The sequence below is a fragment of the Vulpes vulpes genome, chromosome 15 (genome assembly GCF_048418805.1).
Source record: "Vulpes vulpes isolate BD-2025 chromosome 15, VulVul3, whole genome shotgun sequence".
Taxonomy (NCBI): Eukaryota; Metazoa; Chordata; class Mammalia; order Carnivora; family Canidae; genus Vulpes; species Vulpes vulpes.
Window position 1 is genome coordinate 5,647,930 of NC_132794.1, and position 975,578 is coordinate 6,623,507.

The 975,578-nt window shown below is 44.7% G+C and overlaps 11 protein-coding genes and 4 long non-coding RNA genes across 33 annotated transcripts; 7 read left to right on the forward strand and 8 right to left on the reverse strand.

Annotated features, from left to right (window-relative positions):
- Positions 1-355: 355 nt before the first annotated feature.
- On the reverse strand, positions 356-43,178 carry IGSF5 (immunoglobulin superfamily member 5). Of its 3 annotated transcripts, none has more exons than XM_025983381.2 (9): positions 42,924-43,174; positions 39,386-39,464; positions 33,463-33,780; positions 28,322-28,621; positions 17,835-17,975; positions 15,086-15,110; positions 11,376-11,476; positions 10,051-10,124; positions 356-1,175 (listed from the first exon to the last, which is right to left on the reverse strand). In XM_025983381.2, exons 2-9 carry the CDS (start codon positions 39,441-39,443, stop codon positions 1,080-1,082), a joined length of 1,113 nt encoding a protein of 370 aa, XP_025839166.2. In that variant the 5' UTR covers positions 39,444-39,464; positions 42,924-43,174; the 3' UTR covers positions 356-1,079. The 3 variants fall into 3 exon arrangements, with proteins under 3 accessions (XP_025839166.2, XP_072596534.1, XP_072596535.1); XM_072740433.1 differs by lacking the exon at positions 42,924-43,174 and adding an exon at positions 42,226-42,249; XM_072740434.1 differs by lacking the exon at positions 39,386-39,464 and having other exon boundaries at positions 42,924-43,178.
- A 7,737-nt stretch (positions 43,179-50,915) lies between these two features.
- On the forward strand, positions 50,916-330,993 carry LCA5L (lebercilin LCA5 like). Of its 3 annotated transcripts, XM_072740539.1 has the most exons (11): positions 281,746-281,870; positions 282,976-283,168; positions 296,085-296,239; positions 307,501-307,838; positions 308,121-308,267; positions 312,296-312,810; positions 314,937-315,074; positions 324,964-325,045; positions 326,723-326,826; positions 326,991-327,108; positions 329,856-330,993. In XM_072740539.1, exons 4-11 carry the CDS (start codon positions 307,511-307,513, stop codon positions 330,569-330,571), a joined length of 2,148 nt encoding a protein of 715 aa, XP_072596640.1. In that variant the 5' UTR covers positions 281,746-281,870; positions 282,976-283,168; positions 296,085-296,239; positions 307,501-307,510; the 3' UTR covers positions 330,572-330,993. The 3 variants fall into 3 exon arrangements, with proteins under 3 accessions (XP_072596641.1, XP_072596640.1, XP_072596642.1); XM_072740540.1 differs by lacking the exons at positions 281,746-281,870; positions 282,976-283,168; positions 296,085-296,239 and adding an exon at positions 50,916-50,962; XM_072740541.1 differs by lacking the exons at positions 281,746-281,870; positions 282,976-283,168; positions 296,085-296,239; positions 308,121-308,267 and adding an exon at positions 303,194-304,857.
- LOC140595755 (uncharacterized) lies at positions 64,621-70,687 on the forward strand. Its single transcript, XR_011997638.1, has 4 exons — positions 64,621-64,745; positions 65,229-65,341; positions 67,296-67,389; positions 70,393-70,687. It is a non-coding gene; the product is annotated as an uncharacterized lncRNA (long non-coding RNA).
- B3GALT5 (beta-1,3-galactosyltransferase 5) lies at positions 104,729-152,592 on the reverse strand. Of its 5 annotated transcripts, none has more exons than XM_072740544.1 (7): positions 152,431-152,592; positions 136,308-136,421; positions 135,739-135,957; positions 134,261-134,348; positions 119,897-120,056; positions 119,537-119,700; positions 104,729-118,763 (listed from the first exon to the last, which is right to left on the reverse strand). In XM_072740544.1, the coding sequence occupies exons 6-7, from the start codon at positions 119,570-119,572 to the stop codon at positions 117,828-117,830; spliced, it is 972 nt and encodes a 323-aa protein (XP_072596645.1). In that variant the 5' UTR covers positions 119,573-119,700; positions 119,897-120,056; positions 134,261-134,348; positions 135,739-135,957; positions 136,308-136,421; positions 152,431-152,592; the 3' UTR covers positions 104,729-117,827. The 5 variants fall into 5 exon arrangements, with proteins under 5 accessions (XP_072596645.1, XP_072596644.1, XP_072596643.1 ...); XM_072740543.1 differs by having other exon boundaries at positions 135,620-135,957; XM_072740542.1 differs by lacking the exon at positions 135,739-135,957.
- On the reverse strand, positions 215,973-281,815 carry SH3BGR (SH3 domain binding glutamate rich protein; the record flags this gene model as incomplete). The annotated part of the gene is made up of 7 exons (XM_025987273.2): positions 215,973-216,452; positions 219,522-219,665; positions 233,494-233,586; positions 234,272-234,346; positions 258,801-258,881; positions 267,526-267,711; positions 281,402-281,815. Coding segments are annotated over 6 exons (960 nt in total), but the record flags the coding sequence as incomplete, so codon positions are not given.
- On the forward strand, positions 243,013-243,995 carry LOC112910958 (GTP:AMP phosphotransferase AK3, mitochondrial-like). 2 transcript variants are annotated; one of them, XM_025987268.2, is made up of 2 exons: positions 243,013-243,209; positions 243,306-243,995. In XM_025987268.2, exons 1-2 carry the CDS (start codon positions 243,013-243,015, stop codon positions 243,730-243,732), a joined length of 624 nt encoding a protein of 207 aa, XP_025843053.2. In that variant the 3' UTR covers positions 243,733-243,995. The 2 variants fall into 2 exon arrangements, with proteins under 2 accessions (XP_025843053.2, XP_025843052.2); XM_025987267.2 differs by having other exon boundaries at positions 243,013-243,995.
- Positions 327,113-353,503, reverse strand: GET1 (guided entry of tail-anchored proteins factor 1). 2 transcript variants are annotated; one of them, XM_025987275.2, is made up of 6 exons: positions 353,263-353,503; positions 344,743-344,908; positions 343,829-343,896; positions 341,689-341,803; positions 339,882-340,003; positions 327,113-330,539 (listed from the first exon to the last, which is right to left on the reverse strand). In XM_025987275.2, the coding sequence occupies exons 1-5, from the start codon at positions 353,362-353,364 to the stop codon at positions 339,930-339,932; spliced, it is 525 nt and encodes a 174-aa protein (XP_025843060.1). In that variant the 5' UTR covers positions 353,365-353,503; the 3' UTR covers positions 327,113-330,539; positions 339,882-339,929. The 2 variants fall into 2 exon arrangements, with proteins under 2 accessions (XP_025843060.1, XP_025843059.1); XM_025987274.2 differs by lacking the exon at positions 327,113-330,539 and having other exon boundaries at positions 338,032-340,003; positions 353,263-353,499.
- On the reverse strand, positions 335,349-397,513 carry LOC112910966 (uncharacterized). The gene is made up of 3 exons (XR_011997644.1): positions 396,548-397,513; positions 389,637-389,830; positions 335,349-335,367 (listed from the first exon to the last, which is right to left on the reverse strand). It is a non-coding gene; the product is annotated as an uncharacterized lncRNA (long non-coding RNA).
- Positions 373,595-381,054, forward strand: HMGN1 (high mobility group nucleosome binding domain 1). Of its 6 annotated transcripts, none has more exons than XM_072740534.1 (7): positions 373,595-373,912; positions 374,223-374,347; positions 374,688-374,720; positions 374,828-374,857; positions 374,941-374,991; positions 378,299-378,427; positions 380,187-381,054. In XM_072740534.1, the coding sequence occupies exons 2-7, from the start codon at positions 374,333-374,335 to the stop codon at positions 380,232-380,234; spliced, it is 306 nt and encodes a 101-aa protein (XP_072596635.1). In that variant the 5' UTR covers positions 373,595-373,912; positions 374,223-374,332; the 3' UTR covers positions 380,235-381,054. The 6 variants fall into 6 exon arrangements, with proteins under 6 accessions (XP_072596635.1, XP_072596636.1, XP_072596637.1 ...); XM_072740535.1 differs by having other exon boundaries at positions 373,611-373,912; positions 374,226-374,347; XM_072740536.1 differs by having other exon boundaries at positions 373,614-373,803; positions 374,226-374,347.
- LOC112910965 (large ribosomal subunit protein eL33-like) lies at positions 389,896-392,916 on the reverse strand. Its single transcript, XM_072740547.1, has 2 exons — positions 390,669-392,916; positions 389,896-390,493 (listed from the first exon to the last, which is right to left on the reverse strand). The coding sequence occupies exons 1-2, from the start codon at positions 390,867-390,869 to the stop codon at positions 390,248-390,250; spliced, it is 447 nt and encodes a 148-aa protein (XP_072596648.1). The 5' UTR covers positions 390,870-392,916; the 3' UTR covers positions 389,896-390,247.
- Positions 397,514-417,315: 19,802 nt separating the features above from the next.
- BRWD1 (bromodomain and WD repeat domain containing 1) lies at positions 417,316-535,106 on the forward strand. The gene is made up of 42 exons (XM_072740548.1): positions 417,316-417,501; positions 417,605-417,663; positions 417,819-417,848; positions 418,027-418,086; positions 436,620-436,770; positions 438,834-438,932; positions 439,300-439,460; positions 440,956-441,177; positions 452,154-452,254; positions 453,637-453,707; positions 455,542-455,642; positions 456,565-456,605; positions 457,725-457,823; positions 459,986-460,136; positions 460,391-460,525; positions 464,205-464,333; positions 465,038-465,263; positions 470,256-470,441; positions 471,726-471,909; positions 475,852-475,945; positions 478,610-478,741; positions 486,630-486,721; positions 488,322-488,511; positions 490,073-490,198; positions 490,296-490,403; positions 492,409-492,533; positions 493,178-493,260; positions 497,089-497,200; positions 498,060-498,121; positions 498,825-498,980; positions 499,206-499,326; positions 500,257-500,382; positions 501,821-501,893; positions 503,012-503,053; positions 505,045-505,191; positions 505,801-505,953; positions 509,201-509,367; positions 513,712-513,941; positions 516,043-516,207; positions 518,520-519,431; positions 520,423-521,343; positions 531,406-535,106. Exons 1-42 carry the CDS (start codon positions 417,453-417,455, stop codon positions 531,792-531,794), a joined length of 6,981 nt encoding a protein of 2,326 aa, XP_072596649.1. The 5' UTR covers positions 417,316-417,452; the 3' UTR covers positions 531,795-535,106.
- Positions 535,107-535,388: 282 nt separating this feature from the next.
- Positions 535,389-546,668, forward strand: PSMG1 (proteasome assembly chaperone 1). 4 transcript variants are annotated; one of them, XM_025987281.2, is made up of 7 exons: positions 535,389-535,572; positions 537,132-537,238; positions 538,645-538,796; positions 540,542-540,604; positions 542,808-543,006; positions 544,192-544,328; positions 546,454-546,668. In XM_025987281.2, the coding sequence occupies exons 1-7, from the start codon at positions 535,439-535,441 to the stop codon at positions 546,526-546,528; spliced, it is 867 nt and encodes a 288-aa protein (XP_025843066.1). In that variant the 5' UTR covers positions 535,389-535,438; the 3' UTR covers positions 546,529-546,668. The 4 variants fall into 4 exon arrangements, with proteins under 4 accessions (XP_025843066.1, XP_025843067.1, XP_025843069.1 ...); XM_025987282.2 differs by having other exon boundaries at positions 535,400-535,582; XM_025987284.2 differs by lacking the exon at positions 535,389-535,572 and adding an exon at positions 535,689-535,850.
- A 49,749-nt stretch (positions 546,669-596,417) lies between these two features.
- On the forward strand, positions 596,418-602,462 carry LOC140595766 (uncharacterized). The gene is made up of 4 exons (XR_011997646.1): positions 596,418-596,601; positions 597,132-597,224; positions 600,625-600,727; positions 602,018-602,462. It is a non-coding gene; the product is annotated as an uncharacterized lncRNA (long non-coding RNA).
- A 224,843-nt stretch (positions 602,463-827,305) lies between these two features.
- ETS2 (ETS proto-oncogene 2, transcription factor) lies at positions 827,306-848,064 on the reverse strand. Its single transcript, XM_072740550.1, has 10 exons — positions 847,818-848,064; positions 843,226-843,297; positions 840,667-840,778; positions 839,028-839,147; positions 838,494-838,694; positions 836,641-836,724; positions 835,351-835,569; positions 834,453-834,716; positions 831,663-831,781; positions 827,306-830,823 (listed from the first exon to the last, which is right to left on the reverse strand). Exons 2-10 carry the CDS (start codon positions 843,295-843,297, stop codon positions 830,608-830,610), a joined length of 1,407 nt encoding a protein of 468 aa, XP_072596651.1. The 5' UTR covers positions 847,818-848,064; the 3' UTR covers positions 827,306-830,607.
- Positions 848,065-906,764: 58,700 nt separating this feature from the next.
- Positions 906,765-916,735, reverse strand: LOC140595765 (uncharacterized). Its single transcript, XR_011997645.1, has 2 exons — positions 916,521-916,735; positions 906,765-911,012 (listed from the first exon to the last, which is right to left on the reverse strand). It is a non-coding gene; the product is annotated as an uncharacterized lncRNA (long non-coding RNA).
- Positions 916,736-975,578: the final 58,843 nt, after the last annotated feature.

Here is a 975,578-nt window from a genome sequence, read left to right on the forward strand (position 1 = left end):
TTAATTACTGTCTCTAATTACTAAGCATCATAGAAATCTGTACCAACTGGCATAGCACTCAGCCAAATAAATAATAGTCCTGCCTCTGGGGTAAACATGAAGAGATGGGCAGGAGATGCACTGACAATATCTACACACAGAATAAATATGTAGAAAATGCAGTAATTTTATTCTTCATAACTACGTTCATATTAACTTTATGAGGCAAATGTAATCAAAGACGAACATGAAGATATGATTTTATTTACAGACATTTCTAAGGTTTCACTTCTTAGAAATGCTTGATTCCTAAATATCATGATTCCTTAAACTATTACCTGAATAGTAAGGAATTAAGAAAGGCAATACATACCGCTTAGTGTTTTCTCTTTTATTTCTTAAAGAACATGTTATCCATTTCCAGTTTTTTCACAGCATTTGTGACATGTAAGGTACATCCCCCACAAAGTATAATCCACATCTAACCCATTGGACAACACGAGAGCAAGACTGATAAGGAGCAGATAAAAGTGAATGTCTTCATATAAATATCCAATGATGAAATATTTCACAATATGCATATCGGCTTTGATTTTAATCTTACTCCTAACCCATAAATTCTGATTTTCCAGGCGATCCTAGATTTCTGTTTGATCCTAATGTGTATGCTCTTTTTTCATGGATAATATACAATAATGCCCCATATATTAAACATACATAAATATCATCTTTATATGATTTAAAATAAAAAAATATTTAAAAAGTCATGGTAGGATATAGGCTTATCTGCCATTTATTGGATTAGCAAGGAGTGTTGAGTGATAAGTAAATTAAGATGATGAATTTGCAGCTTTTACTTAGTTACTTGGTGGAATTCACTAAAATCTTGAAACATTTTTGAAAGCCAAATTCTACTTTGGAAGGTGAGGAAATAGACTCCTTCTCTCACTACGAAGTGTCCATTCAGATTATTCCGGCTTCACTGTTTCCTCGTACCACTGGCAGAGCAGGAGCCCACGCTTGGGGCAGAGAGGAAGGCCTGTATTTGTGTGATGCAGGTCATCAGCCTCGTGCAAAATGGAACTGAAGGGACATCTTCACTAGACCAAAGTCACGTTCCTGACAGTCCTAGGACTGGTCATGATGAAGGAAACCTGTGGGCGACCTACCGGGCCTGGCCACTGATGGTCACGTCCCTGGTGACAAAGAGAAGATGGATTTAATCAATGGAGATGAATGTAAAAGGCACACTTGAGCAGAGAGCTCCACTCATCAGATAAGATGAAATGTGAGGGCCCAGAGAGGAACCAAAATGTCAACACACGTCCTTCCTTTATTTCATTATTTTCAATGACCACACACTCTAGAAGTTTCTGAGTTCAGGGCCTAATGAGCAATGCAGGTCAAAGAATCCAATATTTGTTTGTATGAAGGCAAATTAATAGCAAAGATGCATTGTTCCAATTTGTTTTCTTTTTTTTAACTCTTCCTATGGAAATTCTAACTTCTGTATGAAAATATAAAATATTTCTAACCTTCTTTAAAAACATACTTTCCTTCTAAAGGCAAGGGACAAATCTGAACAACCCCCTGTACAGGTCACTCCACTGTCCCCTCAGGCAGCCGTGCTGCTGCCTCCTCTCAGAAATGTAGTCTTTGCCATTCTCATTGGGAAATGTGATCCCAAGCAAATCACATACTCCACCAGAGTGGCCAATGCCTGCTGAAGAGTACTGCCATATTGCAAAACATGCAATATGTTTTCCTGCCAGTCCTGAGAGTGTCGGCTCAGATTCCAGGGCACTGCAGCTGCATTGCACACCCTAAATAATGTAACTGGGCACCATGCATTATTTAAGTTGCAATGGAATGTCAGTAAGTCTTGAGGATAGAATCACTCTGGTACATGGTCTTAACTTAGTGACTCCCAGTCCCATAGGGAGAACAGGAAGCTGGTGGAGCCACCTCAGCAACATGCTTTAAGAACTGGGCTTCCACTGTGAATATGCTTGACATTTTTGCAGTTGTTGTTTGCCTTTGTTTGCCCGGCTGGGCTGCACAAAAACATTGCCGTTTTCTAAATTTACCAAGAGTGTATTTCTGTTTATCTCAGGAGGGTGGTGATTAGCGGGGAAGACTTGATCCACATTTCAAGTCGTTCATGCGCTCACCCTTCAAAACTGACAGACTCAGGAGAGAAAGAAACAGAGTTTCCCAAAATAAACAGAAAAATGGACTGGCAGTGAGTTGAGGCCTGGAAAGAGGAGAGGAGAGGGAGGGCTCTTTGTGTTAACTATTCATTAAGATGCAAAACATTTGCAAAGCCCATGAGTTTATATAAAAACAAAGGGTGCAAGAAGTTACTGTGGCTGAGTTCAAAAAGGGTGTTGCCTGTGTTCTCCTCTAGGATTTTGATGGACTCTTGTCTCACATTTAGATCTTTCATCCATTCTGAGTTTATCTTTGTGTATGGTGAAAGAGAGTGGTCCAGTTTCATTCTTCTGCATGTGGATGTCCAATTTTCCCAGCACCATCTATTGAAGAGACTGTCTTTCTTCCAATGGATAGTCTTTCCTCCTTTATCGAATATTAGTTGACCATACAGTTCAGGGTCCACCTCTGGGTTCTCTATTCTGCTCCATTGATCTATGTGTCTGTTTTTGTGCCAGTACCACACTGTCTTGATGATCACAGCTTTGTAGTACAACCTGAAATCTGGCATTGTGATGCCCCCAGCTATGGTTTTCTTTTTTAAAATTCCCCTGGCTATTCGGGGTCTTTTCTGATTCCACACAAATCTTAAAATAATTTGTTCTAACTCTCTGAAGAAAGTCCACGGTATTTTGATAGGGATTGCATTAAATGTGTAAATTGCCCTGGGTAACATTGACATTTTCACAATATTAATTCTTCCAATCCATGAGCATGGAATATTTTTCCATCTCTTTGTGTCTTCCTCAATTTCTTTCAGAAGTATTCTATAGTTTTTAGGGTATAGATCCTTTACCTCTTTGGTTAGGTTTATTCCTAGGTATCTTATGCTTTTGGGTGCAATTGTAAATGGGATTGACTCCTTAATTTCTCTTTCTTCAGTCTCATTGTTAGTGCATAGAAATGCCATTGATTTCTGGGCATTGATTTTGTATCCTGCCACGCTACCAAATTGCTGTATGAGTTCTAGCAATCTTGGGGTGGAGGCTTTTGGGTTTTCTATGTAGAGTATCATGTCATCGGCAAAGAGGGAGAGTTTGACTTCTTCTTTGCCAATTTGAATGCCTTTAATGTCTTTTTGTTGTCTGATTGCTGAGGCGAGGACTTCCAATACTATGTTGAATAGCAGCAGTGAGAGTGGACATCCCTGTCTTGTTCCTGATCTTAGGGGAAAGGCTCCCAGTGCTTCCCCATTGAGAATGATATTTGCTGTGGGCTTTTTGTAGATGGCTTTTAAGATGTCGAGGAAAGTTCCCTCTATTCCTACACTCTGAAGAGTTTTGATCAGGAATGGATGCTGTATTTTGTCAAATGCTTTCTCTGCATCTAATGAGAGGATCATATGGTTCTTGGTTTTTCTCTTGCTGATATGATGAATCACATTGATTGTTTTACGAGTGTTGAACCAACCTTGTGTCCCGGGAATAAATCCTACTTGGTCATGGTGAATAATTTTCTTAATGTGCTGTTGGATCCTATTGGCTAGTAACTTCTTGCAAGATACATCCATGAAGGCAAAAGAAACAAAAGCAAAAATGAACTATTGGGACTTCATCAAGATAAGAAGTTTTCACAGCAAAGGATACAGTCAACAAAACTAAAGGACAACCTACAGAATGGGAGAAGATATTTGCAAATGAAGTTTCAGATAAAGGGCTAGTTTCTAAGATCTATAAAGAACTTATTAAACTCAACACCAAAGAAACAAACAATCCAATCATGAAATGGGCAAAAGACATGAGCAAAAATCTCACAGAGGAAGACATAGACATGGCCAACAGGCAAATGAGAAAATGCTCTGCATCACTTGCCATGAGGGAAATACAAATCAAAACCACAATGAGATCCCACCTCACACCAGTGAGAATGGGGAAAATTAACAAGGCAGGAAACCACAAATGTTGGAGAGGATGCGGAGAAAAGGGAACCGTCCTGCACTGTTGGTGGGAATGTGAACTGGTGCAGCCACTCTGGAAAACTGTGTGGAGGTTCCTCAAAGAGTTAAAATAGACCTGCCCTACGACCCAGCAATTGCACTGTTGGGGATTTATCCCAAAGATACAGATGCGATGAAATGCCGGGACACCTGCATCCCGATGTTTCTAGCAGCAATGGCCACAATAGCCAAACTGTGGAAGGAGCCTCAGTGTCCATTGAAAGATGAATGGGTAAAGAAGATGTGGTTTATGTATACAATGGAATATTCCTCAGCCATTAGAAATGACAAATACCCACCATTTGCTTCAACGTGGATGGAACTGGAGGGTATTATGCTGAGTGAAGTAAGTCAATCGGAGAAGGACAAACAGTGTATGTTCTCATTCATTTGGGGAATATAAATAATAGTGAAAGGGAATATAAGGGAAGGGGGAGGAAATGTGTGGGAAATGTCAGAAAGGGAGACAGAACATAAAGACTCCTAACTCGGGGAAACGAACTAGGGGTGGTGGAAGGGGAGGAGGGCGGGGGATGGGGTGAATGGGTGATGGGCACTGAGGGGGGCACTTGACGGGATGAGCACTGGATGTTATTCTGTATGTTGGCAAATTGAACACCAATAAAAAATAAATTTAATATAAAAAATATAAATAATAAAAATAAATAAATAAATAAATAAATAGTGTTTACCCTTCCCATTAGCTATAATTGTTAGTCAAAATTTCTAATTTTATTGATTAGTTTTGTCTTCACATGTTTTGTGGGCAGTTATGCCTGGGTTTACTGTACTTCACCAACAGAAACTCCTTTCTAGAAAGTAAAGTCGGAATGATGTATCCCAACTCTAAGTCCAGCCTGGATAGGGATCATCAGTGGAGAGAAGCATCACATTTTGGTATACGTCAGTTTTGAACATCACTTTCTTGTTTTCCTTTCTGATCCTTCCTACAATTCAATACATGCTCTGGGGGCTCTACAACCTTAAATCTTGTTTTTCTTTCACGTAGAGTGAATGCAGTATGCTTTAGGACCCACCTAAACTACAGGAGGTCTAAAAAGTGTTCCCCCACGATTGTGAAGAACCTCAACCTTCGATTGTCAAGAACCTCAGCATCGAGACCCTTCCGTCTGACACTCATCACAGCATCACACAGCACCCCAAATTCCTCTCCATGCTTTTTGGCAAGTTGAAGTCATTCCCAGTGCACAATTGTAAGGAAAACCCCAAGACTCCGTGATGACTTGCCCTTAGGAACAGCGCTATACACGTCCATTACATTTTTATGTTGAGTCATTAAAATATCATCCTCGAAGCAGATCTCCTGAAGAACATGGTTAAAACACCCATTCTTTGACCCTATCTCCTGGAAATTCTGATCAAGAAAGGCTGGAAGAGACTCAGGACTTGGCATTTTAACAAACACCCAAAGAGCTTCTGGTATACTGCTCCACTGAGATTTACCAAGGGAGCAGCAAGGTACCAAGATGCAGGAACTTATAGGTGCTGGATGAACCTCCATCCTCAGCAAGCATTTCTTAGGATCCAGGATACTGGGCACATCCTTCCTTTCTGCCAGTTGATGGTAGGAACAAAGACTGCCCCCATCTCTCAGCCTCTAGTGAAAAGTCCCATGTTCAGGGAAGATCCTAATAGGGGAGTGGGCTTAGAGGTGTGGATGAGCAAGGGGGAGAGCTCCAGGCAGACAGCAAGTACTTTTTCCTGTGTTTACAGCCCAGAGCTACCAACACACCAGACTCATGTCAGCCTGTCCCTGAGCAGAGCCCTCCCCCCTCCAAAGCTTTCTCAGGGCTGTCAGTACTGAAAGTATCTGGACATAACAAGAGATCTTAAAAAGAGGCTTCTCAAGACATCTCAGGCTGATCTTCCCCAAGGCCAGTGGGTCTCTGGCGTTCTGGACCTCAATCAGAAGGATATTGATGGAGCAAGAGTTATGGAAGCTGGTACAGCAACAAATGGGGTTTGTAGTACATCCTAAGTATTAAAATTCCAGCTTCCTGTCTTAGTAACTGTTAGGTATAGAATGTAATTAAAATCATGGCTGGTGCTTCATGTTGAGGATGCAATGCATGGAGGCTCACCACAACCTGGAGATCAGACATGGGACTCTGGGTAGGGCTGAAAGTTGTGATCTTGAAGGTGAAGATGTGAATGACCCTGACACAATGCCTGCTCCTCAGAGCACTTCACTGGTCCCTAAGCCAGATGCACACTCAAGGCTCAGGGCTGGACCCTCCTCTACTTGCAGGGGATCCACATGATTCCGTTAAGGGCACAGCACCCTCCACCCCTGAAAAGAGTCCAGTACAACCCCTACCCAGTGTACTTAACATGAGTATTATGAATGCTCTGGGACACTAGCAAACCATAACCATGGGTGGTTTGCAGATACTACTTGCAGATGGGTAAGTTGGTTGGTGGCAATGTCCTACTGTCCCTTCCAGCAGCCACCCATTTCCATCTTGCTATAAGGTAGCTAATTGCTCTTAGACCCAGCCACCTAGACAACCACCTCGTGTTGTCTTAAAACTCAGATGCACTCATGCTGCTCCCCAAGTCCACTGAGCCAGGTGGTCCACAGGTAGGACCAAAAAATCTGGTCATCCTAAAGGCCACATTGACAATTCCTATATGCAGCCCTTGGCCTTTCAGGCTTCCCCTTCTTTGGATGGTGTTTGAACAGGATACCCTTAAAAACCAAAGTGCCCAAGACTGCGAAGTATTAAAGTGGCAATCTGACATGGAATTATTCACTTTTCTTTGATGACTCAAAACACAATATTTTTACAAAGCATACTAATTTATACCAGTGTAATAATATTGCTTGTCATGACTAGATTGTGATTATCCATATGGGGACCATCTCTCCTGTACATACATTCCTTGTATCTCCTTGCTTGTGACACCAGAATGCGAGACATGGAAGACATTCTGCACTTCAACAAATAACTTTTAATGAGCACCTGGGAATGCTGTGCTGGACTGCATGTGGTCCATGGCCACCCATTAGTTAAGATCTGAAAATGCTGAGCGAAAATAAGACCAGCGGGTTGAGCAGACGAGAAAGCCAGCATGAAGAGAGAACAAGAGTATGTACTCAACAGTAGCTGTGCTGTCGGCAAAGCCAAGATCACCCCACTGTGAGATCTATTAATACAAAATGGGAGCCTTGGCTGCTGATGTGTATGCCATGCCTCCATGGATAAGATGTGCATCTGCCCCCACCAGCTCCGTGGTGATGGGGAATGGGAAAAGCCTTTGCTGCAGGCTGACTCCCAGCTGGAAATCTCTCAGCTGGAGCTAAGGATTTTTCAGGACCTGAGGCTAGTGCAGATTTTCTGCACAATTGTGTAGTCTGGAGTTAACAGTCCTAAACTCCCAACAAGCCAGCTTTTCGGGCAGAAGTCCCAGAGGAGCCCCTGGGAATGGAAACACCCCATAACAGCATGGGTGGCTCTGTCATGGGCCAGAGTCATACTGAGGCCTGTGGGGAGGAGGCCCAGATGAAAGACAGATGAAGAGGGTCTGAGAAGCTCCCAGCTGCCTCTCCTGGGCTGTTAACGGTCAAAGCTCACTACAGAATGGAGAAAGGCTAGGACAAAAGAAAGCACAGGTTCAAGTATTCCTGCCCCAAGTCCTAACAAGCTCGGAGGAAGGTCCTCCTCCACCTGTACATCAAGAACATGGCCCCATGGACCAGGCGGGGCTGCAGGGCTGGCATTGAGAAGTTCTAAAAGGGACTTCTGTGCCACAGGTCACCTTGACCTGCTTCTATAAGAAGTGGCTTGGCCACTTGGCAGCTCTCAAGTGGCCAGTTGCCCACATGCAGGCCTGTATCCTCCGAGGCCAGACCACTCCCTCTGCCATCTGTCTTGCTCCCTCCCTTCACTACATGCTCATGGAAAGCGTAGACCACATCTTGAGTCCAGATTGTCTGGCAACCTGCAGACATGGCCTAGGCCCATACCTGAGAGGCACTCTTTGGTTAACGATCGGAGATGGAACTCTTCAAAACTGTGCTTGCACTAAAGCTCTCACATTCTAAGTAGAAGAATACAGCTGTTTAAATAGCCCTCTGCCAGTTTCTAGCCCAGGCAAAAGCAGCTCCTCTTCCTTACATTCTGTTTGGTTTCATAGGGACCCTAATGCTCTGGGCTGAGATGCACCCTCCCCTAGAAGCCTGACAGACACTTCAAGAAACACAGGTGACCATCCCCCAGGGCCCAGCACCTTCAGGCCACTGTTCTTTTTCCACCAATAGATTATTTAGTTGGTTACATATTTAAGTAGCAGAAACTTCTTAAGTTTCTCTCCCTGCATATTTTCAAAACACTTCAAGCCTAAGAAGCGTCTACTCCGAGCTCCAAAACATCATTCTCCTTTCCTGTATCCAAATGCATCTTGAGTTCCCCTTTGTCTTCATTTCTACTTCAGTGGGGGGATCATTTGACATAATCTTTTCTGACTCCCTCCCTGCCTACCTCATGCCCCCGATTCCAGACATAAGCATTTTGGCTTGTCTGGTGGAAAGACAGGTGACAGTAAAAGGTAACTATAGAAAAGTCGCAGAAATAAGGGCTGGAGGAAATGTGTTCTTGGGTGACCATGCTTCGTTCTGGGTGGAAAGAACTCTTCCATCAGCCCACAGCTCCCACTCAGGTCCAGTTGTGGAGGTTTGACAGGAAACATCCTTCACAGCCTGGTGATTACTCCCTTTGGCCAGTCACCCCTAACTCAAGAGATGGCCCCTTGAAAGAGAACCTGTTACACCTCCCTAGCTATCTCTCCCTGGGCCAGATTGAATGCATCAGAAGATTTATGTGCCAAAGAGAGCAGCCGTGATGGAAAGAAATTTACCTCTCCATTTTCCTGACACCCAGCCTAAGGACATAGCCTGAATTTGTACCAGGAACCCAACAATTTGTCACTTATGCCAATGTTCTTGTGTGCCATAGACCCCTCAATATGTCTTACTATCTGGCTACCACTTGTTTTCCACTAATGGCATCAGTTAGATCCTCCAATACATGGCTGAGCATCAATCAAAGCTCGCCTCCCCAACAAAGGCCTGGGAGGCACACATCACCAACAAGATATATGGATTAAGCTCAATCCCAACTGTGGGGAGTAATATTATGGCCTGGAGCTGCCCAGCAACCCAAGTCAATATCTACCCCCAAGAAAGAATGATGGGTCTGTGAAGACACTCCCCACAGCAGCACCTCAGACTAATAGGGACTCATAGGCAGAAAACAGCCAAGACCATGATCTCACGTCCTGTCAGGAACCCAATCTGCAAGTGAGCCTTTTCCAAGACCTAAAGAGGAGGATATCCATAAGCATCGGGACAGCATCACAGAGTCATATCAAAGTGCTTCTCATTAGAAGGTACCATTGTGGAGGTCAGAAAATACATATTTTGCCTAGTACAATGGTGGATATAAAGAATCATATTTTCTGTGTATGCACTGCAATTCACTCATCTGTGGCAACCAACACTGCTTTGTGTCACAAAAGTAACATACTGTGTCCTCATAGGTCCTGGGTGATTGTGTTCTTCATATTCTTTGGAAGGATGGAACCCACCAGAGTTTGCCTAACAACCAAAAATATCTACAACTAGTGTTCCTTAGCTGGAACTCCAGACTTCACATCTAACTGCCCACTCAGCATCTCTATGTGGGCGTGTAAGAGATACCCCAAGATCTACAAGCTCTCACCTACACTTCTGTGCAAGAGGCACTACATGTCCTCCATGCTAGCAGGTTGACCAGTGAGCAAAGGCCTCATTGTTCCAACCTGAACATAAAGCAACTACTATTTTATAATCACCAGCCAACAGGCAAGGATTTTTAAATGGCTAAAAAAAAAAGTCTCCAAATAGGGAAAATGGTCTCAATCACCTGATATGGTTGCCTGTTTCTGTGTTGTTCCAGAGCACTGGATTCGGAGGACTCTGGCGGGAGAGAAGCAAGCTCTGCAAGAGAAGAATGATTTTAGAGTGTGAGTGACAAAACCCAAATAACATCCAAGCAATTCTGATTTATAAAAAAAAAAAACACATTGGCTCTTAGGTAGTAGCCCTAGCATAAAGTAATCCTTAACCACAGACAGACTTGTTTTTAGCTTTCCCTTGAGGTCATATACTTTTCAAATCTTATCTTTCTAATGAAATAAAAATATGCCAAACTCACAGTCAAGTCCTTCCTTGACTCATTAGCCTCATCCAGAGACAAGGTGGATCCGTAGCTTTAATTTAAAAAAAAAAAAAAAGGAAAATAAACACAGAACACAAGAGGATAAAAAAGACAGAGAGAGGTTTGGTTTGGGCCATGATTCTGGTCAAGCTACTTGATTAATTGCTCAAAACACTAATAAATAAACATTTGCCCATAGGATATTTTGTAAGCTGTGGTCAGAATGTGAAAGGACACGGTCATGCTTTGTGGAATCTGAAGTGGGCCATTTGGAATGGACATGGGAGGTGCCCATGGTGAAGGGGGAGAGATGACCATGGAGGGCAGCCCCAATCTTAGTGAGAACAATTTGAGGGAGAGCCTCTCAGCAAGAACTAACTAACCAAACACCTTTCCATGGAATTTGTTTTGCCAGGCAACTTGTAAGGGCCGGGTCTCCCTCTCCTACCCATGTGTACTCCCTTCCTCTCTCATCTGCCTTCCAGAAGGATCTTAGATCAAATCCTACCCCTGCCGCTGGCTGGTGGCCAAGCCATCCAAGATGCCCCCACGAGGACTGTGTCCTCGAAAGGGAAGATGTTCGGGTGCTACAAAGGCTTTTCAAAGTTGGGTTTCCTTTTTTGATTCTCCCACACCCTCTAGAGCTCAGTAGGAACAGATTTCTCCTTGAGTTTCAGTTTTGTTTGACATTTGGGGCAAGTGACCCTCAATGTATTAAAATGCCTCCTCACATGCTTTCCTAAAGATAGAAGGCTTTTACAAAAGAGAAAGCATGAAAAAAAAAAAAAAGAAACCAGAAAATTTATTTTAAAAGCCTTTAAATTTTCATCCCACTTTACTTTAAACTTTGGACAAATGGGTGGGTTTTTTACTGTTTCTCTGTTCCTAGAATACTTCTAGTCCTGAAATTTTTCCTTCTTCTGAAAGTTACTCAAAAAATAATGACCCACAAGGGCTGAGTCCCCTGCATGGTGCAGCCAGCCCCTCTTGCACATGCCCAGGTCTTCTGACTGCCCCACATGCCCACTCACTTGCTGTCCTCGGTTCATCTGGGCTATAGGCACTGTTTTCACTCCCACTTTTTAAGTTTATCTCAGAATTTTCTTTGTTTGTCTTCACACTTGCAGAGTTCCTGGAATTAGACCATTTTAAAAAGCCAAATGTTAATCAGCAGTGGACGTTCGGTTCACACTGCTCCACCCAGAGCATTCGTGCCTGCTGAACTTACCACAGCATCAGGAAAGACACTCAGAGCCACCAGCACGACTGTGTGATTGATCTGTCTCTCATGCTCCCATTGAGGTGGGGAGAGATGGAACTTCATCATGATAGCCCCATGGACTCCATTCCCCAGTCGATAATCAATCCTCAGAAGCCAGTGACCAAATTAAACAGGATTGGCAAACTAAGACCTACATGGCAAATACACCACCTCTTTTTATAAATAAAGTTTTATTGGAACACAGCCTGTCTGCCTCCATATTATTTATAGCTATCAACAAAACTGAGTCATTGTGATAGAGAGTGCATGGCTTGCAAAAGCAAAATATTTACTATCTGGCCCTTTATAGAAAATGCGTACCAATCTCTGAAACACAATAAAAATGTGTGCAACACCCCAGGGGAAGAAAACTTGACAATGGATATCCAAAGATTTAATAATATTCATGCATGACCACTAAGAACTTATTATATTTATTATATTATATATAATATATAAATATATATAATATATATTATGTTTATTATATTTACTTATTATAGGGAAATAACCAAAGGTATGTGCAAAGATTTACTTGAAAGAATGTTCATTCATGAGCTATTGATAACAGCAAATACTGCAAATGACCTAGTGCCTCACCACTGAGGACTAGTGAAATAAATGACAATACATCTTCAAAATGAAATTTCATGCCACCTGTAAAAATTATTACAGGTGAGAGCTCTCATGCACTGAGGGTGAAAGTATAAACTAACACACCCACTTCAGAAAACTGTATGGCAGTGCTGTCTGCCCTACCTACTCTGACTCTACTACCCAGATCTCACTGGTAGATACACACCCAACCTACTACAAACAGGAAGGAGTACTTATGAACTTGTCACCAAAGATCCATATCAAATGCTTAGTGCCAGAGAATTCATAATGACCCCCAAAACTATCCAAAATGCCCATGTAAGGGAAAAATAAGCTGCATATATACCCAGAGTGTGGTATTATACAATAAACCATCTACATCTTCATTGAACAATAAGGACCAATCTCACAGTGTGACACTTAAGAAAACCAAAATGAATGAGTATATATGATATGATTCCATTTATATAAAGTGTGTATGAATCTAAAATCTAATCTCTGGGGATGTGGGGAAAGACAGAGGTCAGAAGACATAACCTCCTTTGGGATGCCTGGGTGATCAGTCACTTAAGCATCTGACTCCTGATTTGGGCTCAGGGTTGTGAGATCCTGAGTTTGGCTCTGTGTTGGGCATGGAGTCTGCTTAAGAGTCTCTCTCTCCCTCTTTCTCTGCCCCTCCCTGGTCCCTCTCTCTCACTCTCCCTCTAAAACTAATTTTTTAGTAACAATAATTAAAAAAAAACTTTAAAAAGACATGATCCTAAGGGGGCAGACAGGATTTGAGAGGCATGGGGAGATTGGGGTGCTAGGAATGTTCTAGTTCTGCATGTCCCCACTCAAGGTCCATATGCTTTGTGAAAAGTAACCAAGCTATATACCTATGATTTGTGTACTTCTCTGGATTTACATTATACTTCAATAAGGTATTTTTATTAAGCTAATGAAACAAATATTTTGTTTCATTAACAGAAATTTATTTATTATAGAAATTTGTTAACAGAAATAATCTTCAGAATAGTGCCAAATGAGAAAGCAAGCTGTGAAATAACATTTACTATGATCCAAATTTCACAAAATCCATGTGTGCATATCTATGTGACACAAAATGCATGTGTGTGTATCTATGTGAATGCATATGTGTGTGAGCAGACACATACTTCTATAATAATACCTGCTTCTAAACAATAGAATTAGGGGAGATTTCAAAATCATTTCTATTTTTCTTAAAGATTTATTCACTTATTTTTAGGGGAGATGGGATAGAGGGAGAAAGAGTATCGAGCAAACTCCTCACTGAGCACAGAGCCCAATCTGAGGCTCACTCAAGACCCTAAGATCACAACTTGAGCAGAAATCAAGAGTTGGACACAATTGACTGTACCACCCAGAGGTCCCTCAAAATCATTTCCTAAAAGTATATTTTTAATTTTTTTCTATAATAAACATGCATTGATTCTATAGGAAGACATATGTATGTCATTTTACTGCAGAAAGAAACCTGGGAGCAGCTGGAGTTTGCACAGCCAGCACAGTGCAGGGAAAGCAGGTAGGGTACAGGGGTCCCAGTGAGTCACCCTGTCTTTCCTTCCCAGGCCTAATGTATGTTCGGCGCCCAGCAGATACTAGATACTAGTATCAGCAGATACTATTGTCATCGCTACTGTCATATTATTGCTGCTCTTGTCATTATTCCTCTTATTCTCTACTTGACCCCAAATAGCTGTTGACCACTGTACTATGTTTTGAAATCATCTAAGATCCTAGAAAATAGAAATAAAAGATGTTGTGAAGTCAATAATAGTGAACAGAAGAATCCAAGCTGCCCTCCTTCTGATGACAGCGATCAAGAGAAATGCCAGAACAATTACTGGAGTCCATTTGCCTTCCTCTCCTCTTGCCCTAAGTCAGGCCCCAAAGGAGTTGTAGTTTCAGACTGCTGCTTCGTGGTGTCCTCAGAGAGACCACAGCCACCTCTCCCAACACCACATTATCACCATTGAGCGATTGGGGTCAAAGGGAAAATAGCTAGTGTCTGTTACACAATGATGACACACATCTTCATTCACCACGTGTAGCCAAAGGGTATTTTAAAATCACAGCATTTCAAAAACTATAATTGTTTAATAAAATACTGAAAATTAGATATGGTTTTGTTATAACACCTCCAGCAAAATCACTGCTATCTAAAAATCCCTCCCTTTAGTGCATTTATACTTGTGTAAATATTGCAGACATTTCAGCTGGTTATTGTATTATTGTAGGTCCTTGACATAGTAGCTACCTTAAAATTGCTTGCAGCTACTTCTGGACAGCTGTGGGAATGGCAAGGATTTTTCTGTCCCCTCCCCCATTAGTGGTACAAGCAGTAAACGCTACCTAATTTGTCTGCCTGGTCAGCTTTCATGTGCCGGCAGCCATCCAGCTGGTTTCCTCACTGCTCTCCACTGCCCCAGAAATTCCAGCAGGACCTCCGCCTGGTTCTTTATTATTCTTAAAATGCTCCTCAAGTCCCCTAGATGGACTCAAAACAGGAGGGACAACAGTCACGGTGCATACTGTCCTCTTGTGGAAAGAGTTGCAAATGCCAGACACCAAGCAGAAAATCTATTTTCCTAAGTGAGCCAGGGCAAGTCAAATGTAGGCAGGAGCTCCATCCCCTATTTTATTTTACAATTAATTTTAACCATATGAGTTTGCATTTGGCATACGTGTTTTTCAGAGTTGTCCATTTTCAGTACTTAATTTTGATTAGACAATTCTGAAACCCCACAGTTGTGTGTGTTAATGGTGGTAGGGTTGGTGTTGCTTGGTTGTTTTTCAGTTTTTTGGTTTTGTTTTCAGAAAAAATTCAGAAAATTTCAGAAAATGTGATTTCAAACTTACCTTATTTGACTTTGATAACTAGATTCTGGGAAAAAAAGGGGGGGGGGAGGGGAACAAAATCACATTAGCAAAATCAGGATCATTATTCTGAAAATAAAATCTAATCAATTTTATAGACCCCCTGATTTTAAATACATTGCTGAGTATTTGTGACCATTCAGTATTATTAAATTCCCCCATACTGAATTACCAAATGACTTTCAAGCATAAGGAAAGTAGAATTCACTATTAACTATCATATCATTACTATACCTGAAGTACAGCAGGTACCTAATAAGTATTTAATGAGTATTGAATTTGACTAGCGAGATACAAAGACTCCATTCACCAGGAGGAGGCATTCTGCATTCCCAGTCCCTACTGCCATTCACTCAGTATTCACTGTGTGCCAGCACAGTGCAAAATATTATTTCATTTAATCATTACAACCACCCAAGAGGTAGGTGTTAGTGTCATCATACTTTTAACAAACTAGACACTATTATATTTTATTACTATACTTTAACAAATAAGGAATTACATCACTTAAGCACTGCATTTCCTTAATTCTAAGATACCTTTTCAATCAACATGTAGCAATGGTATCAATGCACAGAGTTGCATTCACCCCCAGAAGCTGTCATTAAAGTACTAATGTTTTTAATCAGCGGATTCTTAGACTAAAGGGAACTTAGAACCTGAAAGAGTAACAGAGCCACAAACCAGTCTCCAATCATCTGTCTCAAAAGCCAGTGTTCTTTGCAACTCTGCTGTCCTGTCTAGGCCTTCTATTCATCCAGCTTTACTGAGATCTAAAAGGTTTTCACCTTCCTTATCTTTAGATAATGTTCTCACTTACGTTCAGTTGTAGTAACATCTGCCAATTCACATCCCAAATTGAACCTCAGAAGCAATCTTACTTGAATTGAAAGTCTGGTATGTCACTAGTGTTCCCATAAAAGATGGACTCCAGGAGATGGGAGCTTGGTTTCTCTGTTCTATTAGCACAAGCAATCCCAAGGCCCTCAGGCCACACTGAACAGTCAGAGCACTGAGAATTTTCCAGGCACCAGTAAAGCAAAGTGCCAGAAAATACTTCTGAAGAAACTTGATGTGTATTATTTTTAAGCATGGAAATAATTGTCGTGGGGAAATCCAGGACCACTCTGCATCCTTTATATTTATGTCAAGGTGAAGTGCAGTGTCCATTGTGAATTCCACCTAATGGGGTGGCATTTGTGAGAGAGGTGTCACAGGCCCGGCTCATAGCACCTACCTGGGCCTGTTACAAACCAGGGCAATAAAAACAGCTTACTCTTTTATGAGCTTTTCGTCTCAAAGTTAAACAGAGGATAAAATCGAGGGTGGAAGTTTCACATATCAATGTATTTTATCCTCACAACCAATCTATAAAATGGTACTTATTCTCATCTTGTAAATGAGGATGCTAAGAATCAGAGTCACCCTGGTGTACATCTTACATGGACCACCAACCATCAAGCCTTCTTACCAGGCTAGAGAAGCAGAAATCCAAATAACCAGAATGTCCTCCAATGACACCACAACAGATAATATTGAAAACAGTTAATCTGAAGGCACTGAACAATCCTAGTCACTTCTAAATTAAAATTTAAATTATCCAATAGTTTTCATTTAAAATCTAGTGTATTTTGCTTGAGTAACCCATCTGTGGCATATAGGGTAACTCCCAGGTAAAAACAAATTCCCACCAAATCTGGGCCAACAGAAGCTTACTACTTTTCATGTGCTGTTGCCTAGGGAATAAAGTTGTATCACGGAATTAATTCCCAATCCCAAACCAAATCCATGCAGGGGCTAAGGCTAGACAATTAGCCTAGATACGGCTTAACTATGCACTTTACACAGAATATCTCACTAAGAGAGATATTCCCTGTAGGATAATAAACACGGTGCCTGGCACATCCACAAAAAGTGCATCAAAGGGCAATTAGTATTAATAAAATTTTAAATGCAATTAAACTGACATGTAGCCTAATATCAGAAGTCTGATTTTAAGAAAAATTATTTAACTGTAGAAAATATTCAAATAGGCATAAGTGAGGTTTTATGAGACAAAGAAAAGTAAGGCTGGACACACATTCAGCACTTGGAAAGTCCTGAGCCAACTACATGACAAAGATCCTTGGTTTTTAGAGTCACAAACGGCTCAATTCTACAACAAGCCCACCCCAATGTCGAGCCTGGCTCCCAAACAAGGCCACTGCTTTTGAGTATCTCTAAAGACATAATTCAGAAGAAATGTGTTATCATCTTTATTAATTTATCTATTCTATTTTTACTGACAGAAGACCTTTTTTTTCCTACCTCTACAACATTTTGCCTACAAAAGGCAATTTGGAATTACACAAAATAGGAAATAATGTTTTAATGTGCTCAGATAGGTAGTCAATATTCTAGAAAAAAAAAAAGCATAGCATCTGAATGGCAGATTACAATGCCCTTACAACCTCACAAATATGCACAAAACTCAAATAGTCAGTGTCTTCGCTGAGAAAGGTGCTGTCTCTTCACCTTCCCAAAAGTGTGAAGATCTCAGTATGCCCCCAAAAGGAATGTATCCCTTCTTTAGGAAGTCCTTTCATTCTCTGAAGCTCACATGTCCAGTTTCAAGTAAAGTACACTCTGAAGGCCAATGCACCTTACGGAAGAGCTGAGGAACTAATGAAATTCAAGTGCTTGTGCCGAAAGTTCAAAAATATATATGAATCTATATGAACAAAAAAATTACCTTTTTTCTCTTTCCCGGAGACACAACAACAACAGAATATTACAATCAGAATAATTATCAGGATCAAAAGCAATGACAATGATACTGCAAGCAGAACTATGGCCCAGGTAGGCAATGATGTACCTGGTTTATCAATGCTACCTGTAAGGTTGAGAGAAGAAAAAAAAATTGTAGTTAGTGGTGCTTGCTACTGTGTAGGGCACGTAATCAAAATTCAGTTAAATTTTATTTTCTGATAATATTATAACAATTCCACCCATTACAGCTGGGTGTCATAGGCCAACTTCTCTTCAATATGTACAGATGGCCAGTACTCTATAGGATCTTCCATTACAATACTTACTGCTGCCAATAAATACCACTGAGCAACACAGCCCCAGTATCATTGGTTAGCACCTCTATCATTCCTAGAGGGGGAGTAGACAGCAAGGGGCAACAGCTCCCTGGTTGCAGTAGAAATTACCACACTCTGACATGCTTTATTGAGCCAAAGAATACTTACTGAGCAGCTACTGCTGGTCAAGACTGCAAAGACTAGCATTTGGTTCTCCCTCCCGTGTTCCCACCCATCAAGGGTCCAGAGTCCAGAAAAACTGAGGACACACTGAAAAAGTGTCACGCCTACTCACACCGCACCCACAGAACTCATTTCTCATCTGATAATTGCTGCTTTCCATGGTTTTCAAGAGCCACCAGCCTTAGGATCCGCTTTGCCCTCTTGTTGTATCCAGTAGTCATGGAGTTGGGAAAGAGAACAGATAGGCAAGTGCCAGCAGGGAGTGAAAGGGAGAAGAGAAAGCTATACTGATGTAGGGCAATCCTGTCTTAGGAAGAGCTGTCCAGCACACTTTACACGGTTATCTAAATTCAAATCAAATTAACCAAAATTATATACCATTAAATGCTCAACTCCTCAGTTGCACTGATCACGTTTCAAGTGCTTGATTCCCACAGGTATAGAGCATTGCCCTCATCACAGCATTGCCCTGTTGGACAGCACTGCCCAGCCAAGGGTTTGTGGGAACTACCAGGAGGTCTTGAAGGGAGCTCTTACCCACCATTGCACTTCCCCTCCTGAAAAAGGCTGAGGTCAAACCACATTTAAGTTGATCTGTTCAAATGTGAATTGCTACTCAATAAAATCTGTCACTCAATCCTGAGTGCTTGGTTGGACTCTCATTGTGAACAAATGCTATTTTATTAAATGAGAGTCATCAGAAAATACTGAAACAGTAGACTTTCCATGAAGGAAGATAGAGTTTATAAAACAACAGCCTTTCCAGCTTTTTGGAATCATAGGTTATAGTGGGAAAACAGTTCTTGGGTGTTATTCCTTAAAGTCATCCATGAAAATTGACCTTGAAATCATGATTTGATAATCCTGGGTCAAAGTTAAATGTTCAGAGTACCTTGCAGGAATCGTTAGAGATGATCACTAATGCTCCGGTTTCTATAATCATCAACCACCTGGATTCTGACCCATGGGCAAGTAAGGATCACACTGAAAAATAATACGTGGACTGATCTCAAAGCATGTGCCAAAATTCAGAGACCTCTGTGCTTTGAAGAATTACATAATATAAAAAGATACTTGTCTTCTGCTCTTCATGCAAAGCTTCTCTGCATTCCCTGCAATGTTTTTTTTTAATTTCCTTTTTTTAAAACATCTCCTGTTCATTGCCACCTTAAATGTTTGTGAAATTGATGACTGTCACTTCCAGTTCTTCTTACACATCTGCTACTATCTAAACTAAACTGAATCCCCTCAAGGTCAAGGACTGTCTTATTTTTCTTATATGCCAAGCACCTGGCACATATTGGGTACATCAGATGAATGGAGGGAGGGAGAGAGGGAAGAAGGGAGGGAGGGAGGGAGGGAGGGAGGGAGGATGGATGGATGGAGCTTCACATCACCCACCATTTTTCTGAGATAATTTGTGACAGACAGAAATAGGAAAAGAATTCTCCAGGAAAGGTGGAGGTGGTGGATACAGGATTCTACTCTCCCCATAACACCCCTCCTTAGGCCCAGAATTGGAGTTTAAAGATTTTCTTTTTATTTATTTATTTATTTATTTATTTATTTATTTATTTATTTATTTATCAATTTGAAAGAGAGAGAAAGAGAAAGAGAGCACACACGCATGGGGGAAGAAGCAGAGGGAGAGGGATGGGGAGACTCCATGTTGAGCACAGAGTCTGGGGTAGGGTTGGATCTCACAACCCTGAGATCATGACCTGAGCCAAAACCAAGAGTTGGATGTTTAACTAACTGAACCACTCAAGCACCCCAAGAAGCCAAGCTTTAAAACAAGCCAATGTCTTCAAATCCAGAGAGTGATACAAGTTATCCGCTGCTACACAGAGAGCAAAATCCCAGCATCACCTGGAATGCCTGTTACACATGCAGATCCCAAGCCCATCCCCAGTGGTGCCAAGTCAGCGGGTGGGGTGTGGAATGGCACCCAGGTGATCCTGACACAGGTGGTTGGTGATCCACACATTGAGAACGCCCAGAATGGAAACACTTCCTAAGCAAACTGCCACATTACAGAATGTTCCCATAACCTTCCTCTTATGGATGTGATAAAAAAAAAATTAAGTCCAAAACCACATTTATGATAATCACAATCTGGAGTTTAAACTCAGATCACCATGCGGAAGCTTTGCGACTGACAAGAAGCTTTGGGCTTCATGTCAATGGATCCAGTGAAAGCTCAAGGGCACTGTTTTCCTTGTGCTCCCTCTGGCCACTGGCTCACTCATCTGCAAGGGTTCCTGCCCCGTTCCCTCCCCAAGGCTGTTCAGAGACGCGGGATGTATGTGAAAGTGCTGAGAACACCGTAGGGTACAACACACGCGTTCAAGATTGCTGACGTCATCCTAAGTCAGTCCGATGAACTTTTTACAATTTGAAGTTTGCAAATATTAGCAGCTTTCTTAATAGGGGAGACAGCTGGGGTTAAACATTAAGGTCTGACTCAGGATTCGAGAGATGGGCTTGGAGTTTGTACTGGAAAAAGTCAACACACATTGTTGACTTAAACATTCTCTATCAGGGCATTTTCTTCCCCTGCTGAAGAAAATGTTCAGTGTGCCCAGCTTCTGTCAATCAAACCTTGACGTGACAACCTTTCCTCTGATGAAGCACAGAAACAACTGCTTATCCTCAGGGAGGAGCTCTTTAAAGGAAGGGACCAGCTACCTCACCGGATTCAGTGACCAAACCAAGGAAGAGAGCAGGTGACATTGTGACCTCACTCACTCTCTTGTCTCTTAATTTAACCACCAAGTTTAGCAAATTGATGCCTGCACTCACCTAAAAGCCCCAAACTCTCATCAAAGCAGCAACTGCTGTCAGAAGCCACAAGGCTCTTTCTTTTGCTTCCTATATGCTGTGATCACAGTCCATTGGGGGGGTCAAATCTCCCCCAGAGTTCCACACCAGGGGAAGACTTAACGTTCTCTCTCTACTTCAGTAGAGCTCCCCAAAATAGCATGGTGTATGCACCATGAGGAGGTGTAATTTGCTACTGGAGCTGCACAGAAGAACCTTCCTTGGGGCACCTGCATGGCTCAGTGTTTGAGCATCTGCCTTTGGCTCTGGTTGTGATTCCAGGGTCCTGGGATCGAGTCCCATATCGGGCTCCCTGCAGGGCACCTGCTTCTCCCTCCGCCTATGTCTCTGCCTCTTTCTACGTCTCTCATGAATAAGTAAATAAAATCTTTTTTAAAAAAAGAACCTTCCTTATTTTAATAATAATTTTTAATTTATCACATATGACATATATATGAAAACACACATGCGTATTTATCATAAACACTTCAATGTGATGCTAATGTTTATTTTTCTTTTTTTTTTTTTTTTTGGTTTTTATTTATTTATTCATGAGAGACACAGAGAGAGCAGCAGAGACACAGGCAGAGGGAGAAGCAGGCTCCCTGCAGGGAGCCCGATGTGGGACTCAATCCCAAGACCCCGGGATCACAACCTGAGCCAAAGGCAGACAACTCAGCCACCACACCATGCAGGCATCCCTAATCTTTAAATAAGCACATTTATAGTGGACTGAAAGAAAAATAAATAATGGTCATATATTGATAAAAAGCATGACAGTGGACAGAAAGCCCAGAATCTTGAAATGACCTTGTCCACAATCCAACCACTTCATTGTGTGGATAAGACACGGGACAAAGAGGCTCAGTGAACTGGACGAGGGCACTCAGAACAGGAAAAAAAAAACCTGGGGCTGGGACTCTCGTCTTTCAAATTCATGTTGTGTGTCCGACTTGGAATATCTTCTGGGAAGATATAGCCCAGGTCTTACTGGAAATGCGGAGTCCTGCTGGGCATTGGTCCCTGACTTGGGCCCTAGCGAAGGCTGTGGCCATAATGGTTCAAGGCAAACAGCAGAGTTGCTGGAAGGGATTCGTCTATGCATGAGGCAACCCAGGAAGAGGATTTCCGAGCTCAACCCCACTGGCCTTCCTCCCTGCGCTCCCTCACACAGGACCACATTACCGAGTTTACTGCAAACTTTTCATCACAACTTCCAGATTGTCCTTCTCCCATCTGTGCAGAAAAGGAAGCTAGTACCTCCCAGATGCTCTCACAGAAATGCTCAGAGTTTTAAAAGGCCACATAGAATTTCTCGAAACAAAATGTCACCAGCGTCATGTGCAAAGTGTGCAAGTGTGCTGACTGGATGGGACACAGGAGACCTCTGAATCAGTGAAACAAGTGACAGCCACTGCCCCCTCTCCCGCCCTGCGGGCTTTGCAGCAGGGACTGTCCTGAGCGCTTCAGACATGGTAACCCGCTTCCTGCTCACACCAACCACAAGCCTGTGTGGTAGATATTATCATTATCTTAGTTTTACAGATGAGAAAACTGAGACACAGAGAGGCTAAGTAACTTGCCCAAAGCCACACAGCAAGGAAGAAGCAATCTGTGTGGATAGTGGCCCCTGATGAGGCTGGGTCAGGCGGCAAGGTCTTCTTCGGGATTTCCCTCTTCTGTAGGCCCCGGTCTGACTGCCCAGGAATCTGGGAGCTTCCCAGATTCAACCAGAACCTCTGGCGTGGGGCCTGAGCATCATCCTGTGCGTTAAAGCTCCTGGAGACTAACAGGCACCTGGGAGAGAGAGATCCTGCCCTATTCTTCTCTCTCTCGTTTTATAAGCAAGAAAACTGAGCCCAAGAGGTCAGTGACTTGCCCAGAGACTCACAGCCAGAGCCAGCACTGTGACCCAGGACTGTCACTGCCCCACCTCGGTCTGTGCTCAAAGTTGCCACTCCTCACAAAACTAAGGTTATAACCCGGAGTCACTACACTCTAGCAGGTGCTCCTCTGTCCTAAAAATGTCGCTTTGCTCTAATGCTTCGCAGTCTGTACACTTGAACGAGAAAACAGAGAAAGCAACGCAGCTGGATGCCCAGGGGGTGGACAGTGCTTATCTCAAGGCCTGCATGAGAGGTGCTTCCACCTGCCAGTTGAACACCTGTCTGCAATGCTTGAAGGCTGCGTTGCTTCTGGAATCGAGAACATTCATCTTTTTAAAAAATAAAAAAAATATATGAGCAGTACCCTTTTCAGCCTGCTTTTCTTTCAAGAACCAATGATTGTTTGGCTTGAACTAATTAGCCTTCCTAAACTGCCATTGTCATTCCTGCAATGACTCACAGGGACTGCTCCAGAAATGAGCACAATGAACAGAGAGACTCCTTGCACTTTTAGGAGGAAATGGGTTGGCGGGACATGATGATGCTTATCGATTCCTGGAGAAGCCTGCACAGCGCACAGGAGGGTGCAGTCTGGTTGTTCCACACCCCTGGCTATGCTCCTAGAAGCCTCCCAGACACCAGCAGCCGGGGCTGTAATGAGGCCTTCAGCTACTAAAACTTGCATAAAATACACAACATGCAGCCAGCCACCAGCTGCTCTGAATCTTGATGAATAATTTAGGAACAAATTACCCTTTTCCAAATGAGTCCAATAAAGTAAGACTCATTGCAAGGCACCCACTGTGCTTCCCTTTGAGGCTGCAGGGACTCCAGCTGCCATAATTAAGGCCGCTAACTTCCCTAGTCCTAGCTGACGAGGGAAGCACTCCACGGAATTAAACCCGATCAAGGGAAATTATGTGCCCCTTGCCCTTCCCCTACAAAAGAAAAACTTTGCTGGCAAGTGAATCTCTAAAATCCATTTCTATGGGGCATCATCAATCAGACCAGAGCTCTTTGTTGCACTGTTACCTTGTTAAGACGTGTGCTTTAAATAGTCGATTTCATTCTATTTGGTGCTAATAGGACTTCTTAAAAAAATCTTCCATTTCAAAGCTTGGACCATACTTTATCATATTTATTTATTTATTTTAAGATTTTATTTATTCATTCATGAGAGACACGCAGAGAGAGAGGCAGAGACACAGGCAGAGGGAGAAGCAGGCTCCATGCAGGGAGCCCAATATGGGGATTGATCCCAAGACTCCAGGATCATGCCCTGGGCCGAAGGCAGGTGCTAAACTGCTGAGCCACCCAGGGATCCCCCTTTATCATAGTTAAATAGCTTCAAAGCCAGCTGGATTGGCTCCTTGGAGAAAGGGCTGATTCCAGGATAGAATAAGGAAAATGCAAAGGGAGTTCAGAACATTTTATTGGGCCAAGTGCTCAAAAATTAATAGGGCCATGTCAAAAGGACACCAGAGCCAGCTGGAAGGGATTCCCACTAGCCAAACCTGGAGCAATCTGGAGCATCAAAATGAATAATGACTGGAGCAGATTATAGTATTGAATAAAAATGAGTTCATATTAGAACTGTTTAAAAAAAAAAAAAAAGAAAAAGAAAAAGTGAAAGAAGGCTCTTCTTTACAGAAGACTACCAACTAACAAAGATAAAATTATGATGGAGCCAGAAAAATCATTCTTTTACAACCGCCATAGAAACAACAGATTCAGGCAATGGCTTATTGATGAACGCAAAAGCTATTAGGTGAAAGCCCGCTGGGAAATAAGATATTCATACAGTATTCATTGATTGCATATTAATTATAATGGAGAAAGGGACCTTTACAATGGAGAAATCATTAACCAGATGATCAAACTTATTACCACTGATAGAGAAAATTGACATCATGAGCCCATGTGACATTACCCTTGACTTGCCTAGAATAGACAGCCTCAAATCAAAGGATGTTGGAAAACCTCAGACAAATCCAAACTGAAGAGCATCTTGCAAAAATGGCCTGGACCCTTCAAAAATGTTTATGATCAGCAAAGACAGGAAAGGTAAGGGAACCATTCAAGAGTAAGGGAAAGAGACTGCAACGCCTGACAGCCAAAGGCAAGGCATGGCCTTTGACTGACTACTGGTTTGGAGAAGAAAATCGCTATAAAGGATACTTGGTGAAACGTGAACATGCGGTGTATATTATACAACAGTCTTGTGTCAGCAGTACGTTTCCTGATTGCCAACTACGTTGGGTGCGGTTAAATACAATGCCGCCTTCATTCTTATGATACATATCGGAGGTATTTAGGGATAAAGTGTCATAAACTCTCAAATGGTTCAGAAAAAAAAATGAGAGAGAAAGAGGCAAACATGACAAAATATTAATATTTGTTGTATCTAGGCAAAGGTACATGGATATTCATTGCACTTGTCTTGCAACTTTTCTAAAGGTTTTTGTTCTTAAAAAATAATAAACTGGAGGGGTGCCTTTGTGGCTCAGCTGGTTAAGTGTCTGACTTCAGGTCAGGTCATGATCCTGGGGTCCTGGGATCAAACTCCACATCGGGCTCCCTGCTCAGTGGGGAGTCTGCTTCTCCTTCCTCCTCCACCGCTCCTCCCTGATTGTGTTCTCTCTCTCTCTCTCTTTCTCTCTCTCTCTCTCTCAAATAAAATCTTTAAATAATAATGATAATAATAATAATAATAATAAACTGGAGGCAAGAAAAGTGAGCTGGGTTTGAATTCTAGCTTTTTCTTCTTATATAGTCTTAATAGAGAATAAGCTGAATTCCTCCAAATTTAATTAGCTAAAACAAATTGATCTTGACTTAAAACCAAAGAAATACAGATTTCTGTGTCCTTCGCCCTCAAAAGTATTGATATTCACCAGATCCACATCAAAGATCTGGCAGTCCTGGATCCCCTTTCCTGTTGGCAACAACCACCTGGTGCTGGTATGGCTGCTCCATGTGGATGGAGCATTATGTCTGGTTCCCAATGGGCCCCTCCACTCCCCTCCTACCTGACACATGTATTCACTCATGCTTTCATTTCTGTTGTCCCCCTGGTCTCTGGGGCCATCTGAGTCAGAGACAGGAGGCAAAATCCTAACAACAGGGGAGCAAGCTTGTGCTGACTGCACTGAGGACCAATCACTAGAGTGCAAAGCACAGAATCATTGTACTGACCACAAGGTAGACTCTGAATGGCTTTTTACAGGCTCGTGGAGACATTATCATGGGTTGACTTTTGTCCCCCCCTAAAATTCATACATTAAAGTACTAACCTTCAGTACTCCCAGAATGTGACTTTATTTGGAAATAAAGTATTACAGACATAATTTTATTAAAATGAGTTTATACTGGATGGGATGGACCCTCTAATCCAATACGACCTGAGTCCTTAGTTTTAAAAAAAGGGAAATTTGGGGATGCCTGGGTGGCTCAGTCAGTTAAGCATCTGCCTTCGGCTCAAGTCACGATCTGAGGGTTCTGGGATTGAGTTCCACATGGGGCTCCCTGCTCCCTCTCCTTCTGTCCTTCCCCCTGCTCATGCTCTCTCACTCTCTCTGTCAAATAAATAAAATCTTTAAAATAAATAAATAGGGAAATTTGGATACAGGCAAGCACACAGAGAGAGCGCCATATGAAGATGAAAACAGAGCTCAGGCTGATGCTTCTACAAGCCAAGAAACACCAGACTGCCAGCAAATACCAGAAGCTAAGAGAGAGGCCTAGAGATTGTTCCCCTATAGTCTTCTGAAGGAACCAACTCTACCAACATCTTGATCTCAGACATCCAGTTGGATGAGGATCCACCCAGGGACCTGTTGTGCACGTTAATTTGGTTAATATCAGAGAAGCACTTAAAATAGACCCTTTACTTGGCAAATTCTGTGAAGCACTGTTTCTTCCTCTACTCCATCTCCCTCCTCCCCTCCTCCTCCTTCAGCTTTCTCCTCTTCCTCCTTTGCCACCTCTTCCTTCCTCCTCATCAGTCTTGCTCTGGCTGCAGTTTTGTTCTGAAATTTATTATTTTTAAGACTTTTTATTTATTTGACATAGACAGAGCACAAGCAGAGCGAGAGGCAGAGGAAGAGGGAGAAGCAGACACCTCACTGAGCAGGGAGCCCAACCTGGAGCTTAATACCAGGGCCCTGGGATCATGACCTGAGCCGAAGGCAGGTGCTTAACCAACTGGGCCACCCAGATGCCCCTGTTCTGAACTTTAAATAAAGCTGTTTGAATAAAGGGAAAATTTTTGTGTCGAGAGAACCATTTCTTGACTTCTGGGCCCAGTTCCACCCCAACCTGATGCATGTCCTGGAATAGAGCACAGCACCTCTCTGGGCCTCCTTTTCCGTCCTAGTTTGTAAAATTAAGGAGTTAGTCAATCTCTATCTCTGGGCCCCATGTTTTCTCATTGGCCTGGGCTGACTCAGAGCTTAAGTAGGCTCTGCAGCCCTGCAGGTTGTGTAGTTTGAGGTTTGAATATGCCAAGGACCCTACAGTAAGTTCTCTTGGGGATCAAAACTTCATTTTTTTTTATTTAAAATCAATTAATTGACATACAGTGTATTATTAGTTTCAGAGGTAGAGTTCAGTGATTCATCAGTTGCATATAACACCCAGTGCTCATCATATCAAGTGCCCTCCTTAATGCCCATCACCCAGTTACCCCTCCCCCACCTTCCAGCAACTTTCAGACTGTTTCCCAGAGTTAAGAGTCTCTTATGGTTTATCTCCCTCTCCAACTTTGTATTATTTATGTCACTTAGTTAGGTACTTTCAAATACATTGTGGATTTGCCAGATTAAAAAAATGAAACTATAATTCTACTAAGGTTGGAAGAAATCCAAGAGCACCTGTACACCCTCCTCAAATATTAGAAGAACTTGTCTCATACTGGCCCAGGGTATGGGATCAAACTGGAACAACAGATAAAAGCTACAGAGAAACATTGACTTCAGGTATTTATCACTGATCTTGATGGTGTTTTGAGATAAATAATTGTCAAGGTTCTTAATGGTTTCCATAGGTAAGTAGATAAGAAAGACACTTGAAGATGAAATTTAAAAGAAAGTGGAATCACAGGGTCATTAAATAGATGCTGATTTGTCTCCATTACCATCCCCATCCAAAGTCAAGGTCACCATACAATTTTCCTAGGCATTCTTGATTAAGAGCACCACATATAAAATATAAGCATGCAACAATAATTTTTTTTTATATATATAAAGCAAAATGTCTTCACTTACCCATAGAAGGCTGAACCACAGTAAGATTGACAGTTAGAGACTTGTGGGCAAGCAACCCCTTCATGTTAGCCACACAAGTCAAAGTCCCATTGCCCTGAGGCGTAAGAGTCAGGACACTCACTGCATTTTGCAGGTTGTTGGGCTCCGGACCAGAATAATGGCTTGACTGGCTCACCAGAACCCCGATCTCCCAGAAAATATCTGGGAGTGGGATCCAGCCCAATGCACGGCAAGTCACATTACAGGGTTCATCTTCAGTGACTACAAGGTTGCCTCTGGGAATGAGCAACTCCCCCATAACTAAAGAAGAAAAGAGAAATGTTCTGAAGGACTGACCATGCGTCTCTTGGTTCCTAATTTTCTTTAATTTTTCCTTCAAATCACATTTCATGAGTGCTAACTGGCTATGTCTATATCGAGTCTTAACTCAGGTTTTATCTGTGTCTTTATTTATTTTATCTGCCAGCTTTCTGAAAGAAGGTGAGGTTGCTCACCAGAAAATTATAATTCCAGAAAAAAATGAATAAATAAAAATCAGGGTCCAGGAAGGTATAAATTATATGGGAAGGAGAAGGTAAATGCGCCTGCCATAATAGGCTACACAACCACTGAAGTGGAGTTGCAAAGTTGTCCTGGGCTGTTCTGGGAGCTAAAGCAAAAAGGGAAAAACCTTTACATTCTTTCCATTGTAAGAAGACATCTCAAGGTCTTATGGAAAGCAAGTCTTTCCTGGTGTTTGGTCAGTCCAATTCATTTTATTTATTTTGTGGGTCACATATTTTTAAACATAACTTCCTATGATATTTCCTTAAAATACTTTTCCAATTATAAATTAAATCAAAATAAAATCTAATTATAAAAATATTTGCCCTAAATCATGTATCAGAATAGAATACTCAGATAAATTATTTTAAAGTTTTTATTAAGGACCCACCTGCATATGCCAGTATGAACATTGTAAAAAAAAAAAACCCATATGAAAATAGTGCTTGTGTCTGCTAATATTAATAAAATAACCTGAGGACTGGCTCCAATAAAGACATAGCCTTAGTGAAACATATAAACGTTGGAACATCCAAGTTAAAATATCCTCCCTGCTGCATAATATAATGGGAAGAACACTGGACTAAGAATCAAAAACTCTGTTCTCAATCTTGGATTTCCTACAAAAATTGCCATCACCTGGAGCAAGTCATTGACATTTTCAGGCTCTCTTTTTCATTGGTCAAATGAAACAATTTTACTAAATTGGGGTTTTCAAATGTTTAGATTTCAAGACCTTTTACAATCTTAAAAATCATGAGGACTCCAAAGACCTTTTGTTTATGTGGATTCTATCTACCAATATTTACCAAACTTGAAATTAAAATTAAGTATTTGTTTATTTTTAAATATTTATTTTATAATAACAATGATAACCCACTACAACTTAACATATGTTTATGAGAAAATACCTGTATTTTTAAACCAAAATAAATTATCAAGAAAAACATCATTGCTTTATAATTATACAAATCTCTTTAATACCCGGCTGGATTCTCATATCAGCTTCTGCATTCAGTCGTTACAATATATTGCTTTATTTGGAATATACAAAAAAATCTGACCCCGCATGGATATGCAGGTGGAAGAATGAGAAGGCTTTTCAGATAATCAAGGATACTCTTTGATATCCCAAACTGGGCAAGTAGTGGTTTCTTACAGGTTAGTTGCACTGTGGAAACTGAAAGTATATAAAGGAATTTTCATTCTCTTTTACATTAAAATCCATCACTCTATCTTTGATTGATCTTTCACTCTTGCAAGACTTTGTATCATCACACATTGGTCATTTAAGAAATGCAGGTCCACTAAGCTACACAGACCTTCCTAATATACAGTAGAAGACTCTCTGTGCACTACTGAAATGAGAGTAGGAAAGGCAACTCACATCTTAGTATTATTATGGGAAGAGTTGTGACCTCACAGACTCTGAAAGGATCTAGGGGATGCCCAAAAGTTCCCAAACTAGATGGAACTGGATCAGCTCTGAAAGCTCTTATTTCTCTGAAATATTACATTCTCAATTATTCCTTTCCTCAATAGTCTCTTGGAATAAATAAAGTACCTTTGCTAAAGCAAGGATTATTGTAAACTCAACAATGAGAGGGGAATGGATTTGTCCCTCAAAGCTAAAGGGTTTTGTCCTTATTCCTTTTTCTCCATCCGTTGTTTCATTTTGGTGCAGGGCTTTCAGATGATAGAAACTGGAAGTAATGGAATTGCCTCAATTAATAATGGATGATCTTGAACTCAAGTCTAGTGGCCCACAAACACAAGAGGTCTAGAGTTTGGTATGTGATTCATTGGTAGATTGGATGATGGATGGACTAGTGAGGCAGTCTGAAGCATTTCCTTTTTCTATATATATTTATGCTTCAACTTTTCACATTGGCTTTCACAAATCTTGTTGAGTAGCACGGCAAACACTCTATACAAGGGTGATGACTAGAACATTCACATAGATTTTGGATGACTCACTATGGGACTTATGTAAGCTGTCTTTATTTTTCTTGCTGATACACCAGGAGGAAAAAATAAATCTTTGGATAATTCACTTTAAAAATAAAATGAATGTTTCCTCTTTTTTTCAAAATTCTTTTCCCTTGAAAGAGATCCTGCTGCTTAGAGAACATTTGTTCCTCTAGGAACAAAGTGCCATTCAGACCATAGCAACCTGGTAATATGACCAAGTTTAGTCCCTGCCCTATGGGTTCGTTCTGCATGACCTTGGGAAAGAATTTAACACCTCTAGATGCTTATTCTTCCATCCATATTAAAACCAAAAGTTATAGTAATTATCAACATATTAAAAAGCATGTTTAGGCATATTCAGACAATTTTATAAATGTATAGCTTTGAGAAAAGCTGCTATAAAACCACATGGGTTTATGAATTTGAAATGTTATAGACATATCAGTAAGTCATGCCTTTGAATCTGTTTCTTTGATCCAGGGGTCCCTCTTCCTTTCTTGCTTCTCCATTTTGCCTATCATTCCCAGACCTTGAGAGCACATAAGGGCATCTCACCATGGAGTTGTCCATGAAGGCTTTTTTCATTGTCCCTTCTCCCTTCCCAAGTCAAACCTGAGCTTGTCTCCATCTCAGGGTATTTGCCCGTCTCTCTAAGGCATGAACATCATTCATGCATTATCTACTCTTCATGTAAGGCTCTTGAGGACAGGACTCTGTCTTATTCTATTCATCATTGAGTCCCCCTTTCAGATGCCTGACACAAAGGTGTGCTCCTATTAGGAATGCAATAAATAATAGCAATTGGCTGTATGGAGACTGCTAGGACCCAGGTGCTGTTTTAAAGGCTTTACATGAACCTACTCATGTGATCCCACAGTAACCCTCTGAGAGGAAACTAGGGCATGAGGTCATTCAATAACACGGCCAAGGTCACATACACAGTAAGTGATAAAGCTGGAATCTGAACCTAGCATTCAGGCTCCCAAGCCTGCATCATGAACCACTAGACCGCTCTGGCTCCCAATTGCATGTGTGATGAATTGAAACAGACAGGACTTTGGAGTCTTCAAACCATCCTCAGTTATTGTTTCATCTGATCCTCACAGAAAACCTGTGAGGTGGGCAGGGGACCCTTATCCCCATTTTAGAGATGAAAACGTTGAGACAATTTGGGGGTCACCAGGTTGGTAACCGATGAAAGCAAAACCAGAACTGATGTCTTTGACTCTATTTTTCCTGTGTTCTTTCCCATATACCACAAATTATTAAAATAAGAATCTAGTCATGCAAACTAAGCCAATAATCCAGGAAGTCTCATAAAATCACTATTTAGAAAATATCATTAAACCTCATAAAATTAAAGACACGTAAGAGTAAAATGACAACAATTTGGCTAAGAAAAAGAAGAAGAAGAAGAAGAAGAAGAAGAAGAAGAAGAAGAAAAGTAGAAGTAAGTAGACATGCATGTCTACCAAATGTTATCAAGCTAGATTTGATGCAACATTAACACAAATCAAAAGCTTGGAAATTTCTCCTAGACAAGCAAATAAATAGATAAAAGAAAAATTTCAAAAATATGACGCAGTCTGCTGTAAGGAATGCTGCCATAGAAATCAGCTCCAATGCATCTATAAATACCATATAATTACATAAGGAATGCAAAGTGATTAAACTTTGATAAAGATATTCTGAATTCTTGTAATTCTGATGCTTGTAAAGCATCCTTTTATTTTTTTTTTCACTATATAGCATTTTGGGAGCACTTCACAATTACGTCTAAGAATGAAATATAAGTTACCCATTATGACAAATTTCATTTACTCTTTTCTCTAAAATAGGTGGTATATTTAGTGAACACATATCTTTGACTCTAAGAACAGCTAAGGGCAGAAAAGAAAAAAAAAAGATTGAGGGAGTTCAGCTGGAAAGAGGTAAAGGGTAAAGCATGAGTCAAAGTGCATACATGACGTAAGGCAAAGAAACAGGGTCGAGTGTATAAAAAAAACAGAGGAAAGGCAAAGATTGGCAACTCTCCCTAAATCAAAGAGCAGTGACCGCAACTGGCCAGGGGAGAATGTGGAGTATATGCCACAAAAGCTACCAGTACTGACATGGACCAGATGGGAAAGTTGTAAGACCTGTCTTGAAGAATTTTAGTGTGAGGGCAGCCCGGGTGGCTCAGCGGTTTAGCGCTGCCTTCAGTCCAGGTCCTGATCCTGGAGCCCCGGGGATCGAGTCCCACGTCAGGCTCCCTGCAGGGAGCCTGCTTCTCCCTCTGCCTGTGTCTCTGCCTCTCTCTCTGTATGTCTCTCATGAATAAATAAATAAATAAATTAATTAATTAATTAATTAAATCTTTTTTAAAGAAATTTAAAAAAGAGAAAAGGGAAAGGGGAAGAGAGATAGGATAAGCAGAAAGAAGTAGGAAGAGAATCAATGAGGAAGGGGGGGTGAGAAATCACAAATAGCAAAACAACAGATATTCGTTGGTTTGGAATAATTCTAATAGCTCCAGTTGAGGGCAGACCCATCGTCACACATGACATGAACTCTGAAGGGTCCTTCCTTTGCTTTGGTCTTGCCCGGAGGACTCCACTTGCTCCCCTCAGAGGCACCTGTGTACCCACCTTGGACAGAAAGGAAAGCAGAGGCATCCCGGTCACTGTTCTGGAGGCTGCACTTAATAATCCCCGCGTCGCCGAGCTGAACGTCATGGATTATCATCTCCGAGATGGAGTTGCCGCCCTCTTCATAGCTGGCAGAGGTAAAGCGGTCGTTGGTGATGATGGGCTCCGTGGGAGTGATGCTCAGCACCACCGTGCCATTCAGGGACCACATGATGAGCCTCCAGCCCTGTGAGACGGTGCAGTTGAAGCGAGCCTCCGAGCCCTTCAGCACCGTTGCATTCCTGGGACCTTCTATGATTTGATAGCTGGACCCAGAAGCTGGAAGGCAACCGGTTTTTCAAGGCAGTAAGTGAACGGACCTACGTGAGTCAACCACACAGTTTAACTCTTCTGTGTTCCCCAGCTGTGACCTCTGGATAGCCAGGGATCAGACTCTATGTCTTCTTAGTCCCTCACCTTGCCTCCCCAGTGGACAGGAAGCCACCCATCCCTCATGTCCAATCCCTCCTTCCACAGTTCTCAGCACTCCCGGCAAAATTGGGGGCCAAAAGAAAAAAAAATGCTGTTCTTCTATCTCCAGAAGCACGTTACCTTGAATACTTGATCCCAGCCTGGCCCTGAGAGCACTCCCCTAACCCAGCTGTGTTATTTAAGGCAATTTTTCACCCTCGCTATGACAGGAGAGTTATCTTCCCAGTAAAATGAGAAGGAACTTTGATTCCCACCTGTACGGAAATCCCAAGGCTCAGAGGGAAAAGGTGAAAAGTAGCTTCTCTTCACAAAGAGAATGGGGACAGACACCAGCATACAGTGATCACAGCCCACCGCATGCCCCTGCACCCTTAGAGCCCCCACATGGGATACTTAGGACCATGTCTGGGGCTGGTGGATAAACAAGGTTGAGAGACAAGGAATCCAGCTGGAGAGAGACAACAGTTGTATTCCGAGTACGCGGTCATGGAGTGATAGGAAAGTCAGCCGCCAAGTATCATGAGAACTGTACTGTCATTGAGGCCATGCCTCTCCTCTTAAGGACAAGAAGGGACATGAGTGGGAGAGATATAAAGAGAGGGAAAACAGGTAGAAGGAGGTAGGAGAGCAGACTCTCTTCATGAGAACCATCAAGTGATGCTTCTGGAAGGCAGCTTGGTGCAAGTCTCACCACATCTAGTGCTGGGTTTAAAGCTCCAGCACACAGGCAGGTGGCTCACAAGCCTAAGGCCAGGGACTCTCAGGTGAGGCTCCTGACTCATTGGACACATTGTCTCAACTTCTCCATGCCCCACTCCTCTCAGCTGCAAAACAGGGACTCTAGTACCACCGTGATTTGTTTCAAAAACCAGATATGATCATCCACAGAGAGCCCTTCACAGGACCCTCAAGCACGCAGTAAACATTCCCCACTATGTGATGTGCAAGAAGGGACTGTGTTTTTGAGTTTCTTCCACATTTCTCCTTGTGATGGAGTTCTAGTTTCAAAGCATTGTGGTCTGAAGATACGCAGGGGACAATCCCAATCTTCTGGTATCGGTTGAGACCTGACTTGTGACCCAGTATGTGGTCTATTCTGGAGAAAATTCTATGTGCACTTGAGAAGAATGGGATGAGCACTAGGTGTTATACTATATGCTGGCAAATTGAACTTCTATAAAAATATATAAATAAAAATAAAAACGGTAAATTGATAGATCATTAAAAAAAAAAAAAAAAGGAAGGGATTGTGTTGACCTGCAAGATGGGATGCGTTGATTTATAAAACAAGCCAAGAATGCCACAGACTTAAGTAAAACTGTTTCCTTCACACTTCTCACAACATTTCAACGCTCCACTCACCACATGCACCCTGACACTGGTTTTAACTGGAGTGACACCTTCTGACTGGTCTTCCACATGATATACCTCAAGGGCCTCTCCAGCTCCCGCAAACGCAGTCATGATCACCTGAGGTGGAGCATGGTCTACACCCGAAGAGCCCAAGAAATCTGTTGGCCATCTAGGACTGATGTTCTAGTCCTCTTAGAGGATCCAGTTGGCGGCTGAAGTTTCCAAGACCTTCCCACGTTTGTAATAATGATCCAAAGTAGAACTTGCACAGCAAAGGATGGTCTTCGAAATCTCTTACGCTCGTTTTTTACTGCCTCTTGTCTAACGATGAAGAAATGAAAAGCAGAAGAGCCCCAGGACCTGGGATCACAGTGGTGAGCTGGGACCTAAATTCAGACATTCCCACTTTTTCCTACTTTCCCCTCTGACTTCACTCAGTTGACAGCAAAAAGACCTCCTGGTGGACCACGTCCCGTGGTTCCTCCTCAGCCCTCCCTCCCGTGTCGATAAGACTACAACAGGCTCCTCTTACCTTCTGGAGCCTTACGACTCCAGCGGGTCACAAGGAGGTGGCCTGCCATATGCACTGATGCCCCCAAATCACCGCAGCCCCCTCTCCTTCCAACCTTATAAGGTCAACTTGTAAGACGGTCCCAAAGGAATCTCATTACAGCCCTAAAGTTTTCTGGGGAGAGACCACACCGCGGTCACGCACTAACACGCCACCTGAGTACCCAGAACGCACTGTCTGCCACAGAGGCAGGCTGATGGGAAATGAGGAACTGCTGCATGGACAGTGCCCCGGAGGCAGCAGGAGCAGGGGAGAGGCAGCCAGGGCCTGGGTCAAGGAGGCAGAACTGGGGAAAAGTCAGAAACAGCTAAGACTACTCCTGTGTCTGGGCATGGCAGGAAAAGAGGGACAGTGAGGCTCCTATTGGGAATCCTCCCTTATCCCTGGACCAGTCTTTCTGATCCAAGGATCCCTCTGATTTGGGATTTTAGAAAAAGAAAAAAAAAAAAAAAAAGAGGCCTGAGGAGGGAAGTCAGAAATGATTCCCCAGGGAAGCCACAGCCGCTGTGCCAACTTGGCTCTTTCCACGAGCCCCGAATTGCATCTTACGAGGAAGGACAAAAGAAGAGAAATAGCCAAATCTCCACCCCGAGGAGAGACGGCTCTCCCCACGGCAGGGTGCCGAGAGCGCTCTGCCTCCACTCAGGGTGCAGCTTGGTGGGGGTCCCGTGGACGGAGCCCAGCGGTGGGGATGTGGCCAGTGCCGGGATGGCCGAGACCCAGGCTTCTCCGCCAGGAGCCCCATCTGGACAGCTCCAGCAGGACACGCAACCCCACCCAAAACCCTGGTGCAAGGTGGGGAGAGCCTCTCGCTGCAGGCCCTGTTTGCCCCAAGCCAGCAGACTGCACGTGTGACCAAGAAGACGTGCAGAGCACACACCCTACCTTACAGGTGGGAGATGAGGCAGCGGGAGGCCAAGTGGGAGCTCTTTGCATTTGAAGCTGACCCCTGCATCAAACGGGAGGCACCCCGTCCCGAGCCCTCTGCTCCCCTGACAGCGTCACCTGCGGTCTCGGCTCCCACCATGAGTCAACTGGCCTTCAGCCCTGCCTCTGACTCAGAAGCTGTATCCTGCTAGTGTGAGGTCCCGGGGCCTCCTTCCTCTCCCTCAATCCTATCGGCTGCGGTGTGTGCAACCCTGCCCTGCACAGAGCAAATAGGAGAAAATGGTAAATAAGACCTTTCATCAAACACAAATCCTCCCTTTCCCTCTGCTGCCCCTTTCACTCTGCAGAGCAAACAGGCCAATTGGGGCAGAGCCAGGGAAAGATCAGCATCCCCCATCCAGTGTCCCCCGGCGGCCGGCTGTGGTGACCACCCAACTCAGGGTCCCGCGCCACCCTCTCGCTTCCTCCCCTGCCTAGGATCCCAGCCCGCCAGGCATCTCCACGAACCACTGGCTGCAGCTGGGACTGAAAAGCATCTCTTCGACTCGCTGCACCCTCTCGTCTGCAAAATGGGGATCACTCAGATAGTCGCTCCTCTGACTGCTGCTGGGCCTCCTGCGAGCCATCCATAAATTGATCCCAAAGGCAGACCCTGTCACCCCTCTACTGAGGTTCTTTCTCAGCTCCCTGGAGTAGCAGCTGGCTGTCCCCCTTGGCAGGGGGTTAGACACTCTCCTCCGGCCACTCTCGCTGCACCTGCGCAACTCTCACCTTCCCCCATCTCTCACTTAGCACAGGAAAGAAATAGGCAGACCATGAAAAGCAGAAGGGAGAAAGGGAAGTGCAATGGGTTTGGCAGCAGAGAAACGGTTTGGTGTGGCCCCTCTGAGGAAGAAAACGGGAATCAGAACACGTCAGGAGTTGGGACCGTCAGAAGCAAACTGAGAAGGGAGGGAGGGGTCCTGAGGCCCCTGCAGGTCCCACTGATGAGGGCAGGAGGCCCCAGCATCACCCCTGCGCCAACCACCACCCGGAACTGCGATCCACACGGCCGCCAGCCAGCGGGACCTTCTCAGCAAACCAGTGTGAGCAGATACCTCCCACCCCCACGCTCAGTCTTTGTTTAAATATTTTAAACACATCCCTTTGGGATAAAGACCAGATAGCCCTTAACATTATCACATCTTAGAGCCCTACTTAGTATCACATCAATATCCTTTTGCCCCAAACTCCACCCTCCAGTTACCAGGCTATTCCTAAATTTACCCAACTCATCAACTCTTTCTGACCCCAGGGCCTTTGCACAGGCAGTGATCAGCCTGGCACACCAGTCTTCCTCCTCAGCTCCCAGTCTTATTGTCTCCTCCCCGAGGAAGCCTCCCCAGACTTCCACTTTAGGTTGAATTATCCTATTATCCTATAACAGGCTTTCAAAGCATCGAAGCAATCATCACAATAGTGATTTTATACTGATTTTTCAACTAACACTTGATTCCCCAGCTAGGCTCTAAGCTCTTTGTTAGCAGGGACTATGCCTGGCTTTGCCCATCACCACATCCCAGTGCCTGCACCTAAATAGCACATAATAGGTCCTACATGAAATATTCACTGAGTAAATAAATAAGGGGGTCGGATTCTAAATAATCCATTATGTGGGGACAAGGTGGAGAGGAGAGAGCTGGCAGGGACCCTTTGGATGTGCATGAAGGTTGCTCACAGCTAATTCAAAGCCAAAACTACAAATGAAGGAGTCCCTGCCCCAAGACTTTCCAAGATGAAACATCCAGGGGCCCAGACTTTTGTGATGGACCCCAGCCCCCGGGGGGGCATTGGAAGCAGCCCATAACCCTCTCCCCTCCTGGAACAGCCATCCCCAGGCCTCAACCAGAGCCATCCCTTCATTCAAAACAGAACTTCAGGAAAAACATCTCAGGAAAACGGTAGGCCCCACAGCACATCCCTTTCCCGGTGAGCTGCTAGGAGACTTTTTGCCACTGTGGCTGAAATAGCCGCGTTGGAGCCTTGCCCCTAAAATGTGTGCCAAGCGTGGCCTGCTAACCCCACTGCCCCCAATCCTGGACCTCAGCTACGCTGGGCACTGGGGCTTGGGTGTACACGGGGCCTGCTCACCTTGCCCACACATCTCTACAGCCAGCCAGGGCTCTGCCCAGCTTCCATACACAGACCTGGCTCTCCACATTTTCCTGCTGCCCATGGTTGGATGCAGACAGCACAAAGACCTGCCAGGTCAGGAGGGCTTCAGGGAGGCAGTGATGCCAGGATCAGGCCGTCCTTGAAGGCCAGATATAAATGGAAGAAGAAAAAACTGGGCAGAGGATGGGACATTTCAACAAGAGCCATGAGTAATAGGGAAAGATGGGGCGGGGGGGGCAAATGCCCACAACAGGGACAAACCAAGGAACAGGAGGGGTGGGCCGCAGGCACATGAAGGGCACAGGCAGGGCCACCCCCACCACTCAGCAGAGCAGGAAATGGGCACCGCAGAGGAGACTCCGCTATGAGCAGGGCCCGAGGAAGAAGCTTCTGGCAGCCACATGTCCAGGCCACCTCGCTGGGCTCCCTTCCGCCCACTTCAAGCAGATGCCCAGGCTCATTCCACCAAGCTCGCGGGAGCCCTACCTGCCAGCCCAGCCAGGACGACCAGCACGGCCGAGATGCCTTTCCAGCTACTGTCCATCTCCACACGTTTCCTTCAGTCCTGGGAAAATAAAGCAGGCAGGTAACAGCCTATCATGATGAACATTCGCCGTTCAGAGGACGCGGGGCCCCTACCAGCCCGTGGGTGCCTGTGGATGGATTAGTCAGAGCCGCTCAGCGTGGGTCAGCAGCACCAGGCTCCCTCCCCCAAACACACCTGCTGGATCAGAAAATCCAGGGACGACCCCAGAAATCTGTCTAAGCAATAAAATAATGAGCCACTTCTGGCACGCGCTCAAGATTGAGAATCGCCGTATTAAATGATCTTACTCCGAAGCCCAGACGTAAATCATGGACTGCAGATGGCACAACGTTTCCACGGAAGCCCTCCCTGCGCCGTAGGGGCAGGGACCTACTGCTCACCCTTTCAAACGTGATGTTTTCATCAGAGGAAAAAAATAAATCCTACGCACAACAGGTTCACATGACAAAAGGGAAAACGGGCAATAAAATGAAGAACTAGGGATCCCTGGGTGGCGCAGCGGTTTGGCGCCTGCCTTTGGCCCGGGGCGCGATCCTGGAGACCCGGGATCGAATCCCACGTCGGGCTCCCAGTGCATGGAGCCTGCTTCTCCCTCTGCCTGTGTCTCTGCCTCTCTCTCTCTCTCTCTGTGACTATCATAAATAAATTTAAAAAAATTTAAAAAAAAAAAAATGAAGAACTAGAACATAAGCTTATTAGAAGTTGCCAAATGTACGGAGGAACATAGAACAGGAGCGTGTGTGCAAGTGGTTGTGCGTGTGGGGTGGGCTGGCTATGACTACCTCTAGGGAAGTCAGAGAGAGGCTCCCGAGAAGGTGCTCTGTGAACAGTGGGGGGGGGGGGGCAGCCGCATAGGTATCTGCAGAGGAGCAGCAGGTGCAAAGGCCCTGGGGTGGGACCGCGCTAATGCGATTGAGAGGGCTCTGCAGCTAGGGCAGGGCGAGGGAGAGCAGCACAGGTCAGAGCTAGGGGAGGTCAGGGTAGATGCAGTAAAGCCTTGCTGGCCCCCTGGCAGGGGTCCTGTCCTGTACACGTCTTGGCCCTTCCTGCCAATCCCTTGTTCTTGGATAAGCCTCTTGCTCACCTTCCAGCCCCTCATGTTGTCTTTTTATTTTCCCCTTCTCCCCGCGCCCGACCTATGCGATGCCATCGCAGAAAGTCACCCACTGGCCATGTCGGGAACTGGCCACGAAAATGACAGCCCTTTAGCCTCAGAAAAAGGCTCTTTTTCTTTCACATGTGCTTCACCACCGCCGTGTGGAACACGGCGTCCTAACCAGGGGATGGTTTTCTGTGGCTTTGGCATCCGCACAGATGTCCCAGCCCCATCAGCCGGTGGGGAGGGAGCCACCCGGACCCTCCAGGATGTGGGGCGGCGGTTCCACCAGAGACCGCCCCCCACCCCCACCCTGGGATTTTGTAATGAGCTGGCACCTGCGCGGGGCTTCATTCTCCTTTCTTCTCGTTCAGGCCGAAAGAGGCGGACCCCACGGCAACCCACACGCGGAAACACAGGACGTAAAGCAGGGCACCGATCATAACCGCCACACCTCGGTCTGGTCTGCGGAGCACACAGCATCCCGGTGGCCGAATAAAACTGAGTGACGGTGTGAAGCATCGGGAAAATGCTCGGGCCTGTATCCCGTTTCCCATTCAGGTGAGATACTGGGTGTTCAGAGCTCGTGAGGAGGAACACGGGCTTCCCACCCCTTTGATTCTCTGATGTGCCGGGAAAGCAAAACGCAGCATGTGTGCAAAATGTAGCCACTCATGTGCATAAGGTAAGGTTCACAATATGTGTGCTGCAGCCCCCTGCCCGGGGCGGGGGTCTTCAGCGGGGAAGTGGGGGGGTCAGCCCTGCAGGAATCTAAAACAGGCACAGAGACCCCCACAAACGGGCCTCAGCAGCCGCACACGAACCAAACTGAAATCCCAGCCTTCCTTCCCAGCCCCGTTCCAGACCCCGAGCCACGAAGCGCCGAGCCACGAAGCGCCGAATGAATCATTTACTGATTTCAAGGTTCCACGAGCACGACTCAGCAGCTCGAGGGACCAGGCTCTGCACCGGGCACCCAGCGTGCTGCTCCCCAGCCACAACTGGAGGAGAAGCCGAAGCTTGCACCTTCTCCCCAAAGCAATAAATGGCAATTGCGCAGCCAGCGCTATTGAAACTGCGGGGGTAGCTTGAGGTCCCCTGGGGAATCCTGATAACCGAGCTGAGTCAGGCCTGGGACAGGGGCCAGAGTGCTGCATTTACGACGGGCTCCGCTGTGCCGCCATCGGGTTTATTCTCCGTAGAAGAAGGGACCCGGTTTCCAAAGAGCCCAGCGGAACCCACAGGGCGGACGGGGTAGGAGCACCCCGAGAGCTACAGGAGCCCCCTGCCAGGATTGCTGCGAACGCACATGTGTGCCAGGCCGGGTGTGAAGGGTGCACGGAGGAAAGAGCTGTCAGAAAGGCGATTCCAGGTTCTCACTGAAATCAGACCCTTTGTTTTAATCAAATGAGGACCTGTGGCAGGTAATTCGCAAGTTAGTACCCCTGGAGAGTGGTCTGAGGTCATCCCTGAGATGGAACTGACTTCTCACTCATTTTGTTCTTGGAGACTGGAAGTGCCTGCTTCTAGTAGAAAAACTGCAAAGTCTTAAAACCTTACAGCTTATTAAATTGTATTAAATAGATGGGATTTAACCACCAACCAATTCCTTACAAGGGTAAAACAGGAGGAGGGATCTCAGGAAGGAGATGGCTGATGTGATCATCTCCCTTAATTACTCACATGCACATTTCTGGGTTCCTGGAAATAGTGGGATATCCTAAGATCCGAAGGCGCCTGCAAACGTCCCGTTGTTACAGGCCGCGCCACGACGCCGAATCCCAAAAAGAAGGACGAGTGCGTGTCAGGGTGGGTGAGAATTAGCTGCAGCCAAACCCATGCCAGGGGCTGCCTGCAAACGTCTGTGCACAGATATAAATGGGCACGAGCACAGCTCCCCTCGGACACACCCGCCCCTGCACCCCGACCTCCGGAAGGGCTGCCCTGCCTGCCCGACTCAGGGCCATCGAAGGGCTTCCGGAGGCTTGGGAGCAGCTCTCCTTCCCACCGGGGAGGACACATGGCGTTTGCAGGTGCACGGAATGAGCAACGGGGCCACGGTGATTTTCCAGCCCTGCAACCCTGACCTCCCAAACTCCAGCGGGGTCTGGGCTTCCCCCGCACCCCGGAGCGCAGCGCCCCATGAAAGGGGCCCTCTAAAAACCATCTTGAGTTCCTCAACTCCCAGAGCAGCCTCCTTTTTTAATGTTTAACTTTGTGGGAGTTGGGAAACAAAGAGTATGTGTCTGATCCCGAGCCGCTTCTCCTGGGAGAGCAGCTCGAGGCCTGTGGCCAGGCGGCCCGCCCCTCGCCCGCCCGAGACAGGTGCCTGGGGACAAGCCCGCTGGACAGACGCCCGGCCGCGGCCCGAGCAGGCTCACCTGCAGCACGACAGCCCCCACCCTGGGGCTTCAGAGAAGGTCCTCTGATCCCAGAGGCATCTGGTCCACCGTCCTCCGTCTCGCCCCACGCAGACGCAGACACAAACCTGTGTGGCCGCCCGAGAATCCCGACCCACGTCACCAGTCAACAGGAAGTTCCTCGCGAAATGGCTGTGGCACGTCACAGGCCGGGCCATCAACACAGGGGTGGCCTCTGCCTGCACCGGCCCCTGGCTCCCGGAAGGTGTGCGCGCCCGGAGTGATGGTTTTTTCCTGCTAATCATTAGCCAGCCCCAAACAGCAGCCGGGGCAGGGCGGTGGGGCTGAGAATGGCAGAGCCACCGGGCCACAGGGCCACCACCGCTTCCCCCAGCCTCCACCTGGCTCCTCCTCTGGGCCTCTCACCTGGTCCCGCAGAGCCAAGCCCCACCTGGGCCCCGCTGGCTTGGCCCGTGGTCGTCTGGCCGGGCCGGGGGGGGGGGGGGGGGGGGGGTGCGGGGGACGACCTTCCCAGCTGCAGACATGGGCCTGGACAGCCTCGCTGCCCTCTGGCGTCAGCACAGGCCTGGGCCCAGCCCAGCCGGTTCCTTCTCTGGGCCAGGCACCTGCACGTCCCCAAGCGCAGGTGCTTCCCTGAAAGGCAAGAAGCCCTGATGATGAAGCCCTCTGGAATGCGGCCTCACTTCCCCGGGGGGAGCACTTGTAGGATGACCTCCGAGAGGTTTCCTCGGCCTCCCACGCCCACACCCGGCCGCTCCCATGAACAGAGGACCTTGGCCTCTCGGAGCGCTGTGGCAGTTTCTGGAAAAGACCACCGCCCAGAATGGGACTGTGTGCTCTCGTGGGGTTCTCTCCGAGCATCTGGATTCTCTCCCCGCACTGCGTTCTCAGCTTGTCAGGGGACTCGGGGTCAAGAACAGAACAGACACCAACCGAGGGTGTGGATCCTGTACTTAGCGTAAGACCCCGAAACAAATAAATAGGGGGAAACGTTTCTCTCCAGTTGAATGGGATCAGAATATACCACCCCAAAAGATGCCAGTTTGGCAGAAAGATTCTTTTACGCTGAAAATTATATTTGACATTTAACAGATTTTTTTTTTCCTTAAGTCTTCTCAGAGTTTCCCTTTTCTGGCTAAAAACAGCCGCTACTGGGAAATAAGGCTGCTGTAAACTCTTCGGGGTGGATCTACCCACAGAAGGGAGAACACAAAGCCTACTCCAGATCCCTTCTCCAGGGGGAGTCTGTGACCCCGAATAAAATCTAAAGACCACTTATACCTGTGTAGATAAACATTATCACAAACTTTCCCATCTCCTGTCTGTTCTCCTGAAAATCTATTTGTCCTTCCAAAAAAAAATCTATTTGTTTTTCTTATAAGAAGACTTTCTTTCCCTCTTCACTTTCCCCTTCTAAATTAGGTATACAAGCCATTAACTCTAATCACCTGGTGAGCCAGATGCTTCCTCCGTTGGTTCCCACATGCATGCAGAATAAACCTTTACCCTATTAACCTGTGTTCTGTTAGTTTAATTCACAGGTTCCAGGCATAGCACCTAAGAGGGTGAAGGGAAAGACTTTTTTTTCCTCCTCCCCTACAAGGCCCTGTGCTAGGAGCCAGTCAGAAAAAATGGTGCGCACAACAGATAGATTCCAGAAATCAACACGTGAGTCAAATAATCTCCCAAATGCACACAAGATTGTAGCATTTTATTCATGAGCTATATCCCTAAAAGCCAAGCATAATTCAAAACTCATAATTCCAGAACAATGAGCCACAAAAATGAACACCCAAGGCCAGTGTGGCCAATTTTGTTCCCTGATATACTTCTTAAAATTTCTTCTCAGTTCAGGTGACTCAGTGGTTGAGCGTCTGCCTTGGGTTCAGGGTGTGATCCTAAGGTTCTAGGATCAAGTCCCGCATCGGGCTCGCCGCAGGGAGCCTGTTTCTCCCTCTGCCTGTGCCTCTGCCTCTCTCTCTCTATGTCTCTCATGAATAAATAAATAAAATCTTTTAAAAAAAACTTTTTTCCTACTGTTTAGAGTGTCAGCACCAGGAGTCGTGAGGACTGGCCTTTAGAGAAGAGTCTTAGCCTCAGCACTACCACTGGAGAATATTGTCGGAGCTTCTAGACACTTTAAGTTATGGTAACCGTGAGTGTGTAGGAGAAGGGGGAAAGAAATTTTCCTATACGCTCGTTGGTGTTGTGGCTTGGGCCCTGAAAATTAAATTGACAAAAGACACACAAGAGAAAAACAAAAGAATAAGGAGAGTTTATTAATACAGGCTGCATGCATACAGGTGGGGGAAACTCAGCGCAGAGTAACCCAAAGGAGTCTTCATGGGACAATACATTTGAAGAGAAGTGACAGGACAAAGGAAACGAAATGTAGGCTTTTAGGCGTGGCGAGCCGTGGAAAGGTGAATGCTTGGGAGAGGCTAAAGGGTTGTGTCAGGGAGGTTTGTTCCGTAGATTCTGATAAGAGTGTCCCCATGCAGGAGAGGGGAGGGCACGTCTGGTGTCTGCTGTATCTCACTTATCTTCAGCTTACCATAATCCTGGCATCTTCTGGTCCCCTGCAAGTGCCATAACGACCTGCGTGTGGAACAACAGTAACCACCACAGAAGTGTCACAGCAAGTGCAAGGTCTACGCTGCTGACCCCGGGTGCGGACACTTCTGTCCTCCAGCCACCCAGGGTGGAATCCCTGTTTACAGATCATTGGAAACGCAGCTCTGAAGCTCTGCGGTCCTGAGGGACTTTTTTTGGGAGGGGGGGGGGGGCAGGGGGCAGAGGGAAAGGGTACTTTAGAAGGTTTGCATTATTTCCAAGTTTAAGCAGAAAGACGGATTTACTAAGATTTTTAGCCTATGCTATTTGAAAATCACAAAGTTCAGATTTACATAGAACATATTCACACTAAAATTCAAGTTGTGGCAAAGTGTCTAAAAGAAGCTTTGATGAAGGTGCAGGGGTTGGGAGGGGGTTTCCTTGAGGAAACAAAGTTTGAGCTCAGGTGGGGGTGGGCACGTCAGGAGAGCCTCAGGAGATCGCTGGGTAGGAGGGTGAGGTTGAGGAGGATCCCCTCTTGCAAGGCTTCCGTGCAGCAGGTGGGCGGCGGGAGGTCCTCAAGCCCCAGGAAGTCGGAGGGCCTAGTGGGGCCTGAATGCAAAGGGATGAGGGTTGGGGAGGGTCTTCCTTTGGTCCAGAGGAGAACCAGGGTCCAGACCAAAGGGTACAGTCAAGAATTGGGTTTTTATCTTCACATATAAAAAGAAATGTCCAAAAAAGCAGTGAAAAACTTTGAAATGAGCAAAGAAGTTCGTGGGGGTGTCGTGAGCACACTATGAAGGTGCACACGTAAGGTGTGTCTGCCCCAGGGCCGGCTTTATTCGGTCCTCAAGCAAGGTTCACGCGATGATGAAGCAGGTCCAGGATTCCAAATTCAGGGACATTTCACGGCGTGTTGAACTTGGCTTCTTGCACGTCCCACAAAACAAGGCAGGAGACAGGCCACACAACAAATGAGGTGGAACAGGACGTTGTAAGTGAACCATCCCAGGCGAAGTGAGTGTGTGGGTGCGCAGTGGGGATAAGGCCTCTGGCCCGTCCGGGTCCGCTCCCGGCTCCCACTGCCTTGTACGTCCCAGCGGGGAAGGATCTCTGTTGCTCCTGGGCCTCATTCGGGCAGGGCCTTCCGCAGCAGCTGCGTTTTTGAGGTGGTCAGACGTGGAGGGGTCAGTGTCTGGCAAGTCTGACGGTTTGCTGCAAAAATCCTCCCTTGTTGAGGGAGGTCACCCGTCTAGGGCCCCTGCAGGCCTCCTACGCTTCTGCTGGCTGTCGGTTCTGGGGGTGACATCGGTGGGTGCTGGTGTCACCGGCCAGTATCTGGTCTTAGCTGCAATGCCTTTGGCTCCTTAAGTCACTGTTTGATATGAGTCAGCGCTTGACAAGAGTGACTCCACCTTGCTCTCCACATGGAGTTACCTGATGCAAGAGGACCTGAGCCATCTTCAATCATTATTGAAAACTCTAAGCGTATGATGGTTCATTTTATACGTCAACTTGACTGGGCCACAAGGTGCCCAGACAGCCGGTTAGACACGATTGCTGGGTGTGTGTGTGAAGGTATCCTGGTAAGATGTTAACATTTGAATTTGGAGACTGAGTAAAGCAGATATGGCTCCCAAATGAATGCAGGCAGACTCATGTAATCCACTGAGGGCCTAAATAGAACAAAAGGGTGAAAAAGAGTGAAATTTCTCTCTCTGCTTATTAATAATAGCAATTAATAATCCACCTTCTCCAATACCCAATGCTCTTGGATATTGGCGCTCCTGGTCCTCAGGCCTTTGGACTGAGGGCTTCAGACTTTGATGAGAACCACAGCACCAAGTCTCCCAGGTCCGCACTTCCTCACCCTCCCAAATTGCATGAGTGAGCTTCTCATAATACACCATACATATATATATACCTGCATATCGTGCAGCTGCGCACCAGCAGACTCTAAGCCCAGGGTGGGCGGTCGTCCCACGAGACTCAAGAATTGACCCAGAGACAACAATCAACATAGGGATTCATTGGGGGAGCTTACATTAGGGGAGTCCAGAAGTAGCTCATTGGGAAAACCACCTGCTGCTTTTATAATGTAGCAACTAGCCTAGCAACTACCTGTCACCTTTCCTCCTTGCATGGCCAGCGTTCCAAGGACATGAAGACCTGCCATCTGGACACCCCTCATTATGTTCCAGGTTGGTTGTCTCCTGAGCACCTGACCTCAAACACGGAACAACACATTTTTCTACATTTCTTGCTTGATGGGAATATAGTGGGAGGATGAGATCCATATAGTCTCAAGATAGTGATTAACAGGGACGTTCAGGGTGTGCTTGCACAAACCAGCCATCCAGCACGTACCACACAACACACCTACTGGGTCTATTTCTAGAGAACCCGACTAATACAAAGCTCTAAGAAACTGATAGTAATGCTAATTACTCCTGTTTATGGATATATAGATATGCAAGTGAATTTTGGTGAAGATACGCTTGATGTTTGCTCTTCAGATATTGGCCAGTTTTGCATCTGTTTGGAAATTTTTCAGCATCCGTGATAGCGTGTACATGTGTGTTCTTTGAATTCTCCATTGAACCTGTTGTAATGTCGTGCTAGTTGGTTTCCTCATTAATTAGTGAGTTAAATAAAATCTCAGACATGTGTTCCTTTTTAGATTTATTTGTATGAGAGCCACAGTCTTAAATCCCCTCAACAGGAGCCCTTTGAGGAACCTAAGTGAACAGGTGACACGATCCCCCTAGAATTTTTTTTAATATTAAAAGTAATAGAATAATATAAAAGTGCCTACACGTAACCATTCTTTTTCCTACAGAAAGAGCAATTTCATATTAGGCTCGACCTAAAATAAAGAATAAAAATAAAAACCGTCTGTAATCTCAACATCACCCATGGATAAGCATTACCCATTTTTAATGAATGGCTCCTATTATTTTCCTTATTTAAAAATTAATATGTATTTACTATGAAAAAGAGGTAGGAAATGCAGGTGATCCAAAAGGAGAAAAGTTTGAAACAGATTGCTTCTAAGCACACCATGCAGACAAGCCCTGTTAACAGCATGGCATGTATCTGCTTGAAAATGTTCATATGGGACCTATTGTTCAGTAGTCAGATTTTATTTACTTAATATATTACAAACCTCTGCCCCCAGTCAGTAAATACTGTAAATTATTTTTAGTGACTGTGCGTAATTCCATCAACTGAAGGTAGCATCACTTACCTAAGCTGACTCTATCAGGCTTCACGCCACACGAGGTGGTGAACACCGTGTTGGTTGGATCGGGGAGGCTACGCCTAATGATTTCCTTAGGATCCGTTCTGCAGACTGCGATTGCTATTATAGAGACCGTAAAAAGATCTGTGATTGCTGGGGAAGTAGGGGAATAAATAGGCAGAGAAGAAAGGATTTTTAGGATAGTGGAAATACTCTGCATGGTACTATAAGGTGGGTAGGTGTCATTACACATTTGGCAAAACCCATATCACGTCCAATACCAAGATTTAATAACTCTAAGGTCAACTGTGGACTTCGTGTGACTATGACTATCAATTGTAGATCCATCATTTGCAACAAATGTGCCACTCTGGCCTGGGGATGCAGCCGTGGAGGGGGACCATCCATGTGTGGAGGGAACTCTCTGTACCTTCTGCTCAATGTTGCTGTGATCCCAAAACTGCTCTAAAAAATAAAAAATCTAGATGGGCATTAAGGGAGGGGGGACCTTGAAGTAATGAGTACTAGGTATTATATTACAACTGATGAATCACTAAATTCTACCTCCAAAACTAATAATAACAGTATATGCTAATAATATTGGATTTAAATTTAAAAATAAATAAATGAAAGCTTAAAAATAAAAGTAAGTCTATTTTTTAATGCAATTGCTGCAACAAAAGACACACACATTGCAAGAAGTCTGAAATATCCTGGATTGGCAAAATCCCTCCAGGAGAGGTATATAGTGCCTGTAGCAACTAATGTGCAATGCAATCCACACCATCAGCTATTTTAATTTTGGACAATTTGGCAAAAGAAAAAAATTTAATTCAGTATTGTTTTCACTGTAAAAGAAATGTGTTCTCAATGTAGAAAATGTGGAAAACTCAGGAAAAATAATAACATCATTAAAGCAGAGCCCAAAACCTTGCGATCCAGAGATATCCACTCTGGAATATTTCTTCTTTTTTTAAGATTTTATTTATTTATTCATGAGAGACATAGAGAGAGAGAAGCAGAGATACAGGCAGACAGAGAAGCAGGATCCATGCCGGGAGCCTGATGTGGGACTCGATCCCGGGACTCCAGGATCATGCCCTGGGCCGAAGGCAAGAGCTAAACTGCTGAGTCACTCAGGGATCCCCCACTCTGGAATATTTCTTATAAAGCCTTCCAATCTTTAAAGTGTATATATGTGCATCTGTATGTCTACGAGTGTATGTGTGTATGTCAAGTATAATTTTTTAACTTTTTAGTGAAGGATTATATATAATTTTATATACAAAGTCTGACTTTTTTAACCTCACCCACTAAACTGAATTAAATAGTGTCTCCCCAAAAATTCTTATCTCCCTAGAACCTCAGAGCATGACCTTATTTAGAATAGGGTCTTGGCAGATGTAGCTAGTTAGATTAGGTGAGATCCTACTGGATCATAGAGAGCCCTAATCCAGTATGACTGGTGTCCTTATAAGAAGAAAGAAATGTGAACACAGAGACATACACAGAAGGACATTTTGCATGAAGACACATACAAGGAGCATTACCAAGTGATAACAAAGGTGGAGATTGGCCTGATGTGGTCTACAAGAAACACCCAGAAGCTACAAGATGCAAAGAAGGGGTCTCCCCCAAAGCCTTCAGAGGGAGCCAGGCCCTGCCAACACCCTGATGTCAGACTTCCAGCCTCTAGAACACAGAGAGAATAAATGTGTCTTATTTTAAGGCACTTCCATCAGTAGCCTAGGGAGCTAATACAACCACTTAACCAAATGGCCTCAGTATCTTTCCATAAATTTATGTATCCTTACAAAACAATTTTAAGTGGCTAAAAAGTATTGTTTTATGGATGGACCATCAGTTATTTAAAGAATTCTTTAAAGGGGAACCCTCTTGCACTTTGGTGGGAATGTGAACTGGTGCAGCCACTCTGGAAAACTGTGTGGAGGTTCCTCAAAGAGTTAAAAATAGACCTTCCCTATGACCCAGCAATTGCACTGCTGGGGATTTACCCCAAAGATTCAGATGCAATGAAACGCCAGGACACCTGCACCCCGATGTTTCTAGCAGCAATGTCCACAATAGCCAGACTCTGGAAGGAGCCTCGGTGTCCATCGAAAGATGATGGATAAAGAAGATGTGGTCTATGTATACAATGGAATATTCCTCAGCCATTAGAAACGACAAATACCCACCATTTGCTTCAACATGGATGGACCTGGAGGGTATTATGCTGAGTGAAGTAAGTCAATCAGAGAAGGACAATCATTATATGGTCTCATTCATTTGGGGAATATAAAAAATAGTGAAAGGGAATAAAGGGGAAAGGAGAAAAAATGAGTGGGAAGTATCAAAAACGGAGGCAGAACATGAGAGACTCCTAACTCTGGGAAATGAACAAAGGGTGATGGAAAGGGAGGTGGGCAAGGGAGATGGGAGGGACTGGGTGACGGGGCACTGAGGGGGGCACTTGATGGGATGAGCACTGGGTGTTACGCTATATGTTGGCAAATTGAACTCCAATAAAAATAAAATAAAATAAAAATAAAAACAAACAAATTTGAATTCCAGAGAAACAACAAAAAAATACAATAAAGAATTCTTTATTATTAAACATGAAGCTGCATCTATATTTTAGCTACTAGAAATCTTTGACTTGAAGAACCAACTTTCATGTATTATATAGTAGAATGTGATTTTATATCCTTCTTAATTTAACACTATATCATAAGCATTGTTCCCTATCATTAAAAACCGTTCGTGCACACTGTCTCAATGGCTTCCTGGTAATATGCTCTATTATGATACGTAATATAACATCATTATGTGTGTATCATAATGACAATAAGAATACCCATGTACCCATGTGGTTAAACATCATGTTGCTTCCATCTCTTCAATTTCAAATAATACTGAAATGAATGTATGTTTGTATAGAGAGGGTTGGGCTAGGGTGTATTTTGCATTTGGTACTGTATCTACATTAGGCTCTTTTCATTCCAATCATGTGAAAACATTAGTCACTTTACAATGATTGATAAAGTTAAAAGAGTTTCCAGAACGATGCCAACTTATGATCCCATAGGCAGTGTCGAAGATGACTGGTTTCACCTCACCCTCAGCAGCATGGGATCCTGTCATATTTGTGAATGTGGTTAACTGGAATGCAAAGTTAATAAACCACTCTTGTGACTAGGAATTTGCAAGATGCTCTCTGTCCCTTGCACTCCATGATTCACGAAATCCCAGGAGGGAAGTCGGCTGGGATAATGTGCCCTTAACAGATGCAAGGGCTGTTTTCTCCCCCTCAGGTAGAAATGTCTTTAATGGCTTTATGTTCTTTTTAATATCATTCACATCATGGGTGAAATAATCAGCAATTTTGGTCCAGGGCAAAGAGCAGAAAATTCACCCTGTATTTACAGCGCCTCAAAACTCGTGGCTAAAAACAAGGACAATCATTTATCTTGCAATCTGGACAGGGCTCAGCGGAAGTAGCCTGTCCTCCTCACACAGCTGGGACAGATCGACCGCGGCTAGAGGACCCCCTCCCTGCTCCCCACATCGCCACTCCTCTGCCAAGGCGGCTCAGTCACAGGCTGGAGAGTGGTCCTGGCTATTTTCGGGGCACAGGGCTGTGGCTGCACAAAGAGTCTCTGTTCCCCACAAGGGCCTCTCCTAGGAGCTGTTGGGCTTCCTTACAGTTGGAGCCCAAGAGCCATTGTTCCATTATACAAAAAACTGAAGACTGCTAGTCTTTTAAAGCCTGGACCAAGAAATTAGCACAATATCACTGGGTGAGTTTTCTGTGATTGAGTGACAAACCACCACAAACTTTGGTGGCTTCAGGAGCACCCATTTATTTCTGTAGGTCAGAAGTCTGGGCAGGCTCCCTGCTCAGTGGAGAGTCTGCTTCTCCCTCTCCCTCTGTCCCTCCTCCCTGACTCATTCTCTCTCTCTCACTCTCTTAAATAAATAAATAAAATCTGAAGAGGAAGAAGAAGAAAAGAAGAAGAAGAAGAAGAAGAAGAAGAAGAAGAAGAAGGAGGAGGAGGAGGAGGAGGAGGAGGAGGAAGGGGAGGAGGAGGAGGAGGAGAAGAGGAGGAGGAGGAGGAAGAAGAAGAAGAAGAAGAAGAAGAAGAAGAAGAAGAAGAAGAAGAAGAAGAAGAAGGAGGAGGAGGAGGAGGAGGAGGAGGAGGAGAAGAGGAGGAGGAGGAGGAAGAAGAAGAAGAAGAAGAAGAAGAAGAAGAAGAAGAAGAAGAAGAAGAAGAAGAAGAAGAAGGAGGAGGAGGAGGAGGAGGAGGAGGAGGAGGAGAAGGAGAAGAAGAAGAGGAGGAGGAGGAGGAGGAAGAAGAAGAAGAAGAAGAAGAAGAAGAAGAAGAAGAAGAAGAAGAAGAAGAAGAAGAAGAAGAAAAGAATAAGAAGCGGCACCAGGGTGGCTCAGTGGTTGAGCATCTGCCTTTGGCTCAGGCCATGACCCCGGGGTCCTGGGATCCAGTCCCACGTCGGGCTCCCTGCATGGAGCCTGCTTCTCCCTCTCCCTGTGTCTCTGCCTCTCTCTCTGTATCTCTCATGAGTAAATAAATAAAATCTTAAAAAAAAAAAAAAAAAAAAAAAAAAGAAGCCCAGAGGTAAGCAGTGCTGAACCAGTTCCCAGAGTCCTGCTTTCTTCTCTCTGCCCTCAGCATGAAGCTGTCATTCCAGCATCCTCTCACAGCCCAGCTGGTGGCTGGAGCAGGAAAGAAGAAAGCTGAGGAGGACGTACAGGCAGGCTGGGCCACCCGGCTGCCAGGCCTCCCCCTGGGAGCCCCATATCACACAGAGGCCAGACTTCACTCAGATGTCCACGCCTCCTGCAGAGGATGAGGAATGTACTCTTTTAGCTGGACACATTGTTCGCCCAAATAAAAAGACAAAGAGGAGGTGAACAGAAATAGTTCCACTGGCTTCTGTTACCAATGTAGAGATATAAACTTATTATGTTACCAGAAGACACAAAGTATTTTTAGGTTCAAGAAATTTGTTTTATCATCTCAGGCCGTTAGAAGTTGATTTCTTTCTGAAAGTAAATCTAAATTTTCTATTTCACATTTTTAAAAAGGAAAAATTAGAAATGTATTAGTCGGGCAGCCCGGGTGGCTCAGCGGTTTTAGCACCGCCTTCAGTTCAGGGCCTGATCCTGGAGACCTGGGATCGAATCCCACTTTGGGCTCCCTGCACGGAGCCTGCTTCTCCCTCTGCCTGTGTCTCTGCCTCTCTCTGTGTGTCTCTCATGAATAAATAAATGAAATCTTAAAAAAAAAAAATGAGCCCAGATTCTGACCCTAGTGAGAACAAAGTATTTGTATGATGCTTCAGGGAATACAAATTACTTTTTCATCCATAATCACCTAGAGGTTTTTTGTTTTTGTTTTTGTTTTTTTTTTTGACAGAGAGAGTGCACAGGAGTGGGGAGTAGGGGAGCAAAGAGAGAATCTCAAGCGGACTCTATGGTCAGCACAGAGCCCAACCCAGGGCTTGATCTCATGACCCTGAGGTCACGACCTGAGCCAAAATCAAGAGCCAGACACTTAACTGAGCCACCCAGGTGCCCCTCGCCTATAGTTCTGATACCATCTCCGTGAGGTAAGTTCTGGGAGGCAAGGCCTTTACCAGCGCACCTGCCACATGGCCCTGGGCAGGTGACTTCATCTGTCTGAACTCCCAGATAGTCTCAACAGCCCTTGCATCCTGGTATTCGTGCTTTTGTGTAAATTCCTCCTTTTGAGCATGAATGAGACTTCTGAGTGGCTTCTAACCAATGGACCGGAGCAAAAGCGATGGGATGTCCCTTCTGTGATCACATAAGATTGTAACTTCCATCTTGCTAGCAGATGCTCACTGTTGCCTTTTCTGCTGAGCGTCTGCCTTGGGCTCAGGTCATGACCCCGGGATCCCGGGATTGAGTCCCACATCAGGATCCCTGCAGAGAGCCTGCTTCTCCCTCTGCCTGTGTCTCTGCCTCTCTCTATGTGTCTCTCATGAATAAATAAATAAAATCATTTTTTTAAAGAAAAAGTAAAATGAGAGTAATTCACCTATACAGAAAAAGAAGCATAACAATATTCAGCTTCACTAAGATCCTGCATATCAGTCCTGATGCAATACCCTGTATTTAGTAAGTGCTTCTTTATATGGTCAAGGCTTTCAGTGATGTTGATTAATTCGCATAATAAATACATACTACACTTTGACAGCAATGAGCACCGCAGAAGTCTCCGCTTTGGGGAAGCTCGTATACTTGAGGGGGAGACAATCAATAAATGAACAGATAAGTGTATGCTGGATTGTGGTATGCGTTATGAAGACAAAAGGTAGGGTCCGAAAGACAGGTGGTAACGGGGTACTCTTTCAGGTAAGGGCTGTGGTTGATGGTAGGTCTATCATTCAGGGTGCACTAGGCTCTGTCGCAGTAACGCACAACCTCAAATCTTGGTGGCCTCACACAGTCCAGGTCTACATCTCACTCACACAATGTGGGTTGACCGGGGCATCTCGCTTGCTCAGCTGACCAGGTGAGGGAGGCTCCCTCAGAAAACTGCTGCATTGGGACAGAAATGTGACAAATCCCATGCTAGCCCTTCAAGTGTCCTTCCTAAGCAACATGTCCTTCCTGCTTATACTTCACTGTCCAAATCAACACCTAACATCAAAGTGGGCAGCGAAGTCCATGCACTTGGAAGGAAGGAGACCCCACGTTTGGAGAGCAGCACTGCTGGCTTCACATGGAACTCAACCATGGTCACGATTTTCACACAGTAGCCATGGTGCTTCCGCTCTTGCTCTGAGCACTGAGGTGCCCTGTCCTGTCCCCCCACACACACACCCACTTCTGCCCTCAGCAGCTTCTCTTGCTAGTTTCCTTTTCCACTGTTTCTAAAAACATCCCTTTGCAATTAGTCTATCCTGGGGCAAAGTCCAGCCCAACACCTATCTTTGTAAATAAAGTTTTATTGGGACACAGCCATGCTCATCCTTTTATACATTGTCTGTGGCTGCTTTTGCTTTGCAACAGCAGAGTTGAGTCGTTGTGACAGAGATGTATGGGCCACAAAGCCAAAAGTATTTACTATCTGGCCCTTTATAGAGAAAGTCTGCTGACCTCTGACCTATATAATTCAGAATTTTAAAATAAGTTGTCATCTTTCATTTGGTAACTCCCCTTTCTAAAAAAAAAAAAAAACAACCAGGAATGTGATCATAGTTTATACAAAAGAATGTACAGTAAGAAAGTGCTCACAGTAGATAGATGACAGTTGGATGGATACATAGATGATAAAGATGATAGATGATAGATGATAGATAGATAGATAGATAGATAGATAATAGATAATAGATAAATAGATAATAGAAAATAGATAAATGAGTAAGTTCCATGTGCTAAGCTGGACTGGACAAGTTACAGTCTCTGGTTATTCAATTAAACACTGATCTAGGTGTTGCTGAGAAGGCACTTTATAGATGTGATGTGTCTATAATCAATTGATTCAAAGTAAAAGAGAATATTTTCGATAATCTGGGTGGGCTTGATCCAAACAATCTAAAGGTTTTTAGAGCAGAACTGAGGCTTCTCAGGAGAAATTCCACCTTCAGATGGTAGCTTGAGTTCATGCCAAGATTTCCAGCCTGCCCTTCCTGATGGCTTATCCTATGGATTTCAGACTTGCTTTGCTAGAAATATATGTAAATAATATGCTACCGGTTCTGTTTCTCTGGAGGAATTCACATTGATATAAGTAAATGAATAGATGATGATTGATTGATTGATTGATTGATAGAAATATAATTTTGTGCTGTTCCTAGCACAGAGCTTCTAAAACCCTTGGAATTTCCATAAAGATGCCTTTTGTCATTCATTAAAAAGCCCTTTTCAATCACACCTGAGTTTATGTTATTGAAGTGTCTTTTGGAAAGTCCCTAAGGATGGAGGCTGGTTGCCAGGGTAACCAACCCTGGAACTGGCAGGTTGGAATTCTCAGCCCCATGTTTTGTCTCTATCTGGAAGAAGGAAAAAAGATGGAAGTTGAATTAATCTCCAAAGGCCAATGACATAATCAATTGTGCCTACAAAATGAAGCCTCTATAAAACCCCTAAAGGTTGATGGTTGGAGAGCTTCTAGAACACATCCTTGTGCCAAGAGAGTGGTGCACCCCAAATCACAGTGGCAGAAGCTCCCATGCTCGAGACCCTTCTGGCTCTCTCCCTGTGTATGTCTTCACCTGGCGACTCATTCATATCCATTAACAGCCCTTGTAATAAACCAGTAATCTGGCAAGTAAACCGTTTTTCCAAATTCTACAAATAGCTCTAGCAAATTATTCAAATTTAGGGTGGGGGAGCCTTATTTGAATATTCCAAGATTGCTACAATGAACTCACTACTTTTGCAATCTGAGAAGCCAAGACTGAAAACCTTGTATTCTGAAATTATTCTGAAGCTTTATATGGCTCTACCTGGCTCCTTCCAGGTTGTTCTTCATAGCAGATCCACTCAGCCCCCTAGAGACACCCTCAGCACACATCTGAATATCTAAAGTATCATCTCACCCTAAACCTAAACATCAGAAGCTCTTTTTAAATTAAAATTTTAACTAATTAACATGTAGGGTATTATTAGTTTCAGAAGTAGAGTTCAGTGATTCATCAGATGCATATAACACCCGGTGCTCATCCCATCATGTGCCTTCCTTAAGGACCATCACCAAGTTACCCTTTCCCCCCTCCCACCTCCCCTCCAGCAATCCTCTGTTTGCTTCCCAGACTAAGAGTCTCTCATGGTTTGTCTCCCTCTCTGATTTTTTTCCAATTCCATTTCCCCTCCCTCCCCTTATGGTCGTCTGCACTATTTCTTATATTCCACATATGAGTGAGACCATATGATAATTGACCAGAGAATGATTGACTTATTTCACTCAGCATGACACCCTCCAGTTCCATTCACATCGATGAAAATGGTAGGTTTTCATTCTTTCTGATGGCTGAGTAATATTCCATTGTGTGTGTGTATTTTATATACATATATTGCATCTTCTTTATCCATTCATCTGTCAAAGGACATCTGGGCTCTTTGCACAATTTGGCTATTGTGGACCTTGCTGCTATGAACACTGGGGTGCAGGTGCCCCTTCATTTTGACATCTGTATCTTTGGGGTAAATACCCAGTAGTGCAAACTTTATGACCCAGCATATGTAAGCTTTTTTTAAACCACTGTGGCTGGCTGCCCGGCTGCTTGTCTGTTTGTTTTACTACCTCACTCTGATTCCCTGTTTGTCCTTAGGACACTTTCCGCAATGCTCTGAAAGTAAATGTCCCTGCTCCCCACTGGTGAGTATGTCATCTGGTTTGGCAGTGGGGGAGAAGCACATTATTTATATTTAATGCTGCCTCATTAGATCCAGGATCTGACACTGTCAAGAGAGGAATGTGGTCCATATGGGGAAGGACACTACATTTTTTAAGCACTTGGTTATTTTTTAAAACCTCATGGATTTAGACATCTTTAATTTAGAATTTACGGTAATATCGAATTTTTGATTATTTGAAACTATTCTGAATCAAATGAACAATGCAAATAAGATCCTGGGATTTAATTTTCAGATGATTTAATCTAATCAATTTTCGGCACACAAATCCCAATTACCTACAACAGGCAATAAAATTTCAAATCGGTGTTCCCGCTTTAGATAGTTTATGCACTTGAATTAAAACTAACTTCCCGAATCAAATACATTCTACAAGCAATTTACACCTTGAAATAAGCCGTCTCTGTGATTCATACCCATTTGCAGGCTCAGCATTGGTGGAAGGTGGAGGGTCTGCTTTCCCCGTGGAAAGCAGTCTCATGCACCAGCTTAACAGTCTTGAGAGGTGAGCATTATTATACCCATTTTACAGGGACTAAAACTGAGGCTCTCCACATTTCATTATGTTGCCAAGAGCCACACCATCCAGAAGCCAGCTTTGCCTCTCCTTCTGACCCCAAGGACTCCCCATGGTCTTCCCATGCTACTGCACTGTCTTTCCATTAGGTTATTCATGATAAATTTATAAGATGCCTCACTAACCTAACCTCCCATTTGGAAAACCGTCCTTACAATGAAAGATGTGATATCATGTGCCCATTCCTACAGATTAAGTTATTGCCGCCTACAGTTCAACTCCTCAGCGCCTTTATACTGTGATCCTGTTGGGGTCATTGTTCCTTGTTTTGTTTTATTTTGTAGCATCTGGATTTTTTTAATTGAGATATAATTGACGTAAAATATTCTGTTAGTTTCGAGTGTACGACATATTTGTATATATTGCTAAATGATGGTCAGAATAAGTCTAGTTAACATCCCTCACATCGCATAGTTACAGAACTTTGTTTCTTGTGGTGAGAATTTTGAAGATCTACTCTCTTAGCAACTTCCAAATATATAGAACAGTTCGGTTAACTCTAGTCACCATGCTGTGCCTTACATCCCTGGGACTCACTTATTTTATAACTGGAAGTTGGTACCTTTTGACCATCTTTACCTACATCCCAACTATGCCAACCACCAATCTCTTATCTGTGAGCTCAGGGGGGGTTTTCCTTTGTATTTTCTAGATTTCACGTGGGTATTCTTTGTTAAGTAAATTTTTCTTATTTTAGAGAAGTTTTAGATTTAAGGAAAAAATACAGTGATATACACAGGGTTTCTAGATTCCTTTATTATTAATCTTACACAAGTATGATACACCTGTCACAATGAATGGCTCATATTGATGCCTTCATATGAACCAAAGTCCATCATTTATTCAGATGTCCTGTTTTCCCCTAATGTCCTTTTTCCTTTCCTGAATTCTGTCCAGGAAACCACATGTGTGACATTTAGTCACCTTGTCTCCTTAGATTTTCTTGGGTTTTGATGACAGTTTTGAGGACTGAGTAGATAATTTGTATAATCCCTCAACTGGGATTTGTTTCATGTTTTTCACACACCATACAGATGTAAGATATTAATTATAGGAGAATACAGAAACCCACTATACTATATTCACAATTTTACTGTAAATCTAAACCATTCCAAAATAAAAAGTTTATTTAAAAAAGCCTAAGACAGGGGCACCTGGGTGGCTCAGTCATGATAAGTGTCTGCCTTCAGCTAAGGTCATGATCCCAAAGTCCTGGGATGGGGCCCCATGTCAGGCTCCCTGCTCAGTGGGAAGGCTGCTTCTCCTTCTCCCTCTGTCCCTCCTCCTGCTTATTCTTGCTCTCAGATAAATAAAAAAAATCTTTTAAAAAAAAATAAGAAGAAAATTCAAAAGCCTAAGACAAAAATACATTAAGTTGAAAGCTAAATCATCACGATACCATTTGCACAAGTCGAATTGCGAGAGATTGCTTTGTGATTGTTAGTGTGATGCTCAATGTTGGGTGTCACCTGTGCCTGATGGAAGAGATGCTTGGGTCGGCTTCACTACCTCTCACTGGTGTCGATGCTAAATGAACAAGCCTTTCAGAATCTCTAAAAGAAGGAGTTTCCTTTGAGCCCAAGTTAAGACAGTTGCCCAGGGAAACAAGGGCTTCACAGTGAAGAAAGCGCTCCAGAGAATGAATGGTTTTCACATCTTGGGAAAGCTCCAAAGATTATAGATTAACATACAGGCGGGAACCATGAGCTTTAATGTCAAGGAATGCAGGCAGCAGGAGGAGCATTGATCGATATCTTAAAGACAGATGATTTTCCTTTAGGCTACGTATGACCTAGGCTTGGCACCATAAATCAAGCTTTTGATCTAAATAACGTTTACATACAGTCAGTGCTGGCTTAGAAAGGAATTTAAATGGCATCCCTTGTGTATCAGGCCTTCAGGGGCTCTTCCCTTATCACTGGCCAACACGTGCTAGGGCAGAAATACACATTAATACCAAAACACATGGATTGTTTTATTTATTCTACATATAATATTTGTAGGAAAATATGTTAGGGACAAATGGCATTAGGCAATACTCTGTAGGGCAGTGTGAAGCAAACTGGGCAGCTATTTATATTCACAGGAAATACATGAATTATAAATTATACTTCCCGTCTGTTTCTTTGGTCTCCCCCCTAATAAATTAATGCTCATCAGTTGTCATCCTGACCATGACCTGAAAGAGACTAGACCAGCCTGGACCTCAGCTAAGCCAAATGCACTGGCAGAGAGGGCCTGGGATTCATTCTGTGCCCGAACTGACCCAGGTGAAACCTGGAGAAGGTGAATTCACCTCCAGAATTTTGTCATTTAGCATACAGGGAGTCGGGATACCCACTGCTGTGGAGCACTTACCGTGTGTCAAGGATCAGCTTTCCTGCTGCAGGTGCGTAAAACATGATTTCTGGCCTCATGGGGCATACGGTCAGGTGGAAGAGAAAGGTGTGCAATAAAAATAAATCCGACAGCAAGTACATGGTCTAAACTGTGGCAAGTGGTGGAAGTTCACGGTGTTAAAAAAACAAAATTCCACTGAGTAAATGTGAAGATCTAATTGGCTTTATTAGGTGATTCACAAATTGGGTAGCATCCCATCTAGCAAGTAGAGGGAGGCTCTGGGTTGTACAAAATGGTTTTTATAGGAAAGACAGAGGGGCAAGGAAGTTATTTGTAAAAGAAAAGAAAGGATTGTTTCGGGCAAGGTCAATTTCCCTTAAGGAGAAGGGCAGGGGTCCCAGGTGGATTCCCTCCTCTTCCTTCAGTGGATGGAGAGAGCCCATGGGACAGGTGATCTCACTGATGCTTAGCAGAAAGTCCCTGACTTGCCTGTTAAGACTTAGATTTCAGGGGGAGTTTGAAACTGCAATTCCGATAGATTTTATGCCCCAATTTTATGAGTTGGCCTCACATAAATGACTCCATCTTGGGCTGCTTCACCTGGCCCAGGAGAATGCCACCTCGTTCTGGGCATCATTTCTCCATAGGCCACACCTGGCCACTAGGTGGCGACAGACCCCGCAGGGCAGGCACAGAGGTGCACCGTCCTGGGGACACCCAACCCCCTAAGCCCTTCAGAGAGGATACCTGGAAGACTGAAGCATCAGGCATGTGCCCAAGGCAGGGATGTAACAGACCCTTCATGGATGGAAGGAAGGGTTCGTGCAGGGGGAAGAGAGGGAGAGCCTGAGGTAAGAGCAGGAGCCCTACAGCTCAGCCAGGAGGGCTGACTTAGCATGAGGCCAAGATACAGGAGAGACATCCTGGGGAGAGAGTCTCCAAAGAAACCTGTTTCTGGGTAAATTGGTGAAATGCAGTGAAGTGGAGAAGGGGCGACCCAGTGGATGGGGGCTGTGGTTCTTGGACCATGTGATGGGCGTCATGCAGGATGCCAGTCCTGATAGTGGCACGCCGTGTGCACGGGAAAGCCGAGGGGCTGCTGGGAGCACAGGGAGGTTTTGAGAGCTTCACAACTGAAATATAGGGTTTATTTGGACATAAGATTCCAGAATTGGGAGCTGGGAGGTCACCAGGAAGCCAGGCCTGGGCTCCCAGGTGCAGCTGAGGCCATAGGAGCCCTGCTTCTCGTTTTGGTTCTCTTTCCTTCTCCCTCCTTCCCTCCTCCTCCTCCTTCTCCTCCCTGTCCTCCTTCCTCTTCCTCCCTGCCCCATCTCTTCTGTCTGGAACCTTCCAGCTCCCAGATTTTTATCTCCTTGCCACCAGAGACTAACTCATGTCTTGGTTCTAAGTTCCCAGAGGATGGGCTCTGATCATGGCCCTGGTCTGCTGTCCCCACTGCCACCTGCTGGGGTGGACAGAGGGACAGCTACCAAGTACGAAAACAGATGTCAGCACCCCGAGGATTGGAGAGTAGGTTTCATAAAAGGGCTTTGTGAACCAGGAGATTTCTCAAAACACACATTCTAGAAGTTGGTGGCTAAGGCTTAGGCCCAGCACTGACAACCACCTGCTGCCTTGTCCCGCGCGCTGGGGGCGCCGTCCAGGGATGAGGGTAAGGGAATGAGGAAAAGAAAAGAGACATAAACAGAGTGGGAGCAGGACGGACATATGGCCGGATTCAGCCACAATGCCAACTTTATTTGTATTATTCACTCTTTTATAAAGCAGGGTTGTTTAACAAGCAGGATATTTCAAGCTTAGTTCTCCAGACATGTCCTTTCACAATAGATAGTGATAGTATGCGCCCTTGAGCCACAAGCCTTCAACAACAAGGGTGAGACAGGTGGAAGAGTCAACAGAGAGCCATTGCTCGATCCATTAACCCCTTCCTGGCACGCGGCTCCCAACATCCCCCCCTATTGTTTTTAATTTGAGATTTTGAAAATAGAGATTTTTAAGGGCTTTGTGCTGGAAACTTTTAAAGGACGCATATAAGCATATTCCAATAGTTAAAGCAATTACTAAGGTTGTAGCGACAGCAATTATAATCCAAATGCCAGGGGAATTAAATTCAAACCATTGCAAGGGGTTAATACCTCGGATACCTTTCAAAAATCTATCTGCCAATTCAGCAGGGTTCTCAATAGAGAGATGAGCATTGTTAAGTGCAGCCACTTGCTGTTCCAGGCTTAGCAAATCTAAGCTTAAATCTGTATTGTTCCAAATCCCCTTTAAATGTTGCTGCCCTTGCTCCCATGTATGTTCTGTCTCGTTATAAGGTAGTGCGGTGACGCAGATATGCTGAAAGCCCGCATGACATTGCAATGATAACTGAGCTCGGAGCCGAGCATGTTGCCCTCCCAGGTACTCCACAGCTTCTTCCAACCCCTGCAGACGAGCAACAATTTTTTGATCAATAGTCCCTTGTGTGGCAAGAGCCACAGATACATTATAGGCCAAGGAATTATGTTGAGCGGTGTGGATGGTTTGGCTGAGTGCCACAGAAGAAACAGTGGCAGAGGCTACCAAAGACACAAAAGCAACCATTCCTGCCACCAACAGACCCAAAAACCTTTTTGTTCTTACCACCATATCAGTGAGTTGTTTAGCAAAGGAATACCCATAACTAGTATGCCACGGACCAGTAACATTAACAGGGAGCATGATACGGGGGTTGCTGTACTAACGTAACTGTAACAGGGCGAGCATCTCCAGGGGGCAGATGAACAGGCAAACAATTAGTCAATACACAATTTTGGCAACTAGCCTGGTATTTGTCCTGAGAGGCTTGAAGCTTATCAATTTTGCCTCTCCCCACCACCAACAGGAAGGGACGCGGTACGCAAGCCTGAATATACAGATCAACATGAGGGGGGTAGATAGGTCCAGTAGCAGAGTTTGTTTTAAGGGGACGGAGAGCCGAAGCCAGCTTCCAAAGGTCCGAATGTATCATGCGTGGTGTTGAGAGCGTGCCGGGAGGCACGTGTCCATAATGTTCATCGACAGCACGGAGTCCTGGAGGTCTCACTCTGACTCGCATTTCTTGCCAGGCTGCAGATTTTGATTTTGACCAGTCCGTTATACGCAAAGAGGGTGTCATCACTGGGTGCAAAGTCTCAGGGTCTCGCACTCTGCATTCTCTCCAAACCGGGAGAGATGATTTCCAATTGGGCACTGTAGGGCAGTCAGGATAGTCCCAAGGGCTCATTCCAGGAGGAGGATCTCGAAGGTTAGAAGTAGCCCCCGTGCGAAGAATGGTTCATTAAGCGCCCAATAATCAACCATTTCCTCCTCCCTTCGATTTCCATTATGTCTTTCGTCATCCCAATACCGACGCTTGCCAGTGCGAGTCACCTGCTTAGTAAAAAGGCACCCATAGGAGGGGGACTGACCGTTTTCAGCGGCCTGGAAACAAATTGGAACCTGATCTGCCAACCCAGTCCAGCTGATGGGTCTTGCGACAGCCTCAATAGAATATGCCTCCAGCCCGCCCAGCACATCTGTTAGATTAGTGCGTACATGAGGGGTGGGATTATCCCAAGTAACGGGCCGTACAAAAGGAGGGTCCACCATAAAAGTCCAATAAGAGGACGCCTCGGCTGTCTCAGTAGAGGTGGAGATGCCTGCTAAAAGAGCCAAAAACAGGTTAGTAGGAGTAAAGGGGGCCTGGGCTTTACGTACGGTTTGTTTGGCCTCGCCAACCACCTTTTTTATTTGTCCCCAAGTAGGCAATGGGGCTCTCCTCCCCCTTCTCCTCCCGGGTTTCACCGTCTGGTCCTGTTGAGGAACTTGTGGTTGCAGGGAGAGGCGGACCATTTTCTTTGGTAAATCGGATGCACCGCAACGGCAGCCACCGTGGAATCTCCTCATTCTGTGGGAAAATACAAGCAAACCCTCATCCTCGCCGGAGGACTGGATCTGGGCCAGGCCACTGTCCCGTCATGTCCTTCCATCGTGCATAGAGGAAGGGCTCCGGTTCTGGAGCCCAAAACCTCTCAGGTGCAGTCTTACCTACTGCATCAACATTCAAAAAATTTAAAACATATAAAGTTAATGCCAAATGCATATGTGGTGAATACTTGGTCTTTCCCTTAAGTATCTCCCCCTCTTTTAATTTATGTAAATAAGTTTTCAGGGTGGAATGACTTCTTGCAACAATGGCCTGACCCTGTGAATTATATGGAATACCAGTGGAATGTGAAATGCTGAAAGTTAGGCAAAATTGCTGAAAAGAAGACGAGGTATAAGCAGATCCATTGTCTGTTTTAATAGCCTTGGGGAGGCCTAGTTGGGAGAATGCAGCAAATAGATGATTTTGTACATCAGTAAAGGCTTCTCCGCTGTGGGCAGAGGCAAAAATATATCCTGAAAAGGTATCAACAGAAACATGGATATATTTCAATTTACCAAATGGAAGATATAATGTAACGTCCATTTGCCATAGATGATTAGGTACGAGGCCTCGGGGATTAACAGTAAATGAAGGGAGGTTGAGGGTTTCAGGGCAAGTCCGACATTCTTTTACTATTTGTCTGGCCGATTCGCGTGAAATCTTAAATTGTCTTCGAAGAGCTGCTGAATTTTGGTGAAACTTGCTATGGCTTTCCTTAGCAGCATCAAGAGAAGAAAGAAAATTAATATGCGTGATTTCATCAGCAATTGCATTTCCATAGGATAATGGGCCAGGCAGACCTGAATGAGCTCGAATATGAGAAATGTAAATCAGATTATGTCTTTTAAGAAGACTGTGTTGAATAGATGAGAAGAGGGTATATAACTCTTCATCATTACAACATAAAAAGGCAGAGGGAAGTAAGGGCACAGCTTGAGCAACATATAGACTGTCTGTGAAAAGATTTAATGCCTCGGGATATTTTTGTAAAGCAATAGCAACAGCTTTGAATTCTGCTCTTTGCACTGATTTAGTTGAGTAATGATATTTCTCTATATGTTCCTCATTTTTAGAGACATAATAAATTGCAATATTGCCAGACTTGTTGGCGTCCACAAAAATGTTTGCAGCTTCCTCAACTGGGGAGTGAGAAAGGGAACCTTGTGGGATTGTTGAAACCTTATTTAGAAATTGCAGAAGTTTATTTGCCGGCAAATGGAATTTAACTTGGCCCGGGTATGAGGTGAGGGCAATTTGCCAATCAAGGTCAAACTGTTGTAAATTTTCAAACTTGTCTTTAGTTAACATAGCACAGATTAAAAAGTTAGGCTCCTTGCCTAGGAGTTGTAGGGAACGCGTCCTTCCCCGAGTGATGAGTTGAGCCAGCATGCTAGGAAGAGAATGAATAACATTCAGAGAATGTAAGGGGAGATGTATCCATTCTAAAGGGCCATGAGGTTGCCAAAGGACAGCCAAGGGCATGATGGCAGGGTTCAATAAAATTAAGTATAGTGAATCCACCAAAGAAACTCTTGTAACCTGAGCTTCCGAGAGTTTATTATTGACCAATTCTAATGTTTGTTTGGTGCCCTCCATCAACATTCTAGGAGAGGCCGGATTAGAGTCTCCTTTTTGTATATCAAAGAGGGGGCGTAACTGTTCCCACAGTTAAAGTTAACGTTGAACGTATCCAGTTGACATCTCCTAATAACTTTTGATAATCATTTAATGTTTTAAGAGGGGCAGTGCGTATTTGAATTTTTTGTGGCTTAATAGTTTTTTGTTCAATAATATATCCAAGATATTCATAAGGTCCAGCTCTCTGAACCTTTGCAGGGGCCACTATCAAATTAAATTTTTGAAGGCAAGACTGCAATCCCTCGAATGCTCTTAAGAGAGTCCCTTCCTCATCAGCGGCTAGTAATATGTCATCCATATAATGAATACAATACACAGATGGGAAAGCAAGTCTAAAGGGGGTCAAAGCTCTGCCTACAAATTCCTGACATAGGGTAGGACTATTGGCCATGCCCTGAGGTAAAACCTTCCAATGATACCTGGCATAAGGGGCTTGTAGATTAGTAGTAGGAATTGAAAAGGCGAATTTTTCACAATCATCAGGAGATAGACGGATGGTGAAAAAACAGTCTTTTAAATCTAAGATAAGTAATTGATAATTCAAAGGAATGGCTGAAGGAGCAGGCAGCCTGGGTTGAAGAGCTCCCATGGGCTTCATAACGGCATTAACCGCTCGGAGATCTTGCAATAATCTCCATTTTCCTGATTTCTTTTTAATGACAAAGATAGGAGTATTCCAAGGACTGTTGGAAGGAACAAGATGTCCCAACTGCACCTGTCCCTGAACCAGCTTTCTAGCAGCCTCTTGTTTATGATCAGGTAAGGGCCACTGGTCCACCCACACAGGGGCATTGGTTAACCATTCAAGAGGCATAGCGTGGGGGGCTGTCAGTGGCCCTGGAGAAAACCCAAACCTAATTTATCAGGATTTCCCTCAAGTTCGACGGGTTGTACAATCCCTTGTAAGTCTTTCCCGAGTCCTTTTCCTGGAACATAACCCATTTGAGCCATCATAAAGGAAACAGCTTCCTGTTGTTTAGAAACAGGAAGTTTTTTTGTTTCAAGGACTAAGCCCATTTCTGTAAGTACATCTCTTCCCCATAGATTAAGATCAATAGGAAGAACGAAGGGACAAAATCTTCCAGAGTGTCCATCCTCAGTCTCCCAGTAAAGCTGATTGGAGCTAATCCTAGGGGTAGTTATAATACCCACTCCCTTAACTGGAGTGGAGGTCTCTTGCGTGGGCCAGGCATTAGGCCATTGATTTTGAGATATGACGGACATATCTGCTCCAGTGTCTACCAATCCTTTAAAAATTTTTCCATTCACCTTAAGGCAGAGATAAGGCTTATCCGAAGATATTAACTGCATCCAATGTACATCAGTAGATCCAAAGCCCTGGCTGCCTCTTTGAGGTTTTATTACTTTATTTTCAGTTTTAAATCTAGGTATTAATATTAGCTGGGCAATAGGAACCTTGGGTTCCAATGTGAGAGTCCCTTGGGAGAGACTAGCAAGAATTTTTAGCTCTCCTGTGTAGTCTTCATCGATCACCCCAGGATATACAGTAAGCCCTTTTTTAAAAAACTTTTTTAATTTATGTATTATAGTCACAGAGAGAGAGAGAGAGGCAGAGACACAGGCAGAGGGAGAAGCAGGCTCCATGCACCGGGAGCCCGATGTGGGATTCGATCCCGGGTGTCCGGGATCGCACCCTGGGCCAAAGGCAGGCGCTAAACCTCTGCGCCACCCAGGGATCCCTACAGTAAGCCCTTTTAAAGTCCAACTGGATCTACTTAAAATTAATCCCCAAGTTCCTTTAGGAAGAGGTCCCCATACTCCGGTAGGTATGGGTTTAGGGGGCTGCCCGCCTTCCAAATATATATAGGAAACAGGAGCTAAATCTAGCCCTGCACTGGAGGGGGTACCTCGGTATAATTTGTCAATCCCTGAGAGATCAGCTGTGTTGGCTCTAATTGGTTCAAGGGATCCTGTAGTGGGGTCAGCGTCGCTATTGTTTGTCGGGGCTGCGACAAGCCCCGACCTCGGTTTCCCGAAAGGGGGTTTCCGAACCCGTCTGTCTTGGAACAGCATTCATTAGCCCAATGAAACCCCCGCTGACATCTGGGACAGAGAGATAAAGGTTTGTTAACTTGCTGCAGGCTCACAGAATTCCCAAAACCGGCCTTCAATTGGGGGCATTGACTCTTTTAATTTTTATTTATTTATGATAGTCACAGAGAGAGAGAGAGAGAGGCAGAGACACAGGCAGAGGGAGAAGCAGGCTCCATGCACCGGGAGCCCGACGTGGGATTCGATCCCAGGTCTCCAGGATCGCGCCTTGGGCCAAAGGCAGGCACCAAACCGCTGCGCCACCCAGGGATTCCGGGGGGGCATCGACTCTTAAAATGACCTGGCTTTCCACAATTAAAACAGGTCTGTGCTCCCGTGGAATTCTTTTGCCCACGTCCGCCACCTCTAGTTCCCTGTTTTAGCATCTGCTGTTGCATCTGTTGTGGGGAAATTCCCCTTAAAGCAGCAGCCAGTGTCAAGCCTTGCACGTACGAAGGGCCTATCTCTGCACAAAGACGGACATAACCTTCAAGAGTTCCAGTTTTTCTCCATGGCCGAATTGCAGCCTGGCATGCACTGTTAGCATTTTCATAAGCTAATTGTTTTACTATAATAGTGCCGCTTCCACATCAGTAACTATCCGCCCCACTGCCTGCAGAAGACGGGCTACAAAGTCTGAGTACTTCTCATCGGGCCCTTGTCGTATTTTGGACAATTCCTCTGTTCTGGCCCCAGAAGTAGGCAGCTTCCTCCAAGATCTAATAGCAAGCAGCCTTGATTTGAGTATAAGCCACTTCAGGGTAATCTAATTGCTGACCTACATCATGGTAAGCGCCTGTCCCTGCAAGCATTTCATAGGAGACAGGAATTCCAGTTCTCCTATTGTAATTAGCAAGATCATTACATCTGTCATGATAATCAGATTTCCAAATCAAATAATCCCCCCCAGAAAGGCATGCTTTGGCTACAACATGCCAATCCCCAGGGCACAGGGCCTCTCGACTCAAATTGTCCAGCATGGACAAAGTGAAAGGGGCAGTGGGCCCATACTGGGCACATGCAGTTTTTAATTCTTTGAACACTTTGAAGTTTAGGGCTGAATACATGCGCCGACCGGCATTATCTAAAGAGACAGGGAAAGCAGTAAATCCAGTGGTGTCCTCTCCGCGCCTTCCGGCCTCATACAGTGCCCTTTGTAAGGGGGTCACACCTTTAATATCAAACCCCCTGGCTGATTGTTGGTTAGTCATTATGGGGAAAGTCTGCCGGGGGACAGCAGGTGCTCCTTCCCAGATCTTATCTCTGCGGTTGGAGCTTGTAAGATATAAAGCAAGGGACTAGTAGCTTGATCCCTATACCCGGGGACTGGCCCCTTTTTCTGTCCTTTATCAGAAAATTTTGTCATCTGCATGTATCCTTTCGGAGGACTTTCATTATCACTGTCCAAATATACATCGTCGTCCCCGAATTCATCTCCTCCCGATCTCAACAAAGGGGGTCCCCTGAGGTCTGCCTTATGAGACCCATAAGTACTTGTTGGATCAGATATAGGTGGCGGGGCAGGGGGGATGACCCCAGGAGGCTCAGGAATAACTTCACAGGAGTGATCCCCAACTGGAGGTGGGGGGGAGCCAGGAAAAAAAGAGGATGATAAGGCCATTTGCATCATAGCTGCTGAGGGAGGCTGAATTTCCTCAGAATCACCCTCAAACTCACTTTCAAATTGATCATTTTTGTTCTCGGTTTCAGATTTCAAGGAAATAATCTCAATCTTATGCAAAGGGTCAATGACTTGTCGCAACTGCTCAAACAATCTCATAGTCCCAGCTGGGACTGCTGTCTCGCCTCTAAGGGAAATTTGATTTTTCAGTTCCTGTCCAATTCTTCTCCAATGTTCTAAATCTAAGGACCCTTCAGTCGGAAACCACGGGCATAAATCCCTGACAGTTTCGAAAAAGCTTCTCAAGGCCTTATTAGGTACCTTGAACCCTCCTTCTCGGAGAAGGGTTTGTAATCCAGCTATGAATAAAACCTGATTTGCTGATTGCTCTTGTCCCATGATTTTACTCCCACCGTTCCAGGACCCCGCCTGGTTCCCTCACCTGAATAATTCAATTCCGGAACCTTCTCATGTGCTTTATGCTCAGGTCCCTGTTCGGGCGCCACTTGTCGCACGCGCTGGGGGCGACAACCGTCCAGGGATGAGGGTAAGGGAATGAGGAAAAGAAAAGAGAGATAAACAGAGTGGGAGCAGGAGGGACATACGGCCGGATTCAGCCACAATGCCAACTTTATTTGTATTATTCACTCTTTTATAAAGCAGGGTTGTTTAACAAGCAGGATATTTTAAGCTTAGTTCTCCAACATGTCCTTTCACAATAGATAGCAATAGTATGTGCCCTTGAATAGATAGCGATAGTATGCGTCCTTGAGCCACAAGCCTTCAACAACAAGGGTGAGACAGGTGGGCCACGGTTGGAAGAGTCAACAGAGAGCCACTGCTCGATCCATTAACCCCTTCCTGGCACGCGGCTCCCAACACTGCCTCCAGGCAGGGCTATCTGCCCATGGATGTTGGAAAGAGGAGCCATCCCTCACTGGGAGCCTTGGTGTGGGCCCCTCCTCCGTTGGGAAAGGAGCATGAAAATGTCTCTTAAGAATTCCCAGATTTGGGCATCTGGGTGGCTTAGTCCATTAAGCATCTGCATTGGGCTTAGGTCATGATCCCAGGATCTTGGGATCAAGCCCAGAGTAGGGCTCCCTACTCATTGGGGAGTCTGCTTCTCCCTCTGCCGTTCCCCCTGCCTGTGCTCCTCCCTTTCTCCCTCTCTCTCTCTCTCTCTCTCTTTCTCTCTGTCAAATATATAAATAAAATCTTTAAAAAAAAAAAAAAAAAGAAGGACGAAAGAAATCTCAGGTCCCCCCAACCCCCATGATCATGCCATTGAGCTCCCTGTGTGCCCTTCCAGCCTTCACTCCTGCTGCCCCAAGCCCGAAGCTCCAAGCTGGCATTTCTGGTTGGCCATGTGAAAATCTTCCCCAGCCTTCCAGCACCTTCTGGTGCCTGGATCTAGTTCTTCCTGTGGCCCTACTGCACTTTTGCACTAAAATTTCATGAGGTTTACTAAATTAAACTCTGCTGTTAACGATTATGGGCCAAACCTTCATGTGCTACACTGTCCCCACCTGCCTGCCTATGGAGGCGGAAGTCCCAGCATGATTACATTGTGGGGTTTCTGCCTCCCTCCACCCCCATGTGTGCTTCCTGGTCAGGAGGAGATTGTACTTAGGCAGGGAAGGCCTGAGCTTCGTTCTGGGCAAGAGCCGGTCTCGAAAACCAGCTCTGCCCTTGCTACTTACATCGCCCCGAGTGAGTTACTTAACCTCTACAGGCTCGGGTTGGCAGACAGGCAACCACAACAGCCAACCATCCAGTTACATTTGAGTTCCAGATAAGCAACAAATCATTTTAGTACAGATATGTCTCAAATATTGCATGGGATACACTCATACTAAAAAAAAATATATATATATATATATATATATACATTGCTTATCTGAGTATGTGGGGCATATTTATACAAAAATAATTATTCGCTGATTATCTGAAATTAACTGGTTGTTCTCTATTTTATATGGAAAACCTGAAAGCCCCCTGTTTTCATCAATAAGGTGAAGATAATAATTGAACTTATCAGGGCCCCCGGGTGACTCAGCTGGTTAAGCCTCTGACTCTTAATTTCGACTCAGGTCATGATCTCAGGGTTGGGAGATACAGCTCCACACTGGGCTGAGGGCTGATGGTGGGGGTGTGGAGCCTGTTTAAGGTCCTCCTGCTCACGTTCTCTCTCTCAAAAAAAAAAATTGAACTTACCCTTCTCAGAGTTACTGCGTGGAAGTTATGAAATAATGCCTGTCAAGCAATGGTGCACAGAGACCAAATGTTTACACGACTGTGTAGGCTGAAACGTTTTTCCTTCATTTCAACCACCAGATGGCACTGCAGGGTGACGAGCCGAAAAAGCAGGAATTGGACATAAAATTTTACCTTAATTAGGTCTGGGTTTGGTTCCCTCCCCACCCCTCCCCACGCAGGCTCTGGCGCAAGCACACACACAGACAACTCATTTTGTTCAGAGAGGTTGGGTGACTCAGTAATTCTATGAATGCTCACCCTTAAATTGGAACATTTAAAAAGAAGACTAAATTATACTAATTATAAAAATCTATGAATGATTATTCTCCAGCCATATTTTTTTTTCTTGAATAAAATGAGATTGTGTTTCTACTTTCATAATTCAGGCTAAAATTAGCCAGAACATTCTTTGCACTCTACAAAAGAAGGGATCTCTTTTCTTATTTGTTTACAACGTATCTTTATTACCTAGAACACTACCAGAATAGAATAAATTCTCAACAAAGAATGAATGAATGCATGCATGCATGAATGCATGCCAGGTGTTATTATTAAGAAAGTAAATCTAACCTCTGTAGCTTGGCCTGAAACTTTTTAGAAGTTGGAATGACATAGCCCAATTTAAAACAGAAGCACATATTTATTTACATTTAGAAAGAGGTCTTTGTTTTGTTTTTTTTTAATTTTTTTTTTCTATTTTTATTTATGATAGTCACAGAGAGAGAGAGAGGCAGAGACACAGGCAGAGGGAGAAACAGGCTCCATGCACCGGGAGCCCGACGTGGGATTCGATCCCGGGTCTCCAGGATTGCGCCCTGGGCCAAAGGCAGGCGCCAAACCGCTGCGCCACCCAGGGATCCCAGAAAGAGGTCTTTGCAGCACCAGAGATTATCAACTGTGTGTGTTAAAAGAGAAAATCAAATACTCTTCTTAGGAAGAAAAAAAGGGCAACTAGAACAAAGAGTTCACATTTTCAACAGCTCTATTTCTGCTTATTCTATTCTCAATATGAAGATAAAGGGTTTTATTTTTCCCTCCAGTGGGAGAAAAAGCACAACCAAGGCAGATATTTAAGATCTAGTGCTCAGGAGACACAGCATGCACCAAGCCACAAACTGGCCAAAAATAAAAGTATTTTTCCAGGCCAATGCATCAAGAAAAACACTAAATAATTTATTTTTCGGTTCTTTTTTTTTTTAATTTTTTTTTCTGTTCTATTAATAAATAAGGCACACACACACACAAAACATTGATCAACAAAACAGAAGAAGAAAAGGAGCATTTCCAAACACTGAGCCCTATTTGCCTTTCAAAGTTTAACATAAAGAAAATTTCACAGGATAACCAAATATATGTATTATTTTAGTAGGAAAGAAATTCATGATCATAATAAATCACGCCAGCATCACAGGAATAGACACAATAACTTCCCAGTGGGGGCCAAGATATTGAAAGTAGATAGAAGAATCACCTTCAGTGCCCGTGGTTCACACCAGTGCTATCTGGTATTGATTCCTAAAACACAGTATTTACAGCTAAAATGAATATCTAGATTTATCATGAAAACAGAAAGTTCTTCATGAGAAAGGATTGCTTAGTTATAATGAAGCTCAATCTGTCTGAATCTGTCTCTTTTTAAGAATATTTGCCTCACCCCATCTTCCCACCTCTCAGAAATAAGTTTTCCCCCCAAACACTCTGGAATCAGTAAATGAAAGCTCAGCACAGCAGAGGTCCACGTGGCAAACCTGCAGAGGAACCCGGATGGATTTCTTATCCCACATGCCTGGAGCCCAGAGCCAAGAGCACGTCCCAGAGCCAGGCCGTTGGGCTGCATCCTACCTGCCAACTCGGGTTCTTTGGCTGCAAACAGCGTCTAACTCTCGGTCACAAGCAAAATGTGGGGGAGCAGCAGCCAGCTCTAAGAATGGACAGATCTGAGACCCGGGCTTGGAAGCAGGGCCAGAACCTGGTGTTTAATGCAGGTCTCAGCCGTGGAGTGAATGTGCTCCGCCACTGTTTTCCATCCGTGAATGATTCCCGTCAAGAGGGAAGTCCCAGGAGGAGTCCGCTTGGCCAAGTTTGGGCCGAGTACCTGCCCCCTCGCTGGAGTTGGCAGGACACCTCAACTGACAAACTCATCAAGGCCACACACGTGGAGGAGAAGTATTTTTCCAAAAGGGATTCTGTGTTGTTAAGAAGTCTGAACAGATCCTGGACGGCCAGAACATGAACAAATACACCACTGTGCTGAATTGGGGAAACCACTGTCTGTCTCCCCAGAGGCCTGCCTACCTGAAGAGTAGACAACCCAGCCTCTTGGAAACGTTCCATAGGCATGTCCACCTCTCACACATTCTTCCCTGAAAGAAGGTGAGAGATCTGGAAAGAGAGAGTGAGGGAGAAACACAACCTGCTTGGCTCTGCTCCATCAGAACACACTTTCAGGCTGGCCTGATCCCAGGCACCTACTGACACCACACACTCCTGTCTTCCCTGCAGTGAGCTCACCTAGATCCAGCTCAGGCCAGGTCTGGGGCCTCTAAACTCTCTTGGGGAGTAATTTCTGGACTTTCCAAATGGCAGGACATAAAGCAGAGCAGGCTCCTTACTGAGACCAGCTGGGTACATGTCGCCTTGCACACCTCTTTCCCAAGGCGGCTTGTAGTGGACACTGGAGTGGGCTACCCAGATCTTCCCCAGCTGCCAGGAGTGTTGCTGCGGGGGTCACAGTTGGTTATGTCCCCTGGAATGGCCCTCAGCCCGAGGCAGCTGTCTCATCTAAAGCTTCACTCCCCTTCCAGGGGCAGCCCTTACCTAATGACCCACAGGTACGGAGGGAACAAAGGTCCAGCCCTACATCTCGATTCAGGACACCTCTGAAGGGCCATCCCACCTTCTTGGTGCCATAGGTTGGCTGAGGCTTCTGTTATGACCACATTGCTCTCAGTTTCCCCCTGGACCTGGTCCCGCTTCCCCATTCCCTGCCAAGTGCAGGTCCAGAGAGCACCTAGTGAAGCTCTGCACACAGCCCTCCATCTCTGCATTTGGCTGATGACAGTTCGGACTGGACACAGGGAGCAGACTAAAAGGGGAGTAGGAAGTTGGACCATCCACGGTCCACTGGTGGTATGGCCTGCACATGGTGGTAGGTGCAGCCAACAGCCCCTAGAACAGTTCAACATCCTGGGATAGTTTAATTCCAGATGCACTGTGCCACCCTGAAAGGGTTATAAGATGAGATCAACCAACGCCACCTGTACCCCTGATCGTGGACTTCTCACCTCCAGAACTGTGAGACAGCACCTTGCCATCGTTTAAATTACCAGACTCACTGTGCTTTGTTATAGCAGCCCTAAGCATTGGTGCATCACGTGTGGATTCCTTGGCCTTGAGGAAGAGCTTTTACAGTGGGGAAGGCCAGGTGGAAACATGAAATTGCCTTCAGGCCAAGATAGCAAAAACAGTATTTCCCAGGAGAAATGACCTTTAAAGACCCTGCGGAGGTGATGGACTCTGCTATCTTGCCTATTTCATTCACCGTTTGGGCCCCTTCCAAATCATAGAGATTTGGGGAGGCAAAAGTAAACTACCGCAAGTCCCCCCCCCCCCCCCCCCCGCCACCCAGAAGCCTAGAAGCCTGAAGACAGCTGTTGTGCCAGATGTGGTCTCTTTTCTAGAGCTAGTTAGCATCGATGTGGTACACAGCCACTGATTTGATGGATGCGTTATTTTCCATCTTTATCAGGAAGGAGGATTAGAAGCAGTTTATATTCACATGGGATAGTATTTATTTTTAGCTCAGCACTGGGGCTCTATTAATTCTCCTGCCTTGTGCCATAATATAATCCCAAAAGACCTGGACCATCTGTACATTCCTCAGAGCATCACATTGGTCCACTATATAGATGACACGTTAAATAGACTGAGTGAACAAAAGTGGCAAGTATGTTGGAGTTCTTTGTGAGACACACATGTTCCAGAAGGTGGGAGGAAATTCTATGAAATTGAGGGACCTTAGGGCATCAGTGAATTTTTAAGGGTCCAGTGGTCTGGGGCTTGCTGGGACTTCCCCTCTAAAGAAAAAGATGAGTTATTGTATCTCATACTTCCCACCTCTGAGAAGGGAGCACAGGCCTGGTGGACCTGTCTGGGTTCTGGATGTAGCATATTCCAAACTTCGGATAAATTGCCCAACACATTTACTATGTGACAGGGAAGGTGCCAGCCTTCAGCAAAGCTAGAGAAGAAAAGGGCGCAGGAGCAGGTCCAAGCTGTGGTGAAAATGTGCCCATATGCCTGGTAAAGCCTGTGTATCTGCGGTGAGAAAGCACACCATGTACCATTTAGGATGAGCCCCAGTGGGAGAATTGCAGTGTAGACCCTTAGCATCCTAGGGCAAGATCATGCCAACTGCAGAAGAGAGTATATGCTATGTGAGGAAAAGCTTTTGTCCTGCTGTCACATCCTAATAGACACTGAAGACATGGCCATGGGCACAACTGCCCACCACAACGTGGGTTCTGTCAGGACCCACAAACTTAAAAGGTCAGACAAGCAATTAAAAAATAATTCTTGGGGACACCTAGGTGGCTCAGCGGTTGAGCGTCTGCCTTCCGCCCAGGGCATGACCCTGGGGTCCCGGGATCAACTCCCACATCCAGCTCCCCCCAGAGAGCCTGCTTCTTCTCCCTCTGCCTGTGTCTCTGCCTCTCTCTGTGTGTCTCTCATGAATAAATAAATAAAACTTTTTTTAAAATGATTTTTATTATGGAAGTGGAGCCTGTAGATGAGGTACCAGCATGGGCTCCAACTCACAGGCTAATCTAGCTACAGCTACAGCTACAGCTACTGCTGAATGTCAAACCTGTAAGCAACAGAGACCAATCCTGAACTCTCAGTATGGTACCATCAGTCACAAACCAACTAGCCATCCTGGAAAGGAATGACTCACCTTGATGGGCATTGACTCATATACCAATATGGGTTGGCCTTTCGGGTCCATAGGGCTTTAGGCATCATCACTAGCTGAGGGTTTAAAGGATATTTGATCCATCCATACAAATCCTACAAAATATTCCATTGGACCCAGGAACCCACTTTACAGTAAAGCAAGCTTGACAGTGAGAATGACCATGAATTCACTGGTCCTATCACATATTAATCCATCCTGAAGTTTCTGACCCCATAGCACAATGGAACAACCCTTTAAAGGCACAGGTCAATTGTCAGCTTGGAAATAATAGACTGCAAGGGGGTACGGGGGCAGGGGCGGGCATGCCCTCCAGGATTCCATATTCCCTTTAAATCAACAACCAAAGCACGATACTGTGTCCTCCAGTGGGTATTACCTATAAGCATGGGAATCAAAGGCAGAAGTGGCACGGGCCCTACTTACCATCACTTCCAATGACTCCCTTAGGGTATTTTGCTTCCCATCACTGCAATTCTGGACTCTGCAGGAAGAGGTCCTCCTTCCCAGAGGGGACTATTTCCCCTAAGGGACATAGCGAGAGTCTCAAGCTACGACAGTCTCCCTGATAATTCAGGCTTTTTGTGCCATATGACCAGTAGACAAAGAAAGGCATCACCATTCTGGCAGGACTAATTGACATTGATCATAAAAAAGAGGCTTCCATTACACTCAGAAAATAGGAAGAACACTTTGTCACTCATACAACTCTCTGGGGTGCCTATTGGTACTCCTTTGTCCAATTTTTATAGTAAATGGAGTGGTGCGGCAGCCATGGATTAAGGAGAGTGTGGTGTCTAGGGGCTAAAACCCTCCAGGGTGGAGAGTCTAAGTCACCACCATCCTAGAGCGCATTGGCCTAGACCTAAAGGTGCTAGCGGAGGGTAAGGAAGGAGGATCAAGACTATAGTAGAGGGAAAGAGGTAACCAATATTATCATGTCCCAAGATGGCCTCGGCATGGGGACAGAATTTTATCTCAACAAACTTCCTGATGTAGGTTTCTCCGGAGAGGGACCAACCGGAATCCTGGAGGAGCTTCTCCCAGCTAGAGAGAGCTCATTACTTTAGTGCCACTTGATCCAAGGGGTGCAGTAGGATTATCGCAGATACTGTGGTGTGCTGACCACCGCCTGTCCTCAGTTCAAAGCACTCATGCCTTTGGACACGAAAATGTTTCCTGCTCATGACTCAGAGCTGACTTGCTCTTCAAGTTTGTTCCTGGCCGAAGGGAGCTACCTTACCCAAGATTTGTCCCCTCTCTAGAGGCAGCCAGCATCCAGCGCCTCATGGACGCTGGGATATAAAGGCCTGGCTCCCTTGTGTTAATTCAAGGTATTCCTCAGATGCCTTCCAAACCCTCCTGTCACCACCTGCACACAAGTCTCCATCTCAAAGTCTGTCTCCTGGGAATCCTGGCCTTGCAAGGTCTATAAGCCAGAATTTGAACTTCAGGCTCATCTCCAAGACTCATTCTCTCAACCATATCAACCATGAACTAATAGTTTGATGTCTATCTGACTCAACTATTTGTTTTTCAGGTATTCAAAATTCAGAAGGGGAGTGCATCTGAGAAACCCCAACACACCTGATTCCCCCGTTTGCTGGTTCTATAACTTCGAGGAGGTTGCTTGACTTTTCAGAGCTTCTCATCTAAAGCAATGATGCGACAATGGTCTACAACCCACTCGGTTGTAATTATTAGATGGTACATTCGGTGTAAATTACTTAGCACACTGCCTAGCATAGAGCGAGAATTCTCAAACTGCCAGTGTCTCAATCCATAAAGCTCAAGTGGACAACGGATGAAACATTCCTTATTTTTATGTTTGTTATGTCTGAATTTAACTTCTATCTCAAGGTCTTCCCTATTCCGTCCTAGAAGAATATTCAATCTTGGTAATTTAGGGTCAACTCAGCTGTGTCTGAGTAAACTCAGTCAACTAGGGCTTCATTCCCTCCTCCCTCATCCCAGGGTGGGATCTGGTTTCCATGGGTCTTCGAGAGCATCATGGATAAGTGGGAGATCCTGGGGCTCAAGTGTCATTCACCAGGGCTGGTATCCGCTGAGACATATGATGCCTTACCTGGTTCTTGGCCAGCATCACCCTTAAGCGTCTTCATTTTCTCTGGTCACTGATGGTTTGAACCATAAAATTCTCAAGGGCAGCTTCACTGGTTAAGAGATGAGGCTTTCAAGCCAGTCCTACATATAAGTCTGAGCTCTGCTGTTCACTGAGAGATTTCAGTCAAGCTTTTTAACCTCCTAGTTTTAGATTTCTCTTTGGTAAAGAGCATTCCTTCTCCCAGGGTGTGGACACGAAAGAGACAATGAAGGAAGTCAGCCAGCCTGGTGGAATAACCGGGGCTCATGATGTGTGGCCTGCACCCTGAGCATCCATCCCAAGGCACATTCCCAGCAACATTCGTGGACTGAAGACTCTCATTGGATTGAGTGATGCTTTGCTAATGCTGCTTACTTTCGCGGACATTTCTTCGTGGATGCATATGGGGATGGGGGGGCCTCAAAATTTACATTGCTTTCCTAAGACTCTTGACCTCCATCTGAAGGTGCCATGGGCCAGGTGGGAAGGGACCTTTCCCATGTTAGAACACTGAAGCAAATGCACCATAATGCTGCATGTGCAATAAGAGTGACATTGGGCCATTTGGGCAATCTACGTCTTAAAGTGACACACATTTCAGCGTCAGCTCTGAAGCCCACCTCCCACATGGCATCCTTTGTTGACACTCCAAGAGCATGTGAGCTGGAGGCTCGAGTACAACAGAAGCTCACATAACACATCTTTGTTTCTCATAGATATGTCTGTCGATGTCATAGAGCCATAGCTGGCCAGTAATGAATTCAGCGCCCACAAAATTTTTCTCCTGTCTTGCTGTCTAGGGTGCTAATGCCCAAACCTGCAAACTATGAAGTCACTCCAAAATGATTCCTTCTTCTTTCTTGGTAGGGTGCTCTCATTCCCCATTAGCAGAATATTTAGGAAGGTAACTAACACATTGACTTCATTTGCCTTCTAGTTATGCCTCAATAAATTGTTCTTCCAACATCTGCAAATTTAAAATAAAATCATTTTAAGGGTTAGATTTGCTCCATCAGCCTATAATTCGTATAGTGAGCCCAGAACTGAAACAAACAATACATACTCAGGAAGAAATGTGAAGCGCTTTTACTTACCTTCTCCAAACTGCCTTGCTCTTCCATTCATCCCAAAACTTCTCGAAACTCATCTTCATTTCTACCTCTCTGACTTCTTCTGCCACTTTTTCTTTATGACTGTTATTATTAATTATAATTAATAAAATTACTGATTATACTAATAACACATCAGACGAAATCTCACAATTGAAAATTGTGACATTTGAAATTGAAAATTTCAGACATTGAAATTTTGAAAATTTCAAATTGAAAATTTGAATTGAAATTGAAAATTGAATTGAAAATTCAGACATTTCAGAGAACACCAAAGTTGCCTTTGCTCACCACCCCCAACACAATAATAGCTAATGTGCGTGGAATCTTTACTATGTGCCAGCCCCCTTTATGCGACTTATTACGCCTACTAAGTTCATCTACTTCACTCAGTGGTTTTAAAACATATAGGTACTGCTATTTATATCATATTGAGATGAGGAACTTGAGGCCCAGAGAAGGTAGGTAACTCACCCAAAGTCACACAGCCAGTACAAAGCAAAGCCTGGATTTGAGCCCCAGTGAGGGTGTTCCAGAGGCCATGTCTTAACAGAAGAATTGACCTCCCCAAATCCAGTGGCTTTCTTAAGGATCACTGCTACCATGTGGTCTGATTTCCTTCCGATTTTCCTTGCATTCACATAAATCTTTTGGGCGCCTGTGAAAAGATGAAACTTTATTACAACCTATTTTCTTGCTCCCAAGGGCTTTCCGCCTCGTTCTTTGCAAATGCTACAGCAAGTTCCATCATATGGATACGTCTGGTTTGTTCAGGTTTCTGCTATTCGTGAACACTTAAAACTTGTTTTTTTTCCATGAAAAATAAAGCTTCATGGGAACTTCACTGTATATCTCTCTATGCAAAGTGACATCAAGTAGACATCAAGAGACGACATTGCAGGATAAAATGTTTCTCCCGCCTACCTGTCATAGAGCTACTCCCTTGACTCTGCCATGACAACTACCCCTCCTCTGCCCACCCCACTGAAGCAGCACCTACTGAAGTCATCAGAGACCACCTGGTGGTCACCAACATTATGTTCTGTCTCCCAGTATCCCATGGCAGGGAAGAAGCCATCTCCTTCCCAAAGCCCTTCCTTGATTTCCAGCACCTACAACGTCTCAGTTCCTCCACCTCTCTGCTATTTTTTCTCAATCTCTTTTGTGTAGTGGTTCTCAGACTTTGGTGAACACAGAATCACCTGGAGAGCATAGGAAGTGTGGGACCCCGGCGTCCACCCTGCAGAGAATGCAATGCAGCCGATCCTAGTAGGGACAAGGAATGTGCATTTCCACAGGTCCTGGGGAGTTGTGGTGCAAGCCAAGGTGATTCTGATGCAGGCAACCCACAGAGAAGCACTGGGCTGGTTTGTGAAGTCCTGACAGAAAATGACATGTGGCTCACTGGAGCTAAGTACTCCCATCCTGACCTCCATGTCCTGCTCTCTGATTACTTAGCCTCAAGAACACAGCTCTGTAAGCAAGTGCTTCACTCCCCCATAGAGAGCCACATGAATCATATGTGCATGAATAATAGAAGAGACACCACCACCCTGAGCAAAACTGAAGATCCCATTAGTTATGCTACCAAATTCAGAGTCTCAAAGTAGAGCCCCCCAGACCTGTTTAAGTGCCAACAAGCTGAGTATTCTCCTTGCTTTACTACATTTTGCATTTGAATGCAAAAAATGGGTGCTCACCAGCTCTAATAAGCTACATGAAGTTCAGTTTGAAATAGGAAGGATAGGGATCCCTGGGTGGTGTAGCGGTTTGGCGCCTGCCTTTGGCCCAGGGCGCGATCCTGGAGACCCGGGATCGAATCCCACGTCGGGCTTCCGGTGCATGGAGCCTGCTTCTCCCTCTGCCTATGTCTCTGCCTCTCTCTCTCTCTCTCTCTCTGTGACTATCATAAATAAATAAAAATTTAAAAAAAATGAAATAGGAAGGATAATCTCATTTCCAATTACAGTACATTATAACAATGATTATAGTACTGGTTCCACATGTTCCGTGACAATTATCTTTGTGACATTTAAGCCACTTAATTCTGCAAACGTCCTTAATGACAATATAACAAGGAAGAATCAACTTTCTTTTTAAAAAAAATTGGCTTTATCAAGGTACAATTTACATGCAATGATATGCGCCCATTTTGAGTGCACATTTTAATGCACTTTGAAAGATTTATATGCTTGTATAACCACCTGCAATAGGCTGACCAGTGCCCGCCCCCCGAAAGATGTCTATGTCTTAATCCCCAGAACCTGTCACTATGTTATCTTATATGAGGGGATATCCCAACTTAGGGGTAGACAAGATGGCCCTCCCCAAAGGCAGAGCTATGGGTTTGAGCCACCGAGGCTGCCTCTTAAGTTTGTAACCTAATGGACTTTGTCCCATTAGATCCTAAATTGCTTGGGACCAGTGGTTTCTCTTTTCCTTTCATTTTCTCCCCTTTTGAATAGGAGTGTCTATAACTGTCATGCTTGGCCCACTATAGTACTTTGGGAGCAGACAACTCAGTCTTTAACTTCACAGATGGAGGGGCATTCTACCCCTAGATGGACCTACCCAGAGCCTCACCCATACCTGACTTCAATGATTCAGATGATCTGATGAGACAGATGGGGTTTTGGACTTGAGTTGATGCTATAATGACTTGAGAACAGAGACTTTGGGATAAGGTGACTTCATGGCGCATGGGGGACTTACATGAATCTTTGGGGGTCTGAGGGCAGAGATGTCCATATCCTGAACCCCTGGCCACTCAGGGCAACCACACAGTAGCCTGAAGACAGCTGCTGTGCCAGATGTGGTCTCTTTTCTACAGCCAGGTAGGTGAGATTCATCTTTTCCAGATTTCACATCAAGGAAATCATATAGTATTATTAACACTCTCGTGTCTGGTTTATTTTGCTAAGGATCATGTTTTTGAGATTTGTCCATATCAAGTGTATCAGGAGTTTGTTCACTTTTTATTTCTAAGTATTGTTGCATTGCATGAATATACCAAAATGTATTTATCCATTTTCCTATTTATGGACATTTGAGTATTCTGGTTTGGGCTACTCTAAATAAAAACAGCTATAACGTCCTATCCCAGCCTTTGTGTGGGCAGATAAATGCTATTTTTAAATTTGAGAAAACTGAACAACAGAAGTGAATTGATTAGCAAACTATTCCCACTTAAGTCAGAATCACATGGAAAGATTACATATCTCATTTAAGGCTAAAAACTAGAGGCACCTGGATGGCTAAGTCGGCTAAGCTCCAACTCTTGATTTTGGCTCAGATCGTGATCTCAGGGTCCTGAGATCGAGCCATAAACCCTGCATTGGGCTCTGCACTCAGCACTGATTCCGATCAAGATTCTCTTTCCCTCTCCCTTGTCTTCTGTCTCTCCCCCCATTTGTGCTCTCTCTCAAATAAATGAGTAAAATAAAAATATATTTTTATTTTATATGAATTATAATATATATTATTTCTATTTACTGTTTATTATATATTTATTATAATATATTTATTATTTTTATTATATATATATAAAAAGCTGAAAACTAATAGAATGCTTTTGGAATATAAAAGTGTTTCTGGGGGATCCCTGGGTGGTGCAGCGGTTTGGCGCCTGCCTTTGGCCCAGGGCGCGATCCTGGAGACCCAGGATTGAATCCCACGTCGGGCTCCCGGTGCATGGAGCCTGCTTCTCCCTCTGCCTGTGTCTCTGCCTCTCTCTCTCTCTCTGTGACTATCATAAATAGATAAAAATTTTAAAAAATAAAAAATAAAATAAATAAAAGTGTTTCTGTAAAGATTCCTGGAAGGACACTCGAAGCTCTAATTCCCATAATCCAGAGAGAAGTCACATCAATCTGGATTATAGAATAATGCAAAAAGAAATTCATATTTTATTATTTCTAAGTGTATAAAATAAATGAGATTATCTGCCTTAAAAATGTTTCTAGGAAAAGACCCCCTGGTACTTACTTAATACTCAATTATACCCCATTGTAATTTACCCTTGACTTCTTAATCACTTAAACATCCTCTCTGGGATTTTGATTACACTGTTAATTTGCTTGGCAAACAGTTCCTTCAGAGTATAGCAGGAAACAAGAACGGGACACTTAGAGGTATAACAAATCCCTAGCTAATGAGGCCCAATTAATGAAGCTTTAACTTTAGATGAGCATAATCAGGATGTCACCAGCCCAGCCAATGAGAAGCCACTACTTCCAGCTCCCACTTTACACCAATGGGCGTTCTGTTTACAAGGGCCCCTGCCCACCCTCTTTCCTCTCCACCAGAGCCTCCTGGCCTTTGCTCTCCACACTTCCCTAGGGTTGCTTGTTTGTCCTGAGTTGCAATTCTTTGCTATCCAGATAAACCCATTTTTGCTGGTCAAAAAACTGACAGTTTTATTTTTAAGGTTAACATTACATTCACCTAAAGCCAGCTAGTTTAAGAGCTCTCTCCCTTAATTAGCCAGGGGTATGAGAGAGGATTTTATGCCGATTAGTGAAGGGGACCAGAGTATGCTGCCCCAAAATACCCCGCTTTGGCATATTGATAATTTTGAATTAGAGGAACTTGAGAAATAGCCAGAGTGAGAAGGACACTCTTGCTCTCCTTTGTCTCCCTGAGAGGAGGATACAGATTTCCCTGTGAAAGGTATGATCGCTCTCTGTTAGCAGGAGGGTGGAAGGCATTCTAATCACCCTCAGAGACAGGAAATTTAGGGTCAGGAAAGCTGTATAAACAAAACTTGTTACTTCTTCCCCAATTCACTACTCCAAGCCCAAACCTTTGTCAATTCTTCACAAATTAATTGTTTTTTCACCTAAAAGGTATTAAAGCTTTCTGCTTTGGTCACTCCTTTGGATCTCATATTTTTATGGGGCTCCTGTACATATGAAACTAAAATTTTCTCCTGTTAATTTGTTATGTTAATTTAATTATGAGGCCAGCCAAATAACCTAGAAGGGAAGAAGGGCAATTTTTTCTGCCCTTACATTAGAGATATCAGTCCCCTTTCTCTCTTTTTTTATTTATTTTGTTTTGCCAAAACAGAAAACTTGACAAAGAATAGCTTAAGCAAGTAAAGAGGTTTGTTTTTCTCATGTAATATGAACGTTAGTGGTAAACAGTCCAAGGCCAATGCAACCACTCAAGGATGTCTGTAATGTAAGCACCTGACATCAACCTTGTGATTGCTGAGGCATCATTTTATCCCAGGCATGGGGCACTCCATGTGCCATCCAAGACCTGTGAGTAATAAAGCTTCCTCCAAGTTCTGTGGGAACTCTCCTACCCAATAGCATTCCTGTGAATAGGCTGAGACCAACCCCAAGCAACATCATCGTAACCATGTAACTCTAGGGGCCAAAAGATGGCTGGTGCAGCTCCAGTTATTATGGCTGCATCTCAGGCAGATGGAAGAGGAGAAGCATAGGAGAAACCTCCCCCAGGGGCTTCGGCCTAGATCTCCTAAGCCAGAGTTCTATAGAGAGCCACCCTAGGGGTACCGTGGCTCTCGTGGTTGAGCATCTACCTTTGGCTCAGGTTGTGATCCCAGGGTCCTGGATCAAGTCCTGCATCGGCCTCCCCGCAGGGAGCCTGCTTCTCCCTCTGCCTGTGTCTCTGCCTCTCTCTCTCTCTGTCTTTCATGAATAAATAAATAAAATCTTAAAAAAAAAAAAAAAAAGAGCCACCCTAGCTGCAAAGAAGCCTGGATATTAAATATTTTTATTGTGTAAACTCCAGAATAGAGAGTAGAAGCAAGAAAGGGGTAAAGGGCTGTGGAATGAGTGTTCCAACACCAGTTCAAGTCCCATTGTTTCTGGAATTCAGATTCAGAGTGTATCATTTCATGTGTTTGCATTTCCAGAACATCTGCTTCAGAGAAGGTCTCTCTCTGCTGGCTTCTGAACTGCAGTGCACAGAGAACGATTTGAGTGGCTATTTTTATCCTCCCTCGGAGGGAATACTGCTCATACCATTTTAGGTGCACAGGAGACCATATCACACATTACATACAATGGGGGGACTCTGTCTTGTAGGATCTCTCAGTCTCATTGGAATAGAACTCTACAGTTATGTGCAACACAGGGCAGATTCTGTGAGTGTTTTCTGGGTATAAACAATATACTGTGGGGAAAAGGAAGACGTTCATTAAATAATAGGAGGATCCAGGACAGTTTCCCAGAGGTATGGAGATCCAATTAGACATTGACAGAAGAGAATCTGAACAGGTGCCAGGCATGTGCAGGAAGTGATGGATGGTGAGTGGGCCTGTGGACTTGGCAGCGTGAGGACACAGGGCTCTGCAAGAAGAGATTGCAGTGTGTTCTTAGGTTGAGAACCATTATTCCAGAGATGGGATGAGGGGGTAGCCCCAGAGTTTAGTGACTAGCTGGAAGAGGGAAAAGGATGAAGGAGCTGAAAAATGCATCACTGGTCAATTCCATGACTATGAAGAAGGTGATGCCCTGAGATGGGACCCGAGGAAGAGGAGAAGCAGCTGCTTGAGGAAAAGCAGTGCAGGTCAAAGGGCCAGAAGGACACTCAGTGGGAGATGGATGCTGGAAATTGGGCCAAGAAATTCACCTCCTGTTGTCTTGTCTCCATCAAAGCTTGGCAAAGGAGCTCCTGCGGAGCAAAGAAGGCAAAAACAAAAAACAAAACAAAACAAAATGTCCCTTCCATCCTCACCCCTGCAGGATCTGTTGACTTTGCACTTTAATGAGGGGAAGACTCAATAAAGAGTCTGAAATATTTCTTGGTGGCTCAGGTCCAAACAAATACCACTACTTTGTGTTATAACTACAAAAGGGCATTTGGTTCCAGAACAATTGCAAGCCCATTTCTGTATGTAGTAGGAATGTTCTGACAGAGTAGTCAGCCTGCTCCTTAAGTGTTAGGGATGTGCAGCTGGCTCTGAATTCCTTAGCTTGTCTGAATCATTTTGAAAATATGTACTATTCAGAGGAAATAAAAACCACAGGCCCATTTTGACTGAAGGTACAGTTTCAACACTCCACACAAAGGAGTAAAGGTACAAGATTTATTACACATCCCAGAGATGGGGCGGGAATTGGGGCATTGCAATGAGCCAGGGGAAAGGACCATCCTCTACGCCAAGTCACCAGAGCAGAACAAGGAGAGCAGGGTAACAAGCACCTCTTACTTATAAGGTGGTCGGGGTAGAAACCACTAACTTCTCAGCTCTATTTCAGAAGGTGACCCAAGAGGGGCTCCTGGGTGGCTCAGGGAGTTAAGCATCTACCTTCAGCTCAGGTCATGATCCCAGGGTCCTGGAATCGAGTCCCGCATCGGGATCCCTGCTCAGCGGAGAATCTGCTTCTCCTTTTACCGCTACCCCCTGCTTGTGTGAGCCTGCGCTTGCTCTCCTCTCTCTCTCTCTCAAATAAATTAAATAAATAAATAAATAAATAAATAAATAAATAAATAAATAAATAAAATTTTACAAAAAAAAGAAGAAGGAGGAGGTGGAGGAGGAGCAGCCCTGGGAAAAGCAAAGCAGGAGCATGGGGCAGGAATCCTAAACTCAGACCCCTATCTACATGTCCAGACTCTGGGTGTGAGCAGGGCTGTCCTGCTGTAAAATGCCAGGGCACCAACTCCAAACAGCTGTTTCCTCATCACACCTTGGCAAACGTCTAAACGGTTCATGGGGAGCTTTTCCAAAGCTGGTGGGTTTGTTCTTTTTTTTTCCTGAAGAGTCTGAGTTTTATTTTAAGCTTTCTTGTCTGTGTAAGTCACATGTAGAAAAGCTCACAAGCTGTAAATATACAAATTGACGAATTCTTACAAAGTGATCAAAGCTGTGTAAAAAAAAAATATATATATATATATATATATATCCCAGGGGTTGCTCTCAGGACCCTCCCAGTTACTTCTCACCCTCTTCCTCCCAAAAGCCACCTCTGCCCACACTTCAACACCACTGACTAGTTTTTTGTTTTGGTTTGGTTTGGTTTGGTTTTGGTTTGGTTTGGTTTTTATTGAAGTTCTATTTGCCATCATATAGTATGACCCCCAGTGCTCATTCCATCAAATGCCCCCCTCAGTGCCTGTCACCCAGTTACCCCAACCCCCCACCGACCTCCCATTCTGCAACACTTTGTCCATTTCCCGGAGTTAGGAGTCTCTCGTGTTTTGTCTCCCTCTCTGATTTTTCCCATTCATTTTCTCTCCTTTCCCCTATGATCCCTTTCACTATTTCTTACATTTTCCATATGAGTGAAACCATAACCACTGACTAGTTTTACTTATCATGTTGTGAGATTCATCCACATGTAGAACTAGTTCAGTTGTTTTCTTTGCCATGCAGTAATCACTATACATGTGCATCGGGAATCATCCATTATACCTCTTGGACTGTTTCCCATTTGAGGCTAGAGTGAATAGGGAGGCCATGAACTTACTTGTGCATGTCTTTAATGAACATGTCGATTACTGAATCCCACTCATGTGATTTCTGTTTAGGTTAAGAAGACATTTAATTTGCAGTCAGAGGGGCTAAGGGGAGGCACAAGTCTGGGGGGTAGAAAACAACTGAAGGAAGAAAAAGAAAATGAAAATCTTGGTTTTCCATACTCACTTCCTCTCTGTGCAACCCCAAGATCCTCTCCAGAAGGCCACGTTATGGTGAGATTGAATGGGAGAAAATGAGGGGTGACAGTTGCATAACCCCGGTGTCACCCTGTTACCCAAAAAGGCTTGACACCGTGAAGTTGACTCTCCTTTGATGTCAGCATGACACTAAATTTGGGATTTCTCATTACAGAATGACATTATTTCTTGTTCCCTTGAAGTTCAGTTTAAAGATTCACTGTGCTGGTATTCTTCTCTTCCATTAGTCACACAGCTCATCTCAGATAATAAGAAGTACATTTGGTATTTGAATCTGAGGATAATGTCCAAAACATAAAAACTATGGAAGAGACAAATGGGCAAAAGAACCGTACTCAAAGAAAATGGGTAAAAGTGTGTTTACTGCCCTACTTTATTTCAAAGCTGGTGTGCATTGTCTTTCCTCTGACCATGTCTACCCCCCTCTTTAAATGCAATTGAGAATAGAAAGTGTCAGTTGTGAGTAGTAGAAACCCAATTCAGGATAATTTATGATAATTCAAAGAATACCCCAATAGCTCAAAGAATTAAAGGAATGCTAAGGAACTAGGATGGTTCCAGGGACCCCAGAGACAGGGAAGGGGTGTCAGCACCACCATGGAACGCTCTTCCATCTCTCCTGCCTCTTGTTTCTGCTTGGAGTCCTTGCCTACACTGGAAGGCTTTCTCCAAATGGCAAAGAATACGGGGGAAAGCAGCCTGGCACTCGTCCATTCAGCTCCCTGACGGAAGCATCAGAGAGCCTTCCAGAGTTCTGGTACAAACACTCTCAAAGAAGAACTCTGGTGAACTTAGCATGCATAATATTCCCATCTATGAACAATTTGAGGGAAGAAGGGGAGAAGGCTCTCTGACTGGTCATTACTAGATCACATGACCTCTCTGTCCTCCAGCAGGGGTGAAAGTTTGTAACCAGAGAAACAGAGATAGGTGCTGGCAGCCAAATACAGCTGCTGTACTGGAAAGCATATTATCCTCTAGAATATTGGAAGAAATAATAATTCTGTGCTGTTTCTGTTTTTTTTTTAATGATTATGAGACAATGCTACCAATATTACTTTAGCCGGAAAATATTTACCGTGCAGGTGTGGTTTATCAGGTCACAGCTAGGTTCTGGCGAATGGTACAATGTAAGATAAGAACCCCAACCCCTAGGTGTTTTCTTCTCACTGCAAGAAGCAACATGACCCTGTGAGACAAGCAGTAGGAGGGGACACTCTCACGTGGAACATGCCATCATCCTCCCCCACGCACCAGCTGCTGCCTGCACTGCATGAGCTGCGGTGGAGGCAGGCAGCCAGGTGGAAAGTTCCTCCATATGTATCTTGCTTTGCTTATTTTTTTATTTCTCTAGATAAATATTTTTATCCATGGAATAATATGGAAATATACTAACAACACACACACACATATTTCTCTAGACAAGACTAAGTATAGGGCTTATGTCTTGTTGAGGGTGGCCTCGGGATGACAAACTTAGTTCATTGTATTATTAATTACATCCTTAGAGTTAGGGGAAGTTGCTCCTTTTCTCTCATCCACAAAGGACTGGGAAGAATGTTGCCTTTGGGACTTGGTGGATCAGAGAAAGAAAACAAAAGAAGAGGAAAGAAAAGGGACAAAATATGTCCCAAAGCGAGCTGGTGGGTGGCAGATATGAAGCTCAAACTTACCACTTGAGACAGTCCAAGGAAGTAGAAGTGCTCCGAACCGGTGGGGCACCCATGTCCTAAACTCTTGCTGGAGAAAGGTATTTTCATCCCAGGCCTCAGAGAATCCCACAAGTAATTTTAAGAGCAATGAGCAGCACACAATCAAAGCAAGTCAGCCACTTAAGAACACAACAATGTAACACAACAAACATAACAGATGGCTGCAACAGAGCCCCATAGACTGCAGACCCTGGGATTATCAGATACGGATTATAAAGTGTCATGTTTTTATTTTTGTTTTTATTTTTTTAATGATAGTCACAGAGAGAGAGAGGCAGAGAGAGGCAGAGAGAGGCAGAGACACAGGCAGAGGGAGAAGCAGGCTCCATGCACCAGGAGCCCGACGTGGGATTCGATCCCGGGTCTCCAGGATCGCGCCCTGGGCCAAAGGCAGGCGCCAAACCGCTGCGCCACCCAGGGATCCCAAGTGTCATGTTTTTAAATTTAAATAACAAAAGGCAACCTTAGAAATATCACCAGCAAACAGAAAACTATAAATAGGGGCCCAGTAGAACTAACACACTGCATAAGAAGAACCACATCAAATTATGAAAAAAAATGAAAACACAGTAACCAAATTGAAACTAAATGGATGATAGCCTATTAAACTACCAGAACAGATAATTAGTGATCTAGAAGCTATATTAGGAGAAATTATTCAGAATTTTTTACACAGAGATAAAAAGAGGAAAATACAGTAAAAGCAAGGTAGCATGAGATAGTAGAACGTCAGTTTAAGAAGGAGAGAAGGGATGAAAACTTAGCTACCAGTGATTGAAAATTGATGAAATACACAGTTCCACAAACTCAAGAAGCCCAGCAATTCCCAAAGAGGATGGATAAAAATAAATCCATATCTGTAGCGAAAGTGCAGAAGACCAGCCAAGGAAAACAATCTGAAAGCAAAGAAATGACACTGAAAGCTGCCTTCTCAGCAACAACAGTGGAAGCCAAAAGGTGGCTGGAATGAAGCCTTCAATGTACTAAGAGAAAACACGTGTTAACATCATAACCTCTCTCTAGTGACATTTTAAAGGCAGAAGGAAAGTGGTCTCAGATGGGTAACAGTTAGTAGACACTGGCTATGAAATAATACTAACTAATAGGGTTAAAATTAAAGAATTAAGATACATGACAACATTAACATTTGTCAGGAAAGGAAAAAATAGAATTAACATGTTTAGGCTCTGTCTTATCCAAGAGAAAAGTAGCGATACTGATTAACTCCAGATTTTGATCGAGTAAGTCTCTGTGTGCAGTTTCTAGGATAAAGACTAAAACAACAGGATCAGAATTCATAATTTTTAAACCACTACAGGAAAAAAATCAAGCCCAAAAGAAACTGAGATAGAAGACAAAAGGAAACACGATAGTACAAATAAAAAGCTCAAAATAACATAAAAATCCAAATATATCAGGAACTGTATTAAATGTAAACAAACTAAATGTTTCAGTTAAAATGTAAAAAACTGATTAGGAGAAAGAGAATCAAGTTCTATAATATCCACAAAAGATCCACCTAACATATAAGGATACACAGGAGCTGAGCATCAACGGCTGGGGAAGTACAGCGCTCAGAAACACAATCAGGATAAAGCTAGTGTAGCTATAAAATCAACTAAAGACACTACAGCAAAAAAGCATTACCTGAGTTAAAATTACGTGAAGCTCCATAGACCATAAAGAATTTCTAATCTTTACCTATCCAATAACTTGGCCTTAAAATATACTGTAGCAAAATCCACAATCATGGTGGGAGGATTTTATCATTTCTCTGTCAGTAATCAACAGAATAAGCAGAAAAAAACAGAGAAAAACCTGGTAGAAATGATTATCATGAATAACAAGCATGACCTAATGAACATATCTAGAAAATCTTCATATGGTCGGTAACACTAGTGAAAGCTATTTTTAGGAAGAAACGTCTTGCCATAACTACTTCTCCTAGAGAGGAGGAAAGGCTGAAAACTAATGAGCTAGGAATCAGTCTCAAGCAGTAAATAAAGGAAGAGCAGATAACACCCAAAGAAAGTAGCCGATGAGCCAGGGGAATATAACATGATTCAACAGAAGCACTGGCTACACATTCTTCGTCTCATTACAAGTTGAGGAAATGCAAATTAAATCTTCAAGGAAATACCATTACATACTTACCATACTGGCAAACAGTTCTATGGAGGATCTAGAGCAATGAGATCTCTCACAACCTGCTTGTAGGGCTAGATTAGTGCAACCAATCTGGAAATCAATTTTTTGTTTTCTATTAAAATTGAAAATATGTATACAAGATGAGCCAGCAACTCCACACTAAGCATGTGTACTCAGAGAAATTAATATATATGGGCACCAGGAGACATAACCAGGGTGTTCAGAGTACCTTGTTCTTAGTAGCCAGTAGATGCAAACATCCCAAACTTCCATCAACAGTAGAGGGTCAGTGTGGTATATCCACTCAGTAGAGTATACTACGGCAATGTAAATAATCAAACTACTGCTATAAAGCTAAAAAATGAATAAATTCATAAACTCAACTATATTGTTTAAGAAAATGCACATGGGCAGTACAGCTGGTGGTGAGGGGAGGGGCAGAGGGAGAGAGAGAATCTTAGGCTCCATGGCCAGCGTGAAGCCAAATGCAGGGTTCAGTCTCACAACTCTGGGATCATGACCTGAGCCAAAATCAAGAGTCAGAACCTTGACTGACTCAGCCACCCAGGCACCCCAAGAGTTATCTCTTAAGGCAAGGGCACAACAGAAGCTTCCGGCATGCCAGTTGACCCAGTATGATTTCCTGACTTCACCTTACAAATATTTATTTAACTCTATATGCATTTCATGTTTTGTGCCTATTTCACTTTTTCCTAATGTGAAAAAGTAAATAAAAGACAAAAAAACAGGCACCAAAATTGTAACAATAATTTAGCCTGGGGAACAATTAGAATGTATGTCTTTTGTAATCCAATAAGATAAAATCCAATACATATTATTTAATTTAAAAATATAATGAAAAATCTTTATTGAATAGGTAATAAAATATATGAAGACAAAAACAATAAAATAAAATAAATATCTAGGGCCACCTGGGTGGCTCAGTCGGGTAAGTGTCTGACTTTGACTCAGGTCATGATCTCAGGGTCCTGGGATTGAGCCTCACATCAGGCTCCCTTTTCAGTGAGGAATCTGCTTGCCCCTCTCCCTCTGCCCCTCCTCCCATTCATGCTCTGTCTGTCTCAAATAAATAAATAAAATCTTTTTAAAAATTAAAATTAAAAAATTAAATGTCTGAAGAAGTAAATCAATTTTCCATCAGAGATAAACAAGGGCCTCTTACACTTTCTGTGTTTGGAGGTCGGCATCAGCCCTGGAGCTGTGGTGTTCTCAGGCCTAACTGCATCTGACAATCACCTGGGGAGCTTTTAAAACTCCCAATGCCCAGGATGTGGCCAGACCAATTAATTCAGGATCTCTCAGGAGAGACCCAAGCATCAATATTTCTGAAGTTCCCTGGGTAATTATAGTGTTCAGCCTAAGCTGAGGATTCCTCTCTGGAAGAAGGTCATCATGAAGATTTACCTTTTTCAACATCCTTTAAATTATTTTGTGCGTTTGTAGAGGTTCCTCATTGGTCAATTTTCCATAATTGCTGGGGAGAGCAGGAAAGATTAACAACTAATATTTGCATAATTAAAAGTGTTCTCATGCCAAAGGTCAAGGCTAAGAGCTTTTTATAAGCAAAAATCTATCACAAAACATGTAGATCCAACCATTTCCCCCTCATATTCTCATTTTTCTTTGAGGTTCCTCTAGTATACTGTGGGTGTTACAGTGAAGCCTCAAACCAGCGTCATCTTTCTGGTTTTGCATTGTGCATTGAGAGGCCTAGTTTTCTACATAGTTGCTATTTTTAGTTGAACTGTGAAAATCCAAGAAAAGCCCTGTAAAAGTGCACTGATTAATGTGGAGATGGTTTTGGGTGGTGTTGAGAGTGGGAATGGTGAGAACTTCAGGATGTAGGAAGACTTTAAAAACCAATTTATTGGGGCACCTGGGTGGCTCAGTCAGTTAAGCATCCAAATCTTGATTTCTGCTTAGGTCATGATCTCAGGGTCCTGGGATGGAAATCGGCATCAGGCTCCATGTTCAGTGGGGAGTCTGAGGATTCTCTCTCTCTCTTTCCTCCCCTCCCCCTGCTTACACCCACCCTCTAAAAATAAATAAATAAATCTAAAAAAAAAACATTTACTGCAAACTTTGATGGCCAAGATTTGGTTTAAATGTACTTTTCCCTAAATTTTTTTTAAAAAGCTCTGTGATAGCAAGATTATGAGAATCCATTATATCATGGAATTATGGTCACTATTTTTGAGATTATACAATAGCATAATCTTGAGTAACCCCCTTTAATGCTAAAATTTCACTGAACACATCACTCACATGGCTTGAATGATATTAAATATAATGTAATACGTGGTGAATTTGGAGGTAGCTTAAATTCTCCACATTTGCCATGTTCTCTGTTTTCTAAAGTCTTTTTCTTTAAGTTTCATAAAGCAGTATCTACAAATGGTTTTATAAAATCAAATAGTACAGAATGTTATATAGTGAAAAAGGCAGCCCTCTATATGCCAAATCCACAGTGTTCCTGTGGAAGGGCAACCACTCTTAGCAGTTTTCAGGGCCTGCTTCCAGAGACAGACTAGAAAGGAAATCATTTTCAGCTCCATTTCCAAATCCAATCAAACTATCAACAGCCATGTGAGGAAACTGAGCAAAATATCAAGGCAATGATACCACATAGCAAGACAGCAAAAATAGACCTCCCATGCATCCTTCCTGTGAAAACTACAGAAGGGTGTGCTCCATCAACAGAAGAGGGTAAGCCAAACAGAAGGAAAACATTGACTCCAGGAAACAAGACCAGGATGCCAGCTGTGTAGCAAGCCTGGGCAGCAATCAGCCAGGCCCAACCAGGTCAAAAGAGTTCCAGAAGAGAAGGCTCCAGGACAAGTTACAGGAAAATTATCCACTACCTTTGGCCATTCGGAAAATAGAATTGACAGGCAGTTGAATGAGAAAGGAAGAATTTTTGGTGGCTACATATTTAAACTAAGCAAATAAAAAATAAGGATTAATATTCATTCCAGTGGGTATGAGGAACTTTCACATAAGAAAAAAAGATGTAACCACGGCCCACTACTTTCCCTAGCAGTTAATGATACTTACATGGTCATAGACAAACCAAAAAGACTCTTACCTAGAGGGATAGGGTCCCTGGGTGATGGGCATTAATGAGGGCACGTGATGGGATGAGCACTGGGTGTTATATTCAACTGATCAATCACTGAATTCTACCCTGAAATTAATAACACACTATGTGTTAACTAACTTGAATTTAAATAAAACTAAAAACCAAAAACAGAATAATAATAATAATAATAATAATAGTAGTAGTGAATAAATATTTATCAGAAATTGTGATATAATGAGAGGATGAGGGAGGTGAACAGTGGTAGGAGGTGTGAGGTGACTAAATCGTCATCCACAGTAATGACAAGATGACAGAAAACGTCTAAGCAACATAGGACATGCGGTATAAGCATATTATCTAGAAATGTAGACATAAATGCCCAAAGACATAGCAGCAGGGATCAAGTCTGCAGAGGGGAGAGCTTTAAAAAGCACCGGTAACCTTTTTACTCTGTGTACATGTATCACTTTGAAAAAATAATTGATTTTTTGAAGTCTGCCTGTATACGTCAATTTAAAAGTAGAAAAGATACTCAACATTCCAATTTCAGAGCTACCGATTTCTATGGACTCAAGCACACAGCTCTTACTGATACACTTAGAAGAGCTAATTAATGAGGATGGGATATGTTATGATGAATCAACAAAATAAACTGAAATGTCACTGACTTCATATAGTAAAGCAAGTCATGATCCTGCTGAGCCTCAATTAACTTCTTCAAATGCAAAAGGGAAAAAATATACTTGTTCGGCCCAACCCAAAAGCTGTTGTGACATTAAATGAGATTGTGTATGAAAGTGTTTTGTAATGGTAATTGATTTCTTGATTTCTTGATTAATTGATTTTTAATTGATTTATTATTTTACCAATTAGCTTATTTACCAATTAGCTTCTTTTTATATAACTCACCATGTTACAGCTTTGCTTTGAAAATAAGACAATAGATTAGGCAAATCAAATTGTGCCTGTGGCATCACCGTTAATGTTTCCTCTTTCTGTGTAATGCTTTCGATGCAATCTGCACAATAATGAAATGACAATATCTATATTTTCCTCCTCCGTATAATAAACTAGGCAAAAAAGGATCCTCACATATAGGGACCATGTTTAACTGAAAGCTCTGTTTTTGTCCCCAACCTAACTGGTTGTGCTGTTGACTTATAAACACAGTCTAAAGATACAACAAGGGGTATTTATTCTCAGATGTTTTTTGTTTCTTTTTATTATGGAAAATGTCTAAGATATACTGTATGGGAAGCAGAATAATGGTCTCCCAAAGATGTCTACATCTTACTTCCTGGTACCCCTGACTATGGTAGGTTACATAGCAAAGGAGAATTAAGGTTGCAGATGGAATTGAGGTTGCTAATCAGCTGACTTTGAGATTGGGAAATCATCCTGGACTAAGCCAGTAGGTCCACTATCACCACAAGGGTCCTTAAAAGTAGAAAACATTTCCTGGCTTGTAAGACCCAGAAAGACAACAGCAGGAGAAGGACTCCACTTGCCTCTGATGATTTGAAGATGGAGGAAAGGGGCCACAGCTTAGGAACATAGGCATTTTCTACAAGATGAAAAGGCAAGAAAATAGGTTCTCTCCTAAAGCCTCCAGAGAGGAATGCAGCCCGCCCTCCCGGTACCATGATCGTAGCCCAGGGAGACCCATGTTGGACTTCTGACCTACAGAACCCATAACATAATAAATGTACATTGTTTTAGATTACCACATTTGTGGTTATTACATTGAATGTAATGAATAAATTTGAGGACAAGTGACATCTTACAACATTGGGTTTTTCTAAACATGAATATGTGATGTCTTTCCATTCTTTAGTTTTTATTTTGTTCTCCCATTGAGATGTATAATAATCTTCACAAAGTTCTTACATATTTTTATTAAATTAGACTCAATTAGCATGGATTTTGTTGCTAAAGGACTTCCTTAAATCATTATCTTTTAAAACCTTTTTATTTTGGAATTGTTAGAGACTCACAAGGAGTTGCAAAAATAACACAGAGAGTTATTATTACTTTTTAAGTGGTTGTTGTTGGTATGTTACTGACTTATGTGTATTGACTCTGTATCCAGCAACCTCGATCAGCTGTTTATGATTTTACTAGTGTTTCTGAATATTATCTTCAGATATTCAATCATATTACCTGCAAATAATAAACATTTTATTTTTGCCATTTCAGTCCTTATCTCTTTTTCACTTGTTTTATTGTGCTCTCCAGATCCTGCAGTATAATGCTGAAAAAAAAAAAAAAAAAAAAAAAACAGTAAAAGCAAGCCTCCTTGTCCTATTTCTTACTTTATTTTTTTTTATTTCTTACTTTAAAGCAGGGTTTCTCAATCTCAAAACTATTGACAGTTTATAGGAGGGTTAGCAGAATCCTTGGCCTCTACTCTCTAAAAGCTAGATGCCATCACATAGCACCTGCCCCTGCAGGTTGTGACAATGAAAACTACCCCCAGGCATTGCCAAATGTCCCTGGAAAAGCGATATTTCCTCTGGTTCAGAAACATGCCCTAAAGGTAGTACTGCTAACATTTCATCATTAAGTTTGATTTTTGCTGTAAGCTTTCTATAGGGATCAATTGGGGTTTATGATTACAAATAACAGAAATTGACTCAAGCTAAACTTATCACAGAAGAAACAACAACAAAGAGACATCAGGTTCCTAATATAATCAATGAGAAGTCTCAACAACCAGACATGGAGAATGGATGCAAACCAAGGGAAATTATGTGGAAACCCAGGGCGCAGGGAATGTTCCAAGAACAGCCTAGTGAGGGTACTGGCCAGATGCTTCTGCACCTGCCACCATAGAGAGTCCCACACCAGACCCGCTTCTTTGTGAAACCCATTTGCAATCAGGGTCACTGGTAGTGCATCCAATCAGCTGGGCTTACGGCAGAGTGGCAGGGCTGGGGTGAGGGTGGGAAATATCGGCAGAATCTGGCCTTTGGAGCTTCTAGAGTCGGATATGGTACTAGATTCTCACTGAGGCTCACAGAAAGGAGATTCCCTAAATGTAGGAAGGGGATGCAGATGCTAGATAGCCTAAAAGTGTGCACAAATACTGAGTAAAAGATACCAATATGCACACAATTACCTTGATCAGGTTGAGGAAATACTGTTCAAATCCTGATTTGCTTTTTTTTTTTTTTTTTTTGTCTGTTTCACATGAGGGTTATGAGGGTTGATATGTCAGCCTAACTAGGCCAGAGTTCCCAGTTATCCAATCAAACACTAACTGGGGGCACCTAAGCATTTCAGTTGGTTAAGTGTCTACCTTCAGCTCAGGTTGCGATCCTGGGGAACCAGGATTGAGCCCCACATTGGGCTCCCTGCTCAGCAGTCAGTCTGCCTCTCCCTCTCCCTCTCCCTCTGCCCCTGCCCCAGCTCATTCTCTCTGTCTCTCTAAAATAAGTAAATAAAATATTTTTTAAAGGCACTGAGATATTACTGTGGAGGTATTTTTCAGATGTAGTTAACACGTACAATCAGTTGATTTTAAGTAGGTTACTCTCAATGATTGTGGGTTGGCCTCACCCAATCAGTTGAAGACCTTAAGAGCAAACACCGAGGTGTCCGGTGAAGAAGAAATTCTCCCTCAATACTGCAAACTCAGCTCCTGCCTGAGTTTCCATCCTGGCAACCTGCCCTGCAGATTTCAGACTTGCCAGCCTGCACAATCATGTAAACCAATTGCTTGAAATAAGCCTGTGTATGTGTGTGCATGTGTGTATTCTATCAATATACAGATTTGAGTAGAAATATACCCTGGAGAGAATGCTGTTCCTCTAGAGAATGGTGACTGATACAAAGCTATTTAATTTCATTGAATACTTTATCTGCATTTAATGAGAGAATCTTTCTTTTTTTCCTTTGAGGCAGAGGAAGCTAGTTTTTCCCTACTATCTGTTCTTTTTCTTCGATAGCAATAAAATCACAGGAGACACATTGCCACTCATGACTTTCTCAAAATCCCTTGCAGCGAGATGTGGCCATGTGACTACATTCTGGCTAATGAGCTGTGATTTGAAGAAGTGTGTGTGCTTTTCATGTCTTGCCCTTCAAGGGATGGGGAGGGAGGATGGGGGCATGCTCTTTGCTTGACCGTTCTTCCCTTCCTGCTAGCTGGAATATATCTTGAAGGGAGCAGCTGGAGCAGCCATCTGGATGACAAGATGGAAGCCATGTGTTGAAGGGGGCAAGGCAACAAGTGAGCTTGTGTGACTATTAATCATGAGCCACCATACCAGCTTTGGACCATCTGCCTAGAGTTCCATGTGAGACATAAAATTCTATCTTGTTAAAGTTGCTATTATTTTAGATCTTCCTGTTCCAAGAGTCAAAGTTACATCCCATCAACGCAAATTACGCCAACATACTTTGTTTTTTTACCAACATACTTTATAACATTAAATACTCTATATTTTTAACATACTTCAAATTCGTTTCAGTAATGGTTTTTTTTTTTATTATTTTTACACCTATTTTTATAGGTGAAATTGGTCTATAATGTTCCTTTCTTTTACTGGGCCTGTCAAGCTTTAGTATCATGGTTGTACTAGCTTCTTAATGCTCATTGGAAAATGGGGTCCCCCTTTTTCTATTTTCTGGAATAATTTATACCATAAAAGTTGTTGACTCTTGGAAGTGCTTGATGAGGTGGCCCTATGATTTTTATAATTTTTATAATTGAGTCAGATGTTTACATATGGACATAATTCCATTTCTCCCCAGGTCAATTTTTGTAATTATTTTCCTAGAAAATTGGCTCATTTCTTAAATGTTTTCAAACATTTTGGCTCACCCTTTCTCTTTCAATATTACATTTTCTACTTAATTTATAGTTGGATTTCCTCTTTAAGATTTCATTTATTTTTTTAAAGCTTTTATTTGTTTATTCATGACAGACACAGAGAGAGAGAGGCAGAGACACAGGCAGAGGGAGAAGCAGGCTCCATGCAGGGACCCTGATGTGGGACTCGTTCCTGGGTCTCCAGGATCACACTCCAGGCCAAAGGTGGCACTAAACCACTGGGCCACCAGGGCTGCCCCTTTTTAAGGTTTCTAATATGTCTGCTGCTTTGTTCTCTTTTTCTTAATCATTATACCAAAAAGATATACCTCTTTATAAAAGCACTTTCAAAATGTCAAAATGTCTGAGTGTTTTGTACTTATCTGTATCATTTTAATTTTGTTGCTTTCTGCTCTAATAATTATTTTATCATTACTACTTTTCTGCAATTATTCTATTGTTATTTTTGTACCAAATGTTTAGATCATTTTCAGTCCCTCTTTTTAAATATATGCTTCTGGGGTTACAATTTTCCTTCTTAGTCCTGTTTCAACCTCATCCAGGCCTCTACTAGCCCCTTTGTGAGAACTTTCAAAAGTTGCTTTCTTTGGGTGGACTCAACTTTCTGGATGCAGAGCCTGGCTACTGGTGCTTTGGTTTGGAAGAGGAAAAGTTGTCCTTCATCTGGGCATATGCCATTCAGCACTGTGGGGCACACTTGATAAAGCTTTAGTGTCCCAAGCTCCTGCCCAGGTCCCCTTGTACATAGCTGCAAACTGTTAGCCCTAGTCACATCCATAAGTTTTAATAGGTTAAATAAATTTGTATTCAGTCTCATTATTCAATGTGATATCCATTTTGGCCTCTTCGACACACAAATTCTTTAGGGGCATGTTTTTCAATTTCCAAATACATAATAGGAAAGAAGAGTGGTTTTTTGAGGCGGTAGGGTTTTTTTTACATTCATTTCTTTTTATATTGCACTATGGTCAGAAAATGTAGTCCATATAATGATCATTCTTGTGGTGTTTGTTAACATTTATTCCATGGCCTAAACTAGGTCAGTATTTATCAATGTTCCTTCTCCATGAAAGAGAAAGAGAGCAAGAGACTTATTCCTCCCTTTGTCCACATAGGGCTTCATGAACATCCATTACCATGAGTTATTAATTGTATTTACTTTTCTCGGTTTATTTTTTTTCTGCTGATGAAGCAGCAGACATATTACAAATTTCAAAGAGGAAACTCAACTATAGACTAAGTAATATTGAAAGAGAAAGTATGAGGCAAAATATTTGAAAACCTCTAAGAACTGAGACAGTCTTATTCTTGGTCCTACCCCTTTGGACTCTGCTTCTGGTGCCAGATAAGTGCCCAGCTCACAATGTTCCTGCTCACATTCAGCATTTCCTGGGTTTTTCTCCCTGGGCCCTTCTGCTCCTCCCAAGTGGCTACATCTTAATAGGCTTCAGGTTAGATTTCACCTTCTGGAAAGCTTTATTGGTCCCTCTAGAGACACTCAGTGCCCTCTCTGTGTGCACCCACTGAATCTAGCATGGAACTGATCACAGCCTTACCACACTGTACTGTGAAAGCCTGTCTACCAACCGTTTTCTTTAATAGAAAATAAGTTCCAGGAGGGCAGGAACTCTGGCACACAATAAATATTCAACAAAAATTTGATACATGAATGTGTAGTAATCGTCACTCAGTAAAGTATTGGAAAACTCCTTGAAAATGCATACCTTTAACTCTGATCGAACTCTAGGCTTTAGGCAGTGAGGTTGGAGTTAGGACTCCAGGATTAGTTTCTAACTGTATGACTTTGGTGTGGACTGAATGTTTATGTCCTTCCTTACCCATCACCCTACCACCTTCCCGCTCTGCTCCAAATTATTATGCTGAAGCCCTAATCTCCACTTTGATAGTATCAGGAGGTAGGCCTTTTGAGGGGGCGTAATTAAGTTTATACGAGGTCATGAAAGAGGAGCCCTCATGAGAGGATCACTGTTCTTATAAGAAGAGACACCAGAGAAGTGAGCTCTCTCTCTCTCTCTCTCTCTCTCTCTCTCCCATACAAAAGCATAACCAGAAAGCATGCCTCACCAGGAACCAAATCTGCTGGCACCTTGATCTTGGACTTCCAGCCTCTAGCACTGTGAGAAATGAATTTCTATTGTTAAGCCCCCCAGTCTGATATTTTTGTTATGGCAGCCCTAGCAGACCAGTACACCAGGAAATGGGTGATTTGACATAGAGCAAGTGTCAATGGAGACGATGGAGAGAGATCTGAGGTCTTGGCCCTGAAGTGCTCCAAATGCTGGTTGACTAGGTTGAGAAGAGGAGGTTGACCCAGGGAAGGAGACAGGAAAGAGGGACCAGGTTGTGAGCTGAGAGGAAACACTGCAGGCTGTGTGGTCTTGGAAGCCAGAGGAGGGAGCCTGAAGAAGAAGGCTGGGCCCAGCAGCGCAGGTGTAGGCTAGCCAGGAGAGTGGTGCTTCCACCAGAACTCTTTCAGTGCTGCATAGAGTAGAGGAGAGATGGGAGCTGGAGAGGAGTGGTGGTGGGAAGGCTCCACTTTGGAGAGATTTTCCAATTAAGGAAAAATAGACAAAGGGGACAGTACTAGAAAAAGAGGGAGGTCTAGAAGGTTGTCTTTGAGTGGGAAGTGAGAGAATGTTTGTGTGCTGTGGGAATGTTCTAGAAGGGAGGGAGCAACTAGAGTTGCAGACGGGATAGGAAGTAGTGAGTGGGGTCTGTAAGGGGAAGCAGAAACAAGTGAGGCAGGGCAGACCTTTGAGGGGACCAGAGACACCTCACATTGTCACTGGTAGGAAGGCAGCCTGGCTGAAAGATTGGGAAGAGCAAGTCATGCATCCTTTGAAGACATTCCCTTCTCTGCCCATCACCAGGCACCCCAGGCTCCCGGACAGCCTTGCACCCCCTCCCTGGCCCCTCCAACTTCTGCTTTGTACCTGAGACAGGCTGCAAGAAGCAGGGGTAGATAGTGATTTCAGGTGTGCAGTACCACAAGAATTGTAGCAAATGTATCCTGAAGTCAAAGAAAAACTCATCTATTGTATTTTATTTCCATTAAATGACACTTTGAAAGATCAAGGATCCAATCTATACCTATATCTCAGAGATAGTTACCATGAAGATTCTAAAGCTCTTGATTCGCAAGGCCTGATTTCTTAAACTTGAACGACAGCTTTCAAAAAATATAAATGTACTGGAGAGGAAGAAAATTTAGACGGATTCCCACCTCCTCATGTCTTAGGCATATGGTTCCCCCAGGATAGCTCACCCCTCACCACCCACCCAGACCCTGGTCCCCTAAAAACTCTCCAAGAGTCAGACCCCTGTTTCTTTACTTCCAAAATACAGGAAAACAAGAAATCCACAACTCTTACGAAGAGAAGTATGTCAACATTGTCCAAAGTATTTTTCTAAAATCCAAGTCAAATTTTAAAACTATTTTCCCAAGCACAAAATATAGAAAACACCAATGCGAAAAAGAGTTTATCACATCAATCTCCAACCAGCCAAGTACAATATGTCATTTTAATATCTTAATTTTTATTAAAGGTAAATATTAATAAATCATAAATAAATACATATGTCCACTCCCGAAAAATGACATGAGTCTAATCTCCCTAAAATACAGAGAGACATTTTCAAATATCATTCAGTAACATATAAATTCACTTTTATTTCTTGTCTTTTAGGAAAAGCAAAATTTGACCACCGAGTCTCCTTGGTTAACATCAATAACTTCCAGTCATGGTGCATTTTCCTTGACGATTCATATGACCAGATGTAAAATAAGTAAATTCTCTCCCAACCCGATATTTTCCATAGCAGAATTTAATGAAGGGCCTCGCTGCTTCTTTGCTTTATCTCTTTGGGGCCTAAAGGACAGATCCCTTGAGACAATGGACTTGGCATTGACCACCCAGGAGCAGGTGCGTGACAGGAGCTCTGGGCTAGGCTGTGGAGATGCCACACTGACCATCCACATTCTCATGTGTCAGGCACTCATCTCTTAAACCACAGAATGGAGATAGTAGAATAAATGACAATGCAAAACAATGGGATCCCAAAAACCACATTTGGCTATGAAAGTGACTTGTCTACTTATACCTTAAGTTGATAAGTCTGACACAGAAGGAATTTTTTTAAATTAAAATTTAATTTTTTGTTTGTCAGTATTGCAATTGGCAGATGCTAGGACATATTCCTGCTTCCTCCTCTCAAGTGCTCACAAGCCCTTCATGGCTCTTGGCCCCACACTGGGGGTGCGCAGCTTCACTGCTCAGTTTCAGGGCCAATCTGAGAGCAAGGGGTCCTTTCCTGGTAGTACTACTTGAAAAGCAGGAAAATTGAGAGGACCTCATGCTTTTGAGTTCCCAGAGGCCACAAGCTACAAATCTTTCCAGCTATATTCAAAACAGAGAATACAACCACATTTCATATCCCAGAGACATAACTGAGAGTTTATTTCAAATGCATCTCAGCCTGTGATAAAGTTCCCTAGTGTTCACATACAGATTTTTGAGTCTTGTAGAACCAACAGAAATAAAAATAAATGACAATGACAATCTATAAAAAAAAAAAAAAGCTTCAAAAATTGGTGTTGGAAGGGACCTGACAATTCACTTAATTCCTCTACTCCAGTTCACCACTCTGCCTGAGGATATCCCTCGGGAAATTGCCTTAAAACCCATTAAGTGGGGATCCCTGGGTGGCTCAGCGGTTTGCCGTCTTAAGCCCGGGGTGTGATCCTGGGGTCCTGGGATCGAGTCCCACGTCGAGCTCCCTGCATGGAGCCTGCTTCTCCCTCCTCCTGTGTCTCTGCCTCTCTCTCTCTCTCTGTCTATCATAAATAAATAAATCTTTTTAAAAAAACCCATTAAGTAATTATTAGTATATCCTCTCTACCACGCACCATGCCAGGGACCTAGACAGAGCAAAGAGTAAGCCTGGAGAAGTTTACAGTCTCTGGGAAATAGCTAAAAACATAAGTCCTGATATGAAAACTACCAAAAAATAGTTCTTTAAAAAAAAATCATGAGGATGTCTGGGTGATTCAGTCAGTTAAGCATCTGCCTTCAGCTTGGGTCATGATGTCAGGGTCCTGGGATAGAGTGTCTCATGGGGCTCCCTGCTCAGTGGGGAATCAATTTCTCCCTCTGCCCCTCCCCACTGCTTATGACACCTCTCTCTCTCTCTCTCTCTCTCTCTCTCTCTCAAATAAATAAATAAATAATGTGCTATTTTTTAAAAAATCATGAGAAAACAAATATTTCCAAATGGAAGACATGGAGAAAAGATAAGCATCTTCTCATCTATTTTTAAAACTAGAAGGCACAGCATCTGTTATAGTAAAATGGGCTTGTTAATTATTTACCCTATCACAGAGCCATAGGATCTCAGTGTGGCCAGCCCACGAGCCTCACAAGGCCAGGCTGTCCCTTTCAGCTTGTGTATCAGGGCAGAGGAGTCTGGATGGCACTGCATGCAGTTCTGGCTTATAAGAAACACATCCATAAGTCACTAGGCTGCTCCATCTCTTTCACTGTTATTTCACTCTTTTTAAACATTTTGCTGAAAGTCGAGTCCAGGACAACCTCTAAACAATGTGACTGTGGATCGTCCCACAGTCTGTGTTTCCAAGACACCAGCACGCACATGGCACATAGTATGTGACAGGCATGTGACCGATTGTACAGTGTTGATAAGTGACCTCTCAAGCTCCATGCTGCTGCCCCAATGCTGAGGACACCAGGGGCACACCTGCTGTTGTACATCCCAACTAAGCAAACATCAGGTTGCTCTTTTATTGACCTTTCCAGACTCTTGGGGAAGGCAGATGGCACATGGAAACCGACTGCCACAGAACGTGGTGCCTCTACTTAGAGCCTCAGATCATGGCACGTACGTCCACATGCGCATGCACACACACACACACACACACACATTGGAGAGGCAGCATGTCCGGAATGTTGAGAGATGACTTGTTTCACCAGGACTTCAGGTAGTGAGAGAGGTGGAACTAGAGGCTGGACTGGTCTGGAGGGTTCATGGTCTAGAACCAGACTCTTAGGGGGAAGCCTAAGGGACTAGAACAGAACAGGTAAGAGGACTCAGTGACACAGGAGATTCTTGGGAATGCCACAGATGACAAAGGGCCAAGTTCCAGAAGGTCAAATAGGACCGGGAAGGAGCAGATGGAGATGTGCGTCAACACTCAGAAAAGAAGTGGTCCCCAGGCAGAGGGACAAGATGGCAGACCTTTTGGGTGGGGCCAGCCCTGGGTTCCCGTGGAAAACCTAGGATGCCCCATGGGAGGACTCACCAATCATGCCCTGGAGAAGGGTGACACACTGAAAGCCAAGGGATCGGGTTTCCGCCATGTCTGTCTAACATCCAAGGTGTTAATCTTGACAACAATGGGGACCCCAAAAGTTGTGAGGGTTCACTAGGACAGAACAGCTTCTGTGGAAATGGGTCACAACATCTGTCCACAAAGAAGGTGCTGAACAAATGCTGCTTCTTTAACTTGCCGAGAGAACTGATGCCCCAATCACCTTCTTGACCTGTGTATTTACGCTAACTAGTTAAAGCTGTTTGCAAAACCCACAGCCAAGAACCTCGGCTTGACCTTCCTTCCTGACATCCTGGGGTTGGGGGTCACCAGTCTGACCTCTGCAATGGCCTGCAGCTCACGGACAAGAAAGCAGGTACCCAGAAGCAATCACTCAGCTCCCCTGGGTCTCTGAGTTCCCTAATCATGATCTGCTTTTTGAAAAAATTACTTTAGATGTGAAGTGGAGGATGGGTTGGAAGGCAGCATGATTGGCTCCAGGAGACCAATGGGGAGGACGCAGCATGAGTCCACTTGAACGAAGAGGGTGGCCGGGAATGAGGTTCCAGTGGTGGACATGGAGAGAAGAGGCCAGGTCCACAGGAAGTGGCAACCATCAGACATGCAGGGTGAAGTGAGCAAGAGGAAAGTCGCCAGGGTGACCCCTGGCCTGAACTGAATGGACATGTGGGTAGTGGCGCCTTTCCTGAGACCAGGAAGTTCCAATCTTGGAGACCAGGCTTGGGAGTCTGGTTGTAGCTGTGCTGCATTGCGTGCACCTTGGCGGTCCTCCAGAGGAGATGTTACTGGGTCTGCTGACTAACGCTCAGGGAGAGAAGGCCTGACAGGGGTTGCTGGTTTGGATTTTTCTTTCCTCTCTTTTTACACAGAGGGCTATGAGGCTCCAACGGTGTGTCTTAAGAAAAGTAGGAAATAAGTACTTTGACTATAAAAAAGAGAGAGAGAGGGGATCCCTGGGTGGCGCAGCGGTTTGGTGCCTGCCTTTGGCCCAGGGCACGATCCTGGAGACCCGGGATCGAATCCCACGTCAGGCTCCCGGTGCATGGAGCCTGCTTCTCCCTCTGCCTGTGTCTCTGCCTCTCTCTCTCTCTCTGTGACTATCATAAATAAATTAAAAAATTATTAAAAAAAAAAAAAAGAGAGAGAGAGAGAGAGAGAAGCAGTATGGCACAGGAGGTATGGTGTCAGGCTGAGCATAAGGAGGTCCCTCCAAGTGCTGAGCTGAAGCACCAACTGCAAATCTTGGTTTTCATGCATAAACAGAGGGGAATGGGACCGAGTTCCAAACCCTCTTTATGTCCACAAGCAAAGAGATTCTTCTTGCATTTGAAACGGTTTTCTCACCTTTTATTCCAGGTGTCACTGTCTGGAGAAGCGAGGACCACCTCGACCCACAGGCCATGTGTGCCCTGACAACAGGAAAGAAAACCTAGAGAATCACAGGGCTTCCAGGGTAAGAACCTGAGACACAGGTGACCTTGTCAGAGGAGATGGTCACCCCTGAGCACGCCAGGAAGTGAGAACAGCCCGAGTCTGCATCCTGTATGAGACGGGATGTGTGGACGATGTTGAAAGTGGGTAAAGGTGTCTAAGAAAGAGTTCAATGAGGGCGAGGACAAAAGTGCCGTCTTTGCAAAGAGTCCGTGGCATCAGGATTCCCACCCAAATGACTGACGTGATTCATCTCAGATTCTCTGAGACAGGAGAGCAGGGGAAACAATTTTCAGCAACTTAATAAAGGGCAGGTATTGCAGTTTGTAAAATTAAGATGGTCTACAATTGCTGCTGCTGTCATATTAGAATGATGTGTTCCGGGCAGCCCCTGTGGCGCAGCGGTTTAGAGCCACCTGCAGCCCAGGGTGTGATCCTGGAGACCAGGGATCGAGTCCCACCTCGGTCTCCCTGCATGGAGCCTGCTTGTCTCTGCCTGTGTCTCTGCCTCTCTCTCCCTTTCTCTCTTTGTGTCTTTCATGAATAAATAAATAAAATCTTTAAAAAAAAAAAAAAAAAAAGAATGATGTGTTCCCCAGCACAGCACGTATGTAGCTTCTTAGTTCACCCAGCATGTACTCAATTAAACTCCAATCTTCCGTTACTCAACACGGTCCTTGAAATCTGTGCAACAGGTTTGTTGACCAGGGAAACTGCCTCCTGAGCCAGGGCTGGCTTTCAGCAACTAAGTCCCTTCAGTGGAGTCAAAACAGACCCATGAGGTGCAGGAGTCCAGTGACACCCTTCCTGAGTAGCCCATGGCCTGTCCCCATTCCTCAGACGTGGGCTGGCCAGGTCCCCGGACACGAGGCAGGGGGCCCCACAGACGGAATTCATCCACCCAGCTCAAGAGAGCAGACATTGCTTTGTAGCTCTGGTTTTGAAAAATGACCCCCAATCCAGAGCATGGCCTTTATGTCTTGAAGATGCCATGTATGCAGTTATTTATATTCAGAAAACAGTAGGCCTGAAAAGTCACGTTAGTGATTCTGTGTTTCCTGCAATTTGGCTTACTGTTTTCATTCTCCTGGGACTAAAAGCTGGACACTGTTGGGGTGCCTGTGTGGCTCAGTCCGTTTAGTGTCCAATTCTTGCTTTCAGCTCAGGTCAGGATCTCAGGGTCGTGAAATCAAGTCCCACATCAGGTTCCACACTCAGCGAGGAATCTGCTTGAGATTCTCTCTCCCTCTCCCTCTTCCCCTCTGTCCTCTCTCTGTCTCTCAAATAAATAAATAAAATCTTTAAAAAATAGAAATAGGGATCCCTGGGTGGCTCAGTGGTTTGGCACCTGCCTTTGGCCCAGGGCGCAATCCTGGAGTCCCGGGATCCAGTCCCGTCAGGCTCTCGGCATGGAGCCTGCTTCTCCCTCTGTCTGTGTCTCTGCTTCTCTGTGTGTGTCTATCATAACTAAATAAATAAATCTTAAAAAAAATAGAAATAAATAAAAGTTGGACGAAGTTGAGGAAAACAGGCAGATTTTATAAGCATCAAAAGAGATGGAAGGGAGGTGTCAAGGGGTGTCAAGTGAGACTGGTTGGCATGTAGAAGCTGGAGGGCGGGCACATGGAGGGTATTATATATAGGGTCCCCCCTGCTTCCCAGTGTCTGAGGTCTTCCACTATCAAGAGAGGAGGGAGCGTGAGGTCAAGAAGCACTGCTGTAAAGCACTTCTAGGTTTTCAGGTCACAGTTTGCAGTAAAAGCACACTCCTCATTTACTGATTTGCTGGGAGCCGTGGTGTTAGCTGTTTTAGAATCCTCCCCTTTTGAAACGAACTGGGGGTGGTGGAAGGGGAGGTGGGTCGGGGGTGGGGGTGACTGGGTGACGGGCACTGAGAGGGGCACTTGACGGGATGAGCACTGGGTGTTATTCTATATGTTGGCAAACTGAACACCAATAAAAAATAAATTTATAAAAAAAAATTAAAGAATCCTCCGCTTTCCAGACTAGGCTTTCCTGTTCACCTCTAAAACCAGCTCCCATAAAGGCCATTTCAGTTCCATTCAGCAAATACTTGTTGAGGATCTACTATGTGCCAGGACCTGTGCTAAAGATTTGAAGTGCAACTAGGGCGCCTGGATGGCTCAGTCAGTTAAGTGTGCGATTCTTGGTCTCAGCTCAGTTCTTGATCGCAGGGTCATGAGTTCAAGCCCTGTGTTTGGCTCCATGCTGGGTATGAAGCCCACTTGATTAAAAAAAAAGAAATAAAAGATTTACTGTGTCAACGAAGGAAACAAAAATCCATGCCTGCACAGAGCTCTCATTTAAGTGGGTCAAAATAAAACAATAAATGAAATATATTATAATAAATAGATGTTATATATTTTGTTAGAAATTGGTAAGTGCAATGGGTAAGGTAAGGGGATGTGGGGAGGGGCAAGGTAAGCCTCACCCAGAAGGTGATGTCTGACCAAAAGCTTCAAGGACCCAAAGGAGGGAGCCATGAGACTCTGAGGAAAGAGTAGTCCTGGCAGAGGGAACGACCAGTGCAAAGGCCTGCGGCTGGTGAAGCGTGTCTAGGTTGTTCCAGGAAGGCAAGGAAGCCAGTGCAGCTAGAAGGGTGGTGCTGCACAAGAAGGCGAGGGTGGCAGGAAGGGGAGAGCACGGAGGGACAAGGTTAGCAAACAGAAGCAGATAACGATATTAAAGATGTGGCTTTTACTCAGAGATGGGGAGCTCTGAGCAGACAAGTGAGATACTTTGATCCATATTTTTGAAGAGTGCTGTTTTGTGGGGAGACCCAAGGGGCACCATGGTGGGAATGGAGGCAGCACCCAAGAGCCGCCACAGGAACAGGAAGGCAGGTGCAAGGTGAGGGGCTTGGGCAGGTGGCAGCGGTGAGGTGGTGGGAAGAGGTCGGCTTCTGGAGACAATCTGAGGGTAGAGCCCCAAGCAAAGGAGAAGGCAAAGGAGCGGCCAGGAGGTGGGAGGGGAACCAAGAGCGCCGAGCATCCTGGAAGCTGGGGATGGAGCTTGGCCTGAAGCCAGAGACCAGCCCTCGGTCGGGCAAGAACCCAGCCCGGACCAGCAACGCAGGTCCTCAGAGAGCTTGGTCAGAACCGGCTGGTGGAGGGGGCAGCAACACCTGATGGGGGGCATTCAGAAAGAACAGGGGGGAGAGATTTAAGACGACAACACATAGATCTCCCTTGGGGGGGGAGGGTTGAACTGCAAAGGGAACGGAAACGGAGCAGTAGCTGCAGAGAAAAGGGGGTGTCAAGCAAAGGTTGTTGATGGGTTTTTTCAGGTGGAAATGACAGCAGGCTTGTGTGCTTCTGGGGTGACCCAGCAGAGTGGGGGCCCGTGCGGGTGCTGGGAAGAGCTGGAATCAGGTGCAAATGCAGAGGGGCTGGTGCCACAGAGCCTAGTCCCAGAGCAAGGCCCAGAGCCGGGGCTCAGACCCTGGTGGGTGGGCGTGTGGAGTTGCAGCCTGAGCCACCCATGCAATGACGCAATGAGCTCCTGCACCCCGCTCACAGAGAGAGGCCCGGCGGACGGCCTGGGAGGGGGTCGCACCCTAAATGTGCAACCTCTCAGCTGTGCCTGCAACCTCGAGCGAGCAGCTCTGGCCCTCTTGCCACTGGGGTTTCCTCATCTGTAAAGTGGGGCCATCGCTGGCACCCTTCCCCGTAGAGATGCTTCGAGCACTTAAGGATGTAATGCATGTCGTGCACTCATCACAGCACCTGGCAGATGGGGTTCACCATCAGTCATTCGTCCCTGGACACCCAAGAGTGAAGCCACCAGCCTGGCTCCAGTGGGTTCTGGTGCAAAGCTAAGGCTGAGTGTCATAGGAAAAGCATCACTTTGCCTCCCAATTCACACCGTCACAGAGCTTCCTACCCTCGTGAGCAGACGAGGTGGCGACAGGAACACAGTCGGAGCTGGAACCCGCATCCCCCAACAGATAAGCTCTGGGGGCTCGGGCACTGATTTTACTCAGATGTCTCCAAAGGCTCGTTATAAATGTGTCTAGAGACATTTTTACCGGTTGAGTAGAGGCTTTCTGTTCGAGGATAGAAAAGGCTCCAGAGGTGTACATATATCTTTTAAAAGAAATCATCCCAAGATTTGGGGCTGCCCACGTCCCAAGAGTGACAGTGGGGCCACTTTCACTGCCAGGGTAACAGAAGTGAGACTTCACAGGCCTTCCAGGGATGTGGCAATAAAATCCTGCCAGATCCCACCCGGATCCCTCCGTCCTCCCAAAGGTCGGGCCCAAGGAACAAGCGGTGCTTACAACGTGGAAAGAGGGATCACAAGAGACCAACTCCAACCCAAATGGAAAGGAAAGGACCCTACTGGGGAATCCTGGCCATTCCCACCACCCCAGGGCTGGAAGGACTACCCCACTGGGTCGGTCTCACTAGGATTAAGTTTGTCCCCCTGAATTTCTATAGGACCTGCTGGCCAACCACACCTACACCTGTGAACCAGCTGAAGCTTTGAAATACCTGTTCAAAAGACAGGTGGAGAATGTGGTGATCGTGGTCCCCATCACCTCCCTGTCTTGCATCTGTGTCTCCCATACACTTGCTCCTTCGAGCTGCCCCACTCCCTGGAAGACACCTGGTTTGCCCCTGCTGTGTAAAGGGTCCTGTTTAGTCTAAACATTTCCTGGGGTGGCTCTGGATCTGTTCTCTTGGCCTTTCACACCTCTTTCGTCCTTGCTAGGTTAAAATTTAAAGATAAATAAATAATCTATTTAAAATAAATAAATAAATAACCATGTCCCTTCTAGTCCTGGTGCATATGTCTTCTCTGATAGTAATATGGTGTAAGCAAAATGTGGGAAAGGGGGAGGAAAATCTTTTGTTCCAAATTACAAAAAACATGGTCTCAGACTGCTGGGCATGTCATGAACAAGTCCATGGAGAGGCACGTAAAGATGTTTGTGGGGCTGCCCTACAGAGTGGTCCCCAGTCCAAACCCACCTCATTTACAGAGCCAGTAAATCTCACACAAACCCAGTTCACATCCACCAACAAAATGTTTTAATCCATCAGCCACCACCCGGTATACCAAGGTAGATCCCAGATTGCCCCCACATGACACCTCTTGTGATCCTTGCCGGGGCCTGCACTTGTCATCTAACTGCCAAAAGAGCCTGCATACTTAATGCCATCAAAAGGTGTAGTTAAGCCCCCTTCATACCACCCACAACATGACATAAGATCCAGGAGATATGGCCCTGGTGGCACAGTCACCCAGACCATCACACGGGGCCACAGGTAGATCCCACTCCTGATGATGGAGACCCGGATGATGACAAGCACTCCCTGTAGATGCCCCACAACAACTTACCTCCCCCAGCTCCCACCTCTCCCTCCCCAAGACCTGTGTCTAGCTAACGAACAGTCTTCTTAGGACTGGCAGATGGGAAGGGGACACAAGTTCAATGTCTTGATACCAATAAGACTAGAGGCAAGTAGGCTGTGGGACATGTTGCACCTCCCTTTGAAAATATTCTAAAATTCTCCAATAACCCATATAACACTCAGCTGTCACCACAAAGGTCCAGGTGAGCTGTAGGACTGCTGAAAGCCAAAATCGTCACCTTGGTCGGATCCTTGATGGGACCAGCCAGGGAAATAACACCAATGCTATCACACAAAATGTCACAGCCACTGTGTCCACAGTGATGGCTGAAACTGGACAGGAGTTTAAGCTGATCTAAAATCATCAGACTCGGGGCACCTGGGTGGCTCAGTCGGTAAGTGCCTGCCTTCGGCTCAGGTCATGATCCCGGGTCCTGGGATGGAGCCTTGCATGGGGCTCCCTGCTCAGGGGGTGGACTCTGCTTCTCCCCCTCCCTCTGTGCTCTCTCTCAAATAAATAAATAAAATATTTTTTAAAAATAAACAAAATAAAATAAAATCATTAGACTCTGGTTTCCATGGTTTTAGATCACCAATTAGCCTTAGACTATTTATTGGCTGAGCAAGGACAAGTAGGTACCCTTGCAAATCCATCTTGTTTCTATGTTCATGTTTCTGGAGAGGTGGAACAATGGGCTAACATCATCCTCCAACTGGCCTCCTGGCTATATAATTTCAAGAACCCCACACCCAAACCATCTGGGACTTCATTAAGGAGTACCTGCCAGTGTCACCTGGTTCTTGCCTTGCGTTGTGCCCCGAGTGGCCATTTTACTGCTGTTTCTATTTGGGCCATGCTTCTTTAATCTACTTGTCGAATTCGTGTCCTCTGGACTACAACAGCCCCACATTCAGCTGATGTTCCCATGGGGATTCAACCCATATCCACCGGGAACCGAGTTCCCACATCAGAATTAGATCTGATAACAAGACGTTGCCATGACCTCCAATGATAGGCAGTGTCTACACCCTTGATGAGCAGATGGCCCAAGTACCATCTATCTATCATCGTTGGCCCAAGTACCCCTTGACGATGTAGCTATAGGAGAGGAGACCTCCATCCATGTTCCCCCTGAGAAATCAGGAGGATGAAATCTCTCAGGGGGGACAAGAGATGATCTGGCACCACAGGAACAAGCCCCAGATGAACATCATCATGCACCACCGGGAGCACTTCCTGAACTGCTTTTCTTACAGAGCAGAACGAGGGTCTGACCCCACACGAGCCAGACTTAAAACAACAGCCGTGGCCATTTCCTGTTGAGGTGGGAACACACAGAGGCTCCACAAACCTGAAAAACCTCAGCTCCAAAAACACGAGCTACTAGGTGGCCTGCCAATATCAGCCAATCAGGACGAGGCACTTTTATGTCCCTTAGGAGCATAAGGGCCAGGAGCGGGAACAATGGTGGAAATGTTCCCAAACACCCCCTCTGCCCAGGGAAGCGAGGCTAATGGCTCTCTGTGGGTGCTGGGTCTCTTTCAGCTCAAGCTGTCACCCCAGAAAAGCCCTGCTGGTGCCATTGACTTTTGGGTCCCACCTCATTTCTATCGTCGTTGGCCCAAGTACCCGACTGGGGTCACAGAGCCATGCCTATGCTCATGGTCCCCTACGACTGAGCTACAGGCTGAAGAGAAGGCCAGATCCTGAGTCCACCACACCGAGCCCACCAAGCCCAGTGCACACAGGGACACACACACCAGACAGGATGGACACCCAGTGGAACCAGCCCCACTGCCAGTCCCACGAGCTCCCTCATCCTCAACAGCCACCCACCATTGTCTTCCAAATCAGGGGCAGCCTTTCCACAGGACCAAGGGTCCCACAAAATCTAGATTTCAGAAAGTGAGCACTGTCCCTGATTCTGCCCCCTGGGAAGGAGGGTTTTCTGAACATGGCTCAGCATGCTCAGAGCAGCCAGGATAAGGTAACGCATCTGCAGAGAAGCAGCAGATGATGAGGGATGTTGTTTAAGCTAATGTGGCCATGGCCATTGTGTGGCAAATACGTCCTCCTGGGCTCAGGTAGGAGCTTAGTCCAACACTGGTGGGTTACCCAGCCATGCGAGCCCTTCACTCTGAGCGCTGGTAAAGTCAAGTCAGGTAAAGTAAAAGGTAAGAACCAACCATTCCCGCAACCAGGAGCAGGGCAACTTTGCATGAAATCCCACAGCGGCCGAATGGGTAAAGGCTCCTGCCAAGCAGGACCTCGCTTCCACAGCCTACAGAACAGGCTTCTACAAGCCTCCAGGCAGAAGGAAATAGAAAGTGAGTCTCCACTCCACCAACTCACTTGTTCCTTGGCTGCCTGAGAAATTCAAAGATGAGTTTGGGTCAGGCATGGGCAGCATGCACAGGAAGACAAGCCCCCCTTGGCCAGAGCTCATTTCAGCGCTCAGTGTCTGAGGGGTTCCTTGAAGGCATCTTGTCTTAAACCCACCTGAGTTCCCAGAAAAGCTCCCAGAATCTTTCACAGGCCGAGCCTTGTGCCCAGCTGCCCTCCAGTGTGACCCTGGATGCCTGAACTGCAGAGCAGGGGTATTTGAGTAAACAGATGGTTCAGAGGAGATGGCATGCCCTCAGGGAGGTCAGCAGTGTGGCCAAGAAGTCTGCTCAATAGGTCAGGCTTTGTAGCCATTTCTAAGCTGAATCTATAAAAACAGAGTTTCTGTCTAGAGATGGCCATTTCTTAGGGGCTATGGCCAGGGCTGTGCTTGCTCTGCCATGAGCTGAGTGCCGAGCTGCTCACAGGGACTCAGTATCCCTGCTGGATCCATGCAGTGAGTGAAGGAGCTGGGGGCATGTTGCTTCACCCCAGTGACACCACTAAAAGTACAAGGACTGGGAGCTCAGGTGGAAGGGACTCTTGGAAAGGGATTGAAGGATGCCACCGTCCGGCTTCCCTCTGAACCCTCCTGGACTCTACTCCCCGCCAAGGGAGGTGCGATGGAGGGGCAGGCCGAGTCAGGGGCTGCGCCTGGGTTCTGACAGCACTAGATTTCCATCCCTGCCTCATCGTTTGTTGGCTGGGGGGCCTGGGGACAAGGCCCTGCATTTCTGTAAGCTGCTGAGGCCTGGTGTGTAAGATGGGGGTGGCGTCACCCACCACTGCCTGGGGACACTGATCCTGGAAACGGGAAAAGGAAGGCGTGCATCAAACGCTTAGCACAGTAGTGTAGGTAGTCAAGAGATGGCATCTGTTATTGCTTGGGCACCACGTGGTTTCATTCAGGCCTACGTGGTTGGTCAGACGTGCAGTGCTACAGGGTATCACCCTCACTGACTCTCCCTCCTCCCGCCTCGCTCTCTCCCTGCACCCCCCACGATCCTCAGCTGAAGATCTTCCAAAACTATCACTGTGGGTCGTCTCCAGCGTGTCCCCATGTGCCACCGGGCTCTCCTCAGACAGCTGGACACTCCTCTCCCGGAGAATTCTCCAGAGCCTGCCAGTAGCTCAGCATGTTGCGAGGCTTGACGAAATGGCAGGCCACAATCTTCTTAAAACGACACGTGGAAAAGGGTAACCCGTTTGGGAAAAAGGTCTGCTCGGAGTGAAGTTCCTCCAGCCTGATTTTCAGCTTGGCCAGGCAGAGTCCCACAAAGACGTCTTCGAGCTTGATGAAGGGGACGCTGTCGGAGACGTCGTACACCTGACTCGCAACATCACCGGAGAACACGTAGCCGGTGCCCGAGCAAAAGGGCGGGTACTTATCCCATGGGTATTCGTATTTACTGACAAACCACTTGTTGGCCTTGTCCCTAATGGGAAACTCGTTCAGTTTTAAGAAGCCGGTGAAAAACCGAGTGGTTCTGTTCTTCTTGAGAAGCAGCTCGGTCAGGTAGTAGACGTTGACAAACATGTCCGAGTCCGTTTTCATCACAAACGTCGCCTGAGGACAGAAGCGGTGGATCCACTCTATGCCCATCATGGTCTTCAGGGTCAGGTTGAAGTAAGCGTCCACAAAATCCTTCTGGATGATGTCGCGATGCCGCTGGCTTTCCTGCGCCACCACTTTGGACAGGTCCTTACTGGCTGTGGCTCCCAGAAGGAAGAAGGTTTTGATTGGCCTCCCAAGCACGTCCCTTTCTTTTCCCCATGTGTTGCGGATGACCGTGCGAACAAACACCTGTTCGTGGGATGAGGTCACCAGCAGGACAAGGAAGGGGGGATCCTGCCTGCAGTTGATATCTGGAAGCTGGAGGAAGCTGCCTCTTTCTTTCTTGAAAACAAATGGCTGGCCTTTAAAGGGAATCAGACCGTACATGCTAAAATACAAACAGAGGGCTCCCAGGACCACCAGCGAGATGTACACGAACCGCATCTTCAGGTAAGCCATCTGAAAGGAGCAAGGTGGGGTGGTCAGACCTCAGGAGAGGGAGAGCATGTTGAGCTTTGCCCTGGGAGGCCTAGATGCGGGGACACACCTGCGTCTCATGGCCCACGCTCGAGAGACTCTGCAGTCTCACTGCATACAGGGGTGGAGGGCTGTGATTCAACAGTGCACATGGTGCCCGACAGCGTCATTCACTCCACAGCATGAGATCGGAGCACAGGGCTCCAGGCCAGCCTGCCCTTCACCCCTGGGAGTCTCAGATTACTCCTCTGAAATATGGGGCTAGGTCCCTTCAGCCTTGCCCAAACCTGACTCCATAAGCTAGAGATATTGCAAGACTGGAAGCCCTGTGCTCATCTGCATTCTTCTCTGATCAAACCAAGCCCCGTTTTATCACACCCAGGAAGAAGCAAGACCAATGTTCTGATCTGTACACTCACCCCCCTTATTTGTGGGAATCACTTACAAGATCCCCAGCAGATGCCTGAAGTCAAGCATATACCTTATAGATACTGTTTTCTCCCATACATGCATTCCTATGAGAACTTTTAGTTTTTAAGTTGGGCCCAGTAAGAGATTCACGACAATCAAGAGATTCATTAGTTATTGGATAACTAATGAATAACTAATAATAACTAATAATAAATAACTAATAATAAAACTAATAACTAATAATAAAATAGAACAATTAAATTATAACAATAAACTGTAATAAAAGTCACACGAATGTGGTCTCTCTCTCTCTCTCTCAAAATTCCTTATTGTACTGTACTCACCCTTGTTGTGAGGACGTCAAATGATAAAATGCCCATGTGGTGAGATGAAGTGAGGTGGGTGGCGCAGGCGTGAGACGTCGCGTTAGGCTACTCCTGACCTGACAATAGGTCAGAATGGGGACCATCTGCTTCTGGACCGCAGGTGAACCACAGGTGACTGAAACCTTAGAACACAAAGCTTCAGATAAGGTGGGAATTCCATACCGTGGAACACTGTCCCTGCTAGCAGTGCTTATTTTATTTGAGGGGTTGCTTCTTTAAATCTCCTGGTTCTTCCATTATGCGCCCACACATCTCTGTCATTCTCAGCAAATCCAGGACTATGTTAATGTTATAAAATTAAGAAAGCAAATAACTCACTTTCTCCTGGCTCTGATGAACCTCTAGTTTGGAAGCTAAACCACAAGGTAGATTCCAAGAGGAAACTTGCCAAAGAGCTGTCAGCAAATGCCGCTGGACACTGTCCAGTTCTGGATTCACTTCATTTACCCAAAATGATGATTCCCTTTCTCAAGAGTCACTATAAGGAAAAAAAACAAAAAGAACAGAACCATTCAAATCAGCCATGCCTCACCAGCAGCACCTCACCGTTGGCTTTGCCAGCATGTTGCAGACCTATGTCACCACCTACCCAGGTGACCTTGAGGAGCATTTGGGTCCCACTCTAGTCCCACTTTTCTCTTCTGCAAAATGGGTGCAATCAAGACAATTCCACCACATGGTGCACCTGTTAACAACAATAACAGCATGCAAATATTCGAGAAGTCTGTCAGGCTTGATGTGCTAGGACAGCACCCAGAGCTCTGGAAGGGGAACCGGCGGATTCATAGGTCAGCCTCAGTCTAATGTCTTGTGCCAATAATTGACCTTCCTACATAACAGTCTGTGGCTAACGCCTACAGAATTTAACACAGGGAAGAGATCCACCAGTTCTCAACTTACCATCCCGGTCTTCAAAATGTCATCCTGGGAGGAGCTCAGAGGGGCCATCAGGAGAAAAAAAAAACAACTAAGTGGAGGAAAGAAAGCTGATGGCAAAATAGGAACTTGAAATTTCATTCAGTTAGAATTGTTCCAAATACATTCACCACAAAAGTTGTGGAACAGTGATGGAAACTTCCAGGACCAGCTAACTCTCTGGAGGCCAACTTAGTCTGGCTCTGTTCTTCATGACCCCAAGAAGGTCTTGTCCAGCTGGAGCCCCACCTATTTCAGAGAAGTCACTGTGGGAGGCAAATGGATGGCAAGAATGCGTCTGAGCCACGCCTTGCAGGTTGCTGAGAATTCTATTTCCTTCTTCCTTATTTGTGGGAATATTTACAGGGCTAGGATGTGTGGTTTATTCTGGCTGAGGAAGGGGTAAGGGGAATCAAATTGCATTTACCACCACAACAGATTTTTAAAAGAAACATAAAAATCAAGTCAAGAGAAATATAATGATATTTCTCTATTTTGCTTCCTTTCTCAGATAAGTTTGCTCTTCTTCAGTAGATCGCCTCACCAGTAAACCTTAAAATCTCATTCCCGTAGGGCACCTTTTCTCAGGATCCTTCACATGGATCTCAATCCCCAGGGATGGATGCTCAGCTCACTGACTGTATTGGTCTCTCATTAGACACCAAACAGCATCTATGAGACAGAGCAAGTGGCATGGCCCAACCGGCCAAAGCTCCCTGGGGTCATTTATTTTCATGTGCAGTTGGAACACACTTCCTACCTGAGTGATGTGACCAAGAAGTTATACCTCATTTCCCCATTTACACCTTTGATTGAGGCTCTATGTTGTACTACAAGGCCCCCCTGAAGGGGCTTTGGGAAGGGCACCTAGCATCAATAAGGAACGGAGTGTAGAACAGTACATTTTAGAAAAGGAAATATTGGGGATCCCTGGGTGGCTCAGCAGTTTAGTGCCTGCCTTTGGCCCAGGGCGTGATCCTGGAGTCCCAGGATCAAGCCCCACATCAGGCTCCCTGCATGGGGTCTGTTTCTCCCTCTGCCTGTGTCTCTGCCTCTCTCTCTCTCTCTCCTTCTCTCTCTTTCTCTGTCTCTCATGAATATATAAATAAAATCTTTTTTAAAAAAAGAAAGAAAGAAAGAAAGAAAAGGAAGTATTTATCCCCCAGATTCTGTCCCTCAAAGTTTGGCTAAGAGGCAGGAACCCTTAGCATATAAAGCAGCTCTATGGACATAGCCATGAATAGGCAACTATCTCTGCTATGGAAGCCCCATCTTCACAACACACCTGGCCAGCCTGTGTAGCCTACCCACCCAATCAGGAATGGAACAACAGTTTATTTAGCAGATTCTGGATACCAGGCTTTGCTCTTCCAATCTACAGGCAATAGACACAGACACAGAGCCTCGGAACCGGAGTAGATAAGTACTGTGCATGAATTATAGATCAAGGCAAGCCAGAGGTGGCAGGCCCCTTCTTATCTCTCCTCTGCCTCCCCGCCCTCCCCAGGATCCTGTGCAGGTGTTACTTCAGTTCTAGGCTGGGGTCACTGTGTGCCCCTTCTGGGCCAGAGTGCCCAGAGGGCCAGAAGCATGCCGTCCTAATACTCGAGGCTGTGCATAGATTAGACACTGGGCACTTTAGAATTACAGTGGAATAGCACAAAGCTAGGGGCTGTCTGTGGGGAGCCTGGAAGTCAGTGTCTTAACTCCATCAAACAGAGGGTCCCTTCCCAGGCCAGGTGGGTAGGACTCCTGACCTAAGGCTACAGGGCCTAAAGTCAAAGGGATTAGAAGTCCACATCCCCAAGGGCTAGAAAGCCAAAGTCAGTTTGCAAAGTTAAGTTTAATGAGGCTGGGGGGAAAGGGGTGGGGCGGTGGCAGGGACAGGAGAAAACATCCTGGATCTGAAAAAAGGATGATGAATGTAACCTCATAAAATACCATCAGGAGACTTCAAAAGCAAGCCACAGAAAGGGAGAACATATGTGCCATACATATATCTGAAAAAGGACTATCAGTCAGAATACATTGAGAACTTCTATAGATCAATGAGGAAAGCACAAAAACAAAACAAAAAAAAAAAAACCCACAATCTTAAAAATTGAGTTGTAATTCTCCAAAGAAGACATACAAATGGCCAATAGACACATAAAAAATGCTCAACATCACTTGGCATCAGGGACATACAAATCAAAACCACAATGAGATACCACTTCAGAACGTCAGAACAGCTAAAATTAACGTTAGGAAATGACAGATGTTGCCAAGGATGCAAAGAAAGAGGAAGCCTCTTACACTGCTGGTGGGAATGCAAGCTGGTGCAGCCACTCTGGAAAACAGCATAGAAGTTCCTCAAACCTAAAAATAGAGCTACCTTATGACCCAGCAATTGCACTACTAGGTATTTACCCAAAATATACAAACACAGTGATCCAAAGGGAGACCTGCAACCCAATCTTTATAGCACCAATGTCCACAGTAACCAAAGTATGGAAAGAGTCCAGATGCCCATCAACAGATGAATGGATAAAGAAGATGTGGTATTACACACACACACACACAACGGACTACTATTCAGCCATCAAAAAATAAAATCTTACCATTTTCAATGATGTGGATGGAACTATAGGTTATTATGCTAAGCTAAATAAGTCAGTCAGAAAAAGACAATTATATGATTTCACTCATATTTGGAATTTAAGAAACAAAGCAGAAGATTAAAGAGGAAGGGAGGGAAAAATAAAATCAGAGAGGGAGACAAACCATAAGAGACTCTTTAACTCTAGGAAACAAACTGAGGGTCACTGTAGAGAAGGTGGGGGGGGGAATGGGGTAACTGAGTGACGGGCATGAAGGAGGGCACGTGATGAGATGAACACTGGGTGTTATATACAACTGATGAATCACTAAACTCTATCCCTGAAACTAATAATTCACTATATGTTCAAAGTAATTGAATTTAAATTAAAAATAAAATGACTTGTGAACAGATATTTCACAAAAGAAGATATTTAAATGGCCAAAACCCAAGAAAAGACATCACTAATCATCAGGGAAATGCAAATAAAGCCACAATGAAGAACCACTGCCACGCATGAAGATGACTAAAAGGAAGTGAGATGTTGGAAAGCCCTATTTATTTGGCAGCATCTACTGTGGGGAAAGCTATATGATCTGACTCAGCACACCACACCTGAGCTCACACCCAACAGAAATGATGTGTGGCCAAGAACATGCAGAGCACATTGCTGCCCATAATAACCAAAACCTGTGCTCTCTGTCTGGGTCCAACCAAGAGAGAGAAAGCACACAGTAATTCAAAGGGATCACTATAAAGTTCCTCTACAGAGAAAGGGGAACCCTCTTACACTGTTGGTGGGAACGCAAGCTGGCGCAGCCACTCTGGAAAACAGTGTGGAGATTCCTCAGAAAAGTTGAAAATAGAGCTACTCTACCACCCAGCAATTACACTACTGGGTATTTACCCCAAAGGTACAAATGAATCACCCCTTTGGTGATCCAAAGGGGCACCTGCACCCCAATGTTTATAGCAGAAATGCCCACAATAGCCAAATTGTGGAAAGAGCTCACCAACACATAAATGGATAAAGATGTGGTCTATATATACAATGGACTACTACTCAGCCATCAAAAAAATGAAATTTTGCCATTTGTAATGATGTGGATGGAACTAGAGGATATTATGCTAAGTGAAATAAGTCAACCAGAGAAAGATAATTATCATATGATCTCACTCACATGTGGAATTTAAGAAACAAAACAGAATCATAGGGAAAGAGAGGGAAAAATGAGACAAATGAAACCAAAGAGGGAGACAAATCATAAGAGACTCTTTATCATAGGAAACAAACTGAGGGTTGCTGGAGGGGAGGGAGTGGGGATTGGAGTAACTGAGTGATGGGCATGAAGGAGGGCACCGGATGGGATGAGCACTGGGTGTTATATAAGACTAATGAATCACTGAACTCTACCTCTGAAACGATTAATACATTGTATGTTATTTAGTTGAATTTAAATAAAATTTAAAAAAATAATCATTCCTCTAACAAGGGATCTGAGTGATGACCAATTATCAATAAACAAAGAGATCTCTAAGAACAGAGGAACAGCAGATATAAGGAGCAGCACTGCCTCTGGTGCTTAAGATGAAAACTCAAGGAAAGTCCCAAAATCCAGGCCAGAAACGCAGACCTCTGTGACGAGGACACAGTCTGGTCCACTGACGGGAGAGAAGTCACTATGGGCCCAGAGCCATTTTCAAGATTAGTCAAAAAAAAAAAAAGAGCGACTTCGGAGCCAAGAGGCAATACATTAATAAATGACATGAATGTATACAAGAAATTTCCATCAATAGTAGAGTGGGTCAATGAAATGTTACATAGCCGTTAAAAAATACAAACTTTTGATATACCCACTATGTATTAATCTGACAGATGTTATGTTGAATGAAAGCAGCCAGACATGAAAGAGTATGTTCTTCATGATTCCATTGATAAGAAGTTCAAAACCTGGCAAAATGTATCAATGATAATAGAAGTCAGAATAGAAATTAGGTTTGGTGGAGGGATTATTAACCAGGAAAGGGCCCAACTACCCTTCTGGAGAGTTGGCCATATTTTATTTTTGATCTGGATGGTGGTTACATATGTAAAAATTCATTGAGCCGTACTACCAAGATTTGTGTACTTTGCTGTATGTTATTCACATTAATAGTTTCTTTTTTAAAGATTTTATTTATTTATTCATGAGACACAGAAAGAGAGGGAGAGAGAGAGAGAGACGCAGAGACACAGGCAGAGGGAGAAGCAGGCTCCATGCCAGGAGCCCGAGGTGGGACTCGATCCTGGAACTCCAGGACCACGCCCTGGGCCGAAGGCAGGCGCTAAACCACTGAGCCACCCAGGGATCGCCCACGTTAATAGTTTTGAATAATTTCCAATAAAAATAAATCTCTGAAAAGGTGATATCTTCTGTAAAATAGGCTGAATTGATTTACCACAAGTCTGATTTTTTTCATAGTGCATTTCATGGGCCAGTGCATCACATCACAAAAACATTTTGTGTCTGGGTCTTAATTTATAATGATGACTGAATAACAACCCAAACAAGTCAATGTTATTGAAAGAAAAACATCAATGTTGGGGCACCTGGGTGCTCAGTGGCTGAGCGTCTGTCTTCGGCTCGGGTCGTGATCCCAAGATCCTGGGATTGAGTCCTGCATAGGGCTCCCGACGGGGAGCCTACCTCTCCCTCTGCCTGTGTCTCTGCCTCTCTGTGTGTGTGTCTCATGAATAAATAAATTAAATTTAAAAAAAAAAGAAAGAACACATCAATGTTACTTATAGTTCTCTTAGAAACAAGAGACCTGGCTTGTCATGCTGGGCCATAGGAGGGTCACGAGTTTTGGTCAGGAAACAGAAACAAGAGCAACAGACAGGTCCAGGTCATGGCTTTTATTGAGTATTTTTATGGAAAAGGTGACACATGGCAGGTGAACAGATGAGGACAGGCTAGTTTGAGTAATTCTGGCAACTGGCTGTCATGTGGCCCCTAGGTACCTGGTACCTGACCCTGGGACCATTAAGGCAGAGGAATCACGTCTCCTGTGGAAATAGGACCAGAGGAAGTGTGGCTCTGGATGGCTTCGTTTGCATATTAAACACCAGGTCCTAACTGGACCCTTTCTTATTTCTAAGAATGGGCTCACCCTGGGAGGGACAGTCCCTCCCCAGACAGAAATAAGGTGTCGAAACATAATATATAGAAAATTATTAAGAACAGGATTAATACGACTCTGGGAAACAAAGTCTGGGACTAGCTTTTTCTGAAAACTCTAAAATGTTGATGTCTACTTTACCATTATCAGTTGGCCAGATAAGGAAGACAGTCCCCCCACCCCCTATCTAAGAGCAAGGTTTCTACGATGATTCTGCAATATTGCATTCATGGTCAAATCAGTACCTACCCCACTTTCTGTTGGAAGCCAGCTCAAGAGGCTACAGAGCAGATTTTAGAAGACTCTTTTTGTTAACTTCTGGTAGCCTGCTGGGATGGAAAGATGGGGGAATTTGGAAAAAGATCTTGTTCACATTTGGCTCTGTCAACACAGTGGTATAAATTGGCACCAGGGTACTTCTGCGCAGCAGACCTGTGTCTTTGTCTCCAATTGAGATCATAATGTCTGCCCCACAGTGTGGCTGGAAAAGCACTATATGCAGGACAATAATTATTTCTGTCCTGGTTCTAATCAAAGTGTGCCTTTTGGTAGTATCGATGCATAATTCGACTCTTCTCTTCAAGCTCCATCTTGCTAGAGGTATTTGGCCCAGTTCCTGGTCACAGACAAGTGGGTCATAGACACCCCATGTGCTGTCCACGGGGTGACCCAAACCCAAAGAAGAGTGGACAGAGTGGTCTAGAAGGTGCCTGAAGAGCCTTACTCTTGGCTGGCTGCTCCCAAACATATAGGATTACCAAGGACATCAACGATGTTGAAATACATTTATCAAAAATCATTTTTAAAGTGTGCCAGAGTAATATATGCCCCTCCTTATGACTGGATCTCACACCAACTTCTGGCTACGGGTCCGACAACTATCTTAATTTTTAAGATAGCAAGAGCTGTGCCCCTGTTTGGAAATGTCTACAACTCTTATCATGTGATGTGAAAATATTGGTGATTTCTTTCAGAGACAAAGTCACAGGTTCTACTGTGTGTGGATCAGTGTCTGTTATGGGCTGATTTGTGTCCCCCTCAAATTGGTGTCCTGGAGACCTAACCCCTAGTCTCTCAGAATATGACCCCATTTGGAGATAGGGTCTTTACCAAGTTACAATAAGGTCATTAGGGTGGGCCATAATCCAGTTATGACTGGTGTCCTTATGAAAAAGGGGTATTGGGCAGCCCCGGTGGCTCAGCAGTTTAGTGCCTGCCTTCAGCCCAGGGCCTGATCCTGGAGACCCAGGATCGAGTCCCACGTCAGGCTCCCTGCATGGAGCCTGCTTCTCCCTCTGCCTGTGTCTCTGCCCCTCTCTCTCTCTCTCTCTCTGTATCTCTCATTAATAAATAATTTTTTAAAAAATTCTTCCAAAAAAAGGGGGTATTTAGACACAGACACACAGGGAGAATGTCATGGGAAGATGTAGGCAGAGATTGGGTGATGCTTCTACAAGCCTAGGAAAGTCAAGACGGCAGGCACACACCAGAAGCCAGGAGAGGGGCCTGGAGCAGGTTCTCCCTCACAGCCTCGGAAGGAACCAACCCTGCCCACACCTTGATCTCAGACTTCCAGCCTCCAGAGCTGTGAGACAATACATTTCCATTGTTTTAAGCCACCCACCTGGGCTACACTGTTACGGCAGCCCCAGGAAACCAATATGGTGCCCACATTCATGATGGAAGAAAGTGCTACATCTCAGTTGGAGGTTTGTGAAAATAAGAACGTAGGGTTTTTTCCCATCGTAGATGTTGGATCCCAGGTAATTAGTTCTCCTCTGGTCCTCAGGGTCCCACGCAACCCGTGGCAGACAGGCTCACACCCCCGAGTGACGAGGGTCACACTCAGAACTACAGCAGTGTGGCACCTGGAGGGAAGCCAGGACAGTGGAAGTGGGAAGCACCGGGGGAGATGGGCGGCCCCCACATTACCAGTCACTCTGAGAAGGTTCTCATGCCCATGGTTGTTTCTCTCTGGTCTTGCTATCTGGCACGGCCACAGCTGTCCCAGGGCCAGGAGGTCAGGCTGAGGTCGAGCAGTGTGGAACATCTGCGAGCTGCACCCTTTCACCACTTTTTTGGATAAAGTGTACTTTTCAACTATATTTTCTAAATGGTGATAGTGGCTCACAATGTTAAAATTGTTTCCTATTTAATAAAATGAACCATAACTCTATTTCAGCCCTGCTCCCATTTACAAACTGTTTCACCACCTACCTGGCTCCTGCAGTGGCTCAGCAGAGGCCCACCAGGAGGAGGCGGTGGCCGTGGACTCTCCCACCAGCCGCCCACCCGCCGTGGGGCATCTGCGAGCCAGTGGCCCAGGCCTGCACACGCAGGTGTTCAGAGAGGGCTCCTCTCTGGTGAGAAGGGCACTCAAGTGTCCCATCCCAGTGCAGAACGGTATCTCTCTGCCTTTTCACATCATCTCATGAGCCCAGCCAGAAGCTGTGAACAGAAACCCCATTTATCATCCGCCTCTCACTGGGCAGTGGCTGCGGGCCAGCATGGCCTCGGGGGGCATCCTGTGCCTGTCTTTCCAGGCTGATCAATGAAGGCAGGACCCTATCCTGTTGGAAGCACTCTCGGCATAGCCCATGGCTGTCACAAGGGAGTGAGCACTGTGTCCTCACCCCAGGCCCTTTTGCTGCCTCAGCCTCCCGAGAGGCTCCCCTGTGGCAGGTAGGGGTCCAGGCTCCATGAAGAAGACAGACCTGGAAGGCCTTAGGGCCCACAGCACGAGCAGAACAACAGCTAACAGAGTGTGAGAGGAACCCTCTCCTGACCAGGCTCCCGTCAGGGTCCTCCTATTCCTTTCCCAGTGAGATCTCAACCTTCAGACATCCGCCCAATTTTAGCTAGGACCCTGCTAGGTTGGTTTGGCCAGAACCTGACCCCTGATGTTTCCTCCCAGGAATCTCTCAAGGGCTTCCCCCACCCCAGCACCACCACCCCCATCGCTCTGCTCCTCAGCTGTACTTCCTACTTGTCTGTGCTCTGTTGGGAGTTGAAGCCAGCTCTATCCCAGGGTCTCTCCTCCACTGCAATAGTTCCAGACTAAAATCTGGTTTGCTGCTTTATCTGTTGTACAGCTCTGGTTTTTCTTTGACAGGGCAGAGGAGAGAACAGAGGTATGCAGGAGTTGGGATGCTGGACAGAGGCAGGGAATCTGGAAAGGCCTAGTGGGTTCCATAAACAGGATGATGCACACTGGGAGGGCAGCTGGATTCCAGGTAGGGCTGGCTCCAGGTCTGGCCTTTTCTGAGGACGCCACGGAGCCCATAGTCCTTCACTAGGCTTATTCACTGAGGAGTCTGGGGTCCGATGGGGCCTCCCTCTCCTACTCATAGTACGACAGAGAGGCCTCCCACTAACTTCGATTATAGCTGCTCCAATCTGAGGAGCTAGAACACACGGTTCATACCAATGATCACTGGTCCCAGAGTTGATGAATTTAGAGTCTTAGGGAGGCATTTTCAGGATTGACATTTTAGGCAACCAAATACCACAGATCGGGTGGCTTGAACAACAGACATTTCTCACTCAGAGCTCTGGAGGCGGAAGTCGGAGATCAGGCTGCCAGCATGGTTGGGTTCTGGTGAGAGCCACCCTCTTGGCTCACAAAAGCCAATTTCTCACTGTGTCCCCACATGGCAGAGGGAGGAGGAAAGAGGATGAAAAGAGGGAGGGAAGGAGAGAGGGAATGTGCACAAGGGCTCTCTTGTGTTTTGGGTCTCCTCTTTACAAACACGCTAATCCCACCACACAGAACCCACACTCATGACCTCATCTAAATTTAATTATCTCCCCAAAGCCTCACCTCCAAATGCCACCACATACATCTGAATCTGGAGGGAGGTATGGTTCAGTCCATAGCAGGGATAATCTCCAGACATTTACTGAGCACCTACACTATGTGAAAGGCAGGGTGCTGGTCACTGTGAGTAGTCCTGGGGTCTCCTCCGACTCCCTGGGTCATCTTCAGTTACATGAACTTACTACCCAGAGGCAAGGGTTAGCCTCCCAGGCTTTCTGCTGTGCTTCCCAGTGGGAAGCACCATTTCTAGACCCTCTAGACTCATTCTCTTCTAACACAGACATGATAACCGCACCTGGCCTGGTGACTTGGGCTCTGAAAAAGAGAGGTGGAGACATAAATGTGCTTTGGGGGAAGGGGGGCCGTTCAGAGGCACTCCTGCAATCCCCTTGCTCTGCAATCTACCCCCTGCTGAAGCTTTCTCTATTAAGAAAAAAAATGCTTAACTTGCAGCTCTCAAACCTTCAAAACCTGAAAGCACAACTCAAGGTTTTTAAAATCCAGATTTCTTTAAACCTCCACAGCATTCTTTTCTCAATGGCCCAAATAACACTCAACAATCATACAGGACAGTTTTATCCGCAGTGTCAGAAGGAACAACAACAGCAAAATGGTGACCGTAGATTTAGGAAGGCCAATCTACAGTGGGCTTTTTAAATAAATAAATAAATAAATAAGCAAGCTTTGGATCATTTCAGTAAGCTAAGACCTGGGACTTTTCTTCTAAACAAAAATTAAACAAAACAAATTAATAACATAGCAGAAAGGATACAGCAGAATGTTATTAATGGGGTTGCTGATTATTCTGTGCAATCAACTATGTCAAAAAAATCCAGAAAATTTGGAAAAGCTCTTTGATTGCCTGGGTCTGATGAAATATAGGAAGGATAGCATTTTTTAACAGCATATAAAACACTCTGAAAACAAATACAAGAGATTTCTCTCAAGGAGCAGCTTCTCCCCAATTATTCCTCATGCGTGTGGCCCAAATGGTAGAGCCATAGACTCTAGGCTGCTTGAGGGCCCTTCCTCCAGAATTCTAGAGGGACAGGAATTCGGCACGCAAACCATAGAACAGGAAAAGGAAGAAAAATAATTCAAACCAGTGAGTGTGAACATTCTGGAAATATGGCCTGCCCCGATTCCAGTTTACACGAAGTGCCCCAAACAAGAAGCAATGGAAGCAACAGACAGCGTTCGGGCTGGACTTGAGCTGCATGCAATGTGTCTTTATGGCTTAAAATTTCATTTCTCCACTAACATGTTTAGCTGATCTTTCAGATGAGGACTCAAAGAGCTACTTATCAATCAGCCCATGCCCTGCACAATCTGTTCCGATCGACCTCCACGCCTCTACCCTCAGGCCACACCTGTTCCCTTCAGCCCCATGAACAGACCTGTTTCTTCCCTTCTGTGCAAATGGCTCTCCCGCTGTGCTTTCTGGCTTTCTCCACCTGTGACCCCCGACCTCCACCCCTGCCATGCCATTTCTGCTCAGCTAACTCTAGCTCACCCCTGACCCTGACCAATTCCTCAGCAAAGCCATTCCTTCATTTACTACTCATGGCACCCCCATATGGTATTTAAGCAATTTCATTAATGAAATTTATTTCATTTTTTTTTATTTTTTGTGCAAACTTTGGCTAGCATTCCCACTGCTTGATAACCCCAGCACAGAGTAAGAACCATCTTCCACGTTTTTGACCATTGTAGCGCCTGCCAACACACAATATTTGCCACATACGACCCCAAAGGAAAGTTCTGAATGAATCAGTGAGAAGATGCCCATGTCTCCGAAAGCCAAATCATGCTTTTTTGCAACATGGAGACATTTTCTTACCTGGAAACAAACCTTCACTTTATAGGGCATCTCCTTGGGATGAAATTTTTTTCACCAAATATTTCAGTGCCTTAGGTATTTTTGTTTTATGTGCATTTTGTAAGACTTCAATTATTTCCCAGAAGAAATAGAACCTGGCTTCCTTCAATTATTTCCCAGAAGAAATAGAACCTGGCTTCCTTCAACAGAAGAAGAAATACTGAGATTTTCACCCCCTACTGCTCACACTGAGGAGGCTGAGGGGGTCACCAGCAGCAGCGTGTGGAGCGTCGTTAGGGGGTTCAGACATAACTTCACATGCTTTCTCATGGAAGGAAACAAAAGCTGTGCTGAGAAGAAAGACGGGAACTAATAGCACATTTGTCACATTAATTTGCCTACTGGTCCTGGGAGGTAGTCAGATGCGTAGGAGGATGCAAGATAATTTTCATTGAGAAAACAGCGCATATACACAATAATAAACCATGGCTCTCCAGACGCAAAAGTCAAGAGCATTACACAACTTGCCAACATGGCAGTAAGGACTCTCCAATGCAACTGACCCTCCACCGAACACCCTCCTGACCCAAACACCTTCAATCTCCAAGGCACACGAAGGTCGCCCTCAACCTGCTACTTCCTCTGATTATGGGAAAACTTTCTTTCCATGGATTTTGTCACTCACGGCTACCTCTCAACCCTGACAGACGACAGGGAAGAAGAAGACGACAAAAATCTATCAATGAGCAAAAAGCTGAATCCAAGCATCAGCAGTTGGGTCAGGACAGGCAGGCCCACCCTTGAGGCTTCTACTATTGGTAATGCCACTGTGACCATTTGTCTTCTGCTAGGATGCCCTTTGGACCATGGTCCTTTGATTTCACTGCAGGAGGTGGAGCCGAAGATTCTGGTTTTACAGTGGATGCTCTGTAACCAGGAGGGCAATTTCTACCTCAAGGTGATGAACTACGTTCTTAGGCCTGTCGTTTTATTCCTACACAATGATCAGATAACTTCCTCCAGCATATCTTACTTGCTGATTATCTTCTGGAAGGATTCCACTGATAACCCACGATGAGGAAATGAACTTTGTTTTTCTAATAGAAATACGATAAAACTTCCTGACTTTGCTTGCTGGGCTCAAGATTACTTGGCCTGGCCTGAAGCAGATGCCTCTGCCCAGGCTCTGGCAAAATTTTGAGGCCATGGCACTTGGAAAAGAATCTCATAGATGAAGGAAGATGAAGTCCCCCTTTTCATGATTCAAGCACTGACACCTACACAGTCGCCAAGAGACTTCACTCAACCTTCCAGGACTGTTCAACCCAGACTTTCATTTACAAATATGAGCCATGAAGGGTAAACCAGTCGCTATTTGAGAGAAATTAGCACATGGAAGGGAGATTGGGCAAATATCTTAGTAGTCTTCTTAAGAAAGCAAAATTTTTCCTTGACATGCTAGAAACAAATTTCACAATTACCATTTGTATATAAATATCACCTGGTTACAAATACTCTTACCAATTCAAGACATCTCCATAGCAGAGAAAGTGAATGTCAGTATACAAAATAACTATTTCACTAGTTGAAAACTGACCTTTTCTCAAAATAGTGAACTTGAGAAAACCTTACTGCAGTGGTGACAAGTAACGCTGAGTCACACCTACTTTTTAGGATTCCCTATTACCAAGGGACCAAGGTGCAAGACAGCTGGTCAAGGCAAAGTCTCATGCCCCTCATGTGATGCACAGAGCCATTTGTCTACATCTGCTTCCTGCTCAAGGCGAATCATGGCAACCACTGCCCTGCTCTCTGACTTAAATCACTCAGCTTCTATAGTCACATCCTACTGAGAATCTTTGGAACAGGAATGATGGAATATGGAGCTGCTCTGCTACACCCCCCAGAGCTCCAGGTACCTCAAGGCCTAACGCAGTGGTTAAGAAATAGTAGGAGGCATACAAATATTTGGTGAATAAATGATCTGAAGTGACTACCTGGGCAGAGTCTATGACCATAAAACAAAAAGACTCCTCTTTCACTAAGCTCCAATGCTCAGCTCATTTCTATCTCTCCAGGTGTATCCACACTTAGACCTCCATCCCCATCTGTGTTCTGGGATTCAGGCTTCAGGTCTGGGGGAACTTTGAATTTTGTCCTCATCACTTCTAATGACAATAAATAATAATGAGCAATGCAAATGGTGGTGGTTTTTCTCTTAAGATGACAATCACTGCCTCTGTGGGCTTCTGCTCTAAGTATGACTATAAAACAAAAATTCACTCCAAAAAAAATGTTTAAAGAACCTTCTTTCAATCACCAGACATCTTCTGTCAGCCTCTTGTTTTCTTTCCCTTCCAAATCAAGCTTCAGAAATAAACAGTTTATACTCACCCCTTGTACTGCTTCATCCACCAATTAATTAATTAATCTTCAATCCACTGCAACCTGCTTCCACTCCCACTGCTTATCTGAATGCACTCTGCAAAGATGACCAACAGTCTGGTTTGAGTCAGGAAAGACTTAGATTGGGGATACTTATAACCTATTTCTCTACCCTGATCTACCAAGAATATTGCCTTTACCAGCCTGTTCCTTACACAGAGTTTGGGCAGAAGATGAGGGAAGAATTGAGAAATGCTCGAAATGGTAAAGAGTGACTAGAGGAACAGAATAGAATCAACATGGAAAAAATAAAAATTAAAAATTAAAAAAAAAGAATCAACATGGAGGATAAGAAGTTCTAGTGTAAAAGAAGGAGCGGCAGGGGCTAGATCAGAGAAACATTTCAAAAATTTAGGGAAAGGGAACAAGGGAACTCAGAAAGTGACAGATACAGAGTGGGAGTAACAAGGATTGAAAATTTTGCCAGCCATTGTGAATGCAATCATCTTTGGTGTGTCCTTTCAAAGATCTCAGTAAAGGTTCAAATTGCCTTTTGGATATCAAACTGGTGATACATACATATCAGAAAAGACTTTGAAAGTATAATGTCAAGACTGAGCCACAGGGCACATCGGCTTTTTTGGCTTTATCTTCCATGACCTCCTGTGATGTCAGGTGCTTCTGTCCAAGCTTTTCTTCTTGTAACTTCCATACTCTTCGGCTTCTATGGGGTACCATCATCTCTACTCCAACCTCCCTGATTTTTCTCTGTGGCTCTCCTTTGTTGACTCCTTTTCTTCATCCTGCCCCTAAAATTCAGGTGTGCCCCTGACCCTCTCTTCTGTTTGACACAACCCCGCTTATCCACTCCCATGGCTATACATAAAATAATCCCCAAAGCCATACTGTCCTTCACACTTTTTGTCTAACTCCAAATCCAACTACAACTGGGCGTCTCACAGACATCTCAAGTCCCACTCTTCTGAAACGGAAGTGCCTTGGAATCCACTCAGTGACACCAGCACCAGAGCCATGGCCATTTACATAGTTTTATCTCACAGACTCTAGACTTAACCACCTGCACTCTAGCCTCCATGCTATCAATCAGAAGAACATTCCCCAAACCAAAAGTCCAATAGCATTGCTTTTCAGTGGCAATCCATCACAGCGCACCCTACACCTCTACCACAAAATGGCTTGAAGTTCCGTGAATGTACCATTTTGTCTCACACAGTCTATCTAATAAAGTCCTTTGAATCCCTTCACGTCCAGCTCAAACTTTTCCCCTACAGAGAAGGAAGCTTGATCACTTCCCAGTGAAGAGGCTTGACCAATTCCCTTCTCAGCACCACAGTTCCTTGTACCTACCTTTACTATAACTCTGCCAACCACGGCTATTTTTTTAAATAGCTCTCTCCAACTTTAAGCGATTTGAGACAAGAAAAAAATTTTCATATTTATTTAAATCTCAAGATCTCATAACACACCTTTGACATAATAGATGCTCAGTAAATATTCACTGAACATGTAAATATTTACTCTTATGAGTTGGACTGTGTTTCTCTCTGCCAAATTCATATGCTGAAGTCCTAACCCCCAGGACCTCAGAATATGACCTTGTTTAGAAGTAGGGTCATTGCAAATGTAAAAAGATGCAGTCAGGCCAGGGTAGGATAGGCCCTTAATCTAGTATGACTGGTGCCCCTCTGAAAAGAAATACGGACACACACACACAGAGAGAGAGAGAGAGAGAGAGAGAGAAAACACCATGTAAGATGAAGGCAGAGATCAGGGTGATGCTTCCCAAGCCAAGGAACATCAAGGACTGACATCAAACCACCAGAAAGTGGTGGAAAGGCCTGGAGCAGATTCTCTCTTCTGGCCCTCAGACCCCACCCTCCACAACGTGACCTCGGACTTCTGGTCTCCAGAGTGTGAGGCAATAAACCTCTCTTGTTTAAGCCCTGTAGCCTGTGGTACCTTGTTAATGCAGCCCTAGGACACCTATACATTTACTAAGGAATAAATGGATAAAATGACTCAAAGCCATTATTACCTGAATATCTGCAGTGTGCTTTTAGCGTGCTTTGCCAAGCAGCAAACACAATAGCAGTGTCAGACAGAGTTCCGCCCACGAGCAAGGAGTCCTGTCAGCGTGTTCCTCCTCTCTCTGTGAAGACATTGAAAGGGAAAATGGTTTTTTCCACATAATTTTTCCCCACTAGATGTTGTTTCTGTTTGGAGAAAACTCAACAGGGAGGAATAGTTATCAAAGACAAATGGTTACATTAAAAAAGACTTAAAAAAATAAAAATAAAAAAATAAAAAAGACTCAAGAACAGCTCGGTGGAGGGTCTCCGTCCATTCAGCTGTGTCCTGCCCTTCCTTTGGTATTTGTGCCTCATCCTGCCTCCTGGGCGCCCCCTTTCCTCCTCGGGCCCCCTCTAGGCAATCACAGCTCTTCAGTGCATCTATGAAAACCATGTTCCCAGAGACAGAAAAAGAAAATGCTAACATGCAAACATCATCTCTAGTCAAATGCCACTCACCCCCTCGTGTCTTTTGATTCTTCTCCTTGAAAACCCAGCATGGATGCCATGGATCAATAGGAGAGGCCAGAAATGTGTGAAAGAGAAATTTCACTGACCTAAATCACCCATGCTCAAATGCTGACTGAGTCACCGTCATGTGTGTGTGTCGGGGAGTGTGGCTAAGATTGTCACAGGGAATATTAACAGAACCAGGACCCAGATGCTCAGGAAATCCCCCCTGTGACACCTGAGTTTCTTGTGGGATCTGCTTCCAGTTCGCTCACATTCCCTGTGCTCCAAATCTGGCTGAAAGTACATAGCTTTCCCTAAAGATAACTCTGGCAGGAAAACCACAGATTTTAATGTGAAATGATTCACAGTGAAAATATGACACTTTTTTAAAGTTCATTAAAATTGTTAAACATTGGTGGGTTTGTTAGAGAGTCGTCCTGTTCCACTTAACAACACCTCCTCATTTTTTCACTGGTATCTGGCTCTGGGTGCTGGTTGTTACACAACGAGTAGGGACTACTTTTCTATAAAAAAACCAAAACTGCCCCCAAGAGTTTTATTGAGAATATATATTCTATTTTAATAATAAAGAGAAACAAAACACATCAGTTAGAGAAACAGGAACTCAAATTTTGAATAAAATAAGTGAATTACAGGATTTTCAAATCCTACTCATTTTCATTTTAAACCAGTATTTCCATTATTACAACTACATGTACTTCTGAATAGCAATGCAACTGTATACAGACTTAAGAGGAAAACAGTAGGTTATCATCCTAACCATAAAGCAATAAAGGAATTAACATTAAGTTTAATCAAGATTATACTTAGAAATAAAGAAAATTGACTAAGAGGTCAAAGGAGAAATTAAATGTGTAATAACAAATTACTATAAAATGAAACAAACGAGACCACCACACATCATTCCTTAGGATGTGTTCAAAGTTGCTTTCAGAAGCAAACGCATAGCCTTAAGCATTTTCATTATTTAAGAAAAGAAAATTTTTAAAAACTAAGCTCTAGGGCAGCCCCAGTGGCCCAGCGGTTTAGCGCCGCCTTCAGTCCAGGGTGTGATCCTGGAGACCCAGGATCGAGTCCCACATGTCAGGCTTCCTGCATGGAACCTGCTTCTCCCTCTGCCTGTGTCTCTGCCTCTCTCTCTCTCTCTCTCTCTCTCTCTCTCTCTCTCTGTCATGAATAAATAAATAAAATCTTAAAAAAAAAAAACTAAGCTCTCAAAGAATTTAGAAAACAAAAATTACAGAAAAGAGCAGGGATGATAAAACCAAAAGCAGTATTGAATTAATTCAAATATTAAAACAAAATATTACTAAGAAATATGCACATATCCTCTCTTTAAAATCGACTAAGCCCTTGTATATCCAATAAAGGGAAAGGTGGCAGAAAAAAAATACAATGAAAAATGAGAAAATAATCAAGATGTTGAGAGTCCTATGTTTGGAACCCAGGGAACGTCAAATCTTAAGTCAACCACTTGCTAGTTATGAGACTCTGAGGATATTTACCTTACTAAGGCTCCATTTTCTCTATATATGAGAAATGCAAAACTTGTAAAATTAGAAAGTAGTGCTAACTACTTCCTAAAGTTTTTGTGAAAAGCGAGTAAATACTTCACAGTTCCCAAGAACTGGTAAGCACTCAGGCAACACTCTAGATCATTCCTAAGGCTTATATGATGCTAGTTTGTTTGATTCATAAATCCCTACAATCTCATCTTAACTTTTCCCAGAATATAATCATTTGATGTAGTCCACTGTACATGATGACATTTGCAATTCCATCTTCAAAATAATGCAATCCATAGAAATTGGTAAAAGTACAAATTCTTCCATTTGAAGTAGAATCCACATGGTTGTTAATGAGCTGGTGAGGGGGCAGCTGATGTGCAATGACCTGACAAGAGTCAAATGTCCTCCAAAACATATGTCCCTACAGCACAGTTGTGTGCTGCAAGAAGCCTCCTACTAAAATGTAGAGAACTGACCTGTTTAGATCTGACTGCATAAAGCAAAGATTAAAATGGCAAGAGTGAGACAATGTCTGGGAACAGAATAATGAAGAGCGAAGAAGAGAATTTAGAAAACATGAGTCAGGAGGGGGGAAATGGAGGTAGAAAGGGTTCAACTGGATACATAGGAGAAAAACCACATTAATGTCCCAACACTGGCTAACAAGAACAACTCCTGCATGCCAGCAACTGTTCTGAGTGCTTTTCATATGATTACTCACAAGTTGTCCCCACACATTTACAAGATGGGCTCCAATGTTCTTTTTGAGAGGAAACCCGTAGAAGTCACCAGCCTGGGTTGTGGAGTGAGTTAATGGTCAAAGTCAGCATCTACAGCCAAGCTAAGGTGCCCCAGGGCCCACAGTCCTCAGTCCTACATCTGCTTCTCACTCCCCTTCTCAGAGCCACAGAGAGTGCCCCAGGGACCAAAGATATCTAAAGAAGGAAGGGCCATCATCAGTGTCAATCCTATAGAAGACTGTGGGGTCAGAAGCTTCCAAACTTCCACAATGCAGCTTCAGTGGAGTAACTGTGGCTAAAATCAGGCAGCAAATGCCAATCCTTCAGGAAGAAAAGGAAGGCAATGGGGGAAGGGAGCTTAAACAAAACTACCCATACCAGAAGCCAACAGCTAAAGAGATGAGGGTCCAAAACATGGATGGGAAGGAATGGAACCAGTTGGTCCAACCAGAAAACAGGACAAGCAAGATGGTGATAAATGATGGTTGATGGAGAAATACAACGAAAGCACAGCAGAAAAGAAATTAATGCTGCCAACGTCTTTCCCAGAAGTAAGGTTTAGGACAGTAAGAGTCTTATCTGTTAACATCATCAAAACTACAAAACTTATCAAAACTTAGCATCAACAACAACAAAAACTGATCAAAAATCCGGCAATGGACTTGAATAGGCAGTCCCCCACAAAAGATATTCAGATGGACGACAGATGCATGAAAAGATGCTCAGACATCACTCATTATCAGGGAAATGCAAATCAAAACCACAATGAGATACCACTTCATACCTGCTAGGATGGCTATCACAAAAATAAATTTTAAAGAATTAACAAGTTTGGCAAGCTTGTGGAGAAACTGGAGCCCACTTTTGTGCAATGCTGGTGGGAATGTAAAAATGATGCAGGACTCTGGGAAACAGTATGGCAATTCCTCAAAGAATGAAACATGGAATTACTATAAGGTACAGTAACCCCACTTCTGGGTACCATCTAAAAAAGAAAGCAGGGGATCCCTGGGTGGCACAGTGGTTTGGCCCAGGGCGTGATCCTGGAGACCCGGGATCGAATCCCACATCGGGCTCCCAGCACATGGAGCCTGCTTCTCCCTCTGCCTGTGTCTCTGCCTCTCTCTCTCTCTGTGTGTGACTATCATAAATAAATAAAAATTAAAAAAAAATAAAATAAAAAATAAAAAAGAAAGCAGGGGAAAAAAATTAAAAAAAAAAAAGAAAAAAGAAAGCAGGGACTTAAAAAAGTTATTTGTACACCCATGTTCATGAACAGCAGCATTCACAACAGTCTGAAGGTGAAAACAACCCAAAAGTCCATTAAGAGATGAATGGATAAAGAAAATGTGGTCTATCCAGACAGTGGAATGGTTCTCAGCCTTAAAAGGAAGTGCTTTCTGATACTTGCTACAAACATGAATGAACCTTGAGGACACATCGCTAAATGAAATAAGCCCATCATAAAAGGACAGACACTGTACGATTCCATTTATAAGAGGTCCCTAGCATAGTCAGATGTATAGAATTAGAAAGTAGAATGGTGGTCGCCAGGGCCAGGGGGACTGTGGGTTTCCTTTTGGCATGATAAAGGTGTTCTGCAACTAGACATTAGGGATGGTAGGAAAATACTGCAAATGTACTAACTGTCATGGAATTGTAACTAATGTGGCCAACAAAATTTATGTATATTTTACCACCATAGTAAAAAGAAAACAAGGGGTTCATTGAATTGCAAGTTTTGTGAGTAAAATTTATATTGGTATTGAACTCTGGTAAAAACTGTTCATAAAATCTCAAAAAAGGAAAAAAAAGAATTAAGGTTGAAGGGAAACCAAGATCAGAGCTAGAGGGGATATGGAGGCCTTTCTATCACTGTAGGGCAAGTTTTCCCAAACCGTGTCCACCAGACACCAAGAGGACCTGTGTGTGTTTGGGGGCAATGCTTAGGGGTGGGAGAGAAGTTGATTGCAAGTTGGGGGACCACTGGATTAAACAAAATTAGGCTTCTTCACTGCAAGACTTTTTGGAAACCTTACGAAGTTAACGTTCAGAGTAAATTTCAAAAAGAGGTTTCATAGGCAGGTAGCCCAAATTTCTTTGATCTCAGAACAGTTTGTGAGGAACACATCCCACAGACTAATGAAGAAACCAAACGGATAAAAAGATTGACCAAGTGGGGTTATAGCTGGGTCAACAGCAGGAGAGGTGGGTCAGCAGGTGAGAGCCACAGACTCTATGAATCTGAGTAAGTAGGAACCAGCCACATGAAAAATCCCTTTCCGGGATGCCTGGGTGGCTTAGGGGTTGGGTGCCTGCCTTCGGCTCAGGTCGTGGTCCTGGGATCCGGGATCGAGTCCCACATCAGGCTCCCTGTGAGGAGCTTGCTTCTCCCTCTGCCTGTGTCTCTGCCTCTGTCTCTCTGTCTCTCTCTCTCTCTCTCTCGGTGTCTCTCATGAATAAATAAATAAAATATTTTTTTAAAAATGCCATTCCAACCTCATAATTCAGCTTCTCTAACCATTTAAACCTCCCCTATTATGCTTGGCATTTTCAGTCTTCATTAGCCTGAAAAAGCTCCTCCACATCTTACCTAATGGAATCACGTGCGCAAACCACCTTGCTTTGGCATGCCACACTGTGCTGCAGATGACCCAAAAAAGAGATTCAATGAGACAAGTGTTAATAGCATGTGTTAGAAGTCAGGAAAGAGTGCCCATCAGTCAATGGACATTGTAGACATAAGTGCTACAATGTAGCTTATGCTACAGGAAGCATAAGTCTGTCAAAGAATAATGGAGATGATTACTCACTTTGCATATAGTTTAGTTATTTTTCATATAAATTATTTTCTCCCTTGGGAGAGTCAGCTGGCAAAGTGACTCTTAGAAACAAAACGATGATTCACAAGAGAGTCAGTATGGAAAGAAAAAACTACAGTCCTAGATGATAAATCTTACTTGCTCATTTTGGCGGGTCACCTGATTAGTTAATAACTAGCAAAGAGGGAAATTCGGCATTGTGTCCTTGAGAAAGCCAAATAAGTATCAAAAAATTTCAATTTCAATTATTTATGGGTTCTCCAGGAAACTCTGAGAGTGCACTAAGGAGCACTGGTGACGGGCTGTACCTATGGCATGTTGACCACCATCCTTCCACTTATTTGCTTCTTTCAAATTTCTCAGTTCCTTAATCCATGTCTAACTATAATAGGCACGTGTTTCTCTCCAAAGCTATCAAACACCTGGGCACTATGCCAGGCTTCATACAAAACTGGGGCACTGGGTGGCTCAGTCAGTTAAGCATCTGCCTTCAGCTCAGGTCATGATCCCAGAGTCCTGGAACTAAGCCCCTTATCTGGCTCCCTGTTCAGTAGGGAGCCTGCTTCTGTCTCACCATATGCAAGCCCCCCTGCCTGTACTCTCTTGCTCTCTCTCTCTCTCTCTCTCTCAAATAAAATAAATCTTTGAAAAGAATAAGAACTAGGATACTGAATGCCCACTCTGACCTGCTCATTGGTTGAATAATGTTATCAACTAATATTGCTTAAATGTGTAATAGGCTATCAAGACATTTGTTTCTCTATTTTGTCCACACTAACATAAAACAGTAAGTTCAAACTGGCCACAAATAGACAAGCAACATTCAAATGAAAAGCACAACTCTTGGCATATTCCTTGAAAGTGGTAGCCGGGGAAAAACACTAATTCTGTAAAAAAAAAAAAAAAAAGCCAGAATTTGCATGTACATTTAACTGGGTGGTAAAATTAGTGGAAAGGTAAGGAACTGAAATTCATAAACATCTTATTTTTATTCAGCTCCCTTCCCAAGCCAGAGAAAAGTGAACAGAGGTATAAATAGGAAACCTCAAGGAAATGAGGGAAATGGCCCTCTAGAGTAAAATAAGGTCAAATCTCTATAGCTGCCTTTCCAACTTCCAAAGGGTGAAGAAAGGCCCAACAGAAAGAAGAATTATTACCACCCCCAAAGATAATTGCCTCCAATAGAGCCAGGACTTATCAAAAGTCAAAGGAGATGTAGCGGACAGGTTAAGAGGGTCAACTTAATACTGTAAGAGTTCCTGAAGAAAAGAATAAAGGGAATAGCTGAGAAGAAAAATGAGAAGAAATATCAGCTGAGAATCTTTCAGAATGCAAGATGGGAGTCCTCAAATCAAAACTGCAGCCTGAATACCCATCATGATAGATAAAGGTCAGTCTATACTTCAACACATCCTAGTGAAACTGCAGAACATCAAAGGCAAGTAGAAAGTCTCAAAGGCTACCAGAGAAAGACAAACTATCGACAAAAGCCTGACAATCAGATACACAGAAATCTCCCATGACTGTTAATATAAGTCAGAAGATAATGCAGTGTTACCTTCAAAACACCAGAGGGAAATAATTGCCCATCTCGAATTTTATACCTAGTTAAAATAACATGCAAGAGCGAAGTCATAATTAAAACATTTTCAAACACACAAATAGGAATTTTGTCACCATATAGCCTCGCTAAAAGAATTATTAATGGATGCACTTCAGCAAGCTATACAAACCCAGGCCTATATCAAGGAATACAGGACACAACAATGAGAAATTGACCAAATGTGTGGTTAAATTTAATTTATGTCTGTAACAATAACTAATTTTTCATTTTTAAAAAGTTAAAACCAAACACTAGGCAACATTTATAAAGGAGAGAGACCATTTGACAATTAAAGTTTACTAAGATCCTTGTCAAGACAGGGAGGTTGATAGAAATACTGAAAATCTTTAAATTATTTATGGTTAAAACACATGACTCAAAATTAAGGATGATCACTAAAAGAGTGGAAATACAGTATGTAGCTTGAAAACCAACACAGGGTTGGGACTGCGAACCCAACAAAGTTTACTTATTCAACAGGAAACAAATAATAAAGATAACTAAAGAATAAACTTAGCAAAGAGAAAACACAGGAGATAATAAAATTACTTCAGAAATCATAAATAGATTAAATTCACTTATTCAAAAACAGAATTTATCAGATTGCCACAAAAAAAAATCTGTCCATGAGCAGATTCAAATGACATACCCTACGTAAAGATACAAAGCCAAGCAGGAAAGAATTAAGAATTAAGGTCAGAGGAAGCCCTAGTGCAGCCACGTGAAGCAGAAGAGAATTCAGGCCAAAAGCATCCATACAACACAGCAGCTCACCATGTGATTTTATGATATGATTTGTGTTTAGAAGCAACACTATTTTTTTAAGATTTTATTTATTTATTAATCATGAGAGACAGAGAGAGAGAGAGAGAGAGAGAGAGAGAGAGAGGCAGAGACCCAGGCAGAGGGAGAAGCAGGCTCCATGCAGAGAGCCCGATGGGACTCAATCCCGAGTCTCCAGGATCACACCCGGGGCCAAAGGCGGTGCTAAACCACTGAGCCACCCGGGCCGCCCTAGAAGCAACACTATTAATAATTTTATTTTCTTTTAGTGTGGCCATCTGAAGTTGAGAATTTTTCTGTTTCCTATAATAGCTTGCACAATGAAAGGGTTGCTTTTTGTTGTTCCCTGAAAATTTAGTGAATTTCATCTCTAAATCTTTCTAGGGTTATTGTCTTTTAGGATGGGATCAGGTATAATTCTGATTATATATTCAGTGTGTTTCGGACGCCTGGGCGGCTCAGCAGTTTGGTGCCTGCCTTTGGCCCAGGGAGTGGCCCTGGAGTCTCGGGATGGAGTCCCACGTCCGGCTCCCTGCGTGGAGCCTGCTTCTCCCACTGCCTGTGTCTCTGCCTCCCTCTCTCTCTCTCTCTCTCTCTCTGTCTCTCATGAATAAAAAAATAAAATTTTTAAAATAATAAATAAATAAATAAATAAATTCAGTGTGTTTCATTGTTATTTTTTATTCAGGATCTAGTTCTTCTTCAGTGAACTTTGTTATTTGCTATTTTTACAAAATGATCTATGTTTTGAAAGGTAACAGCATGAAGTTCTTTTTAATATTCTATTACGATTTAAAATTGTCATTTCTCGGGGCACCTGGCTGGCTCAGTCATTTGACCATCGACTCTTGATTTCGACTCAGGTCATGATCTCAGGGTCATGTCAGGCTTCATGCTCAGCAGGGGGTCTGTCTGAGATCCTCTCTCCCTCTCCCTTTGCCCCTTCTTCCTTTGCTCATGCTTGCTCTCTCTCTCTCAAAAAAAAAAAAAAAATTAAAAATAAAAGTGTTGTCTCTCCATGGTTGTGCACCTTATTTATTTTTAATACAATTTATTTATGCTCTTTTCTCTTTTTCGTTAAATCTTGCTGGGCTTTATGTCCCTGGTTTTTCTAACAAATAGTTTTTGAGTCTGCAAACACTGCTGTCTGCTTTATTCTCTATTTCATTCATTGCTACTCGTATCCTCATTTTTCCTTTTCTAGCCTTTTAAAGGTTAACTTTGTCTTTTGTCTAACTTCTTGAATTACACACCTAATATATTTTAAATCCTAACTCAGTTGTATGTTTGAAATACTTCATAATTTGAAAAAAAATTTAATGCTTTCAAGCTACATTCTGAATTTGGAGGCAATCTAAAACCCAAGTGTACCCTGAAAGCAACTCTTCATACAATTACAGGATGCACAAAGAGAATCTAAACCCAGCAATCACAATTAGCCACGATTCCAGCTCCGCCTCCTTTGTACCCTCAGGCAACAGCAAAGCAGATAAAACATGATATCCAGAACACAAATTAAAGCTCCAAGCAGAAAACAAATAATTCTCAAATAAGGAGAAAAGCAACCAAGGATAATTCATTCACATTATATCTGAAGGTAGAGCAGAACCTGCCCTTCTTAAATATAATTGATGCAAAGAGAAACAGCAAACAGGCATAACACCACAGAAAAGAAAGGACAGCAAAGGGAAGGAAATGTGGGAAAGACAAATGAAGAAGCCAGTCTAGAGAAAAATATATTCCCAGCAGTGAGTTACAAGTTCTCACATGGGTCCCAGTGATACTCAGTGAACACCGGGGAAATATCCCTGGATGGGTTGATATGTCTCCATCCCTGGCTCCATCTCCAGATGGAACATGTTTGGCCTTGAGGTTGATTTGGAATATTTCACTAGAAACTGGAATGATTAGTACTATCAACAATGATTTTATTTTATTTTTTTTTTAATTTTTTTATTTATTTATGATAGTCACAGAGAGAGAGAGAGGCAGAGACACAGGCAGAGGGAGAAGGCAGGCTCCATGCACCGGGAACCTGATGTGGGATTCGATCCCGGGTCTCCAGGATCGCGCCCTGGGCCAAAGGCCAGCGCCAAACCGCTGCGCCACCCAGGGATCCCTCAGCAATGATTTTAAAAGCTGTCAGCACATGGGCTGCCTGGGTGGCTCAGTTGGTTGGGCATCTGCCTTCGGCTCAGGTCATGATCACAGGGTCCTGGGATCAAGTCCCACATCAGGCTCCCTGCTCAGTGGGGAGTCTGCTTCTCCCCATCCCTATGCCTCTCCCCACCGCTTACTTGTGTTCTTTCTCTCTCCCTCTGTCCCAAATTAATTTAAAAATCTTGGACAGCCCGGGTGGCTCAGAGGTTTAGTGCTGCCTTCAGCCCAGGTCGTGATCCTGGAGACCCAGGATGGAGTCCTGTGTCGGGCTCCCTGCATGGAACCTGCTTCTCCCTCTGCCTGTGTCTCTGCCTCTCTCTCTCTCTTGTGAATAAATAAAATATTTTAAAAATTAAAAAAAAATAAAAATCTTTTTTTAAAAACTGTCAGCATAATACCATGCACTTTAAGCTTTAAAAACGTTGACCACAGTCTAAGCTACCAAAAAGGAAAAAAAAAAAAAAGCTTTTTACAATTTTACAATAAATGATCTGTGGCTATAAGACATTAAGAACATGAAATCAGCAAAATAAGAACAAAAGCATGAGATGACAATGGGAAAAAAGAGTAAAAAAGGAACCTGCAGAGCTCAGGAACCATATGGAGAGCCAAAGCTCCACAACAAAACAAACAAATAAGGGACAAATAGTAAGAAACAGGGCAGACAGCTGTCAACTTCAATAGGAATGCCCAGGAATGGCTTCAGATAACTGCAGAGAGTCAGAAGTTCAATAAATGGGTCAGGGACCAAAATTTAGACAACAAATTAAATACTGTGCCCCTGTCATTGGTCATTGTATTCCAGCAATGGAATTTGCTATTTCACAAAGCTGCTCGGGCACATTTTTTTGGCAATTCTCTTTAAAACCAAGGTTTATTTTTTTTTAATTCAATAAAAGAAAACTAATTTTGTTGCTTTATCTTCATGCCTCATTCTTGACCCAAAACAATCTTATTCAGCATGGTAAAGTGCTCAGCACAAAATGAGCAAATAACAATAACAGTAAAATATAATGGCTATTTGTGTAGCTCTTAATTACATCCTGACACTGCTCTAAAGCTTTATCCATATGAGCCATTTAATCCTCCTACCTCTCCCAACTATGAAATAAACACTATTAGCTCGGATTTCAATGGAGGAAACTGAGGCACAGAGAAATTAAGGAACATGCCCAGGGTCACACAACAAGTGGTTGGCAGAGCTGGGACTGTGAACCTGGGCATCAGGCTTCGGAGCCCAAGCTCTTCATCTCTACATGAGTATTTACTGAATGAGTAAATGGATGATCAGCTACTTTATTTTCTCAACTCGGTCCCAAATAACTTCTGGTGAAAATTCCGGTCGATTTCTTTTCAAAATGAGTCTCATTACCTGACACCCAAATCTCCTGATCCTGGATTTCCACTGAAGGCCACGTGGGTTGCCAAGATCTCCATAAGCCATCTTGGCCATCCTTTCCCCTGGCCTCTTCAGACACAGACTCAGACACCTCTCGCTGCCTTCAGGCAGAGAAAAGTCATCAGAAGAGGACCACTGGAGACCAGTCACAGAGCTTGAAGGAACCCTGTCCTCAGGCCAGCAGCAAAGGAGAAGAGCCTGTAATTAAGGGTGCTGGGAAAAGCCCTCACCCTTTTGAGGGGCTTTCCTAGGGACAGAAAGAGGGGAAGCAGAAGCATGCCATCGGGAGCGGGGGTGGGGGGAGAAGGTAAGGTGGGGAGAATATTACAGGAGGTCACAAGCCTGGGGTCCCTCAAGGGCATCAGTAAGAGAGAGAAGCAGAAACAAGGCTCCTGGAAGCTCCTGACTGTGGACAGTTATCCCTGTGGACAGGGATGTGGTAGTTCAAGGTGTGTTGGGTTCACATCCCCATCAGCATCCTGGTCATCTGCAGAGAGAGGCTGACAAGGACCAAGCAGGGTTTCACAGCCACTGGAACCAGGATTCAGGATCAGGATCTAATCCCGGTAGAAAACCAAGTAGGAACTTGATCCAAAGCCCTGTTAAATGGACAGGCATCCTGGAGATGCAAAAGGTTTCCCTGAGGCCCCAGAGCCCCAAGGCCAACTCCGAGCTCAGGAAGGCAGCGATGGAGCCCCTGAAACCCTTCCAGGATTGGTCTGGCCCAATCTGCAGCTGCTAGTGCCAGTCTGGCAAGCCCAAGGAAGGAGAGCTGCCCACTGATGTCCCCTGATGAAAGGATGAAGATTATCATCTGCTCGAGGAAGCTTGGTCAGGTGTGGAGACTCATAAAATCAGATATCAACAGTAGTCCTTGTTTCTTCAAAGTACCTACTTGGAAATAATACAAAAGAAATGGTTCCCATGTTCTGGAAGGAACTTTGTGAAGACAACACTGTCCTTGTCAATGTTTTGAGAGGACAACTTAGTGAAATACCGTTATGATCTGAGTTGCATCTGCAGGAGCTTAATGTCAATAGACCACAAAAGTTTGCTTTCTTAATTAACCTAACAAAGGAACTATAAAAGATGAGTTGAGTTGAAAAGGGGAAAAATAAGGGGCGCCTGGGTGGCTCAGTGGTTGAGCATCTGCCTTTGGCTCAGGTCGTGATCCCGGGGTCCTGGGATCAAGTCCCACATAAGGCTCCCCACAAGGAGTCTGCTTCGCCCTCTGCCTGTGTCTCTGTCTCTGTCTCTCTCTGTCATTCATGAATAAATAAATAAAACCATTTTAAAAAGAAAGAAAAGGGAAAAATGCAAGACAGAAAACAGGTCTTAAAACATATGCAGCCATTCCTTAAAAGAAGAGATAGATACCTTTTTTTTTTTTTTTTTTACCTACTGCACATTACACCTGCAGGACTTATTTATCTCATAACCAGAAGTTTGTACCTTTTGATGCCCTGTACCCATTTTCCCCACCTGCTCTCACCCTGCCTCTGGCAACCACCAGAACATTCTCTTCCCTCTATGAGTTCAGTTTAGGGGTGGTTTTTTTTTAGATTCCACATATAAGTGAGAGCACTTGTCTTTCTCTTTCTGATTCATTCCACTAAGAGGAAGATATTAAATACTTTCTCTGAAATAATTTGCATATTACATGCACCTGTTTAAGAAGAAACATCATAAAAGATGTGCACATACAAGACTACATAACTTCACTAAAATATTTTATTACATGCAAAGATGAGCAGAATCAGTACACATTTACCCACAAATGTGACTCTAGGAATTTCCACCTATAAAATAGTCTACAGCCATCCCCACCCCCAGCACTCACAGGAATATGACACCTCCCCAGATGCCTGTCTTCATTAATTCACCTCCTGCACCTCATGAAATAAGGGCAGAAACAGCAAATGAGGGAGATGCGGTTGCAGTGACGTTAATATTTACAACAGGCAAATACATAACAGGGACTTTTGTAAGTTTGTCATGCTAACATAGAGGAAGGGTGAAAAATAACTTCACGACATCCGATTACTGCAGACTTGGAAAGGGGTTTCTATTGGAGGCTGTATTAATCCCCAAGTCAGACACCTAAATAGAAAAAAAAAAAAAAGTAAAACCAATAGGATTAAAAAAAAAGTCAGATGCAATATTTACTGCACACATTTAGCCTGCATGACACACACACATGCGTGCACATGCATGCACATGACTGACACAGATATTATGAGAAAGACTCATTATAAAATCTTACAGCATCTCTCTCTACTTAGAAATGACCTAAAGAGATATCCTTCTAGTCCTCGCCACAAGGCCAAAACCACTACTACGGCTTCTCCATGAAGAGACAGACACCCTTTGCAACCTCCCACCTATCAGCGCTCCATAAACCCCACTGCAGGGAAATGCCTGCACAGACTGCTAGGAGTTGGGCTTTGTTCCTCAGAAGGAGTTATTGATTTTAAGGGGAAGATGTTTCTTTTTTTTTTAAGATTTTTATGTTATTTATTCATGAGAGACAGAGAGAGAGAGAGGCAGAGGCACAGGCAGAGGGAGAAGCAGGCTCCATGCAGGGAGCCTGACGTGGGTCTTGATCCCAGGTCTCCAGGATCAGGCCCTGGGCTGAAGGCAGCACTAAACTGCTGAACCACCCAGGCTGCCCAGAGTAAGAAGTTTCTATCCTGTTAATTCTCCCATCCTATGTTTGCACCATGCCCACCCCGTAACACCACTTCCTCAAGTGTGTGTGTGGTGTGAGTAGAGATGATACTTTGTAAATGAATATACTATCAATAGCAAACATAATAATAATGACCCAATTAAAAACTGGGCAAAGGACCTGAATGGACATTTTTCCAAGGACATCCACATGGCCAACAGGTACATGAAATGATGCTCAACATCATTCATCATCAGGGAAATGTAAGTCAAAACCACAGTAACAATAACCTCACACCTGTTAGGATGTCTATTATCAAAAAGACAAGAGAGAACAAGTGTTGGCCAGGAAGTGGGGAGGAGAAGGAGACCCTGGTGCAAACTAGCACAGCTACTATGGAAAACAGTAAGGAGGAAAGTAAACCTGAAAGATATGATCCAGCAATCCTAGTATATAATCCAAAGGAAACAAAAACATTATCTCAGAGCCATCTGTAGTCCCTTGTTCACGGCGGCAATAGTCACAATATCCAAGGTACAGAAACAACCTAAGTGTCTGCAGACAGATAAACAAATACAGAAAACAACTGAATGCTACTGAATCTTAAAAAACGAAGAAGAAGAAGAAGAAGAAGGAGGAGGAGGAGGAGGAGGAGGAGGAGGAGGAGGAGGAGGAGGAGGAGGAGGAACTCCTGCCAATTGTAACTACTGAATCAATTTGGAGGGCATCATGCTAAGTGAATAAAAAGAGCCAAAGACAATAATGCACAATATCATTTATACGCAAAATTTCAAAAAAAAAAAAAAAAAGTGGAACTCACAGAATAGGAAAGTGGTTGCCAGGGCCTAGGGGATGGAGGAAACAGGGAGAGGTTCTGAGGATGTATGTATAATACCATGGGTGTGATTGGTAGCGCTGTTATGCAGTTAAATGTGCTGGGATCCAACTTAAATGCTCTCAACAAAACAAAACAAAACCCAGCACGGTAAATCAAAAAAACAAAAACAAACACAAAAACAAAAACAAAAACTATTAGACCAAGTTTGATGAAATCTGGTCTGTAACCATCTTCTTTTCCTTAATTTAAAAAGGAACAGGACAAGCCCAGAGAACCCGCGCTCCTCCTCAGTGCAGGGCGGCAAAAGCGCCCCTGAGCCCGGAGCCACACGACCTGGCCCCGCGCCCCCGCCTGCCCCGCAGGGCCCGCTCCTCCCGCACACGCTGGGTCCTCATCTGGACCCCCCTCGCTTCCCCACTTCTTGGACCCCGCGTGCCCCCGCGCCCGCACCTGTCGGTCCCCCATCTCTGGGACCCCCGCGTGCCCCCGCACCCTCACCTGTCGGTCCCCCATCTCCCACCTCCTGGACCCCCGCGTGCCCCCGCGTCCTCACCTGTCGGTTCCCCATCTCCCACCTCCTGGACCCCCGCGTGCCCCTTGCCCTCACCTGTCGGTCCCCCATCTCTGGGACCCCCGCGTGCCCCCGCGCCCTCACCTGTCGGTCCCCCATGTCCGGGACCCCCGCGTCCTCACCTGTCGGTCCCCCATCTCCGGGACCCCCGCGTCCTCACCTGTCGGTCCCCCATCTCCCACCTCCGGGACCCCCGCGTCCGCACCTGTCGGTCCCCCATCTCCGGGACCCCCGCGTCCTCACCTGTCGGTTCCCCATCTCCCACCTCCTGGACCCCCGCGTGCCCCTTGCCCTCACCTGTCGGTCCCCCATCTCTGGGACCCCCGCGTGCCCCCGCGCCCGCACCTGTCGGTCCCCCATCTCCGGGACCCCCGCGTCCTCACCTGTCGGTCCCCCATCTCCCACCTCCGGGACCCCCGCGTCCTCACCTGTCGGTCCCCCACCTCCGGGACCCCCGCGTCCTCACCTGTCGGTCCCCCACCTCCCACCTCCGGTCCCCCGCGGCCGCCCCTCCCGGGCTCACCGTGCGCCCCGCGCTCCCCGCGCCCCCCCGGCCCGGCGGGCTGCAGCCGCAGTGCGCTCACAGCCGCATCGCGGCGACACGGGGAGGCGCGCGGCCGGTCGTCGCCGGCGCCGGGTCCAGGCCGAGGGCGGCTGCCCCTCCGCTCGGCGTTGAGGAGGCGGGAGGAGGGGCGCGGCGAGGCGCCGGGGAAATCTGATAGGTGAGGCGGCGGGCGGGGGCGGGGGCGGGGCGCGGGGCGGGGGGCGGGGGGCGGGGGGGCCGGATCCCCTCCCTGCAGCGGGGCGCGGGTCTCGGCGCTGGAGCGGTCTGCGGGGTCCGCCTCGGCAGCCCCAGGGGAAGAGCATCCTTCGCGAGGCACCAGACGGTCCAGATGGTGGAATCTGCTCATATCCCCTTAGGCCACTCTTTGAGTTTACCCTCCTGGCCTCCCAGGGGACGGTCCCAAAGTTAACTTCGAGAACACTCTGTGCAGGGAAGGCAGTGCTGGCCCTGTGCTTCTCAAACCCCAAAATGCCTCTAGAAAGAATACCCTCCCCCCTTTCAGAAGAGAGAGGCTATTTCCGTCTCCAGGAGTTTGATTAGCAGCAATGAGTCAAGGTCAGCTAAGGGAATGGGGAGTTTGGGGGCTGTTTGATCCTTAGGTCAGGCAAATGAAGTAGGTCCTGCTCGCATACCCATTTCACGGACAAGGCCCAGACAAACTAAGGACTGGGGAAAGGTGAACAGATGACGGAGAGATAGATGTGGTGCTGGCATCGGCACCCCCGTGCTCCCTGGCAGGAAAAAAAAGAAAATACATATATATATATATATATATATATATATATATGTACAGAAATATACACATATTTTTTAAGAGTCAGGGACATATCATTTTTAAAAATATTCACAGCGTTCTTTTTATTGAAACAAGAGCAATGAAAGTCTCTGAAAAATGGATGACACTCTGGTCCGTGAAGCCCGGAGTGTGTTTGGCCCAGGACATTCGAGAAGTGTTGGAAACTGGCATGCTGCGTGGTGCAGCGGGCCACAAGGATGATGGGACCCTGGCAAAGCGGCTCAGACAGCCTACCTCTAACACCGGATCCAGAATCCTCTTCACACGGTAACGCGCAGGTCAGGGAGACATAGCACGGGTCACCTCATTCAGTGGTTGTCAGCCCCAGCTGCACGGTGACATCCCAGCCCCTGCCCAGACCAAAGAAATCCGACTACTTTTCCTTTAATCTCATATCTGCAATAGATTCAGGGCAATGCCACGCCGCCAACCCCCACCCCCAGCATGACCCTCCTTGCACAAAGATAAAGCAAGCTGATGTTGGGGAGAGGGGTGAAGGAGACCCCAGAAATATTCAGTGAGTGCCAGAGCTTCAAAGGTCTAGTATCCTTTCGGAATCTCTGAGACCAAAGGCCCCCCAGGAAGGAGCCAGGAGGCTGAGCTGTGGGTTGGAGGGAGGCCCCCCTGTGAAGAGGCTGATGAGTAAGAACATAGTAGCAGCGTAGCACAATCACCAGCCTGGGTGACTAAACTCCCCCGCGCTTCTGCGCTGCTCCCGGCTTTTGTACAGCAGTTTCCTGGGGTAACCAAATGGGCCGGGTGCACCCAGAGCTGAGCGCTGCTAGCCAGCCCAACCCGGCAGGGTGCACCTCGGGAGCCCTTGGGGGCCCTGGGCACCAGCCCAGAGGGAGAACGAAGTGAAACCTGTCTTCACACATACCCCTGCCCCTTCCCTGAGTCCCCTCCCCGTCTCCCCCCCTCTCCTGCCACCAGGCCTCCGCGTGGCAGCTGTCAGTAAGAGCCACAGACACCTTAGCTCAGCAGGCTCATCGGACTCACTTCTGGCTTCCTGGGGGCCTGTGACACAGGGCAGGTGTTTTTGAATCCAGATGAAGGGAGCAAGGGAGATGCACCACCCAGAGAAAGAAGCCAGGGGAGGACGGCGGATGGGGACACTGTTCCAGGTGAGACCAGAATGGTGAAAAGAACGCACCTTCCAGGCAGAGGAAGGGCCCTGAGGCAGGAATACGCCTGCCCAGGGCTCGGTACTACTGTGTGGAAATGGGCTAATAGAATGGGGCAGATCGGGTAGGTCAGTGCACACAAATCCCATCGCCTTGGACGCACCTGTCAGGGACCCAGAAGCACCGTCTCATGGGCCAGAGCTCATAGGTGAGGCTCCGACACTGGCCTTTGCTAAGCTATGAGACCTTAGCAAAGGCCTTGCTCTGTCCCCTTCGCCCTGCGGTGGGCCTCACCTGTGAACCATGCAGAGGGCTCCCCTGGAGGCACGATTTAGATTTAGCTGCTCCCCACACCCACCCACACCCTCTCGAGAGTGGGGTGGGGGTGGGGGAGCCTGTGACTGCCAGCCCAACGTCCAGTCATCCTGCTTGCTGAGACCCACATCAGGGATTCACACCCTCAGCATAGACATTGGGGGTCAGCCGGTTCTTTCTTTTCTTTTTAAGATTTTATTTATTTATTCATGAGAGAGAGAGAGAGAGAGAGAGCGAGGCAGAGACACAGGCAGAGGGAGAAGCAGACTCCACAAGGGGAGCCCGACGTGGGACTCGATCCCGGGTCTCCAGAATCAGGCCCTGGGCTGAAGGCGGCGCTAAACCGCCGAGCCACCCGGGCTGCCCCTAGCAGGTTCGTTCTTGTGGGGACTGTTCTGTGTGTTGTAAAATGTTTAGCAGGATGCCCGGTCTCCACCCACTAGATGCTAGGAGTGCACACACACACCTATGCATATGCACACACACACACACACACACACAGAGTTGTCCTCAGATGTCCTGAAGGGAGCAAAATTGCAAGCAGTTGAGAACAGCCACTCTCACAGGAAGCCATGGGACCCGGTGCCCCACGAACAGCTTCAGAACACACATTTCTTAGCGGCGTCCCATGCAAAAGGGCCAATTCGCAGCCTGCACCTTGCGCTACACAATGCGGCCCCCGGCAGCCCCCCGCAGGAGTCCACTTCCCCAGGTCACTCCAGCCTGCTCATGCTCCTGCAACAGGTGCGTCCCCCGGGCAGGATCTGTAGCCTCCTCTTCCTTCTGTCTGGAACGCCCCTCTCCCAGATGCTCATGGGACCCTCGCTGGCTTCCCCCCACCCCCCCACCCCCGGCTCTCTGCTCCACTGCCCTCTCTGAGCACTGAGGCACAGCCCCTCCCGCCCTCATCACTCCACAGCCTGTCACCCTCCCTGGTCCTGTTCGCTCCCTGACGTTGCACAGTCTTGTCTCTCTGTGTGTGCCCTGTCTCCCGTCCCAGAATGGGACTTCACTGCCTCCCCAGCAGAGGGCCCAGCACAGAGAGGATGCTTGAGAACTTGTTGGATAAATAAGTGGGGGGCTGGACAGACACGTGTCCAGTGGCTGGGGAGAACGGGAAAGCAGAGAGGTCCTATGTCCTCGGGTTGGGCCTCTGGAATTGTGAGAGCAGAGAAGGATCCTTCCCCTCTTGTGGGCCAGTCAGTGGTGACAGGTGGGGGGTGTTAGCTACCTCTCACAGGCCAGTCAGTGGTGACAGGTGACAGGTGGAGGGGGTGTTGGCCTACCTCTCACTCATCTCAGAGAGGTTAGAGCCGCTGCCGGCATTTCTGATTAAAGAGCCGGGGTGGAACCAGCATGCATGCCTGCATGGTGGCTGAGATAGTCCCAAGGACCCTCATGCAAATTAACACACCCATCAGAGGTTCCTGGAGCCTGGCAAATGGCATTCCCAGGGAAGCCACTGTACTAATTAGAATTACATTTTTCAGGTCCAAAGGAGCTTAATGAAACATTAAACAAGTCTCCTGGAGCAGGGGAAAGGGCTGTAGGAACTGAGATCCAGGGCTCGGGAGGAAGTGGCTGCTGCTTGGGGTCTGGGGTCCCCGCTGGCTCTGTGGCTGCCCCAGCAGGGGACACCCAACCCACATGGCCCGCCAAAGCCAACCCACCTGGGCTGACCGCACCCCCCCCCAAGAGGCTGACTGTTCCCTCTCCACCAGGTGGGGGCTGCAGGGTGTCATCGTAATCCCCACCCCTCAGAGTGGGGCTAGGGGCTACTGGCCCACAAGGCTTGGCCCACAAGGCTGTGGCCTGTCACATCTTCAGGTTGGGACGCACATGGCCCCTCATTCACACCTTCCCAGCCGGTGAAGGGATCCACATTCAGAGTGCTGCTACAAAGGGCAGTTGACATTGGTAAAAAACAAAAAAACTTATCAGGTTAGGGGGTTAGGAAGGCTGAGTTCGCATGGCCCTGGCCACCTCTGAAAAAATAGAGCCCTCCAGCCATCAGGCGACAGCCAAAGTGTAGTGAACAGTATACAAACCTGCTTCGGTAAGCTTTCTGTTACTTACTTTATGATAGGTATTTTATCTTATTTCAGGATTATTCCAGAATAATGCAATTTCATGGCACATTAAAAAAACCCGAGGATTCTTAGAGAATGACCACTGATATTCAGCTGTTCATACTCCATCCTCGGCACAATGCACCATTATCCACAGGGGCTTATGCTGCCCCTGCCTCCCCGGGGAGTGCTGGAGCCTGGACACCTAACCGGATTCCGAAGTCTAACAACAGATGCTCATCTTGAATCTTTAAGGACGGAAGTCCCAGGCCAGGGAGGAGGTGGAGAGGTAAGAACACAAAAAGCCTGGTCGCCTGGTGGTGCCAACCTTCTCTCTGTAATTGGCGCCATCAGTTGGTGGCCGTGACGACACGGTTGTCATAAGGGTTAAGTAAGATAGTGCAGCCACCGACTGGGCACACACGCTCTCGTTTTTAGAACACTCAATCCTAAAAAAAAAAAAAAAAAAAAAATAGAACACTCAATTCTAAGATAGTTTTTGTTTGTTTATTTGTTTGATTCCATGTCCTGTCACCAGAGTGTGAAGCCACACCCTCACCTGAGCCTTGCCCTCCGAGTATTTGTCAGCCTCCCAGGAAACTCGTTCTTTTAAAGAGAGAGAGAGAGAGAGAGAGAGATGATATGATTTATGTTTTTATTTATTTTTATTTTTTTAAGATTTTATTTATTTGAGAGAGCACAAGCCAGGGGCGGGGGGCAGAGGGAGAGGGAGAAGCAGACTCCCTGCTCAGCAGGGAGCACCATGCGGGACTCGATCGCAGGACAAGGGGCTCCGTCCCAGGACCTCGAGATCATGACCCAAGCTGAAGGCAGACGCTTAACTGACTGGGCCACCCAGGCGCCCCAGGAAACCCATTCTTTCGAGGTACATATCACCCTTGTCAGAGAAGCTGTCTGTGGGCTGCTAAACGATTTTTTGACAGACTGTAGATCAACGTCGTGCTCAACGGATTTTCTAGATGGAGGAGATCTTCATGTACCCTGAGCTCAGCAGACAGCTCCCGGAGAAAACCCTTGGAAGAGAGAGGGTTGAGTCCCCATGGCCATTTTTGCAAAACAGGACACTCATCCCAAATCTAAACACTCTGGAGCAACACTGGTTGTCCCTTGAGGAAGGTGCAAAACAAAAAAGCACTGTCTCTCCTTCAGGGACAGCCAGTGGCAGAAGAAGACCAACTTTTCAGTAAGTGACCATGTTGGGAGTTAGACCTGGACAGGGGTGTTAGCGGAAGTCTAACAAAATGTGGTGGGAGCAGCTGATGCTTCTAACCAGGGGTTGAACTTAGTCTGTTGTGTTCCATCTTTTTCTAACTCGGGGAAACGAACTAGGGGTGGTGGAAGGGGAGGAGGGCGGGTGTTGGAGGGGAATGGGTGACGGGCACTGAGGTGGACACTTGACGGGATGAGCACTGGGTGTTTTTCTGTATGTTGGTAAATTGAACACCAATAAAAATTAATTAAAAAAAAAAAAAAAACTCTTTTTTTCAAATGCAATGTGTGTGGCCCTCCAATGCCCGGATGCAGAAGTGAGCTAGATCAGGGCTGCTCTGTTGGGGGATGGGGCCCCACCACCTAGGGGCTCCCCCTTCCTTCCATCGCCCCAGGTATACCATGTTATGCCCAGGACTGTGCCCCACGATGCCTCCACATGTCTACACAGGAGGATGAGGGTGTCCTTCCAGTGCTAACACCATGGTTAATGGAACCACAGTAGCAAACAGAGGAAGCCAAGGCAGGTCAAGTACCGGCAGCTTCTAATGATTTGCTCCAGGCCCTTCTGCTTCTCTTCAGGCTCCTACCTCCTAGGTAACTGCCTCCCTTTGCCCACCGGTGGCTGTGCCAGGGTGGGGCGAGGAAACGGAACACTAATCTCAGGGTGCTTTTGCTGGGCCTCCTTCCATAGAGTGGAAGCACAGTAGAACCAAAAATCACTCTCCCCAGACACTCCAGCTCCCGGAGCACTCCTGATGCAAGCAGTCTCACTCAAGCTTCTAATAACCCCACCAGGCAAGCCCAGTGGGGACTTGCAGCGTGGGCTTCAAAGCCACTTACCAGCCCGGTCACCCCAGGGTCCCACATCCACAATGGAGGTGTCAGGAAGGCGCTTTGAATTGTGTCTGGCATGCAGTGGGCCCTCCATACGTGCCAGCTCTGATGGTTGGGTAAATAACCCAGGAGCATATCTCCAAAAATGGGGAGGAGGCAGATGTCCAGGACCCAAGCCTCAGATTCCACCCTTGGACACCCTACCCCCCACCCCCACCCAACCTCCCGCCACCAGGCCTGCTATTCCAGGATCCTTTGTGCGGTTGCTCCAGTGCCCACAGAGGCACATTCGATCTCCAAAAATAAGAAGTGCCAGCAGTGCTTGGTGAATGAGCAAATAATACTGTGGTGTCAAGGCTCTGTTTTGCAGAATTCCTCATAATTAGTTTTACTGTGTAAAGCCTGGGAGGAAGAATTGATCATAGTCCATTTAGGGAAACTCACTTAGCCATCTCTTGTAGAAGTAGAATTATCGTGAGTTATTAGGAAAGCTGTACGCCAATCATTATTCTAAATGTTTGTCATATGTTAGCTCTTTTATTTCTCACGACAGCTTTGTGAGGTAGGTGCTAGTAGATCCCCACCTTACGACGAGAATATTGAACCACAGAGAGGCCAAATAATTGGCCCATGTGAAACAACCTCTTACCAACAAGAAATAACCTAAAATTATAATGTGTATCCGTTACTTTCATTAGCCTACCCCATTCCTCCCTCTGCTTTTTATCACAGATGTTATGGATTTCGAGTTAGGGGGGAAAATTAAGGAGGCGGTGCTTCTCACTCTAGTCTACATGAATGGCTGAGGTTAGCACAGACTTGTTTGGAGGGAAACCTATTAATCCATCATTAGCCCCTGGGTTGAAAGTTAGACGAGATACCTTTTAAAAAAGAGATAAGGAAACAATTATCCTATTTTTGCCTGCGGCAAAACATCCAGGAATAGGGTAGAGAGCAATATAAATAAATAAATAAATAAATAAATAAATAAATAAATAAATAAACAAAAAAGGAAAAGAGAACTCCTACAAAAGTGGGTAAGATCCTCTCAAGATCCCAGAACAGCCCTGTTGTCCATCCCCCGTGGTTCTAGAACTCGGTTCTTCCTTTCTCATGACTCAAGAACATGACTCTTAAGGTTCTCATGGTTTATGTCAGGGCAGCATTTACAAAAGTCTGCCTCCTGGACATTAAAAATGTATTTAAAAAACAAAAAAAATAGGGTCCAGGGTGTCATTACCCTGGAAAGGTATGATAGGATAGGAAACATAGGATAATTGTTTCCTTATCTCTTTTTTAAAGGTATCTCATCTAACTTCCAACCCAGGGGCTAAAATGATAGATTAATGGGTTTCCTTTGAAACAAGTCTGTGCTAACCTCTGCCATTCATTTAGACTAGAGTGAGAAGCACTGCCTCCTTAATTCTTCCCCATAACTCTAAATCCATAACATTTGTGATAAAAACCAGAGGGAGGAATGGGGTAGGCTAATGAAACTAATGGACATACATTAGAATTTTAGGTTATTTCTCATTGGTAAGAGGTTGTTTCATATGGGCCAACTAACTCTGGAAGACCCTGTCTATACAGTTCCTCTCCCCAGTTTTATTGATATATACTTGTCACATAACTTTGATAGGTGCAGGGTGCCTGGGTGGCTCCATGGTTGAGCATCTGCCTTTGGCTCAGGCCATGATCCTGGGGTCCTGGGATCGAGTCCCATGTGTCAGGCTTCCTGCTCAGCAGAGAGCCTACTTCTTCCTCTCACTCTGCCCCTCCCCCCAGCTTGTATGCGTTCTCGCTCTCTCTCCATCTCTCGAATAAAGTAATAAAACCTTTTTTTAAAAAACCATTGTATAGGTGTAAGGTGTACAACACAATGATCTGATACGCCCATATATTATGAAACCTGCTTACCACAATCAATTGAGTAAATATTCATCACCTCACATAATTACAGTTTTATTTGCTTGTGATGAGAACTTTTAGGATCTACTCTCTTAGCGACTTTCAATATACAAAACAGTGTTGGTAATCATGCTCCTCATGTGTATGTTATTACACAGTTTTTTTAGCCAGGACTTCTCAGAGCCTTTATCACGGATTGCAGATTTTCAAGAGGGACATAAGGAATGCAACCTTTTCCAAACTTAACCAAATAACACAACCCATTTTCCAAAGAGCCTGTGATAGGGCTGATGTTTCAACTTTGGTCCCCACGTTAGGCAAAAAACGGTCTAAAGCAAAATAAATCAATGGAAAATAAATAATGGTGTGATGACACCTGTTATTTCTGCTATGATCCGACCACGTGACAATGAAGTTCATGAACACGGAGAAGAAGCTTGTTGGGGAGGAGGGAACTGGAGTCTCTGACATTTGTGGGGCTGGACCAACTCTCCTCAAAGCCCACCAGGCAGAGATTAACTACTACACTTGGAAACAAAATTGAGTGCTTTAAAAGCCAAGTGTTTGTGTCATTTGTTTGTTTTCAGGGACTGCATCTCTCTCTCCCCAGAACCAGGAGTACATCCTTTTCGCAGCACTCCCCGACCTCTCTTCCCCTGATGCAGCCAGGGAAGGATGGCCTTCTCACATGCCTCGTCCGAGAAAAGGTGAGTAGAGGAAGCCCTAAATCTACGCATGTGGATGAGACCCAGCCCCTGGTCAATGGCCTGGCTCCCGTTTCTAGAATGCCCAGGCATGAGAATGCCAACACAAGCCAAAATTCCTTCCACGAACAGAGATGTGTAGACAGGCTTCCCCCTCCCGGCCACGCTGCACCTCACCTGGCGGCATCTCCTGGGAGCCCAGGGGTGCTGGGGTGGCTTGGACCACGGCTCTGCCTCTCTCTAAAGTTCCCTCACCTATTTGTTCTCCAACAACTGCCAAGGCTCGTGAGACCGGGAAGCAGGTGGGGTGAGGGGTGGGGAGCAGAGAAAGCAGACACATGCATCTGAGATCTTTCCATCCATGAGGGAAGGGACCGATGAGGCAGGCCATCATTGCTGAGCCAGTAGGCTTCCCCCCACAGCCATCCGGATCCCCCCATGACCGTGTCTCTGGGTCTACAGTGTTACCCTCCAGCCTGACACCCAGGTCAAAAGTCTGAGCCCCCTTGTCTCTCCCTCACAAAACCCAATCCATTCTCCCTGAGCTCGCCCTGTGAGCCCCGCTCCTCCTCCTACCCCAATCCAGGCCCCACCATCTAGTGGTTTTACAGTCACTCGGTGACCATCCTCTCCCCTGAGCTCCACTATTAGAAGAATGTGACCTCACCAAATCAGGCCCTTGCTTGAAAACTGTGGTTGCCGGACGCCTGGGTGGCTCAGTGTTTGAGCATCTGCCATCAGCTCAGGTCATGATCCTGGGGTCCCAGGATCGAGTCCCATGTTGGACTCCCCACAAGAGAGTGTCTCTGCCTCTGTTGTCTCTCATGAATAAATAAATAAAATGTTTAAAAACAAAAAAAAGAAAAGAGGGGATCCCTGGGTGGCTCAGCGGTTTAGTGCCTGCCTTTGGCCCAGGGCGCGATCCTGGAGTCCCGGGATCGAATCCCCCGTCAGTCTCCTGGCATGGAGCCTGCTTCTCCCTCTGCCTGTGTCTCTGCCTCTCTCTCTCTGTCTATCATGAATAAATAAATAAAATATTAAAAAGAAAAGAAAAGAAAAGAAAACTGGTTGCTCCTGGACAGATGCGCGCCCACACTGAAAGACCATTTATAACTTGGCCCCCACTCTTTACCCAGCCTCAATACCAGCCACGAGGTGCATGGCACCTCTCACCAGCCATGCTGACGGTCTGTCATTTGTGACACAGCACTCTGGCATGATTCATCACCCTCCTGCCCACTCTTCCCTCCCCCGGGTCCCTAGAAGACTCTTACTTAGCCATCAAAACCCACGTCTAATGCACCTTCTCTCCCCAGCTCAAAGTCATTGGTTTTATGTCCCTGAACCTCGAGTGTGGTGAGCAGGTAAGTGTCAAATCGTGCCTAAGTAGACATGGAGGAAATCCTGTCTGCCTTGCTGTGACCCCTCCCCCAGAAGCCCCCCCTTTGCATCACACAGATGCAGGAGGAGGAAAAGGAGGCAGCTCTTTTTATTCCTGGACACAGCCAGTGGTCAGCCATTCGGGCGAAAATATGGAAGAGCTGAATTAAAAACTAGAGCATTATTTGCAGAAGCGGTGGCATAGAAGGCCGTGCTGGGACACCAGACAGGTGCATTCCCATAGGAGGCCACGCCCAGCAGTGCCAAGGACAGCAGTGATGTCCCTGGAGAGTCAGGGGCAGCTGGGCTGGGGACATGAGGAGGGGAGAGGATGCCAGGGATGGGGGCCCAGGATGGACCCTCTTTGTCCCGTGTCTCCCTTTGTCATTTTGACTCTGGTCACACTCCATGATCGGGGGAGGGTGGGATTTTTTTGTTGTTCATTCTTCCACTTACTTCAAGCCTTGGTCATAGTGAAAGGACTTCGGGAAATTACGTGATCCCGGACACTATTAGTTCTTACTTATTGCTCTAAAGCGATAGCATCATACAATTAATATTTTGACGATGCATCCTGGCGGGAGCTGCGAACAAACAAACTGAGGCCCCCTTACGTAATCCGAGCTCCGCTTCCAGAACTATAAACAGGACGTTTTCATGGAAATGGAAATTGGACATTTTCAATTTGAAATGAAAATGTACAATTTTCATTTCATCTTGATAGAATTATCATCAACCACAAACGGGCTCCCTCGAATGAGAAAGCGCAGTGTCATGCTGCTAGTGAATAAAATTCTGGAAGAAATTGAACCTCTGGTGTTAAATCAACAAATTTGGAAACTGAAGAAACAGTTTTATGTATTTAAATGAAGGGAGGGCAAAACTCTGCGGGAGCCACAGGCGTCTGTCGCGGGCAGAGGTTCAAGTAGTTCACCCCGGGTCTCAACAGGCAGACGGTAGCTCGTGTTTTCCACCTCAAAAGTTTTAATCTCAGAAAAGAGCTCATAAAAAAGACACATCGCTAATCTTATTTTATAGTGTTAGAAAATTGTTTAAGCGTTCGATGCCTAAGTGAAACCCTATAAATTTCACTACGCCTATATTTTTAGTGATAATGATAACTGTTTTAAATTGGTGAAATCGGTAAAAGAAATTGTTGCTTACTAATTCACACAGCCCAACTCTTCCCTGTAGGTTCTCCAGAACCAGCAAGGCCAGGACCCTGGTGTCCAGTCCATATAGGACCTGCCCCAAGAGCTCTTGAAAACACTGGAGACAAGATTGTTTTTTGTTTTTTGTTGTTGTTTTTGTTGTTGTTTTGGGTTTTTTTGTTGTTTTGTTTTTGTTTTTGTTTTTGTTTTTGACAAGAATGTTTTTAACTGGGCCTCCTCTGCCATCACACGGAGCTCACACCTCAGCTTACCTGCCTCTGTTGGATTCAAATTGATCCAAATTAAAATCCCTGCTACAAATTCCTCCTGGCTTTGCCATCTCAGTCAGTCATTGCCCCAAACCTACGGGGCATTATGAATAAAAATTGTAAAAATGGAAAGTGGTGGTTGCAAACTAGATTTCTTTATTGATTCCTTTGTTCAACACGGATCTATGGGGCGTTACTGTATATCAGGCACAGTGCTAGACGCTAAGATAGAAACAAATGGTGCATCCCGGTGCATCCTTCAGGAAGAAGTGGTCCCAGCCCATGGAGGGCTCACAGTGTAACAAGGGAAAGAAGCGTGTGGGTCACAATTCCCAAGAGCACGATGAGTGTCAGGAAGGAAGTAGCCTGAGGGAACACTCCCAACACCACCAAATCCAGTTTCTAAACCAGGTTGTCTCACCTCCCGGCCAGCAAAGCAAACTGCAGGCAGAGGCAGCCATTTGGGCAATCGGTCAGGAAATGTCAGCTCCCCTTCTCCAGAGGAGGTTCCAGAACCTTCCATCCCATTTTGTTTGCTGTCCACATGCCCACACTTGCATCCTCCTTTTGAATCTTCTGGACAGCAGTGCCTTCCCGCCTCCTCTCAGACCCTTCTGTGCAGCTCCTGGCTCAGCTGTCGCGTGTACCCGCATGTCTCCGGTTACCAGCCACTCTTGGCGTCAGGGTGCCCCACGCCCACCAGCTCAGGGCCCAGCTGAGCCAGCCATGTACCCACTGTCTACCAGCCCCCAGGGTTTCAGATGAGAACACCGGAGTCATCCGAATATTTGTTCCCAGATATGCGAAGTCTCCTTTCTCTGTGGATGCTTTCAAGGTTTCTTCTATTTCTTTGGTTTTTAGCAATTTTGTTTTTCCCTGTTTGGATATGCTTTTCTTTATTTTCATCCTGTTGGGGGTTTGCTGGGTGACTCTATATGACTCTATATAGTCATGTCTTACTAAATTTGAGAAGTCTGGGGTCACTGTTTGTGTCTCTCTTCAAGTTCTCTCACTTTTTCCTGTGTCATCTGTGAGCTCCATTCCACTATTGGGTCTGTCTAGCAACGTTGCCATTTTCAGAAAGTTGCATTTTTCGCCTCTAAATTTCATGTGTTACCTATCTACTCTGCATTTCTCTGCTGAGAAGTTCTAACTTTCCATTCACTTCAAGACTGTTTCACAGAGTCTGGTTGCATGTGATCATTCCAACATTTCAGTAATCTTGGGGTTAGCGTCTCTTGACTGTGTATTTCCCGTGAGGATTGGTTGCATTTTTCTGTTCTTTGTATGTTCGGTTAACATGCATTATATTCCGGACAGTTTAAATATTGTGGGATTCTGGGTCATGTTAAAGTCTTCCAAAGTTAATGATTTTTCATTATTTTTTAAAGATTCTATTCTTTTTATTTGACAGAGAGAGTGCACAAGCAGGGGGAGTGGCAGGCAGAGGGAGAGGGAGAAGCAGACTCCCCTTTGATCAGGGAGCCCAAAGTGGGGCTCGATCCCAGGACCCTGGGATCATGACCTGAGCCAAAGGCAGACATTTAACTAACTGAGCCACCCAGGTGCCCCTTCATTATTATTATCTTAGCAGTCAACTAACCTGGTCAAGTTTAGACCATGAGTTTTGTTTTACCCTCTATGGCCATGGCTTCAATGTCTATTCAGTTTTCAAAGTCAGAATTATCTCTACATTCTCCAGCTCCTGATGCCCCCCCTTTCCTGTATTCCCATCCAGGAAAGCACATTTCTGGTAAAGTGTCAGCAGCTTGCACTACTGCCATGCAGCTTTATGCAACGGGGTTCTACTCAGGGCAAAGCAATAAGGGAAAGGGGAGAGGAAAAAGTAGCTCTTTAGAACACAGGTACCCCTTACTCCAGGTACTTGTGCCTGCTAGAAAGATGGGGTCTACAATGGAGTCAAACTTGGGGTCTACAGTGGGGTCAAACCTGGGGATGGTTGAGAGGGAAGTGCCTAGGGAAGTTCATCCCACTGTCTCAGGTTTGCAGAGGCCTCTTCTTCAGGCACCCTGGCCAGAAACATGCAGCTTCTCTTCATTTTTGCTGCCCACACATGCTACATAGTTCCACATCCAAGACAACCCATGGGTCAGAGCTGAAAGATTAAAAAGTGAAAGAAAAAAAAAACAGAAAATTCACCCATATATGGGTCACTGCTTTGACCCCTCTCCTTAACCCGTCTGCTATTTTTACTTTTCAGAGTCATTGGATAATTTCTATTTATGTTTTGTCCAGAGTTTTGAGCTGTATCTGTGATAGAGAAAAGCTATAGCAGTAGATTACAGTGTAATCGCTATAGTCCGCGCTAGAGAAAAGCTCAGTCCATATTGGCAGCACCAGAAGCAGGTGTCTTGGGTCATTTTAGATGCAGCGATACAGATCTTTCCTTGGTGAGGATAAATATTCTTAATTATGGTTATGTTAGCTTTCATCATGTTCATTTTAAATGCTGTAATGAGCATGCCAAGATGACATATTTCTTGTTCTGCAGCCAATCTCTTTTGACAAGCCACATTACTATTGTTTTCCTAAATTCAGCCCCCAAATTTAGAATCATGAGGCTGTTGAGATGTCTTTTACACCTAAAATATCTTTGTGGCTTCCTGGACAGCCACTAGGTAAACATGAATAGTGACTCCTTCGCCTTATAAAAGGAGGAAAAGCAAAAACAATTGGGTTTGTTTGGCATTCTGTAGATTTTAATGAAGTCAAAACTATCATGAGAGCTCTTTTGTTTATCAAACCCAGAATACAAAAAAAAAAAAAAAAAACACCAAAGAGAAACTTAGTCTTCCTAGCTTAATTTTATAGAAGTGATTTGTTGCTAATACAGCAATGTCTTAGTGATTATATACTTTTCAGGTTGAGAAGAAGGATACTCATGTCCAAGTATAAAAATTGATGTGTTAACTGTATACCAATTGATTTGTTTTAAGAAAAATTTGTTTCTACATATAAGTACCCTTCCCAAATGAGGATAATCATAATACACTTTATGTTTTAAGATAAAGCCCATCTCAGGACATCTAGCTGGCTCAGTTGGGGGAGCACTTGATCTTGATCTTGGGATAGTGAGTTTGAGCCCCTATGTTAGGTGTAGAGATTCCTTTAAAAAATGTTTTTTGAATTAAAAAAAAGATAAGCCCATCTCCACTCGTTGTAATATGTTCCTACCTTAAGGTAATTATTGACAATAATATCCATATAAATATATATTTATAAATATAAATATATTATATATAATTTCTTAAAGGAAAATATTTTCTTTCATTCCAATATTATTATTTTAAAATTTTTTCCTTTTAATTTATTTATTCATGAAAGACACAGAGAGAGAAGCAGAGACATAGGCAGAGGGAGAAGCAAGCTCCCCACAGTGAACCCCAGGCAGAACTCGATCCCAGGACCCCAGGGTTACACCCTGAGCCAAAGGCAGACACTCAACCACTGAGCCACCCAGGTGCCCCCTGATATTATTAATTATTATTATGAATGTAAACAGGTATGATTTACACTTAATTTGTTCACCATTATTTAGATGAAATTTCTACTTCTAACTTCTGTGACACATTGAAACCAAGATAGCAGTGCAGACTTGAAGTGTGAAGATTTGCCTTCCTTTCTGTGGTCAGCCTGTCATCCTGGGAAGTGGGAGGGCTCCAGAGGGTGGGGAAGGATTCATCTCCACTCACAGCATCCCTTGTCCAGGAATTATCCACAATGACCAGGATGCAATGGGTCTTCTTTTGACCAATTGAATAGGCGCTCATAGGCTCATCCCTTCCCATCTGTTTTGTAATGATTTCACAGTATTGTTGGGTTTTTTTAATTTATTCTATTACATGTACATTTTCCCAATTAACTCTCATAACTCTCATAGAAGAGAGAAAATATTATACTCATGGAAACCCAACTTAAAATATCCCACTTCCCCAGGGACCCCCAGAGCTGTGGCCTAGGGGTTCCATTCATCTGTACACAGGCCTAGGCCTACTGGCTGGCTTACAAAGTGGCCAGTGGGGGCAACAGGTCAAACATCTCTGCCAGCTCCTGCCAAGAGATGGGTCATAGTCCCTAGGCCTACCCTCCCATTTGCATTTATATTTGTCATTGAAAAAAAGGTTGAGGTAGAAAGAGACAGCTTATTGCTAGCCTTCTTTCAAGCTTGACTCCATGTGAGAGAGAGCACAAATGCTCAGTTGGGCAGGACATCGAGACAACAGGCCTAACCCAGGATGGTGCTGCCAAAACTAGGACATCCGGAGCCCATTTCCAGGGATCTCATGGCCCCCTGGACAGCCTCCAGGCTCCATCTGGTCATCCAGCCTGCTTGCCTCAGAAATAGGCCTTCAGGCTGCCCATTGGCCAAGCCTACACTCCTTCCAGATCTGGCACCAGCCCCTGCCCTTGATGGTGTCCCTACAGCTGTGACCTTGCCAGGGCCAGAAACCAGCCTGAATTCTTCTTCCCCCCAACCCCCTGCATTGCCTAGGAGCTCCACTTGCCGCCTCCTCCTCTTCCTCCCTGGACTGACTTAATCCCCAACAGGGCGCAGCCAGAAACATAGCAGTTCAGACAGGGTCCAGAGAAAAAGAGTTACAGAAGGGCAGATGACCCCAGGCCTTTGACAAAGTATAGGAAGTATGGAAGAGACATCAATATAGATAAATATTTGCCAAGTTGAAAAAGGAGATTAGGAAGACATACGTACTAAAAGAATGGGACAACCCTATAAAATGAATCTAAAGGCAAGGCCCTTCTGCATATGGGCTCATAACCTTGGGTGAAGCACTGAAATGCTCTCAGACATAAGGGTTGCACGTGGTTTCTGTGGGAACGGGGTCTGGCACACAGTGGTGCTCAACAAGGGCCAGATGAATAAGTAAATGAGTGAACCAACACATGAGTTTAGGGTGGGCTGAGGATCCAAGCAGCAGGTGCCAAAATTCAGGTAAAGATCTCTGTAAATCCTTTATCGCTAACTAAAACCTGATTAAGATCAGCATGGCATACAGAATTAAAACCAGAAGTGGCAGGGGCACCTGGGTGGCTCAACCAGTTGAACATCCATCTCTTCATTTCCGCTCAGGTCTTGATCTCAGGGTTGTGAGTTTGAGCCCCGCATCCAGCGTGGAGCCTCTTTATTAAAAAGTGGATGGAGAGTACTGAGCATCTGGTTTCCCAGAAGAAGGCAGAGGGAGTCTCTGCACTGCTGAGAGCAGGTCCAGTGCCCAGGCAGAAGGCACCCCGACAGCACGGTGCACACAGTCTTTGGGTGAAAAGCCAAATTCAGGGATTCCCACATATTAAGTAAAAAGACTGCTTGCTTTTCTTTTCTTTTCTTTACATAAAGAAGATACCCTGCATCCCCCCGGCCATGTAATGACGTGTGTTGCCTAAGAAGATAAAATCTGATGAAAAAGCGATACCCGAGTGGCTCAGTGATTAACGCATCTGCCTTTGGCTCAGGGCGTGATCCTGGGGTTCTGGGATCGGGCTCCCTGCATGGAGCCTGCTTCTCCCTCTGCCTCTGTCTCTGCCTCTCTCTGTGTGTCTCTCATGAATAAATAAATAAAATCTTTTTTTAAAAATCTGATGAAAAAGCCTCATACATTTTACATAAATCTGAACCTTCTGTTCCCCAATAGCCTTTCCACGTATTTGAAGGACAGAAGACACATAGGAACAAGACTATCTGAATAACACAATGCTGGGGACACACAGGGACTCAACAGCCTCTTCTTTACCAAGTTCTCTGTTCCTCGGGAGTCTGGAAACCCAGTGAAGTGAAAATATCCTGACCTGGAGTCAGACAATCGTGTTCAAAGTTATATCCTGCCCCGGAAAGGCTGTATGATCTTGAGCAAGTTACATAAACTCTCTGAGCTTTAGTTCCTGTTTCTGTGACTTGTGAACGCTGCTCATTCTTTATAAGTTTGCTGTGAAGATTGACTCAGACAACATAAGCAAATCAACTGGCATTCAGCAGGTGCTCAATTAAGACTAGCATCCTTCCTGTCGACATGAGTCACACTTAGATTCATATCCAATAATAGAAACCTAAGAAAAGAAGACTGAGGGGCTTTTGAATATTTTATATCAAAACAATTATTAGATAAATTAAGTTTTCTCTATTTCCTTTTTCCTCCACGTGAGTTTGGAAATCATGCTTTCTTTTTATATTCTTTGAGCTGGTTATTCTTAAAATGAGAGTAGGCATACATGACCTAAGTCAAATCCCACCCCTATCCCAATCTTACGGCCTCGTCTTCCTGCAGCTCATCATCCCTTTATTTAGAGCCCAAATGCATTGATGTTATTTTTGTTATTTTATATAGTCTGTGCTCTTTTTTTTCGGTTGTCCTTTTCAGTGAAGTTCTACTACTTTGCATTTTGTTTGTCCAGAAAGTGTCTTTATTTTGCACTCACTCCTCCATGATTCCTGGCCAGCTGTAGAATTCGAGGTGGCAGGTGATTTTCTCTCAGTCATTTGAAAATGTTCCTGTGTGCCATAATCCTCATAAGCACGGGCTCCGTGTGCAGAATCCACACATTCCAGGGCTTTGCCAATCCCCAGCTCTAAGACCTCACTCACACGGGACCCCCAGGGTCTGAGCTCAGCTTCCAAAGTGGCCACGAGGGGAACATCACTGATCTTGCCCTAGACGATTGTAGAGAGTGAGCGAGATAAGAAACATGAGGCTCTGAGAGCAAACACTGCCAATATCCTTCTGGTTATTTTATTGTCTCCTGACTTTGATCGTTGCCACTGCCCATGAGTCTGGTGGCATCTCAGCTTTGTTCTTTTGTGTGTCACCTGACTCTGCTCCCTGGTTACTTTTAGGATCCTCGTTTGGGGTTTTTTGCTGGTTCATTTCCATGGGACTACTGTTGGGGTTCTGGGATTGAGTCCCACATCAGGCGCCCTGCATGGAGCCTGCTTCTCCCTCTCTCTCTGTGTCTCTCATGAATAAATAAATAAAATCTTTTTTTAAAAATCTGATGAAAAAGCTTCATACATTTATGTCAAATTTATGTAAAATTTGAACCTTCTGTTCCCCAATAGCCTTTCCACGTATTTGAAGGACAGAAGACACATAGGAACAAGACTATCTGAATAACACAACGCTGGGGACACACAGGGACTCAACAGCCTCTTTGAGGCTGTTGGTCGCACCACTTTGGAGAATGAAGAGGTAGATGGGTCGAAGAGTGGTGGGCACCAAAGCAAAGATTATTGAGCAAGAGTATAAAGTTCCCGGAGAGGGAGGGAGACCCGAGAAAATACCCTCGGAGTTCTCAAGTTTAAGGTTTTTATGAGCTGTTTTGAGGAGCTATCTGAAACAATCAGAGGGTGCTGAATTGTGCCATTCGGGGCTTTGGTCACATATCTACCTATTAGGTTAATGTCTACTTACTGATCGTCTTTTTTTGCTGACATCTGGGGGCTTAGGTCTTAATTGTCCCTGTCCCTTGTTATACTGACAAATGCTTTATGGTTAATTTTCTTATTTTGGAACATTTTGCAGAAGTCACTTCTGCAAAGGCTGCAGAGCAGAATGTTAGGGTGGTCCTGTCCAAGCTGTAAAACAGGATGTCAGTGCTGTTTTATCTTAGTTGTCCTGACTCTGTATTTCCTTGTTGGCGACCCTGGCCCCAATTCCCTGACTGTCCAACTCACTCCTAACACTGTTGTTGATTTGTATTTCTACTGTTTAGGTCTCACACAGGCCTTTCTAAATGGAAGAATTTGTTTCCTGCCTCAAGATTAGAAAACTCGCAGGCAATATTTCTAGGAATACTGCCTCTATTTCTCTTGCAAGCCTAGCCTCCCCTTCCGAAGGATCTTTGTTTTATATAATCCAGTATTTCCAGTGGTTGTTTTTTTTTTTAATAGCAGAAGGGTTTGCAGTGTATGTGGATCACATTCTTGACAGAAATAGAAATCCTAACCTGTGCATTTTTAAAGTTTTTTAAATTTAGCATTAAATTCAAAAGACCAAAGAACTCTGTACAGCCCTAAATTACTTACGTAAATCATAGAATGTGAATATACTGAATACAATGGCATTGTTCTTATAATAATGCTAAGCTAATCATTGAAAGCAAGGGAACATTTGAATTTAAATTTCTTCTGATTGGGATCCCTGGGTGGCGCAGCGGTTTGGCGCCTGCCTTTGGCCCAGGGCGCGATCCTGGAGACCCGGGATCGAATCCCACGTCAGGCTCCCGGTGCATGGAGCCTGCTTCTCCCTCTGCCTGTGTCTCTGCCTCTCTCTCTCACTGTGTGCCTATCATAAATAAATAAAAATTCAAAAAAATATTTAAAAAAAAAATAAATAAAATAAATTTCTTCTGATTGATGCTCAAAGAAAGCTCAAAAACATTATTGAGACAACATCCTCTTCTAAAAACTTAACTGCCCGCAGAAACCCCTTACCAGGGCCAATGAGTAAAAGAAGGTACACCCATGTGTTTCCCTTCCGGCATCCCCATCCCAACTGTCCGCTGTTCTCTTGCATTTAATTAAGCATCAGGATTGGGGCACCTGGGTGGTGCAGTCGCTGAAGCCACTCTTGATGTTGGCTCGGATCATGATCTCAGGGTCATGAGATCGAGCCCTGCATCAGATTCCACAGAGTGTGCTTGGAATTCTCTTTCTCCTTCTTCCTCTGCCCCTCCCTCCACTTGCACTCTATCTCTCTCTAAAAATAAATAGATAAAATATTTTATAAGAAGCATCAGGATTTCCCTTTCTTGAATATGCCAATACTAAATACATACCTCAGAATACGTAAAGGCACTTTATATACTTACCAACTTTTTTAGCCTAAATTTACGTTCAAAATCAATTTTCCCCATTTCTTTTCTTCCAACTCAGTTTTTTGCATTTGTTTCTAAGTTAAATGTTTCCCTGTATAATTGCTTGCCTATAGTTTTTCAATCTCCTACTTTGACATTCTTTAAAGGCTAGACTTTGTTGAAATCATTAAATCATTAAATGTGAGCTCCAAGAGGGTCGGGCCTTGCTCTTACTCAGCCCTGTAGAATCACTCAATATATATTTGTTGAATTAATGAAAGAACCTTTAAACTTTTCCAAAGTAACTTCCTTCCCAAAGCTGGAGTCCTTTTTAATAGCATCCTAGCAATCCACTCTCTGTCTAAACCTCAGTGGCAGGGAGCTCTCTACCGCACATGGAAGACCATTCACCCATCACTAGACCTGTCAGCCACCACACTCAGCTGTTCATTTGATTTTGTTTTTTTATTTGAATCACTTTGCTTCCAACGCCTATACTACCTGGGTCCCAATGTTTCTTCTACAGTAATGACCCCTCGGATGATACATGCATGGTAACCTGTAAAAATACTTCTCCCTTGTCTTGCAATAGATTTTTGGAGCTGGACAGGATCTTGGGTTGGGTCTTGGAAATCCTCAATTTTGAGAATGACCCCAGTGGATTTAGATGCAGTTGATTCATGGGTCAGCACTAATCTGGTATACAATTCTAGCAACAGATTCATCTTCAAATTTCTCTTTTCTTCAGTTAAATGTTTCTTGTCCTTTTAATCAGTTCTGTAAAGCTATGGTTTCCAGTTGCCCATTTCTGGACTTGGCCCAATCTGTATATTTCTTCTAAAAATATGTCACACACATAAATAGATACAATACTCTAGGTGTGATCTGACCACTACAGACAATGATGGGACCAGATGGATACCACTTTCCGATCAGTGTGGCCTGATCTCTTCCATAGCCTGAATCATAAGCATAGCATAACCATAGCACATGCAGTTGGGAGGGAAAAGACAATAAACTAAATGCAAAACTATATATTTACTCTTTTTAAATCTTTTTTTGGTACCTCACAGGTACATTTATCCATGCCACAAAGGAAACAACATGTCTACAAGTATACAGTGATGCTTCATGTTCCCATCTAACAGAGCTTGCTGAGATTTACAGCCCAGACTGTCATTTCATCTGATGTGTACCCCCAAATAAAGCTAACTGATGATGATCATGAGCAGCTGCAGGACTCAAAGCTTTCAAAGCTTTACTTCTTTTATCAGCCCTCCTGATTTTATAAACAATGAAATCCATCAACTCCATTCTTACCCAGATCTCCTGGTAGATTTGGATATAATAGGGCTTCATGGAGAACTAACACTTTCAATAAGGCTATGAAGCATCTTGGTACAGGACCCCCAGGTCAGGCTGCCCTCACCTGCATTGCCAATGACTCAGAAAGGTCCTCTTTTTAAACCTTATGTTGGTTTTGGTAAATGTTCCACTATTTAGAGAAACTTTTAATCTCCAGCATTCAATGGAAATTTCCATTCAGATTTTTTGTGATTTGCAAATTTAATTCATAAGCATTCTGTTCTTTCATTTATTCACTCAACAAATACTCACTGATAACCCATTATGTGCAAGTCATTAGCCAAGGCTTTGTGGGACATGAATTTCTATAAGACTGCTTGCAGGAACTCTGCAGTCTCATAAGCAAATCTACTAAGGTTTCATCTGCATGATTGACAATAGAAAGCAACCCACAACAGAAATGGCCCAAGATTGGCCCAAGATTACAGCTCTTTACCTCAATTCTATGTCCTTAATTGACAACTTTTAAAGACAGTCATTCATCAGTTAAGAATCTGCCTTCTGGCTGCTAGCCTCTTGTTTCCCTCCCCCTTTCTCCACCTTGTCAAAGAATATGAGAAACCTCATCAAGTGTTCTAATGAGATGAAAACATGCATACAATATTCCTAAATTCACTAATTAAACACAAGAAGTAAAATGAGGCTAATTGGTTATGGTGCATCAGGAACCTAAGCTGGCACTCAGTGTTCATTATTTCCTATTGTGAATGTTCAGAAACCATCTGTTTCACACACCATTCCAGAAGCTACCAGGGGCTGACTTGACATTTACCAGTCCAGAGAATCTCTGTTTTTCCCTTTTTTTCTGAAAAGAATTTACACAAGCCTATTCCCAGTCTTTGGAGCCCTTATCTGCAACTCTACTCAAAAGTACCTGGCAGGAGCTCTGAAGAATACTCTGGGCTGTGTACTCATCTGGAGCTGACATGTCCATCTGCCATAGAAATGCATGTTAGGCTTAATGGCTATCCTGTCCTTTCATCTTCTCTACATCTACCTTCCTTTATATATTTTCTACTCTTTCCAGCCGAAGATCCTCTTGGGCAGACTATAGAGTGATTGATTCTTTTGGCTATCCTCCTTTCACTGCATAACAGAATCTTCCTCAAGGAAAGATCTTACATTTCTCAGTCCCCTGAACCTCTTCTTACAGATCCCTGCCAAAGAGTTTTACTCCATTTAGATATAGCATCTCCCCCTCCATTCTTTGTATATTCTCCCTCAAAGCTGAGCTCAAAGACCTTCCTGAGCAGCCGTCAATCCTCTTTAGAAGCCCTCCCCCTCAATTTTATTCGTGTGTCTTACAGCATCATTTTGTTTTTATAAATATCCTATTCCTTGGGACGCCCGGGTGGCTCAGCAGTTTAACGCCTGCTTTCGGCCCAGGGTGGGATCCTGGAGATCCGGGATTGAGTCCCGCATCGGGCTCCCTGCATGAAGCCTGCTTCTCCCTCGGCCTGTGCCTCTGCCTCTCTCTCTCTCTCTCTCTCTCTGTCTCTCTGTCTCTCATGAATAAATAAATAAAATCTTTTTTTTTAATCTCCTATTTCTTATAGTAAATTTCCTTTTTAAGAGTCTGTAGTTGGATCACTGGATTTTAAGATATTTTTTTTAAATAAAAGGGACAGAAAAATCCAGGTAGTGGGGAAATTTGTGTTTAAGCAGGAGACTAAGTCAAGGGGATACCAATAAAATACTTCAAGAAGTTTGTAGCCAAATGAAAAGAGATCATGTTCAAAATTTGTAATACAAGAACATCAAAAGTAGGAAGCCACTTCCACTATCATCAGAATATAAAAGGGATATTTGGGGACATAAGCAAAGAAGCACATGATTTCTCCCATACTTGCACTGAAAACATCAAAAATACACGTGCTTGCTGTGAAATAATCCAAATATTTCAGAGCTGCACCGAGTTCTGCAAATGCCATGAGCACTAGCCAGAGACAAACTACAGTGAACATTTCTGTAAGTATGATCCCTTAGACACGAGGAGTTCTTTTCTATAGTCAGTATTGAATCTGAACATTCAAATGACATTTTATGTCAGAGAGATCAGAGGTATCAGACTTAGTCATGTTTGGCAAGCAGGATGTTCTAAACCCAAATGTAAAAAAAGGTTTCTAAATAAGCCATTCCGTCCTGAGGGCACCCACCCACGGTGAAATTCTAAAACTTAATGCTGTAGAAGACACCCTCCTTGAGGATAGAGGCAAAGCTTAGCCACCATTTAGCCCCCATTTAAATATGCCAGCTGAGAGGTATGCACACTCCCATTTCTTTTTAATTTTTTATTTAAACTCGATTAACATATACTGTAATATTAGCTTCAGAGGTAGAATTTAGTGATTCATCAGTTGCATATAACACCCAGTGCTCATCCCATCACATGCCCTCCTTCATGCCCCTCATGCCCATCACCCCATCTCCACATCCCTCTCCCCTCCAGCAACCCTCAGTTGGTTCCCTATAGTTAAGAGTCTCTTATAGTTTGCCTCCCTTTCTATTTTTGTCTTATTTTATTTTTCCTTCCCTTCCCCTGTATTCCTCTGTTTTGTTTCTTAAATTCCACATATGAGTGAAATCATATGGTATTTGTCTTTCTCTGATTTATTTCACTAAGCATAATACTCTCTAGTTCCATCCACATCATTGCAAATGGCAAGATTTCTTTTTTCGATGACCGAGTAATATTCCATTGTATATATAGACCGCATCTTCTTTAACCATTCATCTGTCAATGGACATCTGGGATCCTTCCACAGTTTGGCTATTGGACATTGCTGCTATAAAAATTAGGGTGGGGCAGCCCGGGTGGCTCAGCGGTTTAGCGGTTTAGTGCCACCTTCCGCCCAGGGCCTGATCCTGGAATCCTGGGATCGAGTCCCATGTTGGGCTCCCTGCATGGAGCCTGCTTTTCCCTCTGCCTGTGTCTCTGCCTCTCTCTCTCTCTCTTTCTCTCTCTCTCTCTCCCCGTCTCTCATGAATAAATAAAAAAATATTTTTTAAATTAGGGTGCAGGTTCCCCTTTGACATTTCTGTATTTAAAAGGATTCCCTATTCCTAATATATAGATAAAATGAGACTATACAAATGTGTATGTGTATACACACACACACACACACACACACACACACACATATATATATATATACATCCCTCTTTCTTTCCATAATATGTATCTTGAACCATAAGGTTTCCTAAATAGCTCTGATCTGCCAGTCATCCTGTTTTAATATTATAGGGCCTCCATAACAAGGTTACCCCACACTGTAGGGCTTAAATAACAGAAATGTACTCACAGTTCTGGAGCTCAAAGGCCCAAAATCAAGGTATTGCAGTCTTGACTCCTTCCAATGGCTGTGAGGTAAAGATCTGTTCCAGGCCTCTCTCCTTCTCTTCATGTTCACACGGCTTTCTTCCCACATGCAAGTAGTCTCCAAATTTCCTTTTTTAATAAGGATTCCAGTCATATTGGATTAGAGGCCACCCTAATTAAGTCACCTTTAACTTTGTAAAAACCCTGCCCCTAAAAATGGCCTCTTTCTGAGGGACTAGGTGTCAGAACTTCAACATAAGAATTTGGGCAAAACACATCAACCCCCAGCACACCTGCACCTCCAGCCTCCACCCTGAAAGTCACTTTATTCTGGAAGAAGCAGCTCTTCAGCATCCAAACACAAGATCACTTGAGAAGAACCAAAGCTCTGAATGCCCAGTTCTCATGGAATGCATGTGCCATCCAGGCTTATGAAGACACCAAGGGTCCCTAGCTGCCACATTTCATACTTGCAATGTCACAGATGTAACCTGCCAACTAGATTGTTGTATAGACCATGAACTGTCACTGAGAGCCATTGCTCCTTTCCATACTGTAGACATAGGAGAAGATTGGCAGGACTTGGGAGTGAGCTTGCATGGAGCCCAAGCATTGGTCCTAATCCTATGTGTTCACCACGTGTTCACAAGGCACGAGCTTCTGTTTTATTTAACAAAGCCAGGTGCTTGTTAAATATTGTGCTTAAGTGGAGCTGGAGTCTAAGTGGAGCTCAAGAGCAGTTGGGGTATGAGGGCTGGGAGTTTCCTCCACCCCACCTAGGTACCCATCTTCATAAGCTGATGGAGGGTAGTAAAAAAATAATAATAAGTTGATGGAGAGGAGGGCACATAAAGTTATAGGAGGAGGCAGGAGATGGTTCTGGGGGCCTGGGGAAGAGCTTGAGAGGAACTAGGGGAACAGTGTGGGAAAATGTGGGGGACCCAAGCCCATTCTCATGTCTCCTTCAAAAAGCAGTGTTGTGAGAAAGAGGCAAAGGGGATTTTTTTCCCAACAAAATTATATTTTAATGGTTTATCCATTTGTGGTAAAACTACAAAGAAAAACCAACTTTTATTAATGCAAAATTTGGGAAGGTATTTTCTCCAAGGGCCACCAGGGATGTGTGTATCAGGCTTCAAAGGAGCTGGCCACATTCTATTTCTCAGTTTGATGAAGACTTTGTGACTTTGGGATTCAGAGATAAGTATCTCCCCATTCCTGTGTGGAATCTAGGCCTCTGAAGGACAGCAGAGCAGTTGCCTGGCCCAGCCCTGCTCTGCTCTTAGAATTTTCTAAAATTGCAAACTGACCCCAACTTGGATTAACTATTTATTTTACAGGAATCTTCTGAACCAGCTTTTCCTTCATACTCCCAAAGTATTTTGTCTCTGAGGACAAAGTGCTAAGACTTATAAATAATTGCAACTTTTTATCTAATAAATGATGAATATTAAATTATATCAATTCCTAGATTACTCAGGCAGCCATTACAACACAGTGTCCCTGTGTTGTGTCTGGCCAGTGGAGGAGCTTTCAATGGTGCTCTTAGAGAGTTTATAATTGCACTTTTTTAGGAAGGAGCTGCTACATTGTAAGAAAAAGCATTTTAAATGTTTGGCTTTGTCTTACTATTTACAATAATGTTTTAGAATTCGCTTCTCTAAGCTTTGCACAGTGGCAGTATCGTAGCCAATGAGATTTATCCAAGCCACAATTATTACTAATAAAATTTGCTTCTCTAATTTTAAAATCCATTTCTACCCCTCTTATATACTCACAATCTATTCTGGGCTTATAACCTGCAAGAGTATTTGGGGCTTCATGCCTTTATGTCATCTATGCATTATTCCCATTAGGCTACAGAAGTCATCACTTTTGCTTTTTCTCCTCCAAGAAAGATCATTTTCTAAAATTTCTCAGGCATATGTTTCTCTTTCTTTTGCCAGTGTATAGAAGGTTCTGTTATAATTTGTATAAAATGGCCACATGAATTAAATAAATGTGCAAAATATATGTGTCACCATGCATGTGTAAAACCTCCCTGAGTGTGAGGGGAACCCACTTATCTCAAGCAACAGAGCAGTAGAATCATCCAAACACAGAGAGGTTGGCTCAGGACATCAAAGAGCCATTTTATGATCCATTCATCGGTTTCAGAAAAGTTCATAAATCAATTTCATATAGTCTCAACTCAAGGCTTTCTTAATTATTGGACAGATGCTCCCCACCATCTGTAAACAGGCCAGCCACTCGCCTAAGGGCTAGTTCCTACCAGTTTCCACATATTCCACTGGAGAGTTCTCCTGACTTTTCATCCAAAAATTAACATAAATGTGTCCATCAACTGGTTTTAAGGACTGTAAATATTTTCTCATGATATATTTATAAACAATAAGTATAAATCATACCTCAAAAAATTCTCAATTTAGCCAGAATCATCTTTGTTCATTTCTCACCAATATTTAGACCTCATCCCCTCCTCTCCTACCCAGCACATGGCTGGCTAGCAGCATTCCCAGGATGAGGATAAGGAGCAGAGAAACAGTGCTGGGAGGACAGGTCATCCCCTTACTTCCTCTCCCCACAAATTGTGCACCTACCAGAGCCAGCTTTCCAAGGGCTTTGAAGGGATCAAATTGTTTGCAAGGAAAATCAGAGCAAGCCCTGAGGAAGCAGTCTGTCCTGCTCATCTTCAACCTCTGCCAAGTTCAGAGTGCCTTCTTTTCAGAATCCCTGCTTAGAGCTATGAGAAGATGCACTCTGTATGAAGAATGCATTTCCCTGTGGTATCGGAAGATAAATTTCCCCTGGCTGGTGGAGATGAAGATGGTCATGCCCACGTCAGAGCATTATGTTCACAGAACACTATGGGGATGACTACTGGGTGTCAGAATCCTTACATCCCAGGGAGCAGGGATGTCCTCCTTACTATCCCGGGAAGTTCTGAGATTCCTTCCCAACAGCAGCAGCAACATTGCTCAAAAGAGGCTTCCCATCCCTCTGGGGGTGGTCATTCTGCCTCCTCTGTTGGAAGGTGGATTTGCTCTTTGAACACATTCACAGATGATATATCTGCATCATGGAGTTTTTGGTCCTAAATGATGCATGATGATAAGTTTTGTAATTTTGAGTAATGGCAAAAATATCTAAGCAAGCTCAGCATTTCCCAGTAACCTGCGGGAGGAAGACCAACGGAGCGGCTGGATCAGGTGCCTTCCACTGAACGAGCATGAATGATGAAGCCAGAGGAGACCTGGAAAAACATTTAACAGGAGCCATAAGAGGGCTGAGTCTGGAGCTCAAGCACCTGTTCTGGGATTTGCTAATTTGAAACTGCAACATGGACAACAGACAGGGGACACAGCTGAGGCCCAATCCTGCTTCCAGGAGCTCAACAGGGGCAAATACATCAAACATGAAATAAAACGTGATGAAGTAGAAACCATGCGTAGAAGCCACGAGTCTGGAATTCAGATACAGGAGACCTGATCTATGAATAACAGGAGTTCCAGAAAGATCAAAAGGCCTGATGGAAGGAAGAGAATGAATAGTTAAAGAGACAGGGGAGGACCTTCCAGTTGAAGATGCTACTACCCCTTGTCTGATGACCATGCAGGAAAGCCCCAACGATGCTGTCTGAGGACCAAGAACTAGGGAAGAACACTTGGAAGATGGGAGGCAAAAGGGCTGATTTGAAGGGGGAAACTAAGGCCAGGCCCTTCCCAGGTGGGAGTGGTTCACAGGGCTCTCCCTATCCCTAGGAGGTGGATTCCAGACACAGGAGGGCCCAGGGTGGGAGCTGGGAGGTGATGTGGAGCAGCGTGGAAGGTGGAAGTCTCCATCCACCTGCATCCTGCCCTCAGCCCCTCAGTGGTCAGTGGTCAGCAGAAGTGCCTGTTGCTGGGCGGGGAGGGGTGTGAGCTGGGTGGGGAGGCAGGCAGGCCCCGGAGCGGGTCCTCCCCAGAGGGTTGGGAGAAGGGTCCATCCTGGCAGTCAGCCTCAACCCGGGCTGCACTGCAGGAGCACCTGGGGAGCTGTTAATGCTATCGGATGCCAGGGCTGCCTCCAAGATCAATTAAGCCAAAGTCTCTGGGAGGGGAGCTCCCAGATGAATTAAATGTGCTGCTAATGTCGAGAGCCACTTCTGTAAAGGAAAACACTAATAGTTGTGAAGTCAAGAATTTTAACCCTCAGAAGAACTCAGGGGTTGTAGGAAGGAGTGTGTGAGTATAGTGGTTGGGAAATAAAAATGCTTCAAAGAATTATGTACTCTGGACATTGTGGGTTATGCTTTGTAAACTGAGTTCTTTAGATTCCTATGAAGAATGTGAATGTTTGTTTGTTGTTTGTCTGTTTGAGTAAATCATTAATGTCTTGGGACTCCAACTGAAAACTCTGTCTCTCTGCCTCTAGTTGCTTCCCAGATGACTTCTTCTGTCCTTAGTTGGGACCTGTACCATCTCTGCATGGTTCAGGGATCAGCTGGGGCTTGAAGCTCATACCTGTAACTGTAAACACACCCTCTCTAGATCTCTTCCTCAGGATCCCCCCTCACTTTCCAGTGGCTATGGTTCCTCCACACTTGGTCCTCTGATTCTTCAGGCCCAAAAGAATAACGGGTACTTATCGGAGTTAGTCTCCACAGAGCTTGACCTGCCATCAGGCTAAAAACCCTGAAACTGGGTAACTCATCCTGTGCCATTCTCATCTTTCAAGGGTCAACTCTGAATCAGTTTGCTTTTGTTCATTCTCCTGTGCCTTGAGGTATTATTTGTTGCTCATTTTTTTTTGCTTTTGGAGCCAGAGTTAGTTAAAGTTCTGAGTCCAATAGGAACTTACTTGGCCATACTGGAATTGAAGTTGTCAGCAAGATTGGATTTTAACACAGACTAAATTATATGCTATTTATGAGAACACAATAAAACAATGATACAAAGACAAATTGAAACAAAAGGATGGGAAATTGGTAATACCAGGTAAAGTGGAATTTAAAGCCAAACACATTAAGTTGGTAAAAAGAGATGCTATGTGATGCTAAAAGACAAAAATCCATGAAGAAAATACAGATCTTCACACATCATACAACCCGGCAGTCAAATACAAAAATCAAAACGCCCAGAAATAAAAAGACTTGCTAAAACACAACTTTCCATAAACACATCATGCTATGTATATGCCAGATGCTATTCTAAGGACACACACAAATACAATCAACAAAGCCAACTTAATAGATATGCATGGAATATACATATATACTAATAGATATGAATAGAATACATGTTATTCTCCAATACTTGTTAAATAATATTTTTGTTAAATAATTTCTAAAGCCTTTGTGTTCTTGACCACAAAGGAAATCTTTATCAGTTAGGAAAGGGTGATTTTTATAGAGTATATTCTATATCCCAAGTATAGAATTAAAAATCTATAAGAGAAATATCATTGAAAACTTAAGAAATTAATAATAAAACTTCTACAAATAACTCTGGATCCAAACCAAAATAAAACAAATTACAAATTATCCAGAAATAAAAATGAGAATATCTCATACCAAAAATCCTGTATGTAGATAAAACTGCATTTAGAGAAAAATTAATAACATTAATAACCTTATGATTAAAAAAAGAAAAGTTAACCATTACTGAACTTCCCATTTCTGTCTCCTAGACTTCATGTATTTTGAGATTGTCTTTTAGATGTATATACATTTGTAATATTCTTTTTTTTTTTAAGATTTTATTTATTTATTCATGAGAGACACAGAGAGAGAGGCAGAGACACAGGCAGAGGGAGAAGCAGGCTCCATGCATGGGACTCGATCCCAGGTCTCCAGGATCAGGCCCTGGGCTGAAGGCGGCGCTAAACCACTGAGCCACCCGGGCTGCCCTGTAATATTCTTTTGATGTAATGAGATAATACACAAAAATTAACTCAAGCTGGATCAAAACCTAAATACAAAAGCAAAAACCATAAAACTTCTAGTTGAAACATAGGAGAAAATCTTCAGACCCTGAGACTGGGCCGTGTGTTCTTAGATACAAAGCCAAAAGTAATATCAACAGAGGGGAAATGAGAAAACGTACTTCATTGAGACCAAACACTTTTGCACTTCCAAAGACATCATAAAGAAGTGAAAATGCAAGCCACAAACTACAGGAAAAAATTTGCAAATTATATCCAATAAAGGATTTGCATCTAGAATGTATAGAGAAGAGCTTACAATTCAATAATAACACAAGCCAATGTTTTTTAAAGTGTAGGATATTTGAATAGACATTTCATCAGAGAAGACATATGAATAAGCCCACAAAAAAAGTGACCAACATCATGAGTTATTAAGAAATGCAAGTGAAAAATGCATGGAGAGAATCCTGCCTGCCACCAGAATGGCCATAATCAAAAAGGTAGCAAGTACCAAGTACTGGTGAAAATGTTGAAAAACTAGAATCCTCATGCATTGCTGGGAATGTAAAAAATGCAGCCACTTTAAAAATCAGCTTGGCAGTTCCTTTAAAAGTTAAACATTCATGCAGGCCCTTGGGTGGCTCAGGCGATTGACTAGTTGAGCAACAGACTCTTGGTTTTGGCTCAGGTTATGGTCTCAGGGCCTGGGATTAAGACCCACAATGGGCTCCATGACCAGCACAGAGTCTGCTTGACCCTCTCCCTCCCCTCTGCTCCTCCTCTCACTTCTGTGCGCTGTTTCTCAAATAAGTAAATAAAATATTTCAAAAAAAAAAATAAAAGTTAAACACGCAAGTATTCATTGGCTCAGCAAATCCATCCTATCCAAGAGAAATGAACTCTGACCACTGTATCCCCCGAGAACCCCAGAGGGCACTGAAGAGCACAGACAGCAGGTGGATTGTGGAGGCCAACTGGAGCCTGGAAGAAGGGATAGCAGAGGATGTGATGCTGGTTTTAGGGTATCTTATGCTGGAGGCCAAACTAAGTTTGACACTTGATTAGGGGGCTAAAAGTCGGACAAAAAAAATCTGTAGGCTGAAAAACCAAAGGATAGGGCTCAGGGAAACCATGGCCACCGAGAAATGAGAAAAGAGGCCCTGAGAAAAAAAGAATCAGAGAGGGGAGGCCCAAATTCTGTGTCTGCACTGCCCAAACTTCTGATTGACCCCGTGAAATATGCATAAGTAGTGAAGACTGCAGATGACCTGCCCAGAATGAGACCCTCGTGTGACTCTGCACTTGAGTTAATAATATCATCGATATTTGTTCAAGTGCAACAAATGTGTGACATCACCTCAAGACACTAATAAAACAGGACACTGTTGGGGCCAGGAGTGAGGACACATGAAAACGTGGTGTACTTTCCGGTCAATTGTTTTATAAAATTAAAACTGCTCCAAAAAATAATTATACATTTTATTTAATGATTAAAAACACCAAGGTCAACCTTTGGAAACTTGAAGATATAGGTGAAGTAGAAGCGCCAAAACTCCCAGGGCAGATGGGCAAGGAAGGCTCAAGAAGCTCTGAGCTCCGAGTGGATTTGCCACAAACCCAAAACCTTAGTAGCTGACTGTGTCCCCAGGAGAGCCCAGAGGACATTGCCTTTATAAAATCAAAATAGGTATACCAGTGAGAGGGGCAATCGTATTGTTAAAAAGTTCAGTGATGGGTGGCTCAGTGGTTGAGTATCTGCCTTCAGCTCAGGGTGTGATCCCAGGGTGCTGGGATCAAGTCCCACATCAGGCTCCCCAGAGGGAGCCTGCTTCTCTCTCTGCCTCTCTCTTTCTCCCTCTCTTTCTCTCTCTCTCCCTGTCTCTCATGAATAAGTAAATAAAACCATTATTAAAAAATTCAGTGGCAGCTCTCCCCAAAGGCTAGAGCTGACAATGGACAAGTAGGGCTTTTGGCACAATGGGCAATAAAATCCCAAGGCAACAGAGGCCCCGTGGCAGCACCTACCCCTCAGAGTCCGTCCAATCAGCATAGTGAGCAGTGAGCTCAGAGTGGCGGCCATGGAGACTGACTCCCCCAGAGCTACACAGAGGTCGTTCCCAAGGGCAAGAGAGATGGGCAGCCAACAAGAGCATCATTCAGTCTAAGCCAAGTCAAAGATGGATGAGCAGGAGACTGAGGGAAGTCACTCCAAATACCAAGTCGATCCCTTGCACAGGCACTTGTGTCACTTCTCAGACCCAGAACCCCTGACAGAGGAAGGCCCCTGCAGCACCACGGCAGGAGCATGACATAACGATTCCACAAGCCCTCCCCCAAAGGGCCAGTGGTTATTTACTCAGGTAAGCCTACACTGGGGAAGGAGAAATACACATTTCAAGGATGTTGGACACAGTGTCTGAGGGAGCAGAGAAATGGGCACAAACTTGAGGAGAAAATGAGGCCAATAAATTTTTAATGGGAGAAAGAAAAACATGTTTGTGTGCTTATCAGCCAATAAAGAGATGAGAAATGATGGTATAGGAGACAGAGGGGAGACCGAGGCAGCAGTGGCCTGGAGTAGGGGGCAGGCATGGATCCTAGGCACAAGCAGGAGAATCTGTCTACACTGGAAGCCTAGACAGCTCATCTGTGGGGAGGCACACACAGACATACGGTGGGGGCAGGTGTGATGGGAGTATGACAATGTTCTATCCAGCACTTGCAGGAAGGAGGAGGCAAGGTCGTGGGACGAGAACGAAGATGGAGGAAGGGAGGTGGGGGGTCTGAGAAGAGGCACACTCCTGAAGTCAATGTCTAGGGAAAAGGAGCTTATAGATCAGAAAACCATAGTGCTATGCAATTGCTCTGGTTCTAAATTAGTTTATAATTTCATTTTTTCTCAAAATATAGCTGATATGCAATATCATATTAATTTCAGGTGTACAACAAGGTCAGGAATTTAAGTAAGACTGTACAAGTGATTGTGTTTTCCTCCATCTCCATTCTGCTGATCTAGTGTGGGCCAAGAGCACGTAGTGAACTGGATAAGCCAGGGTGTTGTTTCATCAAGCAAATATGGTAAAGCATGAGAAGACAAGGAGTTGAGAGCGTGCAAACCAATGCCTCTAATGTTTGGCCAGGAAATGTCACCAGTGAGGGGAGGAGAGAGGCTCAGGGAGGCAGGAGGAAGGACAGCGGAAAGTGAGCTGAGGGTAGGTTCCCAGAGAGTCCAAGGATTGGCAAAGTCCTTAACAAGACATAGGTAAGCCTAAATGCCAAGAGGTGGTGGACAGATTGGGGAGCACACAGCTGAGATCTGAAGTAGTTGCAGTTATTGGTAATAACCCAGTCCAGTGCTAGGAAGTGCCAGTGGAAATCCATGATGAGAGACATGCTCTCTATGGGCACTGGCCAATATGGCAGCCAATAGCCACCGGCCCTTGAAACATGGCTAGGGCAACTGAGGACCAAGACTTTACTTATTCTTAATTTTAACTGATTTACATGTAAATAGCTACATGTGACTAGTAGCTACCATATTGGAAAGCACAGGTATATTGTGTGGTCGCAGGTCTCTGTGGTCTGTCCTGCATAACTGACCACCCAGACCTGCACGTACACAGGCAGGGTTGGGAATGCTGTTTGTGAGACTCGCGCGGCATAAGTGACCTCGGGAGTCTGGTTACTTGACATCAGCTGGCCTCCAGGACAGAACTGGCCCTTCTGCTCTGAACACCAAGACCTATGCAATTGACCTTGTATCCCCTCCTACTCCAGGCTGGGCTGCACCCGCCCCCCGCCCCCCACCAGGCCAGAATAGAATCCAGGTGCAGAGGCGAGCACACCCAGTCCAAGCTCCCTGAAGATGTAAAGACACAATAACTCAGGAACACAGCTCACTTCAAACTGCACGTAGGTGAATAATTGCTTAATTCCAGAGCCCATCATCTGCCCTATCAACACGGCCCTGATGGGGATGGCCAGTTGGAAGTCTCACCTGAGGGGAAGATGCTCCATCCAGGCCTCTCAATTGGGACCCCAGCTGGCTGTCTCCACGGGGCTTCCCCAGCTGGCGAGGTTGAAGGTTGGAAGTACCTGATTTGATGTAACTCTTATTCTCCTTTACTATTTACTATTGCCCTCATCTATGCGCAGGCTTCCCTTTTCTTCTTTCCGTTTTGATTAGATTTTTATAAGATCAATGAAGTGTTTCTTCTCCTTCGAAACTGAGACTACAGCTGCCATGAATCTTTTCTTCAAAGCAACAGGTGTATGGGATTATGAGACACAACAGTAAGGAGTCTGGGTGGGGTACAGGATACAATTGTGGGAAGAGGGATTCAAGATCCCTCCCTATTAGATGAATCAGGTACTTGAATTCAAATCACAAAGAATTAAGGCTGGAGTGGGAATGGAGACAATAGCAATGACCCAGGAGCTGAAATCACTAAGAAGAGGGGAAGTGACTCATGAGCCACTGGCAGATGATTGCAGTGAGAGGGAGAGATGGACATAGTCTGGTGATGTGAGATTCAGAGCTGAGGAGTTTAGGGAGGCCTGGAAGGGGCAATGAGGACTAGAAGGGACACCTCTGCTCCAGGGTATTCCAGAAGATACAGATGAGGAGGAAGAGGAAATGCAGGGGATGTTCAGATACCTCTGGGTGCGGGGCATGAACAGGGCAGGAGTAGATTCCAAATGTAGATGAGTTGTGGTAGACTGTTGACGGTGTTGTCAGTGGACAGACATAGGTGATCCGGTTCCCTCTTAAGAGATTACAGAGACCAGGAGAGGTATGATCCCTTTTCAGGGACCGGAATACCCTGTTTGAGCACTCTGGGTTTCCTCTTGACCCTTGTGAAGGGGCATGAAAGAGTCAAGAAGCCATGAAAGATGCCTCTTAAATGGGAAAACACTAGAATAAAGATGACATTCTCCCTACCTTAACCTATAAATGCTGGGCGATCACAATGAAAACTCCAGGTGAATGTTTTGAGGAATCCTATGAGCTCATTTTAAGATTTATATATTAAGATTGATAAAGATCTATAATTGCTAAGTCAACTTTTAAAAACTCAAGGGAGGGATCCCTGGGTGGCGCAGCGGTTTGGCACCTGACTTTGGCCCAGGGCGCGACCCTGGAGACCCGGGATTGAATCCCACATCGGGCTCCCGGTGCATGGAGCCTGCTTCTCCCTCTGCTTATGTCTCTGCCTCTCTCTCTCTCTCTCTCTCTCTCTCTCTCTCTCTCTCTCTCTGTGACTATCATAAATAAATAAAAAAGGTCTGGGGTCTGAGTCTCTGGGGCGTCCACCGGGACACGTTGGCACCCGTGAGCCAGGGTCCAACATTTGGGGGCTCGTCTGGAATCTGAGACGCCCCAGACTCAATCCTAAGACCGGTAGGAGGTGAAGGCCCCGGTCTCTCAGCCAGGACCCCATGGGCACCCTGATCAGCTCCTGCAGACTCTCCTCACCACGGAGGGGAGACAGCGCGTCTACAGAAAAACGTCCCCGGGCGGATGGGAGGCCGACCCAGCTGCCTAATGAAATTTGAGGACGTTTTCCCCTTGGTTCCCCCGACCTGGGACTACGACACTGCTGCTGGGAGGGAGCGGCTCCGTCTCTATCGCCAGGACAGGCTAAAGGCCTCCAGATTATCCAGCGCCAGATCTGGAAACCCCCTGCGGCTGCCTACCTCCCCGGAGACACAACCTGTTCCAGATCGGTGACTCCGTCTAGGTCAGGAGACATCAGTCCAGGACGCTTGAGCCCCCTGGAAGGGCCCATACACTGTACTACTAACCACCCCAACCGCCCTAAAAGTAGACGGCATTGCTGCTTGGGTCCACGCCTCACACGTCAAGCGCGCCCCATCAACGAGCACCGCTGACGCCAGCCAGGACGGCCCGGGCGAGCCACCCCAGTGGAAGCTCCACCGCACCCCAAACCCGCTCAAGATAAGACTTTCAAAAATTGTTCAATGACAGTTGTTATATTCCTACCTTTCCTAGCGCTCTTCACCTCCGCCAAAGGTGACCCTCATGCCCTCAAAAGGTTAACCTGGCAGGTACTAACGTCTGGGGGTGACGAGGTCTGGTCTATAACTAAGACCGCCCCCGTGGGAACCTGGTGGCCTAACCTATATCCTGACCTATGCAAGCTAACCATAGGGGCCCCCAGCCCATGGGACCTAGAGGGATACTTCGACACCTCTGGAGCCCCTAACCAAGAAAGCCCTCCAGGGCGACTGGGATTAGACCCATGGGGAGGATGTGGCTCGCCTGACACAAGGGCCATGCTCAGCACTCTTCCCTTTTATGTCTGTCCCGGGTACCACAGAGATCACAGGCTAAATCCCACCTGTGGAGGAGGGGAACACTTCTATTGTAAAAATTGGGGGTGTGAGACTACAGGGGATACAGAATGGAGGCCCTCCTCCTCCTGGGATTACATCACTGTCAAGGCTAACTATACTCACCCGGCATTTAGCAAATGGAAAACCCTTAATTATGGGCCCTGCCAAGGGTGGTGTCATCCCCTACGGACATCCTTCACGGAGCCCGGGAAAAGGGCTACTTACTGGCCCAATGGATATACGTGGGGACTCAGGTTATACAAAGAAAGAACAGATGATGGTTTTATATTCAGAATTAAACTAAAAATAGAATCCCCAGACCCCGTGGCAATCGGGCCTAACACGGGGAACAAAGAGCTCCCGTTAAACTAACAGCCCCGGCCCTAGCCGCAGGGAGTGCCACACCCAGTAACTTCGTGGTCACTCCAACCCCTCCGTTGTCACCCGAGGCGGGACAACGACTGTTTAATCTTATCATAGGGGCATTCCTGGCCCTTAATCGAACCAGCCCCGATGTAACTAAATCCTGCTGGCTCTGCCTTGCATCCCCCCCGCCCCTTATTATGAGGGAATTGCTACTCCAGGGACCTATAATAACATCACTAGCTCTCAGGGATGCTCACCCGACTCCCAACCACAACTCACCCTTACAGAAGTTTCAGGACAGGGAACCTGCATAGGAACACCCCCACCCCCCGGGCTACCAGGGACTCTGCAACACTACCACCCCGATTTGGGGGACTGATTCTTACCTGGAGCCCCAGCCGGGAACTTGGTGGGCATGCAACAAAGTCCTCACCCCCTGTGTGTCGGCTAAGGTTCTAAATAGCTCAAACGACTTCTGTGTCATGGTGCAGATCATACCCAGGGTGTTCTATCACCCTGCTGAAACTCTAGAAAATCAGTATGATGAACATCCCACCCGTTTTCGGCGCGAACCTGTCTCCCTAACCCTAGCCGTTATGTTGGGACTAGGGGTCGCTACTGGGGTGGGTACTGGCGCAGCTGCTCTGATCCAGGGCTCACGACGTCATATAGAACTCCAGGCAGCTGTAGATGAGGATCTACGGGCACTGGAGCAGTCCGTTTCTAAGTTAGAACAGTCCCTCACCTCACTCTCAGAAGTAGGACTTCAAAACAGGAGAGGCTTGGATTTACTATTCCTGAAAGAGGGAGGCCTGTGTGCGGCCCTGGGAGAGGGATGCTGCTTCTATGCAGACCATTCTGGAGTCATCAGGGACTCCATGGCCAAACTCAGGGAAAGGTTAAATAAAAGACAAAGGGACCGGAGGCCCAGCAGGGCTGGTTTGAAAGCTGGTTTAACCAGTCTCCCTGGATGACCACCCTAATCTCTCCCATTATGGGCCCTCTAGTTATCCTGCTCCTGCTGCTAACTTTCGGCCCCTGCGACCTCAACCGGCTGCTCCAGTTCATCCGAGAAAGATTGTCTATTACGCAAGCTCTGGTATTAACTCAGCAATGTCGGGCCCTCCAAACTGAAGAAATAAATGTTCCCTAAGATTTTAAGGTTAAAATCAGCCCAAACAAGAGGAGGGAATGAAGAAACCTCCCCCCTTGTAAGTAGGGCCAGCCCTAATCCAGAGGCAGCCCATCCAGGCGCCTTCCTGAAATTTTAGCAACTAAAAGCATTCTGTTTACAATAAGAAAACCATTTCCCCCCACACCCTGATTGGAATGTTCCTGAATAGGTTCATGCTGACCTTCTGAGAAATCAACCTGGATGCTATGCGACTCCCGCGGTTCTTTTGTCTTTAGGCGGTTTCTTTCCTTTTGCCTTTTAAAAAATACCTGTAATTGCTAATCGGGGCTCTCTTCCTCCTCGGAGGCGGAGAGCCCGTTTGCGCAAACGTTCAATAAACCCTCTTGCTAATTGAAAAAAAATAAATAAAAAATAAATAAATAAATTTTTAAAAAATTTTTTAAAAATAAATAAAAATTAAAAAATTAGAAAAATAAAAACTCAAGGGAAGTAGTGGGCTTGTCCAAGTAGACTTTAAAACAACCCTCAAAGTTACTATAATAACCACAGTGAAAAAAAAAGTTACTGTAATAAAGAACAGTGTGCCACTGGCACAAAAGCAGAAAATATGTCAAGGGGACAGACTAGGGAGTGCAGAGCAAAAATGATGTCCATGTGGGAATGTAATATACCGTAAAGGCGGTGGCAAAAACCAGCAGGAGAGAGCAGATTGCTTAGCTGATATATTAGGGAAATTGTAAGTATATCAAGCAAAATGAAACTGAATCTGTACCTAATACATAAATAATAGTGAGCCCCAAATGGATGGAATACTACACATGAAAGGTAAAACTAAGAAGTTGATAAAAAGAGATATAAGACAATATATCATTTACAGGTAGGGTAGGACTTCTTTTTTTTAATTATTTTTTTAATTGTAGTTCAATTGACCAACATATATCACCCAGTGCTCATCCCATCAAGTGCCCCCCTCAGTGTCTGTCACCCTGTCACCCCAACCCCCCCGGGACTTCTTAAATAGAACAAGTGCACAGAAAAACGGTGTAAGAAAAACTACTAAGTTCAATTACATGAAAATGAAGGACTTTTATCTTTAAAAGACCATCACAGACGAAGATAAGAGATGACAGGATGGGACAAGATTTTGCAACGTAAAATCAGGGTGTCAAAAACGTAGAACAAGAAATATCTGCATGCCAACAAGAAAATTTCAGCAACCCCCCTTCAGAAAAGTGGGAAAAAGCAATTTACAAGAAGGAGGCCCCAACACAGGAAAGGTGACCTGCATCAGAAGAATTGCTCAAAACCCTTAGTCAATCAGAGAAATGCAAATTAATGCCACGGGAAATCACTTTACACCTATTAACTGGGCACAAACTCAAAAGTCGGCTGCTTTAGCTTCCATCTTCCCGAAAGCCTGGGCTCCTGGGCCTCCTGGAATTATGCCCAGAGCCCAGTGACACACTCAGTGCTCTATAACTAGCTGTGAATCGGTGAATGATCATCCTTGGTTGCACTGGCTGAGAAACATGGGACAGCACGAGGGGCACTTGGAGCAAGCCTGGAAGGCAGATCCAGCTTGGATATGGTGAAAGGCAAAGAAGACTTTGCAAGTGACCAGGAAGTGTCGCAAGGGGCTGTGCACTGTAAGCATGTATGGATGTGGGTGTTGGGGGAATGGGTGTGTGCACTCATGATGCGTGGGTGTTACTTGAAAATGTGGGCTCAGGTAGAAAGTTTGTGTTGGTCCATAGAGAGAGATGAAACAGAGACACAGGTTGGGGCCAGACTGAGAGCTTGAAGTTGACCTCTGAATGTCAGATCATTAAAATTTCAGAATCATAAAGAGCAGGGTGTTGACAGAGAATGTAAAGGGGCAGGAGGAACACAGTGCCATCGAGGCAGACTGGCCCTCACACTGTAAACTAGATCAGGGGAGCAGATGCACCACCTCTACTACTCACAGCTCCATTTCTTACCAGCCTCCAGATCCAAACACCCATACAGTCTACTGGCAAGAGGACAGACCCAGGAAGAGTACACACCAGCCCTAGAAGAGGCCTAGGGCATTTGGGCAAAGGCATGCTCAATGGTGACACCCCAAGCTGCCCAAACTCAGGAAATTGAACTTGAATTGCTCACCAGCTACCCTGCCTAGAATGGGTTGGGGTTCGGAGAGATTTTCTGCTAAGACATCACATCTTCTGGAAACCCTTGGAATAAACAGATGGGTGGAAATATGGGTACTAAGGCAGAAAACAATCACGATACTGAATCTAGTTCCAAATCAACCCACACTATAAGCAAACAGGGTGGAGAAGGGGATGGGATGGGGTGCAGGAAGCTGCAATGAACTGCCACTACCAACGTGCCAACCAATGAGAACAGATGCCATCCCGCAGGCAAAACCTAACCCGTTAGACTCTGGATCACTGCACTCTTAAAAGACTCAAAAGTCACATCCATGCTTTACTTATATGGCAGTAAGATCAGAAGGTATTATCTTATTCAGAGGACTCAGGACGAGCTGTCTCTGAATATGGAAGTGTCTGCAACCATACCTGAAAGCATCGTAGACTACAATATCTTCCACAGCATTCCTCCTTCATCCTTTGCCAACGCTGGCAGATATAGTAAGTGGAGGTTTGATAGATATTACCAGAAGCCATGCCAGTGTGAGGTCATTGCAGATCACGCTGAGCCACCAGTGACCCATTACTCAAGAGAATGTTCTCGAATACTGTTCTAAAAGAAGAGAAAGTGCCACAATCGGACCAAGAACCCAAATGATAAAGAAAATGAGAAGGCATCTTTCCATGTGCCTCTTCAAGACCCACTCCCCTCCTCCATCCTATTGTTCTGCCCTAGGAAGCTTGTTTTCATGGGGGCTGTGTGGATGACACACATAGCCCTGGTGATCAATAGACCCCCTTGCTGTCTGGCTTCAAGACTCAGCAAAGGGGAGCCACAATAGGAGATTGGAAAGAGGAAGAACAGCAAATTCTTGGCATTTATTCTCTTGACTGCCTCCTTTGCTTTGGTTACTGCTCCCATTTTTTTTAATAAATTTATTTTTTATTGGTGTTCAATTTGCCAACATATAGAATAACCCCCAGTGTTCATCCCATCAAATGCCCTCCTCAGTGCCCGTCACCCAGTTACTGCTCCCATTAAAGCAGAATCAATAATGCTGTGGATCCCTGGAGACACTTCCTCTTTCTCATTCCCTTGGTCCTATAGTGACAATTATTACACCTCCCTCCTGCCTTTACTACTGCTCTCACTCTGATGGTTTCCCTATATCCTGCCCTGCCTACACACCTTTGTACCTATAGTGAGTGCTTTTATTAAGCCCTTCTTTGGTTTCCTGAGTTTGAGTGTGTAATGTACTTCCTATTGGGACCCTGACTGATTCTGCTGCCCCATCATTAGGACAAAATACAACAATTTATAAACCTATGCCTGGGCCCTTCTATGGACTTCTTTCGTGACTTGTTTTTAAGAAACATCTATATCCCCCTCGCGTGCCTGGGTGGTGCAGTCAGTTAGGGTCTAACTCTTGGTTTTAGCTCAGGTTGTGATCTCAGGGTCAAGAGATCGAGCCCTGCATGGGGTGAGTCTGCTTGGGATTCTCTTTCCCTCTCCCTTTGTCCCTCCTGCTTGTGCTCTCTCTCTCTCCCTCTTTCATAAATAAATAAATAAATAAATAAACAAACAAACAAATAAATGAATAAATAAATAAATAAAAAAGAAGAGAATAGAAAAGAAAAACACCTATATCCCCCAAACATTTTCATTGTATATTCTTTGTGGGAGAGTTTTCTCAGTTCTTTTTTTTTTTTTTTTTTTAGTTTTCTCAGTTCTTAAAGAGCTTTAAAGTTTTTCTTTATTAAACATCTACTATATTTCAAGTACTACATCAAGAACTCCAAATGCATTTTCTTATTTAACTCACACACCCTGAACAAATAGACTACATCGTCATCCTCATTTTATAGATGAATACTCTATGGCTCTTGCCAAGGTCACCCAGTGGATAAAAGTCGTGCTTACCTATGAGAAGTACCTATCAAGAATCTCTGGTCAAGAGCTTTATTAATTTTGCATTATCATTCTGGGGAGAAATTTGGTGATACGTTTCTTCTCAAAATGGCTCAAGGAGCTTGTAGTACTACCTCAAATTTCAGCCTCAACAATGTCAACTCTGCACCTGTTACTTACAGCTCTCAGCTTATCAGAGTATTGAAAAGGAGTCCACATTTGTTTTATTTTTTTTAGCACAGTTGACACAATGTTACATTAGTTTCAGGTGTACAAGTTAGTGACTTGACAAGTCTATACATTATGCTGTATTCACTATAAGTATAGCTACCATCTGTCCCATTACAGCACTACTACAAAATCATTGACTACATTCCTATGTGCTGCTTTTTTTTATTCCTGTGATTTGCTCATTCTGTATCTGGAGGCCTGTATCTCCTCTTCCCTTCACCCATTTTGCCCAAACTCCACCACTCTCCCCTTTGGCAACCATTGGCTTGTTCTCTGGATTTATAGTTCCATTTCTACTTTTTGTTTGTTTATTCATTTTTTTAGATTCCATTTATGGTGGAATCATGGTATTTGTCCAACTTACTTGACTCAGCATAAAACCCTCTAGGTCCATCCATGTTATCTCAAATGACACAATCTCATCCTTCTTATGGTTGCATAATTATTCCATTTTTTTGTATACCAAACTTTTTTATCCATTTATCTATTGATGGACATTTAGATTGTTTCCATATCTTGGCTATTGTAAGTAATGCTGCAATAAACATAGGGGTGCATATACCTTTTCAAATTAGTGTATTTTCACTGGGTAAATACACAAATTAGTGTATTTTCACTGGGTAAATACACAATAGTGCAATTATTGGATCATATGGTATTTCTATTTTAAGTTTTTCTGAGGAACCCTCATACTGTCTTCCACAGTGGTTGCACCAATTTACATTCCCACCAACAGTGCATGAGGGTTCCTTTTTCTTTACATCCTCACTAACACTTGTTTCTTGTCTTCTTGATTTTAGCCTTGCTAACCAGTATAATGCAATATTTCATTGTGGTTTTGATGTCCATTTCCCTATTGCTGAGTAATGTTGAGCATCTTTCTATGTGGCTGTTGGACATCTGGATGACCTCTTTGGAAAAATGTCTATTCAGGTCCTCTGCCCATTTTTTAATAGGATTGTTTGGGTTTTGGGTGTAGAGTTGTATGTGTTATTTATATAATAAATTAATAAATTAATAATAAATTAATAAATTAATAATAGGATATTAACCCCTTAAAGGAGACCACATCTACCTTAAACTTTTGAGATTACTGGTGTAGTGGACTAAATAGTGTCTCCCCAAAATTCATGTCCACCTGGAACTTCAGAATCTCCCCAAAATTCATGTCCACCCAAAACCTCCAAGTCTGCTCACAGTTTGCGTCCACCCAGAGCCTCACAAAGTTAGTTTATTTGGAAATAGCATCACTAGGGATCCCTGGGTGGCGCAGCGGTTTGGCGCCTACCTTTGGCCCAGGGCGCGATCCTGGAGACCCGGGATCGAATCCCACGTCAGGCTCCCGGTGCATGGAGCCTGCTTCTCCCTCTGCCTGTGTCTCTGCCTCTCTCTCTCTCTCTCTCTCTCTCGCTCTGTGTGTGTGTGTGACTATTGTAAATAATTAAAAAAAAAAAAAAGGAAATAGCATCACTATAGATGCAATTAAATAGAAGCACGAGATGAAATTATCCTAGATTTAGGGTGGGCCCTAAACCCAATGGCTAGTATCCTTCTGAGAGGAGGAAAGGACACACAGAGGTATAGAAAGGACAGCCACATGAAAATGGAGACAAAGCCTGGAGAAATGCAACCACAAGCCAACAAATGCCTGGAGCCACCAGAGGCTGACAAAAACAAGAAAGGATCCTCCCTAGAGCCTTTGAAGGGAGCACAGCCCTGCTGACACGTTGGTTTTGGACTTGTGGCCTCCAGAACTGTGAGAGAATCAATTTTTGCTATTTCAAGTCACCAAGTTTATGGTGATTTGTTACCTAGGAAACTAATACGAATCTTATTTGAACCATCATGGAAACATCTCATAACCTGAGGCAAACAATCTGAAAGGATTATACAGAAAAATAAAAAATCAGGAACCCTTTGGAGATTACAGCTTATTAACCCATCATTCCAGGTCTGGTCAGAGGTAGTGTGGCCAAATCACTAACATGCCAGTTGTCTCCTGACTTATCTTAATTGGTATCCCTTGGGTTTGAACTATTGCTTACAAGGGAAAAGGAAAGTATTTGGGGATGCTACTCCCTTTGTACATGTCTTTTGGGATTTTCACCTGAGCAGCTGTCTCAATGGAAAGCTCAAGAGCTGGATCAAGCACAGCTTGCCCTATTAATTGGGACCAAAAGCCTTCATCACACAATATTCAATAAATGGGGCAGAGCAATGTGTCATTTCCGTAGGAGACACATACAGAGGCTTGCTCCTACAGTGAGCTGATAACCACAGACCCAGAAACATTCTTGAAAGCAGTAGGGTAGTAGTATTTTGGCTAATCTTCCTGAAATTTCCCTAGGGCCATAAAGTAAGAGAAACAGCCATTTTTCTACAAAGACCCAGCTGCTTCTCCAATCATAAAGCATTCTGTACCCACCACAAAAAATGGCAAGTCAACCTCAGGGACATCGTCCCCCTTGCTAGTTAAAGATTACTCATCCCAGTAGCCATAAAAGAGGCTAATAATTTAACTCCATAACTTTTTCCAATTTCTGCCTAAGAGAAAAACACAACATCAGAACCAAAGTCAAAAGACAAATGCCAATCTATTCTCAATAATTATGGCATATGTTGCCAGAGCTTATTTCTTCATATACAAAGAGCTCTTACAAATCAGTGAGAAGCCACCAATAGAGAGAGAGAGAGAAACAGTATTGGAATAAGCAGTTTACATGAAAGCATAGGAAAATTGTCTCAAATTGGCTTAGAGTCACAGAAACTAAGACAAAGATAATAAAAATGAGTTACTTTCAATGTTGGCAAATATTTAAACGTTTTGAGTATGGGAAATAGACTTTCTTACACACTGTGGGCTGGCTTGTAAGTACAATAACTGGGAAAGAATTTGGCAACATTTATTTAAAATGTACAAACTCACACAGTTTAAATTCTTAAAATACTGTTTAAGAACTTAGCCTATGGCTATTTGCATAAATATACAAAAGTGGCTATATTGAAATGTTCATGGTAGCATCATATGTAATAGCAAATAAAGAGAAACTACTCCCAAAATCTACAGTATAACCCGGGTAAGTCAGTACAGTAACATAGACTTTGGCTTTTCAAAACAATAAGAAAAATCTTTATGTTCTGCTATGGAAAGATTGCCTGGATATTTCATGTAGAAAGGAATAAGAGTCAGAACAAAATGTATTATCCCATATTATACTATATTTCCTGCCCATTACACTATAATGAAGCCTTCTTACCATTCCACAACTAGCTTTTTCACTTATAGGAAATACACATTTGACTGGAGGGTATTATGCTGAGTGAAGTAAGTTAATCGGTGAAGGACAAACATTATATGGTCTCATTCATTTGGGGAATATAAAAAATAGTGAAAGGGATTATAGGGGAAGGAGAGAAAATGAGTGGGAAATATCAGAAAGGGAGACAGAACATGAGAGACTCCTAACTCTGGGAAACGAACTAGGGGTAGTGGAAGGGGAGGTGGGCGGGGGGACAGGGTGACTGGGTGATGAGCACTGATGAGGGCACTTGATGGGATGAGAACTGAGTGTTATGTTATATGTTGGCAAATCGAACTCCAATAAAAAAAATATACAAAAAAAAAGGAAATACACATTTGAATTCTAGAAGAATATGCAAAACTAATAATTCACCTTTATTAAATAGTTACTGCTAAAGACTGCGAAAGGATCAGCAAGGGAAAGTTTACTTTCCCTTTTGTTTGATTTTTTTATTTTTATCCTGAGTGTGAATTATATTTATGATTTTGAAGGATGAATGCTGATGCTGAAGGGAAGTGGGGTTGGGAGGGCCTCACCCTGTAGGTCAGGGACACTTGGCTCAAACTTCAAGCTGTTCCTATGAGCCCTGATTTATTGATATCCTGACATAGTTTATACCCATACTTTGAGGTCTTTATGTTTTCAAGAAAGTTCTTGACCTTTTTGGGTTGTCATTACACATGTGCACAGTTAATTGGGTCTTTCTGGAGTGCGTTAGGATCTGCCTCTGCCCTATAACTTCTATTGCTACATTGCTGACAGACAGAGAGGGAAACAGCAAGAAGAAAAGAGAGAAGGGCAGAGATCGAGAGACACAGAGGGAGAGAGAGGGCTGTAAGCATGTCTCCAGCCCTAGCCAGCTTTGTGGAGGTGTCGAGGGTCCTATCACCAGGAGTCTGACAACCCTTAACACAGGTGGTTACTTTTCTGAGTTTGTTGCCCAGTGAGACTCCACCAATTTTGTGGCTTGTAGGGGTCTGGGAGGGAGGTAGTGTCCTTGCACCTATAGCCCAGAACCCCACGACTCCCTGGCCCACCTTGCACCACCCCATAGGGAGCTCACCTAACTCAGAGCATAACAGGGAGGTAGAGGGGAGCCCTGGCCCTTGGGCAGCCAGAAGCCCCCAGACCCTATTAAGGAAGCACTTATGCCTATCCTGAGCTGAGGGTTTTGGAGACACCGTGAGCTGTGCTAGGCACTTTGGTATATCTTCATGTAACATGCACATTGCCCCTCTGTGTCTGGTAGTGGCATTCTTCACAGCTCTCCTCATGGCACTAAGGCCACTCAAGGTCACACAGCTATAAAGAAGAGCCGGGAGGCCTGCTCCTTTTCCCCACCCCAACCGAGTCCTAGACTCAGGACTTCACACACAGTCCCTGGCACATCCCACCTTTGTGATTTTAGAAACCAAAACCCAAGCCGTCCCCTGAAAGATGCAGTCAGACCTTCAACTGCTTTGATTCTTGAGTTGCAGATCTACAGGATACTGGGATGTCACAGATTCATAACCATAGTTCAAGGCTCTGGGGGTGGAAATGAACCTGGACATTTTGTAGTTTGTCAGGTTTATAATTCCTTGCCCTTAGAATTCCTTTTGGCATTCCCTTTTCCCTGGTCTAGACCCCAGGCTGGCACTTGTTGAAGGAACTTCACTCATCTCCAAACACTTAACACTTAATTCCAATTCTCCTTTGTTGGGAAAAGAACACCCTTCCCTTCATCAGGGTAGATGCTGTGTACAGAGAAGAATGGTCTGACAATCCCAAGGCAAACTGTATGGTGAGCTGTAAAGTCCAAAAGTTGAAGCCAACATCTTGAATAACTCAAACACAAGCCAAGAATTAGGCTAATCATTACTTGCACCTTCCCATCACCACCTTCTATACCACAGTACCACAGTAATAGTTCTCAAAGAAATACGCACACGGTGCGGTTGTGTGGGTGGCTCAGTGGTTGAGCGTCTGCCTTCAGCTCAGATCGTGATCCTGGGGTCCTGGGATCGAGTCCCACATCAGGCTCCCTACAGGGAGTCGGCTTCTCCCTCTGCCTACATCTCTGCCTCTCTCTATGTCTCTCATGAATAAATAAAAAAAATCTTTTAAAAAAAATATATTTATGCACATGGTCTGATTAATAGCCCTCATAGAGCCATTAAGCATGTACCAACATCATAAAACCCAGGTGAAGAACCCTTACTGCCCCTGTGCTCAGCACACTACAGAGACTAAATTACCTTTAATATTCACAACATTCTGAGGGTTGGTATTATTTGTATCCCCATTTTACCACTCAAAAGAAGGTTTAATAATTCACCAAAGATTGCACACCTGGAAAATTAGAAATCCAAAATCAAGCGACAAAGCCTAAGATTTTACCATTGGAACTTCCACCATTGCTATTATCATGGATCAAAAGGACTGGAATTCAGGCACATTTTTACCATCCTAAAGTGTTCAAACCAAGCACTCCTCCTTCTGTAGAATTCAAAAGTGAGCTTCTTTTCAGGCTCAATACTTCCCATCCCAAACATTTTGTAACCTTCACATCTATTTTCTCTTGAATTCATTACATTGATTTGCTAGTTGACAATAAACTCTCTAAATAATGTGACTAAAGCAGACAGCCTTAGAAATAATGCATCATGGAAAAGGTGCTACTTTTAAGCCCCCTTTCCTTCTGATGGAGAACTGATGGCAAAACCAACTAAGCCAGCAGCGAGGGAGGATGATATCCTAACAGTAGGAGCCATCTTAAAACAAAATTTTTGGAGAGGATGGTGTTTAAAATCCCTTTTAGACATTCGAGATGGCTTTGGTCACTATGCTTTTGGGGCACAAAATGAGAAAGACTGAAAGAACATGTCCAGACTACGTGGACAAGCATGTCCAGCAAAGCCATGATACCTTTTAGGAGAGGAGCCAAATCACAGAAGGACATTCATCAGGTTTGCTAGCATTTTTTTATTTCTTTGTTTGTTTGTTTGTTTTCATGAAACGATTAATGAGGTGAAGATTAAGATTCACATCTTTCCCTCATGGGTCCTTGGGCTGAAGGTTTGTCAGCCACTGTCACAACCCTCAGCTCTCCTGGGCCTTCTTGAACACAAAAAAGGCTTTGTTATAGGAATTAGCCTCCTGGCCTGAGTGCCTTCAGCTCTGAGAGCCACTTCACTGCGGCAATGCTGTCACCATGGTTACCAGGCCCTCCACTGTGGTTTCCACACCTCACCACAAAAGCCTCAGGGGAAAAATAAATAAATAAAACTTAAGGCTGGACCACATGCTAGTAAATTAGCCTAGATTACTAGTCCTTGACGTCAAATATGAGAAACTATTTTGGAAGAGGAAAGAAATATGCAAAGAGGATTTTAGGAAGCCATCTGTAACTGCTAAACCATTGGAGTTTCAAATCGACAAATAGTTTGTCAGGAAAAATTGTGTGCTTTGCAGATTACAGATATTTCTTGAAAACAGACTGGTTCCTTAGTGTCTATTTATGCAGTTTCTACTGGTTTTATTTAATGGAAAACCACTGTGACCCTCTGAGTTAGGAGAGTAACCCATCCGGGTGCCAGTATTTGAGAGCACCGTGAGCACGGTGTGGTCTTAACAAGAGGAATTTATGCCTTTACATATATGGCTTTATGTTATGTCTATTTCATGTCTTTTTGGGAATCCCATGACAAGTTACTTCGATAAAGTAAAAAAAAAAAAATGTATTACTAAAATAAAGTACAAATAACAGTGACCAACTAAAAACCATCATTTATGTTTTGCACGCATGAATTCTTTTCCGGAGATCAGAATTACTTCCAGTGAATCCCAGATGTTCCATATTGGATTGTAGAGGAAAGCAAACATACTGAAGGAATAGCCACCATCCCATAAGGAGCCGCGGGAGGGATCTCTGGAGAGACAGTGAGAGGCTGGCCCCATGCATCCACCATGGTGAGCGCAGTACTCGCAGAAAGAAATCACCAGCTCCATATGGGCCAGAAGCTCTAGTGCCATTATGAAGGTAAACTCAACCCAATCCACATAAATATAAAATGATATGAGAGGCACTTACTATTTACCTTGAAATTTTACAAAACTTACAACAAGGCCTGAGGACAACTGAATCATGCCAAAAGGGAAAACTATGTGCTCTTTTTCTGCATGATTAAGAGTTAAAGATGAGTGAATATACAGAGAGATAGATGCAGCCATGCCCATAGTAGTTAAATGCGCCGTCTTTGAAGTCAGACAAATCTGGGGTCAGATCCCAGCCCCTTGGAGGCCATGAGGATTTAGGTGAGCCCCCCCATTGTTTTTGAGTGTCAATCTCCTGGTGGCAAAATGGGGGTGGTAATATCAACTTTGTGACTTAAAGGGACACTGTAGGTGAAGGGTTTGACACAATGCATGGGACACCGTAAACGGTCACCGGTGGGAGCTTGAATAACCATAAGAAGTGAGAGGGTAGAGGAGGAAGTGAGTTGGAGAAAGAAGGAGGAGGACAAAGGAGAGGCAGAGATGGAGAAGGAGAGAAAGGGGAAGAAGAATCAGAGGGAGGCCACGTGGTGGGAGTATTTACAGCATCTACAACACCCTGCTGTATGTAAGCAGGGGGAGAGAAGATGAGTGGGGGCTTTTAGGTAAGGGTTCAAATCTTGACTCTAACATGTATATGTTCACGACCCCTGAACCATCTCTGTTAGTTCCAGAATTTACTATTTGGCCTTCCCTTGGGACCACATGGGTTCACTTTTTTGTTTACAGTTTGAAGGAAAGAACCAAGCCAACTACCTCATACTGAACCAGAAATATTACAGAGGAGACGTAAGGAGGCTCCAGTTTGAGGTGCTTCTGAATCTCTCAGCCTTCCCCTGTTCCTTTTCTCCTCTTGTCTCTATGAAATGGTCTTTCTGTTCTGATGTCTATTATCCAGAGCATAGCCACGAAGGGAACCTCAGAGGCTGGGTTGCTACTCAGAATTACTCAGGGCCACTATACCACCCTCCTCATGAAAAGGCAGTAAAACCAGGAACTGGCTCGACTTACATAAAATATAAGAGGTCATCTTCTGCCATTGGCAACATTTATTGGCTTCAGAATGGGGCCTGGGAGGCAGAGAGCAAAGATCGCCAAAGAAATGAGGCTTAGGGAAACAATGCTACCCTAATATTTCCATGTTTCGTGGAGATATTTCCACAGAATATTTTATTTTATTTTATTTTTTTTAATTTTTATTTATTTATGATAGGAACACAGTGAGAGAGAGAGGCAGAGACACAGGCAGAGGGAGAAGCAGGCTCCATGCACCGGGAGCCCGACGTGGGATTCGATCCCGGGTCTCCAGGATCGCGCCCTGGGCCAAAGGCAGGCGCCAAACCGCTGCGCCACCCAGGGATCCCTCCACAGAATATTTTAAACTAAGAACCAGAGTGGTTTCCATGATTCTAAGAGCAAGGTATCTGTGCCAATTCTGGGACTCTGGAATGGCAGATCCAACTGTGCGTGTGTGTGTGTGTGTGTGTAAGTTAAGCATTTGAAATACAATTTACAGATCGTTAGAAATGAATGCTCACTTTGCGCCCACATCAAACATTTTATTCAATAACAATATATATTGGCCAGAATAATGAAGAACTGCACACATTCGCAGCTTCCAACGTAAGAACTGAACAGGTCTGGAGGTATGCGGTGCCTGGGGGTCGGCCAAAATTTTAGCGAGGAGCTCATAACACAGCTCAATCATTTTACCGTCCATCTAAAATATATAACACCTAAGTGCCCATGAACACTACCAGCACTATGACACAAGTCAGTTGAGCTATGATGCATCACATTTAAGTGGCAACCTGTTAATACGTTTGTAATTAAATGGCCTACACATTCCAGCTTCCTGAACTTAACCTCTTAACTTATCCATAAGAATTTCTTTCACTGATTGATTCAGATTTTATTGTTTCATCCATGATTCTGTCTTCTTCTGACATGTTTCACAAAGAAATACACAGAATACACGCACACAATGATTACATAGCAAAGATTAGGTTATAGATGCATCTGTGTTTGGAGTGGCATGAATAGGTATGCTTCTGCCCCTGCCAGATAAAGGAAAGCCCATCGCCATGTGTTGTAATTGCCCACATTTCCCCAGCCCCGGCGAAGTAAACTCTGTGATGAGTCAGCAGTAGCTACATGATCAGACACCAGCAGGTAGGAATGGTGCTCCTCTACAGGCAGGCTCTGGATCACCTCTCCTTTCTGCACGGGCCACACAGGAGAACTACAGAGTGAGCAAACGGGCTTGGCCATTTGCTTCTCCTGGAAGTCTTGATTGCTGTGGCTGCCTCTTCATGTTCCCAGGATGGCCTTCGGTGTATGGTTCAAGAGGACAGTGGGAGTTCTAAACAAACAGCGGGTGTGTTGTTGCTAAGAGAGACTAACTGGGCCCAGAGGAGAGTGCGGAGGCCAGTGAGGATGCACTGAGGAACAGATACGGTGGTTGTAACTGAAAGGTGAGATTTTACTCGGTATGGAATGAGCAAAGGCATTTCAGGAGAAAGAATGGCAGGGGTGAAGGCTCAGTCATAGGGGAGAACACGGGACCCTTTAAAAGAAGAAGGAGGAGAAGAAGAGGAAGAAGAAAAGAAAAAGAAAAGGCAATTAATTAACTACCTCCCATTTGTGGTGGGGGAAATACAGAGAGATGAGCAGGCTTGAAACACACAGCTGTAACACCTAGAGCCTTGTTAGATGTTGAGAGCAATCTGGGTTGCTCTCAATCCAGAGCATCTCAATCCTTCATGCTAAAGGTAAGAGGCAGGACAGGAAGGATTTCAAGCATTGAGGTGACATGATAAGGTCTGATATGGCTGATGATCGTGAACTGGGCTAGACTGGAGGCAAGGTGCTCAGATAAATTCCCAGTCCTCTCCACAACACTGGATGCAGCTCCCAAGCCCACCTGAGCATCCTGCTTGGGGTTCTTGTAATATCCAGATTTGAGTCCCAGCTCAGCCACTAAACTCTGTTTAACAGGAAAAGCACAGGGGTATCTGGGTGACTCAGCGTTTGAGCATCTGCCTTCAGTTCAGGGTGTGATCCCAGGGTCCTGGAATCGAGTCCCACATCAGGCTCCCTGCATGGAGCCTGCTTCTCCCTCTGCCTGTGTCTCTGCCTCTCTCTGTGTGTCTCTCATGAATAAATAAATAAAATCTAAACAAAAACAAAAAACAGGAAAAGCCCAAACACCCCTTGAGATAACAAATATGCCACAATGAGCCAAATGTGACAATCAAGATCAGACTGGTCTAAATTCAGCCACAAGAAAGTTGTCATCATTTCCCAAAGGACCCATAAGAGAAGGATTCGCTCGCCTTCCCTTCCTTGTTTCTTCTTTCTGATGTAGAAAGCAAGTCCACTCAAACAAATGAAATTATGCCACTTGGCAAAGTAACGGCGACAGATCCAGATACATGCACATGTTATATGTATACATAAAATGCGATCATTGCAGTTTTTCTATCCACTAAACTAACATTTCACCGGGATAACCTTTGCCCTTGGAAAATTCACAGTGGGGGCAGGTTTCCTTCTATGAATGAAACAGGAATTTGAGCCAAATTTAAGTAAATCTTAAAGAACAGCTAATCTTACTTGACATCAACATGATCCTGGGAAAAGGAAAGAGGAGTCTGGGACCTCTATTATATTGGTATTTTTCATAAAAACCTATCTGCAATTGTACCTTTGAGAAGAATCTTATTGTCACTTACAAAAAAACCTTCCCAGTTCTTGGTTATATTTCTAGTTTCTTCCTATTTCTTTCTTCCCCAAGATAAATCAAATGATCTTTTCACCAAGATTAAATGTCCACAAAGGAAATATCTTTATATGGGACTGTTCACAACCTTTTAGATAACTATGTCTGCCATCAGTCATCATTTTTCCTTGAGTCTTTGTGTGATCGCAAGAGGAACCAGTGGCTTGATGCACCGCCACAGGGGGAGCTTTGCATTCCTTCTAGAAGCGCTCTGTTCTCCTTCTCCCACTCAGTGTTTCCATTTCTCTGTATCATTCTATTCTCTGACACACGCACACATATACACCACGACACCTATCTTTCCAGCATTACTTCCTGACATTTTTAGAATAAATTATTCTATTGCGTTTGTCCCTAAGTTTTGTGTGTTCTTTCAATTCCAAAATATAACCTTCTCTCTTTCTCTCTGTGTGACTATCATAAATAAATAAAATTTAAAAAAAAAAAAAAAGGGATCCCTGGGTGGCACAGCGGTTTAGCTCCTGCCTTTGGCCCAGGGCGCGATCCTGGAGACCCGGGATCGAATTCCACGTCAGGCTCCCGGTGCATGGAGCCTGCTTCTCCCTCTGCCTGTGTCTCTGCCTCTCTCTCTCTCTGTGTGTGACTATCATAAATAAATAAAATTTAAAAAAAAAAAAATATATATATATAACCTTATCAGGGAAAAGGTTGGATGGGCAGAAAGGGAACCCTCATCATTATTTAAAATCAAAGATTCAGAGGCACCTGGGTGGCCCAGTGAGTGAAGCATCTGCCTTTGGCTCAGGTCATGACCTCCCGGTCCTGGGATGGAGCCCCACCTCAGGCTCCCTGCTCAGCTTTCCCTCTGCTGCTCCTCTCTGCTTATGTTCTCTCCCTCACTCTCAAATAAATAAAATCTTTAAAAAAAAAAAAAAAAGACTCAAATCCCCAGTGACTCACAGCTTTTCTGCCCAGAAAAGCCATACTTTTTTTTTTGTTGTTCAGTTGATCTTCTATGCAAGGCCTGCAATGATCGTACCTTCCCTCCAACTGTGTCTGCAAAGAGTAAAGGCTGTGTAAGTGCAAAATCCAAGCATTAAGTTTGTTTTCTTTTTAGTTTCATGTGTTTTTGTTTTTAAAACCTATTTTTCTTTACTTCCTACTATATTTTTATTTTTTTTTTAAGATTTTATTTATTTATTCATGAGAGACACAGAGAAAGAAAGAGAGGGGCAGAGACACAAGCAGAGGGAGAAGGAGGGGTCATGCAGGAAGCCTGATGTGGGACTCGATCCCGGGACTCCAGGATCACGCCCTGGGCGGAAGGCAGGTGCTAAACCTCCTGAGCTACCCGGGGATCCTGAGCTTTTTAAAGAGAGTGCACATGCCCTTGGAGTGGGGGTTAGAGGAGGGGCAGGGAGAGAGGGAGAGAGAGAATCTGAAGCAAGCTCCATGCTAAGCATGGAGCCCAACATGGGGTTTAATCTCACAACCCTGAGATCACAATCTGAGCCAAAATCAAGAGTCGGACATTTAACACACTGAGCCACCCAGGCACCCAGCTTCCTACTATCTTAAATCAATTAATCCTTAGGGAAATAATCTCCCACCACAAGAAGAAGACAGAAAGGCATGGAGCTGACATCAGCTTCTACAGAGTAAAGCCTGTTGGAAATAGTAAAAGTTGCCTTAGAATTAACAGCTACAGCCTCAAACATCTTAGAGTAGCATCAGCAGTGAATGAATCCACAAGAATTCAGCTGGAATACAGTGGCCAACATGTAAGGAGTCCTTGGTGCGAGGTGTTGGCATCTATTAACTTATTCATCTTTGGGATGAATACAACCGTGTAGTAGCTGTTACGTTACTCCTTTTACGGGTAAGAAAACTGAGGTGTTAGGAAGGTGTGTGATTTACCATAATTCGCCAAAGATCACACATGTGAGGAAAGAGCAGAACCAAAAATCAAAAGTGAAGCTGTCTGTGCTCAAAACTGCTATAACATGTCTGCCTATGCCTTGGCACAACCAGAAAAACTTGGAAACAGATGTGAATCAAATTTTTTTTCTTTTGAAGATAATGAATTTGTGAGAATCCAGTGTTCTTCAAGCCAGCTAGGGGCACCTGGGTGACTCAGTGGTTGAGCATCTGCCTTTGGCTCAGGTCATGATCTCGGGGTCCTGGGATCAAGTCCCATATCGGGCTCCCCACAGGGAGCCTGCTTCTCCCTCTGCCTACTTCTCTGCCTCTCTCTCTCTCTCTCTCTCTCTCTCATGAATAAATAAGGCCTTTAAAAAAATAAATAATAAATACTAAAAATTGGGGTGAGAACATAACCGACCTGATGCCTGTACATTTCTATTTTTAAAACAACTTTTAGCCAAGAGCTATAGTCAAACTACGTAACAATTTTGTGTCATGGGAGCCAGGGAAGAGGAAATGGACCATGGCCATGGCATGGAACAGGGTTCTGGAGGCCTCCTGCAGAGATAGGTGCTAATGCTTCACTTGCTGGATCCAGGAGCAGCAGAGAGGAAAGGGCCCATGGAGAGGCGCCAGGGCAGTGAGGTCTTCACCCATTGCTGGAGTAGTTCAGCATTTTGTCAACCAGTGTGACTAAGCCAGTGCCATCCAGTGCAGGTTGGGCCAACCTGAGCCCACTCTGTCCTCACTGAGGGACCATAGGCCATACTGAACCCTAGTGGCAACTGCTCTCCTGTATTCTGTGCCCTCTTAGAGGAGGTGGATTAATATGACATTTTAAAGAACACTGGATCCCCATAAATTCATTTTCTTCAGAAGATTCTGGAGGCCAAACAAAAAGGTTGTAGAATAGTCTGGATATGGTGGAAGTATCATTTATGCGAATTGACACAAGAAGAGCCAGAAAATTGGTCTAAATTCCCACAAGGCAGTAATTTGTAATTAGTTTAATAGCAAAACTTGGGGTAACACGAAAAATGCAGGTAAATTTTAGCTGATGGTTCTCGTTTTTTCTTTAAACAGTAAATGATAGGACAAAATGGTCAGTATCCCAGAGTCAGAAGCTGAGTCAGACTTCATGGTAGCAACATCTGACCCATTTCAGTGGCTGGAGAGCCTCTGCTTATCCCCCAGAGGCTCTCTGGAGAATGTCAAGATTCTCTTGCAAATTAAATTGCCTTAATCGTTTGGGTAGGCAGCCAAAAATAGTAATGACCAATAAACCTGGCCTTTGTACTCAAACTGAGGGTTTGACTCCCACTTCTACTCCTGACTAGCTGTGTGCTCCTAGGCTGGCTACTTGACTTCTCTGTGCCTCTATTTCCCCAGCTAGAATTAAAGCTCTATAAAAATAAGACTTAGGTCTTATGGTCTTTGGAAGGATTAAAGACGACAATACTAAAGAGTATCTAGCACATAGTGAACATAAATTCCAACCAAGAAATTCATTTAACACAGGCTCAAAGCAACTGTGTTGAGTTACAAAGATAAACGACATGTGAATCGCGTCCTTAAAAACCTACCATCTAAATTCCACTGCTTGGTGTTTACTGAAGAGAAATAAAACATTTGTGCACAAAATGCCTTGTCCACAAATGTCCATGGCAGCTTCATCCAAAATAGCCAAAAACTGGAAAGGACTCCAACATCCATCCATAGGCACAGTAATAAACAGACTGGTGATTCCATACTCAGCAATGAGAAGAAACAGATCAATGCTGATATCAGCACAAAGATGAATGCACCTCCAACACTTTGAGGAGGAAAAGAAACCAGGCAAAAAAAGAGTAAACAGTTATTTTACTCATTTATATGAAGTTCTACTAATGGGAAATCTATAGTGTCAGAAAACAGAGTAGTAGTTGCCTGGGGAGGCGGTGGAGAGGAGGGAGCAGCTACCAAAGGATCACAGGGGAACTTCATAGGGTAATGGGAATGTTCTGGATCTTGATAGGGGTATGGGTTACATGAATATACATAGATGTAAGAATGCATCAAACTGTACATGCCGAATAGGTGCTGGAGTATATAGTAAGTAATATATCTGGTCTTTGTCTTCACTTCCTGACACAGATCTCCTAAAACCCTTGAAATTTTCTGAGTGTTCAGAGTGTCTTTTGTTATTCATAATAAGCCCCTTAGGATCCCTTTGGACCTGAGAAATGGGAGATGGGAGCTGGTTGCCAGAAAAACCAACCATGGGATTAGAAGTTTAGACCTTCTCACCCACCTTAACCAGACATCTGGGAGGAGGAGAGTGAGTTCAGTCACCAATGGCCAGTGATTTGTGCCTACCTGATACATGCCTACCTAGGAAACCTCTATTAAAAAGCTCAGAAATTAACCCCAGGAGTTAGTGCCAGAACTGAATTAAAATGACACCTATTGGTGTCAGAAAATTGGAGAACTGGCCAATGTTGGAAAAACAGCACAGTTGCATATTATTGTCTAAAGTAAACCTCAATGAAGTTGATTTAAAAAGAAAAATCTACAACCAAGCAAAGAGTTTTCAAATTGTTCTCTGCATTGGTGGGTCCCCTTGGGGTCAAGGTATACTCGAAACTATACTCAGAGCAGCTCTCCTCCATCTGATTTTTTTACTGGAAATCCATTTAAACAGAGTTCCATGGCTTAAATATATATATATATATATCTTTGAAAACCACTGGTTCCTTTGTAAGAGACCATTGGGAGTGATCAGTCTGGTTGGCCCATGCAGGTGAGGGAATGAGGGCTTAGCTGTTTTCCTGGAGTTTAGATTCCTCCTGGGCAGCATTTCTTAAACCCAGCTGCACATCTCAACCAACTGAGGAGCTTCCGAAAATACTCTGGTACCTTCAGAGTGGATCGAAGACACCATCATTGCACGGTAAGTCCCCAGGAATTCTAACCAGATGAAGAGCCATCACCCGCTTTGTTCAGGAGCTATCTAGAACTCCCATTCCTCTGTCTAAATATTTAAGAAAAAAAAAAAAAACAAAAAACCCTCCTAGCACTGAAATCCCTTCTAACCACTCTGAGACACCATCAAGTTGCCTGTTTACTGGATTTGGCCTAATGCTATTTCAATCTCTGAATCTAGTCAAAAATGGAGAACATCTCTCTATTCCTTGGAACAAAATAAAACCAGGTTGTATTTCTCTGCTTTATTTTTGCAGAATCTGAAGATAAATTAACCTATGAGTGTGAAGTTTTTAATATGAGCTTTACTTTCCTCCCTAGGTAACTTCTGTTGCCTTTCAGCGATAGACTAACGCTTTGTTATAAAGGGAACGCAGAGAAATCTGATCTGCTACAAAACTAGCAAACTAAAATTCATGTCCTGGGACTAAAGAGTATTTCGCCTCATTAAATCTCCTCAACAAAGAGCCAGAAGGAACCATCCTCTCAGCTAAAAATACCGTGAGGAGCTAGTTGCGACACCAGCGCATCATTCAGTGGCCGGTGACAGCTAAGCCCCGGAGGAGTTCTGGGTGTACCCTTCAGCATCAGTGAGTGGAGTGTACCCAAGGACAACCAGACTGGAAAAAGCAGATGACAATTTTTAGATTTTTCTCTCTGCAACCTAAGACTTCATATTGGAAGCCACTGACCAACTTCTGGAGTACTGTGGGCTGACAGCATTTCACTTGCCTCTATAACTGGGGCTGGCGTTGGTGGCCACAGCAGCAGCCCAAGAACCTGAGAATGAAGGGGATGGAGATGTCCCCCCTGATGGTTCAACTAAGAAATCAGCATATGTGGATCATAGCTGAGAAGTTCCAGTTCCCTCCCTCCAGGGCCTGAACTTCATGACCATGGCATTGAGTCAAGCAGAACGTAAGGACCATCAGAGTCCAGGGAAGGAGACTCTCTGAGGACAAGGCACACACTGCCCACTGCCCAACTGGGAACTGTCCAGGGGGCATGGCCACAGTCAAGGACAGAGAGAAAAGGGTTTGTTGGGAACGCTTCTCATGGCCATGGGTGGAACCCAGGTAGATCTCGGTCCCAGCTTGGCCATTTCTGGGCTGTGTGACCTTACACAAGTACTTAACACTCTGTCCCCACACTTCTATGCTGCTTCACTTTCTTAATCTGTCAAATGAGGATGGTGTCCACCTCATCGGGTTACTGTAGGGATTACGTGAAGCCCTTAATACAGAGCCTGACTCACAGCAAGCACCCAACAAATGTTAGCGAATAAAAACACTATGAAACACAATAACCAGCGGCCTAATTTTAATCCTAAACTGTGAGTTTGATTCGTGTGAGCTGGTGAGAGAAGGGGGTATGCTCAGGTGCTAACACTCTCCACCTGCTGGATTTGAACACATTCCACTCAAGGTACTCCTTGACCCCCCCACACGCACCTGCCCAGCCGAGTCCTTTCCCATTGCACATCTTCCGCCCCTGAGAGCATCACCACGTCTTCAAACAATCTCTGGACTTCTAGTTCTGGAAAACAACCCCACCTGCTGAGAGATTTTCAAGATTTCACAACTCATTTTTTTCTACTTCCAACAAAGTCCTTCCAAAACAAACAGGAAAAAAAAGAAAAAAGCTGAGGATCTTAGACAATCATGAAAGAAATACTTTTGTGAGGATAATGAATATATCTCCAAATATTTGGAAATACACTATGTTAGGGCTGAAGGGCTGGAATGGGGAGGGACAATCAGGCACTTGGCTCATTAGGGTTCTGTTCATACTCCTGGGAGGAACTAGCACCATTCAGAGGCTACAGGAAAATCCTGTACCTTTACCAAAAGTGTCCATATCCGATCAATCATTGAATCATTGACTAAGTTTAGACTCCTTCTGTGTAATGCAATGGTGTGAAATTCAAACAATCGATTACTGGTTTAATGGTGTTTAAGAATGCACATCATTCTGCTCATGATAAATTATCTTGGATAAAAGCATTATAAATGATATGCTAATAAATTGACCAATTGGCATGCAAGGTTTCTGTTTGTTCTTCCTCTGTCCAGTTGGCAAATCCCATATGCCCACCTTCTGATTTCAACAGTACCCAACCTTTTACATGCTGCCAGGGGGCTCTGGGGGCAGTGCGCTGTGTCCAGAAGTTTATGTTCTATCACCACCTAATGGACCTTCTCCATTATTACAATTCACTAGGGTCCCTGTGCATGACCATGCTTAGCACAGGTGTCATACTGAAACTGTTTAAAGGAAATATTCAAAAATATTCCTCAAGGAACTCTCTCACCTCTCACATTTAGTCTAGAAAACTAAGAACTCCCCAAAACCACACATTGCCTTTATCACACATCTTGGATCCAGGCACCAGATGAAGACTCCAACTCAATGAAATGCAAGGAGACCCCAGATCGGAAAAGAACAGCATGGAGATGGGAGTGTTTCTTGTTCAGGACTTAGGAAAAGTGCTCTTGGATTTTTGTGTAGTTGTTTTTCTACTTTAAAAAGGGCAAAGAAAAGAGAAACCGTTACTTGGAATTTGGGCCTTCTGTAGACTAATAAATCAAACTCTTTGTACCTCTATTAGCTTCAGATCAGCAGACAATTATTCCATTTTCTGGCCTTTCCTTTCTTCAGAAGGATTTTGCTTATTTGCTTGGGTTTTTCTTCTGGGTTTCTTTTTTACGTATTCATAATGCTTTTTGGTTTCTAGAAATTTCCTATACTGACAAACGTGTGGAGGTTAAAAAAACTCTATTTTGATATTGCACAGTCCCTATTGGGGGATCTTCCTTACTGTGGCCCCGGACTCACTTAGCCATTTAAGCTGGTGCTGTTTATATGGCATCCCATATACAGGCAGACCTAAGTGGAGTCTGCATTGCAATAATACTTCCCCAAAAAAGGAAGTGGAAGTGAGAGTAAATAAAGATACACTCATACAATGTCAATTTTCTGATTACAGAAAGACAATATAAGAGAAAAATGATTCCATTTAAGTAAGTAGTCATCTTTGTCATCTTGCTTATTATTAGCACAAATAGTTATTTTCCTTTAGCAATATGAGAAACAAGAGGAAAATTGGCACCCAGCTGAATAAATGTTCCTCCATCCGACTCCACCACAAAAGAGCTACAAGTCAGCCTAAGAAATAGCAAAAAGCTTGAGGCCTACCCACGAGTGGAGCTGCTACAAAGTTATGCGTGCTCTAATGCAATAAAGTACGAAATAGAAATTAATTTTTAATCACATGAATTTTCATCTCACCCTAGTCTCACCTTAGGTTAAGCCAAGAAAGAAATGTTTCTAAGGTCGTTTTCAATAATTGGGAACAAAATAATCTTAATTCTCTTCAAAGTGCCTCTTTTTGTTACTAGGGTAACAAGAAAAGAGCTGTTTTCAGAGTCCCTGTGATGCACACAACCTCTGCCAACACACAATACGTTCCCGGATGACACAAACAGCCTTGGCTGCAAAATCAATAGGCAGACTGAGGAGGAGGTGAAGTTTATGGCCACCCCGAGTTGAAGTGCCATAATTGCCTTTAAATAGGACCACATGGAGGGGGACAAGCTCTTCTGACAGAACAGAAGCACTGCTTGCAGCAAGAGAAATACAAGGACCAGCACAGATACAAGAGAGGGGAGGGGTGTCAACAAAATCTTGCAAGAAAGGAAAAATCCCTTTGACAAACTGAGATGGGGTACGTGAGCACAGAAACGCTGCCAGCCTACCTGGTGTGCAAGTCGTCGGGGCTGGACCAGCTCTCGGTGGACCCTGGCATCAGCAGGCACAACTACAGACGTGCACTCTGCACCTCGCAGCCGTGGCTGCAAATCAATGAGAGGCAGGAGGAACAGAAGCAGCCACTCCCTCGGCGCAGAAACGTGCAAAGACACTGGGGTGCAAATCTATCTGTCCCTACTGTCGTCTCTACACATGCGGATGGCAGGCTTACAGTTAAAAAAGGCTTCGGAGATAATGTGCACAGCTGTGTGTATCACACAAAATATGACGTAACAAGACAACCAGTGTCATTTGAAAACACGAGCTGAATGACCAACACAACAAAAAATGCCCATCCCAGTGCAGACAGAAAGGTTGTGCAAAGGATTCAGACTTGGCAACAGACACATTGAGTTCAGCCGGATACAAGTAGAGACTATAAATAAAGAAATTAATGTTCCTCGGGGAAGATAGCCGCTATTAATCTTTATTTGTATGATTGTTCTCTGGAAAGCTCTTCATTTTCAAAGCTCTTTATTTTCAGCTCATTCTGAGACAGGTGGCATAAGGCACATACGAAGAAATGCTTTTATTACATCACAAAGAGAAGTTCTATATTTGGAAATCATGTTTCAAAATCATTTCTTTTCAGGGTATTAGTAAGAAGATCTATTCATGCAGAGCAAAAAAAAAAAAAAAAAAAAAATTTAAGCAAAAGCCAAAGATGTCAGGCACATGAAGGTATGGAGGAGTTGTCTTCACATGGACTCTCACGTTGCTAAGATTAGACAGACATATCCGCGTACATCTAACCATGTCAGGTAGGTACAATTCCTCGGGGAACCCCGGGTGTACCCAGAGAGGGGTGCTAGCTTCACGCCAAAGCATTTTGTTGAGTTTGGTTTGTGGGGAGACGGTTGAAATACTGCTTCATGGCTTGAGTTTTCTAGAAGAAAGGGAAAATAGTAGGGAGAGGACGTCAGGAGACAAAGCCAGTGTTTACCACGATCTTCACTACCTATCACGTGTTAGAGGCAAGTGCTCCCTTTTACTCTCTAAAGCACTACTCACCCTTTGCTTCCAAGTGCAAGGAAAGAAAAATTAAATGGTTTCTTTTGGTGGAAACCCAGATCAGGTTTATATCCTCTCTCTGTACTAACACATATCAAACACCCTAAGGAAGTCAACATCTCTGATGACAGTTTCCCCACTGAAATTTCATGGAGAATGGAGAGGCCCAATTGACAAGCTCGGACCTGGAGAGGGCAAGTTAAATGGCCCATGCCTTGCCTGCAGGGCAGCCCCTGGGGAGGTAGCATTCGGTCTCATACTACAGATGATTTCTCCTGGAGCATTAAGTTAGCATCAATTCTGAACATGGGATATGAGAATCCCTCCACCATTCCATTCCCTGTTCTCCCTGGCTTCTCCAAGTTCCCCCTAAAGTGAAATCTTGTCAAATAAAACACCTGGATTCTCCATGAGCTAAGAGATGGGTTTGCTTTGGACACCGAATGGCGTGGTGCCCAGTTCAATGCATGACTGCATGGCCATGTTGCATATGAAAGGATCCTGAATCTCTCCAGGGGTGGGGGGTGGGATTTTAGGGAGGTGTTTGAGTCGCTCCTTCACTATCAGGCATTTTGACCTCACAGACTCCTGTGGATGGGATTTCAAACTACAGAATCGGTGGAACAGGCAAATGTGCTTGCTGGCCACAGCTGTATTTGCCTTTTCTTTTTCCTCCTTTGAATCAGTCTGTGAAGCCATCTGGCTCCATGAAGGATGCTCTCAGCTGTGTCACTTCACGATCAACATATTTTTTTTCGTTATCACACTAAAATCGCATTATTTTAAAAGGCACTTCAGAGGGCGGGGGGTGGGGGTGACTGGGTGGCGGGCACTGAGGTGGGCACTTGACGGGATGAGCACTGGGTGTTATTCTGTATGTTGGCAAATTGAAAACCAATAAAAAATAAATTTATTAATAATAAATAAATGAAATCTTTTTAAAAATAAAATAAAAGGAACTTCATAAGCAGGGTGAATAGAAATGGATTTTAAACAGTACTTATGAGTTTTTACTGTTTGGGGCTTTTTGGTAGAAGAAGAAATAATCAGGATATTTCTCCTTCCCAATATTCTTCAGATAGAATTTCTAAAAGTAAATTTGCTCATTTTTTTTTTTCAAAAAAATGTGTCCCAACCTACTCCTTAAAATTGAGACACTAAGAAGGGACACTAATAAGATTAATAACAGATTTCTCGATAGTAGCAACAGAAGAATTTTTTTTTAAAGAAAAAAAATGGGGATCCCTGGGTGGTGCAGCAGTTTGGCGCCTGCCTTTGGCCCAGGGCGCGATCCTAGAGACCCGGGATCGAATCCCACATCAGGCTCCCGGTGCATGGAGCCTGCTTCTCCCTCTGCCTGTGTCTCTGCCTCTCTCTCTCTCTCTCTCTCTGTGTGTGACTATCACAAATAAATAAAAATTTAAAAAAATATATTATTTAAAAATAAATAAAGAAAGAAAGAAAAGAAATGGGATTACTTCCAAAATGACAATCAGTAGGCCTTAAAAGGTGAGGTCTGTGTGTCCAGAACATGAAAGAAACCACCTGCAAAATGTCAAATGATGGGCTAGATTTCCTTTGTAATTTACATAAATGAATAGTGACATTTGCATGGTCTGATAAGAATGGGCTACGCTTTTTTAATAAAAAAAATTTATATTAATTTTTTATGCATAAGCGAGTGTAAGTATGTCAAGCGGGGAGATTCATACTAATCAAATCGATTTTTGGTACACAGAGCGGAGCTATTTCTTAGCCAATATTTACAAAGCACTGGGGACTTCTTTTTCCTTCCTCTGCTTAACTTTTGTGGACCCTTCATGAGACAGGGCTCTGAGATGCACCACAGGCCTTTACTGAAAAACCACCCTGCACTTCAATGCTTCACCTTCCATCTCTCCTTCCCCAGATCCCCGATATCTGCACCCCCCAAATCTGCCCTGTGTGCTTCACTGGAGGCAAGGAGACAAAACAAACTTTTAGTAAGTAAGGAGACTAAAAGAATTTTTCTAATTTTAATTTCAATTTTGAAAAGAACCCTTAGAGTACCAAAGCAAACCTCAGCGCCCTAGAGAATAATCTGCTGCCTCAAATTTGGTCACAAGGTTAAATAATATTCTTATTAGTATTATTTAAGAATACAACTCTTGCGTAGGCATTTGCTAAGTGTCTGCGATAGCCAGAGATCTCTGCAGCACTTACTGATCTCGAGTTGTTTTCATCCATGTCTTATCTGTATGGCCCACAATATTTGTCCTCAATACCCACTCTCATGAGATACTATCATCATCTTATTAATGTATTCACACAGCACTTGCAGAATCACATAACTATCCTGCATTGTCAGAAGTTTACAGTGACAAGGCGGCGAGCGTACTTGTCCAAGGAACTAAGGTGATTTTCACCATATTCCACGATGTTTCTACACGAGCATTCGGGTTAATATTTGATAAATGAAAATGTCTGTCAAGTACTTATCACTCAATCTCGAGCAGCAGTATTTTTCCTTCAAGAAGAGCCAGCGTTGTGATTTTTCAAGGCTGTAATTTATTGCCCCCATTGTGAACTCGATTGTCATTCCCCTATAGACGTGTACGTATATCCGGGGCAGCAGGAGAGTCTGGGTAATAGAGCAACGGTCACAGAACACTCCCTGTGCTCTCCCTTAAATGAAGGTCATGCAGAGGAAGAGGAGGAAATAAATAACACAAAGCCAACTGCGCCTTGCCTCTAGGATACACATTTTTCTGGAAATCATATAAACCATGGCCTTCCACACCCTCACCCACGGGATGGGTGGGGGGCAGCTGAGCAGCCCTGTGGCTCCAGCAGAGCCACCGGGGCCTGGGGAAGACCGCGTGGCCTGACCTGGGGCCCTTCTCCCATCACCAAGGAAGAGACAGCATCAGCCCAACGTTGTAACAACCCAGGACCATGTTGTTACCTGGAAGAGGGGAGAAATGAAGCATGAAAAGGCCTAAGAATCTTCTGCTTCTGCTTCTTCTTCTTCTTCTGGCTCCTCCTCTCCTTTCTCAGCTTCCTCTTCCTCTGCTTCCCCTTCTGCTCCCTCCTCAGTGATCTCTTCCGTCTAATTTTAACAAAAATTTCATTAATTTTGAGAAAGGTCACAGATACAGCGAGGAAAGAAATACAAACTCTCAGACTAGAGATGAGGGCCTCTCATACACCCCTACCCTACACACACACACACACACACACATCACACATACAATACACACAACACCCATCACATACAGAAAACCTATGACATACATCACACACACAATATATACCACACACATCACACAGTACACCTGCCCATCACACAATACACACAATACCCAGCACACACAGCACACACACACTACACACAACATACATCATGCACACAACACAGAGCACACACACAACACCCAGCACATACACACACACACACACACACACAGACCCCACAATTTGGAATAGTGCTGCAGAGCACTACATTAATTCTAATGAGTATCATGATTTCTCTTAAGTATGTAGTCTTTACTCATATTAATGCACTATTCTCATCAAATTACCTTTAAAAATTTGAGAGGCAGTTAGAAGAATAAAATACGAAAAAATCTCGGCAAACAGAAATTATCAGAAAAGATGAAGCTTTTAAATGTAGAAGTTGATTATATTTTGTTATAGCAATCTAATTTTTTCAAGCCAAAGTCATCAGCAACCCATACATATAACCTGAAACTACCTCCAAATTAGTAGTATCTTTCTCTTATCTTTATATATAAAAATGGGATTTTTAAAAATGGAAACATGTCTAACAACAAAGAAGCTAATTATTGGAAGGATGTAACCTATAACTTTAAAAAGCAGAGCATAGAATAGGCTAGAAATAACCTTTAGGCCTAGGAACAGGGGTTAATTTGACAAAATGACATTAAAAATAATGAAGCAGATCTATATTTGCTGTCTCTCCCCCCCCCCCCAAAAAAAATATACACACATTACATGAATGAAAGTAGCTTACAAAAGAGTATTCATCAAGATTTGATGTGTGTGTATGTGTAGCTAGCGGTTAACTCCAGGTAATTGGGCTGCAAACTATTTTCGTTTTCTTTTTTTAATCTGTATTTTCTAAATTTTTTATAAAGATCATAAACTACTTCTGGGGCACTTGGGTGGCTCAGTTGATTGAGCATCTGACTCTTGGTTTCAGCTCAGGTCATGATCTCAAGGTCATAAGATTGAGCCCCAAGTACCGCTGTGCTGGGTATGGAACCTGCTTAAGATTATCTCCCTCTCCCTCTGCCCCCCTCCCACTCACACTCTCTTGCTCTAAAAATAAACAAATAAAAATTTTAAAAAGTAAAGATCATGAACTATTCCTTTTTTTAAAAAAGTTTTATTTATCTATATCTTTTGGAGAGGGAGAGAGGGAGAGCAGGTGTATGCACATGAGCAGGGGGAGGGAAGGGGAGAAGAGGGACAAGCAGACTCCACCCTGAGCACAGAGCCCTGTGCTGAGCTCCATCATATGACCCTGAGATCATGACCTGAATGGAAATCAGGAAGATGCTCAACTGACTGAGCTACCCAGATGCCCAACCATGAACTCTTTCTAACTTTAAAAAGCAATAAAAGGGGGGATCTCTGGGTGGCTCAGCAGTTTAGCACCTGCCTTTGGCCCAGAGTGTGATCCTGGAGACCCAGGATCAAGTCCCACATCGGGGTCCCTGCATGGAGCCTGCTTCTCCCTCTGCCTGTGTCTCTGCCTCTCTCTCTCTGTCTCTGTCTCTCTCTCCCTCTCTCTCTATCATGAATAAATAAATAAATAAATAAATAAATCTTTTTTAAAAAGCAACAAAATGTTTTTTAGGGGAATTTCTCATGACATTTGGGACTCTCTTTAATGTTGATGACCTTCACCAACAAAGGACTTGATGAAACACTGAGACAATACATTGGGTGATTTTTGGTAAATTATTTTCCCTATTCTTCGGTTCTCGTTTTGATTTAGCTCTCTGATTAGCATTTTAAAACAATTAATCAAAAAAGCTCATTCAAAATATTCTTAAAATCATTCTTGATTACAATGGAAGTCACTGAGAGTCAGCTAACCTGAGGAGCTGGAATAAGAGGGAGAATCCGAGAATGTCCCTTTGGACCTGCCCTCAGAATCCTCTAACATTTTCTCAACTGATTCCTCTCCACACAGACATGATTCCATCCCTGTGAGGGTTGAAATTCAAAACTACTCCGAATGCCCAGCTAAGGAGCCACAGGTTCAACAAGCAAGCAGCTGGGCAAGAATTGCAATCGGCTTCATTTTGACACATAGCACCCCTTGCACAGCGGCAGCAATATAAAAATAGCATGCTGCCCTTGCAGTGTTAAATTAATGAAAATTATCACAAAATTCCTTATAATGAAGTCCCTGCCCCAGCACGAATTAGAAAGCAAAACAAAATTTCTCAAACAAGCAAAAGCTCATTCTTGGAAGCTTTCACAATTAAACAGGAAGCATTAGGATATTTCAGCAAGCAGGAAAAGAAAGGGAAAGAAGAGAATTCATTCGTAAAAAAACATAAGCCGAGTTACAGATCTCCCCGGGTCTGGGATTCCCCCTTCTCATTTCCCATAACTCATTTCAATCACTGAAAGAAAATTAAGGGTTTAGGTTTCGTTGGGTTTTTTCGTTTGTTTGGTTGGTTTGGTTTGGTTTACTAAACACAGTTCTTAATATAAAACAAACAGTATTGTCTTTGAAATTAGATGGACTTTTTACAATGAGCATCGAAACAGTAGATCTTGCAATCCAACTCCCTTGCCAACACTTCAGGTGACCTAGAATTTATGACCTAATCCAGTGCTTCTCAGACTTGCTGGGGCATCAGAAACACCAGAGCTTGCTAACACACAGTTTGCTGGGCTGCACCTCAGCGTTTCTGATTCAGGAGAGCTGGGGCCAGGCCTGAAAAATCTGTATTTACAGAGGTTCTCAGGCGAGGTGACGGCTGCTGCTGCTGCTGCTGCTGCTGCTCTGAGAACCCACTTTGAGAACCTCCAACACAATCTCTATTCCCTCCCTTAAATCACATCAATTGATAACCAGAGCATGATGAGCACTCCCAAGCAGTAGGCTTGGCATCACTACCCACTGAGGCCTTCATTTTCCAGGGTGTGTTATGTTTATTCACATTTTTGTGCATGCAAGTTATAGTCTAATGTAATTACATCATTTAAATAAGCATCATGGAAATCAGAACATGAAAGGATATTTTGTTTTCTATGTGAACTTAACGGAATGCTTTGAAAAGACTCTGTACATGTAAGTCATCTTAAAAACTTGTCATCAAATGAGGTATCAAAAAAGCTGGGATTGGGCAGCCCGGGTGGCTCAGCGGTTTAGTGCCACCTTCGGCCCAGGGCATGATCCTGGAGACTCAGGATCGAGTCCTGCATCGGGCTCCCTGCATGGAGCCTGCTTCTCCCTCTGCCTGTGTCTCTGCCTCTCTCTCTCCCTCTCTCTCTCTGTCTCTCATGAATAAATAAATAAAAATCTTAAATTAAAAAAAAAGCTGGGATAGCAGGGAGGACTCACAAAACCCAAAGAGATTATGCACCTAGCTTGCATTGTATTTTTAAATTTCTGCTCTATTTTTAAAAAGCCAACACCGATTTTCTAGACAGACAAATGAGTTATGTTTATGTTAGAAAGACAACAGGAGGTGACTGGGTAACCGGCACCAAGGGGGGCACTTGATGGGATGAGCACTGGGTGATATATGTTGGCAAATTGAACACCAATAAAAAAATAAATTAAAAAAAAAAAAAGAAAGACAACAGGTAACTCCAATCATTGGACTCTTATTTAAAGAAATAGTCTTTATCTTACATCAAAAACATGGCAGGACTCTGGAAAACTGTGTGGAGGTTCCTCAAAGAGTTAAAAATAGACCTGCCCTATGACCCAGCAATTGCACTGCTGGGGATTTACCCCAAAGATTCAGATGCAATGAAACGCCGGGACACCTGCACCCCGATGTTTCTAGCAGCAATGTCCACAATAGCCAAACTGTGGAAGGAGCCTCGGTGTCCATCGAAAGATGATGGATAAAGAAGATGTGGTCTATGTACACAATGGAATATTCCTCAGCCATTAGAAACGACAAATACCCACCATTTGCTTCAATGTGGATGGAAGTGGAGGGTATTATGCTGAGTGAAGTAAGTCAATCGGATAAGGACAAACAGTGTATGTTCTCATTCATTTGGGGAATATAAATAATAGTGAAAGGGAATATAAAGGAAGGGAGAAGAAATGTGTGGGAAATACCAGAAAGGGAGACAGAACATAAAGACTCCTAACTCTGGGAAATGAACTAGGGGTGGTGGAAGGGGAGGGGGGTGAGGGGTGGGGGTGACTGGGTGACGGGCACTGAGGGGGACACTTGACGGGATGAGCACTGGGTGTTATTCTGTATATTGGTAAATTGAACACCAATAAAAATTAATTTATTAAAAAAAACATGGCAGGAAGTACACGTTTATATATTTCAAGTTAGAGTAAAAGTGTTAAGCCTCTACGTTTTTATAACTGAGCACTTGAAGTGACTTCTTCAGTTGGTCAAACCAACTGAAGTTTGAAACTTAGGACTTGAGGTCTTCCATTGTACCTGGGAATGTTGGTTATTATTTAAGCACAGACTCCATAAACAAACCTATCAGCCAACCCAATAATAGACTGTATTCCATTACAGAGGATAAATCTTATTTCCCTAATTTGTATCTTTAATAGCTTTAAAACTATTTTCTAGTTAAATTTTGTTTGTCTTAAGTAGGCTTCACACCCAGAGCAGAGCCCAACATGGGGCTTGAACTCAAAACTCTGAGACCAACACCTGAGCTGAGATCAAGAGTCAGAGGCTTAACCAGCTGAGCCACCCAAGAGCCCCTCCAGCTTATCTTTTAATGCTTTAATTGTGCTTTTAAATCTTATATCCTCAGTACTCTTAATTCTTGAATATTTATTTTGTAGGATTCTTAATCTTTTATCTCTGTGACTCTTGATTCTTTTACATTTAAGTTCTTCTTACTCTACCTTATTCATAGAAGACATTTCTTTTTTCAATCCTTTATCTTATTGAATGCATATGTTTCCTTTACATCCTTAATTTTAATTCCTTTTATAATCCTTTTCTTTCTTTTCAGTGAGTGTTTTCTGTTATAGGCTTAGGAAGATGGCAAAGAGGTAGGCAATGCCCCGAACAGCGAATTGGAGCCTCCTGCTATCTATGTGATCTCTCACCCCCTTCAATCCTGGCCTTCTAAAATGAAGATAGACTCTCAACCTCAACTCTATCAGACAACTGAAGGCATGCCAGACCAAGGCCTACAGGGTCTCATCCACTGGCCATGGGAGACAGGCTCCAGGAGGCTCTATTGCATACCAGTGGATGAGAACCAGTGCTTTAGTATAACCTCAAGATGAAGAGGCAGGTTAGAAATTCTTCCCAAATCAGTAATGCTCTCCCTGGATAGGTTCCCACCATGTTATGTTTCCTAATGTCACATATCTTCCAGACACTTAAAGAGCAGCTGCATGTTTAAACTTCATAGTTTCTATGATACACAGCTATAGTAAAACATCTAAAACTGACCTCAGTGTTATGTGCTACCTTGACATCTAGTAAAATCTGGAAGGCCAGAAATGGCCTAAACACTGGCCAAAGCTCCCACAGATTAGGTCTCCTACCCAAGCAGCCTGCTTTACCGAGTACCCGGGCACAGTGCCTGTCCATCCCCTGGAATTATTCAACAAGCCAATCACATTCTCCATGTGAACCAAGGCACACTTTGCCCTCTTGATACCACAAAGCCTGCCTCCCACACCCCCAACTGTTCACACTGTCCCAAGTGCTCCCCTTGTGTCCCTACACTGTGCTAATGTTCTCATTAGAGAACATGTAAGAATATGGAGAATATGTAATAAACTGCCATCAATCTCATCTGCCCGGTGTCAGGTCCTGTGTATCAGCCATCCCCATGACCACAGGAAGGGAATCCTTCCCTCACCAATAAGGTGAATAGGTGGCAATCAAAACAACACCACTAAACACCATGCAAGCTGCATTAACTGTACACACTACACAGAAAGGAGGAGGGGAAGAATGGAAGCATGACCTGGTCCAGCCCAGCCCAACTCTGCAGACAACACCTTCCCATAGGAGGCTCAGGAATGGTCCATGACCACACCCTATTTCTCCATCCACGTCTCTTTGCTACGTTTACCTCCAACTTGCTAAAGTTCCCTTCCCAGCAGGCTAAAGGAGGATTTTCTGGGATGCAGGCTACATCAGCTTCTTCATATTGAAGAACAAGGAGAACACGGCTAAGCTGCAATTCTCTGACCTAAAAGATGTTTTTATTAAGCACCGCTGTTAAATATGCTACTGTACCTCTTCTGTCACTGTCTCTCTCGCCTCTTCCTTAGGTCCATAAATAGGAATTGAAGAAAAAATATGAATGCAGGTAAGTTTTAAGTTGAGTCTAAAAATTAAACAAACAGGGGCGCCTGGTTGGCTCAGTCGGTTGAGCATCTGACTCTTTATTTCAGCTTAGATCATGGTCTCGGGATCATGGGATCCAGCCCTGTGTCAGGCTCTGCACACTGAGTGCAGAGTCTGCTTGAAATTTTCTCTCTCCTCTCCCTCAGTCTCCCCATCTCATGCCCCCTGCTCATGCTCTCTCTCTTTCTCTCTCTCTCTCTCAAATAAATAAATAAATAAAATCGCTTTAATTAAGTGGAGGGAGCAGTCCCTAAAAATTCCTCATGCCTTACTACTCAGGCAGTGAGCTCACGGAATCTTGCACTTGGGGGAGCTGAAAGCAATCTTGCATTCCCATAACCTCTCACTCAATCCCTCCTTTGGACAGATGAGGACATTGAGGCCACAGAGTTAAGCAATTTGCCAAAGGTCAGAGGACAAGTAAGCAACACAATCAGGACTGACTTTAGGGCTCCTGGCCCCTCATTTAGTGTCCTTCCTACTCTACCGTGCTACATCTCAAGATCAATAACAGAAAAGGCAAAATCATGGAAGGTGGTGATAAGGACCCACCACATCCCTCAGTCCAGCCCTGTATCCTTGGCCAGTTCCGGAACCACACTATCAGATTTCTGAGGCTGGCAGGCAAAATACAGAACCTGAAAGGCTGCTCCAGCTGGCCAGGCCGGGTCAGCCCCACAGGTCTGCCCAGTACAGGGAATCTCCAAACTAATCCTTACCCCCCTTTCAACACACCAAGTTTTAGTGCTAAAATAATGTCCAAGAAAAGAGAGGTCCATGCTTGTTGGCTTCTCAGCAACGTATTGAGTGGACGTCTCTAGCACTGTCTAAGTCTGCCCATGCCTTGGCCCTCCCATCCATGACCTCCAGCTTCTCTCACTCGGGGCACGGTGCCCTAGTCTTCCTTATCTCTGACCTGTTCTCCACACTGTGGCCAGGTATCTTGCAATAAAAGACAGCACACCTTACTATGCTTCCCTCATGTTGAAAAACTTCCATCTTTTCAAGGAACTTCTATCCATTATTCATAGGATGGCCAAAAGGCCATCACAATCAGGCCCCTGCCCACCCCCACCCCCGACCCTGCCATGTCCCTCACCACTCTTTATTTCAGCCATGTGGACCACGTGCCCCTTTCTCACATCGGCCACACTTTCCAGGACACTGCTTAAAATGACATTTTCTTTTAAAAAAAAATTATTTATTTGAGAGAAAGAGAGAGCCAGAGAGAGTACAAGTGGAGGGAGGAGCAGAGGCAGAAGCAGGCTCTCCACTAGGCAGGAAGCCCAATGTGGGGCTGGATCTAGGACCCTGGAATCATGACCTGAGCCAAAGGCAGATGTTTAACCAACTGAGCCACCTAGGCGTCCCTTAAAATGACACTTTCAAGGAAGAATTTTCTGATGCATAGGCTGAGTTATAGGACCCCCTTATTTGTTCCCATGACCATCATTTATCCATCTCACTGAGGAGTCTGTGTACTCCTTGGGGCACGACTTGTGTGTTTATTCTTTTTTGGATCTCCAGGATCCAGCCACTATCTGGAACCAAGACGTCAGCTCAATAAATGTGCTAAGTGACCAGATAAATGAACGTATACTCTGCCAGTAACTGTTTGGATCTCGAAGAACATTAATTTTCCTCTTACTCACAGGAGATCAAATTAAAATATGTAACAGAGAATTATCAGCTACATAGAGTTCCACATTTTTCTAAATTCAGTTATTTGTATGAACTGAATTCAGCTGAAACAAATGCATCAACGAGATAGACACTGTTAAAAATGGGGTTATCCTTAAAGGGAGGCTGGAGGACAGTAGGGGGGCTTACAGGAATAAGCGCAAGTCTCAACTTTTACAGCTTAGCCAGCAGCAGTTACCGAGGGACCTAGGACTCCATCAATATCTGAATTGACCTCAATTTCTTAATTAAATGGGGAAAGTAATTGCCCAGAGAATTTACAGAAATACTTCACCACAAAAAAATCAAATATGGGGGCAGCCAGGGTAGCTCAGCGGTTTAGCGCCGCCTTCAGCCCAGGGCCTGTTCCTGGAGACCCAGGATCAAGTCCCACATCAGGCTCCCTGCATGGAGCCTGCTTCTCCCTCTGCCTGTGTCTCTGCCTCTCTCTGTGTGTCTCTCATAAATAAATAAATAAAATCTTTTTTTTTTTAATTTTTTAAAATTTATTTATGATAGTCACACAGAGAGAGAGAGAGAGGCAGAGACACAGGCAGAGGGAGAAGCAGGCTCCATTCACTGGGAGCCCGACGTGGGATTCGATCCCGGGTCTCCAGGATCGTGCCCTGGGCCAAAGGCAGGCACCAAACCGCTGCACCACCCAGGGATCCCTAAATAAATAAAATCTTAAAAAAGAAAAGAATATCATAAAAAATCGAATATGCTTTGAAGAACCCAGATGTTACGATCACCAGTTCTACTAGAACATAAGCTCTGTGGGAGCAGGGACTTTGTCATTTTCCTTGCTCTGTCCCCAGTACCCAGAATTCTTCCTGGCATATGGCAGCACAATCTGTCAATAAAAGGTTGAATGGATGCATTTATATATGCTACTTCTGCCTTGAATTCCTCATAGGAGGAAGGGGATATATTATGGAAACAGAACTTAAACCTCCATCCTTAGGTCACAGAATTGTAAAATATCAGAATTAGGCAGAACCTTAAACAGTCATTCATATTCAATGCTTGCACGGACCTTTATGATGAACAAAAAATTATATTGGTAAAAAGTTTTCTGGGGTTTTTTTTAAGATCATTGTGATCACATGGTCAATTGAGCTAAGTTCTTGCAAATCTTAGGACAGGCTATGCACCATTCACTGGACGAAGCTACAACCTAAAATCATTTTACCTTGTTGTTATTGTAAAGAAAGTTAGACAGGGGAAGCCCCAAAAGTAGAAAGTCTTAGAACCTTCACCAGCAACTATTCTTGTTGGGAACTTGGCCAGTGAGGCAGGCCACAGAGGCGGCAAGTGGCCAGGACTAGGGACAGGTGTTGGTTGTGGTGAGTGTCAGGCAGTGGCTGATTAGGACAGGTGGCTGGTGTGGAAGGAAGCCAAGAGCCAGCCCAGAGTGACCTGAGGGGGGCAGGTGGCCTCAGAGTGGCTGGAAATGTCAGGGACAAGGGCAGAGTTCTCTCCATCTTCAGGCCTGAGACTTACCAGCTCAAGAACCTAAGCCAACATCTGCCCTTCGAGAAAGCAACTTTCCTCAGGACAGGTTTTGGAGGAAGCCGAGTGGACTTTGCAAGCCATAATCATGTAGTCAGTCAAGCCAAGGTCTTAAAAGGTTTTGGAGAGGACCACTGAGTTGGCAGGGAACACAGCTTAAAATAATATTACTTCAGTGGGTGCAGCGGGTACAGTCTCCCATAAAGTGCTCATGAGGCCCCCAGTCTGCAGCCCCTTCCCCAGTGTGTGCCCTGAAGCTGAGGTGACCTTCTGCTTCCTTCCTTTCCTCCTCAGGTACCATTTACAAGCCTTGCCTCTCTGCCCTAGCCCCCTGTCCTTTCCAGGCCAGCAGGGAAGGCGACCACAGAGTCACCCCTCTACTGGGGTCTGGAGCAACAGAGGAGATCTCCTCAGGCATGAATGAACGGTCTTCCCAGTGTTCACTATCCTGCCTCCCAAATGCCCCCAACCTGCCAGCACATGGGTAGTGCACATCCTGGCATCTGGCATTTAAGAGCTGGGCTGCTGGGGTTGGTGGTCAGGGGAGGCCATTTCATTACAAGAGGTCACGGTTTCTGTCTCCACTTCTGATTTTTTTTTTTTTTTTACATCAAGAGCGCTATTCTTAGATAAATACTCCTCCGCATTAAAATGGCATCAAGTGCAACCTGAGTGAGCACGTGCGACAGTTGGATCAGATGAACAAGCCCACACCTCACTTAGGTGGTTCATCACTTGGTTTATCACGGCCAGCTGCTGGAGGCAGTTGCTACCACGATACACTTGAAAACTGTCCTTAACACACCAATGAATGGTTTTTAAGACACAGATGAAAGGTGTGAAATAATGGTGGACACTGAATCGGGTCTGTAGTCTACTTAACAGAGAGGCACCAGCACCACGTGCCTGGTTTCCACCATGTACCATGGCTCCCTGACATGTCAGCATTGGGCGCAGCCAGGCGAAGGGCACACAGGATTCTGGACAATGTCCCTGTGAGTCTATGATTATTTCAAAATAGAAGGTGAAGATATGTGCGTACTCTTTGTCATACATAGTGTAACAGACCACTAGGATATGAATTAGGTTGGGTTCATACCACACAAAATGGGGAAAGGGAGGAGGGTTAGTGCCGCTCCCACACTCCAAGAAGATAGCTGCAGATTTGTTGTGGTTCTGGGCTCCTAGGCCTTCTTTTTTCAATCCTAGGCTAGCTAGGAGAGGCAATGAAGCTAGATGGTCCTTAAACAATGGGGCTTGGAGCTTAAGCTTGGAGTTGGGTTGATGGAAGCAGCCAGACTGAAGACAGAGGGGCAGGAGAAGGGACATTGCACCCAGGGGCAGCCACTGTGCTCCATCAGAGACATGTCCACCAACATCCCGCCAGGGCAGAGGGCCCAGCCCAGCCGAGGGGCAGCGCCCAACAGCTACTACAGGCAGCAGGACAGCCAGGTCACAGAGTGACCATCACAAAGAATCGGAGCCCTCTCCCCCGTCCACTGATGACTCGGGGTGACCCAAGTCCCTGGGGAGGGAGTGGGTCTTCAACGCCCCTCACCCTGATGGAAGTTCCCACCAGCATGAGGTGGAGGCGTGAAGTAGATCTCACACTGTTCGAGAAATAAAGGAAGCTGATATTCTTGTCACACGTCTTAGGAACCAGATGGAGGCCGACGGGTACTATGTTCCTTCTATCCCCCATGGAGCAAGCAGAGGGAGCCCTGATCTGTTTGAATGAAATGGGCCAGAAGGAGCAAAAGGTAGGACTCCGTAACATCTCCTCCAGGTGCTTTTCAACAGAGCCAGAGTTTCATCTAAAAAGCATCAGATTGATCTGAGCTATAACATCTAGAAAAACCTACGAGGATGGGTCGAGTACTTTGGAAATCAAGTTTTAAAGAGGCAAAACACAGCAATCTAATGGACTTTTCTGTTTGCTACAAATAAGCCTCATCTAAGCCTGCGGGCACCGTGGGCCAAAAGGTGTCATGACGAACAGCCTAGGTGGCCTTCCCACCTTAACCTTTAAAAACAAATCCAAAGGGCACCTGGGTGACCCAGTCAGTTAAGCATCCACCTCTTGATTTCAGTTCAGGTCATTATCTCAGGGTTGTAAGATCAAACCCCAAATCTGGCTCCACGCTCAGCAATGAGTCTGTTCGAGATTCTCTTTTCCTCTGCCCCTCCCTCTGCATGCACATGTGCATGCTCACTCTCTCTTTAAATAGATGATAGATAGATAGATAGGAACAAACCCCAAAATTATTAAAATGTATAAGAGGGAAAAAAATGAAAAATGAAAAATAAAATGGATAGGAGGTTCTTCAAGTGCAAAATACAGCCATTCTAAATATCAGATAGTTTTGTCTCCTTTTCAAATTTCAATCCATTACCCTATATATTCAATCCCAAAGGCAATCATATTATGTCATTTGTAATGCCTACTGACAATGGGGTTCTTTTCCTTTATATAACTGGATTAAAGTAGGTTAAAGAGCATGGATCACTTGTCAAATTGGAAAAAGTCAGAATCTATCTTTATGTAGAATATTATTAAAGAGTTGAAAAATGAGTTTGATCATGAATGTGAATAATACATTCATCTAAAATTAAAATGATTTTACTTAGTCATTTTTTCATCACAGCTCAGGTGAAAATAACAAAAATGATTTTTTTTCATTCCTATCAGGATTCACAAAATTATAATTTACTTTGTAAAGTGTTCTCAATAAAAAAAAAAAAATGCTGGTTTTGATGGCTTACCACCTCCCTGAACAATAGCTGAGAAGAGGAAGCAGACCCATCCTTGCTGTAGTTATGAAAATGCTACCTTCCTCTCAGTCCCCAGGAGAAAGGGATTGGGATGTAATGTTTCTTATCTTTGTCTCTCTGTCTTAAAAGAACCAAACTGGATTTCAAAAAGTATAAATTGATAACACTGTAAGAGGGCACTAGGCAATTCCTGTAAAATCTGCATTATAAAAACATGGATTTTTAAATTACGGGGTAATGAAATTGTCACCATATTTAATTTAAAATTTATTATTTCTGATTTTACAGACTGCCATGAAATTCCATCTAAATTCTGGGTCAGGATTAAAGATTTTTGTCTTTCTTCCAAACAAAAGACTTCAAAGAGTCTTAAATTATCAACACTTTGAAACAGCAATCTTTAAATATAAGGAATTTACTCCCCTGGCCCCTCCAAATTTCAATTCCTTAAGATGCAGACAAATTGATGCCCACCCCCACCCCAACACGCCCATAGCATGTTTCCCTAGTACCCTTCCTAACCACATTCCATCTGCTGGGAATGAGAGTCCAACTATCTTAAAAGATGTCTACGTATCTATAAATAGGTAAAAAGAATCATAAATAGGTAAAGATGCAAATCATCATGGTTCAGTAAACAGTCTTTGCTACAACTGGCCTAGTGCATTTCTACCACTGGCTCAGCCCGATGCCAGCAACCCCATCCACTCAGCTCCCTGTGCACCAGGGTCTCCCCTTACCTGACTTATTGGTTACATTCTCAGTATTCCTTGACTCAGTGGCCCATCTGATTCCCCATTCTCTCAGCTTGGCCATTCTAGAACTAGAGTCACCCCAGCCCTCCCATACCCCCTACCCTTTATCCTGTAGCCTCTGAACTAGGACCCTTGTAGAATTAGATCACAGACCTTGGAGCAGCTGATATTCCCATGACTGGATCTGAATTGAGTGTGGGTTTCCCTCCCTGAGGCCCCCCTTCTCTCTCCCCAGCTCCTGTCGGCTTCCCACAAAATGTCCAACCCCTCTAGTTCTGTGTCCCAAGCAGGCAGTGTTCTTGGCAGGTGTTTTGCTGGGAATCCATCAATACTCATAAGGTTCCTTGTTTTATAAAAAACTTGAACCTAACCCTAACAACACAATTACAGATTATTAAAGCCTTGTCTAGCCTGTCCCTCCAGGCCTGGGTTCAGGGTCCTTCCTTGGTTTCCTTTTAGTCCCCTACCTGCCTTGACCACAGTGGTTAACGGTTCCTCCTGCTTCCTTCCTGGATGAACCCTCAGCTCCTGACTTCTGGGCTCACTTCAGTGTGCCTAGGAAGATTCCTGGCACCTGGGCGGTGCTTCAATGCTTGTTGACCTGAATCCAATGAAAACTATGGTGCAAAATGCAAACACTCACATTCTTCTCTTGAGATTCAGTGAGGTTGCCTGCATCTTCATTGTCCTCTTTTTGTGCCTCATTTTCTCCAGCCTCTTCAGTCTTCTCTGTTCCCTGGTCGTAAAGCAAACCATGGTATCACTAACCTTAGATAAACTTTCAAGGGAAAACCAAACTACACATGCTATGGTTTTCTTATTTGGATACACAGTATACAAACAAAGCAAACATAGACTTCCTATTTATTAGGTCACTTAGCCACTAGAGTATAGAATCACCAATCCCCTATATTGCTCATTGGACCTGCTGTTGTAAGTCAATAGATCTGAGTCATGTGCCTGGTAGAGAAATAAACTCACTAATGAGAAGCTTGTAATTCACCCACTTAAGGCTTATGAAGAAAACTCCAAATGATTTGATATTTAGGCAGTGTTTGCTTTCTGTTGCTTAAGTGGAAGCAGGTTTTATCATTTTAGAGAGAAAAAAAAGATGATAGGGGATAGATAGTGAATACATACATGGATGGATGATGGATGGATGGAAGGAGGGATGATGAATATCATAGTTGAATGATAGATAATAAATGGATGAATGATGGATGGAGATGGATGATGATGATTAATGATAGATAGATGATAGATGATAGATAGATGATAGATGATAGATAGATAGATAGATAGATAGATAGATAGATAGATCTTCTATCTATGTAAAGTAGAATGACAGAAAAAATGAGAACCAAGCAGACATTCTGAGGAAGCTAGTCTGGGGGAAGATGGTTCAAGATATCAACTCTTACCTCTGCGGTGCTCTGTACCTCTCCCACTACATCACCATTGGGAAGGGAAGATGCATCCTCGGATGATTTTGTCACCTGCATCATAAAAGTTGAGAACGTTAGAAAATTTTCTTGAGGATAATAGCTTGCATTTCAACATCTTCTAACCAAGTTATGTTTGTCTTCATCCCTCACTTTATCTTTACAACAATACTATAGCCTGGTAAGTAGGACAATCACTACTACTCACACTTAAGAGATGAGAAAATCAAGGCATAAAGTGTCACATTGCAAATTAAGGGTGGGGCTAGGTCTACACCTCCTACTTTATGCTCTTCGGACTTACCCACAGTTGCCAACCTTCTAAAATATTAAGTTATTTTTCTCATCATAAGAAAAAATTTTGTAACTGTGTGAGGTGGTGTTTGCCAACTAAACCTATTGTAATCATTTCACTATAAATATATATACACACACACACACACCAATTCCTTACATTGTACACCTTAAACTAATACAATGTTATATGTAAGTTATATCTCAACAAAATTGGGGGGAAAATCAGTTATTTTTATTACAAAGGCAGTTAAACCATTGACACACCCTCTAGTACCATGCTCTTATGGTAATCAATATTAAAATTTTGATGTAAACCTAAATCTATCCTAATACATCATAGAGGTTATTTTGGTTGGTTGGTTGGTTGGTTGGTTGGTTGGTTGCTGTTTTTGTTTTTTGTGTGTGTGTTTCTTAAAACAGACATGGGAACATGGGGCACATATTGATTTTTTAGCTTGATATATCCTGAACATTTGCCCAGGTTAATTCAAATAGTTCTAGCCTCAAAAAAATAAAAATAAAAAAAAATAAAAACAAAAAAAATAGTTCTAGCCTCATTTTTTAAATATCTGCTGAATATTAAATATATAACTTGTTCAAATATTTCCCAGCCAATAATTTTTCAGAATTTATATGTTTGTGCTTCAATAAACACTATGCTAAGCTGAATAAAATGGTGGGGGTTTTATCAGATTTCTTTCCAGAAATGGAAATTGTAGCAATTAATATTCCACAGCAAATAAATTAACATCCTCTTTTCCTTTATCCTCATGACCAATGATCACTCTTTTTGGTCTCTACCAACACACTGGGGAGAAAATGAAAACGAAATTTTTGTTTTTGTTTCCATTTACATTTTCTTAATTACTAGAAGAGAAATGCATATTTTTCATGAGTTTTAGCCACTTACATTTCCTGTACTGATACTTGCCTTCATGTTTTGCCCCTTTTTATTTGAGTTGTCTTTTATTATTAATCTTTAGAGGTTCTTTACATAATAGAAATATTAGCTCTTTGTCAAGTTACAACTTTAATTTTTAGTCTATAAATTTTTGCAAATTTTGTACTTTTTAGTCTTTAGCCTTTTATAAAAAGTAAATTTATCTAATTCTTATTCTCTGAATTGCAATGCTGTTATTTTATATTATTTATGAATAACAAGAGCCTTGATACCTCTAGAATTTAATTTTGCCTATAATGTAAAGTAGGGCTCTGTTTTCATCCAGATAAACAGCAAAGCATGTCTGCACTATTTATATAGCATCATATATTTGAATATACAGACATATCTATGAATATATTTATCAGTTTTCATGCCAATATACTGCTTTTATCAGTGTAGCTTTTAACATGGATTTTAATATTCAGAAAGACAAGTTGCTAAACAGTTTTGATTTTAATTTTCTTGACTCTAGTGCCTGGGTGGCTCAGGCAGTCAAGAATCTGCCTTCAGCTCAGGTCATGATCCTAGGGTCCTGGAATCAAGTCCTGTATTGAGCTTCCCACTCAGCATAGAGTCGGCTTCTCTCTCTGTCCCCTGCCACCGCCCCCACCCCCACTTGTGCTCTCTCTCTCTCACTCTTTCTCTTAAATAAATAAAAAAATAAAATATTTAAAAATAAATAAGTAGGTAAATAAAAATAAAATTTTCTTGGCTCTTCTCAGATGTTAATTATTCCAATAAATTTTAAGGTCATTTTCCTAGTGTCAAATTTTTTAAAATAAGATTTTGATTAAAATAGCATTAAATAGGGGTGCCTGAGTGGCACAGTCAGTTAGGCTTCCAACTCTTGATTTTGCCTCAGGTCATGATCTCAGAGTTGTGAGATCGAGCCCAGCATGGGACTCCACACTTAGCATGGAGTCTGCCAGAAGATTCTTTCTCCCTCTCCTTCTGCCCCTCCTGCTTGTACTCTTTCTAAAATAAATAAATAAATCTTTAAAAAGATAAAATATCATTAAATATATTTATTAGCTTAGATAATTTTCACTTCTTATTGTTAAGTCATCCTATCCAGACACATTGTAGGTCTCTCTATTACATTTTTATTTGTGGGTGTCTTTCAGAATAAAATTATGTTCTTCATAATACAAAGCTCTATATGGTTGCTGATAAATTTATTCCTGAATATTTTATATATTTTTATCACCACTGTGAATGAGATTTGATTTTTATATTTTAACTTCTTATCCATTATTGTTGATATAAATAAAAGCTACTAATTTTTAATGTTTTTCTTTTACCCAGAAACTTAATAAACTCATTAATTCTAATAGATTTTATTGGAGTTTCTTGAGATTTCCAGGTATACAATTACATTATATACAAATAAAGACCATTTTAAAATTTCATATATATTACATATACATGACACATTTTATTTTCTTACATGACTATAATAACTACAGCTTCTGAAAAAAGTTTAATAATATAGTAATGACAGACATGCCTCTCTTGCTTCTAATAGAAATGATTCAACATGTCAGGATTCACTGTGACACTTACAGCTGCCTTTTGATAATTTGGTTTTTATCATGTTTAATTAATTTATTTCTATTTGTATTTTAATTCATTTTAATTTTAACTAGGAATATCTGAAGAATTTTATGGAATATCTTCTTGGTATTTATGTAAGGAATCATATGGGTTTACTCCATTAATCAGTTCATGTAAGTAATTATGTTAATAGAATAAATTCTGCTTTGTATTATACAGTTTGCTAACATTTTATTTAAACTTTTCCCCTCTATTTTATAACAGAAATTTATCTCTGTAAACTGAAAATATTCTAAGTAATATATCAACTGGTATCAACTGGTATATATCAATTTTGTATATAATTTGATTGTAATCAAATTACATATATAGGTATTCAAATTACATTTATTTGAATCAAATATATATGGTCATATGCCTGTCCATATGCACAAAGACACATTCTCCCTCTTTTGTATTTAATTGATTTGGCCTTTTCTTTTTATTGGTTCATACTGCCTATATTTTACTTTGTTTTCCTGTTATTAATTACTTAAATTGAATATTTATTTTAGGAGCATCTGGATGACTCAGTTGGTCAAGTGTCTGACTCTTGATCTCAGCTCAGGCCTTGATTTCAGGGTTGTGAGTTCAACTCCACATCAGGCATGGAGCCTACAATCAATCAATCAATCAATCAACAGTTTTACTAAGTTTTTACCTTTCTTTTTTAATTATAAGAATATTTAAAGTTAACAATTTTGCTCTGTATAGAGATCTGACTATATATTGGGGCTTAGGTATGAAATAACCTCTCTCACTATTTGATGATTTGTAATACCAGGGGTTTGTTTTGGTTTTGGTTTTGGATTTTTTTTTTTTTTTTTTTGAAAGTAAAAGAGAGAGTTGGTGGGGAAGGGCAGAGAGAGAGAGGGAGAGAATCCCAAGCAGGCTCCATGTCCAGCATAGACCCCACACAGGGCTCAATCTCATGACACCAGCTCGTGACCTGAGCCAAAATCAAGAGTCAGGTGCTTAACCAACTGAGCCACCCAGATGCCCCTATAATTTTAGTTTTATCTTCTTTGGATACAGAGTTATTTGAAATGGTATATATTTACTTCTTAAGTTTCTAAGATATTTTTCTTTCATATTATAATTCTGTATTTGGGATATGAATGTAGTCTATAAAATTATCTCCTTTTGAAATTTATGAAGGTTTTCTTTGTGACCAAGTATATGATAGCTGTGGAAATTATTTTAATAAGTACAAGGGAAGAATACATTTTATTAATATCTATCTATATAGTTATTCATGTGTATAGGCATATGAACATCCTATATATATATCTATTAAATTTTCTAATTATTTTTGTGTATATGCTTAAAATAGTACCTGATAAGTACTATGTATCTATTAAAAGAAACATTGTATTTCTCAGTTTTTAATTTATATATTTGACTGTTATGTAGCATGATCCATAATAATTCATCACTACTATATTTTCTTCATAGATTTTATCATTTTTCACTATATAATACCTTTTTCACCTAGTTAATGTTTTTGGCCTTGAATTCCTCTTTATTTGATATTATTAATGCCACTCCAGCTTTCTTGTTATTTGTATATGCCTGCTGTATACTCATTCCTTTATTTCAATTTTTCTTTAAATGAATGTTTTATTATGCTCTCATAAATAACATGTGGCTCAATATTTGTTAAAATCCAACTTCACTGTCAACTCTAATTCCATTATAGCCAAATAATCTCCTTTTGAACCCAACCTTCCAACAGATAATGACTATGAATTCTGAATCTAAAAAAAGAAAGAAAGAGGGCCACCAGGCTGGTAGAGTATGAAATTCTTGATCTAGGGTCATGAGTTTAAGCCTCACATTGGGTGTGGAACTTACTTTAAAAAACAAATGAGCAAACAAAAGAAAAGAAAAAATAAGAGAAAAATTAGCCAAAGCAAGAAGATTCAAGAAGGACCTGACATTTAAAAGATATAAATAATTTGCACATCCATATTCATAGCAGCATTATTCACAGTAGCCAAGAGATGGACATTTGGATTGGTTCTATCAATGAATGAATGAATGAATGAATGAATGAATAAAATGTTATATATACCTACAATAGAATATTATTCAGCCTTAAAAAGAGAAGTTATCCTGTCTCATGCCACAACACAGATGAACCTTGATTGCATTATGCTAAATTAAATAAGTCACTCACACACAAAAAAAATGTTTGATTCTACTTATATGAGATATCTAAAATAGTAAAATTTATAGAAACAGAAAGTAAAATGTTGGTTACCAGGGACTGGGGAGAGGAGGAAATGGGGAGTTGCATGAGTATAGAGTTTTACTTTTGCAGAGTGAAAAAGTTCTAGAGATCTTTTGCACAGCAATATGAATATACTTAACATTACTGAACTATACACTAAGAAATGGTTAAGATGGTTTAAAAAAAAAAAAAAGAAAGAAAGATGAGAATGGTACTGAGTGAGTTACTGTTTTCAGGGCTTAAGTCTGAGAATAGGGGGAGATAAAACCACAACAGAAAACTCAGGAGGTTTTGTCTGAAGAATCAGAATACAGAACTAAAGAACAAATAACTCAGCTGAGACTTGGGCTGCTACCAGAAACATAGAGTTTGCAGTTTGATTCTCATAAAGTAAGTGTCTACTGAAACAAAAAAATAGTCAATATTTTTCAGAGGAATGCAACAAAATATAGTCTGAACAACACAATATTTGGTATATCTGACAACCCAAAATACTTGAGATATAAAGAACAAGGAAAATATGACCCATTCTCAAGAGAAAAAACAATAAATGGAAACAACCTTTGAAAGGACCAGATATTAGAATTAACAGAGAAGGATTTCAAAGCAATTATATCCTACCCATGCTCAAAGAAGTAAAGAAAAATATGCTTGCAATGATGAAACAATGGGAAATTGTTCACCAGCAGAGAAATAAAAACTATAGGGGCACCTGGGTGGCTCAGTGGTTGAGCATCTACCTTTGGCTCAGGTCCTAATCCCAGGGTCCCTCAGCGGAGACCCTGCTTCTCCCTCTGCCTGTGTCTCTGCCTCTCTCCCTCTCTCTGTGTCTCTCATGAATAAATAAATAAAATCTTTTAAAAAAGAAATAAAAACTATAAAAATTGAACAAATGGAACATTCCAGAACTGAAAAAAGATAACATCTCAAGTAAAAAAAAAAAAAAACTCACTAGACTGGATGCAGAATGCAGAATGAAAATGACAGGAAAAAAATACATGAACATAAAGAAAGATCAATAGAAATCATCTAGGGGCGCCAGGATGACTCACTTGGTTGAGTGTCTGACACTTGGTTTCAGCTCATGATCTCAGAGTCATGAGATCAAGCCCTGTGTTGCATTCCATCCTGAGCATGGAGCCTGCTTAAGATGCTCTCTTTCCCTCTCCCTCTGCCCCTCCCTGCTCGCTCTCTCTCTCTCATAAATAAATAAATAAATAAATAAATAAATAAATAAATAAAATCATCTAATTTGAAGATCAGATAGAAACAAGAATTTTAAAAAATGAAAAAAGCATCAGGGAAGTATGAAATAATAACAAAAGTTTTCACATATAGATAATGGGAGTTTCAGAAGGAGAAACAAGAGCAAATGGAGCAGAAATGATATTTGAAAATAGCAAAAATTTTCCTAAATTTGGTAAAAGAGACAATTTTACAGATTATAGAAACTCAGCAAACGACAATAAAGATAAATGCAAAGAAAATCATACTTAGGCACATCATAATCAAATGGCTAAATACCAAAGCAAAAGATAATGTTTTGAAAGTGGCCAGAGAAAACTGACATTGCATACAGGGAACAAGGATTCCAAAAAATCCTCATGTTTTATCAGAAGTATAGAGACCACAAGACAAAATTTAAAAAGCCACATTTAAAACACTGAAAGAAAAAAATCATCAACTAAGAATTCTATGCTCAGTGAAAAAATGAGTGGGAAATATCAGAAAGGGAGACAGAACATGAGAGACTCCTAGCTCTGGGAAACGAACTAGGGGTGGGGGTGACTGGGTGACGGGCACTGAGGGGGGCACTTGATGGGATGAGCACTGGGTGCTATTCTATATGTTGGCAAATTGAACACCAATAAAAAATAAATTTACAAAAAAAAAAAAAAAGAAAAGAAGACATTCTTCAAGAAGGAAAGCCAAGACCACTTCAGATAAAAGAACAGTAGGAGAGCCTGTTGCCAGCAAACATGTGCTACAGAACAATGCACAAGGCTAAAGTAAGGTCTTTGGGTCAAAGAGCGATGGTGCTAGATGGAAACTTGATGCTTCAGAAAGAATAAAAAGCATGAGAAAAATTTTTTCGGGCAGCCCAGGTGGCTCAGCAGTTTAGCGCTGCCTTCAGCCCAGGGCCTGATCCTGGAGACTTGGGATCAAGTCCCACGTCGGGCTCCCTGCACGGAGCCTGCTTCTCCCTCTGCCTGTGTCTCTGCCTCTCTCTCTCTCTCTCTCTCTCTATCTGTCTCTCATGAATAAATAAATAAAATCTTAAAAAAAAGATTTCAAAAAAGAAAAAATTTTAAATGTCTTTGTAAACAGAAAACATTCTTTTTCCTCTTGCTTTCTTTAAAACACATAGAATTGCTCAATACAAAAATTATGATGTTATATAGTAGAGTTGATATACACACAAGAGTGATACATATGATAAGACAGCATAAAGGATGGGTCTGGTAAACACAGATATTTGACTGCAATGTTTCCGCATATTATACAGCATTACAATACTAACCTCTAACTCGGGGCACCTGGCAAGCTCAATCAGTGGAGCATGTGACTCTTGATCTCAGGGTTGTGAATCTGAGCTCCATGCGGCACGTTTAGATTACTTTAAAAAAAAATATTCACTATAATGCTAACTCTAAACTGTGAAATACTAAGAACATATATTACAATCACTAGAGCAACCATTATAAAGTAGTTCAAAGAGATATGGCTCAAAATCCAATAGATAAATTGAAAGGAAATCCTAAAATACACTCAACCTAAAAGAAAGCAAAATAGCATGGAACAAAGGAATAAAAGGATGGAGACAAAGAGAGAAACAAATAATAAAATAATAATAAACAAATCTAAACAAAACCAATTTAAGGATTACTTAAAAGCTAACAGATTGGATACCTGGGTGACTTAGTGGGTTAAACATCTGCATTCGGCTCAGGTCATGATCCCAGAATCCTGGGATCCAATCCCAAACAGGGCTCCCTGCTCAGTAGGGACTCTGCTTGTCCCTCTGCAATCCCCCTCTACCCCTCCCCCAGCTCATGCTCGTGCCCACTCTCACAAAAATAAATAAATAGAATTTTTTTTTAAAAGAAGGTAATGGACTAAATGATGCAATTGATCACAGGCACTGTCAGAATGAATGAAAATGCACAAGAGCCAATTCTACGTTGTCTGCAAAGACACACCATGGAAACAAAAGCACAGGTAGGTTGAACATGAACTGACGGTAAGAGATGTATCGCGCAAATGGCAAGCAGAAGTCTGGAGTGGGTTTGTTAATATCATGATGAAAAGATAGAAAGACAAAGAGTATTAGCAGAGACTAAAACAGTGATACTGATGGGGCGCCTGGGTGGCTCAGCGGGTGAGGTGCCCAACTGTCAATTTCAGCTCAGCTCATGATCTCAGGGTAGTGAGATCAAGCCCCGTGTCAAGCTCTGTGCTGAGCGTGGAGCCTGCTTGAGGTTCTCTCTCTCGCCCTCTGCCCCACCCCCACCCCCACTCATGCTCTTTCTCTCTAAAAAAAAAAAAAAAGACATCTGATAAGGATAAAAACGTCAACCATTAGAAGTCATAATACTCATCAGTATGAACATGCCTAACCATGGAGTTTTAAACTAGACAAAGTGGCCTGTGGCCATGGGGGCGTCCGCGCGGCTGCTGCGCGCCGTGATCCTGGGGGCGCGGGGCTCCGGCAAGGGCACCGGCAAGGGCACCGGCAAGGGCACCGGCAAGGGCACCGTGTCGTGGCGCATCACCAAGCACTTGGCGCTGAAGCACCTCTCCAGCGGAGACCTGCTCCGGGACAACGTGCTTCGGGGCACAGAAATTGGGGTGTTAGCCAGGACTTTCATTGACCAAGGGAAGCTTATCCCGGATGATGTCATGACTAGGCTGGCCCTTCATGAGCTGAAAAACCTCACCCAATATAGCTGGCTATTGGATGGTTTTCCAAGGACACTTCTGCAGGCAGAAGCCCTGGACGGACCTTATCAGCTAGACACAGTGATTAATCTGAACGTGCCCTTCGAAGGCATTAAGCAGCGTCTCACCACGCGCTGGATTCATCCGGCCAGCGGCCGAGTCTACAACATCGAATTCAACCCTCCCAAAGCCGTGGGCATTGATGACCTGACAGGGGAGCCTCTCATTCAGCAGGATGATGACAAGCCAGAGACGGCTGTCAAGAGACTCAAGGCTTATGAAGTCCAAACACAGCCGGTCCTGGAATATTACGGGAAAAAGGGAGTATTGGAAACCTTCTCTGGAACAGAAACCAACAAGATCTGGCCCCATGTGTATGCTTTCCTACAAACAAAAGTTCCACAAATAAACCAGAAAGCATCAGTTACTCCATGAGGAAAAGTGTACATCACCAGGAAGATGAGCAGAGACTCCTCGCCTGTGCATTTAGAAGCTCCGTGTTCTGAGACTGGCATGTATGAATTCTTTGAAAATTATATTAGTTTCACTTCTACTGATTTCATTCTGGAAATTAAGAATGGGCCAAATGAGTCCGATACTAAGATTCATCTTTTTGTCTACCCAGGGTATCTTCTATGGATATGTAATTTAAAAACATCAGATGTCCTAATTAAAAGAGCAATTGGTAGTAATATTAACTTTTGTTCAGAAGAGTAAGTGGTTGATAAAAATTTTTCTTATTCTTTGGAGAAGCTAAAAACATTTCCATGTCACTCAGTAAAGTATCTCGTCAGAGAAATGTGTTGTAGACTGATGCCAAAACTCAGCATCGTTAGTACTGTGGTACATGGTTTTGTGAAACATATCAAATTCTAGAAAACAAGCCACCAGATATGCAGATTAGTTTCAGGATGCAAATTCACTGTTGCCTTTACACTAAGAAACTTAAAAACTTAACCGTATATACTGTATTATGTCATAAACAAATTTCAGTTTATTCAGAATTTTCAGTCTGTTATAAAATTGTGTTAAATTAGCATATAGGAAAATATTACTTTCCTATGACAGGTTTTGAGAACATGTGTATTGAAAAAAATGATTTATTAGAAATTGACATTGGAAGTTCTTACAAAAGCACTGAGGTTGAATTATCAACAGAAAATGTAATTAGTCTTGTGTTTTCAGATTATTACTCAGGTTAAGAAGCATAAGTATGTGCTTTAGGATCTACTTGCCAGGTTCTCTTTTTGATCACTATGTAAAATCTGCTGTGATGAGTGACAAATTAAAATAAAAGAAAAGCAAACCCATGGGCCTACATAAAAGCAAGCATACTGGGTCCTCAGGAAGTAGAAATAGATCAGTTATGCCTGGGGAGAATTTGAGAATTTCCCTGACACGCTTAACAATCATAATTAGTAAACAATCAAAATTAGTAAACTAATCAAATTAGTAGCATTTAAAAGGATTTACATGAGAGGTTAAAAAGGACCAGGAAGGTAACTGAGTTTGTTGAAGGACTTTATTCCTAGTGTAAGCGGTGGGCAGCTGCTGGCTTTCCTTGCCACCGTCAGCAGGGCAAGAACTCCACCTGTGTGTGTAGCCTGAGTACCCCTTTAAAAGCGAAGAGAATTTGATTTCTTCGTAGGGCAACAAGGATGCGTGCTTTTATGTCCTGTGGCCTGGCACGAAGAGTGGGGCGATGAGAGGTGGATGAAAAAAATCAGCTACATCTTCAGTGGGATATTTACTCTTACTTGGTGCTAAATCAGACGCAACAAGTCCTGGTACAACCTGTTATGAACTGCCTTTGAACACCAGCCTGTTATCCCAGGCACTCAAAATATAAATGCCAGCAAGTGGTTCTTCATGTATTTTTGTGGGAAAAAACTTTTCTTTTGATTTTTAAAAATTCAGTGTTGATCTTTCAGAATGGACCAAGGCTTTTAAAAAGGATTGCAGGACACATTTAATTCTTTACAAAACTTTCTGTAATGCCTTATTTGAATGTATTATGTGCTTTCTAAAACTGTGGTGAACTACTAAGCTTATGAATAATTACTGGCTTTCCTGGCATACATGACTCTTAATGTACTACAATAAAATTAAGTTCTAGAAAAAAAAATAAACTAGACAAAGCGTAGATCGGCAGGATTAGAGGGAGGAGCAGACAACTCACAACTGTAGTTGGAGATCTGAACACGCCCCCTCTCATCAGCTGTGGAACGACTATGCAAGAATTCAAATTGTCTTTTTTCTTCTGTTTTCCTTCTTTTTAGGGGGTTGGGGAGACGGCCAAGAACTTCAGCCTTTTTAAATTTAGTAGTTCAATTCCTTTTGCTGTATTAATCCATTATTCATTATTCATCTGCCTTCTCCCATGCGACTACTCTCCTTCTTTTGCTGGCTCACATCTGTCCATTCTGTCTTCCTCAGCTCTGTCCTCTACCTTGTTCATCTAAATATTCTGAATTTTTTTTATTTCAATTTTATTTGAATTTTTATTTCAATTTTATTTGTTGTGCTTAGTTTCCTACTCCTAAAACTTTGAACTCTTTATTAATATATCCAATTATATAATACATAGAATCATGAAAATGGCTTACCTGCCTTCCTCCAATTAAAAGGAGACCCTCAGGGCAGCCCGGGTGGCTCAGCGGTTTAGCACCACCTTCAGCCCAGGGCCTGATCCTGGAGACCTGGGATCAAGTCCCACGTGGGGCTCCCTGCACGGAGCCTGCTTCTCCCTCTGCCTGTGTCTCTGCCTCTCTCTCTCCCTCCCTGTGTCTCTCATGAATGAATAAATAAATAAGTCTTTGAAAAAAATAATAAAAATAAAACTAGACACTCAGAACACCTGTATTTTCTTTTCTCCATATTCCCCATCCATAACGGATATTCCCTTTCTCACATACTCCCTCCCACAACCCCTGGATTTTTCCAAGATGGTTTAAAATTCTTTTTTTTTTTTTAAGTTTGTTTGTCTATGAGAGAGAGAGGCAGAGGGAGAAGCAGGCTCCCTGAAGGGAGCCTGATGTGGAACTTGATCCCAGGATTCTGGGATCATGACTTGAGCCAAAGGCAGATACTCAACCACTGAGCCACACAGGCACCCCAAGATAGTTTAAAATTATTGATGTCACTATTATTACAGTGTTTTCCTTCACAGAAGTGGCTCTCGACATTAGCAGCACATTTAATTCATCTGGGAGCTTTCATCATTCATTGAGCTTGGAGGCAGCCCTGGCATCCGATAGCATTAACAGCTCCCCAGGTGCTCCTGCAGTGCAGCCCAGGTTGAGGCTGACTGCCAGGATGGAGCCTTCTCCCAACCCTCTGGGGAGGACCCGCTCCGGGGCCTGCCTGCCTCCCCACCCAGCTCACACCCCTCCTCGCCCAGCAACAGGCACTTCTGCTGACCACTGACCACTTGAGGGGCTGAGGGCAGGATGCAGGTGGATGGAGACTTCCACCTTCCAGGCTGCTCCACATCACCTCCCAGCTCCCACCCTGGGCCCTCCTGTGTCTGGAATCCACCTTCTAGGGATAGGGAGAGCCCTGTGAACCACTCCCACCTGGGAAGGGCCTGGCCTTAGTTTCCCCCTTCAAATCAGCCCTTTTGCCTCCCATCTTCCAAGTGTTCTTCCCTAGTTCTTGGTCCTCAGACAGCATCGTTGGGGCTTTCCTGCATGGTCATCAGACAAGGGGTAGTAGCATCTTCAACTGGAAGGTCCTCCCCTGTCTCTTTAACTATTCATTCTCTTCCTTCCATCAGGCCTTTTGATCTTTCTGGAATTCCTGTTATTCATAGATCAGGTCTCCTGTGTCTGAATTCCAAACTCCTGGCTTCCACGCATGGTTTCTACTTCATCACGTTTTATTTCATGTTTGATGTATTTGCCCCTGTTGAGCTCCTGGAAGCAGGATTGGGCCTCAGCTGTGTCCCCTGTCTGTTGTCCATGTTGCAGTTTCAAATTAGCAAATCCCAGAACAGGTGCTCGAGCTCCAGACTCAGCCCTCTTATGGCTCCTGTTAAATGTTTTTCCAGGTCTCCTCTGGCTTCATCATTCATGCTCGTTCAGTGGAAGGCACCTGATCCAGCCGCTCGGTTGGTCTTCCTCCCGCAGGTTACTGGGAAATGCTGAGCTTACTTAGATATTTTTGCCATTACTCAAAATTACAAAACTTATCATCATGCATCATTTAGGACCAAAAACTCCATGATGCAGATATATCATCTGTGAACGTGTTCAAAGAGCAAATCCACCTTCCAACAGAGGATGCAGCATGACCACCCCCAGAAGGATGGGAAGCCTCTTTTGAGCAATGTTGGTATTGCTGTTGGGAATCTCAAAACTTCCTGGGGTAGTGAGGAGGACATCCCTGCTCCCTGGGATGTAAGGATTCTGACACCCAGTAGTCATCCCCATAGTGTTCTGTGAACACAATGCTCTGACGTGGGCATGACCATCCTCATCTCCACCAGCCAGGGGAAATCTAATTACATTTATAAGTGGGTGTTTGCCACTGATATCTTAATAATATTCCCCTGACTAAAATAATGTATAGAAGGCATTGATTCGGGACACCTGAGTGGCTCAGTGGTTGAGCATCTGCCTTCGGCTCAGGACGTGATCCCGGGATCTGGGATTGAGTCCCATATTGGGCTCCTTGCAGGAAGCCTGCTTCTCCCTCTGCCTATGTCTCTACCCCCTCCCCTCTGTGTCTCTCATGAATAAATAAATAAAATCTTAAAAAAAGAAAAAAGAAAAAGAAGACATTGATCCTGGGCACCTGGGTGACTCAGTTAGTTAAGCCTCCAACTCTTGGTTTCTACTCAGGTCATTATCTCATGGGTCATGGGATTGAGCCTGGAGTAGGGCTCTACTCAGTGGGGAATCTGCTGAAGATTCTCTCTCCCTTTCCGTCTCTTTCTACCCCTCTCCCACTCACATGCACTCTCTCTCTTTCAAATGAATAAATAAAATCTTCCAAAAAAATAAAAGACATTGATCTTAGTGATTCCTTGCCAGACATTTGACAACCACAGTATAGGTTATCAATCATAACTTCAGTAATTTGCTTTAAATGTTAAGTTGATCATATATTTACCTCTCTCATTTCAATCTAGCATGTTCTAGAAGTAAAAACTACTGTTTTACTTAGGGATTCTTATCATCTACTCATATAGTTTTATTAATATACAGTTGTTTAGGATCTACCCCACACCTACTGACTCTCCTTAGTTGATATTCTTGATATATTCCTATCATCTATGGTAAGAATGTGCTTGGCATCATGGTATCTTTCATGGGACATATGCTTGGTATATTCACAGTATAGTATGTTGTATATAATTATATCAAGAGCTTTATTCTATCCATCCATTTTTACAAATAAGATATGTTTGCTATCTTTGAAAATAGGCTTTGGGATTATGTTCATAGATATTTTGTCTAAAACTTTTTGAACTGACTTTATTATTTTATTTTGAATGTTGCAGAAACAACCAAATTTTCGTATCAGGTGCATTATTCTTGTTTTAATCCCCATAAAGAATTTCGCCTTTGAAAATTATCAAACATTAACCACAGTTATTTTTTTTAAGATTTTATTTATTTATTCATGAGAGACACAGAGAGAGAGAAAGAGAGACACAGGCAGAGGGAGAAGCAGGCTCCATGCAGGGAGCCCGACGTGGAACTCCATCCTGGGTCTCCATGATCACACCCTGGGCGGAAGGCGGCGCTAAACTGCTGACCCACACGGGCTGCCCAACCACAGTTATTTTAAGTCTTTTGTCATTCACTGATATTTTTTTTAGCTTGTTTTACTCTGATGCTTCCCTAAAAGTTTTTGCAGTCTACTACAAGCCAGACTGCCTCACCTTCCACATAAAATGACCCAGAGGCCCCTAGAAAAGGATTATATGCCAGGCACTTTGGGGTATAGGCTTCTGATGGCAACACTTAAAGATCATTCAGGCCATACTAGTGGACTGAGTCAGGATTTCCAGAACTCTGGCTGAGAAGCAGATGGGTTTGTGTGACCACCAACCCCAGATCCAGTGGAAAGAGAATTAATTACATAGAACTGAATGAATCAGTGAAGATGAGTTTAATTTTTGTATGGAATACTGTTGATGTTATTTTAATGTCCTATTTTCTGGATATAGAAGGAAGCCTCTGTCTTTCCTCTTAAACTTTTTATAAGTCAAAACAATGTAGTAGGCTCTATTTTTGTATGCTGAAATGAGACATTTGTAAGTGATATTCTCTCTGTCTGACCCCTTCAGAACTCAAAAATTCTAAAGGTTTTCTGTGTTTCATGGCAATATAGCTATTTGCTAGGTTCAATAAGAGTGTGTATTTCCTGTTGCCAGGGCATAACTGGAAACTGGGTATGCAACCAAAGTCTTGCCTGGAGTGTGCTTTTGAGAATGATGCTCATTTAATCAAACATGATCAGATGGTTTTAAAGAACTAAAATTGCCTCTAAGGAGCCAAGGCTTATTGGCAAAACCCTCTTGGGCAAAACTGGCCTCATGCTTGGCCCCATACAGCCTGCCTTAGGCAAGAACAATATTCCAAAAGCAAAAATGCTGTGTATGATATTTAGTACCATTTTATAAGCATATATTTTCTATGTAATTGTCAAGATGTCTATTTTTAGAGAGAGCTTAATTTCCTTGCTGATACTTGTCCACAGTGTTGTTTACTACAAAATGACACTGACAAATAATATCATTTCCATAAATCATCAAGTGTCTGTCTTCCCAAAGGATACTTGAAGGTCTTCCCCCGTGTACACATGCATAAACACTTATAAATCCAAGCAATGCTGACAACACCAGAGGTTCTAGCACAGTCTGTGCTGCTAACTAGTGGGTATCTGTGCAAATCATGTAAACGCTGTGGGCTTCAAGCCCCCTCCTCTGGGAAGAGAAGAATCTGGACTGGGTGGTCTCTTAGCTCTCTCCAGGCTTCATTTTATAATTCCATGGCCATTCCTTTCTTCCACTTAGCTAAAGAGAATTTCATACAATATGACAGTACTTAAGCACAGGTCAGGGCAGGATTTAAAAACTGAAATTAGGTTTTTTATTAAAAATGTTATTTATTTATTTGAGAGACAGAGAGAGAGCAAGCCCAAGTGGGGGGAGGGGCAGAGAGAGAGGAAGAAGCAGACTCTCCACTGAGCAGGAAGCCCAATGCAGGGCTTGATCCCAGAACCGTAGGATCTTGACCTGAGCCGAAGGCAAATGCTTAACCAACTGAGTCACCCAGGCACGAAAGCAAACAGTTAACCAACTGAGTCACCCAGGCACCCCTGAAATTAGATATTTTTTAATGGGACAAGATAAAACATAGCAGAGGCTGAAATAGATTTACATATACTAGTATGGATATATCTCAAAGCATAATGTTGTTTTATAAAGAACTAATTATAGAACATTCTAAACAATGTAATCCCAATCAGCCATTAAAAGTACCAAACAATATATGTATTGCTTTTGGAGATAAACACATAGTTTATATATATATAGCTTTTTATATAGATTTTGTTTTTAATTCATGATGTTGATGGCTCCCAGGGAGGGAAGGAAGCAGAGCGACCTCATGGTTTCTCTGTAATGTTTGGGTTTTTAAACTAAAGCAAATATGGTATCACATTCATTTTAGAGAGGCACATCCATAAATATTTAAATGAGTCCATGGATTAATGGTTGCTAAACAGAAGCGTACATCAGAATCAACCAAAGAACTTTTTTAAAATGCAGATCTTTGGTCCTCTCCCCGGTAATTCAAGACCAGTGGGTCTGAAGTAGAACTCAGGCATCTGAATCTTTTTTTTTTTTTTTTTTTAGATTTATTTATTTATTTATTCATGAGAGACACAGAGAGAGGCAGAGGCACAGGCAGAGGGAGAAGCAGGCTCCCTGCAGGGAGCCCAATGTGGGACCCGATCTCAGGACTCCAGGATCATGCCCTGGGCCAAAGGCAGACTCTCAACCACTGAGCCACCCAGGCGTCCCCATCTGAATCTTTAAAACTATACAAGTGACTCTACTGCACAGCAGCCTATCATACAAAATAGTACTATTTAAATAAAATTGAAAAAAATACACAAATGGTCATAACAGCATTACTCATAATTGCCAAAAAGTGAAAACAATTCAAGTATTCATCAACCGGCAGGTGGATAAATAAAATGTGGTCTACCCATACAATAGAATATTATTCTGCATAAAAAGGAAGAAGTCCTGATACATACTAGAAAATGAATGAATGAACCTTGACAACATGCGAAGTTAGAGAAGCCAGGCAGAAAGAGGAAAGTGTCGTGTGATTCCATTTATACAAAATGCCGGGAAAAAAATGCCAAGAAGAGGAAAGTCTATATAGAAGAAATTATATTAGTAATTCCTTAGGGCTGGGAGAATGAGAACAGAGGGTAGGGGTAACAACTAAGGAGTGCTGGGTTCTTTGGGGGGTGACTGATGAAAATGTTTCAAAGTAGATTGTGATGATGGTTGCACATCTCTGTGAATATACTAAAAAGCCATTAACTGCACACTTTCAGTGAGTGAACTTTATGCCATGTGAATTACATCTCACTATAGTGTTTTTAAAAAGACAACCAAAAATTAAACACTTAATTTCATCATATAACTGAGAAATAAATTACATAGAATTAACTGACATAGGGCAAGAACTTAACAGAATACAGAATGATACTTTTTAAAAAGATTGGGGTCATTGAAAATGACAGGCAGTTTCTAGTTATTCATGAGAAATTGAATGCAGATATTTGCCTTGGCTTCTTCCCAGGACCCCACTGACATGGTAATAAAGACATTTTCTTTTAAAGGATAAACTTACAGTAAGGGACAAAAAGAACAGGTGAGAGGTTACTACCTAAAAAGAATGCCCATAAATTTTGAAGGCAGAAAAGGAAACAGTTGAATAATAATTTGAAAAATAATTAGAAAATAATTAGAAAAAAATCTAAGACCTAATATCTTACAAAAAGGAATGTGGGGGATAAGGAGCAGATTTAGATTTCCTCTTCATCCCTGGATGGCAGGGGACTGCCCATTCCTAAATAAGCAGTTTTAGTCTCTGCAGAAGTTGAACCAGTGGGACCCTGGCCTCTTAGCCATGAAGCCAGCTGAGGTGGAGAACCAGAGCCAGGACAAGGGATCTATCTGAGAAGTCCACATCTTGAAAAAGAAGAATTTCCTATCACCCTTTCTGACTTGCTCCCAGAACACTGGCAATAAGATTTACTCCCCACTTACCACCACTGTCTTGAGCTCCTCTATTGCCTCCACCATCACCACCATCATTATCACCATCACCTCCACCATTACCATCACCACCTCCATATCTCCTTCATAACCACCACCACAACCACTACCTCCATCACCTCCACCACCATCATCATCACCCTCACCACCTTCACAATCACCTCTACCAGCACCATCACCTCTACCACCACAATCACCACCTCCACTATTTCCCTCACCATCACCAACACCATTAGAACCATATCCACCAGTATCACCACCATCACTGCCTTCACTATCACCCCCACCATCAGCATTGCCTCCACTACCAACATCATCACCTCCACTATATACTTCACCATCACTACCGCCACATCCACTACCTCCATCACCTCGACCATCACCAACACCATTACCACCATATCCACCACCATCACCACCTTCACTATCACCTCCACCATCGCCACCACCACCATCACTTCAACTACCTCCACTACCACCTCAGAAAATGGAAGATTCCTTCTCAGAGAAGCTCAGCTAAACCAACAGCAAAAGCTCACAGTCCAAGATCCCTAACAGAAAGCCAACAAGTCAGGGTGCCTGGGTGACTCAATCAGTTGAGCATCTATCTGCCTTCAGCTCAGGTCATGATCTCAGGGTCCTGGGATCAAACCCCATGTCGGGCTCCCTGCTCAGTGGGGAATCCGCTTCTCCCTCTGCAGATTCCCCTCACTTGTGTGCACTCTCTCTCTCTCTCTCAAATAAATAAAGAAAAATCTTTTTTTAAAAAAAGCCAACAAGTCATCTTTAAGTTGTCCCGTGGTAAAGTCTACCACACAGAAAGTTGTGACCATGGATTCAACTTTTTAGAACCTTGTTCTTAAAAACAAATATCCCCAGACATCTGAGAAAAATATCTTACATAAAAGTAAAAAGGAAACAGAGAAAGGGGACACAGAGAAACAGAATGCAGAGAGTTGAAGAAACTGTATACAAGGAAAAGCCTTATTTAATAAACTCAGAGTTAAGAAAAATTATTTGTATAACAAGAACAAGAAGCTATTTAATAAGGGAGTAGCCCAAAACAAGGAAAGAAAACAAACAAAAAAAAAACTTGAAAGAAGTAAAATATGATAGGGGGAAAAACAGAAAGTGGAGTAGAAAATGGAAGAAACCTCCCAGAAAAGAGAAAAAGACAAAAACATCCATGTTTTTGAATATGAAAGTGAAGAGATTAGAAAATTGTAGAATTAGTCCAGAGGGTTTAATATTCAAATAAGAGGAATTCTAAAAAGAAAGAAGAAAAGAACATGTGAACTAACAGGAAATGAACCACCACAGAGGTAATACCCCAGCCTCACCCTTTCCAGAACCAAAGGGCATGATTTTGCGGATTCCAAGGGCCCAGCAAGCACATAGCACAAATAACAAGGAAAAGACCTCTACCCGGCACCTTATCTTCAAAACAGAAAAAAAATGATCCTTAAGTCTCCCAGAAATGAGAAAAACAGAAGCACACACAAATAAAAGATCAAGAGACAGGCTGGCATCAGGCTCTGCAAGAGCAACTCTGCAAATCTAGACAGAACCTGGAGCAGCACCTTCACACTTCCCAGATGGACTCCTCCCATTTGTCAGAATTCTGTGCCCGAGCAAACCAGAAAGGAAAGGTGAAGGATGCAGGTTTGAGGTGGGGCCTTCTGAGTGTTGTGATAATCCTTGTGGCACCATCAGACCTTTATGAGATCATATACAATTTGATCAAAGTTAATTTTTAATACTCAAGAAATAATCTTTTCACTAAGAAATGAAAATACACATGGAGTCACAAAGATGCACTTAAGATAGAAATTCAGGGCAGCCCTGGTGGCCCAGCGGTTTAGCGCTGCCTTCAGCCCAGGGTGTGACCCTGGAGACCCGGGATCAAGTCCCACGTCAGGCTCCCTGAATGGAGCCTGCTTCTCCCTCTCTCTCTCTTTCTCAATCTCTCTCTCTCTCTCTCTCTCTCTCTCTCTCTCTGTCATGGATAAATAAAAATAAAATCTTAAAAAAAAAGAAGATAGAAATTCATCAACACCACACTTCCTCTTCATAGCACAATAAAATCAGAAACTAAATTCTAGTGCATCTGGGCGACTCAGTCAGCTAAGCATCTGCCTTCCAATCAGGTCATGATCCCAAGGACCTGGGATCAAGCCCCACATTGGGCTCCCTGCTCAGCAGAGAGCCTGCTTCTCCCTCTCCCTTTGCTCCTCCCCCTGCTTGTTCTCTCTCTCTCTCTCTCTCTCTCTCTCTTTCTTTCTCTTGCTCTCAAATAAATAAATAAATAAAATATTTTAAAAAAATTTTTTAAAGAAACTAAAATTTAAAATTGAATCTGATGCTCCCAAGAGCAAGGAGATTAAACATGCTCACTGATCTTTGTGTGAAGCTGGTATGCCAGGGTGTGCAGGATAAATATTCCTAGCCCACCAGAGAGAGATTTGGAGGCACATTTCAAGCGCATAAAGACATTCATGCACCTTTGTCTCACTAAAAGCACTACCAGAAATGTATCCTTAGGAAATAGTCCAAAAGAAAGACAACATGTTTCATATCAAGAATTACTGTAGAATTCTTTATAATTAAAAAAAAAATGAGCAACAAATATTCAAAAATATAAGCACAATAAAAAAAATTATGGCACACCAACTTGATAGAATATTCCATGAACTATTTAAATGACTGTTGTGAGGGGATGCCTGGGCAGCTCAACAGTTGAGTGTCTGCCTTCGGCTCAGGGTGTGATCTCCCAGGTCTGGGGATGGAGTCCTGCATCGGGCTCCCCACCCGGAGGCTGCTTCTCCCTCTGCCTATGTCACTGCCTCTCTCTCTGCATTTCTTATGAATAAATACATTAAATCTTTAAAAAATAAATAAGTGCCTGAAAAATAAAGGAATAAGAAAAAATGAAAATAAATAAAGGAATAAAGTCAATTAGGATACATCCATTTAATGGAGTATTAGGTAAAGGGATCACATGTTCATGAGCATTGTGAAAAACAGCACACCATTACAAGTAAAGAAATGAAGGGAACGTGGTGCCCAGGATCTGCTGCGACTAAGGAGAGGATGCTTCACTGTGACTCCTGGGTAAGAGGGGTCTCTGCCTAAGAATTTGACATATAAAAGGTTAAAGGAAAACTCTCCTTTCTAAGCTTTGCCAGACTACTGTTGACCTGGGATAGAAGTCTTTGTTAAAAAAACAAAAACCAACAAACATAAGGAAACAAAACAAAACAAAAAAACCCTACTAGGTCTTCAGCTGTAAAATCTAGACTCTCAAAAAAAAAAAATCTAGACTCTCCTTCCACCATCCACTGGCCTGAGGTCTGGAAAGAAGGGACTGAGAAGTAACAGGAATCTGTCCAGAAGGGTGGCAGGGTGTGAGAAAGCAAGGACACCTGGCACAAGCAGAGTAGAGCACCTAGATTCATGACTCAGTTCCAGCAGCAGGAATGAACAGGAACTCTTTAAAATGATCAGATGGCATTAAGGAGGTCATGTGATGCGATGAGCACTGGGTGTTATACACAACTGATGAATTATTCAATACTACATCTAAACTAGTGATGTACTACATGTTGGCTAATTGAATTTAAATTAATTAATTTAATTAAGAAATGTGATGCCTCTTAATTAATTAATTAATTAATTAAGCAATCAGATGTTGGGGCACCTAGGTGGCTCAGTTGGTTAGGCATCCAACTGGATTTCAGCTTAGGTCACGATCTCAAGGTCATGAGATCGAGCCCTGCTTTGGGCTCCACAGTGGGTGTGGAGCCTGCTGAAGATTCTCTCTGTCCCTCTCCCTCTGCCTCTCTCCCCAAAATAAAATAATAAAATAAAATGAAATAATATCATCAGATGCTGTCATATTCTCTTGTCCATGGGAAATGCCCCCAGAGATAACTGACCATGTATAATCCCTCCTTCTCATCACCAGATAGTTCTCCTTTGACCCCTGAAGCCTGGCTTCTGTCTACACCTCTCCTCAGAAACTACTTTTGTCACAGCCACCAAGGACCTCCATGTTGTCTGGGCCAATAGTCACTTTTTGTCCTCACTTGATTCATTCTTTCAGAAGCATTGGACCCTCTTCTTTGAAAAATGTTCGTCGTTGGCTGCCTTAATGCCACATGCTCCTGGTCTCCTGCTTCAAAGGCTCTCCATCTTAGCCTCTTCAAGTGACCTCTGCTTATCTACCCAGCTTTAAGCTTGGAGCACTTCCAAGCCTGGGCTCCTCATTGTCAACCCTCTATCAGTATTTTAGCTCTATCCACATGCTAGTAGATTCCACGTGTGCATCTTCAAACAGACCTCAATGAGACATAGATCAATCTGCAACTACCTCACTTCTTTACTTAGGTGTCTCATTCAAACATCACCCTGTAAATGTGGTCCTCCACCAAAGTGAATGTCTACACCCAACAACTAGAAGCAATCATTCATTCCATCTCTACCCCCACATTCATTCTATCAGCAAGTCTTATCAATTATTCCTCCAAAATAGGCCCTAAAATCACCTACTTCTGTGTAGTTCTATCCCACCACCCTAGTACAAGCTGCCATGACATCTCATCTGTATTACTATGATAGTTTGTACACTTGCAGTTCATTCATCCTATAGTAACCAAAATGAGTTTTCAAGAAGGAAATAAGGTTACTTCTCTGCTTAAACCCCTTACAATGTCTCCACTACACCTAATATAGAATCCAGAGCACCACAATGGCTCACGGGATGCCCACCTGTAGCTCCCATCTCCTGTGATACTTCCACCCCTCACTCCAGCAATGTGGGCTCATGGCAGCTCTTAGAACTTTCCATGCTCTATCCTGCCTCAGGGAATTTTCACTCGTTCTTTCCTTTGCCTGAGCTAGTCTTCCCTCCACCCTTTCTTCCAATCTTCAAGACACAAGTGACCTGAGTGTCCCCACCAAGAAATGTACCTTAACACCAAGGCACCATGTCTTAAATGTAATAACTAAACTAACATGACCCAATTAACAAACTCCTATACCAAATAAAACTTCCATACCAAACTCCTATGCCAAATAAAAAAGATTGAATTGCATGTAATAGCCTTTTTTAAACTGTTAACAGAGTGTGTGAAATGTGTTGCATTTAAGATGACCAAAGCCAGAAAGCTATTTCACTGAAAGGGAATATTTTCTTCCTCGTATAAAACCACTAACCAACTGTGAAATTTACATGTTACATTCAGAGAAAGAATTGGTGCTAGACCTGCATATGTTAACCTAAGCACTAAGAGGTCCCAAATGGCATTACCTGAAGAATGCTGACATATGAAAGACAGCACAGCCACATGCCTCTGAGACAAACCCATCTCTATAAGGTAGGATTTTGAGTTGTTTCTCCTACAATGAGAATTAATTTGGACTCAGTCATCACAAATCTCTTTTGAAATGAAGCTGAGTACAAACAAATTAATTAAGAAATAAATGAGTTAAACAAATGTGTACTTGTATCTCTGGAGAGTCATGTGCAAGATTCTTGGGAGAAGTAAGGATACAGTGGCTGGTGCATGGACTGAGCCAGATGGTCTCCATTAGACAAATTCACGATATTGGCTTCATTAGTATAATTCTGTGTTTAAATGACATAATTATATGTAATCAAAGATGAAACAACACCAAAAGGAAAAAAAAAATCTGTTGAGATTTATCTTGTTCTGTGTCTAGATCTTACCTTACCCCTCTCTTAAAAAAAAGCAAATCCAACACATTTTAAACGGAAAGAATTAATATAGGGTAATATATTATTATAAAATTAACCAAGATAAGCTACATGAGAAGTTAATTCATTACAAAATAATTTCAGAAATGCAACCTGGGAACTCAAATCTTTATTTTACATTTTTATTTAGTGTATTTAAGATTATTGAATGCAATGTTTCTTAATCTTGGTATTTATAAGTAAGCAAAACTTATTACAACAAGGTGTAAACAACAAAAAAAAATGAAAAGCATAGTTTTAGAACATGCTCTAGTAAAAACCTTGCATTATCTCTATGCATAAGACTTCATTAGAATAAGGAATATATGAGAATCATCCTAATTTAAAGGTCATCACTTATTAAACAGACTTGGATGTTGATTTCTAGCTTCATTTACTCTGACTTCTATGGGGCCCCAAAGGGGTGTTCAAGCTTACCTTTGAGCCTGGAGGAGGAGCCAAACCAAGAAATGAATAAATAATATTCTCTTCTTTTGCAGAGAAGAAAGAGTCAAAATCCTTGAGGAAAAGGGAAAGAATGTTTAAACCCCATTGCACACCTGTGAGCCAGAATATTTACCTAAGTAGGTCTTTTTTATTAGTCATTAAGTTAGAAGCTAACACAAAAGGTTATCCCAGTTTGTTTTGTCAAAGATGACTAACCCCAAAAGTTAAGAAATCTCTAACCATGAACTTTACATTTGTTTTTAATCATTTCACTGTGGAATACAGAGCAATGAGAACTCACACACACACACACACACACACACACACACACACCTGTTCATGCTCAGGAACTGCAGACAAGACTCAGATATACAGAGTGAAAAGATTCTCCAAAAGTTTCATATCTTTATCTGGTTTCCTTATAATTTGGCCCTATGATTTGGACCCTGATCAGCTGTGACTAAAACAACACAGGATTTCTCTAATGCTATGTAATAGCTTCTATAGGACAAGACCTATCATCAGACCTTCTGATACTAGCAGCCACAGGATTATGGAGGGTTTACAGTGGCACTTGTTTTGGCAGAGTGGGAAAAACTACCAAGTAAGGTGAAACATGGTAGCTGATTAAAATCTGGAGCTCAGGGATCCCTGGGTGGCGCAGCGGTTTGGCGCCTGCCTTTGGCCCAGGGCGCGATCCTGGAGACCTGGGATCGAATCCCACGTCGGGCTCCCGGTGCATGGAGCCTGCTTCTCCCTCTGCCTGTGTCTCTGCTTCTCTCTCTCTCTCACTGTGTGCCTATCATAAATAAATAAAATTTTAAAAAATTTAAAAAAAAAAATCTGGAGCTCAGTAAAGCTGTATCCACCCTGCCACAAGCTCACCCAGGGGTCCATCCCTAAATCCACACTTCAGTAGTGTGGTTGTCAATAGCTCAGAAAAGTTTCATTTCATATAATTAAAACATAGGAAATATTCACCAGACTACTTCATGAATGCCAATCTTGTTCATCAAGGAGCGATCAGTTTCTTCACACACCGAGGGTGGTGTGTCTGGCCCAGCTTGACAGACAGCACTCAAACTTAGTCATCTAACTGCCCTCTACTCTTATGTGTGTTAAGAAGCTTAAAACCAAATACAAGCCACTGACATTGGGGAAAAAATGTCATGTATTCTTGTGTGTCAATCTTATCCAAACCTTTATTTTCCTACCCATTGCTCAGATTTTCTCAGTGGTTAATTGTATTCTTTTATGTTGAATGCATTTTTTGTAAGCTTCCCCAAATCTTAGTTGAAGAAAATAGAGCATCAAGAGCAAGTAATCCTTTGGTATTGATTCCTGGAGCGTGCACTGGCTAGATGTTGTTAACAATTACATGATAGAGGGGTGCCTGGGTGGCTCAGTCAATTGAGCATCCAACTCTGGATTTCATGTCAGGTCATGATCTCAGGGTTGTAGGATTGAGCTCCACATCAGGCCCCATACCTTGTGAGGAGTCTGCTTGAGATTCTCTCTCCCTGTGCCCTCCCTTCCACCCTGCTCATATACTTTCTCTCTCTAAAACAAATAAATAGTTATTTTTTAAAAGATTACATGATAGAACACATTAGTAGAGAGTAGGTGAAATATAAGGTGAACTTATTCTATTTTTTAAAAAATTCTATAAACATCTGTAACTTCTCTGGTTGGCCAGCTTTAGAAGCTTTCAAGTCAAGAAAGGTTTTCTTATTGAGTGAATTGTCTTTTGCTTCAACTTAGATCCAAATAACATCTTTTTTTCTTTCTTTCTTTTTTAGGTCCAAATGGCTTCCCTAATTTCTCTAATTTGACTCAGCAACAATTTGTCATTATTTTTGACTTGACACTAACAAATAGAAACAGAAAATAATGAGTATAAAATGTTTTTTCAACTTCCAGTCATGTTAGTGTAGCAGATTAGATGCCCTGAAACACTATCTCAAAAAAAAATTTTTTTAAGAAGCCAGAATAAGAAAAGTCTAGATACATTGCTGAGCTGATACAAAAGGAAAGATTATTGCCAGGTGAGACCAGGCCTTCTAAGAATAAGCAATACCAAGGCTGAATTCCTGACAAAACCAGTAGATCTTTTATGCCCACTTTGATGCCATGGAGAGTAAAGGCTGGAGTGGATAAAGCCTGGAACTCATGGTAAGGAATTTTATAAAAGGACAGCAGTGAGGGAGGGAGTAAAAGAGGCAGGCAGAAGGAGGAAAGAAAAAGCTTCCCCAGGAAAAGAATGACAATTAGACTGACAACTGGCTTCTTAACAGCAACAAAGAAGTTGGAAGAAAGTGAAATAATAATTTCAATGTCTTTAGAAAAAGCAATTATCAATCCAGAATTTTAGACTCAGTGAAACTATTTTTTTCAGTGAAACTATTTTTGGACATGAGGATAGAATAGACATTTTTCTGGAAAAAATATTTTTGAACAAAAATTTGGAGAATTTATCACCAATAAACACTCACTTAAAGAAACTTTTATAGGCTATATTAGACCAAAGGAAAGTGATTCCAGATGTATTATCTACAATGCAAGAAGAAATAATGAGCAAATATATTAATAAATATGTGCACAAATCTAAACTGAAACAAGTATTGACTATGAAAACAATAATTAAAAGTGTCTAATTTATGTGGTGCAATGATGGCCAACAAACAAAAGTACTAAAAACTCAAAACACATGTAAATAGGGAAGTGGTGATTAAAGTATGAAGGCTCTTTTAATGTTTGGCACACACACAGTTGTACTTGTTGTTATTGCTCTTTAAGCTCTGTATTTTTATCACATGACACATTTCATACTAAGTTTTTAATGATGTGAAATAGCTTGTCCAGTAACCTCTGTGTGCGGAGAGTGCCCTGCTCCCCCCCACCCCAAACTGGGCTTGCATCCTGCCTCCTTTGCAACCCTGAGGATACTTTCCTGTGCTCAATGGCCAAGGTCCCCTTTGGTTGTGTTCAGGCCCAGGCAGGCACCCAGCTCTTACCTGGGCTAAAATGCACAGAGTCCAACTGGGAATTGACAGACATGTCTGCTACTTCCAGTTAGCATTCCTCTGCCAGGCGGGTAACCTGGCCTCCACTGCGCCTGGCTTCCCATCGGGTGTCTCTTTTCTCTAGCTAACAGTTGTCTGCCACACCCTGGTATAATATCTTCATCTGTTCTGCAAAGAGCAGCAGGAGTTCACACTGGCAGAGATGATGGTACTCAGAACTATCCTTGACATCCAGACCTCTTACTGCCCTAGTGCAAAAAGTCCACTGCTTGTCCTTGAGGTTCCCTCTACCTACCACCATCATCAGGTGTGGCATATGGGTGACCATTCAAGATGAGACTAGTGATTCAATATAAATAATAATTATTCTTACAGTAAACATTTCAATCTCATGGAAAGACACACTGACTGGCCATCCAGATTTATACCATTTTAAGCCTGACATAGCCTTGGGAACCTTTGAGTCTCCGTTTAAAATCTGAAGCTACAATACAAATGACTATTTTTAACTACTTTCTTGGAACAAAGCCCTCTGTCTCATTAATCCCCTTTTGCTAAGAGTGTCCACAGACTGCAGAAAAGCAAATTTAGCCAAGTTGCTCATAAGATAAACTACTAATACCTCTCTGAAGGCAGAATTAAAAAGAATTAATATTAATAGTTAAACATAAAACGATTTATAGGCTCAGGGCACCTGGGTAGCTCACTCAATTAAGCATCTTGATTTTGGCTTAGGTCATGATCTCAGGGTCCTGGGATCAAACACTGTATCAGGCTCTGAGCTCAGCAGGGAGTCTGTTTGAATCTCTCTCTCTCTCTTCTCTCCCTCTGCCCCTCCCCCTGGTGGTACATGCATGCACTCTCTCTCTCTCAATAAATTAAAAAATTTTTTAAATAATAATAATAATTTTCAGGTTCCTTTCATTAAATCCATATTATATGACATAAAATATTATACACATATACATATGTATAAAATAGTATATAAAATATTATAAAATAATATTCAAATATTCTATTATAATATAATATGTACTGAAATATTACAAATACATATTCAAATATTACAATATAATCTTTTTTAAAAGTAGAAGTTTTTTCCCTAGGAAAGAGGAAACTTTTCGTTTTCTTTCACAACTAAATGAAAAAAATCATAGATCAAAATAGGATAAGAAATGCTCTCAAGGTTTTCTTTTCATAGCAAAAATCAATTGCAGAACTTTTACCCTAAGAGTTAACATAGATTGAAAGCTACATAGTTCAATATTTTCTCTACTATAACTAACCTTAATTTAAAAGGATGGTTAAGGAATCCCTGGTTGGCTCAGTGGTTGAGTGCCTGCCTTCAGCCCAGGGTGTGATCCTGGAGTCCCGGGATCGAGTCCCACACTGGGCTCCCTGCATGGACCCTGCTTCTCCCTCTGCCTCTCTCTGTGTCTCTCATGAATACATAAATAAAATCTTTAAAAAATAAAACAAAAAATAATAGGATGGTTAAAATAAACAAAAGTAAGAGATTTATTTATTTTTTTTTTAAATTTTCATTTATTTATGATAGTCACAGAGAGAGAGAGGCAGAGGGAGAAGCAGGCCCCATGCACCAGGAGCCCGACGTGGGACCCGATCCGGGGTCCCCAGGATCGCGCCCTGGGCCAAAGGCAGGCGCCAATCCGCTGCGCCACCCAGGGATCCCCAAAAGTAAGAGATTTAAAATACTGCTTTCACTGGAAAAGTACTAGAAGAAAAAATGAAATTATTCTTTTGATAATTTTAGAGTGCAGAAAGCTTTTATAAACAAGACTCAGGATCAGGAACCATAAAGAAAAAAGATAGATGAATTTGTCTTCATAAAAAATGTTTAAGTTCTGCATTCCAAAATATATCACTTTAAAAAGTCAAAAGAGAAAAAAAATAAAAATAAAAAATAAAATAAATAAAAAGTCAAAAGATAAAAAATATGGGAAAAAATCACAACATCTATGGTAGTAAAAGGGCTACTTTCCTTCACAAATGAAGGGATCAAACACTGTATTTTCTGAAGGTCAAACAAGAAATTGCCAACATTAGTCAAAGCAGGACTAACTACATAATTTGTGAGGTCCCCATGCAAAAATGAAACATGGGGTCCCTTTTTCAAAAACTATGGTGGATTTCAAGACAGCAGGGCATTGGACCTACTTTCCTTCACAAATGAAGGCTTTTACAAACCAATAAATATTATCTGTAACCCAACAGAAAAATAGCAAGTCATGGGGGGGAAAAGATAGCTTATAAACATGGGAAAAGGGCAGCCTGGGGGGCTCAGCAGTTTAGCACGACCTTCAGCCCAGGGCCTGATCCTGGAGACCTGGGATCAAGTCCCAAGTGGGGCTCCCTGCATGGAGCCTGCTTCTCCCTCTGCCTGTGTCTCTGCCTCTCTCTCTCTCTCTCTCTCTCATTAATAAATAAATAAAACCTTCAAAAAAATAGGAAAAAATGTTCAGCCTCTTTCACATAGATAGAAATCCAAGTCAAAGCAGTGAGAATATATTTTTCATCCAATAAATTGGCAAAGATCCAAAGGTTTGTATAAAGAATGTTGTCAAAGTCACAGGGAGTTCAACTAGCCACTCGCAGATTAGGTTGGTGGAAAGAAAAGCTGGCACAAGTGCAATACAAGGCCAAGTGCCAATATCTTCTGTAATGAAAAGTGCATACATGCTTCAACTCAGCACATCTTCCAGGAATTTATCCTACATACATATATTCATTCTGAATACAAGGATCTGTGTGTATAAAGAGATTTCTTGCAGCATTGTTTGTATGCTGTTTCCCAAATGTTCCCCACTAGAGGACTGTGTTGATAAATATGTCACATATGACGCAGCATTTTGCAGCTATTAAAATAAGGAACATGTGCAGTTATACAATGATCTCTGAGATGTGGTTATTAGCTAACAAAAATCAAATGTGCATAGCACACTCACATTTTCAGGTGATATACTATGTATTTATATAATGTATACTATATTAGGGATACACAGAAAATTTCTGAAGGTCAAACAAGAAATTGCCAACATTAGTCAAAGCAGGACTGACTACATAATTTGTGAGGTCCCCATGCAAAAATGAAACATGGGGTCCCTTTTTCAAAAACTATGGTGGATTTCAAGACAGCAGGGCATTGGACCAAGCAGAAAGCTCTCTTAAGCATGGGGTCGGCAGGATTTCCCCGATCACACAGTTCCAGTGAAGCCAGTCCTCTCAGGGAAAGGAACTAGAGTCACAGGAGTCTTACATGGGAGGGAGAGTAATTTTTACTGGAGACAATTTTTGAACCATTTAAAATTTTCAGTGTGCACATATAAGGACTGAGCTAAGCCTCTGAAGAATGCTAAAACACCTATGTATATCTATACAGCCCTGTGCTGGGTTGAATAACGTTCCCCCCAAATCCATGTCCATCCAGAATGTGAGAAAGCAACCTTGGATAGTTACAGATGTAATTAGTTACAATTAGGTCACACTGGAATGGGGTGAGCCCTATTCCAATGACTATTGTCCTTTAAGAAGGCCAAGTGAAAACAGAGAGAGAGACAAAGAGAACACAAGGAGAGATAGAGATTGAGGTGGAAGAGATAGATCTGCAAGCCAGGGAACACCAAAGGTTGTTGGCAATCACCAGAAGCTAAGAAAAAGGCATGGAACAGATTTTCCCTCATAGCCTCCAGAAGAAACCAACCCCACTGACATCTTGCTTTCAGACTTCTGGCCTTCAGAACTGTGCAAGAGTACATTTCTGTTATTTTAAGGCACTGAATTAGTCAACTTGGGTCACATAACAAAATGCCATGGGCTGGGGGCAGGGGGTGACTGAAACAACAGAAATGTATCATCTCACAGCTCTGGAGGCTGAAGGTCCAAGACCAGGGTGCCAGTACAGTTGGATTCTGGCGAGGACAGACAGCTGCCTTCTGGCGGTGTGCTCACAAGGTGGAGAGGGATCTCTCTCTCTCTCTCTCTCTCTCTCTCTCTCTTTTCCTCCTCATTTAAGAGCACTTATCCCATCACAAAGGCCCCATCATCATAACCTCATCTAAGCTGATCACTTCCCAAAGGCCTTATCTCCAAATATCATCACCATTCAACATATGAATTTGGGAGGAGGGGGACACAAACATATAGCCCATAACAGCCACCATGTTTGTGATGCTTCATTAGTTACATCAGTCCTACAAAACTGATACAAACCTCCAATAACCAAACACTCTGTGCTTCAAATCAGAGGCAGGCCCAAAAGCTTTCCAGTAAATGGGCAGATAGAAAATACTTTTGGCTTTGGAGGTCATATGGTCTCTGTTGCAACTACTCAGCTCTGCCATTGTGCAAAATCAGCCACAGGTGATAGGTGAATGAATTCATGTGGATGTGTTCCAGTAAAATTTTACTTACTAAAACAGGTAGCTACAGGCGTTGGCCTTTAGGCTTTAATTGAACCATACCTGCTTTAGATGAGAAACATAATAATAAAAAGGAGCTAACCTAAAAAAACAAAACAAAACAAACAAACAAACAAACAAAAACAGCAGTTGTGCTGATTACTGCATCTTAAAGATGACCTAGAAGGCTTAGATGATTCCTAAGATAACCGCCAGTTCTTGTGCTCTGAAGTCCTTTGAGTTTTTGAATGTTTCTTTTCAACAATTTGATTTACTAACCAGGATTGTAAACTCTAGGGGAAAAAGTGATTTTCAGGTTAAATGAAATATTAAATGTATGAAGTAAATTGCTGCTGTAATCAAAATGTCCAGAACAGTTTTTAAAGTATCTAGATACATTTACACAAATTTATCTTATAACTCTATTAAGATTTTCCTTCTGTAAATCATTCTTTATAAAAGTGAAAGCCTACCCTGTGTCTGCCTGGGTTCATGGATGTGTACATCATAAGGCTGATCAGAATTCTCTTCCAGCTAAAAGTATACTTTGTTTGAACAAGTGACCTCAACTCTTCAAAATGAAATAAGGGAATTAAAATAATCCTAAGAATTCCCAAATCACCATTTTATTGTTTCTATCCTTTTGTAAATTTTTATATTGATGACTCATGGTGGATCTACCATCCAGGTATTGGTATAATAGATCATGTCCTGAAAACTATCAACAAGTTCAAATGCTGCCTCCAAATTAACCTGATTTTCTTAGATTTATTTCTTCCTTTTAGAAAGAGAGAGAGAGGGGGGATCCCTGGGTGGCACAGTGGTTTGGCGCCTGTCTTTGGCCCAGGGCGCGATCCTGGAGACCCGGGATCGAGTCCCACATCGGGCTCCCGGTGCATGGAGCCTGCTTCTCCCTCTGCCTGTGTCTCTGCCTCTCTCTCTCTCTCTCTCTCTCTCTCTCTGTGTGTGTGTGTGTGTGTGAGACTATCATAAATAAATAAATAAATAAATAAATAAATAAATAAATGTGAAAAGAGAGAGAGAGAGAGAGAGAGAGACAATGAGGGCAGAGAGAGAATCTCAAGTAGACTCCCTACTCAGTGTGGAGCTAAATACAGGGCTGGATCTCATGACTCTGAGATCACTGCCTGAGCCGAAATCAAGAGTCAGATGCTCAATAGACTGAGCCACCCAGGTGCCTCCAAATTAATCTGCTTTAAACAATTTCTGATAAACACACATGCAGAAGAATTTTCCAAGAAACTGAATACTCACCCCACAATACTGCTCTTCATTGAAGATCTGGGGGGGCAGGGGGATTCCATTTTGAGGTTTTTTCTCTCCAGGGACATTCTCTCTCATCCACTTCCTATTGTCTTCATCTCCAGCAATGTCTAATTCCTTAAAGTCGATCTTATTAGCTTCCAAAAAGCCCACTACTTCTTGCTGTTTCTTCCTAATCTGATCAAGAATAGAAAAAGGTTATTATTAAACTAGGTTTATTTTTTTAATGTTTTACTTATATTTATATAAATTAAATCCTTTCTCCAACTATACTATATAACAAAAATAATCTTGCTAATATTTAAACAAGGAAAGTGATGAAGTCACACCTCTTCATTATAAAGACTCAATGGAGTGATTGTTAAAATTCTAAAATTTTAATTCCACCAATGTTTCAATCATGATATAATCAACTTAATAAGAATAGAAATGCCCTCATCATAGCTTTTACTTGAGGTCTTTGACGTGCTTTTAAATTATTTTTTTATTTTAAGATTTTTATTTACTTATTCGAGAGAGAGAGAGAGAGAGAGAGGCAAAGACACAGGCAGAGGGAGAAGCAGGCTCCATGTAGGGAGCCTGATGTGGGACTCAATCCCAGGACTCCAGGATAACACCCTGGGCCAAAGGTAGGGGCTTAACCATTGAGCCACCCAGGGATCTCCTCTCTTAAGCTTTAATGCCAAAAAATAAATAAGGATTGGTTATGAAGAAAAGGGGGGATTGGAAGAATAGCAAGAAGGAAAGGGAGAAAAGACAATTCACTACAAAACTCAAATACCAAGTACATCCAACTAAAAAGAACTCCACTCACAGTTATGAAAATGGGCACATTGAACAAAAGTGGCTTTAGAAATAATATAAGAGATTGGTAAGCCCACTTAAAATGAGTGAAAGGGGAAAGGACAGAGGAAAATCCAGAAAAAGCCAGTGGCTGTGTCTCCCAGCTCACAAAAACAAAAACAAAACAAAACAAAAACCTGTTCTCCCTTGGATTTCTCCTTTCCACCTGAGAGACAACTCTTTGTGCCCATCTCCCTACTTGAGGCTCTTGTCTACCAGCCACCATTGCTCAGGAAAGTGGCCCTCTTCACAGCTCAGACCTCTGTCCCCAGAGACAATTACAACCATTTTCTTGTTTCAAAGAATCCACTTCCAGAATGCACAATGCCTTTTTTCATACACCCTAGTAAACAACTTGGAGCACACTCTGTGGACTCCACTAGGAGCCTCTGGGAGAGAGGTCCAGAGTGGTCAACCCAACAGTCAATCAACACTTATTTATCCACTCTACTCTGCACAAAACAGTATACCAAATTCTTCATGTGGAAAAAAAAAATGTGAAGAACTCTCTTTAAAAAGGGGGGGAGGTGCCTGGGTGGCTCAGTCAACTGGGCATCTGCCTTCAGCTCGGGTCACAATCTCAGGGTCCTGAGATAGAGCCCCACATCCTGCTCCCCGCTCCCTGCCCAGCGGGGAGTCTGCTTCTCCCTCTGCCCCTCCCCACTGCTCTCCTGCTTATTCTCTCTCTCTCTCTCTCTCTCTCTGTCAAATAAATTAAATCTTAGAAAAATTTAAAAATTTTTAAAATTCAAAGAACTCATTTGTACATTCTAGTCTGAACATGCTGAAAATAATCAAGAGGCAAAAGAAGTCATTGCTTAAAAATAAGAGTAAAATTTTAAGTATTTTCTTTGACATAAAAATATTGAATATCTTAACTTGTTAACTCCTCTGCATACAATATTTTCTCATATCAAAACAAGTCACTAAAAATGCTTAACAGAGCATGAGGCCCCCTGTCATTCTCTTGTAACTCATTTATCAGCAGAGGTACCAGAATTTGAGAATACCAAACAAATGTTATAAAAGGCCTGTCCCAAACCTAAAGCCTAGCCTCAAACCCTCTTTGGATCAAAACCAATTCCTTTTGTAGATTTGTATACCAAATACATATAATATATTTTTTATTCATTTTTACCAAAATTAAGGAGTTTATCAGTGATTCATGTGTAGAGTATTTCCTTCTTAATATAAGGAAAAAAATAAAGCACACATGGATGTTTAAGCTCTGGAAGCAAATCACCACCCAAACCAAATTCTATATAACTTGGTTTGGGTGGTGATCCGATTGTATATATTATATTAATTATAAATGAATTTAAATAACTTTCTAATTTTCTACAAGTAAATATAAATTGCATATAAAAGTGAATATATGTTATGTACCCACGTATGTATTAATGGTAATCACACATTTACTTTTTAATTAACATTTGCTACATCAACATAACAAAGATAATTCGACTAAAAGCATTAGATGAATAAATCGAAGGCTGCTGTTAGCTACAATACAACACCTAATCAGCAAGATTCAGTTTGGGGCAAGCATGTACAAAAATAAAAATAAAAGTCATACAGATAGGTGTGGGGTGACGGAATTTCCCTTAAGCTTCTGGCACAAGCACTCTGGCACATTCCTGAGTGTCACATATATCAGAAGCAAAGGAGGAGCTCAGATTTCTCCACCATGTGCCCTCCCCTAAATCTAGGCTGGCGTACCTTTTGCTTTTTCCCACCAAAACTGTGCTCCAAATTCCATAGCTTCACAGCTGAATTTCTGAATATTACAAAATCCCATCAGACCTGATGACAGGTTGTTGGAATTAAATTACTATTTTAATTAATCATGTTTTCTATACCTACTTTCCAACTTGTCCACAATTATCCATGCCACTCTATAAACTACTTTTTCCTTTGGCTATTTCCAGAGATAACTTTGCTGTTTGAAGAGTAGAGATGTCTTTGTTTTAGGCAGGTTTACTTTTGATTAAAGTAACATCTTTTATTCTTTAATTCTTTGATTAAAAGTAACATCTTTTATTCTGTTCAAAATCCTGTCTTCCTTCCTTCTCAGGTACCCTCCCAGGAACCCAAATCAGCCTGGCTGAGGTCCACTGCCACCTCACCAATGTTATTTCCACCTCTATTAATCATGCCTCAGGACTTGAGGTTAAATAAAAGGGTTTCATTTTATTCCAAGATTTCTGAGCAGATGAAAAAGAGTTCCCAAAATCCTGACTTGTGTTTCTTTGGTTAGAAAATCAAAGAGAAATAGAGAAAATGGGATGGGAAGATCTGTCTGCTGTTATTTCTTGCAAGACAAGCAATTGCATCTGCAGGAACTTAATGGAATGTTAGGTGCATGATCTTGTGTTAAGTGCTATTTCTCAGCCTCTCACTCAAAAGAGAGAGAGAAGAAAAATTTGTCCCTCTATCCTCCCCAAACACCAGTACTTTAAACTGGGTTAAATGCATCATTCATCTGGTTGTCTGGAGAACCCGAGTTCTGCCTGGGGCTGGAGAAGGGTCTTAGGATGAGCCCAGAGAAGGGGAGAGGGGAGCAGGGAGTACATGAGTTCACCTGGTGGCATGGATGCCTCTGCCTACACTCTGATGGCCACCTTGAGTGTGGCCCTTTCTCCCACAGTCCTCCCTCCTATTCAAGGAGCTCCACAGACCTTCACATGCAAAGTGCAGCTCTTCTCCATGTGGCCTCCTCAGCTGACCACCAGAGACATCAGCTCCCATAGGGCATCTCCCTCTATAGCCCCTGGGAGAGGAGCATGCACAGCACCCAGTGGTTCTCACCACAGACACCCTCTCAGCCCACATCCTACCACTTCTCCTCTTTTTACAGCACCATGGCATTGCTGGCTCCCCAGGCTATACCTTCTTTCTAGGCAGCCCCACTAGAGGATCTGGGGGTCCCTGGGGTCTGGGTCATTTGGAGCCTTTGGGACTTCTGAAAACAGAGGCTCAGAGAGCTCTGTTTTCCTATCTTGTTATATTTACTTTTAAGAAAGTGTTGTTTTCCTGAAGTCACCAGCCACTCTTGATTACTGGAATGTATCAGAGTGATCTTTGAGTCACTTGCTTGGCATCTTCTTTTTTTTTTTTTTGTCTTCTACAGTTAGGTCCCTGCACTTAGTGAAAAACTGCATTTGAGCAGAGGTGACCTGCATTTCCCGCCCTGGCTCAGAAGGCTGCTGTCTGAGCAGCGATTCACTCTTGAATTGCCTCATCTGCCAAACTGGTAAAGCGTCACCCTCCTCAGATTCTGGTGAGAACCAAGGAACATGACGTGTGGAAGAGCATTTTGGATGAGGTGAGAGCCTCTGACTCATCCTGGTTCCCAAGCCAGGTTAAGTACTCTGATCATCATTTTAAAATAACAAAGCTAAGGCACCATTAAACTAAGGAATTTTCCAAGATCTACACCCAGATCCATCTTGTTCAAGATGGAGTTTTTGCTCAAGGGCTGAGGCTTTGCCCCCTATATTTACACTCAAGCAAGGCTGAAAAAAAATGATTGAGAAACCCAGGAGCCACACCATCAGGATCTGTCCTTGAAGATCATGGTTCCAGGGGCTGTGCATCTTGAAGAGAGTGAGGACTGTCCTCTCTCCCTTTGTTCCCCAGCCTACTGTAGCACAGGCCTTTGGGACAACACAGACCTGCTCCCACTCCCAAGGTCTCTTCACCATGTTCCTCCGTAAAGCAGTAAAACATGTGACAGCGCCTTATCATCAACTGTTTAGAGATGTGACACACAGCTGCATATGTGTAAGCCCTCATAAAGAGGTATTTCCTTTTCATTTATTTAATTCATCCCATAGAAGTCATATGCCCTGGCTAATTAAGTTGCAGGCAAGAATCCATTTTTAAAGTAAGGAGGCTGAAGAAACAAGCAGTAAAGCATTTGCAGACTGATGACCCCACACACTGGCAGGTGCCCTGGGGTTCTCCTGCAAAGAAGCTTCTGGGTGAAATCTCCCCACTCAGGAAAAATCATTAGCACTTATAATATGGGAATAATCAGTTTTCATTCTTTAGGATAAGACAGAAATTATTCCACTTATGTGGCTTGGGACAATTCTTCTGAAACATAATCCAGACTCACATATACTAATATTAACTAATAATTAGAACTACATAATACTGATTAACATTAACTAACATTAGCTAATAATTATAATACCTAATAGTTATAACAATCATAATATTAAGTAGCCATATGTAATAATTATAAAATTAATGAATAATTATAATATGTATTAAGCACTGATTGAGCACTTGACACTATGTAAGGTACTCCATGCTTATTTCCTTATTCCTTTAGGAATAAGACGCCATGAGATGAGTACTATTTTTATCCTCATTTTACAGATAAGGAAATTGAGGCTCAGCAAGGTGAAATAACTTTCCCAAGGTCAAACAACTCCAAGTGGCAACAAAACATTTGCTTAGGGAACCAGAATTAATGTGGCTTTTCCAGGACTCTGGAGTGAACAGTTCCTCTCCAGACCCTTTGAGGCTAACTCAATCATACACCCAAACTTCAAGAATATAAGACACCACACCAAATCAAATTCCAACAAAAAATATACAAAAAAAAAAAAAGATAAGATACCAAATAATCCTAACAGAACCCCAAGTTTGTTCACTGTCTGTGGAAGGATGCATAGGGCACTTAGACCTGGCCTACAGAACATGTAGAAGGTTGGCAGGTCAGTGGTAAAAGTTTCCATCAATGAGCATCAATAGCATATTGAAAGCCCACTAAAGCCATTTTATTCAATTAAAAAAATCATTTTTTAATCTAATAATCTGAAAATGTGCTCTTCGTGGATCAATTAAAAGTTTCTGAGGTCATCAACAGCCACAAAAGATTTTATGGTTTTACATCTGGAATTTACTCTCATCTGTTTCTGTTAAAAGATGCTCCACAGATACTAAGCAGTTGCTGATGGATTGTGTTCAGAGGAACAACCAGCCTCTTCTCTCTTGTTCTCTTCTTGCCCTCTGGAAAATGCGTGAACTTTCAGGTCTGTGGGGGACAGGGGGCATTCAAGAGCCAGCGCTGGGGCTGCTCGCGGCCAGCTGCTGGCCGAGGGTATCATCCTGGCTGAGTGAAATCCAAGCTGCAGGATGGCCCAGGAACCAGATATAAAAGGAAACAGCCCCCTTGCTGGCATCCAACACTCAGGACTGATAAAACAGCTTCTCCCCCGCCACAGCCCCCTCAATGCTCAAATGCTCATTGAAATGTCAGTCTCGGATAGACACAGAAGAATCAAACCTAAGATCAAAGCCTGAATCATTGCCAAGGAAAATTGGCTCCTTCTATCATCCTTGTTTCTTCAGGCAGGTCTATCCTGCACAGAATGAAGGCAGGAACTGGAGGGGTGACTCTGAGCCCGGTTCCAGAGAAATCAGATGCACAGTGTTATGGGGTGGGCTCTTAGTACCTATTTTTGGTCCGTTTGAATTCCTAGAGGGTTTAAAACTGTGGCCTTAGAGATGTTTGCTCTTGTCACTGTGACATCATTTTCCCGAAATAATACGATTACACATGCTAACTTTACACTTTTGGTATGGTTGCATCGCACACGCAAGTAAAATTGAGCCTTGAACAACACAGCTTTAAACTACATGGGTCCACCTATATGCAGATTTTTTTTTCTATAAATACAGAAATTGCTTTAAATGTTATTTTCTCTTCCTCGTGATTTTAATAATATTTTCTCTTCTCTAGCTTACTTATTGTAAGAATACAGGTTATTTACATAGAACATAAAGAATATGTGTTAATCGACTGTTTATGTTGTCATTAAATCTTCTGGTCAACAGTGGTCCATTAGTGAATTTGGGGGGAGTTAGAAGTTGTACATGGATTTTTGACTCTGGAGGTGTCAGTACCCTTAAGCAACCACCCCCACCACCACCATTGTTCAAGGGTCAACTGTAATTACACCCAGGAGTCTGGTTCATCACAGCCTTGTTACACAAAGTGTCATGTATTTGCAACTTTAAGTTAGTCTAAGTCTTACAGAATGATTGGCAGAAACATTGCACCCCACCAAAAAAAAAAAACAAAAAACAAAAAACAAAAACAAAAACAAAAAAAAACCCTTTGATTTTATAATATATGCAAACACAACACGACACAAATCACATGTTAAAAATTCTAGTATCAAACACGCCCCCTTCCTGGAATCCCTTTCACACCCAGCTGGCCCGGATCACTCATTTTACACACTTCTCCAGCACGGTTAAAGCGAACGCAGAAAGCAAAGGCACGCGGGCTGACTGCAGAGCCACGGCTGACTTGCACACTCCTCATAAAAGAAAGCTCAGGCCAACGCTGGGCCACAGCCGCTGCTTCTGCCTCCCCGTCTGAGTTGCTCAGAAAGTACGACAGGAAGAAAGCCCCGCGGATTCCATCAGACACCTACCGCTATCGAACCAGAAGATGTGGCAACAAACACTTTGATAACCATTTTGACAGTCGGGAAGAGGGCTCCCCCCTACACACCCCCGTGAGGGAACGCGGCGCCAGACGGATCCCGACCGCGGCCCGGCCGAGCAGGTAGCAGGTGCCAGGTGCAGGTGCAGGTGCAGGTGCAGGTGCCAGGTGCGAGCTGGCGGCCGCCCAGCGCCGTCTGAGCCCCTGCGCCTCCCTCCGCAACTTAAGCCCTGCGCCTGCCCCAGCGGCGCGGGCAGCGCGGACTTCCCAGGCCATTGGCCCGGGACGAGGGGGATCCGCCAGGCGGAGACGGGATTGGTTGATAAAAGCGGCCACTGACTTTGAACGCCCGACAACAGCCCCTACAAGGCCAGGCTGCGCCGCGCACCAATCAGGCCGCCGCGCACCAACCAGGCCGCCGCGCACCAACCAGTCCGCCGCGCACCAACCCCGCGCGCCCAGGCGCAGGGAAGGCCCAGGAGACCCCAGCTTCGTCCCCGAGGACGCCGTGAATGCGAGGCTTTCTGCAAACAGACTGCAAGCGTCCGCAATAAGCCACACGGGCCTTGAAATAAGCAAAGGCTTCCTGCACTTTCAAGTTTTCCGACCCGTTTAAAAAAAAAAAAAAAATTCGGTGAACTCTTATACAATAGATGCCTTTTGTGCGTGGCCCGTTTCCAGTTTTCTCCCCTTACCACCTGTTTCTCCTAAAGAACAGAAGCTGACAGGCCGCAGACGTGTAAGGTTTCACTGACATCCCAGACAAGGCGGAGCGGCAGAGGCGGGCTGTCAGCAGGGATGAGTTCAACAAGTTAAATGTCTTCACTCTTTCAGAGACGTTGGGAGAAAACAAATGTCTGTAACAGTCTCTCTTATTTAGGCAGATCATTAAATCCAGTAAAAAGCCCAAATGCTACCGCCCATTTTTCTAATGGGTTTCAAAATCAAGCTCAAGGACATGAGACGAAGTTACCAGGGGGGTTATTTACTCCTCCTAGTTAACAGTCTCTTTTGTTTCTCACTTTCTCGCTGTCTTTCCCTCTCCCTGCTTCCCTCTCTCACTTTCTTTTTTTTTTTTCTCAAGCCCCTGCTACTCCCGAAGGAGGTGGTTGGTACTGCCATGCTGGAGGGAGGAGGGGTCTGTAGGCCTTCTTTACCTGCCCCCTTCACCTGAGTCCCAGGGCCCTGGAGGCCCCCTGCCCTCCCATAGGATGGGTGTCTGATGAGAAAGGACACCCCACCCCTGCAGCATAGCTCTAATTCATCTACATCAGAAAGAATGACTGAGAAAACCGCTTTTTTTTATTTTATTTTTTTATTTTTTATTTTTTTAATAAATTAACTTTTTATTGGTGTTCAATTTACCAACATACAGAATAACACCCAGTGCTCATTCCGTCAGGTGTCCCCCTCAGTGCCCATCACCCACTCACCCCCACCCCCACCCCCCCCCAGCCCTCCTCCCCTTCCACCACCCCTAGTTCGTTTCCCAGAGTTAGGAGGCTTTATGTTCTGTCTCCCTTTCTGACATTTCCCACACATTTCTTCTCCCTTCCCTTATATTCCCTTTCACTATTATTTATATTCCCCAAATGAATGAGACCATACACTGTTTGTCCTTCTCCAACTGACTTACTTCACTCAGCATAATACCCTCCAGTTCCATCCACGTTGAAGCAAATGGTGGGTATTTGTCGAGAAAACCACCTTTTAACTTAGAGCCTCACTATGCAAAGTTTACTCCCAAAATTAGGCCCTTGGTGAAGATGGTTAATGGCTCCCCAAATTTAAGTCATTAGCATTGTAAATTTTATTTTTAAACCCACCAATGATTATAGGTCATTTTTGCTCCTCTTCTTTCCTGTAATTCCAGAATTGTAAAGTAACCTTATACCATTTTTGTCATACAAAGTAGTTTCTTCAACACATTAGTCTCAAATTCTACCACACGAGCATGCCATTTTTCTCCAAATATGATTTAAGAGTAATAAACTATGCATATTTCTCAATGACTTTGTAAGTCAGTAATAAACTATAGCTGATTCTCATGAGCCCTAGGGAATATACAACTACTAATCATATGGGGCAACACTGCCTTGGACAATGACACGCCCCCTCCATCCACATGCCCTAGGGAGAAAGAATAGCCTACTTAAAGTAAGAATTAACAATTTTTAAGTGTTTCCCATGTGCCAGAACTTCCTTAAGTGCTTTACAGAAACCACTCCTTTAATCTGCACGACACTAACAGTGGGTTCTGCTCCTATCTCTCCTTAAGGATGAGGACAGGAGGGGCACCTGGGTGGCTCAGTGGTTGAGCCTCTGCCTTTGGGCATGATCCTGGGGTCCTGGGATTGAATTCCACATCAGGCTCCCTGCACAGAGCCTGCTCTTCCCTCTGCCTAGGTCTCTGCCTCTCTCTCAGGGCCTCTCACCAATAAATAAATAAATAAATCTTTAAAAAAATAAAAATAAAAGAATGAGGACAGAAAATGGTGCATTCACGACATGAGCCCAATTCATCTATCTCCAGGCCATACCAGAAAAACTCCTGACACTACCCTCACATTCCTAGTGCACCCTCTGTGCACTACGGATAATTTTTAGAACTTTATCCTTTTAACAATGACAATGAAAACATACAAATTAGAAATTTGAAAACTCTAGCTGATAGATCTTTTCAATTATGACAGTGACACCAATAAACTTCAAGATAATTTTTTAACTATTTATTTTTTATTGGAGTTCAATTTGCCAACATACAGCATAACACCCACTGCTCATCCCATCAAGTGCCCCCCTCAGTGCTCATCACCCAGTCACCCCAACCCCCCCACCCACCTCCCTTTCTACCACCCCTTGTTCGTTTCCCAGAGTTAGGAGTCTTTCATGTTCTGTCTCCCTTTCTGATATTTCCCACTCATTTTTTTCTCCTTTCCTCTTTATTCCCTTTCACTATTTTTTATATTCCCCAAATGAATGAGATCATATAATATTTGTCCTTCTCTTATTTCACTCAGCATAATACCCTCCAGTTCCATCCATGTTGAAGCAAATGGTGGGTATTTGTTGTTTCTAATGGCTGAGGAATATTCCATTGTATACATATACCACATCTCCTTTATCCATTCATCTTTCGATGAACACCGAGGCCCCTTCCACAGTTTGGCTATTGTGGACATTGCTGCTAGAAACATCGGGGTGCAGGTGTCCCACCAACTTCAAGATAACTAATAGGAGTACCAAACATTCCAAGGAAGTCTTACAATAAAGCTCACCAAATCTCTGCCTTAGAAAATTCACTTCAGGTATAAGCTGTGTGCTTCAGTAAAATGCAGAAGGCTTATCATTTCACATCTCTAGTCCCTGATGCTAAGTGAAATAATAATACCTTTTTTTTGTTCAAAAATTTTTCAGCTTTGAGGTATAATTGACAGATAAAATCATAAGATACAAAAAAAAATCATAAGACATTGTGGTGACTTGAGGAACATACACTATGAAAAAATGATTTTGTCTAATTTTAATGATAAAAGTGTGAGATATTGACTCCAAACTTCACAGAGATCCTGAGATGATCTTAGAATAAATGTTATCAGATGCTATGCTTTGGTCTACATAATGTTATAGGCAACCTAAAATGAAAAATAAAGGCATATTTTTATCATGTAGAATGACAGTGGTGACCATCAGAGTAACAGTAGTGAGTTGAATAATGTCACCCCCCCCCCAAAATTCGTGTCTCCCCTAAACTTCAGAATGTGACCTTATCTGGAAACAGGATCTTTGCAGATGAAATTGGTGAAGGATCTAAAAATGAAATTATCCTGGATTTCAGGTGGGCTGTAAGCCATATAACTGATGTCCTTACAAGAAAAAAAGGCACTCAGAGAGACACGGATAAAACATCGTGTGAAGACAGGGATGGGGAGAAGAGTGGTGCTGCCACAAGCCAAGGAACATCAGGAGCCAGAGAGGCAAGGAAGGATTCCTCCCAGGAGCTTTCAAAGGGAACATGGCCCTGCCAACACATTGACTTCAGACTTCTTTCCTCCAGAACTGGGAGAGAATAAATTTCTGTTGTTTTAAGCCACCAGGTCTGTGGTGACTTGTTATAGTGGACTTACCCAAACTAATACAGAGAAATAAAGGCATATGTTGATATGTAGCAGAATTACTAAAGGCATTTCTTCAGCTCTGTACTCTTTGGGTCTCTCTCCCCTAGATGGAAAAGAAGCATAAACAAATTCTATAGATTGAGAACAGCTAGCAAAGAAGCAGAGAGACCATTTGGGTGGGAAAGGAAGCTCTGAGGGGCCCCCATCTTTCAGGTTCCTCCAGTCCTGAGTACCAGGGTTGGGAGGTTCACTTAATAATAAACTGTCACAAAAAAAATAAAAAATAAAAAATAATAATAAACTGTCACTTTTGTTACTTTTGTTACTGTCCTGGAAGCATCACCAGCCATACATCAGGCATCTTTCCAGGAATGTCAAGTCTAGGGACACTTGTCTGCTGTATGTCATCCTAGAGATGCTGCCCAGATCACCCCCAACAAAAAGCACCACCACCCACCTACTAGGATTAACTCACCACCTAAGGTTGTAGAAATACAGCCCACCAAAATTAAGAATGGGTCCCCTAACAGCACAAGAAGGAAGGAAGTAGTGACATAAAGGGGAAGCCTTGCCCCCCTACCTACCCTAAAAAACTAGATCTAAACAGAGTCACTTTGGAAATGCCCACTACCCCTACTACATAACATGTAAATCAAAAATCATAAATAGAAAATGTGATAAATTTAACTCTACACAAATATCGAAATGCACTCTAAACAAAATTTGAAAGTATTTGACAAACTGGGGGAAATATTTACAACACAAACCACAAACCAAGTTTTCATCCAGCAAATCTGAATTTCAGAGAACATAGAAAGTTCTACAAAGATGAACATTGAGTGAAAAATGGGCAAAAGGCAGGAAAAAGAAAATTACAATGTATACATGATTACAAAAAATTTGAAAAAATGTCTATCCTTCCTAGAAAATATGTGAATAAAATCAAAGTAAAGTGTCAACTTTTGACAATAAAATGGGCAAACATTTTTTAAGAAATTAAAAAGATTATCCCCAATGTGGGTTAAGGATTGGGCCGCATTTGCCTGGAAGGCAAACTTTCATATACCTTCAGAAAGCCTTAAAGTGAACATTTCCTTTGATCCTTCAATATCACATGTAGGATTTATTCCAAGGAGTCAGGGGTGACCTCTGCTAACCTTAAACTAGCAGTAATTTTGCCAGCAGATGGGTTTAGTTAGGAGTAACAAAGAATTCCAACTTGGGAACTATGGCAAAACTTCAGGCAAGTTCAACAAACAAAGAAGAGGAACATGATTGTATGGAAAAGAAAGAAGTTGGGAGGGATTCAAGAGTCCACCTGAGAAAGCAAGAGTTCAGGGTGATGACTTACTTTCTCATTGACTGAGTTATAGGGGTGGCCAATTTCTTGTAGGAGATGCAACAGGTATCTTTCCCTGTTGGGCCCATAACTGATCATTCTTTCCTGTTGACACTCTTCTGTTGGAAACTGTAACTGACACTTCTGTTGGAGACTGTAATTGAGTGGTAAGGGCTCTCCCTTGTAGCCTCAGACCTACATTAGCGATGTTTTTCCCTTTATTAATTTTCACACCTCAAAGATTCACTTATAGGGATATTCAACATTGGCATTAATACAATGTGCGTTGCGGGGAGAAAAGAAAGGAAAAGCAAGGAGGAAAAGGAGAAGTAATATATGTGTTAATGCTGCCTATGCAGTCCTTTAAAATTCCTATGTCATCATTAAAAATCACCTACAATTGGGATCCCTGGGTGGCGCAGCGGTTTGGCGCCTGCCTTTGACCCAGGGCGCGATCCTGGAGACCCGGGATCGAATCCCACGTCGGGCTCCCGGTGCATGGAGCCTGTTTCTCTCTCTGCCTCTCTCTCTCTCTCTCTCTCTCTCTCTCTCTCTGTGACTATCATAAATAAATAAAATAAAATAAAAAAAATCACCTACAATCATCACCTAGGTGATTTTTTTTTTGGTAATTTTTTAAAAGATTTTATTTATTTGAGAGAGACACAGACAGAGATAGAGAGAGAGAGCACCAGTGAGGGAGGAAACGGAGAAGCAGGGTCCCCACTGATCAGGGATCCCAAGGGGGTGGGGGGTGGGGGGTGGGGGGAGTAGATCCCAGGGCCCTAGGATCATGACCTGAGCCGAAGGCCCACACTTAATCTACTGAGCCACCCAGACGCCCCCATCTAGGTGATTTTTAATTTTCCTTCCTACTCTGCTGTACGTTCTAAATTCCCTACAGCCCACATGCACGCATTGCTTTGCAATCAGATTTTCTTTCACCAAAGAAATTCATCTTTATAAAGAGGGGTCAGCCGGAGTGTTCTGCTCTCTGTCCACTTCTGCAGGCAGAGGCATCGATCCTACACCTGCTCACCTGGGCCCACCCCCCTTCCCGGGGGGAACCCGGCGTCCACACCTGCCTGCCCAGCAGCCCACCTGGAGCGCGCTGCTGGGGTCCGTGCACCTCCGGGCAGGGAACCAGACATGCGCACTGGACTCGGATTCAAACCACCAGTACGTGGCCGAGCGCGAACGAGAGCGCGAAGGGACAGCGGCGCTGCCGCGGGAGGGGCGCGTCAGCCCCACGGCGGCGGGGCGAAGGCGGCGGCCCCGAGCTCCGAGCCCCCGCGGCGGGAGGCCCCGGCCCGCGTCTCGCCCGCTCAGCTCTCCAGTGCGCAGGCGCCGCCCCGCCCCCGGCCCCGCCCGTCCCAGGAGGCGCCGCGCCGGTTTCCATGGCGACGCGCGGGCGCCCCGAGGCTGGCGCTGCGGCGGGAGCGCGCGGAGCAGGTAACGGCCCGGCCCCAGGCAGGGCCTCGCTCGAGCCTCCGGGCCGTCCGGTGCCGCCGTCCCTCAGCGCTGGCCCCTGCCCAGCTCGGGCCGCGCCGCCTCGCTCTCACTGCGGCTGGTAACGTAGCGGGGCCGCCGGCCGCCGCCTCTCGCAGAGCGCGCCCTCCCCGCCGCGACCGGGCGCCTCCGCCCTCGCCGGTCCCCCCGCGCCCCCGGGGACCCTCCGCTCGCGGCCGGCCGCCGGGGCTTCGGGCGGGGGCGGCCCCGACGGGCCCGGGGACGGCCAGGGACAAGCTCCGGCCGGAGCCCCGAGGCGTCAGCCCCGCCCCCACCCGCACCTCCACCTGCGGGCTCGAACCGGGACCCCGAGGCGGCCGGGCGCCGCTGTCAGCCCCGCCCCCACCTGCACCCGCATCCCCACCTGCACCCCCACCTGCGGGCTCCGGCCGGAGACCCCGAGGCGTCAGCCCCACCCCCACCTGCACCCCCACCTGCGGGCTCCAGCCGGAGACCCCGAGGCGTCAGCCCCACCCCCACCTGCATCCCCACCTGCGGGCTCCGGCTGGAGACCCCGAGGCGTCAGCCTCGCCCCCACCCGCATCCCCACCTGCACCCCCACCTGCGGGCTCTGGTCGGAGACCCCGAGGCGGCCAGGCGCCGCTGTCAGCCCCGCCCCTACCCGCACCCCCCCCCCGCACCCTCACCTGCACCCCCACCTGCGGGCTCCGGCCGGCGACCCCGAGGCGTCAGCCCCGCACCCCTCCGCACCCCCCGTACCCTCACCTGCACCCCCACCTGCGGGCTCTGGTCGGAGACCCCGAGGCGGCCAGGCGCCGCTGTCAGCCCCGCCCCTACCCGCACCCCCCCCCCGCACCCTCACCTGCACCCCCACCTGCGGGCTCCGGCCGGCTACCCCGAGGCGTCAGCCCCGCCCCCGCCCCCACCCCCACCTGCGGGCCCCGGCGGGCACTTTCGTTCTTCCCTGAATCCGGTGCCTGCAGGCTCCCGGCTCCCACCCGCTTTAGCTTTGTTTTGCTTCCCCCCGCCCCCCCGCCCCGCCCCCTCACCCTAGCGCTGCCGTCTCCTTATCCCCAGCCCGAGGAGATGTGGATTCTTTGAAATGTCTGCCCTGTGCGTGTTCCTGGCTCGCTCAGCCTTGGAGCCCTTTGTGCACAATTTTCCCGTCGCGCTGTATCATTTCGTTACCCCCCTTGTGCCAACAGGTGACTTTGTTAAGACGGGTTTTCCCCGACCGACCGTGAACCTGTTCTCTGTCTACACTCGCTCCCTCGATGAATTCATCCAGTCTCATAAAGACCAACGAGCCCCTAAAGTGTGTCTCCAGCCCAGACCCTCCCCGGGACCTCAGACCCAAGTACTCAGAGGCCTGCCCACGTCTACGCTTGGATGTCTAAGGCAAGTCCTGACGTTCCCTCACACCTGTTCCCCCTGCACTTTTACCCACCCCGTTACTGGAACCCGCTGTCCAGGCCTTGAGGCCCTCCTTGACTCCTGTTGTTCCCTCCCCACATGCAGTCTGTCAACCCATCCTTCATAGCATCCCCTGAACGGATGCACAGCCCCACCTTTTCTGCCAACCCCCACCTCCCCCAGCCCCTTACAGGCCAGGGGCATCTCCTGCCTGGATTGCTTTGGCAGCCTGCTAATTGGTCTCCCTCTCCTGGAATGTAGACAGCCTTACCCTGTGTTCCCTGTCATTTCAGCTGATTATGGTTTTCTTTTAAGGATATGAATTTCATAATTTCCATAGATAAAAAAATAACTCAGTATGTGTTTCGAAGATAGTTTGTAGACAGGGAGCCAAAGCTACATAAACACTGCGCTGTTAACAGGCTAAGCATGGAAAGATGCCCCTTAGCTTTCTTGGGCATATGACTGTGCCCCTGGATAGAACTCTGCCTATGTCTCTCTCATGAATAAATAAAATATTAAAAAAAAGAAAGAACTTTGACAAGAACTTTAAAATTGTACAGAAGAGTAAAACAAGACAGAGCCTCTTGCCAACTGGGAAAAAGAAGACATGTAGGAATTTAGGTTCTATTTATTCCCTACATTTTCGTTTTTGGTTTTTTTTTTTTAGAAAGCACCACCGGGGCGGTGGCTCAGCAGTGTGAGGGCCGCCTTTGGCCCAGGGGGTGATCCTGGTGTCCCGGGATCGAGTCCCACGTCGGGCTCCCTGCATGGAGCCCGCTTCTCCCTCTGCCTGTGTCTCTGCCTCTCTCTCTCTCTGTGTCTCTCATGAATAAATAAATCAAATCTTTAAAAAAAAGAAAGAAAGAAAGAAAGAAAGAAAGAAAGAAAGAAAGAAAGAAAGAAAGAAAGCACCAAAAGAGGCAAATTGAAATGGAGACAAGTGATCATCCCAGTGCTGGTCATTTTGACAGTGAGTGCCTGGGCGCTGGTTCTCCAGTCAGTGGGTCACAGAGTGACGCAGGGATTGATAGGACAGGTCCTCGCCCTCAGGGAGCTAATGGCCCCCAAGCACCTGTACCTCCCAATCACAGACCCCCAACTCCCATTTTTTTTTCTTCTTCCATCAAGTGAAACCCCAGTTGACCAAAGCAGCATGGCAGGATTGCTGCAGCCTGTGGAGGGTCTAATAGGATATCATAAGATACTGCAGATCATAAACCCCCCCCACTTTATTAAAATTTGATCTCACACTGCTGTCACTTGCTAGAGGAACGTGAAGCTACCTGACAGGAATCTCCTCAAGCCCCAGCTACCACAACTGCAAGCCTTACCTACAGCCTTACCCATGTTACCCCTCCTAGCCAAGGCCACCCCTCCCTGTGCTGTGGATCTCATTCCCACCCACTTGCCAGAATCCTTCCGCTTTTATCAGCTTTCACCTGTTCCATCTCAGCTGGCTCTTCCTTTGGCCTCTGTGCCCCCCTCCACCCCCACCTCTTTCTGCTTTTCCTACAGCCATGCTGGCTCACTCTCCTGGGCTCCTTAATACTGCAGTTCCTCAAAGCTCAGTCTGTTTTCATCGCATTCTTTCCCCATGCCCCCATATTCTGACATTAGGCACAAACCCATGCCCACCATCTCTAGGCTGTGGACTCCCAACTTAATCTCTCCAGCTTGGCCCTCTTTTCTGAGCCGACCTGTATGTCCAGCTGGCTTATTGACCTTGCCTCTTAATTCCTCTCAGAGACCAACTCCATGTGCAGAAGACCAATCTCCCACCACTCCTCCCAGCTGGGACCTCTTCCATTGGCAGCTAGGATTCCTCCTTGACCTTTACCGTCACCCCTTTGCCCAGTGGCTCACCGAGCCCTGGTGACATCACCTCCTGTACATCTTTCACTACTTTTAATTGCCACTGGCACTTAGTCCAAACTGCCACCTTCTTTCACCAGCCTTCTGAAATCCTCCCCTGTATTCTCTTCTCCACACTGCAGCCGGAGTAACCTTCAAGAAGCAGAACAAATTATGTTATCTCTTCCCTTTACTCACTACTAGCTTCCTGTTGCTCTTGAATTAAACCTGCCCTCCTGTGACTGCAGCTGCTCACCCTCACTTATCTATGGAGACTCATTGGGAACCACTGGGACCCAGCCACATGGGCCTTATCTGTCCACCAGGCCTTGGAACTTTCTTTTCTCTCCATCCACAATGTACTTCCTTCCTACACTCCATTCCTTTTTGCATGATTAGTTCCCACTGACCTGTCATATCTCTGCTTACATGGCCCTTACATAGAACTTCCAAGGTCACTGTCTGGATCAGGTTTCTTTGACATATATCTCCACAGAATTGTATCTCTTTTCTCTAAAACACTTAGAACAGTCACTATTGTGATTATTTTATTACCAGCATATAAGCAACATGAAAAGAGAAATGTTTGTGTTCATTACATCCCCCATGCCTCAGATAGTTCCTGGCACATAGAAAGCTCTCAAATATGTGTTGAAAGAATGCATAAAATTAACATTTTAATGTGTAAGATGTATCAAGAGTAGGGTACTTTAGTACAATTTATTAAAATGGAATAAAATTCTAGTAAAAAATAGGTTAACACTGAGAATTAAAAAGAAATGTGGCAGTGGCCAGGAGGGGGAGCTGAAAATTTACACTTCTAGAAATTTAGCTCCAGTATTTGTTAGAGTCATGCGGTCTGTCGCACTTGCCACCACTTGGCGGAAGTAGAGAGGCACAGCTTCTCCTTTCTCATCCTGAAGGCATTTCTTTGGAATACTCAGCCTGGTAATGAATTCAAGGCTTTTGTCAAAAGTAAATAAAACATATCAAGTTGTTAAATAATCAAACCTACTCACTTGTCTATTCCCATCCAAATACTGAGCGTGGCACATTTTCATATTATCAGATAAAGCTTGAACTTTCTGATATACAAATATAGTATATTTAATTCATGGATTTTCATGCTGGACTGGACTTTAGAAGTTATTGAGCACAATTAGCTAACCTCAGACATTGAACGGTTGAGGCCAAACAACTAGCTCTGTTGACAGAGCTCACACTGTAACTCACATATCTGGCCACACGTGCCTTTTTTTTTTCCTTTTATAACATACTCCCTTCCTTCTTAACCAGTGTTCATTCTTAAATGTCCCTTCTTCAATATTAGAATAACCACATTTCTGAAGCAAAAAATTGGGACACGTAATCTTAAAAGCGGATGCGATGTTAGAAATAGTGTTTTTGAAAAAAAAAAGAAATAGTGTTTTTGAAAACCCTTATGATAGGTGATCATCTTACCTATGTGATAATGTTTTTTTTAGAAGACAAAGAGTTTGTCCATTCATTTAACGTTCTGCTTAATTTTGCGTCAAAGAGTCTGTGTTAAAGAGTTTTGTTAAAGAGCTCAGGCCTTCCTTTGTTCTGTAGGAAGACTCTCAAGCTGGATCCAGCTGCCAATTCCTCATGACCTGACTGTGGCCATGCTCCTGGCAGAAAGACCATTGAAATGACTCTGTGTACGCCACAGGCACAGGGAGGCAGGCGCAGGCCATCTACATGTCCCATCACAGGGGATGTGGGTGTCTGCCAGGTTCCTCTAGAAGGTCACCATCTTTTCCTTTCTATTTGATTGGTAGTGCACCAAAGTCTATTCCTTGTCAGTCCTACATTTACCAGCCTTTAGCATCCATTGACAACACCTGCCTGTCTCAGCTACCTCTGTGATAGTTGTCAAATCTTCATTATCTGTTCCTACCACTTCTTGTTCATTTATTAGTTGTCATCCTACCCTAAGGAAGAGTTTTCTTTCCTCATCCATTTAGTTATTCATTATATCAGGATGGACTCACAGATTCCTACTTTATTTTAGTAGGTTGTTATCTTGTAGCTTCATTTATTTTGATGCTGAAATTGTCCTAGATTTGACCAGTGAGAACTTCGTTAAGCTGGCTTCTGTGTCCTTTGACACATATCAGCCTTATCCTGTACTTGCCTTGCTCTGGGCCTAGAGTCACCCATTCCTCCAAGGAACCTGATTCTTCTTAATGGAGAATGGTATTTTAGTAGAGGTTGGCACTCACTGTGGTCACTGTTACCAGAGTATCATTGTTTCTAGGCCCCTCTTGCTTCCTGAATGCTAGTGAGACAGTCTGCTGTCTTCTCCAGTTAGTTCTTCCAAAGCATATAATCCCACCAACTCCACAGGGTTGGTCATATTTTTCCTAAATGAAGCCTAAGCGAGTTTAGGCAAGATGGTTTCTGGAAGCTTTAAGTTACTTCCTCCAAAGGATTTGAACTCACTCTCTTCTTTGACTTTTTGAAATCTGTAATAGTGCATTTCACTTATATTCTAATAGCACGCTTTTAGATTTTCCACATAATCTGTATTAGTGTCCTGTGGCTGCTGTAACAAACACAAAACTCAGTGGCTTAAAACAACTCAAATATATTCTCTTACAGTTCTGGTGATCAGAAGTCTGGAATGAGTCTTAGGGGCTAAAATTAAGGGATCAGCAGGGCTGGTTCCTTCTGGATGCTCAAGGGGTGAATCCATTCCCTGGCCTTTTCCAGCTTCTAGAGAAGCCTGTATTTGGCCTTTGACCCCTTCCTCCATCTTCAAAGCCAGCGGCAAAGTGGGTTTTTCTGAATCTGCTTCGTGCATCACACTGCCATCTTCTGACCAGCTCCAGGGGCCCCCTCCATAGGCCCTTGTTCTTATATCAGGCCAGCATAGCTAATCTCCCTGCCACAGGGTCTAGGGATTCACAAACTCTGGAGATTAGGACATTCTTCGGGTGGCCTGGGTGCCTTATTCAGCCCACACAGTATCAAATGGAAATCTTATATCTTAACAGTGGGATTTTAATTCCTTTCTTTATGGCATGTGATGGGCCATAAGCCCATATAGATAAGCCAGCCTATATCTATATATAAATGATGGGAGGGGAGATAGGCTATACATCCTGAAACCAAAACAAAAGCAAATCCTTACTGTATTGCTTACACTAAATATCATAGATATAGATAGTGATTGGAAAATGAACATCTCGGAACACCTGGGTGGCACAGTCAGTTAAGCATGTGCCTCTTGGTTTTGGCTCAGGTCATGATCTCAGGGTCCTGGGATCCAGTTCCACATTGTGCTCTATGCTTAGCATGGAGTCTGCTTGAGATTCTCTTCTCCATCCCCTCCCTCACACACTCTCTGCCTCTCTCTCTCTCTCTAAAACAAAATCTTTAAAAGCAAAAGAACATCTAAGTTTTTTACATATCCATACATGCAGAGATATTTCATCCTTTTATGTTTTCCACTATGCATAAGCATATTATTATTAGTGTATTAGTGTATTATTATTAATCATAATTACAATTGATACTTTATCCAATCCTTTTTTTATCCAATCCTTTAATTTTTGCCATTCTGATGGATTAAACTGGAATTGTTTTCATTTGCATTTCACTAATTGAGAGCAAGTCTGAACATCTTTTTATATATTTCTTGGTTGTCTGTGGTTCTGTAATGTGTTGATATACTTTGCCCATTTTACTAGTGCATTATTATTACGGAGGTTAGCTCTTCGTCATATGTACTGAAAATAGTTTTCCCATTTTCTAATGTGCCTTTCAACTTTATGTTTTTTTTTGTTGTACAGAAGTTTTTTGTTTGTCTTTTATTTATTCAGGAGAGACACAGAGAGAGGTAAAGACATAGGCAGAGGAAGGAGCCAGCTCCCTGCGGGGAGCCTGATGCAGGACTTGATCCCAGGACCCCAGGATCACAACCTGAGCCAAAGGCAGATGCTCAACCACTGAGTAACCTAGGTGCCCCTGTACAGAAATTTTAAATTTTTATGCAGCTACTTTTATTGTGTCCCTGGTGGTTTACTTATTTTCAACAAGTACATTTTTACTTCATCTGATATTTACTTTTTTTTATTTAAACTCAATTAGCCAACATATAGTATATCAATAGTTTCAGAAGTAGAGTTCAGTGGTTCATCAGTTGCATATGACATCCAGTGCTCATCACATCACATGCCCTCCTTAATGCCCATCACCCAGTTACCTTCTCCTCCACCCCCAAAATTGCTAGAACTCATACAGGAATTCAGCAACATGGTAGGATAAAAACCTGTGCACAGAAATCAGTTTCATTTATTTCTATACACTAACAATGAGAAGATTAAGAGAAATTAAGGAATTAATATTTAGTGTAAGCAATACAGTAAGGATTTGCTTGTTTTGGTTTCTGGATGTATAGCCTATCTCACCTCCCATCGTTTATTAAATGTCCACTTTTCTCCACCTTTATCTTATACTAGATTCACTACATATGTGCTTCTGTCTCTGAACTTTTTTTTTTTTAAGATTTATTTACTTATTCATGAGAGACACACAGAGAGGCAGAGACACAGGGAGAGGGAGAAGCAGGGTCCCTGCGGGGAGCCAGATGCGCAACTCAATCCCGGATCCCAGGAGCCGAAGGCAGATGCTCTACCACTGAGCCACCCAGTCATCCCACTGTCTCTGAACTTTATTCTGGAATGTTGCTCTGTCCATTCAAGCGCTGGAGTCAAGCTGTTTTAGTGCCTGTAACGTTCTATCTCCCCGTCATTCCTGTTCAAAATCCTTTGGGTTCTCCCATATTTGTTTTTCTATATGAATTTAGTGTCATTTTGTCAAATTTCAAAAAAAATTGTTCTTGGATTTTATTAGGAATATTTTGATTATGTAGATAAAAGTAGGGAGAATTTATAGCTTTCTCATCTGGGTTCTTATATAAGAACACAGTATGTCTCTCCACTTACATAAATCTTATTTATATTTCAATAGTTTTAAAGCTTTCTCTGTATTATTTGTATTCAACCTGTATCAGATGTTTTTAAATTCTTGGCTGATACTGTAAGTGGGATATTTTCATCATTTTCTAAGTCATTTTCATTTACATATGGAACAATGGATTTTTTTAAAAAAAAATTTTATTGGAGTTCAATTTGCCAACATATAGCGTATCACCCAGTGCTCATCCCATTAAGTGCCCCCTCAATGCCCGTCACCCAGTCACCCCAACCCCCCACCCACTTCCCCTTCCACTACCCCTTGTTCATTTCCCAGAGTTAGGTGTCTCTCATGTTTTGTCACCCTCACTGATATTTTCACTCATTTTCTCTCCTTTCCCCTTTATTCCCTTTCACTAATTTTTATATTCCCTGAATGAATGAGACCATATAATGTTTGTCCTTCTCCGATTGACTTATTTCACTCAGCATAATACCCTCCAGTTCCATCCATGTCGAAGCAAATGGTGGATATTTGTCACTTCTAATGGCTGAGGAATATTCCATTGTGTACATAGACCACATCTTCTCTATCCAGTCATCTTTCGATGGACACCGAGGCTCCTTCCACGGTTTGGCTATTGTGGACATTGCTGCTAGAAACATCGGGGTGCAGGTGTCCCGGTGTTTCACCGCATCTGAATCTTTGGGGTAAATCCCCAACAGTGCAATTGCTGGGTCGTAGGGCAGGTCTATTTTTAACTCTTTGAGGAACCTCCACACAGTTTTCCAGAGTGGCTGCACCAGGTCACATTCCCACCAACAGTGCAAAAAGGTTCCCTTCTCTCCGCATCTTCTCCAACATTTGTGGTTTCCTGCCTTGTTAATTTTCCCCATTCTCACTGGTGTGAGGTGGGATCTCATTGTGGTTTTGATTTGTATTTCCCTGATGGCAAGTGATGCGGAGCATTTTCTCATGTGCTTGTTGGCCATGTCTATGTCTTCCTCTGTGAGATTTCTGTTCATGTCTTTTGCTCATTTCATGATTGGATTGTTTGTTTCTTTGGTGTTGAGTTTAATAAGTTCTTTATAGATCTTGGATGCTAGCCCTTTATCTGATACATAATTTGCAAATATCTTCTCCCATTCTGTAGACTGTCTTTTAGTTTTTTTGACTGTTTCTTTTGCTGTGCAGAAGCTTTTTATCTTGATGAAGTCCCAATAATTCATTTTTGCTTTTGTTTCCCTTGCCTTCATGGATGTATTTGCAAGAAGTTGCTGTGGCCAAGTTCAAAAGGGGTGTTGCCTGTGTTCTCCTCTAGGATTTTGATGGATTCTTGTCTCACATTTAGATCTTTCATCCATTTTGAGTTTATCTTTGTGTCTGGTGTAAGAGATTGGTCTAGTTTCATTCTTCTGCATGTGGATGTCCAATTTTCCCAGCACCATTTATTGAAGAGACTGTCTTTTTTCCAGTGGATAGTCTTTCTTGCTTTGTTGAATATTAGTTGACCATAAAGTTGAGGGCCCATTTCTGGGTTCTCTATTCTGTTCCATTGATCTATGTGTCTGTTTTTGTGCCAGTACCACACTGTCTTAATAACCACAGCTTTGTAGTACAACCTGAAATCCGGCATTGTGATGCCGCCGGCTCTATTTTTCTTTTTTAATATTCCCCTGGCTATTCGGGGTCTTTTCTGATTCCACACAAATCTTAAGATGCTTTGTTCCAACTCTCTGAAGAAAGTCCATGGTATTTTGATAGGGATTGCATTATATGTGTAAATTGCCCTGCGTTGCATTGACATTTTCACAATGTTAATTCTTCCAGTCCATGAGCATGGAATATTTTTCCATCTCTTTGTGTCTTCCTCAATTTCTTTCAGAAGTGTTCTGTAGTTTTTAAGGTACAGATCCTTTACCTCTTTGGTTAGGTTCCTAGGTATCTTATGCTTTTGGGTGCAATTGTAAATGGTATTGACTCCTTCATTTCTCTTTCTTTTTTTTTTTCTTTTTTTTTTTTAATTTTTTTAAAATTTATTTATGATAGTCACACAGAGAGCGAGAGAGAGGCAGAGACACAGGCAGAGGGAGAAGCAGGCTCCATGCACCGGGAGCCCGACGTGGGATTCGATCCCGGGTCTCCAGGATCGCGCCCTGGGCCAAAGACAGGCGCCAAACCGCTGCGCCACCCAGGGATCCCTCATTTCTCTTTCTTCAGTCTCATTCTTAGTGTATAGAAATGCCACTGATTTCTGGGCATTGATTTTGTATCCTGCCACACTACCAAATGTGAGTTCTAGCAATTTTGGGGTGGAGTCTTTGGGTTTTCTATGTACAGTATCATGTTATCTGTGAAGAGGGAGAGTTTGACTTCTTTGCCAATTTGAATGCCTTTTATTTCTTTTTGTTGCCTGATTGCTGAGGCGAGCACTTCTAGTACTATGTTGAATAGCAGTGGTGAGAGTGGACATCCCTGTCGTGTTCCTGATCTTAGGGGAAAGGCTCCCAGTGTTTCCCCATTGAGAATGATATTTGCTGTGGGCTTTTCGTAGATGGCTTTTAAGATGCCGAGGAATGTTCCCTCTATCCCTACACTCTGAAGAGTTTTGATCAGGAATGGATGCTGTGTTTTGTCAAATGCTCTCTCTGCATCTATTGAGAGGATCATATGGTTCTTATTTTTTCTCTTGTTGATATGATCAATCACATTGATTGCTGTACGAGTGTTGAACCAGCCTTGCATCCCAGGGATAAATCCCACTTGGTCGTGATGAATAATCTTCTTAATGTATTGTTGGATCCTATTGGCTAGTATCTTGTTGAGAATTTTTGCATCTGTGCTCATCAGGGATATTGGTCTCTACTTCTCCTTTTTGGTGGGGTCTTTGTCTGGTTTTGGAATTAAGGTGATGCTGGCCTCATAGAACGATTTTGGAAGTATTCCATCTCAGAAAAGATGGATTTTTATATCCATTTAGTAACTATAGTTTTATTGAATGCTCATTATGTTATAGTGTTTTATAGGGTTTTCTAAGGATACAAGCATATTATCTGCACATGATAATAATTTGCCTTTTCTTTCCAAATGTTTATACTTATTTCTTTATTTGTATTTTAGTTTCAAAGGTAGAGTTCAGTGATTCAACAGTTGCATAAAATACCAAGTGCTCATTACATGTCCCTTTGTAATGTCCATCATGCAGTTACCCCATCCTCCCACCACACCTCCAGCAACCTTCAGTTTGTTTCCTATACTTAGAGTATCTCATGGTTTGTCTCCCTCTCTGATTTTATCTTACTTTCTTTTTCTCTCCCTTCCCCTGTGATCCTTGTTTCTTAAATTCCACATGAGTGAAATCATATAATTGTCTTTCTCTGATTGACTTAATTCACTTAGCATAATACCCTCTAGTTCCATCCACATCATTGCAAATGGTAGGGTTTCCTTTTTGATGGCTGGGTAAAATATATATATATATATTTATATATATGTCTCTGTGTGTGTATATGGAGATACACACACACACACACACCACATCTTCTTTATCCATTCATCTGTCTATAGACATCTGGGCTCTTTCCATAGTTTGGCTTTTGTGCACATTGCTGCTATAAACATTGGAGCACAGGTGCCCTTTCAGATTACTACCTCTGTATCCTTGGGGTAAATACACAGTAGTGCAATTGCTAGGTCATAGGGTAGCTCTAGTTTCAACTTTTTGAGGAACTTCCATACTGTTTTCCAGAGGGACTGCCCCAGCTTGCATTCCCACCAGCAGTGTTAGAAGGTTCCCCTTTCTTTGCATCCTCACCAACATTTGCTGTTTCCCAATTTGTGAATTTTAGCCATTCTGACTGGTGCAGGGTGGTATCTTATTGTGGTTTTTATTTGTATCTCCCTGATTCGAAGTGATATGTAGCATTTTTTCATGTGTCTATTGTCCATTTGTATGTCTTCTTTGGAGAAATGCCTGTTTGTGTCTTCCACCCACTTCTTGATTGGTCTATTTGTCTTTTGGGTTTTATAAGTTTTTTATAAGTTCTTTATAGTTTTATAAGTTTTTTATAGATTTTGGATACTAGTCCTTTATCTGATGAGACATTTGCAAATATTTTCTCCTATTCTGTATGTTATCTTTTGATTTTGTCAACTGTTTCCTTTGCTGTGCAGGAGCTTTTTATCTTGATGAAGTCCCAATAGTTCACTTTTCCTTTTGTTTTCCTTGCCTTTGAAGACATATCTAACAAGAAGTTGCTATGACCAAGGTCAAAGAGGTTGCTCCCTGTGTTCTCCTCTAGGATTTTGATGAATTCCTTTCTCACATTTAGGTCTTTCATCCATTTTGAATTTATTTTTGTGTATGTTGTAAGAAAATGGTCCAGTATCATTCTTCTGCATATGGCTATCCAATTTTCCCAACACCGTTTGTTGAAGAGACCGGTTTTTCCACTGGATATTCTTTCCTGCTTTCTCAAAGATTAGTTAACCTTAGAGTTGAGGGTCCACTTCTGGGTTCTCTGTTCTGTTCCCTTGATCTGTGTGTCTGGTTTTTTGCCTTTATCATACTGTCTTGATGATTGATTACGTAAGGCTTTGTACTAGAGCTTGAAGTCCAGCATTGTGACTTCCCCGGCTTTGGTTTTCTTTTTCAACATTCCTTTAGCTATTCGGGGTCTTTTCTGGTTCCATATGAATTTTAGGATTATTTGTTCCAGCTCTGTGAAAAATTTTGATGGTATTTTAATAGGGATTGCATTGAATATGTATATTGCTTTGGGTAGCAAAGACATTTTCATATTACTTGTTCTTCTAATCCATGAGCATGGAATGTTTTTCCATTTCTTTTTGTTTTCCTCAATTTCTTTCATGAGTGTTCTGTGGCTTTCAGAATACAAATCCTTTACCTCTTTGTATACCTCTTATTTCTTTCTTACCTCTAATTTCATTGGCTAGTGCCTCCAAAACATTATTCATTAACAGAAGTGATGGTGGCCATCCTTATCTTAATCCTTGTAGCAATGTAAATTAATGTTTCACTATTAAGCATGAAGCTAGCTTTTAAGTTTGAGACGTGTATTTATCATGTTTGGAAAGCATTCATTTAGGGTATATAGGGCATTTTAAGTTGGATCAGGAGTACTGAAAACTTTGTCTTGAGTAATGGGTATGGAGACAGGAATTAAGGAAGCACAGAAGCACCCTGACCATTAATTTATTTAATTAATATTTGTTGAACACTTAGTATATCCTGGGAACTCTTCTGGGCACTGCGGATACAGCAGTAGACAAAACAGTCAAAATACTGCAATCGTGAAGCACGATTCAGTGGGAAAGTCAGGCAATAGATAAGGGAAATAATACATATTATGGCAGATAATGATATGTGCTGTAGGGAAAAATAAAGTGGGAAAGGAAACTGCAGTGTTGAGAGTGGATGAGACAAGAGGGGAAACTTGAATGTCAAGCAGTTGTTTCCCATGAAGCAGGACTGGTTACAACTACAATTGCCTACCCACACAGTAATTTGGGGTGGAAAACATAGCAATTGAAAACCAAAGCATTCCTATGAATTAATTACAGCTTCACTGTAGAATATTTACTTTAAGAATAAATTATTATGCCACTAGGATTTCCTAGTGGCAATAATAGCCAAGAATCTAACAATTTGTGAGAGTGTTGAGCCAGAAGGACAAATTTCAGTGTATAATACCATGTCTCTAATATCAGTGCTTCTAAAATAAGATCCAGTTCCCACCAGTAGTACCAGGAGGGTCTTCCTTTTCTTATTTTTTATTGTTTACAAGTAAGTAACATGTAATCCAAAAACTTTTATTATTCATGTTCAACTTTGCACTGGAAAGAAAGAACAGATAGACAAGCCACACAATCTTTCGTTATGCCCCCAAAATTTTCAGAAACACCACTCTGTTGTGGCTCCTTCAAATCTTATTTCCTGACCAATGGTGAAGAGCTGATGCACTCTGATAGAGATAAAGTCTTAGTGTGTGAAATGAGTATATATAAATTAATACTGATTCAAGATTTTAAACTATTCTTCTATATAAATGCTTATTTGTGACATTTTCCTTTTGCGATATTCTAGGTTTTTTGAAATATATTCTTTCTTAAAAAGAGACCAAAACATGTCAAAAAATCCTGCCCTGGAAACATCATAAATACTACAGTTTGAAGAACCCTCCACTCAGAACATATAGCAGATCTTCATATATCTTAGGAACGTTTGATTAAGGACAGCAGGTATGCATTAATTCATTTTAAGACCATTTTCGCATATTTTTGGGGTCTGCTTTTTTTTAACAAAAGCAGAATTGAAGACAACTACACAAAAGTATAGTTTCAGAATGATTCAAGTTTATATCTTGATCTTGAATATTCTTCTTTCTAATTCTATAATTAAACAAACATTATATACAAATTTTTTGTTCTTCTAGGCAGGCATCCCTTTTCATGGTGCATTCCAGAAAAGCATGTCATCAGCTGGATTGCATTTTTTCCATTTAAACAGTGTTCTTAACTGTGGATTGTATTCATGAGTTATAACAGCAAAGAAACCAATGTAAATCTTGTCATGATAGAAACAGTGAAATTATGCTTTGAGGGCAATAAAACAGGCACTTGTATACTGTAAACACTAGTCAGTATTCAAAATATAAATGTTGCCAAAATCTTAACTACACACCACCATAAACTGGTATATTAAAAACTAGTCACCCACTCTATAGTAAGCATTAATAACATAATTACTAACTACTTAATTTTAAATCCTTGAAAGCAGAAGTTTGCCTTCTTCATAACCCTAGTGTCTAATAGATCCTAAATAAATGTTACTTTGACTTAACATTTTAATTAATTAGTTAATTAACTAGAACATTAGATGGTTGCCCTGAGACCTAGATTTTTCAATAATGCTCCACATAATCAGAAAAACCTCTGTGGAGGCTGCATACATTTTTAATTGATAACAATGATGAATAGCCTAGTTATATTAATACAAAGACACTCAAAAATAGTTTCATCAACTTAAAAATGTATTTATAGACCTGATATTAGTCATCAATCCATTTTAACAGATCAGTGAGAAAGCTGGAGTTTAACAGACTGAATATTCCAGAGAGCTGCTTGATACGTGCATTCACATCTCATTGCTGACTAGTAATAACTAAAAATTGTACTTCATTTTACATTGTTCATGATGTCTCTCAGACATCAGTGTCATGAAAAGGAATGGAATTATCACAGGTGAACCAAACCAGACCTGTATTTGGGTCCTATAGATAGAAATTTTAGGAGAGTTCTGGGATCTTGAAACTTCTAAAATTCTAAGAATGTTCTGACTCTTTAGTGGGTATAATTTATGTTAAGGTCAAGTAATTCTTTTGGTCACTGAACCATCCTGAGAAAATATATCTTGAGTGTGTTAATTATCTATGCCTGTGTAACAAGCAAGCCAAAAACTTAACAGCTTAAAACAATAGTGTGGTTGGCCACCACTCCAAAAACTATTTTGATAAGATCATTATTTAATTAAAATTAATGGATTAGAGAGAGAGAAAATATGGCATTATATTTTTTTCAAAATTAAACATTCCAGAAAGCATCTGTTAACCTAAATAAACTAAGTTGTTTAGCATAAAATCCTATTTTTGCATGTTCTACAAGATGACTATTGATTTTGTAACCTCCTATGGTAGATTCATGCAGAAGTTTTCTGTTCTATAAGTCTCTCTCTAGTTTTCAAATCAACACTAACAGCCTCTGAAAGGTATATAATGACCCCTTCTTTACTGGAGTGCTCTAGTACTCTCTAGGGTACAGAAAGTGACAATGTGGAGGAATCACCTGATGGTTTCCCCCATTGAATGTCTGCAGTTAGTGACATTATCATCCGTAGATAACAGTAAGGGTGCTGCCTCTGCCCCTTGGTAACCAGTGAAGAGGCCTTTTCATCTTCCAGATACTGCCTGACCACCCTTTCCTGAAACCAATACAGTACAGACCGAATCTAAGGTAGCTTGAAGTGGTTCTTAGAGAAGGATTCATGAATAGAACTGGTTTGGGAAATTAAAGCATAGTCTCTTTGTTCTAGTGTATAGTTCCTGCTTATACTGTCCACTGCCTGAGCCTGGGTGGAGAAAGGGTTTTCCAGGTGGATATTCCAGAGGCTTTTGGCAGGAGCCTCCCATGGACTCTCATTTCCTAACTCTCTTTGCTACTTGCCTTTTATCTTTTCCCTCTCTCTCTTGATAACCTCTCTCTTCCCACATTTCCTTCAAGATTTACCTCACTTCCCTAGATAATGAATAGAAGGAAACTTCCTTAGTCTGATAAAGGAAAAACCTACAGTAACATCAGGCTTAATGGTGAAAGACTGGATGCTTACCTTCTCAGATCCAAAACAAGACAAGGACATCAACTCTTACCAACACTTGTATTCAACATTGTACTAGAGATTCTGGCCAATCAATCAGGCAAGAAAAAGAAATGAAAGGGTCCATATTAGGAAAGGAGAATTTAACTCTCTTTATTTACAGTTGACATCATCATCTGTGATAGAATCTACAAAAAAGCTACTAGAACCAATAAGCAAAGCTACAGGGTACAACATCAATATGAAATATCAATTGTATTTCTGTATACTAGCAGCAAACAATTGGAAATTGAAATTAAAAGATAATACCACTTACTAAAACCAGTATAATAGCAGTTATCATCAAAAATATGAAATACGAAATACGCCTGGGTGGCTCAGCAGTTTAGCGCCTGCCTTTGGCCCAGGGCATGATCCTGGGGTCCCGGGATCGAGTCCCACATCAGGCTCCCTGTGTGGAGTCTGCTTCTCCCTCTGCTTATGTCTCTGCCTCTCTCTCTCTGTGTCTCTCATGAATAAATAAAAATATTTTTTTAAATTAAGAAATACTTGAGGATAAATCTGAAAAAAGATGTGAGAGATCTGTGCACCAAAAACTATGAAACATTGCTAAGAGGAATTAAAGATGGCCTAACCAAAACTGTGCCGTACCTATGGATAGAAGGCTCAGTTTTGTCAAGGTGTCAATTCTCTGTGAATTTATCCATAGACTCAACATAATCCCAATCACAATCCCACTCGGTTTTTTGAAGGAACTGACAGGCTGATTCTAACATTCCCATGGAAACTCAGAAGACCTGAATAAAAGAGCCAAACAACTTTAAAAAACAAAGAACAGAGTTGGAGGACTAATATTATCACATTTCAAGATTAATTTTAAAGCTGTAGTAACCAGAACAGTGTGGTATTGGTGTAAAGGTAAGAACTAGCAGAGAAGAAGAGAGAGCAAAGAAATAGACCTGCATATGGGCATCTCAGTTATAAATGTGCAAAGGCAGTTCAGTGGAAAAGGGTTGGTCTTTTCAAGAAATGGTCTTGAAACTGGAACAATTGATAACCTTATACCAAAAAAGTAAAACTTTGATCAATTTCTAATCCATAATAATTAACTCAAGATAGGTCAAAGTAAAACATAAAACTATAAAATTTCTGGGAGAAAATCTTTGTGGCCTCAAGTTATATAAAAATTTCTTAGATAAAACATTCTAAGGATCATTCTTAAAAGAACAGATTGGCAATTGGGCTTCATCAAAATTAAAAACATCTGCAGACACTTTTAAGGGAATGAAAACACAAGACACAAACTGGAAGAAAATATTTGCAAACATACATCTAATAAAGGACTTATGTCCAGAGTATAAAAGAGCTCTGAAAAGTCAACCATAAGAAAACAAACAACCCAATTTAAAAACAGACGAAAGATTTGAACAGATACTTCACCTACCCCTGAAAAAAAAAAAAAAAAGATATAAGGATGAAAAATAAGCAGATGCAAAGATGTTCAATATTATTAGTCATTTGGGAAATGCAAATTAAAGCCACATGAGATATCACTAAACAGAACAATTAAGTTTTTAAAAAGAGTGACCATATCAAGCGTCAGCAGGGGTATGGGGCAGCAGGAACTCATACACTGCTGGTGGGAATGCAAAATGGTACACCAATTTGGAAAACAGTATGGCGGTTTCCTAAGAAGTTAAACATATACTTACCATATACTCCAGCCATGCTACTCCAGGGCATTCGCCCCAAAAGAAAGAAACCATACGTCCATACGTAAGACATGTGTTTCAATGTTCACAGCAATTTTATTTGTAATATGCAAACTACGAAGAAAGCAGAAACGTCCATCAACAGATGAATGAGTAAACAAATTGTGATGTAAGTCACACAATTGGATACTACTTGGCAATTAAAAAAAATGAACTCTTGATACACAGAGTAACTTGGATGAATCTCAAAATAATTATGCTGAGTTAAAGAAGCCAAACCAAATAAAAGTACGGACTGTATGATTCCATTTATATAAAACTGTAGAAAATGCAAACCTAGGGTAACAAAATACAGTCAGTCAGTGGTTATCTGGGGTGAGGATGAGGAGCAGGGAGCATCATGGGAAAGGAATGACATGGGGGTCCAAGGAAACCTCTGGATGCATTGGATGTGTTGACTCTGGATGATGGTGCTCATCTCACTAGTATATACTTATGTCTATAATTATCAAATAGTATGCTTTTAATATGCACAGTTTGTTATATGTCATTTGCATACTGTTTTGCTGTATACTCAATAAAAGAGGTGCTTTAAAAAAAAAAGAATTGTATCCCAATGGCTTAGAAATTAGTTTTCTTATAAAATATATACTTTCAGTAAGCCAAATAAGTTGACCTATTGGATTTGTTTTTTTTTTTTTCTTTTTTTCTTTTTTTCCTATTGGATTTGTTAAAAATGATCATTTAAATGTTGGTGAATCACCTAATAAATGCATTCAAGTGTTGGTACTATTATTTCTGAACTGCTTAATGTGAAACTGGTCTTCATTTTTCTTATGACCTGTTTTTGTCCAAGACTGCTATTAATACTAAGAACAATTGTCTATTAAGCAGAAAGAAGCACATCGAGTTTACCTAAATGCCAATATTAATAACACTGACATTAATGAGTTCTAGTAAATCCCTGGGCCAGCCAGGTCAGATCCTGACCTTACTGGGTTGTAAACATATTGTTTCAAAAGAAGGTAGCACTATGTGAAGCATTTATGGCAACTTTTAAGCTTAATAAATTCCAAAACAATTAATGTCTTGAGGATATAAATGGAAATTATAGTTTGTGTTTACATCAGGCCCATATGGGTTATGTCTCCAACTCAGGGCCCTTATAACCTGATCACTGCAAAGTCCCTTTTACTACATAAGGTGTTTTGTTGTTGGTGGTGGTTTTTTTTTTTTACTACATAAGGTGTTTGTGCGTATTTAATTATGAGACAGTGATAGATGAATGGACCCAGTAATTAATCTGAAGTTACTTACATTTTTTTCAGTGAAATAGATTTAGGTTATAATAGTGAACAACAGTAGAATAACTATGCCTCATACCACGTACTACAGAAATGCACTGAAAACAAGCAGACAGTACACGTACTAGATAATTGGTGACAAAAAAGAATTTTCTACCGACTCATCCGCACACAAAAATTTTTATGGTAAGACTACATCTTGGCCCATCCTATGGAAACTACACTTAATTGCATTAGATGAATTATTAGCAGGAAAGATTATGCATAATTTTGCTAATATGGCATCTTCTCACTGGACATCTTTAATTGTATGTGATTTTTTTCAAGCATTTTTGAAGGAGCAGCAGTTACTGCCTCCTAACTATAGAGACCCACAGGAGACCGTATGCAGTAGGACAGTTCAGCCATCAATAGAGGCTTATGGTTCTTGCAAATCTAAATGAGGAGAGCAATAATGCCTTCAAATGCCCCTTCTTTTTTACAGCTAAACCTATAAAACCTTCCATTAGGGTACATTTTAATCTGATAGAATTGCTTTAAGAGTGAGGTTGTTTATAGATATTAAGGCTTACTTGACACCAATGGATTTCCATTAGAATTACACCCCCCCCCCATAATATCAATATTTATTAAACAAAGAGACCAGAAAAAAAAAAGAGAGAGAGACCAGGATGACTAGCTCGCTGCTATATCAGACGTGGGGCAATCAAAGCTCATTTTAGACCTATGTGAGCATATGATTCAAAGGGAATTTAAAAAAAAACTGTACATGGAGTGGAGTATAAGCATCTCATAAAACCTCAATATTCTAATCTAACAGTGGAAAAGAACACTCCTCTGCCCTAACCTCCTTATATTCCATCATCTCCCTGTTCCTGTCATGTCAGATTCTGAGTGAGTTGTAGTGATTAATCTGAAAGATTAAAGGATAAGCGATTATTTTCAATATAATCACAGATTTGGGACTCTGGACTATAGGTAAAACATGAAAAGCTGAATAGAGAGTGATTCTCATAGGCTAATCACAGGGTTTGACATAATTTAACATTTTAAGATTGAAGTGATAAATAAGTTGGGTCAAATTATGTCCATTTTGGGTCAAGTAGTATGGTTTAAGTAAAAAGAACTTTATTTTTTTTTAAATTTATTTTTTATTGGTGTTCAATTTGCCAACATATAGAATAACACCCAGTGCTCATCCCATCAAGTGCTCACCTCAGTGCCCATCACCCAGTCACCCCCATCACCCCACCCACTTCCCCTTCCACCACCCCTAGTTTGTTTCCCAGAGTTAGGAGTCTCTCATGTTCTGTCTCCCTTTCTGATATTTCCCACTCATTTTTTCTTCTTTCCCCTTTATTCCTTTTCACTATTTTTTATATTCCCCAAATGAATGAGACCATATAATGTTTGTCCTTCCCCGATTGACTTATTTCACTCAGCATAATACCTCCAGTTCCATCCACGTCAAAGCAAATGGTGGGTATTTGTCGTTTCTAATTGCTGAGTAATATTCCATTGTATACATAGACCACATCTTCTTTATCCATCATCTTTTGATGGACACCGAGGCTCCTTCCACAGTTTGGCTATTGTGGACATTGCTGCTAGAAACATCAGGGTGCAGGTGTCCCGGTGTTTCACTGCATCTGTATCTTTGGGGTAAATCCCCAACAGTGCAATTGCTGGGTCGTAGGGCAGGTCTATTTTTAACTCTTTGAGGAAACTCCACACAATTTTCCAGAGTGGCTGCCCCAGTTCACATTCCCACCAACAGTGCAGGACGGTTCGCCTTTCTCCACATCCTCTCCAACATTTGTGGTTTCCTGCCTTGTTAATTGTCCCCATTCTCACTGGTGTGAGGTGGTATCTCATTGTGGTTTTGATTTGTATTTCCCTGACAGCAAGTGATGCGGAGCACTTTTCTTTAAAGGCCAACAGACTTGGATTCAAAACTCAGTTCTCCCTCCCGCTAGCTCTGTGACCTTGGATGGGTTTGTGCTCTTCTATAAAATGGGGTCACTAATACCTGTTACACAGGACTGTCCTCATGATTAAGTAAGCTACTATATGTAATCTCTTACCTCTGTGTTTGGCATACAGTATATGGTGGTGGTGGTGATCATCATTCAAGCATTTACAAATACTAGTTGGGTGGCAGCACTCTGCTAGGCCTGAAGTTACAACAGGAACAAATATAGTCTCTATCTTCAGGGAGTTTTCAAATGGCAATAGCCAAGCACCGGTTCCCAGTACAATAGTTGATGGGGAAATAAACTGACTCTTGGTTGCATCTCTCACATAAAGACACCATCAATGCCCTGGAGAGTCCTGGTGTTTGTCCTAGAATTACTCTTCCAAGAAGGAACTAGTATTTGTTGATTGTGTACCATGTGACAAGTACCATGATAGGTATTTACAAACAATTTCTCATTTCTCCCTATAATAACTCCATGGAATCAGTGTTATTATTCAATTTTATAGATGGCCAAGATCACTTAATTGACAGACTCGGGTTCAAACCCACGTCGGTCTGCCTTCAAATTATCACCTTCCGCTGTCTCACTCCCACTCCTGTGGCTGTTGGACAATTTGTGACTATAAATGAACAACACTCTTGAATTAAGCCTGTATCCTACAATGCTGGGATGGCTTTCTCAAAGGAGTGGTCTGAGGAAGAAGGAGGAAAGTTTTATAGGGCTTTAGCAGGAATGGTCCGTCAAGAACAACTGGTCAAAAATTCTTTTCACAGATTACCAGAAGAATTGGGGGTATTATTTTCTCACAGCAATCTGGGTTTATCAAGATGGATGGAAAAAAAAAAAAAAGATGGATGGGGAAGAAGTTAGGAGCTAAAGTCATGAGCAAGAAGGGGTAAGGAGAAAAAAAAAAAAGAAGGGGTAAGGAGGAGCCCCTCCCAGGGACAAGGACAGGCAAGATTATGAGGGCCACAGAGGAACATTTCTGATCTTTTTGGGATCTTACACACTAACATCTTGGTCTCCTCTTAATCCATTTGCAAAGATTCAAAAGTAAGGATCTTCATCTGTGCGTCTACCCAATGTTATATGGAAGAATGGGTCTGGAAAGATCCATTCATTGCCTTAGATCTGTGATGTTTGCAGTTGTGATGCTTAATGAAAAAAGTCCTGACTTTGAAGCAGGAAAACATGAACAGTTGCTTCACCTGAGCCTGCTCCCTTCACGAGTTTGGGAGTAGATGATGTCAACGCAGCTTGTGGGAAGTAAAAGCACTCATTAAAGATTAAGTACACCTGCACCCCGATGTTTCTAGCAGCAATGTCCACAATAGCCAAACTGTGGAAGGAGCCTCGGTGTCCATCGACAGATGAATGGATAAAGAAGATGTGGTCTATGTATACAGTGGAATATTCCTCAGCCATCAGAAACGGCGAAGACCCACCACTTGCTTCGACGTGGATGGACTTGGAGGGTATTATGCTGAGTGAAGTAAGTCAATCAGAGAAGGACAATCATTATATGGTTTCACTCATATGGGGAATATAAGAAATAGTGAAAGGGATTAAAGGGGAAAGGAGAGAAAATGAGTGGGAAATATCAAAGAGGGTGACGGAACATGAGAGACTCCTAACTCTGGGAAACGAACAAGGGGTAGTGGAAGGGGAGGTGGGCAGGGGGTGGGGGTGACTGGGTGATGGGCACCGAGGGGGGCACTTGACGGGGTGAGCACTGGGTGTTATATGTTGGCCAGTTGAACTACAATAAAAAATAAACAAAAAAATTTTAATAAAAAATAAAGATTAAGTACAATACTATTATTAATAGTAGGATTAATTTGGACTAAGACTTCTGTAGTAGGGAGATGGTAAACCACCTCCTATATTCCATGAAAAGAGAAGAAAGCTTGAGAGTCAAGCCAATGTAGAAAGAGGCAGAGGCTGAGGTAGGAAAAACAAAAACTCTGAGTAGAGAGAAGGACATTAGATTCCTGTTGGGAAGGGTCTGATGGCAGCTAATTGCTCTTTTTCTTCCTTGATAAAACAGAAGAATTGGGGGTATTAAATGAAAACAAAAATAATCCTTGTAAAGACCCCAGGAGATGAGTTCCTTTGTTATGAACTGCTGTCAACTGTGCTGATCTAACAGATCTCGTGGTGTTACTTGCCTTAATGCAGGGGCCTTATAGAGGAACACAGAACCATCTGGTGTGTAACTAAAGTTAGTGTTATTGAGGGCCCACATTTGGGGTCCTTCTTGTATTTTCATTTTCTCTCCATTTTAAATTCTCACTTTAGACAAAGGCTTATCAACAGTATCAAAAGTTTGTGTAAGGGGCACCCAGCCCACTCAGTCAGTGGAGCATGTGACTCTTGATCTCAAGAGTTGTGAGTCCGAGCCCCATATTGGGCATAGAGATTACTTTAAAAAAGTTTGCAAAAAAAATAAAAAATAAAAAATAAATTTAAAAAAGTTTACATACATTGGAATCACTCTTTCTAAATTACCGTGGATCTGGGCTATCTATGTGAGAAGCAGTGTAGTAGCTGTCCTGAGCTATCTTGGAGCTGGACATTGTACCTCAGAGAGCTAACTTTCCTATGAAATTTTTGTCTTCTTGGGGAGTGTGCAGTTAACTGTGGGCCGTCATCTCTCCCAGGGCCCTTAGGTCAAACACGAAGAACGGCATATTGCAGACCTTGTGGAGTGTATGTAGGAGAGTTTGCGTGAGAGTCATTGTCATCCAGCCTTGTTTGTGACACAGATTATTCTGCTCAGTCAATTTCAATACTACTGTCTCTGCTCTATACCAAGAATTTTTAAGATAAAGTGGAAGTAAAATACAGTAACTTATTTTTAACTGAATGTTAGTTAAGCAGGGTGCTAGGAGCAAAGTGCCAAGGAGTTGTTTTAGCTCTGTGGAACCCTGAAACTGTGTGAAAGTTGCTTTGGGGAGTAATTCAGTAAACTACAACATTCCTAATCTAAACATTCCTGAAGAACTACTATGTTTAAATCCCCTTATATTGTACTGAATTTGAATCAGATCTACCTGAAATAAAAGTGACTCTGTCTAGATCTTAATTAAATTAAGCTTTTCGGGCATTGACTTTGGTTACAAGGACTTTGGACTGTGTGGTATCTTTTGTCCCTGATGAGACATTAGGATCACATCATCAAATTTCATTTTCAGTTTTAGTTTTTAAACACATTTCTTTGAAGTCTGCTTTACTTTATTGCTGTTTAATTCCCAAGTAAGATTTTGCTTTTTCACATTGAATATTTAAATTTATAATAATTAGACAAACTTAGTTTTGATTTTTCCAAATCCATTATAAAAGTTTGGCCTTTGTGTAGCTGCAAATACATTTCTTTATAAAAGAAATGTAAACTTCCTGCTGGATGGATTGTCTTCAAAAACGTTCCAACACTTGGATGATTTTCCCATGCAAATCAGCATGTTTTTCTGAATTGCTTCTGTCATCATATAGCATATAATTAGGGAAGTCATATCCATGATGGATATGGATCCATCATGGATTATAATAATCCAAAGGAAGCACAGAAAGGAATGCAAATCTTTTAAATTTAAATATAAAAACTCTTATGATCATGGATCAAGTTTACATCCCTGGGACCCACTATTACTCTTAATTTTAGAATGAATATTAGCTCTAGAAAACTAGAAAACTATTATATAGTTATATATTAGCTCTAGAAAACTAGAAAACTATTAATCTACACTGACTTTCCTAAGTGTTGCACTTCACACCAGCCATCCAAACTTGGCAATTACAGTCATTTTCTTCGAGGCAAAAAAATGTCAACATTCTTAGAGAATGAGGATATAATTCACTAATTCATAAATGGTTGTCATTGTTGTTCTCAGATGTGAACTTTATCTTACATTATCTGTGAGTTTCATCTCACCAAAGTTTGGTCTCAGGAGTCCCATATCTTATGTGGAAAAAAAAAAAAAAACATAAAAACCAAATTGAGATTTTTCCAGAAAATAACTTCAATAGAATGTGTTGCTTCCCTTTCCTAATCCTTCATTTATAGTTAAATATACTAAAGCATATGTTCATTTTAATGTCAGTAGCTATACATCTAAAAATACTTTTCTTCTGTCAGGTTGTTAACTATGTCTCTGGCTGGTCCAGCAGAAACAGACGTAGCCGGACACCTCCCCAGTGTGGCATTAGGACCCAGTAGGATGGCTGCAGAGAGTGAGAGCAGCCTGGGTGCAGGTGACTGTCCCAGGGGCAGTTCCAGGTGTGCCTCCGACAGGAGTGTTGACTATAGCAGATCTCAGTGTTCCTGTAGAAGTTTAAGTTCCTGCTGTGATTACTCAGAAGACTTTCTCTCTGAATGTTCGGAAACTGCTCTTAATAGAAATTATTTAGAGAAGCCTGCGTTAAAAGAAACGGACAAGAAGAAACAGTATGTTTCTAAAATCTCCCAATCTAAAGGTAAGAAACAATATTTCCCAAGGAAGACCAAATTTCTGTTTCTAATGACATTATTATTTAATGCACTCGTATTTGAAGTAGTCCACATTTAGTTTTATTGCCCTCCCATATTTTAAATGTGTGTGTATATATATAAGTGAACTTTTATAGAAGAAATGAGGTAATAGAGAAATTAAGAATAGTGACAAGATGGCAAGAAGTTACGCTGAAAATGTAGAGCCTAGCCCTCTTGCACAACCTATCCTCCTGGGAGCCTACTAGTGAGGTTGGTTCCGTTTTTAGTTAACAGGTGGCCTCATTACAGAGTACCACGATACTTGGATCTCACTGGCTACTTGCCTTTCATCTCAGCTGAAGAATCAAGGTTTGAACTGCCAATGAAATGTAAAAACCGGTTTCAACACCCCAAGAAGAGGGGCTCCAAGTCCGGTGAGGCAAAGATCATCCTTTGAAACAGGGGTGGTTCAAGAGGCTGTTAATAATATCATTCCCTCATGGACTGTGAGAGTACCAACACCATCGCTCCGTAGCTGTCCAAACTGGAAGGAGCCTTGTGACACCCTTGATCTCACTCCCTGCCTTCCTGCCCGGACCATGATGACTTGCTCCCATTTTAGGCAATCCTAAACTTATAAATATCCCTAATCTAGAAATAGCTGAAACTTTCTTCCACTGTGACCACCAGAACCACCATCAGTCAACAGTTGGAAAACACTTAACTATATAACAGTATATGTGGAACCTGCCTTACTGTCCTGTTTACCCCGTATCTCCTACCCCTACCCCCAGCCTTGAGTGACCAGGTGTACCTGGGACTCCCTATGCTACTTTTGGATCATCTAGAATCTTCAAGTCCCCTTCTTCCTAGCTGTAGGGTAGGGATTCTTAATCTAAGACCCATGTCTGTGGACCCCATGAAAATCTTTGCTTTTATCTATTTGCATTTGTGAACTTTTCTAAGGAGAAAGACTCATGAGCTTCCAACAAATTGTCAAAAGGCTAAAGCCCCTTTCCTAGAGAGGCGAGAGCCTGACACTCATTGGCAAGGCCCAGGGTAGGAGATGAAAAGTCCAGTTCCTTCTCTCACCTGGGACTCTGTCAAAAGAAATCTGTTAGTAGTGGCATTTGAAAGATTATCACAACAGAACCCACATCATGGTTAGGCTTCGTGGTTACAATCCCTTATCCACATCTGTAATTTACAAAACACTGAAAACCAAACATTGTCTTTGGCACCTAAACCGATTGGGCAACAAAAACCTGATTTTAACTAACATGAGGCTGATTTTTATTTACTTCACTTAGTAGGAATAGTCCTATATTTCACAAAAATATTCTTTGGTTAAAGTGTGCTGTCCCCAACCCTACTGGGAGTACTATGGAAAATACTGAATATGCACCAAAATAATAATAATCATTCAGAAACAGTCTGTCCCCAGTGTTTTATGAGAGGGATCATGTCTCTATACATCTTATATTAATTCTACACTTTTGTGGGCCTGTATGAAAGGCAGTTAGCATTTATACAACTGTTTCTGTAGGAACTGCACTTTGAGTTCTAAGTACCTGATAATTTAACTTTTAAAAACTGATTCCTCATTTATTCCACAAATATTTATTGTGGTCATAATTTGGCCATAATACCTGGTCATAAATTTGGACCAATTAATTTTGGTGCAACCAAATTAATCTACCATTAATTATGATTAGTCTACCAGAGTAGATTAATCATTAGGCCAAATCTGCCTTATAATATAAAATGAGAAATTGTAAGAGACACTTAACTCTAGGAAACAAACTGAGAGTTGCTGAAGGGGAGATGGGTGAGGGATGGGGTAACTGGGTGATGGGCACTAAGGAGGGCACATAATATAATGAGTACTGGGTGTTCTATGCAACTGATGAATCACTAAATTCTACCCCTGAAATTAATAATATATGGAAAGGAAAGGAAAGGAAAGGAAAGGAAAGGAAAGGAAAGGAAAGGAAAGGAAAGGAAAGGAAAGGAAAAAGGAAAGGAAAGGAAGAGAGAGAGAGAGAGAGAAAGAAAGAAAGAAAGAAAGAAAGAAAGAAAGAAAGAAAGAAAGAAAGAAAGAAAAGAAAGAGAAAGAAAGAAAGAAAGAAAGAAAGAAAGAAAGAAAGAAAAAGAAAAAATTTTATCATCATCAGTATGTGTAGGTTAGTATAATGAGATACAAAATCATTAAGGACTAAACCCTGTTTCAACTTTCCATAACCTTGATTAGTATACAAGTATGCATAATGTGTACAGTATGAATATCACTCAAATACAAGTGGTATATTTATCTTCTGAAGCAAACAAGTCTGGCTCATCCTCCTCCCAAGCACCCACTAAGGTAGGCAAAAAATTCAATCTCAGGCATGTTTGGGGAACAGAGGGGGTGTGGATGGCCTTACACAGACAAGAACACTTGGGGAAGGGCTTCTGGTCCTTCATTCTTACCAGTTATATGTTCCTTGTCCAAGCACACGTGATCATGAAAAGGCTGACACCTCCTGTTTGTTTTTCAGAGTACCTACGCCCTGTACACACACTTCATCCTGGGGCCTTGGCCAGTGCTCCCATGGCCACAAGGATTAGTCCCAGGCACCTACTCATGCTGAATCTGCCTTCCCATCACTCGAGCACAGCAGAAGTCAGGAACAAGCCTCCACTGCCCGCAGAACCCACCACCCTTCATCTTCTAGTCCCAGGGAAATCCCTCTCTCCTCCGGGTCACACCACCCAAGAGCTGTAGAACCTTATAAGTTGGGAGTCAAGCTGCAGTATGCTGGACATGGTATAGGACATGACAGTCCCCATCCACCCTGTTTTATTTTTTTAAGATTTTATTTATTTATTCATGAGAGACACACAGAGAGAGGCAGAGACACATGCAGAGGGAGAAGCAGGCTCCATGCAGGGAACCTGATGTGGGACTCGATCCTGGGACTCCAGGATCACGCCCTGGGCCGAAGGCAGGCACTAAATCACTGAGCCACCCAAGGATCCCCTCCACCCCTGTTTTAATCCAGCCTGATCCACACTGCCTGGGTCTGGGGCTCCCCTAGCCAGCACCCAAGGTATTAAAGTGCCTGGCCTTCTAGTGTCCTAGAGACTGACCTCTGCTTTCCTATTTCCAATGTGCTCAAAAACCCATTCCAAAATACTCAAATATCTAACCAGAGCCCTTACTAAATCATTCCCAATGGGAAATTGGAGGTTGTAAAGATAGCCCTTCAATTATTGATGTGACACAGACACTATGATCGTCACTCCTATGTGGTCCGTCATAGTCATGCTTGAAATGCTTTATCCCCAAAAGCATCCTCAATTTCCGTTGGCTCATTTCCATCACCTTTTCCACCACCTATACCAAATATGTTAAGCCGAGTCTCAGGTGATGTGTCCACACTAGGGCCAATAGCTTAAAGTTAGGACTCCAGGGATATTGTTCACTAAGTATTTTCTCTCTCCAGGATGAAGACTTTGGTTTGTTTGTTTGTTTTTAGACTCTAGAATCTAGTTTCAATCTCTCAGAATATAGATATAATAATATGTACACACACATATGCAGTGTGCACATATATGTACAAAAATGTTGTGCAAATGCTCATACATATGGGACCTGGTTTCTGTCTCACGACTTACTAGCTGTGTGCCCATCGGTAAGTGACTTCACTAAGTATCGGTGTGCTCATTTCTAAAAAGGGATAACAATGCAGTGGTGCTAAATATACATTTGACATACTGAATTTAGTTATATAAGCTTGATGCTTGTAAGCTGGGGGTAATATTTAGATACATTTTGTTTAAAATAGACTTATGAATACAGGCCAACTAACTACTTCCTCTAAAGCCCAAAGTAACAGGAAAAATTGTCTATGTTGGCTTTACTGAGAGATGGAACACCAGTCTATTTCCTCTAAGCAGTTCAATGGGCTTCTAAGGGTCTTTTTGAATATATGAGATCTTCATGTATATCGCTAGATGCTAAGGTGACCCTTGAATTGCCTCATAGCATATTTTTGGAAGGATTATATCAGATAATGTACATAGAGCATTTAGTTCAATGCTTAACACATCATAAACCCTTAGTAGATGTCATCGATTATTATGGTGTTTAGTAAAGCTTTAATAATAGAAATAAGTACAGGTTTTCCAGTCTAAAGAAGATCTGGTTTTCAATCCAATCTGTGCTATTTGTGGTTATAGAACCTTGGACAAATGACTTACAATCTTCAGATGTTAAATAAACTGCTGATCTGAAATGAGGTATTTTGCATATGAAGTCCCTACCCTGGAACATGGCTATTTATTACATGTTCTTTCCCCTTCTAGTCTGCCTGTGTATGTGTGCATGGGTGTGGGCTGGGGCTAGGGGTAACACATACGTGCACATCTGCATATCCATATGCATATTACTACTAATGAACTGGATTATCTGTTTACACAGACAAGAAGGAAATCTCAGTTGAAAAAAAGCACAACTGGAATGCACCACTTTTAAGTTCACAAAACAATATGATTACCCAAAGAAGAGATGCTATGACTCATCGCATACTCTCAGCAAGGCTTCATAAGATTAAGGAGCTAAAAAACGAACTAGGTGATACACATCGTAAATTGGAAGCCACGGTCATAGAAAACCAATTTTTGAAACACCTTCAGCTTAGGCACTTGAAAGCTATAGGGAAGTATGAGAATTCACAAAATAATCTACCTCAAATTATGGCAAAACATCAGAGCGAAGTCAAAAATTTGAGGCAGCTACTTAGGAAATCCCAGGAAAAGGAAAGAAATGCATCTAGGAAACTTCGAGAAGCTGATAGTGAGCTGCTGAAGACTAAAGACGCTTTACAGGCACTGCAGAAGCTTTCCGAAGACAAAAATCTTGCAGAGAGGGAGGAACTTACACAAAGATTGTCTGTTCTTACAACAAAAATGGAGGCAAATGACAAAAAAATACAGGTCCGTACTTCAGAGGCCTAGAAATTGTAATGTTCCAAAATGGACACAGAGAGGATATTCAGGCATCACGCTTGCCCCTGTGCAGTGAAGCATCACCAGCTGCTTTGCTTACAGGACACGCCAGTGATGCTGTCTAAAGGGGAAAGGCGGGAGGGGAGATGTTCCTTCTATGGTCAAGTGAGCTCATTCTGTAGCTGGGCACATTTGTCTAGAAATGACCATTCTCTAAGCCTGTTTGTGTGCTGGAAAGATTGTGCTGGTTGGGTTGGGTTGGGTTGGGTTGGGTTGAATGAAACCTTTTAGAAGCTAACGTCCTACTTCAAACTGTTTATTAAAAGCCTACTTCCCTAGAAGCCTGCCCCCTGCATCTCTCCCACCCTTTTCCTCTGGTCAGTTGTCTAGTCACCACCACACAGACATTGTTGGTACGTTAGAAACAGAAGCGTTTCCCGGATGATGCTCCTGGAAACAGAAGAGCAGAAAGGAACTAAAATCATTGAAACAAATTTGTCGATCTTCCCGAATGGCAGGCACATGGTTGTCAAGGTTTGGGGACTGCGCTATGAGGGATGGTTTGGGAGAGCACCCTGATTATACTGAGAATTCTGCCGATTTTATGTTAGTTCTTACTCTCTATGGACAAACATAAATTTAAATTTACTGCTTAATGCCTCATTATATGATGGTAAGAGGCAATTTTTTATGAACTTGAAATAATAAAATATCACATTCATCTCATCCACTTTTTTTTTTTTTCACGGAAGTGAAAGTTCTTATTATTTCCTCTTTGGTAAAATCCTCCTTTTTCAAAGAGAATTTTCTCACATAAAATGGATGTGTGAGCTCCAGAAAATGATGAGCAGCTCCATATGCCATCATATAATTCATATATTGAAATTCTATCATTTGGCCTCCTAGGTAATATTAGGCCCATCTTAGCACTTTTGTCAGGGAAAAGTAAATGTAGTTTTATCTCATCTACATATTTTTTACATATGCATGTTAAGTTAGTTCATATTTTATATCTGTAACCAAAACCAACAAGAATTCAAGAACTATTTTCTTATCAGATGCACTTGGTTGTATGGGAAGTTTTGTTTGGTTGAAGGGCATTTGGTGGAGGGAGAAAATGTTTATGAGCCAAAACATATAGGTTTTTTTAAATGCTGTTTGGGGAGGGATTTTTATGATTATTTCATCCTTCTACCTTGCCATATTGCCTACTTTTCTTTAATGAGAAAGTATTAATACTATAATGAGAGGCGGGGAGCTTTCGGCCAAGCCTCTGTCAAAGTCCAGACCAGAGAGTTCTGCAATAAAATCCTCATGCTGGGGACACCTGGGTGGCTCCATGGTTGAGCATCTGCCTTCGGCTCAGGACGCCCGGGTCCTGGGATCGAGTCCCACATTGGGCTCCCCTCAGGGAGCCTGCTTCTCCCTCTGCCTATGTCTCTCTGTCTCTCTCTGTGTCTCATGAATAAATAAAATATTTTAAAAATACTCCTCTGTTGGAGAGGATGGAGAGGAGGTTCCCTCACGCCAGTGAGCCCTGAGTGCAAAGGGCCACGGTGCTAACAGAAGTCTCCTGGTCTTAGAATTCCTTCCTCTTCCTCCTTGGGGGAGTGGGGTAAATCTTTGCAGGAGCTTCCAGGGTCAGTCAGCTGATACTCACACCTGCATGGCTGCCCTGCTGCTGGACAGCCCCCAGCTGCTGGGCAGCCCTCTGAGTGCACCTGCCACATTAGCAGATCCTCGTGTAGGCACAGCCACTTGGGTTGAGTTTTAAAGCATGGTGTTATTATTTTTCATAATTAATAAATTATGACATTAAAAATAACATTTTAATAATAAAATGTTCAAAGGTTTGTGAAATCAAATTTCAGAGTGTAAAAAACATTTGGTTTAAAACATATTGATTCTCTAGAGCTGGGATCTGGGGGTCTTTGGCTTTTGTGTCTGAGTGTGTGGTTCCACTTAGTTCTAATATATGTCCCCTGTAGCAGCCTTGCACTAAAATTATATCAAAAATTCACACCTCTCATAAATGCAATTAGTTCCATTATAATTGAAGTCTTTTAACAATACTACATTGGTTACAGAATACTTGAAATATATCCTGTTTTCAGAGCTTGGAGAAACAATTGAGGTTGAACAATAGAGCCTTTAATCGACAGCTGGCCAATGAGAACGGGAAGATGTTAGCAGCTCAAGCAGCTACAAAGACTCTGCAAATGGAAATAAAACACCTTCAACAAAAACTTAAGGTACTTCTTTTAAAGCAAAAATGTAACAAAATTTGTGAAATTCTGCTTCCCAAAGTATCAGAGCTATTCTTTATATTATTTAACTTTAGGAATGTTTCTCAAATTAACTTTTCGCTACAACCATATGAATAGATAGAGGATCTGAAATTACTGGGATGAGTTCACAGCCTGATGAGTGTGTGCTGTAACTAGAAAAATCTCTACACTATTCATTAACAAAACTTCCTGTTACCATTCTCATTTCATCACATGAATTAATATTATTGTGTTTTGTTATCACTTTAATTTAACTTAAAACTAAGTTTTTAAATTTTAAAATTACCTTATATCATTAAAATATTTTGAGTAATTTTAGTGGCCCAAAAATGTATTTTAAATCTCTCCTGGAGGGCAGCCTGGGTGGCTCAGCGGTTTAGCGCCACCTTCAGCCAGGGCCTGATCCTGGAGACCCGGGGTCAAGTCCCATGTCGGGCTCCCTGCATGGAGCCTGCTTCTCCCTCTGCCTCTTTCTCTCTCTCTCTTTCTCTCTGTCTCTCATGAATAAATAAAAATTAAAAAATAATAAAATCTCTCCTGGAAATGCTTGCAAAACTGTCTTTCAATATGTGCTTCAGGGGCACCTGGTTGGCTCAATTGGCTGACAGTTTTGGCTCAGGTCATGATCACAATGTAATGAGATGGAGCCTCATTGATTGAGCCCCATCGAGCCCAGCACAGTCTGCTCGAGATTCTCTCTCCCTCTTTCTCTGCCCCTCCCACCACTTGCACTCTAAATAAATAAATAAATAGATAAATAAATAATTTTTAATAAATAAATATTTTAAAATGAAAAAATAAACTGTGCTTTAATAATAATTATAAATATTTTTTTCTGACTTTCGCTATCCTTCTGCCTTCACAATTCCTAAAATGTCCAATGAGTTGAAAAAGCTAGAGAAGGCACTTAACAATATAGTTCTTTTAAGCCTCCACTAGCAAATCTTTAGCTTGATTCTTTTTTTTTTTTTTTTTTTAGCTTGATTCTTTAAGACAAGATCTTTAACTTTTTTTTTATGACAAGTAGAGAATTCAGATTTCCCAGGAGCCTGGAGAGCACTCAGAGGCAGGGGAAGGGTACTAGGAGAGAAAATTGGGTGTAAATTTCTCCTTTGTAAAGCAGGGAGAGAGCTCTGTTTCTTTCTTCTCTGGAGTCTCAGGAAATTTCAGAGAGAAGAATATGCCAGAAAATAGATGTGGCCATAGCAACTAGCTTATAAATCTTACAGAAGAGGCTTCAAGATCCACTGGTTGAAGCAAAACATTTTCAAAGAATTTTTTAAATGAATTTTGTGCTTTTGTATGCAACGATATGCATATAAATGCTATGCAGTCATTAAAAAAAGTTTTTTGTAGGGTAAATGCTTAATACTTAATGAGATGCTTAATGAAAAGGAAGATGCACAATTCTATGTGCAGTAAGATCCAGATTTATTTACCAAAAAAGAAAAAAAAGAAAGAAATATACCTCTACACATTTCTGTGCTTCTGTATAAAGAAATGGGGGCTCTTTATGTAGTAAAATGGTAATCTCTAGGATACATGAGTAAGTGAAAAAAGCAACACAGAGAAAAGTGTGTAGTATGCCACCATTTAAAAACAGGAGAAATACAAATATATCCATGTAGTTGCTTCTATTTTTAAAAGAAAAGCAATAGTGGGATGACAATGGAAGTGGGGAAACTGTAGATCGGAAAGGGTGATTATAGAACCTACGTTTCCAGGCAGCCTGGATGGCTCAGCGGTTTAGTGCCGCCTTCAGCCCAGGGCCTGATCCTGGAGATCTGGGATCACGTCCCACATCAGGCTTCCTGCATGGAGCCTGCTTCTCCCTCTGCCTGTGTCTCTGCCTCACTCTCTGTGTCTCTCATGAATAAATAAATAAAATTAAAAAAAAAAAAAAAGAACCTACGTTTCCTTGAATGTAGATTTGATTTTGGAACCACATAAAATTTTGGAATCACCAAATACTTTGCACAATTATGAAGCAGAATGAAATTCAAAAAAAATTGAAAAGCATTCCTTAAAAGTCAGAAATCCAATGAAGAAAAGATCACCCAGTGTGTGTGTGTTACAGTGATGGTGTAATGTCACAGAGAGCCGCTATTCCAGGACACTTCAAATGTGTTAATTTCCCTGCACATGCCTACTCAGATATATTCATGGTTGTAGTGTTGGCATGGTTCTTTTGAGACTGTTGTGTATATCCTAATGAATGAAACACTTCATGACTTATGTTGGTGTCACTGAGAACTGGTATTTAGGGGATAGAAGAAAGAAAATAACAGAAGTAAGAATAGGTCAATAAAAACCCTGTAGTCGTGCTTGTGAACTAAAGTGAAAGAATGAATTTATGATAGAATTTATCTTTAAAGATAGATACATATTTCCTAATGTGACCAATTCAGTAGCATTGGATACCCTTAGTGAGCAGATTATGGTCTTCAAATTCCATACCCAACTAAAAAGAACAAGGGCACCTTAAAATTTTTTGAGGTCTGGAGCATGAAATATACCGCATGAGCCCAGGACACACTGTCACACAAAAGCAAGGAAAATGTAGAGAAGGAGTAGTGTGCCATCTAAAATTAGTTATTATTGGCCAAAGATAAGGCAATTTGAAGATCAATAAAGTTACTACATGGGTTGAAACTTATCAAATATATAGAAATCCAACAGTTCACAATGACACTTTAAAAAGCAAAACAAAGCACCTCAGTGGTTAGTCGCCTTTAGAGGAACCAGCACACTATTTCAAAAACTGGTAAATAAAGAAAAACAATAATTTTTACCTTTCCTATATTCAGAGCAATCAAATAGTTTGTGAGGAGGGAAGGTCTTCCTTATAAAAGCATTCCAAATAATGATAAAAAAGGAATGACAAAATAGAAGAGTATCACTATTTTGGAACTCCTAGTGAGTTAATGGAGCAAAGCAATGATTGTCGACTTTGCAGCACCACAGAGGAGACACCACCAGACATTATATACTTGCCCACTGATATGCACACCATCACCTAGGGCAGACTCTTCCCCCAAAAAAAATCATACCCAGATGTGATCAAACACTTATTTTTTTAATATTTTATTTTTTTAAAAAATATTTTTATTCATGAAAGACAGAGAGAGAGAGGCAGAGACACAGGCAGAAGGAGGAGGCTCCATGCAGGGAGCCTGACGTGGGACTCGATCCTGGGATCCCGGGATCACGACCTGGGTACTAAACCACTGAGCCACCCAGGGATTCCCTAATATTTTATTTTTTAAAGTAATTTCTACACCCAGTGTGGGGCTCAAACTCACAACCCCAAGATCAAGAGTCACATACTCTACCAGCTGAGCCAGCCAGGAGCCCCTGTGGTCAAACATTGGGATCTAAAAGTATAGGAGCAGGGGAATGTGGCAGCACTTCAGGGGGCAATCAGCATCGTCAGGCTATGGGAAGCCCTACAGCACAAACAACCCAGTTTCTACAAGAACTAAATAGCAAGGGTGCCTGGGTGGCTCAGTAGGTTAAGCATCTGCCTTCAACTAAGGTCATGATCTCAAGGTACTGGGATCCAGCCCCACGTTGGGCTCCCTGCTTGGTGGGGAATCTGCTATTCTCTGTTCCTCTGTCCCTCCCCCTGCTCATGTTCTCTCTTGCTCGTTCTTTCTCAAATAAATAAATAAAATATTTAAATAAATAAATAGGAAGGAAGGAATAAAAGAAGAGATAAAAGAAGTATCAGTAAATGTGGAGAAAGTGGAACCCTCAAGCACCATTAGGGGGAAATGTAAATGGCACAGCCACTATAGAAACTATATGGCAGTTCCTCAAAAAATTAAAAATGCATATGATCCAGCAATTCCACCTCTGTGTCTAAACCCAAAAGAATTGAGAGATTTTACTTATTTATTCATGAGAGACACAAAGAGGCAGAGACACAGGCAGAGGGAGAAGCAGGCTCCCCACAGGGAGCCCCATGTGGGACCTGAGCCAAAGGCAGACACTCAACCACTGAGCCACCCAGGTGCCCCGAAAGCAGAGTCTTGAGATATGTGTACCCTCATGTTTCTGGCAACACTATTCACAATAGCTAAAATGTGGAAGCAACCCAGGTGTCCATCAGTAGGTGTCATGAATAATGTGATACACACACACACACACACACACACACACGATGAAGTAGTATTCAGCCTTAAGAAGGAGGGAAATTCTGACTCACACTACAAGGATGAACCTTCAGAACACTCTGCCAACTGAAATCAGCCAGTCACAAAAGACAAATATGATATTATTCTACTTATATGAGGTACTTAGTCAAAATCATGAAGACCCAGTAGAGTGGTGGTTGCCAGGAGCTGGGAAAAGGCAGAGTGGGAAGTTAGCCTTGAATGAAAACGGAGTTTCAGTTTTACAAAATGAGAAGAGCTCTGGGAATGGACCTCGGTGGTGGTTGCACAACGTGAATGCTATTTAATGCCACTGACCTGTACACTTAAAATTATTAAAATAGTGACTCTTATGTGCATTTCACCATAATAAAAAAAAAAAGAAAGAAAACCCACCAGATTGTATACTTTAAAAGGGCAAATTATGTGGTATGTGAATTACATCAATAAAGCTGTATATAAACAAGTTTTTTTAAAGACTAACAGACATTTTTTAATGGGGGAGTTGGGCAGAGAGAGACAGAAAGGGAGAGAATCCAAGCAGGCTCCACGCCCAGCGCAGAGCTCAATCTCACGACCCTGAGATCATGACCTAAACAGAAATCAAGAGTCAGACACTTAACCGACTGAGCCACCCAGGCACCAAGACTAAGAGACATACTAATCTTAAATGTTTTGGACTTTTTTTGGAATCTGATTCAAGCAAACTTAAAAAAAAAAATTGAGACAGTTGGAAAAATGTGAAACAAACTAGATATTTGATATTATGGGATTATTACTGATTTTTTTTTTTTTTTGGTAGGTGCAATGTTGACATTGTGGTTTGGTTTTGAAACGATGCCCTTGTCTGCTATAGATACATAGTGAAAGACTTACAGATTAAATTATATGATGCCTAGGACTTGCCTCAAAATAAGCCCCAGACAAGGGATGGGATCAGAGGGGGTGGTGTGTAGACAGAAACAGGGCATGAGTTGTTCATTAGTGAATGAACTCACTGGCTCACTGGTTCATGGAGGTTCACTATATATTTTCTCTACTTTTGTATATTTTTTATATATTCATTTTTTAAGATTTTATTTATTTATTCATGGAGACACAGAGAAAGAGGCAGGAGACATAGGCAGAGGGAGAAGCAGGCTCCATGCAGGGAGCCCAATGTGGGACTGAGTCCCAGGACCCCACGATCATGCCCTGGGCCAAAGGCAGGCGCTAAACTGCTAAGCCACCCAGGCATCCCATATTTTTTATATTTTTATAATAACATTCTTTCAAAGGGAAAAATAAGAAAAATTACATTCTTATGCATAACAAAAGTTGAAATAGATCAAGAAGATGGGTTAAATACATGTTTTTCATCCCTTCCTGCCACAACCTATGGAAATGACAGAAAATATACTTTTAAAACAATAACCCATAACCCCAGAAAGAATACCACAATTGTACCAGGACTGCCAAAGAATTTCTGGAAGATAAAAAGACCAAAAGCAATGTTTTGGATTGATGGAGAAACCAGACACAGATGATCACAACCTAAATCATGGTGCAGAAAACCTGCTGGTGATGTAACAGGATCGGAATCAACACAAGTGACCAGCAGGAGCAGAGCCTTAGGACAAGCTCTCTTCACATCCGGTTGAAGCTGTGGTCCTCAAACTTGGCTGCACGGTAATCACCTGGGGAGCCTTGAAAACTCCATTGCCCCAGCCACACTGATACCTATGAAATCAGAATCTCAGGGGGTGGCACCAGGCACCGGAAGATCAACTGCAGTCACTAGAGGTGGGCACCTTGCACTACATTCACTAGCAGATAATCGGGGATTCTGGTTTGAGCTGAGAAAGGCATTGTTCACTCTGGCCTCAGGTGTTGGGGTGATAGACCACATGTGACTTCTCTGTCTGGAGAACCCCCGTAGGAGGAATCAGTGAAGGAGTCAAAGAAGGTAGGCACACAAAGGCAAAGAGCTGGGGGCAAGTCATGGGCAAATGGTAGAGACCTGGGCACATTTACTGAAGACAGACAGCAGGCAGAAGCTTTTATGTGGATGGCAGAGCAGAAGCAGCCACAGCACAAGGTGCTGGAGAAGCATTTGTCCAGCGGAAGACAGGAGTGAGAAGCGCTTGAGCACATGGGACTGAGGCATCAAGCTCACCTGCCCATCCTGTCAACAGTGCTCACAGCACCTGAGTCCAGCATTTTCCATCAGGCAGAAAGTTTGTGAATGCATCACTTGAGAAGAAACGGGGTACCTAGGGTGAAATGCCTGCATCCCAGGTAAACCCCTTCAAAGACTACATTCTGGAATGTGGGAGGCACTTAGTCAAATGACTCGCCTCCAAGTGAAACCTGACAGCAAGTCCCACTGATGTACCCAGAGCCTTCCCATTCAGGAAAGAAACTGACTAATGAAATAAATTTCTACACAAAATAAATAGGTAGGTAGGGGCACCCGGGGGGCTCAGTGGTTGAGCGTCTGCCTTTGGCTTGGGTCATGATCCCGGGGTCCTGGGATCGAGTCCCACATCGGGCTCCCTGCAGGGAGCCTGCTTCTCCCTCTGCCTATGTCCCTGCCTCTCTCTGTGTCTCTCATGAATAAATAAATAATATCTTTTAAAAAATAAATAGGTAAATAAAATAATCCAGCCCCCTTATTCTGAAATATGCTCAAGCAACCAAGTCTATGAAGAAAACCAGCATCATGAAGAAAGCACAAATAGCAAGCAGAACAGCTGACCCTACAGGTTTAGTCTAATATCTAGGATAGAAGATACTGTGCCCCCAAAATAAGAAAGTTGTTCATAACAACAGAAAACAGTAAGTGAGAAAAGCTGATTTCAGCAGACGAAACTCAGTGGAAGACCTAGAAGATAAGGAAAATTCATGGACATTGAGGAAATCTCCCAAAAACAAAAAGCGAGCCAGAAGACAGATGAAAAACACATGAAGGAAAAGAAGACGCACTGGGCAGTGTAGGTTATACAAAATCATCTAAAACAATCCACTGGGCCATTTCCCATAACTCAGTCAATACACCCATGGCCTATCACCTGTGATTTCTTCCTACATTCAGGATATACTCCTACCTCCTTCCGGTCCTGATTCATCTGGAAAAATGAGATTGCCTTTTATGCTTCATGGTCATCCCCGTACTGACCCAAGGAGAAGCAACCAAGGGTCCTGACTGCTCAGTGACTATGGCTACAAATCACTCCACACCTTAGCAGCTTAAGAAATGACAATATGAATTTTGTTCATGAATCCACAATTTGGGCAAGGCTTGCTGGCAATAGCTCATCTCTGCCGCTCTTGACATCAGCTAAGGCGGTTCAGAGGCCGGGGGCCGGAATTCTCTGAAGTCTCACACGTATGTCTGCAGTTGGTGCCAACTGACAGCTGAGATCATAACTGGGGTGTCGGCCAGAACCACCCATGTGTGGTGTGGGCTTCCTCACAGCATGGTGGCTAGGTTCCCAGGAGAAGAGCAGAGACAGACGAGTACCCGTCACATAGCATCTCTTCCACCTCATCCCTTTGTCCAGGCAGTACAAGAGGAGGAGCAATCGATTCTTAATGGGGAGTCACAAGGTTCTGGAAGAGCATACAGGACCAGAAATATTGCTGAAGCAATTTTAGGAAAACGCAGTCTGCCATATTAACATAGATCATTAATACCCGAGTTTGGGAGGGCACAGTCCCAAAGATCAAAATTTGTGTCTCTGTACTTTGAAACTCTTTACAAAGTCATCCCAACACCAATTCTGGACTCTGCTCCATGCCCAGAGTGTGGGCTAAAGTAAGGGGAGAGAATGTCAGTCTTGCACAGCTCCCAGCTGACATCCTGCCGCTCCACCCCACATCCAGGCTACAAGCTCACCTCCACCAGAACGGCCTTGTCTATTAAGACCTCGTTTCCTGTCTTTTGGAAGCCATCCATCCTGATCCTAATTTGGCTCCCCACCATGACCCAACTTCCCTTGAACACTGACCTGATAGCCTTTGAGCTCATGAGTAGTCCATCCTATGAATATTCCCCCAAGCATTCATGAACATTCCTAGATGTGGATTTCCCTTCCTACTCTTTCTCTTGATTAACTTATTGATCTCAGCTATACAAGTATCCTGGATCGTGTTCTGAACCTGTCGGCTCTGATTTTGAGTCCAGCTCTGTGGAGGGCACCCACACCTGAACCTTTGTTCCGAGCCTGAGGGAGGACTGCCCTGCAGGTGGCTTCCTTTTGCCCCCAGCCAGCCCTGCATCAGACACCGGTCAGTCAGCCCTTCTTATCTGCCTTCTTCCTCTCCACTGCTGAAGTGGACCAAAAAAACAAAAAGAAAACTGAATTTTCCAGACCATCAATGCTTTGCCCCTCTAAGTATCAAAATCTTTCTTGTCTTAACCAGTAAGGGTAAAAAAAAAAAAAAATCTAAGATCTTCTTATAAGATCTTCTATATTCTTCTATATTTCTAAGATCTTTCTATATTCTTCTTAAACGTAATATCCAGAATAAACTTGACCAATTTTTCATGGTAACAAACTGCCTCCATTACTGTTCTTTCTTACTAAATGCAGCGTTATCATAGTGAGAAAGAAAAAGAGAAACATACTGTAACATTTTTGCTCCTAGAAGCTTAATTTCTAGAAAAGGTTAATATTCTCATACTTTATCCATTTGGCTCTGACAGCAAATTAATTTTATGGTTAAAGTAAGTACAAAACCAAGGCACCTGGGGGGCTCAGTCAGTGAAGCGTCTGCCTTCAGCTCAGGTCATGATCCTGGGGTCCTGGGATGGAGCCGTGTCACGCTCCCTGCTCAGGTTGGAGTCTGCTTCTCCCTCTCCCTCTGCCCCCCTGCTCCCACTCATGCTCGCATCCTCTCTCTCTCTCAAATAAATAAATCTTTTTTTTTTTAGATTTTATTTATTTGTTCATGAGAATACACAGAGAGGAGAGAGAGAGAGAGAGAGAGAGGCAGAGACACAGGCAGAGGGAGAAGCAGGCTCCATGCAGGGAGCCCGACGTGGGACTCGATCCAGGGTCTCCAGGATCGCGCCCTGGGCTATAGTTGGCGCTAAACCGCTGAGCCACCGGGGCTGCCCTCAAATAAATAAATCTTTAAAAAATAGTAATAAATAAAATAAAAAGCCAATTCTGAGACTTAAAGCTGAACAACGATGCCCTTGTTCCAGGCCTTACCCACCTGCACCTACCATCTGAATGCGGGCCTGTCTAGCAGAACTTCTGTGATGGTGGGAATGTTCCATCTGCACCACCCAACAGTGTGGTCACCAGTCGCGGCCGCTGCTGAGCCCTGGAAATACGGGTAATGTGACGGAGGACAGAATTGTTCACTTCATCTTAATTAGATCACAACGTGGCTGGTGGCTATGCTGGACCATGAGGAAAAAAAAAAAACACCAGCAAACTTCAAGGCACAGACCCAGGGGACAGAAAAGCTACAGTGAAAGACACTGGCTTGCAAAGCCCTCGGCAATACTGTGCCTGACCCAAAGTCTGTTGCTCTGTTAAAAACTACTTTTTGGTGTCGGAAACAATATCCAAGGATATGGCCTTTCTGTTTCTGTGAACATCTACAGATTTTTTTCGAAGAACACTGAGCCCACTTAAATTGTTTTATAGAAGAAATTAAGGCTAAGAGCAGACATTCATTTTAAAAAATGGTATTGTTCTCTTTAGGAAAAGGACCGAGAGCTCGAAATTAGAAATATCTATACTAGTCGGATACTTAAAAATTTACATGACAAAGATTATCCAAAAGGTATGCTTTAATTACTTTTTGCTCAAAATCTATTTTTAAGTCTGTAGTCCTGTTCGTCCACTTTATGTCATGCAAATGATGGGTATTTTTAAAAATCGTTTTACTAGGCTTTAAAATACTTTGCGAATCTCGAAGAATAATGAGCTGTGTGATATGGAGGAAACAGTAGGAGGGAATAGAGATGGTCTCCGGTGCGGTGCTCGCAGCCCCTGAGGGAGAGCCCCACTTTCCAGCGGGGAGCCAAATGCCTGCCAGATGTTGCACTTTCCAAGTACATGTTAGTCAGTGTGTGAGCTTCTTTTTATTATTATTCATGAGAGACACAGGCAGAGAGAGAAGCAGACTCCCTGCGGAGAGCCCGATGCGGGACTCAGATCCCAGGACCCAGGGTCACGCCCTGAGCCAAAGGCAGACGGTTCAACCGCTGAGCCCCCCAGGGGCCCCAGTGTGTGGGTTTTTAAAATCATCATAACTTAGGCACAATCCACCTCATATTGCACCCATTTTAAGTGCGTATTTCAGCAGGTTTTGACAAATGCTGAAAGGCATGGGACCAGCACCCCGGTCAGCACAGAACCTCCCCTCAGGAGGACCCTGCACGACCCCCTGCCATCAGGAGTCCCTGTCCCTGGACTGAGGCAACCACTGATTTCCCTGGTCAGAGCAGCTTCCTTTGCCTCTTTGCCTGTTCTAGAATTTCCTGGTGGTGGAGTCCTACAGCAGGTGCTCTGTGTCTGGCTGCTTTTTTTTTTTTTTTTTTTTTTTAATTTTATTTATAGAGACACACAGAGAGAGAGAGGCAGAGACCCAGACAGAAGCATGCTCCATGCAGGGAGCCTGACATGGGACTGGATCCTGGGACTCCGGGATCACCCCCCGGGCTGCAGGCGGCGCTAAACCGCTGAGCCACCCGGGCTGCCCGTGTCTGGCTGCTTTTGTTCAGCCTAATGCTTTTGAGATACGCCCACACAGCTGCAGCCCATCACTGGTTTGTACCTTTTCATTGCCCAGTAGTATTTTTCCTTCAAGACAAGATGTACTTATTCCCTCGACCCCCACCCCGCCCCCAAGATCTGCCAGCACAAGGCTTTGCTCACAAGAGGTACAACAGGAACACCCACCCTGTTTTGGTTTAAAAAAAAAAAAAAAAAAAGCCACTAAGCAGCAACAACCTCATCTCTCTTTGCCTTTGTTTGCTTCTGCTTTGTTATCCAGAATAACAGCCTGCAGAGATGATCGTCCCAACCATGGGGTCATTTGAATGGGTTATCGCTTTGAGGAAAGCGTAGCCTTAGTGGCAGGCTCCGGCGTGGGCAATCCATCTAGCTGCTGGTAACCAAGCGTGTGGGCACAGGAGGTCTCCGTGGCTCAGCCGCGGCTCCCTGCCTCACTACCACGTGTCCTCCATCAGCAACGCAGACCTAGCCTCAGGCCTCCTTGCTTTGGAGCCTAACACTGTGATACCCATGACCTCTGTTGCCCAAAACAAGACAAAACAGGCAAAATGGTAGAGGGAAGAGGGAAACTGGCAAACGTTATACATATATTGAAAAAACAAGTTTTAAATGCCTAATACACTTTGTTTTACACCAGAAACTTGTGTTAATTTATATCTAAAATCAATGTTGCTTCCACATGTAAAATATGTTTCTCACATATAATGTGCCTGTCCTGCAGTTTCTTCAACAAAATCTGTACAAGCAGAGAGAAGTTTTCCATTGACAAGTATGAAACACCAGGAAACCCAAAAATCAGAAGATGCTCCATCTTTGACGGCTAAGGTACAACAGATCTGAATTCAGTGTCTGAACGTATCCTTGTGAAAATAGGGTATAAACAGTCTCTTATCCTACACAACTATTTGTACTTGTTGAATAAAATACAACTTAAAATGATCTGTGCCCCCCCCCCCAAAATGTGTTTTTGCTGCTTTTCTAAATTATAGGGGAAGAAGACAACCAGAAACATTGGTCATAAAGAAAAATTGACTGAAATAACCCATGCGATTCCTCGCTCTATCAGCAAACTTCCAAAACAAGAGGATTCCAAGAGAAAATATGAAGGTAATTTTAACCACTTCTAAAAGTCTCCTTTATTCTTAAGTTGTGAATTATTCTGTGCGTGTGAAAGGCTACACAAGACACAGATGCACAATGTAAAGAATCGTTAGGAAAGGAGCACCTGTGTAGCCGTACCTCCGGCGCTCGGCCCACGTTCGCAGCAGCACCCGCGGACCCTAAGCACAGCCCCGCGGCCCCCCCCCCCCCCGCGTCCCCCAGCAGCAACCTCCGTCTTCCACTCTGTGCCCGCCTCCCCCGGCTGCTGCTCACAGCGTCCTAGCCTTCCAGGTATCCTTAATCAGTATGTTCGCTTTTGACCCCAAGGAGCAAACCCAAAGCTGGCTGAGTGAAGGGCAACATCCCCCCTAACGAAGACTGGAAACGAGGACTCCCAGATGCAGACTCTGGCTCCAGCGTCCCGGGTGTGTGGGGCCCCTCCCCGGGGGCAGAGAACCCAGAGCCCTGGCACCTGCCCGGGACAGAGCGGGTCGGAGCAAACAGGCCACCTGCCCTGGGGTCAGCAGATTCGCCCCCCCGCCCCCGGGGGTAGGTCCGGGCAGAACGCTCCTGGGGACCAAGTGCAAGTGCCGGCCACGCCAGGCGGCGGCGCCCGACGGGGAGGGCAAGCCTGACGGGGAGGTCCGTGGAGCAGGGGGCTTGGCACTGAAGCCTCTGGGCCTGGGGAGGGGTGGCCCACTACCTCGGGTGCAGAGCTCTGGTGCCAGGACCTCCCTCCCCCTGCGGGCTCCTGCCATCCCCTCCTCCGCCAAGCCCCCTGGTTCCTAAACCCTGCCCCCCCCCCCAGTAGATGCCATCATGCCCTAAGGGCACATCCCCTCCTAGTTTCTGGAGAACGGGCGTTTGAAGGTAAACGTGTATGCCCGTCATCTGGAAAGGGCACTTTGCTACCCTCATACTTTAATTGGCTAGAAAATTCTGGGTTGGAATTTTCAGAATTTTTTCTTTTTAGGATTTTATTTATTTAGAGAGAGAGCACAAGCACAGGCCTGGGGCTGGGGATAGAGGGAGAGAATCTCACTGTCCGCTGAGCGCAAAGCCCAACACGGGGCCCGATCTCATGGCCCGGAGGTCAGGACCTGAGCAGAAATCAAGAGCCATACACTGACTGCGCCACCCAGACGCCCCTCTTCAGATCGTAAAGACACTGCGCCGAACTGTCCACGTTGAATTACTGCTGGAGGGAAATGTGCTGGAGTGCACACGCTGGGCAAGCACGACCGCTGTCACCTGGGGCCCCGGGGGAACACATTCCGCCCCCCCCCCCCCCAGCTCGGGCTGAGCAGGGTGGCCTAGGAGAGGCTCTGGAGGGGCCGAACTGGCCTGGAGGCCGCTGCGTCTGGTGCGGGATGGCAGGAGCTGGCAACCCCACTTTCCGTTCCTTCCGGGGTCCGTGGTGTGCTCAGGTTTTCCCCGGATCTGTTCGTCCGCTGTGGTGTATCGTCTGGGAAAGTTCATTCATTCCTTTGGCAAATATTCGCTGAGCATATACTGCGTGTGTCAGGCACTGTCCTGGGCACGGGGATGCAGCAGTGACAAAACGTCCCGCCCTCGTGTGCTTACGTTCTAGCGTGGGAAGGGAAACACGTAAGTTATGCCGGGTGGCCGAGGACCAGGACGCTGGCGGGGGGCACCTCTAGGACCAAACTTAGTAAAAACACACAAAGAGCCACATAAGGATGCATACTGCGGCTCCGTCTAGCAACAGGGAAACACCCCGAACGTCTGTCGAGGGGCCACGGGTAAAGAAATGGCACGTGCGGTCTATGGGATCCTGGGCAGCTATCCTAGGACGGGGTGGGTGCACATGGCCAGACGGCAGAGAGGGCACAGTTCGTAGAAGTGAAGCTGTTGGGTAGGAGAGTACGTAGGTTCATTTAAAATTGATAGATGCGGGGCGCCGGGGTGGTGCAATCAGCTGAGCATCTGACAGTTTCGGCTCAGGTCGTGATCTCAGGCTTGAGTTTGAGAGATCGAGCCCCACGTCAAGCTCCTCGCTCAGCAGGGAGTCTGCCTGGGGTCCTCGCTCTCCATCTGCCTCCACCCCCACAACCCCCCCTCATGCAGTCACATGTGCACAATCTCCAAAAAACAGGGGAGCCAGGGTGGCTCCATCGATGAAGCATCTGCCTTTGGCTCAGGTCATGATCCTGGGGTCCTGGGATCGAGCCCCACCTTGGGTTCCTTGCTTAGTGGGGAGCCTGCTCCTCCCTCCCGCTCTGCCCCTCCTCCTACTCGTGCTCTCACTCTCTAATAAGTGTTTTTTAAAAGTTAAAAAGTTTTTTGATAGTCAAATTACCATCCAAGAACAGCTGTACCAACGGACACACCCAATGGGGAACAGAAATTCCACTGTCCCCATATTCTCACAGAATCTGGAAATTATTTGCTGCTCGGATGGGTGAAAACGGTTCTCATTGCTTTACGTGGCACTCCAGCCCCCAGGAGCGACGAACATCCTCACTACTCAGCACATGTTAGTTCTTTCACGAGTATCATTTTAGTTTTGGTTTCGTAATCCTTACCGACTTGGTATGTTCTGGGGAAGCAGAACGTCTCGAGCTGGTTCACAGCGCCCTTCCCTGTATTCTAGTGTCGTGTGCATCTGCTGGACGTCTTTCTGTACGTCCCTGTGCCTGGCGGATGCCAGTAAGTGCGCTCAACAGGCCCGCGTGATATAGGAGCCCACTCATGGTATAAAGATCACTAAATAGACTATTTTCCGCATACAGATTTATCGAAGGAAGAGGAACGTTTGGAAGTAGAACCACCTCTGGAAAATGCTGGAAGACCAAGAGAGAAGAAAGATCAAGAGAAGAGACCCGCTTTGGTGAAAGAACGGGAACTGTCACCACCAAGGTCTGAAGTAACTCCTCCCGAGAAGGAGGGCAAGCGGGAAGACGACGCAGCCCAGGGGAAGTTCACAGGCAGCCTCCAGATAAATGACACGGATGAGACGCCTGATAAAACTGCTGCGGCCAGTATCAAAGTGCCCTTGCGGCCGAGAAAGCACTACTCCTTCACGGAAGCCACCGAGAACCTGCATCTCGGGCTCCCGGCCTTGGGCGGGCCGGTGGGCACAGGCGGGACGCGAGGCAGTCTCAGCGCTGGCAAGCCGCACGGGAGCGCAGGCCTCGGGCCAGAGCACGCGGTGAGCGGGTACGAGCCCTCCTTTGGCAAGTCTTCCCGAACAAAGGCCAAAGACACGTTCAGAGATAAGAAAAGCAGTCTAATGGAGGAACTCTTTGGGTCGGGCTATGTCTTCAAACACGACCAGGCCTGCACGGCTGCCCCTCCACAGCTCGAGGAGACGCTGGAAAGTAAGATGCACCATCTACCCCCCGGCCAGGCCTCCGCCAGCAACGCTTTCAGAGATTCTAAAGTAACTGTGGTAAATTCTATTAAGTCATCTTCACCTACGGAAGGAAAAAGAAAGATCATTATTTAAATACAATCAGCATCCTACTACATTCTGATTGGGTATTCTCGTTCTTGCGGGCCTTTAAATCTGACCACGCTGGGGGGGGGGGGGGTCAGTATTTCAATGGACTTTGGATAATTAAGGTTTTATTATAATCTAATTCCAAAAATCTGTTGTGTTTTAGCCAATGATGACATTTCAAATACAAAATTCTATCTTTTTTTTTTTCCTACAATGAAAACATGTCCAGGATCTTTGGGAAGACTCCTTTCTTTCATGGCTTTAATATCCTGTGGGACCCCACGCACGGTTCGTAAGTCCAAGTCAGTCAGCCAAGATGCACACATCTCGTATACGTAGGAATGTTCACAGCAATCAAATTGTGTTTTAACCAAAAAACACGGAAGCAGCTTTGAAAGGGACTATTAAAAAGACTATTAAAAAAAAAACAACAACCCCACAGTGTGGTTTTATCAAAATTATTTTTGAGTGTTCGATTCAGCTAAACCACCTTTGTGATGACACTCTCCTCGTGTACACCTGAGATCCACTTTTTATTTCTATTTGTTACATACCTGTCCCGTGTCCTTTTTTCTGTTAATCTTGCTGTAAAAGAGCATATGGAATAGTGTCCCCTCAAGCAAGCCACTCCATCCTGAGAGCTTCATTACATACTAGGACGAGACGGGCTGTAGGCCCCACGTTAATTGGTTTACTTACCTTCATCTACTTTTAAGGGCAACTTATTGATAATACGGACCACATTATTTCCAAAGAGCTTTATGGACTGGTGTGCAATATTATCACTTTAAAAAACTAAGAGTGAAATAAAACTTACTAAAGACAGTGAAAGCCATGGTAGGGAAACAGTTGTATTCAAAACCAAAGAAGAGGTAAACACTGCCATAAGCTTTGATCCTTAGGAAAACCACTGAGGGGAACAGAGAAGAGGAGAAGGGGAGGGAGGGACGGGAGTAGGATGTCCCATAGGCTTCTAAGGAGAGATATGAATGCCGAGCCGTAAATTCTGGAGAAATTTACTATAAGAATTAGAAATGGTATATGGAATAATATTCCAGTGTTACAAGGTCTACTTGCCTTTTTTTTTCTAAGATTATTTATTTATTCATGAGAGACACAGGGAGAGGCAGAGACACAGGCAGAGGGAGAAGCAGGCTCCCTGCGGGGAGCCCGACGTGGGACTTAATCCCAGGACCCTGGGGTCACGCCCTGAGGTGAAGACAGACGCTCAGCCACTGAGCCACCCAGGTTCCCCATAAATAAGTTTCTGACAAAAATAAGGAGAATAAAAACTCAGCATATGTGACAAAGAACATAAAAGACATATATAAAATCATTTAACTTAACTCTATAAATGGGCTTAGCAGCAGATGAAACCGATCGGAGAGCAAACACATCTGAAGAAGTGAGAGAGACAATACGAGGGGAGGTTAAGAGGGGGGCACAGATTACAAAGGCTGCACGAATACGTAATCGGAGCCTCTGAAGACAAGAGAAGAGAGCACAGCAGGGCTAAAGACCTAGAGAGATAAAGGGTAAAAAACTTCCTGATCTGATAGATGGTACCAATCCACTGAGTGGGAAAGTCCAATAAATTCCAAGCAGAAGGGGATCCCTGGGTGGCTCGCAGTTTGGCGCCTGCCTTTGGCCCAGGGCGCGATCTTGGAGACCCGGGATGGAGTCCCACGTCGGGCTCCCAGCAGGGAGCATGCTTCTCCCTCCTCCTGTGTCTCTGCCTCTCTATGTCTATCATAAATAAATGAATAAATAAATCTTAAAAAAAAAATTCCAAGCAGAATAAACAGAAATAGAAACAAAACGAGGGATGAGCACTGGGTGTTACACTGTATGTTGACAAACCAAATTTAAATTTAAAAAAAAAGTAAAAAAAAGGAAAGGAAACTCACACCTGGCTAGCTGGGGACAAACCGCAGAGCACCAAAGACAATGAGAAAGTCTTAAGATCAACCACAGAGAAGGAGGCAGCGTACTGTGAGCGCTTGTGGGTTGCAACAGCGAAGGCAGTAAACAGTGCAGGGCTGACGGGACAGCTGCTGCTACAAGCACAGACCCTGCAACTCTCTCTGTCCAGAAGGAAGACAGGGGACACCCCGCCAGGGCCTCACGAATGCAGGGATCAGCAGACCTCTTCTGTACAGCCCGGGTACGGGCCACATACCCTCAGTCACAACTACGTGACACCTACGCGACGCCACTGGAATGCGAAAATAGCCGGAGACGATTCATAGACGGGCCTGGCCACGTTCCAGTACAGTGAGCAAAGTGCAGCCCACACGCCGAGTCCAGCCGCCGCCTAACTAACTCCCGTTCTAACAGACAGACTTCAGGCAGGACTGGTTTGAGATAAAAGGTCTTCTGTGCGAGTGACAGAGTGAACAATGTGTAATGCTGAGCATCGCTGTTCTACACCACCTCTTGTAGGGTCACAGAGCGGTGACTCACGGAGCGGTGACACACGGCTGCGACATCATCCGTATGATGACAGCACCGTGTGCATCGGAGGAAAGGAGTGATGTTCAGGTGTTTGATTCTCACCCCGCTGCAGAGGACTGTAAAGCATCAACGTTAAGCATTGACAAATGTTCCAGTGTTAAAACAAGTATCAAGTAACCTCAAAATTTAAGAGGAGGAGGGATGTGAAAATAAAAAGAAGGCGATCGTGAGGTACTAGAAAGTACATACCGGCCTCTGCCCGCAGCTCCTGGCACAGAGCTCCTGAAACCCTGGTACTTCCCTGCATGGTAAGATCACCTGGAGCATCTTTTGTTCCAGTACTTGGTCTTTGACCTGCTCCTGACATGGGGTTCCTGAAACCCTGATAGTTTCCTGGGTGATGGCAGTGTCTTCTGTTCTAACGAGTAGACTCTGGGTGGGTCCTGGATGGGGCCTGGTCACCAGAAGCTTGGGATTTTCAAGCCCCACCCCCATACTCTTGAGAAGGGAGAGGGGCTGAAAATGAAGTTGCCGACCCACCATGCCTACCTGAGGAAGCCTCCACAGAATCCCAGCAGCACGGGGTTTGGAGAGCCTCTGGGTTGGCGAACACGTAGAGGGGCCTGGTGAGGCATGGAAGCCCCGTCCCACACACCTCGCCCTGATCATCCCTTCCATCTGGCTGGTCATCTGCATCCTTTATCATATCCTTTTTTTTTTTTTTAATTTTTTATTTATTTATGATAGGTACACAGTGAGAGATAGAGAGAGGCAGAGACACAGGCAGAGGGAGAAGCAGGCTCCATGCACCAGGAGCCCGACGTGGGATTCGATCCTGGGTCTCCAGGATCACGCCCTGGGCCAAAGGCAGGCGCCAAACCGCTGCGCCACCCAGGGATCCCTATCATATCCTTTTATAATAAAGTTGCAAACAGGGGTGCCCGTCTGTTAAGTATTTGACTCTTGGTTTTGGCTCAGGTCATGATCTCAGGATTGTGAGATCGAGCCCCACATCAGGCTCCACACTCTGTATGGAGTGGAGTCTGCCCCTCCCCTGCCACTGCTCCCACACTCACTCACACATGCTCTCTCCCCCTAAAAAGAAGTGTCTGCGATAAACTTAAACAGGAAGTGAAGAGATCCATGAGCTGCTCTAGGAAATTAACCAAACCCAAAGAGGGTGTCATGGGAACCTTTGACTTAGAGCCAGTTGGTCGTTCAGAAGCACAGCCTGGATCTGAGATCGGCAACTGCAGTGGGTGGGACTTGTCGTAGGGGGCTGAGCCTTTAACCTATGGGATCTGATGCAGTCTCCAGGCAGACGGTGTTAGGCTGTACTTGAGTCACTGGACATGCAACTGGTGTCACAAAGACTAGCTTGTTGTGGGGAAAAAGCAAGTTCATAGTCCCCTGTAAATAGACTAGACATTTCTGTTAGAAGAAAACACACTGGATGTGTAAAATACAGCCATGGGCTATTTATACACATATCCAAGCCACGGAGATACAGGAAGTTAAAGGGTGAGAAAAGATACCCCCGGTAAATACTATCTAAATGAAAGTTGATGTTGCTCTATAAACATCTGTAAAAAACCAGACCTGAAGGCAAAAATTACTACTGGAGATAACACAGGGTACTAGAAGGGTACATAAATCCACTAGAAGATGTGAGTTCTAAACATGTATGCCTTTAACAATAATTTGAAAACAAAAGCAAAAACTGACAAGTTCACATCACTGCGGGAGATTTTCACATACCCTTCTTGGTAATGGTAGGTAGCCCAGCAAACAAAAAAGCACCAGTAAAGACAAAGATGTGAATAAGACAGCTGGCAACTCTAACTTAATGGATACACATAGAAGGCAACTTCAAACTTGTATTTTTCATCACAAATGGAGCATTCACAAAAATTTTATCCTAATATAAAGTTGAGAAGAAATGGATAAATCCTACACTAATTTGCCTAATATGATTCAAGAAGATATAAAACTGAATAACCTCATAATCACTAAAGAAACTGAAATCAGTAATCTTTCAATAGAAATGAGAAAACGGAGATTTTTACCAGCAAGTTCATCATATATTCAAAGAACATATAACTCAGACCTTAAACAATCTGGTCCAGAATATAAAAGAGGGAACATTCTCATTCTTTCTCATGAGGCTGGCATAACCTTGCTAACAAAACCAGGGATCCCTGGGTGGCGCAGCGGTTTAGCGCCTGCCTTTGGCCCGGGGCGCGATCCTGGAGACCCGGGATCGAATCCCACGTTGGGCTCCCAGTGCATGGAGCCTGCTTCTCCCTCGGCCTGTGTCTCTGCCTCTCTCTCTCTCTCTGTGTGTGTGACTATCATAAATAAAAAAAAAAAAAAAGATGAGGAAAAAGATAACAATGTCCACACTCAACACTTCTATTCCACACTGTACTGGAGGTTCTGGCCAGAGCAATTAGACAAAAATGAAATAAAAGGCATGGTTGGAAAAGAAGAAGTAAAACTATCTCTACTCACAGATGATATGACCTCGTAAACAGAAAAATCCTAAGGTATCCACTAAACTACTGGGACTCATAAATGAAGTTGCAGGACATAGGATCAATGTAGAAAAAAATCAACCTCTATATGCAAGCAACAACTAGAAACGAAATTTAAACAATTTCATTTATGATAGCATCAAAAATAAAATACTTATGAATAAATTTAACAAAAGAAATACAAGATATCATCTGAATACCACAGAACATTGTTGACAGAAATTAAAGATCTAAATAACTTGAAAGACAGCCCATGTTCATGGATCGGAAGATCTAACACTGTTAAGAAGGCAATACTCTCCAAGCTGACAAATTCAACATAATCCCCATCAGAATTGCAGCTAACTTCTCTGTAGAAATTGAGAAGCTGGGGCACCTGGATGACTCAGTCAGTTAAGCATCTGCCTTCAGCTCAGGTCATGACCAGGGTAGGGTCCTGGAATCGAGCCCTGCATCAAGCTCCCTGCTAACTGGGGAGCCTGCTCCTCCCTCCCACTTGTGCTCTCTCTGTCGCTCTCCCTCTCAAATAAATAAATAAAATCCTTAAAAAAAATCGAGAAGCTAATTCTAAAATACATATAAAATTGCAGGGGACATAAAATAGTCAAAACAATCTTAAAGAAGAAATACAAGGGATCCCTGGGTGGCGCAGCGGTTTGGCGCCTGCCTTTGGCCCAGGGCGCGATCCTGGAGACCCGGGATCGAATCCCACGTCGGGCTCCCGGTGCGTGGAGCCTGCTTCTCCCTCTGCCTGTGTCTCTGCCTCTCTCTCTCTATCTGTATGACTATCATAAATAAATAATAATAAAAAAAAAATATTTAAAGAAGAAATACAAAATTGGAGTATGCACGCTTCCCCAATTTCAAAACTTACTACAAAGCAACTGTCATCAAAACATTGTGGCGTTGGTCTAAGTAAAAACAGTGTAGGGCAGCCCAGGAGGCTCAGCAGTTTAGCACCACCTTCAGCCAAGGGTGTGATCCTGGAGACCCGGGATGGAGTCCCACGTCAGGCTCCCTGCATGGAGCCTGCTTCTCCCTCTGCCTATGTCTCTGCCTCTCTCTCTCTCTCTCTCTCTCTCTCTCTGTGTGTCTCTCATGAATAAATAAATAAATTATTAAAAGAAATTAAAAAATAAAAACATTTCATGTTTAAAAAAAAATAAAAGAACAGACATGTAGGTGCATGGAACAGAACTGAGAGTCCAGAAATAAACCCACATATTTACAGTCAACTGATTTTGAACAAGGTTGCCAAGACCAATCAATGGGGAATAAATGTTCTCAACAAATGGTGCTTGGACAACTGGATATCCACATACAGAAGAATAAGGTTGAACCCTTAACCTCATTCTCTATACAAAAATTAATTCAAAGTGGATAAAAGACTTAAATGTACAAGTTAAAACTACAAAACTCTTAGAAGAAAACACAGACCTAAATCTCTGTGACCTTGGATTTGGCAATGGATTCTTAGATATGACACCAAAAGCACAAGCAGCGACAAAAATTTTGGCAAAAGCTACACAATATTTATTCAACTTTAAGAACGAACTCTCGGGCAAGAGTCAGTAGAGAGTTGAAAGAGGGATGCACATACTTTACGTTTCAAATATGCAAGCAGAAAAGCTAACCCACACATACAAGGGAGCCCTGAGAAAGGATGGCATCCACGTGGTGTGCAGACCAGCAACACACACAGCTTTGAATCTGCCGACACCACCACCGTCCTGAAGGACTTGTAAGAGAACAGCATCCTAGAAAATTCTAATAACTGTTCCTTGGTAACGCCTCAACTGTGAAGAAAATATACTCCCTGGGAAAGACTTACATGGCCCTAGTGGAAAACCATTATGTGATTTTCTTTTTAAGTTAGATATTCCTGAGTACTGAATTGAGACATGCAAGGGGGGGGGAATAATAAAAGCCTAAGAAAAAAGTCTCTGGCCCTAAAGACACTTGTAGCATCACTGAAAACCCTTTCTCTCTCTCTCTCTGTCTCTCTCACACTCACACACACACACACAAACTACCCTCACTGAGAGCTGTGTATATGTAAGAAAAACCATGGGAGGCCAGAGAGCCCAGCCAACTCAAGGGAGTGACCTCGCTGACTAGCGTTCCTCTTCCTTGTGCCGGCAACAGAAGTGTATTAACCCCACACAACAATGTCTGCGGGCTGGTGTATAAAGACCTCCCTGTCTGAATTATCATACATGTAAAGTGAATGAAACTGGCGTAAAGAGAGCTTTAGATGTATTCTGTATCAAACAGGTGTTTCTCTTCATGTAAAGCCATAAACTATATCCAGTATTTTTTAATAGAAATACAAAACCCATAGCTGTCCAAACACAAATAGAAAAAAGTTAAAGAGCAAATGTTAACACCAGCAATCCCAGTTCTGTGGATCACAGGAGACTTTGCTTCCTTGCTTCCAAGTAGGAGGTTTAAAAAAAAAAAAAAAAAAAAAGCAGTTACTAATTTTTTGGGTATTTATTTCATAATTTAAAAAAAATTTATTTTAAAAATGCACACAATATTCACATACATATGGAATATCGTTGGAAGAATTATAAGAAACTGGTAATAGAAGACAGGGGTGATAGGATAGTTGGGGGCCAAAATACCTAGTTTCCATTGAATCCTTTTCTGTAGCTTTTAAATCCAGTACCATGTTTATTATTTAAAAACAACTACTATTTCCGAAAAACCACAATGATGTAAAACAAGAAGGATGCTTACGTGTCCCTTACGTAATCTTCAAAAACTGCTACTGCTCACGTACAGCTGTACATTTTTTTCCTCTAGCCTTAGTGAGATTCATCAGAATTCTCAAATAGGAACTGAAAGAACATATCTTTAGGAGACAGAGGAGGGTCTCGTCAGGGAGACTGTACATGGATTAGCGATCCAAGGGTGTCCCAGAGCACACTGTGCGTAGCCACGGATTGCTCACCACACAACCTGCCCTTTAGGGGGGCAGCTCGCTCTGTGGGGGGCAGGGGAGATGAGACACATGGTGTCGAGCGCCCAGGCCCCTTGTGCTGCTCTCTTGGCCTCATAAGTGGGGCTTCCCATCCTCTGTGGCCGAAGGACGCCCTCTGATGCTTCTGCTATAAATGCTCCCGTGATCCCTGCTCCACCTCCTTTCTTAAAGCTTAAGTAAACCTGGGGCTGGAGACATCTGAATGATGAACCGACTCCCCTCTAGAAATGATTAACTAAGCCACCCCCGCACTCTGTGTTTTCCTGGTACAATTCATGGAAGTAACAATGAGCTCCTTATTAGATCATCAGGGAATTCAACAATACAAATAAGACTTCTTAAAAACCAGTGATAGGAGTTTAGCTTCACAGGTCTATGGCCCCCGAGTTAACAGGTTAACGTCCTCAGTCACTTGTCACAGTTACAAACTTGTCACAGCAAGTAAGTGGCTCTAAGGAAGGAAAAGTCACACAAGCCCTTGCAAAAATTTTAATATAAAAAAGTGTTTTACATGGAGAAACTAGACTTACTATGGTGACTGTTTCACAGTGAATACAAATATCAAGTCACGATGTTGTACTCTTGAAACTAATAATGTTTTACATCAATTATAATTCAAAAAGAAGAGCAACACAATGGTAAAAAAAAAAAAAGTGTTTTAAAAGATGTATCCACTCAATTTAATCAGAATTCCTAGTTTGTTTTCAAATTTGTTCCATTCTACAGAACATAAATATTAAATGCTTATAAAACACACTTCATCTGAAATGTTTTAAATATAAAACACACAATGTGAGCATAAAACAATGCATTATGATCTCATGAACACATTTACAAAACACAGTAACAAAAAGATAACTTCAAATAAGTAAATACTATAGGAAGGCTTGCCCAACGAATGACATTTTAAACAGAGAAAGAAAAACACACAAATAATGTCAATTAGTGTTACTCTTTTAGTAGTACTACAGGAGATTTCAAATGCTAGTAGTGATAGTAAAATTAAATTGTTTTCTAATCTGGATGAAAAATAGTGCAAAGTCTTTAAAGTAATTACATTAGAAAATTTTGACCTTCCAGTTGGCAACGTGACCTTTAAAATATGCCCACAGTGCACACAACCCAAGGAACGTGGACGCCCAGGCCACTTCTGGTAACAAATCTGGGCCTTGCCAGGACACACATGTGAGACCGGCTTTCCGGTGCAGTGACAAGTCACAAAATGATTACTCTCGTATCTCACATAAAATCCAAGAACAAACGCATTCAACAAAAAAAACTAACGTGTGCTTTTGTTTCCTTAAAAAAGAAAAAAAAAGTATAAATTGGATTTTTAACCTACTAAGTGAAAATCCATTCTTTAAAATGCCGTAGCCACAATCGTCTTCTTTCAGCTGAAAGGGTGAAGCACAATCGCCACGACCTTGTTACAGACTAAAATCCAACAGGTAATTCCCACACCACCTGGAAACAAAGAAACCCAGTATGAGAGAGCAGGCCCAGGGTTCCGCCCACATTTCCTACCTCTGCTCCCTTTAATTTACAGGAGTTCAACCCTTTTGCAGCAGTGCCAGGCTAAGAAAAACTAGGTGTGTGTTTCCTGGATTCAAACTCAGACCTTCCCGTGATTCACAAGCTACCTTCTTTACTCAACAAGAACTACCCAGAACAACAGGCAGAGAGATGTGCATTGTGGATTACAGTATTAACAAACTGGAAAGCCACCTTGGGAGACTATGCGTTTTTCCTTCTCAAAAAAACATTATAAACAAAGCCATGTCTACCCATGCCAGTGCCGCCCAGCTGATGATGGAGAGGCAGGAAGACAGGCTGCAGGAGTGGCCCATGGCCCGCGAGATGCCTGGAAGAGTGGCCTCACGCTCTCCTGTTAACCAGCACTGACACCCAACCCGCGGCGCCCACAGGTGGGTAGGGGTGGTGGCCCAGGGGGGGAGGGAGAAGGCGTGGCAAAACCGGAACCTCTGAAACAGTCACTCCTTTACACTCACTAATTTGCCCCCAGCGTCATCACAGATCACAACCAAAAGCTGACTGATGGGGACGTGTGCCGCAGGCAGCGTTAGGTCTGAGAGTAAGAAATTAGGACCTAAATACATATCTTTTCAGGGGAATTAGTAAATGATGATACATCCAAATGAAGAGTAGCTACTCAATATTCCTTTAAAAAGTTTATTGATATGGGGCAGCCCCTGTGGCTTAGCGGTTTAGCGCCGCCTTCAACCCAGGGTGTGATCCTGGAGATCTGGGATCGAGTCGCACATCAGGCTTCCTGCATGGAGCCTGCTTCTCCCTCTGCCTGTGTCTCTATCTCTCTCTCTGTCTCCGTGTCTCTCATGAATAAATAAATCTTAAAAAAAAAAAAAACTTTTACTGATATGGGAAAGAGTTTACAATATAAGTAAAAGGGAACCTAAAATTATATGTGCCAGATGACATTAGTTGTATAAACAGAAGACTGGAAAAATATACCACGAGGTTGAGATGTTATCTATAGCTTATGAAATGTTTTTAAGTTGTTCTTCTATTCTTATTCGTTCTACAACGATATATACTACTTTTTAACATCCAAAGGATATCATTACCTTTCAAAAATAAAAGAACGTGACTGGCAGTAAACGCTGGAGAGATGCCAAGCATATATCCGGGGGTCGGTGTTTCAAAGAACAAGATTTCAGACTCAAGGTACGGGGTGACATTCTGTAAGCAACCTGAGGTGGACTCCAGCTCTGCCCCTTAACATTTCAGTGACACTGGACAAGGTAAGCAACCTCTCTAGACCTGTTTCTTCACCGTGAGCCTTGTATGAGGCCAACACACAAGGTACTGCTCACAAGTGAACAGGGGAGCTTGGGTTTCTTCACCTTGTACCCCACGTGTCTACAGAAGCCTATCCGTGGGGCGCCTGGGTGGCTCAGTGGTGGAGCATCTGCCCTCAGCTCAGGTTGTGATCCTGAGGATCTGGGCAGGCTCTAAGTCAGTGGGGGGTCTGCTTCTCCCTCTGCCTTTGCATAACCTCCTGCTTGGGCTCCCCCCCCCCTCAAAAAAATAAAATCTTTAAAAAAAAAAAAAAAGAGAGAGGCAGAAGCAACTTATCTATTCTTCTGCTCTGGTTTCCAGAAAACTCTTACCTGCTACCCTAGTAGGAAATGCTACCAGGCGGTCTAGTGGAGTTATCCATTTGCTTGGCACCACAGCCACGGGGACAGAATAATACTTCCAGATGAGCGACACCATGAGGGCAGCCTGCAAAGACAGTACTGATGAGCGGACCAACCCACTGGTCACACACCCCGTAACCAAAGAACGATGAGAAACGTGGAAACACACTAAAGAAACTCTCCAAACTGATGCCCTCAGGCCCCATCAACCCAGTCCTCACGGACATGGACACAGACACATAGTCACTGATTTCCACTGTTAGCACCTTGAAACAGAGTCTAATTAAAGACTAGCTCACTGGACATCTAGAACACTCTGCCGCCAAGTGGGGTAGCCGTCTTTGTGAACGCCTATGTCACTGTTTTAATCTGAGTAATAAACATACACTATTAATTTAGCTGATAAATTAACCAAGGTCACCCATAACAAAGGTGTTCTTTTTTCACTGAGCATCTCCTTTAAGTAGCCAAACTGTGATAAATACACCTTATTGGTGACAAAAGTGATTTCATGCCTCTAAGATCCTCGAAACACTAGTTTGTCCTCCCCCCTGTATATAGTACTGGCACCTGCATATGGAGGGAGCCCTGTGGGTCTAAATGGCGGGTGGCGAAGCAGCAGCATCCCTTCCGCAGTCTTCACCCAACCCGTGGCCTTGGATGAGGCACTCAAACAAGCAGACTTAAGAGAGGAAATCTGGCTTCGTTCCCACCCCTGGGAAACCTAACCTGGCGTCACAGGGACAGGGCTTCAGGATGACTATACTCAAATGTACCCAGGCATCCTGGGCTTGGGGCTGGCTCAGGTCCTTTAGCACAGTGAGGACCACATATAAGGTCCCAGAGGTCAGATGGGAGCTGCCAGCGCGTCAAGAGCACGTCCACGACCTCAGAGGAAAGAAGCAGGAATAGTTCCCCAGGAACTTTCTATCCCAGGCAGGATAGCTGGGAACCAAGAGTGCTGGACTCCACTGAGTACAGTAGGATTCCCCCCAGAGAGTGGGCAGCGTTTCCCACATCCGCATGCCCCATAACAAGCAATGACCCAAACCGACCATGTAGAAAATACAATGTCTCAATAAGCTTCTCTCACTTCCCCACGGGCTCCCTAAACTGCACTGGAATGAAGGCAATATGAAAGAGCCCCAGAGAAGCTGCTTCAGCATTCATGTGGTAGAGAAACCCCGTTTCACAACTCAACAGAGACTTTCTTGGAATCCTCGTGCACTGCTGGTGGGAACGCAAGCTGGTGCAGCCACTGTGGAAACAGTACGTTGGTTCCTCAAATCACCATATGACCCAGTCATTCCACTACTGGGTACTTACCCACAGAAAACAAAAACACTCATTTGAAAAGATACACATACCCCTATGCTTATGGCTGCATTATTTACAATAGCCGAGTTATGGAAGCAGCCCAAGGTCCCTTGATTAATGAATGGCTTAAGAGGAGGTGGGGTATAGACACGTGTATATATACACAACAGAATACCACTCCTGAGTTAAAAAGGATGAGAGCTTGCTGTTTTGTAACAACGTGGATAGATCTGGAAGGTACAGTGTTAAGTGAAATAAGTCAGAGAAAGACACCGTATCATTTCGCTCATATGTGGAATCTAAAAAAGAAACCAAACAAACGAAAAGCAGATCTATAAATACAGAGAACTGATGGTTGCCAGAGGGAAGAGGAGCAGAGATGGGTGAGACAGATAAAGGGGTACAAACTTTCAGTTCCAAAATAAGTCAGTCATGGAGGTGAAAAGTACAGCACAGGGAATGTAGTCAATGGTACGGTAATAAAGTTGTATGGTGACTGCACATCACGGTGAGCACGGAGTAATGAGGATTGTTGAGTCATTACGTTGTACACCTGAAACTCATCTGACGCTATGTATTAACTCTACTTCAATTTAAAAAAGAGAAAGGCTTTCTTTTAGTCTAACTTATAAATTCACAGAGTTTTCAGTTCCATCCTGGAAGGATCACAACACAGAGCAGCAGAAAGTGGAAAAACCTGAACTCTCAGACCTGGATTCTGGGGACCGCAGAGTTCTGGAAGACAGTCTCTTAACAACTTTAAGGACCCCAGATGACACAACAAGACACTTACTTGCAATATATAGAAGGCAACACTTATAACCCATTTTATCTTGGCCAATTGTGCTGTCCGAGCTTTCACTGAAAGAAAAAAAACAGGATGAAATCGTTATCATCAATCCTGGAAAAAAAGGAAAATATTCAAATACACAGAAATGATACTTTCCTCATATAAAATATTTTCTAATCGTGTTGTGTAACATTTATTCAGTATGTTTAGGAAATAGAAAACAGAATTTCTTAAAAGCCACACCTGATGCTGTTAATTAAAACAGAATCACACACAGATGATAAGATTTGAAGCTTTAATTTTGAAAACCCTTAAAACTATGTGTCTACATCAAAGATCCTCTTGACAGGCCACATAGCAACAGGACTACATTCGCTCCCCAGGTCTCCCCGTCTACACAGTACGCCAGTGCGAACGTGGGCCCCTCCGTCTGTCATACTAGCCGGGGAGGCAGCTCTCACTGTGCACGTTCCCAGCACACGGTGACGTGACGACTTCCTCACAGGAGACTGTTGGCGGAGGCAACACAGTGATGAAGACCTGATCTCGACTGTCAGTCTATTCTCAGATAAGGACACTCTGGGCGTGTTGTAAAGTGTTCACAAAAGCCCTCGGGCGTCCCCTATGACACTGTCTCTAGACTTATATCAAAAAATGTTGAATTCGAAAATGTCTACCTACAAAAACAGAAGAAAAGCTAGGAGGATGTTAGCTGTTTCTGTTTACGAAGCAAAGATTCACCAGCAAGTAAGGAGAGAGCTATCGTGACTACTGGGCTTCTTCTGGACAACTTACAAGTTCCTTTTAACACGTAGAACATCTAAGAACCAAAACATACGTTCTACCAATCTTTACATGAAGCCTTCTCTAGTCGTCAGCTCTCATGACGCTTTCCACGCTACAACTGAAACCAGTACCGTGAGTTTTAAGCTTATCCGTCATCTTGTTGATCTTCCTCTCTAGCCTGGCGTATCTGGCGAATTCATCCATCATGTTGACAGTGGAAAGCTCCTGCTTCATGTCCTGGATCTCTGCTCTCATCTGTGCCTCCTGCTCGGCATCCTTCTGCAGCAGCCTGGACATCTGATGGAGCGGACAGCTGGGGTCAGTCCCTTCCCACACGGGCACACCATCCCCCCACCTGCTCCCGCATCCCCCTGCAGCCGCTTCCACCTGGGCTGGCTTCCCTTTACCTACACAGCCAGCCTCGGCTGCCTGGGCCTGCTGCTGCCCTCTACACCCACCACAAAGACAAACTCCCTCTGATGTGAATCACTGTTCCAAGTATACGTTTCCTTTTGCAGTCATGCCCCTGAGTCGCTCCAGAACAAATGTATATATCTTTCACTACAACTATAAAATTGTGATTATGAAACAAAAACCAGGCTCAATGGTTGAGCATCTGCCTTTGGCTCAGATTATGATCCTGGGGTCCTGGGATAGAGTTCCGCGCCCAGCTCTCTGCGTGGAGCCTACTTCTCCCTCTACCTGTGTCTCTGCCCCTCTGTCTCTCTCATAAATAAATAAAATCGTTAAATAAAATGAAAAAGAAAACCAATTACAGCCATTATTCAGGTGACAGGGACCACACATCCTCTTCCCTCCCTGAAATATCCAGTCCTAAATAGGCAGGCAGAGAAGAGGGGTGGGTGCCAGTGAGGAGGTGGTGGCCCAGCAGGAGGACTCAATTCCAAGCACAGTGAGGGGGCACTCCCACAGAGGAGCACCCTGACAAGGGGGACAGAGAGCCAAGCATGGTGATACGAGCATCTCCAGAAAGGGCAGCCTGGCATAGAAGTCGGAGCAGGATGCACACAGGATGAGAGGAAAGCACCCAGCCAAGCCCCAGTCAGAGCCCAAATGGGCCAGGCAGGCATGGGGGTGGGAGGTTAATTACAAAGCAATGATCAAATACATGAAACATATCGGAAATAATAGGAGCCAGTTTTTTCACTATCAGAAAAGGGGATTAAAAACATGGATGGGGGAAGAACCTGAATGAATTCTTCAGTGTTGAATTAGGATTTCAGACATGGGTGTGAACTTGGGGGTTTTTGATGGGTAGAGAAATACAGACGAATGTGCTTGTGAAGAGGCACCTCCAACAGTGGGACCCCACACCAGATGATCCCAGGTGCCCCCCCACAGCCAGACCCCAGATGTCCCCCCATGACCCCGCACGGGATGACCCCCAATGCCCCCCCCCAGAGCTGGACCCCACACTGGACCATCCCAGGTGCCCCCACCCCCGAAAACTGGACCCCACACGGGACAACCCCAGATGTCCCCTCCAACCCCCCCACAGCCGGACCCCACAAAGGATGACCCCAGATGTCCCCCCCCCCCAACACACACACACGAAGGTACTGACACTCCCTACAGGGAGCCCAGGGACCAGACACAGCAGTGGCCACCAGGTGGCACCCGGCAGCCGGCTGGCGAAGTGGGGGGGGGGGGAACATCTGGGGTCGTCCCATGTGCGGGAGAGAAATTCCCCCAGTCCTGCCCCCAAGCGAAGTGTGAACGTCCCATGGCGCCAGAGGAGATGCCAGGAGAACACAGCATCCCTTCTGGGACATGGGTCAAAGACGTCCTAAGGCCATTGCGCACACTCCCTGCCCTTGCCATATTCAGAACCGTCAGCCACGCACGTCAAGGAAGCCCCGGGAATCTTAACAGGCTTAAAAGATGTGGCAAGTGTGTGCAACGCAGAGTACTGACTGGGATCCTTTTGCTACAAAGGAGCTCGCCTGGGCCGAGTGAACACAGGAGCGTCCGGTAGGAAGGTTCCTGAAGGCTGTGTTGTGGACAAGGCCCCTGTTTGCAGTCATGTGTCGAGGAATGCAGGGGTGCAGGCTGACTTTTTTTCAAACGGTTAAGGAAACAAAATGTTCTCTGTATTGTATGTTTGTTTCAAAAGTTTAAAAACAGATTTAAAAAACAAAAAAGCTGAAAGAGGATAGTGTATGTAAGTGTACGGGCACACAGCAGTGCACAGGAACAGTTTGCCCCTCCAGCTTGGGGTCCTCTCTGCACAATAGGGCAACTCTTCAGACAGGGCCTGGGAGCCAGCCACGCCCCATCACAGGTCCCCCGGGGCTGCCTGCCCAGGAGCGGGTTCCAGGACACCCTCAGATGTGGTGGCCTCCAGGGCCTGTGGAATGAAGCCCTTTTCGTGGTCCAGGAGAGGTCTCCCAAGGGCTTGTGGACAAGCACAGTGCTGGCTGCTGCGCATCGTCCTGCAGGCCTCGCCCAGAGTAGAGGCCTTCACACCCAGCTGTCTTCATCCCCTCCACCCAACACTGCAACTACAGGACGAATATACTCCAGCCTGATCCACCCTGGAGACGAAAATAGGAACGGCCCAAAACTCATCAAACTGCCCCCCAACCTAGAAACAGTGAATTTCCCTGAACGCAGATTATACATCAATAAACCTGACTTTTAAAACTCGATCTTCAGGGCAGCCCAGGTGGCTCAGCAGTTTAGCGCCACCCTCGGCCCAGGGCGTGATCCTGGAGTCCCAGGATTGAGTCCTGCATCGGGCTCCCTGCATGGGGCCTGCTTCTCCCTCTGCCTGTGTCTCTGCCTCCCTCTGTCTTTCATGAATAAATAAATAAAATCTTTTTAAAAAATTAAAAAATGACTCAATCTTCAAAAGACGAAACAGAACCACAAATGTATTATTTAAGAGCATATAGGATACATAAAAAAATTTGAAAACTGAAAAGACCAAAAGATGTTCACTCAGGAGCAGACGATGAACAAGGGCGTGAAAACTGGGAAGTCTCGTGGTTAAATCAGACAAGTGTCGTGCTGGGGGTGGAGGGTGGGTGAGTAAATTACATCTACAAATAAACAAAAATACTTGGAAGTGCCTACATTTATAAATAGGCACCGATATTAAACCAAGACCGCCTTATAAGGGACAGTTAAAATGGGCTAGAATTATGAGCTGAACTGTAACATCCAATGAGATTTGAATTTTTACGTGTCCTGAGTACTGATTTTCCAAACAAAAACAAGCCTCCTTCCGTACTCAGAAGCACCTTCTAGGCCATCAAACCTCCTACTTGGCAAACAGCGGCTGCGCGGGGCACAGCTTTCAGAGACCTGGACATGGATCCACAACGAATTCCCGAGAAGAAAACGAGTTTTCCAAGACTCTTAGCAGACGCAGGCAGTGGAGGAACCTAGGGCGGAACCAGGAGCGGCAACCCCTCCCGTCGCCCCCGCCTAGACGCGGCCGCAGGCCTGCAGGGCTCGGGGTCCCACCAGACCCCCGGGTCGGGCCAGGTGCACGGCGGGGCCCGACAGGCAGGACGTCAGGGCGCGAGCCTGGGGTCACGCGGGGTCGAGTCGAGGCGCGCTGCACCGCTCGGTGGGTGGCCCCTGGGCCCGACCCTGAACGGCAGCGCACGACGACGGCAGCGCACGACGACCCGGACGGCGCCCTCGGGCACGCAGGGGGCACCGGGGAAGCCGCATGCGGGGCGGCCCGCTAAGGCGCCGCGCTCCGGGTCGGGACAAGGGCCGAGGGGGCCCCACATCGGCCCCTACGCTCGGCCCCCCAGGCCGGGCGCCACGTCGAGCCCCACCTCGGCCCCCACGTCCACCTCGACGCCCACCCCCACGCCCGCCCCCACGCCCACCCCCACGCCGGCCCCCACGTCGAGCCCCCACGTCGGCCCCCACATCAAGCCCCACTTCGGCCCCCACGTCCACCCCCACGTCGGCCCCCCCACCCCCACGTCGAGCCCCACGTCGCCCCCCGCCCACCCCCACGCCTGCCCCCACGTCGAGCCCCACCTCGGCCCCCACGCCCGCCCTCATGCCCACCCCCACGTCAAGCACCACGTTGGCCCCCACATCGGGTCCCCCGCCCGCCGCCACGTCGAGCCCCACCTCGGCCCCTTCGCGCGTCCCCACGCCAAGCCCCACGTCGGGGCCCCACGCCCGCCCCGCCAGGACAAGGGCTGCAGGACCAGGGCCGCGGCTCCTCAGGCGCCCCCGTCGGGACCCCCCCCAGCACCACCCCGCACCCCGATGGCCAGTGCTCGAGCCCCACATGCACGTGGGCGCTCAACCCCGTGGCCCCCTCAGTGACCCCACTACTACGACCAGGGGGAGGGGCATCCTGACGCCTGGGGGCCCCCAGCGGGGACTCAGGAGGCGACCGTGCTCCGGGTCCCGGGGAGGCCCCTCCGGCCGCAGGGCCCGCAGTGTCCGTGCCTCGCCCCAGTGGCCTGGGCCCCTAGGCGGAGAGGCAGGCGGCCCCACTTTCTAGAGCAGAAAATGAAGGTGACTTCAAAGTCATCAAACATGGAAATGGCGGCGAGCCCCACACGCCGCACCCGGAGGGCAGCCTCCGCCCCGCCCAAGCCCACGGTCTAGTCTACACCGCCGGGGCCCTGGCGCGGCGCCTGCGCAGTCCGCCTCCATCACCCCTCCTCCGCCGGCGTGCCCGGGCCGCATGCGCAGTGCACGCAGCCCACCGGGACGCAGGCGCAGTGCACGCAGCCCACGGGGAGGCAGCAGCGCGCTCCGCTCCCGCCAGGCCTGGGGCGCCTGCGCAGTGCGCCTCCCCACTCGCGTGCAAAGCGGTGCTCGCCGGGGCCTGTGTCTCCCTCTGCCTCTGCCCTTGGCTGAAGAATGGCCCGAGGACACCCATTACGTGCACGAGGCGCTCTCATCCATATGCCCTGTAACCAGCTTGAAGAGAAGAGACAACTCGGTAAAATTCCAACCAAGTCAGCACACCGGAGGCCGCAGGGGGCCTGACCCAGGCACCCACCTCCACGCCAGCGCCCTGCAAGCCTTAGCTTGGCTTGCAGTATTTAAGAGACTTATGCAAGGGCCTCAGCCAGCCCATCTGACTATAACGGGATGAAACACTGGCGGGAAGACAGGCTGAGGCTGGGATTCCGAGTTCGAGGACATGGCCCATTCCCAGGCAGGCTTGTGAGTGTGTCCCACTCACATCCTCCAACGGCTCCTGCATTGGGCCGCCTGTAATGCTCGTGGAAGCAGTCGTACCCTACCCAGGCCCGGAGCGCTCCTGACACCTTTACTCTCAGTGACCAGGCGGTACGGAGGTCTTCAATACTTTTCCCTGTTCTGAACGCCAATGTAGGGGCTGTGCTCTGCTAGGATAAGCATGTTATTACCCGTTGGGCCTGGCTGACAACCCTGACAAACAGCGTGACGACCACGGAGAATCATTTAAGAAAGCTAACTGGTTTGAGGTCGCACAGGTTATACAGGCTGTGGGAAGCAGCGCAGAATGTGGACCCAGGTCCAAAGACAAACCCTGGGCTCTTTGGTCTGAATGAGGGACATCACGGACACGAGCCTCGTGCACATCCAGACTGCAGCAGTAACCTCTGGTGACAGTGTGTGCCAGCTGCAGAGCACCAGCTTGCTGGAAGCTTGGTTAAGGAGCCTGATGATGACAGGTCTTACCTGTAGCCACTACCGTACCCCAAGCACACATCTTTCTCCCCTTCCGCTAACGGGAAATCATGAACAATTAATAGAGGAATACAAAACCAAAACAGTCTCTCTGAGCAATTTGGTTTCGTATAGCTCCATAAGAGGTGAAATGGAATAGGGTACGCAAGAAGAATCAAGGGGATACAGCCAGAAAGATAGGCAAGCAACCCACAGAAGAAAATATTTACAAATCATACATCTGGTAAGTATTTAATCCACAATATATAAACAACTCCTCACCCAACAACAACAAACCAAATGCCCACTCACTCCCCGCTGTGGGGCCACAGAGGATGCCTTTCCCCTAGGGATAGTTCCTGGTGCCCCATTAAAAAGGAGGCAAAGAGGGGGTCCCTGGGTGGCTAAGTGGTTTAGCGCCTGCCTTCGGCCCAGGGTGTGATCCTGGAGACCCAGGATCAAGTCCCGCATCGGGCTCCCTGCATGGAGCCTGCTCTCCCTCTACCTGTATCTCTGCTTCTCTCTCTGCGTGTCTCTCATGAATAAATAAATAAAATAAAAAATAAATAAAAATTTAAAAAATAAAAAAGAGGCAAAGGACTTGAATAGACATTTCTCCAAAGCTATACAGATGGCCAATAAGCACATAAAATGATGTTCAGAAACACTAATCGCTAGGAAAATGCAAATCAAAACCATAACAGGAAGCCAGCCACCTCACATCCATTAAGGATGACTACTACAAAAACAAAAGAGAAAATACCAAGAGCTGTAAACTGTGGAAAAATTAGAACCTTGTACATCACCTGGTGAGGATGCAAAATGGTGCAGCTGCTATGGAAAACAGTTTGGCAGTTTCTCAATAAATTGAAAATAGAATTGCCATATGATCCAGTATCCCACATCCAGGTATTTACTCAAAAGTACCAAAAGCAGAGACTCAAACAGGTATTTACACACCACTGTTCCAGCAGCATTATTTACAATAGCCAAAAGGTGGAAACAACCCAAAAGTCCATCAAAAGATGAAGGGATGAACAAAATGTGGTATATACACACAATGAAATATTATTCAGCCTTAAAAAGGAAATCAAAAAAAAAAGGAAGGAAATCCTAACACATGATACAACAGGGATAGACTGTGAAGACATTATACTGAATGAAAGAAGCTAGGCATAAAACGAAAAATACTGCATGATTTCATCTATAAGACATAACCAGAGTCATCAAATTCTTTTTTTTTTTTTTTTTGAGTCATCAAATTCTTAAGACAGGAACACCTGGGTGGCTCAGCAGTTGAGCGGCTGCCTTCAGCCCAGGGCGTGACCCGGGGTCCTGGGATCAAGTCCCAAATCAGGCTCCCCACAGGGAGCCTGCTTCTCCCTCTGCCTGTGTCTTGAAAAATTCATAAAGACAGAAAGCACCGTAGTTGCCAAGGGTGAGGCAAAAGAGGAATAGGGACTTACTGTTTAATGGACAGAAGATGGAGAAGCTCTAGAGATGGATGGTGGTTGATGGTAACACAATAATGTGGATTATTTAATTCCACTGAACTACATACACTTAAAAACGGTTAAGATGGGAACTTTTATGTGTATTTAACGAAGATTTTTATTAAAAAAAAAAAAGAGGGGAAAAAAGGGGGGGGGGCGCAGAGGCCAGCTCTTCAAGAATCTTCCTATGGAATGCTAAGTACCTGGGACATCATTTAAAGACCCGGGTAGTATCAAAGGGGTGTGGGGAGTTAAGAAAGAATCCCCCTTGGGCAGCCTGGGTGGCTCAGTGGTTTAGTGCTGTCTTCAGCCCAGGGCGTGATCCTGGAGACCCGAGATTGAGTCCCACGTCGGACTCCCTGCATGGAGCCTGCTTCTCCTTCTGCCTGTGTCTCTGCCTCTCTGTCTCTCATGAATAAATAAATAAAAATTAAAAAAAGAAAGAATCCCCCAAGCCTAGGTAGTACAACCCTAGAGTTTTACACAAAACAGGTGCTCCATGAATGCTAGCAGAATAAAGAAATTGTATCTAGGCTTAAATACCACCCCCTCCCCGCCCATACACACGCCGCCAATTTACATCAGGAGATCACAGAAGAACTGCTGTTTCCCCCAAAGCTCCAAGGCGTGCACCCAGTCTTCGAGGTCTTTCAGGCTGTCAGACTCCCGCTGTGGGCATAAAGGGGGCGCCCTTTCCCTGTTTCCCACACACACACCTTATCACGTTTGCCCCCAAACCTATACCTGTGCCCCCAACGGGCAGAGGGATAAAAAAAAAAAAAAAAAGGGAGAATCACAAACCAAGGATCAGCGTGCAACCCAGCAGTCACCAGCTGGATGACCCCGTGCAAACGACCTGACCCTCTGAGTCAGAGGCCTCCGCTGGGAGGTGAAGGGAGACCGGATGACATCTGCATCTTACAGCAGCGGTGACAACTGGACACGAGCTCATGTACTGATGCCCACGCAAAGGCGCGGCCTCGGGCTGCAAGAACGGGGGGCGGCTGCACCCTGAGATCCTTCCATCTGCAGCCTGGCGCTGCATGCAGGAGGCCGGGGCCTCCGTGGGCCGGGGCTCGGGGCCCGAGCAGCGAGGGCTGCTGCTGCACGCCTCGGGGGACCCGGGGATAGAGCACTGAGCGCGGCGGGCGGGGGTGGGGGAGGGGCAGGGGTGCACCGAGAACCTCCGGGTCCGCGGGCTGCTGCCACCTGGAGACGCGGCCAAGTGTTGCCAGGTCATTCCTTCTCCTCCCCGAGAATCCAGAAATCCGGATTCGGGCGTGGTGGGGGGGTGGGGGGGGGGAGGTAAAGCTTTGCAACTTGTAGACGCTAGCAACTAAAAACTAATAATAATAATAATGAAAATCTCGAATGCAGAACCGCCCGACCGAGACGCCTCGGCGGCCGGTCCGGGACCCCCGTGTGCACGCCCGAGCTCGCCGGGGACCGAGGCGGCGACCCACCGGCCCCGGGGAAGGCAAGGCGGACACTTACGAAGGAGGAGAAGGAAGGGAGGAGGATCCTGAGGACGTTGCACCCGAACACGAAGCTGAGCACCAGCAGCCACGCCCAGCGGTCGGCCTCCGCGCCGCTCATCCCCGCTGCTCCCGGAGCTGCGGGCTCCGCTAAGGTAACTCCATGGGGACCACGCCGGCGCCCACGCCGGGCGGGCGCCTGCGCAGTGGGGCCCGCGCGGCCGCCGAGGCGCAGCGCCGCGCCTGCGCACTGCGCCACAGTGGGCGGGGAGGCCGGGGCGGACGCGCTCCAGCGGAGTCCTTTGGCCCTTCCGGCTTCCGTAGCCTGCCCGCACCCTGCCCCCACCCCGTCAACCTGCCCCCGGGTTTCCAAGCCCTGGTAGTGGTTGGGCTGCCACCAGCCCCAGTTTGGCTGGAGGAGCTGCGAACCACTTGCTATTTTTATATAATGTGCACCTTTATTTTTTTTTTATTTTTTTTTAATGTGCACCTTTAAAAAAAAAAACTGCCTGACTTTTTTTATTCCTAGAGAAATTTATTTTATGAATTTTATAGATGCATAAATAAGCCTTCCCATAGATGATAAACTACTGTAATTACGGTAGCGAGTGAGCGCAAAGAAAAAAAAAAGTTTTGTGATTATATGCAAAATGTAGGTTTGCATTTCAAAACAAAGCATTGAAATCTAAACAATTTACTAAGCTGCATACCTAAAAACAAAAAAAAAAAAAGGTATTAATCAGAAGGTGCTGTTCACAATCAGCCTGTAATTACCTAAATTTAGGTGAAATGAGGTTTTATGGCAAAATAATCCCAATTCATGTTTGCATATAGTAGAAAATGCAAAAGGTCTGTTTGGCTGGGGGCACCTGGGTGGCTCACTGGTTAAGCCTCCGGCTCTTGATTTTAGCTGAGGTCATGGTCTCAAGGTGCTGAGATGGGCTCTGCACTGACCTGGAGCATGCTCAGGATTCTCTCCCCCTCTTCTTCTGCACCCCCCCACCCCCCCACCCCGCTTGTGCTGGGTGGGCTCCTTCTCTCTCAAAAAACAAATCCATAAAAATAAAAGATGTTTAGCTGCCCCTCTGCAAAGGCTGGATTTTGAGAACGAATTCTAATCAAATGAATCAAGGAGCTGTGGTTCTTTCTACTGTCTCTGCAAAATGAGGAAACCTTTAAGAATCTCTGAAAGTAAGAAAGAGTTCTTCCAGCACAAATGAGAACAGTTGCTTGGGAAACATGCTCTTGACGGGGGGGGAAAAAAGAAAGCTTTCTCTGATCAATCTTTACAGAGTTATGTACATTTTTTACATCTTATACAAGCTCAAAAGATTATAGATTAGCATATAGGCCGGAATCATGAGTTTTATCACAGAGGAATGCAGGGAGCGGAAGCATTGGTCAATATCTTAAGGACAAGATGGTTTCCTTTAGGCTACTTATGCACAAAGCAGATGTAGGATGCATGGGTGGTGGGCGGATAAGTCAAGTTTGGGGTTTGGTTTTTTTTTGGGGGGGGGGGTTTGGTTTGAACAAAGTTTATATACAGTCGTGTTGACTGGAAAAGAAATCTAAAATGGCATTCCTTGTATATCAGGCCTTTAGAGAGTTCTCTCATCATTTCCCCCTTTGGATTAATAATTTTTTACAGAAAGCATTGGCAAAAGCATTATTTTGCCCTTTGATGCCAGAGTGACTGCTTATCTGCCCTCGGTCCATCATGTCCCTCAATGCTAGATTCGATTTAAGTCACCCCAGGAGTCTGTGTAAGGGAGGGAGGGGTGTGGACAGTATAGCCTTTAGCAGGGAATGTTATAGTTGATATATATTTTTTTCAATGAGATCAAATTGTCATGCAAACATTGTGTTGTACTTTGAGATGAATTTTTGCCTTCACTTTTGTAACATTTATAACATAAATACATAAATAGCAATAAAAATCCAATTATTGACATTTGAAGCAATTTATGGGGACTAGGTACAGAATTAGAAAGAAAAGAATTGGGGCAGCCTGGGTGGCTCAGCGGTTTAGCGCCGCTTTCAGCCCAGGGTGTGATCCTGGAGACCTAGGATCAAGTCCCAAGTTGGGCTCCCTGCATGGAGCCTGCTTCTCCACCTGCTTCTCCCTCTGTCTGTGGCTCTGCCTCTCTCTCCTTGTGTCTCTCATGAATAAATAATAAAGTCTTAAAAAAAAAAAAGGAAAAGAGTTGGAAAAAATCCATTAGAGGTATTTTGTGATATTGAATTAATTGGAGTGTCTATTTTCTCTCTGTAGTTATTGGGGCCTTGTGATATGTTTGAGCTGATTGGTTTAAAATGATAATTAAGTTTTCTGTTATTACATGCAACAATTTCTCTGGACAGTTAGTTTCCACTGATAATTATATCTTGTAGTGGTTGTAATTCTATCTCCCAAAACATTTGGTTATCGATATCAATATTAGTGTAATTTTTATTAGAATAGAAAGCCAGTATTTCACCATATAACAGTAGAGTTATGATGAAAAGTACTCTGGTTACAAAATAAATCAAGAAGTATAATGGGATCCCTGGGTGGCGCAGCGGTTTGGCGCCTGCCTTTGGCCCAGGGCGCGATCCTGGAGACCCGGGATCGAATCCCACATCGGGCTCCCGGTGCATGGAGCCTGCTTCTCCCTCTGCCTGTGTCTCTGCCTCTCTCTCTCTCTCTGTGACTATCATAAATAAATAAAGATTTAAAAAAAAAAAAAAAAGAAGTATTACAAAGGTGTTTTGCAAACCTTGCCAACAACATCTTCTTTTCCCACATATCATATTAGTTTGTATAGGCATAGCCATTACAGGCCAAGTTACAGTGAATTCAGTGCTCCATTGTTGTTTAGGGCCTAACCATATGTTTTTCCTGAATTCACAGATGTCAGAAGATATTGGAATCCAATAAGAATCATTGCCTAATAAGCCCCATCTTTCTCCAATGGGAAGAACTCTGGTGGCATTTACAATAGTTTCTATTCCCATTATGACAAGTCCAGTTGGCCCTAAGTTTGGGTACCAAGGCAGTAATTGAATATTTATATAAGTTACAGGGATCTTCAATGATTTTCCACAGATTAGGAGAGCTGTACATTTTGGGTTTCTGTAGTTAATAAAGAAGGCCATTGACCCATAGTTACGTCAGAAGCTTCTGCGATGAATGGCAAAATTAGATTTAGGAGATGATTGAGTCCACCAAGTTCCCCCCAAAGTAGCATCTTTGATAGATGCCCTTTTTTTCTTATTTTGTCTTAGGCAACTCCACCCACAAAAACATGGTTTGTGAGTATGCTGAATATTTTGGCATGTTGAACAAACTGTCAGTAAGTTTCTCACATTGGACCTAGGGAACTTTCTTAATACATCATCACCTAAGTCTACACAGACACAATGGTCAATCTGTTGAGTATTATATATAATGCTATCTGAGTTAGATAGCACTTCTTGAAAGGCTTTTCCTAACAGAGGTATTTTATAAGTACCAATGTACTAAAAGGAACATTAGAGTAAGTCCAAGAGGTCATAAACATTTTATCTAAGTTCTTATCATAGTAAAGTACTTGGGTAATATTCAAAGTTATATTAATTAAATCAGCAAGTAACCATGATATTTTATCAGGACGTAAAAAAAGGAGGAGGTGAGAGCAAACATGTAGTTTTACTATCTTCTAATATCACAATTTTTTTTAAAAAAGAGTAGAAATACAAGCCTGGTCCCAAATCTTGGGAAAGCAATCTACCCTGCTGTCATCTAGTTCTCTTCCTAGTTTGTAGCTCAGATGTCTCTGATGATCCTTCAGTGGGTCACTAAACAATTAGGCACAAAGATTTTTGTCTATTCAGGAGCTATTGCAATTTCTTTACATCTTTTTTTTTTTTTTTTTTTTTTTTTTTTAGTTTGCAGGGCTTCAGGGAAAAGGAATTTTAATTCTCAAAGTCAAAAAGGTGGGAGAAAAATCAAAATGTTTGTTTGAAGAGTTGTAGCCAGGCATTGGAAGACACTAAAAGAAATCAGAATTGAGTCCAGTTTATAATGAATAGTATTAAAATCTAATATCTACAAAGATGTGTTATTGAAACATTTTCTATAATCACCCTCATTTTTTACCAAAGATAACCAAATTAATATCATTTTATTTGCAAAATAAACCCAGTTTTAATCAACTTGGCCTAATTACTTACATAAACAGGGTATGAATAGTGATTGTATAGCGTTTTTAAAAATCTGCTTTGCTGAAACTTTTTTATAAGAAACTTTTTTTTTTTTTTAAGATTTTATTTATTTATTCATGAGAGACACACAGAGAGAGAGAGAGAGAAAGAGAGAGAGGCAGAGACACAGGCCAAGGAGAAGCAGCCCGACATGGGACTTGATCCTGGGTCTTCAGGATCAGGCCCTGGGCTGAAGGCAACACTAAACCGCTGAGCCACCCAGGCTGCCCCTATAAGAAACTTTAGATTGAATTTTTAGTAGCCTGTCAAGGCCAGAACCCAAACCAAATTCTTGCTGTCAGATTCACCTACAATACCTGTAGATTTGGGTGAATTCTTCTTTTTGAGGTCCCCAAAATATCCTGAGGTTCCTTCACTTGCCAGGAAGTGACATTCTTTACCCATCTTGTGAGGCTGCTGGAAATCTGCAAGCAAGATAGCAGGCCAACATTTTTTTTTTAATTTTTATTTATTTATGATAGTCACAGAGAGAGAAAGAGAGAGGCAGAGACACAGGCAGAGGGAGAAGCAGGCTCCATGCCCCGGGAGCCCGACGTGGGATTCGATCCCAGGTCTCCAGGATCGCGCCCTGGGCCAAAGGCAGGCGCCAAACCGCTGCGCCACCCAGGGATCCCGGCCAACATTTTTAAGGGGCTTTATTGGCTCCAGAAAGTCAGCCTTAGTTCCTTAAAGCTGTCTGGTCATATCTGAGTCTATGCATGTCTCTCTCAAATATGACATTCCAGTCTAAGTCTTGGTAAAATAACCAATGTTTCCAATGGTGGCCTGTTACAAGGAGAACAGATTCTTACTGAACATATGCAAACAATTCTAACTGCTCTGAAAGAAAGAATACTCACTGAAGGTTTCTGAATTTTGGAAGATTTCAGATAGAAAAGATAAATGTTTCAGTTTGTTCACAAAAATACATAAAAATGCAGCCCTGGTAGCTCAGAGGTTTAGCGCCGCCTTCAGCCCAGGGTGTGATCCTGTAGTCCTGGAATCAGATCCCACATCAGGCTCCCTGCTTGGAGCCTGCTTCTCCCTCTGCCTGTGTCTCTGCCTCTCTCTCTCTCTGTGTCTCTCATGAATAAATAAATAAAACCTTTTTTAAAAAATGTATGTCATCATATTTCTGTAATTCACAGATACCTTAAGAGAAAAAGTTTCCTTAAATCTGGAAGAGTAGACTTTAAAGGATCAGTAATGTTTCAAACAAAAGTCATAAAAAAATCATAATCATCTTCCTCAATTCATTCAGTCCTATATTATTAATTCTTGTTCTGTTTGAATGCAGCTTTCCCACCAGTTCTGGAAATTCTTTCTCAGCTTAGTTTTGTGATCTAAAAAAATCAGAAACCTGTGTTTGTCAAAAAGTCCTTTTCATGAATCTCCTTACAGGTGAAACACATTTTCAAGAGCATCAGAACAGTAACTATAAATGGCAAAAAGACTCAGAATGGACATTGTTAAAGATCTGATTGGAGTTTATTACAATGCAGTTGACAAAGAAATACAGTTGTTTTGTTGACACACATTTCAATAACTAGAATGTCAACTGATGACCTTATACCAGGTCATATTAAAATTTTAGGGATTCATATAATTTCTAAAATAGTTATAGCATTTCAGACTGCCTTGAGGGCTCAGTTGGTTGAGAATCTGACTATTGATTTTGATTCAGGTCAGGATCTCAGGGTTGTGGAATTGAGCCCTGCGTGGAGCTCTGTGCTCAGCAGGGAGTCTGCTTGGGATTTTCTCTCCCTCTGTGTCTGCCCCTCCCCCTCATTCACATCCTCAACACATTCTCTCTCTCTCTCTCTCTCTCTCTCTCTAAGTAAATAAGCCTTTAAAAAGTTATAGCATTTGCCCATACAATATAACCTGAGAAGATTAATCATCATTTGTTTAACAATGCTTCCCATAAAACTTAACACAACAAATAAGCAACCATAACTAGTGAAAAGGATTTCATTTACAATTCAAATCTTTGGGAAGTTTTGTTAAAAAGCTCAGATGGTTTTAAAGCACTTGCCTAAATAGTATTACAGATCACTATAAAACTTAACATTTGGGCGTGAGGAGGCTCAGTCAGTTAAGCGTCTGCCTTCAGCTCAGGTCATGATCCCAGGGTCCTGGGATGGAGCCCCATGTCAGGCTCCCTGCTCAGGGGCGAGCCCTCTCCCTCTGCCCCTCTCCTCTCTGCTTGTGCTCTCGCTCTCACTCTCACTCTCTCTCAAATAAATAAAATCTTTTAAAATGTTTAAACTCATTCCAATCTTAATTAGTCTTGGCCATGCATAAAATTCTTTTCCAACGATACCCCATCACAGACCTACAACTTTCCTTTTCTTTTTTTTTTTTTTTCAACTTTCCTTTTCATTTAGATTTTTGTCCTAAGCTTTCTCTCTCTAAATAACCAGTCTCATTTGAGAACAAAATTAGTTTCCTTTCTCTCAACAAACATATATTCCCATTCCTCATACCTTTCTTTTCAAAAACACATCTTACCTTCCTACAGAGTTGCTATCATTTTCTAACAGTCTCAAGCACATTTATCAGAATTCTTAATGCTTAGAAACCTTAATTTCTAGTAAAAATTAAGTAGTAACCACTTTGAACTGTTACAGCAGAACACTTTAGATCAGGAATTTATAAATACATTTCATAATTTCTAGCTAACATTTTTTTTTATAGTACAACTTTTGGTAAAACACAAAGCATGTTTACCGAAAGACCTAGTATCCCCAGTTTCTCTGCGATAAGAAAGCAAAGGCAGACAAACTTACGTTCAGTAATCAGTGTTCCAGTATTCTATCTTATTTGGCAAAGACTTAGATATCCAATGAATTCAACCAAATTTATCATTTAACTTAGCAAAACTCAAAGTTTTAGGTTACCAAAGATTTTGAAAGCTACAACAAACCTTTTTACTTACTTATTTGTGTGTAACAATTAGCCAGGTAAACATGAAACAGACTAAATCAATCATCATTTTAAGTCATCTTTTGCTGAAAATGGCACCAGAGATGACATAAGCTTATTTTATTTTTAGTAAACCTTCGTAGAATAATAGTTTTATACTTAATGCAGATCACTCTAAACACGTCTTATTAAACCAACAAACTTAAACTAGTTTTAATATTGAACATTTTTCCAGATCACATAAACTTGAAAAACATTTGGGTCAATCTCTAAGTTTTAGAATGTCTAATTCTTATAAGCACTTGCCTTTAAGCCAAGTAAATAGAATTCTTTTGCAACTTAATTTTAGCAATACCCTCCAGAGGTAGAAAAAATATCTCATATTTATAACACACATGGACATATACACACAAACAAGATGCAAACAAAATCCAGCCTTTGTTTCATTAATATCTGTGGAGAGGACATTAAAGACCCAATTTCCAAATATCTCCCTTTTATTAAAACAAATCAAACCGCAAGATAGCATTATAATTTATGGACCTGTGAATTAGTCATTTCCCATTTTCCAATATAACCTAGCTGGTTTTGTCCAAAGATGCCAAAAGCTACAGCAACAAATAAACCAAATGAGGCCCAGAATACCTTGGAGTGTTAGGTCCTCCCAAAAGCCAAGGGCTTCACTGATTCAACCAAATAGCTTTCTACTTTCTCATTGCTTAGTCTTGTAGTACACTTTCCCTAATTGTGCATGCAAAAAAAAAAGCTATTATAGGGGGTGCCTGGCTGGCTCAGTTGGTAGAGTATGCAACTCTTGATCTAGGGGTTGTAAGTTTGAGCCCCACATTGGGTGTAGAGATTACTTAAAATAGTATCTTAAAAAGAAAAGAAAACTGGGATCCCTGGGTGGCGCAGCGGTTTAGCACCTGCCTTTGGCCCAGGGCGCGATCCTGGAGACCCGGGATCGAATCCCACGTCAGGCTCCCTGCATGGAGCCTGCTTCTCCCTCTGCCTATGTCTCTGCCTATGTCTCTGCCTCTGTGTGTGTGTGTGTGTGTGTGACTATCATAAATAAATAAAATCTTAAAAAAAAAAAAAAGGAAAACTAATTTAGATGTATCAAAAGGACTCCATTTGGACCACCTGAGATTCAGATCATCCTTAAATTTTCCCACTGGAGCACCTGGGTGGCTCAGGCAACTAGCTGGGCGTCCAACTCTTGGTCTCAGCTCAGGTCTTGGTCTAAGGGTCTTAATCTCAGGGTCATGAGGTCACACCCATGTTGGAAAAGAAAAGAAAAGAAAGAAAAGAAAAGAGAAGAGAAGAGAAGAGAAAAGAAAAGAAAAGAAAAGAAAAGAAAAGAAAAGAAAAGAAAAGAAAAGAAAAGAAAAGAAAAGAAAAGAAAAGAAAAGGAAAAATGTTTCCCCCTTAAGTAAGCACTTGTAAGTGCTTACTTACACTTGTAAGCACTTGTAAGTGCTTACTTAAGTAGTGGCTCTGTGTGTTTTGTACATATAGCCTGCTGAAGATCCTGTGGGTGGTTGTTGGTTTTCTAGGAGCTGTTTTGGCTTTTAAAGCACAATTCCCTACCCATTTTGGTTTTCATTTTGGAATAGGGCTTGAGCAAAATCTAAGGATGTTGAGTGTGATGGATCAAGAGGGTACTGCTTGTGTCACTTCCAACGAGCCATAATACAGTCTCTTATGTGTCTCAGTTTCCCCCAGTGAGCTCTAAGACCATTGAGGAGGTGGGGGCAGCTGGGTGGCTTAGTCAGTTAAGCATCTGACTCTTGATCTCAGCTCAGGTCTTGATCGCAGGGTTGTAATTTCAAGCCCCGTGTTGGGCTCATGCGGGTGTGGAGCCTACTTTAAAAAAAAAAAAAAGAAAGAAAGAAAAAGAAAAAAGGACCATTGAGTGGGACTTGAAGCACTGGATGATCAATCTTTATGTGTGTGTCCCCAGATGTGTCAATCACTTTATGAAACAGGAGATGTCCCTATGGGACCCTTACACATCTCAAGGAATACCCTCACACACTTCCGTCGTCACCTGAAAGTGCCGTTAGGCCAGAAGGGACAAGTGTCCCTTTTCTTCAAAGCTGAGTGATTCAGTCTCTCTTATTTCTAGCTAGAAAATTTACTCAAGCTTTATATAAATAACATCAATTAGTATAATGTCAAATTGAAACAACCTACCCATAATTCCAACCTCTCTAGATTATTCCCACCTACAGAACATTACCAGTAACCCTTAATAGCTTAAATAAAAGTCAAGACTGTTAAATTAAGATGTCTGATCATTAGGAGAACTCACCAGATACACCTGTGAGGGGATAAAAAGCTGAAGGGGCACAAAAGGCCCCTGGTGATACCAAGCATGAGGCCCAGAGGACCCCCAGGTGTTTCTCAGGCTAGCTGCTCTGATATCCTGCCCACCATGCCAAGAAATGGTGATGCAAAATGCACAAAACGTTTTTAAAAATTTAAAGAGAAGAGTTTCATTTGAGCCAAGTTTCCTGAGCAGCTGCCCAGGAAACAGGCTCTTCACAGGGAAGAAAGTGCTCTGGAGAATGAACAGTTTTACTTTTTTTACATCTTGTAAAAGTTCAAAAGATTGTAGATTAGCATATAAGCATAGAAGCATTGATCGCTATCTCAAGGAGAAGATGGTTTTCCTTTAGGCTTCTCATTCACAAAGCACGTGTACAATGCCTGGGTGGTGGGCCATAAATCAGGCTTCTGGTTTGAACAATGCTTGTGTACAGTCATGCTGACCTAGAAATAACTCTAAATTGATGTCCCTTGTATATCAGGCCCTTAAAGAGAGTTTTTCTCTCATCACTGCACATTTCTGCTTCAAGAAAACATGAAGTATTCAATAGTGGTAGAGAGAATTCTTTCCATGGAATGCCACCTTGGCTGGTAGGTGAGGCTGAACTGACCAAACTAAAAGACAGGCTTGGAGCTTATCTTTCTGCCTTTCCCTGCTGCTGGACCATCCGAAGCCATAGCCAGGCTACTGACTCCTCTTCTCACTAGAGACATAGATAAATTAGGAGGAAGAAGCAACCTCATGAAATGATAGCATCTCCTCCTGCCTCCCTGCCTCCCTGCCTCCCTTCTAGTGTCTGCCTTTCAGGCAGAAGAAGAGGACATCACCGTTCTCCACCCCTACTATACCCCACTTCACTACCGCATCCCCCCAAGGAGTAGGATCACTGATTCCTAGTAAGGCAAGAATTTGAACAAAACAAAACAAAACAAAACACTGAAAAATGTCCTTGACTGTGCAGCAGTGGTGGGAAAGGACCAGCAGTACCTGGCCTTCAAAGACAACCCAATTTGAATGACTCAGATCTCCCCTATTGCTTCATTTGGAAAGCTCTCAAAGAAAGCACTAACAACTAAAGGCTGAATTATTCTACCAACATGTGGAAAGGAAGTATGAAGGCCAAGACATCTCAAGATCAACCAGTCTATATCTAGTTCAGGTTAAGCCAGCAATCATGCCACTCTGACCTCTGCTTCCACTGTCACATCTACCCTGACCCTCCTTATTGAGTGAAGTGGATCTTGATGGATAAACCGGGATAATCTCCCCTTCACCATTTAAAAATCTTTAACTTTATTACATATGTCAAGTCCTTTGGCCACATAAGGTAACATATTCACAGGTTCTGGAGATTAAACAGTGGACATTGCGGGGGGGGGGGCATTATTCTAGCTACTATAAAGACCATATCATTGTGAAAATGAAGATGACAACAAGAGCAACTCCATAGAGAAGCAGCCTCTTATCAGCTTATTCATGAACTTGGTGTTGAAATGTTAGAGGGACGCCATAAGGTTCCAAGCACCACCAGAGAAATAATCAGAAGCACCACGATAGCTATTAGATAAGAGACACACCTGACTGGAAAATAGGAAAAGTGGGGGCATTTACCAGAGACTGAGGGATCCCTAAAGAAAGTTCAACTGACAATTTTATTGTTAAAAGCTTTGAGATCTGGGGGGACCCGGGTGGCTCAGTGGTTGAGCATCTGCCTTTGGCTCAGGGCATGATCCCGGGGTCCTGGGATCGAGTCCCACATTGGGCTTCCCACAGGGAGCCTGCTTCTCCCTCTACCTATGTCTCTGCCTCTCTCTCTCTCTGTCTTATGAATAAATAGATAAAAATCTTTTTTAAAAAACCCCACAACTTTGAGATCTGTGAGTGGAACAGATCCAATGACGAATGTTGGTTTTCTTCTTGAAATCAGCATAAATCATGCAAATAACTGGATTTGAAATCCTGGTTAAGATATGGACTTACTGTCAGATACCAACAGAGACGATCATACCAAAGATAAGTATCAAAGATCAACAAGCCCTGTGGCTAGGCAAACAAGACAACAAAACTTGGTGAATTTCAACGGCAATATTTACAACGTTCCAAGGGCTAGATTTAAAGGTGGTTTGAAACAGCAAAATTCAGCAGAAGAATCGTTCCCAACCTTAGGAAGATCAGCAAGGAACTGAGGGTGGATCAGTAAGCAAGTCCTAGACCTGTTGCTCTACACGCTAAGTTGAGTGGTCAGACAAACCAATCAGGTAGTGAATTCAGGCAAAAGGAGGGACAACCATTTAATTGACAGAAGTACATGTTTGGGAAAAATAGTGCTAGAATTAATATTACAGTGAGAAATACAACCCATAGAGCCAATAAGGTTATGGACTACTTTATTTTTAAGATTTTGTTTATTTGTTTGAAACACACAGAGAGAAAGAACACAAACAGGGGGAGAGGAGCAGAGGGAAAGGAAGAGTGGGAAGCAAACAGACTCCACACCAAGCAGGAAACCCAAAGCAAGGCTCGATTCCAGAACCCTGGGATCATTACCTGCACTGAAGGCAGATGCTTAACCAGCTGAGCCACCCAGGTTCCCCAGTTATGGTCTCCTTTAAATACTTAAAGCTGTTCGCCAACTCGGGAACAGAGTGACGCTGTTCATTCCGGGGAATACAATTCACAAAGGGGAACTAAATCATTACACAACATTAGGTCTTGCAGGTCTAAAACGAAACAGAGAATAGAGGAGTACCCCATTTCTTAATTCAAAACCTGAGTCAAGTACAGCAATGGAAAAAGAAGAGTCCAGTGACTCACAGCTGCTACCAACTCCATCCAAGTATCATACTGGACTATCAAATTCTTTTTTTTTTAAAGGCATTCAGCCTGTAGAAAGTAAAGATTGGGATAGCATTATAAATGGGTCTCAATCCAGAGCAAGGTGGACAGAAAATACAAACATCATTCAAAGAACAAATGGGGCCTTTCATCAAACTATTTCTTGTTCAGGACTAGTCTTGGGATCCCTGGGTGGCTCAGCGGTTTAGGGCGTGGTCCTGGAGTCCCGGATCCAGTCCTACATCGGGCTCCCTGCACGAGGCCTGCTTCTCCCTTTGTGTCTCTGCCTCTGTGTATGTATGTGTGTGTCTCATGAATAAATAAATAAAATCTTAAGAAAAAAAAAAGGACTAGTCCTCGAGCCTCTGACATTTCTTCCTCATAGGACTTCAGAGAATGAGTTTAGCAAGCCCTATATCCATGGCTTTTATGTCAATTTTCACCCAATCATGATCATGACTGGGGTTGGAGAAACGAGTTCTCTAATGGAAACCAAATCTTTACCACAGACTCAAAGGAATGTCAGCAGTGACTAGAGATGTGCCCAGAACTTGAGTGACTTGGGATCATCTTGCCAATGCAAGGTGATTCATCTTGAGGCAGGCACATCCAGAAGGCAGCACTGAAATGCAAGGTGAAATACCTCAACTATTTCCAACATAGTGAGAACAGGGGAAACAAAGAGAAGTCACAATTTACTGGAAACTGAACTTTTCCTAGCTTTGCCCACTTGATTTTACTAAATGATATTCATGGTGATGGTGATGGTGGTGATGATGGTGGTGATGATGGTAATGGTGATGATGATGTTGGTGGTGATGGTGGTGGTAATAATGATAATGGTGACAATAGTGATGATGATGGTGGGGGTGGGTGATGGTGGTGGCAGTGGTAGTGGCAGTCACATACAGGCTTGAATCAAAGAGCAAATTGACAATCTTTCCATTGGGAACTAGGGGTATATCAACACTCAGATGAATTAAGTTAAATCTGCAGTGTTTGTTTTGGTGACTGGCACAATCCAAGCACAGGCAGTGACCTCAAATGCACAAATTTCATAGCCTCACGGGGCCCATTTGCTGTCAGAAATCTGCACGTGTTCTGTATGTTGGCAGCCCACTTTAGGATCCAAGATACCTAATGATGAATGAAGTATCAGGATCTCTTAGTAAAGTGAATTTTAGTATAGCTGAATATTCAAGCAGTCTTGAGTGTGTGCACACAACCACACGTGTGTGAGGAGATAATCAGAACGAAAATTGTAACAGCTTATAATGTAACAGCTTATAATCTGAGCTAATTTGCTGTGGGGTTTTTTTTGCTGTGTTTTTTAACTTGTTAAAGAAAACACATATAAAAATTTTATTTTTTTTTAAGATTTTATTTATTTATTCATGAGACACACACAGAGAGAGGCAAAGACACAGGCAGAGGGAGAAGCAGGCTCCATGCAGGGAGCCCGACGTGGGACTGGATCCCAGGACTCCAGGATCATGCCCTGGGCTGAAGGCGGAACTAAACCACTGAGCCACTGGGGCTGTCCCATATAAAAATTTTAAATGCAAATGTTAAATTATATTTAAAAGCAGCATGTTTAGTATTGTTAGATAGTTGTTGAACACTGTAAATGTACTAATGCCACTGGATTGTACACTTTAAAATAGTTAATTGCATATTATGCGAATTTTACTTCAATTTAAGAAAAATACTGGTAGAATCAAGTATTTTTTTAAGATTTTGTTTATTTGTGAGAGACACACAGAGAGAGAGAGGCAGAGACATAGGCAGAGGGAAAAGCAGGCTCCATGCAGGGAGCCCGACATGGGACTTGATCCTCAAACTCCAGGATCAGCCGAAAGCAGGCGCTAAACTGCTGAGCCACCCAGGGATCCCCAAATAAGGTTTTGAATGTTTTAAGTCTCTGTTATGCTACACCCTTCTGAACATACAAATAGAGTAGTTTTATAATATTATTATTATTATTAGTGCAGTTAATTTTATTTGATTCTCAAATTTTCACAGGCTTTGGAAAATGTCCAGAAGAATGTATCTCTAAATAAATCTTTCATGAGCTGTCAAATTTTTTCATTCTAAAATCACTCCAAACTTATAGAAATGTTGTAAAAATTGAAAATGGAGTCAAGAGGCCAGGCTCATCTATTTTTGCTAATAATGCTGTATCTGGTTTCTCTGAATGGAAAGGAAAATGAGAAGACATTCAGATGGGAATAATATTTTATATTATTTGATTATAATGAAATGTCATATTAGGTTCCCTCTCATGTTGGTTTTTCCTTAATGAAAATTATGTCAAAGTGAACTCTTTTTATCAATTATAATGCTTCTGAACAGAGTGCCTAGGTGGCTCAGTTGGTTAGGCATCTGCTTTTTTCTCAGGTCATGACTGCAGGGTCCTGGGATTAAGCCCTGCAGCAGGCTCCTTGCTTCCCCATCTCCCTCTGCTGCTCCCCCTACTTGTGCTTTCTTTCTCTGTCAGATAAATAAAATCTGTTTAAAAAATTATAATGCTTCTGAGAAAGGACTCAGAAAAAAATATCTTTGTTTATTAAAGATTTTATTTATTTATTCATGAGAGACACAGAGAGAGAGAGAGAGAGAGAGAGGCAGAGCCACAGGAAGAGGGAGAAGCAGGCTCCATGCAGGGAGCCTGACGTGGGACTCGATCCCGGGTCTCCAGGATCACGCCCTGGGCTGAAGGCAGACGCTCAACCGATGAGCCACCCGGGCTGCCCAGAAAAAAAAAAAAATTTTTTTTTAAATTACAATTGACCCTTGAACAACACAGGGGTTAAGGAAACCAACTCCCATATACCTGAAAATCCATTTATAACATTTAACGCCCCCAAAACTTAACTACTAATAGCCTATTGTTGCAAAAACCTTACCAGTAAAGAGCCAATTAACACATATTTTGTATAGGTATTATATACTGTATTCTTATAATAAAGTAAGCTAGAGAAAAGAAAAATGTTATCAAGAAAATCATGGAACTGAGGAGTAACACTTGATGGATGAACACTGGCCTCCCACATGTTGGCAAATTAAATTTAAATTTAAAAATGTAAAAAAAAATAATGTGGAAGACAAAATTCATTTACAGTACTCTACTGTATGTATCGAATAAAATCTGGACCTGTGCAGTTCAAACCCATGTTGCTCCAGAGTCAAATGTAATGTAAAAGTAGCATTAAGAGAAACCTTTTTTTCTGCTTTTAGTTGTTATTCTGGTCAACCCTCCAAACCACAGATGTGGGGCAACGTCTAACCAAAAGGAAACAGCTTCCTCCTGTAAGTTATAAATGAGGCATCCCTCAAACCGTGTCAATTGAACACATTTACATCACTGCACTTGCCTTCAAAAACCAGAACTCTTTCGTGAGTCAGGTAGAATGAGTGAGTGCCCCTTAACAATGGGGTATTTCTGCTCGATTCTCCAATAGTATGAAGTGGCTGCCCGTTTGAGGGGGTGGTTCTCTTTGGAAGCCACAGAAACTGAGTGATCTGGAAGAGATGCAGAGTGTTCCTGAGCTGAAAGTGCTCTTCCAAAATTCAAATGTTGAACCTAATCCCTATTCGGATGGTACCTGGAGGGAAGGACGTGACTAGGTAATGGGAGGGGTGAGGGGGAGCCCTTGTGAATGGGATCAGTTCCCTTTTAAAAAGACCCCAGAGGGATGCCTGGGTGGCTCAGCGGTTGAGCATCTGCCTTCGGCTCAGGGAGTGATCCCATACTCCCGGGGATCGAGTCCCACATCGGGCTTCCTGCGAGGAGCCTGCTTCTCCATCTGCCTCTCTCTGTGTCTCTCATGAATAAATAAAATCTTTAAAAAAATTTAAAAAATTAAAAATAAAAAGACCCCAGAGATCTGCTTTCCCCTTTCTTCCAAACTGAGGACACAGCAAGAAGACAACCATCTATGAACCAGGAAACAGGTTCTCACAAAACATCAAAACTACCACTGCCTTGATCTTGGACTTCCCAGCCTCCAGAACGGAGAGAAATAAATGTCTGTTGTTTATAAGCCACCAGTCTGTGGTATTTTGTTACAGCAGCCGGCACAGACTAAGATGCTTCCTTTCCATGGAAAAGTTAAGATTCACCTGTGAGCAGAGAAGAATAAATAACATGACCACTTTCTAGCTGGCTTAATGTTCTTTCCAAAATACCAATCAGTACTATGGACTGCCGAACAGGAGGCTCATAATAACAAGAATTCCAAGTAAATTAGCTAATCATAATTATTTATATAGTCACGAATCCATAAAGTTTGCAACTAGGCTAGAAACATGCAGTGCACGGTGACTTCAACAACCACGGGTCATCTTAGGGCTGTGTTCCGGCATTTCTAGCCGACTCATTCAGCACAGAGGTCGTCCTGTCAGATCCCTCCACCAAAAGATATCCCAAATCCCTCCTTCCACGGATCTCCTTCCCCAGAGCCCACATTCCTTAGCTAGACTGCTTTACAAGGTCTCATCCAGTCTCCTAGATCTTCCTTCTGGCAACAACTGACCTCATGTATCAGCCTCTCAGCCTGACCTCAGCTCCACTGGGGAGACCAGACCAATGACCTCAGCCCCCCTTCATTGCTTCCTCACTGCCTTACACATCCTCGTCAGTGCTTCCTTCTCTAACCACATTTCCCTTCTTCAAACACACCAAGGCTGATCCTATCTCAGGACCTTTGTACTAGCTGTTTCCTCTGTCCAGAAGCCTTCTCCATCAGAGCCACCAAAGGCTCAAGACATCTTAACCTTTCACTTCTCTCCTCAGAGGCCCTCCCTGACTATCCTATCGCCAGCAGCCCCAGCATGCTCTCTATTGTGACATTTTTTTCTTCCTTCAAGGCACTATTGCTATATGAAAGTATCTTGTTTACTTATTTATCGTATTCCCACTAGAATGAGCCCCATGAGGACAGGGAGGCTTGAGCCTTGTGTTCATAGCTACATCCCCAGGACCTGAGGCACCAGAGACAGGGCAAGAAATTTCTCGCTATTATTGATTTCACCCTCTCAATTTCCCTCAGAACCCTGACATCACCAGCAGTTCTGCCCTAGATTAGGCTCAGAATTCTCCTCTCTAGAAATCCTCAGCCACCTCTGTATCATCAACCAGACTGTGTCAGTGCATGATTTTCCAAAGTGGGATATGTGGACCTCTGAGTGGAGTGGTGGTGAGGATACTTGTGCGAACGTATGCAAAGATGCTAAGAGTTCTTTTTTTTTTTTTTTTTTTTTTTTAAGATGCTAGGAGTTCTTAAGGAATTTTAAAAATGTTGTGTTTTCATGTGCCGATCCAACATTCTGGATCATCTAGCACAGATTCCCACTTTTGATCAAGCACTGCCTAGTTTTAGTGCCTGTATTGGGTGTGTGTTTAGGTTTAGCAACAAGTGGGACCAGCTTCCTGGTTTTATAGGAAAAGCACATACACGTACATGGTTATATGTTGCAGCATCCTTTGCAGGAGCAAAAGACTGGACACTATTTGAAAGCAAATAATAGAGAATTGATGTAAAACTGTTTGGTACATCTATACAGTGGAATACAGTTTAGCAGTAAAAAGAAGGAGGAATCTTACAAGTGCTAATAAATTAAAAAAAAAAAAAACGATTCTTAAAAATATTGAACAGTGCAATCAACATCCAGATCAAGAAATAGAAAACATGACCAGCCCCCTAAAATCTTTCTCATCCAGTCACTAGCTCCCCATCCCACACTCAAAGAGGCACTAATACCCTGACTTCTAACAGACTAGATTTGCCTGCCTTTGTACATTATATGAATGGAATCACACTACATATTCTTTTGGATTTAGCATCTTGGCTTTCAACGTAGTGTTTATGAGATTCATCCACTTGCTGGGTGTAATTGCAGAGAGCTCTGTCATGGCTGATAGTCTTCCACTCATTCATCCACTCTCCTGCTGATGGGCATTTAGGCTGCCGCTGGTTGGGCCTATGAAAATAGGTTAGCTACGAATACTCCACTTTATGTCTCCTGGAGAACAGACGTAAGCAATTTTGTTGGATATATTTCTAAGAGTGAATTACTGAATATAGATTGTTTGCTTACCTTTAAAAGATAATGCCAAGTGGTTTTCCTATTGAGTTCCGGTCGCTTCATATGCTTATGTTGGCCAATTAAACAAATAATCTGGGGGGCACCTGGGTGGCTCAGTGGTTGAGCATCTCCCTATGGCTCAGGTCGTGATCCCAGGGTCCTGGGATCCAGTCCCACATCAGGCTCCCCACAGGGAGCCTGCTTCTCCCTCTACCTATGTCTTTGCTTCTCTGTGTCTCGTGAACAAATAAAATCTAAAAAAACTAACTAAATAAAAACAATCTGGTCCCAAGCAAACATCTGTAGGCCACCTATGGTCTACTCCATCTTTAATTCTCGTGGGAGAAATTTGTGTTCAGATCTTAGCCTGTCATTCCCTTCTTAAGACTTTGCAATGTCTCCTTGGAGAATGGCCAAACTCTTTAGCCTGGCATCAAAGGCTTCCTGCAGGTTGCCTTTCTCTCTTTGCCTGTTTTCTCTCATTTTCACTGTGCATTCTCCATGTGTCCATCACTGCCACTTAGCAGGCCCTGGAGGACTGTCACATTCTAGGATGTCTGCATGCCCTGATCTCTGCTGCCCCCCCCCCCCCCCCCCCCACACACACACACTGCTCCACCGCCTGTGGCTTTCCCTTTCCCTTGCTAGGACTTGGGTGTCCTGTCTCTTCTCTAAACCACCACCCAGAGTCCTCACCATACATGTCCTGGCTGCTGTCTCTCTACTCCAGGGCCTAACATAATGCCTGGCACAGGGGCAGGTGCTCAGTGCATGTTTGTGCCACAAACTCAGTTACTCTCTGATGGGTTTTCAGTTTGTTTTTTGTAATGCAGATAGGACTGGGGAAATAAAGAGAAAAGGATACATTTCCACCGTACCCTGCTCCCAGTTGTTCTCCACAGAAGCAACCACTTTCTTGTGAATTCTTCCTGAGTTATCCAATGAATGCATAACGTTATACTCAATACTTAAATATCCAGCAGGCACCATGCAGAAAACAAGGCAGAGAACAGAGATGCGGGGGTTGCAATTTTAACTGAAAGGGCAGCATAGGTCTGGGTGAGAGGATCAATTTTGTGCAAAGACCCGAATGAAGAAGAGAGCCATGCTGGTCTGAGGCAGAGGGAACAGCAGGTGCCACGCCTGGTGGAGAATAGGAACATAAGGAGCAGCGGTGAAAATCACTGAACCTGGGCAACCCGAGTGGCTCAGCTGCTGAGCATCTGCCTTCGGCTCAGGGCGTGACCCCAGGGTCCTGGGATCCAGTCCTGCATCAGGCGCCCTGCATGGAGCCTGCTTCTCCCTCTGCCTGGGTCTCTGCCTCTCTCTGGGTCTCTCACGAATAAATAAATAAATCATAAAAAGAAAAGGAGGTGCATAGTCCGGTGGTTTTCAAAATTCCCTTCCTCATTCAAGAGCGGCCTCACCCCTCTCTGTGGCAGCTCACTCTTGCATCATGAGAAGGGGCCTCAGTTTACCCGGCCTCTAAATGAGGCACAGCTCCTGTTTCCGGTCTTTTGGACGCACAGCATTTCTACGTTTCCTTCTTTCCAAGAATTCCAGCCGACAATGTTGATGATCAACTCGCAAGCCCGCACGATTCGTCCTTGCAACATGCGACCTCCGTGGCTCCGGGGACCCCAGCTCAGACCCCAGGCCCCGACCCTTCCTCCCCCACCCCCCCACCAAGCCCCCGCCTGATGCATTTTCCTTAAAAACGTGCTTAAGTGAGCAACTGGTTAAAAACGGGCTGGAGCGGGTGGGCGCGCTTCCCGCTTCGCTCGAGCGCGAGAGAGCTCGCCAGCCCCGGGGTCTCCGGGGCTCTCCGGGAGGCGACCCAGGGCAAGCCGGCAGCGGAGCCCGAGGCCCCAAACGTCGCAAAGACCGCGCCTGCGCAGTGGCACCGGCGCCGAGCCCGCGCGCCGGCTTTCCTTCCCACGACCTCCCTCCGGCGCCTGCGCACTAGGACCCGCTTCCCGGAGGCCTGCGAAGCCGCGGCCCACCGACGGCCTTTCCTGCCAGCCGAGGAGGGAGAACCGGCTCGTACTCGAGTCCATTGTGTGTCTCCTCCCGGCTTAGCAGACTACCTCTAACGTCGCACCGCAGCTCACCCTAGAGGGGCCGGGGCGGGGTCCCGGAGGCTCCCGGGGCGCCCAGGTAACCGGGGAGCTTGTGGGCGGAGCCAGCGCGCGGTCACGTGGCGGGCCTCCGCCAATCGGCGCGCAGACCGCACTTTGCGGCTCGGCTTCAAACAAACTACCGTGAGGTGAGCGCGGCCTCTGGGGCCCCGCCCCCCTCGCCTGGGTCTGGGGCCCCGCGAGACGGCGGGCGGGGGTGGGGGCGCCGGGCGCGGGGGCGGGGCGCCGTGGTCGAGTGACGGCGCGCTTCACCTATTCGGGGCGCGGGCCGCGGCGCGGTGGGCCCCCACAGCCAATGGGCGGGGGCGGGGGCGGGGGCGGGGGGCGGCCCGGCCGGGGGGAGGGGGAGCCCGCGGCCGGGGGACGCGGGGGGAGGAGGGGGCGGGCTCCCAATCCGGTTCCATCCGGTTCTCCCACCGCCCCCGCCGCGGGTCGCAGCAGCTCGGGCGGCGGGAGGAGCGTCAGCGGCCCAGGCAGCCCAGCTTCGCGGAGGCTCTCGGCGCGCGGCGGCCCGCAGGCACCCGGCACGCGCCCGCCCCGCCGCCACGATGCCCAAGAGGAAGGTGAGCGCCGGCCGCCCGCGCGCCCGGCCGCCCGCGCGAGGCCCGGGTCCCGCCGCGCCCAGGGCGGCCCAGGGCGGCGCAGGGCCTGACGGGCGGCCGCGGCCGGCGGCCGGAGGGCGGGCGGGGCCCTCGCGCTGTGCGTGCGCGGCGGCGGCCCGGGCGCGGCGTTCTGGAACGTTCGGCGGCTGAGGAGCCGGGTGGGAGATTCGAACGCGGCGGCGGGAAGCCGCTGACGTCACGCGGCCGGGCATTGTTCTGGCGGGCGCGGGGCGGGCGGGGGGCGCGCGGGCGCCTCGGCTGGCGGGCTGCGCCCCACTCGCGCGTGTGCTTGCTCCCGCAGGTCAGCTCGGCCGAGGGCGCGGCCAAGGAGGAGGTAAGAGCCCGCGCCCCTGCCCCTGCCCCTGCCCGGGAGGGTCCCCGGGAGGGTCCCGTGGCGCTTCGCCCCCTCACGCCGTGTCCTTTTCCTTTTCTCCCCTGAAGCCCAAGAGGAGGTCGGCGAGGTTGTCCGCTGTAAGTAGAGCGAGCCCCGCAACCGGGTCTTTTCCGTGGGGTCGTGCCCGGTGAAGACACTCAGTGCCGCCTTTGCCTTTCAGAAACCTGCTCCCGCAAAAGTGGAAACGAAGCCAAAAAAGGCGGCCGGAAAGGTAGGCTCCCAACTTCTGAGCGCCGCGGTGCCCGGCGCCTTATTTCTTAACTAACGAGCCGTCCCCGGGGGCTGAGGTCTTGGGACTCGGTTAGCGACCCCGGACTGTGTGACTCTGGAAGTCGCAACCGGATTTGCGGAGGTCCCTTCCTGTGTTCCCTACTTGAGTTTCATGTTTTAGAGTAGGAGCCCTGGCCGGCTTTTGTTTTGTTTTGTTTTGTTTTGTTTTGTTTTTAGGCCTGGGTCCAAAGAAAAAAAAAGGTCATGGTCGTTCTGGTGTTTTGTGGGTATATAACGTGTCACGGTCATTGCGCTGCAGAGTTTGGAAGACTTGAGACGCCCGGAGGTGCCAGCAAGTGCAGCCGAGGAGGGAAATCCCTTCTTGCGGGTGCGCATCGTGGTCGGGGCTCAGCCGCGGTGGAGACCCGGAGAAAGGGAAAGTGCAGGTCCTTGCGGGTCACGGGCCAGAGCCCGGGTGCAGGGCCACTGGTGTGTGGGTGCAAACACCTGGGTGCGCCCGGCACGTGATGGCGCCGGTGAGGTCCCTAACTGTGGATGGAGGAGCACGCGCCACGGTTTACCCGAGCAAACTCGGAGCTGACTCTAGACCCCGTTAGAGGGGTCTCCCTGGGATAGGCTCGTGATGGCCTGGTTCGCACCCAGGGTCTTAGGAAGGAATTGTTCTGGTGGGTCTGTAAGGTCTGAAAACTTAAGTTAGGGAAGCACAGCGTATGTAAATCTTGGTAACTTTGATTTTGGGTGTGACCATGGAGCCACCCTCTGCGAAGCTGTCAGGGTCCCGGGGAATTCATGGTGTGATTAATTTCTGTGCGCTCAGAACTTGTGAGGAGTTAAACCCCCTTGTGGGGGGTGTTAGGCCCCCTTTCTAAAAGTACTGCTGGTAGCCTAGCACTGCATCATCAAAGGTTTTGTTTCCAATTATTTAAACAGTGAACAGAAAGTTAAGTCTCCCAACTTTGGGGATCCCTGGGTGGCGCAGCGGTTTGGCGCCTGCCTTTGGTCCAGGGCGCGATTCTGGAGACCCGGGATCAAATCCCACATCGGGCTCCCTGCATGGAGCCTGCTTCTCCCTCTGCCTGTGTCTCTGCCTCTCTCTCTCCCTCTCCCTATCTCTCTCTCTGTGACTATCGTAAAAAAAAAAAAGTCTCCCAAATTTTCCTTTTTTCCAGTAGAAGGTTTTTTTTCCCTAAGTATTCCAAACAAGTATAAGCATAGTGTGTTAACTTAATGTTTCTCACGACAGAAGATAAAACCATAATTCTCTGTAAAAAGTTATGTAAAACAGGAACTTTTCTTGAAGGCCCAGAACATAACAAGTAAGCCGATCTTGTTGCCTAAGGATGGAATGAACTATGGATTATTATTACTCGTCTTTGGGATTTTTTTTTTTTTTTTATAATCCAATTGGTGGTAGTACTATGCCCATTTCCCACTTGCCACCAAAACTTTTATTTTATTTTTTTATTTTTTTAAATTTATTTATGATAGAGAGAGCGAGAGAGAGAGCGAGCGAGAGAGAGGCAGAGACATAGGCAGAGGGAGAAGCAGGCTCCATGCACCGGGAGCCTGACGTGGGATTCGATACTGGGTCTCCAGGATCGCGCCCTGGGCCAAAGGCAGGCGCTAAACCGCTGCGCCACCCAGGGATCCCACCACCAAAACTTTTAATGAAAATATTCAAACTTTACTCTCAGTTGGTATTAGGACATCAGGTGTAATGAACACATTTCTTTCTCTGAGGCCGACAGGTGAGTCTTTGTGTCATTGTTCCCCAAGGAACAAATTTGTCAACTCCATGTTGCCAAAGGAAAAATGTGGAGTTGGGGGTCTTTGTTTAACTTGAGTTTCTATAATTCTTGATCGATCCAGTTTAAAACCTTAATGGAAGGTAAATTTTTGATGAATTGATTAGAACGTTGGCACAGTGTTTTCAAAGTATATGCATACCACTGTGAGACTGTGACTTGTAGAATTTTTTTAGAAATATTTTGAGGATTGAAACCTAGCTAAGGAAAATACTGATTTTTTTTTTTTTGATCCTGCTCTTAGTTAAAAAGCAGTATTCTCTCAGCGCAGATTATTGTATATTTTATTTTCACTTCTAAGTGTTTACATTTTTATACTATTGCCATAGTGGTTACAAAATTAGTAAGTCTAAAGAAATCAGATTATAGAAAAATAGCTTTTAAACACAGAGGTGATTGTGACATTTTGTGGTACCAGTGTGAGGAGTGCTATCCCAATATGTTTGTTTTCGTAATGGATAGTTTATCCTGGGGCGCCCGACTGGCTCTGGGTACAGCCTGCAACCCTTGGTCTCAGGGTTGTGAATTTGAGCTCCACTTTGGGCATTGAGCTCACTAAGAAATAACAACTTACGGTTCATTCTAAAGATGGTGTGCTATCAGCAGCTGTCCTGTTGGTTTACACATGGAATGCCATCTTTGGTTCTGAATACATGACGCTGTTTTTTTCCCCACTGTTACTAGCATTGAAGTTACAAAGTCTACGTGGTCTTTGTGGCTTTTTAACAAATATTGGTCAGTACCGATAGGGGTCTTCGATACAACTCACTGGTGATCTAAGTGAATTTAGCGGTTGGTGCATTCTTTATTCACAGGGTATAAATGTTGAATGTTTAAACTTCTTCCCTGTTGATGAGTGGTATCCAAAAACAGTTTTATGTTGCTTAACGGAGGCTTAAGTTTTGAACGTTATCCTTATACTAAAGTGTGCTTTTCAGATTCTTCCAACATGTAAATGAAAACCATAAACTCAAAATTGATCCTTTTAGCTACTCATTACATGATACCAAGGGATTAGCTGTAGCAAGATAGTCGGCCTGACTACAACATGGTGCTGTTTTCAGGTGAATGGTCTTATTCTGAGGGTGAATGTCTTGTCAGGACCGTGATCATTTGACAATTTGATGATTATTCAAGCTTAAAAGAATTTTGGGGATGGGTAGGGTTACACTGTTCTTCCCCTCATTGGTTCAGTTATGTGGAACTCGAGAGAATAGGGGAGGATTGAGCAGGTGGAGGAGTGTAGCTCAGGCTTCAGGTTTTCTCAAGGTAAGTCTAACGAGGCTTGATGATGAGAGAGTACGGGTACAGTTCTGGGCATACACTGTGGTCCTGACTGGTGCAGGTGGACTTTCACGTGTCTTCTGTAAGAGATGTGCTGTGCAACCCAGCATTAACACTGCAGCTGTTGGGCATACTGTGTCTATAGCAAGTGCGTAAGTGCCAGGTTTATACTTAAAATACACTCTTGCTGTATCCTAGGATAAATCTTCAGACAAAAAAGTGCAAACAAAGGGGAAAAGGGGAGCAAAGGGAAAACAGGCTGAAGTGGCTAACCAAGAAACGAAAGAAGACTTACCTGCAGAAAACGGAGAAACCAAGAACGAGGAGGTCAGAAGTGTGTGTTCATTTGGACTCTGAACAGTAGATAATAAGTTATATATTTTTCTGAAGCAAATAATAGAGTCTTTGTCAGAATATTAACAAAGCTGGGTACGGTAACTCCCAAGTGAATAGACAGGTGTTTTTTTTTATTTTTTTATGAATGAGATCATAGTTAAAAATATATATGTAGAGGGCTTCTTTTTTAAATGAGTGAGCAAGAAATTTTAATATGCTAGGAATTTCACCACTAACAGATTCACTATATATGTTATATACAGGGTTCATTACTATAATTACTAATGTGAGTTTTTAAAAGGATTTAGTTTACTAATGGTGTAATACTTTCACATAACCTTAGGACTTAGTTTAAACAAATATCCTAGGCCTGCTTGCTCCCCCCCCTCCCCCCCAAAAAAATCTATAGAACTGTTGTAATCTTGCTTTTATTTTCTGGATAGTGCTTCAGAAATGTTTTGAATCCATTCCTCATTTAACACATTTTTCCCATTTCATTTCTGATAAAGAGTCCCATTTTTCTTCGGGCGCTTGAGTAACTCTGGGTTAAGCATCTTCCTTCAGCACTGGTCATAATCCCAGGGTCGTGGGATGGAGTCCCATGTCAGGCTCCCTATGCCCCTGTTACTCATGGTCTTTTTCTCTTTCAAATCTTTTTTTAAAAAGTCCGTTTTTCTTGAAAATGACTACTTGTGTTAAGACTAAATAAATAATAGCTTAGATCAAGCAAATAAAAAGACTTGGTGTCCTTATCTTTATCATTTTAAGTCATAGAGATTTTTTTCTTAACTAGGCTACAGGTTTTGATAAATGATTTTTCTTAAGCCAAGCTTTCTTTTTAAAAAATGTTATATTGGTTGAACCTAGAAAAATAATTTGGGGTATTTTAAAAACTTTTGTATTTAAAGATGAGTCTTAACCAAGTATGTAGTTCTAATTTGTGGAATCTAATCACGATTTATTTTTAATTGGTAGTTCTAACCACACATCAAATATTATGTGATGTTAAGATGAGATTACTAATCTAGTTATAAGGGAAGAATTTGACCTTGTAATACATGTTAATCACACTACTCTTGTTATTCATGGTGGTTGTGTTTAGGAGGTTGAATACTAAATAGTGGCACATGGAGGAAATACAGGGTTAGATTTTTGCAGCACCCTGAGCACATTTCCATCAACCCATAGAGATCTAACCTTATTTTAGGTGTTTTTGTTGAATACATGCTATTAATGCATTAACACTGACCTCAGCGCTAACAGAAACAGCACTGTAAGTCAAGCCTAAATGAATCTATCCAACATGTGTATTTTCTCCATTAGGCACACCACAGCCGCTTTCTTGTGCTTAGCTGTAGTAGACTGTATTATACTTGTCTAGTCAGTATCATCAAGAAATACACAAAAAAGGGAAATGTGTGGCACTACTTAAACTGCAAAAAAGGCACTAGTTTAGACCGGAAACAACCACCCCAGCTGGGAATGGGAGTGTGCATGTTGGGCAACTCAAAAAATGTTTTAAGTCCATGGAAGTGCCATGAGTATTGATTCTGGCATTACAAATAAGTTTTAGTTGAGAGGCAAATTTACAAATGTGAAATCTACATATAATGAGGATCAACTGTATTTTCAAGACCTGATAATTATATATAAGTAAATTTTATGTTGTATTAAATGTTAAAGACCTCAAAGATCATAACAGTCCTACAGAAATCAAATATTTGATCATTATTTTTCCTTTCGTTTGCAGAGTCCAGCCTCCGATGAAGCAGGAGAGAAAGAAGCCAAGTCTGATTAATACCATATACCATGTCTTATCAGTGGTCCCTGTCTCCCTTCTTGTACAATCCAGAGGAATATTTTTATCAACTATTTTGTAAATGCAAGTTTTTTAGTAGCTCTAGAAACATTTTTAAGAAGGAGGGAATCCCACCTCATCCCATTTTTTAAGTGTAAATGCTTTTTTTTAAGAGGTGAAATCATTTGCTGGTTGTTTATTTTTTGGTACAACCAGAAAATAGTGGGATATTGAATGTGGGAGGCTTTGATTGTCTTGGGTGTCAGCTCAACATTCCATAGACGGGGTAGTTTTTATATCCTATAATACCAAGCATACTAAATGGCAATTTGGAGTCAGTCGTGCATTTAATATGTCTTGAACATTTTAAATTTCTTCTATTCCCATGTTGTTTTTGGTAGAATTGTTTCCTAAAGAAAACCACTCCTAGATCTTGGCTCTCCTTGTCAGAATTCTTGTGCACTCTGTAACATCTTGGTTGTGGTAGTCCAGTTTTTCTAGTAACTGTTAATGTGCTGTGCAAGATTGAAAATTTGAATATGTAGTGTATATGATATTAAATTGTGAATTAATGGGACTTAACAAAGTAACAGTGTATCAGCATTTGAAGATATTGGTACTTGATATACTGTTAAGGAAAATTTGCCTCCAAATTTTAAGCTGGAAGGTCACTGGAATAACTTTTAGCAAAGGATCACAACTACATGATTTTTTAGATTTTCGGTACGTACGTTAAGAATTGTGTACAAATTGAAATGTCTGTACTGATCCTCAGAACAACCAATAAAAAATTATGAAAGAATTTCTTGAAGCACATAAATTAGGTTCTGGCTTAAATTTTATTGAAAGAATTACACGCTTGTTCTTCCAAAGTGTTCTTAAAATTTGAAAGTGGAATATTTAGTTTTTTTGTAATACTTGAACATGTATAAAGTTCTTGGGAGATGTTTATGTGCCTGATTCGGTTTAATAATGGGCAAACGGGGGATCCCTGGGTGGCGCAGCGGTTTAGCGCCTGCCTTTGGCCCAGGGCAGGCCTGATCTTGGAGATCAGGGATCGAATCCCACGTCGGGCTCCCGGTGCATGGAGCCTGCTTCTCCCTCTGCCTGTGTCTCTGCCTCTCTCTCTCTTTCACTGTGTGCCTATCATAAATAAATTAAAAATTAAAAAAAAAATAATGGGCAAACGGTCCAGCATCCTGAAGCAAACTAAATATGTAGTTATTTGTGCTTCATATTGAGATAAGTATTGGATAAGCTAAAAGTATATCTAGTGTGGTTTGTGTTTGCATATTTTTGAGATTTTCATACATACTGCACTTTCGTCAGAGGTGGTATTGGACACCTGCTAGTGCATTTTGGGAAATGCAAACACAGGGCCAGAGAACGCACCACGCTGAGGTCACCACCGAATGAGAAACCTTGAAACAGTGTAAACTTCACTATACTTGTTTTGCCCTGGAATGATTGGGGGTGGGGCACAAGAATGCTCTAGAAACAAGTGCTGAGGGAATCACAGCTCTGCAAAGACTACCACAGGAATGGCCGTTTTGAGCAGACTTCAATCGGGAGTGGTGAAGTGTGACACCTTCAGTGAAACCACAGGATGTTAATGCAAAGAGGATGTTGAGATGAACGGACACCAAAGGAGGGCTGCTGTGGTGACCCTGAGGGAGTGGGAGGGGTCTAGGAGCCACATTCCCCAGGTTCCCAGTTCTTGGTATCTATCGTTCCTCTGTGGAGGGCCTGGGACTGTGATAAACAGATTTGTCGCTAATTTCTAAGTATAGGCAGCACGGGGTTGTGGATACGTAAATTTAAGCATTGAACTAAAACCTTTCTTGGTTGTACGTTTACCTTATACAATCTTATTGAACCAGAATTTCTCTAGCCACCTCTCTTGGTAGCAGTTAAAAATGTCTAAAAACCCATGACGAAAACCCTAGAATTTTAACCCTTTAACCTGTCTGGCACTGTTCACCTGTACCACCCAACCCCCTACCCCTAGGAACAGTTATTCGTCGTTTACAGTCACAGGGAGATCTCTGTTCTGAAATCCTTGCTAATAATAAAGAGACTTACTGGTTTTCTAAAAAGTAAGTAGTATAAGGGTTGGTTTTGTTTTTGCTTACGGATACCTACAAGAGATTGTCTTCTCTGTAGAAAATTGGAATGGAGGTACTTCTAGATCCTACTTGCCTTGAGCATTTTATTATCCTTTTATGAAAAAAACCTTCACTTGGATGTTCTCTTAAGAAAAACAATCTTTAAGAAAACAAACCACTCAGGCATAGTTTTTAGAAAGATTTTATTAGCACTAGTGGGTGGGAGAGGGTGTGGCAGGCACCCTGCTGAACAGGGACACACATACTCTCCTCGCCCCCACCCCCACCCTGACATTCAGGATTCTGGGATCATGACCTGAGCTGAAGGCAGATGCTTAACCGGCTGTGCCACCCGGGCGCCCTGAGGCATATTTTTAAAATGAAATTTCTAAGTAATCTGTACACCCAGTGTGGGACTCTGGCCTCAGGATCAAAAGTTGATGCTCTACCAACAGCCAGCCAGCACCCTGTGGCATATTTTCTAAGCTCATTACCTACAAAAAGTGAATCTCTCTAAACTGGTTCTGAGCATTAAGAACTGAATGATAATGCTTGAATGGACATCAATTTAGACAAAAGGACAGGGAAGATAGCTTTTTAATAATGATGCAAGCAAATAAGTTTTCAACTTGTTAACTTTACGTAAAACCAGTGCAGAACCTTTCACTCCCTTGGCTTATCAGAGGCTGAGTCTGACCTTTCAAATGTGGGTTAATCAGAGGGCTAACAGCCCTAGAACCTGGTGCCTAGTACCAAGACTCATGCTAATCATGGAGGCCCTGGAGAAAATCTGTTGGAGTCTTGTTTGGGAAGTGTGTGTAAAAATATTTGTGGGGGACGCCTGGGTGGCTCAGTGGTTGAGCATCTGCCTTTGGCTCAGGGCGTGATCCTGGAGTCCCAGGATCAAGTCCCATGTCAGACTCCCTGCATGGAGCCTGCTTCTCCCTCTGCCCGTGGCTCTGCCTCTCTGTGTGTGTGTCTCTCATGAATAAATAAATAAAATCTTAAAAAATAAAATAAAAATGTTTGTGGGCATAGGGACGAAAATTAGGGGGACTGAGCTGGTACAGGGAGGAGAAATGTGTATTATGTATGTAATTGAAGTAGAGCAATTCACACTTGCTGGGGGAAAAAAATTCAGGAAATGCAGACAAAGCCAAAGACATCCATAATTCATTTACTAGACAACCAGCTGAGCCACCCAGGCATCCCTAGAAGTAGTTATTTTAGTTATGTTGAAATTTTCATGTGTCCTTAGGTTTTCTTTATTTGTAAAATGGTTTAATACTTGCTAAATAATTCATGTGGCTATGCCATAATTTGAACATTACAGGTGGAGTTTTTTCCCCTTAGGGATAACTTTACCTATACTCGAAAGCAGTACAGTATTCTGAACCCCCATGTACCAGTCAACCGATCCCAACAGCCATCAAACCATTGCCAATCCTTCCTGCTCAGCTGGGAACCTGCTTCTCACTCTCCCTCTGCCCATTTGCGTTCACTCGTGCCCTCTCTCTCTGTCTCATATAAGTAAATAAAATCTAAAAAACAAAAAAACCATTGCCAATTTTGGCCGTCCATATTATTTTGAAGCAAATAAGGATGGATAGTTTTAAAAATAATATCTATAAATAGAAAAACAAAATACACAGGAAGCAAAAATCTACATCACTTAATAAAAGCTCCAAAAAGTTTATCTTTGAAGTTTACATATTGTCAGGGTTGGATGCAGATTGATTTGAACCAAGAAGCTACTTAAAAAAAATCTTGTGTGGCCAGTTCCTCCTTTAGAATCAACACATTACTTTCCAGTTGCTGATTCCACATTGATTTTTTTTAAAGTAGGTGTTTTGTGGTTCCCTGAGGGTGTGGAAATGTAAAGTGATGTGATTAGTGATGGGCACTGGGGAGGAAGGAAAGCACAGCACAGGGATGCAAAAGATAGTCCCTACGTGGTACAAATGCAGACCCAAGTTAGGGACTGTAACAGCAGACCTGAGTTAGGGACCTCAGAGCACACCTGAGTTAGGGACCATCACAGCAGACCTTAGTTAGGGACTCCAGCAGGCCTGGGTTAGGAACTCACAGCAGACCCGAGTTAGGGACCATCACAGCAGACCTGAGTTAGGGACCATCGCAGCATCTGCTGTCCCCACTCAGCACGTCCTTTTGCGGATGAATGTAATCCCAGAAAGGAAGATCTGGAAATAGGACTTTCCTGAAGTGCTACTAATGCCTTTCTCGGAAGTGAGGAGCTACAGCAATGTCTAGCACAAGGTGCCCAATAAATGGCTGATGCTCTTCCTCAGTGATTTTCCCGGGTTGCGATAACTAGATTCCTGGTGGATTTTTCCCCCTTTACAACAACGTAGGTTGTTGAGTAAAGCCTTAGAAAATACACTTGAGGAACGCTTGGGCGGCTCAGTGAGTTAAACATCTGCCTTCAGCCCAGGTCGTGATCCCAGGGTCCTGGGATTGAGCTCCATGTGGGGCTCCCTGCTGCAGGTGGAGTCGGCTTCTCCCTCTCCCTCTGCCTGCCACTCCCCCTGCTTGTATTACCTCAAATAAATAAAATCTTAAAAAGAAATTTGATTTAACTAACTTTTAAGTTGAGCATTGAACATGAGAGCTCCTTCTGTGGTCTGGCTGTGTTATCCTACTAGAATATGGCTGTGAGTCCATCCATGTGTCTTTATACCCTTAACTGTAAGGATTACTGCTGCAGTTCAGGTGTAATTTATAACTCAGTTATGTTAATATTAAATTTTTACCTCTGAAAGGACTTTACGTTAAATGCAGAAAATTCAAGTTGAAAAATGTATAGAGACTAATGATAAATTCAAGTAACGTATGAAGAATTTTAAATACACTAATCTGTTACGCATGAGTCAGAGAGAGGAAGCGTTGCAAAGCTTGCATGCTTGGATGTGTCTGTAAGGATGTGGCTGCATATTAAAATGTGCAAGATGATCAAATGTGCTGATTTGGGTTTTCACACAGAAAAATATTTTTAAAGGAATCTTAACTGTTGTAGCATAATTTCTCACTCTTGGCTTCACTTTTGCTTATCTCACTTATCTTTGAAGCCAAAGTGAACTAAATAAGTTCAACAAATTTAATTGAACTCATACAAGTAAAGTGGCCTCTTAGAAATCAGAGTAAATGGATTCTGGGTACTTGGAGCACACTGATCTTCCGAATTTCTGAGACTCAAAATGGGTCTTGAGTCAGTATTAAAATAAGCATTTTTCTCATAAAGGACAATATAAGATTTGAATGTAGGACGTAAAAGATCTGAATAAATGAGAAAGCAGGCTTCCTAAGAAAAGTCCATGCTTAAGGGTGTCAGTTCTTTTTACCTAAATAAATGTAATGCAATTCTAATCAGAATCCCAGTAGAATTTTCATCAGGAATTGGAGAACTGATTCTAAAGACCATCAGGGGTGGGGAGGCACCCGGGCGGCTCAGTGGTTGAGCATCTGTCTTCGGCTCAGGTCGTGATCCAGAGTTCTGGGATCGAGTCCTGCATCAGCTTCTCCACAGGGAGCTTGCTTCTCCCTCTGTCTATGTCTCTGCCTCCCTCTCTCTGTCTCTCATGAATGAGTAAATAAAATCTTTAAAAAGAATAAATAAAGACCATCAGGGGCATACCTGGCTGGCTCAGTCAGTAGAGCATGCAATTCTTGATCTTGGGGTTGTAAATTCAAGTGCCATGTTGGGTGCAGAGATTACTTAAAAATAAAATCTTTTTTTTTAAAAAAAAACTTTTAAAAACAATGAAGACCATCAGAAAAATTATGAGACTAGATAATTTTTTAATAAAAGAATATAAGAGAAGCCTTGTCCCACCAGGTGTCAAAGTTCCTATAAAACTATGGTAATAAAAAAAAAAGTATGGTAATAAAAACAATATGAGTTTGGAACAGAAACAGACACAAAGAACAATGGAACAGAATACACAAAATAGATTTAATACGGTAGAGTGGCATTCTAAATCACTGAGGAAAAGACCATTCAAAAAAGAGTCTCAGGGATCCCTGGGTGGCGCAGTGGTTTAGCACCTGCCTTTGGCCCAGGGCGCGATCCTGGAGACCCGGGATCGAATCCCATGTCGGGCTCCCGGTGCATGGAGCCTGCTTCTCCCTCTGCCTTTCTGTCTCTCTCTCTCTCTCTCTGTGTGACTATCATAAAAAAAAAAAAAAAAAGAGTCTCAGCCCAATCAGGTATCCATTTAGGAAAATATAAATTAGATCTCTACCTTGTACCACATGTGGAGATACATTCCAATAGATTTTTTTTTTTATTTTTTTATGAAAGTCACAGAGAGAGAGAGGCAGAGACACAGGCGGAGGGAGAAGCAGGCTCCATGCACCAGGAGCCTGATGTGGGATTCGATCCCGCGTCTCCAGGATGGCGCCCTGGGCCAAAGGCAGGCACCAAACCGCTGCGCCACCCAGGGATCCCCATTCCAATAGATTTAAATAAAAGACCCAATACAGAAAAATTCTGAAAGTACTAGAAGGAAGTATAGAAGAGTTGTATAATTATGAAACAGGGCTTCCATTCTCTGCAAAGTAATAAATCCAGAACTCACAAAGGAAAAGGCTGAATGAATATTTGATCTCATAACATTTTTAGGTTTTTTTTTTTTTTAGTTTTTTTTTATTTAAACAAATACCTGAGAAATACTCAGATTGGGAGAAAATATTAGCAATGCATATAACAAAGAATGAACATCCAAATCCTAGTCAATATTCGATAGAAGTCGGAGCAAATGGCATGAAGAGACAATTCAGAAGAAATACATATTTTTAAAATAGTTATAAAATGTGCCATTTCGGCCATTTTTAAGCATACAAGTCAGTGGCAGTAAGTACATCCCCATTGCTATGTGAACATCCCCACCATCTCTCCAGAACATACTCACTTTCCTAAATTGAAACTCTGTCCCCATGAAACACTGACTCGTCATCCTCTCCTCCTGCAGCCCCTGGCACCCACCATACTGCCCTCCATCTCTATGCACCTGACAGCTCTAGGGACCTCGTATAAGTGGAATGACAATATCTGTCCTTTTGTGACTGGCTGAGTGCACTGAGTACATCTCCAGATTTCACCCACGTTGTAGCAGGTGTCAGAATGTCTTTCCTTTTCAAGGCTGAATGATACCCCGCTGCATGTGTAGGTGGACACTTGGGTTGTTCCCATCTCTTGTCTACTGTGAATAACTCTGCTATGAACACGAGTGTAAAAATACGTGCTTCTGTCCCTGCTTTCAATTCTTTTAGGCACATACCCAACGGTGGAATTGCTGGATCATATAGTAATTCTATGTTTAGTTTTTTGAGGCGTTGTCATACATTTCTGCAGTGGCTGCACCATTTTACATTTTACATTCCCACCAGCTGTGCCCCGGGGGTTCTAATTTCTCTACACTTCTGTCAACATCGGTTATTTTCTTTAAAAAAAAAAAAAAAAAAAAAAAAGTTTTGGGATCCCTGAGTGGCTCAGCGGTTTGGCGCTTGCCTTTGGCCCAGGGCGCAATCCTGGAGTCCCAGGATCGAGTCCCGCATCAGGCTCCCGGCATGGAGCCTGCCTCTCCCTCTGCCTGTGTCTCTGCCTCTCTCTCTCTCCCTCTCTCTCTCTCTCTCTATCATAAATAAAAATCTTTTAAAAAATTAAAAATAAAATAAAAATTAAAAAATAGTTTTAACTGCATTTGAGAGGAGTGCAAATAAATATTTTTTTTCTTTATTTATTTATGATAGTTACACAGAGAGAGAGAGAGAAAGTCAGAGACACAGGCAGAGGGAGAAGCAGTCTCCATGCACCAGGAGCCCGACGTGGGATTCGATCCTGGGTCTCCAGGATCACACCCTGGGCCAAAGGCAGGCGCCAAACCACTGCACCACCCAGGGATCCCTGAGAGGAGTGCAAATAAAAAGAGGTGCCATTTCTGCCTACTGGATTGGTAAAAATGTAAAGAAATAATGGTAATATTTCATGTCGGTAAGGACGAGGATTAAAAGGCATGCCTATCCATTTGCTGCGTGGACATGTCAATTGGAAATGACCTTTTTAGAGGGCGATTTGGTAGTACTTATCAAAGATTTAAGTGAACATATCCTTTGTGATAGTTAATTTTACATACTAATGTGGCTGGTTCATGGTGACCACATCTGTTGTCAAGCATTATTTATCCCAAATATTTCTGTGAAGGTGTTTGGGATAAGATGAACATTTAAATTTGTGGACTTAGAGTAAAGCGACTTGTCCCCCATAATGTGGGTGGGCCTCATCCAATCAGTTGAAGACTTGGATAGAACAAAAAGACTGACCTTTCCGAAGCAACGAGGGAATTCCGTAGCAGATGGCCTTCAGACTGGAACTGCAGGTTTCGGACCCACCAGCCTCCATAAATCACATGAGCCAATTTCTTAAAATAAACCTCTGTATATTACATATCCTATTCTCTTTCCCTGGAAAACCCTGATCAATACATGCTTTGACCTAATAATTTATTTTGTAAGAGTCTACGCATTAGAAGATTACAATTGTGTAAGGATGTATGTGCAAGCACATTCCATGTAATATAATTTGTAAGTGCCCCATGTCCAACAATAGATTATATTACATCATCATCGATCCTTACTACCAAACAGCACTAAAAAGACGCTGGACTTGTATATGTTTCCATGGAAGAAAACCCAGAACACACGGGTAAGTAAGAAATGCTGGTTGCAGAACAATATGCACAACATAATTCCGTTGTCTTGATGTATTTGCTGAGCTCGAGAGAAGGGCACTTGGAAAGTGTTGACCGTGGCTCCCCCGAGGGATTGCGATTCAAAGAGAAGAGCCACGGTTCAAGAGGGCATTTGACTTTTAATTATGTCTATATGATCTGAATTTGTTAAAATAAGCATATCGTAATTTCGTTAAAAAAAAATTGCAACCAAGGAGAGGAAAAGAAGTCCAGGTCAGGGTTTTTCAGTTCAGGGCTGAGCTAAAAATTGTCCAAAAAAATGGTCAAGCACCCAAGGTTCCCATTTGGGGGCAAATCAGACACATCCCTCCTGGGATCTGGAGGTCCTGACCCGAATTGGAGCTTTTTATGACCTTCTCTGGGGTCCTTTCCCCCACCCCGCGATGGCCAAAAATGAGAGTAGCCAGGTTGAAGGGAGCAGAGTCCCAGGCCCAGCACGGGCCCTGCGCCCCCGATGTTGGGAGATCCCGAGTTCCAGCAACAGCCCCAACACATGGCTACGCAGTGGAATTTTCTGAAAAAGATCTTACCGTCAGCTCTTGACGGGCCGGGCCTGGGTGGGGAAGGGGACCAGCGTGCTGCAGAAAGGTTTGCAGGGCAACCACAATGTGCCACGTGCATTTGCATGTAGACATCTCAGCCCTCAGCTCCGTCCCGGTTCCGTTGGGATGGCAGGTCTGGGAAGAAGTCCCCAAGTATCCGTGACCACGTTGAGGACGATGAGCTGGGGAGAATTCAAGGAGAAGGGGGCCGCTTGACCAGAATCCATCCCAGGCCCTTCCGGTCCCGAGCTCTCCCTCTCTCCTCCACCCTGGCCTGAATCCCACCCCACTCCCCAAGAAAAACCCCTTTCACAGAGAACAACAGCCTCCATTTGTTTTGTTTTGTTTTTCAAGAGAACAAATCTGGGGGATCCCTGGGTGGCTCAGTGGTTTAGCGCCTGCCTTTGGCCCAGGGCGTGATCCTGGAGTCCCGGTATCGAGTCTCACGTTGGGCTCCCTGCATGGAGCCTGCTTCTCCCTCTGCCTGTGTCTCTGCCTCTGTGTGTGTCTCTCATGAATAAGTAAATAAAATCTTTAAAAAAAAAAAAAAAAGGAGAGACAACAAATGTACACTTTTATTTATTTGCTTTTCACTAAGTTTAAATCCTTGAGGGGTACAGCATCACACGGATTCTGTGGCCAATGGCTTTCGCAGGGAGGTCACTTCGGAATTTGGCACGAACCATGCCACTGTTTCCATGAGCACGAGTTACTCTTCCCCAGATCACTCTGGTTTTGCTTGGTTTGCCACCAGGAGTTACTGTGTTGTTCTTTGCTTTGTACACACAAGCACATCGCTTGCCGAGATAGAATTCAGTTTCATCTCGAGCATAAACACCTTCGATCTTTTTTTTCTTTTAAGATTTTATTTTATTTATTCATGAGAGACACAGGGAGAGAGAGAAGCAGAGGGAGAAGCAGGCTCTATGCAGGGAGCCTGATGCGGGACTCGATCCCAGGACTCGAGGATCACACCCTGGGCTGAGGGCTCAACCGCTGAGCCACCTGGGGATCCCCAACCCCTTCGATCTTAAGTAGAGCTGTGAGCTCCTTTTGATTCCGGAGACTCCGTTTACAGCCGGCAAGAATGGCCTTGGACCAGAGCCTTCCAGACATAACCGTCGTTTTAGGAGTCCTGTTCCCAGCAGGCCTCCACAAGACACCCCCCATTTGGATGGCTCTAACCGTGTGAAAGGGCTTGATGAGGATAAGGTGAGGCATTTGAATCTCCAAAGATAATTTAGAAAACAAAACAAAACTCCAGCCGGTGCTGTAGGGGAGATACTTTAGAACAGAGGTCCGTTTTCACTTAGTTTGTGACCGGTTTGGGAACTTTTAGCTGATTTATTCCCAACTGTGCCAGGAAGCAGGCATGGAAACCGATGCATCAGTGGGAGGGTCGTTGATAGGACAACAGTGTGGGATCAGTGTGGGAAGGGAGAGTCTGTACATTTGTTCTTTCACGTGTAGGTACCAGGACGGTCCGTGTGCGTGGCCCAGGCGCTAGAGATACTGCAGGGAACAAACATCCTGCCCCCTCGGACCTTACATCCTACTCCGGAGGCAACCAAGAGACAAATTAAAATATGCACAGATATAATTTCAGGAAGTTGTGTTATGAAGAAAGCTTAAAAAAAAAAAAGGTGAGAAACTGGAGCGGTATTATCTCGGAGAGTGTGTTTAGGGAACGCTGTTTTGGGGCAGTGTCATTTCAGAACAGGAAAAGGAGCCAGCCTTACAAAACACTGCAGGAAGAGCGTTCTGATCAGAGGAAGCGGCAAGTGCAAAGGCCCTGCGGTAGACGTGAGCTGGGGTTTGGTCAAGGAAATGAGACAGACTAAACAGGGTTAGGGAGAGAAGTAGGGGCCAAGGAGAAAGATGGGGGTAGGAACCAGGCTGTAAAGAGTTTGGATTTTATTCTGGATGTGATGGGAAGGCATTGGAGGGTTTTCAACAGGGGATCAATGTGCCCTGGTTTACGTTGTTAAAAGCTAACCCTACCTGCTGGAACAAATTGCCACAGCTTTGAGGGCTTACAACAACACAAGTTTATTATCTTAATTTGATGGCCGGGGGTGGGCATTAGTCTGGAGGTCAGATGTCCAAGATGAATGTCACTGGGCTGAAGTCAGAGTTGGGCCTTTCCTTCTGGGTTCCTGCTGAGTCTCCGCTAGGGCCTCCACCTCCGGGCACCTCCTTGCCTCTTCCAGCTCGTGGAGGAGGCCATGGCAATGGTCAACGCTGGGAAGCACGATGGTTTATGCCTCGGAGGGCGTGGTGCAGGTGGGGGGCTTGGATTTGGGGTGCTTGGGGTGGCCCTGCCTCTCAATGCTTCGTTGCTCCCGAGTTCCTTTCCTTTGCACTTTTTAGGGTGAGGTTGGCCTGGGGGTAGTCGTGCCCCACTGAAGAAAGGACTCACTGAGGGCTTGGGCTCCTGGCAGGCTTGCTCCCCAGGGCATCCTTCAGTGGAGGCTAAAGAGAAAGGAATCTTGAGGGGATCCCTGGGTGGCTCAGCGGTTTAGTGCCTGCCTTCGACCCAGGGCATGGTCCTGGAGTCCCGGGATCGAGTCCCACATCGGGTTCTCTGCATGGAGCCTGCTTCTCCCTCTGCCTGTGTCTCTGCCTCTCTCTCTGTGTCTCTCATGAATAAATAAATAAAATCTTGAAAAAAAAAGAAAAGAATGGAATCTCGTTTCAAGGAAATTGTAAAGCAGTAGCCAGGAAAACTACCCTTGGGACTGACAACCGTCTTCACTCAAGTAGTTAAAGATCCTGCCCCTAGAAGGGCTCCGGGGGCACATTAAATTGTTCAACACATCTTCCTTTATCGGGACATTCACAGACACAGATGTTTTTATTTTATTTTGAGAAGACAAAATGCAGGGGCTTCTCTCCTCACCAGTCTTGCCTATTGTGCTCACTCTTGTTTCTGGGTCTTTCCTCAGGCTTTTTCTCCCACCGAGAATGCCCTCTGTTTGCCCTGTATGAATTCTACTTTTTTTTTTTTTTTTTAATATCACCCTTCTTTCAGGAAGCCTCCTTGAATTTTTCTAGTCCACCTCAAGGTCTATCTTTTTTTTGCAGCCTTACCTTATAGTCACCAATAGTAATACAAAATCTCCCATTCATTGTTCCCGGCTTTCATGTAATTTAGTGTTTTACCTAAATTCGATTCCCACAAAACCCTACAAAAAAAGAATCTTCTCCACGTGATGCTGAGAAAACTACAGTAAGCACACGTTGGGTGACCAGCCAGAGAGCTACATGGCTAGAATTTTTTTAAAGATCTTATTTATTTAAAAAATATTATTTATTTATTCAGGAGAGACACACACACAGAGAGAGGCAGAGACACAGGCAGAGGGAGAAGCAGGCTCTGTGCAGGGAGCCTGACGTGGGACTCGATCTCGGGTCTACCAGGATCATACCCTGGGCTGAAGGCAGCGCCAAACCGCTGGGCCATTGGGCTGCCCCATGGCTAGAATTCGAATTCAGTTTTACCTGGCTGAATTTCAGCCTTCCAGTGAAGGATTAGTCAATTTTCCCCAATTTGTGGTACAGTCTTTGTCCCAACGTTTTATGATGAAATTTTCAAATATACAAAAAAAGTTGAAAAAATTTTTAAAGATTTTATTTATTTATTTGAGAGAGAGAGAGAGAGAGAGCACGAGTAGGGGGAGGAGCAAAGGGAGAAGCAGGCTCCCCACAGAGCCCCACGCAGGGCTCGATCCTGAGACCCTGAGATCATGACCTGAGCCGAAGGCAGATGCTTCAGCGACAGAGCCACCCAGGTGCTCCAAAAGTTGAGAAATTTTAGGGAGAACCTAATACCCACCATGCAGATTCTACAATTTATATTTTCACTAAATTTGCTTTACTCCATATTGTTCTGTCCCTCTTCCCACCCCATCTATCCATCAGTTCGTCTTCCCTTTTTCATTTATTGCAAAGGAACTTGCAGACATCAGTACACTTCCCCCTAATGCTTCAGCATGGACGTTAATAGTTAGAGCTCAATATTTGCTTATGGTTCTATTTTTTTCTTTTGAGGTAAAATTTGCATCTGATGAAATTTACAGATCGCAAGCGAACTGTTTGATGAGCCACACCTGCGTAACCCATGCCCCATCAAGACTTGGAGACTCATCGTCACCCCATAGATGCCTTCGTGCCCCTTCTTCTCCTTTCCTGCCTTGCCTTTTCCACCGTGGCTCAGTTGCGCCTATTCTAGAACTTCCTAAAAATGGAATCACGTGATATTTACTCTGGAATCAGGCTTCTTTCACTCCAAATCATGTTTTTGAGATTCATCCATGTTATTGTGTGATCAGTTGTTCATTCCTTGCTATTGCTGAGTAGGAATCGAACGTATGAATATACCATGATTTGTTTATCCATTCTCCTATTGGTGGGAAGCTGGGATGTTCCTATTTTTGGCATTATGAATAAAGCTGCCACGAACATTCTGGTACAAAGGGGTTTTTTATGTGTATGTGTTTTCATCGCTTTTGGATAAACATAGTACAATTTTGAGTTTCTGTAGCAATGGACAAAATTGGAGATGGTATATTTTTAGAAAGGTAAAAATTTGGCTCTTATTAGTAGGAAAACTATATGTTTCAGTCAGATAGATAACCAAGAAAAGTTATCTTGTTCAAAGCCAGACCAGCACGAACACACATGTGTTGAGTTATGGATCAGGGATTGTCCAGAGCTTTCTAACAAACTCTTAGCGGTGAGAATACCCACCTCCTGACTGAAAGAAACACGTCTGGTTCTCAACCTCTTTATCCCCTGAGGTTAGAACAGCACCAGCACATAATGGACACTCAACAAATACTTGCTAAGTGAATCAAATGAAAGATTTGTGCACTGGTTACTCAAGCAGTTTTGGGAGAGACACGACCTAAATTGCGTGTTTTAGGAACACCTGCCCAAACATGCTTTTCAATCTCCAAGGCCCCGGAGAATGACTACAATATTACAGTACGCCGCTGATCTAACCATTCTAGACATTTAAGAAACAACTGAGGAATTCAGCAGTACCTATTAAATTTTTTTTTTTTTTTTTTAGTACCTATTAAATTAAAATGTAGTATTTCCCATGTCCTAGCAATGCCATTTTTAGTGCTTACCCCAAAGAAACTCAAGAGAGCACCAAGAGGAAAAGATGAAGGTGATCCTAGCAGAATTGTTTGCAATGGTGCAAATTGGTAAGAGCCCAGTGTCTCCCAGTAGGGGGTTGGTTAAATCAACTGCGTCAAATCCTGCTTTGTAGGCCCAAGACCTCCTTTACATGGACCTTTATTTTTTTTATTTTTTTAAGGATTTATTTATTTATTCATGAGAGACAGAGAGAGAGAGGCAGAGACAAAGGCAGAGGGAGAAGCAGGCAACCCTCAGGGAGCCCAGTGTGGGACTCCATCCCAGGACCCCGGGATCACCACCCAAGCCAAAGGTAGACAGACACTCCATCACCGAGCCACCCAGGTGGCCCAACATGGACCTTTAATTTTTTTTTCTTTATGATAGTCACACACAGAGAGAGAGAGAGAGAGAGGCAGAGACACAGGCAGAGGGAGAAGCAGGCTCCATGCACCGGGAACCTGACGTGGGATTCGATCCCGGGTCTCCAGGATCGCGCCCTGGGCCAAAGGCAGGCGCCAAACCACTGCGCCACCCAGGAATCCCATGGACCTTTAATATTAACATGAAAAAAAAAAAACTTTGTGAGGGAAGGAGGGATGAACAGTCAGAGCACAGAGGATTGTTAGGGCAGTGAAACTAGTCTATGATGGGTAGTATATGTCATAATATATAAATATTTGTGGAAATCCACAGATTTTGAATCACCAAGGGAGACCTCTAATATCAACCACGGACTTTGGGTGACTGTGATGTGTCAATGAAGACTCATGGGCTATAATAAAAGTGCCACTCTGGTGGGGGATGCTGATAGTAGGGGAGGCTGTAGCTTTCTGGGAAAGGGGAGATATGGGAAATCTCTACCACTTCTGCTTAATTTTGCTGTGAACAGAAAACCGCTCTAAAAAATTGAAATCTTTTAAGAGAGATTTTTTTCTTAACCTCAAAAATTGTCTTCTCATACTCAAGTAAATTCCACCAAGAACTGTGTGTGCCTTTCTCATAAATATATCAAGATATTGTGACAAATGGAACATATTATATATGTAAAGTTTGTGGGAGAAATCTTGACTTAAAAATTATGCAACTAGCTGTTTAGTTTCACAAATATGCAATAATTTCCTTGTGAATGCACATAATGCCACTCAATTGCACACCCAAAATAGTTAAGATGGTAAACTTTGTGTTAGGTGGGTTTGACCACAATGAAAAACAAAACAAGTTGCTCTGGAGTGAGATGGGGCAACCTGACTGGGTCACTTGTTCCCCAGGAAAGCTAATAAAAAACACATGATGCTTCCCACTTTGGTGAAGTTCACCCTCCACACTTTATCACAGAAATCTTCACAGCAGCATTCCTCGTTCATAGCAGTAAAAACTAGAAGCAGATGTCCATCCACAAGAGAATGGACTACTTTATGGATATCTATCCAAGGGCATATTAAACAGTACTTAAAAATGAGTGAGAGGGGCACCTGGGTGCCTTTGCCTCAGGTTGTGATCCTGGGGTCCTGGGATCGAGTCTCGCACCGAGCTTCCCTCAGGGAACCTGCTTCTCCCTCTGCCTATGCCTCTGCCTCTCTCTGTGTGTCGCTCATGAATAAATAAATAAAATCTTTAAAGAAAATGAGTGAGCCACAGCCATTGCAACAACAGGGATGCACCTAAGACAGTACTATAATGAGTGAAAAAATGTTGACAAAGATAATTGAGCTTTCCTTTATTTGCTTCCAACCGCCTACCCAGACCATTACCTGTGCTTCTTTGCTCTGCCCTGTGTCCACAAATTCTCAGTCTGTGGATTATAGCATAGGTGCCTTTTCCGCAGCTGGATTTCCACTAGCTTCCTCCAATGGGGCTGGCAGCAGGACATCACAGGGCACGAAGAGAGACAGTTGGAGTATTTCTCTCAGTGCTTCTGGCAGTGGCTGTGATAACTTCCACAGCTCCAGCTCCTCATCCAGTTGTCTGGCTCTCACTGGATCTGGTGACAGGTTTGCTCCCTTGCCCCAAAAGATCTAGAGGGCAATGGCTTTCCACTGATGCTGGTCTCTGGGAGCCCCAATATCCTTTGTTGGTTCCTTCAGTTTTGCTCACAACTTGGAGTTCCTTCAATGCAATCTCCTCATTTGAACCACAGAGTGGACTTCAGTTTTCTGGAGAGATCCAAGCTGATATAATAAATACATGGGTATGATCCCATTTTTACAAAATTCAAGACCAAGGAAATTAAACTGTATTTTATTGAAGGAATCCTATAGGTCTAGTAAACCTATATATAAAGAACAAAGCAAGTGTCTGATAAACATATGGTTCAGGTCAGTGAGTGCTCCTGGGGGCCAATCCAGGAATAAGACATTGTATACAAAGTGTACAATGTTCTAGTTCTTTGGGAGGTGTGTTCAGAGGAGTTGATTTTAATATCGGGCTTCATAACTTACATCTATATTACATATATTCTTTTATGCAAATCAAATTTAAAAGTCAGGAAAGTATAGTGGAACAAATCTGCTAAAACATAAGAAAAAGAAAAAAATCTCACAAACAGAAGACTGAAATTGACATTATAACCTAATGTTATGCAGTAAAGTGTTTGTCACAGTCCAGAGGCAGGAGAAAAATCCTTTGGCTAATCTCTAGGCTATTAAATTTCCCCAAATTTCTTTTTTTTAAATTAATTAATTTATTTGTGATAGTCACAGAGAGAGAGAGAGAGAGAGAGAGAGGCAGAGACACAGGCAGAGGGAGAAGCAGGCTCCATGCACCGGGAGCCCGATGTGGGATTCGATCCCGGGTCTCCAGGATTGCGCCCTGGGCCAAAGGCAGGCGCCAAACCACTATGCCACCCAGGGATCCCCTTTCCAACTCCTTACTATTTTTTAAAAACCATGTTTACTGTATCATTTTCATACAATAAAATTCACTTATTTTTAGCAATTGGTTTGATGAGTTTGACGAACACATGCAGTCAGATAATCACTGAAGACACGGAGTATTTAAAAAAGTCCCCTCATGCTACTTTGTAGATGACCACTCCTCCCACCCTCAGCATCTGGAAACCTCTGATCTGTTCTCTGTCTCTATAGTTCTGCCTTTGTAAAAAAGTCATATTCTATATATGGAATCATTAAATATGTAGCCTGTTGAGTTTGGCTTCTTTCACTTTGTGTTCTTGAGGCTCATCCAAGTTGTTGAGTGGCTCACCTATTCATTCCTTTTTTTAAAAAAAGATTTATTTATTCATTTATTTGAGAGAGAGAGAGAGAGAACAGGAGGAGGAGGAGGAGCAGTGGGAGAGGAGGAGAGAGAGAATGTCGAGCAGACTCCCCACCAAGCAGAGAGCCCAACAGGGGCTCGATCCCAGGACCCCAAAGTCATGACCTGAGCCACAACCAAAAATCAGATGCTCAACTGACTGAGCCACCCAAGAGCCCCTCACCAGTTTGTTCCTCTTTACCACTGAGTACATTATATGGCTGTACTCCATTCACAAGTTGAAGGGCATGTTGGTTGGTTGTTTCCAGTTTTTAAAGATTTCATCACTAAGACTCTTATAAATACTCACACATAGGGTTTTTTTTTAAAATTTTTTTATTTATTATTTATGATAGTCACAGAGAGAGAGAGAGAGAGAGAGGCAGAGACACAGGCAGAGGGAGAAGCAGGCTCCATGCACCGGGAGCCCGACATGGGATTCGATCCCGGGTCTCCAGGATCGCGCCCTGGGCCAAAGGCAGGTGCCAAACCGCTGCGCCACCCAGGGATCCCTCACACATAGGTTTTTGAGAGAAGATACATTTTCATGTTTTCAAACTAAGCATGACAGAGATTGGCCAATGGTCCCCAAGACATTGGTGGTACCCAAGATGACCCTCAAGCTTGATGACTCACTAGAAGGACCCACAGGATTCAGAAAAGCTGCCATATACTCATGGTTGGATTTTATTACAGCAAAACATGGATGAAAATCAGCAACAAAAAAGGCATATGGGGCAGAGTCTGGGGGAAACCAGGTTCAAGCTTCTAGTTGTCCTTTCCGAGACTCTCCAGGGGAGTCTCACAGGTAGCCCTTAATTCTTCCAGCACTGCTGTGTGACAACATGTGCAAAGTATTGCCAACCAGGGAAGCTCACTTAAACCTGGATGTCCAGGGTTTTGTATTGGGGGTCAATCATGTAGACATGTGGTGCCCATGTGACTCTCCTCAGCCTCTCAGACCCTAGTCTCCCAGAAGTCAAACTAATACAATTTGGCCAAAGCCTGAAGCACACAAGAGAGAGTGTTCATCATAAATCACATTATTAGCATAAACTCTCTGGTGTGGTCCACAGCCAACGCACACAAAGACACTATTATCAAGCAGGCTATTCCAAAGACTCAGAGGTTATCTCCCAAGAGCTGGAACAAGGGCCTGTTCTAAACACCTTGGAATATGCAAATTCTGAGCAGCTCAGGCCTGAATTAACCCTTTTCTGACTAGAATGCATATTTGTGTGAGAAATTGCCAAGTTGTATTTCACAATGCCTGTATCATTTGGTATTCCCACCATCAATATATGAGAATTCCAGTTGTTGTACTCTCTGTCATTTTCTATAATTAGTTTTTTTTTTAAAAATGCAGTCATACTACTTATGAGTGTAGGGGTATCCCCCTGTGGTTTTAGTTTGAATCTTCTTTTTAATTTTTTTTTTTTTTTTAATTTTTATTTATTTATGATAGTCACAGAGAGAGAGAGAGAGGCAGAGACACAGGCAGAGGGAGAAGCAGGCTCCATGCACCGGGAGCCCGACGTGGGATTCGATCCCGGGTCTCCAGGATCGCGCCCTGGGCCAAAGGCAGGCGCCAAACCGCTGCGCCACCCAGGGATCCTAGTTTGAATCTTCTTAATGATCAGTGATGTTGAACATCTCTTTATGTACTTCTTTGTCATTCTTGATGAAGTATTGAATTACCCTTTCGTCTATTTAAAAAATTGGTTGTTTACTTATCATTGAGTTTCGGGTGTTCTTTATATATTCAGGATACAAGTCCTGTATCAGACATGTGTTTCACAAATGTTTCCTCTCAGTCTGTGGCTTGTCTTTTCATTCGATTAACAGTGTATTTCAAAGAGCAGAGATTTTAAATTTTTTATAAAATCGGGGTTGGGGAGACATTGAGATGGCCCCAGTGATCACAGTCATGTTGTTGTGCAATCCTCCGTCCCTGAGGGTGGGCAGGATCTGTTACTTGTTTCTATTTTTTTAAGATTTATTTATTTATTTGAGAGAGAGAGAGAGAAAGAGAGAGTGAGCAGGGAAGGAGTGAAGAGAGAGACACAAGCAGACTCCCCTGCTGAGTGGGAAGTCCAATGCAGGGCTTGATCCCAAGACCCTGAGATTAAGACCTGAGCTGAAACCCAAGAGTTGGGTGCTTAACCAACTGAGCCACCCAGGAGCCCCCTGTTACTTATTTCTGACCAATAAAATGCAGCAAAGCGATGGGATAGCACTTTGGGATTATGTTACAAAGATTGTCATTTCTGTCTTGCCAGTAGACCTTATTGCCTTCTTGGCATGTACAATTTGGTGAAGCAAGCAGCTGTGCTGAAGACCCACATGTGAAGAAACTGAGGACAGCCTCAGCCTAGCTGAGGACAGCAGCTAGGGACTGAAACTCTCAGTCAAAGAGCCCTCCAGGAACCGACTCTGCCAGAAAACCACATGGGCCTGGAATGGATTCTTCCCCCGTTATGCCTTCAGATGAGACCTCAGCTCTGGCCAACACTTTGATTGGAGCCTTGAAAGAGAGAATGACTCTGAGACAGGATCTAGCTAAGCCAGAGCTGGGTTTCTGATGTACAGACACTGGTGTCTCACTGGTGAGATAATAAATATGCATTGTTTTAAGCCACTAAGTTTTGGGATAATTTGTTATGTAGCAATAAATAATAAAAAGTTTGACGTATTAGCTTCTTTTTATGGATAATACTTTTTGTTTTGTATTTATGAAATATTCGCCTAACTGAAGAATATAAAGATTTCCTCTCAGAAGATTTATAGGTTTAGGTTTCTATACAGGTCTTATCTCCATTCTGTGTTAGTTTTTATTTATGATATGAGGTATTTTAACATAGTGATATCCAACTGCTGAAGCACTGGTTTTGAAGACTATCCTTGCTCCACTGAATTTCTTTTGCATCTTTGTCAAAAGCCATTTGGCTATATTTGTAATGCATCTGTTTCTAGACTCTACTGCTTCATTGATTTCTGTGTCTATTCTTTCACCAGTACCAGACTCTCAATTACTACAATTTATTTCAAGTTTTGAAATCAGGTGATATAAATCCTCCATCTTCCTTTTCTTCCTTCTTTTTTAAGATTTTATTTTGAAGTAATTTTTACATCCAACGTGGGGCTGGAATTCACAACCCTGAGATTGAGAGTCTAATGCTCCATCACCTGAGCCAGCCAGGAGCCCCCAACTTATTTCTTTTTCAAAATTGTTTTGGTTATTTTAGTTCCCTTGCTTTTACATATAAATTTTAGAATCAATTTGTCAATATCTACAAAAAAGCCCACTGGATTACTGTAAAATATGCATAACATAAATTTTACTATTTAAGCCATTTTCAAGTGTACAGCTCAGTGGTGTTAAATGCTTTCCTAATGTTGTACAACCACCAACAGAGTCCATCTCCATAATTTTTAAATTAAAAAACCCCCAAAATTTATACCTATTAAACAGTAACTTCCCATCCCCCTTACTCCCAGCCCCTGACAACCATCACTTTCTGTCTCTGTGATTTTGACTACTCTAAGTATCTTACATAATTGAAGTCATGCAGTTTGTCCTTCTGCACCTGGCTTATTTCACTTAGCACAATGTCTGCAAGATTCATCCCTATTGTAGCATGTGTCAGAAATTTCCTTTCATTTTAAGGCTGAATAGTATTCCACATTTGGTTTATCCCTTCATCTGCTCATGGACACTGAGGTTGCTTTCATTTTTTCACTATTGTAAATAGTGCTGCTAGGAACATCAGTGTACAAATATCTTTTCAGGGATCCCTGGGTGGCGCAGCGGTTTGGCGCCTGCCTTTGGCCCAGGGCGCGATCCCGGAGACCCAGGATCGAATCCCACGTCGGGCTCCCGGTGCATGGAGCCTGCTTCTCCCTCTGCCTGTGTCTCTGCCTCTCTCTCTCTCTCTCTCTCTGTGACTATCATAAATAATAATAAAAAAAAATTAAAAAAAAAAAACAAATATCTTTTCAAATCCCTGCTTTCAATTATTTGGGGTATATACCTAGTAGTGGAGTTGCTGGATCATATGGCAATGCTATGTTTGATTTTTTGAGGACCCTACATACTGTTTTCCACAGCTGCACCAATTTACATTCCCACCAACAATTGCAAGGGTTCTAATTTCTCCCCATCCTCATAAATACTTGATATTTATGATTTTTTTAATAGTAGGCATCCTAATGGATATGGGGTAGTTATTTTACATAGTTTTTTTTTTTTTGTTTGTTTTTTTTGTTTTTGTTTTTTTTTTTAAAAGCTGAGTCTTTTTTTGTTTTATTTTATTTTATTTTTTTTAAAGATTTTATTTATTTATTCATGATAGTCACACACAGAGAGAGAGAGAGAGAGAGGCAGAGACATAGGCAGAGGGAGAAGCAGGCTCCATGCAGGGAGCTCGACGTGGGATTCGATCCTGGGTCTCCAGGATCACGCCCTGGGCCAAAGGCAGGCGCTAAACCACTGCGCCACCCAGGGATCCCTTTACATAGTTTTTTTAAAGTAGGCTCTGCACCCAACATGGGGCTTGAACTCATGACCCTGAGATCAAGGGTCTCATGCTCTACAGACTGAGCCAGCCAGGAGCCCCAATTTCATTGTTTTGGTTTGTGTTTCCCCAGTGATCACTGATGTCGAGTGATCTTTTCATGTGTTCATTGATCATTTGTGTATCTTCTTTGGGAAAATGTCTAAGTCCTTTGCCCATTTTTTTTTTAATTTATTTATGATAGTCACACAGAGAGAGAGAGAGGCAGAGACACAGGCTGAGGGAGAAGCAGGCTCCATGCACCGGGAGCCCGACGTGGGATTCGATCCCGGGTCTCCAGGATCGTGCCCTGGGCCAAAGGCAGGCGCCAAACCACTGCGCCACCCAGGGATCCCTCTTTGCCCATTTTTGAATGGGGTTGTTTGTTGTTTATTGTTGAGTTCTAGGAATTCTCTCTACTGTATTTTGGATATTAATCCTTTATCAGATATATGATTTTCAAAACTTTCTCCCATTCTCCCCCTGGGATTTTGATTAAGCAAAATGTGGGCCAGGCTGGGAGAAGATTGTTGTCTCAGTCCATTTAGGTGGTTATAACAAAAATATCACAGACTGGGTGGCTTATGCATACACACACACATACACACACACATATATATACACACACAAATATATCTATATATCTATATATATTATATATATATGGCATCTGGGTGGTTTTGTCAGTTAAGTGTCTGCATGATCCCAGGGTCCTGGAATGGAGCCCGAGACCCTCATCAGGCTCCCTGCTCAGCAGGAAGCCTGCTTCTCCCTCTGCCTGCTGCTCCCCCTGCTTGTACTCCCGTCCTCTCTCAAATAGGTAAATAAAAATACATGTATATATATGCTATACTGCGGCTCCTGCCTGGCTCAGTTGGTAGAGCATGTGACTCTTGATCTCAGGGTTGTGAGTTTGAACCCCATGTTGAGTGTAAAGATTACTTAAAAATAAAATCTTTAAATATATATAAATATATAAATATATATATATATATATATATGTATGTATGTATGTAGGCTATACAAGACAATTTAAGACAATTGGAGAAATTTGAATATACACTGCTTGGTAGATAGCCTTGAAAGGTTGTTTGTTTTCCTGGGTGTGGTCATGGTATTGTGATTATGTAGGACAATGTCCTTATCCTTTATCAGTACATATTGGATTATTTGTGGTGTTAAGTCATAATGTGTGTGATTTAATCTCAAATGGTTCAGTAAAATAAATGCATAAAATATGCAAATGCAGCAAAAAAGCTAACAATTGATGAACTACATGAAGGATATATCAGATTTTTTTGTACTGTTCTTTCAACTTTTCTATAGGCTTGAGAATGTTCAAAATAAAAAGTTGTGAGGGGAAAAAAAATCAAAACAGAAGAAGAGGAGGGGCATCTGGGTGGCTCAGTGGTTGAGCGTCTGCCTTCGGCTCAGGGCATGATCCCGGGGTCCTGGGATTGAGTCCTGCTTCAGGGCTTCCCGCAGAGAGTCTGCTTATCCCTCTGTCTGTGTCTCTGCCTCTCTCTCTGCAGCTCTCATGAATAAATAAATAATCTTTTTTTAAAAAAGAAAAAAAGAGAAGAGAAACATTACTTGGTTAATAAAACACAGTTATTCTTGTGCTTTGGCACTGCTATATTTGGCACTGCATTTATATGGAATCTTGAAATAAATATTTTTAAAATGTGGATAATTTTGCTGAGGCATCTAAATTTAGATTACAAGGTAGCCACGGAGAAATGTTTGCCCCCTGAATCAGACGTTGAAAAGGTAGAGTTTTATTTGGCAGGGCGTGCCTTACCTACTACTGGCCAGAAGAAAATGTTTTTCCTACGCTAATCATATTTGAATCTTACAGTACAACTATCCAAGATGCCCTCCTTGCTTACAGAACAGGCGTTAGGACGAAGTGGTCACTTTCTGGGAATGTTGGAAGAGGCAGAGGCCATATAGACAGTGAGAGGCTAGCTTGGTCCTGGGGACACGGAAAGGATCTAACTTGTATATACTTAGTTGTATGTGGAGAAGCAGAATGTGGAATGGGGAGTGTGAATGGAGTCAAAAGAAAGGGCTTCGAAGAGACACAAAACGTTTTATGGCTGAGAGGGGTTCAAAAATAACATGTCCACTTATCGTTGAGGATTCTGAAGACAGAAAAGCTCAAAGAAGAAAACGACCCTAGGGGAGCCTTGGGTGACTCAGTCAGTTGAATGCTGGACTTTTGATTTCAGCTCAGATCATGATCTCAGAGTTGTGAGTTCCAGCCCTGTGCTGGGCTCTGTGCTGGGCGTGAAGACTATTAAAAACAAAAAACAAAAAAACAGGGGCACCTGGGTGGCTCAATGGGTTAAGCATCTGCCTTTGGCCCAGGTCATGATCCCAGAGTCCTGGGATGTAGCCCTGCATCAGAGTCCCTGCTCAGAGGGGAGCCTGCCCCTCCCTCTCCCTCTGCCATTCCCCGTTCATTCTCTCTCTCTCTCTCTCTCTGTCAAATAAATAAATACAATCCTGAATAAAAGAAAAAAAGAAAACAAATGAAATATCCTGCCGCACGGGTTGGCATGTGGGTCTTTATATGCCTCCCAGCTGTTTTTTGTGCATTAATAACAGTGATGATGACGTCGAACAAACGTGTCTGGTGCACTAGCTGTGTGCCAGGTACTGTTTTAAGCAGTAACCCACGTTTTCTTGGTTGCTGCTCAGGGAGACTGGGAGAACCTAAGAACGATCGCTCTCCTCTCTTACCTACAACCAGTCATGGGTTCACCTGACTTGCCCAAACGACTCCTACGAGGTGGGGTCACAGTCAAGTCCCTGTCCTCTGACCACACAGACATTTGTGTAGAAAATGCTTTGAATGTTTTGTAAAAGGGAAACATCCATTGAATATTGTTTTGTAAGATTTTTTTTTTTAAAAGTCAACGTAAGGGAAGATGAAATTTAAGTCCAGTCAGTGTATTTATGCTGTAGGGCTTTTTGTTCTACAGAAATGGATACAAAATTTATGACGTTATCAACTCAAGTTTGCATGTAACAATCCTTTTATCATTTCAAAGACCTAATTATCTTTATGAGTAACCCAATTAAACCAAAAGCACATTCTCTGAACATCTCAGTTAGTAATGGGATCAATGAACAAATTCAACAAAAAAAATTGAGGTCTTATATTCTAGGCATGCTGCCTAGGACATGTATTATTTCCCTTAATTCTTATGCAAATCCATGTGTAATTATTATCATTTTAATTTTTTAGATGAAGTGAACCGATTTTCCTCAAGGTACCCCAGCTAATAAGGGTACAGTCACGTGGTAGCTTTGTAATGTGCCAACTTGCTGAGCTGAATTGCATTTTCTAGAATTCTCCTCCTGTGCGTATCAGTTAGAGTGGGCTACAAAAGACATTTTGTACCAGGTTGCTTTCTTCTTATAAGAACCTTTGTGATTCCATTGGGCCTACGGGAATGGTCAGGACAGACTCCTCATCTCGAGATCTTTAACTAGAGCACATCTGCCACATCCCTTTCGTCAGGTAACATGATAGATTCACTAATTCTGAGGGTTAGGATGTGGCGAGACATTATTCTAACACATACCACAAGCACCATGAAGTTTTTTTCTTTTGTCTCTTCCTTTTTAATATAAGCTTTTTAAAAAAGATTTTATTTATTTATTCATGAGACAGAGAGAGAGACAGAGACAGAGACACAGGCAGAGGGAGAAGCAGGCTCCATGCAGGGAGCCCGATGTGGGGCTCGATCCCGAGTCTCCAGGATCACACCCTGGGCTGAAGGCGGCGCTAAACCGCTGAGCCATCCAGGCATCCCCTTAATATAAGCTTTTTATTGAAGTATACGCCATAAGCATATGGCTCAATGAATTTTTCACCAAGTGAATACATCTCAGATTAAGAAAGAGAACATACCCGAATTCCAGAAGCATCCCCCAGTCACTATCCCCGCCCTAAGGGTAACTAACCACTATCCTAACTTCTTTTTTTTTTTTTTTTTTTAAGATTTTATTTGCTTATTTGAGAGAGAGAGAGAAAGCATAAGCAGGAGGGGTGGGGGAAGAGGGAGAGGGAGAAGCAGACTCCTTGCTGAGCAGGGAGACTTATGTGGGGCTGGATCCCAGGACCCTGGGATCATGACCTGAGCTGAAGGCAGACTCTTAACCGAGCCACCCAAGTGCCCCTAACCACTACCCTAACTTCTAATGCCACAGGCTGTTTGCCTGGTTTTGAACTGCATGTCAATGAAACAATACAGTGCGCACCCTTTTGTGTCTGACTTCTTTGCTCAATCCTTATGTTTATGAGTCACTTATGTTGTACCTTCATTCCTATTCCCTATAGTTTACCATTATTATGAGTGAATTCCAATTCACTTAATCATTCTGCAGTTGATGGGCATTTGGTTGTTTCCAGTTTGAGGCTATCATGGGTAGTTCTGCTATGATCATACTTGCTTGTGTCTTTTGATGAACACATGTATTCATGTCTGTGGTGTTCAACTGAGAAGGGTGACGGCTTGCTCACTGGGCACATACACGTTCAGCTTTGGCAGGAAGTTTGGAAGCCACAGTCCTGCTCCACACAAATCCCTTCCACTTTCTCTCTCTCTTTTTTTAATATTTTATTTTTAAGTAATCTCTATACCCAGCATGGGGCTCGAACTCACAACCCCAAGGTCCAGAGTCATGTACTCTACTGAGTGAGCCAGCCAGGTGCCCCATGGATCCCTCCCATTCTTAAGCCATTCCTGAGCCTGGCCCTCATTCCCAGCCTCTCTGTTACTCTGTTCCACACCCCCCCCCCCCAAACACACATATATCCCAGGAGCAGGTGACTAGGTGAAGTCCGGTACTGGGATGAGGCTGAGGATCAGAAGACTACGTCTGCCTCATACATGCCTTGGTTGAATTTCAAGACGATGTACTTGTAATGACCCTTGGGTCAAAATGAAGTGTTAAATAAAGGCCTGTACCAAAACGTCTGCATCACAGGAGGTATTCAGAAAATTACTGTGGTGCTTTGTGTTTGGTGGCAGGACAATAAAGCCTCTAGAAATGTCAGGTGGAAGAGAGGACCAGGAGGGTTAAAAAAAAAAAAAAAAAAAAAAGAACCCAGGAAACTGGAAAAAAAACAAACGCTTCTCCCATCCAGCGAAGATTTTGCTTCACTGGTGGTAGGCTGTATATTCTGCAACCACAGGTTCTTGTGGGAGTGAAGAAAGCTCTGGAAAGCCATGCTTGACTGGGCTCAAACAGACAGGTTATGTGTCTCCCGCTTTACGCACCTGTCAGTTTATTTCTGGGTTCTTTGTTGTTGGGTAAACTTTTTACTTACAGGTCAAACCATCTCCATCGTTTTTTTTTTTTTTTTTATTTTTATTTATTTATGATAGTCACACAGGGAGAGAGAGAGAGAGGCAGAGACACAGGCAGAGGGAGAAGCAGGCTCCATGCAGGGAGCCCGACGTGGGATTCGATCCCGGGTCTCCAGGATCGTGCCCTGGGCCAAAGGCAGGCGCCAAACCGCTACGCCACCCAGGGATCCCAAACCATCTCCATCTTAATGAGACTACCATGCAGTTACAGTACTTAGGGAGTTACAAAATTTTGAGAGAATTCAAAGTAGTGGGCTGGTCATTACTTTTTTTTTTTTTTTAAATAAAGATAAAAGAGAAAGCTATAGAATGTATATCCCAGCAAGTCCAAAGTTACCGAGTAGAAAGCATTAGCCATTTGGGACCAAGATCTGGTTCAAGGGAAACTACATATTTTATTTATCTTGTCATCATGAAATCGAATTCCTGGATTATTTACTGCAAAGTGCAAGATGTTCTCCTGTCATATTCTGCTCTCTGCAAAGCCTTTATAATTAAATTCTGTGGAGTGTGTGACCTTTGCGAGGTTAGATTTTGGCATAGCTTGTTTTATGGGCTTTGCTGCAGGAAATTGTATCCTTTAGCCGCTGTTGTCATGGAAAATGAAGCTACTCACAGAAACTGTAACGAACATACATCCACTTTGGGATCATTCTTGCACTATCTGTGATTGCGTTAATTTTGTGTGATGTCCTCTGTGTAAGTCTATGAATACGTGGCCTGGTCAGGGTGCTGGTTCCTGCTGTCTTAAAGGCCAGTGGGGAACTAACCCATGTCTAACTCACTCAAAGCCCAGTACTTCCAGAGTCCAGGCTGGGTCCTATAAGAAGGAAGGTTCATCACGTTTTCTGCTCTCTTGTAGCTGGAAAGATCTGCTGGGAGCAGGAGCCAGGGCTCTGGGAGTCCCAGGCTTGGCAGTGATGGGTCTCTCCAAGCTTCGAGTACACATTCTTGCCGTTGCAACTCCTTTCCCCAGCTTTGCGTAGGCACTTCTGGGTGGCTTTGTGTTAGTCTTCCAAGACTGGCGGCCTATACTAATACCATCTAGCCTAGGCCATCAGGGGATGAGGTCAGGGTCAATCAAGTATCGCTTGCACCCAATGTCCTCCTTCCCTGGAGACCTCGAGGGAGGAAGTGGCTGGCTCAAGGAAAGATCTGGGATTCTGGGTTCTTAACTCAAACATCATCTGAACTTCATCTCATTACCAATATCCATATCTTAAACCTTTGGTGGCTTTTAAGTTTTAAATTGATTGTGTTAAATTGTGCGCTGTTGTACTTTTTTTTTTTCCCTGCTCTAGGTCAGACTTGCCCATAAATAAAAAAAGAGGGACCAGGAAGCTCTGTCAGCTTGCAAACAGGGGAGTTGCTTCTGCAAAGAGGTGTCAAATGTCATGTCAGAAAATGGGAAGGCCTTGAGGTGGCACTTAGCTATTGTGTAACCGGTCACAGGGGAATATTCCCCAGTGAGATGACCCAGTGACCTTGGAGCTCTACCTTTTTCCCCAGACCCACCTTCTTGGACTTTCCTTCCATCCTTTGTTCTGTCTTGTAGACTTCCTCTTGGGCCTGCTGGGTTTCCCCCCTAATCCCAGCAGCTCCCAAGACTCACCTCCCCATCAGGCAAGGCCAGTTTTCTTTGCCTCCTCCTCTTTGAGATCAAGGCTGTGTTTGCTGGAGGGGGAGGTGAGAGAGCCAGGGAAGTAAGCTCTCCCCTGTGGGGGGGCTTGGGCGGGCCACCCAGGGCCTGGGGTCACTGTGTGGCCAGGGTGGAGGCAGAGGCCTCTGCAGGTCCATGGGAAAGGCTCAACAGGATGTCCCACCCCCATAGCGGTCTGGCAGTCTCCCTAAAGCAGCCTCCTTTCCTGCTCCAGAACACGCTCTTTCCACCCGCCCTTCCTCTCTCCAGGCTCTGATTACTTAGCTCTGCCTTTGAGAGGATGCAGGAGGCCCTTCTTCCGTGGGGCCACTGTGGGGAGTGGGGGGAGGTTGTGGAGAGGAAGAAAGCATTCCTGGTCTTGCAAGCTCTTGTTTGGGCTGGCCCCATCTCCAGGTATGTCATGAGCCAGCAGGTTGTTGTGGGCTCTCCTCGGACTAAATCACCACGCCATCAAAAAAATGTATAAGTGAATATTGAGAGCATAACCGTCTCGTATTGGAGGGACTGTTTAGTTGAGCAATTAAAAAAAAAATCCTACAAATGTTTAGCATTCACCTACCATACATTAGGCTTCGTTGTAGCTCAGAGAGCAAAACAGACAACAAATCTCTGCCTGCCTTCATAAAGTGGGAGGAGACAGGCGATAAACACAAATGACGAGCACATTTTACAGCTGGTTAGAAGGTCAAAAGTGCTGCGGAGAAAAAGGAAGCAGGCAGGACAGAAGGGAAGTGGGGGCACAGGGTGAGGGTAAGCTGTACCGTATTTAGGGTAGTCAGGGAAGGTCTCACTGAAAATGTAACGTTTGAGCCAAGACTTGTCGGAGGTGAGGAACTGAGCTGTGTAGTGTTCTGGGGGAAGAATGTTCCTGGCAGAAAGAACAGCAAGTACAAAGGCCCTGAGGCGGTGTGACGTGCCTGGAATGTCTGAGGACGGACCTTCAGGGCGGCCAACGTGACTGGAGCAGAGTGAGAAGAGGGAACAGTAGTGGGACGAGGAGTCACAGAAGCACCAGACAGGCCAGATCATGGAGGCCTTGTAGGATTCCGGCTTCTCCCCTGGGTCAGATGGGGGCCATCAGAAGGTTTTGAGAAAGGAGGACAGATCTGCTTTAAGTTTTAACAGGACCCCGCCGGCTGCCTGTTGAAGATCGGCTTTTCTGGGATAGACAGAGAAGCAGGAAGACACTTGGGAGGTTGTTGGGCTCATCTAGGTGAGAAGGGCTTTATATCTTAGCTAGATTTTGAAGGTGGTCTCATCAGGCCTCACTGGTGGGTTGCATGTGTGATTAAGAGGTAATTCTAGGACTTTGGAAAAGACTATTAACAAGGACCATAGGGCAGCCTGGGTGGCTCAGAGGTTTAGCGCCTGCCTTCGGCCCAGGGCGTGATCCTGGAGACCTGGGATGGAGTCCCACGTCGGGCTCCCTGCATGGAGCCTGCTTCTCCCTCTGCCTGTGTTTCTGCCTCTCCTCTCTCTGTCTCTCATGAATAAATAAATAAATAAAAATTTAAAAAAAAAATAAAAATAAAATAACAAGGACCATAATGACTTGGGAAAGGTTTTGTGAAGCAAAGAGTTAGGGATCTAGGTAGATCCTCCCAAGCTGGAGGACCAAGGAGTACAGAGGCAAGGAAGAAATAGGGGAGCAGAGGGAGAGAGAACTGGAGGGGATGCTTCAGACAGTTCCACTGCAGGCACCATCACGGAGAGCGCAGGTACCTACTGGAGGTCTGGAAGGCAAGAGAATGCGTAATCCATGGGGGGAAAGGGAGGAGAGTTAATGAAGCTGCTATTTACAAGGGGGTGGGCACGCCGGGCTCCCTCCCACGGCTCCATCTGACTCGGAAGAGATAGAGGTCCTAAAGCCCAGAGGGGTTTCCTGTAGGGAGAGAGGGCTGTCCCAGACGAGCTGTGGCTTTTTTAGAGAACCCACAGCCACCACCGACCTGCGGCTTGGCAGGAGAGGCACTGGGAAGATAGAGACCCACCCTTACCTCCCCTCCTCCCACTCCTCGGTCTCCCGTGGGGGCCTCCTACTGCCTGAGCCGGAGGACAGGAGAGCTCCACGCCTGGAGCAGTCACCTTTCCCGCAGATGCCCCCGGGGGTAAAAGGGTGGAAAGCAGAGCATCCCACACAGCTTTAAAAGGAAGCCTGGAGTTTGGGCTTAGGGGATAGGGAATGAGATGGGCTCGAATGGAGAACATGTTAAGCTGTATTTAAGGCAGTGTAAAAGCAGTGATAGGATTCGTTGGGTAGGGAGTCAAGGAGACCTTGGAGGAGACTCGTTGGTGGCTGAGGGAATGGAGGAAAAAAAATGATTTTTTACGTCATAGTATCATGTTGAGAGCTGGGCGTCGTTCCAAGAGCTTTGTAGGCATTTTCTCGGAAATGTTCACAAACGACTCGTATCCTAGCTATCTTGTGGCATTAAATAATATATGCAAATGGACTCGTGCAGGGGGCAGGATATGGAAACACCACATGTTACCTACTGTTGTTAATCCCTATTTTAAAGATGATCAAACCTCAAACACGAACACTGAGCCAGGGTGTTTGCTCAGCTAGTAAGTGGCTTTCAAAGACGGACACGTTCTGATCCCAGCTCCCACCTCCCACGTGCCCAAGGTCCCTCTCGTCCAATCACACTGTGTTCTCTCCAACGCCCTGAGAAACATTTCAAAAGAACTGGTAAGACTTGGACACAGACACGGGCCAATGCCTGCAACGTGGGAGCACGCAGGGATAGAAGCCAGGGACCAGGGAGAGGCAGATGCCAGGGAGGGGAGGGATGAATGTGGAAGCAATTTGCTGAAGGAGGCAGGGACAAGCAGCATTCTGGGGGACAGCTGGTTGGTTTGGATTTAAAGGGAAGAAGAGGTCCCGAGGGAAAGATGACCCTGGAGGAAGTGGAGGAGGAACCTCAGGAATCACATGCAAGGTCTACTCGTTGACTGAGGGCTTATCCACACCCAGATACCTTCTTTGTTTTAGCTAGTTTTTTTGTTTGTTTGTTTGTTTTCCCAAAGTCTTCTTGGAGACCTCTCAAGATATTAACTCCTTCACTTCCAGGGGATTTAGCTCCCAGAAGCCCAGAAACCAGTGTTTACCCCATACTGCCTGTCTGAGAGGTCTTTGATACAATTTTTGTTGAATGAAAGAAATGATGCAGGTTTTTGCGTGCACTTGACTTCACCTCCTTGTCCTGATTTAGTTTGGTGGTATCGCTCTTCTGTAGGTCCGACACCCTCTACTTTATTATGCTGCTATGGTGCGTGTACTAACAGTGCCTGCCGGCTGAAAGGAAATTCAGTCAAGGTATATTTGCACCAACGCACTGAGACTAGGACTGGAATTACGTATACAGTTTTCTTTGCAGTGTCTAGGGCTCACACGTCTCATGGTTTCACTCTTTCAAGCTTGCCCCTAAGTCTCGTTTGCTCCCCATTTTCCAGCTGTGCTTTTCACACTTAATGCTTTGGGGGGCTCCTAAGTGGTAACTGGGAAGGTCCACTGGATTATTATTTTTTTCCCCTTTTTTAAGAGTTTACATCCATAGGCAAGTTCTGGAAATTTTCTAAACCTGTTTCCTCCTGCTTAAAATGAGGACAAGAGAGTTCAACACAGAGTTGCCTGTGATAAAGGAGATGGTGCACATAGTCGTGCATTTCCAATCTCCGCTCTCCCGCACCCTCTGTGTGGTGTTGTGTGAGTCCCCTCCTCTTCAGGCTCTGATTCCTCCTTTGTGAAATGTGGCAAGGGGAGAAAGAGTTCTGCCAAGCATGGGTTGGGTCTAAGGTAGCTGGGTCCCAGGCGGGCTTGCAGCCTTGGCTATGGGTCCTCAGGCCCTTCTGTCTCCCTCAGCTGGGAAGTGAGTATATATGTATTTTAAAGATTTTTATTTATTTATTCATGGGAGAGAGAGAGAGAGAGAGAGAGAGAGAGAGAGAGAGGCAGAGACACAGGCAGAGGGAGAAGCAGGCTCCATGCAGGAAGCCTAAGCCTGATGTGGGACTCGATCCCGGGACTCCAGGATCACACCCCGGGCTGAAGGCGGTGCTAAACCACTGAACCATCCGGGCTGCCCAGGAAGTGAGTATATTAATGGCATCTAAGATCAGTGATGCTTATCCAGGAGGGGGGGTTGTCTGCCAAGGACTAATCCTAGTTCTCTTCTACTGGAAATAGGTGACACCATTACAGATGACGTCATCAGCCATTAAGATCTTCTGGCCTTTGCTTATCTAGCAACTTTTCTAGAATTTAGCTTTCCATATAGCTTTCCCGTGGTGCGACTCGAGTGATTTCCATTTACCCAAGAGCAAATCTTAGTGTTTGCATTTGGAATGGTTTGGGTTCAGCATGGGGTGAACGTATACATGACTTATGCTTTGCTTGGAGACTCCTGGCAGGTCCTCCACTGTGGACCTGCTGATGGAGAGTATTTTCTCTTTTCCAGGTGGCAGAAGTGGGATCAAATCTGGGTCTCTGTCACTTGAGAGTTGAATGGGGAAGATATTCCACCTTTTGTCAGAATCTTTGTGTCTCTTTCAAATCCACAAGCAGTACTTTTCAGGGACATCAGAGGAGGTTGCAAAGGGATTAATTAGCAGGGCTTTTGCAAAGGAAAACTGTCCTCAACACTGATGCCTCATGATGGTTACCAGGCTGCTCACAGGGGAATTGTAGTCTTGGATGATGACCAGTACTTGAGAGATGAATTCTTATGTTTTGGGGGCTTTTACTTTTACGACGTTGTAACAAAGTAAAATATGCCGGGCACCTGACAGACTCAGCGGATCGTGGGGCTCTTGATCCCGGGCTTCTGAGTCCTGGGGTTGTCTGCCCACATTGGGTGCAGAGATTGCTTAAAGAGAAAATCTTTCAAAACCAAAACCAAAACCAACCAAACAAAAAAACCTCCAAAGTGAAGTATGCAACTCTTGGGTGTGTCTTTGAGAATGTTAGTCTTCCTTTCATGTCGTTTTCTTTTTAAAGATTTTATTTATTTGAGTGAGTGAGAGCATGAGTGGTGGGGAGGGGCAGAGGGAGAAGCACACTCTCTGCTAATGCAGGGCTTGATCCCAGGACCTTGAGATAACCAGCTGAGCTGAAGGCAGACACTGACTGAGCTGCCCCGGTGCCTTTTTTTTTTTTTTTTTTTTTTAAGATTTATTTATGAGAGAGAGAGAGAGAGAGAGAGAGCGCCACAGGTAGAGGGAGAAGCAGGCTGCATGCAGGGAGCCCAATGCGGCTCGATCCCAGGTCTCCAGGACCACACCCTGGGCTAAAGGCAGCGCTAAACCGCTGAGCCACCCGGGCTGCCCCACCCCTTTCTTTATGTCTTTATCACTTACTAACTCGAGTAATCTTGTAGCATAGATCATACTGTCCCACAGGAATACACGCACTGTAACTTCAAATAATCAAGTTGTGCCAAGTAGTTACTCATTTTAACAAAGGAGTTACAGCCTGTTTGTCCTTAGTTGGTGGCACAACCTTGACCCACTCAGCCCCACGCTTGACTTTTTTGACTCTTCTCATCCCACTTCAACCTCATTGTGCTGACCTAACCTCCAACTATTTCTTTTTTTAAATTTTTTAAAGGATTTTATTTATTCATGAGAGACACAGAGGCAGAGACATAGGCAGAGGGAGTAGCAGGGAACCCAATGTGTACTCGATCCTAGGACCCCAGGATCATGCCCTGGGCCCAAAGCAGATGCTCAACCGCTGACCCACCCAGGCGTCCCCCTCCAACTATTTCTGATCCTGTCTCTGCCCCTTTGTCCTTATGTCCACTGCCTTAATGCATCTTCATTTCTTTCCTATTTAAAGGGTCATCTAAGTGGTTTTCCTGCCTCCTGGTCCTAGTACTCTCAAATCAATCCTAAAATTAAAACAAGACTCTTCTGGGCTTACAGAACCTCTCATTTTTTTTTTTTTTTTCCTTCTCAATTTTAACTCCTGACTTCATGGGTCCCCTCCACACCTCCAAAGTCACCTTAAGCAGTCATACGAAACTTGAGTTCCTTAAACTTGCAGTGTTACTCATGTCTTGGTTCTGGTTGTTCAGATGCCCGGAATCCCGTTCCACACAGAAGCTGGGGAGGCTCTTAACTCTCTTAACTCCCCCTCCCACAGGCAGGTTGATGTCCTTTCTGCCCTAAATGTCACGATCTGCTTACATCTGTTTCTCCCAAAAGACACTGAAGTCCTTGATGGCAAGAATGTGGCTTGTTCTTTGTGTGTGTGTGTGTGTGTGTTTTTTTTTTGGGGGGTCTCACTTGATAATGCGCTGAATTAACAGATGTAAGAATACATGACTGATGCACCTGTCTGAACACGTTTGGGTTGTTCATTCACAGACACACAGAAGAACCTTTGCTATCTGGTGTAGATAATCATAAAAACTGGCACGGGGCGCAGTGCTTATCCCTATACGCTGGGCACGCATTAACCCACGGGGCTGTAAATGCTCACAACGCTACGAAAGCAGGCACACACACACACACACACACACACAAATTAAAAAAAAAAAAAAAAGAAAGCAGGCACACACACACACAAAAAAAAAAAATTAAAAAAAAAAAAAAAAAAGAAAGCAGGCACACACACACACACAAAATAAAAAAAAAAAAAAAAAAAAAGGGAAAGAAAGCAGACACAGACAGGCATCTACGGTTTACAGGTGAGGGGATGCTTGGGCTCAGGCCCAGCGCCACAGGACCCAGGGTCGGCCCCACCTGCGCCTGCCCCGAAGCACCACGTTTGAGCTCCACCTGCAGCGGGGGCGACCCCACGGAGCAGGAGCTGGAGGGACTGGGGGGGGGCTTTGCTCTGCTCACTGCTGCTCTTTCAGGCTCAGAGTGTGGGATGTCCCCGCACGTGCAGGGGGTCCGCGGCCCAGCACAGCCAATCGGGCGGGGCCAGAGATCCTCGCCCGCCGCTCGGAGCGCTCCAGCACGGGCGCCCCCTCCAGGGCTCCCCCGGGGGTGCAGCCCGTCCTCCCGGGGACCGATGCCCGCCCGCCCGCCTGCCTGCAGGAGATGCCCGCTCGCCCCCCACCCCCACCCCCACCCCCGCTTCCCGATCCGGCCACGCCGTCGCCGCTTCCAGGCTGCGTTGCATCCTCCCGGTCCCCTTCTGGCGGCTGCACGGCGGGGGCTGCGGCGCGGGGTGCCTGCTCCGTCCTTCGGGGCGGCGGACGTCGGCCGTGCCCGCGGGGGCCCGACGAGCTGCTCCTCCGAGCGGGGGCGACCCCGCCGCACCGGCCGCGCGTCCCGGGCTCCCCGCGCTGGGCTCCGAACGAGGGCTGCGTGCGCGCGTGTTGGGGCGTCCCCCGCCCCCGCCCCCGCGCGCCCCAGGCCGCCCCCGCCCCCGCCCCCGCCCCCGCGCGCCCTCCGCCTCCGCCGCCGCCGCCGCCGCCGCCGCACAATGGCCGGAGCCGCCTCACCGCGCGCAGGGATCCCGGCCACGCGCGCTCCCCGCCCCCCCCGCCGCCGGCCCGGGCCGCGCCCCGCGCCCCGCGCCCCCCCGCCCCGCCGCCGCGCCCCTGACCCGGGCTCGGGGGACGCGCGGCCCCGCCGTGGGGGCGCCGGGGGCGCCGGGCGGCCGCCGCGCGGGGACTACTTTCGGGGCCGCGGAGGGACTACTTGGCGGAGGCGTCGGCGTGGCGGCGCGCACGGCATGGCGGCGGCGGCGGCGCGCCAGGGGTAGAGGGACGCCGGCCCGCTCAGGCCCCGGCGCGGCCTACACGCTCCGCTCGCCCGCTCCCGCCCGCGCCCCCGCGCCCCGCGCCCCGCCATGGCGGAGCCCCCGCCCGCCCGACGCCCGGTGCCCCTCATCGAGTCGGGTAAGCCGCGCCGCCCGCGCCCTCCCCGCGGCGCCCCCGGCCCGGCCCCGCCGCGCGCCCTCCCCGCCGCGCCCGCCCCTGACCCGACCCCGTCTCCCCGCAGAGCTCTACTTCCTCATCGCCCGGTACCTCTCGGCCGGCCCGTGTCGCAGAGCCGCCCAGGTGAGTGCGGGCCGTGCGGGCCCCGGGGCGGCGGCGTCCAGGGCCCGGCCCCGCCGCCGCCGCCGCCGCCGCCGGGGGTCGCGGGGTGCAGGGCGCCGCCGGGGGGGGACCCGGGTGCCCCCCGCCCCCCTAACTGCGCGTCTCGTCGGCTGCAGGTGCTGGTGCAGGAGCTGGAGCAGTACCAGGTCTGTGCTTCGCGGCGCCCGCCGTGCCCGCCGTGCCCCCTCCTCCCCGCCGCCGGGGCCGCTCGCCCAGCCCCCCGCCCCCCACCCCGCGCCCCCCGCGCCCCCACCCCCCGCCCCGCGCCCCCGCCCCCGCCGGCCCCGCGCGGTGGTCACTCGTGTGCGTCCCGTGCCTTTGCAGTTGCTGCCGAAGAGGTTGGACTGGGAGGGCAACGAGCACAACAGGAGCTACGAGGAATTGGTGAGATGTTTGACATTTGGCGTCTCCGCTCCCCCGCCCCCCCGCCCCCTTATCGGGGCTCCCGCTCGCGGGGCGCAGTGACCGACCGGTGCTCGGGGCGGGGTACGGGGGGTGGGAAGGGTGGGGGGCTGCGTTCTGGGGACAGCAGCACGTCCGCATTGGGGTTTGTTTTGCTTTGGGGCGGCCGGGTTTGTTTTGGGAGGAAACGGCCCCGGGCAGGGGCAGGGGCAGGGGCAGGGGCGCGGGGCGGGGGGCGGGGGCGACCCTGCGCCGCGGTTCGCGGTGGGGTGGGTCCCCCAGGTGCGGCTGCCTTTGGTGAGAGCCGGCAGCGCGCGTGCGCGGGGCGAGCGGCGCGCCAGCCACTCAGCGAGCCGCTCTCATCCTACTGTTGTCGTGCCCGACTTGTAACTCGACCTCTGATTGGTCCTCTCTGCCTCGCCCCGCCCAGCCCCTCTAACCACTTGTTCCCTAGGAATAGAATCGCTGGTGTCTGAAAGGTGGAGGAATACGTGAGCGTGTTTTTTCTTTCTCCTGAGCAGCGTCCTAGAAACCTCGCTGCCGCGATCCTGTGCCGCTCCTCCAGGACTTTTGCCTCTCAAAGCTGCACGACACTTGTGGGATGTGGGATGCCTTACAAAACTTAGCGTGATGGATCATTGTGTTGACCTTGCTTGTCCGTAGGGTAACACAGGCCCCAAGCATGCGGTGTGTCCCACGTTAGAGCCTCGTCCGCGTAGATGGCAGGTCTCCTTTCGTGGCACTTTGTCAGCTTTCTGAGTCGCTCTCCGTGCACAATTCGGTTTCATCCACTGCTTTGTCCTATGATGTCAAACATTCTTTTAGGGAACTGTTTTTTTTTTTTTTTTTTTTTTTGCCAGTTTGTGTTCCAGGAGGAAGGATTTTGGTTTTGCCGGGCTGTATCAGCATCCCGTAGAGCAAGACAACCGAGGATGAAAGGAAACAAAAACTCGGTGGTCTTTTACCACAGTTCTGATACCTGTGACAGAATTTGGTAGAAGGATAGGATCACCGCTCTTGAATTAAACGAAAGGACGGAAAGGAAACAAAGGGGATTTGTTCATCTGTATGTAAACAGTTAGGTATTATTGGCAGAACCCGGGGAGGGTTAGAGGATGCTGTTTTAGTCAAATTTAGTGTTTACTGATGTAGAGTTTTTGGAAGCAGACACTTACACTGAATAGTATTTCCGAGAAAGTTCTAGAAATCCTGCATCACGGCAGAGTTGAATTTATTTTGATATTTGAGTCTAAGGAATGTTTGAAGGACTACTTGCTTTACTGCTGCTGTCGGTGAGAGAAAATAGTGTTCTCCGGGAAGCAGAAGAGCATTATTGACAATGCAGTTGTGCTGTGGAAGAGAAAATTGTGCAAATTTTGAGATGCTATAATTACTGGAAAACTTTGAATGTTACATTTTTGGCTTTTCCGTTAGAATTGCTAAAACCTTATTTAAAAATCTGTTTACGATTACCCCAAATCTCTGTGATACATTCCTGTGATGTGGCTGTGAGCGAGGTCCTTGCCCATCACCTGGCTCATTGGGTCTGGTGGGTATCCTCTTTGTCCTTTGCCCTCTCCCACCTGCACTCTCTCCTAGCAGGGAGTGACAGGATGAGCTTCTTGTATACAGAGTTACTCTTTTGTCAGAGTATGCTGGTAGCTTCTAGTTCTCCAAACCTGATCTGCTTTTCTGTTTATTAAGTATTTCAGATATACACAAATGACAATACTGTAATGAAGCCTGTTGCCAATTTGCTAGCTTTACTTTGGCTTCTATTTGAAGTATTTTTTTTATAAATTACCAGTGGAAATCTTCAAACCTAGAAAGATAGAGTGAACCATTCACTAGGTACTCCTTATCAGCCTCAGTGATTAGCAAAGAATGTTGCATTTGTTAGCTCTCTCCCTTAAGCTGTATTGTTTTAAAGCAAATTCCAGACATTCCTTTATTATTGGTTAATATGCTGAAGTATTTTAAAGTAAATCCTAGACACTACATTTCCTCTAAATTCTGCAAAGTGCATCTCGAAAAGGTGGAGCTATTTCTTGGGCCACCACAGTGCCAGGGTCACACTTAAAATCCAAAGAATAATATTCTTTGATATATATGTAGATTTACTTGTATATGTAGTCCATTCTCAGATTTTCATCTTGTTCCTTGGATTTCTTTTTATATTTAGTTTGAATTAGGCTTTAGGCACCATCCATGTGTCGTACTGAATTTATTTTATTTTCTTTTTTTTTTTAATCTTCTATAGTTTTTTCTCCTGTACCATTGATTTCCTAAAGACGCTTGAGTTGGTCAGCCTGTAGGGTGTTTCACATTTGGGTTTTATCTGATAGTTTCCTTATGCTGTTTTCTTGTGATGTTTAATTTACTGCTTTTTCTCAGTAGTCCTCACTCTTGGATCAGAGCCATCTGGGGAGCTTTATATATATATATATATATTTTTTTAAATTTTATTTATTTATGATAGTCATCATAGAGAGAGAGAGAGAGGCAGAGACATAGGCAGAGGGAGAAGCAGGCTCCATGCAGGGAGCCTGACGTGGGATTCGATCCTGGGTCTCCAGGATCACGCCCTGGGCCAAAGGCAGGCGCTAAACCGCTGCGCCACCCAGGGATCCCTGGGGAGCTTTATAAAATCTGGATGCCTAGGCCATAACCCACACCAGTTAAATCAGAATTTTGGTGTTAGGATTGGACATTGCTATTTTTGAAACCTTTCAGGTGATTCCAGTCTCACTGCTCACAAAGTTAGAGTTTATCTTAGACTTGGGACCCTGTTGTCATTCCAGCGTGTACTTTGGAAGTAAGAGTATTTTTGATACTTCTTAAAAGAATTGGGACTACTTCTCTCTTAAGACCTAACCGTGCATTAGTAGTTGGACCTGTGAATTTGTAAAATGTAATTGGGGTGTTCATGGGGAGTGAGGAAGGACCTCACTTTTAAAGGAAGGACATGTTTAAGGCGAATGTGAGTTCACTTAGTAATTGAGTAACACGCAATTTTGTAGGCCACGGTCTTTCTGAACCAGTAAATCAGGAAATCCTTACATTGGAGTTTGTTGTTACAGGATTTAGTGTCATTATGCTTTTTCTTTAAATAATGTTTATTAGGGGGATCTCTGGGTGGCTCAGCGGTTTAGCGCCTGCTTTTGGCCCAGGGTGCGATCCCGGAGTCCCAGGATCGAGTCCCACGTCAGGCTCCCGGCATGGAACCTGCTTCTGCCTCCTCCTGTGTCTCTCTCTCTGTGTCTGTCATAAATAAATAAATAAATCTTAAAAAAAAAAAAATGTTTATTAGGCCTTTAAGGAAAAGGCTTAAAAGTTGTTTGTATTGAAATACAGTTCGAGTTGTAAGTAGTCATTTTTCTTAAATCTTTAAGTTCAGTTATAAATCTTAGAAATTCAGTAATATATCTAGGAACAAGTATATTTTATTTTGATTAGTGTTTAATTTGTAACGAAAATTTAGTTTTAAAAATTTTTTAAAAATATTTATGAGAGAGAGAGACACACACACACACACACACACACACACACACACAGAGGCAGAGACACAGGCAGAGGGAGAAGCAGGCCTCATGTAGAGAGCCCGATGCAGGACTGGATCCCTGGATCCCAGGATCACACCCTGGGCCAAAGGCAGGCGCCAAACTGCCGAGCCACCAGGCGTCCTGAGAAATTAATCTTAAGGTATTTAACACCAAGTTAATTGTCTTAAATTTCCTTGAGCATTTCTACACCATAGTATTTTAGTATATGTGCTGCTGAAGTGAGCGCCACACTATACTACAAATACATGATTATTTCAGCTACCTCAAGATTGCAAACTTTGTCAAATCTAAGTGTAGTCTTTCTAAATTTAATACTTGTAAGTATATTTTAAATTTATTGTAATTATTTTTTACTCTTCTAAATATTAAAAATAGTCATTACAAAGCCTGTTACTGTATCAGAATAACTGATTTGCACAAAGGTATCAATACATTTTTCTTTTCATCTCATTTGTCCATCTCTTTCAGTTATGGATTAACTCTCCAAATCAAGGGGCTTGGGGCAGGGAGCAGTATCATTGTGAGCTTCCTGCTGGATTAAGGAATCAGGTTATGGTATACACCAAGACTTAGAATTTGGGTGTACTGTTAGATAGACTCTACTTGAGGGTTGAGCTTTTTTTTTTTTTTTTTTTTTAATTTTTATTTATTTATTATAGTCACAGAGAGAGAGGCAGAGACATAGGCAGAGGGAGAGAAGCAGGCTCCATGCACTGGGAGCCCGACGTGGGATTCGATCCCGGGTCTCCAGGATCGCGCCCTGGGCCAAAGGCAGGCGCCAAACCACTGCGCCACCCAGGGATCCCGAGGGTTGAGCTTTTTTTATAGCAAGGCTACTTATGTACCTTTTTAAAACAAAAAACAACTTTGTACTGGATAATTGTATTGCGACTGACTCCACTGTTTTATTTACCTCGTGGGATCCTGACACAGCTAATCTCTTTCCTGTCTGGATTCTGGATTTCCTTTGTGGTTGACTGTGGAGATGTATCATTCTATAGGCCTTTCATTGATAATTTGGGAACACTTAATGATCAAGGCAGTCTGATGACAAGTTACAGTCTAGCAATGCAGTGGTATAGAAATTAAAACTTGGGTTTTTGTGCCAAGTATCTGGGCTATAATCCTGACTTGTGCTGCTTCTAGATGTTCTGATCTTTACCTGAGTTTCTTGATCTGTGTAACAAAGATAATAGTAGTTGTATCAAAGGGTTGTTGTCAATGCGGGGCTGGGGAGTGGGGTGGGGAATGGCTTACAGTACCTGGCACACAGTAATAATCAGCACTTAAAAGTAACAAAATGTTGGTAGGATGAAGAGTCCTAATTGCGTAGACTTTCCCTTCACTTAATTTGTATTTGTAGGGTCTAAATGAGAAAACAGAATGGTCTCTGTGAGCTTTTATGTCTGAGTATGATACCTGGTATTTACCCATTTACGGATGAACACAACATGGGATGGGGAACTAATGGTACCCTATGGCTGGGTGCTGAATAATGGTGGTGGTGGTCTATCTAGGAGTCACTCAGCCTTGACTGTGCTACTTTATTTAAGTTCTCCGTCCACCGTGGGGCTTGAACTGAGTATCCTGGATCAAGAGTATGCTTTATTTTTTATTTTTATTTTTTAATTAATTAATTATTTATTTATTTATTTTTAAGAGTATGCTTTAATGACTGAACCTGTCAGGCACCCCAACCATGCTGCTTTGAAAAGAGGATAGTTACTAAGTACTTTGCTTTCCGAGGTTCACCTAATCATAACAGCCGTTTGGATCTATGGGACAGAAGTCAAATCACTTTTTTCCTTTCACATTGTTTAAATCCTTAATTGATTTCTGCTGTTCTGTTGGTGTCTGAGAAAGATTGTTCTAATCTCCATCTGTGATGATAGTTAGCTTCCCCCCCCCAGTTCTTTTTTTTTTTTTTATGTTAGTAGGTACATTCAAATTGATAATTGTTATCCTATTGAATTGACTTTTTTTTTTTTTTTAAATGAAGACTTTTATAGAGCAGCTTTCGGTTCACAGCAAAATTGAGCAGAGGATAGAGATTTCCTATCTCCCCCTGTCCCTTGTAAGTGCACAGCCTCTCTCATTATCTCATCCTCCAGAATGGTACGTTTGCTGTGGTTGATGAACCTATATTGACCCAACATAATCACCCAAGTCCATAGTTTATGTTAGGGTCCTCTTATATTTACAGTGGGTACTCTTGGTATTGTGTATTTTGTGGTTTTAGACAAATGACACACATCTACTAATACAGTATTGTACAGAATAATTTTATTGCCCTAAAAATCCTTTGTGCTCTGCCTAATTATGCTTCCCACGCTCTTTCCTAATCACTGATATTTTTACAGTTTCCATTGTTTTTGCCTTTTCCAGAATTTGACCCTTTTTAAAAAAATTAGGAAATGTTCTTTCTCTAGTAATAGCTTTTTGCCTCAGTCTGACTTGGCCTTCGTACAGCCAGCCCTGTTTTCTCTCTGAGTGATGGCAGAGTTTGTCTTTTTCTGTCCTTCTACTTTTATTAAAGCAAACATTTTCCGTGTTCTCATTTTCTAAGTATGTCTCCTGTAAACAACATATAGTTTTATTATTCAGTCTTCTATTTGGAGTCTTTATTTAAACTATTTATAATTTAATTTAATTACTTAAATTGTGTAAAGTCTACCAGAAATCTTTTATATATGTTCCCATCTCTTTATTTCTTCTCTGTTTTGGATATTATACCATTTGTTCTTTATTGCTTTTTAGCTATATATCCTTTTATTTTTATTTTAGTGGTTATCTTAGAGGTTAAAATATGTTGACCATGTATGTTACTTTACCATTTCCTAAATAAATAAAAACTGTTGTCACCCTCCTGTTCCTTGGGCTATTATCATATTTTACTTTTACATATGTTAAAATTTTTCCTGACATTACTGCTATTTTTTTTTTTTTTTTTTTACTGCCGTTGGTTTAAAGTTAATTCTCATTTGCTTACCCACCGTCTGCCTTGTCTGGTATCTTCAGCTCCTTCCTGTCTTCCCATGTGTCTTATCTGTGATTATTTTTCTTCAGTCTGCACAACTTTGTTAATTCTTTTAATGAAGGTTTGTTGGCAATGACTTCGGTTTTCCTTTTTCTTTTTTTGGTTTAAAAACATTTTTGTTTTGTCTTTATATTTAAACATTGTTTTAAAGGTGAAATTTGGTTGGTGCTTTTTTTTTTTCCTTTCAGCGCATTAATATTGAAAAATTGGCAGTTTTATTATTTCTCCTTTCAAAATAATGTTTTTTTTTTTTTCTGGCTGCTGCTGAAGATTTTCATTTTGTCTTTGATTTTCAGCAGTTTTAACTGTGATGTACTGTAGTAGTTACCTATTGCTGCATGACAGGTTACCCCAAACTTAGTGGGTAGAAACAATGCAGCTTTATTATTATCTCAAAGTTACTGTAAATCAGAAGTCCAGGCGCAGCTGAACTGAGTTGTTTCAGTCTCTAGGCCAAATCTGGGGGTTTCACCTGAAGACTTGACTGTAGAAGAGTCCGCAAGCTCACCTAATTTTTATTTTTAAAGTTTGAGAGAGAGAGAGAGAGAGAGAGAGACAGCACAAGTGGGGGGGAGGAGGGTAGAAAGAGAAGCAGACTTCTTTCTGAGCAGGGAGCTCGATGTGGGAGTTGATCCCAGGACCCTGAGATTATGACCTTAGCTGAAGGCAGACGCCCTCGCCTGGTTTTTTGGCTGGATTCAGTTCTCAGGGTTGTTGGACTTAGGAGTCTCAGTTCCTAGTTGTCTGCGGGCTGCGCTTTGTCTGTTCCTTGCCGCTTGTCCAGTTCAACAAGGCAGCTTGCATCATCAAAAGGTGAAAGCCGACTAGGAAGTAATTGTCTGCTGGTAAGACAGAAGTCAGTCTTTTTTTTTTTTTTTTTAAAGATTAAAAAAAAATTTATTCATGAGAGACACAGAGAGAGAGGGGGAGAGAGGCAGAGACACAGGCAGAAGGAGAAGCAGGCTCCATGCAGGGAGCCTGACGTGGGACTAGATCCCGTGTCTCCAGGATCACGCCCCGGGCTGAACTTGGCACTAAACCCGCTGGGTCACCGGGGCTGCCCCGTATCTACTTTTTTAGGTAGGCTTTAGCATGGAGCCCAACATGGGGCTTGAATTCCTAGAGAGGTCTATATTTTATAGCCAAGTTGCTAACTTCCCAAATCTTGACAGAGCTTCCTCTGTTTTATAGCCCAGTTGCCTGCTTTTGGGTTGCTGAGAAGATCTCTTTGCTCTTTAGTTGAGCCCTGGGCTTTCTATTCTTGGCCTTCAGAGGGCCTCTGGAGTGCACTTGAAATGGACTGGGTCTTCCCCAGCTGCTCTGCATCCTCCCATCCAAGTACTAACCAGGCCCGACCCTGCTTAGCTTCCGAGATCAGGCGCGTTCAGGGTGGTATGGCCATAGACAGCTGCTCTGTATCCTGTTTTTGGCCCTGTGCAGTTGGTGAAGGTCTGTGGGAAGAATTGGGGTGGTGTAGACTCTGGGCCCTCAGGATTTGCATCAGGCATCAGACATGCCAGCCCACGGGTAGACTATGAAGTTTAATAAAAGTTTGACAGATTTTTTTCCTTATTCTCATCGGTGGTCAGTTTTTCCTCCTCCTCTGCTAGGGATGAAAGCAACTGTGAATCTTTCTCTGGTCACAGAAGGGCTTACCAGTTTCTGGGGTGTAGTTGATGTAGACTTGTTTTCTCAGCTCTGTGATGGGATTAAAAATTATTTTTAAGCTAGACCAACCTGTTCTCATTGTTAAAGTGAAGGCAGTAGCTTAACAGATTATCTCCTTTTAATAGTTGAAATAAATGACTGCTTTCAGCTTTACAAAATTATGTGGAACATGTAACTCTGCAGTCCCGTGTGGGTACACTTAATTGTCTTTCTTGGCATATAGTGTTCATTGTCTTTCCTGGCTCTCAGTGTTCATTGAAAGAATTTATGTGGCTTAATGCTTAGTATATTTTCTGTTGAGAACCAATCACCAGCAGGTTGGTTATTAAATGATTTTTTTCTGTGCTCTTTGATTTTTTAAAATCTCTCTGGGACATGTGCTTTATATGTAGGTCAGAGTAATGTTCTACACTGCAATGGCTGTGAGATACATGGAAGTTGTACACCCTCTCCCCTTTTTTTAAGTTCCACCATTTCATTAGGAGGGTATGAATTGTATGTGCAGTATTCAGAATTTGGCAGGGACTTTGACTTTGCTTATTATTTGTAATGGGATAGATGAGTGAGATTTAGATGTGAGACCTTAGCTGCTTAGAAAAAATTCTTTGTTGATTTTAATCAGTCTGCATATATATATTTAGTTTTAAAAACTTCTAGGGGCCATTTTGGCTCTAAACCTCTTCAGATACTCCTTGATTATTTTGTTACTTGCCATGTTAATTAGGATGCACTATAGCCAGGTGCAAGGATCCAGTGATGCTGGAGAGTTGTGAACTAGATATCCAGGGTTCTTATTTTTAGCTTTGCCGTTTATTAGCTCTTTAGTTCTGGGCAGGTTATTTAATGCCTGTACCTGTGTTTTCTCATCTGTAAAATGCAGATGAATAGTTTGGGGGATATAGTAAGTTAGTGTTCTTAGAACAGTATCAGGTAGTAAGCACTGTGTATGTGTTAGGTATTATCATTAATGTAGTGAAGAGTTAAATTAGTCAAAACCTTACAATACTTAGAAGTGTAACTTGTACATTGTAAGGGTGCAGTATTACCTATTCTTTTTGCAAACGTGGAGTCTGAAGTCTTAGAATCTTGTCCAAGGTCCTGTAACTAGTTAGGTAGGGCTAACTGGACTGCTAAGCCACGTTGCCTGGATGGCAATGGATCAGGTGACTCCACTGCCCCCTTCCTCTAGTCTCTGTTAAACTATCATTGATGTATTTCGGGCTGGATTCTACATTGAGAAACTTGCTGGAGAAAGACCTTGTGATAGAACCTTAATTTAAAGCCTTAAATTTTGACTGTATTAGGGCAGCCCTGGTGGTGCAGTGGTTTAGCGCCGCCTGCAACCCGGGGTATGATCCTGGGGACCCTGGATTGAGTCCCACGTCGGGCTCCCTGTGTGGAGCCTGCTTCTCCCTCTGCCTGTGCCTCTGCCCCCCTCTCTCTCCGTGTCTCTATGTATAAATAAATAAATCTGAAAAAAAATTTTTTTGACTGTATTAAATTTGTCTACATATGTATGTAAATGTTTGAGGATGTTGGTAGTGGTCTTTATGTGGGGGTGTAACTGAAGAGTGATGTAAAGAAGAGGCTCTGACTTGACAAATGGTTGGAACTAGAACAGACCTGGCTGCTGTCCGCACCATCTATAGTCATGTACAGAAGGTGACCGAGGGCATTACACTGGGCTTCCAGTACGAGATGAGGTCTGTGTATGCTTGCTTCCCCATCAGTGCTGTTATTCTGGAGAATAGTTCTCCTGTTGAAATCTGAAATTTCTTGGGTGAAAAACATATCCACAGGGTTTGGGTGAGGCCAGGGGTTGCTTGTTCTGTATCTCAAACCTGGGAAGATGAAATGACATTGAACTTGTATCAAATTCAGCTGCTTCAATTCAGCAAGTCACAACTGATAAAAACAAGGTATCAGAAAATTTTGGGATAGCATTTATGTTTCTGAAAAAGGAACAGTTCAGCAGGCTGATGAATAAGATTTATGTTCTCCAGCTACAGAAACAGCAAGATGCCAGATGATTTTTCAGTTATTTGTGATATTTTAAAGATGCAATAAAAACTGTACTGATTTGGGGCTTTTTCTTAAACCAGTAATCCTTTCCAACTGTCTGGCAATTAAACCATTCAGAAGTAAAGAAACCTAAGAAACCGAAAACCCTCACCCAGTAATTATATGCTTAAGACTTTTTTTATGGCTGTCAATAATGCATCTTTTCTGAATTGCCTTTTTACATCTCTTACCTGCTTTTTTACTACTGTCTTATTCTGTAAGAATTTTTTACATTTCTTTAGGTTGTTCTTTAGTCGGCCATGTGTTCTAGGTTCCTGTCCCAGCTTGCAGGCTGCTTTTTAGTTTTGTTGGGAGCTTTTTTTTTTTTTTTTTTTTTTAACAAAGGTTTAAGGTTTTTTCTTTGGTTATATTTGTTAATCTCCATTTTGTCTTTAAAGTTGTCCTTAAAGCCCTTTTGCACTCAAAGATTAGTATTATAAAGGCAGTATTATGTATCTATTATTATTTTTCCCAGTCCATTTGTAGTTTCTTTGTAATGTCTTCATGTTCCTTTGAGCACATGGTTGGTGTGAGGTATGAATCTTGCCTTTTCCAAATTGTCAGTTTGCAAGTACCATTTGAATCTTCTTTCTCTATAGGGACAGTGATCATCATCACGTACTACATTCTTGCTGACTTTTGTCTCCATTCCTGTAACATTCTTTACTACTTTAGTGATTAGGTTTTTTTTTTTTTTTAATTTTTATTTATTTATGATAGTCACAGAGAGAGAGAGAGAGGCAGAGACACAGGCAGAGGGAGAAGCAGGCTCCATGCACCGGGAGCCTGATGTGGGATTCGATCCCGGGTCTCCAGGATCGCGCCCTGGGCCAAAGGCAGGCGCCAAACCGCTGCGCCACCCAGGGATCCGTGATTAGGTTTTATAATAAATTTCTTACTAAAATGCTTTATCAAATTACCTTTGCTCAGGATTTTAGCTCAAAAAGAAGGTGGTCCTTAAATACACAGTGTTAAACTTTTAGCCAATTAGAAAGGAGTTGATTCTGAACTATATACCTTGAATGAATTAGCTGTGCAACTATAGATGCTTTCTGGCTCTTTATTCATTTGGGGGAATAATATTTTTATTCTGAATGATATAATCGTATTTCCTTAAGAATTATTTCATATATTTCAGGACTCCGATGAGAATCTGCATCAAGTGCAGGGTTTTTTGACTCTTTGTAAGCTCTTATTTTGTTTGTATTCAGTTTTATGAATTTATTTTAAAGACGTAGCTGATATGAATAGGTTTTATTCCGATAGGTCATTTATTTATTTATTTGTTTATTTTTAAAGATTTTATTTATTCATGAGAGACAGAGAGAGAGAGAGAGAGAGAGAGGCAGAGACACAGGCAGAGGGAGAAGCAGGCTCCATGCAGGGAGCCCGACGGTGGGACTCAATTCCGGGTCTCCAGGATCACCTCCTGGGCCAAAGACAATGCGAAACTCCTGAGCCACCTGGGCTGCTCCGGGTTGGTGATTTAGAATATGGCAGACTGGTTGATGAAATGATAAACTAAGGGGCTCCTGGGTGGCTCAGTTGGTTAAGCATCTGCCTTCGGGCAGAGTCCTGGGATAGAGCCCCAGGTGAGTCATCTGTGTTGGGCTCTCTATTCAGCAGGGAGCTTGCTTCTCACTCTCCCTCTGCCTATTTGTGCATGTTCTCTCTCTCTCTCTCAAATAAAATCTTAAAAAAAAAAAAAAAGGATACACTAAGTCTGGCTAAAAGATGTTTTGCATTAGTACTGAAAGCTTTGATCTTTGCTATGTTCATGTGGCTAAAATTGTTACTTGACGTGTACTTTGCGACTTGGTATATTCTGTAGGAGGTAGCATATTTAAAATTCATTTAAAAATTTAAGTGTCCTGTCTCTTTATTTTAAAGATTTTAGTTATTTATTTGACAGAGCGAGCACAAGCAGGGGGAGTGGCAGGCAGAGGGAGAAGGAGAAGCAGGCTTCTCATTGAGTGGGGAGCCTGATGGGGGCTCCATCCCAGGACCCTGGGATCATGACCTGAGCCAAAGGCAGACATTTCACCAACTGAGCCACCCAGGCACCCCGTCTCTTCTGTTTTAATATAGTGAAATATTAAAACAACAACAACAGGTTTGACTTTTTGGGGAATATTTGTCTCTTCATTAAGTTCCATGTAGGATCCAGACTTTAATTAGTCTTCACATAGGTTTATTTTAATTATGTTCTGCTTAGAAAATTCAGTTTCTTTCAGATGTTACAAAAGAATAATCTCAAGTTTAGTGGTTCCTTTTCAGAAGTCAGCCTACTTACGGGTAGCCCTTGAGTATTTTTTGCATTTTGTATTTTATTCCTTTCAGATGATCTTACTCCCTGTTGTGATGCTTAGAACTGCCTATCTAGAATATCAGAATCTTAGATTTTCTTCTTCTGAGTAATTTGGAAAAGCTTTTATAATCTAAAATAGAATTCGTTATTTTGCTAAGGGAAGAAGAAAATGATATTAATAGATTACATAAAAATACTAAGGATATGTGCTCATTTGGTATTGGCTTAGGCATTAATAGCATTTTCTAGGTAAGCCTCATTTTATGAGATGGCTGATGGATGACTTTGCTTCAGATTTTCAGATTGGTGGACAGTGCTTTAAAATTTGAAAAAAAAAATAAATAAAATTTGTGTGATTGTGTGGTACATGATCATAGAATTTTATGGGATACATTTTTTACTTAGAAGCAGTCGCCTAAATAATAAAGATATATAATGATGTCTTTTAAGTCTGTGGGTGGAACTGATAGAGTGATTTAATGGTATCATTAAGGACTTAATCTTTCTGTCTTTTTGATTGAGCCAAGATTGACATTTTGACTTTCCCCCCCTCAAAACGCTTAGTTTTATGGTTGCCATCATATTCTAGAAATGATGGGAGGGAAGGGTTCTTTTATTAGGGAGGAGAATTTTTCAGGAATGTTCCCCTGCTCCAGGAGATTCTTCTCTGTTTCATTGGCCAGGACTACATCACGTGGCCATCTAGTTATGAAGGAGTCTAGAGAAGTGAGGTGGTGTGAAGTAGGGGAGATAGTGGCTGTAGGGGAAGCTATAAAACTAGTTATCTTTCCTGAATTACAATCAGTGCTTTTGAATGAAGGGTCTTTGTGCCAATACTAGATCATTTCTCTCCTTAAGTCCTTTTGTATAAACTGAGAGTTAAGCTGTTTTCCCTTCTCACATCTTTAGTGATATTTTTATTGTGCCATTGACTACTAAATTTGAATTTATTCATAAAGCTTAGAAAAGAGGTCAAGAACTTCTGTGGCATCAGAGGCTGAGGGGAATTACTTAAGACACTAGTTTTAAATTTTGTATCAAACACCATGCTCTCTGTCACTTCTTGTTTCATTGTACTGTGTACTCTAGGAGTTGTGAGCTGTGGTAGTTTATGTGTTTTCCTTTGTAAGGTTTCTAGATGGAGTTTCATTGAGGGAAAGCTAAAAGTCAGATAGGTATGTATTTTTTTTTTTTTTTTAAAGATTTTATTTATTTATTCATGAGAGACACACAGAGAGGCAGAGGGAGAATCGGGCTCCATGCAGGGAACCTGACTTGGGACTCAATCCCAGGACTCCAGGATCACGCCCTGGGCCGAAGGGAGGCGCTAAACTGCTGAGCCACCCTGGGGTCCCCCAGATAGGTATGTATTAAAGATACTAAACATTTGTTCTAGATCCTGATTAGATTATAGGATCCCAAACTTTACAGAAAAACCTACTTTCTCCCATAACCTTCCAGTTAGACACATTATCTAGACCCTACTACTACTTTGTACAGCTGCTACCCTAGTCTTGAAGAACCTCATACTCACAGTAGTATTTGGTGATAGAGTAATATAATGATCCTAGGATTGTGGCTGATAAACTTTCAGAGACTGACTGTGGCTTACAAAGAATAAGATGGTAGAGAGATTGGCTATGTGGTGTTGGAAAGGACTTAGTTCTGGCCTGATTCCTGAGGACGTTGTATAACTGCCTTACTGAAGTTGTTGGTAGAGACCCTTACCAGTCTGTGTAGGACTCAAAAATACTGAAGGAACATTTTTTATCATTAATTTGGTCAATATGGTACTAATTTTTAACAATAATATAAGAATTGGCTGCTTAACAGACCGAGCTTCCCAAATGCCCCTTGTTTTTGTTTAAGATTTTCTTTTAAAGCAATCTCTATACCCAGTGTTGGAGCTCAAATTCATAACTACTTTCTGTTCATTATTTTTGTTCCCTATATTGGGAGTAGAACCACATTACTTTCAGAAATGCCTTGTTTTATACAAGATTAGGTTAACACCCTTTCCCCCCTTCCATCTTTTATGGTTGTGCTAGAATCCCCAGAAATGCAGTGAATCTGTAATTATCTTTATGGGATTATAGCTGCTGCATGGAATCCATGTTCCTACAGCACCTGGACTTTGCCTAACTACACCTGCCTATGTTGAAGCCTGTTATTTTAGTAATCGGTTTTATTGCTTCTTTAAGACAGGCAGCAAATAGAATCTATAAAGTTCCCCTTGTAGATCATTTAAGAGAGAAAGTAAGACCATGTCTAGCACTGGGAAGCACTCTATTTAAAAATTTCTGTCTGTACCCTTTCTATCTAGAGAAGTTGTTTTTAGCTATGTCTGGTATAGCTTGTTTTCAGGAACAAGTCTTCACTGAGGAGACAGGCTTGGTTGTGTATCTCAAAACTTAAAGCCATTAAATGTTATCTATCCATCTACCTGAATAGTAGAAATCTTAAAACTGAGTGATTTTCTGCCTTATAGAAGCCATGTTGCCATTGCCCAAAGTAATTTTCTCTTTCTTAAGCCTTTTAGATAACATTATTTAGGTCGATCAATGTGAGTCCTTCAGTGGGGGTTTTGTTTTCAGAGCATTCCTGACAAGTTCTTGGATCTGTGATTTTCTTGGCCCTGTTGGAATTACCTTCTAGTTCCTCCTATCTTTCTCTTCCCTCTGATGATGAGCTAATTATCTACAACAGTTTTTGGACTTTTACATGCTGACACTTTGAAGCACACAGTGCTAATTAGTATTAAAAAAAAAAACACTTTGATATCTTCCTGAGCTTTGATAGAGCCGTGGGCTTTCTGTCAGGGTAGGAAACAAAAGTTAGGTTGAAAAGTTGAAGATATTTTATTTAGCCTCTTCTGTCACTAGAACTTATGAACAAAAACTTAAACGTCCTATTTATTTGAAACAGAGAGAGCAGGGGGAAGGGAAAGGGGGAGAAAATCTCAAGCTGACTCTGAGCTGAGCAGAGTCCTATGGGGCGGGGGGTGCTCATTCGAACTCTGAGATCACCTGAGCCAAAACCAAGAGTCAGACACTCAGCTGACTGAGCCACCTGGGTACCCCATAACTTTATATTGAATCCAGGCTTATTTTATATTTGAATTGACGTATAAGAATCAAAAGTGTGGTCTTGAACTATGTTTCAAACTTTCTTTGGAGCAGCTCTTTCTCAGGGAGCTTGAAAGTGTATGGGGCATTGCTGGTGTCACGGCACAGGGAATACTCTTGGCATTGCTGGAAAGGAGCCAGCGGTACCATATGTCCTGCACATGCAGACAGTCTTGCACAGTGATGTTTTTTGTCTCAAATGTTGGTAGCATCATGATTGAGAGACCTTAATGCAGCATTAAAGTTTATGACATACATTCAAATCAGGTTAACATTAGGCATCTTTATGAGTTAAACTTACACAGTGTGTTGGGACACCTGGGTGGCTCAGCGGTTTAGCGCCTGCCTTCAGCCCAGGGTGTGATCCCGGGATCCCAGGACTCCAGGATCACACCCTAGGGGCTTGATCGAAGGCAGGGGCTAAACTGCTGAGTCATCCAGGCATCCCTACTTTTGGGATCTTAAAAAGAAAGATGTTTTAGAACATTTATATGCAAACATTTTTTGGAAAAGAGAGCTTTTTATTACTTTCACATACAGATAATTCAACAGTAGACACTTAACCCAGTTTGGTGGCCAGTTGTTTAGCCCTTTACCTTTTCCAGCTTGGCAATACAAGCCTCTGATTTTGGATCCAGGACATTGCCTCCCCAGTCATGGCAGATCTCATTAAATCGGTCATTGTTATTGGTCCTGATAGCTTCTACCAGCTTAGCTAGAGCTCCTTTGTCTTCTGAGTTAACCTATATGATGGTAACAGTGGAGCAGATCTTCTTGTGGACGCTATGCCCCAGCCTGGCCTTCCCCTTGATAATGCAGTAGAGACCCCCCCCCCCCCCCCCACCAAATCTTACGACACAGGACTGGAAAGAAGACCGCTTGCTCCGTGTGATCCATATCATGTGTAATCACTACCAGCAGAACCTTCTTGTTTTCCACCAAGGTGGTGACTGTTAACCCCAGCTCAGAAGACAGCCTCACAGTGGGACATCCCCTTTGCTGGCAGCTTTCTTCTCAGACTGGGCCAACAATCTCTGCTTCTTCTCTTGCTTTGTCTCTGATCTGTATTTGTGGGCCAGCTTAAGCATTTGAGTAGGTGTTAGGTGGTTCAAGGCCGGGGAGAACTGGTTAATTGCAGGAGGCACTTGTAGGCATTTATAGAGAATAGCCTTTTGCTGCTGCAGCCAGATGTAGTGGGGCATGTGCATGTACAAACTTTTTATAGGAACTTGTGCTTTTGGTTTTCTTGAGTTCATACCTAGGAGTAGAGTACCTGGATAATATGGTAGGTATATGTGTTGTTATTAAAGAAGTTGCCCAAATATGTTTTTTTTTCTTTTTTTACTTTTATTCACTTTTTAAAGATTTTATTTATTTGCGGGAGTGCATGTGCACACACAAGCGCACAGCTGGAGGGGGCAGAGGGAGAGGATGAGAAGCAGATTCCCCACTGAGCCCAACTTGATCCCAGTCCCCTTAGATCATGACCTGAGAAAGTCAGATGCTTTAACCGACTGAGCCACCCAGGAGGCCCTGCATTTATTTTGTATAGAATTGACCCCTGGGCCATAAGTTTTTGTTTCTTCATTTTCTTCTGGGATATCCTTTTGCTCTGTACAACTTCTTCTTCTGGCTTAGGAACCATCAGGTCTTTTGCAGTAAGGATCTCTCATTGTGCCAGGGAGAGCTCACGTGGGTGAATCTGAGCACGAGCCCTATAAGTTCTACACCACATCTTGGGGGTTTTGTTCACCTGGATCTGCTCAGTGACCAGAGAATCTGTATCTAGACTCTTCAGTTCAGCATTACCCTCTGCATTTTTAATCACGTGCAGTAAAAATTCAGCACTCTTTTGGGGTCACTGATCGTTGTCTAGCTGCATTGTTTGGCCTCAGCATACCTACCATCTCCACTATTAGAGGTAGGGAATGGCAGACATGGCTTCTGATAAGCGACAGCCTGCAGATACATGATGGCTTTTCAGATATGTATACCCTTGATGGTCTGGGCTATCAAGGTGTTTGATGTGTATTTTTATTTTTTAAAAAATTTATTTATTCATGATAGACACAGAGATGCAAAGACATATGCAGAGGGAGAAGCAGGCTGCCTCTGGGGAACTCAATCGGGGACTTTATCTCAGGACTCTGGGATCACGACCTGAGCCAAAAGCAGGTTGGCTCAACTGCCAACAGTTGATGTTGGAGCATCAAGATGTTGAGCAGTTGATGCTCAACTACTGGGCCACCCAGGTGTCCCATCTGTGATCTGTCTTGAGAAAAATTTTTGCTCGTGGTTTGATGTATGGATCAAAGTTAATTAAAAGTTTTTTTGACAATTGGATATCCAGTTCCAGCTCTGTTTTTTTTTTTTTTGAAAAGATTATTTTTTGTCCTTTGTGGATTTGTCAGAAATTCATTATCCTTGTTATATAATGATTCCTGAGGTCCAGTACTATTTTCATACCTCAACTTTGTATTTTTTTAAAGGTGCTTTGTAGGCCACTTGCATTTGAATATGAATTCTAGAATAAAATTGTCAGTTTCTGCAAAAAACCCTGCTTGGATTTTGATTGGGATGGCTTTGAACCTAAAGATTAGTTTCCTGTTTATTTAGATTTTCTTTAAATTATCTCAGCAGTTATTTGTAGTTTTCACTGTACATATTTTTACATGTTTTGTCAGACTTATTCGTGTTTAATATTTTTTGATACTATTGTGAATAATATTTTTAAAACTTGCTCTCCAATTTAGGTCTTGTCCAATAAACATGTGGCTCCTGATCATCTGTTGCAAATCTGCCAACGCATTGGTCCCATGTTGGATAAAGAAATTCCACCCAGTATTTCAAGAGTCACTTCTTTACTTGGTGCAGGAAGGCAGTCTTTGCTACGTACAGCAAAAGGTACCTTAATTTGAAGAAGTGTTCTGCTTTGTAGCTTAATAATAATTATAATTGTGAAGTAATGTAAGCATTGTGAAAGAAAGGCGATATGTAACTATAAACCATGATGTGGACTATAAAATTCTCTGCATTTAGCATAGACATTGAATTTTACTACATAAGTGTTTAATGGGTCCTTCTGCATTAAAAAAAAATGATAAAGGTATAGATGTTAAGCAAAAAAGCTTGGATTTATTCTGAGATGTGTTTGAGGTTTTATTGATGTGAGTTCTTAATTTTCCATTTTGTAGCTCACTTATAACTTCATTGAATGTAATTGTATGTGTCTAATAAACTCTTTAAATGATAGAAGTATTTTATTTGGTATTTAGATTCTGAAAGCCCTTTGTAATAAGGGGAAGTGATTTTCTAAATTTGGTAGCAGTTTGAAATCAAGCACCAAAAATGTACAATTGCATGGTTCTCTTTCATCAATTTAATTTTTTTGCAAAGTTATGTGGTAGCAAAATGTTTGGAATTGCTGTTCTTTTTCTGTTAGCTTGGTATAAATCACTTAGATTAAGTATATGTATGTGATATGATCTATGTATACAACGTGGCTTAACTGCTAATGGGCAAGAATGTTGGCTCTTCTGATCCTGAGTATACGTCAAGTTCATCCCCTGTGATTATCTTTACGATCTGTCGCTGAGGTGGTGCTGCCTCGTAGATGCGCCACCAGCTGTAAAGCTTGACTGAGAAAGAACAACCCTTCTTCTTGGTTCTGTGCCAGACTGGTTTGTGAGCTTTAGTTATTTATTTCTTAGTGCTCTGTGGCCCTGCCACATGGTGGCTTGGGTCAGGAAACTGTTCTTACTCTCCCTTCTCTGTGTCCCTATTCACCTTGTAATTATCCTATTTTAGGTTGTTATGTAGTAGTTGCCTGTGTGGCCTGTTTCCTCTGTTTTTCTTACTTGTGTCAAGCTCTGTGTCGTTTTGTGATGAGCACTGCTTTAGAACTGGCAGACCTTAGAAGAGACTTGAGCCAGCTGCCCTAGGGTAGGGGCCCATATTTCTGTTTTGTACTGGTGTCAAGAGAGGATGCCTTGTAACTGCTCTTTGGTCATGATAGTGGTAATGAATCCGTTCATGTAAAAAGTAATATGCGTGTTAGGTTGGGGCACCCGAGGCTCAGTAGAGGTTTATATGATGCCTTCCTTACCTTCTTTCATTTGCGAAGAAGCTAATTTCTGGCACAGCATAATCTGTGTTCTGCTGCTATCTCCTATAGAGGGGGCAGATGTTTCTTCCTAGTGTATTTGCTGATAGGTCAAAGAGGGACGGGACGCTAGAATTAGAATTAGTGTTCACACTCACAGATCCTACGTATGTGCTCAGGGTATAAAGGCTTATCCGTGATCCTAAAACAAGAGGAAAGCCACTTAATTTTGTCAGTATTTCCTAAGGAGATTAAAGTCATGGTAATATTGGCCAAAATTAATTTTAAAACTCCGTTAACATTTTAAGGATTTTCATAGAAGTCAAATAAAATATTTCTTAAAAAATTTCCATTTTGGGAAAGTTGGATCCGTTGTGATTAAGCTCTCTTACCATTCATATTGTGTGGTGTAATTCTGCATTGACAAATAAAAACTTACTCGGCATTGACTAGGACTTGGGAGTCAAAAGATCTGGTTTTATGGTCCATCCGGACTTGGTCATTGGCAGTGGGTCTCTTGAAAGGTCCCAGAACCTTTGAGCCTCAGTTACCTCACTTGTGCGTTGGCGATCACACCTACCTCACAGGGTTGTTGTGAGGATTCAATGAGATGATGTACGTGGAAAGCACTTTGTACATTGTAAAGTGCTATACTCATGTTAGCTGTTGTTGTTGTATCTGAGATGTCGTAATTTTTTTCCCCCTTCAGAAATAGTCTAATAAACCTCTAGGGCTTTTCTGTTAAAGTATATTAGTTGGTAAAACTTTGAATAAACAGTTTGTTACAATATACGTAAGTATTCTATAAAATCTTTCTTGGGGTTAACTTTCAAGATTTTATGTGTATCTAAAATTCGTTTTAAAGACTGCAGGCACACAGTTTGGAAGGGCTCTGCCTTTGCTGCTCTTCACAGAGGAAGACCTCCAGAAATGCCGGTGAATTACGGTTCCCCACCCAGTCTTGGTGAGTGAGCGTGGCTTGGCAGGTGACCGAAACTATGTTTTTAATTTCTTGACCCACTTTGTAATGGTTGTGTTAAAATTTAAAAGGAAATACTGGTAGTGTTGTTTCAGTAGTAATAAGTGTCAATTTCCAGATTTATTGTTTTCCTAAAGTTATTACTAAACGTAATAAAAATTAATGAAATTTAACCTTACCGTAATAAGAGGCCCATAGTGGTGATTATACTAGAACAGAGTTGGGGAGAAAAACTTGTGTCCTTAGGATTTCTTGAACATAGATTCTATGACCCTCTAGAAATTGTGGAGTTTTTCTTCGTTTTTCACACATTGACTCTTCCTTAACCATTTTCATTGTTTTTATTTCCTAGTGGAGATACATCGAGGAAAACAACTCACAGGGTGTTCCACTTTTAGCACAGCATTTCCAGGAACTATGTATCAGCATATAAAAATGCACAGAAGGATTCTCGGACATCTATCTGCGGTTTACTGTGTAGCATTTGATAGGACAGGACATAGAATCTTTACTGTGAGTTAACGTTTTAAACTAAATTTGGTATCATTTGGAGCACTGCAGTGTGTGTTAGAATCATTTAGGAGATCTCATAAAACATGTATTCTGTGGTTCCCATTCTTGGAGTTTCTGACTCCATAGATCTGGTGTGGGGCCCGTGAATTTGCATTTTTATTAAGTGGCCCAAGACATTCAGATGCAGATAGCCAGGTCTTGTGTGGTGTTTGTGAGACATTGACCTAGAGCAAAGGTTTGTGGGCATGAGCATCAAGGATCTTAAAAATATACACACCTAATACTTGCCTTCTATCCCATTCTAGACTTCTTGATGAGGATAGTTTCTAGTATGTCTAGTAACCAAAGCTTCCATAAAAATCCAAATCCCTGTAGGTGATTCATATTCATATTGATTACTCATTGATTCAGGGAAATTAATTATTTGAATAGTGGAAGATTATAATTATTATAAAACCCTGTAATATTTGTAATCTAACATTTTAATGTTTTAAGGGAAAATTACCATGGGTCAGAAGTTTAATAAATTTCCTTTTTCAGGTGTGAGATTCAGAGCAGGTACTCACAAATTTGCCGAGTTAGATGGGTGCTGACTGGTGCTACAGATTTGAGGCTGTGTTTGGTTATTTAAAATTAGAGTGCTAGTCCTATTATTTTTTTAGTTTTTGAGATTACCACTTAACTCAGTCGGTGAACCATAGATCTGTCCTAATGCATATCAAATTATTTAGCTTGATGTGAGCTAAACTGACATTTAACCATTGTTAATTGAAATAAGTGAGTCATAAACTTTCAGTTGGACTCATTACTTGGTGGGGAATTTTGGGAAAACAGTATTTTATAATGTCTGAGCCACAGAAATGAAAATTTCATAGTATCTTTTTTTAAAAAATATTTTATTTATTTATTCATGATAGTCACACACAGAGAGAGGCAGAGACATAGGCAGACGGAGAAGCAGGCTCCATGCAGGGAGCCTGATGTGGGATTCGATCCCAGGTCTCCAGGATTGTGCCCTGGGCCAAAGGCAGGTGCTAAACCACTGCGCCACCCAGGGTTCCCTCATAGTATCATTATATAGATGTTATTTGATTTGAAGCAAAAAGCTATTGTTCCATAAGTGTTCTGACCATAAGAGTCCTAGTTTAGGGATCCCTGGGTGGCGCAGCGGTTTGGCGCCTGCCTTTGGCCCAGGGCGCGATCCTGGAGACCTGGGATCGAATCCCACATCGGGCTCCCGGTGCATGGAGCCTGCTTCTCCCTCTGCCTGTGTCTCTGCCTCTCTCTCTCTCTCTCTCTGTGACTATCATAAATAAATAAAAATTAAAAAAAAAAAATTAGAAAAAAAAAGTCCTAGTTTACAGTGTATTGTACAGTTGGAAAGAGAAGAGGAGTTATAGTTCCTTCATTTGAGTGACACATGAAATAGTATTTTTAAAAATGCTAGGAAAAACTTGCTGTGTTAACATTTGTTTTTGGGTGTATTTTTTCTCAGGGTTCAGATGATTGTTTGGTGAAGATTTGGTCAACACACAATGGCCGCCTATTATCCACACTAAGAGGTCATTCTGCAGAAATTTCAGATATGGCAGTAAACTATGAGAATACAATGATTGCTGCAGGGAGCTGTGATAAGATAATTAGAGTGTGGTGCTTGAGAACTTGTGCCCCAGTTGCTGTGCTCCAAGGACACACGGGGTCAATCACATCTTTACAGGTAAACTAGCCTTAGTGTGCGCATTTGTGTATGATCTCCTTTTCCTTTAAAACTTTCTCCTAAAAAAAAAAGTAAAAAAAACCAAAAAACTCTTTCTCATTAGAGATGAGAAATAATAAAATGCTTAGAAATTGTGTGATCTGTTTTAACCAAGAGAAGATGTAATTAATTATACCTCCATGAATCTTGGAAGAGTGAGGTAATGTTGTCCAGTGCAGTTAGGGCTTTACATGAAGACATGATGGATGACTTACTGCCTCCATTAGGCTTACAGTTGAGCCCCAGATAGTGTCAGTTATGAACAGGATAGGTTAATGATTTTTCTACCTTGTTTTAAAGTGGATTTCACTAAGTTGGTTAAATTTGCTGCTGAAGTACATTTAAAGAATCTTTTCACTTTATTATGGAGGATAATTTTGGCCATACACAGAGTAGAAAAGTATAATGAACCCTTAGGTGCCCATCAACCTGTGGCCAGTTTTTTGCTCCAACCTCTTTGCTTTGTACCTAAAGCAAATTCTAGATTTCATATCATTTCTTTTGTAAGTATTTCAGTATATCTTTCTAAAAGATAAGATTTATTTTTTTATTTTTTAAGATTTTATTTATTTGAGAGAAAGAGTTTGCTCGTGCATGCGTGAGCAGGGGGAGGAGTAGAAGGAGAGGGAAGCAGACTCTCTACTGAACAGGTAGCCTGATGCTGGGCTGGATCCCAAGCCCCTGAGATCATGACCTGAGCCGAAGGCAGACGCTTAACTTGACTGAACGACCCAGGCGCCCCAAAGATTTCTTTTTAAAAACCACAACCAAAATGTTACCATCATACTTATCTTTTTTTCATGTTCAAATTTCCAGTTGTCTCTCGTAAATAGCATTATTTTGTTTGAGGGGCCAGAGAAAACTTACACTTTACAATCGGTTACTAAAAGAAGCTTAAAGCAAATTGTGTTCCCTTGCCCAATTTTTTAAAAAAAAGCTCCTTACGGGTTTTTTGTTAAAAGAATTGGGTGGTTTGTGTGTGGTGTTCCCATAGTTTGGATGTCACCGTTTGCATCCTTGTAGAGTGGATCACCACATTCCTCTGTGTTTCCCGTAACTTAGTTGTTGGATCCAGAGCAGCAGTTGTGCTTAATGTGTATGTGAATCACTTGGAGGCCTTGTTTAAAATACAGATTGGTAGGCCCCACCACCAAAGATTCTGAAATGTCATAGGTAGGGCCCAAGAATTTGCATTTATAATAATTTTCCAGGTGCTGCTGCTGCTCCAGGGACTGCACTTTCAGGATCATTGATCTAAAGGCTTGATCACCTTGAGATGTATTGTCTTCTAGGCTTGAAACGTCTGGTAGTTTCTCTGTAGCAGTAACCGATGATTCTGTCTTAGAGCCATTGGTTCATCTAGAACTGAAAATGGTGCTATTTGGTCAATTTTTAAAAAATTAACAGTTAGGAGATACTGATTTGTAAGGCCTTTTAAGACACCTTGCTGCCTCTGATTTGAATTTGGATAAAACTGTGGGGGCGGTTCCACTTTCAGGTGCTGATTGACCCAGGCAGGCTTCTATGTTAAGTGGTCTCTAGATTTGGTGGGAAGTTCTGTGACGAGAAACTTTTTGGGTCCATTTTGTTGAAGAGCAAAAGCCACATAGTTTTGAATGAAAACACCATAATTGGGATGGTGTTTTATTTTGAAATTTTAAGTAAGATTTTGGTATGCCTGTTTATTTTTAGGCGAGGAGTTTTCTTAAAAGTTTTCATAGTTTGAACTTTAATTCGAATCCTACTTGTGTGTACCACAGTTGACATTGTGTTATTTAATACGAATTTCTAGGCCAGTTTATTTTGTAGCAGAGGAGAAAACTTCTGACTTTGTGCTGGTGTCTGTCTTAAAACCGTTATGGAATCCCTCAGTGTGAAAGTGGAGCTCTAGTCTTTCCTGAAACCCATTCCTTTGGTAATGGGGCCCACCCAGTTGTACTTATTGAAAATATCTGAAAAGTCTCTTTGGGTAGTAGTAAGTTTTTAATAACATCAGAAAGTTAATCTGTGCCTGCCAATGATTATCAAAGTTCAAAGTCAAACAAGTACACAATTTTAGTTACTAATCTTTTTTATGTTCTTTGACCTGTTACTGACATTATAGAAACCATTTTTAATTTTAGTAAAGATTTTTCTTCCAGTTTCTATGAAGATACATAAGTAATACTGTTTACAGAAAAATTAGACAGTAGTTAATAGCAAGTAAGAAAATAAGCCTCCGTGATCCTACCATTTAGGAATAGTCACTGTGAATATTTTTGTTTATACCTTTTTAAGGGGTAGCATTATACAGTGTCATTTGATATAATTTACATTCTCAAAAATGTTAGTATTATTACCACTGGAGGTAGAACCTTTTGTTTGAAAGAATAGCAATTGAAGATTCCATAGGAAGGAAAGATACTGTATAGCTGGCTTGGACTAGCTTTCCTTTTTAAAAACAACTCGAAAGCTGAACAAAGGTGAAAAAACACCTGAGGTACATATTCCAGAGGAGGTGGCCAAAAAGCTTAGTGGAATTTTTGACACACTTGTAGGGGTAGAGAGGGTATATCTTGGAAATACCTACACATAAATTCAACTAATAGAGTAGAACAAAAATTTGCAGTAGAGAATTAACTGGAAGTTGTACAAAGGAAATTCTGGAGTTGAAATACAAAGCTGAATTTTAGAATTGAGTGGATGATTTTAACAGCAGATTAGAGATGACTAAAGACATTGGAGATATAATGAACTGGAAGTGAGGTCAGAAGAAAATAAATTAATTGAAAGCACAGCGGGAAGAGGTTGGACTCTCAGGCTCCTGCTGAAAAGATACTGCATGTCTGTACATACATATGTGCCACATGTGTGATTGTGTTTCCTGAACAAGAGGAGAGAATGAAGCAGAGATGTACTTGAAGTGGTAACAGCTGAGAGTTTTGCAAAATGTGCTAGAGAAATAGAGCCACCGATTGCAGAAACACTGAGGACCCTGAGCAGAATGAAGACGAATACAGAAGACTGCAGCTGTTGAATATCACCCTACAGAGGAATCTTAAAGTAACCAGAAAAAAAAAAAATAAAGAAGCAATAAGACAGATGATTAGCTTCTCAGTAGGACAGTGGAAGTTGATAGACAAATATTCCTTCTAAAGTACTATAGGGCACCTGGCTGGCTCAGTCAGTAGAGCATGCAACTTATTCTTGGGGTTGTGTGTTCAAGCCCCACATTGGGCATAGAGCTTACTTGATAAATATATTAAAAAACTAAAAATAAGGGATCCCTGGGTGGCGCAACGGTTTGGCGCCTGCCTTTGGCCCAGGGCACGATCCCGGAAACCCGGGATCGAATCCCACATAGGGCTCCTGGTGCATGGAGCCTGCTTCTCCCTCTGCCTGTGTCTCTGCCTCTCTCTCTCTCTGTAACTATCGTAAATAAATAAAAATTAAAAAAAAAAAAAAAAAAACTAAAAATAATCTTATATTTGCGGTTAAACAAAGTGCTAATAGAAAATGACTGTCAAGAATTCTGAACCTATTGAAAATATCAAAGTGCTTTAAACGTATTTTCAGACAATTCCCTAGCAATAGAACAGCCCCAAGGGGGAGTTCTAAATAGTATTCTTAAAGCTGAGATGGAAATTTGATCCCAGGCTTGGAGATACAAGAAAGGATGAAGAGTTACAGACAAAAAAGTAGGTGGGCAAATGATAAAAAGCATCGATTGTATACAAGTATATAATAGCTACGGGCTTAAAAATACATAGAGAAACTAACAAATAATAGTAACGAAAGCTTGTATATCAGAAGGTGGTAACTTTAGTATTTTAACATCTTTGCATTGTTTGAGAAGTGAAGTAGACTTTTATTTATTTTTTTATTTTAAAAAAAATTAAAAAAAATTTATTTATGATAGTCACACACACACACACAGAGAGGCAGAGACGTAGGCAGAGGGAGAAGCAGGCTCCATGCACTGGGAGCCCGACGTGGGATTCGATCCCGGGTCTCCAGGATCGTGCCCTGGGCCAAAGGCAGGCGCCAAACCGCTGCGCCACCCAGGGATCCCTGAAGTAGACTTTTAATAAGATGAAGATGCATTTTGTAATCTCCAAATTAACAACTAAGAGAATAACTACCAAAGCTAATAGGAAAATACAGAAAAATTAAAAAAAAAAAAAAAAAAAAAGGCAAGAGAAAGGTGGGAAGTCCTAGGATGCTACGAGGCTGTTATTAGATAACAGTATGTTTATGAACACTGTATTTCTAAGTGTGTTAGGTGGTTCCAGTGAGAGAGATTTGTGTTAGGTGGTTCCAGTGAGAGAGATTTCAGACGACTAAGAAATGAAACCCCACCTTCACTGTAAGGCTATAGGGAGGCTGGAAGTAAAGGATGGAAGGCTTTTGCAGACATTAATCATAAGAAGACTGGTGTTGCGTGCTAATACTAGATAATAGGGCCTCAAGGCAATTAACATTTTTAGAGGCAAAGCTGGACAATTTATAATAAAAGGTTTCATGAGACAGAAGAGTTCTAAATTCAAGAGTGTGGCATCAGTTTACATAAAGCAATAATAGAGTTTATGGGGAAAAATGGGTCTCCATAATCAAAGTGAAAGATGAACATACCTCTGTCTTCATAATTGAAAGAAGAATCTAAGCTCTTAAGAAATCTAGATTTGAACTACATCAATAATTTGACCTGGATGCCGGATTGAAATGTTGCATATAATATCTGCATTTTATTTCTTTATGACTATAAGTGGGGTGTTTATTATATAACCACTGTCCCATTCTGATCCTTAAAGCAAGTTCTCAACAAACTTTAAAAGATTGAAATAATCCTAAGTATATATTTTCTGACAGTAGTGCAGTTAAGCCAGAGACTACAAACAGCCAGATTTAATAGGAAAATAATCCTCAAATTGATCATTATACTTTTAAATAAGCAATGTATCATAGGAGAAATCACAACAAAAATTTGAGAATACTTGAACTGATTAATAATGAAAATATTGGGTATTATATACTGTGGGATGTAGAATTTGGTTGGCAGCCACCAGGATGGCACTCAGTGATTCTTGCCCCCTGGACTCACGTCCCCATATTGAATAGGGTTGACCTGTCTTATTCTCTTGACTCATTCATCTTGAGAGAAACCAGCTGTCATGCTGATAGGACCATCAAACAGTCCTATGGACTGTTTCATGGCATTCATAGCAATTAACTGAAGTTTCCTGCCATTTTTGGAAGTAGGTCCTCCATCCCCCAGGTAAGCCCAGGCTGACATCTACTGCATCCTCATAAGATCCTGAACCAGAACCAACCTAAACTGCTCCTGAATTCTTGACCTTTAGTGACTGGGGTATGAATATGTATTATTTCTACTAGCTACATTTTGGGGTAATATGTTACGTGGCATTAGATTACCAAAGGGAGGGACCCCTGGGTGGCTTAGTGGTTGAGCATCTGCCTTTGGCTCAGGGTGTGATCCTAGGGACCCGGGATCGAGTCCCACATCAGACTCCCTACATGAAGCCTGCTTCTCACTTTGCCTGTGTCTCTGCCTCTCTCTCTGTCTCTCATGAATAAATAAAATCTAAAAAAAATTAAAAATAAATTAAAAAAAGATTACCAAAGTGCATGTATATTCCTCAGGAAGTTAGAAAAAAACAGGAAACTGTAGAGGATGAGGACCTTAGGAAGATATACAGAAATGAAGGCTTGAAAAAGTAAGCATAACAGTAGAGAGGATTAGCAAAGCCAAAATTTCTTTGAAAGAATAAAATGTTGGTTTAAGACAGATTGATCAAGGAAGAAAAAAATGTCAAAAATAACCATTATCAGCTTTGAAAAAGGGGCATTTCTATAGACCCTTTAGATATAAAAAGGATATTTTATTTATTTCTTTAAAAAGTTTTTTTGATGTCATCTCTACCCTCTGTGTGGGGCTCAAACTTGTGACCATGAGCCTGAGAGTTGCTTGCTCTTCTGACTGAACCAACCATTGGCAGGCCGGGTGGCTCAGCGGTTTAGCGCCGCCTTTGGCCCAGGTCCTGATCCTGGAGCCCCGGGATCGAGTCCCACATTGGGCTCCCTGCCTGGACCCTGCTTCTCCCTCTGCCTGTACCTTTGCCTCTCTCTCTCTGTGTCTCTCATGAATGAATGAATGAATGAATGAATGAATGAATGAATAAATGAGATTTTTTTTAACATTTTTTTTAACTTTTTATTTTTATTTTTTTAATTTTATTTATGATAGTCACAGAGAGAGAGAGAGGCAGAGACACAGGCAGAGGGAGAAGCAGGCTCCATGCACTGGGAGCCCGATGTGGGACTTGATCCCGGGTCTCCAGGATCGCACCCTGGGCCAAAGGCAGGCACCAAACTGCTGCGCCACCCAGGGATCCTAATAAATGAGATCTTAAAAAAAAAAAAAAAGACTGAGCCAACCAGGCATTCTTAAAAAGAGGATATTTTAGATGGCTATATAGGAAATTTGAAAATTAAGATGCTACAGATAAATATTCCAAACCCTTTCAAGACTGCCACAGAAAGGAAAATCTGAATAGATCTATATAATTATAAAGCTGTGTGGTTACATTTTTTTATCCACCTATCAGTATTTCTTTTCTTTTTTTTTTTTTTAAATTTTTTATTTATTTTATGATAGTCACAGAGAGAGAGAGAGAGGCAGAGACACAGGCGGAGGGAGAAGCAGGCTCCATGCACCGGGAGCCTGATGTGGGATTCGATCCCGGGTCTCCAGGATCGCGCCCTGGGCCAAAGGCAGGCGCCAAACCGCTGCGCCACCCAGGGATCCCCCTATCAGTATTTCTGTAAAAAAATTTGAACTTGAATCTCATGAGGAAGCATGTCAAATAAATTCAAATTAAGAAACTGTGAAATAAGTCTCATATCCTTCAAAACTTTAGTTTCATGAAAGGCAAAAAGAAAATGTTATAAGGTAACTAAGAAAATGGTAGAAGTATAAATGCAATGTGAGAGCCTTGATTTTTGCCCTGGCTTTAGGAGTGAAGAAAACCTATAAAGCAAATTTGAGAAATTAGGAGAAATTTCATTATGAACTGTGTATTACATACTAGTATTATATTGATACTAAATTTCTTGAGTGTTGACAAGCTTGTTATAGTTCAGGAGTAGAAAGTGACTGTTCTTAGGAGACTTGTGGTAAGGCTCTTAGGGCTGAAGTGTCATGATTCAGGTCCATGTGGTTCATGTCTATCCGTTTATGCCAAGAAACAGGTGTGACACCATATTACATGTATGATATACTTTAAAAAGCCATGGGAATCCATTGAAAATACTTGGACCAGGTTAGTTTTTCTTCTAAAATAGTAACTCTGGGACCAGATAGTGGCAGTGGCTGCACTGCATGTAAATGTGCTAAATGCAGCTCAGTTGTACATGTTATTTGTTTATTTATTTTTGGAGAGAAGGGGAGAGAGAATGAGAAGGGCAGAAGGAAACGGGAGAGAGAATCTTTTTTTTTTACTTTTTTTTTTTTTAAGATTTTATTTATTTATTCATGAGAGACACAGAGAAGTAGAGACATAGAGGGAAAAGCAGGCTCCTCACAGGGAGCCTGATGTGGGACTTGATCTTGGGCCTGAAATCAATCCCTGAGCCAAAGGCAGACACCTACCTGCTGAGCCATCCAGGCATCCTGCGGAGAGGGAATCTTAAGCAGACTCCATGCTCTGTATAGAGCCTGACGTGTGGCTCCGTCTTATGACACTGAGATCATGACTTGACCTGAAATCAAGTCAGATGCTTAATCAGCTGAGCCACCCAGATGCCCTGTGAATTATACATTTTAAAATAGCTAAAATGATGAGTTTTATGTTATACAAATTCCACCCCCCCTGCTCTGCCTAGAATGCACATGTAATAAGCACACAGGAAAGATTGCTAAATGCATTTTAGCAGTTAATAGGGCAGCTGTCTTTTTTTGTTTTTTTAAAAGATTTTACTTGTTTACTCATGAGAGACAGAGAGAGAGAAAGAGAGGCAGAGACACAGGCAGAGGGAGAAGCAGGCTCCATGCAGGGAGCCCGACATGGGCCTGGATCTTGGGACTCCAGGATCACGCCCGGGACTGAAGGCGGCACTAAACCGCTGAGCCACCTGGGCTCCCCTGGCAGCTGTCTTTGAATAATGTATTCTTTAGTAGCAAAAATAGAGCATAGCATACATTAGAAACTCCTTGTTTTGCCAGCAAACAAGTTATAAAAGTAGAAATTATTATGCTCCCAGGCATATGTTATATACTGAACAGTTACTCAAAATGTGTAGATTTCAAGAAAACTATTTTGACTTTGGAAGTAGCTATGTGAGCTTGTAGTACAGAATCATAAAGCCACCAGGGACTTTGAGAAAATGTACTTCTTACTGTTTCCTTCATGCAGGACTTTCCTAACCCATCTTGGAAAAGTGAGACTCATATTTTAATATCCAGAAATACAGATTATGGTTACTGATAAGTAGCTTTCAGGATGATTAATGAAACATGGCTGGCTGTCAGTGACACTGCATTTGAGTAATGTTGCTACTTAGAAACAGTAGAGGGAAGGCTTGAAAGGTTAGAAACGCCTTTTGGACGCCAAAAAAAAAAAAAAAGAAAGAAAACTCAAGCTCGGAGGTCTCACTTGTGAATTCTATTAAACTTACTAGAACTGCCAAGATCTTTAGTAAACTGGATAAATATAGGACCTATGTTTTTTTTTTTTTTTTTTAAAGATTTTATTTATTTATTCATGAGAGACACAGAGAGCGAGGCAGAGATACAGGCAGAGGGTGAAGCAGGCTCCATGCAGGGAGCCCGACGTGGGACTCGATCCCGGCTCTCCAGGATCACACACCGTGGGCTGAAGGCAGCGCTAAACCGCTGAGCCACCCGGGCTGCCTGGACATAGGTCTTAAACCAGAACTTCACTATAAACCACCAATAATTGATTAGCAAATATAATGGATTAAGAAGAACATAATCCACAATAGCAACAGAAGCCTTGAAACACACTGGGAAATGGGAAAAGTCTATATGAAGAAAGGTCATAGAAATAATGACAGAACCTGAAAATGTCTAGTATACTCCAGAGTCAGAAGATTCAGGGCTGTAAAGATATTATATCTCTCCAAATTTTGGTATAAAGTTAGTGTGTCTATGTTTGAAATCTCAGGTGCTTTGTTTTAATGGACTTTAGCATGCCATTAAGTTCACTTAGAAGAAAATAAGCACAAATCTCCCGCGCCCCCATCCTAAACAAAACAAGCCTCATAGCTTTTGCCATGCTAGATACTTAATAATACTTTAGAGGTGTTACAGAGAAAACAGTATGGTGTTGAGCTAGGGACAAAATAGAGAGCAGCACCACTTATATCTAAGAATTGGATTTAGTTAGAACATAGGTGACTTAAAGTGGTTACTCTTCCACAGAAATTCAGGTTTAGAATTCTTAAAGTATTCTATGCAAATTTATAAATTTTACTGTGATTTAATTAATGAGAATATTCGATTCTTAATATACCTTCACTTACTGCTTTTAATGGGATATTCTCCAAAACTCAGTTTTAGTCTGTATTCTGGAACATATCTGCTTAGATGTAAATGATCACTGTTAACGTGTTGGAAAAAAAGCCCCTTTTTTCCTGGGCTTGAGAAGGAACCTGGAAGAAGCTTATTTGAAGAAGTATTAGGTTCAAATCCTACCTCCCTTTCAGAGTGTATAATCTTGGGAAAAAGTCATAAAACAGATAATAAACTATATCTCTCTGGGATGTTTTAATGATAAATAATTATGTAAATAACCTGAAAAAATTTCTTCTCAGCTCTTTCCTTTCTGTTAGTGGCACTGGTCTTTGTTTGCTGAGCTCCTTTGTCTTGAATGCCTTATGAGTCAGAGTTGTGGTGTTGCTCATAGCTTTCCTCCCCATTCTGGGGGAAGGAAGGGACTACTTCCTTCCAGTTAAGGTTTTTAGATTAACTGGATGGATTCTTAGTTATTGTTCTTATCTGTTTCCTTTCAGTAACTATTGTATACTGCTGTGTGACCGACACATTTGGGGTTTAGTTGAGAACTGCAGTTACTTCTTGCTCTCTACCCGTTTAACCCATTCCTCCACCACTTGCAAAAATGAGCACTTGAGTCATCTAGATATTTCTTTTGATACCATATACCATATTCCCTCTCACTTTGGTACTTTTGTTCATATTCTTTTGCCTAGTTTTCTTGTTTTCTTTGTATTTTTCTTTCCATCCTTTAAGTCCTGTTAGATTCTGGTCCAAATTGGCCTTCTGTTTAGCTTGTTTGTGTAACACAGTTGAACTTTGTTAAACATAGCCCTTCTGAAGTTACAGTTTAATTCTTGTGTTTTCTTAGAATACTTTTATAGTTTTCTTTTTAAAATACTTTAATTGTTGATGCACTTGAAATTTATCCTGGTGTACAGTCTGAAGAGTAGCTTCCAGATTGCTGCATAGTTGGTAAAGCATTTATGTAGTGATCCATTGCTTCTCCAAACGATTTGAGATGGCACCTTTATCTTAACTCTCACATTAAAGTCTATTTTGGACTTTATGATTTATTTTTCCATTGGTCACTGTATTAGTGTATCTACCATGTCCTATAATTTTAATTATTGAGGTTTTGTGACAGCTTTCATTTTAATAGGACCAGGTCTTCACTTTATTTTTGTAAAAGTTTTTCTGGCTATTCTTGTTTATTAGTTTTGAAAGTAATGTTTTATTGAGATCACATTACATATATAAATTAGAGATAGACTAAGGATTATGATTTTCCAGTATAATACAGTCATTTGTATTTTGTAATTCTTATGTTTTACTTGTGTCAGTTGAAATTAACTTTGAAAAACCATTAAACTACGACTTAATTAGAAGCTCAGGAACCTGAATTGTCTGTGTTATTGCTTTTTAGTTTAGCCCAATGGCCAAAGGCTCCCAAAGATACATGGTCTCTACTGGTGCTGATGGGACAGTTTGTTTCTGGCAGTGGGATTTAGAATCCCTGAAATTCAGGTAAGTGGCTGTAATTGTGTGATAAGTTTTCTTTCTTTAATGTTTAATTTAGTCTAATGAGATGAAATCTGATTATAAAGGGAAGTTTGGTATAGTAGTTGCCTTTTTACTTTTTTAGTGTATAAAGCATTAATGTTTTATTCACTGTTTATAATATAATATTTATTTTTAAAGATTTATGTATTTTAGAGAGAATGTACAGGGGGAGGGGCAAAGGGAGAAGGAGAGAGAGAATCTCAACCAGACTCCCTGCTTAGTGCTGAGCCCAACTTGGGGCTTGATTTCACAACCTTGAGATCATGACCTGAGCTGAAATGAAGAGTTGGATGCTTAACCAACTGTGCTACCCAGGAGCCCCTACAATGTACTATTTAGAGGGGTATGTAAAAGAAGCATAGCAATTCTTAGTGTGTACATTTTGTGGAAAAATAAGGGAGATTGTATGTGAAACATTTTAAAAAATGTTAGAAATGTATAATTAGATGCATACTCAAAAATTTAGGCAGGATTCCTTAAGAATCAGAAGACTGGGTATAGATCTGTGCTGTCCAGAATGGTACCCCCCAGCTCTGTGTGACAGTCGAGCACTGTACTGGGGGTAGTACAGTTGAGGAACTGCACTTCAGGTGTGGGTAGTATAGTTGAGGAACTGAATTATTAGTTTCATCTTAAAAACTGATACTTGATTCAGGTATCACAAAACCGTTAAGCATGTTGCATATAACTTGACTATGTTGAATTTAGTTTTTCAACTGTGAGTTTTATGAAACCTGAATACAGATCAAGTATCTTTGATGAAAACTGTTCAAATTGAAATGTAGTATGTGTCTTATATATTCTATTCTGGAAGATTTCAAAGATACAATATGAAAAGAATCTAAAGTTCTCAATATTTTATTTTTATGTGGTATTTTGGATATATTAGCTTAAATGAAATAAAACTGATTTTATCTTTTTGCATTTAATGTGGCTACTATAAAAATTTGAGGTTACATGTGTGGCTCGCATTGTTTCTGCTGAGTAGTGCTGTTCCCTGGTGGTTGTGTACCCCGCCCTTGAGCCTGGATGGCAGATTTACTTGCATGAGCTTTAGTCTCCTCAGTAACAAGATATGGGGGTCAGTAGGTCCGCTCCGGCTGTGGGATAGGAGTCTTGTGGACACACAGATTGGACAGTGCCTTCCAGAGTCCATCCAGCTATAATACCATATGCACAAACACTTGTGGGGTACTTTATAAATAAGGTACTTTAATAAGGTACTTTATAAGGTATAATAAGGTACTTTATGAAAAATATTTAAATATGCTAGATTAAAACCAACATTGTAAACTCTGTTAGTGTGGAACAAATGAGTTATAAAATGACATCTTCTTCTTTTAAAGCCCACGTCCCCTGAAGTTCACTGAAAAGCCTAGACCAGGTGTTCAGATGCTTTGTTCTTCTTTTAGTGTTGGTAAGATAACTTTAGTAATTTTTTTTCTTAGTTTTATGTAGCATTTGTTGAATGACTGCATTATTGCTAACAGTGTTTATCAGATGGATGGTAGATGACTTATGCCCATTTCATTAGGTTTAATCCAAGATGTTTATTTGATTAGTTTTTTCCTTGTCTTTTACTCCCCCATGCTACCATTCTCTGATTTTAATGGTAAACAGAGTCAGCTGGTGAAAGGAGGCTTAAGGTGTCCCAATGGGTCCCCTGTGTGAGATATACCAAAACCGTGGTTTTCTTGAACAGGCTGAACTGCAGATTTTTATCGTTTAAGTTTGTTTTCCACTCATTTTTGTGAAATTATTGTACATTTTATTTTCTTGTATAGTGAACTTGTAATCTTTTTTAGAAGTCCAAGACTTTCTCCCATGAAAGCCTGAAAACTTGAATAAGTCAATTTTGTATTCTGAAGCTAGGTTTAAGTATATGAAGTTTAGAAAGCAGAGCCCCTTTTGTCAAACATCTTTAGAGTAGCAGAACATATGGTTGCCACAATTAATAAAGTAGTAGGAGATAGTAGTGAACATGTCCAGATTGAATATTTTTTTAATTAAAGTCCCATCTGATGTTTTTTTTTTTTTTTTTTTTTGTATGTTCTGTTCTGTTTTGTTTTTTTTTTCCCCCCAACACCATCAAACAGTTCTCCAGCACCGGCAGGGTGTCCTGCCGTTCATTTCTATTCTGATATCTACCTAAAGAACACCGTGAAATCCCACAGGTTAAGGGCTCAGTCCTAAAGGATCCCATTTCCCCCCTTCAGACCAGGTTGTCAACCGGGGTTCTGACTGCCTGGCTAAAGATCAGAGGTCCCTACAACCTCCGTTGTGGGTTTGATTATTTTGCTAGAACAGCTCAACAGAACTTAAACATTTTACTAGATTTCCAGCTTATTATAAAAGTATATCATTGAGTAACAGCCACATGGATGTTAAAGTGTATGGTCGCTCTCTACGCATGCTTCTCTTTCCAAGTCTTTCCAGGTTCACCAACTTGGAAGCTTTGTGAACCCTGTCCTTTAAGGTTTTTATGGAGGCTCTGTTACATAGCAACATTGATTAAGTCACTGGTGATTGATTCCCCTCCCCTTTTCCCTCCAGAGGTCAGGGGAGCTGGACAGAAAGTGCCAATCTTCTGATCACGTGATTGGTACTTCTGGCAGTCAGCATTCCCATTCTTAGGTGCACTCTCCAAGAGTCACTTCATTAATATAAACTCTGGTTTGGGCAAGATGGATTTGTGATGAATATCAAGATACTTGGATCAGTATTGTTGTTTAGGAAGTCCCAAGGGTTTTAAGAGCTCTGTGCCAAACAGGGATGAAGACCAAATACATATATTTTTTATTGTAAATTACAACACCACTTTGCATTATATTTATTTTATTTTAATTTTATTTTTTTATTTTTATTTTTATTTTTTTAAAGATTTTATTTATTTATTCATGAGAAACACAGAGAGAGAGGGAGAGGCAGAGACACAGGCAGAGGGAGAAGCAGGCTCCATGCAAGGAGCCTGATGTGGGACTCCATCCCAGGTCCCCAGGATCACATCTCCGGCCGCAGGTGGCGCTAAACCGCTGCGCCACCAGGGCTGCCCCGCATTATATTTATTTTAAAAGGTCTTTCTTTATACAATGAGTTAGAAAGTGGATCTTTTGAGATCAACTTAGTTAGAAAGTGAATCTTTTGAGATAAACTCTGCCCACCTCCCCTTCTAAGTTGACATAGAAATTTGGTTTGTTTGGATATTGGTTAACAAACTGAGTTTTTTAAAATCTTAACATTTTTTATTTCAGGTGGTATGTTTTTAGCCACAGGTAGTACTGATCATGTTATCAGAATGTATTTTTTGGGTTTTGAAGCACCTGAAAAAATTGCAGAACTTGAAAGCCACACTGTAAGTATTTATGTTATAAAATTCTGCAGATTCCTGTTGGTATATAGTTAAATATCGCTAACAAAATTGTTACTGAGTCTGATTTTAAATGTAGGAGGGATTGCATATAAAGGTAAGGATATTGGGATCCCTGGGTGGCGCAGCAGTTTAGCGGCTGCCTTTGGCCCAGGGCGCGATCCTGGAGACCTGGGATTGAATCCCACGTCGGGCTCCTGGTGCATGGAGCCTGCTTCTCCCTCTGCCTGTGTCTCTGCCCCCCCCCCCCCACCATGTGACTATCATTAAAAAAAAAAAGGTAAGGATATTATTGACCACTAAGTATGTGACTGTGCTAATATTCTGTGGTTATTTTAGCCTTACTGTCGAAAGTCTTGATTATGACAGTTTATCTGGGTGGGTTTAGTTTCAAGGGGCCTATTCCCCTTAATCATGCTCATGAAATCAGAATGTTGTTTTATTAATGTATAGTAAGATAGATAACTCAGGATTTCTGGTCAGTGGTCAGGTCATCATTTTTCCTATAGGAAGTTCTATGAAGTTCTTTGATAAACAGATCCAGATCACTTTAAAAGAAAAAAAAATTTTCTATACCTAATCAGTCATCAAAGTGATGCCTTGTTTTCAGCTGCTTTGTTTTCATCACTTTCCACATTTGAATTCTCTTACAGATGTAATTCATTTTAAGTATAGTTGAAATTTAGAAGGAGGGTTTCCTTATAGTCTCGTTGGGGTCCTTGGTTTTTTTGCTCTTAATGTAGGATACACATGTGAGCGAAGGAGCTCAACACGAAGGGGCTCAACACGAGTATGCCTTCTTGTTTTAAACGAAATGTGCTTCTAGTTCTAAAATGTTTTCTTTTTGTTGTTTTATTTACGAACAAGAGTGTGATCACTTTTATGTTTGTTTTCTGTCCCCTTTTAGGATAAAGTTGATAGTATCCAATTTTGTAACAATGGTGATCGGTAAGTGTGTCTGTGAGTGTGTTTTTAGGCAAATACACTGTGCTTCATATTAGTGCAGCTGATACATCACTTTGTATATTGCAGGCAGTGCTAAGTGTTTAACTGTATGAACGCGTCTGTCGGAGGGAGGGAAACACATGAAGCACATAGGTTTTTAGAATTGTAGCTTCCACTGGCTCCTGTGACCAAAAGGAGCTCCTCTATTAGGTGTAAAGATGATGAAATTCCTAATGTTAGAATAATTAAAAAAAAAAACTTCTAATCAACCACTGTGATGGGTCACGCAACAAAATTGTCACTTAAATTACTCCTCCTGGTCCCTAGTTTCAGGTGCCTTTCCTAAACTGCATTTTTTAAAAAATAAATTTATTTTTTATTGGTGTTCAATTTGCCAACATATAGAGTAACACCCAGTGCTCATCCCATCAAGTGCCCCCATCAGTGCCCGTCACCCAGTCACCCCCACCCCCTGCCCACCTCCCCTTCCACCACCCCTCATTCGTTTCCCAGAGTTAGGAGTCTCTCATGTTCTGTCTCCCTTTCTGATATTTCCCACTCATTTTTTCTCCTTTCCCCTTTATTCCCTTTCACTATTTTTTATATTCCCCAAATGAATGAGACCATATAATGTTTGTCCTTCTCCAATTGACTTATTTCACTCAGCATAATACCCTCCTAAACTGCAGTTTTTAACATTTTCCTTTGTTAAAAGATGGATTTATTTTTACCCGGTGGCCAGCATTAATTAGAGCTTAAATTGAAGCAGCTTACAATGGAGTTTTTGCTCTAACTGATCTTCCTGCACATCTTTGATTCTTCCTATTTTTTTTTTCCCCCTCCAGATACTACTTGTACATTGTCTTCTCAAAACTCAATTTGTTTGATAAGCTGTCGATTGAGTTTGAAATGTGCTTTAACTCCATAGGGCCAGGCAAATGAGAGCAAACCAGATTTTTTTCCCATTCAGATTTGTTCTAAATCCCTGTCTTTTGAATTAGCACCTATACATTTACTGGCAGTCAAGATAGCTACATGAGAAATGCTTTTGCTTGTGATTTTAACTGTAGTTCTTGGTGTCCTGTACATGAGTATAAGATCTTTCTCTGAATTTTTTTTAAGGTTCTTAAGTGGTAGCAGAGATGGAACAGCAAGAATTTGGAGATTTGAGCAGTTGGAATGGAGAAGCATTTTATTGGATATGGCAACCAGAGTCTCAGGGTAAGTGGAGATGGTTTGTTGGAAGCAGGTGCATCATAATTACTTGGTCCTTCTCTTAGTTGATTGCTTTGTCAGGGGATTGGAGCCACCTTCTATTATGAAGAGCAGTGATCTAAATGAATGGCTACTTCTTGCATATCTGATACATAGATACATAAATCTCATATCCCTAGGAATTTTTCCTTACTGCCCGTCTAGGGTAGTGCCATATCAAAGCTCTTAACAGTTTTTTCTAAGAAATGTTTCACATTCAGTTGTTTGGAAATCCACATGTCTAGTTTATTTTTAATAATTGTAGGGGAAATTAACTCCTCTGCTGTGACTCAAAGAGCTTTATTTGGTTTTAAAATAAATTTGATCTGCACATTTTTGTGAAATGATCTGTGGTTAGGGAAGTGAGAGAAGAGTGTATCCTGGAAATCAGATAATCTTTGCTCCCAAACAAATCATCTCTACGATTACTTGAAAATGTTCTGTCTGGATATTCAAAACCATCTTAATGTAAGAGTGAATACTCTCAGTCCTTGATTGGTTATAATAATAAAGGTTGTTAAAAAAAAATAATAAAGGTTGTTTTCATTAGAATAATTTGAAATCTCACATTTACCTGTGAACAATTATTAAGCAAAATAGGAACATCGTAGTAACAACTTCAGTACAAAAAATAATTCTTTTAAAGATTTTATTTATTTATTCATGAGAGACATAGAGGCAGAGACACAGGTGGAGGGAGAAGCAGGCTCCTTACAGGGAACCTGACGTGGGACTTGATCCCTGAACTGGGATTACGCCCTGAGCCAAAGGCAGACGCTCAACTGCTGAGCCACCCCACTTGGGTGTCCAAATACAAAAATTTTTAATGAGACTGGAAACTGCTCAGTTTTCTTGCTGCCATGGAGCGTGCTCTGCCTGTAATTTCCCCCAATGATGGGAGTATTCTTTTCTCATTTAAAATTCTACATCTTTCTAATCTTGAGAACCACAGTTTTCTGTATGTAAGAATTGATGGGTGTATTTGTTTTAGGGTTCTAATCTTGAGTGATCAACTTGATGAAATGTAGTATGTCTATTGCTTCAAGGTTATTACACAGATTTTTAGTTTAAAGGGAAGCATGGAGGATTAGCCTTTACTCTTTTTGCCTCTTTTGTTATGCTTTTCCCTGACCAGTCTGGTTAGAATTATTCTCTTGTCGGTGTTCCATTGTGCTTATATAGATAGGCATTACATGGCACTTATTCCATATTCTTACAGCTGCTTTCTTTAATTAAAATAGGTGTTTATTATATGTTTTTAATTTCTTAAGATGTATTATCTGACTGCAAAAGCAGCTAGGTTTTACCTTCTCTCTGTGTGTTACTGACTATATTTTACAGAGATACTTTCCCTATCTTGTTAATTAAGGCTGCAGAATATTGCAGACATTTGTATTCAAGGCCATTCTTGCCAAGAGACCCTTAGTAACCATCTATAGGGAAGTGTAAAGAGATGAGTACAGTTTTATTTATAGTTCAACAGATTGAATATCTGTGTGCTAGGCACTTTTCTAGACATTGGAGATGTGAAAATGCATTACCTTCTTTCTGTTGTCCTAAAATTTTCTTGTCATCTTCTCTGGAGAGAGAGATAACAAAATTATTGTTCTTAGGGCTTGGGGTCAGGGGAAGGGAATAATAGAAAAGGAGTAGAGAGAAAAAGCTTTGCTTTTATGATCAGTAGTGGTGTTCTAACATCTGCTTTCATTTGGACTGAACAGTGTTTTCCCTTTCCTTTCCTTTTTTTTTTTTTAAAGATTTTACTTATTAGAGCATATACAAGCAGGAGAAGAAGGGGTGGGGGGCGGGGGCAGATAGCCTCTCGAGCAGACTCCATGTTCAGTGCAGAGCTTGACATGGTGGTTGATCCCAGGACCCTGAGATTGTGACCTGAGCCAAAATCAACAGCCAGATACTTAACCAGCTGAGCCACCCAGGTGCCCCTGAACTGTTTCTTAATCATCCCCTTCTCATCCCAGTTTTGTCATAATCTGTTCATAGATATCTGTTATGGGTCAGATGTACATTAGACATATGATCATGTATGGACATGAACTGGATCACTTCAGTTATTTTTGTACTGATTGTACTTTTGAAATGAATTTACACATTGTGTATGTTTTCCTTAGGGACTTATCTTTGGAAGAGGAAAGGTTTATGAAACCCAAAGTCACAATGATTGCTTGGAATCAGAATGATAGCATTGTTGTCACAGCTGTGAATGATCATGTCCTTAAAGTGTGGAATTCTTACACAGGACAACTGCTTCATAACTTATTGGTAGGTTTTTATATAATGTAACAAATCAAGATTTTTTTGGAACTATAATTTGATTTTTGAAGCTATAAAATAATATGTTAAAAGTTTTGTCCACTGATTATCAAATGAGTAGAAATTTATAGATATACTAATGTTCAAATCACTATCATTAGTATATTTTTAAAAGTCCTTACACGCTGTGACAATACGGGTTTTTAATTTCAAACTTAATGGCTTGCAAACCCTCTTTAACTATATGACTTTGTTGAATAAAGGGACATGCTGATGAAGTATTTGTTTTGGAGACACATCCCTTTGATTCCAGAATTATGTTATCTGCAGGACATGATGGCAGCATATTTATATGGGATATTACAAAAGGCACCAAGGTGAAACATTATTTTAATATGGTAAGTGAAGTGTATCTTAATGTACGCTTGCATTGGTTTCAAGTATTCGGATTATGAAGTTTAGCCAGAAACTGGCAGTTTATATAGGAATCAGGATACGTGAAGCCTAATAAATATCTGCCAGACATACATGTATAGATACTCATGAAATTCTCTCTGTAACTGAGTCACACTAGGGAAGGAATTTCAAGTGATTTATTTAGCCCTCTGTATATATGTGAATGTGTTTGAATTTGTTTAGATTAGCAAAATCTTGGTTATTATACATATTTTCACTAAATTTATTGAAATATTTGGTAATAAAACAATATTGAGTAAAATCGTCTGGGAATCAAAAACATCATTGGGTTTTTCCAGCCAAACACATGTAATACTTTTTTTAAACACATGTAATACTCTAAAACCGAATTAGGATCCTATTGCATATTTTAAAAAAATTCTCATATATAATCACAAGCTTGTCACCAAAATCAGCAAATTTAACATTGTTAAAATAGCATTATATTATCCAGCTTTATATTTAAATTTTGTCAATTGTTCTCTTAATGTCCTTTTAGTTATATTTGGCCCTTTGAGCAGTATTTAATTAAGGATCATGCATTATATTCGTTGGCTTTATATTTCTAGGTTTCTTTAATCTTCAGCAATCCTTTTTTTTCTATTTCTCACCTTCTAACTTTTTTGAGGAGTGCAGACAAATAATGTTACAGGATAAATATCTGTATTTTGTCTGCTGGTTTTTTTTTTTTTTTTTTTTTTTTTGCTGTTTTTTCATGATTTGATTGTTACACCTTTTTTTGCTGCTGATTATTTTAATTTTTTATAACTACTTATTTTTAGAGAGTGTGAGTAGGGTGGGGAGGGCCAGAGAGAAAGAGAATCTCAAGTAGGCTCCATGCCCAGTGCAGAGCCAGACTCGGGGCTGGGTCTACATGACATCATGCTCTGAGCTGAAATCAAGAGTCGAACACTTAACTGACTGAGCCACCCAGGGTGCCCTGATGGTGATAATTTTAAATATTTGGTAAGGTGGTATTTGCCAGGTTTCCTCACAATAAAATAGTTGTTTTTCCTCTTTGCAACTTTTTCCCCCCTTTTCGTAACTATTAATTTTTTCATGAGGTATTTTGAGCTCTGTAAATGTCCTATTCCTCATTCAACTTTCATAGTATCCACTGAAGATTTTTAATGGCCTCATTCTTTCCATATTTATTATTGGCATTCTCACACAGTTTTGTAATCTTTTTTTCATTTTATGTGAAGAATATTTTCCAGAATCTGAAATATATTTTTAAAAAATTGCAATTACATTTTTGACTAAAAATTCACCTTTTCTCAGGTTATATGGTTAACCTACTGTTGAGTGTTTAAATGGTTTCTGAAGTATGCACAGTGACATCACTTTGAATATCCAGGTACATGGATGGCTATCTATGTAGGTCTGTGATTATTACCTTACGTTAAATTCTGAGGGGAGTTACTGTATAAAAGAGTTTTTGTGTTGTCAAGACTATTGCTTGATGTACATATGAGATGTTTTGTAAAATTACTGTAAAGTTTATTTTGCTCCAGTTCAAAGTGTAATTCATTTTAGAGGAAGTCTAATAGTAGGGTGTAGAGATGAGTGGTTCTTAGACCTTTGATTGAAGGCCCTCTGAGTCCATGTCTTCCATGTTTTTGTTTTTTTTTTAACTTTAAATTTTTTATTGCAGCATGCTTATTTTGGACAATTCTTGACAAACAGTTCAAAATGCAGTATTTATTACCATAAAATGCACTAAAATAACTCACAAAAAACATTGCTGAATTGCACATGTGTAATTAGGCATCTCAGAAAGTTGCATCTCTGGGTTTAAATTGTTGGAAAAATAAGTCTTTTTCAGCAATTTTTCTATGGTTTTAAATTTTATAGGTATCTCCATTTTCTTATTTGTTCTTTAAAACTCTTTGAGAACATTACATCCTCAATTTAACTTATCAAAACAGAAAACTACATTAATTCAGGCTTTCAGCAGAATATAACCTAAACAATTTCTGAGCCAAAGCAGATTCAAATGGACAATGGTGATCTTACTTCCAGTGAGACATACAAACTTTGCTGCATATACTGGGTTCTTTTTCAACTTCTTTTATTTTTAAAAAAGATTTTAAAATTTATTTGAGAGAGCATGCGAGCAGAGGCAAGGGGAAGAGAGAGAAGGAGAACCTTAAGCAGATTCCCACTGAATGTAGAGCCACGTGTGAGGCTTGATGTAAGGCTTGATCTCATGACCCTGAGATCATGACCTGAGCTGAAATCAGGAGTTGGATGTGCCACACAGGCACCTGGACTGAGTTCTTCTTACCTTTATGGCTCAGCTGAGAGACTCCCAATTTTCTGTTAGACAGATTTACATAGGGTTATAAATTACCACCATTATGTTATTATATTAAATACATAATAACCTTCAATGTGACATTGAATTGTTGCACAAGCACAGTTGTACATTGCATTTTGTCAGGAATCACTGTGGAGGACTCTTTAAACTATAGGGAGAAACCCAAGTCTGGCTTGCAGGAGCTTACTCAGGAAAACTTCCTTCTCTGCAGGTACCTTAGCAGAACTTTTGGTGCACTTAGATGCACATGTATGACAGGAGATTAGCTGCCACCATCTTTGGCTTGCCAGAGAAGGGCGGTTGCCTCTACTTTACCTGGACTGGGTGTGTTCCAGGCCAGGGGTGTGAAGTGGTGCCAGGGTACAAGTAGGGTTGTAGTGAAGGTCGCTTCTCAAAGGACTGTGTGGGTGAATTGGTGTTCCTTTGTTTTAACAAAAAATTGGAAGAAAATTATTAATTCCGTTTATTCCTTTTTATGTTATGAGAGAATACAAATTTGTATACATGTTATGTGTACATGTAATAGGGTAGTGCCTTAATTATCCCAGTAACTAAATTTTTATGTTTGTTAATCAGTACACATTTATGTGTGGTATAGTGGTAGTGGAGTGTTGATTTTTAAGCAATATTTGGCATGGGGTGAGTTTGTTTTGGCAGTTAGTGAGTTGGGTGATTGATTTTCCATCACTGATCAGACTTGCCCTAAAGTTCAGTTATTGGAGAGTTACAGGCTTAGACAACAAGCTGTTAATGAAACAATTCATTTATCTATAAATTGGTAGTGCTAAACTAATGTAATTTCAGTTGAAGAGCAAGAATAAAAGTTGAAAAGCAGTCTATTAAGGCAACATTTATGCTGTAATTGGAGCATCCTTCCTAAACCTGTGGTAGTTTGAAATAAGGTAGGTGCAGGCATTTCCATGTGCTCTCTTGTGACTTGGCAGCATTCCTACTTTTGCATGGTGGTCAGTCATCTTAGCGGAAAGTTTAAATTCTAGAACAGTACTGATTTTCGTTCACGAATACTACACTTTGTTGATCTTGAGTCATTTATCTTGTTTATGAAATTGTCATTCATTTCTAAGAAGTAAAGGAAGACTTTACTTTGGATTGGCTTATGATCTTTCATTCTATGATTTTTGAGAAATCATTCTTAGACCAGCTATCAAGTCCCGCATTGAACATCTTGGGGAAAAAAAAAAAGTGACGTATCTGTAGCAGGTAATTGACATGAAAACGGTTGATAAAGCAAACGCACTTGTGTAGAATTGGTTATAACTTTTTTCCTCTGTGTTTCCTAGATTGAAGGGCAAGGACATGGAGCTGTCTTTGACTGTAAGTTTTCGCAGGATGGACAGCATTTTGCCTGTACAGATTCTCATGGACACCTTCTGATATTTGGTTTTGGATGCAGCAAGCCATATGAAAAGGTCTTTTTTTTTTTTTCTTTTGTAATATTTTAACCACTTTAAAAAAATTGTAATTCTAGTGTGGTTAACATACAGTGTTTGTTATGTTAGCTTCATGTGTACAGTATAGTGATTCTACAATTCTGTATATTACTCAGTGCTCGTCAAGAGAAGTGTACTCTTAATTCCATTCACCTATTTCACCCATCTCCCTGCCCACCTCCCCTCTGGTAACCATCTATTTTCTATATATATTTTTTTTTTAAACTTATTTTTTTTTAAACATTTTTATTTATTTATGATAGTCACACACAGAGAGAGAGACAGAGACATAGGCAGAGGGAGAATGAAGCAGGCTCCATGCACTGGGAGCCCGACGTGGGATTCAATCCCGGGTCTCCAGGATTGTGCCCTGGGCCAAAGGCAGGCTCTAAACTGCTGTGCCACCCAGGGATCCCATCTATTTTCTATATTAAAAGTTTGTTTTTTGGTTTGTCTATAAAAGGTTATTCTTAATACTTTTTTATAGTGTTTTTTTTTTATAAGTAGTTATTGTAAGTATTTATAAGTAGTTATTAAGGATGTTTTGGGGAAAAAAGATGTTTTGAAAATATGTTAGGTGTATTGAATTAGTTTCTTTTTCAAATTATACATAGCTACTTAATATTTGTATTCTTTAACCTTTATAAACCTCAAAATGTCTATCTGTAAACTTCTTTTTTCAGATTCCTGATCAGATGTTCTTCCATACTGACTATCGACCACTGATTAGAGATTCTAATAATTATGTCTTAGATGAGCAAACTCAGCAGGCTCCTCACCTTATGCCTCCACCATTCTTGGTAGATGTAGATGGAAATCCTCATCCAACTAAGTATCAGAGATTAGTACCAGGCCGAGAAAATTCTGCAGATGAACATTTGGTTCCACAGCTAGGCTATGTGGCAACAAGTAAGTGTAAAGTTTTTTTTTTTTTTAAATTTTTATATGAAAAATGTAAAATATACAGAACTCACGAACTTCTAGATGACCAGTAATAGTTTGCAATATTTGTTTTGTCATTCTATCTCTAGATACATACAATTATTTTTAAGCACTTAAGTTCTGGACTGCGTGTGTGTTCATTTATCCCTAGATAACTTCAATATGTATTTTCTAAGAACAAAGGTACTCTCTTATGTAACCATAAACAGTTACCAAATATGGCATTTAACACTGATGTAATACTGTTATGAAATCTATAGTCTGCAATCAAATGTTATCTGTTATTCTAATGCCTGTTAAAGCTTTTATTGTTCTCCCCTGATGTGGATCTCAATTTGGGACTGTACATTAAAGTTAATTAATTGTCATTGGTGAAGTTCAGGTTGTACTTTTTTTTTTTTTTAAGTTTATTTTTAAGTAATCTCTACACTTAATGTGGGGCTCAAACTCATTACTCTTAAGATGAAGAATCTGACTGAGCCACCCAGGTGCCCCCATGTTGTACATTTTTTGATAGAATACAGTGTGTAAATGATGATGTAGCTTACCTGCAGCATCACATCAGGATGCTTATGATTTGATTGTGTTTTATACAAATATTGATGATGTTATTGAAAAAATTTGGTTAAGGTGGTGCCTGCCAAGTTTCTGCACCATAGAGTTATTTTTCTCTTTGTAATTAGTAAAACATTTGTGGGGAGATACAACTTTACCTAAAAGTTTTAGAGTCCACTGATGATTTTTGCTTGATTCAGTTGTTCCAAAGATTGCAGCAAAAATGGTTGTTTTCTAATTCTGTCATCATTGCATTTGCATTTTATTAGTCTGCCTTTTATATGTTTAGACAGTTCATTAAATTTTAATATGGATTTAGGGGTTGTTATATAATGGGCTATAATCCATAATGGTTATTATTTTGTTGCTAATACTGTTTTTAGATTTGAGTGTGAGAATCTTTTCGGGCTGAGTGTTCTCTTTACTGCGTCCCTTGAACATTTCCTTACATTCTGGCACAAGATGTTTGAGTCCTGTCTTGTACTTTGCCTGCCCTAGTCAAGGGCAGAGGTTTTGTTTTGTTTTGTTTTTGTATTTGTTCCCAGCAGTGCAGTGTTTCTCCGTACAGATGTTATTAAGCAAAGAAAAAAATGCTTCTGTTTTGTTTGGATGAGGTTTGTTTTACTAAAAGTTAATCACCGGGCACCCCGGTGGCTCAGTGGTTTAGGCCGCCTTCAACCCAGGGCATGATCCTGGAGACCCAGGATCGAGTCCCGCTTTGGGCTCCCTGCATGGAGCCTGCTTCTCCCTCTGCCTGTGTCTCTGCCCCCCTCTCTCTCTGTGTCTCTCATGAATAAATAAAATCTTAAAAAAAAAAAAAAAGTTAATCACCAGTTATATTTGAGGCTAAAACTTGATGTGTAAATCACTATATGTTTACTGTTTCAATTACATATTTTCTATTAGTTTAAGGTATAGTTTACATAAAACAAAATTCACCAAATTTAAGTTTTACAAGTCAGATTAGTTTGGCACATGTTGAACAGTCATGTAACTACCACCATCAAGGTACAAAATGTTTCTAATACCCTCAAAAGTTCTTCTGGCTTTCTTGGAATGACTGTTCTATTTTGTCACTTTAATTTTGTATTTTTGAGGAACTTTGTATAAGTCGAATTGTACAATACTAAATCTTCTGTTTGGCTTCTTTAACTTAGCATGCTGCTTTTGAGATTCATTTTTGTTCTTGCACAGATCAGCTATTTGTTCCTGTTTGTTAATAGAGTACTGTTGTATGCATATACTGTCATTTATTCATTCAGTAACAGTTGAAGGGCATTTGGCTTTTTTCCATTTTGGGGTTCCTCTTGGGAGTGCTGAAGTACCAAACTAACAACTGGGTTTATCTTAGGTCTTTCTTTGATTTTATTAATTATTGCTTTATGTATTTTAAAGTTCTGTTATAAGGTGCAGACACATTTCAGATTGTTCTCTTGGTGAATTCTTTTATCGTTATGAATTGTTCCTTTTTTCCCCTAGTAGCATTTCTTCTTTTGAAGAGTATTTTTTTGGTTTTCATATTAAAATACTAATCCAGCCAATTTTCTTTAGTATTGTCATGGTGTATCTTTTCAGTTTTTTTTTTATTTTATTTTTTTTAAGATTTTATTTATTGATGAGAGACAGAGGCAGAGGGGAGAAGCAGGCTCCATGCAGGAAGCCTGATGTGGGACTCGATCCCGGGGCTCCAGGATCACACCCTGTGGGCCGAAGGCAGGTGCCAAACTGCTGAGCCACCCAGGGATCCCCTCTTTTCAGTTTTTATAGCCAATTTATATCTTTATATTCAAACAGATTTCTTGGGACACCTGGGTGACTCAGTAGTAGAGTGTCTGCCTTCAGCTCAGAGCGTGATCTGGGGTCCTGGGATTGAGTCTCATGTTGGGTTCTCCACGGAGAGCCTGCTTCTCCCTCTGCTTGTGTCTTTCCCTCTCTCTGTATGTCTCATGAATAAATAAATAAAATCTTTAAAAAATCAAAAAAATAGATTTCTTATAGGCACCCATCCAATTTGAACCTGTCTGTTAATTGGAAAATGTAGGCCTTTTACATTTAATAAAATTATTAGTATGGTCAGGGTTAATTTTCTACCATTTTGCTGTTTTTTTTCTCTTTATCCTTTCTATTCTTTGTGCCTTTTCTTTTTTTCCTGCCTTGTTTGAAATCGATTACTTTTTAGTATTTCATACTATCTCCACTAATATCTTACGATACATGTTTGTCTTAGTTACTTTTAATGGTTGCTGTAGGACAGGAATTGTTGAGTGTGGTTTGCAGACCTGTGGTTTTATACATGATCTTTTTTATGAGGCCTTCAAAGTTGCAACTATTTCATAATAATACTTACCTTTTTGATTGTGTTGACAATTGTACTGATGGTACGGAATCAGCAGTGGGTAAAACTTCTGGCACCAGACCATGAACAGTCATTGTACTTTTCATTGCCTTAAACACACATTTTTAACTTCTGAGTTTAAGATTGGAAGTATGCATAGAACAAATCTTCTATATATTCTGAAGTTTCTCTTTCTGGCTGGTGGGAACATGGACTATTTTTAGCTCTGTGAGAGCTCTGGGAATTTTTTGGGATACTGACTTTTCATGTTTTTTCCACCTGCAGGGTGGAGTTTTACCCAGTGTGTGCATGTATCATTATTTAGTCAAAGGATCAGTTCAGCATCACTGTGTATCTCTGATGGAATTGCATTTCCATGCAATTCACTCTTCTCTGATGTTCAGCCCTGCGTATTCTAGGCTTCCCTGCTGCTCCCAAGCTCTGACCTCTGTCTCCTCAACTTATTGAAACCTCTGGATGCTCTTTGGATTTCCTCTCCTTATTTTGCAACCTGGAAAGTGCCTCCAACTGTTACCTGGGGCAATCAGAAGGCTAGACTCCGTTATTGGTCTTCCCTCAGGGATTACAGTGCTCTGTATCTGTTGTCCAGTGTCTGAAAACCAGGGTTATATATATATTTTATGCATGTATATAATTTTTCCAGGGTTGTGGTAATTTATGGTGGGGAGGGCAGTTCCTATAGTACTTAAATCTTCATGGGTAGAACCCCACTGTATTTTTATTTAAACATTTTATTTCCGAGGCAGAATGAGAGAGAAAAGACTCCCAGTTGAGCAGGGAGCCCAACTTGGACCCATCTCAGGACCCTGGGATCATGACGTGAGCCAAAGGGCAGATGCTTAACTGCCTGAGCCACTTGGGAACCCATAGAACCCAAGTTTAATATTTCAGTATTTGGATAGCATTATGCCAACTCGTTCTCATGATATTTGCCATGTTACATTAAGTGTTTTGTGCTATGAATGAAAAGTTCTATGTTCTGTAGACCTCGGGTTTTTACAGGGAGAGGGAGAGGACCAAGAGTCATCTTTTCTGTTGTTTTCCCTTTCATTCCATGTGGTGGTCTTAGGAATCTTTTACCATTCCCTGTTCTAATTAAAATCTTTTTATCATTTTAGATTAGGGCTCCACTTTTTGCTTTCTTAGCTCATTTTTTGAAAATATAGAAACAGTGATTTTAAGATACAGAATTAGGACATTTAGCTCTTGTAAGTTCTTCATTGATGGTCATGGTGAAATGGAGATGTTATCCATGAGATAGAAGGGAATTTAATTCAGATAGTAGGATGCAAGTATTTTTTTTTTTTTTTTTCCTGAAATAGTATATGACATTTTTTAGTTTCTGGATCTGTTACTGTAGAGACTAGGTTACATTTTTCATTCTTTTTGCAAATACCCTATTAATTTCAATCTGGTAGGGTTCTACTTATAAGTGGGTGGGGGCTTGGTCTGTATTCTGTTCAAAGAAGATTGATTTTATGTGGGAGGATATGTTAGTGTTTAGATAAATTTCCAGACCCCACAACCATCTAACACTTTCTATCCATTAATACTAACTGAACCTGTTAGTTGAAAAATAAAGAAGCAAAGTGACTTTCTAAAAATCCTGATTTTGTACTTGAAGAATTATGGGTACTGGCTATGCTAAAAGCATACGTAAGGGATAGAGGAACTTAAGCTTAGTGGGCAAAGCATGAGTAGCTTCTCCCTCCCTCCCTCTACTGCACCTGCTTTCAGGAGCTACAGCCATAGTTTGTTGAAGAGTATTACTCTCTTAAGAAATTTAAAAAAAAAAAAAAAAAGCAGAGAAGAAATGCCACTCTTTTTCTGTACATCAGAAATAACACATTGTTACTCTGGTCTTGTCCGAGACCTCAGGAAATCAGAGTTGAATGAAGTATGTCTTATGTAAGTTTGAGGGGACTGTTAGTGTGTAACAGTAAAATGAAGCTTCTGCTGAAACTTCCACGTGTTTCTACATGCTTACTTCAGGGGTTTAGGGTTCGAGAGTTTTCCTATTTGTGTTTATTATGATTTTGAATTTACAGGTGACGGAGAGGTGATTGAACAGATTATAAGCCTACAAACCAATGATAATGGTGAACGAAGCCCAGAGTCCAGTGTTCTTGATGGAATGATAAGACAGTTGCAGCAGCAGCAGGATCAGAGAATGGGAGCAGATCAGGATACTCTTCCCAGTGGACTTCCAAGTGGAGAAGAAACACCTCGAAGAGGTAAGATGTATGAGAAATACCTTGTCTTAATAAGGCTGAACTGAGAGTAAATGAAGTCACTATCAGTTACGTGCAGCGTGAAAAATTTGAAGTGTATTTTTACCACTTCAGTAGTCTGAGGGTGATTTCATTAGGTGTGAAGTTGGTGTGCTAGTAAAGGAATGTTTGATTTTCAAGTACCTAGAGAGGCTGTTAAAACCTTTTTTGCTCTAAGATAAGAGTATTTATAAAATTGTATTAAATGAGTAAAGAACAAAGTGTGTTTGAATGTTTAAGGAAAACTACAGTTCTAGGTTTCCCTTTAAACATTTTTAATTAAAAAATATTAGTTGGTTAGAGCGCTAAATGTTTCTTACGGAATCAGAAGGCTTGAATGAATTTTCAGGATGAAGTTCCTGATCCTGGAATGTAGTATTCATTACATTAGTAGTGGAGATAACGTAGAGGAGCAGACAGTGGTTAAACAGATGGAAACTCAACGGGGGAAGATGAATGCTGTGGAAGATTAGAGAAGCTGTGATCCCTGCCATGTCATGCTGCACTGGTACTCCCAGAATTTTTTGTCATCCTACAAACATGGATATAGCCCATAGTTTCTGTTACACTAATAGGAGGAGCCCCTTCATCCAATGTTTTAAGAAAACAAGCACTTTACCTGGGATATCTGTTTCTACTTTGGGCTCCATAATTCATCCTGCTGACTTGCAGTCATGGGAGGCTGCTGTGCCTCCTTTGTCCCCCAGATCAGCTCTGCACAGGCTGGGTTCCTGGGGTCTGTGTTGCCCTGTCCTTCACTCTCTCAGCTCCAATTCAGGAGCTTGCCAGCATTTCCCTGTCGCATTTTGTGAAGTTTTTAATATCCACTTCGGGAGCTTGCCTGCCCCAGTGGCACAGATTATCTCTTAAAGCCACAAGTAATGTTGGTGTTTTAGCTCTTATTATGAAGCCACCATAGTTTGAGGAGACTATCTGCAATGCTAATTTTTCCAAAAAGAGGTGTTTTAAGTGTGCAGTTTTGAGGAAGGCAAGACCTTTAGGATTGCAAATAATAGCAGTATAATAGAAAATATCTGTACATTAAAAGATTTCAGGAAGTCTAGTAAAAATGGAAGTTGAAGTTAAAAGGTGTCCTGTATTTTGATCTCAGTTACATTATGATTCTTTTTTACAGAGTTGTTTTGATTGGTATTTTTGTTTTTTGTAGCTTATTAGGAGGAATGTATATTCCTATTACATGTTCAATGCATATTTGTTTTGGAATCAATTTTGACAATTTTTCTTTAGGTTTTAGAAGGCTGAGCTTAGACATCCAGTCCCCTCCAAACATTGGTCTGCGTCGCAGTGGACAAGTTGAAGGTGTTCGTCAGATGCATCAAAATGCTCCACGTAGTCAGATTGCTACAGAACGTGACCTGCAGGCTTGGAAACGAAGAGTGGTTGTACCAGAGGTACCACTAGGCATATTTAGGTTTGTTTTAGGATATCTATTAATATTGTTTCTTTTTACAAAAATATATCTATATGGTTATTTTATGCATTTTTTACTCCATTAGTGGTATAAATAATCATATAAATATATTTTAGTATTGGGTTGGAATCTTTTAATTGTGGTAGGAAAATGTCGAAATTGTTCTCTAAGTTTTTACTATGGTAAATTTTTTCTTAACCATTCTTGTTTCATCTTTACAAATACCTGCTTTTCTCCCTTCAGTGTTATTTTTTTTTTTTTTTTTTTCCTTCAGTGTTATTTTGAAGTAAATCCCAGGTGTATCATTTTTTTCATAAATATGTCTGTGTAATTCTAAAAGATAAGATATTTTCAATATTACAAACAGTCCTAATTTTATCATAACCTTAAAAAAATAATTCAGTAGAATCAAATACTCAGTCTGTGTTTAAATTTCCAATTGTTTCATGGCGTGTTTTCAGTTCTTTGCAAGACCATTTAAGTTACTTTGTGAAAAGGCACATAATACGTGTTGTCTTTTCATGAGGCAAGCAGGCGTTGGTGTTCACTGGCTGGGTCCATTAACTCATTAGGAGCCATGAAACAGTGATTGCTCAACTCTGAAGTCTTCATTTGTTACAGTGGGTGCTTCTAAAAAAGAAATTTACCCAAATGTACTCTTCACCTAGTGGTAAAGTTTGTATCAAAAAGATAAGATAGATGCTTATCTTGCTTTATTCACCTTCAAAATGAAGATTTACTCCCTTCCACCCCCAGTAACGACCAGTTTGTGTTTGTGTTCTTCACTGTGTAAATCTCACTGCCATGATTTAGCTTCTTTCTAATATCCTTACTGATTTTTAAGTTTTTCCGTCTCTGACCTGGAAGAGCCACTTGGAGGTGTCTCCTGAATCCTTTTGAAATGACAGGTAGTATCCTTCTATAACGTCCCTGTTATCAGGCATGGCAAGGAGTTACAAGTTTATCTTCTAAATTTCTCATCCTGGATGTGGAATCATTCTTTTCTTTTAAACAGCCTGGTTTTTCTTAAAGTGGGAAATATTTCACAGTTATAGTCTGGGCAGTAGGGTCTTCTTGCTACTGAGTTGTAACCTGCTGATTTTTGAGGTAATGAAAGACAGGTAGCAAATGTTGCTTTTCATTGATATCTGAAATGTTCAGTATTCTATTAATGTCGCAATTAATTCTTTGAAGGTAATTTTGTAAAGGTATGTCCTTCATGTGTTGATGCAGAAGAGTTTCAGTAATTGGTGGAGGAATGTAGTACTTACATACTATGCAGTGAATTTAAGAATGTTTATAAATACACAAAGTAATGAAAAGCAAAATCTGGTATTGGGATGAGAAATACAGGAAATCACCGTCCTATAGTGCTATGCTATGACTAAGCCTTAAAATTATGTCTGAGTTGCCTAGGCGTCAGAACTCAAAAGTGTCATTTTGGGATACTTTTTGTTAAAACCAGGAGAAGTGGGACACCTGGGTGGCTCAGCGGTTGAGCGTCTGCTCTTGGCCCAGGGTGTGATCCTGGAGTCCTGGGATCTAATCCCACATTGGGCTCCCTGCATGGAGCCTGCTTCTTCCTCTGCCTACGTGTCTGCCTCTCTCTCTCTCTGTCTCTCATGAATAAATAAATAAAATCTTAAAAAAAAAAACAACCCCAAAACAAGAGAAGCATACAAATAGCAGGAGTGAAAGACCTGGTGAATAGTTCCTTAAAGAAGTATTTATTTATTCTCTTAACGTGGAAGAATGGAGATAGTTTTAGGCTGGAATCATGGTTCCCGATTAATCACCAACTCTGGCTCCTCTGTTTCTGATCTCCATCTTAGAGTGTGGCTTCCAATCTTAAAGTCACCTCAAAGTCCAAGATTAGTTGGACTGGGTACAGTGGCAATCATATATCTTCATTTGTGATGGAGGTTGAGATTTAGGCCAGAGAAAGGAAGAGAAACAGACAATAAGGACATTTCTTGTTGAGGGACTTCACTTAAGCAGCCTTAATGGTTGCATTTGACATTTTCTGCTCATAACTCATGGACCAGAATGTTGTTATATGGCCATACTTAGCTTGGTGATAGATTGTATTTAGAGCAGCAGAGAGCCTAGATAGAAACTGAGATTCTGTTTCAAAGGGAGAAAAGGAGAATGGAATTTTTGTGTCAACTAGCTGTCCGCTATAATTTTTCCCAAAGAAGAGTGTAACTCTTGGCAGTACTGTATTCTAAAATACATATGGGATTTTGTAAAGGAGATGCTGAATGATCTGGTAACAGTGCTCTCTCTCTCTCTTTTTTTTTTTCTTTTTTAAGATTTTATTTATTTATTCGTGAGACAGAGAGAGAGAGAGAGGCAGAGACATAGGCAGAGGGAGAAGCAGGCTCCCTGCAGGGAACCCAATGCGGGACTCGATCCCCGGCCCCCAGGATCATGCCCTGAGCCAAAGGCAACCAACCGCTCAACCACTGAGCCACCCAGGGGTTCCTCAATCAGTGCTCTTGATGACAGTCCTTTAGTGGGAGCATTGGGAATTTCACAGAACTGTTTACTTAAGCTGGTATTCGATGTGGATCAAGAGAAAATTAAAGTTTTCCAACTATGAAAGTAATATGTGTCCATTGTGAGAAATTTAGGTAATAAATGAAAGTGTGAGATGACCCCAAAGGACAGAATGCTAAGTATACAGCACTACTTTCCAGTAGACACAATTCTGGTTGGGGCCGGATTTCAGGCATTTAGTTTGTCTTAATTCGGTTATAGTAGAGACTTTCTTCATTCTGTTCATGCTGATTCTTTATATTCTTTATATTATTTTATGTGATCTTTATAATATCCCTTAACTGACGGTCTCATTTAGCCATGGAATTGCAGAGTTGAAGATTATACTCATGAAGGCCTAGAATGTTCCTTTGCTTTATTATTGGTTGAGAATGAAGTGTATGTAGTGTTTCATTTTCAAAACAAAGAGAAGCGTACAGCTATGGGATAGAATTTCATCTGGCTGCAAGTGAAAAACCTTATATAGTTCCTTAAATACACATAAAATTGGTGAAACTGACAACTCGTGAAGGGTTGAGTCTGATTTAGAGCTGCTCTGTGGATACAGTATTGCTCCACTGTATTCTGAGTGTGGGCTGGAGATGTACCGAGAGAAAAATGCAGTTTCTGTAGAAATCAGTTTTTATCTCAGATGAAAGATAAAAGATATCTTAGGGCATTTGTGTGCATACTCTTTTGAGCATCCGTTTGTATCTTGAAGCATGGCCAATATGTCAGTTTTGAAAGTGGCCCAAGTGGGATTTTAAAGTGAACACAGAACACAAAGCTGTATGTTTTCAACAATGTTCAAATTGTAGAAAAAGGACAGTCACGTGAATTTTCTAACCATAGAGAAGGAAATTTAACTTCAGTATCTTCCTTTTGGTGGAAGGTCCCTTGTGTTGAATGAAGTCAGTCACAATAACAATCTTTCTTTTGTATCATGTTAGTTGGAGATGTAAGTAATTAGAAGTATGAGTAACACTGCTATTCTGATTTTCTAAAAATTATAAAACATGAAGTTTGAATAAATTTAGAGGAGGATTCTCTTTTATTTCTTTAGAGAAAGGAATTGCAATATTGGAAAATTCATAGGGAGATTTTGAGTAGCCAGTATGAAAGATCCTGTTTGCATTGGCTGTATTGGGTCAATGAAAATACAAACAAACGAATATTTCTGTATTAAATATGAAAAAAGGACCTCCTGTCTGAGATTATATTAAATTTCTAACATAAAACTAGAGCTTGACTTATTTTGTAATAACTTTAGGAACTTTCTGTATTAATTTAAAAAATATATAATTTTATTTTGCCCTAAGTCAAAATGATTAGTTTTTCCTCTTTATATTCTTTACTTTATGCATCAGTTCATTAACTCCTATAACTGGATACTTTTATTTGTAGGAAGTTGGAAGACTTCAGAATAGAGAAAGGTGAAGAGGAAAGAAATCTTTATATAATAGGAAGAAAAAGGAAGACTCTCCAGTTCACACAAAAGGTAACGTAAATTCTATTTGTTTAGGAATTATTAGAAATTAAACTGAATTTATGCTTCCTTTTGGTTCAGTGAGAATATTAGTAACTTTTGCCTGAGGTAGAATATTTCTTGCTCACAGTCTTCTGTTTGGGATTTAAAAGAAGAGTAGACATGAGGTTGTACAGCTGTTAGGAAAGAGTGGTCTGAAGCTTGAGGGAAGGAAGTAGCCTAATGCCTAACAATGCCAAAGGATTCTGGAAAATTACTGTCTGATGACCACTCAGGTCAAGAACTGGAATGTTACAGGCCCATTACAGGCATTTTAGGTGCATTTCCACTCACTGACTTCCACAACTAGCCAACCCTTTGACTTCTAAAACTGCTGGTTAGCTTTGTTTCAAGTTTATCCAGATATTCACATAAAAGAAAAATCTTAGACTTACAGTGGTTTGTGACCCTCCAAAGCTTCATCCTGCCAAAGGAAATCTTACTCCTTAATATTTAGTTTCTCTTTTGATTTTCATGAACATAACATGAACAGCATTAATTTGTGGAAGATGTGCAAAATGTTTCAAGATCACTGCTACAAAACTTGGTTGTAAAGTGATTGTGTTTCCAGGACTTGCTTTCAGTTGACCACTCAGTGTTGAAGGCATGTCCTGACAGATGGCCTGTGTGTGCTGGGCTGTCATGATGTGCCTTGTTGTTTAAGCTTGATGCTTGGTAATTTTGTATGTGATTTGGGCATTGAGGATGAAGTAAAAATAGTTTTTATCTTTAAAAGTGATTCAGCTCATTTTGTCCAGTATTGAGAAGAAGAATATTGAGTATCTTTGCCCCGAGTTAGGATGTTTTCTCATGAAAAAAATTTGAAAGTTAAATTCACTAAAATAATTTTTAAGAAACAAATACATTTTTTCAATTAAGCTTTACTTTTGCTGGAATAATAAGTTTTGCAAGATTTTAAAAATTTGATTATATTGCTGTTCTTATGTATTCATAGTTCTAATTTGGGTATGTTATTTGGTATGTTACAGTCTGTGTAAATTAAAATTCAAGGAATAGTTAGAAAGTAAAATGTGAAGTGCTTTAAAATTTTCAATTTAATCTTTAACTCAGAAATTATGATTCTTAATCCTATATTGAGTAAAAAGTCTATGCTTTATACTTAACCTTCTCACGTGCAAAGCACAAGCACAGTAATACATGGTGTGTAAACAGTGGCAGTGTAGATCTATGGCATGATATTTTGTAGAGGAGCAAATCAGAAAAAAAGTTCAGAGTTTCCTGTAGGGTAGTGATGTTACAAAAACATCAAGAAACACTGATCTAAGTGGCATCCTGAAGTATGCAAATCTTTTTTATCTGGCTTAGTCATTTGACTACATGAGATTTATCTGTGTTGCTGTGAGTAGGTGAAGTCCATCTGTTTGCATTGCTTGATGAACATGCTGCTATTCAGTCTGTTCTTGAAGGACATTTGGGTTGTTTTTATGTTTGACTATTAGTCATAATTCTGCTTTCGACATTTTGTATATATCTCTCGGCATCTGTGTGCATATTTCTTTTAAGTATATGCTTTGGAGTACAGTTTTTGGATCATTGGATATGTGTATATTCCGCTTGGTAGTTAATGCCTTGTGCCATTTCAGAATGATTGTACTTCTACCTATAGTGAGATAGGTGTTAAAATTTCATTATGTTTGTGGATTTCTCTCTATTTTTATGTGGTTTGCAGCTATATTATTTGGTACACACGCATTTAGAATTTCCTTTTTCCCTACTGAATTGAACCTTTTTTCAGTATGAATTTTCACTCATTTCTATTAATGTTTTATTCTCTAAAATCTTCATATGGCTATGCTAGCTTTCCTTTGGCTAGCATTTGCATACTATATGTTTCCCTCCTCATGACACTGCAGTTACACATATATTAGATTTTTAAAGATTATTTAATTATTTTGTTTTGATAAAATATATTTTAAAAATTAAAGTCAAGCTGAAAAGTATTGAAAACAAATCCTCTAAAAATTTATAATCTGGAAGCAAGTGAGGTTAATATTTGAGGATTATTTTAGATATTTCTTGATACCTGTGTACACAAACATTGATATGTTTCTAATGTTGGTAATAGCGTCATAATATACAAATATATATTTTCACCTCTAAATTATATAATTTAAGAGCTACCCCTTTTGGGGTTGTTGCTGTTATAGTATGAATAGCAAAACTACTGACAATTTAATTTGGAAAATGCTGATATAATATGCCTCATTAGCCATGTCTTCTAAGTACCTTTTTTTTTTTTTAAGATTTTATTTATTTATTCATGAGACACGGCGGGAGAGAGAGAGAGTGAGAGAGTGAAAGAGAGAGAGGCAGAGACATAGGCAGAGGGAGAAGCAGGCTCCATGCAGGGAGCCTGATATGGGAATTGATCCTGGGACTCTAGGATCATGCCCCGGGCCGAAGGCAGGAGCTAAACCCCTGAGCCACCGAGGGATCCCTTCTAAGTACCTTAAAAGTAAAAATACCAAGTTTATTTTAACTATAGGTGTGTATATATATTTGAATTATTGTTTTTTTATTTTTGACTTAAATGCTTTTTAGAATTTGAAAGAATGCCCATCTTGCTGACGATTGTACTTATTTGGGTGTTGATTTTCATTTGTATGTTTGTTTCAGTCTGATTCGGTGGTTTTGCTGTCACAGTCTAGGCAGAGGTCATGCAGGCGCAAATACCCAAATTATGGTAGAAGAAATCTTGGCCGGCTTGAGTTATCTTCTGGAAATGAATCTTCAAGCTCTATAAGACATGTGAGTTTTATAATTATAAATGATATAAAATAATGTTAAGTAGTTTGTCTTAATTCTTTCCTTTGAATCTACCAAGAGACTAGAATGACTTTTAGCGGCTTTTTTGAGATACTTACAAGTATATAATCCAGTAGCTCTAGTATATTAACAGAATTGTACCATCATCACTGCTATTTAATTTCAAAATATTTTTGTTGCCTTTAAAATGAAATCTCATTTGCAATTACTTCCTAGCCCACCTCACTCAGCTCCTGACAACCATTAATCCTTCTGTCTCTGTGGATTGATTGGCCTGTCCTGGGCATTTTATATAAATGGAATCATATGATTTTATGACTGGTTTCTTTTTGCTTGACACGTCTCCAAGCTTGATCATGTGTAGCATGTATCCATACTTCTTTTTGACTATTAGGAATAATGCAGCTTACTAACATACAGGTTTTTTTTTTTTTTTTTTTGAACATAAGCTTTTGTTTCATTTGGGCATCTATCTAGGAGTCAGTTTGCTGGGTCATGTGGTAACTCTGTTTAACCTTTGGTGGAATTGCTAAAATACTTTACAAAGCAGCTGCATTATTTTATATTCCCTCAGTATTGTTTGAGGATTCCAGTTGCACCACATCCTTGGCAGGACTTGACATTGTCTGTACTTTTGATTTTAGCTATCTCAGCAGCTGTGAAGGAGTAGCTCATTGGTTTTGACTTGCATTTTCCTAATGAATAATGCAAGTAATTAATAATGTGGAACATGTGCTTATTTCCTGTGTATCATTGGAAAAATGTCTTTGCAAATTAATTACTTTGCAAGTAATTAATAATGTGGAACATGTGCTTATTTCCTGTCTATCATTGGAAAAATGTCATTTGCAAATGACTTGCAAATGTTGTTGCTCATTTTTCAATTTAGTTGTCTTTTTTTAAATTACTGTGAGAATTCTTTATTCTGGATGCAAGTCCTTTGCAGATAGAAAATACGCATGTATTTTTTCTCATGCAGGGGGGCGGCATTTCATTTTGATGGTTTGTTTCCTTTGGAGCACAAAAGTTTTGTAGTTTGATGAAGTCCAGTTGATTTTTTTTTTTTTAAACTAAGTTGCTTCTGCTTTTGCTAGCAAATTTAAGCCTTTCTCTAACCCCTTTGCGTGACCTTGAATAATCACACACAATTACTGGTCTTCATTTTGATTTTTGGGGGAAGCCAATATTTTTAAATTTTATTTATTTATCATGAGAGACACAGAGAAAGAGAGGTAGAGACATAGGCAGAGGGAGACGCAGGCTCCATACAGGGAGCCTGATGTGCAACTCGATCCCGGGACTCCAGGACTACGCCCTGGACTGAAGGCAGGCGCTAAACCGCTGAGCCACCTGGGCGTCTTTGAAGCCAGTATTTTTGTAAGGAGTCATTAACATTTAATAATAGAATGTTAATATTTTATAATCAGTAATGTTTTGAGGTTTGAAATGTTCCATGTGGAGGGACAGAGAATTCATTTAATTCTGTTACAAAGCATCAAAGTAGTAGCTGACAGAGGGTTTGAGATTAAATCTAAATTCTTGCACTCGGACAAGTTGTTTAACCTTTTTGTGTCTCTGGCCAGATCTGTGAAAGCAGTCAGTGGTATAGCATATATTCCTCAGAGATGTGAGAACTCACTTGATTATAAATATAGTGTTTAAAACAATGCCTAATATCCAGCGATGCTAGCTGCTATTATCACTAGCTTTAGTGTAACTGATTTTATGTAATAAGACTGTTTTTGCATGATTTTCTTCTTATTTATAGTGAATTGAGCATATTTTAACCCTTTTTAATAGTAGGGTAATTATGATAAGTGTTCTCACCCATCCTCAAAGGTTTCTGGTTTATGCTTCCTGTGTTTTTTCTTTATACTTTCATCAGATACTTGTATATATTTTATTGTTTTTCCTTTTGTACACAAGATAAGAGCATACTATAGATGCTCTTTTGCCCTGGACTTTTTTTCACTTGAAATATTCTTGAACTCACTCCCTATCAGTTCTTAAATATCTTCTCTGTGGTTTTTTAAGAGTTGCATCGTATGTAATTGTGGGCTTGTAACAGTTTATTTAACATCTTACTTACGGGTGTTTAGGACATTTCCAGGGTTGTCATTATAAGTAACGCCACAGGCTTTTGTATGTGAATGTAGTTTTGTGCTGTCGGAGATGTAATTTGGGAGTCTGTTCCTGGGAGTGGGATTGCAGGGTCCAAAGTTAGATACCCATAAGTTGTATGACATAGTGATAAAAGAATTCCTGCTGAAGGAGGATTCCAACTTGGCATTCCTCCCAGTGGTGCCTGGGAGTGCATATTTCCCTACTATTAGCCAACAGTGTGTGTTATACTTGATAATTTTTGCCAATTTAATGGGTGAGAGATGGTGTCTTTAGTATATATATATATTTTTTATTTATATTTTGGCTGTTCTTTTAGTGTGATAAAGTATATACAACAAGATCAATCATTTTGACTATTTTTCTGCATATGGTTCATTGGCATTAACTATACCTACAATGTGTGTAGCCGTCACCACTGTATGTTTCTAGCACTCTCTCTTCATCCCCAACAGACAGTCTGTACTCATCAAACACTGGCTCCGTAATCCCCTCTCCACCCCTCTTCTACTTTCTATCTCTGTAACTTTGCTATTCTAGGGACTCCTGGAAGTGAAGTCATGCAATATTTATCCTTTTGTTTTTGGTTTATTTCACAGAATAGTTTTATTTTTACTTTCTCATATGTGTGAAATTGTTGAACATCTTTTCATGTATTCAGTGTTTTTTTTTTTTTTTTTTCCATCTTTATAGACTGTGTATGTTTTTTGGTCATTTCTCTGTCATGTTTTTGGCCTCATCCCCCACACCCCTGCCTTAATTTTTTTCTTTTTTTGTGGGGGAGGGGCAGAGGGAGAGGGAGAGAGCGAATCTTAAGCAGGTTCCTTGCCCAGGGTTGAACCTAATGCGAGGCTCAATCTCACAACTCTGAGACTGTGACCTAAGAATCAAGAGTCAAGAGTTGAACTATTAACTGACTGAGCCACCCAGGCACACCCCCCTGCCTTAATTTTTAAAAGTTCTTTATATACTAGGGATACGAATTATTTATCTGTAGTTTATAAGGTGCTGAGTGTTTTCTGCCATTATGGTCTCTAAGTGGATATTACTTGGCATGGATGAAGGCTACTGATTTCAGTAGATTTAATTTTTTACACCTCCTGCTACGTTACTGAATTTTTGAGTTAATTTTATCATTGAATTCTCTCAGATTTTTTGAATACTTTCTCCTTATTCAGATACTTAGTTTTACTCCTAATTTTTGTACCTCTCAATTGATTTATCGAATTGCATCACTCAGTTCTTCCCGCACAGTGTTGAATAGTAATGGAGGTGGTGGTCCGTATTCCTTTTGGTGGACATGTGTCACCGTTTTCACATTAAGTAATATGCTTTATTTTTTTTTTTTGTTTTTGTTTTTAATATGCTTTATTTTAGGTGTCTATAGTATACATCTTTTGCCAAGGGGTTATCAACTAATGCTTATGTTCTTTTTGAAATATCAGAGTTGATTATAGATTTTTTTTTCCTTTTTAAATCCTCACTGCTTTCAATCATATGATTTTTCTCTTTGTATCTGTTAATTTGGTGTGTTTTTAAGTAATGGGGAACTTTTTAAACTAATGCAAACCTAGATAAGGTAGAATAATAAATCCATTTGATCTTTAAAAATAAATCATAATTTTGTGGTTTGGTAGTTGGTTTTATCTCCAGTGGTATGAATTCATTCACCTATGTTGTTGCAGTAAGGGAGCGTATGGGTGGAGATGGTGTGTGTGCGTGGGGGGCGGGGGCAACAGGATAGAGATAGGGGTGTTGTGTATATGCATGTTGGTTCCATTCCATTTTGATTTGGAAAGCAGTAATGGTAGAAAAATTTTAAGGGCTTCCTAGTTAACCAGATTTCTAATTCTAGTTCCTGCACTTACCTTCCTGTGACCTCAGGCATGTTACTTTACTTTTCTTAACCTTGGGTGTCCCTATAGATGAAGAGCTAGTAATGTATAGGTAGGAATTTGGGAGATAATACAAAACTCATAGGCAGGATGGATATGAGTTTTGTGGAGTTTGAAGCTTGTGTGATTTTAGGGACTTTTTAAATTTTTTTTACAGAAAAGTGGCTCAAAGGGACACCTGGGTGGCTCAGCGGTTGAATGTCTGCCTTCGGCTTAGGGCATGATCCTGGGATCGGGGATTGAATCCCACATTGGGCTCTCCAAGGGGAGCTTGTTTCTCCCTCTGCCAATGTCTTTGCCTCTCTCTGTCTCTCTCTCATGAATGAATAAATAAAATGTTTAAAAAAAAAAGGGTGGCTCAAAGTTTCAAGTAGATGCATGCTACTTGAAAGTAGCAAGTTAGAGATAGGCAAGTTAAAGCAGAAGTCTCTGAAACTTAGTGTTATTAGTTTTGTTTTCTACCTCTGTTAGCAGAGATGTTTGGAGAATTGGAATAATACATATAAGACATTCATAGGGTGCAAGGCTTCTAGGTAGTAGCTTATAAGAGTTTATTATTGTAATTTAAAAAAGTATTGAGTGAAGCAGACACCTGTTTAGTAGTTCTGTTATTCTAGGCCTAGGAGTCTATACTCCTGGAAGAGCATTGGTCTCACATTTTGAGAAATGGTTTTTAGAATTTTTTTTTTAAGATTTTATTTATTCATGAGAGACACACAGAGAGAGGCAGAGACAATAGGCAGAGGGAGAAGCAGGCTCCATACAAGGAGCCCGATGTGGGACTCGATCCCAGGACTAAATCCTGGGACTCCAGGACCACTGCCGGGGCCAAAGGCAGGCACCAAACTGCTGAGCCACCAAAGGATCCTCCCGCCCCCTTTTTTTAAAGATTTTATTTATTCACGAGAGACACAGAGGGAGAGAGAGGGGCAGAGACACAGGCAGAGGGAGAAACAGGCTCCATATAGGGATCCCGATGTGGGACTCGATCCCGGGACTCCAGGATCACACCCTAGACTGAAGGCAGGTGCTAAACCGCTGAGCCAAACAGGGATCTAAAAACCCAGTTTTTAGAATATGTTGACTTTACATTTTGCCTGTTCAAATAAAGTAAACAAAATAGATTTTTAAAAAAAGATTTTACTTATTTATTTGAGGTGGGGAGGGAGAGTGAGAGAGAGAAGCAGTCTCCCTGCTGAGCAGAGAACCTGAGACAGTGCTCAATCCCAGGACCCCTGAGCTGAAGGTAGACGCTTAACCGACTGAGTCACCCACATAACCCCAAAAATAGATATTAACTTGAAATTTTGTCTTTCTGAGTTTGGGTTCTCACTGATATTTTCATTATCCATTATCAAACCTCCTTATGTATGTATTTATTTTAAAGATTATTTGTTTATTATGAATGAATGAATGAATGAGAGAGGCAGAGGGAGAAGCAGGCTCCTTGCAGGGAGCCCAGTGTGGAACTTGATCCCAGGACCTCGGGATCATGACCTGAGCTAAAGGCAGACGCTCAACCACTGAGCCACCCAGGCATCCCTTCAAACCTCCTAATGTAAATACTGTTAAAGGAAATGGTCCTGTCTCAGTTTAAAAGTACCTGTCTGGGATCCATGACCAGAACTTAAATAGATTGCAACCATTAGCGCTATGGAAATCAAAGAGTTGTTTGTTTCCTTCTCTTTCCTTTATTGGCCTCAAAACAAAACAAAAAACCAAAAGATTGTTTTGGAGCAGTTTTAGGTTTATAGTGAATACAGCGAATTCCCATATACTCTATTCCCTATTGGTATATTCCCTTCTGTATATATTCTTTTCTCCTATTAGTAACACCTTGAATTAGTGTGGTACATTTGCTGCTGCTGGTGAACTGTATTGTCTAGTTTGCATTAGGGATCACTGTGTGTTGTATAGTTCCGTGGGTTTTGACATAAGCATGATCTACAGTAACAGTCCCAGACAGGACAGTTTCACTGCCCTAAACTCCCACTGGGCTATATTTAATCATTTTTCTCTCCCTCCTCCTAAGTCACTGGCAACTACTGATCTTTTTTACTATTTCCATAGACTTTTTCAGAGAGCCATATGTTGGATTATACAGTACGTAGCCTTTTCAGATTGGCTACTTTATAGTAATACGAGTTTAGGTTTCCTACAACTTTTTATGGCTTGATATTTTCATGTAGTTTTAGAACTGAATGTTCTATTGTCTGTATTTACCACATGTTATTCATTTACCTACTGAATGACATGTTGACTGCTTTTAAGTTTTGAGAGTTTTATGAATAAAGTTGAATAAACTTCCATGTGCAGGTTTTGTATAGACATTATTATTTTAATGCATTTGGGTAAATACCAATGAGCATATTTATTGGATCATATGATAAAGCTATGTACAGCTTTGTAAGAAACTTCCAGACTCATCCCAAGTGGCCATATTATATTTTGCATTTCCATAAGCAATGAATGAGAGAGCTCTGTTTCTGTATGTTGTTAAGATGTCAGTTCTTCCCAGCTTCATCTGTAGATTCAACACCATTGCAGTCAAAATCCCAAGTTAATTCTGTGGCTGTTGGCAGAGTGATTCTAAAGTTTATTTGGAGAGGAAAAAGACCCAGAATAGCTAACAGGATACTGAAGAATGTAGTTGGAGTACTGACACTATCTGACATTAAGAATTAGTATAAATCTGTAGTTTTTAAGACAGTATGGTTTTGGTGAAAGCCTGGACAATAGATCAATGGAACAGAATAGGGAAATCAAGAAATAGACCAAGACCATACACAGTCAAGTAGTGTTTGACAAAGGAATAAAGACAACTCAATGGATAAAAGCATAGTTTTTTCCAACAAATGGTGTTGGAGTGACTAGATATCCACATGTAAAAAAAAAAAAAAAATCTAGACACAGATTTTTTTTTTTTTTTACAAAAATTAACTCAAAATGGATCATAAACTTAATATAAAACACAAAACTAGGGCAGCCCAGGTGGCTCAGCAGTCTAGCGCTGCCTTCAGCCCAGGGCGTGATCCTGGAGACCTGAGATCGAGTCCCACACCAGGCTCCCTGCATGGGTCCTGCTTCTCCCTCTGCCTGAGTCTCTGCCTCTCTCTCTCTCTCTCTCTCTCTCTCTCTCTCTCTGTCTCTTATGATTAAATAAAATCTTAAAAAAATATATAAAAACACAAAACTAAAATTTCCGGAAGAAATTAAAATATAGGGGACCTTGGGTATGGCAGTGACTTTTTAGATAGAATACCAAAAGCATGAAAAATGTCCTTAAAGGAAAATGTGACAAGCTAGACTTAATTGAAATTAAAATCTACTCTGGGAAAGATATTGCTAAGAGAAAGGAAAGGCAAACGTATAGACGGAAAAAATATTTGTAGAGCTCCTATCTGATAAAGGACTTGTATTTAAAACATACCATGAATTCTTAAAAAGATACTCATGAGAAAACAAAAAATCCAGTTTAAAAATCAGGTGTGATCATATGGTGGAAAGATGTGCAACATCAGTCATGGGTGTGAGAATAGAATGTTGAGATCCCACTGCAGGCTTATTAATACGATGGCCTGAGTCCAACAAAACACTGAGAACATTCACATTGACTTTTTATGAGCTTCACTCAGACAAGGACCGGCTGTATTAACAGTAGTAGTGTTAAGTCGTAGACTGTGGTGCCTTACGCCTTGATAAGAAAAAGAATATAGTAAAGACATTCACTTTTTAAGTCCATCTAATTCTTTTCTTGCCCGATGACCTAAGATGGTTAGGACAAAGTGCGTTTTCTTGTGCTGCTTAATCTCCCAGATCAGGATTTTAATTTTATTTCCTTCTCTAACAAATAGACTTCCTGTGATCAGAGTGAAGGCTCTTGTTCCTCTGAAGAAGAAGAGTGGAGGAGTGATAGAAGAAGTGAGAGTGACAGCGAGAGTTCAAGGTATCTTCTTTTCCTTGTTATCATCTTCTCTGGGATTCAGTCGTAGGCTTGGATGGAGTGGGACATGAATGACATTCAAGTTGTAAAAGCTCACATCTATGGGATCAACTGAGTTTTTAATAAATTTAAAAGGAGAAGAAAACTGGTTTAACAGCTATTTCTATATAAAATATTTTGAATATTTTTGACTGTAAACATTTGAACCAGCAGGACATCTGGTGTGTGAATGCAAAATACCAGTCTAGTCTTGGGCTGCATTTATAGAGTAGTATCCAAAGTGTCGTAAGACAATCATTATATTTATTATTTATTAGTTACTGCATCTTCTGACCTTTTGTTTAACTTTGGTATCCAAATTTCATGGGACCAAGATGTTAACATCCATTCTTCCTCTTGGTAAATCAATGTCAACTTCACTTTGGCAGATGCTCAGGCCAGAAACCTGGACATCTTTCTCTCTTTTTCTAACATAACTTTCACCATAGGAAGGTGCCTCTGCCAAATACGACTCAGAGTATTTTATTTGTTTCCATTGGTCCTGTGTTTGTCTAGACCACTGTACTTTCTATTTCCTTTCTTGACCTTTTGATTTTTTTTAGAGCACTTTATTATTTTAAAAGTTCATTTTTAATTGTGAAATAGACATAATAAAACTGTCTTAACCACTGTTAACTATATATTTCAGTAGTGTTAAGCACATTCATATTGTTGCGCACCCAGTGTCCTGTGCTCAATGCAAAGGTGAAACTGTATACCCATTAAATAGTAATTGTCCACTTCACATTCCCGTCCCCTGGCAACCACTGTTCTGCTTTCTGTCTCTATAATTACTGTCTTTTAATTCAGCTTCTCTTGAATTTTATTATACAAAATGGGTGCTCTTACAATTTTTCTAAAGAGCTCTTTTTATAATAAACAGCTCTTGGGAATGTGTGTGTTACTGTTTGTTTTTTTGAGCCTGAGAGGTATGCGGTAGGCCATTGATGACCCAGTAGAGCCCTTTGTCATCCTTCCCTGTATTTGCTAGTAGTGAGGAGGGGGCTTGTTTTCTGGATGTAGTTTTCTGTGGTTGGGGTAGGACCAGTTCCTCTCTTAGGTCTTCTATCATATCGGGGACAGTCTTCCCTCCTTGGCAAGAAGCTCTGACCACTCAGTTTTCTATTTGTTGTGGCTGTTTTCCTTGGGCTTCTGTGTATTCATGGAAGGCTTTTCATTCCAGTTAACATTTCTAGTCTGTTCCTGAGCCACCTCTCACTTGGGGTGGGAAGAAGGGCCTAATCTTATGGTTCTGCGTGATCTCTCCTGTTTTCATAGCTACACTACCTCTTCTAAAAGGGAATCATGGGTGGCTCTAAATGTTGTCTTCCACGAGGTCTCCTCTATATTATATTTAAATTCTTTAGGCTCACATCCTCTCTTAATATCCATTGTCTTTCTCATGATCTCTGATCTTCAGTATTCACTGATGGTGAAGGCAGATTGTTCAAGTTAAGTCTTCCCAGGATCCGTCCTTCTCTCCTCTTTCTTCTTAAAGGTTGTGTGAGATTTGCTATCAGGGCTTAGATTCTGGTTCCTTACACTTACACTTTTCTTTTCCCAGTGACTCATCATCTAGATACTCTGATTGGACTGCTGATGCAGGCATCAATCTGCAGCCGCCTTTACGGACGTCTTCGCGTCGGCGAGTTACTCGCTTTTGCAGTAGTTCAGAGGATGAAATGTCTACTGAGAATTTATCTCCTCCAAAAAGGAGACGAAAGAGAAAAAAAGAAAATAAGCCTAAAAAAGAGGTAAGAGAAGTATATTTTTAAAAACATCTATTTACAGGGCACTTGGTTGAGCTGCTGCCTTCAGTTCAGGGTGTGACCCCGTGGTCCTGGGATCGAGTCCCACAAAAGGCTGCTTCTCCCTCTGCCTGTGTCTCTGCCTCTCTTTATTTACTTATAAATAAAGAAAATCTTTTAAAAAAACCCAACAAAACATCTATTTACACTTTTTATAAAGGTGTTTCTGTTAATATTTAGAAATTAAAAATCTTTGGGAAATTTGAGCTTTTATATTGTTAACACTGTTAAGTCATCAGGATTCAAATGTAAAATGTGAATTTATATTTCGAAAAACTGTATTATAAAGGCTTCTCTGTCAAGGCTGTCCCAAAGTGGCCTTGGCACCAACTCCTTCCCCAGTTTGACACTTAAAGGGGAAGCTCTGTTTTGCTCGGAATCCCACCATAACTCTTTATTTTCTCCTGTTAATTTCAACAGCAGAAATATGCCTTAAGGCATTTGAGGGCACTTCTTGTTCCATCTGTTACCGCCATGTTTTCTAGATCCATCTGACATGTTCTGTTTCATTTGGCACATTCACACACTTGTAATTGTGCTGTTTCTATTCCTTATCATGTTGTGCAGGTGGTGGCCATGATTTAAAGAGGCCACGTCTTCGTACTTGTTATCTATTGCTGTGTAACAGATGACCCTGAAACTTTTAGCTCCTTAAAACAACAAACATGTATTCATGTTTTGATTGATTGGGAATTTGAGGACTAATTAGTTAGGTGATTTTTGGCTCACAGGGTTGCAGTTAATCACATTGGCTGGAGTTGGCAGTTGTCTGAGGTTTGACTGGAGCTGGCTGATACTCTTTGAAGCTTATTCATTGGGCAGTTGGCTGGTGGACTCAGTTCCTTACCACATGGGCCCCTCTGTAGGGCTGCTTGGGTGTCTGAATGACAGTGGTGGCTGATTTTCCATGGAACAAGTGGTCCAGACATGTAAGCAAGGGGTGAGCCCTAATGCATGTGACAGCCTAGTCTTCAAGCCTCTCGTTGTCCCTTTGCTTTTATTCTGTTTGTTAGAAGCAATTCCAGAACCACACTCAAATTGGAGGAGATGTGGGCTACACCTCTTGAAGAGGAGAGGAAGAGGATCAGAGAGTTTGTGGTCATGTTTTAAAATCACCAGTCTTAAAACTTCAAATCAAGAGGAGATTCCCTGTGAAAATTAGTCCATGGTGATATTCAGAATGGTGTCTCGGTAGAGCAGTCAGTCTGTTGAGGAGGATTTAGGTTGGAACTTAACTCCTTCCTATAGAATGTAAAGTGTTACAAAGAATCTATTAGAAATTCAGGAGATGCTAGAAAAGTGCTAGGTAAATCTACAATACTTTGACAAGTGATATATGTTACTGTGTATGTTAAGGAACAGACATATGTATGCTGTTTAAAAACAAATCATTAGGTGATATTGCCCGTAAATAGTCATTCTCATCAGTGAAATTTCTTTTGCTTTTCAATTAAACAGTGTGTGCATGCCCTTTCTGGTGTATTAAATTTTGTTCTCTTCTTGGCAGAACTTGCGGAGGATGACTCCAGTGGAGCTTGCAAATATGGAACATTTATATGAATTTCATCCTCCAGTTTGGATAACTGACACCACCCTTCGGAAGTCTCCTTTTGTTCCTCAAATGGGTGATGAGGTGAGAGTAATAAAATTTAAAAACACAAATATGGACCATAAGACGAAATGTTTTATTCATAGGTTTTAATTTATTTTTAAATGTATACATTTTGCAGGTAATATATTTTCGACAAGGTCATGAAGCTTATATTGAGGCTGTCAGAAGAAATAACATTTATGAACTGAACCCTAACAAAGAGCCATGGAGAAAAATGGACCTTAGGGTAAGATGATAGTATTATTAAATCATTCAGCATTTAGCGCATATATAGTTAAATATTTATAAATCGATTAAAAATAAACTACTAGAGACCTATTTCATTACTATCTTTCCATTGATTTCCTACTTTAAAACATTTCTGCTGTCACCTTCTAAGCCTTCAGATCCAGCAGGATGACATTTGTCAGTGGGCAGTCTTTGTGTGCTGCTGCCTGGCACATAAAATTGTAAGAGTGTAAGAGTTTTTTAGGAAGGCAGCTTGGCAGTTTATATCTTAATCTTAAAATGTGTAGATCTAGGATACATTTTCAAAAGAAGTGCAGCTTTTCAGGAGAGGAAATACAAATTGGAAAAATGGTTGGACCCATACATAATAGACTAGATTGCTGAGAACGCTTGAGCTCTTCTGTACTTAACCAGTTTTATAAACTTTTTTTAAAGATAACATTGAAAGAAAGAAACTGCCACATTTCAGCAAGTAGCACAGGTTTTGGTTTGTTATTAGTTAATCACATTGGTGACAGGGTACACAAACAGCCCAGGCTTTCTGGAGGCTATCTTCATAATTGGAGCTGAAACTAAAAAATATTTATATGTTTAAATTCAGTGATTTTACTTCTAGTAATTTAGGAAATAATTGAAATGCATGTGAATTTATGAGTGAGGCAATTTCATATCATTATTTATAAAAACCAAAAATTAGAAAAAATCCAAATATCCTACAGTATTGAGTGAATCAAATCATGGTACATTCGCAGAATTGACTGTGTAGAGCCGATTGTGTAATTGAGGCTTTTAGAATATTTGTTGAATGAATGACTATTAAATTTTTATAACTTATTATGAAGAGGAAAAATGGGAGATGTTGTTTGTGGTTATGAGAATAAAAATTTACAGACCTATGTAGTCAAACAAAATAAATACATCAAAATATGGAATAGCATTGCAGTTGATTTTTTATTTTATTTTTTATACCTTTTTTTGATACTTTGAGTAACTGTTAGAAGATGAAAAATAGCTATGCTAGCAACTCCCCCTCAATTTAATGGCTCTTCTTCTTGAACTTTTTCTTGAGATTGCTCTGATTTACGGACATCTCTCTCACTTACTACAGAGTCTCTGAGTACAGTTGATCCTTATTACTTGCAGATGCTCTGCTTGTGAATTTTCCTACAAGCTGTATGAATACAGTTGATCCTCATTATTTACAGATTCCCTATTTGTGAATTTTCCTACTTGGAAAATGAATCAATGATCAGGATGCTTTCTGGTCATTTGCAAACATGCACTGAGTAGCAAAAAATTTGATTTGCTTGACCAGCATGTTTCCAGCTGAGATTGAGCAAGGTGATGCCTTCTTGTTTGAGGCCTTGAGGATCTCATAACCGAGGGTCCTTTTTGCCAACTGCTGATTGCAACAATAAAGAATTTTCACATCTCTACTTTTTTTTTGTTGGTGACTTGCTGTTTAAAAATAGCTGTCAAGTTTAGTGCTCAAAGTCCTCTGTTGTACTTCTCAGCACAAGGTGATGATATGCTTTACGGAGAAACTATGTGCCTTAGATAAACCCTGTTTAGGCATGAGTTACACTGCTTTTGGCTGGGAGTTCAGAGCACTAATCAATCAGTATATTAGATGAGATGTCTTTACACAGAAACATGCAATACAGGATTGTGTTTCTCTAGGAAGAGCACAGAGCCAGGAAGAAATTCGGGTTATTCACATAATTGTCTTTAGATTTGAGCTGGTCGATGACTTATATGTTCCTTCTTAACACTTGTGGTGTATTTTCTAAAGTGAGTATATTCCGTACGTTAGAAGCTGTATTAAATGGCTATCCTAAAAAAGACATGAAGATTAATGTTAACAAAAGTGATTGTAATGAATGTCAAATTGGAAGCCTGAATTTTGAGTTGACTTAAATGTAGCAATATAGAGAATTATAATTTTGAGGAATTGCTCTACTCTGACCATTTTAAACACATATTCTTTTAAAATATCGTTAAAGGATCAAGAATTGGTCAAAATAGTTGGAATACGATATGAGGTTGGGCCCCCTACACTCTGTTGCCTCAAACTAGCATTTATAGATCCTGCGACTGGAAGACTAATGGACAAATCGTTCTCTATTAGGTATGTGTTACTATTTTTTTGTGGAATTAATTTCAATTTAAATTTTTCCTCTTGCTGGTGAGCATGACTTTTTCATAGCTGCAGCGTCCGTAGTAGAGCATTGTGGACAGCATGCAGTGTGAGTTGAGGTTCTGGTAGATGGGAGCCCACTAGAAGTAAAAATCATGTGTTATAGCAACAATTAAGCATTGGCCTATTTTATACCTTCCTCTGTGCCACTTCCATGTGTGGAGAACCTGTCTGTTTTTGAGAAAATATTAAAATGAATAACTTGTTAAACCGTGTTGTGTATTATGGTAGTCCTTAGTCACATGTGGCTCTTGAGTGCTTGAAATGTGGTGGATTTCAGTTGAATGTGCTGTTAAATGTAACACTAGGTTTGGAAGCCTTGGTATGAAGAAAAAGAATGTGTGAAATATCTCATTGTTATTTTGTATTGATAACATGGTGAAACAGTGTTTAGGGTACAAAAGGCTAAATGAAATACACTCTTAAAATTAATTTTACTAGTTTCTTTTTCCATTTTTTTAAGTATGGCTGGTTGAAAAATGAGGATTACAAATGCAGCTGTTTCTTTGAACATTGCTGCTCTAGACTATAACCTGCTACTCAGGGTATTTTAACAATCTTTTATTTCTTTTTAGATATCATGATATGCCAGATGTTATTGACTTTCTTGTATTGCGTCAATTTTATGATGAAGCAAGACAGAGGAATTGGCAGTCTTGTAAGTCCATCCTTCCTGAGTTTTATATGCCCTTAGAAAATCTTATCTCTCATATTGGTCTATTTTTCTGGTTATGGTGCTGCTTATTATGGTAGATGCAAACATGCAAATTCTAGAAAGAAACGTAAGTGACCAAAAAGTGTATTTTGTTTAAGGCCTGGTACTTGTTTCTCCTTAATAACCTCCAAGCAGTATTTCTTGTGTTCTTATAGTAGCTGACGTTTTGAAGGGATTCTTACTCATTGACTATATGCTAGAGTTGACTTTTTATTTCCTGTCAGACTTCCCTGTGCTGCATTTTTTTCTATCTTTAATGTGACTACTATAATTCACAAAATTATTCTAATGATATAAGACAATCAGAAAGTTGAAAAATAATGCAGATTTCACACTGATAATATTCTGATATACCAGAATATTTTACTTTAGTGTCGTATCAACCCAGACTTAAATACATTGACTTGAGGAAACCATTCTTCTAAAAAATAAAAGAAATTCATAGTACATTTCTACTTTATAACTCTGAGACATCTGACTGGACAGAAAAAATAAAATGACCTCAACATATGTGCTAGCTGAATGTGTTTTTTGTGGTGACCATTTAGGGTGGGTTGGTGGGCTCCCTTGCTTATTAGACTTGCATAGGTCAGTAATCTCCACAGGACAAAATTGATGACTGTAACCAGGCTAGGTAATACTAGTCAGCAACCGTAGAACCCCTTTCACAGGTATACATGTATTACTTTCAGTATGGAATGCTATCTGGGGGGCTCATGTGTTGAGTTTGACTTGAATCACTGAGGATAGCTCATTCTCCTTTTATCAGTTTTGGCCTCTTATTAGAGATACTAAGTTTTATATCTGATGAATACATTGTAAATAATGTTAGGACCTCATTAATTTTCCTAGTTTTTGCTGCCTTTTTCTACATGTACTACAAATAGATAAATTTTAGATAGAATTACCTGAGCCATCCCTATTTGAAATGAAAGATGGTCAGAGAGAGTGGCTACTCTTAGTGGACTATTTTTAGTAGTTAATGTCCACTCAAGTAGTCAGGATTATTTTGGGACTAGAGGTAAAGGAAATTTTTCTTGAAGAAAAACATCTAGCCAGACGCAGAAACAATAGAAACCAAACTCAAGGCATCCGGAATGGTGGGAGTTAACAGGTCCTATAGCCAGATTCTGAAGAACATTCAGGTTTCCCATCTTTATGCCTGGGATCCTGAGATCAAGCCTCACATCTAGATCCCTGCTCAGCAGGGAGCCTGCTTCTCTCTCTCCTGCCCATGATTTCTCTCTTTGTCAAATAAATAAAATCTTAAAAAATAAAAAGTTTCCCATCTCTTTTTATCTAGCCCCATTATGTATGAGTTGGAAGCTCTCTTTTTGTTCTACCAACATGTACATCCAAAAATTGTTTTAAACTCAGTTCTTTGTAGCTCAGCTCTAGAGGTGGATTCCCACTTGACTCTTGTAATTTAGTGGTTTTGTTTTATTTTTGTGGTTGAGAAATTAATGTACCAGATCTTCTGATTCAGTTTTGTTCCCCTCTAAAATCTTACCTATTTTCTTGAGGTTTGAGCAGTGTTATTAAAAGAAGTTGCTTGATTCTGATTTTTCTATGTTGAAAACTTTATTAAAGTTCTGTCCTACTCTTAGTTTATCCTACTGTTATATGGGCAAAAACAGGTTTTTTTTTTTTTTTTTAATTCTTAAAAGTCGGGTTTTACCTTCTGAAAAGGTTTTTTTTTTTTTTTTTTTTTTTTTTTAAGATTTTTATTTATTCATGAGAGAGAGACAGAAAGAGAGGCAGAGACACAGGCAGAGGGAGAAGCAGACTCCTCACAGGGAGTCCAGTGTGGGACTGAATCCCTGAACCCCAGGACCTGAGCCAAAAGCAGACGCCTGACCACTGAGCCACCCAGGCGTCCCAAAGTGTTTTCTTTTTTAAAAATTGTATTTAAGTAATCTCTGTACCAAACATCGGACTCTAATTCACGACCCTGAGATCAAGAATTGTATGCTCCTCTGACTGAGCCAGCCACGTACCCCAAGAAAAGTGATTTCTTAAGGTTCCTTTTAATTAAAAGTGTTAACACTGAAGAAATGTTTTTATTTAAACTAAAAGCATCTTCTAGTTTTAGGTAAATAAGGAAGAAAAGTATTATAAAGTTAATTCTTGGTATCAAAGACTGGCTTTTTTATGTTAAATTAGGTTTTTTACTTATATAATGAGACAAAAACCAGAGTGTTACATCAGATTTTTAATATATGCCTTTCATTTAAAAAGTTAGAACTTTGATAGAATTTTTTTTCTGAAGTTGAAGTTCTGTTTTAGAATATTTATATTAATGAAATACTATCAAAAGTGGAAATTTATTTAGAGAGAGGGATTAGGGGGCTTATGGGTTTCTAGTGATTTTGGAAAATATGAAATATACATAAAAGTCATGTTTCCATGAATTTGAAAATATATTAAGAACCTCAAAACATGTAGCTCCAGGAGTTATGATACTCCTGAGGTTTTATTTTATTTTATTTTATTTTATTTTATTTTATTTTATTTTATTATTTTATTTTATTTATTTATTTTATTTTATTTTTCCAGTTTTACAGAATTCAGTATAAGTATACTTTTAGTTAATACTATTTGTGGGTATTTTATGGCATAAATATTCTCTTTCTTGGAGGTGAGATGTAGCTTTAATTTTGATTGGTAACATTTCTGTAAAACTTTTCCTTGAAAAAAGAATTGCAAATCTACCAAGAAATTACTAATTCTGGATAAGAGACTTTTTTTGTTAGTGATTTTGTTTTGAGAATGGTGGAATGGATGGGAAGGAAAACATGGGCTTATTACAGCAGTCTGTGTTTCTTTTCTGTAACGGACCCCACATATACTGTATTCCTCTAGAAGAGTTCTTACTGTTAAAATACATTCAGAAAATGACTGAAGTTAGTTGGAGTACTCCTTACAGTTATTTTGGTTTGTTGAGGAGCCCTCCTAAGATCTGCTTCCCCACTTTATATACCCTGCTGAGATAAAGAGCTATGCAGATGTTTCCTTTTTTTTTTTTTTTGGGAGGTGGGAGAGGCAGAGGGAGAGAACCGGGGGCTGGGGGGAGGGATGGAGTCCTAAGCTGGCTCCATGTTCTATGTGGGACTTGATCTCACAACCCTGAGATTAATGACCTAAACCAAAACCAAGAATCGGGTGCCTAACTAACTGAGCCACCTGGTTGCCCCTAATGGTTTTAAATAACATGTAAGCAGTTTGAAGGATACCTCTTGAACTGATTTTTATTGTGAAGTCCTAAGATGTGACAATACTTATATAGGAGCAACTTTAGAATAATCACGGATTAAATTCTAATCGTATTTTTTAATCATATTTTTATAATTTGTTTTATTCAGGAAACATTGCAGAGCTGTATGTATTTAATATACTTGTTAAATATTAAACTATTGACAGTACATATAGTTATAAAAGGTTTTTGAGTTTTGTTAAACTTTTTTCTTTCATGTCGTATTATGTAATAGAACTTATTTTGGGGTAGGTGTTTGGATCCACCAGACAAGGTCATCTAGTCATAACCATTTTAATCTGTTACACTATATGGTTATATGCCTTCAGGAAATTGCTCAGTGTGACATTGTATCTTTATACATTTATCTCATCCCTGAAGATTGCTAGAAAGTGGGGAATGGTGGCTAATTTTAAGATAAAGAAGTAATTTCTCTTTTATCCAAATCAGTGGTATTTTATAAATTAAAAGTGTTAATTTTGGCAAATTGGTGTCTCAGTCTTGGTCATCTCTTACAGGTGACAGGTTTCGTTCTATCATTGATGATGCCTGGTGGTTTGGGACAGTGCTGAGTCAAGAGCCATATCAGCCACAGTACCCGGATAGTCATTTCCAGTGCTACATCGTTAGGTCTGTATGCAGTTGAAAATGAAGCCTCTACAAACATTGATTCATTGTGGTGGGTGGTTTTATGACCATGGTTAAGGACCATGATTTAGTCTGTCATTGAGTCCTGTCAGTCTCCCCCCTTACAGTGTCTCTAGTATGTCTCTGCTGCTTCCTATTTACTGGTACCCCTTAGGACAGACTCTGCTTGCTTCCCGGGACCATTTCTGTAGCCACCCAATATAGCAGTGTAATACTGCAGGATCCTTGTTCAAGAGCACACATTGTATCATTTCCTTTGTTTATAGAAGGTTTTGCTGCTTTTCTATTGGCTGTGGAATAAAGTCACATTCTAAACTGGTATTCAAAACTCTACTGTGTCTTTGAGTTGTTTTTTTGCTTTTGCTTTTGTTTTTGTTTTATTTTATTTTATTTTATTTATTTTTTATTTTTATTTTTTTTATTTATGATAGTCACACACAGAGAGAGAGAGAGGCAGAGACACAGGCAGAGGGAGAAGCAGGCTCCATGCACCGGGAGCCTGACGTGGGATTCCATCCCGGGTCTCCAGGATCGCGCCCTGGGCCAAAGGCAGGCGCCAAACCGCTGCGCCACCAAGGGATCCCTGTTTTTGTTTTTTTTTTAAATGCCTACCCTGGCTATAAGCCACAGAGGATTTCTGGTTTAATATATTTTCCTAAAAATCTTATTAGTAATATTTAAACTTTGATTGCTACAATAAAATTTTCACATTTTATTTTTCTTTACTCTTGTAGTTGGTTACCTAGTTGTTAGCCACAAGTTGTTTGTTTTTTGTTTGTTTGTTTGTTTTTTTGCCACAAGTCATTTTTATGAGAGCTAACTAGACTTTGTGTTTTAACAGGTGGGACAATACTGAAATTGAAAAACTTAGCCCATGGGACATGGAACCAATTCCTGATAATGGTATATAATTTTTAAATAATATTTTACCTATGTTTTCTGTTTGAGAAATGTTTTCAAATTATTATGGTAACTGTGAGCTTTATTAAAACTCAAAAAAGAATTTTTTTTTTTTTTTAAGATTTTTATTTACTCATGAGAGACAGAAGGCAGAGACATTAGCAAAGGGAGAAGCAGGCTCCCCGCGGGGCACCTGATGTGGGACTCGATCCTGGAACTCCAGGATCACGCCTTGAGCCAAAGGCCGTTCGTTGCTCAACTGCTGGGCCACCTAGGCGTCTCTCAAAAAAGAATTAATGGGTATCTGGCTCATTAATTATTATCGTAGGCTTCCAGCTTGATGCTGACTGCATCTTAGTAGCCCACTGTCGTTTCCCATGTAATCCTGGCTATTTTGTAGAATTTCTCTCAGTTTGGGTTTGACTTGCAATTTCATCCATATCCAGGGTTTGCATTTTTGGCACTAGTGTTAGAGAAGTGATATGTATATGTGGTCCTCTGTGCTTCCTGTCAGGAGACACATGATATCCAAATGTTCTATTCCTGAAGACATTAACTTTCATTCTGTGATTTAGGTGGTGTCTGCAGGTTTCTCCACTGTAAAAGAGCTACTTTTTCCTTTGTAGTGTTTTTTTAATGAGTTTCGACAACTTAAATATGGTATATTTGTTTGATAATTTTTTGTTCTTTTTAATGGAATTCATAGTTGATCCACCTGAAGAATTAGGAGCTAGTATTTCTGTCACTTCAGATGAGCTAGAGAAATTGCTCTACAAACCACAAGATGGTGAATGGGGTCAGAAATCGAGAGATGAAGAGTGTGAACGAATTATTAGTGGCATAGATCAACTTTTGAATCTTGGTAAGTTTTTGAGTGTGAATTTTCATTTTTAAGATTTCCACTCCACATAAGTATTTTAAAATAGTGGCAAACTGGGGTTGTGTTCTTCACTACAATTTTTATTTGCTACCTTTTGGGTGGGCTTGCGGTGTTAATGGTAGCTTTATTTTTGAATCATTTGTAGAGAAATAATCTCTTAAAGGTAATGAATTTATTGATCAAAAATTCTTTTCTCTCCCTCCACAGACATAGCAGCAGCTTTTGCAGGTCCAGTTGATCTGTGTACATATCCGAAGTACTGTACTGTAGTAGCTTATCCAACTGATCTTTACACAATCCGAATGAGACTCGTTAATCGATTTTACAGGTCAGTAGAAACCTCCTTTAAAAATAGTTTGAAAAGGTATTTGATCGTCCTGACCAGAGTAAATGAAGGTGGTGGTTGATGGTGACAGGGGTGAAGTAGGGGGGCTGATGAGCATTATTTTTGGTTTCATTCTCTTTCATTATGGTAATTTGTGGTCTTATGTATAAGACACTTAGATGTTGAAGAGAAAGCAAATAAAAAAAAATGCCATGTTTCATTCCTCAATCTTTAGTAGTCTGGTTTTTTTTAAATGAATATGTTAAGTAGTTAGATATCATATTTGTTTTTATTTGCGTGTTAACATTCTTACTTAGCTTGATTTAAAGATATAATTGGTTAACATTGGCCTTTGAAAGATTAATTCCCCAGAGTCATCAGCTTTTTATCTTTGGCTTCTGGAGAACTGGTAATTATAAAATTTCCTATTCTCAGTGTTTTTTTTTTTTAAGTAATTGATGGTATTTTATTTTTTATAATTCATCTATTTCAAGAAATTACCAGTACAAAAAACTGGCTTCTTATATAGTTGGTGTAATTTATCTCCATAGCCAAACCTGGGAATGTGCATTTGTTCAGAAATCACTTTGCCTGGTTACTCTCTCAGGATTAATGGTATTTAACACATGTTCTTAAATGCCTCTCAGTAGCTTCAATAGTATCTCTAGAGAAGGTAAAAGGGTGGGTTACTTTGTTAGTTTCCTGGATGTTATGATAAAATGAACTGTTAAGATTGTTGGTCTTTAAATACATTCTCTATGGTTTAGCTTCTGACGTGATTGCTTATGACTATGACAGGTTGACAGCATTAGAAGGTGGTTTAGCTTGAGGGCTTATGATTTAATATATTAATATATGCTGGCTTAATTTTTAAAATTTCATTTCTGTCTTTTCATTTTCTAACATGTAAAATGCCTACTTTTTATTTTGAAGGAGGCTATCTGCATTAGTTTGGGAAGTCAGATATATAGAACATAATGCCAGGACATTTAATGAACCTGAGAGTGTAATTGCAAGATCAGCTAAGAAGATAACTGACCAACTTTTAAAATTTATAAAGTAAGTTACCTCCTGTTACAGATGTGGTGGAAAAGTAACTTTGCATATTGCACCTCTTGCAGCCAACCATTTTTTAATTTTTGCTCTCTGAATTATACCCTTTTAACATGCTGTGTTAAGTGGCATTTCTTTACACACGTATTGTAATCATAATTTCAGTAAAGGCATGAGAAATCAAGAATCCAGTTTTTTTCTGTTTTTTAAAATTTTGAACTAATTTTATACTACAGAAAGTTGCCCTGTATATACCCTTCACCGGTTTCCCCTTAGGTTAACTTTTTTCATACCTGTGGTATCCTCATGAAATGTTAAGAAATTATTCTTGGTGTCATACTAATGGCTGCAGTGGATTTCCTCAGTTCTTATGGCAGCATCCCTGCTGTATCTCAGGACCTAGTCCAGACCCCTGCTGCTTTCACTCATCTGGTGTCTGTGTGTCCTTTTATCTGTTATCTAGCCTTTCCCTTCGTTCCTGACCTCATCATTATTTCTCACCACTTATTTTGTGGAGAATATTGAGTTTGGGTTTGTGTGAGGTTTTTTCATGACTACATTGGTTTTCGTCTCTCGGATTGTATCCCATAAGAGTGGTTGTATAAGGGTGACTCAGCGTATGCTTCTTGCACTGGGAGATCAGTTTGCAGGAGTAGAATGGAAACTGACTTGGAAAGTGAGACTTGAGTTTTAACCTCGTTTGTTTGAACATTCTTTGTCACTTTGGGCAACTTACTCAGCCTGTTTCCTTTAAACTTAGTATTTTGCTGCATGATCCTTTTTTCTGTTTGTTTTCCAACGTTGCTGTATGATCTTAATGCCCTTCCACCATAGTCACAGAAATTGTAGGAAAGAATTGTGTGTGTATTGGAGAAGATGGTTTATAAACTGTGCCATCATTTTCACCATCAGGCCGCACACTGGGAAGTAACTGGTTCCAAGTTTTTCAACTGGGTTGAATCTGCTCCTGGCCCACAATTTTCATTTTTTCCACTTCAGAAAAATCACACACCCATTTTGATCTTCCTTATGCCTAGACATTCCTAAATTAGCATTCTTTCTTTTTTGGGTGCAGTGAAGATATAATTTGCTTTAATTTGTACTTTTCCCCTCTATTTTATCTCCATCAGCCATGTTCTTGGTACTCACTGTATGACTATGACTAGTTATGATGTGTAGGAAAACTCATCCCCGAGTTCACCCAATTGAGCTTATGCATGTATTATTTCTGGATTACCATCTTAGTTTTATACATACTTAGTTGGGGGGGAGGGGACTTGCTTTCAGTGTTCTAAGATGGTCAGTTGTTTCCACAGAGGGTAGATTAAAAAACCCTGGTATTCCTCTACTTGGAGAACCATCTATATCTTAACTTGCAGTTTGAATTTTTTACAACAGTAACTACATCTGCATACTCTTAAAAATATGAAAAATTGTTTTTTAGGAATCAAGACTGTACAAATATCTCAGAACTTTCCAACACTTCTGAAAATGATGAGCAAAATGCCGAGGATTTGGTATGAAGTTTGCCAACTTTATAATGATTTTTGTTAATTTTAAATAGTAACTTAAAAATATTGAGTGAAGTAGAAAATACCAATTCTCGCTATATTCCAGTGAACTATGAAAACTATTTTGATAAAAATATATTTCTTAATTGTCTAGACATTCAGTGAGGTAATTTGTTTTAACCAATAATTGATACCAAATAAAATACGTCTTTGCGAATAACATAGCTGCAGAATGTTCTCTACTTTTGCAAAAACCAATATCTGAGAGTTGGATTTAATTGTAATTAAAAAAATATTTTTTTAAAGATTTTATTTACTCATGAGAGAGGCAGAGAGAGAGAGGCAGAGACACTCTGGCAGAGGGAGAAGCAGGCTCCATGTGGGGACCCCAGTGTGGGACTTGGTCCCCAGACCTGGGATTACGCCCTGAGCTGAAGGCAGATGCTCAACCACTGAGCCACCCAGGCGCCCCTAACTGTAATTAAAAATTAATGAGCTTTACCATGCTCCCAGTACCTACAAGTTCTTCACTCAAGATTATTTTGAAGTTTAAGGCAAATATCAATGGTATAAATAATTTCACTTCATACAGAATCAGCACTAAGTTGCAGGAGTTTTAGGAAGGATACTCTTTAAAAACACTAACCATTATCAGTGTAATATCAATTTCTACAAGACCTCTAACTGTAATTCACTGATTTTCAAGCTACTTTATATTGGGATAAAAATGGGTACACAAATATTTGATTTAGGGAATGAGAAAATGTATAGAGTAGGAAATTGAGGAAATGTAGGAGTTGGTTTCTAGGGTTTTGTGGATAGAAGTAAAACACAAATTTAAAGTTGCTTATGCATGTACTATATTTAAGTCATGTACAAAGCATTTTTTTATCACTGTCTTTTGGAATTAATGCATGTTCTTAAGGAATGCAAAGGGTTATTAAGAATGGTTGGTTTGTTGGAGGCTGGGTTCCACAAAAATCATTTGATAGGGTCTGCCTTTTGAGATTTTTGTAAAATAAGTTAAAAACCCTGGTAAGACCTAATGTCTTTGATATGCATTTAGGTTATTATATTTCTAATGAGAATGTTAACACTTAAGCTGCTCTGATTTTTATTCCTAGGATGATAGTGATCTTCCTAAAACATCTTCGGGAAGAAGGAGAGTAAGTTAATCTGCCTGATTAACCTTTGTCTTTTACTTATTCTGTGTTTTAAAAGCAACCTCTAGGGGGTCCTGGGTGGTGCATTTGGTTAAGTGTATGATTCTTGATTTTGGCTCAGGTCATCTCATCAGGGTTGTAAGGTTGAGCCCTGCGTTGAGCCCCCTACGTCAGGCTTTGCTCTCAGTAAGGAGTCTGCTTGTCCCTCCCCCACCCACATGTGGTATAATGAATAAATAAAGTCTTTAAAAAAAATAAAAGCAACCTAAGATCTTAGATGTTTCTCTGAAAAGTTATATTAGAATTGGGTATTGAGTGTTTTATGAGAGAAATGACAAGTCACTAAAAGGGTGGGTAGTTAGGGAAGGTTTTGTGGAAGAATTGGGACTTGAACTGAGTTCTCACAGGGAGCTGAGTAGGAAGGGGACATTCAGAAAGTAAGGAGCTATTAGGACCCAGGTCAGAAAGTAGGCATGTGTGGCATGTCCCCACACTAGTGATAGAGCATTGGCCTGGCTGGTTTAGGGGTGGAGTGTGGGAGTGAGCAGAGTAGCAGCATCTGGCTGTTTGTTACTTTGGGAGCAGATGATGATGGTATTGAAAACCAAGGATTTCATTTAAATTTAGAGGATCAATTGTACAACCAAAATAGTTGAATAGATTTTGAAAGTTAACAGGATCAGTATTAAAGGAAGTGATTTAGGATTCTGTTGCAAGAAGTAGGGGTATAGGATGTGGGAGCCTGGTCAAGGACAGTGCTTGTATGGAATGGAGAGTCAGGGAGAGGATCAGCCATTATAAGGGGAACTTTGTAGGATTTGATGATTAAACCTTTTTAAAAAATGACTTGTTAAAAGGATGGAGTTAAAGAGAACAGTGTACGGATATATTAAGTTTTGGATATGTGGTTAGAATTTTATCACCAGCAGGTCTTTTAAGTTCTAATAATAAAAGTAAAGATTGTTGATGCTTAACATTTTGGGGTGCCTGAGTGGCTCAGTTGGTTAAGCATCTGACTCTTGATTTCGGCCCAGGTCTTGATCTCAGGGTCATGTGATCAAGGTCTGTGGCAGGCTCTGCCCTGAGCTGCAGATCCTGCTTAAAGATTCTCTTTCTACACTCCCCACCCCTGATCCACAGGCATGCACATGCTCTCTCAAAAAAGAAAGAAATGCTTTACATTTTAAACGTCCAAATGCTGCTTAAATTTAAGCTTAATATGTTAATTTTCCAAATATGCTTGCCCCAAATAACATTGAAAAGTTAGGCTTGAATTATTGTCATCCGATTGTCTCATGTCCCCTCTTCTCTCTTCAGGCCAGCAGCTTGAACTCTCTGCTGCTGACTCTTCTGCCTCATTCTTTTTTTTTTTTTTTAAGGTTTATTTATTTAGTTTAGAGAGAGCGTGATCATGAGTGGGAGGGATAAAGGGAGAGAGAGAATCCCAAACAGACTCCACATACAGGGCTCAATCTCACAACCCTGAGATCACTAACTGAGCTAAAATCAAGAGCTGGGACGCTTAATCGACTGAGCCACCCAGGCTCTTCTTCCTCACTCTTAAAAGGACCTTTGTGATTAAATTGGGCCCATCCTGATAATCCAGAACAGTCCTCCCATGTCAAGATTCATGCCTTTAGTCAAGTCTGCCGTGTAAAGTGACAGTCATGAGTTCTTGGATTGGGATGCATGTATCTTTGGGGCCATTATTTAGCTTACCAAATTATTACAGGTGATACTTCATATGTTGTGAACATTCTCTACACTTGAATGTTAAGTGATGGGGTCAACAATATTTCCAGAGTAATGGAAGTGGTGCTATTGGGTTTTTATAGAAAAGTGGGTTCCTTCCAAGTAGGTAGAAAATAAGAGTAGCCACATTGTTATAGTACAGAAGACAAGAACTCACTTGCATTTTTACCACTGTAATATGCCATACCACAGTGTTAAATTTCCAAGAATGAAAAAACTTAATATTGTAAATGTGTTTTTAGGTCCGCGATTGGAAAAAAAGGAGCATCAAAGCAAACAGCTATGTTGAAAGTAACTGGAAGAAACAGTGTAAGGAACTAGTGAACTTAATTTTTCAGTGTGAAGATTCTGAACCATTTAGACAACCTGTTGATTTGGTTGAATATCCAGTAAGTTGCCATTGTTTGAATGCTTGGGCCTTTTCTTATTTTGTATAGAGATTGGGGTGGAAGTATTTAAAGTAAGCTTTAATGAGTAAGATGTCTTAGCTTCATGTTAACTTTGTCTCTTACCACTAAGTGGAAGAGTTGTATTGCATATACATTTTCTTGAACTTACAGACACTCCTGTAACTTGGGCTGAGACTTAATCACTGCTACATCATAGTGGCAGGATCCTACAGGTTATCTATTATGTTGTAGGGCCAGCCCCAGGAAAACTGTAAATTGGATAAAAGCATCTGTATTCATTCTTCTAATATGGGAATGGAAAATTACCTTAAAAAAAGATTATAAAGCACAAATTTACTGTAGAAAGCTTGGAAATTACATAAAGAGTGTAAAGAAGGAAATAAAAACCATTCCATATCCCATGAAGTATATCATTTTGGTATATTATTTTTTTATGTCTGGGTCTCTTTTTAAAAATTATTGATGAGTCTTCAGGTCTTCTAACCTTTTTCTCCTCTCTCATTTTGAATATTTTAGAGAACTGATGCACTTAACATTTCTAAAAGTTGCAATTGTATCTTTGTACTAATTATTGTTTTTAAAACCTAGGACTACCGAGATATTATAGATACTCCAATGGATTTTGGAACAGTAAGGGAAACTTTAGAAGCAGGAAATTATGACAGCCCTTTGGAATTTTGCAAAGACATCCGGTTGATATTTAGCAATGCAAAAGCATATACACCAAACAAAAGATCAAAGGTAATTTTAAAAGTTGTTGTCAAAGAAAAGTGTGCATAGTCTATGTTGATGATCATTTTCCACTTGCTGATAAATGTTGGAACATTGCAGACAGGTGAGGAGAGCAAAACCACTGGTAAGAAGAGCATTCTGCCACTGCCCAAATGTCTGCTGTTTGGTACCATACAGCAATTCATGTTTTCCTTTCCTGAAGGCAACAAATGGGAATTGTTGGGACTGAGGCAGCCAGTGAACTTGATACACAGATGTAGAAATCTTGAAAAGTGGATTAGAAATTTACTGATAGAGGCTGGAAGAATATTAAAAATGAGGAAAGGAAGATCTGAAGTGGGAGTAGGACTACTGACACCATACTCCATACTGCTATTTCGGATCCAAAGAGGAAACACAGGAGCTGTCTGATTTTTTGAGAACACTAGTAGAAAGTACATCCCTGAAGTATTGTTAAAATGTTAACACATTAGATAACTTTTCAGAACTTGTTGAAGCATAATAAGTATACGAAAGTGTACATTTTCACAAATATCACAAATCCTTGTAGCCAGTGGGTGTTGGGTAATTAAAAAAAAATCAATGATTTGAGAAGATTTAAAGTAAAACGCTTAGTATTATAGTATCTTGTCTATGATTATTGATTATCACTGTTTATTAATCATTTTGCCTTAATTTCACTCTTTATTATTTATTACCAGACACTCCCGTGTTATTCTTACTTTGAGAACTCTTGCTTTGCATTCAGTATGCAAAATTAACATCTATTTAAACATCAGTTTAACATCAAGTCTGACTTTTTTTTTTTTTTAAGATTTTATATATTTATTCATGAGAGACACAGCGCAAGAGGCAGGGACATAGGTAGAGGGAGAAGCAGGCTCCATACAGGGAGCCTGATACGGGACTCAATCCTGGGACTCCAGGATCATGCCCTGAGCTGAAGGCAGGTGCTTATCTGCTGAGCCACCCAGGCATCCCAAGTCTGACATTTTTCTAAGCTTGTGTTACTGTCAGTATTCATCATTAGTGAGACCCTTTCTTTCCAGAGAGAAAATAAATCTCAATCATACCTTTTTCCCCTTTATTTAAAATACATATTTGAGGATATTTTACAACTCACCCAATTTGATACACAGATGTAGAATTTACAACTCACCCAATTAATTTATTGGAGTTTTGTGTATTATCAGAATTTCAAAGTCTTGGTTAAACATACGTAACATAACCTTTATTATTTTAACTACTTTTAAGGGTACAATTGATTGGCGTTAATTATATTCACAGTGTTATTTAGCCATCGCTGCTGTTGCCAAAACTCTTTTGTCACCCCAGGCAGAAACAATAACCATTAAGCAGTGACTCCACACTCTCACTCCCCTCAGCCCTTGGCAGTGTCTCCTCTCCTTAGTCTGAGTATATGTCTGTCTATTCTAGATATTTCATGTAAGTGGAGTCACAACATTTGTCCTTTTGTGTCTGGCTTCTTTTACTCAGCAGAATGTCTGAAAGGTTCATCCATGTTGTAATATCCATGAGAATTTTATTCCTTTTTATGCCTGAATGATATTCCATTGTGTGGGTATATGACATTTTGTTTATCTGTTCATCTCCTGGCAGACAGTTGAATTGTTTCTGCTTTTTGGCTATTAGGAGTGATGCTGCCATGAATATGGATCCTGTCATCATCTGTGAATAGTGATAGTTTCACTTACAGCCTTACAGTCTGAATGATTTTAGTTTCTCATTTTGTTAAATTGTTCCAGCTAGAATTTAGAGTATAGTGGTGAAACCAGGCAATCTTGTCTCATTCCTGATCTCAGGGGAAATGATTTTCAGTCTTTCACCATTGTGTATGATGTTAATTGTGGGTTATTTTCATACATGCCCTTTTTTCATTTTAAGGAGCTATTAGTTTTAGCCCCCGTTTTTGTTAAATGTTTTTGTTCAATTCAGATGTATTACTGGATTTTACATAAAACCCAGTGAGAAGACAGATATGAAAGTTGTGATTCTTAAGAAAATCAGAGGTTTCAAACTTAATATGATTAAGAAAAAAAATCACTTGTTAAAATTGGTGACTTAAACTAGAATTCAGATTTGAAGGAAAATAATAAATTTAAGGTAAATACAAAATACTGGAAATAAGGGTCAGATCACTTCAAAGATGAAGTGGGATTTTGAATTTCACATATATCATGCATTGTATGTATGTACATATATAATTACAAAGCATACAGGAAATTTGTGTATCCTACACGCTTTTTTTCCCCTAAAGATTCTCTAGTGTTAGTCTCTCCACCTTTCTGCCCTGTGCATCAGAGTGATTGATATATATAGCTTTGAACATTAAACTTTTCACTTATTTTCCAAGAATGATTGTGAATGAGTTGAGAGTACTTCTAGTAAATACGTAGCTGTACCAAAGTTATTTAGTAGCATTTAACATCACATTGCTGAATTCTCTGCAAGCTTTGCCACTATTTAATTATAAAAACTGTTAAAACACAGTCTTACATGTGTTAAAGTTCTAGGGTCTATTTTCTTCCTCTGGATGAAGATAGCTTTTGGTCTGTAAGTCATGTATAGATCCAGGTGGCGGGCAGCCCAGGTGGCTCAGCGGTTTGGTACCGCCTTTCAGCCCAGGGCCAGATCCTGGAGACCTGGGATCAAGTCCCACATCGGGCTCCCTGCATGGAGCCTGCTTCTCCCTCTGCCTGTGTCTCTGCCTCTCTCTCTCCCTCTCTGTGTGTCTGTCATGAATTAAAAAAAAAAAAAAAAAAAAAAATGATCCAGGTGGCATACAAACTGTAAGTTGGAGACAAAGGCGAAAGCACCTTTTGTTTCTGCGCCCCAACAAGACATGGTCTTTGCTGCCTAGATGGCAATCCTAAAACCAGCCAACTTCACATCCAACTTTAGGAGAAGGGGATATTCTTTTGGATTTGTACATGTAAATGTGAAAATGGGAAAAGCCAAATGAGAACATTTACATGTATATGTAAGTCTTAGCCTCCAGAGAATGCTTGATTTAAAACTGCTTTCTTTTTGCCTGAGAGCAAAAAGAGTATGTTGCTGCCTGTTCTTGCAGATGTTGCTGAAGGAAGGTGGGGCAATGGATAAAATCTGTAACAGCTAGTGTCTATAACACTGATGGAACAGATTACAAGTAGCCTACTTTATACATTTTTTGTGTGTATGTGAAGTGTTTTAAAAGATATGTTGTAACTCTGCTTTTGTTTTCATATCCTTGCAGATTTACAGTATGACCTTGAGATTGTCTGCCTTATTTGAAGAAAAAATGAAGAAAATCTCCTCTGATTTTAAAATTGGCCAAAAATTCAATGAGAAACTCCGAAGAAGCCAGAGGTTCAAGAGACGACAGAATTGTAACCGTGTCAATCAGGCTAACAAAAGTATCAGGTGAATTAGTAGTTACTGCAGGCTTTGCATGCAATTAGAAAAATTTCAGGTTGTGTTACTTCCTTAATTTTATTCTAAAACGATTAGGAGTACAGTATGTTCAGAAAGATTTTTTTTTTATGACTTGAAAGCACCATGTACATATAGAGCTATTGTATACTTTATAATTGGGTAAATTTTAAAGCATTTAATGAAAATTAGAGATTTTTAAAATCTTAGGAATACAGTATTATTTATTACACAAGAATCTCTTTTTTATTTTTTTATTTTTATTTTTTTAAGAAGCTCTTTTTTAATGCAGAGAGTAAAGTGGCCACTTTGTGCGACCACTGAGCATTTGATTATGTAAAGGAAATACTGATTCAACATTATGTACCCTATTTTTTCTGAGGACTAGTAAAAAAATACAACATGCAGGGCTTATTTATCCTCTGTCAGGAGTTTAATATTTATGTTCTGTCTTCCTTGACTATGTAGCTTACATTAATATCAGATTTCGGGTATTTTAAAAAAGTGTTGGAGTGTGAAAATGGAGTAATCAATTTAGTCTGTGTCCAGGCTTCTTTTGAACCTGCACTGCACCCGTGCTGGGTGTCTTCCTGCCAGTTCGGGGATTCCACTCTGTATCTCCTTTCAAAACTATCTTCTTCAGATTACTGCTATTGAGTTCTCACACGAAGTTTGTTCTTACTGAGCTCCCTCTCTTCCTTTTTTGTGCTGCTGTTGTTGTCAGAGTACATCTTTATATGTTATGGTTTATCTGATTTTCTTTATAATTGGTTAAGAAAATAATTCAAAAAATCATTTATACTGTTAATTATATTTACCTATGTGATTACCTTTCCCAGTGGTTTTATTTTTTGTGTGGAGTGAGTTACCCTCTGGTGTCCTTTTTTTTCCCAGCCTGACGCCCTTGAGGGTTTCTTGTTTCTCGTAAGGCCGGTGTGCTAGCAATTCATTCTGGTCGATTTTTGTGTGAGACTAGTTTTGCTGGGTTGTAGAACTACCCCTTCACCCCCACATTTTGAGTATTGCCTCCCACTGCCTGCCTGCTCACCCCCCGCTGTTTCCGATGAGAAGTTGGTGAGTTGTATTGCTGACATTCCCTCCCTTGTACATACAGAATGGTTTTTTCTCCTGCTGCTTTCAAAATTCTCTGTCTGCATTTTGCAACCGACTATGATGTGTGTAGGAATTTTTCCAACTTTGTAGAGGAATGTTTTTCATCAAATCTGGGTGGTTTTTTAGCCGTTACTCAAATATTTTCTGCTCCTTCCCTCTCATTTGGGGACTCCTACTATACATCTGAAGCTTCCTTCATTTTTCCTTCTTTTTCTGTTCTTCAGCTGGGGTAATGCTCATTGACTGGTCAGGTCACAGCTTCCTGTACCAGCACATATCTGCTGCCGGACCAGTCTTCTGAATGTCTGTTTAAGCTACTGTGCTTTTCAACTCCAGAATCTTTTTTTTTTTTTTTTTTTTAAATAATTTGTGTCTTCATTGATGTTCTCCGTCATCGTGCTTTCCTTTAATTCTGTAAACATCATTTGTTCTTCCAAATGGGTTTATAATAATTGATTTAAATATCCTTAGTTCAACATCTGTGTCCTTTCAGAGACATTTTCTGTTGCCTGCATTTTTACTTATATATGGGTGGACTTCTTTAACTCCTGGTAGGTCTTCTATTATTTTGTTGGAAACAGGACATACTTGCTAATACAACATGGCCATTTTGGACATACCATCTCTTCAGGTTTTCTCGCTGTTTGTTGACCTATTGTAGAAACTCTGGATTCTGATCCTTCTCCCTGTGATGATGCTTGCTGCTGCTGGCTTTGTTTATTGAGTCTCCTAAACCACTTTAGTAGTCTGTGTTTCCTACAGTGCTAAGCCACAGAAGTCTGCTTTTAAAAAATTTAAAAATTTTTTTTGGCTTGTCTTCCTAGCTGTTTTCCCTGACTCAGCATAGCTCAGTGGTCAGAAGTTTGTGCTTAAACATTTTCAGTAAGCCTTCCACACTTTTTGAAGGTTTGTGTGGAGTGAAGCAGACTTCACTTTCCACTTATATTTTTCAGGCATGAGTCTCAAGGTCATCCTTGGATGACTAGATAACAGGACTCTCTCCACTCTTTGTTGAGTATGTGTAGAACCTTCCACATCCCCAGGAAGACACTGGAACTTTTCAGAGACTCCTGTGACTGTCTCTCATTCTCTAGATGCCTTTAAATTTTTGACGGAACTCTGTTACTTTCACCAGTGTGGCAGGTTAGGCAGCTCTAGGATTGGCCTGGCTGGATTGCCAGCAGTGAGTGTAGTGCCCTTGGACAGGGCATGTCCCTGTTTGGTGAAGCTCCCAAATCAGGCACCAGCTCCCTCCACTTCCTCATCCTGATCCTCAAGGCTGGGCCACAGGTTTGGGGTGTGTGTGACTAAGAGGAGCCCAAAGGTAAAATGCCAAAAACTCTAAGTTTTTTCTTAGATTCAGAAGGTTTTCTTGAATAAACACTTTTTAATTTGTTAAGTGCCTGTGATTGTTTTCCACAGTTGTGAAATGACTTTTTTGGATGATTTTGCCAGTTTTATTTTTGCTTTTTTGGGTGAGAGGATCTGCCAAAGTCCTCCTTGCATCTTCATCTCCTTGTTTAGAATAACAGAGCTGCCCTGAAGCAAATAAACATGTGCTCCTTGGGTAACTGAATTTGTCCTGTTTAGCTGCTTTATAGCCTGTAATTCAGGAACATACGTTACGAAGTACTATGTGAGTCCTCCCTCCCTCTTTTTTTTTCAACTTTGAATTTTGAAATAATTTCAGAATTATAGATAACGTTGAATAATAATCAGAAGAACTCTTTTATACTCCTTACCTGGACTCACCAATTTTTCATAGTATGTCACATTTGCTTTATCATTGCTTTATCTTTTTGCTAGGTATCTTTCTTCTAAATCATTCAAAAGAATATTTCTGAGAAAACCTTTACAGATCCTAAATACTTAGTGTGGGTTTGCTTTTTAGGTTAGTAGGATTCTAACTACACCTTACTTACTGTATTACTATTGTTTGACCCAATGATGTTCTTAGGACAATTTTTTTTTTTCTAATCTAGACTCAAATGAGGATTTGACATTGCATATAGTTATTGCCTCTTTAGTCTGTTGTTAAAAAAAAATTAACTCATTTAATCATCACATAGTCCTATTTTTTATTTTTTTAAGTAATCTCTATGCCAGTGTGGGGTTCGAATTCACAGTGCTGAGGTCAAAAGTGATAGGCTCCACCGGCTTGAGCCAGCCAGGTGCCCACTCTTTAGACTTAATCAAGACTTTTATTTTCAACTTTTGTCTTCTTAATTGACAGTTTTGGAGAGTATGGGCCATTTATTTTATAAAATGACCCTCAGTTTGGTTTTTCTGTTATCATACGAGTTTTTTCATTTAATTATTTTAAAAAACTCTTTCTTTGAACCAATGAAGAGTAACACTTAAGAAAGACCTAGGATAAAAAGGGAACATTCTTACTCTGGTGGTGTTTACCACTTTGTCTTCTGTTTGAAATGAAGTTTATGATGAATATAAGCATGTAATTCTTTCTTTTTGTATTTATTGGCCTGCCCTCCAGTTGTTAGTAATGGAAGTTAATATTTTGACATAATAAGCTTTGAAATTTCTTGATGATGATAAATAGTTACTGCTTTCAAGAATCTTGTGGTTATCTTTAAGCTCAGATGCCTTGGATACTCTTTAAAAGCTCCTTTATCTTGTTTTAAATGAAAATACTCAACATGAATATTACCCAGATCTGTAATTTAAAACCTAAGACTGTCTTGTCCTAAACTTCTAACTTTTTCTTCATGATCCATGGCTTTTGAGACCCAGCATGGTGAACTAGTTGGTACCTAGAAGTATACAGATTGGTCTTAATAAAAACTACTTTGTTGTGATCTCTTTTTTGCCTCTGTTCTTACTGTTTAGGTTTTGTTGATATCTCCTCTTAATTTTATACTGTCTTTCGGAACATATAAATAGACCAGAGAGAAAATTGTGTCTTATTGAGACTCAGTTTTGTAATATAAATGAATGCCTATATATATGTTGGCTCCTTTTAGCATTTAATCCAGAGAACTTATTTTGTAACTTTACTACTGGATAATTTGTTCATTACTCCAGTTTGGGGTAAAATTATGTCAGATTTAGAGTAAGAATATTAGTAGTAATCCATGTCAGAATAAGATGTTAACAATGAATGTTTTAATGTTTTGATCATAAAATTCTTGGGTTAAGTAATAGTATACTTAGGCATTCTCTGTTTAATTAAATTTTGTTTCCTTTGTTCATGTCTTTGACCAGAAACATCAAGCAGAAGCGGTTAAAATCTCAGACAAAAGTAATTCCTGAATTGGTAGGTTCTCCTACTCAGTCTACCTCCAGTAGGGCTGCTTATTCTGCAAGCCACAAGACCAGTGCTAGTGTCTCTTCAGGTATGACGTCTGGGGACTCCTCAGATTCAGCAGGATCAGGATCATCAGAAAGAATGAGAAGTAGGCCTGTCACTCTAAACAATGGCTCTACATTATCTGGTGAGATGGGAACATTGTTATTTAACTGTGTAGCATTGCTAGTTACTGTGGGTTTAGAGGAGAAAGGAAATAAGACTAGCCCTGACAGCATTTTACAGTTCATTGGAAAAATCAAAAGTAACAAATAGGAGCAGTTACAGCATGTTTGATAAATGCTGGTCTTTGCAAATGGTACAGCCACATTCTCTGCATACTTGAATCTTCTATATTTTATTTTATTTGTAAAAGATTTTATTTATTTGAGAGAGAGAACGAGAGAGCATAAGCAGGGGAAGTAGCAGAGGGAGAAGAAGAAACAGGTTTCCTGCTCAGCAGGGAGCTCAATGCAGGGCTCCATCCCAGGACCATGAGATTATGACCTGAGCCAAAAAGGTAGATACTTAACTGACTAAGCCAACCAAGCGCCCCTAATCTTCTGCATTTTAAATAATGGGATAGAAATATCACACTTTGAATCCAAAATAGATGCTTTTGTTTTTCTTTTTTCTTTTAAAGATTTTATTTATTTATTCATGATAGACATAGAGAGAGAGGCAGAGACACAGGCAGAGGGAGAAGCAGGCTCCATGCCGGGAGCCTGATGCAGGACTGGATCCCGGGACTCCAGGATCACGCCCTGGGCTAAAGACAGGCGCTAAACTGCTGAGCCACCCAGGGGTCCCGCTTTTGTTTTTCTTTAAATTAAAAAAAGAAAAAAAAAAAGGCATGGTAATCATGTGAGCTTAAAACTGGATGGCCTAGTGAATTCTAAACTGTTTATGTTCTTGGCTATTTGGTAGTATAACTAAAGCTGATCCTAACCCTTTGTTAGCATTGTAGGAATGAGGCTGTGGTGTATGTTTACTTCTCTGTTACTCAAGAGTGATTTTGGCGACTTGAGATGATAGTGTAAAAATTACTATAATTTAAAATAATAGAACCAGGGACATCTGGGTGGGCTCAGTGGTTGAGCATCTGCCTTCAGCTCAGGGTGTGATCCTGGGGTCACAGGAATGAGTCCCACATCGGCCTCCCTGCTCCATGGGAGCCTGCTTCTCTCTCTCTGCCTATGTCTCTGCCTCTCTCTCTCTGTGTCTCTCATGAATAAATAAATAAAATATTTAATAAAAAACTAAAATAATAGGACCAGAGAGTTAGAGTGCAGCCACATATTAGAGTGGCAAGCCTTGCAGAAGAGCTTGGGTTACTTAATTGGGTCCCTTGATGAGTAAGGGAATCACGTGATGAATTCTATTTCTAGAGGCTCAGTCACTTTGGCAATAATATGCAGGGAAGGGGAAGAATCTGGAAACTGGATCAACCTGCTGGGGGGTAGAGTGGAATATTAGGATAGGAGCAAAGTGACAAACGGCAGAGCCGTTTCAGGAAGAAACACAACTTGGTGATTGGTGTCCTAATGCAGCCACTCTCTTTAATGTGGAGTTGGGTTGTATTTGTGGAGCAAAATTTTATCTCTAACAGCATGCTCCCACTCACTTTTATGAAACTCTCATTCTGTGATACGTGTAAGAATGGAGTAGACAAAAGAGCAGGAAACATTCCTGTGCAGTTTTCACGTTGGAGCATGCACTCATTCAGTGAAGGTAGTAGGGAGAAGTGACCTGTACTATTTAAATTATTTATCTTGTTTTTTTCTATCCCTCCCCTGTCCCCCCTTCTGGTGGAACATACAAAAATGACCTCTTGAGCTGAAAACGTGTGTGGTACTACTACTGTGCTGTTATAGGCATTACTAGCAAAAGGCCTGAAAGCCTGTCTGCTGACATGGGACTCAGCGGTTGTCTATCCTACAGGAAATACCGATCTCATAGGATAGAAGTGGATGGGGAAGCTAGTTACATTTTTAAATAGAAGTTTATGAAATACATAAACTATTTTCTGAATCCAGTACAGGATTAATATGTTACTTTCAGAAAGAAGAGAGCAAGCTTGATTTGGAGTGCTGATTTAGTACTTTTTAATGCCACAATTTTATGAGCTATTCTTTGAAACAGTTTTTTTAAAATATCACTTCTGAGTATTTTGAGAATCTGCTTTTAGTCAGTTGTGTGTGTAAAGACAAAATATGTGTGATGAACTGTTGATGCTTTATTTTTCTTAGAAAGTGAAATGGAAGATTCCTTAGGTACCTCTTCATCATCAGCTTCAAATAGTTCAGAGGAAAGCAAAGAGAGTTCAAGACCTCGTGAATCTTCTTTACGTAGTGGGCTGGCCAGAAGCAGTAATCTCAGGGTGACCAGAACCAGAGCTGCTCAAAGAAAAACTGGTAAGAGACTCAGTGGTTGGTACTTTGGAGGAATGTGTATCAAGGGAATCCATAAGCTAAGCATGGAATGGTTTATTGTTTTAGTACATCTACTATGTATGGTTAAATGTTCTTTTTAGTTTTTATAAAAATAGATATAATTGACATATATTTCAGGGGTAGAACAAAACGATTTGATATTTGTATACAGTGCAAAATGATAACAATAAGTACAGTTACCATCAGTTACTATATATAAAGTATTTCTTTGTTTCTTGTGATTAGGACTTTTAAGATTTACCCCTAGCAACTTTCAAATATGCTTAACTACAGTCATCATGCTATACCTTACATCCCTGTGACTTATAACTAGAAATTTGTACCTTTTGACCCCCTTTACCTCCCCTTCCCCCACCAGTCTGTTCTCTGTATCAGTGAACTTGGTTTTTTTGTGTGGTAGGTTCCACATGTAAGTGAAAATCCTACAGTATTTGTCTTTCTCTGTTGACTCATTTCGCTCACCATAACACCGTCAAGGTCCATCCATGTTGTCACAAATAGCAAGGTTCCATTCCTTTTTATGGCCAATATTCCATTGTATGTGTATACTGCATCTTCTTTTCCATTCATTCATCGATGGGCATTTAGGGTATTTCCATATCTTGGCTTTTGTAAATGATGTTGCAATGAAATTGGGGTGCAGATATCTTTTTAAATTAGTGCTTAGGGGCAGCCCGGTGGCTCAGCGGTTTAGCGCTGCCTTTGGCCCAGGACCTGATCCTGGAGATGCAGGATTGAGTCCCACGTTGGACTCCCTGCATGGAGCCTGCTTCTCCCTCTGCCTGTGTCTCTGCCTCTCTCTCTCTCTCTCTCTCTCTCTCTCTCTGTCTCTGTCTCTCATAAATAAATGCATAAAATCTTAAAAAAAAAAAATTAGTGCTTAATTTTCTTTGGGTAAATACCCAGAAGTGCAGTTGCTGGATCAATCGTAGGGTAGCTCTGTTTTTAACTTTTTGCGGAACCTCCATACTGTTTTCCACAGTGGCTGCACCAGCTTGCATTCCCACCCACAGTGCATGAGGGTTCCGCTTTCTCTACATCTTCGCCAACATTTTTTCTTGTCTTTTTTGATGACAGCCATTCTAACAGGTGTGAGGTGGTATCACACCGTATCACACTGTGGTTTTTGATCTGCATTTCCCTTGTTGATGATGTTGAACATCCTTTCACATTCTTGTTGACCATTTGTGTGCTGTATTTTGAAAAATGTCTCCTGAGATCCTTGGCATTTTTAAATCCAATTTTTCCTAGTGAATTGTATGAGTTCTTTGTTTTGACTAATTAACTCCTTATCACCATGTGATTTGCGCGTATCAGTAGGTTGCCTTTTTATTTTGTTGATGATTTCTTTTGCTGTGCAGAAGCTTTTAGTTTGATATAGTCCCACTTGTTTATTTGTCATTTTATTGCCTTTACTTTTGTTCCAAAAAAAAACATTGGCAAGATCAATGCGTTTCATCTAGGAGGTTTGTGGTTTTAGATCTTACATTCAAGTTTTAAATCCATTTTGTGTTAATTTTTGTGTATGTGAATGATAGTACTCTCGTTTCATTCTTTTGCATGTTGGCTGTCTGGTTTTCCCAGCACTGTTTATTGAAGAGACTGTACTTTCTCCATTGTATATTCTTGCTTTTTCTGTTATAAATTAATTGACCATATATGTGTGGGTTTGTTCTGAGAGCTCTCTTTTCTTCCATCCTTTCCATCCTTTGGGCTTTCTTTTTCTTTTCTTTCCTTTTTTTTTTTTTGAAAAAAAGAACGCTTGAGCTAGGGTAGGGAGAAGGGGAGAGAGAATCTTACATAGGCTCCACGCCCAGCACACAGCAGGGCTCGATCTCACAACCTTGAGATCATGACCTCAGCCAAAATCAAGAATTGGATACTGAACTTGAAACACCCAGAACATCCCCATCCTTAGGGCTTTTTATTTTTTTATTTTTATTTTTTATTTTTTATTTTTTTAATTTTTATTTATTTATGATAGTCACAGAGAGAGAGAGAGGCAGAGACACAGGCAGAGGGAGAAGCAGGCTCCATGCACCGGGAGCCCGATGTGGGATTCGATCCTGGGTCTCCAGGATTGCGCCCTGGGCCAAAGGCAGGCGCCAAACCGCTGCGCCACCCAGGGATCCCTCCTTAGGGCTTTTTAGATTTAGAAGGGAGATCTGTTTTGGCATTAAGAGACAGAGAAAAAACAGTTCTAAAAGAATCAATTCATTAAACATGTTGAAATAAGGAAGAGCTTTTTAATCTTATTGCTACTTTATTTCTAGGTCCAGTTTCTTTAGAGAATGGTTGTGGCAAAAAAGCCACTCGAAAGAGAGTCTATTTAAGTGACTCGGATAACAATTCATTGGAGACTGGTGAAAGTCTGAAAGCCAGGGCTGGAAATAACCGGAAGGTGCTCCGGAAGTGTGCTGCTGTGGCTGCCAATAAGATAAAACTAATGAGTGACGTGGAGGAGAACTCCAGCTCTGAAAGTGTCTGTTCTGGACGTAAGCTGCCTCACCGTAATGCTTCTGCTGTGGCTAGAAAAAAGTTATTACACAATTCTGAAGATGATCAGAGCTTAAAGTCAGAGATTGAAGAAGAGGATCTGAAAGATGGAAATCAGCCATCACCACTGGCCAGTTCTCATGCTGCCCAGAATACTGTGAATGAGTCTGAAAATGGGGATTCAGAGTCAGAAAGTGATTTGCGAGTAGCCCGCAAAAATTGGCATGCCAATGGTTATAAGTCACATACTCCAGCAACTTCTAAAACAAAATTTCTTAAAATAGAGTCTTCTGAGGAAGATTCTAAAAGTCATGATTCAGATAACGTACATAACAGAACTGCTGGTCCATCCACATCTGGGCAGAAACTTAAGGCTGAGAGTGCCTCAGAGGAAGAAGAGGAAGCAGATTCTGAACCAAGAAAGTATGCCGGTAGGAAATACAACACAGGCCGCAAGAATCTTGCTTTCCTTAAAAAAGCAAAGATCTTCAGTGACTCAGAGGACTCCGAATCTGAAGAGCAAGATAGAGAAGATGGCAGCTGTCACAGAATGGAAGCGACCCTGATTAGAGGGGGTTCGAAGTGTGAACCCACTGCTGGGTCCCATTGCTTCTCAGATCACGTATCTGAGACTGATTTGGATTCAGAGGATGACAAAACAAAAGAAAAACCAAACAATTTTATGAAAGGTAATTCAAAACATGTAACCTTGGTTCACTGACATGTTCTCACTGTTTTTCTCTCCTTAGCATACACTGTTTTTCCCCATGAAACTTTTCTTTGCCAGTTTTCTGTCCACCCTGTGCATTCTCAGTCTTCTCTGTGCATCCTTGATCTGTGTGCATGTGTACCTGGTTGTTAAGTATGTTTAGTTTTATTCACATAACAGGCAATCTTGGCCAAACAGTTATTATCTAGTAAGATCTCACGTCTTGTAGTGGGTGTGGGTTTCAGAAAAGCAGAGGCAAAGTACCTTTACAAGCTGTGGTGTTACCAGTTTCGGAAGAGGAAAGAAAAGGGTAGGACTGTCTGCCTGGGAGGGATGTCTGAGTAAGAATTAGCAGCTCACCAGCAGAGTGGCCACCGAGCTGCTCTGTAGGGCAGGAAGCTGTTCCCCGTGCTTGCACATACTAGCTAGTTCAGTCTTCATATCTTTTCTGAGAAGGTTGTTAGGTTAGTATTATTGTCCACTTTACTCATCATAACTCTGGGGCAGAGGAGTGAAGATCACTTGATTATTTAAGACTGTGCCTTGGTAGGTGAGGCTGATGAAAACTATGGAAGAGCAGGAGGCAGCTGAAACTAAGATTAAAGGTGTTGGTGCGATTGGAACTTGAGAAGTGAACACAAGTTTCAGAGACGTGGAGAGTGATTAGTTAGCATACCTTACTGCCTAGGTGAAGAGAGTTTAGTCTGTATTCATGTTATTCATGTAGATAATTTGTTCAAGTGTCCGGTGTGTGTCAATAGCAGGACCTGGGGGGGTGGTTACTAATGGGCAGTGACTGGTGCTGAGGTGGCACAGAGGTCACTGCTCTGAGGCATTACGAGCCCCAGCATTCACTGCTATCCTCCTTCCAGGAGGAATTCTGGACTTCCATTGTTTAACATGTTGAGCGTTTAATTCCTTTACACATACTCTTGGAGATTAAAGAAATACTTATAATTTTTAATTTCTAGATTCTACATCACAGGACCATGGTCAGAGCAGAAAAGTTTCCAGGAAAAGGGTCTGTTCCAGTGACTCAGACAGCAACTCAAAGGTGGTTAAGAAGTCATCAAAACCCAGAATGGGTCTCCTCAGGACTCCTCGAAGATGTGCAACTACTGCTGCCAGTAAGATTAAGCTCATGAGTGACGTGGAAGATGGCTGCTTAGAAAGCATGTGTACTAGAAGCAAAAATGGAAGGAAGAAGCCCCTCCATTCTGCAGGTGCCACAGCGAAGAAGACGGTGAGTGATTCTGAGGGAGACGTAAACTGTGAAGTGCCAAATGAGAAGTGTGCCTGTGAAGGGAGGCCACCTGAAGCGGACTCGGAAGGCAGTGCGAAGAGTATTCGTCCGTTTGTAAATGGAGACTCGGACTCCGAAGGTCTGCTGAGCCCCGACCATAAGAAGAGGCACAGCAAGAGTCTCAGAACAAATGTTGGACCTTCTGACACAAAGAATTCCTCGATTGGGTCTTCAGAGGAAGAGTCAAAAAGCCATATTCCAGGGGGTGAGATGGATAGAAAATGTCCTTCAGAATCTGCTTTGGTGCAGAAAGCTACCGCAGAGAATACGTTCGAGGAGGACCTGAATTACGGGCTGCGCAGGTGGAACGGCAGGAGGCTCAGGACCTACGGGAAGGCCCCGTTCAGCAAGACCAAAGTGCTGCGGGCGTCGCAGGCTGCCGAGGCAGAGGTGAGGCGGAAGCGGCTGCATTCTGAGCCCGAGGAGGGCGTGCGGGCTGAAACAGCAGGTGCTTCCCAGCCTGGGCCTGACCCTGGCCCCAAATCCGACTCCGAGTTGGTGTCTGTGACTGAATCAGACGTGGACTGTGCCAAGGATGCGAAAACCAAAAAGAGGAAAACGAGAGGAAAAGCAAAAGCGGTGAGAAAAGGTAAAGCTTGTACAGCCACAGCATCTAGAGGTGCGAGGCGACAGAGACAGAGCAAAAGGCCTAGGCTAAGTGTGGACGATAACGACTGGGAGGACTTGGACTATGCAAAATCAAAAAGAGGTCTTCGACGTTCGAAAATAAAAACGAGAAATCAGGGCAGAAGGACCGTGAGATACCATGATGGGGATGACGACAGAAGCTTAGAAAATGTGTTAGATTTTGATGATTGCACCTTATGACCTTGAGAGAAAACCAGTTCATTGAAAGAGGAAATGGACTGGAATTTATGGTGAAAGTGGGCTGTTGAAATTATTTTTTGTCCTACAATTCAGGGAATATATTTATATTTTTCTATGAAAAGTTATGAATGTGACTAAATCATGACTGTTATTTTTATTTGCACTTGCTTGCCTTTGTAGCAGCGCTCAGCACAGGTGCCAAAATATGCTTCATTTTGGGGGCAGATCTACTTTGACAGTATTTAACTACAGATAGCAAGAATTTGAAATCTGTTCAACACTAGACATCCTGGTTATCAAAACCGATAAGCATTACTTTCATGGTAGCAAGTGTCACGCAGTTACTTTCTGAATGCTTCAAGAGGTGGTAGTTTCTAACCCCTGTCCTGTTGTAGTAAAACAATTTCACATGACCTATGTTTACAGATTCTTCATGAATATTATGTGCATACTGACATTACAATCATGGGAGGTGTAACCATGATTAGTAGGCGAGGTACCTACCACTTTTTTTTTTTTTTTTCTTTTTTTCTTTCCCTGGCTACTTGAGCAGAATGCATTATACCAGATATGGTCATTTTCATTGAAATGGTTTCTTTCCAAATGCTGTTGGTTCTTTTCTCTCTTTTTCTTTATTTTTAAGGAAAATATCATCACTTTTATTTTATAAACTTGAATTTATAAAGTGCTGGTAAATTATTTTTTAAAATGTTTTGATTGTATATTTTAAACCTGTAAGGCCCCGACCATAGTCCTAGCATTTTCTTTTGAATTGTGCACTAACAGAATACTATATAATTTGTCTTTCCAAGATCTCCTGGTTTCTATGTAAGGGATTTAACCAAAATCTTGGTCTTCCATAGTCTTACTCTGTGAAATAGAGGAGTTTGTGTGCCTTAGATTTAGGAAAAGTGTGTTCTTTAATAGAGTGTGCAGGGCCAAGAGAGTATTTAAATTATATGTAGTTTCCCCCCATTTCCATTGAGATTAGAGTTGAGTTCTGTTAAGAGTGCAATCGCAAATCTCCTCTATATAGGAAAATAGTTCAATGTCATTCTCCATCTCTTTGTTTTAGCTTACTGCTGCCATGTGCAATCCCAGGCATTCTTTGCGGGGGCAACTAAGTGTATCTTTACTAGTGACCTCTAGTTTAAATCTTAAGAAACTGTCATGTGTTGTGGGAAAATAATTTTGGAATCCATTTAAAATGAAACTTCTATCACATCAAATACATCAAATAAGTACACTTATTTTCGAGCCAAATATTTATGCGTGATAGGTTGTGCTACTCCATACAGTGTAGGTGGCCATTCCTAGCTTGTTTGTGCCTGAAGATGGACTTGATTCAAATGGTTTACATATTTTGTAGCTGAGGAGTATGTTACAGTACTCCCACCTTTGTTATTTATTGGCCCTGTGTTTGGTTTCAGACAAAATTAACCCTTTTCTCCTGTGTATCCTGAAGGTGTCAGGTATGGAAAAGCATCAGACTCTGGTGTCAGTGTTAGAGAATGTTCTCAAGTGTTGTTACTTTGCAGTTATCTATTCCATTCGACATGGCAGGAGGTACTTCTGTACTTTAATGTAAGGGGAAGGCTGTTTTTGGACATAACCAACTGAGATAGATGGGAGAGACCTACCCTTCCCTTGGTTGTTTAGAGAGCTATCACCACTTCAAAACTATGATGCTCTTCTTATAAAGCTCGTGTTAAGTGTATAGTAAAGAGAGTGATTCAGGAGAATTGTCCTTGACTATTGACCTGAAAACATTAATGGAATGTTCTTTACTTCCCTAGTTTTAAGCAATGGTGATAGATAGCCTATCCATTAATTTATTTAAACTCTTCTAAAGCTTCTCTGTTTTATATCTATTCTCAGGGTTATAACTCCATGTTTACCATCATCTGCAAAAAGGTACCAAAAAAATCCATAAATAAAACGTAGAATATGTTCATAAATACATAAATTCTTTAGGTAAAATGAGACTTTGATCATTTAGGCTTCATCAGTAGAACTATTCTTATCTTTTGGACTGAATTAACTGGTCATAGATTGGCCAGTCAGCCAATTATTAATTTTTCTTTTTGTCCAAAATGGTTAGACCGTTGTGTACAGAAGTCTGTATTTTGGGTTTCATCTGGGTAAAAAAAACAAGAATTTGGCCTCGTGAGTTTGAAGGCATGGTTGGCAATGGTAGCTTCTCATGTTCTGAAGTAAAACTAAGGGATTATAGTGAGAATCATTTTTATGGGTTTTTTTGGTCATGGTGCTATTCCTAAGGTTAACTTTGAATATGTGACACACACTCCTAAGTACTTTAAGGAAAATTAATAAATAATTAATAGTTCAAAAATGTTTACATTGAGCACTAGAACATGTTTGACTTTTTTTCTACTTCTCTTTATGCGAAATGCGCAGGGATTTAATGCACGGATGTACTTTAATGTGTTTGGGATCAGTTTGTATTTTCTTGTGAAAAGAGACAAAAGCTTGCAGATTGAATGTGAACTGATCTGGAAGTAAGTGCTATAGCTTTTCATTGCACTTGAAGTCACTTAATGGTATATATGAACAACAAGAAAAAACTGCTGTGGTTGTGTATGTCCAAAGTCCTATGATTTTATTCATTTATGGTTGAAAAAAAGGGCTGAGGTGTTTAGATTTGAGTTTTGATTCCTTTGAAAGACAGACTATTAAGAAAAAAAGGTGTCAAACATTTAAAAAATAGGTGAGGTTTAAAAGAGCTTTTTTTTTTTTTTTTTCATATCAGACTTAACTTTGAAAGGGCATACCCGCAATGTATAGTAACTTCTGAATAAAAGTGAAGGTATACCATTTTCACATCATTGTTAGGGTGGTCATTCTCCCTTTTTTATTTTAGGGGAAAATCTCTGATTAAATCCTTTCTCAGTGTAATGATTTCTTGGAAAGAATGATAAAGCATTTACTCACAGCTTCTATGTTACAACACAGAAGTTTCATCTAAGTGGTAGAGTGTTGTATCTAAAAAGCAAATTAGTTTTATAGCATGAAAATTGGGAGAAAGAACTTAGATTTGGGGAAAAGGCACTTCAAAACCTAGAATTGCAAATGAAAAAGGAGGTATGAAACAAGCCAGTAAAAATGCCACCTTGCAGGTATTGGTGTCCAAAAATAATAAAGCATGTCACTAAATCTTCACACTATTGGTTGATGACATCTTAAGGTAAAAATTCTTAGAACAGCGTTGGGTTCATACTACATTCCCTGTCCCTCTTCTAGCCTTTTTTTCTTTAGAATAATCAGAATGTAGAATTTATTAACTTTAGTGTTTTGTTTTAAAAACTACATTGAAAGGACTTCAGTCTCTTGTCAGACACATTGAATTTGTGCCACCTGGAAAAAAAAAAAAGAGGTTTGTGTATTAGTAGAATGTGAGAACATTGCTCAAGGTGCTTACAGTATTTTTGGTTTTCTTTTCTACTCAAACTGTATTGATTTTTTTTTTTTTGAGTAATTTTTAAATGGCTAGAAAAGGTCTGTTTGCCTTGCCCTTTATAGCTGAAATACCAGCTCCATCCTTTTCATCCATGTTAAGTCAGCATATTTCCTTTATTCAGCATCTTGGAGTTGTCTACAAACACTTAAGTGTCTTACGTTGTATGGAAATTGTGGTTGAGTTGTCTTCTGGTATGATGTAGTGCGACACAGCACCCTCCCTGCAGAAGAACTTTCCATTAATGATTTTGTAAGTCCATCTCAACTTCTTCTGTGGATAACAGGATGTAATAAAGCAGAAACCATAAGAAATTTGCAATGTCACTGTTTAAAGACTGTCTCTGATTGTAGTATTTGGGAACAAAGACCAAACCAAGTAAGACATGTCAACGCTAGGGAGAAAATGGAATATTGTGGAAAAATCTAGTCCAACTAGATTAGTAAGTGCTAATACCACTTGGTAGCTCAAAAATTGTGAATTAATGGAGAGGATTAAAATGTAAAGACTATAATGGTGAGGGCTTGTGTTGTCTTTTCTCACTTTTTAAATAAGATTGTTGTAGCTTTTTTCTTAAATTATAAATGTTGCCTAAGAGTATGTGGGAATTCTCAAAGTTGGGAGATTTTCACTAGTCTCTAATAATGTGCCAACCTGTTTCCTTACTACACTGTGAATATGGTAGAAAAATACCAATTCTTTACTTGGTGTCTCCTCAAGGACCGCTTGTACGGATCTGATGTAGGGAGGTTGGATGGGGGCAGTTAAAACACTTGGGTCTTACAAATCTGCAGGCTCGTCTTTAGCAGCATGTAAGTAACTGTAGGATATATATTTGTCATAGATATCTATAGTTTCATTGAATTTAATTATCAGTGTTTCAGCCTGTTTTCTGGTCACGCTTTAGTTTTTAAGTTAATTTTAAGGTAAGTTTTGTCATTCATTAAACCTTTCATGGGAATCTGGACTCCTAAAGAGGCGTTCTGACTTCCCTAAGTGAAACGAGACAACCAGTTACAGTTTGCATGGACGGCAGCAGCCTGGTCTACACGAATGTTATTTAGAAGTTATTACCTCTTTTTTTTTTTTTTTAACCTCTTTGATCAGTGGTTAAACAGTCTCATTTTTAATATATTGAAGGTGATTTTCTAGGTGTTGATTCAGTCTTAGTCATTAGCCTTTGTGCACACATTCAGTTCACCTGTGAAATTCTGTTTCACTGGCGCGGGACAAAAAAAAAAATTCTGTTTCACTGGCAAATCTTTGATTTCCCACTTCTGCACAAGATCTCTCAAACTTTTCTAAATTAGCTCATTGCCACATCTGACTCTCTGTTGTCATCTACGGATCAGTTTTATTTTTAAAATCAATTACTAACTAAAATAGAGTATAATAAATTTAGTTTTGTTACCCTAACATTTTTTTAAAAGATTTCAAGCCTTCTAGCTGATTAATTCTATAAAGTCTGCAATAGGCAATCGATTTCCTTTGCAACTAACTCATCTTTACTCTTAAACAGCTCTATCTTACCTCAAGCCTTTGTCCATTTGTGATTCTTTATCATGCACGCAGAATGTAGGGCCACACTGTGTCATATGGGCCAAGGGGACTGAAGGGAGTTGAAAGATGGGCCTGAAAGGGGGTTGTCCTTGGATTACCTGTGCCCTGATGCTTTTCATTAGGGAAGTAATAAAGTAGATTGGAAACCAGTGTTTATTCTGATACCTTATCCTGCCCAATGGTTTGAAATGCTCTGAGATCTCTCAGAAACTTCATTAAATTCAGAAACCAATATTGCACTGTATGTTAAATTTAAATTTAGAAAGTTCATTAAACAGATACAAGATTACTGGATTCACACTTCATAAAGGTATTATCAGATTTTTAGAAAAAAAAAATTGCAGTGGCCATCACAAGTCTCTCAGAATAAGAATGGCCATTAACAACTTTCCTGGGGGTGAGCGATGGCTGTAGAGTGATGAGCTATTAGCTGTTGAAGCAAAGCACAAGTTCTATGGTGCCCATCACTGAGTGTGTGGGAAGACTTAACGGATGAATTTAAGTTCATCTCTTCAGCCATAAAAGTGACCAAGCTAGTGAGGAACAAGTCTTGATTATGGAATTATTTCAGACCATCTCCTGACCTGAGGTGGCTATTACTGTAGAAGCTGACTTCTCAGTGTTAACTCCAGTGTTCAACTCCCCCAGAAAAGAGAAAAGCATCGGGGAATTAACAGAAAACCTGTTAGCCTACAGTTACCCTCTAAAGAGACTTCCCAGCGTATGGAATCTTTTTGGAAACTTGTGCTTTTGGAGGGATGAATATCCGTGATAATGCTGTTTGCTTCCTGAGTTTTGATCATTTCATTGCTTATCAGTGAAGGGCAGAGAAGGAAGAAGTCATCTTAAACCAGCTCCGAAAAGCCTTACTTGAGAGAGGTTACTATGATTTGCAACTAAAAGGTTTCCCCTCTGTGGATTTATCACCAACCACAGCAGCCAGTGATGTCAGTACTTCAAAAGTATGTGAAATAGGCCAGTACATTTTCATTTTGATTCAGACATGCTTTCACCTTTTGCCATTCTCAGATTTGTTTTTAATACGCCAATGGAAAAAAATAATATGCCAGTGAAAATTCTGATGAGATTAAAAATTCTCATGCTTCTACAGCAATGATGGGAAGTTTATTTTGGATTTAGGAGAACAACTTTGTATTAAGTGTAATTGGAATATGATAAGTCCTTAAAATATAAAAACTAGAGATAATTGCTCTGAGTCAAAACTGTAATGTCTGCATCCAAGTTTCTCTTCACCACAGACAGTCTTAGAACACACAGTGATACAATTTAAAGTGGTCATCTAGGTAAACTGTGATGGAGTACTACGACCCATGCAAAGTTTTACTCTGTGAAGGAGGTTGCCGCCATACCCAAGTAGGGAATTATTTATAGGGAAGCAGCAATGCCTCAAGCTCTCATTGCTCCCAACCCCGTGACTGACCAACACCATCTGGGACAGTAGGACTTGGGGGATTGTACTGACTCGTTAGTATTAAGTGACGCTATCACAAATGTACTGTTAGAGCAGTATCCTCCAGAAGTTTTGAGCTTGTGCCCTAACACATAAATTGGACTACTCTCTAACCCTGAATGATCCTGTATATATTTCTAAAAACTGTAGTTTGCTCAAGGGGAATAAAAGCACTTTATAATTTACCAAGTTCTCAGTAATAAAATTAACGCTGACTTATATGTATGCATTATTATTTTTTTTAATTTCCCACACTGTCACTCTTCTGTCTTCCTCAGATTGCTTTTGTCCTTATCCTGTGACATTCCCATTTGAGGTCTGAACCTAGACTTAGAGCTTCATCAGGTTGCGTGGCTGTGCACAACAGAACTGACTCGCCTATCTCCCCGCCCTTGACCTAGTTCAGATATTTGAAGTTCAGATTTTCTTAAAGGACTTTAAAAAGCCTACTTAGATTTTCTTCTGTAGAATCTTAACTGTTTTCCCTTATTTTGGATTACAAATAAGCATTTATTAAAATGAGTTAGGGTTAGTATTTACTGGGTTCCTAAATTGTGTTAGTACATCAAAAAGGAGTTAGTTGCTGCCACTTAAGTCCTTTTGATCCACAGAAGTGTTTACTTGTGATAGGATTTTATCTCTAACTGGGTATGTTGTTGGGAATGAACTTGGTTATCTACTTCTGGTGTGGTTGCAGCATGCAAGCGGATGTAGTTGAGCGATGCTGGTGTATCCTCGTCCTTTGTAAGTCACATTTCACCCTAATTTTGTTATGTATTTACAAGAACTTTTGTCTGTCATAGCATATTACTTCACATTCCAGTATTTGCCTAACATTGATTTAATGTGCTAAACTGTCGCTTTGGATCTAGAGTTACTTTGCAGAGACCTTAGTTTGTGATTTAAACATTCCTGAGCAAAGGCCCTTCGAGGTAAAACTCCTCGGGCTGCTGTACTCATGGTCTCTGCTGCTTGTGCAAGTGACCGTGCAGAGCCCAGCCAGGCGGGGGAGGCTGTGCTGCCCAGCAGTGTGTGATGATGAGCTTAGCCCGTGAAAATGCCATTTTTGCAATGCCTGATGACCTACGTTGAACAAGACGTGTTTGCCTTAGAAATAGAATTTCAGAAGGGAGAAGTATAGAAGTCACTTAATTGGCAGAAGGGACTGATGTGCTTGTGGGGGGTTGCTTTTAGTACTTAGTTCCTGACCTCCTTTGGGAGAACTCTTAACAGGTCTTGGAGAAAGCAGAGGCACATCTTTGAAGTCCGTTTCATAGACTTAAGAAATCTGAAGGGCTTTCCCTTTCGAGAGCAGAAGACTTTTTCTCAAGTCTCAATTAATGAACATGTCAATCGACGGAAGCCCATTTTCACCTGTACTCATTTATGCTTGCTTGGTGGCAGAAGGGCAAACCTCTCCGTTCTTAAAGGAAAAACTAGGAAGGTTGGTGGTGGTTGGGAGCTTCACTGCGATAGAATAATAGCATCACTTGAGAGCTGACACAATGGGTCCTTATTTTCTCGTCCTTAGTGGTGAAAGGGCACAAGTGGCAGAGTCCAGATGTAGAGTGTGGTATCTGAGAGGTCTTAGCCTGTTTTTACCAATGGCTGAATGTCTACAAACGAGGTGGGGTCCCACAAACCCACCTCCCACCCCTCCCAACCCCCCAGCTTGTGTACCTTTAAAACCATTTTACATAGTTTGACTTAATGTCCCCAAGGCTAGGTTGCCAACAGATAAAGGCCTAGCATTCGGGGGCTGATGGACACCGGGTGCATTTTTATCAAGAAATACAGGTTTTGCCTGCTACCTAGAAGTAGGGCATTCCTGTGAAACTTCATAAGCCAAAATGGCATAAAGCAAAGATGCAATTACCATTAATGTATATGGAAAAAAAAATTGGAAGGCATTTATTTGCAGACCCTGAAAAATCACCTCTGGTTGCTCTGATACCTTAGGACACATCTTCACTAACGGATGCACAAAATCAGTGTGGATGAAGCCCAGATGCTCAGACAGTTCAAGAGCTCTGGTGGCAGGGGGAGGAGCTTGGTGGGCTGCTCTTTGTTCAGGTGTGTGCTGCCTCTGTAGAGGCTCCCTGAAAAACCAACACCAAACGCCATATTGCCCCCACCTTTGTGTGTGTTAATGGAAATCCTCTTCAATTTCTTTTGTGGCTAGCAAAACCAAGTAGGTCTTTTGTAAAAGCGAAGAGCTTAATGTGAACTTTCAAAAAGCGAGAACACCCGCACTTTTGCCCTAGAAGCGTATTAATTGATCCTGTATTTGAAGTTTGAAAATCTGGCTTTGAGACATTGGCAGAAATAAAAATGATTCGAGCCCACCTAAGCTGTTAAACGTGGAGTGGTGGGCGCATCATCATGTGGCACATCATGTGGCTCCTCACTCAGCACAGCTAGCGTGGATCCCAAGGCACACTTGGGAAAATTGCCTCTCCGTAGTGGCTTTCGTCCTGTCCTTTGTCTGATGGATCCCTCCAAGGTTCCTAGCTCAGCAACAATAACACTTCTCAATGGAAGCTTTCTTGCCCCATGACTGTTCTGTTTTTCAAGTGCGTTTCTCACGCTCCATACCGCACCCCCCCCCCCTTTTAGTTTTTACAGAAAGTAAAGTTAATATGTGTGGACTTTGTTTTAGAATCTTTATCCTGATCCCTCGATGCCTGGCATATACCCAGCTCAGAAAATATTTGAATAGTAAGGAAACCAGGATTTAATAATTTGTTATGAAAAATGGATCTAGGACTAAAACCGTATTTTAGATAAAACTAACAGGCAGTTCCTTTTTATCTACTGCTTCATGTGTGTTTTGACTAAAGGCTGATGGGATGAAAACTTCAGGGACCTTCTTGAAGCAGAGCTGATGCCGCGTCCGCATAGTCATAATGGCATTGCCTTCTCTTTGAGGTTCTAGGAAAATTATCTCAGAACTCCTGTTGAATATCCTAAAGTAGTTCAACAGAGAATATCTGAAGTGATACCAAGAATTTAGTGCTTTATGATGCTCAAGGTACATTCTCACAAACCTGATACTGTTGAGACAGTTGTCCTTCCAGATTAGAAAGTATGCCAGGTGGTGTAACTACCCGAGACTTCCTTTTGTTGATCAGGAAATAGGAGGTTCAGTGTCAAGAACATGTAGTATCACTCACTGATGAGAATCACCTAAGTTTTTTACTTATTTAGCAATGTGAGTAGTTTTAAAATTTACCATTTAGGAATGTGTTATTGAGGAATTGTAAAATCTTGTGTTAACAAGGTTTTTGCATTTACATGAACTTTCACTCATTTTTCAGAATCTGTTCCTAGAGACAGAGAACCCAATACAAAAATGAGAACATGCATGCATAATCAGAAGGCTGCAGTGCAAATGCCTAGTGAGACTCTGAAAGCAAACATGGTGCCTGAGAAAGTTCTCCGCAGATGTGCCGCTGTGGCTGCAAATAAAATAAAAATAATGAGTAATCTAAAGGAAACGATTTCAGGACCAGAAAATGTCTGGATTAGGAAGAGCAGCAGAAAGCTGCCCCATCGAAATGCTTCTGCTGCGGCTAAGAAAAAATTACTGAGTGTTTATAAAGAGGATGATACAACCAGAAATTCTGACAGTGAAAAAGAGCTAGAAGACACTAATAGCAAAATGCCTTTTTTAAGGCGGTTCAGATCCTGGAAAGAAACCGCATAATAGTGACCATGGAAATGTGGAAGTGGGATTTGAAAGCAATCAGGGGCCACAAGAAAACTGGCGGTTGCATTCTGCTCTGAGCGCCAAAGTTAATCCCTCGTTGGCACCTTTTCCAGGGATTTTCTAAAAGCCATAACCCAGCAGGTCACAGTGGGAGGAAGCCTTCCTTCCAGGGAGCCTTTGTACAGAAACCCACTACAGAGAATCTGAGGGGGGAACAGACGTTGAAGCCTGTAGTGCAGAGGTGGAAAGAAGAGACAAGTGGCCTGTCCTAAGGCTGTTCCTTTCCAGAAAGGAAGGGCGTTGAGGAAAGATCTTGATTCCTTAGAGGAAGAAAATAATGGGAAATGCACAGGGTCTGTAGCAAAAACTTCAAGGCCTGAAAAAAAATGTCAACATCACAACCTAATGCTAATTTTGAGGGTTCTGCATCAGAGAATAAAAATTCAGACCAGCATGGCTACGGTGTCATTACTGAGAAGTAAGAGGGAAAACTCTAAGTAGGCACATTTCCAGAGGAAGTGCCATTGAGCCTATTTGACCAAGCAAATACTATAATATTAAAGACCCAATCCCTATAGTTCACAACTTCAAAAGCCAAAAAGCAAACTAGAAGGACCTGGGGATTCATTGATGGGGATGGTGATACGCGAGCTCTGAAGTAGAGTGGGAAACAGGCAATTAGTGAAAACCCATTAATGTCTTATTTTGTCTATAATATTGGAATTCATACTGAATGGTGACCTCTTGATACGAGTAATTCAGGGAATATATATTTTTCTATGAAGGCAATGAATGTGACTATCACAACTTCTTTTCCTCATTTTTACTTGCACATAACAGCATTTACGGAGATGCCGAAACGTGCCTCATGATAGGCAAGGTCTTAGGTTTAATCAGTTAGAAAAGGTACAGATGAAGATCAAAACAGTCATATTTTTGGATGATAACAGTGACATCCTCTTACATTTCTCTACAGCACCTTAAAAATTAGTACTTTATGAACACTTTTAGCAAATTAATTACAGTCTCATCACAACAAACTTAATGGCAGCATGTATTGGCTCTTCCATTGTGGCCTTTGCTAGGATTAGAAAATCTGATCTTGATACTGTAAAGAATTCTTTGCAATGAGGTTTAATTTGTTAACAGGTATTTGTTGAAGTTAAGATCGCCAGATTAAATGAATGCACTGTTAAACCTTTTTTAACACAGTAACATGCTATTGAAAAAGTGAATTGTTAGAAGCAAGTTGTTTTCCCATTTAAAATTATCTGTGAATATTAATATATGATTTGCATGTGTAAATCTGAAAAAAGTAAAATATAGAAACCTAAGAGTTTCTATTCTTTTTTTCATTAAAAGACTAATGTAATGCATATATTTTGGTTATACAGATAGACCCAAGTGTCTAGATTACTTGAGAAATTTGTGGTTGCATGTCTGCTTAAAAAAAAAGGCGTTTTGTCGTTTTTGTTTTTGTTTTTTTTTTCTTCCCCTTAGCATAAGCCGGAATATTTCTAACCTACAGAGTCTGTGTCCTTTGCTCTGTTAATATATACTTTCATCTGAAATACCGATACCAGTATCTTGTTACTACAGGTGAGGAAAGGAAGAATTCCTAATAAACTAATATTTTTAGGCGCATGGGGTTTGATTTTTGATTGCTAATGAAATGTTTAAATCTATTTCCTCTCCCATATTTACCCTTAATTCTACAGAAATTTCTCACTGGGGATGTTCTATCCTCAACAAATACCATAAAATGAATATATTTAAATATCAGCTAAGATTCTTTTTTGCAAAATTTGTCAGTTTCTGTGTAATCAAATAATTTGTTTTGAATTTACAGTGTTCTGTGATGGGGTTAATTTCCAGAAGGTGTCACCAGCCTTCTTTCATAACAGAATCTCTGCTGGTATAGTGTTTAAATTGAACATCTGTTTGCCTTTTTTTTTTCTCCTTAAGTGCTTTGCCTAAACTTACTGTAACTGCATGAAGTAGCATTTGTTGAAAACTTAACATTATTGTAAAACTCTGAAGTGTACACAAAATTTAAATCACGGCCAAATGTATTATGATTACCCTGCTCATAATTTCAATCAGCTTTCTAGAAATGATTTCTTCATAATGTAATTGTGAAATCAAATCGCGGTAAATTTCACTGATAAATATGACAAGTTAGTTACTCGACAAAAGGACTAAGACAACGTGGTAGCCAAACATCAACATCCTTTTTATTCTGCAATTCAGGCATCCTATAAAATACAAAATAGCCCAGGAGTCTCCATGCAGCTTAGAAACATCAGCCTGGTAATCTTGCTAACAGCTAGCTACACACCAGGTTTCCTAAGCTCTCACCGGATTGCAATTTGGTCATGTACTGTTGATGCTTACATGTTCAAATTCTGCTTCAAAACCCGAATCTTTATTTTGCAGTAATATGTAAAATCGCTAAGGCGGATTTAATGTAAATGTTCTTGTTGATACTATTTCTCCACGTCTCAAAGCAAGGTACTTGTAGCAGCTTTCGGAGATTTCTTCTGAATACCTCAAGCAGCCCTGCCTGACCCCAGACGAGCACTCGGCAGGTCGGGGCAGTGCTGCACAGTGATGCACAGTTTTGCGCAGTGATGCAGTGTTGCACAGTGCTGGGCAGTGTTGCACACTGCTGCGCAGTGCTGCAGTGCTGCGCAGTGTTGCACGGTGCTGCGCAGTGTTGCACGGTGCTCCGCAGTGCCGCGCAGTGTTGCACGGTGCTGCGCAGTGTTGCACAGTGTTGCACGGTGCTGCGCAGTGTTGCACAGTGTTGCACGGTGCTGCGCAGTGTTGCACAGTGTTGCACGGTGCTGCGCAGTGTTGCACAGTGCTGCGCAGTGTTGCAGTGCTGCGCAGTGTTGCACGGTGCTCCGCAGTGTTGCACAGTGCTCCGCAGTGCTGCCCTGTGTGGCGCAGTGCTGCACCGTGTCCTCTGTTTTCGGTGCAAAGCCAACGGGAAGGGATTTTTACGTTTCACGGCCAGGAGTCCTGGACGCGGCCCTTGGCTCGGGCGGGCGCGGCCGCCGCCCCGCACACTCCGCCTCCCAGCGCGCTCTAAAGAACAGGCCGATTCGAGAACTGCATTCTTTGCTCATTAACGAAGAGGAGAAGGCGGAAGTAAATTTTGTATCGGAAACGGCCACGTTTTAAAAAAAAAAAAAGAAGTAACTATTTTTGCATTCTCATGAACTCTTCCGGATCGGCTTGACAATCATCCGCTTTTGAAATGTGAAATTCTTATTGCCGCAGTAAAAGTCGCATTTTATACCACCACGAGGCGCTGTGTTTCTTCCCTCCTCCCCCCGGCATCCCGCAACGAAGAAGGGGCGCGGACACCGGCTGGAGGCCGGGAGGGGCGGGAGGGGCCGCGCGCCGAGGCACCTGCGGGGTTAGGGACGCCCCGCCCCCCGCCCCCCGCTCGCCTCTCTAGCCCGTAGTCATCCCACCTCTCGGTGTCCCCGCGGGCTTACGGCCCGGTGCGCGTGCGCGCGCGGGGGGGCGTGGCGGGAGGGCGGTGCGGGGGGCGTGGCGAGGCCCGGGCGGGGGGCGGGGCGCATGCGCCGTGCTGGGGCGCCGCGGCCCGGCCGGGAGGTGGTGAGGGCGGCATGGCGGCCACGTTCTTCGGCGAGGTGGTGAAGGCGCCGTGCCGAGCCGGGACGGAGGACCAGGAGGAGGAAGAGGAGGGCAGGAGGGAGACGGCGGAGGACAGGGAGGTCCGGCGGCAGCTGGCGCGGAAGCGGTGAGGCCGGGTCGGTGGCTCGAGCGCGGGCCCCCCCCTTCCCGGGCGGCCGTCGCGGGCGTGGCCGTCGGCCTCGTAGCGTCCGTCTCGGGATCCGTAGCAGGTGGACCAGCCGCCTCTCTAAGCGGTGGGAGAGGACCGTAGGTGACCCCTGACCCCGGCCGGGTCACGTGCGTCGGGCTGGTGTGACGGTCGCGCCGCAGGTGCTTTGTCCCCCAGCCCGTGGGGTCCCGGTTTGCAGAACGCGCCTGGGACGCTGCAGGCATCTTGTTGCGAAGGTGCAGTTAGGACCCCGGACACACGTTTTAGACCCCGTGGCCGGGGGGTGACCAACGGGACGTTGGACAGCGACTTCGTGGAAGTCGGAGGCCTGACCTGGTGCGCACATCGCACCTCCTCCTCACCCCGGCTGAGGCTCCTGGACCCGAATGAAAGGCGTTCCACGCCCTGCGTGTGTCTCACTTAACCTGGGTGCCCATTACCTGCGCTCTGCAGATGCATCTTCCTTTATTTTATTTTTTAAAGATTTTACTTATTTATTCATGAGAGACACAGGCAGAGGGAGAAGCAGGCTCCACGCAGGGAGCCTGACGTGGGACTCGATCCCCGGTCTCCAGCATCACGCCCTGGGCTGAAGGCAGGTGCTCAACTGCTGAGCCACCTGAGCGTCCCGATGGATGTTCTTTTAGAGGCATCGTCACGTGCAAGCAAGTTCAGTATTTGGCTGTTAGAAGGGAGGCGCTTGCTCGCTCTTTCTTTCCTTCTTTCTTTCTTTCTACTTTTTTTTTTTTTTTTTAAAGATTTTATTTACTTATTCATGAGAGACACAGAAAGAGAGGCAGAGACACAGGCAGAGGGAGAAGCAGGCTTCACGCAGGGAGCCTGACGTGGGACTCGATCCCGGGGTCTCCAGGATCACACTCTGGGCGGAAGGCAGGTGCTCCACCACTGAGCCATCTGGACGTCCGGATGGATGTTCTTTTAGAGGTGCGGTCAGGTGCAAGCAAGTTCAGTATTTGGCTGGTAGAAAGGAGGTGTTTGCTCTTTCTTTGTTTCTTTCTTTTTCTTTTTCTTTTTTTTTTTTAAGGTTTTGTTTACTTATTCATGAGAGACACACACAGAGAGAGAGGCAGCGACACAGGGAGAAGCAGGCTACATGCAGGGAGCCCAACATGGACTCCATCCCGGGTCTCTAGGATCAGGCCCTGGGCTGAAGGCGGCGCTAAACCGCTGAGCCACCCGGGCTGCCCTGCACTTGCGGTTGCTTACTGCCTGCTGTACCCACCTGTCCCGCCTTTCGGGGATGCTAAGATGGTTCAGTGAGTCGCGTGGACCTCGCTTGTGGAGTCCTCCGTGAACTTTGCATTCAGACGGGAATAGCGTTGCCCGAATCTCTTGTTTCCTTAGGTGATAATTCCATTCTTTCTGAAATTAAAGCCTGCCTATTGTTTATTACAAAGTCATGCCTCTAGTGTCCTTTCTCTCGTAATACAGCACTAATTGGATCTAAGTTGCTTTTTTTTTTTTTTTTTTTTTTGGTCTTTTGTTTCTTCTGTTAGGGAGGTGCGGCTCTTTCGAAGACAGACAAAAACATCTTTGGAAGTTTCTCTGCTGGAAAAATATCCTTGCTCCAAGTTCATCATTGCTATAGGAAATAATGCAGTAGGTGAGTAGACTTGTGTTAGATTGGACTTCTGTTGATAGAACAAAAGCCATGGGAGGTGGGTGGGAGGGATGGGGTGACTGGGTGGTGAGCATTAAGGAGGATGCTTGATGTGATGAGCACTGTGTTCTGTGCTGCTGATGAATCACTGACCTCTACCCCTGAAACTAATAATACAGTATATGTTAACTAGAATTTATTTTATTTTATTTATTTTTTAAAAAAGATTTTATTTATTCATGAGATAGAGAGAGAGAGAGAAGCAGAGACACAACACAAGCAGAGGGAGAAGGAGGCTCCATGCCAGGAGCCCGAAGTGAGACTCAACCCTGGGTCTCCAGGATCATGCCCTGGGCTGCAGGCGGTGCTAAACCGCTGAGCCACCCAGGGATCCCCAACTAAATTGAATTTAAATAAAAAACTTAAAAAGGAAAAAAAAGAACACAATCCAAAGTTACTTATTTCTTTACATCATAAAATATTTCAAATGTCTATTACTTTTTTTAGAAAAAGTTAAAGCAGAAAGTTGACTTAGAAAAGGCTACAGTTTTTGAGTAAACTTTGAGTAATATCTGCCTCCTCATGTGATACCATCTTTTTAAGAAACCTAAAAAATAAGATTTAAAGAAAGTGTTCTTTGGTTCAGGAAGTTGTAAATCCTGGGAACTGGGTTTACGGTTTGTTCCGGTATCCACGTTTCCTCCGGCTTCTGGGCCTGTTTGGGCCAGACTTCAAGGGAGAGGGGGCATGTGTACATGGCCCCCTTGGAGCCATGGTTCTTCAGTGTTCTTGAATTAACAGGCTCCTTTGAGAACATGATGAGAGCTCTAAAAATAACAGTGATGGTCTCTAACGTTTTTGAACACTTCAGTGTGAAGGTCTGCACATACATGACTGACTCCATTTGATAGATTAATGTCAGAACAGTGCAGAGCTCAGCTGAACAGTGTACACGTGCAAGTGCACAAACCTGTGTCATTTTACAGCTAAAATGTACAGCCTGTCATTTCACAGGCTCTGGGGGTGGGCATTCGGGATCTCTGGTGAAGTAGATCTCTTCCCCGGTCAGGTAGCCCTAGTGCTTGCAGGACATAGTAAGTACCTGGTAAGTAACTACTGACTCGTTTATATGAAGTTCTACCCTCCTAAAATTTTCCAGCCAAGTGCAAACTTCATGAAAGTGTGGTAAAGCATGTCAGTAAATCTGTGTTGTCAGGTCCTCCTCTGAAACCATCTGTACTTATGGCATGGCCTTTAATTTCTTGAGGCCTCAGTTTCCTTTTCTGCTAAGTGGTGCTGTAAGGTCAGTGGTCTTACAGACTCTCCTAGAGTAACTTGAAATTATTTTTGGTTATAGAATATGCAACTTGCAGAACCAGGCACTAACTTATGTGAATTGTTTTTCACAGCATTTTTGTCATCATTTGTTATGAACTCAGGAGCCTGGGAAGAAGTTGGTTGTGCTAAACTCTGGAATGAATGGTGTAGAACAACAGACACTACACATCTGTCCCCTGCAAAGTCCTTCTGTATGTTTTATCATCTAAAATCGAATCCCTCGGTATGTGGGACTTGGATGCTTCAGGGGGAGCCATTTAGGCGTCATTCATGTGTTCATTTGAATTTCATGTTCCTGTATATCTGCTTTTGGGCTGAGGAATTCTGCCTGTAGGCAGTGCTAGTGCCCTGTATTATTTGTATAAATATTAACATGGCATACACAGTGTTGGTAAAGCTCCTAGGAAGTTCTGATAGAACTTTGTTAGAAAAAAGCCATAGATTGTGGACATTCAAATTTTGCTGTCATTCAAAAAATTATTTCACGTGGTATCTCTGACTGTGCAAAAATGTGTTCACTCTGTAAAAGCTGGAAGTTCAGTATGCCCAGTATTTAGCAAATGCCTGGTACGTCCTAGAAACTCAGTTAATGTTTGTTGAACAAAAGAATGCTCTGTGCATTCTAAGCATAATTCTCTTGACAGTTGAGCTTTTACCCTACCTCATTTGTCCTGATTTTTAAGTCCTAAGAGTCATTCTATAGCTAGTGCTGAGTGATTTCCTTGTGTCCTGTGCATTCAAATCTTAATCTTGGGTCCATTCAGAGAACACAACATAGTGGGTGATGTGAGAGTCAGGCAGATGAGGTGACCTGGCAGGTGATGTGTCTCCCCATCTGCTTGTCTGACAGAGAACTATTATGTACTTGCCGAGCACTTGAACAAGGGCCAGGGCAGGGGTTCAAACGATGGAAGAAGCCACTGATTCCCTAATGTTATAATTTGGCTTATTTTAACTAGGTAAGGACCAAATATTAGCCTTGTAAACTGTAAGGTCTTATTTTGTAATACTTACAGTTTGTTTTTTTAACATGTATTCCAAAGTTACTTAAGTTTCCATAAGGATTTTTATGTACATCCAGCATTTATAGGAAATAATAATGAAACTAAGCATGTTTTTGATCTGGTCTTTAATTAGAAAAGTTGCACTTTAGAATAGATTGTGAAGGTCCAGTAAGGAATTTTGGTCACCTCGTCTAGTTGTACCATTTATTAGGTATCTTTTGATTATGCAGAACCTGCTTGTGTAGTCTTTACATATCTAGTCTTTTTCTTTTCCCCCCACACGCCCGTGTACCTTTTTTCCCTTCTGTGATCCCCTTGGGTAATTGTTAGCATTTCTGGCAGTGTTTTAGTAGAAGACATTGAGTTCTCTGGGTAGTATCATTCTAGGAGCATTGATAATCAGGAATCCATCCTTTAATGGCATTGTGGCATTACAGATTATTTCATTTTGAGCATATAGGTTGGAACTTGGTTTCTAAAATAATACTATCTTCACAGGCATCAGTACCATTTTAGAATGCCATTTGGACTGAGTTGCTGTCAGACTGGCATTCACTAGCATTTGTGTAATACTTAGTTTTACAGTATTTATGTTTATTTTGCATTTGGTCTTCACAGTGTGTGACACCCAGAAGGGCAGCAGGCCTGGTATCATTCCTGTGTCATAAAGAAGACTCTGGTAGCTTTTACTGGTAGTATCTTAAGTGCCTCCTATGCAAACTTTTGTGGTCACTCCATTCCTGTGTACTTCGTTCTCCTGTTAACTGCCAGTAGTGGCTTCATTTTTAAATTTTAAAAATAAAGAAGCCAACAGCAAATTCAGAAAGCAAATGTTATCTAAAGGTTATTTTAGAATTCAAGTGATATGTATATGGTGGTAACTTGGGGTATGTATAAAATTCATTTGACCTGACAAAAAACTTGGAATATGATTTTTTTTTTTTTTTGGAATATGATTTTCTAGGTTGTCCTCTGTCAGTGCAATTGCTACGTTGCTGAAGATCAGCAGTATCAGTGGCTAGAAAAGGTAAGAAGGGAATGAAGACTGGTGGGCTGCTTTTTTTTTAAGGGTTCAGTATCTTAACACTTGAGCCTACATAGTCAAATATGGAAGCAGGGAAGTCTTTGTTTTTTTCTTAAAAATATTGTAGTAATTTGTTACAGAATATCAAGAATAGAAACAGATTTAACAAATTAATCAATGTGCTAAAGATTTAGATCATAGAAGCCTAAAACAGTTGAATTCTTCCTATCTACCGTATTGTTACATTTGAAAGAAAAACAGGCTACTCCCGTGAAACAGAACAAGGGCATGGCTAGTGGTGCAAAATGGCCTGACAATGTGGACTGGTGGCCTGACCATGCAGTCTGGTGGGAGATGTGGACTGGAGAGATGCTGGCTGGGGATGTGTGCTGGGGATACAAACTGGAGAGATGGGTACTGGGGGTACAGGCTGGAGAGATGCAGGCTGGAAAGATGTGGGCTGGGGATGTGGGCTGGATATAGGCTGGAGAGATGCGCACTGGGAGTATAGGCTAGAGAGATGTGGGCTGGGGATGACTCTGGGCTTTGAGGCAGGAAACATGGGAGCTGGATTCAGAGGGTTGGCACTCAGCTGCTACTTGTTCCAAATTCCAAAATATTACATCAGTTTGTCTTAGGATGGCTTAATTGAGTCTTCATTTTATGGGAAAACTGTGCATGTTACATGCCCAATAAAATATACTTTTCAGTGAAGAATTTAGGAGTTTTAGAGAATAATCATAATTTTGGCAGGTGCGTATTATTTATAAATGAAGTAGGTCTTATATATGTATATCTCAGCAACATTTCAGCTTAAATTTTAGGTATATTTCTTAGGTATTAAAATTAAATTCATTGGAAATAAAAAATTTGGCGTACACTTGTTTTAAACCAGATTGGCATACTTGAAAACATTTTTAAAAAGTTACTAAATACGCTTTATTAAATGAGGAGTTATTCAAGAAGGTCTGTGATCCTTTTCACAATCACATGTGATTTTGTGTTATGTAGTGGTGTCTATTTTTCTGAGGAGAGTCCATAGCTTTCCTGAGTTCTCAGAAGAGGAGGAAACCGCTTTGTTAATTTATGTTTTTTATTTTAAGTAGGATGACTGTTCCATCAAAACTGTTATTTTTGTACTCTGGGACAAGTTTTCTCTTCCAGACTTTAAAAATTTTTTAATCAGTATTTTTTTTTCCTTAGGGACACTCTTTGTTTCCCCTTGCTGTTTGGTTTCTATCAGCCACAAAATCCTTAATACCACATACAGTCTAACGGAATGGTCAAGTGTGGATTCAGACTCTAGGTGTTGTAGGGAGAATGATAAATTAGGGCTTGTGAGTAATGTATTTTTTAGATGGGATGTACCTGCTGAAGTTAACTATTTTGTGTTTATTTACAAAGCTGTGAGCTAATGAAATTAGTCTTACAAATGGTAAGACTCATTAATGGTGTGTAAAATCTTTAGTTCTGTTGTTACTGGAAATAGCCATTTTCTTCTTTTCATAAAATATTTCCCAACAAGATGGAATGGCCTAAAGTCTACTTTTTTCTTTAAAAGAAAAAAAAAAAAAGCTTTTTTGTTTACATCACCATAGATTTTAAAAGCTGAAAAGGGTCCTTGGAACTTCATGAAATACACACTTAGGAGGAAATAAAGGTCTAGAGTGATTGAAACTTGCCTGTAAGTGAAATAACTTAAGTGCATTTAAGAATTAAGGCACTGATACAACACCATTATGAATATACTTTGTGGCTTAGAAGCATCTTCATTAAAGTGTTCTTGAACACATGAGTACATGGATTAGAGAAGGGGGGATCACTTCATTTTGCCAATACACTGCTGGTCTGAATGTGCTTGAGAGTAAAGCAGTGTTCTAAGAAATAATCTGTACTAGAATAGGTCTCTTCGTCATCAAGCAGCTGGTTTACCCTAGAAGCCAGTCCTGGTGTTATCACAGGACTACTGCTTAGGTGGGTGTATTGTCCTCAGCTGAGGAATGTGACTTAGAAAGATCACCATACTGGAAGGTGACAAAACCAAGATCAAACCCCGGTGAGGGGACAGCAAAGCCTGTGTTCTGTTTTTCATTGGACACCTCCACCTGGATACTACTGTGAATGGTGTTAGGTAAAGAGCTAGAGGAATGTTTCTATTCTGTAACAGAATTATGTGTATGTTTTAATTAGGTCAATTTTGCCTTAGGTCTTTGGTTCTTGTCCGAAGAAGAATATGCAAGTAATGATTCTCACGTGTCGACATGTTACTGACTATAAAACTTCAGAATCTACCAGCAGCCTTCATTCTCCTTTCCTGAAAGCCCTAAAAACACAGAATTTCAAAGAGCCTCCATGCTGTCCACTGCTTGAACAACCAAATATTGTACATGATCTTCCTGCAGCAGGTGGTATCAAAATTTGCAACATTTACATTATATCTTGTTGCTTTGTTGGTTATTGGTTATTACTTTGACTATTAAGGTCTTTTTAAGGTAGTTCATTCATGATGATTGATACCAGTGTATTGCTATTAATCTTTAATATCTATTGTTCCTAGTATGTTGTGTTTGGTTTGAGTTTTTTTTGTTTTTTTTAAAGATTTTATTTATTTATTCATGAGAGACACAGAGAGAGACTGAGACACAGGCAGAGGGAGAAGGAGGTTCCCTGTGGGGAGCCTGATGTGGGACTCGATTCTGGGATCCCAGGATCAGGACCTGAGCCAAAGACCGATTCTCAACCACTGAGCCACCCAGGTGCCTCTGGTTTGAGTTTTAACATTGTTTAGACACACAGTTATGATGTGAGAGTAGGTCAGGGTTCTTTTTAGATTTTTATTTATTTATTCATGAGAGACACAGAGAGGCAGAGACACAGGCAGAGGGAGAAGCAAGCTCCATGCAGGGAGCCCAATGCAGGACTTAATCCTTGGACCAGGATCACGCCCTGAGTCGAGGCAGGCACTTAACCGCTGAGCCACCCGGGCTGCCCTAGGGCAGAGTTCTTAACGGTTAGGTTGGAGAGTTGCTCTGGTTCTTTTTGATTTGTGATAACTAATCATGTGAGCCAATGTTAAATATAAATCATTGGTGCATGAAAAGTGGATAAAGTATGTTTTCATTGTCAAAATAAGTTACTGAATCTTGATAGTTTCTTTACTATTTTTTTATTCCTGTTGCTAATTATACTCTAGCATCACATCGAAATGAAATTGTCACTTACTTTTTGATAGCTAATATGTTATATAATTGTTATTTGTTAGTAAGTGTTTTTTTCCCCTTAAATGTTGTTTATTGGAATAAATGGCTAATTTATATTATTCAGTAAAATTTTAATCTTGTACTTACTTAAGCTATGTCTCAGTATATTCAGGAAATGCAAAATAATATTTTCAGAGTGAGAAATTACTTAGGGAAAATAATTGGCTTTGAAAGAAAATACGCATTTATAAATGGTTTGATATAGCAGTGAACACTTTGAAGGAGGCAACACAGACAACTGATTTTAAAAGTATCCTTTATTGTTTAGAGGTGTTTAGTTTAAAATCACCTAGTAGAAGACTGAAGTGGGCTTTTCCTTGTGTTACTTAGTTCTGAGTTACTGCCAAGTGTGGAAGATCCCTGCAGTTCTGTACTTGTGTTACACTGATGTGATGAAGTTAGACCTGATCACAGTGGAAGCTTTCAGGCCTATCCTTTCTTCCAGAAGCTTGAAAGGTTTGGTTAAGGTAAGGTTTCAGCTCATTGACTAATAGCTGAGTTAGAACGAATTTAATAACAAATGGTAAATTTATGGTACTGATTTAAAAGTTAAGCAACACTTAGAGATCTTTTTTTCTTAAAGTGTTCTGGTCTGGCACTTTGAATTAGATTGTCACCCTCTCTTTTATATGTACTTCTGTAACTGGAGAAATGTTTTGTTCAAGCTTTTTCATGGTAGATCAGTGCAGTGCATTGATATAAATCCCAGACGGCTCTATAGAAAGATGCTTTGACTGTTTAGGAAGTTTCTGTAACTAATTCATTTGGAAGGTTGTAATACTTAAGAAGGCATTTTTGAGCACAGCATGGATCAAATTATGAACAGTTATTCACTTAATTTTGCATGGGACTGGCTGTGTGAAGGCGAGATAAACCTGTTTCCTGCTGTCCATTTGTATGTGTCCGTGAGCTCTTTCCCCAGAAAAGTTTTGCCTGTACTTCCAGATAGTTTAGGAACTCCCATCCTTTCCCTAAGAGACTTGCTGAAAGTGCGTGGATCCTGGGTGAGAACTTGTCTTGTACAGGGAAGAGACTACACCAGCGTTCCCCAGAGGGAGTCCTCTTTTAGTCTGGAATGGCCATTGGTGTTAAGACACGTTTTCTGGCAAGGTCTGTTGGACTTAGCTTGTTTCACAGACCTCATTAAATTCGTTTGCTTGCTAGATGATCAGCTCCGGGGGATTGGACCGCCTTTTTCAATTTTGGTATCCCCAGGTCATCATGTACCTGGCATATAGGAGAATGCATGCCCAGCCATTTGTTGAATTAGTAAAAATTAAAACTAAGTTTGTATAATTCAAGCATAATTTCAAATTAGCTGGAGTCATGGATAATCTTTCTGACAAACTGAGTTATTTTATAGTTAACGCTGCTTTCAGAGTATGTTTGGTTTGCTAATAGTTTGGTTTGCTTCTGTGGCTCACGGTCTGGCTCTTCCCACTGCATCGTGAGAGCAGGGCCTGTGGCTGTTTTGTTCCTGGTGTGGCGCGGTGCTCCGCACGCAGGCGCCCCAGAAGCACTGGCACTTGTTGGGAGAATTGTAAATCATCATGTGGAGTTTAAGTCCACTTTCGTCTTTTAGGAGTATTCCTTTTATTTATTTTTCTTTTTAAAAAAAATATCATTCATTCATGAGAGGCAGAGAGGCAGGTAGAGGGAGAGGCAGGCTCCCTGCGGGGAGCCCAATGCAGGACTGGATCCCTGGGCCCGGGATCACTCCCTGAGCTGAAGGCAGACGCTCAACTGCTGAGCCACCCAGTCCCTAGGAGTATTGTTTGAAGAGGGCTTGGAGATAACTCCTTTTAACCTATTCATTTCTCCCTGGAAACAATTATTTGCGGAGGGTGCAGTGGCCATTTGAAGAGTGCAGTTGTCTCTCAAACGTGAGCAGACACGGTCATCCTGAGTTCACTTCTAGTCTCTTGATCTGAGGGTGGCATGCAGTCAGTGATATGGAATTTTCTTGAGTGCCTCCAGAGCCATTTTAGTACCGCAGCCTGGAGGCGGTGCAGGCCACTTACTGTGCCTGCCAGATGGAGGAGAGCACGCAGTTGCATGCCTGCCAGAGCAGGGTGAGGTTCATATGAGGAGAGGTGGCAGTTGAGCTGGATCTGAAAGATGGATCCTCATGGGCAGAAGTGGGCAGAGGGGAGCGGGGAGTGCAGGAATGGGCAGGGCCAGAGTGCCTCTGAGGAGAGCGAGTGCGGAACTGGGTTCAGAGGGGTGGGAGGGCTCCTGTGGGAGAGAGGCTGGTTAAGACAACTTAACCAGCCTGGTTAAGTGAGAGGCTGGTTAAGTGACTCTGGAGTGTCACTTCCCGCCAGAGGTCTGGGACCTCTGGGACGGCGGTGTGGAGGCTGTGAGACACCACCAGAGAGTTTTGGGCAAGGGGAGGGACAGGCTTTGATGTTTCATCTACTTCAACACTTTGGGGTGCTGAGATGCTCAGATGTGTTACCTCCTGAAAGAGGAGATTCAGGGCAGGGCCTGGTCCCTTTGCCGGTGCCATTCTTTGTTTACGTCCTGACAGGATAGGGATTCTAACTGAATTCTCCATCTCACTGTACTGACGATTTTTTTCTTTTCTTCCAGAATATTCCCCAGAGCACAGAAATATTGAAGAAATTGATGACAACGAATGAGATTCAGAGTAACATTTACACATGATTCCAAAGATTGCTTTGTATCAAGTGTGTTATTACCTATGCGTTCCTTCAAGGGAAGCAGCAGTATGGTTTTGTTGGTTACTTTTTTTTCAGGGGTATACTTTGGAGGTGTTCAAACAGAATAAACTTATTTTAAATTCATTGTAGTTTTAGTTCCTTTTTTATGGTGGTGCCCTGGACAACTGGAATAATCCAGATGCTTTTCTTTGTCCACTAGGTGGGAGTATTGTTTAAATTGAATATTTTACACTAATGTAGTTAAATTTTTACAAAGCTGCAGATAACAGGTTTTGGTAACATGTACGTGTAGTTTCTTTAGTGATAGTTTTGTGTTATCTGAAAATAGACTTGGTGATTCCTAATACGTGAAAAGTTCGGATTTTATGGATTTTTCAGGGTTTTTTTACAGGTAAAATTGATCAGGTAACAAAGTTCTATATTTGCTCAACCTAAAACAAAAAGAAATGTGTATTTCATTGCTTTTCAGTAATATCTGCCAGGCAGGCTCTTTGCACAGACTTTTCTGGGCCCTGGTGCCGGGTTAACTGTATTGGTGGTACCAGCTGGGTTGCGGCGGGCTGTGGTCTCTAGAATGATGTGAATCATGGGTCTGAGGTAGCCTCACTACTACAGAAAAACACACACTGAAAGGTATCAGTGAAAATAAATCTTAGAATGGTGAAGTTGAAAAATGCTGCTTGTGTCTTTCTTTTTTTAAAATTATGGGATCCTTTGTATATTACAGATTTTTATTATTATTTTTTATTTTTATTTAAATTCCAGCTAGATGACATACAATGTACTCAGTAATGGTCTCAGGGGCAGAGTTGAGTGCTTCATCACAAGGGCCTTCCGTACTGCCCATCCCCCATCCAGCCCATTCCCCCACCCACCTGTGTATTACAGATGTGGACAACGCACTGGTATCTTATAGATTGAGTCTACTTACTGTTCTTGACGGTGTTTGGAGGTGGGGTAACGACACCCTGCCCTCCCTTTGCTGAGTGCCGGAAGCCTTGTGCACGGTGCATGTGAAACGTGAAACACATGCCCTGATGATAGAAATTGAAGCCTTTATATATATATATATATATATATATATATATATATATATATATATATATAAATTTATTTTTATTGGTGTTCAGTTTGCCAACATATAGTATAACACCCAGTGCTCATTCCATCAAGTGCCCCCCTCAGTGCCTGTCACCAGTCACCCCCACCCCCTGCCCTCCTCCCCTTCCACCACCCCTAGTTCGTTTCCCAGTTAGGAGTCTCTCATGTTCTCTCTCCCTTTCTGATATTTCCCACTCATTTTTTTCTCTTTTCCCCTTTATTCCCTTTCACTATTTTTTATATTCCTCAAATGAATGAGACCATATAATGTTTGTCCTTCTCCGATTGACTTATTTCACTCAGCATAATACCCTCCAGTTCCATCCATGTCGAAGCAAATGGTGGGTATTTGTCATTTCTAATGGAAATTGAAGCATTCTTGTTGCAGAAGTAGAAGTGTCTGCGTCCGTTCAGAAAAATGTGTTTGCAGAGCCCTGTGGTGACTTCGGAGTCCAGTCTGGAGCTAGAGTCTTGTGCTAAGGGTTCATGTGGCCCAAAGGAAGAGCGACCTTGGAAGTGAGCAAATGTCAGGCCGACCCGTACAGGCTGGGTGGCTGTGGGGTCCCAGTCTCCTCATCTGTAAACTGCAGGTAGGAAAAGGAAAATTAACGAATTACTATTAAGCATGCAGTAAATGTTTCTTCCCTCAGGTTCCGTTTCTCATCTGCTTAGGAAGAATCTGTCTGCTTATGTTGTTGGGGGTGTTAAGTATAAAGCCATACAAATGCTTTTGATGAGTGGGAGAGCTGTCCTTCTGTGTACACACCCCTGTGTCCACCCACCCCAAAGATCCCACCTTCACAGTGTATCCAGAAAGGAGTGACGGGCAGACACTGCCCTCCATTGCTTCTCAACAGTCCACACTAAATTCAGGAACCACGATTCTTGGCAGTATCAGGGCCAGGAGTGGAGTCGGGGGGAGATGGTTAGTGGTTGGTTTATCAGTGTGGCGGGTTGGTTGAGTGTGTTACATGTCCCTTTGCCCTGAGATTCATGTAGAGTAACATCAGTCATTACTTAGTGGTATAGAATCTCATTACATTCATGCAAATAAGTCACTAATTTGAACAATGGTGGTTTCTGGAGACAAGTCATCGGGATGGACACAAATGGCTACGAACAATGCTGACTTCTCTCTTTAATGTCAGTAGACACTCCTTTGTGAACTGTACTCAGGTCTGGAGATCTTAAATTTGGGCCGGGAAGAGGGGAAAGACAGGAGGAGGATGTGTGAGAGGGACGGCGAGACAGTTCCCTGAGGCTGCCTGGAGTCCCGATGCTTCAGGGAGGAGGGATGGGGCGGTCCGCACAGGTGCCACCATGCTGGGGCTGTCTAGAAGAGCTCAGGTGAGGCCTGGGCAGGAGCCTACAGTAATGGGAGGACCTGGTGGCTTGCCCTACCTGCCCTTTCTGTGTAGCTTCTCGATTTAATTACCTGACTTTAGACTCTTGGTGCTGGGTATCCAGTCTGTGGTCCACCCCTCACTTTAAACACCCCCCCCCCTCGCCCCGACCTCTCTGAAGATGACAAATAGCAGCAGCCCCTTTCTGGTGGCCTGCTTAAAGAGCTCTGATGCTTCTTGATGGCCACACAGGGAAGCCTTGTCTCCCTGTTCTCTGCAAATTCTCTTTTGTCTCATGAAATCCCAGGCAATATCACTCTTTAAGTGTTTGGACAAAGGAAAGGAGGGGATGAAGCTCAGATCATTTTGACTGTTGTTAATGCATCTCGCAAAGATGAGTCCGAGTTGCCTACCAGTGTACCTGTGCCCATCTGGTTTCGCTATGACGTGTGAATGTCATTTTCACATATTCAGGAAAGGGGACAGAAGTGTGAACTAGCCCACACTGTCCTTCTCCAGCCTCGTTGCTGTTTGGAGATGCTGTTTGTCCCCTTGAACCCGGACCACATCCTGGAAACGAGCTCCTGCAGTTGACCACAGAGAAGGAGCCTGCACTGTGCTTGACGTTGCCTAGACAGGTTTATGGTTGTCATTTCACACTGTCCTTGAAACAGGCTGAGGAAGAGCCTGTTTTACAAACGAGGGCATTAAGGCCCACGGAACTTGACTCCTACAGGGTCAGACCCCAGTGAGGGGTGGATTTCAGCCCAGCTCTGCTGCACCGTCCTCAGCATTCCCTACAAAACTGCCTGCCTGAGGCTGCAGATGTAGGGTTCCAGGACCTCACCATCTGGCTGGAACCATCCACAAGATGGGAAACCCTGTGACCAAAGATGGCTCAGTCTCCCAGGGACGGGCCTGATCTGAGACAAGCAAGTTCCCCACCTCAGTAGCTCCACATCTCAAGTCCCAGCTGGTGGCCCTGGGCATAGAACAGCAGCCTTGGGCCAGAGCAGACTGAGGTTGGGTGTTGCTGCTGAGCTGGGGTCTCTTCCATCACAGGCTCCTGGGGATAGTGTGCACCTGGCTCCAGACCTGGCTCTCCCGATGCTTGTTCCCCTGGTCCAAGTTCAAAAGGCTCTGTCTGGAGCCAGTTTCTTGCTGTGACAGTTGGGAGAGCTGTGTGCAGGACTCTAGGCAGACCAGGGTCTAAGTCCCTGCTAGAAGTCCTACTGGAAAGGAAGTCACAGGGCGTATGGGCCATTGCACAGAAATAAGCCAGGCAAAGGATCTCTGCGGGCATTTCGTTAAGGGTCACATACCAGAAACCCGAGAACTGGCAGCAGAACTGTGCTCTAGATGCAGAATGGTATTTGGAAGTATCTTCTGGGAGTGTCAACTCCTCTGGCTGAGCCTGCTGAGGCCCGGCCAGGAGCTGCTGAAGCGCCAGGGCGGCCGTCCCAGGGCATGTCCACCCGCACACGGAGTCAGAATCCAGACAGCATTACCCACTAGGCCTGGCCCACAGACCCGACAGCGGACGCTTGATGCCAGCCGGCCCAGCCAAGACAAGCCTGGTCCCAGCTGGTTTCTGGGCTTGTCCCAGAAGAGGCTAGGTTTCTCTCTCCAGTCCCAGAATGCCTCCAGCTTCAAGAGATAGGGGCCTGGGCAGAGGCCCCAGGATGAACGGATGCCCCAGCCCATCTGTGAGCTGCAGGCCTGTGGCAGGGTCCACAGGCACCCCCAAGGCCTCGTGGCTGGACTCAGTTCCACATGGTAGCGTTGCTCTTCGAGGTCTCTGAACCCTGGGGGTCTCCTTTGGGTCAAACGTGGGGCCTTTGATGTTTATAACAAAACAACCTGTATTCTGGATTGCCATGTGGCTGCCAGACTGTGAGCATTGCTGGCGATTACTCAGAAATTCCGCCTCATGTGCTCAAAAGGCCAGAGTGCTGGATTTAAACCACATATTAATAACTTGGCCGTCTGCTCAATCTCATAATATTAAATGTGAGATTGTTCGTGTATTCATGTCTACACATTGTGAAACCATTATTAAACATGACCCATACCAAAATAGCTTGGAGTGTATTTATTTCAAAGGGAACAGAGTGATTTACGTTGAATCCTCATAGCTGCAGTGAACTTTAAAGGTATCTTGAGGAAGGGATAAAAGGCCATGTAATTATTACTGCAAGTTCACAGAAATCTTTGGACTTTTAAGATACGAAGTCTTTCTTATTTAAAATTTTTTAGATGTTATAATCACAAAAGCATTTCTGCTTTTGACTCATGATCTGCTTAGGTTCTTGATGAAATCTTTATTCTGTTTCCCTCCCTAGGATACTGTGTTTCCAGCAAGAGACATGCTTGCTTCTGCCCTGTTCTAGAACCTTCTTTCAGTGCTGCTGTGCAAGGAGCTGGAGCCCATCTTCCCATCTCTGGTGCCCTGGCCTCCGGCAGTCCTGGAACAACAGTCTGGGTGGGTCCACTTGCTCCTAGATGCCTGCTCGCCTGTTCTCAGGTTCACAGAAGGCTTGTTTCAGGGCCACACTGGTTGTCTCGTTAGCCTCGGTGTCCCCTGTGTCCCCCCTCCGCCTCCCTCTCCCCGCGCCGCCAAAGGACACTTACCATGTGACCTGGGAATCCTGCCATTCCTGGTTGTCAGATAAACTCCAACCATCTGATCCCCATTCAGGCTCCCGTTGGGGCCAGATTAATTCATCTTTCCCAATCTTACCTCCCCGCTTTTTAAAAAATTCGGCCACGTGCTGCCTTTCCCAAAAGCTGTTCCCACCTGCTCAGCCGGTGGCCGTCTGTTGTACTTCTGGACCCACATGGAGCCGGATGGCCCATGTGCCTGCCCCTCTGGCAGCTGAGCCGTCTGTGAGGACGGGCTCTAAGGGTCGGAGCAATGCTCTGTCAGGATTTTGCGTACCTCGCACAGGTACGACTTCTTGGCAGGTAAGAGTCAGGGCCCCGAAGCCAGAAGCCAGCATCGTAGTGGAGACAGGACAAAAGTGAGGGTGTTCCCATGACTGGGAAGTGGAATCTTAGCCACAGCAGTTCAGGATTGTCCTGAGTTTCTCAGTGAGTGGAAATTAGAGCAAAATACCAGAACACACACCCGGAGGAAGAGGAAGGTTATTACATATATATCTGGGTATATATATGTGAGTAGTGAGTGCAGCCCATGCCCAAGCCTCAGTGGCCATACAGGGCTTTTCTTTTCTGTAGTGGGACTTCCATTTCTCTTTTCTTTTCTTTTCTTTTCTTTTCTTTTCTTTTCTTTTCTTTTCTTTTCTTTTCTTTTCTTTTTTCTTTTCTTTTCTTTTCTTTTTTCTTTTCTTTTCTTTTCTTTTTTTCTTTTCTTTTTTTTCTTTTCTTTCAAGATCTTATTACTTTATTCATGAGGGAGACACAGAGAGTGGCAGAGACACAGAGGGAGAAGTAGGCTCCCTGCGGGGAGCCCGATGAGGGACTTGATCCCGGGACCCCAGGATCACACCCTGGGCTGAAGGCAGATGCCCATCCACTGAGCCACCCAGGCATCCCCAGGACTTCCATTTCTCCCGAGGGTCCACATTCCCCCAGTGACAGGAACTAGATCTTCCTCAGTTCAGAGAGAGCCCTTTCCCTGGGTGCGACTCCACGTTGAGCACCAACCCCGGCCTCAGGGGAGGCGTCACCCTGAACAGGCCTGTCCCAGCTTCTCCTGCTGGCGTCTGCAGACCTGGCTGCTTCTTGATCCACATTCCCTATTCTCTGGGGTAACCCCAAAGATGTGCCCTGCTTCAGGGGTCCTCGGGGACAGTCAGCTGTTTCAGGGCAGCTTCCCGACACCACAGAGGGGGCATCTCTTCTGCCCCCACATTGAGGGGCCCACTGTTTCTTCTGTGGTTTGTGTCTGGTACAATTCTGGGGCTGGCCATTTTGCTGGGCCCTACCTGGGGAAGGCTCCAGGTACCCCGTGACCCAGGCATTCTGCGGCGCCAGCCTCTGCCCGCCACTGGCTGGGAAGTCCCACACATGCAGAGACCCCCAACAATATCTACACTTCTCTACCATCCTCATCCAGTTCCCCACAGTCTCATCTTTGGGGCCCAGAAGGAGCAGCTCCAGACAGATCTTGTATCCCCACTTTTCTCTTTAGGCCAACACCTCACATTCTGAGACTGGAAAAGTGCAGAGTTTGGTTCCAGGACTCTGAGCTCTGCAGGGTCATCCACTCCCTGTGGCGTGAAGCAGGAGGTGCTGGGGGGTGGGGGGCACGGGGTGCTGGGACCATAAGGAAACAGACTCTAGTCACACTGCAAAAACCCAGACAAAAAGACGCTGGAAGAATATTTGCCCAAATTTTAGTCATGATTGTTTTTAGGTGGTGGGGGTTTGGTGGTTTTCTGCTTCTTATTTAAAAAAAAATTTTTTTTCCCCAACACTGAACATGAATTACTTTTATAACTTGGGGGAAAATAACCCCCAAACCAGTGAATTTTAAAAAGGATCTGCACTGTTTTACTTTTCACTATGTCATTTCAGAGTGTGCCTTCAGGTATGCCCATCAAATCTTTTGTTTAATCTTCACAAGGACCCATGTAAAAACACGAATTCTAAGCCTGACTATTCATCCCTCTCTGAAAGCCATTCAGCACACTGCTTATTTCCCAGTAGTGGGGACGGGGTGATGGGCAGGGTAGACACAGTGTCTGTTGTTGCAGAGTTTGTGGTTGGCGAGGAACCCGCCTGAGGGCTACCTGGATCCAACCCCCACAGTCCCAGACAAGGGACACGACGACAGCCCCATGTACAGATGCCGTCCCCATGAGGCCGCTTTTGTCCAGGCTGTTCCTGTCACAGTGGCAGAAAGGTACAGCCAGTCCTCATTATTTGCGGATTCCGTGCTCACAAATTCTATTCACTAAGATTTATTTGTAAGTCCCAAGAGTGACTGGAGACATGTGTTTTCAGCTGAGGTTGAACAAAGCCATACCTTGCCTTCTTGTCTTCACACAGAGAGGATGGGAGGATGGAGACGGGAGCGGACAGTACAATTGTATCCAGAAAGCTCTGGCTCTTGGGCTGGTTGGCTGGTGTTGAAGCCCAGATCTGGTATGTGGAAGAGGTTTGGCCTCAGACAAGTCACTTAGCACTTCCAAATCTTGGTTGTCTCTCCTAAAGTAGAGAAAATAGAATCTACATGGATGAGTTGTTTTTAGAGTTGAAGATTATAATCTCTGTGAGATATGTGTATGCTGTGCATATGTTCCTATCTTCCCTAGGAGCAGTACCTGTGAAATCAGTGTTCATGGAGACTTTATAACTACCACGAATAATGAGAATCAACTCCATTTGGCTTGAGGTCTCCAGCCAAACAGGGTCCTCTTGGCCAGACATCTTTCAAGGTGACTTCTGTCCCCTGAGGACTGGAGCAGATCGTGTGGGGCAGGAGGAGGAGAGGTGTTGAGTATCTTTGTTGTCTCAGACTGCTGTAACAAAATACCATAGCCTGGGTGGCTTAAACAACAGAAATTTATTCTTACAGTCCTGGGGACTGGGAAATCCAAGGTCAAGATGCCACCTGATTCAGTTTCTGGTGAGGACTCTTTCTGGCTTGTAGATGGCCATTTTCTCCTTGTATCCTCAAAATGGTAGAGAGAGAAAGGAAGGAAGCTCTCTCATGTCTCTTCTTATAGAGGACACCAATCTCATCAAGAGGGCCCCACCTTCATGACCTGTGACCTTATTGCCCCTCAAAGACCCCATCTGCAAATACCATCACACTGAGGAGTAGGGCTTTAAAGTATGAATTTGGGGTGGTGGTGGTGGTGGTGGTGGTTGGAAGAACAGTATTCAGTCGATAGCAAACACAGAACAATTGCTCTGTGGGACAGGCCTGAATAAGGAATTATAGAGAAATCTGGGTGGTCAGGGAAGCATAATTCTGTGCTCTGCACTGGTGGAGGGCATGGGGAGGGCGTGGGGTAGATGGGAAGAAAATGCTGAGGGAGGCGGGAAGCTGCTGAGGATGCCTGTTTCCATAGGGTGGAGAGCATTCCTCAGCCTACCAAGCCAGCAACACATCGCATGAGGGTAGATCTAATTATATTTCTAACTTCTTCCCTGGTTTAAAAATTAACTTATTTTTTTTTAGACATGGTTTTATTTTTCGTTTTATTACCATTTCCCCCTCTGACTTGTGGATGATTTAGAGCTTACAAGTACAGTTCTTGGGATGTGGCCTTTGCATTTGCGTCACAGCTGACAACCACTATCTTAATCCCTTCATTTCCTTTTTTTTTTTTTTTTTTTAAGATTGTATTTATTTATTATGGGAGATACAGAGAGAGAGAGGCAGAGACACAGGCAGAGGAAGAAGCAGGCTCCTTGCAGGGAGCCTGATATGGGACCTGATCCCTGGACCCAGGATCATGCCCTGAGCTAAAGGCAGATGTTCAACTGCTGAGCCACCCAGGCTCCCCTTAATCCCTTCATTTCCAATGAGAGATATGTTTTCTCATCTTCAATCTTAGCTGAGTGGATTATTTAATAGATTTCTTTCTTTCTTTCTTTCTTTCTTTCTTTCTTTCTTTCTTTCTTTCTTTCTTCTTTCTCTCTCTGTCTCTCTCTCTCTCTGTCTCCCTCCCTACTTCCCTCTCCCTCTCCCTCTCCCTCTCTCCTCTCCTCTCCTCTCCTCTCCTCTCCTCTCCTCTCCTCTCCTCTCCTCTCCTCTCTTCTTTTTTTCCTTTCCTTTTCTCTTCTTTTTCTCTCCCTTCTTCCTTTCCCTACCAGGCTGGTCTGGGAGTCCACTGCAAAATCTCCAGGCTGATCTGCAGCTATGCTGGCCACAACAGAGGAGACCTAAATCCATGTCCCTTCTCTGGTGTTATGGGCTGAATTGTATCTGCACCCCCCTCCGACCACCCCCTCAAATTCATTCTTTGAAGATGCCAATATGATTGTGTTTGGAAATTGGGCTTTCAAGGACAATTAAGGTTAAATGAGTGGGTAAGGGTGGAACCCAAATCCACTAAGATTAGTGTCCTTATAAGAAGAAGAGAAGACAACAGAACTTTTTTCTCTACACATGGGCACAAGAGAAAAGGCCAGGTAAGGATGCAGGGAGGAAGTCTCACCAGAAACTCATTCTACCAACACCTTGATCTTGGATTTTTAGTCTCCTGAACTCTGAGAAAATACATGTCTGTTGTTTAAGCCTCACAGCCTGTGGTGTTTCATAATGACAGCCCAGGCTGACTAACATAACTGGTAATGAGCAATGGAATCAGGGTCACTCCACTCTTGTGCCCTGGAACAGCCTTGTGTCCTATCTCCTCAGCCTCCTCTTAGCCCTTACAATTGTTGTTTTATTTTTTGTTTTGTTTTGTTTTTAGATTTTATTTATCTATTCATGAGAGACACAGAGACACAGGCAGAGGGAAAAGCAGGCTCCCTGTGGGGAGCCTTGATGCGGGCCTGGGGCCATGATGTGAGCCAAAGGCAGACTCTCAACCACTGGGCCACCCAGATGTCCCACCCTAATGCCTTTCTAATGGGACCCAGAGATACCAACTTGAGAAGAATTCACCCATGAAAACTGCTACTACATTGGGTAGAATGGTGAGTGTGTGCCTTCTTGCCCATCACCCACCTTGGGTGGGGAACATCTGAAACCTTAACAATTATACACAACAGATTTGATTCAGGGAGTTGACAGAGCAACTAGAAATTTAAGGATGAGGTTTTGGAAGTGAAAGAAGAACATGCATGATAAATTCTCCATATGTTTTCTTGGTTGATGGCTAAACTTTGTAGGCACATGAGAATGAAAGGAAATGGAGCAAAAATAGCGTGGGAGACTGGTAATTTACTGTACTTTTGAAAATATCCCTCCATCTACACACAGCTTAGCCAGTAGAGGTGGAAGACTTATTGGCTTGAAGTATCTTAGCATAATCTCTGCCTAAATCATTGCCTGACTGCAAAATTATGCAGGTGAAGGGAAGACCCCTAAAAGCCAGAATTAAAAAAATAAAAATAATAAGCAGAGATATCAGTGGTTATCCATTGAAAGTGAGAGAGATTTACAGGTTGAGTCATGGCAAGTTAATTGTCTATTAAAACCAATAACTCTCAGAATGAAGCAGAATCCAGAATTGCTACAACATATTGCCTACCATGTCTGATTTTAAATAAAAGACTGGCAAACATGCAAAGAAAAGATAAAGTATTTCCCAAACTGAGAGAGGGGAGGTGAAGGGAAGTCAGTCAAAATAACTGACTCTGAAGGGCTCAGACATTACACCAAGCAGATAAAGATTTCAAAGTAGGTATTAAAAATACTTCCAAAGAGTTAAAGGAAAATATACTAACAATGAATAAAATAGGAATCTCAACAGAAATGGAAAAAAAGCAAATGGAAATTCTAGAGCTTAAAAGTACACTAACTGAAATAAAACATTCATGGCATGACTCAGATGTCAGAAGAAAGAATAACTGAATTTTTAAAAAGATTTTTATTTTTTTTGCAAGAGAGAGAACATGAACAGAGGAGTGGGAGAGGGAGAAGCAGATTCCCTGTGGAGCAAGGAGTCCAATGTGGGGCTCTATCCCAGCACCCTGAGATCATGACCTGAGTTAAAGGCAGAGGCTTAACCAACTAAGCCACCCAGGTACCCCAGAATAATTGAATTTGATAGAATAATAGCAATTATCTAAAGAACAAAGAGAAAAACACCTCATAGCCAAACTGCTGAAAGCCAAAGTTAAAACATTTTTAAAGGAAGAAAAGAAAAATGCTATATCATATACAGGAAACAGTGAACAATATGAGTTATTGCTTACTTTTCACAGAAACATTAGAAGCCAAAAGACATTGAAAGCCCAAGAGACTTTGTGAATTTACTGCAGTTTCTGTAAAAGAACAGTGGCTTCCTATTCCATTTAATGGCTTCCTGTTCCATTTAATGACATATTCAAAGTGCTGAAAGGGGGCAAAAACTATAACCAGTGAAGGTCTCCTTCAAAACAGGACAAAAACAAAAACAAAAACAAAACAAAACAAAAAACAAAACTGAGAACAAAAATAGGGCAGCCCAGGTGGCTCAGCGGCTTAGTGCTGCCTTCAGCCCAGGGCATGATCCTGGAGACCCGGGATTGAGTCCCACATTGGGCTCCCTGCATGGAGCTTGCTGCTCCCTCTGCCCCTTCTCTCTCTCCCTCCCTGTGTGTTTCACGAATAAATAAAATATTAAAAAAAAATGAGGACAAAAATAAAGCCACTTTTAGATTTTTTTTTTTAAAGGGAAAACAAAATAATTTGTCGCTAGCAGACCTGTTCTAAAAGAACTGCTAAGGAGAAATGATATCAGATAGTAGCTTGGATAATAATTAAGATACATAAGAAGGATTGAAGAAAACCCTAAATGGAATCATATGAAGATGTAAGGAATATATATATGTATAATATATATTATATATAAACATATATGTATATAAATATAGTTGTAAGATATGTTAAATATATATGTAAAATTTATGTATACACATAATTTTTAATAAAAATACATTAATCTATAAAGTTAAAATTATACTTCTGTATTGTTTGGCTTTAATGTATAGAGATTATGTATATGACAACAATAGCACCAAAAATAGCACAAAAGAATGGAGTTAGACAAATACAAAGTTCCAATATTTTATTGGAAGTAAGTCAGTGTTAATTTCAAATAGATTGTGGTTAATAAAAGATGTACACTGTAATACTTAGGTAAAGTACTAAAAATAATGTAAATAAATATAGTTTAAAAGTCAATACACGAATTAAGATGAAATACTGAAACATTCATTAACATGAAAGTACAAGGATAACAGATTAAAATAATAGAAAATGGGACAAATAGGAAAAGTTAGCAAAATGGTAGACTTATATTAAGGGGAATGAACTAAAAATTCCAATCAAAATACCAACAAACCATTTGGACAAAAGTGAGATACATTGTCTATAAGAGATCAGTTTAAGTTCAAAGTACAGATAGATTAAAGTAAAAAGATGGGAAAATAGGTATGATGCCAACATATAGACAGTAATCAGGAAGGAGCTGGGATGATTTTTATTAATATCAGACAAAATAGACTTTAAAAAATGCATACTACTAGAGACAAAGTTTCATAATAAAAGGGTCAATACAACAGAAATAAGTTAAATTTTATAAAATTTATTATTTGTACCTAATGAGAGCTCCAAAATGAAGTAAAAACATACATAATGAGGAATATAGTTGAAGATTTCAATATCTTTCTCTCAGTAATTGTTAGAACAAGTAGGCATAAATTGAGCAAAAATATAGAAAACTTGAACAGCACTACCAACCCACTTGACCTAATTGACATCGATAGAATACTGCACTTGACAACAGCAGGATATTTATTATTTTCAGATGTCTGAGAAATGTTCATGAAATAAGCCATCTACTGAATGATAAAACAGGTGTCAATACATTAAAAAATATTTCTACCACACATAGAATGCTATTAGATGACAATGAAAATAACTTAGAAATTTCTAACAGACAAAAGCTGAGAAATTCTAAAATATGGAGAAATTAACACATTTCTAAATAACTCATGACTCAAAAAGAAAATCACAAGGGAAATTAGAATATATATCAGGTGTAGTGAAAATGAGAACACAACATATTCAAATTTGTGGGATGTTGCTGAAGAAGTGATTAGAAGGAAATTTATAGATTTAAACACGTATGTTAATACAAGAAGACAGGTCTAAAGTCAGTGAACTGACTAAGCTTCCAATTTAGGAAGCTAAAGAAGAGGAGGAACTTAAATTCAAAGTAAGTAGAAATAAGGCAATACTATGAGTGTGGAAATCAATAAAATAGAAAAGAAAATGAATGGAACTAAAAGCTAGTCCTTTGCAAATATCAATAAGATTGATAAACCATCTAGATTGAAAAAGACACAAATTACCAGTTAGAAAAGAAAGAGGGGACATCACTACAGATCTTACAAACACTAAGTGGATAATAAAGATATATTACTGGCAACCTGCTCTGAAGTTTAAAACATGTTAATGAAAGAAAACCTAAATAAAATGGAGAGGGCTGAAAGACCCAGTATTATTAAGATGGCAGTTAACCCCAAATTTGTCTATAGACTCAACACAAGTCCAATAAAAATCCCAGCAGGATTTAAAAAATTTTTCTTATTAGAGTTCAATTTGCCAACATATAGTATAAGACCCAAGGGTTGGGATCCCTGGGTGGCTCAGTGGTTGAGCATCTGCCTTCAGCCCAGGGCGTGATCCTGGAGTCCCGGGGTCGAGTGCCACGTCAGGCTCCCTGCATGGAGCTTGCTTCTCCCTCTGCTTTTCTCTCTCTCTATTATTCATGAATAAATAATAAATAAAATCTTAAAAAAAGACCCAATGGTCATCCCGCCAAGTACCCCCCGCCCTCAGTGCCCGTCACCCAGTCACCCCATCCCCCCCACCCAACTCCCCTTCCACTACCCCTTGTTCATTTCCCAGAATTAGGAGTCTCTCATGTTCTGTCTCCCTCTCTGATATTTCCCACTCGTTTTCTCTCCTCCCCTCTATATTCCCTTTCGCTATTTTTTATATTCCCCGAATGAATGAGACCATATAATGTTTGTCCTTCTCTGATTGACTTATTTCACTCAGCATAATACTCCCAGTTCTATCCATGTCGAAGCAAATGGTGGGTATTCGTTGTTTCTAATGGTTGAGTAATATTCCACTGTACACATAGACAACATCTTCTTTATCCATTCATCTGTTGATGGACACCAAGGCTCCTTCCACAGTTTGGCTATTGTGGCCATTGCTGCTAGAAATATTGGGGTGCAGGTGTCCTGCCGTTTCACTGCATCAGTATCTTTGGGGTAAATCCCCAGCAGTGCAATTGCTGGGTCGTAGGGCAGGTCTATTTTTAACTCTTTGAGGAACCTCCACACAGTTTTCCAGAGTGGCTCCACCAGTTCACATTCCCACCAACAGTGCAGGAGGGTTCCCCTTTCTCCGCATCCTCTCCAACATTTGTGGTTTCCTGCCTTGTTAATTTTCCCCATTCTCACTGGTGTGAGGTGGGATCTCATTGTGGTTTTGATTTGTATTTCCCTGATGGCAAGTGATGCGGAGCATTTTCTCATGTGCCTGTTGGCCATGTCTATGTCTTCCTCTGTGAGATTTCTGTTCATGTCTTTTGCCCATTTCATGATTGGATTGTTTCTTGGGTGTTGAGTTTAATAAGTTCTTTATAGATCTTGGATACTAGCCCTTTATCTGATACGTCATTTGCAAATATCTTCCCCATTTTGTAGCTTCTCTTTTTATTTTGTTGACTGTTTCTTTTGCTGTGTAGAAGCTTTTTATCTTGAAGTCCCAATATTTCATTTTTGCGTTTGTTTCCCTTGCCTTCATGGATGTATCTTGCAAGAAGTTGCTGTGGCCAAGTTCAAAAAGGGTGTTGCCTGTGTTCTCCTCTAGGATTTTGATGGATTCTTGTCTCACATTTAGATTTTTCATTTTGAATGTATCTTTGTGTATGGTGTAAGACAATGGTCTAGTTTCATTCTTCTGCACGTGGCTGTCCAATTTTCCCAGCACCATTTATTGAGGAGACTGTCCTTTTTCTAGTGGATAGTCTTTCCTGCTTTGTTGAATATTAGTTGACCATAGACTTGAGGGTCCATTTCTGAATTCTCTATTCTGTTCCATTGATCTATGTGTCTGTTTTTGTGCCAGTACCACACTGTCTTGGTGATCACAGCTTTGTAGTACAACCTGAAATCTGGTGTTGTGATGCCGCTGGCTCTGGTTTTATTTTTCAATATTCCCCTGGCTCTTTGGGGTCTTTTTTGATTCCACACAACTCTTTTTTTTTTAAAAAGATTTTATCCACTTACTTATGAAACCCAAAAGACGGGGATCCCTGAGTGGCTCAGTGGTTTAGTGCTGCCTGCAGCCCAGGGCGTGATCCTGGAGACCCTGGATCGAGTCCCATGTCAGGCTCTCTGTATGATGCCTGATTCTCCCTCTGCCTGTGTCTCTGCCTCTCTCTCTCTGTCTCTATGGATAAATAAATCAAATAAAAAAAAATAAGGCTGGCTAATGGTTTATCTATCTTATTAATTCTTTCAAAGAACCAACTCCTGGCTTTGTTGATCTGTTCTACAATTCTTCTGGTCTCTATTTCATTGAATTCTGCTTGCATCTTTAACTCTCTTCTTCTGCTTGGTGTAGGTTTTATTTGTTGTTCTTTATCCAGTTCCTTTAGGTGCGAGGTTAGCTTGTGTATTTGAGTTTTTTCCAATTTTTGAGGGATGCTTGTATTGCTATGTATTTCCCTCTTAGGACAGCTTTTGCTGTATCCCAAATATTTTGAATAGTTGTATCTTCATTCTCATTAGTTTCCATGAATCTTTTTAATTCTTCTCTAATTTCCTGGTTGACCCTTTCATCTTTTAGCAGGATGGTCATTTACCTCCATGTGTTTGAGTTACTTCCAAATATCTTCTTGTGATTGAGTTTTAGTTTCAAAGCATTATGGTCTGAAAATATGCAGGGGACAATCCCAATCTTTTGGTATTGGTTGAGACCTGATTTGTGACCCAGTATGTGGTCTATTCTGGAGAAAGTTCCATGTGCACTTGAGAAGAATGTGTATTCAGTTCAGTTTGGATGGAAAGTTCTGTATATATCTGTGAAATCCATTTGGTTCAGTGTATCATTTAAAGCTCTTGTTTTGGGATGCCTGGGTGGCTCAGCAGTTGGATGCCTACCTTCAGCTCAGGTTGTGATCCCGGGATCCGGGATCAAGTCCTGCATCAGGCTCCCTGTGAGGAGCCTATTTCTCCCTCTGCCTGTGTTTCCGCCTCTCAGTCTTTGTCTCTCATGAATAAATAAATAAATCTTAAGAAAAGCTCTTGTTTCTTTGGTAATGTTGTGCTTAGAAGATCTGTCATTTGCAGAAAGTGCTGTTTTGCAGTCTCCTATTAGTGTATTATTATCTAAGTATGTCTTTACTAGGGTTATTAATTGATTGATATACTTGGCAGCTCCCACATTAGAGGCATAAATATTCATATAGTGTCCCTCTTTATCTCTTACTACAGTCTTTGGGATACACTTTATCTGAAATGAGGATTGCTACACCAGCTTTCTTTTGAGGACCATTTGAATGGTAAATTGTTCTTCAACCTTTCATTTTCAGGCTGGAGGTGTCCTTAGGTCTCAAATGAGTCTCTTGTAGACAGCAAATAGATGGGTCTTGCTTTTTTATCCAGTCTGAAATCCTGCATCTTTTGATGGGATCATTTAGCCCATTCACGTTCAGAGTTACTATTGAAAGATATGAATTTAGTGTCCTTGTAATACCTAATCAGTCCCTGTTTTTGTGGGTTATTTCTTTGGGCTTCCTTTCTTTTAGAGGGTCCCCCTTAATATTTCTTGCAGAGCCAGTTTGGTGGTCACATATTCTTTCAGTTTCTGCCTATCTTGGAAGCTCTTTATCTCTCCTTCTATTCTGAATGAGAGCCTTGCTGGATAAAGTATTCTTGGCTGCATGTTCTTCTCATTTAGGACCCTTTCTGGTCTGCCAGGTCTCTGTGGAGAGGTCTACTGTTAATCTAATATTTCTCCCCATATAAGTTAGGGATCTCTTGTCTCTCACTGCTTTAAAGATTTTCTCCTTATCTTTGGAATTTTCAAGTTTCACTATTAAATGTCAAGGTGTTGAACGGTTTTTATTGATTTTGCAGGGGGGACCTCTATCTCCTGGATCTAACTGCCTGTTTCCCTCCCCTAATTAGGGAAGTTCTCAGTTATGATTTGTTCAAATATGCTTTCTGGTCCTCTGTCCCTCTTGGCACTTTCTGGAACCCCAATTATATATAGATTTTTCCTTCTGAGGCTATCATTTATTTCCCTTAACCTTTCCTCATGGTATTTTAATTGTTTTTCTCTTTTTTCCTCAGCTTCCTTCCTTGCCATCAATTTGTCTTCTATGTTGCTGACTCTTTCTTCCACCTCGTTAACCCTGGTTGTTAGGACCTCAAGTTTGGATTGCACCTCATTTAATTGATTTTTAATTTTGGCCTGATTAGATCTAAATCCTGCAGTCATGAAATCTCTTGAATCCTTTATGCTTTTTTTTTCCAGAGCTACCAGTAGCTTTATCATTGTGCTTCTGAATTGGCTTTCTGACATCGAATTGTAATCCAAATTCTTTAACTCTGTGGCAGAGAGTACTGTTTCTGTTTCTTTCTTTTGTGGTGAGTTCTTCTTTCTAGTCATTTTTCTCAGTGCAAAATGGCTGTATGAGCAGGCTGAGTCAAGAATATCAACTATGACCTAAGTAAATTTCACCCTAGATGATTCTGATGAGGTCAGAGATCAGAAATTGAAAACAAAGATCAGAACGAAATAAAACAAAAGGACCACTAAAGTGAAAAGCAAATTTTAAAACAATGTAGTAAAAAATAAAAGGCCAAGAATCCCAAAGAAGATGAAAAAAAAAGAGAGAGAAAAAAAGAGAAAAAATCAAAAATAAAGAGAGAAAAAAGAAAAAAAAAAGGAGAAGAAAAAACGGGTGTGTCTGTGTGGGAGGACTAGGAGATGGTGGTGGTGATGAACTTGTAGTGGAGGGAGAATGTAGTCTACCGGAGGGGTTCTAGAGGGTGATCCTCTTGGTTCTGAGTATATTAAGTTCTGTATGTTAGAAAATGCTCAGTCCCAAATTTATATAAACCAGATATACTTGTAGAAGACCCCACCATTGACCACCAAAACATAAATGAGATAAAAGAGGAGGGCAGAATGGGAATGAGGAGTCTCACAGAATGAACCAGCACGGCATACCACTTGGTTCTGGGTGCATGCGGTCATGTTTTAGAAGGTATTAACTTCCACCATTGTAGAACAAATTGAGGCAGAGAAAACAAAAAACACAAAACAAAACAAAACAAAACAAAAAACGTATCTTGTATATCTCCCAAAATTAAGTTGAGTATGTTGAAGGGAATCTAGAAGTGGAAAATATATCTACGACCTGTAATTATAGAAATATGAAAGTAAAAGGCAAGAATCTTAAAAATGAAGAGGTGGTAAAATATTGTATTTAAGTTGGGAAAAGAGAAAAAAATTGGAAATTTAGTCTGATATAAAAAGGAGTTGTACTGGAAAAAGGAAAAAAAAATAGGAGGGGTGCCCTCTGGTTCTATGCACTGTAAGTCCCTCGACTTCCCTGGAGCTTTCCAGCGCTGCTCCCCCGAGAACTTGCTCTTCCCCTGTCCTTCCAGCTGGTCTCTGGGGGGAGGGGCTCCTGTGCTGACTCCCAGGTGTGTGCACCTGGGGGAGCTGCCCCCCCCCCCCCCCCCGCGCCGGGTGCCGGGCTCAGTGGGAGCTGTTGACCCCGGGAGGCCTCTGTCCCCTGGCAGCCCCGCCCCTCCCAGGCACAGGGTGACACCAGGAGGGACAACAGCACTGGCGGCGGCCAGCTCCCCCAGTAACCACCCGCAGCTCCCAGTCCGCACTGGCCTGGATGCTCCGGGGCGGGGGCGCTGACCTGCACAGCTTGGGGGCACCTGGCGGCAGGAGCGTCCTCGCTGTCCTGTGCCCTCCCCGCCTCTGCCCGTCCTGGGGGGACCGCAGGATCTGGGATCTGGGGCCTGTGCTCCTGGACTCGCGCTCCAGAAGGCAGCAGGTGCAGCTCCCTCCCCCGGAGCCCCCCTGACCCACCAGCTTCTCCCCAAGGCCCCGTGGGGTGCGCGCTCCAGCCCTTTCCTGAGATCCGCCGCGGTGTGGGTGCGCTCTCCCCCGCGCACCCCTCCTCTCCTAGTGACCCCGGGAGCCTAGGGGCTCCACCGCCCCCCTGCGATCCTGCCCGAGTTCCCTGCTGAGCGCCTTTACCTCGGGAAGAATCCGGGCGGATTGTTAAAGTTCCTGCTTCCCTGGGGCGGGTCTCTCCTGTCCTGAGGCTCCCAATGGCCCTCTTAGCCCGGCTCCTGGGGGGGGGGGGGGCTTCCCCACTGGATTCTTTTTTATTTTATTTTTTTATGCCTTCCTACCTTGTTAGAAGCAAAAACCCTTCCTCTGTAGCGTTCTGGCTGTCCTCTCTTTAAATCTCAGGTCAAATTCATGGGTGTTCAGGATGGTTTGAAAGTTACCCAGGTGAGTTAGTGGGGCCAGGTGAGCTGAGGCCCCTACTCCTCTGCCTTCTTGCTGTGCCTTGACCCAGTAGAATTTTATGTAGAGGACACAACCTGATTCTAAAGTTTATATGGAGAAGCAAAGAATAACCAAAACAATCATGAAAGAGAAGAAAGAAATTTGGAAGACTTAAGTGACCTGATTTCAAAATTTAGTATAAAGCTGTGGTAATTAAGAAAGCATGGGATCAGCATAAGGATAAACATTTAGCTCAAGGGAACAGAATAGAAAGTTTGAAACTAGAGACCAAAGGTGCCAAGGTAATTCACAGAATTATATGAAGGATTTTTACAACTTAATAAGAAAAATAACTCAATAAAAAAAAAGGACAAGTGTAATCAGAGATGTTCACAAAAGAAGATGTATGAATGGCCAATAAATACATGGGAGGATGGGCAACATTACTGGTCTTTGGGAAAATGCAAAATAAGGCCACAAATGAGAAACTATCACAAACCTAGTAAAATAACAAATTTTAAAAAATGAATTAAAATACTACGTGTTGGCAGGAATATGGAGCAATTGAAACCCTCAAACACTGCTGGTGGGAATGCAAAATGGTTGGATAAACAGTTTTTCACTTTTTAAAAAAATTTTATTTATTTATTCACGAGAGACACAGAGAGAGAGAGGGAGATCGGCAGAGACACAGGCAGAGGGAGAAGCAGGCTCCATGTAGGAAGCTGGACATGGGACTCAATCCCGGGACTCCAGGATCATGCCCTGGGCAGAAGGCAGGCGCTAAACTGCTGAGCCACCAGGGATCCCCCAGGTTTTTTTAACTTTCTTATGTAGTTAAATATGCCATAAACATTAAACTTATCATATGACCCTACAGTTCCACTACTGAGTATCCCCCGAAGAGTAGGGAAAATACACGTTCTCAAAAAGACTTGTATGTGAATGTTCATTATTCATAACAGCTGAAAAGTGAAAACAACCCAAATGTCCCCTGGCTGGTGCATGAACAAAAAAATGTCATTATAATGTATAATATTATAACATGTGGTCATAATGTATCCATAGATGGAATTATACTGAACAATTGAAAGAGAATAAATTGTTGATACATGCAGCAATATGAATGAATCTAGAAAGTATGATGCTGGGGCACCTGGGTGGCTCAATCAGTGAAGCATTTGATTCTTGATTTTGGCTCAGGTCATAATCTGAAGGTTGTGAGATCGAGCCCAGAGTTGGTCTCTGTGCTCAGTGTGGAGTCTCCTTGAGATTCTCTCTCCTTCTCCCACTGCCCCACCCGCCCTGCTCACCTTCGTGTCCTTTTTCTCTCTCAAATAAATAAATCTTAAAGAAGGTAAAAAACTAAAAAGGATGATACTGAGTGAAAGAAACCGTACATAAAAGGTTACACATTGTCCAAATAGATCTGTATTAAATTCTAGAAAGGCCAAACTTTGGAAGTGGAAGGCAGAGCAATGGTTACCTGGAGCAGAGTAGGGATCTGGACCTAAGTCAAAGGCACATGACAGAAATTTTTAGGGTAATAAAAGTGTTCTAAAACTTGATTGTGCTGATTATTTGACAGTAAGGTGTATGCTTATGGAACTATATGCTTAAAGTGGGTAATTTTTCTTAGTATGTAAATTATACTTCAAAAAATCCATTTTTTTGGATCCATCCATACTCCAAAAATCCAAAATCCATCCATCCATCCAAAAATCCATCCATACTCCAAAAAATCCATTAAAAATAATCTATCCTGACCTGTCATGATTTATGTAATAGATCCTGTACTTTCTGGCCATCTTACCTTGGGGTCTTAACACAAGACAAGTTTATGTCTCGCTCACATTTCATCCTGTCTGGGTTCAGGGCGGGGAGGGAGTACTCTGCTCCATGCAGTCGCTCAGGGATCAGGCTCCTTCTATTTTCTGCCTCCTCCTTTCTCTGGATCCTCAGGGTCCCTAGCTAAGATACTGTCTTGAACCCTGCTATGTGCTGAACTGTGTCCTTCCAAAACTCATGTATTGAAGACTTGACCCCCAGTACTTTAGAATGTGACTGTATTTGGAGATAATGTCTATAATGAGGTGGTAAAGTTAAAACAGGGTCACTAGGGTGGTCCTGATCCAATCTGGCCAGTGTCCTTAAGAGAAGACATCAGGACACACACAGAAGATGGTGCCTGCATGCCACGGAGAGAAGCCTTAGAAGAAACCAGCCCTGCTGACTCTTTGACCTTGGACCTCTTGGCTGCAGAACTGGAGAACACAGACTTGTGTTGTTCAAGCCGCCAGCCTGCAGCGTTTTGTGACAGCAGCCTGAGCAGAGCAAGACCCCACCCACCCTCTCATTCTCTACCACACTTTCTTTTCCTTGATGACTCCATCAGTACCTTGCATTGTCTGTTTACTTGTTTGTTGCCAGCTCCCTTCCCCACCCCTCTGCCCTGAAGAAGGTTCTGGAAGAGAGGAGACAACGCCCCCACCCCCCTCAGCCTCTGCACACTCAGCTAGGTTTGCAACATGCATTGATAAGTGGGAAGGGAGCCTGTTGCTTTGTGACTGATAACTAGATTCTTCTAAAACAGATGAAATCTTATAATTACTCTGCCCCAGAGCCAGTCCCAGAAGGCCGAACGGGCTCTGGGGGTGAAGTAGGAGGCAGGCTAGCAGGCTCTCCCTGGAGGCTGTTACAGTGAGCGCAGTTGTCTTCAGTAATACCAAGCTCGTGTGCTCTTTCAGACCATGGCCACCAGCTGAAGAGCAGATGGTGGCAGTTGGAACATCAAAGTTCTAAGTGTGTGAGGGTGTGTGTGTGTGTGTGTGTGTGTGTGTGTGTGTGTGTGGTGGGCATATGAGATGTGAAACCAGGAAGAGAGAAACAAAAAACTGTTTAGGCGTGCTTACCAACGAAACAAAAACAGGCTCTACTGTACCTTGGGTTTTGTCCAATCAGGATTGCTTGATTTATAAAAGTCTAAAAGTAAATATTTTGGGATGTCTGGGTGGCTCAGTGGTTGAGCGTCTGTCTTTGGCTCAGGGCGTGATCCTGGGGTCCTGGGATCGAGTCCCACATCAGGCTCCCCGCATGGAGGCTGCTTCTCTCTCTGCCTGTGTCTCTGCCTCTCTCTCTGTGAGTCTCATGAGTAAATAAATAAAATCTTAAAAATAAATAAATAAATAAAAATAAAAGTAAATATTTTGTCCTAACTCTAATCCCAGCCACAGAAGCCAGGATTTCATGGGGATGCTGCCCTGCATGAGCTGCCTAAAGTAATGGATGTGGGGCTCTTGCTTGGAATTAGGCTGACCTTCCTGATGAACCATGTGGATCTAAGCAGAGGTCTCAAAGGCAAAGACAACCTACAGAATGGGAGACGGTATTGGCAAATGACATATCAGATAAAGGGCTAGTATCCAAGATCTATAAAGAGCTTATAAAACTCAACAACAAAGAAACAAACAATCCCATCATGAAATGGGCAAAAGACATGAACAGAAATCTCACAGAGGAAGACATGGACATGGCCAACACGCACATGAGAAAATGCTCCGCATCACTTGCCATCAGGGAAATACAAATCAAAACCACAATGAGATCCCACCTCAGACCAGTGAGAATGGGGAAAATTAACAAGACAGGAAAGCACAAATGTTGGAGAGGATGTGGAGAAAGGGGAACCCTCCTGCACTGTTGGTGGGAATGTGAACTGGTGGAGCCACTCTGGAAAACTGTGTGGAGGTTCCTCAAAGAGTTAAAAATAGACCTGCCCTATGACCCAGCAATTGCACTGCTGGGGATTTACCCCAAAGATTCAGATGCAATGAAACGTCGGGACACCTGCACCCCGATGTTTCTAGCAGCAACGTCCACAATAGCCAAACTGTGGAAGGAGCCTCGGTGTCCATCGACAGATGATGGATAGAGAAGATGTGGTCTATGTATACAATGGAATATTCCTCAGCCATTAGAAACAACGAATACCCACCATTTACTTTGACGTGGATGGAACTGGAGGGTATTATGCTGAGTGAAGTAAGTCAATCGGAGAAGGACAAACATTATATGGTCTCATTCATTTGGGGAATATAGAAAATAGTGAAAGGGATTAAAGGGGAAAGGAGAAAATGAGTGGGAAATATCAGAGAGGGAGACAGAACATGAGAGACTCCTAACTCTGGGAAACGAACTAGGGGTAGTGGAAAGGGAGGTGGGCAGGGGGTTGGGGTGACTGGGTGACAAGCACTGAGGAGGGCACTTGATGAGATGAGCAATGGGTATTATACTATATGTTGGCAAATTGAACACCAATAAAAAAATATACAAAAAAAAAAAAAAAAAGGTCTCAAAGGCTAAGCTCTCCACCATGGTGGTAGCTGCTGGTCCCATGGGGCTCTTTGCACTTAAATTACCTAGAATGGAGTTCAAGGTTCAGTTCCTCAGGTGCTCTGGCCGCATTTCAAGGGCTCAGGAGCCTCGTGTGGCTATTGGACAGTGGAAATACAGAGCACTTCTAGGATTAGAGAAAGTTCTATTGGCTTCAGGATAGAGAACAGGCAGGGCTGGGAGAAATCACTCTGGGGCCATGGAATGGGTTGTGGGGGGCGGGTCTTGGGCCTCGAAAGATCCCCAACGGGGTGCCAGGTGTTCAGGAATGTTGGTTGGTTGCTTACTTTGCCCTCAGCCAGGAGGGAAAGGTTTGCTTTAGCTGAGCTCTAGGTGTTTCAGACATATTTCCTCATTTTTGGGATTGAGAAAGCTGCAGAGTAGAGAAGTAGCTTCCCCATCACCAGCTAGTAAGGGACAGAGTCCAGATTTGAACTTGGATGTAGTTAGTCTCAAGCAGAAACTTTTTTTTTTTCCCTCTGTGTCTTTCTGCCTTCTCAGCTACCTGGGCTCTGGGGAGATGCAGAGAAGGGGATGACGGCCCTCACCCTCTGCGCTTACTTCCCTCTCTCAGGGTACCCAACAGACTCCTGAGGCTCCTTCCTAACGGCCGAGGGGTCCATGCTGCTCTCCAAGGGTCCTCACTGTGGTGACTGAGTGCGCCCATGCTTCTCCAGGCAGGTGCCTAGAGGCAAAGCTGCCGATAACACAATTAGACACGTTGATGTTGGTATTAACTAAACATGTTGGTATCGCAGCTCCTCCGGAGGAAGGACGGTGCCCCCTGAACCTGGGATTACCCAAGCGCCTCTCGTGGGCCCTGGGGGGTTAGTGTTTGGGGCCAACAGATGAGGCTTTGATGCCATGGAATTGCAGGGAGAGCTTAGGTCCCGGTTTTTCTGCCCATGAAATGAGAACAGAACCAAGTCATGAAGTGGTCCAATTAACAAATTATTTGTGAAGTTGTTTTATGTTTTAATCACCATATAAATTCAGTGTGTTAGGGTATTTGTTATATGAATATTTCTTTACAAAGCACCCTCTTTTTTTACATAAGTAGGGATTTTAAATTTAGCTTTTATTATTATTTAAAGATTTTATTTATTTTATTTATTTATTCATGAGAGAATAAATCGCCAAATCCCAAAACTGGATTTTAAAAAGCCAAGTTTTTACCTTTTAAGTGAGGTATTTATTCCATTTACACTTAATGTAATTGTTATATTTGTATTATTTCTACCATCTTATTGTATGCCATCAATGTTCCACTTTTTGCTTTTTGGGGGAATCTAATGAGTTTTTCCTTACATGGTCCTATTCCCCCCCCCCCATTCTCTGGTTTGTAAATTATACTATTTATTCTTTTTTCTATTAGCGGTTACTTAAGAATCTACACCATACAAAGTTAAGTTATTGTTTAAAGTTAATGAAAACCTTCATTTCTCTCCTAGATGATACACGAATCTTAGAAAATATTCAGTCTGTCCATTCTCTACCAGACTTACGTGATTAATCAACTGGGATTTTAGGTGCAGATCTGTACAGATGAAAAAACCCAGTGGTCATTGTTAAGATTAGCATTTTCTGTAACTGTTGTTCACCGAAATCTGTACACTCATTTACCACCTTCTTTGTCCTTCCTTCCTGGCCATATTGTTTAGACCTTTTTCTGAAGTCACATTCCTTCTGTGTGAAGTATTTTCCTAAGAATTCCATTTCATAAGGACGTACTAGGGAAGGAAAACTGTTCTGATCAGCTCTGTTCCTGCCAAGAGGGGTTTCAGCTTCATGTGGGGAAAGGTTTCTGTGTAACTCCCTCCTCTCTGCTTTTATGGGCTTATTGCTTTTGGATATCCTTTGTTTTCATTTTAATGGGTTCTTGAAAGGGAGGAAAATAAGCACATGCCCAATTGACCATCTTGTTCTGTACAGAACTGCCTGTATTTAGTTTCCCATAAATATTTTGAATGTTACTGTCATAGGGAGATTTACATCCAATAAAAGACACTGTCATTCAATAAAATTTTGTCGAATGAAGAAATTAATGAAGCAAAGTCTCCTAATAACCTTCTGGAAAAAACCTTGCCATTGAATAATTTCCCAAAAATTCCCTTCTGAATTTTAAGAAGAAAATGATTAAGATAATATGCAGTGTTGGCTGTAATCTCGCACTATTTTTATTTATTTATTTGTTGTTGGTCTTCTTCTTCTTTTTTTTTTTTTTTCCTTGATAGAGAGAGGGTGTGAGCTGGTGGGAGAGGTGCAGAGGGAGAGAAAGAAAATCCTAAGCAGGCTCCATGCCCAGCACAGAGCCAGACACGGGGCTCCATCTCATGACCCTGGGATCGTGACTGGAGCGGAAATCAAGAGACGGATGCTTAACCGACTGAGCCACCCAGGTGTCCCCTGTGATTTCTCACTATTTTTAATTAAAATTTATCAAACAGCTGTCTTTCATGTGCTGTAATGTCTATTTTACTTAAGTGTCTGTGTATAGTAAGAAAATACTTTATTGGGGCTACGTAATTCACAGTGTTTCCACACGCGGCTTCCACATGCTTTCGGCAACAGCCTAGCGAGACAGCAGCGGCCCGTAATTCTACCTACAGGTGATTCACGGAGCCAGGCCTTTCGATTTCCAGCCCGAAGCCTTTGCACGGTGTTGCCGTTCCCTGGCCCAGTGTCCTTATGTCCCTCTATCAGGACTATGGGCTAATTTCGCTGTTTTAAGTGATGTCGGACGGTCGCTATTGCTGAGTATCTTTTGCTGTGACGTTGCCCTGGTCACGTCTGTTCGTTTGTTGCAGGGGTCCTGGTCACGAACGCAAACCTGCTCCATTGTGCCATGGTTCCAGAAAAGAGGCTGTACCGATCTAGGTGGTGATTCATTTTCCAAGAACACACCGGCAAGGGCTGAGAGCCACCCGTCCTTCGCCTGTACAACATCTGCCACCTTGAAAAGGCGAGGACCACGGCTGATATTTGGAAGCAAGAAAGTTCAGAGGAATGGTTTTAGGGGTAGTTTCCATGAAATGGACATGGCTCTTGCACATGGCTTTTCTCAGCATCACCTCCAGCCCCAGCTCGCGGCTGTGAGGGTTTGCACACCTCCCGGCAGGACAGCGGCCTGCTCTCTGCCCTAGGACATCCTTCTCCGTGTGAAGCTCGGGTGACCTGACAGTCCCGGTCTCTCCCTCCTGCTCCCCTGGGCAGACTGCCCTCTGGTGCCAACACCTTCTTTTGTCCTGCGTTCTCTCTCAAAGAGGATATATGTAGGCTTCTGGAGAACCCTTACCATATTTTCATCAGACAATCACGTGACTTAGTGAGATGGGGTGACAAAGGACTTCTGATTTCTCCCCTTTCACCCCTCGGAGCAGTGAGGTTCTCAATCTTTGCTGCCTGTGAGCATCCTCCAGGGAACTTTTCAAATGCTCAGTGTCCCAGCCACACCGTTTCATGGGGGCCGGTGGTGTTGACACCTCCCAGGTAGTGCCAGCATGCAGCCAAGTTTGACAGCCTGTGTGGCCCTCAGGCCTGCATCGCCGGGGAACTCATTAGACAAGCACATTCTCGGGCTCACCTGGACCCACTGAGTCAGACCCCCAGGCCGGGGCCCAGCAGTGTGTTTTAACGCGCTCTCCAGATGATGCTCATCCTCGCTCTTGGTCTGGAAACCACTGCAGAGCGTCTCCAACCCTAATGCAAACCACATGGGGATCTTGGCAAAACATAGATGCAGACTCAGTGGGTCGGGGTGGGTCAGGACGGGCGGTGATCCTGCGTCTCTCACGCGCTCCCAGGCAACAAGGCTGCTACTTTTGGGAGGACCGAGGGCACAGGGTTCCTGCAATTCTTGGCTTATAGTAGACGCTCAATAAGACCAGTCGAATTGGATAAATATTTAGTGAACGTGGGATTATAGGAAGCGTGGGACCGTGCCCGTGATTGCACGTCGTAATCAGGGTAAAAAACACCTACGGTGAACTTGCCTTGATAGAAAGTCGTAAGAATCATCGGAAATGTTTGGAACAGCTGTCTCATTGCTGCAAAAAGACATAAAAAAAATTGTAGCAGGTAAGTTACGTGGGCTGGAAGGAATGAACACTTTCTCTCTCTTGGGCATTTGCAGTTCACTGATTCTTGGAGAGAATGTTAAAAAAAATTGGTGTGGAAGCGAGGCCTTCTCACTGTTCTTACTGTCCTTACTCCTAAGACCCCTTGGGGACCCCGCCGTGAAAGTTGGAGGCTGTTCTTGGGTCAACTCTCTCCTCGCCGAGAAGTGGCCCCGGATCTGGGTGCTTCCTTCCAGAGTGCCCGGGAGTTAGAGGCGGCCTAGAGCGCGGGGTCCTATCTTGATGCTCCGGGGTCCCCGGGGGGGGGGGGGGGGGGGGGGGGGGGGGCAGGTTGTCCTTATCTAGATGTCAACTTACAGAAATAGGTCAGTGAAGATCTGTCACTAGGGGGCAGTATTGCCCCACGAAGATTCTTGGCTGCGGCCTGTGACCCTGGCTCGCAACCTGCACTTTCTAAATCTGTATCCTTCCATGATCCTCCGTGTTATTCCTCCTCTCAGGGCCTGTGGGCGATTTAAAACATTCCCGAGAAATCTGCAAGCGTCCGACCTTCTAACATGTCTGCTGGGCTGTTTGGAAATACAGGTTTTAAGGAATTCATTTCTCTTGCCCTTTTTTAGGTGACCCTCGCTGGTTGTCACCGAGGAGAGGCCCCGACCCTCCAGCCCAGTGCTGGTGTCGCACATCGTGTCTGACCACAGGCTCCAGCATCACAGGCCCCACAGGGAGTGCACGCCGCCAGCGCCCTGCGCTCGGCCTCTTCATCGCCCCCCCCGCCCCCCCAAGGTTGTTGCTGCCTCCACAGACTTGTCTCCAGAATAACATACAGTTGCAATCAGGTCTTTTCACATTGGCCTCTTCCACTTTGTGATACTCATTTAAGGTTTTCAAGGTTTATAGCTGCCTCCTTCTGTGCTGAATAACGAGTTGTCATATTTATCTGGAAGCCTGGAGTGGGGTGGTTGGAGGCTCGGAGGCTCAGAGGCTCAGGGGGTCAGGGGTTTGAGGGCTCAGGGGGTTGGGGGCTCAGGGACTGGGGGGTTTAGAGGGTTGAGGGCTCACAGGCTCAGGGGGCCGGGGGCTCAGGGGGTCAGGGAGTCAGGGGCTTGGGGGCTCAGGGGTCAGGGGCTCAGGGGGTTGGGGGTTTAGGGGCTTGGAGGGTCAGGGGCTTGGGGGCTCAGAGGGTCAGGGGCTCAGGGTGTTGGGGGCTTGGGGGCTCACGGGGTCAGGGGGATCAGGGGCTCAGGGGCTGGGGGTTCAGGGGCTCAGGTTCAGGGACTTGGGGTCAGAGGGCTGGGGGCTCGGGGTTAGGGGGTCAGGGGCTCAGGGCGTTGGGGGCTCAGGGGGTCAGGGGCTCCGGGGCTCAGAGGATTGGGGGCTCAGGGGGTCAAGGGCTCAGGGGCTACCTGCCTCAGCCTCTGGGACCTGCCGAGGCAGCTGTCTGGGCCCCGGGAAGCACCCCCAGCCCGAGGCAGGGGCAGAGAGATGGGGAGGGGGGCCGGGTGCCGCCGGCCAGGGCTGTCCCCCTTTGTGCAGTAAAGCAGAGGGGCTTCTAGAAGACCCTGGGCCGTGGGGCACACTGGGTGGCACAGGGACAGTCAGCCTGGAAGTGGAGTGAAGCGGCGGGAGAGGCGAGCTCCCCGGGAGGCGGCCAGGCGGGCTGGGTGCTGCGGGGGGCTCGGGGCGAAGGCCACCTGCGCGGGGCGGAGAGGTGGGGACGCCATTGGGGCAGGGACCTGGCGAGTGGGGAGGGTTTGGCGTAGGCCTGGAAGGGTGGGGGGGTTCTTTGGAAGTAGCCGTTTTACGCTGAATTCTACCCCTGAAACTAAGAACAAAATTATAACACAGTAAAAAAGGATAAAGCAGCTGTTTGGTTTATCAGCGCGGCCAGGGCTGCGCGTCGCCCTACACCACCCTCTGGAGCCGTGTTCCACGGCCGCCCCGTCTGGGTGACGCAGGCTTCCCTTGCAGCTAGGCTCGGAGGGCCCCAGGGTGGCTTCCCAGTTGTGTCCTCCGGGGGATCGGGTCCCCGTCCTGTTTTCCTCTCCCAGGCAGGTGGCAGGTGGCCAGGGCGGTGCTGATGTCCTCGGGGCCGGGGGTCCCGCGACAGGGAGAGATGGTTTGGGTGACGGTGGACGCGGCACCCCTACGGCTTCTGGAGAGGAAAGGAAGCCTTTCTTGTTTCAGCAGGTGCTCGAGCCGCTACAGCTCTGCGAAAGCCCCGAGCCTCTCTTGTAATTAATAATCCAGTTTTTAGTGTCTCCCGAAAGGTACTTTAATCATACTTACCTAAATCAATGTGTGCACAGCCTTGCTAAAGAACCATTTATAGCTCCCTTTTTTCTTTTTTTTTTTTTAAATATTTTATTTATTCATGAGACACAGAGAGAGAGAGACACACACACACAGGCAGAGGGAGAAGCAGGCTCATGCAGGGAGCCCGACGGGGGACTCGATCCCGGGACTCCAGGATCACACCCTGGGCTGAAGGCGGCGCTAAGCCGCTGAGCCCCCCGGCTGCCCTATAGCTCCCTTTTAAAAAAGAGGGTCTTCTGCATTGTGACTGGGTGCTGGTCGGTGTGGGGAGTCAGCCTGTCGGGCAGGTGTGGCGGCAGGTGAGGCGATGCCCTCCCCTGGGACCCTTCCCCCAGGTAGGCTTCGGCGTCCCTGGGAGAGGATGCTACGGCAGAGAGAGAAAACCTGGGCTCAGGTCTGGGCTTTTGGTTTTCTAGAGGCCGACCTCGGTGGCTCTGAGAGAGCGGGACGGCGAGTGGGGACGCAGGTGGGAGGGAGGCACCTGCCAGGGGCCGAGGGGCCAAGGGGGCCAGGGTGAGGTCCCCGCCGTACCGCACGGCAGCAGGGACAGATGACCTTGGGCTCCTCCCCAACACCTAGGAGCAGGTCCCCTGGGCGCCAGCAGCACCCCGGAGCAGCGAGGGGCCCGGGTTTGACTGGGTCCCAGTTTCTGCTGTTGCCAGGGTGACAGCTCCCAGTGGAAATCGTGCGGAGCAGCGAAGGGTCCCACGGCCCACGCGTGTGATCGCTGGGCGGCGAGTTGTCTCCGCTACACGACTACACGAGCATTTAGGGTCCGTTCTGGGCCTGGCCGTGCACCGGGCACCACAGGTTCAGAAAATGCTGCAGATACAGCGATGCACGACACACCTGTCTCTTCTTCCCAGCTTTCTGTTCCCTGCCCTAGATGCCGGGCCGAGGAGGCCACGTTGGAGGGCCCCAGTGCGACGTGGTGGTTCTGAAAAATACCGGGGTGTTTATTATATTATCACAGGTGCAGCATCTTTAGGACCAAAGGATGGAGTTCCTTTGCTGGTGGCGATTCCAAAAAATCTTTTTTTTTTTCCTTTTTTTTGCTAGCAACTACTCACTTTGCATAGGGTGCTTGGTCCAGGGTGGCCGGTGCCCTGACTATCTGCCGAAGCAAAAAAGCCTCCCTGCGTGTCTTTGGGATTTCCCAAAGATTTAGCTTCTGTGTGAGAGGGAGGTGACTTTGAGCGAATGGATCCTACTGACACGATCATAATTTTCTGTTTGGATGCAACCACACAGCAGCAAAGTGACCTCTGAGGGCAGAACTGCGAAGCCACAAAAAGTCGTGCCCTGTACGAGAGAGGCCGAAACGGAGTGGGATACGCTGTATCATTGCCTACACGTGGATGAGGCTAATGTTGCACCAAAAAAGGAGCTTTCCGTGAAATTTTATTGCTTATCTTAGAGCCATAATAAGAATCGTATATTAAGGGGTGAAAACAATTTGCTGAAATCCCACTTCTTCCCCTTAAAAAGCCACTGATTAGCAAAACTGTGAACACATAGCTTTTCGAGCCAGTCAGCAGCAAAACAGTTTATATAAACCAAGTCACCATGACCGTGAAGAAAACATTGCCCCCGGATGGGATGCTTGGCCATCATAACGTGACTTCTCTTAGGAGACACTTGGATGGGATTTTGCTTGGGGAAGGTCTCTCGTGACACGGCGTAAGTCCTGACACTGCTCAGAAGCTGTAAAGGGAAATACCGATCCATTTCACTTCACACAAATGGAAAGCTTCTGCATGTCAAGAATGCCATAAACAAATTTAAAATCTTGACCGCAAAATAACCATCCAATTAAAATATGCAGCCAATCTTCAACCTAGCCATTTCCCACTGCTAAGAAAAATATTTGCAGTCGCGGTGGAAGCTGGTAGCTAGTTGCCCTCTGAATCTACGTCCTTTCTCTTACTCTCATGGAATTCTTAAAAAAAAATTTTTTTTTGCTTTTTATCTTTTAGGATTTTGTTTATTCATGAGAGACAGAGGCAGAGACACAGGCAGAGGGAGAGGCAGGCTCCCTGCGGAGAGCCCGACGCAGGACTCGATCCCAGGACCCCAGGATCACACCCTGGGCCTAAGGCAGATGTTCAACCACTGAGCCACCCAGGCGTCCCCTGTCATGGAATTTTTTTTTTTTAAGATTTTATTTATTCACGAGAGAGACACAGAGAGAGAGAGGCAGAGACACAGGCACAGGGAGAAGCAGGCTCCATGCAGGGAGCCCGATGTGGGACTCGATCCCAGGACCCAGCCACCCAGCTGCCCCTGTCATGGAATTCTAAGGGTCCCCCCTGACAGCACCCTGGGTGGTGCCCGGGTCTTGGCTCCTGCTGTTACATAGCCTCCTTCCCTGGGGTGTGGGCAAATGCACACCCAAACACAATGAGATACCACCCCATTCCCCTTAAAATAGTTACCATTAAGAAAAACCATAGTAATAAGTGTTGGTGAAGATGTGGGGAAATTGGATCCATCCTGAACTGTTGGTGGGAACATAAAGTAGCGCAGCCACCGTGGAAGACAATATGGCAGTTGCTCAAAAAAATAAAAAATTGAACATAGAGTTACCATATGATCCAGCCATTCCGCTTCTGAGAATATACCCAAAAGGATTAAAAAAGAGGGTGTTAGGAGCACCTGGGTGGCTCAGTGGTTGAGCGTCTGCCTTTGGCCCAGGGTGTGATCCTGGAGTCCTGGAATCAAGTCCCACATAGGGCTCCCTGCATGGAGCCTGCTTCTCCTTCTGCCCCTATGTCTCTGCCTCTGTGTGTGTGTGTCTCATGAATAAATAAATCTTTTTTTTTAAAGGTGGGTGTTATTTATTTTTTAAATTATGTATACTTTCTTTTCTTTTAAATTTATTTTTTATTGGTGTTCAATTTGCCAACATATAGCATTAACCCCCAGTGCTCGTCCCACCAAGTGCCCCCCTCAGTGCCCATCACCCAGTCACCCCCACCCCCCACCCACCTCCCTTTCCACCACCCCTTGTTCGTTTCCCAGAGTTAGGAGTCTCTCATGTTCTGTCTCCCTTTCTGATACTTCCCACTCATTTTTTCTCCTTTCCCCTTTATTCCCTTTCACTATTTTTTATATTCCCCCAATGAATGAGACCATATAATGTTTGTTAAAGGTGGGTGTTAAAGAGAGATTTGTCGACCCAGGTTCATAGGAGTGTTAGTCCTAATAGTCAAAAGGTGGAAGCCATCCAAGTGTTGACCAGCAGATGAGTGGATAAGTAAAGTGTAGACTGTGCAGAAAACGGACTAGTATTCAGCCATAAAAAGGGAGGACGTTGTGACCGCTGCTACCGCACGGATGAACCTCGAGGACATTGCGCTCGGTGCAATCAGCCAGTCACAAAAGGACCGACGCTGTCCGATCCCACTCACATGAGGTCCCCGGAGGAGTCAGCTTCCGAGACACAGGATGGGCCAGGGGCTGGGGGAGGGGAGTCAGGGTTGCCTGGGACAGAGTTTCAGTTTTGAAGGACGAAGAGTCCTGGAGACGGATGGAGGTGGTGGCTGCGCAACCGTGGGAATGTACACGAGAAATGGTCAGGATGGTGAATTTTGCTATGTGTATTTTTTTTTTTATTAAAGATTTTATTTATTCATGAGAGACAGAGAGAGAAAGAGAGGGGGGCAGAGACACAGGCAGAGGGAGAAGCAGGCTCCCTGCGGGGAGCCCGACGCGGGACTCGATCCCGGGACCCCGGGGTCATGCCCTGAGCCAAAGGGAGACGCTCAACCTCCGAGCCACCCAGGTGTCCTGGTTTTGTTTTCTGCTCTAAAGCTTTTTGTCCCCCTCCCAAAGGATAATATTAAATCCTTCCAAAGCAGAACAGCCAAGGTAAATTTTGAAATTTAGTTGGACTGTATTTGAACGATTCGGATCTCAATAAGTAACGCAGTTCTTAAAAGAGCCTTTGGGGTTTCCGAAACACCAAAGAGCCACAATTTAGAAGGCGCTTGGCAAACAGAATTCCTCATCTGTAGAGACGGTGTCTTCTACGTTTTTTGTGCCGCCCCCCCCCTGGCATCCGGGAGTCTATGCGGTATCAAGTAAACGCTTACTCAGTCCACGGTGGGCAGAAACCGATCGCGGCTAAACGTCGACGTTAACAGATCATGTGATCAATTCATTTCGACTGTGGTGCCCTTTTAATCATCAACCTCACAGCTGAACATGATTAAATTACCCAATTACGCAAAAGGAATGTTGAACAAGACAGCAGCCTCAGGGGGAAAAGGAATATGCAGAAATGCCTTTTCATCTCCACGAATAGCCCCACAGAAAAAGATCTGGATGCGGATGCCCTTAGAAATCCCAACAGGTGGCGGGGGAGGTGAAGGAGACCCGGGTCAGCTGGGGAACAGAGCGGCTCCCCCCGGGGTGAGGGACCTGTCAAATGGGGAAGGGGGGGTTTGAGGGTCAAAGGATGCATTTAAGCCCCAGGAAAACGCAGGTCTCCTTTGGCAAGTGCGTCGTGCGGCTTTGCTCCCTTCAACACAGGCAAAATGCACTTACGTCGTAACAGAGTTCCTAGGATTTTTCATTCTAAATTAAAAAAAATACATATTTTATTTATTTATTCATGAGAGACACAGAGAGAGAGGCAGAGACACAGGCTGATGGAGAAGCAGGCTCCCTGCGGGGACCCTGATGCAGGACTCGATCCAGGGACCCCGGGGGGTCACGCCCTGGGCCGAAGGCAGACACCGAACCACTGAGCCACCCAGACGCCCCTTTATTCTAAATTTTTAGCTAACACATCATTTATTTAAAAGCAGCACTAATTTGCCCCACAGCTGAACACTTAAGGTGGGGTTCCTCAGCCTCACGCTGTTGACATTGTGGCCCCATAATCCTTCACTGTGAGGGGTCGCCCTGCGCCCTGGAGGCCTGGCCTCCACCCACGGGGTGCCCGCACCCCAGTTATGCCAACCCCAGAATGCCTCCGGACATTGCCACATGTCCTCCGGGGGCCAGATCGTCCCGGGTTGAGAACCATGGCCTAGAGGGCGAGGCTGGAGTGGGGGGCAGGGTGGAGGGCCCCTTGCACACCTGGGAGCCCCCCTCCCCGGCCCCAGTGGTGGTGACGTTCCTCCAACCCACCCCGCGCCGTGGCTCTGACCTTCCCCTGCAAGGGTCGGTCCCCCCCCAGGGCGGGCAGGGGGTCCGTGTGTCTGGGCACGTAGCAGGGACAGGCCACGGAGCCATCGAGGTGCTGAGGGCTGCAGAGGCCCGCTGAGCAGACTGTGGATTGCATCTTGGGGGTCCTGGGATGGGGGTCCGGGGCCGCCAGGCGCGCCAGCACGCAGAGCAGCAGTCTGCTGGGCGGGTCTGACTTCAGCTTGCAGTTTCTGACCGCCGATGAAGTTTAGCATCTTTTCAGATGTTTTACTCCCATGATTAGAGGAAAATTAAGGACAGTTGCACATGTACGTGCGTGCACGGGTGTAAAAGGAGGTGTTGTGTAAAAAGCGGGGAGTAGCAACAGCCCCGGGGGCAGAGAGCTCCCAGCCTGCAGGTGGCCCGGCCGCTCCCTCCAGCTCCAGCTCTGGGTCCTGGAGGAGGACGCGGCCCTTCCTCCCGCACCTCCTCCTCTCCCAGGGCCCTGCGTGATGCCAACCACTGGCGGGTGCCCCCCCCCTCCCCAACGACCTGAGCTTGGGAAATCGTGCCACTGAGGAGCCTCTAGGTGGCAGTGGGTCCCAGAGGTTTGGAAAGCGCAGCAGGCCCAGGCCCAGCCGCCCGGCGGTGACCGGACTTTGACCTGCTTTGCAAACAGAGTCCCGCCCTGCACCTGGTTCAGAAATGCTTCGGGAGGGTTCTGCGGGCAGGGGTGGTGAGAGACTCCTCCCTGACACATGCACGTGTGTGTGTGTGTGTGTGTGTGTGTGTGTGTCTGTCTGTCTGTGGGAGGGGACGAGAGCATGGTGTGCTCCCCATGAGAGGAGGTCCTTGCTAGAGATTAAGAAGTTGTGTCCACAATCTCTTAGAAGACAACAGTTGACCCGCAGGACACACACACACACACACGTTTTCAAGTACAAAATTCAGAAGTCACAAAGAGACACACAGTGTAAAGCAAGGGTCCCTTTCACTTTGTCTCCAGCTTCTACTTGTCCCTTTGCTGCAGTGGAGGTAATTTAAGCACAGTGACAGGGGGATGACTAGTGCGTGTGCACACGTGTGTATGTGTGTGCGTGTGTGTTAGCCTGTGAGGCTTCCCCTCGGGGCCTGACCGCCACTCCCACACCTGCTCACTCCCATGAACACTCCCAGCTGCTGCCTCCCAGGCTCCCTTCGGGGCTACGGGCTCCTGGCACTATAGATGGTTTCCCGCTTCCATGGCAGGGTGGGGAACTTTCTGGAAGGTTCCTCCCTGCCCGGCACTGAGGCACATACGTTGGTTGCCTTGGCATCGATTCTAGGTTGGCTGTTTCCAGATTTGGGCGGGGCGGGGGGCTGTCCAGAAGGGGTTCCCCCTCCCTCGAAAATGCAATTGTTGTTTCTTTGCACTATTGTTTCCTTTTCCTTTGTGGAAGCTTTTTTTTTTTTTAAATGGGGGAAGAGCATAACTATACTCAGAAAAAGAATCAGCATCTATTTTTACTCCTAAATTATTTGAGAAACAAAAGGTCGAATGTCTTTAATTAGAGCTCCATTGTATCATTTTCAGTGTTTCCCAGCAGGATGCGGGCGGCCTGTGGGGGACAGGGCTCTGGGCTCCCAGCTCGGGTGTGGACCAGCAGACCTTGGGGTTGGGCACACTCTTCCTGGAACGCAGATCGTCTGCGTGCGTGTGTGCGTGTGCATATGGGTGTGCATGTGCGTGTAGGCGTATTTTGGGGGGAATGACTGGGAAAGCGGTCATGGCCAGTGAGGTCGGGGAAGAGGCTTCACCCATCCTGCGGCCTCCCCCACGTGTGCTTCTGTACATCGCGAGCCGGGAAGCCAGGCCTGTTGAACCTTCCACACAGTTCTGGGGTTACCTGGCATCTTTTGGCTAAATTTGGGCGAGTCTTCTGTGCCTCTGATCTTTAATTTTGATGGGTTGGCTGCCTGGAGTTCGTGGAGAAATGTTAGCAGGTGCTCCTTTTGCCAGAAATAAGCTGGTTCCACTTTCCTAGGGTGAGACATGCAAGGGTCCCCGAGGATGACTGCATCTTGGCACCAGTGAGACCCACTGCATGGGTGGGAGGGCTGGGCCCTGGCTCTTCTCAGGCCTCACGTCATGGTCTCTGACAAGACTGATGGCTCCTGATGGCCTCTGAGCATCTCTGCGTGGCCCGAGTAACCCCCTGAACTGCCCCGTACCTCCGAGGCCTCTTCTTTGTTATATGCAACTGATGGATAACTGAACACTGCATCTGAAACCAGTGAGAACTGTGTGTCACTAATTGAATTTAAATAAAAAAATGCAAAAAAACCCCCCAAAATAAATAACTGAATCAATCAAATGAGGATGATGGTGACCCTCGGGGATTGCTGGTTTCCGCCTGTCCTGCTACTGCGTGGAGGAGGGGGGCGGTGGCCGGACCCAGCCATGTGGCCATTGCCAGGAGCCACACACCCTCAGCTCCTTTGCCCTGTGGGGTCCCCCTGGGGGAGCCCCGCTCTGGCCTTCCATGGAAATCTGAGGCGCCCCGTGCTGGCGAGCCAGGCCTGTCTGAGTCACGAGGCAGCTTCCCCCACTGGGTACTGAGTCATTTTTAACGAGCCCTCCTCCTGCCTGGCAAACTCTGGTCATCATCCTGTGTTCATGGGAGTGAGCAGGTCGGGAGTGGGGGCCGGCCGGAGGGGAGGCCCACGGGCTAACTCAACCCGACAACAGATATTCAACCCTTTTATTCCAGAAAGTTTTCCACTTTTATTGAGACATGTCTGACACGTTACATTTTATAAGTCTTAGCCTTTTGATTGCATCCATTTGTTATTTTTTATTTCAATTCAATTAACATATAGTGTATCATGAGCTTCAGAGGTAGAGTTCAGTGAAAAATATTCAACTCTTTAAAAAAAATTAAATTCAAGTAATTAACATATAAGTATTGCTGGTTTCAGAGGTGGAGGTCTGTGATTCATCCGTGTTAAATAACACCCAGTGCTCATCACATCACGTGCCCTCCTTCATGCCCATCACCCAGTTACCCCCTTCCCACACCCACCTCCCCTCCAGCCACCCTGTTTGTTTCCTATGATTTTTCTTAAGATTTTATTTATTTATTCATGAGAGACACAGAGAGGCAGAGACACAGGTAGAGGGAGAAGCAGGCTCCCTGTGGGGAACCCGATGTGGGACTCGAACCTGGGACCCCGGGGTCACACCCTGAGCCGAAGGCAGACGTTCAACCGCTGAGCCACCCAGGCATCCCTGTTTCCTATGAATAAGAGTCTCCTAGGGTTTGTCTCCCAATCTGATTTCATCTTCTTTTAAAATATTCAATTCTTATCAACCACTTTCTGACTTCAGAATCTCTCCCTGTTTTGGTTTGATTTTTCTCCTCGAATCCTCATTTATTGACCTCTCCTGCTCCATCGTCCGGCAGTAGCTTGCTTCCCATTGGGGCAGCACAGGCTTCTTCAGGTCCCCTTCTCGTATCACATGATGTGCTGGAGCAAGCTCCCGGACTTGGAGCCAGGACTCCGGATCTGAGCTCTGAGCCTTCAGGGACTGGCAGGGATCCTTCCCCTGCTCCACCCCTCTCAGGGGTTTGGAAGCAAAACTAAAATCAGTCGAGTCTGCCCGAGACTGAGAAGACCGGCCACATTTCCTGCGAAGCCAACATTGCTATTCCCTCTCAGCCGTGAGCTCATGGTTTCTCTGCTGCTAGTTTCTCAAGATGTCTCCAGCTGGCCTTGCTTCTAAACGGCGCTGTAGCTTACAACTTCTTGGTTGTCCTTAACTAACGTTAGTTTTTAGAGTGGTTTCAGCTTTGCAGAAAAGTGAGCAGAACTTGCAGACAGAGTTCCCAATGCCTTTTCGCTCCGCCCAACCGTGACCCTTTTGCTAACATCTAGTCCATGTGTGCTGCACCTGCTACAACTGATAAGCCAATGTCAGCAGACATGGGATCATTAGCCCACGTTCCCTGCGTTCATTAGGGTCTGCTCTTTGGGTTGAACTTTCTATGGGTTTTGAAAAGCATGCCTTGGCGAATGTCCGCCTTGACGGTTCACCGCCCTACGGAGCTGCTGCATGGCGTTTTCCACCCGCTTCACTCCTCCTTACCCGTGACTTCGCTGGATCCTCACAAAGGGTGTGAAGACCTTTACAATCGTCACTACACGCTGCCAGCCTGCTTGACATGCCTGGTTCTTTTGTAGCGCCACACAGAATGTGGAACTCTCACCGTTTCCTTAACCCCTTAATATTGGGTTTTATTGCTTTGATTTTTGTTCCTAGCTTGAGATGAAACACTTTACTTCGGAATCGCTCCTTATCATCAAAGCAATTAGTGCTTATTTAAAAATCCCAGCAATCCTTGCCCTTTATTCATTGAACACCTGTTTCTTAAGTGCTTGTGGGGCTGCAGGGGAGAAGCAGGTGGACATGGCTCGTTGCCTCCGAGGACTTCGCGGGTGGGTGGGGAGGACAGACAATGAACAAGTAAGCCCTTGAGGGGAAGCTAAGGAAGCCAGCGATAGATGCCCACAGGTGCGAGCTGAGGGGATGGACCTGGATTTGCAAAAGTCTGAATTGGAAGCTCCTCTGGAGCTTCAGAAACACCTGGGTGTTTTGGGTGGGGGCATTTGGGACCAGCTGAATGAAGGCCGAGGCCTGGGGCTGGTGAAAGCTCCCTGACAGCTCAGTTTCTCCAGAGCCGGGAATCTCTGGGTGGACAGGTAGGACCTGGGGGGTGACTTCGGTTTCAGATAGGACGGCAGGGAAGTCCTCTCCAATAACAGGCACCAGCTCAAGAACCTGAGCGCAGCAGAGAGGGAGCCAACGGGACACCGGGGAAGGGCTCCGCAGGCCGGAGGAACAGCCTCTGCAAAGCTCTGAGGCAGGGGTGTCTTTCTCCATCTCTAAGTCTTGGGAGCCCTCCCTGTCCATGCTGGTGGTCCCCCTCCGGATGTGGGCTGCCGAGTTCAGGCCACTGGTGGGCAGAGGAAATGGTAAGCTCCCCACCTGTTCGTGGGCCACTGAACGCAGACCTTCCTCTCTGGTTGCACACCTGTGCACAGCTGGTCCGGGCATCCTGCCCAGGCTCCGTGGCTGCACCTCATGGGAGCAGGAGCCCTGGAGCCGGGTGGTTTGGGGTTTTGTCTCTAGTTTACAGGTGAGGGCCCTCACGGGGCTGTAGGAGGGGGTCCTGCTGGACTCCGAGCCAGGATGGACTTTGGAGGCCAGGCTGCCCCCCCCCACCCCCTCCCCGCCACAGGCTCCACTGCAACTGATTTCTGCAAGCTCCTGCTTTTGGATATAAAGGCTGGTTCCATTTTCAAATTCTAAACACTGCGATGATGAAATTCTGTACACAGAGCACGTCTCTTTCTGGAAGTGGAAGTTTTGGAAGGGGAATTGGCACATCTAAGAGCACGGATACTCCTAAGGCGCGGGTTAAAACACAATCACGTCTTAGGAGGTGCTCAAGGGGACGATTTTGCCATCCTCCAGTGCCCGTGGTGACCTGTCCCTTGGGGGGTGGTCCCCTGGGGTGAGGAAGCAGGTGGCCCCGGGGATTGGCCTGACCACTGTGGACCATGCCAGCCCCACGTCCATGGTCCTCAGCCGTCCCCCAGGAGGGGGCCGCCCCCTGCCCTGACAAAGATTTAAGAGGTCCCCCCAGGGCTCCAGACCATTGGCTCACAGCCTTCTACATGCAGCTGGGGCAAAAGCTCTGCATCCTAATTTGACCCCTTTGCCTGTCACGCCACGCTTATCAAGCCCCTCCTGGGCATCATCTCGCCCCACCCCAGCCCCCCCGTGGTCTCGCTGTCCCCTTCTGCTGCCACCCCCCTCCCTGTTTCATCTGCAGATCATTTTCAGTTTTTTTTAAAAGTTTTATTTATTTTATTTTGTTTTTGTTTTTATTGAAGTTCGATTTGCCAGCATATAGTATAACTCCTCGGCGTCCATCACCCAGTTACGACGTGGACGGAACTGGAGGGTGTCATGCTGGGTGAAGTAAGTCAATCGGAGGACGATCATCATGTGGTCTCACTCATGGGGAATATAAGAAATAGTGAAAAGGATTATAGGGGAAAGGAGGGGAACTGAGTGGGGAAAATCGGAGAGGGTGATAAACCATGAGCAACTACTAACTCTGGGAAACAAAGGGCTGTGAAGGGGAGGGGGGTGGGGGGATGGGGTAAATGGGCGCAAGTCATTTTCAAATTAGGTGCTGCTGGCACTCCACCAAATCTCTTTAGTGGGCTGAGAAGACTTCCTGATGACAGCAACCTGGTCCCTGTCATCGTCTGTCATCTGTCTCCATCCCAGGCTGCCTTTAGCCAGGGATGCACCACCAGGGAGCCGGTTGGAGCTGGATCCCAGCTGCCCACGGCCTCCCCTGCCTGGTCCTCCTCCCTCCTGCTCCCTCCCCTGCACACGGCCTCTACGAGAACCCCTGTCTCAGGCTCTGCTTCTGGGAACTTCACTCAAGGCGCTGAGAGACTAGTATTTTGGACTCACTGCTAAATCTGACAACAGGTTTTTTTTTTTTTTTTTCTTTTGCTTAGCTTCTCTACTGATCTCTACGTATTCGATCTTTCTGCTTTCCTCTGGATTCATTTTTTTTTTTCTTCTTGCCAGAGTAAACTCTGCAAGAATTCTCTCAAAGAAGGCTTTGTGAAATACATTCTTTGAACCCGTGTGTATGCAAGAATAGCGTCACTTTCTTCTGTTGAGCCGGTGATTTAATTAGATACACAATTTTCAGGTTAAGCACGTGTTTCCTTCACAGGGGTTAAGCTGTTCCCCCACTGTTTTCTTCCCCCCATTACCCTCAAGAGGCCCCATTAAAATCCCTTTCGTAGGTGTTGTGGGTTGAACTGCGTCCACCTAAAAAGATCCGTTTGGGTCCTCACTCCTGGTACCTGTGAGTGTGGCTTTAGTTGGGAATAGATGGCTGCAGGCGTGGGTGGTTAACTGAGCCCAGGCTGGGGTAAGGTGGGCCCGTAGTCCCCCCTGAGGGGGTCCTTATCACAGGAGGAGGAGAGACACAGACCCACGGAGCGGAGAGTGGCGTGGGCACCGGGACAACAGGCAGGGCTGGGGTGAGGCTTCCAGAAGCCAAGGAAGGCCCAAGATGCCGGCAAACTACCAGAGGCCGGGGGAGGCCGAGGATGGTCTCCACTGGGCTTCTGGAGACAGCATGACCCTGCTTGCCCTCTGACCTTGGTCTTGGGCTTCTAGAACAGGAGAGGGGAAAGTTCTATTGTTTAAAGCCACCCTGTTTGTGGGACGTTGTTGAGGCATCTCAGTGTACGAATGCAGGGGGTGACCCGCTCTTCCTCCTGGAAGGACGTGAAAACTGACCTTCTTCTTAAGTCTTGGCTTCTTACTACTGTCTGGGGGGTGGGACCCAAGGCCAGGCTGACGGCAGCAGTGTGCAGTAAGCTGTAGGCACACAGAAGCTTCTGTTGCAAGGGGCTCATCTGGCTTTCCCCCCACCTCCAGCACCTTCCCACATCCTTCCAGGTGCTTCCCTTTTCAGGGAAGGCAGGCTCCCACCCACGAGCAGCCCTGGGGAGAGGCTTTGGGCTGCAGGGTGGTGGCTGTCACCCCTGTGCGCTCTATTTCCAGTGTCCCCAAGGACCCGGAGGTCCCTGTGCAGCTGCGGTCCTGAGCTGAGAGATGCAAGTGCAAAGCTGGGGGGTGCCTGGGGTCTGGGAGGGGTCTGTCCTGGTTGCTGCTGAGGGGACAAAGCACCTGCCAGCCCCGTTGAGCCCCCTGGCATGCTCCCCCCCCTGCTCACCGCCCCCCCCAGCCGGGGCCTGCTCCCCTTGGTTCACCCACAGCTACTCTGTCCGCATCCACGAGGCTCTTTGACCCACCAGCTTCTTCTATTACCTGATCTATCTCAGTGGATGGTTCCAGAAAGGAGCCTGGCAGCCCGATGGCTCTCCGCTTCGTGTGGACAGCACGGAGCTCTTGGAACAAACCAGGACCCTGGGCTCATGGGCTCTGGTGTCCGGAGATGAGATGTCCTGGATGAGCGCCTGGTGACGCCGGGAGGCAGGGGTTCTGTGGCAGCGATGACGGAGGGGAGGGGAGTGGGACACCCACCTGCCGTGACGCGACTGCCATCGGGGTGGCAACAGGGTGAGGGGAGTCCTTTGGTCCCTGTTGCCCCCGACTCTGGTTCTGTCCCCACGGCAGCGGGCTGGGCAGGGCCGGTGGTGCGGGCTGCGCACTGCATTTCCCCTCCGACTCCCAGAGTCTCCACACATTTGAGGTCGTGTGGCCCCGGGGTCCAGGAGGGGCCGTTGCCTTCCCTGCAAGGATGCGGGGAAGTGGAGGCAGGGAGGCCTTCTCGCTCCAGGGGCGTCTGAGGCTGGCAAGGCCGAACCTCAGGGTGGCCCGGGGCTGGCCGACAGGAGCACCAGCCCCTTGGGTGGCACGGTGTGTGGCCCAGGATTCTGGAATGTTCTGATTCTCTGGGGGAGGGTGTGGCCATCTGAAATTGACAGCTGGTCCCTACACTGTGTTCATCCAAGTGGGTGCTTCAAGATGTTGGGGTGGTGCCACCCAGACACTTGGCGCCGTGGGGTGCTGTGCCAGAGGCGAGGAGGGCCACCGCGTTCATGTGGACCGGGGACCTGTCCCTGCAGCCTCTGTGAGGCAGGCCAGGCACCCGGGGTGCAACACTCAAGGAGCCCCCCCACCCCGTCAGGACTGTCAGCCTGCACGTCCCCCTGTCCCAGCAGTGGAGGGTCTGTGTGTGGGGGGCCGTGGCCGCGCACCACGGGGGGCCCAGAGCTTGAAGACACTCAGCTCTGCTTCTTCGTGACTTGCTCTCTAGACAGCACTTTGCACACCTGTCCCCCGACGTGTGTCAGAAGGCGGAGGCTGCGCGTCCTTCTCTCTGTGTCTTTATCATCTGGGTCCTTACAGGCTCTAAATCTCCACATCTGGGATCTGCAGAGCAGGCGGGCAGGCTGGAGGCCCCGGGAAGAGATGACAGCTGGAGTCCCAAGGCCGTGGAGAGGCACAGCAGCACCGGCCCCCCCCTCCCCCCACCCCCACCACCTGGGACCTCCGTCTTTTTCACTTGAGGCCTTCACCTGATTGGGCGAGGCCCACCCGCACTGCAGGGGGAAGTTGGCTTTCCTGGAAGCCTACTGAGGTAAATGTTGGTCACATCTAACAGACACCTTCCCGGCCACACCTGGCGGGTGTTTGACCACACGACGAGGGCACCTCGGCCCGGCTGGGTTAGCACATGGACGGGACCATCGCAACCAGCAACCACTAAGGAAGTTGGATGCAGCAGGTGCATGACCGGGCTGTGGGTGCACGGGGGCCCGAAGACTCGTTTCTCTGAGGATTGGGAAGAACGCCTCCGGAAGGGGGGCTGAGGCCTGCGGGGGGGTGTCTCATCAGGCCTGCAAGGTGGTGGGTGGCAAAGAGGCTCCAGGCCTCTACTCATGCCAACCGCGCCTTCAGCGTAGGCCGCCCAGGAGCTGCGGGTGGGAAGGACCCTGGGGCTCCCGTGGGTGACGGCCCACAGGTCCACGTGCAGCCGTGCCATGCACATGGAATCCGTGGCCGCCCCGCTGCGGGGCTCTCGAGACTGGAGGGTGGACGTTCTAGAATCCTGAGCCCGGGGTGAGCTCACTGCAGAGGCACCGACACGTTTCTCAGGGACACAAGAGCGCGCCAGCTGGAGACAAAGTCAGCGTGAGGCTGGTGGAAAGCTGTCCCCTGTCCCCCGGGGCATGCTGAGTTCTCGACAGCGCTCCTGCCTTCTTGGAGGCCAGGACACACTCCTCTTGGCGGGGTGGCGGGGTGGTGGGGTGCGGATGATATTTGGGTTGATGGGTAGCACGTTAGTCTGAGCGGGGGGCTCGTTCCTGCTGCACTGTCTTCCTGAGCAAGTCACCAGAGGGACCGTCTCCAGCTGCCCAGATCCAGAGACAGGAAGCGTTGTCCAGGGGCGGAGTGTGGTGCAGGTTTATTGTCCCCCGGGGGGCTGGTTGTAGGTTCGCACGTACGTGCATCGATAATATTCTGGTTTTCTGTGTAGGCTCCCACTGTGTTATTTGGAGGCTGTTCAATATTTTCACATCGAGGTTTCATTTTTTTCCCCTCTCACCCCTTGTTTTCCTAAAGGGCCCAGAGCTCCCCCAACTGTAAGGTATCACATATGTCTCTTTGAGAGGATAAGACACTCACCGAACACTTAACCCCTGAGTGGAGGTGGCCTCACAGCACGAGGATCAACAGGGGAAGCCCCTCCAGGAGGCCCAGACGCACGGCCTTTGGGGTGTGCGTTCCCGTGCTGGGGGCCATGGGGAGATGTGCCTCCCAGCACCCAGGGGACTACTGGGTGGGGAGGGCTTGGAAAGGACCACGTGGCTAAGCCAGCCTGCTGTGTCTCGAATTCAGACTCCATTCAGAGGTGCGTCCAATGTCTGCACCAGGGTTCCAACTTTGACGGCTTAAGAACCCCACCCGAAGGGTCTTCAGGTTTTATTACGAGGTCTACAGAGTAGCTGGGGGATTGCAGTTTCCATGTGGAAAGGGACAGTTGTTTGCGAGAGACAATCCAGTGTCAGCGGATCCGAGTCACCAGTCTGTCCTGGGTTAAGAGAGGCAGGTGGTCGGGTGGGCAGTAGACAGACCACTGCAGACAGAGGAATGTCTACCCTGCTCTGGAAACTTCTTAAATCTGTGATGACCCTTAACAGCCCCCAGAGGAGAAAGCAGTGTGCTCTTTAGAACCATGTCAGGTGATCTTTGAACATTTTCATTTTTGGTGGAATGTGGCTTAATGCAGAGAATGTTTTCCAGGACATTTCCCCAGGAGAGGGATCCATTGGTTCCAAGCCACCCTGGGTAGACTCCACTGGTCCTTCCCGTCCCTGTAGTAGCATGTCTGGGGGTAGGTAGGGGTGGGACTCTGGTACCACCTGTTATCATTGACTCAGATTGTTCAAGTAGGTAAATTATGACCATTTCCAGGAGAACTGCACCTTTACTTACTTAGAAACCTAACATTAAAAAAAAAAAAAAAAAAAAAAAAAGAAACCTAATGTAGCCCAGAATGGATTCTTGTGTCCAGCTCAAACCCCTAATCCAGTGCCCAGGACAAACCTAGTTTGCATCTTTGGAAAAAAGGAAGTCCCTCCAAACTCCTCTTCCAAGTGACACCCCACCTGGAAATCACTTGGATTTATAAAGCACTCCCTGTGGATCTGTGTCTCCTCCTTTCCTTGCTAAACTCCTTGGTTGTCCTCCAGCAGCCCCCAGAGCGTGTGGCACCATCTTGGTTGTGTTGCTTGGACACCTTCGTGGGCCATCACTACCGTAAAAGGTGTCCAGGTGGGGAGAGAATATTCCAAACCGGTGTGTCTTTGGAGATTTTTATTGTTGTGTGCTTTTTTCCCCTATTGTTTTTTTTTTTTTTAAATTTTTTATTTATTTATGATAGTCACACACAGAGAGAGAGAGAGAGAGAGGCAGAGACACAGGCGGAGGGAGAAGCAGGCTCCATGCACCGGGAGCCTGATGTGGGATTCGATCCCGGGTCTCCAGGATCGCGCCCTGGGCCAAAGGCAGGCGCCAAACCGCTGCGCCACCCAGGGATCCCTTTTTCCCCTATTGTTAAACGCCAAGTGAGTCCTTAAAGGCAGAGGTCTTTTCTACTGTCTGTATTTTTTTTTTTTTTTAAGATTTTATTTATTTGACATGGAGAGAGCGCACAAGCAGAGGGAGTGGTGGGCAGATGGGGATGGAGAAGCAGTCTCTCCGCAGAGCTGGGAGCCCGACGTGGGGCTCGATCCCAGGACCCTGGGATCATGACCCGAGCCGAAGGCAGATGCTCAGCCACTGAGCCACCCGGGCGTCCCTACTGTTTGTATTTTTACTTGGAAGTTTGTCAGTGCTCATAGGTTATTTACACACATTGGATGAAGGATACAGGTTGTGGACAATAATAATAATAATATGAAATCATCTTTACATCATGGAAATTGGCAAATGCTACAATCAAGATTTTGAGTTTCCGGGCAGCCCTGGTGGCTCAGCGGTTTAGCGCCGCCTGCGGCCCAGGGTGTGATCCTGGAGACCCGGGATCGAGTCCCACGTCGGGCTCCCTGCATGGAGCCTGCTTCTCCCTCTGCCTGTGTCTCTGCCCCCCCCCCCTCTCTCTGTGTCTCTCATGAATAAATAAATAAATAAAATATTAAAAAAAAACTTCTTTAAAAAAAAAAGATTTTGAGTTTCCCCTCCCAGGGCTGGTTTGCAGGCACCCCCTGCTTGAGGATGAGAAAAGGCTCCAGTCATTCATTCCTGGAAAAAAAAAAATGAGGAAGACACATTGATTTTTCCCCCCCCACCCATTGTGCAGGGGGTAAAATTCAATGATGCCTTTTGGCTTTCTGAAATACATATATTCTCAAGAAAGAATAAAACCTAACTCCCAGCCAAAGATGAGCAACTGAAAATAATCACAATATTCCCAGGCAGGCGCGCGGTCAGGTGTAGGCAAGCCATCCTCCCCTTTTCTTGTGAAAGCGCTAGTTTAGCCGGGATCTTCTGCGGAGAGGGTCGCAGGCTTTGCAGACACTCAGAACGTTAAACCACGGGTTTTACTCTCATCATTTTCGACATTTATTTACTTTATGGGAACTGCGGGGCGGGAATGTGACATCCAGTTAATATTCGAGTCTGGTTTTCTGCAAATAACTTGCCATTTGGGAAGATGGTATATACCGTGTTAATCTCGGCTGCTGGGCTGAATTTGCCAGGGAAGTTTTAAGTTGGCCAAGCCCAGGATTAGGCACGGCGTTTCTGAAGGAATAATTCGTTTTCAGGGTGTTCTTGGGTTCTGAAATACCAGCGTGCCAACGCGAAACGATTCCCTCGGGGAGAACTTTCCTCCTGAAGAGTCTCCAACGCCCCGCGCTGCTGAGCCCCGCCGACATGCAAAGCATTGAAAGTCTTCATTTTTTTCCCTTCAAAATATATTTAACTTCAGTAAACCTTAAGCCAAGCCTCTTGCAGATGGCAGACAGCTTAATTGCTGTGGTAAAATCGTCTGACGTTTTTTTGGAAAACCTTGGGTGCTATAATAACCCATCGAACCCAGAGAAAATAGAATCCTACCCACACAAAGGCATGCATATGGCCCAGCCCCTCAACCGAGCCATGGAAGTTTCTTCCCAGGGTGTTCCTTTTTCTCCCCCCTTCCCTTTTCAGCCTTTCTTGCACAGCTTGCGAGTGTCCAGAGTGTACGAGCTGGATGGCAGATCAAGAGAGGCCCGGGATGGAATGAATCAGCGATCCTGCTTCCGCCCCCAGCCCATCTGTCTTCCTGGAGCGGCGGATGGTGGATGGCCAAGACCGCCTGACCGTATTCGTGTATTAGCTTGATTTCTCTTTCTTTCTTTTTTTTTTTAATTTCTTTTTCTTTACTGACTTATTTTTTAAAAATCCTGTGGGCGCTGTGTGCCCACAGGCAGCTCACGTGCTCCATCGGCCTTCGGGTGGGCGCTGGTTGGCAAGTTGCTCTATCTTTCGCGAGCGCCATCCGTAGGCCAGGCCTGCCCGGGCTCTGTTTTCTTGGGTGATGACTTACCTTTCTCTGTATCAATAAAGGATATTTTCTGAGTGGATGATTTCCTTTTTAAAAAATTTTATTTTATTTTATTTTATTTATTTATTTATGATAGTCACACACACAGAGAGAGAGAGAGGCAGAGACACAGGCAGAGGGAGAAGCAGGCTCCATGAACCGGGAGCCTGACATGGGATTCGATCCCGGGTCTCCAGGATCGCGCCCTGGGCCAAAGGCAGGCGCCAAACCGCTGCGCCACCCAGGGATCCCCTTTTTAAAAAATTTTAAATTCAAATCGCCTACATGTAGTATAACACCCGGTGCTCATTGAGCAAATGATTTCTGATGCAACACAGAAGTCACAATCTGGGGGCTGTAAGAACTGCACTTGGTCATCACGGCGAAACGTGCTACCGTCCTAATGTCAACGTTAAAAACAGACCCCGGTGGAGAGCGTCTTTGTTTACTACGACGACCGAGGCCTGTGAGGTTGGATTACTCTTTTTTTCTCAGCTGTGTTTATAAACACTGGTAAACAGGCTGTAGCATGAACAGCCAACCCATGTTTGTACTTCCAATGGATTTATTTTAAGCGGTTCCGCTGATGTGCGTCACTGTGTGCATTGGGTTCTTGGCTTGGACCAGAACTGACCTTCCTCAGCCTCTTTAGGGTTGTGTGTCCAGGGTGACCGGGCAGCCGTACGTGTGCTGCGCTGCCTCGCATGCGTGTGGCAGGAGAGAGAGACAGGTGGGAGGTGGCCCCTGGTGGGCATGGTGGCACCTGGAGCTGGGCCCAGAGGAGGAGCCAAGGAGGGACAGAGAGGATGCAGATGGCCACACTCAGGCTTTTGGACGGGCTTGTTCACAGGACAGGTGAGCCGCCCCTGGGGGGGCCCCAAGCATGTGGGTGGGGGGCAGACGCTTGCGGGGGTTCCCGACAGCAGGGGAGGATGGGCTCTGAGAAAGTGTGTGGCTCCAGCTGGTATCCGGGGAGGAGTTCATTAGTAGCCTTCTCACCCAGCTCATGGTTCCAGAGCAGTTGGCGTGTGACACCCCACGGCCACTAGGTCACTGGGCGGGACAATAGACGGGGTCCTTGGCCTGGTGGGCCTGAGCCTTGTGGATGCCTGTCTTTGACCAGGTCCCAGTCTCCCAACTGCCATGGAGAGAACCAGTTCTGGTTCATTCTTGACTTGGAGATGAAAGCAGTGAGGCTAGGAGAGTGTACTGGATCTGCTCTGCTTCCCTCGGCATCTGGGTACCAGGATTCCAAGGGGAAACCGAGTCTCCCACGGGCCTCAGCTCAGAAGCCAGGTCACTCGCCGGGGGGTGGGGGTGGAGTCAGTGTTACCAGATGCCCTTCATCTCAGTAAATATTTCTGGGTGGTTTTCTCTCTCATAAGCACCGTCCTGCTCAGACGATTGCTTCTCACAAGACACACGGGTATTGGTGATCTGCTGCCTTCGCTTTACTTTCTCCAGGAAAAGTCACGATGGTAGGAGGGAAACTTCCTGTGTCTGAGTGGGAAGGGATTTGCTGTCATTAGGAAGCTTTGGGTGGTGGGCCGCAGAGAATCTGAGTAAAAAGTTAAAAAAAAGAAATCCTACTAAATAGTAAAAAACCCCAAATCCACGTTGTCAGGCCCACTGGCAGTACTTTCAAAGTTCAGTGGCTCAGGGATGTCATCGGGGGCCAGGGCCCCCGTCCTCTTTGGGGGTGAACTCCTTAGGCTTGTCCTCTCCTGGTCATAAAGTGGCTGCTGCTGCACCAGCCATCACCTCAACACAGACCCGTTTCTCCTTAGCTGACTTTCTTTATCAAGGAGGAAATCCTTTCTAGACACTCCTGCTCTTCTCCAGGTTTCTTTCAGCCCACCCACGTGCTCAGCCAACCCACACCCTCTCACCGGGGTCCTCGGTCCCCTGCACGCTGTTCGCAGGCCAGGGGGCCCTTGTTCAGGCTCATCTAGGTCCCTGTCTCCGTGGCCCCTCCCCTTCCTCCTCCTCCTCTTCTGAGCTGAGGGCTTGCAGCCCCCCTCCTCTGGGCCTGGGACGTGCTAGGCTCCCAGATATCTTCCTGGACAAGCATCAGGTTTGCACTTGCTCCTGCTCTTCCTTCTCCTGTCTCCTGTCCAGACGATGCTCCGGGTGCTGGGGACTCTGGCATTCCCACCCGAACGTCCCAAAACTGTTCTCCCTGGGGGTCTGCCCTCCTGCTGGCAAAGCTGAAGCAGATGTGTCCCCGAGGCCCCCGGGGGGTGGCTGCGGACTCGCTGCTTGTGAGGCCACGGGATGATTGTCTACAGGTCCCTGTGAGCTTCGGGGGGTGGGACCCACCTGAGGAGGGGGTGGGGCAGCGGGGTGGGTGGCGGGCTGGTGGGTAGGAGTCTGCGCCTCCCGAGCCACCAGATTCCAGAACTCCCGGAAGCCTGAGGTCATTAAATCCAACCCAGCTCTCCAGGCTGTTATCGGGTATGGATATCAAGGTGAAGGCCAGAACGTAATTTAGTGGTTTGTCCACTTAATTTATGACCTTAAAATATTTCTTTTTTTAATAATTATTTTTATTTTAAATTTTTTTTAGATTTTATGTATTTATTCATGAGAGAGACAGAGAGAGAGAGAGAGGCAGAGACACAGGCAGAGGGAGGAGCAGGCTCCATGCAGGGAGCCCGACGTGGGACTTGATCCCGGGTCTCTAGGATCACGCCCTGGGCTGAAGGTAGACACTAAACCACTGAGCCACCCAGGTGTCCCCCTTAAAATATTTCAACGTGTGGTTTGTAGGCCTTGGTTTTCACTCTCACCGCGGGCCCCACCAACGTCGGTGGTGGCCTGGTCGGAATGGTGTTCTAGGCCTTGGCCATTGACAGAGCGGCTTTAATTGATATGATCCAGTTCGATTGTTCTTATTTAACTTTCAAAGCCAGTGCAAGGGCTCAGTGGTTGAGTGTCTGCCTTCGGCTCAGGGTGTGACCCCGGGGTCCCAGGATTGAGTCCCACATCGGGCTCCCTGCATGGAGCCTGCTTCTCCCTCTGCCTGTGTCTCTGCCTCTCTCTCTGTGTCTCTCATGAATAAATAAATAAAATCCCCCCCCTTTTTTTAAAAAAAAAAAAAGCAAGCAAGTGCAGGCCGGGGTATTCCTGTGTCCAACGCTAGGGTGTTCCCGAGTGGCCGACCCGTCCTCGCTCATCCTAAGTAGCACAGGGGCTTTCTTTTCCCGGTAGATAGAGTCTTGCAGCTGCCATTCCCCATGTGCTTCCAAAAGGCCCTTGAGAAACGCCACGTCCTCAGAGATACGGGGCAGTCAGCGAGGCAATCGCTCCACGTTGTCTGTGCTCGGAGCTGTGCCAGGTGCTGCCGCAGACGGAAGATTATAGGACACGCTTCCTGCTCTCCGAGTAGTGAGAAGAACTGAGGGAGAAATACAGAATGAGAGAACACATACTTAAAAAAAAACCCCTTATTTCTCAATGATTTTATTTAAAATATGTAGTAGGTGATGCATTCACATGGTTTAAAATCAACAGGCCGCAAAGGCCCTCCCCCGGCACGAATATCCTAATCACCGCGCTCCCTGCTCTGTAGGTGCTCGGTCTTACTGCCTCCTTCCAGAGATGTCTGATGTGTGCACAAGTCAGTACACATACACGCATGTTGCACGTGTGTGCACGTCTCTCTCCCGCTCCTTTTTACACAACGGGTAGTGCAGTATGTCCTTTTTATAAATCATAGACTATCTTTAATTTTTGTTTTCATGTATTTATTTTTAAAGGCTTTATGTATTTGAGAGAGAGAGACATAGAGAGCGAGCTTGAGCAGGGGGGAGGTGCAGAGGGAGAGGGAGAAGCAGACGCCCCGCTGAGTGCGGAGCTCGGTGGCCTCCATCCCAGGACCTCGGGATCATGACCTGAGCCCAAGGCAGATGCTTCACCCACTGAGCCACCCAGGTTCCCCATTATTTTTTAATTCTTTCTTTCTTTCTTTCTTTTTTTCTTTTCTTTTCTTTTCTTTTCTTTTCTTTTCTTTTCTTTTCTTTTCTTTTCTTTTCTTTTCTTTCTTTCTCTTTCTTTCTTTCTTTCTTTCTTTCTTTCTTTCTTTCTTTCTTTCTTTCTTCTTTCTTTCTTTCAGAGACAGGGAGAGAGAGCATATGGGCACATGGCAGGAGGTAATGGGGGAAGGGCAGAGGGAGAGAGAGCATCTTACACAGGCTCTGCGTCCAGCACACAACCCAACACAGGGCTCCATCTCATGCCCTGAGATCATGACCTGAGCTGAAATCAAGAGTTGGGTGTTTAACTGACTGCACCTGAGCACCCCAAATCATAGACTATTTTTTAGAGCAGTTTCAGGTTCACAACAAAATTTAGCAAAACATTTAGTGGTTTCCTGTCTGCCCCCTGCCCCCGTCACTCACAGCCTCCCCACCATCAGCATCCCCTCCTTTCTCATTGCAGGGTGTCTATCAGACCCTAGAAACCTACCCTTACCCATCATTATCACCCCCGTTTCCTAGGCCATGGAAGGCCTCACTCTTGCTGGTGCATGTTCTGTGGGTTTGGGCAAACGTAAAATGAGGTATCTGTCATGGTAGTAGCCTACAGACTCCTAAAACTCCTAAGGGCACACATTTTGATGCTATTTTGTGTGGCAGATCTAGAGCAGGGGTTGGCAAGCTTCTGCAAAAAGCCAGAGAGTAACTATCTTAGGCTCTGAGGGCACAGTTTCTATCAACTCAACCCTGCTGTTGTAGAAAGAAAGTGGCCACAGGCGATACGTTAGCAAATGAGCATGGGTGTGTTCCAAGAAAACTTTATTAGGAACACCGAAATTTGAATTTTCTATAATTTAAGCCAGTCATGAAATACTGTTTTTCTTTTGATTTTTCTCCCCAGCTGTTTCAACATGTGACAACTCCAAGAAGTGATGAGTGAAAAGAGAAGGCCTTGACCCAGTTGAGGGCATCAGAGAAGCCTTCTGGAAGGAAATAGCACTGAGGTGAGATAGGACAATACATATTAAAAAAAAGGAACAACTAAGCTAACCGGCCATACAAAAACAGGTGGCGAGCTGACTCCTGGGGTAGAACACTGTCTCCTGAATTGTTTAGTAGAACAAAGCTACTTCTTGGGCTATTAGTGGGCGTGCAGTAAAATGAATTTGGGAACTACTATAGACCTTGTATCTTTCTTAGAGGGTCAGTTCATATTAGCATATTAAAGGCTCTGGGAAGTTCTACAAAAAAAAAAAAAAGTGTGCAACACATTTATGCTGTTTAGCACCATATTTCCCAAACTGGTCATGGGAAACTCTGCATGCTCCTTCCTTTCCTCCTCCTCCTCCTCCTCCTCCTCATCATCATCATCATCACGGAGTATGTGTTCACTCCTTGTAGAACTGATATTCAGAAGATCTCCGATTGGGAAGTGCTGGTTCTAAAGCTGTTGAGAACATAGTTTGGAAGCAGGGCAAGGAGTCCAAGGAAGGTTTTGGAAGAGCTGGGATTTCAGTCTGCCCACCTTTCTCGAGTTCACCTTCAGGTGGAAGGATTCTCTGGGGGCGGGGGGGAAAGCTGTTGCTGATTTGGGATCTCTGACACACCCCTGAGCACAACACACTTTTCCTCCCTCTTCTCTGAGCCTGGTCTTCTGTCTCGGTTGGCAGCACCTGCGTTCCCCAGCTGTGTGGACACAGGATTGGTCCTTGACCCCCTCTATACTCTCCATACCTAACTCATCAGCACACGTTCTCAAGTCTACCTTCAAACACTCATCTCTTACCACCCACCCCAGTTCGCCTGACCCACCTACTGTATTTGGCACACACCCCTCAGCTCTTCCTGGGCCAATGGTCTTCATGGTGGGGAGGAGAGGAAACCACTAAACTTTTTATTTCTATTTGCTTGTTTTCCATCTCCCTTTCCATTAATATTGTATGCCTTGTACATTCTCTGATGTACATAATACATGACTAAGATGGAACATGTTATAATTTATAAATAATACATGTGTATGCATGTATGTGTGCATGCCTGTGTATATGGAGGGAGTGCTACAGAATTTAGGTTAATTTTGCATGAAATCTATCACACACATGTAGAATGAAATCCAATTCTCCTCCTCGAAGAACAGCTAAAAAATGAAGAAAATAGGAATAGTATTTGAAGACATTGGAGAGTTCATACAGCAGTGAAGAATTTTAGGTCCAAGGTGTGGGAGAGGGATGGAATACAGGAAGGCAAGCCAGCCCGTGTGACCACTTCTCCCTATGTGTCTTTTTTTTTTGCAGAAGAAAGGGGTTGAAAGAGTGAGAAGTTAACAGAGCTGTTGATAGATAATGAGGATGGGCGACAAACACGAGCTCTCTGGGCCCGTGAGGAGCTAGAGGCCCCAGACATCCCCACAGTCCTGGAGTATTTGGTCACACGGGGCTACGGTCTAAGAGTAAGGGTGACAATTAATGGACTGGTCTGTGCAAGAAATGAAGCCCAGTTTTGAGTCATTTCAATCCCGCATCAGATTAAGGAGATTAGGGATTATCAGTGCCCATAGCGGCCCATCATCAGTAAGTGCACTTTTTGCAACAAGGGGGCGCTCCTCTAGATCTCTGTGTTTTGCATACCCAAGACTGGCATTCAGCGGTTTAGCGCTGCCTTCAGCCGGGGGTGTGATCCTGGAGACCCAGGATTGAGTCCCACATCAGGCTCTCTGCCTGGAGCCTGCTTCTCCCTCTGCCTGTGTCTGTGCCTCTCTCTCTCTGTCTGTCATTCATGAATAAATAAATAAATAAATAAATAAATAAATAAATAAATAAATCTTTAAAAAAATTCATCTAGTGCATGAATGAGGAGGCAAGATAGCAATACTTAGAGAAGGAAAAAAGAGGTAAGAGAAACGTACCAATGGGGAATCCAAAATAGTGGACTTAAGATAATTATGCTTGATATACTCAAGGAAGTAAATATCAGTAGAAGATTTTGGCAGAGAGTTAGAAGCCGTAAGAGAGACTCAAAAGAAAATCTTGGAAATGAAAAATACAATAACAAATGATAACCCCAGGGCTCCCTCCACAGGTTAGACACAGCTGGGGAGAAAATTAGAGAATTGGAACAAGGGAAATATCTAGAAAGACATTCAGAGAAGAAAGCAGAAAACAGCTGGAGATGTAAGGGTGTGGAGGAAAGGTCTAACACTCAAATATCGGAAGTTCCAGAAGCAAAGAAGAGAGAAAACGAAGCAGAAGTAAAACTTGCATAGATAATGACTGAAAGAAAGGTTTCTGAAACAGGGAGCAGAGCACATCCTCCACAGGGACTCGGAGCCCCAAGTAGAATAGATACGGAGAGAGCCACATCTAAGTGCATCGTGGTGGAACTGCCGGCCACCAGAGACAAAGGCAGACCTCAAAGGGATGGAATCCAAATCCCCTACAACAGCCGACAAGGACTCCATGAGCCGGTTCCGCCTCGGCTTCCACGGCCCTGCACCTGTTTATCCTGGCATTCTATCCTCTCAGTTTCAGCGAGAAATCATTGACCTGGAACACGGTACTAGTCCAAGGTGTGCAGCATCGTGATTTGATATTTGCATATGCTGCAAAATATAATAAGTCTAGTTAACACCCATTACCCCACAGAGTCCTCATTTTTTTTTCTTGCGATGAAAACTTTTGACATTTGCTCTCTTAGCAGCTTTCAAATATATAATCCAGTATTATTGACTATGGCCACCATACAGTACATTGCGTCCCAAGGACTTACTTACCTTAGGAGCTGGAAGTTTGTACCTCTTGATGCCCTCCTCCCATTTCACCAGCCCCCCAATCCCTTGCTTTTTGTAACCACCACATCTGTTCTCTGTATCTCTGAGTTTGGATCTTTTCAATTCCATAAGTTCCATAAATATATGAAATCTGTCTTTGTCTGACTTATTTCGATTCACAGCATGTCCTCGATGCTCATCAATGTCCCAAATCATAAGATTTCCTTCTTTCTTATGGCTGAATAATATTTCATTATATATATATCATATATTCTTTATCCATGCCTCCACCGATGGGCACTCGGACTGCTTCCCTGCCCTGGCTATTGTAAATCATGTGAATAATACTGGAACGAGCACTGCAGGTATCTTCCCGAGCTGGCGATTTGGGTATATAACCAGAAGTAGACTTGCCAGACCATGGAGAGGGCTCTCTTTGCTTCACATGCTCACGGACACTTGAGAACTTTGGTTTTTTTTTTTTTTTTTTTTTTTTTTTTTTTTTGTTGTTGTTGTTGCTGGCCATCCCAACAGGTGTGAGGTCACTCTAGCTTTCTTGATCAGGTGTTCCCGAAACACAACGAGCTTGACCCCAAGTATAGACCCCTTTCCCTCTGCCTAGAAAGTTCTTTCCAGCTATTTGTTTGGCTTCTTCCCTCACTGCACTCAAGTCTCTGCTCAGAATCACCTCCTAAGGAAGGCTTTCTCTGACTGCTCTCAGAGTCTCTTGGCCCCCGCCGTCCACGGTCCTCTACTTCCATGGTGTTACTTTTCTTCACTACCTGACTTGATATTACGTGGGTGCTGTGTGTTATTTGGCCTCTGTCACTAGAATGGGAGCTCCATGAGAGCAGGACCTTGTCTCGTTCACTGCTGCATGGAATAGTTCTTGGCCCAGCACTTGGCCCAGAGTAAATCTCGATTAGTACTGCTTGATGCATTAATGAATGAAGGAATGAATGAATGAGTGAAGGCGTGGTACCTGCTACGTGCCGTAGGCATAGGAAAGAAATCCAAGACGCCTTCTACACAGGGAATGGGCATTTTGTTCTGATGAATCAGGGGTGCTTCTTCAGGGTGGGCCACCTCCTCATCAGGTGGTGTCAATCCCCAGGATACCAAAGAAAATATTTTTTTACGGGCAGCAGAAGCCTGTGGTTCCCTTCTCTACGGAGGCAAACCAGTAAAACACAAATACTCAGAGCCTTCTGGAAAAGTCAAGCTCCTTTTCAGAAAGCCGCCGTTTGCTCTGGCTGGGATTATGTGTTTCATGATTTTTTAGTCTAACTTGGGAAACTTTATGACAGCCAATTAATCTATTTTAAAAGACCCAGTCAATGCAGTTGAGACTCTTTTCCTGAGATAATTGAGATGAAGCTTGAAAGAGATTTAAAAAAATTTTTTTAAAGCCTTTTTATTTATTGAACAGCTAAAGGCAAAGCCATCTGTTACCATAATGATTGTCTTTGGGGGAAGGCTGTAAAGATGCCAACAAGTAAATATCCCCGTAAAATGTCCACCCAGATCCTACGGAGCTGTTCCTTCTCTCCCTCTCTGTCTTTTTTGGCTACCCTTGGCTAAGTGAGGAATAAGTGGCTCCAAGTGTTGGCTGGTGTCACTGGATGAGGTCAGAGGGCGAGCAGCACTCAGGGTTCATGGTGCGAATATCTGATTTGTTAGATGCGAGCTTCCTGCAGACAGAGATGGGAGGCCTCGGGTGCTGAGGCCAAATTTCCTCTTGGGATGACTTATGACCCAGTCCCTTCCTGGGGTAACGGATGCACGATGCCTCCCCATGCAGTGCTGGGTCAGTTTACACCAAGAATAACGCAGCAGGGCCCGCCGCCAGAAAACCCAAGGCCGCTTTTGGGCTGACATGTGTGCTGTTGGGCTCTCATCAGTGACTCTGGTCCCTGCCATGCACGAGGACGTTCCAGATTTCTGAGACCTAAGTGGGGAGCATGAGAGTGGGGGTAGGATAACGCGGGTCTCCGCCTGGGCTTTCTAGAGCCTCCACGCCAAACCGTGATTTAGCAATCAGATGCCATGCTATGCACGGTGCCGGCCTCCTGCGCGCCCTCCCTGAGAGGCTCTCCTTTCATCCGCACGGTGACCTGAAAGCCCGGTCTGTCACTCTGTCCCCTTTGATCTTTCTTGCAGATTTCAGACGGAGACAGCTTTTGTACGGAGGATCATTTTCACCCCGCAAATAGGTGTGCAGGAGATTTGATGGCGGTGTGATGTCAGAAACGCTCTAATTCCCGAGCCCTGGGGTTAGGTGAATGTGGAAAATCTCCAGACGGTGCTGGATTAGATTCTCACCCCAGTTACGCGGGGCCGTCCTGGGCGCTTAGCGGGGACCCCGTAATTAGGGGCGAGATGGCCAGTTGTCACCGACAGCTCTGCTCCCCGGCGTCATGACCAGCTGGCCCGGGTGCAAGGAGGCTGACGCTGGGGCTTCTGATGGGAAACAGCTGCGGATGGGACCGTGTGATGGCAGGAAATCTCCTTACCAGGCCCGGCTCCTGCCTGGGAGGGCGCGGGGGGTTGGGGTGCGCGGGGGTGGGGGGTGGGGGGAGCTTTATCTCGGGTTTGTCTTGAAATGAGAGCGATTCTTTCATCAGAGCTTTGAAAGGCTGACAATGACCTGCAGTTTGTTATTGTTCAAGAGGTCGCGTCAGCAGTTTTGGGGTGTTTGACGCTTCCTCAGTCAGGAAATGAGAAGCTGGCAGAGGAAGAGCTGCCTCTGCTTTGGGACGAGCGTTGTCCCGCCCGTGGGGCCGTGGGTTCCGTCCTCGGACCCCAGCTGGGGCCGCGTGTTCGGCACCGGCAGGCATGAGGCCTGCAGACGGGCCCGAGTCGCTTTTGCAAGACGGGGAAAGAGCACATTCATGCGGATTGCTGCAAACTGGGGCCTCGTGAGTCTTGTGGGGTCCCCCCACAGTTTACTTCCTTGCCCCACTGTTTTTCTCACTTCCCTAATAGCTTGTCCAGGCCGTAGGAAAAGGAACACGCTGTTTCTTGCCAAAGGCCATCTTTTGGAGAAAGCGCATCTGGCTTTCCCAAGGGCCAAGAGTCCCGGCCTCGGTGGGGACGCTGCACGGATCCAGGGAGCTTTTTTTTTTTTTTTTTTTTTTAATTTTTATTTATTTATTATAGTCACAGAGAGAGAGAGAGGCAGAGACATAGGCAGAGGGAGAGAAACAGGCTCCATGCACCGGGAGCCCGATGTGGGATTCGATCCCGGGTCTCCAGGATCGCGCCCTGGGCCAAAGGCAGGCGCCAAACCGCTGCGCCACCCAGGGATCCCCCAGGGAGCTTTTGAATCAGACGGTTCAGGCAGAGAAAACGGATGCTGGAGAGGCTGGGGGGACAGGCCTGAGTTCCTGAGAGGGCCGCAGAGCTGACTGGAGCCCGAGACAGGCGCAGGGGCAGGAGGACAAGGGGGGTGGGTGGAGATGCGGAAAGCAGGAAAGATTTCAGTGGCCTTGATGTTACTGTGGGCAGCAGGCTCAGGGGGAGGGTCCACCTCTTCCCACTGCTCCAGTGACTGGGCCACCTGATCTACGACCAGGGGTTCTCTTGCGTTTTGGAGCGTGGTTCCCTTGGGGACCCACGTGTTGACCTGACTCTTAAGAAAAACTTCATTTCAGGGGCACCTGGGTGGCTCAGTGGTTGAGCATCTGCCTTTGGCTCAGGGCATGATCCTGGGATCCTGGGATCGAATCCTGCATCCTGCTTCTCCCTCTGCCTGTGTCTCTGCCTCTCTGTGTGTCTCTCATGAATAAATAAATAAAATCTTAAAAAAAAAAGAAGAAACTACCTTTCACAGCCCAGGGCTTCTCTGGGAAGAATGGGAGCATCCCCACAGCTTGTGAACATGCCCTACAGCTTCACAGGCTCCCATTGCCTGGTCTGTACAGTGCCCGTGATCTGCCTCAATTTACCAGCCTCCCCTCTTCCTCATCTTCCCTCCATGGCTCCCGTGCTCCAGCTAACTAGGTGCCTGGTGTGTTTTGGACACATCTTGTCCCTACAGCTGCCTTTTCATTGTCTGGAATGCCCTCACTTCCTTCCTCACTCGGTAGTGCTGAGCGCATTCACTGGGCACAGTCCAAACACCAGCGTCTGCCCACTGTGTGGGAGCCAAAGCTCAGCCCTCCAGCCACCAGAGAGCGCATGGTCTTGTGCATGGTCTTCCCTTCTGTTCGGAAAGCACTTACAAGCCAGCCTTGATCTATGCATCTACCTGGTGTCCAGGTGCTGCCCACCACCCTGAGGCCAGCAAGACCTTCTTCTCACCTTTGCCTCCAAACCAGCAGAAACAAGAGGCATTTGATACATGCCAGCTGGAGAAATGAATGGGTGTTGTGGTGGATTCCTCTTTCAGATTTTTTTTTTTTTAGAAACCAAGAGTTCATTTTCAAAAAAGAGTAGGTAAAGACTGTGCCGAAAAAAGACATATCTAGGAGGTTCAGTTGTCACATCACAAATAGCAAGTGACCCATATGCTGCCTGGAGAGATGGTGTTTTGTTTGAGAACCCTGAGTCCAGAGAAGCCTATGATTAAAGCCTACAATTCACTCATCACCATCCATCCATCTACCCATCCACTGTCCATCCATTCATCTATCCGTCATCCATCCATCCATTCATCCATCCACCCATTGCCCATCCATCCATCGTCCATCCACCCATCATCCATCCATCCAATCGCCCATCCATTGTCCATCCATCCACCCATCATGTACTCATCATCCCTCCCTCCCTCCCTCCCTCCCTCCCGCCCTCCATGTATTTGCCTCCCTTTATTTCCCCAAGTACTGGTGAGGATATGAAGACAAATAAAACAAGTTTCCAGGCTTGAGAAGCACATAGATTTTTTTTTTTTCTCAGAGATAATCATGGCTATGTGAATGTTTGCTAAGAAGAGATTCAAAACACTATTTGAGAGTAGGGAACGGATAATAGAAATCAGAGTACCCCTGGATGGAATGTCACACCACCATGAAAATGATGACTGCAGAGAGTAGGCCATCATATAAACGGTGGTATGACATAACATGAAGTGACAAAGTGTAGATGGCACTCGAAACAGGTGTGTTTAAGGAATGCAAGTCTGGAAGGAAAACAAAGAAACCTGAAACAGTGACTTGAGTCGTGGGAATATGGGTGACACCTTCTATTGCCCAGCCATTTCCTGAGGTTTCGGGAGTGAGCCCCTTCTCTTTGTACTGTCCCTACTGGAGGAGTAGGATGCCTGAGCTGATTTTCTTCCACATTGTCCAATGTTCTTTGACCACTTGAATCCATATCAGTAGAGTGTGCTTCCTAGAACAGGAAAGATATGCTGTCTTTCTGTGGTTGGAAAAAGATGTGTGTGTGTGTGAAATAAATACATAAAATAACATATTTTAAACACCCACCCATACATATATACGCACATAGACGTATAAACATGTATATACATACTCTTTTAACTTTTTTCCAGACGTTTTCTGTCTTGTTTCCAACCAGATTAAACCTGGGTGGGCTTTGCTGCTGGGTCTCCGCAGACCCCTGTGGGGAGCCTGGACAGGAGCCCAAACACTTGAAGCCAGTCGCTGGAAAGCGAGCATCTCCTCACTCTATGGCCACACTGAAGAACCAGCCGTCAAGTTTCTTCCTTGGGGAGAAATTATTAAAAGGCCTGTTTATAAGCATTAATGTGAACGCGCCTATTTCCACTGAGCGAACTGAGCTTTCCTTGGCTGACATTAGCTCCTGGTGTTTATCTGGGCTTCAGATCCTTTGCAATTTAATATTCCATGTCACAGTTTCCCCGTGGGCACGTTTCCCCGTGTGCCTCTTGAACGCTCATTTTGTCCGCTGTCACTCCCTGACCGGTGGTCCTGTGCATTGCATTACCTCTCCCCTTCCACTCCTGGAGTTTCTACGGTAATGGATGGGACGCGTTTTTGTTGGCAGCCTCCCACAGAGTAGGATTTTGAAGGCTCTAGACATGCTCCAGGGGCATTTGTAAGTGGTTCCACTGCTTGGAAGAGACAGCGACTTCTCTGGAAACCGAGGTCTGAGGTTAGCTTTTTGCAGCTGCCTCAAATCTCAATACCTTCAGATCTGGCCCAGAAGAGCTCCGGGGGTGGCTGGAACCCCTCCAGCTGCAAACCCACCAGTGGGGGAAGGCTCTTGGGTCCCATGCAGGAGCCAGGCCTGGGGAAGCATTCGCCTCTGGGTCGGGCCCACCTCCAGTCTTTCCCTGGGCTGGCGTCAGCACCCAGCACGGGGCACCACTCGGTCCTCCAGTCCTCCTCACTCGGGCTGCAAAGAGCGGTCGGTGCTTTATATGAATGATCTCCTTTAATCGGAGAAATCAGAGTAATTGCCTCGGACCACACAGGAGGGTGCAGAGCTGGGGCTGCCAGGTCTGTGTGGCTCCCCAAATTTCACTACCGACCCCCATGCCCATGAATGCCTGCTACATGGTGCAAGCCACTCCCACACCCTGAGTTAATACACTGCTGGCTTTATTTAGAGATAAACGCCAAGGAAGAAAATGCACAGTGGAAAATCGCGTGCCAGAGAAGCTCTGGATGAAAAAGGCGCCCGGCTTTGGGATTGAAAAGGAGAATCAGGACATGGGAATAGCACATGAGCCTCTCCCCGCAGGCAGGGAGAGGTTTGGGGAAACTTCAAAAGGGATTTTATTTTATTTTTTATTTTTAAAAAGATTTTATTTATTCATGAGGGACACACACAGAGAGAGGCAGCAGAGACACAGGCGGAGGGAGAAGCACGGTCCCCGTGGGGAGCCCGACATGGGACTTGATCCCAGGACCCCGGGATCACGACTGAGCTGAAGGCAGATGCTCACCTACTGAGCCACTCAGGTGCCCTGAAAGGGGACAGATTTTATTTTTTTATTTTTATTTTTTTAAAATTTTTTTCTTTTATTATTATTTATGATAGTCACAGAGAGAGAGAGAGAGAGAGGCAGAGACATAGGCAGAGGGAGAAGCAGGCTCCATGCACCGGGAGCCTGATGTGGGATTCGATCCGGGGTCTCCAGGATCGCGCCCTGGGCCAAAGGCCGGCGCTAAACCGCTGCGCCACCCAGGGATCCCAGGGGACAGATTTTAAAGATGAGTTACTTTAAGCTCATGAGGACTTGATGAAGGAGGTAGTTGACCCCAGCAGGTGCTGTCGGGAGGGCCGTTTTGGGGTTCCGTGTGGCTTTGCTGTGTGCTGATGGCATTATGGCTCTCACCGGTGAAGGCTGCCCGGGACATTCCTACCTGCTGTCACCCTGGGCCTGCGTGTACAGCAGCCCTTACGGGGCTTCTGTCCACCTCCCTTGGGCAAGGGAAGAAATCCATGCTGCCATTCGCACCGGATGACATTGCATTTTTTGGGGGGGGTGCTTATGATTTTGCTGTTCTATTATTGAATCATGCTGGGATGTTACAATGGAACAGACCAGAAGTGGTCTCCTTCATATGCATGATTCATGGTTCACACCCAAAGCTTTCAGAGGTTCAAAATCCCTTTGGGGGGACGCCTGAGTGACTCAGTGGTTGGGCACCTGCCTTCGGCTCAGGGCGTGATCCTTGGAGACCCGTGATCAAGTCCCACACTGGGCCTCCCTCTGCCTGTGTCTCTGCCTCTCTCTCTCTGTGTCTCTCATGAATAAATAAATAAAATCTTTATAAAAAGACCCAAAAAACCCCTTTGGAGCAGAGAAAGCACAGAACTGTGAGTAACCAGTGAGTTCGGCTCCCCCGTGCTCTCTGCTGCTCAGTATACCTTGGTGGCCAGGAGGCCTTGGGGCTACGCCCTGGGACCCCCATCCTGCCATCCGTGTCATGTGTTACCTGGTGCGGACCCTCCCTTTCAGAGCCCCACGCACATTCTGTGCGTGCTTTGGAAAGGAAAACAATGACAAGCCATCGCTTTCCAAATCTCACAGCGAACGTGATTTGTCACACAATAGAGCCAGCCTCTTCTACTTCACTTTTCATGTCCTTGTACTCAGACTGACGTACTTCTAATACCAGGAAAAGGGGAACTCATGTTCCCTGGTATCCCCAAAGGGGAAGTGAAACAAACGAGCAAAACAATTCCATTCAAGCCCCCCCCGCCCCCCCCCCCAGGAACTGCTTATAGAAATATGACTTGTCCCTACGGTGAACAGCCTCCTAAATTGAGGTCAGTGCTCAGCGGGAGACTCTGGAAAGGCTTTTTAAGAATGAAATGAGGAAATGAGGAGTCATCCCGGGTTCCCTGGGCGTAGGGTTCACCTCGTTCTTTGTGTTGAACATGACCCCCTGCCAAACGGATTCTCCACACAAGGCCTGTGGTTCACGGTTGGAAAGGTGCCCCCTGGCCAGCTGACTTTATTTTATTTTATTCTATTTTTAAGTTTTTATTGAAATTCCAGTTAGTTAACAGTCAGTGTAGTATTAGTTGTAGGTGTTGTGGGCGCCCAATATAGTGACTCAACACTTCCATACATCACCCAGTGCTCATCACAAGTGTCCTCTTCATCCCGGTCATCGGTTTCCCCCATCCTCCCCCCACCCACCTGCCCTCATAACCAGCAGTTAAGAGTCTGTTTCTACGGTCTCTCTCTTCTTTTCTCCTTTGCCAACTGACTCTAAAAAGAAGCTGAGGAAGGACGCCTGGATGGCTCAGTGGTTGAGCGTCTGCCTTTGGCCCAGGGTGTGATCCTGGGGTCCCAGGATCCAGTCCCATGTCGGGCTCCCCATAGGGAGCCTGCTTCTCCCTCTGCCTGCGTCTCTGCCTCTCTCTCTCTCTGTGTCTCATGAATAAATAAATAAATCTTAAAAAAAAAAGATGCTGAGGAAATTTCACTACTAGTATTTACCCAAAGGATGCAAAAATATGCCTTCGAAGGAGTACATGCACCCTGAAGTTTATAGCCGCATTATCAACAATAGCCAAAAATGGAGAGAGCCCAAATGCCCATCGCCTGACGAGTGGATAGAGTGGTATCTATGTCCCTATGAAACATATATGTGTATATGAAATATATGCAATGAAATACTACTCAGCCATCAAAAAGGATGAGATCTTGCCATTTGCAACGGCACGGGTGGAGCTAGAGGGGATTATGTTAAGTGAAACAGAGAAATTAAAATACCATATGATCTCACTCACATGTGGAATTTAAGAAACAAAATGGGGGAACGTTCGAGAGGGGGTAAAAGAGAGAGAGGGGAACAAACCACGAGAGACTTAATGATAGAGGACAAACAGGGTTGCTGAAGGGAGCTGGGTGGGGGTGGGCAGTGAGGAGAGCACTTGCTGTGATGAGCCCTCGTGTGTAAGTGATGAACCCCTGGACTCTACCCCTGAGCCAGTGCCTTTTTTTTTTTTTAATGATTTTATTTATTTATTCATGAGAGACCCAGAGAGAGAGAGAGAGAGAGGCAGAGACACAGGCAGAGAAAGAAGCAGGCTCCATGCAGGGAACCTGATGTAGGACTCGATCCCAGGACCCCGGGGTCATGACCTGAACCAAAGGCAGATGCTCAACCATTGAGCCACCCGGTGCCCCTGAGCCAATATTGAACTATATGTCAACTAATTAGAATTTAAATACAAAAATAAATAAAAAGAAGCCCAGGGAAGTTCTCTTGTGAGCGGTCTGCCTTGTAGACGCCTTCCGATGAGGCCCGGCTTTGCTTATCCGTTTGGATTCAGGACAGGCCGCCTGCTGTGTCTATCACTCCCGGCTCGTCCGAGGGGGCCTGCCCTTCCCACCGGCCCCACCCGCGCTGGGGCCCCGCTCCCCTGGGGAACGGGAGCTCCTGAGAGCGGGCCGGCCCATTGCACACGTGTCGGCGAGGAGAGGGGGACGAGGACAGGGATGTCGGGGCCCTCTCTTCCTCCCTTGAGAGCTCCCGAGGGTTTTCTCAGGGTTCCCTGCGAGGTGGGTGAATTCACTTGCTTGGGACAGGGTGGGGGGTGGGGGTGGGAGAAGCAGCTCGGCTGCACCTGTCTGGCCGCCCCTTGCCCTCGTCCTGCCTCATTTGGCCTTGGGTGCGTGTGTGTGTGTGTGTGTGTGTGTGTGTGTGTGTGCACAGAGAGTGGGAACGTCTGCGAGGGACACTGTCCACCCAGGGCTGCTGCGTGGTCACCACGGCCTCCCGGTGACAGGCAAGTGTCAGCCTGGGCCGTGTGTGTCCTGCCAGGTGGGGGGCACGGGGAGGGAGCGCCCGCGGCCCTTCCCTCTGCCCAGAGACGGGCCGTTCTCGAGGGGTTCGAGGGTCTGTGGATTCACCCCCCGGGACACCTGCACCTCCATTTGTACTGACCTGGACTCCAAGACAGATTGAGCATCTCCGCCCATGGTGGGGCGAGTGGCACACGGCAGCCGGGTCCTTCCTGTCACATCATCTTGACCGAGAGCCCAGGAAACTTTGTATCGTGTCACTCTTCTTCCAGATTTCTAGAACCAAGGGCTGAGGCTTGTCGCTCCTTCCTAGTGTCATCAGGGTTCTTGGACGCCCAGCTGGCTCCTGGTACCCAGTGTGTTAAAGGAGCACACCTCCTCTTATGCCGGAAACTTCAGAACTGTTTCCATAGCTCAGTGTGTTCCAGTGACATTGGTTTTCTTTGCAACCCCACGTATTTATATTTTATTTTATTTTAATTATTTTATTATTTTATAAGCACTCTTCTGGGAAGGGGGTCTGCAGGCTTCACCACATGGTCACACAGATCGGGACCTCAGACACAGGTGGTCTTTCCCCTTTCTTTGGCCTCAGCAGCCAACTCGTCACTCTGCTCACAGAAACTCTGGGGGTGATGGAGAATCAGCACTAAGTTGGGGTTGCCATGCACCCCACCCCCGGGGCCAGGCTGGCAATACCCCTGTGGCGGGGAGGGTCAGAGGCTGGGTCAGTGTGGGGGCCAGGTGCCCTGGGACTAAATGAAAGTCTAGCCAGAGATCTGGTGTTTCTTTGGTTTCCCCTCAAACGTCCTGCTTCGAACTCAGACCCCTCTGGCAGGGCTGATTTTTTTTTTTTTTGATGAGAATTGGGTTCCTACATCTCCTCCACTGGGAAGTTCCTAGAGACCCAGGACAGGCGGGGGGGCGAGGCGGGGGTTGGGGGGCAGGGAGTAGTCCATAACATGCATGGAAGTTTTCTTTCCCTCTAACTTTATTTATTTATTTATTTATTTATTTATTTATTTATTTATCCTCTCACTTTATTTAAAGAAAGCTATTTTATTGTGCAAGTATTAATGCTGTTCATTGCAGAAAATCGATCCATTGAAAGGAAAAACTTCATTGTGAATTTCTGCCTCCCAAAAATGCTGCTAAAGTTTTGGGGTCAATCTTTTTTTTTTTTTTTTTTTAGATTTGATTTTTTAAAAAATATTTTATTTTTTAAGTAGTCTCTAGACCCTCTGTGGGGCTCGAACTCACAACCTCAAGATCAAGAGTCACACGCTCTACTGACTGTGCCAGCCGGGCGCCCTGGGGTCGATCTTTTGACGCTTGAAGGGGCCTCCGTCTACACACTGCGTGTAACCAGCTTCTCTTGCTTAGCGGTTTATTAGGTGCATCTTCCCATGCTAACATGTTTTGCTCTACTATTTCTTCAATTCGACCTACTTTCTCAATGTGTGGAATTAATCTTTATTCCTAATGTAGTTCTTCAATCTGCTGCGGTTCCCATGGTGATTCTTTTAAATGATGCCCATCCTGTGTTCATGAATCAATATTTATTTAGCTCAGGAGATTTGTCTCTTAATCTATAAAGGAGGCTCCTCCCTCCCTCCCTCCTTCCCCCCCATCTCTCTTTTATTGAAGTGCAGTTGCCAGGAGGGTTTTTGTTGTTGTTGTCGTTGTTTACAGGCAATACTAACTATGAGACCTAGAAATTAAGATAAAAATGGAAACTTCAAAGTAAGCAGCTGGGGTGTTTGTCCATTTAGGAACAAATTCAGTCAACACGGAAGACCCCTTCTGTGGCCCAGGAACCAGCCAGATGCCTGGGGAACTTCCTGCCCAGGTCCTGTCCTGGGCAGCGTGGAAGGGACGAGGACAGCAGAGTGGGAGGTGGTCAGCGTCCAGGGGCTGCGTCTGCGAGGGAGGAAGGGAAGGGAGAGTGTATCCGTCTGACCCAGGCTGTGTATGGACCCATGAGTCAACTTCCTAAAAAGGTGGGTTGTAGTGAGTGTTGTGCTGAGTACAGAAACTTCTAGAACCCAAGGGCTTGGGTCTGGCTTTGTCTCTAATTAGAGCTAGTAAGATCTTAGGTTTAACATTACCTCTCATGGGCTTTAACTGAGCACCTATTTACTTTTTCTGAGTCTGGTCTGTTTTATGGATCAAAATAGCTACTTTTTTTTTAAAAAAGATTTTATTTATTTATTCATGAGAAACACACGGAAAGAGAGAGAGAGAGAGAGAAAGAGAGAGAGAGAGAGAGGCAGAGGGAGAATCAGGCTCCATGCATGGAGGCCAACGTGGGACTCGATCCTGGGTCTCCAGGATCACACCCTGGGCCGAAGATGGCACTAAACCGCTGAGCCACCCGGGCTGCCCCCAAATAGCTACTTTTGGTAAAGATGCTGAGAATAGCTTATTTCAGTATAAAATGTGGGTGGCATTGTTATTTTTAAAAGATTTTATTCTTCATTTATTAGAGAAAGAGAGTGCAGTGGGGAGGAGCACAGGGAGTGAGAGAGAAAATCTCAAGCGGGCTCCTGGCTTAGTGCAAGCCCGACACGGGGAACCATCGCGGGGCTCCATCTCATGACCCCGAGATCGTGACCTGAGCTGAAATCAAGAGTTTGATTGAGCCACCCAGACGCCCCAGAGTTGTTATTACAGGGAGCTAAAATCTAGTCCCTGTTGTAAGTGCCTACATCGTTTCTTAATAGAAACAGCATCACCCTCCTGGGCTACCATGGGAAGGAGCCCCTTCTGGAAGTTTCCTAGGCCCTGAATGCTCCCCCTGAGGAGCCCTGACACCTCCACTTTGACCTCCGGGGACCTCTCTCTTTCACCCATTCTCAAACTTGGGCCAAAGATCCCAGGACAAGCTGGGGCTGGGGTCTCAGGTGGAGGCACTAGGACCTGTGATGTGTTAACAGGGCATAGTAGCTCAGGAGCAGGCTGGAGCCTCGAGGTGTTCGTTCATCTTGAGAAGCCCTCTCGGTGCGCCAGCCTCTGGGGTCTGGACAGGAGTGTGAGCTTGGGGCCTGTCAGGGGACATTGTGTCCCCCCGTAAAGGTACCCCAATACCTCAAATAGGACTTGATTTTCAGTGGGGTCTTAACAGAGCTAATCAAGTTAAGTGAGGCCATTAGGGTGGGCCTTTATCCAATAGGACCGTGTTCTTACAAAAAGGACGCAGACACATGGGGAGAACACCCTGTGATGATTCAGGCAGAGCTGGGGCAGTGCTCCTACAAGCTAAGGAACCCCAAAGAAGGTTCCAGAACCCAGAAAACTGCCAGAAGCCAGGGAGAGAGGAGGGAGCAGAGGGAGGAACCAGCCCTGCCCACATCCTGATCTCAGACTTCTGGCCCCCGGAGCCCGAGACAGTACATTTCTTTGCAAACTTCCCAGTTTGTGGGACTTTGTTTGGTGGCTGGAACACCTGCCTGTGGGGAGCCTGATTGGATTTGCTTTCTTGGCATGTCTGGTTTGATTTTGGGCATCACTTGTCTGGAGGCATCTCAAAAACCAAAGAGAAGAACCCCACAAAAACCAGCCAACCGACCCAACAACAACGAGGACATAAGAGCTCCACTCCTGGAACCGGATTCCAGCGGGGGAAGCGGCTGGCAGAGGGGCTTTCTCTCATCAGTGAGGCTGCTCAGCTCAGCAAAAGCAGCAGAAAATGCAGCACAGAAAGGCCCTGAACTGGGATCTCTGTTCGTTGGGTCGAGTAAGGGCCAGGTCACCGGAGGTCTACGTCCACATGGACACAGTCAAGCTTTGCTTTCCAAAAGCCTCAAGTTTTTGGTCCCGATTGCACATCAGAATCACCTTGGGAGCTTTTAGAAAAGTGCTCGAGACAGAGCCCTGCACAGACCAGTGAGAGGAGTCTTTGAGGGGTGGGCAGGGAGGGGATCAGCGTCTCCCAAAGTGGATTCAAGCGCACAGCGGGCTTGAGGGCCAGTGGTTGAGCAGACGCGGTGTTCTAGATCCTGCCAGTGACCCCGCCTCCCCCCAGCACCCCAGACTTCCTAGCCTCACCCGCCCATGTGCACCAGGAAGGTCCTGACTCGACAGCGGTTCCCGGTCCTGGCTGCACCTGCCAGTTGGCTGGTGGGTTCCTCCCCGGGGGAGGGGGGGGAGTGTTGGTAACAAAGCAGCTCAGCCCAGAACGGTGCTCTCTCAGAGCTCGGGAGGCCAACACCGTGCGGTCAGCCTCCTCGTGGAGGCTCGGGGGGAGGATCTGTTCCAGGCCTGGCTCCCAGCTTCTGGTGGTTCCCACAGTGCTTGGCATCCCTGGGCCTGTAGATGCGTCACTCCGTCCCCGCCTCCTCCCTCACATGCCCTTCTCTCTGGGTCTCTGTGTGTCTCCTTCTCTGTCTCTCATAAGGACACCAGTCACTGGATTTAGGGCCGCCCTACCTGGGGTGATCTCGCCTGGGGAGCCTTCCCTTTGTTACACCTGCAAAGCCCATGATTCCCAGTCAGCCCGAATTCAGGGGCTCCAGGTGGACCCACCTTCTGGTGGGAGACACCATTCCACCTATGATCCCTGGAGGGTTTTCAAAGGTCCTGATGTCTGGGCTCACCTCCTAATTACCCCAGCACCCTCGGCGCGGGGGAAGCAGTCCCGGGGAGGTTGCAGAGCTCCTGATTGCAAAACCAAAAGAAGCCTTTGTGTTTCCAGTTGCCTTTTAAACGGTTGGAAAAATCCAACCTGAAACAGGCCTGGCGGCGGGGGCGAGGTGGGGGTCCACCCAGTGGAGGGTTCGGGGCAATTTCTAGTCTTGCCTGGTGCCTACTCGGATTGGGTGGGGGGTATGTGTGTCCTCTTTGTGAAAGAGCGGTTCCGGGCACCCTGGCTCAGGCTTCAGCTGTCATGTGTTATTTCTGGCCTTTCTACACCTGGACGGCCTTGCTTCAGCGGGCGATGTTTGTTCTAACGGGGCTTTGTAATCCGAATCTCTGGGGCTCACACGAAGGCCTGGAACAAAGCGCTTCTTCAGTCCTCGACGTCCTGGGTTTCTCATAAGAAACCATGAAGTTGGTTTTCTTGGGCTTGTCAGCTGCGTTTCCAACTGAGCGCTTTTGATCCACAAAAGGGTTATTCAGCATCCCCTTCAGTCTTAATTAATTGCAGACCCTCTGCACGCAGAGCCCCGTCTGGTTTCCATCCCGCACCCCCAGCCCGGCGGCGCGCCCTCTGCGTCGCAGCCCCGCTGGCACTGCCCCCCCGGGGGGCTGTGTCCCCGCCGCCCCGCTCAGCCCTCAGCCGGCTCCTCGTGCGGCGGGCACAGAGCGAACTGGAGCCTCAGACGTCGGCTCGGATCCCTTTCCAAGGCTGGAGGCCTCAAGCTTGCAGTTCTGGACCTGGCTCACTTTCCAGGAAAGGGGGACAAGGGCCCGGGGAGAGCCCTGCTGGCTGGCTCGGGGCACCCACGTCTCTGCCTAGACACAGGACGGGAATGTCCGAGAGCAAGGGGCCGAGCACCTGCTTTGCACGCTGAGCCGTGGGACCCGAAGCAATTTCCGAACCTCTCTGCGCCTTACTTGACTCTCATAATGCAGTTATGACCACGGTCCCTACCCCACCCTAAGGGTGCCTGCCGTGACACCCTTAGCCCCAGCGCCTGGTGAACGGGCATTGGCCTTGTCGTGACCTGTCATCGGGCTGAGACCCTGCCTGAGAATTGCCATGTTTCGGAGGCACAGTTGATTATCAGAGATCATGTCAAGGAAATGCCACCTTCATCTGTCCCTCTGGGAAGATGCGGAAGGGCCCCAGGTCAGCAGTCCCGGCAGTTTCAATCCTGCATCTCCTGGGCACTGCAGGCTTCTCACACCCCCTGGTCACCTTCTTCTCCTGACCTCCACACTGGCGGGGACACCATTCAACCCTTTCTCCTTGACCCCCAAACTCAAATGCCTTCTAGAGGCAGGAAGGGCAGTCCCCGGGTGTGCAAAGCAGGTTTTCCCAGACCCTGGGCGTGCAGGGTGTGCCAAGGCCGGCGGAGGGGGTGGCCGAGGTCCCTGTTGGTTAACAGTTATGTTACCACTGTTTGTAAGTCGCGAGGCTGAGACTTGCACACAGGGCTGTTGAGCTCAGGCCCTTCTTGCACCGACAGTAGCAGGAACCCAAAGCCGTCGGGAGCCAGCCTGATGGTGAGCCCCGATTTTCAGGGCTGGGGCTGCCTTCCCGTATTTGTAAAGGACCCCAAGCTCACTCTCAGGCCTCAGCACAAATGGCCCGTTGACCTGGAACCATTCTAACGGGGTGTGTGTGCAAATCTAGAGCCTTCCATGCAGTGGTGGTGACACACGGTTCTAGCTTTTCGTGATGAGGCTTTTGACTGTCATCCAGCAAATAGTCACTGGGCACCTTGATGACAAGTCCCTCAGATGCTGAGCAATTTGAGGGAAGGAAAACAAAACAATAAAGGAGTATTATTGTCCCTGGCTCAGCAGACTGGTGTTTTCAGTGGGGAAATAAAGTGGAGGTTTCAAGGGACCCGAAAGTGCCAAGTACTGAAGGCTCCTGCGTCTCCACGTGCGGGGAGCGGGCAGGTCTGGGAGGGCTGGACGGGGCCAGGAATGTTTCATGGGTGATGGGGAGTATGTGGGGGGCTTCCAGGGGGGAGGGAGGGTGGGTGCGGGATGGAAGGCGGGGGAGGGGGGGACTCCGTGTGCTCCGTGATTATCAGGGAACTGGCGGGACTACTGCTGACACCGATGCCCGCGTCACCTGGAAGGCGATGGGCAAGGGGCCCGGATGTCGTGCAGAGCCGTGGCTAGGATGGGCCACGTGTGCATGTGGGAGCCTTGAGTATTTGTCCTGTGCTTCACCCTAGCAGAGAAAGCACCCTCCACGCTGGACTTGGTGCCCCTGGACTCTGAAGTGAAGTGTACAAGGCTCTGGGCAGGTTCTTGGGCAGCTTTGGAGCAAGACCAGAGCCTGCAGAAGGTTCTCGTAATAGCAGCGATGGGCCGGCTCTGTTGGCTCACGGTGGCAGCCTTCTCTAGGAGCGTCCCCTGGGATCAGGGAGGAGAGGATGGCTCCCCTCTGCTGCAGCCAGCGCTGGGGTAAGTCCATGCTTTCGGGAAGCTCACAGTCTCCTTGCAGGTCTGCCTTCGGCTACATCAGAGTCACCTGCAGGGCAGGGCCCCACCCCCAGAGTTCCTGATTCAACAGGTCTGGGGTGGGGGCCTGGGAATCTGCATGTCTAACAAGCTTCCAAATGATGCTCTTGCTGCCTGTCTGGGGACCACCCTTTGAGAACCACTTGTCCAACATGGGATCCCAAACTCTGGATGCCTGAGAGTCATCCGGGCCTAGTTTGGGGAGATTTTGATCGAGTCAGTCTGCCATGTATTGGGGTGAATGCACATATTTGGGCGGCGTCCCTGGGATTCTGATATTTGAGAGCCACTGGCATATGCACAGGGGAGCTGGAGAGATGAATTCGGGGCTCTGGGGCAGGGTTCCTAACCCGCATCTTGAACAAACACCCCCATGACTCTTACCCTGGGCCAAGTGGGGTGAGCGGGTGGGGTAGGGGCTCCGCCTTCCCAGGAAGGAAGTGTCTGTCACCCTGCTGTCAAGCCCCGGTGTCTCCCACTCCCAGGACCTGCCGCAGCAACAGTGTGGCCACGAATGTGGCCACGAATGTGGCCACGAATGTGGGTCCAGTAGGTGCCTGAATGCCCATCATGTTATGCTTGGCACCTTGCAGGCCGCTCGTTCCATTCAATACTCTCGACTGTGAGGTCCCAGCTCCAGGGAGGAAAATTTTCACTTTGCTCAAGCTCAACAGGCCCGGGTCCTGGACCTCACAGTGTCCCCCTGCATCCCCCCAAATTTAGCTGCTGTTGACTGTTTCCTTGCCAGGAGGCTCAGCTAGCCTGACTGCAGGGATTTGAATCCTTAACCTTCAATCTCTCAAGAAGGCAGAGATGCTATCCAGCGGCTCACCGCATGCAGATGTTTATGCAAATATATGCTCCTGAATTATCACTCATCTCATCTGAGCAAAGCTTATGGCAAGTTGTCTCCCTGAGTCATGACCCCCAACCCCAGTCCCACACACTCAGGAGACTGATGTATGCAAAACACAGGAATTTGCAAAAACAGGCTGTAGTTTATTCCGGACTGGTGTCCCGAGCAAAAGTGTTCCAGCTCTGTCCTATGCGACCCTGTGACTAGTACTTAGGAAGATTCCTCTGAAGAAGTCCTAGAGACCAGAAGGAGATTTAAGAGGTGAGAGGGCAGAGGGACGGGGCAAAGGGCAGCTTTTGCTGCTGCTGAGGCTCCATTTCAAGGCAACCACAACAGTAGCACATAGAGGAAGGGGAATCCAGATTCATCCAGAACGCGGGGGGTCTGTGCTCTCTCCTACTCAGAACCAGGGGGCGGGTGTGGGGCGGGAGCTCAGGAAGGGGAGCAGGGGCCAACCAGGCTCCCTCACATTCAGGTGGCACCTCTCTGCCTCCACATCTGCAAAACGGGAGGGATATATCCTCCCGGATCCCCACCGAGGGACAGGTAAGAGGGTGTGCGTGGGAAGTCGGGGCCCCTCGCCCACCTGCCTGGGGAGGTTTCCCATCACCGGGTGCCAGCCTGCCCAGTGACAGGGGCCGGAGCGGGCTCCCCGCATCCCAGGTGTTGGATTTTATGAAGAACCCACTTGGAGAAACAGAACTCGAAGGGCCGAGGTGGGTCAGGAAATGAAAACGTTTATTGACCTTTTACATGTAATTTTACAGATATCCTGAAGCAAGCGGGGGGCTAGCGGGGTGCCCGCGTCATTGTTACCTGCATGAAGGCTGTTTGCTGTTGCACGGCTTCCCCGGCAGCCTCGCCGAGGGCCCCTGGACGGAAGATGGGGAGACAGCACCGAGCCCTGAGAAACCACGGGGCTCCCAGGCCAATAAGCTAGTGCACACTTGGCCTGATGACCGTCATCGCGTGCTGTCCCAGGCACCCAAGAGCAGACCGAGCAGCGGGCGGAGGGCGGCGGGCAGGAGAGGGCCGGGCCGGGTGTTGGGCCCGCACCCCCTGCACGGGCGCATGTGCGGCAGCAGCAGGTGCACAGGCTGGCGGCGTGGAGGGCGGGTGGCGCCGGGGCTCCGATCAGCAGGCCGAGCTGCGAGGCTTTGTCACCACCCGCGGATGGGTTGAGTGACGCTGGGCCAGAGACTACATTTCTTTGAGTTTCAGCTTCTTTGTTTTAAAAAAATGATAAAACGGGGACACCTGGGTGGCTCAGTGGTTGAGCATCTATCTGCCTTTGGCTCTGGGCATGATCCCCGGGTCCTGGGATCGAGTCCCGCATCGGGCTCCCCGCAGGGAGCCTCCTGCTTCTCCCTCTGCCTGTGTCTCTGCCTCTGTGTCTCTCATGAATAAATAAAATCTTTAAAATAAAATAAAATAAAATGGCAAATTACCCACTTGCCAGCCTTGCATTATGGGCTCTAGAGCGGCACATACTCTCTGCAAACTGTTACGTGAGAATAAAACACGCAGCCAGTCATCTCTGCTCTGCAGAGGGGCTTTGAATCAGCTTATTATCAAGTGTGAACCAGGATTCTGAAAGCTAAGAAGTGGCCCTTTCCTGAAAGCAGCCTTTCCCCGGGGTGTCACTGAGGTTCTGATTGGGGCTGGGATTCCTTCCTCCCCAGGTGGCGTGACCTCTTTGGTGAAGCCTTCGGCCCCCTTGTTAGGATAATATTTCTAAACGCGTCAAAGAAAACACTCTGGATTGCAGAGTAAATCAGGTTACCTTGATACCCGCTTCCCGATTTTTAAAACTGTGTGTTCTTCTTTTTAATGCATTTTGTAATAAGATCTCCCGGCAGTTCTGACAACCGTTCTACGATTTCAAAGTAGCGACGGGCGATCGGTGCGGTTTTGAGATCGCTGGGACAAACCTAAGGTCACATCAGAGTGTATCTCTAATCCGTGACCGAGTCCCCGGTCTGTCCCTGGCGTTTGTGTCCATTCACTGTCGCAAGAAGTGCTGATTTTCAGGTAGAGATCAGTGAAAATAAAAATATCTCTATCTTCCTGTGCAAGTTCCCGGCCCCCCTGGATTCTCTGGGAGAATGTGGACTCCTGGTTAAAACCCCTCAAATGAGAGCTTACCTACCAGGATGGCCTGGCTGGCTTCCCACAGCTGTGCGCACGTCCCTGTCCCTCACCTACGTCCCCCATCCCTCCTCCGCCCTCCCCCTCCTCCTCTCTTCTCACCTCACCCTCTTTCTCTCTCTCCCCCCTCCCACCCCCCTCCCACCCTCCTCCCTTCCTCCCCACTGTGTTCCCAGCCTCACCCCTCACCTGGTTCTGACAGTGAATGAAGTCCTCCAACCACAGGCACGAGGGCAGCTTCCGTCGGGGGCCCAGTCCTGTGTAATGTGTTGAGAAAAAAGGAGCTCCGCCCGGGTCCCTGCCTTCTAGAAACTCGGGGGTCGTGTCTGCGGGAAGCACAGTGTGCGTGTGCTGCGGGCAGGCGAGCGGTGTGGACACAGTGCTCCCCGAGTCTTGGCTCCTCCCCGAGGGCCGGCGTCCTGCAGGCTGCCGGGTAGCTGGCTGTCCTCCGTCCGGCCCCTCTGCACCCCGGGGCCACCTTCCCGGCCCTGACCCTTGCCACGTGCTGGTGTTTCCACGCCTCCATGTGCCCGGCCTGCAAACAGAGGGAAGAGCCTCTCTTGGGTGAATCCTGCCCTCCCAGCTTCCAGGACAAATCCTCAAAGCTCACGGGCTTCCCCCTGGGCCCTTGAAGCGTGTTCTTGACGTCTCACTTCCGGGAAAGCTTACCCAGCTGGGGAGGGGATTGAATACACCAGGACCCCAGAAACCACACGTTCCTTTCTTCTCACTGGAAACTCTGGAACTTTCTCCTGCGTTTTGGTTGGCTGATTGGTTTCCCCTCCAGCTTCCCAGGGCCAGGAGCACGCTGATGTGCTGGTACTGCTGGGGGCCCAGGCTGATCCCAGGGTGACCCCAGGGTGATCCCAGGGTGACCCCAGGGTGGGACGTGGTCAAGCCCACACTGCTCAGTTAGGAGGCGGTTCTGGCTCCCAGTGGCGTTTGGCCATTCTGGGACTTTGGAGTATGTTTTCCAAACAAATGTAGGACTCCCCTCAAGGGACTCACATGGTGAAGGCAAGAGAAAAACACTGTGGTCGGGGAGTGAGGGCATTTCTCTGGAGAGCCACCTGTCGATTACCACTGGAGCGGGGACGGCAGACAGGCCAGAGGAGCAGGGGCTGGACAGCTCGGGCCGTCGTGACGAGGCGAAGACACAGACCATAGACTCGTCTGAGAGCATTATCAGGTCTAACTCTTGTTTGAGAAACGAGGAAGCCAGGATTCTGAGAGGTTAAGTGCTTACCCGAGGTCACAGGGCGGAATCTATGGGCCCTAATCCTGTCCTTTTCCGATACTCTCTGTGTAATTTCTGATGAGGTTAATGTAGAAATGGAATGAATTGGAAAACCAACTTCCAAATCCTCTCCCTCTAACCTTTGGCTCTACTGCCCTGGACAGACCTTTTAAAAGGGCCATCACCGCACAGCAGAATGAACTCGAAAGTCATCTTTTGTGCCTTTTTCCTTGGAGAGTGACCCGAGCGACAAGTAGCTTGGCCCCCGGGGTTGGTAGGATCATGGAAGGGTGAGTCACACGGAGAGGACAAGGGAAGGGCTGTGTCAGACACGAGCCAGGGACATTTAGAGAGAAATGCTAAGAGGGAGAGAGAAACTAAAGCCTGTGTGGGAAGGGCAGGACAGAGGAACAAGTGCAGCCAATGGCAGGGACCTGGTTCTGCACCAAGGCAGCGGCGTGGGAATCAGCTACTGGTGGGAAGTCGGCCCTGGGGCTGCTGGTTCAGGGGGGCGTCAGGGAGACCTCCACCCAGCCTTCCACTTGCTAGGAGAACCACGTGACGGGATGAGCACTGGGTGTTATTCTGTATGTTGGCAAATCGAACACCAATAAAAAAATAAATTTATTATTAAAAAAAAACAAAAACAAAAACCACAGTCCCGCGGAGCCAAAGCAGCGGGTTCTCCACTGACGCTCCCAGGATCCAGACCGCAGCTCTCCCAGCACCCACGGAATCTACTCCAATCCTTTGAACCAGCCAGACACTGATGAAATCAAAGCAGCACTGGAAACACCAGCAAGGGGCTGAGAAGAGATGCCAGGGGCGAAAGGGCTCACTTGGCTTGGAAGTGAGTTCAGCAAGGAACAGACGGGTATGGGGGGGCGGTCTTGCAGGTTTTAGAGAGGAGAGCATTTTGCATAGCGGCTTACCCATCTTCAGGAGTGCCCGTCCTCAGGACTGGCTAGGTACCCAGGGGGGCCCAAGCAAAATAAAAACGCAGGGCCCCCGGCTCAAACATTATTAAGAATTCCAGTAGAGCAACAGCACACTTTTGGACCAAACACAGGGCCCTTCTGTGCACGGGGCTCTGTGGGCCGTGTGGGTCATCGGCCCGGGAAGCTGGTCCTATCTGCTCTAAACAGTCCAGGATGGTTATTCTTGTTTCAGGCCGGACAACCAGTCATCCACATGGATTTAAATGGACTCTACATGTTTTTTTTTTTTTGACTCTGCGTTTTTTTTTTTTTTTTTTAAGATTTTATGTATTTATTCATGAGAGACACACACAGAGAGAAGCAGAGACACAGGCAGAGGGAGAAGCAGGCTCCCTGCAGGAAACCTGGTGTGGGCCTCGATCCCGGACCCTGGGATCATGCCCTGAGCCAAAGGCAGATGCTCAGCCGCTGAGCCACCCGGGTGCCCCTTGACTCTACATTTTGGGCGACTATACAGGTATTGGATACATTGCAACAACAGAACTATTTTACCCACTTAGGAAATGTCAGAATTGAGCTTTCTACCAGGGCAACCAGATTTCTGCCATTCACCATGTGAGCATCGGTGATCTGATGCCAGATAGTGACCCTGTTATCTGGCCTAGCCCCATGCAGTTCTCCCCGCCTTCCTTGTGGCACTAAGGACGTATCTTTTCCAGGGCCTTTAAAATAGTCCAAAGATAAAACCAAAAAAAAAAAAAAAACCAAAAAAAAAAAACCCCCCCAAAAATAAAATAGTCCAAAGATGCTCTATCTAGGGTTGCCACATATGATATAGGACACCCACGTAAGCTGAATTTCAGATAGACAGCAAATAATTGTTGGTATAAGTATGTCCCGAATATTGCTTGGGACATACTTATGCTAAGAAATCATTGGTTACTTTGCTGAAACTCAGGTTTTTGTTGGTTATCTTGTATTTTTATTTGTTAAATCTGGCAAACTCTGTCTCCAGTGCATTCTTAAGACACTGGGACTTTAGGGTGGTAGCTTCCAAACCACTGATGTGGATCTGGAGACCCAGGTGGGCTGACGGGTCTGAGTGATGGCGAGCAAACCAACTACGGGAGCTGTTAGGCTGCGGGTCTGTAGTACCTTCCTCTGGCCGCTGTAATGAAGTCCTGCAACCGGGGTGGCCTAGGATGAGAGAAGTGTGTTCTGTCTCGGTTTCGGGGAGTAGAGGCCTGAAGCCATGGCTGTGCCCTCGATGAAGATGCTGGGAAGGATGCATTCCAGGCCCCTGTCCCCACTTCCGAGGGCCTCTGAGATTCCGTGACTCGGGGAAGGTGCAAGTCGAATTTTCACACAACATCCTCTCTTCTCCTCACGTGGTTCTTCCTTTTCTGCGGGTCTATGTCCCAATTACCCCTTTTTATGAGGACACTGGTCATATTAGATTGGGGTCTCACCTAATGACCTCACCTTGCCTTGCCTGCTTCTGGAAAGACCCCATTTCCAAATCAGGAAACATTCTGAGATATCATGGTGTCTTAGTCCATTTGGGCTGATTTAATGGAACACCACAGACTGGGTGGCTTATAAACAATGGAAATTATTTCTCACTGTCCTGGAGGCTGGGAAGCCTGAGATTAAGGTGTGGCAGGTATGGTGTTTGGTGAGAATCCACTTTCTGGTTCATAGATGGTGCCTTGTTGCCGTGTCCTCACAGGGCAGGAGTGAGGAGCTTTCTGGGGTATCTTCTTATTCTTCTTTTTTTTACAGATTTTATTTATTTATTCACGAGAGACACAGAGAGAGAGAGAGCAAGAGAGGCAGAGACACAGGCAGAGGGAGAAGCAGGCTCCATGCAGGGAGCTTGACGTGGGACTCGATCCCGGGACTCCAGGATCACGCCCTGGTGGAAGGCAGGCGCTAAACCCGCTGAGCCACTCAGGGATCCCTGGGGTATCTTCTTATAAGGGCAGTAATCCCTTCAAGAGGGTTCCTCCCTCCTGACCTAATCACCTCCCAAAGACTCCACCTCCTAGTACCATCACATTTGGTATCAGGGCTTCAATATGTGAATTTGGGGGGCGGGATATGCATATCCAGCCTACAGTATAGGTCTTAGACTTCGACATATCTTTTTTTGGGGAACACAATTCAACCCATAACACGGTCCCAGGACCATCCAGGGCCTTCCTGTTCTTAAACTTGTATTCAGAGGCCTGGAGAACCTCTCTGTACCTGGCCTGTGAACAATCAGCCGCGGTGAATCCAGAGGTGTCAAGTGATAGAAACGCAGCTCGTCAGACGACAGGCACAGAGAGGGCGGGAGCTGTCTATAGAGGGGCAAGTGTGCATCTGCTCAACGCTCCAGCGGTTGTGCGGACTTGGGGAAGTTTTCACGTGGGATGGCCAACATGCATGCTTACTTCTGCAAAGTAAACATTTCTGGAAATGCTTGCTTCATGGAAGCAGCCCACGCATTTTGCACAGAATGTTACACAAGCTTTGGAAATCATGGGTGGAAACTGTTTGCAAAATCCTTTGGAGCCTTATAACAAATGTTTGCCTCCGTCTTGAAGCCTAAAACAAACAACCTTTCTATTTCAAAAATGTTGGCTAACAAGGAAGACATTTCTCGCTGAAAGGGACGGAAGACAGTGTCATGGTTGCCAAAGAGGTACTGACCACACATCACGTTGGTAAAGCAAAGTCAGCCTGGGACTCTAATCACATTAGCTGCTTTTATCAAAAACATGGGCGATAGCAGGTCTTCAGATAATCCTTTGTTGAATAGACGTGATGATCATTTTAACAAGCATAGACCTCTGATGTCTGGGTCGGTTGTGTTAAACCAAAGGTCGCTGTGAAAATAGTCAAAGGAAGCCCTGGCTAGGGTGAAGGACAATTTGTAGCAGATAAATATCTGGTTTCCATTAGTCTTTTTTCTTTTGCTTTCCAGTGAGAAGAGGTGGGACGCCAAGCCCATTTTGGCAGGCTGAAAAGTTGTGTGAATTTTCGAAGGGACAAACAGATATAAAATGGCTTTTAAGAATACTTACAGGGACACCTGGGTGGCTCAGTCAGTTGAGCAGCCAACTCTTGGTTTTGGTTCAGTCATTATCTCACGGTGGTGAGATGAAGCCTTGCATCAGGCTCTGCACTCAGTAGAGAGTCTGCCTGAGAGTCCCTCTCTTCCTCTTCCTCTGCCCCAGCTCCCGTGCTTGTTTTCTCTGTCTCTCTCTCAAATAAATAATAAATAAATAAATAAATAAATAAATAAATAAATAAATAAATAGAATCTTAAAAGAAAGGAATATTTACAAAAGGGGCTCTTAGGTGGCTCAGCTGGTTAAGTGTCCAGCTCTTGATCTCGGCTCAGGTTTTGATCTCACGGTTGTTGAGATTGAGCCCTGCGTTGGGCTCTGCGCTGGGCGTGAAGCCTATTAAAAAAAAAAAAAAAGAATACTTACAAACATTATGACTTTGAAGCTTGGGGGAATCCTATAGATCAGTGCTGTCCGAGAGAAATGTAATGTGAGACCTCTCGTTATCTAAAATATTGTAGTGATGTAATGAAGTTAATTTTAATAATATAGCTTATTTATTATATCTGCCAGATATGGTTATATCACCATATATTCATTTTTTTGATTAACCTTGGCATGTTTATTGAGAAAATTTATTAATCTCAGCAAATTTAAAAAAAAAATTTTTTTATTGGAATTCAATTTGCCAACATGCAGAGTCTCACTCCCCACTGGCCTGGACCTGCTGAATCAGCATCTGTATTTTAACTGGATGACTCCTACGCATGTTGGCTCATTGCAGTTTGAGCAGCTCTGTTGCAGACTTCACCTCTTCAGACCCTTGGGGCAGGAGCCTTCTGCACAGAGAGAAATGAGAAGGTATCTCTTTCCCTGTGGCTTGACCCCAGACCTGCAGCTGCTCTCCTGTCCCCTAGCTTTTCGTTGCCCTGGGCTTGGGGTCCCTGCTGATCCTGCTGCCCTGCACCTGGAGTGTGCAACTGCTCCCGTCTCTCTGGGGGTGGTGCCCTGAATTGCTGCACACAGCAAAAGAGAAAAGAAACGTTCAATTCCTTCCTCTAGAAATTGGGGCTTTGGAAGGCCCTGCTTTGGTTCAGGACGCTCAGCAATGGACATTGATGGCTCTTAGCCCTGAGGCAGGAGGGACAGTGTGCACTGTCATATAAAAAACTGTGCTTGTGGGATCCCTGGGTGGCGCAGCGGTTTGGCGCCTGCCTTTGGCCCAGGGCGCGATCCTGGAGACCCGGGATCGAATCCCACATCGGGCTCCCGGTGCATGGAGTCTGCTTCTCCCTCTGCCTGTGTCTCTGCCTCTCTCTCTCTCTGTGACTATCATAAATAAATAAAAATTAAAAAAAATAAAATACCTTTAAAAAAAAAACAAAAAACAAAACAAAAAAAAAACTGTGCTTGTGTAGTAGGTCAGAGGAGCCAGCTTTTTTGTCATATCTGGGTGAAGTCAGGGGGTGGGTGAGTCATCCAAGCTTTTCTCCTACTTTCTGGAGAATAATACTCTTCCTGCAGTTTAGATTCCCATTTAGAGGATACGTATAAATTGCAACTCCATCTTGTGAAATTTATTGGCTAGCTTGTCCCAGTGCTGTGACTTCGATTCATTCCCCTGCTGATCCTGGGGTAGATGTGGTCACAGCAAGACATGCCTGTGGTTGGGATGTGAAGCTTGGAGGGGAGTTGCCACAATCTCTTATTTGAGGGGATTCAGTGCGTAAATAAGAGGCCTCCTCAGATGCCAGAAGGGAACATGCTAGGCTTGCATGTGAGCGTGGGCGTTCGTTTTATCCCCATGCCTCTGGCTAAGGGGAGCCAGCTGGGACTCCAGTGGCAAAGGCAAAAAAACTTTGGAGACTACTTCCTTGGTGGCAAGTCACGTTAGCCTCTTGGCATTTCTATTTTTCCATCCATAAAATGCAATTGACAGTCCTAGAGGGTGGTTTGTTGACATTGGAGAAGACATTTGAGAGGCTCCCGGGAGGGAAGGAATGAAGTATAGCTTCTGGGAATAACGCATGTGTACAGAAGAGATATGGAGATGTTGGGGTGATGATCTCTGAGCAGGAAATCCAAGAAATTCCCAAGGTGAGATTTAGCCAGAGAGGTCAAATCATCCATAGGCAATATAGAGACAAAAAGAGGAGGGGCATCTGGGTGGCTCAGTAGGTTAAGCATCTGACTCTTGATTTGGACTCAGGTCATGACCTCAGGGTCCTGAGACTGAGCCCCTCACTGGGCTCTGTGCTCAGTGGGGAGTCTGCTTGAGGATTCTCTCTCGCTCCTTCCCCTGCCCCTCACCCCTGCTCACTCTCTCTCTCTTAAATGAATAAATAAATCTTTTTAAAAAGAGGAAAAATAAAACCACAAAGAAACCCAAGAGATTATGGAGAAAGATATTTAGCCCTATCATCACAGGTTATACATGACTCAATGGGAGTGGAAAAAACCTACATTCACATTCACATTTTGAGCGCTTCTGGAGATTTCTAGGCTGGTGGGTGATGTACACCCTTGCTCTGACATGCCTCTTTAAGAAGGTTCCTAAGAAGGCAGGGGCACAAAAACTCTACTGGGAAACAAATTCCTTGCTTGTATAACGCAGCACAACTCAGGGTCTCCGAGAAAAGGGTTGCCAGAGGCAGTGCCTCCGGGCTTGGCCCACCCACACGGCAAGGGCCAGAAGTCTGATTTTCCCTGGACACAGGCATAGAGGATGTGGAATCCTCTGGATTGCTATCTTTCACTAAAACAAAAGAGGTAAAATGTCCAAGTCAACTCTGGGATAAAAGTTTCTAGAACTTTCTAATAATAATTATTTACTAATTACCTAATAGTTTTTATAGGCTCTGTTCTTTCAGGCACTTGCAGGTAGTCAAACATGTGAAACGATTGGATTCTTTTATTTCTCTGGTAACACGGAATGGAATTCTGGATGCACACATACATCCTTGATTCTGTGATACGGTGTCTTATGTTAAACGTGGCGTGATACGCTCACCATCTCTCACCAGACACGGACTTTTAATGCACCATGGGATGCATTCGCCCTTCCTGAGAGAATGGTACCCACACATGGCTGAAGACTGAAGAGCGTTAACTTCAAGGCTCAGAGTTCATCTACTCTTAAAAATTAAAGTAAATAGCTATTTTCCCTCATTATCTAACTTACCCATGCCCTTGGAGAAAGCTGGGAAATTAGAGTGTAGAGTAAGGGATGAAATTTACTGTAACAACCCCACCAACCAACATAGTCACTGTGGAATGTTTTGGTAGAGAACATACTGATTTATATAACTGAAAATTATTTGTAAGCACGATTTAAAGACTTTTATTATGGGGGCACCTGGGGGGCACAGTTGGTTAAAGCACCTGACTTTTGGTTTCAGCTCAGGTCGTGATCTCAGAGTCATGACTAGAGCCCTGTGTCACGCCCTGTGCTCAGCATGGAGTCTACTTGAGTTTCTCTCTCCCTCTCCTTCAACCCCTCCTGCTATTGCTCTCTCTCTCTGAAATAAATAAATAAATCTTTAAAAAATTAAAAACTTTTATTATGGAAATTTAAAGCCATGTACCAAGTTAGAGCAGTTTATCATGAGCTTGAAGCATGGGACAACTCTCAGTATCTGGCCACTCTTGTTCTGAAGCCTCTAACATCACTCCCCAGACCCCCAACCCAAATTATTTAGAAGCACATTCCAGGAATTATATAATTTTATCTCTAAATACTTCAGTACGTATCTGACAGATAAGGAAAAGATGAAAGCCTTAAAAACAAATAATTCTAATAAAGCCACAATATAATCTCATCTAAGAACAATAATTTTTAGGTATTACTAAATAGCCAATGTTTACATTTCCTTGATGGTCTTGTGAACTTTGTGTGCTTTTTAACAATTTAGTCAAAGTGGGCACTCAACAAAGTCAGTTCATTGAGACTGGTCTGTGTGTCTCTCTCTTATTCTGTTGTAATTTATTTATTGAAGAGACCAACACATTTACCCTGTAATTTTCTAGAGTTTGATGGAATCCCCATGATTTTGTCTAACATGTCTCTTTAGTCCTTTTTCTATCCATTAATGCTTAGATGCAGAAGTTTGGTCAGATTCGACTTGGTTTTTGGGAGTGTCAACACAACTATATAGATGTTGTTGGTCCTTCACCGGGATACACTTCATGTCAGATTTTCTATTTTCTTGTGATTATTATTGCCCAGATCCATTAATTCACTAGGAGTTTTAAGATGGTATCAGTAGATCATTTTTTCCTCTGTTTATTAATTGTTAATTCTTTTTCTCATCAATTCTTTTATTACTCTGCAGTTTCCATTGTGGAGAAAGGACAATAAAGGCCAGATTCATTTTCTTTGCCAATTTTCAAAGTAGTGATGTGTTCAATACCATCCTCCAATCGTGACCAATGAGCTTTGTGATATTATTATGAACTTAGAGATTTAATTTAATGCTCACATTATACATTAAGATTGACTCCTGATTTCTTTTGACGTGTTCCTAGAAATTTTTGGTAGCTTCCTTATTTTCTGGATGATAAATTTTACATTTACCTTGAGTGCTTTCCTGCTCAGACCTGGGATCAGCCATTCAAACAAGGAGCCCTTGGACTTTTTACATGGGAAATGGTATTTAGAGACCACAGTACAGTACTGTGGGTGCTCAGTGCTAGGTTTGATGACTGTTTCTAGGCCTTCTCAGTGAGCAGCATGTATTTTCTTAAAGATAAGACATATTGTGAACTCATACTGATACATTATTTTATGTCATATGGTTGGGCAGGGCGTGGCTGGATGACTCCTCTGTTCCAGAAGGCAAGGACAGAGGTCCCTCAGTGGTATTCTGCTGGTGGGTGTGTCAGTCTAGAGGGCTCTAGGGGGCTTCATTCTCAAGTCTGGTGACCTGAAGTGGATGCTGGAAGCATGGGCTCTGCTGGGGCTCCTGAGAAAAGCATCCTCAGGCTGGCTGGACATCCTACATGGTAGCTCCGGGCTCCTGAGATAGCATGCTCCCAGAGGCTTCTTGGATGTCGCAGAAGTCTCAGGATGTCATTTCCATCACATTCTGTGGGTGAGGCAGTTCTCTCAGGCCAGCCTTGGTTTAAGAAGATGAAAGCCAGAGTCCACCTCTTCACATAAGGAATATCAAAGACTATGGGGCCATCTTCAGTCTACCATCGAAAACTTATGGTTTTGTGCTGACATCTACCTTTTTGCTCACGCCTGCATATAATATCTAGAGTCTCCCATTCTATTTTTGCCTCTAGTTCTGAGGACTCCTTAAAATGAGCAATATTGAAATCTGCGATTAACCTCTTCTTTCTACTATTTTTTCAATTTCCTTCCTATTTCCATCATTGGACTTGAGGTAACAATCAGAAAGCTTAGTCTACCTTATACACACCTCCCATCGTTACACCACTTGTTAGAGCTGTCCTGCATCTCCCTGTCAGAGTGTAATGCCATCGCACACCAGGCTTTTATCATTATAACCATCTTTTATTCTCAGCTCCACAGGGGAGGATTTACCACTCAGCACCAGTCCTTATGTCCGTGCTTCTCCACTCTTTCTGGATACATCTGCACAATATTTTTTTTTCATCTGCACAATATTTTAAAGCCAGAAGCAGGCTTTTGCCTTCCGAAGCCTTTCTTTGGTGCTCTCAGTGCCCACTGCTTCCTTGCTGCTCCCACAGTTCTTTTCCATCTCTGGACATTACTTACACCTTCTGGCTCTTGGTTACTGTTGAGCAGACCACTCAGAGGATGGGGGCCGAGTCCCACCAAGGTGTTCATGAGGTTCATTCCTGAAGCCTGGAGGGGGAGGGAATCCTTGAACCAGCTTTTCCTGTGCCCCTAAGGGGTTCTGGCTGGCCCTGCTTCCATTGTGGCTGGTGGCGGCGGGGCACAGGAATGCAGGAAAGAGAGAGAGAGAGAAGTGGGCTGGGGCTCAGAGCACAACTGAGCTCCAGCAATTGCCAGGCAGCCAAACTGCCCTCTAAGTACAGTGTCTGGTGAGTGAAGGTCCAGGGTTGTGCAAATGTACCAAGGTATGCAGAAGGTGAAGGAGGGAGGGCTGACTTAGACCAGGATGAGCCAACTGCAAAGGGTGGTGCCCAGGCAATGGGGACAGGCAGCCCAGGGCGCCCAGGGAGCAGACTCAGAGGACCCCAGCTGTGGGGGCTGCTGTCCAGGACTGCAGGGGAGGAGAAAGACAGTGAGGCCTTGGGGACAGCAAGGTCATTGTGTCCAACAGGACACCTCCCAAGGCCCCGGTAGTCTTGCTGCCCCCGAAGCTGGCAACTCCACGGTTGCTACTATGCTCTTTGTGCACCTGTTCACCCTGCGGGCAGGATGAGACCCAGGGGGTGATGGATGGAGTGGCTGTGACCCTGTGGACAAAGACCTGGCCAGCTTCACTCATGCTGGAGCTGGTGCCTCTCTGGGGGCCTTCTCCCTGTTGGCTTGCTTGGGGGTCAGGGGGCTCATACTGGGCCCACCCTGGGTGACTGTCAGCCTGTAGCTGCCTTGGGGTGGCCCAGGGTGAGGTCATGGGTAATTGTGCTTGGAAACCCATGGTGACAGCTCCCTCACAGCCTGGCAGTCTGCCCCTGATCAGGGAGGGTGGGACCAAGACAACCCTGTGCCTGGAGATGCAAGGTTCTAAGAGCTTCTAAAATGTGGACAACACTGTCCTGGCCTTCCTGAGGTTCATGGTCATTAGGAAGCTGAGTTACATGACTGAGTTAAATGACCCAAGAGGGAGTGGCACCCTCCTGGTGTCTCCTCATTTGATCGCAGCCCCACCAGGGCAGACAAACTGTCACCAGTGTGTCCATGTGAGGGACAGATAGAAGTGTCCAGAAGGTCAGATGGGATGCCTGGTTTGGGAAATCTAAGCAGCACTTGCACCAGCAGCACCTGCTCTTGTCCAGAACCTCCCTCTCCTGTGTTCTGGGATGAGGATTGGGCAGCCAGCACTTGGCCACCAGCTGGGCACCTTAGACCCTGCTGCCTGAACCGTGGGAAAGTCCCCAAACAGTTTGAAAGATGCCTCTACTACTCAAGATGTCTTAGTCTGGTTCCGGCGCTCTGCAAGCTAGTGATATTCTCTACTTCCCCCGGAGATGCATTTCAGCTTGCAGGCAAGGTTATTAATCAGGGCACAGTGACTATAAGCTTCCCAGTGTGGAAGACCAAACTGTTGGTGCAAAAATATCAGAGGTTCTTCAACCTTCTTGGTGGAATGTGGAACTGGGGCTGCGGATTAGGGTGCACAGCAGGTGGCCATGCAGAGAGAGTTGGAAGGCTGTAGCTGAAGGGGTCCCTCTGAGCCTGGGCTGTGCACAGAGGCCACCTGCGGCTCTATGTCCCTCCTGCTAATTCTTGGGCTGTCTCTTGAGAACTTTCTGGCCCTGCCCTGCACCCCCCAGGAGGAAAACCCATGCAGACAGGGTGGCAGGTTCTGGGCTTGGATCCTGACAACCCCTCTACTGTGGTGGGCACGGGCTTCAGTCTGCTGCATGCCCGCTGGATGAGGAGCGGCTGGGGCTCCCCTGCAGGAAAGGTGCCAGGCTCCGCAGATGGCCCTTCGTGGTCATCACCAAGGTCTTTCAGCAAGTCTGCAAGTCAGAGCGTGCTTGGAGGGGGAGTCAGAATCCCAAGAAGGGGTGTCACTGCGTGAATAAACAGGCATGCGTCAACAGGTAATTCCAGCTGTGGGTCATCCTGCAGGTCATTTCTTCCCTGAGGAAACCGTCACCCAGTGACTTACTCCCATGGTATTTGCCAAGAGGGGCTGCAAACATGAGCCCCACAAAAAGAAGAGTAGGGACAAGTTTCCAGAAGACTCAAGAGGTGGGGGCGAGGGGCCTGTGTGTGTGTGTGTGTGTGTGTGTGTGTCTGTGTGTAAAATACCTGGATAACTGCCTTACCTCTAGGTTGGATTGTGTTGGTTGGTTGCAATGTAGTGAGTTTGGTTCTCAAAGTCTCGGTATTATCCATTATTGACTGAACGTAACTTGGATGGATTGTAATCAAGTTTCTGTATTTGCCTGGTGACGTGGGCAGAGCACCGAGCTGCATTTGGACCTCAGCCCCGCCGTGGATGATGAGCTGACCTTCGTGCTTTCTAAACCTTACTTTCCTCATCTGTAAAATGGGGCAGCAAGCCCTCCTACGTCACAGTGCTGTGGCGGGTGGATGAGGAGAGGGTGTTTGAGAAATGCTCTTGAGGCCAAGGAACGGGAAGCGCAGTCCCCGTTACCAGGCACATGGGTAGGGCCTGAGGCTCTTCCCACCCAGTGCCCTTCTGGGTGCTGAGCACGGGTCCCCATGCGCTATGTGCAGTGGGCATCTGACCCATCGCATCTGTCACATTCCCCAATTAGAACTGTTCCCTGAGTAACTCCGGGTCAGAAACAGCAAAAGGGGAGTCTGGACTAAACGCCATGCATCTGGTCTACCTCTTACCTGCATAAAGGGGTGTCTGGGTTGGACAATTTTGAGTGTGGGGCTTGGTTTAAACAAACACCACAGCAGCTCAGTGTCTTCGTTTGGAACTGAGGTGCTAACTGCTTGGTTCTTAGCTGGGTCTCCCAGCAGCTCCAACAAGGAGACCATCTGATCCACAAAGGAAGTGCCAGGAGCTCTGGTTTGCACAAACTCCGCAGACAAAGCTCAGGGACACGGAATTCTCGGTGTCACTGGGAGGATTGGACTATCAGTGTCTTCCTTGTCGGTGACCTGAGTCTCCTTCTGAACCAAGCAGCCTTCTACGTATTTTTCTACAAGCGGAAGTGGTCACGTAAAATTTATATGACTTTGTGACATGCCATTTGCTAAAAATAACAGCAATTATAATACACAAATCTGGGGCGTTTCTCTGAATTCGAGGAGCCTGCACGATTTGGGGTGGGGGAGAGAAGATTTAGTGTGACAGGGCAGGGCCACTGTGTCCTGGCATTTCTCTCCGCACAGCTGTGTGTCACCGCTCTACATGTGTCTGTATATTTGTGTGTGTGTGTGCGCATGTGAGTGTGAGATAATCCTGAGATCCGAATACAGAAACTGTCTGAATTAGTCACCATGGGCTACCCTCTGTAACAGATGACCTCAATATTTTAGTGGCTTAATGCAATAGAATTTATTCCTTACTCATGTAAAGTCTGACGGGTGGTGGAAGTCTGGTGGGGAGGAAGTTTGCTCCACGGCATGCTTCGAGGTCTGGCCGAGGCCCTTCTCGAGGACCATAACATCCTTTTCATTCAGCCAGAAGATGTGGGAAAGGAGCATATGCAGGATTGCACAGAAGTCTTAGGGGTCAGACCAGGAAGTGGCACATATTCCTTCTTTCCCCATTCCATGGGCCGCAACAGTCACATGTCCACCTGTCTGCAAGGGAGCCTGGAGAGGTGGTCCAGCTGGGTGCCCAAGACGCAGAGAAACCCAGAACTTCAGAACTGTAAGAGAAACCATTTAAACCATTTTTCTATGGTTTAAAGCCACTATGTGGTTACTTGTTACAGTAGCAGTAGGAAGCCAATGTACTGGGCAAGGGGAGAGGGGGCTCACCAGGAATGCACCCCTCCTGGTGGGAACTGGCCAGGGCTGCTGAGGTTAGGACGCACTCCTGAAGTGTTGTTTGTAGGGTGAGCACAGCGGGGCGAGGAGTGTTTATGGGTGGCCATGGCAGAGATTGGATAATCTCTGAAGAGATTTCCAGGCTAGGCTGGAAGGAGCCAGAAGGAGTGTGCTGGCTCCTCCATCCGTGTTATTGAGAGTCTTCGATGTGTACCAAAGGGTGTGGGGACAAGTGGGGAAGGGGAGAGCCTAAAATCAGCACACAGGTGCCCTGGGCCGGATGAAACCAAACGCTGATTTTTCTCTTCTGATCTTTTGTTTTCTCTTAGGAACGAAGCTTTGCACTCAGAACGAATGACTTTTGGAATTATGCACTTTCTCACAGCTCCTGAATGGTAATTCCAGTGATTTCGATCGCCGAGTCTCAATGCATCGATCACATCTCTTTTCTAGCTGCAAGGCCGCGTGGAGCAGTTCTGTCCACTGTACCTTTGTATCCTGCACGTTAGTCGCCTGACTCCAAATACATATATGGTCCTTATGGCCGAAAGGCACAGTGTTTAGGGTCTTGTGTGTATATACGTTTGTGGAACATGCAAAACACTGTCCTCACACACTCAGCATTATGGAACTTGGACGAATTTGCCCGGTGACTTTGTGGGTTATTCAGCAGTCACCTGCTGCAGAACTGCTTGGAAATTAGGAGATGCCTCCTGATATTGGTGCAGCAATTGCCTCCTGATATTGGTGCAGGATTAGGAGATGGAAATTAGGAGATGCCTCCTGATATTGGTGCAGCAATTGCCTCCGAGCTGACAGTCTCGACGACGCAGAGAGGTTTCCAAACACTTGCGTGCAGACCTGCTCTCCAGTGCCTTTCCCTGCTCACTAGAGCTTTTATTTGCAACTGTTGTTCAATCATGTATCAGTTGTGGTAATTATGTTTCATTAATTTGTTAAAGTTTTGTATTTGCTGTCATGTGCAATCATAACAGGGTAATAAAAGCCAATAATTTGTAGGTGATGGCAGATGGTGAGGATACAAATGGGTGCCAGAGAGAGAAATGAATTTATAGATCATTTCGTGGTATTTTTGTCTCCTTTTCTTTTTCTCCTGCAAAGTCTTTTTTTCTTTCTCTTTCTTTCTTTCTTTCTTTCTTTCTTTCTTTCTTTCTTTCTTTCTTTCTTTTTTTTTCCTTTTGGTGTGTTTGTCTCGAGGACACGAGCCTCTGCGGTGCCAACTCTCCATGACAACTGTTGAAAACATACTGAGATGTTTTCTAAAAAAAAAAAAAAAGCCTCTAATAATAGTAATAGTAATAATAATAATAATATTACTGGAAGCAAGGGTAGAGATCAGCCAAGGCAATTAGAAAGTTTCTGAATAGCAGAGCAGCTATTTTTGCAGTTGCAATTCTGATCGTGTTGGAAATTGTCGTTGTCTTGAATCATTTGATGAGAAATCTCTCCAGGTGCCTTGTCAGCCTCCGGTATGAGAGTCTTGGAAAAACAAGTGTGGTTTCTGGTTTCCTTTTGGGAGGGGGAGATGGACTATTTTTTCTTTTCCTTGAACAGCGTGTGATTTTGCCAGGTGCCCTTGTGTGGAGCTTCAGATGGGATGGCAGCAACATGATAAATGGCCACATGGCTCTACAAATAATTTGAAATCCTAGGGCAGTTCTCTTGGATTGGCTGGAAGATGGGCTGTGCCACCTTCCAGGAGAGTGGATATTGCAGATGAACGAGATTTCTCCCATAGTACGCAAATATTTCATGCCAGTTGCCAAAAGGGCAGACCAATAAGGATGTTGACCATCTCTTAATGGAAGTATCGATCGACCGGTCTCAAAGCCTGTGGGGTGGGTGACCTCTCTAAGACCTGCCTGCCAGGAATGTGACCCTGTCCCACACCTTGGACTTCAGAAAATTTGCAGTGGCTGCAATTATGTCAGTGTAGCATCCAAATGAAAGTTAGCCCTGAGGCTCTTGTTCTGACTTGAAGTTACTAAAGCTATTTACGAATCTGGGATGCAGAGCACCTTCCAGTGGGAGAAATGGCATCTGAATGGCTTTGTTTGGATCCTGGCTACTGTCACTGGCTTTGTGGCCAACTTGCTCTTGAAGCATCTGGCTATAAAGACACAGCCAGTTTCAGGGCCTCCCATCTGAAGATGGGAGGGGAAGAAGGAATTTTCATCTTTTTCTCTCCCATCTTCCATGGGCTGATCTCTTCCTTGAGGAACAAATACCTGATGTTCTATTTCCAGAACCTCAAGCTTCTTCACAGATTCTATGGAGTCTTTCCCCTGGAGTTTTATTGAGGGCAAACAAGTCAATAAGGACTGAGCCAACACTGAGCCATATTTGCATTGACTTTAAGAAACTTTGGGATTGGCTCCCAATCTGACAGGGTCTTCCCCATAAAGCATTTCTCCTTCTTGGGCAGCCTCCTTCTGACAAAGGCCAGGGTTGGGGAGGTCTTCCCTGGAAGTTCTTGAAGCCCCACAAGTATTGTTGACCTCCGGGGTTCAAGGAGTTTTGGAGCTGAAGAGCGTGTCTGTGTTCCTGGGAGTGGAGAGGGCAGGAGGAAAACGCCTTCCTGCTGATGAGTTTATAGCAGCGATCAGCAAACTTTTCCTATAGGGGCCAAATAATAGGTATTTTTTAAGGTCTGCCGATCATCTGGACAGTTATCAGCTCTGCCCTTATAGCATGAGAGCAGTTATGGATAATACCTATGTGAATGACCACAGCTGTGTTCCAATAAAGCTTTATTTGCATAGACAGGTAGGCAGTCAGATTTGCCCAGTTGGCTGCAATTTGCCTGTTTCTGTCCTCAAAAAACTGAAAGACAGGGAACTAACCCGTTTCTCATTATCTCAGCTTTTTGACTATAAAAGCATAATTACATCATACTTGGAGAAGAACTGAAAGGCTAGAGGAACGCAGAAAGTGCTAGTAGGCCACGGAGGAGGGGCACCTACTTAATCTACCCCAAATGGGGGCTCCCGTTGGGTGAAAAGACCTGGAGGAAAAGAGAGAGTCTGGGAGCTTCTCAGGTATAGTGGTCCTCCAGATGGATTTTGAGGAGAAAGCAGGAGCTTCAGAACGTCAAGCCAGAAGGGGATTCAGGGAAAGCCAATGGCCCTTGCAAAGGCTGAGCTGGAGTGTGTGGGTCCTGCATGCGCCCTGGTGTGTCACCACCTAGATCAAAGGGACCAACTTTGGTTGCAAAAGAGACTGGAAAGGCAGGCCAGGACCAAGCCATGAATGGTCTCCTGCTTCATGCAAAGGAGTATGGGTGCTGCCGAGCACTGAAGGGTTTTGAGCAGACACGATCAGGACTTGGAGGACAGTGAGAAGGGGCATCGCAGTGCTGGGATCCCTGCCCCATGGGGATGCCGAGGCTTGGCCTTGGCCTGAGGACCCTTGGATGAGGTGTGAGTCCTCTTTGTAGGTCTGGCCCTGGGCTCGCAACCCCTGAGGGTCTCCAAGTTCAGCCGCTTATGTGTGTGACCTTGGGCCGGCCAGCAGATTCCTCACCCTGTGTGTGTGTGTGTGTGTGTGTGTGTGTGTGTGTGTCCGTGCGTCCCAGATTATTCACCTGGCAGGTGGTAGTGCCAGTTACCTCACCCAAAGACGGAAAGGCATTTTATGGTTCGATGATCATTTTTATGTGTCAGCTGAGCCTGGCTCTAGTACGCAGTTATTTAATTAAACACTAATCTAGGTGTGGCTGTGGAGGTATTTCAGAGACGTGAGGCTGACTGAACAGCTAACTTTCAGTAAAGGAGATTATCCTCCATAATCTGGCCGGGCCTCTCCACTCCAAGGTCATGGGAGCGTATCTGGGGTTTTCTGAGTAAGAAGAAATTTCACCTGTGGACTGAAGCTCCTGCTCTGCCTGAGAGTTGCCAGCTGCCCTACAGACTTCAGACTTGGCCAGCTAGAACCCACACTGATACACCCCAATTCCTGGACATGCACCCATCTCTCTCTGTCTCTGTCTCTCTCTCCACACACACATTCACACACATGCTACTGGTTCTGTGTTCTTCTTGGGCCCTCACTGATGCATTTGGTAAGGGCAACACTGAGGTCTGTGATGATGAATTTTATTAATAAAGTGATTTTACTTTTTTTTTTAAAGATTTTTATTTATTTATTCATAAGAGACAGACAGAGAGAGAGAGAGAGAGAGAGAGGCAGAGACACAGGCAAAGGGAGAAGCAGGCTCCCTGCGGGGAGTCCAATGTGAAACTGGATCCCAGGACCCCAGGATCACACCCTGAGCCAAAGGCAGACACTCAACCCCTGAGCCACCGAGGCGTCCCAGTAAAGTGAGTTTAATGGTATGTTTTCCATTATGAAGGTAGAAAAAAATAATCTGTCTTGAGTGGAGAAGGTGGATACTTTTTGGTCCTTTTGCCTTCCTCCTTGGGGTAATCCAGAGAGAACAGAACGTCTGTTAAATCAAACCCTTTGTAAGTGTGGTGATGGTTCCCCCACCCCCCTGCAACCCCCGTGTGTCTAGACTGGCCATGGAGGAGATGTTCAGTCATGACTCCCAGGTATGATTCAAGACACTTGCAGGCATTGTAGGTGCTTGCCTAATTCCAGCTCCGCAGGTGAGATTACCCGGGTCATGCATACCCCAGCAGGGCTTTGTGGGAAAAATCCAGCAGTGCATTTAGGCATTATTCACCCTTGCTAATGAACAAGTCATCTGTGTAGATGGCAGAGCCAGCCTGGGGAAATGACTTCAGGGCCACAGAAGAAAGTTATGAGCCATGTTGAGTCTGACCCTTAAAGTAAGTTAGCAGGTTGGCTCGGGCTGAGAGCCAGGCAGGGGGAGGGCACAGGCTACGGGGCGGGGTCTTCTCCCAGGCAGTGGCTGTGCTCAGCAGCCTCTGTCCCCCTCGCAGAAGCCATGCAACAAGTGCCTCTCAGTGCTCGCAGGCAGGGCCTTCGTGTGGTTTGGCCAACGGCCTGCAAACCAGAAGGGGATTCCTGGCCACCGGGGTGGCAGTGGCCGGGGAGCATGACTCACTGCAGAGGCCAGAGAGTCAAAAGGCCACCATGGACATGGATCAGAGGCCCTGGACAGACAAGGGGGCCTTCTGGTGCCCATCATTCTGGAAAATAAGACACGTTAAAATGGAGGAAACGTCGGAGATGTGGGGTTGGGGGCTTGCTTCTGGGGAGAAGGAATATTCCTGAGTTTCAGTGGCTGTTTCAGGATTCAGACCTTCAGTGTTTTTTTTTTTTTTTTTTTTTTTTTTTTTAAGATTTTATATATTTTTTCATGAGAGACTCACAGAGAGAGGCAGAGACACAGGCAGAGGGAGAAGCAGGCTCCCTGCGGGGAGCCCGACGTGGGACTCGATCCTAGGACCCCGGGATCATGACCTGAGCCAAAGGCAGATGCTCAACCACTGAGCCTCCCAGGTGCCCCTAGAGCTTCACATCTGCAGAGAATGGGAAGAAAGGTTAGAGCATTGGGCCCTGGCCAAGAAGCTGGATCCAGTGAGGGCCACGCCCACTCTGGGAAGCCGGGGACCTGCTGCCAGAGGCTGGGCTCGGTGGTTTCACCTCTGCAGCCTCCACCTCTGCGGCAGGTCAAGGGCTGAAGGGAGATGGGATTCCTGCTGCGAGCAAAGAAGGGATGGGCAGGTTCCTAGGAAAGACTGGCCGTAAGCCACCGAGGATGAAAGGAACCCACACTTTGTTTCAGTTGCTAAACTTCTGACCGGGGTTCCTTATTGGGGTGATGAAAACATTCTAAAATGGACTGTGGTGCCGGTTGCACAACTCCGTGCATATATTAAAGGCCACTGAATTATACACATTAAATGGGTGAATTATATGACACATAAATTCTATCTCAGCACAGCTGTTAAAAATCCATCAGGCCGAGTTAAATTTGAATTTCAGATAAATAATGGCTGGTTTGTTAGGATAAGTGTGTCTCTTGCAACATTTGGGACATACCAAAACCTCAGTCATTGTTTATGTGAAATTTAAATTTAACTGGGCGCCCTGCACCCCATCTCTGAGAGCCCTTCAGCCGTGTGAGAATAGCTTTGAGAGTCACTGAAGCTGGTATTTGCTAGTTGTTTTTTTTTTTTTTTTAAGATTTTATTTATTGATTCATGAGAGACCCAGAGAGAGAGGCAGAGGCAGAAGGAGAAGCAGGCTCTCTGCGGGGAGCCCGATGCGGGACTCGAACCTGGGACCCCGGGGTCACGCCCTGAGCCAAAGGCAGATGCTCAACCGCAGAGCCACCCTGGGGCCCTATTTGCCAGTTTTTAATCCCCCTGGGCTACCTGAATCGGACACCCATCAGCCCAGAGCCTCCCGACTCCTCGGCAGCACAGAGGTGGCTCCTGTTTTCTGAGTGCCCCACCTCTGGAGCTTTCCCTAGTTACCCCCACACAACCTGTCATCTGTCCTGCCAGCCAGGGAGGCTTTTCCTGGCAGCTCTCGGGGCTGCTGACGTGAGTGAGCAGGACACACGGGTTATGAGGGGAAGCCACCTGCCTCCTGTCCGCACACCGCCCTGTGGGACAAGCCCTTCGTTCCTGCCACCTTGTTTGAAATCAGAGCAGGCCCCGTGGCTCTTCTGGTTGCTTTTGCACCATCAGTGTCTGGGCTCCTACCCCCACCCCAAGACCCTCAGCTCAGGCACGACGTGTCTGGCCCGTGTGCTCAAACCCCTCACTTTGGTGGGAGTCCCCAGCCTCGGGAAAGGAGGATGGGGATGGAGGCCGCTTCTGTCTATACTGCACATCTTCTTGCTGACCCCTTCCCCCCACTGTGGCTCCGACCTCGCCAGGGGGTCCGGGGAAGAAATGGGGGACAAGACAGACTTGCTTCTCTGGTGACAAAATGAGCAGGCCTTGGAGGGTGTTTACACAGACCCTTTCTCATGTTCTGCACAGATTCCTGAAAAAAATTCGGATTCTGACTCTTAATATAGGAGTCTGCTTTATTCTTAAATGTGGATATTGATCGCCAGTTGAACACTTGATATTTTGGTCCGCACATCTCTCTACTCCCGCCCTCAGATCTTGAAGTGAAATGTCTCCTCCAGGGACACATGCACGGCCACCCCCGCACCCTCAGGGGTGGCAGTGAATCGTCCAGTTAGAGGAGCCTGAGCTCCAGCTTGGGACCCATGGTCCCTCGAGGGTCGTCCTTGTGTCCTGGTGAGCCACGCTTGCATGGAGGCTCCTTGTTTAGAGGTCATCGGACTCTGGATCCAGGAAACTCTAGGTCATTCTCTCTACTTGGGACGAAGGCAGGTCCCCAAAATATTGTCTGACCAAAAAGACAAGTAAGTAGTAGCTCCTCTGACACCTTCAGGGGGTGGGTGGATATTGTGTCACCTGTGCTTGCTCAGAAAGAGGGGACTTAGATCCCTCTCTCAAGTGCCAGGGACCCAGGACATTCTCCAGAGAATTGTTCTGGAACTTTTCCTAGACTGGTCACCTGCTCAGAGGATGAACGGTTTCCGGAGGCAGGTGGTGGTGATGCAGCACCGTGAAGGCGCTAACGCTGGTGAACTGGGCCCTTAACCATGATCAATATGATAAATATTGTGTTATGAATATTTTGCCTCAATTAAGAAAAAAATAAAGGTAAGAAAACGGAAAGCCAGTGTGAGAGGCCAACCCCCCACTGCCACTGGGAGCGACTTGAGATGATCCTTCCAAAGCGCTGGGCGCCCTGACGCGGCTTCTCAGCCTGGACGCCCTGGCCTCCCCACTGAGCCGGGAGCAGGAGCAAATCCCAAGGTCAAGGTGCTTCGTGTTCAGTGGAACGCTGCTCCCAGGAGTGTCCTGTCTCCCAGCCGCAGGCCCCTGCTGGGGGTGGGAGCCAGGCGCGGGCGCTGAAGCGGGCTGGTTCACCCACTGCCTCCTCTTCCAGGTCGGATGCCAGCCTGCATCTGCTACATTACTCCTAAGTCATGCAGCCAGAACGTGCTAGAACCCGAAACTACTGGGACACCTGGGTGGCTCAGTGGTTGAGCATCTGCCTTCGGCTCAGGTCGTGACCCCAGGGTCCTGGGATCGAGTCCCGCATCGGGCTCCCCGCAGGGAGCCTGCTTCTCCCTCTGCCTGTGTCTCTGCCTCTCTTCTGTGTATCTCTCATGAATAAATAACTTAAAAAAAAAAAAGAAAGAAAAGAAACCGAAACTAGACCCTTGTCCATCTATTCTAAGGCCACGGTCTTAATTGCTCATATTTATCATCATTCATTTTTTTCAAAAACCGTTGTTCAGATTCCCCTTCTCCCTGAAAGCATCTCGCACTTTCCAGGTTGGGAGTTGCTTCCTGTTGCGTGTCCTCATGGCGCTTGTGCTCCGAAAGGACAAAGTCTTGTCTTTCGTGTGCTTGTTTGCCCACCTGCCTCCCCCATCAGACCAAGCGGCCCTGCAGGGCAGTCGGTGCCGGGCCCGTCGTGGTGCGTGACTCCACACCTGCAACCTGCGAGGGCCCCCGAGCTGCCTCCTGGCTCCGCGCCACCGTGGCCACCAGGCCCGCCTCTCTGTGAATCCCTGGAGCCTTAGACATGACAGCACAACGTTGCATACATTTCAAAATCCCTCCTGCGGTGAGGACCCCCCTTACTGAGTACGATGCTGGGGGTGGGGATGACTTCTCTTCTGCCAGGGGATCAAAATATTAAAGGAAGATTATGTCTTTCACAGCTGGGAACGAGTCTTATTTTTCTCTGGCGCTTGTCTTTCATTGATTTGTGGCTCAATATTCTTTGGGGGGGGGGGATATCTTAATTCTTCAGCATTCCGAGCGAGGAGCAGATTTATTTGGCACGGCTGGCATGGAGGGGTTAGAAGAGCCCCCTGTTGGTTCCTGAACCAAGGAAACGCGCCTCTGCGGCCAGCAAAGCAAAATCCCACGTTGTCCTTTGTTCTTCCAGATGGGTCTCTGCTGATGCTATCCCACTGATCACATTAAAATGAAGACTTTCTGTTCGGTGAAAGAGACCTAGGACAAGGCAGGCTTGCAGGTGTCCCACTGGAGAAAATATTTGTACTATCTCAGATTGATAGAGGATTAAAGTGGAGGTCTGATGACACAGAAAAAAATTCTTGGAGATTATCAGGAAAGAGGTTGGCTGTCAGGCTAACTTGCATTCTTGCTTCTTGATTGTTTTTTTTTTTTTTTTTTTTTTTTTTAAACATCTGTCCTTTATAAGTAAGGAAGAAAAGGTTTTAATGGTAGAAAATATTTAGGCCAGGGAAGGCCTAAGGGTCCGTTTGTGATGTCGTGACTCAAAATATAGAAAATTTTAATGTAGGGGCACCTGGGTGGCTCAGCAGTTGAGCATCTGCCTTTGGCTTAGGTCGTGATCTCGGGTTCCTGGGATCGAGTCCCGCGTTGGGCTCCCTGCAGGGAGCCTGCTTCTCCCTCTGCCTGTGACTCTGCCTCTCTCTCTCTGTGTCTCTCATGAATAAATAAATAAAATATTTTTTTAAAAAGAAAGGATTAGAGTCCTTATTAGAAGAGCCACCAGGGAGTCTGGGTGCCAGCAAGCTAGTAGGAGAGCTCTCATCAGAAACTGGCCAGGCCGGCGCCTTCATCATAGACTTTTCCCCAGTCTCCAGAATTGTGAGAAAATAAGCTTCTGTGGTTTATGCCACTCAGCCTGTGCTAGTTTGTTTTAGCAGCCTGGGCACACGGAACAGTCCAATAGTTTTAGACCGGATGAAGTTAGGGTGAATTCTGGGTCTTCCTCTTGCTGATTGAAGGACTCAGACAAGACATTTAATCATCCTGAGCTTGATAAGTAATGAAGGATTAATACACTTTGCCAGTAGTTTTGTCATTAGGGGTAAGGATAACATTTGGCACTGAGTGGATGCTCCGCAGGATTTCATTCACTTGTCGAGGATGCCCTATGGTGGGTTGCCTGCCTAAGAGCCAGCCTTGTCCAGCCCTTGAATTTTTGGGAAACAATGAATGCTTGCTCACTTAGAGGATGTTTGTCATTGGAGTTGGCAGGGCAAAGGGGACTCTTTTTCCAAATTCAGTATGTATTTCTGGATCAGTTCCTTTCATTGTAAGGTAATCGGCACAGAATCCTCTTGGGAAGAAACAAGTTCACACCACTATTAATGGTCTAAACTCCCCATCGAAGCTCTGAGGAATGGAAGCTTACAATGGAATCCAACCCCTTCACTTGGACTCAGCCAAGATAAATTAATCTTTGCTCCAAGGGAAGATGCTTATAAAAGAGCCCGAGTGTTTACTTATATATGGTGGGAACCTTTGCTCCAGCCACACACAACCAATATTTAATTAGACACCAAATACTAATTCTAAGGTGAGTCTTTATGGAGGCGTCAAGAGCGCTGAGAATTAGACACTCCCATTGCACCAGTGTCTAGGTTCTGGGTGGATTAGGAGACAGGGTGGCTGGGAATGTCTCTTTGCTAAAGCTGAACGACAAATCTCAACGTTGCTCCTGCAAATGTCTGAACAACTGTCACTCAACATCCCCCAAATCTTTGGACTGAGAGTTTCTGTTGAGCTTGAATTTTGTAAGCACGGTAGAGTCACCACCTTCTAGGATTCCAAGCATGGTACCATATTCTGATGACCTATTCGTCGGCTCAACAGAGGATGACCATGTGGGAATCCAGAATTTCCTTTGCGATTTGATGTTTGGATTCCAAACGGGACAAAATGTGAGATTGGAAAATTTATGTTATCCTTTTAGACTATTATTTCAGGAGAAATAACACTGACCTTTGATCCATCAAAAAGTTTAGACAGACCAGGATGAACCCACTTTAAATTTAAAGATGAGCCTCACCCTTTTTCTTCTAGAAGAAGGAGACTCTGTGGCCTTGATTTTGCTCCTCTTCATCCGTCATGGAGTCTTCCTTCAGTGCTTGCCTCATCCACTTTCCTGAAAGGCCACTCTCAGGATGGCCATGTCTTGAACTACTTGTCTTTAAGGGTTCCAAATTTACTGTGCTGTTTCCACAGGGTTTTCCATCCCCTGTTCCAGGTTGGTGAACTTTATAAGCAATGGAACTGGGTGTGGAGAAGGTGGTCAGCAGGGAGTGTCCCAAGGGATTAAAAATGTTTATCAGCCGCCAGTGTGAATTGTCTGCCTGCTTATTGAGAGTGCCTCAGTGCATTGTTCTGGAATCCTGGCATTGGCTTATTATTGTTATTATTATTATTATTTTAAAATTTATTTATTTATTTATTTATTTATTTATTTATTTATTTATGTATGATAGTCACAGAGAGAGAGAGAGAGGCAGAGACATAGGCAGAGGGAGAAGCAGGCTCCATGCACCGGGAGCCCGATGCGGGATTTGATCCCGGGTCCCCAGGATCGCGCCCTGGGCCAAAGGCAGGCGCTAAACCGCTGCGCCACCCAGGGATCCTTATTATTATTATTATTATTATTATTATTATTATTATTATTTTAAGTAGGCTCCACACTCAGCCTGGAGTCCAATGTGGGGCTTGAACTCACAGCTCACAAGATTGAAACCTGAGCTGAAATCAAGAGTTAAATGCTTAATGGACTGAGCCAACCAGGTGCCCCTGTGGCATTGGTTCTGATCCGGTGAGACCCCTCAGTGGCACCCAACCTTTCGTGGCAGGTGACAGAGAGCCTCATTCAAGAGTTCACATTGGAAGGCTAACCCAGGAGAGGAAATTCTTGAAACTGTAGGTTTCTTCTTATTACACAGAGATTTAAAAAATTAATTATGTAAACGACTGGCAGTAGACTTCTAAAGGGGGAACTCATCTTGATGCTCGGAAAATACCTTGGAGGCTTGGGGTAGGAAAATGACCCCCAAGAAGCCGTGCATTACGGGGGCTCATGAAACCCAGCGAAGTGAACTGCTTTGTCAGAGACAAGAAGAGGTGGGAGCAGGCAAGAGGGAGGAGGAGGGAGACGTCAGGAAATGTTAGTGATGGTGCCTTTGGGTTGGGGTGGACCGACAGGAGCTGAGAGGACTGCTAACTGAAGAGCTCGTCTGCAGCTGGAGAGTGTTTTCAAACCTTCAGTGTGAACCCCCCTTCCCTAACCTTGAGTCCAGCCAGTCATCCTAATAGATGCTCTGTGTGAGTTTTGTGGGAACGCGCGCGCGTGTTCGTGGGCATGTGTATCTTCTTCTTCTTCTTTTTTTTTTTTAAATTTTTATTTATTTATGATAGTTACACACACAGAGAGAGAGAGAGAGAGAGAGGCAGAGACACAGGCAGAGGGAGAAGCAGGCTCCATGCACCGGGAGCCCGACGTGGGATTCGATCCCGGGTCTCCAGGATCGCGCGCTGGGCCAAAGGCAGGCGCCAAACCGCTGTGCCACCCAGGGATCCCGCATGTGTATCTTCATGTGTGTACTCTTGTTCGTGTGTGTTCATGCATGCACACATGTTCACACTTGCACAGTCACGCGTGCTTGCGTCTGCACGGGCAGTGTTCACTGTGCTAAGCTCGCTGTGTGTACATTCGTGTTCACCTGCATGCACGTGTCCAGGCGTGTGCGTGTGTTCACGCACACTCACGTGTTTCTGTGTAAGTCAGAGGAGGTGAGCTGTGGTTCCACCTGGTTAGCACCGTGTGGGCCGCAGACAACCCCTGTGGCTCACCCGTGCTTACGGAGACCGTAACCTCAGGAACCCTTAGAATTGATGCCTCAGCCCACATGGAATTGGGGGTTCAAGCTCACTTCAGCTAGGTCTGGGGACCAGGAGAGCTCTGCTTAACATCTGAGTTACAGATTTATTTATTTTTTCCCCTATTTTATTGAGGTATAGCTGATAATTGAGGTACAATGTGATGATCTGGTAAATGTCCACCTTGTGAAAGATTCCCACCGCTGAGCTAATCACCACCATCCCTCAACTCACATGTTTGCTTTTCTGTGCCTGTGTGACTGCACTTCTAGTCTCTTGGCAAATTGCAATTAAAATCACAATTACACGATACAGTGTTATCAGCTGTAGTCACTGTGTTATACATGAGACTGTCCGATCTTATTTCTCTTCTAACCCAATGTTTGTACCCTTTTTACTGACCTCCTCCTCTTCCCCCTGGCCCCAGCCCCTGGCAACAATATTCTACTTTCTGCTTCTATGAGTTGGACTTTTATTTATTTAAAGATTTTATTTATTTATTCATGAGAGACACACACACACAGAGAGGCAGAGACACAGGCAGAGGGAGCAGCAGGCTCCCTACTTTGATCCCAGGACCCCAGGATCATGCCCTGAGCCAAAGCCAGATGCTCAACCACTGAGCCACTCAGGTGCCCTGACTTTTTTTAATTTTTAATTTTAATTTTAATTTTTTAGCTCCCACATTGGGTTACAACTTTATTAGGGAGAATTTCTCACCACAGTTGTGCATTTGCCCTGCTTGGCTGTAAGGAAGTCACGTTGTCACCATTACCCTCCAGCAGACAGCTGGAGTCAAAAGACGCATGAGCTATTAGTGGTTTCCTGAAGCAGATGCTGGAAGGTTGGCTAAGGTCATTGGGCAGTCGGGGTGTAGTGTGTCGCCCCACGTTCCACGGCAGAAGCCAGCCTGATGATTTCTCCCCAGCCGTGTCTCAACACTTCCTGGAGTGTGTCCTTTGTGGCTTTGGGGGAGAACTTACACAATGGACAGGATCCTGGGATAAAGCGTGTGAAGTGCTAGTTCCTGGCAGAGAGTAGACACCAGTCATTAGGACATGAACATATTTCAGGAGCTCCTCTGATGATAACTGCTCCTACCACATTAGAACCACAAATTGGTTTCTCTTGGAAATGGGGCACCAAGATGGCCCAACATGCTGGTGCTCAGTGGGGTTTGTCACAGTGAGAAAGAAGAACGTGTTCCTCCCGGGGCCTCTGGTTGGAGCAGCTTCCTTAAAAGTATCCTTTAAGATACCTTCAGCCCCTAGAACGTAGAATATTCCTACAGAGCAGTCCACAGAGGTGCAGGCTCCAGATGGCAAGCTCTGGTCATTGCAAGGAAGCTCCTGGCTTCTGCAGTGGCTCTTCTACTGTTTGGCAATATAAAAACACTTCGTTATCTCTTTTGACTCCAACTAGACTACAGCCCTAAAAGCGAACAGGAAAACCCTAAATTCAATAAAAGAAAATGTAGGAGGAAATTTTTGGCCCTAGAGATGGGAAAGGATTAGGGAGCAAACTTGTAAAAGCTCATCTCATAAGCAAAAATAGTGCATAAAACGTTGTTGCCCATGAGGACCCCATGAACAAAGTTAGAGGGTGACAGATGTAGAGCAAGCATTGGGTTGTAGAAAGTTATGTCCCTAACTAAGACCAATGGAGAAGGTGCTAGAAACACCTACAGACCAACAAGAGAAAGGAGGACTTCTAGAGGAGGAAAGGGTGAAGGATCTAGGCGGGTGATTTACAGGAGAGGCGATGACCCCATCCGCAAGCATATGAGGAGCTCCCCGTTCACATCAGGAGAACACAAAGCGAAAGAATAAGATACCGCTTGAAGTCCATTAGGCAAAATTAGGGTGCCTTCTAATTTTAAGAGTGGGTGCGTAAGTGGAGAGAGGAACCTCAGGCTTCGCTGGCAGGTGTAGACAGGTACAGTACTCTGGAGAGCAAAACGGTGCACTTAATCTAAGTTGGCATAAGCACACTCGGTAATAAACACCCGTAACAGGAGCACCCAGCAATAGTGCTTCTGGGCAAAGATCTCAAATGCATGTTGATCAGCACCCTAGGTGTGTGGGGGGGGAGGGTGTGGGGGAGCTGCACTGTTGTGGGAGGTCCCAGGAAGCTGGACACACCTGGCTGCCCACTGCTGGGGCCTGCAGGCGGGTGATGTGGGGCGAGCACCGGCAGAGCTGATGAACCAGATGTGCTGGGCAGTCCTCGCTGGCTCACGAACACTCCCCTGCTGTCTCGCCCTTCCCCTCTTCCAACACAGCTCTCCGGTTTTCTTCACCACTAACCAACTCACCCCCAATAACTTGCCATTTATCTTGGAGAGCTTTCCTACAGTCGTCTTCGTTGTGTTGGTTACTAAGGATCATTGGAAAGGCCCTCCTGTCCTCCCCGCTCCCTCCCTCCCTTCTTCGTTCACACCTGGGACGCCCCTCATGTGCCGGTGCCATGCTGTGTGCCTGGAGTGCAAGAGGGAACCAAGCCCCCAGGCCAGCTGACCTTCTGGAACTTCATGTTCATGAACTGATGATAATCCATGTATCTTTTATTTGTCATAAAGGCCAGCAGTTCTCAACCTTTTTGATTTCTTTATGCTCTTAAAAATTATTATTATTTTTAAAATATTTTATTTATTTATTCATGAAAGACCCAGAGAGAGAGAGAGAGAGAGAGAGAGAGAGAGAGAGAGGCAGAGATATAGGCAGAGGGAGAAGCAGACTCCCTGCAGGGAGCCTAATGTGGGACTCAATCCCAGAACCCCGGGATCATGACCTGAGCCAAAGGCAGATGCTCGACCGCTGAGCCACCCAGGCATCCTACTCTTAAAAATTATTGAAGACCTCAAAGAGCTTTTGTTTTTGTGGATTATGCTAAGCAGAGCATTTTTATTATATTAGAAAGTAAAACTGAGAAATTTCAGAAATAATGACTGATTAAAAAAGTAACAAACCCATTGCATGTTGGCATAAATAAGATCCTTTTATTAAAAAACCTGTATTTTCCCAAACAAAATAGTCTCATAGGAAGAGCAGCATTATTTTGCCTTTTTTCCCAGTCCCTTTATGGGCTGGATTGTACGTAAAGAAGGACCCTGGATTCTCATATCTGCTTCTGAATTCAACCCATTGGAATATCACATATCACAAAGCTTCTGGAAAAACCCCACTCTACACCAGAAGAATAAGAGTGATAACGACAAATAACGTCTTAGTGTTTTTTTTTTTTTTTTTTTTTTTTTTTTTTTTTTTTACGTCTTAGTGTTATTACAAAAATGGCTTTGACTTTATGGAGTCCCTGAAGGGTCTGGGTTTCCCGGGGGTCCCTGGCTCACCCACACTCTGAGAACCACGGGCACTGGCTCCTGTGAAAGTGTGGTCTGTGCCTTGACCCTGTAGAGATCCAGGGCTGAAGTCTGGTTGAGATCATCACATAGTGACACACAGATCAGAGGTGGGGGGAAACTGAGGCACTGCACCCCATAAACTTTCTTTTCAGGGTTTCTTTATATCTTTGGAGTGTTTCATCCATGCTCATTTTTTTTTTTTTTGACTATAGAAAGTAGGATATAGGTGGCTCATTGATTTTTTTTTTCCACTGGTATTTACTGAGCAGTTCCTAGGGGTTAGTCATTTTGCTGATCTCTTTGTTTTGCTAAAATCTGTCTATCCTTTGTGAAATTTTATGGTATTTTATTTATTTTTAATAAATAAAATATATTATATTATTTAATAAAATAAGAAATATTTTATTATTTGAGAGAGAGAGAGAGAGAGAGAGCACGAGTGGGGGGGGGCTGGAGCAGAGAGAGGTGCAGACTTCCCTTTGAGCAGGGAGCCCAAGGAAAGATTCTACGTTAGGACCCCCAGATCATGACCTGAGCCAAAGGTAACCTACTGAACCACCCAGGTGCCCCTCCTTTGTGCACTGTTAGCATAACAAAGAGCTTGAGGCCAATGAATCAAAAGTTAATGAAAATGTGGAGGTGCTCCTGGGCCCTCTGACTGCCTGATAGTTTCGAGCTGTCTGCATCCCTGGCACCCCTGGACTCTTGTATATTGGGAACATGGGGGTCACACATCCTTGGAGTGAAGGCAATTCTCAGAAAAACTTCTGGAAGAATTTAGGTGGAAAGGGAGACATCTCCAGCTCCAAATTTCTGATGGGAGGAAACAAGTGGCTACCTGTTGGAAACCCACTGTTCAGGACTGCGACCCCGCGCTGTGCCTGGTGCCAGTCAATAGGTCTGAGACGTGAGTAATTTTGTAATCGCGTAGTGTTGGCAACAGCATAACTGTCTCCTAAAGGAAGACTGGTTGTGCCTGTATGTGGGGGGACATCCATACAATGGGATGCATCAAGGGGTGTGCTTTCTAGGTACCGAAGGGGATAGCTCTGCGCGGTCACTTAAAAAGCAAAGTGCAGAAGACGGCGTACAGCGCGCTATTCTTTGTGTGAAGGGGGGAATATATATCTGCTTGTAGTTGCATAATAGCAGTTGAAGAATATATAAAACCATCTCTTGAGGGTGGGGACCTCTGGGTGGGGTGGGGGTGAGGGTGGGGAACTTCTGGTATGAGTGCCTTCTTAAGCCTTCTGCTACCCAGCATCTGTGTGACGCGTTCAAACATTAAGTCTAAGAATAATAAAATAAATAAAATAAAACCCAGGTCAAAAGCAATGCAAATCTTTTTCACCGAAGCCCTTTGGTTTTTCTGGACAAGGACTGAAAGGAGCCCTGTAAACTGAGGCAGCCCTGGGCTGAGGTGAATGACCTTTTTTTTTTTTTTTAAATCTTTTTTTTTTTTTTTTTATTGGAGTTCAATTTGCCAACGTATAGCATAACACCCAGTGCTCATCCCGCCAAGTGCCCCCCTCAGTGCCTGTCACCCAGTCACCCCAAACCCCCGCCCACCTCCCCTTCCACCACCCCTAGTTCGTTTTCCAGAGTTAGGAGTCTCTCATGTTTTGTCTCCCTTTCTGATACTTCCCACTCATTTTTTCTCCTTTCCCCTTTATTCCCTTTCACTATTTTTATGTTCCCCAAATGAATGAGACCATATAATATTTGTCCTTCTCCAATTGACTTACTTCACTCAGCATAATACCCTCCAGTTCCATCCATGTCGAAGCAAATGGTGGGTATTTGTCATTTCTAATGGCTGAGGAATATTCCATTGTATACATAGACCACATCTTCTTTTTTTTTTTTTTTTTTTTTAATTAATTTTTATTGGTGTTCAATTTACCAACATACAGAAAAACACCCAGTGCTCATCCCGTCAAGTGTCCACCTCGGTGCCCGTCACCCATTCCCCTCCAACACCCGCCCTCCTCCCCCCTTCCACCACCCCTAGTTCATTTCCCAGAGTTAGGAGTCTTCATGTTCTGTCTCCCTTTCTGATATTTCCCACACATTTCTTCTCCCTTCCCTTATATTCCCTTTCACTATTATTTATATTCCCCAAATGAATGAGAACATACACTGTTTGTCCTTCTCCGACTGACTTATTTCACTCAGCATAATACCCTCCAGTTCCATCCACGTTGAAGCAAATGGTGGGTATTTGGTTTCTAATGGCTGAGGAATATTCCATTGTATACATAAACCACATCTTCTTTATCCATTCATCTTTCGGTGGACACCGAGGCTCCTTCCACAGTTTGGCTATTGTGGACATTGCTGCTAGAAACATCGGGGTGCAGGTGTCCCGGCGTTTCATTGCATCTGAATCTTTAGGGTAAATCCCCAACAGTGCAATTGCTGGGTCGTAGGGCAGGTCTATTTTTAACTCTTTGAGGAACCTCCACACAGTTTTCCAGAGTGGCTGCACCAGTTCACATTCCCACCAACAGTGTAAGAGGGTTCCCTTTTCTCCGCATCCTCTCCAACATTTGTTGTTTCCTGCCTTGTTAATTTTCCCCATTCTCACTGGTGTGAGGTGGTATCTCATTGTGGTTTTGATTTGTATTTCCCTGATGGCAAGTGATGCAGAGCATTTTCTCATGTGCATGTTGGCCATGTCCATGTCTTCCTCTGTGAGATTTCTCTTCATGTCTTTTGCCCATTTCATGATTGGATTGTTTGTTTCTTTGCTGTTGAGTTTAATAAGTTCTTTATAGATTTTGGAAACTAGCCCTTTATCTGATATGTCGTTTGCAAATATCCTCTCCCATTCTGTAGGTTGTCTTTTAGTTTTTTTGACTGTATCCTTTGCTGTGCAAAAGCTTCTTATCTTGATGAAGTCCCAATAGTTCATTTTTGCTTTTGTTTCTTTTGCCTTTGTGGATGTATCTTGCAAGAAGTTACTGTGGCCGAGTTCAAAAAGGGTGTTGCCTGTGTTCTCCTCTAGGATTTTGATGGACTCTTGTCTCACATTTAGATCTCTCATCCATTTTGAGTTTATCTTTGTGTATGGTGAAAGAGAGTGTAGACCACATCTTCTTTATCCATTCATCTTTTGATGGACACCGAGGCTCCTTCCACAGTTTGGCTATTGTGGCCATTGCTGCTAGAAACATCGGGGTGCAGGTGTCCTGGCGTTTCATTGCATCTGAATCTTTGGGGTAAATCCCCAGCAGTGCAATTGCTGGGTCGTAGGGCAGGTCTACTTTTAACTCTTTGAGGAACCTCCACACAGTTTTCCAGAGTGGCTGCACCAGTTCACATTCCCACCAACAGTGCAGGACGGTTCCCTTTTCTCCGCATCCTCTCCAACATTTGTTGTTTCCTGTCTTGTTAATTTTCCCCATTCTCACTGGTGTGAGGTGGGATCTCATTGTGGTTTTGATTTGTATTTCCCTGATGGCAAGTGATGTGGAGCATTTTCTCAGTCTGATACCGGCACAAAAACAGACACATAGATCAATGGAACAGAATAGAGAACCCAGAAATGGGCCCTCAACTCTATGGTCAACTAATATCCAACAAAGCAGGGAAGACTATCCACTGGAGAAAAGACAGTCTCTTCAATAAATGGTGCTGAGAAATTGGACATCCACATGCAGAAGAATGAAACTGGACTGTTCTCTTACACCAGACACAAAGATAAACTCAAAATGGATGAAAGATCTAAATGTGAGACAAGAATCCACCAAAATCCTAGAGGAGAACACAGGCGACACCCTTTTTGAACTTGGCCACAGCAACTTCTTGCAAGATACATCCATGAAGTCAAGGGAAACAAAAACAAAAATGAATTATTGGGACTTAAGATAGAAAGCTTCTGGACAGCAAAAGAAACAGTCAACAAAACTAAAAGACAACCCACAGAATGGGGAAGATATTTGCAAGTGACATATAAGATAAAGGGCTAGTTTCCCAGATCTATAAAGAACTTATTAAACTCAACAGCAAAGAAACAAACAATCCAATCATGAAATGGGCAAAAGAGATGAACAGAAATTTCACCAAGGAAGACACAGACATGGCCAACAAGCACATGACCTTTTGGTTTTAACGGACGTCAGACTTGACCGCTGCCTAACTGGGATGGATGCACAAAGGCTCGGGCCCAGATCACCACTGTCTGGCTCTGCACAGCCTCTCACTGACTTGATTTTTATTTAGAAAGAGAATGTAGGGAAAGGCTGGGTTGAGCACGGGGCTACCGTGAAGGGGCCAGGAGCGGCCAAGCATTCTTCGATTGGGTGCCTGAGTGTGCAAATCGTCAGCAGGACGGTCCTCCCTGAGTCCCTGGGCAGGAAGGCGGTAGGGGAAGGGAAGCTCTCAATTAACAAGATCTGAAGAAGGTGGTGGCGGCCTAAGTGTTTTCAAGGCAGTTGTGGCCTTAGGTATGGGATCTGGAGATGGCTCACATGAGGCAGGAAAGAAAAGGGCTGAGTCCTGACCAAAAGTATCATTTCCAAATGTTTTTAAAAGCACATGACTCTTGGGGCACTGAGGTGGCTCAGTGGTTGAGCGTTTGCCCTTGGCTCAGAGTGTGATCCTGGGGTCCTGGGATTGAGTTCCGTGTAGGGTTCCCCCACAGGGAGCCTGCTTCTCCCTCTGCCTGTGTCTCTGCCTCTCTCTCATGAATAAATAAAATCTTTAAAAGAAAATAAATAAAAGCACATGACTCTCATAGTATTGTATAGTGAACAAAAGTCAAAGTTGTTGCTTAATTAATGAGGAGAAATAGGATTACAACTTTTCCTCGTGCACTTCCCTTTGCTCATATATACCGGCTGTGCATCTGTGCCTGCAAACAGCAAAGTAAAACATTATTGTAAGTCCGAGCTGGCTTCCCGTGTCCCATCTGGGTCGGCTCCCGCCTGTGGGCATGTGCTTGGAAGGCCTCTGTGCTTGACTAAATGCTCTTGCCATCGTGAATTTCTTCAAGTTTGAACAAGGGAACTCCTATTTTCATTTTGCACTGGGTGCCCAAATTATGTGGGCGTCCTGCATTTAACTCATTGCACTTGGAGCCAGAATTCTATCACAGCTTTTTTTTTTTTAAAGTTATTATTAACTCAATTTATCAAGTTGAACTTTAAAGGAGAAGTCTGCTCTTCTTGAATTTTATTTCATTTTCTTCTTTAAAAAGTTTTAAAAAAAGATGTTATTTATTTATTCCTGAGAGACACACAGAGACACACAGCCAGAGGGGGAGGCAGGCTCCCTGCGGGGAGCCCGATGTGGGACTCAATCCCAGGACCCTGGGATCACGCCCTGGGCCGGAGGCAGATGCTCAACCCCTGAGTCCCCCGGGTGCCCCTATTTCATTTTAAAAACACTCTGCAGGTTGGTTTCCTATAAAGGCAGTCTGTCTACTGGAGTTGTTTTGTGGAATAGCCCCTGATAATTGGCTCATAATCTTTCCTGGAATTAGATGTTTGTTGGCATAGGAGGGGCTGAGAAACCACAAAACCAGAGCCCCCACCTAAGGTAAATGAAACTCGGTACCAGCGAATTATTTTATTATATACATTGAGTGTTTAAACAGCTTTATCCCCATGGGTGGATGTGTGTTTAGGTTTGCATTGAAGTAGAACCTTCAGTGGGATCTATAGAGCTACCAGGGAAAATTTCTTTTTATTTTTCTTGGAAGGTGTGAAGAGTTTTAATTTCAAAAAGCATATAGGGCAAACACGTACTTTCACCCGAAAATTGTCTGTAGTTTTGAAATGGGCTGCTGTGTTCTGCTGAAGGATTATCTCTCAGTTTACCTGAGGCTACATTAACAAAACAGCTCTTTTACGTAAGCAGGACTATGCCAAAGGAGGATGGGACATGGCCTCGGGGAGCATCCTCGTGTTTTAGCCTTTGTGCTTCATGAGGACGTGTCAGAAACAACTGGGCAGAGGGTTTGGTTTTAACTCAATCCTTTAAGAAAGTCTGAAACGCCCAACTGAATTTTTTCTTTTAAAATTTATCTTTTAAAAACATTCTACCAGCTCTTTTCCCTTGACCTATCTGTGCATGTTTGGAGATGAATGACCTTTCATCCGTGCCAGAAATCACAGCTGGAGTACTGCTGTCTAAATTTTCAAAATATTCATTTTTAGTGCACGGTCATGCATATTGTGGGATCCACATCCAGTAGACGGCCTTGACATCTTTAGCCTATTCATTTTAACATGTACAACAATATCGAGATGGATATTATGCATATTACAATCGAGAGTGGATTTTATGCATATTACACCATTTTTTTTCTCTCTAGGGGTTTTAGTCTTTATTGAAAAATAGAGTGGAAAGTCCAGAGAGTCACCTCCCCGCCCTCCCTCCCTGCAGTGTCCCAGTTATACACGGGCTGTATTAATGTGGCATGTTTGCTGCAAAGGACGAGCCAACATTGCTCACTATCGTTCACTAGAGCCCCTTGCTTACACTCGGGTTCACTCTTCGCGTTGTGCCTTCTATGTTTTGACACACGTGTGCTGATGGGTACAGTCACTACGGTATCACACAGCAGAGTGTCACTGCCCTACAAGTGCCCTGACTATGCAGCCCCCAACCCCCCACAAGCCTGGGCCACCACTGGGCTTTTTACTGTCTCCATAGTGTTGACTTTCCTAGAATGTCACAGAGGTGGATTCGTAGAGTGTGCAACCTCCTCAGGTCGTCTTCTTGCCCTTGGTGGCATGCATTTAAGGTTCCTCGAGGTCTTCTTGCAGCTCGATAGCTTCTTTTTGTGCAATTGCTGAATAACTCTCCATCGTGCACTGGTGCCGGCTTTAATTTATCCATTCGCCTGTTGAAGGACACCTGGGTTGCTTCTGACTTTTGGTAATTTTGAAGAAAGCAGCTACGGGCATCTGTGCCCAGGTTTGTGTGTGGAAACAGGTTTTCTACTCATCTGGGTGCATACATTTCTTTATCAACTGTAGCTCTACGACAGAGGAAAAGGTTGTTTTAAAACATGCTTCCCAGATTGCGTGTGAACAATGCTGTGTGTTAGGAACATAAGGTAAAAGTGAATTTCGTGCCTGTGGAATATACTGGTCTAAGCACTGAGGAGAGGCAGAGGTGATTACACAGACCCCAAGTAGACACTTTGTCTGTCCCCCCCCCCCCCCCCCCAACTCCATCCCTGTGAGTCATAAGCGGTCATGGTCAGGGTCACATGCTAGGTGGCTGTATTAACTGGAATCTTTCCATTTAAAGGCACCCCACTGTGTGACTGGCTGTTAGGGCCGCCTAGTGATTGGGGCTGGTCAGAGTTGTAAACAATGAAATTTCTCAGGAGGCATGCCAGGCATTACTCAGATGCTTTACTTGTATTAGTTTCAGGCCTCCTGCCAATGCCTGGTTTATCATCCACAGGCACCATCCCTAGGGACCTGGTCCTCCAGCCCAATTTTGGATCTGTATTCGACATTGCTCATCTTCTACCTGGCTGGTGGCCTGTTGTATATTCAGAAAACAGCCTCATGTCCTGGCCACCTTTGATGTTGTCCTTGGCTAAATACTCTAAAGCCCCCATACCTCTCCATCCATGCTTTGGGACATGCAGTGCTCGTGACTTCTCCTCTTGTTACTCCTCTGGTTCTTTAAACACAGACCATACTCTTTCATTGCTACTCTGATCATCAATGGTTTCCATCAAGTCTCAGGACCATGTACTATTTAGCTATTTCTTTTTTTTTTAATTCTTTTTTTTTTTTAAAGATTTTATTTATTCATGAGAGACACAGAGAGAAAGGCAGAGACACAGGTAGAGGGAGAAGCAGGCTCCATGCAGGGAGCCCGATGTGGGACTTGATCCCAGGTCTCCAGGATCATGCCCTGAGCCAAAGGCAGACACTCAACGACTGAGCCACCCAGGTGCCCCTATTTAGCTATTTCTGTTAAAACTTTAGCATTATGTTGCTTACAAACTTACATTCTCTGGATTGAGATATAGCCATCATGGAATAATATTTTTAACAGGTTGGCTGGTATATGTTTTATTCCCACTATTTTTTGTGGATGCAAAAGTATCTATTTCTTCCATCAGAGTGCAGGTGGAATTGAGAACAAAGAAGTTATTTCTCAGCTTCTGGAGTAAATATTGAACTGTTTTTAAGTGCATGGTGGAAACAATGATTTTGAAAGCTAGGCTTTCTCTGTGCTGACAATAAATTGATAAGTAAGTGAGGGAGAGGGAGACTTTCTTATAGGAGGGTGCTGACTGAGAGGAGGGTGCAAGTTTTGCATTTGCAAAGATCAACATATTGCAATCATTGCAGTAAATACTGCTTAAGGGAAGAATATCATCAGGCATGTGTGAGTGTGTGTGTGTGTGTGTGTGTGTGTGAAAGAGACAGAGAGACAGAGACAGAGACAGAGATAGAGTCTGACGAGGAGCAAGATATTTACATACTTGTGTAGAGCACCTCCCTGCCCATTGCATAGATTGCTCATTATTTGCAAGAGGAAATAAAGATAGTACTGTGCAGACACCAGGTCACACTTTTACTAGATGACTAGAATCGACATCATAATTGAGGAGGAAGTGACACTGGGTGCTCAAGACAGGACACCCCATGAAGGACAAAACATTTCTTATGACGTATCTAGTTGGGGTGCAGAGCCTGACACTAACCAAGAGGAAACATCAAACAAACCCAAGTAGAGGAACAGTCTACAAATGTCATGAAAGACAAGCAAAGTTGAGAGCTATTAAAAGAAATTAAAGAAGCCTAAAGAGACATGATAACTAAGCGCAATCTGTGATTCTGGACCGGATCCCGTATGAAAGGGGGGGAAGTACCCCAACTAACAGTTTTGGGAGTAATTGATGGAAGTGGAATATAGACTCTAGGTTAGATAAAAGTATTGTATCAAAGCTAAATTTTCTGAATTTGATAGCTTTCCTGCAGCTCTGTAACTGAGGTGCCTTGGAAATTATTGCTGTAGTGTTGAGGTGTAAAAGGCCATGATGTATATAACCCACTCTCAAGTGTTTGGGTATATGTACATGTATGTATGTATGTATTATGGCAAAGAAAAGGCAGAGCAGAGTAGGAGGGAGTGGGACCATTGAGGACATTGAGGTTGGGAAGGGATGGGCAGGTGGCAACAGCCAACAGGGGAGTGGATTCGTTTCCTAGGGCAAAAGACCACAGACTGGATGGCTTTTAACAATGGTGACTGATTCTCTCACACTTCTGGAGCACAGAAGTCCAAAATCAATGTGTTGACAGGCCCATGCTCCCTCCGAAGGCTCTGGGGGAGGATTTTTCCAGCCCTTTCCAGCTTTTGGTGGTTCCAGGTTTTCCTTGGCTTGTGGTTGCATCACTCCACCCCTGCCTTGGTCTTTAGCTGGGTTTCTGCTACTATGTGTTTCTCTGTGCTTCAAATTTCCCTTTCTTCTTCCTACATAGACACCAGTCACTGGATTTAGGGTCCATCCTAAATCCAGGATGATGTCATCTCAAGATTTTTAGGTAATCATATTTGCAAAGACTCTATTTCCAAATAAGGAAATGTATTCACATATACAGGCTCCACGTAGGTATGAGTTTTTTGGGGGGCTATTAGGCCCAGTACGGGGTAGGTCAGCATAGACTTCAATGAGAATGTAAGATGGAAGAAAACTTAAAGGAAATGAGGGAGTGAGCCAGAAGGCTTTCAGGGTTAAATATGTTCCAGGAAGAGGGGGCAGCTGGGACAAGGTCCCTGAGATGGGGCTGGCCTGATGTAGTCAAGGAGCAAAGTATCCAGGGTAGAGGGAGTGGGTAGGACAGATAGCTGCAGTGGAAGAGGCATCACAGAGGGTCTTGTAAACCATTGCAAGGAGTCTGCATTTAGGTTTGAGTGAACTGGGGGACATGCAGGTTGCTGAGCAGAAGACTGGCACCACATAGTTAAGGTGATGAGGACAGGAACAGAGAGACTGACAGGAGGCTGGAGTGAGAACCAGGTGTGAGCTGAGGGTGGCCAGGCCCTGAGCCTAGAGGGGCTGAACAGGGGTTGGGTCCTGGACATGATGTGAAGGAAAGGCCAACAGGATTTCCTGACTAATTAGAGGTATGTGAGTGGTGTTGGGAGAGAGTGAGAGGAAGAACTGAGCAACCAGAAGATGGGATAGAAGTTATGTGGGGGCAGTGAGTTTGGGTGGAGACAGCAGGAGCTCAGCTTTGGGCACACTGAGTGTGAGATGCTAGGATTGTGTTGAGCTGGCTATTAAACACACAAGTCTGGAATTCGGGAGAGAGATCGGGGTCAAGGACACAGATTGGCATGTGGATGGCTTTGTTTGTTATTGGATTTTCTTAGATGTTATTATTTTTTGACTTACAGATAGAAAAGCAGGCAGAGAGAGGACAGAGAAAGGAGAGGAGGTGAGAGGAGGTAGTAGGCAGCTAACTGGTGTTAGACAGTTTCATGCAGGGGCACTACTTGCATATTAGTGGTGTGAAGGGAGCAGGAAGGGCTCCAGAGTCAGACAGACCTGAGCCTCTGTTTCCACTGCTGTGAAATGGGGTGATGCTAATCAACATCCAACCATCAGGGATTATGGTGAATGAACAGTGAGGGAACGTCTACCAAGACAGTAACAGTAGCTAACGCTTCAGGATCCTTACTATGAACACTTCATTTGTGACAACTCTTTAACCTCACAGTAGCTATGAGGTGGGTTGATTATCCTTTCCGTTTGGTTGCTGAGCCATCTGAGGCACAGAGAGGTCATACATCTTGCACAGGGTTACACAGATGGTAAGAGGCAGTGTTGGCTTCATTCAGGCCATCTGTTTCCAGCACCTATGCTCTTCACCTACACAGCTTGTCTGCATGTTTGCTTGGCACATACTACATACTAAATCAAGGTATGCATGTGCAAAATGAAGGTAGTATAATAGGGAGGGCTGGGAATAATAAATAAAGGGGCTGAAGGGGTTTAGAACAAGTGTCCCCAAAGTGTGCCATTTTGACATGTGGACTATTTTGAGCTGAAGTCAACCAAGGCCCAACAGACTGAAAAGAAACTAACTTCTCTCTTAAACTGCCTAAAGGAATTTAGATCGGGGGCCTGGCCCAGAAGGAGAACTATTACCAAGGCATAACTTTTATCCAAATGACCCATCTGTATGGCAGGACCAACATCTGCTTATCAAGCATCTGTTCTTCTTGTCTCCTGCAGATCACCCCCTTTCCTTTGAGGCACCCGGCCCCGTCCCATTCTTTACCTCAAGAAGGCATATAAGCCTTCATTGCCTGACTTGTCCTTGGGTCTTATTGTCTTTGTGGGGCCCATGCACATACATAATAAAATTTATTTTTCTCTTGTTAATTTATCTTATGTCAATTTACCAGCCAAAGAACCTAGAAAGATAGAGGAGGAAAGTTTCTTTCCCAGCAGGGTCATTTTCTACCACGGGTCCTGGGACGTCCCCCACCCCCAGGCCAAGGAAGTGATGCCCATGGCTTTCCTCATTTCTCTGGGTTGTGTATGGAGCGGGGAGCAAATGAAGGTGAGTGTAAGGTGGAGAAAAGAATGAAGATTCCATTCTGTTCTGCTGTCTTAAAATGTTTCTGCTGATCAGCCTGGGGGTACTTTTCTTCATATCCTATTACCTTTCAACAATAATTTCTTTTATTCCTGTTTTCCTGAATTGCCTGTCTCCCTCTGGGTTTTATCTTTTTCCTGTGTGTGTAGAATAGAATCATCAAAGAGTTATTAAGTAATCCAGTGTTCCATAAACCAGAAGCATTTCCTTCAAGTTGGCATCCTAGAAAGCAGGACCAGGGAAGTCATATCTCCTTGGCTCTGTGATAACCTTGTAGTCCCAGGATGTTTGCTCCCCAGGGGGGGTTGGGGGACTAAGGAGGGTGGGGACTGGGCAGCCCCATGTCTGCAGAGAGTGCACATATGATGTGTAGGAGGCACCATCCCCAAGCAGCCCCATCCCCAAAAGACAGCTGATGCTATCATGGTGTTCCTTAAGGTTTCCTAACCAGTGAATGGCTTTGAAGACCCATCTCACATTAATGACCATGAACTACTCTGCTGAGTGCTCAGTTTTGGAAATGAAGCTGATCAAAAACTTGCAACAGACAAATGCGACTCCAAGTCACCTTGTAAATGTCACAGGGGGAGCTGAGGGGGATGTACCTCGCTCTGGAACATGCAACACTACATTGGGCTGTTTCCAGACCTGGAGACTGGTGAAGGGTGATGCTAAGACAGATGGAAAAAACATGAATGTATCTCTATTCCTAAAATATGGAAAAGAAATAAAATGGACCCTATTTCCAGAACTCTCCCTGGGCCATTTGTGGAAGTGGGTGGGGCCCCGTGACCACTCCCACTTCTCTTTTAAAAACAAAACTAAGTGCCCAGCCAAGCAGCATCAACCACAAACCCCAGGTTACTTATCTTAGTAGAAAAATCCTCAAATCACTGTGAAGCAAATGGGAACTTCAGAAAAGTATAAAGAAGAAACGAACAAGCACCAGTGATTGTGCTGCTGTTCACATCTTGGAAAGGAAAGACACTTTCTTTCCTATTTGTTTTCTCCATGTTCACGTGTTTCCATGGCGTTGCAGAGCTAAGATAATAACCTGGATATTCTCATGCTTCCTACATATTTTCACTTAATAGTATCTGGTGATCACATTCAACTTTGAAAAATTACTGATTATAATTAAAACCATTTTTTGACTATTTATTTATTTGGGTGAGAGAAAAAAGAGAGAGAAAGAGCATGAGTGAGAGGGGCAGGGGGAGAGAGAGAATTTCAGGCAGACTCTGAGCTGAGCTTGGAGCCTGATGCAGGGCTCAATCTCATGACCCTGAGATTAGGACCTGAGCTTAAGTCAAGAGTTGGACACTTAACTGACTGTGCCGCCCAGACGTCCGTGTAATTAAAACCATTTTTATGAAGATGATTTTATTTTATTTTATTTTATTTTTTTTGAAGATGATTTTAAATAATATCTCTTCATCATAGTATGTACTATCATATCATAAGTGATATTACCAACTTACAAGAGTTGGATCTTAGGCTGTTTTTAATTTTTTGGAAGATCAGTTATGCAGCAATGAACATCCCAGGAAGTACATCTTGATGCATATCTCAGATTCGTTGGCTTCGGATGGGGGTTCTCCAACTTTCCCCCAGAGTGTAGCTTTCACAGCAACATTGAGATCTTCACTTTGTTCTTTAAATGTTATGGGAATTTTACCTTCTCTTCCATGTTGTTGAAATGCTGCCTTCAGTTACTAATCACCTAAGTGACCTAAATCTAGCCTGACCCCCAAAGCTTTTCAGCGCAACAGATATCCAGAGAGATGTGACCAGGACCCCAAGCCCTTACCCTTACCTGGTCCACGGTCATGCACCTCAGGGGACATTTCAGGACTCCAGAAGTGGAATTTCAGGGTTCATTGGTGGGAACTTTTTAGAGGTTTTGGATACACGTGGCCATCATACACAACCAAATAAATTCCGTGTGTGTAAAAGTGAAATATAGAAAATAAAACTAGAGACAAGTTACGATATATGGATGAACACTGATCTATTTTCAGGGTAAAGGGATTTTAGCCATAGAAGCAAAGGAGCAATATAATAAAAAAATGAAAAGATCTCACTATATATCCAAAAATGGCATGAACCAAATTAAAAGCTAAACAATGAAGCTAGAAATCTCTCTTTGCTCTACATGTATATCACGTATGTATCTCTGTGTGTTTGTGTGTGCATGTGTGAGACAGCATCCATCTCTTACTAAGATCACTTTTTAAAAGATTTTATTCATTTATTTGAAAGAGAGAGAAAGCAAGCACAAGCAGGGGGAGAGGCAGAGGGAGAGGGAGAAGCAGGCTCCCCATTGAGAAGAACGCCCAGAGTAGGACTCGATCCCAGGACCCCACGATCATGACCTGAGCAGAAGGCAGACGCCTAACTGACTGAGCTACCCGGGTGCACCTAAGATCACTTTCGACCCAAATTAAACCAACAACGTTCAATGAAAGAAGGAATTCTGAACAAAGACGGGCAATCGCAGAAGAAATGGGAATGATTGATAGACATTTGAAAAGCAGTCAACCTTTGCTAGCCAGTGAAGAAATGTTAATTAATGCAAAATGCTACTTTCACCTGGCATAGTGGCAGAGAATTTTAAAAATGCGAATGGCCAAGCCTAGCAAGGACATGACCCTCTGTGGGCCCTGTCCCTCCTGGGAGGGCCATCGGTTAACCTGTGTCCTCCCCAAAGCCCACGACCTACTAGTTGCCTGCCTGCATGTCCACCCTGCCTGGTCTTCTCCCCATGCTCACCTAAAAATGTTTCCTTCATCTAAACCCCTGTTACCCTGTGCCCAACAGGCTCTCATAGCAGGTAGTACCAGCCATTTTAATTGATAATATCGATACTAAAAATAGAGTTTAGAAATATTTAGCATTTTAAAAAATATTTAGCATTATGTGACTAAATCTATTCATCTAGTGTCTACCATGAGTCTGCAGTAGGCACCAGGTGCTACCCTGGGTACTGGGGAGGCTGCAGTGGGTAGACCAGACCTGCTTCCCCTGCCCTGGAGCTGGCTTGCTGGTGCAGGTGACAGATACTGAACAACTGAATACATAAAAGAATAAAAGTATAAAAGCAAGGTTTCAGTAGGGGTGATGCCAAGAGAAAATAAAGTGGCAGGGGCAAGAGAGTAATGAGGCATAGTGGGGGGTGGGAGGCATTTTGGCTCAAGGTGTGAGACAAAGTAGCATCTAAGATGAGACCTTGTTGGAAGGAGGGAGCAGGTCATGGAAAAGCCTGGGGAAGATCTAAAGCAAAGGGGATGGCATGTGCCAAGGCCCAGAGGCAGGGCCATATCTGGGCCATTCCAGTTCAGGAGCGAGACCAGTGTGGCTGGAGAGCAGTGGGGATGAGGAGGTGGTAGGAGATGCGGGCAGGGAGGAGGCCAGGGGTGGGAACACACAGGGAGGGCCTTGTAGGTCATGGGGAGGCTTTGCCCAGTCCTCAGGGAGGGTGGGAGCCTCTGGATCAAAGGAATGTCATGGTGTGACTCTAATTTTTTTAATTTTAATTTTTTAAAATTTAAAAAATGATCTCATTTATTTGAGAGCAAGAGAGAGCACATGAGTGGGGGAGAGTGGCAGAGGGAGAGGGAGAAGCAGGCTCCCTGGTGAGCAGGGAGCTTCATCGCAGGACCCCGAGATCATGACCTGAGCTGAAGGCAGACGCTTCACCGACTGAGCCACCCAGGCGTCCCTGACTTACTGGTTTTTAAAATTGAGATAAAAGTCACCTAAGGGTCATCACTGCAATCATTTTGAAGTGTATGATTCAGTGGTTTTCGTTTGCTCACATGTTGTGTGGCCATCAGCACTCTCTAGTTCATTAACCATTTTTCCAGAAGAAACCAGATACCCCCTCAGCTGACCCACCCCTTCCTCCCTCCGTCCCCTGGCCTCTGGCAACCACTGCTCTCCCGTGTCTGTGGATTTGCCTCTTCTGGGCTCCTCATGGACGAGGAATCATGCAACACGGGGTCCTCCGTGACTGGCTTCTTTCACTCCTATTTCCTCGGATTCCCAAGCTTCATCCATGTCCCAGCAGGCGTCAGTGCTTCCTTCCTTTTTATGGCTGAATAATATTTCACTGTCTGGATGGACCTCATTTTGTGTACCTGGTCGTCAGGAGATGGACATTTGGGTCGTTTCCAGCAGACTGATGGTAAAGGACTCTCTCTGGGCCCAGGGAGGGCAGGCAGGAGGCACCTGCAATCAACCCAGTAACTCAGGGGGGTGAAGGTGGTGCAGCAGGTGAGCGGCCAGAGGGGGTGGGCACCGAGCCAGGGTGAGCTGTTTCCGGTCATCCCCTGCCTGCTTGGTCACCTGCATGCTGGCTTTAGAAGCTCGGTAGGGGGCACCTGGGTGGCTCAGTGGTTGAGCATCTGCCTTTGGCTCGGGATGTGACCCTGGGGTCCTGGGATCAAGCTCCCCATCAGGCTCCCCGCAGGGAGCCTACTTCTTCCTCTGCCTGTGCCTCTGCCTCTCTGTGTCTCTCATGAATAAGTAGGTGAAATCTTAAAAAAAAAAAAAAAAAAAAAGAGAAGCTGGGTAGGTCACTGTGAATGAGCATCCTTCCCCTGGCCTGCGGGATGGCCTGCCCCCTTACTCCTCCGGGTGCCCGCCTACTTTCCGAGTTCTTTCTGTTGATGCAGGATTGACTCACCGGCAGTGGCATCTGGAGAGCACTGTGCGTCCTGCACCAACGCCGAGATGGGTATTAATAGCAATTTTCCTCTGTGGCGGAGAGGACCCAGCAGGTCGGGGACAATGGACCCTAGCTGAGAAACGGTTTGGAAGTGGCCTCATGCTGCCGCAGAATAAAGTCCACAGGCTCACCTTGCCCGCCGCCCCAGGACCGCTCTCCGTGTCCCCCTGGGGATGGATGTGCTCAGCACAACTTCTCAGACGAAGCGCCATCCACTGAGTGATTTTATTTTATTTTTTTTAAAGATTTATTTATTTATTTATTTTAAAAAAGATTTAATTTATTTATTCATGATAGACATAGAGAGAGAAAGAAAGAGAGAGAGAGAGAGGCAGAGACACAGGCAGAGGGAGAAGCAGGCTCCACGCAGAGAGCCCGACATGGGACTCGATCCCGGGACTCCAGGATCGCACCCTGGGCCAAAGGCAGGCGCCAAACCGCTGCGCCACCCAGGGAGTGATTTCAGCCCCACTGAGTTATTTTAAAGCAGCCGAGGAGAAAAGCCTCTTGAACAGAGAAGTGGATTCCATTCCATTGTTTCTGCGATTCAGAAAGTACTTCAGGTCACACGTTTACCGTGATTTATTAAATTAGGGAAGCCGAAGGCGTGATGTGTTTTGTAGGTGAAATGGGCTGAAGTCTGTGGCCCAGGGGTCAGCAACTGCTGTCCTCACTAGTCCTTTCTTTTAGTTTTGCTTTTCATTTCCTTTTTTCCCACATTTTGAAATGTTTTTTTCTCATTTTATTTATTTATTTATTTAAAGATTTTATTCATTTATGTATTTGAGAGAGAGAGAGAGAGAGAGAGAGACAGCATGAGCAGGGGAGCAGCAGAGGGAGAGGGAGAAGCAGACAGCCTGCTGAGCAGGGAGCCTGATGCGGGGCTCGATCCCAGGACCCTGAGATCAAGACCCGAGCCCATGGCAGACGCTTCACCGACGGAGCCACCCAGGCGCCTCATCTTATTGTAAATGAAACATAAACTTACATAAAACTCAAAAATTACAAACTCGTCCAGAGAAAGAAGGGTAAAAGTGGGTCAGAGTGCAGACGCCGAGGGGCTGGGGCCGTCCTCGCCTGTGCGCTGGCGTTCTGGTTGGATGGTCCTGCTTCTAGCAGCGTCTCTGGAACCCGAGATGCTGAATCCACGTGCACGTCCCGCGTGTGTGAATCCACGTGCATGTCCCTCCGACTTTCAGCTCCGGGCTCGCTGTCGTGAGCACCTGCGGCCCAGGAGGCCGCGACAGGCTCGTAGCTGGGAACGCGATGGACGAGTGCGCTGGCGAGTCTGGACCACTCGGACGGACCTCTCGGGTCGCCTCTACCCAGGGGCGGGGAAGCAAGAGAGCAAAAGATGGATCAACACGGGGAGGCCTCAGGTGGGTCTCAGGCTGTGGCTCTGCGGGTGCCAAGTGCGAGTCCTTCATGGCCACCCCATTAGCACTGCGGGCACAAGCTGATGCCCGACCCTGTCCTGATTCTAATTAGTTCGTTAAGTGACTCAGAGTCACGCCGGCCATCAGGTGTTGGGGTGGCCTTGCCGAGTAGGTGGCGAATGTGGATCAGAACGCCCAGGCTCTCCACCCCCGTAACCGAAAGCTCTGATGCACCCACTGGACCATTCTCGGAAAACTCGTGCATTTTGGTTGAAGCTGTGAACCTCAGGCAAGGTTTAGAGGTGGCCTCCAGGGAGGAGGTGGCCTTTCTTCCTGCCCTCCTCCATCTCCTGGGTGGAAGCTTCTGCCAGGGTTTTCCCTGTCGGGTGAGCTCTCTGCCACCTCCTCTGCAGCTCACCCCTCTTCTGGCTCCTGGGAGCGGAAGGCTGCTCGGCCCCCAGGGAGAGCGCCTGCAGGTTTCTGAGCTGGAGACCGAATTTTTCAGAACAAAGCCCCGGCTCTGTCACTGTCGCAGAAGGAGTGATGACGTACATTTTACTGGATCCAGCTGTGCTACGTGTGCCCTTCAGTCTTGAGTTTGAGGATATAAACACTTACAAGTGGAGCCCAACGAGCTTGTGATGGGACCTGCCACTTGGCTTCCGCGGGGTTCGTGTGCATGAATAAATACCACCTTGCCAAGGGCAGGAGACGATGGAGGTCGTGTTCGGTGGTGGTTTAGGATGGGGGGTGAGAGCATGGCCTGTGATCGCACTCCCTGGGGTCCAATCCTGACCACTTACTATCAGCGTGACTTCATGTCCTTATCTGTAAAATGGGTCCAACCACAGCTCCCCGTGCAGTTGCTAAAAAGGATTACACGAGGTCTTAGGCACAGACCTCTCCGAGCTGCGCCTGACCTTCCAAGCGCCCGGCAGGTGTTCGCTACCATTATCATTCCCACCTCTAGGATTTTTTTGATAAATTGTTATTTTTGGAAGCTCTGTTTTCCCGTCTGCAGTGCAATAGTAATGCCGCCTGTCCTCGGCTGTGGGGGGTTAGATGTATGAGCTGGACTTGGTGCCGTAAGCACTTAATCACGGTAGCAGGGGCTCTTGTCCTCCGGGGGGGCTGGCGCCCTGTCCTCAACCCCTTCATTGGAAAGTTCTGGTAGAAGCTGGCCAAAGATTTAGCAAAGAAAAGAACAGGACTCTCAGTTAAAATTTGAATTTCAGATCAATAGCCAATAGTTTCTTAGGATAAGTGTGTCTCAAGTATTGCACGAAACGTACTTCTGCTAGAAAAAGAGCCGGTGTTGATCTGCAGTTCAAATTTAAGGGGACAGCCTGCATTTTCCACCACAACTTTGCAAACTTGCGTGGGGCTCAGAAGGTAATCGTGGTCCGAGGCAGTGGGGGGCAGAGCAGGGGTACCCAGTGAACCCCAGCTTGTTTCCTCTTCTGCTCTGCAGCCCTGCTGATGGCTTCCCACACATCGTGCCCCGAGCTCCCCTTGGCAGTCCCACCTCGCCGCTGGGCGTGCTTGGCCTGTGCTTGGCCTGTGCTTGCCCACGCTGCAGGGACCCGGCCCACCTTGGCTTCCCCAGCCCCTGCCACAGCAGGTAAGGGCCTGTTGTTTTTACTCTAATCCCACGTTCCCATCATACAGCTACTGGTCCCGAGCACTGCCGGGCCACCCACACACCCAAGGCCCTGATTGGGCAGGTCCGTGGCACCCGTGTGGTTATTAAGCCACCTGTCCTTCTCTCCCTGTCAGGGCGAGAAACCAAAATCGGTCGCGGGTTTAGTTTAGGAGAAGCACTGAGAAGAGCCTTCTCTCTTCTCAACCCAAAAAGCAACCCCGTTGGAGATCATGCCCTGGGGATCTTCCCTCCTTTGAACAGTGTTTTCATGTCTTTGCACAAAACCCGTGTGGAAGAGCATCTCCAATTACTCACAGTTCTGGTTCTGGGAAGTCATAGTGCCGGCTGGGGGCAATTCTGAAAGCAGGGTCTTTTTTTTTTTCTTTTTTAATAAATTTATTTTTTATTGGTGTTCAATTTGCCAACATACAGAATAACACCCAGTGCTCATCCCGTCAAGTGCCCCCCTCAGTGCCCGTCACCCAGTCACCCCCACCCCCTGCCCACCTCCCCTTCCACCACACCTAGTTCGTTTCCCAGAGTTAGGAGTCTTCACGTTCTGTCTCCCTCCCTGATATTTCCCACTCATTTTCTCTCCTTTCCCCTTTATTCCCTTTCACTATTTTTTATATTCCCCCAATGAATGAGACCATATAATGTTTGTCCTTCTCCGATTGACTTATTTCACTCAACAAGCAGGGGAGGTTTTGATCAGTTTACCTGCGGTCTCCATTCCCTTGCTTTCCCCAGTCTGCTCCTCTTCCAATCTCAGGACACGGAAACTCCATTATTCCAGGTCCTTGGACCCGAACTCTTGAATTTGAGACTCTCCCCTTCTCTGACATCTGGTCCATCTGCAAATCCCTTAACAACTGCCCAGAACCTAGCGAGGCGCTTCTCATCCCTCCCACCACTTCTGCCCTCGGAGCAGCACTGTGTCTCTCTCTCGCTGTCCCGACTCGTCCCCTACACAGCAGCCAGAGCGATCTTTTAAAAAATGTCACTTGTTGGGACACCCAGGTGGCTCAGCTGTTGAGTGTCTGCCTTTGGCTCAGGGTGTGATCCTGGGGTCCTGGGATCGAGTCCCGCATCGGCCTCCCTGCATGGAGCCTGCTTCTCCCTCTGCCTGTGTCTCTGCCTGCCTCTCTCTCTGTGTCTCTCATGAATAAATACATTAAAAATCTTTAAAAAAAAAAGTCACTTCTTTGCTCAAACCCTGTAGCATCTTCCCTTTTCACGCAGAGTAGAATCTGTAGGTCTGGATCTTTGTTTTCAGGGCTCTAGCCTGCTCTGTCTCACACACCGGTCCCCTTGCTGTGGCTGTTCTACCCCCGCCTGCCCTCATCTCTGCCTTCGCACTTGCTGGCCCTCGTGGGTGAGACGTTCTTTCTCCAGGGCACAAGGACAAAGCCTGGCGCCCTCTCTTCACAATGTCTTTGCAAAACACCCCCTCATCCAACAGGGCTCCTCCTTGCCTCATTTTTTCCCTCTTGGCATTTGTGGTCTCCGGACCTGCAGTGTGCAGGCTGTCTGTCGACCGTCTCCCTTGGGGACTCTTGGGTTGCCCACGGCGCCACCCCAATCCCAGGGGGATGCTTTCCCGTCGTACTGGGTGCTCAGCAGGTACATGGTGCACAGTGAATGAAGCTCGTGCTGGGGGAGAGGGTGGGAGGCCGGCCGGGCCCTGGGCTCCAGAAGGGAGTGAAGTCAGGGTTTGGCTCTAAGACTGTGGCAGGGAAATCACGTGATCCCCAAACTTCCAGAAGTTTCTGCCCACCCCCACCCCGTCTGCTTGTTGACTGTGCTTTGATTCTGTGCTCTTTAGATCCTTCCTCTTCTTCCTTCTTTTTTATTGCTCCAAAGACACAGAGCACTCGCAGGCATCGGAAAGGAGAGTGACAGAAATGGAGCCTTGTCCTCCAACAACAGAAACAATGGAAGGTTTGGTCCAGTGGCCTTGGCCATCAAGGGGGTCCCCTTCCATCCCAATCACCCCGGCCCTTGTGCACCCGCCGGCAGATTGAGGGGGACACATGTTCCGTCCTTTCCTGCAGTTAGAAAACTGAGGTTTGCAGAGCCCAATGCCTTCCCTAAGCTCATAGCCCTGGAGTGTTAGAGATGACGCACACCGGTCATTCCTTCCTTGCTTTTAAGTTAAAAAATAGATCATCAAGAGAAGTTTAAGATGAAAACGCTGAGGGAAATTTGCCCAGAACCCCTCACCACCGACTCAGCTGCTTTCATTTCCTTCCCCACCAGGCCTTGTTCTCACACGACTGTGGTCAGCATCGCCAGAAATGTTTCATCGTCAGATTGCCACATAGTCCCTCAAAAATAAATTTTTAAAGATTTTATTTATTTATTTATTTATTTATTTATTTATTTATTTATTTATTTAAGAGAGAGAGACAGAGAGAGAGACAGAGAGAATGAGTTGGGGGTGGCGCAGAGGGAGAAGCAGGCTCCCCCCTGAGCAGGGAGACTGACATGGGACTCGATCTCACGACCCTGGGATCATGACCTGAGCCGAAGGCAGATGCTTCACAGACTGAGGCACGCAGGCGCCCCTCTCAATAGTCATTTTTAATGGCTGTGTAGTAGTCCAACAAATACAGATTCCAAATAACATGCCTTCAGGTCATTTCTATATATTTTTAAGCCACAACGTTGCGGTGAAAGATTTTGAGTCACATTGCTTCCTTTCTTTTGAGGCCAGGTTTAAGAACTCAGTTATGGATTGATGTGTCCTCCCAAATAGAGGTTGGAGTCCTAAGCCCTCGGTACCTCTGGATGGGACCTTACCTGGAAGTAGGGTCTTAGTGGGTGTAATCCAGCTAGGATGAGGTCATTAGGATGGGTGCTGATCCCACAGGACTGGTGTTCATAGGAGAGGAAGAGACCACAGCTCGGGGTCAGAGGGACATGAGAGGAGGCCGTGTGGGGACAGACGCTGCAAACCAGGACTGTCGGGGCCTGCCAACCACCACTGGAACCTGGGAGAGGCACGGAAGGGTCCTCCCCTGCAGCCTTCAGAGGGTGCACAGCTGAGCGACACCTTGATACCCTACTTCTGGCCTCCAGGCTGTGAGTCTGCCCACTCCTGTTATTTTAGCCTCGCAGCAGCCACAGGGAGTGAACACAGACTTGAATCTGGAACCGTCTCCAGTGTCCCACTAACAGGTCCTGCAGAGCCCGGTGACCATTGGTGCCCACGGGCTGGTACAGGTCCTGCCACCTTGGAGGCAGGCTGGGCTGGGCCTCCTGCGGAGCCTCCTGCGGGCTGGGCTGCCATTCCTCCAGCGGTGTCCCCGGTGGGGGTGGGATCTGGAGACTTGGCCCCATCAAGGTCAGCAGGACGCCCAGCCAGGGGGCCCGCCGGGGCCAGCTTCACTTTAGGTGGGCCTTTGACCCGTGTGTCGTCAGCCTGCAGGTTGGAGCTCCGCCCGCAGGTTGAGACGCAGGTGCAGGCTCTGGGAGGACTCCTTCCTCCCTCCTCCTACCTCCCTCCTCCTTCCTCCCTCCTCCTACCTCCCTCCTCCCTCCTCCCCCCTCCCTCCCCCACCGGGAGCTTGCCCGTCTTCCTTACTGCTGGCTGTCACTGTCGTCTTTGTCCCTGACATCGCAGCTCCAGGGGCGCCGCACGTGTCCAGTTAAAGCCTGATCCTGGAGGTAGGGGTGGGTTCCTGCCTCCCGAGTGGGCCTGCCTCTGCCTGGGCGGCAGTGACATCATTATTTCACTGTCAGCTGATGCTGCTGGGCCCGGATTAATGTCGATGAGAAGGAACAGTCCTTCTTCACCCACCAGTTTGCGGCTCTGCTGCCTCGCAATGCTCTCTGGTGGCACAAAACGATGACCCTCCCGCCCCACCCCCCAACTTGGTCACGTTTTCTCCCTGCACTAGATTTTGAGCTGAGCTGAAGGCACCAGCTAAGCTTTGACAGAGATGAAACCCCCTCATAGCCCAGGTTATCCTAGAGGCAGGCATGAGGACGCAGGGTGATAAGGTCCCATGGGGACCAGGTTCCCGCCTCTCCCTGGACATCCTTGGTCCAGGACTATGGTCTCCTCTCAGCCACCTGGAAAATGGCATTTAGGGGCTTATGTCTCCCGTGCATGACTGCCAGACGGGGGATGAAGGGTGGGCACCCTGTGTGTGTGTGGGGGGTCTCGGCTCTGGGGTTGGGGAGGGGAAAGGCTGCTGATGGCAGGAAGAGCATGAGGGAAGCTGTTTCTGAGTGGTGGCAGACACCTTGTTGTCAACGCTGATTTCACAGTTGGGGCGAAAGTCCCGGGTGTCTTGTCAGCAACTTTGTAAATGAAGAAACTGAGGCAGAGTCGTATATTACATTACACAAGGGTGAGAGCCAGAAGGGGGTGGGGATCCAAGTCTCCCGAAATTCCCAGTCCATGCTTTGTTCCTGTCCCATATTTGGGACAACAAAACACCTGTCTAGAGGCGCCTGGGTGGCTCAGCTGGTTAAGTGTCTGCCTTCGGCTCGGGTCCTGATCCCAGGGCCCTGGGTACAAGCTCCATGTCAGGATCCTTGCGCACTGGGGAGCCTGCCTCTCCCTCTCCCCCTTGTTCATGCTCTCTCTCTTCTTTTCTCTCTACTACCAACACTGTCCCCAGTCACTGAGCATGCCAGCCCAGTGACCCAAAAGTGGGGTGGCCCGACAGTGCTTTCCCTGAGGGTCCATTCAGGTGTACGGTGACTGTCCGTGGGGCCACCCGGTGTGGCTTTCTGAGCTTTCCCAGAGCTTCCCTGCAGTCACAGCCTCCATAGGCCTGTTGGATGCGAGGTAGGAGGTTTGGGGGCACCTGGGAAAGGCATTTGTCATCAGGTCCTCTGTTGGGAGAGAGGCAGAACCTGAGATGTGGGCCAGGGTGGGCTTGGAGGAAGTGAGGGGCTTGAGGAGCTGTCCAGGTGCTCCTGGAGAAGGGGTTGGGGCCACACGCTGGGCTACCAGTCTGGCAAAAGGAGGGCTGAACACCGTCCTCCGATCCTCACCCTAAAACGGACAGGTTCCAACCAACCGGGCTGTGACCCTCGTGGGGCAAAGATTGTGTTTGCTCCCGTTTGCTCCTTTGTCCAGGGCTGAACGGGGACAAGACTTTTGTGCAAGTTTCCTTGCAAAGGCAGGACAGCCCTGCAGAAAGGGGCGGGGGTGCAGAGCCTGGGATTCCTGTATCTCCAAGGACAGGTCAGATTGGCCTGGACTGTGCTGCAGTCACAAGCCGGAGACAAGTTGAGGCTGCGATTTTGCCCACAGCGCACGGTGTCCCCTGTTCCCCATGTGCAGCTGGAATCCTGATGGAGGCAGAGACGGCCAGCTTGTGCTCGGCGGCATCCAGCAATACCAGGACCCTCCCCCTCCACCCAGTGCTCCCCGTCCCCTTAATTTTTTAAAAAACGAAAAGCCTAGCAGCAGCCACCTGGCCGGAGGGCCAGATCTGAAGGATTACGGGGTGGTGGCTCTTTCCTTTTGGGGTGTGGCAGGTGGATTTTTTTTGGTGGACACGACCCCTTCCACCTGGCCCATCCTAAAGGGGCGTCAGAGTTGGCCCATGATGCCTGGTTGCTGTTTTGTTTAGGACGAGAGTGTTAGCGGGTCAGGGTGGTGTTTACAGGGTGGTGTGAACCTGTTACCCTTTGGTTGAAGGGCAAGAAGAGAGAGCAGCTGCCCTGCCGCAGGAAGCGACACCTCCGGGCTGGCAGGGGAGGATTTCTCCAGGCAGTTGCTATGTCTTTGATGTTGGCTGCCCCCTCCTCTCTCCCTGACCACCGGACAGCCGGGTGGCTTAGAGGGAGGAGAGGGCATGCATCCGGTTCCAGGAAAGCAGCGGCTGGCAAAAGCCGCCCCACGGAATCTGAACGGGGACCTGGGGGCACCTGCTCTGACACCTGGGATCCTCGTCTCCAGACTTCAGGGGACATTCCCACCCTCTCTCCGTGCATTCTAGCCAGGAGGCAACTTAAGTGGGAGTCCCACCCTGGGACAGGTGTATTCATTCACCACAAACAAGAGTGGAGGTGACTGGGGATTGCATCTCTGTGAGCAGAGAGTGGAAAAGGAAATGTCTTAGATGCATCTGAAAAATTTAGGAATCTGATTTAAAACGGGGAAGGGGGAAGTCTTTAAAAATATCTTAATTCTTTAAAAAACGAAAAGCATCTTCTTTTTTTAAAAGATTTTATTTATTCATGAGAGACACACAGAGAGAGGCAGAGACACAGGCAGAGGGAGAAGCAGGCTCCCTGCAGGGAGCCCGACATGGGCCTCGATCCCAGGACTCCGGGGTCACACCCTGGGCCCAACGCAGATGCTCAGCCGCTGAGCCACCCAGGTGCCCTAAAAAAAAAATCTTTAAAACAGCATTTAGCTTTTTTTTTTTTTTCTTATCATAAGAGTTTAAATGTTTATTGCGAGAAATCTAGAAGTGACAGAAAAGGGTCAGGGACGAGCTAAAAGTCATCTTGAACCCCACCAGAAACTGACAGCCAAACCTTGCGAACTGTGCGGCATAGTCTTGATAAACAGACGCTCAGACACCCAGACAGACACCCTCACACACGACTGAGACCGCCCTAAAATGCAACATATATCCTTTGTTTTCATTTAAAATTCCACCGTCAGCATCCTTCCTGGTGTCTTTGAAAATGGGAAAAATTTTAACAGCTGCCTGTTTTCCATTCTTTGGAAAAGCTAAGCCACTTCTCTAACCGACTCCTTATAGATCATGTCTGGAATGTAACTTAAACGAATTTGTGCAGAATGAGTTACGTGCCGTTCTGCGCCTCTGTCTTCCCCACCTCTAGAGTGGGCTAACGCTGTCTCGGGTCAGGTGACCGGCGTGGCTTTTAATTAATATTTAGGGAAGGCCCTGCAATTCACGGGTGAAGGATTGCTACTTAAGTCAAAGGTTTTGTGCAACTGTCCGTAATTATTATAATTTGCTCATTACGGGCAATTAGCACGTTGTAGGACAACAGAAAGGGATTTATTTGGAGGACGATCTGCAACTGTGTCTTACGTGAGCTGACGATGGAGGTTGAGAGGCCCGTGATTTTCTTCCTGACTGGAGAGACAGGATCAGTCAGGAGACGTCTGCATTGAGGGGCCGAGGCAGTTGCTGATGTGCAGGGTGTCCCGAGGGCGCCCACGCGGGTGGGAGGGTGCGGTGGCCTTTTATCTGTGCAAAGTGCCAGCTCCTCATTTCTGTTCACTTTCCTGATTTTTATCTTCTGCAATACAGGGATAATTCACCAGGATTTTCACCTCAAGCCTTTCAGAGGCCAAAGGATGGCTCATGTAGAGTTTCTACGAATCTCCTAAATGGCCCAGGAGCTATGGTACCTGTCTTTGGGCTCTTCAGAAGTTCTCAGAAGTCTTTATCCCCACCAAGTGGGAGGGAGAGTTAGAAGAGAGCATTTGGTGGCAGGTGAATTGAGCATATATGCTTGCCTCAATTTGTAGCGATGTTTAAAGTTCATCTCCAGCAGGATTATGACCATATGTTCTGACCCTCAAATCAGGACACACTGTCTGACCCTCACATCAGGACACACTGGTCTGCTTCCCTGATCTGTGAGAAAGACAAGAAGACAGAATGTTTGCAATGGGCAGTAGCCTGGGAAATCCAGGCCATCTGGTCCCCTTGCACGAGGGGGTAGTATCTACAGTCCTTGGTGGAAATTCTCAGGGCCTTAGCTTGCTTTCCAGAACGCCCAGGCTCTTGCACATTGCCCGATGGCCGTTTCAGAACCAGCAAAGATGCTTAGGAGTGGGAATGATGATTTGACGTGCTTCATTCCCGTTTTCCCTTTTCCCTTTGGGTCTGGCTTCAATGGCTTGACCTTTGGTGTGTGTGTGTGTGTGTATGTGTGTGTGTGTGTGTATGTGTGTGAAGGAGAGAGGGAGAGAGAGAGGGAGGGAGAGACAGAGACAGAGAAATGGAAAGAGACCAAGAGAGAGGCATGGGGTGGTGCATCAAGGCTGTTTAGGCTGTTCTTGAGCTGACCTCTAGTTCTTTTTTTTCTTTTTTTTTAAATGTAGATTTTTTATTTATTTTTTTATTTATTTGTGATAGTCACAGAGAGAGAGAGAGAGAGAGAGAGAGGCAGAGACACAGGCAGAGGGAGAAGCAGGCTCCATGCACCGGGAGCCCGACGTGGGATTCGATCCCGAGTCTCCAGGATCGCGCCCTGGGCCAAAGGCAGGCGCCAAACCGCTGCGCCACCCAGGGATCCCCGACCTCTAGTTCTGAATTGTGTGGGGGACAAACTTAAACCTGAGGGGATTGTTTGGGGGTGGGAATCAGACTGTTGACTGGTCCAGATTTGGGCTGGACCCCATGGCGACAGAAGATAAGGATATACCCCACATATTTATGGGCATCCAGTAATGGTCCATTCCAAAGTTAGGATGACACCTTAGATTCAGTGTCAAAATTTGAAAAAGAAAGGGAAGGTTTCATGCCCTATTGGAAACAAAGAAGGAGGTTGGAGGAGGCCACAGTACATCCTTTTCCAATTGAGATAAAATAATAGACCTATTGTCCCCAGAGCGCAAGTCTGACTGGTTCTGAGCAAACTGAAGTGCCTCTGCAGATTTTTAGCTGAATGATTTTAGCATGGCTCTCACTCAGATCATGAAGTACTGAATTCTTTTTCTTTCCTCATGTTTAAGGTTTGTGAATACAAGCCAGCATGTCTTCATTTTATAAAAATAACTCAGATTGAGATGTTGAGTGAGCCACAGTTCCTTTTTCTCTTGAAACAGTGGGTTAAGAGAAAATGTTAAGTCTCATCATAGGAGTTTTCTCTTCTTATTTGCTAGGTCCAAACTGGGTGCACCCAGGACATTATAAGATGACCCACTGGAGGAGTTCAGGAAGAAAATTCTAGAATGTCAATCACCTTATAGATTTTTTTAAATAATAAATTTATTTTTTATTGGTGTTCAATTTGCCAACATACAGAATAACACCCAGTGCTCATCCCGTCAAGTGCCTCCCTCAGTGCCTGCCACCCAGTCACCCCCACCCCCCGCCCTCCTCCCCTTCCACCACCCCTAGTTCGTTTCCCAGAGTTAGGAGTCTTCCATGTTCTGTCTCCCTTTCTGATATTTCCCACTTATTTTTCCTCCTTTCCCCTTTATTCCCTGTCACTATTATTTATATTCCCCAAATAAATGAGACCATATAATGTTTGTCCTTCTCTGATTGACTTATTTCACTCAGCATAATAGATTTTTTGAGTAGGTTTTATCACATACATAGTAAAAGGTACATGAGCATTAAGGTTAGAGGTAAGCACAGTGATTCTGTTACTGATAAGTCAGACTGGGGGTCTGCAAACTTCAGCCCACAAATCAAAGCAGGCTCACAGGGGTTTATGTATGGCCCACAAGCTAACAGTGGTTTGTTTTTTTGTTTTTTTTGTTTTTTTTTTTTTTTTACATTTTTAAATGATTGGGAAAAAACCCAAAAGAATATATTTTGTGACACATGAAAATTATAAGAAATTTAAATGTTAGAATCCATAAGTAAAGTTTTATTGGAACATGTTTATGCCCATCAACATACATATTATCTATGGCTGCTTTTGCACACCTCAGTGGCAGAGCTGAATAGCTGCAGAAAGACCAAATGGTCCATAAAGCCGAAAATATTTACTATCTGGTCCTTACAGAAAGAAGTTGGCCAGTCCCCGCCCTCAGAACACTAGCGTCAGTTCCTGGGATAATATTTTTATATCGACTCACCTTGGTGGAAATAGAGTATTTTTAAGCTGAAAAAACATAACTTCCTTAAATAACTTCCAACATTTGTCTTGGATGACCTCTGAAGGGTTTTTTTTTTTTCCTGAGTCAGCTGGGAGGTGGTAAAGGAAGGGCTGGGAAAAGCTGAGAAAGCTTTTCAAGAAAGTCTTGAAGTCAGATTTTGAGAAGAAGCTATACAAGGAGTTGACTTGATAGGACAGGAATGTGTTCAAGGGCAAGCCATCCTTGTCCCCTTCACCTTATCATTATGGTTGTTTGTGTGTTGATACTGGAGTTACCCAGTAGTTAGGGAGTCATCACCATCATCATATTAGTAATCACGCTGCCTATACTATACTTACCGAGCAAGCTCCCTTCCCCTTGGAGCCCATTGTCCTTCATGTGTGTTTATTTCTTCCCATAACATTCCTGGGGGTGTTTCCATTGGATAAGATTTCTTGTGAACAGTTCACTTCCCTTTGGGCACACGAAAGAAAAACAGACAAACCCTTATCAATATGGGAGAACCTTTCAGCAAAGTCCACGTGGTTGTTCACAGGTATTTTTTCTTCTGTGTTTTTTTTAAACTAAGGAAAAGAGTTGAATGACTGGGTCTAGTTGCTGCACTTCAACTTATCCCCAAATGGAACTTTGCTTGTCTGACTCTTTTTTGATCAGCCACTCTGCTATCTTTTGTAGGACAGGTTCCAGGATCCCTGGTTATCTCAAAGGTTTGCTGAGCACCACAGGCTTCTACTATGGGGTAAAAAGTTCATCTTAACAGGAATGTGTGTGTGTGTGTGTGTGTGTGTGTGTGTGTGTGTGCCCGAAAAGGAGCTCTAGAGAACCCAGGAGAGAAAATGCATGCATGTTTAGAAAACTGGTTACTCTACAAAAATGGGATCTAGGAATCCTGAGAGAGACCCGAGGCCCTGGGGAAGGAAGCAGCCACTGGGGAGGAAAACTTTTTCCTGTAGTCTTCAAGATTCTTCTGGTTGATCTAAGAATTAATTTGATATGAGACAGATTAACAAGAGAAAATCAGGTTTAATTACATACATATGGGGAGTCCACATAAACCTGAGAGATTATAAAGACAATCAGGCAAAATGGGGTACATATGTCATTTTGGACTAAGGGGAAGGGCGTAGGGAAGGCTGGAGCTTCAAAGGGGAAGGAAGGCAATTCACGGAAAGAATGGAAAGGGTAAATGTTTGGTAAACCAATGTTTTCTGGGCCACCCAGAAACAACGAGACCTAGAGAGGCCTCTGATCAAACAGACCTTGCTTGGTTTCTCTCCGTCTACCGTACCTAGTTCATTTATATGGAAGTTATCTATTGCGATAGTTCCCTTCCTAGAACTGGTTCTCTATCTAAATTCTTTTAGGAGGTTGGGGAGGAGGCAAAAAAAAAACAAAACAAAAACAAAACAAAACAAAAAAAAACACAAACCAACTTTGCGAGTCTTCTGTTTCTTAAAAATAACAAGTCTAAAATAATCCACACATCAAAGAGACACGTTTTAGGGTGGCAAATTTTTTTCTGATACTCAGCTTACTCCAAGTTCTGGAAGGAAACAAAAGCCGCAGCTGGATTCCGAGTCTGTCTCATTTACCGACAGGCACTCCCTTCAGATAGTAAGTTGAAAGCCTCCAACTGCTGAGGACGGAAATGGCCCTGATTGGGCCACTGTACCTTAGAGAGGGTGGAAAACTTTGTTCCAGGGGGAAGAATGTACTCGGTGACATTCACTGAATTCTGACAGCGCAGAAACTGTGTAGCTCTGAGTAAATTTTGCTTAGAAATATTACAGAGGGACCGAAGCACGAGGATGTACAAAAGCAAACTTTCCAGAAAAGCAAAAACCACAACAGTGGGCAGAGTGCTCACTTCTCCTTTCTTTGTGTGTTGGTAACCACTCGTGAGATTTCTGTTGAAGCTGGTGATGCCCTTCTCCCCGTATCCAAGAAACACACATCTCCGGGTGTTAGTAACGAAGTGGGAGGTTTCGGTTTTCTTAGAAAACATTTGTGGTGGGGGCGCCTGCGTGGCTCAGTCGGTTAAGAGTCTGCCTTTGGTTCAGGTCATGATCTCAGGGTCCTGGGATCGAGCCCAGCGTTGGGCTTCCTCCTCCGTGGGGAGTCGGCTTCTCCCTCTTCTCTGTGCTCATGCTCTCTCTCGTTCTCTCTCTCAAATAAATAAACAAAATATTAAAATTTTTTTAAAAAAAGAAAACATTTGTGGTGACCTGGTGGGGGGATGTGAGGCCCAGACACCTCTGCCCTTTGGAGTGGGGTCCCTCAGGATGCTTAGGTGGTGGTGTACGGCAGGTGCGTGGAATGGAGAGCCCCAGCTCCCAGCTGTGGAGACAGGGCATGACACTCCAATCACTTGACAAGGCCTAAAAAAAAGGGCTAATACTTCTCCTTTCAATAAATATTTAAAAGTGTGAGATGATAACATTAGAGGAATACAATTTGAAACTCTAAATCCACCACCCAAATGTGACTATTTCAGTTTTTGAATTTTAACTTACACATGTTTTAGAACACTCTCAGGAATGGCGCGCACAGACTTTTTGGGGTCAGCCTCAGATTACGTGAAATGCATGGCTCTTTCTGTAACCAGGGACACAAAAGCCATGCTCTTTCTTACCCCCAGAATTTGCCTGCTGTGTACTTCTAGGGACAAGCTCAGGACAGGAGATCCTACTGGACTCCCGTGTCTGTACACAGTGCCAATGCAGATGACAATGGAGCCAGGGTCACAGTCCCAAAGCAGATCCGGGTTCTTTCATTTGATGTGTTAACCGGGGTCACGAAGCTGCCCACCCCTCTCCTCACTCTTTATCCTGCTTTCTGTTACCACTGTCAGTGATGAAGAGCTTCTTCTGAAGGATCATCTAAATTATCTCCTGATGGCTTTGCCCTCTGAACCACCTTCCATCCCCGTGTCCTCGTCTCCTCCAGACACACTCTTAGGCCAAACAGAATGAGTCAGAAGTGGAGGTGCCACTAGGAAGATGGGGATGCCTGCGTGAGTGTGGAACTGTGTGCACAAGCAGGAGTGTGAGTGTGTATGTGAGCACGAGTGTGAGTATGAGGGTGCGTGTGTGAGCCTGTGCATATATGAGCAAGTGTGTGAGCATGTGTGTCTGAATCTGTGTATAGGAGTGTGTACATGTGTGCGAGTGGGAGTATGTGTATGAGCCTGTGTGAATATAAGTGTATGTGTATGAGTGTGAGCACATGTGAGTATGTGTATGAGCCTGTGTGTATAAAGTTGTGTGTGCATGTGTGGTGTGGTTGCAGCAGGCAACTCCCAGCACGGGCTCGGGGCTTCTCTGGGTAGGAGCCCTGCTGTGGACGTTCATTCACGTGGGTGAACAAATTTTGCTGGCAGATTTTTCTACACTGTGTCATGTTGCCTCATGAGGCACATCTTTTTAAAAAATTTTTATTTATTTATTCATGAGAGAGAGATAGAGATAGAGATGGAGATGGAGAGAGAGAGAGAGAGAGAGAGAGAGAGAGAGAGAGGGAGAGATAGGCAGAGGGAGAAGCAGGCTCCATGCAGGGAGCCCGACACGGGACTTGATCCCGGGACCCCAGGATCACCCCCGGGCTGAAGGTGTCGCTAAACCACTGAGCCCCCCGGGCTGCCCACGAGGCACATCTTATAAAGGGAAGGGGTTTCCCTTGCCTGAAACTGAATCTGGGGAAGTGGGGAGGTGTCAGTTACCTGGAGAGAGGATTTCCAAGTGGGCCACAGTGGGCACTTGCACACCTCTACCCAGCAGCCAGAGGGGGTCTGTGTGTCCCTAGGAAAAGCCCACCTGCCCGGGTGGCTCAGTCGGTTGAGCATCTAACTCTTTTTTTTTTTTTTAAAGATTTTATTTATTTATTCATGAGAGAGAGAGAGAGAGAGAGAGAGAGAGAGAGAGAAGCAGGCTCCATGCAGGGAGCTTGACGTGGGACTCGATCCTGGGTCTCCAGGATCACATCCTGGGCTGAAGGCGGCGCTAAACCGCTGGGCCCCCCGGGCTGCCCCATCCAACTCTTGGTTTTGGATCAGGTCATGATCTCAGGGCCGTGGGATGGAGCCCAGCATGGTGCTCTGTGCTCACTGGGGAGCCTGCTTCTCCCTCTCCCTCTGGTCCTCCCCCCACTCACGTGTGTGTGCTGTCTCTCAAATAAATAAATAAAATATTTTTAAAAAGGGGGAAAGTCTTGCATTCTGGCAGAGAGAGCATCCTTGACTGGGGGAAGTGGAGGGACCACCAGTCAGGCTGAGCTGATGTGCTGGTGGCAGCAGGGGGGGATGAGCCCTGCCAGCGATGGGGCTATTTGTGCAACTGCAGAGGGACGTGCAGAGACCAAGACACATTCATTCATTCATACTTTTGTTTAGGAAACTAGTGGAGAAGCTTAAAAAAAATAACTATCAAAAACATTTTGGATGACTAATTCGCCTTTGCTGTGTTCCACCCCCGCCCCCGAGCTGTATTGCAGGGTGAGTGAGTGGGAGCTGAGGGGCCGGCAGGGAGGTGGACAGGGCCTCTGGGGAGGCGGGACTCCACCCGGCCGGCCCACCCCAGCTCCTTCTCGGGTGTCTTCACCACTGCAGCCTCCTACCCGCTCAAGCTTCAGATGTTGGGGTTCCTCAGGGCTCAGTGCAGAAAGTGCCTCTCTCTGCAGCCCCTTCTCCTTCAGAAAGTTCATGATCTCTGGGGCTCCATCCGGGCCACAGCTGCTGCTTCCTGTGTTAGCCCTGCACCCGCGTGTGTGGCTTCCAGCTCACGTGGGCAGCTTGCAGGGCCTCCAGGCCGCACACACCATCTTCCCTCCACGACTCCCTGTGGTGGCTCATTTTATGTGTCGCCCCGACAGGGCCACGGGGTGCTTGAGTATTTGCTAAAACACTCTCGGGGTGTGTCTGTGAACGTGTCTCTGGATGAAGCGAGCACTTGAATAGATTCGTCATGTGGCAGGGCTGTGTCTAATCCGTTGAGGGTCTGAATAGAACGAAGTGTGGAGGGAGGGAGGAAAGGGTGTCTCTGTCTGATTCTGAGTTGGGCCGTCAATGGTTCTCCTGCCTTCGGACTCAGGCTCAGGCTCAGGCTCAGGCTCAGACTCAGGCTGGACTGGAGCTCAGCTTGCTCGCTGCTGGCCCAGGGACTTCTCAGCCGGTGTGACTGCAAAATTCCTTATAACAAATATCTGTGCCTGTCCTCTCGGGTTGGTTGCTCTGCAGAAAATCTGAGCCCGAGGGGCCAGGGAATTCCTGGAACAGAAGGACCGCACACGAGGTGGCCTTGGCCAGTCTGGGAAACCGAGAGCTGGGGTCCAGGACTGGGGGTGGAATTGGGAATGTGGAGGGAGGTGCTGGCGCTGGGGGCTGCCAGGAAAAGCCTGGAGGGCCTCGGGCAGCGCTCTCGGGAGGCAGGCTCCATCCCGGGAGTGGAGGGGATAAGGACTCAGAACGAAGTGGACTCTGGCTGTGGGGTGGCGGGGGTGGGGGGTCCGAGCAGGAAGCAGGTGGTGCTGCGGGCGCTAACACAATGTGGGCCCTGCTCTTAGGCAGGAGGCCCTGGCGTCAAGGCCACGGACCGGGACAAAGGTCAGCACCTGGTAGGGTGTCAGGCTTTGTCAACCGCTGTGCAGGAAGAGGATGTGCGTCAGGAGTAAGGGGACAGGAGCCAGCACGCGACGGCCTCCCATCCTAGCGTGGGCCTCGGGACCCCTGACCCTGGGCGGCTGGGTCTGAACACTCACGAAGAGTGTTCTTATTCTGGGGTGGGCGGGTGAACCCCTCGGCTCCCTTCTCTCATCTTGGAAGCTGGCAATCGAGGCTGTGCTATTTAATGGGCATCACCGAAGTGCTTCCACGGCGACCGGAGAGACTCCAATCCTGCCAGCATGCGATCACTTAAGTCCAGGGGATTCAGCTTCCCTTCCGAATTGCTGCCTCTCACCCCAAACCCACAACGGGAGCAGATCTGTTTTCCTCGGTGGGAGCGTGGGCTTCAGAGGGGACAGAGCAGGGGACGCACTGTGCCACCAGGTGTGGGACATCCCTCCAGCCCTGCCAGCTGCCCTGAGTCAGGTTTCTGGCTCCAGGGCCTGCATTTTCAACGGATTCATCTTGGCCGGGTGGCGATTGAGCAAGGCCTGGAGGTGCCGCAGAACGTGGGCGAGGCCGGGGGACGGTTACCTGTGCACAGAGAGATCAAACTTGCCCAAGCAAGTCTTTTTCAGGTCTTCAGATGCCAACCACCAAATGCAACAGGAGGTGGGGACAGGGGCGGGAGCAGGAAAGAGAGGCCAAGGTCAGGTCTGCTTCTTCCCCTGCACATTTGCTCAGGCTCTTCCCCTGCCAGGAATGCTGTCCTCCCCCTAGAAGTCCACATTTTGCTCCCAGCCTGTCCCCACCCTTCCCATACCCTAGCCTTCAGGGCATCTACTGCCCGGACCATGGGCTCCCAGAGTCTTGGAACATGAGGGTCCTTTGTGATGTCAACAGGTCTTAAAGATCCATAGGACTTTGGCGTTTGCTGATTGGGAAAAGATTATCGGAAAGGTGTTATAAATTCCTAACCCCTCTAAGGAGTTTGGGTTTTGTCAATCGTAATGGCATCTGTATAGTATTTTTTTTAAAGATTTTATTTATTTATTTATTCATGAGAGACACATACAGAGAGAGGCAGAGGGAGTAGCAGGGGAGCCTGCTCTGGGACTCGATCCCAGGACCCTGGGATCATGCCCTGAGCCGAAGGCAGATGCTCAACCACTGAGCCACCTGGGTGCTCCGGCATCCACACGGTACTGAAGAATAGTTAATCATACTCAATTTTGAGACAACACCCGATTGACGTCTGGATCCATAGCGCCCTTGTCATAATTCTGTGGCTCACCCAGGACGGGGACTACAGAAGCTGCCCAGTGAGCACACCATGTTCCTAAATCTGACATTGGGTGAGTATAGGTTTTGTCTTCCCAGGGAGTCTGTAAGGCGTCCTGGGGTGCAAGGATGCTGCCTGGTGGCAGGTGTCCTGTGTAGGGAGCATGTGAAATGCAGGCTTACTGTCAAGACAACACGGCGAGGGGCATAAATAAGGCCCCCCGAAGCTATATTTTGTTGAGGAAACATAGGCAGGGCCATGAAAATGGCTAGAGCTCAGAATCTAGTCCTGGAACACAGGGACAGGGGTGAGAAGCAGATGTGATAGAGCATTCCAGAATGAAAAAAAAAGGAGCTTCTAGAGGTAGATGAGCAGAGACTGCAGAGCGGTGGGGGAAGAAGATATCTGAAAACAAAAGTCACAGTGGCAGGGAAGGAAAAAAAAAAAGAGAGAAAAGAAAGGAGAGGAGGTTTTTATTGGGACAGCTCAGCATCCAGGCTTGACAGAAACCAGAAACAGGTTAAAACGACTTGAAGCTAAAATCCTCTTTGATGTGATGTGTCGAGAAGAGTAATGACTTCCTTAGAAAAGGCTGAATTATTACAACTGGAGTTATTCTGCTGAAAATATCCTTCTCCAAAGAAGAGAATTACTTGGTTCATTATTAATTGAAATACTCTTCTGTTCACACTAAATCGGGTCTCGCGTTCTTATATTTTGGGAACCGTGAAAGCTCTGGAGATTCAGGGACCCCAGGCCTCAGAGCCGCCCCTCACTGCCCTCTGGGCCGACGGCTTTTCAAAGCACAAAGTCCATGACGGTGCAGGGGGGACACCCGTCGGGAAGTCTCGGACCTCAGGTTTGTCCCCTGGCTCTGCTTGGGGACCCCCCGCCTGGCCTTCGGGGTTGGACTCGTTTGCTTCTGAAGTCCTTTGCCATTTGGGGGTCTATTCTGTTCTAGAACGCATCTCTGAACAAAGATTCTTTCCTGTAGAGGTGACACCTGGTAGGTGCCTACAACTTGTAGGCAATGTGGGCTGGAGCCCCGTTTCTGTCCCAATCAGCTGTGTGACTTTGGGCAAACAGCTTAACTTCTCTGGGCCTCATTTTTCTCATCTGAGAAATGAAGTTAATTTTTTTTTTTTTTTAGAATCTCAAAGATTGTTGGGAGGGTTTAGTGCTCAGTGAACACGCCAGCCTATGAAGAATTAGGCCAGCAAGTTCACAGGTGATCCTGTTGCTGCTGCTGGTGGGAGACGCACCTCCAGGACCACTGGGTTATAGACTCTCACACTGGGTTTTCCCCTCCAAATAGGAGTAGCGCTTAGACCTCACGTAAAAGGGGGAAAGAATCATTGGATTCTCTTTCGTCTGTGAGACACCGAGTTAGTCTTAGTCTGTGAAACTACCTTTGAAAGTTGAATTTGTGAAAGTTGAATAATTTTGTACATTTATGAATGTACATAAATTTATGAATTTGTACATTTATGGCATCATTGAAGTGAATATTGAAACATTCTTCATGGTGAGATGCAGCCCCTAGGATCTAATCTGAGAAACAGGATCCTAACACAGAAACATTTTGGATTTCCTTGTATTCTTAAGGGTAACGAGCAGGTAAGCATGGGAAGGGTTGGGAGGGTCTGGGTTTGAATTTCGAGTCCTGCCGTCGCTGAGTGGCCATGGGCTGTGCATGCCCCCTGGGCCCTCGGTCCTCGGGTGTGAGCCCCGTGCAGGGTGTGTGTCCCCTGTTGGCAGCACAGAGGCTTCCATGGGCCAGGCGGGCAGGGTCCTGTGCTGGGAAGCTGGACTTCCCAGGTGGAAGGGCAGGGTTCTGGGGTGAGTTCTAGGCTGTTGGCTAGCTCCCAAATTGAGTTTAGGTTATGACTGCTTTTTTTTTTTTTTTCATTTAAGTAGATTCCAAGCCCAGCGTGGACTCAAAGTCACCACCCTGAGATTAAGAATTGTAGTTTCCACCAGCTGAGCCAACAACAGAATTCAGGGCCTCTGAATTCAGGTAAAAAAAAAAAAAAGAAATATTTACAGGCTCCCAGGTGGCTCAGCTGGTTGAGTGCCCAACTCTTGGTTTCAGCTCAGGTTATGGTCTTGGGGTCTTGGGTTCGAGCCCTGCATCAGGCTCTGTGTTCAACTGGGAGTCTGCTTGGGATTCTCTCTCTCCTTCTCCCTCTGCCCCCTTCCTCTTGTCAAAGAAATAAATCTTTTTTTTTTAAGAAAATATTTCAAACACAAAGTAAATTGTGAGTCCCTCTCATGGATGGGCTCAGTATATTTTGTTTTCATCAGGTGTCAGGTGTCATCCACCTGAAGGGTAAAATGGTTCCTTAATAATGGGGGCTGGTAGGAGACAGGAGACAAAGCACAGGGCCCATGATGTCTCTCCATGGGGCAAGGAGTCGGGACAGAATCAGCCTCTTTGACTAAACCAAGTGGAGAACCAGGAGCAGCCCGCACACTTTAAACAAGACTTCAGACCTACATCTTGGCCCTCTTCGAGTGGTGTCGCCTGCTGCCTTCTGAGGGACTCGCCCTGCAGCGGGGGCTGTTAGCTGCTGCACACTCTTTCGTTTCTGACCCAATATATGCATTTCAACCATCATGTGATCCATTCTTTTTTTTTTTTTTATGCCTACTTGGAGGTCAACAAGGGGCTTGAACTCGCAATCTCATGATCAAGACCTGAGCTGAGATCAAGAGCGGGCACCTAACCAACTGAGCCACCCAGGAGCTGCATGTGATCTGTTCTGATAGGGGGTGAGATGAGTGGTCATGCAGTGTGTGCAGTGTGTGTGTAGTTGTTGTCGGCCGCCGCAGGCTAGCCCTGGCGTGGGCGCTCCCACCCTCTGTTCTCCCTGTATGACCAGGGCCAAAACTCTGGCCAAAGACCAACTGACCTGCCCAGGGTTACAAAACCAGGAAGCCCAGCCAGGACTTCCGACCCCAACTGCAGGTCTTTTCAATGTGGAGAATCTTCTAACGTGGGGTGTGTGTGTGTGTGTGTGTGTGTGTATGTGTGTGTGTGCAATCTCCTTGGAAACCCAGAGCTGGAAAACCAGGTGGTTAACATTCTGTACGAGGCAGGATCACTGAGGAATGAAGGCCACACATGCGTGGTACAGAAATGCATCTTTTCCAGCTTGCGTGAGCCCGGGAAACGATGCAGCGATGCCTCGGCATGGACTGCATCAAACTTGAGCTTCTCACATCCCACCCTCCTCCACCCACCAATCCATACCATTTGGAAGTTATTTACAGTCCTGTGTCATATCACGGAAAAAATTCATAAGTCACCCACCCAGAGTCTACACTAAGTGTTCTTTAGCTGTGGAAAGAGATGGGGCGTTAGATCAATGGAAGGTTCTCAGCCCTTTGCCTTGGTATCTTGGAAAGAATGAAGCATTTGCACCCAAAGAAAGGACTGAGGGGGGGCAGGACGTGGGGTGCTGGGACCCAAACCCCCTTCTCTAGCCTTTCTGATGACAGATACACTTGTCTTTGCCAGGTGCTGTAATGCTGTTTTTTTTTTTTTTAAGATTTTACTTATTTATTCATGAGAGACACACAGAGAGAGGCAGAGACACAGGCAGAGGGAGAAGCAGGCTCCATGCAGGGAGCCCAGTGCGGATCCCGGGACCCCAGGATCATGACCTGAGCCAAAGGCAGACGCTCAACCACTGAGCCACCCAGGTGTCCCTGGAATGCTGTTTTGAATCTTGCCTGAGTGGTCTTCTCCAGCAGTTTGCTTTGAGGGGAGTCATGCAGAGACAGTGGGTACAGGGCACTGATAAGCTGGTGTTATGGGTTCAACAGCGTCCCCCACTCCATTCATTTCCACCCACAGCCTCAGATTGCCACCTTACTTTGGGTCATCTTCAACAGGGGCTTTGCAGATAGAATTAGTGACATCAGGATGAGGCCATGCTGATGAGGGTGGGCCCTAAGCTGAGTGAGAATAGGAGAGGGCACAGAGACCCACAGGGAAGAAGGCGTGTGAGCATGAGGAAGACACTGCAGTGATGCGGCCACAGCCAAGAACGCCAGGGACGTCTGGCCACCACCAGACGCTGCCAGCACTGGCACAGGCAGGCAGGAAGGGAAGGGTCCTTCACTGGAGCCCTGGGAGGGAGCAGGGGCAGTGCCACCCCGTTTCTGGACTCCCAGGCCCCCAATAGGTGCTTTGTTATAGCAGCCCTGGAAAGGAATACAATGAGGAAGGCTTTTTACTGGGGACATATGTCCTTAAAGCATAGAAGAAACCACGTTCCATGGGAGAAGAGATCTGCAAATGTCTTATCACATAAAAGGCTGGTATCCAAAAATCTACAAAGAACGTCTCAAACTCAACACCCGAGGGACAAAAAAGCCAGTCAAGAAATGGGCAGAAGACGTGAAGAGACGTTTCTCCAAAGAAGATCTACACATGGCCAACAGACACACGAAAAGAGGCTCAACATCACTCAGCGTCGGGGAAATACAAATCAAAACCACAATGAGATCCCACCTCACACCAGTCAGAACGGCTAAAATGAACAACTCAGGAAACCACAGATGTTGGTGAGGATTCGGAGAAAGGGGAAGCCTCTTACGCCGTTGGTGGGAATGCAAGCTGGTGCGGCCACTCTGGAAAACAGTGGAGGTTCCTCAAAAGGCTAAAAGTAGATCTACCCTGTGACCTAGCGATTGCACTGCTGGGGATTTACCCCAAAGACCCAAATGCAGAGCCCGAAGGGGCTCCTACACCCCAGTGTTCACAGCGGCAATGTCCGCAATAGCCAAACTGTGGAAGGAGCCCCAGTGTCCTTCGACAGATGACTGGATAGAGACCATGTGGCCTGTGTACGCAACGGAATGTTGCTCAGCCACCAGAAAGGATGAATTCCTACCATTTGCATTGACATGGGTGGAACCAGAGGGTATTCTGCTGAGTGAAATGAGTCATAATAAGAGAGAGACAAACCCTCCTAGATTTCACTTAAATGTCGAATTAGAGAAACAAAACGGATGGACGTAGAGGAAGGGAAGGAAAAATAAAATAAGATGAAAACAAGAGAGGGAGACAAACCATAAGAGACTCTGAAATCTGGGAAACAAACTGAGGGCTCTGGAGGGGAGGGGGCGGGGGGTTGGGGTGACTGGGTGACGGGCACCCGACGTCATGAGCACTGGGTGCTCTCCGCACCGGGTCAGTCATCGAGCTCTACCTCTGAAACTCATAATAGGCTACTTGTTAATTAAATTTAAATTAAAACATTTAAAAAAGGAACCACATTCTAATAAAGTTCAGAAGCGGCGGAGCCCCCGAGCTCCCCTATCTCCCTCATCGCTGGTTTCCGCCCTGGTGGGGCCCCCCCGCGCACACAGGCGGGGTCTCAAGAGGAGGCTCCGCGCTGGACATAAATCTTGTGGTGTCTCTTTCCCCCTGTGTGCTCAGGAGATAAGGGAGGGGGAAGTGGGAGCGTGACTTCAGCACAAAGTGACAGACTGGCACCGAGAAGTGGGGCCCCCCCAGTGACGGAGGGGACAGTGCCTTCCTGACCTACCTCTGCGGAGGCCTGCGCTGTCCCCGCTCTGTCTCTCAGCAGACGGGCTCTGAGCCGCTGTCTGCTCAGCTGAGAGGTGGGCTCGGGACACGCGAACACGCGCCCTGGCCAGCTCTGCTGGGGACACGCGTGTCCTTGCAGGCGAGAACATTGTCGCGTCGTCAAGCACCGTCACGCGCTGGCCATCAGTGTCTGGCCGTGATGCTGTGGTCTCCTTGGTGACGGATGTTGCCATTTGGCAGGTTCCCACGGCCAAGTGCCCAGCGGTGGTGCTTCTCGGGGTGGCAGGCGGGGAGGTGGCACCGGCTGGGCTCTCATCTCTCTAGGGGGTAGCTCCCAGCCTGGGCGAGTTTGTGCCCCAGGTGTGGGGGGGGGGACGTGCACACACGCACCCCTGCCTCACGCTGTCACACCCCGCGCTGCGGTGACGCCAACATGCGTGTGGCCGATCCTAACTGCACGAACCACACTGGCCTTTCGCCCTCGCTTCCAAGAAGTCCTCGAGGGCTTCTGCAGCTTTTAGACGGCGACTCTGTGCTCGATCAGATATTATGTCCTGACAAGGAGCTTCTGCGTGGTGCAGCGGCCAGAGAACATTTTCACAGTATCCGCCCCTCGGAACATCCGAGAAACCGAAGACTAGTGTCCAGAAATTGGTGATACCTTCCTTCAGGGATTCCGTTTCTCGGATGTTGGACGCTCACTGATCCCATAACCCGCCCCCGGAGGAGGGGAGCTCGTGTGTCGAGTGGGGCTGCAGAGAAAGTAGGTCACCCGAGGTCACAGAGCTGCTCGGGGAGGGAAAGGACACAAGCAAAAGAGCCACCGCTTACTGAGCGCGGGCCCGGGGGCTCCTCGCTAGGCCCTGCGATGGAGCTACTGTCCCATTTTACAGATGGGGGAGTTGAGGCAGAGAGAGGAGGTGTCGGCCAGAGCCAAGGTGGTGTCGCAGCCCCGGCTCCGAACCCGATACCCTCCTGCCTCCGAACCCGGCTGCCTGGGTGTCCGGCACCTCATCCGCTGAGGGACCCAGGCTACAAGTATGCTCCCCCGACCCGGGGTCAATGGCTGACCTCCAGAGACTCAGTGTTTCTTCTCTACAATGGGCATCTGCTGATACCTTGGATGGCTCATCTGCTGCTGGGAAGACTAATTGGGGATTGTGTAGGGCGCCCATCAGAGTTTAGTCCCAAGAACCTATTCTTCGTCCCTGCAGACTGGAAATGCCACCTCTGTCCTTGCTGCCTGGCCCGTGGTAACTCAGCAGCCCGCGTCCGTTCAGAGGAAGGTCGCCTCGAACGACATTTCTGTAATTCTGTAAGGAAGCTACCCACGCAGCTTACCGCCTCGCCTTCATCGGCAGAAGAGCTTCCCTCTGTGTTTGTTGTAGGGTTTCTCCGGTTTCGGTCAGCCGTGGGGTCAGCGTGCACCTGCCCTGGTGGTTTGGGCTGGGCCATCGGGTGCTGTGACCGCCACCAGGCTCTTCAGCTCAGCAGGGAACCCCGGGGTCCTGGCCACCGGGTCGAGATCAGGGCTTCCCCAGAGGAGTCTCCATCCTGGGGACACCCTCCCGCTGCTCCCCAGCACCTGCCTGGGCCTTCCCCATCACTCCGGCCACAGACTCTGCCTTCTGCTGTCCTGCAGCTACTCTGGCCCACCCGGGAGCACCTGTGGGTGAAAGCCCTAGAACATGACTCAGCAGCAGCCCCGGCTCCCCTGGCAGCCAGCGGCCTGGGTTCAGGTGGTTATCAGAGGAAGTAATTACAGGCCAGCGAGCAATCCCTCGTGGTCTGATGTGGGCCACGTCTCTTCTCCGAAAGCCTCTTCTGGGGTGGGAAGATTTTGGGGAACCCTGAGGGCACCCATCCTCTTTGCTTTCTGCATCCCGGCCCCATTTTTCCACCTGGGAATGAATATTGGCCCTCATCAATGGATATGCTGTGTCACTGCAAAAATTACCAGTCGAGAGGAGGAACCACACAGACGTATATGAAAAGCACGCACTGTGCGATGGCACTTTCTGGGTTCCGTAAGAGGTTGGGGCGAATCAGACATCATTTGGCCCCTAGACCTCATACGCAGCATAATATAGTATCAGTTCTGTTGCTACGGTAACAGTTGACTGGGACTTCCGTGGCTTAAAACAAGACAAAGGTATTATTCTCTACCATTCTGGAAGTCCGAAACCCAAACAGGTCTCACTGGTCTAAGATCGGGCGTCAGCCGCGTGCTCTCCTTTCCGGAGCACCTGGTTTCTTGCGTTTTCCAGCATCTGGTGGTCCCTTGGCTGGTGGTCCCCGCCCGCATCTCTGACCCTCTTTCCCTGTCCTCATGTCTCTGTGGCCACAGCAGGGAAAGGGTCTCTGCTTGTAAGGACCCGTGGGGTTGGGTGGGCCCACCCGGGTAATCCAGAAGCCCCTCCTGCCTCACAACCTGCTCACACCTGCCTGCAAAGGCCCTTTGCCATGTGATGTAGCACATGTCCAGTTCCCAGGGCTTGGGACGGGTGCATAATTTGGGGGGCATTTTCCTGCCTCCCACAGATACATACTCATGTGAGTAGTAATTACAATATGATATAAATTTATGTTTGTATTCTTGTAAAATAACTCTCATGTTACACAGGTTAGCGATGCTGAGTTGCTCAGGGTGCTTTCCTGGGGGAAGGTAGGGGTTCTGGGTCTGGGAGGAGTGGCAGGGGGTGTGGCGGTGGGGAGTTTGGGAAGGCCTACGTTCCAGTAACGATAAAGGGTCACGTGTATCTCTATATTACCCTCGCGCGCCTCTGGCTGGCCCTCGTGTGTCTAATGAACGTGGCTCACGAGAAACCATAGTTGGGGAGCGGTCCCTGCCTCACGGGCACCAGAGGAGGATGGGGTATTTTCTATGTTCAGGGGCTGGAAAGTCTTCGCGGAGGAGGTGTCCTTGGAGGACAGGAGGGATTCGGGTGGGTGGGGAGGGGACATCAGGCTGGCCAGGGACCAGAGGGAGGACGTCATGTTCCAAAGTGGAGCCTGACCCCATCGCGGGGCTGTAGACGAGGGCTTGACAAAGGGCAAGTAAATGGTAAATTAGGGAGGTCGGGGCCTCTGCAGGGACGCGGGCCAGGGCAGCTCTTAGAGATTCTGAGCCGAGCAGTGAAATGCGTGAGGGGAACGGGGTTCAGCCGCCAGAGGCAGGTGGGCTGACAGGTGGAGGCAGGGAGGACTGGCCCTACAGCAGGTGCGGGGGGCACAGGGCTCCTCAGGCAGCAGAGGAGTGAGTTTGCTGGTTGCAGCTAGGTCCCCTCTGGAAATGGGTCTCTGGGGACCGGTGTTGAGTAGATGACCTGGGAGGACTCCTTGGAGGAGTCAAGGGTCACTGAATGAACCTGATGAAATCACTTTTTAGGGTTTCCTGTTCAAATGTTGTAGCCGAGTGGGAAGGGGGCCACATCACCACGAGGGGCCGAGGCCACGTCCCAGAGACCATGGCTGCCCCCCTGTCACAGGGGCTGGAGGCTTGGGGGCCTCTGCTAGGGGACAACCCCATGATGTTGGGATTGGCTTGGGGTTGTTCTGTGTGCATTCCTCAGCACGGCGACCCCGGGCTTGTGCAGGTAACTGGACTGCTGACGTCGGGGTTCCCTGACTTCTTCTGGAACGTGCTCCCTGGAGAGCCATGGCCGACGCCCTGTGAATTCGACCAGGGGCCGGGGTAGGGAGGATGGGCAGCCTTCTGCTCGCCGTCCTGGTCTGTGGGGGACCAGTCACTGATGCCGTGACCCCTCCTCCGGGCTGCTGAGTGTCCCCCAAGAGGGGCGTCCCTGCCCCATCACGGAGGTCAGCAGCGCTCTGGTGTCACTGGAAATGCAGATTCTCTGGCGCCACGAGGCCTCCTGAGTCAGAGACTCACCGAGCCGTCGGGGGGAGTCTGATGCCACTCAGGCTGGAGAGCCACCGTCCTGTCGCCTTCTTCTCCCATTCTTCTTCTGCACATTCAGGGGTTGTTTGGAAATGATCATTTCCTCCGTTTTTTGGCCACTTCCTCCCTTTGTTTGGAAAGCTGCATGTTTTCCTTGTCGACTTCCCCAGTTCTGCTGGTTTCTGGGATGCATAACCCCCCGCGACTGGGCCCTTTGATGGGGCCAAGGACATGCTGGTGATGCCATATTTTGTCTCGTCTCCGAAGAGCCATCGGGTTTTTTCACATCCATGGACCAGATTGTGCTGTTTACTCGCCACTCGGACAGAAGCTTGTCCTCTCCGCCCGGGCTGCAGGCTGGGTCTTCCCAGGGCAGGGGCCAGGGTGACCGTCTTTTGACAAAGGTGTTGGGGTCTCGCAGCCCTGTCACTCAGAGGCAGGGCCGGCCTCTGACCCCTACAGTGACTAACGTTGCCATCTGACTCTCTCATTTTGGGGAGGTGAAGGGGAATAGGATAAAGCCCCAGAGCAGAGCAGCTCCCACCCTCTGCAGCTCCCTGGGTAAGTGCCGAGGGTCACCTTACAAGAGCCTTGCAGGGAGGCAGCCTTTCACCCATGGGTATCTTTAGGGGCAGGATGCCATGGGTTGGGGTCATGCTATTTGAGAGCCACGGGCTGGTAGGTGCTATAGGGTTTGGAACCAGCAGAAGAGCCTCAGGGGTGGATCCCCACCTCTCCGTCCCCCCCAGTCCGCCCTGGCCTGAGCCATTCCTTTTTCAGTGGATTGTCACAGCCCTGACCTTGGTTGACAAAGGTGCTTCATGCTCTGCTCTTACAACCTCCCAGCCCCATGCGAGCCCTGTCTCGAGCTCCCTGAACTCTGGCCCGAGCCATCCTGAGCTTCTTCCAGCTACTGGAACTGCCCTTGCTCACCTCTGGGCCATCACATGTTCTGTTCCTTCTGACAAAACACTCTTCCCTGCCCTGCCCGGCTGTGTCCTAATCCCCGAGCAGGTTTCAGCTTCCGTGGGGTACCCCCGAGCGTGGTCATCCTTGACCACCATAAACGCATCGGTGGCCTGGCCCGGTGCTCCCACATGCCTCACAGTTTCCTAGGATGGTGCAGGCAGGACCCCAGGGGTCGGCCTCTGGCCTCAGCCCCGCCTCACCTGGTGTGTCAGCTCCGCGAGGACCAGGCCTATGTGCTGCCGCTCTCTCCCCAGGGCCTGCTCACAGTAGTCGGCTGATAACTACTGGATAATTGCTGGCACCGAGGTGGGCACAGGGACGTTGGGCCTAACAAAAGACACAGGATTAGGGTCTCCTAGGGCTGGTGGGGGGAGGCAGGGAACTACCATACGGCGTCCAAAGTGGTTTATACCTGAGACTCTAGGGTTCTTTGAAAGGCTGGAAGAGGAGCACAGGACCCCCAGCCCAGAGGAGGGGCAGCAATCAGGAAAAGCTGCCTGGAGGAGGTGACCCCTCAGATGAGCATTCTCCTCAGTCCCTACCGCTGCCTACTAGGCTCCTGCAACCGTGAGTTGTAGCCTTGAGCTGATGTTGGGCAGTGAGGGGTTAGGGCAGGGCACACAGGACCCCAAGTGGGGGTGTGGTGCCCACGATGTCCAGGCTGGAGGGAGCCCTGTGGTCTCTGGGTCTCGAAACATAGCTAGGGCTGCCATACCAAATACTACAAGCTAGGTGGCTTAAACAACAGACTTATTTTTTTTTCTTTTTTTAAGATTTTATTTACTTAGTCATGAGAGACACAGAGAGGTAGAGACACAGGCAGAGGGAGAAGCAGGCTCCCTGGGGGCACCCCGATGCAGGACTCGATCCCAGGACCCCGGGGTCACAACCTGAGCCAAAGGCAGACACTCAACCACTGAGCGGCCCAGGCGCCCCCTCCCTGAGAGGATTTCAAGGCCAGCTGGACCTCTTTGCTGTCAACAGGTAGGAGGGTGTTCCCACAAGAAGCACCCTGACTTCGTGGGAAGGGGGTGTTTCCAGTGCTTGGGTCCTCGGGCAGGACCCTTTCAAAAGCCTGCGGTTGCGGGGACTCATCCTCTCTAACGCAGAGCGGGGAGCGCCCTGCAGATGATGGCAGACCAAAGATGTTGGTCACCTTGTCAGCTCGAGGGACTCTGAGTTCCCCAGAGGGGGCCCCGTTGGATGTCCCCACATTCACGGAGGGTCATTGACTCCTCCCCTTGGCGTCTTTGCTTCCCACGCCACGATCATGAAGAACCTCTCAACCCACAGTCTCACTTTCTTTGTCTAAAGGAAAGAGCGCTGGACGAGCTCCTCGCCCCCTGGGCGATGGCTGCACCGGCACGTCACCAGGAGGCCCTTAGAGACGTCACTAAAGCAGAGGGCCCTGTGCTGCATTTTATATGCAGATCCCCGTGCTCTGTGTGCGTCCCCGGAGAGGCCTCAGAACAGGTGCACGTTCGCTCGGCCCCATTAGTCTTCAAAGCGTTTCACCGACTTTGGTCAATTCCAGTGGCCCTCTGGGTCCAGTAATAATAAGCCTTTTCCGTCTCATAGTCTCTCCCCTTCTACTTCTAGATTTTTGTAGATGGAAGGAAGGACAAGCAGAGGAATGAAACGCCCTGCATGGCCCCCGCAAGGGAGCTGGTGGGTTTGGATGGCGGCAGTGCAGGCTTCTGGTTCCGCGTTCTGACCAGTCAACGCCTCCCCTCAGAGGGTGCACGCTCCGCAGTGGGGGGACTCAAAGCCACGCTTGACTTGCAAGGGCTTTGACGGACTCTGAACAAGTTGCTCTTCATTAAACATGCGCACACACATGTCCATACACATGCTCACATACACATGCACAAGCATGCCCCCCACATATGCACACACATGCCCCCATATGCCAACACACACCCACCCACCCACACCCACACATGCACATGCCCCCACAAGCACACACATGTCCACATACACATGCACCCACACATGCCCACACACATAAGCACATGCCCCCCACTCACACACATGCCCACATATGCACACATGCCTCCCACATGCCCCTCCACATGTCCACACACATGCCCACATACATACACATGCACACACATGTCCACACACATGCACATCCCCCCATGCACACACATGCCCACATACACGCACTCACACACATGCACGCATACACACAAATGCCCACACACGCACACACACATGCACACATGGACACATGCATGCCCACATACACATGCACCCACAAATGCCCCCCACATGCACACACACATGCACACATGGACACACACATGCCCACATACACATGCACCCACAAATGCCCACATACACATGCACCCACAAATGCCCACATACACATGCCCACGTACATGCCCATATACACATGCACACACAAATGCCCACATACTCATGCTCACACACATGCACACATACACACACACAGATTCCCATATACATAAGCACACACATACCCATATATACATGCACACATGCCCACACACATGCACACGCACACACGCAGACTCTCACGTTGGCACACGCTCTCTACTGGCAGAGGAGTTTCTGTGTGCGGAGTCAGGGAGGGGAGTGGAATTCTCTGAGGAGCACGATTTCAGGTGATGGAGCGCTTCCTGGCTGCTGGGCTACCAGGCTATGTTCACCCAGACGAAAATGAGTGAAGGAAAAGCCCGGGTGGCTCCCTTCCCAGAAAGCCCGTCTGGTGTCCACAGAGCCAGGCTGGGTGGAGCAAGCTCTGTGCCTCCAATTTCGAGTGCAATTCCCACCAGCATTTTGGGAGGTTGGCTGCCGACAGCACGCCTCTCTCTGCCGGGGCCCCGGGAGGTATGTGGGCGCTTTCTGCAAACCTTGTGGGCAGCAGCTCTGCCCTGCACGGAGCGACTGCCCAGCGCCTGGATTGCAGCACATCGTTTACTTGCAGAGCTCTTGCCACAGGGATCTCTCCCAGATGGATCAGAAAAGGCAAAGCAGAATAATGAGCAGAAAAAGCCCTTGCAGATGCAGCTTGTACAGTGACCCCCAGGAAATGCAAAGAGGGCGGTGATCCGGGGATGACCCTTCTGCATTTCTGCTCCATAGAGACACTCGGCAGGAAGGACCAGCCTCCCAAGACTGGGCTGGATGAACAGCCCACCTACACCCTGCCTGCCGACTCTCTCCCTTGGAGCCTCGGTGTGGGGAGTTTTTGGAACCGGACGTGAAGGGGGCATGTGATCCTGATGTCAACAAACAAACCCCTTGTGGACTCTAATCTCATTTTCTTGGAGGTTTTGTTTTGGGGACCATACCAGCCTGACACCAGCCTGGTGTTCAGACCATAGTGACGGCCACGCCAGCACGCAGCTCTGATGAAAGGGCTAATCTACTCAGTTGTTGATGAGCCTTGCCTGCCCAGGCTCACGGAAGAGATGCTGGTATGGATTTTCCAGTTGAAGAAAACCCCTTTCACTCATACTTATCATCCTTTCATTCACTTTTTTTTTTTTTTAAATCTCATTTGTCCTGAGAGGGGAGTCAAGGCTAGAGAAGGGGTCAGGGCTCACAGCAAGGGGCTCAGATAAGGTGCCCCCTTTCTGCTGCGAGGTGGAGACTCTGATGCTGTTTCCAGCTCAGGATAGCTCCAGGTGACCAACCAGAAGGACACTGTTTTCCCATCTCCAAGGACATCCATTCAACTGATGGCAAGACAAAGTCCCTTACCTGGTGGACAGTGGGCATTGCCACCGGCCCGTCTTATATTTTACTGACCTCTAAGTGCCCGCCTGACCCCTACTTGCTGCTTCTTCCACTGGGGCACAGCTCAGACTCCTTGTCTGCACCTGTTGCCTGATTCATGGTCTTGGGCGGCTACAATCTTCGTTATGCTTTGGCGCATTCCGACAAAAAGTCAGAATTGGGGCCAGGGCGGGCAAGGGGAGAGTCATCAGATTCTGAGTTGCTAGTGATGATCGAGATAAACAAAACAGCTGCTGCCGGCCCAGCGGGGACTGGGGTGGCACCTTCTCAGGATGGGACAGTGCTTGGTTTCCTGAGCTGAGAGGGACATCTCTGCAGCAGCGCACGGGTGTGGCCTACGGAAGGGACAGATGGACAGGAAAGTCAGGAATAGACGCAAAACTGCCCTGGAAATTAGCAATCAGATTTTAGGTCTGCGGTCTCAGAAAATGATATGCTTCGCCACAGTTAAAAAAGCCTTATTTTAAGGGGACATTTCTAGTCTCATCTTTAAGTTGGAGCAAAAAGTGAGGCGGAAGCTGTGCGTGTGGAGCATTAGAACACTCCGAAGCCTGGCGAGATCACAACTGGATCTCAAGGTCTTCCTGAGCGCCACTCAGGTTGGTTGATGTCCAGCTCCCAAATGTGTCCACGGAGGTGGAGAGGGCAGGGAGAGGAAGGCAGGGTGGGAAGGTGAGCTGGTTCTCCACGGGCCAAGGGGAAAGGCCGACTCCCTCCCTTGGAGCCTCGGTGTGGGGAGTTTTTGGAACTGGACGTGAAAGGGGCATGTGATCCTGATGTCAACAAACAAACCCCTTGCGGACTCTAATCTCATTTTCTTGGAGGTTTTGTTTTGGGGACCATACCAGCCTGCTGGCACCAGAGGTGCCAGCTATTGACTAGAGATGGTCCCGGGCCAGTGTGAAGCTGGCCTCAGCTGCATTCACTGTACAGGGCAGAGAAGAGGAAGGGCCCAGACCAAGGACATCGTTCCCATCAGGTTTGGATAAGGAGGAGGAGGAGGGTGACCTTGGTGAGTCTGTGGAGAGAGTTGTCAGAGCCATTCAGAATAGAAGACGGGGTCGAGGATGATCCCACAGCCCATATCAACGATTTTTCCACCACAGGGGGTGGGGTTGCCACACAAAATACAGGGCACCCAATTACATTTCGATTTCATGGTTTTTAATGTACAAATATGTTCCAAATATTACATTATTTATAAATATATACATACTTATATGGAAAAATCATTCATTGTTTATGCGAAATAGAATTTTTTTTTAAGATTTTATTTATTTATTCATGAGAGACCCAGAGAGAGAGAGCGAGGCAAAGACAAAGGCAGAGGGAGAAGCTGGCTCTCTGTGGGGAGCCTGATGTCAGACCCGATCCCAGGACCCCAGGGTCACAACCTGAGCCAAAGGCAGACACTCACCCACGGAGCCACTCGGGTGCCCCTGAAATTTAAATTTATATGTGGCAACACTTCTGGGGGAAGGCTCCTTCAAACAAACTCAACCTAGACATCATTCTCCTCCTGCCAAAGGCCTGGTGTCTGTATGTGGGTGTGTGTGAAAACACAAGGTGCAGCCTATTGACAGCCACAGGGAGACGGCCACGTTGGCGGAGACAGAGTTGGGAGTGATGTGTCTACAAGCCAAGAAACGCCAGGGACTGCTGGCAACCCCAGAGGCTGACACAGAGACGCGGAATGGACCCTCCCTCACAGCCCTGAGAAGGAACCAACCCTGCCTGCGCCTTGGTTTTGCACTTCAGGTCTCTAGAACCGAGAGACAGTAAACTGGTGGTTAAGCCACCCCGTCTGTGGAGCTTTGCTACAGCAGCCCTGTGAAACTATAGGGCGACCTCCCCTTGATTGCAAACAAGAAGACGGAGCATGCGCTACAGTGAACTCCAAGTCCTGAATTCAAGGAAGAGGCTATGCCCACACTCAGGGCAGTGAAATAGCAGCGTGCATAGAGAAGTTCTACCAGAATTAGTGAATCCAGACACAAAAATAAGGATGCCCCGGCCAGACCCAGGCGGGGGGACTGTTTCTCATGCCCACCACAGGCTTGGCAACTCCCGGAGTACATTGTCACATATTCCTAACTTAGGCGTGTGTGTTTGTGGCTAGAAGGACGCGTCCTACATTATCTATTTACTATGCTCTGTATGATGCCTTCCCTGCTGGGGTCACACTCAAGGAATATTTGATTGTCATCGTGAGGTCTCACATTAAAATAATTGCTTGAGATATCGTCAGCAAGGTGACTAGCTCAGAGGACAAAGCTGGCAATGTCCGTCTCATTTCTAGATATGAGGACTCCTCCCCTCTTGGGGAATGTGGCTTTCATATACACGCCTCCTGCTCGGGGGTGGTGGTCATACGTGTCGCATTTCGCCCTCCAACCCCATCGGTTGGGTGTGCTCCGGAAACACAAAGTAATCCTCCTGTGATCTAATATGGAGGTGAATGGAAAACTCCAGTTTCGTTATCTTTTGCTTGGGATAATGCGCTGCCTCTGCCTCGGATAATCCGAGGGCTGTTTCATCCGGCTCATCCACAAGCAGTAGAGGTGGTGAGTTTAGATCAAAGGTCTTAGGTTTGACAACACCTGCCCATCCCTTGCCTACTGGGAGCGATTCCTAGGTGTTCCCAGGCTTCGGTGTACCAGGCATGCAGGTGTGTCTACATTTGGTGTCTCAGGGACTCTGGGTGACATGAATGGTGGGCTCTGCTGCTTTGACCCAGGTCGCAGGTGAGGGTTGGGTGTCTGTCGTCAGCCCGGGGTTGGACATCCTCTACTTTCTCCCCTCCCTCCTTCATCAGCTGGCATCCGCGAAGGCCCTCCCTTGAGCCCTTCCTCATCTTGTAGTTCCAACCATGTGGTTTGGATTCTTGCCCCTTTGATTCTGCTCCTACTCTTACCTTGGTTTTAATGCCTTTTCTTTTTAAAAATATTTTATTTACTTATTCATTCGAGACACAGAGAGAGGGTCAGAGACACAGGCAGAGGGAGAAGCTGGCTCCCTGCGGGGAGCACCATGTGCGGCTCGATCTTGGGACCCCAGGATCATGACCTGAGCCGAAGGCAGACCCTCAACCATTGAGCCACCTCTTGTTTCCATATCTGCCCCTTTCCCACCAAAAATGCATGTCGCCTCTTTTAAGAGCTCACCTCTTCCAGGAAGGCTTCCTGGAATCATGCCTTAGCCTTCCATCCTCACCTCTTTCCGTAATCCATCGGAGTATACGTAAGTGGGTGCGTGCTGACATACTGCCTTACTGCGTGTGTGGGATTTCACCCAGACCTTCTGTAGCTTCTTTCCGGAATCTTCGATTTCACTCCACGCTTGTGGCCTATTGCTCCCTCCTCCCTTCCACACACGAACAGGCATGCAGCACTTTTTTTGCTCAGTTACACGTGACACGGAATCCACCCATGCTCTTTAAATAACCTGTGTGACATTCATGTGAGTTTCGGAGCAAATCAATGGAAGAAAAATGACAGGGACCCCCCTCTCCCCCCCCCCCCAGTGGCACTGCTTATCACACGGGGCTTTACCCCATTTCCCTGTAGTTAGATTGCTCGTGATGCTGGCCTCTGGTTGCCTGCCCCGCCCCCCCAGGGAACCCCAGGGCTGTCTGTGAACGCACACGCCTCCCACCGCAGGACAGATGTCGGGTGCGGCTGGCTTCCCACACAAACATCTGCTCCGCTGTTCCCGGCCGGTCACGAGAGCCAGCCACGGATTCCTGGGTGAGGTGCTGGGGGCTGCCAAGTGTCTGAGCGCCAGGCCTGAGCCTCCCAGTCGGACTGAACCATCTTCCATGATTGCAGAGCGGCTGCTGCTGCTGCTGGATTTATGAACAAGCACCCAGCACCTGTGCCCTCGTCCTGGTGGCCTTGGGCTAACATGTGGCGAGAAACTGAATGTCTCTTGACAGTGACCTGAACATGATGAATAATCTTTATTTTGGGCGGCCACAGCTTTGTTTCTCGGCTCCTCGACCAGATGGGCCAACGGTGGTGAGAACCAGGACTTGCGAACCACGAGACAGCCACACATAGAGGGTGCACCCCGCTCGATCCACGAATGTCTTTAAGGGTTTACTAGGAAGCCTCGGGTCCTGACCAGTTGCCTCCTGGTCCCACAACTTGCTGTGTTGAGGCCGAGCCCGGTTGGGGACTGTGGGTGCAGTCTGCGGTGGCGGTTGGGTTTTTTTTAAGCACATAATAATTTGCAGATGTTGGCAGTAACCAGCAAAGCCAGAGCAAAGCTCCAAATGCCAAACCACAAAAATATATCATTTTTACCATCTGGTTCCTGGAAATAAGACAGCGTCATAGTAAAACAATTTACAGAGACAAATATGCCTGTTCCCTGTAGGCAGCGGACCAGTGCCAATTTGGTGGAGATTATTGGCTATTTATCAGTTGCATTGTTCTACAAAGATGGGGACAAATCTGTTCGCTTCTGGTTAGCACCTAGGGACGGTCACCTGTTTTCTTCATGTGACAGTACATCTTTAAAAAATTCAAGCTTCTCAAAGCTTGTCTCGAAAGTGACACAACTGTACCTTTGTAGGGTCCTAATGTCGAAATCAGGGAGTTCTTAACCTGCATTGTGTCCCAGATCCCTTTGACAGCCTCGTGAGGCCTACGGATCCCTCCTTTGAATAGGGACTTAAAATGCAATAAATAAATCACACAGGATTACAAAGAAAAAACATTATACCGGAAACACAGGTCACAAAATATGACAAAAACCCAGAACAGTGACATGATTACCCATGTACTTCTGTCCTAATGCATTAAAAATAAGTTTGAGTTCCTCATCCCCCTGGGTGGCTCAGTTGGTAAAATATCTGACTCCTAGTTTCGGCTCAGGTCCTGATCTCAGGGTCGTGAGATGGAGCCTCGTATTGGGCTCTATGCTCGGCACGGAGTCTACTTGAGAGAGCGCATGTGCGTAAGTAGGCCCAGCAGCACACAGAGGAAGAGGGAAAGGCAGACACCCCGCTGAGCTGGGAGCCTGACTCAGGGCTCAATCTCAGGACTCTGGGATCATGACCTGAGCCGAAGGCAGACGCTCAACCAACTGAGCCACCCAGGTGCCCCTATTTATTTGAGAGAGAGGGAGAGAGAGAGAGAGAGAGAGAGAGAGAGCAAGTGAGGGGAGGGGGGTGGGAGGAGGAGAGAAAACCTCAGGCAGACTTTCCGCTGAGTGTGGATCCTGATTCCGGACTCGATCTCACAACCCTGAGATCATGATTTGAGCCGAAACCAAGAGTCAGATAATTTACCAGCTGAGCCACCCGCATGCCCCATCATGTGTCTATTTAAACATAAAATAATTAAAATGGAATAAAACTTACAATCCCATTCCTGGAGTGGTGGTGAGTGGCCACCCTGTTGGACAACACCGACATGGAAACTTTGCAACAGTGCAGAAAGTTTTTTGGGCAGAAAGTTACTGCTCTAGACTGATGCTCATGTTTATTTTATAATAATACCTGTATTAATGGTGTAACACCTGGAATCCTCAGTTCTGGCCTTTTTTCCCCCCAACAAATAAGGTGGAGAAAGAAGCCAATGAGAGGCGGACCAGTGGAAGAGAGATTTCAAAAGTCAACTGCATTCCAGGAGATGTCAGAGGGTGGTTGCACTCTGGGTCCTCTGAGGCCACCATAGAACCACACAACCGCAGGACACAGACCTCCTCACTCAGAAACACACGAGTAGATTCTCTTCCTCCACTGCACTAAGACAAGGCAAGAGGCAGACTGGGTTTTCTCACAAAGGTCCAGAGATCGCAATGGTGTCCTTGACCTAGATATAAAATAAACTTAAACTCCTTATTTTTTGGTGCAGTCCACTCGATTGAGCTTCATTGTGTTCACAGATGGGTGGGGACCCACTGGCTATGGGATCACCCAATTCATTTTCTTGCAGTTGGGGGGATTTCTTGAACATTGGTCTATTTTTTATGATGGCCCTAGTGAAAACTAAATAAGAAATGAAGGCACAGTCATGCCCCAATCATGACAGCTCAAACAGCGCTTGTTAGTGGGGAGGAGGCAGCCGGTGCTGGGGCAACGGGGTGAGGGGACCCCGTGGTGGGCGTCGCTGGCCTGGGTTCCCAGCGGCTGGCACACACGGAGGGAGATGCTGCAGTTGGCTCTGCCTCAGGGAGCTCAGTGCTTTAGTTGGGGTGGGGCTTTCGTGGCCTTTGTCCTTCATAAGTGGAGGCAGGTTCCAGCTGTACGCAAGGCCGTGGGGATCACTCCTGTGCCACCTTGGTCCAGATAAGAATCAAAAACCATTGGGGAAACTGTCAAGCATGTGGTCAAGGTGTGGAATGGGCCCAAGGGCGAGCACGGGAGTTACAGGATGGAAGGGCTGTGGGTGCCCAGCCTGAAGCTCCTGCCCCGGGAGAGGAGGAGTGCGCGTGCTCGAGTCGCAAGGCCGAGGCGCGCTGGGGCTGACTGTGTGTGCTTCCCTGATGCCGTTTGTGCCAAGGTTCCTTTTGAGCCCTGGATGGCTTTCTCGCTGAGAAGCCGCTGCTTTTTTTTTTTTTTTTTTACAGTGCAATACAAGCCAATCTGTGAAGGTAAGTGGCCATCTCTTAGGGGAGGGCCTGCTGGGTTCCCACCCCCCCTGTGAAAGGCTGGAACTTGGGGCATTTGGGGGACATCTTTCCTGCCACTTTCCTGACTCATTTATGAAGGGCAGCTTGAATACCTCTTGATCAGGTTGCATCAACTTCCTGAAAATGTGCAGGTGTGTCTGGACATCTGCACGCTGCACATCTCTGTTCCTTTAACCTGGGCATGGGAGACATGTTGGAGGCCTGGGTCTCTCCAATTCCTCCCCATGTACATCCCCTCCCAACCCAAGGACCCTGGGAAGGAAGCCTCCAGGGAAGGAGAGTTAGTAATGAACGAAGCTGGAGTGTGTCAAAATGCCAACAAGTGCCCCGTGGCACAGACTGGTGACACAGGAGCCCTGAACCTACACAAGGTGCCCCCAGATCAGCAGGTTCTCTGGGGTCATCTGGCCAAATGTGCAACCAGAGCCTACCTGATTGGGGAAGAAGGAAGTGCTTTCTGCAGCCTCATGAGAGCCAAATGCACCCAGTGCTATGTCCTCTGGGCATGGGACACTGTCATCCAGATACTGAACAACAGGCAGAGGTGCCCCTTAGTACTCTTGGACAAAGCCCGCGTATCCTTTCCCATCCATGGCCTGCTCTGGGCATGGCTCCCTGTGCTGGGTCCAGAGCTGGCCCTGGGACCCGCTCATCTAATCCAGCAGGAAGAGCCACAAGGTCTCCTTGTATCCATGCATTTGCAAGAAATTCTGCTTAGCTCATCAGGAACCAGGGGGACTGACTTTGGTCCCTGATTCTAGATTCTTCTTTAATTATCTTCCTATCCTTCCTGCATGGGTTCAGGAGTTTAAGAATCTGCAAATATTTGTCCAGCTTGCTGGGAAGGTAGAACAGCAGTCGGAAGTTGGAGGGATGAGTTCTCTGGTAGCTTTAGAAGACTTCTTCTTCTTCTTCTTTTTTAAAAAAGATTTTATTTATTTATTCATGAGGGACACACAGAGAGAGGCAGAAACATAGGCAGAGGGAGAAACAGGCTCCCTGCAGGGAGCCCGATGTGGGACTCAATCTTGGGACCCTGGGATCATGACCTGAGCCGAAGGCAGACGCTCAACCACTGCGCCACCCAGGCGTCCCAAGAAGACTTCTTTCAGGAGGTACGGCATTTCTTTTTATGATGGCTAATTGCCAAGGTTAAGGCCACACAACCACAATTAGCTGGAGGAATGTGATACATGGGGACACGCAGGACAGAAGAAACAGCTGATTGGAGACGTTGGTGTGGGATTATCTGTGCCCCACGGGTGGGTGGGTGGTGCCGCGGGCTGGTCCTGAGGAAGGTCAACTCCGGGCTGTGAGATGTAGTTTTGGAAAGGTGATTACATCATAGCTCTGCTCAGATTTATTTATGGAGCTTGTAAACCTGCTTACTCACTGTGACAGAGGCTGTAGGGTCAGCTCTGCTCACTGGTGACATAAAATGGGAGGTGTTCTCAGAGTTCTGTCTTTTTGCAAAAAAAGTTGTCATCACTTCTATGCAGGGTCCCTTTTCCTGTTTTACTTATTTTGGGGGTGGTGGATTTACTGGTCGCTGGGAGCTTTCCATTACGAAAAGAGGTCAGAGGAGTGGCAGGGTGGCCCTGGGAAAGGTGACTATGCCCCCAGGTACCAGAGGAAGCCCCCACGGGGTGAAGGGCCACACTGCTTCAGGGAGTCAAGGTAGGTTCTCAAACATTAGTATCTGCTAGATTCATCTGGGGAGCCTGGAAAAATGCAGCTTCCTGGCCTATGGCCAGGGAGTTTGGTCAGTGGGACTAGGAAATTGCTTTCTCACGAGTCCCCAAGGAGCCCTGTCGTGGGTGCAGAGGGCAGTTTCCTCCGTGTAGAACGACCCGAGAGAGGACACATGGCTTGCCTGTATGTTGACCTAAAGTGTCACTATTATGATTTATGTAAAAACAGGATCTATTCTGATAAATGTTCTACCTGGAGGTGGAACATTACAGGCAGAAAGAAACCCTGAAGGCTAATTATGAAGCCAGACTATGAAGTTTGCTATTAGTAACTGCTTCGGGGCCCCTGGGTGGCTCAGTGGTTGAGAATCTGCCTTCAGCTCCTGGGGTCCTGGGATCGAATCCCGCATCAGGCTTCCCGCATGGAGCCTGCTTCTCCCTCTGCCTGTGTCTCTGCCTCTCTCTGTGTCTCTCATGAATAAATAAAATCTTAAAAGATAAAAATAACTGCTTCAAATTGCTTGTAAATTTTGCCTCTACGTAGACCTAGAGCTGTTCCCTTCATCTTATCCTTCCAACTAACTACTAGTTACTGAGCACTTTGGAGAGCCTGGTGTGGGTGACCAGGAGTGAGCGAGACCGGGCCTCGCTCTGGCCTTCATGGAGCTGCATTCTATGGAACAAGATCATGTCCCCAATCCCGAGTGCTTTGCTCTCTTTCCTGTTAGTCCTGCCCCTCTCTCAACGAAGGCATCCATCGTCTTGCAGAGAAAGGGCCATTCAACATTTAATATGACCCCTGAATTTCGTGGCCTTGGGATACAAAGCTTCTAACTGCAAGATTGTGTTCAATGCCTAACCAGCTCGGGAGCTCAGCGCCAGTACTGGTTTAGTGGACAGTATACAGGGCTGCTTGACCCGGCCTCCTGGGGGAGGAAAACTCGCCAACACCCCCTCCCACCCCCCAACGCCTTCTCCTGAGCACTAAACCAAAATGAAATGTGTCTCAAAAGGAGTTAAGGAGGCAGTGTACCAACCCCCTTTTTGGCCAATCCAAATGTTACCCCAGTGTCAGCCATTGGAAAGATCATGGCTGGGATGTCACCTTGACCTCATGGTGGCTTCTCACCTGGCCCAGTGCTGTCCAGCACCCCTAAGCACCTTCTAGCATGTAGGTACCCTCCAGTCTAACTTTGATAACTCTTGGTATAAATGCTCCCGAATAGTCACACAGTCGGGGCTGCTTGTAGTTTAATTGTAAAGTCAAAACCATGGCCCACGGGCAACCCCGGGCTCCAAGTATAAGCAGTACATATGGACCAGAAGAAGAAAGGAGAGGGCCCGATACGTCCTTGTCCCTCTCAACTCATTGTGCAAAGGGGGTTCTTAGAGATGACTCAGGCGTGGGTGGCCCTGCTGGTTTGGGGCATGAAAGGTCCTGCAAGGATTAGGAGCAGGGATTTGCTGGCTCTCCAGCAGCCCCATCTCTCATGCTCTTCCCACCCTCTCCCCTCTCCCCGAGTGTGGCCACACCACCAACCAGGCTGGCAACTCATGGGGGCTCAGACTCCGGGCCACTGGGACCTCTCACTGAGCTCTTGCCTGCACCACTCCCTTTGCCCAGAGAGCCCTCGCAGCCGTCCCTAATGCCCAAATCTCACCTGCTCATCACAGTCTGGCTGAGATGTCTCCACCCCCAACCACTTTCCCAACCACACTTTGGAACTCCCACTGCGCTGTTCCAACACCTACCTCATGTTCAGGTTTGGGATTCTCCTATTTCACTGATGGGAAAGGCTTTCACTGCACTCCCTCATCTCCCCCAGAGGCTCTGGGTCTGAACCCGACCGGGGAAAACATTCAACAGAAGAACTACCCTGTGCTCCTATAACTGCCTTAGATCCAGGACAGCAAGATACCGTCTCAGACTGTGGGGTCGGGTGCAAAGTGCAAGGCAAAGTATGGTCTGTTTCCTCGGCTCAAACTGGGTGCCAGTGTGGTGACTCAGGGAGAGAAGTAAAGTCCTGCACTTCACAGTGTGCATTTCCCAGATTACCAAACTGCACAATGATAACAAAACAGTATATCTAAAAGCTGTTGTTTTTTGGATGCTCCCAATGCACAAGGTGGTGGATAGACATAGTAGATCATCTGATGCTCAAAAACGCCCTGCAGCGCTCATCCCATCACCATCGTCGTCGTCATCATCACCTTACAGTTGGGAGAACCACGGTTTGGGAAGATGGGGTGACTTGCCTGGGTCCTCCCAGCTCGTTATGGCCAGGGCCAGCATCTCAGCCCAGAGCCTTCTGTTGCTCAAACCCAGGCTTCACCCACATACCTTAAAACTGCTTCCTGAAAGTGCTTTGTAAAAATAATGATTAGACAATTTGCTTTTTACTTTGACAAATGGTATTTTTTTTTTTTTTCATTGTCTCATTCGAAATAAAATGGAGATTTCCACATCGTTGTAAGGCCAGTGGAATCCTTGAAATCCCTGGCTCCCACCTGGCTGCCCGCTGGAGTTGCCTGGAGATCTGGTTAAAACCAGACTCTGGTTGCTAGATCTGGGGGCCTCAGATTCCTGGTGGCTCCATTGAGCTGCCCAGACGGGGGCCCTGGGTCAGGGTATGATTTGGTCTAAAAAAACCAACATAACCAGGCGCCTCTTCCTTTTCATAGCTGTGCGCCCTGTGGTCTGTGGGCAGCTAGGATCCTCCTCATCCTCCTGGTTGGCGTGCTGTCCCAGAACCTGCTCTCACAGGCTGGATTCTGGGAAATTGCCTGGAGGCCTGACTCCGGGAAGGTGCTGCTTTGGTCTACCAACATTTTCTCTTTCTTAAACAAATATTTTTGCTTTCATATGTAACCAGTCTGTAAACACTCCTCCGTCCCATGGGTGGGGAAAATGCCTGTGGGGAAGGGAGCTCTAGAGCAGAAGTAAAGGACCCTGGATCATCTTGGAAAAGCCAACTCTGGAGGCCTCATCTTGTCTTCCTCCACCTGTCCTGCCTAACTCACAGGGTCGCTTAGCACCAAAGAGCCATAAAAGTCCTTTGAAAACTATGAATCCTAATGCAATGGACTTTAGATCAGGGGCGATGTGGCTGAGTGGGACTGGTATGGCTCGAGGCCACAGGTGGGGTGATCGGACCCCGGGGTGTGCCTGGTGCAGTTCGTGATTGACCCTCCAACCCTCAAAGCTGACAAAAGATGTGATTAGCCTCACCATTTGCTCCAGCCTTGGGATCTTGGGCAAATCACTGATTCGCCCCATCACCATCATCGTCTTCATTTCCCGCTCTGTAAAATGGGGATCATAACACACATGTTTAGATACACATTGTGATCATCAAAAGGGATTCCAATGGAGAGCTCCTTATAAACCAGAAAAGCATCATATAAACAGTGGAGTTTCTTATTGTTGAATCCCGGTGGTGTGAAATTGGGAGGGACCATTTCATGTCAGCTCTGGAATCTGCTTCTTGGCGGAGGGCTATCCCTTCCCTCCCAGATTCCTTGCGCCCCTGGCCTTTTGCTTCCCTTCTGCAGGCCTCATACCTTTCCTGAAAACCAGAGAGACCGGAGCCTGGATTTCTGAGCTGCCTCCCAAGGCTGACCCTTTATGATTTCATGACTCTTAAGAATGTTTGGTCTGCTGGTCTTGGTTGGTTCTTAAGAACAAAGAAAGCCAGACAAGGTAAACATGAAACACGATGCCCGCAGTGAATTACATGGACTTTGAGGAAAGTGGTAAGCAGGATGGTTATGTCTGCTGCGAGCCCGCCAGCCCTGCTGGGGCCTGGTAACGGGAATCAGATGTCTGAACTTGATATACACCTGTAGGTATAGTGACGGCTTTAATCCACCAAGCGCTGTTGTTGAAGCTGCATGAAAGCATTCAAGATTTTTTTGTGAAAAGCCATGTGTTATGTGGGTCTTTGTTTCCCTGAGCAAAATTACCCGTGTTGCGTTATAATATACTTTAGCACCTTGGCCTCTTGAAGAGGGGCTTTTGTGATTGGGATTTATTTTCCTTTGGTAGAGTTTCCGTGCAATCTCTGGGGATGTCTCCTGGCAAATAGTTTATGTTGTATTGTGTGTTTGGAGGTTGTCTGGGGGGGGGGGGCGGTCTCTCCCTTGTACTGGATAATGGGGTTACCGGAGGGAATCTGGCTGGAAGATTTATGGGAGGAATCTGAGGGTGCAGTCTTCTCAGAACCAGGCTCTGAATAGAAATGAGAGAGAGGAGGGGAAGGGGAGAGACAGAGACAGAGAGAGAAGAGAGAGACTCTACCTCTGGGTCAACCATTCTAGGTCACTACCCCCTCCTGGGTCAGTCCTGAGCCCAACGCTCTGACCCCCAGGCAGGAGGAAGAACAGGTCACCCTGGGTCCCCTGACCAGACCAGCACCAGTGGCTCTGATGATGAGCCCAGTGGCTCTGACCTGCATGGCCACCTGACCTTTGCTCTTCACCTGCATGGTCGCCTCACTCATGGCTGGCAGACGGTGGCTGCAAATCCCTCCCCATTCACTCCTTTTGGGGCAAATGAAGTCATGATTGTGTCTGCTTTGCAAAATACAGCAGAACAAGGCAAACTGGCAGAGGTCTGTGCCCTGAGCGGTATTCTCTTCACGCTCTTTCTGTGGCCAGTGCTGCTCCTCATGTCACCGCAGAGCCCACAGCAGCAGACCCTCCCTGCAGCACCACGACACAACAGCACAGTGGTCACAGCTGGTTCGGGCATCTGGGCTGCAGACCTTGGCTGCGGTGCCTTGGCCCCTTCCATGCCAAGCTGCGTCCCATCTGCTTTGTGGGCTGTGATAAGCCCAGTTCCTCTAAATTTCTACTTTTGTTGCATTGGTTCCCTTTAGAAACCCTCTACAATCCCTGTTTCTCACAGTGTCCACCCACATCGGGTTCTAGGGCTTTCTGTTATAAATTCACTCATGCAAAGCATGTGTGAGCTGACCCAGTGGCATGGGGAGCTGGCCCACTTATGCCACAGCAACGGCAGCAGCTCTGGGAAGAAACGTTTCTGTGCCTGAAATGGTCGCTGTGGGCCACACGCTCAGCATCAGCTCACGGCTTACTTTGTGGTTTTTAGCCCTCCTCCCCTTACCCCTGCTTCTCTGCTTTTTCCCCTTCCCCAGTTCCTAGGATGACCCCATGCTCCACCCCGGGCCTGCATTTCTGCTCCTTCTTTCACACTGAGCCATGCCCTTGGGTCCTCAGTTCCTCCTCTAAGCAGATTCATTGAGATAATTTTGCTAAACAGAGACCCCGTTCCCTAAGAGATATTCTCGTAACAAGATAATACACTTTTGGAGATCCATGCAACATGGGTTGGCTGTAGGAGGGAAATTAAGGGCTCCGCTGTGACAATTTAGTTGTCCGAGCAATATTTCCTAAGCATCCACACTTGGGAATGGAAAGATGACCAGGCCCACATTTTGTCTCACGAGTGACAATATACAATGTGTGACTCCACGGAGCACAGTGTCCTTTGTGCCAATGGAGAGAGGGAGCAAAGACATTGAAAGGCATTGGGGTTCAGAGAAGACCTTGCAGGATGCAATAACCTTTAGCCAGACTCAAGAGATGTTGAGATGTGGAGGTGGAGGGAGGAGAGGGAGAGGAATCAGGGGGAGCTCACAGCATCACCCTAGGCCCAGATGCAGTCCCAGGGACAGAGATCAGGAGGTGTGGGGAGCAAGAAAGGAGTGGGGGTACTTGATTTCTGGTCCAGCGTGTCAAGAGCTTGGAGGGCATCCCTCCCATTCACACAACAAGAAGGAAGCTCAACAACCATCAGAGGACTGAGGTCACAAGATAAACCACAGCCTCCTAAATGTGAGAGGTGGAGAGGGAGAGACACACAGCTTGGGAGCAGAGATATAGGAGGAGCAAACCTCCCTGGGACATACACGCCATTTGACACCGTAGCTTTCAACAACAACAAAAAAATCACAACACATACCAAAAGAGAGAAAAGGGAACCTGAAGAGACAGAGCAAGCGGAAGCACTTGACTTCATTGAGGCCGAGAGGTTGGAATGATCAGTTGGGGAATTTAAGGCAGCTGTGATGAATAAGCTAAGGGCTCTAACGCACAAAGGGGAGGAGGAGTGCAGGAGGCATGGTCCTAGGGGCGTCCAGGCTGGACTCGGAGGTGGGGACACACCTCTCTGGGGAAGTGACTCTTGTGGTTCCTAGCAGGACACACTCCTCTGCTCTGTCCTTGCATGCTGCCTGAGACCAGCCAGGTCTGGGCTCTTCTAACCCAACCCCCCCACCCCCATCTCTGGGCTCCTCGCTCCCCAGCCCTCACGCCTGGGTCTGCAAGGACAGCAGCAACAACATGAAAGAGGCCGGCTGGCCTGGCCTCTGCATGAGGTCAAGATTCAGCAGCAAGTCTAGCTTCCTGGCTTTGGGGGCAGGAAAGGGACTTGGTACCGCCATGTGGTAGAAGCCATGACTTCTTATTGTTTGAGCACACAGATGTCAGAACAGATCATCCTTCCTTCCTTCCTTCCTTCCTTTAGCCATCCAACATTTATTGCCAGGCCAAGCCAATGAGTCGCTTACTCTCTCAGCCATGATGGCAGCTGCCCACAAATAGGGGCTGCATTAGAAAGATGTCAATGGGTCAAGAAGAGGTGTGAGGAGAGCAGGGGGTTGAGTGTGAGGAAAGGTCAGGTGAGTCTTACTTAGAGACTTATTTAGAGTGGAAGGCCAGTTCCCTCTTCTTGGAGTGGACATTGTCTCTGCCTTCCCCTTCCCCCCTCTTGATGTCCCATCCACCCCAGACCATGGCATGGGAGAGGGGCCTTTGTATCCAGCTGGCCACTTGTGCAGACCATTAAGGCACAGCAATATAATGAGACACAAAGCAAAGCAGTCAGCAGCCAAGGGCATCTCTCCCCATTCCTCTAATTAAATCCTCTACTTCAGCATTACAATAGGGATTAAATGGAGTCCCAACCCTTGAAGGGAGAGTTTTTCAAATCAAGTCCACAACAAGGCGGTGTTGGGTCCTGACGTTTTTGGCTTTGCCATGGGCAAATGAGTGAAGGTGCAGCGGGGCATGGCATGGCGATCGTCCTCGTTAGACTCAAAGTTAGATGTCCATTAGAAGCAGGTTAGAGTCACAGCAAAAACACACTTGTGAAGGGTGTACAGTCACCAAAAACAAGGCCTCTTCCCAGTTAGGCTGGGACTGGGCTAATTCCTGCAGTAGCTGCCCTGGGGAAGGATTTACTGGCTTTAGGGTTACCTCCATCTGCCACTTAGCAGCTGAGTGAACTTCAGTGAGTCACATTCATTTTCTGAGCCTCAGGTTCCTTTTTTTTTTTTTTTTTTTTTAAATTTTTTTTTAATTTTTTTATTTATTTATGATAGTCACAGAGAGAGAGAGAGGCAGAGACACAGGCAGAGGGAGAAGCAGGCTCCATGCACCGGGAGCCCGATGTGGGATTCGATCCTGGGTCTCCAGGATCGCGCCCTGGGCCAAAGGCAGGCGCCAAACCGCTGCGCCACTCAGGGATCCCGGCCTCAGGTTCCTCATCTGTGATAAGAGGCCCCAAAATACCCACTTCCAGGGTTATCGTGAAGGTAGATGGTAACAGTCCCTGTTTCTGAGGATTCCCTTGGCCAGCACTTGGCTGAGCCTTTCATGCCTGGTGACCCATTTAATTCCCAAGACAAATTCTAGGAGCAGGCTTGGCTTTTATCCCTTTTTGACAGAAGTGGGAGCAAAGGTACATTCCAGCTGGGTAGCTTGCCAAGATCACACGGTCCTAAGCGGTGGAGCTAGGATTTATCCCACAATCCAGCTCGGAGTGGAGGTGCGCACCTCTTTGCCATGCCGCCTCATGTGACTTGAGTGCTTCCTGAGGTGTGTCCCAGATGAGCAGAGCCTGCGTTGAGCTGACATCCATTTGTTTTCTCAGCATATGTAGAGACCTTTGTGGTCCAGGCCCTGGAACAAAGTAGGTTCTCCAAAAGGTGGTTAAAGTCAGCACTGCGAGGTGTACCCACTGTATGGGCATCACAGGGTGGGGTTGGGGTGGGGGTTACAGGTAAAGAGAGCGTATGACACTTTCTAGAGAGCAGCTTCTGGTTTCTGTGTCCAAGAAATGGGAGTATGAGCCATTAGTGCCATTTACTTAGTAAGCAAGGACACTTGCGGGGCAAGACAAAATCTTGAACATTTAACACGATTTCTTCAATTCTCTTTGAAAGCAGGCTTGGGCTGATCTAGGTCTTATGAAACAAGACCCAAGAAGGCTACGGCAAAACCATGGAGAAGAATGAATTAGGAACTGGGAAGAGAAATGGCTGAAAAATCCAAGATCAAAGCTCTGATCCCATTTCCCATTCAGATGGTCCTCCAAGAAAAGACACGGAAGGACATTAGTTCACACAATTTAAGGGAAAAACATGTCTAAAATTGACCCAGCCTCTTCTGTTAGATGAGACTTGGTGCCTCCTCCTTCATCACTGAGTGGCCCTGGTCTGGACACGTGGTCTGTTTGGGTACAGGCAGTTCAAAGGCTCTGTCCTGCCGTTCCCATCTATGAGAGTCAAGGTCAAGCCTGAACCCACAGGGAGAACTCTCTGTGAAGACGCCCAGTGTTAAGCTGGAATGAGAACCTCCCCTGGCCTCTCAGGAAAAAGAAAAGATTTAGAACAGATGAGTAGGTGCTATCTTTTTTCCTTCCTTGTCTTTGAAGTCGATGCGTGGGCTGACCAAGGGTCTAGGAGGCAGACCTTGGCTGCCTAGGATTGCTGCTGTTGGCTGTACAACCTCCCATGGGTCACTGGACCTCCCTAAACCTCAGTCTACTCATCAACCAAAAGGGATAAAACTGTAGATAGTAGTTTAGTGATATGTCACCAGGCTTTTAGTGGAATAGAATAATGCTGGGCTTACAATTTTTGTAGACAGTTGGGAATATTTAAATCACGGGCTCAGCTTCACTTGTTTTGTCCCATACATGATGTTGAGCTTACAGGTGGCCTTGGAAATTGTATTCTCTATAAAACAAATGGGAACCATAGGGCTGGGCCCAAATGCCCTTGCCCAGCATTCCCTGTGGAAGTGGCCTCGGCTGGCTTCTGTGGGGCCTGCCCTCCTCTCCTGCTCAGGCTGAGGTCTGAGTCTGTTAAACCACAACAATTAGAGGGCTAGTTTTATGGGGAGGATCAGATTGCTAACTCACTTTGCCTGGGTAATTACAGCAGGGTGGAAGCTGGCAGTTGGCTCTCATAAGAGTCTAGAATTCCAGAATCAACTGTGGCTCTCATTTCTTTATTAAATACACAAAGCTAGTCCAGAGGTTTTCAAGCTTGGCACCGCCAATATTCTGGATCCGATCATTCTTTGTCCTGAGGGCTGTTGTGCACATTGTGGGATATTGAGCAATGACCCTGGCCTCCACCCAGTAAGTCTAGCCAGTAGCTACCCCTCCTCCAGTTGTGAGAGCCAATAGTGTCTCCAGGCCTGGGCCAGAAGGGTGGGCAAGTGAGGTGACTGGCATTTGCGCGACCCAAGAGGGAGGACCTTCTGCATTTCTTCCTTGTTCTTTACTTGCTTCTCCCCATTCCAGATGCGGCCAAATACCCTTGGAGGGGGGCCAGATTGCTCTGATTAGGAGCCTCAGAGCTCCAGGACTTGGAGCCACCCAGGACTCGGGTAGATATTTTGATAATCACAAAATACAAACCAGAGTGCTGTGAACCGTGGTCTCCAAAGTGACCATATCCGAGCTACAATGCTTTAAGGTATCATAAGAATCATCCCTTCATCCTTGGGGTTGGGTTATCTGGGGAAGGGGAGATAATGCCATTCTAGTTCATAAGCAAAGATGTCTCAGCTGCCTTTATTCCTTCTCCCAAGGTCGTGATTTTCTGTAGAGGACCTGATAGGTAACAGGGTATCTCTGGTTATTTCATAATGTCATGAAACCTACCCCTACCCCCAAATCTCAAAACCAAACCAAAGTGTGCTGAAATGCAAAAACCAAACCAAACCAAACCAAACCAAACCAACCAAACAAACAAAAAACGTATATAACAAAGGAAAGATGGTTGTCGTGAAGTCAAATGCCAGAGAAGAGATTTCTATTGAGGGAGTTAAGAGGAGCACCTGGTTTCTTGTCACCGGAGGGACGAACCCCTCAGCCCTACCCCGATGCCTGGGCCATAGGTGTGCTCACAGGTGGGCTGGGCAGCAGTGTGGGTTCCAGAATCTCCCCAAAGGAGACGCTTGTAGATATAATCTGGGTGGAAGGAAAAGTTGAGTTTGTACACGAAGTTGGCAAATTCTTACGAGGATGCCATGTTTCAGGCTAATAAAATGAGCAACATGCTTTTATCCACATTTGCCTAAGATTATGAAAAACAACTCCACATCAAATAATATTATTTTCATTATCTCAAGGGGGATGGTGTTGACATTGCTGTTGGAAAGTAAAGTGGGGACTAACATGTGTGTCCCCAGTCCTCCTTGGCTGGACAGTCAGAAATAGCCGTTCATTTTCCTCCTGCCTTTGCGTCTCAACACATCCCCTTTGCAAGGACCACAATGCGAATCAGTGTCTCTTACATCCTGTATTCTCTGCCTTCCCTCTGTAGTCTGCAAAAGGAGCCTGTTTTATATCCAAGTGCTACCACTTGATAGCTGTGGGTGACCTTGAACAAGTTACCTTCTCTGGACCTCAGATTCCTGATCCATAAAATGGTAGAGAATGGTCTCTATTTTATAGGGTTTTGTTCAGATGAAGTAAGATAGTGCTGGGAAAGCAGTTGCCACAGTGCCTGGCATATTTAAAATGTTTTTGCTGCACAGTTGTTAGTAGTAGTTGTGGTGGTATTAGCAGCAGTAGTAGCAGTGGGTGTATACATGGGCTCTTGCCAGCCCAGCGGCATGCAGCAGAGATTGGGGTCTCGGAGTCCTTAACTGATGCTTAGAGGTACTAGTGAGTTGCCATCTTTGCTGGCCAAAAAGCCTTTTCATCTCAGTTGTGTTGTTTCCTCTGAGTAAGTTCACAAATGTCCATCTGAGATTTTGGGCAAGTGCACCCTTTTAAGCTTTGAGACACTCAATTATTTCCCCCAGAAGACCGTTGTAGTAGTCAGGACAAGCTAGGCTCACGCCGCTGTGACAGATAGTCCTAAACACTCGGTGGCATAATATGTGAAAGTTTATTTCTTGCTCACTGCACACCCACCTTCTATCAGCAGTGGTGGGGACTCCGCTCCCTATTATCACTCAGGGTCTCCACCAAGATGGGGGGTGTGTGTTGAGAATTGCATAGAAGCTTGTCACCACCTCAGCCTGGAAGGGACACGTATCACTTTTGCTTGTGTTTCATGGGCCAGAATGGGTCACACGGGGCTGGCAAGGGTGGGTTTGTTTGTGCCCAGAAAGAAGAGGGGGATGGGCTGCCAGTGGGCACAGTTGATCTGCACCATGCCCACAGAGGTTGTAGCCAGGGCCAGAGGCCATTTGGCCAGGGGGGTTTATTGAGAGCAGGAGTCAACGCATATTTGCTAAAGGGTCAGGCAGTAAATGTTTTAGGCTTTGTGGCCAAGGGTCTCACACTCACCTGCTCAACTCTGGAAAGCAGCCATGGACAATGTAAACAAATGGATTGACTGTGTTCCAATAAAACTTTATTAACAAAAGCAGGTGGGCCACTCTAAACCAGAGTCAGCAAACTCTGGTTTAGCACTCTGGTTTAGAGTGGCCCAGGGCATCCTTCAGAAAACCAAAATTGTGTTTTTAATAAAAACATAGGATTCCAAGTGAAGCCAGCCAGGCAGAGAGGGCCACAGTAAGCTGTGGGGCAGAGTGAGGTGGTTGTCACTGTATCCAAAATGGCCATAGTGAGGGATTCAGTAACTTAGGTGACCCATAGATCCTTAAGGACTTCCTTCATTCTTGTGACTTTTTTTTTTTTTAAAGATTTAATTTATTTATTTGAGAGAGCAAATATGAGCAGGGGGCAGGGGCAGAGGGAGAGGGAGAAGCAGGCTCTCTGCTGAGCAGGGAGCCCAACCTAGTTCTCGATGTGGGGCTCAATCCCAGGTCCCTGAGATCATGAGCTGAGCTGAAGTTAGACATTTAACCAACTGAAGTGTCCCTCCTAGGACTTTTTAAAGGGAAGCAAACTATCTCACCATTTTGGGGCTGTTACTTTCTTGTCTGAGATGGTAACACATACCTAATAGCGGAGGAAAGAAGCTAGCAGCCACAGACTGTCTTCTTCAGCATAATTCACTTAACATAGAACTTATGTAGGTCTTATTTTCAAATATTTTAAGTGTTTTGACAAGGCCTTAGGAGGCTTCAAGAAGGAGAAGCTAAACTTAGCAATTCCTTCTTTCTCTCCTGTAGAGAAAAATAATGTTCCCTCCCCTCTTCTGGGTTCTTGGCTTAGACCTGCTGTCATAAAAGAGAGATGAACAAGACAAAGAGAAGTGAATTAGTGTGCATACCTCATGGACACATGGGGAAGATCAGGGAAAATGAATACACACCCCCAAGAGGGTCCAAGCCACTGCCTTAAATACCATTTTCAGCTCCAGACAAAAGGAAGATCTTGGTGGTGAGAAGGAGGCAGTTATAGGAGGTGAGCAGGAAAAGCACAGCCAACAAGGGTGGGGTCGATATGCAGATTGAAGTCTGGCCTTTTCCACTGATGAAGGTTCTGGTGATTGAGAGACACCCCCTGTTCTGGTGGAGAGAGGGCGACACCCTTACCCGTGGAGACGGCCCCATGTAAATGTCCCTTATAAACTCTAACTTCAGCTTTCTTTTCAGAGCTCCTCCCGTGTCGGCAGTTTCTCAAAAATAACCAGCTCAAAAGGATCCTCCTGCCAAAGAGGCCGATTCTGGGGTGGCCTCTTCTGCGACCCTCACTCCCTTCCTCCCCTAGACACCCAGCGAGCACCAGCTCCGAGCTGAGCCCTGTGCTGGGCAGAGGGCTGTGGGCAAGGGAGACAAGATCAGTGTCTCCACAAGGTCACCACTCTGACAATAAACACCAAACAATTCATTTGGCGAAGGCACCAAGAATGGAAGCCCAACAAGAGAGAAGAAGAGTGGATGATGACTTTGGGGAAAGCCGTATCTGAGTCCACATGGATGCTATCTACTAGTCAGCGTCCAGCTGTAGCAGAGCAGCCATCTGGCTGTGTTAATCGGAACGAGATTCCATGTGGGCACTCAGTGCTTGTAGGAGCCTTCCAAGGCCTAGAGCACCCAGAGAGCCTGCCGGGAGCGTGCCCTCTGCTTCTATCAGGCAGGCAGGGAACTAGCAGTCAATGATGGGAGCCCTGGCTTAGGAAGGAGGCTCCATCAGAGGCTGGAACTTAGGATCTGGAAGCCCCTGGAAATGCCTCTGGACACCCACAGAGCTTTAATTCAGCCCCTGCTGGCCCTGTAACTGCCTCGGGACACAGGGAAGCCTTGGGATGCTGCTACAGGAACACCCTCCTACCCCGGCCTTGCTGTCACTGTGCTCCCAGGGCAGGAGCTCACCCTCCTCCAAATCTCACGCAGGTACTTGAGTCGGTGGGACCTACTTCTCCTGGAGGCCCAGCCATGGGGGTCTTGTAATGTGGTTGTTGGCTTCCCTGGAGTATCAGTTTCCTAGGGCTGCTGGAACAGAGCACCACACACTTGGTGGCTTAAACAATAGGAATGTATTGTCCCTCAGTTCTAGAGGCTGGAAGTCTGAGATCAAGGGGTCAGCAGGGTTGGTTCCTCCTGAGGGCAGTGAATAAGTCTATCCTGGGCTCTTCCCCAAGTTCTGGGGGTTTGCCAGCATCTTCGGTGTTCCATGGCTCGTGTAAGCATCACCCCCTTCTCCTGCCTGCTTCTTTGCATGGCATTCTCCTTGTGCACCTATTTCTGTGTCCAAATTTCCCATCTTTATGGGGACACCAGTCACTCTGGGTTACTCTAATGACCTCACCATAACTAATTACATGTGCAAGAACGATATTCCCAAACTAGGTCATCTTCTGAGACACTGGGGGTTAGGACTCCAACATATGAATTTGAGGGACACAGTTCTACCTAGAGCACCCAGCCTCTGCAGGAAGAAGGTACCTGGAAGGAAGATGGAATGGACAGGGCTGAAGGTCTACTCATTGTCCACCACAGGCCAGAAGGGGTGGGCTGCTGGGGCCAAAATCGACTCAGACGGAACAGTTGGCGACAAAGGTCTAATGCCAGAATGAACTTCATTTGAGGGAGAGCAGGACAAGCTTGAAGCCAGGAGAATGAGTGAAGGGAGAGGTGTGGGATGGGGTGGTGATGGAGCTAGGACCATGTCATGGGGACTTTGAGGCCATTTGAACCTGTTACATTTCACTCTGTGTGTGATGAGAAGCTGCCAGAAGGTTCTCAGTAGGAGTAGGGGACGTGATGAGCGTGCATTTTGGGAAGCATGCTAACAGAGGAGCTGAGGGCCATGCTGGGGAAGCGGGAGAAGTTTCTTTTTTCTTTCTTTTTTTTTTTTTTTTTTTTTTGGCGGGAGAAGTTTCATGTGGCCACGGCAGTTGTCCCAGGGAGAGACTGGCAGCCTGGACCAGGAGAACAGTGGGCAGAGAGGGAGGATGGGCATGGGCTTGGGACAGGTTTTGATGGAGCTGCCCAGACGCATGGAGGATTAGCATACAGCCCACATGGATGTAGGATAGTGAATGCCGCCGGATGTGGCAAAGGGCATCTGATGCCCTGAGCTTTTTAGTGGGTGTGTGTATCCTGGGGTGACATCCACAGTGATGGGTGGGTGGGTTCCCATTTGGTTTCTGGTGGCCATATTTTCCAGATGCCAGATCAGTATGCTCGGCTGGCCAGAGAAAGGGATTTATAGGGTCAGGGAGCTTTTTCTGGAGAACTGGGCCATAGGTATTGTCACCATGGGATGCCAGACCAGGAGGCCACAGCTGCTCCATCCCCCCTCCTGCCACCTGATGTGCATGGCACCATGTGGCATGGCTGAGGCCCTAGCTGGAACTGGGGCTGTGGATTCCTGAGGGGACTTTGCAGATGCGGCTATGTTTAGGATGCTGAGCAGGGAGACATTCCCAGATTATCTGTATGGGCCTGGGGTGGTCATGAGGGTTCTTAGGGGAAGGAGGCAGGCAGGTAAGAAAAAGAAAAAGGGGATGTGATGCTGGAAGCAGAGAGAGAGAGAGAGGTCGGCGAATGCTCTGGTTTTCCTGCTGGCTCTGAAGACGGGGGGCCCATAGCCAAGGGCACAGGTGGTACCTCTAGGAGCCAGAGAAGGCCAAGAAGAAGGAACCAGCTCTGCCAACACCTTGATTGTAGCCCAGTAGACTAAGTTTTTAGCTTCTGACCTTTAGAACCTTAAGATAACAAGTTTGTGTTTTTTAAGCCACTAAAATTGCAGTCATGTTACAGCAGCTGTAGGAAACTAATCCAGATGCAGGGAAGGAAGATCTAGAACTAAATCCTACCAAGAAACACTGAATGGATCCAAGGGGATTTTTGGGGACCCGTCTGTCCCCAAAGATAAGGCCCCAAAATAAGAGCCAGTTGCTTCGGCCAGTGGCAGAGGCAGGGTGAGAAGCATGGGTGGGACCTCTGCCCCCGAGCGATGGGTAGGTTCCCCCGGCAGAGAGACTCTGAGAGCTGTGCTAGTCCCACAGCTGCCGGATTTGCTGTGATTTTTCCCCCCTAGACATACAGAACATGACTCTGGACGTGGCAACATGTGTTAGATTAGCCTCCACCAATCACACACAAGCTAAATTTTCTTTGGCCTACGGACTCTCTGCTCATTCTTAACAGGCTCACTCTGCTTGTGTCCAGCAGGCGAATCCCCGCGAGACCATTGGGTGTCAGGTGTGCTTCTCCCCAGACCCCACCTGCAGCCTTGGCGAGGATGGGAGTTGGACCAGGGATGTGAGAAGAGGGGGTCAGAGACACAATGGGAAAGCTCTTATTGTCCCAGCGCGACCTGACCCCTCCCCTGGACCTGTTCCCCGGGGCAGCAGAACACTGATAATATTTGAGTTTAATCTTCGCCAGGAACCCCCTTGTTTGTGTGCGGCTGCAAAGATATAATGAAGATTTTCTAAGTCGGTGTTCTGATCCGTTTAGTTTCAGATAAAGATGCTACTCAAAGATATTTAGTAGTGAAACGTCAATGTGTTTGGAATATTCACAAGACCTCACTGACTGTGGGTGACGGGGGCTCATCCCTCAGTGACTGTGGAACGGGGCTCTGTGTGAGGAGCCCATTGAGGAACTACGCAAACGCTGTGGACTCTGCGTGACTCTCTGCGCAGGAAGTGCACACAGCTCTAGCCTCTTACCCAAGATATTCTGAAAACTGCCACTTTGCTTAATGTCGCTGGCGTCTGAATAATGTTTTGGAATAGACATTTGGGCAGACTTGAATTTCATTTGGAGAGAAACTGGAGAAAGATGAAACCACTTGGGGGATTTATTGCTGATGTTGTTGAGAAATTTTAAAGCCAGCACCATGCCTTACACTCCACTGGAGAGTCTCCAAGGAGGCAAGATCCCACAGAGAAGTGCCATTTACCCTTGGTTGACTTGGTTTCACCCCTTAAGTATTTATTGGGTGATGTAAGATGCCAGTCACGGGGCTGCCTGGACTATCACCATACATACATACAACGCCGTGGCCCACGTGCCTGCAACCTCTGGGCCAGCGAGAGTGTTTGCAGGGTTTCTCAGGAAACAGCTGCCTTCAGCGTCCATGAGGCCGCCATCTAGCCCCAGACCTTTGGGTTCTCTATTGTCTGCTTTTCAACACCCTCGATGGCTTCTCTGGCTCTGGGATTTTGACTATAAATGAAAATTGAGGGTGTCAGTCCGGTGTTCAATGCCTCCAGGTCCCTGAGACCTTCATAGTGGGCTTTCTCTGGGACCCACTCCTTCGCTGTCAGCCTGAGGCCACTCATTCAAGGAGGCCTTCTCTGACCCTCTGGCGAGGCCAATGGCCCTGCTGGCCACTCACATGACATTTCCACTGTGCTGGTGTCCAGTTGCTGATGTAACAAAGCATCATGAGTTCTTAGCTCATGGTTCTCCAGGTGGAATTGTGCTTGGCTGGTTCCCTGTTTGAGGACTCACAAGTTCGAAATCAGGGGCCTTGTTCCCTTCCTTTCCTGGGGCTGCTACAACAAAGCCTTCCAAACCAGGTGGTCCACAAACAAAAACACCCCAGGAATTCACACTTTCACAGTTCTGGAGGCCAGAAGTCAGAGATCAAAGTCAAAAGAGTGATGTCCCCTTGGTAGGCTCCGGGGCAGGATCTTCCAGCTTTCTTTTCTTTTTTTTTTTTCCTGTTTTGTTTGGTTTTATTTTATTTTACTTATTTATTTATTTTTTTATTGGAGTTCAATTTGCCAACATATAGCATAACACCCAGTGCTCATCCCATCAAGTGCCCCTCAGTGCCTGTCACCCAGTCACCCCCACCCCCCACCCACCTCCCTTTCCACCACCCCCTGTTCATTTCCCAGAGTTAGGGGTCTCTCATGTTCTGTCTCCCTTTCTGAAACATTATATGGTCTCATTCATTTGGGGAATATAAAAAATAGTGGAAGGGAATAAAGGGGAAAGGAGAAAAAATGAGTGGGAAATGTCTTCCAGCTTTCAATGGCTCTAGTCTCTGCCTCTTCACATGGCTCCTCTCTGTGTCTGTGTCTTCCTTTCTGTCTCTTATAAGGAGTTAAGACCCACCCTACATCTGGGATGACCTCACCTTGTGGTCCTTAACTTAAATCACATCGGCAAAAACTCTTTTTACTGAATAGGTCACATTCACAGGGTCTGAGGGTTAGGACATGGACGTATCTGGGCGTGCGCATCATTCAACCCTTTCCAACTGCCTTGCTCGGGGCACCCATGTTAAAACCTTCCCACTCAAAGCCTCCCTGGGGTTTCACTAGGGAAACTTCTTATATTAATTTTAATGGGAGTGAAAGACCTTCAGTGCATAAGAGCAGCATCTTCAGAAACACAACACAGAGTTGTGTCCTATTGATTGGAAAATGATTCAAGGTATAGGTGCAAAACCCAGTTAATCATCACCTAGGCTAGCTCAAGTAACACCTGCTAGGTTGTTTGCTCTGGAGTAATTTGCATTTGAGGTTTGAGCTTAATTACTTCTTCATTTCAGGTGATCAATACACTGTTTTTTTTTTAAAAGAAATATATGCATGCCTTGAAGTTTCTGGATGAGGAAGGAAACCTTTTCTTCATGTTAGACTGTTTTACTTTTTATTTCATTCTGATAAGCCCTGAACAATAAATGGCTGAAGACCTTGAAACTTATCATTTCCTCCTTCCTAATCATGATGTAAAAAACAGATTGTCTTCTGAGCAAACAGGAATCAGGTTACAAGGTGTGATTCTATACCTTGCTCCCATGGAAGTGAGAAGTGCCCTTCTTGCTGGGTCAGCAGGCTCAGGACAGGTATGCGCACACAAGACAGCCACTGCATGGGGAAGAGGCAGGTGTGTGACCCACAACTGCCATTCCTACCTTTTCCAGCTATTTGAGTCCTCCATCCAAGTGTCCTTTCCTGTTAGTAAAGAGAGACCACGACCAAATTCTGAGGCTTTGAGGGAATGACATTGCCATAGCTCCAGGAGCCTGTGAATCCTGGCCACAGAGACAGATAGGGACCTCTGCTACCCACAGGCTGCCCCCAGGGAGGCTTCCTGGTGAGACTCATTCTGTCCATGGGGTGCACAACCCAGAGAAATCTCTAGTCTAGCAATCACATGGCCATCAACACACAAATAGATCCTGTTCCCTACTGCACCGCCCCCGCTTCATCAGCTCCTCCATGACTCCAGCTACTTGCTCCCCTTCAGCCTTACTGCACACAGCAGCTGGAGTGAGCCCAGGACAAAGCAAATGCAATCACAGTTTCCCTTTGCACAGAGCAGTGGCTCCCATGTCACCCAGAGTAGAAGCTACGGTGCCCATGGTGGCCATCCAGCCCTCTGTAGACTTGCCTCACCCCCCACGCTAGTCGCTGTGGGCTCAGCTTTAGCCATGCTGCCCGTCCCCACCCCTCACTGCCCCCCGCCCCCACTGCCTGGAGGGACCCCTCTCCCCCAGACAGCCTCATAGCTCTTGCTGCATCTTCTTTAGCTCTTTGCTGTAATACCACATTTCCCCGGAGGCTATCCCCATTTGAAATTGCGGCAGCCCCTGCTCCCATGACTCCCATCTACCCCACCCTGCACCCCCCCAGCTCATCACCTCGTGGTATGGTTTCCTAACAGCTGCCTCTCCATCCCCCATGAGTGGAAACTCGAAGGGAAGAGCCAGGTCGTGGTTTCGCTCTATGTGTTCCCGAGACTTCCCCAGCGCCCACACCTGATCCCAGTGCTCAGTGAGCACTCAGTAATGTTTGTTGAATGAATGCATGCATGCCTGCATGAATGAATGAAGAGAAGGTTGGCTAAGTGTCCTGTCAACCCATCTGCTCAAAAATGGCTTTGTCATTTCTCTCTGAAGTGACTCATCTGCTGCGGGCCCTCACGATTCTTCCTCCTTTCTCGCCCACAGACTTTTTTTTTCTTTTTCTTTTTTTTTAAATGATGAAAGGCTGGATCATTTGAAATCACTGTGGGATGTGTGCCTTTCTAGCCTGGAGTGGCACTGACCATGTATTTTTCCATGCACTAGTTTAAGGAGGCAGTAGTTTTCCACCAAGAGAGATGAAGAAACTGGTGGCAAAGTACAGAGTGGTATTTTATTGGGGAAAACCAGAGACGGCTGGTGTCCAAAGCCATCTGCAGCCGGTGGTAACGCCATAGCACCCAGCAACCAGGTGCACAACCTTCATTTAGAAGCTCCAAGACGGAGTGTTTATTGCCTCTTACCTGAGATTACACATTTTTCAGTTTACCATGCCCTAAAATTTATTCCTGAGAAAAGCAGCATTATCTCTACTGCGGCTTAATGGCCCCACTCAGCTTCATTATCTAGAGTGCACCTGTCCACCGTCACTTTTTAAAAAAGTTCCTCCTTCCCTGTTAAGCAAGCTGGTTGGAATGAGGAAAGAGGCCAAGGGTCCACAATGTGCTGTTCCTACAGAGCTTTCGATTCGTGTGTTCTTTCTCCTCACATCTCTCCTTAGGAAAACTGTTTACCAGGAATAGGGAAATATAGATTAGGGAGTGATCTAGATTTATCTGCGTGTTCACTGACCTCCTAAAGTGCTTACGAATTGGCTCAGTTTGTGTGGGGTCACATGCTGCCTTATGAAATCCATAGTATTTGGCCAAATGCCACTGCTTGTGGTTCAACCAGAGAGTATATTATTGTGAGTGACAGGTGCAGACTTCAAAGCCAAAGACCCAAGTTCACATTCAATTGCTTGCTAACTGGCTACATAAACTTGGGGACCCTGCGTTGAAAAATTATTAAGAATTTCAAGATGGTGACTACAGAGCATTTAACCAAGAATGAGGCCCTTCTGTAGACAGGCCCGTGCCACCGTACAGGTTACTCTTGCCTATGATGCCAGCCTAGTTTGTAGGCAATGCATGTTTCTTGAGTTGAATTAAATAAAAAATTCAGTGCAAAGCACACAGATGCCAACGTACCCTCCATGCATTTTGTTGTCATCAGCTGGGCCATGAACAAGCATTAGGCCTAAAGCCGCTGAGCTGAGCTCTCGTCTAGGTGGTGATCCGTGGCCCATGCTCACAATGGGACTTCTGGGAAAATCTGCCGCTCGCACCCCACTCCAGGATTCTGATTTGAATTGTCCAGATGGGCATTGGTTGTTGGCCTCTCCACTGCCAGAGGGGGACTCTCACATGCAGCCAAGATTGAGAACAATGGGCTCAGTGAATGGAGGTCCATGATGCAGGGTGGCTTTCTTTTCTCCTTAGCAACAAAGATAGAATTAGGGCAAACATATTACTATTATTATTATTTTTGAAATTGTGATAGAATGCACATAACCATCTTAACCAGTTCTGAGTTGTGTGTAGAGTGACATTACAGACATTCACAACGTGGCGCAGCCATCCCCACGGTCCATCTCCAGAACTCTTGCAGAAGTGAAAACCTGTCCCCATCAAACACTCACTCCTCGCTCCCTGCTCCCTTCAGCCCCTGGCATCCATGTTCTGCTCCTAACTCCTCTAGGGACCTCATACATGTGGAATCAGACAGTATCCATCCTTTTGTGACCGGCTGATTTCGCTCATGTGATGTCCTCAGGGTTTCTTTATGTTGGAGCAGTGTCAAATGTTCTTCCTTTCTAAGACTGGATACTACCACACTGCATGTAAAGAGCTCACTTGGTTTCTCCGTTCATCTGTCAGTGGACACTTGGGTTGCTTCTGCCTTTTCACTGTCATGGACAAACATTATTTTTATACAAGGGTGGTTGGATTGTTACTCCCATTCACAGACAGGAATACTGAGGCTAAGAGGGAGTACCCTGTCTGCATGAGTGGAGAAGTGGGCTCCCCACCTATGATGGTCTGCTTCCTGCTCCTGGTCTCTCCCCCTTTCTACACATCCTTATCTTCCTGCACAGGGGGTTATTCTAGCATGAAGACAAACAGTGACTATTCACCTAATGAGCAGCTCAGCAGCTTCCCTCCCCTTCATGCTCGTGGGTGAGCTGGGGTTGGTGAGAAATTGGATACACACAGGTGTCCTCTTATTGGAGTCTTGTGTACACAGCACCTGGGGCACCTGGTTGTTCGGATGACGGGGTTTGCTTAGCAGGTGAAGAGGTCAAGGGGCCCAGTGCCTCCCTGGGGCCCAGCTGACACAAAGCACGTGGTGGTGGCAGGCACGGCCCCAGTGCTACTGGAGTACTGGTGGCCACTCTGCAGACTCTTCTATAAAGTCCCTAGTTTCCATAACTTCCTCTCAAGTTTGGGGGGAAAGCAGAGCTGTGGGGCTTCTCACCTGGTGCCCTTGTGAGGTTGTCCCAAGTTTTGGTTTCCTCACACTTTTTTAAAGATTTTATTTATTAGGGGCACCTGGGTGCCTCAGTTGGCTAAGCATCTGCCTTCGGCTCGGGTCATGATCTCGGGATCCTGGGATCGAGCCCTGTATTGGGCTCCCTGCTCACTGGGGAGTCTGCTTCGCCTTCTCCTTCTACCCCTTCCCCTGCTCCTACTCTCTTTCATAAATAAATAAATAAATAAATAAATAAATAAATAAATAAATCTTTTTTAAAAAGGGAGATTCAGTTTATTAGAGAGAGTGCAAGAACAAGAGAGAATACGGGGCAGAGGAGAGAGAGGGGGAGAGAGCCAGTAGGCTCCCCGCTGAGCAGGGAACACAATGAGGGACTTGATCCCACTGGGATCAAGAACCGAGTTGAAGGCAGATGCTTAATCACTGAAGCCACCCAGTTACCCCTGGTTTCCTCACTTTTAACAGAGGTAGTGAGGACCTCTGGAAATTGGAGAATGGAACTCTCTGGGATGGATTTTGTTAAATTCTAGTTTTTATTGTCCTTTCCCCAGAGGCCCTAGAGTACTTCCTTAACAATCTCTACAAAAGGATCAGGTGCCCAAACTGGGAAAACTGAGGTCCAGATCCCCTAGCAGATGAGCTCATGGAGGTTGTCACTAGTCAGCAGGGCCTCCACTGGCCACTCTGCATTCAAGGGTGAGAGGAGGGCTGTCCGTTCCCCTCCTGGCTGCACTTGGTTAATGGACTGAAGTGGGCAGGATGGGGTTGACAAGGTTTGTGTCTCTCTGTGTATTCCTGGTGACTTCACTGCGTGGCCATCACCAGCAGGTGCTATAATGTGCTGTATAACGAGTTCCAGAACCCAGAGTGGCTGCCCCTCAGTGTCGCAGGTAATGAGGTGAACGGTCACCACCATATGCACCTGCAACAGCCATGACATCACCCAGAGTCGACACCCACAGATGGGCTGTCACCAGGCTGGCTGCACACACAGGCTTTCATCACAAAGACTTGATGAGCTTCTGCCCTCCAAGATCTTATAGTCTATGCAGGTTGGCGAGATACTATGAAACAAGTGGCAGTATGGGATTACATGGCGTGCCATATGGGATTCTGCTGAGATTATTATAAAACTGTGGACAGTAGAGGAAGGAGGGCCAGAGGGCAGAGGGACCGTGGCTTGGTCAGGGCAGGCTCATGGGGATGTGTTGGGGAAGGTCTTCAAAAAGACATGACTCCAACTGACTCATGAGCTGGATCCAGGCACTCAGAGTCTCCTCACCTCTCCTCATCCTTGGAATGTGAGTTCTGCTGGACTTTCTGGCTCCCAGGGGCTACTCCAGGGATATGATCTTGAGATGATGATATAAAGTTGAGATACCTATGGGGTACACGTGACTGAACCCAAGTAAGGCCTCTTTATAGATTTAGTGGGCTGAGTGGGGATTTTTTCATCTCGTTGCTATTCAAGATCAGCCTCAGATGTAGGTTTCATTTACTTATTAGAGCTGCCACCTACCAGCCTGGAGTGACCACCTCTCTCTTGGAGGTCTCACTGCCCTCTGCATATAGGGGTCAGTTTCAGTTCCTGAGAGGATCATGAACCCATTGGAAGGTGGATAGAGAGCTGAGATTGGAAGATGGAAAGATCTGGAAAGGAAGAGAAACAAGGCAGTCTCTGCCAGCCAGTAAACCAGTGTGGGGGTGACTAGTGGGGGGATGGTGGACTGACATGCTCCTTGGAGCTGGGCTAGACCCTCCAGTCCCTGGCAAATCACCCAGCCTCTTGTGGCCTGCTTCTTCACCTAGGAAACTGGTGCACTGATGTATTTACCCCCAAAGAATTAGCAACGGGGACTAAAATCTGTACACATGCAGGTTTGTAGCAGCATTATTCACAATGGCCAAAAGATGGAAGCAACCCAGTTCATGGACGAGTGAATAAACAAAGCATGGCTTGACGCACAATGGATGTAACTCACTATAAAATCAATGAGGTTCTCACACATGCTACCATGTGGATGAAGCTTGAAAGCCTTCCTCAAAGCAGGAGAAGACAATACAAAAAACCACATTTCATATGATTCCACTTAACTGAAATATCTAGACTAAGTGAATGTGTTGAAACAGAAGGCTGGTTGGTGGCCACCAGGCACCAGGCTGCTAAGTGGGTGTGGGTCTTCTGGGGGGATGAAAATGTGTTGGAGCTCGACAGATACAGGCCCAGCATTGTGAAGATATTGAATGCCACTGAATTGTTTAAAATAGCTAATTTTGTCTTATATGAACTTGCCCTCCATGATAAAAAGGAAGGAAAAATAGTGCATTAAATCTGAGCGTTTCTGACTTTCCTCTGGAACCTGAAGAATTCGACTGGGGAGGAGCAGAGCCTGATAACAATTGATATCTTTAAATGATGAAGAGTGAGAGCTCATCCCTCTAGTGTCTTTTCCAGACCAACAATTCCATAATTTCTGTGGGAATTGGCCACATGTCATTTTTCAGCGTCACCTAGATTTCCTTGGTGAAATTCCTGTACTGAGAGTGATGAGCCTATAGACCTTCTAAATGGAGGCTCGTTATTCTCACTTGGCAGATGAAAATCCAGGTGTCCCTGGTTCGGTGTCTTCAGAGTAATTTTGGCCAGAGGAGTTTCTAGGCATCCTGGAGCTCACTTTTCAGTGGGAAGTCTGATGATGGGATGGTTGTGACAAGCTCCTTACTAGCTGGACAGATGGGCCTTTTCCCTCCAGGTGTGCTGGGGCACTGACACATCAACATCACGGGGAGGTTGTTGGAAATGTGGACTCTCAGCCCCATCCCCAACCTGAATCAGAATCTGTGTTGTCACATTGGCCTGTGCTGACTGTCATGTGGCTGGCAAGGACTGTTCAAAGGCTGAAGGTCGGCCACCTGACTCCATTCCCAGGCAAAGCTCTCAGATCCACCATGTCCTGATGATAAAAAGAAGACAAAAAAAAAAAAATCCAACCTTGTAGAATCTAGCTGGACTCATCAATAGATGCTGGACCTGGCTTAGCCCCAAGCACACAGAATCACCTGATGGAAATCAGTTTATGTTCACCTAACATCTGGGATTCTTAGGGTTTAATAGCATTTCTGGAAGTTGCCCTGGGTCTAACTTTCAATCCTGAGGAAAGTTTCCCATTTTGCCCCACATTCAGAGTTGAAATCCAATGTTTGGGCTGAAAGATACTTGGTTGGGTTTTTTCTTAAACAAACGCGACCCAGGAAATTGAAAAATATATGCACACAGACTTACAAATAGAGCTGTTTAATGAGTTGATGTTTCTGGATAGTCTTGAAAAGGCCCTTTACAGCCGTGTGCAGATAACACTTACCAGCTATGTACTCTAACTGTCTCATAAACCAGAAAGGCAGGGGACGTTGCACAATAAGTCACCGTCCCTGAGCCTTCATAAAATGACTACTTCCGTGATGAATGTGCCCTAGTCCTTTCATATGTTATTTGAGTAAATGATAAAAGTAGCAATTAAGTTTTAATAGGATTTGTTTGCAAAAGCTTTTTTTTTTTTAAACCAAAGCCAATATATACAACGAACAGTCTGTGTATCTATTACCTTCAAGATGGAATCTAGGTTACTTTTACCATAAACATATGGAAACTCACTCTATTTCGAAGATTTTTTTCCTCCTAGTGATTTTTTTTCATTAACCAAGGCTTTTATTTTGGTTGGTCCATTCTTGCTGTTACCCAAACCAGAAAAGATAGTTTTCTCTCAACAAAACAGTTTTGTGTCTAATACAAACAGAAAATCTAAACACTGGAGGGATATATCTCAGATTGGGCTTGTGTGTTTAAAGGGAAAAAAAAAACCAACAAAGGTGAAAAGAAATCTTTCTGAGATCCTAAGCATAATAACAATCTTTTGAATCACACTGTGTTTCTGGGACACAATTAGCTAATTAAAAACTGCTGATATTATTTATACTACAAATTAAAAGATGCTTTTCAATGATCTCTAAGCTTTTGATTATTTGTACTCTTTGGTTTTCTTTGCTGTAACTTTAGTCGTCCCTCATTCAGCAAGTTTTTGTAATAAATATGACACTATTATGCAGCTTAAAAATAATTCCATAGTGTGTGAAACTAAGGACAATGTCTTCTGCTTGGAAGGTTTTCAATGAATAATCATGCTGGATAATAGGTTGTTAAAATCAAAGACCAATCTCACGTATCTGATTCCTGTCACCTACGTTCTTTCAACCGTAAGTACTACTTATTGAGTGTGATCTCTAGTCCAGACCTTGAGTCAAGTCTAGCAAAGGAGTTGAAAACAAAAAAGTCACCAAGAGCTTTGCGAATCTTACAATCTACATGCTTTCTCTGAAGCAAAGATATTGAGTAACACGTTCTGTGCTTGACCAGTGGTGTAGACAAGACCTGCTCTGGAGGTTCCAAGCAAGCACAGGCTACTTATGTTCACACAAAGATGCTAAGCCCATCCTCCATGCTCAAATCAATGAGGCCTCTTTCTTTTTTTTTCCCTCTAGAAGCCAAACTCTATCTCCAGGTTCCAGTTAGAAATAAAAATCTGCATTTGGTTCTGTTCTTCACTTTCATGCTGAAGAAATGCAAATCCTAGATTGGAAAGCGTCTCACTCAGTTAACAGAAATTAAATAACATTAAGAACAATTAGCTCTGGAGATGCTGAGGCTTTACAGAGCTAATACCAACCCAGACCCAAATATTAATACTACCTAGATCAGGACTCCTTTAAGTGACAGAAATCAAGTTTAGACTGGGTTAAGCAAAAGGAAAAGGAAGGAAAAGGAAAGGAAAGAAAAGAAAAAAAAAAACTAAAAAGAAGAGAAGAGAAAAGAAGAATGAGGCTTCAGGCTCAGCTGGATCCAGGGTATCAGATGATGTCAGCAGGCCTATCTCTCTCCCTTCTCGCAGCTCTACCGGCCTCTGCTTAACTTTAGCCTCAGGCGGTCGTTCTCCATGTGGTTTCAGGATGATCCCTAAGATCTCTTAGACCTACAGACGAAGTGATTTCTTACCCTAAGCTCTATTTCAATTTCCCCAAAGAACTCTGGGCCACCTCTAGCCTTAGGCTTTCAAATAAGCACATCTCCAGTGGCATTCCCTTGTGTCATTCTGCCTCTCTTCCCTATTGCCCATCTCTTCGTTTGAAATCCTGCATCCCGGCTTCAAAAATCACCTCCTCTCCTTGCAGATAGAGGAGATCCCACCCATCCTTGCTTCCCTTTCTAGGTCTTAAAAACATGGATGCTTCAGCTGGGGGTATAGAAGTAGTTGGTACTGGGCTCTGGACAGTGGTCTTAGCAGGGGAGAGATATGTGTGATTTTGCTCCCAGGAGTATTTAGCAATGTCTGGAGGCATTTTTTGGTTATCATAGCTGGGATGCTGCTAAATATCCTGCACAGCACGGGACAGCCCCACAACAGAGATGTGTCCAGCCCGCATTGTTGATGGGAAACTGGTTTAGGGAAGAGGGGTGGCAGGGAGTTTGTTGAGGTGAGGGACTGGTGATGGTGGCCCACAGGGCTTGTGTTGTGGAGACTGCAGAAGAAAGACCTCTTTGCCTGAGCCCAGCAGGGTCCCTGCAGAAAGCATATGGCTGCCCAGCACTGTCTCAGCCTCATTGACACTGGGGAGAAACATTGGCCACTGGGATTGGCGGGGAGGGGAAGAAACACTGGTCACGGGTTGGAGGAGGGGAAGAAACACTGGCCACTGGGATTGGGGGAGGGGAAGAAACACTGGCCCTGGGATGGGGGGAGAGACACTGGCCCTGGGATTGGGGGAGGGGAAGAAACACTGGCCCTGGGATGGTGGGGAGAGACACTGGCCCTGGGATGGGGGAGAGAGACACTGGCCCTGGGATGGGGGGGAGAGACACTGGCTCTGGGATGGGGGGTTGCCTGCACATGGTGCCAGCTCTACACCCCCACCGGCACCTGCTCTTGAGCTGTTCTCACCTTCCTATTGTGTCGTTCAGACATATGCAGGGTGGTGCTCACAGAAACGGGCCGTGGAGATCTTTTTGTTTTCTGGGAATCAACTGCTTGCCCACACCATTACGTGTGAGGCAGAGTTTGCTGTTTGCCTTAAATATCTCGCTTCCAAAGAATAGAAATTTGAGCTGGGTATGTGCCGCCTGGAAGAAAGACTACATCTCCCAGCCTCCTTTGCAACAAAGTGAAGACATGTGACTAGTTCTAGCCAAGGAGACAACAGCAAATCCAGTCCCTCTGCGGAGCCTGGAGCCTTCCCCCTGCTTGCAGCTTGGAATGAAGGTGTGGTGCCTGGGGTGCCATGGCCCATGAGCCGAGAACCACCCCCCCACCCAGGGGTGGCCAACTGGAAGGACAGATGGATCTGGGCCCTAGGGCCTGGTGGACTGGACCTGGATCACTTCTGCTGGACTCTACTAGAGAAGGAAACCCCCATTCATGTGTTTAAACTATTGGTATTTGGTGTCTCTGACACTAACCTTATTCTAGCTGGTGGAATATGCAAATCCTTCACTTCCAGACTTTTTCAGACTAAAATGGGATGTCTGAGTAGTGCGTGTAGACCAGTGGTCCACCCACTGGGTGCCCAGGGAGCAGCCATCCAGAGAGGAGGGTGGCTTCTCTGGCTTCCCCGAGCCCGCTGCCCTTTGTTGTACCTGTGTTCTCGCAGCCTGCTCCACCTTTTGCAACAATCTAAAAAGGCACATCTCCGGGGTCACTCAAGAGAGCACCGTTGACGCATATGGTGGGCTCTCAGGGTGCAGTGCGCTGCCTGAGAACAGCCCAGAGATGCTGCAATGGGTGTTCTGGGGTCTGGATCCTTAAAAAAAAATGGGGAAAAACAGAACAGCGACCACAAACCTAGTCCCCAGGAGATGCGGGAGGTCTTCCAAGTCTTTCAACCCAAGTTAAAGGAGCAGGAAACAAACAAATGGAGGAGGTACAGTGTCCAGGAGGGTCCCCCATAGTCCCTTCCTAGCAGCATCAAGCACTTAATGACCCAGGTCCCTTGTCGGCCCTGCAGGCTGGTCCAGATGCTTGTGCACCTCCACTGCAGGGCTGGCTGGCTGGTGTCCAGCTCTTCTCCTCCCAGGGACAGCCACGCTGGGAAAGAAGAGGCAGAGAAGCACAGAGCCAAGGCAGGGCATCTGCCCCCACTTCTCAGTGTCTCTGTTTTGGAAAGTCCTGGGAGGCAGAGGGAGAGGAGGGGGAGGAAGGGTTACTTTTTCAACCTCAAGAGAGCCTGAGCTCTTCCTAATCCCTGACACTCCCCGTACCCCCACAGCCCTCTCCACCACTGTCTGGCCCTTCCATCCCACTGGTGGACATGGCCCAAGCCTGCCATCTGAGCCTCTCTAGGGCATTTGCTTCCTCTCCCTGGTGGTGCCGGCATCTTGCTCATCACGGCTCCTTCAGCTCAGCTACCCTTCACCTCTCCTGAGAAGTCATCCCCTCCCAGTCCCTGAGACAGGGCTGTCCCTGTGGTCCAGGTAGGGTGAGGATGTGCGTATGCAGTCAGTAGGTACAAGAATGAACTGGGACTCAAACCCAAGACTTCTGATGCCCAAGCTCTTCCTCTCTTCCTCTCTCCCTCCTTCCCTTTCTCTCTCTCATTCTCTCTCTCTCTCTCTCTCTCTCTCTCTCCCGCTATTTCTCTCTCCATGTATCACAGTGCCACAAGACATATGGCCATAAGATACATATGGCCATAAGACATTTGGATGATATAGAAATATAGAAGGTTTTGACCAGCAGAGAACATGGCCAAACTTTAAGATGCTTAATTAATTAATTAATTTAGTGGAGACTAAAGTCCAGGGTTTTTGTTTTTTTTTTTCCCTCTTGTAATGACACTATAACAAAATGCTGTGATTAAGAGCTGGATCATAGTGCTTAAAATAAGTTTCTTTATGTTGACAAATTGAACTCCAATTAAAAAAAAATAAAATAAAATGAGAAAAAACGTAAAATAAGTTTCTTTCGCAGAGCTAATTAGCCATACTAAAATTACCTGCAGCGTTCTCCTCGAATGACCAAAGGTTTGGAAGCTCAAAGTTCCTGAACAGGAGAATGAGACATCCATGATAAAGCATCCTTTAAGAGGAAAAATCTATTCTCAAAAAGTGTACATCCAACAAGTGGCAAAGGAGTCTCCGTGGTGCTGGTGGGGGCGGCTGGGACTTACATAAGCAAAGGGGTGGTGCCCAGCTGAGAGATGCATTACCTTGCTCTCTAGAAATAATGGCCATTACCCATTTAATCCTGGGCACACGGCGCTGATAATGTACCAATTAATGACTAATTAGGAAGATTTTTCCAGAACATTAGGTTCTGGGAGAAAGTCTTATTTGAGAGCCACGGCTTGAATCTCTTCTCTTTCTTCCTGCGGTTTTCAGCTCAGCAGGCTGCCAGCAAGTCTGGCTTTGTTTACAGGGACTCCATGGCTCTTTCATTCACTCACTTTGTTAAAGCAGCTCCAGTAAATCAGGCTGCCCTGACCCTGGTCATCCCACAGCCCCGGGAACAAAATGTGAGCTCTGGTCTCCCACTGTGAGATGGATTTAAGTTTGATTCCTCCCATTCCGGAATTTTTGAATGCTCTTGAGAGCTAAGAAGGGCAGGAAACAGAGGGTTGTTTTTGGAAGGGTGAGGAAGGGCCTGCCTCAGTTTCTTTGCTCCACTTCTGCCTTCGGGGCCATGGGATCCCATCATCTTCCACAGATTGCTGGTTGGGAGGATGGCGGTAGGCAGAGGAGGGTGGAGAGAGGGGTGAGGGACCCATGCCCAGTGATGAAGGGCCCCTGTGAACAGTGGAGGTGAAGCAGGAAGAGGAGCATTGAACGTAGTTCCTGGTTTTCCAACTTTGGGAAGAGGTGGATGACCGGGGACCAGCCAATTATGGATGAGCAAACACTTCTGAGTCCTAAAGAACAATCTTCTACATTCTCCTTAGTCAGCAAATCCGTGGAGCTCCTACTGTGTGCCAGGCTTTGCTCTAGGCCCTGGGACCCAGACCTGAAAAGGAGAATGGTCTTCATGCACTTTGTAGTTTAAGATCGAGTCTCTCAACCTCAGCCCTGTTGACGTTTTGGGCAGGACCATTCTTTGCTTGGGGGGCTGGCCTGAGCACCACGGGGTGTCCAGCAGCATCCCTAGTCTCTGCCTGCCTCGTGCCAGTGGCGCCGTAGTAGCCCCAGTTATTCCTGACAATCAGAAATATCTCCAGACAGTGCCATCTACCCCCTTGGGGGTGGGAGTGGGGATGGGGGCAGACATCACACCCTCCTGGCAGCAATTGGTCTAATAGAAAAGCCAGACAATAAATGAAGTAAGTGAGGAAATGCGCTAAATTACAGGGAGAGATAAAGCAGGGGTCGGGGACAGTGGGCCATGGGGGTCTTACTGAGAAGTACCACTTGAACAAAGTCCCTGAGGAGGTGAGGAAAGAAGTGAGGGTGGACAAGAGTGTTCTGGGTGAAGAAGCCTGGGAGAGGGGCATGCCTGGCAAGTGCCAGCATAGTCCAAGGGGCCAGTTGGCTGGGCTGTGGAGGACACAGGCCAGGGGCTCAGGGGCTGTGCAGCCAGGACTGGACTGACACACTGGGGCTGCAGGGAGGTCAGTACAGGCGGAGATGGGCCTTATGACACCTGTCATCTCACAGATCCTCGGGTCCGAGGGCCAGATGGGCTCACTGGTTTCTCTGCTTCGGGTCTTGTGGATGGAGATTAAGGTGTGGGCCAGCCGGGTTCCCGCACGAGGCTCAGGGGGCAATCAGCTTCCAAGCTCTTCCATGTGGTTAGCGGGATCCCGTTCCCTGTTCTTGTGGAGGCTGAGGTCCTGTTTCCCTGCAGCTGTCAGCTGGGGTCCCTCTCCGGTTCCTGCTCTCCATGCCTGCATCTCAGAGCTGAGAAGGGCATGCAAACCCTTCCTCTTCTTGGAGTCTCTCTGATTCTCCATCTGCTGCCTCATTTCTCTGCTTCCTGCCGGAGAAAGTTCTCTTCTCTGAAGGGTCAAACGAGTGGATTGGGCCCATCTGAATAATCCAGGATATTCTTCTCTATTTTATTTTTTATTTTTTTAAAGATTTTATTTATTTATTCATGAGAGACACACAGAGAGAGGCAGAGACACAGGCAGAGGGAGAGGCAGGCCGCATGCCGGGAGCCCGACGTGGGACTCGATCCATGGTCTCCAGGATCACGCCCTGGGCCAAAGGCAGACACTCAACCACTGAACCACCCAGGTGTCCCTCTATTTTAAAGCATGAACCTTAACTATATCTGAAAAGTCCCTTTGGAAGCACAACATATTCATGGGCCCCAGGGTTTAGGATGTGGACATCTTTGGGGACCGTTGTGCCCACCACGGTTCTGAAACAGGGGCATGGTTTCATTGGTCTGAGTATGAAGCTTGTATAAAGTGGGTGCCACTGTGGGGTTGCCTAGGCCATGGCTCTCTTTGCCCACTGCTCTCACTGCCCTTCATTCTTACCCTCTGCCACTGAGGCAAGGTGTGTATGAACAATGGTGAACACTTACTGGGCACTCGTGCTACATGCAAGGCCGGGTGGTGAGGGCTCCCCTGAGTGATAGAGACTGTCCAGGCCTGAAATCCTGCTCTTCTGTGAGATTCTTCAATCCTGCTCTTCTGTGAGATTCTTCTTCCCAGAGCCTCCCCCACCCATCGCCCATAGCTTTGCATTCCTGTTCACCAAAAAAGAAACAGGAAGAACCAACTACTTGTGCTTCTCTATTGAGAAGGGGCTCTAGGGAGAGCCCAGTGAGGCCCCCCCAGGCCAATTTGGGGAAGAGAAAATGTTCGTCTCTCCAGTTTATCAAGATCGAAACGCATCGGTTCTGCCTATGAGTCAAGAGAAAGCACACTACTTAACCAGTGAGCAACATTCTAGGGCAGGTGGGGGAGCCAGTGATAGAAATGGTTTACAACCTTAAGAGGGGGGGCTGGAAGTGGGAGCCTGGGGGGTCAAGAAGGGGAGGCTCGGGAAGCCCGTTGACCCCAAAAGGGATTTGAGCTGAGAAAAAGGCAATGAAGCCAAGCTGAGGAGAGCCACCCCGGGGACTCAAGGTGATGCGCTGCATCCTCTATGAAGGGGAAAGGAGCACATGTTCCATAGCAACCGGCCTGAGGAGGGGACAGGTGTACGTGGGTGTGCGGAGCTGTGTGCAGAAAGCTCTGCCGAGTTCTGTGCATGGAGGCTGAGGACCTGGCTTTGTCATTCCTGTTTCAGCCAGGCTCCTCCAACTCTCGTTCGTGAGGTGTGCCTATTTAGGATGGAGCCATGCTTCACGTGGCATCGATGTACGTACGTATCTTCCCAACCTCTGCAAGAGCATAGCGATTGTAAATGCTCAGCAAGCATCACATCCAGCTTCCATCGACATGCAGGGTACATTTTATTTCATTTATATGAATTTTCAGAAAAGGGAAGTCAAATCCAGTGTCAGAGAGCCATTCAGTGGTTGCCGAGGGCCGGGGATGGGATTGGGGTCAAAGGGTTTGAGAAACTTTCACGGTGTTGGGATCATTCTATATATTTATTGTTGTGTTGATTACACGAGTGTTTACACTGGTCGAAACTCATCAAATTGAGCAAACCAAATGGGTGCATTTTATTGCACGTAAATTATATGTCAATAATGTTGATTTAGAAACAAGGGAATGCCACAGTCATCAGTTGGGAGGAAGGAGAACCGCAAGACTGAGTTGGGTTCGGATCTTGCCTCTGATGATTGTGTGGAGCTGAGCCAGGTCACTGAGCCGCCAAGGCCTGCTTCTCCATCCTCCGAAAGCAGCGATGTCCCTGACCCTGTTCTGAGGCACGGGGCGGGGCTGGTCCGCTGGCTGGCCATCACGTGGCTCTAGAACCAATTACCAAGTGTGGCGTAAGTGCTGAGTAGCAGCCTCGCTCATAATGATGGACCTGTTGGGGCAGGTGGCTATTAAGCATGGGATAAAGATGACCCATTAGATACCACTCCTGAGCTTTTATCTGATGCTGGTTTGGTATCTGCACAACAGGTGTCCTTTGAAGAATGAAAAATAAGCAAGCAAAGTCAGGGAAATAGGAGTTTCCTTTGAGACTCTTAACAGTTCATGCCCTCCCATGACTGGACAGGGTGGTGAGCTGCTCTGAGGATTTCCCAAGCAGCCCAAGGCATGATCTTACCAAACTCCTTTAGTTCTTTGATGCCTGTTTTCCCACCTCAATGACAGCTTGGGAAGGCCTGCTGGTTAGCACGTGTACCCACTCAGACGTGGTTTGAGTCCTACCATGCAGTGGTGGTAAGACTAGGAACGACCGGGACCCTGAGGCCAAGCCCAGAGCACCTGGGTGTGTGTGTTTTGCGGGGGATGTTGGCTCAGGGGATGTGGAACCAGACGTGGGGACACCTACCTGATCTACGGGGTCTTCACTCTGTTACTGTACTGTCTGGCTCAGTTCTTCATCTGAAAATGGGGAGCAGTGGTTGCGCTGTCAGTAGGAAGTGAATTATTAAGATAAACTAATGCTTTTGAAGGACCTGGGATGTTGCTGAGCACATGAGTACTTATTAAACAAAGTAAAGAAATGGATAAATGAGAGGCCATCTATGTAAAACTCTTAACACTTGTTCTGGGACCTTGTGTGTGATCAATTTATGTTGGAGAGTATCCTTCTTCAGTGTCTGTTTTGGCAGAATTAATTAAAACAGAATTAGGTTTTAAATAACCAGTGTAATGGTTTCAAGCATACAGTGAGCTTCATGAGATGATCTTCTGTGCCTTGGGTTTTAATTTCTTAAATATGTTTCTCCTCATTAGAAAGCCCAGGTCAAATTCACCTGTTCCCACTGCCGTGTGTAAAGGACAAGAATCATCAAAAAATAGAGGTACAGAAATGTTGAAGTCCTTAATTTTCCTTGCAAATAAACCTACCTGTCTCTCCTTTTCTCCCTTCTCTCTCCCCCTCTCCGTATCCCATACACATATTTATCTATACCTATCCAGGGTTTTTTAATCTCTCCCATCAGTGGATTGGAAAATAGGTCGATATGGACATACGTCTTCTCAATGAGGTCCCACAAAGGGAAAAACCCTGATAAGAATGGACAACACTGGTGATGGTATCTTTTCCTTTCCAGGATCCTTAACCCAGGTATGTCCATGGCCCTCTTCGGCAGTCTGTGAAGCCTATGGACCCCTTCTCAGAATAAGGTTTTTAAATGCATGAAGTAGAACGCATGGGTTATAAAGGGAATCAATGATATTAAGATATGATTATAGAACAAATGGATTACTGAGCGACCTATATGGTTATCATAACCAGACCTGTAACAAGACCCATGGGTGGGACTAACACTCATGGGCTTTTGAAGTGGCGACGGGCATCAGTGATGTGTCCGGGTCTCTACAACACATGGAACATGGTGTGGAATGATCTGTGATTTATGTTGCTCTCAAGGTCACAAGGGCTGCAAACACACTGTGGTTGTTGCCTACACACATACTGGAAGGAAATGTTGAATTTCATTTAGAGGCCTGCCAAAATTAAAAAAAAAAAAAAAGAAAAATAGCAAGGTTTAACGCTTTATATTCCTGGATCCAGGGTAGGAGCCCTACCCACTTGGTTTGGCTCCATGGCATCCCCTCCCTCCCCACTTCATTCCTCCTTCCAGGGTGAGGTTCCAGGAAGGCAGGGGTGGGGTCTACGCTGGTCCGGGCACCAACTCCCCAGCTCTGGAACCCCTACAAATTATATTCTTCCTAGATATGTCTAACAATGGGCTCGTTCTTTTCTCAAAGATGTTAGTGTTTATTCGAGATGAATGTGTCTCAGGAAGGCACAGGGACCTCATGCCCTGCAGAGGGCAAGACAGGTGGGTGTAGCTGTTTGCTTAGAAGCTGACCCGGGACCATTTGGCCGTAAATTTCTTCTAGTCCAGAATACCAGAAGGGCCACCACTGATTCTGGAGCTGCCACGGGGTGGCCCGGGTTCCCGCAGAGAGTGATGGGTCCCATCCCCGGAACAATGATGAAGCTCCCCACACCAAAGCTGACTTAATTAAAGTGCTTTAATAATCTATGGTGTCGCTGAGGGTAATGAAGGGGATGCCAGCACAGGGGGTCGGGCAGGAAGCGCCAGTCACGTCGCCAAGGCAACGGGGTCCCTGGCCAATCGCAGGCGGGGTTCAGGCCTGCGCCCTGAGCCAAGCGCTTCTGTAAGGTCCTCCGTGATTCTGAGATTCTGTCTCCCTGAGCACTGTGTCCTTTTTTTTTTTTTTTTGCAGTAAATTTAAATAGAATCTATCGGGGGCGGGGGCACAGAAAGAAGAGGGGTCCTAACAGAGAGAAAGGGAGAACAGAGAGAGACACAGTGGATGGGAGAAGCACTTCTGGAGCTGTTAGTGGCATTAGGAAGAGACACATGTCTCTGAATAGATTTTTAGCCCCTGCTGGGGGTAGACTGGCACCTCTCTCCCCTTGCTCCTCTGCTCTGAGCGTGGCACCAGAAGGTTTAGCAAAACTAACCACAGTTAAAACTACCCTCAGCCCACTGCATCCGAGGCTGATCTCCTCTCCTGTCACATGGCTGCCATGTACAGTTGCACAGGTTGCACCCCGCACCAGGCACCCAAAGGAGGGCTCTGTAGGTCTGAGCTTGCCTTTGCTCCTTACACAGTGTATGAGCCCTGATGAGCACTTGCTGTACCTGGAGAAAGGGGAGTCTTTTCTAACACAGACAAAGGCACTGGATGGGCTAAAGCAGCTCTGTTTCCTCCTACATTTTCCATTGTGTAACCAGGAGCATGGGGAGGCTATTAACAGTATATTTATAAGCAACAGCGACTTCCCATCCTCTACCTCCTACCTTTGACGCAGACAGAAAAGGCCAAGTTCCTGACAGGTAAACAGAAATGTGTGGTGATTCACAGTCGGTCGTGGGGTCTGTGTAGGCACAAGGTGTGTCCTTGCCTGCGCCTCCTCTGGGTTGCTGTGGGCATCCTGCAGCTTCTTGGAAGTGACAGGATGTCAGCAATGTGTTAGCAGCTCAGCTTGGCCACTCGTGAGCTGGTGCCTTGGGTAAGGGGCTTTGCTTCTCAGAGCCTCACCTGTACAATGACAGGGGGCTTGGCAATGACATCAACTTCGTAAGGACGGTTGCTGTGAGGATTTGAAGAGATATGGGAAGTATGGGAAGTGTTTAACCTGCAGTGAGTGTGCATGTGTGGGTGTGTGTGCAGAGCTGGACATCCCAGGGCTGTGTATGCATGTGCACATACATGTGCATGCCTGAGGCCATGGTGGCGGGAGAGTCCTGGAATGGAAGGGCTGTTTTTAGGCCAAATCCTGGTCACAGTCTCACATGTGACACTACAGGGTGCTGTCCCGACACCCGAGGAAGCCTCCGTTTGCTAAAACCCCTGCTCCCTGGCTGACCTGACCCGGGCTCAGGAAGCAGTGTTTTCCCTTCCTTCTTCCTGGGGGGGAGCGGGGAGCAGATGGCTACAGAGGAAACTGTGGTGCGCAGTGACAGAGTGAAGCGGCCGAGGGATGCTTCAGAGTCGTCAGGGACTCTTTCAAGAAGAGTTGCAGGGAAGGGAAACCCTGATTCAGGTCTTTGAAAAGACAATGCACAGCCCCTACTGTATGAAGAAGGGATTGTGGGAGGGTCAGAGCATGAATAGAGAACCGCCCAGGGTGGTGGGGGGTCCTGGAGGCCTGTGGAGCCATGCACAGATGGTCGTGGCTGCCAGGGACCGGGAAGGCGGATGGAGAGACAACAGCCACGGTGACCTTCCTCCAGCACCTGGCAGTGCCAGGTGGTCTCAGTTTTGCCAATAAAATGGGTACAAACCGAAACCTCCTTATGGTCTGTATTTGTAGTTTCTTGGTCACAAATGTGTTCTAATATCCCTTTATATGCTTATTGCCTTTGTTTTGTCTTCTCTGAAATATCAGAGAATGTATATATATATCACATAGATATTAAAAATGGCATATCTGTGTTTGTTTCGACTTCCCTTATTTCATAGGGGTTCTTAACATATTCTGATTCTAATCATTTTTTTGTTATGTATATTTTTTTGTTTTTTTTTTTGTTTTTTGTTTTGTTATGTATATTAAAGTATCATCTTGTCTTTTCACTTTCTTGGAGGTATTTAAAATTTTTTTTTTTAGAGAAAGATAGGCAGAGGAAGAGGGAGAGAGAGAATCTGAAGAAGACCCCGCACTGAGCATGGAGCCTAACTCAGGGCTCGATCTCATAACTGTGAGATTATGATCTGAGCTGAAACTAAGAGTTGGATGCTCAACTGACGGAGCCCCCCAGGTGCCTTCTTAAAGGTATTTTATGATGAACAAAAATGATTAACTTTAAAAGAGTGAAAATTGTCAAGTATTTAATTTATGGGTACGCCTTTCGTGTCTTAAGAGACCCTTCCCTACTTACGTTAGGAAGATATTCACCTCGCTTTTCTACTTTTTTGCTTTTGGCAGTTGAGTCTTAGAGCTATCTGGAGTTGTGTGGATAGTGTGTGGTGAGGGCCCAGTTTCATTTCTTCCATGTGGAAAGGCTCAAGCTCCATTTCCTGAGCCATTTCTATCTTCCTCATCTGTGAGGGAACTACAGATCGCTCACTGGGGTTGCAAAATGGGTGCTGCTTTGGTACATTGTCTACTTTGAGTTGAATGCACTTAACAACAGCAGGTGCAGGGGTCCCTCTCTGATCTCCCTCATCTTCCTGAAGACAGATCCTCCAAAAGGACATCGGTTGTCATCAATCCCCTTCTGGGAGTATCTTCAGCAGAAGATGGACTCTCATCACAGGGGATGAGACTAGAAGTTGACACCCCACCCAGACACACTCCATCCCCAACTGTCAGACCCCCCACATAGAGTCTTCTGAGGGTCCCTTCTACTTTCCTAAAACCATTTGCTCTCCTCGAAGTTGCCTATACCCTTTCCCTTCCCTTATGAAGACATATATAAGCTTTCAAATCTCACCCATTCTGGGGTCTTCTCTTTTTTTCCCTATGATGCCCCTGAATGCATAATATCAAAAATGAATACATTTGTCTCCCTTTTCTGCTGTTAATGTGCCTGTTGTCTGTTTATTTCATACACCAGCTGCGGAGCCTAGGAGGGTAGAGGAAAGTCCCTCCTCAACAGCTCATAAAATGTCATTTTGTGGCCATATGGTCCAAAGCTGCTTACTTTTCAGATGAAAGAACTCTCATTTAGCAAAGGACTATTTTTATGGCATTAACTGTGTGCCTGAGAGGTGCTATCCCAGGACTTTCATAGGTTGTCCCATTTTGACCTCACAATAAACCCCACCATGTGGCCCTCTTGGCTGGCTTGCATTTCTCTCTGGTTTAACTTCAGTGGTGCAGGAGATGTTCAAAACTCCCTCTTGGGGACACCATGCAAATGATAAGCAAACTGGGTTATTCAGACTGTGGATGGATGAGAAGCAAAAAGTATGAATACACATAAGCAACATATGCTCTTGTTTAAAGAAGTTGAAGAACAGGCACACCAGTGTATGATGATGGAAATCAGGACTCTGGCCCTTGCCTCGGGGTATAAAATGGACTGACTGGAAAGGGGAATAGTGCGCTATGTCTCCTGATTGGGGTAGGGGCTGCACAGGTGTTTACATTTGAAATACAAAGTGTATTATGTATTTCATTCTATGAAATTTACCTTGTTAAAAAAATGTTTTAAATCTTAAAACCCGAAGAAGAAAGTTTTTCAAAATCTTAACAAAATAAAACAAAACAACCATGCAGGTTCTGAAGACAGAATATAGGGGCTTACATCATTTCTGGGCTGGAAGAGCTTTCTCAGTGCCTGTAACAAAGCACCACATGTTAGTGGCTCCAAGGGATGGAAATGTATTGTCTCGTGGTTCCCGAGGCTGGAGGGGTGAGGTCAGTTTCACTGAGCTGAAACCAAAATGTTGGCCGGTCTGAGCTCTCGCTAGAGGCTCTAGGGGAGCATCCATTCCTTGGCTCGTCCAGCATCTGGAGGCCCTTGCAGTCTCTGGCTGGAGGTCCCTTCCTCCATCCTCAAAGCCAGCAGTGCAGCATCTTGCTTCACTGGCCACACAGCTGCCCTCTCCTCTGTGGAATCTCCTCTTCCCTTGTGAAGGCATTTAGGGTACATCTGGATAATCCACGATGATCTTCCATGTCAAAGTTCTTAAATGAATCACACCTGCAAAGTCTCTTTAGTAAAGTTCATGGGTTCCAGGGATTAAGATGCGGACATCTTTGGGGTCAGTATTCAGCCCCCTATATACACCACTTACTAGCTATGTGTCTCTTGGCGAGGTTCCTCACCTCTCTGTGCCTCAGGATCCTCATTGTAATTAATTAATTAATGTATTTATTGAGAGGGGGAAAGGCAGAGGGAGAGGGAGAGAGAGAATCTTAAGCAGGCTCCACGCCCAGTGTAAAACCTGACTGGGGGGCTCAATTTCATGACCTTGAAATCGTGACCTGAGCCAAAATCAAGAGTCAGGTGCTTAAGTGACTGTACCACTCTGGCGCCCCAAGATCCTCATTTTTAGAATGGAGATAATTATAGTGTCTACATTATGGCTATGGGGATTAAGTATAAAGTGCAAAGCACAGGGCCTGGCACATAGTAAATGCTCAATAAATGATAATTATTGGTATTATTTTATTATCATTATCATTCTTATGCCTTTTAATTGTGCCAGGCACATGCTAAGTGCTGGGAATTTGAAGATGAAAAGACATAGTTCTTGTGTTCAAGAGTTTATAATCTAGTGGAGACATAGAAATGCCAGCAGTGTGTGGTAGTCAGCTTGGGCTCCATAACCAAAAAACCACAAGCTGGGGCTTAAATGATGGAAATGTGCTTTGCTCCCAGATCTGGAGGCTGGGAGTCCAAGATCAAAGTGCCGGCAGGGCTGGCTCCACCTGACATCTCCCTCCTTGGTGTGTAGACATCGTTTCTACCCTGCATCCTCGCATGGTTGTCCCTCCCTGTGTGTGTCTGTGTCCCTATCTCACATGAGGACACAGTCAGATTGGAGCAGGATCCACCCCGATGGCTGCAATTTGCAAAAATCTCTTTCTATAACTCCAGTCACTTTTCATTTAGGTCCTAGGGGTGAGGACTTCAACATATGAATTTTAGGTGAACACAAGTCAGCCCGCAACATAGTGTATAGCAAAATAATTCCAAAAAGAAAGCACATTATGGTCAGGGAAAGGTGGAAAAGGAATGGCGTCTCCTTGTGGGCACCTCAGTGACTTTTTTACAACATGAAAAAACCAACTGAGGACACATGGGGAAATAAGCCATCTGAGCATGGAAGGATGCAGGTCATGGAGGATGTGGGTTCCTGCTAGTGGAGACAGCTGGGAAAGACAGTACGGAAGAGGTTAGGGGAGAGGAGGACAGTGAGGAGGGAAAGGTCCTATTTTCCCTCGCTTTGCCTCCATCATGAGAGGGTAGAGGCACCAGGACTCGGCCCACACCGAACGCCATCCCATGTTCACATAACCCAATGATTCTCAACCCCTGGGGCCTGGACTGACTGCTCACATTGCCTGGAGACACATGCTAAGCAATGCAGAGCCTCAGGCCCATCTGAACCTATTGCATCAGAAACTCTGGGGGTAGGTGGGGAGTGGTAGGGGTCTGAACAGGTCCTACAGCTGATTCTGACCCTCACTGGAAGTATGAAAGAAGCTGCTATGATTATATTGAGGTGATTTTTAAAAAATATTTTATTTATCTCTTCATGAGAGACACACAGAGAGGCAGAGACACAGGCAGAGGGAGAAGCAGGCTCCCTGCAGGGAGCCCGATGCAAGACTCGATCCCAGGACCCCGGATCATGCCCTGAGCCAAAGGCAGACGCTCAACCACTGAGCCACCCAGACGTCCCTGTACTGAGAGGATTTTAAAGTGAGTGATCCTCGTGGAGCCTGGATGGAAGAACAAAGACCAGGCTGCGGGTGGGTCCCGTGTGAGCTCTGGAGCAGGAGACCCCGGCCGGGACCGGCTCACGCACCCTGCACCTGCAGAACGGCAACCCTGGCGCTCAGCTCACAGGGCGAGCGCCGGTGTCTGCGGCAGATCATCTCCCCTCCCTCCGCCAGCCCCTTGCACACAACTGGTGTGATGTACTATGTTTTGTTTTCTCCACCAACATTAAGAGAACTTACGGGGGAAGGGGGGAAAAGGCTGGGAGGGGTCACCTTGTTTTTCCTCCCTTCAAAGCTGGTCAACCTCCAAGAGGGCCTTGATGGTTCTGACTCAGATTTGCAGCCCACATCAGGCTTAGGAAACCTCCAGAGCCGCAGTAAGAAGCAGGAGAGAGGCATGAAGAACAGAGCCAGACAGCAACTTTTGTGTTCAAGTGACCAAAAGGGGCATCTTAGGGCCTAACCTGGTGTGTCGTTTGCTAGGGCAGCTGCTGTAAAGCACAGACCACAGACTGAATGGCTTAAAACAACAGAAATTAACTGCCCCCCTGTTCTGGAGGCCGGGAGCCTGACATCGAGGTGTCAGGACGGTTGGTTTCTTCTTGGGGGCTCAGAGGAAGACTCCATCCCTGCCTTCTTCTAGTTTCTGGAGGCTGTGTACGGTCCCTGCTTCTCCTGGGCTTGCGGAGCTGCACAACCCACTGCAGGGCGTGTCCCCGGGTCCCCAGGTCCCCACACCGTCCTCCCTCTGTGTGTCCCTGGCCAAATTCCTTCTTCTTATGGGGACGCCAGACATTGGACTTAGGGCTCAGCCTGACTTCATCTGATCTATCTTAACTTGATTACATTTGCAAATAAGGTCACATTCACAGGTATGGGTTGGGATTTCAACATGCTCTTTTGGGGATACCATTCAGCCTATTGCACTTGGGGCTGGAGGAGCAGAGCCCTGAATGGCTGGTGGCAGCAGGCAGGTGGGCAGCAGGCTCTAGCCAGCTCCAGCCTGGGGCAGCCTTTGTTCCTCCCAGGAAGGGGACTTTGCTTGGGAGCCATCGGCTGAACTCAAAACGGCTTCAGCTTCTGAGGACCTGCAAAATAGAGAAAATGAGGAAACGTCTTAAGCCGTTTTCTGGAACTGGCTATTGCCTATTTAGCTTGGTTTAATTGAAAAAAGAAAAAGGAGAAGCAGCAACTTAGATCTTTATGACTTTTTTTTTGTTTGTGTTTTTGCCCGAAGGCAACTTAATAAAATGAGGGTGGGCGGGAACAATAATGAGGGTGGTCTGAAAATAAATGCCTTAACTGTCCTCTGCATCTGGACGGAATGTACTGGAAGGAAGTCGTATATGTTTAATGATGTGTTTGTTAGTATCCAAGCTCCCTGTGACTATTTGGGGGCCACTTCTTTTAAGGCATGCTTTTAGGGGAAAAGCTGTGGGGTCGGGGGAAGAAAGGGAGGTAAGCCAAACCTCCACAAACACGGTGCAAATTGCACTCGGCCATGCTCTGGCTAAAGCGGCAGAGGAGTGGGTGAGCTCACTTCCCACCAGCAATATGTTGCACAACCCCGGGGGAAGGAGGAAGTCTGAGAACGGGGATGTCGCCCCTTCCAGAGGTTTTCAAGTCTCTTGGATTCTGCTTGTTACCTTCCTTCAATAGAAAGGGTGACTTCTGGCCCAAGGGTGCTTGGCATTTGACCTTTCTTCCTTTAACCCAAAGCAGTCTTCTAAAATATAAGCAAAATATTCTGGGCCAACTTGCAAGTGTGGCCCAGTAGACGGTCTCCCATATTCCTGCTTCTCTTGAGGGGCCTTCTAATCCACAGGTTGCCAAATTAGGTTATGTCCCATGATTTTACCACTCTGGCCACCTGCCCACTGGGCTGGCTGGTGACCGGGGTAAAATGGCCTGGCCCAAGAAACCTGCCTTGAGGCCTGTCGTAGGCTGAATAATGTCTCTCGCCATAAAGATGTCCTAATCCCTGGAATCCACAAATGTGTTCCCTGGCATGGCAAGGGGGACTTTGTAAATGTGAGCAAGGACCTGGAGATGGGACAGCATGCTGGATCACCCAGGTGGGCCCCGCATGCCACCACAGGTGTCATGAAATAAAGACAGGGGGACGCAGACAGTAGAGGAGAGGTAATGTGTGATGATGGAGGAGGAGCATGAGCCAAGGAACGCAGATCTAGATGCTGGGAGAGGCAAGGCCACAGGGTCTCCCAGTCCCCCGGAACAGGGCAGGGCCCAGGGAGACTGCTTTTGGGCTCTGGCCTCCAGAACTGTGAGAGAATACATGGCTGCTGTTTTTACCTCCCAAGCATGTGGTAATTTGTTACAGCAGCAAGAGGAAACTAATACGCCCTGCTAAACGATTTCTTGGTGAAGTCATGAGCCACCCCTGCCCCTCCGCCGCCCGGGCAGTGATCAGAGGCTGCTTCTCAGAGGGTGTCCATAGAGGAGATGGTGGCTCTGAGAAGCAGGTCACACTGGAGAATTCCTGAACCCGTCTCAGCTCTAAGACCGCTGTGTCAGTTTGCAAGGTTGTTGTAACAAAGTGCCACAGACTAGGGCCTTAAACAACAAAGGTTTATTGTCCCACAGTATGGAGGCTGGAAGTCCAAGATCAGGGTGTGGGCTGGGCTGGTTCCTCCAGAGACGTCTCTCCATGGTGTGTAGACACTCCTTCCGCCCTGTGTCCTCGCATGGTTGTCCCTCAGTGTGTCTGTCAACTAATCTACTTCTTCTGAGGACACCTGTCATATTGGATTAGGGCCCTCCCTGATGACCTCATTGTATCTTAATCACTTCTTTAAAGACTCTACTTTCAAAAACAGTCACATTCTGAGGTCCTAGGGGTTAGAACTTCAGCATATGAAGTTGAGGGGGACACAGTTCAGCCCATAGCTAATGGCATTATGCAACGACGTTGCTGACATACCTCTTCAAGGATATTTTAGGACACATCCCTGCTTAGAATTTCGGAGCCCCCATGGCCATGCATAAAAGGAGGGAAAACGTCTAAAAGTGCAAACCTATGATGCCAGGAAGTCCCTATAGCTTTAAGACTTGCCTCCAGCCACTTCCCTGAGGAGGACCCAGCTGGGTGTGTGCCGGCTTCTGGGAGCTCTGAGGGTGGTCTGTGTGCCCACGTTTATGGCTCTGGCCCATTCTGGGACTTCTCTTCCTGATACACAGCAGGCCACACTGAGCTGTCCATGATGCATCAGCCAAACAGAAAGCCAGCCAAATAGGCAGAAAACCCACCCCACAGACTGAAATAGAAACTCACTTGTTTTCCAATGTGTGACAAAGGAGGGAGGTATTTAATTTTGAAAGGAGCTGAGCCAGCTTTCTTCTGGGTCATTTTTTTTTTTTTTTTCTGGAATGAAATCCTCCCCAGTAATCTCCCTGAGATGGTCTTCCTTCTTATCCATCTATGGAGATTTTGGATGGGATAATTATCTGTTGCTAAGGAGTTGTCCCATGCACTGTAGGAGGTTAGCAGCATCCTGCCCCCAGCCATTAGATGCCAGTAACATTCCAGCATGATTCGTGCCAACCAAAAATGTCTTCAAACATGACCAGTGTCTCCCAGAGGGGAAAAATCACCCCCAGTGGAGAACTTGTCTGAATAAACTGTGAAGAAAAACAGAATGGCGGGGGGTGGGGGTGAATGGGTGACAGGCACTGAGGGGGGCACTTGACGGGATGAGCACTGGGTGTTATTCTGTATGTTGGCAAATTGAACACCAATAAAAATAAATTTATTATTAAAAAAAAAAAGAAGAACAGAATGGTGGAGAGGATGGACTGGGGTCTTGGCTTGGTCTTCTTGAGAATACAATAAGCTGTAAGTGGTATGCGGATAATGGCTTGAAATGTTTAAGGTGGATCTTAGGAATTCTAGGGAAGGTATAAGCCTCCATCAGTGGTGTGTACAGGTGACAGGAGGTCAGTGTTGCTGGCTGTTGAGTCATTTTGTCCACTGGCCTTCTGGGTGTGCCAGGGCTCCAGGTGAGAACCGAGAGTGCCCTATAGGATGCTTGGAGTCCTCATCACCTTCACTCCTCCCCTCCGAGCTCTGAGTGAGGGCACCCTGCCTGTGCGTAAGCTAAGCTCCCTACACATCTCTCTTTCCATTTGCTCCAGTCACACGCTGGGTTGCTCCCTGAACACCCCAGGCTCTTCCTTCCTCAGGGCCTTTGCACTTGCTGTTTCATCCCCACACAAAGCTTTCCTCTTATATTTTTGCTTTCCTAGCTCCTTTCCACCACTAAAATCTTAGCACAGCTGTTGGTTGATTCCCCACCTACCCTGCCATCTATTTGTAGCTAGAGATATGGAAGCCCTAGCTTGCAGCTGCATCAGAGGCTCGCCTTGCTTGAACCCTCTCATCTGGTTCTTTACAGTTAAGGGAGTTTCTAAAAGTTCAAGATGTGCCTGTGTCAGCTGCCCTCCATTCCAGAGCAGACACTCCTCCACACCCAACCTCCATGCCCTCATTCTGAGTCTTTTCCAAGCATCCTTTGCATTGGGGTTTGCATTGGACTTTTTTTTTTTTTTAATTTTTTTAAATTTCTGTGCTGGGCTCCAACCATGCCTGTCTCCCATGACCACAAAATGTTGCTTTGTTGGAAAGGGCTCTCCTGCGGCTTACCGTAGGACTTCTAGAAGACATCTTATCCTTCTGTCTGCCCAGACTTTAAAGGAGGGCAGAAAAGAGTGTGGGGTAGGATGGAATGTCAACAAAGCTAAGATCCTAAGGTGAAGATGACCATGTCTAAGTTATTTTCCTGCTCTTATAAGAGCTGGTTGTCAGGGCTGGTGCAAGGTGGTGCCCAGCCTTGCACCTCAAGCGGCAGTAATCCGATCCAGCTAAGCCCCACACCCTTTACACCATATTCTGTGGTAGTTCCCACAGCCCTGGCCAGAAAGAGAGCTTCCTAATTAGGTGTCCTGGAAACTGGTGTTAATTGAGTTCTTATCCATCTTCCCCACCTCCTTTGCCCCTAGGGTACGTCAATTGGAGTGGTCTACAAGTGAGAGTGTAAAGCCAACTGGAGTGCTTTAACATCACTCCAAATTAGCCCCAATTAAGAAATTGAGAATGGCCTATATGAGAAACAGGTGGCGGACTCTTTACTTGCAAAGTTCATCTGACAAGTTTGGTCTCTGTTTGACACACTCAGTCCCCCACAGTCTTTAACTTCTTCAAAATCCGTCCAGGTCCATTGTAAAGAGATAAAGGCGACTATTTTAAGTGCGATGAATAAGATGCTCAGGACAAATCTAGTTAAGAAGACTGTATGTAACAAATATGTTTTGGGGCTGTTAGGACTGGTCACTCACCCGGCTGTATACATCTTTTAACATGTAATTCTAAAATGCACAATGTGCTTTAAAGGGAACGTGTGAGAATGCGCACGATACTGGGTGTTTACCGTGTCTGTGGTCATGCCAGAGACTCTTTCAAAAATGAGGTTCTCAAAAGACCTTTATTCCAGTGGCAAGAATACAAATCTTTATTTTCTATTTAAAGCCCAAATAGCAACACCTCTTTTGGGGTTTGTGGTTAGCGCAGCTCGTTGTCCTTAATGGGCACCCATGAAGTCCTTTATTATGAGCAACGCTGCTTTATAGGAGTCATCAAAAATGATCTAACAAACAAAACGCTTAAAAAGTTGGGCTTGCCGCACAAGTTAAGATGAAACATAGAGTGGTCTTTAGATTAGGGTTAAGTTTATGGCCAAATGGAGAGCCATGTGTCCCTGAACACTCACAGCTGTTTATTACGCAAGGACGAAGGGGTATGCGTGTTAACTTATGTAACAGCTACAGTGACTGAGACAAATCTCAGGAGCCATCGCATTTCTGTGGTTGGGACTTTTTCCCAGGAAGGAAAGCCTGCACCTGCCTCCTGCCAAGACCGCCCATCACATGTTGTAAGAAAAGCACCTCCCTCGGTGGGAACTTGCCAGTTCTGTGATGAAGTAGGACTTCGCTCCGGCCGGGCTTTAGCTTTGAAGAGCAAGTAACTTGGTTATTTCTGGAGTAGCGGGTTGCTAAGATCAAAACCAAGCAGGGGCGCAGCTTCAGGCCATGGGCAGTGTTCTACGTCTGTCCCCGGAGAAAAGAGAGCTTTGTGTGCATATTTGGTAAAATACACAAAACAAGAACTTACCGTTTGATCCGTCTTTAAGTGCACAGTTTGATGATATTAAGTACACTCACACTGTCGTACAATAATCATCACATCCGCCTCTAGCACTTTTTTGTCTTCCCAAACTCACACTTCATACCCATGACATAATCATTCCCTGTTCCCCACTCCCAGTAGCCTCTAGGAAGCTCCCTTCTGTTTTCTACCTCAGTGAATTTGGCTACTCTATGGACCTCACGTAAGTGGAACCATGCAACGTTTTGTGACTGGCTTATCTCACTTAGTATCGTGTCTTCAGGGCTCATCTGTGTTGTAACATGTTTCAGGATTTCTTTCCTTTTTAAAGCTAAATAATATTCCATCGAGCATATATACTGCGGGTTGCTTATCCTTTGATCGGTCGGTGGACATTTGGCGAATACAGAACTTCCTATAGGACTAGCTTGCATGTGGACAAGACCTGTTCTAAAGAACAGTTTCTGCAACTTCCCTGAAGAATTTGCTGGAGCTCTTTAATCTGATGGAAAAAAATAGACAGTGAAAGACAAAAGTAAGTGGGCAAATAGCCTAAACTTAGATCTAGCAAATATGTAAATAGGGGTGTCATTTTTCCTCCCAGTTTTTTGTTGTTGTTGTTGTTCTGAAAGAATATTCAGGGTACAGAGCCTGCATTTCAAAAATAGAATTTATGAGTCTAATCATATTAACTCAACAGGGAGCATAGATGCCAAAACAGCCTGTGTGAGTCATTGCTTGGATCCTAAAAGGAATTAGTTTCAGACAGGAGTTTTCTCTTCTTTGAGGTTTGTTTTAAGAAGTTCCAAAAGCAAACTGCAGAATAACAAAATGCCTAGAGACACAGATCTCAAAGCAGCCTTTCAAAATAGCAGCCCTGATGCCAGTTATCGGGGGCTGGCTCCAGGCGGGAAGGGTCTCCCTTCCTCAGGCAGATCAGTTTATTTGATTTAAGAAACCATGATGTCGAGCGAGGGGGTGGCGTGAGTGGAGAAAGGGAGTGTAAGAAAAGAAAACAAAAGGATCTGTCTGGGGGCTTTGGGAAAGTCAGAACATTTCTGAAAATAAAGCTCATCCAGTAGCACCACGTCCATTCGCTGAGTTCTCTGTTTTCAGTTACCAGCCAGAGTCTCGAGCAAGCTTGAATGCGGGGCTTCCGTGTGGTGCGGCAGGATCACCCCAGGTATGCCCCTGTGCAAGCCAGGGAGCTTCTGAGCCCGGGTGTGACTTTCTGGTCTCGGAGGCACTTGCCCCTCTTGGCCTTTCCTGGTGCGTTCCCTGGGGCTCCTTCTCCCACCAGCACTGCTGGGTGCCATCGTGGGTTTCTCTCTCGGTTCTAAAGCTATCACTGAGTTGTCTTATTGGCTCGTCTTTACCCATCCTCTAAGCCTGGGGAATAAAACCTCCCTGTCAAGAATCATCAAGCCCATATCTACACTGCCACAAAGACGCATTAAATCAGGGCAGATACCCACCCGATTCTCCAGAATCTGCAAACACAGAACAAGTATCAGTTCTCTAGATCCGTGTGGGTCAAGTGTGCTGCTGATGTTAGCGCCTTCTTTTCCCATGATTAAGTTTAGTGACCAAGTACGTTAGGTTAAGCAATGATATATATGCATACTTACCGCAGGAATTATCAGAAAATTTTTAAAAAGATTTTATTTATTTATTCATGAGAGACACAGAGAGAGAGGCAGAGACATAGGCAGAGGGAGAAGCAGGCCCCATGCAGGGAGCCCGATGTGGGACTCAGTCTCAGGACCCTGGGATCACACCCAGAGCTGAAGGTAGACACTCAACCGCTGGGCTACCCAGGCATCCTGAATTATCAGAAATTTAATGTGCATTGGGAATCTCCAGGATACAGGTAAGGGGTAATACATTGTCCAAATGTAGTTCATTATCAAACCTGCTCATCAAGGAACATGTCCTTGGAACATTGTTCTCAGCACACACTTAGAATACCCCAGTTTAGGGACACCTGGGTGGCTCAGTGGTTAAAGCGTCTGCTTAGGCCCAGGGTGTGATCCTGGAGATCCGGGATGGAGTCCCACATCGGGCTCCCTGCATGAAGCCTGCTTCTCCCGCTGCCTGTGTCTCTGCCTCTCTCTCTCTGTGACTGTCATGAATAGGTAAGTAAAATCTTTTTTTTTTTTTTTAAAGAACAACCCAGTTTAGACACCTGTTACATTAAAGAATTTTATGTGGTATGTAACACATAGCAGGTGGTCAACAAAGTCCTATCAGGGACTACATAGGATATGCACCCATGATCCCAGTCCTTTTGCAGGGTCCCCCCAGCCCTGGGGGGTCTAATACCTGCTGGGTCTTGATCTTTAGGTACGGTCCAGGGGAAGGAACAGAGGGCAGGTCCGGGAAAGGGGGAAAATGGTGGGATTTTCAACAGAAAGTATTGAGAACTGCTGTTGTGTGAAAAAGAGAGGGAGAAAGTAATGCGAGCATCCTGGGAGAGGGTGGCAAAGTTTGGGGAGCAGTCAGTCTCCAGGTACTGAAATATGATATAGAGAGGAGTGGAGAAAGAGAGTAGAAAGCAGGGTTACAGTGTGCTGTGATGGAATCCTCCTTTGGCCTCTTGAAGAGACTTCATTTGCTCTTTGGCTTATTCTTTGCCTTCCAGGTTGTTTGGGTTTTGAACCAGATGCCACGGCGTGGTTAGCTTCTGGGTGCCAGCAAACCAACAGATTTACTGCAGGTTTCGCTGATAATAATATTAACTGTTTCTTCTTATCATCACCTACCTATCAGTCTTCTTGCTTACTCTCCCTAGAATAGGATATTGGAACTAGCACTGTGGATCTGGGTACCTACTCTCAGATGTATCAGATTCGTCACCCTGACCGAGTCAGATGCCACCTAAAGACCCCAAATCTCTAAATCATAATGAAGAACAGGCCAAGGAAAGCCAAACTCGACAATCCAAGGGATCCCCTTTTCCAGAATCTTGGACAGCAAGGTGAGCTTTTGTTTCTAGCAGGTAAGCCTTGACAGGTCCCCTCTGGTCTCAGCCCAGCTATCACAATGCAGGGGCACCTCCTGGGGAGTCAGAGCAAGCCCTAACCTGTTGCCATTCCCCCTATCCCCAGATAGGGAAACTGGCTCTTCAAGCTATGCTTAGATTTCATGGTAAGTCTGCATCCAAGGGTCTTGTCCAATTTTATGAAATCAAATGAGTGCATTTTGTTTCCTGCTTATAATTGCTGCCTAAAACATCTCTGCAGGTGACCTCAAGGCCTGCTTTGAAATCAATCTCCAAAGCACACAAGGATTCTTTTTGCACCTTTTGTCTTCAAGGGACTTAGAAATCAAGGATCTGATAAGCACAGTTGATGATTAAACATAATGAGCTGGCTACCAAGAGAGCTTTGATTCGTTTGACAAAGACTCTTTGAGCTTGGTTGAAAACTAGAACCTTGTTTTTGTTTTTGTTTCTTAGCTTTTTCTTGGAGATCTCAGTGTAAGTCTTGAAAGGACTCAGGTTTGCTGGAAGGTTCTGTAAGTTAGGGCATGCTTCCTTAGTGCAGATTTCCATGGGGTCTAAATGAAATGGCTCCCTGGTCCCCCCGGGGAAGCAACTGGGTAGTGGTGTCAGCCAAGGACATTTTTGGAAATGATCCGTGTATGGTGTATTATTCAGTATTTTCCATACCAATTTCTTATTGTTAATATTAGAGTAGTGAGGAAAATTGGAGAGAATGCAGGGGAAGGAGTATCAGAGAGAAGTAGCTTGACTGTGTCACCCGGGAACAGCCAGTTTTGCCTTTTTATTGACTAGGCCATGGGCTCCAAGCAAGGAGGACATATTAGCGCGCCTATCAAATGGCCAGTGTTGCCTCTTACGTGAATAACACACATTATCAGAGAGACTCTTCTTCTATTATTTACTCATTTGCTCCTTCCTGTTGTCACCCCTGGTGCTGGTGAGGTCTAGCAGTGGTTCTGGGCTCACGTGGAAGCTTCTGGCCATGCACTGTCATGGGTCCCTCAAGCCAGAGAGGCTGATGCACGGAGCAAGGATGGCCAAGAAATCCTCTGAATACAGATCATACCTTTATCATATAAGCAAGACATGGCTCGGGGAGTACCAACCATGGAGGAGGGTTTGTCGTGGAAGACAAGGCTTCCCTTACCCTACCCCCTCCGTGGCAGTCTAGCTCTGCAGAAATAGTCACTGTAAAGGAAATCTTTTTTTTTTTTTATTTTTTTTTATTTTTTTATTTTTTTTAATTAATTTTTATTGGTGTTCAATTTACCAACATACAGAAAAACACCCAGTGCTCATCCCGTCAAGTGTCCACCTCAGTGCCCGTCACCCATTCCCCTCCAACACCCGCCCTCCTCCCCCCTTCCACCACCCCTAGTTCGTTTCCCCGAGTAATGGTCGGTCACTGTTTCAATCCTTATGGTAATCCCCACCAAGTTACTAAGTTATGCATAGACACGTATACCTCTTAATACCCATGCATGGTAATATCTATAGATTTCTGTCATAAAAATTAGAGCTATCCTTCTGTTCTTCTTCCCTCCTGCCAATATAGTTATTACGCTGTTCTGGTTTCTCAACTGGTTGACTTTGTAAGTCAAAATAACAGATTTGTTGTCTCTTTGACAATGTCTCTTAGGCTCTCACTTTGAAAAATAATGACGTGAGTGCCCTGGCCTGTCCCTCCTCTTCCTCCCCACCTGGCTCCACCCCTTCTGAGAGAGCTGGACCCCCCACATCCCACCCACCCCTAAGCTGGCTCTGGAATCCCATTGGCTCCCACTTGGCTCCCCTTTCTAGAAGTTGGTCTCCCTTCCTCTCCCTCCCAGAGAAGCCAATTATACTGCCTTCTTCTCTTCAGAACTCTGGCTTTGGTATGCGGAGAGGCCTGGAATATCCTTTTCCAGCAGATGGCTGTGATGCAAGTGGTCTGCGGCATGCACTCTAGACCCTATAGAGCAGGTGACGTGAAATAGCAGTTCCTGTCTGTGCAGTGACAACATGAACACAGAAAGTTGAAATGGGGTCAGAGTTCTGCAGCCAGCCCCATGGAAAAGTGGACAACATCAGGCCCAAAGATGCTATTCGGGGCTAGAATTCATTACAAATATTTATTGAGCTAATTCTCACTGGGCATAATGTAGTTCTTTCTTTAGTTATTTTTGCTATTTGGATGCTTTCACATATTTCTAATTCCAGGAGTATTTATTCAGTGTCCTGTTTCCAGGAAAAAAAAAGGGCTTCATAAATGCATGCAGCAGGCCATGGCCTGTCCTGGGGAGGTGTCTGTAAGTGCCTCAAGTGAGTGAGGAAACAAACAGCAGGGAAGGCCTTTTCTGTCTTTCTGATTTACATGTAGGATTTGCTCTATTTTCAGGAGTCATGCTTGTTTGCTGAACATAAGCTCATTATCTTCTCACTCCATCCCTCCCCCTTCCTCCCCCTCCCTTTCCTTCCTTCCTTCCTTCCTTCCTTCCTTCCTTCCTTCCTTCCTTCCTTCCTCCCTTCCTTCCTTCCCTCCTCCCTCTCTTTCCCTCCTCCTTCCTTCTCTTCCTCCTCCCTCCCCCTTCTTCCTTCCCTCTATCCCACCCTCCTCCTTCTTTTTTCTTTCATCAACCCTTATTTCTTTTTAAAAAATGTATTCTCGAAGTATAGTCAACATACACTGTGATATTAGATTCAGATGTACAACACATCGATTCCACGGGTCTGTATGCTAGCAATGCTCACCCCCATAACGGTACTCAACATCTGTCATCAATCCTTATTTCTAATGAAAAAATCTAGAAAACAAAAATACAAATTTCAATAACCTTAGAGGCACCCCTTGAATTAGCCCCAATAAGTAAAATACCCAAATCATCATCTGATTTTTTTTTAAATTTTTATTTTTTAAGCATTTTTGCATTCACAGAAACTTAAAGGGAAGGTACAGAGATTTCCCACACACCCCCTGCCCCCCCTCCACAGCCTCCTCCTTTACCAGCATGCGCGTACATTTGTCACAGTCGATGGAGCTATGTGGACATAATCACACAGAGTCCACAGTCTACATTACAATTCGCTCTTGGGGCTGCACATTCTGTGGGTTTGGACAAATGTGTACAGGCTACGTTGGAGACATTGCGGGTTCAGTTCCAGACCACTGTAAAAAGGCAGATACTGCAGAACAGCGAGTATCGCAATAAAGCGAGTCAAATGAATTGTTTGGATATCCAGGGTTTATGAAGGTTACATTTATACTCTACCATAATCTAAGTGTGCAATAGCATTATGTCTAAAAAAACCCAATGTACATACTTTAATTAAAACATATTTTATTGCTAAAGAATGCTAACCATCATCTGAGCTTTCAGCAAGTTGTGACCTTTTTGCTGGCTGTAACCTCTTGCCCCAGTGTTGAGGGCTGGTGACTGATCAGGGTGGTGGTAGCTGATGGCTGGGGTGGCTGTGACAATTTCTTAAGACAACAATGAAATCTGACCCATAGATTGACTCTTCCTTTCATGAACTATTTCTCTGGCATGCGACACCATTTGATAGCATTTTACCCACAGTAGAGCTTCTTTCAGAACTGGAGCCAATCCTCTCAAACTCTGCCATTGTTTTATCAGCACGGTTGATGTAATATTCTAAATTTTTTGTTCTCATTTCAACAGACTTCACAGCATCTTCACCAACAGTAGATTCCATCTCTGGAAACCACTTCCTTTCCTCATCCATAGGAAGCAATTCCCCCTCTGGTCAAGTTTCATCATGAGATTGCAGTAATTCAGTCTTATCTTCAGGCTCCCTTTGCTAATTCTAGTTCTCTGGCTATTTCCTCCACATCTGCAGTGACTTCCCCCACTGACATCTTGAACCTTCATTTTGTAAGAAGTGTAGCATCTGCAAAGTGCATTAACACAAAGTGCAATTAACACGAGGTAATGACATACCCACTATGGAAGGTATGCCCTGAAAACCCCCTGCACTCTGCTTATTTATCCTCTTCCCCTCAACCCCTGGATACCATTAATTTTTTTGCTGTCTTCATAGTTTTACCTTTTCTAGAATGCCATATAATTGGAGTCATACAGTATAAAGGCTTTGCAGACTGGCTTCTTTTTTTTAGTAGCATGCACACAACATTTCTCCAGACCTGAAGATCATTTCTTTTTACTGATTAATAATATTCCATTGTTTGGAGGTACCACAGTTTCTTTATCCATTTACCCACTGAACGACATCTTTGTTGCTTCCTAGTTTTGGTGTTTATGAATAAAGTTGCTATAACCATGTGCAGATTTTTGCATGGACTTACATTTTATCTTTGGGCAAATGCTAGAAAATGTGTGATTTACTAGATTGTGTGGTAAAAGTATGTTCAATTTTATGAGAAACTGTCAAACTGTCTTCCAAAGCAGCTGAACCTTTTTACATTCCCACCAGCAATGAATGAGAGTTCCTACTGCTTTTACATCCTCACCAGCATTTGGCGCTGTTAGTGTTCCAGATTTGGGCCATTCTATTAGGTATGTACTAGTGTCTCATTGTTTTGTTTCGCATTTCCCGGATGATGTAGGATGTGAAACATCTTTTCATACTTGCTCTCTGTATATCTTCTTTGGCAAGGTGTCTGTCAAGCTCTTTGGCCAATTTTTTAATTGGGTTGTTTGCTTATTTTTGAGTTCTTTGTATATTTTTCCTAACAGTCCTTTATAAGATTTGTCTTTTGCAGATATTTTCTCCCAGTTGTGGCTGGTCTTCTTATTCTCTTGACACTGACTTTCATATAACAGAAGTTTCTTTTAATTTTAATGAAGCCCAATTTATCAATGACTTCTTTCCTGGATCATACTTTTTGTGTTGCTCTAAAGAGTCATCACCATACCCAAGGTTATGTAGGTGCTCTCTCGTGGTTATCTTCCAGTTTATAGTTTTGCAGTTTATATTTAGGTCTATGATCCAGTGTGATCTAGTTTTTGTGAAGCGTGTAAGGTCTGTGTCCAGATTAATTTCTTGCATGTGGATGTCCAGTAGTTCCAACACCATTTGTTGAGAAGACTATCTTTGCTCCATTGTACCCCCTTTGCTCCTTTGTAAAAGATCAATTGACTATATTTCTGGGCTCTTTGTCCTGTTCTATTGATCTATCTGCCTCTTCTTTCACCAATGCCACACTGTTTTGATTACCACAGTTTTACAGTAAGTCTTGGAAGCTGGGCAATGTCTGTCCTCTGAATTTGTTTTTCTCCTTCAGTATTGTGTGGCCTATGCTGGGCCTTTTGTCTCTACCTATAAACTTCAGAATTGGTTTCTTATCATTTGATTTTTCTAAGGTGCATAAAATAGATTATGGAAACAAAATCCAAGGGCTTCCTATGAGCTAGAATTTTGTAGACATCATCTCACAGAAGGTTTACAATAGCCTTCGAGGGATAAGTGTTCTCACTGCCCTTTGTTTAGAGATGGGAACACCAAGTATAGAAGGGGTTCATTAGCCTGGAATCATTCATTGAGTAAATGGCGGACACAGAATTTGAACTCTTGAAACTATTACCAGCAGCTACTGATTAAGAACACCCAACATGTACCTTCTAACAACTACATGTAAATCAACCTTGTACAGATACGTGTTCACATTGTTCCCAGCAAGAGGCCATCAAAGTTCATCTAACCTAGCATTTCAAACCACTTTGACCTAAATACAATTCACCTGGTTAAACTGTGTTTTTGAGATGACATTTTTGCCCTGAGTTCATGTCCACAGCAGCATTTTAGAAATAGCTTTAGTTTAAAAAAATGTCCACAGCAGCATTTTAGAAATGGCTTTAGTTAAAAAAAAAAAAAATCCCAGTGTAAGCAAAATGAAAATGGATAAGATTTCTAATGAAGGGCTCAGAATAAAGTTCTGGATAATTCCCATTCTCTCTTCTGAAGTTTTTCCACAAAGTTTATCTTGGTGTTTCTGTTTCTTCAGATTTATCTTCTCTTTAATGCCCTTACAAAAAATGGTGAGTGTATTTCTCGGTGCTTCATATTAGGTGTCAAAATAGTCGTTGAGACCTAAGACGACCTGTTAGCCCAAGCTATGAATAAAGAAGCCCGTGTTGCCTTCCTGAATGGGGAAAAATTAGAGAAGAAGACAAACCATGAGAGACTCCTTATTCTGGGTAACAAAGGGTTGCGGAAGGAGAGGAGAGAAGGGGGATGGGGTGACTGGGTGACGGGCACTGAGGAGGGCACTTGATGGAATGAGCACCTGCTGTTATACTATATGTTAGCAAATTGAATTCAAATTAAAAAATTAAAAATAAAATAAAATGCAAAAAAAGGAAGCCAGTGTTGTTTTTTGTTGCCTTCGGTCTGGATTTGGGCAGTTCCTCTTTCAAACTTCTTCCTAGATGGGTGGGTCCAGGCAGTGATGAGGCCAGAGGATGGTGTCTCCACCAAGTAATGTTATTTTCCATGATAAGACAATGCACTTAGCACATCTTTCCAGGTCCAAGGACCAGGCCTTCTGAAGTTAGGCCCTGCTGTACATGACTCCTTCCAAGAGAGGAAAGATGCTTGCTTCTAAGGAGGAGTTTGAATGGGGGGAGAGCTTCTGCCCAGGATCAACCTTCCAGAAAAAAACCACATGGAATTACAGGTCTTCAAAGCTCTTTCACTTGAGAAAAAATTTCCATCCCACTGGTAAGTTCATACAGTGTGTGTACTTTCTCTCAGATACAGAAAGATTTGTCAGTGTGATGTGTTGGAAAACTCTTGCCTGGGAGTGAGGTGTGTTGATGTGGTAATAATGAATCACTCCCATAAATGAGAAATGAATGAACTAAGTCCATGAGCCTCTCTGAGGCCTGACTCCACCAGCACAGGGTGATGAGCCGAGGTGGCTGCCCCCTGCCCCCCCCCCTTCCCCGGCCCTGTGAGCACTGGAAGTTTAGGCCCATCCTGTCCTCACAGCTGCCTATGGCCAACCTGGCCTTCTCAGCTTGGCTGTTTTGGGTGACAGGCAGGAGGCCAGCACAGTGGTTCCCCCCATGAGGGCAGGATGTCAACTAGAGGTGACCCCAAGTCACCAGCCACCAGCCACCCAGTCTTCCTCCTTTCTTAACCCTTTCGTACCTGGAGAGCTGGTCCCAGCCTTCTATCCTAATTCGATCCCCCTCCCCGAGAGAGGTCAGTGTGTTGGTTGGTGTACCTGGAGCTGAGCGCCAGGGTTGTGGTCCCATTTCGGATTCACCCTGGGCCTCAGGGCCAGCCATTCACCGTCCTTCCTTCATCTGTACCACAGACAACCATGCCTCACACCGATCTCACCAGCTGGGGGTGGCTTAATTAGTTAATGTTTGTGAAGCTCTTTGAAGACACCAGGGCCCCATAAAAGTTGGTCCTCATTATGCTGAGAAAGACAAGACCATGTGTTCTGGAAGGCTGATTGGCATGAATAAGTGAAATAACTCCTTTCATTTATTTAGGATAAAATGGGGTGGGGAAGGAGAGACAGAGAGTGTGATAGGAGTGGGGTTTATGTGCTGTGTATGTGTGTTGTGTGAGTGTGGTATGTATGTGTTCTGTGTGTAGCCTGTCTGTGTATATATGTGGTGTGGTGTAGACGGACTCTGTGTGTGTGTGTGTGTGTATGTGTGTGTGGTATGAGTGTGGCATGTGTGAGTGGTACAAGTGTGATATGTGTCTGTGGTTTGTATGTGGCATGTGTATGGTGTGTGTGATATGTATGTGTGTGTGGTTTGTGGTATAAGTATGGTACTTGTGTGTATGTATGGTGTGTGTGATATGTGTGCTGCAAGTATGATGTGTGTGGCTTGTGTGGTGTGTGTGTGTGTGGTGCAAGTGTGATACATGTGTGTTGTGTGTGCTGTGTGTAGTACGTGTGGTGCGAGTGTGATATGTGTTTGGTGTGTGTGTGCTATATGTGTGTCTGTGGAATGTGTATGTGGTGTGTGTGGTGCATGTGTGATGTGCATGTGTGGTGTGTGGTACAAGTGTGATATGTGTGTGATGTGTGTGGTACACATGTGATGACTGTGGTGTGTGCATGTGGTGTGTGGTGCGTGTGTGTGATGTTTATGTGTGGTGCGTGTGTGGTATGTGGTGTGTGATGTGTATCTTGTGTCTGTGTGGTGTGTGGTACAAGTGTGATGTGTGTGTGGTGTGTGATGTGTGGTACATGTGTGTGTGCGCGCTGTGGTGTGTGTGTATACTGTGTGTGTGCTGTGTGCATGTGGTGTGTGTGTGCTATGTGCGCGCTGTGTCTGTGTGCTGTGTGCGCGCTGTGTGTGTGCTATGTGTGCGCTGTGGGTGTGCTGTATGTGTGTGCTGTGGGTGTGCTGTGTGTGCGCTGTGTGCATGTGGAGTGTGTGCGCTGTGTGTGTGCTGTGTGTGTGCTGTGTGCTGTGTGTGTGCTGTGTGCATGTGGAGTGTGTGCGCTGTGTGTGCGCTGTGTGCTGTGTGTGTGCTGTGTGCTGTGTGTGTGCTGTGTGCTGTGTGTGCGCTGTGTGCATGTGGAGTGTGTGCGCTGTGTGTGTGCTGTGTGTGTGCTGTGTGCATGTGGTGTGTGTGTGCTATGTGCGCGCTGTGTCTGTGTGCTGTGTGCGCGCTGTGTGCTGTGTGTGTGCTGTGTGTGTGCTGTGTGCTGTGCGCGCGCTGTGTGCGCTGTGTGTGCTGTGTGCCGTGTGCCGTGTGTGCATGTGGTGTGTGCGCGCTGTGTGCTGTGTGTGCGCTGTGTCTGAGCTGTGTGCATGTGGCATGTGTGTGCCGTGTGTGCCGTGTGTGCACGCAGCTGTGCGAGCCCCGGAGCGCGGCCGGGGAGTCCGGGGAGTCCGGGGAGTCCGGGGAGTCCGGGGAGTGGCGTCCCGCGGGGGGAGGGCAGCGGGCGGGGACCCAGCGGCCCCGGGGCACGTCTGCTCCGCGCACACCGCCTCCGCCTCCAGGCAGGCCGCCGGGAGCCGCGCCGCCCCCGCGGGGTCCGTCCGCCAGCGGGAGAGGATCCACTTGCAGCTGACGCCGGGCCTCGGCCTCGCAGTTTCTTCCCAAACAAGCCCAAAGCGCTGCCTCTGCGCTTCCCGGTGCAGGTTGGCGCCGCCTTCACCGGGGGCCCCTTGCGCGGGGACGGGATGCGGGGGCGGGCGCGGGGGCGGGGGCGGGTCCGCCGGGCCGTCCAGGGCAGGTGCGCCTCCCCCTGCAGCCCGGGACCTGCCGCCCGCGGAAGCCGGGGCCTGAGCGCGCTCTCCGGTGACCGCCTCCCGTCGCCCGTGGACCTGCGCCCCCCCCCCCCCCCCCCCGAGTGCGCCCCCGCGCTCCAGGCCCGTCCCGTGAAAAGCCCCCGCCCGTGGCCCTCCTCACCCCGGGGCCTGGGGACGGGGCCAGGGTTCCCCCGTGACGCCCCCGCTTCCTCTGCACCCCGTTTCTCCCCCGTCCCCGTCTCCGTCCCCCTCCCCGAGAGGAGAGGTGCCCCTGGCTTTGAAACACGCAGCCTTAAAAGTCACCATTGAAACCATTTTAGGGTGCGCAACTTGGTGTCTTTTTTATTTTATTTTTTATTCAGTGGTTTTGAGTGTACTCACAAAAGCGTGCGGACACCACCTCTAATTCTAGAACATTTTCATCACCAGCCCCCCCCCCCAAAGAAGGGCTGCGCCCCCTGGCAGTCCCTCCCGGCCACCCCTGCCGCCCCAGCCGTGGGAAACCAGGCTCAGCTTTCTCTCCTCATGGGCCTGCCGGTTCTGGACATGTCACCTGCATGCAACCAGACCACATGTGGCATCCTGGGACGGGCTGTCACCCAGACTAAGTTGCCAGGACTCCTCACCGCCAGCGCAGGCCAGGGCTTCCTTCCCTCCCGCGCTCTGGTGACATCCGCCTGTGGCCGAGCACAGCTGGGTTATGGCTCAGCAGCTAAGGGACCCATGTGGCCTTTAAGTGGCCTTGCTTTATGGGCCCGCCGTAGCCTCTCCCCATGCAGGACAGAGGTTCTCTTGTCCACTGTTGGAATCTTCTGGTACATTGGGTGCAGTGCGCCCATCGTTCCCTTGCTGAGCACATGGCCCAGGGGTGCCTGGGTGGGAGCATCTGGGGCAGGATGCCAGGCTCCGCCACCCGTTAGGCAACCATGTGGTCTCAGCATCCGTTTGCCTCACCCGGCTTGTTTCTTCATCTGTGAAACGAAGAGGGGCTTGAAGCATGGTCTCTAACACCCCCCTGGCTCTAACATTCTAAGGCATGTTAGTAAAGCAGTGAACAAGCAGCCTCGTGTGACGTCTTGAAAGGGGTAGAGAGGAGCAAGCCAGAGGCTCGCCTGGTCAGGTGCATCCCTAACCCACTGCCTTTCAAATAACCACCTGGGTCAGTGCGCAGGAGGCATTTGTCACACACAGGTTTCCCAGTGAGAGAAAATTACCACGGAGGATAGGAAAGGGGTGACAGGCCACGTTCAAGGAAGGAATGTAACAAGAACGAATGCAGAGGCTGACATCGAGCTCCCGAAGCCGAGGGGACAGCTGCCCGCCGGGGAGGAGGAAGCCAGGCGGTGCCATTTCCGAGGGTTTGGGCCGACCACCCGAATCTTGTTCCAAGCCACCATTCGGTGGAGCTGCCAGGGTGGCTGGTGTGATTTTCGATGAATTTCATAACAGGGGTATAGTGGCGGAAACGAGGGAGGTGACGCTGGGGAGAGCACCCCCGTACGGCTGCCACGCTCTGAGGGGAAGAGCAAGGCTGGAGGAGGATGGACGGGACGTGCTCCAGAACCGGGATGGGTTAGGGAGCCGGGGGAAGACAAACAATGGAGGGACATCCTCCGACAAGGGGACTCGGCCTCTGTCCTGCGGACTGGCCAGCGGCTGGTAATGTTACCCAGGGCAGGGGGACCTGGGGGGCCGTAGGAGTGTCTGGGACACAGAGGCCTGGGGAGGAGCATCAAGGCAGGCGGTGGCCGGGGACCCAGGCATGACTTGAAGACCCTTTTCATTTATGGAGGAGGGGGAAGCAGGGGGCCCCAGGAGTCCTGCCGGTGGCTCTGCCGGGGCCCTCTGGGTTTGGGCGTTATATGCGATGCCTTGTTCCCTGGTAGGTGAGCTACCCGCTGAGGCAACTGCGGATTCCTCTGAGGCAATCAGCTCTCTAAGTCCCTGCAAGCCCGCTTCTGAATCAGATACGGTGATTCACCGCCCCTGGAAGCTGGCTTCTTCCCGAAATACCAGCCAGGTGTCCTTGGTGACCCGTCCGGCCCAGGGCTGGGCTCTGCCTGAGACTGATTGCTGAGGCCGGTTGGCGGGGTTGTCTTTGGTACCCTGAGAACCACCGGGTCTTAAACTATATGTTGGCAGGTGGAATTTAAATTAAAAGAAAAAAAAAAAGAAGTAAAATATGGTTTCGCTCATATGGAGAATATAAGAAATAGTGACAGGGATTATAAGGCAAAGGAGGGGGACTGGAACATCAGAGAGGGAGACAAACCATGAGAGACTCCCGACTCTGGGAAACCAGCAAAGGGCTGCGGAAGGGGAGGTGGGCGGGGGGGGGGGGCAGTTGGGGTGACTGGGTGGTGGGCACTGAGGAGGGCACGTGACGGGATGAGCCCTGGAGGTTAGACTCTATGTTGGCAAATCAAACTTAAATAAAAACAAATGAAAAAAAATAAATGAAAGGAACAGTAAAAAAAAATCTTTTGCTTACTGTTTTTTAAAAATACAAAATTATTCTTCTCAAAAGTAAATTGTAAAAATATTAGAACACATAGATTATCACAAGAAAAGAAAAATCATCACCCATAATGATACCATCCAGAGATATAACCTCTGCTAACATTTTGATACATATTCTAGTACTTATAAATGTTTATACATATAGGTTTTTGCTGTTTTTTTTTCAAAAGAGTGGGATTATACTGTATTTTTTAGTTACTCTTTTAAAACAAATTTTATATAAACATCAATAAATACTCATCCTCAAAAAAACCCCTAAAATTAACTAACTAATTAATTAATTAATTAAAGAAACTAAAAAAAAGAAAGAAAGAAAGAAAAGAAACCTTGGGAGGAGGGAAGGGAGCCCTAGGGTTCAGGGTCTGCAAACCATTACGTTCGGCTCGGTTGGCCACTTTTCTCTCCACCGAAGTTGCCCTGGGCTTCCTTCTGCAGGCCCCGTGTGTGGCCAGGAGGTGGGCAGCTTTGCTTACCCTGGAGATGGCCGGTGGCATTCTCAAGGCCAGTGGTCCCTTCTTGCTGACCCCGATGGATGCGGGGACCCCAGGGCCCCGGGGCTAGGGCAAGGTGACACCATTAATTGTTTGGAGACCACGCTCTTCCCTGTCTTGCTTGATGCAAAGTAAGGGCCAGGCCCAGGTGGGCATGAGTGACAAGTGTCACTGCTTCCTCAGAAGGAGGGAGGGCTTGCTTCCGGGACAGCGGTGTGTGGCAGGACTCACATACAGGATGCCCTAAGTGTCGGTTCTGTTGGGCCCGGGGCTGCCTCGGTCCTCAGGGTGGGAGGCGTGGGGAGGAGCTGCAGCTCATCAAGCCCCCTGGAGACCAGAACCACGCATTCCAAAGTGCTTGGTGGACGAGGACACCCTTTTGGAAAACGGAAGAACAGGCATGAAGAGGAATCATTCAGCAAACACCCTGCGATCCTAAAGCGTCAGCCCCAGGACTTGCCGACAGCACAGCAAAGGGGAAGCCCAGGCTTCCCCAGGATCTTCCCGTGACCATTAAGGGCGAGCGCGAGAAGGAAATGTGGGTCAGCCCAGTGCTCTGAGCTGTGACCGGGAATTAGACCTGCTTCATAGGGTGGAAATGAGGGTTAATAATGCAAGGGCGGAGCGCGGTACAGGGTCTGGTGCCCAGGCTTTCATGCACGCACGAATCCGTCCAAGACATAGACTTGGAGCTGCTACCTGCCAAGCGCTGCTCTGGGCTAGAGACACTGCAGGCAGAAGACGAAGCTCTTGTCTCCAAGAGCTTATGTTTTAGTGGATTAAGGCAAAATAAATAGTAGTTGTTTTGATTACTTCTGTTGTTATTAACGGTTGGATTTAGAACTTAACTACTACACCCACTTTCGTGTCTGCCTCTGGCTGGCTTCCCAACAGCGTTGTCCTCTGCAGGGCTGGAGGATGGTGAACTTTTAGACCAAGGGGGAAAGGCCTCCTTTAGGTCTTTGTCGAAACGCTGTAATAGTCTTCGTGCCTAGTATCCTCATTTTCTTTCTTTTAAAGAAGCCAGTCTGAGCCCTGGCCTCACATCTCTAATGCGGAAATTTCACAGCTTTCTTCCAATAGGTTATTTAGCCTAAATAGCATTTCTGTGAACTTGTGTTGAACTATGATTTTACAAGCAAATTGTCCCCCTTTTCCGGAATTGGCAAGGAGACCCCAAACGGGACAGTGTAGACAGTAGACCTGGGTCAGCAAGCCACAGAGTAAATGCTTTTAGCCACCACTCCTTGCAATTTCAGTTTCAGGTCTCAGAGCTCTGATCAGTACCCGTGTTCTGGCTCAGCCAAATGTAGTTTCCCAAAGGGAATAATTCCCAGGCCCCAATTTTCGAGAATGGATCTGTTTTCCCCAGGAAATCTGAAAGCTCCAGAAGCTAGCAGGTCCGTGCTGTGAGGTGCTGGCCAATCTCGTCCTGCAGACATGAGCAGACAAGGCTGGCCCGATGGCAGGATGGCAGCTGGAAAGGGCTCTGGCCCGAGGCCCGGGCCCTGCCTTTGCTGACGTCAGAGACCTGGAGCAGAGTTGCTGACGTGCACTCACTGGGCTGGCTGTTTACTAGATTGCTTTTTAACAGCTGCACTTCCAGTAAGACCTGAGAACACACCATGACACCCTCATTTACAGCCCTGAGCATGTCACTCAGGCGGCATGTGTGCTAAGAAAGGGAGAGTCCAGGAAAGGCGAGATTAGCAGGCAGTCGGGTAAATCACCTGACGTGAAGAGGCAGCCAGAGTCAACCAGATGGCCGCATCAGCACTGAGTCTGCACTGCAGAAGGGCTGATCTGAGCAGCATTTCTTCTTCGGAAAGTCCAAAGAGCCAAGGGATCTTGGCCTGGGAACAGGAGCTGGTCTCAGGTCCGGTGACTTTGTCCAGAGTGACACGGACGAATCATTTCTCCTCTTTGAGCCTCAGTTTCCCTACCCGTTCAATAAAAGTGTCCACTCATTGATTCCTCACTGGGCAGCAGTGGAGTGCACTATTAGCCATGGGGGCTCTGGGGTCCCAGAGCTGTGGACCCCGCTGTGGGTCTGTGGGAAAGGCCTTACTGTGCGAGGAGGTGGTCTTCTGTGTTAAGTGGAGACATGTAAGTACCTGTGACCTCTCAGGGCTATGTTGAGGGTTTTGTGTGATAAAAGCACACAGAGCTCTTGGCAGAGTGGCAGGTGCCCAGTGGGTGCTCACTACACAGGAGCTCTTATCAATATTAGTACCGTGAATGGGTGTTAGTGGAAGGTTTGTGTGTAGTGTGCGCTGAGCTGGGAGGCTCTAAGGCACCTTCCATCTGGAACATTCCCTTACCAGCCCTGCGAGGTGGGAGGAAGAGTATTCTCTATGAGTTACAGGTGAGGAAACAGGCTGAGAAGCTGTCCAGGGTAACAGGGTCTGATAGGGGCCAGAGGGAGGACAGGAAGTCATGTCCTCTGCTTCCAAATCTGCTGTCTTTCTGAGGCAAAAGAGGTTTAGTAGTTGGCTCTTTAAAACCTGAAAGAAAAAAAAAAAAGGTAAAAAGGTTCATGGTTTGTCTTTCTATCTTTGCACGTGGTTGGCTGCTCTCAAGCCGCCCTCAAGGCAGTGGACCTGCACGGTCTAGGTGTGTTGTCTGGGGCACATGGGTATCATCTGGTGCAGGGGACAGGCTCCCGTGCTGTGGTGGCCCCTTACATGTGCCTATCAGAGGACACATCCGCAGCTGCCATCTGGCCTAAAGGGGTCCTGCTTCATGAGTCAGTATTTCTTTTTCCTTCTCTAGGCCATGCTGGGTGAGCCCTTGAGAAGACAGGAACTCCCTGTCGAAACTGAGGAATGACCCAATCCAAATCTCAGAGGGGACAGCGGAGATATCCAAGCTCAGCAGAGGGAGGGGAGTAACCTGGTTTTTACAACTTGTGATGAGTGGGAGGGACCTTGAAACAACAGAAACGGTGACTTTTAACTGGGAGTCGCCAAGCATGTAAAGGTTAGAGGCAGACCACCCGAGAAGGCTTGCCAGCGCACTGCCGCTCCATGTGGCGCAGGTACTGCAGGACCTCTGGAGAGGAGAGGCCGCCAGGGCAAGTCTCATCAGGCTGCAGGGGCCCTTCCCGGACGCTGCTGGCATCCTGGAAGCCACACACCTCCTCACTCACACGTAGGCAGCTTATCTTGGGTCTTGTTTTGGCTTAGAAATCCTTTAATCTCCCAGGATCATTTTAATGGATCAGCCTCTATTTTTATTCTTGGATGGCAAAGTGAATCAGAGACTCAGCAGACTCCACTGGACCTGTGTAGGCCTGTCCCCGAGCATGAAATTCCTTGCAGCTTCCAGCAAGTTACAGACAAAACGGAGAGACTGAAATGAAAACAGCAACAGGATGGGGCCTGCTCTTAACCGTGAGGCTGGGTGCGTAGTAGGCATTCAGCAGATATTTGCTAGAAACAAACACTGAGGGGTCCTGGTCATACCAAGTAGTTTTCTGTCCCTGCTGCACAGCGTGTGGAATGCAAGGCAATGGTGGCCAACAGGTTTTCTGATTTGGTGAGCCTGATGCTTAGAATTTTCCCCAAATGAATTATTTGTGGATGTGGGTACATGCCATGGAACTTTCTAGGCTTTGTGTAGTTTTGGGCAAAGTCTTTGTTTTCCTTTCCTTATATGTGGTCACTGCCTTTACCCCCACACTCTAAGGGGAGACCCAGGGGATGTGGGTCTGTGCGTACTGTCTGCCTTCTCTTGATGCTTAACAAAATCCATTCTGGACCTTGAAGAAATGAGATTTGGGTCTTTCCAGATGCCATATGGTCTGGGACTTGATTTACTAGAAACCACCAGGATTGTTCTGTAGGACTGCCGTTCCATGCTATGCTGTCAAAATCCACCCCAAACCTAAGACTGGGGAGTTAGACCCTTGGCGGGAGGCGGGAAGGGACAATATGTTCCAAGGGGGCACTGAAGACTCAGAGTCTGGGGTCCTAGGCATTTGGGGCAGTGCAGTGAGCTTGTAGCAGCTCCAGAAGTCCTGAGGAGAATACTCTAGAAAGAAGAGCTGGCCATAGCTATGGTCAAACACAGAAGCCCACTGGATCCCCCCGCTGACTCAAGCAGCCACATTGTGTTTGCTGAGGCTGTGACTCACACACTTGCCATAGCTGCCCCTTTTGAAGGCAACTACTCAGCCCACAGCTAAGCTAAGCTAAGCAGCTCCAATCTGTTCCTTGTTCATGGGTAACCATGTCTCTATTAGTCAGAATTTTCCAGAGAACAATAAGATATATATCTATATTTATATATATAAAGCTAATTGTTATAAGGAATTGACTCATATGATTATGGAGGCTGAGAAATCCCAAGATATGCAGCCTGTAAGTTAGAAACACAGAAGAGCTAATGTTTCCATCAGTCTGAAGCCTAGAAAAAAAACAATGTTCCAGCTCACACAGTTGGGCAGGAGGCATTCCCTCTTATTTAGCCCTTTTTTCTATTCAGATCATCGATTAATTAAGGGCCACTCACATTAAGAAGGGAAATCTGGATCACTTGGTCTACAGATTCAGATGTTAATCTTATCCAGAACCCTTACAGACACACCCAGAATAGTGTTTAACCAAATATCTGAGCACCCCATGACCTAGTCAAGTTGGCACATAAAATTTAACCGTCACAATGTCCCATACCGCAATTCCCATCGTTGGAGAGGTTAAGCTTGGTTTGGCCCAAACCAAGACCCAAACCAAGAGCAGCTACTTTGTGCGCTGAGTGATGACCTCTAAGAGGCTGTAGGGTAAAAATCCTAAGCAGGGATCACAGCATTAAATGCAAGGATGGTCACATTGTCTTTCCTGGAGACATGGATGAAATCAGTCAGTTGGTCTCAAAAGGAAAAGCAAGAAGATACCTAGACAGAAGCAGAGACCAATTGACAGGAGGGGATGCATGCTAAGGGGAGCACCATAGTGAAGACCCAAGAATGCCAGACAACGTAGCACCCAGAGCCACCTTCAGTCCTGAACAGCCTCCTTGGTTCATCCTCTCTGAGGCCAGTAGGACGTTAGGTTCTGTCCTCCCTGTATGTCGCTTATTACCAAGTGGTGCCTTAAATGAAGCATAAAACCCCAGTTCTTAAAGGTGACTGAAGGAGTCTTTCCCTTACCATTAAGTGAGACGAACCAATTCATCTACCACCCATGACAGACTGATGCCAGTAACATTATTCTGTTTGACTCTTCAGATTGATTGAAATCCAGCATCATGAAAAGACTCATTCAAATGCTTTTTGATCTGTTCTCTTACTTTGTTGGCTGGGCAAAGGCTACACTGAAGCAAGAGAAGCAGAGGGTAAAGAGATAACAAGATGGGGCTCGAGACATTGATGTTGTGTAGACACGACTATTCAGTTTTCATAGGATAGGGAAATGAGGGGTCAGGGCCGCTTTCCCAGTTGTTCTCTGCTATGTTTGCCATCAGAAGCTTTCCAGAGCACTCAGCTCATTATTCTAGTCTTTGATGTTCAACACATCACTTATAAATCTTCCCTGAATGGAGGGTTGGGTAGATGGAGGGAAGATATGAGGACGGAAATGCTTACAAAGGTAATATAGTCATAGTGTATGTTAGCTAGAGAAACATGGAAAAGTACACACTTATTCATTTGATAAATATTTTTTGAGCACCTGCTCGGTGACAGGTAGGATCCTAGGTGCTTAGAAGATGTTAATGAATCAAACAAACATGGGGCACTACCCTGTAGGGGTAGGGGATACGACCAATAAACAATAAATATAATAAGAATAGTATAATAAATAATACATAAAATTCAATAAAGTAATAAATTTACTAAAAGAAGCCAAAGTCATGGTTTGTTGAAGGTGATGAGTTCACTGGAAGGAAAAGAAACATAGAGCAGGACAGCAGGACACAGAGCTCGCCAGTGGGAGGACAGATTACAATTTTAAATAGGGATGGTCCAGGTCGGCCCCACTAAGAGAATGGTCTTTGTGAAGAGGCTTGCAAGAGGTGAAGGAGTTAGTCATTGGGACATCCGGGGAGGAGTGTTCAGGCCGATGGGACAGACACTACAAAGGTGCAAAGGCAAGAGCATCGAGTATATTCCAGGAAAAGCAAGGAGGCTGGAATGGCAGAAACTGGGGGGAGGGGAGGAAAGTGGAAGGCTAGGGCAGGGAGGGTGTAGGGCAGGCCACATGAGGTGTTGGGGAGAAAGAGAAGGATCAGGGATGACCGTGGGCCTGAGTGAAAAGCATCATAGGCATCGTGGTACTTGGTTAATCAGTGATGACATTCCCTCCGTGGGAAGGGGAGCTGTAATTCATGACCCCCCGCCCAGAAGGTCTCCCCATGGCTCTCCTCGGTAGAACTCCGCTGTGTTGTGGAGGCATGTGTGCCGATGGGTGAGAAGGCAGCTGTCTACATGGCCTGGTCTTCACACATGTTAGGGCAGGGAGAGGGTTCAAGACCAATGTTGTAAACACATGGAAATTCACTCACATCTGCCACTGTGTAAAATGCACAAACCCTCTTCTAAGGCGGGTCTTTATTTTTACCATTCATATTCCAACAAGGGATCTTGACTTGGAATACATTGGACAATGAGGTACAATTTGTTGAAGGCTCTTAAAAGTTGTATCTGAAAGAAGCACCTGGGTGTTCCAGTGGAGCTTTCTGCATGTTCATTTGAGGGCACAGAACCAACGTCTTCTTCCCCAAGTTTGGATGGGGACCGACTCTGAGGAGTAAACCCTTCAGTTGCTCTGGTTTTATTCCTCAGGCGTGCGGTGTTTTGGTCATTTTTGACCTCATTTGAAACATTCTCTATGGCTTCATTGGGTGTTTCTATCTTGCACAATAACTATGTTTTTGGATTTTAAACTCCCCTCTTTTGAGTATTTGCAAGCCACTGTATAGGGTTCGTGACTTGCAGTGAATCTTAAGTTTTTTGACCTTTCATAATGTACATCTTTCTGGTGAGGGGTCTGCTCAAGGATTTTACCCACATTTAAAATCACTTGGGTTTTCACATGAATTTGAAGGAGTTCTACTCTTTATTTCTGTACTTATCTTTTCTCCCTAAATTCCTTGAGATATCTCATCAACTCTCTCTACACTGTCACCATAATTCCTTGTAGATAGCGGGTACTTCATAAATATTTATTGGATTATCAGCAAGTATTAGGCTTTACCTGTTGAGTGACATAACTTGTTGATTTTATTAGAATAATTCAGTCAAGTTTAGGTGTTTAATTTTTTTTGATTGACAGCATCTCCTACTGTTCCATTTTTTAATATGACATCACTTCTTTCTGGTGTGTTGACCTTTTGCAAATATCCAGGATATTTATTTCTAAATGTTTTAAGGCAATCTGGTATATACTACTTGAGTTTGGAAACTATAATAAACTTTAGAGTTAATTTTTGTAAGACAGGAAGACCTGAAGTTTTCATGATAGGTGGTCCCTCTAGTAGTTAAAATGTTTGTGGTCTTGAAAAATAGAACATTATGTACTATCATCTTATGCCTTTCTTTCCTTCTGCATTTTATGAGACATTTCTTAACCAAGAACCAGAGCCCAAGGGGTAGAAATAAAAATATAAATACTTTTATTTGAAGATAAAAGTGGTAAGCATTGACAGAGACTATCTGAGGCTTTTAAAATCTTGTCTCCTTTCCAATTTTGTCAGCCAAAACATTATAAATTTATGTTCTACTTTGAAAGAACACCTGCAATGATGTCATCTCCATATTCCTAAATTAGATTCTAGGTAGATTGGCCAGCTCAGGAAAGCCAGAGAAATATTTCCACTCTTGTCCATTTGAACTTTGTCCCAGATTCTTTGCTCTTGGGTATTAATTATTCCATGTTCTAGAGAAGCTCTCACCCCCAGGTTGACTCAGAGAAGCACAGTCTCAAATTTTGAAAATTATAAATAGCCAATGAATTTATTATTTCTCAGTCGATTGGTTTTAAGCTCAAGATAATTCAACATATTAAAAATTTTTTCTGACCTCAAAAGTAATTTTGACTTCTTGTAGATAGTGTGTAGCATAAAAATATAGAGACCACCAAAGTGGTCTGAAAATCTATCTTACAAAAATAATAATTATTCAAATCTCCTAGGTTGACTAGCAATCTTTTTCATTTTTATTTTTTGGGCCTATAGATATAAATTTGTATTCTCCAAAAAAAGAAGCAGAGTGAATATATGTTTATGGATTCTGCATCTTATTTTGTTTTTTTCCAGAATGATTTTCATATATCATTATATATTTCTGATGGCCATATAACATTTCATTGTGTGGTTGTGTGCCGTTTGTCCATTATGTTTGCCGTTGTCTCAGTAAAGTTTCTTACTTACTTCATGTTCCTAATGAGAGTCACATCTTTTCTGCCCAGGAGAGTATATTTTCTGTTTGGTCATGTTGGTATATGGAAATGCTATCGACTAGTGTACAATTATCGATTTTTTGATCTGGCCCCTGTACTAAGCTTTCTTTCAAATTCTAAGTGCTCAGAGTGGATTCCCTCAAGGGTTCTGGTTATCAAATTATATCATTAGTATGTGATACATCTTTATGTCCTCCTTTCCAGTAGTTATAACCCATATTTCTCTTTCAGGTCTTATTACATGAATCACATCTTCTTAAGCAACATCAACTAGCAATACTTGAAGCAGACACACCTGCTCTGTTTCCAACTGTAATACGAATAATTCAGTGCTTATCTATTAAGTAAGATGTTGGCCATTTGTTTATATAATTATCTTGTGAAAGAAGTATCTTTTAGTTCCAGCTTTCCCTAAGGATTTTTTAAAATTCAGGACTGTGTTTCAGGTGGGGGTTACTGACATAAAGCACCGGAATGTCATATCTCCTAATCTTGAACCCTTTTGCAATCCCAAACTAAGACACATTTTCCTGGATCGTGATAGAAAATTCTTTTCCGAGATCATTTATTTTGTGGTTACTTTATTCAGGATTTAAAAATTACTCCTAAGTGAGGCCAGTTTATAGTTTTCTTTCTTCTTCTTTTCTAAAATTATCTTTATTAGATACTGGAATCGAGGTTAGTGTTGTTTCATGAAATAGATCATGTTGCTCTCCATTTTTTTCCCCTATGGTTTGGAAGAGCTGATATAATCTAACTCCTTAAAAGTTTGAAAGAAACCTTTGAGATAACATCAAATGTATTTTACATTTCCTTTATGGTTAGTCATCAATTGACATTTAAAATTTCTCCTTATGTCAATTTTGGTAATATCCCCAGAAAATTGTCTGCCCCCTTTTTAAAAGAAATTGTGTAATATATTTTGCATGAAATAGAATGACATAATTTCCTATAGAGAAACTGAGAGAAAAGTACAAGGTCCCAGGGTTCCATCCTCTGGCTTTGATGCTGATCGCCTCTTGGGCAACTTCATTCTATGTGTCCCCTCATTCATGTGCTCACTCACTGTGCCTCCTCCATTATTCTGAACAAATCCCATCATCATAAGTTCATCCTTAAATATCTCAGCATGTATCTGTGAAATACAGGGAGTCTAAATCATAATGAAAATGTCACTACCTACCGAAAGCACTAACAATAATTTCTTAACATCATCAAACATCCAGTTAGAATTCCCATTTCTCCAGTGTTGTTCTACTTGTTTATGGTTTAAGTCTATGCATTATGATGGTTTGATATGTCTCCTATGTTTTTTTCTTATATGTTCCTCCTATTTACTCTTTTCTCTTGAAATTTCTAAATTCTTATTCGCTCCCTTTTTTCTTGATTATATTTCCCAGAAATTTATCTATGTTAACCCTTTCTCATTTCTATATTTGTTTAATTTCTCTGTTTTCTTCATTATATTTCCCTAGACTATACTTTAAAGAATCAAGTATTTTATCACGTCATATGTGACGCTATACTCTTTGCCCCCTCCAAAACATGCTTATTATGTTATTGCACTTTTGATTTCATTTAGAATCCTTCCTTTTCTCCCCTAAACTGATTATCTTCTCATCTTATAGTTTTGACTCATCTTACTTAAAAAAAAAGAAAAAGGAAAAAGAAACTATGATGTTTATTTTCCATCAACCTTATATCCATTGTCTGTTGAAGTAGCTAAGGCTACTCAGCGGTTGCTCTTACCCCTTTGGTGGTCTGGGCAGTGAGAGTGGTCTTCAGTAAGGAGCTGATAGATGAGCATAGAGTGTGTCCACGTGCTGCCAGGCCAGCCTGCTACCTGGGAGGCATAGCAGTGAACTGGAGCCATCCATCCACCTTGAAATCCCTCCTGGGCCACATCCATTTCAGCAGCAGCCTGTTCCTCCCTGTAACCCCTCCTAGATCTCTGTAGGAGCAACCATCAGGCATGACCTTCCATGGGTGCTCCTGGGAGATGGGGGCCACCATATGCCCAACTTCCTGGGCCAGTGGCTACCATAGCAGACCCATGAGTGAGCTCCTGGCCTTTTTCCACTCATCTTAATCTCTCCCCAGAGCCATCACATGTTAAAATTTCTATCGATCCTCACTCATTAGGCCAGAGACTCTGGCTGGAGTTGCTGAAAAACTTGCTCCTTCGATGGTACATTTCCTACCACCTTTCTATTCTTAATGCTCTTTGTTGTTCTCTGTCACTACAACCTGTTCCTAGATTTTGGTTTTTTGATCTTGTTTCCGGGAGGTACTACCTTCTTATATTCTACCAAAGAGGGAAAACTATTTTCCAAATACCCTGTTTCTGGTTTCTGTGGTAAATCATTTCCAGAAACCTTTTCATCCTCCTCTGAGTCCTCAGGATTGTTATTTCTTTCAACTTTTTTTGAAGTTTTTATTCCATTTGGTACCATATTGACTTTTTCCTTTTGGAAGTGAAATACTCCTTCACAAAGAAACATTTATTGAGAACTGAGGATGGCCTGCAGAAAAACAGATTAATTGCCTTCTCATTGTTGGTGAGGCCACAGGTCATACTGGTCAAGGCTTATAGTGACAAATAGCAGAAGACACTCTAGTTAGTTTAAGAAGGAAGTGTTTTACCAGTGGGTATTATGAAGCTTGCAGAATCTCTATGAGATCCAGGGCATGAGATTTGATTGCCACACAGTCAGAAACACTGGCCACCAGGGAAATACCCAGCAGTGCATGGAACTTTCCTAGTGGAAAGCTGGTAGTTGGCGTCACTACTGCTCAGTACCTAAGTTACCAGGAACCAAACCTCAAAACTTTACCAGAGCTGCCCCAGGACAACCAACATGCTTATTGCCCTTGCTTGAAGAGACCTGAAGTCTTCCTGAGCTTGGCCACTGCCTCAGTGTGCTGACATCCTCTTAGTTATACAGGTCAGAATCTAAGGCACATACAACATTCAAGCTCTTGTAAATGGGATTTTTAATTTCCTGGTATCTGTTATCCTGGCCCACTAAAAGGGAGTGGAGATGGTAGCTGAGTGAGCTAGTGAAAAATCTACAACACTAATAAGTTTAGTGGTAATGGGACACCTCTGTCTATAGTCCCAGGTCTGAAAGGGTTTTGCAGTAGAGGAGTTGGTCTTCTGACACACCCCTGATTTTTCTGTGACTCTGCACCAAAGAAACACATAAAAAAAACCAGTTCCCTCTTTCACTAACTTTAGAGCTTCTCCTCCCAAATGTTCTTCCATAGAACTTTACTTTCTAAAATGAAATGTTTCACCTGTCATATTTCCTCAAACTGTCCATGTCTCATCCCCTAATTCATGTTCAATGTCCATAATAGGCAAACTCATTAAAAAAAATAATAGGCAAACTCATTGAGGCCAGAAAACAGATTAGAAGTCATCAGGGGCTTAGAGAGGGACAAGGGAAGAGACTGCAAATGGTACAGTGTTTCCCTTTGGGGTGGTGAAAATGCTTCAGAATGAGATAATGTTTATGGTTGCACAAATCTAGGAATGTACTAAAAACCAAGGAAACCACTTCTAAAAAATGAATTTTGTTGTATGTAAATTATATCATAATAAAGCTATTATTTGAAAAGTAATGCCTGCCATTAGTTTTTTTGAATTTCACAAAAAACATTGTTGACTTAGCACAAATTTATTCATGATATGCTCATAGCATGAAGCATAGTCCTAGGTTCAGTAAAAAAAAAAAAAAGTTAAAAAAAGAAAATAATAAATTGAAAGTCCAAATTAAAAAGTTTTTAAAAAGCAAACCAAAGGAAGCAGAAGAAAGGAATAATAAAGATAAAAGCAATAATTAATGAGTTACAAATTTAAAAAATAGTAGGCATAATATATTCAAATCTAGTTCATGGAAAAAAACCACAACAAAGTAGGCAACTTTAAGAAAAAAAGGGGAGGAACAAATATAAACACATAAATGACAAGGGGGAAATAATGATTGAAATAAAGGAAGTTAAAAAATAAGGACCTCCATCTCTGGCCATGAGGGAAAACAGGACTAGACTTCCCCTTTCACTGTAAACAATTTGAAAACTCAACAAAATAGATTAGACAACTGTTCCCAGATGCTGGACAATAAATAGCACAGTGCTGTGATCCCTAATAATAGAAAAACTAAGGAGATAAGTCTTATGATTGCCTAGCCTTCTGCCTGCAGGCATATTTCAAGACCTTGACACAGGAAAGGCAACTGAAACAGAGGCCAGTGACCTCATGAGTTGAGGAGAGAGAGGTTGGAGTTTAGGGAGGTTGGGGCCACATGAAGTCACAGGGCAGAATTCCAGAGAGGAGGGACCTTCCCAGAAGAAAAGTCGCTGCAGACATCTGTATACAATCTTCTTAAGTGTTTGCTGAGTGCTCAGCTGCTCCTGGGTATAATAAACATTAACAGAGATCAGAAAGAAATGAGTAGGATATTGTAAGCTGACTGAGTACTAGTCACACAGGGAAGGGAGGGAAGTATTTAAATTCTGACAGAGTGGAAAGGCCTCAGTAACAACCTTGCCCATTAACTGAAGACTCCAGAGCTGTCATGCCACAGTGTAAGGACTGAGCTCTTGGTGGAGTGAGATTTTTCAAGGCCCGTCTCCTAACAAAGGTTAAATTTGGCTTCATGGGGATTAATCTGGTCTTCAAGTAATTTAACTGCCTTCCAAACAGAGTTCCACCAATCTCAGAGGAAAACAATAAGATCCAGACATAAGACATAAATTTTGCATATAATTCTTCAAAGATTAGAAAAAGCCCCCAAATGTCCAATAACAGGGAGAGATATCAGTCTTCAGAAGCAAATCAGAAATGACAGAGATGATGGAATTAGCAAATAAGAATATTACACCCATAATTATAACTATATTTTAATATTTAAAGGAAAACATAAACATAATAAGGTGAGAGGTGGGATAAATTTAAAAGAATAAATGGAAATTAAAGAGATTTTTAAAAATTGGTGGAAGAGGGATATCTGGGTGGCTCAGTGGTTGAGCGTCTGCCTTCGGCCCAGGGCATGATTCTGGAGTCCCAGAATTGAGTATCACATCAGGCTCCCTGCATGGAACCTGCTTCTCTCCCTGCCTATGTCTCTGCTTCTCTTCTCTCTGTATCTCTCATGAATAAATAAATAAAAATCTTTAATAAAAAAAAGTTGGTGGAAGGAATAATAGTACATTAGATACTGTGGAAGAAAACATCAATGAAAGTGTAGATATAATAACAAAATTTATCTAAAATGAAGCATAGAAGAGACAAAAAAAAAAAAACAAAAAACAAAGCAAAACACCCAAGGTGAGCTTCAGTGATCTATGGGAAAAAGTCAAGTCATCTAACATGATAATTAAAATCCCTCAAAGAGAAAAAAAAAAACAGCAAAGAATTTGAAGAAATAATGTGTCCAAACTAGCAGATTTTATAGCCAGACAAGCTCAACAAATCCAAAGTAGGATAAACACACTACACCACAACACATCATAATAAAGTAGCTGAAAAGAGTGATAGAAAAATTCTTAAAAGCAGAGAGCGTGGGCATATGTACAAAAGAATAAGGTAAGAATGACTGCAGGCTTCTCGTCAGAAACTCTACAGGCCAGAAGATGACAAAGAAATGATTTATTAAAGGGACCTAGAGGGAGTATAACAGATAGGTTGCAGATAGGTAGACATATAGACAGATAGAGTAGATAGATAATAAGTTTTGGCAATCTTAATTCTATATTCAGGGAAAATAATCCCTGGAAAATGTAAGTATAATAAAAACTTTTTCACACAAACACAAGCTGCAAGAATTCACTTCCAAGAGATCCACTCTATGATCAATTGAAGCCAAGTTTTCCAAATCACAAAAATATGAATCCTGTGATGACATGAAATCTTGGATGTATACAAAGAAATGGAAAGTGCAAAAAATTGGCAAATATATGGTAAATATTTTTTGCCTCGTTTAAAAATTCCTTCAAAAGTTTTTGAAAATTTATTTATTTAAAACAATATTTTATTTATGTATTTATTTGAGAGAGAGAGAGCATGAGCAGGGTGAGATAGAGGATCCCAAGCAGGCTGCATACCCAGTGAAGAGCCTTGACATGGGACTCAACCCCACGACCTTGAGATCATGACCTGAGCTGAAACCAAGAGTCAGATGCTCAACTGACTGAGCCAACCAGGTGCCCTGATAATTGAATATTTTAGGGGAAAATGTAAAGGTGCATTGTGAGTTTAATATTATATGAGAAATAAGATGTGACAATAACAAAATAGCACAAATAGCAGTTGGAAAAGAGAAGTGCGATGTTCTAAGATCTGTACGTTGCACATCATATGGCATAATATTATTCCTATTTGGACTGTGATAAATTAAAATCGAATATTGTAAATCTTAACACTTCAAAAATAATAAAACAAAAAGTATAGCTTATCAGCCAATAGTACATATAAATAAAATAGTTTTTTTTTTTTTAAAAAAAAACTGTAATCCAAAAGAAAGTAGTAAAGAGGAAAAAAGTAAGAAAGGGATGGGACAAAGAAAAATGTAGTAAGGTGACAGATTTAAATTCAACCATACATTCAATACAAATGTGATGGTCTACATTCTAATTAAAGAAAGAGCTTCTAAGATAAAAAAAGAAGGGCTAAATATGTGTGATCTATAAAAAATCCACTTTAAATGTAATGACAAAGATATATAAAAGTAAAAGGATGGAAAAATATATACCACTCAAACAATAATCAAAATAAAGCAAAAGTGACTTTATTGACATGAAAGAAAATAGATTTCAGAAAAGTTAACAGAGATAAAGAATTTACCATAAAATGTGACAATCCTAAATGTGTACATGTACAGTAAATAAAGCAAGAACTGACAGACCTGAAAAACTAGGCAAATTAATAATTGTAAATTTTAGCACTGCTTTCTTAATAATTTATAGAACAAGTAAATAGAAATTCAATAAGGATAATTTTATTCATCACCTTGACCTAATTGAAATGAACATGTCTACCCAGCACCAGCAGAATATTCATTCTTTTCAAGTGCATGTAGAATGTACACAAAGATAGACCATGTTCTGAGTCATAAAATAAGCCTTAATAAATTTAAAAGGCTTGAAATCATACAAAGTTTATGTTTTGCCTAATGACAGAATTAGTAAGAAGTCAACAACAGAAGACTGTCCGGAAAATCTCCAAATATTTGGAAATTAAACAACATACTTCTAAATAACCCATGGGTCAAAGAAGAAATAAAAACGGCATTAAGAATATGTTGAACTAAAAAAAAAAAAAAAAAAAAAAAAGAATATGTTGAACTAAATAAGAATAAAAACATAACATATCAAAATTTGTGTAGTATAGCCTAAAAAATTATCTAAAATTCCATCTTAAAATTCTAGAAAAAAAGGCAAATTAAACTCAAAAGTAGGATAGAAATAAGTATAAAAAGTAAAAATCAGGGCAGCCTGGGTGGCTCAGTGGTTTAGCATGGCCTTCAGCTCAGGGTCTGATCCTGGGGAGCAGGATCGAGTTCCGGATCAGGCTCTCTGCATGGAGCCTGCTTCTCCCTCTGCCTGTGTCTCTGCCTCTCTCTTTGTCTCATGAATAAATAAATAAAATCTTTAAAAAAAAGTAAAAAATAAATGAAATAAAAAATAGGAAAAAAATAATAGCACACATAAAAACCACAGTTGGTTCTTTGGGAAAAAAATTTATTGAAATTGACAACCCTTGAACTAGACTTATTCAGAAAAAAAGAGAAGACACAACTTACCACATCAGGAATGATAGAAGCATCACTACAGATCCTATAGACTTTAGAAGGATAAGAAGAAAACGTGAGTGATTTTACTCTAATTACTTCAATAACTTAAAAGAAATAAATTCTTTGTGATAAACTACTTTGGTTGTATTAAAGAATGTACTTATTCTTAGGAGATACACGCAGAAATATTTAAGGTGTAACTTTTCAAATGGTGCTGCAAACTTTGGACAATTGGTGAATCTAAGGGCAGGGTATACAAATGTTTATTGTGTTCTCTTACCTTTTCTGTGTATTTAAACATTTTCTCTCTCTTTTTAAAATATTTTATTTATTTGTTTGAGAAAAGAGAGAATGAGAGAAAGAGAGCACAAATGGAGGGGCGAGCGGCGAGGGGCAGAGACTCCCTGATGAGCAGGGACCAACACGGGGCTCAGTCCCAGGACCACAATCATGACCCGAGCTGAAGGCAGATTCTTTTTTTTTTTTTTTTTTTGAAGGCAGATTCTTAACTGACTGAGCCACCCAAGCACCCCTTGAACATTTTCATAGTACAACGTTGGGAAAGATAAACCAGGCACAAATGCTTGTCAGTAGAGAGGCTCTCACTTTGTCATTTGAAACAGGCTGATGACGGGAAGGACAACGTCATGACCTTTCATCCAGAGAGCAGCATCATGACCTTCCCTCTGGTTAGGATGAAGCTTCTCAGTGATGTGGGAACCTCCTACAAGACAGACACAGAGAGGAAGGACCTAGGTCCCTGTTGGCCAATCTTGACCTCCCACTGGCAGCGAGGGCCAACAAAAATACTGAGTAGCTTTCTGTAGACATCCAGCCAGTAACAGCTGCAACTGAAATGAGTGGTCAGTCAGCAAAGGCCTTGCTTTTTTTTTTTTTTTTTAAAGATTTTATTTATTTATTCATGAGACAGAGAGAGAGAGGGAGGGAGAGAGGCAGAGACACAGGCAGAGGGAGAAGCAGGCTCCATGCAGGAAGCCTGACATGGGACTCGATCTTGGGTCTCCAGGATCAGGCCCTAGGCCAAAGGTGGGGCTAAACCGCTGAGCCACCGGGGCTGCCCAGGGCCTTGCTTCTAAACCGAGGCCTGACCTACTTAATTCTTCCCAGAGGTTGGAGAAGGAGGCCTTGACTCCCACAGCCATGAAACCTTGGCCTAATTGGATACTAATTACTCATAAGAGCTTTGTTTACCCAAACTTCCCGTAACCCAAGTTTGGTATGAAAGGAGGACTTGCCCAAAGAAGCAGGGTTGCCACTAAGAAAATGACACAGATTAATTTGGTCTCAAAAGTCCATTTCCAGAAATGATGTTGCTGATTGCGCAAGAATAAACAGTACATGATTGATAAATCCCACATTTTGGGGCTGGGAACAGCTTCCCTATGTTCCTAAGGAGCTGTGTATTTGAATCAGGTAAAACTGAAAATAAGAGTAGTTGGCCGTCTAAGGCCAGGCTGGACGAGACAAGTTCCCATATTTTGATCTATCTCTTTGTGATTAGAGCATCTGCGAAGGACACACACTGTGCTATCTCCACGGTGTAAGTAATGTACAAGAGAAAGAGGCCTGATACCGTGAGTCTCCTCTGGGCCTCAGGTCCTGACTGATGCTGGGCATCGAGCCATCTGTCTGTCTTGAGGAGACACTGAGAGGGAGTGATGAGTGGGACCAGCACCAAAAGGTCTCTGCAGGACGGGATCAAACCACCTACTACTCATTTCCTTATGATCGGTTTGTTCTATAAATGGGCCTCCTCAGTCATTCGATGCTCTTACTGACGTGAGTATGATGGAGAAAAAGACAAAATGCACAGCAGTTTTTATGGTTCATCTGGGAAAGTCAAAGTTATTTAGACAAAGAGAAGATGTGAGGAAGACTCTGGACTTGGGAAATCTGAGGTCTCATCCCAGCTGTGCAGCTGGCTTGTGGGACCTGAGTGATGAGTCCTCTGACCCACCCCACTGCCCTCCAGACCTCAAGGTCTCCTCCTGGTGGGGAGACTGTGACCAGACTTCCAGCAGCAGCCCTTCCAGATCCTCACATGGGGGCCCATTTCCCATCCAGCCCTGTGTCAGCTGGTGCCCAGCCTGTAAAGCTGTTGGCTAACAGTGGAAAGGGGGTCCCTACCAGTTTCCCCCACTTCCACCATCTTTGGTCTGAAAGACTAGAAAATTTCCTTCAGGTGAAAAATGCCCTGTGGCAGATACATTCATTATCCACACTAAGTTTCTGTTCTTGTCGGGAAATGTGTGCCTTTTAACAAGTCAGGGCCAGTTTTACAGCAGCCTATTGTGGCACAGTAGAGGTGCAGAGGGACACAGGGCTCTTGGCTGCTGTGCGGCACCATCTGTCATTTGGATGATATGACAGTAGACAAATCTCCTGAGTCCCCGTGTCAAGAGGAAGCCTCCATGCGACAATTGTCATCTCATTCCTTAGGTCTCCGTGGTGGAAACATTGAGGCAAAACTATAGAAATGATCCGATATAATACATGATTTCTGGGCAGCCCAGGTAGCTCAGTGGTTTAGCGCAGCCTCCAGCCCAGGATGTGATCCTGGAGACCTGGGATCAAGTCTCACGTCAGGCTCCCTGCATGGAGCCTGCTCCTCCCTCTGCCTGTGTCTGTGTCTTTCATGAATAAATAAATCAAATCTTTTTAAAAAACACATGATTTCTTCTAATTTCCAGAACATGATGACCTACTTATTTCACTTAGGATTATATACTCTAGATCCATCCATGTTGTTGCAAATGGCAAGACTTCATCCTTTTTTATGGCCAAGTAATACCCCATTTACATGTGTTTTGTGTGTGTGTGTGTGTGTGTGTGTGTGTGTACATACATATATACTACTACTTCTCCATTCATTCATAGGTTGGCTATTATAAATAAAACTGCAATAAACAGAGATAGATAGATGCATGTATCTTTTCAAATTACTGTTTTCAAATTCATTGGGGGAATTACCCAGCCGTGGCACTACTAGATCATATAGTCATTCTATTTTTAGCTTTTTGAGAAGCCTCCATACTGTTTTCCACAGTGGCTGCACTGATTTGCATTCCTACCAAGAGTGTGCAAGGGTTCCTTTTTCTCCACATCCTCACCAACATTTGCTCTTTCTTGTATTTTTGATTTTAGCCGTTTTGACAGGTATAAGGTGATATCTTATTGCGGTTTTGATTTGCTTTCCACTGATGGTGAGTGATATTGAGCAATGTTTCCTATGTCTGTTGGCCATCTGTATGTCCTCTTTGGAGAAATGTCTGTTCATTATTTATGTCCATTTTTAATTGGACTATTTGTTTTTTGGGGTGGGTTTTTTTTGAGTTGTATCTGTTCTTTATATATTTTGGATACTAATCCTTTATTGGATATGTCATTTACAAATATGTTCTCCCATTCAGTAGCTTGTCTTTACTTTTATTGGTTATTTCCTTTGCTGTAAGAAGGTTTTTTTTTTAAATTTTTATTTTAAAATTGTCCCAGTAGTTTACTTTTATTTTTGTTTCTCTCACCTCAGGGGACACATCTAGAAAATGTTGCTACAGTTGATATCAGAGACATTCCTGTCCATGCTCTCCTCTAGGATTCTTATGGTTTTAAGTCTCACATTTAGGTCTTTCATCCATTTTGAGTTTAGTTTGTGTATGGTGTAAAAAAGTGGTCCAATTTCATTTTTTTGCACATTGCTGTCCAGTTCTTCCAACACTATTTGTTGAAGAGACTGTCTTTTTCCTGTTGGCTATTCTTTCTTACCTTGTTGAAGATTAATTGACTATATAAATGTCAGTTTATTTATGGGCTGTCTATTCTGTTCCATTGATCTATGTGTCTATTGTGGTACCAGTATCATGGTATTGTGATAACTATAGCTTTATAATATGCCTTGAAATCTGGGATTGTGATACATCCAGCTTTGTTCTCCAAGACTACTTTGGGTATGAAAAGTTTTATTGTAGTTCCATACACATTTTTAGGATTATTTGTTCTAGTTTTGTGAAAATTGCTGTTGGTAGTTTGATAGGGATTGCTTTAAATCTGTAGATTGCTTTGGGTAGCATGGACATTTTAATATATTTTTTCTCTCAATCCATGAGCACGAAATATCTTCCATTTGTTTGTGGCCTCTTCAATTTTTTTTCATCAGGGTTTTATTGTTTTCAGAACACAGGTCTTTCATTTCCTTGGTTAAGTTTATTCTGAGGTATTTTATTGTTTTTGACATAATTGTAAGTGGAACTATCTCTTAATTTCTCTTTTGCAGAGTGAAGTTTTAATGAGAACTCAAAGTATAATACCTTTTAGGCTTTGCCATCAGAAGAAGCAAAATTTCAGAATGTAATTGTGCATCTGTGCTAAAATCCTCCATAGTAACCCTTTCTCTCCCCTCCATATATGCTCCTCATACCCTCACTTCCTCATTCCTTCCCTGTCCTCTTTCTCCAAAGCTGAGGGGATTAACTGGGGGTTTAACTGACCTCCAGCCTAATGTATGATGGGAACATGTCTTAAGAGGCCTAGTGAAGGAAACACTGGCCAAATCTGATGCTACTCCATGCACCAGTGACAATGAAGAGCCTTCTTTACTCAAAGGTGAATGTGGTGGGGGAAGTGTGTCCATAGTGTCAGCTTATCCCAGAAGTATCCAGGCAGAGAATGACACAAGGCCAAGGTGTTTCTAGGTGAACCAAACCCTGACCCTGCAGAGCAAATACCAGGAACCCTGACATGCCCCGGACAAGAAGGGCCCTTAACCCATGATACAAAGGGGGAAGCTGAAGGGGGTGGAGGCATTTCTGGTAGAAGGCACAGCACAGGCCACAAGACAAGGCCCAACAGAGCCTAGTGTGGGTGAGCAAGGCCAGATGTGTAGTTAGTTCTCTGGAGCCCAGAAACTCCAAGCTGGAGGGCAGGGGCAGGAGGCGGAATAGATGCTGCCCCTGTGCACCTGTGCCATGCCCACTCAGCCTGTCCAGGGCCCTGTCCTACATAGGCCATCTTGTCCCCCTGGGAACTTGTCTCCTGAAATCACAAGCACCTGGAATTCTGGAATCCTGGGTTTCAATAACCATCATGTCCTTTTAGATCCTCTGTTGGAGAACTAAGCTATCCATAAAAAAGCAGTAAAGCCAAAGGACAGAGAACAGGACCCTGACGTCTGGACCCTTGATCCACCTGTTCCTGAAGCCTCTTTCCCAGTCTCACAAAGGACCTGAGCTGAGCCCCCTTTGAGGCTTCAGGAGTTTGAGAGGAGTTTCTGCACATGCATGTGAAACTATCCTGTTGGTTATACCTCGTAGTAATGTCCTGATGAGCAATCATCAGTGGGAGGCTCTGTCCAGAGTCCCAGAGGCCACCAGAAGCCACATGGTGGGACAGCTCACAGGTTCAGCCTTCTCCTTCTGGGGTCCGCCACTGTCTATTCCTCTCCTGGGGGCCATGAGGACATTGTTCGGCCCTGCTTCCAAACCTCCCGAGGCAACACAGCAGGGACCATGATGTAAGGGCTCAGCCTGGCCGCTGACCCATCCTGCCCACAGTGGGTCCGTCCTGGGAGCAGTGCCTGGGCCTGGGGCTCCGAGCTGCTGTGTGTACAGGGGGCACCTCCATCCTGGGCCAGATCCTGGGAAGTGCCACCACTGCCCTGGGGAGAAGGAGGCCTCAGGGCCAAGACCCAGACCTCTGTCCCCAGCAAGGGCTCACTGCATTTCTGACCCAGGCTTCCTCCTGGGCCTTGGAATCCCAGGCCTGAGGCCCTGCCTGCCCGGAGCATCCTGAGGCTGAGTCTGGAAGGGGCTGCCTGGAAGGGGCTGCCCACACACACTGCACACGCCAGGAGTCCTCCTGCCTGAGCACGTCTGCAGGGCCAGGAGGGAAGAGGGGAGCTGGTCCTGGCAGGAGCCCCCAGCCTCTGGCTCCCAGGAATGGCATCCAGGCCTGAAGGAGCTGGGGCCTCATTCAGCAGGTCCATGGAACGCTCACCTCCCCACTGAGGGCACCTCTGCACTAGGCCCCCCGCACCAGCCCCTGAACAGCCACCTTGGCACAAACTCCCTGACAGATGAGAGCATTTGTAGGATTGAAGCTCACGGGCACTTCTGTTCCCCACAACCCCTACATCTCTCCTTTCAGGCATGGTCCAGAACCTGTCACCTGAGAGGAAGTCTCTGCTTGGTCTGGGACCACGGGCCCCTCTGAATGGGATGAGACAACAAGGCAGCTCGTCCCCATCTGTTGAGATTCCTCAAACATGGGCTGGATATGGAGGGCACTTCCTCCTCCTGAGCAAGGTCGATGCCAAGCTCTCTCAATGAATGTTCTGAGGGAGACGAAGCCTGCAGGGCAGAGTATTTGTGGTATCTGAGAGGTACAGGAGGGCCCCGACTCCCAGGCACAGACCAGATGGGTCCACCACACACCCTGCTGGGGAACATCCTGTGAGATGCTCCCATGCATGCTTTGTAAAGCTCAACTTCACCGAGTCTTCAGGTTCATGACATAAGAGTGAGGACACTGTTCCCTCAGCTCTCCCATCCACCGACAGAGAACCCCACCAGAGTGGCTGCACCAGCTTCCATTCCCACCAAAAGTGTAAGAGGATTCCTCTTTCTCTACATCCTCACCAACATTTGTTTTCTCCTGTCTTGTTGATTTGGCTGTTCTAACTGGTATAAAGTGATATCTGATTGTGGTTTTGATTTGTATTTCCCCGATGACAAGTGATGTGGAGTATTTCATCAGGTGCCTGTTGGTCGTTTGTAGGTCTTCTTTAGAGAATGTATGTTCATGTCTTCTGGCCATTTCTTGACTGGATTCTTTGTTTTTTTGGGGTGTTGAATTTGATAAGTCCCTTAGAGATCTTGGATATGTCATTTGCAAATGTCTTCTCATTCTTATGGTTGCCTTTTAGTTTTGTTGACTGTCCTTTGCTGTGCAGGAGCTTTTTGTGTTGATGAAGTCCCAAGAATTCATTTTTGCCTTTGTTTTCCTTGCCATTAGAGATATGTGTTTGAAGAACTTGCTGTAGCCGAGGTCAAAAAGCTTGCTGCCTGTGTTCTCCTCTGGATTTTGATGGAGTCTGACTCACAGTGAGGTCTTTCAATCATTTTGAGTTTATCTTTGTGTGTGGGGTAAGAGAATGGTCTAGTTTCATTCTTCTGCATGTGGCTGTCCAATTTCCCAGGATCATTTATTGAAGAGACTTTTTTCCAGCAGGTATTCTTTCCTACTTTGTAGAAGATGAGTTGACCATAGTGATGAAGAGTCTATTTCTGGGTTCTCTACTCTGTTCCATGATGAATGTATCTGTATTTGTGCCAGTACCATGCTGTCTTGATTATCACAGCTTTGTAATAGAGCTTGAAGTCTAGCATTGGGATATCATCAGCTTTGGTTTTCTTTTTCAACATTCCATTGGTTATTCCAGGTCTCTTCTGGTTCCACACAAGTCTTAGGATTATTTGTTCGAACTCTGTGAAAAATGTCAGTGGTATTTTCATAGGGATTGAATTGAGTGTGTAGATTGCTCTGGACAGCATAGACATTTTTAACAATATTTATTCTTCCAATCCATTAGTATGGAAATTTTCAGCCACTCTGGAAAACAGTATGGAGGTTCCTCAAGTAGTTAAAAATAGCATTAACTGACAACCCAGCAATTGTGCTACTTGGTATTTACCCCAAGGATATAGACAATGAAGGTGCACCTACCCCCTTATGTTCATAGCATCAGTGTCCACAGTAGCCAAACTGTGAAAAGACCCTAGATATCCTTCAACAGATGAATGGATAAAGAAAATATGGTGTGTATATATATATATACAATGGATAGAATATTACTCATTGGAAAGGATGAATATCTAACATTTTCATTGACAAAGATGGAACAAGAGGGTACTATGCTGAGTGAAATAAGCCAATCAGAGAAAAACAATTATCATATGGTTTTACTCATATGTGAAATATATGAAATAGTGTGGAGGATCATAGGGGAAAGGGGGGACACTGATCGGGAAAAAAACAGGAGAGAGACAAACCATGAGAGCCTCTGAACTTTGGGAAACAAACTGAGGATTGCAGGAGGTTGGTGGGGAGATGGGGGAACTGAGTGACAGGCATTGAGGAAGGCATGTGATGGAATGAACACTGGGTGATATAACCAACTGATGAATTATTGAAAACTACATCTGAAATGAATTATGTACTAAATGTTGGCTAATTGAATTTAAATCAATAAATCAATAAATCAATAAATCAATAAAATAGAATTTCACATTGACCTTTGCAAAAAAAAAAAAAAAAAAGAAAAGAAAGAAAGAAAGAAAGAAACCAAAACAAAACAGAAAATCCACCAGAACTCTGGCCTTACCACCAAAGGCTAACCCCCTGGGAACCTGTGTGGGTAACTGTGCCCTGAGTTAGGCGTTTAAGGTCCTCTATCCACTATTAGGGTGACAAGTCAAGTGGGCTCCCTCCCCAGGACTCTTGGACAACCCACCCTCCTGGAAGGGCAATCGAATCCTACCTCCTTCATATGTGACCTGGCTGTTCCAGGCTCCATCAGGGACCCCAACCTATTGGGTGAGGAGGAAAGACTCTTGGAAACCCATAGGTCCTCCATGGGAAGCACAGGCTGTAGATGGGGGGGGGGGGCATGAGGGAAACAGACTGGGTCACTGTATCACCCTGCAGCAGAGTCACCCCCTGGCAAACATATGCAATGAACAAGGACAGGCTGGCCCCAGAGAGTCCATGAAATTCTAGACCATGCTGGTTCCAGTGGATTTCTCCTGAGTTGTTAGGTTGGAATTCTGGTGTCTTATTACTGCCATGGGGACACCCTGGGTCTCAGCCCCACAGAGCCTGCCCACAGGAACCACATGAAAGAGGGAAGGAGCCTCAGAGGAGGGAGATCCCTGGGACCTTGACAGACAGGACAGGAGTCCCAGCAGCAGAGGGAACATGAGATCAAGGATTGGCCTGGCCAGGGCAGGAGACCCTAACTCTCTACCCTGACTTCTCTTGTGCCCAGAAAGAAACAGGGCCTGGCCCTGCCTTGACCCCCTAGGTTCCCTGGAGGACCCTGAGGGACGTGGGTGCCTCAGCTCCAGGCTGGGATCCACCCTCGCACCTCCCCCAATGCTTGTGTGACTGAGATCAGGTTCTCCTTCAGAGCAGTTAGGGAGAACTGTTTTCAAGACCCTGCTGGGCTCCCCTCCCCCAACCAACTGACATGCCCTGGTTGCCTGGCACTTGTTTACTTTAGAGATGGAACTCTCCACGGGGTTCTGAGTGGGCAGTTGTGGCCCACAGGACGCTGGCACTCGGAGCCAGAGCTATGGAGCTCTACACAGCCTTGGAGGGCCCGGCTTCGGCCACCGGATCCACTTTCCAGCTGGTCCTGGAGTGCCTGTGGCAAGCGCTGCTGGTGATTCCTGGCAGCTGGGGACACAGCCCATGTGGCCCTGTGTTGCCCTGGGCCATGCTGCTGTGTACTGTGGGGCTGGTTTTCCTCGTGAAGAGACGACTCACTCCACGAAGAGGGAAGGCCCTGGGCACGAGCTGCTCTGCCCCCCACGGAGTCTGTGGAGCCCCCAGTGAGAAGAGAGCGGCCACCACACAGACAGATGACACCCACAGGCCTCCCAGGGGGGAGGTCAGCCCACCCAGGTTACAAATCCTGTGCTTGTTGGCATTTAATAGAAACCTGGACACGCTGTTACTTTGGAACACTCTCAACTTTGTGAAGATGGCACAGAAGAGACGACGTCTTCAACGTCCCCACGTTCCTGGGGACAAGCCCATCCTAAGATCATCAGAGGAGGATGGAGAGCAACCGCCGAGCAAAGCCCAGAAGGACGTGAGGGAGGACGTTCACTTTCCAGAAAGTCCAGATCTGCTCCACAGTGAAATTTCGAGATGCAGGCAGAGAGGACAGGACAAGGAGCGAGAAGAAAGGCTGGAGCAGGGGGAGGCAGGCACGGAGCCGGTCCCGAGAGGTCCAGCCAGCCGGTCGCCACCCAGTGTAGACCCGGGCCTGCAGGCCGTCCCCTCGCCTGACCTCCCTGCAGATCTCGGGGGGGTTGAGAATGGGGGAGTCCAGCCAAAGAGAGAAGCAGGACGTGGTGATCGCCCCGTCCAGCGGGCAGCCGTTGACCTGAAGGCTGGCCCTGACGGTGGCGGCCTCAGTGTGTCCCCTGGACGACCCGAAGGGGAGCCTGGGGACACAGCCACACAGCCCCGGGCAGAAAGGCCGGAGATCCCAGAGCTCGTCCGACAAATACACAGTCTCCAAACCCAGGAGGCATCTTTGCAGGCACAAAATTCCCAGCTTGAGAGTCAGATTCAGCAGCTGAAGCTCACCCTTCAGAAGCAGGAGGACGAACAGGACCAACACACGCGGCAACTTCACGGCGAATTGTTTCAAGAGGAAGCTCAGTGCCTGGCGGTAGAGAAGCGCCTGGCCGGCCTGTATAGAGACCTCAACTGCACCTACCAGGTTCGCAACCTCCACAAGAAGATCGCCCAGGACCTGGCTCAGGAGCTGGAGAGAACCACCGCCCACTATCACCAGGAGGTCCTCTTCCATCAGGACAGGGCCGCCAAAGCCTGGCAGGCAGCTGCGTCCAGCGAGAGAAGGTTCCAGCAGCTGAGGCAAGAGAATGCCCGCAAGAGGCAGAGGCTGGCCGTGTTGGAGAGGACCTGCCGGCCTTTCCCGACTGGTCCCCCTGCTCCGCCCGCAGCCCCCGGAGGCTGGCAAGTGTGCGGGGGGCCCCGGGGTGCTCAGGCCCCCAGGAAGGAGGAAGGTCGCACTGGGAGGGCACAGGGATCCGGGGTCCCCTGCCGGTGGGACGGGGCTCGGGGCAGCTGGGTCCTGAACAGCCACCCCCCAGGCGCAGCCCCGGCCTGGAGTTCTGCGCATCAGGCCTGATGCCCTCTCTCCAGCGAGGCTGCTCTTGCTCAGCTCGGGCCACAGTCACGCTGAGCACGACAGGATTATGACCTTCCTGCTGTGCTGTAGCCGCAGAGCTTGGTTCCTAGTCTCCTAAATACGTAGGTTCCCCATCAGATGCTTTAGAGTCTATACTATAGGTATGATATTTTGATTTTAATTAATCCACTATGACTTACCACATCCCTTAAGGTTGAAGAGGAGAGAGATGTTCAAAACAAGACCACTTCTGGGCACTAGGACGGGGTCAGGTACAGAAGTAACTCAATATTTATGTGAATCAAATGTGGTTGGTTTAAAAAAGAGAGAGAGAATAAAAAAAAAAAAAACAACAACAACATCCCACTGAGACTACGTATAATTGTTAATGTAGTCCTAAATTTGTATTTTAGTCCTAAATTCAAATTTTAGTCCTAGATTCAAATTCTAGTCCTAAATTCATATTTTAGTGTTAAATCTATATTTTAGTCCTAAACTCATATTGCAGCCCTATTCATATTTTAGTACTAAATTCAAATGTAGACCAAAGTTCATACTTTAGTCTTAAATTCAAATTTTAGTCACAAATTCATATCTTAGTTCTAAATTACTATTATAGTCCTAAATTCATATTTTAGTCTTCAATCACATTTTATTCCTAAATTCTTATTGTTTAGTTATAAATCATAGGGTAGTTCAGTCCTAATTGTAGAGATAAAAAACTTGAGTTTGCAATAATTTCTTGTTCTGTAATTTCTTTTCGTAAACTTTATTGTTTAGCTTAAGATAGTTTGTTGTAAAAAAAAAAAAAAAAGATACCGTTTGTTGTTTCACATTGGTGAATTGGATGCAGTCCCAATTGCTAAGCTTTCTCCTCGTGGCAAACACACACTCCCCTGCCCCTGGGTGTGCACGTACACACCCCCGATGCAGAATCTAGACACTCTCAGCTGCTCTGTGAGTCCTAGAAAATGTAAAACCAGCGTGGAAAATTGTAAACATTGCTTATTGATAAATAAATAACAGGAAAGAAAAACCGTGTGTGTTTACTGTGTGACTAGAGGACAGGCTCCCGGATCTTATTCCCAGGGAGCAGAGGCCCTCGTGTCCCAGCACAGACCCCAGCCGGGAGCTCTCCCCCTACAAGGGGCAGAGGAGACGGAGGCCAGGGGACAGTCCCGAGCTGTGGCAGGGAGGAGGCCAGGACCCAGGAGGGGGCCCCCGACCTGCAGGAGCAGGGGTGCTGGTCCGAGCCCTGGGCCTGCAGGGAAGACAGGGAGGTGGCCCTGCTGAGCCCCGTGTGGGGCTGTCCCAGGAACGGGGAGATGTGCCCCCTCTGTCATCCAGTCCCCCTGGGACGGCGGGAGCAGGGCAGCCACCCTGGGGCCAGGGAGAGCAGCAGGGAGTCAGCCTCGGGCACAAAGCAGCACACAGGGGTCCAGAGCGATTTGGAGAAGGACCAGCACCCGGGACTCCGTGGATCCAACGTGTGTGTGTGTGTGTGTCACTGTCTCATCTGCGCCCACATATGCAGTGAGCATCCAGCAGCTTCTCCGATGGCTTTGGTGCTGGTGGAGTAGGTGGGGTGCGTGTGGGATGGAAGCCACAACCCAGGGAGGCCCGTGGACCCCCGAGCTTTCCTCCTAGTGACTGGCGAGGCCGGGAATCAAGAACAAGGCAACAAGGAGGATTGTCTGCCCTGCAGAGAATTCCCAAAGGGTGGTGGCTGGCGGGGTCAGGGGCCACACCTGGAGGGACATTCAGGCTGAGATGCAGGGGACAGGAGGTGGTCTGGGGCGGGGAGAAGGGGACAGAGGCTCTAAGCAGAGAGCCCAGGAGTTGAGAGGCTGATGAGGGCTGTGCTCTTGCGGGGCAAGGGGCAAGGAGCACGGTCGCTGCACACACCTCTCCCCAATACAGGGTAGAAACACCAGGGGAGGTTGTAGACCTGGGACAGGGGTTGCTGGTTGGGCACGTGTGTGATGTGTGTTCTACAGAGATCTCCCTGGATGTGGGGCCAGGAGATCCTGGGAGGGGGAGGGAGGGCTGGGTTCTGGAAGGAGGCTGACTCTGGGCTCCTGCAGGAGGACAGACTGGGACCGAGGTTGGGCTGTTGGGGGTCATAGGAGAGGCAGGAAGAGAGACTCAGAGCTTTTCTGAGAACCCCGTGTGTGGTCTGGGTGTCACCACGTCACCCTTAGCAAAATCTCTGCAGGGCGACCCTGGGGAAAGTCAGCAAGGCCTGGACCCATCCCCCCATGGGAGGCCTGGCCTCCAGGGAGGGGACCGTGGAGTAAGCGTGTCCTCGTGGGCTCTCCCCAGGCCCCACCGTACCTGAAGGCCCCCGAGAGCTGGTGGTCTCACCTCCCAGCGGCCCCCACAACGGGGACCCCAAGGGCAGCTTCTGGAGGGCTCCAATGAGGACCCCCAGGTGGGCACATGTACTCCCTCAGTCCAGCCGATGCTGCTACGTGTGGGAACCACGACAGTAAGAAATGTCCTCCTGCCAAGTCCCCCCCAGCAGAGGAGGGAGACTCAGGGACTGCAAGTGCTCGTGAAGGGGGCATGTGCACCCATCGCTGGGCTCTGGAACTGTCCCTCTGCGGGTGGGGTGGGGAGGCAGGGCAGGAGGGCTCCCTGCAGGAGGCGGCCTCTGAGCTGAAGACTGAGGGTGAGCAAGACTTACCAGGTGTCTCCCACTTTAAAGAGCATCGGAATTTCCTGAAGACCTTGGGTATAGAAGGATTCTGATTCCTCGGGTCGTGGAGCTGAGACCCTGCACTCCCCGTGGGCTGTCTGTGCTGGGAGCAGACCTGGAGTGGCAGGGTCCTTCGATGAGGATGGGAGAGGAATGGGGCGCTGATGCGAGGAGGACCACACACGGGAAGTAAGGACAGAGCACGCAGCGCCACTCAGCCCTTCGAAATGCAGACATTGCCAACCCTCAGAGCTGGCATCCAAGGAACCTGAAGCTGCAGATGAAGGAAAAGTGTCTGTCAGTCTGACATCACCCCTCATGCTTCAACTGGACAGATATCACCAGAATAACAGCACAGAACCATTGAGCCCCTCCTCTTGGCTACTGGTTTTAACAGTAACCTCCTAGGGAACACCCTGAGCCTGACGGGGCCCATCACGAACTGGACCAATGACCCTGGGTGCACGGTTTGCCTCCAGGAGTGACCTCAGAGCTGCTGGGTGAAGATCACCCCAGGGGTGTGCGCTCCTGACTGAGCAGGGGTGACAGGCCAGAAGGGATGCCAGCTAACTATGTCTGCAAAGACCCTATTTCCAAACAAGCTCACCTTCTGAGGTTCCAGGCTGCTGTGAATTTGGGGGGATGCTATTTAAGCCAGCACGGGCACCAAGCACCAACCGGGTCTCTGTTACCTCAGTCTGCATGAAGTCACACCTGCCTGTGACCACGTCCTGGAGAGAAGCTCAAGACACAGGCTTGGAAGGACAGGGGTCTGGACCCAGCAAAGGGGGGGGGGGCAGGGCTGGGGACCAGGTGCTGTGGGGATTGTGTCTCATGTGCACCACGGCCCCCAGCTCACAAAGGGTCCTGTCCCTCCCATTGTGGGTCTGGGCCATTCACTGTCAATGCACACAGGGCCTGTGGGTGCCAGCAGACTTCCCCCCTCACCTGACAGTTTGGGGTCCATGATGGAGCCTGGAGCAGCCTCGTCGCGCTGGGAGGGTGGGAATAGCCTGCCCTTCCAGAAGGGTGTGCTGCCCGTGAGGCCTGGCTGCGGGAGCCCACTCGATTTGTCACCCTAGCAGTGCATGGAGGACCCTTCAAAGTCTACGTCAGGGCACAGGCACCCACAGAGCTTCCCCGGGGGTTAAGGCCAGACTTCTGGTGGGGATTTCTATAAACGGACGGCAGAGCCCGGGATTTAGTGTCCTCACCCTTCACCCTCATGTCGTGAACCCGAGGACTCGGTGGGGTTTGGCTTTACAGAGCACGCCTGGGAGCGTCTCACCAGCAGGATGTGCGGTGGACCCGTCTGGTCTGTGCCCGGCAGTCGGGGCCCTCCCGCACCTCTCAGATCCCACAAATACTCTGCCCTGCAGGCTTTGTCTCCCTCAGAACATTCGTTGAGAGAACTCGGCGTCGACCTTGCTCGGGAGGAGGAAGTGCCCTCCATCTCCAGCCCACGTTTGAGGAATCTCAACAGATGGGGACGAGCTGCCTTGTTGTCTCATCCCATTCAGAGGGGCCCGTGGTCCCAGACCAAGCAGAGACTTCCTCTCAGGTGACAGGTTCTGGGCCATGCCTGAAAGAAGAGATGTAGGGGTTGTGGGGAACAGAAGTGCCCGTGAGCTTCGATCCTACAAATGCTCTGATCTGTCAGGGAGTTTGTGCCAAGGTGGCTGTTCAGGGGCTGGTGCGGGGGGCCTAGTGCAGAGGTGCCCTCAGGGGGGAGGTGAGCGCTCCATGGACCTGCTGAATGAGGCCCTGGCTCCTTCAGGCCTGGGTGCCATTCCTGGGAGCCAGAGGCTGGGGGCTTCTGCCAGGACCAGCTCCCCTCTTCCCTCCTGGCCCTGCAGACGTGCTCAGGCAGGAGGACTTCTGGCGTGTGCAGCGTGTGTGGGCAGCCCCTTCCAGGCAGCCCCTTCCAGACTCAGCCTCAGGATGCTCCGGGCAGGTGGGGCCTCAGGCCTGGGATTCCAAGGCCCAGGAGGAAGCCTGGGTCAGAAATGCAGCGAGCCCTTGCTGGGGACAGAGGCCTGGGTCTTGCCCCTGAGGCCTCCTTCTCCCCAGGGCTGTGGCGGCACTTCCCAGGAGCTGGCCCAGGATGGAGGTGCCCCCTGCACACACGGCAGCTCGGAGCCCCAGGCCCAGGCCCTGCTCCCAGGAGGGGCTCACTGTGGGCAGGATGGGTCAGCGGCCAGGCTGAGCCCTTACATCATGGTCCCTGCTGTGACGCCTGGGGAGGTTTGGAAGCAGGGCCGAACAATGTCCTCATGGCCCCCAGGAGAGGAATGGACAGTGGGGGACCCCAGAAGGAGAAGGCCCTGCAATCTCAGAAACAGGGAAGCTTCTCACTGTGCTTCTACTTGTAAGGTAGGGACCTGGGTGTGGCCCCTGAACCTATGAGCTGTCCCACCGTGTGGCTTCTGGTGGCCTCTGGGACTCTGGACAGAGCCTCCCACTGAAGACAGTGGTTGCTCATTAGGGCATTACTATGAGGTATAACCAACAGGATAGTTTCTCGTGCATGTGCAGACTTCAAACTCCTGAAGCCTCAAAGAGGGCTCAGCTCGGGTCCTTTGTGATACTGGGAAAGAGGCTTCAGGAACAGCTGGATCAAGGGTCCAGGTGTCAGGATTTTGTTTCTTGCTGTCTTTTGGCTTTACTGCTTTCTCTGTGATAGCTTCGTTCTCCAACAGGATCTCCAACAGAGACACAGTGGCCCTCGGCACTCCACAGTTCCAGGAGTCTTGGTGCTTGTGATTTCAGGAGAGAAGTCCCCTCTTTCTTAGTGTCTGTATTTGTCTAAGGAGGGGAGCTGAGCCTGGGCCTGCTCAGGTCTCATGCCTACCCCTGGACTGAGGGGTTGGAGGTCATTCCCTGGTTGAGGAGGGCGGTTCCCAGGAGGCAAGAGAACGGTACTGTTCTCTTTGTTCTCATCTTTGAGAGATGTTCTCATCTTTGGGCAAAGATGTTAGGTGAACCCAACATCAGGCTTTACTACTGGATGTTTGGAGATCGGCCTTCCAGATGGGACCATTTACAGGGGTACCTGGTGACAGCTTGGAGACAGGGAGGAAGAGTACTGATGGGGGAGGGAAGAGCTTCTAAAAACCCTTGCACCCCAACAACCTCACAACCCTGAAAACTTGAAAACATTACCGGAATAGTGACAAGAAAGGGTTTGCACATCCCTTTGCTTCCTGAACAGGCTGCTGCTGGGGAACACAGAGCTTTCTGGAGGCTGTGCCCTGCAGATTCATTTCGGATTTGACATTTAAAAGAATGTTCCACCCACGGCTTTTCTCTGAGAGATGAGAGTATCTGTGAAGTTAATATTCAGGTAGAGAAATGGTAGCTTGGAGAAAATCACCGCGTCTGAAATGCTGTGCCCCGGGACTTGTTTCTTAGGAGAACTGCAAGAACAAAAGGGTAAAATGCAAAATTCTTCTCTGACATCCTCACTGCCCAGGAGGTCCCAGCTCAGACCCGGTGGGAGTCCTTTCCCTGCCGCCCCTGCTGCCTAGGACTGGGGGGGTCACACAGGGCCCAGAGAAGGGGCTCCCCAGAGTGAGCTCGGGTGGGAAAAGCTGTGGTTTTATTTTCACATTGAAGTGTTGCATTTCCTTTGATTATTGAACGGAAGCAACAAATTACAGTTTTAGCAGGACTCGGGATGTCATCACCGATGGAATCCGAGATGTTTTATACCCCGCTATTTCTGTGTGGAATCTGGAAATCCAGCCCCTGCTCCTCTCTGCTCCGAAACTGCAATGGTTATTAGACCTGCCACTGGATCTTACTACAAATGCATCAGTAAAGAAGCACATACATTGCTTTTCTGCAATTATAATTCAGTACCCATTTTGATACTGGTGTGTTGTTTGTTATCCTTCTGAATTTTATTTAGGGTATTTAAGTATACAATTCTGGGAAGGGGGCCACAGGCCTCACTGGTCTGCTGCGAGGAGCCACGGCGCTTCCCAGTTCTGTGCTATATGAGTCTGGCAGGTGCTCTTCAGGGAACCCTCGCAACCACACTGGGAAGTAGGTACTGACCATCCGCCCACTTAACAGATGGAAAGATTGAGGCTCACAGAGTGGATACGTTCCCCTGGGATGCTGAGCAGCGAGTGGCAGAGCCGGACTCCAACTCCCGAAAACCTGGTCTCCCCTTCCATCCCACCCGCTAGCACGTCCTCAGACACCCAGCGAGGCAGGCCCCTCTCCCTCTGGAAGCCCCTCTCCTGGAATCACGGGTGGGCAGGGTTTGTCTGAAGTAATTAATTGACTGTTACCCAGAAGCAGAAACCCACCGAAGAGAGATGAGTCAAGCGTTCGGCTCACCTGATTTTTAAGCAGAAACCATGAGGCATCACCACTCTCATGCTATTTAGCGAGCCACACTCACGCATCTCCAAGGGCACAGGGCGTGCAGCATGCGTGGTCCGTGCGGGACTGGGGTGGACGCTGGGCAGATGGGCTGGATTGAGGTGGGAAGAACAGGTGAGGAAGGAAAGGATGAGCAGGGGTGAGAGGGAGAGGGCAGGGAAGCTGGAGGCAAATAGGAGACGAAGCCTAAGTGTGGGCAAATCACAGAAGGCAAGGGGCTTGGCCCTCCTCTTGCACAGATGTGAGTTCAAATCCTGCTCTGGCCTCACCAGCTCTGTGAACTGTGCTGCTTCCAGGCCTCACACCAAAGACTTTGCACCTGCCTCGGAGATGAGTGTGAGGTTGTCAACTCTGCGTGTGGACAGGGAGCAGGCCTGGCCCTCGGTGGGTGACCGTCCGTGGAGACACAGGCAATGTGGGCCTGATGTCATCTGGCACCATGAGCCGTTGCGGGCTTGGGCTTCGGGGACAGAACCTTTTCCCCGTCTTTTAATTTTTTTTAAGATTTTATTTAGTTAATCATGAGAGACACACAGAGAGAGGCAGAGACACATGCAGAGGGAGAAGCAGGCTCCATGCATCGGGAAGCCCGATGTGGGACTCGATCCCGGGTCTCTAGGATCAGGCCCTGGGCCAAAGTTGGCGGCGTTAAACCGCTGGGCCACCAGGGCTGCCCCTTTTCCCCGTCTTATCTCAGTCCTGCGTGTTGCCACTGAAACTCGCTCCCTGCTCTCCATCTGCTCTTCATCTGGAAGCATCCTGGTCTCGTGGACCTGCCACCAGCCAGGCGCTGCAGCACTGGGGACGAGCATCCGCAGAGCACCCAGCTGCGAGCCAGCAGCACTCGTCCTCCCTTAAGGTTTTCCACTCAAGGAGCTCGTGTCCCTCAGCATCTGTTGGCCCCGTCCCACCAGGATGACTTGTCACTTCAGCTCATGCCATGTGTACACTCAGCATCCTGATGGCGAGCCCTGAAATCCTAGAGGGAGCCCAGGATTCCTGCACTTGTCTTCCTAGCCCTGGGCTCAGACAACAAGTTGGCTTTCACATTTCACAACAGCACTGTCTTTTCCAAAAAAAAAAACCAAACAAACAAAAACAAAAGCCCGGCCCCCTCCATCCCCAGCCGTGGCTTCTCGGCAACCCCCCTTACACAGCTTGGCAATGGAAAATAGCAAGTTCCTTTTCCAAACATCCTTGGGTAAAGTACGCAGGGCCCTGAAAACCAGGCCACGCCACCTTCCGGGTGGTGAAATCGCCACCTTGGTCTCCTATTGTCTCCTATTGTCGAGAACCTGACCCAGTCACCAGGCCAGGGACAGGTTCCCTGCTCCGGGTATGTGGCCGGTCCTCTGATTTCCATGCAGGCTGGGGACGAGGGGTGAAGAGCCGCCGCCCCCGGTGCTCAGGAGGGAAGGTGCACGGTTCCCCAGGCGGGGCCAGGGCAGGGCGTCTTTCCTGGGTGAGTCCCCCCTGACTCACGGGGGTCCCGTGCTCCCTGGGCAGCAGCTGAGCCCAGATGGCCAAGACGGGAGGCAGGGTCTTCCCACGGCTCAGGTCGGGATGGTCGCTGAACGCCCCTGCTGAGACACAGGGCATCTGCGTCAGGAGCCTTGGCAGACGCTCTCTTTCCAAAAGGACTTACCCGTGATTGCGGAATGGATGTGGCCTCACATTAAGATGTTTTATGACCCTGATTAACCAGGAGAGGGGAGCTGGAGGGAGGCGGTGACTAATCCTCCCACAGGGGAGCTGGACCCCATCATCCCCACGTAGACAGAGGCTGGAGCAGCCCGGGGTGGAGGGGGGGCTTCTGCTCCCCTGCTCCCACCAAGGAGAAACCCAATTCCAGCCTGGGTAGGAACCTCAGGCCTGCTGGTGGCCTGTGTGGGGCCGAGACCAGTTCCTGCCCCCGGAGGGGGTGCCGTCGAGCACAGACATCTTATGTAGGACAGCGAGAGCTGTGGCCTAGGAGGTGGCATCTGCATGCCAGGGGTACAGGGAGCCCAGACCCCACTAGGGAGGGCTGTCCCGGAGGGGTCCCGGATGCCCCCTTTGAGACAGGTGTAAGAAGGAGTCACAGGAGGACACAGCCCCTGACATCCCTCAGGATCTTGGCTTGGGCCCCACCGGAAGGCTCTTTGCCAGCCCGAATCCTGAGCAAGTCCCTGCTTCTCTCAGGAAGAGTGTGTTCTCCCGGTTTGGCTTCCCTCTCGGCTTGGCCCAGAAAGCTCAAGGCTAAATTTCAGAGCCTGGTCAGGTTCTCCAGTTCCCATAATACATATGGAGCATTCTGACCCGCGCCCCCTCCCACCCCCCCCACGCCCCCCCCCCGCCAGTCTCTCTATCTTAGTTCTCTGCCCTGATCTCTCAGGCATTGGTGTTTCTGGTTCTCAGTTTTAGGGTGCCCGACCCCGTGTGCATCTCTGGTCCACACAGAACGAGGGCGAGGGTAATAAGGAGCTCGTCTGTCTGTCCTGCTCGGCTGGGGGTGTGTCCAGGGTGTCCATCCACATGACTACCCATGTTCCCAGAGGAAATCCTCTCTTAAATCCACCCAGAAGCAGAAAGGGTGGGGTCAGGCACGGGGCACCCAATTATAGAACCAACCTGTCTGGGCCCAGAGGCCGGTGAAGGGGGTCTTCGTGCCCAAGACTGCATCTATCAATGTGAACAATTCTCCAGAACAGACGACTGAGCCATAAGTCAAGCTGCAGAAGAATATGTACAAGATGATATTATTCAAAATGATTTAAAAACTTTTTTAAAAGATTTTATTTATTTATTCATGAGAGACCCAGAGAGGGAAGCAGAGACACAGGCAGAGGGAGAAGCAGGCTCCACACAGGGAGTCCGACGTGGGACTCGATCCCAGGACCCCGGGGTCATGCCCTGAGCCGAAGGCAGATGCTCAACTGCTGAACCACCCGGTGCCTTGGGTTTAAATTTTAAGTTGTTTTCAGCAGTTGGCTTGTTTATGAGATGGCACTCTGGCCACCAAACTGAGGATGTCTGGCCTGTCAGAGGTCAGGGCAGGGCCTGCCTTGAAAGACCCTAGTCCTTCCCACTTTTCCAATGGCTCACCTACATCTGTGGGAATTGTCTACTGGGCCCAGGGACACAGGGACACAACCAGTGGTCTCAGCCAAGGCACCACACAAAGTCAGCGAGTCCATGTGGGGACGCAGGGAAGCCCCCTTGGGGGGTTCCAGAAGGCTAGAGCCCTAATCCAGGAACAGGGATGGGGGTTCCTTCCTGGGCCACTCCCAGGAGACGGGAATCCATGGCTGGGTGCAGTGAGGGACACCTCAGCTCGGGCACAAAATCTGAGAGGGGGTCACCTCAGGCCCGCTGTGATGGCTATTACCGGAGAACAAAAACAGAAAGGAGCCAGGGGTCGGTGAGGACGTGGAGAAATTGCAACCCTTGTGCCTTGCCGGTGGGAATGTAAATGCGGTAGCCGCTGCAGGACCAGTGATTGTGTTTCGGGGTGTACACGCTCCAAGGAACTCCGCAGATATTTGCACACCGCCGTACGCAGCAGCATCACTTACAATACCGGAAGGTACCAGAAGGTACAAACAACCAAAATACCCATTGATGGACACGTGGGTTAACTAATTGCACTCTCAGCCACACACAGAATCTTATTCGGGCTTAAACAGCCATGAAGTTCTGACACCTGCTGTTCTAAGGGTGACCCTTAGAGTCACCACGTGCAGCACAAGGGTCCAGTCCCCAAGGACAGGCGTTGTGTGATTCCATTTAAACCAAGCTTCTGGAGCAGTCAGGTTCTTAGACACGGAAAGGAGACTAGAAGGTGCCAGGGGCTGGAGGCAGTGGGTAGAGGGGGTTTGTGTTTTATGGGGGCAGAGTCTCAGTTTGGGAAGATGAAAAGTTCCGGTGGTGGATGGTGGGGTGGTTGCAGAAAAACGGGAAATGTGCTTCGTGCCACTGAATCCGACACTTAAAAATAGGCAAGTGTGCCTGGCTGGCTAGGCTGGGTAAGCCTCTGACTCTTGGTTTCGGCTCAGGTCATGGTCTTGGGGTCCTGGGATCCTGGGGTCCAGCTCCGGCTTAGGCACCACGCACAGCAGGGAATCTCCTTCTCTGCCTCTCTCTCCCTCTGCCCCTTCCCCTGCTCTCTCTCTCTCAAATAAATAAATCAAATCTTTTATTTCAGAGAGAGAGAAAAAAGGACACCTGGGTGGCTCAGGGGTTGAGTGTCTGCCTTCGGCTCAGGGTGTGATCCTGGAGTCCCAGGATCAAGTCCCACATCGGGTTTCCTGCAAGGACCCTGATTCTCCATCTGCCTATGTCTCTGGCTCTCTCTTTCTCTCATGAATAAATAAATAAATAAAATCTTTAAAAAAGAGAGAGAGAAAGAGAGAGAGGGCCAGTGGGACAGTAGGGGGAGAGGGAGATGCAGACTCCCGCTGCACAGGTAGCCTAATGCAGGGCTCCATCCCGGGACCCCGAGATCATGACCTGAGCCCAAGGCAGATGCTTGACCGACTGAGCCACTCAGGCACCCCGTAAATAAATAAATCTTTAAAAAATAGGTAAAATAGTAAGTTATATATGTATGTTTTATAATAAATTAAAAAATTTAAGGCAAGACCAGAAAACCCAGTAATCAAGATAAATATTTGCACGCAATATTGTTCTTAAGGATCAAAATTTATGCAGAAAACCCCATGATGAACAGAATGGCAACATTTTACATAAAGGGGACTTGAACTTCGGGCTCTCCTGGCTCCACTGCGGTGCAGCCTGACCCTAACAGTTACCCTCTTGGAGATCATCACTGAGCTTTCTCCCTTGGGGGCAGCCCCGCATGGCAAGAATTATTTTTCTTGTTGCACATGCGGGTAAATGAGGCTCCTAGGATGGAAGTCACGTGCCCCCAGGCCACCCTGTGCCTCCGGCCTCCGCAAAGCTGCCTCCTGGCTGCACACAGCTCTGGACTCGGGCTGCCAGCAGCTGCCACCAGCCTCCTCCTGAGACAGAAGCCGGAGGTCAGAGCCCGAGCTGGAGATTTCCATCCTATCTTGGGAATTTTGTGAGAAGCTGGTAAATGCGTGGCTTTCCCTCCTGTGATTTTGCTTCATCTGTTTTTTTTTCTTTTTTTAAAAAATTCTTTTTAATTTCCGCTGTTCCATCTGTGATGATGAGATTTTTCTGGCTCCGTAATCTGGTCTAATAAGCCCTAATTATTAAAGCTTCCCTGACAACGCTGTGCTCCCTGGCTCCCTGGAAGCGAGGCCATAGAGGGACCTGGGCACAAGGTCTCTGCCCTCCCGGGAGGGGCCTGGGTAACCACTTGCCTCTAGGTCAACGTCACATCCTGGGACCTTGCCTGCCTCGTCCTCAGTGGTATCCAAACCTGCCTGACACACAGAAGGCGCTTCATAAATCGTTGCTGAGTGAGTGAGGGAATGAAAAAAAATCAAAGTCTAATCAGCGTAGAACACATTAAAAATTACACACACTCATTTTGGCAGGTGTCCTTGAAACATGTACCCGGGGCAATTGTCAGATGAGAATTTGCTGGCTGAAATAGGAAAGCAAGAGATTTCGTGATGCTTTAAAAACCGTGTCTTGAATCTCTCTATTTCTAATCTACAGTTGAGGTGGACACATATGCTTTAACCCCAAAAGAGGTGAAAATTTAATTAGTCACCAAATACGTAGACAGATGATGAGTTTGCCCTTGATGTGACCATAAAGGCACAGACCATTGAGCCACCAGACGGGCGCTCAAGGGGCAAATGAGTGTGTGAGTGAGGTCTGAAGGCGTTGACTTACCTTCAGGCTAAAGAGATTCCTTCCTTGCTGTTCCTGGGCCTGGGAGGAGCGGCTCCTCCGTGGCTGGCCTCCCCGAGAGGCACCTCGAGTCCACGGTCCCTTGTGCTCCTCTGAAACGATGCAATGGCCCGTGTAGGACAGGCCCTGGACAGGCTGAGTGGGCGCGGCACAGGTGCACAGGCCGGCGTCTGTATTGCCTCCTGCCCCTGCCCTCCCAGCTCGGAGTCCCCGGGCTCCTGGGAGCTAACTGCACATCTGGCCTTGCTCACCCAGACGAGGCTGTGAGGGGCCCTGACTGTGGCCTGTGCTGTGCCTTCTGCCAGAAAGGCCCCCCGTCCCGTCAGCATCCCCCGCTCCCGAACCATCCTCATCGAAGGACCCTGCCACTCCAGGTCTGCTCCCAGCACAGACAGCCCACGGGGAGTGCAGGGTCTCAGCTCCACGACCCGAGGAATCAGAATCCTTCTATACCCAAGGTCTTCAGGAAATTCCGATGCTCTTTAAAGTGGGAGACACCTGGTAAGTCTTGCTCACCCTCAGTCTTCAGCTCAGAGGCCGCCTCCTGCAGGGAGCCCTCCTGCCCTGCCTCCCCACCCCACCCGCAGAGGGACAGTTCCAGAGCCCAGCGATGGGTGCACATGCCCCCTTCACGAGCACTTGCAGTCCCTGAGTCTCTCCCCTCTGCTGCGGGGGACTTGGCAGGAGGACATTTCTTACTGTCGTGGTTCCCACACGTAGCACCATCCGCTCGACTGAGGGAGTCCATGTGCCCACCTGGGGATCCTCATTGGAGCCCTCTGGAAGCTGCCCTTGGGGTCCCCGTTGTGGGGGCCGCGGGAGGTGAGACCACCGGCTCTCGGGGGCCTTCAGGTACGGTGGGGCCTGGGGGGAGCCCACGAGGATACGCCTACTCCACGGTCCCCTCCGTGGAGGCCAGGCCTCCCATGGGGGGATGGGTCCAGGCCTTGCTGACTTTCCCCAGGGTCGCCCTGCAGAGATTTTGCTAAGGGTGACGTGGGGACACCCAGACCACACACGGGGTTCTCAGAAAAGGTCTGAGTCTCTCTTCTGGTCTCTCCTCTGACCCCCAACTGCCCAACCTCGGTTCCAGTCTGTCCTGCATGGCCATGATGACCAGGCCAGGGCGGTCCCCTGGGCTCCATGCAGACCTCTGTCCCCTTCCCTCCCCAGACCACTTCCTGTCCCCTGCATCTCAGCCTGAATGTCCCTCTGAGTGTGGACCCTGACCCCGCCAGCCACCACCCTTTGGGAATTCTCTGCAGGGCAGACATCCTCCTCCTTGTCGCTTTGTTCTTGATTCCTTGGCCTCGCCAGTCACTCGGAGGAAAGCTCGGGGGTCCACGGGCCTCCCTGGGTTGTAGCTTCCATCCCACACGCACCCCACCTACTCCACCAGTGCCAAAGCCATCGGAGAAGCTGCTGGATGCTCACTGCACACGTGGGCGCCGATGAGACAGTGACACACACGCACACGTTGGATCCACGGAGTCCCGGGTGCTGGTCCTTCTCCAAATCGCTCTGGACCCCTGTGTGCTGCCTTGTGCCCGAGGCTGACTCCCCTGCTGCTCTCCCTGGCCCCAGGGTGGCTGCCCTGCTCCCGCTGTCCCAAGGGGACTGGATGACAGAGGGGGCACATCTCCCTGTTCCTGGGACAGCCCCCCACGGGGCTCAACAGGGCCACCTCCCTGTCCTCCCTGCAGGCCCAGGGCTGGGACTAGCACCCTTGCTCCTGGAGGTTGGGGGCCCCCTCCTGGGTCCTGGCCTCCTCCCTGCCGCAGCTCGGGACTGTCCCCTGGCCTCCATCTCCTCTGCCCCTTGTAGGGGGAGAGCTCCCGGCTGGGGTCTGTGCTGGGACATGAGGGCCTCTGCTCCCTGGGAATAAGATCCGGGAGCCTGTCCTCTATTCACACAGTAAACACACACGGTTTTTCTTTCCTGTTATTTATTTATCAATAAGCAATGTTTACAATTTTCCACTCTGGTTTTACATTTTCTGGGACTCACAGAGCAGATGAGGGTGTCTAGATTCTGCATTGGGGGTGTATACGTGCACACCCAGGGGCAGGGGAGTGTGTGTTTGCCACCAGGAGAAAGCTTAGCAATTGGGACTGCATCCAATTCACCAATGTGAAACAACAAACGGTATCTTTTTTTTTTTTTTTTTACAACAAACTATCTTAAGCTAAACAATGAAGTTTACGAAAAGAAATTACAGAACAAGAAATTACAGAACAAGAAATTATTGCAAACTCAAGTTTTTTATCTCTACAATTAGGACTGAACTAATCCTATGATTTATAACTAAACAATAAGAATTTAGGAATAAAATGTGATTGAAGACTAAAATATGAATTTAGGACTAAAATAGTAATTTTGAACTAAGATATGAATTTGTGACTGAAATTTGAATTTAAGACTAAAGTAAGAATTTTGGTCTACATTTGAATTTAGCACTAAAATATGAATAGGGCTGCAATATGAGTTTAGGACTAAAATATAGATGTAACACTAAAATATGAATTTAGGACTAGAATTTGAATCTAGGACTAAAATTTGAATTTAGGACTAAAATACAAATTTAGGACTACATTAACAATTATACGTAGTTTCAGTGGGATGTTGTTTTTTTTTTCTCTCTCTCTGTTTTTTAAACCAACCACATTTGATTGACATAAATATTGAGTTAGTTCTGTACATGGCCCCGTCCTAATGCCCAGAAGTGGTCTTGTTTTGAACATCTCTCTCCTCGTCAACCTTAAGGGATGTGGTAAGTCATAGTGGATTAATTAAAATCAAAATATCATACCTATAGTATAGACTCTAAAGCATCTGATGGGGAACCTACGTACTTAGGAGACTAGGAACCAAGCTCTGCGGCTACAGCACAGCAGGAAGGTCATAATCCTGTCGTGCTCAGCGTGACTGTGGCCCGAGCTGAGCAAGAGCAGCCTCGCTGGAGAGAGGGCATCAGGCCTGATGCGCAGAACTCCAGGCCGGGGCTGCGCCGGGGGGGTGGCTGTTCAGGACCCAGCTGCCCCGAGCCCCGTCCCACCGGCAGGGGACCCCGGATCCCTGTGCCCTCCCAGTGCGACCTTCCTCCTTCCTGGGGGCCTGAGCACCCCGGGGCCCCCCGCACACTTGCCAGCCTCCGGGGGCTGCGGGTGGAGCAGGGGGACCAGTCGGGAAAGGCCGGCAGGTCCTCTCCAACACGGCCAGCCTCTGCCTCTTGCGGGCATTCTCTTGCCTCAGCTGCTGGAACCTTCTCTCGCTGGACGCAGCTGCCTGCCAGGCTTTGGCGGCCCTGTCCTGATGGAAGAGGACCTCCTGGTGATAGTGGGCGGTGGTTCTCTCCAGCTCCTGAGCCAGGTCCTGGGCGATCTTCTTGTGGAGGTTGCGAACCTGGTAGGTGCAGTTGAGGTCTCTATACAGGCCGGCCAGGCGCTTCTCTACCGCCAGGCACTGAGCTTCCTCTTGAAACAATTTGCGGTGAAGTTGCCGGGTGTGTTGGTCCTGTTCGTCCTCCTGCTTCTGAAGGGTGAGCCTCAGCTGCTGAATCTGACTCTCAAGCTGGGAATTTTGTGCCTGCAAAGATGCCTCCTGGGTTTGGAGACTGTGTATTTGTCGGACGAGCTCTGGGATCTCCGGCCTTTCTGCCCGGGGCTGTATGTCTGTGTCCCCAGGCTCCCCTTCGGGTCGTCGAGGAGACACACTGAGGCCGCCACCGTCAGGGCCAGCCTTCAGGTCAACGGCTGCCCATTGGACAGGGCGATCACCACGTCCTGCTTCTCTCTTTGGCTGGACTCCCCAGGTCTCGGCCCCCCTGAGATCTGCAGGGTGGTCGGACGAGGGGACGGCTTGCAGGCCCGGGTCTACACTGGGTGGGGACCGGCTGGCTGGACCTCTCGGGACCGGCTCCATGCCTGCCTCCCCCTGCTCCAGCCTTTCTTCTCGCTCCTTGTCCTGTCCTCTCTGCCTGCATCTCGAAATTTCACTGTGGAGCAGATCTGGACTTTCTGGAAAGTGAACGTTCTCCCTCACGTCCTTCTGGGCTTTGCTCGGCAGTTGGTCTCCATCCTCCTTTGATGATCTTGGGATGGGCTTGTCCCCAGGAACGTGGGGACGTTGAAGACGTTGTCTCTTCTGTGCCATCTTCACAAAGTTGAGAGTGTTCCAAAGTAACAGCGTGTCCAGGTTTCTATTAAATGCCAACAAGCACAGGATTTGTAACCTGGGTGGGCTGACCTCCCCCCTGGGAGGCCTGTGGGTGTCATCTGTCTGTGTGGTGGCCGCTCTCTTCTCACTGGGGGCTCCACAGACTCCATGGGGGGCAGAGCAGCTTGTGCCCAGGGCCTTCCCTCTTCGTGGAGTGAGTCGTCTCTTCACGAGGAAAACCAGCCCCACAGTACACAGCAGCATGGCCCAGGGCAACACAGGGCCACATGGGCTGTGTCCCCAGTTGCCAGGAATCACCAGCAGCGCTTGCCACAGGCACTCCAGGACCAGCTGGAAAGTGGATCCGGTGGCCGAAGCCGGGCCCTCCAAGGCTGTGTAGAGCTCCATAGCTCTGGCTCCGAGTGCCAGCGTCCTGTGGGCCACAACTGCCCACTCAGAACCCCGTGGAGAGTTCCATCTCTAAAGTAAACAAGTGCCAGGCAACCAGGGCATGTCAGTTGGTTGAGGGAGGGGAGCCCAGCAGGGTCTTGAAAACAGTTCTCCCTAACTGCTCTGAAGGAGGGTGGATCCCAGCCTGGAGCTGAGGCACCCAGGCCCCTCGGGTCTTCCAGCAAACCTAGGGGTCAAGGCAGGGCCAGGCCCTGTTTCTTTCTGGGCACAAGAGAAGTCAGGGCAGAGAGTTAGGCTCTCCTGCCCTGGCCAGGCCAATCGTGGATCTCATGTTCCCTCTGCTGCTGGGACTCCTCATCCTGTCTGTCAAGATCCCACGTATCTCCCTCCTCTGAGGCTCCCTCCCTCTTTCATGTGGTCCCTGTGGGCAGGCGGGTCACTGGCAGGGCTGAGATCTGGGGTGTCCCCAGAGGTATTAACTAAGACTCCAGGATTCCACTGCTAACAACTCAGGAGAAATCTGTTGGAACCAGCAGGGTCTAGAATTTCATTGACTCTGTGGGGCTAGTCTGTCCTTGTTCACTGCAGGTGTTCCTGCAAGGAGGTGACTCTGCTACAGGGTGATACAGTGACCTGGTCTGTTTCCCTCATGGGGGCCTCCATCTCCATCCTGTGCCTCCCCTCATGTCCAGGGGAAGGTACCCATTCCAAGGAGGCATCTTCAGATGTAGGCCCCTGGGGATGGAATAGTTTGTATTTGGGATCAGTTTGCCTCCTTTTATCACCTTAAACCACGGGTGGCTTCCTAGTATCTCTGTGGCAGAGCCAGGCTAAGAGTCCCCTTGTCCATCCCCTGGGACTCTGCCACGAGAGGCCTCTCCCCAGCCCCTTTTCTGAGAGCTGTCAGAAAGGTGGGTCTGGTGTCTCAAGGGGCTCCGGGCTTAGGCTGCAGGGGCCCTGCAGACGGACAGACAGATGCACCCTCCACCAGACTTGTTGCTCTGGGAGGAGGTGCCCATGGTCTGAAGTGAGAGTTGCTTCCTTTTGATTTTTAATTAGCTTTTATTTTTTAAAAGTAGTTTTAGGAGTGAAGAAAACTGAATGGAATGGATGGAGAGCTCACACACACACCCTCTGGCTCCCCCATGGAGAACCCCCTCCTGCTGACAACAGGCCTTAGTGGGGTATATTTAGAACTAGTAATGAACCAAGGTTGGTATATTATTATCAACTATAGTCCACAATTCACATTAGGGTTCACTCTTAGTGCTGTACATTCTATGGTGGTTGACAAATGAACACTGTCATGTATGCACCACTACAGTGTCATACAGAATAGTTTCACTGCCCTGAAAATCCCTGGTGCTCCTCCTACTTATTCCTTCCTCCCTCTCCCGGAGGTCCTGGACATTTTCCTTGTCCTATAGTTGGCTTGTGTGACATTAATACAGTGATCCCAGTTTTTTAAAGTTAGTGTTAGTGTGGTCCATCCTTCTCCATCCCCTACTCTTAATCTGTGTCTTTATAGTGAAAGTGAACTTCTTGTAGACATTGTACAGTTAATTGGGTATTTTTTTTAATCCATTCAGATAGTCTCTGTCTTTTAAGTCATATATTTAGACCATTAACATTTAAAGTGATTATTGGTATATGTGGATTAATACCTATCACATTTCTGTTTTCCCTTGTTGCTCTTGTTCTGTTTCTTTTATTCCCCCCTTTAATTCATTTTGTGCATTCTGTGGTTTTAGTTGAGAAATTTATAGGTTTCTGTTTCATCTTCTTAGAATCATGCTTCTTTTAAAAATCTGTAGTAGTGTACTTGACAGTGCACATTTACAACTGACCCAAGTCCATGGCCAGGACCTGCTCCCCCCTTAGGGTTCACTTCTGCTGATTTTAATTACTTTAGTGTTGGGAGATGTTATGGGTTGAACTCTGTTCCTCCAAAACTCAAATATTGAAGTCCTAACTCCTGTCCCATAACTCAGAATACAACTTTATTTATAGAGTCTTTACAAAGGTAATCAAGTTAAACGGAAGTCATTTGGATGGGCCCTAATCTATCTATAAGCTGGGGAGAGAGGCCTGGAGCAGATTCTCCCTCAGAGTCCTCAGAAGGGACCAATCTTGCCAACACATTGCTTCAGGACTCCTGGCCTCCGGAAGCATGAGAGAATAGATTTATGTCACTTAAGCCTCCCAGCCTGTGTATTGTATGACAGCCACCCCAGGAAGCCGATACAGAAGAGAAGAAATGAGGTGACCAACAGAAAGAGGGGCAGAGATGGTCAGGATGAGACAAGCAAAGGGTGCAGTGTGTCCATGTTTAAGTGTGAGTGTGCATGTATGTGTGCACAGTGCACACGAGTGAATGTGTGTGCAAGTGTGAGACAGAATGTGTGCAGTGATCATGTGTGAGTAGACATGTGTTTTTGTGCCAGGATGCACATAAAGTATGAGTGTGTGTGTGCACCTGTGTTCTGAGGATCGTCTTATTCCCAACTGTGGGGCTGACTACAGAGACATATCAGTGAACATGTGGACCCCCAACACCTATCTCAGTGCCTAGTAAGGCTGATTCCTTGTCACCTCTTGTTGCAATACTACCTCTTGTTGCACATCTTCTTGCAATGTTACCACTCTTGTGCCAGTTATTGAATAGACCCCAGCCACAGATGTAGGTGAAACAATGGGAACCAGGCCTTTGTGCTGGATGGAACTCACATGCTCTTACCTTCTTTATACCCAGGCTCCTTCACTAAAGTGGCTCCCAGAAAGCAGACAGTGTCTGGCTTTCAGTAATCTGTACATTCTTAGTGGTTGACATTTAAGAGCTGCTTGTGAATGAATGGTTGAGGGGAGGGTGAATGCAAAAATAAATGAATGAAAGGTAACCAAACTTGGTGCCTCCCTTGGGAATATGCTATGGGGTCTATACATAGCTTGGGAAAGCAGAAGCCCAGGCTCATGCAAATTTGATTGAAAATACTAGTCCGATTGCTCAGGATCTGAAAACTATAAACAGAGTGTTGTGTCTTTGAGATGATGGATTGACTTTCTCCCTGGGGTGGGAAGGTGAACAGCACCTATGGTACTGCTGACAATGATCTGGGACAGATGCAGCAAGCCAGCGTGGCAGTGTTGAGTGTCTGTCTGACCCCTAAGCTGGGACTCCTGCTCTGGGCTCCAACCCCTGGAGGCCTCCACCGCCCTCAAACCAGAGTCCGCAGGTATGATGGATCAGAGTCACTGCTGAGACCAGAAGTACTTCTGGTTTCAATATAGGGCTCTAATCTCGCCAAGCCTCAGTTCCCATATCTGCAAAATGAGCATAATGAAACCGACTTCCTAGGGTCCCAAGGAGATGATGAATGAAAGCAAGGTTTGCCAATGCTACTGTATTTCACAATTATTAATTACATGTTTGCTCTGTGATGAAAAATAACCTCTTCGGTAGCCAATTTGGTGGAGTTTACCAGCAAATGATGAAGGTGTTTCTCATGGGCTTTACATGGAAATGGAACATAGCCAATGCATAATACTCTTTGCTTGAGACCTCATGTTCTTTGTACTATTTGTCATCCCCAATATCCCTAGGACATGTCATCCTCCAGCCAACCCAGGCCATGGGCTCTCATGAATCAGAATTTCTGGTCCCATGCCTCACAAATACACATGTATGTGTTGAGTCCTGGCTATCTACTTGGAGAGTATGAGGCCATAGACACGGAAACTGCTGGTGGGGGTCAGATTTAGCAATCCTGGGCTATCTTGCCATCTGAACATGACTTTAGGAGGCAAGAAGGGGGCAGTTACTCATAGTACATGGGACAAAGGCTATGTCAATTCCAGTTGTGAAGGTGTCATCATCAGCTATGACCAAAAATGGTATTTCCCTTAATGTCAGATTTCAAGTAGAATCACATGTTCAAACCCTGCCCAGGAGTTTCAAAAGACTTACACAATAAGGGATTTCCCCCTTCACTGCTTTGGGCCTCACCCTTCTGTGTTGCTCTTACAGAAAAGACAGATTAACATCTGGCCCAGATTATGGGATTTGAGCATCTGCTCAAACTAAACTAGCTGCCTCCAGCTGCCACGTGTATGAGGACTATGTGTCCTTTGGGTAGGAGGCTCATGGATAATTTTAAAACTCAATTGAGGGCTGTTTAAAACAGAACAGAAGGAGGAACTAGAAGCTTGGGGGGAGCCCCTGGGTAGGATTTATAACGACTTACCCAAAACATGGCATGGTTATCATGGCAAGAGGACAACATTGGGAAACAGAAGATCTAAGTCTGAGTCCTGATTGAGCTACGTGCCAGGTTCATCACTGAATTCTGTGCCTGGGTTTCTCCTTATGAAAACAGAGACATGACTGCCAGGAGCCCTATTTTCTAAGAGACTGCTGCTGGAATGCTTTGCTCATGACTTAAAAAAAGCCTTCCAGGTCACTGACTTCTTGCTGTCTTAAACAAATGAAAGATCCATCCATCCACTGCCACCCAGTGACTCCACCTTATGGAGGGGAAACTGAGGCACAGAGTGATGAAGTCACATGCCCAAGGTCATGCACTGCTGCATGGGTGAGAATGATAACCCATGGTCAAGCCAAAGCACAATAAACCCTACTGCCAACTAGCTTGATTTTTTTCCAAAGAGGTAATGAAACAGGTTACTACCCTCTATGTCCCCTCTGTTCCCTGTCCATCTGCTTTGGTTCCCATATCCTACAACTCACACACCCAACAGAGCAGTCCCTTCAGGCTCTAAATCATTCCCACTCACGAGTGTCCACCATTTGCAGATCTGAGGGATGCCCTCTGGGGCCCCTGTATAGAGAAGAGCCAGGGTATGTTGTGGCCTAAAGGCAATTTAAGTTTGCTTCTTCACCATCATGTGTACAAGCTGGGAGGTAGGCCACATGCACCTCATCTCTTCATCATCTGTTTTGACTGTTAAGAAAAATGAACGTTTAAAACATGGTGAAATATATTACGTTAAAAAAAAAGATTTAGAATTGGAGCGACACATGAAAAAGGACAAAGACAGTGAAGGATGGTAGGAGGGCTTGTAGACTATCCATTTCACCTTCTGCAAGTGAACTTTTTCCTTATTATGGAGAACTTTGGACAGTTCTTTTTTTTGCTTTAAATAAAATTGCTCATTTTAATTGGCTATGAAAGGGTAAGATTAGAAGGATGGACAATGGATCGAAGAGGAGAAAGGAAAATCGTCCTCACTCGACTTCTGGTCACCTTCCTGCTCCTTGTTCTACTCTGAGTTCTGGCTGAGTTGCTTGGCTTTCCAGTAAGTAAGTACTTACTTCAGTACTTACTTCAAAGTAAGGTGCATAGATACCTGTGGGGGCTCTGACACCTTTAAGGGGATCCTCAAAGTCACCCTTGCAAAATTAAAGATGGGTAAAATTGTGGGACCTTAGCACTAAACTGTCCCAGCCATCATTGTCTTCTTCATTACCATGTACTCCTAGGAAAATAAATAAACAAATCCGTTCCATTTAAGAACATCCTTGATAAAGTAGTGAAAAATAATTTTAAGTGAATACACATCTTTTTAACTTCTAGGAAATAGATGGTACACATGAAGAATTGCTGCACACAAAGGCAGCTTGGTTGTCCCAGGAAATGCAGTTGTGCATTTATGTGAGTTGCAAGCTAAACTAACCACTTTATCATGGACACCATTTTTATCTGCAAGAATAACAGACAAGTCATGTTTATTCAGCCTTGGGTATCTGACAGGTATGTCCTCAAAAGTAAATGAAATGAGTCTGTCACTTCAAAGAAAACAACTTAGACTCTTTGTTGCCAATGATAACATTTGAGCTTTCAAATGAAAATCTGAATTTTTGAAAATTTATACTGGCCATTGTGAACTTGATAGATTCCCAGTACTTTTCTGGTGAAATTGGTGATAAATGTAACAATGTGATCACCTGATATTGGATGTTGAAGTGGGTCAACATTTTGAAGCAATATTTTCTAAATGACTAATGCGTGATATTACAAAGTCACACATGGGTAAAAGATACATTCAAAGTGCGAGACAGACCAATAAAATTTATTATAATCATAGGAAATTTTATTGATATGATTTCATATTCCAACTGCAATGAACCTTTAAAAAACTTCCATTTGCCAGGTTTGATGTAGAATGAAACAATATCCACAATTATCCCAAACATCTCCCAAATACTCCTCTGTTCCAATTACATAGCTGTGTGAGGCCTGATTTCCTTCAAAATATATCACGAGACAAAACACACAAGAAAACAGAAGAACCTAGATCCTTTCTTTTAAACCAGACATCAAATAAATTTGAAAACATGTCAAGCAATTACATACTCACTGTTTTGGGAAAAGTTATTTTTCATAAAAGTGTTAACGTTATTTTAAAAAGGAATTGTATTTTAAAATGTGTTTTATTTTATTTATTTAATCATGAGAGACACAGAGGCAGAGACATAGGCAGAGGGAGAAGCAGGCTCTGCATGGGGAGCCTGATCTGGGACTGATCCCAGCACCCCAAGATCATGACCTGAGCCAAAGGCAGATGCTCAACCACTGAGCCCTAAAATGTGTTCTAATTTCTCATATGGTGAACACTGACGACCAGTGGTATTCTAGTAAATGTTTAAGAACCAGCTCCCTGAGGGGGCTTGAGGGAAGCCTGATTTATAGGGCCTGCTGATTTTCATGGATTAAATATAAATACTCTTATTACGCCATCACATTCAAGGTACCAATATGTCACTGATACAAAGTTGGGAAGGGACCTGTTCTCACCCGCCTGTGGGGAGGGGACTCCAGCACACCTCTGATATAACCCACCTGTTTGCTGGCATCCTGACTGAGTCTGAAGTGTGTTTGAGACCCATCTCCCAGGGCCATCACTCTCACCTCTTGGTAAGTCAGCTCAGCCATGTCAGGCATCCTGAAGAAAGTCCTTGAAGCTCGAATGCTAATGGGGTTCCTCACATAAGCATCCTACAAACTCTTCTGTTATCTCTGCCAATCCCCCAACAAAGACAAGGTGCCTGTATCTTTCTATTCTAATCCCCCCCCCCTTTTTTTTTTTAAAAAATTCTAATCCCTTCTTAAAGAATTTTTTGATTTAAGGGAACACTTTTTGGGGGTTCCTTCAGGAAGAGCTACAGTTGGTTGTAGCTTGGTCATGATTTACTAGGTGACCTGTGTGTAAAATTGGCTAAATGGACAGTGGATCAGGGTTCACTATCCTCACTCCACCTCCCCTCCTCCCTGTTGGGGTGGGATGAATGAGGATTCTTACAAGGAAGCATTTATATAAACAAAATACTTTATTATTTGAGAAAGAAAAGGCCAGATTACAAAATCTTTATACTTAAGTCTGTTCATTACCACACCAAAGGTTTATAATGGGCTTTAGTTTCTGTAACTATTAGGTTGAACCACATGAAACTGCCAACTTTGTAGATAAAAAAAGTCAAATATTGGCAATTTCATGTGGTTCAACCCCATATAAAATGAGCCAATGGCTAAGATTCCCTTTGGCAGCAAGATGTTCCCAGTCACATGTCTGTTGATGTTATAAACAGATGTCTGAGTGATAAACATGTCTTGCTTGAGAAAAACATCCTGTGCTTAGACCCTGGAAATGGTCTCATGTAGGTACTGAGCGACTGGTTCCCCCAGCTCCGGGGTTGCTCTTCTCAGCAGGCCCCGCCACCCAGCTTCTCAGCCTTATTACACAGATGGCCTCTCCTCTAGGGACACCAGCCCCTGCTCCGAGTGCCCTCCCACATGGCAGGTGAAGCCCGTCTGGCTCTGAAACCAGGATGACTTGATCATTTCCAAGCATCCCAAATGCACACCCACCCAGGGGGCTCCTTCGAAACCACCATGAAAATTCTCCATCATGAGCAAAATGTTTTTCTCACATCCAATCCTCCAGTGGATGCTCTTTCCCATCTTGCTTGTCCTCTCTCTGCCTCTGGGCATTCTGCATCCACGAAAATAAGAACACGGAGCTGTGGGTACTGCGCATACAGGAGTAGCATCGTGTCCGGACAGCCCACGATTCGCCAGGTGAGCAAGGACAGGACAAGTCGGGTTTTGTTCACGACCTCTCCATGAAGATCACCCTCCCGCCCCCCACCTGCCCTAGGCTTCAGCTCCCAGTACAATATGTTTAACTTCACGCAGGACGCAGATAAAAATAAAGCTTTCTTACAAATTACATTTTTTTCCCAGTGAATTACTTCTGCAGTAAAAGTAGCTGCTACATAAATCCCTCCTGCTCTCTGAAAAGGAGCCACATATTTCCAAAAATAGCATTCTTATTTTAATCATACAGAATAATTTGGGGCGCGGAGGTGGAACCCGGGAAGGAAATGGCTGGTCGGGGAGGTTAGTTGTTGGGGAAACACAGTCGAACTAAAAAATAAAATAAGTTTTGTGTAGAAACGGATTTAAAGGCATGCACGGAAATGGAATACATATGCCATTTGTCAAGAAAAATACTGCTTTATAGCTTTTACATTACAATTAAGGAGAAAGCAGAGGCGAGATGCGCCTCCAGATAATAACATTAAGTGTTTTTATAAAAATTCCCAAATGTACAAAGTCCTTGCCAGATAATAATCTGGGCAAAACAAAACAGAAACAGGGACTGACCCTGTTAGACGTATACCTGTAGGCATATCAAATGTAAATAATACAGACTTTACAACTTCTTCGTCTGGCCTGGCAGACTGTTTGCAAAACGCTGCTGGTGCTCTTGGAAACCGCAGTGAACACCGGACGTCCGCGTTCTCATTTCAAATACATTTGCAGAATTATTTTAAATTACAATATACAGTTCTCGTTAAATAGGACTCTGAGAGGATTCCGACAACAATTATTAGGGTTACAGTCATATATACAAACTAACTTCTGAAATGGCACGACTGTCTCCCTGCGCCCTCCGCCTGGCTGAACCAAAGAGACCACTTCTGCCTTTGTGATTCCTGGCTGCCAAAGGCAAAAAAAAAAAAGGCAACAAACAACAACAACAACAACAAAAAAAACGTGTGCCCGAGGCATGCTCGCTCCTTTGAAGAATATCCAACGGCCTGAAGGTTCCTGCCTCGTGGCCTGCTCGGAGCCAGGAGGGCTTCCCGGCGCTTCCTTCTCGGCCATTCTAAGAGCATCATAAATAGTGTGTTCCCGTCAGCAGGCTTTAGAAGGAGGAAACCATGCTGCTTTGGGTGAAAAAGCGCGGTTTCCGAGGAAATAAGGCCACTGCTTCGTGGGGACTTTCCTGGACGCGTGCGATCCCGCCTTTCAGGGTCCTTGGAGCAGTCGGTGGGTCGGGGGGCTGCCGGCGCAGCGCAGGGGGGGCCTCAGTCCTCCGTATCCGGCTGGACGCCCAGGATGGCGTGCAGTTCCTCGGGGGTGAACCCCAGCAAGTTCTGGAGGTCGCACACGAAGCGGTACACGTAGCGCTTCCCCGACGTCTTGTGGATGATGTTCTTGTCGTAGTAATAGCGCAAGCCGCGGCTCAGCTTCTCGTAGTTCATCTTGGGCTTGTTTTTCCTCTTTCCCCACCGGCGGGCCACCTGGACGGACACGGGTGGAAAGCGTCCAAATGTGCAATTAAGAGAAAGGGAACGACTTGCTCCCGATGGGGCTTCTCACGCCCGCTGCCCCGAGAGAACCTGAGCACCCCAGACCACGGCACCTAGGGGTGCAGCCTGTGTTAGCCCACGTGCAGGGCACCGAGTCCCTCGGCTGTTTCTCTGAGGACGGAGGTGGGTGCAGGTGGGAGAGTGAGGGGCCCCACCCACGGCACCGGCTGGTGCACCAAGAGCCAAGGTTCACCATCGGCCGGGCCTGACACAAGGGAAATGCTGTGTCCCCCCACCTCCCGGCTTCAGGCTCCAGTCAGCACAGTCAACAGCTGCTGGGTGGGGTTCGGAGCCATGTGACACTCTGCATTCCTCAATGCTTCTGCTTCCCCAGGGAGTCGGGGAGGCGACAGCTTGCCCTCTGCTGCTGCCAGGGACCACAGGCTCCTCGAATGCAGTCCTGGAGGGTCTGCCCTCTGCTTTCTCCTCCAGGGTTTCCAAAGGCCTGAGCCGAGCTGGGCAGAGCTGCACCAGCCAGAGGACCAGCAAGGGCTGCTGGAGGCTCATCCTCACCAGTGGGAAAAAGCAAATTTCCCACGACATATTCAGACGGTCAGGAGACACCCTCAGTTTACCACTTGTGCCTTTTTATCAGAGGAGAGAGCAACTCGCAGATGCCCGCCCGGTGCCCGTGTGTTCACCCACAGAACACTAGACCCAGCTGTAGTGGTGAACCCTGCCTTGTGCCCAGAGAATTGAATTTATGAGCCCAAAGTGATGAAAATCAGGTTTTAAAGCACCGAGACTGACTTCCCAGGCTCTGGCCGTACCTCATCGGGGTCGGCGAGCTTGAACTCCCATCCGTCCCCGGTCCAGCTGATGAACGGCTGGCAGGATTTGTCCGAGAGTAATTCCAGGAGAAACTGCCACAGCTGAATAGGTCCGCTTCCTGGGGGGAGGAGGGGAGATGTGTTATACAGTTTTATTTTTTTTTTAATAAAATATTTTGTTTACTTATTCATGAGAGTCACACACACAGAGGTAGAGACACAGGCAGAGGGAGAAGCAGGCTCCCTGCAGGGAGCCCGATGTGGGACTCGATCCCAGGACCCCAGGATCATGACTTGAGCCCAAGGCAGGTGCTCAACTGCTGAGCTACCCAGGCTTCCCTGTTACATGTTGTTTGTTTGTTTGTTTGTTTGTTTGTTTCTATTTAAAGTATGGCAATGGGGATCCCTGGGTGGCTCAGCGGTTTAGTGCCGCCTTTGGCCCAGAGCGTGATCCTGGAGTCCCGGGATTGGGTCCCACATCGGGCTCCTGGCAGGAAGCCTGCTTTTCCCTCTGCCTGTGTCTCTGCCTCTCTCTCTCTCTGTCTATCATAAATAAATAAAATCTTTAAAAAAATAAAAAATAAAAAATATAAAGTACAGCAAGGCTTTAGTCCTTCTGATGAAATAGGCTCACTGAGGAACGTGAGGCCCAACTCTGGGCAGGGAGCCAAGTGAAGGCACAACTCCAAGTGTGGTGGCAGCACTGAATGCTTGAATGGCATGAGGCTAGACCCCCAATGTGGGGTCTTCCTGCCTCCCACTCCTGGAAAGGGGAGCACTACGCCCTCAGTTGCTGAGTTGGGTCTTTCTGGAAGAAGATTCAAGTTTCCTCATCTTGGGGGCACCTGTGTGGCTGGCTGGGTCTGTAGAGCACGTGGCTCTCAATGTCAGGCTTATGAGTTCGAGCCCCACGCTGGGTGTCAAGATGTCTTAAAAATAAAATCTTTTTTTTTTTAAAGACTTTATTTTTTAGTTATTAGAGACACAGAGAGAGAGCGAGAGAGAGAGGCAGAGACACAGGCAGAGGGAGAAGCAGGCTCCATTCAGGGAGCCCGACTTGGGACTCGATCCCGGGTCTCCAGGATCATGCCCTGGGCTGAAGGCAGGCGCTAAACCACTGAGCCACCAGGGCTGCCCAAAAATAAAATCTTAAAAAAAAAAAATCCTCATGCTTTTTAATTGTTCCTTATGTCATAAGTTTCAGGGTTCATTTCTAGAACCACCCAGCAGGACAGGCTAAAGGGGCATTTCACCACAGAATGAGGCATGTCCCTGGAATCCTAGGCTGCAGCCTTCCTGCCCAGTGACGGTGGGTAAATTGCTTAATCCAAGACTCAGTTTACTCAACAGCTGCTTGGACATTTGGGGTTGTCTCCATGGCCTCACCGGCTCTGTGAGGTATGCTTTGCTTCTCATATACTCTTTGTGGATTAATATTTAGAACCACCAACTTGTGACGAGAGCGTTGCTGTAACTATTTTAAAGATGAGGCACAGCTCAGAGGCAAGGTGCCTTGCCCCAGACCACACACTCATCAAACAGCTCTTCCTCAAGACCCAACGGCCACCAGCAAGAAGGCTCTAAAGCACCAAAGACGGGAGTTCCGGGACCAGAGGTAACTGGGTTACTGGTGTGACCATGGAGCACGATCTACCCTGAGCCAACTGTCCCATCTGTAAAACAGGTTAATACCCCCACCTGCGCTGGACACGTCCCAAGGACAACCAACCATATATATGCCTCATTAACCACATAAAGCTGAGAGTCAACAAGTGGTAACTAATATTAAAGTGAAAAACACCAAGGGGCGCCTGGGTGGCTCAGTCGGCTGAGCGCCGGACTCCGGATTTTGGCTCAGGTCATGATCTCAGGGTTGTGAGATCGAGCCCTGTGTCGAGATCCCTGCCCAGAGAGGAATTCTGCTTCGGATTCCCTCTCTCCTTCTGCCCCTTTGCTCCCCACCTCCCACTGGTGTATGCCTGCACACTTCTCTCTCTCTCAAAAAAAAAAAATAAATGCATTCATTGAATAAATAAAAAAAAAAAAGAAAAGAGAAAGACCTCAACGCTACAGCTGTTTATTTTCTTATCAAGCCCACTCCCGTGCATGTTTGGAATGACAGAAAAGGAAAAAAATGGATGCTTCTGTATTCTTAGTTTAACCTACTATTTTAAGTAGGCACTTTTTAAAATCTAGTCGCTCCATATGGTCAAAATATGGGAAAAAAAAAAACACATTTAAGGACCCATGAAGCAATTTTAAAAAAAATCTTGGTATTTTTGCTAAAGTACTGGAAATATTTGGTTCTAAAAGCAGCCTTAATATTTGTCCCTTGCCGAAAATAGCTCTCGCCCAAATCTTAAAAATAAGATGGATTTTAGCAGCAAAAGCAAAGGTAAACAGTCCCTGTGTTATTTGAGGCTGGCTCGAACGTCCCTCCCTGGGCCAGTTTACATTCTTCGGGATTCCTGGAGTGGGTGAGTCAGAGCCGAAGCCTCCAGAGGCCCGTGTCCCCTGCACGGCCGCCGCCCCCTCCTCTGCAGGCTGGCCGAGCACAGCCCAGGTGACGGAGCGGCCCGTGGACGTCATCCATGCCACTGAGCCCTGTGCACAACAGCTCCTGAGAGCTTGGCCTCTGCAAAATTCAGGGACACAGCCTGCCTGATCTGGGACGACAGCCACGCACGAAATGTACGATGCAGATGCAACGTGCGCCAACCAGAAACACCCCGGCGGAACCCAGCGGGGGCCCAGGGGAGGGGGCGGGGACAGCCCAGGTGACACACTCACCTGTGAAGCCGGCCAGCACTGCCGCAGGTATAACCGGTTTGCCCTGCTCCACCGGGTCGCTCCTCTCCTGGATGTAGTCCTTGAAGGACATGGTCGGCTTATTGAGGCACAGGGATTGGCTGCAGTCGTCCTCGAAGCTCTCGAAGGATGGCACTCGCTGCACGTCCAGCAGCGACGACTGGCTGTTCCAGGACTGCAGCAGGGAGTCCGAGCTCTCGAAGCTGTCCGTGCCGTTCTCAGGGGAGTCGCGGTCCCGGGGCTTCCCTGGCAAAGACAACCGGGCACCAAGGCTTGAGCCCTCGGGGACGGGGGACTGTCCAGTGCTCCCGAATGGTGAGGACCCGGGGGCTGGTCTGGGGTTCACGCCAGGCACCCCCACCCCACCCCACCGACAGCCTGCTGGTGCAGAGCCCCGGGCTTCTCAAGGGCACTTGTCCCTTATACGCCCTATACAACCACGTCCTCCACCAGCGGCAGCAAGTGCACCTCACGGAATGGAATATTATACAGCAATGAAAAAAGAAAGCCCGCCTGCCCCATCCAAAGGCGTGGCGGGTCTCAGGCATAATGAGCAAATGACAAACACAAAAGAAAGCATAATGCTATGGTTCCATTTCTATCAAGCTCCAGGACAGGAAAAACTAACCTATAATGACAAAAATCAAGCCAGTGGTTGCCTCTTGGTTGGGGGGCAGGGGGTATGCTTCTGACTGCAGGAATGTCCTGTTTCTGCATGGTCTCCCCAAATATCCCACTGGGTGGAGGGATCCAGTCGCGAGCAGGGGCCATGTATCGTTTACTCCATACCCGTACAGTCGGGCCTGGAGCCTGCGACCCGGAGGGAGTCGATGGGTGCTGAGCAAGCCTGTCACCCTCAGCACACGGGGATTGCACTTACCAGAACCACCAGCGAGCACGTTCAAGTTGCCGCTCGCGAAGTCCTGGCCGACCGGGCAGTAGTTGACGCTGACGGTGCTGAGCCGGGACTTGGAGAGCATCTGGAACTCCTGCTCAGAGCCGAGCGCGCCGGGTGCCGAGGGTGCACACACGTCCAGGAGGCCGCCTTTAGGGTAATTCTGCGTCTGCACCCCGTACGTTGCTTGTTCCACACCAAAGCCTGGGATGGGACAGTCGGAAGGCAGAGCTATTAGGTGGAGTGACAGGGTCACCGGAGACCCTCTATGCCCTTGAGCCGAATCAAATGCAACCGGTTCTGTAGGGTCTAACCCTCCCCGAGACCGCGGTGGAAAGGAGGCTTCGGCAGGTGGCTCCTCTCCTAGCTCCCCTTCTCAGGCCATTCATGCTGCCAGCCCACAAGCCCTTCCCCAACGCGCCTGCTGCCTCTGGACCAAGATGTGACCCTCCTTGAGGTTAACTTTTCTCCTGCTCTAGTGCATCAAACGCTTTATGTGACTCTCAGGGGCAGAGGCTCTTTCACTTCCAGGGGAAGTGAGGCTCGGAGAGCCTGAGTGATCTGCTACCCAGTATGTGACTTGTAGGGGAACATCCCCTCCCTCTGCTGGCGAGGGGGGCCGCCCAGAGCCTACACTCATTAGTGTCAGTGACCAGAAGGCCCGAATTCCATGCCACTTCTTTAAGCTCCAAAGATCAGAGCAAATTTAGAATTGCTTTCTACATGCTTCCTGTGCCTGGCACCTCTTATCTATTCTTCGAGCTCTGACCACAGCCATCAGATGCTCACTTCGCTCCGCCCCGTGCTCCGGGAACTGCCTTAGAGAGCACTGGCCAGTGCAAAGACAACGCCAGCCACGTAGGCCACGTTAAATTTCCTAAGAGCCGTAGGAACAAGGTAGACAGAAACAGGTGAAAATTAATTATAATATTTTAATATTTTACCTGACTCAGTGTCACCAATGATCATTTTACATGTAATCAATCTCTTAAAAATTATTAAGGAGGCATTTTACATTCTTCGTTCCACTGAGCCTTTCAGAGCCATTGTATTCTTATCCCATGTCTCGGTGTGGACCAGCCGCATTTCCAGCAGCTCAGCAGCCACGTGTGGCCACCCCACGGGACAGCACAGGCCTAGACCGTGCCTTCAGACCTTCTGCTAGGGAGCCCAAATTTATTTTTATTTTATTTATTTGGGAGAGGTGGTTAGGAGCCCAAATTTAATAGGAAAAGCTAAAAGCAAGGTCTTCAGGGCAGAACTGATTGGACTGACCTAGTGAATTGCTATTAATCCAATGAGGGACTGAGTTGAGGTGTGAATTTTCTTCATACTGATCTTCCGTCTTTTCTTGGTTTTCTGAAAAAACAGACGGGAGAGGTAGGATTACAAATCAAGGTTAAAACTATGCACAGAAAAAGAAAAAAGTGTATTTCTAAATGACTGCTGTCTGGTTATTTTAGGAAACCTGAATGCATTTACGCTTCACATTTAAACTGATGGTATTCGGTGCCATTTGGTCTGTTTTTTTTTTTTTTTTTTTAATTTGGTCTTTTTCAAAAACTAGAGACGGCAATGAATTTTTAATAGCCAGAGGACGTTTTCCAAAATGAATGCTGTCACTGGCCACGTGAAATGTTCTACTGCATAATCTTAAATATCTAGAGTGTGAATTTAATTCATCCATGCCATCAATAGGTAGTTAAATATTTATGAAGCGCCACCTATCCCAGGGGCTGGGAGTACAGGAGGTTAGTAAAGCAGATCCAGTTCCTGCCAGATACAAGGGTTCGTGTCTTCACACCCTACAGAGCTGTGGGGCTATCAAGGGGGGACCACAGTGCCCCAGACCTTGGAAATGGAAAAATTATTAGCATCCTCTGTGTGTGCTGACTTCCCACAAACACACGGAACCACACACACCCACACATCCTGGTCCACAGACCTACGCCCAGAATAATGGCAAAACGGGCCCAACCTGCCAGGGAACAGACCCATCAGAAACTTGTCAAATCAGACTTGTCCAAGTTCAGGGAGAATTTGGGAGTCTCCAAAAATAAGTTTCCGTGGGCCCCAAAAGCCACAGCTGAAAAGAGAAGGGGATTGAAGCCTTCTCAGGTCTTTTAAAGATTCTGAGTCTGTAAAAGGTGTTGAAACTCAGGGTTTAAAATCAAGTGAACAAGGACTACGGCCCTGAACTCCACCAATGCACTAATTGTCTTATATTTTCAACCTAGTCCCTCACTAGAAATTATTTTTTTCTTTCTGGATGCATTTAAAAAATTTTTTTTTTTTATTTATTTATGATAGTCACACAGAGAGAGAGAGAGAGAGAGAGGCAGAGACACAGGCAGAGGGAGGCAGGCTCCATGCAGCGGGAGCCCGATGTGGGATTCGATCCTGGGTCTCCAGGATCGCGCCCTGGGCCAAAGGCAGGCGCCAAACCGCTGCGCCACCCAGGGATCCCTCTGGATGCATTTTTAACATTGCTCTCGACACTCTCTTAAGGCTTACACCAAGACTTTCTATACGATGAGACTGCTTTTGTTCCGTGGCCAGTTTCTGTATAATGTGTCAGTGTATAAATATGTGTCAATTACTTCTGCGTTTGTTTAAATACCTAAAACCCAAAGAAATTTGTGTTGTCAGATTCCTTTTGGTCTCAGGAAAATTTACTGTAAAATTCACGGAGTTTTTTTGTTTTTTTTTTTTTTAATTCACGGAGTTTGAATAAAGGCTCCCTTTCATTGAGGCTGACTTACTTCTCTGGGTTCGATAAGGTGAGCCACAAAACACGGGCTGACTTCTTGCTGGCCTCCATATCTGAGCCAACACGCACTCCTCTGACACATGCCATCTGACCACCGTCAACAAGTGAGTGACTAAGGTTACTGCCTTGTGGCTATACTTGATGCTACACACACACACACACACATACACACACTTCTGTGGATTAAAAAACCCATAATCACTGCCACTATTTGACTCACTCTGGTGGCATTTTCAAGCAATTTACTCTACATTATTTGAAACCCTGACTGTATGATCACAGAGCACTGATCTCCCCCATCACTCTCCCCCCACCATGGCTTTCCCCAAGGGGGAGGAGCCCGGTCACTCAGCTGAACCTTTGATCATCTGCTCCAGATGCTCCCAGAGAATGTCGCCCACAAAATCAGGTGCCAGCTCCAGAAAACGCTCCTTGCCCAGGTTACACAACACCTGGCCGTTCATGCCGAACCTCTGGAGGTTCACGTTCACCAGGCTGAACTCGTTGATGGCCCAGAGAAGCCACTGGCACACCTGCTGCTCGGTCCACAGCCAGGGGTCTGCAGGGGAGGGAAGAAAAAGTCAGAACACACACAGGGAGAAAATGTGGAGGGAGACAAGGAGACCAGAATCACTCCTGATCCAGATGCGTACCAGAGACCCACCCACGGAGCAAGCCACCCAGCTAAATTCTAAGACACTAATCGTGATGAATTAAGCATTCAGTTAACTGGGTCAGAATAAAAAGTGGCTCAGGTTAACCGCATCCCTGCCACCCTGCAAGATGCCCTAAACAAAGCTGAAAAAAAAAGTCATCTCAAGCAACTGTGGTAAGAGTTGTTGTTCTAGTACAACATAGACTCAGAGAAAGGACTCGAAAAACTGGCACTTACTCTTTGGGATGCCGAGGCGGCGCTGCTCCTTCTTGAAGCCGCTGAAGGTAGCTTTTAAGGCTTGACTCATTACAGCCTTGCTGCACGGAGTTAACAGAGGCAATTCACAGTTGGTTGAGTCTAGAAAAAGAAACCCATGGGGACATGAGGACTTCAAGCTGGGAATACCAGAGAGAGAATTTAGGGGAGAAATCGTAGTTCTCAGCAAGAACAACTGCAGTCTCAAACCTTGACGTAATTCCTTAAAGGAGTATAAATATTAACAAAAATTTGAGGGAGGGGACAGGAATTGAAAAAAATATTATTGTCTTAAAAAAAACATCTAAAATAAAACTCAAGCTTTATTTTATTTCGCAAATCATTTTGCAGAACTTCATAAAACAATCCCCCTTAGCTGAAATTTCTATCTAAATCTCCTTTAACATCTTTAGACAACGAAAGAAAGTACGTGGCTTTGGTCAAAAGTTTTAAGGGATACAAATGCACCCTAAGTGACTTCCATTACACTAAGTAGCGGGCAAAGGGACTTCTGACACACCTGCAATTTTTTTTTTAAGGAAAGGGAATTATTATTATTTTTAGATTATTTATTTATTCATGAGAGGCACACAGAGAGAGAGAGAGGCAGAGACAGAGGCAGAGGGAGAAGCAGGCTCCATGCAGGGAGCCCAACATGGGACTCGATTCCAGGACTCCAGGATCACACCCTGGGCCAAAGGCAGGCGCTAAACCGCTGAGCCACCCAGGGATCCCCACACCTGCAATTTTTAATGAAAAACAATCTTCTCTGGATTTGCTCAGCAATTTCAAGAATGATAAATGATTGGCACGTGATGGCATGCTTATGCAAGCATGTGTTTTAATTAGTTTTCGGGGCTATATCTTCTAGCACCTACTTCGTATGACAAAGTAATCTCTGGAATGTTTCCAAGTAATAACACTATCACAGTAATTGTGCAGGCATTATCTGACTGCTATACCTTTAAAAAATAATAAACAACAACATTAAGAACTACAGACGTAGGACGCCCAGGTGGCTCAGTGGTTGAGCATCTGCATTTGGCTCAGGTCGTGATCCTGGGGTGCTTGATCCCACATCAAGCTCCCTGCAGGGAGTCTGCTTCTCCCTCTGCCTGTGTCTCAGCCTCTGTCTCTCTCATGAATAAATAAATAAAATCTTAAAAAAAAACCTACAAAAGTAAATGCAGATGGGCAAATATTAGCAAGTATAATTTGTTGCCCCAAGACTCCAGGGGGGGATGATCTAACAGATGATAAGACCCCAGAATGAGAAGCTGGAGTGCACTTTAATGGTCTGCTTTGCAGGTCCCCCTGGGAGATGGAGCCCCAGCTTGCTACAGTGATGAAAACATCCCACTGAAAATCTCAGGGGCTCCCCTGCAGTTTGCTACCAGCAAGGCATTTGCTCTCACCAGGGTGCGTCTGGCAGCAGAAGACATTAGAACCAACAGGCTCATAAAGAAGGAAAACTGTCTCCTCCCAGGCCCAGAGCCACCATCCGACTTTTCATACCAAAGATTCAAGACACCAACCTTTGTCGCTTTACCAACTGTCATCTTTTTATTAACTGAACTACCGGAAACCATGCACAGTTTGTCAAGTCTGAGTAACAAATTACCATGAGAAATTGAATCCAAGCCTGTCGGCACTTCTTGCAGTGTTTGCTCTTCATTTAGAGAAGGGAAAATAGCAAACAGGGACCCATCAAAGGTGTCAAAAGCTGGCTGGCGCTGCAAAACAGATGGAGGAGAAAACTGAAATTAATCTTTAAACTCATTTAATTACCTGTTTTAAAAGGGGTCGTCCATGGGCAATCTTACTTATGCACCCTGATGAAACTGGCGAATATAAAGCCATCAAAGGAACTGACCAGTCAGTGCTCTGATCAGACGTCTATACAGTCCAAATTTTACTCTGGATCATTGCATTGACCTCACGGAGTCGGAAGGACTGGAAATTTATTTTGAATGGCCTAATGAATTTCAATTAATAAAATAAGTAAACAAACCTAAAAATAACAGAGTTTGGAACAACAGTGCTGCATGGGACTTAGAGACCACCTGGTTCAAACACCCGGCCCCTCAGCCACATCAGAGGGAAACTGAGTCAGACCCTCAGCAGGACAGTTTTAGCTCATTGCAGTTAAAGCAGAGGCAGACGAGTGAGTGAGATTTGGAAAACAGTGAGATAAATTATTTGTGGAAGCATTTATTTTTGTTTAACCGTGGCATGCTTTAATTGAAACTAGATTATTTTCCCCCCTCACCAATTCCAAAGGTTCAGAAGACCGTAAAACATTCCTCATGGTTTAATTTTATAAAAGTAAAGGTGTTGAAAAGACCCCTGGCTCCCCATCATTAACTAAGGGGAAAGATTTCTAAAGGAAAAAAAAAAGTTTCAAGTTAAAGTCTTTACAGCTTAGGGGGACCAAGTGGACAGGGACACAGGGAAAGATTAGCCCCACAGTATGTTGATCTCATCTAAAATTTATGAAAGAAAAGATAGCCTTTAAGTGTAAGACCTGTTTATAAGTAACAGATGAAGTCTTGATTCATCGCTGCCTGACTTGCTGAGGAACAACGTAAAAGATGGGTATATTTTTCCAACATACACTGGAAAGCCCATGTTATGTGTAATACATGACCCGTCTGTTGAGTCATCAATTAAAAAAAAATGTGCAACACATTTACAAATAAAATCGGTTTGTGTGCTTTCTTCTTAGAAATGCAGAACAATGAATGACGCATTACGTAAGAAGGCAAGCAGCACAAGTTGGAACTCAGCCGAAAACACTCAAGACAATCATGTCCCAATGATGTTGAAGCCCAGCACCCCCCTCCTCCTCCCCGACCGAGGCCCAAGACAATAATGCTCGACAGCCAAAACCTTAAGGGAAAAAACAATCAAGTTTGAAATCCACGTCCAGATTTATAAACTAACTTCAGGGATAATTTTGGTGAAACAGCCAATTGATTTTTTAAATTCCCACCAGCGTTTCCCCAGGTGACCAAGAAATGCCTCTCCTTTCCTGACTGGAAGTTCTTTTTATAAAATCAGGAAGCCAAAAGACAATACAAATTCACACTGAGTATTTCAACACATCAATTTCAGCAACGGCTGTTTCTTCTCCAAACCCAGAAATCACATGGGCATCATCAAGTTCTTTTTAACTTATAGAAGGAAGAATTTCTCTTTCCAGGGGTGTGGTTACAAACTCAATACCACAATTTCTTGTACAGTTTGTGCCATGCTGAAAACATCTGACCAAATCAAACCAGAAAACTCACTGGCTTGAAGTTTCGTGACCTTCGTGACACTCTAGAGGAGCCTGTGCCCATTTTTGGCTCCTTGGGCTCTCCCAGACAAACAACCTCAAAAGGACTTAACGAAGGAAAATATAACACGCCTGGGATACATCAGTTTAAGAGCTTGGAGGGGACCAGTCTAAAATCACTGCTCCAAAACCCGTTTACTACATGATGCTAAGAAAACAATCAAATCTCGCTGTCACATTTGGAGAAGGCCAATGGGAAATGATCTGTTTGTGCTACTCAAGAACATTCCCAAAAGGACTGAGACAGAAGCTACATGAGATTTGGTTATTATGCACCAGAAAAGGTTCCTTTATCTTTCATCTGTGCTTTGGTTTATGCCAATAGGCACACTGGTTTACTGGTTCTCTGTGGCAGTGAGGACAGGCTGCCTGCAGCCCTGGGGTCACTGCCTCTTCTGAAGGAAGAAGCCTTCACAGTGGGGCTGGTCTTCTTCCTCTCAGCTCTTTTCTTTCTAGTTCTTTAAGAACCAACCCCTCGCCCCTGGGGAAACTCACGAGTGAGCAGGAGAGAGACAGCTTCTCCAGCTCTGCCCTACGGAGAATCATAGGATTTTTCACCTGCTAGAAGTCTCAGAAATAAAACCACAAAGGCCTCACCATCTGCAAATTAAATGGTTTCATATCTTGGAAGACAAGTAGAACGAGCATCAGGAGACCCATTTTATAGACTAGAAAACCGAGGCCCAGAGAGATTAAGCAAACAATCCAGAGTCACACAGCCCGTAAATTAAAAGGCTGGGGCTAGAGCCAATCTTTTAGGACCTAGCATATTATTTTTTTCTCCCAGAGATGGAGTTTTCCGATATTAAAAAAAAACATTTCGGTTAAGACTTGCTCACTTACCTTGAGTGTCCCTCTGTAACTGTTAGATACAGGGGCCACCTGGTCCATGTTCTTGATTCCAAAGTCATTCATCTTTAAAAAAAAAAAAAGAAAGAAAAAGGAAAAGACATAAAGAAAGAGTCACGGGGGCAGCAAAGCATGCACATTTTTAAGAAGTACTGGCTGCGTCAACCCTAATTCTGGAGGAGTCTGTCAAGTTCTGCAGCAAGACAGGTCATTCAAAACTGAATGCCAGTTCTTACTCAAAAGGCCCAGCTTGCAAAGGGCATGCTATTCAAGTAATTAAATAATCATGCTGATTCTCTACTGAATTCCACTTAGATATGAAGCACACACACATAAAGTCACTTTCTGGCTGGCTGGTCGGGGCCTCCCAAGGGAGCCAGGCTAGGGGGGCTGAGCAAGGAGGACCCCATCTTTCCATGACAGGAGTGGGCCGAGCTGCTTTTCACTGCCATGTCCACGGTCTGCTCAGAGCGCAGGACCTCAGTGCGGGTGGTGGGTGCCAGGAAGGCACAGGCCACTCCCGTCTGCTGGGGAAGAGCGAGGAGGGGAGGCAGTCAGCTCAACCTGGAACTCCTGGTGGATCCAGATATCCAGCTCCGCGTCAGCATGCTGGAAAGAGCCTTCGAGGCCCTAAACCCTCCCTAAGCTGTGAGGAAACATTCCCAGGAAGGACATAAAAGGTTCCCAGAACCACTGCTTCAGACCAAACCCCCTGCATTGTCCCAGATCCTCCTGTGTTCACTGCACACCAGATGTGTCCGACGTGTGTGTTGCTCAGCTGTGCGTCTCCTCGAGGGGGAAGTAATGCCGATCACGGATCGGCCTCACTTGCTCAGTATAGGCCTATACTACACAGACCTGAGCTGACCAGCGTGGTAGCCACCAGCCTCCTGTGGCTAGGCCCACGGCTAGGATGGGCTGAGAGGAGCTCCGCATGTAAAAGCCACAAGATTTCAAAGATTTGGTAGAAAAAAAGTATCTCAGTAACGAGACTTTCTATTTACTGCATGTTAATGTAGTATTCTGAATGTATTCAGTTAATTGCAATATATTGCAATTAACTTCACTTACTTTACCATATCTAATGGGCTCTTGGAAATTTTATAGTTACTTCTGTGGCTTGCAAGTGGACAGTGCTGTACGCTGAAAACTTAACTTGGAGCCCTAACATGTGGCTGGGTGGGTAAGTTCTATATTAATATGGAAGAAAGGTACCAAGATAACGCCACCAGAGTGGCATATAAAAATATAGAGCAACTAAAACTAAAACTCATTTTTCGAAGGGGCTGGGTTAGCGTCAATAATAGTAACATTTACCCCATGGGGCAAGCCTCGCCCCGTGTCCCCCACCCCCCAACTCCAGCTTCCTGGCTTTGGAACTGAATGAAGGTCTAGAGGAAGCTTTACGGGGTCCCCCTAATTGTCCTCCCCCATGATCTCCCCTGGGTGCTGCCACCTGTTACAACCAGAAATTTCGAGCAATTAAAACATTGTGCAATTGACAGCGCTTACTGGAGGTGGCAAGTAGGCCATTTCCCCGTGACTACTTCGAGTTTGTACTTTGTTTTCTCTTTATGATCAACGTTATGGCTAAACCAGACCTCCCAACTACTACTACTACACACACACACACCCCTGGCTAGAGATGCAGCGTGGGAGGAGAGTCTACGCCGCAGAGCAAGCAAGAGGCGCTGGGGAAGGTTGTTAAAACCCTCAGAGTACGAGTAATTATCATGGTGGCCAACGGAGGCTGGAAAACACTGAAAATAAATTAATAGTCCTATGGGGTGAGATGGGAGTAGAGAAAGGATTGTCCTGCTTCCAAAGTGGCCACCCTGGCTCAGAATCTCCACTTGGTGGATCATGCCATCCACATGCACTCAGGAACCAATATTCACTACTAATGATCCCAGTGGGACAGAGTCCTCCTGACAAGAGCTAAGCCCAAGCTGGGCGACCCCACATTCCCACTTCACTGAATCTTCCTGACTTTTCTGAGACACAGGTGTTGTAACATTTTTCGGCGATGTTGCCTCTTACCGGGCAGTGGAGGCCCAGAGACCTCTCATGACTTGCCCAGGATCACACAGCTCCTGCAGAGCTACTAAGGGGGCCACAGTGCAGATCAATCCCAGGGGATGTCCTTCACGGGGAGTAATGGGATGATGAGGCATGGGTCTTCTCCCACCATATCACTATGGAGTGGAGGGAGTGCATACAAATATTCTTAGACCACGGCCCTGCTCTCTACTCTTTAACCATGGGACGTGCTTCCTAACTCTGAGCTTTACGAACTAAATCCTGTTACCTGCTGATTAAATCAACAAACCCTAAATAGAAAACCCAAATGATAAAGACATCTTAACAGCTACCAGTGGTCCCTCCTGAGCCCACTAGGCCAGCTCTTTTTCTAAGTCTGGTTTGCAGATAACCTTGCTGAATTTATTGGACATTTTTTTCAGCCTCAAAGAAATGGACAGAGCGAATTGGTATGGAAGGTACTGGATAAAGCTCGCCTGGTTTTTTGGGTACAAATAGCAGGAGAAAAGGCAGTCTACCACTCCCACATAAAGAGCTCTAATTACTAGCCACAGAATTGAATTCTTTTGTTGTCCAGCTTTTAATTTGTTTTGTAAAAACCATGTGGAATCAAAGTGCTCCTCCAATGGTTTCAGGCAGACACATAACTAACGAAATTGAAGTTCACTTATTTTACTCAACAAAGCTTGTTAAGGTGGCAGACAGGTCAAGTTTCTCTACCCAAATTAATTTTAAATTCAAGTCCTCGCGGGTTGCTCTACTGATTGCGGCTCTTGAACAACAACAAAAAAAGGAAAGAAAACATGGCAGAAATGTGTGAGCTGGGAACAGTAAAATTTTAAAACAAAGAGAACTTGCCTAACAACCGTACCTTTCCTGGAAGGGAGTGATCATTTATGTGAGCGATCGGAGCTCAGGTTTAGAGTTGGGTAAATTCGAAAAACAAAAGCCAAAAGACGAAGCCATTTGCTACCTTTGGAAGGTTGGTTTGCTCTTTCTTTGGAAAGTTATCAGTTTAGAGAGAGCAATGACTAACCTCAGAAATGAGTGAATATTTCCCTGCAGGGCCCACAGTGCTAACATTTACTGTACTGTGATATCACTCAGAATTTTAATAAACCTTAACTTGGAGATTTATCTCCGCGATTGGGGGTGGTGTGGACAGACAGTGCACAGGCACTTCCATTACCCAGGACCAGCACAATCTCCTGCTGGTGAATTAAAATGAATCACCTCTATCTCCAAAGGGGACTGCTCACTTCTTTACTTTCTAAATAAGTAGCTCGTCTCTACCAGTTTAAGCTACCCTGCAACTGAATAGAGGCCAGTATCTTAAGTCTCCTGGGCTTAAACACACACATGCACACACACGCACACACGCACAACCCCCCCCCAAAAAAACCGAAAATCAAACCCAAACCAAAAAAACCCACAGACGTGCACACGTTAACCTTTCATTCAAAATCCTTTAAGAAGGCGAGAATAAAGGCAGCTCCGCGCACCCACACCCGCATTTCCGACAGGCTCCCACGCTCCACTCGCGGCCCCAGCGCCCCCATCCAGGAGCCCCGGGGCGCCCTGGGGGTCTCGCCCTCGCCCGCCGCCCCTCTCCCCCCTCCAGGGCCCGGGGACCTGGCACGTAGCGGGGGAGCCACGGCCTCCAGGTGTTCCAGGTGCTCCAGGTGCTCCAGGCGCACCCCCCCCCCGCCCGCACCCTGCGCGGCCCGCGCGCTCCGGTAAGTCACCGCAAAGCCGGGCGCGCGGGGCGCCCTCTGGATGGAGCCCCCCAAACCCGCACTGCCTTTTAGGAACAAAAGCGAGTGAACAGGCGGGCGCGCCCCGCCGGTCCCCTCGACCACCCGGGGCCGCGGCCCAAGTTCGAGGCCGGCTCCGCGCATCACCGCCCAGACCCCCACCCCCACCCCGCGCATCACCGCCCGGACCGCCCCCCCCCCCCGGCGCATCACCGCCCGGACCCCCCACCCAGCGCATCACCGCCCGGACCCCCCCCCCCCGCGCATCACCGCCCCGACCCCCCCCCCAGCGCATCACCGCCCGGGACCCCCGTGCATCACCGCCCGGGACCCCCGCGCATCACCGCCCGGGCATCCCCCGCCCCACTCCCGCGCATCACCGCCCGGACCGCCCCCCCCCCCCCGGCGCATCATCGCCCGGGACCCCCGCGCATCACCGCTCGGACCCCCCCCCCCCCGCGCATCACCGCCCGGGACCCCCGCGCATCACCGCTCGGACCCCCCCCCCCCCGCGCATCACCGCCCGGACCCCCCCCGCGCATCACCGCCCGGGACCCCCGCGCATCACCGCCCCGACCCCCCCCCAGCGCATCACCGCCCGGACCCCCGCCCCCCAACCTCCCGCCTCCGAGCCGGGCCCCTGGACCAGCAGTCGCCGCCCCGCCGCGGCCCCGGCTGTGCCCCGGGATCCGGACCTCGGGGCTGCCCACGTCCGCCGCCCGGGGGTCTGGGTCCCCGGGAGCGGAGCCCCGCCGAGGGCGCCCCCCACCCCGCCCGGGGCCCAGCTCTTACCGCGCCGCTTCGGGCAGGGCCGGCGGCTCTCGGGGCCGGGCTCCGCGGGGCGCGTCGGACGCGAGCGAGGGCGGGGGGGGGGGGTCCGGGCGCGGGGCGCGGGCACCCGGCGGGGGTCGGGGTCGGGGGTCGGGAGCGGGGACGCTGGCCGGGCGAGGCGGGCGGCTCCGGGGCTGGAGGACCGGGCCGCACCGCGCTCCGTGCCGCCGCCGGAGGAAGTAACCGGCCGGTCCCCTCCGCGGCGCGCTCTTCAGGGCCGGGGGAGGAGAGGAGGGAGGAAAGACGACAGAGGGGAGGGGAGGAGGGGCGAGGGGGAGGGGAGGAGAGCGGGAGGGGCGGAGACGGGAGGAGGAGGAGGAGGGAGGGGAGGGGAGGGGAGGGGAGGGGAGGGACGGAGGAGGAGGGGGGGGAGGGGAGGGGAGGGGAGGGACGGAGGAGGAGGAGGAGGGGGGGGAGGGGAGGGGAGGGGAGGGACAGAGGAGGAGGAGGAGGGGGGGGCGGGCAGCGGCGCGGGGGAGGGAGGGGCGAGGACGCGAGGGGAGGGGCGCGGGGCGGGGCCGGCTCCCTCCTGCCCGGACGGCGCGGGGCGCCCGCTGTCACCTGGCTGCGGCCTCGCCTGCGGCTCTGGGACCGCGGGGCCTCCCCTCGGAGGGTTCGGTCCCCCCCACCCGCCCCGGCCCGAGGCCTTCACCCCAAAGGCGCCCCTGGACCCGGGCAGGAGCGGGGTGGGGGCACCGAGTGGCCGCGGGGCTTGGGTGACAAGGGGCTCCCTCCGGCCCGGCCCCTGGATCTCCTATCACGAAGTCTCCAAAATGCGTCTGCGATGCAAAAAGGTCCGAATCGAGGCCCTCGGCTGGGCCGCGGAGCCCGCCCCGCTCCGGGACGCCCCCGGCCCCGGCTTCGTGTGAGGGGCGCCCCCTAGAGTTGAGCGGCGCCTGCAGGGAAACCGAGCTCCGCTCCGCCGCCGGGGATGCTCGAGGTTCTCCAGGGCGATCCGTCCCCCACGATAAGTGTCAGGCAACTGGGCCTTAGGGTCAATAACTTGCGGGTCACAAAACGTACGAGTGGGAAAATCACGGTTGAAACCCAAGTTTATCTGACTCCCAATCGCAACCCAAACCATCACCCCTAACTGCTGGTTTCTGTTGGCAGCAGGAGACACTGGAGTCCATGCCCAGAAATGCGTGCGTGGCCTACTCAGCTTCTCAGTATTTGGTAGAATTATGTAGATACCCGAGGGTGGTATCAAATAAAACAGCCCAGCGTGGGGAAGGCCGAGGCACTGAAAGTTGGCGCATCTCAGGGACTGCATTGCTGGGAAGGGAGAGGAGCCTTCTCCCTTCTCTGTTACCAAGGCTCCCGGTTTCCATGGCAACCCTAAATCCGGCGTTACCCGGATAATTGAGATACTATTGCACTGTGATGTTTCCAGGCGCCTGAGGGTCTTCAGGTGCCACCAGTGCGTGGGGCAGAGGCAGGCTCTACACAGCTCCAACAACCCGGTGGAGGGGGTCTGATATTTCTGGGAGACTGATTTGATTCTGATGGCTTCTCAGTTTATATTCAGTCCAGGATCAGAAATCACAGATAGGTCAAGAAGGAGTTTCATAAATGGGATGCAGATCCATAGTAAGTTACCATGGAGACCGAAGAGTATGCTACTTTTTTTTTTTTTTTCCCCACTGTAGCAGAAAATACTGACTCATCTGTGCTGCAGCTTCAGCTAATAGAGGGACTTTTCCCCCAAGGCTACTCACCCAGGCCTTGATAGTGTCTGAGAAGCTTGAGGCCTACAGCCATCCTGTTAAGTTCAGCCGCCCCAGGTGGGACCACCTTTTCCATAGCACCTGCTGCCATGACTGCGGGTGTTCAGTGCAGGCTCAGAGGCTCCCCGAGTCATTTGACGGCCACTGATTCTTTGGGAAACCATGTTCCCTCCTGGGGCGCTGGTGCAGGCTGGGGGCTTGGAGGGGAGCTTTGCTCAGGCTGGATGGTGTTCTGACACATCTGAGCAGAAAGATGTCAAAAGAGGAGGATGGAGAGACAATCCATTCCTGATGATGTTTTCTTCTGCTCTGACTTGTGAAGTCTTGGGCCAGTTTTCTCCTCTACAGAAGAAAAGGCGATTATAGAACCTACGTCATCAGGCCATGAGGAGCCTTCTGCGTAGAACTGGATGTGTAAAGAACTTATCAGAGCCTTGAGTACGTGGTAAAGAGAATCTCAAAGTGATATAGCTATTACATTTCTTGTTCTAAGCTCTTCCCTTTTCATTTGATGAAAAACCCTTTGAAAAAAAGAGCATGTACTTGAAAAAAGAAATCATCCCTACTCTCTCAGATATAATGTGTGAAGCCCCATTGAAAATAATCTGGCCAGAGGCACAAATGGCGGAGCTGAAAGAGGTGTGGGAGGCCGGGGTTGGGAGGGGAGAGGAAGTGGGGTCACATGCCAGCACCCAATCCTGACTCCAACCCAAGCCCCCGTCACTCCCTGCTTTCCCTTCCTGGACCCATCTGGGCACCCCCATGCCCTGGGATCTACGCCACAGCTGGTCCCCCTCTATGCTTGGACAGTCATGTGCACATAATAAAATGGCTTATCCTAGCTCTGGGGCTATATCAGGGTTCCTAACTTTTTTTTTTTTTTACCTTCCTGTTATTAGTCGGTTTCCTAGTTACTCGGCAGAACTAAAACCTGGCTGGCTGAAGCCTGTGATTATTCACCTATTATGGTTTGATTCACAGGGAACACCGAGCTTTACAGTAAATTAAACCTAATAAAAGTACGGCCCTTGTGCTTCAAGATCAAAAGTCGAACGTGTTAGAAGGAAATTACAAGTCAGAAGGCACGCCGGGTGAAATGATCGGATGTACTATGTCAAACTGAGTTTAAAAGCAGTCTTCACTCTTTTCCCTTAAGAAAAAGGGAACTTCATAGAAGAGAAAAGGGATATTACAGCAGAACATACGTGTTTAAATACTAAATGTCTAGAGACTAAGATGCAGTTAAGAGTTCTTTAGGATCCAGACGTAATTATTAAAAATGAGTAGCTTACCAAGTCATTCTGTAAAACAAAACAAAACAAAACAACAACCAACAACAACAAAAAAAACAACCCAAAACCCGAAAATGCTTCCTTAGAAACGTCTGTATTTACCTTGAAATCCAAACCAGTAGTCAACATGCAGTACGTGGTGGTTTCCAGTTGTAAGCTAAACAGACGTCATTCGGTGTGCGGTGTATCATTTATTCATTCAGCAAACACAGTGTCAGCTGCTGAGCAGACAAAGACCAGCAAGGCTTAGTCCCTGCTCTTGAAGAAGTAAGAATGAGTCGACAATACTGTGAAAATCACACGCAAACAAGAGACTTTGGAAATCCTGGAAAGGGGGGGTGGGGTGGGTGGGGGGATGGGGAAATGCCCTTAGAGATAGAAATTGCAGAATTCGTGCACATTCTGGCACCTGCACTTCCTCTGCTGACCATTCACCCTGCAGTCACTGGGTGGGTGGTGTCTGGCAGCAGCAGTTATCCCACTGATGCATGTTGGGGTCAAGGAAAGAATGAGGTTAAGCTCTACCCCCATCTACACGTGTGCACATCACATACATACCATCCCAGTGGCCCTTCCACTCTTGCCCGTTTGTAGACACAGGTACCAGGAATCTCGGATGACCTGGGGTTGTCCGGCAGTCTCCCAGCCTCCCGACTGGGTGGTCCCAAACTATGTAAAAGCAGGCAGTAACTATCTTCTTCGTGAAGATTCTTTGGAATAGCAAACCTGGGACTATCCTGGAGATGGGCCCCTTTTCCTGATGGCCCGTTATAATTTCTTCTGCTGTTGGCAGCCTCATTTGTCCAATGGGTTCCCTGTGGGTACGAAGGCATTAAAAACTAGAAAGCACCTATGATTTTAACCTCTGAAGGGTAGCTTGTAGGGTTACACTCCCTGAATCAAATCCCAGCTTCAGTCTTTCACTAGGCATCCACTGTGGCCTTGGGAAAGTTACTTCACATCTCTGGGCCTCAGTTTCCTTCTCTGTCAGATTTGATTAATAGCAGTATGGAGATTTCTCCTAGCGCTGCCTGAAGATGAAATGAGTTAGTGTTTCTGGCGCATTTAGAACAATGCCGGGCACACAGTTAAGTCCAAGGGTGTTGATAAGCAAGTGGCAGTTCCCTTGACCCTGGAGACCTTGGTCCTATCATCCCTTCAAGCATCTCCAGCATCTCCATCCTTCCAGCCACCTTGCTCTACACTCTGAGTAGGACTTTGGTTCAGGACAAGGAATAGGATCAAGACCAATGCCGTCAATAGGAGCCCATGGTTCCCTTCACCATGATTCTCTTGCCTTCGATGGGGGAATGAAACACTGAATTTTAAAATTGGAAACAACTTTAGAGACCTGATAAGTGAGACCAGCTCCTGTTTTTATAAGGAAACGGAGGCCCAAGAAGGATCAATTCCTTGCCCACAGTCATGGGGCTATTTCTTGGCAGGGCTGGGCCTGGGGCTATTTCCAGGCTGACTGCCCCTACCGCCTCCCTTATAAGGCAGTACTCTGGGCGTATACAAACCACCTTCAAAATCCACCGTGATATTAAGCTGCATGATGACATGTTTTAGGCAAGTCTGAACAGCAAAAATAGCAAGAGGGACCCTTTGTATTCTGTTAAATTGATAATCCCTAAATAAATGCGTCTGAAGTGTGAGTCAGACCTGTACAGATATATGATTTGGTAGTTGTGTGTTTTTCTGAATCACAGAATGATTCCCACAGTATGCACCGAACTGCATAATGCTCAGAGCATCAACTTGACTATTTACCTTGCAATCTGGAGCATTGAACCACTGGTCTTCACACAAGCAAAGAGTTAGTCATCAATGTGCCAGTCAGCCTAGCAAATGATTAAGGAAGGTTAATTGACATGCCGCTTTGGTGACAAACTAAAACCTGGATTAGTGTTTTAAAGCTAAATACTGTAATTCACTTCAGCAGGTACGTGAGGAAACCACTGAGGCGTTGGGATATGTAGCTGATGTCCATTCTTTTGAGGAATGGTTTTCTGATTGCTGCAAGATTTTCCCCCACCTCTTTGTACCCAGGAATTTGGTTCTCTGTGCCTATTTCAGACCCACTGAGCTGTCAGTACCTCACGTTGGTAGCTGTTGTGGAAATCACATCTCCTTGTGTATTTTCCTCCAAGCAGGTTCACGTTGTGAGAACAACCCTCCCCTCCGCTCTATGGCTGGAGAAGAGGACAGGTGGTAGGACCAGGCTTCCACTGGGCATCTTGAAACTCTCAGTAGCTGTCTCAAACAAGAGGTCTGCTGCATTTTGCACTGCGCCCTGCAGATGATGTAGTTGGTCCCAGGTGGGATATTTGTCCCGGTGCTTTCCCCACCCACAGGGAGCCAATAGCTATGTCACAGGCAGAGACCCTGTCATCTCTTCCAGTCCCTTGAAACTATCCTTTCTTGTGTGTCAGTGAGGGTTGAAAATGCACTTTAAAAACAATTTTTTGAAGATTTTATTGATTTATTCATGAGAGACACAGAAAGAGAGGCAGAGACACAGGCAGAGGGAGAAGCAGGCTCCATGCAGGGAGCCTGATGTGGGACTCGATGCCGGGACGCCAGGATCACGACCTGAGCCAAAGGCAGACGATCAACCACTGAGCCACCCAGGTGCCCTAAAAACAATTTTTTTAAAAAGAGTTTATTTATTTACTTATTTGAGAGAGAAAGCACATACGCTCGAGTGGAGAGAGGAGCAGAGGAAGAGGAACAAACAGCCCCGCTGAGTGCCCGGACACTGGGCTCAGTTTCACAACCCTGAGATCATGACCTGAGCTGAAATCAAGAGTTGGGTGCTCAATGCACAGAGCTACCCAGGTGCCCCAAAATTCACTTTTAAAAGACACGACTGAAAAAATAAATAAATAAAATAAATAAATAAAAGACTCGACTGGCTAGGCATAAATATTTCCATTGGGAATTATCAACATTTTTTAGAAGTCACAAGAAAGCATTGTGTTTGTGTGTGTGTGTATATATGAGATAGAATTCACGTACCAAAAAAAAAAAAATAGAATTCACATACCATAAAACTGACCCATTTAAAGTATGCAATTCAGTCATTTTTAGAATTTTCAGAGTTGGGCAACCACCACCGCAAGTCAGTTTTAGAATATTTCATCACCTTAAGAAGAATCCCGGTTTCCATTCGCTATCACCCCATCATCCTTAAGTCCTGAATAACCACCAACCCGCTCTCTTTCTCTTGATTTGCCTCTTGTGAACATTTCACGAGAATGGATCGTGGAACCACCAATACGTGGTTCGCTGTGGTGGACAGAATTCTGTTGCTCAGCTCATGTTTTCCAGGGGCATCCATGTCATAGGGTCAGTGCTTTACTCCTTTTTGTGGCCAATATATGCTTCTGTATCCCATGCCCAGTTTCTGTTTGCAGGTGCCCGTGACCCTACTGGTCTGCACGATGAAACCTATAGCACCTTTAGCGCCCAGAGTGGATGAACCGCTGATGTTCTCTTTCTGGACCAACACGAGCAGGAGAGGAAGAGGCAAAGCCATGCCACGAGGGTGGGTGCTGGGCTGGGCTGCACCCAGCAGCCCACCTGACCTCCCACTGGGGCTTCTGCAGCCCCTGTGGCACTGGCCCTCTGGCAGTTGACCACCCCAGATGCAGCCAAGCTTTCCTTGTGGGAGGGAGACCAAGGAAACTGGTCTCCTCTAAGCTTGAGTGCTGATGGCTTGAGCTTGGATGGCTTGGAGCCAGACGGTTGTTTGAATACACTTGGCAAATTTTGCCTTCTTGTTTCTTTATTTTCACCCTGCACTGTGGCATTTGTGTAGAAAAATGTAGACTATTTCTCTGCAAGAATCACTTGCTCTAGGTTGGGGAAAAAAAAACAATCATTCTATCTATCTATCTATCATCTATCTATCATCTATCTATCTATCATCTATCATCTATCTATCATCTATCTATCTATCTATCTATCTATCTATCTATCTATCATCTATCTATCATCTATCTATCTATCTATCATCTATCTATCTATCATCTATCATCTATCTATCATCTATCTATCTATCTATCTATCTATCTATCTATCTATCTATCTATCATCTATCTATCTATCTATCATCTATCTATCTATCATCTATCTATCATCTATCTATCTATCTATCTATCTATCTATCTATCTATCTATCATCTATCTATCATCTATCTATCTATCTATCTATCTATCATCTATCTATCTATCTATCTATCTATCTATCTATCTATCATCTATCTATCTATCTATCTATCATCTATCTATCATCTATCTATCTATCTATCTATCTATCTATCTATCATCTATCTATCATCTATCTATCTATCTATCTATCTATCTATCTATCATCTATCTATCTATCTATCATCTATCTATCTATCATCTATCTATCTATCTATCATCTATCCATCTATCTATCATCTATCTATCTATCTATCTATCTATCTATCATCTATCTATCTATCTATCTATCTATCATCTATCTATCTATCTATCTATCTATCTATCTATCATCTATCTATCTATCATCTATCTATCTATCTATCTATCTATCATCTATCATCTATCTATCTATCTATCATCTATCTATCATCTATCTATCTATCTATCTATCTATCTATCTATCATCTATCTATCTATCATTCTTTCATTCCAGGTTCACTAAGATATAATTGACGTCCTTTGACAATTTTCAATGACTTTCATTCAGTATAACTTCTGAATTCAAGTACCTATACTCATTTCTAAAGACTTCTAGACATTATGTCTATTCTCGTCACAGCAGCCAGAGGAGCGCTGTGAGAACACGAGTCATACCCATCCTTCTTTAGCAAAAAATGTTCCAGTGTGACTCAGGAAAAGTGCAAGTGCCCACCTGGCCCCCTAACGACTCATGATCTGACCTCCCTCCATCTCTGTGATCTTCCCTCCCTCCCCCATCCTGGACCCGTCTGGGCACCAGCCTCTGGCCTCCCCTCAAACACCAGGCAGGCTCCTTCCTCTCCTGGGAGAGCTCTTCCCCAGACACCACAGGGCTCCTTCCCCTTACTGCCTCAGATCTTTGCTAGTCACCTTTGCTGAGACCTTCTTTGGCTACGCCACCTAAAATTTCAACTACTCCCGTCAGACCCACACGATGGTTTTTTCTTAAGCCCATATCATTATTTGCTATTGTTTCCAGCTCACTTGTCCACCTGGCTATTCTCTAGCTCTCCAGCATCAATTCTGCTCCATTAGGGTGCGGACAATACCCATTTTGTTCACTGCTTTTCTGCAATGTGCAGAACAATTCCTGACACACAGGACTCAATAAATAAATAAATGACCTTAGTGAATTCTGAGGGTAAATTTTCATCCCCTTTCCAACGAACATGTAGAATGTGGGCAGTAAGTATGGATGCATATGTAAAAGTTTTACCCATGAAAAGATGTGAATACATTACATAATGTCTTTTATAATATTTTGCTGAAATAGGAAAAACTATAACAATGGTAGAATCTTGAATTTATGGGGGTGTCTGGGTGGTTCAGTCGGTCAAGTAGCCAACTCTTGGTTTTGGCTCAGATCATGATCTCAGGGTCATGAGATCGAGTCCTGTGTTGGGCTATGTGCTCAGTACAATCTTCTTCAGATTCCCTCTCCCTCTTCCTCCAGCTCATGCAGTTGCTCTTTCTCTCGTAAATAAATAAATAAATAAATAAATAAATAAATAAATAAATAAACAAATAAAATCTTAAGAAAAAAAAAAGAATCTTGCATTTATGTAGTACTCTGAAGCTTTCCTAGACTCATCTTCTCCAACATTCCTTATATTGGATCGCATTGCCATCTCCAGTTTAAGTAACTTGCCCAAATTCCCAAAGTCATAGAACAAACTTCTAAGAGATTCAAGACTAAAATCTTCTGAAATTTTCAGTGAAGAGTATTTTTCCACCAATGCAAGCAGAGGGGGAAACTTTGCTTGTGTGGAGCCCTTCACAGTTTACAAACTGTTTCGCAGACATCAGCTGCCCTGCCCCTGCCCTGTGATAAGCAGAGCACACACTGTTATCCCCAAATCCCTGGTTTACCAGTGAGGAAACTCTGACTCAGCCTGGCCAGAGTCTTGTTACCCGGCCAGTTGGCTTAGGTGAGGGCCAGCACCAGGCCTCTGGTCTTTGTACTGACTTGACTGCTGATGACAAACAATGACATCTGACTTCCTTGTTCTTTGCTGAACAAGGTACAGTTTGACCTCTGGTATTTGAAGCTATCCTATTGGTCAGTTCCATCATCCAAGAGTGGCCTGAAGTCCCATGGTGAGCTTTGTTTGAAACTTGGCTGAAACACATCTCGATTGCTCTAGTCACATGACCAGCAAAGGAAATTCACTCACTGCCCAGCTTGGGTTTTACCCTTCCCCTGTGAGAAGAGGGAGGGTGCCTCTTCTCACAGCCTTTGCAGTAACTCTCCATAAGGATATAGTTGTGTCCCTGATGTGGGCTGAATGGTGCCCCCACCCCTCACCCAGATACGTCTACATCCTAACACTTGCAACCTCTGAATGGGACCTTGTTTGGACAAATGGTTTTTACAGAGGTAGTAAGTGCAGACCCGCAAGATAAAATCACCGTGGGTTATCCTGGCAGGCCCCAAGTCAATGACAAATGTCCAGAAGAGACCCAGGGAGAAGGGAAGACAGTCATCCATGGACCAAGGCAGAGACTGGAGAGATGCAGTCATAAGCCACAGACCATAAGGAGCCACCAGAAACAAGGAGACGAAGAAGTAGCCTCCCCTAGAGCCCCAGAGGAGCACAGTCCTGCTGACTTTGATTTGGAGCCTATGGTCACCAGATTTCGAGAGAGAAAATGTCCAGTCCTTTAAGCCACTTAGTTGGCAATGATTTGTTACAGCAGCCACAGGAAACTCGTACAACCTCCTTGGGAGAAGTGACCTGAGAGAAAAACCAGGAAGTGGGCACAAGGGATGGGAGTCAAGAGTTGAGGCTTTCTCAGAAAGCGAGGAACCTTCACATGAGTATGATAGTTTTGAGGAGGGATCCCTGGGTGGCTCAGCAGTTGAGTGTCTGCCTTCAGCTCAGGGTGTGATCCTGGAGTTTTGGGGTCAAGTCCCGCATCGGGCTCCCTGTGAGAAGTCTGCTTCTCCCTCTGCCTGTGTCTCTGTCTCTCTCTCTCTCCCTCATGAATAAATAAATAAAACCTTTAAAAAAAAAAAAAGACAGTTTTGAGGAAATTAAAAAACGAGTAAGGAATAAAAAGTGGAGTTAGACAGTGACTTGAGTCTTTGACATTCTCTACAACAAAACGAGAAGGGACTCATGCAACCGCTGTAGGGGCATCCCAGCCAGTGAAAGCGATATGCCTTTGAGGGTGCAGTTACATGTTGGAATGTCAAGTACAATCTCAGAGGTGAGTCACCATTTACAACTTATGTGGATAAAAAGCTATAAAAATAAAAGAATAGGAACTTACAGATGCAGAGCAATGACATGTTAACCATGGTGTGAAGCAGTTGGTGATCAGAAGATTAGAAGGTAGCAGCAGGCCCTCCTGCTCCTGTTCATTCTTAGCTCCTTGTTAGGTTCTCTGGGGCTCCTCAACTTTGTACTGACCCAATCCCTGTTCTTGAGTTGTTAAGAAAAGTGGGCCAGCCCTGCTGACCCCTGGACAGGGACAACAGTACACCAACAGCCAGCCCCACAAGAGGGGAGTGGACTGAGTCTTGGCCAGCTTAGAGCCACTGCTGGGCTGTGAGTGCCCTGATGGCCCTTGCCTTGCTGTGCACTGGGACCTTCTCCTTCCTCATCTCTGGTCTCTTGAGACTGGGATTTTGCCTTCATCTTATTTCTTCAATTCAGACTTCTGTCTGGTGTCCTCAGCCCCTCATTGGCTAGAAGCTTGTCTATGTTCTGCCCATGCAAGGACAGTCACACGCAGGGAGCACCTGTCTGCTGTGTGTAAACCACATTGGGGTTTCCTTCCAACCCATCTGTTAGTAGTGCGAGTGTTGATGTAGAACATGATCCATCCTAGACCAGGAGTGGTGGAAGCAGGGAAGCCAGCCAGGTGACCACAGTGAGAGTGAACATAGGTGAGGTGAGTGGCTTGAACCAGGGAGTTAATGATGGAAATGCAGAAATGTGTTTCCCATCTCAGGAACTGGCATCACCATCCACCAGTTGCTCAAGCCAAGGCCCTGAGGGTAATCCTTGATTTCCACTCTTCTCTGAAACCCATAAGCCGTCAGCAAGTCCTGTGGACTCTGTTTCCAGAATATTTCTCAAATCCTACCATTTCTTGCTCTTTCTGCTTTTATACCCTTGTCACCATGTCACTCACCTTGACCATGCACCAATCTCCCGTCAAACACACCTCTGCTCCAGCCTTCCTACAATCCATCCTCCACACAGTGGCCAACATAGTCTTTGAGAAAATAAATCCTATGATGCCACTTCTCCTTTGAATCTTCAAAAAGCTTCTCACCCACATAGAATAGAATCATGACTCCTTCCAGGCCCTAGTAAACCTGCTCTGCTTCTTCTCTCTATCATCTTCTCCTTGCTCCTCACACTCTAGCACATTAGCCTCTATCTACTTCTGGAACACCCCAAACTGCTCCCCTCTCAGGTCATTTGCTCTTGCTGTTCTCTGGAATGCTCTTTCCCATCTCTACAAGGCTGCTCTTTCTCATCCTCTAGGATAAATGTCACTGGCTCAAGGCAGTCTTCTACCTCTGGTCAGGAGATGCCTCACCTTGCAGTCACACTATCAGAGCATACTGATAACACTCTTCCTAACATTTATCACTACAAAATTATCTTGTTAATTTATCTGTTTGATTTTGTTGTCTTTCCCCGGCATACTAAAATGCAAGTTCAGTGAGAGCAGAACCCTTGTCCATCTTGCTCATTGCTGTGTCCCAGCACCTTCAGCAGCATGTGGCATATTCTAGGTGTCAATGAATATGCCCTCAATGAATGAATAAATGAATGAATGAATGAATGAATGAATGAATCTGGCTAGATTCCATGCATCACCATGTCTCGGATCTTCATGACTCCTGAGGTTTATTCTCCAAAGTATCTTCCATTAGTCTCTGCTCTGGTCACCTCTAACCTTGATAAGCAAGCCATTGAACAAATAGTGACTAAGGCAAAGTATGTCACTAAGACTCTCCCTGTTGGTGACAATAACAGAGGCCTGATTAACTTTTTTTTTATTACTACCCTTGAAGACATATGACACTGGGTGAAATATCCGGCTGAAGAACAAGTAATAGCATCAGCCATGTCCACCTTATCTGCTTCTCCAATAAGCCTGTCAGGTCATACAGACACAACTTGTTTTTATGAAATCCTGATGACCCTGAGGCCTTCACTCAGTCGGGCATGTTTCCTGGCTCAGTTCTGGCAGAGCAGATGTGAAGTGTCCATTGCTGTCCAGATGCATGCTGCAGACCCAAATGGCCTCTGTCCCTGGGCTGGTGTGTGCTCTGGACACTTCCCAGGTGCTTCCCATGTCACATATCAGTGCAGAGCCAGTGGGCAGGGGACTAGGGGCTCTGGGAATTCTCGGGTGCAGAGATACAGTCCCTTAACCTCCCAGTCACTTAAAATACAGCAAAAGCAAACAGATCTCCCCACACATAGAGTGATACATGAACATGTATCTCAGTAACAAGACTCCACTAATACAGTGATGTAGAATTTTATCATTCGTTGGTATAATACTTGGGGAAGGTGGTCTAAGGCTGGTTTGGTGGTTCAGTGACTTTGGGAAGTAGGCTCCTCCCATCTTGTTCTGCCCTCATCCCCAGAACAGATGGCTCACTACCACCTCCAAGTTTCTCCCTGGGAAAAAAAGGGAGGGAACCATAGGCACTTCCTATTAAGGTCACTATTCATAATTACAGGGGCAGTCCTGTGCATCCTTATTGGTGGATTCCATCACATGACTTCATCAGGCTGCAAGGGAGGCTCGGAAGTGTAGTCTTTAGCTAGATGAGTCTGTGCTAAGAATGGACATCAGCAGGATAAGCCGAAGTCCAATAGCCATCCATCCTTGACATGTGCCCGTCCTCCTGGGTTATGTCCCAGTGGACCAGGGGGCAATCCTCAGACTCTTCTATCTCCTGCTCAATCTAAATCAGTCTGTAACTAGGGCCTGTGGATTCTGGCTTTTCAATTTCTCTAGCAATCAATCTTTTCTTTCTCTCTTCAAGAATCTCAGAGGGACAGCACAATAACGTCTGGCAGTAGCTTTCCAATCAGATGCCCTTCCTCTGATAACTTCATCTCGATCAATACTGCACTGAGTGGGCAGATAGACTTTCTTTCTTTCTTTTTTTTTTTTTAAAGATTTTATTTATTTATTTATGAATGACACAGAGAGACATAGAGAGGCAGAGACACAGGCAGAAGGAGAAGCAGACTCCATGCAGGGATCTTCCCAGGACTCCAGGATCACGCCCTGGGCCTAAGGCAGGTACTAAACCACTGAGCCACCCAGGGATCCCCGCAGATAGACTTATTAATGCATTGCTCTGATTATGTTATTCCCCTGCTCAACAGCATTCAGTGGCTCTGCAGCATGACAATCTAAACAGTTTGGTGAGGCTTTCAGCTGCATTGCCGGCTTTGCCCTCCTACACTCCTCACTAGCTACACCATGAGCCTCGAGGTCCAGTCAGAAGAAGGGAAAGAGAGCAAGGGAAAAAGAGAACAGAAATTTGTTGAGGGCTTTGCAATATAATCATTGCTATGGCCTGAATACTTGTGTGGCCCCCAAATTCATGTGTTGAAACCTAACCCCAACGTATGTATTTGGAGGTGGGGCCTTTGGCAAATGACATGGTGATGAGCACAGAGCCCTCCTGAATGGGACTGGTGCCCTTATAAAGGCAGCCAGAGAAATTTCCCTTGCCCTACCCCCATCCCAGCCATGTGGGACACAGGGAGAAGACAGCCAGTTATGCACCAGAAATTGGGCTCTTACCAGACATTAAATCTGCCTATGCCTTGGTCTTGGATTTCTCAGCCTCTAGAACCTCTAGAACTGTGAGAAATAAATTTCAGTTGTTTATAAGGCACCCAGTCTATGGTTTTTTGTTATAGTAGCTCAAATGGACTAAGACAATCATCACTTAAATTTATTGGGCATCCACCCACAGAGGGCCAGGCCCTATTTTGCACTTGATCCTTAGGGTGACCTAATTGGCTCTCTGATTTGACTCCTGGGTCTTAACTCTTGGGTTGTGACAGTTTTGTCAGAGTTTTTCCCTAGAGACTTTAAACTTGCTTGAGACCCAGAAGATTCCCCTTTAACACAGGCCTTGAGTGTCCATGGGTGAAGGAATCTCCTTCAGAGGTGTTGGTAGGAGAGGCTGGAGAGACTGGCAGGAGAAGAGAGATTGAAAGTGGGTGAGCTCAGCAGGGTGCCTGGCTGGCTTATCATAAAACTACCTCTTCATTCCCAGGGATTTTTGGAAGAGGCCTGGTCTGTGGTTGTGGTTACTTAATCATGTACTTACCAGGAGCATAAATGATGGGTGGCCCTCAGAGGCATACCTGACATAGCTGGGAATGCTCCAGATCTGGTGAACGGGGCCTGACCTGTGTCAACAGAGTAAACTTGGAAGGCTCAACTGATTCCAAGGCCTGTGTCTGTTCAGAGACCCAGGGCTCCTACACCATCCAAGTGGATCTGAGCCTTCTGGCAAGGTTCCTGCCAAGGGTTCTGGGGAAGCTGTGCACTAGGGAAGGGGTGTCCCCACACCTTTCAAGGTCAATTGGACACAGGCTGTCTACTTCTTCCAATTTCAGGGGACTCAGATACCCCTGGGCCCTACTGGAAAAGGTACTGCCTTATGGGGTTTGATAATAGAGTCATGTGACTTAGGAAGCTGCAACAGGGAGTTCTGGCCTTGATACCCTGTAATCTTGGCTGTGCCTTTCATTTCCCGTGCCTCAGTTTCTTCCACAAAGCAGAGATAGAACGATCTATCTTCCCTGTCTGTTATATACAGATTCTGGAAGAGCTGTACACCTGTGTCTCTCCCCTCTCCCCACCACCCGTCCATGAGGACTTAGCAAGCACCTGCTGTTCTGGGCAGCCTGGGGTACATCAACACACAAATGAGACACATATCTCAGCCCTCCTGGAGTTCACATGAGGGCAGGGGACAGGCATAATAGATAATTAGCATGGGCTCATGGTGGGGGGGTAGGTGTTCCAAATTACAGAGTGGCAAATGACCCTTAAAAATGATCCAGACTAGTGGTTGTCAAACATTTTGGTCTCTTTTACATTCTTCACATTTCTTGTGTATGTGGTTTCTACCCACTTTTGCCACATTAGAAATGAAAACTGAAAAGTGTTTAAAATATTTATGTATTTATCTATTTAAAAAGAATTACAGGGAAGTGATTTTGCGTTAACACGATTAACATCTTTTAAATGAAAGGTAACGCTGCTGTAAAACAACAGAAAGCAGTGTGAAGCATGTCACTGTTTTATGTTTTTGTAAATCTTAGTATCTGGCTTAACAGAAGGCAGACAGATTCTCACATCTGCCTCTGAATTCAATCTGTTGTATCACATGCCATGAGGCCTCTCCACTGTACACTGTGGAAGAAGAGTGGAGAATGCAAATAACACTTATGAGAGTACTTCCAACTTCACAGATTCCCAGAAGAAGCTTAGGAACCCCCGAGGGTTCCTGGACCACACTTTGAGAACTGCTACTCTAGAGTACTCCTCCCATCTCCTTATTTTTCAGATGGGAAAATTAAGATCCAGGTGCCTGAGTGGCTCAGTCAGTTAAGTGTCTGCCTTTGGCTCAGCTCATGATCCTGGGATCTTGGGATCAAGTCTCGTGTCGGGCTCCCTACTCAACCAGGAACTTGCTTCTTCCTCCCCCACTCCCCCAACTTGTGCTCTCTGTCAAATAAATAAGTTAAGATCTTTAAAAGAAAGAATGAATGAAAATTAAGATCCTGAGTGGGACAGTGTATTTCTGAGGTCACCCAGCTCATCAGTAGCATGGACTGAGAACCAGACCCACAACTTTCTTTGTACCTTAGCCCAAGGTTCTCGCCCCAGTATGATGTTTATTTGTTGCTTGATTATTTTAATGCAAAACAAATGCCCAGATATTTAATTATGCTCATGATGAAGCCGCAACTTTTGAAATAAATGCAATACAAGCCCAGTGACCACACACAGACAAAGGTAAGTTGTCCGGGAGCATGGCTGTTAATGGCGTGTTTACTACTCTGTCTATCTCACTTGGCTATGGTCTGCACAATGGCCCTTTGTGCTCTCTGAGAGCCTGTGTGTGTTAGGTGTGGCCTAACACACTGCATGTACAGTGAGAGGAGTCATTACAATAACAGTAAATATTCCCTTTGATGGATGGAACAAAGGTGATTGAAACTGAATCTTGAGGGAGAAGGGGAGTTAATGAGCTGCTCTGGGCCAGCCAGGCACACTCAGAAGTGCATCCCAGCTTCTGAATGGGTGAAGGTCACACACCTTGACTTCCAGTCCTGGGAGGCGCCAAGTTGGCTTCATCACAGCTGGCGAGTGAGAATGGATCTACTCCTCATGATCCACAGGGACAGAACTGCCAGTGATCACCACCAATGTTTGGATTCTATTCCAAGAAGGACAGGCCCTTGGAGTGAGTGTGGTCTGAACAAACAGTGCCTTCATGGATCTCCCCAGGTGTCGTAGGCATTAGTCATCCAGATGTAATCAAGATGTAAAAGTTCTGACGGGCTGGGAATGAGTCACCAGGCCTCAAAGACCCAGGAGATAAACAGAAACGAGGTAGAAAAATCAATAGGGTGTGCTTTGCTCAACGGGCCTGGCTGTGCAAGCAAAGATTTCACCACCCAGAAAGTGATGTCCGGGTGCCCCCCACCCCCACCCCTGCACCCAGCAGTAGGGGTGCATGGAATTGACAGGGATCTCTGAGCCTGGCCCATACCTATGATGGTGACCCACTATTCACATGGCAGTCTCTCATGGTCGTCCTTCTTTTAGAATGTAAACCTGTAAAACCAGCCAATGGGCTTCTGGAAAGGAAAAAAAGGGAAGGAGGCAATGCCAGAGGAGTGGCAGTGGAAATGAATTGTTACTGGGAATAAGGTCACTTCCAGAGAGTTTAAAGTTTATTCTTTTAACAAACTAAGAACCTGTATTTTCATATTTTATCACACAAATATTTAAAATCTTAAAAATTTTAGATGTGATTTTTTAGACTTTTTTGAAATGATAAAATAATTTGGTTGATAAAGTTTTATAGCCAGTGGGAATTTGAATTATCAAATTTTTATCATGTTTCCTGAGAGTCTGGATGGAGTAGCTTTAAAAAGACATTTAATGTTCTATATTCTATAAAATAAAAAATTAATATGTCATGTCTCCCTTTCAAACAGTCAACTCTGATTTTGTTCAGAAAGCCACACTGTAATTAAGTATAGACAGGCCTATAAATACTGTCTCATGATAGGGCTCAGTACTAATGCCAACTTAAAAAAAGTCGGTGCTTTAAAATTTAGGGAAATTACGTAGACAAAAGTTAGTATGCTATGAATAACCTTATACCATATTTAATGCTAATATTCAATAGTTTAAAGAACCATAGACTTACTTCTATTGAAATGATATTTAAATACCCTTCTCTCTCACACACACAATAAGATCTTGACATTCTTGTTGGTGACAGTCACTCCCTGAGCATCACTTATAAGTGACGTTTGCTAATCTAATATGCCGATTGTAGGCGCTCTGCTTTGAGTCACTATTGTGGGTGGGTGTATAACATGAGAAGCTTTGCTTTTGTTTTTGCCTGACCAAGTCATTGCTTATCTTTCCATGTATCATGAGCACTTGAGTCCGTTGCTCAATTTATCATATTCGTAAGAACATTCTAGATCTACCTGAATCAGATACACTGCTTTTCCCAGTGGTATAATATAGCAGGTGAGAAGACACAGGCCTCTTAGTGGTACATATTTCTGCTTCTCCTTCACACCAGCCACTCAGCAGGTAGTGGGGGCTCAGCAGGTACTTGCTGAGTGAATGTTGAGAACAAATTGCAGAAGGAGAATTAAAATGTATTATGGTCAATTATTGACCCAAGATGGAGCCGCTCCTGCCCAGGCACCATGTCATTGGCAAACCCAAACAGATAACCTCCAAATTCCAGTCAATGCTCTGCTTGCCCAGAAATGCAGTGTTCCCAGTCAGCCAATCCCCAAGTGCCAAGCCAGCTCCGGGCTCTGCACTTACTTCCTTATTTCTTATTCCTTGTTCTGTATGTTGTAAAAGCTTCCTGCCATCCACCCCACTTTGCAGCTCTCTGGATGGAGACTGTCTACTTCATGAAGTGTTCAAGTTGGTATCACCTTCATTGTCTCCTGTAATCGCTTGAAACATATGTTAGGAGCCTGTTAATAGAATTTATTAGAGCAAAAGTCTTTTTGAAGTGGGCAGAGCTGAGCTGGAAGGGGTGAGGAGCCCTCCCGGCCCCGCCCCAGGCCCCAGGCCCCAGGCCAGAAAGGTACCTAGAAAAAGCCCAGGAACAAAGACAGGAATTTGCTGATTGGCTGTCATGTAAAGCAGTGTTGGCTGTTTGAGGTGGGTGGTCCTTAGGTTTCTATTTTATAATCTTGAGGCATTTATGGGCTTAGATTTTGGTTTGCCGACAGGATATTAGAGTCACCTCAATTTAGTGTTCTCTTTGTTTAATTAATTTAACAGGCTAAGTGGCCCAATTTGGGATTAGAAATCTATGAATTAATTTTAGAACTCAATCTTAAAAAGAAGTGGTTGAAAAGCAGCCACATTTGGACAGTTACACAGATCTTCCTCAGCTTACCACAGGGTTGCATCCTGATAAACTCATCATAACTGGAAAATATGTCAAAAATGCATGTTATAGGGGCGCCTGGGTGGCTCAATCCGGTAAGCATCTGCCCTCAGCTCAGGTCATGATCCCAGAGTCCTGGAATTGAAATCCCATGTGGGCTCCTTGCTCAGTGGGGAGTCTGCTTCTCCCTCTCCCTCTGCCCTTCAACCTGGTCGTGTGTGCTCTCTCTCTCTCTCAAATAAACAAATAAAATCTTTTTTTAAAAAAATGCATGTAATACATCTAACCTACAAAACATCACGGCCTAGCGGAGCCTATCTTAAACATGCCTCAAAAAGAACACTTAGGTTAGTGAGCACAGTTAGGCAAAAATCACCTAACAGAAAGCTTATTTTATTTCTTTTATTTTTTTTTAAATTTTTAAATTTATTTATTCATGATAGAAAGCTTATTTTATACTGAAGTGTTGACTATCTCATGTAATTTTGTGGCAGCTTCACGAGAGAGTATCTGCACATCGCAAGCTTGGGGAAAGATGAAAATTCGAAACGTAAAGTCTAGTTTCTACCAAATGCCTATCGCTTTCATACCATCATAAAGTCAAAAGTTTCTAAGTAGACCCATTGTCAGTGGGCGGCCATCTGTACAGTATGCAGACCTATTATTTATTTCTATTTTTCTACACCTGGATATTTTCATGTGTGGTCTGTGGAATATACTCATTTCAGCAGTAACCCGGTAGTATTAAACGTTCATGCTATACAAAGCCTTGGTTCTGTTTCGGATGCATTTCGATAGGCAGCCAGACAGCACAGATGAGATCCTGGGTCAGATCTTGGCTCTGTCATTCAGTAGCTATGTGACCTCGGGCTAGGTGCTGACCCTCTCTGGGCCTCAGATATAACATGGGAACCACAGCACCTACCTCAGTGGTGTTGTGAGGCTCAGGGCTACCTTGATAGTCAATGGATCTAACTATCTGTCTGTCTGTGTATCTATCATCTATCTGTCTATCTGAAAGAGGGCTTTAACCACCTCCATTTTGACCTCTGTCTGTACCTCCTGGTTAAGTTCTTCCTTCTAGCTTATCTCTTTGATGCAAAATGAGCAGACCTTTCAGACTCTCTAAAAGAAAGAAAGAGAGTTTTCTTTGGGCCCAAGTCAGGAGTGCTCTCCGGGAAACACGCATTTCATGGGGAAGAAAGTGCTGCAGAGAATGAACAGTTCTAACAGGGTTATGTACTTTTTTTATATCTTATAAAAGCTCAAAAGATTATAGATTAGCATATAAGCAGGAATTGCAAGTTTTAACATCAAGGAATGCAGAAACAGAAGCGTTGATCACTATCTCAAGGACAACATGGTTTTTCTTTAGGCTACTCATTCACAAAGTAGGTGTACAATGCATGGGTGGCAGGCCATAAATCAGGCTTTTGGTTGAAACAAAGTACAGTCATGCTGATGTAGAAAGAAATCTAAAATAGTTTCCCTTATATGTCAGACTTTTTAGAGGGTTGGCCTCTTGTCATCTCTTAACTTGGGTGAAAGACCCGGCGGGCAAGGCGTCCCATGATGGCGACCAAAACTATCCCCTCAAGCAATAGGGAGTGCCCTGACGCCAGCAAGCCCCCACGTGATTGACCCCAAGACAATGATTGATCTGATGTCCACTGCCCAGCTGCATGTACCCACTGACCTTAGTTCCACATTTTTTTTTTTTTTTTTTGGTATAGACCTAGAAGTGTCTTCAGCACTTTGGAGACAATCCCTGACGTGTGAGTCTGCTGTCTTCCTAGCATTGGCCTCGCTGAAATAAATTCCTCTTTTGTGTTACCACGACCTGTCTCTCTGCCTTTGAATTTTGTCAGTGGCAAGGGGCTGCTCCTGGTCTGCTTGAGAGCCCTGGAGCCGGAGCCAGTTTCTCTTGTACTCTTGGGCTCTGGTGACATATCTAGCTACCTACCTACCTACCTAACACACAGTCTATAGACCGGACCAGCATTTTGGCACAATCTGTGCTGGGAACACACATGTGGTCTTTGGCTACACTGCATCCAAAAATTATTAGATTTTATGCTTTTGTGTAAAGTAGCATTGGTCTTGAATTTGAGAACCTAGACAACTGATGGAAGCTTGAGAAACTGGTAGGACTTAGTAAAAATGAAAAACTGAGTAGAAACGGAAGACATTATTTTCTTGTCTTTGTTCTGTCCCATTGCTGTGTAGTAGAATGGAGATGACTTTCCAGGTTCAGTTTAATCACGTCGGACAATGCGATGAATCAACCTACTCGGGTAAGAAAGATCATGTGCCCTTTGGACTGTTAACAGACTGTTTCTTACTTGAGGAAATGGATCTGGAGTCCTGAACCTTCCTGCAGGGCTGTGGCCAGATTAATGAGACAATGTTTGCTTAGACCTGGGCGGGGAGCTAATACTTCGGCAAAGCCTATTTCTTCCTTTTCCAAACACCTTCTTTAAGTTACGTAAATAGAAATTATTTTGATTTAAATGGAACCTGATCTTAGTTAACAACGAGTGATCTTTCTGGCAAACCCAAAGTAAACCATTGGGTGAAAATGAATTACAATCTTGAAAGCTTTCCTCTCTGATAAGGACTCTGCAAGATCACCCTCCTGAGAGAGGTTCTCTGTCTTTTTCCTGCACACAACTTTACTTGACTAATACACACTAAATTTAAGATGCTGAATTAACCCCTTATATTTAAAAGGCTTTAGGATTCTAGATTCCTGCAACCATTCATAGTCAGTAAAAAAGCTGAAATTCTGAGCAACAGTTTTGTTTTCTGAGACCTGCAGGACTCAATCTAAATGTCACCTTTCAGGAAAGGCTTTCCTGACCTCAGGCCAGTTCGAATCCCAGCCAAATGATCCAGAAGCTTCTGGCAGTGGCCTGATAGGACAGAGGCTCAGGCAAGCTTCAACAGCAGGAAGAAATGTTTGCAAAGTTCAGGGTCGTTCCCCCTAGGCTTCCCCCTCCTCCCCTGCTATCATGAGTGACTCAGAGGCTTTGGGTTTCCCCTAGTAGTTTCTTTTATAGGCAGAACCTTCATATTTTCTTTGTCCCCAGGTGCTTGAGCAATGCCCACTGACAGACCACCTCCCCACAAAAGTCTGATTCCTGTTAAGATGCAACATCTTTCTTCTGGTTAAGATGATGTCAGACCCTGAGAGCCAGGAATGCAGATGTGAATCCCAACACTTCACACAGAACTCCATTTCTGATTCCAGACACTAACCACAAATTATGACATGGGATGGAGATAGAATTCTGTTAATTTCACCACATCTGAGTATCTCCCTTTTTTTCACAAGGAATTAACTTGCGAATGATATACCCAACACAACTAACTGGGGTCTTAGCATCATCTCCCGAATAGACAACAAGGAGGTAGGGGCTAGGCTGGCGGTGGTGGATCCAGGTAGTGAGGTGAGCAGAAGTGCATTCTGGAAACATCTTTCTGGCCACTGTGCAGAGAACCCCGGTGGCAGAGGAGCCTGTTGGTGTGAGGTCAGGGTAGAAAAAGGGAAGTGCACATGCAAAGGAGCATTGTTGAGTCTGTGTTGAGAGCAGGACTTTATTGTGGAGATTTGTGAGAAAAAAAATATTTATCAATTGAGAAGTACCAGACCACATTACAGCTTAAGAAGCAACTAGAAATGGTGGTTAAAATAATCAAAATAACTAAATAAAATAAACAAAGATTACCCAAATGATAAAGGCCAAGGTTGTTTATTCTGAGGTGGTGGTAGCAGGGGAGTCAATCGCTGTCACCTGCACCTGGCAGCAGGTAGAGGATTGGGAAAGCTTCATAGCAGAGAAGGGCAAAGGCTCCAGGAGTGCCCTGACAGGAGGCTGTGGGCCTGGGGAAGCTGTGGGCTGCTAAAGGCAAGCCGAGTGTCTTATGAGGTGGCCGAGAGGCACATATTTGGCTTTCTCTGGTTGGCTGAGCCTAAATTGGAAGCTAGAACAGGGAATAATTGAGTGCTAGCCTTAGAGGCTGCTCCTTACACAGATTACTGCCTGACCTCCTGGATTGTTGGTGGAGAAAGAGCAGTCTGTCTTCCTGCAGGCCTGACTTATAGCAGGCAGGCTCTCTGGGCCGATTACTGTAGCTAAGAGGTTGTTTTCCTGGGTAGGTTGCTCCATTCTACTTTTGTGCACGGTGTGGCCCTTTGTCCCTTTGTATATGCAGTGTCTTACATTCTGAATGAAAGATTAAAAAAAATCCTAGGGCACCTGTGTGGCTCCATTTGTTGGGAGTCTGCCTTTGGCTTGCGTCATGATCCTGGGTTCCTGAGACTGAGGCCCACATCAGGCTCTCTGCTCAGCAGGGACCCTGTCTCTCCCTCTGCCTGCCACTCTCCCTGCTTGTGTGAAATCAATCAATCAATCAATCTTTTTTAAAAAGCTAGCAAGAGGGCTGGAAGACAAAAATGGGAGGCTGAGTGAAGTAGAGCATTTGGAAGGGGGTGTGCTGAGTCAGGAAGGATCTTGCTTTGAGTAAAGTAGGTGAACTAGAGCATCCGTTCCTGCAACTTTGGGACATGAGGAAGTGAGCAGAAGGCAAAGTCCAGGCTGTCAAAGGTAGGGAGTCCAGTAGGAGGGCTCCCACAAAGCTAGGGCCCCAAGTGGCTACACTCTTTGTGCAAGGGTGAGCTACAAAAGTCATGTACCATGACCATGAGAGAACCATGGGGAAAACAGATTCTCTGGAGCCCAGTGCTTGACCCAACAGATGTATAAGGACGAAGGAACCATGACTATGGAATTCACCTACGTATCAAGCACACATGGAATGTTTACCAACACCATGCAACACACAATAGGTTAGAAGACTAGCCTCACGAAGTTCAAATGACTCATAGGTCACACACCACATTCTCTAGCCACAAGGCCGTTAAATTAGAAATCAATAACAAAAAGGTAGCCAGAAGAGAACATACCTTGACTGTGTGGTTTAAGAAACACAGTTATACCTAATTCATGAGTGTGTAGATCAAAGATGTGGTCTTTGTTTGCTAGGGCTGCCAGAACAGCCTGGGTGGCTTACACAATAGAAATTTACCCTTTCCTAAACTCCTGCCTTTGTTGGCTAGTTTGATCCATATACATTTTGTTTATTTTCCTTATTACACAATTTTATGTGTTAGCTCCACTGAGCATGCCTAGATTGCTGACAAGACATTATTTCTGGGTGTGTCTATGAGGGTGTTTTGGGAAGATATTAGCATTTGATTCCCAAGACTGAAAAAAGAGAGCTGCCCTTACAAATATGGGCGGGCATCATCTGATCTGTTAAGGGTCCAAATAAAACAAAAAGACAGAAGGACAAATTCTCTTGGTTTTTCTTTTTGAACTGGAATACCAGCTCTCTGGCCTTCAGACATCAGAGCTCCCAGACTTTATTCATTTATTTTTAAAATTTTTTGATACCAGCTTTATTGAGCTATAATTCACATAGCATACAACTCATTCATTTAAAGTGTACAAATCAGTGGTTTCTAGTATATTCACAGAGTTGTGCAACCATCAGGGTTAGAATATCTTCACCCCTGCAGAAAGAATCCCTTTAGCTACCTTCTACTTCTTGTCACCTTTTCCTCTCTTAGCTCTAAGCAACCATTCATCTACCTTCTGTCTCTATAGAGACAGATCAGACACTGGGGCTCCTGGACTTCAGATTGAATCACACCACAGGCTTTTCTGGTCTCCAGCTCACACATGGCATCTTGTGGGACTTCCCTGTTTCATAATGCAGGAGCCCCTTCCCGCTGTATGTCCCCTGTTATATACCATGTATCTCCTACTGGTTGTTTCCCTGGGAACCCCCTGACTACTCTACATACTTATCTATTTTGCCTGAGATACCAGAGTTGGGTTTGCTTGGAATCCTCAAATCCCTACTAACTTGGACTTTCATCACTGCTCTACCGCTTAATGCCATACGACCCAATATTAGCAACTTAACCAGTCAGACCTCTAAGTCTGTCACCAGCAAAATCAGCATAGTAATGCAAAAATGTTGAGAAGATTAAATAAGATAAAACATATAAGTGGAATTATCCATTACTGTGTCTCAGAAGGGATCCATAACTCAATAAATCAGAGGCATCACTATTATTTAGAATGAGCACCATGATTTAGGCTGGATTTCATATTGAATATTAACAAAAAGAGCTGGTTGTACTTGCCTCCAGAATTGCCAGAGGGGAGAGACTACAAATTCTTCTGGCATAAATTTCAGGAATTTCAACTTTTCTTCCTATAAGCTAGATCTTGTTAGCTCTCTGGCTATGACCTGATTCTCAGGAAGAACAAAGCCGTTTAGTCACTCCCACTGCTCAGTCAAAAATCCTCAATGTATTTGAGTACATGGAAGAAAAAAATCTTTGCCCTACTACACACATTGCCAGGTGTCCTAAAACTTTTTCCTCCTGAGCATTGCCGTCATGTAGCCCATCATTGTTAGCTGTTCTCTTTGTGCCCCCTCCAGATCAAGCCTCTTGTGCTCTTGTGTATCAATCATTAGAACTGTGTCTATAAACACTCAGATGGAAGGTGCTAATATGTTTTGGAATGTCAATGTTTATTAACATGACGACCCAGTTGTTAGAATTGCTTCTATACAATCCCTATTACTTTTCTCCTTAGCAGTGTTCTAAGATTACTTCCAGCAGTGCCTTCTTTTCCATGAGAGAGAGAGAGAGAGACCCCCAAAACAACAACAACAAATTATTTTCTCATAGTTCTGGAGACCAGAAATCCAAGATCAAGGCGTCTGCAGGTTTGGTTTCTCCTGAGGCTTCTCTCCTTGATTGAAGATGGCTATCTTCTTACTGTGTCCTCATGTCACCCTCCATCTGTGTGTCCATACCCTAATCTCTTATTCTTGTTAGGATGGCAATCAAATTAGATTAAGGACCACCTAAATGACCCCATTTTAACATAATTACTGCTTTAAAGACCCTATCTCATATTCTGAGATATTAGGGTTAGGGCTTCAACATATGGATTTTGAGGAAACACAAGTCAGCCCAAAACATATGACCAGAAATTCTTTGCCATTTCTATCCAGAGGCAGAGTCTGTGTCACTTCCAATGAATCTACGGAGTCTCTGTGGCTGCTTCAAGCAAAATATGGCAGAAGTGATGCTGCGCCTGTTTCCAGGTATAGATCTTAGACTGACAACTTCTTTCCCCGCCCCAAAACACTCTCTGGGAATCCTGTGCCATCTTGAATTAGACCAACCATCCTGAGACTCTTGTGTAGCAAATTCCATATGTAGACACTCCAGCCAACAGTATCACCTGCACCTGATCCCCTAGCAATCCCTGCCAAGATGCTAAACACATGAAGGGGGCTGTCTTGGATTCTACAGACCAGCCCATCTACCATCTGAATAGTTGAATATCACCAATCACCTTGGCCAGCACTTGGGGGAGCAAGAGAATTATCCAGCTGGAAGTCTCCGAGATTCATGACCCATAAAATCATGAGAAAAAGTAAGATATTGTTTTAAGCTGCTAAATTACTTTTTTTCGATGCAGCAATAGATAACCAAACCAAAAATTCAGGGGAGAAATCAGAATAGAATTAGAAAATATTTACAACCGAATGACTGTGAAAATACTAAGTATTAAAATTTAGGAGTTGCAGCTAAAGCAGAACCTAGAAGTATGTTTATAGCTTTAAGTATTTATATTGGGGGAGAAGGCTAAAAATGAATGAACTGAGTGTGCATCTTAATATACAAGAGGAAGAATAGCAAAATGAATAAACTTGGGATCCCAGCCTGTAGATTAGATCTTCAAGTCTCTGATACTCCTGAAATTGCAAAATTTTGTGTGCATGTGGGAAAGGAATCTGAACAGATTTACAACATTTCTGTATGCTGGTTCTTCTGACTTCTCTGTTTAATTTTGTTGATTGCTGCAGCCACTGCGGCTGCTTCTTGTGTTTCTGTGTGTATACCGCTCTTAATTTTTCTTCCCTGCTAAAAGGTGGTAATTCCCTCAACCCAATCATAAAAGTCATGTGAGTAGTCTATGGAGCTGCTTGTTTTGCTAAAGTCTATGTCCCAGGGTGAGTTCTTTAACCTGGTCTACTCTTGGCCACCATTTTTACCTGAGTACCTAAAGGGCCCTAATGATACATCCTTGCCCTGCTGATCCTCAAAGCCCATTCACTGTTGGCTACTGGACTTTGGCTATCATCCTGACATTGAGTATCTTCCAGGTTCTGGCTCCTATCTACCTGCACAGTCTTTCATTCAGGATGCCCCCGAGTACATCAGACACTTGCTAGCCTTTACTTCTTGTCATGCCCTGTACATATCCATCAGTTCCCTTCCCCACCAATACCCTCTAGCTTGTGTGCTGATAGGAAGGAGTCTAAAGGAGGTAGAAGTACAGGGACTCAGGTTGGCCAGAATTTAAATTATTACTTTACCTCTTTTTTTAAAAAAAAAAAGATTTTATTTATTTGAGAAAGAGAGAGCAAGCATGAAGGCAGGAGGAGGGAGAGGGAGAAGCAGACTCCCCTACTTAGTGAGGAGCCTAACACAGAGCTCCATCCCAGGACCCTGAAATCATGACCTGAGCGAAAGGCAGACTAAGCCACCCAGGTGCTCCAGGCTTTACTTCTTACCGGTAGTCACCTTGAGCACACGAACATATCTAGTTCCAATTCCATTTCTTTGCTATTACAAAGATGAAAGAGACCATTCCTCAAAAAGTTGAGCATAGAGTTACCATATTAACCAGAAATTTCACTCCAAGGTGTATGCTCAAGAGAAATGAAAACGTTTGTCCATAGAGAAACTTGTGCATGAGTCTCTATAGCAGAATTATTCATAAGGGCTCAATGTAGAAACAACCCGAGTGCCTATCAACAGATGAATGGATCAATAAATTGTGACATAGGCAAATGATGGAACATCATGCAATTGTAAAGAGGAATGAAGTACTACAATATGAATGAACCCTGAAAATATGCTGAGTGGAAGAAGCCAGTCACAAAATACCATATATTGTATGATTCCATTCATATGACATGTCCAGATTCGGCAATTATATGGAGATAGAAAATAGGTTATTGGTTTCTTATGACTGTGGCTGGATGGATAATGGGATGACAGCTCATGGCAATGGAGTTTCTTGTCAAGGTGATGAAAATATTCTAAGAAAGAAGCCAGACACAAAAGGTCACAGATTGTATGATTCCATTCATTTGAAATGACCGGAACAGGCAAATCCATAGAGAGAAAGCAGATCAGTGGTTAATGGAGGAAGGAAGAAGAGAATGGGGAGTGGCAGGTTGATGGGTAAGTAGTATATGTCCAGGGTGATGGAAAGGACTTGACTCTGCAGAGAGTTGGTGGCTGTGCCACATTGTGGATGGACTAAATGTTATTGAATCATGCAATCTAAAATGGCTAATTGTATGTTATGTGATTTTCATCTTGATTTATTAAACAAAAGATGGAAGGAATCAGTGGCAATGGTGGCAATGACTATTAACTGCTGTTATTTTTCCCATCGTCCTTATCACTGTCACTGAATTCCTGCCTGCCCCATTACTAGTGGACACATTGCAGGGCCTGTGTAGGCTGTATTCAACTTTTAGAGGCACCACAACACTTGATATCATATAGGTTAAAGTGCACCCACTTCCCATCTTCAGTATTTTTTTTTTAATGTAAAATATTTTGAAGCCCTTGGGTGGCTCAGTCGGTTAGGTGTTAGACTCTTCACCTTGGCTTAGGTCATGACCTCAGGATGGTGAGATCAAACCCCATGTCCAGCTCTGCACTGAGCTTGCAGCCTGCTTAAGATTCTCTCTCTCCTTCTCTTCCTGCCCTCCCCACCCCACACACATCTCTTAAAAAATAAATAAATAATTTAAGACCTTTAGAAAAATAACACTGTTTTCAAAATTAGCTCACTACAAGTAGCTAGGTGATCTATTGGGTATACTTGAGAATTCTGGATTCTGATAGATTGAGAAAAACCAAGCTGACAAATTGTTTTCAAATGTAGGGGAATTTGTATGTCTTCAAATTTCAACAATTAGTGCATTGAGATTTTGTTACAGTTTGGAGACACTTGATGAGACAATTTTATTTTCATAATTTTCCTTTCTTATCCAGGACTTCAAACATTTTCACGGCCCCTCACAAGACTGTAGGCAGAAAGCCCTAGCCCATGATGCCTAGTAATGAATGGACACTACAGAAAATGCCCTTTTGGTTTCTATCTCATTATTTGCAAATTCCTTTACATACCAAACTCCTAGATCTTCTTCTGCAGTTGTTTTTTCCCTTTGTTATTGTATTAGTCACCAATAGAGGATTCTTCTCCCACCTCTAATTTATGAGAAACAGATATTTGATTCCCAAATATACGACTTTCATTGACCCATTTGTGTACCCACTGCCCACATCATTCAGTTGGCTCAAAGGATAATCATGTGGTTATAATGAAAGAATAGATCTGTCTGCGCCCATCAGTTGCTGGGAAGCTAATGGGGGAATATAAGACATATAAGGCATGTGTTACACGTCCAAAGAAATACAGTACTTAGAATAAAATGAAGAAAAACAAAATAGACAAATCAGAATTCAGAAAATGGGTATTTGGACAAGGCTGCCTTGGAAGTGGCTGCCTTTGTCATTAATCTGAAAGGACAGGCAGGATTTCAACAGTGGAGAAGGGAGATCAGACCAGGATTTCAGGGCCAGGAGAGTATGAACAAGTAGAGTGCTTTGGTTTCCTATTGCTGCTGTAACAACATATCAAAACCTAGTGGGTTAAAATGACACACATCTATTTTCGTAGATTTCTGAAGGTCAGAAGTCTGACATGGGTGTCACCTGGCTGAACTCGGGTGTTGGCAGGGCTGTTCCTTCTGAGAGCTCTAGGGCAAACTCCATTTCCTCACTGTTTCCAACTTGTTGAGGCCTTCTGCATTCCTTGGATCATGACTCCTTTCTCCATCTCCAAAGCCAGCAATGGCAGGTTGAGTCTTTCCCACATTGCATCAATTTAACCCTGACTCTCTCAATTCCCTTTTCTGCATTTAAGGACCTTTGGGTCTACACCGGTCCTACTTGTATAATCCAGGACAATCTCCCCATTTCAAAATAAACTGATTAGCAGCCTCACACCCATGGGCTACTTTAATTCCTCTTTGCTCTATAATGTTACATATTCACAGATTTCTGGTGTGAGGTTGTTGATATTTTTGGGTGGTCATTTTTCTGCCTTCTACAAGAGGGAAGCAGGAAGTGGCATGATTGGTTGAATTTCCAATGCTGACTTGCCCCAAATACTTACAACCTGCCTCAGACAAAGCTGAGTTCACTGTTCACCACAGTAATGGAGGCCATCATTTTAACAGAGTCCAAGCAGTGTTTTCAATGCATAAAGCAAAGTTGGGATGTTTAGAAGGTTCCAGAAGCTTAGTGGATTTTTCAAAGTGGGAGGAAGCTTGATTGGGTTTGGGGATGGTGTGGACAGCAGGTGAGAGTTTTGAGGCAGGATTCTCAAAAGAGCTTGGAGAATAATAGTCCCTGAGACTATCTATTGGAGAGTTGAATGGTTCGATGCTCACTTAGGTAGATTTTTAGGGGAAATTCCTGAAACTAAAGAGCTTGTTGCTAACTTGCACTTTCCCCTACAAGGGTTTCTTAGAACACAAAAGTCCTGAGCACAGTAGGATGGTAAAGTCAAGTTAGGGAGTGCAGCTTAATGGCCAAGTCATGTCAATGTAGACAGGAGACTATGTGAGTGTAGACAGTTTCTGCTCCTGAAGGTAATCTGAGGCCATGTCACAAAAGGCTTTAAATAACATTTGAAGGAAGTTAAATTTTATTTGGATAAAAATTACATAACCAGAGTTTGTTTTGGGCTATGAACTTGACAGTAGATTGGAATGGAGACAAGATCAAAGATTGAGAGACCAGTGAGGTGAATATTGAAATAGTTCAGGAGACAGGGAGTAAGGACTTCCCCTAGAGAGATTGCAGCATCTACTACCCATGTGCTCATTCAACCAGAAAATACTTGACTGGGTTTCATCTGTGTGGCAGGCACTGTTCTCCATACAAACACACTTGGGGACCAGGACAGGCAAGGACCTGTTTTTGTGATGCTAATATGGAACTTGTGCAACACATGCATGTGGGATGAGTAACCTCATGCCTCTGCTCAAAAGCCTTCTAAGACTCTGTTTTAGGTCACTGTTTCACTTACCTCCAAGTTGAAGTCCTCTGTATTTGTTTTCAGTGGCTGCTGAAACCAATTACAACAAACTTAATAGCTTAAATCAACATAAATTTATTATCTTATAATTCTGGAGACCAGAAGTCCCCAAATCCAGGTATCCACAAGGATGCATTCCCACTGGAGGCTGTGGTGGGGAATCTGTTCCTTTGCCTTCTCCAGCTGCTACAGGCCACCTGCATCACTTGGCCATGTCCCTCTTCCTTCTTCAACGGCATAGGCATAGCATACCATCTTGATATCTCTCTCTCTCTGATCTCTGCTTCCATTGTGATATCTCCTTTTCTGAATCAGACACTCTTGGTTCCCTCTCATAAAGACCCTGTGATTACATTTAGGGTCCACCTGGGTAATCCAGGATACTCTCTCCCCATCTTGAGGTCTTTAACTTAATCACATCTGAAAAGTTCCTTTTGCCATGTAAGGCAACATTCACAGGTTTGGGGGATTCAGCCTTGGACATCGTTGGATTATTCCACCTACCACACCCAAAATTCTTAGTCTCTCAATTCCTCTTCTTTTCTGTTCTCAGTGGAATTTTCTATACCAGCCATGCTGATTTTCTCACCATCCTGACCCACACTCATCCTGGCTTCCAGAATTCTCTAACGTTCTAACCCCTCTCCTGATTCTTCCAAGCTCTCAGCATTTTTAGGGCCTCTAAAAGCCCACGTTCACTGGGAAGCCCCCTTGAAGCTGGAAGCCCACCTTTGCCTCTTCCTTAGGGCCCTCACATCTATATCATAACATGTACAGGATCCTGTTAGCTTTTTTTTTTTTTTTCTCTGTCTTATCTCTTTCAGGACAGAGAATGAGACTCTGCCATTGCTGGTTGGATGAAATAAATTTAAAAGAAATGCATCATTTTTCCTAGCCAATAAAGAGTGATGAAGAATTCATATGTCAGTAGCCAAATCAATAAAGATATACAGTGTGGAAACTGAGAACAACAGTCAGCTCCCTCAATGCACAGAACGAATGAGAACAAGATGTGGCATGCCAACGGGCTTAGATCAGTCCTCAACAAAGCCCCAGATGATAAGATGGGCTGTAGATCTCTGTTTGGCTGCCTTTAGGAACAGAGAATAGACCAGTCTTCCAGGATCATCTGGGGGAGGTCATGTTTAGAATCAGAGAATGAACTCAACAACATTTTGGTTTCCTTCTGTTCCCAGAAGCTAGGGTGCGTCAGGTCCAGAGTGAGCATCATGGTACTCCTTTCATTCCCTGCTTCTTTCTCTTCCCAGCGGTGATCTTTTGGGACCAGTTTTGAACTGCACACTCAATCAGGAAAATACTGAAAAATATGTTATTTAAACGCACCCCATTTGGCAGTGTTTTGGTATACTTCCCGGAAACTAGATGCGGGAATCAAGATAATAAATACTAGTTGCTGTAACAAACAATCTCCAAAATTTCATGTCTCAACAGAATAAAGATCTGTTTTCCATCGTTCACAATCTGATGGAGTCTGTGCCGCTCTTTTGGGCACCCCTTTGAGTGGCATAACTCAGGGATCCAGTCTCCTCAACATCTAGTGAAGCCACCATATTCACACATGATGTCCAGGGTCATGACAAAGAGGAGAGTGCATCCAAGTTCATGCAGGGAGTGTTATGGCCAAGGGTCCTAGTAGCCCCCATTCCTCCCGACCATTTTTCCATTGGCCAGCACCTGTGAGATGGCCAACCTAATTGCAAAAGAGGCTGAAAAATGCATCCTCCTGTGTACCCAGCTAGAGGACCTGGTACTACAGACATTTTGTCTTGACCATCTCTCCTATAGCATGTCTGCACATATGGAGTATCACCTGTAGACTCCTCTGAATATTTAATACATTTTGTCCTAATACTCACAGATGTCTGGGGTCTTAGGACCAAACCTCCAGATTACTGACTGATGATGTAATTATATCTACACAATCAGGGACATTTTTTGCAATTCCTGACAACTTGCCCAGCCGGTGTGCACAATCTAACAGTAACTTCTCGTATATGATAATGTTTGGGTTTAGGAGGAAGATAGCATGTATCCTAAAGGGATTTGTGATGGGGGCTTTATTTTGACTTTCTCCTGAATTTGAGAAAGAACCAATTTCCAGATCATTTGGCCTCGTGACCAATGAAACAAAAGCAGGGCTTTTCTACCTTAAGCCTCAGCCTTCATGTGTGCCCACTCTTGCATGTGGTCAGCAGGAGGCCATGCCCTCACAGCCAGGGCACCATCTCTCTTCCCTGTGCCTGTCCTGGAGCCTGGGGTGCCCTGGCTAGGACAGTTAGGGGATCACCAAAGATGACCCCTGGGTTGGTGTTCCAACCTGTTTAATTTCCCAGCACTAGCACCTTCAAACCAGTCTTCAGCTCCTTCCGAAGCAGTACAGCTTCCTTCCAGAGAAAGCTCAATCCAAAGGCAAACGTCTTTTCTATGTCCCCTGGAAGGAAGGAGGACCTGCTCTGGCAGGGTCCAGCAGAATTTTTTTACCATATAAAGAATAGTATGATCAAAATACGTACTTGCCTTCTGTCACTAATTCCTTTGGAATTTTAAATTCTTAACTTTATCCCTCACATTCAGTGAGGGAATGTATGTGAAAATGCTTCTTAGCACAGAGCCTGACATGCAAAAAATGTGAATTGCTCTATTTATAAATGACCTTTCTGCCTGGCTCTAGTTTTCTTAGTAATCTCAGTGATCATGGTCCCCTCACTGAAACACATACTCATTTATCTTTCCGATCTCGGGTCCCTGTACTGAAAAAATGAGAATCAGGCCTGTTCCCACTAACCAAGCAGTGTTTTCCATGGATCGGCTGGGGACCTTGGTCCCAGGGTCTGCTCTTGCTCCAGAACCCTGCTGGCTCTAACTTCTTCTCCCACTGATGTCAGCCTGGCCCACCCTCAAATTCCAGTGACTAATTTCCCAACACCTCCCACTAAGTACTCCCTGAAATAATATTCTGAGACGGTCTGAGTACAGGAGTCTTCTGGAATGTTCTTCAAATAAATCAATGAACATTATGAGAATGTATGAGTAAGAGAACATATCACAACAAGGCAAGTGGATGCTCTTCTTGAAGATGTGCTGTTCACACACCTGCTTCCCATGGCACAACATGCCTTTCTATTGGGAAACAAAATGTTCTCTCTTCCATGCCTTGCTGTCATAGCCCGGCAAAGATTCACCTATTGGGAAAGAAATAAAAGCCAAGATGTCTTTGAACTTAACTGTTTCACGTGTTTTCCCAACATTTTGGTTTGGAACATCTGTCTTTGCTTAAAAGCATGTCTATTTATATCAACAACCATTTACATTTGAGTCCTTGGAGATTGATTCACACAGATGTTGCATGATGTGGGTTTTTAATACAATTCACTTAGGAAAAATGTGGAATTCATTTCTACCCTGCTCCTTCCCCAATGAAGTTAAGTACTAGAAATTTGCAAACCTTATATATCTGTGTACACAAAATACATCCTTTTAGCTTTTCATAACCCATGACTCATGTTTCTGTGGTGATGGAGGGACTAATGAATCATTTTTGCACCATGAGGGCTGGAAGACCATACTTCTGGGGGAGCCAACTTGCTTAGAAGCAGTAATGGGATTATTCACTCACAGAGGGAAGCTTGAAGGCTGGAAGCTGTACACCAGTGGTGTCTTGAGAACCACCATCATGTCATGGAGCACAGGGCAGAGGCCTATTGGAAGTGGGTGGGAAAATGAGGGAGGGGGTGTTACAGGGTGCAGCAATGCTAATGAATCAGACACTCATGGAGAATTGTGGGGGAGACCCAGGATGAGGCTACATTCCACCTGTACTTGAAGGTCATGCTCAGGCAATGAGGTGTCTTGCACATATCAGACTCTGGTCCTGTGGTCAGAAGAGCTCTGGTCCATTCACTGCACTGTAGGGCTCTGCTGGCTTCAAGTGGGAGGACTTCGTGCTCTCAGGGGCCCCACGAAGTCTATACTGCCTTTCAGGGAAGCAGCGTCTTTAACTGAATCCTGATCTATATTTGTTGGCTTCTTCTTGCCTGGTCTTCTCTCCTCCCATGTCCATCCCATACATCAGTGGGACACAAGATGTTTCATCCTACTCCACGTATTTGTCTTGCATTTGTGCCTAATGAGAGTTCACATGGACGGAGATAATGTGTGAAGCCATCCTGGGAAGTGACCTACATAAGTCTATATATACGGGGACCTCTTTTCTTGGTGGCTAATTTCTACTGAATAAAGGTCAGTTGAAGTGAACCTAAGTAAGATGGGGAATGGGATTTGATAGAGCCAGAGGGGAAGATGCGGCAACTGGAATGTCATCTTGAAAATGAAACTTAAAAGGATGAAAATAAGCATTTTGGCTTTTCACTAATAAGTTTTAGGTTATCCTTTCAACTCCAGCCTCCACGGCATGCTGAATAATTTTGGGAGCTCCTCCGTCGTGCTGTTTCACTTCATGAACCCTTCCATCCTAGGCAAGCTTTGAAGCGTCTCTTTGTCATCGGCTCACATTGTCTTTGCACAGTGTTTTCAGATGGTTTCAAAATTTGTAAATTAGACAGGGGCAGACACTGGCCCAAGAGACTTTGTGGACGTGGAGGGGTTAGAGTGTCAGCTACTTCTCTAAATGGTCAGTTCACTAGAGAATATTTAAGAATTATGGTTGCTTTGGCTTTGCTGTGCAATACTGTCATAATTCTAAGTTCAGGAGAAATGTTCTGATTAAAAAAAGACGCTTTTTGACATGTATGGGTGTTCATTATGAGCAAGGCACTTTATCTCCATTAATTTATTCAAACTTCACAAATAACCCAATAATTTGATTGTGGCTAGTTTTATAAAATGTATACTAGTTTTATGGAGGCAGAAATCAGAGAGTTGAGATGCCTGAAATCACACGGTGGAAGATGGATGAGCTAGGGCCCATAGTCCCCTGCGCCTGATTTCCAAGCCACTGGCCTTCGCCTCTCTGCACACTTGGTCCAAGGCAAGTGCACTCAGTGCCCAGATGTCTAAAGGTCAAATCTACCCACGGACAGGAACCAGCCCTTGACGTTTCAAACCTCCAAACCTCTGGCCACGACTAAAAGCAACCAGCTTCAATTCAGCTGAAAGGTAAGGCCAACGTGTGGGAGCTGCTTTTGGCCACATCTGAAATGGGACACGATTTGAATTCCAGGTGCTTCCATTATAATTCGTTCAAAATCTCTGTTGCATTCCCGCAAGGAAGGACGTCCCCGAAATGATACAACCCTGCCTGGCACACATTAGGGACAGTGAACCTGCAGGTGGAGGAGGCAGGGGGTGGGGAGCTGAGTCACCAGGCCTTTCTTAGGGGCCCCTGATTGGCTGCTGGGCTGGTTGCTCGGCCCCCAGGGAGTAATGCTGTGTGAGGTCACAGTTTGGACGGATCTCCAGGACAACCCAGCCTTTGCAGGTGAATTCTCTGGCAGGTGCCCTTTAGGGCCAGCCCTAGGACAGCTCGTGCTGATCAGGTCACCTCAGAGCTTCGGTTTCCTCACCTCCAACGTGTAAAAACTAACAACACCAGGCTTCTGGAGGTATGAGAGAATCAGGCAAGACGTCATAAAGTATGTGAGAGTGTGTTGTTAGCATTAAAAAGCTGATTTCCATCCACATGGATGTAAATGGTAGGCATTAATGCTTTCTGAGGGGGAACCTGAGAGGGTAAAAATGAGGGAGACAAGCCATGAGAGACTCCTAACTCTGGGAAACAAAGGGTTGCAGAAGGAGAGGTGGGTGGGGGGAATGGGGTAACTGGGTGACAGGCATTAAGGAGGGTGTATGATGAGATGAGTACTGGGTGTTATACTATATGTTGGCAAATTGAATTTAAATAAAATTTTAAAAATTAAAAAAAATAAAAATAAATAAAATAAAATTTAAAAAGAACCTGATTTCTAGGGACAGGCTGAAGGGTAGCAATTGACTTTGCACAGAATGTGAATTTTTTTTTAAGACTTAGGATTAGTGATTCTTTAATGAATCATGTTGCCATGTTAGAAGACACTTTTTTTTTTTTTTTTTGAAGAAGAAGAAGGAGAGATCTGGGTATCCAAATCCAAAAGAAAAAGTCAGTACATTCTAACCTAGAGCTTCGAGGAAACCAACCTTCCCTGAACTTGACAACTGCTCTGGGAATTGAACTTCTAAGGATGTGGTGCCTACACTGTACCTTACATGACTCTAATAAACAATCCTCTCTCCACCCTCATAGCTATCAGAAAGGCAATTTATATGATACGCTTAAGTTTGAGACACACCATCATCCCACTGCAAACCCCTGTTTAATGAACTAAATTCCAAGCCCTGTTAATCATTGGTGTGGGGTGTATATTTGGATGTGACGTATCTGCAATTAGGCTTAATTAAAACCACCCGTGTAGAGCATGCTGAAAGACCAGCATTTAAAAATAGGAGCTGAATAATTAGGTTCATTAATAGGAGCTGATTATTTAGTTTATGATAGCGTAAAAATAAATATGGATCAGCAGATTTCTCATTTCTAATAAAAACAGAGAGCAGAGCAAAGCTTCTTTGGAGAGAACCCCTGATTGTACCTCCAGGAATGGCTATGGCTTTTCATTTTCCTCCAAAGCCCTCGTGCAGGCTGCTGCAAGTCGATCCTGCCTCCCGTGAAGGCTGCAGCAAAGCCCTCTCCCAGGGCAAAACAAGGCAAGCCAGGCTGGGGCTGGAGTCAGCCCCTTCCAGACCCCTTGGCGGGGCCATAAGCACTGCCTGAACTTCACAGTGGCAGGTGACAGCCTCATTCTGGCAGAGGCCTCATGGAACTAATCCTTTGTCATCTCTGGCGCCGTGGTTACTCATGGGTTTTTCTAAGGCCACCTTGAACCTATTGATAAAAGTCTTGGCTCACTCACAGCCTATTACTACCTTCCTTTAAACAAACAGTTTATATGCCCAATGCTGCCATTGGAGATGTTCCACACTTTGTTTGTTTTTTGTTTCTGTCACTCACGGGTGGGCTTCAAGAGCTTCCCACTTACTGAGACAATGGTAACCTTCAGAGCAGGCGTGAGGCAATGAGGTAGCCAGCCTCTGCCGGTGCCCGGGCTGACCTCACGAGTTCAAAATTCGCAGCCAGTGCCTGGGTGTGGCCATGTGGGACGGTGACAGGCTTAACTCAAGCAGGCACTCGAGGCTGATACTCACTGGCTGGTACTCAGTGAAAAAAAAAAAAGGAAAGATTTTTCTGGTCATGATTTTTTCCCCTGGTTTGAGCTGGGTTTTATTCACAAAAATCAAGACTAAGTGGGTGTGTGCGTGTCTATTAGGCAACTAACCGTATAAGAGAGTAAGTTTCTATTCCCCTTTCTGATGGACACAATTTTTAACCTTGTTCTTCAGGCTCTGAAATGTCATTTTCAAGCCATGGGTAGGTTCATTGTGAGGTACATCACGGCACCTGGATTAGTTATGTGAGAAGCAGCCCTACACACAGGGTCTGAAGTCCTATCTTGCCTGCCTGGAGATTTGGTTCCACGTTTTGGGTATTACTGTTTATCCTTCTTTCATAGGTTGTTTTTTTTTTTTTTAAGATTTTATTTATTTATTTATTCATGAGACACAGAGAGAGAGGCAGAGACCCAGGCAGAGGGAGAAGCAGGCTTCCTGTGGGGAGCCTGATGTGGGACTCGATCCAGGCCCCCGGGGTCATGGCCTGAGCAGAAGGCAGCTGCTCAACCACTGAGCCACCCAGACATTCCTTTCCTCCGTAGTTTTACAGGTGGAGTCAGTCTTGCTCAAAATTTTCATTCCTGCTTATTTGGGAAGGGAACAGGACAACTGAGTTTAGATTAATATTAATATCAACATTCCCATTCAATTGGCTTAGATTCACCAGAAAATGGTGTGTATCTGTGTTTCTGATGTGTTTGTCAAGTTGATTAAATAGGGTTCACATCCTTTACAAAACAAAAAGCGATCTCTTCAGGAAGGATATGCCACAGTGTTTCTGAGCCTTGACAGTGCTCAGCTTTGGGGTGGGATTGTTTGTTGTGGTGAGGGGCCGTCCTGTGCCCTGCAGGGTGTTCAGCAGCACCCCTGCTTCCGCACTTAGTGCTAGTGGCGCCCCACCCCCCAGTCATGACAGTCAGTGATGTTTCCAGACTTGCAAATGTCTCCTGGGGGTAGGGGCAAAACTGCCCTGGTCCTGCATGTCTCCTCTAACATGATTAATCAAGGTGTGGAATATTAATTCTGGCCTTCCGAATGTCTAAACCATCTTGAACAGATTTTTTTTTTTTTTAAGATTTTATTTATTTATTGATGAGAGACACACAGAGAGGCAGAGACACAGGCAGAGGGAGAAGCAGGCTCCGTGCAGGGAGCCCGATGTGGGACTCGATCCCGGGTCTCCAAGATCACGCCCTGGGCTGAAGGCAGATGCTAAACCACTGAGCCACGCGGGCTGCCCCAGATTTTGTTTTTTGAGGAATTCAATGAATTGCTGAATCTCAGGATTGTTACCCTTTTCAAGATGACAGTCTCTTGTTTTTCTTACATTTTTTTGTCTTTTTTTTTTTTTTTTTCTCTTTGCGATTCACCTTCCAAACTGTTAAGATTTAGGAATTACGGGGCACGTTGTCCTTTGCTGCACTATTTAAATTAGGTCTTTTTTTTCTCCTTTGACCCACAATAAAAATGTGTACTTTCCACTGGCTTCTCAACTCCACTCTCTACGGCCAGAAGGTGTAAGCGCTCAGACCTGTTGGCCCTTCTGGGGCCTTCGTTGGCCACCGCTTTCTCCCAGCTACAGGAGAGAGACCGCACACCTCCACCGTCACAAACCTCATCTTTTCAAATTAGCTGCTGGTTTTTGCAGCTCGTCTTGTTGATCTGTTTAAGAGCCGTTCTTCTCCAGGCTCTGCGCCACACCAGATTAATGTGCTGTCAGCTGCACCCCCAGAAACGTGTGTGTGTGTGTGTGTGTTTGGGGGGGTTCCTCAGGGAGCACTGAAAACTTGCGATCACCCCTCTGCTGCGCAGGGCTCAGCCCATTCCAGCTGCTGGCTGAGATCAATCCCCTGGGCTGATGCAGAAAGATGATGAGGACGTTCCCGTGAGTGGGAACACACGTGGCTGGTCACGATGCTTTTTAAGATAACATGAAAGGAAACCCTGCAGGAGCCTGTCTATGCGGCCACGGAGCGTGTTCTGCGAAGTGCATTCAGCACGTTGTTCAAGATAGCTGCTTCTGGGGAGCGTGATGGGGGCGCGAGGGGGGGTGTAGCTGGAGCCAGAAGCCCTGCTCTTCTGACTGGAGATGCTTTTGTAGAGCTGGCATTCTTTGCACCCGCAGATGCTTTAGCACCTCAAATAAGTGAAACCAAATTTCCCTTTCTTTGCGCCTGTGGTTGGACCCGCGGCACCTTTGTGTCCTCACTTCGGACCTCTTCCCTCCCCCTCATGATGCTTTCAGTTTCCGTTTGAATAGGGGTGCCACGTCTCACCTGCCCGGGGCTGTACGCCTGGGACACAGTTGGTGTGGTCACTCACCCCGGCCCAGCGGGGACAGCATTGTCTAGATGCACCCCACGTTCCTCCTCCGGTGTGCTGGCGGTTCTCCACTCCCAGCCCTGCAGGCTCCTGAGCTGCAGAGAACAGGTGCATGGCCTGGGCCCTGGGGAGGAAGGGCTGATGGAGGGAACAGGCCAACAGTCACCACCCACCCCGGGCCTGGCCTGAAAGCAGGGACTTTTGAAAAGATGAATCAAGCTAAGGATGGGGGACAGCAAGAGGGGGTGGAGAGGGAGATGGGGAGAGGCAGACTGCAGCGGAGCCCCCAGGCTTGGCCTCCAGACCCGGACATGGTGGGAGTGCCCTGGGGCTGCCTCACAAAGTGTTACAGACTGAGAGGCTGTTCTGGAGGCCAAAGGCCTGAAATCGGGGTGTGGGCAGGGCAGTGCTCCATCTGACACCGTAGGAGGGGACCCTCCCTTGCCTCTCCCAGCTGCTGCTGGTTTCTCACAGTCCTTGGTGTCCCTTGGCTTGTGGCTGCATCACCCACGTCTCTCCCCATCTGCTCCTGGGCCCCTCTCTGCATCTCTGACTCCTGGCCTCTTTTCCTCTCCTGGGAGGGACACCAGCTACCTTGGATGAAAGGCCCACCCTAACCCAGCATGACCTCTTCTTAATTTAACTAATTAGTAACTGCAAAAAAAAAAAAAAAAATGCCAGTAAGGTCAGTCTTGGGTACCAGGGGGTGAGGACTTCAGCATGTCATTAGCACAGGGGGTGGGGGGGTGGGGTGAGGGCTGGAGCAGACCCCTGTCCACCCCACTGGTGGAGTGCTGGCCCCAAGCACCACCCTGTAGCATCTCTCTACCTCCGGCGCCCGGCCTCTTTTCTGGGGGTAATGCTGCAGATGGGCCCCTTTCCTTCCTTGGGGCAGGACCTCGCCATGTGTAATGAATCACGATTATTGGGTTCTGCTCAGCATTAGAACTGGGACATCTGCAGTTAGATGTCAGGGTACAAATTTCAGCTCCACATTGCTAGTGTGTAGCCATGGGCATATAACTGAAACTTCCTGAGTATCCAATCCTCATTTGTGATTTGGGGATAACTAGAGCATTCCCCCCCACCCACCCAGGCTCTCATAAGGATTAAAGGAGCCTTTGGTGTGAAGCATGAAGCACTAAAGCTAAATCAGAGGCATCACTATGAAGGCATCAGATAAATTTGGCAAAGACCGAACTCACTTATACATCTCCAATATGGAGATTTTTTTCTTAAGTTATAAAACCCCATGGAATGCCTGAGTGGCTCAGTGGTTGAGTGCCTGCCTTTGACTTAGGGTGTGATCCCGGGGTCCTGGGATTGAGTCCTGCATTGGGCTCCCCGCAAGGAGCCTGCTTCTCCCTCTGCCTGTGTCTCTGCCTCTCTCTGTGTGTCTCTCATGAATAAATAAATGAGATCTTTAAAAAAAAAGTTATAAAGCCTCAGGATGGTGGGGAGACTAGGAGAGAGAGGAGTAGGGACCTGTGAAGGCTGGCACACAGCAGAATGGTGCTGGGCTGGGCCAACTTCAAGAAAGCCAAATTCAGTGCCAACAGTGCAGAACATGGAGAACCAGGATGCAGTCCCCTGGACGTGGGAGTGGAGGGGTATCATTAAGGTTGTTTCAGAAGCAGCTGGATGCACCCTGGATGTGCTCTTCCAGCCCTGCGGAACTTAGAGGTTTACCCTCTGGAGAGGCTGTCAATGGATTTGCTATAACAGGTGAACTCAGGCACAATGGCAGGTGGAACTCTGCAGAAAACCGGATGAATTGAGGGAACAAGCACACACAGCAGGGTGCAGAGCCCCTGCATTCCCTCAGCCAGGAGCCAGACTTTCATTTTCCAGCCAACAAGTTGAAGCATCTTCCCTAGTCCAAAAGAAGGACCCAAAGGAAATTATAGCAGTGGTCCCTTAAAGATGACACTGCTAGACCATGCTGCAGGGGAGCTCTCCGTGGACAGGACCCAAGGTGCCCCTTGTGCCACTATGTAGAGGCTTCAATCCACTTTCCAGTTTCCCCAGATTAAAAGTGAGCAGATGCCCAAGGCAGCCAAGGACTGACTGTCAGTATCTGCAGGGGCGCTGGGGTGACTCAGTTGAGTGTCTGACTCTTAGTTTTAGCTCAGGTCATGGTCTCAGGGTCATGAGATCAAGCCCTGTATTGGCTTTGGACTCAGTGCAGAGTCTGCTTGAGGACTCTCTGTCCCTCCTCCTGGTCAAGTTTTCTGTCTCTCAAATTAATAAATAAAATCTTTAAAAATTTTTTAAAAAGTATCTGTGAAAAATGATGAATACAAAAGACAAATCCATTTAAAAGTCTAAAAAATAAGCCAGTTCAGAAAGCATGGGAAAAATGCATGGTTTGTTTTCATTAGCCATCAAGGAAGTATAATTTAAAACCATGTATTCCATCAGTGTTCACAGCAGCTATGTTCACAATAGCCAAAGGTGGAAAATATCTGAATGTCATTGATGGGTAGATGGCTAAACATCACGTGGTCTATCCATACCCTGGAAAATTATTCAGCCTTAAAGAGGAAGGCAATCTTGATACTGGCTGCAGCATGCATCAGCCTTGAGGATGTTGGGCTAAGTCAAATAAGCCAGACAGAAATGGACAAGTATCATGTAATGTCATTTATATAAGAGGTCCCTGGACTCACCAGAGTCATAGAGACATAAGGTAGAATGGTGGTTGTTGGGGGCTGAAGGAGAATGGGGAGTTCAGGTTTTATGGGTGCGGAGCTTCAGTTTGAGAAGATGAAGGGGTTCTGGAGAAGGATGATGATGATAGTCACACAGAAGCATGAAGGTACCTAATGCCACTCAACTGTACACTTTGTAATGGTTAAGATAATACATTTTATGTTACATATATTTTACTACAATTTAAAAAACCTACACATGGAGATACCAATTCACAGCCACAGGATGGCTACAATCAGGACAGGTAATAAATGTTGGAGAGGATGTGGAGATATCAGAACCTCCCCACACTACTGACTCAGAGGTAAAATGGTGCAGCTGCTTTGCCTAAAATGGTTAAACATATAGTTACCACGTGATTCAGTGGTTCTACTTCCCAAGAGAAATGAAAATGTATGTCTACACAAAATCTTGTCCATGAATGTTCATGGCAACATTATTTGTAACAGTCAAAAGATAGAAATAATCTGACTATTCACCCACTGATGAATGGGAAAATAAAATGTGCTGTATACATACAATGGAATATCACTCATAAAAAGGAACTAAGTAGAGACTCCTGGGTAAACCTTGAAAACAAGAAGTCAGATCCAAGACTACATGTTCTATGATTCCATTTATATGAAATGTGCAGATTGGACAAATCTATAAGGACAAAAGCAGATCAATAGTTGCATGCTCTGGAAAAAAAACCCACTGTGTATACTTTAAAAGGGTGAATTTTATGGTCTGTGAATCATTTCTCACTGAAAAAAATTTTGAACCTGGAGGAAACAGAGACAATATCTACTGTTAACCTCTTCAGAGAGCAAAGATTTTTCTTCTATGAATGTCAAGAATGGGGTACTATAAAAAAGGAATATTTGGTGAACAACAACGTAACAAGCTTTGATGAAGTAACAACATGATAACAGAAATGAAAGACTAATTAGAAGCATTGGAAGATGTAGTAAAAAAGCTCCACCAGAAAATGACAAAGAGAGAAGAAAGGGAGAAAACAGAAGAAATCAGAGGTTCAGTCCAGGAGGTGCAGTGTCCAGATGGTAGATATTCTAGAAAGAGACAACATACAAGATGATGTCTTTAAAACACAATCCAAAACACTTTTCAAGAAATGAAGGACACCAGCTTGCAGGTTGGAAAGGTCCAGTGTAATGGATAAAAATAGACCAACACTAAAGCATGTTGCTGTGAAATTCCAGAACTACCAGGTCAAAAAGAATATTCTATGAGGTTCCAGGAAGTAGGGCAAGGGTTGGGGGGGAAGGCAACATGTAAAGAATCAGAACACAAATGGGTTTGGCTTTCCCAGCAAGAACTTTGGGAACTAAAAGATAATGGAGTGTTCTGGAGGAAGATGATTTCCTACCTGGAATTCTATATCCACAGAAACTATCAATCAAATACAAAGGCAGAATAAAGACATTTAAGAAGTCCGGGCAGCAATAACAAGTAACTAATTAAATATTCGTCCTGCACAAGAATTGAGCTTAAAAACTGTCCTGAAGGAAAAGTCAGAAACCTAATGGGATAAATAATACCAGTTATAAGAGTTTATGCAAAAAAAGTAATGTGTATTTGGCAGAGGGTTGGCATGTGTGGAGGCTGTGGTGGAGGGGGGAGGAGGAAAGAGGGAGGATATGGGACAGGAAGTGAAGCCTGGTGAGAGGCAGGAGGAGGAACAGATGGCAGGTGTGTGTGTGGGGGGGCTCCGTGAGGTCCAGTGAAGCCACCCAGCATACCCCCCAGCTGTGCAGAATCTGCAGCGCCTCCATCAGAGTAGCAGAAACCAACTCCAGCCCTGGGAGACCCTGTGTTGGAGTCTCTACTCAGCCACCATAACAAAGTACCACTTGCTGGGGGGCTCGACCAACAGACACTTATTTTCTTGTCATAGAGGCTAAAAGTCTCAGATCAAGGTGTTGGGTAGTTCAGTGTCTTCTGGGGTCTCCATCTATGGCTGTGGATGGTTCTCCTCTCTGTGTGTCCTCACCTGGTTCATGGTCATCCTTCCATGCCTCTCTGTCCTATTGTCTTATAAAGGCACAGACATATCCACCCAATGACCTCATTTTAAATTATTCACATCTTTATAGACCATATCTTCAAATAAGGTCACATTCTGAGGTACTGGGGGTTAGGACTTCAGTGTATGAATTTGAGGGGATTAATTGAGCCCATAACAGGTAGACAGATAACCTTCGGTGATTCAGTGTGCAAAATAATGATGCCAAGCTCTCCAATGCATTTGAAAATCATCTGAATAAAATGTGAGTATATCATTTAGGGATAAAGCACCAAACACATCTTGATCATTATTTCTGCAGGTTGAGGACCCAATTTTTATCTCAGTCCTCCATTGTATGGGTAGTTTGATCTTATTAAAGCAGCATGTGACTGGAACCATCCCCCTCTTTCATCAGAAACCACAGTAGCAGGGTTTTAGCTTAAATTTTTTTTCCATAATGCTGTCTCATGTTCATGGCTTTGATCTGACAGAACCAGATCTGAAAGCAGATTATAGTTTCTCTTTTGTGGCTGGCTGAAGAGTCTCGTTGGTTTATTTTCTCCTCACTGCCCATCCTAAGACACTGTTATCCAAAGAAAAATGGGTTCCTTATAAAAATGTAAACAGAAACACACATAAAAGTGCGAGCTCCTTTTGCAGCTTTGAAACAAAGTCTCCTATTTTTATTTTGCCAAATTTGGTATTTTATCATGGACTGTGAAAGGGACCCCCTTATCTTAGGAGTGACACACTCCCCTTGCCAGGCCTCCAGGGCCTCCCATGGAGCATGGTATTTAATGATGAGTTAGTGGAGTCCGAAGCATCTGTGGGACTGCGTGGGAGTACAAGATTGCCTTCTGATGAGTCCATGTTCACTGCAATCATGGATGGCGCTATGTTTACATGAAGATTTGAAACCCAACCAAACAAATGGAGTGGAGCCCTCCAAGGCCTCAAATGTCATCTTGCAGAGCAGCATCCAGCAAATATTCCATAAGCATGAATTGCTGGTATGAAAGCCCCAGAAACTACTGACCAGGTAGACCAGGGGAAGGGATATCTCTAGAAAATTCAAGAAACTTCCAGAAATTGCTCTTGGGTTGCATTAAATTAATGGAAACACCCCGAAAAGATTTTCTTTGTTTTAATAAAATTGTGTCCATCATGCACAAGTGCCTTGTTAGGCCTTGTGGGCATACAAAGCTGAGACTGACCTTGTCACTGCTGTGGAGGTTATTGTGTGTGTGTGTGTGTGTGTGTGTGTGTGTGTGTATGTGAAAAGCATCAGTCAAAATGGCTTTAACTGATCATGATACGAGGTGAGGTGGAATGTACAGTTCTGCTCAATATCATTCTTAACCTGTTTCCCAGGTTGATCCTTAGCCATCCTGCCTTATTTTTCTCCAGAGCTTATAAGACATTATGTTACATTACACATTCATTTGTTTCTCACATCAGTTGTTTTTGCCCTCTTCACACTAGAAATTCCACTTGGGCATGGACTTCCTTTGGTCCCAGCCCTTGGAACTCTGCCTGGCACATTTAGGCATCAGAAATATATATCGAGTGAACAAATGCTAAGTACAAGAACAAGCACAAGCAAAATAGAAGAAATGTGAGCCTTTGTTTCAAAGCTGCAAAAAAGCTCAAAATTTTACACGTGCTTCTGTTTACATTAAATAAGAAGCCACCGAGGGAGGGATAGAATGTCTGTGAGGATATGGGCTCAAAAATTTCAGGAGTTCCACCCCTAGAACTAGGAAAGTAAGGATTCTTGTTCTGCCAAAAGGTGGAAGGTTTGAGCTAACAAAAAATATAAAATAAAATAAAATAAAATAAAATAATAAAATCAAATAAGTGTGTGTCTTTATTTCACATAATAGATAAGATATTGTATTATCCAAAGATTGTTTCCTAACTTTTTATCGAATGAGTGCTACAGGCACACAGACGCACAAAATGTATGAGTGGCCATGGGACATGAACAAAAGAAATGCAACTAGTATCCAGTTTATAAGAAATATTCAGTCTCATTAGCATTCAAAGAAATGGAAATTTAAGGAAAGACCAGTTTTTGGCTATGAAATTCACAAAAGAAACCAAACCCCAAAATGTCATGTTATTTGCTAATACTGACAAAGGCATAGTAGACAAAACATTGAAAGAGAGAAATTCCTGAGGATTAATGTTGGTTGTTCTATGATGGTGGAATTATGGGTAATTTTTCTTTGTTTGGCTTTTAAAAATTGTTTCATTTTATGTACACTTGCATGCATTCACAAATACATACACCGTATCACTGCTTTACAAGAATTCCAGTTTGGGCTGTGGCGTCAGGGCAAAGGGGTCTACTGCTGACACAGGTGAACATAAGTAACTTAAAGGAATAATGGAAGCACGCAAACCTCTAGAAATTTCCTGACAACTTCTTCCTCAAAATAAATATGCTTAAGGTATGGCTATGAAAGAATGACATTGATGATTTTGTGGCTATGGAGTCTCTCATTATTTTGTGGGTATTCTCGGAGCTTGTGGTTCTTAAATTTCTTCATGAACTTGTCAGAACATTCATGAAGAGCTATTATTACATAATTGAGAAAGATACCAGAGGGTGTTACCTAACAGTGATATCAGTGTAGGGAAAGCAGCAGAATGCCTATAGATGTAGATAAATTGGTTGAAGGAGACTAGATCCCAAGAAACTGGGTGGAGGGAGATGGGAGGGGTCAATGTGATGTTGCACAGTGCTCACATTTCTGGCCGTTTGGGGAAATTCCTTTTCAGTTTGGGTTCCAATTCAGAAGTGGCTTTTTAAGCCAAAAGGATGAGTCAGATGCCATTCCTCCCTGTTACTCAATCATGAGAGATGCAGGCTCAGGATTCCTCGATCTAAGGACAAGTCCTTTCTTTACTTGCAGCCTGTATGGAAAGAATGAACTTTCATGAAAATCAATTGATGAAGACTCAGTCTTTGGAGTGAGTTGTTGCAATAGCAGAACTAAAAATAATCTGTAAACAATCAGAAGTCCTGAAATAGGACCAGCAAAGGCCCAAAAGAATGTGGGGAAAGCAAAATAAGGCCAAAGAAGATTGAAAAAAAAAAATCTCTGTAACCTGGAAAAAAATGAAATCTCAATTGGTCCAGTAATTTATAATTCCACTGATGGAGAGTTCCTGGAAGATCCTCAAAAACCAGAGCCTGGAATGTTCTATCTCTACTCAACAGCACAATTTTACAGTTATTGTACACACCTATCCTCAAGTTGATGAACAAGAGAATGGATATAATTTTTATTTCAGAACATGGATTCTATCATGAATACATTATTTGTCACTAAAACAATGGGGGTGTAGTTTGGGAGAGTTGTAATAGTAGACTAGGTAATTCAGGGCAGCCAGAAAGTCTGGTGGAAATAGTTTTAAAAAATCTTCTTAAAGGTATCAAAAAGCCAACAAAATAGTAAAGAACTACTAGGACCAGTATACAGGGGAAAATAAAAGTCTAAGGTGATATGCCTGGGTCTTATGCTGCCTATTTTTTCCCCTGATTTCTGAAAAGGCATCTAAAAGGCGGAGAAGTTGAGCCTTGTGAAGCTAAAAGTGTGGAACCCAGGGCTTGCCAAGAGGGGAAAGGAAATATTAAAGATGAGAACAGAAATAGATGAGTCATATGTCTTTGTAACAAACATTTTAATAGAGAAAATGAACAAAGCCAAAAGGTAGTTCTTTCAAAAGACTAATTAAATTGATAATCTCTGGCAAAACAGATTGAGAAAAAAAAAAAAAAAAGAAGCCACAAATAACCAATACCAGGAATCAGAAAAAAGATAATATTACAATTTTTATGTTAAGCAGATATCATGGCTAACTTTTTTAAAAAAACATTTAAAAGGTAAGGTAATAGTGGGCAAATACCAAAACATACCAAAACAACATTTAAAGAAGGAAAATTAGGATAATCCTATAACCATTAAGATAATTAAATTCAGGATTTAACACTACTTCCTATTCTCCCTTCTGCACACACACAGATCCTTGAGATCAGAGGTCTTCACTGGCAAATCTAACAAGCATTTAAGGAAAGAACATCACTGAAATTGTATAAATTGTTTTATAGAGCAGAAAAAGAAGACCACTATTAAACTGTTCACAAGACAATATCCCTGATACAAAAACCTGACAAAGACATCATGAGAAAACAAAATTGCAGTCCAACCTCATGGATCGACATAGATAAAAAAAAGTCCCAAACCAAATTTTAACTGATCAAATCCAAGATAGGAAAAGGATAGCACAGGGGTGCTTAGGTGGCTTGGTCAGTTAAGTGTCCACTTTGGGCTCAGGTCATGAATCTCAGGGTCCTGGGATCAAGCCCTGAATTGGGCTCCCTGCCTGGTGGGGAGCTTGCTTCTCCCTCTCCTCCCCAGCTCATGCTCTGTCTCACTATTCTGTCTCTCAAATTAAGAAAATATTAAAAAAAAAAAAAGAGGATAACACATCATGACCAAGTTGGGTTTAATTTAAGAATACAAGGTTGGTAAACATTTGAAAAATAAATGATGGTGATTTACCACATTAACGGAATAAAGGAGAAAGATAAGATCTTCTCACTAGGAAAGCATTTTATAAAATTCAATAGTCATACATGAGAAAAAGTCTTAGCATATCAAGAATGGATAGGGACTTCCTTGATTTTTCAATTGACATCTTAGAACACCTAATGATTCTCATTCTTAATGGTGCAATACTGAAAGCTTTACTTTTGAAATCAGCAAGAAGGTAAGGATATCTACTATGCTACTTCCGTTCTCCACTGCATTGGAGATCTTAGCCAGTGCAATAAGGCAAGAAGAAGAAACATAAAATATAAGTTTTGCAAAGAAAGAGATAAAGTGGTCAGTATTCACAAATGATGCAATTATATATAGAAAGAATGAAAAAGAAACCAATTGGGATTTAGGTAAATTAGTGATATCAGTCAGTACGTTTAGCAAGACTCCTTGATATGAGGATTATACACTAACCTCAAATTACGCAAGAGAAAAATGGATGAAGATGAATAACAAAGAAAGATGTTCAAAAGGCCAATAAATATAGGAAAAATGCTCAACTTCATTAGTAATGAGAAAATGCAAATTAAAACAATTCAGAATTCATGGTTTTAATCACAGTGGCTAAAATTAGAAGAAGTGTCCAGTCAAAAGCTGGTGAAGATAGGGAGCAAGAGAAACTCTGTCCTATATACTGCAGTTCTCATAACTAAAGGAAGTAGTTTTGATATTCTCTACTGAAGTGAATACCTGGATGCCTTCATTCTCAGTAATTCCACTCCGAGGTAGAGACCCAGAAGAAAAACATGTCTACCAAGAGATTTGTATAAGAGTCTTCACATGTACAAGAAAACTTTCTTTTTTAAAGATTTTATTTATTTATTCATGAGAGACACACACAGAGAGGAAGAGACACAGGCAGAGGGATAAGCAGGCTCCCTGTGGGGAACCCAATGTGAGACTCAATCCCAGAAACCCAGAATCATGCATGACCTGAGCCAAAGGCAGATGTTCAAACATTGAACCACCCAGGCACCCCACAAGAAAATGTTCACAGCAGCATCTGTGTCGTGCCTTTAGACTGCAAGCAACCCAACAGTTTATCAAGAATTGATTCATGAAGGTGTTATTTTCATACCATAAACTACTATACCTCAGTGAAAAAGGAACTACTGTTACATGAAGATGAATGAATCTTGCAAATATAACAAGGAACAAAAGAGGCCAGATCCTCAAGAAAATATATTGTAGAATTCCGCTCAGTTTAAAAAACAGGCGGAAGTCAACTATACTGTAAAGAAGGCCATGCTTCAGTGAGAATCTAAAAAAGAGTAAGGAAATATTTACCAAGAGTCAAAAAAGTGTAACAGTCGTCTTTGGAGAGAACACTACTGGGTGTTCTCAACGTTCTATTTCTAGACCTTGGCACTGCTAAATGGGCGTTTTTTTTTTTGTTTGTTTGGTTTGGGTTTTGTTGTTGATTTATGATATACATTGAACAGCTCATTTCTGATTTGCACCCTTTTCTTATGTGTAGCATAGTTCACAATCAAAGCAGTTAAAAAATAACCCAACACTCTACATTTGAAAAATACAAAGCTGTTTGGGTCTGTATTGGCAATGTTTAAGTATCTACTGGGAGGACAACCAGATAGGCTATACCAGGGTGCCCTGATGCTCAATTTCCCCAGTATGTGCTAGTTGTTTTGAACCATGCTTGCAAAGAGCACATCTTATTGGTCAGAATAGAGGGAGAATAATCAATCATTAGGATCACCATGTTCATCCAGCACTTTGTCATTTACACTGAACATTTATTTTGATCAGAGATAAAAATGTTTCCAACATGTTTTAAAATATCACCTGGTCTAAAGGAAAAGCAGTGTTACTGTAAGACAGTAGTACAATTATAGAGAGAGTCTGTTAGAAGATTTTGAGGACTAGTCAATGGTGCCAAGGCTGAAAGCCAAAAAGCATGCATTCTATGAGTCATTGTGTCCACGCAGCATGAATCCAATATACAACCACCGTGGCAAATGGGGAAGAGTCATACTCAGGGCAAATCTACATGGGATTTCCTTCGACAGGGGATGGTCAATAGACCCCAGAGAGAGGTGCAGTATTGGTGATGATAGACCCTGGTGGTCAAGTTGATTGAAGGCACCAGTGGTGCAATCCTCTGTCTTGCGGGGATCATGGAGTAAAGACAAGACTCACTGTAACAGATTTTCCTAAGAAGAGCCCACGCGTATGTGGTACTTTGTAGCTTACAGACTTTGTTTGCATCCACTGGTTTCATTTTTTTTTTAACTCTTTGGGTAGGTAGATCAGCTATTATTATTCCCATTTGCCATGCAAGAAAACCAATCCTCAGGAAGATGTAAGTGGGTTTGCTCAGGGTTACACAGTAGGTAACAGGATTAAGTCTTCAGCTTTCAGTGTAGCTCTTGCTCCCTTATATCAATGGTTCTTAATTGATGGTCCTTAGAGTTTCTCCCAGGTATTCAGGAACCCATAATGGCATGAAATAGTAATGTATATGCTTACACCACCTTTGTTACACATATGTGTTTATTGCATGTAATAAAAGAACAAAACTCTTTAATGTTGTTAATGAATTCACCTACGCTTTTTGTCATTAGTTCTTACTTAACTAAGTAGCTCCACACATATTGATTGAGCACCTACTATGTGTCAGTGCTTTCCTAAAAGCTAGGGATAGAGAAGTGAATAAAACAGAAAACATCCTTGTCTTCTTGGAGCTTGTTTTCTTGTTGGGAGAGAAAGATAGTACAGGAGTCAAGTAATAATATAGTTGAGAGAGTATTGTTGGGAAGAAAATAGAGCAGCTATAGAGAGAGAGTGAAGGCGGTAAAGGGAGGGTGGTAGAGAGGTAATCCTCCAGAAGGCTCCACAGACCCTTGCCCCAGGGGCCCAGATGCAGAAGGATTGCTATAGTAAAGTCACAGCCATTCATACGGTGGAGCTCCACAAGTCCCAGATGGCTGGAGGGAGGTGTCATTGGGGAGATGGTTTTGTTAATGAAAGGCAATAAATAAGGTCATTATAAAGCATTTCTGTTCCTTGGTTGAACCAGAACTATTTTTATGGCTTGAAGAGGTTGTAGTGTAGATATACAGTGAATAAAATAGGGGCAATTTATAGACTAATATTACCTCTGTGCTTTTAAGGCATAGACAGGTATCTACATGATTTTGGGTGCTGTTTTTGGAGCAAAATTACTGATTTTGGAGACAAAATAACATCATCATTCTAAATTTAAGACTTTGAAAAAAATTACTTACCACTTTTTTTCTCAACACTTGAACTATTTGTCTTTCTTAACCAAGAGACTCATACTTTCCGGGCATAATGATTATGTGTGTGACACCCAACTTGACAAGTCTCACGTGGTGGCCTCAAAGAGGAACTGCCACCAGGATAATTATCAAATAAACCAATATACTTGAATTTTGTTGAAGAACAAAATTGTGAACTATGCTACACATAGAAAAAAGGACGAATCATCTGTGCTTTCAGCCAGGGACTTCTCCCAGCCAGAATTTTCTCCAATTACATAATAAATAATGGATGTCTCATGCTTCAGATTATTCCCACATTTGTTTCACAAGCTATAGCTTGTCTTGTAAACGTAAAGCACACTCAGTTGTAAACTGAAGACCAGGGAACGGAATGTTCTCTGGACTTGGAAACTATGTTCGCCTTCTTCCATTTTAATATTATAGAGCTTGTCTAAACAAATTTAGCCCAGTCTTTAACCCTTCCCAGCTAAGACAAGGAAATGATAAAGTAAGCACTTCATTAAGAAGACTTCAGAGAGGGAGCAAAAGAGAAGAGATACTATCTTTTTAACAAATCAACTTAATTTCCCCCCCAGACTTTTCAGAAATTGTCCATTGTGGGAAGGGCAGAGATTGGTCACTTTCTCCGTTTGCAGAAGAAGCTGAGAGAGCTGCCTGAGGTCTGTTCCCGACACTGCAGCCCCTCTGCCCTCATCATTGAGAAGAATCACTGCTTGCTGCCCTCTCTGTGGCATCCCTGTCCCTTACGCTGGCCATCAGATTTTTCAAAAACAATGTAAATTAATTTTTCCCAGAGACATAAGTAGCATAATTGTGGTGGGAATTAGAGTCCACTGTAGCCCACTCTGTGTTGAGGGTTGGGCATGGTGTTCCCTTTTGCCCATGTGACCAAGTTGTCACTGAGGCCTCTGAAAAAGGGCACCCCCTCCTGGGGGAGGTGGGGATTTGCCCAGGCCTGACTTCTCCTGGTCAGAGGCATCCTTCCTGGAAAGTCAGGTTTTTTTCAGACTTACTGTGGTGACAGTAGGGGCACAGAGGACACAGCCTTGGGACTTAGGAGAGCCGCTGCGTGTAGACTCGTGTGGAGGTTTCTCTGCATATATCAGGAGACCTTCACAGTGCCCCAGGAAGAAACCAAAGCTCTCAGGAGGAAAGTAGCCTCCAGATTCATAGGGGAAAAGTGGATCCTGTGGGGGCTGTGTGAGTCCAGATTCCAGGGTCATGTATGTGTCTGATGTCCAGGTGGGGGGGGGGGGCTGTCTCTTCTCCCACCCATGTGACTATGGAAGGGACCCACCATGGGGCCCAGCCATGGAAGGTGCTGGAAAATACAAGTTCCTACCCTCCCTGCCATCTCTAAATACCACCCCTTTCGCTAATGGGAGTCTGCATGGCTCAATCAGGGCAGTGTTCTGAGAGAGAGCACATGTGCTTGAACTTGTAGTTCCAGTGGGAGACTCCTTGCCCAGACCCTGAGTCCTAAGTGGTTCTGCAAGTCTTCGTGGAGGCCCATTCAGTGGTCTATGAGCCACAGGGTTCCTGGCCTCAATTCCTTCCTGCATGACACACCTGTGGTGGTTCATCTGCGTTCTCTTAGACTACAGAGCCTGAACTACATCGTCCCAATATTCACATGTGAAAGCCCTAACTCAAATGTGACTGCAAAAGAGTGACTATATTTGGGGATGAGGTCTTTAAAGAGGTAAATGAGTTCACTAGGGTGGGCCCTGGTCCACCCTGACAAGCAGAGGTCAGGACACAGACACACACAGAGGAACAGCCATGTGATGACATAGGGAGAGGACAGCTATCTATATGCCAAGGAGGGGGCCTCAGAGGAATCAGCCCTACTGAAACCTTGATCTTAGATTTCTAGCCTCCAGAGCTGAAAGAAAATTAATCTCTGTTGTTTGGGCCTCCTGGTCTGTGATACTTTGTTTTGCAGCCACAGCAAATTAATACAACCTCTCTCATTTTGATCCAGCTGCATTGGCTTCCTTGGCTGTTCCTCAGACATACAGGCAAATTCCTGCCTCAGGACCTTGGCCTTGGCTGCTCCCTTTGCCTGGAACACTTCCCCCAGACTTCTCAGAGCTCACTTCCCTGCCTGCTTCAGGTCTTCATTCAGATGGAGAATGACCTTCCATGAACTCTTGAACTAAACTTGGGAGCTCCCCACTTTGCCCATCCCCCCCCCACCTGTCTTCTTTCCTTAGCGCTTACCTCCTGCCCCATGAACACGCTGTATCTTCTGCTTCTCCCATTTATCATCCATCTTCCTCACTGATGCGGGCTCATCTAGGGCAGGAGTTTTTCTGTCCAGTGCCTAGACCAGTGTATGACACACAGTCGTGCTGCAAAGTCTCGGTGAATGAATGGATGAATGAATGAATCCACTGATGACTCTCCAGGTGCCATGTGCAAGCTCAATCTACACAAACAACCCCTACAAGTTGGTATGTTTGTTATCTGCATTGGAGAGCAAAAGGTTAGGCTAGCCCCTCCCAAGGTAGTATTGTGCATGGCAGGAGAATGGGATTTGAACCTAATCCCAGCCAATGGGATTTGGTTCCAGAATTTTGGCCCTGAAACCTTTGGCCATGGACAGACATGCCTGAGCCTGTAGGCTGTTGCATGCAAAAGTCCTGGGGTTGGCCCCAGGCAGGCAGCCTGGATGCAGGCCTCTCAGACCAGGAGGGGCCTATATAGGACCATCTACAAATGAGCGATGTTTGAGACAAGGGTCCAGGGCAAGGTAGGACCATACTGATGCCTTAGACTCTCCTTTCCATTGATTATTATGGAAAGACTTGTGCCCACTTCAAATCACACAGTTAAAAATGTAGCTACATCTAACTTCACATATATATGTATTTAGCTATAAAAATTTGAAATATTTTTTTATTTGTTTGAAAAATGAGTTGTTTTATGTTTGGCTCAGATGCTGGGCAATCAACCTGCATACTCAAGTCCTAAAATTGAACTTACACATTATTTAAAACCTGGAGAATCTTTTCTTAACACCTAATTTAGTTATTTTTAAAGTTGATAAATACTATGTGTGTTCACACTTACATGTACTGTTTTTTTTTCCTTTACAGTTTTTGTATTCTAGAAACTATACATATATTTCTTTGACCAAGTTTTCAATATTTTTTGTAGTCTTGTGAGAAGCTTGTGGCTCTGCAGAAGGACCACATGGGGCAGCCAAGATGAGAAGTCAAGCATGCAGGTTCTAAAGCAAGACCACTTGGCTGTGAATTTTGTTCTTAATCACTTTCTGTGACTCAAGAAAGTCATCTGCTCTCCCTGCACTGTGCACTGTGTCTCGGTTTCTCCTGCAGAGTAGGAGGGATATGAATCTCACCCTCCTGGTAGGGGCTTGGGAGAGTGAAGATAGAATGCATTACTAGTAAGCATGCACTCAGCAAACTCAACAAACTGCAAAACAGAAGGGTGCTGAGGGCGGCCTAGGAGTGCCCATGAGTCTGCGTGTCAGGAGGCATGAAGAGGACATGGAAAGGTGGGAAGCCACCTTAGAATGGGTAAAGAAAGTATCCCTGTGGAGATGGAAGCCAGCCCCAGGGATGCTGACAAGTGGAGACAGCAAGGATCAGAAGAGTGTGGGAGAAGTTCTCATTTAGCCCCATGCTCTGTTTGGGAAGGCATGAACACACTTTGCATGGGTCGACATCTAGTGTATATGGCCTGTGCACATTTGGGGCCATAAAAGTGGCTGTACGCTGTGCAAAGCAATCATAATAATCAAGGGAAAAACTTACTATTATTCAGTGATCTTTAGTAGGGCTTGTCAAAGCATTAAAAGTTGTGTTAACACCAGGGCTGAATGTATAGGGAAATGTGAAACTGTAAACCTAATATGTATTTCACACACTGCAACTTATACATCAGAAACATGGAGAATTGAAGTGTTTTATTTCTTTCCGAAGAATTTAACGAAAGTAGCTGGAACAGTACTTGACTTCTTATCACATAACTTACCATACCCAGTGAGCATCTTTCCTCTGCCTTGGCAAACTGTTCTAAGTTTGGGCCAACTTCCGATTTCCTTTGTGCATTCATTGTTGTGAAATACCCGAGTGTTCTTTTAATGAGAAGATTTTTGCTGGTGTCATTTCCTCTGAATGTTGTCATCCTTTATATCAGAACCATGTTCCCCATTTAAAAATTTTTTAAGATGTTATTTATTTATTCATGAGAGACACACAGAGAGAAACAGAGACATATGCAGAGGGAGAAGCAGGGTCCCCCGCAGGGAGGTGGGACTCGATCTCAGGACCCCAGGATCACAACCTGAGCCGGAGGCAGACGCTCAACCACTGAGCCACCCAGGCATCCCCTGTTCCTCATTCTGCTGATGAGGGGTCTTCTTCCATTCTTTGGCTGAATATCTAAAAGTGTCTGGAACTGCAGCAGCAGCAACGTGCCCATGATCAGTTATTTCTTCTATAATTCCATGTATATCTGATTTGAATTTTGCTTGGAATATTATTATTTCCTTGGGTGCACTTCCGTTTTGGGGGGCCAATCCCTCTTTCCATTTTTGTAAAATGCCATGTAAGTTTATTGGCAGGCTACAAGGAGGCCACACAATGATACCCTTTACTGTCTGTGCGTGACCTAAATCATGGATGTTCAGTGGCCGGTTACCAGGGGACAAGAAACAACATGGTTATAATTTCCACAGTGATCTGGGGATTGAAGAGCCAGTGGCAAGTTTGCATTTTATGGAATTACTCATAGTTACTGTACCCCCATGATAGATACTTGGACCATATTGTTGAGGAACTGGTATTATTTACCTAGATGGTGGTAAACTGAATTTTGTCTGAATAGGACCAAAGTGAGAATTGCATGCTTTAGCTTTTCAACATTGATGACACTGACTTTAGAAATGCAGTGACTTTACTGGGCTTCCCAGTGTTCTTGCTCTGGAGACCACTTTTCCCATCTGCAAACGTGATCTAAGTTCCCACAACTTGTGGGATGAGGAGTTTGAGTCTGGACTCAACCTCTGGTTGGCTGTATGACTTTGACACATTACTCAAACCTTCTGTACCTTGATTTCCCATTTTGGAACCCAGGGGTGGAATTAATAATGCCTACTCACAAGATCACCATGAGGGTTAAATAAAGTGACATACACAAAAAACACAGCAGAGCCTGGCCCATGGGTAGGAGCTGTGAATGTATGAACTATTATTTTTATTCTCTAAAATAGTGAACATTGGGCATTCCCTGAGTGCAGGGGTGATGCTAAGCCAACTATAGGTATTGCTCAATCCAATCCCCATAATAGTCCTAAAAAGATAGCTCCATAATCCCCATTTTAGAGATGAGGGGATGAGGTTTGGGAGATATTTAAAATTCCCATGGCCACACTGGACCGAAGTCTATCTGGTTCTAAAAGTGAAGCTTGTAATCACTTTGTTATATTTCTCTAGTCACAAAACTCTGAGGATATCTGCCTGGTAACCTTTCCTATATCTACAGTGACGCAGACACGCACATTAGCCAATATTATAGTTAAACTGTTTATTGCACAGTTCAGTTCATATCTCTACTTGTCCTCGTATACCATCATGCTCATAAGAACTTTTCTCTTTGGGTCCTGAGAAGCAGATTTCTACCCTCTTGTTTATTTCAAGCTTTATAGAATTTAGGTGATAGAACGGATCTCCTTGTCACAAAATCAAGAGCTTACCACCCTTAAAACGATGAAAATAACTTAGTTCTGCAATAATTTCCGGGCAGCTTCAGATTAAATTTCTTTCAATCTGCTTTAAGGTGTAAATATTTCTCCTGGGGAATCATTGAGTTCGGCTTTCTAATTTGATTTGGAAGGAAAGGAAGTGGAATCCGTCTGCCTCATACGGAGCCAGGCGATTCAGTGCACTGGGGAGATGTTCAGATATCTGTGTAGGTGTTTTTAATAAGTTAGTTCACCTAATTCTATTTCCTCTCCACTAAATAAGAAATGCCCTGCCCTAATGGGCTTAATCTTTCTAAATTATTTTCTGGTTTTAATTGTGCTGTTTCCCACAAGCACCTAATTTAATTACAAGATTGTAATGCTTTTCTGTGAAAAGCTTGCTTGCACATTAGGAACACTGGGATTCAAATGGTGGTGGTGGTGTGGGGGGGTGCTTGTTAGCTTTCTCAGGATGGGCCAGGAAAATGCTTGAATGCTCGCCTGCCTCAGTGGGTCAGGTCTTTGGGAGGTGAGGAATGTGATGGGGCCTGACCCAGTCAGACGCTCAGAAAGACTCATGACCCCATCCCAGGATGAGTCCGGATGCAGCTGAAGCCTCGCACTCTGAAGGCTGGGATCAATCCTCCATTGCCAGGAAGCAGCTTCGTTCCAAAATCCATCTGCTTTGGTGGCAATGATAGTGAAGCGGCTGACCTATAACCTTGCAATGGGTTCCGGAAATGTGTGTCCCACCAAACAACTCATGTCCTGGAGTGACATATTGAACAGCTATTTTTGTGACATCTTTGAAAGATGTTATGCTACATGCCAAATAAAGGGAGAAACAGAAGGAAAAGAAGCAAATTCTTGCTGTGGGGGGAAGATGGATCTTTTTGCAGTGGGGAGGTTTTAGCTATAGGAACCTCACTCTCAAGGCACTTCCAGCCTTCAAGATGCTGCCTGGGCACTATATCTGCATGCCCATTTGCCCCAGCTTTTACTTCCCTCCAGGGACAGCAGGGTCCAGAAGAGTGTCCTCCTGGTCCCTTGTCCCCAATTGTGGGCTGCACAGAGCTTATAGGAGTCCAGAACCACCAGGGAATCAAAGCAGGTGCTAATGAGGATGCCATTGGTGGCCAGTTGTGGCTGGTTCCTGGGACTAAGCACCTTCACTAGGGAATCAAGAAAGGTCCACAACAATAGATAGACAAGCCTCCTCATAGGGTCTGCCCCTATGGGTCTTAGGCTGGCAGGGCGGCAGTGTGAAATAATGCAAACAAGTACCATTTCTATTTTCTTGGTAAAATATTTGCTAAATGGGGAAAAAGGAAACAAAGAAGGACTATTTTTTTATGTGGCTAGTCAATCAGACTGATTTAATTGCGTAAATGAATGGCCTAACAGCAGTGCCAAGGACAGGACCCAGTGTTGAACTGGGCCTAGTTCTGAGTCTAAAGCTCTGGCTTTCCATCGGACCATCGTGCCTATTATGGACTGAATCGTGTTCCTCTCAAAATTCCTTTGTTGAAGCCCTAACCTCCAACTGGATTGTATTAGGGCCTTCAGGGAGGTAAGTAAGGTCAAATGAGGTCATTGGGGTGAGATCCTAATCCAATAGGACTGGTGTCCTTAAAGAGAAAGAAGAGCTCTGAAAGAGAGAGAGATCACTCTGTGCACATACGGATGAAAGGCCAGGTGAGGAATTTGCCAGGACCTTGATCTTGCACGTTTAGCCTCCAGAACTAAGATGGAATAAATATCTGTTGTATAAGCCCCTCAGTCCCTGGTATTGTGTTATGGCAGCCTGAACGGGCTAACAGAAGCCCAAGGCAGAGATGGTCCTCAGGGGTGGGTGGTGGATGGGGAGACACCTGGGAGGCTGAGGGCTGAGGGGAAGAGCAATGCATGGATCTTGGGGACCAGAAGGAACGACTGGGGAGGGAGGAAGTCCAGGGCTGTGTTAAATGCCCTTCCAGAACGTTGCTCATAAAGAGGGAGAGAAACAAAAGCAATGTAAGGCCAATCCAGGCGGAGAAAGGTTGTGGGTCTCTAGCAATGTTTGGGAATAGAATGGAGAATGTCAGCGCCACGGCCTAAACATGACTCATCTCTTTCTGTCCCTGGTTCCTCAACTGTAAGGTGTGCTGGTCCTCGAAACTCCCCCAGGGAATGTCTTGAGTCTTAAATGAAGTGATATTTGTAAGGAACTTAGTACATATTTCTTCAATAAAACAGAAACTAACATTTACTGAACATTTCCTATGCGCAGGGACCATTTTGGAAGTCATGTCCCACCGGAGTGTGTGCAGCAGCACAGGGTTCCTGCTGGAATCGGTGACGTGTGTAGGTGACACGCAAGACAGGGCACAGGTATGATGACGACGCAGCCTCCAGCCTTCTGCGTTAGCTCCTCACTAAAGGCTTTCTGCTTCAGCAACCTGAGGCAAGGAAGGTCCACACCGGACACACTGATTAAATATTGAGTCCACTGGCAAGAAGGCAAATGGCAACCAATACTTTTGGTGTCGTAGGATGAAGACAGATGAACTGATATTGTGCATTTGGTCTTTCAAAACAATATAATTAGGCATCAAATCTCCAAGTAGGAAAATCAAGAGGCTTTGTTTACTGGCAAGTCCTGTGGTCAAGAAATCAACTTAATTTTCCCTAATCCCCTATTGCCAAATCTCTCCATACAACACACTCTGGGACATCTCTCAAAATACCCACCGTCCACACTTGGGGAAATACTGCCCTTTATAAACCCAACAATTCAGGGGAAGTTGACAACTGATTTCCCTAAAGCTCTCGTAATCAGAGGAGAGCTTGGAGCCACATTCTTTTTTTACATAAATGAGGCAGGGCAGCTGGGAAAGATCCTCCCTTGCCCGTTCCTCCCCCCAGCTTCCTCAAGTGACTGCTACCTTGAGTTTATATTGTGGAGGCCAAACCCTTCAGCGCTACAATGAAAGATGAGACTTAAAGCACAAGTGGCTGACGTGGCAGGGAAGGTGACAGATATCACAGGTAGAGCAGCACTCGGAATGAACCCACACTTGCTGTCTGGTGTCCGAGCCCCGGCAGGCCTTGGCCCTGCCTGCCCGGGGATGTCACCTGTGTCCAGTCCTAGTCTGAGACTCCCCTGGTTTTCTGTGGCCCTGGGCCTGCACCCTGACCCCCCCAGTGTGGGCTGCATCCCTTCCCCTCCCTTTGAGGCCACTCCTCACACATTCCCAATGCATTCCCTTTTCCTCCTTGGGGCCCTCCAAATGTGAAAGCACTCTATTAATTTGGTTGTTCCCTTGGCCTTCTTGACTCTTTCCTGCTTCAGAGTCCCCTCCATGGGGGAAGGGCTTAGCTCTGCTTTGTCCCCGCTGGAGAATCAGGCCACACAGCACCAGTCACATAATAAATAGGCTCGGAAATATTTGGCGGTTGATCAGATGGTTGACCAACCTTCATCACATTGCTGGGAGGAGTCGTCTCATGATGGTCACCACTCATTCCCCATCCTCATCGCCTTTGTGGATCAATGTTGGTTCTTTCTCCTGTGGCCAGGAGACTCTAAGGAGGTGCTGAAAATGCTCGAGGGAAGTCAAGCTCTTAGGGACTGGGGGCTTGGAGTCCCACCCCTCAGAGAGGGTGTGTTGGCCCAGGACGATCTAGGAAAGCCCTGAGCAGAGGCATCCAGGGTTTCTGGCTCAGTTCCTAGGGTGGAAATGAAGCAGGTCTTTCCTGGCATCCGGCACACTCAGGGGAGAAAGGCAGCCTTCCTGGCCTCCAGACATCATCCCATTGTTCTAGAACCACAACGTGAGGACAAGAAGGAGCCCCTGGGAGACCCTGGCTCAACTGGTCTCTCTCTCAGGTGTGGACTAGAAGCCTGAGAGGTGAAAAGTGTTCCTTCCTCCTTATCACCCAGTGTGTGAAGCATCGGTCACGGGCCACCTTGAGCGTTGAGAGTCCAGGTCCCAGCAGCCCGTGATTCATGGTTTCTTGGGGTCTAGACTCACTTTCTAAAAACTCTTTCTTAGACACAAATTGCCCTCAAGTTTGTTGCAGTTTTCATGTTACATCTGAAAAGAAAAAAAAAGAAAAGACTTCATCACGCACAATCATTTTTGATCTGCAGAACAGGCGTATTTTACAATGTATGTGGGAGGACCCTTCCGTGCAGGCTGCTTACAAGAGAGAAGGCAATTGTTCTCCTCCCATACTTCCTGGTAAGGCTGGGAGACAAAAGCCACCCCTTGGTGTCATTTTAAAGGCTACAGGGAAGTCAATTTTAAGGGAAAGAAACCTTTCATTGATGCAAATGGAATGAACTCCAATGGTTTCCTTTTAGAAACCACTATAATATGCAGTTGCAGGATGGCCAGTGTAATTTGATTAAATAAATAGGCAAACAGGAAGAAGAAAGCCAAGAGGGCACGGTTTTATGTCAAGGTCCTATTTGAGTCAATGAGGGTATGTCCTGCTTTCAAAGACATGCTCAAGCTTTAATTCTCAAAAATTCCTTGCTTGAGGGATGCTGTTTATTTTAGGTTTACTGCTGGCACACTAACTGGGCAAGGCTTTCCCAGAACCTTCCATAAACTCAGTTGCTAGGCTCCACCTCCCAAAACATCATGCAAGCCCTTGTTCATCTTTTTCATGGTCCACCAAGACTTTCAAGGAGAATTCTTCATGTTCCTTGTTTACTTCTTTGAAGGGAAATATGGTCCAGGGTTGATGTTGGATGGCTCAACATATCCCTGATGGCCTCTTTTCTGAAAGCCAAACATCTGTAGACTTTTTTTTTTTTAAACAACCTCAGACTCCTGGACTGAGCAGACATTTCAAAAATGGTTTGCCAAATGCTTTTAAATCTTAGAACTGTGGCTGGGGCAGTGGAAGACATCCAGTAGATATCTGTTGAATGGAAACACTAGAATATCAAGTTATTGGAGGTCTATGACCATGGTCATTGTAACCTGCCATCATACCGGGGTTTCAGAGCAGCAACCCCCTTTTTAAAGGACAGAGGTGTGCTGCATTTAAGAAATAAACCAGGAAGTATTTTTTAAAGATTTTATTTATTTATTCATGAGAGACAGAGAGAGAGAGAGAGGCAGAGACACAGGCAGAGGGAGAAGCAGGCTCCATGCAGGGAGCCCGATGTGGGACTCGATCCCAGGACCCCAGGATCACGCCCCAGGCCGAAGGCGGCTTTAAACCGCTAAGCCACTAGGGCTGCCCCCTAAACCAGAAAGTATTTTTTAAACGAAGAAGAAATATCTTGTTTTTCACCTTTCTGTTTTCAAATCCTTAACGTTGGTGCTCAAAGAAGACACAAAACAAAATTAAGTGTAGAATTTTATGAAGACTTCTGATTCTTACATAAGTGGGAGTCAGTCCCCACTTCCTGCTCAGTCGCTAATTGTCATGTCTAGATCCAAATGGCAGAAAAATATTCCAAGATATCCCCTGCTCAAATGTGGCTTTATTTTTCATTTTTTAAAAAATATTTTAAAAATTTATTCATGAAAGACACACACATACAGAGAGGCAGAGACACAGGCAGAGGGAGAAGCAGGCTCCCTGCGGGGATCCCAATGCAGGACTCATCCCAGGACCCTGGGATCATGCCCTGAAACAAAAGCAGATGCTCATCCACAGAGCCACCCAGATGCCCCTCAAATACACTTTTAAAAGTAGATTTAATAATATAGTAGTTATGTTTATTTAGAGGGGGAATTTGGATTTGTATTTCTAAAAAGGCATTTTCAACAGGGATATTTGAAAGAAAGAGTATTTTTTTTATTTTTTAATTTTTTGAGAAAGAGGATTTTAGAAAAGTCAAAATAAGCTGTACAAATTTAGTATCTTTCAGATCCTATCTGGGGCTATATAGAGACTAAATCCATACTACGTATGAGGAATGTATTCTCATGTGAACACCATATTTTGTCAAATTATTTATATGACAACATTAAATTCTTTTTTTAAAAGATTTTATTTATTTGAGAGGGAGAAAGAGAGAGAAAGAGAGAGAGGATGCACTGTGGGGAGGCTCTGCAGAGGGAGAGAGAGAGAGAGAAGCAGAGTCCTTGCTCAGCAGGGAGCCTGATGTGGGGCTCCATCCCAGGACCCTGGGATCATGACCTGAACCGGAGGCAGACGCTTAACCCACTGAGCCACGTAGACACCCCGACAACGTTAAATTCTTTAAAAAATGACCTTCCCCCTTTGGTGACATATACACAAAGAGACAGGGTACCCTGATGATTAAGGATGTTCTGCAGCCAGAAGCCCGTGTTAGGATCCCATCTCCCCCAGTGACTAGGGGTGTGGCCGTGAGCCAGTGAGTTATTCTCACTCTTCCTTGTTTTCTCATCTGTAAAATGGGAACACTAGTGCCATGTAAGTAAAAATGGCTTTTGTGGGGAATAAATGTTGAGCTGTGCTTTGCACAAAGTAAGTGCTCAACTAATCTTGCCGCAGTTTGACGAGCTGGAAAGGTCTGGAGAAGAAAATAAAAGTCTCCCATTTTCCAACATGTTCCACCTTTTCTTTTCCTACCCATTTTATGACCTGTTTTGCGAGTGTACCGTTGTTAGAAAGGTTCCTACCTTTGCCTCACTTAACCATCAGGAACATTTATTTATATTATTTAAATTATTTGTCAACTCTCTGTGCCCCTCCCATAATTATCTTATTTCCCGATTTTTAGATACTTACCCTGTTTCTAAAGACATGAAAACACTTTAAAAAAAAAAAGAAAAAAAATAAAATAAAAAAAAAAGAAAAAACTTAGTTCTACCCTCATTCTATGGAGCTGCCTCTAAACCAGAGAGCCCTTTCCCCCTCTCTGCTAATAAAATCCATGCATTTCTGAAACCCTACAGCGCTTGATGTGTTAGATGCAGGACTGTTTAACGCCTTTTTATCAGGGTGTTGGGAAAGAGTGATGAGGGCTGAGGAATAATAGCAAGGTAAATATACGGAGCACTTTCCACGTTCTCAGGGCAGAACCAGCCTCCCACACGTTGCACACGTTAACTCACACGGCGCAGCCACCCGAAGAGGTGCTTCTCTTTTCATGCCTAGTGAACAGATCAGAAAACTGAGACACTGAAGTGGTAATGACTTGCCCATGGTCACTAGTCTAGCAATTTGCAGAGAGGGGGTTTGAACCCAGGAAATTACTTCCTGATTGCTTCACCTACCCAGTCTTCTTATGCAGGCCCTTCATTCTGGGTGTTTAATCGGGAATGCTCTCCTGCTGCTCTCCTTTCTTTGCTCTTTATTGGGAAGACAATGGAAAGGTCAAGTAAATGGTGGTCAGTGGATAGTTTTTCGGAATACAGAGCTTGGATGGGCTTTCCCATAATGAACTAGTCTAGTTAGGCATTTGGTTTTCTGCACTCTCATTTAGAGCCGGAGCAAAGTATCAGTGGGTTGCTTCCCATCCTATTTTAAAGTGGGTTAAGGTATAACTTTGGAGAGCAGGACTACATTTTTTTTTTTTTCAAATAAGCACTGCTTTTTTTTTTTTTTTTTAACAGAACAAAGGTCTACCTTGCCAAAGCGCACATCTGTTGGGAAGGATGCGTGCAGCTGGAAAAAAGAGAAGAACACTCACTGTCTTTTCTGAGTAGGTGTTTTCCAATCAGCCATCCAGGACACAGCTGAGCCACTACTTCCATTTCCCCCTATTTTGTCCAAATTGCGCGAATAATAGATAAGGATCTGACATCTCCATACACACTCTCGGGGCCATAAGAGAGCTGAGTGAGGGGAGAGAAGCCACGTGCATATATAGTCAAGGGGAAAGAAAGGAGCACCGTGTGCCATCCTATAGGTCGTGGGTGCTCCCAAAGCAGAGAGCCTGTTATGAAGTTCACAGGGAACTGTCCACGAACTGGTACAAAATAAAACAGAAAAATAGGCAATGGCGTGCCAGATGATCAGGCTCTTTCTTCCACTTCAGTCTGTCTTGAACTTGACCTGAACGTGACTGGAAGAGGGGTGTGCTATTCTGCTGCATTTGGTACGTGGCTCAGCCTTGCACCAACATGACTGCCCTGGCAGATGCTGGCTTTTGCTCATTCTTTTCTTCGAGCACCATTGTGAGCCACAGTCCTTGTCATTCCCCCAAACCAAACGAGGTTTTTTATAACGGTGACTCCTATGAGAAGTTATTTAGAGATTGGAAATGAACCCAAAGGTGTACCTCTCTAGAGAGTTTAATTCTTACAGAGGGCAGGGATCCAGAATACATCTTGTCTTATTGAAAAGAGGAAGCACTTGCCTTTAATTTCGGGTTCACAGAACACTTCCTTTTAGAAGTCTCTTTTTGAAAAATATGCAGACTTAAGCAAAATGTACAAAGCCTGGCTTTCAGAAGAACTTCCTTCCTGAAATTGAACTTTTGCCTACGTGGTCCTATTTTATTTTATTTTATTTTATTTATTTTAATTTAATTTAATTTAATCTTATCTTATATCTCATTTTATTTGTTTATTTTATCTTATATCTTATTTTATTTATTTATTAAATCTTTTATTTTAATTATTTTATTTTATTTTATATTTTATTTTATTATTTTATTTTATATTTTATCTTATCTTATTTTATCTTATCTATTTTATTTTATTTCATTATTTTTTTCGGGTTTATTTAAATAGAGACGATAATTACCTGTATTTATTTATTTATTTTTGTTTTTAATTTTTTTAATTACCTGTATTTAAACAGTGATTGGAAGGACCAGATGATCTTTCACTACGAAAAGCCAACTCAGTGAAATAAGTCAATTGGAGAAGGACAAACATTATACGGTCTCATTCATTTGGGGAATATAAATAATAGTGAAAGGGAATAGAGGGGAAGGAAGAAGAAATGGGTAGGAAATATCAGAAAGGGAGACAGAACATGAAGACTCCTAACTCTGGGAAACGAACTAGGGGTGGTGGAAGGGGAGGAGGGCAGGGGGTGGGGGTGAATGGGTGACGGGCACTGAGGGGGGCACTTAACGGGATGAGCACTGGGTGTTATTCTGTATGCTGGCAAATTGAACACCAATAAAAAATAAATTTATTATTTTTTTTAAAAAAAGGATGTATGAGGAGGCTGAGTGTATTCAAAACATTTTGGTCCCTTGGGGGGAAAAAAAAAAAGAAAAGAAAAGCCAACCGTAATTTTGTGCAGTAATAGGACACCAGGAAAAACCATTCACCTTGGATTCGTTTGCATATGGAAGGAGAACTAGTGGGACTTGAAAAGGCTGTTTTTCAATCTTTAAAAAATCAATTTTTAAATCTGAAAGGACCTGCGGGGTTCAGGCTGAAAGGTTGAATCCAAATGAGGCTGGGGTTCGGGTTTTCGGGACTCAGCCTGCACGCTGGGCCGGACCCTGGCCCGCGCCCCCCGGGGGCCCCCGGGGCACCTGCCTCGCCTCCCGCCCAGCCCGCGCTGCACCTGCCGCGGGTCTCTATCCCGGGCGCCCGCGCATCCCGAGGCCGGGCGGCTCCCGGCGGCGCCCCACGCCTGCCGGCCGCTTCTGTGTGCCGGGCCCAGTCTCCTCCGCGGCGCAGACTCACCTGGCGGCTTCCAGATGCTTCGTCCCCAGCGCGATGTTCCGGAACCTGTGTCAAGTCCCCTCTCTGAGCCACCTGCTTGGAGATGCTGCGCGCGGGACCCGGGAGCGGCACCACTTGCCTCGAGCGCCACCGCCTGGCCAACACGGGAACGACCTCGGCCTGTCGGGGAGCGGCGTCTGGAAACCGGCCAGGTGCAACGTCGAGTTTCTGCACAATTCCCACCCTTACCCGTTTTCTGTAAAGTGGCTGCGATGGATGGTCTCGCTTACGGATGCAGGCATTTTTCTTGTGAGTAAATAGACACGTTCCTCTCGCAATAACTTGGATCTAGGGAAATTGAGAGGGGGAACCATCCTGTACCTGCAACCAAAAAATAAATCCTATACATTGCATTCTTTATAAACGCCTTGGATATGATACACTTTGGTGATACAAAAACACAAGAGCAGGACTGTGAGGGAAACACTCTTTCCTTGCTTTTTTTTTCCAGCATTCTGTCTATGGCAGGATCCGTTTAAAGTTGAAAGAGCTCAACCCTGCATGAAATCTTGGCATCCTGGACCCTCCATGGCTCAGGTACAGCCTAGATTCTATGGGCTGGAGCTCAGAATAGACGGGATTGGAAGGTTCTTTTTTTTTTTTTCTTTTTTAAAGATTTTGTTTATTTATTTACGAGAGACAGAGGGAGAGGCAGAGACACAGGCAGAGGGAGAAGCAGGTTCCATGCAGGGAGCCTGATGTGGGACTGGGATCCCCGGAATCACACCCTGAGCCAAAGGCAGACGCTCAACCACTGAGCCACCCAGTTGTCCCATGGAAGGTTCTTAAAAGCATGTGTTCACCCCAGTGCAGGTGTGTGTGTGTGTGTGTGTGTGTGTGTGTACAGGCGTACCTGCTATGTGAGCCGACCCCCTGGGGTGTTCAAAGAAAAAATGAAGAGTTCTGTTCATACTTATTTTAAATCTCAAGCTTCAACATTTTTATTTTGCACATACAGTTATGAGAACAGTTGTATATCATTTACAAGTGAGTATTTTGAAAAGTATTGAGAGTGTGGGTTAAGAAATATTTTACTGATAGAAGTTCATGACCAAACCCCACAGGTCTGAAACTGCCATAAAGTTAAGGATATTCTCAATACTGTCCTAACTGGCACTTGGAGGTGACATAACAGACCTGCAGGCAACTGGAATGAGGCCTGGCTGGTGGGTAATTAGCCAGCCTCTTCCTCTGGGTGGGGAGACCAGCAGGGGGTTTAGACTCAGAAAGGGGGTCTCAGGGCTGCCTCTGTCAGTCTCATTATATAAAACCAGAGTAAACCACTTCACATCTGGGGGAGGTTTTCTTTTGCTGGAGAAATGGGTAAAGAGGATCAGCCAGGTGTTGGACACCAGGTGGGGTGGGTGTATTGAGGATAACATGTGAACAGGACATTGGGCTCATCTAGGGTGTTTGCAATGGAGATCAACTTTCATTTGGACTGAAAAATTATATAAAATTTAAAAACATAAGATTAAAAATAAATTTTATACACATGATTAAAAATAAAAGATCTAACATACCTAAGAAAAGATGAATTCTAGAGACCTCTCCAGGCTCTTCAAGACCATGTGTTTGCTTATGGAATTTTGGTGCTCTTTTAAAATTTTTATTTATTTATTTATTTTATCTTTTAAAATTTTTTCACAAGACAAAACAATTGGTGCCCTTATTGAGATTAAAATCAAATTAAAAAAGAATGAAACTTACATTATAAAATCTGTATTATAAATCAAATTAAGGGCTGCCTAGGTGGCTTGGCGGTTGAGCGTCTCTGGGCCTTTGACCCAGGATGTGATTCCAGAGTTCTGGGATCGAGTCCCAAGTCAGGATCCCTGCAAGGAGCCTGCCTGTGTCTCTACCTTCTCTCTGTGTCTCTCATGAATGAATAAACAAAATCTTTAGAAAATTAAATTAAATTAAAAAAGGATGGAACCTTAAATCTGTATTATATCTATCTTTTTTCAAAGTGGATGGAGAAAGTACAATTAATGAATCATGGGCTAAGTTGCTATTTTTTAATGATTATTTTTGATAAGTCTTTGGAAAATGAGACCAGAAACTCCAGGTTCTAAAAGGACGAGTGGGGAATATTTTACTCTGCAGCCCTGGCTTTGGGATGGTGACATAAATACGAGTGACAGCTTTAACTCAGATCTAAAGCTAGTTAAGTTCCTACTGATGTGACCCAAATCACTGCAGACAACAGAAATCTTGTCTTGTTTTAGAGGAAGACCAGAGACAAAGACCTGTATTTTTGGTTTACCTATGACTTGCTGACAGCTGTCAAATTTATTATTATTTTTATTTTAGATTTAAAAACAGAGGCCTTCCTTTGAACAGCTTCAGGCCAGAACATTTTATTGGTGTTGGATCTTGTCTGCAGTGAATAGCAAATTCCTCATCACATGGGTCATTTGGTGACTGTGTGGTTGAGAGAAATCATAATTTGACCATGATTTGGAAATGTTCTGGCAGTTTCCAAGAGGTGTAGTTTCTGGAATCACTGAAGATGCAGTATGTTGTGTTGCTTTGCAAGAGAGTCTGTGGGTGGCCAGGAGCTGGGAGGTGGGGAGGTGACATCCCAGGCTGGAGTATCTCTGCCAGGTGGGTGTCACCTGGCTCTTGATCTGTCTTCTCCTATTTCTTAGGAGCTGTCATTTTTTGTTGTCGCTAATCTTGGGCATGACATTCAGCTGATCTGGGCCTTCTTTCCTCATCTGTAAAATCAGGATTTTGAGTGCATTGGGAGGGCAGCACGATTGAGCCAAGAAACCTCTAGCAGTGGAGTTCTGGGGCTTTATCTACCCTGGTGGGAGTAAATATTAGCTAAACCTTTTGGGAGCAGCGTTTGGAAGCATGAATCACACGGTTTATTAGCCACATGAATGCTCTCTGACCCAGCCATTCTGCCCATAGGAAAAGGTCCTAAGGATATTTCCAGTGACGGAGACAGATTTATGCACATGTACTCTAAAAATTTTTGAGACAAGCTAGATGTTTGAGAGTAAGAGCATTTCTAAATAAATTAAGGCAGTTTTTCAACGGAATATTATGCAGACATTACAGGCCACATTTTCAAAGGATATTAGCACAACAAATGTTCACGATATACTTTTAAAATTGTAAAAAGTAAAGCAAAATGTCTACAATGCATGATACCAATTTTGCGTTAAGTATTTGAGACATACATTTGCATGAAGAAAGTCTAGTAAAAACAACCACATGTGAACAGTGTTCCTAGGTGATTTAAAATTCTTTATATTTTTTTCCTGAGCTTCCAAATTTCCCACAATAAATATATATTTTTTTCTTATAGCCGGGAGAAAAAAAAGTGAAATTCCTAACATGGAACAAAACATAGAGTTTGTGGTCTGATCAGGTTTTTGCCTCGTGTAAGATTACAGGCATTTCTGGGACTCGAGGAGAAAAGGAAAGTACTATAGACCGTGGACTCCAGAACTAGACTACCTGAGTGACACCTTAGTTTCTCTGCCTCAGTTTCTTCCACTGTGAAGGTAGGATAGTAGGAGTACATGTCCAGAGAGTTAATAGTCAGCATATATAAGTCTTGACCCATTGAAAGCACTGTTAGCTATTATCATTCTCTGTTAAATGGAAAAACTAATACTAATTCGACTGATGTTTCCTGAGCACCTACTTTGTGCCAGGCACAGTCTGTGCTGGGTGTGCTGCAGTACAGAAGTGATCAGTGCGAATCATGTCTCTACTCTCATGGAGCTGTGCATTAGTAGGAAAACTGACAGCAATTAAAAAACTTGGGGATTCAAGTCTTAAGAGGAAAAATGAAAGAAAAGATGGGAAGGTGGGCTTGTTAGAGTTGTTTTGGATAAGGTAACATTTGAGTGGACACCTGAGTGTGGAAATGAGCCAACCCAGCTGCGTGGAAGAAGAATATCAGGCTGGAGTGAAGTCAGTGCAAGGGCCCTGAGGTAGGCCTGGCTCACTTAAGGAACAGTAAGGAAGCTCTACAAGGTTGGATAATCCCAGAAACAGATTCTGAGACAAGGATTCCAGTGCAGGTTGACTACTTGGGAAGAGATCCAGGAAGCCCAGGCAAAGGAGTGACGAAGTGAGGGAGGGAGCCCATGCCAGGGGAACAAGTGAGCGAGCTCTCACTGTGGACCACTGTGCTGCGATGCTACTCAGGACCACAGGGAGTGTGTCTAAGAAGCCTCACTGTTGTTCTCCTGGCGGGGAGGAAAGTGGGGTGTCAACCCTCCCAGTCTGGTCCATCATTAGATGGGAGCTGCTTTCCAGCACAGTGGCTTTCTCTGAGTGTGGGTCCCATGCACCAGGGAAGGTGCTCAAGCCGGGAGTGACAAGATCTTATAGCAGGAAGGCTACCCCAGGTGGAGGGAAGGTGAGTGCTGAGGAGACGGGACTGGGCTCTGGCTGCACCTACTACAAAAGCCAACACGGTGAGAGTGGGACAAGCAAGGGGGCCTTTGGTAGGGCTTAATTCAAATCCCCTGTAAATTCTATTCTGGGGGATATGGGAATCATGGTATGATCTCACTTGTTCTGGAAGTCTCTGGCTATGGTGTGGAGACTGACGTGTCTGACGGTCAGAGGAGAGGCAGGAGGATGCTCAGGATGCCACAGTCAGAGCTCAGGGATGATAGTGGTTGGAAGCCAGGGGAGAGCCATGAAATATATTTTTGGATTCTGGAGACATTTTAAAGGAAGAGCCAAGGGAATTTGCTGATGGATTGGATGCAAGAAGTGAAAGAAAAGAAGGAATGAGGACACTACAAGATTTTGACCTGAGCAACTGGTAGATCAGAGTTGCCATTTTTCAAGGTGGTGAAGATGGTGAGGGCAATGATAGTGTTGGACTCTTGGCTTCCACAGTCAGTGAGCCAGTTCCTCAAAATAAATCCCTATCTCTCCCTATCTATCATCTATCAACTATCACTTATGGATTATCATCTATAGATCATCTATCTATCTATCTATCTATCTATCTATCTATCTATCATCTATCTATCTATCTATCCATCCATCCAACCATCTATCAAGAGAGTCTATTGTTTCTGTTTCTCTGGAGGGAGCCCTAATACAGAAGCCCAGCATTTTGTATTTTAAACAAAATCTTTTAACCCTGACTGCCAGCATTTTGCCTATACAGTTCCCTAAAAAATGTGTGTTTTTTACATATTTGGTTCCAGTCCACTCCATGTACCAAAAGCCACACTCGTACCTCATTTTGAAATATTCCTCTCTCACTGGACTCCCTGCTGCTATAGGCATATCAGGCTACTCTCACATCTCACCCTTATGGTTCCTTAAAGTCTTTATGTTCAACTGAAAGAGCACACTCCGGCCCGCACACTACCCCACATTAGTTCTTCCAATGATCTTATGGCCAGAAGCTGGATTTGGTCTCTACTCTGAGGCCAGGTCATGGTGGAAGTGCTCTGGAACAGATCACTGTCTCCCAACTGTATCCTAATTTGAAAACATTTTGCTGATAGGAAAGGCTAGAAAGGAGAAACAGTTCTATTTTCTAACTCATCAAGTTCTAAAGTCTTGTATTTCCTCCAAGTTCTGCTTGCAGACTGGCCATTTCTTTTCTGAGCCCTTCTCTTTCCTGAAGTACTTTTCATCATATGTTGCTAAAAAACACTATTGGTATTTTGCCTGGAGATCTCTGCCTAGATTCATATGTCCTTTAGGTACATTTTCTATGTCTTATTCTGTAACATTGTCCCAGCCTCTTTCTCACCATTTTCTCAGCTTCCTTAAGTTTCTCAATTTCCTGCCATTGATTCCCCAAGGCAATTCAACATATCTTGGGGTTTTAGTAGAAAAGCACTCCACTTCTGGTGCCAATTTCAGTTTTGATTTCTTGTGGCCAAAGCAAAGCTGTGTAAGACACAATCGCAAGATCTTGGTGGCATACAATGATAAGATTTATTTAACTCATGTAGCCAGGAGATGGTTGCCGTCAGCCAACTCAGGCTGAGTTTGTCAAGGCTGGTCTGATGATTTGGGCCAGGTCTATCCACACCTCTGGGGTTCAGCTAGTGATTAGCCCATCTATGATTGGCTCCGCTGGGGGTGGTTCATCTCTGCTCAATATGTCCCTCATCCTCCCTCAGGGCCAACAGCCCAGCCTAATGGTCTGAAGTCTTGTGCCAATGACAGAGGCAAAGAGGATGAGTGGAAACATATGAAGACTCTTCAGACCTAGGCGCAGAACCGGCTCACCATCTCTTGCCGCATTCTGCTGGCTAAAGCAAGGCACACAAATAAAGCCAAGTGCTGGGAAATATTCTTCATCCTTCTCATAAAAGTGGAGAGTGACTCTTTCTGATCAATGATCTGATTAATCTACTCTCCAATCATTCTAATGATGATATGTTTCTATAAAATGGCTCATTGAAACCTACAGTTGAATGATCCTGTCTGGTCCTTAGTTGGAGTTAGCCAAAAGAGAAGTTTGTGATATTTGAAAGCCTGCAACGTGGTGGCTGTTACTTTCTGAAGATCTTCGGGTCCTCTAGATATGGTAATGGATAGACATGGAGGTCATAGGGGCTTTAGCTCATCTCCTCCCTTCCTTCTCCACTCCTCCAATCCTGACCAATGGCCTTCTTGGGGCTCTTGGCTGTATGCTTTCAGAGACGGCAGCTACAAAGAACCAGGAGTGTTCCTGTCCCCAAACTCTACCTTTGTGGTCTCATTTTGGCAACTAGATGTGCTTGGCTCCCAAGCTGATGGGTTGGGGTCTCCAACACTGATCCTCCTCCTACTTCTAGACTTCAGCTTCCTTAGTAACTCTCAGAATTCTAGAAGCTCTAATTCCTATAATTCCTTTCTCTTGTAATACTCACAGTTACCTTGCTTCCTTGCCTGAGTACTACCTAACGGTCCCCAAGCTGTCCAAAGCCCTCTGCTCCCTGCATTACAGGACCCAACAGTGGAATCAGGTCCTTATTCTGCCTTTTACCTTCCCTATACCTTAACACCTAGCCCTTTACCTCCTCTACTTTTTTCTGAGACAGTCCTTGTTCCATATCCCTTTAAATAGGCTCTTTCTCTCTACCTCCTACAGTTTATCCAGCCAAAATAATACAAGGTAGTGGATCCCAAAGGGTTGCTAGGCCACTTCATCATTATACAACTGCACCATTCAGCAGGAACTCTGGGTACAGGACAACCTAGAGCTGGGACACTAACCATGTGTGTTTCTGTCTCTGTAACAGTCACTTGAAAGCCATTAAGGCAGCATTTAGGCATAAATTAGGCAGCATTTAGGCAGCATAAAATCCTCTGTGGTAAAGGTGGATTTTGATTCCTCTGAAGCTGGGTTAGATCAGCATTGTGATTTTTAAGCTTCTTGACCTGAATGAGATTTGCTATTCCTTTGGGAAAAATAGGGAGGTTTTGCCACAAATAGATGGGACCATAAAATCCAGGTGCTTTAAAAACAAATCAGTCTATTAGAACTTAAATTTCTAAGTAAAATTGAGCCACTTCTAAGTCGTTATTGTGTGAGTTTACACATTTACTCATATGAAAACTTAAAGCGAGTCTAGATACTTTTTAGACCTTGTTTGGAATATAATAAGTGGTGGCCCATCGTCCCATGGAAGGATGAGCTCAATCTTTCAAGAAAACCAGAAGTCAGTTACTCATTCATTTGATGAATAAGGTGAATTATCAAGGTGAGTGAAACTACTATATAAATAAAAAAGTGGCTCTGAAAAGCCATGTTAGGTTCTTGAGAGGTACTTTGATCCCTGCATGCTAACCTGGGAAAAGGTCACAGTCTTTTGAAGAGACAGCTTTGAAGATGGATACATTAATTTAAAGGTTAAACCCTGGTGTTTAAAATAAAATAATAACAGTTCACTTTTCCACAAGCTCAAGACATCTATTGTATTTTTATTAGTGGGCATTATTGATTAAAAACCATTATTGGAAATTCTTATAAATTGGACTGATACTTCCTTTACTGGTGAAACAATATACCCAAATAGTGATATGCTGAACTGGAAATGGATGGTTTCTGCTTCTTCTGGCCTTGGAAGTGACTTACATTTTTGCTGACTAATCTCTCAGCAAGGTTGATTATTGTGTAGCCAGCCTCAATCAGTATATCAATGGGAGTCCAATCAGCAAAACAGGAATGCCTCAAAGTTGATATGAAATTACCTTAGCAGGCACAAAATGGTTAAGTATTGGTGATTTAATATGGTTAACCTCATATTTCCATCAGTTTCCTGCCAAACCCAGTTGGAATGCAGCTGATGGCCCAGCCTGCAGGGCTGAGCATGGAAGGAAGGAAGTGTTCTCGGGCCAGCGGGCTCATGGTCCACTCAGAGGGAGGAAGCGTAGAAGAGATGTCCAAGACATCCCAGCCAGATGAAGACTGCCTAGGCTTGGACAAAAGGAGCTTCTGCCACTCCCAGGTGCACAACCTGATGAAAGCACAACTATAGGCGTATTCCTTTCCTGAATCTGTTCTATGTCCGTAGACGTCATTCTTCTAAGTCTGGTGGCCATGTGCCCATTGGGGCCACAAGACCCAGGGCAATATAGTGCTGTGTGGACATGATGTTGAAGGTGGACCTTTTGCTATTCCTACACCACTTCTCAGTCATTTGACATTTCAAATAGAATTCTGAATATTTCTTATGTCTGAGATGCATGACCAAGAGTCTGTTTCTACAGTGTGGTTTGAGGAGGTGTTATGCATGGAAGCGTGTCCACCAACTGAAGCTCTAATCCCCAGTTTCTGTGAAAATGATCTTATTTGGAAGCGAGTCTTTGCAGATGTAATCATATTAAGATAAGGCTGTCCTGGATTAGGGTGGGTCCTCATCCAAGAACTGCCCTTCTTATAGGAAAAGAGACATTTGGACATGGATACAGACGCATTAGAGCATGCCATGAGATGAGAGAGGTAGGGATTGGAGTGAAGGAACATGAAGGAACTTCTGGCAATCCCCAGAAGGTGGAAGGAACAGGAAGGACCCTCCCCAGAGTCTTCAGAGGGAGCATAGCCCTGTGACACCATAATGTCATACTTTTGGCCTCTAGAACTACAAGAGGGTACATTTCTATCGTGTTAAGCCCTCTAGTTTATGGTCATTTGTTCTGGGTGCCCAGGAAACTTATACAGGAAGTAGGCTGACAGGCTGGCATGGGTGCTTGTCTGAGAGAACTAATGTATGGGCCGCTCTGGGCCTGTCCCTCCGCTTGCAGATTTTTTTCTCTCTGTCCCTCTCTTCCAGAGTGACCTATGTCTGAAACATGTGCTAGTGATGTGGCTTTCCATTCCAGAATGCAAAAGGAAGGCCAACCAAAATTTCATCTGGTGAAAGAACTCCACGGGGTATTTTAAAGAAAGACAAGAAAAGGACATATTTCCTTCCTTCCTTTTTCACATTTTCTCCATCTTGCTTGCTTACCTGTGTGTTGTTTGTTGACAGGGGTGTTAGACTTTAGGAAGCAGGTTGTTCAGGCTCTTGTTTCGATCTTTGAACATCGACATGTTTGTGGCACATACGCCTTTGGGGAGGAGAAAGCACGTTGCAATCACCTTTTCCTGCCTCTTGGAATGTGTCTCTGTGACTTCATGACAGAATGTTCTAACTGGGTTGGGCTGATTTTATGCTCCTTTCAACACCGCGCAGAAAAGTGTGAAGAATGAATGGAAATTTGGTCCTGGCGGTTGTGAATTATTTTTTGTTTCTTCAGAAAGTTATTGTTGGACATTTTTACCAAAAGCAATATCTAGACCTTTCTATATGTCTGTGTCATCTATATTGTGTATCACTTGAGGGTCACTGGGCTAACTCCTTTCAGGCTAGCTCCAGAAGGAAGGAAGTACATAAGTGAGGCTGAGCAAACAGTCCAGGACTAGAAGTGCTTCGGTCTCAGCCAGTATTTCTTAAGGGGGTGGGGTGGGGGCACTTCCAGCATGTTGGTTGTGCAGGATCATCCCAAGCCTGACTACAGCCAGTAAATAGGAATAGGAATCCCCGATGATTATGACAACTAAAATCCACTTACACACACACACACACACACACACACACACACACACACACACACCATTTCTCTCTAGAAACTGCTTATTGCAGATGTTGTTGGTGCCCTTGGGCATCACATCTGCACACAAAAGGCTGCTTGTTGTGAATGCCTGAGACTCTCTGTCTGTGGGGTGGTGGTCAGGTGGCAAAGCATACATGGGATACCTGGGAATGCTAGAGCATTTGCCCTGGTGGATGCAAATTGGTGGTGAATACTCCAGCTCCTCACCCTTGCTTGGGACAACCTGGAGGCGTGCTCTGCACTGTCTCCCAGTGCTCCCCAGGGGTACTGAGCTCCTACTGTCTACATGGTAGTCAACTTGGAATGCCCTTGTATTTGTTTGCTATGGCTGCAGTAAAGCATCACCATGCCTTAGTGATTAAAACAACATATATCCATTTCCTTACAGTTTTGGACTTTGGAAGTCAGAAATGGGCTAAAGATCAAGGTGCCAGCAGGGTGCATTCCATTCTGGAGGCTCTAAGTGAGGATCCATTTCCTTGCCTTTTCCATCTTCCAGAGACTGTTCACATTTGTTGGCTTGTGACTCCTTGCTCCACCTTCAAAGCCAATAACAATGGGCTCTCAAAGTCTGTCTGAAAAGGCTGAGTTTTTCCCATGTCATCATCTCTTTGGTTCTCTCTTCTGTCTCCCTCTTGTCTTTTTAAAGACCCTTGGGATTACATTGGACCAAGCAGGATAATGCAGGATACTCTCCTTATCTGAGGGTCATCTGGTTTACAAACAATTCCATCTGCAGACTTTCATTCCCTTTTACCTTGTAAACCCAAAGTACTCACAGATTCCAGGATTCAGGCATCTTTGGGGGAGGGGGCATTTTTTCTGCTTATTGCAATAACCTTTGTTGGCTTCCTTTCCTTCTTTATCTCTCTATCCCACTTCCTCATTGGTCTTTCTTGGGATCACTTCCCAAATAAATTACTTGTATGAGGAGTCTTACCTCATAATCTGTTTTGCGCAGAAACCCAAACCAAAATACCATGTAGAAGAGAATTACTACTTAGAACCACTGGCCTAGAGACTCCAGTAAATCATCAGGACCTAGTCTCTCTCTCTCTCTGTTCTTTTCCCCACCTTTGTCAGTGGTGGCAAGGTGCCTTAGGCAACTCCAGCTAAGCCAACAGTCTTCTAGACTTATTCCATTGGAAAAGAGAAGCTCCTACTGATGTTCTGACATTCCTTCTAGCTAGATTACTTTAGGTCATGTGCCTCTCCCTTACCTTAGGATTAAGGCTGTAGGATTGTGATGCTTTGATTGGCCAAGCCTGGACTATATCCTCTACTCCTAGAACTGAGAGTGCAGTCTCACCCAGGATCCATGGACTACTCGTGGAAGAAGGGTAGATTTGCAATAGACAAATTAGGAATTACTACTCAAAGAGGCAGCAATGAGTGCTTGAAGGGTAAATAACAAATATCAATGACATGGTATTTTCTTTCTTTTGCTTCCTGTCCAAGCCCTGCCATGTGTGTATGAGTGTGTGTGTGTGGGGGGGGGGGCGCTATCTGTGCTCATATAACACAGAATGCATGAGTGGGTCTTAGGCAATATCCAGTGAACACATTGTTGCCATTCAACAGATATTAAAACTGAGGGTGAAACAAAGGTAAAGAATTGTTGTCATACACTGGCATTGTTGTCATATGTGAGAAAACCCTTCTCTCAATTCTAGACCCTGGGACCTGCCCTCTATGGTCTGATGTCTTCTAGGCTACAGCCTTTTGTAGCTCAGATCAATTTTCTATTAGCTGATACATCTGAGATGATAGTAGGAATTATCCCCTCTTAGTAATTCATGTATCTTTGTTGGTTTTGTCTTATCCTTGCCCCAAAGATACAGAGTGCCCCCAAAGGAGGCACAGTATAGAAGCAAATTGAAATGTACACTCAATAGATTATATTGGAGATAATGTGCTTTGAAATGTGAATGCGATGGCCCACTTCATATGGCACAGAACACATTTCTGACAAAAGATGTGTAAACCTTCTCTGGAATGAGAAGAAGGAATAAAACAATGGATACCTTAGGTTTCATTGATGTTGGAAGAAGGTTTTGTCTTCAAACAGGGAAAAAGCATGGATTTGAAGGCAGACAGAATTGGGTTTGAATCTGAGCTCTGCCACACACCAGCTTTGTGGACTTTTGCACTAGCACGTGGCCACTGGAGGCCCCATTTGCTCATCTGCTGTTTATGTGTGTCAGAGGTGGACTAGACCAAGCAAAGTTATAAGTGACATTCCCATGAAATGTCAATTCCATTCTTTACAAGGCCTGTTTTGTCTTTTTTGCCTAACACGATTCAAATTTCCCCCCTCTGAATGTTCTTTCCAATTCAGTGACATGGATATAGAGGGTACATCTTACCTGTGTTCATGTACTAATATGGATTACCTGTTTTTTAAAAAATTTTTTAAAGATTTTTATTTATTTATTGATGAGAGATCCACAAAGAGAGAGGGAGAGAGGCACAGGCAGAGGGAGAAGCAGGCTCCATGCAGGGAGCCTGATGTGGGACTCAATCCCGGGTCTCCAGGATCTGGCCCTGGGCTGAAGGTGGCGCTAAACCACTGAGCCACCAGGCTGCCCTGGATTACCTATTGATGAATAACAAATGATCCCAAATTTTAAGGCCTAAAACTATAAATATTTATTATCCCAAAGTTCCTGCAGGTTGGGAATTCAGAAGTGGCTTAGCTGGGAAGTTCTGGTTCAGGGTCTCATGAGATTTCAGTCATGTTGGCCAAGACTGCTGTCCCTTGAGAGATAGAAATTGGAGGGTCAGCTTCAAAAGCAGCTTACCCTGTGGTCTGTAAGTCTGTGCTGATTATTGGCAATTCTAGTCTTCACAAACCTCTCCCTAGTCCTGATGGGATGTCCTCATGACACAGCAGCCTTCTGCCGGAGTGACACAAGAGAGCAGGATAGAATCTGCCAAGTCTTGTGATCTAGACTTGAAAGGCACACAGTCACTTCTACGGTAGCGTCTTGGTTATACAGTCAGTCCTATTCAGGTTGGGTGTGAATACAACCACGTGGGTAGCTACCAAATATAGAGAAGTCATCCCTTTGATTGATGTGTGACTTATAAAGTACTACGTGACTTGCTATAGCTACAGTTACTTATACACTCGAATCGCTGTTGAAGTCGATAACTCTGGTGTGTGACTGGTGCCATCAGAGAATTCCTGAGTTCTTCTTGAATGAATTTGCTTATGGTCCTTTTGGCCAATCCATGGGATATACATTGTCAGGAGTGTGTGGGGTAGTAATCTACAGTGGCCAGTTCAATGGATGACGTAGAAAATGCCGTAGAAAACACATCACTCCTTCCGTAAAAGCCAAAAAGACGTGCACACTTAAACTGAGCAGTTAAGGCCCCTGTTTAGCGAAGGTGGAACATGTGCATCAGCTGAGTGACCTACCTACAAGTTCAGCCAGGAGAAAATTCATGGCATCAAGCCCAACAATCTCAGCCCAGGAAGACTTTGCTTCAGCAAGACTAAGTTTGCCTCAAAGAAAAGCAGTTACTCAAGAAATGTTGCTTTACTATGATGACCATAATGATGATCATGATGGTGACGGTGATGAGGATGAATAGTAATGACTTTAAACATCTTACAACTTCAGAAACAACAGTACAACAGATATTAATGTGGAGATAAGGAATCTCCTTTGGAACCCTTAGGTGATCATGTCCTTTTTGAAAAGTTAACACTAGGAAATAGGAATCTGTTATCTCCATGCATCATTTATAATCTGCATTGCAAATTCATGAAGCATGGTTGTGGGAGTAAAGTTATTTCTCTGTCTGAAATACATAAGTTAGATCAACTCAGGATTTCTTGGGCTAAATATCTCTGTGGCCTTTTCCCTCCTCCTGAGAATGAGGCTGTGCTTGAATATTTTTTGGTATGTCTGTACTTGAATGGCTCCTTGAGGCCACTCATCGCGTTTCTCAACTTTTAATTCAGGTGAGAAGTTTAGCCAATTGCTCCCTCAAGCTGCCTTCTTTAAAATGGATCTAGAAACAAAACCCAAAATCATAAACAGCTTTCAATCCAGCCTCTTCTAAATAATTTTGAGGACCCAGGGGAGGGGTGTGGGAGAGTGTGAACTGTCGGTACACATGCTTTTGGTTGACTGTGTGAGTGTGCAGGGAATATTGAGAAGTGATGACTGGAAGTCAAAGTTTCTACAAATTCTTTTTCATTCTCCTTGCACATGACAAGCACCACCATGGGGGTAGAAAGAGCTTTACATTAAGAGCTGGTGGATGATGTATGGAAGTGTTGAATCATTATATTTTGTACGCCAGAAACTAATATAACACTGTATGTTAACTAATTAGAATGAAAATAAAACCTTTTTTTTAAAGTGCCAACATAAAAAAATTAAAAAAATATATATATAAATGCCAACATACCTAAAAAAAAAAAAAAAGAAAGAAAAAGAGATGGAGAAAAAGTATGCAGAGGTAGACATTGAAGACCTTAGGTTTAACCCTGGGTAGTGGGGGGTGTAGGTAGATGGTAAAGTGGAAGAATATTTTATTTTGATCTTATTTTTTCCTATTTTGTGATCTTTAGGTTGGCTGAGCATTAAACACATACATAAATGCCCCATAGTTTTTTTTTTAATATTTATTTATTTCTAAGACAAGTCTAACCCAACATAGGAAGAAAGAACATAAGCAAATTGCTTTGTTTAATGTAACGTAACAATGGAAATTGGAAGGAGAGGTCTGGGGACCTTAAAAGCTCTTTAGGCTTTGGCATTTTAGTCTTTAAAATTAAAAAGTTGGTTAGGGTATCCCTAGGGCCATTTTTCAGATCTAGCATTTTAGAATTCTCTTAAATGGATTTCTGTTTTATGATTCTCAGCACCTACTGCTTTGGGTGACTACTCAATTAGTGATGGGTGCCCATCAAATACCCTCCAGCTGGCTCCTTAGGAAGGTGATGGTGTATAGGTGATAAGTTAGTATCTAAAAGTTTGTATTCATGTTACCCTTTGCATTAAAATAATTTGAAAGCATAGATTAAAAATTCATTTTAAAAAATATTTTATTTACTTATTCATGAAAGAGAGAGAGCCAGAGACACAGGCAGAGGGAGAAGCAGGTCCCCTGTGAGGAGGCCGATGCAGGACTCAATCCCAGGACCCCAGGATTGTGCCCTAAAAGGAAGCCACTAGTCAACCACTAAGCCACTGAGGCATCCCCTAAAAAATCAATTTATAAATAAGAAAGATTTTGGTGGTAGGTATAGTTGTATGTGTTTGCAGCAGTTGTATGGGCGTTAAGGCCAGCTGCCCACTCGATATTCGTGTTTTCACCTTTCTTTTCAACAGAACCTTGTTCTGTTGGGGCCACAATGCCTGAGCTAAAGAAAAATCACTTACCTAGGCTTTCTTTCTATTGAAGAAGCTGTGGGCAAAGCTTAGGGCACAGAGAAGTAGCTCCCTCCTGATCACAAGAAATTGTTTTTTGTTTTTTGTTTTTTTTTTTTGCCTTTCACCTGGTTCCCTTTCTCCTCTTCCCACTGGATGTGGTCATGAGAACAGTGAATTCAATTGCCATCTCATAAGAGGTATCTTTTGTCAGAAAACCATGGCAAATGCATTTAGATATTTGAATCAGAAACCATAGCTTCCGATGAGTTACAGAGTCATATGGAGTCTGCCTTGAAAATGCAGATATGGGTTTGTGATCCAGCTGATTATCACACAGTCAGCCTATGGAACATGGGCCAAGGTGATTATCAATGCTTTTATTTATTTAATGATAATTTATGCTTCTTCAAAGGTGTACCAGAAAGGCTGGCTGGTATGTTACATGTCATAAGGAAGAAGCTTCTGGTGAAAATGCACAGAAGACAAGATCATGCCTGTTGGCCAACCCAAAATCTATTTGCAAGCCTCCTTCATTCTTGCTCACTTCCATTATAGAGGCTGTCTTTTCTAGCTCCTTTGTTGGTTCAGGTGGTCATGTGTCATAGTTCCCTTCAATGAGACATAAGCAGACATCTTCATGGCGAGAGTTCTTGGAAGGAAGGGAGAGATATTGCTACCTCATTTTTCTTCCTTTCTCATTGGTCTGGGGAACGATCTTGCCACTATGAGTGCAAGGCTGTGAGATTAGCAGAAATATTGTCCTTGACGCTATTGTGCTTCCAAACCAACACTTGAAAGCCAATTCCTACGGACTTAGGAAAAAACTCTATTTTTTTCCATCCTTGTAAGTCCAATTTTTCTCTTACTTGCAGCTCAAAGCATTCCTGACAAACAATGTGCAAAATGAGAAACGCACATGGCCAACGGGAGATGAAAAAAAATTCAGCTTCAGGAATAATAAAAGAAGTGAAATTTAGGGATTTTTGAAGTGATGATCACATTCTGTGCATGTGGAGATCCTGGGAGATAAGTGTTCTCTTTCACTCCTGGTGGTGTTATGTATCAGCAAAGACTTTCTCAAAAGATGTGTATGAATTTATGAAGATCCCTCAAACAGTTACTACTCTTTGACCAAGTAATTTAACCCTTGGGAATCTTTCCAAGGACAGAGTAACAGGAACACAGATGTACATGTATTGTGATCCAAACTGCGTAAGAAAGAAAGAAAATGTATCTTCATAGACATAGACTGCAGGGAAATAATACAAACGTGTTAAGAATTGTTATCTCTTGTGTTGAGTGGTATGCTGTTTTTTCTTTTTCAATTTTTGTAGAAAGAGCATGTATTAATTTGGAAGTTGGGAAAATACAACAGAAGTCATTTGAAAGAATAATATTAGGCCCAAGTCTCTATCCTTGGAATCCTACTGCTTTTGTGGAAATAACAGTGAAAACACCATTAGGAGGCTTTGGATATAGGTCCTTCTTTTAGTTTATTTTAAAATTTTCCAGGGAGGGGCTGAATTCACCAAATAGAGTCATCATATAAAGGACTCTGGGCATGATCGCACACACTCATATACTCACTTGCACTTGCCAATGGTTCTGGGAGTTACCTAAGGATGTATGCTACCTTTCAGTCCGAAGGAGACTGAGGAGAACCAAGTGTCTTCCTGAAGGTCATTCAGCCCTTAAGAGGCAGAGCCAGGGCCTGACCCGGCTCAGCTGACCCTAAGCCGCTAGTTCCTGCTTTGACATTGGGGTTTCTATCATGAAGGTAAGCACATCCCCAATGAGAGCCACAAAGTTCCCTATAATCACAAGACAGATCAAGGAGAGAAGCTGGTTTTCTGTCCAGACAGGAAGACAGTGAGGAACACAGCTGTGAGCTGCACAAATTACATACATTCCAAGCACTTATTTATATCAACTTCTCAGCCCCACCCGCCACCCACTTCTGTAACATAACCAATATGCAGAACCAGAAATCTGCCTTTGAGCTAAGTGCCAAGGCCGCCACCAGTCACGGAGAGCAGATTGCAAATCATGTAAGCTGTGTGGACCTGCATCACGGCATGTGGAGGAGCTCGGGACTTTGAGCTGGGTGCCATGCAGAAGCCCCGCACACCTATGCTCGTGTGAGCCTCGGACAGAGCGGACTTGGACTCGAGTGGCTGTGTTCGCCTTAACTGATGAATCGATTCTCGCCGTTGACATACGGTGCCACGAGCACATTTTTGGTTTTGAAAATCAACTTCTCCTTTAGGGACAGGTGTGGCCAAGTCTACTGTGGGTTAGAATATTCCCAAAGAAGTGCTGGTTTACGAAAGAGATCGTTAAACCACCTTGAGGGATGATATAATCGTAGGGGAGCCTTCAGAGACGTGGAAGTGAGTATTGGAATGTGAGGCAGCAATGATATAGTTGTTGAAAATTAGGAGCAATGGTCAACAGGATTCTTTCGAACCGACTGTTGGTGACATAAAAACTGGCAAATTCTTTCTAAAGGTAACCAGGAGCATCTGGTTGAGCATCTACCTTCGGTTCGGGGCATGATCCCGGGGTCCTGGGATCGAGTCCCACTTCGGGCTCCCTGCATGGAGCCTGCTTCTCCCTTTGCCTGTGTCTCTGCCCCTCTCTCTCTCTCTGTGTCTCATGAATAAATAAATAAAATATTTAAAAAAAATTAAAAAAGTAAAAGTAACCAGGTACCACAAAATTATCTTCTGTGTGTTGAGTTTTTTGTGGCCCAGCCCACTCCCTGTGCAGTGTGGTGCTGGGTGGATAGGCTGGGGCTGGGGACCCCGGCTTTGGCTTCTGGGCCTCGCTCTTGCACTCTGCCAGGGACCCTCCCCTCGCTCAAAACCCACGCAAAGCAAACTCAGCCCCATCAGATGGAAGAGGACAGGCCTATTCCCTTTCTTTATGGACCACTGCCCGAATTTCAGTAAGCTTATTCAGATTTATTTTACGCCTCGAACACCTGAGTCAGTGCTTATTTTTAAGCTGTCAAGGGATCATTCCAGAAATGAAAAAAGAAAAAAAAAACTTGTCTGTGTATACAGACCTTTTTCTTCTGTGCTCAGTCGATGTAAGTTCCTCTCCTCCCTATTTTTAATTTATTACTTTTTAAGTATCCTCTAAGTAGTAGATGTTTAAACACTTTTTAATCGGGGAAACTGCAGAGTGTAATTGCTGGTTTGGCAGGCGGTGGGGTTGGGAGCCCCTGGCGGGTGGACAGACGCACTCCGCTCGCAGCGCTATCTTAGTGCAGAAGCACCTGGGTCCTATCACAGGCCCCAGGCATCCTCTGTTAGGTTTGGGAGGAGTTTTTCATGTAGCCGCGGAGCTGGCTTCAACAGAAGGGACATGCAAAGAAGCCATCAGATCCTAATGTCATAGGAGTTAAGTGGGTAGGCCACGACGCGCTCCCTGAATGAAAACAAGGACCATTTGCATTTGGGGTGAAGGATTGCTAAAAGCTACAAAGCGTGCTGTCTTCTGGCTTGATTGAAAAAGCAAAGATGGAATCAATTAAGCCCCACCAAATCACGTCTGTCAACTGTGAGTTGTCATGTGTGTTTATAGTTGCATGAGCCCTGGGAGCCTGTGCAGGCACAGCAGTCAAGGGAAACGGCACTGGGGGAAATAAATGCCAGCTCTCTACTCTTGCCATTTGTCTGTTCCTTCCAGAGTCATAGGGAAGAATAAGTATCTCAAAACGAACACAGCAAGATACAGGCACCTTCTTGCAAAGCAATTACCGGAGGGGCAGGAGGTGATGAGCTGGCAATGCAGAGCACTCACTCACCTTTCGTGTTTTCTGCTACCCACCTTTGTCCCTAAATGTGTGTGCTGCGGCAAATCCACGTCCCAGCATGGCTATACAGCCACGTGCCTGGAGGTGGCCCTGCAGGAAGGCACGTGTGCACTTACCCATCCAGACATGCCTTCAGTTTGCCCGGGGTTCCAGGTGATGCTCATACAGTTCTCGCCGGAAGGGTTCAGGCAAAGGGCTGGGGCCCTGTCCCAGGGGCCCCTCTCTGCTGCTCCAAAGCTGTGGGACTCGAGGCAAGTTACTCAAACCAGCTGCGTGCCCTCTCCTTGTTGGTGTAATGGGAATAATGATGCTGCTCTCTACCCCCCACCCTCAGCACAGCACCTCTAATCCCCCAGAGTCTCCTAGGGGGTAGTTGCTAAAAATGCAAAGTCTGAAGCTCTGCTGGTTCAGGTGCTCTGAGCGAGGCTCTGGCATCTGCCTGTTGAACTCTGTCTGTAAGTGATGATGTGGAGAAGGACAGATGTCAAGTTAGGGGTCCCTTCAATAGTAAAGATCGCAAGTCTGTATGATTTGTCATCTGTGAGACGAGGAGGGAGCCAGATGACACCCTCTCCCAGTTTTGTGTTGGCTTTGGTCTACTTGGTTTCTGCCTGGGGACACTGAGGCCTTGGCTGTTCCTGAGCTACGCCAGCTCATCCCTCCTTGTCATCCTCGACGACTCAGGGGATGGGGAGTAGGTGTGGTGATGCTGCTCAGTTATTCAGAGTGAGGGATGGGGGGTGTGTGGGGGTGGTTGGGGAAGAAGAGCCCCTCCTCAAGGCCTGTCTAATTACCGGGTGCTGCTACACCCAGTCCCATGAAGCTGGGAGGCTTGGGGGTGAAATGAGTGAAGATTGTTCCCGGGGCTCCTGGGAGTCAGGACACCAACGTTGCACACACACCACCCCTCCCATCAGCAGCACGCTCCTATCTCTTCCTTCATCTGTAAATGAAGGATAATAATACCCGAGGCTGTGCCCTGTGGGGTGATTAGAGGCTCCAGTGACACAGGACAGGAACAGGAAAGGGTTGTGACAACTACAGTTTATCAAAAGCTCTTTTTTTTCTACTTCCTGACCTGGTTCCTGTTTCCCTGCAACTCATTCATTCCCTTGGCCCTCATTCAACCCTTCAGTTTCATTAGTGATGGAGAATGGGTTTGGGAATGATGGATGAGAATTAGAATAGTTCTTTTTTTCTTTTCCCATCATATTCTAGCTCCAGGAAGAATGGAAGGCCCAGGGACCTCCCGGGGATCTATGGAAACCCCATCAGGCACCCCTAATCATGGAACTCTGTGTGCCCACTCCTGCTGGTGAGATTGGCCAATGGCGTTACTATTTTTCTTTCTAATTTTGCACAGCTATGAGGCCTGCCATCATTTTCACCTCTCCCAACCTGACTGCTTGCTCTGCCGACTGCAAGCTCCAGCACCAGACAAAAAGACAACAGGCTGGTGGAGACTGTCCAACCAGCTCCCGCAACTGCATGCAGCAAAATCCCTGTAATAAATCCCTTGTTTTATCACTTCCTAGTGCTTCTCTTTCCTAACCAAACCCTGGCAGATACAAGCATAATCCTATTTGCAAAATTGGACCTGGACTAACAGAGTGTTTTATATAATAGGTGACTCCAAGTCCATACTCTTCCGGTGCCCTTTGGGTTGAAGTCCTGTCATTACCTGACTATTGCATCTGATTTGTGTAGACCGGAGGCATTTCATTAAGGGTCCAGCTGATCTCCTTGTCTCAATTCTCTGTTGCCTGATTGAATTCTGGGTTCTTGCCACATCCTCCTGCCTTTATGGATATTTAAATATCTGAGCAGTGACAACCATCTCCTTCAGGCATCAGCTTTGGCTCATAGCTGTGATGTCCTAATGTGACCAAGGCCTCAGAGGAGCAGGGCTTGGCCAAATGACATCCGCTGATTGTGTTGACTGCTGGCTCTTTCTCTGTGGGGTCTCTGCAGGCCCTGCTGGGAGCGTTCACCTGCCCTCCCATGAGGTTTCCAGCTGCTGCCCTTCCTGACCCCCGGTTGTCGGAAATCCCACCTCCCAGAATCTCTTTGCTGTGGTCTCAGCAGCCATCCAGGAGGTTCCCTTGAACAGACTCTTGAGATCTGCCCTCTCTCTGACAGGACTCATACCTGGTCCATGGGAAGCAGCTAAGTGTCCAGGGTGCCCATCACTAGAAGTTGACCTCATGCCCATGCGTTCCCATCCCATCTTTGCCCTGCTGCTGCAACCCTACAGCCTACAGCTTCCCATCATTGGGTTCTTCAAGCAAGTGTCAGATATTAATCCGCCAGGCCTCCCCAAATCCAAGGTCTCCAATCAACTCATTGATGTGAGTCTCTTGGTCTGAGATGAAGGGGGATACACACTTCCACCCAGGACCCCTGCAAGGTTTCTCCAGGAAAATCTTTTTCACAGGCTCTCCATCTCCAAAGCCTGACCTCTTTATATCCCTGATGTGAGTTATCTAACTAGTCCTTGACCATCTACTTTAAAACACTTACGTGGAGATCTATTTTACCATTTACGTGTAATCTGAAATCTCCTACCCCAGGTGTCTTAGAGAAGGCATCCTATATAATACCATGTTCTGTAGATTGACAATACTTTCACAACAGGTCCCAGGGAGATGGTGCTCTCCCCAGAGTGTTACATGTGGGGTCTGGGCCACAGGGAAGCTCCAGAGGAGACGTGGGCATCAGGGGCCCTGTCTGGTGACCACAGCTCTTGGATTCCCGTGACTTCCACTTAATAGCTGTGATTTGAAGCTGGCCAAGCTGCCTTTCAGCTATAATTTATCTTCCTGCATATGTTTGCCTGAGGCTGTGAGAAATGCTGCTCAACCATCTGATGGTTGTTTCTCATTGGACATTTATTCATCAATATCATGTCAGGCTTTAGGCTGACAGCCACTGGAAAGAGCTGGAAGCCCAAGTGCCATACCTTAGTAGGGGCTACACTCCCAGCACAATGCTCCCTTCTCCTATCCTGCCTTAGTTGTCTAGCATCTGTATCACTACCTTGCTGCATCCTCTTCCATCTTTTTTTCAGGAATGCCTTTCCTTCTCTCCTGCCTCAAGAAATCCCCATTCATCAAGTTCTCTTGTCTCTGTAGCTAGATTACAAGTGACTCAATGTCATACAGGGCACTTTGTCAGACTCAGAGAGGTTCCAGGACGGCTCAGAGCTCATACCAAGGCTTAGCAACACATGCAGAAAAGGATCAAGTTAGATGTTTCCAGTGGCTCTGAGCAGGAGACATACAGCATTCAGAAATATTCTCTGAAGGGCAGGGAAAGCAGAATGCAGTAGAGAACTTGACTTTATTTGATCTTTAATCTTTAAGCTGGTATCTTCTTCCACCCTCTTTACCATAGAGAAGCCACCATCTTGGAGCTGAGGAAATTTGTTAGCGAGATGCCCAAAAGACTCCCAAGGCTGGAGTTCCTGAGTTCCTGGAGAAGTAGAGGGAGGTAGTGAGAAGAAAAGCAACAGTGAGAAGCTGTGTTGTGCCAGGCATGCTCTCAGCCCCTGCCATGAATTCCCCAGTGTTCGCTCTCCCAACTGCTCAATGTGGTGGTGGATACTCTCATCAAGAACCCACTTCACTGACTTCACAGTCTAGTGATAGTGTCTTCCCCAAGGTCATGGCTCATAAGTGGCAAAACTAAAATATGAACTAGGAGGTCCTCCTCCGGAGTCCACACTGGGCATCCCTCTATTGTAACTCCACTGGTTTTGCAGCCTGGGAGGCAACAGGACAAATCCTCATTCTGCTACTCTCCAGTAGGCTCTGATTTGGGGCAGATCACTTGCTGTATCCATCAGTCTCAATTTCTAATTGAAGATGAGCACAGTAACAGTTGGCTGTGAAGGTGAGAGAGGGAATAAAATGTTGAGGATCGACTGATGGAAGAGACCCTCCTGCTTCCTCTCCTCTTGTCTCACACAAACGCATGCACCGAATAGTTTATCCTGGTAAGGGCTAAAGCAGGTCGTTCTAGGTCGTGTTAGTTTGGCATGGGTTCGAACCTTCCAGAAAAGAAACAGCATCTGAAGAGATGCACGGTGTGTGCAGTGGGGGGCCAGGCGCAGGGAGGCAGAGCAGAATCGGGAGTCCCGACCCACTGTGTGTCCTCGTCAGGAAGAGCCAGCTGACCTGGCTTACTGCACCCCCACCGCCTGTTGCACCCACCATGTCACGGTGATCTTTCAGGTGACTTCCCCCTTTTCACTGACGACTACACATTTCCCCCTTAAAAATAGCACTTTATTGATTTTTCTTTTCCTAAAACATAATTTATGTTCACAGGGTAAATTTTACAAAGCATAGGCAAAAGTAGAAAGCTCAGAGTCACAACCATGCCAACCTCTTGATTACTCACCAGCTCTCATTCTCAGGATTGAACAGGTAATTTTTCTTTCTTTGACTTGTTACTATTTTGCTAGACCCTTCCCCGTGAAGCTGATGCTTCCCACTGATCTTCGGCCCACACACTTGGGCCAAGGGACACAGGTGCAGGTGCAGTGACGGGTCTGGGCCCCACACGGGCATCCCAAAGAGAGATTCCAACCCACTGAGGATACAACAGAGTCACTTGCTGCACCCAGCATTCTCCTTCCTGGCCCATTCTCTAACAGTGGCCCTGTCTCGTCCATGCCACCTGCCATCCACCTGTCGCTCTGCCACCACAGGACTGTTGCAAAGGCCCCCACTGGTCTCCTGACCACCGTCTTTACCCTCCCTCCATTTCTTCTCTGCATTTAGGCCACTGGTCCTTCTACAGTGCAAACCCTATCCCATCACTCTTCTGCCCGGAAGCCATGCATTGTGCACTTTGGGCCACAGGATGAAGTCCTGCCTCGCCTGCCTTCTCAACATGGACCCTAGTGTCAGCAGGGCCAGATAAACTCCAGGCTCTGACTGCAGCTCTGTTCCCCCAGCCCTCCTTCTCCTTTCTTCACCTCCTGAGGTGGAGCCTGGTCATTCTCCCCATCTCAGAGTGAATGCCACCTCCGTGTCCCCAGTAGATGATTTTGGAGGTCTGCTTGCCTCCTGACTCCTGGACTCCCTGACTCCCCATCTCCAGGACGGCGACATTAGCTTTGGTTCCGCCTGGCCCCCACTTCACTGAGCAGGGGCTTTTGGGTCTGAATTAGGAGTGGGCACTGCTGGCTCATAAAAGAATCAGGACTGGCACCTCCTCTCTGACCTCTAAGCATTGAGGTGACTGGACCACGTTCCTAAGGCCCATGAGAAAGGGTGAAAAGTAATATTATCCTTTCTCATGGCTTTAATTGTCATTAGGGTGACTGACCATCCCAATGTGCTTGGGACCGAGCTGTTTCCCTGCTTGCAGGACCTGGAGTGCTGACACCAGAAAGCCCCAGGCAAGCTGGGATGAGCAGGTTGCCCCAGATACCATCTAGTGCTGGGAGTTTCACAGATTTGTATCTGCAGCCCCAACCTCTCCCCTGACTCCAGATCCTGGGATCAAACACCTAGGTGGGGTTAGGGTGACTGGGTGATGGGCACTGAGGAGGCAATGGGCGGGATGTGCACTGGGTGTTATGCTATATGTTGGCAAATTGAACTCCAATTAAAAGAAAAAAGAAAAAAGAAACCTAGGTGGTATTTCTACCCTGATGTGTGGTGGGCATCTCATTCCTGTGGTCCTATCCCCCTGCCTGCTGAGCTCACTGGACTCCACCCATCCTTAAAAGTACCCCCCTGCTTCCCGCCCCAGGACTTTTACACTTGCTTTGTCTTCTGTCCCCTGCTCTTCCTCTTTCAGCCTGAGTTCCTTCTTCACAGAGTCCTTTCCAGATCTAAAGCAGCCCCCCCTTCCCTGCTATTATTCTCTTGCTGTCCTATCACCTGGCTTATATCCCTCCTGATACTTAGCCAGCCAGAAATCATTCTGCTCACGGCGCTAGGATGGAAGCCCATGACGGTGGGGAGTTTGTCCTCTTTGTCTACAACAGGGCCTGGCACACAGGAGCCTCAACAATTTTGATGAATGGAAGAACTAATCGATATATTGGAATAAAAATGTACTTGAGAGACAGAACCGAACGATTTTCCCAAAACAACTTCTGAGTCGGAGGATATTATTCACTGACAAAACGTCATGACTCTTCCATCATTTTATTTATGTATCTTCCCTCTCCACATCTCGAGAGGGAAGCCAATGGTGGAACTTTTCCTACTAGAGTATGAATGCAGAGAGCAAATTGGGAGATTTGTCATCAGCCCTGGAAGGGATCCTTCAGCATTTTACTGGATAGACCAAAGGATCATTAATTTTTTGAGATTTTATTTTTTTTTAGAACAGTTTTGGATTCAAAGCAAAATTAAGGGGAAGAGACAGGGAGTTCCCATACACCCCCTACCCCCACACCACCACAGATACCTCCACTACCAACACTCCTCACCAGAGGGTACATTTGTCACAACCGATGAGCCTGCATTGACGCGTCATAATCATCCAGGGCCCCTAGTTGACATTGGGGTTCACTGTTGGTACTGCACATTCTGTGGGTTTGGACAAATGTCCTAGAGAATAGTTTCACTGTCCTAAAAACCCTCTGTGCTTGGCCTGCCATCCACCCCTCCCCTCCTTCCACCTCAGGCCAGCACTGACCTTTTTACTGTCTCTATCCTTGGGTCTTTTTCAGAATGTCACACCAGACTGGTTCCCTTTACTTAGTTCTAGGCATTTAGTGTCCCTCCATGCCTTCTCCTAGCCTGATAGCTCATTTCTTTCTAGTAATGAGTAATATCTCATTGTCTGCATGGACCACAGCTTATCTATTTATCTACTGAGCTTTGCATTCCTGCCGGGAATGAACGAGAGTTCCTGTTGTCTCTACCAGCACTTAGCGTTGTCACTGTTCTGAATTTTGGTCATTCTAACAGATTTGTAGTTTTGTTAATTTTTAAAATAAGGAAAATATAAAATACCGGCATCAAAACAGTTTTTAATGATGCTCCTATACATGGATATCATTGTGAAAGTTTGATGTGATGCTTCAGGATTGGGTTTTTTTTTTTTCAATTAATAGGTGCATTTTGATTTTTATAAAACCAGTGTAATAGTGCATATTTTGTTGGTAACTGCTTTAATTTTTACTTTGTAGGCCATGATAATCTTTATATACACCATTTTTTAATTTTTAATTTTTTAAAGGGTGTTTTTTATTTATTTGACAAAGAGAGAGAGCACAATCAGCGGGAGTGGCAGGCAGAGGGACAGGGAGAAGCAAACTCCCTGCTGAGCAGGAAGCCTGATCGATCCTGGGACCCCAGGATCATGGCCTGAGCCAAAGGCAGACCTTTAACTGACTGAGCCACTCAGGCATCCCTACACTATTTCTCATAGTTGCATGATATGCCTTATATACATGAATCTTAAAATCTAACAAGATTGAGACAAACATGCTAGTGAATATGTCTTTGCATAGACTTTTGTCATTCCCTGTAATAAATTCCTTGCAGTGAAATTAGAGGGCTGTGAAGTTCTTAAACTTTTGATATTTATAACTAAATAACTCTATGGAAAGGTTAAATGAATTTTTATTTCCCAACATATGAAAGTATATCTGTTCTCAAATGTCACCAATATTAAGTTTGGTGAATTTAAAAAAATGTTTGCCAATTTGGATCTACTTTACTGTGGTTTAATTTCCACTTCTTTGAGGATGGGAAATGTAGTTTTTTTGGCATTGCCTTCTGGAAGAGAGAGTAGAATTTTTTCTATAGACTGTCATACGTGTCACTAAGGAGGGAGCACAGTGGGGTGATGAGGAGACAATGGGTGGGTGGGCCTGGGTGGGGGAAGGAGGGACAGCCAGGTGCTGAGTCTGATCACCTGAAAAGGTTCAGGGGTCCTTTGCTCCCATGCTTCTTAAATTCAAGTTGGTGAGGAGAGAGATGGGCACTGACTTTAATGTTCAACAGAGACAGAGAGGACCGTTTATTTAATTTTTTACCATCATCCGTCAGTGCCCAGGGCAGTGCTTGGCACTGAATATACTGCTCCTTTGACTAAGGCTTCAGCTCCAGGATAGTTTCTCTGAATCTTTGAGAACTTTCCACGGGTATGGGGATCTCAAAGTCCATCTCTGGCATCAGAATGGATGGAGACCCATCGTCAATAATTAAGCCAGAGCTTTGCCAAGAAGGTCTGGACATTAATGAAAGTATCTCCAGCTTCAGAAGGCGGACCAAGTGTCCCACTGCCACTTTCCATAGAGGATGGAACCAGGTAGGCTGAGACTGCCAGTGGTGGGGAGGCAACTCCAAGGGAGGGCAAAAATCTGTGCTCCCACTAGGGTGAGGACCTGGGGAGAGGGGCTTTCTCCACCTAGGGATGGAAGTAAACACAAATCCTTTCTGTTGTGGTTCAATTATTGTAAGTGAGTGGCTTACCAGAGGAACACTGTAGTTAAATCTCATATCTGAGCTTTAGAAAGATGCTAACGACTAGGGTGCCTGGGTGGCTCATTTGGTTAAGCATCCGACTCTTGATTTTGGCTCAGGGCATGAGATGGAGCCCCACATTGGGCTCTGTGCTGGGTGTGGGGCCTGCTTGAGATTCTCTCTCTCCCTCTTCCCTTCCTCTCTCTCTCCATCTCTAAAAGGAAATAAAAATAACAAAAAAATAAAGATGTTACCTACTATTTTGCAAGGTACCAGGCCTGTCTGATGCTCATGTGTAATCCTATATAAGATTGTTCCATGCTGTTTAAAGTCTATTTGCAAAGAGGACCAACATCTATAATGGTCTATTTTATGAGAAGAAAAAAAAAAAAAAGGAAAGGAGAACAGTTTTGTAAATGTCTTTCTTTGGAATTTTCACAAGACTACGATGTTTTGTTTGATTTGAATTGTTCACTGTTCTTCCTGGTTTGAAATTATGGAGAGTGTATGGAAACGCAGTCTGTCCAACTCTGTCAAAACTTGACTTTCCAAATATTTAATGTTTAACTTTGCCAAATGGTTTTCACACCCAGAATCTATTTCCAGAACCGCAAAGGGATTCCTCCCTTCTTTCTCATTTGGGCGTGGAGACCTAGCGAGTGGACAGGCGGATCCCATCCACCAGCAGAAGCAAACTTCCTAAGTGAGCCAGCCGTGAGTGCCAGCCCAGAGGAGCGCTCAAGTGCATAAAGGCACTCATCCATTTCTTGCTCATCCTTCCTGATTCCTGAAAGCACAAGCAGACGTAGATGGGGAAGTAGCTTCTAGAAAGGTGTTTTTATGCAGTTAGAAATCTCTTTAGGTGTCCTGAATTAATCCCTAGGTAGGCAATAGCATGCTTGATTTAAAGATGTCAAAACATTTTTTTAAATTAGACCTTCTTCCATCAGAGTGTTGAACTAGATACATTTATTAAACAGTGCAGAACACAGCATCTTTTATGCTCACTGATGATGGTTTAGTGGGAACAAAATTTAAACTTTCTGTATTTTAGACATCTCATCTCCTCATAAGCAAGTGGTGATATGTGCAAGGTGGGACAGCCCCCTCCAGAGTAATTTTTTGTAAATGATTAATATTTTCATCCAATTATTCATTCACCAAACATCATTTGTGCTTCAGCCTGGGATTGTTGTTCAGGAAGAGAAGATGAATAGCAAAGCCAAATGGAAACCCAGAGGCATCCACTTTTTAGTTCTTAACCATTGTCGTTATTACTCTGTTTTCCTCTGAAGATAGAGGATGTTGCATTTGTAAACTAATCTTTTTTTCAGATGGGATAGGTACTGGTTTCTTTTTTCTCTTTAAACATTTCTTCACCTTGGATATTCAAGGTTCAACTAAACGATGAACATTTAGTTGTGATGGTAACAGAAATAATAATGTGCCTTCATAAAGCCCGTGAAATTCATATGCACAGTGCACTCTAAATAAGAATGTCATTGTCCTTTTGGTGTTGGGACTATTAAGATACAAAATGGGAGCAAGCCAATTCCAGGTATAACAGAAGCCAGGGGGTCCTGAGCAGAGGAGGGACTTGTTTCTATTCACATTTTGAAGAATAGGGAGGCAGAGAGTGGTAAGGAGGCTCTTTCAGTAAGGCAGGTAGGAGAGGAAGGACTCAGATTCAGAATGTGTTTTTAAAGGTGAAGGTAATAGGATTCATGGATGGATTGGATCTGGAGCATTAGAGAAAGAGAAGAAACAAGGACAATTTCTAGGTTCCTGCACTGGACAACTATACTGGGCAACTTTTAGTTTCCTGCACTGGGCAAATGGTGCTATTTGTGACAATGAAGAGGATGGTTAGATCAGAAGAGGACACCTGGGAGGTGGTGATCAACAGCACAGTTTTGACTGTTAAGTGGGAAACACTGCTCTCAAGTTGGGTTTCCTAGAAGGAGTGCCTGCACTGGAGATTCCTGTGCATGTGATTTAGAGGGTGGGCTCTCAGGAGAAAAGTTATGTGGGGTGGAGCAGGGACCTGATGCCACAGGGAACTCTTCAGCATGAGTGGCACAGTGGCATGGTCTCTCCTTGATGCAAGCAAGCAGGCTGGGTTTTTGTATCCCCGTAACAGCGAACTGGCTAGGGTACTCACTCACCCCTTTGAGGGCATAATCTCCCCAACATTTCTGGATGAGGTGTCTTTAATCAGCCCTCATCTCTCAGCAGCCATGGGGATTCTGTAGAAAGGATGCAGTTGTGAGCTACTGGCAGCCAATATGTACAACCCCCAAGTGAGGGACACACTGGCTTGCAGAAGGTCTATTACACTGCCAGGTAGACAACCAAGTAGAGGAGTAGAGTAGACAACTGGAGCTCAGAGAGGAAATTGGAGCTTGGGGGGATAAAGGTAGGGGAGCAGCAGTGTGTAGCCTGGTATTTAAAGCCATGAAACTAGCTGAGAACAAGTCAGGAGGTAATGGGATGCGGAAGAGAATAGCCTCAAAAACTGAGGCCTCTAGCAACTCAACATTCAAGGGTTGAAAGAGCAAGAGGAACCCACAAAGGGACCTGGAATGGAGAGACTGGTGAGGTCGGAGGAAAATCTGGACAGAAGGCGTCCCAGAGCACCGTGGGCAATGTGTGCCTGGAAGGAGGGTGGCCAAGTAAGGGGGCATTGAGAATGGACTCCTTGAGTTGGGCAAAAGGGAGGTTACCAGTGAGCTCAGTAAGAACAGTCTGAGAAGAGTGGTGGAAAGTGAATCCAGGCCAGGATGGGCTCTACAGAGAAAGCATGTGCAGCAACAGGACAGACTGTACACACTGGAGGTGGGCTGCTCCTGCTGGAAGGGGGTGCGTCAGGGAATGGGTGCGAGGCGGCCAAGAGGGGATGGAGGTGAAGAGACAAGAGCTTGCTCATCAAGGCCTTGGATGCCATGTCAAAAAGCTGGGATTTTAGGCAACAGGAGAAACCACTGGAACGATTTTAAGGAGAGAATAAACATAGTGGGATTTGTGTCTCATTCTGGAAAAAATTTTATGCCCTTGTATGTAGGTTTGTGTGCCTACACTGCACACCCTTTTTAAAGTCATAGGAAATCATCATGAGGGTGTGTCTCCATAACTGTAGTTTCATTGTATTTTCCTGCAGCTTAGAAGAGTTTTCACCTCTGTAAGTCTCTGAGCCAGCTTGGATACTCACTTTCAATTTCTTTCAGCACTTTTTTTTTTTTTTTTGAGACAATGGTGCTTAGAAAATGATACAAAAAATAAGGATAAAAAAGGAAAATTATTAAGAATTTCTCCCAGGAGTTTTAACATTCTCATCAGCATTTTCTTCTTGATTCATCCAAAGAAATCTTTCTTTGCAAAATCGGTTAAGCGTTGTTGTCAGATAGCCCTGTGAGTTTGACATGTCCAATTTTACCCATATTTTAGCCAGCTGAGTTCAAAACAAGGACCATAATTTCCTGGAAACATCTGGTTCTCTATCCACCATCTGGCATGATCTTGGTAACTCTTAACTGTTATTTTGTGCCATTTTATCAACTTTTATTTATTTACATTATTCATTCGTCTTGGAAAGGAGTCCTTAATGCTTATCAGAACACACTTCTTTCTAGTCTCCTTCCTTTTAAAAACAGTAGAGCTCAGTTGTACTTTTGTTCTAAGAAAGCAACAAAAATGTTTCATACTTAAGCTCTCAGGCCATGCTGACTTGGTATAAAAAAGTTTTCTTCAGTGTATATTCCCTAAGGGTGCATTAGAATTTTTTGTTAACCAAATCTTACTGGCTTTCTGACTGTTGGTGGGAATATAAATTTGTGTGATTGCTTTGGAACACTTGGAAGAATCTACTAGATCTGACAATTTAGAAACCTTATAGCCTAGCAATTCTATTCCTGGATGTGTACCAAAAGGAATGTGTACATGCGTTTGTAAAAAGAAAAATACCAGAATATTCATAGTGGCACTAGTCATAGTGGTGTCCAATGGAAACCTCCAAATGCTCTTCAGCGCTGGAGTAGATAGATTGATCATGGTATATTCGCAAAACGGAATACTATACAGTTGGAAGAATGAATAAAATACAACCACATGCAACAATATGATTGAATCTCTTAAGCATGATATTGGGTAAAGTATATACTATTACTATTCCATTTATATAAAGTTGGAAAATAGGCAAAATAAATGTATGGTAGTGGAAGCCAGGCTAATGGATGTCTTTGGGGAGACTTAGTGGCTGGAAGGGTCACAAGGGAAGACTAGCACAGACATCAGTCATGTCCTATTCTTGATCTGCTTGCTGGTTACTCATGTGTATTAACTCTATTCAAGTCTTTCAAATGGACATTTTTGATTTGTTCATTTTTTCTGTACAGATGTACTTCAATCTAATACCCTGTAATAATACATTTCCCTCTTCATAAACTGGCTAGTTTGGTATAGAAGTAAAACACCTTACCTGATGCAATATGCAAAAATGTGCCCATTATGTCCCACCATGAGAAAGCAAATATTTGCTCCCTGAGCCCTGTTTCCTCCTCTCAAATAAAAACATTAAATGACTCGGGGCACCTGGGTGGCTCAGCCAGTTGGGCATCTGCCTTCAGCTCGGGTCATTGTCTCAGGGTCCTGAGATCGAGCCACACACGGGGCTCCCTGCTCTGCAGGAAGCCTGCTTCTCCCTCTACTTCTGCCTGCTGCTCCCTCTGCTCCCTCTGCTTGTGCTCTTTCATTCAGTCAAATGAATAGATGAAATATTTTTTAAAAATTAAAAAAATAGCCCAGAAAGCATAAAAAGAAATAAGATATTAGGACTAATTTTAAACATATTAATAAAAGTAAATGTGATAAATTTATCCATAAAAGGAAACTACTCTGAAAAAAAAAAAGAAACAGAACATCATGTCTGTGCTTTCTTAGTGGCTTCCTACCAACTCAAAGGATATTCGATTTCAGAACCACAGTTGATTTTAGTTTTTTTTTTAAATTTTTATTTATTTATGATAGTCACACAGCGAGAGAGAGAGAGGCAGAGACACAGGCAGAGGGAGAAGCAGGCTCCATGCACCGGGAGCCCGACGTGGGATTCGATCCTGGGTCTCCAGGATCGCGCCCTGGGCCAAAGGCAGGTGCCACCCAGGGATCCCCAGAACCACGGTTGAGTTCTCACCTCTGATTTAGTCCCAAACCTCAGAGCACCCTAATCCTCCTTTCCTTATTGAGGATGTTTCTTTAAGAGATGTATCAGAGAAATAGTTCACCTCAGTCATCATCTTTGAACACTGAGCAGCTTCAACTTCCCATGTGACATCCTCCCAGACTTCTCAGTGTTCCCAGTTGGCATCTTTTTTTTTTTTTTTTTTTTTTTACTCTTGGCACACTGGGTCCACTCCTTACACCCAACCATTAGCCATAGCCTTGCATCCTTTCTCTGTGCTTGTCCATTCCACCTGGCTTCAGGGACTTCTGGCAGCCCAGCTCCCGCCCAAGAAGGCAAGCTCCTGGAGGACTAGAGTCATTGCTCTTCTTCCCTTTTGGCTTTTGGCTTCACAGTCAAGTTCTTTATGGATGCTTGGTAAATGGTTATTGTGGAATGATATCCCCTGGGTGTCGGTGATGCAGATAACAATGTTGAACATATTCTACCTCTCAAGAGCATCCTTCTAAAACCGAATCTGTGCAAACAGAATGCATAAGAATGTGAGTTCTATGCATTGCACAAGCACAGAAGTTCAGTTCTGAGGCTGGTTTCCCATTTGGATTTTTGAAAATTATCTCATTTGGTACCTGGAGACCTTCCCACTATAGAGAATTGTAATTGCTGCTGAGACACTCTCAGCTTCCCCTTGATTGCAGCCAGAGGGATTGGATTTGAGTGTGGATTTATACCCTTGACCACCTTTCCTACAGGGGAGGAGAAATGTGTCAGGTTCTTTTTCTTTGTAACCATCAAGCTCTTAATTAACCACGACAAGAGTGACATGTTCTCAGCTTCCACCCAAATTGAACCATCTCATATTTTCTCATTTCTTATTTTGAGCTTCATTTTTCTCATAGAATCCAGTTTCTCTAAACATTAGTATTTATAAACCAATGATCTTCTATACATTTGACATATTAATCCTACTGTTATCAAGTTCTCTGAAGATTGAACAAGATTGAATCATTTTGTGATTTAGAAAAGTTCTTTTTTTCCCCCATGGTGCTACATAATTTGACAGGCTTCCTTAAGAATGTCAGAGGGTGCAGAGTTCACATTTAGCATGATTATGCTTCATCCAGAAGAAAGATTTTTCCAGATGGTTTGGAAGGCTAAGGGGCAAAATTTGGGAGACCAGGAAAAATTCCCAGCATATAATTTATGGGAAATGCCTGTTCAGTCCTTTTTACAAAATCCTTTCTTCCTTCCACTTTTGTCCTAGTCTGTTATCTGAAACTTTCTTTTCATGGGACTTGAACCTCTATGCCTTTTGTAGGCAACTTTTAGCCCCTCTGAGTGCTGGGGGACAGTATTCCTAATGTAGTTTGTTTATTAGATATGATCAGGAAATTGCCATTTTTGTAGGTTAAAGCTGTCAAATATCAGCAATTTCATATGGCTTGATATAAATATTGGTTCTTGTGATTGTGTTCATTCATTCCTCAAACATTTGTCCAGCACCTGTCATGTGGCTGACACAGCACTAGGCTGTGAAGCTACAGCAGGGAATAAGACACAGCCCTGTCCCCTGAGAGCCTAACAGGGAGCAGCTGCACAAATGTCAGAAATTGTGTACAGAGTGCAAAACTAACACCATGATTGAGAGCTAGGAGTCATGGTGGGGCACTTGAGTCAGTGCTGGGGTACAAGTGGGACGAGCGGTGACCCTGGCAAAGGGAGTGGGAGTGGCCAGCTAAGGGAGAGATAGGAATGTAAAAATAACACCCTGGTTCTGGAATGTTCCAAGGTCTGGGGTCTGGAATGTTCCAAGGGGAACAGGACACACTTGCCTATGGTGGAAAGAGAGAGCCTTTGGGGGTGTTGGGGATCTCCGAGACTGAGAAGATGAGGAGGGGTTTGTAAACCATGCTATGGTTTTGGAACTTTTTCCAAGGGCAATGGGGAGGAGCACTTTAAACTGAGACATGGTTAATATGTGTGGTTTGAGGGATAGTGGGAGGGGCCAAAGTTGTGACAGGGAGGACCATCAGGATGAAGGCCTGCGTGCACTTTTCCTTTGTTCTGCTGATTGTTTGTTCTCGAAGGGAATTGCTTTCTTTAATTTTGGTGTGAAAACAGAAATCCTGCCATGATCCTACAAACCCACTGCCTATACAGAGGTTGAAACAACAGACCAGCCAGGCTTGGCACCATAGTGCCTCTGATAGGCAGTTCTGTCTCTTGCAGGAGATGCATAGGGCAGCTCTGGGGCAGCTTGTCCAGCCACCAGCCATGGCAAATGGCAAGTGTTCTGGGCACATCAAGGATGGCAAGTCATTGTCTTGGGCTTGGAAGCCACACAAAAATACCAAGACACAGGCCGTGCCCCAAGGCACAATCTTTGTCCACTATGTAAAGGAGCCACAGAAATACACATTTTTGTTCAGAAATGCAAATAGTAAAGAATCACATATAGATGCAGCAGAGCACCTTATTTTGGAAAATTATCCCAATCTCTGGAAGGCAAGGAGAATAGGGCATAGGCAGGGAGACCTGCTTAAATACTTAGCCCACAGTTGTTTTCATTTATAATTTAATATTAAAATCTAAGTCTAAAGCACATAAATTTATCTGATCCCGTACAGTACTTTGGCTACTGCCCCTAGCCCCCTGTTATTTTTCCAAGCTGGTCTAAATTTTCCAGGTTGTTGGAAACCCTGGTTATCCTGTGGCCTTCAAGAACATCTTACATTAAAGCCAGTCACACTGAGTTATGGTTTTTCCATCAACTAAACCTTTTCACCAAATTGCCCATGGCTGAAACTATTTTCTGATAGATAAATATTTTCAAAGTTCCACTGTCAAGCCCAGTTTAGAAATGTCAAGTTCTTAATGACTGTACCCACCAGTGTCTCTTCCTCCTTATGGCACTTTTTGTGTTTGTTTGTTTGTTTTGCCAGAGCAACAAATCTGGGAGAAAAAGTAGAGATCCACATATTCAAATAAAGTTCCAAAGAAAGAAACAGTATCTTCTTTGTTATAATTTACAATTATTTGAGAAGAAGTATCTTGATACTCTTTTATTTTAAAATCACACCCACCCTCCTGTTCAAATCCAGCTCTTGTGCCCATGACTCTTATGACATAACAAAAAACACAAAGCAGCAAGAAATACCGTTTAAATTCCTCACAGAAGGGACATGTGGTCTAAAGTTTGAGGATGCACATATGTTTGGTAAAGTTAAAAGAAGGGATAAGGATAGGGTTTGTGTGTGTGTGTGTGTGTGTGTGTGTGTGTGTGTTTTCTGTTTTTGTTTTTGCTTCTCTCTTTTTCTAGAATTTAAATTCAATTAGCCAACATATAGTACATATTTGGTTTCAGATGTAGTGTTCAATAATTTATCAGTTGCATAGTTTTTAAGATCAAGAAATACAAGCCAGATTATTTAAAAATCAATGTAAAGTAGGGCACACACGAAAAGCAATATTCTAATTATGAGATGTACTGCATAGTATTTTTGTTTATTTCTTTATGAGTTTATTTATCTGACTCTTCCCCTAAGGTGGCAGCTGCTTCCTTAGAGGCGCTTCTGGATGCACTGTGACTCCAGCCCCTGAGAAGGCACCCGGTACATGGAACAGCTATTAAATAAAGAAACAAACCCAGGGGTGAATGATCAGTGCAAGTGCTTCAGGACAGTGCTTTGGTCACATATCTCCTAGGGACTGAACATTTGTCTCCCCTGCCTTCCCAAATTCCTATGTTCAAGTCCCAACCCCCAGGTGGCTATATTTGGTGATAGGGCCTTCAGGAAAGTAATTAAGGTTAAGTGAGGTCAAAAGGGTGGATCCTGGTCTGATACGATTAGTGTCCTTACAAGGAGGAGAGAAGAGAGACCAGAGAACTCGCCCTCTGTCCATGCCCCAAGGACAGGCCACATAAGGACACAGGGAGAAGGTGGCCACCTATAAGCCAAAAAGAAAGCTCTCACCAGAAGCCCAAACCAGCTGGAATCTAGATGGCAGACTTTCCAGTGGCCAGAACTGTGAGAAAATATATTTCTGCTGTTTAAGCCACTCGATGGTGGTAGTTTGCTATGGCTGGCTCAGCTGATTAGCTCATGCATATCTTGGTGTCCACTTGGCACATGGACTCTGGGGTCACTTACCCGTGGCCCCCGTCAGCTGATAGGTTTGCCTCAATGAGGATTCCTCAGTTCATGTTTTCTATGAACTACAAGAAACTCCTCTTTTAGCAGCAGAGCTGATACTCCTGGTAGTGACTATGGTATTAGGGCTAGAACATCAGGGGCAATGTTCTTCCCTTGACAAGGTCAAGCTCAGGACTAGGGCACCCCAGACAGCATCTTGGCAGAAAACTGCCAGTAATTCATGAAAACTAAAGTTCCCTCTTAGTCCTTGGAGTCAGAGTAACATCAGCCCTCTTGGGAGCTACACCCTCAAGTTCATATCCTGAGCAGTTTAATAACCTGGGGACAGCAACACTGAATATTACGAATCTTTTAGAAATTCATGAAGTCAGAGATGAGGGTGGGGCTGCCTTTTCAAGATGATCGGACAATGGTTATGTTCTTGGAATAAAAATATCTTATCCTTGACAAATTAATATTTGTCCTGCCAATAGGTCCCTCTTGGTCTGCTTCTTTGGTGGAGATGCTCTGTGGCTTGTGCTGCCCTGCCAGGGGAGTTTTCATTTGGGGGTACAGTTAGTAGAGATGACCCACACCACTTGGAAGAGTCGGGGGTATTGGATTCCCATAGATCCTGTCGGCTTCCTGCCACCTATTGGTTTTGCTTCTGTCTCTGGTCTGGCTTCCTGTGGTGGCCTCACACCATGGAGTTCTGCGGAAACTCAGTGCTTCAAAGCCAGGTCAGAGCTCAGCATGGCTCTCAGCTTGGAAAGGAGGCAGAAGAGGGAATGGCAGTTCTTAGGAATTTAGGGGGAGTGCAGCGTAGGGGGAGAACAAAGCAACATTTCATGGCCACCTCCAGAGGACCTGGGCTGCTCTTGAACCCATGAACTAGCGAAGAAAGTCGCATCTAATTACAAAGTCATGAAGGGGGGCTCCAGCAGGCAAACAGATGAGGTGCAAGGTTGCCAGCAAGCAATACTGAGGTGTATCCAGGACCCAAGGCTGGGACAGGTCCCTCTGAAGCTGGCAGGATTCACTCCTGTTTGTGCACACCTGCTTAGGAGGGTCATGGCACCTGGTTCCCATGAAGGAAAAGCTGTCATCCTGCATCACTCCTGTGCCAAGAGCACCACTGAGCAAGTTCTTCAGCCAAGTAGCCCTTTTCCTCAGAGAATTTACAATCCGAGGTAGAGCTGTGTGCCGGGTCTGAGCATAATCAGTCAATGCCTCCTGGCCACAGGACTTGGTACTTGGGGAAAATATCCCATGGATATGTCTTTGGTTTTCAAATATCGGCAGCATCTGAGTATGATTAAAACATAATTAATACCATGATTTAAGATGAGTAGGACATCACAGTTGTCAGCATCCAAGTCAAATTTACTAATGCTATTTGAAAATTCCTTGTCATGGTACACATCAAAAGTATAACTTGTTGGGCAGCCTGGGTGGCTCAGTGGCTTAGCGCTGCCTTCGGCCTGGGGCGGGATCCTGGAGACCCGGGATCAAGTCCCACGTTGGGCTCCCTGCATGGAGCCTGCTTCTCGCTCTGCCTGTGTCTCTGCCTCTCTCTCTGTGTCTCTCATGAATAAATAAATAAAATCTTAAAAAAAAAGTACAACTTGTAACAAATCTCCATAACATGGATTCCTTATACTTTCTCTAAAAGGTGAACACCCTCAGACACATACTTATCAGAGGTATGCTTGTTGATTAATTAATTCCTGGAACGAAAACAGCATCACCAGTCTCTGAGTTTATAGTGTGCACATCTGAGCCACCATTCCATGCCTAAAATATTTTCATGATTCATAATTACCCTTCATGAGAAAGATTGGATTTGCCTCCAGCATAGAGGAGAGAAAACTCCTTGTTCAAGAAATGGTTTTTGTAACAAGGAGATACCTTCATGCCGTGGGTTTTCAGCACTCACTCAGGCAGTGTCCTGGGAGGTTGACTGAATTCTGCTCAAGGCTCTATGAAGCCTGCAGATCAGCGCCATGATATTAAACAAAGGAGTGGAGATGGCATAGAAACTGTTTAATACCAAGAGTTGCAGTGCACGTGTTTTGGCTCAATGGAAAGCTGTTCTCAGCTCTTCTTAAAGTAAGAGTGACTCTGACTACCACCACAGATTTCAACTCCCCACCATCTCTGTCCAGGGCAAAGAAAAATCCTGATCCCAGGAAACATTGATCAAAGGAAGCAAAGACTTGGAAATGGTATTGCAGGTTCCTCATTGGGCATGCAGCCATCATATCACAGAGGGTATTTGAATCAAAGTTTTGGAGAAGTGAGTCAAAGAGGACTCAGGGCTGGGATGTCTGACTGGCTCAGTCAGTAGAGCCTGTGACTCTTGATCTCAGCGTTGTAAGTTTGAGCCCCACATTGGGTGTAGAGATCACTTAAAAAGAAAAAGGACTTAAGGCTTAGTTGTGGCAAGCTGATCAATGAAGACCAAGAGGGATACATCAGGACCAGAAAGGAATAAATGAGCACAGAGTGAAGACAACTGTGGTTCACCAGGAGCCAAAAGGGATGGGGTCACTATACTAAAGCCCTCGGCCAAATCTGACCTGCTAAGTTTTTGAATGGCCTGTGAGCTAAGTAAGAATGGCTTTACATTTTCAAATGGTTGGAAAAGGAGCAGATGAAGACTGTTTTGTGGTATATGCAAAACACGTAAAAGTCCAATTTCCATATTCATAAAGACAATGGTTTCACTAAAACACAGTCTAGCTCATTCATGTATGAATGGCTTCTTTTACACCACAGCAGCAGAGCCTGGAAGTTGTGAAGAGGAAAAATGGCCCACAGAGTCTAAAATATCTGCTATCTGTCCCTTTTTAGAAGCTTGCTGACTCCTATTCCAGAGCATCCCTGAAGAGAAATGCATTGTACGGCTTTTATTGTATGTTGTGTATATTAGATCACAAGCAGTCCTCAGAGTGTGGTCTGTGATCTCCGAGAAGTCTGGTGTTAAAACTGCCTGAGTTAATGTTAGGAACAGTATCAACCAGAGGTCTCCAGATAATGGTGCCTACAGTGGACAGAACCAGGAGACAACACGTCTTCCAGAGTTTGTGTTGGGCTCTCTCTCTGGTGGGCTGCATCTACTCAGGATAAAAAAGTAGAAGAAGAGAGCCTGGAGGTGTTATAAAGATCTGTAGTGACTAAGAAAGCCTAGTATGTGACAAAGTCACAAAGGAACAGAGACATTTGGCTCTTACTTTGACTTTCTATATGTTATGGGTTGAACTGTGTCCCCCCATCCCCAAATTCATTAGTTGAAGTTCTAACCCCCAGCATCTCAGAATGTGAGCTTATTTGGAGACAGAGTCTTTACAGAAGTAATTAAGTTAAAATGAGGCCCTAATCCAATAAGACTGGTGTCCTTATCAGAAGAGGAAATTAGGACACAGACATGCACAGAGGGAGGACCACATGAAGACAGAGAGAAGATGGCTGTCTAAGCCAAGGACAGACACCCAAAACAGATTCTCCCTCACAACCTTCAGAAGAAACCAATCCTGCCCACATCCTGTGCCCTATAGCTATGAGAAAATAATTTTGGGGGGCACCTGTGTGGTTCAGTTGATTAAGCAGCTAACTTTTGGTTTTGGCTCAGGTTGTGGTCTCATGTGTCGTGAGATTGAGCCCCAAGTGGAACTTCACGCTCAGCGAGGAGTCTTCTTGAAGATTCTCTCCCTCTGCTCTTCTACCCACTATCTTTCTCAAATAAATAAATCTTTTAAAAGAAGAGAACAATTTTTTTGTTATCTCAAGCCATCCAGCCTGTGGTACTTTGTTATGGCAGCCAAGCGACTGATACACCACCTCATTTGATTTTGGAGTGAAATTGTGCTTAATATGCAAACATTTCTTTGTAAATCATTTCTCATTTCTGTCTAATTGTTCACAGATTTTGTATGTGATGATACATATTTGAAACAAAAGAAACAGCACTGATAAAGGGCAGAGAGCTTTTCAAAAGTCGTCCTGGCTGGTTGTTGGGATAGTTCGAGTAATTTACTATAGACAAAGCTGGGAAGCTGCTTTGCTTTAAACATTACTTTCTTCCACAGCAAGTGGAAAAGTACTCTAAGAAGTGATTCTAAAAAGATTATTCTTGTTCTTTGTGACAAGTTTTCCAAAAGAAGTTACAAAAAAGTTGTCTTTATCTGGGCGATTGTTTGAACTGTCTCCTCACTGCCTCAGTTCTGCCCATTTTTGTCTCCACCTCCACTTCATCTTTTGAGTTCTTGTTTAACCAATAATACACACACCCAAGGTGGGATTTCTGATTTTTATACAGATTGTTAAAAATAGCACAACTGTGGGCAGAGGAATGACCATAGGAAGTGATTCACTTCCTCTGGTCAGCTTCTCGGACACCTACCAACTCCTGAGAAATAGAAATAATAGAAATTACACTGAAGAAATGTGGTGGGTCATTGCTAGACTGGACCTGTCAGTCCGGTGGGCTGACAACCGTACAGGGCAGACAGCAGCTCAAAATCACTGAGTGCAAAGTGACTTGCTCAAGGGGGTCTGACACCATCTCTTGATTCCTCTTTCCAGCAGTGACTAAGCTGATCTAAGATGCATTTCTACTTGCCACTGAGACTATCTTTGAAGTCTGGAATCATGCCTAACTTCCACTCCACAAATCCAATTCTTCCCTCTAACATTGAAATGGTATAGTTGATGGCCTCTACAACAGAGACACTTTCCCCTCTGCTTATGGGTACATGTTGGAGCTGGAGGTGGTGGTATGGACTTCCACTGGTGGCCTTTGGTACAGTTCCAATAGACCCTTCAAGGTGGTCCAAACCATTCCGTTTGTTTTGCTGGTCAAGGCTATGTTGGCTTCTCTTAAGACAGTGGTATGCCCAGACAAGAATAATTGTACTGACTTTGAGCCTTATCTGGTGTTTTACAGATTACATTTTCTCCAGTGAGGTCTCATTAATGTGCACTGGATCTGGACGGTCTTCAGTGTCCTTCACTAAGGAAACAGAAGAGGGCTCAAAGGCCCCATAGGCTGACTAGGAGACTTCCCTGCCCCACCTCTGGCCAGAGAAATGGGAAAATGTGATTCCCCATCCAGGGGATGAAAGCTGGTGAGCCGTATTATGGAGGGTCTGAGCCCTCAGATGCTCCTGTTTCTCCTTTCTTTCTCTTACTTTCAGTCAAGCATATCACACAATTATTCAACTGAATCTTTTTTTAAATAAATTAATTTTTTATTGGTGTTCAATTTACCAACATACAGAATAACACCCAGTGCTCATCCCGTCAAGTGCCCCCCTCAGTGCCCGTCACCCATTAATCCCCACCCCCCGCCCTCCTCCCCTTCCACCACCCCTAGTTCGTTTCCCAGAGTTAGGAGTCTTTAGGTTCTGTCTCCCTTTCTGATATTTCCCACACATTTCTTCTCCCTTCCTTTATATTCCCTTTCACTATTATTTATATTCCCCAAATGAATGAGAACATACACTGTTTGTCCTTCTCCAATTGACTTACTTCACTCAGCATAATACCCTCCAGTTATTCAACTGAATCTATAAGCCCTGAATGAGGAATAAGTTTTTTGGAAGATGTAAATATATACTTTCAAAAATCACTTGACGAAATATTTTTTGGAATAAAGTGGATTAAAAATACATAAAATGATCCATCAAATCAGAACAATCACAAAAAATCTATCAAGATTGATTAGCAAACTTCTAAAAGAAATCACTTAAGATGTTTTAGAAAAGGGGTGCCTGGGTGGCTCAGTCGGTGAAGCATCTAACTTAGTTTTGGCTCAAGTCATGATCTCAGGGTCCTGGAGTCAAGTCCTGCAACAGGCTCCATTCTCACTGCAGGGTCTGCTTGGGATTCTCTCTCCATCTTCCTTTACCCCTTCCATTCATGCTGTCTCTCTCAATCTCTCTCTTTAAAATAAATAAGTAAAATGTTTTTTTTAAATAAATGTTTTGGAAAAAATAATTTGTAAAATGTTAAAGAATTTTTAAAAATGTTTTTAATCCAATACACAAAACCAGTGTTTTAATTCCACATTCTAGTCAGTAAAGAGCTTTGTGATGAAAGGGGGAAAAGGAAGAAATGTGGAGAGTGGGAGAGAGATGGAGAGGAGGAAATAAGAAATGATGACAGATGGACAGGCAGTATGATTGTAAAGGAGAAGGCAGCGAGCTGCACAGGTGAGCCAGGGAAGCAGGGGTGGAGGAGAAGGACTGAGCTAAGAGCCCATGGGGCATCCCAAAGGGTCTCCAGATGACTGGTACCAATGCTTGTTGCCCATTACCCCATTATAATTTCATGACTGCTTTGTGGAATGCAGGTTGACCAGTCACCTAATATTTGCAAGTTTTCAATTGTTCTTTCTCCCAAGCAAGTCAAAGTGGCATTGAGAATGCACCATTTTAGACAGTGTGGGAAGGAGTGCACTCCAATAGGGTCAGAGCCCATACCCCCTAAGGTTTGAATGAAGGGGGAGAGAAGGGCAGAGGACACTTTAGTCTGCAGGTTGCCAGTGCAACGTGCCAGAGTTTCTTAACCTGGGGCTTGTGAACCTCCAGAAATGACCTTCCCAACTGCAAGGACTTTATGTGGGTTTTCTCTTGGGAAGATGGTGTTCCTGTTCCTCCTATGCCCACTGGTGCTCTGAGCAGTCAGGGTCACAGGAAAGGGAGGCTGCCTCAACAATGAGATAAGGCTCCTTTCAGCAAGGAGATAAAGGGGAAAAAGAACAAATGGAGGTGCACCTCAATCACCATGGGTTCATCCAACTCAAAAAATCTCTGGTTCAGTGATTAAATCAAAAGGACCAGGGGTGCCTGGGTGGCACAGTCAATGAAGTGTCTCACTCTTGGTTTTGGCTCAAGTCATGATCTGAGGTCCTGATAACAGGGTCATGGGTTCAAGCAGCAGGCTGGGATTCACTCAGGGCAGAGTATGCTTGACTCTCTTACCCTCTACCCCTCCCCCACTGCACCCACTTCTCTAAAATAAATTAAAATGAAAAAAACAGAAGGACTAGAGCTGTAATTAATTTTTTTTTAATTATAAAATTGGGGTGCCTGGGTGGCTCAGTTGGTTGAGTGTCTGACTCTTTCCTTCAGCTCAGTTCATGACCTCAGGGTCTCAAGATTGAGACCCAAGTAGGACTCCATGCTGTGGAGCCTGTTTGAAGTCCTCTCTCCCTCAGCCCCTCCCCTCACTCAACAGCTCTCTCTCTCTCTCAAAAATAAATAAATAAATAAATAAATAGATAAAATTGTAATATATTGAAAATATCAGCAATTTGGAAATGCACAAAGAATGGAGGAAAGTACCATCTAGAATCCCATTCTCAGGGGATTAGTCAAAGTTTGAAATTTGGGATGTATTCACCCTTTCTCCCACATTTAAAAAATATGCATAGTTAAACACGGAAACTATGTGTGCGACTTGCTAATCTTGAACGTGTCATCTTACAGACAACAGTGGACACCTTGCTACGTAGGTATTAAACATTTATTCGCTTCATTGAAAAAAAGATCACACTTGTGTGTGCTGGGATAAAACTTGGTACTGGGTAAAAAGCGATCAGTCCTATGGCTTCAGTATGGCTTACTGGGCCACGTTCAAGGGTCCAGAGGGCAGCATGGGGCTTAGTTCTGGTTAAATAAGCCAGCTTCTCCCTCATTGGCTTGCGCTTTTCAACAAATACCCAAATACTGTCAAGCCTAGAAGCTCCAGGCTGCCACAGGCAGCCGTTTCTCCCCCAGGCAGGTTATCAGCTCTGCCACGTTCTCCTTCAGACCCCCAGCTTTCTGTGATACTTGTTCCTCTTCTCCTAGGGAGCCATTCCTGACTCTCTTGGAGATGAAAATCTGCTTATGGGAAAGGCTTGGAATGTCGACTCACTGTCACTGTGTCCATCTGCAAGTAACAACCATGGAAACCCAACCTCTAACCCCTCCACACCACGGGGTGAGATGGGACCTGGGATGTGATGTTTCCACCATCATCACAAAGACTGCCTTTGAGCTCTTACTACATGCTAGGCACTTTACTTCCCACCACCTCTGCTTTTCAGACCTGCTGTAGGGAAGGATTTAGCATTTCCAAGGAGAATAAAGCCCAAAGAGCTTAAGGAATTTGTGTAAAGGTGCAAAGCTTCATGGTAGAGGCAGGATTCCCTTTGGGGTCTCCTTGTGTCCTTCATGGTACCCCATGCCAACCTGGGAAAGAAGGCGTTGTTCCGTGAAACCACTCCATGTGGCTATAAGGCAGTCACCTGGCCAAGTGACTTCAGACTTAAGCCCTTCTGGAGATTTCAAGGGACCACAACCTCAAAAACCATCTAGGACGGCAACCTCTAAGTCACAGACCCATCTCCCCCGTCTGCTTCACACCTGCCTTGGTCACAGGAACATTTCCTCATTGGTGACTTAAACCCTTGGGATCTAAGTTTGGCATCTGAGTCAGGGTTTGGATACCCACCCCATGTGTAACTCCCAGAGATCAAAATCTTCTGATGGTCTTGTCTGTCTCTTGCAGATCTTGTCACAAGTCTCCTTCATTGTAAACTATTTCAAACTTTCTTCGAAGGCCCAAAGTGTTCAAAACAAATTTTGGAGGTGGGGGGGGTATATGAAAATTGGATAGAATTTCAGAGAACAAAAGTAAAGACTGGAAAACAGGGCTGTTAGGACAGGTAATTATTTGGTTCACTAGGGAAATTGGGGGATGGCTGTTGTCATGAGAATCTTGGTTGGATTCTCACCGATGACCGGTGATTTTGAACTCCGTAGAGAAACAGCTAGAGCCTCCGGAAAGGCATTCTGGCCACCACACGTTGGCTCCAGCTCTTGACACTCTTCCACGACTGTTGGTATCTGCCTCTCATTTGGTTCTCGGACTTGCCTTGAGAGGGAGGAAGAGGCTGATGGTGGCCCTGCTGTGTAATATCGCCTTATTGTGTTACCAGAAACCGGCTGCATCTCATAAATTTTCTGTCTCCTCTCCAGTTCCTCCCCAGCAATGTAAAGATAAAGACAGTATCTGAGACCATCATCATGACGATTAACTGAATTAATCTCCACCCCTTGCTCAGAACAGTGCTGGCCACATTACACGTTAGTTGTTGCTGTTGAAATCAGAGCCAGAGGACAAGACAAATCCAAAAGCTTGTACGAGGCTTGGACCAGACGTACGTTTTTATTTTTTATTTATCTTTTTCTCAGACATACGTTTTTAAAATGAATTTTGTATTTATTAAGGGAGTAAGATTTACATAGAATAAAGTGGTCAGTTATGAAGTACCCTGCAACAGTGCAGGTACCTTTGTGGTGACCACTATGCAGGGGTCAGTGGTCGGGTTGCCTGGCTTGACTTAACCCTGACCAAAGAGCACTTGGAGTCTCATGTTAGAAGGGGCTCCTATCTTTGCTATTTTGCTGTGTCCACCACTATGGACCTAGGATCCTGGCAGGGTGATACGTGCAGCCCTAAATCAGTCAGGTGCCTTCCACACTGCCTCTTTTCTGGTCTCCTGTGGCTTCCACAGTTTCTACTCTCACCATCCCCGGAAAGCATCCCAAAGAAGGGTCCCGAAGCCATAGGCCCTGGCCCATTGACCATGTACATGAAGCTGCAGCCTCCCTGGGTTCCCCAATCCATCACACAAGACCCCTCCTCAAATATCCCCAGCACCCTCCCTGTCTTTGACTTCTGTTCAGAGGCTTTATCCAAGGACTTCCTGACACTGACCCCTCCATGTCTTCTCTGCCCTCCCACCCTGCCTCAGTTTACCTCAGTACTCATCACCATTTGGCAACTCCTTGCATGTTGATTGGTTTGTGATCTATCTCTTCCTCCACCAAACTGCAAATGCACACTCCAGGAGAGCCAGGATTTGTTTTCTCCATGGCTCCAGGATCTTTAGGACCTCACCATGTAGGATACAAGGATCCAAAGTCTGTGCTAAATAGACATTTGGGGTGGGAACATATGAGTGGGTGAATGGAGGGAAGGTGGAGAGTCCAAAGACAATTGTTTAGAGGGATGAGACTAGCTGAGGACCTCAGGTGGCACTTTCCAGTTCAAGATTCAGGCCAAGCCTGGTACCATATAGTGGGGCTGACAGTGGTTCCTGGAAGGGCTGAGGGCATGTGGCGCTCTCCTGCCCCTTGCTGGTAGGGTTGGGAGTGGGGTTGTTGCTCCAAGCATTTGTGCAAGAGCTCTCCTAAGGGGTGGAGTTGTAACCTTGGAGGTGAGAAGACCACCATCCCTGCTTTCACTGCAGCCTCACTGATGGCCAGCATGCCCTTGACTTGTACCTGATAGAACCCCTTCCGTTATTATTAGCAATACTTGTGATTTGTCACCAATACGGCTCGCATATATTTCTATATCACATTAGAGCTATCTTGATAGATGGTTTTTGCTCGTTGTGGCTTTGATATTATAACTCTCAGATGCACCAGTAGGTCATTTTATTTAACAAGTTAATAAAGAAGCATATAGATCACAAATTTATTTTTTAGAAATCGTTTGGTATCTGGTATCTGTACCATTGATTTGCTTTGAGATCCTATCGTATTTTATGGATTTAAGAACGTTTTCCGAGAAGCAGTCCACAGTTGTCATCGAAAGCTAAGGGGATCCATGGCATACACTGGGAAGGGGTCCCTGTCTTTGGAGCTGAGGGTTGACAGGAAAAGCCTCATCTGAACCAAGAACATTGGCCCCGCCCACTCAACCTTGGTCCAGGTGGGGCCTGGGACTTGGGCGAAGGGTGACCTCAGGTGTTGGCATCAGGGGATTAGAACCTCCCGCCACCCAGGCCTTTTGTCAATTCTTCCTTTCCTCCATCCAATCTGCCTACCCTTCTAGTCCCAACTGTTTCCAATAAACACGACCAAGTCACTCGTATCCTTACAGGACTTTGCTACTGTCAAAAAGGGAGGCATATTTGCCTTTCCCTTACCTGGCTGTGAAGGTGAAGACACCTGTGTGGAAGCATTTACAAAACAAGCTGCCACTCTGTGGCATCCAAACCCCTAATCTAGACCGAGCCTCTGTATTTCGGAGAAGCCTTAAATTCATGAAGACAGATGATCGCATTTTCCTATCAAGTTCAAACAAAGCATCAAACTGTAGAGTTCAATGAGTTTCTAAGTCCAAAGCAAATATTTGGAGAAAGGATGGTGGTAGACAGGAAAAAAATTGTAGGAAGTGTAAAAACAAGTTATACATGTTGGCAGATCACATATACTATTATTCTCGTGAAATACTTTGTTCTGTTCAGCTTACTTAGTGAGGGCTGGGGAATATAAAGGAGATGATAGAAATGACTTTGTTTTGGTCTCAGTCATAAATGCCACTGTGAGCACTTTGGCAGGACACTGAAGCTTATTATATTTCTCATTTTATAAGCCCGTTGTGTTCTCTCTCTGTGTCTCTGTGTCTCTGTCTCTGTCATACACACACACGCACACACACACACGACTAGCTCTGCTCTTTTGTGTCAGTGAAGGATAGATCTAAATTTCTTTTCCTCTTTCATTTCTCTGCATGAAGAGACAGTACAGCATCAAAGTCCACATAAAACACACTCTGCACATGCAGTCCCAGGCTACAGCCTCATCTCCTCCGTAGGTCCCAGGAATATAATGTGACTGAGTGTTAATATCTGAAAAATGCTTTGAACTCTTGGAAAAAGATACCGTATTAAAAAGAATTCTTAAAAAAATCATCATCCCGCCTAAAAGGCAGAGCTGTGCCCAGCAAGAAGGCTGTTGACTGCATGGGCTGGCCAACTTAATGATTTAGAAGTTATCATTGTGACAACAAATCAACTCGAACCATAAATTAGATCCTAAAATAACCCTGCAGACCTCACAGTCCAGGTCTTAATATCGAGTGAGGTCTTTACAACAGGAATGTATTTAATTTCATCCCACGTAGAGGCTACTTTAACATCTAAATCTCCTTCGGAGAATATGACCATTTGCCAAATTTAGAATATGCTAGAATTTTGGGGGAGGGATGAGGGAATACCAACGTCCCTGAAAAAAAAAGCCCCCCCAAACCCCAAAAAAACCAAAAAGCAAAAAAATCACCTTGCAATCACTCCTTGCAGGGAGTAAGATACCCCACGCCCCGCATGTACGGCTGGTTGGGTTGCCACAGCCCCAAAGCGCCATCTGAGCATCTATTTTTCCAAGCAGTTGAGAGCAATGATGTGTACATTTTTCATGTGTAATTAGGCAGTGTAAGGCGATCCCCGCTGCCGGCGGGCTGCCGCTGCCCTCGCCGGGGTGAATGGCTTCCAGATTTCACCCCCATCTCTTCTGTCTAGACTCTACGTTGCTATTTTTTTCCTCCTCGCTTAAAACAGACTCCAATATAAAATGCCAAAAACAGAAGTTTTGTCCCTCTTTCTCATAAAGATGTGGGACAGAGCTCGCTCTGCCAGACAAGCAGGGCCCCCAGACTTTCATAAGACACGTGTCGTCTGAAGCTGACATTAAAGATTGTCCAGGCGTTTCAGCGGGTCATGCAAACTTTTTTTTTTTTTTTAAATATGGTTTTCATTAAGAAAGCGAGCATTTCTAGAGAGGTGTGGCTGGGGCTGGGAGGCGGGGGAGGGCTGGGTGGGAAGGCAGGCCGGGAAAGAAGCAGAGAAACGGGAAAGCTGCCTCCTGAGTTTTCCAACAACGCTGTTATTTATGCTGCTGCTGAAATGTGCATTGTCTTAGGAAATGGCTTTTGGGGAGAGAAGAAATGATGTCATTCTATTACTGGGGGCATATCTTGTTGAGTGTGCCGATGATCTGAGTGAAAATATAGTCACTTAATAAAAGAAGATGGGGGAAATTTTTATGACACAAATGCCCTATTAATTGGCAGGACTTGTATATATCTTATTCTTCCGGGGGTAAGGAATCATTTTTTTTCTTTTCTGACTTGGGCTTAAAAAAACATTACCATGACTGAATCTCTTTAATGAGATGAGATGCTAGAAAGATGAAGGGCCCCTCGATTTGACCAATGGGGACTGGGGCACATTCCCGTTGTGGTGGTTTAAAGCCACCTTGTTTAATCCCATCCCAAACTTCTGCAGTTTCTATGGAGATGAAGTTGGTTTTCTTTGGTTTAACAAGCTTTCCGTATGCGATTTAACAAATCAAGCTAGTAATATGGGGAAGATTTCTCAAGAAAAGGATGAATAAAATCATGCTATTTATGGCATCTCAAAAATGAGAGATATTTGCTCAGAAACTTGAAGACAGGTTTCAAGGTCCACTGAAACAAAGAAAAACAGAAGTAGTGGATACATGACATGCAAATAGGCTTCCCATAGCAAATGAGAAGAAATTCAAATATTTCTGTATATTGTTTTTTTCTTTCTCCCTCTCTATTCTGTTTTGAAATATATCCCACAAAGTGGTACCCTTGGGCCTATTAACTAGAGATTTAAAACCTGAGAACCTCGTCGTAATTTATATTATAAGCTTTTTAGGGGCTATGGGAACCTTTTCCTAAAAATATGCAGAATTGTCCTTGCATTATAGAACTCTTGTGGTGTACTCTTTTCTTCAGTATTGCTTCATTCCCCCATAACTTGTTTTGAGCGCATACTTTATGCATCTGTACTGGATGATTGGAGAAAAATAAACTGTATCTTAATTGTTTTACAGGCAATTTAGCAACGACTGAGCAGAACCAAAGGACCCAACAATATTTTTTATATTTCTACATTTGATAGTGTTCCAGAAAATTTGAGAACCATAAAAAGAGAAAAGGGACAATTGACTCTTGATTTTGAAAAGTCCTCAAGCTCAGTGGGAAGAGAAGGCGGGGGTTCCTTTGGGCGGAGAAATGATTTGTGTGAAGAGATAACAAAATGCTGGTTGTACGAGACAGAGACTGACAGACAACACGAGAAAGAAGAGATCCTGATGCATTTAAATCTTAAGGAAAGAAGGATTTTTTGTGGGCCAGGATGATCTGGGAAGCCCCCAAACCCCCACAGCATAATTTCACTTTCACTTTTGAATTATGCCCAATTTTCTTTTTAACATAATTTCACTTTCACTTTTGAATTTATGCCCAATGTCTTGTGCTTGCTTGCTTGCTTGCTTTTTCTTTTCTTTTTTTTTTTTTTGCTTGCTTTTTCTTTTTCTTTTTTTCTTTTTTTAGAGAGGGAGAGAAAGTATGAGCAAGGAGGGGGCAGAGGGAGAGGGAAAGAGAATCTTTTTTTGGGGGGTGGGGAAGAGAATCTTAAGCAGGTTACATGCCCAGCACAGAGCCTGATGTGGGGTTCAATCCCACCCTAAGATTATGGCCCGAGCCAAAATCAAGAGTTAGACACTTAATTGCCTGAGACACCCAGGTGCCCCTATGCTCTATTTTCTTAATAGATTTAGATTCTAGCACTTAATTTCTCCTAAAAACATCATAAACTCTTTCGAAAGTATCGAAAGTATCGGTAGCCTTTTACTAAGGATATGCAAAGTCATGCTAATTGCTTATATTAGAGAAGTTAGGTTGGCTTCTCAACTGTGAAATCACTAAACATAACAACAGAAACCCAAATAAGTGTTAAATAAATGCTGTCAAATACTTTTTATTCTTTTACTCCAAAGTTAAATTTGTTTGGATGTTATCCGATTAGGATAATAATGAATACTTCCACAAGGTGCAAATTTATGGAATTTGTGTTCCAATATTCATTTCTGAATTTTGCCCTGCTCATTCACGTGGAGACCTTATGGATTATGTTCATGCCAATGAGAGTCATCTAAATACAGCTTCCTGAACAGATATAGTTTGAGTCTACTTAAAATAAATGGTTCTGCCCAACCGATGAAATCATCTCTACGTTTGTACTGCATCTGGGTTCACAAGAGTGAGTCTCATGCCCTGAGAGAGCCTCTCTCTCTCTCATTGTACTTACCATACTGCTCTGCAAGAATGTGACTGCATATCTTTTTACCCCTGTAGAATGGGAGTTCTGGGAGGGTGGAAGTCCTATCACCTTTTCATTGCCAGTGCTTGGCATGCTGTAGACAGTAGGTGCTCAATGTATGTGTGCTGGACGCATAGAAGAATGTGTACTTCTCTAGCTGATACCTAATCCACTATCCATAGAATGAGGAGAACACAAGGGCGGTAAACCAGTTTGAACCACTTATGGGAAGCCCACCTTGGTCGCTGAGATCTAAAGAGATTTTGCCTGCAGCTCCACACTTCGGTGCTAGTACTCTGTTCTACCTCCATAGCCTTTAGTTATAGTATCCTTTTTGTTGATTCTCATGTAGATGTCTTAACTTTTTTTTTTAATAAGAAAGTACACTTGGCAAAAATTGAGATCTTTTAGTTTAACATCCTGGTACCCCTCATTGTACCAGGCACAGAACGGTGTATGTAGTGAGTGATGGTAGCCTTAAAAATAAATCAAGTCCATTTTTTTACTGGCAAAGATGAGTTTATTTGGGAATAACAGAGAATTGCAAATTGGGGCATTCAAGCCATGGCACAACCATAGGCAAGTTCAACAAAACAAAGCCGAGGGACTTTATTTTATGGAGAAGAAGGAGGAAGTTGGGTTGTTTTGAACTCTGCTCATTGGAGAAAGGCAAGCATTCTGGGTGCTGCCAATTTTTCCTTGGCTGAATTGCAAGGGCAGTCGATTGCTTCTAGGAGTGTACATCCTTTTCTGCTGGGTCGCCTCGCTGATGGTTCTCTCCTGTTGACATTCTTCTTTTGGGTCTGTGGCTGACCTTCCTATAATTGACATGGAAGTGTAGGGCTCCCCCATTCTCCCTCTTGACTCCATTTTGGTGATTTTTTACCATTTCTTAATTTTCACACTGCTTAGTAATAATCTCCCAAAACTCTTTTTTACATCCATCCACAGTGTCACCAGTGGGTGGAAAGCAAATCATCTGGTTCTGTGTTTCTTTATGCAGTGCTGTGTTCATGGCCCCAGGAGAAAGATGTCTTTGCGCTGGCTTCATTAAGGTTTATTTTCCTTTAGAAAATTCCTCAATGCCCAATTCTGTCTTTGCGCGTCAAATGACCACCACAGATCCTTCTGGAAACGAGCGGACATTTTGGCCAAAGGGAAGCTGAGGAACCTGGCTCCTGCCTATAACTCTATGCCTGATGTATCTAAATTGCGGAGAAACAAAAAACCTAGGAAAATATGATGGTGATGATGATGGATTTAACTGTAATATAACTTAGAGATCTGTCCACAAGCAAAAACCCGAAGCCTGGTTTGCCAAACGTGCGGGCGTGGAAACCCTCTGCCGAGCCAGTCATAGGATGGCTCCTGCCAAAACAGGAACAACAGTCTCTAGTGCAAAACATGCCATCTGCATGGGCTCAAATTCTGCACATGGGTGCATAATTTTTTTTTTTTCTGTTCACATAAGAGAACACAGGGTTGGAGTTGTTTTCAGAAGACTTAAGTAGCTCTCATTTAAATTATTCAAAAGTTGTATTTGGCTGAATGTTGAGTTTCGTTCCTTCTTAAGCTGGGATCATTTCCAAGGATTATTGAGAGAAAAAAAAAAGAACCCAGTGACTTTGGTAGTGAAAGAATGCAACTACTTTGGTGATAGACCCCATAGAAACAGACAGCTAACTCAACAAAAGCAGTCTGGTCTGGGGTGCTGTGCCCCATGGTGGGACTTGGGGGTTGACATGGCTCCATTGGAACTCATGAAAGGGAGACCAGTTCCCGGAGCAGTTGCAGAGGTGGAGGGTGAGAAGGGAGCGTTGCGGGGGCAAGACAGAGCTGCAGGGGCTCCTTGGGGGGGAGGATATCACGACTATGTTAACTTTAGCCTTAATTGCCAAGAGTCAATGGACAGCTAAGTCGGCCTATTCATTAGCAATCTGGCACTCGCCCATGGGCCCAGAAACAATGAGTGCAAGGAAAACCAAACCCCTCCTTAGAACTGAATGCTTTGGAGAAAAAGTTCACATTTTCTTTTCTTTGGAACTGGGCTGTGAGGCTCTGGGCTCTGGGGTTGTCTTTGCCTGTTGATGGTTTGGAATCATATGCTGAACATCCTTATGACCTGGATTTGGCTGATTAAGGAAATGAACACAAATTGTTCTGCCTGGATTCAGACCTACGTGGAAGAGAGGGTGTGTGTTTACACATAAATGCATATGGTATGTATCTATCTATCCAACCATCCAATCATCTTTCTTTTTTCCTGTTTTTTTTTAAGATTTATTTCTTTCAGAGAGAGAGAGAGAGAGAGAGAGAGAATCTCAAGCAGATTCCCCACTAAGTGGGGACCCCGACTCGGGGCTCCATCTCACAACCCTGAGATCATGACCCAAGCCCAAACCAAGAGTCCGACTCTTTAAAGGCTTGCACCACCCAGGAGCCCTGTGCCCCATCCATCAATCTTTCTAGCTCCTTCTCTATCATCTATCTATCGAGGGAACAACTCATACGAACTACATTATGCTCTGTTTTTAGCTCCAGAGTATTTTAATCCAAACCAAAGTAGACCCAATTTAATTCCTTTCAACACAATTTAAAAAGCATTTATTCAATATCTCCCATGTGCCAGGCTCTGAGAGCATTCAGATAAATGGGACCAAACCAACTGTCAGGCAATGTACAGGCTGGCAGGAGACAGACAAATGCAACCAACATCCTGTGCCGAGTTCCGTGATGGGAGAGAGTGTGGACTCCAAGGGGAAGAGAGCAGCCTGGACTGTATAAGAGGTGACACGTGAAACACACTGACTGGCGCTCCGTCGGATGCTTTTACGTTCTCTCTATGGCCCATTGGCTGTCCGGCACTTGCTTTCTTGGGACTCAGTGACCCATGTTGCTCTGGACATGATGCACAGTGCTGTGTGCACACTTGCTTCTGGAAGCTGTCGCCACTGGCCTTACAGTCACATCACTGTGGGCGACGCATGGTGACACTGCATGTGTTTTAGCTTGACTCCCAGCACTGCTTTCTGCTGCTTTTTTCTTCCCTGCTGGGTTAAAGGGACCACAAAGGAGAAAAGACATTGGATAGTGTCCCGTTTGCCTTGTGGTTGGTGGGAAAGAGGAGGTTCTCTTGGATAACAGGGAGCTCTGGGCATTTTTAGACAATGGAACTACCTCATCAGTCATGTTGCAAGAGGGTGAGGTGCCTGCATCCCTCACAGCTCAATCCCCCACAGAGGATCTACTCCTTCTGGGTCCTAAGCCTCATGCCAGCTGTACCACATGGCCCTTGGTCCGCTCCAGGGTCAGGCCCAATGTTGCCACTGCACCCAATGCCGGCAGGGTAAGGGTCAGAGTATACACGTGATAGACAGATGACTCTGTGGTGGTTCCTCTGTTTGGTTCCCAGCCCAAACGAATTTGAGACAAACTTTTGGGTTCAGGTAGTTTATCTGGAAAGTGGTTCCAAGAAGTAAGAGTGAAGGAGGAGGGAAGAGGAACGAGGGACAGGGCAAGCCAATATAGAGAATGTTCTTGAGTTGGTTACTATTCTGGGGGCAGTCAGAGCTCGATTCCATGGAAAGCTGCTAAGGAACCTTGTAGGACATACTTCAAAGTGGCACCTGGGGGGTGGGGGGGCAGTGAAGAGCTGGGATATTGACTCACCAAGTTCTCTTTCTTGTTGGTTAAGACTTGACCTTGGTATAATCCCCAGCACTCCTGGGCCGCTTTTCCCAGAGGCTAAGTGAGCTCCGATGGCCCCGAGAGAACCTTCTGCGGGGCAGCCAGGGATGCTGGAGAGGGCAGCTGCTGGCAAGTTGAGGAAACAGCCACCACAATGGCAGGTAAACTCAGAGGTGGCCAATGGGGTCCAGGGCAGGGCGCCAACTCTGCTATCCCATGTAGGTAGCAGGATGTGAGGTGGGTCACAGATAGTGCCACCTGAGGTTTACAACGTGACACCAAAGATCAATAAATCAGTAGACATTTGTTAAAATGTTTTCTTTCTGACCCTGTGCTTGTTCCATGATGCAAAAATAATAGCAATAGTCTATGTAGTCAGAGAGCAGTGGGAGAGAGCCCAGGGGGCCCAAGGGATCTGAGTAAGAAAATGATGGGTGTGAAATTAGAAAGAAAACCTGGACCCAGACTGTGGGAGACCCAAATACCCAGGCAATCCACACCACAACTAACAAGTTCAGAGAAAGATGATTTTTTTTCCGTGACTCTGAGCTTCTTCATATGCCCCACCTGCTGGTTAACAGGAAAAATATTAGCTTTATGAGCAAGTCTGCCTTAGAACTTTTAGTCTGATCCAACAAATTAAACAGTTTCTTAAGTGGAGGTAGGACCCCCTGGATAAAAGACTAGGAAGTACTCCCCTTGCAGGTCATCCCCAAGTGGTGTCCAGGGCACATGGGATCCGTGTGATCTATGGCAGCGTTTCTCAAACTCTCTGTGGCGAAACACCACTTTAATTTTATTTTTAAAACATTCCCAATATGTGTTTCACAGACACTTCATAAAAATAAGAAAACTAAGTTACTAGGAAAATGAAATTAAAAAAGACATTCAAAATCCAAACTTACATTTTTATTATTAGATTGAACAGACATAAAATTACTCTGTCAAATTGCTTTTAGGAGTGTTTGTATGCTCACTCTCAATTTCTGGACTTATCTCGTCATGACTAGTAATAGATTTCACAGACAGGTTACCTTTCCAGGAACCACCCTTGGAGTTGTATCGTCTCTGAGAAGAGATGGGTTTCTCAGGCACAACATCCTCGGGTTTCTGGAGATCATTTATCCTGCTGATTACCACTCGCCCTGCTGGTGTTTGTAGATGCAGCCTCTGAACCTGCTCTTCAGAGACCATCTTGGTGCCACCTGGCTGGTTTGGCCATCAAACTCTGAGGCTCAACCACATTGTGCGCCCAGTATGTAAGCCCACACGTTGGCCTCCAAGGTTTACCGTAAACTTACCTTTCCACAACAGATTCTTGGGATCTCAACTTGGCATTCATGCCACAGGGGAACACTTGCGTCCCCCTCTGTCACCCTAGGCTCTGGATTGTGGGGGTTTCCAGGTTCCCCATTAGGCATTGAGTGCAAGAACCACCTCTGCCCTACTGTTGCCCTTATTTGTCCTGCATCTTTGGGTAGAGGCCAAAGAAGTTCCAAATGGGACTCAGACTTCGCCCAGGTTTCATCATGTGCAGCTCCTCCTTTACCCCTGCTGCCAATCTGGGCCTTAAAAAGAGTGGAATTTCCCTCATTTTGTGCTCTCTTCCTCCTGAATCCAACAGGGCTTTCTTCTTCCACACTGTGAGAGGACTCCTCGGGCAGGGTGTTCCAATGTATACAGTGGTGAGTGAAGCACGGGGGTCTTAAAGAAAGGAACTTGTCCTGCTGCGTAATCCTACTCACCTGGAGATTCTTCTGTAACAAATACTAATCTTCCCCTCCCTTCTGGGTAGGTAGGTAGACAGCCAAGACTGTCTGTGGGGGAGGAGCTTGCCCTCTTCAGGGTGTGTTTATGATTTTCAAATTCTCCAGTGATGCCTACCAATGCACCTGGAATCTACCCAATAGCAGGAGGTGCTCCCAAAGGCTTCTGAAGCTAGCCATAGTGTGATGAGGTAAGGACTCTTGAGTAAGATTGTGCTAGGGGGTGGGTGGGTAGTCAGGAGACACCCCCAGCAGCCAGATGCGAGGTTATAAAACCTTGAGTAAGAGGCTTGTGCCCTGGAAATAAACAAAGGGGGTATGCATGGGAGCTGTAGGGAGTCATTATGGCCCACAGTGACTCTTCAGGGTAGGGTAAGTGAGAGGCAGGGTTCAAAGGTCAATTCTTATCAGATAGTTCTTATTGAGTTCCAATGTGTGAATGATGTAGTAAAGGCACATGGGTGCTGTCCCAACGGTGGGAGGGCTTGCTGGAGAACAGGGAGTAAGGTAGGCTCAGGGGTGGTGCAGAGGGATCCAGAAGGTGGATATCCTGAATAAGGAAGGGTGGCAAATGGCCACTCAATGAAAGCTTCTAAGATCTGGGTTTGGGTCTTGACTCACTTTGGAGCCCTTAGAACTTGGAGAGTGACAGGCCTTGCCCCCTACTGCACAAAGTGACTGAAGTCACCTGTATGATACACATTCCTGTAAGGCTTTATCAGTGGCAGACCACATGAAGATGGGAAGGACAGTCCAAGAAAGGGAGGCAGAATAAGGGAGAATTCCCAAGATCTCAGGATTTTGTGACTGAGTGAGAATAATGAACCCAGAAAAAATGGCACTCCAGCCAGGCAGCTGTTTTGGAGGATGTTGTTCATTTTTTAAAAAGATTTTCTTTTTTTTTAAATTTTTTTTTAAATTTTATTTATTTATGATAGGCACACAGTGAGAGAGAGAGAAGCAGAGATATAGGCAGAGGGAGAAGCAGGCTCCATGCACCGGGAGCCCGACGTGGGATTCGATCCCGGGTCTCCAGGATCGCGCCCCGGGCCAAAGGCAGGCGCCAAACCGCTGCGCCACCCAGGGATCCCGATTTTCTTTATTTATTCATGAGAGACACAGAGAGAGAGGCAGAGACATAGGCAGAAGGAGAAGCAGGGTCCTTGCGGGGAGCCCACTGTGGGATTCAAACCCAGGACCTTGGGATCATGCCCTGAGCCGAAAGCAGACACTCAACCACTGAGCCACCAGGTGTCCTGAGTTCATCTTTTAAAGTGCATTTTCCAGAGTCTTGGTACCAGATGAGAGCCTGGACTTCCTTCTTTGTTCATTTAAAGACTATAATTTCCATAGCTATGATCCTCAACCCAAGAGGTCCATTCCAACCACCTGGAGAGTTTCAAACATATATATCAATGCCAGTGCCATAGTCCCCTGGTCCCCTGAGATTCTGATTTATTGTCTCTGAGGCAAGGCCCAGATGATCGCATTATTTTTGAAGCTACAGGTGATTTTGATGTGGAGGAAGGTCCAGGTCACTGCTGTA

Bases quoted from the DNA above. Each gene is read 5' to 3' on its own strand.
- IGSF5 (XM_025983381.2), bottom strand. From the start codon at position 39,443: ATGGACAGTAGCTGGAAAGGCATCTCGGCCGTGCTGGTCGTCCTGGCT. The intron at 11,477-15,085 runs GTAAGTTTGAAA...GTCTAATTCCAG, and splicing joins AGTTATCAAAGTCAAATAAG to GAACTCTGCAAGTGTGAAGA. The intron at 1,176-10,050 runs GTGATTGAGACC...CTTTGTCACCAG, and splicing joins GAAACAGGCAACCATATCAG to GGACGTGACCATCAGTGGCC.
- B3GALT5 (XM_072740546.1), bottom strand. From the start codon at position 119,572: ATGGGCATTTTATCATTTGACGTCCTCACAACAAGG. The intron at 118,764-119,536 runs GTGAGTACAGTA...TGCTCCTTTCAG, and splicing joins TTGACGTCCTCACAACAAGG to ATGGCTTACCTGAAGATGCG.
- LOC112910958 (XM_025987267.2), top strand. From the start codon at position 243,013: ATGGGGGCGTCCGCGCGGCTGCTGCGCGCCGTGATCCTGGGGGCGCGG.
- LCA5L (XM_072740540.1), top strand. From the start codon at position 307,511: ATGTCTCTGGCTGGTCCAGCAGAAACAGACGTAGCCGGACACCTCCCC. The intron at 308,268-312,295 runs GTGAGGCAAAGA...CTGTTTACACAG, and splicing joins GAAGAGGGGCTCCAAGTCCG to ACAAGAAGGAAATCTCAGTT. The intron at 327,109-329,855 runs GTAATTTTAACC...TTCCGCATACAG, and splicing joins TTCCAAGAGAAAATATGAAG to ATTTATCGAAGGAAGAGGAA.
- GET1 (XM_025987275.2), bottom strand. From the start codon at position 353,364: ATGAGCGGCGCGGAGGCCGACCGCTGGGCGTGGCTGCTGGTGCTCAGC. The intron at 341,804-343,828 runs GTAAGTGTCTTG...CTGTCTTTGCAG, and splicing joins TTGCCTTCTATATATTGCAA to GCTGCCCTCATGGTGTCGCT. The intron at 340,004-341,688 runs GTAAGAGTTTTC...CTTTGTTTCCAG, and splicing joins ATTTCCTACTAGGGTAGCAG to GTGGTGTGGGAATTACCTGT.
- HMGN1 (XM_072740534.1), top strand. The intron at 374,721-374,827 runs GTAAGAGCCCGC...TCTCCCCTGAAG, and splicing joins AGGGCGCGGCCAAGGAGGAG to CCCAAGAGGAGGTCGGCGAG. The intron at 374,992-378,298 runs GTAGGCTCCCAA...GCTGTATCCTAG, and splicing joins CAAAAAAGGCGGCCGGAAAG to GATAAATCTTCAGACAAAAA.
- LOC112910965 (XM_072740547.1), bottom strand. From the start codon at position 390,869: ATGCCTCACCTTATCCTCATCAAGCCCTTTCACACGGTTAGAGCCATC. The intron at 390,494-390,668 runs GTTGGGGATCCC...AAGAAAAAAAAG, and splicing joins CTCTACTTAAGATCGAAGGG to ATCGAAGGTGTTTATGCTCG.
- BRWD1 (XM_072740548.1), top strand. From the start codon at position 417,453: ATGGCGGAGCCCCCGCCCGCCCGACGCCCGGTGCCCCTCATCGAGTCG. The intron at 456,606-457,724 runs GTAAGTGTGTCT...ATTTTTTTTAAG, and splicing joins TTTTGTAACAATGGTGATCG to GTTCTTAAGTGGTAGCAGAG. The intron at 465,264-470,255 runs GTAAGTGTAAAG...TTGAATTTACAG, and splicing joins GCTAGGCTATGTGGCAACAA to GTGACGGAGAGGTGATTGAA.
- PSMG1 (XM_025987281.2), top strand. From the start codon at position 535,439: ATGGCGGCCACGTTCTTCGGCGAGGTGGTGAAGGCGCCGTGCCGAGCC. The intron at 537,239-538,644 runs GTGAGTAGACTT...TGTTTTTCACAG, and splicing joins TATAGGAAATAATGCAGTAG to CATTTTTGTCATCATTTGTT. The intron at 538,797-540,541 runs GTATGTGGGACT...ATGATTTTCTAG, and splicing joins ATCTAAAATCGAATCCCTCG to GTTGTCCTCTGTCAGTGCAA.
- ETS2 (XM_072740550.1), bottom strand. From the start codon at position 843,297: ATGAATGACTTTGGAATCAAGAACATGGACCAGGTGGCCCCTGTATCT. The intron at 839,148-840,666 runs GTAATTTGTTAC...TTCTTTTTCTAG, and splicing joins CTTGGATTCAATTTCTCATG to ACTCAACCAACTGTGAATTG. The intron at 830,824-831,662 runs GTACGGCCAGAG...GTGTCCGTCCAG, and splicing joins AGCTCGCCGACCCCGATGAG to GTGGCCCGCCGGTGGGGAAA.